The sequence below is a fragment of the Lissotriton helveticus genome, chromosome 6 (assembly GCF_964261635.1).
Source record: "Lissotriton helveticus chromosome 6, aLisHel1.1, whole genome shotgun sequence".
NCBI classification, from domain to species: domain Eukaryota; kingdom Metazoa; phylum Chordata; class Amphibia; order Caudata; family Salamandridae; genus Lissotriton; species Lissotriton helveticus.
Genome location: NC_136067.1, coordinates 939514198 through 940667630, shown reverse-complemented (window position 1 = coordinate 940667630; position 1153433 = coordinate 939514198). Strand labels below are relative to the sequence as shown.

General features: G+C 45.3%; 1 protein-coding gene across 5 annotated transcripts; it reads right to left on the bottom strand.

Moving 5' to 3' along the window:
* Positions 1-567052: 567052 nt before the first annotated feature.
* On the bottom strand, positions 567053-1115710 carry CEP170 (centrosomal protein 170). 5 transcript variants are annotated; one of them, XM_078648584.1, is made up of 19 exons: positions 1114943-1115710; positions 969025-969170; positions 957555-957644; positions 938069-938147; positions 920438-920496; positions 920176-920335; positions 909973-910107; positions 906075-906551; positions 863939-864582; positions 815710-815862; positions 789252-789378; positions 753133-754989; positions 699900-700161; positions 673509-673686; positions 665748-665918; positions 660652-660740; positions 622769-622862; positions 617699-617750; positions 567053-569699 (listed from the first exon to the last, which is right to left on the bottom strand). In XM_078648584.1, exons 2-19 carry the CDS (start codon positions 969127-969129, stop codon positions 569413-569415), a joined length of 5019 nt encoding a protein of 1672 aa, XP_078504710.1. In that variant the 5' UTR covers positions 969130-969170; positions 1114943-1115710; the 3' UTR covers positions 567053-569412. The 5 variants fall into 5 exon arrangements, with proteins under 5 accessions (XP_078504710.1, XP_078504712.1, XP_078504711.1 ...); XM_078648586.1 differs by having other exon boundaries at positions 673539-673686; positions 1114943-1115709; XM_078648585.1 differs by lacking the exon at positions 1114943-1115710 and adding an exon at positions 975742-975845.
* Between the last annotated feature and the right edge of the window lie 37723 nt (positions 1115711-1153433).

The following is a 1153433-nucleotide window of genomic DNA, read 5'->3' as shown; positions in this document are numbered from 1 at the left end:
TGTTTGTTCGGTCCCGGTGCGTTAACTTGTAACTTTTGGGCATGGCGGTGGCTATGCCTGGTGCAGAGGCAGGGTAAAGACAGAATTCTGAGAGGAAGATGACATGAAAAATATGTCCCTAGAATATTTTTCAAGGGTGGATAATAAGCCCTGTGTTCTCTGTGATTTGAACTCCAAGATTGTTTCTTAGTTATAAGATACGACACACAATAACAAACATCATAATTGCAGGAGAAAGAGAGAAGAGAGGTTTTCCTTCACATTACCTTAGATTCCAACCCATGCTGATTTAATTGGTGCAGGGGAAATCACAATATGCTCTATGTTTTTGTACATTTATTTCACAATGTTCCATCGTATAATTCAAAAATTGTAAGTCAGAATATTGAATGCCTGGCCTGTAAAAATATTGTAGCAAGAATATCGACTACCACAATATAGTGAAGTCACATTTATGTGGAGGTAAGTATAGATTTACAGTTCTTTAAATCCACATCTACATACCCTGAACATAAATATATGTTATGGTTTTCCGCGTCCCAATGCCAGCCTCTCGCCTTCTCCCAGCGCTGCAAGGATACCTCAGACACGGACCAGTTCTGTGCAACTCATTTATTGAAACAGAGTATGCCGCATGACGTTTCGGCTCCTCAGAGCCTTGCTCACATATATATATATATATATATATATATATATATATATATATATATTACCTACTGGCGGTCGCCAGTAGGTAGTTATAGTTAGGACCTACTTTCCATAGAAAATCCACAACATTCTATTTGGAATAACTTTGGCGCTGGTAGACAAATCTTCGTGAAATTCTCCAAGAAAATGGCCTGCTCGGCTTGGTTCCTTCCCTGAAAGTTTGGGGGTGATTTGTCAAGTGGGGGCCGAGAAAAAAGGGGGGTCACAAAACGTTTTTCCCCATGCAATTTTCCATAGAGACCTTTAGCCAGGGCTACAGCCCGAACGGCTGAACGGAATTACACCAAATTTGTCAGAGAGGTAGAGGTCGGTTTGCAGATTGTGCTTTCTTTAAATGGTGTAAATCTGTTCAGTAGTTCCTGAGAAAATCAAAAGTGATATCTATAGACGAAGTACTGTACGTGTACGGAAATCCGTTCAATCACGAGCTGCATGTTGATTGGATGTCAACTGTCTGTCAACACTCCAAACCAGGAAGTGTTGGCAGCCATCTTGTGCCTCGGTAGTACCGAGTCACAAGAAAACAGTAAAACAAAGTTGAAAAATAAGGAAAAGGGGCAGGGGAGAAACATCCTGACCCTCTAGGCCTGCTCAGGGGGTCCCATATGGATCTTTAGGCCCCACAATTATTATTTTTTAATAAGAAATCGCAGGGTATGTGTATCGTACGCGGTGGAAAGGGGAAAAAACTAGAAGTCGGTTTTATTCTTAATTAGCCCCCGCGGGGGCTTGTAAGGCTTCCCGAGACCCGGGGAAAGCCAGCCCCGGGGTTTTATTTTGAAGTATGCAGGGGGCTCACGGCCCCCCTCACTGCAGCCCCGGGGACCAGCACCCCCTCTGGGCTTTTTAAAAAATATTATTTTTTTGTAAAAGAATGTTTACAGCTCCCTTCCCTCTCCCCCGTACACGTCCCGGGTACCGCCACCTTCCTGGGGCAGTAATATATAAAATGACCTCCTGCCCCGGGGACCTGCACCCTCCGGGGCTTTTTAATGTTGGGAGGTGGTCACGCGGCCTCCCTCCTGGAGCCCTTAATGGCCCTGGGGACCACCCACCTCCCAGGGCTTGCTCTTGCAGTGCCTCGGGGTGCCCACCCCCGGGACACTGCTGTTTGCTATGGTAGCGCGGGACCGTCTTGGCTCCCACTTTACCACAGCAAACCACTTTCTTATTTGAAAGAGAGAGCAAGTTAATCTGCTCTCTCTTTCAAGTAGGAAAGCAGATTGTTTTTCGTCAGAGAGAGCAGCATGTAAGCTGCTCTCTCTGACAAAGCAATGCGGGCTCTCGAAGGACGCGGGGAGCCGTCTGGGATCGTGGGGGCATTGGGGCAAAAAAAAAAACAGTTCTTTTTGAGAACTAACTTTACTGGTCAAAAAAAGAGCTATATTTCTATGATAGTATGTAAAACTTTCTGGGGGGTTTTTGTGCACCAGTTGTACTCTCTATGCATACGCAGCCTCGTTTCCAAGCCCATGTTTCTTTCTTTTTCTTCAAGTTCGCCAAGAAAAGCTGTCCTCATTTCAGGTATTAAATTTGCCGCTTTCTTTTCCCGGGCCGTGTGTGTCATCCGCTGCTATACTTTTGTAATATATTAATAATCATATTCTATCTATATTCATTTGATACGTATTGCCGAGGCGCCAAACGTTGAGTACATACTCCGTCCACCGCCATTTTAATAGTTTTCCTCCATTATTTTTATTATACTAGTTACTTTCATTTTACCCTCCGCCTATCTTCTCTGTGATCGATGAGATTTCCTGCCACAGACACCACGGTGTTTGTCCTTGGCCTCTGATGTTATCAGACTTGGTCACACGCATACCTAAAAACTAATTTGAAGCACGTAAGCCACAGCCATTGCAATGCGTGTCCATCACCACAAAGCCATTATCATGCTAATGCCTTTATCATGCGTGGTAAATGTATACTAGTTGTAAAAGCATGCATGGTAAAGGCATGCGTGGTAAAGCCATATGCGTGCTAATGAATTCGTGGTGAGGATCACGCGTGGTTATGGCCGCGTTGTAATGACTGTTTTTCCCCAGGACACTGCAGGAACCGGGTCAGGGTGTGGCAGACTCCAGGGCATCAGGCGGTGGGCCACGCAGCCTCCCTCACACTATATAGAAATCTCCGGGAGGTGGTCGTTTTTGTGGTTTGATGGGCGTCATTGAGGCCCACACAGTTAATTTTGTAGGGGGGTAGGTTTGCATGCGAAAATGTCGCAAGAGGTTTGTAAATGTGGTACACATTGTTTTACTTTGATTTCCTTTCTATGTTGTAGTCCATCCAGAGAAAATATAACTTATTGTACAGCCAGTGCTTTTCAACCCTACTGTCAAATATCTTACTCTAGTATTTCAAATTATAAATATTATTTTTGTTGTGGACCGTTCCCCACCCCTCCAAGAAAAAAAAGTATATCGTATTTTTTATTACCTTTTATTAAAACAACAATAACTGTAAACGTAACTTAAAGATAATGTAATAAACAACTAGAAAAATAACTTTAATAAAACAGTATTATAAACAAATTATGATGTGGACTCCAAAAGACGTTGGGTAGGTAATCTGCAAAACAAAAAAGAGTTTAAAGTTATGTAGATGTGACTAAATAAGGTGAAGCATTACAAGTGAAGGTAACACTACGATTTTACGTGTGCAGTGTGCCTCGTACATTTCACTTCTGTTATAGTCCCGCGTTCAAGTGGTGTCTATATGGAAGTGCCCACTGCATTACTGACACAAAAGTGGCACAACGGGATTGTAAATACGCCGACTTATTTCTAATGTTACACAAAAGGGGGTTAAACCCATATAGTCACGGGGACCTGGGTGCTATGTGATACATGTAGAGGAGAGGATCCCCGTAAAAGTAGTGTATGCCAGCGGGCCACACTCGAGGTGATTAATTACAATTTAGAAAAAATATATGCAACCAAATTTCCATTGGTAAATTGGTTTTATTACCAAAGGATAGAAGATAACAAAATATCTATTTCAATACAAGGTTTCATATATTAACAAAGCCCCAACGGGGAGGGGAAAGGGGAGAGAAAAGGAAGCTGAAGAAGAAAAGTTAGAGAAGCAAATAGACACAGTATAGATAGTAACCTGATTATTACAAGATTAATGACAATATACAAAAAGTTGACAATACAGAGACCAAAATAAGGCCAAAATCAGACAAATAATAAATAGTCCAAAACATCCAGCACATTAGATAATTCAAATTAATAAGGGTTGTGCCTGGTGTATCAACAAAAAACAAACAGTCGACGTTTCGACCCCTAATAACAGGCTGGGTGAAGTCCTTTTACGGGGTCTTCATCAGGACGTCATGCGGGGAAAGGGGAAGGGGCCACACTGTGGGGAAAAACATTTTGACATTAATACATGGTAAAGACGGCAGTTTGTCCAATAGTCTAAACCAAGTGAATAATTTGAATCTATTACAAAGTTGAATTACCATGGGGTACGGCCTTCGGGGGCTCTGTACACAGGGTAGGCGCCACGCAATTAAGTCGCGGTCGATCACTAATAGTAGAAAAATCAACAGGAGAGGAGAAAGTTACCAGTTAACTCAGTACACGCGCTGTGTCAAATTACATCTTATAGTAGGTAAGGGAAAGCCTAGAAGGCCTTCTATTTAGCATTTAGGACGGACACAAGAGCAGAACAACAAATCTTGGTTGCCACTCTCATAATCGTAAGATAATAATTAAATGCTTAAATACCTCGAAAAACTGGCGAAATTATTACACCAGGAAAACGAAGAGTGGGACACTCTTAGTGGAATGTGACCATTCACGCACGCTGGAATTGAGTAAGTGAAAACACTCGTGTTACATAATACAGAAAATGATGACCCAGTAAAAACACGAATTAATTCAGGGCCAATATTGGCGAACTTACAAGAGACTATTTTGGACAAGGTAACAAGAGGGCTCCGTCACCGTGATAGCTTGCGGAGCCGTCTGTTTTGGAAGGACTGCTAACTCGAAAGCCGGTGGGTTTTTGTTTATCACATCCAACCTGCCATCGGAGAAATAATTAAAGAAAAGAGCTGGAGTGTAGATTTAGGAATGGCGTCAGACCCAACCGTACACTATCGTACTGGCGCTCTTACTCACAAGAAATTGTAGTTCGTCTGGGTGCAAAAGCCGATGTTTTTACTGCACGGCTCCACAGAGGAAAGGGATTAATTCACGGGGCTCGTAGTCCCTTGGTTCCTGAAAAAATCGGGATAGCGATTAGTTTCAGGACTCTAAGGAGCCGATATGCGACGCCCGCCAGAAATTCACTTACATTTAAATGGCTGGAAGGGCGTCTGCAAAGGTCAGGCCTGAAGGGTGTCAGCACGAATCCGGACAGCAACTCCGCAAAGCAGCAATGCGGAGTTTGGGGCGGGGCCAGCTAATGTTGGTTCCATGAAAATGGAAGAAATACTCAAGGCTACCGCGGTAGGGAGTGATAATTTCAGGCAGTGATATTCAATTCGTGGGGAATGTCCGAACCCGCATACAAAATATATATTAACACAGGATAAAGGATAAATTGGTGCAGCTCTCATCTATGAGGATGTCAACCACAAAAACAGTTAGCAGAACCTAGATTGTCGTTTATTACAAAAGGTGCTTCTCTCACACAGGAGGAAGTAGACCCGTTCCTTAATTGAATACCTAACTACAAAATTGAGGGACATCACATATTTTAAGGGAAGTATTATGAAAAATGGGTGCATCTCTCACACAGGAGGATGAAAATCCGTTCAGCCAAAATTTCGAGAGACAACACATATTTTAAGACAGATCCTGAACCAATATTTCGAAGGACAACACATAATTTAAACCAGATCCTGAACCATGGGTGCATCTCACACGCAGGAGGATGAAAACACAATTGACCATAATTCAAAAAAGTGTGTGCCCGAGCATTCAAAGGGTAAGCTTCAGAATTTCTGTATTGGGGTCAGGGTGTTCCAAAAAGGGACATGTTAGATAGTTCAACCTAGCGCTGCCAGTTGTGAAAGACTGCTATCCTGTTCATTCAGTCCGTTTTTGATGGAGTCCAAAAGTGACATCCATTTGGACTCCCGTATGTTCAGGATAGATGGGAGGTTACCACCCCTTCTCCCGAGGGTCACCTTTTCAACAGCAAACCACCGCAGGTCAGTGACCAAATGGCCAGCTGTGAGCCAGTGGTCTACAAGAGGGGCACCTGCCACTTTGCATCTCAGTCTACTGCAGTGCGAAGAAATTCTAGCCTTGATTTTTTGTTGCGTCTGACCTACATACAAATGACTGCATGGGCAACGGATGATGTATATCACACCAGTAGAATTACAATTGGTGTAGTGTTTGAGAGTATACGTGCGTCCGCGGTGGTCAAATGTTTTGGTCTGGATTGTGGTATCGCAGGCAGTACATCCACCACATCTATAGTGGCCGATCACAGGGGGCAAATTCCAAAGAGATGTTAGAGTGGGTTGGCTCTCGCCTTCAAGAAAAGAGTGAACCACCATGTCCCTTATATTTTTGGCTCTCTTAAAAGAGTGAAGGGGCAACTCTGTTTGGTTGATGACATCAGCCACCAATGGCCAGTTATGGTTGATGATCTTCTTGATGTCGTTACTGCGAGTTGAAAAAGTCGTAACGCAAATCACGCGATCAGTTGCAGCACGTGAAACGTCACTTGGATTAAGTAGGGAATCGCGGGGATTATACCAAGCACGCTTTCTTGCTCTCTTGACCAACCTACTTGGGTACCCTCGTGCTGTCAGGCGTTCACTCAGGACCTCCGATTCTTTAAATTAATCGGCTCTTGTGGAGCAATTCCTCCTAATCCTGAAAAATTGGCCGACTGGCAGGTTATCTTTTAAACCCCTAGGGTGATGACTCTGGTATTGTAAGAGTGAATTACGCTCAGTAGGCTTCCTGAACAGGGTGGTGTGCAGATGATCTGATTCTGCATAAATAGAAATGTCTAGGAAAGGTATAATTTTATTGCTTGATTCCATCGTGAACTGGATCGCCGGATTTCGGGAGTTGAGCCAATTATGAAATACTTGGAGTTGGTCACCATCTCCGTCCCAGATACACAGGACGTCGTCTATGTATCTGACCCAAAGGGGCAGATGTGCCTTAAACGGATTGGTAACTGGAAAAATGTGCTGGTGTTCAAAATAATCCATGAAGATTATAGCCAGGTTTGGAGCGAAAGTGGCCCCCATCGCTACGCCCCTGGTCTGCAAATAGAAATGATCTTGAAAAATAAAAATTTTTTTCATCATAGCAATTTCCAATAATTAGATAATGAACTCAGTAGGGACCTGGAGGGGAGCAGTTCGAGTGTCTAAAGCCATTCTCATTATATCCAATGCTTCTTGTTGGGGGATGCTCGTGTAGAGTGATATGATGTCACATGTAACTAGGAGAGAACTTTCTGGATTAAAGGGTCGACCATCTATCAAATTAATGACTTGTGTGGTATCTCGTAAATAGGCTTTTGTATGAAGTGCGATAGGCTTCAGAAAAAAGTCAACATATTGACAAAGGGGTTCTAAAAGAGACCCACACCCAGAAACTATTGGGCGACCAGGAGGTTGGGTAAGGTTTTTGTGTACCTTAGGTAAGGTATAAATAGTAGCCAGTCTGGGAAATTTTTGATTAAGGAACTCAAATTCCTGTTTGCTCAGAAAACCGGTATCTAAACCCTTTTGGGTCACCCTTAGGATGGTGTTAGCCAAATCACTTGAAGGGTCACTGGGTAGAAGACGGTAACTGATGCCATCTGATAGTTGTCTGTAGATCTCGGCTTTGTAATCAGAGAGATCTTGAACCACAATTGCACCGCCTTTATCCGCGGGTTTTATAACAACCTCTTTGTTGTTACTTAAATCCGCCAAAGCCTTCTTCTCTGTTTTTGGTAAATTCAACCTCGTGAATTTGGGCTCTTTGAGGGAACGATCTATGGAGGAGGTTACAATATCCTCAAAGGCAAGGATCCGGCTATTCATGGCATATGTGGGTGGAAAAAAGGTTGAGGGGACCCTCAGGCCGGTAACCGAATTGTTTAGTCTGGTGGTCTGATTTCGAAAGAAATAGCGTAACCTTATCCTTCTAAAAAAACTATATAGTTCGGTTTTCAACAGGAATTTGTTGACCGAAGCAGTGGGGACATAAGAAAGTCCTCGGCCGAGGACCTTGAGTTCAGCCTCCTGGAATTGATGTTTTGAGATATTAATCACTGGACTAGTGACGCTAGAAATCACAGGAGCTGATGGAGTAGGCATGGTTACCATCTGTAGGTGTTCCTGCGCGTGGATATCTCCCCGTGTGTCTCGGGGCGAAACGTGACCCGCTTCTGTTGCTTGCCTCGACCCCCTTCCCATCCTGCCTGATTCTGTTGTTGGCCTCTTGTTTGTCCCCGGGGCCAGTTGTTGCCACGGCCTCGTGGTGGGCGCCACTGTCCCCGACCCTGATCTAAAAAATGAGGTGGGAACTGGGGGGGATACTGCTGGTAAGTAGGGTCTTGAATGGGATAGGGGGGGTAGGAGTATGAGGTGCTGGGTCCTGCCTCAGCTTCACTACCAGAACTGTAGGAGGAGTCTGAAAAGGTGGTATAGTTTTGTCGTCCTCTGTACCCCCCGCGGCCGCGATTGGTAAATCGGCCTTGGTTGTCCTGTTTGTAATACTCTGGCTGTAAGTAAGGGTACACTAGTTTTTTATCAAAAACTCTGAGATCGCGTGCCAGTTTCTCCAATTTCTTTGTTTGTGCCGTAGTATCGAAGTCTTTTATGGTTGCTTCCAAATGATCTATGGCCTCCTTGGCTTTAGTGAGTGTGCTATCACCCAAGATTTCGGCCTTCAGATCTGCGATCTCTTTGCTTAAGGAGACTACCTGTTCTGCAGCTGTCTCGACTCCCAGCACCATCCAGTGCCGGGAGCAATTATTTGCCACGTAGCTAAATCCCTCTTTGAATTTAGGTACGTCGACAAATATCACAGGCTCGATTTTGATTTGCAATCCCACCGGGATTATATTCTCTTGCAAGTATCTCGTGAAAAGGTGTCCATGAAGTCTTGTTCGAATAAGTTTTTTCTCTAATCTTTCCAAACGGGCCACCTTATCATTAAGGGTGATGTCAATGACCGGGACCGAGGTAGATAAGAAAGTGGGCGATAGGTCTTTGGTTAGCTGGTTGATGTACTCCTCTGTGTAGGAAAGTAACTCGGATTCGACCATGGTATGACTAAATTTAATTTAGGGAAATGGAACCTCGCAGGTCAAACCTGCTCAGATAGTGTTACACAAAAGGGGGTTAAACCCATATAGTCACGGGGACCTGGGTGCTATGTGATACATGTAGAGGAGAGGATTCCCGTAAAAGTAGTGTATGCCAGCGGGCCACACTCGAGGTGATTAATTACAATTTAGAAAAAATATATGCAACCAAATTTCCATTGGTAGGCGCCACGCAATTAAGTCGCGGTCGATCACTAATAGTAGAAAAATCAACAGGAGAGGAGAAAGTTACCAGTTAACAGCGCGTGTACTGAGTTAACTGGTAACTTTCTCCTCTCCTGTTGATTTTTCTAATATTAGTGATCGACCGCGACTTAATTGCGTGGCGCCTACCCTGTGTACAGAGCCCCCGAAGGCCGTACCCCATGGTAATTCAACTTTGTAATAGATTCAAATTAATCACTTGGTTTAGACTATTGGACAAACTGCCGTCTTTACCATGTATTAATGTCAAAATGTTTTTCCCCACAGTGTGGCCCCTTCCCCTTTCCCCGCATGACGTCCTGATGAAGACCCCGTAAAAGGACTTCACCCAGCCTGTTATTAGGGGTCGAAACGTCGACTGTTTGTTTTTTGTTGATACACCAGGCACAACCCTTATTAATTTGAATTATCTAATGTGCTGGATGTTTTGGACTATTTATTATTTGTCTGATTTTGGCCGTATTTTGGTCTCTGTATTGTCAACTTTTTGTATATTGTCATTAATCTTGTAATAATCAGGTTACTATCTATACTGTGTCTATTTGCTTCTCTAACTTTTCTTCTTCAGCTTCCTTTTCTCTCCCCTTTCCCCTCCCCGTTGGGGCTTTGTTAATATATGAAACCTTGTATTGAAATAGATATTTTGTTATCTTCTATCCTTTGGTAATAAAACCAATTTACCAATGGAAATTTGGTTGCATATATTTTTTCTAAATTGTAATTAATCACCTCGAGTGTGGCCCGCTGGCATACACTACTTTTACGGGGATCCTCTCCTCTACATGTATCACATAGCACCCAGGTCCCCGTGACTATATGGGTTTAACCCCCTTTTGTGTAACACTATCTGAGCAGGTTTGACCTGCGAGGTTCCATTTCCCTAAATTAAATTTAGTCATACCATGGTCGAATCCGAGTTACTTTCCTACACAGAGGAGTACATCAACCAGCTAACCAAAGACCTATCGTCCACTTTCTTATCTACCTCGGTCCCGGTCATTGACATCACCCTTAATGATAAGGTGGCCCGTTTGGAAAGATTAGAGAAAAAACTTATTCGAACAAGACTTCATGGACACCTTTTCACGAGATACTTGCAAGAGAATATAATCCCGGTGGGATTGCAAATCAAAATCGAGCCTGTGATATTTGTCGACGTACCTAAATTCAAAGAGGGATTTAGCTACGTGGCAAATAATTGCTCCTGGCACTGGATGGTGCTGGGAGTCGAGACAGCTGCAGAACAGGTAGTCTCCTTAAGCAAAGAGATCGCAGATCTGAAGGCCGAAATCTTGGGTGATAGCACACTCACTAAAGCCAAGGAGGCCATAGATCATTTGGAAGCAACCATAAAAGACTTCGATACTACGGCACAAACAAAGAAATTGGAGAAACTGGCACGCGATCTCAGAGTTTTTGATAAAAAACTAGTGTACCCTTACTTACAGCCAGAGTATTACAAACAGGACAACCAAGGCCGATTTACCAATCGCGGCCGCGGGGGGTACAGAGGACGACAAAACTATACCACCTTTTCAGACTCCTCCTACAGTTCTGGTAGTGAAGCTGAGGCAGGACCCAGCACCTCATACTCCTACCCCCCCTATCCCATTCAAGACCCTACTTACCAGCAGTATCCCCCCCCAGTTCCCACCTCATTTTTTAGATCAGGGTCGGGGACAGTGGCGCCCACCACGAGGCCGTGGCAACAACTGGCCCCGGGGACAAACAAGAGGCCAACAACAGAATCAGGCAGGATGGGAAAGGGGTCGAGGCAAGCAACAGAAGCGGGTCACGTTTCGCCCCGAGACACACGGGGAGATATCCACGCGCAGGAACACCTACAGATGGTAACCATGCCTACTCCATCAGCTCCTGTGATTTCTAGCGTCACTAGTCCAGTGATTAATATCTCAAAACATCAATTCCAGGAGGCTGAACTCAAGGTCCTCGGCCGAGGACTTTCTTATGTCCCCACTGCTTCGGTCAACAAATTCCTGTTGAAAACCGAACTATATAGTTTTTTTAGAAGGATAAGGTTACGCTATTTCTTTCGAAATCAGACCACCAGACTAAACAATTCGGTTACCGGCCTGAGGGTCCCCTCAACCTTTTTTCCACCCACATATGCCATGAATAGCCGGATCCTTGCCTTTGAGGATATTGTAACCTCCTCCATAGATCGTTCCCTCAAAGAGCTCAAATTCACGAGGTTGAATTTACCAAAAACAGAGAAGAAGGCTTTGGCGGATTTAAGTAACAACAAAGAGGTTGTTATAAAACCCGCGGATAAAGGCGGTGCAATTGTGGTTCAAGATCTCTCTGATTACAAAGCCGAGATCTACAGACAACTATCAGATGGCATCAGTTACCGTCTTCTACCCAGTGACCCTTCAAGTGATTTGGCTAACACCATCCTAAGGGTGACCCAAAAGGGTTTAGATACCGGTTTTCTGAGCAAACAGGAATTTGAGTTCCTTAATCAAAAATTTCCCAGACTGGCTACTATTTATACCTTACCTAAGGTACACAAAAACCTTACCCAACCTCCTGGTCGCCCAATAGTTTCTGGGTGTGGGTCTCTTTTAGAACCCCTTTGTCAATATGTTGACTTTTTTCTGAAGCCTATCGCACTTCATACAAAAGCTTATTTACGAGATACCACACAAGTCATTAATTTGATAGATGGTCGACCCTTTAATCCAGAAAGTTCTCTCCTAGTTACATGTGACATCATATCACTCTACACGAGCATCCCCCAACAAGAAGCATTGGATATAATGAGAATGGCTTTAGACACTCGAACTGCTCCCCTCCAGGTCCCTACTGAGTTCATTATCCAATTATTGGAAATTGCTATGATGAAAAAAAAAATTATTTTTCAAGATCATTTCTATTTGCAGACCAGGGGCGTAGCGATGGGGGCCACTTTCGCTCCAAACCTGGCTATAATCTTCATGGATTATTTTGAACACCAGCACATTTTTCCAGTTACCAATCCGTTTAAGGCACATCTGCCCCTTTGGGTCAGATACATAGACGACGTCCTGTGTATCTGGGACGGAGATGGTGACCAACTCCAAGTATTTCATAATTGGCTCAACTCCCGAAATCCGGCGATCCAGTTCACGATGGAATCAAGCAATAAAATTATACCTTTCCTAGACATTTCTATTTATGCAGAATCAGATCATCTGCACACCACCCTGTTCAGGAAGCCTACTGAGCGTAATTCACTCTTACAATACCAGAGTCATCACCCTAGGGGTTTAAAAGATAACCTGCCAGTCGGCCAATTTTTCAGGATTAGGAGGAATTGCTCCACAAGAGCCGATTACTTTAAAGAATCGGAGGTCCTGAGTGAACGCCTGACAGCACGAGGGTACCCAAGTAGGTTGGTCAAGAGAGCAAGAAAGCGTGCTTGGTATAATCCCCGCGATTCCCTACTTAATCCAAGTGACGTTTCACGTGCTGCAACTGATCGCGTGATTTGCGTTACGACTTTTTCAACTCGCAGTAACGACATCAAGAAGATCATCAACCATAACTGGCCATTGGTGGCTGATGTCATCAACCAAACAGAGTTGCCCCTTCACTCTTTTAAGAGAGCCAAAAATATAAGGGACATGGTGGTTCACTCTTTTCTTGAAGGCGAGAGCCAACCCACTCTAACATCTCTTTGGAATTTGCCCCCTGTGATCGGCCACTATAGATGTGGTGGATGTACTGCCTGCGATACCACAATCCAGACCAAAACATTTGACCACCGCGGACGCACGTATACTCTCAAACACTACACCAATTGTAATTCTACTGGTGTGATATACATCATCCGTTGCCCATGCAGTCATTTGTATGTAGGTCAGACGCAACAAAAAATCAAGGCTAGAATTTCTTCGCACTGCAGTAGACTGAGATGCAAAGTGGCAGGTGCCCCTCTTGTAGACCACTGGCTCACAGCTGGCCATTTGGTCACTGACCTGCGGTGGTTTGCTGTTGAAAAGGTGACCCTCGGGAGAAGGGGTGGTAACCTCCCATCTATCCTGAACATACGGGAGTCCAAATGGATGTCACTTTTGGACTCCATCAAAAACGGACTGAATGAACAGGATAGCAGTCTTTCACAACTGGCAGCGCTAGGTTGAACTATCTAACATGTCCCTTTTTGGAACACCCTGACCTCAATACAGAAATTCTGAAGCTTACCCTTTGAATGCTCGGGCACACACTTTTTTGAATTATGGTCAATTGGGTTTTCATCCTCCTGCGTGTGAGATGCACCCATGGTTCAGGATCTGGTTTAAATTATGTGTTGTCCTTCGAAATATTGGTTCAGGATCTGTCTTAAAATATGTGTTGTCTCTCGAAATTTTGGCTGAACGGGTTTTCATCCTCCTGTGTGAGAGATGCACCCATTTTTCATAATACTTCCCTTAAAATATGTGATGTCCCTCAATTTTGTAGTTAGGTATTCAATTAAGGAACGGGTCTACTTCCTCCTGTGTGAGAGAAGCACCTTTTGTAATAAACGACAATCTAGGTTCTGCTAACTGTTTTTGTGGTTGACATCCTCATAGATGAGAGCAGCACCAATTTATCCTTTATCCTGTGTTAATATATATTTTGTATGCGGGTTCGGACATTCCCCACAAATTGAATATCACTGCCTGAAATTATCACTCCCTACCGCGGTAGCCTTGAGTATTTCTTCCATTTTCATGGAACTAACATTAGCTGGCCCCGCCCCAAACTCCGCATTGCTGCTTTGCGGAGTTGCTGTCCGGATTCGTGCTGACACCCTTCAGGCCTGACCTTTGCAGACGCCCTTCCAGCCATTTAAATGTAAGTGAATTTCTGGCGGGCGTCGCATATCGGCTCCTTAGAGTCCTGAAACTAATCGCTATCCCGATTTTTTCAGGAACCAAGGGACTACGAGCCCCGTGAATTAATCCCTTTCCTCTGTGGAGCCGTGCAGTAAAAACATCGGCTTTTGCACCCAGACGAACTACAATTTCTTGTGAGTAAGAGCGCCAGTACGATAGTGTACGGTTGGGTCTGACGCCATTCCTAAATCTACACTCCAGCTCTTTTCTTTAATTATTTCTCCGATGGCAGGTTGGATGTGATAAACAAAAACCCACCGGCTTTCGAGTTAGCAGTCCTTCCAAAACAGACGGCTCCGCAAGCTATCACGGTGACGGAGCCCTCTTGTTACCTTGTCCAAAATAGTCTCTTGTAAGTTCGCCAATATTGGCCCTGAATTAATTCGTGTTTTTACTGGGTCATCATTTTCTGTATTATGTAACACGAGTGTTTTCACTTACTCAATTTCAGCGTGCGTGAATGGTCACATTCCACTAAGAGTGTCCCACTCTTCGTTTTCCTGGTGTAATAATTTCGCCAGTTTTTCGAGGTATTTAAGCATTTAATTATTATCTTACGATTATGAGAGTGGCAACCAAGATTTGTTGTTCTGCTCTTGTGTCCGTCCTAAATGCTAAATAGAAGGCCTTCTAGGCTTTCCCTTACCTACTATAAGATGTAATTTGACACAGCGCGTGTACTGAGTTAACTGGTAACTTTCTCCTCTCCTGTTGATTTTTCTACTATTAGTGATCGACCGCGACTTAATTGCGTGGCGCCTACCCTGTGTACAGAGCCCCCGAAGGCCGTACCCCATGGTAATTCAACTTTGTAATAGATTCAAATTAATCACTTGGTTTAGACTATTGGACAAACTGCCGTCTTTACCATGTATTAATGTCAAAATGTTTTTCCCCACAGTGTGGCCCCTTCCCCTTTCCCCGCATGACGTCCTGATGAAGACCCCGTAAAAGGACTTCACCCAGCCTGTTATTAGGGGTCGAAACGTCGACTGTTTGTTTTTTGTTGATACACCAGGCACAACCCTTATTAATTTGAATTATCTAATGTGCTGGATGTTTTGGACTATTTATTATTTGTCTGATTTTGGCCGTATTTTGGTCTCTGTATTGTCAACTTTTTGTATATTGTCATTAATCTTGTAATAATCAGGTTACTATCTATACTGTGTCTATTTGCTTCTCTAACTTTTCTTCTTCAGCTTCCTTTTCTCTCCCCTTTCCCCTCCCCGTTGGGGCTTTGTTAATATATGAAACCTTGTATTGAAATAGATATTTTGTTATCTTCTATCCTTTGGTAATAAAACCAATTTACCAATGGAAATTTGGTTGCATATATTTTTTCTAAATTGTAATTAATCACCTCGAGTGTGACTTATTTCTAATGCATTGCAATGGAGGCATTGTATATCTAGGCCGCTGTGCTTACCTTGTATAAAGACTGCGGCCAAACACTGCGGCCACCGGAGTTCACAACTTCAATTCAACTCTGCTTCTACACGTTAAAGTAGACAGCAGTGTCTATAACTTTAAAAGAGAAAGAGAAATGATGTCACAGAGAGTGAGAGAGAGAAAGAGAGAGAAAACAACATTAAAACTGTCTCGCAGAGCCTGGAGTTGAGATTTTTCTTGAAAAGTCAGACGTAGATTTACAAGCTCCTTGCGCCACTTTTCCCATGTTAAAAGTGACACAAAAGTGGCGCAATAAGCTTGTAGATCTGTTTCTCAGACTGTTGTAACCTATCTGTTATCACTGCTCGGAGGTAATTATAAATTTCTACACAGTGAAGCTGCTGCACACTACCCACTGTCTCCTTTCACAAATAATTTGTTGTTGTTTGGGATACAAAATTCTTTGCTCACCTAGTGCCATTGGCGTGATTGAAAGAGGGTGGTGCTCTACGTGTTGAAGAAGCCTTCACAGTAATCAAGAGAGTTCACCACTTCAACTCAGATAAGGTTGTATATAGCAGACTGGAGATAGCAACGTCCAAAACTTTAAAAAAGAAAGAGAAACAATGTGAGAGAGTAAGAAAGAGAAAGAGAGAAACAAGGACATTAAAACATGGGAGAGACACACACGACAGGGGAGGGGTGCCTGAAGCCAGAGGCGCAACCACAGTCAAAAATATCGGGGGGGGCTAGAATTTGTATTCGGGGGGGGCTTAACTTCAAGGAAAAAGAAGAGTGGAGGTGCAGGGCCTGTAAGCAGGGGGGACATCAAAGCCTCATTAACAAGCAAAATGTCTTTAAAAGACCTGTGAAGTTCTCGGGTGCGACTGTGTGTGGGCCCAGGAAGCTATCTGATCCTAGCTGAAGCCCCGTTAGCCCAATGTGTGTTTTGCGCCTCTGCTGCATACTACACATTCTCTCGTTTCACAGATAACTTTCGGAAACAAGTTTCTTTGCTCACCTTGTGCCATTGCCGTCGTCCTTCAATAACAAAATTATGCTATGGGACCAATATGTATAAGTACTTTTTACAGATAGGTCTATCAATTACCCATCTGAACTTACATAATTTCTCAAAAATAAATCAACTCAGTTATATATTTCATTTACATCCTGAAACCTAAAGAAACCAATCCAAAGATAATATATATTCTTTGTATAATGCGTTTTATTCACTCATATCTTTTTTTGTATATTTATTCTTTTACTTTCCACATTTCTTTTTTCAAACAGAAATACAATTCTTTTGGGTTCTCTAAATCTAAAAAAGCAATATATACAAATTTATCACACAATATATAATTCTCAAAATGAAAAAATGAAAATTATACTACATTATTTACATAATATGTCAAAAATAGCCCCTATTCTTTAGATGGATACTCTATACCTTGTTATCTAAAGAGTATTCCGTAAATTTACTGGTACACCTTACTTTCGCAGTTTCCTTCAAATAGAGTATTTTATCCCTCCTGTTTTAAACTGCCGTCGTCCTTGTCACATACTGCATCGTGAAGCTGTACATCTAAAAGATATTAAAAGAAAGATGTTATGATTGGTAATTGTTACTATATTAATTTGGAGTTAGATAACATCGCACTTGTATACACGTTCCTTCTCACATTTCTACGAACTGTTTGTATTGGTAATATTCCGGACATTTCAGCGATTATAAAAACATTCCTGCTATTGGGAAAAAAATATACATGTAAATTAATACACTATATAGGAGTGCGTTCGTCTAAAACGCTAAGTCGCGTTTTTGTATTTTGTCTGCTACAACCCTTTGCCTCCCTCCGATGCGTACTCAAGTGTCACTGCTCACCTATTCGTGGAAAAGACACCTTCTGCATGATGTAGTCCCGATCTCCAATAAAGAAGTCTCATATATGGTGCCGAGACTTGATATCTCTATGCCTAACGACATACTCCTGCTCCCATCATCATCATCGCAGGTTCTTCACCCGCTCAGTGCTTCAGGCACCACTAACTCAGTGACCAAAGAGGCCACGCATGTAGTAGTGGGCCCCCTGTTCGGTACTTTGGGAACAACTCTAAAATGACGTACAACACGTGCGCTCCGTCTTTTTATACATAGGGTCACATGTGTAGTGATGAATGTGCTGGATGGGTGTGGTGTGGGTGTAAACCCGCCATGAGGGAGTGTGTGTGTCGATCTGACAACTAGACCTGCAACTAAGAAATCACTACAATGGAAATCTGGGCCTTGTACTGTTGTTGTGTTTTCCTGGTAGCGTAAGCACAGTAGGGTGTACTAACGTATTCAGTCTCGATTAATTTACCACCTCCCCTAGGGGCTTTTAAATGTTGGGAGAGGGGTCAATAATTGTGCTGACTTTTCTCCTTTAGCGTGCAGTACTATATTGTTTTATAAAAATGTATACCTCTTCAAACCATCTTTGCTCTTACGACGTACGGACGCTATTTTGGTAATTGCTTTTAAAAGTAATATACGCTTTTTAAAAACTATTTTCATGATTATCCCAGATAATGTCTTCCCTTAATATGTACATTAAATACATAAAAATATGGGGAGGAGCCAAGCCGGCGACCAAAATGGTCACGTAGTGACTCTGCTCCACCGACTTCACTTTCCCGCGGCACTATCCTGATATTTATCCTGTGCCCGACCTCATCCCCGGCATCCGGAGCAGTTCCGGTTCTGGTTGGTCCCTCTCCGAGAATTCTAGGAGCCCTGGGGACCACGCAGCATTGACGGGAGCCTCGGGGCCTTGTTCAGCATTGAAAGACGGGGCCTCGCGTGATCAAAGAGGCCGCCGGTGGAGTGCGCACAGCAGGGGCTGAGATCCGCCTGCTGCCAGACGGGCCCGAGAAATCACAGCGGCACCAGGGAGTCCAGCTACGATACAGGCAAGGTGGAAGGCAGAGGTGGGGGTGAGCTGGATGGCGAAAGCACGGCGAGAGGCGAACTGAGGCCCAGCACAGAGGCCGAGCTCGGGGCCTGGAGTGACTGGTGGGGCCGCTCGGCGAGCAGCCATGGTGGGGGCAGTGGTGCATCCTACACCGGCCTGGAACAAGGGACTGCGGTCCTCCTGGGGCACACGGCCGCAGTTGTGGGAAGCAGCGGCACTAAAGAGCGAGACAGTGGGCCCCATGACTTGGGTACATTGCTGGAGGTCGGGTCATTCGGGACCGAGCAGGATAAAGAGCGGTCATAGACCGACGGGCTGACGCCGACAAGTTGCCCATCCACAGAGGCATTCGAGGACAGGGTGAGGTTCCCTGGCTGGCGAGTACGAGGCGGCAGGGGAAGAAGTTGCGGTGGGCACAAGTACGATGGTGGCCCGGTCCTAGGATGCTCAGCGGCAGTGGTGGCAGGGGAAGATGGGGATATTCTCCCCACTGAGGGAATGCCCGCCGGAGGACAGATGCTTATAAATGGCGGCAGTGTTGGGAGGAAATAGACGGAGTATTATGCAGTTCCCACATGCAAACTGAGGCTGGGAGTGCGGATTGGCAAGGGAGAGCCCCTAATATTTGTGCCGCCGATGGAGACGCGAGAGTGTACAATCAATAAAGGCAGACGTTGCCCTGCCAGATCAGCCAGAAGATCCGGAGGTGTGTATCCGCACGACTGAAGATGACACTGGGAGGCCTTTGAGCGGTGCGACAGGTGCTGCCCTTGGGAGTGGAATAGCCGGGGCGTGCTCTTGACCGGGAGGCTGAGGAACCAACCGGTGGATACCCAGAGGCCGGAGATGCCAGAAAGGGACAAAAGACCTAGTCCAAGCTGAGGATAACTGACAAGAGAGACCAAGGAGGTGAAATGGCGACAAAAGCAGAGCAGGGGAAACCCCTGCCTCGGTCATCCAATGGGTTCAGGACAGTGCAAACAAACAAGCTGGACAGGTACACCATGCCAAAGGGATCCCCGGTGGAAACGAAGAAGACACCGTCAGGGGGAGAAGACACCACACAACCCCCCGTAGAGCCAACCTTGGCGGATCTCATGGCGGCAAATGCCAGCTTCACCACCGGGTCCAGGGGAGTGGGAATATTAACAAAAAACTCCTTTCCACTGGCTATACAGGCCACGTGGGCTGATAATAGAGGCAGATATGTTGGTGTCTCGGGCCTATGTGAGGGAAGAGTTGTTACGTTTTTGTCAGTCTATGTTCCACCAGGTCTCCAGACGGATACATATCGTGACCTCTGTGCGATCTTCTTGACACTACCTGTTGAGATATTGATTGTGGGTGGAGACTTTAATGCAGTGATGGATGGTGAAGCGGATAGATGCCCGGCTAGGACTCTGGCACTGTCTCAGAGGTGGCTGCCGGACTTCGTGGCCACGACAGGCCTTATTGATGGGTGGAGATTAAGGAATCCCGATGAGGTACATTACACACACACTTCTGCTGCACACAAATCCCTATCGAGAATCGATTATGTCCTAGTGCCGGCATCCCAGGCAGCTTGGGTGCGGGAGGCTCATCATATTGGTAGGGGAATATTGGGCCACTCACCAGTTTGGCTCAGAGTAGAGGTGGGGAAGCGGGATGCGGGAAGGGTCGCGCCCATTAATGCCTGGCAATTGAAAGATCCTGATATCATAAAGGAAGTGCTACAAGAAGCGGAACGATATTTTCAGGAAAATGTAGGAACAGTAGACTCGGCTCAGTCATTGTGGGAGGCCTGTAAGACGGTTATCAGAGGAGAAGTGCTATCCCTGGTCTCGGGGAAACGGAAGAAGGGCAGAGAGGAGGTGACCAAAATTGAGACAGACTTAGCAACTCTCGAAGGGGACGTGTCGAGGCACCCCACTCCTGGAGGAACACACCGTTTGCGGCTACTCCACGACGAATATAAAACGCTGGCAAGAGACAGGGCCAAAGTGCAGCATGCAGATGTCCAGAGTAGAGTGTATGAACATGGAGATAAAGCAGGGAAACGTATAGCTTGGTTGGAAAAAGGGAGAGGGCATTGAGATTGGTGCCAGAAATAAATATAGGAGAATTGGGCAAAGTGACAGATCCGCAAGTGATAGTCGAGGGATTCGCGGACTATTATCGTTCGGTATATACGTCCGCAAGTAACTACACTGAGGATGAAAACGGGGCAATGATACACGACATCCAGTTTCCCACATTGTCAGAGGAGGACAGGAAATACCTAGACTCCCCCCTTACTAACGATGAAGTGGCGCAGACCATTAGGGGTGTTCATTCCGGGAAGGCTATGGGCCCAAACGGTATTCCCATCGAATTATACAAACTTCACGCTAATAAGGTGGCGCCGTTCCTCCGCGCAATGTTCGTGGAGAGCAGGGAAAAGGGCCAATTCCCTTACGACCAACGAGTGGCAAACATTGTGGCCATCCATAAGGTCAGTAAGCCTAAGACACAATGCTCCTCCTATCGGCCCATCTCATTACTAAATGCTGAGCCTAAGGTGTTAGCAAAATTGCTGGCAACCAGGCTTGTTAAAGTTATATCTAATCTGATACACCCAGATCAGTCAGGCTTCATGCCGCACCGGAACACGGCCCTCAACATATGATGGTTACACGGTATCCTAGGGGGGCATCAAAGGTTCACAAACCAGCGGCACTGTTGTCCCTGGATGCAACCATGGCATTTGATAGAGTCTAGTGGCACTATTTGTTGGCCGTGTTAGGGAAGTTCGGTATCGGCCAGCATTTTGTCGGATGGGTCCGTCTCTTGTATACAAGTCCCCTGGCCAGAGTAGTGGTGAATAATCACAAGTCAGCTGATTTTTCTCTATATAGAGGCACGCGACAGGGGTGCCCACTGTCTCCATTGCTATTTGCATTGGCCTTTGAGCCGTTGACGGCGTGGGTCCGATGGGTCCGATCGGTTAGAGGGTTGCGTTGGACCCCGGAGTGGGAGGATAAGATTTCACTGTATGCAGATGATATTTTGTTATACCTCACTACTCCTGGGGAGTCCTTGGTCAATTTTCTGGATGTTCTGGCAATCTTTGGGAGATATTCCGGATTCGCCATTAAATAGACGAAGTCGGTACTCTTTGTCATCAGTGGTGATCCTCCCGTGGTCCCGGAGTCCTGCCCCCTACAGATCGAAGCAGTAGGATTTCGTTATTTGGGCATATATGTCACCCTGGACCCGAAAACTAGATTTGATAATAACTTAGGGCCCCCACTGGCCAGATTTCGTAGAGACATGGAGAGATGGAAACAGTTGCCTCTTTCCCTTTTAGGTAGAGCCGTATTGTTCAAAATGATGGCCCTCCCTCGCTTTTTGTATGCGTTACAGAACTCAATGGATCCGGTACCCCATCATATTTTAAGGATATAGAGTCCATCCAAAGGCAGCTTCTTTGGGAAGGCAGACCGCGTATTGCTTTTTCCAAGCTCACACTTCCATGGTATGATGGAGAAATTGGTCTGCCAGACCTCCGAAAGTACTATTGGGCTTCTCAGATGGCAGCGATTAACCACGCAGTGTATGGGTCCCCTCTAGACCTGGATTTGGGATGGACCGCGGTCAGATGCCAAGGGGAGATATCACGAGAGCCTTGTACGCCAGAAACTGTAGATTTCCTCTGGTTGGACCCACGGCACACTCGGAACCTCCAGTGAGAAGGGAAATTAACCCTGGCTGCCCCGTTGTGGAATTCGAAAAGATTAGGTAGCCTGTGGAAGACGAAGCGCTTTGACAAATGGGACCTCATCGGAATCTTGCAGATTAAAGATGTCTGGGGGAAAGAGGAAATCCTTACATTCGAAGCCCTATGGGACAAATATAATCTACAGGAGACTGACGGTTATCGCTACATTCAGGTTAGACACGTCTTGGTCACAAATGTCCCCAGGGGAACAGTGCTCCCAGAGGCCTCCCCTCTGGAAGACCGGATATTGGACGGCCACCTCCCAGAGAAAACTATCTCGCTAATCTACAAAAAAATAATAAATCATATGGGGGAATCCGTTGGCAACACTTAGAGAGCAGTGGGGAGCGGACGGACTAGAATTAGATGACGAAGACTGGAAGGAAGCAGTTTCCTCCCCAAAGGTAGTGGCAGTACCTATGAGACTGCGGTTGGTCCAGTTAAAGATCCTACACCGCTCCTATATCACGGGGCATCGGCTGGTACGGATGGGGCTGGCAAATAGTGATGAATGTCGGAAAGGGTGTAGGGAGATCTGTACGTTTATGCACATCCTATGGCACTGCCCTGTAATACAAGGCTATTGGGGTCAAGTTAACGAAAGGATCCGAGAGGTCATGGGAGTAGAGTTGGCGCTGGAGACCCGTAGATGCATCCTAAATATTTGGGAACCCACTGACCTGACTACTTCAGGGAAAGTGTGGGTAACGCTGGCATGCATGATTGCTAAACGTAACATTGCACAGCTGTAGGGTGCCAGTCATGTACCCCTAATAGGGAAGTTGATGCAAGATCTGGATTGTTGCATGTTCAGGGAAAGGTCCCTCTATGTTGCCAGGGGTTCCCCTGGGAAGTGGAGGAAGGTATGGGAGCGTGGAATGGATACAGAGGGGACATATGCACACCTCCGTTGACGAGACAGGATATATTGGTGTCGTACACCCAATGATCCCTACTACGTTATCCGATAACTGATTCTGATATTTGAATATGTGTAATTGTTTTATGTGAACATCAAGATTGTCACCTGATGCCTTTTTTCATTTTATTTCTTTGTGGAATGTGTTAATAAAAATATGAGAAAAAAACCATAAATATATGTTTTTGAACAATTAGAATCTTTCGCACTGTACGCGTACGGGGTACCGTACATGATGTCACGCGGGATTTTTTTTTTTTTTAAAACGCGGCTTACGCGTTTTGGACAAAAAAGAAAAAAACGCAAAGCCCTCTTTATTGTTAAATAGCCTCCGGGGGGAACAAATCCCGGGGGCAAATTCTTTTTCATAATGGGGGCCCAGAGGGTCCTCCCTGCGTGGGGATCGCTACCCCTCGGGTCTTTAACTATATGTGTATGCGGTGGGCTCATGGACACCCGGAGTTCCGGTGACCCCCCCCAGGGCACCCCACTGGGGGGGGGGTCACCGGAACTCTTTTTATTTAAAAAAACTGTGCAAGGGGTTGTAAATGTGGTATTTTGCTTTCCTTTCTGTCTTGTAGAGGATCCAGTGTAAATATAACTTTTTTTGTACAGCCAGTACCTTTCTGCCTGTTACCATAGTAACAGTTCATGGATCACTTGCGTGAGTACAGAGGTTAATAGTTCACCACAATATGTTGCTAATTGAAATAGTTACTGTGCTGGAGATTTATATTTATTTTTTTCATAGGAACCGTTAGTCATAGAAGAAGTCAGTGGAAAGGTTTTGTAAGCGATTCCTTCCTTTTCGGGGACTATTAGGGTAACGTGCTCCAAGCGGGACTTTACGAAGCTTAATGTTCATTGGCTGTGAAGTATTAAAAGTATATGTTTTGGCAGTCATTCCTTCCTCCTGTGCGGAACAACATGGACATTTTATTGGTTAAAGTGTTCCGAGCACAAGTTTGCTCTTTATTGGGTGGGAACGGTTCACTGTTGTCAGTGATATTGTGATGCATATTCCAAAGAAGTATGGGGAATGAAAGTAGTAGAGGGCAGGTTAGGAACACTATTAACTCTGTACAGTGCCCATAAGGTGGTGGAGAGGAATTATGAGGGAAACAATTTTTTTAATATGTTTCAAGGGCCATTTATATAATTGCTGTGTGGTGTATAAATCACAACGGAAAAATGATAGTGTCTTGCGCTGTTTTTTTTTTATCAAGTTTGTAGTTTACATACCTCTTAGGAGTACTATCCATACTAATATAATAAAGAGAGAGCCCAAACCTTTGAGGCGGGTAATCTCAGGAACCACAGCACCAATCACAACACCCAATAGAGCGTTGGAAAGGGCAATTGCAGCAGAAGGACATAGGCTATGCAGACGCCCACCATATACATTTAAAAGGTAAAATAACCGTGCAGGCCAAGTAGTCCCTTGTGGGTGTGTCTGCGTTGTGCTGTGGGCGTGTGCTGTGGGTGTGACAAACGCTGGGGGCGTGCGGTACGATCCGCCCTTCATGCCATGTCTCACATCGTGTGCTAATCCCACCCTGCTCCCTTTAAATACCCCTGCACCCCATAATCATAACCCACCCTTACTCCTTAAAATACCCCAACACCCTTAAACACTAACCCATCTTAACCCTATAAATATACTCTGTACCCCAAAACCCAAACCTATCCCTAAACCCTAAAAATATCCCTGTACCCCAAAACCCAAACCTAGCACTGAACCCTATAAATACCCCTGTACCTCAAAACCCAAACCTACCCCTGAACCCTAAAACTACTCCTGTACCCCAAAACCCAAACCTAGCCCTGAACCCTAAAAATACCACTGTACCCCAAAACCCAAACCTACCCCTCAACCCTAAAACTACCCCTGTACCCCAAAACCCAAACCTAGCCTTGAACCCTAAAAATACCACTGTACCCCAAAACCCATACCTACCCCTGAACCCTAAAATACCCCTGTACCCCAAAACCCAAACCTAGCCCTGAACCCTTAAAATACCCCTGTACCCCAAAACCTAAACCTACCACTGAACCCTAAAAATACCCCTGTACCCCAAAACCCAAACCTAGCCCTGAACCCTAAAAATACCCATGTGCCCCAAAACCCAAACCTAAACCTGAACCCTAAAAATACCCCTATACCCCAAAACCCAAACCTAGCCCTGAACCCTAAAAATACCCCTGTACCCCAAAACCCATACCTATCCCTAAACCCTAAAACTACCCCTGTACCCCATAACTCAAAACTATATCTGAACCCTTAAAATACCCAAACACCCCAAAACATATACCTCAGTACCCCAAAACATATACCCCTATTTCAAACCTAGACTGATTTTTTTGCTGTGCAACCACACCTCCCCATCAGGAAAGTAAACACCACACTATAAGTAAACTAGCAGCCCATCCCGACGTTGTCCGGGTATGAATTGCTGCCGGCCAGTAGTATATTGTTTTGTAGGATTTCGTTTAGATAGCATTTCTTATCTGTGACAGGCCTGTGAAACGCTCCGATTCACAGTGCACTGCTGATGCACTTAAGAGTGCGCATTCAGTAGTGTGTGAACTCGAGTTTCCCTACTTTATTTTTCCTTGCAATATTATATAGCGCGAACTCGACAACATGGCATGAGCACAATTTACATGACGGAAGAACACATTCAATTGTGGTAGGCACGGGGAGACAAAGCGATTTGCCTGGAATCACAGGATGTTGAGCTGATGCCGAGATTCGAACGTAGCTCCCCATCTCCAAAGTTCGCAATTCTAGAACTTGTGGCGGGAGGTTTGTCTAAAAGTGTATGTCGGTGCTGGCAATCAATGAGAGAGACGTGTGCATTTTTCAAATGGGTGGTGAAAATATCTGAGTATGTTGCTGGAGATGTGGGCCGCCATGCCACCAATTTACTTACCGGGGGTGGGTAAAGACCCATTATTCCGCAACTTTCTTTCCGCATACCATCACTCCGCATACTTTCATTACGAAAGTACCATGACTCCGCAATGCCATTATAACGCATGGCATTACATTTTATTTGCTTTTACCACGCATACATTTACAACAAAATTCGTTGTAAATGCATGAATGGTAAAAGCATGTTTTTAAAAAAAATGTTTGGATAAGGTAAGTATGGGTATAGGGGTATATGTTTTGGGGTACAAGGTATATGTTTTGGGGTGTTTGGGTATTTTAAGGGTTCAGATATAGTTTTGGGTTAAGGGGTACGGGGGTAGTTTTAGGGTTTAGGAATAGGTATGGGTTTTGGGGTACAGGGGTATTTTTAGGGTTCAGGGCTAGGTTTGGGTTTTGGGGTACAGGGATATTTTTAGGGTTTAGGGATAGGTTTGGGTTTTGGGGTACAGGGTATATTTATAGGGTTAAGATGGGTTAGTGTTTAAGGGTGTTGGGGTATTTTAAGGAGTAAGGGTGGGTTATGATTATGGGGTGCAGGGGTATTTAAAGGGAGCACACGATTGATACCATTGTTACAGTAAAAAGAAAAGGAAAATAAAGTTATGTATTTAACAGGACATCCATGATGAAATACTTTCGAGCAGTAATTATTACTGAACTTCTTTTCTCCGGGAGGTGAAAAAGTTTGAACTTCGTGGTGACGGGTCATAAACTCCTGTGAGATCATGACGGTGATAATAATAATATGTATATATTCTCACTGCACATGATCACAAGTGGAAAATAGACTGAAAAACGCAAGCCGGTATCGTTGCTTACTTATTGTTACTCTTTGTGACGACAGATCGTGAAGTCCACTAAGATCACCAAGACTGTTAATGTTATAATATAAATATTAACAGTATGTGATCTCTAGGGGAAAACACAATAAAAGTGGAATATGGTGACGTTGATCGTAAATGTTTAGGGTTTGCGTCGACGGGTCACCAACACCTCTCAAGCTAAGTAGAGTGTCAATATTATAATATAAAAACTCACTATATATAAGGTGAAAGTAGCCAGAAAAGGAGCAATGTTTGTTATAATCTTTCTGTTTCTAAAAACATGCTGCTGACGTTACAGAGAAAAAGCGAAAAACATGCAATAACATTTTTTTCTACATATAAATGTTTAAATATTGATAAATAGCCACAAATTGTAACTAAGTACTATGCCTATGCCATATTGAAACAACTTACAACTCCAGAATATGTTTGTTGATGGAAAAAGAGAATCCGATGTTAGAAAACGGAACCTGCAACATAGATTGGCGACTCAGAAATAACTTGCGAAAACGAAACTAATTGCACAGTACGTGTGGTTTATATAGTTTTTGGTTGTTTAGTAGTCTACGGAAGGAAGATGTGGGTCCGCCTATTTAGATGACATGTTTTGCAGTTTACACGTGCTCATGTTTTAACTGTTTTTGTTCTGCACGTGTTTGGAAAAGTTACAAACTGTGAAGCTGTGAAGGTTTCGATTTCGATCGTAACACGTATAAGGTATTATTATCTACATACGCTGGAGATTTTAAAAAGTGTTACTCAGTAAAATGTGTTCTTTGCATTTTCATGATTAAAAACATAAATAGAAGATATAAAAAATATTAGAAGAAAAAAAAGGATTAATATTTGTTATTATTATGCTTTTTTTTTTTTTTTAAATCTTTTTATTAAAAGTTTTTGTTGTTACATACAGGACACGGCATTGTTACAAAAAACAACTTATAACACATTGAGAGAGAAAACAAAAGTAGAAGTAAAATAAACTCCTAATTAAAGAATAATCACAGAAGAAAAAGAATTCTATTCTACAATGTTCCATACTTTTACTTATATACAATTTAATCATGTTCATCTATTTAGTCTCCCTCTTATATGTCCCTCATAATAATACAATAATCTTCTTCAGTACCCTATATGATGTCCTTGCTGAGTCTCATTTCATTCACATGAGGTTTTTAATCTATTTCACCCTCTTTCCATCGTGTAATAGGGCCCCAAATTAAGTTACCCAGCTTCCTACCCCTTTTCCCTTTCCGTGCATAGATCTCTTTCTCCACATTATATGTTGTTATTAATTTGGCCAACCAGTTATGAAAAGTAGGGGGAATAGGATCGATCCATGCAGAGGCTATGCATAATCTCATGACTGATAGTGCTACAAATAAGAATTCCCTCCCGGTTGATAGTTGTTGTTGATCCTCCATATTCACTCCTAGTAATATAGTTCTGGGAGTTAACACAATTTCAGTTCCTAATATGCTGTTTATAAAACCTTCTATATCTTTTTTAAGTGTATCTAGATTAGGGCACGTTGCAAATACATGTTTTAAATCTGCTTCCAAGCTTCCACACCTAAAGCAATTGATACCCACAGTGCCACCCCATTGTGCTATTTTAGCAGGAGTATAATATAAATGATATAGCGTTTTATAATGTTGCGCCTGCAATGGTGCCGAGCATAAAAGAGAATATCCATATTGCAAAGAGGTGCCAAAGCTTTCCCCAGTAATATTAAGGTTTTCTTTCCATTTTCCATTCCATTTATCATAGTCGTCCTGTTTTGATTTTATCAATTCAGCATAGAGCCTCTTGATAGTACAATCTTCCCCCAATTGAATCAATTCCATAATCGGATCTTGCATAAATCCCAGTGGACCTCCCTTTTTGGTCTGCAAAAAGCTCCTAATTTGTAAGTATTTAAAAAATTGCCTGGTGTGTAGGTTGAATCTACCCTGCAGTTCTGAAAATTGAAATACCCCCTGAGGTCCCATTACATCCCCTATACTTCTAATTCCCTTTCTTACCCACTCACCAAAAGTATACCCCGAAAAAATCTCTTGTGGCAAATTTGGATTATCTGTAAGTCTGGTATATACATTATATTTCCCCAAGCCAGCTCTTTTACTGAAGCTTTTCCAAATTGTATTTGCTGTTATAAGCGTCTTGAATTTTGTCTTTTTGTAGTAGCTTGCCTCTGTAAATTTCAACAATACATTCTCCACTTCTATTCCAAGGGTTAGTCCATATATTGCCAGTGTTCCAAATTCACACCAGCCTTCTAACTCTGCCCCTCCCAGCAAGCCAGTCATATTTTGGAGAGCTGCCGCCCAATAATAGAGCTTTAATTCTGGTACTGCCCAGCCTCCCCTCTCTCTCGGAAGTGTCATAAATCTAAGAGCTCTTCTAGTTTTCCCCTTAGCCCAAATAAATCTATTTATAATATACTCTAGTTTTTAAAAAAATTTGACGTCAAATAACAAAGGTATGGCTCTAAATAAATACAAACATTTTGGAAGGATCAGCATTTTTATTATATTCGTCCGCCCTACAATTGACATGTGTAGATTGTCCCATCTGTCTAAGTCTCTCTCCACTTTCTTAATTAACGAGGAAGTATTCTTGTCTACTAACGATTCCAGATCTGCTAAGATAGTTACCCCTAAGTATATGCCTGACTGCACCACTCGGTTATCTGTGCAAATAGTATGAGAATTTTTAATTATCTGTGTTTTTGATATATTTAATTTATAGCCCGATATCTTTCCAAATTTTTCCGCCTCACTTTCAACGTGCACTATAGATTCCGTGGGATTAGGAGTGATTACAGCAAGGTCGTCTGCATAGGCTAAGATTTTACAGTGCCCAATGAGTGTGGTTAGAGGTGTAATCATCTCAGACGCCTCTATTCTGCGGATTAATGGATCCATATATATAGCGAACAAAAGCGGTGAGCAGGGACACCCCTGTCTTGTGCCCCTTTTTATTCGGAACTGTCGCGTATTGCCAGCATTCACACGTACAGTTGCTACCGGGTTTAAATATAGAGTCTTTATTGCTTTAAGGTATCCCTGTTTAACACCTGTTCTCTCTAATACGCACCAAAGGTGCTCCCAGGAGACCCAATCAAATGCTTTTTCTGCATCAAGTAATATTACTGCCATCGGGTCTCCTGTGACTGTTGTAACATCAAATAGAGTTATTACTTTGCGTATGTGATGAGTAGTCCCTCTTCCAGGTATAAATCCATGTTGAACACAGCTAACTATTTTATGTATTACTCTGGCAAGTCTTGACGTTAGTGCCTTGGAGAATACTTTCACATCTGCATTCATTAAAGTAATGGGCCTATAAGAGCCTGGTTCCTCTGGATTTTTCTCTTTTTTTTAATATTACTACCACCTCCGCACTCCCCCATGATTTGGGTACTGAGTCACCCAGCTGTGCGCACTGCATAGTCTCCATTAAGTCTTTTCCCAAGATGTCCCAAAATACTTTATAAAACTCTATGGGTATTTGGTCAGGGCCCGCTGATTTCCCTGAGGGAAGTTTCCATACTGCCTCCTTAATTTCTTCTGTCAACAATGCCCCCTCTAAACCATCTGCATCATCCTCATCCAGTATATCTGCCCGGATCTGCTGTAGGTACTCCTGTATATCTTCTTTAATTCTCTCTGTATCTCTCCCCGATAATTCGTCATCATATAGCTTCTCATAGAAAGTCCTAAACACTTCCCTTATTTCATTCAAATCTGTATGACCTCTGCCCGATGTATCTCTAATTTCTCTCACTATTCCCATGGCTTCTTCCTGTCTTGTCCGTGTAGCCAAAATTCTCCCTACTGACTCACTCAGTTCGTAACACTTCTCTCTTTTAGAAGTGTAAATTTTTCCTGCTTTGCTAGCTATATGACTCTCTGCCTCGCCTTTTACTTTCACCAGTTTTATTAAGGCGTTATCCATTGGAGCCCCAGTTAATACACATTTTCTAAGTCCTCCTCTGCTTTGAATACCTTTTCATATAACTCTGCATTCCTCAGTTGCTCCTGCTTCCGTTTATAAGAGTTAAATCTCTTCGTTTCCCCCCGTACCCCTGCTTTAAAAGTGTCCCACACCACCCCCTGTTCAGCACTATCCCTATTAATGACGAAAAAGTCACTAACCCACTTATTCATGTGTTCTATATATTTCTCCTCTTTTAGTAACTCTCTTTCGAAAGTCCAATTCGTGTATTGTCTAGCATTAGTATTTGTTGCTATTGTGAGTACTAAGGGGTTATGGTCGCTAAGAATACGTGGCAGCCTTTCAATATTTACGTTCGATATGTTGGTACTTGAAACAAAGAAATAATCTAATCTTACACATATTTGATGGGGGGCTGAATAATATGTGAAACCTTTATTGTCCGGTCTTTTTTTCCCCATACGTCTGAGAGAGCATTGTTCAAAATTAAACTATGTAATGCCTGATTAACCCTCCTTTTCCGGCCTTTATATTTTCCAAAAGAACCCAATCCTAATCCGTCTGCACCATTTATATTAAAATCTCCAGCCAATATAATTTTCGGTGCCCAGGTGGCTAACTCCACATCTAAAAATTGAAGAATTTCGGGGTCATCTTCCGTTGAGCCATAAACGCTTACGAGCGTTGTCCACTCCCCATCTATCAGACACTCGACCATAGCCCATCGTCCCCATTTATCCTGTGCTTTCTTCCTGGTCAGGGTATTTTTGTTTCTAGCTAAAATAGCTACCCCTCTTTTTTTTACCCCTTGGCTAGAATCTACTAGTAGATGAAATCCTAGATGCCTAAGAAAGTGTATTTGTGTTGTCATAACATGTGTTTCTTGAATACATACAAAATCCACGTTCATTTGTTTTAAGGCTACTGATATTTTTGATCTTTTTTTAGCATCGTTCAAGCCACACACATTCCATGTTAGACACCTAACACCCATACCTTGGCTTATGGTATACCTTTTCCCACATCTGATCTCCTTTTCACCCTAGTTATCCAACATCCTATAAACACTATATTTCTTATCTTTCTTTCTTCAGATTTTCGTTTCCCAACCCATTCTCTCAGTTCAGTTGTTTCCGTTTCTAAGATACTTCTCTCTTTTATATGTCGTGCCGTGTCCTGTGTCCCCCCTAGCTCCCCCCCAAGTCCCTCCTCCCCCTCCTCCCTCCCTCCCTTACTGGCAAATAGGTCAATCCTGACCTATATGTGACAGCCGAGCCCCCAGGGGGCTTTCCCTCATCCACTCTCCCGTGCTCCCTTTTCTTATAACCTTTATTCAGAGTGTAAACAGCTCATCTGTCCTTTTAGCATTTTATTTCTTTGTTATGGAAACTACTTGTCTTATATCTTCAATCCGACTGGAATGGGTGTTCCGTTCCCTATGTGTTCTCTCTTCTCGAAGAAAGGACAGATACTCCTGCGCAACTATTTCAGAGAAAAATACTCTGAACTGGCCATTACATCCTACTTTAAGACGAGAAGGAAACAACAAATATACCTCACACCCTAGATTTTGAAATGGTACTATAAGTTGCCTCATGCGCCATCTTCTCTCAACTGTTGTGTGGCAGAAATCCGGGCGAGCAAAAATAGTTATGTCCTTATATGTACGTTTCTTGAACGGTTTAGCCTTCATAATTACTTCCTCTCTTAACAAATAATTTCCGACATACACGAGAATAGCTCTTGCACTTGGGCTCACATTACCCTTTTTCTGTGACAGAGGAAATCGATGCGCTCGTTGGATTTCCTTATCCCAGTCCCAGTTGTCCATCTCTGGAAAGGCACCTCTCAGCAACTCCACCACAAAAGCTCTTACATCTCCAGCCTCCTTCCCTTACTCCACCCCAAGCAGTCTTATGTTGTTTCGCCTCTGCCTATTTTCAAAATCTTCAAGTTTCCACAATATATCAGACTCAGTTTTCTCATGCTCCTGTCTAAATTCCTGGATCTTTGCCACCTCGTCTTCCATTTTGCCAGTCCTCTGCTCGACCTCCGTCAATCTACCAGTAACTTCAGTGTACAATTCATTTACTTTGTGTAAAGATCTCTGTATTTTCTTCTTTGCGCGTTTTGCTCTTTTACTTTCGAGTCGAGCTTCCCCTTGTATTTGTTTCAGTGTGGAGAGTAGAAGATCAAATCTATCTGTATCTTTGTGTGAGTCTAGAAAACCTTGTTGCTGGTCCTGATCCTGCGCTTGTTCCCTTTCCTTAAACACCTTCACTTCTTGTGCTCCAACACACCCTGCTCCATCTTGATGTTTCTGCGAGATGGGTAATTTATCCCAATCTAACTTTTTAGATTGTCCTCTTTGTGGCATAAACCCTAGTCTACTAGATCTTGAGTGAGACCTCCCCCTGGGTTTATCCTTTTTGAGTTTTGAATTTCCTTTGATAGCATTTTCCTGCTCCAACTCTGATGCCGAGGAATAGTTGCCTAATTCTTCAGAGCTGCTTGATGAATAATGGTCTCGAGACGAGGAGAAGCTTAGATCCGTTTCATCAGTCTCCTCTCCCTCTTTATCATCATCGTTACATATTGAGGAGCACTCGTCTCTATGTTGTCCTGCAGCAGAAAGTTGTCTAATATTGTTTATATTTCTATCTCCCTCCTGATCAGGTCTTCTACGGTTTTGTAATAAGGGATCTTTAGATCTAAGAGGTCTAAGAGGTCTAGCCAATCTGGAAGGCTTCATTTTAATAATTTCCTTGGGGATAGCACCACCGCTTGGGTTGATTATAGGTTTTGGCATTAACACTATGTTTGTCTCGCTTACTGCGTCTGGTGGGATACCAGTGATTCCCCTTTGCTGTATGGTTGTTTTCTCTTGTTGACCATTATAATCAATTCCATCTTTGATTGCATGTGAGGCTTCTGCTTCTGCTTGCCTATTATTATGCTTTTTAATTTAATTTTTTTTAGCATTTGTAAATCGTAAACCTAGCCTCGGAAAGGTGTGCTGGCGTTGGGAAGATTAATAAATAATAAATGACTTTTTGTATGCACCTGCAAACTTGGCTTTTAAACTTTCAATTGCCCAGTCTGTATCTTTACATTTCCTCCAAACATTCTGCTACTGCTATTTTAATATTGTAGTGAGCCATACAGCAGTATGTGTTTATCTATACACTGTTTAAAAGTGAAGCAGTTATTCATTCAGCTCGACACACTCCTTGGACAACTGTAATCATCCAGTCAGTATCTAAGTAGTCATGGAGCAAAGTAGGCCTTAGGCCATGGACTGTTTTAAACTCTTATAGACTATGCATGCAGTGTTCTATGCAGCGGCAAACTTGTCTTTATCTGTATCTTTACACTTTCACCAAACACTCTCACACTACTGTTTCAATATTGTGGTGAGCCATTCAGCAGTATGTGTTTATCTATATACTGTAGCAAAACTGAGGCGGTTATAAATTCAATCAGGCTCTTTCCTTGCAGAACTGTAATCATCCACTCAGTACCTAAGTACTCATGCATTAAAATAGGCCTTAGGCCAAAGACTGCTTCAAACCCCTATAGACTATGCATGCAGTCTTCTATGTACTTGCAAATGTGTCTTTTATACCTTCAATTCCCCGGTTTGTATCCTTACACTTCCACCAAACACTCTGTCACTGCTGTTTTAGTTTTATAGTGACTCATTCATTGGTATGTAGTAATCCATTCACTACATTAAAACACTAATGGGCAGATATACAATAACTGGCATATCCCCAGGAATATGCCAGTTATTGTGCACCGTGACACCACCACCATTACAATGCGGTGTACCAAGGGACAAAAACGGCACAGATATGTGATGTATCTGTGCTGTAAAGGTGGTGCATTGTTTGAGTTATGTTGCAAGTGCAACACATCTCCAGCAATGCTCTGGGGGCCCTATGCTCAGAATGCTGTGTCAATCCTTACACCTGCTTCAAGCTAGTGCAGGGTTTTGACACAGCATGAGCCCAAAAGTGACAAAGTGAAATCTTGTAGATTTCACTCAGCCACTTTTAGGAGGTGTTCCTGTGCCGGAATGCCCCCCCTCCCATGTAGGAATGTCTCCTTCTGGTACGGAGATTTACAATGTGACGCACCTCCCGGGTACGTCACATTCTAAATACCACACACCATGGCGCATCTTTTGCAGCACCGCTGCATCAGAAAAGTGATGCAACGGCGGTGTAAACGAGGCACAAGGGGGTTATGAATCTGCCCCTAACAAACACTTACAAATTCACCCAGGCAGTTTCACTAGCAGTGCATTCTTTTTGAATTTACTTTAGTTATTATTGTACATAAAAAATATAAAATGTAACTTTAAAAATAAAATAAATATAAGTATTTATAATAAAAACGTAGGAAATTACTATAAAAATAAAGAAATATAATAATTAATACATTTTAAAATGATCATTTACAAAACCTTCCAAATTCACAGAAAAAACATAGGTTTCAGGCACGTTATAGATGGGAATTAGCATTTAAAAAACCTTAGAAATTCACTGAAAAAACCATAGGTTTCACACATGTTATAGTTAGCTGGACATCTCACTCTTACAAAACCATTGAAATTCCCCCGTTATAGTTAGTTCAGCTAACTATAACTCGCGCGCCCGCAATGCACTTCTGATGACGTCACATATTACATCACTCATGACATGATCAGTGACATCACTCATGACATCACTGACCATAAGTACTTAACCTCATGATATTTTGGTCGTAGATATTTATTAAACAATATTTTGGTAGAATAACTAATTCTAATGTAAATGTTGCTTTTCTCATGTTACTAGTATATGCAATGGTGAACTAGGTTATAAAATGACTTTAAAAATACATGTCATCTTTCCCCACTTTTCTCCAACATGCCCTTCCAAGTAGATTCTGTTATATGTTGCCAATGAGATACTGGGGAAAGTGCACAGTAGACAAATCAAGGGATATACAAACCTGAGAATCATTAATCGCTGGCAGCAGAACTAGACAAATCGTACAGGCTCTTATAGCAGCACTACTGCTCACTAGCAAACAATTTACAAGTACAGACGTTAGTAAGGTTACAACAAACTTATATCCTTAGGTCCCAAAGAGCAGTAGCTTTAATATCATAAATATCTGATAATTAAATGTCTCATAGAAGTCATGTAAGAAGAGACATAACAATACAAGTCGAACTAAACAATACAATTTCCAAAATCAGCTTTTATTTTCACTCAAATATCAGCTTTAAATACATGTCAAAAATGCATTCATTTAATCATACACTTCATTGTGCCAATATCCGAAAATAGGCCCTATTTAAAAAGGATTTGCAATGTTTTCATTTTGAATAAATTAGCTAAGATTTCCTTAACAAACACGTGCCATCTTCCTGATATAATTGCATTTGTCTCTCGAAATAACATTTTCATTTTTGGTATATAAATGTTTCATTCCCAAACACGTTTTGACATTGCCACCAAGCACTCAAATGCACTACTCTGCCACTGCTCTGACATATGGAGCTTCATTACATGTCAGCGATTTCATGATATTGCCAGATGTAGGCAAAATTGTAGCAAGATATGCCAGAATAGCTCAAGAATGACAATCTAGGCGCAAATGGCATGCAGAAGCGCGCACCAGCAGCGAAGGAAGATGGTCGCTCGCTAGAGTCTCTCCGACGCACCGGAGATTTAATGTGCTTGGAAGAGGTATTTTCTTCAGGGTGCCGGCATCTTGTTATGGCAGTGGGTGGCGGAGGCCATAAGAAGTGATAGGGTACGTCTATAGACCTTGTAATGGTCTGTTTGCCCTAATTTAGTCTTTTGCCTTGCCACTCCCAGTGCGCCCTGTCTTGCGGCCGCCATTCTGAGAGCTTTTACCTGAATATCCTCAGGTGCTGATGCCCCTACGGTCTTCCTCCTCACTCAATCGTCACTGGAGACTAAAAACAAATAGAATTTTTCCCAATTTGAGGAGTTTGCTTTGTTTCTCTCCCCTCATGGTCTAAGCACTTGGTGGGTAAGGTATATAGGCTGAATAGCTGTATTAGCTTCTACATTCACATTCTGTGGTCATGACCGGAACATATTCTTTTAAACTGCGATATTGGTGAGGGACTCTTACAACTTCTTCCTGTCATCTTATTTGGTCTTCCTCACAATTCTTTCAACTGAAGTCATTATTTTCCTGTCTTCGTGAATCTTGAAGGAATATATATGCCATCTTACCAGCGCTCTGCAGCTCACTAAAGTCTGGAGATGGCGCAATTACCTAAATCTCCTCCTATCGGCAATTCTAATACTAATACCCACAAAGAAACTGGAGGTAATGCTACAAAAATAGAAAAAAATATCCCATCTCTCCTAACAAATCACCTTTGCCTTTGACTCTGGAAGACATTATGGACAAATTGAAAAATATAAAACCTTTAATGGCAGATACTCATGCAGCACTTCAGAGAATTGAAGATAAATGGTCTCATTTGGGTTCTCGGCTTACATAGGTTGAACAAAGGGTTAGTGATGCCCAAGATGTGACTACAAAGGTAGATACCCTAGCCAAAGAAGTGACTCAATTAAAGAAATTAACAGAGGATCTCGAGACCGAAATCGGCGCAATAATCTACGTATGTATGGCATACCCGAAGGTTCCGAAGGTCCTGACATGATCAACTTCTTGAAAATTCACATACCAAAAATAGTTGGTATACTGACTCCTGTTGACCTTAACATCCAAAAGGCTCACAGGATTGGTACAATGGGAGCTTCAACCTCACAAAGACCACGAGGGATCATTGCCTATTTAATTCAATGTACAGATTTTATGTCAATTCTCTCCTTGGCTAAAGAAAGCAAACAAATGCTGTGGTTCGGCCCAAAAAAATTCAGGATGTTTCTTGAGCAACGGCACAACGTTTACAGGAGTTCTTAGATCTCAGACGCACGTTGAGATCCATGAATGCGCACTACGGTCTTATTCATCCATGTTTCTTCAGGGCCACCTACAACGACAGGATCATCACTTTAGCAGATTCAGCAGAACTCAAAAAATGTATACATATGCACAAGTCATGGAACTTAATAATCCCTGAAATGTTACCTCTCAAACTCTTTTCTCTTTCGCAGGTCCCTGGATCCCTCTTGTTTGATGTTGGTGTCCGTGTTCAATATTGATAATTAGTCTGCTGTATGCATCCTATTTAGTTATGCTCTTTACCCTACTGTTCGGTAAGTCACAGTGGCACTGTGATTGTCTTGTTCGTCTTATATATTTTCCCTCCTCACTGGGTGACATTATGTTTACCTAATTCTGGTGTTTTCTTCTCTTTGAGTGGTATCTTTCTTCTCTTTGTTCCTCCCCCCCGTCTCATTTAGGCTTGTTTTGTTATTTATATACTTTTTATGCTTTTTCCCATGAGTAATTTGCGTATTGTGACATGGAACGTTAAAGGTCTTCGTAATCCGGTTGAAAAACAAAGGGTTTTGTCTCATTTATCCATATTGAAATATCAAATAGCTTTATTACAAGAAACTCATCATAAACAACAAGACTTAAATTCTGTTAAAAACAATGGGTAGAAAATGTTTTCAGTTCCCCTGTGGTAAATAACAACAATTGTGTGCTTATATTGTTTTATAAGTCGTTAAACGTTCAATTGTTAAATGAATTTAAGGATGATGCCAGAAGAAGGCTTTTAATAGATGTTAAGATTAATAATATACAATTTTCAATTTGTAATGTATATGGTCTAAATGGGGTGGATCTTTTATTCTGGAATTATTTTTCTGCTATGTTATCCTCAAATTCCTCTGAAAACCTGATAGTTGGCGGGGATTGTAACCAACTTATGGATCCCTGTTAGGACTGCAGAACCCAAACCAGATTTGTTCCCATCAAAATGCATAGAACCTTTCAGAAAGCCATATCCGCTAGAGGATTGGTTGATGTTTGGCAAGTATCACACCCTGATGTTTCGGAACTCACCTTTTTCTCTCCTGTTCATAGTTCCCACTCTAGATTAGGTTATGTACTTTTACTCAACACGGAAATAGGTTCAATTCTTATTTCGGATCACGCTCCCGTTATTGTAGACCTCGATTATACCAGCTGCATTTCTCTTACTCGTAGATGGAGATTTAATAATTTTCTTGTATTGGATCAACAATTCACAGAACAATTTTCATTTTTCCTACAAGAGTTTTTCACAATTAATATTCCCTCAGATTCACAGATGAATATTGTTTGGGATGCTTTTAAAGCAACCGCAAAAGGATTTATAATTGACTTTGTAGCTAAAAAAAAGAAAAGGGCTCTTAAAAATTCCTCACAGCTCTTAGATCAGATTAAGGCTTTGTAACATAAATACTTCTCTTCTAAAGGTAATGATACCTTAACTAAACTTATTAAAGCCAAGTTGCAATACAACAGGCAATCCTGGGACAATGCTTGTGATACATTGCTTCATTTTAATGCAAAAATGTATGGGGGTCAAAATAGAGCAGGTAGATCTTTGGCAAACTACCTTAAAATAAAAAAGCTGAAATTAAAGATTGTTGCCATAACAGATTCAACTGGGGTCCGCCATGTTAGCGAATCAAAAATCTTACAATGCTTTTCGGAATATTACAACAATCTATATACTCCTGAAACATCTCCCTCTACAGAGCAACTAGATATTTTTTTTCAATCAATCCCTAAAAATGTCGACAAAGTTATTGACTTATCTTCTGTAGATACTCCTATATCTGAACAAAAATTGTTAACTGCTATTAATCAACTCCCCAAAGATAAAACTCCAGGGCCTGATGGCTTTACTGTACGCTTTTATTTACATTTTAGACAGCTTTTAATTCCCAAGTTACTACTTCTTGTCTGCCATTTCTGAACTCAGGACAGACTCAAGGCTCGTTCTCTCAGGTCATGCTTTGTTTACTCCCTAAGAAAGATAAGGACCTCTCTCAATTTAGCCTATTTCTTTGATTAACACTGATTACAAGATGTTTACTAAATTACTGGCTCTTCGTATTAATTTGATTATCCCTGATTTAGTTGATATGCATCAATCAGGTTTTGTGAAGAGAAGATCTATTTCAGATAACTCCAGGTCTTTCCTTAACCACATTCACTTAGCCGCTAAACTGAATTCTCCCCTAGTTGCCATAACGCTTGATGCCGAGATGGCTTTTGATTGAGTGAATTGGGAATTTATGTTCGGTGCACTGAAGTGGCACGGTTTTACTCCCCATTTTATTCAATATATTAAGCTATTATACTTTGTACCCTCTACCTCTATTTGGGTTAATGGCAAACAATCCCATTACTTTCCCCTAGATAGAGGTACTAGGCAGGGTTGCCCTTTATCCACCTTCTATTCATCTAAGCATTAGAACCCTTCCTGGAAACAATATGCCGATCCCTTATATTTTCTAGTTTTCAATTAAAATTTTTGAATATTAAATGTAAAGCATATGCTGATGATTTTTTATTATATATCTCTAATCTCTATATATATATATATATATATATTATTTTTTTTTTTGTGCAAGACCTTTATTAACACAAGTATTTTACACAGCATGAGCCTACAACCCGGGGGCCGGCTCGCCACGTTTGTATGAACATTCATCATTGCATAATCGTGTGTAACATAAACATTTCTTCACTGTGAGGTTGAGCCACCCCACGTGCCTCACGGCGGCTATCAGCTGACAACAAGACGTGAGTCTTACATTTTCTTCTTTTATAGGTAAGAAAAAACAGAAAACAACATACCCCAACTAAGACCGTACAGTGCTATCCCTTACATGCTAGACTTCAACTGTGACGTTGATTCCAGTTCCCACCCATAGACCGTTGCCACTGGGCTCGACCTCGTGCGCCAAGCATCTCAATTCCTAACTTATTCAAACGAGGTGTACATCCTCCTCATCATCCTGTATTGAGGCGAGGTATGCCTCTAAATAACACCAAATATTCTTTGGCCTGGATTTTGCTGGTAACTGCTCCTCATAAGTTTGTAGTCTGTCACGACAGGTGGACATGTCATGCAACCATATTTTTCTTGTCGGCACCTTCCGACTGTGCCAGCATTGTGCCACCTGACGTTTCGCTAATAATAAGGCTATCGCACAAAACCTGCGTTTTAATGCTCTAAATTGTGGCACTATTCCCAACAAGCAGACCTTGGGCGTGCACTGCACCTCTTCCTCCAGTATGACCGATAATGTGGCAGTGACCTCCACCCAGTACCTCGCTATTTTGGCGCAGTCCCAGGCCAAATGTGTAAACCCCGCTCCCTCCCTGCTGCATCTTTTACACCTGTCCTCTTCTTGTAACCCGAATCTAAGCAGTTTTGTCGGCGTGTAGTACACCTGGTGGAGAAATTTAAAATGAATAATTCGTAAGTTACCGTTAGGTGTCAACATTTGTGTCAGGGCGCAAGCGCTGGTCCACTCTACATCTGTCAATGGTGTGTCTAAGATTGTGTCCCACCGCCCTTTGGCCTTCAGTGCGTGTCCTGCTAATTCCGTTTGTGCAGCTGAGTACAGCCTAGATACTAAGTGGGATAAGTCGTTAGTTGTGATCAATAATTGCAGTGGTGCATTCTGGTTCTGATGGAAACAACGGGTAATGCTCTCTCAATGCTCTGGTCAGCCTATAATACGTAAAGCGAAACATGGGGGTTTGGTTCTGTATATAAGTCAGTTGGTCCAGGCGCACGAATGTGCCCCCTCGGAATACATCCCCCAGTTTGTCAATTCCAGCCCTGCTCAGCAAGTTCATTCCGACTTTCTCCCCTGTAACCGACAGTGCCTGGTGATGGTGTAATGGCATGGCCGGCGCGTACAGTGGGGTTTTATGCGCCAGCTGCCCAAGCCTGTGCCACGCTTTGATCGTAGTATCCACCGTGTTTATATCCCTGCCATGTAGTGGGGGACGTGCATGCGAGATTATTGCCGAGAGGGGAACAGGATGCGCATCACTCTCCTCTATAGCCACATGTGTGATGTATGGGACCGTATGGTACCAGTATGCCGCATATTGCGCCTGTGCACAGAGATAGTATAGAAGGAAATCGGGCACACTGAAGCCTCCTTGTGCAAATGGGAGTGTCAGAGTCTGCAGGTCAACACAGGCCTGCTTGCCCGCCCATATCAGGGTCCTCACCAGGGAGTTAATGCGACGGAATATTGCTTGTGGCGGCGTGATCGGTATGTTAGTAAACAAGTATAACAATTTAGGTAACACGTTCATTTTAACAATTGCTATCCTATCGGCCAGCGATAGTGGCAAATGTATCCAGCGTTGGATGCTGTCCTCCAGCCTTGAGAGTACCACCCCGTAGTTCGCTCGCAGGACCTCCTCTGGGTCTCTGTGATACATGACCCCCAGGTATCTAATCGGGTCTCGTTGCCACTCCAACGGAAAATCCACAGCAAAGGGGGAGGTGGTGTCCGTAAGGGGTATAATAGAGGATTTAGCCCAATTGATCGCTAGCCCCGAGTGTCCGCCAAATCTGATGTATTCCCTTAACAATGGGTTTAGGTGCGTCTCTGGGTCACGAACATATAGCAACATATCGTCCGCATATAGCGATATGTGTAGTGGTCTGGCTATAAATTGCAAAGCAGATTCTTTGTAGTTCTGACGTATTAGGCAGGCCAGCGGCTCCAGCGCTAGAGCAAACAAGAGAGGCGAGAGCGGACAGCCCTGCCTCGTGCCCCGTTCAATTGCAAATTTGTCCGACACATAGCCATTAATTTTAACCCTGGCACACGGTTGTGTATAGAGCAAGGAGATCCAGTCCACAATCCGTTTAGGAAACCCCATTCTATTCAGGACTGTAAGCATGTAGCGCCATTCAATGGAATCGAACGCTTTTGCGGCGTCGAGCATGACAGCCACCGCTTTAACCGAGGGTTGAAGATAGTGTGAGAGCGCAAACAGGGATCTGGTGTTATGTGTGGTTGATCTGGTTGGCACAAAGCCAGATTGGTCCGGCAGGACTAGACTAGTCATTAGGGGGGACAGTCGCCCCGCTATCAGTTTCGCAAGGATTTTTGAGTCCACATTGATCAGAGATAGTGGTCTGTATGAATCACACTCCTCCGGATCTTTGGATGGTTTAAGGAGAGCGATGATCATGGCCTCTCGCAGTGTGGGGGGGAGCATCGATTTTTCAAAGGAGGTGCCGTACATGGCCACCAAATGTGGCGCAAGGACGTCCGCATACTGTTTATAAAAAGAGACCCGATCACCTCGGTCACCTCGTCCACCGTGATGGGCCTAGCTAGGTATTCCCTGTGCGCATCCGACAGCCAGCCAATCGCCACATTGTGTAGGTAGTCATACGTTTCTGCCGCAGGAGCTGTGGGTTGTGACTGATAGAGCGACCCAAAGGAGTCGACAAAGCATTTCAATATGTCTGTAGCGTGCGTTTGCAGTATGCCCTCCCTAGTCCTCACTTTGAGTATCGCTGTTGGACCACGGCCTTCACAGATTTTCCGGGCTAATGCAGCCCCCGGCCTACCCCCCTCTCCAAAGGATCTAGCTAAGTGTTTGCGATCTCGGTACTTTATTTCGGACTCCAGGAAGTCCGCGTGTTCAGTGTGCACTTCGCGCAACTTAGATAGAAGGGAAACATCCTGAGTTGCCTCATACAACGATTCCAAGTCTCTCATCTGTTGCTCGCAACGGTGAATTTGGCCCCTAATATCCTTCAGTACCCCTATTGTTGTGCTAATACAGACCCCTCTGATCGTGGCTTTAAATGCCTCCCAGAGGAGACACGGGTCATCAGTAGTCTGTGCATTAATGTCAAAGTAATCCCTAATCGCTTTTTTAATGGTGTCTGCATACACCGTGTCAGTGAGGGCTTGTGAATTGAAGCGCCATTGAAAGGGAGGGGGTGTGTATTGTGGAATTTCTAGTTGTAACAGGACCGGATTATGGTCCGATAGCGTGCGGGGTAGTACCTGCAGGTGACGAACCCATAGTGCCAGTTCCTTAGAGCCTAGCCAGTAATCCAACCTGGACCAGCTGTTATGCGATGCTGTTATGTGTGTGGCCCCGGGTGCGTCAGTGTGTTTCAGCCTCCAGAGATCCTCCAGAGCTAGGTCTTTCATCATGTGACTCACCAGTAAGCGTGATTGTTTGTGTTGTTCCTGGGAATTAGATGAGCGGTCCAAGCCGTCTTGTAGGGTCATATTCCAGTCACCCCTGCATAATATGTGTGTACTAGTATGTCGTTGCAAGTGGTCCCAGGCTTCCCGAAAGAAGTCCGGAGCGTCAGTGTTCGGGCCATACACATTAAACAACGTTACTCGCTGTCCCCTTAGTGTACCTGATACTAACACAAACCTGCCAGAGGGATCTTGTGTAACGTGGTGAGACTCGAAACCAACCCCCCGCTTAATCAATATGATCACCCCTCTAGAGTAGGAGGAGTATGAGGCCCTGTAGGCCGCCTCCGCCCACCTCGTCCCAAATTGTGCGTGAGTGCATGGTGCTAGGTGTGATTCCTGTAGGAACGCTATGTCTACATTCCACCTCTCCAGGCTAGCAAAAATCTGCCTGATTTTACGAGGTTGTGAGAACCCTCTAATGTTCCAGGTAATAATGTTCAAGCTTCTCCTACCCGTACCCCTAGAACCCATCAATATCGATTAATACATTACTTGACAGTTTTACCCATTTCAACACCTGAAGGTTTGTTAGCCGATCATTAGCATAAAGCCTAAGCACTACAATGGCAGTCCGTACCCACAGGGGAACAAAAAGGATAGATACCTTGAACTCTGTCGGTCTTTGCATACATTTAAACAACCCCCCACCCCACAACCCACCCACTCCAGCAACCCCAATCTGCTGAAGCCTCACCCCTACAGTGCACCATTCCCCAGAACTATTAACCATAAATACAGTGCCCAGATTAGAACTCTTAGTGGGTTTTACCCTCATGGAGGTCCGCTAGGAGCACAACTCTCCACCCGATAGACGGGTGCAGGCGATGCTATAGTAACAGTTTAGTTACGCAGTTTGAGTGATCGTTCACCGCCGCCCCCATCACTCCCCAATAACACACCAACAACGTCACAACAATATCCCCATGTGAGGGGCAGAACCAGTTGACATCAATTCCAGCATACGGCAGTAATCAGTACAGTTCACATCTCGACCCGTGTCTTAAATACCCCATATAGTATATGTGCGGTCGGCAATAGTAGCATTGTCTTAGACGTGCAGAGGTGGATGCATAGTTACCGGCCTACATTACACAAGGTTCATCAGCCATATGGTCGTCTCACCTTAGTGTGCACGATGAGAAGATACAATAATGGGTACTGAGGGCGGGATCCAGTCCGCCGGCTTTGAGTCAGTAAACTGGCGCCCCGCCAATCCTCCTCCAGCAGTCAGTGCAGTGTGAAGGGGGGCACGGTAAAGTGGGGCAGCCAAAAGCCATAGACAAAATCATTACTATACAAATGAACCGCAGTCCCGGCTGCCCCAACAGTCGACCAACACCCAGTTAGACAGTCAGTACAGCACCATCCCTAGAACACTGCATGCAAGAGTCCGGCGCCATTTTCGTCCCACCAGAGCACATATCAGCGGCCGAGTTATGACACACATAGGTGAACAGCACAATACAACTCACCGCTGGTTGATCTGGAATCTAGCCACTGGTGTCAATCCGAGTCTTGATGTTGGTCCTTTTGCAAGTCGTCCCTTATCTCGCGCTGCACCTTTTTTACAAAGTCTTGGGCTGTCTTTGGTGTCGCCAGCACAATCGCTTTCTCCTTCCATACCACCCTGAGTCTTGCTGGATACAACATTGAGTACACAATGTTCAGGTCACGCAGTTTGGCCTTCACGGCGGTGTACTCCTTTCGGGCCTGTTGGACCGCTACCGTGTGGTCTGGATAGAACTCCAAGGAGTTACCTTGATGTTGAATTTTCCCCTTTTCCCTTGCAAGTCGAAGGATCGTGTCTCTGTCACGATAATTGAGGATCCGCGCCACTACTGGCCTCGGTGTGGCACCAGGCGGTGGTCTCGGGGCCAGCGATCTATGTGCCCGCTCCACGATGAAAAGTGGCGATAAGGCCTCCGCACCAAATAGATCCTTGCACAGATTCTCAATGTAGGTCTCCATCCTCCCTGTGTTGGTAGTCTCCGGCAGGCCTGCGATGCGTACGTTATTGCGCCTCGAGCGCGCTTCCAAATCCTCCTCCTTCGCTTTGATCACCTCCAGGAGACGTTCCATACCTGCGCACTTTGAAGTGGAGGCCCGCGCTTCATCCTCGACCGCGGATATTCTTGTTTCGGCCTCATCTAAACGTTCACCATGCTTCTCCTGTCGAGCGGCCATGTTGTCCATTCTGCAAGTCAGATTATCCAGCTTGCCATTTATATCCTGCAAATTGGACTGGATCGCCAACAGAATCTTCTCTATGTTGCTGTTCGGCGCAGGCCCGGTATTATCGCTGTCGTCCCCCACATCTCCCGTGTGTTTCGTCGCCTTTTTGTTCTCAAACGATAGTTTCTGCTGTTGCTTTTCTGGCTTTCCCATGTTGGCGGTTGGAGATGTTATCTTCTTGCTTGTGGGCCCAGATGCCCTCGTGACTCTAGCTGCGGCCGCCGTGGTGCACCTCACAGGGTGCACAGCAATCTTTACGATATTGTTCCACAGATTAGCAAGGGGCCACCACAGCTAGCCACCCAATTGTGTGGCTATGGGGGAGATCGCCAGCGGTTGTCCCACGTCGCAGCGCGGCGCAATACGGTTAGTTACCGGTCACGCGCTAGTGCAGTCCTCGGGGCAGTCGATTTCAAACTGGCGCGCCGGTTAACACCCGGACCCCATCATTCCTGTGGCTGCTGGCATGTGCTGTGGGATCCCCCTGACTCCACGCCGACCTGCCCTCTCAACATAGCCTGCGCAGTATTCACGTCGATTGCGCCCGTACAGTAGCGCTACAGGCAGCAGAGAGCGCAGTATCCCGCCGGGAAACCAGCCAGGAAGAGGTGGGTTTGTGTCTGCCGGAGAAAAGGCGACAGTCCTTTCTGTCCGGTGCCGGCCGCCGCCATATTGTCAGGCATCGTGTACTGGGACGCAGCAGAAGCACCCTGTCACCCGCTTGGGCAGGGGGCGAGACACCGATACCGGAAGGCTCAGGGAGTAGGTCCTTACCCCTGCGGTGGTATCGCTGGCGTGGGAGGGTGATTATTCGCTGTCGGCTCCATGCTCGTCCGACGGCTGTCCACCAGTGTCGGCCATCTTGTCAGGCAGCCAAACGCGCCAAAGTTTCACACGGAGTGAGAGTACTTAATGGTCGTTCTTTGGAGCGTGTGCCGTACCGCAATCGGCGCAGCACATCTTCCCCCAACAGCTGATGTGCCTGGAGAGCGGTTAGCGGGAGCGATAACGGCAAACGACCACCCAGTTGATGATCGCCCGGCGGAGCTGCAGCTCAGGCAGCCATTCCGCTGTGCGCCCCCTAGCGCCTCCATCTCTCTATATATTTACCAGAGTTTTTCTCACTATTACATATTTGGCTGTTTCAGGTTATAAACGTAATATAGATAAATCTGAAGTTTTACAATTGAATAAATATTGTCTTCCTGATATGTTCAAAGTTTCTGGTTTCAAATGGAATTCAAAGGGTATTAAATGTCTAGGCGTCATCTATTACAACAACATTAAAGAAATGATTAAGATAAATCTTAAAGAGATTATGGCTAAAGTTAATGCACTTATAGAAGGCTGGTCTCCTTTATTTTTGTCCTGGTGGGGCAGACAGGCTACAATTAAAATGATGTTGTTACCTATTGTTAATTTTTATTTGCCAATGCTTCCAATATCCCTTCCTCACTCTTTCTTTAAAACCGTTAATCGTGCTTTGATTCAATTTTTATGGAACAAATGTAAACCCAGAATTGCTTTGACGCCTTCAACAACCCAAAGATTAAGGGGGGGTGAATTTCCCTAACCTCCATTTAGCTTTCACATTAAAACATATTTGGGTCTCCATTTCCGATACTCATACAGACTCCTCAACAGTCGGGCGGCAACTTGAACATGCGCAATTTTTACCATATGCCTTCAAGGATGCGAACCGTTATCACCCAACCTCCAAAAGGTTGTATTTCTCCTATACTCACCCATTCTAAAGCTATCTCCAAACTTCTGATTTTTTTTACCCCACTTCCCTTCTGAAAACATTTTACAAACCCCAATTTGGTACAACTCACACATTAAATTAAATAATAGAATTCTTATTTGGAAAGAATGGATTAATAAAGGTATTATAGTCGTCAGACAGTTATTCTCTAAAGGCTCTCTGTTAGATTTCACCGACATACAAGGAAAATATAATATATCTATTAAATATGCCTCTCATTTTCAGTGCCTCAAACCTCTTCTTCTCTCCTACATATCTCAACAATCTGATATAGCTCCAAACACGCAACCTCCTCCCTCAATAGATTTTTCTTCACAAATAAAAGCTTCTAGCATATACAGATTATTGCTTGGTGCATCTAAATTAACAACCAAATCTAAAATAGAGCTCTTGTGGGAATCTGATTTACATCAGGAATTTTCAACTCACACTTGGAAATTAATATGGGCTAAAATTCATACTTCGTCTTGTTTGGCAAACACAAACACTATATTATCTCTGCAGCAGATTCTATATCATTCCAATACATTTATATAACTTTAAATTCTCTATAATACTAGGGGTCCCATTAGGATGGCAGGCGGCGGTCATCGCCGGCCCGGCGGGGGTGATCCGCCCGCCATCCTTGCAGCAAAGACCCCCCCCCGTCATATTACAATGGCTGGGGAGTCCGCGGCGGACGGAAAGACCGTCCGTCGCTTTTCCGCCTGGTTACAATGTGGCCGTGAACATGCCGCCACGGAAAGGCAAGCAGAGTCGGCTTGCAGGGGTCCGTTACAGGCCTCCAGGGACTCCAGGGGGGTGTGGCAATGCGGCGGGCGGTGTTCTCTGCACCACCCGCCGCAATGTTGCAGATGCGCCATGCACCCGCCAGTGTGGCGGGCGCATACTAATCGGGAGTGCAGGACTACCGCACCCTCAGCGGACGGTCCCTTTTCCCGAGGGTATGGCGGGCGGACTAAGTGTGGGTCCTGTGCTCATGATAACAGTGATCTTATACATATGTTTTTCGAATGTCCTTTTATCCAAAAGTTCTGGACATATGTTTGGGATAAACTGACTAAAATATTTCCACAAGTTTTACTTTTGATGTTGTACGCATTTTCTTGGGGGGTGATTCCCCCTGTGGATTTCTCATCATATGATTAGGAAATTTGTTGATTTGATGTTTGCTTTAGCATTTCACCGAAAATTTCCGGTCACCACCTTCATCACCAGATGACGGGTCCCATTGCCCATGTCCTGAAATAATAATACTGTGAGACTGGCAGGTGAGTGTGGGGGTTTCTTTATACGGAGCTCATGCAGTCACTTCTTCCCTGCCCATGTTCAACCCTGTGTGTGTGTGTGGGTGTGTGTGTGTGTGTGTGTGTGTGTGTGTGTGTGTGTGTGTAGCTGCTGCCTCTCTCCATTCCTGACCTGAAGCGGCATCTAGTGTCCAGTCCCCTGCAGGCGTATTTTTTATCTGCTCTCTTTTGTAATATAGTATGTCTCTTTCTATCTCTTTCTCTCTCACTCTTGTTCTCTTTTTCACTCTTTATTTCTTTTTATCTGCCAGTTTCTTCATTTTGACCCTCGCAGCTTCTAATCATTACATCTTCCCCTTTAACTGCAAGCCTTGAATAAACTCTTATTAAAAAAAAGCATCCTTAGAGCAGATTCATTGAGAAATGCTTCGGTAATTGAAATGGCAAAGAGAAGTAGATGCTGTATGAGAGTTCTTCCTCCGAGAAGATGAAAGGTTTGGACTGTTTCCCAGCCTCATTAAAAGAAACATAAACACTGCTTCTGCAGTACAGTAGGCAACAACTGCTACATTATTTGCTACCCAGAGCCCTGGTACATCATGGCCTCTCTGGGACCAGTAAAGGAGGTCCAATGAAGAAAGGAGTATGACTTGGTAACTTGTGTCAATGCAGTTGTGTGGGCTCTCAAGCATGTGCCCTTGAAGTGGTTCCCAGGTGGAGCCAAGTGACTCAGAAAGAAATCCAGGCAGAGGCGACTATCACATCTCTAAGCCACACATTCCTCATTTCGAGTTTCCCATTAATTCCAAAGGAGATAAGAGTGCTGGAATGACCGTTTCTAACTGGTAACACCTGCAAGTTAACAGAGATCACAAATTAAACTCATCAGAATGTGGAATGCCCTGCAACATCTGGAACTATCAAGTCCTTTAGTGCAGGCTATCACCATTTATGGGCTTTTTAGCTCTGGTGTTTCCACCTGCTCTGAACATATGGTAAATATCTGAGGGGGCTGGTGCAGTCAGGGGATATACTGGGAGGAGCCTTAGAGGATATCTGGGGTTGTGTCCTCTTTGGGAGGGGCTTTGTTTGCTTCCAACCTGGTGGTGCAGGGTGCCAGCCACTGTCCTTCTCCTTTTTTATTATTATTATTTTTTTTGCAGAGTTTTATATAGCGCGAACTAGACCCGAACCGAATCAGGTATCAGAGCGCTTTACATATTTTCCAGTTACGTTACATGAGGACACACTTTCATTTTAGGCACGGGGAGATTAAGTGATTTGCCCAGAATCACAGGAGGTTTTGGCGTTGTTACCGAAACTCGAACCCAGATCCCCAGGTCCGAGGTCGAGCGCCCTAGCTGTTAGGCCAATGGATTGATCAGGTGTGGATCAGGACTCTGTGAAATAGGGTCCGTTGTTTCCAGACAAGTTCATTTTGGGTCCAGAATCACTGGATCACTTGTGGTTGCCTTTAACAGTATTCCATAACACCCCCAATCCAATACAGCTCTGCCCATCTTGTAACAGGAATCATAGGGGCCGATTACGACCATCGTTGGTGCAAAAGGAACCACCCGCCATAGGTGCGGCGGTCCCCCAAAATGAATTAGGATGCGCCCTCCACACTGGCAGGCGCATCCTGTATGTTTACATTGTGATTTGTTATCTGTCTGGCTTGCGGAGCATAGACCTCAATTACCCCGAGATATTGAGGGGGTGAATTTGAGGTTTCAAGAATGGCTGATGGCCAGTTTGGTTATCTGTAGACCGGCTATACAGGGTGTAAGGGGACGTGGGCCCTCTAATCCGTGGTTTAATGATTTACTAACTCAGGCAAACAAGGGCTGCAAGCAGGGTGAGCGTGCTTGGCGCCGCTCTTATGAGGCATCTGCAAAAGCAGAATATCGGGCGGCGGTTAAGAAATATCACAAGCTTATTCGTAGAGCGCGGACGGAGTGTGTAACTCAGAAGATCTTGGCCTGCCCATACCCCGCAAAGACCATCTTTTCCCTGCTCAATAATATGAAGAGTGCGGGCGCCTCTAGAGCCTCTCCTATAGCTTCCAATCGCCAGTGCGAGGTATTAGCACAACATTTCTTGAATAAAGTGGAGCAGATTTGTTGTGGCCTCGCTGAGGCATCCATTTCACGAGAAAAAGTAGTGGAGCCTGGAAGGTTGGACACTGTGGTGGGCAATTGTTTGTCATCTTTTCCATTGCTGACGCCCCGGGAATTTGAGGTTATGTGTCATGAAATCAAGTCAGGCTCTCCAGCTGACCCTATGTCACCTGCATACTTTCTCCAGTTTCACCCACTGATCGCTCCTGTGAGTCTTGAATTGGCTAATTTATCTTTGAGGTCAGCCTCTGTTGCTAGGGCGTGGAAGCATGCCAAAATCATTCCTTTGATAAAAAAATCCTCTCTTGATCCAAAAGACCCTGGCATCTATTGCCCCATTTCCCAGCTGCCTTTTTTGGCTAAGTTGGTGGAAGCACATGTCAACTCAACCCTCTCCAAATTGATCGAACAGCATAATATTTTCGATTCATCACAGCATGGTTTTCGACCACGGCATAGCACGGAATCATCGCTATTGGCAGTATCGGAATCCATCCGGAGTAGGTTGGATGTGGGAGATTCGGCGGCCTTGGTCCTATTGGACCTAAGCGCTGCTTTGATACGGTGTCTCATGTGATTCTCCTTGAACGCCTCTGGGAAGTCAGGATTAGGGATGGGGCCTTGGATTGGATCCGGTCTTTTTTGGAGGAACGGTCCTTCTAGGTCTCAGCACCACCTTTTCATTCCCAGGAATGTGCCCTGTGCCAGGGGGTACCACAGGGCTCTATTCTGAGCCCACTTTTGTTCTATCTTTATATACGACCCCTGGCAGAAGTGGCAAAAAGCAGGGGGTTGTCATTGGTGTCGTACGCCGACGACACCCAGTTAGTAATTGTCTTTTCAAGAAATTGTTGTATCAACTTGGTGAAGTTCAAGGAGGATCTGCTGGCTATCTCAGATTGGATGGCGGCAACCTGTTTACAGTTAAATGCCAGTAAATCTGAGATTTTGCTGTTTGGCAGGGATCGGGAGTTATGGTCTGAGCAGTGGTGGCCGGACTGTCTGAAACCTGCCCCGCTACCTAAGGAGGCTGTGAAGAACCTGGGTATGTGGTTTGATAATGGACTGACGTTTGAGAAACAGACAAAAGCTGTTACCACTATCTGTTTTGGGCTCTTGCGCGGGTTGAGACCCCTGCTTGGTTTTTTCCCTGCCATAGTTCGTCAGACCACTGTTCAGGCGTCCATTCTCTCCAGGCTCGACTATGGTAACTATTTATATCTAGGCGCTAACAAAGCCAGTATTAAATGTCTGCAAAGAGTTCAAGAATGCGGCGGTGCGCCTCCTGGTGGCCTTACCGAGATCTTGTTCAGTGGCGCATGTGCTCCCCAAGCTTCATTGGTTACCCATCGAAAGGCGTATTCAGTTTAAGGTGCTGTGCATCTCACACAAGATTTTGATGCAACAAGCCCCTAATGGACTATCTGGCCTGCTGACGCCTTATGTGCCCGGGCGTGCATTGAGATCCGCCGACCTTGCGCTCGTCTGTACGCTCCGAGTCTGGAGAGCGAGGGCAGGGGGCCGTTCCTTCCGATTTTTAGCGGCAAAACGTTGGAACTTGCTCCCGGCTCATATTAGAGCTTTTCCTAACTTGTTTGCGTTTAGTAAATCCATAAAAACTTGGCTGTTTCCGCTTTCTAATGTTTCATTTTCAGGTTGCTCTCCTATGCCTGTGCTTTTTTGGGTCTGGTTGCACTGGGATGCCTCGTTGCTGAGGCAGCCATGCGCATTACAAATCTGATAATAAATAAATAATAAATAAATTGTGGCGGGTGGCCACCCGCCACAATGTAAAAATACATGTTTTACATTTGCATGTATAACATGGCAGGCACCGTGCGGTGTCTGACACCTTGTACATGCAAATGTAGGGGGGTACCATAGGTACCCCCCACGTGCAACACCCCACCCACCACCCCAGGGGGGCCTGCAACAGGCCCCCAAGGCATTTTCCACCTGTCTTTTTGCGGCGGAAACTCCGCCGCAAAAGACAGGCATCCTAATAACCACGGCGGTGCCTGCACGGCACCACCTCCATTGCCCCCTTGTACCTGGTCCCGCAACCACGGCGGACAGTCTTTCGGTCCGCCGAGGTACCTTTTCCCTTCCCACTGCCATCCTATTTTGGTGGTGGGAATTTTAAGGGTGATGGCGAATTTATCGCCATCATAATCGGCCCCATAGAGTCCACATATACCTCACTAGTTGCAACTGAAAAAGTAGTCCTAAAGTGTTTTGGCTGAGTTAGAACTTTCTGCAGGTGAAGTAGCTTTTAGTGGGTGCTTAGCTCTGAGCCTCTGCCATGGAGTCCCTGAGGATGACAGAAGAGTATGGCACCTCTGCAGAGTGAGGCATCGGAGTCCAGCGCTCCATTAGAGACAGGAACTGACAGCCCAGACCTTCCCATTCCTTTTCACAATGGGATGTGTCTTTGCCCATTTTTTACTATTAATGGGATTGAACAGCTGCAGTTTTTACAGTATGAAGACAGAATAGGCCAGATCAGACATTTAGGGGCCCATTAGGATGGCGGGGGGATTGCCCCCGCCATGCTGGCGGTAGCTACCGCCAGCCTGGCGGGGGCAATCCGCCCGCAATCTGCACCTAAATCCCCCCTTGCATATTAGGATGGCGGGGGGACCGCGGCGGAGGGAAAGACCGCAAGGCGACCGGGGCAGAAAAGGTTTAAAATGGTGGCGGTGTCTATTAGACACCGCCAGCCATATTAGCATTGCCCTAAACAGATGCCTTTCCGTGGTGGTGATGCCACCGAATAACAGGAGGGTCGTCTGCCAGGAGAGAGGAGCAGGGAGGCCGATATTATAAGAAAAGGAACCTACAAACCAAGGGGCCTATTCAAGCAAATCGAACCGAATTGAAAGTGGTTTCGAGGCTAAATTCTGTTGCTCAAACATATGGAATCTTCCTATTGATGTTGGTTGGATAATAAACCGGTGGCTCCGCCTGGCAGTAAATGACACACATACATCGAAACAAAAGGAAACAACAAGAAATTGCATATTCAGCAAAGCATTTTCGGAATGGGGAAATCATAGAAAAACCCATAAAAACGAAATTGAACAAGCACCATCCAGTAGAGATAATTTTCTCCATCTGGAACAAGAATCAGTCCTGAAGAAGGTGTTCAAAAAGAAAACCGAAACGCCGCGTCGACTCTTTGATTCTTTGATTCTTTTTTATTCTTAACAAAATGTTTTATTTGTTCATTAATGTTTTAATATTGTAATTTGTATTATGAATTATGTACGAGTGCATGAATAAATTGTATATCAAATTTTTTACCAAACACTTTTTGTGAATTCGTCTGTCTTTCCAATTGATGAATTTTATGTGCATTAATGATTGGACTACAGTAGGGGTCCCGTCACTGATTTTTTAATGTGTTTTCTTGAATGTGGTTATTGTTATGTTAATATTATTGGGATGGTACATAATCTTCGTACATAAATTTAGATACCCAATTTGAACCTTTACCTCTCCCGCCCTTTGGGGGCATGCTATGGTTTGGTATAGTTACCACTAATGAATTTTCATTTCGAGTGGATATATCTTTGATTTTCCACTGAGTTGGGACTCTGAGCTTTTTATAACTCAGCATTTTTGACCAATTTTTTGGGGTAGCCAAGCTCACGTAATTTGGTTACCAGATTGCCCGCATGTAGGTTGTAGTCATCATTATAGAAAAAATTCCTACGAATTCGTAAAAACTGGCCATACGGCAAGTTTTCCCGCAGGCTTCTTGGGTGGTTGCTAGAGAATAACAGAGCCTTATTTCTGTCCGTTGGTTTCGTGTATAATGTTGTAACCAACCTTCCTTCTGCAGGGTATACCTCAACATCCAAAAAAGAAATTTTGTTTGCCGATTGTGAGATACTAAACTTGATGTCTACTGTTCTGGCATTTAACCAATTGAAATAAAAGTGTTAGTTGTTCCTCTCCACCTGTCCATACCATAAAAACCTCATCTATAAAACGTAGCCACGTTCTGATGTACTTGGAAAATGGATTATTACTGTGGACAAAAGTGTCTTCATACAGTGACATAAACAGTACTGCCAGCTGCGGGGCAAATGGGCACCCCATCGCCACTCCCTTAATTTGGAAGAAAAATTCCTTACGAAATGTGAAGTCGAAGGGCAAAGGACGCTAAATCCATACTAATATAATAAGGAGAGAGCCCAAACCTTTGAGGCGGGTAATCTCAGGGACCACAGCACCAATCACAATACCCAATACAGCGTTGGAAAGGGCAGTTGGAGCAGAAGGACATAGGCTATGCAGACGCCCACCATATACATTTAAAAGGTAAAAGAACCGTGCCAGCAATGTAGTCCCTTGTGGGCGTGTCTGCGTTGTGCTGTGGGCGTGTGCTGGGGGCGTGACAAATGCTGGGGGGGTGTGGTACGATCCGCCCTTCATGCCATGTCTCATGTTGTGGGCTAATCCCACCCTGCTCCCTTTAAATACCCCTGCACCCCATAATCATAGCCCACCCTTACTCCTTAAAATACCCCAACACCCTTAAACACTAACCCATCTTAACCCTATAAATATAGCCTGTACCCCAAAACCCAAAAACCTATCCCTAAATCCTAAAAATACCCCTTTACCCCAAAACCCAAACCTACCCCTGAACCTAAAACTACCCCTGTACCCCAAAATCCAAACCTAGCCCTGAACCCTAAAAATACCACTGTACCCCAAAAACCAAGCCTACCTCTGAACCCTAAAATACCCCTGTACCCCAAAACCCAAACCTACCCCTGAACCCTAAAAATACCCCTGACCCCAAAAGCCAAACCTAGCCCTGAACCCTAAAAATACCCCTGTACCCCAAAACCCATACCTATCCTTAAACCCTAAAACTACCCCTGTACCCCATAACCCAAAACTATTATCTGAACCCTTAAAATACCCAAACACCCCAAAACACATACCTCAGTACCCCAAAACATATACCCCTATACCCATACTTACCTTATCCAAACATTAACCCCTTCCATGCTCATTACGGAACGGTTCCTTCATGAGCGTCGGTTGAGCTGTGCTCATGACGGAACCGTTCCGTCATGAGCCCATAGGCTCATTAGAACCTACAGCACAGCGCGTAAATTCGCGCCGCACTGAAGGGGTTAAAAAAACATGCTTTTACCATTCATGCATTTACAACGAATTTCGTTGTAAATGTATGCGTGGTAAAAGCATATAAAATGTAATGCCATGCGTTATAATGGCATTGCGGAGTCATGGTACATTCGTAAGGAAAGTATGCGGAGTACTTACCGGGGGAGTGAGTTTACCCTCCCCCGGTAAGTACATTGGTGGCACGGCGGCCCACATCTCCAGCAACATACTCATATTTTTTCACCACCCATTTGAAAAATGCACAGGTCTCTCTCATTGATGGCCAGCACCGACATACACTTTTAGACACACCTCCCGCCACAAGTTCTAGAATTGCAAACTTTAGAGCTGGGGAGCTACGTTCGAATCTCGGCATCAGCTCAACATCCTGTGATTCCAGGCAAATTGCTTTGTCTCCCCGTGCCTACCACAAATGAATGTGTTCTTCTGTAATGTAAATTGTGCTCATACCATGTTGTCGAGTTCGCGCTATATAATATTGCAAGGAAAAATAAAGTAGTTCACACACCACTAAATGCGCACTCTTAAGTGCATCAGCAGTGCACTGTGAATCGGAGCGTTTCACAGGCCTGTCACAGATAAGAAATGCTCTCTAAACGAAATTCTACAAAACAATATACTACTGGCCGGCAGCAATTCATACCCGGACAACGTCGGGACCGACTGCTAGTCCAATATAAATTGGGTTGGCACTCATACTGGTCTTGTTCTTTTCTTTAGATAATGGGAAAGCACTGCCACCGCTTCATCCTGGGGGATTTGAGTGTAAAGAGAAGTGACGTCCAATGTCACCATTAGATCCTCTTCTTTATTGAACCTAACCTCATCCAATTTGTTTATGAAGTCTGTCGTGTCCTGGAGGGAGATAAGAAACCATGTGACTCATAAATTCCTTTAGGAAGCAATCCATATATTTCGCGATTGGTTCTAGCAAAGATTCACAGCCAGCAACAATAGGTTTTCCGTGCGGATTTGTTTCATTTTTGTGAATCTTTGGCAAGATATAAAACACCGGAGTCCTCGGGTGTTTATTTTGTAGAAAGTCAAATTCCTTGGGGCCCAAGAAGCCTTGGTCAAACCCTTCCTTCAAGATGGTGAATAGTTGATTCTGAAGGTCTCCGGTAGGATCTTTAGGGATTTTTCTATAACAGGCGCAGTCATTTAGTTATTTCATGATCTCGGTGGTATAATCAATAGTGTCCCATACTACTATTGATCCCCCTTTGTCAGCCTGCTTAATTGTCACTGATGGGTCATTCCTTAATGTAGCCAATGCATCTTTTTGTTCTTTCGAGGTGTTAAATTTAACAAAACTTTTATTTTTCTCCATCTCTGAGATTGCGAATAGAACCGTTCTTTCAAATAAAATGATCTCCTTTGGTACACTATTTCCTGGTGGACAGAAAGTTGATTTTTGTTACTTCCAGGGATGTTTTTGATTGATTGTCTGCAAAAAACATAGTTAATCTTAATTTCCGGCATAATTCGATGAACTCAGTTTTCATTTTCACAAAATCTGTTCTTTTAGATGGGACAAAAGACAGTGCTTTTGCGAGAATAATTTCCTCAGCTCCAGTTAATGGTCTATTGGATACATTAAAGATAGGAGACACCACTAATTTTTGTAGTGTTGTCTGCGGGTGGTCATCTCCCATGGCTGATTGTTGTATCTCACCCTTGCCCTTGATCTGGGCTGGCTTCTCCCTAAAAAAGAATTTGGTGTACAACCCTGTTGTTGTGGTTGATTCTATTTACGGTTTCGGTTGAGCCTACTGTCACTGTTATCAGTTTCCCCCCTGGAAGACGATGACGTGTCAGAAAAAGTAATAAATTGATTATGTGATCTACCACGATTATCTGATAAATATCTCCTTGAGTCTGTTTTTGTATAGAAATCCGCCTGTAGAAATGGATAAATGTTGTCTAAAGAGAAATTATTTTTGTCCTTCTCGAATTGATTAGTTTTTTGTGTAATAGTGTAATCCTTAAATTCCTGGATTTCCTAGTCCACCTTGTCCAATAAAGCCTTAGAGTCTGTTATGGTTTGATTATTTTTTATCTCTGATTCTAAAAGCGCAATCTCTTCTAGTTCTTTTTGCGAAATTCTTAGTGCTGTTTCCACAGTAAGGACCATCAGGTGTCTACTGCATTTTGTTTCGAAGAAACTAAATCTTTTTTTAAAGATGGGATCCTCGTTGAAAATTACAGAGATGTTCCGAATTTGAAGGCCACCTGGGATGGTCCCTTCTCTTAAGTGTTGCAATAAAAAGTGACCATGCAAGTCTGTTCTAATCTGTTTTTTATTTAGATGCAATAACTTCTCTGATTCGTTCTGGGTAGTTGCTGAAACACTAAGTGAAACTGAAGTGAATACTGGTGGAGCGCTCAAAAGTTTCTTGATGTGGTCTTCACTGTAGGCAAAGGTGTCCTTCTCTGCCATAATATAGATCCTTTTGTCAAAACGTCAATCTTATTCAGAATTAAAAATAATAATAGTAATTATGATACTACTAATAAGGTGATAAAGAAAGAAACAACCACCACCCACGGAAGAAAGGAACTTAATTTTCAACCGACCCTGTCTAATAGGAGTCAAAAACAATACCTCACAGGAATGCTCCCGCTATCAATACTAATAACAAAAGTGGGTATGGCTCTAATCAGTTAGGCTGAGCCTAATAAAGTTAAACAACAAGAAGAAATGCCAATACTGATACCTTACTTTGGATCAAAAACTATAAAAAATGCATAGACCACTGTTCAATGCATCCGGGTGCTATTTAATAGCTGTTTATTTATAAAATACCTATTTAGTAAATCATTTGAAATTCAGACACAATTACAACAAAATTATATACCAACGATGGAGGTGGACACCAAAATGAACAAAAATCACACATACCTTCTTTTGTCACAATTCAGCCATTTCACAATCATATCTCACACATTCATTATACAACGTACTCAATCAAACAGGGAATAAATGCACCAATTGAGGAGTACTAGGTCTGCCACACAACAAGGTTAGGTGAATGCTTTATAGGCCAGTGCTTCCCTGGCACCTTATTCTGTAACCTCTTGTAATACCCGTAGGGCAGGAGAGGGCATGCAGAGGGGTTTCAGAAGTTATCCTCTCTAAGGAAAGAGATATGAGCCTGATCCCACTCTGGAGAAGGGGAACTGAACCTGACACCTCTGGCTGAGAAGAACGTAGCACCCAGAGGGAGAGGGCAACAGAGCCTGTCATCTCTGGTGATGGGCTGCAACAGAGCCTATGGCTGTAGGAGATGGGCAGCACATGGCTTCCCGGAGAAGGGACAGCAGATAATGGCACTCCTATTGACAAAGACAGCTGAGCATGGCAGCACAGTGAAGGGCAGTGCAGCCAGTCCATTAATAACATTTGGTTGTTTTAAACCAAATATCTATGGCACATAATTTAGGGAATTAAATCAATTTTCCAACTCCAGATGTTTTTACATTTATTAAATTCTGCATTCAAATCAAAATCATCACATAGTGACGTTCTTTTGGCAGAACCACCTTTTTACTGACTTTGTGCAATTTTTAATTACAATTGATTCTGCCATTTTTTTTATCCTGTATAACTGCCTAGTTTTCTATGAACTGGAAATAATTTTGATTGGAAGAATACATTTTCTTGTTAAGACTTTTTCGTTTTGGTCAGGATCACCTGCTAACCAGCCCTACATGCATACTTCCTCCAGAGAAATCCTTAAGAGCAGAACTTCCCTTTATTTTACTGTGTGGTCAGGTTGGTAGCAGAGCCTGAGAGTGTATAAGACAGGGTGCAGTAGAGCTGTCATCCAAGACTGAGGCAACTGAGTCAAAAAACTCTATTGAAAAGAGTATGTAGACACTACCACTCGGTATTACATGGACAACAGGGTCTGAGGCTCTAATGGACAAGGGCAATAAAGCCTACGATTTCAGGGAGAGAGGCAGTGCACTGCACACTCGAGATTATAGAAGCAGTGGACTATGAAATATTTAGTGCAAGGGAACAGTAGAACCTGCCACCCAGGCGTGAAGGTATGCAGTCATAATATCGATTTTTTATTATCGACCTACAGTAATATCGAGTTTTAAATATCGTAGGGACAGAATATCGAAGTCAAGAATATCGGTGACCAGAATATCGACCTTAAGGTAAGTAATGCCATTTTTTTTATATCGAAGTAAGTAATATTGAAGTAAGTAATAGCGTTAGCAAAAATATTGTTGTTAATAATATCAATATTTATATTAGTGTTATGTGTTTACCATTTTTTGTAAGTAAATTTTGTGTTTTAGTATCAGAGCAGGTTGTGGGTTTATCTAGGAATAGGGTGGGAAGTAATTTAATTATAATTAATTAATACATTTTTAGTTGTTTTTATTGATTATTAATTCATTATTAATTAATTGGTAATTCATTTTTATTAATTGATTAATTTATAAATATATTAATTTAAATAATGTATTAATATTTAGTATTTATTGCTATTGCTAAATAATGTATTGATAATCAAATATGAATTCGTAATTAATTTGTATTAATTGATTAATTGAATATTAAACTAAATGTGTTCATTTTTATGCGTAGAGGGTTGTGGGTTTATAGGGGAATAGGGTGGAAAGTAAATTATTCATAATTAATGAATTAATATTGTTATATATTTGTAATGATTATTAATTTATGGTTAATTAATTATTAATTGGTAATTAATTTGTATTAATTGGTTAATTGATAATTACTTTTAATGTGTTATTTGTTATGTGTACCGGGTTGTGGGTTTATAAGGGATTAGGGTGGGAAGTATTTTATTATAATTAAGTACATTTTAATTGTTATTAATTTTCTATGATTATTAATGTATTGTTAATTAATTTTTAATTGGTGATTAATTTTTATCAATTGATTAATTGATAATTTATTGAACTGTGTTATTTTTTATGGGTAGTGGGTTGTGCGTTTATAGTGAAATAGGGTAAGAAGTAATTTTATGTTATTTAAGTAAATATTGATTTAATTTTATTAATATTTATCATTAATATTTTTGTTAATTAATTATTAATATGTTATTTTTTTTATAGTATTTAATTAATAAGTATGTTAATTTCACCCCTATGCTATCCTACATTTTGCACACTGTTACACTCACTGGAGTTGGAATAGTAATTTTAACCCTAACGCTATCCAACACTTTCCCTACTGTTGCACTCACTAGAGTGGGAATAGTAATTTTCACCCCTACACTATCCAACATTTTCTCTACTGTTGCACTGTTTGGAGTTGGAAAAGTATTTTTAACCCCTACACTATCTAATGTTTTTTGTATTATTTTAGTTATTGTAGTTAAAATATTAAAAGTAATTGTAATGTTTTTTATTTGTTATATATATTTATTACATTTTTATTTATATTATTTTATGTGTAAAGTTGTATTTGTAATTTATAAGATATTCAATTCAATTCAATATAGTCTTTATTTCGATTGTTCAATCATAGAAGACAAGATCGTTCAATATTAAAATATATCTAAAAGTATTTCATCTCATAACAAATTCCCTTAAAACATTCTTCAATGAGTACTACGACAATCAAAATTCTTCATGGAATAATTATTAAATATAGGTCCATTTTTAAAACATGGTTCTAGCTAATAAAAAGAAATAACATTTAATATAAGAATACTACATGACGTTCAACATTTAACATATCAAATAAGCTTAAAACCAAGATACCACCAAATATACAAAAGCCTTGATTCATCTGAAGGTCAATTTCTTACAATGGAATATGGTCCCTCTTTACAATAAGGGTTGCTCTACCCCCATTTTCTTGGCTCGAATGGCCCACACCCATCTCAAAAATGCTGCCATACCAATTACAAAAAAGTCCGTAGCATCTGACCTCAGGATCCTTATAGCTTCCTTCGCGGACCTTATACCCAGGACCATACAAACAGGTTTGAGCCATTTTGTCATAGGGAGATGGTAGGCTGGACAGACAAATAAAATGTGGGCTATGGTCTCACTATGGACATGGCAAATGATACATTTATTGCACATTGATGAGATCCATCTACTTGTGAAAGATCTTACTGGTAGAGAGCCTATCCTGAATTGGTGGTAACGATTCCGGTCAGTTGGCCTAGAAATGAGGTCCTAATAAGCTTCCAGTTTGATTTAATCTTTTACTTCAAGGAATTCCCTACACAATGTCGGCTTTGTAAGAGAGGAAAACTTCTTAGTTTTAACCATATCCCAGTAGGTTGCTTTGTAAATCTTCTTGCGAGGAAATACTGTGGCATCTGGATTTACCCACAAAATGCTCATCCCCATGTCGGACAACATAGTTCTAATGTTGTGCAACCAAGGGATCGCATGTAGTCGACCCAGCCTCCTTACTTCTAGTAAGGCCTTGGCATACAGGGAGAGCTCTGGGGTGGTCCAAAGACGCCTCCATAATGCCAATGGTCTAAAACGCGGAACATCCTCGATATTGTGGCAACCCAGGTCTAAATAAAGAGGTATAAGAGGGGAGGATTGCGTAAGGCAAACTAATGATCTGACAAACTTATTTTGTGCTAATACAAGGGGGGTTAAATTGTCAAAGCCCCACAGTTCGGCGCCATATAATATTCCTGGGCTGATTTGGGTATTGTATATTTGCAGAACGGGGGCAATGGGCTTAGTTTGTGAGAGCCTATGCTCCTTGACCAGGGCACCAGCTAATTGAGCATGCTTTAGTGCTAACGTGTCAACTTCGGGCTTCCAACTTAGCTTTCTACTTAATGTGATACCCAGATAGTTAAACACATCAGTCTGATCTAAGGACACATCATTCATGTAAACTCTCCCTTTGATGGATTTGGATTTATGGAGCACCATGAACTTTGTTTTCTCCACATTAACCCTTAGCTCATGTTCGCGGCAAAACACCTCGAACCGTGACAGGGCGGCCTACAACCCCTGTCTTGTCTTGGATATTATCACGGTGTCGTCCGCGAACATGAGCAAGGGTATTTTCATGCCGGCTAATGTTGGATCATCAGTGGGGTGGTTTATAAAATACCTGACTACCCTGTTTATGAACAGGGTAAACAGAGTAGTAGCTAACACACTCCCCTGTCGTACTCCCTTCGATACTGGAAACCTCTCTTTAATCTCCCCCGATTTACCCCTACCGAACCTGCCCATAAATTGATTCATGTAATTTTACCAAGATAGCCACCAATTCCGGAGGCATCCCCATTTCCAATAAAGCATTCCACATTTTCACGGGGGAAGGGGGACAAGGTCGAATGCGGATTTTAAATCCACGAAAGCCGCATATATTGTGCCCCCTCCTATGATAACCACCCGCCATTATATTAACACGAACCTGAAGACCTGGTCCAGGGTACATGTGTGTGGTCGAAACCCCGCCTTTAGGGGTGTTAAAATATCTTTTTCAATTATCCAAGCCTGGATTCTGCCAAGCACTAGTCTGGCTACAATCTTCTGAACAGAATCTATCTGGATGATTGGTCTGTAATTCTCCGGTTGTGAGCGGTCGCCCTTCTTATATATCGGCAGGATTTCCGCGCCAAACCAGGTGGCTGGAATTGGGGCACCATTAGCTATTGCATTCGCCAAAAACTTTATGTAGGGTACCCAGAGCTCTTTTTCCTTTATGAACAGATCGGCGGGTATGCAGTCTGGGCCAGGGGCCCTGCCTCTTGGAATTAATTTTAGCACAGACTCAACCTCTACACTAGTAAAACACAGGAGTTTGTTGGTTATTTGCCACTGGTGGATCACTTCCATACAGTTTGTGGACTGGAACTGTGCCTCAAAGTGTGCAACCCACTGTACTGGGGCAACATGGTTATTCTGTACCTGCTTCAGTTCACCACTACCCCATTTAACTAGCTGCCAAAATTGGGTTATGTTCCTTCCTTTGCATGCCAACATCAATTCCTGCCATCGGTCTTCGTCCCATTCCTTCTGCGCCTGCAACTGCACTTTCTTATCATTTACTCTGGTCTTTCTGATGTTTCCCTGCTCCTTGGATCTGATGGCCCTCGCTAGTGATTTATAAGCATTTCTACATGAGCTGTTATACCAGGTTCCTGCCTTCACAGTCCTATTCTTCCTGGGTATACTTTCTTTTAATAAAGAACCTTTTTAGTCTCTTAAATAACTCATCTTGAACATGGAGAATAATGAGATTTGCATCCTCCTGTGAGTCACAATCAAGGAGTTTGGACATTGAACACATTACCAGGTCCCTCATCTGGGCTAATTCTCCCTCACTATTAACAATCCTTGCCCACTGAACTCTCCTCAAGTCATTGGTTACCGTGACCTCTTCTGTGCTATACTCAACCTTCCTGGCTTTTGCACAACAAAAACTTACATCATTTAGTTTTAAAACCAATGAATTGTGGTCACTTTCGGTCCATCTCTGAACCACCATATCCAAGACAGATGACCAGAATTCTACATTAATAAAGATATAGTCTAACCAACTAATTCTTAATCCGTTGTCAAAAGTGTTAACACCCAGCCTATCTGACTGCATCCTCCCGTTTGCTGCCCTCATTCCAGACAAAAGCCCTTTAGTTGTAATGCGGCCTCAGTCCATTTTTTAATAGGTCTTAGTTCTAGTTGGGGGATATTCCATTGTGCATCCTCCTTCTCCAGGGGCTCAAAGCTACAATTGAAGTCTCCAGCTATGATCAAATTACCGGTGCCCCGAACATTATCCATATAGCCCTCGAGGGCAGTGACCACACTGGATCCCCTGCCACCCGGCTGCCCTCGTGAATAGACATTATTAATCGTTATGTCAAGGCCTTTAGACGATCTAACTCGTATGGCCATAATATCCGGGCTGTCTATTGTTATTTCTTCCACCTTATTCCCTCACGCTGCCTAACCCAGCAGGTAAGCCCACCAATCGGTCTTCCTCTCTGACCTCCTATTGCAGCCTTTGAAAAATTTAAAAAGCCTGGATGGTAGACTCTGTCCAAGGACCAGGTCTCCTGGATTAGTCAGACATCAAAACCATCAATATATGATGTCCAGTCTGTCGAAGTAGTTTTAGAAGATAATCCCGCGATGTTCCAGGAGCTATGGTCATATAGGTTTTCAAAGGACCATTACCAAAATCCTCATGTCTGCTAGTTTCCTCCACATCAAGTGCCTTGTCATGTTCCAGTGAACCATCACTGGGAGTGCTATTTGTGTTGTGAGGGCAAGCTACTGATCTTGGCAAAATTGTAATCACCGTACCACTGTGACTTATTTTTAGTGGGGGTGAGCACCCTGCACCTACACTACTTGAACTGCGGACCTGTTTACCTTGGAAGGCTTCCTCCTGTTTAGTCAGTGGATCATTAGCGGAAGAGCCCAAGCTCCTATCGACCTCAACTTCGCCCATATGTACCTCTAAAACAGATGGTGGGAAAATATTAAATGTTCCCATTCAATAGATTTCTTCTAAGGAAGAAAGAATTTCAAATTGGTTACTTGTTTGGACTGGAGAGTCGTATTGATTTTGTGCTCTACGGGGTCTTCGCCACTCATTAAGCCTAGGTAAATTCTGCAGTTTATTAAAAAAAAGCCTAGAGGAAGAATTTTTATGTCATCTACTTCAGTAAATGAGTGACCAGCCATTTCCAGTATGTGCTGAACCAGTGTTGGTGATCTAAAACTAAGGACCACACAGTCACCTAGCAGGGACTTACGTGACTTTCCAATTCAGTTAATTCTACGAACCATTATAAACTCCAAAAACAGATGGTCTCTCATGCCGGTCTTATTGCCCAGCAAATGTAATGCCTTATTTTTAAGCGTCAACCAGTGTTCCCGAGCACCGGGTGGGAGGTTTGGGACGTAAGCGAGTACCACTGTGTATGGAGTGGTCTCTGGTGGAAGATGCAGAGAGGTATGTGGGTTCATATCGCATGCTACACCTATCTCTAGGGGCCTACTCTTAGCGCCATTTTCCCCTTGCTGCGGCTTCAACTGCATAGGAATACCATTAGTTGTGTTAGTGGAGTGATTGGTCTCAGTGCTTATGGCTGTTACAATGGGAGCTGAACTATTGCAAACATTGACCGGAATTCCCTTTTGCGCTCTATCTGAACTCCCCACCTGATGGTTGGTTACATTGTGTTCAACTGGGTTTGTTTGGTTTGTACCGAAGATACCTTGTTCGATCTTCTTTAGTCTGTCGTCGACCGAGATCAATCTTTTGAGTAGGGGGTCAATCATGGCTGAGATTCTCACCCCTATTAGAGTGCATAGCTCATCTAGATTGAGCTGAGGGGATATATGAGCTAAGTGGGCTGAGCTTGTGGCTTGCTCTACGGCTTACTCTGCAGTGGTGTTGGTAAGGTTTACCATAGGTTGGAGACCACCTTTTTTCCCAACAGTGGCTATTTTACGTTTGTCGGTTCTGGGGGCTGGAGGGATGGGCCTTGCCGGGCCACGGCCTTTCCTTTTTTTTGGGTGGTGGTTCTCCGCCTGTACCCCCATTAACCTTCTTTCCCCTTGTGGTGACCATTGATGTAATTAGTGGGCTTTCCTGTCCTTGTGAGATGCCTGGAGTTGTGAGCAATGGATCAATATTGGTTGTGTGGGGCTGGGTGCTGTGGGTTTCAGAATCGGTTTCACTTCCTATGGAATGTTGGGAAGACTGCACTGTAGAGCTGCAGCTACCTAATAATAGCACAGGGTCAAGTGAAAGCCTTTGCTCCGTCAACTGAATTTCGTGCATTAAAACAGTTTCAGCTCTACTTAAAAAAAGCATCCAGGGTACCTACAACCCCATCACCCAACTTCCTTTTGCTCATGTTTGCAAAACCCCAGCCTACCAGGGTACACAAATATAGCTTATCTACAACACACAAGCAGAATATGAAGTATGCAACATAGGCTTAAAGTTCAATTGTCAGTAGTGTAGCCCAGTTCGGCCTCCTCTGGGCTCTGACGGGTGCAGACGGGCCCGCCCTTGGCCCGGGCGAAGCCCGCGCTGCGGGCGCCCTTAGCCCCTTTTAAGCACCTCCTGGAGCTAACAATGCGGTGTGCGGCGTGCGCGCCGCACAGGATGCTGCGAGGGGTAGTTCTCAGTGGGGCTGCGGGCAATGGCGATGTCCTTGCGCCTCACGCTGAACTCCGTTGGTTGGACCCAAGGATCTAAGATTTTTTTTAACAATGTATACGTTATTAAAATAATTATTACAAATTATTAAGTATATATTATATATTATATGTATATGTTTAATTTATTTTTTACATTATATATATATTAGTTATACATTTTAAACATTTTAAAATATTTTTAACTATGTTTATTTTAATTATATGTATTATTTACTTTATTTTACATTATTTTTGTACGTTTTAAAAAAAAAACGATATTTTAAACAATATTTTTGAACTTACTATGATGTAGATAGGATGTTGATATTCTTGATTTCGATATTTTTGCGTTGATATTTCTGTAGGTCGATTTTCTGTCTCTCAATATTCTGTCAGTGATTCGGCGTGAAGAGGGGCAATAGAGTTTGTAAGGAGATGGGCATTAGTGCCAGTCACTGAGGAATAGAAGTTTAACAGAGGTTGGCGCCCACAGAGGGGAAGTATAGACTGCCATTCAGGAATAGAGAAGCTGTAGAATTTGCCACTCTGTAGGAGAGGGATAGAGGCCGAGCTTGGCTCCCAGGGCACAGGAAGATGCCACTGGGGAGCCTGGAAGTCTGTGCAGAATTTTCTGATAGAAATAAAAAGGGCAATACCTTTCTAATCTCAAACTGGGATGTCTTTAAACAACAGTGTGAGGGGAATGCATTGCTCTGTCTACAAAAGCTCAACGTAAAATGCAGCTAGTTGAGGAACAATTAGCTAGCACATTATCTACAGCAAGCCAAAAAGAACCACCACTTGTAAAGAAAGAGGCTCATTATTTCGGCTAGGAAACAATAAGGCTAACATTGCATTGCTGAAACTTCAAGTTTTAATGAGAAAGGGCAGATAATCTACTGTCACTGAAACTAAGGGCAAGGCGTGTCAAGGCCTATGTATCCTGAGGCATGTTCCAGGGAAGCTGTTAAGTCTTTTGAACAAGGCCAACAATTCTTCTGAATTACTGAGCATAGGCATATGCCTCTCTGCTGATTCCATACTGAGTATTGCAGTTCCATAACAATTCATCAGCAACTGGACCACCTTTATCATTTGAAATGTTTCCAAGAAACTAGAGGTTCCAAGTGCATGATCCACCTAAACTATGGAACGCATCTGCAAGCGGGCCCAATAGTAGACAAAATAGGTGGGGGACAGGGCAGGGAGGATGATGGATTAGAGTGGGAACATTTAGGATATGACATTCTGTGGGGATTAAATGCCTTGTGCTCTGGAAGGGCACTACAAGATCATGTATTAATGGTACCTATTCTCCTGCTGTGGTATATAGGTATAATATAACCAGGGCTGTCTCAGTGCTGTGGTTAGCTCGAAATCTGGATTAGGAGGGGTCAATGAGGTTGAATTCTTCTAGGTGTTGGGTGAGTTGCTTGTAGATCACTTTCCCAAGTACTTTTGCTGGGTTGGGGAGCAATGAGATGGGCGGGTAGTTCTTCAAATTGGCTGGGTCGGTGGATGGTTTTTATAGGAGGGGCCTCACTTCAGCATGTTTCCAGTCATCAGGGAAGGAGGCCACAGAGATGGTGGAGTACAGGACCTTCCTGAGCTTGTTGCTTATTGTCTTGCTTCCGAGGTGGAATACATGGTGAGGGCATGGGTCCGTGGGTGCTTCAGAGTGCACATAGTTCATGATGGAGATAGTGTCTTACATGGCGAGGAGTTCCCAGTAGGTGAGAAAGTGTTTGAGGTTTCAGGTCTTGGGTGTGAGCTGGTTGATGCTGTCTGCTGCTCGGGGTTGGTGTTTGGAGTTTTTGTAGATGGTCGAGATCTTGTTGTGGAAGAAGTCCACCAGGTTGGCGCATAGCTTGTGTGATGTAGTGATGTCATTCTCAAAGGCTGTGAAATTGGTGAACTCCTTCATGATGGCAAAGAGTTCTTTACTGTGGTTTGCGCTGGCTTTGATGTGGTCTGCTAGGGTGTTCTTCTTGGTTTCTTTCAGGAGGCAGTAGTTCTAGTTGAGAGCGGTCCTGTAGGTGCTGCGGTCTTCTGTTTTTTTGCTGATGCGCCACTTCCTTTCAAGTTGTAGGCAGTTGCATTTGGTGGAGTGCAGTTTGTTGGTTAACCAGCTTGCTCTTTTCCTTTGTTCTTTGACCTTGGCTGTCTTGGCGGGGGTGACTGCGTCAGCGCATTTTGTGATCCACTGGGTGAAGCTCTAAGCTGCTTGTTCAGGGTCGTGTGTAGAGTCTGGGAGGTGGGAGCAGAGCTTGTCATTCCACTGGTCTTATGGTACCTTTTTCCAGTTTCTTCACATGGATTTGATGGATCCAGCTCGAGGTAGTTGGGTCCTGAGATGTTGAAGTGTACACTGTGGTGGTCTGACTGGGTGAGTGGTGTAGTGTGGATGTACCTGAGTCCTTCGCTGGAGGGGAAGATATTGTCGAACATGTGTCCTGCGGTGTGGATGGGGTTGGTGACAAGCTACTTGAGTCCGATGTTGCTCATGATTTCCAGGAGGTCGACGGAGTTGGCGACACTGGGGTCGTTGAGGTGGAAGTTGAGGTCCCCTAGGAAGATGTGCTCAGAATCGAGTGTGAGCAGAACAATGATTGCCGGCTAAGATTTGCAGACGCTGGGGTGTGGTCCGGGTGGTTTGTAGGCAAGGGTACCTTTGATGGTTCTTTTCCCGTCTGTATGGAGTTGGAAGATGAGGTGTTTAATTACCAGTGTTGGGTCCTCAGGGGATGTTGTGCAGCGGATGGTGTCCCTGTGGATGATGGCGGTTTTGCCTCCATGCTGTTGGTTCAGTCCTGGTTCTCAGGACACCCCCGCGCCGCACGGCCACCAGCTGTTGTGTGTGCACCTCGCCTCGCTGCTGCCCGCAGCCTCGTAGAGCCTGCCTCGCCGATCCCGCCCCTCCGCCGTATTTGCGGGTACTGTCGAATCTTTTTTGTTTCCCTGTTGTTTTTCCTGCATTTTGTTAATCTTTTTGTTTCCCTTTTGTTTTTTCTTGCATTTTGTTATTCTCAGTGCTGTTGTATTGTCTTTCAGCCCCCCTGTGCCTGCCCGCCCCGCTCCCCGCCGCCGTGCTAGCGGCCACGCCCCCTTTTCGTTCTGTGCCCTCCCCGCTCCCGCCTCCCAGCTGCTCCTCCCTCCCTCCCACTTCTCCATAAATGGCCACTGCGCGGACGTGCAGCGGTCACGCGCAGCGGGTGCGCCGATTGTGCGCCGAAGGTGCACCAAAGGCAAGCCCGTCTGCGCCCGTCCGCGCCTGGACCCGCCAAGCACCAGGACCCCTGGTCCCCAGCGATGCAAGACCAACCGTCGAACCTACGACGCCGCCACCCTCAACGCACTCAATGCCGGCCGGAACCCTGCCTGCTGCCGTGCCGCCCCAAGACGCACCCACGGACCCTTCTCCTGCCAAGCCTGTCGATTCACCTGCCTCCGGACCTGCTCCACCCCCGCCAAATCGAGCACCAGCAGTAACCACCTGAAGTGCATCCTGCTGAACACCCGCTCCGTCCACAGGCACGCCGTGCAACTTTGGGACCTGCTCGACGCAACAGCACCGGACGTCGCGTTCCTCACCGAAACCTGGATGAACCCCTCCTCAGCCACCGACATCGCCATAGCCATCCCGGACGGATACAAGATCACCTGGAAGGACCGCGTCAACCAGACGGGAGGAGGCATCGCCATCGTACACAAGAACACCATCCGCATCTCGACCAACTCCGACAACACCTTCACCGCCGCCGAACACCTGCACTTCCAGATACACACTGACCCCAAGACAACCCTCCGAGGCACCCTCATCTACAGACCCCCGGGACCACGCACACAATTCAGCGAAGACATCGCAGACTTCGTCAGCCCGCACGCCCTGCCCTCCGCCGACTACATCCTCCTAGGGGACCTCAACTTCCACCTGGAGAACAACAATGACAGAAACACCACCGCCCTGCTGGACAACCTCGCCAACCTCGGACTCAAGCAACTGGTGAACACGCCCACCCACTACACCGGCCACACGCTTGACCCCGTCTTCTCATCCAGCAAGCACATCTCCTTCAGCCAAGCCACCGGACTCCACTGGACCGACCACAGCTGCGTCCACTTCAGCTTCAGAAAAACTGCGACCCACCCCCACCCGCAACAGGTTCCCCGCCGGAGCTGGAGCAAGATCACCGCCGAGCAGCTCACTGCCTCCCTCAGCCAGAACACCCCCACCAACACAACGGACCCCAAAGAAGCAGCCAGCAACCTCACCAAGTGGCTGACCGCCTGCGCCGACGACATCGCACCACTAAAGAACCCCCGCAGCAGACGCGCCAGCAAGAAAACCCCCTGGTTCACCGGCGAACTCAAGGAATCCAAGAAGAACTGCCGCACCCTGGAGAAAGCCTGGCAGCTCAACCAAACCACAGACAACATGACCGCCCTCAAGCACGCCACCTGCAAACACCATCAGCTGATCCGCGCCACCAAGAAGCCGGCACTCAAAGAACGACTGGACAACAAAGCCCACGACAGCAAGGAACTTTTCAGCATCGTCAAAGAGTTCTCCAACCCCAGCGCCGGAAACAACAACATCACCCCCTCGCAAGACCTCTGCAACTCACTCGCCGCGTTCTTCCACCGCAAGATCGCCAACATACACAACAGCTTTAACGCACAGACAACGCACCCTATCACCGAACCAACGCCCGCCACCACCACCCTCTGCAACTGGACCCCGATCAGCACCGAAGACACCACCCGCACGATGAACTCCATCCACTCCGGATCACCAACCGACCCCTGCCCACACCACGTCTTCAACAAAGCCGACGCCATCATCGCACCCCATCTCCGGAACATCATCAGCTCCTCCTTCCACACCGCCACCTTCCCGGAAAGCTGGAAGCACGCCGAGCTGACCGCCCTCCTGAAGAAACCAACGGCGGACCCCACCGACCTCAAGAACTACCATCCCATCTCGCTCCTTCCCTTTCCGGCCAAAGTCATCGAGAAGACCGTCAACAGACAGCTTGCCGCCTTCCTCGAGACGAACGGATCCCTCGACCCCTCGCAGTCCAGGTTCCGGGCCAACCACAGCACCGAGACCGCCCTAATCGCAGCCACCGACGACATCAGAACCCTGATTGATCCTGGACCTCTCTGCGGCATTCGACACCGTCTGCCACCACACCCTAATGAAGCGCCTCAGCAACATCGGGATCCGAGAGAAAGCACTGGAGTGGATCATCTCGTTCCTCGCCGGAAGAACCCAGAGAGTCCGCCTCCCCCCGTTCAGATCCGAGGCCACCGAAGTCATCTGCGGCGTACCACAAGGATCTTCCCTCAGCCCAACCCTCTTCAACGTCTACATGAGCCCCCTCGCAGCCATCGCACGCCAACACAACCTCAACATCATCTCCTACGCCGACAACACCCGGCTGATCCTCTCCCTCACCAACGACCCCACCACCGCCAGAGCCAACCTACACGAAGGGATGAAAGACGTCACTGACTGGATGAGGAACAGCCGCCTCAAACTGAACTCAGACAAAACGGAAATCCTCATCCTGGGATCATCACCCTCCGCCTGGGACGACTCCTGGTGGCCCCCAGCCCTGGGCACCGCTCCCAAGCCAACAGACCACGCACGCAACCTGGGCTTCATCCTGGACTCCTCCCTGTCGATGACCAGACAAGTCAACGCCGTCTCATCTTCATGCTTCAACACCCTGCGCATGCTCCGCAAGATCTTCAGATGGATCCCCACTGAAACCAGGAAGACCGTCACCCAGGCACTCGTCACCAGCCGCTTGGACTACGGGAACACCCTCTGCCCTGGAACCACAGCCAAACTTCAAAAAAGACTCCAGCGCATCCAGAACGCCTCCGCACGACTCATCCTGGACATCCCACGACACAGCCCCATTACCGGACACCTGAGAGACCTGCACTGGCTCCCCGTCAGCAAGAGGATCACGTTCAGACTCCTCACCCACGCACACAAGGCTCTCCACGACCTGGGCCCCAAATACCTCAACGACCGCATGACCTTCTACACGCCCACCCGCCAGCTACGATCGACCAGCCACGCCCTCGCCACCATACCACGCATCCGCAAAGCCACCGCCGGAGGAAGATCCTTCTCCTACCTGGCAGCCAAGACCTGGAACACCCTCCCCACCCACCTTCGGCGAACCCAGGACCATCTCTCCTTCAGAAGGCAGCTCAAGACCTGGCTGTTCGAGCAGTAGCGGTCCCCCTCCCCCAGCGCCTTGAGACCCTCCCGGGTGAGTAGCGCGCTTTATAAATGCCGTGATTGATTGATTGATTGATTGACTGGTGCATTTACTTCTAACCTTTGGGCATGGCGGTGGCGATGTCTGGTGCCGAGGCAGGGTAAAGCCAGCCTTCTGTGAAGAATATGACGTGAAAAATATGTTCATAACATTTTTGTCAAGGATGGATAATATGCCCTGTGTTCTCTGTGATTTGAACTCCACAATTGTTTTTAGTTATGAGGTTATGACACAATAGCAAACATCACAATTGCAGGTGAAAGAGAGGAGATAGGTTTTCCTTCACACTACTTTAGAATCCAGCCCATCCAAATTTAATTGGGGGCAGGGGAAATCATAATATTCGCTATGTTTCTGTACCTTTATTTCACAATGTTCCTTCGTATAATTCGAAAATTGTAAGTCAGAATATTGTATGCATGTCCTGTAAAAATATTGTACCAAGAATGTCGACTACCACAATATAGTGAAAACACATATATATGTAGGTAAGTATAAATTTACCTTTCTTTAACTCCACATCTACGTGCCTTGAACATAAATAGTGTTGTGGTACATATAGGTGAAATTATGGATAACAAATGTATACTTATTCATAAGTACTTAACCTCATGATGTTGCGGTAGTATATATTTAAGGAACAATATTTTAGTAGAATAACTAATTCTAATGTAAACGTTGCTTTTCTCATGTTACTGGTATATGTTATGGTGAAATAGGTAATAAAATGACTTTAAAAATACAAGTCATCTTTCTTCACTTTTTCTCCTTCATGCCCTTCTAAGTAGATTCTCTGTTATATGTTGCCAATGAGATCCTGGGTAAAGGGCTCGGTAGACAAATCAAGGGATATACAAACCGGACTATCATTAATCGTTGGCAGCAGAGCTAGACAAATCTTACAGGCTCCTATAGCAACACTACTTCTCACTAGCTGTACAGACGTTAGAAAAGTTACAACAAACTCATATCCTTAGGCCCCAAAGAGCAGTAACATTAATATCATAAATAGCTGATAATTAAATGCTTAGAGAATTCATGTAAGAAGAAACATAACAATAAAACGAAACAATCACATTTCGAAAATCAGCTTTCATTTTCACTCAAATATCACCTTTAAATACATGTAAAAATACAGTCATTTAGTCATATACTTCGTTGTGCCAATTTCCAAAATAGGCGCTTTTCAAAAGTAATTGCAAAGTTTTCATTTTGAATACATTAGCTAAGATTTCCACAACAGACTCTTGCTATTTTCCTGAACAAAATTACATATGTCTCATGAAATAACTTTTTTCATTTTTGATAGATAAATGTGTCATCCTCAAACATGAGCCTGATATTTCCAACAAGCAGTCAAAGGATATCATATGCTAAGTATATCTAGAAATGTAGTGAAAAAGGCACACAATTCCAGGGATGGATCACTAATATGCACAATATGCTCATTCAGATTGTTACTGAGACAGCTAATATGCCAATGATGGGTCACTTATGCCAGTGATAACAACAATGTCACCAGGAAGTGCCACATTATATCAAGGATGGGCAAATATTATCACAGAGATAGTCAGAACACTGTCAGGAAATTCTGGCAATATGTCAAATATGAATAAGTAATATTCCAGGGATAGCCCCAACCCCACCGCCAACACCATCAGTAGTTCAAGGACGAGTCACTATTACTCCAAATATATCACCAAGAATGTCTACAGTATTTTAAAGATTGATCCCTTGCATACCAGGGTGTGTGGTTGAGCACCATTTAGGCACACGATTAAAAGGTTCCCTGAGTTCCAGATTTTCAGGACAGTGAAAAGAGACCTTTCCACATGGTTGATGTCCATGGATAACAGGGTAATGAAAGGTGCGACATGGGTAGGTAGCGCCATGTATGTTTAGGGTAATACAAGAATAGGATACTCACATCCAGGATCTTCCAATCTAAGATGGAACTTTGGGAAAATGTCAATGCCTGTCAACTGTGTTTGTTTGCTGATGGTTGTCATTGACTGTTGATGAAGTGAAATATTTTAAAACATCTTACAAGACACTTTTCCTGATTTAGACACAAAAAATGAACGTGCACATTGCACAAGATGAACTAAATAATACAGGAATAGAGACAATTTAAGTAAACAGCACAGTAAAAGTGTGCTTGAAAGAGTTAGAAAAGGAGAAAATACATTTCTAAATAGTTATAACACTTATTATTACATTTTCATAACAAGAACACTCGTGAAATGATGTTTCACTATTCATGTACTGATGAAAACTAATTAATCTAATGATGAGGTCTAACAGCTCTATTGCCTTGCATTGCAAACGTATTAGGAATAGATTGAGGTGCAACTATGCAATATAATTAGTTAGGAAATTGAAACTTACAGATGTGATAGTACATATCCTAATGATTATTAAAATTAAGAATCAATTTTAATAAAATGGTTTTTAAGTATATTTTACATGTATGGTTGTTAGAAATTTGTGGCAGTAGACCATAGCTAATACATCCATTTGGCACTATAATATATTGGTGACCCATTTATTACATTTTTTTAATATGAAATAATGATTTGATGAATTATATTTGATGCTGATTAAGTTAAATTCATTTAATTCTGATGTATGCATTTTAAGGATTAAACATGGTCTTTCTTGAGCTGCAATTTTCCCATAGAAGCAAAATAGTTCATTTGGATTTCTGCAAGTGTTGCACTATTTGTTATGGGCATGTTTCATTTTTTACACATAAATGACATTCTTTTGAAATTAATTGTGAGATTACTCAGTGGAAAGTCAACTCCAACACGATGCCATAGACTGTTACATTGTATATTTCTTACCGTTGACAAACATGTGAGGCCCGGAAAGCCAAGTCATTCCCGTGAAGGGCTTGGGAAAGAATACATGAGTAACCTAATGTATTTGGTGACTACATACGTAAACTAATCATATGATGGACTGACTAGTGGAGTGACACCACATCATTAAGGTGTCATAAGGATAATATAAGAAGAAAAGCCAAAGAAGTGGTAACACCATTATTTTTCTTTTCCTCTCAATGAGAGGATGCCCACATCACAATGCAATTGCTAAATTTTCTTTCTATGTGGCACAACGTCTCCTGCTTTTGATTTTATCCTCTTATCGCATTGCCCTAATTATCTCTATCTAGGACCGCTGTTTTTGGAATGCTGCTGCCTTTAAGCACTAGACCTGGATTCCCTGTTTGCCCAACTAATTGAGTTTTGCCTCATATTTCCTTTTTGCCAATGCTTATAGATTCGTCGTTAGAGGACTTTAAAATTGATTTTTTTACCCTTTTGCTTTAAATCTTTAGATGCTGCTAAAAAGAACTGTAAACTCGTATCTGGTGTTTGTTTTAAAACATCCTCTTTGGATTTGAACCTCTGACTAAATGTGTAGTTTTACACTACCTGCTCTAATTCTTGACTGAAATTTTCAAGAAATTGTTTATCTGTATCGATTTTGGAATATTAATACAATAACTAAACTATCTAAAATTGCCTGAGTTTATTATTGCGTCCTGATGTTCTTTATTTGAAACTGAGCTATACTATTTTTCTCTTTTGATCTAATTTGTTGCTCTGATCTGCAAATCTTTTCAGAAGATCAAGTTCTCCATAGGTTGTGTAATACATTTTTACTTTTTCCATGTATTTTTCAAACATTTTACAGAGAAGAGAGCTAGTACCTACAAAGTACTACAGTAGTTACAGAAATTATTTTACAAATATAAAAAAATTCAAATACACTTTTGCACACTATATTAGTACAATGTAGAGTAATACAGTGTATTTATAATTTTTTTAACAAATACATTTAAAAAAACATTTTTAAGTACCACAGTAATTTGTAGGTATTACCAACGTACTTCAAAGACTTTTTGTAAATAATTAAATATGAAAAAAATAAAAAATACACAGTAGTACACTATATTTGTAAAGTATAGTGTAGTAGAGAGTATGTTTCATTTTTACAAAAAACAATTTCAAGTACAGCTGTATTTCCTAAGAGGTGCCGTGGTACTATGTACATTTCTTTTTACGTATATGGAAAATGTATGAGTAATTTTCCCTTCTTATTACCATTTGAATACATTCCAAACGCCATTCCCTGCCTTGGAGCGTAACACTCTGCCCACTGCCGTGCCCCTGTGGCACAATGTCCATGCCCACTCTTGCCTGGAACAGGACGAAGGAAAAGGAGGGGAGGGTGCATTACCTAATGGAAGAAGGTTCTGGCCTGCTCCCTCTCCGACTGAGAGGTAGAATGGTGACACGAGAAGACTAACTGGCTACCCCCCTCGGCATCTACTACAGCCTCCCTATGCTATTGTTCACGTTCCCGGCGTATTTCACTGGCTTTGCTGCCACTCTCTGGGTCGACCACCACCAACAACCTAACTCAATCAGTTTATGCAGGTGACTGACAGCTTCCTGCAGTCCTCGCCTGATAACATCTGCTGGAAATTGAAAATGTTCAGCTCTGAAACAAAGATATCACCCTTGCGTCAGGTCTGATTCTACAACGAGCCAGAGATAGGGAAGTTGTGTGCAGGAAAAGACAGATATAACAGTACTGCATGAAATAGCAGGGGTAAGTCACTGAGCCATATTATGAAGAAATTAGTGTTCGGGTCTGCCTAATGCTTATTGTTTTCTATTGCATCTATTTCATAGTTTACATTTGTTTCATACACATAAAAAAGTTTTAACAGAAGTCCTAATAGTCTATTTATGTGTCTGCTTATCTCACTTACATTTCCACTTTAATTTTTAGTAGATGCAGGCTGTATTATATTTATATGTGGCTTCAAACGCTGACTTTATTTCTAAAATGTCATTTAGATGAGTACAAAATCTATGCTTGACTGAGATAATTGATAGATTTTTCTAAACATTCACTCCTCAGTGCTCTAACATTCTTCCAATGTCACTCGCCTAAAGCATTTCAGAAGGCTACTTCACGTGAAATAAAAAGGGTACTTTTTACAGTATCTCAACAGTACTTTGTGCTGTTTACTATGTTAGACAGTAGCCAAAAATTATTCTGAATGTAAGGCATGCATCTTTAATGTAGCGAATACTTTTACTGGGTGCTGAGTTGAAAGAGCTCTATGTGGGGAGTAGATCAAACTCGACCTCACTGTAAAAAGGACACCCCATTCCAAAAGCCACTCTTTCTGTCACAAAAATGATACAGGTAACAGACGAATGCCCCTCGAGAATAGGGCCAGAAATATTCAGTAGGATAAATCTACTAAAGGAATTAAAACATTCTGAGTGTGTGTCATTTCAGTCACTTAGGGCCTGATTACAAATTCAGGGGTCCATTGGACCACCGTACTCGCAGTAGCAGTCCAACCATCACCACCACTGCAGAACCGCTCACAGTATTATGAGTGTGGTGGTCGTACCACCACAAGGCCGATGCGTCTGCCGAGACCCAGGAAACCGCAGCTATGGCGCAGTGGTCAGGAGCAGGAATATGCTGGCAGTGCCGCTCCAGCAGCGCTAAGCATATTCTGATTTGCCCAATTTGGTAACTCTGCCATGAAAAGGGTGTTGGGGAGGCAACTAAGGGAGCCCTAACAGAGCCCTCTGCTGTTCCAGGGAGTACATGCAGGGGGGCACATATTGTGCCCCCTTGGAATTGCACCCTGTTCCTGCACAATGTGGCATGCACAACATGGTGCATGCCACACCGTTCAGTAACGGGCTGCAGGCGCTCTCACGGTAGAGATTGCATGTTAGTCTCTCCTATGAGCCTAACAGACCACCTCCATAAAACCGCCACAGCACTGCCCACCTGACCTGAATTTCAGTCGTAATCTGGTGGGCGGGTGCACTACAGGCTTGATGGCCCTCCTGCCTGAGTGGGACTTAGTTCGTAGGGTTATCGCTTCAGACAGAAACTTGCAAGTCAGGTGTAAATAGAGCTGGAGATGGAGTGGTAGTCACTGACAGAAAGGTGTGGCCTCGAATGCAAAGCAAATAATGAACCAAAATCAAAGGCCTCAAAAAAGCAATATAACTGAAATCTTCTCCACAATGCTTTAAGTAGTAAAAAGAAATGAGACTGGGCGTGCTGTTTAGAACTGCCATGATGTCCAGGGATTGCTCCTGTCATTGAACCACACTTACTTCCAATACCGAATGGGGAAAAATGCAGTCGCTTTTTCCAGAAAGAATGGCACTCTATGCCCAAATGCTTCTTGACAAAACTGCATCTTGCCAGCAGTCCCAAGTGCTGTACTGCTGCCTCTACCACCAGTGCCAGTGGCCCAAATATGGACAACCACAACACCCACCTAATTGGTCGCAGTGGAAAACAACGCTCCAGAAAACACCACAAGGACCCAGCGAAGAAAAACAAATTCTGTCTGGCTGAGGTTATTCCCAGAGTGTCTTGGCTGCATTTGTGGTGTGGGCAAGCTACAAAGTGAATGATTGAAGAACAACCAGTTAACTACTAGATTGGGATTTAGCTTGTGCATTCAGATCCCCTTTCTTATATTTTCTCTACAGATGTATGCATGCGTGTGACGTATTTGCATAAGTGCCAGGTGGTACATTACATCACTTTCTATTGTAGATCAAAACTGGACCAGCAAGACCAATAACCAAAACTGAAAAACCTTATTCTCTGCTTGCCATCCGTAGTCCTTCAGTCCATGAGATGGCTGCAGTTGAGGTAGTAGGTGACAGTGGCTAACCCCTCTCCGGAGAACATAGTTGTCTGGGGACTTTATTAGATATCCCGATAACAATAGTTCTCTGTCAAAATTCTTTGACAGAGGAGATAAAAGGTTAACAGGTTGTTGTTCATGGCTTCCCCCACTCACTGACTTATTCCTTATTTTGGTTGCTTGTGTTCTTGGTCATTTTTGTGTCATCATTCTCTTGACTACCTGATCATAATCTTTTGAACACTTATACACATTCCTCAGGATATGGTATGTTTCCCTGGTAAATGTGATCATGCTGGACATATATCAGTCGCCATTCATGACCCACATTCAAACAAGGTCTGATTTGTCGCCCCGTGTGCCTATCCCCGAGAATGAGCTAGTCTCCAACTTGCACCTCCACCGGTTTAGCCGTACTTGCTTTATTGGCATTATCCTGTGATTGTTGGTACTGACTTGCCTGTTCATCCAAAATCAGTGGTTCTGTCTAGGTGCAACCAGTGTAGTGTCTTTGCGTACTCTACCAGACATCAACAAAGCAGTGCGGGTAAGCTGTGGGGTGTGATAAGATCTATTGTGATAGATGTGTGGAAATTATGAACAGCCCATTCCATCACTCGCTGGTAGCTCTTGATTGTGACAGTGTCCAGAGTGGATATCGCCAGGTTTGAAACACATTCCTCATATGGTGCTATGGTCTCGAAGGTACTTGTAGTTGGCTGCAACCTGGTTGTTTCCTTTAAACAGCTGACCATTCCTACACTTATTTATATTTCAAGCCCATTGAGCATGTTGTAACTCTTGTTCTGAACAGGCTATGAACATGTATACGATTACATCTCCTGGTCTTGTCATAAAATGGATATTTTCCTAGCTTGTACCACGGAAATCATGATTTAACTAAAAACTAGGAGGTAGGGGGGAGGAGCCAAGATGGCGACCTGAACGGACGTGTGGTCGCTCGGCTCCACCGGCCCTGAAGACCCGCGCCTACATCCTGCCTGTAATCCTGGGGTTTCTTTCGCCCGACATACGCGGGACACGGAGCTGATCCTGACGGTGTCCCTCTGACCTCTCAGCCCGCCCGGAGTCTCGAGCTCTGGGAGGATCGTCTTTGCCCCGGACCTCCGCCCGCTCCCTGGAGCCTGCCGGACCTCGCAAGTCTCGAAGAGATACTCTGTTGCGGTGGCTGCCTGTACTGAAGGAGTGTTTTCGCCCGTCTACAGCATGGCCCGTGCCCTGCGCTCACTGTCCTGCCGAGATCGCACGGAGCAGCTCCGGCACGCATATGTGAGGGCTCGCACGGATTCCTTTGTTTGTGGCCGCCATGATGCCGGTCTGCTTTCTTCTCAGCTGCGCTGATTGCCGGTGAGCTCGAACTGCCCTGGCTGCCCGCCGCACCATCGGTTGCCCCTTGCTTATGCAGCGCACAGGAGGGGGTGTAGAGTGTTGTAGGGCAAACATCCACTTCCCTGTCGGGGACTGTGACCCCCGTCTCTCCCCCCTCCCAACACCCCGTGGACTGCTGCTAAGATGGCGATGCCTGATCACCAACGGGGTGGAGATGGCGCTGGGACCTCTTCCTGGGGTGGCACGTGTGCATTGGTACGGGGGACCGTGTTTGAGCCCTCCACTGAGGCTGGAGAACCTCGAGTATCGAAGCCGGACTGCACCTACAGGGAGGTGTTGAATATCCTGACTGAGGTACGGTCGGAGATGCGGCGTGCCTATGCTGTGCTGTTTGAGAAACTTGAGGCATGTATCCCTGCTGAGAGCCGACCGCAAGGGGTTCACTCCCGACAGGACCCAGGTCTGACTTTGTTGCAGCTTGCCAGCCCCTCGCTACCTCCTGTTACTATTGTGTCAAACGATGGAACGAATGCTGGAGCCTTTGGAGATTTGTTGCCGCTCGTCGACACTGCTGTTGCAACAGTGTTTCCCCTTTGTTCTTCGACTGGCTGTCTGCCTCGTGTACCGACCTGGCTGCGCAGTGCATCGCTAGCCTGTTCTCCTGCCCTGTCCCCTGCTCCTTCCTTGACTAGTTCCGTCTCGTCGTTCAGTGACTTTTGTCATCTATACGCTCTGGAAGTACATTTTGTTGTTGGACTACTATCTACGGGGGACAGGCGATGCTCCCTCAACGATGGTGCGCCTCCCCCATCCTCGAGGCGGCCATGTTTTCACGTCGAGGCGGACTGCAGTGAACTGCCAAGTTGGTTGGGTTCCAAAGTGCCTCCTAGATCGGGCCAGGGCTAGACGATCCCCTGATCGCATTCATATACTGGCGGGTGGAGGCTAAGACAGACTTGATATGTGTGTGGGACACTGGGTATTCTTTGCTGTCTCTCCCCAATGATTATATCTCGGATGAAGTTCTCTGGTAATTGATATTGGGGTGTAGGATGTTTAATGGGTCGGCGGTATCCGAGCGTGTACAATCGGTACAGGGTTGGGCGGGTTCCTGGTTGTGTCACTGTCTTGCCGGGTGGGGATTGGGGTTAGAATGTGGTACGTACTGGCTGCTTGGCTTATATTTACGATGTAGATTGTTTTCCCCCGTCTGTCTCTATTATAGTTAGTGGTTGTTTTGCTTTCCAATCAAGGCATCCTTCGGGTGTTGCGACCTTTGTCAATGGCACAGTCGGCGTCATACTCTGGCTACCCTGATTTATTGCTGGATATCGGCTCCGCCACGTTTCTCTGGTTCCTGTTGGCTGGTCCTGGAAGCTTATTGTGACATGGGGGTTATTTGTATAGGGTAGCGTCCATCTTGCTCTCCTTTGTCTGCACTCTCATTACGGCGGCCATCTTGTCCCTTTGTCCTGACTGGGGAGGGCTTTTGCTGGGCGTCATGGTGTAGTGGTCGCTCGCGACAGGTTTAAAGATGGAGGTCTCCGGGGCTTCACTCTTGTTGGACTACTGTTATGTTTCGTACTGTGCCTCCTCTCTGGCGACTGTAGTGGTCGTAGCTCCCCACATCTGTTCTTCTACTGTTGCTCATTCTGGTGATTTCGCACGTGGGGTGTAACTGGGTGTATCCTGCTATGGCCCATATGGACGGGGTGATCATTCAAGTACTGGCTCGGGGTCCGGGGTGCATCTGTTTCAATTCTTCATTTGGTGGTGAATTTTTTGATATTATTGCTTCACTCGATGCTGGGGGCTATACATGGCTGGGGGACCGAGAGTTTGTTAATGTTGGGGCTCCTCCTCCCCCGTTTCCTTTCTTTTCGGGAGTGATAGACTAGCTTGTTCTTTTCTTCCTCCCGATGCTTCAAGTGTGATAGCTTTCTTTTCTTATCTTTTCTTCTTCTTTTCTATTCTTTCTCTGTATTTCGGGTTTCTTTACTGGGCGACAGGCACTTTGCCGGGGGGGGGGGGTAGGCCGTAGCCTCCGGATTGTTGCAGGGTGGGGGGGTAGATTTAATTTTCCTTTTTAGTTTCTATGGGCCTTATTTTTCTAATTTCTGCGCTTTCTTGTTCTGGTTTCTGTTCTGGGTCTGCATTAGAGGTTAGTAGGGAGTGGGTGGCGCTGAGGGTAGTACGTAACTGTGGACTGCATCTCTTATTGTTTTGTATGGTACTGCCATATTGACGGGGTGTTCTTCCTAATGTTGTTCAAATTGATGCTGCCTGCTCATGTTTGTGTAACTAATGTCTGGACTCAGATCTTCTTGATTTTATTCTTCACTGATTTATATTTCTTCACAACTTTAAAAATTTAACCTTCAATACTCCTTTTCCTTGGCGACATGACTTTATTCAATGCAACTGCTACTGATTGCTGCTATCTTGCCTGATGCCGCTGTGGGACCGCGTTGCTCGCACCTGTGCTTAAGGTTTCGTGGCCGGCCTGATGGTTGTAGGCCCGTATTTGTTCTCTCTTTTGTGCACAATAAAGGTTTTAAAAAAAAAAAAAAAACTAGGAGGTAGAAATGATATCCTACCCATCCACCCTGGAATTTTTCCTTCAGTGGTTTCTGGTGTTATGGCCTTTCCTTCTTTAACATGCGACCGTGCAGGTGGTACTTCATTCTATCGTGCTATGCAATACCTTTCCTTACAGTTTTTGGTGTCTATGCTGTTTTATGTCTTTGCCCATATGCTACTTGTTGGTCCCCTTATCTTTTTTTCCTAGGGGTGCTGTTTTGTCTCCTCTAACGGCCTACTTTTTCTTTCCTTCTGTCCTAACATAAAAACACTTACAGCATTAATATTTTTAGCTTACCTTCCTCTAAATGCTGCTGTCTCAAAGTGGACAGGGGTGTCCCAAGAGTCGTGGGAGAGTAGGGTATGCAGAAATGGCTAGCAGGAGGGAGAAATCAGAAGCGCCTGAGTGGAGCGAGGAATGGAGCCAATAGGAGAACATGTGTAAAGGAGGAATAGTGAGGAGGCCGGAGTGCATGAGGGGAAATCAGGCAGTTAGAAAAGGTAATATAGAGGCTATCAAGTGTGCTCGGGTGACCAGGAGAGAAAGCTGTAATTACTCTTCACCTGCCGGCAGAGGGATTCCTTTATTTTTTTTAAACAGTCAGGTTTATTGGTATTTTCCAAGTATGATACATTGAAAAATGCTTTGAACCCGTAATATCAAGTCATCTATCACAAGCACGCCATAGGAATTTGTGGGTCTAATTCACAAAGGTAAATGTACACTTTTGTGTAAGTTTACTATTTTTTGGTAGGCACAAAAGTAAGTCTACGACTGCAGGATGGAGAACTCCACAGTCATAAACTTACTATTAACTTCTAGTTTCTGAGTAGCAGCCCTCCCAAAACCTAAAGGAAACATGAAAGCACCGTTCATAATTAAACATCGATTTCAAACTCTCTAGCATCACATTACAGATGTACAAAGACAAACGTTTACCAAAGAAGCATGCCCGGGGTATATACTGGTGTTTCTCTTATGCTTCCACCCTCACATATTCTTGGGCAATTTTCAGATTCAATAATTAAATAGGTTTAGGGAACTAGACATGAAGGCAAGAGGCCATGGGAATCCCTTGGAATAGAAATTCCAAAAAGGCCTGCCAGATCATTTCAGAATTATCACAAGGAGCACTGAGTGCACTTGTGAGCCTTTCTATTAGCCAGCATGTTACACAGTAGTAAATACCAAAATGCTATACCTAACGACACAGCTAGACTTGTCCTCGATCATCCAAGATGAACTTGCATCACCCCCACCTCAGTGAGCTCCACTGACTCCCTATTCAACAAATATACCAGTTCAAGCTCCTGACTCAAGCATTCAAGGCCTCACCCAACTGCAGACCCGCTCACATGAACCACTACTTTAATTTTTACCAGCCCACCAGTCACCTCTGCTCTGACTCCCTCTCACTAGTCCACATGCCCCACTGCAGACGAAGCAGGAATGGAGGATGCTCCATCTCCTACCTGGCAACGAAGACAGGGAAATAAATACCCCTACATCTCCAGACCTCTCCATCTCTTCCAGAGTTCCAGAAGGCTCTGAAGACCTGGCTCTTCAGCTGATCACCTGGACCCTGCTAGCGCCTGGATACCCTCATGGGCGACAATCTGTGCTCTACAAATAGACTGATTGATTGATTGATTATAGCTGGAGTCTCTGTTTTCTTCCAATAATCTGCTGATGTGACTGTAATACATTAACATCTGATCTGCCTTGATCAGATGTTGCTGCAGATGATCTCAAGCCTAGTGTGGTTTTTATTGCAGCCAAAATCTTGACCCACAGGGGTTTATTCCATGGATAATCCTACCCGGTGTTCTTACCATATCTTGGCTCTCCTCATCCCCTCCAGCAAATTTCCTTATTTTGCTGGCAGTATGTATGTAATTTGGTCAGGTAGAGGTGCCAGTCAAATACCACTTTACAGTAGGCTTCCCTCCCAAGAGAACAGTGTCCTTTTTCAAATATATCTTGCTCTAAAGTCTCCCTCCGTGTGCCAACTATCTTAGACCAGTGGATCCTATGTGGGTGAGGTGCCAGTGCAGAAACCAATATTAGTGTAATAAAAACCTGGTAATTCATCTTTCAGTTTACCCAGTTAATTTTATGAGTTTTTCCTGTATGGTTAGTTCACGGGTAGCTGCTATCTTAACATATGGGCGCATAAACCAGTATTTCAATTGTGCATAATCAAAGCGCTCACTCTTGGCAAGGAGGGCGAACTTCTGTTTGCAGGCCTGGAAGGATATTATGTCTTGCCTAGTAAAATTAATCTGATGTGGTGAAGCCTTCTCCCAGTTTTCACTTCTCAAAGCAGCCAGGGTGCAAATCAGGCATGAATATTTAGTTGTAGTGGATTGCCGTGTGAGAGGTCGAAGGGGATTTCATTTGTATGGTTAGTAAGAAAGTTACAAACCCCCAGGGAAATGTGTATAATGGTACTGCAGTAACATTTAAGGAACTGTGGGGCATATTATCAAGCCCCTTATTGCCGTGTCATCAGCACTTTTCTGCCGATAACGCAGCGATATTTGCATTGCCATATAATCAAGGCAGCGTTAAGTTAATTAACGTGGCTTAAAGCCACGTTAATTCACTTAACGCTGCCTTAGTATTAGGGCCCCTTTCACAATAAACTCATCTTGAAAGGGGGCGTGCAGTGGGTGTTGCGGTGGGTGTTCCACCGCAACACCCATTCACTTCGACGCTGCCACCTATTATCAAGAGAGGCAATAATAGGTGGCAGCGCTGAATTTAAGAACAGGAAAGACCTGTTCTTGAGGTGGCGAACCGAGGAGAAATGCTTCACTTGTCCTCGTTTTTGCTTTTTCCATGTGTGATGCCTTGTGCATCACACATGAAAAAGCAAAATGCCAAGGTTTGTTTATGTACAGGAAGATGTCCCTTCCTGTACACAAATAAACCTCTTTTTAAAAATGTCAATTTGTAACTTACATGTGTGCTGCATGAAGCAGCACACATGTAAGTTACAAAATGGCATTTAAGCTTTGTTTATGTGCAGGAAGGAACACCTTCCTGTACATAAACAAACCTTCCCTGCCTGCGCTGGTGTTAAGTTGTAAAACGTATCGCCATCGCAGGGGGAAATGCTAGGCTGCACCATATCCTTGGTAATATGGTGCAGCCTAGCGTTTCCGAAGTGGCGAAGAGAGGCGTTAAGCCAAGGCAGCTAACACCTCTCTTCGCCATTTTGTTGGTAATATGCCCCTGTATACTCTGGGCTTCCGCACCAAGTCACAGATTGTCCTGCCTACTATGGCTCTTTCCATATGTACCTATTGTTTATCAGTTACTTTAAGGGACCAGGCAGCTTTCACCCAGAGTTGGGCTGCTCTGTAGTATACTACAAAATTGGGTAGAGCCAAGCCCCTATTTCACATTGGCAGTCGCATCAATCTGCACCCTATTCAAAACCTTAGCATGGCTGATTTGAGTTCATGAATGAATTTCTGAGCACTGGAATGGGAGTCTTGAAATAAATACACAGCATGTGGTAGACTATTCATTTCAATCATATTAATCCTCCCGCACATGACAGAAAGTGCAGGGGCCATCTATGAAAGTCTTTGTGGAATGATTTTAATAGCTGTGAGTAACTAACTTCATAGAGGTCCTCGAAGTTTGTAGTGATATGAGTATGGAGGTATTTTATAGACCTACAAATTTGGTGGAATGGGTTTGGGCTGACAAAGTTGTTCACCCCCATTGGAGACAGCATGAGATTTAATTTATATGATTTATTGATATTATTGTGTACAGAAACTGCTTTAAAAATCTCTGAGTTGATTGTGTAACTGTTTGAGAAAGGTGACCGATTATGTCAATGGCAATAAAATATCATCAGTAAAGTAGGTGATTTTATGCTCCGGCCAGGCCAAAGTTATGCCCTTTATCTCTCCATCTGTCATTACCCTAGTTGCAAAGGGTACTATGCTAGTAGCAAAGATCAGCGTGGATGAGAGGGTACCCTGTATAGACCTCTCCTCAGAAAAAGTGTTTATAAGAGTGTACCATTTACATTAATTTTAGATGTATTGGACTGATATTCTGCCTTCACCATTTTAATGTAAGATGGGGTAACACCCAAAGTGTTACAAAGTCTTTCTCAGGAAACCCAGTCCACCCGGTCAGAAGCTTTTTCTGTGTCAAGGGAGGGTAGGGGCACATGCTTTGGATTATGCTTATGGTGTGGATTTCTGCTTATCTTTCTTAACCAACTAGACTGGCCTCCTGATATTATCACTTTTCTGCCTGCCCAATGTAAATCCAGATCGGTTTGAAGAAATAAGCGTGGGAAGCAGAGGTTCCAACCCAAGTGCCAGTATTTCGGTACACAGTTTAGCAGCTACCTTAAGTAGTGCTATCGTTCTATAGGCAATACGCTGCATCAATATGTCCCTTGTTTTAATATACAGGTTTCTGAAATGGAGGGAGTCAGCTTTCTCTTCTGCCTTATGGAGAGAACCAGGTCACTCATACGAGGTGTAGGCATGTTTGGAATGCTTTCTAGAAATTGGCTGCATAGCCTCCTCAACTGGAGGCTTTATGAAGGTAGAACAATTTACTATCCACCATCACCTCATTCTACATTACAGGGAGTGCAATGTCTCCCTTCGAGCAAGCGTAATTGTACTAAGGTCAGTCACCCTCAGATATTCTACTGGTCTGCCTCACATAAGGCATTAGCTGCATACAGAGGTTTGCAGAATGCTCAAAAAGCACTTGATTTGCTTTCATCAGTCTCTGCTTCCTGGCCAGAGGGGAGATAGATTTCGACGTAATCTACATAGTTGCTTTCTTGTTCTAATCTGGGCTTCTGTTTTCCCACTATGTTTTCTTGGTCGTTGGTTGACTTTTTTAGTCTCAAAAGAGTGAGTTCTGCCTTGTTGGTCGCAATATCATTTACCTTCTCCCTTATTGTCATAATCTTGTACTGTAGTGTCCTACTGGGGTTTTCTTTGTGTTCTTTTTCAGCTTTCAAAAGTTGTCCCTCAAGAAGTGTGGATTCAGGGCTCCTTACCTTCCATATGTCAGCTAGCACACCAATGCATTTGCCCCTCAGCACCATTTGAAAGGCATCCCGTGAGACATGCCAGACAGGTATTTTAGGGATGTTTGTTTTGATATATTCTATGATGAGTTATCTAAGCTGTCTTTAATACAGAGTCTCTAAATCCAGCTGGATTGAAGATCCAGTGTCCCTTTAGAACAGTTTTGTAGTCAAATGACAGGGAGATTTCAATTGAAGCATGGTCTGAAATTGTTATTCAGTAAATGCCAGGCTCACTCACTAAAGACAGGAGAACATTATTTACAAAGGTATAATCAAGTCTTAATAATATATGCACATGTGAGAGAAAAAGTCCTATTGGTCCTCATAACACTCGTTCCAGAGACCACTAAGGCTCATGTCCTTCAGCACACTTTTTAGCATCTTGGAAAATGCCCCTTTGTTTGATGCACCCCCCTAGACTTATCTAATTTTCTAATTTGGGAGGCCACACTGAATTAAAATGACCAGTAACTACAAGGTCTCTTTCAGCAAAATCACCCAATGCATCATTAAAGAACAAGATAAGAAATTCATCGGTTCACTGATACAATATTGACAACATAAATATTGATGTTCAAAATATCGAAAAAATATATAGACTACAAAAATATTGACTCCCATACCTAAACATGTAAGTACAAAAATATTGAATCAAAACTATAGATGTAAAAAATATAGATGTAAAAAATATCGATTTAAATATAGCGGAGGGGTAAAAATTACTATTCCCACTCCAGCAAGTGCAACAGGAACGAAAGTGTTGGCTAGCGGAGGTATAAAAATTATTATTCCAACTCCAGTGAGTGCAACCGTAGGGAAAGTGTTGGATAGCAGAGGGGTAAAAATTACTATTCCCACTCTAGTGAGTTAAACAATAGAGAAAGTGTTGGATAGTGCAGGGGTAAAAATTACTATGCCAACTCCAGTGAGTGCAACAGTAGGGAAAGTGTTGGATAGCTGAGGGGTAAAAATTACCACTCCCACTCCAGTAAGTGCAACAGCAGGGAAAGTGTTGGATAGCGGAGGAGTAAAAATTACTACTCCCACTCCAGTGAGTGCAGCAGTAGGGAAAGTGCTGGATAGCGAAGAGGTAAAAATAACTATTCCCACTCCAGTGAGTGCAACAGTAGGGAAAGTGTTGGATAGCGGAGGGGTAAAAATCACTACTCCAACTCCAGTGAGTGCAACATTAGGGAAAGTGTTGGATAGCGAAGAGACAAAAATAACTGTTCACACTCAAACAGTTAAAACAAAAACAAAAAACATTTAAAAAAATAAAATCAAAAAAAGAAATAAGCACTGTTTAGAAATGAAAAATCAAATATATTAAATATATATAAAAAGAAAACATTATTATAATAATTACAGATTTTAAAAATACTATAAATAATATATAAAATAAAATAAGAAATACATTGGGTTTTTTTTAAACTAGAAAATATTTACAAACAAATAAATTAATTAATACTTAAATTTATTTATTATATTTCCTACCCTATAACACCACATCAATAACAAAACACTTCAACTAATAAACACTAATTGACTATGCATACTTTAACACTATGATATCCACAACACACACCTTAATTAAACTCTAAAATAATAAAACACAATTAAAACGTATTTATAAATTAAAAACTATTACTATTAACAACTAATATTAAAGTATTTAAAATGTATTTAATACCCACCCTTTACCCCTTTAGAAGCAAAAACAACAGACAAAAAAATAAACAATTACCCAAAATACTTAACAGTAATTAACAACTATAAATTAATTCATTAACTGCAAATTACTTCCCACCCTTTACTCCTATAAACACCAAAACACACACCTAAAATTAATTACACAAATACCATAATTAATTACCAATTAATACATTAAAATCAATTAACTTCCAATTTTTAATCCATCAATTGAAAATACATTACTTCCAACCCTTAACACTTATAAACACCACAACACACCTAAAATTAATGAAACAATTACCATAATTAATGACCAATTAATTCATTTAAATTAATTACCAACCAATTATTAAATAATTAATAATACATTATTTTACACATTTAGCGCTATAACATCTCAAGTAAACAAATATGAATAAATACAAAATAATCAATACATGTAATATAACTAAATTACTTCCCACCCTATTCCCCTATAAACCCACATCCAGCTACAGAACTAAAAACGCAAAATTAAAATACAATAAAAATTCATAACTACTAAAAATGTAACACACATATTAAAAATACAACCAATTCTTATACAACAAAATACAACACATACATATCAAATATATACAGAAATACATAACATTAATAAACAAACAATATTTTAACAACAATATTTTTGCAAATGATATTAAACACTTTGATATGTTTAAAATCGATATTACCTACCTTCAGTCGATATTCTTGACCACAGTAGACTTGCTGTTGTGTGCAAATCAATATTTGTGATTCGATATTCTGTCTCTGCACCAAATTCATCTTGGTCAGTATTTAGGGACCGTAACATATCTGCCCTCTTGATCTGCCTTAAGGTAATGTTGTTTAAATTCAATGACCCTGTTATGTTTAGTTAATTGGTGAGGAATACAATTCCAATGCAATGTTCATCTTGTTTCTTTATATGTGTTTCCTGAAGAGCTAAAATGTCATAGCAGCCCTCAGGTAGGTATTGCCATAATTTAGTTCTCTTATGCGCAGAACGGAGTCATTTACCATTTAAGGATATTATCCTGATTGTCATCTCAACCTACAATAAAGTTGTTCAATATACATGTGGCGATGCCTCATGCACATTACCCCTTATCATAGGAAGTCCTTTTGAATACTTGTAACGTTCTGTATACAATGTTGTTGGTGATGCTTTCCACCTTCCTCCATTGATAACCCCAACTAACACAAAGATTCTTAGGAACTAAACATATTACACTATGTAATGGTACGTGTTCAGGAAATGAAAAGCAGTGCTTTGGGGAGGATATGCAACCAGGAGTCCTTGGTCAAGGGCTAAAATAAATGGGCTATTATGTCCCAGTGCTGGTCATGCTGCTCCCTAGGGACCACCAGGGCCCGATATTTAATGTGGCCTAGAGGTCCTTAGAGTGTAAGAGCTGTATATTTGGCCTTACCAGCTCTTCTTTTCTTCTGCCACCAGTCTGAGCGCTCTCTCTATTCCGATTTTCATCACATAACCCAAAATGTATGAGAACAGACATGCAAGAAAGGGCTCAATGGTAGTGCCTTTTGCCCTTTCTTTAGGTCTTTCACCCCAATGCTATCTTGCATTGACTTCTTTTGAAGGTCTTTGCACTTCAAACTCACATCCTCCAGTTGAGTATTCAATAGAGCGATTACAGATCCCATATTGCTTTTTGTGCTCCACAAATCTCCACAAAGCACTTACATAGGCAATAATGTTCCACCACATTTACATTTGTACTTTGCACCTTCTCCATATCACACACTACCAATACGTCCACCTCATCACCAGCCTCCAGTTCCACGGTTCTATTCTTCAATTATTCTATACTCTCCCACACCATATTCACACTCCTTTGACTATCACTCTTGCATACTCTAGAAAAATGTCCACTTTTCTTTTTAATGGAAGGGTAACTGTTAGAAACTGTCAGATGTTTAATATTACCACACCTATAGCACATCATTTTGTTGGGATTAGAGGAAGCTTCTAGTTGGTACCTGTCCCTCATCATAGATTTGTCCAAGGTTTGCAAATGTTTCTGCTTTGTGGTATTAATTGTGTATGTACCCTCTTTGCCTTTCAGTTCCTCAACATAACATGATGTGTTTTCAATTCATTTCAAGTTTGGTTGATTAACTGGCCCCTAATGATCTCTTCCTGAAGATCCTTAAATGTACATGTCGCTGTTAAAGTTCCTAATTCAGCTGCAAATTGGCCAATAGTCTCTCATGCCAACAGTGCCCTGGAAGATAACTTGTGCCTTTCCACCACCACACTAATTTTCCTTTCAAAACTTTCTTCCAAGGATTTCATAGTCACCACATACTCATCATCCAACTCTTTATCCATTTTGGACTCATCATTACCATTTTAAGACTGTTTATTGAACTCCTGTAACTTTTTAAGCACTTTTCTAATCTTCTACTCCTAAACTTTGCTTCAGCAAAGCTAACCCTCCTTTTGCCACTTACTCATACCCTCCAACAGCTTCTAAATAAGTTTAAAACCCTCTAACCAATCTTCCCATGGCATAATAGGGTCACTTGGAGTGGCAAGGAATGTAGGTGGAGATGAAATTGATTGCATGACAGTGTATCAGCTCAGTAAAAATAATCGAATAATCTGGAACAAGTAATAGTACCAACCAACAAGAAGAGTTCCAATTCTTATCTAAAATAGTAAAGTTCTAGTACATAACATAAAAGATTAACAAAATAAAAGTAGTCACCGTCGTCTGGAGATATAAAATAATAAACTTACATGAGAAAAGTAGTCACTGATGTCCCATTGCAACTCCAATTAACATGAATTAAACTTCTTCGAATCAGATTGCATCAAGTGGAGCAATAACCATATGCAATGCTTGTTCTCCAGTTAGGTTTCTATATCTATCACATGGAGTATTAATTGACAAGGGTGATGAAGACTATCCAAGGTAACACTTGTTGTCTTAACAATTTACACCCAAAGTGTACATCAATGTTCTTTCTCTGCTGTTATTCAGAGTGCGGTGCAACTTGTAGAATCAAGTGCATACTCGTTTCTTGACGTTTTGCTCTGTCGCTGTTTAGTGTGTGGTGCAGAAATCAGATGCGCCCTCCAAATAACTACTGCTTCAAATACATCAGTTCTCTGTCCATACATGCAGACATTCGCCAGATGTCCCCAAAGCCGTTGCGTGGTTCCACGTGTACTCTCAGCCCGCCTCGCAGCTTCAGTCGCTCACGCAGGCATGTGAAAGTACTCACTTGCTTGAAATTTACTGCTAAAAGTAGTACCTTGAATTCACTTCATGCAGATTTTGAACAAGCTAGTGCTGAATGAAGTTACTCATACTTTCGTTGATCCTGGATCATGTGAGATGGATGTTTCCCCACAAATCAACATAAAGTCTGGTCCACGAGGTGTTTGAGCAGGGTAGCGGTCTCCGCTCATCACCACTACCAAATTGTCAAACTCCCACACACAACGTAGTTTATAAAATCAAAACTTAGTTGAATATTCAGGGTAAAGACCAGCCCGGGCAGGCTCATTCAGCAATTGGCATAGAAACATTCCTGCCAGTACAAAAGATTTCCATTCTAAAATAAAACTTTACCTGGATAAATACAACAGTCTAGACCCTCTTCAAAATCTACATAATTTCTACTTTAGAGCCAATTTCTGCTTTGAGATTTGCCAAGCTTTTCACTAGATACATCTTGTGTTCTTCGCTTAGTTCACCTTTGAAGGATTAGAGGCTTTTTGGAAGGTTTTCTTCTATAAGAAGATCTGTACTTCCCTGCACGGTGGATGGGCAAAGTTTCTTTATGGAAGGCATACACTCTCTTCGACTGGAGTATGGACCCAGCACAGCTGTGGCATTTCTGATCAGGGGTAGAGAGGAGTCTCAGTCAGATCTATTGATTCAATTCGCTGTTGTCAAGGAATGGCATACATCCCAAAAAATTCTTTACACTCCATCATTGCCGTTCGCCAAGCATGGCAAAAGAGCAATTCATGCTGGTTATTAATATTTCTCTGTGATCGAGTAACAGGGGTTTTGTTGGTGACCAGGGAGCATTGCAACCGGGCCCTTTATGGGGATGTGCCCCTTTTCACCCCCATCCCCTCACCTTCCCCACTCCTGCTTCCTGATTGATCAAACGGCAGCTCTCTGTGATACTTACTAGATGTTCAACCTCCATTTTTTCAGGAATACACCTGGGTCGATGTGCAATAGGGTGTTAAACTCTAAATGCTGGGCTAAGGTGCAGAAACCCGCCTTAGAGGCAGCTTCCTCAAGGAGCCAATTTTGCTGCTGATACTATATCAGTCTTCAATTTATGCTGCCACTTGCCCCAGGTCCCAGCATAAGTGGCTCTGGAGCATCCCATAGGTCCTGGCAGGTAAATGTGACAGCACATAGTTCTTTGTCATGTCTCAGATCTTAGAGTCGTGGGCATCTCCACAAGCACCGCAGGCTCGACGGCTGGCCCAGGTGAAGCCTACCCCCAATGCAACCCAAGGTGAGCCAGCCTCCACTTGGTGTCCACGAACACTTGATTCTGCTGATTATTGAACTCTATGGCTCTGGGCCCCGGGAGTGCTTGCCGCAAATTAAGGGGCAGCCACGGGTGGTGCCATGTGGCTCTTTCAGCAGCTTCTCTCTTCCCACAGCATCTGTTGGCGCCTTTTATTTCTCTGATCACACAAATACTCAGCAGAAGGCTGCATTTGCTAATGCTGTGTCCTTGATGGAAAATGTATCATCAGCAGGGTCTCATTGTCACTGGATTTGGTTGATATTGATGAGGCGCAGCTCCAGGACAGCACATCTTACATGGCCACCCCAATCAGGGATTTAACATTTTAGGGTTTTAGCCCCTTGCTAGAAAGGCCACTAGGGAAACTCTTTATTTTCTTATTTTGCATTGCAGCTGGAAAGCATCTTCCACCTGTTTTCTCTTAAAAAACAGCCACAATAGATTTGCCTCAAACCCCTCTAGGAGGCACCATTAAGGTAAAAATAAAACACACATACCTGGCTTCTTGATACCCTTTCCCATCATCCCCTGCCCTCTCCCTTCTCCAGCATTAATTGTGACACCACACAAGGAAGAAATTGGCTTAGTTACTCTTTAGTGTGACTTCATCACAACGGACAACAGGTGCTAGAATTTGCTGTATGATGTAAAAACATTCTATAGGAGCATTAAGGAACAGGTCAATATTTCTTTAGAGAAATAAAAGCCTCTGGGTTTTCCATATCAGAGCAACGTTGCTCTGTCTCCAGCAGCATTTGAGTAAAGCCAGAAAAATGTAATCTAGCAGCTGCTCTATAATAATTTTCTGCACAAGCTAATTATTTGAAATGCAATTTTAATCATATCAAAAGCAATTTGCTGCATGGAGTTCATTGCTTAAAGCCTTATAAGACCTTTAATAAAGTAAATACGAGAGACATTGGCGCTAGGAATAATACTCCAGTGACTTTATATTTGTACATCTTTCATGGTTACCTGAGAACAGCCAACATTATCACAAAAATATGCGATGTGTTAAATGTCATAATTTCTGCTGCAATTATCTAGGAGCAACTGGCCTGCATAAAACGACATCACAAGGGATCCAGACGTTTAGTGAGGATGCAAATTGTTCGAAAGATGCATTTAGGATGAAGGCCGCGATAAAAGGAGCGTGTGGAATTAATTCTGTGGCATTATGGTGACTATATATTAAAAATTACAAAGGGTATAAATAATAATGCATATATATTACTGAAAACGCATACGTGGGAGAGTTGCGCTTAGATTTTGCCCTTCAATTCACGGATTTCAGAAAGGAATTTGTAAACGCTCACACCAACTTTATGAAACGCGTTGGTACGTGTATGGCAAGAAACACTTCTGCCATTTTCTGATTAGAGATTGCAGCGGGTGGTGGCGGCTTAAACTGATGAGCATAATTCAAATTATAACTCTTCATTCATGCAGTATTCATTGAATGGAGCTCAGTGAAGTCACTGTGAGAGCTGCCTGTCAAAAAACAGTGTTATAGTTTTCTGAGAACATTGTTGGGCCTATCGATAATTCAAGGAAAGAGGAGGTTGTATGATTCACCTTCGATAGATACATTTTGATGCATTAAAGTTACCTGGAACACCATGTATGTGTGTGAGAGAGAGTGTGTGTGTGTGTGTGTGCGGGTGACTGTGAGGGTGTGTGTGTGATATAAAGTAAAGTAAAGTAAAGTAAAGTCCACATTTGTAAAGCGCACAATCACCCGTAAGGGTTTCTAGGCGCTGGGGGCCGTCGGGAAGATTAAGCGAGCTATTGCCCAGAGTCACATGGTGCTGGGCTAACCTGCCGCCGGAGCCGGGGATCGAACCGTGATCCCAAGATTCCAGCGTCAGTCGCCCTGGCCGCGGCGCCACACCTCTCCCACTGATATGCCTCCGTGTTTGTCTGTGTGTGTGTGTTTGTTGCAGTCACCTCTATGTAGTGATAGCCTAGACCAGGTTTCCTTTAGAAAAATTATTATTTGGTTTTCTAATAACCTTTGCACAGTTTGACGAACCTTCACAAAGCTTTCCAAAAAAAAGGTTTACCCACCTGTTAGAACTGGGGGTCTCTATTTGGCAGAGGTAGGTACTATTGTCCAAATAAGGACCCTTGTTTCTAGTCAGGGTAAGAGGGAAACACACTTTAGATAATCCCTGCTCACCCCCTTGGTAGCTTGGCACAAGCAGACAGGCTTATCCCAAAGGCAATGTGTAAAGTATTTATTCCAGCACTCACAGTAACACAGTGAAAACCCCACAAATGGATACCACACCAGTTTAGAAAAATAAAATATCTTTATCTAAACTAAACAAGACCAAAACGACAAAATTCCAACATACAGATACTCAGTAGAATGTCTTTAAAAAGGGCTGTTGCAAAAATAAACTTGTAGATGGTAAATGTGACACTTTTCTCTCAAAGTACCTTAGATGCGTAACGCATAACAAACAAAAGGGTCGCAGAGAAGGCGATGTGTCGATTCTTTCTGCGCTCTGGTTGTGATGCGACAAGATGGCGCCTCGATGCGTTGCAACGATTCGGTGCGATAAAAATGGTGTCTTTGGGACAATGCGTCAATGTGGATTCCCACCGTGTGTTGGCATAGCTCTGGAAAACAGGAACTTAAAATATGCTCTCCAACAAATGAATCACACAGCCCCCCACAGTTGTTAACCAAGCTACCCTTTGCCTCACCATTTAGTGCCTCACACAAGTACCCCACACCACTCTCCTGAGATTGTCTAGACAGTGTCTGACTATCTCTATCACTCAACCTACACTCTTCTGGGCAGTCTCCACACTCACACACCAAGACTTCTACCATGGCGGAACCCCTCTCCCTGCACCTCTCATCTGGAGTCAGTAGAGTGTCAATCCCACCACTAGGAAAATGATCCCCTGTGTTAGTTCCCCAATCTACTTCAGGGACACTGCACACCATTGGAGCTACCTCATAAACCTGAACCCCCTGGTATATGTCAACCCCCTTCCTCAAGTCAGGCACCACATCTCTAGGTGTTTGTACTTCTCCCTCAGCACTAGAAAACACAATCTTGCTGCCACCGTCTGAGCTGGGCTCCACCTCCAACTCAGCAAAGCTCACTTCTTGAGCTGAACACTTTTTCTCTTTCCTGGCAAAGACACTCATGGCCTCAAGCCTCTCAAGCTCCAAATCAAGCTCCCTCATTCTTAATTCATGTGCCAAGGTCAACTTAATTTCTTCCAACTTCGCCTTGAGCCTCAGGACTTCCAATTCATAGTCTCTAACTCTTTAGTTTTCCTCCAACTCCTTGGGGGAAAACTGCTAGCAGAATGGTTGCTGCCAGCCCTAGAGACTACTCTTGGCACAGGCAGATCCTGTGACCTGAAACCATCCCCTTGTGCACCTCTGCATCACCTGTCTCCCCAGCCTCTTTGGCCTCCCACCAGGCCCTTAAGACCTTCTGTAGCTCCTCCTTCCTGGAGCTGCTCTTCATGGGACATCCGAAGCTCCTGCAGAACTGCTTGAGTTGACCTACTTTGTAACCACTTAACCTTTCAATATCAAACTCCAGTCCTGCAACCTCACTTGCTGATTTACCATTTAGAGACATGATGCGTTGATGGCTCAGGGGCCATATCAAAAATAGAACCAACAATAAAACACAGTATGTGGTTGCATAGTGATCTGCACTAATATAGTGATGTACACCAATCACTGTGGGTCAAGTACAAATACAAGTTCAAATCCCACCGCTGCTACCAATGTTAGAACTTGGGGTCTCTAGTTGGCAGAGGTAGGTACCTTTGCCAAATAGGAACCATTGCTTCTATTCAGGGTAAGGGTAAGGGGGAACACAGTTTAGATAACCCCTGCTCACCCCCTTTGTAACTTGGCATGAGCAGCCAGACTTATCCCAAAGGCAATGTGTAAAGTATTTGTACCAACACTCACAGTAACACAGTGAAAACACCACAAATTGACACCAGTTTAGAAAAATAAAATATCTTTATCTAAACTAAACAAGACCACAACGACAAATATCCAACATACAGATACTCAGTAGAATGTATTTAAAAAGGGTTGTTGCAAACATAAACTTGTAGATGGTAAATGCAACACTTTTCTCTCAAAGTGCCTAAGATGCGTAACGCAAAACAAACAAAAGGGTCACAGAGAAGGTGATGCATCGATTCTTCCTGCGCTCCGGTTGCGATGGGACAAGATGGCGCCACGATGCGTTGCAGACACACAGCAAGGGCAGTACTTCTCCTTCAGCTCTTCAGCTTTGCTCCTCAGCGAAGGTTCCTCCTTTGTTCCAAAGTAGTCTCAGAAACTTTTATATCTCTGTGTTTCCACAACAGGAGGCCAGCTCTTCTCAGGCCCTTGGAGACTTTTCTTCAGGTGGACACAGCAAAGTCCTTGTCAAGCAGGGGGACACAGCACACAGCAAAGTCCCTTGTCCTTTCTTTGGCAGAAATAGCAACTGCAGGCCAACCCCAGACACACAGCAAGGGCAGTACTTCTCCTTGTGCTCTTCAGCTTTTCTCCTCAGCAAAGGTTCCTCCTTGGTTCCAAAGTCGTCTAAAATTCAGAGGTTTTAGCTCTAATTTTTATACCCCAAAAGTCTTTGTTCTCTATGTGTGAGGGGTCCTGGACCCAGTTCAAACAGTCCTGGGGGCACTCTGCCAGTGCACATCTTCTTCCTTTGTGAGTGTGTGCCAGGGCCATCTGACACACCGCAGGAGGTGGAGCCAGCATTGTGAAGGCAGACACAGGCCTATTCAGGCCCAAGTGCTACTCCTCCCACCACTCCAAATGCAGCTAGGTCTATTCAGCCTAGTGCTGAGTCACCCAGACTCCTGGAGCCATCCCAGCCCCTATCACTCTCAAACCAGACAGTCAATCCACAAACATTCAGAGGCACACAGAAAGGCTGAACAAGAAAATAGTCACTTTCTAAAAGTGCTATTTTCAAACACAGCATTTAAAAAATATTCTTCCTAAAAGATGTGTTATCAAATTCTGAGTTCAGGGATACCAGACTCCAATTTTCTATCTTGCTCCTATGGGAAGATATGCAGGTAAACATGTTACAGAGCATTCCCCATTCTGGCCTATGGGCAAGATAGCCTTTAAATAGTGAAAAACGAAATTGGCAGTATTTCACTATCAGGACATGTTACAGTTACTAGTAAATGTCCTACCTTTCACATACACTGCACCCTGGCCACGGGGGTACCTTGGGCCTACCATAGGGGTATCCTATGTGTAAGAAAAGGGAAGGGTAAGGCAAGGCAAGTGGGTACACTGACCAAGTCGACATGGCAGTTAACAAACTGTGCACAGGCACTGCGTTGGCAGGCCTGAGAAATCTTTTTGGGGCTACTCATGTGGGTGACACAATCAGTGCTGCAGGTCCACTAGTAGCATTTGAATTACCAGCCCTGGAACACTCTGTGCACTTTACTAGGGACCTACTGGTAAGACAAATATGCGAATCATGGAGAGCCAATCACCATAACAATTTACACAGAGGGCATATGCACTTTAGCACTGATCAGCAGTGTTAAAATGCCCAGAGCACTGACGTAACAAAACTTAAGGGGATCTCCCTGCAGTGTATACGGAGGGTGCCCCCTCCGGACTCATTAAGGAGCTCTCTGTGCAGAATACGGTGCTGAGGGGGCCCCCTGGAACCTGGGGGTCCCCCCGTACTGCAGGGGGTGCAGGGGCCTGTTTTACGCCACTTGCCCAGAATCCTATAGCCAACAACCACAGGTCAGGAAAAACAAAGGAGGAAGAGGCAAAAAGTGTGGGGATAACCCTGCATAAAGGGCAATTTCGAACACCACCACAGTTCCTTACTGGAAAGTTTAGTTGTGACCCATCCAGCAGGGGTTGAGAAAAAGGTGGAGTCCCAAAATGTGTTTTTCCCATGCAATTTATCAAAGAGAAATTGAACAACACAAGAGGCAAAACAGCTGAACGGAATTACACCAAATTTGGTAGAAAGCTAGATCTTTACCCAGAAAGCGGGCTTTTTGGGATTTGGTGTAAATCCATTCAGTAGTTGTTGAGAAATTAAGGTCCAAAATATATAGATATCTACCAATGCTGTATTTCAGAGGTTTACCGAGGGAGTACTGCGGTACTACCAATGGAGAATATGATAAGTGAATCATTCTGATTGGCTTGTCTGGCAAGACTTATTACTGTGATTGCCTTGCACCAATATTAAGAGAAATGTTGCACCAGCCATGTGACAACTAGGGGACTCGGCCGCTGGGTCTTAAATATTAAAATAAAACAATGCATGAGGGGGCATGATAGGGGCACCCCGACCTTCTGGCCCATAGAGGGAGTCCCCTGGGGTCAAAGTGCAAACATAAAAGTTGTTTAATGTTGCTGGGTTTTCACACGGTTCTTTTGAGGGATTACCAAGGAAGTACCAAGGTACTCCCGATAGGGAGGACTGAGGGAAAAAATGAAAAATGAAGCATTTGTCTCATCCTGCGGGACAGAAACCAGTCCACCAAGACTAAGAACAGTGATTGGCAGCAAACAACATGAGGAGAACTGTTGCAACTGCCATTCTAGGACATGAGTACTCTGACCCGCTTCCTGAAAATGAAAGAGGGCAGGGATACTGTTAGACCTGGCATTTTTTGGTGTGTTTCCCCAATCTTTTTTCTTTCTGACCTCCTTGTTTTGATGGTCTGCTGGACATCATTTTGTTTTTATATTGTTTTTATTGATAACAAAAACAGTGGATTTGTTAGGCAGATGGTACATGCACTGGGCACAACAGTTCGCTGCAGCAGATAGTATCATTACATAACACGAGATATTATATAGACATAATTCCATGAGTATTGGTACATTCCAGTAACTCCCCATTTCATCCCAACTAAGAATCTGACTTACTCTCCCCATCAGGCGTAGGTGGATCACACAGATACCCTCTATACTCATTCCAGGAGCCCCAAATGTTCCCCCATTTCCGAGGGCACCCTCGGTGCACATACACCACCTTCTCCGTGCTGGACATCATTTTTGCTGGTTCAGTACCTCTGTGGACTTTCCCACTGCTGTTTAGTGTTAATGTGCAAGTGCTCCTGATATAGATTGTGTTTATGGATTGGTGTTTCCATGATTGGCTTTTTTGATTTACTACTAAGTCCCTAGTACAGTGCACTGTGTGTGCCCAGAGCCTGTAACCCAAATGCTGCTAGTGGGCCAGCAGCACTGATTGTGCCACTCACACAAGTAGCCTTTCAAAGGGTTCTCAGACTTGCCACTAAAGTGTCTGTATGCAGGTTTGACTGCCATGTCTACTTGGCAAGTGCACCCACTTGCCAGGCCCTAACCGTCCCTTTCCTTTCATGTAAGACACCCCTATAGGCAGAGTGCAGTGTGTGTGAAAGGTAGGACATGTACTGGTAGGTGTTACATGTCCTGATAGTGAAATACTGTGCATTTAATTTTTTACTATGGCAAGGCTATCTATCTCTTAGGTTAACATTGGAGTTGCCTTGTAACACCTTACAAGCATAACTTTCCATTGGGACAAGATTCAGAGCTGGAATTTAGGCTCCCTGAACTCAGAATTAAAAAAAACATCTTTTAGTGAAGATCATTTTTTTATTGCATGTTTGAAAATGCCACTTATAGAAAGTGTGTATTTTGTTGCTTAACCATCCTGTGTGCCTCTGCCATTTGTATATTCACTGTCTGCGTTCATAGTGACAGGAGCTGGGGATGTGCATTCACAGTAGACAGACACAAAGGGGGGGGGGGGTTTGAGGAGTGTCCTGCCTTTCCTGGGTGACTCATCAGGCTGAACACACCTGGCTGCATTTAGAGTAGTGGGAGGAGTTGTTGCTTGCCCCTAAATGGACTTTGGCTGCCTTCCACAAAGCTATCTCCACCTCCTGTAATGAACCTGGCCTGAGCCAGACAGGACTAGCTTATGTGTGCCCAGCCGCGGTCGGCAGTAGGAGTTCCTGCAGGGTGGTGACGTGGGGAGGGGGAGGGGCAGGGTGGGGGGTAGTAATGTATGGATTACGGAGTTTAACAGGTAAGTAAACATATAAATAAATAAATAAATTGGTGCGCGCACTGCATCGCATTTGGTGATGCAGTGCGTGCAACGACATTCATTTGATTTATTTTTATGTTTACTTACCTGTTAAGGTCCGTAATCCATATATTACTACCTCCCACCCTGCCCCTCCACCTCCCCACGTCACCGCCCTGCAGGAACTCCAACTGCCGACCGCGGCTGTGTGTGCCATCGGAACTTTGTTTGAACCAACTTCAAAGGAAAATGTGGTATAAATGTTGAGGCCCTGTCATCAGCATTGGCCCTGCTCCTCATGGGATCAGTCCAGCCTGAACTACCAAACCAGGTCCTCCCTGGACTAGAAACAAGTATCCCGGGACAAGGTTCAGAGTAACAAGCGGAACCAAGCAATATGTCCCACACTTCATGGTTCCCTGTGAAAGAGGGGTTTTATCACCTAACTGTTTATATATTTAAAAGATACATACAAAGTTACTATGTAGTATGACCTAATATTGTCACTGATGGATAATTTACCAGAAGAGGAGAGGCTGAGTGGTTTGTAAATGTCAACCAGAACCTCCAGATGGTAATATAGGACTATATTGTATATTACCAGAGATGTGTTTTTATATGTTTATTTTGGCGTAGTTAGCATAAAAAGGTGTTTTTTTAAACAATGAAATGTTTATTTACTGGACTACCAAAATGCTAGACAATACTGGTTGACTGTCTGCAGTAAAAGGAGGAGAAGGGGGTGCGGCCGAGGAGTCCAAGATGGCTCATGTCCCTTAGTAAACTCCCAGCCCCCAGCTTGGAAATTTGGAATCATCCTGGTGGCTGAGCGGAGGGACTCAACCACCAGTGCCCCGAGAGATGGCAAGAATAGGACCGAAAATAAGAGCTGCAGCTCTACCTGAGCAGGCTCAGAAGCGCAACCCACGTGGAGACAGTAGTGTATATATTCCAAAGTGCAAAAGCAGCTGCTGATGCCTAAAGGACTCAAAGACAACCCGAGGACTAGAGTTGGCATCATAGCATCCAAAGAAGAGGTACTGAGGATCTGCCCCACAAGTCTATTGTGGACTAGTTTCTGAAAAAGACCCCTGGAGAGCCAAAACAGGAACTGGAGAGCCTGAGAGTACCCATCGCAGCGTTCTCCCGGGGGGAAACCCCGCATTGGGCCTGACTGCTCAAGCGACCTTGGCCTTGTGGGTCAGTGCCCCATCAATCAATCAATCATATCATTTGTAAAGCGCACTACTCACCCATGAGGGTCTCAAGGCGCTGGGGTGGGGAATGCTGCTACTTCTCAAAAAGCCAGGTCTTGAGGAGTTTTCTGAAGGTCAGCAGGTCTTGGGTCTGCCGTAGGTGGATGGGGAGGGTGTTCCAGGTCTTGGCGGCGAGGTGGCGGAACGATCTGCCGCCGAAGATTGCTTTTCGGAAGTGGGGGACTGTGGCGAGGGCGAGGTCAGCGGAGCGGAGCTGGCAGGTGGGGGTGTAGAAGCTGAGTCGTCTGTTGAGGCACATTGGTCTGGTGTTGTAAAGTGCCTTGTGTACGTGGGTGAGGAGCTTGAACGTTATCCTCTTGTTGACCGGGAGCCAGTGCAGGTCCCTTAGGTGGGGTGTGATGTGGCTGCGGTGAGGGATGTCGAGGATCAGGCGTGCAGAGGTGTTCTGGATGCGTTGGAGCCGTCTCAGGGGTTTGGCAGAGGCTCCTGTCAAGAGGGCGTTTCCGTAGTCCAACCTGCTGCTGACGAGGGCCTTGATGACCGTTCTTCTCGTTTCAGTGGGGATCCACTTGTAGATTCTGCAGAGCATGCGGAGGGTGTTGAAGCAGGAGGAGGAGACGACGTTGACCTGTTTAGTCATGGAGAGGGTGGAGTCGAGGATGACCCTTAGGTTGCATGCGTGGTCGGTGGGGGTTGGGGCGGTTCCCAGTGTGGTCAGCCCCCAGGAGTCATCCCAGGCCGAAGGGGTGGATCTCAGGATGAGGACAACCGTCTTGTCCAAGATTAGCTTCAGTCGGCTGTTCCTCATCCGTTCAGAGACGGCCTGCATTCCTTCGCGACGGTTGGTTTTGGCGGTGTGGGGGTCCTTGGTGAGGGAGAGGGAATGCCCCCAGAAAGCTGTTTAGAAAGCATTGATTTGGGGACAAGGGTGGCACAAATTCCTGTGGGAGTCACCAATCGGCAGCGGAGAGCCTAAGGAGGGAGGGGGAACACCCTAGACGTTTGGTAGCAAGAAATAACACCCAAAGCCAGAAGATCCTTGGCCTACTAGGGAAGAGTGGACGCTACAGTGATTGCGGCCCTGGGGCCTCCATAGTCCCCAAAGCAGAGGGTTGGTGACCACCACAGTCTTCTGTTGGAAATACCTGATGCACTGTTTCTCCAGAGATTCTTGGCAAGAAATTAGGTGTTGGAGACTGGGGAGAAAGGGGCATCGGGCATGGCTGCTCATGCAGCCTCTGAGCTTGCAGGTCAGCTCTCCAGCGGCCACCCCCAAAAACCTGATGCGGAAGCCATCATTGACTTGTGACTGAGGGTGGTGCGACACTCTTTGGGAGTGTCTGATCTGCCAGATGAGAGAGGGCCACCTTGGTTGGTGAGGAGGCAAGAGCACAACCCTCAGGCCTCCATTCTCTTGGCCTTCAGGTGGAGAGCAAACGATTTAGAGATTGCATCGTTGGGAGTTGTATTTCCCTTGGTGCCAGAGGACTCGCAACCACCATTCCATTGCTGGATGGTGGTCAGTCCCTGCCTTTCAGGAGGTATCCTAGGCTGCCCACTACTATATGATGCTGTACTCACTACGGACTCTAGGATAAAGACCCTCCACTAACAGGAAATGTGCCCCCCGAACCAGCTAGGGAAAAAGATAGATAAAGTCACCGCTCCTCAGATGGGGACAGGGAAATTGGGAGGAAGGGATGAGATGATCCTGCGCCCCCCTGGCCCCCTCACTCCCTAGAATCTGCAGAAATTTTGCAGTTCATACAAGCTTCGCAATTGGCACTGGAAACCAAAATAGGTGAAGTAGGGACCGATGTGGCACTCTTACAACAAGACTTGAGGAACACGGTGGCGAGAGTATCGGGAGCGGGAGGGCATATATCTGATTTAGAAGATGGAGTGGCAACTTTGAAGGCCTCACAAATCCTGGAGGACAACGCAAAAGAAGCAAAAAATTGCACATGTATGATTTGTGGGATTTCTGTAAGGAGTAGAAGGGGTGTACCCTGAAGCCTTCCTGGACAATTGGATCTAGATTTCTACCCTAAAAGAAAAACTGTCATCCGGATTTGCCATAGAAGGAGCCCTCCACTTCCTGGCCACGAAACCCCTGCTGATTATATACATCTGCCCCCAATGATAGTGAGTGTTAAATTAACAAGATGTAGATGTGAGCCTCAGAGAGGCCAGAGACTGTATGGATCCACAAGGATTCTGGTAGTTCCAGACTACACCCACCAGGTCCAACAGCAATGCAAAACATTTAGGGCCACATGTATGACCATTTCCTTTTGCGACTGACAATTTGTGAATTTTAGCGACACACAATTTGCGACTCACAAAAGGAAATGTATTAATGTGTCTCAGACACATTTTGTGATTCCCAATGGGGTTGCAAATTACCTGCCTTATCAATATTCATGAGGCAGGTCGCAATTTGTGAACCATCGGGGATGGGGAATGGGCAATGGGCAATAACACAGGGATGGTGGCCAGCTGGGTACAGCAGACCACCAAGTATGTGTTTGCTTTTACGTAAAGCAACATTTGTTTTGAAATACACCAAAAACTAAAATGAAACATTTCATTTTTAAGAGTAGGCGGTGGTCCATGGGACAACTGCCTGCTCCTAAAAAACGTTTTTGCTGAACATGCACTTGCAACTCACTATTAAGAAGGGACATCCTTGGCACGCCCCTTCCTAATAGCAACTTGCCAATCCTATTTTGCAAGTCGGTATTAGGTTACTGCCTCACACAATAGGGTTTCTACATAGTAAAATGCATTTTACCGGTTGTAAATGGCCTGATGGGCCATTTGTGACCGGTAAAATGTGTTGCACATTTGGCCCATGGTGCGATCAAACCGAAGGTGAGGTCCCTGGAGCTTAAATATATGCTTCCATTCCCAGCCAGCCTCAAGATCATACACAATGCAAAATCTTATTTCTTCAACACACCTGAGGTGGCCTGGAAATGGGTAACAAGCCCGCCCGCCTGGGGAGGGTAACCTGGCAACCAGGGAAAGATAAATGGGGCTTGCCCACAGGGTCACACAGGAGCTCAAAATTCCTGTGGGAAGAGAGAGTGCCCTAGACAGCCTACAGACTCCTCAAGTCCTCATGTGGGGGTATGAAATTTGGACATGGCCACAATAACACTAGTGGTGCTGCGGGTCCAGGGACTGCAGAGCACATAATGCAGCTGCCTGAGTTTCAGGGCTGATTGCAACACTTGCCACTGACTTTCAAAACCACTTGGTGGAACGCCATGCCACTGATGAACAACAATATACTTACCTTGCCAGCAGCTCCAGATCCTACTGCTGTATTGAGAGAGCTGAGGAGTTGACGTTTACTTGGGAGCCTCCATTGTAACGCTTATCTAAGGGATGTTTTTGTTTATGGTGACAGATGCTTCTGGGGTGGTGAAAGTATAGGGTGATGGAAGTTGGGAGAGATGAGGAGGGAGGTTTCAGTCCTCTTGCACCACAGAGTACGCATGATTTACAGTGCAGATTAGGCCTACCCCTGCAGTCAACATGATGGGGAGAAGCCACAGCCAAGGCGCTCCAAGCCAAAACCCCAGTAGTGGGGTTTCAAGGTAATGATGTAAAATATAAATGGGTTGCTTGACCACATCATATGTGGTACGGTGCTTGGGTTTGTTAAGAAACAGGGACCTGGCGTACTTATACTGCAGGAGACCCACCAACTGGGCACTAACTGCCCCCTTCTAGCCCAAAATGGGTATGACAGAGTGTTCCATGCAGGGTATGCGCACGGTTCTCAGGAGATGGCCATTCTTCTGCAAAAAAGGATACCAATAATAGTATCCTGAACAGAACAGGGCCCAGTGGGCAGGTATGTAACACTGGAAGGGGTAATACCTGGACAGGCCTAAAACCTGGTGAGTGTATATGTCCCTACGAAATTACTGTGGGGGATGTTAGATTACTTACGGCAATACTGATAAAACGTCCACATGGGCATACAGTTATAGGGAAAGACTTTAACATGTTAACAGACCCACACACTGAGGGCTCCAAGCTGCCTCTGCTCAACCCAGTAACAGAGACTCATCTCACATCTTGGACATCAAGCCTGGGGCTTTGAGAGGCCTGGTGCGCTTGGCACCCATGGGCAACAGAATATACGCACACCATGGTGGCTCATAAAACATGATTGCATATAGATTTTCTTTTATGTCAGCAGTGGACATAGTTCACATGACAGGAGCATGAATGCTGCCCACAGGGATCTCAGATCACTCACCCTTGGTAGTGCTGATGGGGCTCCCGAGCACAAGCCGATGTGGTGTTTGAGTGCCTGGCGCCTTGCGGACAAGGAGGTGTTACGCTGCCTAAGTACCTTTACAGACTTGAACAAAGATACCATGGTGTCTCCTAGTATTCTGGAAGACCACCAGGGCAAACATGCAGGGCTTGTTGAGGTCCCACTTTAGGGATCTAGACCGAAGGTTAAGATTGACCCAGCAAGTGGTAAACCTAACAACACACATAGAGCAGTCAGATTGGAAATTAATAGAGACAAACAGAGGTGCGCCAGTTTACAATTGATAAGGCATTCCTAAGGTAGCTCTGCCTCCAGGAGGCATGTCAATGTTGGACCGACATGCAAACTAGGGTGAATGTATGGTGGGGTAACAAGTCTAGTTAGCTGCTATACTAGTTGGTTACACAGGGGGTGAAATCAAGAGTAATCCCATCAGTAACTCACACAAACAGAGAAAGGGCAGTAGAAGCATGAGAAGTCACAAATGTACCTGCTAATTACTATAAAACTCTGTATGGGAAAAGAGAATGGCCCATTCGGGAGTCCTGACTCCCCTTATCGCAGATCTAGCACTAGTCCGTCTGTCTGAGTCTGACAGCAGTCAACTCGATGAGGCCTTCGCAGCAGAGGAGGTGGACTCTGCACTTTCATATATGCAGAGTGGGAAAACACCGGGACCTGATGGATTCACGATGAAATATTAGCAAAGACTTAGAACAGCTCTCTTGCCGCTCTTATTGGACATGTACGATGAAGCCCTGGCCAAAGGCTCATTACTATATAGACTAGAATTGCCTACCATAGCCGTGTAACTTCTTAGTTACTTTTAGCTGGAAGACGTTGATAGTAGTTAATCCAAGTTAAGGAAAACACAGCAAAATGTTGTGCATAGATATATATGCTGCACCGATTCAAAGACATTATTTAACAATATTATTTTTAATTTATAGAGTATCCATGAGGAAGGGCCAGGAATAGGCCCGGAAATGCATTGGGCTATCAAGACCAATCGAATAAGGATTATCTTATGTATAACTCCGCACTACAGTATAAGGCCTAGGATAGGCATGTCTGCAGCTTATAAGAATACAGTAAAAAAACATAATTTGTCTCTCTCTCATGGGACAAGAGAACATTGGATGAAAAAGTTAAATTTGGATGAAATGGAATAAAAATTATGAAATTGGACTAACTTTTGGCGTTAGAGTTATGCTCAAATCAATGGATTCCTTTACACGTTACAAAGTTTCCTGTATGAGATCTCCCAAAAATGGATCAATGAGATCCAAGCCAAAATGAGATCATTTCTATGGGCTGACCGAGTCCCATGTATTGCATTCGGAAAATGTGCCCAGTCCACGTTTGATGGGGCATGGCAACTGCAGATATATGGTTGTACTACTGGGCCTCTCAGCTTGTTGTGCTGAATGACTGGATACATGGTGGGAGTGACGACACAGATTTTAGGACATAAATGGTACTTGTTGGTGCCAATAACATGCCAAACTGGCTTTACGGAGTGTTGCTCCGGTACTCCCTTCCAGAAGAGTGGTAGTCCAAACCTGGAGGGTTGCACTACATTGGAAGGGACGGGACGGAAGGATCACACTGATGACACCGTTAGGGAAGGGGGGTGGGCGGGCCTGTGGGCCTGACTGCGCAACAAGAAGGTTTCACCAAATGGGACGAACAGGCATTGAACAGCTATGAGGCGTATGGCAGGGTTCCTAAATGAAATCATTCGAAGACCTAAGGGTGGACTTTAACTTACACCACTCCCAATGCTACAAGTACCTCCAATGCTGACATGCATCATTATCCAATGGAAAATCCATTGAGAAGTCCTCTGAATTCAGCCACATGGAAGCACAGTTACTGATGGATCTGCTGGCTCAAGGCAGTATATCTCGTATATATAGATTGTAAATTGTTAACTCACCTGACCTGTTTGCAAAGCTGAGGGCCAAATGGGAAGCATGGGTGGGGGTCCTGGAAGACAGTGAGTGGAGAGAGCCTCTCATGGCCCTGAGAGAAATTACCATTTCCTCTAGGATTTGCCTGAATCAACTGAACTATTTGCTTACCACCTGTGAAGTATGGAAGGCCCAAAGGTGCCAGATGCCCACTTGTACGCGCTGCAGGAGGCTAATTTCTTTCACATCATATAGACCTATCCTTTAATAGTGAGGCATTGGCAGTCCATTTTTTGAATCTTAACAGAAGTGTTGAAATGCTAAGTTGAGGTCTCAGCCCGATTCACACTCCTGGGACTGCTGGAGGACCTAGCGGCAAACCGGGAAGAGCTAACGCTGTGGGACTAGGCGCCCTGTTAGCAAAAAGGGATACTGCAAAATTATGGAAATCGGCTACTCCACTGAAGGTTGCGATCTGGGGCAAGGGGATAGACTGTTGCACCAAGCTGAAGTAGCCTATATATGTGGCGCAGGGCTGACCCCATAAACATAAAATAATTTGGGGGCAATGGTGGGAGTTCTACGGGCTGGCTTGAATCCGAAATTATGGCTGTGTACAAATCCTATAATGATCTGTACTTAACCATGTGCACTGTACTAACTGTGTTAATGTTGATTAATAAAATCAATAACAAATGTTATTAGCAAAAAAAAGAGGAGAAAAGAGGAGAAGGGACATGGCCAATTTGAATGCTCTCAAATGATCTCTGACCTTCTCCCATGACATCCCAAAGAATCTTTCAATGAGGGAGTAGTGAGGCACCAACATTTTCTTACTAATGCTCCCTGTTCCCCGCTAACTCCATGGAGCCCTCTCATGCCACCCTGTCCCCTCATGCCCAGTGCTGAGGTGACAGTGGATGCCGATGGCACTGAGCGAGAAATGTCTGAGCCTGCATACGAGCCAGGCTGCTCTGAGAGACTTAAACTGGCTGAAGGAGACAGAGCAGCCAAGGCCCTGCTGTCATCAGAGGAGAGGGATTCAACACTGCACCAGGAGTGATGTGCAGGCAAGGGAGTTTCCTGGGCGGAGAGACCTAGGAGGGGCGGCTCCTCCGTTAAGGTGGAGGAGTGTCGACCCACTGCTGTCTGAGCAGTGCAAAAAGGAAAAATAAAAAATGATAATAACACAATGTTATTATAATTCAATTTTTTAGTACTGGGACAGTTTAGCGTGGGAAGGGGCTGGGCTGTCATCACTGAGCAGGGAGGAGGAGTGGTGTGCACCATAGGTGTTCATGACAGTTTGGACGGCCGTCTTAGGATGGCCAAACTGATAAGAGCACTTAGAATTTTTCCACACGGCTGTGCCGCACAGCCATGTGGAGAACAGTCCCATGCTCCCAGGCACTGTCTGAGGGGCAAACCAGCCACCTTAGACCAATCACGATGCTGGAGTCATGCTGGTAATACTATTACCAGCATGACAGCAGCATTGTGACTGGCTTAGGGGAGTGTGGGAGCCTGTGTACTGCAAGGAGTCGACAGGAACAGAAGAGGGCAGAGGAGAGGAGGTGGCCGTAGGTAAGTGATCTTTTCTTTTTTTCTCCCCCTCCCCGCCACGCACCTTCTGTTCTGGAGCAGTTGCCACTGAGACCTAGAGTGGGCAAACATGTACCAGGATGCTTGGACGGGTGGAGAAGGTCAAGCCGGAGTGGCTCAGGACAACTTCAGATTCCAGTATCATAGTAGTGAAGAGGTTGTGCTGTGGAGAAAGTGCTGGGAAGGGGACCTTTGTCAGTTGGGTGCCCTCCACAGAAGATCTGAGAACACCACCCCTCTGCAGTGACATCATGCGCTAAGACAGTAGGGGCCCACACTCACGCTGAGACAACAGGCTGGCCTAAGCCCAGTGGGAGAGGAGCGTCCTCTCTTTCAAACCCCTCACCTTACAGGTGTTGCTGTACACTACGCTATTGCCCTTCACCTATGATACACTTGCTAGAGCATGCCTGCTAAAGACTGGTGCCATCGGGGGGGCTTGTGGGTCTGTCTTCACCCCGATACATTTCCCTTTGGTCAGTGGCCTGAAGCAGCAGAGGCGGCATATGAGTGGTGTCTGGTGAACTATGTGAGACATGAAGTGTGACAGGCCCCAGGGTTGATCTGAGGTGCAGGCTTGTGGTAAATAAATAAATAATACCTCTCTTTTTGAATGCATAAATGAATAACAGATAGCTCAATAAAATAAGAGTCAAGATTCGAGGTAGTAGGAGTTTGCAGGTTTATTACAGCATAAAGGACAGGAACAGGACAACCTGCACAGGAATAGGATGGCAGCGCTGCCGGGGGCAGAATCGGGACAAGGAGTAACTTTTCAATAACAGTGCACGATCATATATACATAACGCAAACACATAGCATTACATTGCAATAGGCGTAGCAGTGGGTGTGGTCAATAGCAGTCGCGAAAGATAAGGGTGAAAGTAGGTGTAACAGAGGCGTATACATAGACATGTGATGCAAACGTAACAGAATATGTCATGAATGGGGCGGAAACATGGAGGGGGCTACCTAAGGAGCCGGGACCTCTGACCTAATGGTGCGCGCAAACTGGCGATGACGTGTTACTAGGAGAAGCTGGGGGCTTCGAACTCTGTGCTAGGAGCAGAGACTGAAGTCTGGAGAGTCAGGGCGACATGTACCTAAGCAGTATCTAGTATCTGATGTTTAGAGAACATGTTGATATGAACTAAGAGTCAGGAGGGGAGAGGCTAACGGACTCTAAGACTGGAGCATGCATTATTCTATATGTAGTGCGTGATGAAGAATATTAAATGACCATTAAAATGCAGTATTTCTCTAACGTGGAGACGTAAAGGCTAGACAATGACGGAAACTATTGATGCGATTCAGTAGCTTTAGGAATGCAGAGAAGGAGGACTGAACTGATAACTGGAATCATAACATACTCTTGGCAGACTCAGAGGCAGAGCCAGGGTGAGCCGGGCACTGCGAGGCAGGAAGTAAGTGAAGGGTCGAGGATACAGGTGGGGGCTGTATCGCTCCTCAGCGAGGCTTCAGGAGACAGGAGACAGGAGCTGAATCTGGTGTCCAGGCCCTTCTGAGGCCTAGAAACGGGGACTTTACAATGGAATAACGTGCACACTGAGAAACGTGGCAACGTAACTTCACATGGGCCTGATATTCGTAGTATTCACGAGAACTGGAAACTGGCATACTAGAGGTGGACACAACTGTAATTGCGTCTTTAATCGAACATAAGGAATACATATGCATATTAATCATGCACAGATAACATATGATGGATGACGCGTAGGGACACAGAACATGGCAAAATTTACTTTTCCACATTCCCTCCTTGTCACTACGTTTCCATCAGGAAACATCAATATTCATGATACCATCTATCATTTCATACAGTATCATTTGCTCGTCTCGAATTTTCTGGGGACGGGTTTTAGAACGGGGCTTGGGACTAGGAATACAAGAGGTAGCACAAATGCCGCAAATCGCAGGGCCACATTGTATACAGAGGCAGCAGCTGAATATGATCGCTACTGCAATACCTAGAAAGGACAAGACTTTCCATCCCCAGGCGGAAACTATGTTCCAGAACCAACCGGACCACGTCCAGGTGCCTGGATCTTGGTGTAACAGATGGGCAATTTTATGGAGTCTGGTTATAGCTGAATAAACAGACGGCGCGTTATTTGGAATGAAAATGCAGCAACTAGATCCGATGACTCTACAGGCCCCGCCCCTATCGGCCAATATGACGTCAAGGACGAGACGATTCTGTAAAACGACAAATCTCATAGCAGATTGCTCTTCGGTTAAGTTACCTAGAGCAGAGGCAGTCTCATTGACTACTACTTCAAGGGTTCTGGTTAACCTACGGATTAGCTTACTATTCTGGATAGGTCCTATAAAGAAGAAGAAACCTCTATTGAAATCTGTATACTGTTCTAGAGCAGTTTCAGTATAATCGACAATGGGGGACTCCCTTCTATGTCTAAGGTGTACTAGATGTGTGTTTCTATGATAATCAGATGGGGCTAGGAAAACTGGTGGCAGTAGGAAGGCAATGTAACAGGTTCCCTCCCAATCGAGGGGCAGACGAACATATGCAGTTTGACCACAAATAAAATAAGAATGGCGTGAAGCTTTGAAAATAGATTTCCCACTGTCACTATATTTGACAATAGTAGTACAATCACTATGTCCTACATGTACGGAACCATTATTTCTAACACATAATTCGCCTTTGACTGGTAGTACTGAAATAGCAGGTAAGTCTGGAGTGGAATCAGACTGAACATTCAGGACCATGAAATTCGAAGAATAATTACCTAAGTTGTAAACTTCGTTTTCTAGATCTAACCCTGTTCTGTGGGGAAGACCTTGCTTGTCTGGGAAACATGTACTGTTAAGAAAAGACATATCTGTTGAGGATGACGTTAACGTGGACCATGCTCCACACGAACCATTATGTGAAAATGGATAAGGAAAGAGTGGCAGAACTCCCTTCGGTGTCTGGAAAGGGGGAAGTCGACCACACACCCAACAATTAGTGGCATTGCTGGTCTGGTGTGAATAATGTAACATGCGGATGAAAGAGTTATTACGCATAGCGAGGCGGTAAGAGAGTTCATGAGGAGGTAGATCACTAAACGTGTGCTCTACTGTAGCATTGGAAGACTTATTTACATGAGAAACTGGAAAATACAGGTAAAATGCATAACTGGTGCAGGAAATCATAATACTGAGAAATAATATGAAACATAGAAAAACGATACATCGAATTGAGTTTTGACTAACTCTCTCACTATGGGGGTCTATTTTATACATGTCAGAAACAGTCTAACCGTTTCACCTAGGGGAGGACTTAGACAATCAAACTGGCTGACTTATTTTACTAGACCTTAACTTGAGTTTATATTCCTGTTGCGGAGTTTTCTCTAACAGAGAAGGGTTCGTAGCAATGTCTTTTGCGGGACAGTCCTTAAGAATAGTACTTTGGCAGTCCTTAAAATTCTCGGAAATGTTCTTTAAGACTGGCTTCAATCCATAAAACTTCTTTATATGCGAAAGATGCACCCAGCCTTTGCGTCCCTCCAACTTCACGGCTGTACGGGTGGCGAGGAGGACCTGTCGGGGCTCCTTCCAGCGAGGCTCCAGCGGACTTGAGCGGTCGAAATTACGCACTAGGACCATGGATCCTGGAACGATTTCATGCGGTGCCACCTCGGTATTGTCTGGAAACGCGGCGGCAACCTGTGAACGACAAGAGTTGAGGGCAGACATCAAGGAAGCTAGGTAATCTGTCAGCATATTACTTGAAACATCGGTAATACTTCGGGGTCTAGGTGTACCCCACATGTTAGGGGGGCGGCCGAATACGACCTCATACGGGGACAGACCTGATCTGGAATGTGCGACCATGCGCATGTAGAACAGAGCAACTGGCATAGCTACTAGCCAGTCTACACCCTTCTCTTGACAAACTTTTGCGATACGGATTTTCAAAGTCTGGTTATGTCTCTCTACGAGACCGGCTGCTTCAGGATGGCGTACACAATGGAACTTCCACTGGTACCCTAACAAAAGGGACACATGTTTCATGAGTTCAGATGAGAATGGCTGGCCATTGTCAGAATATACGACTCTAGGGAGTCCATAACGGGGGAAGAATTCACGAACCAACTGCTTGGCAGTGGTCGCGGCTGTGTAATCTGGGACTGGATATGCCTCCGTCCACCTGGACAAAGCGCATACAACTACAAGGACATACTTGAAACCTCGACATCGCTCCATCTGAATGTAATCCATCTGGAGGACTTCAAAAGGGTGGTCAGGGGGCTGGAAACCACCTTGTTCCACCGGGACACTTTTACCTGGATTAAACTGGCAACATATCATACAGGTACGGACTTTCTGCTTGGCTGCAGCTCGTAAATGCTTGTTGAACCAAATGTTCTGGATACTATCTAACATAGCTTTTTCTCCTAAATGTGCTGGACTATGTGTGGTATTAATGATGACTTGAACCATAGAGTCGGGGAGAAACCATGTGGCTCTACCCTTTGTTACCCATCCCTGACCTGTCTGGACCCCTCCTTGTTCAGACCATTTCTTGATTTCATCGGGAGTAGCATGTAACTGGATATCTATGACATCTTGAGTAGGGTCTTTAACTGTCATACATGTAGTCGGATCTGGAGTGTGTGTCGGTGTCTTATTTACTGGAATGTCTGGTGTCTGAGCTGTAAGCTTGGCTGTGCGATCTGCTAGATCATTACCCTGGGAAATAATGTCAGTAACTTTCGTATGTGCTTTGCACTTCATGATAGCAATGGATGTCGGTAAATGTATTGCATCTAACAGAGCCTGAATAAGGAGACCATGCTGAATCTTGGTTCCATGAGAAGTCATGAAACCTCTCTCCTGCCAGAGCACTCCGAAGTCGTGTACAACTCCAAATGCGTAACGTGAATCCGTGTAAACATTAACTTTCAGGTTCTTGGCGTGTATGCAGGCTTGTGTCAGAGCAACTAGCTCCGCTGCTTGAGCAGACAGGGTGTCAATACGGTGGGTTTCAATAACTTCAGTGTCAGTAGTCACTGCATACGCGGCCACTAGTTCTCCTGTATTAGTTCTCATGCATGAACCATCCACATAAAGTGTCAGGTCGGGATCTGGTAATGGAATATCTGTCAGATCTTGTCTTGGCTTGGTCATGATGTTAACTATTTCCACACAGTCGTGTGTGGCAGAATTCGAAGTAACTGATGGTAATAGTGTAGCAGGATTTAAAACGTTGCAGCGTCTGATTTCTATGTGTGGCTGGAACAGTGTCAGTTCATAACCTGTTAAACGTGCAATTGTCAAGTGCTGAGTTTGTGTTCGGTTTAAAAGAACTTCCACGGAGTGTGGAACTTGTACTGTCAGGGAATGTCCTAAGACTATGGAATCACTTTGTCTGATAGCTAGTGCTGTGGCTGCAACTGACTTGAGGCACGCAGGCAGAGCCTGGGCTACAGGATCTAATGTGCTCGAAAAATAAGCACAGGGCTTGTATTGTCCTGCTTGATCTTGTGTGAGAACAGATAATGCTGTACCTTCGCGTTCTGTGACGAAAAGTGTAAAAGGCTTACTGTAGTTCGGTGTTGCTAGAACTGGAGCTTGACATAGGGCTTTCTTTAACTCATTGAAACTAAGTGTATGTTCAGATGTCCAAGGGAGGACAGTCGATACGGCTGCCTCCTGTGTCGTTAACTGTATCAGTGGCTTGGCTAGAAATGCATACTGAGGAATCCATTGTCTGCAGTAAGAAGTGAGGCCAATAAAAGCACGTACCTCCTTCTGGGTCTTGGGCTGGGGAAGACTCGCTATTAACTGGATACGGTCTGGTGTCAACTGCCTACCCCTCTTGGACAGTAAGTGTCCTAAGTAGACCACTTGCTGGACACAGAATTGAAGCTTCGAAGGGGACACCTTGTGCCCCATCTCGGCTAGGAAATACAAAACTGTAAGGGATGCTCGCTCGCAAGCACATTCAGAACGGGCTGTGATCAGTAGATCATCGACATACTGGAGCAGGGCAGTGTCAGTTGGCATGTGAATGTTGTCTAGTTGTCTCTTGAGTGCTTGACTGTAAATACTAGGACTTTCTGTGAAACCTTGAGGAGCGCGTGTGAACATATAGCTCCTTCCATTTAAACAAAATCCGAAAAGGAACTGGCTGTCTGGATGAATGGGGACACTGAAAAATGCGTTCTTGAGGTCTATGACTGTAAAAAATGAGGCTTCGGAATCAATGGCTGTCAACAGGGAAGAGATATCTGGGACAACTGGATACTGCGGAATAATACATTTATTAAGTTCTCGGAGATCAATCACTAATCGATATACTGGAGGTGCATTTGGATCAGTACGTTTCATGACAGGAATGATCGGAGAATTGCATACATTGGAGTCAGTTTCTACAACTACTCCTTGAGCCATGAGCTCGTCAATAATTTTGGATAAGGCTGCTACAGCCTCAGGTGGCAATCTGTACTGTCTGATTCGTGGTAACACTACACCTGGCTTGAGAGTCACACGATGGGGTGTGATTTGCATAAAGCCGACATCAGTTGGACCTTGCGCCCATAGATGCTGCGGAACATTAGACAATCTGGGATCAAAATCTCGTAATACATAGTGACCCTTGAAGTCACGTAGGAACAATCGTATTCCCTCTGGGGAACAGCATATAACTGCACCTAATTCTTTCAGTGTTTTAATGCCTAACAGATTTTCTGGACATGACTTAGTAAGTAACAGATCAGTAGTGCGGGACAATGGACCTACTTCTAGAGTAACTGGCTTTGATATCTCATTTACGATAGGTTTTCCTGAAAATCCAAGGGAAACATTTCTAGAGCCTGAGAGCGGAGCCCCTGGAACTTCGGCGTGACTGATGGTGGTCCTACTTGCCCCTGTATCAATCAAAAACTTTCTGTCTTTCCCTAATACTTGACTGTGAACATAGGGACCTTCTTGATCTACAGGTATCTCGATGAGAGGCAAGCCTACCTCCCTCTCTAGGCTGTTTCATGAATATGGCTGATACTCTGGATACTCAGACTGTGCATACTGGTACATCTGCTGTGTAACATGCTGCGTTGCAGCGATAGGCTGCGGTGCTGTAACTGTCTGTGGTGCATTCTGTGGCTGAGGAGTCTGTGAAACTTGTTCTTGTCTCGGCGGACGTGGTCTTTCTTTAGTCTTACCGGTAGCTATGTTGTGTTTCAGAACTGCACACTCGTTTATAAAATGACCTGGCTGTTTACAATAATTGCAGTTTCCTTTAACGGGAGCTGCAGGATGACTGGCTTGATTCGGACCCCTCTTCTGACTGTCTTGAGGAACGGATTGTGCAACTAGTACTTTCATTTTCGTGTCTTTCATACGTTTCCTTTCGTGTTCTTGTTCTTCTCTGATTCTATTCTGGTGATATTGAAGCATCTGTAACATTTGGGACGGGGTATTAGCTTGCCAGGTACTTTCGACTTTCAAAACTCGGTTTTTAATTTGCGGACTTGAATTCTCGACTAATTTAGTAACAAAAAGATGAGGGTATGACTCACTACTTGTCTTGAGGCCACTGTTTATGGTAAAACATTTCTCAAATCTGGAATAATAATCACTAATATCTTCGTCTTGTTTCTGTTTACAGGCTGAGATTGCATCCCAGTCTTCCTTTCTAGTTGTCAATAATCTGGGTAAAACTTGTATTAACAATTCTGGTAATTCTTTACATTTATCTCCAAGACCGGTACCTGGTACTCGTGCCTTGTCTTCAGCTTCTAGAACTGCCCAATCGATCTTTTTCTCTCCCACCTCCCATTCTTTTTCCTTGAGTTTCTCATATACCCCTGCGGGCAACAAGACTTTTAACATTTTAATGATATCTGGATACGTGTATTCTCCCATACGGAGCATGTCTTTTAATTCTCGGTGGAACCCTGCTGGATCTTTATCATGACAGGGAATTAATTTTTTCATCTCTAAGAGTTCCATCTTTGTGATCGGGGTGTAAACAAACACTCGTTGCATTTCACCACCGTCTGTCTTAACTGGATGTACTTCTCTTAACGGATTCTGTCTGTCTATGTAAAAGGGTTTACTTTCTGGGGGTGAGACATGAACAAAATGCGGGTTCAAAAACGTTCTGTATTTGTGGCGCTGTTCTAGAATGACACTAATTAAATCGGTACCTAAACCTTTCCATTTATACTGGAGTAACTCATTCAGGACATCGTGTAACGGACCTGGATCAGAATGTTGACCCTCATACAATGTAATGAGGTGCTGGATCATATACATACCCGCCAGTCGTTGCTCGGCTGGGGGCATTTTCAGAAACATTTGTGCCACTATTTCGTCTGGAAAAGTGGTAGAATCAGTAATCCATCGGACTGCTGATCGGACTAGTTCTTGTTCATGCATAGTACTTAACTCACTATAACCGATTCGTGATTTCAGAATGTGATCGGTAGCTTGAAATACTTGTTCTAGAGAACCTTGTTCTGGTGCTGGATGGTGAAAAATTGACTTGTGTTCTAGGCGCAAATGGCGATCTGGAAATCTAGATTTTCCTACATACGCTATTCTGTCGGGATTCTCGTCCTCTACCTCTTCAGTATCAGAGTTACTTTCTTTCTCGCTTACTTGTGCTGCTTTACGTTGTTCGTGTATCCTTATTATTTCTTTACGAATCTTCTTATACATACTCTCTATACTACTGATGGTTCTGTGCTTACCCTCGGCTATATTATCACTCCACTTTGTCAGGGTTCTCATTTCGGCTTGATCTTTGGTCGGATAATCTTGTTCTCGTATTAGACAATTAATCAGAAACTTTAATAGCATGAGCTGGACTTCAGCTTTTCTTTGGCACATGACATCACTAATACTTTCTGGATCATTCCCGGTACGGATGAAACGATATATTCTGTCTAGATCTTCTTTCATATCTGGTAGGGTGACTAGATACTCGGTCACCTTTCTTACGCGTAATGAATATAAAACCATACTATCCTCGCCTGGGACTGGATCATAGCCACATTCATTAAGGGCTTTTCTTATTTCTGCAACAGACTGATGCCTGGGCGTACGCTGTGATGCTTGTGCATGTAATTCGGCTAACGTTAAACGCTTGTGTGGCGGCGGGGTTTGAGGAGTACCTCCCCCTGCGGCCCCTAAACTAGAGTCGTCTACTGATGCTCTTCGTCCTGGCAGAGTGGGAAATGGAAATGCAGGCTGGACTTGTATGGCGGGCTGGACCGGGGGTACCGTAACAGGTACTCCGGTGTCTGGAGGAGCGGGAAGTGCCTGATTTACAGGGACTGGCGGAGCAGGAACAGGATTTGCATATTCTGGGACTGTGTCGTCCAAATAGGACGAAATGAAAATATCAGCTGCGGTCGGTTTGTGACGTAGCTTGGTCGGAACTAATGGTGGCGGGAAATTGCTGGATGCCTCCGGGGTCGCTTGTGGCAAGCCCTCGGCAAGAAGAGGATACATACCCTTAATAAGAGCATGCCTCTGTCTGTCTGACTGTTCGGTTTTGACTCGTTCACCTATCTCGATTAATTCCCTTTCTTGGGCTCGTTCTAAGGATTCTCTACTTAATTCTGACTTTCTGATTTCTTTTTCGGTTCTTCTATGAGATTCTTTGCGCCATAACTCGATCGCATCTTTCTGTGACTGTCTGGCTTTCTTTTTCCATAATGCTTCTTCTACTCTCATGATGCACTCGGCATCCCATGTACCCGATACGGGCCATCTATACTTTTCTTCTAACTGTTTGGTATACTCTACCCATAAATCTAGATATAGTATGGCACTTATGCCATGCTTCTGATACATAAAATGACCTGGACTGTCCCTAGGAGGGACAGGAACTGCTGCTTCTAGCAGACTTTTTCTGGTTTTTAACTGACTCAGTTTTGAAAAGAGTGGCATGACTGAACTATAATCTGGACACAATACAATACACAATGAACACGAGAATCACTTCGCACTCATACCACGACATTAAAATACATGAATAACATTCAGAATAACAGTTCGAACAGAATACTACCTGGAATACGGGAAACAGAATACATGAATTTTCTCGAGAACAGAACTGACTGGAACAGAAACTAGATGCACTGCTGAAACAGTACGAAACTTACCGGTCTCATACAGAGACACGTCAGGACCCGCATCCACCGAAGTGGACACTTCGTTTGTGGGTCTGTGTACCACCAACCCACGGACCAGAGTCAATTAGATTGACCCTGTCTAGATACTACCCCAGCAACGGTACTCACCGGGCAGCAAGAACGGAAGGCCTCGGACTGGACTGGACTGCTTCGACGCCGGACGGACGAACTTCGGACTTCTGTTACGGGTGGGCCTCCGGATACCTCGGACCTTGGACTCTCGGCTTGGGCTCTGGTCGGGACTCGCCGCGTTCCTCCACCGCCTCGTCTGGATGCTGGACCGCCTCCTCCGTCTCCTCCGTGGGCCTGAGGTATACTTGAAGCAGAAATATCTGCACGTGCACGGTATGGTTCCGTCACGGCTGCAGAGGGTCAGGGGGCCGGCGTGGCTTCACCGGCGCGTGGGGAAAGGGCAAGTCCCTGTTCGGGCGCCATTATGTGGTAAATAAATAAATAATACCTCTCTTTTTGAATGCATAAATGAATAACAGATAGCTCAATAAAATAAGAGTCAAGATTCGAGGTAGTAGGAGTTTGCAGGTTTATTACAGCATAAAGGACAGGAACAGGACAACCTGCACAGGAATAGGATGGCAGCGCTGCCGGGGGCAGAATCGGGACAAGGAGTAACTTTTCAATAACAGTGCACGATCATATATACATAACGCAAACACATAGCATTACATTGCAATAGGCGTAGCAGTGGGTGTGGTCAATAGCAGTCGCAAAAGATAAGGGTGAAAGTAGGTGTAACAGAGGCGTATACATAGACATGTGATGCAAACATAACAGAATATGTCATGAATGGGGCGGAAACATGGAGGGGGCTACCTAAGGAGCCGGGACCTCTGACCTAATGGTGCGCGCAAACTGGCGATGACGTGTTACTAGGAGAAGCTGGGGGCTTCGAACTCTGTGCTAGGAGCAGAGACTGAAGTCTGGAGAGTCAGGGCGACATGTACCTAAGCAGTATCTAGTATCTGATGTTTAGAGAACATGTTGATATGAACTAAGAGTCAGGAGGGGAGAGGCTAACGGACTCTAAGACTGGAGCATGCATTATTCTATATGTAGTGCGTGATGAAGAATATTAAATGACCATTAAAATGCAGTATTTCTCTAACGTGGAGACGTAAAGGCTAGACAATGACGGAAACTATTGATGCGATTCAGTAGCTTTAGGAATGCAGAGAAGGAGGACTGAACTGATAACTGGAATCATAACATACTCTTGGCAGACTCAGAGGCAGAGCCAGGGTGAGCCGGGCACTGCGAGGCAGGAAGTAAGTGAAGGGTCGAGGATACAGGTGGGGGCTGTATCGCTCCTCAGCGAGGCTTCAGGAGACAGGAGACAGGAGCTGAATCTGGTGTCCAGGCCCTTCTGAGGCCTAGAAACGGGGACTTTACAATGGAATAACGTGCACACTGAGAAACGTGGCAACGTAACTTCACATGGGCCTGATATTCGTAGTATTCACGAGAACTGGAAACTGGCATACTAGAGGTGGACACAACTGTAATTGCGTCTTTAATCGAACATAAGGAATACATATGCATATTAATCATGCACAGATAACATATGATGGATGACGCGTAGGGACACAGAACATGGCAAAATTTACTTTTCCACATTCCCTCCTTGTCACTACGTTTCCATCAGGAAACATCAATATTCATGATACCATCTATCATTTCATACAGTATCATTTGCTCGTCTCAAATTTTCTGGGGACGGGTTTTAGAACGGGGCTTGGGACTAGGAATACAAGAGGTAGCACAAATGCCGCAAATCGCAGGGCCACATTGTATACAGAGGCAGCAGCTGAATATGATCGCTACTGCAATACCTAGAAAGGACAAGACTTTCCATCCCCAGGCGGAAACTATGTTCCAGAACCAACCGGACCACGTCCAGGTGCCTGGATCTTGGTGTAACAGATGGGCAATTTTATGGAGTCTGGTTATAGCTGAATAAACAGACGGCGCGTTATTTGGAATGAAAATGCAGCAACTAGATCCGATGACTCTACAGGCCCCGCCCCTATCGGCCAATATGACGTCAAGGACGAGACGATTCTGTAAAACGACAAATCTCATAGCAGATTGCTCTTCGGTTAAGTTACCTAGAGCAGAGGCAGTCTCATTGACTACTACTTCAAGGGTTCTGGTTAACCTACGGATTAGCTTACTATTCTGGATAGGTCCTATAAAGAAGAAGAAACCTCTATTGAAATCTGTATACTGTTCTAGAGCAGTTTCAGTATAATCGACAATGGGGGACTCCCTTCTATGTCTAAGGTGTACTAGATGTGTGTTTCTATGATAATCAGATGGGGCTAGGAAAACTGGTGGCAGTAGGAAGGCAATGTAACAGGTTCCCTCCCAATCGAGGGGCAGACGAACATATGCAGTTTGACCACAAATAAAATAAGAATGGCGTGAAGCTTTGAAAATAGATTTCCCACTGTCACTATATTTGACAATAGTAGTACAATCACTATGTCCTACATGTACGGAACCATTATTTCTAACACATAATTCGCCTTTGACTGGTAGTACTGAAATAGCAGGTAAGTCTGGAGTGGAATCAGACTGAACATTCAGGACCATGACATTCGAAGAATAATTACCTAAGTTGTAAACTTCGTTTTCTAGATCTAACCCTGTTCTGTGGGGAAGACCTTGCTTGTCTGGGAAACATGTACTGTTAAGAAAAGACATATCTGTTGAGGATGACGTTAACGTGGACCATGCTCCACACGAACCATTATGTGAAAATGGATAAGGAAAGAGTGGCAGAACTCCCTTCGGTGTCTGGAAAGGGGGAAGTCGACCACACACCCAACAATTAGTGGCATTGCTGGTCTGGTGTGAATAATGTAACATGCGGATGAAAGAGTTATTACGCATAGCGAGGCGGTAAGAGAGTTCATGAGGAGGTAGATCACTAAACGTGTGCTCTACTGTAGCATTGGAAGACTTATTTACATGAGAAACTGGAAAATACAGGTAAAATGCATAACTGGTGCAGGAAATCATAATACTGAGAAATAATATGAAACATAGAAAAACGATACATCGAATTGAGTTTTGACTAACTCTCTCACTATGGGGGTCTATTTTATACATGTCAGAAACAGTCTAACCGTTTCACCTAGGGGAGGACTTAGACAATCAAACTGGCTGACTTATTTTACTAGACCTTAACTTGAGTTTATATTCCTGTTGCGGAGTTTTCTCTAACAGAGAAGGGTTCGTAGCAATGTCTTTTGCGGGACAGTCCTTAAGAATAGTACTTTGGCAGTCCTTAAAATTCTCGGAAATGTTCTTTAAGACTGGCTTCAATCCATAAAACTTCTTTATATGCGAAAGATGCACCCAGCCTTTGCGTCCCTCCAACTTCACGGCTGTACGGGTGGCGAGGAGGACCTGTCGGGGCTCCTTCCAGCGAGGCTCCAGCGGACTTGAGCGGTCGAAATTACGCACTAGGACCATGGATCCTGGAACGATTTCATGCGGTGCCACCTCGGTATTGTCTGGAAACGCGGCGGCAACCTGTGAACGACAAGAGTTGAGGGCAGACATCAAGGAAGCTAGGTAATCTGTCAGCATATTACTTGAAACATCGGTAATACTTCGGGGTCTAGGTGTACCCCACATGTTAGGGGGGCGGCCGAATACGACCTCATACGGGGACAGACCTGATCTGGAATGTGCGACCATGCGCATGTAGAACAGAGCAACTGGCATAGCTACTAGCCAGTCTACACCCTTCTCTTGACAAACTTTTGCGATACGGATTTTCAAAGTCTGGTTATGTCTCTCTACGAGACCGGCTGCTTCAGGATGGCGTACACAATGGAACTTCCACTGGTACCCTAACAAAAGGGACACATGTTTCATGAGTTCAGATGAGAATGGCTGGCCATTGTCAGAATATACGACTCTAGGGAGTCCATAACGGGGGAAGAATTCACGAACCAACTGCTTGGCAGTGGTCGCGGCTGTGTAATCTGGGACTGGATATGCCTCCGTCCACCTGGACAAAGCGCATACAACTACAAGGACATACTTGAAACCTCGACATCGCTCCATCTGAATGTAATCCATCTGGAGGACTTCAAAAGGGTGGTCAGGGGGCTGGAAACCACCTTGTTCCACCGGGACACTTTTACCTGGATTAAACTGGCAACATATCATACAGGTACGGACTTTCTGCTTGGCTGCAGCTCGTAAATGCTTGTTGAACCAAATGTTCTGGATACTATCTAACATAGCTTTTTCTCCTAAATGTGCTGGACTATGTGTGGTATTAATGATGACTTGAACCATAGAGTCGGGGAGAAACCATGTGGCTCTACCCTTTGTTACCCATCCCTGACCTGTCTGGACCCCTCCTTGTTCAGACCATTTCTTGATTTCATCGGGAGTAGCATGTAACTGGATATCTATGACATCTTGAGTAGGGTCTTTAACTGTCATACATGTAGTCGGATCTGGAGTGTGTGTCGGTGTCTTATTTACTGGAATGTCTGGTGTCTGAGCTGTAAGCTTGGCTGTGCGATCTGCTAGATCATTACCCTGGGAAATAATGTCAGTAACTTTCGTATGTGCTTTGCACTTCATGATAGCAATGGATGTCGGTAAATGTATTGCATCTAACAGAGCCTGAATAAGGAGACCATGCTGAATCTTGGTTCCATGAGAAGTCATGAAACCTCTCTCCTGCCAGAGCACTCCGAAGTCGTGTACAACTCCAAATGCGTAACGTGAATCCGTGTAAACATTAACTTTCAGGTTCTTGGCGTGTATGCAGGCTTGTGTCAGAGCAACTAGCTCCGCTGCTTGAGCAGACAGGGTGTCAATACGGTGGGTTTCAATAACTTCAGTGTCAGTAGTCACTGCATACGCGGCCACTAGTTCTCCTGTATTAGTTCTCATGCATGAACCATCCACATAAAGTGTCAGGTCGGGATCTGGTAATGGAATATCTGTCAGATCTTGTCTTGGCTTGGTCATGATGTTAACTATTTCCACACAGTCGTGTGTGGCAGAATTCGAAGTAACTGATGGTAATAGTGTAGCAGGATTTAAAACGTTGCAGCGTCTGATTTCTATGTGTGGCTGGAACAGTGTCAGTTCATAACCTGTTAAACGTGCAATTGTCAAGTGCTGAGTTTGTGTTCGGTTTAAAAGAACTTCCACGGAGTGTGGAACTTGTACTGTCAGGGAATGTCCTAAGACTATGGAATCACTTTGTCTGATAGCTAGTGCTGTGGCTGCAACTGACTTGAGGCACGCAGGCAGAGCCTGGGCTACAGGATCTAATGTGCTCGAAAAATAAGCACAGGGCTTGTATTGTCCTGCTTGATCTTGTGTGAGAACAGATAATGCTGTACCTTCGCGTTCTGTGACGAAAAGTGTAAAAGGCTTACTGTAGTTCGGTGTTGCTAGAACTGGAGCTTGACATAGGGCTTTCTTTAACTCATTGAAACTAAGTGTATGTTCAGATGTCCAAGGGAGGACAGTCGATACGGCTGCCTCCTGTGTCGTTAACTGTATCAGTGGCTTGGCTAGAAATGCATACTGAGGAATCCATTGTCTGCAGTAAGAAGTGAGGCCAATAAAAGCACGTACCTCCTTCTGGGTCTTGGGCTGGGGAAGACTCGCTATTAACTGGATACGGTCTGGTGTCAACTGCCTACCCCTCTTGGACAGTAAGTGTCCTAAGTAGACCACTTGCTGGACACAGAATTGAAGCTTCGAAGGGGACACCTTGTGCCCCATCTCGGCTAGGAAATACAAAACTGTAAGGGATGCTCGCTCGCAAGCACATTCAGAACGGGCTGTGATCAGTAGATCATCGACATACTGGAGCAGGGCAGTGTCAGTTGGCATGTGAATGTTGTCTAGTTGTCTCTTGAGTGCTTGACTGTAAATACTAGGACTTTCTGTGAAACCTTGAGGAGCGCGTGTGAACATATAGCTCCTTCCATTTAAACAAAATCCGAAAAGGAACTGGCTGTCTGGATGAATGGGGACACTGAAAAATGCGTTCTTGAGGTCTATGACTGTAAAAAATGAGGCTTCGGAATCAATGGCTGTCAACAGGGAAGAGATATCTGGGACAACTGGATACTGCGGAATAATACATTTATTAAGTTCTCGGAGATCAATCACTAATCGATATACTGGAGGTGCATTTGGATCAGTACGTTTCATGACAGGAATGATCGGAGAATTGCATACATTGGAGTCAGTTTCTACAACTACTCCTTGAGCCATGAGCTCGTCAATAATTTTGGATAAGGCTGCTACAGCCTCAGGTGGCAATCTGTACTGTCTGATTCGTGGTAACACTACACCTGGCTTGAGAGTCACACGATGGGGTGTGATTTGCATAAAGCCGACATCAGTTGGACCTTGCGCCCATAGATGCTGCGGAACATTAGACAATCTGGGATCAAAATCTCGTAATACATAGTGACCCTTGAAGTCACGTAGGAACAATCGTATTCCCTCTGGGGAACAGCATATAACTGCACCTAATTCTTTCAGTGTTTTAATGCCTAACAGATTTTCTGGACATGACTTAGTAAGTAACAGATCAGTAGTGCGGGACAATGGACCTACTTCTAGAGTAACTGGCTTTGATATCTCATTTACGATAGGTTTTCCTGAAAATCCAAGGGAAACATTTCTAGAGCCTGAGAGCGGAGCCCCTGGAACTTCGGCGTGACTGATGGTGGTCCTACTTGCCCCTGTATCAATCAAAAACTTTCTGTCTTTCCCTAATACTTGACTGTGAACATAGGGACCTTCTTGATCTACAGGTATCTCGATGAGAGGCAAGCCTACCTCCCTCTCTAGGCTGTTTCATGAATATGGCTGATACTCTGGATACTCAGACTGTGCATACTGGTACATCTGCTGTGTAACATGCTGCGTTGCAGCGATAGGCTGCGGTGCTGTAACTGTCTGTGGTGCATTCTGTGGCTGAGGAGTCTGTGAAACTTGTTCTTGTCTCGGCGGACGTGGTCTTTCTTTAGTCTTACCGGTAGCTATGTTGTGTTTCAGAACTGCACACTCGTTTATAAAATGACCTGGCTGTTTACAATAATTGCAGTTTCCTTTAACGGGAGCTGCAGGATGACTGGCTTGATTCGGACCCCTCTTCTGACTGTCTTGAGGAACGGATTGTGCAACTAGTACTTTCATTTTCGTGTCTTTCATACGTTTCCTTTCGTGTTCTTGTTCTTCTCTGATTCTATTCTGGTGATATTGAAGCATCTGTAACATTTGGGACGGGGTATTAGCTTGCCAGGTACTTTCGACTTTCAAAACTCGGTTTTTAATTTGCGGACTTGAATTCTCGACTAATTTAGTAACAAAAAGATGAGGGTATGACTCACTACTTGTCTTGAGGCCACTGTTTATGGTAAAACATTTCTCAAATCTGGAATAATAATCACTAATATCTTCGTCTTGTTTCTGTTTACAGGCTGAGATTGCATCCCAGTCTTCCTTTCTAGTTGTCAATAATCTGGGTAAAACTTGTATTAACAATTCTGGTAATTCTTTACATTTATCTCCAAGACCGGTACCTGGTACTCGTGCCTTGTCTTCAGCTTCTAGAACTGCCCAATCGATCTTTTTCTCTCCCACCTCCCATTCTTTTTCCTTGAGTTTCTCATATACCCCTGCGGGCAACAAGACTTTTAACATTTTAATGATATCTGGATACGTGTATTCTCCCATACGGAGCATGTCTTTTAATTCTCGGTGGAACCCTGCTGGATCTTTATCATGACAGGGAATTAATTTTTTCATCTCTAAGAGTTCCATTTTTGTGATCGGGGTGTAAACAAACACTCGTTGCATTTCACCACCGTCTGTCTTAACTGGATGTACTTCTCTTAACGGATTCTGTCTGTCTATGTAAAAGGGTTTACTTTCTGGGGGTGAGACATGAACAAAATGCGGGTTCAAAAACGTTCTGTATTTGTGGCGCTGTTCTAGAATGACACTAATTAAATCGGTACCTAAACCTTTCCATTTATACTGGAGTAACTCATTCAGGACATCGTGTAACGGACCTGGATCAGAATGTTGACCCTCATACAATGTAATGAGGTGCTGGATCATATACATACCCGCCAGTCGTTGCTCGGCTGGGGGCATTTTCAGAAACATTTGTGCCACTATTTCGTCTGGAAAAGTGGTAGAATCAGTAATCCATCGGACTGCTGATCGGACTAGTTCTTGTTCATGCATAGTACTTAACTCACTATAACCGATTCGTGATTTCAGAATGTGATCGGTAGCTTGAAATACTTGTTCTAGAGAACCTTGTTCTGGTGCTGGATGGTGAAAAATTGACTTGTGTTCTAGGCGCAAATGGCGATCTGGAAATCTAGATTTTCCTACATACGCTATTCTGTCGGGATTCTCGTCCTCTACCTCTTCAGTATCAGAGTTACTTTCTTTCTCGCTTACTTGTGCTGCTTTACGTTGTTCGTGTATCCTTATTATTTCTTTACGAATCTTCTTATACATACTCTCTATACTACTGATGGTTCTGTGCTTACCCTCGGCTATATTATCACTCCACTTTGTCAGGGTTCTCATTTCGGCTTGATCTTTGGTCGGATAATCTTGTTCTCGTATTAGACAATTAATCAGAAACTTTAATAGCATGAGCTGGACTTCAGCTTTTCTTTGGCACATGACATCACTAATACTTTCTGGATCATTCCCGGTACGGATGAAACGATATATTCTGTCTAGATCTTCTTTCATATCTGGTAGGGTGACTAGATACTCGGTCACCTTTCTTACGCGTAATGAATATAAAACCATACTATCCTCGCCTGGGACTGGATCATAGCCACATTCATTAAGGGCTTTTCTTATTTCTGCAACAGACTGATGCCTGGGCGTACGCTGTGATGCTTGTGCATGTAATTCGGCTAACGTTAAACGCTTGTGTGGCGGCGGGGTTTGAGGAGTACCTCCCCCTGCGGCCCCTAAACTAGAGTCGTCTACTGATGCTCTTCGTCCTGGCAGAGTGGGAAATGGAAATGCAGGCTGGACTTGTATGGCGGGCTGGACCGGGGGTACCGTAACAGGTACTCCGGTGTCTGGAGGAGCGGGAAGTGCCTGATTTACAGGGACTGGCGGAGCAGGAACAGGATTTGCATATTCTGGGACTGTGTCGTCCAAATAGGACGAAATGAAAATATCAGCTGCGGTCGGTTTGTGACGTAGCTTGGTCGGAACTAATGGTGGCGGGAAATTGCTGGATGCCTCCGGGGTCGCTTGTGGCAAGCCCTCGGCAAGAAGAGGATACATACCCTTAATAAGAGCATGCCTCTGTCTGTCTGACTGTTCGGTTTTGACTCGTTCACCTATCTCGATTAATTCCCTTTCTTGGGCTCGTTCTAAGGATTCTCTACTTAATTCTGACTTTCTGATTTCTTTTTCGGTTCTTCTATGAGATTCTTTGCGCCATAACTCGATCGCATCTTTCTGTGACTGTCTGGCTTTCTTTTTCCATAATGCTTCTTCTACTCTCATGATGCACTCGGCATCCCATGTACCCGATACGGGCCATCTATACTTTTCTTCTAACTGTTTGGTATACTCTACCCATAAATCTAGATATAGTATGGCACTTATGCCATGCTTCTGATACATAAAATGACCTGGACTGTCCCTAGGAGGGACAGGAACTGCTGCTTCTAGCAGACTTTTTCTGGTTTTTAACTGACTCAGTTTTGAAAAGAGTGGCATGACTGAACTATAATCTGGACACAATACAATACACAATGAACACGAGAATCACTTCGCACTCATACCACGACATTAAAATACATGAATAACATTCAGAATAACAGTTCGAACAGAATACTACCTGGAATACGGGAAACAGAATACATGAATTTTCTCGAGAACAGAACTGACTGGAACAGAAACTAGATGCACTGCTGAAACAGTACGAAACTTACCGGTCTCATACAGAGACACGTCAGGACCCGCATCCACCGAAGTGGACACTTCGTTTGTGGGTCTGTGTACCACCAACCCACGGACCAGAGTCAATTAGATTGACCCTGTCTAGATACTACCCCAGCAACGGTACTCACCGGGCAGCAAGAACGGAAGGCCTCGGACTGGACTGGACTGCTTCGACGCCGGACGGACGAACTTCGGACTTCTGTTACGGGTGGGCCTCCGGATACCTCGGACCTTGGACTCTCGGCTTGGGCTCTGGTCGGGACTCGCCGCGTTCCTCCACCGCCTCGTCTGGATGCTGGACCGCCTCCTCCGTCTCCTCCGTGGGCCTGAGGGATACTTGAAGCAGAAATATCTGCACGTGCACGGTATGGTTCCGTCACGGCTGCAGAGGGTCAGGGGGCCGGCGTGGCTTCACCGGCGCGTGGGGAAAGGGCAAGTCCCTGTTCGGGCGCCATTATGTGGTAAATAAATAAATAATACCTCTCTTTTTGAATGCATAAATGAATAACAGATAGCTCAATAAAATAAGAGTCAAGATTCGAGGTAGTAGGAGTTTGCAGGTTTATTACAGCATAAAGGACAGGAACAGGACAACCTGCACAGGAATAGGATGGCAGCGCTGCCGGGGGCAGAATCGGGACAAGGAGTAACTTTTCAATAACAGTGCACGATCATATATACATAACGCAAACACATAGCATTACATTGCAATAGGCGTAGCAGTGGGTGTGGTCAATAGCAGTCGCAAAAGATAAGGGTGAAAGTAGGTGTAACAGAGGCGTATACATAGACATGTGATGCAAACATAACAGAATATGTCATGAATGGGGCGGAAACATGGAGGGGGCTACCTAAGGAGCCGGGACCTCTGACCTAATGGTGCGCGCAAACTGGCGATGACGTGTTACTAGGAGAAGCTGGGGGCTTCGAACTCTGTGCTAGGAGCAGAGACTGAAGTCTGGAGAGTCAGGGCGACATGTACCTAAGCAGTATCTAGTATCTGATGTTTAGAGAACATGTTGATATGAACTAAGAGTCAGGAGGGGAGAGGCTAACGGACTCTAAGACTGGAGCATGCATTATTCTATATGTAGTGCGTGATGAAGAATATTAAATGACCATTAAAATGCAGTATTTCTCTAACGTGGAGACGTAAAGGCTAGACAATGACGGAAACTATTGATGCGATTCAGTAGCTTTAGGAATGCAGAGAAGGAGGACTGAACTGATAACTGGAATCATAACATACTCTTGGCAGACTCAGAGGCAGAGCCAGGGTGAGCCGGGCACTGCGAGGCAGGAAGTAAGTGAAGGGTCGAGGATACAGGTGGGGGCTGTATCGCTCCTCAGCGAGGCTTCAGGAGACAGGAGACAGGAGCTGAATCTGGTGTCCAGGCCCTTCTGAGGCCTAGAAACGGGGACTTTACAATGGAATAACGTGCACACTGAGAAACGTGGCAACGTAACTTCACATGGGCCTGATATTCGTAGTATTCACGAGAACTGGAAACTGGCATACTAGAGGTGGACACAACTGTAATTGCGTCTTTAATCGAACATAAGGAATACATATGCATATTAATCATGCACAGATAACATATGATGGATGACGCGTAGGGACACAGAACATGGCAAAATTTACTTTTCCACAGGCTCCTGGACACTAATCAAAGTTTTGCTACACACTTTCAGTGGGATTTAGTTGGGGAACACCCAGTGAAAATCTGCTAGAGAAGCATGGGTGCTGAGGTGGAGCTGCAGCAGTAACTTTAAGGGTGCCTCTCCTGCCCAAACTGATGATCCCCCATCCTCTCTGTCTTGAACACCGCAAAAGATAAATGAGCTAAACACCAGCTACTGGCCAAACAGGAGCAATTTACTAATGTACCTCCCTAGCCATCCTCTCAATCTCCAAACCCAAAACCACATACAGGAGAGCTGACGACAGTGCATCATCTTACAGACTATCTAAGCAACTCAATTATCACTGGAGAATAAGATCAGGGAGGTTGCCATGACTGTCTTCTTGCTTTGCCAGGACTGCCACAATGTGGTAGACCGAGTCACCGCTACAGAAGGTAGAATTTTAGAGATGGTGGACACACAACACACTCTTGTATCCACTGCAACATGCCTGGTAGACCTGACATCGCAGCACATGGAGAATGTGGAAGATGAGGATGGAGGGCACACTGTTGGTAACGGGCACCCCTAAAGGAGTACAGGGTATGTTCCTGGAGCCCGTTGTGCAAAGGAGCTTGGTTTCTGGGGTGCCAGAAGAAGAGGTTTTAGATTCTTCATTAGTGAGCAAAGAGACTGGGGTCTCTTACTCAACCCCTCTCCAGGGGTACCATTATAGCACTTTGCTGTAAGACTGTTGAACTAATGAGGCACAACATTCATCTGGGGTCATCTCAATTTCAGGATGATTAATTGTGCAAATTAACAAGAGTGAAGATGTTTCCTGACTACACCAAACATCCCAGCAACTGCACAATAAGTTTCCGCAGTTTAGAAGATGTGCCCTGCCAAGTTAGAGGGGCTCCTTCTTGGCATGTCCCACTTCTTTGAGACCCATGAGTTAGCCTGGGTCAGGTACAAGGAGTGGATGGAGACGCCCAGGGATTTAGTTCACCTAAAGCATGCAGAATGAGAGATTGCTGAAGAGGAAACAGGGACGGAAGATGTGTAGGGTGCCGAGGCACTGGAGTCCTGGAAGAGCTTACTATAAGACATGGAAATAGGAAGACAGGTCACTCACCTTGGAACCCAACATCCGCTAAGCCAGCTGAGGACAGCTAACCAAGACTTTACAAAGGACTAGTTCCAAATGTAATCTCTATTTCAAGTTTCTCTCTCACCACCATCCGGATGCTCAAATGCATGCACATGAACCCTCTCTCTTTCCCATTCCTTCTTTCTGGGGTCAATTATTCTCTTTAATGTTTACAGGTAGGTTCTGAGGGGTACATACTGCACAACTGAGATGTTCAGGCTGGGGCATAACAAGTCTTTAGGGTAAGCAGGTTATCCATAGGATTGAACAGGCCTCTTAGTTTGCTCACTGTGGTTTGATGAGATTTTACTACAAAATCACTCACACAAGGCATCAATGCTTTTAAAGAGCTGCTCCTTTTCTATGCAACTCTACCAAGTTGCTTATCACTCCATCAACATCTAAAGATGCACCTCTTACGAATCAGTTTATCCCAAAAGACCTTAATACCTCTTTGACTATCTGCTATTATCTCCACTCCTTGGGCCTCATTTATGAGGCCGTGCGTCACTTTTACGCCGCCGGTGCGTCACTTTTTGTGACGCACCAGCAGCGTAAAAAATGTGCCTTGTTGCACCATATTTACAAAGTGACGCATCTAGGTAGATGCGTCACTTTGTAAACCCCTGCGCTACATTATACCTACGCCAGGTATAATGTATGCAGGGGGGGCGTTCTGACGCAAGAAAGGGTCATAGAAGTGACGCAGTGAAATCTATAAGATTTCACTGCGCCACTTCTAGGACACAAATGCGTCAATTTCTTACGCCTGCCCCACAGCAGGCGTAAGACTGACGCAGGCCCTTTCACGTGGGGCTTGCCCCATGTGAAAGGACACATTGCTGGAGTTGCGTCACTTTTGTGACACGATCCAGCAATGCGTAATTTTTGCGACATACAGATACGTCAGAAATACTGACGTATCTATAACTCCTTGCGCCATGATGCGTCATACTGTAAATATGACGCATCGCTGTTTTCACGCAGCGATGCGTCACTTTTCATAAATGAGGCCCCTTGTGATCTTCCCTCTTGGTTACCCTTTCTACTCTCTCCTCCCAGCTGACTATGTGGTTCTTCTGGTCTCTTCCCATCGCTTCACACTGGATGTGCTAGCTGTACCTCTCTTTTCTACTCCCTCACCCCCTAACCTTTCTCTGTCTTTAATGTTTACTATGAACTGTCGTCATTTACGTACTCTTGCCTATTGTCTCTTCCGTAGCCAAACTTTCACACTCTGTTTCTACCTTGAGCCTGCTTATGATTACTAGTTGTGCACCTTGCCTCTTCGTGGGAAAAAACCCACTCTCGCCTTCAGTTTCACCCACCTGTGTAGTGCACCCTTCAACCTCCTGGTGTCCCCAAAGCACTCATTGTGGTCCCTCTCTCTAACTAACCCTGAATTAATCTCTCATAGTTTTCATGCACTTTCCCCCGGCACAACCGGCGGTGTACCAATAGCCCCCGCAGCCCCTGTGGTGCAGGTAGGCCCCCGAACTCAAGGGCCCCTTTCCGGCACTGTGCACGAGTGGCAGGTCCCTAACCTGAGAGTTCCTGACTGAGTCCAGGTGATAGGGGGCACCCTGCTTGTATCTTCCAGGGCCCCCCAATCAGGTTTCGTTACGCCATTGGGTGCCACCTTTTGTCCTCTTGGTTCTGCTAACTCGGGATTACTGGTTACTAATTATCTTACCAAATCCCATTTCCTGTCGACTGAATCGTTGGTACCTGTCTTGAGTAAAAGGTAATCTCGCAATAAAACAATCAATTTAAGAACTTACACCACTCTAAATGACCACTGACCAAAATTAAGTTTTAAAGATTTAATATAAAGTCAAAGATAACTGAAGATACAAACTTCTCAAAATGAGATTAAGAAGGTAAATCGGTATCACTATGAACATGAACTTTTTGAATAGTCTGAGTCTGAAGAACAAAATAATAAGTACAACTTCTAATAACATGAGCGTTGCCAAAATGAATACAAGTTGCAACCTCAAAGTCATTACAGAAAGAAAAATTAAGGTTAGTCTGTCCCTACACTATTTTAAATGACATCCCTACTTAGCAAGATCTTAACCCTCTAGGTGTCAGCCGTGGTGACTTCCTAAGAAGATCACGCACTTCTCTTTGTCTCTTCTCTGATAATGGGTCTCTCCTGATCAGCCTATCTGCCTACCCATCCGCTTCCTTAGGCTCCCAAAATCATCTGCTCTGCTCTCCTCCCGGGTCTCTTTCCCTAATACCAAATCACATTTCCAATAGAAACGCCCCTTGGGACGCCCCTCACGTGGTACATCTTTGCGCGGTAAACTCCATGATGGTACTCTTGAAGACCCTCGTTATAGTTGACCTTGGTTCCCAGGCTCCTTCTTCCGTGCGCTGATACCCCCTGAAATTCCTGGAAACTCCTACAGGCCTGCGCAAGGCGCCACTGAACAAAGTCCCTTTCATTCGAGCTGATTAGGACCCTCGCACCTGCATACAGCTCGTCCTGCAGTGGGCCTCAAATTCCAGACTTCACCATATCTTAGGTCATAAAACACTCTCAGAGCTCCATACTGGACACCTCACGACCTCTCCTCTAACGAGCACATGGCAATTTAAACTACATGACATTATCTGTTCTGGCCTACTTGATTTACATGCAGCAGGTTCCTGCACTCTTAAAACGTTAACTTGATTTAAACAGCAAACATTCTTAACTAGCATACGTTTCTAAAATAACACATCTATAAAGCATATACTTTTAACCCTAAGTTCAATAGTACATTCTGAAAGAACCATGTCAACTTTATCTCACATTAGTTTAGCAGCACGTTCAGGTTTGCTGTGAATTGCCCTAAGGCCTACACATAATACTGGATTTTCAAAGTTACATTTAATTTAGACATGACTCTTTTTAACATGAGAACATGAGGTTTTCACATATACTCCAACATTTCTACATTAATCTCACACCGTTATAATTATAGTTACTCTACTTAACATTCTATACGTTTCACTACTGAATATAAACCACTCTGTATATTTCACTCCTGGATATAAAATACTCGTGTGCAAAACATGTTTAAACTAACTACGTGCTTGTAAATATGGTGTACTTATACATTTTTTTTTCAAACTCGTGCTCTCTCAGTCCCCCCTTTGATGACCTTCAGGGGTCATCATCACCATGACACTAAAAATGTAGAACCTTTTAAAGTGAAGTCAGGACAGTACCACTTCTTTTCATACTCTCTAATGCTTTCAGACTTTTATATTGAGTGTCCTGCATCGCTGTCAACTCTTCTTCCTGTTTCTTCATAGTTCTCTGTAACCTATTTGCTCTATACCATTGATACAAACGCACCAATCCCCACAAAGTGATTACACAAATCACTACTATGATGATGGGTTTCAATATGTACCAAACGATACCCTTTCCTAAGTTGGCAAACCAACTTCCAACTTTACCCATTCCATGGCCTACTTTTTCCCACACATTTACCTTTGCCAGGTCCTCAATTTCGTAGTGTATGGCAGTGATGTTTTGTATATACTTCTCTAGAGGCTTTGAATTGTCTGGAATGTAAGTACAGCATTCCTGGACCTTCAAGGCCCTACAGACTCCTCCCTCTTTTGCTAACAGAACATCTAAAGCAAGTCGGTTCTGAAGAACCATTGCCCTAATCGATTGCATCTCCCCTTCTATCAGCATCAAGGATCTTGCAGTACTGGCAGATAGCCTATCTACGACTGTAGCTAACCTCCTGATCTTAATGTCATTCATTATCAATCCTAGGAACGGGAATGCAGCACCTATTACATCTCCAACTACTTCTGCTGCACCCAGCCCTCGCTTCCATCTAGTTGATATTTCTTTCTTAGGCGTATCTAAATTCTCAACATGATATATTTTAGGGAAGACAACAGCCAGATAGCATGATCCGTACCAATTATCTGGTAACTTCACATAGGCATATTTTCCACATACAAAATATACATTTGGTATTGCTTGCATCCCTTTCATGAAGTTCTTAGAGTAATACTCCAATTGAAAGGCATGTTCACAATTGACTTGTCCTACATAAACGTTTTCATAATAGGAGTAACTCCTGTGAATGCACAGTTTCCCCCGTTTCTCCTTATCCAAAGCAATTGGACCAATACTACCTTTTCGTTGTTGTGCCCTTTCCTCCTTGGTCCAATCTGTTTCCCCTTGTCCTGATGCCTTCAATATCTTCTGCCTCCTGTATCTAGTATCTACCTGAGCTATAAACTTTTTCTCAACTTCTGATATTTGACAAGTCAGATTGTTGATTCGAGCATGTGAAGTATCTAACGTTCTCCATGGAATAAACCATTTGTGTAATCTGTCTTCGCTTTTGTAGTAGTCCCATTTGTTCAAATGCTTGAAATTCGGAACCTCTGGCAATGTCGAGTCGAAATTCGAGAAGTAATACTCAAATCCGTCTCGTCCATAAAACATACTTAACAATAAACTGCACGTTATTCCATATGTCAACGGGAGATGATGGTATCTGATACCCTCCTCCACTGAAGCTGGTAATTGCATACAGACATAACAATCCTTTACTTCCATGGCATCAACATATTCATAAAGCAACTTAGCATAAGCATTTGACTTGTAATTCCCCTGTGACTCATCCATGTGTAACCTTTTTACTTCTGCATCTAACAACGCTTTGTCTTTCTCATTGATGTTTCCCTTCTCCTTAATAATGGTAGTTCTCGGTGTTGACACTCCCTTATCCTCCTTAACTGTGGTTCCATCCCCTTCGTGTCCCGCTAGGAATGAAACAGTTACCACTAAAATAATAAGAGAAACCACTACTCCTAAAAATGTAACAGCTATACATTTTGCCCTGCGGTTCGGGTTGCCAGCCTCCATGTTCTCAAACAGTGTAGTTTTCGACTTTCTTCCAGCATTCACTTCCTCTTCTTTTCAAACAAAGTCTTTCTCTCTTGCAATGTCTTTCTTGGAACACTTGGAAGCTTGACCATTTGTTTCCGCAAAACAGTTCAAAGTCCAGTAAATATAGGCAACCCTAGCCCTTCTCCATCCGCTAAAAGGAAACCCCTACCATTTTTTTTTCTTCTTCCACTCGGCGCTAGGTTATCTTGCAACAATTCACAATTTCTTTTCAAAAGTCTTATTTTCGTCTGAAGTTATGTATGACTCAAGGAGTGACACTACTTCTTCATAAATGTCCATCCGAAGTATCATTCCCTCAGGTTCTGGACAGTTCGTACCACACCATGGAAAGTCAACTTTTTCTAGGATTATTCTCCTTATTTCGCTCAAGACAAGTGGACGGACGAAATTGAGAGTTAGCGTTTTTTCAATTTCCACTCCTGGTACTATCAGTTCTACATCCACAATTACAAAGGGGTCCGTTCTAATCAAGATCACTTTCTTCACCTTTCCAGATCTGCACCCCCTTGAAGACATTCGCAATATGATATTAGTCCACAACAATAAGTGCTCCTAGCATTTCTACTACTCGCTCAAGCATTTCCAAACGAAGAAGAGTTCCCTCCAATATTGGATATCGTGAACAGCAAACTGGAAACTCAACTGTTTCTAAAATCAACTTTCTTATTCCACTCAGGAGAGCAGGATGAACGATGTTGAGTGTCAGCAACCTTTCGGTCTCCGCTCCTGGCAGTAGAAACTTTATTTGCACTGTGATGATCGGGTCAGTTCTGATCAGTTCCACTTCCCTGATCCTCCCTGTTCTGTGTCTCCCAGACATCTGCAACGAGGTAGGTCCAATCGGGAGTAGAGTATCTTCTGCTAGGCACTCGCACCCTACTTGATCTTCTAAGACCCTCCTCGGCTTGATCCTGGATATCTTCTTCTGGATCTGAGTCTTCGGATATAGGAGTAAGCGTTTCTTCCTGGGCCGACCTCAAACTTAGCCTTCTTCTCCTTGTTGGCCAAGTGGCAGCTCCAAGCCTTATTCTCCTATTCCTTGTCCTCCCACTTGGTTCTTGGTCGCTCCGATACGGATCTGAGTCTGAGTCGTATTCACTTCTGCTCTCTCCTTCGGTTGCGTCTTCTGTCTCACTGCCGTCCTGCCTTCGCTCTTCTTCTGAATCCGTTGCGTTCCCAACTTCTTCCGACACCTCCTCAGCTGCCTCAATCCCCTCTTGCGACTCTTCTTCCACTTCCGGGCTTTCGTCTGGGATGGGAGCTGTTCCTTCTAGAGGTGCTGGAACTCTTCTAGTATGGGATGCATGGATCCAATTTGGCAGCCCCCCGCACTTCACCGCGGTGTTCGTTATCAGGATTACCTGAAAGGGCCCACGCCAGCGAACATCTAGGCAGTTCTTCCGGACGTGCTTTTTAACCAGGACCCAGTCCCCTGGGTTCAGGTCATGACACAGGTTCCTCGCTGCTGGAACTTCAGCCGCATGCACCTGAAGGGACACAGAATGGATGGCGTCAGACAGTCCTTTACAATAATCCAAGATCAGATCATCTGTAATATTCAATAGAGCAGTAGTTGGAACTGTAGGAAGTCTCATGGCCCTCCCCATCAGGATCTCGTGGGGAGAGAGACCTGTCCTCCTATCAGGCGTGCTGCGCATGCTCATGAGCACTAAAGGAAGAGCATCTGGCCAACTCAAAGATGTGGATGCCACTACTTTAGCCAATCTATTCTTCAAAGTGCCATTCACTTGTTCCACAATTCCTGAAGCTTCTGGTCGATAACTACAATGCAGCTTTTGATCGATATTCAGTGTGGAGCACAACATCTTCACTATTTCGCTGTTAAAATGTTTTCCTCTGTCCGATTCCAAAGAGGCAGGCACCCCGAAGCGCGGTATCAACTCCCTGAGCAACAATTTAGCCACTGTGAGTGTATCGCACCTACGTGTAGGGTACGCTTCAACCCATCTGGAAAATACGCATACAATCACCAACACATACCGAAGGCGATTGACTCTTGGCATTTCGATGAAATCTAGTTGCATTCTATTGAAAGGCCCCCCCGACCTCCCAATGTGACTCAGTGTGACTGGTGTTCTTTTGCCTACGTTCAGCTGTTGGCAGGTAACACATCGTTTACATACTGATTCTGCTGCTATTCTAAATTTAGGGCAATACCAAGTTTGCCTAAACACTCTCATCATAGCATCCCTTCCTAGATGTACTGGACCATGTATTTCTCTCGCCATGGGATTAGCTAATTCTTCAGGTAACACAGCTCTCCCATCTGCTGAAACCCAAAAATCCATTTCACTTCGCACACAACCTGCTATTTCCCATGCCTTTTTCTCTGTTTCAGGTGCGTTCTCCTGCATTATTCTTAAATCCTCCCAAGTGTCTACAGTTTCTAACATCATACTTAATTCAGTCTTTTCTTCTGCACCTTCTATTTCCACCTTTGAGAAAGAATAACTTTGTTCCGCACAATAGCGTGCGACTTCATCAGCATATCTATTACCTTGTGACACAAAATCTGTATTCTTAGTATGAGCTACACACTTCACCACTGCAATGTCAACAGGACCTTGTAATGCTTCTATCAGCAATCGCACAAATTCTCCATTTCGAATGGGCGAACCAGAGGAAGTCATGTAACCCCTCTGAGACCACAACTGCCCGAAATCATGAACCACACCGAAACCATATTGGCTGTCCGTGTAGATGGTGACTCTCTTTCCGTTTCCTGCTATGCAGGCACGAGTTAGGGCAATAATCTCTGCTACCTGTGCGGAATGTACTCCTTCCAGGCAAGCGGCTTCTACAACTCCAGTAATAGTACAAACAGCATAAGCTGCTCTCAACCGACCAGTATCGTCTCTTAAACATGAGCCATCAACAAAATAAATTTCATCGGGGTCCGACAATGGCTCATCCACAATATCTGGTCTGGGTTTCGTGCATAGTTCAGTCACATCAAGGCAATCGTGGTCTTCACATCCTTCGCCTTCTATTACGGTAGGTAATGGCATCAAAGTAGCAGGATTCAAGACAGAGCATCTCCTGAGAGTCACATTCTCTGCGGCAAGTATAACTTGCTCGTAGCGCGTGAGCCTACTATTGGTCAGATGCTGCGTCTTCGTCCTGGTCATTAACAATTCAACTGAATGTGGTACATATACCACTACTGGATGTCCCATCACAATACTTTCGCTCCTTTCAATGCTGACACCCGTTGCAGCAACGGATTTGAGACATCCGGGCAACGCTGCGGCTACTGGATCTAATGTAGCCGAAAAGTATGCAACTGGTCTACGGGCATTACCGTGGGTCTGTGCCAAGACTGACAAAGCACATCCCTCTCTCTCACAGCAATAGAGTGAAAACGACTTTTCATAATCTGGCATTCCCAGAGCCGGAGCACGACATAAATCGTCTCTCAGCTGTAAAAACGCCACCAGACATTCTTCATCCCATGGTACCGGATCACTCACCTCCTTGTGCGTCAGTTTCTGTAAGGGCTTTGCTTTCAGTGAAAAGTTAACTATCCACTGTCGGCAGTAACCCACCATTCCTAAGAACATTCTAACTTCTCTCTGTGTTGTAGGCGCATTCATTTTCATTATCGCCTCTATCCTCTCTGGGGACACCTTACGTTTCCCTTTTTCTAACCTGTGCCCTAGATACTGTACTTCTGTCAAACAATACTGTAACTTGCTCGGAGATACCTTATGTCCATTTTCAGCTAAATGATTCAGTAAGGCAATTGAATCTGCTTTACAAGCTTCCTCTGTCTCTGACGCAACAAGTAGGTCATCTATGTACTGTACCAGAACCGAGTTCTGCGGCAGTACTAGATTTTCAAGATTCTTCTTCAACAACTGGTTGAAGATGGATGGACTGTCTGTGAATCCTTGTGGGATTCGACACCATGTTAAAACGCGATCTTCCATTTTAAACGCGAAAAGGTACCTGCTCTCTTCATCCAATGGGATTGAAAAGAAAGCCTGACAAAGATCTATCACTGTGAACCATTCTGCTTGACATGGTATTTGAAACAATATCACTGATGGATTCGGTACCACGGGACAACATGAAACGACTATGTTGTTAATCTTTCGTAAATCCTGAACTATCCTAAACTTCCCACTAGGTTTCTGCAAACCCATAATCGGGGAGTTACAAGGACTGCCCACGATTTCTTTCAGTATTCCCTGTTGAATCATTGACTCGATCACAGGCTTTATTCCCGCAATCGTTTCCTGGGACAATTTGTATTGAGGCGTTCTTGGAAACTCAACATTTGGTTTTACCAGAATTTTTACCGGTTCTACCCCTTTAATCAATCCTATATCTTCTCCTGTGAAATCCCACACCTCTGACGCCACTGCATCTCTTAAGTCTTGTGGAAGATCTTCTACAGTCAGAGTAGGATATAGTTCTACACAGAATTTTGAATTGGCCACCTTAAAGGTAGCATCATCGTACTCCTTGCGGGGTGCAGTATATGGTGCAGTTCAATTTGCACAACAAATCCCTTCCTAACAGACATACCGGACTCGAGTCACAAACCACAAACTGATGTTCGTTCATATGATTGCCTATTTTCACAGATACTGGTTCTGTCAACGGACTAGTCATTCTCTTATTTGCGACTCCTACCACCTGAATTGTTTCCCCTGACATCGGCAAGTCTGGAACCACCGCTGATCTCAGAGTCGAACGAGTAGCCCCAGTATCCACTAAGAACGTAGTGGGACACCCTGCCACTTCTGCCTCAACAAATGGCCCTCTTTGATCCACTTCTAGGACTGCCCCGAGGGTACAATCCTCTTCACTGCTCACCCGTTGTCCTGTCAATGGATCAATGTAATAACATTTTTCTTCCTCAATAAACAGAGGCATTTGTTTAAAGACCTTTCCTCCAGCTGTTATCTTCGGTGGCTGTGGGAATTGGGCCCGTGGAGCCGAAGTCCCCCCTTTGGCCACCTTATTACTTGGGACTGTCACCTTTTGCACTGGGTCTTCTTGGACCTGTTCTTCTACTTCTAGCTCCCCATTTTCAGGGTTAAAGGGACACTCGCGTCGCCAATGCCCCACCTGATGACACAGATGACACTTTGTCGTTTTCTTTAAAGTGGCAAAGTCTATCCTAGGTCTCTGCCCTTCTTCATTATCTTTATTCTGACCATTTGGTTTTCGTCCCATCCCCTGCTTCTGCTGGCCACCCTTCCCAGCGGACTGCATTTGCACCACCATCAATTTCTCCTTTAGATTCTTGGCTTTAGAATCTATCTCGTCACTGCAGTACCTCGCATATCGTAAAATCTCATCTAGTGGTTTGTTCTGCCAACAGATTAAATGTTGCTGTATCATCAAACAAATATCAGGTCTCAACCCCAATACAAACTTTGACACGAACTGCCCTATGTCTTTGGGATCCATTACATCTAGTCCACTGTATTGCTTGAATGTTTTCAACAATCTTTCATAAAACTCGTGAACTGTCTCCTTGGGTTCCTGCCTTGTTCGGTCTATTTTTACCCAATCTATATCCTGTGGTGGTACCTTATCTTTCAGCCATGCTATTACCCTTTCATACTTTCGCATGACAATCTCAGACGGTCCATTTGTTCGAGCATCCCTCAATGGTTCAGCATTTGGCCATTCGACACTAGTCTTACAAGGGGTCCACAGATCAGATGGGACCACGATGTCAAACAACGTGTTCAAATCTATCCACAGTACTTTCGAGATTTTAACGAACCTCTCTACCTGCTTATACCATTCGACTGGATTGTCCCGCAACTTCGGAAATGAGTTGGTAAATGCGGCTAAGTCTCCTCTACTCCAGGGCACATGTACATAATTTCCATTTGATATTTCTCGCAAAGGGAATGCCTCCATCTGCATTACCCTTCCCTCAGGGGTCATCACATTTGTACTTCGCCTAACTGTGCCCTTTTTCGACCACCTTTCTTCCCATTTATCCAGTTCTCTCCACACTCTTATCCCTGTTACCAGCTCTCTTATGTGTGTTTTTAATCCAGTAGTTCTCTTCTCATCTAGATCTTGGTCTGCGTACTGTAATCTGTGGTTGCTCTGCAATGCCCTTGTCCTAGACAAATCCACGGCATACTTGTCTGCCAAATCAGTCAGTTTTTCATGAAACGCTCTAGCTTTCCTAGTAATATCCTTTGCCATGAACAATAACTCATCCTGTTCGTACAATTCTATCCTTTCCAAAGGCAATGTTCCATCTATTATCTCATCAACATCTGATTTTAAACTGGTAACATCAAGCCTTTTTGCCTTAATTTCAGCTTTCAAGACACTCAATTTAGCTCCTCCATCCGCACCTCTCCCATCCCAGCTCCGAGATCTACGTTTAGGCATGGGTGAATTATAAGGAGTCCTCCCCTGTTCCCATCTCTCTAGATCCCATGCCTTTCCGTCTTCTCGGGGTGGGTGGTGAAACACTCCTTCATGCCTCATAGCCCCTCTCTCCCCCTCCGGGCTAGTTTCACGGGATGCAGGGTAAGATGTTCCATTACTCCCTCTTTCTTCCCTACTTCCCTGTGATTCCTGATTATTCGAGGCGTGGCGGGACTTATCGCTGTTCTCCTTTCTCCAATGTTGAACGTCTTCCCCGAGTGTATGATGAAGGCACCTAAACCTATTCTGAAAAGCCCGTACCGCCTCATCTCCTCCGTTCCCCCAGAGACGGGACATTTCCTCACATTCTACAATCCTAGTATTTTGTTCCGGCTGTTCTCTCTGATTTGTAGGACATGCATCCCCTCTATTCTCTTGACTTTGGCCTTCCCGGCCCTGACTACTCTCGCTGGCCCCACAATGAGATACTGTCCCGTTACCCCTGCTTTCCCACTCTGGTTCCGTTCTTGTCCTGTTACTCGGAGATGCTATGGACCCGTCCCATTCCCTCAAATCAGCTCTTAACTCTGAAAAAGATCTTGGCCGCGGTCCCCTTAGATCCATTGGTCCTCTCGGACCTCCCTGTTCTGAATTGGGACCGACAGTTGTGTCTAATGGGGTGTTCCACGTTACCGAACCTGGTAATTGTTTCCATGCATTCGTCACATTATTCCTCCTTTCCATCTCAATCCTTTCCCTATCCAATTGCCTTTGTTGTTCCCCTCTATCTCTCTCAGAATTATAGATCGAAACTATGGGTCCTATGGTAACAGGCACTTGAAGAGCGTCTGGCAATCCCACAGACTCAACCCTTTCTGTGGTTGGCGTTTTCTGCACCACAAACCTTCCCACTACACTCTGTACAGTGTTGTTTGGAGGTGTTTCTCCGCCTTTGCTAGGCGTCCATTCCGATATAGGGAGTGGTGTATATCCCTCTATCTCATTCCCATCTTCCCTTGCGAGCCCTCTATCTTCTATCAATCCCACTCTCGGAGGTGGTCTATCCATTAACAATCTGTTTATCAGATTGTCCTCCGACTCGCTTTCCTCGTCTTCTTCCATGAGGTTTCCTCCTCCTGACACCTCCCTCATCGGATACATTTTCTCCACCTCAATAGTCTGGACCCTCCAACGCTTTTCCTCCTCATCCCATTTGGACTCTCGCACTGCCCTTACCGATCGCGTCAGCCTTTGTTGACGCCTGTTCAAATTTCGGTCGTGTGCAGCCTTAATCCATGCATTAAGTGCCTCAAACTGTGTTGGTCTAGGTGAGGGTTTCAATGAGGACATGGTTGCTTTTAGCCGATGTAACACCTCTAATTTAAACGTCCCGTACTTCGGGAACTGCATTTCCTCATTCCCTTCCGTAAGCTTATTCCAAGCCCCAATCCACAATATCGTATGCAGCCCAACATTCGTTGCCATATAATGAGCTGGCGTACCCTCTGGGGGAGCCTCTTCCCCGTAATAATGTTCACTTCGTTTACGTTTAAAAATCCCTTTCAAACACTTAAAACACTTCATGATTTCTCTTTTCTCCGCGTTTGTTTACTTCCTGATGATATTCCACCAATCTCGGCGCCGTTCTCACTAACTGGCCTATCCGTACGCGACTTTCCTCCGACGTCACTCTAGCCGCCCAACCAGAGCGCGGCTCTAGCTAACGTCACACCAACCGCTCAATCACAGCGCGGCTCTAGCCGACGTCACCCGTCCCCCTTCGCAGCAGTTCCCCTCCTTTCTCAGCTCGTCTCCTCGGTCATGCACGCATCCCATTCATACTCTGAAAAATGATTACTTCCGTCCAAGCGATCACCTTTCTTTGACTGTACGCCCACAGTCTTTCTGTAGTTGTCACCCTAACTTGGCGAAATGTCTTTCCGTTTACTTCCAGACAATCGCCTTCTCCGATAGGTTACTCACACGCAGTAACTTTCGACCAGCGTCCGTTACTCATACACTCACTCTTACACTCCCCCTATCTTGGATCCACGGCGGTCAATGGTACCTCGTGACCTCCGTACTATGGTCGACAACTACCCTGGATGTTCGATACACCCAAAACCACTTAAGCTCTGGCCTGAACTTAAGATTTCACCAGTTCACCCGTTTACCAGGTTACCAGTTTACCAGGTTGCGCGCGCTCACAACCGTCTCTCATTCACACTACAGGCATTCAACTCCGCAAGACATTACAATACAAATACAACACAAAACACCGCAATCTGTTCACGCATGACCCTTTTTATACTCACTCTCCGATACTGCTGCTTTTCTCGCACCGTCTGCACCTTTCGGCACACGATTCTTCCGCTGCTCGTCTCTCGGCGTCTCGGGCCTTGGGGTAAACTAACCTCTCTAGATTACCTTCCTCAAGAAGATAACCATCCTCACTCTGCTACCAACTGCTAACGCGGGATTACTGGTTACTAATTATCTTACCAAATCCCATTTCCTGTCGACTGAATCGTTGGTACCTGTCTTGAGTAAAAGGTAATCTCGCAATAAAACAATCAATTTAAGAACTTACACCACTCTAAATGACCACTGACCAAAATTAAGTTTTAAAGATTTAATATAAAGTCAAAGATAACTGAAGATACAAACTTCTCAAAATGAGATTAAGAAGGTAAATCGGTATCACTATGAACATGAACTTTTTGAATAGTCTGAGTCTGAAGAACAAAATAATAAGTACAACTTCTAATAACATGAGCGTTGCCAAAATGAATACAAGTTGCAACCTCAAAGTCATTACAGAAAGAAAAATTAAGGTTAGTCTGTCCCTACACTATTTTAAATGACATCCCTACTTAGCAAGATCTTAACCCTCTAGGTGTCAGCCGTGGTGACTTCCTAAGAAGATCACGCACTTCTCTTTGTCTCTTCTCTGATAATGGGTCTCTCCTGATCAGCCTATCTGCCTACCCATCCGCTTCCTTAGGCTCCCAAAATCATCTGCTCTGCTCTCCTCCCGGGTCTCTTTCCCTAATACCAAATCACATTTCCAATAGAAACGCCCCTTGGGACGCCCCTCACGTGGTACATCTTTGCGCGGTAAACTCCATGATGGTACTCTTGAAGACCCTCGTTATAGTTGACCTTGGTTCCCAGGCTCCTTCTTCCGTGCGCTGATACCCCCTGAAATTCCTGGAAACTCCTACAGGCCTGCGCAAGGCGCCACTGAACAAAGTCCCTTTCATTCGAGCTGATTAGGACCCTCGCACCTGCATACAGCTCGTCCTGCAGTGGGCCTCAAATTCCAGACTTCACCATATCTTAGGTCATAAAACACTCTCAGAGCTCCATACTGGACACCTCACGACCTCTCCTCTAACGAGCACATGGCAATTTAAACTACATGACATTATCTGTTCTGGCCTACTTGATTTACATGCAGCAGGTTCCTGCACTCTTAAAACGTTAACTTGATTTAAACAGCAAACATTCTTAACTAGCATACGTTTCTAAAATAACACATCTATAAAGCATATACTTTTAACCCTAAGTTCAATAGTACATTCTGAAAGAACCATGTCAACTTTATCTCACATTAGTTTAGCAGCACGTTCAGGTTTGCTGTGAATTGCCCTAAGGCCTACACATAATACTGGATTTTCAAAGTTACATTTAATTTAGACATGACTCTTTTTAACATGAGAACATGAGGTTTTCACATATACTCCAACATTTCTACATTAATCTCACACCGTTATAATTATAGTTACTCTACTTAACATTCTATACGTTTCACTACTGAATATAAACCACTCTGTATATTTCACTCCTGGATATAAAATACTCGTGTGCAAAACATGTTTAAACTAACTACGTGCTTGTAAATATGGTGTACTTATACATTTTTTTTTCAAACTCGTGCTCTCTCAGTTCTTCTACTAACCAACCAGTTTTATAATCTCAAGATTGTTTCGCAGTCCCCCTTCTGCTTTGTTATCAGCTCATTTGACCTACTCTTCATTTACCCCATCTTCCTCCTTCGCCATTCATCCCTCTTCCAAAGATCTTTTATTGCTCGATATTACCTCACTCTCATTTACCTATAATCTGCTGGTTCAGACAGTTTTCACTATTCGAGGTATGTCAATATCGTCATTGTTCATGGTATATTGTCAAGTGCCCTATGCTTCGCAGTGCATGAGCGCTATACAACAAAAACTGCTAAATAAGTAAATAATTTGGCTGACAGATGTTCCTGGGTAGAAGTGTTTGTGTGTGTGGGGGGAGGGGTAATGTTTATATATAAATATGCTTTCGTAAATGTAAGGATTAGCAGAGCGTGAATACATCTTGTTCCTCATAGTTAGGCTTTCCAGTTTTCCAGTTTTCAGTTTCTATTTGTGATGTGGTATTTCAGTGATTTCCAAATGTCAGAAAATCAGTGGTTATCTCTTTTCTGTGCCATAAAACTTTACAGGGTCACTGTTTTGCCAATGTTAAAAAATAATTTCTCTCTTATATCCTTCCACCCCTCAGAAAATTACTATTGTCAACTCTTGCTTCTTAAGTGCTCCTTGTCCCTTCTTTCTACCCTTTAAATGCAACACAGCAGCATGCAGATAACACTGCCCTGAAGTCAAATAGCACTAGCCAAGCTCTCAGAATGCCAGGGACAGGGGGCTGGAAGGAAGCCGGGGGTCCAGGGATCTTGGGGACAGTCAATGGTGCGCGCATGTTCAATGGCTTACCATGTACTCAATTTGACATAGAAGGAGCATCCATCAAAGAAAGTGCTTAGGGATAGTGGTAACACTTAACTCTGATTTGACAACATAGAGGGTCAAAGTAATACAAGTGTAACAAAAGTCAATCAATGTTTCCAAAGCAGTATAGCTGCAACAAAATTCAGTGTTTTGAGATTTAAACAGAAAAGCAAATATTTGCTTATCCATTATAATTGGGTTCAACTGAATATCTGAAACCCTACACATATTCATTCATGATTAAAATGTCTCAGCCATGTAATAAAGTGGAGTTCTGTGTACTTTACTTAAATGCAAATGCATTCCACACCAAGTGTAAGCAGAGAGCAGTCCTACAGTGCGCCAATAGGCACTCTCCAGACGTGCTGCTATTACAAGAGACACATCTCTGGGGCACCAAATGTGACTTTTAGGGCAATTTGAATGCTAAATGATGTTTTACTCAGGTTTCATAAAATGGTCCAGAGGGGAAGCAAACCTGCTTCAAAGGTTGTTTCCATTGGTAGTCACACCGACTAAAACTGACAGCCAAGGTTGTTTTACCTCACTGACTGGTAGGTTACATGTCATTCCTTGACCTTCATAAGCATATATGCTCCCCATCATTGGTGGGATGCATCCTGGGTGACCACTCCTTCAGCTGAGCTTCCTCCGTGAGTGACCAGAAATGGAGGGGGGGTTTCAACACATTAATGGACTGTGAGGTTGCTCAGTGGAGCCCCACAGACACACCTAGTTTGCAAGCTGGACAACTTCTTTTGGTAAATGTGATCTTTGCACATGTAAATGTAAATGTACATGTATTTTTATAGCGCAAATCACCAACACAGTATCTAAGCGCTTGCTTAGGGAACCCGTCCTGGTATTCCCCTGTGAGATACCCCGGCAGGGTGTCCACAAGGTGAAAGTCAGGCATCCCGCCGCGAAGGGCCGTAGTGGAGATTAAGCAAGCTATTGCCCAGAGTCGCAGAGTGTGACCCCGTGAGTCGAGTAGGCACCGGAACGAGAATTATCAAGTCTGTGGAATTTTTGAGCCCGAGACCCGCCGAGGCGGGGAATCGAACCCTGGTCCACGGCTGATCTCAGCTTCCGGGTCTGCCGCCTCTAACCACTGAGCCACACTTGATGTACATGGCTCTTAAGTGAGCGAGCCTATTCTACTTGATTCTGCATCAATGCTGTTCTAGACTCAACTACTTCTTCATTCTGTTGACTAACTTATCTTGGGCTCTGGCTGCAAGCATCCTTCCCGGTGGGATATCTGACCAATTCTCAGTTGAGTTACATCTGGGCCTGGCAAGAGGGGAAGGAGGAGGAATATGACCTCTAAATCCCTGGTGATTGGTCAATGATGTTTCCCAATGTATTTATGGTCAAAGTTTCAAATGTGCATGCAAAAAAATATGGCCTCTATCCCTTCAGCCTGGGTACCTTTAAGGACGTAATTCTGGGGAAAGCTAAAGTCCCACCTATGTAACAAAGAAAAGCAAATAGAGTTAACTATCACCACACTAGGGGCTGGGACACCAGGGGCGATATGTATCAAGCATTTTCGCATTGGCAAAGGCCGAATTTCGCAGAATTTCGGCCTTTGCGAATGCGAATTCTCAATATGGTATGTATTAAACAAATGTGGTACAAAATAAGAAATCGCACAATTTGCTATTCCTTATTTTGCGATTGCATTTATGGAATCGCAAAATGTGCGATTCCTTAAATGCAATGTATGATGCAGTAAAATATTGCCAATTGTTCCTAAGGAATCGCAAATTACCACCAACTTCAAGTTGGTGGTAAGTTGCGAATTCCTTTTAAAAAGCATTTTATTTAAAAACAAAAGGTGCCATGTGACACTCATACATGCCCTTAGGGCATGTATGTGCGCCATATGCGCACACATGTCATTTTCAGGGGTGCAGCAGGGTGTCCTTTGGACACCCCTGCACCCTTGAAAATATTCTCAATTTGCGATTAGCTAATTGCTAATCGCACATTTCCCCTTCATTCCTATGGGCCTCCTGGCCCATTGAAATGAATGGGAAATTATTTCTTAATTGCGATTAGCAATTTGCTAATCGCAATTAAGGAATATTAAGAAATCGCTAAAAAGAAGCTGATTTCTACATACATACCATTTTGCGATTCCTAAATAGCGATTCCTTAAAAATCGCTATTTAGGAATCGCACAATGGAATGTTGATACATATCGCCCTAAACCTCTAGCAAGGCTTTGCTTCAACTGGGGACCTCGCTCTGCTGTGACAACTCAAATTAGGAAAGAGGGTTTACGACAGACTGTCCGAAACACTGCATGACTAATGTAGATGGCTTTGCAGCAGTAGGACTTCTCGACTGAGGATAAGTCTGGCAAGCACCTGTTATGGCTGGCTAGGAGGGAGGCTGCGTCCAGCACAACCCTGGGAATTTGGATCTCTGCAAGAAAGTTGGTATCTGGTGCCCTTGAAACTGCAATGATCTTGACAGAGTATCACCACTGCTGTTACAAAGCCACCGCTGTCAAATCGGAAAATAGCATCACCTCTGATATAAGACATCCAGATGCAGGTATTAAGCTCCAATGATCATTCAGTGCTTCAACTTCCACTAACTTAAGATGACCTTCTAGAGGATATAGAAAATATGCTATCTAGGAAGACAGCAGGCTCTAACAGATACCCCATACTATTTTTCAAAATCTTTACTTCACTTTTATACTCTCATCTTCTTACCACAATTGATAAAACTAGACACAAGAAAAGAAATGCTCTATGAGAGGACCTGAAATCAGCCATGATTTAGTCTTGCTTAAACTACCAGGAAAACAGCCTAAACTATGCTAATAAAAAATACTCACTTTCTCTCATTAACATAGAGACTAAGGTCCAATTCATATCTTGGTGATAAGCAACAGCAACTGCGTGTGCTTACCGCCAAGAAAATGGTCTGCCCACCCGATTTAGATGCAGGTGGACCATATGTGTTGGTGACTGCTCCGTCTTCGCCATAGCCAAATCTCCACAGGTGGCCATAGAAATGGCTATATGCCGACTCACCCAATTAGAATGAGTGGAGATATAGCTGTTTTTTAATGTCCGTCACTGCCAAGCAAACTCTTGCATCAGGGACATAAAAAAGGAAAAATGCCCCCCTTGCTACGGGAGATTACTTCCATGGCGAGAGGGGCGTTTTCTTTTTTATTTAAAAAACAAAATAACCCAGTTTCGGGATTTTCTTTTGGAACTAAAAAAGTAAACTGTTTGGTGCAGGGCTCCTCCATGTATCTGGACCCCTGCACCAAGAACCATAAAGCATTAACTGGAACTGCTATAATGGTGGTTCCTGACAATGCTTTATAAATTACCACCAGCTTGGCGGTCAATTTTAAATTCGGCGGGCGGTCTCTCTGCCAGGGCAGCAGAGTAATCTCCCCCATCCCCCAGGTGAAACAAACTGTCCACCAACATACATCAAACTCTATGATTCAGGCTAATTCTCTGGCCATCTGACTGATCAGAGCGATAAATACACTTGTTCAGTGCTCTTCCTACCTGAGCTGCAGCCAGGTGAGGCGTAGCACCCACATTCTACCTAATAGAATTGTGGAGGACTATTACAAATCCATGACGTCCAGGTGACACATTTTGATTATATTACACTTGTTATTTTCCTACTCTTTTTCACCTTAATGCAGTAGTGAAGTCTGGTCCTGAAGAAAGCAGCAGACACCGGGCAGGGTCAACATACTGCTGAAACATGTCGACCTATTCAACCTATATAGTAGCTATTTGTTAAAACTACTATGCTCCCGCACTGGTTTTAATCTTTGGAATTGTGAGAGGCACCTAATAAATTCCTTTCCTCTCTACTCTTCAATTTTATTCCTTTTTACTTTATTCACACACCCTTTCACGCACTGCTTTACAGTTATCAGGATAATGTTACCTTCCATAACACCCTTAGTTACACTGGGGCATCCATATAGATTTTTCACACCCAATATGGATGCAAGAGTGCTCTACTTGGTGTAAGGAGTCCCAAGTTATGACAAGGGCGGCACCGTACGATAACTGATGGGTACTTTTACACTCTGGAAGTATCACCTATCGGCTGAGACTAAGTTTTAGTTGGGATTGAGTTGGTGGTCAGACACTTTTAACAACCGGTATTTAGACCCACAGTTACTTTGTGTTTTCTTAAATTGTACTATTTGGGGATTGTAACTGTGCTTGGTCTCTAAACTTTCCCTCGGACCCTCACCCTACCCATTTGTTCCTATTGCCTTATCTCTCCCACCTCAATTTGGTGGAGCACTATGCAAGTATGCCCTCTCTTAGGTTATTTATTATGACTGGGATTCGATATGAAACACTGGTCCAACGCTTTGAATGGGTGGGAGGTACTAAAGATCACATATCCAAATATAAAGACAACATGCTTCTTTTCATGCACTGCACACTATGGACCGGGCAGAAACTTATGGAAATTATAGAACTGTTTGAGAAGGTGTCTGGACTGCAAGTAAATTGGGGCAGATTGATGCCGGTCCCCATGTGTTGGGGAAATTACTCAACTGGTTGGCAGACCAACTTAACTATTCAAACTACTGCTTTGGAATACTTTAGCATACACAGTGCCCTCGAGGTAAACATGGGCTGAGAGCTCGATATAACACACTTGTAGGAGGGATTGAGTACTCTATTCAGGGCTTGGATAGACTATTGTAGGTAAGGTAGCACTATGAAAAATTAGCGTGCTCTCCGATTATAGTTAGATGCTTTATAATTATCCATTTGAGATTCCCCAGTAGTTCTTTGACCAAGGATGAGCATGTGCCCGCAGAGCCGTCTTAACAGCATTATAGACGTCCGGGCAAATCAGTGCAGTGGACCCTGCCTACGCCACCACTCACAGAAATAAAAATGTTTAAAGAAAAATGTGTGTTAAATTCTGGTCTGCATTGGGTCCCTATGTTGGTGGGGCCCCCGGGCAACTTTCTAGTGTGCCCATGCGTTAAGACGCCACTGTTTGCACGGAGCTTTCTACAGGCAGACAACAAATGTATTTGACAAATACACACAATTGGGGTCATATTTCACAAATAATCATGCAGCACAGCAAGTCACCTTGCTGCTCTGCGCTGCATGATAGAGAAAGGATAAGGGCAGGAATGAGTTGTACTTAACTATATATAGTGCATTCCTATCATTTCCCAGCACTAGCGCACAATGTGCTGCCTAACGTTATCACAGGCACGGTTGCACCACGGTGCAAAGGTGCTTCCGTTGTAAGCAGGATTGTTTTTGTGCAAGAAGGGGCACCTTCCTGCACAAAAACAATCCCCGGATGTATTTTCCTCTTTCTCAGTGTGCTGCAGAATGCAGCACACCGAGACAGAGGAAGTAACAAGGAGAAATAAAGATATTTCTCCTTGTTACGTGTCACCTGGGTAGGTGTAGCATTTGGACGCATTCCCAGGTCTACCAGTAATGATAAATTTGGGAATGCGCCAAAATCCATAGGTGGATGCGTAGGAACACCCACACTCAACTCATAGAACGCCTCACTGGGGCAAAGTAACGTAACGCAGTGATTTGCGCTGCATTGTGTTGCTCTAGATTTGGCAAGCCACCGAAGGTGGCCTTGCGTGGCTTGATAAATCAAACTTAAGTGTTGTGTCACACGAGCGACACAACTCTTAGATAAACAATTCCCTTAGTGTGTGAAGGAAGAGCTTGTAATGGCTGACATTTGTAATTGCTACTGGGCTATCGCAAACTATTGACACTTTGAGTTTAAGAAGGATCCAGCCTTTTGCCTCAAGCAAGACCTTTTAGCAGATGTTGAGGTAGTGAATCGCCCATATGGATGGTGGGGATCTCTGGAAGAGGAACCACAGGAAGCCCTTAACTATGCTGCAAAAATAATATGAACTCCCCAAGTCTATATATTTCTAAGCTGGGAGGTTCTATAGTATTTGCTAAAATTAGAAATTAAAATTAGATTAGGGGAGACGAGTTGGCCTAATGGCTAGGGCGGTCGACATCAAATCTGGGGAACCGGGTTCGAGTCTCGACACTGACGCTGAACAGTCTGTGATTCTGTGCAAATCACTTAATCTACCCATGCCTAACAAAAATGAGTCCTCATGTAACGCAACTGGTGCTATGTAAGGCGCTCTGATAACCGATACCTTCGGGTCAAGTTTGTGCTATATAACACTCTATTTAAAAAAAAAGAGAAACATGGAGTCCATCTTTTGTTTTGATTAAGAAATCCTTGTGTTAAACCATTTTACATTCTCTCCATAGCTCTCATGCAGTGTATCCCACTCCACCAAGACTGGAAGGAATTCAAAGAGAAAAAGAAGCATAGGTAAAATCGTCACTGTTATAAACGCAATCTGATCCATCCAGGGCAGCCACATGCTATAACAAAGTTGCAGTGTTGCTACATTAACTTTTAGTTGGGGCAGATAATTTGCCCCAATCAAATCTAGATTTGACTTAGTAATGTCCTGGAAGTAGAGCTCCTTTTGTAAGGCAACCCTTTCAAAGGCATGTTTAACATCTTCTGACACCTTTGGCTACACTGGCCGAGTCCTATGATACCAAGATAGTATCTTATGCTGATGATATTCAGTTACTCTTTGCCTTCAAGAAAGATGAGCCAAACAACCAAGAAGCCATCAAACCCTGCTTATCTGCTGTCTTTCCATGGTTGGGTTTTTATCAACTCAATTGCAACACTGATAAGACTGAGATTCTTAGCTTTGGACACAATTTTCCCTTCGACTTATGAACCCACTGGCCAGATGAGGCACCGTCTCCTGATACCCAAACAGAAGTAGTGAAAACCTGGGTGTAAAGATCGACAGACTACTAACTTTACAAACCCAAATAAATGTGTTAGTCCGTGCATGCTTTGGGCTGCTGCGCAAAGCTAAGATATTTCTGCGATTCCTCTTCTTACCTGCTAGGATCACGGTTCTTCTGGCTTTGGTGATATCTAGACTGGATTATGCTAATGCCCCTTATGTAGGACTCCCACAATATCTTCTGCAGAACTTACAAACTGTTCAGAACGCAGCTGCTCACTTGGCCTTACATCTACCCAAGCGAGCTTCTGTCACTTCTCATATGAAGAATCTGCATTTGGCTTCCTGCCAGAAATAGGATTTTGTTTAAGACCTTGACCGTTATGCATAGGGCGCTGCACCAATCTGGCCCAGAATACCAGCCCCCTAGAATCCAATTTTACTCTCCCTCTAGACTGCTCTTCACTTGGTCATTTTGCCAAAGTTCCGAGGTTAAAGCGAGCCAGATCTGGAGGCAGATCTTTTTCTCTCTTGCGCTCTTCAGCCTGGGATAAATTGCCAGTTGAACTTTGTCAAACGAACAATGAACAATCATTCAGAAAGCAGCTTCAGACTTGGCTTTATACTCTATAACGAGGTCTCTCCCAACCTTCTGACTCCTATTTCCCATACAGAGCGGGGACACTGAGGAAAATTGAATTTTGCCTTGTCATGTGTGCCTACGTGTTCCCCATCCTATGTTATATGTGCATGATCGATATGCATATATCTCCCTATGATCGATTAAAGACGCAATTATAGTTGTGTCCATGCCAGTTTCCAGTTCTCGTGAAAGCAACGAGTATTAGGCCTATGTTGCTACGTTTTACAGTATGCACGTTAAATCATTGAATTGTCCCCGTTTCTAGGCCTCGAAAGGGCCCGGACACCAGATTCAAGCTCCAGTCTCCTGAACCCACTCCGAGGAGCGATGCAGCCCCCACCTGCATCCCTGACCCCTCACTTACTTCCTGCCGCGCAGCGCGGTGCCCGGCCTGGCTCTGCCTGCCTGTCTGCCAAGAATATGTTATGCCTCTAGTTATCAGTTCAGCTCTCCGTCTTCACATTCCTAAGCTACGGAACCGCATAAACATCTTCAGCTATAGTCTAGTCTTTCTGTCTCCATGCAAGAAAATTACTGTATTAATATTCATAGAAGATTCATAGTACACGCAATACATGTAGAATATATGCATGCACCAGCCTTAGTGTCAAGTAGCCTTTGCCCTGATAACTTTTAGATTCTATCAACATGTACTCCAAACACCCGATACCAGATATGCTACAGGTACATGTCGTCCTGACACCGCAGACTTTAGTCTCCTCTTCTAGCGCAGAAGTCATAGCCCCCAGTTCTCCCCGGTAACACGTCATTGCCCGTTTGCGCGCACCACTAGGTTAAAGGTCCTAGCTACTCAGATAGCCCCCTTCATGTTTCCACCCACTTTATGACACTTCTGTGACGTTCTCATCACATGTCTACGTGCACGCCCTGTGCACGCCTTCTTTTCACGCCCATGTGTTCTTATCTTACGCTTGTCACTAGTTACGCCTACTGTATGTAATGTAATTGTGATGTTTCACTATATAAACCTTGTACTGTTAATGGAACGTTGCAGCTGCCATCCCATGCCTTCTTTGCCATTCTATTTCAGGCTGTCCCGATCCTGTCCCTTCCCTTCTGCCTGAATAAAGCCCGTTCGACTCAGATACATCGGATCCTGCCTCTTATTTATTGAGCTATCTGTTATTATTAATGTATTCAAAAATAGTACCGGTAATTAATTATTTATTTACCACATAAATGGCGCCCGAATAGGAACGTGCCCTTTCCCCACGCACCGGCGATGTAACGCAGGCCCCCTGACCCTTCTTCAGCCGTGACGGAACTCTACCGTGCACGTGCAGATATTTCTGCTTCAAGTCTCCCTCAGGCCCACGGAGGAGACGGGAACTGCGGTCCGGCATCCAGACGAGGCGGTGAGGAATGCGGTTCGTCCCGACCAGAGCCCAAGCCGAGAGAGCAAGGTCCGAGGTATCCGGAGGCCCACCTGTTTCTGAAGTCCGAAGTTCGTAGTCCGACGTCGTAGCAGTCCAGTCCAGTCCGAGGCCTTCAGTTTCTGCTTCTCGGTGAGTACCGTTGCGGGGGAAGTATCTAGACAGGTTCATTAGTTTGTTCCTGGTCCGATGGGTTTGGGTACACAGATCCAGTCCGAAGTATTCACCTAGGTGGATACGGTATGACGTGTCTCTTTATGAGACCGGTATGTTCTGTACTGTTTTAGCAGTACATCCAGTAATTCTAGTAAGTCCGTTCTCGAGAAATTCATGTGTTAAGTTTTCGGTGTATCAGGTAGTATTTCTGTTCGAACTGTTATTAATGTATTTCTATGTCGTGGTATGAGTGATTTGTTTGCCATTTCATTACTGTGATTATTGTGTGTTGTGTTGCAAGTCAAATTCCAAAATGCCTCTGTTCTCGAAATTACGTCAGATAAAAACCAGAAAAGGGTTACTCGAAGAAGCAGTTCCTGTCCCCCCTAGGGACAGTCCTGGACATTTTATGTATCACAAACATGGCTTAGATGCCATATTATATCTAGACTTATGGGCGGATTATACGAAAGATCTTGAAGAGAAATATAGATGGCCTGTATCAGGTACATGGGATGCCGAGTGCATCATGCGAGTAGAAGAAGCATTATGGAAAAAGAAAGCCAGACAGTCCCAGAAGGATGCCATCGAGTTATGGCGCAAAGAATCTCATAAAAGAACCGAAAAAGAATTCAGAAAAACAGAATTAAGTAGAGAATCCTCAGAGAAAGCCCAAGAAAGGGACTTAATCGAAGAAGGTGAACGAGTTAGAGCAGAACAGTCAGACAGACAGAGAAATGCCCTTATTAAAGGTATGTATCCTCTTCTTGCCGAGGGCTTGCCGAAGGCAACCCCGGAAGCACCCTGTAATTTACCGCCACCATTGGTCCCGATTAAGCTACGTCATAAACCGACCGCAGCTGAAATTTTTCTTTCGTCCTACTTGGACGACACAGTCCCAGAATATGCAAATCCTATTCCGCCTGCTCACCCTCCGCATCCTGTCAATAATGTAATTCCTGTTCCTCCAGCTACTGGTCCCGGGGGCCAAGTTAATGTGCCAGCACCCCCGGACCAGCCCACAGTAAGTGTACCCGCTTTGCCAGTCACTTTACCAGCACTTCCAGTATTAACTGACGATTCTAGTTCAGGAGCAGTGGGGGGAAGTGCTCCTATCACCCCGCCTCAAGTAAGACGACTGACGCCGCGAGAAGCAGCGTTACAGAGTACGCCGAAAGTGGCTACATACGCAGACCTCAAGCGACTTCTTACTGACTGTATATATGATCCAGTTCCAGGCGAAGATCACATGGTAATATATTCATTACGTTTAAGACGGGTTACCAACTTTTTGGTCACCCTGCCCGACATGAAGGAACATATAGACAGTATATATCGTTTTATCCGTACAGGAGAGAATCCAGGAAGTATTCACGAAGCTATGGCACACAGAAAAGTCGAGACTCAACATATGATTTTACAGTTCTTGATTAACTGTTTAATAAGAGAGCAAGATTATCCTGATAAAGACAAAGAAGAGATGAAAGGTCTGACTAAGTGGAGTGACAATATAGCCGAGGGAAAACACAAGACACAAGGTAGTGTAGAAAGTATGTGCAAGAAAATTCGTAAGGAAATTATAAGTATACACCAGAGAGAAGAAGCAAAAAGAGCAACGAGAAAGAGAATGACTCTTCTAGTGAAGAGGTAGACAGTGAGAATCCCTCCAGAATAGCGTATGTAGGAAGAACCAGATTTTCCGACAGACATTCACGCCTAGATTACAAGAAAGTTTTTCCTCCTCCAGTACCAGAACAGTGTTCTCTTGAACAAGTATTCCAGGCCACCGATCAAATTCTGAAATCACGAATAGGTTATAGCGAGCTTAGTACAATGCATGAACAAGAACTAGCCAGATCAGCAGTCCGATGGACTAGTGATTCTACCACGTTTCCAGATGAAATAGTGGCCCAAACGTTTCTGAAACTGCCCCCAGCCGAACAACGTCTGGTGGGTACGTATATGATCCAGCACCTCATTACACTGTATGAGGATCAGCATTCTGATCCAGGTCCTTTACATGATGTACTGAATGAGTTACTCCTAAACAGATGGAAAGGTCTAGGTACCGATTTAATTAGTGTCATATTAGAACAGCGCCACAAATACCGAACGTTTCTGAATCCACATTTTGTTCCCGTTCCACCCCCAGAAAGAAAATCATTCTACATAGACCGACAGAATCCGTTACGAGAAGTACATCCAGTTAAGGTACAGGGGGGTGGTCTAGAACGAGTATTTGTTTACACCCCTATCACAAAAATAGAACTCTTGGAAATGAAGAAGTTAATTCCCTGTCACGATAAAGATCCAGCAGGGTTCCACCGTGAATTAAAGGACATGCTCCGTATGGGAGAATACACGTATCCTGACATCATTAAAATGTTAAAGGTCCTGTTGCCTGCGGGCACATATGAAAAACTCAAAGAAAAAGAATGGGAGGTGGGAGAGAAAAAGATAGATTGGACCGCATTAGAGACTGAAGATAACACACGAGTTCCAGGTACCGGTCTTGGGGAACAAGCTAAAGCATTGCCCGAGCTGTTAATACAAGTCTTGCCAAGATTACTAGCCACGAAAAAGGAAGACTGGGATGCCATCTCAGCCTGTAAACAGAAACAAGACGAAGATACTAGTGATTTTTATTCTAGATTCGAGAAATGTTTCATTATTAATAGTGGTCTGAAAACAAGTAGTGAGTCATATCCACATCTTTTTGTCACTAAACTAGTTGAAAATTCTTTAACACAAGTGAAAAATCGAGTACTAAAAGTCGAGAGTACTTGGCAAGCTAATACTCCGTCACAGATGCTCCAGATGCTACAGTACCACCAGAACAGAATTAGGGAGGAGCAGGAACATGAAAGGAGACGTATGAAAGACACGAAAATTAAAGTACTAGTCGCACAGTCTGTTCCGCAAGACAGTCAGAAGAGGGGTCCGAATCAAACCAGTCATTCTGCAGTTCCCGTTAAAGGGACATGCAATTACTGTAAACAACCAGGTCATTATATAAACGAATGTGCGGTTCTGAAACACAACATAGCTACCGGTAAGACGAAAGAGAGACCACGTCCGCCTAGATAAGAACAAGTTTCACAGACCTCCCAGCCACCGCAGAACGCACAACAGACAGTTACAGTACCGCAGCCTATAGCTGCCACACAACACGTTACTCAGCAGATGTACCAGTATGCACAGTCAGATTATCCAGAATATCAGCAGTATTCATGAAACAGCCTAGAGAGGGAGGTTGGCTTGCCTCTCATCGAGATTCCTGTAGATCAAGAGGGTCCCTATGTACACAGTCAAGTATTAGGGAAAGACAGAAAGTTTCTGATTGATACAGGGGCAAGTAGGACTACCATCAGTCATGACGAGGTTCCAGGGGCTCCACTCTCAGGCTCTAGAAATGTTTCCCTTGGATTTTCAGGAAAGCCTATTGTTAATGAAATATCGAAACCAGTTACTCTAGAAGTTGGTCCATTGTCCCGAACTACAGACTTATTACTTACGAAATCCTGTCCAGAAAATTTACTAGGCATCAAGACTTTGAAGGAATTAGGAGCAGTCATCTGCTGCTCCCCAGAAGGAGTGAGATTGTTCTTGCGTGATTTTAAAGGTCATTATGTATTACGTGATTTTGATCCTAGATTATTGAATGTACCTCAGCATTTATGGGCGCAAGGTCCAACTGATGTAGGTTGTATGCACATTACACCCTATCGTGTCACTCTGAAACAAGGTGTTGTATTACCACGAATCCGACAGTACAAATTGCCACCTGAGGCTGTAGCAGCCTTATCCAAAATTATTGACGAACTGATTGTTCAAGGAGTGGTTGTAGAAACTGACTCCAATGTATGTAATTCTCCTATCATTCCGATTCTGAAACGTACTGATCCAAATGCACCTCCAGTTTATCGATTAGTGATCGATCTTCGAGAACTTAATAAATGTATCATTCCCCAGTACCCAGTGGTTCCAGATATTTCTTCCCTATTGACAGCCATTGATTCCGAAGCTACGTTCTTTACAGTTATCGATCTCAAGAACGCATTCTTTAGTGTCCCCATTCATCCAGACAGCCAGTTTCTTTTCGGATTCTGTTTAAATGGGAGAAGCTATAAATTCACACGAGCACCTCAAGGTTTCACAGAAAGTCCTAGCATTTACAGTCAAGCACTTAAGAGACAACTAGACAATATTCACATGCCAACTGACACTGCCCTGATCCAGTATGTCGATGATCTATTGATCACAGCCCGTTCTGAACGTGACTGCGAACGTGCGTCACTGACAGTCCTGTATTTCTTGGCCGAGATGGGGCATATGGTGTCCCCTTCCAAATTGCAATTCTGTGTCCAGCAAGTGGTCTACCTTGGACACTTCCTGTCCAAGAGGGGTAGGCAGTTGACACCTGACCGTATCCAGTTAATAGCGCATCTTCCACAGCCCAAGACTCAGAAGGAGGTACGAGCTTTTATCGGCCTCACTTCTTACTGCAGACAATGGATTCCTCAGTACGCATATCTAGCCAAGCCACTGATACAGTTAACGACACAGGAGGCAGCCGTATCGACTGTCCTCCCTTGGACCCAAGAACATACACTTGTTTTCAATGAGTTAAAGAAAGCCTTATGTCAAGCTCCTGTTCTAGCAACACCGAACTACAGTAAGCCTTTTACACTTTTTGTTACTGAACGCGATGGTACTGCATTATCTGTCCTCACACAAGATCAAGCAGGACAATACAAGCCATGTGCTTATTTTTCTAGCACATTAGATCCAGTAGCCCAGGCTTTGCCTGCGTGCCTCAAGTCAGTTGCAGCCACAGCTCTAGCTATCAGACAAAGTGATTCCATAGTGTTAGGACATTCCCTGACAGTACAAGTTCCACACTCCGTGGAAGTTCTTTTAAACCGAACACAGACTCAGCACTTGACTATTGCACGTTTAACAGATTATGAGCTGACACTGTTCCAGCCACACATAGAAATCAGACGCTGCAACATTTTAAATCCCGCTACACTGTTACCCTCGACTGTTCCAGATCCTGCCACACATGACTGTGTGGAAGTTGTTAACACCATGACAAAGCCAAGACAAGACTTGACGGACATTGCATTACCTGATCCCGACCTGACACTTTATGTGGATGGTTCATGTATGAGAACGAGTACAGGAGAACTAGTAGCCGCGTATGCAGTGACTACTGACACTGAAGTTATAGAAACACATCGTATTGACACCCTGTCTGCTCGTCGCTCTGACTCATGCCTGCATATGAGCTAAGAACCTAAAAGTAAACATATACACAGATTCACGTTATGCATTCGGAGTCGTACACAACTTTGGAGTGCTCTGGCAAGAAAGAGGTTTCATGACTTCTCATGGAACCAAGATTCAGCATGGTCCCCTCATTCAAGCTCTGTTAGATGCAATACATTTACCGACAGCTATCGCTATCATGAAGTGCAAGGCACATACGAAAGTCACTGACATTATTTCCCAGGGTAACGATCTAGCAGATCGAACGGCCAAGCTTACAGCTCAGGCTCCAGACATTCCAGTTAACACGACACAGACAGACATTCCAGACCAGACTACTTGTATGACAGTTAAGGACCCTATACAAGACGTACTAGATATACAGTTACATGCTACTCCCGATGAAATCAAGAAATGGTCTGAACAAGGAGGGGTCCTGACAGATCAAGGATGGTTGACGAAGGGAAAAGCCACATGGTTTCTCCCCGACTCTATGGTTCAAGTCATTATTAACACCGCACATAGTCCAGCACACTTAGGAGAAAAAGCCATGCTAGACAGTATTCAGAACCTTTGGTTCAACAAGCATTTACGAGCAGCAGCCAAGCAGAAAGTGCGTACCTGCATGATCTGTTGTCAGTTCAATCCAGGTAAAGGTGTCCCGGTGGAACAAGGTGGATTCCATCCTCCTGACCACCCTTTTGAAGTCCTCCAGATGGATTATATTCAGATGGAGCGATGTCGAGGTTTCAAGTATGTCCTCGTAGTTGTATGCGCTTTGTCCAGGTGGACAGAAGCATATCCAGTTCCAGATTACACTGCTGCGACCACTGCCAGGCAGTTGGTTCGTGAGTATTTTCCCCGCTATGGATTGCCTAGGGTCGTGTATTCAGACAACGGCCAGCCATTCTCATCCGAGCTCATGAAACAAGTATCTCTTCTGTTAGGGTACCAGTGGAAGTTCCATTGTGTACGACATCCTGAAGCAGCCGGTCTCGTAGAGAGACATAATCAGACTCTGAAGATCCGCATTGCCAAAGTATGCGCAGAGAAAGGCGTAGATTGGATAGTAGCACTGCCAGTTGCCCTTTTCTATATGAGAATGGTCGCTCACTCCCGTTCAGGTCTATCTCCTTATGAGATAGTGTTCGGTCGTCCCCCAAACATGTGGGGTACACCTAGACCACGTACAATTACAGATGTTGACAGTAATATGCTGACAGATTACTTGGCCTCCTTGATGTCTGCACTACAATCTTGTCGTTCACAGGTTGCCGCTGCTTTTCCAGACAACACCGAAGTAAAACCGCACGAGGTCGTTCCAGGTGACTTCGTCCTCGTGAGGAATTTTGATCGTTCGAGTCCGCTGGAGCCCCGCTGGAAGGAGCCAAGACTAGTACTACTAACAACCAGGACTGCCGTGAAGATCGAAGGAAGGAAGGGGTGGTTACACTCCAGTCATGTAAAGAGATTCCATGGACTTCGGCCAAAGACATTTTTCAAAGACTGCCCCGTTCTCAAGGACTGCCCAGACACTGAATCTAAACTTCCCCTGTTAGAGAAAACTCCGCAGCAGGAGTATAAAGATAAGCTTCGGTCTAGTAAGTCAGCCAGTTTAATTGTCTAAGTCCCTCTCGGGTGAAACGGTTAGACAGGTTCCTGACATGTATGAGATAGACCCACACAGTGAGAGAGTTAGTCAAAACTCTAAGAGAATACGCTATCAAAAGAATCTTTGTAGTAGATGCATTGTTACTTTACTTTTTATGCTATTACTGAGTCTTATGGTTACCTGCATAAGTTATGCCTTACATTTATGTTTTCCTATTTCACATATACATATGTTTTCTAATGTTACAGTAGAGCACACTTTTAGTGACCTGCCTCCTCACGAATTATCCTATCGTCTTGCTATGCGCAATAACACGTTTATCCGTATGTTACACTATTCACACCAGACCAGCAATGCCACTAATTGTTGGGTGTGTGGTCGACTCCCCCCTTTCCAGACACCGAAGGGAGTTCTGCCACTTTTTCCTTATCCGTTTTCACATAATGGTTCGTGTGGAGCATGGTCCACATTAACGTCATCCTCAAATGATATGTCCTTTCTGAATAGAACATGTTTCCCAGACAAGGAAGGTCTTTCCCATAGAACAGGGTTAGATCTAGAAAATGAAGTATATGATCTAGGTAATTATTCCTCGAATTTCATGGTTTTGAATGTTCAGTCCGAGACTACTCCAGATCTGCCTGCTATTTCAGTTCTACCCGTCAAAGGCGAATTATGTGTCAGAAAGAATGGTTCCGCACATGTAGGTCATAGTGATTGTACTACTGTAGTCGAGTATAGTGACAGTGGGAAATCTATTTTCGAAGCCTCACGTCATTTTTATTTTGTGTGTGGTCAGACCGCATATGTTCGTCTGCCCCTCGATTGGGATGGAACATGTTACATTGCCTTCCTACTGCCACCAGTTTTTCTAGCCCCGTCCGATTACCACAGAAACACACATCTAGTACACGTTAGACATAGAAGGGAGATCGAGTCCCCAATTGTCGATCAAACTGAAACTGCCTTAGAACAATATCAAGACTTCAATAAAGGTTTCTTTTTCTTCATAGGTCCTGTCCAGAATAGCAAGTTAATACGTAGGCTAACCAGAACCCTTGAAGCAGTAGTGAATGAGACTACTTCCGCTCTAGGTAACTTAACTGAAGAGCAATCTGCTATGAGATTTGTCGTGCTCCAAAATCGTCTCGTCCTTGACGTCATACTGGCCGATAGGGGCGGAGCTTGTAGAGTCATCGGATCTAGTTGCTGCATTTTCATTCCTAATAACGCACCGTCTGTTTATTCAGCTATAACCAGACTCCATAAAATTGCCCATCAGTTGCACCAGAATCCAGGCACCTGGACATGGTCAGGTTGGCTCTGGAGTATTATATCTGCCTGGGGATGGAAAGTATTGTCATTCCTGGGTATAGCAGTAATGATCGTATTCAGTTGCTGCCTTTGTTTACAATGTGGCCCTGCGATTTGCGGCTTGTGTGCTACCTCTTGTATTCCTAGTCCTAAGTCCCGTTCCAAGACAATTCGAGACGAGCAAATGATGCTATATGAGCAGATAGATGGTATCATGAATATTGATGTTTCCTGATGGAAACGTAGGGCACAAGGAGGGAATGAGGAAAATTGAATTTTGCCTTGTCATGTGTGCCTACGTGTTCCCCATCCTATGTTATATGTGCATGATCGATATGCATATATCTCCCTATGATCGATTAAAGACGCAATTATAGTTGTGTCCATGCCAGTTTCCAGTTCTCGTGAAAGCAACGAGTATTAGGCCTATGTTGCCACGTTTTACAGTATGCACGTTAAATCATTGAATTGTCCCCGTTTCTAGGCCTCGAAAGGGCCCGGACACCAGATTCAAGCTCCAGTCTCCTGAACCCACTCCGAGGAGCGATGCAGCCCCCACCTGCATCCCTGACCCCTCACTTACTTCCTGCCGCGCAGCGCGGTGCCCGGCCTGGCTCTGCCTGCCTGTCTGCCAAGAATATGTTATGCCTCTAGTTATCAGTTCAGCTCTCCGTCTTCACATTCCTAAGCTACGGAACCGCATAAACATCTTCAGCTATAGTCTAGTCTTTCTGTCTCCATGCAAGAAAATTACTGTATTAATATTCATAGAAGATTCATAGTACACGCAATACATGTAGAATATATGCATGCACCAGCCTTAGTGTCAAGTAGCCTTTGCCCTGATAACTTTTAGATTCTATCAACATGTACTCCAAACACCCGATACCAGATATGCTACAGGTACATGTCGTCCTGACACCGCAGACTTTAGTCTCCTCTTCTAGCGCAGAAGTCATAGCCCCCAGTTCTCCCCGGTAACACGTCATTGCCCGTTTGCGCGCACCACTAGGTTAAAGGTCCCAGCTACTCAGGTAGCCCCCTTCATGTTTCCACCCACTTTATGACACTTCTATGACGTTCTCATCACATGTCTACGTGCACGCCCTGTGCACGCCTTCTTTTCACGCCCATGTGTTCTTATCTTACGCTTGTCACTAGTTACGCCTACTGTATGTAATGTAATTGTGATGTTTCACTATATAAACCTTGTACTGTTAATGGAACGTTGCAGCTGCCATCCCATGCCTTCTTTGCCATTCTATTTCAGGCTGTCCCGATCCTGTCCCTTCCCTTCTGCCTGAATAAAGCCCGTTCGACTCAGATACATCGGATCCTGCCTCTTATTTATTGAGCTATCTGTTATTATTAATGTATTCAAAAATAGTACCGGTAATTAATTATTTATTTACCACAACACTCCTCGGACTAACTGCGCTCTTTAGAAATCCTTTGATGATTCATTCATTCATTCAAAGGCATCCGTGAACAACAATCAAGATTAGGACTTCCAACTTAGCTGTGTTGATTTTGGAGCCAAACAATAATTAGAAGCAATCCTGTTTACACAGGGGAGCCAGAAAGATCTGAAATAGCCCACAGAATGTCATCTACAAGTATTGCTAATTTTCAGCTCCTACATGGATACTTTTGATAACTTTATTTGCACTGATCCTCTGGAACAAAGGGTCCAGATAGAGGGCAAAATGCTGCAGCAAATGTAGGCTCTCCTAAGGGTTCCCCTTAAATGAATACTGGATATAGTAAAGGAATTTGACGCTAATTGTTGCAGAGGTCACTGCATAACTCACTGAGACCATATTCAAACAAGCATTTGCAATGCAATAGGTCTCGAATTTGCGTGAGTTAGAGCTATCAGCATTGTAAATTGCAAAGTCTTTCACCTATATGTTTTGGTTTGGAGTATGGTGGAAGGATGTTGTGTGGAGTGGAATTATGTGTTAATGGGATAATGTAAACAATGATGCATCAAACACTGATTTTATGGCCATATTATTGTTCAGCTATGGCCTGTAGGGTGATGCTTCTCTGCTCAAACTGAGGACCCGCCCCAGGCCACATCTCCACATAGAGTACTATATCGGTGAGAGTGATAGAAATGACTGAATAACGCACAGGTAGGATGAAGAAAATGCAGCTATGCCGTGTGTGGTCCTGCAGATAGCTATGAACAGAGGGATGAAGTAAAGAGTATAAAGGAACCAGAGAGAAGTGGGATACTGAGATAGGGTAGGCATGGGCTGACCTAGAGTTACAGAGATGGGAGCATGCAAACAGGAGAAACAAGTACAGTGAAAGGAAAGGAGGCCCATGGGAGGAAGGAAGTACATTGGGCTGGCGGAAGACTTGTGAGCATAAGAGAATTTATTTCTAATAGAGACAGGTGGGTAATCAAGAAAACTTAGGCAAAGTGGTCACCATCCACACTGACTCTGTGCTAGGAAAGGCAAAGTGGCAGATACAGGCTGTGATAACACACTCTGCGTGCTCAGACACATGCACACACACGCCTCGGTAATCAGATGTCACACTGTAGGCCTGTCCAAACTCAATAAAATCACAAATGAATCATCAGTTTGTCAGTTTGTTCATATAAGTCTACAGACCAGTGCTTAATTTGAGCTGGTGGTTTCTGGTGCTCAGCATCAACACCAGCGCTTTTCATGAGCACCAGTTAAGGACACATTAATTTATGGTAGGTACAGGGAGATTAAGTGATTTCCCCAGAATCACAGGATGTTGAGCAGACGCGGATGCTAGGTTCCCCAGCTCCGAAGTCAGCAGCTCTGGCCATTACGCCACACCCTCTCCCCACTTTCACTGTAAGAAGTCGGTTCTGTTTTAGGCAGTGCTAACAGGAGGAACGGCCTTGTGCAAGCTGCCTCCTGACGAGAGCTCCGGCACTTGTTTTTTTACAAATTAACCACTGATCAGAGGTCACCTTTCTTAGATGAAGAATAAAGAGTAGTTGTTGATACCGACATTACAGGATAATCCTGTGGTTGAACCATGAAAAGGTATTATAAATTAAGAAATGCTATGAGCTTGTCTTTCGCTTCTGTCTTGCTTTCGATCTAATTGATTAAGTAAGCAACCGTGTAGCTTGATCAATCACAGATGCAGTCTGTTCTTTGCACAGTTGTTTCTCATGTATTGATTTGGTATGTAAATACTCTGCATAGCTGATGATGCAGTGTGAGCAAATGTATCTTTGGAGACAGTGCTAGGGAGGCCAGGCTCTAAATTTACAGCAATGGTCAGGAGCCATTTTAGTTAGAGCAGACGTCGCTATTATTACTGGCTTATGATCCATCATAAATCGCATAATTCAATAGAGCTTTCTCCGAATAAAATGTTTTCTGCTGCAGAGCATGCTAATGGCCAGCTAGCGTCTAAATCTTATCAGTTAATATACAGCATCTTGCATCTACAGTAGACACCCCTGTTGTAATCTCATTTAAGTGTATCTGTACTTCAGATGCTTCCAACAAGAATACCATAGGCAGCATCGACAGTTTTAGGCGAATTTGTGGTAAGTGTTGGCTATGGCAGAGTGTAGTTGTGTATTTTGGGAAGTGTAGTTGTTTGAGACTAACTAAGGAGACGGTTCCGGCAGGTGTTGTGTTACACACAGGATCGGGCTTCCTCCTTCTGAGCATGTACTCACTGGTCCTCATTTTCAGTTCCCCCTTCTGCAAGGAAATCCACAGTTCTTGCTTCTGCCTCCAATGTCAGGCGAACATCAGTTGATTTAGCATCTGTGGTTTCACACTTGGGTGTTAATAGTTATAGCCCTCCTGCAGCCTCGTGGAAGAGCATGGGAAGAAAGCTGGTTCAGTCTCGGTCCTAAAGTAGGATGAAGTCATCTCCTATAAGTGGGACCATGAAGTATTGCATATAGTGAAAACACAGCTGTGCTCCACAAATTTCCATTTGCCACATTTGGGCAGGATGACGCCTCCTTGATCTGAGGCTTCTTCAAAAATATCCGTTCTAGAATATGGTCTTATCCTCTCTCGCACATATTCTCTCTTTTTTTCTCTCTGCGCTACTCTGAGCCTTTCCTGCTTCTCTGGGGTCCGTTACACACACAAGTGTCTAGTGGACTGCCAAGTTGTGTTGCTGCTTCTTGATCTACCATCATGAGCTGTTCTTATGCACAGCTGTCCCAGGAGGGTCGGGATGGTATCATCCCTGGCTCCAGGTACATGTGGCAGGCCGCTGGCCTTCCAAAGGCTGCTGAGCCTCAACAAACAGCGGAGGTGCTCACAAGGCCTCCAGGGCACCTGGGAATCTGCAGTCATGCCCCGCCAGCATCACAAGTATAAGGCCCGGACCTTGCAGCAAAAGTAGTGATCTAATTCAGAGAGTCACTCTCTGGCTTCCCCTATAGTTTGTAAGGCTGCTATTCAAACTTTAATCTCAGTACCCTGTCTACTCTCACGTCCTCTGGGTCTTCTGCACACTCTGAACCTTAGCAACAACTAACCCATCCCTTCTTAGTACACTTCACAGAGGCCGTTCTCTCAGCTCCCGCACCCCTAATGTCATTCTCTAGTCTTGGTTTCCTAATTCTGCGGCACCCACCCTCATGGGTGGCTTTCTTGAGCTGGGTTAATTATACATGATTCCCCCATCAAATAGAACTCAGTAAAATGGAGTGGTTATCAAGATGCAGGTCCCCTAAAAACATATACTGTCTCTATCGTCAATAGAAAGTCACACTCGGCTGCCTGTCTGCCATAGTCACAGGTATGTTTGGAGTACATTAACTGTCCACGTCACTGAAGGGCATAATCAGTTTCAACTGTGTACCAAAGCCATCCAGAACGGTAACTAGTCATAATATCGACTCCAAAATATCGAATCGACAAAATATCGAGTCAAAAATATCGAGTATAGGAAAATATCGTAAAAAAGAATATCGAAGTAGAAAATATCGTATTATTTAATGTGAAAATAATATCGAGTACAAAAATATCGAGTCAAAAATATCGAGTAATATTAATATCGATATGTAGTAATAGTAAAAAATATCGAAAAAGTATAGATAAAATGTTAATAAAATATTATTAATATATTTTAAAAATAATATATATATTTATATAAATATATAAATGTATGTTATGTTTAGGAGCGGGATGTTGGGTTAATAGGGGATAAGGGTGGGGAGTAATTTAAAAATATGTTATAAAAAGTGTAAAAATCTATAAAATATTTGTATATTTTTTTATAAATTATTTAATAATTTTTTTTACAGAAAGAATTATTCAAAAATTGGAAACATTTTTTTAAAAATATTAAAAAATATGTTAAAAAATCCTATATATATTTATATAAATATAGAAAATAATGTTAATGTTTAGGAGCGGGATGTTGGGTTAATAGGGGATAAGGGTGGGGAGTAATTTAAAAATATGTCATAAAAAGTGTAAAAATCTATAAATGTATTAAAAAATAAAATTAAAAAAAGTTTATAAATATAATTTTTTTTAAATAAAAATAAAAGTTTACATTAAAATGTATATATAAAAATATTTAAAATAATAGGAAACAATAAAAATTTTGGGATAATATATGTAAAATAACTAATTAAAAATTACAAAAAATAATTTTTTAAAAACATTTAATATTTAAAATATTTTTTTAATATTTTAAAATTAATATAAATAAGTGTATCAAATACTATAAAATATTTTAATATGTATAAATATTGAATAATATTTTTATCAAATACTATTTTTTTATATATATAAATATTTATTACTTTTGTAATCAAATATTATTAAAAAAATTATTTACATTTAATTTTTTATAATTTTTTAAAATATTAATTTCAAATAATTTTAGCTCATAAAATAAGGAAATAAATATTCATAATTACTATCATAAAATATGTCAGAAATACTTAAATCTATTTAATTTTAGAACAATAAACTGATACTTAAAAAAAAGATTATAAAAAATTTACAAGGATAAAAATAGACATAAAATATATCTGAAAATAACATAAATATTCTTTTACAACATAATATATATAATTTAATATGTCGAAAAATATTAAAAAAATATGTTATAAAATAAAATCTTTTGCACAGAAATTTTTAACATTTAGAATAAAATTATTAATTACAAGTAATATTTTTACAATAATTCATTATCAAAAATAAACATTTGTATATTAAAAATACTAAATGATGAAATATATTATATATAGTGTAAATCAAAATTAATATGTGGACAAATTTATGTAGAATCAGTGTCCAACACCTACTCTGATATATGCCTGACTGGAGTTGGAATAGTAAATTATAATTGGTCAGTGTCCAGCACCTTCCATGATATTTGTCTGACTGGAGTTTGAATAGTTAATTATAATGGGAAATAAGCTTTTCAACGCAACTTTTACAACATACTACAATTACAACAAAACTTTTACAATGCAAAAACCATTACAATGCATGTATTTACAACGCATGTTTTTACTACGTAGGTACCTTTACAACGCATAACATTACAAATTAAGTATTGGTAAGTATATAATTCTATTTTAAATGTAAAATGTTTGGGTTTATTTAAGGGGTATTTTTAGGGTTCTGGGTCAGTTTGGCGTTTTTGGGTAAAGGGGTATTTTTTGGGTTCAGGGTCAGTTTTCAGTTTTTGGGTAAAGGGGTATTTTTAGGGTTCAGGGTCAGTTTTTAGTTTTTGGGTAAAGGGGTTATTTTTAGGTTACAGTGTCAGTTTTTAGTTTTTGGGTAAAGGGGTATTTTTAGTGTTCAGGGTCAGTTTTCAGTTTTTGGCTAAAGGGGTATTTTTAGGGTTCAGGGTCAGTTTTTAGTTGTTGGGTAAAGGGGTATTTTTAGGGTTCAGTGTCAGTTTTCAGTTTTTAAGTAAAGGGGTATTTTTAGGGTTCAGGGTCAGTTTTTAGTTTTTGGGTAAAGGGGTATTTTTAGGGTTCATGGTCAGTTTTCAGTTTTTGGGTAAAGGGATATTTTTAGGGTTCAGGGTCAGTTTTCAGTTTTTGGGTAAAGGGGTATTTATAGGGTTCAGGGTCAGTTTTTAGTTTTTGGGTAAAGGGGTATTTTTAGGGGTCAGGGTCAGTTTTCAGTTTTTGGGTAAAGTGATATTTGTAGGGTTCTGGGTCAGTTTTCAGTTTTTGGGTAAAGGGGTATTTATAGGGTTCAGGGTCAGTTTTTAGTTTTTGGGTAAAGGGGTATTTTTAGGGTTCAGGGTCAGTTTTTTGTTTTTGGGTAAAGGGGTATTTTAAGGGTTCAGGGTCAGTTTTGGGTTTTTGGGTAAAGGGGTATTTTTAGGGTTCAGGCCAGGGTAGTTTTGGGTTTTTGGGGTACGGGTACAGGGTAAAAATGACATTAAATTACATCTAAATTATATTAAATAATTTTAATTAGAAATTATAAGTTTTTGTATGTATTTTATTTCTTATTAGAACATTGTATTTATTATTTTTACCTTTCTAATATACTTTAAGGGGACTACTTTTTGACCGCGTAAGGTTATTTTGCTTCATTCAGGACTGGAGAAGAGTGCGGTTGGAAGCTGCTTGGCGTTGAGAAAGGTAAGGGGAATTTTAACTAATATTTCGTAGAGAGTAGTAGTGTTTGAGACTATATTCGACGTTTTTAGAGTTATTGTATGTATGTAGTCGTCGTTTTGGTATGTTTTAGGTGAAACTTCGTATTTACCGAGGCGTCGTGTATGTTAGAGGTCTAGTGTTTTTTTATGCTTAGGATATGTGTTTGAACATGTTTTACATAAATTTTAATGTGTATTTTGGAATCTTTGGGTGTTTGTGTGGGTGGGTTACTTAATGTATGTTTTTTTACAGGTACCGGAACTTCGCAGTATTATTCCATGGAAGGATGCGGTTTTTTTTGGAGATAAGATTGTATTACAAATTAATGTAATGTTTTAACATCTATCTCCTTTTTTCGTGATTTCCTGGAGCGATTTTGAATCTTTTTCACGATTTTTCGGGTTTTTATGGTTGTTGATTTGGAATGGATTACGATAACATAGTGCTTATTTTTTTTTACTAAGTGTGTGTATGTTCATTTTTTAAATGAATTTTACACACTTTGTTTAATCCACGTTTACTGGAGCGATTATTTTAATCTTTTACTAATTTTCGGGATATTTGTAGGGTGTCGCATTGCATTGTGAGAAGAATATGCGTAATTTTATTTTTACAAGGTGTGTGTATATCACTTTAAATAATAAAGTGTCCACACTTGTATTATTGGGATTTCCAGGAGCGTTTTTCTCAAAATTTTAATTATTTTTGGGTTTTTGAGTGTTTCCGAAATTGGATTTGTAATGGATTGTAAGGTATTGTATGGATTATACGTGTCTGGATGACCTCTTCTTCTGCTACATAAATTGTAAGTTTTTCACATTTATTTTATTTGGGTGGGTAATGTCGATTTAAATGTCATTACAATGTTTAATATTATAAATATTGCAAATTTGTTAAATAAATCTTTCTTATAATTTTACTAATTTAACAAATGTGTATTATTTATGATTAAATGAAAATTGTTATTGATTGCACAATTTCTGTAAATATCAGAAGTTTTTGTTAGTTTTGGTATGATACATTATAGTAAGCTTTTAGCTATCAGTGATAGGTACTCTAAACCTCTGGTTGAAGGATATAGAGTCACTTGGCTTTGCAGGAGTCTGAACATTTGTTTTGTTTGTTTTGTTAGTTTAGGGCCAATTTGTGTAACAGATTGTTCTATCCTTAGTTCTTGGTAGCTTTGTTCTTTTTTTAAACATTGTATTAGATTTAGGAAGGTGGGTTTGGCTCTGTTAGTGGTAGCTTGGAATGCATTGTGCCATCCTTCCACACTGTTATTCGTTTTTGCCTCTTGGTTTAATGTACTTAGATATACATTCCACCAAGGAATGTGGAATTTAGGTTGGCGTTGGTGCCCAGATCTATGTAACCTTCCCACCCAAGTATCCTCAAAATAGTCCAGTAGTGGGGCCAGTTTGTCTTCATACTTTTTGTAGTATGTGCTGTTAATAAGTAAGTCATAGTGTTCCGCTACATCAGTAACTGGAACATAGGCTAGTGCTATTAATTTTTTTACTTGATATGCAAAGTTGCTATCAGTTGAGTATTGAATGCTTAACGTTGATTTTTGGAGATGTCTCCATATACTTTGGTTAAAGTGATAGTAGCAACCTTGGATAGCTGTGTGGGGAAATGTTTTCAAAATGCTATTGATCATAGCAATTTCGAAATCAATAATTATTTTTGGGGGAAAATAAATATTGATTTCATTTTTGATAACATTTAATATTTCTATATATGTATTTTGTTGTTTGTTAGGTAACAAACAGTAAATGAAAGGGATATTGTAGTGATGATATAATCCTTGAATGGTATATAGTTGATAAAATGGTTTGGGACATGGTTTAAAAGTCCCATCCATCATCCATTGGTCGCATTGTTGTATTTTTCTTAAATTTGTTGCTGTTGCAAACATGATAATTCTGTTGGTGGGGCTTTCATTGTCAAAAAGTAAAAAATTATCATTACTGTGTGTTACGCTCATTTCTGGGGAAATTATTATTTCTTCAAAAGATGTAGGGTTAGGTTGTGTAGTAGTAGTTAATCTTTTAGTGCGTGCTATTGTGCGTTTAGGGGGGTCAATTGAGGGTAGCTGCCCTGAAGCATGGGCAGGAATTTTTAACAGTTCTTCTTTTAGGATTTGTGTGGTAGGTTTGTCACTCCCTGTGCTAGCTGTTTTTATAGTTTCTAAAGCATCCCTTATCTCTATCTCTGTGACATTGGGGGGTGATTATGTTCTCTGGTAGATAATACATTTGTGTCTTCAGTAGTAGCCCTACCATAGCATTTGTTTGAATAGTATTTGGTACATTTTCAGAATACTTTTCTTCCTGTTTGTCTTTCTTGATTATAAACATACCCCATATAATATAACAACAACTTATTTTTCTGTGACATAACAAATTCTGCACCTTCAGCCATTTTGTATTAATTGTTCTAGGAAAGATTAGAAAAAAACATGTTTAAATGTAAAATATTATTGGTAGTGTTTTACACATTTATATTTCACTGTTTATACTTACAGTTAGTAAATCTGGTGTTGAAAAATTCTGAAACTGTTATGTTCAATTTATTTCTAGTATGTTCTTCTTGTTTTCCTGTTGGTAGGCAAAGTAAAAAATTATAAGCCATTTTTAAAAAAAATTTGGGGAGAAAGCAGTATTACATTTAGCATTTTAGGCAATTTTAGGACATTATTAGAGATACTTACTTTTTTTAATTGTTCGCTGTTTGTCTTTGGTGGAGTAGATGAAGGATGTAATGTGTTATCTGTAGAGAAGATATAATACACAAGAAATGATTATTAGTACATAGATTTATAACTTTAGGGACTTAGAGGAAGTTAATAAATATACTTACTTGTTTTAATTCTGTAGTGTTAGCTTTAGGTAGAGGAGATGTAGGATGTTTTCTGAATATCTGTAGAGAAGATAGAAGAAAAAACAAATGGTGTTTAGAATATAGCTTTAACTTTTTAGGGCCTTTGACGAATTTAACACATATACTTACTTTTTTAAATTGTGTAGTCTTTGCCTTTAGTCTAGTAGATGTAGGATGTGTTTAGAATATCTGTAAGGAAGATAGAATAAACAAGAAATGGTTTTTAGAAAATAGTTTTAGTATTTTTGTGCCTTTTAGAACTGTACACATATACTTACTTGTTTAAATTGTGTAGTCTTTACATTTCGTTGAGTAGTACGCGGATGTTATCAGAAATTCTGTTTAGAAGATAGAATAAATAAAGAAATGATATTAGAAAATAGTTAATAAGAACAGCAGTTGGTGTATTAGAGAACATTTACAAATACTTACAAATAGTATTTAGTGGTAAATCACTAGGAACACATATTTTGATGTGTTTAGGAGATGTCTATAAATCAAATGTTAAAAGAGAAAAATAAATGTAATTTAAACTGTTAGGAGAAATACATACAATTTTAGCCTAGTACTTGTATATTATAATAATTAATTTTCACTTACTTGATTAATTTTGTAGCAATCTTGAATAGTAATCTCGATTTATCAGGAACTAGTTGATGAAAGAGTTGCCTTCTGTTTTCTATAGCTTGTGCAGCAACAAATGGTAGTAGGCATGTACTCCTTTTATAGTGTGTATTTTTTGTGTTCTCTAATGTCATTGGATGTTTTAAGAAAGAGAGCATTTTATTGGGTACTTTGAATTTTTTCACAATTAATTGGTTTGTTTGTTGAAGTGGAAATGGTCGTTTGTGAAGAGTTTTGCATTAAAGCAGGTTAGTTAATTAAATCTTTTTAAATATATGTACTAATAATGTGATAATATATGTTGGAAAAATTCGAAAAATGTATATATTATTTTCTAAGTATTCATGATATGTAGGAAAAATGTTTAAACATTTAAATGTGTTTAAAAAATGTATTTAAATATATAATATATAATTAGGATTGTGTAATGTATTTTAGAAGAAGATTTATGTATCATTTTACATATATAATGTGTATAATCCCAAGTCGATAAATCACAAAAAACGATATTTTTGTAGTCTATATATTGGTAGTCGATATTTTTGTAGTGTTAGGGTTATTTAGCTTACAAACGATATATTTGTAGTCGATATATTGTTTGTCTATATTATTGAAGTCGATATTTTATAGACTCGATATTATTTACTCGATATTTTTGTAGTTACTTAAATAAGTATATAAACTCGATATTTTTGTAGTCGATAATTAGTCAACGATATTTTGGCAACTCGATATTTTGGCCGTCGATAATATTTCAGTGATCCATCCAGAACAGTTGTGCCAGCATTTAATTGCTTCCCATCCCACTCTGGAAAACAAATAGCGCACATGCATACACACAACCACACACACACACACCCGCACACACACACTCTCTCTCTCTCTCTCTCTCTCTCTCTCTCTCTCTCTCTTTCTCATATCTTTCTGGCCTTACTCTCATATAATGAAAAGATGTGTTGGCAGTTTGCCGTCACTAGGCCTGATACCTCTGCACTCCATAACAGCAACTCTTGAAGTCGCCTACACCGACAGTGACATGAAATCCACCAGAACCTATTAGAGCCCGCCACGGCTGCACCTCCTTAGGCCCGATTTTGTATTGAAATTAGGGTTTAGTGCCATAAGAGGAAACTAGTTTGTGTATAGCTAAGAGGCAATAGTCACGTAGACCCCACTCCCACACCTGGAGTGCTTCGGTTAAACCGAGGCTGTCTATCTCATCAGGTAGGTAGGCAGGTCAGTGGGGATCCGCAGCATGTCTCTTCCATTGGTCTATGTCTCTTCCGCCTCATACCTTGTGAACATGGGCTTGGGACCATGATGGCTCTGGGCAACCTGCACTCCCATGCCTCTGACCACACGGGCAGATTCCCCAGGAATCTGGAGGGCCTGGCCTTCCCCTCAGGAGATCTTCTCTCTACTGCCCTCATGTTTGGGCTGAAGGACCAACAGGTCGTCACTCACTTTAAAGAGAAACTAAATCAATTTCTGGAATCCTTCCCTATACATATGACACATACACTGCCTTGGTAGAAAAAATCCAGGATTTTCATTGCAGGAAATCTCAGCAAGCCAGACTCAGCCTTGGAAACCGAGCTACTTCTTTCCTCCACACATTGCTACATTGTTCAGGCATCCCTGGGCTCAGGGCCGGTCCTAGGCCTTCTGAGGCCCCGGGCGAAAGGGAAGATGTGGGGCCCATCTAAGTTCCCTACTGTCTGCGCGAGTGCGCGCAGCGCTTTTCCTCATTTCATATCGGGCCCCCTGCTCTGTGTTCTACTCTGCGGGGCCGGCGGCGGGGCCCCCTGAGCGCGAGGCCCTGGGCAGCTGCCCATACCGCCCATGCCTAGGACCGGCCCTGCCTGGGCTCACACACTGCGCCTGCGCAGAGGCTGGCGAAACTCTGCACCTGCTACAAACTCGCCTTCTTGACGCATATCGCATGACCCAGCGCCCTACATCTATATGACCATTGGCTTCGGAGCAAGATAGTTTTCCCGCTCATCATAAAACCCAGATGGCATTGACGGGAGGGGTCGCTCACGAGCTCCCTCCTGCAACCAAACAAACATTCTGCTGAGCAGAAAATTTACGTAAGCTGCCAAGCGGGCACAGAACAGCTTCAAAAGAACAAACATAAAAATGTGATGAGAAAAAAATGCAAAAATGTGCTCATAAAAACATTCACGAGGCAGCCAAACCAAGACATCTAAACCACACTTCCATACAAAAAGAGAAATGCTGTCCTGCCTTGGTGCATGACATATGAGCTAAAGTGCTATAATTGTGCAGAATAAAGACACGTCACCACGGAGTTCAGAGGTCATACAGAGGCTCGAGCCTGCATAAGTACCCACACTAGCTTGTGGAACTTACAGGTGACTTGTAATAGTCTCATTACATACAGTTAGGGAGATATTTCCATTAAACTACATGATCGCTCAAATAGAACATACTCAAATACAAAAAGCAATGAAACATGGAATTTCCTTGTCTGCAATTCTCTTAGAAACCCTAACATAACTTTTGTACAAATGTGCTAGGATTTTGTGGACATCATTTAACATGTCGCTGATGAAGTTGGAACAATTTAAAAATGGAAAGCCTTACATCTTCCAACAAAAGTGACCATTAAAATCTCAGGTTACATTCAAACTGTGGAGTTGTTTTAAAGATTTAAAAGGCAGAAGCGTAGCCATTCGTTTTCCATGTTTATACACTGGACTTGGGGAGGCCAAATGCAGTCAAATCTTGTAGGAACAGCTTGAAAACAGGCAGCTAACTCTGACACCACCCCTTCAGCTCTTTAATGTGTTAGAGAATGACCTTGTAGTTCCGAGGTGTCATTTACAAATATATGAAGGGCAGGTTCAAGGCAGCAGAGGGTCGCTGAGCATGACAAAGCGTGCACATCCCAATATTGTTTTTTCTTTGGCAAAGACTCCAAGATGAAACATTGCTTAGACCCTGATTGTAAACTGTGAGGAATGCTATACAGAAATTACGGGCGGCCAGAATTTCTGATACTGGCCAAAATATCAGCATACAATTCTTGGAATTATGAGTAATACTCCTCAAAATTAGGTGTAACAATTCGGGACCAGAATTACCAGCGAAATTCCGTATGGAATTTCCCATTACGGGACATTTAACGCAAGGAATTACCACCTGCAGTTGGCATTAGTAAAAGTATGCAGCAGTCCGTGCGGATTGGGCATAGCAAATGGGGAAAAGCAGAGAATGTCGACTTGCATGGGGACTGGGTCTGATGTTCCCACGTGTGGAAAATCCAGGTGTTAGCATACAGGACCACTTATAATTGTGCAGAACCGAATTCTTCTCCAAAAACTCGAAATCAGGGTCTTACTCTCGGGGAAAAACACAGTAAATGCATCAGTCTTTGCTGTATTGTATGCCTTTTCACTTCCAGTATGCGAGGTCAGGAGATTGAGGGAGCTGTATGCAGAACGTGCCTGTAGGGGGCAATGTGGCAACACTAATCACCTATATTAAATGTTTATGGGGGTCAAGTGTTGTTTTTGGCGTGGACGGACGTTTGTGCCACTAGGGCAAAATGTTTTGCCATTGGAATGGACCAAGTAGATTTTGACTATGGGATGTATACATTTTCTAAAGGTGGCTAAACTGGCTTTGGTAGTTGGCCTTTATGTACAAAGATGGCGCACTACCACTTCCGTAAGAAGGTCGAAGTATCCTCACTGTGATTGGCTACTTTACTTCTCTCAAATAAATCGCTGTGTTGGGAATAACACTTATAATGTCGGTGTGGTGTAGCGGTCTAGTGGCGCTAGCCCCGGAAGTGACGTGGGGCGGATATCCGGCGGCGGCCATGTTTGGCATTGGCGCGCGGATCTCGAGAGCGTCACAAGCCCGATCCGGCACTCCTGAGAGAATATAGTTAAAATATTAACAGTTGTGGAATAAAACCACCAAATCCACTAGAGAGTGTCCTGGCATTATTTCTAGGGCCAGTACAGAGTAGCAACTTTATAATGGCGGCGAGGTGAGGGGATTACCCCTACAGCCCGAACCCACAAGAGCAGCACCAACCAAGGAACATCACCAGGCGCCTACTGTGGCACTGGGGAGCGTGGCAGTGACAAGGGGCAATAAAAGGAAGTACGGACGACCCCTCAGCAGGCGCGGGAGAGCAGTGACCAGCAGCAGGCGTGAGTACAAGCACCAGAGGTACACGTGGACACGGGAAGGATTCGCTGGAGCCCCAAAACGGAAGCCAAGCGCAGGGGGGAGAACAGACCCAACCAGGGGACACAGAGCCAGGTGAGGTGGTACCAGACACTTCCACCACAGAAGAGAGCGACGGGGAAGAAGTCAGCAGCGCCAGAGGCCCTACCATGTGCGCCCAAACCTCAGCGTTAATGAATCCTGTGCCATTCTTATCAAAGATGGGAGAACCAGAGATGCCCTGGGAAGACTGGAAGCAGTACTTCATAAATTACCTCTCAGCATTGGAAGAGGAAGGCGAAAACGAATATACGGAAGCACGGCGCAAGAAGATATTGCTGCACAACTTAGGCCCAGCGGGCCAGAGAGTATATATGAACTTAGTCAAACCAGAGAGGCAGGCCACCAATACGAATGTGTTCCAGCACGCGTTGGAGGACCTGGATGCCCATTACAGACCAGTGGTCTTCATAGCCATTGATAGGTACAATTTCTTTCAAAGAAAACACGCCAGGGGGGAAACGGTGGACGATTACGTGGCTGCGTTGCAGAAGTTAGCTATCACATGTAAGTTCGGAGTTCTGCAAGAAGAGTTGATCCGCGACCAAATATTCATGGACACCGTCATCACGTCAATCCAAGAGAAACTGTGGGTAAACGGCGACGCACCCCTGAAGGAAGTAGTAGCGTTGGTGAAGAAAGCAGAGGTGTCCAAAAGGTGTGCTGAAGCGGCGAAGCTAGAAAACAGGCAAAGTGCGGCCGTATGCAGAGTAGCAGACAGGAGAGGTACAGAGGCCAAGCAACAAGTAGGGCACCAAGGAGCACGCACGTACAAAAGACAGAACCAGAAAGTATAAAAGAATCAAGGACAAAGGAATGCGAGCAAGAACTCATGTTACAGGTGCGGGAGTACCACGCACGCAGCAAATGACAAAGGATGTCCAGCGTTTGGAGCAAAGTGCTCGTTCTGCTGTCTCATAGGGCACTACGAGAAAGGGTGCATGAGAAAACAGTCAAGAAACTAAGTCAAGTACATGGCGCAAGAGGCAAACCAGGAGAACGAAGACGCGGACGGAAGCAAAGATGACGAGATTCTGATGATAGAAGACCAGATATTAGGGATCGAAAGCGCCACGAACAAGAAACCAAAATGCGAGATGGAAATTGGCGGAGTGCAGACGACTATGATAGCTGATTCAGGATCACCGTATACGATCATCCAGAGGAGCATATGGGAGAGAGAGTTCGCTCCCAGAGTCGGACGTCAGCTCCTACCATCAGACATTCACCCCGTAATGGGGTATTGTCCATTAACATTTACCTTCAAGGACAGATCGACAGGAGGAAAGTTATATGTCGCTGAGAAGGGGCCATCCGTGTTGGGATGGAAAGATCAAGGAGACCTCGGAATAAAGCTAAACCCAGGGGGGCGCACGCAAGTACTTGTAATGGAGGAAGCGGGAATATACGAAGCGAGGAGCTGGAAAGAGGAATTCCCAGAAGTATTCAAAAGCACCATTGGTCGCCTAACGAAGTTCACGCACAAGATTTGTATAAAGGAAGGATCACAACCCAAAAGCCATAAAGTGCGCAACATTCCATTCAGGATCAGGACAGCTGTGCAAGAAGAACTGCAGAGGTTGGAAGAGAACGGAGTGATAGAAGCGATTGACAGCGCAGAGTGGTTGGCGCCGTTGGTGGTGCCGCAGAAGCCGAACTGGAAGGTGAGGTTATGTGTCGACCTCCGCGAACTCAACAAGTGCATAGTGGTGGACAAATTCCACCTCCCAAAAATAAACGAGATGCTGGCTAAGACCAAGGGAGTGGAATGGTTCTCCACGATTGACCTCTCTTCGGCCTACCACCAGATCGAGCTACACCGATCTTGCAACCACTTGACATCATTTATCACGCCCTTCGGGTGTTACAAATTCTTGAGAATGCCGTTCGGCCTGGCCTCCGCAGCGGCAGTGTTCCAAAAAATGTTGTATCGACTTTTCCACAAGATGGATGGCATCCAATATTTCCAGGACGACATCTTGGTAATGGGAACATCGCGAGAGGACCATGATAAAAAGTTAAGGGACGTGCTCACCACCCTGATGCAAAATGGCCTCACCGCCCAGTTGCAGAAATGTAAATTCGGTGTGAACAAAGTCACATACTTGGGGCAAGAGATAAGCAATCGGGGCATTGAACCCAAGGCAGCGAATGTAAGTGCCATCAAAGACGCCCCCACTCCGGAAAGTAAAGAAGACATAAGAACCTTCCTGGGAATGGCAGAGTTCTACGGAAAGTTTGTCCCACACTTCGCGTCTAAAACCCACCACATGCGACAGATACTGAAAGACAAGTCTGCATTCCGATGGGCTGAGGACGAACAGAGGGAGTTCGAGGAGATGAAACGGAGCATCTGTGAAGCAGTGCCCATACACGGGTTCGACCAAGAAGCACCCACTAAACTGACCACGGATGCCAGTGACCGCGGGTTGGGTGCCATGCTCACGCAACAGTCTAAAGAAGGCGTGACCACAACGATTAGTTTCGCATCAAGAGCGTTGGCCCCCAATGAACAAAAGTTCAGTGTCGTCGAGAAGGAAATGCTGGCGGCCGTATGGGCAATGGAGAGATTTCGGCAGTTCCTGTGGGGAGGAAGATTCACGTTGCGCACTGACCACAAACCGCTGATAAAAGTGCTTACGTCGAGCGGCCAAGAGCGCGCAACCCCAAGGATTGCGAAGATGACATTAAGACTACTTGACTATGTATATGACGTGGAGTACCTGCCTGGACACAAGAACAAAGTGGCTGACTTCTTGAGTCGTGCAGCGGCAAAGGAAAGCGCAGAAGCGCAAGGCAGGAATGAGTGGGAAGATTTCGTAATAGCGACAACCGCTGACCCAGAAAAGTCCATAAGCATCCAAGAGTGGGAAGGGGAGTATGCCAAAGACGAAAAGCTCGACGCCGTGAAATCTTGTGTGGCTGCGGGGTGGCCAGACAAGAGGATGTTGGACGAGGAACTAAAGCAGCATTGGGAAGTTCGGGAAGAATTATCGATTGGGGACAACCCCTGCTTCCTCTTGAGAGGTGACAAAGTGATACCACCAAAATCCCTGACTGAACGACTCTTGGACATAGGACACGAAGGACACCAAGGCATTGTCAAAACAAAATGGAGGTTGAAGGAAGACTATTGGTGGCCGGGAATGGACAAACAGATCGAAAGATATGTCGGGGCATGCGAACATTGCAGCAGTGCTGACAAAACACAGAGGCTATTACGCCCTCCCCTTGGCATGCATGACTACCCAGATAATCCATGGGAGGAGATAGCGATTATATATAACACACACAATTAGGGAGGGCCTGAGAGACGTTTTAAGACCTGCATAGGTTGTGTCTCCCTATACCAATATGAACAACCTAACAAACCTATGGGTCTGACACCTGAGAAACTAGTCAGATAATTGCATAACAGCAACTCATTGGTATGCTGAGATGAAATCAGAGAGCAGGGTTCTGATTCAAGGCGTCATACAGAAGATGGTTATCCTCGTGTTAGCGGAGTGCGTACCTATGTTAGGATTCCCATCAAAAACCATGTGTGATCAATATTATCATTTGGTCCTCCGTCCTGGGTCTAATGTACCCTCTTCGGACTCATAGTTCACAATACCAACATTAGGAAAACCATAGACTCTGATCTGACGGGTCGGTGCAGTGCAAGAAAAGAAAAAGTGTGTGAGGGTTTAAAATAGGATAGAGAATCTCATTTCAGAATTTTATTTAGCCAAGACCCCTTCCTAATTAAAAACAAGAACAGCGCAAAACATCATTCATGCAGTTTAACAAATATCTACATGGGGGCCAACATGTTTCTGCCTTACGGGATGTAGTCCCCAGGCTTTCATCAGGGCCTCTGTTCTACTAATAATGCGACTGCAAAAACTAGTGTTAGTGGAATAACTCAATCAAAAAAGAAACATCCCAAGGATATATTTCTCTAACAGTAAAGGATATGTATCTCCAAAGACTGTTACTTCTCTCCTCTAGCACCTGGTATCACTGTAGTATCCAGATTGCCCGGGGAGGAGACCTCACCTCGTCCAGGACCTGTCTCAGACGTAGTGAGACCACGCTCTGTCCGTCGTTGCCTCGAGCCTTTGCTGAGACAGGAGATAGCGATTGACATCCTAGGGCCCGTCCTGGACTTCCAAGGGACACAGAAATACATCACAGTGCTAATAGACCGATACTCGAAATGGCCCGAGATAAACATAACGGAAGACACCGAAACTGAGACGGTGCTGGCGTTTCTAACTGACGTTTTCATAAGGGAAGGAATCCCCAAAGGGATACTAAGCGACAATGGACCCCAATCTGCGTCAACCAGATGGGCCATGTTCATGGAACGAAATGGCATTGTAGTCAGACACACTCCTGTTTATCACCCGGCATGTAACGGACTGGCGGAGAGATTTAATCGGGTGATCATGGGCTCCATCCAAGCAGCCATCAGTCAAGGGAAAGACTAGGAGAAGGAGCTGAAGAGATTGATATGGGCATACCGCATAACACCGACAGCCACGGGATACAGCCCGTTCAGGATACTGAGAGGGCGTGAGCCATTCACTAAGGACAATGTCCCCTGGAAGCGCCTCACAGTCCAGAGTCACTGGTCACCGGCGGTGGTCCGCCAGAACCTGGAGAAAGCCCAGCATATATATACCGAACAGTACAATAAAAGACGCAACACCCAAGAAACCAGCCTGGAAAGGGGAGAATGGGTGAGAGTAAAGCAACCCATCCAGAGGAAGAAGGGGGACAGCAAATTCACACCCCCCTCCAAGTCGTGGAACCGTACTCCAGGTCTGCGTTACTCAGCGATGGGAAAATATGGTCGCAAGACCGCATGGCGAAATGTAATTGTGTGGAGAACTGGGACGTGATGCAGGAGAGAGGGAGAAGTACACCACGGCCAGAAGGAGCAACCCGGAGCCCGACGGGCAGCAGGGAAATAACCACCCAAAGGGAATCACCGCAGATGAGAGAGAGAGAAGAGGTGCAAGGATCCCGGACACCTGTGAGACGGGAGAAAGAAGAGGAGCGAGAAGGAATTGGCGAAAGTAGTGAGGCTGGGCCCAGTCCAGTAGCTTCGAGACTGTCGCCCACCAATACCCAGCAAGACTTGCAGACTCGGAGGGGTAGAAGGATCATGCTACCCAAAAGGTTTGACATGGAGAGCAAGTAAGACTGTTGTGTTATAAAGTATAAAAGGGGGAGATGTGGTGTAGCGGTCTAGTGGCGCTAGCCCCGGAAGTGACGTGGGGCGGATATCCGGCGGCGGCCATGTTTGGCATTGGCGCGCGGATCTCGAGAGCGTCACAAGCCTGATGCGGCGCTCCTGAGAGAATATAGTTAAAATATTAACAGTTGTGGAATAAACCCACCAAATCCACTAAAGAGTGTCCTGGCATTATTTCTAGGGCCAGTGCAGAGTAGCAACTTTATAGTCAGGATCAGCATAAGCCATTTCCTCAAATTATTTTAATCCACAATTGTAGTGAGCATCGAGAGCATGTGGCACAGAGATGCTCACAAAAGTCAGTTAATTGGAATATTTTGCTACTGGTTGATATTAGCATCCAGGCATTAAAGGGCCAAAGATAATGGTTTCCTTAGACAAAAGGATTTGAATTTTTAAATCAGGAACATCCTAGGGTACCTGTTCTATCATTGTTCATTATAGCCTACAGTACCGTCCTAGTAGACCTATATTATCAGGGTGCGGGTCCATTAGGTCAGTACATTAGTGTCTTCATCAAGGGTGTGGTCCCAACTTTAGAGATTTATGTCAGAGACAGTACGTATATGATAAACCTGATAGAGGGCATGACATTTGATTCAAACACCAAATTATTGATGAAATTACTGCATTATACACTAATATAACACAGCGCGAGATGATCGTTATCACTGAGCAGATACTTGAAACACTTTCTAGACCATTCACAGTTCCAAGTGAATTGATCACAGAACGTTTGACAATTGCCTTGACCATGACTTACTTTAAATATGGGAATCATTATTACCAACAATATACCACCACTTCTATGGGGGCTGTTTTCACCCCAAATTTAGTGAATATTTATGCAGATGTCTTTGAACATCAGTTTGTACTAGTAGTTTCCAGTTCTTTCAGATTATCTATAAGATTCTGGAAGAGATATATTGATGATAGGTTTATAGTCTGGCGTGATTCAGTATCAAGGATAGAGGAATTTGTCCTATACCTCCATCAGGCAGAAGCCAATCTTCAGTTTACATATAACTGGGATAATCAGCTGATTACTTTCCTGGGTTTACTGATTAGAAATGATGATGGGAAATTGATGACAAACCTACATAGGAAAGCGGCTGACCGGAATACATTGTTAGCATACCAAACCTTCCACCCATGGGCCCGTAGAAATGACCTTCCACACGCCAGTACTAAAGATTGCATCGTAATTGTACCCACAAATTTGCCTGTTTCAGGGAATCACACACATTCCCAAAAGATTGTTGGATATAGGCTATCGCGGTAAGATTGTAAGATCTGCATTGAAGAGCGCTTGGTTCTGTAACAAAGAGGAGCGATTACAGACTAAACCCAACAAGAGATCTAAACAAATAGTTTGCATAACCAACTTTGGTCCCCACACAAACAAGATTGTAGCATTGATTTAAAAAGCACTGGCACATTATGCAGAACACAGATCCAACATTGAATTTGCGATTGTTTTCATATAAAAGAGGGAAAAATATGAGAGACAACTTAGTACACTCAGCAGGATGCATTAAGTCTCCTTTTAATACCTTACAAGACTTGTGGGGGCTCCCTCCAGTGAAAGGACGCTATAAGTGTGGGGGTTATGTTGTAAGCCAATTCACAGACAATGCAAAGAATTTTGAGCATGGGTCTATCAGTATGGAACTGACACATTTCTCAAATTGTAATATGGCAAATGTTGTATATTGTATGCGGTGTCTATGTCCTTTGAGTTATATAGACCAGAGCACCCAACAAGTCAAGTTGCATATTGTAGAGCATCGGAGCAAGATTTGATGTGGAGTGACCTCTGCACCTTTGGTAACACATTACCTCGTGGCTGGTCACTCAGCAAATGACATTAGATATCAAGTACTTGAGGGCCGTGGCCAAACCGGCAACCAAGATGGCCGCTCGGCTCTGAAGCTCCGTCCGACCAGCCAGCAAAATCGCATGTTCCTGCGAATAACACCACCATCGCGGGTCCACCGCGAAATCACGAATGCCTGTATCAACGCTGAACCTCCCGAAGCTACAACGAGGCCGCTGTGTGCCCTAGAATGGCTGAACGGGAGATTGCAGGCCTGTGGCGCGGGCCCTGTGTCGCGGGCCCATCCTCCCCGGACCAGGCTTCCTGCAAACTGATCCGTTCCTGCCCGGAGTGATAGCGACGCTAGTCCCGGTGAGCAGTGCCGTGCCCCCCTCTAGCGCTGTGCGCCCGCAGCCCCAGCTCGTCAACGCTGCCTGCAGGAATTGGCTGTCGGCCCGCAGGCAGAACATGGCACACTTCTGAATCGGGGCCTGCGGGGGGAGGGGTGGGCACCCTACGGCGGCCGGATCCGCTGTCTCCCCGGCCCACATACGCTCGATCGAGGAATTGTTAAACCCACACGGGGAGGCGAATCGCAGCGCTGCTAAAGATAATCAAGGGACATCATAGATTGACCCACACTGGCCCCCATGCCTGGAATTTAGTGCCATGCTGACGCCCTGAGTCAGCGCCACATACTCTTTCACACGGGGGATCTTTCATCTTGTGGCAAACTGGGCGCAACGAACCGGGCGTTATGGCCTAACTCACCTCCGATATTGGCTCACTGGGGGAGGGTTACCGAGTCTGCATCGGACGCCCATGCTGCTTGAATTGAACATCACCTCCCTCTCTTGTGGATTGCTGCCTACCTTTGCAAGTTTTCAATGAACCTTACTTCCCTCAGCAACCACACAACAACCATATTGCTACTAAGTAAGGAGCTACCAGGGAGGGTGCCCTCCCTTTCCTTTTTGACACAGGGTATCAGCGCAGTCTGATTGCGCACCGGTGTGTTTGCGACGACTTCTGGCATTGCCTCGCAGCATTGATGCAGTGACCGTCCACCATATCAACCCAGCTGAGGGCTGGCTGGCTGGCTATGATTGCTTCACCCTTTTATTTCAGCACGTGGCGTTTACACAGTCTGATCTAGCGCCAGTTTGCCTGTGGCGACCGCTTGAATCTCCATGCAGCATTGGTGCACTGACCCACCCTGTGAAACCCGCTGAAGACTGGCTGACTGAGATTGCTTCACTCTACGCGGCATGGGCCGCAAAGATCCTAACCAGAGAATGTTTCCTTTCGAGAAGGTTACTGACACTAACCCTCCTCACGGCTCAAACATGGCAGAGGCGGCGCAGAGCCTGGGTCCCGGGGGCGGATCAAGGGACCCAACCAATTCCCTGCTGCAGGAGATGTGGGCCAGTTTTAAAGCATTAGATAGCCGCTTTGACTCTCTTGATAAGTCCCTTGCCAGCCTTGGTGCCAAAGTACAAGTACATGACAGGCGACTAGATGGGGTGGAGGCGCCCATTTCGGACATCGAGGACGGGACTGCTCAATCTGTTAAACGACTCGAACGCATGGAACACATTCTGAAGGAGGTCACTGTTAAAAACAAAGATTTGGAGGTGCGCAGTCACCGGAATAATGTGCGCATTCTTGGGGTTCCCGAATCAACTCCCACCAGCTGCATGTATCTGTTTTTTGTAACTCTGTTGCTGGACGTGTTTGGAAAAGAGGCTCTCACTAATGGCTTTGTGATTGACAGGGCACACATATCATTAGGCCCTCACCCCCACCCCGGTTTCCCTCCCAGACCCATTGTAGCACTTGTTCTGAACTTCCGAGACAGAGACACTATTCTCCGGATGTCGAGAGAAAAAGGAGACGTGGATTGGCAAGGCTCCAAGCTGTCTTTTTATCCAGATTTCACCTCCATGGTCCAAGAGGCGAGACGGAAATTAAATGGCGTCACACCGCTTTGAGAAACTTGGGACTTCACTATGGTATGCTGTATCCGGCTAGGCTAAAAGTTGATGTGGACGGTAGGGCCCACATTTTTGACAACCCAGCGGAGGAGCAGGAATTCTCTCGACTCTACAAACAGAAGAACAACCCCACAGTCAGACCAGGGTTCAGCACCTCTCTCCCGCACAGTGGCTCAGACGCGAGTGCAGAACTATTTTCCAGTGCTGGTACGGGATGAATGAGACACTCTAAACTGCAGGCATTAAAGTTGAAAGGTTGCAGGAACACACTAGTTATTTTACATTGTTACTGCAGTAAGCTGGAGACATACCAGGGTGTTGCTGCCCCCCATGGTGTATCCTTTATGTATGATTTTGTTCACATTGGGGTACTGTTTTTCTGGAATGTTAATTCAACGTAAAACACTTTGGTACTTCACGTTCATTCTTATTTAGGATGTTGCCTATTCCCGGAAGGGGCATGGCTGGGTGGGGGGTGGTGGGTGGCTGGTGGATAATGTTTTTCATACGTCACTAGTTCGTTGTACAGTTAAATCATTCTAGATTGAGCACTGCCGATAATGATAGATTGTCTATTTTGGGTGAAATGTTCTGTCAACCGGATGGCCAAGTTTGGTAACGTGGAGGGTCCATTGTCCCTTACCCTACTCTCATGGAATGTGAGGGGTTTAAATAATACTCGAAAGCGTAGACAGATCATCCACTATCTACTGAGACACAAGGTGGACATTGCTTACTTGCAGGAGACTCATCTTCCCAAGTCAGACAGGGCGCACTTTGGGGCTAGCTGGGGCCCTCATAGATATTTTGCAAAGTACAGCAACTACGCCAGGGGAACAGCCATTTTGATACACAACAGGGTTCCATTCAGCCACAGTTCCACTCTCCAAGACTGTGAGGGAAGGTACCTGGCAGTGTCGGGATCTATCTTTGGTAGGGAAATTACACTGGTAGGCATATAGGCCCCCAACACGGATAATCCAGAATTTTTTCACACTGTGTCAATGCAATTGAGTAAGCTAGACCCGCTGACTCTGCTCATGGACAGAGACTTCAACCTACTCCCGGCCCCCTTTGCAGACAGTACCTCAATGGCACACGACTCTAAACCACGGGCCCATCGGGCTCTCCAGGAGCTCTGTGACCGGTATACCCTGCTGGATGTTTGGTGGAAATGGAATCCCACCACTACAGAATACACATACTATTCAGGCCTTCACAACACGTAGACGAGGATTGATTTTTGGCTTATATCACCAGATATATTTGGCTGGTTTTCTTTGATTGAAACGCTCCCCAGGATCTATGTGGATCACTCTCCAGTTAAGGTGCTCTTACGGATCCCTCGCCCTGAGGGTTTCAAGCCACACTGGCGGTTTCCCAACCGCGCCTTCCAGGGTGAAGTCTTCAGGGCTTAAATCCATGAGGCTATTGAGGACTATTTCGCGATAAACACAGGCTCGGTAGACTCATGGGCTGTGTTGTGGGAGGGATTTAATGCGGTTCTTAGAGGCACATGCATTGCCAAACACTCTGGAGTACTCAAAGGCTTATGCAACACACTAGCACAGCTTGAGCGAGACCTAAAGCATTAGATGAGGGGTCTACACATCAGGCAACATCCACATATGAGAGTAGGCGAGCGGTTCTATTGGAGGAATACAGAGGACAGGGAAATTCTATTCTGAGGAAAATACCAGACAGCTAGGCGCTACGGAGAGGGTGAACGCCCAGGGAGGGTTCTGGCTCAGTTACTAAGACCACCCTATTTCAAAACTTACATTACCGGACTGAAGACCCCTGACTCACAAACCCACACCTCAACTAAAGACATTCAGAGTAGCTTCCTAGAATTTTTCTCAAAGTTATACACAGATACCCTTGGAGGTGATTATGTAGTGCAGGAAAGCTATCTAGACGAAATTGCATTAGTCTATCTGGAAAAACACATGCATGACTTCCTAGCTGAACCCATTTTGGTTGAGGATGTGCTGCTTGCCATTGACACTCTTCGGGGCTCCTCAGTGCCTGGACTATACTGGTTCACGGGGGTGTTTTACGAAACATTTAAAGACATACTGGCCCCTAAACTTATCGAAGTATACGCTGAAGCTTTAGAAAAACAGATCCTTCCCCCTACCTTACGCGAGGCTGTCATAATTCTTCTTCCCAAACCAGGCAAATACCCCTCACAATGTGGCTCTTACCGCCTGCTGTCCCTCCTAAACTTGGATTATAAAATCCTGGCAAAAGTCATCTCAAACAGATTTTCCCAACTGAAGGAATTCATAATCTCCCCGGCTCTATCCGGTTTTGTGCCCTATCGCTCCACCTCTCTCAATCTCCACACGTTGTTCTCGGTCATACATAGGATCAACACCGACACACCAGCAGCTGCTATACTATTAGACACGGAAAAGGCTTTTGATTCATTGGAATGGCCGTTTTCTCTCCATAATGCGCAGCATGGACATGCCCATGGGCTTTAACGCCACGACAACCCTGCTGTATTCTAAACCGACCGCCCGTTTGCGATTAAATGGTACTCTTTCCACACTTTCCACTCCTTTTCAGTTTACACGCGGTACTAGACAGGGCTGCCCTTTTTACCCATTATTGTTTATCTTGGCCATGGACCCCCTAATAAGGCACTTCCAAGAGAAACATTTGCACAGGGGGCTGCAATTCAACACTGGCCCCCTTCTGGTATCGCTGTTTGCGGACGACACAATACTTTATTTTAGGCACCCGAAAGATAACTTACACAAATTGATTAGAGAAATTATTAGACTTGGCCGTGTTTCCGGACTGGGTATTAATTTGCACAAATCAGTCATATTCCCATTGACGAGCAGTACAAAACCTTGGGCCCTGGAGTTCCTCCTAGAATGGTGCACCGAATCAGTGACATATTTAGGCATACACAGTACACCTGGACACAGCTCAAATATTGAGCCTCAAATACAGGTGAGCAGTGGACACATTAACCACTCAAGTAGAGAAATGGCTATGACTCCCCTTGTAACTGGCTGGATGTGTGGCCATAATAAAGATGATAGTCCTCCCCAAATGTCTATATTATTTCAATAACATACCGATCCCGCTCAACAACCAGGTTTTTAACACACTTACAGCCTGATTCATGAAGCTAAATTGCACTCGCAAAGGGCAAGATTCTCAGAATCTTGCCTTTTGCGAGTGCAATTTTGGCATTTGGGATTCACAATCCCAAATGCAAAAATCGCTAATGAAGAATTAGCTAATATGCGAGGATTAGCATTTAAGGAATCTCTATTAGAGATTCCTTAAATGCTATTCATGACACTTTCAAAAATTGCGATTTTGCAAATTTGGGCCGCTATTTACCGAGAGGTCAGACCTCTCGGTAAATAGCAAAAACTTAGAAAAATGCTTTTAAAAGCATTTTTCTAAGTTGCATGTTGCACACACACATGTCCTTTGGACATGTGTGTGCGCAACACCTGTTCAAATGTGCATTTTAGGGGTGCTACAGGGTGTCCTTTGGACACCCCTGGCACCCTTAAAATCGCTATCTTATTTGCGAGTAGTAAATTGCTACTCGCAAATAAGGGATACTCCCCATTCATTCCTATGGGCCTTTTGGCCCATAGGAATGAATGGGGAGTTATTCCTTTTTTTGCGAGTAGCAATTTTCTACTCGCAAATAGAGAACATGTAGGAATCGCTATTTATTTAGCAATTCCTACATGAATACCGTTTTGCGTGTCCTCAATAGCGAGTCGCTATGATTCGCTATTAGGGCCACGCAAAACGGCCCGTACATGAATCAGGCTGTTAATCCCCTCCTGAGTTGCTTGGTATGGGGTGGTGGGCAGGCACGGGTCCGCACTGCGAGCCACTGTCCCGATGTTCCCACTTGTGCCAGTTTCATTTCCCCCTCTGACGTTGATCATAGATAGTGCGGACAGCTCGCACCTGATCTCCAAGCTTTATGCCCTACTGAAGCCTATCAAGGAGGACAACATTCGTAGCGCGTGGGAGAAAGACTTGGGAACCACCACCACTGATGAACAATGGGCGTACTGATGTTCCGTTACACAAGACGTCTCCCTGAACAGCAGACACAAACTGCTACACTTTAAATTCCTGCGCCACATTTATTTCACCCCAGCTCTTTCTCAGAAAATAGACCCAACCAGGTCACATACTTGTCATAAATGCTCCGCACCACATGCGGACTTCGCTCAGCTCTCCTGGACATGCCCTAACCGGTAAAATTATTGGGATCAGGTTTACCACACGTTGGGCCAGATGTTACATATTCCGCCTGGCCCTAATTCAGGAAGTTGCACTATTAGAATATACACTTACCTTCCCCAAGAAAATCTGCAGTTTTGCAGCACTTGCAGCCTGATTCATGTACGGGCCGTTTTGCGTGGCCCTAATAGCGAATCATAGCGACTCGCTATTGAGGACACGCAAAACGGTATTCATGTAGGAATTGCTAAATAAATAGCGATTCCTACATGTTTTCTATTTGCGAGTAGAAAATTGCTACTCGCAAAAAAAGGAATAACTCCCCATTCATTCCTATGGGCCAAAAGGCCCATAGGAATGAATGGGGAGTATCCCTTATTTGCGAGTAGCAATTTACTACTCGCAAATAAGATAGCGATTTTAAGGGTGCCAGGGGTGTCCAAAGGACACCCTGTAGCACCCCTAAAATGCACATTTGAACAGGTGTTGCGCACACACATGTCCAAAGGACATGTGTGTGTGCAACATGCAACTTAGAAAAATGCTTTTAAAAGCATTTTTCTAAGTTTTTGCTATTTACCGAGAGGTCTGACCTCTCGATAAATAGCGGCCCAAATTTGCAAAATCGCAATTTTTGAAAGTGTCATGAATAGCATTTAAGGAATCTCTAATAGAGATTCCTTAAATGCTAATTCTCGCATATTAGCTAATTCTTCATTAGCGATTTTTGCATTTGGGATTGTGAATCCCAAATGCCAAAATTGCACTCGCAAAAGGCAAGATTCTGAGAATCTTGCCCTTTGCGAGTGCAATTTAGCTTCATGAATCAGGCTGTTGGTCTTTTATAAGCAAAGAGAGAAGAGGCTATTCAGTGGGGGCAGAAGACTTCCCCAAATGTTTAAGGTTGGCTACGCAGTCTCGCCTATTGCAATGTAAACAGTGAACTTTATGCAAGTCTGATGCCCAGTACATCACGCCCCAAAGATATTTGGGGGCCCTACAAGTCCTATGTCAAGGTGCTTAGACAGGAGTCTGCAACCCAACTAGAACGTGGCATAACTCATGAGGGTGTAGGGTGATCCAGCATCCACAGCCGTCAGGATTCTTATGTATACAAGTCAGTGAATCACGCAATTACATGTTGATTTCTGGGAGTGGGAATGCTTTGTTGATGCTTTTTTGTTGTTATAAAATGGATGGGATTGAATTGGAGGGGCCCTTACATAATGTACGATTAATATCGCAAATGATCACTTTACTTGGTGGCTGGTTGAATATATTTGCGCACAGAACAAGACACTATCTCAGTATGATGTGACAATCAATGACCACAAAATTATGTACGAATATATATATATATATATGTGTTTCTTTTGTAAGATGTACATGGAAAATAAAGTTATAAAAAAAAGATATCAAGTACTTGATGTAGCACAGAGTATGGAAAGAGGGGGTAACATTACTCTTATTCTGCAAAAAATGGAACGTAAATGAATTATATTTAGTGAATCCATTGAAAAGGGACTGAACTCTAATGAAGAGTGCCATTTGCTTGTATCTCTGCTCCAGGAATAAGCTTAGGAGCAAAATGATGAACTATGTGCAGCGGCTGGAATGCAGATACTGGCTGTTGCTCAACTAAAGACTGTAGAAGGACTATACGCCTTGTTGGCTTTATTCTGGTTATTTACATTTCCCCTCTTACTTTTCTTTCTCTTTTTATTGATGGGCTTTGTTGTGCATTTTTGTGTTTTACCATTAACTCTTTGGCAGTATTCTCAAATCAGCTGTCATACTACATGCTTCTTCGGTGCGTTTTAATTTTGTATTTTTTATTCCCTATTATGTTTTCTGCATTTATAACAGGCTAACCCCTTAATGTCTTTGGGCCATATGTAGGTAATTTTTGTTTTGCGATGCTCAAATTGCGATTTTTTGGGAATCGCAATTAGAGAATCGCAAAAATAAATGTAGGTGGGATTAGAAATTTTTTTTGCGAATCCCAATTATTCCTTATTTGTGAATCACAAATTGAGACTCGCAAATAAGGAATACCTTCTCATTCATTCCTATGGGCTAGAAGGCCCATAGGAATGAATTGGAAGACATTCTCAATTTGCGATTCTCAATTAGAGAATCGCAAATTGAGAATGCAATTTCAGGGTTGCAAGAGTGTCAATAGGACACCCTGTTGCACCCCTGAAATTAACATATGTGCACATGTGGCCCACATACATGCCCTAAGGGCATGTATGTGACCCACATGGCACTCACTTTGAAAAATGCCAAAAAGTAAATTTTTCAAAGAAATCGCAATTTACCACCAACCTGAAGTTGGTGGTATTTTGTGATTTCTTAAGCCACAATTCATACAACTTGGGTGCTTCCTACATTGCATTTAAGGAATGGCAATTTGCAATTCCTTGAATGCAATCGCAAAATAATGAATCGCAAATTTTGCGATTCCTTATTTTGCGTGTGGCTTTTTGTGTGCTACATAGCACACTGCCCTAATTGCGATCGCAAATGCTCCTTTGCGAGCGCAATTAGGCCTCCTACATATGGCCCTTGGTCTCTGGTCTCCTTTTATTCAGCTACTATTATTATGTTGCCCTCTATCCCTCTCACCGGGTTGGGAATCCTCCAATTAGAGCCCCGATGCAATGGTTGCAACGCACTGTGCGATTAAAGTCTCGCTTTGAAGCAGCATCGTCACCTCATTGTGGCACGCACTCTCACCCATTGTGTGTTTAGACAGCGAGGGTCGACGCGCCATGCTGTCTTGTAGTTGGAGGGAAAAGTTCTCCCTTGGCGTTCTTCTTGTCTGGAGCCGCAATATGCGGTCCACGCCGTATAAAATGAGCACCAGTGAATTTCTCAGGGGTTAGTGCCCTTCCTTCACTACTGCTGTTTCTAGGAACAATTAACTTATGGTTAATCTTACATTTCTCCATCCATTTTCGTAGGTCTGTTTTTCCCCCTGAGTAAGTACTACATTTTTGGTTATTCCACTAGGGTGACTCCTGTTTTTTTGGCAGCCTTCGTTGCTCTGCGCAATCCTGTGGTTGTAAGGTAGTATTAATTATGATGTGCAATTTAATTTTGCACCTGGCCACCCTATCTCCATTTCTGCTAATCCGTATGCATTCAGTATTTCAGATTTTCCCCTTATCACTTAAGTCCTGATGAGACCTGTTCATTTTATTCTGGGTTGACACCTCGTTGAGAACTATAAATAAACAACTTGGTGCCATTATAAAGCCAATCAACTACTAATGATGATCTTTGTAGTTGTTTTTTTTATGAGAAACACATATGCACTTAGGTTATTGTAAAATAATTTGTCTAATTTCTGGTTCTCGTGGTTTTGTATCATTGTGGGACACTTTGCACACATTTCACTAGAATCACTGAATCTAATTTTTAATGTCTCTGTATTTGGTCACTAACGAATATGATAACAGTTTTCAGAAATGATTATGGTGGTCTTATGCGTGATTCTATGGTTACGGCATATATTGTATGTGGCTCCCTAGCCCATTGAATAATTCACAGTTTTTTGCCTAAGTGATAACCAGGAATGCAATGTGTTGGTTGAAGTATTCATACCCAGGCCTCATTTGTTTATGGGCAGCTCTTGTAGCTTAACAATATTACATGTTTAAAATGCAAGATATCAGCACAAATTACACTTCATTATAGTAGTACCATTTCACACCCACCTACATTCTAGAACTAGTCTTCATCCACAACCATGTATTAATTTAGGCATTCATGCACACCTATGGATTTACAAATCCATCCACCCATGGTGATTGTCATCCATCCATCACGGTTCACTGACAAAATAGCGACACCTAAAAAATCCCCATACCACAATATTGTGTTTTAAATATCGATGCCAAAAATATTCGCATCCTATATTTATAACAGTAAGTACAAAAATATCAAGTAAAAATATCGAGACAAAAATATTGTTGTACAAAATATCGTTTTTTATATATATATATATATTGGGGAGAGAGCGGCAGACCCCTGCTGTACGGGACCCCTCCAGGTGAAAAGTTATTGAAACAGATGACTCGGAGGCAGCGCGTATGTGGCCCGACAGCTGACAAAGTCAGGCCAACACTGTGCGCTCGAGCAGGTTACTTAACCAATGTTCGCTGTATTGGAGCTACATGCAAGTCCGGCTGTGGGAGTTTTTTGGAGACCGAAAGTACAATGGGGCACTTCAGTTACCAGCAATATGACAGCGCATACTGGATAGACATTTAAAGCGGCTCTCCTGATTGGACAGCAATGGCCCAATAGGATGTGAGGACACAAAATGTGAAAGCCCCGCGAAATACAAAAACATGACAAACACGAAGCTGGCAATGAGGAAGGCACACGCCGAAACGCGTCTGCCAGGTGTTTTCCCTTCTGGTGGTGTACCATCTTTCCAGTGTTATTATTAAATCTTACCTGGAGGTGACCCGTTTCTACAGTGAGGCGGGATTGGTGTTCGATAAATATATATATATATGTATATATAAAATAACAAATAATAAATAATAAAATTAATTTAAAATTAGATTTAATATACATTTAATATACATTTTAACAAATATAATGTCGATATAAATTCTTCTTTATTGCAAGTCCTTCTTTTGAAGACGGTGAAAGGTTGGCACGGCGCACTGCTTAGTTTCGTGAAATGGTTTAATTTGGTGGCTATTAAAGGTTCATGTGATTTAAAGGTGAACCGGCAGGTGACGTAACTGTCCTAGTACGTCAAGGAACTGCTGATAGGTTGAGTGCGTCACTGGAGATGTGAACGCATCCCTGCAGTTGGGCACACTTGAATGGTTCGTTGTAAGGATACAACAGACTCCAAAAGTTCAAGTAACAAGCCGACTCCACCCCCCCGCAGTGGTATAAACCATGTGCATATTCCGGTCGCGCAGCGGGCGTGACGTTTGCGCGCCGAAGGCGCGCCTAAGGCAAGCCCGTCTGCGCCCGTCCGCGACCGACCGGGACTAGGGGCTACACCCCCTATCGGTTCTACCCCAACTCTGCCCATACCTATCCGTTACTCGCGCAGTGAGCTGCTAGCCATTAACAAAGTTAATACGAATACAAAAACTCATCTGTGCACCCAAACCGGCCCTGGCTCTTCCTATGGACCCATTTCCTGCCTCGCCTGCCGTTGGTCTAGCATGGGTCAAACCCCAACAGACGATCTCACAATCATCGGGAAAAACCAAAACTTTCTGGCACTGAAATGTCTATACTTTAACGCCAGATCCCTACCTAAACATGCCCTGGACATCTGGGATCTACTGATATCAAAGGCCCCAGACCTGGTTTTCATTACGGAAACCTGGCTACCTGAAACCAGTGCTCCAGACCTAGCAAATGCCCTTCCTCCTAATTACAAAATTATTACACAAGACAGACCGGGCAAAAAAAAAGGTGGCGGAGTCGCTGTGATCTCTAGGGATCACCTAACGTGCCTCGCCGAACCTACAACTGTCTATACCGAACATCAGACCCTACCTTTCAAAGTACTTTTTGAAGGCCTTACCATTATAGCCGGAGCGGTCATATATAACCCCCCAGGGCAACAAGCTAGCTTAAGCGCCAAACTACTGAACCAACTGCTACCACTTTGTCTGAAAAACAAAAACTATGTGGTAGTCGGCGATTTCAACATCCATTATGAAAAAGCGGATGCCCCTGGATCTTCCCAATTGGAATACGACATGGGAATTTTACAACTAAAGCAGTGGATAGTGGGCCCAACACATTCAGCTGGCCATACCTTAGACCTACTATTCACCAACATTGAGTCGACCGATATTAAAGAAATCCTACCCCTATCCTGGTCCGACCACTCCATGGTATCCTTCTCATTTAAACTTCCCGGTAAACCTCTGAAGCCCAGAACTACCCCGCCCATGGCCAGCAGAGCCTGGAGGCTAATTAATGAATCAAACTTTCAAAACTATTTTCTTGAGACAGCCACCACACCGGCGGATGATTCTCCCGTCTGTAAAGACGCCGCTCTATTAGATGCCGGAATCCGGCAAACGCTAGACAAACTAGCCCCCATGCGGGAATCGAGGAAAAAAAAAACCACAAACGAGAAATGGTACACCCCTCACCTCAAGAAACTCAAAAAGGAATGCCAAAAAAATGAACATCTATGGAGACAGATGAAAGATAGTGAAGCGAGAGCAAACTATATTACCAAACGGAAACAATACATCTCGGCCATTAAAGATGCAAAAAAGGCGTATTTTACTCAACGCATTCATGAGAACAGCAACTCAGCAAAAGAACTGTTCAGAATAGTGAAGGAGCTTAGCAAACCATCCAGCACCTCACAAACCCTCACCCCCTCAACCGAGGCTTGTGAGCGCATCAGCACTTTCTTTTCCGACAAAATTAATAGAATATACTCCACCTTCACTCCCCTAAATACCCCTAGCAAGCCGGACAACCCTGGCGAGCACATAATGACATCATAGAGACGCAACGACCAATTAGACTTAGGCAATACACCTCGTCTAACTAGTTTTCAACTACTCTCTGAGGAGGAGGTATTAGCGCTACTGAGCACAGTCAAATCCGGATCCCCCTCGGACCCCTGCCCCACTTCGTGTTTTCCAAAATCGCACCCACGCTCTGCCCCCTTGTCACCCAACTCTTCAACAAGTCGCTAACCACCGCTACCTTCCCTGAGGCCTGGAAACACGCCTCCGTGACCCCCCTCTTGAAGAAAGCAGGATCCGACATTTCTAATCCAGAGAACTACAGACCTATCTCCCAGCTTCCCTATCTCTCCAAAGCCTTGGAGAAGTCGGTCAATATACAACTGACCCGGTATCTGGAAGATAACTCTCTCCTGGATCCATCTCAAACCGGCTTCAGAGCTAACAATAGCACCGAGGCAACGTTGCTGGCAGTGTCGGACAGTATCAGATGCTCCACTGATCAAGGGGGATCGGTGGCACTGATACTGCTTGACCTGTCAGCGGCGTTTGATACGGTTTCCCACGACTGCCTGCTAAACACACTCCTGAGTAAAGGAGTGCAATCAACAGCACTGAACTGGATTCGATCCTTCCTTAGCAATCGTACCCAGGCAGTGCATATGGGTCAGGTCCACTCAAAACCCAACACCATCGGCTGTGGGGTCCCCAGGGGGCCTCTTTGAGCTCCACTCTCTTCAATGTCTATATTTCATCACTGGCCGACATTGGAAGGAAGTGGGGCATTGGCATATGCTCTTATGCTGATGATACACAGCTGATGGTGGCAATGGATGAAGGGCCTGAGACAACAAAGAAAAAGCTTCACGACTGTCTCTCCGAGATGGCCCAATGGATGCACAACCATTGCCTAAAATGAAACGCCGGCAAATCGGAGATTCTCTTGTTCGGGGGAGCCAAACTCATACATGGTGGCCACCCACACTAGGACTGGCCCCCACTCTAAAACAACACGCGAGAAACTTGGGGATCATCATGGACGACGCCCTGTCCATGAAGGACCACGTCCGATCACTCTGGGGCAAGGGTTTTGCCATACTCAGACTTCTCTCAAAGATATTCCCCTGGATACCCCTGGATTGCAGACGCTCAGTCACCCAAGCCCTACTGGTTAGCCGCCTGGACTATGGCAACGCATTATTCGAAGGGATGAACGAACAACTCTTCTCCCGCCTTCAGGTCTTGCAAAACCAGGCGGCCAAACTGGTCTGTAATAAAGGCAAGCGAGACTCGGCATCGGAATGCCTAAAGAAACTTCATTGGCTACCGATGCGCCAGAGAGCTGCCTTTAAACTACTAAGTCACACGCACAGAGCTCTTCACAAAACTGGCCCCACAATTCTCCAAGGGAGGATCGACTTCTACGTTCCCAACAGGAATCTACGATCAAGTCAATCAGCTCTGGCCAAACCTAAGCGTATTTACAAAGTCAGAACAGGTGGCCGCGCCTTTTCCTACCTGGCAGCCAGAAGATGGAATGACCTACCTTACGACCTTAGACACACCACAAACTATCTTCAGTTTCGACAAAAACTGAAAACCCACCTTTTCCCTAAAACATAACCCTTCCCTAAAACAGAACCCCCCCAGCAATGCCTCAGTAGTCTCTCTTGGTTCATAGCGCCGTGATATCCCTTGGGATGAGTGTCGCGCTTTATAAATACCGAAAATAAATAAATAAAATGTCTTTTTTAATTTCAAAGATTCATTCATTGATTCATTTCTTTTCAAATTTGTAACTGAAAGTTCATAGTATGCTGTCGATTGTATTAGTTTCTCAACATGAACAAACAAAAGATGCTCCAATGCATTTCGGACCGGGGAGGTCCTTTCTCAAGGAGCTCTGCAGAAAAAACAAAGTAACGCTCTAATCAATGCGTATCTAACGATAGTCACAAACACTTAAATATGCAGAACTTGCATGCATTCAAATATGAGTGATGTGTAGGTGAAGAACTAAACAAAATAATTGATCGTGGCAATCATGCAAGTGGGATCGTGATGGGTTGTCCTGGTGGTGAATTTTAAAGGTGGGAAGCTGTTCTGGGGTGGTGCTCGGGGCAAGGGTTAAACCCAACTTGGTGAGAAGGGGTGGTGTAGACGGTGACTGGCCGCCAGTAGCGCGTTAAGAAAAAGTTAAAGACTGGTGAGTCGGATTGGTAAACAAGTGCGGGAAAGTAATAGACAAGCAGCTCGTCACAGACGAGACTTACGTGAGAGGACTTAATCACGCATACGGGAACCTGAGGGAAAATACACCAGAAAAAGGGTTAATGGGAGGAACGCTGTGGGTCAAACGTTCTCGGGACGGTCTGTGGCCAAACGAACACTTACTAGGTAATGGAACACGCATCAGGCATGTCGGTTTTCAGTGGCGGAGTGTACGAACTCCGCAGGGTGAAGCGGAATCCTGCATGGGTCCCTGGGTAACGAGGTGGGTTTATCAAAAATCGAAAAAGGACTGGTGGTTGGGGAGTGTGAAGGGATCGGCCATATTGGAAAGGGGTGAAAGGACAGTGTAGCAAGTGTAATGGGAAGCGTCAACAATCTTACACTGTAAGCAAAAATGGACAATCACAGGAGGCAATGTGTATATGGTGTACCCACTAGGGTACTACAAAAAACAACTTAGTTCAAGACGATCATTGAGCCCATGTGGCTTCATGGCTTGAAGCATGTAAATCCATGAGGTTTCCCTCTGTAGGAGTGTTTTGTTGATGTCTCTTCCTTCCACTTTATGTACAATTTCAAGTACCAGAAATTTGATCTGTGCTACACTGTGGTTGGCTTCATTAAAGTGACAGCCACATTGGACCTGACGTTCTTTGTACGATTGTTAGATTTGTGCTCATTTAGACGTGTTTTAATCTTCCTGATGGTTTTTCCGATGTATATCATGCCACACGGGCATTTTAGTAAGTAGATTAGATTCGACGAATCGCATGTTGCATCAACATTCAATTTAATCTGGAAACCTCTCATGGGATGGTTGATGGTGTTCCCTTTGATTATGTTGTTGCAATTGTTGCAGTGATGGCACAGGCGTGTGCCAGTGTGAATATGAGGTTCAGTGGTGGTTCTTGATAGGATTTCTTTAATGTTCTCTGAGCGAGTGTAAGCGAAGATGGGGGTTTCCTTAAACAGGTCACCAAAATCTGGTTCAGAAGATAGGATGCGCCAATGTTTCATGATAATACTTTTAAAGATTTTGCTGGATGTAGAGTATCTTGAAACTAGTGCCATTCTTTTATTGTCTTTCTTAAATTGAGCCTTTGAGGGCTTCGGCCCGTGTGATGGTGGATGTTCTCAAGATGGCTTCATTAACTGTTTCTTTGGGGTATCCTCTCTTTAAGAATCTTGTTGCCATGGTTTGCGTTTGGGAGATACTGATGTCTGGGTCGGAGACAATCCGTTTGATCCTTAACATCTGGCTGAATGGTAGGTGTTGTTTTAGAGAATTTTGATGGAAACTTGTGTGGTGCAAAGTGTTATTGCGGTCAGTGGGTTTCCGAAAAAGGTCTGTCTGTAGTCCATTTTTGGTCAATTTTATGAGGACATCTAGAAAAGTTATTTCCTGATTGTTGATGTTCCACGTGAGTTCGATCCGACTGTCTTTCGAGTTCAAATCTGTGAGGGCGATTTCCAAATTTTCTCGGGAGTCTTTCCAGACGAAAAACAAATCGTCTATGTATCGTACGTACAGTTTTAGGTTGTCGGTCCAGTTGCTATTCGAGTAAATGTTGTGTGACTCGAATTCACCCATATAAATGTTCGCATAGGTTGGTGCTGCGCAATTGCCCATGGCCATGCCGGACATCTGTAAATACCATTGGTGATTGTAGGAGAAATAGCTATGGTAAAGGGTGAATATCATGAGTTCCAAGATGAATGTTTGGAGAGGATCCGTAATGTTACTATGTAAAAGTGCTTGCTCTATAGCCTCAATTCCACCGCCATGGGGGATGGAGGTGTACAGACTTTTGACATCTGCAGTGCATAGTATCAACTGTTCACCTTCATTGATGGTCATTTGAGAGAGTCTGTTGAGGAATTCTGTGGTATCTCTAATGTGGCTTTTGAGGTTGATGACTATAGGTTGTAGATATCGATCAATGAATTTGCCAATAGGTTCATGTAATGATCCTCTAGTGGAGACGATTGGTCGAAAAGGTGGATTCATTAGGTCTTTGTGTATTTTGGGTAGCATGGTAATAGTGGGGCTCCTAGGATGTTCCACTATGAGGTATCTTTTGGTTCTTTCATCGATGACTTCATTCTCAAAGGCCTTAGTGATTAGTTCCATCAGTTCTGCTTTGAATTGGCTAGTGGGATTCCCACTTAGTGGCATGTAGGTATCTGGATCCGAGATATGTTCCATGATCCTTTCGTTGTATAAGCTAGTGTTCAGAATCACTAGGGCGCCTCCTTTGTCGGCTTTCAGACATTTGATGGATGTGTTATTGGCTATTTTCTTAAGAGTGTCCATGTCCTTGGTGGTGATGTTGTGTCGAGTTTTCTTCCTGAAGTTGATTTTAGAGATGTCTTGTCTTACCAACGTCTCAAACGTGTCTATACTCTTGTGGCTGCATGGAGGCATGTAGGTACTGGAAGGTCTTAAACCGCGTAGCAAGTCGGGTTTTGTTTCAGTCGGAGGTTCCAATACTTTTCAAAAAAGTGTCTTAACCGTAATTTGCGAGTGAGTTTAAAGGTGCTCACTTCCAACTACAATAAATTAGTGTTGCTTGTAGGAATAAATGACATTCCCTTTTGGAGTATTTTTGTTTCATGCTCGGTTAGTTGTGTATCCGAGATGTTAATCACTAGCGATTCTTCCTCGTTTTTGTTTTGGATTTGGTAGGTTGCTGAATGTCTTCGGTTCCTTTTTCCTGCTCTTTTTCCCCGCCTGGGTCGTTGGTTATATCTGGGCCTACCTCTAAAACAGGCTCAGTGGTGGTGAGATTTACATTGGTAGGTGCTTGTGTTGGTTTCTGACTACGTTGGTCTCCAGATGTGGAAGGTTCCGTTGTGGTTCTCCTGAATGGACGGTTTGTGCTGTCGCTCCCTGAAGAGGAGGTGTCAGTGTTTTGGTTGTATGGTTTGTTTCGTCGACGCTGAGCGTAGACGTCCGCCCAGGTGTAAACCTCCCCTAATTTATAGTCCAATGTATCTCGGCGCAATTTGCGAATCTTTCGTTCGTTAATTTCTTTTGCGTGTTTGTCAAGCTGTTTGTTGATTTCTTCCAGGGTAGATGTGAGTTCCTCAGGGGCAACCATTTCTTCCAGTTCAAGTTCAATGGTTCTGATTTGTTTTGAAAGTTCAGATAGTATCTCTGATAGTTCTTCCACAATCAAGAGAATGAGATCCAAGCTGCACTTGTTTAAAATGGCGTTCCATCTTTCTTGGAACGCCTTAGAATTTTTGCATAATGAGGGTTTCAGAGCGATTCGTAGACCTCGACGGATGCGCAGCGCTTTGTGGTACTTGACTAATGTACTAGCGTGTAACTTTTGGTTTATCCTGCGTTTGGAAAGGTAAAGAAGTTGTTTTACACATTGTTCCTTTGTCCTGCTTGAGGTGGTCTGTGTAAGGTCTTCATTGATGAGTGCTTAGATCCGTTCAGTTTCTTCTGTTCCAAAAGCTAATAGGCTAGCTCGGGCTTCGGTTGACTTGGAGATTTCTTCGTACTGCATTCTTCAGCTGTGAGAGGAGGCGTGCTGCCTGCCGGTAGGGCAGTGTATGTGGATTGAAGACGGTGAAAGGTTGGCACGGCGCACTGCTTAGTTTCGTGAAATGGTTTCATTTGGTGGCTATTAAAGGTTCATGTGATTTAAAGGTGCACCGGCAGGTGACGTAACTGTCCTAGTACGTCGAGGAACTGCTGATAGGTTGAGTGCGTCACTGGAGATGTGAACGCATCCCTGTGGTTGGGCACACTTGAATGGTTCGTTGTAAGGATACAACAGACTCCAAAAGTTCAAGTAACAAATGTCTTTTTTAATTTCAAAGATTCATTCATTGATTCATTTCTTTTCAAATTCGTAACTGAAAGTTCATAGTATGCTGTCGATTGTATTAGTTTCTCAACATGAACAAACAAAAGATGCTCCAATGCATTTCGGACCGGGGAGGTCCTTTCTCAAGGAGCTCTGCAGAAAAAACAAAGTAACGCTCTAATCAATGCGTATCTAACGATAGTCACAAACACTTAAATATGCAGAACTTGCATGCATTCAAATATGAGTGATGTATAGGTGAAGAACTAAACGAAATAATTGATCGTGGCAATCATGCAAGTGGGATCGTGATGAGTTGTCATGGTGGTGAATTTTAAAGGTGGGGAAGCTGTTCTGGGGTGGTGCTCGGGGCAAGGGTTAAACCCAACTTGGTGAGAAGGGGTGGTGTAGACGGTGACTGGCCGCCAGTAGGGCGTTAAGAAAAAGTTAAAGACTGGTGAATCGGATCGGTAAACAAGTGCGTGAAAGTAATAGACAAGCAGCTCGTCACAGACGAGACTTACGTGAGAGGACTTAATCACGCATACGGGAACCTGAGGGAAAATACACCAGAAAAAGGGTTAATGGGAGGAACGCTGTGGGTCAAACGTTCTCGGGACGGTCTGTGGCCAAACGAACACTTACTAGGTAATGGAACACGCATCAGGCATGTCGGTTTTCAGTGGCGGAGTGTACGAACTCCGCAGGGTGAAGCGGAATCCTGCATGGGTCCCTGGGTAACGAGGTGGGTTTATCAAAAATCGAAAAAGGACTGGTGGTTGAGGAGTGTGAAGGGATCGGCCATATTGGAAAGGGGTGAAAGGACAGTGTAGCAAGTGTAATGGGAAGCGTCAACAATCTTATACTGTAAGCAAAAATGGACAATCACAGGAGGCAATGTGTATATGGTGTACCCACTAGGGTACTACAAAAAACAACTTAGTTCAAGACGATCATTGAGCCCATGTGGCTTCATGGCTTGAAGCTTGTAAATCCATGAGGTTTCCCTCTGTAGGAGTGTTTTGTTGATGTCTCTTCTTTCCACTTTATGTACAATTTCAAGTACCAGAAATTTGATCTGTGCTACACTGTGGTTGGCTTCATTAAAGTGGACGGCCACATTGGACTTGACGTTCTTTGTACGAATGTTAGATTTGTGCTCATTTAGACGTGTTTTAATCTTCCTGGTGGTTTTTCCGATGTATATCATGCCACACGGGCATTTTAGTAAGTAGATTAGATTCGACGAATCGCATGTTGCATCAACATTCAATTTAATCTGGAAACCTCTCATGGGATGGTTGATGGTGTTCCCTTTGATTATGTTGTTGCAATTGTTGCAGTGATGGCACGGGCGTGTGCCAGTGTGAATATGAGGTTCAGTGGTGGTTCTTGATAGGATTTCTTTAATGTTCTCTGAGCGAGTGTAAGCGAAGATGGGGGTTTCCTTAAACAGGTCACCAAAATCTGGTTCAGAAGATAGGATGCGTCAATGTTTCATGATAATACTTTTAAAGATTTTGCTGGATGGAGAGTATCTTGAAACTAGTGCCATTCTTTTATTGTCTTTCTTAATTGAGCCTTTGAGGGCTTCGGCCCGTGTGATGGTGGATGTTCTCAAGATGGCTTCATTAACTGTTTCTTTGGGGTATCCTCTCTTTAAGAATCTTGTTGCCATGGTTTGCGTTTGGGAGATACTGATGTCTGGGTCGGAGACAATCCGTTTGATCCTTAACATCTGGCTGAATGGTAGGTGTTGTTTTAGAGAATTTTGATGGAAATTTGTGTGGTGCAAAGTGTTATTGCGGTCAGTGGGTTTCCGAAAAAGGTCTGTCTGTAGTCCATTTTTGGTCAATTTTATGAGGACATCTAGAAAAGTTATTTCCTGATTGTTGATGTTCCACGTGAGTTCGATCCGACTGTCTTTCGAGTTCAAATCTGTGAGGGCGATTTCCAAATTTTCTCGGGAGTCTTTCCAGACGAAAAACAAATCGTCTATGTATCGTACGTACAGTTTTAGGTTGTCGGTCCAGTTGCTATTCGAGTAAATGTTGTGTGACTCGAATTCACCCATATAAATGTTCGCATAGGTCGGTGCTGCGCAATTGCCCATGGCCATGCCGGACATCTGTAAATACCATTGGTGATTGTAGGAGAAATAGCTATGGTAAAGGGTGAATATCATGAGTTCCAAGATGAATGTTTGGAGAGGATCCGTAATGTTACTATGTAAAAGTGCTTGCTCTATAGCCTCAATTCCACTGCCATGGGGGATGGAGGTGTACAGACTTTTGACATCTGCAGTGCATAGTATCAACTGTTCACCTTCATTGATGGTCATTTGAGAGAGTTTGTTGAGGAATTCTGTGGTATCTCTAATGTGGCTTTTGAGGTTGATGACTATAGGTTGTAGATATCGATCAATGAATTTGCCAATAGGTTAATGTAATGATCCTCTAGTGGAGACGATTGGTCGAAAAGGTGGATTCATTAGGTCTTTGTGTATTTTGGGTAGCATGGTAATAGTGGGGCTCCTAGGATGTTCCACTATGAGGTATCTTTTGGTTCTTTCATCGATGACTTCATTCTCAAAGGCCTTAGTAATTAGTTCCATCAGTTCTGCTTTGAATTGGCTAGTGGGATTCCCACTTAGTGGCATGTAGGTATCTGGATCCGAGATATGTTCCATGATCCTTTCGTTGTATAAGCTAGTGTTCAGAATCACTAGGGCGCCTCCTTTGTCGGCTTTCAGACATTTGATGGATGTATTATTGGCTATTTTCTTTTTTTTAAATTTTTTAAAATTTTATTTATTCAAGATTTTAAGTAGAAAAAGAGAGGAAAGAGCAAAGAAGGAGAAGAAAAGAGAGAGGAAAAGAATATTGGAACAGGCGACAATCCGCCACATATCCCCACACAGGGGGTGCTGAAAGTATTGCTGTAGAAACCAAATGTATACAACAGAAGATGGCACTCATTGCTGTCAGATGTCCATGGCAATGTCGCTATTCGCCAACCAGTACCGATTGGAGGGAGCGCCAATCCCTCAGCAGGTGATCTAAAGTTCACAAGGGAAGGGGAGGTCCCCAACCAGGATCACAGTTGTATAGGAAGGCCATGCAGTCCATCTCCACATGCGTAGTGTGTCGCAACCAAAAGTAAACAACAACCCCACCCCAACACCCCTCAGACCCCCCTTCCCCCCACCCCCCACCCTTTCCCCGGTGGTGGCGACCAGCATCCATTCAAACCAACGTCATACAAGTAGGTGGTTAAATTTGGAAGAGGTGTAGTGCACGAAGCGCTGAGGGGCAAACCGCAGAGGGCAGACCTCGAGATAGAAACCTAACTAAGGGACCCCAGTTAAACATGAAGTTCTTAAAGTTCCCCAAAAATATATCGGACATTCTTTCCATACTCAGTAGTCGCCATAACCGCGCGTGCCATAGCGAGATGGCTGGCGCAGACGGGTTCTTCCAGGCGGCTGCCAAGGTCAACTTAGCCGCCCCCAAGCACAACCATACAATGCGTTTATCAGCTCTAGTCTGATGTTCCAGCAACGGGTCCCTAAGCCCCAACAGCACATACTCCATTGAATTCGGAATCGGATACCCCAGCACATCCTTAATGTGGGACAGGATCTCGGACCAAAAAGGTCGGATGGTGGGGCAATCCCACCAAATGTGGCGGAAATCACCCAACATCCCGCAGCCCCGCCAACACCTATCCGAGGTAGTCGGAAAGATCCGATGCAACTTAGATGGGTAGAGATACCAGTCAAACAGAAGCTTCAGGTGAGCCTCCCTGAGGTCTGTCGAATGATTATGTGCCGCCACATCCCGCCAGAGGCTCCTCCACTCGTTGTCAGAAATGTCCCTACCAAGGGTAGTTTCCCAGTGGTCCATGTAACGAGGGCGGGGGATACCGCGGTGTCCAGTAACAACCCATAAATGAAGGAGATCGTCCCCTTCATCGTGGATGTGCGGAGAATAAAAGCCTCAAACTTCGTCAGCGGCCTGGTAGCGGCGTTCACCACCGCCGTGGATGTCGCCCAGTGTAAGAGTTGAAGGTGTCGAAAATGTTCAGTGGGCGGAACACCATAATCTCGCATACAATTGTGAAAGGTGAGAGGTGTCACACCATGAAACAGGTGAGTAAGGGCTCTGCAACCACCCTCCCTCCAGACGCCAAAGGGTCCGTCAGTCAAGGCTGGAGGGAAAGCCGGGTTGTAATGAATAGGAGTAAACGGAGATGGGAAGGTAGTCCACCGGTCATCGCCACTGAGTGAGTCCCAGACCTTTAATACCGTGCTGGTGGGAGTGCTAATATATGCATTCCTGGGTCGGTCAGCCTTGGGTTTCCAGGCCAGATCCCAGATGGATCGTCCGGCCACACTCCGATCCATATGGAGCCAGTGCTTTTCTGAAAGCTGTTGGGACCATTCCACCAGTATCCTCAACTGTGCAGCTTTATAATACATGTGCACGTCCGGGAACCCCACCCCCCCTCCGCTCGCGGACGGCGAAGCACTGCATAGGAAGGTCGCGCCCGGCCGCCTTGCCATACATACTTCAACATCAGAGTCTTAAGCCGACGGAAATAGTCTAATTCCACCGGTATGGGCAGTGCCTGGAAGAGATACAAAATTTTTGGGAGGAGGACCATCTTGAGCGCGTGAATCCTACCCATCCATGAGATGTACTTCGGCTTCCACCTCTCTAGCTCTGCGCGTATCGCCGTCAACATCAGTGGAAAGTTGGCCGGGAATAGTGCGCCTAGGGTAGAGGTCAGCCGCACTCCCAGATACAGCAAGGATGAAGTCGACCACGACAGTGGGGTAATCGCTCGAAGTCGGTGCACCTCCTCGGGAGGTAGAGTCAAGTTCAGAATATACGATTTGTCGAGGTTGACCTTGAATCCCGCCACCATCTCAAAGTCAGAGAGCACCGTATGGACATAAGGCAACGATAGCGCCGGGTCTCTGATCGAGAGTAGCACATCATCCGCGAATAGCGAAATCTTATGCTGTTCACCTGAGAAGGGGAGGCCCAAGATATGTTCACTCTCCCGAATCGCAAGAGCCAACGGCTCAATACTTAAAGCAAAGAGGAGTGGGGAGAGAGGACATCCCTGACGCGTTCCACGCGAATGACGGAAGCACCCGGATCTTTGGCCATTAACCATCACCCTAGATGTGGGGTTGCTGTAGTTAGCCTCAATCATTCGTATGAAGTGGGGTGAAAACCCAAAGGCTTCCAGGGTGCGATGTAGAAAGCCCCAATCGACGCGGTCAAAGGCTTTCTCCGCGTCGAGTCCCACTAATACCGCCGGTATATGAAATCTATTAGCCTTCTCGATCAGATGGATCACGCGTCTCAAGTTGTCATGAGTTTGCCGTCCCTTTATAAACCCGGACTGGTCCGGATGTACAAGGGCCGGCATCAAGTCCTGTAATCTTCCAGCGAATATAGACGAATACAACTTAGCGTCCAGGTTGAGGAGCGCTATCGGGCGATAAGAAGCGCATTTGGTATGATCTTTCCCCGGTTTGGGGAGGACAGTGATCAGGGCTTCGGCCATAGTCTCAGATGTTCTTCCCTCCGATGCCATGCTGTTAAAGAGGGAAACCAGGTAATCGCAGAGGTCTGACGCAAACGTCTTGTAAAACAAGGCAGTGTAACCGTCAGGGCCCGGGGCCTTGTGGAGTTTCAGAGCCTTGATGGCGTCCAGCACCTCTTCCCTAGTGATGGGGGAACAGAGCAAATCATTCCATTCTCTGGAGACCTGAGGTATCGGGAGATCATTCAAGAACGCGGATTGGGCCTCTGGGTCAAGGGTGTCGCCTGAATAGAGATCAGCGTAGAAGCGGCCAAAAAGAGCTGCCTTGTCTGCATCTCTGTGCTGCACAGAACCCGCGTGGTCCCGTATGCCCCCAATGTAGTCTTTCTCACGCTTATCTCGAAGTTGCCGGGCCAAGTGCCGCCCCACCTTGTTCCCCTGAGAGTAGGAGACGCGGCGGAGGCGCAGGAGGGCAAGTTCAGCCCGGTTGTTATAGTGGGCCCTCAATTTCCCTCTCACCGCCGTCAACGGTCGGAGGGTCACCCTAGAGGGGTTTGATTTGTGTGCTTGTTCCAAAATAGCAAGCTCCGCCTCCAGGACCTCCCTCTCCTTCCTCCGAAGCTTATTGAGGTTTGCATTAAGGGCGAGGCATGTGCCCCGTAATGAGGCCTTACATGCATCCCAAGTGACATACACTGAGGTATCAGAAGGCGGGTTAAGTGCCATGAAGTCTCCTATAGCCCTCCGCAGCTCCTTACAGGACACCTCATCCCGTACCAGCGCTGCTGGGAAGTACCATTTTCGCCAACCGTCCCCCCCCACATGCCAATGCAGTCCAAGAACCACCAGGCTATGGTCAGATACCGAGAGTGGAAAGACACTGGATATTCGGACATGCCCCCTGAGGGCCTGACTAACAAAAATATGATCTATACGGGAGTAAGAGCGATGGACAGAAGAAAAAAATGTATAATCCTTAGTATTTGGGTGTAAGAAACGCCAGCTGTCCACCAACCCCAAGGCACCTATGTGTCGTTGCGTCTCGTCCGAAAAGATCCCAGGGTCTGCCCTGCGCGCCCCCGAACTGTCCATGTCTCTGTCCCACACCATGTTAAAGTCCCCCATGAGGAACAAGTGCCCCTCCACGAAGTTCCCTACCCTGTCCAGCAACTCCTGTAAAAAACCATTCTGTCCAGCATTAGGGGCGTAAACAACCACAAACGTACACTGTCGACCATATAATGACCCCTTCACCATTAGCCAACGCCCCTCCTTATCACTGCTCACCCCCAGAGGCTGAAAGTGAAGAGATGCCCTGAACAGTAGAGCCACCCCCCTATGTTTGGTGGACGCTGATGCCCTATAAATGAGGGGGAATTGTCTATGACGAAGTCTAAGTTCATCTTTCCTAGCTAAGTGGGTTTCCTGGAGGGCCACCACATCAAGATGGTGATCCGACAGGTACTTCCAGAGCTTCTGGCGCTTCTGCGGGGAGTTGAGGCCATTCACATTCCAGGTACCTACACTAATAGGCATAGTGATGTTGGGAGTCTCCGCTCTGTATGCCTATCAGCGTGACCCGTTCCCACTCCCTGGCCAGTGCCACTACCACTCCACACACTCCCGGGCCAGGCCTATCTCCAAGCATCCCCCTCCAACCCCCACTCCTCCCCCCTCTCTCCATCAGATCCGCACCCTCAAGCCTCTCAGAGCTAGTCATACAAGATGCCCCGCAGAGCAGTTCACATTGATAACATCCGGGTAGAAACACCAATACCAATGACCAGTCCAATGTCCCTCCCTGAGAAGCAGCACACCGCCCATCCCATAGCTCCAGGTTCCCCACTTCCAAGAAACCAACAGGGAGGAAATAACCCTCAACAAGGCACAAGGTAGTGACCGCGCCCAAAGAAGGGCACCCGCAGTAGAAGCCAAGTGATAACACCTCCAGAGCAAACAACACACCGCACACACAGCATTCGGACGCCACCACCCTCCCATCCCCCCCCCGCCCCAGACCCCAACACCCCCCCCGCGTCCCCTGCCCCCAGGATCCCCCACCCCCCACCCCTCTCCCGCAAACAGAAAAACAATAGGAAATAACAGAAGGCACTGAACCGGAACAATGTACTCAACAGTTCCAGTAGACCATAGTTCGTAAGATCCCTTCCGGACTGGAAACGGGGAGGGGGCACCAACTTAGTGACCCCCAGGGCCACGGTCCGGGGTGTCTTCTCCAAAAGTACAATCGTACCCCCGGGACCTTAGGGCCAGAGTCCCTCCGGCGCCAAATTTTCATAGAGTCCGGGATCACGCTGCTCCAGAGCTTTGTTGAGAATCTGCTAACGTGGCGGAGGCCACCGACGCCACCGCATCACCTCGTTCTTGCAAGCTAGCAGCGCTATCCGGCCGCCGCCGGTCCGGGGATGCTCCAACTCTGTGCCAAGAGGACGAACGACGTCGTCTCCTTGATGAGGAGGTACGTGCCTTCTGGGAGGGAGGAACGTCATCCAGGCCCAGCAGGTCCTTTGCCACCTGAAGAGAGCGAATCTGCACCAGCCGATTCTGCCAGCGGAATATGATACGGAAGGGGTGCCCCCACGAGTAGGAGACGTTGCTTTCCCGCAGAAAAGAAGTCACTGGGCGGAACTCCCTCCTCTTCTGAAGCGTCGACGCCGCCAGATCCTGGTAGAGCTGTGGCCGATGGTCCCTAAATTGCAAGGAAGAGATGGCTCTGGCCTTCCGCAGGATGCGTTCCTTCACCTGGAAGTCGTGCACGCAAACGAGGATGTCCGGAGGGGGCCCCCTCCTCTCCTGGGCAAACCGACTCTGTGCACCCTATCCATTCTTATTTCTTGCATATCTTCCTCGTCTAAGATCTGTAAGAACAGGGCCTGCACATAGCCACGCAAATCCCCAGCTTCTCCGTCCCATGGGACCGCACGAATGCGGATGTTGTTCCTTCGAGATCGGTTCTCTAAGTCCTCTGTGTGGGCCTGCAGGTCCAGATTCTGTTCAGTGAGGCGGATGATGTCTTGCTGTAGCTGGTGCACGTCGTTCGCCACACTTAGATCATGATCTTCCAGCGTCGCCACCCGTTCACCAATTCCATCCACATCTCTCCGCACCTCACGGAGATCCGACGCCAACTGAGCGCAGAGGTCTGAGATGTCCTCTTTAATAGAGGCGAACAGCTCAGTCATAAAGGCCTTGGTGGCGGGCGCCTCATCATCCGACTGCTTGGACGATCCACTTGCCCCGGGAGAGGCCGGCTGCTGCGAAGATTTAGAGGCGCCATCCTTCCCCGGTCTCCCCTTACGTAGTGCGTTGGACATCGTGGAGTTCCGATTGCGGCGCGGGTCAAGGCGGTCGCCCACACTCCAGGAACCAAAGGTGGAACACCGTTATGGGGTCTCCGGGGCAGCAAAACACACAGCACCTCCTTCAAGTCAGGCCAACCAGGGGTATGGCCCCTTCCTTTCCGCCAGGGAGTCCCACAGAATCCTCTCCGCAGGGGCCCACCTCTCCAAAGCTCTTCCGAGGTGCCCACCACGCCAGAAGTCGGGGGGGGAAACCAAGCTCCACGGGACCCCGGTGTTAAGTCAAAGAAGAGGTGTCCAGGGCGATGCAGGGCACCACCAGAGAGCCAGCCCAGGTCACAGAGGAGTGGGGTAGGCCAGATTAGACCCGTCTGACCCAACTGATCTATGCTGCAATCAGTAGTCACCCAGCCAAGATGGCGTCGTGGAAGCTTCCCTCCCAGAGGTGCCTCGCTGACAGTCAATGCTGCGCCTCCTGAGTCCGGCAGCTCAAGAACGCGGGACGCGCACAGCCCGGTCTCGGGTCCACCGCCACTGCCGATCGGGGGCCACCAGTCTGGACCCCCCGGCTCCCGCAGCGCCCCTCTTCACTCCCTCCGAGAGCTACGGTCCATTTCAAGCCGGAAGCATAGATTAGACCAGCCGCTCGGTCCGCGAAGCGGCGTAGGCAGAACCGCCACTGCAGGCCTCGGTGTGTCCCTGGCCGCCAGATCCACCGTCTTCCGTCTCCCGGTTCCCCCGGGGCACCCAACTCCGCCGCACAGCTCCAGATGGCAGTCAACCGGACCAGAAGGCCCCGAGTGCGCCGTGGCCCTCTCACTGCTGGGCTCCGCGGTGTCGCCAACTCAAGGCCAGGGTCCGCCCCACGTCAGGCCGATGCTCCTCAGGCCGGGGGCTGCTACTCCGTCCCAGCCGCACCACGCGGCGCACAGAACAGCAGGCAGCACCGGGGTGCACCCCACCGCAGTAGGGCCTACCCCCTCCTCCAGCGGCCGCACTCAGCGCCCCCGGCGCACTCCACGAAATGCCGCTCCCAGCCTCTCCCCGCTCCACCGACAGGCCGAGGTACACTCCCCTCGCAGTCGACCGGACGTACCAGCCGCCTTCCTCCAGCTGCAGTAGAGCGACCCGGGCCGCCGAGCCTCCTCCGCCGACGTGTCGTAGAGCCCACAGGCAGCAGGGGGGGCCGGGATGACCCGCGAGTTCGTGGCTCCGCTCCTCGTCCAGAACGGGCGTCTCCACCTTCGTGGGCCAGCCTCCTCCCCTACGCAAGGCCGGTGCCGACAGGGCCGGAAGTCGCCTCTCCTCCCCCGGCCGATTCAGGCCGTTTGCAGCTCCACCGGCAGCGCCGGACCGCACCGTCTGTAGTCAGCGGCCTCCGCCAGCCCCCTGAGGCTGGTCAGCACCCCGTGGACAATGCTGGACAATGCTGAGCAGGTCAGGCGCCGGAGGGACTCGAAAGTGCGTCTTACTCCGACGCCATCTTGGCCACGCCCCCCTTGGCTATTTTCTTAAGAGTGTCCATGTCCTTGGTGGTGATGTTGTGTCGAGTTTTCTTCCTGAAGTTGATTTTAGAGATGTCTTGTCTTACCAACGTCTCAAGCGTGTCTATACTCTTGTGGCTGCATGTAGGTACTGTAAGGTCTTAAACCGCGTAGCAAGTCGGGTTTTGTTTCAGTCGGAGGTTCCAATACTTTTTCAAAAAAGTGTCTTAACCGTAATTTGCGAGTGAGTTTAAAGGTGCTCACTTCCAACTCCAATAAATTAGTGTTGCTTGTAGGAATAAATGACATTCCCTTATGGAGTATTTTTGTTTCATGCTCGGTTAGTTGTGTATCCGAGATGTTAATCACTAGCGATTCTTCCTCGTTTTTGTTTTGGATTTCGTAGGTTGCTGAATGTCTTCGGTTCCTTTTTCCTGCTCTTTTTCCCCGCCTGGGTCATTGGTTATATCTGGGCCTACCTCTAAAAAAGGCTAAGTGGTGGTGAGATTTACATTGGTAGGTGCTTGTGTTGGTTTCTGACTACTTTGGTCTCCAAATGTGGAAGGTTCCGTTGTGGTTCTCCTGAATGGACGATTTGTGCTGTCGCTCCCTGAAGAGGAGGTGTCAGTGTTTTGGTTGTATGGTGGAACCAAAGACATTCAGCAACCTACGAAATCCAAAACAAAAACGAGGAAGAATCGCTAGTGATTAACATCTCGGATACACAACTAACCGAGCATGAAACCAAAATACTCCAAAAGGGAATGTCATTTATTCCTACAAGCAACACTAATTTATTGGAGTTGGAAGTGAGCACCTTTAAACTCACTCGCAAATTACGGTTAAGACACTTTTTTGAAAAGTATTGGAACCTCCGACTGAAACAAAACCCGACTTGCTACGCGGTTTAAGACCTTCCAGTACCTACATGCCTCCATGCAGCCACAAGAGTATAGACACGTTTGAGACGTTGGTAAGACAAGACATCTCTAAAATCAACTTCAGGAAGAAAACTCGACACAACATCACCACCAAGGACATAGACACTCTTAAGAAAATAGCCAATAACACATCCATCAAATGTCTGAAAGCCGACAAAGGAGGCGCCCTAGTGATTCTGAACACTAGCTTATACAACGAAAGGATCATGGAACATATCTCGGATCCAGATACCTACATGCCACTAAGTGGGAATCCCACTAGCCAATTCAAAGCAGAACTGATGGAACTAATCACTAAGGCCTTTGAGAATGAAGTCATCGATGAAAGAACCAAAAGATACCTCATAGTGGAACATCCTAGGAGCCCCACTATTACCATGCTACCCAAAATACACAAAGACCTAATGAATCCACCTTTTCGACCAATCGTCTCCACTAGAGGATCATTACATGAACCTATTGGCAAATTCATTGATCAATATCTACAACCTATAGTCATCAACGTCAAAAGCCACATTAGAGATACCACAGAATTCCTCAACAAACTCTCTCAAATGACCATCAATGAAGGTGAACAGTTGATACTATGCACTGCAGATGTCAAAAGTCTGTACACCTCCATCCCCCATGGCGGTGGAATTGAGGCTATAGAGCAAGCACTTTTACATAGTAACATTACGGATCCTCTCCAAACATTCATCTTGGAACTCATGATATTCACCCTTTACCATAGCTATTTCTCCTACAATCACCAATGGTATTTACAGATATCCGGCATGGCCATGGGCAATTGCGCAGCACCGACCTATGCAAACATTTATATGGGTGAATTAGAGTCACACAACATTTACTCGAATAGCAACTGGACCGACAACCTAAAACTGTACGTACGATACATAGACGATTTGTTTTTCGTCTGGAAAGACTCCCGAGAAAATTTGGAAATCGCCCTCACAGATTTGAACTCGAAAGACAGTCGGATCGAACTCACGTGGAACATCAACAATCAGGAAATAACTTTTCTAGATGTCCTCATAAAATTGACCAAAAATGGACTACAGACAGACCTTTTTCGGAAACCCACTGACCGCAATAACACTTTGCACCACACAAGTTTCCATCAAAATTCTCTAAAACAACACCTACCATTCAGCCAGATGTTAAGGATCAAACGGATTGTCTCCGACCCAGACATCAGTATCTCCCAAACGCAAACCATGGCAACAAGATTCTTAAAGAGAGGATACCCCAAAGAAACAGTTAATGAAGCCATCTTGAGAACATCCACCATCACACGGGCCGAAGCCCTCAAAGGCTCAATTAAGAAAGACAATAAAAGAATGGCACTAGTTTCAAGATACTCTACATCCAGCAAAATCTTTAAAAGTATTATCATGAAACATTGGCGCATCCTATCTTCTGAACCAGATTTTGGTGACCTGTTTAAGGAAACCCCCATCTTCGCTTACACTCGCTCAGAGAACATTAAAGAAATCCTATCAAGAACCACCACTGAACCTCAAATTCACACTGGCACACGCCCGTGCCATCACTGCAACAATTGCAACAACATAATCAAAGGGAACACCATCAACCATCCCATGAGAGGTTTCCAGATTAAATTGAATGTTGATGCAACATGCGATTCGTCGAATCTAATCTACTTACTAAAATGCCCGTGTGGCATGATATACATCGGAAAAACCACCAGGAAGATTAAAACACGTCTAAATGAGCACAAATCTAACATTCGTACAAAGAACGTCAAGTCCAATGTGGCCGTCCACTTTAATGAAGCCAACCACAGTGTAGCACAGATCAAATTTCTGGTACTTGAAATTGTACATAAAGTGGAAGGAAGAGACATCAACAAAACACTCCTACAGAGGGAAACCTCATGGATTTACAGGCTTCAAGCCATGAAGCCACATGGGCTCAATGATCGTCTTGAACTAAGTTGTTTTTTGTAGTACCCTAGTGGGTACACCATATACACATTGCCTCCTGTGATTGTCCATTTTTGCTTACAGTGTAAGATTGTTGACGCTTCCCATTAAACTTGCTACACTGTCCTTTCACCCCTTTCCAATATGGCCGATCCCTTCACACTCCCCAACCACCAGTCCTTTTTCGATTTTTGATAAACCCACCTCGTTACCCAGGGACCCATGCAGGATTCCGCTTCACCCTGCGGAGTTCGTACACTCCGCCACTGAAAACCGACATGCCTGATGCGTGTTCCATTACCTAGTAAGTGTTCGTTTGGCCACAGACCGTCCCGAGAACGTTTGACCCACAGCGTTCCTCCCATTAACCCTTTTTCTGGTGTATTTTCCCTCAGGTTCCCGTATGCGTGATTAAGTCCTCTCACGTAAGTCTCGTCTGTGACGAGCTGCTTGTCTATTACTTTCCCGCACTTGTTTACCGATCCGACTCACCAGTCTTTAACTTTTTCTTAACGCGCTACTGGCGGCCAGTCACCGTCTACACCACCCCTTCTCACCAAGTTGGTTTTAACCCTTGCCCCGAGCACCACCCCAGAACAGCTTTCCCACCTTTAAAATTCACCACCAGGACAACCCATCACGATCCCACTTGCATGATTGCCACGATCAATTATTTTGTTTAGTTCTTCACCTATACATCACTCATATTTGAATGCATGCAAGTTCTGCATATTTAAGTGTTTGTGACTATCGTTAGATACGCATTGATTAGAGCGTTACTTTGTTTTTTCTGCAGAGCTCCTTGAGAAAGTGTGGTAAATAAATAAATAATACCCTATTTTTGACTAGACATATATCATAACAGATAGCTCAATAAATAAGAGTCAAGATTCGAGGTAGTAGGAGTTTTGCAGGTTTAATACAGCATAAGGACAGGAACAGGACAACCTGCATAGGAATAGGATGACAGGGCGACAGGGCCCAGCAGCTGCTGGGGCTGGATCTGGGATGAGCGCGCTGACTTTTAATAACAATACATGAGCATATATACATAACGCAAACACATAGCATTACATTGCAGTAGGCGTAGCAGTGGGTGGAACAGAAGGCGTGACGCGTAGCAGTCGCGAAAGATAAGGGCAAAAGTAGGTGTAACTGGGAGTATACATAGACATGTGATGCAAACGTAACAGAATATGTCATGAATGGGGCGGAAACCATGGAGGGGGCTACCTGAGGAGCCGGGACCTCTAACCTGGTGGTGCGCGCAAACTAGCAATGACGTATCACTAGGAGAAGCTGGGGGCTATGAACTCTGTGCTAGGAGCAGAGACTGAAGTCTGGAGAGTCAGGGCGACATGTACCTAAACAGTATCTAGTATCTGATGTTTAGAGAACATGTTGATAGGAACTAGAAGTCAGGAGGGGAAAGGCTAACTTGATTCTGAGACTGGACCATGCATTATTCTACATGTAGTGCGTGATGAAGAATATTAAATGACCATTAATACAGTATTTCTCTAACGTGGAGACGTGAAGGCTAGACAATGACGGAAACTATTGATGCAGTTCAGTAGCTTAGGAATGCAGAGAAGGAGAACTGAACTGATAACTGGACTCATAACATATTCTTGGCAGACTCAGAGACTGAGCCAGGCTGCACCGGGCACTGCGAGGCAGGAAGTAAGTGAAGGGTCGAGGATACAGGTGGGGGCTGTATCCCTCCTCAGCGAGGCTTCAGGAGACAGGAACTGAATCTGGTGTCCGGGCCCTTTTGAGGCCTAGAAACGGGGACTTTATAATGGAATAACGTGCACACTGAGAAACGTGGCAACGTAGCTTTACATAGGCCTGATATTCGTAGTATTCACGAGGACTGGAAACTGGCATACTAGAGGTGGACACAACTGTAATTGCGTCATTAATCGGACATGGGGAGTACATATGCATATTTAATCATGCACACATAACATATGATGAATGACACGTAGGGACACAGAACATGGCAAAATTTACTTTTCCACAAAAGGACCTCCCCGGTCCGAAATGCATTGGAGCATCTTTTGTTTGTTCATGTTGAGAAACTAATACAATCGACAGCATACTATGAACTTTCAGTTACGAATTTGAAAAGAAATGAACCAATGAATGAATCTTTGAAATTAAAAAAGACATTTGTTACTTGACTTTTTGGAGTCTGTTGTATCCTTACAACGAACCATTCAAGTGTGCCCAACCGCAGGGATGCGTTCACATCTCCAGTGACGCACTCAACCTATCAGAAGTCCTTCTTTTGGACACTTGAGGCCATTATTCTTCTTCAGTGGATATGAGTACAGGTGTTACAACCCAACAGATACAACGTTAATTTTCTTCTAATACATGTAATGAAACAGCCAACACATGTTTTGCGAAAATGCTTTGCTTCTTCAGGGCTTAGAAAAATAGTTTCCAAAGACTCTAAATATGAGCTCCTGATTTCCAATTCCCAAATTTCGTCATGATCCAATATCTCAATCGAAAGATTCTTTCGATAGCAAGCATAGGCTGTAGCCTCCCATCAATACAAATGCCTTAATGATTTGCCTATAGCTGGGTATGAACTGAGGTGGTGAAGTGAGCTAAAGAACGATGATGGATTCAACCCAGATCTGTGACTGGGGGTGAGTGTCTGAAAAGTTTCGCGCTCTGTCCATCATCTCCTTGTTTTTCGTTGTACTCCCTAAGTTGGCAGGGTATGCCCAGTCGTGGGTCCCCTGCTTACTTTGTCACTGGATTCAAACTAGCCTGGCTGAAGAGGGCTGTTACCCCGAAACCGGTCTCAGGATGCTTGTTTCCAGTTCAGGGAAGACCTGGCTTGGCAGTTCGGGCTGGACTGTTCCCATGAGGCACAGGGTCAAGACTGATTTGCATATTGATGGGTCTTAACTGAGGTGGCGAAGTGAGCTAAAGAACGATGATGGATTCAACCCAGATCTGTGACTGGAGGTAAGTGTCTGAAAAGTTTCAGCACTCTGTCCATTATCTCCTTGTGTTACAAAAAAATGCATCACATACATTTAAAATATATACTAAAATACATAACACTAATTTAAAAAATCGATATTTTAAACAAATATATACTTGCAAACGATAATAATGACTTCTATATTTAAAAAAATATTTCTTACCTTAAAATCAATATTCTTGACCACGATATTCTTGCTGTCGATATTTCTGTGTTACAATATTTACAACTCGATATTTGTGTAAGTCGACATTTCTAACTCGATATTTTGTCTGAATACCATTCGCCACATACATTAATCTAAACATCAAGACCAATACATTGGTTGGACTATCCACCTGCACATATACAGTCATCCATACAAATGCATGTATTAATTCTTTACATATAGCCATACCTCCATCCATCACCCAGACCCATGTGTTTATACGTCCATTCACCTTTGTGTGACAATGTGTTCATTCTTAAACTGTGTGTTTATTTAGGTGACAGTGAGACAAACGCCATTGATGTGAAGACTATGGTGCTATGTGTACTGGTCCATGTAAAAAAATAAGAGCGCAGGAATATTTACTTTGGTCCACTGCATAAAATATATCAGTATCAAAGCGTGCATGGAATTAGAACAGTAAATACACACTTCATTAAGGTCAATGGCCGGGCTGCGTCTTTTTCACTTATGCCTATATGTTTCCGAGTGTATTATACAAAAGGAAAGGGAATCACATTTGTCACTGCTTGTTTTCCATTCATTCCTCTTCACTGCTGGCTTGTTTTTATTAGAACTAATGTTCCAGGTGACTGTTACCTTATCTCATACTCCTAGACTAAAAAGTGTCCAAGAGCCTCCAGCAGCCAGTTAATAGCACCTGATAAGCAAGCACTCTCATCCATAATGCATACATCTGAATTCAAGATGGCTTTGCTTGGCAAGTACGATTTTCATCTTGTGTCAACGTACACTAACCTCAGATCCTCTCCTGGTTTTATTTTCTTAAGGACTTTGCTGGCTCGGTACCAAAAAGAAGGAAACAGAATTACCAGTGTTCTAATATTAGGAAAGGTTACTGCTAAAGTAAAATTGAATATTCCTGTTCAAAGAGTCTGTTAATTAAGTGTACGTCCAGTCCAAAAATTCAACAATATAGGGATAGTATAAATTGTCCTGGAATTACCCAATATTTGAACACTTTGAACACTTTGAGGACTCAAAAGATTTTATTTTAGGCAATTTGTTTGTTTAGTCCCTCAAAACGTATCAAAAACCTGCAATTCTTGGTTTGTGTAATACGCCTTGGGCAGATGGATTATAGATTCCGAGAGCCATTGGCGTTTGCTTCCTTGATCAATCAAGAGGCCTCATGATGTTAATCCAGCATCTTGCACTGTTTGGGTAATTTAAATGCTTATTAAAAAAACTGTAAACAATGTGACATTTACGAGTGATAATTCTTCTTATACAGAGTGGTATCAAGTTGCTGTGATGTGAGGGAGTGAATGAGTGAGTGAAAAATGGTATGAGTGAGTTAATTTTAAAATGTGAACATGAATATGTGTGAGCAACTGAGTAAAACATATATTAGTGAACATTTATTTTAATAGATGAGTAAGTGGCAGAGTAGAAAAGTGTATGGGTGAATGTATGCGAGTGAACGAGTGAGTGAATTTGATTGGTGATGTGTATGACTCATTTTCTAAATTTCCCATTGTTTAAAAAACCTTACTCCACATGGTACATCTTTCTTGTAAGCTATGTGAATAATTTAAGCATATTTCACCACTCCCTTCGACTATGTATTTTTGAAGTACTATATTTTACAAAGGCTAACACAACTGAAAATGTAACTGGGGATATACTATCTAACTTTTAGATTTTTAACAACTGTTGCAGAATCGCCCCATACAGTACAAAGCAGAAAAGTACCCATTCAACCCAGCATGCTGTAATAAAATACTAAAAATGTAATTATTAAATCCCTGCTGTCACCTTGCAGTGAATATTAATGTCATTCACCAAGAATCAGGCCAAGTAAATGAAGCTAACCACAATGCTTTAACAACCTCTGTGTTGCTTAAGTAGTTCCCGGCAAAAAATAAAAACACCGTGAAAGATTCAGCAGCACAAAATTACATTTCTAATGCGGAAACTATGAGGTTTGCTGTCTGTATGCACAAAGAGCACAATCAACAACAAATGCGTGCCTAAATGTTGAATATTCACTATATCATTTGAATTTCCTACTTATTTTCAGAATCAGGTGTTGCAGATTTGTTTGTTTATTTTGCAATTTAGCATTAAAAATCTTGGCCGACCAAATAATCCCTGTTTGTCACACACTGGCCTTAGAACATAAACTGAAAAGAAGACTCTAATGATTGTACTGGCAATTTAAAAACAGTATAATCTTGCAAACGTCTAAACACATTGCTCGAAAAAGTTAATACAACTGGCAGTTAATTGGAAAAAAAGCGCATTGCATTTATACCGCCTCTCTTTTTCAGGAATCCTAGGGTGCAGAGATTTGGTCATAATAACAAAACTCTTTCTCCATGCATCTGAGGACACAAGCGTGGTAATTGTATCGCGTCTCTCAATTAATAATCACAAAAATGGTCACAATGTGGACATAAGCCAACTGTGGGGTGGATTTTTCTCAGCAGAAAGTGCATGTTTGGTGTGGGAAAAAAGGGTGCTCTTAGGGCCAAGGGCATGAGTGCGGAAAAGTTTTAAATATTCACAAAGTTAGAATACAGTAGATATTCATTAACATTTTAAACGACACTTGCCATCCTGAAAATGCACGAAAAGTGTGTTTGCAGGTTGTGAAAGGGTACAGTACACCCCTTTATTAGATGGAGGTGCAGCTGGTAAAACAACTTCCAAGTGAAAACGTGAAGGTGTGTGTGCAGACTCCTGTGGATTGACCCACTTTTTTAAGCTGAAAAATCATAGAGAAAGCAGTCACCACCCAACCACAGCACAGTATCAATGGCGGCGGACGTGTCTGGGTAGAGCTTCATGAGAGACTTTCTCCGTCACTTTTGCCCGTTCTATCCTGAAACTGTCAGCGGGTGTGTGCTGAGTACCCCTCCGTCGGCTGCCGAGGTTTGGGACAGCTGGCTCAATCCGAGCCGCCCCGGTGGAGACGAGCGCTGTCTGCCCGATCAACGCTCCTTGCGGGTCGGCGTGGGAAGTCAGGCGAGGTCGGGGATCCAGTCGAACTTCTAGGCCCACCGTAGCAGATTGCCACCCTGCGCCCTCCGGCTGCTTCTGGGCGCCGTCGGAGCTCCCCCCTTTGAGGGACTGACACGAAGCTCGGAGCTGCGGGGTGAGATCGGCCCCTACCGGCCTCCGTGGCGGAGGAACCCTGACGTCCAGATCGCCATCGTGGTGCCCCCTCACCGCGACGACCGCGTTGGACGACCCGAGGCTTCCCTGGGATCTCCGGAGTGCCTCCCTTGCCAGCTGAGTGCGGCCTACTCATTAGGCCCGGCAGCGTCGAGAGGTGCTGGGAGCTGCTGGGATCGGCAACGCTCCTACCAGAGGCCCTGCATGGTGTTAAGGACGGAGATGGTGAGTTGCTGACATCGGTGATGTGGCGGCGCCCCGGAATCGCCTAAAGTTGGAATTTGGCGCGGTGGGGAGTACAGTGTGTCACACCAACACGACGCCCCCCCTCCCCCCACTGACTTTCTGAGGCCGGGACGCAAAGCCAGGTCCCTGGGAGTGCCACCGCGGCGGAGGGGGTCGGGATCGGGAGCCTTCAGCTGAAGATCACAAGAAGACTTGCTCTATTGTGAGGGTGCCCCTGAACGCGCACCACTATCCTTGGTCTGGCTCGATATTACGGCCCTGCCCAGTGCATTCAGCACTTCTTCCCCCCTTGCACCACCTGGAGGCGATAACAGCGGTCCTTGATAATACCCTGCCCCGTCAGAGACACTCACTCACCCACACAGCCATCTTCTCTGCGGTCCTACTATAGGGGTACCTACGACCCGGCATGGCTGCAAACCGCCTGAGACGATCAGCGACAACCACACGACGCACGTGGGGGCTGAAGGAGCCTGTGGGAATACCTGTCTGGACTGCTTGGGACTACTCTATCCCACCCTGTCAACGGGCCTCTTTTTACTCGTGCCATAGTGTGTCCCTTTGAGCTGTACCACTGACCGATCACGACACAGTCGCTCATGTCGGGGGGACCTAAAACGAGAGCTGTAACAGGCAACACGTTGGTGAAGGGAAAAATGGCAAAACAGGCAGAGACAGACCACACTGCCTCCAAGCTGGACACGATGCTGGAAAGACTTGAGGAATCCATGCAGCTGACCCGCGCTTCCTTAGAGACTAAAATCGATAGCGTGGCTATAGATATGACGCATCTCCGAGCTGACCACAAAAAGCTTTCTGAGAGGACGACGACGCTGGAGATCGCAGTGACGGACCTGTCTCCCAAAATATCCCAGATGGATATACATGTGCAGGATCTTCTCAACAGGGTGGTGTTCCTGGAGGATCGCGCAGAGGATGCGGAGGGGCGGGCGAGGCGGAACAACATCCGCATCGTGGGTCTGCCGGAACGGTGGGAACCCCGAGAGGCACCGGAACACATGGAGCGGTGGATCAGAGACATTCTTCCGGAAGGCACCCTCTCGCAGCACTTTGTGGTAGAGCGCACTCATCGCGTACCGTCTAAACCTCCCCCTGAGGGCTCCAACCTTAGGCCCATGCTCATTCGCGTGTTGAACTATCGCGACCGAGACACTATCCTGCGGGAGGTCAGAAAACTGTCGGAGGTCAGGGTGGATAACGCCACAATTATGTTCTTCCCGGACTACACAATACAGGTACAGCGTCAGCGGCATTCCTTTCTGGAGGTCAAGCAGCGACTCCGCCGCCTAGCACTCAAATACTCCCTACTGTTCCCTGCTCGCCTACGAGTTATAGCTCAGGACAAAACACACTTTTTCAATACTCCTGAGGCCGCTGAGTCCTGGCTTGACTCGGGAATTGTTACGGAACCGGGTGGCCCGCTCCCGAGGTCCCGTCGCGGAGGAGGAGCTCGGAGACGCCGACGCAGGAGACACTCGACGGTGAGCTCGGTGCACCATGAGGTGAACATTGGCCCTACCTCTGCACACCGCCATGAAGAGCAATGAGAGGCTATCCGCAGAGTGGCGGAGATTAGCGGGTCACAGACGGACGTCCCGGCTACGGGAGCCAGCCCTGGCGCCCTGGCGAGTGACGATGAATATATATATGGACTACCGGACTCACAGGTGTCAGTCGAGCTCCCAGATGTCACACCGCAGACAGTTGATTTGCTTCATTAACATTGTTACGGACCCACTGGCTGCCAGAGAGAAGCATGCGACACTTACCTGCGACCTCTGTGCCCCCACACTACTGTTGGCCGAGGGGGCTGCTGTGAACACTCGGCGGGCACTGGAGAGGGGCCCGAATTCGGAGACACAGGCTCTGGACGCTGAGCCTGAAGTTGGCACATTTCTATGAAAAGTCCTGTCGCTGATGGGTCTTAGCGGGGGATATGGGTGTACTGCCCCCCGATGGTAAGTCCTTGCACATGAACTGTCTGACGTGGCTGCGGGTTTGCTGCTGCCTTGACTGCTCCCGGACCTGAGTGCCTTTGCTGTAATTGGGCTGTGCGACAATGGATGCCTGTGGCATGGGAGGAGCGCCCATGTCATATCTGCATGAATCATATGTACATTTAATACACGAGCTCAGGGAACCCCCCTCTTTTTTGAACTCACGAATGGTTAGTGCTCATTAGAGCGTTTGGACGACAGCATGTTTCGCAGTCGACCTTTTGGCATTATTGTTCAGTGTTTTATGGTTACGGGTTTGGTGCATATTTCCCTTCCCCCTGATGTGTGTTGCGAAGTCCTGCGAGACTCTTCTGACGTTTCCTCTTAAGCTGCAAACTCCCAACTCCCCCAAGGATCAATCAACACAATCAGGAATTCAACTCAGACTGAATTAACTTTTCCCTAAGGGAAAGGGGAAGTGGACAGAGAAACTAACAACACATAAAGAAATGTTGACTTCTGTAGTTGTTTCTCTGGGTGTAGTGATCCAGGCCTTTGACTTCTTCTGAATGCGCGTCAAGTTCTACACAGTTCAACAGTTGAAAAGTTGACAGTGAATTACTCTTCTTAACTTACACCATATATCAAAATATTAACTAGACCATTCGTTACTGACCATTGAGTCTAGTGGCCTTTGTTCACACTTTGATTATCCTGAATTGCCCAGTCTCTTACTCAAGATTCCTTGAAAAATTAAAGATTGTTTATCAAAGAAGAAATAAACTTTTCTTAATTAAAATTAGCAGTTAATCAGGTTAGTGAACTTAACTGGTTAACACATGCAGGAATCATCAAGAATCATACCTGGAGACTTCTGCAACTCATCTAATCAAGGAAATATCTGCAAGGGGGTGACAGAAGAAGAATACAACAACCTACTTCTGTACAACAACTGTCTAATAGAATTTAACAGCAGTCCACTAACAATCAGACCTCCTTCTCAGAGTCCAACAGTTACCTATTTACATATTATATTGTTCTCTCCAATTTAACATTTGGATCCTTGTCTCTGCCAAGGCTTGTTTGTTTAACAAGACTAGTCTCTTAGCTAAAGAGTTTCCTTGCAGACTCCTTTTTGAATAGTCTGAATAATCTTGTCTTTACCAAGGTTTGTTGATTTGTAGTCTCGTGGAACTTAATTCCTCGCAGATCTCTAATGATCTCTCAATTGTTTTTCAACTGAATACCTTGTCTTTACCAAGGGTTGTTTAATTCTAGCTGTGCAGTTGCCCTTAGTTGATCTGAAGCGAGTTCACTCAAAAACTAAAAATTAGCGATGACTGTTCAGACGCTGCGCTAACTCTTCCGTTTTATAACTGAAATTTGTAATCTTACTGTCTCCTCTGAAGACGTCCGTCCGACTGCAGCCTCGATCCGCCTTCAGGCGCGTTGGTAACGTAACGCGATCTTCCTGCTGACTGACTGAGAAAAACACAGAGCTTCGTATTCACCGCGAAGCCTTTCAAAAAAGGACCGGTTCCCAGGTAACACGACGAGGAGTTGGGAGATTAATTATTTTAAGGAGGGAGACTCTGAAAGGTTTTTAGAAGGGAAAAGGATGACGGAGTCACTGTTCAACAAACACGGTCAGAAGCGCTCGTCGAACCCAACAAGAGACGAAGCGCCGACCGTTGAAAGGAAGCTGTATATATAGATTCAGCTCTTGCCACGAGAGCCTGCGCGAGCCTCCACCCACAAGGATTCCAGACACGAGGACCAGCGCGAGCCTTACTCACAAGGAGCGCACAATCTCAAACATGTAAATGAAGGCTCCTTTCTCTTACAAGAAAAAACAACAAGCATTGCTAAATGCAACTTCTACCTTCTATTTACAAATGATTTAATTACAGTTTTAACACTCAATTAAATATTCAGAGTTTAATTTAAACATTAAATTAGATTCTTTCAGTTTTGATAATACACAGTCTAAACCATGTAACCAGAATTAAGCTCATTAAGCTAGATGACCTGTAACACCCCTAACAGTTCCTCCCCCCAAAGGTCGTCTCACAGGGCGAGGTTTGTCAGGATGTAAAGCATGGAAAGACCTAATAAGTCTAGGGGCATGAACATTCTTTTCTGGTTCCCAAGATCGTTCTGAAGGATCATAACCCTTCCAATCGACCAAATAAAACAAAGTACCTCGAATTCTCTTTGAATCTAAAATAGATTTAACCTCATACTCAACATGATCCCCTATAACCACAGGTGGGGGTGGATTATCAGGTCGAGTAGACGGTTCAAAAGGCTTCAAAAGAGATACATGAAATACAGGATGAATAGTGTATTCATCGGGCAAGATTAACTTTAAAGACACAGGATTCAGAATTTTTTCAATTTGGAAAGGCCCAATATACCTAGGTTTCAACTTCCTTGGACCCTCCAACTGAATGTTTCTCGTAGACAGCCAAACCCATTGTCCTTCCTCGTAAATAGGAGAAGATCTACGATGAGAATCAGCAATTCTCTTCATAGTTATCTTACTTTTAATCCATTGTTTCCTAGCTTTTTCCTGAATATCGATTAATGATGTCAATCTATCAGCAACTGCTGGCATAAATTGCTGATCATCAGGTAAAAGAATAGGAAGAGATCCAGGATGTAGACCAGTGAGAAAGTAAAAAGGGGAACAACCCAAAGCTGAATGGGTGGTATTGTTATAAGAAAATTCAGCCCAAGGCAAAACTTCATCCCAATGACCAAAGGAATTAGTTAATAAACATCGTAAACCCTGTTCAACATGCTGATTAACCCTTTCTGTTTGACCATCAGTTTGTGGGTGAAAGGAAGAAGACAAGGCCAACTCAATTCCCAGTTGTTTACTCAATTGAGACCAGAATTTTGATATAAATTGAGGGCCTCTGTCAGAAATTATTTTAGATGGAAGACCATGAAGTTTAACAATATTTGATAAAAACACAGTACTAAATTCTACAGCTGTGGGAATCTTGTGCAATGGAATAAAATGTCCCATTTTTGATAGTAAATCAATCACCACCAAAACAGTAGTAAAACCATTAGATTTAGGGAGATCTGTAATAAAATCTAAACTGATTGTATGCCAAGGTTGAGGAGGAATAGTCATTGGTTGAAGCAAACCCATAGGAACTGCATGTAAGGCTTTTTGTCTTGAACATACTGGACAAGATTTTACAAATTGCTGAATCGCAGGAATCATTCTTTCCCACCAAAAATAGCGTTGACATAAATCCAACATTTTATTAACGCCAGGGTGAGCAGCAATTGCCAAATCATGATTCCAATGCATAACTTCATCTTGCAATTTTTTTGTAGGAATAAATAACCTATTATCATGAAAAAACAAACCCTCTCTGACAGAGTTCCCTTTCTTAGATAACCACTCTTGAATGTCAAAAGTTTTTAATTCCTCTTTAACAGACTCCAAAAAATTTTCAGAATGAATCCCTGCAGCTATTTTTTCTTTAGATAAAATACTTGGTGGCTCATTAACTGCAATCAAATCCTTCTCACAAACTAATCGTGAAAGTGTATCAGATAATAACTGTTTATTACCTGGCCGATATGTGATTAGGAAATCAAATTCACTAAAAAACTGCAACCATCTCATCTGTCTGGGAGTGAAAGCTTTTACTGTGGTATAAAATTGTAAATTTTTATGATCGGAAAATACTGTGATAGTATGTTTAGCACCCAAAAGATGATGTCGCCATTCCTGAAACACATCTTTAATAGCTAAAAGTTCCCGTTCAGCAACTGTATAATTCTGCTCAGCTAATAAAAGCTTCCTTGAAAAGAAAGCAATTGGGTGTAAATGGCCAGAATTTGAATCCTTTTGAAGCAACACTCCACCAATAGCAGTCTGAGAAGCATCAGCTTCAACAAAGAATGGCCTATCAGGATCAGGATGAACTAAAATCGGAGCTGATGTAAAAGCCCTTTTCAATAAAGAAAAGGCTTGATCTGCTTCTTCAGTCCAAGAATTTTTTTTCCCTTTCTTCAAAAGCTGAGTAAGAGGTGAAACAATTTCGGAAAATTTAGAAATGAACCGCCTATAAAAATTAGCAAAACCTAAAATTCTCTGTGTCCTTAATTGAAACTGGAATTGGCCAGGTCAAGATTGCTTCTACCTTTTTAGGATCCATATGAATCCCTTCAGGAGATAAGCAATAGCCAAGAAACTCCACCTTGGATGCATGGAATACACATTTTTCCAATTTAGCGAACAAAGAATGATCTCTTAATCTTTGTAAAACAGCTTGAACATGTTGCACATGCTCCTCTGTATTTTTAGAGTAAATTAGGATGTCGTCAATATAAACTATGCAACAGACATCCAGCAAATCATGCAAAACCTCATTAATAAAATATTGAAAAGCTGCCGGAGCGTTACAAAGACCAAACGGCATGACAGTATATTCAAAGAGACCAAACTTTGTACGAAAAGCAGTCTTCCACTCATCACCTTCCTTAACTCGAATCAGGTGATAAGCTCCTCTAAGATCCAGTTTGGTGTAAATACTCGAACCTTTAATTTGATTTAGAAGTACAGGAATTAGAGGTAATGGATATCTGTTTTTAATTGTTGCTTTGTTGACAGCTCTATAGTCAATGCAAGCTCTCAAATCTCCCGTCTTCTTTGCTACGAAGAAGAGCGGAGACGAGACAGGAGAAGTGGAGTGCCGAATAAATCCTAATTCTAAAAGTTCATCCAAATATTTCCTCAAATAATCATTTTCAGGTTCCGTTAACCCGTAAATTCTGCTGCAAGGTAGAACAGCTCCAGGAACCAAGTCAATTCTACAATCATAAACTCTATGAGGTGGAAGTTTAGTTGCTTCAACTGGATCAAAAACCTTAGAAAAATTCCTATACTCTACAGGAAGCCTATCAATTTCTGTATTCGAAGTAGCACAAAAAAGAGGCATCACCGGATCTCTGGTTTCCTGGTAGCAATGCAATTTACAATAAGAAGACTCTAAGGTAACAGTTCTTTTAATCCAATCTATTCTTGGATTATGTAATTCTAACCAAGGAATGCCCAAAATCACTCCAAAGGTTGGTGCATCGATAAGATCAAAAACCACCCTCTCAGTATGTCCATTGTCTGCCAATAAAGTCAATGGTTCAGTGCTGAATCGAATCATCCCAGAAGACAAAACTGAACCATCAACAGCCCTCACCGGCTCCGGTTCCTTCTTGGCAACGAATTTTAAATTCAATTTATGGGCAAACCCAATATCGAAAAAATCTCCAGTGGCCCCAGAGTTCAAAAGTACAGGAATACTATGTCTCTGAAGGGTAGTTAAAATAAAAACCATTCGAATAGTAAAATGTCTTGGAATAAGAGTAGTTACATTAGTGACAAATTGAGAGATCTTAGATGAAGATTTACTCGAGAGAACGATCTCAGCTTCCCTCGAGAATTCTAGTTTTCCGACAGATTTTTCACAGGGGTTTCAATTACTAAAACTTTCTTTTTGGTAGGTTTAACTGTACAATCCTTAGCAAAATGCCCAATTTGCAGCCACCCCTCCCAGGTAAGAAATTATAAAAGCTACCTTAGAAGTGTCAGAAGAAAAAATTTGAGGTTTACACATAAAATGCAATTGACATTGACTAATGAAAGTAGCAAACCTACAATTATCTCCAGAAAATCTTTCTGGATTTGCCAAGGGAACAGGTGTAGGTGTAACAACCGTGACCTGGACAGGTTGACCTTTTAACTGATCACCCAAGGAATGTGACTGACGGACATCAGCTCCAAATCTAGTTGGCGCTAAGACTGGCTTTTTCTCCTTAGAAGGATCCCTCCAAACTGAGAAACCCGCTTTAGTTTCTTCTAATTCTTGACGAAGCGATTGATTCTCCAATCGTAAATTCTCCATTTCCACAGTCATTTTTTGCACTAATTGCGACAACTGAGATACATCCATGAGGGTGAATTTACAGACTTAAGAGGAAACAATTTTTAGAGGCTTCGTCTACTGTTGCGAAGTCCTGCGAGACTCTTCTGACGTTTCCTCTTAAGCTGCAAACTCCCAACTCCCCCAAGGATCAATCAACACAATCAGGAATTCAACTCTGACTGAATTAACTTTTCCCTAAGGGAAAGGGGAAGTGGACAGAGAAACTAACAACACATAAAGAAATGTTGACTTCTGTAGTTGTTTCTCTGGGTAGTGATCCAGGCCTTTGACTTCTTCTGAATGCGCGTCAAGTTCTACACAGTTCAACAGTTGAAAAGTTGACAGTGAATTACTCTTCTTAACTTACACCATATATCAAAATATTAACTAGACCATTCGTTACTGACCATTGAGTCTAGTGGCCTTTGTTCACACTTTGATTATCCTGAATTGCCCAGTCTCTTACTCAAGATTCCTTGAAAAATTAAAGATTGTTTATCAAAGAAGAAATAAACCTTTCTTAATTAAAATTAGCAGTTAATCAGGTTAGTGAACTGGTTAACACATGCAGGAATCATCAAGAATCATACCTGGAGACTTCTGCAACTCATCTAATCAAGGAAATATCTGCAAGGGGGTGACAGAAGAAGAATACAACAACCTACTTCTGTACAACAACTGTCTAATAGAATTTAACAGCAGTCCACTAACAATCAGACCTCCTTCTCAGAGTCCAACAGTTACCTATTTACATATTATATTGTTCTCTCCAATTTAACATTTGGATCCTCGTCTCTGCCAAGGCTTGTTTGTTTAACAAGACTAGTCTCTTAGCTAAAGAGTTTCCTTGCAGACTCCTTTTTGAATAGTCTGAATAATCTTGTCTTTACCAAGGTTTGTTGATTTGTAGTCTCGTGGAACTTAATTCCTCGCAGATCTCTAATGATCTCTCAATTGTTTTTCAACTGAATACCTTGTCTTTACCAAGGGTTGTTTAATTCTAGCTGTGCAGTTGCCCTTAGTTGATCTGAAGCGAGTTCACTCAAAAACAAAAAATTAGCGATGACTGTTCAGACGCTGCGCTAACTCTTCCGTTTTATAACTGAAATTTGTAATCTTACTGTCTCCTCTGAAGACGTCCGTCCGACTGCAGCCTCGATCCGCCTTCAGGCACGTTGGTAACGTAACGCGGTCTTCCTGCTGACTGACTGAGAAAAACACAGAGCTTCGTATTCACCGCGAAGCCTTTCAAAAAAGGACCGGTTCCCAGGTAACACGACGAGGAGTTGGGAGATTAATTATTTTAAGGAGGGAGACTCTGAAAGGTTTTTAGAAGGGAAAAGGATGACGGAGTCACTGTTCAACAAACACGGTCAGAAGCGCTCGTCGAACCCAACAAGAGACGAAGCGCCGACCGTTGAAAGAAAGCTGTATATATAGATTCAGCTCTTGCCACGAGAGCCTGCGCGAGCCTCCACCCACAAGGATTCCAGACACGAGGACCAGCGCGAGCCTTACTCACAAGGAGCGCACAATCTCAAACATGTAAATGAAGGCTCCTTTCTCTTACAAGAAAAAACAACAAGCATTGCTAAATGCAACTTCTACCTTCTATTTACAAATGATTTAATTACAGTTTTAACACTCAATTAAATATTCAGAGTTTAATTTAAACATTAAATTAGATTCTTTCAGTTTTGATAATGCACAGTCTAAACCATGTAACCAGAATTAAGCTCATTAAGCTAGACGACCTGTAACACCCCTAACAATGTGTGTAGGAGAGGTGATGCGAATCCGTGGTGAACGCGAAGTGCGTTTTGTGATGATTTGAACTGTTGGGTCATTGATTGTGGTGTAGTGGGTGGGCGGGGGGTCTGGGTGGTGGAGAAGCAATGTTACAATGTCTGTGATTAAATTTTGCACCTGGAATGTGCGCGGTATGCACACCCCCTCACGTCGCTATCAGGTGTACTCGTACCTCAAGCGTCATCAGGTACAGATAGCGCTATTACAAGAGACGCACCTGACAGAACCGGAGACGCACACCCTGCGCCGCCGCTGGAGGGGGCAAATATATGCTACAGGCTACTCGGCTTACGCGCGCGGGGCTCTAATATGGATTCGCCCGGGGGTCCCCTTTGCTATTACGCGTAGCAACATAGATGAGGAAGGCAGATATGTGCTACTTCAGGGTAAACTAGACGGCCAACACATAGTTCTAGCCTCTATTTATGCTCCCAACATTGACCATGGGCGTTTCCACACACACTTGTCGACGGCAATAGCAGCATGGCCGGGAGTACCACTTTTGCTAGGGGGCGACTACCATTGTGTCCTTGATGTTATGTTAGATAGGTCCACCCCCCCTTTAGCGAATGCGACGACGCATGGTACGTCGCGCGCATTTGCTGACTGGGCAACACAATGGGATCTCACTGATGCTTGGTGCAGCCGCAACCCCACCACACGGACCTACTCATACTATTCGGGCGCTCATGCGTTACATGTCAGACTCGATAGATTCATGCTGACCAGCGATCTCTTACCCTTAGTCACTGACTCCCACTACCTGGGTCGCACTCATTCAGATCACAATCCGCACACAATTGACTTCGCCTGGGAACGTCCGCACCCACCGATACCCACGTGGCGCCTTCAGCCAGATGTATTGTTAGATGCTCCATTCCGGGAACTGCTATCAAACCGTATCTTACAGTACTTTGCAGACAACACTGATACTGCATCCACCCCACAAGTTGAGTGGGATGCATTCAAAGTGATCGCGAGGGGCCATTACCTGGGAGCACAGGCGGGACTAAGGCGCCAGGTGGACAGGGAACTGACACAGATAGAGGCAGAACTACTGTCGGGCGAGCGGGAGGCAGTGGAGGGCGACGACTCGAGCTTACTGGACGCTCGCGGGAAGCATGCGCAGCTCCTTGATAGATTGAAGAACTTAAATTACGCAGCGCACTCGGCACGCACACATCACGCTGGGGATAAAGCTGGCAAACTATTGACTTGGCTGATCAGGAGAGACACCCAAACGTTACCGGTGATGTCGATCCGCACCGCACAGGGTGCTGTGGTCTACACCCAGAGGGCTATCCATGAGGCATTTACGAGTCACTACAGGACCTTGTACTGTTCCCGCTTGAGAGCTACTGAGGTAGATTTCGCCGAGTACTTATTAGATCTCCCATTGCCGACGATCACTAATGCACAGTGCGAGGAACTGGGTGCGCCGTTCACAGCGGAAGAAATCCGCGCTGTTATATTCTCTCTTTCAAACGGCAAGACCCCAGGGCCCGATGGCCTACCGGCGGAGTTTTATAAGGCGTATTCTACCATTCTCATTCCCGAATTAATACGGGTGTACGCGGCTGCGGTGCAGGATGCCGTACTCCCTTTGTCCCTGAATGAGGCCAATGTGATCTCACTCTTGAAACCTGGCAAAGATGCGTTAAACATGGGATCTTACAGACCACTCGCCCTTCTTAACACGGACTATAAGATCCTGGCGTCTGCACTGGCCCAGAGATTGGCACCTTTGGTCCCTGCGCTAGTGCACGCAGACCAAAACGGATTTGTCCCCACCCGCAGCACGTCTTATAATATCAGACGGCTATTTCGAGTGCAGAGTCTGGCGGTGACCCGGTGGCCCTGCTCGGGGTGTGTGGTTCTCGATCTCGAGAAGGCGTTTGACTCAGTGGAGTGGCCCTACCTAGCGCTGGTGTTGGAAAACTTTGGGCTGGGTGCAGCTTACCTTCATATGGTGGAACTCCTCTACTCCGATCCCGTAGTGCTGGTCCGAACGAACAAGCTTTTCTCGGACCCGATCCGTGTCCGCTGCGGCACGAGACAAGGGTGTCCCCTCTCCCCGCTGATTTTTGCGCTCATGATGGAGCCACTGGCGGCACAACTACATTCCTCTGGCGAGGATTGGGGGATTCCGTTGACGGACGGGATACATTCGGTATCGTTGTATGCCGATGATTTATTGATTTATGTCAGGGACCTGACCTGCTTCCCACGCGCACTCACGGACATATTCAGCAACTTTGGCGCAATGTCGGGGTTGCGCATCAATTGGGCAAAGTTGGGGGTGTACTCTTTTGCAGTAGACACCCCTGAGTGTGACATCACGGTGATGGGCGAGCGGCTCCTTTGGTACCCCACAGTGTTTCCTTACCTGGGAATCCATGTTTACCGCGACCCCGCAGACCTACTGGAAGGCAACCTCACGAGAGCGATTTCTTCGCTTACGGCGCAAGTCTCCTTTTGGAACACTCTCCCGCTAAATGTGCCCAGCCGCATATCGCTGGTAAAAGCGATCGCTCTGCCCAGGCTACTGTATTATTATGTGAATTTGCCGGTGTACGTACCGGTTCGTACCTTTCGCGAACTGAACACTCTATATAGGCGATTGATCTGGAACAAGGGCCGCCCCAGAGTAGCGTTGAAAACCCTTTATGCTGCGACCGAGAGTGGTGGGCTGTCGGTACCTAACCACAAGCTTTATTTCCTGGCTGCGCAGTTGCAATGGGTAGCTTATTGGCTGAGTGGGAGAAACTTGGGAGATACGGCCACAACGGAGACGATCATGACGGTCTCGCAGATACATGCGCTGTTTCATCCCTTGACTAGGTCGCATACTCAGAGCCAGCTCCACCTTGAGGTAGCGAGAAAGTGCTTTCTGAGAAGCCTGAAACTCACTGCAGCGGTCAAGCCATACGCACCCAACCTGCCACTGCTGGGTGTGCCTTGGGGTTCCGGAGTGCTCACGACGCCTATACTGGAAAGCTGGGGGGCGGCTGATTTGGACAGCCTGGGCGACCTATTTGTAGATGGTACACTGCTCCCTTTTGCGACACTAGCAGACAACAAGGGGTTACCGTCAGGACAATTCCTGACTCATGCGAAACTGTTACATGCATTGACGAGGGCCTGGGGACCGTTGGCGGAGGAACCACCAACACACCTGCTCATTCAATACCTGCATGTGATGGGAAACGGTTCTCATCTAATACATTGGATTGCTCAAGCACTGCACACACACACGCAGTTCTCCCCTCAGCGCCTGCGAGACAAATGGATGGCTGATAGAGGACGGGACTGGACTGACAAAGAATGGGCATGGGTGCTAGCTGGAGCTCTACATGTACCACGCAATGCGCTCTAAGATCATACAGTATTACATGGTACATCGAGCGTATCTGTCTCCGGACAAAATTAATCGATACTTTGGGCTCACTACGTCAGCGTGCCCTAGATGTGGACTTGTAGACGCACAGTTCCTATATGTCCTCTGGTCCTGCTCTTCGCTGCAGCCCTACTGGACTGCAGTGTCAACTGTCTTGTCGATAGCGACAGGGGGCACTTTACCGAGCACTTGGGAAGCTTGTCTGTTGGGGTTATTTAAAAGGACGAAGCAGACGAAAGTCCAAGCGAGATTCTGGGACTTAGGTCTGATCACGGCGAAACGCCTCATCACTAGGCGCTGGAAACATAGTGTGCCTCCCCAATCGGTACAGTGGCGTCGCTCACTGGATAATTGGGCGAGAGCGGAGAGTGTGGCATTGCATCGGGAGGAGCAGGCAGGGCTCCAGCAGTATCCCATCGCGCTAGAGTGGGATAGTACCCTGACGGCCTACCACCAGGTGTGTCTGCAGAATGGTATCATGTAAGCACTTGCACCCTACTCTCCAGTGTCACTCCTAACACTATTCTCATTCCCCCCCTCCCTCTCTCCCTCCCTTCCTGCCTCCCCCCCTCTCCGCGGAGTTCCCCTCGCGCTCTTCTGCACACAAGAAGAACCCTACGACTAGTACATTACCGAAGGCACGACGCAATATGACCCCACTCCTCTCCACACCGCAGGCTCCACACATACACACATGATTACTGTTAGACACCACCTGGTTTATTGTTTCCTATATATCTGGGATTGTTCTTTATAGTTGATAGTTTTCGAATGCAACTTTGAATATGCAATATACCGTCAATGTGAACAACTACTTTGATTCTACGGTCATGGTATACCTTGAGCGCTGTATAGAATAAGACTAAGGTATGCAGTCACAAAACAGAAGTTACTTGCACCAATATTGGGCACTGCCTCTACTGAACATCAATGTATTACACATAAGCTGGTGCAATACGAATTTGTCATGCTGTTTAAATGTGAAACTTTTTCATTTGCTCCTTGCTACCATACCTCCATGAGGGTGTGATTGTCCGCAACGACCAGAAGCACAATACTTTACGTAACAGCGCCATTTATTAGCTCTGTCTGCATATGTGTAATGTTGTACAATGACAAAATGCAATAAACATATTCAAACAAAAAAAAGAACAACCTATTATAAGTCAACCATACATGCTGAAGTATTGAGATAGCGAATACCCACGTAGTTGATGCTTCCCTTTACTTAACACCAAAAATGACCCCAGTTCCTAATCCTGTGCAATTTAGCTGGTTTGAAAAAGTCCATCATCAACCACCAATCACCACCCTGGAAAATATATTGGTTTCTTTGACACAGTCCTGCAACTGTTGACCTTTCGTCTCACCAACCATCCTCAGGTCACCAAGATGGAAACCATAAGATCCCAGAAACTCTTTGTTTCAGGCAGCATTCCACAGGCATTCATTCACTCCCAATCATCTTCAATCTCTACATGAAACCCAAAGATTCACTATACACCAGCAGCAATATACCAATGACACCCAGCTCTGGGGCAGATTACTATCTCGTTAAGAAGGCCAACAGACAGGTTCCGGAATGAGCAAATACATTTCAGAGCCTATGCACAACATGGGCTTTAACATTGCGGTGGGTGCTGCTTACAGCACCGCCCACCGCAATATTAAAGTCGAGGATGCGCCAGCCAGTGTGGCGGGCGCATCCTAATTTGCCTCGCAGGACCGCTGCAACTTCGGCCGTCGGTCCTGTGCTGCATAGCAGTGGCGGGCGGGCAAAGTCCACCCGCCATCGTAATAGGTCCCATAGTTTTTATTATTTAGTAAATTAAATATTATTATTTAAAAAATATTTAATATTTTAAATAATTTACAATTATTATTCACAAATATATTTTTGTATCATATTTTTTTAATTTAACATTGTTACATTGGTTGCACTTTTACAATAGTCTTATTGTAATTTTATATGTTGAAAGTAAGTACATCAAGCAAAGATTGATCTTATATTTTTTTGTTTTTTGATGATATAATACTGTGCTTGCTCTGCAGGGGTCCGGTTTCTGTGGTCCACACTGCGCACTTGGTTCTGGCGTGTACTATACCACTCTCCAAGGTTCTACTAGTTTAGAATCACTACTGGTTCCATGTCATTTGTCACCACATATCTCCATTCTAGTCCTATCAATTAGTGTTTTCAGGTGGGTTCCTCCGATTTGTTCCAGTGAGGTTAGCCAAGACTACAACTCCCAGAATGCGTTCTGTTGTTCAACAGAAGCGTAGAACTGTATAATACCTGATGCGTGGTGACAGAGATCCCTTGCTAACCTTTACAGTACTAGAGCGTAAACATAGACACCTCGGGGGGGTGCTGTAAACCATTACCTGCAGCTGCGTGTGGCCGGGCTTGGCTCCGCTGAGCGCTGTTGGCCGGGCTTGGCTCCGCTATTCTTCTTTTCTTGAGGTGGGTGCTCCCGGCCGGGCTTGGCTCCGCCGGGGGGTTCCTGAACAACTACAACCCCCAGCAGCCCCATCGCGGCAAGGACGCCGCCGCCCTCACATCCAGGAAGCGCCGGACGGCGCATAAAGGAGAGCACGCCTCGGAGTCTAACGGGGGGTGCTGTAAACCATTACCTGCAGCTGCGTGTGGCCGGGCTTGGCTCCGCTGAGCGCTGTTGGCCGGGCTTGGCTCCGCTATTCTTCTTTTCTTGAGGTGGGTGCTCCCGGCCGGGCTTGGCTCCGCCGGGGGGTTCCTGAACAACTACAACCCCCAGCAGCCCCATCGCGGCAAGGACGCCGCCGCCCTCACATCCAGGAAGCGCCGGACGGCGCATAAAGGAGAGCACGCCTCGGAGTCTAACGGGGGGTGCTGTAAACCATTACCTGCAGCTGCGTGTGGCCGGGCTTGGCTCCGCTGAGCGCTGTTGGCCGGGCTTGGCTCCGCTATTCTTCTTTTCTTGAGGTGGGTGCTCCCGGCCGGGCTTGGCTCCGCCGGGGGGTTCCTGAACAACTACAACCCCCAGCAGCCCCATCGCGGCAAGGACGCCGCCGCCCTCACATCCAGGAAGCGCCGGACGGCGCATAAAGGAGAACACGCCTCCTCGTCCCGCGGGACGCGTGTGGGCGGGCGCCGGGCTAAGCCCGGGCAAAGGGCGGGCCCTCTGTGGCCCTCAGGGGACTGAAGGAGACTGGACTGGGCCTGGACCCTTATATTTCTCCTCTGGATTACTTTCGCGCCTGGAGCGTGTAAGATATTTGATTAACTTTTATTTTGTGTTTTATAGTTTGTTTTAGTATTGAGTGCTTAGATTGACGGGTATCTGTCTGCAAGTATTAGTTCCATTCATATTCACAATGTCAAAACCCAAAGAAGGTAAGGTGCCGGCGGGCCCTGCTACTCTTGATAATTTTCTGGTTAGGAAAGTAAGTCAGATAAATAACAACAGACGTGCATCATTGGGGAAAAGCACTGTGGTAGGGGAAATGCCATTGGAAAATTCCCCTATCAGTCTATTACAAGGATGTGCGATTAACTCGACTGATGTCATTTCCATTGACCCCCCAGTATCCATCTTAGTTAACGTGGAGGCTGGATCTGACCCTCAGGTGCTGTCATGTCCTGATACTAGCCCTGATACTATTGTGTTACATGAGCCCCAACCAGAAACTAGGGCCATAAGAACTTGTAGAACACTGTCTCAAAAGGTAACGGGGAAGCAAGATAAGTCCAAAAAGAAAAAGGATGGTAAGGCTATTTTTAGCCCTGTAATACCTACCCCTTTTGTCTTTACGGGCACTAACAATGATGGTAATGATAATGGTGTAAGCATAACCCCTGATTTTTTTGCTTCACTTATTAAAAAACTGGAAGCTTCTTTAACAACTAAAATGGAGGAGCTTATCAAACCATTAACGAGTAAAATAGATAACCTAGCAAAGGAAGTAACAAGGCTGGGTGGTCTTTTATCAGTAAAGAATGGTGGTACATCTAGTGGAAATGTACAATCTGGGAGTAATGGCAGAGAACCTGCCGATATTAATGATATACGTAATAAGGCAACGGGGAATGCTGCTGTTGCAGTGGTTTCTGGTTCTGAAACCCCTATTCGCCCAGACATCCCTGTGGCAGCGGCCCCTTTGATACCATCTACAAAGCAAACAAATAGTAGAGTGCCCAGACCCCCGAGGTATAATCGATATCTTAATTTACCTCCAGATTGTGCTCCGTTTGTGGCTGTATTAACTAATGTGCCCCCTTGTGGGACACATCCAGCATCTCCTTTTGATGAATCCCAATCCTCTTTGAAAAATAAGACTGTATCTTGGCTTAACAAAAATTGTGGGTTCCCTGTGTCATACTCGGAACAAATTATGACAGTAAGACGTGTAAACTGGGTAGGGCCATCTAAAAAGACTGGGGTAGGGGACTGTATAGTCGTAAATTTTAAACACCCCCAGCACGTGGCAACTATCCTTTTGAGAGCTTCTGCTTTGGTATATAACACGAATAGTATTTGTGTACGTCCCTTGGGTTATTTTTATGCGCATCTCTGTAAACCTACATCACAACAGAACTTAACCAGGCGGGGGCTAGAACCTTATACTCCTGTGCAGGAGTCTCAGTTCTTTTATAATGTTACTGATCCCTGTGGGTCTGGTGGGCCCATTAGAACTCATAATAGGAGTTCAAGTAACGGCCATTATCATCATGGGTCGAATGTAAATATACAGAATAGATTCGAAATGTTATCCGGTCTTGAGCAGTGTGACTGACTGGGGGCACCTGCGGCTCAGATTATTAGGGCTTCAGGTGAAACTACAAATTCTTTGAACCCGGTGGGCAGATCCTCAGGAATCCTTGCTGTCTCCTGGAATATTGCTGGTCTTGCGGCCAAAATGTCTGATGTAAACTGGGTTATTTACATCAAGCAGTTTTCTATTATTTGTCTCCAAGAGACCTGGGAGTTGGGCTTTGATCTGTTTTTAGAAGGGTATAGGGCCTTCTTTGTGCCGGCCCTGCCTTCTGTGCGGGGAAGGCCCAAGGGGGGTCTTGTAGTCTTTGTCTCCATACTGATACCATGTGTAGTACGGAGATTGGAAGCTCAGCATGCAGGGGTCATGGGACTAATTCTATCTGGTGGTAATGTTCTTGTGGGACTAGTGAATTTTTACAATGCTGCTCTTGATAGTGCAGGTCCGAAACACATCCATGTTCTTAATTCCTTTGTCTCTAATTTTATGGAAAAAGTGGGCCATAACCTCATGATTTTGGGGGATTTTAATCTGCATCCATGTGTTGATCCATTGCACAAATGCTTACCAGAAATGATCTGTGCGCGCGCAGATTGTCTGCATATGGAACACACTGTAGAGGGGGAAATGTGTAATGACTTAATGAATGACCTTGACCTCTCTTTGGCTATGTCTTTAAAGGATCCTTCATACTGTTTTGATATCCCTACTTTTAAGGGACATGGTAGGGGCACCTTCATTGACCATATTCTCGTCTCGAGGACTATGCAAACCTTTGTAGATTCTTTTTGCATCCTCCCCAGTGAATTTAGTGACCATAATCCTGTCACAATCTGTTTGAACTGTCCGTGGGGGAAAAGTGGTCCCAAAAATACTGTTCAAGGAAGTTTGGGCACAACAGATGGGAGGAGGCGGTTAAAATGGTCAATTGACTCAGCGGATGCACTCTATAAAAACATCTCTGAAGGGTGTGCAGAGGACATTGACGTTTGTATTAACGGGGGAGGTGAACCTAAAACGGTTCTAGAGGCTTATCAAAATATAGCGGAGAAGGTGTCAGCGTTCCTATCCGTTCCTAATAAAACCCACACAAAAGTAGGGCCGAGATGGTTTAGCCATGATTGTACTGTAGCTGCTCGCAAGCTGAGGCTTGCTTTGTCAGCTTCCCCGAGGGATCGGGAGGTTGTAAAACTCTGTAGAAAGGAATATAAGGCTATTACTATCTCCCGTAAGGAGCTATTGAAGAAAGAGGCGTGGGAGGAATTGCTTGACCCCTCTACCTTGAATAACAGCACCAAATTCTGGGCTTTGGTTAAGAAACCTTTCTTGTCCGAGGACCCCGGGGACGGAATTGTTTGCTGTATATCCAAAGAGGAATGGGAAGGCCATTTTAAAAGTCTATACTACTCTGAAAATGCTAGCTCTATGACTGATGCCCCCTGCGACAGGGTTAGCCCTATTATTTTTTATGAAAGTGAGGTTCGGGCAGCCATTATGGGCCTCACTGTTAATAAAGCACCAGGGCCTGACGGAATACCCCCTGACCTTTACAGGTCGGATCCAGCTTTCTGGGCGCCCATTCTGGTCGCAGTATTTAATGCTGCGGCCACTGTGGGATGTCCAGAATCTTGGGGACTATCAACTATAGTTCCTGTATTCAAGAAGGGAGATAGGGGAAGCCCACTTTGCTATCGACCCATATCCCTAATTGATTCATTGGTGAAGATCATGGGGAGAGTTATACTTCAACGCCTAATAAGTTGGTCGAATGAGAACCACATTCTGACAATTTCTCAATATGGCTTTTGTGAGGGGCGTTCTACTATAACGCAGTGTCTCAATCTGTTCCTTATTCTGAATAAATATACGGTCGTTCAGAAGGGCGTAATTCATCTTGCCTTCATGGATCTCTCCTCAGCCTTTGACTGTGTCAACAGGGGGAGGCTGTGGAGGACCATGAAGGAGAAGGGAATAGATGGGGGTATTGTGGAGTTCCTTGCGGATCTGCACAATGAAACAAGAGCCAACGTGAGGTATTCTTCGACTGGGGAAACCACGGGTTGTTTTCCAATCAATAAAGGCGTACGTCAGGGGTGCATTATGGCCCCTTATCTTTTTAATTTTTATATAAATGACCTGGAGGCTGAATTACAGGAGATAAAATCTGATTGTCCAAGGGCGGGTGCGAGGGGTATTCCTTTGCTTTTATATGCCGACGATGCGGTCTTAATCTCACGAACAGAACTAGGTCTTCAGGCACTTTTGAATGGTTTTAACAAATTTATGTCTGATAGGGACCTTACGGTCAACAATACAAAATCTTTCATAATGCATGTTGGCCGTCAACCAAAGAAGAAGTTCAATTTTAAATTGAATGATGTTCCGATACCCATCACCCAGTCGTTTTCCTACCTGGGGGTCTTATTTGATACGAAGATGTGTTGGGCCCCACACTTGGCCAAGAAAAAGGGGGAAATGTCTAGGGTAAATGCTTCTATCTTCAATCTTGCTTCTAAACTGGGCAAAAAGCCAAATGTGGCCATGATGAAATTATATAACGCTAAATCCATAGCCACTGCAGTATACGGAAGTGAGATATGGGGCTACACAAACTATGAACAACTTCAAATAGTTGGAAATAAATTTTTAAAGCGTCTGCTGTGTGTCCCTGGGAGCACACCGAATTTAGCTGCTCATGAAGAACTTGGCTGTTTGCATTTATCTGACATAGTTGGACTAAAACCGTTGCTGTGCTGGGTAAAATTATGGTTAAGTGATGCAATCCCTTTGACCCACTTGATAGTGGAGGATCTTTTATCGCTTGACCACGCAATGCGAGTGCCCTGGCTCAAATATTTGAAGTCTCAATTCTTGAAGCTTGGCCGAGTAAACTTGTTTGATAACCCGGGGGACATAGTTAAGGGTGATGTTGCTGCAATTAAGAGTGCTTTTTACCTGAACCGTAATGCTGTAAGAGATGAAGTTGAGCTCTTGAAACCTAATGTTAGAACGTACATTATGCTGAGTACCTGTAATTCAATGGAACTGTATCTAACATGCTCCTTCACCACCCATGAAAAATTTTTGCTGACCCGTTTCAGGTTTAACATCTTTCATCAGCTTTTAATTAGACCCAAGTCGGACATTTTTAAGAAACCAGCAGCTCCCTGTGGCTGCGACGGGAAGTCTCCACAGGATATGCTGCATTTTATATTTTTATGTACGTTTTATGAATATCCCCGTAAGCGGTTTCTGGTTACCCTTTTAAAGAAATTAAATTTTAACCAAATTAGACCCGCCCTTGTGTACTTACAGTTGTTGCATCCTGATAGTGTTCTTCAGGTGTTAGAATTTTTAAAAATGACTATGAGACTAAGAAATTGTCTGGATGAGTAAATGTGCATTAACTGCAGTTTATGGCACTATCGCACTTTATTTTGTATATTCTGTATTGGACATTACTTGCACTTTTTATTCTGATTCTGTCAATGCACTCGTTTTTATGATATATTTGAGTGTATGTAATTTAAGATTGACTTTGTGACTACTGTGATGTTTTTATTATGTTTTATCTATTGTGTACTTTTATGGATTGCAATATATCCGAAATAAAGTCAATTTGATTTGATGATTGATTGATGATATAATATTTAATATATATTTAACAATTTTTGTACATTTTTTCTACATTTGATTTTTAACATGACAAAAAAATTATACATTTTGTTTTTGATTTTTTAAAACTTTTTCTCCATTCTTTACTACGGGGAGTCCACCTTTTTTACATTTTTATTACACCAAATTTATTTCCATTTTCTCACTTTTCTGTCTATCTGTTTCAATTTTAGGTCATTTTCCAAGACGGAACCTCGCAGTTGAGAGCTGTGTTTCGATTTTTTAAGGTAAGTTTAATTCAATTTACTTTTAAGGTAGTTTTAGGGTAGGGTCGAGGTAGTAGTAGTGTAGTTAGATTTGTTAGGGCATTAAATGTTTATTTTTTGTGTAGTTAGGTGTTGTTTTGGTAGTTTAGTGTTTGATGTGTTTGACGTAGTGTTGAAAATTAGTAGCTTGTTATGTAGGGTTAGGTATGTGTTGTTTAATCATGTTAGGCTGGTTTTAATGTTGAAATGAATGTTTGTGGGTTTATGTATGTTAATGTGGGAGGGTGCCAAATGGCGATGCTCCACACGCAATGTAATTAATGTTATTTATTTATTTGCTTAACTCCGTTCGACCGTATGCCGGAGTTTACTACCCCCCACCACCGCCCAGCACTCCCTCGAGGAGCCGCCACTGCCTTTGAGGTTTTCCTAGCCACCAATCTGCTCCTTGGTGGCTATCCTGCTCTCAAAATTCTGGTTCTGTTGTTTATCGCTCAATCAAGAATGCAAGAAGCATGGTTGTGCTTCACACTATGAGATCGATTTAAAGAATCTGAACAATGTGGTAGAATTCTAGACCTGGTTACTTACCCCTTAACAGTTCAAAAGATGACACCCCAGTAATGGAATACAGTATACTATGGTAAGCTCCAAGTTTCTGTTTGAGATAACTTCTAACATCCAAACCTGAAGAAAGAACAGTTTGGACACCCCTCTCTAGGAAACGGTTAGCTCTTTCAACTAAACCATTAGCAGAGGGACTTTACAGGGAAAGCTAAGGAATGTTATCAAAAACATTCTGCCCTGTGTCCTTGTTTCTCACTTGGGCTGCTAAAGGGAAACAGCATGCGGGCCAATTAGAAGAGTGCTCGTCTTTGGCCAAGTTTTCCACTTTGACTGCGATGACTGCTCATCGGTGGGAATGTTCCATAAGACAGCAGTGACAGAAAAATTACTTTGGGCATTCTACAGGGGATGCCAGATGACAACACTGTTGTTTGCCATAAAGAGTTGGAAGACTGGAAAGCCCCTCACAACTTAAATCAGTACCGGCGTTGCTCCCATTGGCAGCTGGCTTCTTCTGGGTGCTCCGCATGCTGGGAACACAGCTGGGCTTCTTCTCCTGGAAAGTCTCTCCTCTTGCATGGGCAGGCAATCTGCTTCCCTCACTGAGTAGGCAGACAGGCTTCTAGATGCTGGTCAGAGCCAAAGATTGTCAAGCAATCCGTGCAAACGTCAGGTAATGTCTTCTCAACTATGGGTGATTGGTTGTCATGCAGACACCATCATGGGTCTCACAGCAACTCTTCAAGTATTCTACAGAGTACTCCTTTTCTTTGGCAAGAAGAAATTGGAACAGGAACAGAGTGGGATAGTTTGGCTACCACTTTTATACTTATTTTTGATACAGGGGATATGGATCCACAGTTTAAGGTTCTAGAACAAGTTCGTTCCAGGGGTGGTTTCCTTGAAAATTAAATTTTCTGGCTGCAGTGCAGACGCAGACTTTGTACAAAGTGGTGACTCTCACAGCGGGTAGTGATGATTTTGGCTCTAAGCATGACACAATCAATTCCAAAGTCTCTGCACCTGGCTGTCTTCAGCCTTCCTAGAGTAGCACTGAGGAACAAACAAAAGGCCAGGGTCTGCCTTAAAACTTGTTCACCTTTAACAACAGAATCAGCTGTTTCACCCCCTTACCATGCCATCCCCCAAATATCAATGTTCAGGAATTACTAATCGGGAACCCTGTACTAAAAGGTCCACACGTTCTAAGTGTAGTCCTGTCTCCGTGATCCTTCACTTCAGTGTCTAAATCACCACCCTCCCTACACTGGTAATACACCCTCCATACACAGGTAATAAACGTCCACTGTCTGGGCAAGTTACATGCACCCAGCAACTTCTGCCCTGATATACCAGAGACCTTCCAGAATTGATCACACTGGTCCCAGCAAACATGCTCACAGTGTCCAGAGTCTCACTATGGTTTTTGTCACAAAATCAACAAATTACATAAGACACATATACACAGAATGTCAGTACAAGGATCCGGGTGTCAATTCGAAGCTGAACTTTTATCCAAGTTGGGCTGGTATGCCACAGCCCTTTATGACACAGAAAAAAGGTCTGTTCAGGAGTATTAATTTCACATACATCGATATGCTGCCACAATCACCTAATGTCAGCAGCTCAGTACATTGAGAGTAGTCTGTGTCAACAAAAGAGGGCATACTTGGCACCCACCCCCTCCCCCACAGATCACACAACCGGTTCAGGACTTTGGGATTACCATGGACCGGTCGAAGCCATTGCGCACGACCTAGAGTAGCATGCTAGCAATGTCAGGATGCCAGTTTCACATGAACATGGGTCAGCCAGGGCAGGGGTGCATTCCAGTATGCCATTCTGGGGGCTCCCAAAAATGATAGTAAGGAATTTTATACCTGCCTCAAGTAATTTCAGACCTAGATATCAAGAGTTTACTTGAAACACAACCTTGTTCAAATGGAGGTCTTCCTCTTCTCCAATGGCACCAAAAAAACAGATTCAAAATGTCAAGTCGCAATGACTCTCTGCTCCCCAACCCCCAGCTCACAGCAAATGTACATTTGAATTCACCCCATTACAGGTCCTTTCTGGAAGGAACACATAAATAAGAAAACAAAGACAGCATAGTATCAAAAGACCTTAGTGAAAAAGTTCAAATTTCCTTCCTGAAACGGACTACAGATCAACAGTACAACAGTGGTCTTCACACACCTAAATGAGGCAATGCTCTGCTCAAGGGTCTCCCATGCTCTACTTTGACACTCCTGAAATGTATGCTACATGTTCTGATTGTTTTCTATTAATGGCTTGAGGTAACTCAACCACATCATGCCAACACTGAAGGAACTGTACTTTTTTTTTTTATATTTCTTTTTATTGAAAATTAACAAAGAAAACAGCAAGGTGTCAGATAAGTACATCAAGCAGATAGACTGTGCGATGGCGGATCCTGAAAACAAGCATCATTTCACTCAAATATAATAAAGAAGGGGTGAGGGGAGGGGAGGAAGAGGACAAAAGGAAGCATTCAGGCAATATATAGCGTGATGGTCAGGGGGAATGTGGGAGATCAGGCATCACTGTTTCAGGTGGTAGAACTTGCTGCTTTTCATGAATGGTTGAACGGCAAGAATCAGTTCCTAAAGTTCACCATTGAATACAATAGGACACACTTGCCCTTCCTGGACCTACTTATCACCTCAACACCCACAGGGTTGGCGTCCGAACTCTACCGCAAACCTATGGCACGAAACTCACTATTGAATTACAACAGTTGTCACCCAAAATCCTTGAGGGACAATTTGCCCTTCGGGCAATTTTTGCGGATCCAGAGGAACTGTTCCACAAGAGATAGCTTTGAACACCATGCAGGTAGTCTGGAACAAGATCTTCTGCATAAAAAATACCCTAGACATCTAGTTCGTAGATCTAAGAAACGAGCCTTAAACAATAACCGTGAGGGGTTATTAGAGATCTCACCACCTAAATCTAAACAAGAACGCATGACATTTGTGAGTACTTTTACGACTCAGTCTAATAGTATTCAACAAATAGTGAAAAAACATTGGAGTATTCTAAATACGGGAACAGACGGCATTGAGATCCCTCTGTTTGCGTTCAAGAGGGGGCAAAGCCTAAAGGACAAACTTGTGCATACCCGGCCTAAAGATGATTTACCAAGAGCACTGGGTACCCTGTGGGACATGCCGGCAGCTACCGGGCATCATCCCTGTGGCAATTGCTCAGTATGTCCCAACACCACCAGATCACAGACAATAGACATTGGTACAGACCGCCCATGGGAGCAACGTAGATTCACTACGTGTAATAGCTCTAATCTAATCTATCTGATCACATGCCCTTGCCAGAAAAGGTATGTGGGCATGACGACTCGTAAAGTAAAGACACGTATCACCGAGCACAAAAGTTCCATTCGGTGTTCCAGACAGTCAACGAGACTCACTAATCATTTCCTGCAAGTTAAGCACACGCCGAATGATCTACACTGGACAGTGCTAGACCAACCCCTGATCCCTAAACACATTACTGACACGAAGGTGTTTCTGTTCAGACGTGAACAAAAATGGGTACATAAGCTTCGGACGGATAAAGAAGGACTGAATGAAGACATTCCGTGGATGTCTCTATGAAGTCTGTAAGAGTCCTTATGTACTGACCGTCTTGATAAAAGAAAATATCTCACGATCAAAATCTCATGATCATGAAGAATGTATCCTTATTCTATATCTAAGGCATGTACACATATAAATCAAGAGACTATCTATTTATCCACACAGTAGAGTTATGTTCATGAATATGTATATAATGATACAGCGTATCGATCAGACAAGATATGCGCAAATCATGTCTTTTCAAATCTTAAGTACAATGGTCTGTTTTTGGAGCTTTCTAATATAGGACGTGATGTCTACAGGATTGAATCTGTTTTCAGGTTCGGGGAGGTTAACACTGTAAATCTCCTTTGTAAGTGATCGATTCGCGCTATGCGCTGTTTTTTAACCGTTTATATCGCTCCGAACTACAATCCCCATGATTACTAGGCGCACCGTGATGACGTCAGGGCGCCACACAGAGAAATCAGGAAACACAACACTGGTAAATATCGGCACTTCCTGCCCGTTCGGCACCTCCCACAGACAGCCCAGAAGGACGTCTGGAGTACCGACGGGCAGGTAAGCGCCCTGGGTGTGTGGTGACTGATTTGTAAGTATGGCGGTTCTACTTAGATGCCGCGCTTGCAGCAAACCAACTGACGGCGCACGCCAAAGAAAAATCTGTTTCGTTATAGGCACTTAGAAACAACTGCCTAATCGAGCGCGATGACCCTATGGGCCGCGCAGTGCTGTTAAGATTATAACCATTCATAGAACACAACCTCGAGCTTTACTAGCTGCGATGAGGATTTTCCTCGAGAGTGTCTGTTAAAGCCCAGTGACATTTACACAGCGGTTGCCCTCGTGTGTTGGTGCTTCCTCTGACCTTTTTGCCTTTGTTTGTTTATCCATGCATTATCTCCCACAGAGCGGGGCTCCTTGCTACCTGCGCTGATGCCGGGTGAGGTGGGGCGCTACACTCCTAAATAATAGGTGAGTGTATTGGACCATAAGTCATCCAGCTCTTGCATGAATCGCTAATGCGAGATTGTGATATGTGGTTGTTGACATTACTAGTAGGATGTGAGCCACAGCTACTAGACAAAGCTGTGAATTTTTGTAGCAAGATGCGACAAAATAGCTTAATGTGTTTTCTCTCTAATTTTTTTGCATATTGGTGTGTGTGTTACTATATGAAATCCGGGAATTCTACAATCCAGGAGAGCTTAAGGTGATATTGTTTACACTTTTTTTGTTATTCTCACTACAAGCAGTAGAATCAATAGGTCCTGATGAAGCAGTAGGTGACCTCTGGGCCCAAGGTAAACACTGCAGAAACATGTCGACCATAACAACTGTTAAGGTAGTTATTTGTTAATGCTACCTTTTTTTCCACTGTTTTTAATGTTGGGAAAGGAAGGTCCCTATTAAACTGTTTTCCTTCCTTCACCCTATTTTAATGGCACCATCACCGTTTATATTTAATTAATTTGTTTAATTTAATATTTTTGCACTGCTTGTGAGCAACCTTTGGTACCTACTCATTGACAAAGCCAATCGTTTGGATATAAAGAACCATTATAGCACAATTGTGCGTGATCGCACACTGGGCGACTTCCAGTGTGCCTCAAGATGTTTGTCCCAAATGATGAAGGGCGGTACAGGTCGGTTGCCTGATGGGAACACTATCAGTGGTCTGAAAGTGCCCAGTGAACGACTCTTGTAGGTAACCCATTCACACCTTTATTTATTTATTTAATTCAATCTCTTCGGAGATAGTGACCAAATGCTACCTTGTTGTTGGTAGAGGTATACATATCTCTCCTCTATAGCGATTCCAGGGGGCCCATATTTTCTGCCACTTCCGGGGGCGACCCCGAGCTACGTACACTGTCTTTTCCCTAAACATAAACCAATCCATAACATTCATCCAACACTCAATAGTAGGAGGCCGTTGGGATCCCCAGAGCTGTGCAATATTGCGTTTGGCAATCATCGTTCCCAAGGTCACCCACTGAGTTTGGGCTACATTGTGATCGGTGGGCTCCCAAACATTTAAAAAACAACGCCTGGCTTCAGGTAAAAGTGCGATCCCCGTCACATCCTGGAGTACCCCGTGGACCCTGCGCCAGTAATCGATGATATGATCACATTCCCATATGATGTGCAGAAAAGTGGCCAGCCGGCCACACCCCCGCCTACACAGACCCTCCTCCGAAAAACCCATCTGCACCAAACGAGGGCCCGTGACGTACACTCTGTGCAGTATTTTAAGTTGCACTAATCTAAGGCGAGCTGGTATCGCCACCCCCTTCGGGGAGGAGATTGCTGACTGCCAGTCCCCCTCATCAAGTTCAAGGCCATCATGGGTCCACTGATCCCGCAGCTGGGAGAGAAGGTCCGCTCTATGATTAATCAATTTTTTATACACCAGAGAGATGGTACTATCCGGTATATATCCATCCAGCACAGGATCCTCCAGCGGGGCAGATTCAGGTATCTCCGTCCCTTTAGGAAAGACCGAATCAAGTGCATGACGAATTTGAGCATAACGGAAGAACTCCGATCTACCCAGTTTGAACTCGGTCTGCAGGGCCACAAAGGACTTCACCTGTCCCTTCGCCCAGAGGTCCCCCACCTTGGTGATACCTATAAGGTCCCACCTGTCAAATCCCTTCGTATTCCACAGTTTACCAAGCCGATCCGATCCAAACAGCGGAGTAGCCAGGGTCAAACGATCCCTCCATCCCAATGCATCAGTGGCAATCTGCCAAACACGCACAGCCGTATGCGTCGGCCCTGTCAGGGATCCCACTGCCGATTTGGAATAGAGTGCCCTATTGTAGTTACCTCCGGGGTCCATAACGAAACCCGGGTGAGGCCCGGGACAATATGTACCATGGTTGATAGATCCCAACTGCGATGCCCAATAGTACCGTTTAATATCAGGAAGAGCTATACCCCCATCGTACCAGGGGAGTGTTAATTTGGCAAGAGCAATTCGGGCCTACCATCCCACAGCAACTCCCTTTGCAGACCCTCAACCACACGGAAGTAGCTACCAGGAACCAAATCCAGAGTATTTTGCAAGGCATACAGAAAACGAGGAAGGGACATCATCTTAAAGAGGGCCGCACGTCCGAGGAGAGAAAGCGGGAGCTTTCGCCACCCCGCCACATCCCGTCTCAACCGTGCCAAAGGAGGGAGGAGGTTTTTCTCATATCGGATCAAAGAGTCCATTGAAATAAAAATACCAAGATATTTGAACCCCTGTTGTACGATCTGAATAGGACAACCACGCGGCAAAGCCGGCGCATCACCACTGAGTACGTAAAGGGAGGATTTCGCCCAGTTGATGATCCAACCAGAATTCTTACCGAAAGAGACCAAAACGTCACACAACACTATCAGGGATTTTCTGGGGGAAGTAAGATACAATAGGATGTCGTCCGCATACAAGGAGATACGATCCTCATGTTCCGGGGACCAGTAGATACCTCTCATGGAAGGTTCCCAACGGATCCATGCAGCCAGGGGTTCAGGCGCCAACGCGAACAGGAGGGGAGAAAGCGGACAGCCCTGCCGAGTACTACGCCCAAGAGCGAACGTTTCAGAAGCGCGGCCATTAACCACTACCTGAGCGAGGGGGTCAGCATAAAGAAGTCGTACCCAACTGATAAATTCAGAGCGGACGCCGAACTTGGCCAAAACTGCCAACAAATACGGCCATTCCACAGTATCAAACGCCATAGTGGCGTCAAGAGACGCCAAAATGGCTGGTTCCCGCAGCGTCTCTGCCCTAGCGATAACACCATGCAACCGCCGAAGATTCAATGCAGTATTCTGGTGCGGGATAAAACCGGATCGATCCGGATGTACTAAATCACCAATAACCTTGATTAGTCTATTGGCCAATACCTTAGCCAAAATCTTAGGCTCGGCATTCAACAATGAAATCGGCCGGTATGACGCACATTTGTTCCGAGGCTTTCCCTCGTTGTGTATAACAACTATAGTGGCCAGACGTTGATCGCGGGGGAGAAATCCACTATCGCGGGATTCCTTGAACATATCCCTCAAATACGGGGCAATCCTGTCGGGTCGAAGCTTGTATAACTCAATTGGCAAATCGTTTGGGCCCATTGCCTTACCCGAGCGCAAGGAAACCAGAGCCAATGCTATTTCGTCCGCCGTAATCGCTGAATCCATTAAATCCCTATCTTCTTCAGAAAGACTTGGAAGGGTCATATCCCGAAGCAACAAACAAGAGTCTTCCTCCGGCCTCTCAGACACAGAGGAGTACACATTGCGGAGATGAGTGGCGAAACACTCCACTACCTCCCGCGGGTCTGTAACCAAGACTCCCTCGTTCGTTTTGATTTCTGGCACCACACGACTTGCTCTATCTTTCCTATCCAGCCAAGCAATCAATTTACCAGCCTTGTCTCCAACATCATATATCCATCCCTGTTGCTCCCGGCTAAGAGCCTTCGCCGCATCAGACACTAGTGATTTGTATTCAAACTGCTTCAGCTGTAAAACATGCAGTTTTGAGTGGGTCACCTCCTGTTCCAATGCCGATTCCAAATACAGTATTTCAGTCTCTATCTTCACCACTTCCTCCTCTTTTTGCTTTTTGGCGCCAGAAATCAACGATAGGGCCTGACCCCTCAAGACGGTCTTAAACACCTCCCACAAGCAAATCGCGGAAGCAACCGAGCCTACATTTTCTACGAAATAATGATCAAGCGCTTTCACCAGGGCAGTACAAATTTTGGGGCTACGAAGGTACCAAGGGTTAATCGGGGCAACCCGACCCTCGGCACCCGGGACCAAATCCAATCGGAGCCATAGTGGAGAATGATCAGAGATCCCTCGAGATAAATGGCGAGCCTCTACAACGCCGAAAGCCTGCGCAGCCGGCACTAACACATAATCAATCCTAGAGAGACTACCATGGGCTCCAGAGAGAAACGTATATTGCCACTGAGTAGAATGGAGTAAACGCCAACAATCCACCAGACCCAATACATCAATGAAATCAGGTAGCCAGCTATGTGACCCTTTAAGGTCCCTGGGTGGATATCTATCAAGCCTTCCGGAAACCACTGCGTTAAAGTCCCCACCCAGGATCAAAAGCCCAGCGGGGAGATCAAGTAACACCTGCCCCAATTAAGAGAAAGTAGTCGACTGTAGACCCGGGGGAACATAAATAGAAACTACAGTAAAAGTGCGACCCTCCCACCGCCCAGAAATTGCCACGTAGCGGCCTCTTTCATCAATGACAGTGGAGTCCACTTCAAGCGGAAGAGCAGTCTTAACAAGGATCCCAACTCCACGCGAACCAGAGGAGAACCCGGCATGCGCCATCAGCCGATATCCCAATCTATTCAAAGCGTGACATGTATGCCCGACCAAGTGTGTTTCCTGAAGAAGAACAAGATCGGGTGAATGGCGTTTCAGGAATTGCAATACCACCCCACGTTTAATCTTATCCCCCAACCCATTAACATTCCAGCTAATCAACCTCAATCCCCTACCCCCATCATAAAAGAGAAAGAAGATCCAGCCACGAGCCAAGTCCAATGCCTGAATGAAATCGTTCAATAGTATAGCACCCTGCAAAGACAACAAGCAAAACAACCAAACCCCCCACCCCCGGTCCCCAAACAACCCATTACAACACCCCCCACCCTGCACCCCTGCGCGAGACTAGAAAGCCACCCCAACTTGCAGTGTGCCTGTCGCCCTCACACCCAACTAAACTACGAAAAGTAAAGCTGAGGTGGAATAAACCCCAAAGATGTCCCCATAACCCCCTAACAAAATAATATTTTTTTTTTTTTTTTTTTTTTTTTCTTTTTTTAAAAACCTTTATTTGAGCAAGCAGAAATGTACAAGGATGGGCCTACAACCACACGGGCCAGCCGCTAAAAAGGAGGAGAGACATATCACATAAGCCCGCAGAGGTAACCGTCAATCAACAATGCAATACTCCACATTATATACAGGACCAAAACAGGTTTTATATAAATGAAAGAACAAACATACAAAAAGGCGAGAGTGTATCACTGAAGGTCAGCCCAAGGGACGCAAGGGGGGGACAGCAACGGAGGTGCAATAATAATATCCTAAGCACTAAGGAGCATGGAGCGGGGGGGGGAGGGGGGAGGGGGGCAGAGACCAGGAAGAAGAAGGGGGGAAGAGCCGGTGACACCAGCTCAGTCCCTATATGAAGATTCCGGGAACGCCAGCCTAGGGAGATAGAGTAGTCTCGACAGTGTCCTCAAGGGGAGGAGTACAAATGTCGCCACGGTATTCGTTCCATTGACCCCACACCTTCACCCATGCCCTGGGTCTACCCCTGGCCACATAAACAGTTTTCTCACGGAACATGGACCAATCCATATTATCCTCCCATTGCGAGAGGGCAGGGGGCCTGGAGGCCCCCCAGAGTTGCGCAATATCTCGCTTCGCGATCATATAGCCCAGGGTGGCCCATCTAGTCTGTGCCACCGAATAGTCCGTGGGCTCCCAAACATTCAAAAGACAGCGACGAGGTTCCGGTCGCAAGGATATCCCCGTCACCACAGTCATCAGATCAAGCACGGCCACCCAATAAGCAGCCACCATCGGGCACTCCCAAAGAATATGCAGGAAAGTGGCACGCAAACCACATCCACGCTTACACAGTCCATCGGAGGAAAAGCCCATCACCATCAGTCGCGGTCCCGTCACGTACACCCGATGAAGGATCTTCAATTGGACCAAACGGAGTCGAGCCGGTATAGCCACCTCCTTCGGAGAGGAGAGGGCCGATTGCCAATCCTCATCATCAAGTTCCAACCCATCTCCCATCCACTGTTCCCGAAGCCGGGCCAATAAGTCAGTCCGATTGTTAATCAACTTTTTATAAATCAGGGAGATAGTGCTATCAGGAAGATGTTCGTCAAGGATACGGTCTTCAAGTGGGGAAGAGTCAGGCGGAATCTCACCAGGAGCAAACACCGAAACCAAAGCGTGCCTGATCTGTAAATAACGAAAGAATTCCCGACTACTCAGGCCGTAGTCAGCCTGGAGGGCCTGAAACGGGCGCACCGAACCCTTCGAATATACATCCCCCACTTTAGAGATCCCAATCAAGTCCCAACGGTCGAAACCCTTGGAAGACCAAAGACCGCCCAGACGTTCTGAAGCATAAAGCGGCGTCGCCAACGTCAAGCGATCCTCCCAGCCCAGGCTCACATTCGCAGCACGCCACACAGTCAAAGCAGTCAAAGTAGGTCCCACAAGATGGCGCCCAGCGGAGCGAGAATAGAGCACTCTATTAAAGTCACCTCCCGGAAGCTGAAGTTTATCCATCTCAAACGCCGGATTACGACCCGGAGAGAACATAGCGTGATTAATAGCGGACAGATGGGAAGCCCAGTAGTATCTCTTAATGTCGGGGAGCGCCATGCCCCCATCGTACCACGGGATGGAAAGTTTAGCGAGAGCAATGCGCGGTCGCCCATCCCAAATAAGTTGCCTCTGAAGGCTCTCAATCTCCCGAAAATAGGTCTTGGGGATAGGATCATAATAATTCTGGAGAGCGTAGAGAAACCGCGGTAGTGACATCATCTTAAACAGGGCCGCCCGACCCAGTGGAGACAGGGGAAGTTTGCGCCAGCGGGCAACGTCCAAACGGAGCCTAAGCAACGGGGGAAGGAGATTACGATCAAAACGAAGGGACGGATCCAAGGTAACGAACACCCCCAAGTATTTGAAACCATCCCGGACCACCTGAAGAGGAAGTCTACTCGGCAACGGAGGCAAGATACCAGACAAAACGTATACACAGGATTTAGACCAGTTGATGACGAGGCCTGAGTTAGCGCCAAAGGACGCAAGAACGTCAAATAAAACAGATAGAGACTTGCGAGGGGAAGTAAGATACAAGAGGATGTCGTCCGCATAAAGCGAGACGCGGTCTTCGAAGTCCGGGGCCCAACGAATACCTTTAAGGGACGGTTCCCAACGGAGCCAGGCCGCCAACGGTTCAAGAGCGAGCGCGAACAACAGAGGGGACAAGGGGCAGCCCTGACGGGTACCCCTGCCCAAGGAAAAGGGGGCCGACACTCTACCGTTCACTACAACTTGCGCCAGAGGTTCCGCGTACAACAGCCTAATCCAGCTAATAAACTCGCACCCGAATCCGAATTTCTCAAGTGTCGCCCATAAATAGGGCCACTCCACAGTATCAAAGGCCATGGAGGCATCTAGGGACGCCAAAATGGCCGGTTCAGTCAAAAGCCCCGCCCTCGCCAGCGCGCCGTGAAGGCGACGTAAATTCAGAGCAGTGTTGCGATGCGGGATAAAGCCAGACTGATCCGGATGGACCAACTCTCCAAGAACCGAAAGGAGACGGGTCGCCAAAAGTTTAGCCAACACCTTAGGTTCAACGTTTAATAGGGATATGGGCCTATACGAGGAACAGAGGTCACGTGGTTTACCCTCTTTGGGAATGACGACGATTGTCGCCAGACGCTGATCATAGGGAAGCATGTTCCGCTCACGAGATTCTAGAAACATGGCGCGGAGATACGGCGCCACCTTATCGGGGCATAATTTGTACAACTCAATAGGCAAACCGTTCGGGCCCAGTGCTTTGCCCGAACGGAGCGATCGAACTGCATTGGCTATCTCATCATTCGTAAAAGGGGAGTCCAAAGCAATACGGTCCAAGTCGGTGACACAGGGCAAAGCGATATCACGCAGAAGAAGGCGGGAGTCGTCAACATCCCTCACAGACACGGGAGCATATACCACACGGAAATATTCCGCAAAACGATCAACAATGGCGGTCGGATCTATCACTTTCTCACCACTCGCAGACTGAATCACGGGCACCACACGATTAACCCTTTCTTTCTTGTCCAACCACGCTAGGAGTTTTCCCGCTTTGTCACCCACATCATACAATCTGCCCTGCTGCTCACGAAACATCACCTTTGCAGCGTCAGTGACCAGAGATTTATACGCAAACTGTTTGAGACCCAGGGCATGGAGTTTGTCAGGCGTGACACCAGATTCCAACTCGTCCTCCAAAGCAGAGATCTCCCCCTCAAGTTCCACCACCTCCTTCCTCCCTGCCCTCTTAGCTTCAACAATCAAGGAAAGGGCCTGTCCACGAATCACGGTTTTAAAAGCCTCCCACAGGGACACAGCCGAAGAGACCGACCCCTCATTTTCCAGGAAATATGAATCCATGGACTTGAGCAAGAGGGTACGAGTCTCAGGGGAGGAAAGATACCAAGGGTTAATGGGAGCCACTCGGCCCGCCGCCTCTACCCCAACCTCAAAACGAAGCCAGAGCGGCGAGTGATCAGAAATACCCCTCGGCAAGTGTAAAATCTCACGAACCGCCGATGATTGGGCTGCGGGCATCAGGAAATAATCCAGCCGGGACAGACTGCCATGGGCCCCAGAATGGAAGGTGTATTGGAGTTGAGTAGGATGCAACAGTCGCCAGCAGTCCACAAGGCCAAAGGTATCCAAAAACCCACCCAACCACTGCTGAGCCTGCGGGGTATCTCTAGGGGGATGGCGATCGTGAAGGCCGGAAAGCACCGAATTAAAATCACCGGCAAGAAAGAGAGTGCTATCAGGGAGATCCAACAGAACACGGCCCAAGTCAGTAAAAGTAGAGGCCTGCAAACCCGGGGGAACATAAACATTGAAGAGAGATAGGGTGCGGCCTTCATATCTACCCACCAGGACAGTATATCTCCCACGGTCATCATGAATCACCTCATCAATAGCCAAGGGGAGGGAGGTTCGAACAAGAATACCCACACCCCTAGATCCGGAGGTAAACCCTGAGTGCGCCACAAGGCGGTAGCCCCATCTATTCATCGCATAACAAACATTACCAATCAAATGGGTTTCTTGCATGAAAACAATGTCCGGTGACAAACGTCGAATACATTTTAAGACCACACTGCGCTTAATACGATCACCCAGGCCATTAACGTTCCAGGAAAGAAATTTCAACCCTCTACCCCCCATCCCAACCACCCGAGCCAAGACCCCTCGTCCATGAGCTAGACATCAGAAACAGCAGCAAACACAGGAGCAAATCGCCTTGAAAACAACACACAGAAAAGAAAAAACTTCCCAACCCCCCTCCCCCAAACTGAAGAGAAACACCCCCCACCCTGCACCCCTGCAAAAAGCTAAAGAGCCACCCCAACCTGCAGTGTGCCTGTCGCCCAAGAACCCCTATTCTACACAAAGACCCCGGAGGAGGAAAGGTCTCCGTTCCATCCACCCCCCGACCTCAGCAAGAACAAAAATAACAAACGAAAAGACAGAATGATCGCAATGTAGAGGGACGCCGGCCAACACCCCTGAGAATGTATTCAAAATAAGACATAAGAGCCGAACAGTTAGATCTCCACACCACCTTCGGCACCGCCAGGGTGAGCGGCGGAGTCTGTCTCAGGAGGACGGTCAGGCAATGAGTCCAGCCAGTCATTAACAGCATCTGGCCGATCAAAGAAAAGGGTACGTTCATTGTATTCAACCCGGAGTCTAGTGGGAAAGAGCATGGCGTAACGTAGGCCCCGATCCCGGAGACGTTTCTTGGCACCACGAAACTCCATACGTTGTCTCTGAACCTGTTGGGAAAAGTCCGGGTAAAAGTTCACCGTAGCGTTCTCAAAGGCCACCGGGCCCTTCACCCGCGAGGCCTGCAGGATAGCGTCCCGGTCTCTATAATGAAAAAGCTTCGCTACAATGGGTCTCGGCGGGGCTCCCGGCTTGACTTTGCCCCCTGGAACACGATGTGCACGTTCCACCGTGAAAAATTTTGTGAGACCAGAAGGGGCCAAATGGTTCAAGACCAGATCCTCAACCAGGAGATCCACCGAGTGGGGTTCAGGGTTTTCCGGTACACCAACTAGGCGAACATTGCAGCGACGCGCCCTATTTTCAAAGTCCTCCAGGCGACGGGTCATGAAGTCATTCCCCCGACGGAGATTTCCAATCTCAGTTTGGAGCTCCGAGACGTCATTCGTAAGGCTAGAGGATTTAATATCCAGTGATTGTACCCTCTCATTCGTCTTGCCGAGATCAGCACGAATCAGATTCACCTCAATAGCCACGGTGTCAAGTTTGTGGGCCAAGGCCTCGTACTGTAGGCCGATGGATTCTCTCACACCCGAGATGGCGCCCATGATATCCTGTAAGGAGGGCTCCGCCGATTCTTCCAAAATTCGTTCGGACGCAATACTAGAACCAGGCAGGGCAGCTCCGGGGGACCCCTTAGAATGGGTATAACGGTCCATGACATTCGATTGAACTGGAGCTCCGCGCAGAGGTGTTTTCGTCTTGCGCGTCTCTCTGTCCCCTCTGCCCGCCATTTTGAAGATGCGTCACAGGACGAGCCACCAGGTTCGACGGGCCCGACACCCAAAGTACAGGATCAAAAGTACATAAAAAGGGGGCACAACTCGGGTGGAGGTCGCCAAACCAGCAAATAGGTCACATGAAAGCCCAACAGCCGATCCGCCTCCAAGTCTCAGTCGCAACACGACATCCACAGCCGTGGCCCAAGTCGGAACAGAATCGAAACCGAAACCTAGGAAGGGGGGACCCACAAGGCCAGATCTCCTGCCGTTGTTGTTCAATTGCAGGACGGCTACAGTACCGCACCCCGTCCCGGGCGCACCTCAAGGGCGGAGCCCAAAAGTTCAGAGCACCATAACTCAGGAATACGAGATCCAAATCGATTCCTGAAAAGTGCCAGGGTAATCAGCCAAGCGTCCCCTACACGAATTCTTGCAAGAAATCAGGATTCAGACAGGATAAAATGTCGGGAGCGGCGAGGGTCCGGAGAGCGCTGTGCTCAAGCGGCCATCTCGGATGCCCGCCAAGCTCCTCCTCTAACAAAATAATATTGACAGTAACAGATCAGATACGGAATCACCACAATGAAAGTTCTCTCATCGACCCCGGTGGTGCCTACTCTTGTTCTTCAAGTCCTCCCTCAGCTCCGCCAGGTCGGCTCTCAGGATTTCCTCGGGGAGTCAAAGTGTCCAACCAGTCCGCCACAACTTCAGGCTTATCAAAAAAGTACACTCTTTCGTTATGTTCAATTCTCAGTTTGGCAGGAAAGAGCATGGCATATTTCATGTCCATATCCCGAAGACGTCGCTTGACCCCCAGAAAACTGAGACGCTGTTTCTGTACCATCTGCGTGAAGTCCGGGTAGAAGCTGATGGAAGAGTTTTCAAACTTGAGAGGACCTCCCGCACGAGAGGCCTGCAGGATAGCATCCCTGTACCGAAAATTAAAAATCCGTGCTATCAAAGGCCGTGGCGGGGCTCCCACCTTCGGTTGTCCGAACGGGATCCTATGGGCCCGTTCCACCATGAAAAACTTGCTCAAACCCTTAGGTGCTAAATGGTTGATGATAAGGTCCTCAACAAAGAGGTCTGTTGCTTGCCCTTCTGCCTTTTCCGGAACCCCAATTATACGAACGTTGTTCCGCCGGGCCTGTCCTTCAAACTCCTCCAGGTGACGAACCACTATGTCATTGGAAGCTCCAAGCTTACGGACTGTGGTTTGCAACTCAACAACGTCATCCGTAAGGCTCTATGTTTTGATATCCAACGATTTAACCTTCTCATTGGTTTTGGTTAGATCCGTCCGGATCAAATTCACTTCGATCGCCACCGTGTCCAATTTATGGGCAAGAGTCTCCATCTGCTTCCCAAGGGGAGACTGGATACCATCAATGGCGGCCATCACGTCTTGCAGCGTCGGCTCCTCTTTCGGGGACGACGACAACTTCGTGCTCTCTTGCGATCCGCCGGCCCCACCAGGCGACCCTCGAATCTGGGCATATCGATCCATGACGTTGGTTTGCGTGTAGCTGCCCCTTCTGGTATTCTTAACCCTCTGCTTGTCTCCATCAGGTTTTCCTGCCATGTCGTGATATTGTCCACTAGTTTCTTCCCCCCTAGGCAACAGCGAGGGAAGAGGAGACAGACAGACCAGCCAAGTAGGAGAAAACACGTTTATTCCAGAGGAACTGTCAACCAGGGCATCAATGAGGAAGGCAGCCGAGAGGGCGATTGGCAATGTGGCGCCCCAGGTCTGAGACCCCAGCGACCACCAAAAATGAAAGTGAAACTAAACGGGACCGGGGTCTCACGCTGTAACAAGCCGTTGTTGTTCAATTACGCCCCGGGCACCCTGTCAACTCGGGCGCCGGGCATCCAGAAGACGAAGGCCGCAGATGTCTCAGGGCCACAACTCCGGTCACCGGGGTCCGATCGGAATGGCGGCAACGGTTTCGGGATCACCAGTGGTTCATACGCATCAAGACGTCAACTGCCAACAGGATAAATGACAGGATATATTCGGGAGGTTACGAGGGTCTCGGGAGCCCTGTGCTCACGCGGCCATCTTGGTTGTGCGCGAAGCTCCTCCTCGAAGGAACTGTACTTGCTTCTCCTACTGGCTTGAATCATCTTCAAAACCAGAAGCATCACATACAAGGCCCCCAGAAACATTAACTCTGCATGTGTCGCTAAGAAACCTACTACTACACACGGAGCCAAAGCATAACTAAACTCAAAACTAAGGACTGCAGTGAAAAAAAGACCAGAAAGCAAGCTGCCTCAGTCTACACACCCAGGATCTGGAACATTACTATTTCTAGCTGTGCCTATTGCCTGTATTTCGGTAAGGAACTGAAGACTCCTCTCAAAGAACACTTTCACCACACATTTTAGGTTACTCACCACTCTCACGTCTGAGTAAATATTCTTGCAACTTCCATAGGCTTTCTCCCCTCAGTGCATGCTCTGCTGTTCCATAGCTAGATTTGCATTTCTCTCCCGTGCCCAGTCCATCGGGCAGGGTGTTCCTCAGGGCTCGGCCCTGAGTCCCGTACTGTTCAATCTGTATGTGCAACCCCTAGCCGCTGTGGCCAGGGACAATGGTCTGACCATTCTTGTATGCTGGTGATATGCAGTTGGTGGTGCCCCTCTCCGACGACCCTACGCGGGGCGCCTCCAGATTTCGGAGCGACCTGCCGGCCGTCGCAGAGTGGATGACCACCAACTGCCTTCAGCTCAATGCCAATAAGTCTGAGGTGTTGTTGGTGGGGAGAGATCAGGGACTTTGGAGTGAGCAACGGTGGCCTAATACTCTGGGTAGTGCTCCCACCACCGAGTTGGTAGTAAAAAATCTCGGGATATGGATGGATTCCACTCTTAGGTTTCTGGAGCACACTAAGAAAGTAGCAGGCACTTGCTTTGGGCTGCTCAGGGGACTAAGGCCCTTGCTGGGGTTATTTGATCCTTCTACCTGCCAGATGATAGTTCAGGTGGCTATTCTGTCCAGACTGGACTATGCAATTTCGCTCCTTCTAGGGGCAAACAAGGCAGAGGTGATTCGTCTGCAGTGAGTCCAGAATGCAGCAGCTTGGGTCCTGCTTAGGCTTCCTAGAAGTTGCTCTGTGACGGGGCTATTCAACGTCTGCATTGGTTGCCAATGACCAAAGGGATCGAATTTAAGACCCTTTGTCTGACTTTTAAAATTCTTAAACTTTCATCCCCTGAGATTCTGTCTAATTTTTGATACCCTATATACCTACATGCCAGTTACGCTCTGCGGGACATTTGGTTGCGGGACATTTGGTTACGGTCCCTCGAGTGAAGCATCTCCGAGCTCAGGGACGGAACTCCCTGCCTTATCAGATTCGGTGTCTGGATAGCCTGCTAACATTCAGAAAGGCTGCCAAAACATATCTTTTTCCTGTGGCTTAGTCCCTGGTTTCCTTACTGATACTGCTGCCAGCGCCGGGACGCCTCCTTGCTGAGGCAGCTGTATGCTATAAAAATAGGTAACATAACATAACAAATTCCCTTATATGCATACATGAAGCATTTAAAAAGCCGGCAAAAGGAATTCACAAAAGGTGATTTTCTAATTGTAAATTGATGTAACCTTAATGATAATCTTACATCATGAGAGTGTTATGTCACATAGGGGTACATTGTAATTGAATTACAAAGTAAGCATTCCAATGAAAGGGTGCCCTCGAAGATTTGGAAACACAAACATCTGGAGAGTTTGTGATTACTCACAAACTAGTTTCCAACCCATTCCAACAATTGAAACTGTCCTAAATGTACTGCTGCCAAGAGCAGGATTTAATTGTTTTCAACTGAGAGAGTGAGCAGGTAGCATCCTCAAATTGGTAAGGAAATAGGGCACTGAATATTTCCATATGAACAATAATTTTCTTAGGGAGCAAAAATCAATCGCACTCACAGACTTGCAAAGACAATTTTGCATTCCTCATTATTCCCCCCTGTACATATCGACCTACAGAAATATCGAGTTAGAAATATCGAAGGTAAAGAATATCGATGTCAAGAATATCTTTGGACAGAATATCGACACTGAGGTATGTAATATCGAATTTTTTTATATCGATGTAAGTAATATCGAAGTCAGTAATATTGATATCAAATATATCGATGTTACTAATTTCGATGTTACTAATATCGATATTTGTACTATTGTTATGTATTTTGATATGTATTTAATATGTATGTGTTATATGCTTTTTGTTAAGTATTTTACTTGTTTTAAATTATATGTGAACTATTTTCATATATTTAAAATGTTATTTTTAAGTCAATTTTATGTTTTAGTACCGGAGCAGGTTGTGGGTTTATAGGGTAATAGGGTGGCAAGTAATTTAATTATACTAAATGAATTTTTATGTTTAAGGAATTATAAATTAATTTTAATAAATTTTTGTGTTTAAGTTCTGTAGCGGGTAGTGGGTTTATAGGGGAATTGGGTGGGAAGTATTTTAATTGTAATTAAGTAATTAATTATTTTTATTTATTGGTATGATAATTTATGTATGTTTAATTAATTATTAATTGGCAATTAATTATTTTAATTGGTAATTAATTTATTTAATTGGTAATTAATGTTTGTAAATGGTAATTAATATTTGTACTTGGCAATTAATTTATTTAATTGGTAATTAATGTTTGTAATTGGTAATTAATTTATTTAATTGGTAATGTATTTATTTTTTATTGGAAATATTTTTTTAATAATTGGTAATTAATGTCTTATAAAAAGTCTTTTTTGGTATACAAATAATTGTATTGTTTAATGTTTTGTAATTGCTAATCAATTTTTAATAAAGAATATTTTTTTTGTTTTTTTAAATATTTTATTGCTCAATATTTATTATTTGATAACTAATATTTATTAATTAATATTTATTGGTATTAATTGTTAATTTATTGATCATTAATTATTCAATTGTAATTATATATTTTTATTAATGGGTATTTCTAAATGATGTTTAGTTATTTAAAATTTAAAATTTAAATAAAAAAATAATTTATAAGTATGTTATATTTAATTTTTATGGTATCCAATGCTTTCCCTACTGTTGGACTCTCTGGAGTTGGAATAGTAATTTTTACCCACCCGCTATCCAACGCATTCCCAACTGTTGCAATCAATCAATCAATCAATCAATCAATCAAGCATTTGTATAGCGCACTACTCACCCGGATTGTCTCAAGGCGCTTGGGGAGGGGGGTCCGCTACTGCTTGAAGAGCCAGGTCTTGAGCTGCTTCCTGAAGCCGAGGTGGTCTTGGGTCAGACGGAGGTGGGTCGGGAGGGAGTTCCAGGTCTTGGCGGCCAGGTAGGAGAAGGACCTTCCTCCTGTGGTGGCTCTTCGGATGCGGGGGACGGCGGCGAGGGCGTGGTTGGTCGATCGGAGATGGCGTGTGGGAGTGTAGAAGTTGAGGCGGCTGTTGAGGTATCTTGGGCCTTGGTTGTGGAGAGCTTTGTGAGCGTGGGTGAGGAGACGGAAGGTGATTCTTTTGTTGACCGGGAGCCAGTGCAGGTCTCTCAGGTGTCCGGAAATGTGGCTCTGTCGGGGGATGTCGAGGATGAGTCTTGCTGAGGCGTTCTGGATCCGCTGGAGTCTCCTCTGGAGTTTGGCGGGGGTTCCGGCGTAGAGGGAGTTGCCGTAGTCCAGTCGGCTGGTGACAAGGGCCTGGGTGACCGTCTTCCTGGTCTCGGTGGGGATCCACCGGAAGATCTTACGTAGCATGCGCAGGATGTTGAAGCACGATGAGGAGACAGCGTTGACTTGTCTGGTCATGGAGAGTGAGGAGTCCAGGATGAAGCCCAGGTTGCGTGCGTGGTCTGTGGGTTTGGGTGCGCTGCCCAGGGCGGGGGGCCACCAGGGGCTGTCCCAGGCGGAGGGTGACGAGCCCAGGATGAGGACTTCCGTCTTGTCTGAGTTCAGTTTCAGGCGGCTGTTCATCATCCACTCGGCTACGTCTGTCATCCCTTCGTGTAGGTTGGCTCTGGCGGTGGCGGGGTCGTTGGTGAGGGAGAGGATCAGCTGGGTGTCGTCGGCGTAAGAGATGATGTTGAGGTTGTGTTGGCGTGCGATGGCCGCGAGGGGGCTCATGTAGACGTTGAAGAGGGTGGGGCTGAGCGAGGAGCCTTGAGGAACGCCGCAGATGACTTCGGTGGCTTCTGATCTGAACGGGGGGAGGCGGACTCTCTGTGTCTTTCCGGCGAGGAAGGAGATGATCCAGTCTAGTGCCTTCTCTTGGATTCCGACGTTGCTGAGGCGCTGCACTAGAGTGCGGTGGCAGACAGTGTTGAATGCCGTGGAGAGTTTCAGGAGGATGAGGGCCGCAGTTTCTCCGTTGTTGAGCAGGGCTCGGATGTCATCGGTGGCTGCGATGAGGGCGGTCTCGGTGCTGTGGTTGGCCCGGAAGCCGGACTGCGAGAGGTCGAGGGATCCGTTCGTCTCGAGGAAGGTGGCAAGCTGCTTGTTGACGGTCTTCTTGATGACTTTGGCTGGAAACGGGAGGAGCGAGATGGGGCGGTAGTTTTTTAGTTCGGTGGGATCCACTGATGGTTTCTTCAGAAGGGCGCTGAGTTCGGCGTGCTTCCAGCTCTCTGGGAAGGTAGCGGTGTTGAAGGAGGTGTTGATGATGTCCCGCAGGTGGGGTGCGATGATGGCGTCGGCCTTGTTGAAGACGTGGTGAGGGCAGGGGTCGGTTGGGGATCCGGAGTGGATGGAGTTCATCGTGCGGATGGTGTCTTCGGTGGTGATTGGGGTCCAGGCGCGGAGGGTGGTGGTGGGGGTCGGTGGTGCGGTCATAGGGTGCGTCGGTTGTGTGCTGAAGCTGTTGTGTATGTCTGCGATCTTGCTGTGGAAGTAGGAGGCGAGGGAGTTGCAGAGGTCTTGTGATGGGGTGATGTCGTTGTTTCCGGCGTTGGGATTGGAGAGCTCTTTGACGATGTTGAAGAGTTCCTTGCTATTGTGTGCGTTGTTGTCCAGTCGGTCCTTGAATGCGGTTTTCTTGGTGGTGTGGATCAGTTGGTGGTGTTTTCGGGTTGCGAGTTTGAGGGCGGTCATGTTGTCTGGTGTAGGGTAACTGCGACAGGTTCGCTCGAGGGCCCGGCAGTTCTTCTTGGAGCTCTTGAGTTCGTCAGTGAACCAGGGTGCTTTCTTACTGCCGGGTCTGCTGGGCGGGGTCCTCAGTGGGGCGAGGTCGTCTGCGCAGTTGCTGATCCACTTCATGAGGGTGTTGGCGGCCTGGCTGGGGTTCGCAGAGCTGGCGGGGGGGGTCTTGGCTCAGGGCTGCGGTGAGCTGGTCGGTCGTGATCTTGTTCCAATTTCTGCGTGCGACCTGTTGCTGGTGGTGGTGGGTCGTGTTCTTTTTGAAGCTGAAGTGGACGCAGCTGTGGTCCGTCCAGTGGAGTCCGGTGGCGTGGCTGAAGGCGATGTGCTTGCTAGATGAGAAGATGGGGTCGAGTGTGTGTCCGGCGTAGTGGGTGGGGGAGGTCACCAGCTGCTTGAGTCCGAGGTTGGCGAGGTTGTCCAGCAGGGTGGTGGTGTTGCGGTCGTTGTTGTTCTCCAGGTGGAAGTTGAGGTCCCCGAGGAGGATGTAGTCAGCGGAGGGGAGGGCGTGCGGGCTGATGAAGTCGGCGATGTCTTCGCTGAATTGTGTGCGTGGTCCCGGGGGTCTGTAGATGAGGGTGCCTCTGAGGGTGGTTTTGAGGTCGGTGTGGATCTGGAAGTGCAGGTGTTCGGCGGCTGTGAGGTTGTCGTCGGTGTTGGTCGTGATGCGGATGGTGTTCTTGTGGATGATGGCGATGCCTCCTCCAGTCTGGTTGACGCGGTCCCTCCGGGTGATCTTGTATCCGTCCGGGATGGCGATGGCGATGTCGGGCGCTGAGGAGGCGTTCATCCAGGTTTCCGTGAGGAAGGCGACGTCTGGGGATGCGGTGTCGATCAGGTTCCAAAGTTGGACGGCGTGTCTGTGGACGGAGCGAGTGTTGAGCAGGATGCACTTCAGGTGGTTGCTGCTGGTGCTCGATTTGGCGGGTGTTGGTGCAGTGCAGGTCCGGATGCTGGTGAACTTGCAGGAATGACAGCTGAAGGGTCCGTGGGTGCGTCTCGGAGTGGCACGGTAGCATCCGGGGATCCGACCGGTGTTGAGTGCGCTGAGTTCGGCGGCGTCGTAGGTCCTGCGGGTGGGCTTGCGACTGCGGAGGCCAGGGGGTCTGGCGCTGGGCGCGGTCCAGGCGCGGACGGGCGCAGACGGGCTTACCTTTGGCGCACCTTCGGCGCTCAATCGGTGCTCCCGCTGCGCGCGTCTGCTGTGCGGTCGCTCTGGGGGCGTCATAAGTGAGGAGCCGGGAGGGCGGGTCAGCTGGGTGGCGGGAGCGGGCGGCCAATGGGCAGGAGGGGGGCGGAGACGCCAGAGGGCAGTGGCGGGAAGGAGGACCGAGGGCGGCTCAGCGGCGGCTGGGTCGTCCGGCGGCTGGAAGGAGGCTCACAGGAAGGGGTACAGAAGGCAAAAGGGGAGAGGGGAAAACAAAGTTAAAAACACAAGGCGAGAGGCAAAAGGGGAAACAAAGGCACAATACAGACGGCGGAATGCAGAGGGGGAGAGGGGAAATCAAAAGTTAGGTACACAAGGCGAGAGGGGAAACAAAGGCACAATACAGACGGCGGAATGCCGAGGCAAAAGGAAGGCAGCAGCAGGAAGTGCACAGCAGTCAGCAGGGCAGGGTGCTGGCAAACAGCGGGCAGGAGCAGTGGTGTGGGGGCGACCTCGCCTGGAGCAGGCTCAGCGGTCGCTGTCTGGAGTTGGAATAGTAATTTTTCCCCTACGCTATCCAACACCTTGCCTACTGTTTCACTCTCTGGAGTTGGAATAGTAATTTTTACCCCTATGCTATCCAACGCCTTCCCTACTGTTGCACTCAATAGAGTGGGAATAGTCATTTTTACCCACCCGCTATCCAGCGCTTTCCCTACTGTTTCACTCTCTGGAGTGGGAATAGTAATTTTTACCCCTACGCTATCCAACGCTTTCCCTACTGTTTCACTCTTTGGAGTTGGAATAGTAATTTTTACCCCTACGCTATCCAATGTTTTCTCTACTGTTTCACTCTTTGGAGTGGGAATAGTAATTTTTATCTCTAAGCTATCCAATGTTTTCCCTACTTTTGCATTTTCTGGAGTGGCAATAGTAATTTTACGTCTTATGCTATCCAATGTTTTTAATACTGTAGTTTTTTTGGGACTTTAAATAGTAGTTTTATTTATTTTTCTATTAAATATTTTTTGAATGAATTTAGATAATGTATTATTTTATTAATTTTAAAAATATTGAAAGTATATTTAATTTTTTTAATTTATTAAAATTAATTATTTACTTTTTTGTTATTATTTTATGTGTGCAGGTCTATTTGTAATTTATAGTATTTTTAAATAATTTATAAGTAATTAAAGTAATTATTAAAACTTAATAAGTAAGTATATAATATATATTTTACATAGGTGTTTAATTAATGTTCTATTATTATATATGTATTATTTATTAATTTTAAACATTACTAAATATTTTTAACCATGTTTATTTTACTTATAAGTATTATTTACTTTATTTTACACAGTATTTTTTAACAGATATAAAGCGATATTTTTAATTAAGATATTTTTAACATCGATTTTTTTTGTTTCGATATTTTTGTACTTACCATGTTGTAGATGGGATGTAGATATATTTGCCTTCCATATTCCAGCGTCGATGTTTCTGTAGGTCGATATTTTGTCTGTCGATATTCTGTCATAGATTCTTATGTTTCATGCAACATCCATAGGAACAGTTTCTTTTAGATTAAAACAGGACACTTACACATGAGAAATTGGAGGGTGTCACAGAAATTATGTGCAGTAATATTACTGGGCTACTGCTGTGTTACAAACTTACAAATACAATATTGAAAACACACATCCCTGAATATTAGATGTAAACACCGTTTGAATTTGGAGGAGTGACCAAGCCAAAGAGGGCCTGAAATTGGATAATAAATTCATAGCTGGTCCGAACAGGGGGCCCCAAAATATTTTTTTGCCCAGCCCCATAATCCTTAAGATGTCCCTGCTAGCCAGTGTTATTAGTTTACAGACCTACTCCTGGAACCCTTTCAAAATTCCCTAAATTTGGAAATCTACACTCAAGCTATGTAGTAAATCTGCAGTGTACTTTTTGTGACTCGGATGTTATATGTAGACTTCTGCCTTTAAAATAACTCTTCCTGAATCTGGGTCTCAGGAGTTAGATTCCCATCCTTTCTCTCTGCTGACTTGACTCAAAACCTGAATCTTCGTTTTAGAGGGGTAAGCAACCAGAAGAAGAAAATTATCTTTGTCCTCACAGAAATCAATTAGGAGTTCCCAGAGGTATCAGCTAGTATATTTGAATTGACCCTGGGTGCCACTGGCACTACTCTTCCTACCTGGTCTCAGGTGTCATGACTTAGCACCAGAAGAAGGAAATAAATAGTGTTTGTCGAGTCCTCTTTCCCCCTTCACCTTTCTTTATCCCCAGAGCAGCGAATAGGAGTCCGAAGCGAGGCTAATAAAGGGACATGGATCATTGGGTTCATAGATTAAACAGGCTTGGCCTGGCCCTGCCTAGGCTACTTCCCTATGCTCGGTCCTCCAACAAGGCCTAGCGCTTTTGGACCCAGCTCCATCAATGTAAGCAGGCGCCCTGCTTTGCTCCTTCTGTTACTTCTCTTGTTTCTTCTTCAACCCTTTGCTCTCTATCTCTCACTGGTATCCCTGCTTTCTCAATTGTTCTCTACAGTCTCTAATTTCTCTGCTTTCTTGCCCTTTGACCTTATTTCCCTTGACTTTATTGCTCACCCTCGCTCTATCTTTGCTTTCTTGACATTTTGTCCTCTCACTCGTGCTTTGCCTCTTTGCCACGTGACCGTTTTGCTTTCTCACTCATTCTTTTCGCTCTTTGCCACTTTTGACCTTTTGCTCTTTCACTCACTTTTGTTGCCACTTTGAGCTTTTGCCATATTTTAGGTGCTTTTACCTCTCTTTATCTGCTTTTTCCTTTCTCTACTCATGTGCCTCTGACTTGCCTGCTTTTGATTTTTGCAGCCCCTATTACCTCATTCTTTTCTCTACCTTCTCTTGCGCCTTGACTTGCAAGCCTTCTTTAGCTGCTTTTTCCCCACTCTTTCTCCCCCTTTGCACCCTCCCCCACCAGTGGCAGCCTTTTCCACCTCTTCTCCTGTGCTGCACTCTTTCTTGCTTCCCGTTTCTGTCTCCTACTTAATGGCGGCCATTGCAAGCCCATCTGCGACCATCCATGCACCCCCCTCACCCAGTACCATTATCCCAGGTCCTTCCCTATCCCGTCGCTCCTACAGATGCTACTCCACCACAGCCCTCCTCACCCTGCATGCCAGGCACACCTCCCAGCACTGCTGGACAACACCAAAAGTTCTTTCTCCTGCTCCATCTGCCACTTCATCTGTGCCCCTCAATGACCCTGCATGTACCCACCGCTCTGTCAACATCCTATATATGCAACACACATGAGTGAGCTCACCTCCCATGCCACCGGCCCATGCTACCCTCATTCTTCCTGTCCTGCATTCTCCTCAATGCACTTGCCCTTGCAAGACATGCCACAGAAGTCCAAGTCCTCCTGCACAACCTTTCATTGGACCTACTTTTAGTGACTGGCCCAACTTTGGCCTCCAACATCACCATGGATACAAGATCATAAGGCAAGACAGAACCGAAAGAACCAGAGGAGGACTCACAATCATTTTCAAAGAGAATATCCATTACTCCACGTTCTCCGTGAAGACAAGCAACAGTATGGGACACCTGGCCTTCAAACTTCACATCACCGACACCTACATTCTGATAGGCACCCTCATCTATCAATCTCAAAAGTGGTGCACCAATTTCAGCGGCACCATTGTAGAATGTGTTTTGCCCTTCTAGCATGTGACTCCATCACCTTTGTCCTACTTGGCTCAACTACCATTTGGTGGACCTCACCGAACCCACCATGAGCAACTTCCAGGAGGACCTGTTGACCCTTGGACTCACCCAGTGAGTGAACGGCCCCACCCATGCCACCGGACATCTACTGGGCCCTCATCCTCAGAAAAGTCAACATCACAGTGAACAAACGCACACCCCTCACCTGGACCGATCACACCTTCTTCCTCTTCAACATATTCATCTCTAACCTCTGCAGAACTGCCCCCTCAAAATCAGCACAGTGAAACTGAAATAGGATCCCGGAAGAAACTTGATTCTCGGAGCTCCTAGCCCACCAACCACGAAACCATGAGGACCTCTCAAAATCTATCACCAACTTTGATGACTGATCAACTCCTGCATTTTACACCTTAGCCCCACTCAAGGCCAACAAGGCCACTAGGGCTAGGCTACAAGCAAGGTGGTATACAAAAGAAGTTGAACTCACAAAACACCACTGCAATCAAATGAAATGCACATTGAGGCAAAACCACGATGACACAGACAAAAGCACCTACAGGTCATTCCTAATATTGTACCATAAACAAAGTAGAGCCACCAAATGTTCAGCTCTCATCAGAAGCACCAAAAACAGCACAAAGAGTGCTAAGGAAATCTTTGCCATCATGAAGTATTTTGCCACTCCCGCTGCAAACTCCATTAGCATCATGCCATCACAGGACGCACCTAGCTCTCCCTTTTTTTCAGGAGCACGATCAGCAACATGTACATCTTCCTGCCCCAGCTGGACCCATACCCTGTTGCAGCCCTCCTACTCATCGGGACAAAACCCTCTGAAATGGACCATGACCTCTTGGCTCACCATCACCACACAGGAACTGCAACAACCATATCTACCATGCATCCTTGAGCACTTTTGGTCCCCTGCCCTCACCACATCTTCATGAAAGGACTAAGCCCCATCAGCTCAGCCCTAACCCCAATACTGAACAACACCATCTGCATAGCCACCATACCAGATGCCTGGAGGTATGCCAAGATACTCCCTTTCCTAAAAAGATCTCTCAGCAGATCTGGATGCTTTACAACAATTGCCTGATATCCCCACTACCCTGCCCAGCCTTAGTCCTGGAGAACATCATCAGCAAGTGTTTAACCAACCTCTTCAATGAAAAACACCTCCTTGACCCCACTCAATGCAGATTAACCCCTTCTCCGCAGGGCTAATTCCCCTGCGGTGCGGGGGGGGGGGCGCGCAGTGCCGCGGTGCTCGTGACGAGCTGAGCTCGTCACGCTACACAGTGGAGCTGTGCTCATGACGAGCTAAGCTTGTCATGACTCCGCCCACTCAATGGAATGCCCCGCACAGGAGGGGAAATATCCCCGCATGGGCGTTCCGAGGCTGTTATGACGAGCTCAGCTCGTCATGAGCACAGCTCCACTGTGCCTCATGACGAGCTGACCTCGTCATGAGCGTCAAACGGGTTAAGGCCCAACCACAGCACTGAGGCCACACTCATCACCACCACAGAATAGATCCGACTGATCATGGACAGAGAAGGTACTGCATCCCTCATCATTCTATTTGCTGCCTTCGACACTATCTCCCACCCCATCCTCACTCAATGCCTCTGCAAAGCCGGCATACAAGGGCCTGCACTCTGCTGGATCTGCTCCTTCCTCACAGACTGCACCAAGTCAGTCAGCCTCGCTCTCTACACCTCATCCACCACCAACCTCACCTGCGTTATACCCCAGGGATCTTCTCTCAGCCCCACACTTTTCAGCACCTACCGGGTCCCATTCACAAACACCTTCCAAATTCACAGAATCAACATAATTTCATACAACAGCGACATCCACCTCATCCTCTCCTCCGGCGAAACATTGAGCACCCAGACCAGCATCTCCTCCTGCATTTCCAAACAAACCAGGTGGATCAAACTCAACTGTCTAAAACTCAACACAGATAAAACAGAAGTGGTACTCTTCAGCAGAGATACCTTACTATAGAACTCCACCAAGTGGGCTGCATATCTCGGATTCAACCGTGTCTGACATCCCCAGCCAAGAACCTTTGAAGAGAGGAGGACAATTACCTGCCAAGTCAATGCAGCTGCGGCCTCCTGCTTCCACACCTTTAAAATCCTCAAGAAAAACTTCAAATGCACCCTGGTCAACACATGCACAGACATCAACTAAAAACTGGATTACAGAAATGCACTGTATATCAGCATCACCGCCCAACTGAACAGGAGACTTCATGTCATGCAAAACACAGCAGTCAGACTCACACTCACGCTTCTACCCCTCACTCACATCACCCAACACTGACTACCCATCCACAAACATGCACTCTTCAAATTCCTCTCACACACATACAAATCCCTGCAAACCCTTGGCGCTTCCTTCCTCACTGGGTGCATCAACTTCCACAAACCAACCAGACACCTCTGCTCGTCCGAACTCCTGCTGGCACAGATCGGCTGCATACGCAGAACAAGAACCAGCAGCCGTGCCTTCTCCTACCTCACTCCCAAAGCCTGAAATGACCTGACCCTACAGATTGGAGCCTCTTACATGGTACCTGGGTTGGAAACTGAAGACATGGCTCTTCACCTAGCTCTGCCCTGCTCTCCTGTGCCAGGATACACTCATTTCCATGCTCCCTGGTCAATTTCTCAATCTACATTCAACTATTCCCTGTCTCCCTCCCTCTGGAAGACCTATGTTAGCTATAAAGCTCCTAATTCTACCAGCAACCATGCACAAAATGATTGGTCCTGCAAGACATTTGTATTTTTTTTTTTTTTTACTGAAAGAACCTGATTAAAAAAAGCTACTGCCGGACATGATGTTTCCTTCAGCCACTGTCCTCCTTCCTGGTCCCTTTCTCAAGTCTATTCTAGGCTCCCTCCCAGCGCCCACACATTAATCAAACTACTGGAAGCTCAGTATGTTTATGATTTTTTATTTTATCGCTCAATATTCTCGTTGAAGAATAAAAAATATCCAGAGTGCGCAATGAGCTCCTAAGTAGCTGTAAGAAAGCTGGAGCAGTGTCATGTCCATGTTTCACAGGTGCAGTTTTTCCCTGTTAGGTAAGGACGCTGTGCAATTTAACTGAGAAAGTAGCCAATTTACTTTAAATTGCAGCAGCCATATGATGTGGAAAATATATCAGCGCAGAAATATTGGATTTGTCGTCTGAGCGAACTGGTACTTGCATTGCCTGTAACTCCAGTCGAGAGGCAGCATGAGTGACAGCCATGGTACTGAGAGGCAAGCCTTGTTTTCAGTGAGTAGAGGCAGGCGGGCTCATTGACAGATCTGTTTTGTTTGCGAATAGAAAAGAAAGTTCTTGATGCCGGGGTATGCCTCCAACATTTAGGGGCAGATGTATCAAGCGTTTTTTTTGTCGCAAACGCTGCGAATCGCAAAACAGCAGCGTTTGCGACCTAAAAAATGGGAAATGCGATGTATGAAAATAATCGCATCGCAAAATTAAGGGAATCGCAAAATTTGTGATTCCTTAATTTTGCGCTACCATTTAGGGAATTGCAAAAAGCGATTCCTTAAATGGTATGTAAGAAACAAGAAAGTTTTGTGATTTCACACTAAGAAATCGCAAATTACCACCAACTTGTAGTTGGTGGTAATTTGCGAATTCTTTTACAAATGCACTTTTTGCAATTTGTAAAGGTGGCATGTGACACTCATACATGCCCTTAGGGCATGTATGTACGCCATATGCGCACACATGTCAATTTCAGGAGTGCAGCAGGGTGTCCTTAAGACACCCTTGCACCCTTGAAATTATTCTCAATTTGCGATCCGCAAATTGCGAATCGCAAATTGAGAATAATTTCACATTCATTCCTATAGGCCTCCTGGCCCACAGAAATGAATGGGAAATTATTCCTTAATTGCGATTAGCAATTTGCTAAACGCTATTAAGGAATTTTAAGAAATCGCTAAAAAATAGCGAATTTCTACATACATACCATTTTGCAATTCTCAAATAGCGATTCCTGAAAAAATCGCTATTTGGGAATCGCAAAAGGGTATCTTGATACATCTGGCCCTAAAATCCGTAATGCGTGAAACTGAGTGACTCTTACTATAGGATTGGTTCAGAATTGGAAAAAAGAAAACCTGAGAGGAAAGGTATAGAAAGAAAAATACTTCTATGTATTTTATTTTACCGCTTGCAAGATCAGAGTTGTATCTAATCAGTTCTATAGAAGAATAGTGTTACTTCAAGGATAGATTGTGCGAATAGCTAAACTGCACACCTGGCCTGCATATCACAGTATTGTGCTTTTAAAAATAGGCCACGTATAGACACTCTGCGTCTCTTTTCATGGCCTTGTAGATACAGTGTGAGGTGTTCCATGGGTGTTACAGTGGATGTTCCCATGTAACACGCATGGATTTTGACACTTTCCCAGATTTTCAACGTTCTGTAAATATGAGAATGCTTCAAAAGCCTACACTTCCCCATGTGAGGCGTACGGGAGGTGCAACGAGGAGAAATAGTTTTATTTCTCCCAATTTTTTCCTCTTTCAATGTGTGCTGCATTCAGCAGCACATGTAGAAGAAGCAAATCACCTCCATTGATTGTTTTTGTGCAGGAAGGTGTCGCTTCCTGCACAAAAACAATCATTACCACAAGGTAAAAGACCTTGCACCATGACATTGGCGCATGGCAGCAAATTGTGCACCAGCATTGGGAAAGAGGCCACGAATGCACCATATCTGATAGATACGGCACATTCATGTCCTTTCCCTTTGCCATAGGAGGAAGGCTTGCACCCCTGCCCTACGACAAACGTTTGTAAATGAGGCCCTTTGTCTTTAAGAAACAAGCATTCATAAATACAACAGATTTGACATTTTAAAATCAAACAGCCTGATTCATGTACGGGCCGTTTTGCGTGTCCCTAATAGCGATTAATAGCGACTCGCTATTGAGGAAACGCAAAACGGCATTCATGTACTTTTCGGGGAAAAAATAGCGACTCGCACGCGGGCGCTAAAGCCGTTAGCGACCTACAAAAAATGCAGAAAAATCGCTATTCCAGGCTACCTGCGATCGGGATTGCGACTCGCATTCCCGATCACACGGGATTGCGACTCGCAATCCCGATCGCACGGGATTGCGACTCGCAATCCCGTGCGATCGGGAATGCGAGTCGCATTCTCGCGGGATCTGGAAAACGGGAAGACGCATTCCGAGCACCGTGATGACATCACAACCAGGAAGCAGCCAGTTCCCACCCCCAAACACCACAGTGACGCTATCCTTCGAGTGTGCACGACGGAAAGCAGACGCTAAACCACCGTTAGCGACTCCAGAAATGGCAGAAATAGCGACCGCCATGTCCGAGGAACCTGTCCCTGGCCCCAGCAACAGCGCTGGCCGCAAGCGCAAGCTCAAGTTCTCCGAGCAGGAGCTCGAGAACCTGATTGAAGGGGTGGTGGCCAACCACGACCGGCTCTTTGGTGCCAACTCCAGGAAGGTCCCAGAGCAGGACAAGCGGAGGATCTGGCTGGGGATAGCCTCCAGCGTAAACTCTGTGGGCGTGGCGGACAGGTCGTTGGAGGAGCTGAAGAAGCGCTGGTACGACCTCCGAGGGCGTGCCAAGGAGAGGGTGGCGGAGCGCCTTGGTGAGGCATCGGGCACTGGAGGTGGCGGGCCGACTGTCCCACCCAACACACCCCTGGAGGACCAGGTTGAGGACACCTTGGAGAGGGAGGCGTGTGTTGGCGTGACCCCTCTGGACTCCTCCCGCCCCACCCAAGACACCCAAGGTAAGTGGCATGCGACTGCGACCCTGTCCCCTATGACCGTCCCTGACCAAATAGGCTCACTCATTGGCCCTTAGTCATGCCTATGTTGTGCATCAGGAAATGCCCAGAAGCATTGTGGGAGACGTAGTATGTCCACAATGTAGTAGTACCACAATGCGGCCAGAAAGGTTCCAAAGTGCGCAAATCCACAGCCATCCAGGGAATGACACCCAGCATGCATGTAACATCTGCACGTCTGACAGTCACATGCACCTAATGAGTATCCACTTACCCTCACAGGTGGCGATGATAGCAGTGACAGCGAGAGGCTGCTGATTGATGAGGAGGCCCAGGAGGAGGAATCCCTACCCGAAACCCAGCCACCAGCCCCTGCCGCTGCACCAACACCAGCAGCCAGGCCCCCCACCGTACCTGCTCCTGCATCTGCCGCTGCACCAACACCAGCAGCCAGGCCCCCCACCGTACCTGCTGCTACATCTTCCGGCCAACCGGCTGCCAAGGCCAGGCCCCCCACCGTACCTGCTGCTACATCTGCCGGCCAACCGGCTGCCAAGGCCAGGCCCCCCACCGTACCTGCTGCTACATCTGCCGGCCAACCGGCTGCCAAGGCCAGGCCCCCCACCGTACGTGCTCCTACATCTGCCGGCCAACCGGCTGCCAGAGCCAGGCACCCCACCAATGTGCCTCCAGTTCCTGCCGCACCAGCAACACCAGCTGCTACACCACCTGCAGCTCGTGCAACCAGATCTGGGCCAGCCACATCCGCAACACAGCGGCCGAACAGCAGGAGGGGCAATGGGCATCTCCATGCCTGCATGAGCGTGGAGCGGCGCATGCTCCGAATCCACCAGCGCCAGTCGCAGCAGCAAGGAGCCATCCAGCTCCAGCTGCATAAAATTGGCCGCAATGTTGCAGGTGTAGGAGAGCGGATGGACCGCATGACGGCGGCCATGGACCGCATGACGGCGGCCATGGAGGAGAACACTGCTGCGCTCTTTAAGCACCGCAGTGTTGCAAGCAGGCGCCACCACCAATTGATGAGCCGGCTGTCGGCCTATAGAAGGTCTAATTATGTGGCAGCAAATGCCACCACCCAGCTGTCCCGGCGCTCCCTCACCCAGCAGCACCAACTGGTCCAGTGCTGCGAGGACATCACTAGGGTGCTGGAGCACCTGACCACCGCCGTGACCGCACTGCATACACCTGTGCTACCGGCCATTGTAGGGGGAGACGATGCGAGTGAGGGTGCCTCCAGCGTGAGCAGCCACTCTGCCACGCAGGTCCCGCCACCTAGGCGCAGCACCAGGGCAACGCCTGGTACAGCTGCCCAGGATGAGGAAGAGCCTCACAGGCGCCTGGGCATTACGCGCCGGAGGCGCCAATGACATTGTGTGAGGGACACTGGCGCAGGCTGACGCTAAGCCTGCCATGACCCTTCACATGCAGTATGCAGGAATACTGTAATTTGTAAATAGTTGATACCATGACCCTTTTTTCTTGTGAATCAAACAAATACATTTATTTTGCTGCACACATTCGCCTTGTGTAATCATTACATTTTGCATGCAATTGTGATATGTGGGGTGGGGGAAGGGGGTGGGCTAGAAATTGTTAGCTGTGATGTGGTTGCGACGTCTGTGGCCTTCAGCTGGGTTCTCCCCGCGTGCATGGTGCGCATGTGCTGGTGGCCGGTCGTCCCCCTCAGATTCACTGCCTGAGATGTCAACTGGTATCCGGCGCTTGGTTGCAATGTTATGAAGCATTGCACAGACAGCCACAATGCGGCAGCACGCTGCAGGACTGTAATACATGGCCCCACCTGTCTTGTGCAGTATACGGAACCTGCTCTTGAGCAGGCCAAATGTCCTTTCAATACAGTTCCTTGTCCGGATGTGCGCAACATTGTAGCGCCGTTGCTGAGGTGTGGCAGGGTTGAGGTAAGGGGTCAGGAGGTATTCCCGTAGGGCGTAGCCACTGTCACCTGAATGAGAGGAGCAGATGTTGATTGCCTGTGCAGCGCAGTTACTTCATAGCAATGTGACATTGTCGACAAAGTGTACTTACCAAGTAGGTGTCCTTCCCCAAACTCTCCCCTGATCAGTCGTGTGTGGAGTCCGCTGTGCCTGAAGATAAAGGAGTCATGGGTACTCCCTGGGTACTGGGCCACAATGTCAGTGATGATGGTCTTGGCATTGCAGACCATCTGTATGTTGAGGGAGTGGTAGGACTTCCTGTTGCGGTACATATACTCCGTGCCAGCTGGTGGGCAGATGGCGACGTGGGTACAGTCTATGCAGCCGAGGACATGGGGAAAATGGGCGACATTATAAAATTGTAGTTTTGTCAGGTCCAATTCCTGTTGGCTCGTGGGAAATGTGATGTGCCGGTGGAGCTGGCTGAGCATGGCGTCAACAAAAGTGTGGAGGCAGCGTGACATGGTGGGCTGGGATATCCCCCCAGCAGCGGCTACTATGCCCTGGAAACTGCCGGAGGCCAGGAGGTGCAGGCTGCACAATACCTGCACATGTGTGGGCACAGAATTGTTTCGCCTTGTTGGGTGCTGCATGATGGGGTCGAGTTCTTGTATCAGCCAGGTGATCATTTCCCCATTCAGCCTGTATTTTGCATAAATCTGTTCTCTGGTTTGGCCCAGCAAGGTGACCCGCTGCCGGTAAATCCTTGCCTGCCTCATGCGTCTCCTCCGTGCTGCTCGCTGTAGCCTTCGCCGCCTCACCACCATGTACATCCCAGGCATTGTGGAACGCCTAATGCTGCTGCTGAATGTCCTTATGTGTGATTGGTCAGGCCTGGACCTGTTGGTGATTGGCCAACAGTTTTTCAAATTTTACTTAATCATGGCTTTTATGGTTACCACCTGCTTTGAGTTGTCCTTAAATTGCGCCGCGCAAACGTGCGAATTAGCGCTTTTTCGCTAATGTATTTATTTCATGAATGCCGATTGAGACAATATTGCGTTTCGCTATTCATTTCGCAGATTCCGTGGTTGGTCGCTATTTCCGTATCGCTAATGCTCGACTACCCGGAGTCTGCGACTATTATAGCGTAATCGCTATTTCAATCGCTATTATTTTTTTGCGAATTCGCTATTTCGTACTTGAATGCCGATTCCGTGTTTTGCACCCGCAATTGCTTTTTCGCAGCCATTGCGGGCGCAATTTCACTTCATGAATCAGGCTGTATATCTTTAAGAATAACCACCATCCTGCCAGAGTCGGCATTATGCCAGCAGTAGGCTTCATAATGTCATTGAACACTACAATATGTGAAAGAAAGTCAGCAAAATCCCATGTGTGGGCTCCATCTTGGCAACAATGCAACAATATGCTAAGAAGGACCATCATTATTCTAGGAGTGAGACCCAAAATGCACAAGACTTCCTTTGTACAGTGGTGATGGGCCACTAGATATTATCCGTAGCCCAAAATGCCAGTATTCAGATGATTGCCATGAAGGGACCCAGAACGACATGAGGTTTATCACACCAGCGACAATATCATTCCTGACCAAAGACGGACATATTGCGAGGAGTATAAGTTTACTGCAATTCCCAATCAGATATAGACAAACACAAATGCGTCCCTTTCCACCCCCTCAGCTCCAGCAGTTGCACATTAATAGACATTGTTGACTTTAAGAAATAAAAACATCCAACAACATACAAGTCTGCATCTTATCAAACTGTCTGGACACTTCTCGGAGGCCTTTCAGTCATGTTGTCACCAACTTGATCAACCTCCTCATCTCTGATGGATAAGACCCAACCAGGACAGCTCATCTGTCAGCAGGAATTTGATCCAGAACCTTAGAGGAAACCTTCTTCCCACCATGTTTGGCTGTGAATTTTACAAAACTACCCAATATGATATGCTGACCTCCAATCATCTGAGGAGAAAAGTCTACTACCATTCATCCTTCTCATCCTGGGTGTCTTTGTGCTGTGGTGTAACATGTTGGTGCTAACGAAAACACTTAAGTAATTTATTCACAAGCTCTTTTCAAAACAATGGTATTAATTAATTCTCAGCTGGAGAAGACCAGAGCAATGGAACCACTACTGAGGCAGCATCCATCAGGTCCTCCACATGAAGCAATTCATAGGTAGTTGCCGCCTGCTTGGTCAGCAAACATCACAGTTGATGCTGAAGCCTATGCATCCTGAACACCACTCCTGACCCCACCTGAAACCTGGTTCTGATAAACATTGACTTCTGAGCTTGTTTTCCAGATGATCAAGAAGCCCTTCTAAACCAGAGTCCCAACCTCCCAGGACTCGAGTTCTGCCTTGTATAAGAAAGGGGTGCCAATTAACCAGTCATCCAGATCTACATCTTGTCCATCTTCGACAAGCCTAGTGCTGGTGTTAATACCTTGATAAATATTCAAGAAGATGACTAGAGCTTGGAAAGTGAAACTGGACTGGCACTGGCAATGTGTGAAAACAGAAATCAAGAAATGCTCATTGGCTGGGTGAATAGGGATGTGCCAGTAAGGGATGTATGACGTTACAATGCATGCTTTTACCATGCATGCTGTTACAACGCAAGTATTACAACGCAAACCTTTACAACGCATAGCGCTTTGGGGTGCTGGATAGTGAATAGTTTAATTTACTATTCCAACTCCAGTCCCCGTGGACACTAGGGAAGGTGTTGGATAGTAAATTAAATCTATTCCCTATCCTAGAGCGCCCCCCAGCGCAATGCGTTGTAATGGTTTTCATTGTAAAACCTGCGTTGTAAAAGCACTGCGTTGTAAAAGTTTCGTTGTAAAGGATGTTTCCCGCCAGTAAGCATCCTTTAAATCCAAATCAACAAACAATCACCAGGAATGATAAAATGTAGCTAGAATTGCAAAGTCACTGCCTTGGAAAATAATTATTTCACAAACCTGTTGATTTGCTTCACAGCCAGCCACGGTCTATATTTTCCAGAAGGATTTGGAATCAAGACTAAGCATAAGCACCGTAGGGCTCATTTATGCGATTTGTGGCGTAGTGCAGAGCAGCAACTCAACTTGCTGCCCTGCGCTGCATGACATGGAAACACTGGCAGCTGGTGACTCTGGAAAGTGGTGAGGCACATAATTTGTTTTCAACTTTTAAGGTGCGAGAGACACTGATTGACACAAAAGGGCTTGAAATTGGTTTAGTGTTCCACTCCAAGAATATTTTTCTTAAGAATCTAAAGCTTGGGAAGGCAAATCAGATTAGAGAAAATAAGAGCCTGTGGCACTGACTTAGATTCAGCAGGATACGTAAAGTTAGACTGTGGCACCAAGCTGTGATGGTACAGAGGAGCGAGAATTTTATTTTAGTCAGGTTCCAATAAGTACTTTTGATTTTAATAATATACAAGTAGGACCAAAAGATTGATGCTGAAGTATATTCTTTTGCATTTAACAGGTGGGCAACTGTTTGCAGAGTGTCTTTATATTAGCATAAATCCACTAGATTAATCTATATGTAAGCTGACAGCTGGACATGGGGAAAGTCAAAGTATCAGTGCTATATTAAACACTATAAATTAAATGATGGGATACATTTAGGCTTATAAACTAAGTCACTAAACCTCTACATGCTTTACACTAGTTTGGAAATATTACAAGTTTCAGGTGTGCGTGGCTAACACGCTTTGTGGAAAAAGGTATTCTTTTAAATAACAGAAAATTCTAGAATACAACCTCCTTGGGGAGTAATGCAACTATTTCACATAATGATGCAAAAAAGAAGAGGAAAGGGTCTCTCCGTTCACTTAGAAGGGAAATAGGCCCTTTACATGCCATTTTCACAGTGATATTTATAGTCCCATTTCACTTTATACTTTTCCCAGAAGTATTATTTAAAATGTGTTGTATTCATTTACACCTGATCATGGTTTTCAGACAGAGCAGTTTTTCAACATGCTGCTGGAGGTCTCATATTCAGATGATGGCGACTAGTGCCATGGACGGTGTAATTTTTATTTTTTTATTTTACAGTTTTATATAGCGCAAACTTGACCTGAAGGTATCGGGTATCAGAGCGCTTTACATAGCACCACTTGCATTACATGAGGAAACATTCTTTTTGTTTTGTTAGACACGGGGAGATTAAGTGATTTGCCCAGAATCACAGGATGTTCAGCGTTGTTGCCGAGACTCGAACCCAGTTCCCCAGATTCGAGGTCGACCGCCCTAGCCGTTGATTGTGAGGGCTCTGCTATGAAGAAATATGGCCACAAGGCTACTATGTGCAGTTTGTCAATGCTGAGGGACACCAAGTCAGCTGATATAGTTACAAAAGAGAAATCAGTACACTTTAATGCATAAGGATAGAATATCAGCTCTAATCACAAATAATTTTTTCTTTGGAGATACTCATAATGTATTAGTTTGTTCATTCGCCTGTGTACTTTCAACAAAGTGACATCCTATCGCTTGAATGAAGTCCCGGACAGCGATCATAGCCAACAAATTACTGAGATAAAGTTATCATGTCCAAAATCTCAAAAGTATTTGACAATGCAAGGCCAGACCTGCACCATCAATTACAGGAAACTTATATGGAAACCTAATAATGCAGATGAGATTATGGCAAAGGCGAAAATTCTAGTTAAAGAATGTTTTAAAGAAACAGTGATGAGAACAGTAACGGTCCAATGGGAAACATTTACACAGAAAATAGTCAGTTATAATGAAAAAACATCTTGTGCACAAATGAAAAAAATGGCTCGGAGTGAAACAAGTGAATCTAACATCTAGCTCCTGTATACTGTAAGAAAAATTAGATGTACGCGAAATAGATTTAGGAAACAGTTAACTAAGTTTCCGTTCAAAGAGGAAATATGGGTATCATTAAAAAATGCTAACTACAAACTGAGGAAATTAATTTGGAACGAAAAAAATAAAGCCAGACACGTGCTGTGGACAAAAATCTTTCATGCAAGCACTTTAACAAATTCACAGGAGTTCTGGAGATTGATTAACGGTCTAGCTAGACCAAATAAATCTGCTATAGGATCTATCTTATCTGAAGAAGAATGGGTGACATTTCTTAAAAAACATCTAAACCCAGAAACCTCAGCATATAATCAATGCACCAATCACGAAAATAAGGTAAAAGTTGACCTGGAAGGCGATTGTGAAATTTATATAACCAAATCTCAAGTGGCCAAATTGATAAAGAAACAGAAGGATGGGGCCCCCGGTCCCAATGGTTTCCCGTTTGCACTATACAAGGAAGCACCAGATTTTTGGTCTGCCTACCTAATCGATGTCTTCAACGAAGTGGTTCAGAGTGAATTAATTCCGAAACTGTGGATAGGATCACTAATAACACCTATCTTTAAGAAAGGAAATTGGCAAATGCCGGAAAGCTATCGGCTAATTACCTTGCAAGAAACGGATGCAAAATTGTTTGCTGGGATTCTACTGGTGATTTTAACGAATTTGGCAAAGGAGAACCAGGTATTGCCCCCGAACCAAACAGGCTTTATTAAAGGCCTTGGAACATCCACAAATATACTAACATTATCGGTATTAATTGATAAGGGAATTTTAGGAAAACAACCCTTATACCTGTGTTTCGTAGATTTTAAATCTGCTTTTGATTGTGTCGACAGAGAGCTTTTGTGGGCTAAACTTAACAAACAAGGAATTCCGGACACTTTGTTAAAAATGATTAGGCTTCTACACTCTGAAACCTGGGTCAGGGTGAGGATTGGTGAGGGAAGCATACTAACCAATGAAATTCCTACATCTGGTGGTCTTAAACAAGGGTGCATTTTGGCCCCCTTACTTTTTAATTTATTTTTAGCTGATCTCTCTACTACGTTAAATAAAATGAATGCACATCCTCCAAGGTTAGCATACAAACAGATATCCAACTTGTTGTATGCAGATGACGTTATACGCCTAAGTCATACCAAAATTGGAATGCAATGATTAATTGATGGCATTATTAAGTATTCAAAGGCAAACAGTATGGTAATAAACGAAGCTAAGACCAAAAAAAATGGCTATTACAAAAAATGTGCGACTTAAATTTAAACATAAATGGTTTTTGGATGACAAAGAATTGGAACATGTTGCTGTCTATAAATACCTTGGTGGAATTTTAACGATAATGGTAACTTCCTGCCACAAAAACTGGATATTACAAGGAAAGCAAATTCCATTGTTGCGGCATTTAGAACCATTCAGAAAGCCATAGGAGACCTGTCTTATCACCCTTTTTTTAAAATAATCGCTGCAAAACTACTCCCTACTTTAACATATGGTAGTGAGGCAATCAATGGGAAAGATGCTGAGATCATTAACACTGCCGTCGCTAAAACTTTCAGAATCGTATTCTCCCTTCCAAAGGATGCCTCACAAGCTCAGGTGAGGTTGGAGTTTGGGCTAAAAAATCAAATATATGCAAGGAAAGGGCATATACTGAAAGTATGGAATAGAATAAAAAACGATCAGGATAACCAAATGTTTTGTTTACTGTGGAAAGAAGTAAAAAATAACAGAAATGTACATGTCTGCTTCTACCTAAATACAGCAGTAGAAGAATTTGGTATAACATCGATTTGGAACACCACTATCGCACAGGATAGCTTAAAAAAACCAATAAATAAACTTACCAACCACCTTTTCTTGATAAAGGATAAAGATATGTTTATAAAAAGAAACCATGCATGGCCAATTGTGAATGGATTTAAGGGAAAAGGGTGCAAAAGTACCTGAAAACATCATGGTCTAAGAAAAACAAACAGATCTTTATCAACGCTAGATTTGGTTGTTTTGCCAGGATTATGTCACTTACTTCCATGGAAAAGATCAGAAGAAGACAATCTATGCAGGCTATGTAAATCAGGACAAGAAAATATTATACATTTACTGTGTCTTTGCCCGGATTTGGAAAGCGAAAGAAAAACTACACTTAAGAGACTGCTTAATAAACGTGGTGTAAGGACATGTAGGCAAGCCCCGATTGCATGTTTAAACTCTGAAGATTTATCAACAAATTCAGCATTTGTGAAATTCCTATGTGCTGTAGAAAAAAAGTAGGAGGCTTTTGCTTGATTAACTAATGAATTGTGCTAACATGTATATTAGATAATCAAGTTTTTGGACATAATCTTAAATGATTGATTGCTTTATAACCTAACGTGTATGATATATAATCAAGTCTTTGGATATTATTTGGAAAGATGGATTGTTTTATAATTTTAAAATTTGTTGATATTTTAGCTACTTTTTGTAAGATTTTAATTAATCAAACAAAATAAAATAAACTCTAAACTTGAACTTGCTTGCATTCGCCTTGTACGGATGCAGAACAATGTAGACGTGATAGCTGTTTAATGCAAAATTTAAGGAGGCCACAGCGGGTGATTGGATGATTCAATCTATACACGGTTGACGCACAAAAATACAGACACCTATGAGCAGGTGTTTAGCGCACCTGACTCATTGTTTTACTCAATTCATGTGCTTTACAAATTCGATTTAAGATAAACCTAGTTTGAAACAGGAGGAAAGTATTTTCCTCATTCTTTTTTCAGTTTAATATAGCGCAAACTCGTCCTGAACATATTGAAGTGCTTTATATAAGAGCCATTTACATTATATAAGTTTAGATGCAGGGCTTTAAGTGGGCCGGGTTTCACCGGGTCTGAGCGCTGGCAGTTTTTTAAAGGGGGCCTCGAAATGGGTCTCTATCGGGCTCTGTTTTTTGCCCTGGCACAGGCGGCCCATTTTTTTCCGGACTGCACTGCTTACTAGTGTAGAAGTTACGGCATGATGTCATGCCAGGTAAGCATTGTAGGGGAAGGGAAATCCTCTAAAGAGAGTAATTTTCTCTCTGGATTTCCCTTCTCTTTTTTAAACTCTGGAGCAGCAACATTGCGTGGTGTCACCAGGGCTTTAAGTGAAGCTTTTTCAATAATATTCAAGCCATAGTTGCTGCTGATTTACCTCATGCAATTAACAATCATTAACAAAGCGAATAGTCCTGAGTTGTAGGTATGAAGTTACTAGCTCTGGCTGTAATGCCATATCCTTTCTCTCTACTCTGAACTCAAACTTCTTTATGGCATGTTTGTTTTAGGGACCTTATCTAGATGTCTTCCCTGCAAAACAGTTCATCTGCGCCCGCACACACACACAGAGTTAGACACACTCAGTCACACATACACACTACACTGTAACGTACATCAGCTCCAGTCAGCCCTGGTCTTGCTGCATGGGAGGCACTCTTGCCTCTGACTTTTTTTGCAGCATGGTGCGCGATACCAGGCTGTGCTCTGTGACTTGCAGAGGTTGGCAGGAGTAGTATCAGCCCTGTTTTCTAGTCTATTAGAGGGAATACACTAGAGATAAGGAGCCAGTTACCATAACATGGTCCAGTGGATTCATAACCGAAACGAGGAACTTCTGTCCTTTCCTATCTGTATAGCCAGTGCTTTAAATTGGCCGGTACTCACCGGTACTGAGTACCGGTACTTCTGAATTTTCTGGCCCTCAGTACCTGTGCTTCTCATTAGCCAGGGAGAGTACCAGTACCATAACAGATGGCACTGAAGGCTCCGGTTATTTATCTCCTCTAGCACAGGGTAGATGTCAATCTGCTTCTCAGGCGCTTATAAGCACACCAAGCCTCTTGCAGAGTCCCTGCTGTAGATTCCAGGCGTACCCATGTGAATGGCGTGAGACTGCAGGGGTCTAAAATGGCTTGCCTTGCGTCATGCTTTGATTAACATTGCAGGGTCTAGAGAGACCCTTCATTGTCGATCAGGTGCCCGACACTATAAAAGTACTTTAGCCTCTCCCCGCCCCTCTCCATCAGGTGTGTAAATGGGTTGGGACGGCAGTCAGTCAGTAATCCAGTCTTATTTATGATATTGATTGCACTGGCCATTCTAAAGCGAGTTTCAGCTCAACAAAATCCTCTGCTTTCGCCAAAGCCGTTTTTTTTCATATTTTTGTTCAGGACAGGAGCTGCTTCTCTTTGTAGAAGGAAGGAGTAGGGATGCATGTAAAGAAGTGAGGTGGCAGTTTAAGTTAGGTATGCCACTTATTTTTAGATAAAAATACCAGATATTTGAGTTTTGAAATCATGAATCATCTTAGAAATGGTATTTTAATGCACATTTCTGTAAAGTCATAAATCTGGTGCATCTCTTAACTTTAATTTTCCAGACGGCAAATTTAGGGGATAAGTACAGCATGGAGGGGAGCATTTTGGGGTGGGAGTCTGTTGCTGCAGCTTTTCGATACATGACCGCTGGTGCTGAGTCAAGACATGAAAGAAATACTTAACCATCGCTCCTGGGACCCCTTCCAGGCAATGGTGAATGAGGGCCGTACGGGGGTATGCCCTCTTTCCCCACAGCCACAATGCAGCAAACATGTTACTTTACCAACTTGTCCAAGAACAATCAGGAAGTGCCAAATGCTTGAGTAATGTTGGCAATGAACATTGTGGTTCAGCGGGAGCCGAGCCTACTATTCACCCCACTTCTCCGGCCATGGGTTTTTAACAGTCCATCTCACATACTCCACCAAAGGTTGGGTGCAATCTTCCATCACCTAAATAGGCCTGACATTTTGAAGGTAAACACCACATCACATGCTTGAACCTGCAATGAGGCGGGACTACATCCACGCAGGTTACATTAATCTATTCTAGACAAAACCTGAAAATCTTAGGATCTCCTCCCTAGGAGTATAATGCACAGTTTGATTGTCAAGGCTACACACGAGCAGGCTTCAATTCATCTTTTGTGGACAGAATCTGAGAATATTAGGCTTACCATCACATCACATGATATGACCAGAAGTGCAAACTGAGGATAGCTTGAGGAACAGCTAGCCAAAACTACTTACATGCAGGTCACACTAATAATTTCCAGACAAATCCTGCAAATGTTAGATTCTCGCCTGATGAAAGAGTACACAGTTGGCAAAGAAAAGATGCACACAGGTTGCATTTATCTTTTTCTAGAAACAACTTCCCCCTTTCATGCCCCTAGGCTCAAACTCAAGGAGTGAAAAAGAGCTACCCAAAACGACATACCTACAGTTACAATAATGTTTTCTAGTCTAATCATGACAATTTGGGAGTAAAGTCCTATCCCTAGCCCAGGCTTCAATGATGCACAGCTAACAAAAAGCTGAGGGTTGTATGCTGTGCGTGCAACAAATCTGTTCATGTAGCTTCATAACATTGTTGCTTAATAACTTGTGTGTGTGGCTCTCTTTCTGTAAGAGAATCACTCAGTAGATTTTAGAGGGAATGTGTAGAGTGTGTGTGTTCGTGCGTGCGTGTGTGCGTGCATGCATGTGTGTGTGTGTGTGTACGCTTGAGAGTATATAGTATTGTGCCAAACAAATAACAGTATGGCATTAAGAAGCAGCAAATATTACAAAACGAGGAACTGTTCACATATCATCCTTTTTGGGTTTCATTTTGTGTAATGAGTTAACCTGTTTTGTTTACATAAACACATTACTCATGTGTTTTTCATAGTTGCTGCAACTGATATAGAAGTCATTATGTATCATCATATGTTGCCCTAAGCACTGCCCTAGCCCCGCCCACTCGCCACACCTTTAGCTCATATTAATGAGTACCTGCAACTATTTTATTCCCATTTAAAGCATTGTGTATAGCACACATTTGATGGAGCGCATCAAAAAAAAAGTATACGACGAAGATTTATGGACTGGATGAGACAACGTGTGAACGAAGGGCTGGGTGTGCAATGGTGTGTGTGGGGGGCAGTAGTAACATTAATAACTGCTAACGGTAAATAATTCATCACTGCAGAAAGAAAGACATATACATTTAAGAACTCACAAGAGCCCTGGATAAAGCCTACCTTCACTTCTTCCGCCAAAATCTGAGCGCCCATTACAGGGTGTCCAAAACCACTTGACTGCCGATCGTTACAAAGTACCACCGGAATCCGCGCTACAACAAAACCCAGCATGCTCAGTGAGGAAAATCCTGGCCAATCGAGATTCTGTTCCCTTGCTGTTAGCAGCATCAGGATTGGATCGGGCAAGCCGACCCTGTGCTCATTCTAGGTACAGGGATCTTCGGCTGACCGCCCCCCCCTCCCCCCCACCACTATGCGCATATAGCGATAGGCTCATTCTGCGCTTGTTGGACTGGCCGCAGAAAGGCAGTCCGCCACCCTGACAGGCGTACTTTAAAGTGCCAGTTTGTGCCATTGCGATGAGTCTGAGCCCCACCCACTCATCACCAGACAACCCGGCTCCTGCGACTTGTAGCAAACATAGAAAAAATGCACAACGTTCGCGGTTAGAAAACACAGAAATAGCCACGGTAATTACAATTTACACCAAAGTTGGGGGCTGGGGGGACCAAACATAGGAACATAGGGGGGTAACACCCCGAAACTCCCACAAAGGAGTTCTCAGGAATGCACTATATTTAATAGAAAATGGCACAATCCTGTCCTTTCCCCAGTGCTGACACACAATGGGCTGCCTAGGGCCAACGCAGGCACCTTTGCATCACAGTGCAAGGGTGCCTGCATTGCATGCTGAATTATTTTTGTGCAGGAAGAGACTCCTTCCTGTTAATGTTAATGATATTGACATTTATAGAGCGCACTGATACCTAGAGGTGCCTATATTTGTTGTCCTGCTGAGGCCCAAGCACGGAGGGGATACAACTAGTCATTAGGCATTGAACAACCATGTTTTCAAGGCCTTCCTAAAGTCCAATAGTTTTGTCATGCTTCTGTCAGAGGAAGGTCATTCCAAGCTTTGGCTGCACCAACCAAAAAGCTTCTGCCACCCCAGTTAGCTTTTTTTACGAAGGGTACAGGAACTAATTTTGCTTCTGAAGAACGCAATGATCTTCTGGGTTTATACCAGCGGAAGCGCTAAATCAGGTGACAAGGTCCGTTTCCATGACCACACACAGAGCCTTAAACAAAACTCGCTTTCTGACAGGTAGCCAATGGAGCCTTTTAATCTCTGCAGAGATTGAGGCATATTTTGAGATGCCAGAAAGCAGTCTAGCAGCTGCATCCTGCAGGAGTTGGAGTTTTTTCATAAGCCCCTCCTGGATATTTAGATATAAGCTGTTACAATAGTCCAGTCTGGACAAGGCTAAGGCTGTAATGACTGTTTTTTAGCTGTCTTTAGGAAGGAATGGCAAAAAAATGTGCATGATTTCAGAGTGAATGATGTGGCCGAGACCACTGCATTCACTTGATCCTAAAAAGAGAGTTTGTTATGTAGTATGACTCCTAGATTTTTTACCTTCCTAGTGGGAGTTGGAAGAGGACCGAGTGAGTCCAGCCACCATGCCGGGGTCAAAAAATTAGGATCATTGGCGAAAAGTACCACCTCCGTTTTATTAGAGTTAAGTTTGAGGCAATTTTGGGCCATCCAGCTGCACACCGCTGTCATGCAGTTTTGAAAGCGGGGTGCTATCTCCTGAATTCCATCTGGAAGCAGTGATACTACAATCTGCGTATCATCTACGTAGGACGTCAGACTGAACCCAAAAGATTCAAAAAGGGGGGATAGCTGCAACACATATATATTAAAAAGAGTTAGACTCATAGACAACCCGTGAGGTACTCCGCAAGGAAGGGGGAAATATTTGGCAGTAAAACCTCCAAGTGTGACTGTCTGTAATGTGTTGGCTAGGAATGATTTGATTAGTTTCCAGGGCACACCCTTTACTCCATTCTTGTGCAGCCGGTCCATCAGTAAGACATGATGGACCGTATCAAAGGCCTCAGAGAGGTCCAGCATAATCATGGCAGCTTTTCCTCCCTGATCCAGAGTAGTCCCGATTTATTCAGTGGTTTTAAGGAGAGCAGACTCTGTGCTGTGTTCCCCCCGAAATCCAAACTGGGGAGGGTCCAGCACCGGTCCCGCTTCCAAAAACTGACTGAGTTGGTAGTTCATTATTTTTTCTGAGGTTTTAGCAGGGAGTAGAAGCCTAGATAGGGGTCTAAAATTGTTAGAATCGTTTGGATCTAGATTCTGTTTTTTCAGCAGAGGAAGATCGATGCTGATTTCCAGGCTTTAGGGAAGTAGCCTTTTGAAAATATAGCATTTATGATGGTCGTCAAAGTTATTTTGACTGGTTCAGGTGCTAGTTTAAGTATAGAGGGAGGGCACGGATCCATTGGTGACCCTGATTTTGCTTTCACCAGAAGTGTGTGGATCAGGGCCGAACTGGCTACCGGGCAGTTGTGTGTGCTGCCGAGCAGGGGGATGATTTGTCTGTGGTGTGGGCCTATTTCGTTGATGGGGACCTGCGTGCGCTTTGAAATAAAAAAAGAAAAACGAATTTCGTTTTGCACACACAGGTCCCCATCAACGAAATGATCCCCCTGCTCGGCAGCACACTCAACTGCCCGGTAGCCAGTCCGGCCCTGGTGTGGATGTCTGAAGCTGTGACTGGTGTAAAGTTATAGAACTGAAGCACTGTGCTTTTTCCAATCTTCGGGTCTGCCGTGTCTACAAGGGATGTCTTCTTTGTAGATCCTATGAATGTAGAGAAAATATCATCAACTTTATTGAAAAAAGAATTGGCTATCTTATCATACAATTCTTGACTTGCTGTGATATAAGTGGGGGCTAAGTGAACTAGCGTTGTAACTGTTTTGAATAGTTCTTTGGTTGAGTTTTTTGCAGAATTTATTTAATTTGCTCTTGTTTCGTTTTATGAAGTAGCTGCTTATACTGTGCTAGGCTTTGTTTGTATTTGTTTTTTTCATTCTCATTGTACCCCCTCCTCCAGATTCTTTCCAGGTGCTTACAGGTCCGTTTTTTCTCTAAGGTCTTGGGTATACCATGGTGACGTAGGTCGTTCCCTGTTATGATGGAGGGTTTTCTTAGGAGCTAACTTATTACTAGCTGCTTCAAGCCAGTTTGTATAGACAGACGGGGGCCTCATCTAAATCTACTGGAAGAGTGGGAGAGATAGAGGTCAGCTGGTCATGTAATTCAATGGCTTTCACCCTTTTCCATGCTCTACTGATCGTCTGTGTCTTTACTGGTTTCTTGGTACCTCGGTCAGGAGGCCTCACCTCAAAAAGCACTACCCTGTGAACCGACCAGACCACCAGAAGAGTGTCAGTGAATACTAGCTGTACAAAAACAATCCTGGGAGGCATATTCCTCTATCTATTTGTGCTGTAAAATATGGCACACATAGAAAGAGGAAGAAATGAGGAGAAATAGAGATATTTCTCCTATTATGCCTCCTCTGGAAAGCTGCAAGTCAAAATCCATGGGAGTCGCATGGGAACACACGTACAACGCCCATGGAACACCTTCCTTGGGCAGAGTAACGCAAGGCAGCAATTTGCGCTGCATTGAGTTACTTCAGATTTGTGAAGCCACTCAGAGCCATTTCAATATGGCTTTGCGTGGATTAAAAAATTTAGTTTTCTGTTGCTTTTGCACCACGTTGCATGGTGCGAAAGCGACGCAAGCCGGTTTATAAATAAGCACCAAAGTTCCCTTTAAGCTGTAAACCGTAATGGCAACACTAAGGCTTGAATGTCATTGTGCATGCATGCTGCATGGGTAAACACTTTGTGACAGATTTACAAGCCCCCTGCGCCACCAGTACGTCACTTTTTGTGACGTACTGGTGGCGTATCTTACTGCTCCATATTTACAAGGACAGGAAAAGCCATCCTGCATGGCTTTTCCTGCCCTTGTAAGTATGGCCCCTTTACACGCAGAACTTTGCGTGAAAAGGGCAATACATGGGTGTTGCTGTGGGTGTTCTGTTCCGAGACAAATTTCCAGATTTATGAGTAATCGTTAATCTGGAAATGCGTCTATATGCTACGCCTCCCTAGGGGAGGCGTAGTGAGGTGCAATGAGGAGAAATGTTTTCATTTCTCCTAGTTTTTTCCTCTTTCAATGCGTACTGCATTCTACAGCAGGCATTGAAAGAGGAAAATGCCTGTAGTGATTGTTTTTGTGCGGGAAGGTGCGCCTTCTTGCACAAAAACAATCTCCCCATGACTCAGGCATCTTTGCACCATGGTGCAAGGGTGCCAACCCCGCCACATGGCTGCATTTTGTGCGCCAGCGCTGGGGGGAAACACAGAGATGCGACATATTGTTGTAAATATGTCGCATCCCTGTGCTTTGAAAGTGACTCAGTGCAGCGCAGCCAAATGGCTTGCAGAACGCACTGAGGGCCATATGTATCATCATCACCATTTTTAAGGAATCGCTATTTAGAAATCGCAAAATGGTATGTATGTAGGAAATCACTTCTTTTTAGCGATTCCTTAACATTCCTAAATTGCGATTAGCAAATTGCTAATCGCAAATTTCCCATTCATTTCTATGGGCCAGGAGGCCCATAGGAATGAAGGGGAAATTTGCGATTAGCAATTCGCTAATCACAATTTAGGAATATTTTCAAGGGTGCAGGGGTGTCACAAGAACACCCTGCTGCACCCCTGAAAATGACATGTGTGGGCATATGGCGCACATACATGCCCTAAGGGCATGTATGAGCGTCATATGGCACCTTTGGTTTTTAAATAAATTGCTTTTTTAAAAGAATTCGCAACTTACCACCAACTAGAAGTTGGTGGTAATTTGAGAATCCTTATGGGCATTTTTGAAATAATTTTTCTTTGATACATTGCATTTAAGGAATCGCACAATTTGCGATTCCTTAAGTGCAATCGCAAAATAAGGAATGGCAAATTTTGCGATTCCTTATTTTGCTGCCCAAGGGCCATATGTATCATCATCACCATTTGCGATTTCTAAATAGCGATTTTTAAGGAATCTCTATTTAGAAATCGCAAAATGGTATGTATGTAGGAAATCGCTTCTTTTTAGCGATTCCTTAACATTCCTAAATTGCGATTAGCAAATTGCTAATCGCAAATTTCCCATTCATTTCTATGGGCCAGGAGGCCCATAGGAATGAAGGGGAAATTTGCGATTAGCAATTTGCTAATCGCAATTTAGGAATATTTTCAAGGGTGCAGGGGTGTCACAAAAACACCCTGCTGCACCCCTGAAAATGACATGTGTGGGCATATGGCGCACATACATGCCCTAAGGGCATGTATGAGAGTCATATGGCACCTTTGGTTTTTAAATAAATTGCTTTTTTAAAAGAATTTGCAACTTACCACCGACTAGAAGTTGGTGGTAATTTGCGAATCCTTATGGGCATTTTTGAAATAATTTTTCATTGATACATTGCATTTAAGGAATCGCACAATTTGCGATTCCTTAAGTGCAATCGCAAAATAAGGAATGGCAAATTTTGCGATTCCTTATTTTGCTGCCAAAATGTTTCATACATACCATTTAGCAAATTAGCATTCGCAAAGGCCGAAATTCTGTGAATTTTGGCCTTTGCGAATTCTAATTTGCTTGATACATATGGCCCTGAGTCACTTTTATTTTAAATCTGCCCCTTTAATACTAGTCGGGAATAAAATCGAGTTTAACTGGACAAGAAAGAGTCTTTTTTATAACCACTGTGGAGTGTTCAACCAAAATATCGGCCTGCACTTAAATATGCCACACAGTATGGACAACCAACATATCATACCAAAGTAAGTAGATATGGATTGAAGAAAAGTAAATCTATTCTTCGCTCATATGCTTACCTTGAATATAAGTTGGTAGCCGAGGTTTTAGAGTCAATACATGTGCTGTCCAATATAACTGAACTTGGTACTAGTAGTAGAAATGATACTTGAAATAATAACATGAAGGACCACCTTATGCCACCAATCATAAAATGTATTTCTGAAAGAAAAAAACAGGTTAGTTGTGGATCAATCTCAATACTAAGCATTTACTCTGAATAACTGATATGTGAAAAACACAAATGGGTTCTTACCTTCAGTGTTTTGAACAGTTTTCTTCCAGAAGGGAAATTGGGTGTTTTGCAGAGTTAAGTATAAAAGAAAAAAAGAAAATAATGTAAAAAAACAACCAATAGTCCGCTGTTCCAATGTTAAACCATCAAAGAGACACATTAAAACATATGTACCAAATTTCAGTGACGCACAAGAAATCTCAACCTTTCAATATTTATTAACATTTATATAGTAATGTGAACGCATTGGACCTTGACTGCATGCACCCATTTGCTAGTATTTGCATTTACATCTGGATCAATACCCTATACAATTCAGACTAGTATTTCCAAAATCTTCCACCACTCAGTTAGTGTTACAGATACTGCTTGAAGTTCTCAGTGGGTAAAGTATTTGCAGTGTCTTTCGACCCTTGTTCAACCTATTGCGGACCAGTCCCCAGGACAGGTATCCCAAGGGGGGCCATGGACTAGGAATTTCTTGTCAGTAATTATCACATATATGTGTGAAATATCTGTAGCAGGCAACTGTGCAACTGAGCAATGGAAATGATGGAGCAGTGATAATGTTCAAACATGGGGCCACATCTGGATTCATCAGAGGCATGCTGATGTTTGTTACCTGGAACAAACTTCCTGTGGGTCTTTTAGGAAGTTTGTAATATTTTATTAATTGTGCTTCATGTTTCAAGTGACTGACAGATATAAAATGGGAAATATTGCATTCAATCAGAACTTTAGTAGGGGAAAGGGGTTTTCTTTGACCACCAGTTCTAATACAAAAGTGAGGGTTGAATACTCAATAATTTCTTCTTGATCATGGATGAGATTCCTTATGAAAGATAACGTTCATTGGTACGGCATATAACATGATGGTACAGGCTTCCCTGGTGTCTGCCTGTTGATTCAAATTGTAGTGCATACATCTAAGCAAAGTAGTTCAGTAGTAGAGTAGAACCCTTTAATGCAACCTCAGTGCAGATCAGCAGTGAGACAATCAGATAGTAAGGAGGGCTTCCATAGCTTCCTGCTGCTTCCTGCTTCAGTCAATAGTGATGTTGACACAATTAGCTATGTATAAGAGACACATCACACATCCACTTGCTTCTCTAGTGACACAGCATATGATACTGGCAGACGTCTCCTGTATGCGGGGGGTTGCAGTTTAGCTCATCCTTGCTGCTGGAAATCTAATTAGGTGCCTATTCCTGGCATAATAATTGCATTTGTTAGCCCACTGGTCCCACCTACATGTGGTGTCCAAGGACCTCATTTAGAGTTTAGTAGACTGAATATTGCCTCTCAGGGTGTTGGAGTGCTTAACTCCATCGCCCTGATGGACACCCCATTCGCCAAATTTAGATATGTCCGCAGATCCCAGGGACATCTCTCTACACTGAAATGAACAGCCATCCTAGTGGTTCCTGTCAATGTAGAAAAAGTTTGACTGATGTTACCGTCAGCCATGTCGGCGAGTAGTAAAACTTTTCAAAAAGATTTTTGTTGGGAGTGAGAGTTTGTTTGTGAAAAGCAAAAACCTAATGTCCACACACACCCTAGGAGATTTCTCCCAAAGTGTGGAGGTCATCCTTGATTTTTTTACTGTCCCTCACCACCAGATCTTTACTGTTGATTAGGTACAGAAACAAAGAGGCATTACACCATCCTTCCTAAATAGAGCAGGCGGTCTAATGTTCTTCCTCTGATGACCCGTGCTCCATCGGGCCTCCGGAGAAAGCATTGCATGGTCGGAGTCAACGGGGTTCCATCATCAACATGCTTAAAGTCAGGCCGCCTCTAATTAGGCAGGCAGGCGGAGGTTCTGGTGGGCAGGGTACAGGGTACATACACTCTCGTGTTTGCAATTGAGTACCCTGTCCAACAAACTCTAAATCGGACCCTAAATGGAAAATTTCCAGCAATGACTGCAAAGCCTTATTCAAAAGTCCACTTGAGCTAGTTACTATGACATCAAGGATTGTGACTGTGCAGTAAAAGCCTGAAGGGATTAACACATCTTCTTTTCGTTTATGGTATGCTCACCGAGGTAACTCAATGTGGCCCAAAAATGTTGGACCTAGGAACAGAGATGGGTCTGTAAGGCCATCTGAAAAACATTCAAGTTCACCAATATCTTTATCCATAGGCGTCTTCTAGCTACAAATAATGCAGGGAAAGCTATAGACAGTGATCCACATAGGCTGTATTGAAAATGATACCAATAAGTCTGTGTTATCCTCACCTCTTTGCAAAGTATTAAAGGGGCTTAGAAGTCATTTACCAATGATTTATTACCAGGTGGTGTTAATGTACTCGCCTTTGAGATGGCCAAAAAGTTAACAATGAGGTGGAACCAGTCATTCTAGTCAGTGCGAAAATCCCCATGTTCCTCTGGTACAAATCCACTTCAAAGGTTTCTAGTAGACAACAAGTTAGCAGGAGACTAAGGGAACACATCTTACCCGCTGTCTTTTACTGGTTCAACAAAATGTCGTCTAGCGCTTAGTGAAGCAGAAGTCCTTCATCTCTTTCATGTGGGGTATACGTTCCACCAGCTGGGACACCTGTGCATATCTTAGACAATAAGACCGCAGTTCCTATAAGAGCATCCTGGTCACCAGCCACAACTAAGCATTGTGCCAATGGTTTGTTCATCTGCAGCACTGAAGACACTGTTCTGGTAAACTTCTACTGCATTCTTTGGAAAGGTTGAATCCTGCTTCTCCTCCGTCTACATACCACAGATTTTAAAAAAAGAATTCTGGTCACGCATAGTCATGAGTTGTCAAGGCTTAGTAACTATGATAGGTAACCTAAACATACTTGGAATTTGGCACCTAAGGTAGCTCTGTAATCTTAATTCATATTCATACTATGCACTGGTAATGATCTTACCCATGATGCCACAAAATGACATAATTTATAACATCTGTCAATACATCATATGATAGATCACTGATGACATAATCTATGACATTCCTTAAGCCACTCAGTCAGCGCCCTAAATCAAAGAGCCCATTAGGTTCAGCACTTCCAACTATACAAAAAAATTTATAAACCTGCTACATGAATTTAGGCTAGCATTATAGAAGTGATCACTTTAAATGCTAGTGCCCCATATCAGTGTTGTGACTTACGAGTTACAGCCATTACAAATCAGTTAGAGTGGGCAAGTTTCATTGGTAGTTCCTGCTTTTTACCTCTCAAAATGATTGAAAACACCAGGACAAGTTAAAAAAAGGAAAATAGCTAATATTAACTGCCTTGAGTACTGTACTGTACTGATTTCTGGACCATAACGCAGATGTTTGTTGTCATAGGCAAACATGGATGATGGGCTTATCTCACAGATTGCAGTCTTGTTAGACCGGGAAGGGCACTCAAACCTCTACCCTCATAATGGTGAAAGTCTACTGACTTCACCAGGAGTTCAGTAGCATGAGCGTGGTGGTGCCAACATACCGTGTAGTGATCAGTAGGAGTAAACAGGTCCTTTTTAAACTGTGTCACTGGAGTGAAGCCTACAGGTTCTCCCATTTTAAAGTTCTACTGCTGTGTGCTTAACTTTAGCCTACATCGGTTTGGTGTGAAGTGCTGTGCAGCACAGTAGTGGTATATCTGCACATCTGGTGTAAGTGAACCTGGGAACGGTACAGTGCAAGGATAATGAAGTACTGTGCATTGTGTGCATGTTGAATACATGTGCTGAGTGTATGTGTACCTGTGAGTGGTAAAGTACATGAAGGATGTAGGGGCGTGCAGTGTGTTCATGATGAATGCATGTGCTTGGTGCATGTGCGCCTATGAGTGATACAGTACATGAAGGATACAGTGCTGTGCAGTGTGTGGATACATTGCTGTGCAGTGCATGTGTATTAAATGCATGTGCCTGTAGATGGTTTAATACATGGCAGACTGTGTGTTCTATTTTGGGAGACCCTGGGCTGCATGGTGAAACTTGAGGAGAGGAGGTAGAGGAATCCGCCCAGACAGAATTAAGCCACTATGAATTAAGATATGTGCAGTGCTGCACCGATCAGGCTGAAGCCCATGAGTAGTGCAGAACTTGCAGCCCCATATGTCAGGAGGGGCCGCAGTGAGAAGAATGCCATGTGGCGAGGATTATACCCTTGTGCTGTAGTGGTCCATGACCCCATATGTCAGGAGTGGACATACCAAGGACTTCACTGTGCTCATTGCCAGAGCCCTGTACCGTGAGGATACAATGACCCAGTATGCCAGAGAATGTCATCGGCACAAGTAAGAGGTGTGACTTGGACAGAGTCATCGCCAGAAAAGTGAGGCTGCTGTGAGACATTGCGCACCTGCCCGGGATGAAGGATTCACACCAGGAGCTTCACACCACCAACCCCTCTCATCGTGGATGAATCCGAGACTTACCCTGCAAGAAGGAGTTAATTGAGAACCTCTGGTCCCTAAAACGGTACAACCACATTTGAGCAACTCTGTGACAACTGGCAGCAACCCGCCTGGGCAGCATGCAGCAAACTCACCTGCCGCTCAAGCGTCCATGGCAGGGGCATGCTCAAGGAACGGTCACTACGATTCTGGGAGGTGCTGGGAAGACTAATTAAGGGCTAGTCAGCCTCAGGGGAACTTGCTGCTAGATAGCACTACAGCACTGGAACACTTTTGAATTTAAAATAGAATCAGAGTGGACTCTTGAGACTCAGACTATTAGTGGGGTTTACCCCAGATGTTGCATATAGTGAACGGGGAATAAGCACTGTATCTAGAAGTGACGAGGGAGTGGAATCTGGGGGACATTGCTGGGGATGTAAAGACCCTGCAGTGTCTCCCTATTTCACAAGCTCTCAGGACATCATATCATTTATTTAGGAAGCAAAGGGTGATTTTTTGTGAGATTTAAGTCTGCTGTAGGTCTTTCATTAATGGTACAACAGTGCCCTAACACTCAGTATGAGCAAGCCACCACTGGATTTTACAGAGGAAGAAAATCTACATCTGAAGAAATACATTGAGAAGAATGTACATAACAAATTTGTTCATAATTTAAAATGACTGGGTCCCAGTTCTGTAACACTCACAAGAATACTTGGGCATGAGTGCCACAAAGAGAAGATCCAATCCTTATATCTACTGTCCTGTCCTCAATATTCAGGAATCAATTACTGTATTTTGTTATGCATCTAGACTATTGTAGTCAATGGTTTATGACTGAAATTCTGGTAACAAACTATTGATACAGAGATCAAGAATCGCAATTTAGAAGAAATTCCCCCCTTCACATCCCTCCCAAATTGTGATTCAGTATCAGTTGCAGAACCACTTTTAGCAGTAGGAAAACATATTTGGATTTACAAAATTGGTTTTGTAATTAAAGAAAGGAATTTTGTGGTTGCAAACCCAGTTATTTTGTATTTTTGGTTTCTTTTTTTCTTTAAGGAAAACATTTTCTCCTCATAGATAAACCCTTTCTCCTAGACCACCACCCATGTTGTGCATCAATGGGGGCTCCCTTCCCCTTCACAACCTGCAAATAAAGTTTCTTGTGGTTTTGACAGGAGTAAATCTCCAACCATTTCTAGACTGGAAAGAGGTAAGAGAGAAGTGTTTGAATACCCACACATTTGCCTCTGTGTGGTTGTTCACAAACTTTAAAGTCAAACTATGCCTTGGAATGCCAACTCCCCACCCCTTCCGTGAGATTTATTCATGCACAATATTACAATATCCCATGAAAATGTTGTTCTTGAGAAAATTGATTTATGACTGTAGGGCACATTTCCAGACTTCCTTGCAGTTGTAAATAGAGTCGCTTACACTGTTAAGTTAGGCTTGCACATTCGAATGTCTCAGTAAATTGGGCTGTCCTGTTAGTTTTTCTAGCAAGAAAACCGCGGGGTCTGACAGCAATCCAATTCCATCTGTTTTCATGTTTCCTTCCTTTCAGTCAGACCTCTAGCTGACATTAATCATATTGCCAGATCCAGTAGCTGTGGCTAGCTCAGGATTTCGCTGCAAGGAGCTGTCTGAGCAAAGTAAAACAACACTGTATGTGTAGCATGGTCAGCCTAAGAATGCTTTCTGAAATAGGCAGGCTCAGCCTGTGGTCACCACACTGGATGTGCAATAGCTTTGGTGGGAGGTGGAGTCAGAAGGCATTAACGACCAGTGTCGTCTTAATGCATGGTTACGCTGGGCAGTTGCCTGGGCGCCCCACGATCATGGGGCCCCATGCAGACCAGAATTTAACACAAATTTTCCGTTAAACATTTTTATTCCTGTGAGTGGTTGTGTAGGCAGGGCCCAGTGCACTGCTTTACCCGGGGGCCTATAATGCTGTTAAGACGGCCCTGCTAACGACTATCTGGTATTCACAACAAAAGCTTCCAATGAAAGCCATACACAACAAATTAGTGGAGTGCAATAAAATATACTTTAGTATAAATTGCTTACAACAGGAGAATGATTTTTAGATAGAGTACCATTTTTTCTTTAGTTTGCCAATAGGAGAAATACATATTTTTTCTTTCTTTAAATGCCTACTTATCGCATCAACATGTTTCATTTTCATATTATTTTTAAATTTCTTGAGGACAAAAAGATACACAACACGTGATTCACACTGGATATTTTCTAGCTTGACAGAGCCTCAATTCTTCTTCATTTTGGATATGCACTTTAAATAGTTGAGTGGCATACAGTGTCGGAATGGGACACAAAATAGGAGGGTATCAAAACAAAAGTGGCCTCCATTAGCAAAAAAAATACTAACAAAGTGGTCCACATTTGAAAATCAGGGCAGCTTTTAGCTTGTAAGTATGGGAGACTGTGTGCGTTTACCCTTACTGCAGACAATGTTTGTGACTGTATCAGGGAAATCATTAGTTAAAATAGTCCACCCCATCACAAAACAGGCTACAATCAGTCAAAGAAACAGCCTAACTACTGACCTGTCAGACTAGTGTTTCTGCCAGCTAGCAGCCCTCTCCTTCCTATTTGCAGGTATAACAATTTTATTCTGACCACAGCAGGAGATATTCATAGGCTCGTAGGTAATTCTGAAATATTGTTTCTATTGTTTCATTGAATGTCCACTCTCAGAGCCTCTAGAGTATTTCTTCGCTTTTTGTTGTTGCTCTGGTTGCAGACAATGTCATGCATGTCCATAAATATCCCTTAGGATCTAAGAAAGCTCTTCCAAGAGAGATACAGATTCAGCCTTTGCTGTAAAGGGAGCATTACAAATGCTTTTCATTTCATCACATTTCTAGTCCCAGGGTGTGCTTTCAAAAGCTATTTTCTTTAGTTATGCTATCAATTTCATTATCAATACTTTGACTGCTATTCTCACACTTTCTCGGTAAGTTTTCTTCTTTTGTCATCTCGGTAAGTTTTCTTCTTTTGTCACTTTATTATGGTAGATTTCAAGGAAATGTAATGTGAATTCTTAATTATTTCCATAACGCTCAATCTTTATATCAGTTGCTTTGATCATATATTCCACTCCCGACCTTTAAATGTTTGGTAAAATACGTGTTTTAATTTAAGTTTGGTAAAATACGGGTTTTAATTTAACTTTGGGACTTAAATGTACTTTTTGTTGGATGTAATAGAGTTATGCTGTCTGTGGCAATGGGATCTCAGTGTGCAGCTGTTCTCTAGCCAATGTGTCAATTAGTAATTCAGCATTATTGCAATATCTGGACACCTTGCCAGACCTCCCTCATGGATATAGCCTTGACCTCCTCTTTATGTTTCCTCCTTGTAGTCTTTTCTTAATTTTTTGTTTTGTGTTTACCACTACCCACTAATGCAGTCATGTTCACCATATGGGCTGAAGGGCCACCACCCATGTGCCCAGACACCGCCACAGTCAGCGGCAGTCAACAGAATTGCTGCTACTTCAAAATTACTGGCTAGGATGGATGAGCCCGGCTGTGGGTGCCAAGGCATCATGCAAAAACTGTGGGTATTGCATATTTGTCAGATTGGGTCATGGTCAGTGGCAGCTCCTCTGCAATGGCGGAGGAGCGCCGCCTCACTGCCTGGCTCAGAGCCAGCAAATGTACAATAAAACGAGGCTCTTGCATCGTTTTATTTGACATTTTCCGGCTCTGCCAGCGGTGTTAGGAGGGGCGAAGCCAAGGCATGGGAGGGGGGACGAGGCATGCTACGAGCACTCCACTCCCTAAGTGCTCATGTGTGTTCGACCGGCCATCTCAGGCTGATGAAAACACACATGCGCACTGAGGTTTTCTCCAGCCCAGCTGCATTAAGCAGCCAGGCTGGAGAAACCCCACAGACTACCTTGTCTGAGCAGGGCATCTTTCCTGCCCGCTCAGACGAATTGGACAGGGAGTCTGTCCTAGGGCTTCTCGGACCATGCAGGAAGAGGAGAGGCTGCATGACGAGACGCGACGCTGGAGCGGCCAGTGGTAAAAGGTACAGTTTTTAAAAATATATTGTATGTCTACCCCCTCCGTGCGATGCCTCCTGCATGACCCCACCCGCCCCACCACCCTTTGTTTATGGCGACCGACGCTGGTCACTGTAACCGGCGGTGTGAAACATGCCATGCCGTGTACTCTGAATCATGCTCCAGTATTGCATGCTGCGCCTCTGACTGACTGAGCCTGGGTGCGCTCAGACCAGCATGGAAATTATGGGAAGTAGTTTTCCAGAATTCTCATCAGCAACCATGTGCTCACTTGCACCTCTAAAGACTCACTTGCCTTGCACCACTCCGAGCACCAATACAGAAGCAATGAACATTTGCTTGCATCGTGGCAGGGACCAGGGCGACTGCCCAAGTAGCCAATGCAATTGTAGCAAGCAACACGTGTCCCTTAAACAAAAAATATGATATTCCTAAACTATGAACTTTGCAATCACTGTAAAGTATTTGCATCATAATGTTCAAGTACTTGAACACTGAGCCACATTTATTTAGAGTTGCCCCTATTTGTAACCAATATGCAAGATATATTGAGGTTTGCTGCCTGGAACAATGGATTACTGTGCCTTTTTTAGTAAAATGCACTGGCTATTTTCTTCATATTTTGAGGTCAATTGATTTTGATTCTGGATCTGTACTTCGGAGCTTAGCAAACAAGTAAGTTAATATGGAGCGCAGAGCCAAATCTCTGATTTGGTCCTAAACCAGAACATGTTGCAAGTTATTCAAATATTTAATAAGTAAATTGTGCTACGAATCAAATGTAAAATGTGATAAACACACTTCCAAATTAAAAAAAGTGTATTTGGAGTGAATTTGGAATTGTTTTAGCTTAGTACATTAGATTATATCACATCATTAGTGGCATTTATTTGAAGTCATTGGTCTCATTTAGAGTTTGGCGGACAGAGTATGTACCATCGGCTTGGTGGAGTACTTTACTCCCACCATTCCAGTGTACTCTGCCTAGTGAATTTATCGATCTGTGCCAGCACAGATGACATCACTTGTATTGGCAGGAACTGCCGTCATGGCGGTGACAGACAATGAAAACTGGCTATTTGACTGGCCACTCTAAATCAGGTGGGCGGTCAATTGGGTAAACCTCCGATGGCCCTTACTCTGTTGGGACATCTTAGGTAGAGACGGAGTAGGCTCTGCCTCTGACATTCTTCAGTTCTGCCTCAACTCTAAATGAGCGAGGCAGAACTTCACTTTGACGGAGATGGTACTCCTTTGCAACGGAGTACCCTCCCTGCCAAATTCTAAATCAGGCCCACAGTTTGTTAACCTGAATAAACATTATCTCTTGCTTGCTCATGTTGATGAGAGACATATGCTTCTCAAATAGTCTCACCCTCCCTTGCATACAGTTGTTTCCCGCTCCTGGTGTATTATTATTTGGGCTCATTGTCACCCTCCAGTCAAATGAGATCTACCTCCCATGTGCTTGAGAGGGCTCACCTGCCCACAAAACCTTGCTCAACCTCCATATTTTTTAATCTCCATTGGTATCAGGCTTATCATCCAAAACCACCATCTTTAGAGACACAAAATATTAAGGGTATGTGATGCGGTAGAATAGTTGCCTACGAGCGCTTGTTTTTTCCCACTTGTGCTTTGTTTAGGTTGAAATGCTGGCCAAACCATCATTCAATGAAGAGTGGAGATTTTCATTTATACAGATCATCTTTACATGGTCTGTGATTTTGAATTGTTTTTTGCATGCAACTCCGTTCAATGTGATATTGAAGTGTCACATATTTATTAGGCAGTAGGCTTACTTGAAAATTAAGCCACTGTATATGACAATGATTCGTGATCTAGGAGGGGCGTCCGTTGAGATGGGAATGACACCTGCATGGTGGATTGTCAAGTTCCCTAGTCCTAGGTGCATGTATCTTTTATCCTGGTATTTGAATCTGAAACTGATGTCACATTAATCTAGCTTCCATGTAGAGTCCTAGGCCTGTTCAATGACATGATCAGGGCCCTGGACTTCTCCTGTGACCTGAAGGACAAATCCAGGACTGTGACCTGGAGGGATGCCTGAAGCAACTGACTAACAGAGGACTACTCACCCTGTCATGAATTTATTACATAGAGAGGCAGTGGCATCATACCATGTTTTGTGAATCAATAGTTGTGGCCATAACGTTTTATCCATGTCAGTGTAGTTCAACTTATATACACTTTCCCATTTCCTAGCACCGGCACTCTAAGCGGATGTTGTGCATGTTTGTGTATGTAGCTACTGTGGAACATAGGGTGTGTATGTGAGTTAGCCTGAGGAATAGAACTCGTGGGATCAATTTAGGATACCCCTGACCAGGCCTTTGCCCAAGCTGGATGTGAGATTGTTTTCCCACACAGTGGAAGCGTATTGCTGACATTCCTGAAGTTGAATGGAGGAGATCTAGATAGTAAAGTGTGAGGAGTTGAGGCAGAGCTCCTTTTAGAATTTCGATTAGTGTGCTTGATAGCAAAGACCTGCTGATTGGTTTTCCTGAATACTGCCAATAGGTACATGGTAGGAGAGAGGGTGGGATTGTTGTCTCTTTTGTGCAGAGGTGAGGAAACCTTTAGGTAAGACTTGCCCTTTTGCCTTTCTGTGATTACTCCTTCAGTTGGCTCATGATAGCCAGCTTCAGAAACCTCACACCTCTCCGTGCCTCTGTTGTGAGTGTCCCAGGTTGGAGACTTCCCAGGTGCGAAAAGTTTCACTTGACGCAAAGGCTGTGTCTGGAAAGCAGCTCAGAAAGGACACTTGAAAAGAGAACCATCCCAAACTGGTTCTACAGTTGGAGACATTTGGAAACATGACCATCTTTTGCTTGGTATTCCCCCAGATTTTTGTCTGAACTGTTTTTATTGACTTTGGAAGTCTGCGCATGAAGTGCTTTATTTGGAAAATAATAAGTGCAGGTGCTCAAAGCACTGCTCAGACACCCTCGGCTGGTGCTATAAAATGTGGGAGCTTAAATAGCAATCAATCAAGGCATTTATAGAGTGCGCTACTCACTCATGAGGGTCTCAAGGTGCAGGGGGGGGGCTGCTACTGCTCGAACAGGCAGGTCTTGAGTAGTCTCCTGAAGGTCAGAAGGTCTTCGGTCTGCTGTAGGAGGGTGGGGAGGGCGTTCCAGGACTTGGCGGAGAGGTAGGAGAACGATCTGCTGCCGGTGGTTGTTCTTCAGATGCGGGGAACGGTGGCTAGGGCGAGGTCGGCGGAGCGGAGCTGGCGATTCGGGTGTAGAAGGTGAGTCGTCTGTTGAGGTATTTTGGTCCGGTGTTGTGGAGTGCCTTGTGTGCGTGGGTGAGGAGCTTGAAGGTGATCCTCTATTTGACGGGTAGGCAGTGCAGGTCTTTCAGGTGGGGGGTGATGTGGCTGTGTCAAGGGATGTCGAGGATCAGGCGTGCCGAGGCGTTCTGTATGTGTTGCAGTTGTTTCAGTAGTTTAGCCGGGGCTCCCGTGTAGAGGGCGTTTCCGTAGTCCAACCTGCTGCTGACGGGGGACTGGGTGACAGTTCATCTCGTGTCTGTGGGGATCCACCTGTAGATCTTTCAGAGCATGCGGAGGGTGTTGAAGCATGAGGATGAGATGCGTTGACTTGCTTGGCCATGGAGAGAGTTGAGTCGAGGATGAAACCCAGGTTGCGTGTGTGGTCGGTGAGTGTAGGGGCTGCACCCAGGGCAGTAGGCCACCAGGAGTCGTCCCAGGCTGAGGGGGTGGAGCCAAGGATGAGGACCTCCATCTTGTCTGAGTTCAGTTTCAGACAGCTGTTCTTCATCCATTCTGCGACGGCTGTCATTCCTTCGTGGAGGTTGGTCTTGGTGGTGCCAGGGTCTTTGGTGAGGGAGAGGATCAGCTGTGTGTCGTCAGCGTAGGAGATGATGTTGAGGTGGTGCAGGCTGGTGACGCAGGCGAGCAGGGCCAGGTAGCTGTTGAACAGGGTCAGGCTGAGGGATGATCCTTGGGGTACGCCACAGATGATCTTGGAGGATTTGGATCAGAAGGGGGGGAGTTAGACACTCTGTGTTCTGTCAGAGAGAAATGAGGAGGTCCAGTCCAGCGCTTTTCTGTGGATTCCTGCATCGTGGAGGCGAGTGTGTAGGGTGTGGTGGCAGACCGTGTCGAAAACAGCTGAGAGGTCCAGGAGGATGAGGGCCCTGGTCGCGCCGTTGTCCAGCAGGGCCCTAATGTCATTGGTTGCTGCGATGAGGGCCGTTTCGGTGCTGTAGTTGCTGCGGAACCCGGACTGGGACTGCTATTTGTTGATGGCCTTTTCGATGACCTTCACCTGGATCAGGAGCAGGGATAAGGCCGGAAATTCTTGAGGTCCCTCGGGTCTGCCTTGGGTTTCTTGAGCAAGGCGTTGATTTCGGCGTGCTTCCAGCTCTCCGGGAAGGTCCCAGTCTCGAAGGAGAGGTTGATGGCCTTGCGGAGGTGGGGTGCGATGGTGACGCTGGCTTTGTTGTAGATGTGGTGAGGGCAAGGGTCTGACTGGGAGCCGGAGTGGATGGTGCTCATGATTTTGATAGTGTCGTCGTCATTGATATTGGTCCAGGTGAGCAGGTGGTTGCTGTGGGTGGTGTCCGAGGTGTTGTAGTTGGTTGCCCTGGTGGTCTGGTTGTCGAAGCTGTCGTGGATGTCAGTGATCTTGCAATGGAAAAAGGTGGCCAGGGAGTCATACAGGTCTTGCGATGGTGGGATGCCGTTGGTGTTGGAGCTGGGGTTGGAGAGTTCCTGAATCCACCTCAGGCCTCTTTAATTCACTGCCAGTCATTCCCTGCCACATTATCTCACTCTTAAAAGTGTCTGCTTTCTCCTTTGGCAACAGATTTTCTGTGTTTCTTTTCCTCTGACTTTTCATTTTGTTTGTTTTTTCCTCTGCTGGCCACAGGAAACCTCTGTGGCAAAATAAGTGTTGATCCCCACAAATAAGTGCTGGTGCCCCCACCAGCAACCACCAGCCCAAATTAAGCATTGTGCTCATGTTACGGATGCTAACTGGTAGTAAAGTGCCATGCTCTGCCTTAAAATATGCTGAAATTGGCATACACATGTTTGGCACATTTAATTTACTTACAAGACCTCAGTACATGGTACTACATGTACCCTTGCCCTGTAAATTAAAAGCTACTAGTGTGCTGAACCACACATTGTGCCACCCACTACGTAGCACTATAAAGCATGTCTCAAGGCCTGCCATTGCAGCCTTACTGTGCAGTTTTAAAACTGACAATTCGACCTTTCAAAATCACCATTTTGATATGCCTGAACCTTCATTTAAAGATTTATAAGTCACACCTAAGGTGGGCCTTATTTCTCAATAAGGCAGAGTGACTGGTGTTTAAAAGTAGGACATTTAGATATTAGCAGTATACATGTCCTGACAGTGAAAAGGACCCAAAAGTCTCTTTCACTGCAGCGAGGTGAGCTGCCCCATAGGAAAACACTGGATTAAATTATAACACCTAATGATAGGTTTAAGACAGCTAAATACTTAATTCAAGGACTCATTTTAATAGTTAATGGAAATCCAGTGTAATTGTAAAATTGAATTTTGACTATGTTGAAAAAAGATAATTTTAGAAAACTTTCTTCTCACTGCCTAAACCTCTATAGACCTTTTTACCAGTATTTAACTGTCACCTGACTGCTGATGGCTCACTTGTGGTGAGATGAGGATTCCTCCCAGCCAGAGGACAAAGGGATTGGGTATGGGGATGTGTTGGCCTTCCCTTGACACCCAGCAGCACCCCATTGACCGCTTCTCCAGACTCGATGTCTTGCAGCACCCGATGGAAGGCTATACCAGACTCGACACCGAGCAGTATTTGGGCAACGCTGAAAACCTTCATCGACCACTTCAACAAGCTTGACGCCGAGCAGCCTCCAATCTACTCTGTGACTGTGTGCATTTGCTCCCTGACGTCCCTCTCTAAGCCATCTGCCTGGTCCCGCGGAAGACCTTTTACCTCCATAAGAGTTTCTAAGTGAGAAGGTAAATTAGTGCCCAGGAAGAACCTGATCCTTGTATCAAATCCACGCTCCATCACTGTTGGCCTTAAATCTTACAAAACAAATGAGGGTATCCCTCTGCCTAAACAAAACTAGAGTGCACCTCACCTTAATAATAGCACCAAAAAGCACTGAGGGACAACTGGTAGCACTGGACTGGCACAAGGGTAACAGTTAAGGCCTTTCTTCAAACAACTGTATGGGAGGCCCTGTGTCGGGGAGAACATTTGAAGGGATATTTTTTGCATGTTCATTTTCCGAACTCAAGCACAGTTGTTCTGGGGGTGCTAGACCACACACCTGCATCCCTGCTTCCAGCGCATATGCATACATTACTTGCGAATGGAACAGTGAGGTCCCACTCATAAACGGCAAACTCAGACATGAGATGTGTAATGTAAGAAATTAGAGTATTAGTGGAAGGTATGAACCCCATTCAAAATATCGTCAGAGTCCTTGTCAGAGTGAATCACAAAAGTCACTAAATAAACCTGTGCTCAACCCCCTGATAGCGATGGAGCAGAATGGGCAGGCTTATTTTAGCGGCAATGTGTAAAGAATAAGACCCACATCCAGCACTCGAGAGCACACGCAGGACCCATTGCAGTCACCTACATCAGGCGGGACCCGCAGCTTCTGTGACCGCTCTCCCTCCGCTGCAGCACCTTCACCATCCTCGTTGCTGCCGCCGAGTGGGGGAGAGCGAGGGGGCCTCAGAAGAACTACATACCCCAAGAGCCCCTGCGACAGGAAGTCGCCCCACAGGAGATAGCGCCAGGCGGCGCATTTAAATTGCGCACGAATCCCGGTGGAGCGGGGACCCACATCCAGCACTCGAGAGCACACGCAGGACCCATTGCCAGTCACCTACATCAGGCGGGACCGCAGCTTCTGTGACCGCTCTCCCTCCGCTACAGCACCTTCACCATCCTCGTCGCTGCCGCTGAGTGGGGGAGAGCGAGCGGGCCTCAGAAGAACTACATACCCCAAGAGCCCCTGCAACAGGAAGTCGCCCCACAGGAGATAGCGCCAGGCGGCGCATTTAAATTGCGCACGAATCCCGGTGGAGCGGGGACCCACATCCAGCACTCGAGAGCACACGCAGGACCCATTGCCAGTCACCTACATCAGGCGGGACCCGCAGCTTCTGTGACCGCTCTCCCTCCGCTGCAGCACCTTCACCATCCTCGTTGCTGCCGCCGAGTGGGGGAGAGCGAGGGGGCCTCAGAAGAACTACATAACCCCAAGAGCCCCTGCGACAGGAAGTCGCCCCACAGGAGATAGCGCCAGGCGGCGCATTTAAATTGCGCACGAATCCCGGTGGAGCGGGGACCCACATCCAGCGCTCGAGAGCACACGCAGGACCCATTGCCAGTCACCTACATCAGGCGGGACCCGCAGCTTCTGTGACCGCTCTCCCTCCGCTGCAGCACCTTCACCATCCTCGTTACTGCCGCTGAGTGGGGGAGAGCGAGGAGGCCTCAGAAGAACTACATACCCCAAGAGCCCCTGCGACAGGAAGTCGCCCCACAGGAGATAGCGCCAGGCGGCGCATTTAAATTGTGCACGAATCCCCGCGTCGCCCTCCAAGGCCGGATAAGGCTGGGCTGGGCCACCCCACTAACGTCCAGTCAGAGGCCACACGACCCGGCACACATAAAGGTACTGTCTCCCAATTCCCGTACCCTGTTGTTATTTCCTGCAATATTTAACTGGTGAGCTCGGCAGTGACCGCCACTGCATAGGGGGTTACTAGCCAATAACTAAAGAGGCCTATATTGCCCAAGCATGAGGAAAGGGGCCAAGACTAGTAGGATGCCCACTTTAAGGTCCAACACAAGACAGAATGCTGACACATCACAGCCAGTACCAACCCTAACAGCAATTGACAAGATGCTGCAGCAAACTATAGGGGCAGTGGCATCCGCTATTGTTAATACCGAAAGACGGCTTTCAATAGCACCAACAATATCGATCCAGAACTCAGAGGATGGCCCTGTGATGGTAATTCCAGACGAACCAGACACTAGCTTTTCTTTAACCTCTTCATTTGCAGAATTACCGTGTGCACAGGCAGTCACAAATACACCTAGAGACCTACAGATACATCATTCAGATATGTCCCCCTCCCTTAATACAGAAAAGCCACATTCAGGCAATTCTAGTATTGGTAAGAGGAAAGATACCTATGGAAATAAGTCCACAAAAAAGGGGGGGATCCACCATAAAACTAACCATAATTTGGTGACACCAATAGCAAATACAGTGCCCGGCATACCCTGTTGGATAGCTAATATGGTAGCAGACCTTAAAGCAGGCTTGGAAGAGTCTATCATTACCCACATTAAACCTCTGATATCAAAAATTGATAGACTCACTTCGTTAATAAATAACAGAGGGACTGGACCAGCCAAGCCAGCGACCACCCCAGCCCCACAGGTCCAGACAACTGGAAGACCAAACACACTAACCACCATACATATTGCCAATGCAGTACAAGACACTAATCCACCCAAACAAAATAATAGCACAGTGCCTCATGTACCTACCAACCCTAAACCAACAGTTGCTGCACAATTTTGTCCAAGCGCAAATACTTCGCAGCCACAAGCAAGCCAAGGACAAGGAAACAACAGTTTGATCGCACGTAAAGTCACTACAGGCACTACTCAGGAGAAGAGCACTAACCCTGCAAAGAATAGCCTCCCTAAAAAACCAGAAGTGAAAAAAGGCCCAATACGCTTCCATACAGTTAATTTACCACCGCAGGCACTACCCTATGTAGTAGTTTTAACTGGGGTTCCCCCGCTGAAGGAGGGCAAAAAAGAAAATGACATAGAGCTAAAAAACAAATGCTCACAATGGCTAAGAATAAATAGACCCTTACCGCCTCACATTTTCGGGGAAATACTCTCTGTGAGAAGAGGGGAATGGATAGGGAAGGGAATAAAAAACATAGCTGGAGACATTATAGCTATAGATTTTAGGGACACCTCAGTAGTGAACCACATTTGTAAGGTCCCAATGCATGGTTCAACCTCCAACATCTACCCTTTACATTTATCATATTTTTATCCCTCAGTACCCGAGAGACCATTATATACAAACAGGGCCCAGATGAGTAGAGCCCCTGATTTTGGACTGCAAGATAGGCGGGAACAGTGGCAAGCACTGTGGCAGGCTCTTTCCCCATACGAGCCAGCCATTGCAATGCACGCACACTGGAATAGGTTCTGTGCGCTGGATGAGGTGGATTGACTCGCCCAGGATCAAACAAGTCCTCCTCATCCGGTTAGCGGTTCCTCAGCGAAAGGATACTCACAATCAGGGAGCCCCATATTTACTGTAGTAGCAGAGACTAGTAGTAACAGGGGCTTTCCCTTAAATTCCCTAGCAACTGAACGGGTAGATATAAATGGGATAGAAAAACGGGCAGAGCTAAAGGAAGGTAACATCCAGACTAAAACTGATAGCCCTACAATATTGGGGAAGGATAGGGGACCTAGCACTCTAGGGGAGGACGCAAACGGGCCTGGCGAGCGGGATGGATTGAGAGTTATATCTTGGAACATAGCTGGGGTGGCGGCTAAATTTAAATGTAAGGAATGGAGGGACTACATTAATGGTTTCCAAATTATATGTCTCCAGGAGACGTGGGCTGTTGAGCCTGGCCAATATATATTGGATGGGTTTAAATGTTTTGCGGTCCCAGCTGTAAGGGCGGCATCAGGGAGAGCAATTGGTGGATTGCTTATTTATGTGGATCTTTGCATACAAGGGACATGGTCCAATCTAAAATGGGAATCAGTTAACATGCAGGCGATAGGCTTCCGCAACAAGGGGCTAAACATCATGGTTATAAATTGGTACAATGCCGTGGGAACAAACATCAGTGCCAATACCATTAAAGAACTGGATAGTCAGCTACAGGCACAGCTAATATCCAATAAGTCTACCAGAAACCCATATGTCATCCTTGCAGGAGACTTTAACTGTCATTTGTGCGAGAGGTTAAGACCAATTAACAAAGAATGGTCAGGATGTACAGTAGCAAGCGGTCCACATTTTGTCCATTCTGTAGAAGGGCGGGAAATAGATAACCTGATTAATAAGCACAATCTGACACATGTAATGGACTTAATAAAGGTAGATAGTGCGGGTGAACCCAATCCAACATTTAAAGGGAGAGGTTGTCACTCCTACATAGACTTCATCATGGTCTCCCCCACTCTCGAAAATGGATTGGCCACTTCAATATTGAACTCAGCCCCTTTAGTGACCACAATCCCTTGGTTGTGGACCTAAAATGTCTTAGCTTTGAAAAATCAGAGGGCAGATCTGGCACCATAGAAAAGGCTATAGACCAGGGGAGGAGATTGAGGTGGGCCAAGATAAATGGAGAGGAATTCTATCGTAATCTTGTAATAAAAGGTCAGAAACAAATAAACGTTTGCCTTGATGTAGCTTGTCTCCTTTCTGGTGAAGAATTGGCTTGGTAGTTTGGTCTGCCCTGTTCCCATGATGCACTGGGCCAGGGACAGACTAATTTGCATATAGCCAGGTTCTGAGCTGGGATGGGGCAGTGAGATAAATAACGGTGATGGATCAAGCCCTGATCTTTGGACTGGGTAAGAGTGGTCTGCTTAATTCAGACACTCTGTTCATCACCACCCCCTTTTCTGAATCGTTTTTGGCCACTATAGGTGTGGCAGGGTATACTCAGACATGAGTCCCTTTCTCACAGCTCCATCAGGATTCAAGCAAGCCGGGCCGAAGAGGCTGAAATGCCAGAAACCGGTCCCCGGTAGCTTGTCTCCTTTCTGGTGAAGAATTGGCTTGGTAGTTTGGTCTGCCCTGTTCCCATGATGCACTGGGCCAGGGACAGACTAATTTGCATATAGCCAGGTTCTGAGCTGGGATGGGGCAGTGAGATAAATAACGGTGATGGATCAAGCCCTGATCTTTGGACTGGGTAAGAGTGGTCTGCTTAATTCAGACACTCTGTTCATCACCACCCCCTTTTCTGAATCGTTGATGAAAGCATGGCAGGAGAAAGTGTGGTCAGGGCATTTGAAGAAATAGCTTGCCTTGTGGATGGACTATTAAAGTCAGCAAAAGGTCCAAAAAAAATCCAGACCCCACGATGGTTTGACCACGACTGCACCAAGGCACTTACAGATCTAAAAAAATGCCTCAGCAAGAGACCAAGGGACAACTCTAAAATAGCTTGCTGTAGATCTAATTACAAAAAAACCCTGAAATCACGCAAACTTACCCTGCAAACCCAGGCATGGGAGGATCTAAGGGAGGCGGCAGAGAGGGGGGACATGGCTGCATTTTGGAAAGTCATCAACAATCCATGTTTTAGAGACTCGAGCAGGCCACAGGTGGTAAATACAATATTACCCGAACAATGGCATACCCATTACCATAGCCTCTATAGTCAAACGGGAGCGTCAAATCAGGAGGAGGGAGAAAGACCATTAGTACCCGTTAGTTTAAACTTCTCCCTGACAGAAGTGAAACTTGCAATCTCAGGGCTCTCAAAAAACAAAGCGCCAGGCCCTGACGGTATACCACCGGACCTTTACTTGAGTAACACCGATTTGTGGGCCCCCATTCTCACGAGGGTCTTGAATGAGGCAGTAGTGGCAGGACTATCTCGTTCTTGGTCCATGGCAACCATCGTGCCCATCTATAAAAAGGGGAATCGGGATGACGCACAATGTTACCGCCCCATATCGTTAATCGACGTGACGGCTAAGGTCCTGGGGCGTGTCATCCTAAGCCGCTTACAATCTTGGGCTGAGGATAGTGACATATTATCTGACACGCAATACGGCTTCAGAGAAGGGAGATCAACAACAGATCAATGTTTAAATTTATACCTTCTGACAGCGAAGTATACCATTGCCAGCAAAGGGGCTATACATATGGGATTCATGGACCTCTCGGCGGCCTTTGACCACGTTAATAGACAAAAACTATGGGCCTTGATGACAAATCTAGGGGTGGACCAGGGGCTAGTTGACATTTTAAAAGCCCTACATTGGGAGACTACAGCTACAGTGAGATACACGCAAGAAGGAATAAAGACAGAGCCATTCTCCTGCACCAGTGGGGTGCGCCAGGGATGTATACTAGCCCCATTCCTATTCTCACTTTATATTAACAACTTGGACAAAGAGCTAGCGAAGTTGGGGGTGGACTCCCCCCAAATAGGGCAGCGCCCGGTACCAGTCCTCTTATATGCGGACGATGCCGTGTTGTTGGCCCGCACCCCACTGGGACTCCAAAAACTAATTGATGGCTTTGTCAACTTCATGAACTCGCTTGACCTTGAAGCAAATCTGGAAAAATCGTATATAATGACAATAGGCACAAGTACCAAAAGGAACTTTGTACACACAATAGCATCCCACAGGTTGGGAAGGGTGAGGTCCTTTTCCTATTTAGGAGTTCTTTTTGATGAGAAATTGGAATTTAAAGGTCTCATTGAAAAGCATGCAGCCAAATTGGTGACATCAACGAGTGCCATAATGGCCTACGGTAGGAGACTGGGCAGATGGTCGCCGGAGCAGATCCTTAACCTGTACCGATCAATTGTTTGTTCCAAGGTATCCTATGGTGCCGAAGTATGGGGTTTTAAGATCAACCAGGTGTGCCAGATCCAAAAAGAGGAAAATAAGCTCTTCAAAAGGCTATTAAAGGTTCCCCAGAGCACCCCCTCTTATATCACACATAATGAACTGGGGGAAGCATACATTGAAGAGAAAATAATGATTAGACCACTCCTGGCTTGGATCAAAATTTGAGTTAACCCAGAGGCAAACTTTAGCCGACAAATTATCAAAGACTGTATGAGCCGGGACAGAGGGGGACAGATCCCGTGGTTAAAGTATATAAAAGACTCCTTTGAATTAATTGGCTGCAAGAATTCCTTTTCGGACCCCGAGTCCATGACCCACCAGAATAGGACCAAGGTTAAAAAACTTTTTTCAGACTGGATGTCTTCAAAAAGGGCCCTCAAGGAAAGGGGGAAATCGTCTGTCATGGCGCATTGCCAGCTGAAAAAATCAAGCAGAATGGAACCATACCTGGCAGTGATGTATAATGCGCAGGAAAGATTTTACATGACTCGCTTCAGACTAAACCTCCTACACCATCTACTTGCCGTCCCTTCGGGTTTTACAAGATCTGTGGAGTTGAAGGGTACCTGCGGCTGCGACACTAGGTCTCCGCAGGATACCCTTCATTTCGTTTTATTATGCCCCTATTATTCAGTCCCTAGGCGTAAGTTCCTAGTAAGGATTCTGAAGAAAAAGAAGTTGGGACAGGCGAGGGCAGCCTTACTTTTTCTGCAAGAAGCTTCAGATCCCCACACCCTGTTATGTACTATAAGCTTCATTAAGATGGCCATGAGACTAAGAAACACACGAGAAGCAGTGGATCTTAATAACTTGTAAATCTAGCCCAAGATTCTAGTAAATCCCATTAACGAATGTGTCGCCCCATTTTAGGATATTTTATCTCTTTTTTTAACTGTCTTTTTTAAATGATGTTTTTAAATAATGCATGTTTATTTTTTATGCTCTTTCATGGTATCTTCTGAAGTGCCGAATAAAGGTATTTGACTTGACTTGACTTAAAGAATTTATGCAGCACTCAAACAGTAATAAATGAAAACACAATACAAGAAAAATCACTGACCAATTTTGAAAACTAGAGAATATTTTAATAAATGAAATGACACCAAACAACAAAAATTCAATTGGTAGACCCAAAGTATGAATTTTTAAGGTTTGTATTTAAAAATAGCACCAACTGCAGTAACGTGTACCGCTGGACCGGGAAAAGGGTAAGATTTAAGGCCTTCTTCAAATAAGGGTATGGGAGACTGTGGACAATGTCAAGGATTACACTGTGATTCACAGACTGCTGGATGAATTCAAGCAAGGATTTGCAGATTTCAGGAAGCACATTCCTGAGCTGAATTTATTGGCATGTTTATTTGGAAGGGATGTTGCTGATGTGCCTGACATTTTCCAAATGGAATTAATCGACCTCTAAAGTAACTCTCCTTTGAAGAGAGCATTTGCAGAGAATGGTCTATTAACACTTCATAGAGAATATGTTGCATCACATTTCCCAAGTATTTCAAAACATACACTTTGGTCAATTGTGCTGTTTGGCCGCAGGCATTGCCGTGACCAGCTTTTTTCAAGAAAGGAGATTATCAAAGTGAAATTGCAATAATTTTAACAGATGGCCATTTCACCAATATACTCCACATTGCCACATCAAGTTCTCGACTAGACATTAACAAAATGTGAAAGGACAAACAATACCAGACATCTCATTACATATTTTATGTTTTAATGGGTTATTAGCAGTAGTGGTAGGACTATTCGTTAGGACACTATTTTTTTTTATATTTGAACTTTGTGACACATCTTGCTCTCACTTAGGGGGATATGTACAATAGAAGTGGCGGAGCGTGTCCGTAACCTCTTGGGCTTAACGACACACTCTGCCACTTCGGTAACGCAAGACTGCACCATATTTACAAGAATGTGGTGCAGCCTTGTTTCCCCCTGCGATAGCGCTGAGTTTCACAACTTAGCGCCAACGCAGGCACCCTTGCACCAGAGTGCAAGGGTGTCTGTGTGCAGGGGAGGATTGGTTATGTGTAGGAAGGCGTCCCTTTAGCTCATAAACAATCCTAAAATGCCATTTTCTAGCTTTCATGTGTGCTGCTTCATACAGCACACATGAAAGATACAAAATGGCATTTTTTTAAAAAAGGTTTGCTCATGTACAGGAAGGGACACCTTTCTGTATATAAACAAATCATGGCATTTAGCTTTTTCCATGTGAGCTGCACAAGGCAGCACACATGGAAAAAGCAAAAACGAGGAGAAATAATGCATTTCTCCTCGTTTTGCGAATTTAAGACCAGGGTTTTCCTAGGCTTAATTTTGGCACTGCCTCCTATGTACGCCACCCTTGTACATAGGGGGCAGCATCAAATACAATGGGTGTTGCGGTGGAACCCCTCAACAACACCCACTGCACGCCCCTTTCACGCTAAACATAGTGTGAAAGGGTGCCTTATGTACTAGGCAGCGTTAAGCCACATTAATTGGCTTAACGCTGCCTTGTACATAAGGCAAGTCCCCTATCGCCATGGGAACGTCACAAAAAGTGACGTTCCCGTGCGCGATAGGGGCTTGTACATATGCCTCTTAGTGTGATGTCACTTCTTGTAACAACACTTACTGTGATGTTCTGTCCAGCCTGGTAGCTGATAAACGTTTTTTACTTGGCCCATAAAACGTTTGCGCCCCCAACTCTGAACTGACTTTTGTTCTTTCTCTCAACTTCTCTCTCTTTAGATTTAATAATGTTGATAATAGTCTTCAAATCTGAGAAATCCCCATGTCTGATTTTGGAAAGCATAAACTATACTATAACAATGGCCAATAGAATCCTTCACCTATGTAGGACCAAATAATATTGTAGGTTTAGCTAAGTTTTGTGAGACAAAAAGGTAAATTATGCGGCATAATGTAGCACCCTCTGTGGCAATATTATTTCACTATTTTTTCATTGTAACACATCAATACTGTCTGGGCGAAAGGTTTTCCTTATAAAGACTAGTTTAATACCTAAATACAGCAATCAATGAATAAAAGAAAATGAACCACTTAGCCTTTGCGAAGGGTCAGCCACTGCAGCACCACAAGTGGCACATTTTTGGATACTTTTTTTATAGAGAATAATATTGTATTGAAATCTGCACATTATGCAACAGATTGTGGATTCTCTGTCAAGTGTAGCCTCTGGGTCCCAACAGTTGAGTGGCCCTCACTACAACCAGGGTCACTGAAATTAAGTGGCAGGATAGGGTCAAATTGTGCATTATCTGTCAAAATAAGACAGATAATGTGGCATAATGTGCCACATTTGGTAATAGTATCGATTCATTACTTTGAAATTGAATTTTTTAACACCAAAATATAGCAAGAAACAATGGAAAGGTGACCAGTCCAGATGTGTAATATGCCTTCCACTGCACAGCAACACGTGTCTGCATTCTTAGTAACTTTTGAACCGTTTGAGCTAGAAACATTTGCTTTTCTTGGTAAAATCTGCAGATTATGTGGCAGATGATGGATTATGTGGCAAATGCAGCATATCTATATTCATGCGAAAATCATCACACAATCGCATAGTTCCAGTGGCCCTGACTATAACTCTCATAACGCTGCAACAATGGTCTGACCTATTTTTTCACAGAGCCCACATGTCTGCAATGAAATACTGTGATAGTATGTGTACACATTTTATCACTTCACAGCCAATACCATGGGTCTTAATATGCTATTGCTTCACATCTAAATTCACAGTATCACATGGCAAATATGGATGACATTCCAGCAAAACATTCTGAAGCAATGCTCTGAGTGACTCTGGGAATCATCAAAAACAAAGCTATGAGTGACTGTTGGAATCATCAAGAACAAAGCTCTTAGTGACTCTGGAAATCATCAACAACAAAGCTAGCTATGAGTGACTCTGGAAATCATCAAAAACAAAGCTATGAGTGACTCTAGGAATCAACAAGAACAAAGCTATGAGTGACTCTGGAAATCATCAAAAACAAAGCTATGAGTGACTCTAGGAATCAACAAGAACAAAGCTATGAGTGACTCTGGAAATCATCAACAACAAAGCTAGCTATGAGTGACTCTGGAAATCATCAAAAACAAAGCTATGAGTGACTCTAGGAATCAACAAGAACAAAGCTATGAGTGACTCTGGAAATCATCAACAACAAAGCTAGCTATGAGTGACTCTGGAAATCATCAAAAACAAAGCTATGAGTGACTCTAGGAATCAACAAGAACAAAGCTATGAGTGACTCTGGAAATCATCAACAACAAAGCTAGCTATGAGTGACTCTGGAAATCATCAAAAACAAAGCTATGAGTGACTCTAGGAATCATCAAGAACAAAGCTCTGAGTGCTCTGGAAATCATCAAGAACAAAGGTATGAATCAGTTCGTCTGCTTTAATAAGCTTTAAACAAACAAAAGCATCGTTTCCACACATTTTAAAGAAGTTCCTGGATGGATGTGCCTCGGTGGATAAGCTGCAGAATAGCATGGCCTTGACTGACAGTGCGAAAACTGATAGCAGAGACAGTGACAACATTATTTTCTGTTAGAGCCTTCACTGATTTCAGTAGATTAAAACAACAGCTGCAAGAGGCTGTGAGTTATTGTTTTTCACAAGTATTAATATAGATGCACAGATCACACTTTTCGTCCTTTCGAAGACAATAGAGTCAGTACCAATCATCTTAAGCTACATTATTCAAATCACCAAAAGACAAGTCAGTTTATTTTGTGAGGCCTATGAAGGATGAATATGCCTCACCTCTTTTCCACTGACTAAATTAACCGGATGCGTAGGTCTGGAAGCAATCTGAAAGTCACAGGTTCCAGTAAGGGATGAAAGGACTCAGTATCTCTTCCTTCTTTGGAGAATAAATGGATAACGACGAGTTTGGAAGTATCAGTACCTATTGTGCAAAGAGCCAAGGGGCAATTCATTCATTTTCTGATGTGTGATGTATAAATGGTAAACGCGTCGCCAAGCCATTCCTATGGCTGTCTTTAGATAACATAGTTCACTAGAATAAAGGGTTTACAGCAACAAAATCGGATGTAACTGCAAGTCACAGTTCGAACCTGGGCAAGACCAGATCGCACTTTCATCCTTCGAAAGTAGGCGCCGATGTAGCAGTCAGATAGTACCTCTTAGTATTACAAGCAGTGACTTACAATGAAGTTGGCCTATTGACAGGCAAACATATGCAGGTAACACATACACGTATGTAGTGTCTGTTCTACCCATACAACTATCTCAAAGGCTTCACTTTTTTTTTTCCAAGTGAAAATAAAGGATAACCTTCTTGGACAGAATTGCGAGAAGACAAGAATCGGAGAGTTTAATATGACTTTCTTCCAAGCCCTGAAACTGAAACCATGCTTCTTTTGGTAGCTTTAAGGCAGGGAGGCAGTAGGCTCCCAAAAATTTCCAGAGTTACGTCTGTGACCCTGCAACAGTTGCAAGTCACAGGTTCCCAGTGGTTTATTCTGAAACCTTTATGAAACTGATTGATCTACTGAATATCTGGGATATGAATACTGTGATATAAAAATAACGTGGACAAAATAGTGAAGGACAAATTATTCTAAGGTAAGTGCATTAAGAGGAAGTATAGATTTACTATTTCTAACTCCACATCTACATACCCTGAAGATATATATTGTCCCGGTGCATATATGTGTAGCTAGGTATGGAGAATCCATAATTACTTGTGTTCCAATATTTTGGATTCAATATATTCTCCTCATTATTCTGATACATCACTATTCCATCTACGATCTCGTAGGTCCCCCCCACTCCCTTATACGTGTTTTCTTTTACGCATGTGTAAATTACGCAATCATGGATTAATCAGCACTATTTCTATCTCAACTGGAGATTTGTTCATTTGCATGCTGTGATCTCAACTGGAGATTTGTTCATTTGCATGCTGTGATCTCAACTGGAGGTTTGTTCATATACTTTTTGCTGTATTCAGAAACTGGGCCCATCTTGTGGATATTATGTTAAAATGCACAGCAGCAAAATGATTTTGTGCAGGTTGATTTATATAAAATAATAAAATGACTGTGGCTCTAAAACCACGCCTGCCCCCTTTCAATTGCATTGACCTGGCAACGTTTGTGAATGCTCCTTTATTTATGATAAATTATCCTCTGCTTGAATTTTCGTTGTGTTGTAAAATGTCTCCCAGGCTTAAATTATTGTAAGTACTTGCATAGGTGCCAACTGTCTAAAATTGCAACGGCGGTTGTTTTCAGACGCCAGTGTGGAGATATGTCACAGCAGATATATTAAGAAAAGTGTCACCAGTAATTGAATGGAAACAAAGAAGCCGAAAGCCAGGAAGTCAGACATTAAGATTGTCAGACAACAGACACAAATGAGAAGATACACGATAGTAACCAGAGGGCAACTGATTTCTGCTCTTGATAGAAATGCTAGAGAAAAGCAATTATATTTTATATTTTAAAGTGCACACAAGAAATGAGTGGGTACTCAAGTATTCTTCAAAGGTAAACATTGTTATTTCTCTTTAAAAAATAAAAATATATTTCTAAGTTTTAGTCAGCAGAAACTTTGCTAAAAATAGCTGTAGGAACAAGTGAGGGACAAGTGAGCTGCAATAAAAGGGTTGGATTTCGGGTTGCATTTCCCAAATTCAGATTCCCCATATAAGTGTATCTGTGATTTTCTTACACTAAATCCTACTTATGACTGCTGTAAACCAGCCAATGTGACCGTTTCTCCTCTAGCAACACCTCAACCTCAATGGTGGGAACAAAGGAAAAGGCAGGAATTTGTGTGTTGAAAATGTGGCGAGCGCTCGCAAAGTCGTAATTCTGTGGCTATTCACAAACATTTTTTAAAATATTTTTTACACCCAGTATCCGCACTTAACTGTAGTACTAAAACTTTTGAAGGGAGGCCCTCGTTCTGATTTGTATGGTAATTTCATATCCGGGCTCAAAGGATGGGATTGCAAGTTGTGCTGTAACTTTGCACACCACAGTTTTGCTCCACACAGATTTTTGCAGGTGAGGTGTTACCTGGAGGAATTTGCAGCAGAAAATGGTTGCAAACAGGGAAAATCTGTGGAACGGGAATGTGGTAAATCCGATTCGTCATGATATTCCTCACTCTAACCTGGAACACTGATAATGGGGAAGCGATATTTGTCTGTGGAAAAAACACAAAGTGAGTTGACTTTTTTACCCTGAGGCTATTTTACAGTCTAGTGATGCTGAATTACTTGACGTACGGCCTTCAAGCCAAGTAACCTGGAATTAGTGAACAGTAAAATACATCATTAAGATAAAGAGGAAATTAATTGGGCAGGAGGCAGCATTGCGGTGACCTATGAGGTTGACCAATTAAAGAAAACAAGGGTACCCCATTAGTAAAACCTGGGGTGAAAGTATTTGCAAAAATTACAATGGTTTTTAGTGGCCCCGAAGAGGTCCTGAGGAGGATACTTTTGATTATGAAATTAATTCATAAAATTAATTCAGGGAGAAAGTCTTGGCAAGATACCATATAGGTCAATTTTATTACAATATTATACAAAAGATAACGATAATTACTTCCTTTTCCAGGTGCTCACATGTGTGACAAAAAAGTGCTCAAAGTGACTTTAGTGAATATATTAAAAAACATTTATATACATTTATATACAAAGATGTCACCACAAGGTTATTCCCACAAAAATTATATACAATGAAAAATAGGGGAGTTTTCCTTGAGTTTGTCGACGGCGTTTCGATCTAGAGTATTTTAGATCATCATCAGGACGTGAGCTTCCCTGAAATTATTAATAAGATTAATTTTAGTCCTATGGTATTGCACAAGAGTAAACAGCAAATTAATTAATACTCCCAAAGCTCTGTAGTTTAAACAAATTTTTAAGCATTATTGGACTAGGGTGAGCAACCCTAAACTCCACAAAATCGTTTGAAAACAAAGTTATTTACACATTTGTTTTATATATTAGCTGTACAAAATCAATTTGCAGTAGTAGCACTAGAAAAAACCAAGTGTAGACTAGTTTACGCGCTTTTTCATGCTAGTAAACTCACTTAAGGAAGTTTCTCAATAGTGATTCTTAGACGGTGGAGAAATTAATTCTGCCGGTATGATGAATCACACTTTCTAAAAATTAAAAAGAAGTGGTTTTATTAAGAAAAATTCAAAAGGTGGTGTAACCCAAAAGAAATCAGACTGGGGACTTACACGGTGTCTATACAATAGACGTCGGAAAATGGAGAGACTAATACTGTTTACATGTGAAGTCTCCGTTTCCAGAAGATCATCTAAAAGCAAGTGGAAACTAATTAAATAACCTATATGTCTAGTTGTTTTAAAGTAAAACAAAGTATTTAGTCTATTTAGTCTTTTTTACCGTGGCCGTGTTATTTCCTTAAGCCAGGCATTGTTTCCATGGAGGGAAAACGTTACGCGATGTGAAGTCCAGTTAGCTCGTATGGCGGCGTCAAAGCGGGAGCTAGTCAAAAGAAATAATACACGGCAGGGTAGACGATTAGATTAAACCCTCCTGTATCGTGGAGCGTATTTTAAGAAAAGGGAAGGGAAACGGGCGTATCTATCGTGATGCCAGCACTTACTTAATCACCGCTGAGTCCTGTGCCGAAAGGTATCACAGCTATCTCAATATTCCGGCGTTCTTCCGAGCACTACCCTGTTGAACGTGGGGTATATTTAAGCGCATGCGTCGACTAAGTAATACTACGCGCATGCGTATATGGTACTAGCAACGCGCATGTCTAAAGCGGTAGTGTCACTAGCGCGAGTCCCTGTCAGTGTTTTGTTTCTATCGTTTTTTCAAAGCAATTAGTTTCTAGTATCATTACAGGGACAGACCACATACTGCTGTAATAATTTTCAGTGAAATAATCATCCTTACTAGAAAACCTTATGCTTTTTACATTTACATGCATATACATTTTATATTTACATATAGCAGACATCATCAGAGGTACAGTTTTTTTCGTATTTAGCCACAGCTGTTCCATTGGTCCAAAGTATTAAGTCCTTTCTCAATACTTTTGCATAGAAAAATCCATTTACACTCCAAACGATTCAGAATTATCTGCTGATTGCCTCCTCTTACATTAGGTACAACATGGTCAATCACTTGCCACAATAAGTCATTTTCAGAGTGTCCAAATTCCACATAATGTTCAACCAAGGGCGCAGTGAGTACCTTACACCGTATTCGGCTCCGATGTTGTGAGATCCTCATCTTAATTTGTTGTGTAGTCTGGCCGATATATAGTTTTTTGCAGGGACATTGGATGCAATATACATCGTTTTTTGAGTTACAGTTCGTAAAAGATTTTAAATTATACTTACAATTTTCATATTCAAATTTTTTTTTTGTATTAGTCGTGAACACGCATGCAGTACAGTTATTGCATTTATAGTGCCCTACAATGGGTGGGAGGTTCAAACATGTCTCTATAGTTGCATTTTTATTCTTAGTACAACAGGCGGCTCTCACTAGGTGATCTTTCAAATTATTACCCCTTTTAAAAGAAAATAAGGGGATCCCTGTCTCAAGTTCAAGAGGAGCTAAAACAGGCCAGTGTTTTTTAATGACTTTACAGATTTTATTACTGACTGTGCTGAAAGTCGTCACACAAGTTATTCTTTTTAGGGCATCTTTCTTTTTGGACTCAAAAAGATGTTCCCTATGCGTGTACCATGCACGTTTCATAGCTCTCCTTACTAGCTTCCTAGGGTAACCTCTATGTGTCAGTTTAGAGCATAGAATTTCTGCTTCTTGAAAAAAGTCTTGTTTGAACTTGCAGTTGCGCCTAATTCGAAGGAACTGGCCGTAGGGTAGGCCGTCCCTAAGTGCCCTTGGATGTGCACTCTGATACTGCAACAGCGTATTCCGCTCTGTGGGCTTCCTAAAGAGGGTGGTATACAGTTGTTGCTCATGACATTTGATTGTGACATCTAGGTAGTCAATTTGATGTCTGTCAAAATTATGAGTAAATTTCAAATCTGTTTGGCTATTATTGAGCCACTCACAGTACTCTTTCAATGTATCCTCCTCACCTTTCCAAATCATCAGCACATCATCGATGTATCTGTGCCAGTTAAGGATATTCTCACGGTAAGGGTTATTTGCACTTAACACCAAATTGGATTCTAAATCATCTACAAACAATATAGCAAAATTTGGAGCAAAAATGGCTCCCATAGAGGTCCCTTTACATTGTCTGTAGTAGGTGTCTTTAAAGATGAAATAGTTTTTCGTTAAGGCAATCTCTAGTAGAGAGTATGAGGTTGACCAGCATTTTCAACTTTTCAGGCTGCCTCCATACATCCTCATGGAGACCAGCATGTCAAGTAGCAGGAGCATACCAACATAGTGAATGCCATGGGGTTGGTAATACCAGTGCTTCAATTTGCAACAAAATAAAATGTGCCGGAGCTCTCCTCAGGAGTCCACTGCAGCGTGCACCACATATTGCCCCTGCCATGCTGCCAATGATAGAAACAGCACAACTACTAACCATAAGACTCCTACAAGTGTAACAATTCGGACTATTTCAGGCCCCCAGAACTATAAGACTGGCTTGGGAGGCAGGTAGTTGTAATGTTTAAAGTATATTGAATTCATCATTAACTGTTGTGTCCATCTCTAAATTAGTCAGACAGCGCCACGTTGTGGCAGACTATCACAAGAGCTGGTGTTAACAATTAAGACCCAGTGCTGAGCACCGGAAACCACCGGCTCAAATTAAGCACTGGGTAATACACATATTTAGAGAGAACAATAAGAATTGGGAGAACAACAATGAGCACATAAAGGATAAGTACATCAAGATACAGGCTGCAGTTTAAATGTCTGGTGATGGACCTGGAGCATGTCCCTGAATAATCAGTGCAGAGCAACGCATTCTCAAAATTATGCACCCTCAACAGTTGCATGGCCTGTCTGTTCCAGAGACCACACTCACCAGGTAAGCTCAAAATAAATACATGTCTTCACATATTTCTGCCTAGCATCTATGATACATTATCCAAGCAGTGTGCCTCTCCATCAGACACACATAGTCAAGTGACACTCACACACCTCAACAGATATAATTGTATAAAGGTAGCTTGAAATCTCTTTGTAAAGGCACATGATGAAACACATGACCAACACAAAGACCTCTCCATTTGGGTCATTGAATTTTCCAGGCCTATTATGAGCACCGTGACCAACCATAACACCAGGCAACATCATTGATGAGGCAAGGTTACAACAAACTGAAAGCCCATCCCTCTCCTGATGCAGAGCCTCGAAATATGCAGGATTCGTAGCATAGTCAAACTCCATAGACCAATGGCGGCTCCTCCGCTAAGGAGGAGGAGCATCCCCCACTGCTCAAAAAGAAAAAAGAAAATGCTAATAATGTATAGTTATTATCATTTTATTTTTCCTATGGCTGTGGCACTCAGGGCGGGACTATCCAGAGCAGGGAGAGGAGTGGTTTGCACTCCTTAAGTGTGCATGACTGCTTGGCCGGCCCTCTCGGTCCCCCTTCCCCCCGCCTCACCACTCCCATCGGTAGAAGCCGTTATGGCAATAGACATGTAACTAAAGTAAAACAGCAGATTACATGGTGACTGCATCTTCAATTAGTTCCCTGTACCCCGGCTTTCTTTGCATATTGGACCTTCATACAAAGTGCATGCCAGTCACATGCACAAATCTACAAATCAGAATGCCATTTTAGAATACCTGCTGTACCGCCATTGGCATCTGCCTCCACGACGACTAGCAAGAATGCCCATATAGAGAACCTGTTCCGGGTTCTTCATCATGTGCAATCCAGCATCATCACCCCTTCAGATCCCTATCCCCCCTCACAGTTGCCTATATGTGGACAATGCTACTTATCATGATACCATATTAATGTGCACTGCATGCCACATCGAGCCAACCAGTTGCAGATGTCAGTAGTAATATATTGTAGGCTGTGTTGCAAATAACCTGCTAGCTACACACATATTCACACAAAAGCATACACACAGTATCACAATACCCCCAGTGTGTGGGGGAATCACACTGTAGTACTTTTGAGCACAGTAAAAAAAATCACATGTAGTTTTACTGAATTGAATAATAATTAATGTAACCACATCTACTAAATACATTTGTGCTTTAATGATGACAGTTCCATTTGCTAATAATTTATAATACTGTAATATGCTTTCATTTTGATTCTTGAGTTAACTTACCTTGATGTTGTGTCTTAGTGGAGGTATGCACCCTTTAAACTACCAGTATGCTGTTTTTCTGCGGGTGTCTTATTGGATCCCTGATGCTAGAGACTACGTGGCTCGGCCAAGACGAGGATGCTGCTTTAATCACCTCCGATTAGTAACAGTGATATCCCTGATATTTTTACTTGGTTTTAAAAGGAAAATAATTTTACCTACTTATTTGCACAGTTTATTTCTTTCTGCACCCGCAACCTTGGTGGAAGCTCTGCCCCAGTCACCCCGGTCCGTCACGGCAAGTGCCGGTTGAACGGAGGGTGCCAAGGATGCTAGAGCGGAACACACTTCCGGGCTGGGGACATTTCCGGCGCTGAGCGGTTTAGTCGCTCACCGTCACATACTCATTTAAGTCCTGGTTAGAGTGGACATGGGTCTGATGCTAGAGACTACGCGGCTCAGCCAAGACGAGGATGCTGCTTTAATCATCTCCGATTAGTAACAGTGATATCCCTGATATTTTTACTTGGTTTTAAAAGGAAAATAATTTTACCTGCTTATTTTCACAGTTCATTTCTTTCTGCACCCGCAACCTTGGTGGAATCTCTGCCCCAGTCACCCCATTACGTCATGGAAAGTGCCGGTTGAACGAAGGGCGCCGAGGGTGCTAGTGCGGACACTTCCGGGCTGGGGGCAGTACCGGTGCTGAGCGGTCTAGTCGCTCACCGTCGCATACTCATTTAAACCAATGTTAGGGCAGGCGCACAGCAGACGTGCCCAGCGGGCCTGCTGCCGGCACGCCAAAGTTGTGCCAAAAGCAAGCCCATCTGCGCCCATCCACGCCTCGACCCGGGCCCAGGGCCATGACCCCAACACAAAATGAGACAGGTCCGGAGATGATAAGGTGCTCTAGCAAGGAGCTGCTTACACTCATGCTCAAATCTTGTTGTCCCACATTAATGATGCTGAAGGAAGTTAAACAATGCCCGATCTGTCAGCTATCTTTCAAATTCACACAAAGCAGAAGGCTGAGTAAATCTCAGACCCACCCTATCATAAAAATAACGAAATTTTTAAGGCTGGGTTAATCAACTCTCGTCCTTAGTCAAGCACAATACAGAAATGGCCGATCTGATAGAAACACAAAATCTGGATCTTTTCTTCATTACTGAGACTTGGGCTGACAATGCCTCCGATTTAGATTTAGCACTAGCCATTCCTGAAGGCAATTCAATCATTAGGGCGGACAGGAAAGGGAAACGAGGGGGGGGGGCCTGGCAATTATCTCTAGAGATGAACTGAGGGCTAAGAGCTCGGACCAGGTCAGTGATCCAGATTACAAAACCTTATTCTTCCAGATTAACGTCACAAATAATTACACGTTTAAAGGCCTTTTGACTTACAGACTGCCTAGGGCTAAAACACCATTGATTCAATTGCTCAGCCCATTTTTGGAATCCAGTGTGAAGGGCTCAGATTTTACTGTTCGGGACGATTTCAACGTGTACCTAGAGAAGAATTTAGACATAGGCACGGTAACACTGACCGATGCAGTGTCCAACCCAGCCATGGAGCAGATTGTCAAGCATAATACCCATGCAGCAGGGCACACTCTCAATGGGATTTTTACCTCCAATAATAACATTAAGATATTGGAAATTCTGCCGCTTACCTGGTCAGATCATACCACTTACCATAAACGTAAAAAAAGATGTGGCCGCCTCTGCCCCGCCACCTAGGTGCGCCACATACCTTGATTGGTCAATGACAGATGCCCCGAAACTGAAGGAACAGCTCTCATTGTCGATTCCTGAGCTGGAGACAGACAGTAACGTAGCCGCTAATCAAATTTCGAGCTGGATAAAATCAGCCATTAAATTAGTAGTCTGTATAAAGAAAGTCACCTCTAGGAGGACAACCCATTCTCAACCGTAAAACAAACAACCGCAAAGGTGCACCACAAAACATGAAACAATAAGTGCAAATGGTATTAAAGCACAATGAGGAGAAATATCTCAGAGATGTTGAAGTTCTTCTTGTATTCTTTATTTTCGATAAGCAGTAAAACACATACAGCCGACGCGTTTCGTCCCAAACTGGGACTTCTTCAGGGCTTTTAGTTAGTGGGACGTCGCTTATGGGGAAAAGTGTGAGAGGAACCGGGATCCAGAAGTTACATTCCCGGCTACTGTAATCCTGTTATCTATTGGTTCGTTCAAAAGTACAATTTGTAAACATGGACCTGAGTCAAATCTAGAACTTGTGGTGGACTGAAGGTCCTATTAGTCCAAGGGAGGAGGGTGTGGGCACTGTGTACCAGTAGGCCGTTTTTGATCAAGCGACCGGCGCCCATCCACGCCAGGTGCTGACTCTAGGAAGGGTCCATCATTTTTCCTTCCTCCTTCCATTCTCAACCGTAGTTCAGGAACTCACTAAAGACGCAAAAGCAAAACTGCAGAAGGATGGAAAAGAAATGGAGGACTAAAAAAAATTGATAGTAACAAACAGATAGCAATTAGTACGGAATTTTGCAACAAGTTGGGCCAATTTTTTGTTGATAAAGTTACCTCAGTCTATGAGTCCTTCAAACTGACAGACAAGCACATGTCCACACCGCCAAACATAGAACTTAAATAGGAACTGTCCTCACTAACCCATAACTCATCATTTCACTTTTCACCACCATCAGTGGAACAGATTCTTCAGGTGGTAACGACAACTAAGTCCGGGGGTCTAACAGACCCTTGCCCACCGAAGGTGATGCCTCTATTTTCTGAGCTGTTGAGCGAGCAACTAGGACTGCTATTTATAGAAATAGTTAAAACTGGCAGCTTTGGGGATGCATGGAAAACAGCCTCAGTTCTGCCGCTACTAAAGAAGTCAAATCTAGACCCTCAGGAACCCAGGAATTATAGACCTATTGCAAGAATCCCTTTTGCCGCAAAAGTACTGAAGACATTTTACAACCAACTGCTGTCTCAATTTCTCTCGGAGGCAAATGCTCTAGATCACTCGCAATTTGGTTTCCGAGAGGGACATGGAACGGAAACAGCCCTTATGGCAGTAGAGGAACTCAGGAGTGCACTGGATACCGAAGGGAAGGCCGCCTTGTTCCTTTTGGACTTCTCGGCGGCCTTCGGCATGGTAAACCATGATACACTCCTGATCCGACTGGTTGTACTCTGAGTTCGTGTGTCGGCACGAACGCTGTTAGCTTCATATTTGTCTATCAGAACGTTCACAGTTTAGCTGGGAGAAGCTAAATCGAATCCATTCAATTCTCCGTGTGGTGTACCCCAGGGGTCTTCTTTAAGTCCCACTCTTTTTAATTTATATGTGGCACCTTTAGCGGCAATAATAAGGAATTGTGGCTTCCTACCGGTCTCCTATGCTGACGACACCCAAATAGTGGTATCAATCGCAAACAATGCTAAAGAGACTGCAGACAGATTTAAAAACTGCATGAGTCTAATCAGTCAATGGATGCAAGGTAACTGCCTAAAGTTAAACGGAGACAAAAGTGAAGTCATGCTGCTGGAGACAGACATGAAAATCTGGTCCCGGAGTGGTGGCCTGATAGTTTAGGCGATTGCCCATCCTCAGTTATCAAAGCTAAAAATCTGGGAGTGATTCTGGACAATAAACTGTTGTTTGACGCTCAGTCAAACAAATTGGCATCCACTATATGGTACATTTTGAAAATGATAAGGAAGCTCCTGCTGTTTATTCCCCATGATTCCTGTAAAACGGTGATAACAGCGCTGGCCTTATCTAGGCTAGATTATGGGAACCCTCTGTATGCGGGGGTACAGATCCAGCACCTAGCAAAACTGCAGCGCTTGCAAAACGCTGCAGCTAGGCTGGTGCTGGATGTTCTCAGATCTGAGCCCTATTGCACACAGACTAAGTACCCTCCACTGGCTTCCAATGAAAAAAAGAATAACATGTCTGTGTGTCTGGCCTATAAAGCCCTTCATGGGAAGGGATCTCAGTTTTTAAAAACACATCTGAAACTTTATGAGCCATCCAGGAATTTGAGATCTAGTCAAGCAAAACTGATTCAGGTGCCAAAATAAAAGCAGGTCAGGTGGGGGGGAGAAGCTTTCTGCTGCATGCAGCTAAGGCTTGGAATCTTCTCCCAATTGCAATTAAAAATAGTCCATCTTTGCTTTCGTTCAGGAAAGAGGTAAAAACCTGGCTGTTTACCTCCTGTTAGAAATTTAGTCTAGGCAGACTACTGGTCTCCATGCATCTACTCAGTGCCAAGACGCCCATTGGCAATCGCGCACTTTATAAATTCACAAATCAAATCAATTAGTTAGGGAAAAGGTTTATTGTTATGTATTTGACTGATAGTGAGGCATGAGAATGGGAAGTTGGCAGAGGACATGGAGGCATCACAGGGAACGAAGCCTCAGGTATCCAGCATGCTAGGAAGATGCAACTCATAGGGACAAACAGATGTGTACCTAACTGGGTGATGTGGGAATTTAGGGGATTTACAGTCTCCCAGTAAATGCCACCATGGGATTGGTTCTGGACTGTGGAGGCGAGATAGGGATGTTCCGGAACCTTAGATTGTGCTTTTAATTAGTGTTCCGTAGTAAGTTAGAGAAGACTTTTACCCTGACTTTGTGGGGAGCAGATCACTCTGCTGGTTTTCCCCTGAGTGGAAAACCTCATGGTAGACACTCTTTACTTTCCTTTGAACTTCCATTGAGGTTCTCATTATGCAGACACTTCTTTCCTTCTTGTTAGAAATCCTGGACTTTCTTTCATTTCTTAATTTAGACACAGCAATTTTCTTTATTGAACATTTAATTTGGATATTTTGCATGCTTTATACATTGGTTGTTACTGTTCTGTTTCTCACAATACTTAAATACAAAGAACTTGAGCATCTCAATGTTTTTGCTGTGTGTATATATTTCCTTAATCATTGCAATTTTCATTGATTGTGATTTGCCAAACATATGGATAATAAACTTTCTAGTTGAATGCCATCCTCTCTGTCATTATTGGGAAGCAACATTGGTTTACAGAAATGTAATGTATTTTCGATATTATCTCCCGCTCAGCGCTTCAAGTTGACAATCAAAGGTCCATACAACCAGTGGGGGATTCTGTTTGATGATTTAAACAAGAGAGTGAGATTTACATATTCCCTCTCCAGTAGAATGGCAACATTAGACCTCCTACGCAGAATCCCACAGGTTCTATGACAACGCCCACCTCGACCGGACAGGGTACTGGCATAACGTTCTACACAAGAATATTTTAACAAGTCACACCATTGTTTGATGCAACTCTGCTATTCTCATATATTAGAGTGCTGCAACATGAGCTAATATTTGTAGCACCCTCCATTTTATGAACTTTTGCTATCAATTTTCATTATATTTTTTGCTAACCCATTGATTTCCCATGCTAATTTCCACAGGAAAATTTGCTCTCCAGTAGAGAAAAAATTGCAGAATTTATTACATTTGGCAAACAGGTGGACCATTATTCAGAAAGCGTTTTCCATCAACACATCTTTCAGAACAATTGGAAAAAGGTACATTCAAATGCAGGTAATGATTAAAGTGAAGACAAAGGATCAACCCCTTAGGCTTGCTGAAGACATTGGATGGCCTTGGGTATTGATATGGCTCCAGAACACTACAAAAATTGTCAAAGGAAGTCAGTGAGCTAAAGAAACAAATTAAAGACTCTGATTTAATCTCAGATTCCAAATCTGCACTCATATATTTGACATCCAGAATGATAAAATGAAATGAACCTATTGTTATCTAATTCGTGATTATTCCTTAACCAGAAATCATTCAGGCCCTTCTTATAACTGGGGATGTTACAACAAGAAATAAAAATGTGCTACATTTCCTGAAACACCAGATGACTCAAGTTTCAGGACTGACATAGGTGAAGCAAATAGTGGGTCCTCTATATTAAGTGGACAACAAGATTTTTAAGAGAGATGCCAAACACAACAGCCCAGAGAAAGCCAAGGGATCAGGGAAGTGACAGAGGTGGTAAAGCCACACCACAGGACACATGAAAACACCTACCAAGTATTACCAATGGGCACCACTGCAGGAAAAGAACACCCACAACCCATCCAGCCCTTCTTTAACCTCTCCTAGCATGTGTTATCATTTACTGAGACCATATTGGTGAGCTTCGTTCACACTGAGAGAACAAACTTCATAGAGTTGCAGACCAAACTCCTTACACTGTTTTGAAAAATACGCTTTTTTTAGTCGAATATCTTTGTGCCCAGGTTGGATGTCAATGGATAACATCCACCTTCACCCACCATATTAGTAGCATTCCCTCAAAAGTTCTCACTTTTGAAAAATTGGTACTCAAAGAGATTAACACATTGCAACAAAAAAATATGTTTAAACCATATAATATCACGGTACAAGAGTACTCAGCATTAAACAATTTAATAAAAAAAAGATCTCCTAATATCAAACTTGCTGACCCAATTGGAGGGATATTTCTACAAGAGAGAGACATTAACAAATCTGGAACTGATTGAAAACTATCCAGTCTCGAGCACTATGTGAGACGTAACAGGGATCCCACTAAGGAGATTCAAGCAGAAATTGCAAAATGTACGTTTTGAAGCCAAAGATGCAGGTTATCTGAGTCTAAATGAGTGCTTATACCTCATTGTTAGGAACTGAAGAAACCCAGTCATACACAATCCCCAAAATCCCTAAAAAACACAACACCCCACCAGGGAGACTGATTGTATCTGGACGTAGGTACATTCTTGAATCAATAAGACAGTTAGTAGATTTCTTCATTAAACCATTCCACACACAGACACAATGTTACATACAAGACACTTCATAAACCGAATTGAGAACATCCCTTTTGACCAGTCCAAATTTGATATTAAAGCACTCTACAACTGTATCCCAAAGACTGATAGTATTACTGTGATCCATGATCTCTTGAACATGAGGCCAAGTACCCACCTTGTTTATAGTTTCCTTACAGAACTTGGCACTGACTAAAAATGTCTTATGGTTCGAGAGTTATTGCTTTACTCCAAACCAAAGAGACATCAATGGGAGAAATGTTTTCCCTTGACCCAAATTTCGCCATGGTGTACATGAACTTCCGTGAGACCTTTGCCATCTTGGCACATTTTAATCCCTTCTGGGATGGGACCTTTTTTTGAAAACTGTATATCGATGATATTTGTTTGATTTCGAGAGTTTCTCCCTCTTCCCTCACTCAATTTCAGAACTGACGTAACCAGACTTGCAGTGGCTTAAAGTTTTTGATGCACTGTGGCAATGCTGAAATGTAATTTCTTGGCTTGTTAGTTAGGGTGGACATTGGTGTTCTTTACACCACTCTCTTTCAGAAACTGACTGAGAGAAATACCCTCTAGACCTATTCTAGCTTCCACCTCTGGTCCCTGAAAGAATTATTATCATATTTTCATTTTCTTAGGCTGAAGACTGATTTCTTCAAAGCAGCAGCAACACTCACTGCCAAACTACTTTCTAGAGGTACCCCAAACGGTCGGTCCAACGCTTGATGAAAAGATCAAGGTATTGTTGTAGAGGAACACTATTGACGACGCACTAGAAAGAAAAATCTGACAAACTAGTGTGTGAGGCTACATTTTCACCAGCCTCTACTACTGGGGCATCCCAATGATTGTTGGTCATTAGAAATGCAGTAGATGCAGCATCTGTCCTTTCACTACAGAAATTAAGACATTCCCTCATGGGACCACCAATATGACCTTCAGAAATGTCACTAGCTGCTATATGAACGATGTGGTGTATTCCATCTTATGTCCCTACAACAAACTATACATTGGACAAACCACAAAGCAAGTACAAATGTACATCTCTGTCAGAGCTACACCAGAAAGAGGAGGAGATTTGGAGAAACTCCTCAACAGCCCTGCCAAATACCACGCATCAGGCGTTAGAATAATGCATTTTAGTGTGCTGGTCCACATATTCGCACTAAAATGGAAAGTCAAGCATTTATAGTGCCTCCTTAACACCATTGGTGCAGAGGCAGACAGACACAAGCGGGACGAGCACTCATAATTGAGCAAGCAGCGCTTATAGCATGCTGCTCCGGAGTGTGTAACTGCCCTAAGTATATTTTCACCATGAATACCAGGTCAGGAGTATTGGTCGTGCCGACCTGGGGATCAGCTGCAGCATCCCTTATCACAGCTCTCCTCCTGATACTCAGTCCAGGCCCTGCAGCTGCATTCACATGATATGGCATCATTTGACTGCAACAGTCAGTGTGTCGTCATTTGCTGGCAAGTGAAGTTGACTGTCTGAGTGCAGCGTGGCACAGCCGTTATGTCTCTTTAGTTATTTCTGCTGCCATACTGCAGTAACATGGTGCCTCACCTTTCGCGACAGCATGCGTTGGCCAGTGAAGATCGCACAGCTGACTCAGACTATCAGTCTTATATTGATTAATTAGCAGCTGAGAGAATCGCGCTGGCTCCTCTCAGCCTGATTGATCTTCTTGGAGTTTCTGATCCCGACATGGCACCTTACCTTTTGTATTCTGGCAAAGGAACCACCTTCATGGGTGATTGGCCATGGAGCACCACATGCAGATCAGCCCGGGCTGGCAGACGCGCTTACGGGCAGCAGCTTTGTGTTTTTCCTTTCCGCACTGCTATCAGGAAACAAGTAGAAACTTCCACACTGCATGACCCCTACTGTGGTGAGGATGTTGTTGTGGCATTGCAGGACATTGTTGGCTTCTACAGTCGGCTGGTCCTCAGGCGCCTCCCTGAGCCCTCAAGCCAAGAGCCTGAAGAGGCACTGAGGACCCATCAGAGATCACGGTTGTTGACAAAAAATGTCTACTACTTACCTCCTGTCCTCTAGTCACATGTGTTTGTTTTGGGTCCTTGAAAGAACAAGCATTTGCAATGCAATCGAGCTCGCCTTTGGGACCTTATATGTATTTAGTTATTCAGCACATAAGCCTGGGTGTAGAAAAATCAGCTGTTCTTTAACATGGAGGTAAAGTAAGCATCAAACTGCGTGACATGCCAAGGATAGGAACACATGGAGAGAAATATTGCCATTCAGAGGAAAATGGAATAGTCCAAAGCTCTGTTTTTAATATAAAATCAGGGCCTTTGTTGGTCATATCACTGAAAATACAAGATTTAAAAAATATATTTTTGTCTACGGGTGCTTGTTGAAGACCATTTCTATGGATTGGAATCTAGAGAATGCTAATGTGATACTGATATTTTACTGACCATTGCTGGTCGTTTTCTATCAAGACAGTTAAATAGAGGTAGTTGAACAGAAAAAAGTCCCTAAGCGGAAGCAGACAAGTCCTAGGGCTGATCTCCAAAGCCCACAAATACATACAGGTTAGAACCGGGATTTCCTAGTTGGCTGAGGTGGGTACCTTAGGCCAAGTAGGGGCCCCCGCTTCTACGTCAGATGACCCTTGCTCACCCCCTCGGTAGCTTGGCACGAGTAGCTAGGCTTATCTTCAAGGCAAATGTGTAAAGTATTGCAACCACGCTCTCAATGAAGGCACCACAAAAGGACTCCACACAAGTTTCATAGAAAAACAAGTATCTGTTTATACAAAAAGATATACGAGGACACCACAAAATAAAAATCCAGCATATGCGATTTATAATATTCCTCTTGCCCGGTTATTAGGCCAGCCCTCCCTTGTAGGGTCTGGCCTTATTAACCCCTCCTGTGCTCATGACGAGCTCAGCTCGTCATGAGGCACGGTTGCGCTGTGCTGATGACGAGCTGAGCTCGTCATGACACGCGCGGCATTCACACGCGGGGCTAATTCTCCTGTTGTGCTGAACGTTCTGAAAAATGGGCGTGGTCATGACGAGAGCGCCACCGTGCAGCTCCCTCCCTCCCCCCAGCGCCGCGGGGGAATTAGCCCCCGCGGCTAAGGGGTTAATGAGCAATTCTAGATGATACAATGCAGTTCTAAAGCAATGCTTTGCAGTTCATAATGCAAGAATCAGGCACTTTGCAATGTAAAAATAATGCAGTTCGTTATGCAATAATTCAGCACTTCGCAATGCCTAATGCAACAATCAGGTAGTTTGTTATGCAAACTATTGCAATGCGTAACTTAACAATCAGGCAGTTCGTTATGCAAACTAATGCAATGCGTAACGCAACAATCAGGCAGTTCGGTATGCAGAAATAATGCAATCCATAATGCAAGAATAAGGTAGTTCGTTATGCAAACTAATGCAATGCATAATGCAACAATCAGGCAGTTCGTAATGCAAACACAATGCAATGCACAAGGCAAAAATCAGGCAGTTCGTAATGCAGAAACAATGCAATGCGCAAGGAACTTCGGCACCGATCACGGTGCTTTAGACGGTCTCTCCGCCAACATATGCCCCCAACACTGGTATGAGTAAACCAAAGTCCGACTCCACACTCCGGCCCTAGTACTGCCACTCCTTGGCAAGCACGGTCCGCGATACAAGCTGGAACAGAGGCTCGCACTGCAAGAATGGGAGAGGCCGAGAGCGTCTCCCTCCGAGCCCGCACCCCGCCCCAAGCAGTGACACACGTTACCTGGGGGGTGCGACCTCGCTCTCCTCTCCTCTTCTCACGACTTGGCCCTCCAATGCGACTTGGTTGATTCTGGGCCGATGGAGATAATCGGAGATCTCAGGCTGCAACAGGGCACACGCACACAACCTCACTGAGACTCTCTTGAGCTTCGGGTGCACACGATCACAGGGCAATCCTCACGAAGGTCTCAGGCTGCACGAAGCTCATGCACACAGTGTCACTGAGACTCGCATGGACTCATGGTGCCCCCGATCACAGGGCAATTCTTGCAAGGGTCTCAGGCTACAAAAAGAACATGCACACAGCGTCGCTGAGACACACTTGAACTTCGGGTGTGCACGGTCACAGGACAATCCTCACGAAGGTCTCAGGCTGCACGAAGCACACGCACAAAGCGTCGCTGAGACTCCCTTGGACTCCGGGTGCACACGATCACAGGACCGTCCTCACAAAGGGCTCAGGCTGCAAAAAGCACATGCACACAGCATCACTGAGACTCACTTGGCCTCCAGGTGCCCACGATCACAGGGCAATTCTAACGAAGGTCTCAAGCTGCACAAAGCACACGCAGACAGCGTCACTGATACACTTCTGGAAACTTTTGTGTTCCTGAGACTCCACAACAGGGACCCAGCTCTCCTCGGGTCCTTGGGGTAAAGTTACTTTAGGACACAGCACAGCAAAGTCCTTTCAAGCAGGGGGAAACAGCACAAAGCAAAGTCCATTTAGCCTCTCCTTGGTTAAAGCAGCAAACTGCAGGACAGCCCCAGAACACACAGCAAGAGTCAGTCCTTTCCTTCAGTCTCTTCAGCTGTTTCTTCCTTGGCAGAGGTGCCTCTTGACCACGAAGTAGTTTCAAACCTTTTCAGTCTTGAATAGTCCAATTCCAACGTTCAGGGGTTTCAGCTCTCATAGTTATACCCCTAAATATCTTAAGTCTTTGGGTTCAGGGGGGCACTGACCCCTGTCCAAACCGGTCCTGGGTGTCTCCCTGCCAGTGACACCTTATTCCTTTGATAGTGGGGTCTGGATCCTTAATTACTCAGCAGGGAATGGAGCCATTGTTTTATGGTGGCAGCCCAGGCCTCTTCACCTCCAGGGCTACTCCTCCCCCCAATACTCCAGATGCAGGTCAGCCTATTGCTGTCTCACCTCCTCCCCTGGGTCAAGACATTCCACAGTTCCTATCACTTTCAAATCCAGACATTCAATCCACAACCAGGCAGGTGGTTTCCAAACACACAATGCAAAAACCACCTTCACAAAAAGATGTGTTTTTAAATTGTGAGTTCAGGCACACTAAACTTCACCTCTCCATCTTAAGCCTTTGGGAAGATAGGCTAGAAACATATTATACAGCCTTTCCCATTCTGTCCTATGGGCAAGATGGCCATTCAACAGTGAAAAACGAAATGGAGAGTATTTCACTGTTCGGACATGGTACACACCTTAGTACATGTCCTGCCTTTCACATACACTGCACCCTGCCCAGGGGGGTACCTTGGACCTACCAAAGGGGTGTCTGATGTGCATAGAAAGAATAAGGCCTGGCAAGTGGGTGCACTTGTCAGGACAACCTGGCAGTTTAACAAACTGTGCGCAGGCAGTGCAGTGGCAGGCCTGAGTTCTCTCTTTAGGGCTACTTGTGTGGGTGGCACAATTAGTGCTGCAGGCCCACTAGTAGCATTTGCATTACTAGCCCTGGCACACACAGTGCACTTTACTAGGGACTTTACTAGTAAGGCAAATATACCAATCATGGACAACCAATTACCATTACACTTTACACCAGGAGCACTTCCACTTTAACACTGATCAGCAGTGGCAAAGTCAGCTTTACTTTAAAAAATATGTCTCACTTTGTTCTCCTGTCAATAAGACTGAGCATTTTTCAATGACTGCATTTTTTAAGGTCTGTTGTACAACTGCATTCTACTGACATTCTATCTGTTTCCTTTTTTCTACTTTGGGTTCCCTCATCTCCCTACTGTAGAACACGCTCTATTCCTTTTTGGGATTGTGCCCTTTAGGGTTCAGTATGGTTTCTTCTGCTCCGTGGCTCCATTCAAAGCTGTCTGCGGTTTCGAGCAGCCAGTTCCTTCCTCCTCTGCAGCTACCGCTCTCTTCCCCAGTCATGTGAACTCCTGCTCTGACTCAGGTTATGTACGCCGGCCTTGACATCAGTTTCTACCCAAAAATTGGCTTCATTGCAAGCTTACCGACTCTGGCCCTTTTTTGTGCAGCAAACCCCTCTACAATCCCCCACTGGGTATCTGGTGCCTGCCATGCATAATGGGCAACTTTCAATGAATTCTCCGGGTATCCTTCTCATGGAACCTTGTAATTTTTCTCCACAGTACTGGCCCATATTGCCTCTCATGGTCTGCTCCCCTCTTCTAGGTGCCACCACCACTTGTCATGCCCTACTCCCCTAACAGGATTTAGGACATGCTCCCAAAATTCCGGAATCCCGGGCGTTCTTTTAAGGTACTTGCTATTCCCCCCCTATTTTTCATTCCTTCAGTTAACTAACATTGGGATATTTCTCTCATGCTTTCCTTTTTTGAAAAATAATTTATACTCCTGCCACCCTCTGGATTAATTCCTTATATACTCTCTGCCCTTTCCCAGTTGAGCCCTTTAAGATTTCTAAGCTTTAATCTTTTCTACTCGTTGGAGCACCACATTATATGCAGTCAACTTTCATGGGCCTATGTAAATACTATAAATCATTTTCATACTGTATAATTTGTATCATATCTAAGTTCTAGTTTTTCTCTTATCCTAACTTTTTGGTGTGCGGTGTTCTCATTATTCTAGCTCCTCCATGGGCGCCTCATATTAAGAGTCCTGATGATGATCCCAAATTTTGCACGGAATCAAAATACTGTTGGGCTATAGCACGGAACATATATTCATTGCTCAGAATATATTAAAGCACCAAGGTCAGGCCAGTAGTGATTTTCTGTTTCTATACCTATGTGAGCAGCAAATGACTGTCTATGCTGTTTTCCATATCCTGGCACATATTGCATATACATGTACAGTATATATACATATACAACCACAACATATATACAACAGTTATTCTAATGATTGGGGGCCCAATTTAGATGTTGGGGAGAGGGAATTCCATCACAATGGTGACAGAATCCATGCCCCACCAACACAGTGGTCTGCCCACCCAATTTAAATGCAGGTGAAACAGGTTTTGCTACGCAGTGACAATGCCATCACCACCATAGCCAAACTTTGCAGACGGCCCACAGGAGTAAGGGCCGTCAGAGAATTGGCTATATGTCCATCCGGAAAATTAGAATGGATATACAGATAGTAGCTTTTTATCTGCCTGTCACCCCCAGGCAAACCCTGGTGGTAAGGGACAGTAAACAGTAAAAAACAAAAAAATGCTCCCCTCGCCAAGGGAGATCACTCCCAAAATGGGGGGAGGGGGGGGGGGGGAGATTATCATTTTTATTTTTGCAAAAGACAATCCTGCTATAGGATTTTGTTTTTGAAAATACAGGGGAAAAAAGTTTGGTTGTACCAAACTGGGGAATGTATTTACGAGAACAGCCATGCTGGTGGTTCCTGGCGATACTTTAGAAATGACCGCCTGCATGACAGTCATTTCTAAATGTGCCAAGTGGCATCCCCGTTAGGGCAATAGCATTATTTACGCCATCGCCGTGGCAGAGAAACAGCCAACCCAGCAGAATATAAATCTGGCCCGTAGTTGCCTTATTTCACACACAGTTAGTGAAAGCTCCACATTTAAAGGAATATTAAATGCCCTCTTAGATAAACACTTCAAAGAGGGTAATAGTGTAAGTGTGACAAAACACCTGCGTTTACATTGAAGATAATTAATTGATGGAGTGGTTCAATACATTGCTTCTAATAAAGATAGAGCTTTACGTCAGAACTGACATACTATCCAGAAAATGAGTACATAGTACTCATTAGGTTAGGACAAAGGTTATGTTTTATCTGCACTCTGTTTTTATGAACTATGGGTTGATTTAGAGTTTGTCAACAGATAACTCTGTCACAAACTTGAGAGATATCCCGTCCTCCATATTACAAGTGCCTTAGAATATATAACACTTGTAATACAAGGACGGGATTTCTGTCACGTTTGTGACAGAGTAATTCCTCTGCCGAACTCTAAATCAGACCTCATGTGATTTACAGGCATTTGCCATAGAGTCTTCTTACAATGGTTATCATAATAAGCTTTAAGCTTCTGGTTAAATCCTTCCTCCGCTTTCTTCAATCACCTCACGAAAAAGAAATGAAATAAGAACATTCTGAGACCCCAATCATACCAACAAACCTCACCTGGTCTGACAGCTGTACATCTATAATCTGATATTGATAAACATTAAATGAATGAATAAACAACCTACCTGGGCAGTGATGTTGGCTGCATCTGACCTCCGGGATACCTTCCTACACAGGCTTTGTAAGTAAGAATGCGGGGCGGGGAAGGGAAGGGCGTTGCAGCCCTTTAAAAAAATAAACATGCTGGAGTTCAGACGGTGAATGAGCAAAAAAGATACCTTATTCTCATTGATGTCAAATGCCAGACGCTGTCTTCTGACAAATTGTTGCTTATTCTTCTACCATGCAGATTGGTTGTATCTTTCTAAGACTAGACTACAAAGTGAGATGATTTTGTAATCAGTATATGATCATAAAATACAAGTAGAGTTAAACAAAAAATAACACAATTTAAAAACAATTCATTACATCATCATAAATGTAAAATACATTATCATGATTTACTAAAAACACGTATTAAGCAGTAAAAAGTAGCACCTAACTAAATTCCAGTAAACATTGGGCATTTGTATTTGTAGACTTTAATGCTAGACTATATATATCTACCTATATATATATATATATATATATATATATATATATATATATATATATATATATATATATATATATTCAGCTCCGAAAATCCCTCTCCCCCGCCAGGGAAGGAAGCGGCCGCACTCGCGTGGAGGTTTTCAAATAATATTTATTGCACAAACAACAGGACGCGTTTCGGCAGACGTGCCTTTTTCCCCTGTGTCAACCTGATTTGCAAGAGTTGCCGCCATTTGAAGCTAACAAACAATTAGTTACACATTTTTTCTCTGTGAGTTCATTAACATGAAAGACGGACAACAACATCATTGTATCTTTGGTGGCCATTTTAAAGTGGTTATCTTAATGCTCAAAAAAAGTAGAAAACCATTATAATGATTATAAATTATTATCCCGCCATGATTTGGAGTCATGTATCATGTCATCCATGAAGAACCAAATAAAAAATTAAGCCCTATATGGGCAGCACCGCTAAATTCATAAAATATCAACAAAATTGAGCCCTGTATGGGCATAATTCATGATGTGTGTAATTCGTTCAGATTTCCAAATAAAATTAATAATTCAATAAATCAATTATCTCATTTCTGTATAGGTCCAATCCACGGGAAAGAAAGCAGCACTCTATATATATATAAAATCAAACTGCAACTTTGAAAAATTAGGTTTTATCTGTATTTCGCATCTAAAGAACCATGTATGGATTAAGTACCTGAACGTCCAGAAATATAATATATAAAAATACATCTTCATGAAAAGGATTTCATTATCAGATATTGGGAAAATCCCTAATAGCTAGAATAATAGCACCTATCTATGTGTCCACAACTATTGGATACCTATTTTATAGGGCATCTGGGCGATTTTATAGTAAGCCTTTTGGAATGTATTATTCAGTAAAGTGCAAGTGGGTACTGCAGCAATCTAGATTTAGATAAAGTGAACCAGCATACAAAACACATATGCATAAAACAAGTTTGCATTGTAAGATATTAGATTGCATTCAGTATTTTACATCAAATGCACTATGCATATATTAAATACTGTGACACTGAGAACACGACCCACTAAGTATTTTCAGAGTTTAAGATACGGATTACCTCTGTGAGTCGTGATATAGAGAGTAACCGACAAACTGCAATTATTCATCTCTTCCTAGTCTTCACATAGGCATGGCAAAGAAACATAAAGTACTCCACAGATTCAGTACTTGCTTTACATGTCGGGCATAAAGATGTAGTAGGGCTCAGATTCCACTTGCTTTTTACTAAGTTTACCGGTACAATCTCATATCTGAATTTTAAAAACACAGATCTTGCTAATGAGGGTTCTGTTCAATCCATAAATTATTCAAAGGACAAAGTACATTTGAAATCAATGAAACGATTAGTTAAAGTGCCATGTGCTTTTAGAAATAACCAATTGCCCAATATATGATCCCAATATCTCAACTTCAATTTGGCTACCATTTCTGTATTCAAGTTTTCTGGATTATCCCATGCTTCCTCTAGGCCCAATTTATACGGCCACATCTGAAAATTCTTAAGCCAAGGGCTTAGCCCCAATTTATCCAGCACTTTGACCTCTGTCACAGCTTGGTTAATGGAAATAGGGAACTTACCCGTCTAAAGCTTAATCTAATAAGCTTGGGGTTTAAGTGCTGCAAGATGTGTTACATTCTTCATTCCTAGGTCGAAGAGTTTTGGGACAAGTAGAGCACTCTGTGGCATAACCAAAATGCTCTGATAATCTAGTTCTCTATTTTTTCTAACCTTTTTGTCTGGTCAAAGCCACACAATTCTGCTCCATAGAGGGCCGCACCAAGCCCCTTAGCACAGTATATTTCTAGTGCGGAGGAGATTGGTTGGAAATTGGATCACTTTAGTTTCCTTATGATTGCAGACTCAATATGTTGCATGTTCATTTGACTTTTCAGAACCTGGGCAGACCAAAATAAATTACTTGTCAGCCTTACTCCTAAATAATCAAATTCCTTTACCTATTCCAGATTCCTAGAGCCAAGCCTCATTTTCCCTTTAAAAGACTTATGTGGACAAAAAGTCACAAATTTAGTTTTGAGGCCATTATTAAAAAATATCATAGACTTCTGAGAAGAGGTTAAGATGTTTTGTAGACCCACTGGTGTCTTTGATAGTAGCAATGTATCTTCAGCAAAGAGGAGAGCAGGGATTTGCTGGCCTGCTAATTTCGAAGGGGGTCACCTTTCGTAACTCATAAAGCATATTTGTTAACCCATTTATATATAATGTAAACAATGTTGGGGTTGAGACTAAACATGAGCGATAAATCCGTTACGCCCACGGATTTTTCGGATTTTTGGGGAATCCGCAATCCGCGTATTTTACGGATTTCCCACAAAATCCGAAAAAAAAATCTGCGCGGACGTAACGGGTTCAAAAGTTGAACCCCCACTCATGTAACTATTTTACAATGGCGCCAGCAAGCTGCCAGCGCCGTTGTAAAATAGTTACAAAGTTAGCTTGCACAGGAACCACTAGATAAAACGAAGCAGGTGCTGCTTTATTTTATCTAAGTGCTTCCTGTGCAAGCTAACTTTGTAACTATTTTACAACGGCGCTGGCAGCTTGCTGGCGCCATTGTAAAATACTACAGCAGCTCACTCAAGGGACCCCTGCGCCCTTCGGGGCGATTGCATAGTAACACACACATGGTCGCTCAGTGACTCATTCATTAGCCCAAAAACAATCGTGAGCGTCGTCGAGGCTGGACAGGTGTGCCTTCTTCCCAAATCTACCGTGGAAAATCAGCTGTGATGCTGGATAGACTTTGCATCCTTGACTTTCACGAGCGCAATACCCATGAGTAGGCACATTGTGTTCGCACGGGTTTCTGCACGTTCGCGAGCGTTTTGTACAATAAAACCCTCGCGAACTTGCAGAAACCCGTGCGAACACAAAAAAAAAATACGCTAGGATCCGCGGATTTTGCGTATTTTCGAAATACGCAAATACGCAAATACGCGGATTGCCAATACGCAAAATCCGCTCATGCTTAGTTGAGACACAACCCTGGTGGACTCCACGGGAAGCATTAATACGTTCAGTCAGTTTACCATCCCCACCCCACCTCACTTGAGCATTATTCCCATTATGCAAGCAAATTATTAGATGTAACAGTTACATTAGCATCCCCATCTTCTTTAATTCAGCCCACAATTTGTCCTGAGGTATTAAGTTAAAAGTAGATTTTAGGTCAACGGACATTACATATAAATGCCCCTTGCTAATTAGAATCCATTTCCATAAAATCAGTAAAAACCAAAATACCGGATCTATAGTGCTCGTGTGAACCTTGAAACCTGCTTGTAGATGTAACAAAACCTGTCTTCTCCATCCTGGTCTGTATCTTCATCAGTACCTGTTTGCTGAAGATGTTTGGGCCATATCTATCAGGCTAATAGGCCTGTAGTTGCCGACTCAGCGATGCGGCGAGTGCAAGGTAAGTGGTTTTATTTATTTATTTATTTAATTTTCACAATTCCGTCGTTTGTCACTTCCAACCCCCCACCCCCGCGCCACTGTGCTTACCTGCACGAGCCACGACTGTGTAGTTGGCTGGATCCCCTTTTCTCCTTTTTTATATATAGGGATAATTTCAGCCCCTTTCCACGTGCCCGGGATTTCTGCCCCCCGCACTATAGCATTAGATATTCCATTTCATATATGGCCATAAATAATTGGCTATGAGCTGTACAGATTACCCAGTATTTTGTCCAATTCTGGTGCCTTCCCCTTTTTCATACTTTGAATCGCTAATATGGTTTCCACCTTAGTAAAGGAGACAGGCAGACCAGTACCCCAGTATTTTGCTTCAGTTTGAGCATCCCATCTAATGTCTTGAGATGGACACACTTTTAAACAGAATAGAGTTTGGAGAAGTGCTGTTCCCAGATGTGTGGCTGTATGAAGAAATTGTCTTCATTTACAATGTACTCCCCTTTGGCAAGGAGGTTACAAAAAGACCAACTGTATTTCAATGTGGCAACCCTAATCAGTTCTTGCCAGTTTTCCTCCACCCACCTTTCTTAGCTAGTGCCTGTGATTTATTATATAGCCTCCTCCCTTCTACTATAGCCGTCCTATTCCCGGCTTTCACAGCAGACACCAACTTCGCTTTAGCTAACTTGCAATCCTCATTGACCCATTTTTCCTCCTGTATTCTATAAAAGAACTTCCTAACCAAGGTAATCAGGTTGTTAAGTATTTGCATAACAGCCGGCTCATGTTGCACTTGTTACCAAACAAATGAAGATCATGTGTGACTTCAGTATTTAAGCAAGCAAGAATAGCCTTATTCAGTTGAACATGAGGCCACTTTACTCTCCTTCCATCTTTAGAAGTTAGAATTGGTAAATCCAACATACACTGGTTTTGATTATTAGGTAAGTACCGGGTATTCTTCAACTCAAGGACCAAAGTATTGTGGTCACTATCATTTCTATCAATGACCACCATGTCCTTCAACTTAGAATACAGGTCTAAGTCAACCAATATATAATCTATTCTGCTTATAGAGTTTACCCTTTTAAAAGTATAGTTTGCTCCTCTCTCCAGTCATTTTTGGTCTGTTGTCAGGGCAATCCGTTTTCCCCCTTAATAAGAATGGTTTCTACTTCATCAATGAAATTATCAATCTTATCTATTACACACTTTCCTTCAGCATGTTAGGCAGCCCTATTACTCTTTTAAGAGTACCCTGCGGGCTTCTCTCTTCCCTATAGTTCCACAAGCTTGAAACAAAAAAGAGAGCGGTATAGAGCCTGCGGTGGAGAGCAATTTAAGGAGGGGACTGGATCAAGAAATACTGCTCAGCACCAGCACCAGCCACTAGGCCCACACTCTTCCATAACCTCCCAGTGAATCCAGTGCTTAGTTCAAGAGGCACAGAATCCTCTCTTCTCACAAGCCCAGGATAGGAAAGAGAAATAATGTTAGAAAATGTGTGCAAGCAACTAAGTGATCTTACCAAAGGTGTCAGTGCAAATCTGACTGTGGAGCCAAAGAGGGTGGCCCTGACTCTTCCTGTCGCTGACGGGCCAGTCCATGACCTGGCATTTGCCCGGCACGGCCGTACCGCAGTACGTGGTCAGCCGCTTTTCAGCACGTGGCACAGGGAAATTGCCGGCAGCCCCTCCTCCTTTGGTAGTAATGGGCTCAGAGGCAGTAAGTCCTCTGGGGCAGAAACGACAGCAGTAGATATCCTTCTCTGGTTCAACTTTTTAGTGTTTTCGGTTGGTCCTATGATTATGTCTTTTAGGGATACTGGGACCTGAATTAGACCCAAGGAGGAACAATTATATTGGTCATGTGATGGGGAGGTTAGTAGAGATTGATCCGGCTAGAATTGGAGAAATGTGGTTAATTTGAAAACAGTTTGAGATGCCATTACCAATCCCACCAGTGTTTTTAGGCAAACTGGGATAAATGATATCAAACTGTTTGGGAAAAAACCTTAGGGGTTGTGGTTGATGGCACCTAAGTTTGGCGGATACAATGTTGTCATTATTCCCTCTCTAACTTTGAGTATTTTATCGAAGAGAACATAAGTTAGTTTGGTGCACCTTTCGTTCGGTAATATAGATTTGTTCTATATGGAAGATGTTGGACTTGACAAAAGTCAATATTGGTTTTCACTTTTTTCACATTTTATAGGGTCTTCTAGAAATATGGATTTTGGTTTTGTGAGCTTAATTTACAGTTTTCCCTGAATCTCTTCAAGGCTACTAGGTAGCCTATCAGATGGGGATTTTCTCACAGCTGTACAAAGGAATGTAGGCTTTGTCTCTCACAGTCTAAGCTAAGGGAGAAGCATATTTTGGGAGTTCTTGCTTTGATTCTCTTCTTTACGTGGTGCAGTTCATCCAAGATGGTGGAGAGTGTAGCCTTGTAGGAATCACCAACTTAGGTCATGTTATTAGGTATATTTCCCATTTCCATGTCTGAAGACATCATGATTTGGAGAGAAGTGAGGGCATATGAGGGCTTAACCTGGGTTTTGAGTGACATTGTCTAGATGTGTGACGTAGAATGGGATGATGAGGTATTTTGACCAGCTGGTGGAAATGGTTCTTATACGTGATATGATGAGTATGAGCAATGATAACATGAAGTGAGAACCCTTTGTTGAGAGCTGGTTTCAGAAATATTTGCAACAAGTCACTCCTGCTTTGGACAGTAAAAATGCCTTTGATGGCGTTGTCATTATTGCTCCAGTTCAGGTTGACATCACCTAGCAATAGGATATCTTTGGATGACATCAATTGACTATTCATGCAATCGAGTTGGTCTTTCATAAATGCTTGATTCTTATCAGAACGGTAGGTGAGGATAGTATCAGGAAGCGATTTTTAGATGATTGCATGTTAGCTTGTGGCACTGAAAAGGGAGTCTTTCTATGCCTCCTATTTGGTTATAATCAACATGATCTTTATGAGATACTGCCTCTGGACGACCAGCTCTATTTCTCCTCTCCTCCCATATGAAACAATGACCTAGAAGGACAACGAAACCCACAAGAGGATGAGCAGAGTGGGAGCAAAACCTTACCATTAGGGACATCATCTTTGGCCTGAATTCAAATAATGTTGTAGCAAGTGAGGAAACCTTGGCTACCTCGGATTGCCAATTGGTTAGCAAACATTTTAGATTATAAGTGTTACGGTTCTATACTTTAGCATATACATCATAAAGGTGGATAGGGATAAAGTTCCTTAATCAGACTGCCCTGGATCTGGGGATTACAGTTAGTGAGTTTTTGGTGGGGCTACAGCCAGGGCCAGACTGGCTGTAGCGGGCACCAGGCATTTTTCCTGGAGGTTCGAAGCCTGGGGGCTGGCTTGCAGCAGTGGGGGCCGTTTTTTAGGTCTCACCAGAGCTAGCGCATGCGCTTCTCTGCAAGACATTTAGCAAGCGGGGTTTTCAGTGTGCTACCCCATGCTTTTGCTGGCCTAGCACACGAGTGCACGCTTCGATGCACGCGCATAGCCACCAGCATGCAGCGCATGAGGCACCATCTGGAGCGCGATCACTTTAACTTCTGCACTTTCACTTTCACACGTACACTCAAATCCCAGTCGCGGCCGTATGTTTTGCTTGTTGCGCGGCCATTGCTTGTTAAGAACAAGCCACACCGGCGTAACTCAGGTCACCGGGGAGCCTAGTGCACTTACTGCCTGTGCCTGCATGGCCGACCAGCAGTTGCCATTCCTTGGAATATTTATGCTTCACCAAGAATTCCATGGGCTTCAGTTGCCCACAGAGCAGTATAAAGCTCAGCTGTCACTCCACTACAGGTACCGCCCATCAGGTTCATTCCGAATCAGTGCATAATTTTCTGCTCCTGTCGCTGCCCTGCTTGCGTTACTTAGGCTGCGGCACACAGATCAGCAGCATTTGGCCTACTGCGGATCCTGGGTTACAGCACGGAGCCTGCCATTATTTTTGCTGCCACTGCCCCACTTGCAGCACGCCCTCCACAACACACAATACAGCGTCCCTCGGCCTTCAGCGGCTTACTGGTTACGGCTTGAAGTGCACACAGCTCGTCCGTTCGTCTTCTGTATAACTGCACATCGCATCACTTCCGGTACCTCCAGATAAGATTTCCACTTATTTATTATACAGCCGCAAAGACACAGTTGAAACATCATTCAGGAAATCAACCAGCAAGCGTGAGTGCTGTCTGTTAGTTTGCTAAAGTGAAGATCCGCAAGGCCTACTTAAAGCACCCCAAGGCATACCTCAATTGGGGACAACCAGTTGCTGAGCTGCATGTCACACCTCCTGCTTTTGGAGTGGGTTAGTTGGGCCTGATCTTCTCTCTCTGTTTCCCCTTGTGAGAGTGCATGCGGCCACTGCATTTGGCTATGGTCAGTGTTCAGTGGGCACCGGACGAGACCTTTGATCAGGCCATGCATCATTGCGCTATTCCTTCCACTAGTGTCTTCATTTGGTGTTTGGTAAAGCCCCAAGAAGCTGCTAAGAAGATTCTAGACAAAAGGTCTGGACTTTTTCCTTCCCTGTGGTAACTGCTGAATCCCACATAGCATGCTGAGCACAGCCTTTGGCACTCGCCTTTAACCACCTGGATGACTTTGCCAAGCATGCATACAGAAGCAAGGTTGTATTCACACTGCCAATCTGTTGACTTGTAAATGAACAATCAGTTGTAGCTTCTGTGATGTCATTAATGTTACTTGCAAGGTGATGTCATCGATGTTTTGGTGTGGTCGTTATTCTGTGCATTGGAGGATACGGCTGCATAACTCACCAGCGCTAGTGAATTTCATTTTTTTATGTTCCATTAAAACCATGGTATAATTTTAACTGATGCTCATTAGAGGAAGTTGTATTTTCTTTTTGTAACCTATGTAAGTTTTTGATTTGAGTAAATAACCCTTTTAAACAAGTTTCTAACTGGACTGGGGGGAGAGAGCGGGGGGTTTGGGGAGGGGGGTTATTGTGTTTATGCCTAATGTTCTCTTCTTTTTCTCTCTTTTTCTTGTATACTTCCATAGCCTCCTTCCATGTACAAGACTTAGATTGTTGCCTTACTACAGGCTGGGCTGACGCTATTGATTAGCACTGTTTGGTAGTATTGAATAGAAGTAACCTTTGACTGGTGAAATGTACATGGATCTGCTTATATGTTCAAACCCAATAAAGACATTTAAACCATAAACAAGTTTCTATCTTATGTCTTTGGTCGTGCAATTTTACACTTGTGCAAAGTATCCAGTGCATGTGACCTTAGGTCATTGCCTCTAACAGGTCGCCCTATCCTTACAAAAGGACCGCAGTCTTTTAACTTTTTTACCAAGCCTTTAGGGGCTAGATTTTGGAAGGACTTGAGCATTTGTGTCTGTGGGAGCCTAACCCCAATAATCAACTAAACTCTCATAATTCAAACTTCCCAAAATTTACCTCTGACGATTTGACTCGGGGTTTCTTGTCGCTAGTGCTGCAAGAGACATACCCTCCACAATAACGAACTCCTTCAATTAGCAGAGAAAATTCAATTCATAACTTGGGCCACTCATTAATTCGGCAAGGCATGATTATACTTAGTATCCAAAAAGTGCGATCGTGCACTGCGTGTTGATAGGTACAATTTAAGGCATGGGCCGTGCTCCAGAAAATTGTTCCCCACTCGGGAGCGTAAATAATATAGATCCAAGTAGCGCCTCCACACCCGTGGAGGAGTCTCTCTGGGCACTAAGGCTTTAAATATTGTGTCACACAGCAACATTAAACTCAAAAAGTTCTTGGAAACAAGTTCAAATGAAAATGTTTTTACTCTTCAAAATACATTCCAAAGCAAATCTTCATGTCATAGAAGTATGTGTAATCCAAATCACTTGATTAAAGTATTGCAGCTTACATCATCAAAGTTGAATGCACATGATTCCTTTACCTATGCATTTCGGCACACGGTCTTCATCAGGGGAATATCTGTGATGAAGGAAAATAGATACCATAACTGGTGTGGAATAACCACTGAGTAAGACCATAACCAAGTCTTAAGTGAACTCGTTGTGAATTATATAATGGTGACGAGTGACAAGATAACAAATTATGCGTTGTTCAGATCAAAAGATTCATGCTGTTATTGGATCGATACCTCCAACCATTTGTTCAAACCATGGGGTCTTTCATTAAAGATACCACTAATTTTTTAAATAAGCTAGGTGAAATACAACTGGACTCAAATGAAACTATACTCTTATGTTGTATAGAAGTGAAATCCCTATACACCTCGATACCTCACCAGCTTGGTATAGAAGCCGTAAAGAAAGCTTTAATGAAGATGGATTATGACGATCAGATGAAAAAATTTCTCATGGAACTTCTAGAATTCACGCTCATGCACAGCTATTTTAAATGGAAGGACACTTGGTACCTACAGAACAGTGGAACTTCTATGGGTAATTGCACAGCACCTACCTATGCGAATATTTTTATGCATGAATACGAAGAAGAACACATCTTAAACTCCCCCATCTGGAATAAAGATCTACATCTATATCTGCGTTATATAGACACCATTTTTATTGTATGGAAAGGTGCTGAAGACAATTTGAAAACAAACATCGCTAATCTTAATCAAATTGATGATCGTATATAATTTACCCATGAAATACAGCATGAAACCATTATTTTTTGGGATGTGGCAATTACTAAAACACAGACAGGCTTTGAGACAAATTTATACCAAAAACCTACAGATCGGAATAACACTTTATCATATTCTAGCTTTCACCCGCAACCACCTAAACAACATTTGCCATTTTCGCAACTCTTACGTGTCAAAAGGATCGTCTCGGACCTCGAGAAATGCACTGAACAATCTCAAAAAATGATTCAACGTTTTCGGGATAGAGGTTATCCGGAAGAAATCTTGATACAATCACTCAACAGGGCTAAAAGTAAGAAGAGTACTGAATTACTTTCAGTGCAAACCACAAGAAAACAACAAAGAATGACATGTGTGAGCAAATATTCCACCATGAGTTTACAATACAAAAGAATCATCAAAAGACATTGGTCTCTTCTAAGAATGGAACCGGATTTTAACAATATCTTTAAAGATGAACCTTTATTTGCATACAGGAGATCCCAAAACATTGGAGAACTCATTAAACATCCTCGTTAAGACATAGATAAACCCTTTCAATCTTACAAAGGTACAGTTCCATGTTGGAACTGTAACAATTGCCACAACATTTTGAAAGGCAATTACATTACCCACCCCATGAAGGGATACAAAATTCCTGTACGTATGAATGCCACTTGCGACACATTAAACATCGTATATTTATTGAAAAGCCTGTGTGGCATGGTGTACATTGGCCAATCAGAACGCAAACTGAAAATTTGCCTCAATGAGCATAAAAGCAATATAAGAACCAAATCCATCAAATCCGTTGTAGCATTACACTTTATTGAGGCTGATCACCACGTAAGTCAAATAAAGGCATGTGTATTGGAAATCATCCAACATCAAGAAGGGAGAGACAACAAAAAAATGTTGATTATGAGAGAGAACTTTTGGATTTATCATCTCAACACTTTAAAACCGAATGGGATGAATGAAAGGACTGAATTTTCTTGTTATTTGTAACTGATTGTTTTAGGGCCCTGCCGTATTAGGTCTGTATCACCACATTCATAGATGCTCTAAGACGTTTCTTGTAGCTCGCTGTATTTGTTTATGTTTACCTAGTGATGTAACGTTGTTGTATATCTTAGCACTCCGTTTCATAGGCTTACTATGATTTATAATGCACTGCATTTTGCTCGCAGCAACATGTGAGATTTTTTGAACTGACACACAGTCTACTTGGGATACCCACGGTGACGTTTTTTGCACTTCAGATGCCCGTAACTTTATTAATAACATTCACCATTTTGAATCAGCACACCACATATTGTCTCTTTAAACACCCACTGCAAGCGCCGTCATTTCCGTATTTAACTACACCCACTTTTATTACGTCACACGCCGTTTTGTTTTCACCAACATGGTCTTTTAGCAGCCGGCTGTACTGCGTATACACACCGCATCCGTTAAGCACACTGGTAAGTGCTGAGTACGTCTTATTGTTTGTTTAAACCTCCTACACAGTGTGTACTTTGGTCACGGCCACCGACCGGGATAGTTAAATATCTTACGGACGTTTTTGAAACTATGGTCCACATTAACCCCATAGCGTAATAGACACCTCGAGTTTCTTTTGCACGGACCCTCATCTTCACAGTATGAAGATTCTCTAATTCACTAGCACATTCCTTCGTTATTAGAGGCACCCAACCTGGCGTCGTAGTCGCTTTGAGTTTCTTTATACTCCGCACTGACACTCGTTTTTAACAGCATGAATCTTTTGATCTGAACAACACATCATTTGTTATCTTGTCACTCGTCACCATTATATAATTCACAACGAGTTCACTTAAGACTTGGTGATGGTCTTACTCAGTGGTTATTCCACACCAGTTATGGTATCTATTTTCATTAATTACAGATAATCCCCTGATGAAGGCCTTGTGCTGAAATACATAGGGAAAGGAATCATGTGCATTCAACTTTGATGATGTATGCTGCAATACTTTAATCAAGTGATTTGGATTACACATACTTCTATGACATGAAGATTTGCTTTGGAATATATTTTGAAGAGTAAACACATTTTCATTTAAACTTGTTTCCAAGAACTTTTTGAGTTTAATTTTGCTGTGTGACACAGTATTTAAAGCCTTGGTGCCCAGAGAGACTCCTCCACGGGTGTGGAGGCGCTACTTGGATCTATGATTATGCTTAGGTCACATTAGGCATTTCCAAAACAGAATCATAATTTCAATAAATCTTAACAATAATCGATTTTTTAATGTAAAATAATTCTTCTGCTCGCTTCCTCATCAAATGCAGTCTGGAACGTCTGGTGGATCCTGACGCTGCTTTTGGGACTACATGTCCCTTCACCCTGTGCTCTAAAGGAGGAGGGCCCCGTGATCAGTTTCTTCACGACATGCGCTGAAAAGCACCCTCCACCTATCACCGCGCAGGATGTCTGGTGGTTCCTACTGCTGCTGTTGGGACTTCGTGTCCAATCACCCTGTGCTCTGAAGGAGGAGTGGCTTCAGTCTGTACTATCATTATGGGTAGGTAACATCAGTGAGAGCTGCTTCTCTGTATGTCTGGAAGAACCATAAGTTGAACATCAAACAAAACACACGTGCTTCCTGTATTTAGACAGAAAAAAGGAGAAATGTAGCACCTGCCATGGCGTTAAACAGAACAAGCACCTGGCACTGACTAGAAAGGCTTTGTTCTGCTCTTATCCTAAGGTAAAATCATGGAACATGAATGAAAGGACTTTGTACTGAAAACTACAAACAACCAAAACAAGCACTGGTATAGCCAATAGGTCTCGCCTTTGGGACCTTATAGTGTTTAGCCATGCAACAGTTGCTGTTGTTGCACCAAGGATATTGTGCTGCATAACTAAATACTTATAAGGGCCTAAAAGCGAGACCTATTGGCAATGCCAATGCTTGTTGTTTTGAACCCCGCCTCCCCCCCCCCCCCATGGGGCTGGTCCTACAAAATTACCTGGACTGCTTTGGGTTCCCAGTCTGGCTGTGCCCGCAACAACTGCCCCTTTTTACCAGTAGTTTTACTGGGTAAATCCCAAGTGCAGGAACATCATGCCACTCAAAACTTTCCATAGTAGTATCACCCATGGCACTACCGCTGCAGCCAACTCGTTCCAAGGGCCTTGTTGAGCTGTCTCCCCTACTCCTGTCTCCCTCTTGCTTGCAACCAGGTGCACTCTTTTGCTCATTACGTCAAAGGTTCTAACGTAATAGCTGTAAAGTGCAAGGAGTGGAGCGAGGAGAGCCTTGTTGTAATCACACCATGAAAACAAATAGCCAGACCCCAATCCAAGATCAGGGTCGGACTGGTCTTTAGGGCAATCCAATGGCGTAACAAAACTTGAAGGGGCTCCCCTGCAATACTTGGAGGAGCCACCCTACAGCCTCAGTCAGGAGCTCTCAGGCCGGGGTACTCTGCGGTGGCCTATGTTACACCACTGGGGCAATCAGGCAGTGCCAGATGAGCTGGCCTGAAGATCAGCTGTTTTTTGTAGCAGTTTATGGGTCTGTTTTATAGAAAGGTGGGATCTTTTTTACTGTTGATTTCCCTCATATTACCACACGCCTTGCCATCAGAAAACACAAACGCATGCAAACTCACATGCCTTCCAAAATAACCCTACAGTGTGCCTTTACAGGCTCAAAACTGGACTGATCTTCAACTGTAGGCTGCTTTTTCAGCAATCTGTTTCGCTAATAGGGGCCATTTTTATTTCGGTGCCCGGGCCTTTTTGTCCAGTCCAACCCTGTCCAAGATGGCAGGTCCTTGGGTTTTGCCAATGAGCCCTGGTCTCAGTCCACAATGGCCACTAAGGAACGAGCAAGATCAGACTCCAGTGTGGCTGCCTGGATTTTTTCTTTTCCTGACACACAAAGATCCTAGGGGCATAATATCAAGAACAGGCGATAAAATTATCGCCGCTTTATCGGCAGGAAACTGCCGCTAAAGCGGCGATAATGGGCTTGATAATATGCCCTTGTGAATTCCCATAGCAGCCCAGGTTAACACCAGAACCTAGGCTGCTATGGGAATTCACAAGGACATATTATCAAGCCCATTATCGCTGCTTTAGCGGCAGTTTCCTGCCGATAAAGCGGCGATAATTTTATCGCCTGCTCTTGATAATAAGCGCCCTACTTCCCTCTCTCCCTTTCGCCTCTTTTATAAATCAAATAATATAATTGCACGATTTTCTTTACTTGTAGAAGTGCTTTCCAACTCATTTACAAGATATTCTCCTGAAAAAAAAGGCTGTGTAATTTAGAAAGCTTAATCATTGTACCACATTAGCATTTTGTTCTGAGTTCATCTTAAAAAGCAGCTTGATTCCAAGCCACAATGATCATTTGCCATTAGGCAGCTTCGTTTACTCTCAACAAGCCAATTTTTAAGGCAGCCAGATGAGACATGGTGCACTCTAGTAGTAATTTGTCCTGACGCTGGAAGGTAGCTGACCGGTCACCGTAATGATTCACATCTCTGAAAATATGCACTGTGAAATAATGGATTTATAAAGAATTCCAGGAGTATCGTGGTAATAACTGACGGATGCAGAGTCTCAGGAGTACTCACATGCATAATACTGCGTCGCTTTTTTATTCTTCCTGGAGAAAAAAATGTCTCCACTTTGAAACTTTCCTTACTCTATCAATTTTAGGTGTTTATGTCGTAAAAAAAAAAGACCCACTTGACAGGAGTAAATCATAACATATTTTTAGGGTAAAAAAGTTGTGGCGGCCGCCACGAATATAGGGTGGTGGGGCAGGAGTAGTAGCACGGGAGGGGTCGCGTGGGGGGGGAGGTGGATAGGGAGGGGGGTTTAGAAATAATATATTATTTTAAAAATAAAATCTTATCTTCAGCCACCAGGTGCCTCCAACGTTGCGCTGCTTCTCCTCTGCTTCATGGGTCCCAGTAGCCACTTGGATTGACTCCCATCCAATCCCCGTGCTGCAGAGCAGAGCAGGGATTGGCCTGTGAAATTTAGTTGGTGTCCTTAGGTTAATTTGTGGGAGCAGTGCATAAACATCAAACAGGATATAGTACATATGGCTGGTGGGCTCAATAGAATTCAGAAAAGCTCTAACCTTTCCATTAAAATTCAAATTTAGATTTTTATTTTATATATGTTTGGGTATTATATAAAATATTTCATCAATTGTGTATTTGTTTGATGAATGCTTGGTTCTGTATATTGGTGTATTGTTTTGCGCTTCAAATCGTCAAAATTGCGTAGGCTGGGGTCCGTGACTCAGTGGGGGTCCCCGGATTCCAAACATTAGGCAGTGAATTTCATCGGAATCCAGTAATGATTAAGTGGGGATCCGGAGAAGTCAAAATGTTAAGAATCACTGGTCTAATCAGGGCTTTAAGTGGGCCGGGTCCCGCCGGTGTTCAGCACCGGTTCTAAAAAGCAAGTGTAGAGACGGGTCCCTATCAGGCTCTCCATTTTTGCCCTCACCCACAGGGTTCTAAATATAAAAACCTGACAGTGCCCATATGAAGGTCTGCCTGCTGCCTCCTGGTATCAACATAAAAAAGCACCAATCAGAATGCAGAAATTGTGATTCAAGCTAATCAAAAATAAGGCTGGAAAGTGGGCAGAGCTTCCCCCACTATACTGTATACACCATCTCTCACCGAGACAGCGCATGCACTGCCTAGTCGAGACCTAAAAAGGGAACAGGCAGCATTCCAAAATACGTGTTTATATAGTGACGAGAGGTTTATTTCAGTTGCAACAACCAAAAACTTATGTGTGCAAATAGTGAAATGATGGGGGAATAGATATAAATGTAGAGCTCATTTGTATAATCGTACACTTTCAATGACATAAAAAATGGCGTTTTTACAAAGATTCTTGCCCTACAAAATCGTTTTTGCTCATGGTGGAAATACTGAAATTCAAGATTTACGTGGTTAGAGAAGGAAAGAGAGCAAGGCTCCACGCACACGTGCGTAGTACAATTTAATAAAACAATAACTAATAACAGACTGAGAAATATATGTGAATATCTATGACCATGAATAAGGAAGAATGGAATTGACACATAAGAAAATGCATTAACATGATAATGTCCATTTTACATCGTGTTCATGACGATTTAAAAAAGAAGCATATAGGTAAATAATATTACATCACAAGGCAACTTTTCATGGCGCATCTCCAAGCTGTATTTCGGGTTCAATCTCCTGATGCAGTATGCCATGGTATTTATTCATTTTGGGCATTTAAAAGACGCAGAGCTTGTTGTCAGGTGGCCACTTTAGAGTGAGCATGTCAATGTTACTTGTTGTATTATATAAGTGGATGCAATGACTGAAGCGGCAAAATACCAGCCAGTTGGCAAAATAGGCTAAATACAGATTTTTAGCTTACTTGTTTTGAAGCATCACCCTTAATTCCATCGGCCACGCCCCTTTGAGAGACCCAGCAGTTGTTTCATCCCACTTAAAGCCCAGTGTTTGATATATATTTAATTATTTTTTTCACTTTGTTCAAAGTCTGCCTGACCTCTGGCAATACAGTGGCTTGGCTTTGCATGCCTACACCAGGCTATTGTGCCAAAACCACAACATTTTTATAATCTGTTCCTGAGTGCAATGCTGCTCCAATTTTTCACATCTCTACTCATTTGCTTTTGGCACAATATTCTTTTTCAATAGTCCTTGTTAGAAAGTTGAGAGACCATTTCCTTCTCGACTTTAATCAGAACCGCTGCAAATGACAGAACGAAACGGATTCGATTCTCAATGTATTCTCTGAATAACAGGTCCAAATGTTTTTTTTTTACGAGTGCCAAACCAACTTTCCAATTTTCTTAGGGTGGTTTATACCTGCAAAATGATTTATGCACTCAAGGTTCTCCTTTGAGTAAATCTGCGAGCAGAGGAGGGGTTGGGTGGGCAGTGGGTGGTATAGGGTGGCAATGCCCTCTAGGTTTGTGAACACACATTACCTCCTCCTCTGTGGATATTCACATCTGAGCCCTTTCCACCCTGGTAAATTTAAGACGTTTACTCCTTTAGTGGAAGGTTTCTCCACGTGAAAAGATACCAAGCGCACATTCACTCAGGCTGCCTCATATGACATACGACTGATTTTTCAGGAGTAGGCCTAAATCTATACCCGGTATTTCTAAAGCGCGAACTACTCACCCCTAAGGGTCTCAAGGCGCTTGGGGGCGTCTGGGATTTTAAGAGTCTTATTTAAAAGCCCCTTGCGCAGCTGGTGCCTCACATTTTCCCATTTTATTAGTGACGCAAGTAACAGTTACTTATGAATAAGCCCATAAGTGAGCTATATTCCAGAGTCATGATGCTGAGCTGAGCTGATGCCGGCGTCGGGATCCAAACATGAGCCCTGCGGTCAGCCGCCCTGGCCACTGCGCCACACCTCTCTCACTAGGCCTAGAAACCCATAACTGTTTCAGGTTTCTCTTTGTTTCTGGAAACCTTTGAGAATTCAATAAAGTAAAAAATCTCCAACCATGCGAAGTTTTAATGACCCGATTTACATTTCTCACGAACTTTTGGGAACAGCCAAGTGCCTCACTGTGAAATGTACAGAACTCAGGAGAGCATACGAGCCAGGAATATCCTTAAATAAGGCCACTTAATAGTTGTCTCTGCTCCAGATTTTCAGACGCTGCAGCAGGACATAACTCTTCTGATAGATCTGGGGAATTTGAAAGGAGTATAAAAAAGCCACCGCTCCTGAATAAGTGGCTTTACTGTTAAAAATAAGTGCCCATAAAAGCCAGTGATGGTCTCAGTTATTGGCATCCCTTGTCTGACTAGTAGACCTACTTTCCTCTCTGCACTTTCAGGATTGATCATTTTTCGAAACAGCAATTTTAGGGGTCTGAGAAAAAAATCCTTTCCGTGCAACTTTTTCTTGCTTTAATGAGCGGAATAGATAGAAAGAAGCTCTGAGGCATGTAGCTGGGTCAGGAAGTAGCTCAGTCAGAGGAAGCTAGGCGGTAGCAGGGCTGGGACATAGAGACAGACAAAAAATAAAGAATATATTTTTTCCCGGAATTTTATATAACACAAACTTGACTCGAAGGTATCAGAGCGCTTTACACGACCACCAGTTGCGTTACACAAGGACACATTCATTTTTGTTAGGTACGGGGATATTAGGGGGCATATTATCAAGGACGGGCGATACAATATCGCCGCTTTTATCGGCAGGAAACTGCCGATAAAGCGGCGATAATGGGCTTGATAATATGCTCTATGGAATTCCTATCGAAGCCCATGTTAGATGTCTTCACATCTAACATGGGCTTCGATAGGAATTCATAGAGCATATTATCAAGGCCATTATCGCCGCTTTATCGGCAGTTTTCTGCCGATAAAAGCGGCGATAATGTATCGCCTGTCCTTGATAATATGCCCCTAAGTTATTAGCCCAGAATCACTGGATGTTGAGAGTCATTTCTGAGACTTGAACCCGGTTCCCCAAATTTGAGATCGACCGCCCTAGCCGTTAGGCCATATCCTCTACCCTATATTTCCTGGAGAGGCTACCAAACCATAAATAAAAAAAAGAACAGGGATTTGATACTAAACAGTAAATTGAACAAATACAAGGAAAGGACCATAATAAGTCTTGTTACAGAAGCCGCAAGCCATGAAAGTTAGCAGGACAGCACTGGGGATGCTCAAACCAGCTGCCTCCCTTCATCTCATTGCACAATCTCTCTCTTTCCATCCATCCATTCTCTCTCTCTCTCTCTCTCCTTCTCTCCTTGCCTTCTCTCATTGCTTTTGCTCTGCTTCTCCACCCTCCTGCTCTATCTGTCCCTCTCTCTCTCTTGAAGTCGCCTGTGCCTGCTTCAATTCACTACAGATTGCTGGGGAAAGTGAAAGAGACCCCCTGCCCTATAAACCGGCCCCAAGTGCTCCAGCCCACTGGGAAAATGCCCAGTGGAAGAAAAGGCCTGTCCTGCCCTGAAGGGCATCTCAGTGCAGGCCAGAAGCAAAGTAAGGACAGTAGAAGAGTAGCTGAAGGGAGAGAGAGGTTGAGAATGAATGTCAGATTAAAAACAAAGCAGGGATTGTATTATATGGTAAGCCTGGAAGACAGAGAGATAGAACAGAGTGGGGGGGGAGAGAGAGAGAGAGGCAATGGGAGAGGGAGACAGAGCAAGAGTAAGAGGGAAGAAAAGGGTAAAAGAGAGGGAGAACACGAAGAAAAGAGAGCAAGGGATAGAGGAAGAAGAGAGGCAAGAAAGAAAGAGTGAGTGAGTGTGGGTGCATGAGAGAGGTGACTGAGAGAAACAGTGGACAGAGAGAGGGGAGAGAGAGAGAGAGAGAGAGAGAGAGAGAGAGATGAGGTAATGAGGGAGAGTGTCGAGTTGAAAGTCAAAGCGCATTTGGGCAGCTGTACTACCCCCACCATTTTAACCTTTGTCCTGAAGTTCTCCTGCAGTTTTTATTTTTGTCAACAGGATCATGAGGAACATCTGGAGATACGGCGGGACTCCGGGACAAACTTGGTTTGCTCAGAGACTTTCCATTAGTCTCTGCATTTTCTGCACAGTCCCTCTCTCAGAGATTCAGTGGCTACACCGAGGCCTGAGGCCCTCTGGACTCCACTTTTGAAATTAAATACAGTGGCAGGGGACAGATAACGGCAACTTCTTGTTAATTTACTAATTTGTGTATGAGTAGAATTATTTGCTAACATTATATGCATGAGCTTTTTAATGATGGTTTGAATACTGGGAAGAGTGCACACTTGCAATGCATGTTTTGTTTATGAGAGTTGATTGGCAGATGGGGGATGAATGCTGACCACAGGTATATTCTGTTTCTCCTTTTCATTTGTCTGCAGGACCTGTCTGGAAGGGGGGTAGGCGGAGTGGGCAGGACACACAAGTTTTTGCCTAGGGCAGATCTCCTGAAAGTTGTACACGGCAATGTGTATGAAAGCTTTGGCCACATTCGTATATTCGAGGAAGAGGGAGTGGGGTGCCCTTCCCAGAGGTCACTCTGAGGAGGGAAATTAAGCTAACTTGGCTGGCTGGATTTCTGAAATGTGAGTGATGCATTGAATTTGAGTGGCAGGGAGTTGTTGTCCAAGCTTTGAGGATTTGGACATGTAAGCTGGAATGCCCTTTCATCTTACAGATCACCTTCTTCGAGACAGACCTGCATGCACCCTGTTTCCACAATGTGGAACTAATGTTGCAATTTCCTTAACTCTAGGTGACTGCTGACCAGTCCTATTGCTGCTGCTGACCTCAACTGTGTTAAAGTCCCTTTCTACCCAGAAGCTTAGAGACTCGGACACAGTGCCTAAAAGCTATGTCTCTACCCCTCACTGGAGAGATGAGGATCGCTGCCTCAAGAATCAAAAGGCTACAAGTACAGCTGTGATAAGCAAACATCCCATCTTATGGAATGGAGGTTAGATTCCTAACTTAGATTAGAATATTAGAATGTTGAGCGCTCTATTGAAAACAATTGAGTGTTCCGGGCTTCTAATGGCTGGTAGAAGCCCAGGGCATCAACATTCCCTTACTGGCCTTCGGATTGGGCCTTTAACGCTGGAGCGGGTCTTTAAAGGCCAGTAGAGGCCACTATGGCGGGCTCTAAGGCTGTATCAGAAGATTCTGTTCAGTTGGTGTCATAGCAGCGTAGGAACTGGTTATGATGTTGGGATTCTACCAATTTAAGTCTTATCCTCACTAATTTCGTGGACATTCACTACAGTTATAAGTTCCTTGGAAAGAGCTTGATGACCACCTGAGGCACCAGCTCCTGGCTATCATACTTGTCAGGAGGCATAAAGGGAATTATTTCAGCTTGGTCTTCACTTTGAATTCATCAATGTACAATCAATGTGGTCACGAATGGACTAGGGAAAAGTGTGAGGAAAGTTATTCTGACAACAATCCCACAATGACCATACACAACTTTACTCTCAACAGTCCGTAGCCATTTCTTGCCTCACTTGTCACACCCTTAATGGGATGGAAAGAATGGAGCATTTTTTTAATCGCATACCTACATGTGAAGATGAGGTGTTTAGTCCAGAGAAAAAATGTGAGGGTACTATTGCATTTCCTCCGCACTGATGGCCAACTAATTTAAAGACCAATTTCGAAAGGCGAAAGAGTAAAAGAAGATGGGAATGTTTTTTGAATTCCATTGCTGATTTAATACATATTTTTACCACACACGCTTGTTGTAATAAACAGGGAGACATTTTTCCACCGGAAACTGGGTTTAGGGGTATCTTTTGAAGAATTTGTAACTGGTGTACAGAAGTTGTCTTTATCCTGTAGCTTTGGCTACTTAAATGAGAAATGTGTCCTTCATTTAAGACTTTGGGCCTCATTTAGAATTCGGTGGACGGGTTAATCCGTCACAATGGATATCCCGTCTGCCGAAATATAAATCTCATAACATCTTACGGGATTTATATTTATGCGAACAGGAAAAATGTCACAGAGTAACCCGTCCGCCGAAATCTAAATCAGGCCCTTAATTATGATGCACACAAACAATAGTCTATTCAGGAAGGATTGTAGACGATCGGTAAAACTAGCTTGCATGACATTATGGTAGTAGTTCTTAGAGCAGGAATGACAGAAAAGTGTAACAAGCCATGAAGGTGGATATTCAAAAGAATTACATTCAGGTGTTGGTAAAATTAATAGTAGTAGTAAAGAAAAGAAAAGACATGGTAAATTAACAAAAAAGGAACGGAATGGAAAACAGAACACAGAAAAATGAACAGGTGAAATGCCACAGATGTGATACTCATGATATAATTTTGCATACCTATGTGACATGTTGCCATTTGTCTCCATCTTGAGGTATACGTCGAACATACTGAACAGTGAAAATTGTCCTGGTTCAGTATTGTCTCATTTATTTTATCACGTTTTATCCTGTGTTTATTGCACACACCATTTACTGATTTATTGCAGTAGCTACATTACCGAACCTTAAGAAAGCTGTGACACTAATCAAGGTCTATCAGGCTGAAACATGTTGGTCTTGTAAGAGCTCAGAGGCCTTGAATCCTGGCACCTGCACTACGAGCGATACTTTGGTTTTAATCCTGACACTGGGCAGCTGAATAAAAGTAGCATCATAGTTGTCCTCGTAGCCAGTTTTAATAATTTTTTATCTACATATATAAAAACGAATGTATGTCTGTCTGTCTGTCTGTTTGTCCTTTATGCATTACTACACCATTCATCCTATCATCATGAAACTTTGGGATGTTGTTGAGTACACTCCCGCGAAGGATTCTGGTATATATTTTTTTAAATATCGGCCCCCCAGGGCCCTCATAATCTTTCGAATACTGATGTACACACCAGACAGAAAAACAACAAATTGTGTATCCACAAGCACTCAAATAAATAAATAGAATTAAAACACCATTCATCCGATCGCCATGAAACTTTGAGAAGTTGTTGAGTACACTCCCGCGAAGGTTTCTGGCATAAAAATTTTTAAAATATCGGCCCCCCAGGACCCTCATAATCTTTCAAATACTGATGTACGCACAAGACGGAAAAACAAAGAATCATGTATCCACAAGCACTCAAATAAATAAATAGAATTAAAACAGCATTCATCCGATCGCCAGGAAACTTTGGGAAGTTGTTGAGTACACTCCCGCGAAGGTTTCTGGCAAAACATTTTTTAAAATATCGGCCCCCCAGGGCCCTCATAATCTTTCGAATACTGATGTACGCACAAGACAGAAAAATAAAAAATCATGTATCCACAAGCACTTGAATAAATAAATAGAATTAAAACAGCATTCATCCGATCGCCAGGAAACTTTGGGAAGTTGTTGAGTACACTCCGCGAAGGTTTCTGGCATAACATTTTTTTAAATATCGGCCCCCCCAGGGCCCTCATAATCTTTCGAATACTGATGTATGCACCAGACAGAAAAACAAAAAATCGTGTATCCACAAGCACTCGAATAAATAAATAGAATTAAAACGACACTTTGAAATGTTTTCCATATTAAAATGAATAAGTTTCAATAAAAATGACACAATGTAAATTGAATGTTATCATAACGAGTTTCCTTGAATTTCCTTTCTTCGGAGATCGCAGCAACGCGCGACGGGTAAGCTAGTCACTTATAATATAGCACTGCACCTTTTTCAAACAGACCGAGCCTTCATGGGGTTTTAGTGCACCCACCCTCCCTATTAAAACATCCCTGAGCTCCTCCCTCGCAGCAAGGGGGTTGTAGACCGCGAGAGGACTAAGTCTCTCACGTGAGGTGGAACCCCCATGATGAAGCATGACACCTCTGGTGTGTGAGGGGAACTGTCCTTAAAAAGGGAAATCCCCAGATAGACACTTGGACACATTGAGTCACATGCTAGACCTCCCTACAAACACTGACGAGGGGCTTCTTTTGTGACGTGCAATTATGAATGGGGAGTTGGCTACCGCTGGCCATTAATCCTCCTCTAGCCCCCTTGTGTGATTACTTTATATTTATGCTAACAGGAAATCTGTCATTGTTGTCACAGAGTAACTTGTCCGCCGAAATCTAAATCAAGCCCTCAATTATGATGCACATAAACAATTGTTTTATTCAGGAAAGATTGTAGATGTTCAGTAAAACTAGCTTGCATGGCATTATGGTGATGGTTCTTAGAGCAGGAATGATAGAAAAGTGTACCAAGACATGAAGGTGGATATTTAAAAGAATTACAGTCAGGTGTTGGTAAAATTATTAGTAGTAGTAAAGAAAAGAAAAGGACATGGTAAATTAACAAAAAGGAACGGAATGAAAAACAGAACACAGAAAAATGAACACGTGAAATACTACAGTTTTGAAAAATCAGACACATGGCCTCTAACATAAAATTACCCAGCAATCAAGTTGAAATTTAATACTTGTGGTATTTCTGGTCATTTTGCTTACACTTTCATGGGTTACGTGTTTTAAATATAAAGAGTAGAGACAAATAAAGGTAGTGGAAACTGTGAGGAGGAAGATATTGTCCTTATCATGACTAGCAAATATAATAGGAGTAATCCATTTTGTTTCATGTCTATTGCGGCTGAAGGAGTTACAGTATCAGACTCAGGATTTATATCCGCCATCATAACAGAGAGTCAGGGGCAGACTGAGAATGCAAACCAGCCCTGGCAATTTGGTCTCACTTTCCCAGGTGGGGGGGTGCTGGTAGGAAATAATGCTGCTGCTCTTGTTACAGGGGGCCAATATAGCAGCACTGCTGCAAAACCGGCCACCAGAAATGAAAATGGCCCCCACTGCTCTAAAACCTCCAACCTTTCGGCCCACTGGGAAAATGCCCACTGCCCCCTACAGCCAGTCCAGCCCTTAAGAGAGTATGTAGAAAGATGAATGTGTGCAGAAGCTGGATAAAATGGTTATGGAGGAGAACCAATGGCTATGACTGGGATTTACACATTGGCTTTTAAGTTTCAGAAGTTAGGGAAATTGACTGTGGTGGAAAAAGCCCACTATGTTAGAATGGAGAGATCAGAAGAAATATAAAATTATAATAGACCTCAATATCAAGAATCAGGTACTTTGTTAGAGAGAGCAAGTGGGGGAAGTATTGCATAAGAAATTTTCAGCTGCAACATTGGTAAATTAAAAGAATTCCATCACAAGATACATCTGAAGGAAATTGCAGTAGCAACAGTCACAAAGTGAGGAACATACTTATAGCGGTTAGAGAAGAAGAGTCTGCAGAGTGAAGGAGGTTCATCAATTGAGCTAGCTCGTTCAGCAAATTGGATTTTTCTGTAGCGTACCAGCTTAAAAAACAAAGTAAATCACTAACTGGCAGATGCATCAAAGTAAATACCGGGAGCAAATGGGCAGATTCTCAGAATCTGCCCCTTTGCTCCCGGTAGTTTTGCAATTGGGATGCATCATCCCAAATGCAAAAATCGCAATTTAAGGAATCTCTAAATTGAGATTCCTTAAATTGCGATTGCATTTAAGGAATCCCAAATTGAGATTCCTTAAATGCAATGCATGAAAGTAAAAAAAATTGCGAATTTGCTAATAGGAGGAGCAAATTACCACCATTAATTTGCTAAAACTTTGAAAAAAGCACTTTTGTGCAATTTTCAAAGCTTCATGTTGCGCACACACATGCCCTTAGGGCATGTGTGTGTGCAACATATGTACATAGATCAATTTCAGGGGTGCAACAGGGTGTCATTTTGACACCCTTGCACCCTTGAAATTGCATGAGCAATTTGCGAGTACCTACTGGTACTTGCAAATTGCTCATGCAATCTCCAATACATTCCTATGGGCCTGTAGGCCCATAGGAATGAATGGGAAAGCATTCCTTAATTGCGACTAGCAATTTGCTAGTCGCAATTAAGGAATGTTAAGGAATCGCTATTTTAATAGCGATTCCTACATGCATAGGCTTTTGCTATTCCTAAATAGCTATTCCTTAAAAATCGCTATTTAGGAATAGCAAAAGGCTACGTTGATGCATCTGCCAGTAACTTCATTTATCACACAAGAGGGTATTTTTCGATTTTGCAGGATGACGTTAGGAATGCCTTCACTCCCAGCTGCATTTCAGCGCTTAATGGTATATTAAAGGATGTAAAAGGTGTTCTCTACTTTTAATATGGCATTCTAATTAAGAAACAAATCAAAAAGAACATGATTTTTGCTTGTAGAAAGTGCAGGGAATTCTGGTAAACACAGAGTGCATGGTCGTGCACTGCAAGTGAAAGTTTGTGGCGTCAGGTGTTAGGTATCATGGTCACGAAATCAGCAAGAGGGGGGAGTCATACCAGAGGAGAAATTGTTGCACATGGTTAGAGATGCTCCTGCGCCATCGAACAAAGAGGTACTAAATTCTGCTTTACGACTGTTACATTTATTTTTAATGAGAAATGTAAAGTTGCCTTCAAGGTATAAAGCGAGCTTGTGGTTTTGCGAATTTATGGAGAAAAGTACTTTAATGCACAGACAACCTAACACTATGCACACAATTACACATTTGTAAAAGATGGCAGCTGGAATTACAATTTGTAACCCCTCAAAGAAGGGGCTTCACACAATAAACAAGGTGCAAATCTCATATTCTCAAGAAATCTCACAAGGGGCAAAAACCTGTAACTCTAGTCTTTTCCCATCATCTCACAATCAAATAGGTTACAACTGCAGGCTTTGTTAAGTCATTATCCATGTAAAATGAGTGGTCTACTGCTTTTGTCACCAGATTTAATAATCAATGAAGCAAGCTTACTGACTTACACATAGAAAGCACAACATTGTCCTTGCCTATAAAACCCATCAACCATTGTAGGCCGACCCAAAGAATACATTAGCATGACCATTAATTATCCTCTTGAACATCAAGCATTCACTGTTGCAAGAATGAAAAAGGGACTTTCCATTTGGCAGAAAGTTCACCATGTAAAACCCATGTTATTGTATTTGTCAGGCAGTCCAGATGTAAAGCCCCATTGTATACTGTTTGTCAGAGAGTTCATAAAGTACCCAAGAGAAACCCCCGATCCATCGACCTCGCCCTTGCCGAAACCCTGCGAATCCACAGAGCCAGAACAGGTGGAAGAGCTTTCTCCTAGGTCGCGGCAAAGACCTGGAACAAGCTCCTGATAGACATCAGACGCGCCCCCTCTCTGAATATCTGCAGGAAGAAACTTAAGATCTGGGTCTTCAACTGAATGGAACTGCTTATTCCCCGCCCCCAGCGCCTTGAGACCCTCACAGGTGAGTGGCGCGATTCACAATCCCCTGATTTACTGATTGACAAAGTAATAACCATTCCTATTTTATTTGTCAGAGAGTTTACAATGGAAGGTCCCTTTCTATGGTGTTTGTCATGAAATTCACAAAATAAACAGTCAAAGGGAAATCCTTGGGTGAACACTGATAAAAGAGCTTGTTGTGTTCCCACACAAGTTCTATTCACTCATACACATACTATAGTTCTAGAGTCTTCTAATGATAGTGAAAGGGATCAATTTCCACACTAAAAGTGAACGTTCACAGTCTTTTTTATTTTAAAACGTGAGGATTACCCCCACTCCGCAGTCAATTAAAATTTCAAAGAACACTCTTTGAACATATATAGTAAAATAAACAGTTAATTACAATTCTTCACATGCATAGAAATAAGCAACATCAAGTACATTAAATTTATACAGAAGAAAAAATAAAATTGAAACAGTTAATACAGTTCTAGCATATAAAAATACATTTGGATCCTTACACACAAAACCCCTAACCAACTGTGGCCTTGATGTTCTCTCACCACTCTTTTTTCTAAATCCAATGGCCTTTTTCTATATAAGCGGTATAGTACACAGTATCATCAATACATGAGTATCTGTTACTCCCTCGGCCCTACTTGGATTTTACACAGTGAAAAATGCGAAAAATTCACAAAATAAAACCGGTTCATATTGTATTTGTAAGAAAGTTCACAATATACAAGGTTCCTAGTGCATCTGCCATACTTCAATATGTAAAAGCCTTTCGTACTGCATTTGTCAGAGAGCTCACACTGAAACCCCCCTTCTTATTCTTATTGTCAGAGATTTTACAGTGTGAAACCTCTTGCAGTTGTATTTTTATGGGAGTTCTCCACTTAAAGCTCATTCTTGTGGTGTTTGGCAAGGATTTCCAAATGCACAACACCTTCCTATTGTATTTGTCAGAACATTTCCATAATAAAACCCATTCCCATTCTATGTGAATTACCTGGCTCCGGAGGTGTCAGGGTAGTTATAAGTTAATGTACCTCAATTGTGCCAATGGAGGTCTTTAACCTATGGTGTCCTGGTGCCTTCTTATCCCAGACCCTGAAGCTTGGTATAAGAACCCATTTTAGCACATGATTCTCAAGGTTACAAATTAGGACATCTTAAAACTGACCCAGGGACCTACTAAATGCAAACACGTTATCAAACCTACATGGTATGTTGCAGAAGTCCAGAAAGGGTTTATGGTCTGTGCTCTTGTTTACCAGGCTGCTTGCTGCAATGTCTCTGTATCTATTGTCCTTTCTGAAAAGTCTTGGGAGTGATTTACAGTAGCTAGACTAACGTTGTAACGCTACAGGGGAAATATTGCTGCATAATGCTTATCTCTGAAACCAGAAGCATTGCTGCATTCGTTTTATTATAAACCTGAATGTTTACTGATAAGCAGAGCCGCCATTCTGTTTTTTGGAGCAAGAGCGGACAGGTCCCTTTGTAGAGCGATGTTTCCGTGCAGAGTAAAAAGCTTACATCTAAAATGGTGCTGGCGGTCAGCCAGTACCTAGTTTGAGCTCTTGGTAGAAGGTGGGGCTCACCCGCACTCATTTTTGGGGGCTGGAACTTTTTGTTTCTGCTCAGACTTTGACCCAGAGCAAGAGAGAGAAAACACAAAAGGGAGAAAGGAGGAGTGCATGGGGTGTCTGGTGGTGGATTAGAGACATGAGGTGGAAATAAGACTATGCAACCTTGGTATTCAGCATCCCTGGCATTCAATGGCACCAGCCACGGGCTTCTGAGCAAAACCATGGGCACCAGAGCTTATTATTTCACAAAAAAGCACAGCAGTAGGTTATGTGTTCAGATACTGCTCTATGAATGAAAGCATGCCAAGGGCAAAGGCTCAGGGGATGGTTTTTAGTTTAAAATCAATCCATGTTTTACACATATCTTTCTATGAAGGAACATGCTCTCTGGGAAGCTTTTCAGCTTCACCTAAATTCATCAGGTCGTGCTGGACACTTCCTGCTGTTTACCCTCCTGTGTCCTTGATTAAAACATTTCAAAGTGAATTTTCTCATAGTCCTGTGGCATCAAATATGGCTAGGCCTCCAAACTTGGTCTTTGCAGTGTCACAGATACATAGGAGAAGCTAGTATTGTTTGGCACTTGGTGAAGAAAATTCATATAGGTGGAGTATTAATGATTCTCAGGCAGAGGCTGTATAGCATCAATTTTATTTTCAACAGCCCAAGACTCCCAGCTCCTTGGCAATCTAGACATTACCTGTCTCTACATTACCAAACCATATCTTTCACAAGTAAACATCCTAAGATCATACAACATACAGAAACCACAAATAAACATCCTAAGATCACACAGAAGCTATGGTGAACAGACATTTGACAACTAAGGTACAAACTATAAATTTCTAGCTCCTTTATCACAATTGAAACAATATCAGTACAAATGAATACTGTGATAAATGGGGTTATTGGTTGACTGGTGTGTGAATCCTGGACAAGTAACAGCCAAAATCCCTGGCAGGGGGAACCACAAAATTAACCTCTGCTTAATCATGGGTAGCTTGGCAAAAAAGCAGTCAGGCTTAACTTGGAGGCAATGTGTACACCTACTGTGATGGAGCATGGACCAGATACATGGACCAGGTTTGCGTAAAGAGTTCCGTTTGAGGTGGAAGGGGCTACGAGAAGTAGGGAGAGCATCCCCAATTAGGGTTGAAGTAGGACTAAGAGTAGGCAGGCATCACAGATGGTCGTCGCTGCAGTGCAAAGATCCTATTGGCCTCACAAACAGATGTGGCTGGAGCTAGGCATTTTCGGTTCCACACATTGATGATGCTGTAGCACAAAGAGTTGTAATGCAGTACTTCATGTTGGTGGTTGGCGCAGGTGCCAAAGGTTTGACGCCAACTGGCCCATTTGCGTTCGTAAAGAGTCTGAATACTTCAGGCGGACCCAACTGAGACCACACCAAGGGGCAATAACCAGAGGGACACCACTTGGGTGTCAGGAACTCACTCCAGTTGGGTGAAGATGCTGGTGCCGGATAGTTGGAGCCTGTTATGTCCCTGTGGCTCAGAACAGGAAGCCAGCAAACTAGGCCCTCAAGTCACTCTAGTGGTCCTCTGTTCAGGTGAAGATGCAGAGCTCAAACTGCAGGGCCAGCCTCAGAGGCGACAAGGCAAGCACCAAGCAGCATATCAGTCCTTCAAGTTGCAGCAAGGCAGTCTTGTGGAGTACACAGCAGGCCACAGCAGCAGGCAGTCCTCTGAGAGTCCTTCTACAGGTCCATAAGTGAGCTGAAGAGTGGGTCTTAGGAACCTTTTTTATAGCTGGCGCCTGCTTTGAAGTGTGGGGATGTTTCTCTTTGAAGTGCTTGGAATTTCCTGGCTCCCCTGCACTGGCCCAAGCTGACTGCAGAGATAATGTGGAGGTGACAATCTCTTTGTGTGAAGGTAGAGCACAGCCAATTCAGTTGCAATTGGGGCTTTGCCTATCTCTACCCCCCGCCTGCAAGCAGATGCTCATTCGGGCACACCTAATCCCTCTATTGTGTGTCTGTCTAGGAGGAATTCACAAAGTGTAACTGACAGTTACACCCAGTTATGTGACCTTACACAAGCTGCTGGCACCAAAAGGTAAGGGTGGGCAGGAAAATGCCAAATTTTGTGTTTGCTTTGTTTGCACTAAGTTGGCAGGGTATGCCCATACCTGTGTCCCTTTCTCACTTTGCCACTGGATTCAAGCTAAACTGGCTGATGAGGGGTGTTATCCCAAAACTGGTTCCAAGATGCTTTGTTCTGGTCCAGGAGAGACCTTGCTTGGCAGTTCAGGCTGGACTGTTCCAATGAAGCACAGGGCCAAGACTGATTTGCATATAGCTGGGTTTGAAATGGGTGGCGAAGTGAGCTAAAGAACGATGATGGATTCAACCCAGATCTGTGACTGGGGGTGAGTGTCTGAAAAGTTTCAGTGCTCCTTCTAACATCTCCTTGTGTTTGCTTTGTTCACACTAATTTGGCAGGGTTTACCCAGACATGGGTCCCTTGCAAACTTTACCACTGGATTCAAGCTAGCCTAGGTGAAGACAGGTGTTACCCCGAAACTGGTTCCAGGATGCTTGGTTCTGGTTCAGGGAAGACCTAGCTTGGCAATTCAGCCTGGACTCTTCCCATGAGGCACAGGGTCAAGACTGATTTGCATATAGCTGGGTCTGAACTGGGGTAGCGAAGTGAGCTAAAGAACAATGATGGATTCAATGCAGATCTGTGACTGGGGGTGATTGTCTGAAAAGTTTCAGTGCTCTGTCCATCATCTCCTTGTGTTTGCTTTGTTCACCATAAGTTGGCAGGGTATGCCCAAACGTGGGTCCCTTGCTCACTCCATGTGTTTGCTTTGTTCGCCCTAAGTTGACAGGGTATGCCCAGATGTGGGACCCTTGCCCACTTTCCCTCTGGATTCAAGCTAGCCTGGCTGATGAGGGATGTTCCCCTGAAACTGGTCTCAGGATGCTTTGTTCTGGTCCAAGGAAGTCCTGGCTTGGCAGTTCGGGCTGGACTGTTCCCAAGAGGCACAGGGTCAAGACTGATTTGCATATACCTGGGTCTGAACTGGGGTGGCAAAGTCAGCTAAAGAATGATGATGGGTTCAACCCAAATCTATCATTGGTGGTGAGTGTCTGAAAATGTTCAGCACCTCGTCCATCATCTCTGTGTTTGCTTTGTTTGCCCTAAGTTGGCAGGGTATGCCCATATTTGGGACCCTTGACCACTTTGCCACTGGATTCAAGCTAGCCTAGCTGATGAGGAGTATTGCCCCCAAAACTGGTCCCAGGATACTTGGTTCTAGTCCAGGGAAGACCTAGCTTGGTTTGTGATGTGCTGGCCCCATGAGGCACAGGATCAAGACTGATTTGCAATGGCTTTGTCTGAACTGGGGTGGCGAAGTGAGCTAAAGAATGATAATGGATTCAATCCAGATATGTGACTGGGGGTGAGTGGCTGAAAAGTTTAATCGCTCTATCATCACCTCCTTGTGTTTGCTTTGTTCGCGCTAAGTTGGCAAGGTTTACCCAGACAAGGGTCCCTTGCTCACTTTGCCATTGGATTCAAGCTAGCCTGGCTGTTGAAGGGTGTTACCCCAGAACTGGTTGCAGGATGCTTGATCTGGTCCAGGAGACACCTGGTTTGGCAGTTGGGGCTGGACTGTTCCCATGAGGCACAGGGTATAGACTGATTTGCATATAGGTGGGTCTGAACTGGGTTGCGAAGTGAGCTAAAGAACGATGATGGATTCAACCCAGATCTGTGATTGGGGGTGAGTGTCTGAAAAGTTTCGGCGCTCCGTCCATCATCCCCTTGTGTTTGCTTTGTTTGCCCTAAATTGGCAGGGTATGCCCAGCCGTGGGCCCCTTGCTCACTTTGCCACTGGATTCAAGCTAGCCTGGCTGATGAGGGGTGTTCCCCAAAACTGGTCCCAGAATGCTTGATTCTGGTCCAGGAGAGACCTGGCTTGGCAGTTGGGGCTGGACTGTTCCCATGAGGCACAGGGTAAAGACTGAGTTGCATATAGGTGGGTCTGAACTGGTTGGCGAAGTGAGATAAAGAATGATGATGGATTCAACCCAAATCTATCATTGGGTGAGTGTCTGAAAATGTTCAGCACCCCGTCCATCATCTCCTTGTGTTTTCTTTGTTCAGCCTAAGTTGGCAGGGTATGCCCAGACGTGGGTCCCTTGCTCACTTTGCCACTAGGTTCAAGCTAGCCTGGCTGATGAGGGGTGTTCCCCGAAACTGGTCCCAGGATACTTGGTTCTGGCTGAGGGAAGATCTGGCTTGGCAGTGAGGGCTGGACTGGTCCCATAAGGCACAGGGTCAAGACTTTTTTGCATATAGCTGGGTCTGAACTGGGGTGGCGAAGTGAGCTAAAGAACGATGATGGATTCAACCCAAATCTATCATTGGGGGTGAATGTTTGAAAATGTTCAGCACCCCATCCATCATCTCTTTGTGTTTGCTTTGTTTGCCCTAAGTTGGCAGGGTATGCCCATATGTGGGACCCTTGACCACTTTGCCACTGGATTCAAGCTAGCCTAGCTGATGAGGAGTATTACCCCAACACCGGTCCCAGGACACTTGGTTCTGGTCCAGGGAAGACCTAGCTTGGCAGTTTGTGATGTGCTGACCCCATGAGGCACAGGGTCAAGACTGATTTGCATATGGCTTGGTCTGAACTGGGGTGGCGAAGTGAGCTAAAGAACGATGATTGATTCAATCCAGATATGTGACTGGGGGTGAGTGGCTGAAAAGTTTTATCGCTCTATCATCACCTCCTAGTGTTTGCTTTGTTCACACTAAGTTGGCAAGGTATACCCAGACATGGGTCCCTTGCTCACTTTGCCATTGGATTCAAGCTAGCCTGGCTGTTGAGGGGTGTTACCCCAGAACTGGTTGCAGGATGCTCGATTCTGGTCCAGGAGAGACCAGGCTTGGCAGTTGGGGCTGGATTGTTCCCATGAGGCACAGGGTAAAGACTGATTTGCATATAGGTGGGTCTGAACTGGGTGGCGAAGTGAGCTAAAGAACGATGATGGATTCAACCCAGATCTGTGACTGGGGGTGAGTGTCTGAAAAGCTTTGGTGCTCCGTCCATCATCCCCTTGTGTTTGCTTTGTTTGCCCTAAATTGGCAGGGTATGCCCATATGTGGGACCCTTGCCCACTTTGCCACTGGATTCAAGCTAGCCTAGCTGATGAGGAGTATTACCTCAAACCCGGTCCCAGGGTACTTGGTTCTGGTCCAGGGAAGACCTAGCTTGGCAGTTTGTGATGTGCTGTTCCCATGAGGCACAGGGTCAAGACTGATTTGCATGTGGCTTGGTCTGACCTGGGGTGATGAAGTGAGTTAAAGAGCAATGATGGATTCAATCCAGATATGTTACTGGGGGTTAGTGGCTGAAAAGTTTCATCGCTCTATCATCACCTCCTTGTGTTAGGTTTGTTCGCCCTAAGTTGGCAGGGTATGCCCAGACATGGGTCCCATGCTCACTTTGCCACTGGTTTCAAGCTAGCCTGGCTAATGAGGGGTGTTACCCCAAAACTGGTCCCAGGATGCTTGGTTCTGGTCCAAAAGAGACCTTGCTTGGCAGTGCAGGCTGGACTGTTCCCATGAGGCACAGGGTCAAGACTGATTTGTATATAGCTGGGTGAACTGGGGAGGTGAAGTGAGCTAAAGAACGATGATGGATTCAACCCAGATCGGAGATTAAGTGATGCAAACGCCACCCCTGTTTATTCATTATTTCTCCTCCACCTGACACATAGGAGCAGCATTCATCCCTCCCAGATCACTGCATACCAACCCGCTGCCGTTTCCTATTGTCCTTTTTCTCTCAGAGCTCTAATTTCAAAGCACATTCACGGCAGCTCCCCAGGGACTCAGAGACATTTTTATTATATAATGTGAACTCGAGCGACCTGAAGGTGTTGAGGCACTTTACATGAGCACTAGTTACATTACACAATGTCAGATTAATTTTGGGGGGCATTTTTAAAGAGCGTGAACTCGACTCACCAGAAGGTTTTTGAGCAATTTACAAAAGCACCAGTTACATTACACAAGGTCAGGTTAATTGTTTGTTTGTATGTGTGTGGAGATTAAGTGATGCTGACTTTGTCCCTGTTTATTCATTATTTTCCCCCTACCTGACAAATGGGAGAATTTTGTTGTTCTTATGTCTAGTGCTCTTATACCCAGGGGTCTGAGAAAGAGGGCGGGCCGGGAGCTTACTGGTAAACGGATGCTGTGACCAGTGTTTTCAATGGAAAACTCAGGAGAAGGGTGCCTAGCGAATAGAGGCTTAGGGGCGGAGGGATGTGACAACTCTGCCACTGCAAAGTACCTCACTGCTTTTTTCATAGGCTGTTCAATACTCTACTGATGCTGTTGCACACAGAATGTTATAGGGATGTTGACTTGCATCAAGACACTTGTCTTTCTGACTGCCTGCATTAAAAAAGCCTTAGAATGCGTCCATACATGTTTCCCGAGGCAAACATGTATTCCTGAATCACACTTCATAATCCTGTATGTAGTAATTGTATAGATCTTCAATCCCTGGCTGCACAGCATTCAGGATAATGTGCTGCATGGCTAAACACTTATAAGGTCCCAAAGGTGAGACCTATTGGCTATGCCAATGCTTGCTTTATTTAGTTAAACACTGCAAAACCTTACCTCCTCCTTTTTTAGGGTTAGTGACTTTGAGACATCAAAATTCTTCAAAGGAACATGATGTGTTTTTGAAAATAGTGCCCTGACAGAATAAGGATTTAAAAAAAGACTGAGGCCAAAGCAAATGCTGTAAATCCAGTGAACAAGCTTGGTTTTCATTACCTTGCAGTAAAACGTGTAATAAATCTGCAATTTTTATTCCTAAACCAAAAACCGTCTGCCTAGCATTTGCTCTAACTGTCCTTAAATGGCATAAGACTGATTGGCATATGATTGACATACTCAAAGGTAGGGAGAACATAGGACAATTCCAATAGAAACAAAATTAAGTTTTATGGGCTCGGTTTAAATAGTATCGTAAAGCATTAGACACAGCACATTCTTCATTAAAGTTTCAGTCCTGTAAGCACATGTGCATGCGGATCAGTCACAAAAATGTGAGATGAACACATCCGCAAATTACAGTACCGCCTTTGGGCATCATTTACAATATTTTGATGCACGGCAGCACAGCAAGCCTTCCTGCTGCTCTGCGTCAAAATAATAGGGCAGTTATGCGCTGTATCTAAAAGATATGGTGCATTCCTGGCCTTCTCCCCTGCACCAGTGCACAAACAAGGTTGTACGACGAAACAACGCAGGGAAATACTCTGCATTCCTTTGCCACGCATTTACTACCCCACAGTTGAATACATATGCTTTTACAACGTATACCTTTACCACGCATTGTTTATATATATTTATTTATTTATATATATATAAACAATGTTGTAGGGGGAGACCCCCAAGCCCCTGAACTTACTTTAAATACATGGTAAAGGCATGCGTTGTTAAAGCATATGCATTCTAAAAACATGCGTGCTAAAGTTACAACGTGATAAAAAACCCATAAAGGTTGTTTCCCACAAACAGCAGTTGTGCGCCAGCGCCGACCCCTTTGCGTCATTTTGCAAGGGTGCCTGCACTGAGGGGATGATTTGTTTTTCTGCAGGAAGGGGCCACGTCCTGCACAAAACCAGTAATTAAAGGCATTTTCCTGCAGCACGCATAGAAAGATGGAAAAAAGGGGAGATATTAAAGTATTTCTCCTCATTGTGCCTCATAACACCTCCCCTGGGAAGCATAGGATTCTGACACATTCCCAGGTTTACAAAATGTAGTAAATCTGGGAATATGTCAAGTTCCATGGATGTTGCGTAGGAACACCCACTGTAACACCCATGGAATGCCCCTTTCATGAAGAGTTATGGGTGAAAGGAAAAAAATATTTACAATGCTATGAAAAGTCATGCAGGGTGACTTTACATGGCTTTGTAAATATAGGAAAGCTCACTGCTCTGCCAGTGCGTCAATAAAAGGGACGCAAGTGTGGTGCATTGGGGTTGTAAATAGGCCCCCTAATTTGTAGCTTAGGTATGGTCAACCTCTGGCCTCAAACCCTCTCACTAGCTGTGGCGTTACCTGCTAGCAGGAGTGGATCCAAGGTCCTATCCATAAGATGGGGCCCAAGCTCTTTGCTTTGCTCTAAGATGTACTTTAGTTAAGGTGGTGATGACTCTCTGTGAGTACCTGTAGTAGTGTTCAGTAATATATAGTGAATTGCGTTTTCATGCTGTAAAAGTTACAGCAAGCCAGCGAGATCACTAGTCTGCCTTAACTAAAAACTGAAGGAAATTTCTACTTAATAACCTATCATTAACAGCACACCACAAACCCAAAGGAAGTAATGGCAAAGACCTGCTGTATAGGCCCTTTTCCCCTGATCACTAAAAGTACGAAAAGACTCAGAGCATGATGACATTTGTAAAACTGACTGGCTCTTACACAGGCAGGAGTACACCCAACATGAGGCGCACTCCTTGCCAAAAAATAGTGACAAGACACCAATCAATCAATCACAAAAAGCTTTATTACATTTTTTTCCATTAAAATCATAAAAGCATACAGTTAAAACACAAATACAGTACAAGCTTAAAGACTGGATAAAAATAACGTTAGTTATAAATCATCTGAAAGTGCAGCATAATTCTGATACAAATCTGTTTACTTCTGAAATTTCATAAATGGATAGTCTTTCTATATTTAACTGTACTTTTAAAACAAGATGCAATTGACCACGTAAAAATGTGTTTCCTAGAACTTGCAGTTGTAAAAATGCTGGCCGACTTTGTCTCTAACTCAGTAATCTTAACACTGGTAAAATTCATCTCTTTCTTTGCATTGCACAGAATTTACAAAATAAAACTACATGGATTGTCGATTGCTGGGAGATTTCATCACATGGACAATAACTCAGTATTTTATCATTTAGTATGGGAAAACTTATCAAAAGATGGGAGATCCCAAATCTAAACCAGGTCAGAGCAAATCTATTGCATCCGCTTAAAATTATTTTTAGTAATGGCTGAATATCAAAGGAGGTCAGTATCATTTGATTCGACAGTACCGATGATCTTGATACCTCCACAGCAAATCTATTTGCATCGAGATGTATCATACAATTTCTTTTAGAAATCCTTTCTAGAGGTGGAGATTATGGAACCTGGGTCATCGTAGTATTCAGGGTGGCCGCGATCGTTCATAAAGTGTTTTCTGTATTTTACCCAAGGGGTCTCAAGTGCCCGGTCCAGCTTGAGGCTATCTTTTATGATATATCGGTTAAAAGTTATATTTGTGGAAGTACAAACCCTTTGCCACAGAAGGAAAGGTTGGGCTTTTATTAAGTTGGAAATATACGATTTCCCCAGTTCAGCGTTGCAGATGTAGGTGGAATTGCTCCATGGTACTGAAAGAAGAAATTTGAAAAAGGAATTCTCAACCTGCTGTATGGATTTAGTGTCACAATAACCCCACACACTTGCGCCATATATGGCCATACTGACGCATATTGCCTGCTATATGTGCAGTAGCTCGACTTCAGGCCTTCTGCCTAGCTTCTTTGCAAAGTTAGATAAAGCTGCTGTGGCTTTCATAAAAAGTAATTTCCCAGTTTTAACCACCTGGGAACTTGTCCCCTTTTGGTCAAATGGAATGCATAAGTAGAGAAATGTCTTAGTGGTTTCCACCTTTTTGTTATCTAAGAAAATATCCCTACATTTTTCACTGCTTTTCCCACACTTCACAAAGAACCTTTTTTGTGGTGTACACTCTCAGGCCCAAGTAATCTATCATATATAATCAGTATAACTTGTAAGTGCCTTTTGTAATCCCAATTGTGTTCTGGCCATCAGCACAGCATCGTCCGCGTATAGGAGGGTGGGTAGTGGGCGGTTGTTTGTTTGTGGCATGTCCTGGCACTTCTCCACCCCTGCTTGTCCCAGGTCATTGGTGTAGAGCGTAAATAAAAATGGTTCCAGTACACAACCTTGTCTAACCCCCCTCTACTCGTTGAATGGTGCAGTGCATTCGTCCTTGACTCCGTACCGAACCCTTGCGTTCGAGTTACTATAGAGCTGCCTCAAAAACTGAATTAGTGAAGCTTCCATCCCCATCTCTGCTAGAATATTTCCTAATTTCCCATGAACTACACAGTTGAAGGCTGCCAGATCTACAAATGCCAAATATAGTTTTCCTTGTTTAGACTGTGTGTACTTCCCCAATAAAAAAGATTTAGTCCTTGTTCCACAGTGCCTAATCCCTGTCGGAAACCAAATTGTAAATCTGATATGATGTTCTTATCTTCTACCCAATCCTGAAGCCGGTTGAGAACAATCCGTCCCGCCACCTTAACCAAGGAGTCCAGCAATGGTATTGGGCGGTAACATGCTGGATTCCGTTGGTCGCCTTTTTTATATATTGGTACCAGTATTGATTCAGACCATGTCTCAATGAATCCAGTGGAGCAACAGGTTGCTAGTACCTGTGTTTAAAGGGGGCCCCATAAAGGTAAATTAGACTTAAAAAGATCTACTAGGACACCTTCTGGGCCAGGCGCCTCCCCTCCCTTGCTCTCCCTTATTGCACTATTGACTTCATCTAGTGTAAACTGGAGAGCTATAGGGAATTTTACTGGTGAAGATTTACCCTGTGGCATATATGTGTCATTTATGACACATATATGCTGCAGGGTAGAAAGTATACAAACATACACCTCCAGTGTATGTTTGTATACTTTTGAGAAATAACCTACCCATTGATGTTCATCTATGGCAATCTCTATGGTTGGGATGTCTTGAGCTATAAGAAATAGGGCCTTTACCGCTTTCCAAAATGCTATACTATCTCTATTCAGCGTAGATTCGTGGAGACTAGCCCATGCAATGTCTTTTAGTTCGCCCGAGCTGGCTTTCAGGGCCTGATTATTCCTTTCTACACTCCTTTATTTCATTGATATTTCTTACTGGTTTATGTAGTGCATGTTTTAATTTTGTGTATGCTTTTGTGCATGTAGAGTCAAACCACCCTTGGTTATTCACATGTACTTTTTAACTCTCAGCCCTCAGGGCCTTTTTTATTTCGCAAGTAATCTGTGCATAGGATTCTAGGATGTCGGCATGGAGGGTTGACTCATAAAGACAAATTAAAAGTGAGTTCTAACAAATTGCCACAATTTTCCTAGTAAACTCGATCGGTTCTACTTTGGACCACCGTAAAGAGTAACCATTTATTTTGTCCACAGCTGTATCTTATACTAAGTGAGGTGGATTACACCAGGGGGTGTGCACCTTGTTATCTAGGGATAAGGTCACGCTCAATGGGAAGTGATCGCTCAAGGCATTCTTATGTAATCTGTATTTTTGCCTATTGGGTAAAACTATGAAGTCAATAATTTAATTCATACCTCTCCCATTAAACGTAAGTCTAAAGGGAACTGGTGGAGGACATAAATTGTTAGCGAATCCTATGTCAAATGAGAATAGAGTAACCTATCTCCCAAGAGAGGTTGAAGACCTCACAGTCCAACCAGCAGCCACAGTTCAACCAGCAGGGGTGCAAGAAGGGCCATTTCGATGGCAGTTCACACAGGGGGAATCTACTGTCCAGGCTGGTGTAAAGGATGCCAACTCACAGAGTGAGAGACACAGGAGCAGTGACCATCTCGAAAATAATGAAGACAATCAAACTTGAGGCTAACAAGAAAAAAAATTAAGCACCTTTCTGTAGAGGTTCAGAAAGGACTGCTGAGCACAGGCTGAATCTCACTGCATCTTGACCGCAACCACCTACATTCACCTTTCTCCAAAAGCAGTATCTCCAGAATTGGCACTTATCATTCACTTATTAGTTAACTGATACTCATTGGATAGGGAGGCCTGCTCTACAGGCACAGTCATCCTGAGAACCGCCTCGACTGCCCACATGGACCCCATTCAAGGCTCCTAGATCCTCAGTACACGGTCCAGAACTGCCGCCGTTCTACCCTTACGCTACACCTCACTCAATCCTTAGCTACAGAATTTGTATCCTTCTCAGGCTGTAGAGTTTATTCCAGAACCCCGGCCTGCACTTTACGCTTATACTATCACCGGCTTTAATATTATCGCTCTCGCTGATTCACTGCCCGACCACGGCTCTTGTCATACGCGCTCCAGCCGTAGTAATGCAATGTTATACAGGCATGAATTAAATGTCCTGAGGATGATCCCTTTATCCCTACATGGGGATCGAAACGCCGTCGACACTGTATGCACTATAAGCCTATGATTGTACTATATAGCATGTCGCAATAGTGTATTTCTGTTTTATCAGTCTGCATGTTTGTATTGTACGCAGACCCCTTTCCATTGCCTGAAACTACCATTCTGTATGTCAAACTGTTCTATATGTTGTAGTAGGACACAGGCTGTGTCCCTCTTGAATCTGTATAGATAACTGACTACTAACCTATATATTAGATGTTAAATTCTGTCTGGCTGGACAAACAATATAGAAACTATTTAATCTATATTTATGTCTACGTTTAACCAACATTGTCTAGGGACCACTGTCTTTAGAAATACTAGAGGAAACATGAACACACCCACAACTAAAAGAAAACAAACCATAAAAAAGACACAAGCAGCTAGGGATTAAGGTTGGAACATAAGGTAGCATTGTGGATAGTTCAGTGTGACAAATTTTTGTAGGAACTGGTCATGGCGATAGAAGGAGACTTCAAAAGCAGCAAGTGGTTAACACAACACCTTTGATTACATTTTAGAAAACAAGGTCTGAAATGGAGTAATGTCAAATAAAACCCATAAAATTAGTGGTTTTGCACACGAACAATCTAAAGAATGTGTTGGATAACAATAAAGTATTAATTCTATTTAAAATTCAATGTGATCTATATTATTTATTTAATACATACAACAACAATGAAGACCGTGCAATTATTTATAGTATCAGCTTTACTTTAAATGTATGGTTCGGTGTAATACTACAATTTTAAGATTTGCACTCATCAATGGATATTTGTGGTAACATCTTAATCAATTGTACAGAATGACAGTAAAGAACAGTACATTCTTGAGTAACATTGTCCATGTAACATGTCTGTGTATGTTAATTTTAGACTATACATACAAACTTGATGTATTGTTGAAATAATATGATTGAGTTGGTTCGGGAAGATCAATATATTTTACATGGCATCAGCACATTATTAAGAAAGACATATTAAAAAGTATCTCATTCTTATAAGACAACAGTGCATTTTTGTCGAATGGTTAAATTTTATGTTTCTGCGGCTTAGGAAAATATAAATTCATGGAAAATGGAAATCATTAATCCGACAACAGCTGCAGGAGTCGAGGGACTTAAAGGTCACGATTACAAATGCAAAGGAGCTCGAGACAAAATGGTCACCACGTGGATGGTTCCTGTGTAAAATCACCACTCCAGATCTAAAACAAGACATTATGCCTAGACTGCTGATTACCTGATGCTTTGGCTGGCAGCCATTAAGGCTGTCACTGAAGGTATGCAACTCCAGGTATTGTTGGGTTAACACTGGGGGTTGCTGACACTGGTAGTTTGCATGCATTCTGTATTAAACTTTATTAAAGCATGGCATGATTTTGGTGAGCTCGCAAGTTTTCATCAGAGGTGGCTCCTCTGCTAAGGCGAAAAATAAGGGAAAACTAAAATGATAATAACAAGGTTATTAACATTTTATTTTTTGTTGCTGTGGGGCTGAGTTAGGGCGGGGCAGGGCTGGTAGCACAGGGAGGAGGGGTGGTTCATGCACACTAAGGCACTAATTAGGATATCGGTTGGCAAGGCTCCGACCGACACTGCCTGGTGAGGAACATGCACAGGCTCCCTGTCCCCATCTGAGCACCAAACTACAGCACTCAGACCAATCACAACACAGAAATGCAGCAATGTGATTGGCTTAGGGGAACCTGTGTGCTTCCGGGACTCATCAGCAGCAACGGAGGAGAGACGGAGGCGACCGTGAGGCGGTAAGTGTTTTAAAAAAAAAATGTGTTCTCCCGCCTCGTTCACTGCCAGCGCCACTGGTTTTGATGTTCACAATTTTCTTTTTTTGGATGTTCACCATCACTGTTCTAATTGAGACGGTCACTAGCGGTTTGGTTGGTTGCGTCTTACTTGCTTGATGTGTAAGATACCATACTAATCATTCCCGTTGTATTATCAGACATATACGTTTCACACACATGGTTTTATACACCACACCAGATTCATTTGTCAAGTGCATCGTATTGCGTTGATCGTCATGAAGGGGTGTATACCGGCTCTCATTATGTTGCTGTGCTGAAGATAGCATTTATCGCTTTGTTTGCAATTTACCCCTGAAGAATGGTTCTACAACCCGGAACGCAGGATGCATAGTAAAATAGGACTCATGCTCTTGATGGTTGGAATCATGATAAGGTTTTGATTATTTTGAATCCTTAAGAATTAGAATAGTCAAAAACCTGGCGGACAGTTTGGTATTAAATTCATTGATCATTCAGTGACAAATTTGTTGAACCCTCAGGTCCACTGAAGTTGTGCACCTTGTGACTGACCAGGGAGAGGGCTCACTGAGAGCAACTTTCTCATTGCTATTGATGTAATTCAGGGCAGGACATACACGCAGACAGCACGGCGATTGTGATTAATCTTGAATATTACTCCAAATTATTCATTTGAGTACATTCAATGGTTTATTTTTCATTGAACCATCAATACACTTAACATCAATACAGGTAATACCGTCAGCAGTAGATATTCACTAAAAACAGAGGTTATAGTGGTTAGCTTTGGTTATTACCCATTAACGTGTGTTTAAAAGATCTCAGTAATTCACATAAAAACACAGTTAAAGTGCAGTTATGGTTATTCATTTTGAGGTTTAGTGTGCGAGTACTGGTTTGCAAGGGTGTTGTACAAGTTATTGATTGTGCTTTTAATCTTGACCTGCATATTTTGTGGTTTATCCAGTTTTAATTTGTAACCATAAATGCACTTTAACTGTATTTGTAGGTTAATTTCTGTTCTTTTAAACAAACGAAGGTGACCATAGTTTCACATTGACCTTTTTTTTCAGTTATTTTTTAAAATCTTATTCCACATTGAATGCAAGGCCCATTACCATCCCTTCACAGACTATCTTCAACCATGCATGGCAGTCTTCAGCCATGCATATCAGGATGGTTGCAAGGCCTGGCCTCCAGGCTATGCGCCCAACCCTCCTCAGGGGGTGCAACCCACACAGTTCATAGCCTTCAGCCGTAAGGCCTGAACGCCAACCAGGCCTTTCACCCAACCGTCTGTGGGGGGCCAATCCCAGTTGCACAGTCCTTCGTCTGTGTGCAGTGGGGGTTTGCCCGCAGTGCCTGAACTGCAAACAGGCTCTGCTCCCACACAGCAGCGTGCAGCAAACCCTTACATGTGGCCATTGGTCATGCGCAGTAATAGGGCACTGAAAACTGTTTTCCAGTATAATTTCCAGGATCTGCAAATTCATGCTGGATACTTAAAGAATCAAGCCAGAAGACCCAAAATTTAGCAAATCCAGCATAGGATGTGTCAATCACATGATAAGAAAAAAAAATTGATAACGGTGTAATTGCAGAGGGTTCCTTGGCCCCCTCCCTCCACATGAGCCTGGAGGTCAGGGAACATTCACCATACTTGAGTATGTCCTTTCTTTAATTTCTCCCAAAACAATGCTCAATGCACTGTGTAATGGTGATTGTAAAACAAAATTGCCTGTGGTGGTCAGCCATGGAGGATTTGCAAATGTGCAGCCAAATGTGTGAACCTGCAATGCTCAATAGTAGAGAATGCTCCTTGGTCCAATAGTGTGACTTTATTTGTTGAATCTGCAGTGGAACTGCAGCCTAACGGTCTCGATAGCTCTAAACTTTAATCTTTTTATGCCCAGATTAGCACACTTTGCAAATGCTCATTTCTTAGAAACTAATGAATTTGTATTTTTAGCCCCACACTTGACACATCTGCTTAAACTTCCCATGAAGATCCAATGATCTGTGATGAATACTATGCTTTTAGGACTTTTCAGAGTTTGTATTCGCTGACCCATAACTAAGCTCTGTTTTTTCAGTAAATGTCATGTTTTTTAATGATGTGCCTCATTCACATGCCATGTACCCATTCTGTAACCTAGTATACATTCTGAATGACATTTGAAATGTTTGTGCTTTCTAAATGGACTCTGGTGCAGGGGAAAAGGGGGGTCTCATAGGTAAGAAAGGGAAAAAGAGGTAATCCTTCTAAATTCCAGTAGTATTTCAGATCTCTGGAATAGTTCATGATCAGATAGTAGGCACTTTCAATGGGTCTCCACCATTTTAATATTCCTCGGCTCTTTATTCAGATTTAGATAAAATAATACCCCAGATTTCTTCAAACACTTCCATCCGATCTGTAATTTTGTATATGACTTATTTACAGTATGCACTCTTCGTTAGTTCAGTGAGCCATTCATCTACTGTGTGTACTTTAATCTCCCCATTGGATCGACATGAAATCTTTAATACCTGCACTGGGTGAAACTTGCTAACTGCCTGCATCGTTTAATGCAGAGTTATCAGAAAGGGTAAAGCTACAAGCAAAGTAAAATTGTATTGCCCCCGTCCCACTTTAACTTTGCACCCTCTTGATGGAGTTGCACAACCAATAGAAAACAAATCCTTCCAAACTTTTGGCAAATTTTGTGCAACATTCTCAGTGCCAATATTACTAGAAACTAAACACTGCCCCCCCCATTATCTGCCCTCCACATTGGATCTGCACAATTTTGAAAATACCATGAGTAAGATAAATGTCGCTGTCAAATTGCTTGCAGGCCCATCAAACTGTAACAATGTTAGCAAATGAAAATTGTTATAACCCCTCTTAAGCTTTGCCCCACACTAGATATCCATGAAACATAAAATGCCTATAATGGTTGCAAAGTAACTTGAACACTGCCTGCCATGGTGTGTGCAGTTCTTTACAAGCCTCCACCCCTTCCATAAAGGAGTGGAAACTATTATGACCAAAATTGCACTAGTAAAGTTACTACTGGTAACTTTACAACTGGAGTTTAGACATACACCTGTAGTGGAGATCTACTCAGCAGAGATTTCCACTATGGCTTCCAGCTGAGTGTGAATGCTCGGTTAACCTGTCCTGAAGGCCTTCTTTGAAGTGGGGATAGGCGGGGCTACAGCATGTGAGGCTGAGAAGACATCGCCATCCTCTGCCTTCAGCCTAACCCAGCACCAGAAGTCCTCTCAGTAGGCATGTCACTATCTGGCTCTTCGAGTATAAAGATCCACTGCTACTGGAGGGGAAACGGCCATTACAACGAAGCCGTTTCCACTAAATCGTTAACCACGCATGCAGTACAACGCATGCGTGGTTACCACGAAAGCCTTTACCACGCATACCTTTACTACGAGGTTTGTAGTAAAGGTATATGTGGTAAAGGTAAAAAGTTAAAAAAGGGGGGCTTGGGGGGGTTTCCCCCCCAAAAAAACCTCACCTGAAGTCACGTCGGGTTATGTATTTAATCAGCGTCGTTAAAGAGAAAACAGAAAAAACGTATGACATCACCACGCAAGCAATCGAGGTATTTGTTATGCGTGGTAAACTAATTCCGTTGTAACGCATGCGTGGTAAAGGCATGCGTTGCAACGGAATTCGTTGTAACGTCATACATTCCTACTGGAGTGGTTGGAGGTGCCCTGTCAGATGTCATTCAGAGGTCTTTTGCCCAGCTAGGTGTGAGGTTCCCCGTAGAGCTGGGATATTTCTGGAGGTCTCCTTCCCTGGTAATCTCCAATTTCTCATGAGAGAACCTGCTGGCACTCTCTTCCCAATTCTCAGCCTTGTGGGGGATGTCCAGATCAAAAGGAGGACTATTTGGTGGTCCTTGAATGATACAAGAATGGTTTGCTTCCTGTATGTTATATCCTATTTGTTCGGGTTGGTGGAATACTCCACCTATGCTATGTAGTTCTCCATTTCTGCAATGGAGTTTTCCGCCTACATAGCAGAGGCATTGATGTCTATCACATAGGCGGAATACACAGGTGTGTAAAGAAAGTAAAGAGGAAATCATGTCTGAAGTTCTAAAAGTCTCCCTAATGGGCAAGCAATTGATGTCAAATATTTTGGTATATAGAAGTAGATGAATGTGAATATTAACATATGTGGCCATACTCCTACAGGAGTTCTGTTTATTCTCCACACACTATGGGGCCGATTATGATGGCGGTTTTATCGCATCCTCCGGGCCGGCAGAAGACACCGCCGGCCCGGAGGAAGCGGGGAAAACCGCTGCGGACTGAAAAAGACCCCCAGCCAGATTAGGATGGCTGGGGGATCGTTTTTCAGTCTGCAGCTTTTCCGCCGCGGTCGGCTTCTGACAGCGGCGGAAAAGCTATAACATGGCTGGCGGTGTCTATCAGACACCGCCAGCCATATTATGATGGAGTAGAATGTATGCTTTTCCACAGTGGCTTTTCCGCCGTGGAAAAGCATACGGACCTTCACCTCGGGGGCCCATTGTGGGCCCCCTGGGTGTAGGGGGGGTGGGGGGTGCACATGGGGGGTACCTATGGTACCCCCCTGCATTTGCGTGAACAAAGCAGCAGGCACCGCGCGGTGCCTGCCGCTTTGTGCACGCAAATGCGGTGCATACATTTTTAACATTGCGGCGGGTGCAGCTTGAAGCTGCACCCGCCGCAATGTTAAAAATACAGGATGTGACCGCCAGAGTGGCGGTCACATCCTAATTTGCACGGAGGGACCACCACTGCCCATGCGGATGGTCCCTCCTACTCTATGGTGGCGGACAGACCCATCATAATCGGCCCCTTAATGTGTGTGATTTAATATTGTGAGTTGAAATCACAGGTGTGAGTGACACATTTATGTAGTTTAAAAATCGAATATTTGGACTATTTCTGTAATTCTGTATTTGACTAAGGGCCTCATCAGGATGTCTGGCAGACCGCCACCGACAGGCCATTGTCGGTGCTCCACCTGACATCTAGAGAAACAATCTAACCCCCAGATTAAGATACCAGCCGTTAGAGCAGACGGGGGAAAGACCGTCGCCTCCAACAGGCTCAAGGAGACGTCGGGGCAGCAAACGGACAGGATTGTAATCCCGACAATGAAGCTGGTGCCTGCGAGATTAAGTTATCCATTTCCCACAGCCTTTTCATGTTGGTCCCAACACCATGGGAAGGCTGTCGGATATGGTTTTGGGGGGCCTATAGCAGGCCCACCGTCCCACGGGAGCCTTCACAATATGGCCAGGGGGGCACATGTGGTGCCCCCCAAACATCCATACCTGGCACATGGTGCATGGGTGTTTAAAAACAAGCCTTTTACTACTACAGCTTGTGCTGATGCCCTATTCCAGGCCACAGCACAAGTCACAATATTAAAAGTCATGTTTCCGACCACCTACATTGTGGTCATATCATAATATGGGCGGTGGAGCCGCTAACTACTTGTCGGCCGGTCTCCATCCAGCTACGACTGCCATCGTAATGAGGCCCTAAGGGAGTGATGTGTTTTCAGATGGATAATACATTTCCAGATGGATAATACACTTGCACCTTTGGATGTGACATCATGTGACATCATGGTAGTGTGACAGTGTTGTCTCATGTTGGTTTACATGGAAAGTGGCATAGTCCAGCATTCATCATTTCCTCAAATATGTGCAACCATTGTGATGCAGTAACCAAACTAGTGGTTAAGATGAAAAATAAGACCTCTCTTCTTTTTCCACTCCGGGAACTTCTAAAAGGCCATAATTCAAGGGTAAGGTTTACATGTAAGCTGCTTTGCATGACAATAAGGTGCAACATGCAAAAGGCTACAATAATATCTTAAATTACTTCTGAGAGCAGCTTGCCCCCACCTATGTGTGGTAAAGGCATTTGAAGCGCAACTTGAAGGTGCCAAACATGTCTTCAATGGGATCACTGACACAATATTATGGTCAACAATATCATTGACAAAAATATTGTGTCAAAATATTGTTTACCACAATATCATGCTCTTATACTTATAATGGTAAGTACAAAAATATCAGAAAAAAATATTGATGACACTAATATCATCCAAAAAAATGCCAAAAACATTGATTATTTTATAAATACATATATATATATATATATATATATATATATATATATATATATATATATATATATATATATATATATATATATATATATAGACGTTAAAGTACTAAATGGTGAATATTTTAATATATACATTTATTATAATTCAAATCAAATATATTTCTCTAATATTTAATAGAATATATAGAGAAATACTATATAAACACACACGCTCACATATATGTGCTTGTATGTTTTTTTATATATAAAGTGTAACCTAATTGATACAAATATTTATTTAACAATATATTCATTTTTTATATTTTAAATGTATTACTTTGAAAATATATATATAATATAATTAATAAAGAATATTCACCTTAAATGATATTACTGTCTTAAATGTTTGAAATGTATTATTATGGTAATTTATATATATAGGTGTCATGTGATCAAGGCTCGTAGGAGCCGAAATGTTATGGAGGCACAGTAATAAACGTATGAAGGAACTGGAAGTTTGGGTCCGTGTTTGAATGCAAATTCTTTGGTACACTCCAATCGATACTGCTCTCACAATGAAGACGCCACTCACAATCGTATTTTTCACCTTTTATTGGGGTAGATGGCAGCGAACTCAGTCCTAATCTCGCAGCGTAATATGCGCCTTAAACGCCAAACGTTTCGGGTCTTCTCCCTTTTTCACTGGCATGGCTTTGTGGTGTTGGAACAGCTAGGCACTTTTAACTTGATCACGTTTGTTAAGTTCCGCCCCAATGGGCGTGTGCATACAATGCACTCTGGTACATGCAGTTCAGGTTAGTATTGCCACAGTGGGTGCCACCATTCCTTTACCTCCACTTATTTCTCTCCCATCGGGTCGCTGTTTTCGCTGAAACTGGCAAGCTGCTTTGCTTAAGCCTGACCACAAGTGGCTACGATGTTCCTCCACGCGCCTCAGATTCAAGATGCTAGGACCTGCTGTAGTCATCAGTGATGTCATTTGAGAAGTCATCAGTGATGTCATCAGTTATGTCACTGACCATGTCATGAATGATGTAATATGTGACATCATCAGCAGTGAATTGCGGGCGCGCGAGTTATAGTTAGCAGAACTAACTTTAACAGAGGAATTTCTATGATGTTGTACGAGTGAAATGTCCAGCAAACTATAACACCCCTGAAACCTATGGTTTTTTCAGTGAATTTCAAAGGATTTTTAAATGCTAATTTCTAACTATAACGTGCCTGAAACCTATGGTTTTTTCAGTGAATTTCAATGTTTTTTTAAATGCTCATTTTCAAGTATAATAGTAGTTATACCTTTGTTTTTGTACAGAATTGCTACAGTTTTTTTAACTGTTTTTTTGTAAATATATTATTTATTAAACAGCATTATATATTTTTCTAAAAATTGCCCCCAATTTTTTTTTAACAAATTTAAAACCGAAATATTGTTTAAATATTTTGTTTTATTTTTTTATTTTAAAAAGTTACATAATTTTCTTCCTAAATTTTGTTTTCAAATTTTTTGGGGGAGTCGCGCACCCAAAGCGTACCTACCGCAGCGGGTCCGCGTACTCTAGCCGCCATTTTGGAAAAGTCATGAAGGATCCGTGTACGGTGTTTTTCAGTTACGTCATAAACGTATAATGTTACGTGGTGTGTGCGGCCGGTATGCGACCGGTCTGCGACTCCTGCTCACGCGTATTCGAGACATCAAGGGGCCGCGCTCTCTCTTCCAAAATCCAAAGCAGGGTTTGCTACGGTGGGGCGGGAGACATGCTCCCACCCTACCGTAGCAAACTGCAGTGTCCCGGGGGTGGACATCATGGGACACTGCAGGAGCCGGCCCTGGAGGGTGGCGGTCCCCAGGAACATCAAAGGCTCCAGGAAACAATTGAGAGCCCCGGGGAGGTGGTGGTCCCCGGGGCCGGGGGTCCGCTTCAGATGCCTGAATTTGAATTTTAGTGCCCCGGGGATGTGGCGGTCCCCGGGCCGTGTGGGGGGGCTTGAGCACCCTCACTCAGGTACATTTGTACAAAATATCTATCTGCCTCTCCATGTGGGGCACAAACACCTGGATTGAGGGAGCGCCTATCTGCCAAGGCTCATGTACGGGTCTTGCATGCACCAACAGAACATTGTCAAGCAATTGATCGGGACCACAATTCCCAGAACACCTTGCACTGTCTCATACAGAGTGGCCCATAGGGGGCGCGCAATTATGGTTTATAAAACTGGGTGAGATGGGATCGAGCTTGTTTTCCTTTCCCACAAGCATTTGAAGAAAGTACATTTTGAAATGCGTTGGCAGCAGTGGAATATGGCTGTGAAAGGGAGCATACTGGCGGCTTCCATACCGAAAATAAAGGGCTTAAGATTGGAGCTCTTGTTCATGTTTGTGTGCTTCTTAATCAACTGGTGCAAGCAGGAACAGGATATATTTGCGGCGGCCATGCCGTAGAGAGCGCACCACCCCTTTGAATTTGGGGGCCATGGAGGTTGATATCTATTGGCCTCTTCATGTGGGGCACGAACGCCTGGATTGAGGGAGTACCTATCTGTTAAGGCTCATCTGTGGGTCTTGAATGCACCTACAGAACATTGTCAAGCAATTGATCCGTACCACAATTCCCAAAACACCTTGCGCTGTCTCATACAGAGTGGCCTATAGGGGGCGCGCAATTATGGTTTATAAAACTGGGTGAGATAGAATCGAGCTTGTTTTCCTTTCCCACAAGCCTTTGAAGAAGAAAGTAAATTTCTAAACACGTCAGCAGCAGTGGGATATGGCTATGAAAGGGAGCAGACTGGCGGCTTCCATACCGAAAATAAAGGGCTTAAGCTTGGAGCTCTTGATCGTGTTTTTGTGCTTCCTAATCAACTGGTGCAAGCAGGAGCATTATATATATATATATATATATATATATATATATATATATATATATATATATATATATATTACCTACTGGCGGTCGCCAGTAGGTATATATAGTTAGGATTTTTTCTCTATGGGTTTTTTGAAAATTCTATGTCTAATAACTTTGGCGTTTGTGGACGGAATTGGCTGAAATTTTCTGGAAAATGGCACATTTTGTTTCTGAGCAGCCCCTGAAAATTGGGGGGGGGTTCGTCCAGGGGGGGTCGAGAAAAAAGGGGGGTCCCAAAACGTGTTTTTAACATTGAGTTTTCCATAGGGCGGTTGGCCTCACTTTTAGCCCGAACGGCTGAATGGATTTGCACGAAACTTGGCAAAATTGTAGGGACTGGTAGCCCGATGTGCCTTTTGTAGGTCTCAATATATGTGCTACAGTGGATTTTGAGGAATTAACGTTTAAAAAAAGATATATATCTGTAACAGCGGACCAGGCAGCGCTCCAGGACGCGTACTTTTCGCGCAACGGAGCTTTGTGAAGCGAAGCTGATTGGTTCTCCGGCGTCTGTCAACATTCCAAACAGTCCGTAGCGGCCGCCATCTTGTCTCTCGGTAGGATCGAGAGACAAGAGGAGGCCAAAGCGAAGGGGCAAATGACCATAAGGGGGAATAGTAGATCCTCGCTGACCCCCTAGGTTTGATGTGGAGGTTTTAAAAGGGCCCCGCGGGGCAAAAAAAAAAAATAATAATAATAATCGAACGGCTGAATGGATTTGCACGAAACTTGGCAAAATTGTAGGGACTGGTAGCCCGATGTGCCTTTGCTAGGTCTCAATATATGTGCTTCAGTGGATTTTGAGAAATTAACGTTCAAAAAAAGATATATATCTGTAACAGCGCACCGCTTCGCGTACTTTTCGCGTTACGGAGCTTTGCGAAGCGAAGCTGATTGGCTCTCCGGTGTCTGTAAACATTCCAAACAGTACGTAGCGGCCGCCATCTTGTCTCTCGGTAGGATCGAGAGACAAGAGGAGGCCAAAGCGAAGGGGCAAATGACCATAAGGGGGCATAGTAGATCCTCGCTGACCCCCTAGGTTTGATGTGGAGGTTTTAAAAGGGCCCCGCGGGGCAAAAAAAAAAAATAATAATAATAATCGAACGGCTGAATGGATTTGCATGAAACTTGGTAAAATATTAGGGACTGGTAGCCCGATGTGCCTTTGCTAGGTCTCAAAATATGTGCTTCAGTGCATTTTGAGAAATTAACGTTCAAAAACAAGATATATATCTGTAACAGCGCTCCGCTTCGCGGAGATAAAATTATATCTGTATTACCTAGCTGTTGCTAACACCAGTTAGCGACGGCTAGTAGGAGATAGCGACCATCTTGGGCCCCACTTTGCATGTGAGTGATATTTATCACTAATGACATGCAAAGTGGGCATGCCAAGATGTTAGCGACTGGAAACAGTCGCTAACATCGCTATCTCCTATTATCAACTTTTGGAAATATTCGAGATAAGCGCGAATATCTCCAAAAAGTAACAGCTGCCCTGAGCAGTTCTTAGCCATGTTATCCAATGGGAGGTGGATAACATGGCTAAGAGCATTAGCTCGGTAATGCATGAATATCGCTGAGTTTTCAGCGATATTAATGCATTGCGGTCGTTTTTTATCGTATTTGCGATAAACCTTGATAATAGCAAGGTTTATCTGCGATAATTTCTGACGGTAAAAAAATCTTTGCAATGCATCGTTAGGGATAAATATCGCTTAACTTTGGTAATATGCCCCAACGTCTGTTAACGTTCGATTCGAAGGAAATCAGGAAGTGTTGAAAAACATTGTCTGCGCCATCTTGTCTTTTTTCAAATGCCACACTTTTGTCGTGCACGGCAGCCATTTTAGATGCCTTGACCAGACCCACTCTGTGCACGCTGTCGATCCTTAGCATGGCTCCCCACCCTCGCAAGCATCTCACCCAGGCAGTGGTCACCCCCGCTCTCTGTCTTATGCATGGGTAATAAACCTCCCCCCATCTGCGCTGCTCTTCCCTGAGAATCACACCCTGTGCCCGCCCGACACCTCCCTTTCGCCCTATTCACTACCGCACCCTCTGACACTTCTTTTCCTCTGTGTCCGATTGTCCAGGCCGGTCCTAGGCTATCAGCTAGCCCTGCAGATGTAGTTTATGGCCACAGCTGTAAAGAATCACCCCTCTTCAAAGGAGTTATAGTAGATCAAGGCCCACACTCGATGAGATCCGTCACAGCAGAAGCGTTGCTATTATCTGAAAACCATCCTGTATTGTGATTGGGGAGGGGACCGAGCGTGAAGCGGAAGATTCCAGGGATGACTCTTTGTACATCAAAGTTTTTACAATTATGTGTCACATTAAAAATATATAGCACTCCGACAAAGTAGTAAGATTATAAAACTTTAATAATTTATAAATATATACAAGAAAACAAAAATAGTAATAACATATAAACATTTTTAGGGAAAAACAACGAAGTAGCGGTCGGCTGTGCGAATAGTCCCAACGCAGCACAACGTCCAGATTTCCGGCGTGGGGCGTCGCGGGGGGTGGGTCATCAGTAGCAAACTGTTGTGCGAATAGTTCCAAGGCAGCAGAACGCGCCGAAATCTAGATGACACGAAAGTGATGTCTAGTAAGTTGCCACCCAGCAAATAACGGCGTGGGGCGTCGCGGGGGGTGGGTCATCAGTAGCAAACTGTTGTGCGAATAGTTCCAAGGCAGCAGAACGATGGCACCAAGGTGATGTCCAGTAAGTTGCCGCACTGGTTTTGGTATCCTACAATGCTGCTCCGAATAACGGCGTGGGGCGCCCCGGGGGAGGCGGCGTGAACGGGCCTCTCCAGGTGGAGTGTCATCTGTTGTAGTGGGGCGCCCCTTTACCGTTTCAGTTGCCATTCCGTCCGTTTTTGGTCCACTGTGTCAAAAGCCGCAATTCAGCTGAGTTGCGCCCACTCTTGCGGTGCAGCGATAGGCGGCTGTCACAGGACTCTCAAAATGGCGGCAGGCTCTTTCCTTTTTGGGCCTGGTCCACTGAAATGGCCCTGGGACACCTTGGAAATCGGACGCTTGTCTGCTAGGTCTTGGACCCCATTCTCGAAAGCGTCCCCTCCGCCTTGAGAATTCATCAAAAGTTTTGGGGGCCCCGACTCCTGCAGGCTTCTGGTGGGGAGCGGCTGCCATGATTGCTCACGGAATGACCACGACGGAGCTACGAGATGGTGGTGCTCTCATGCTGACGCCAGTTTAGTCTGAAACATCCAGAAACAAGGTGGGGCTTTCATCGTTTGGGGAAAAAAAAAGTTTTCATCCAATGAAAAGTGTTGTTTTTAGGTCATATGATCAAGCCTTCCATCATTAGGAAACCAAAAGTAAAATGAACCAATGAAAAGTTTTATAAACAAGTCAGATGACCTGTTATGCGGCATAGGGTATAAAATGCATAGAAAATACGTTGGCACGTGAGGCGGCGTCAGTAGCGGACCGATGTGCGGATAGGCCGAAGGCAATACAACGCGCCAAGATCCGGATGGCACCGAGGTGGTGTCCAGCAAGTTGCAGCACTGGTGTGGCCATCCTACAATGCTGAAAGTCGGCGTGGGGCGCCCCGTTGGCCTGTGAGTTTGCGTCAGTAGCGGACCGATGTGCGAATAGGCCGAAGGCAGCACAACGCGCCAAGATCCGGATGGCACCGAGGTGGTGTCTAGTAAGTTGCCGCACTGGTGTGGCCATCCAACAATGCTGAAAGTCGGCGTGGGGCGCCCCATTGGCCTGTGAGATGGCGTCAGTAGCGGACCGATGTGCGAATAGGCCGAAGGCAGCACAACGCGCCAAGATCCGGATGGCACCGAGGTGGTGTCTAGTAAGTTGCCGCACTGGTGTGGCCATCCAACAATGCTGAAAGTCGGCGTGGGGCGCCCCGTTGGCCTGTGAGATGGCGTCAGTAGCGGACCGATGTGCGAATAGGCCGAAGGCAGCACAACGCGCCAAGATCCGGATGGCACCGAGGTGGTGTCTAGTAAGTTGTCGCACTTCTGTGGCCATCCTACAATGTTGAAAGTCGGCGTGGGGCGCCCCGTTGGCCTGTGAGATGGCGTTAGTAGCGGACCGATGTGCGAATGGGGCCAAAGGCAGCGCAACAATATTTTCTGACTGACACCACAAGGCGCTGAGATGCCAAGATCCGGATGGCACCGAGGTGATGTCTAAGTTGCGGACTGATGTGCGAATGGGGCCAAAGGCAGCGTAACAATATTTTTTGTATGGAAGATACCACTAGGCGTTGAGATGCCAAGATTCGGATGGCACCGAGGTGATGTCTAGCAAGTTGCTGTACTGGTGTGGTCATCCTACAATGCTGAAACTCGGCGTGGGTCGCCCCATTAGCCTGTGAGATGGCGTCAGTAGCGGACCGATGTGCGAATAGGCCGAAGGCAGCACAACGCGCCAAGATCCGGATGTCACCGTGGTGGTTTCATAGTTGAGAGGCACTTCATCTGCAGTGGGGCGCCGAGATCCGGATGGCACCGAGGTGATGTCTAGCAAGTTGCTGTACTGGTGTGGTCATTCTACAATGCTGAAAGTCGGCGTGGGGCGCCCCATTAGCCTGTGAGATGGCGTCAGTAGCGGACTGATGTGCGAATGGGGCCAAAGGCAGCGCAACAATATTTTCTGAAGAGAAGACACCAAAAGGTGCTGACATTCCAAGATCCGGATGGCACCGAGGTGGTGTCTAGCAAGCTATGCAGTTGAGTTGTGTGCGCACTTGCGGCGAATAGGTCGAAGGCAGCATAACAATGTTTTTTTAATAGAAGACACCACAAGGCGTTGAGATTCGGTTACCACCGAGGTGATGTCTAGCAAGTTGCCGCACTGGTGTGGCCATCCTACAATACTGCTCCGAATAACGGCGTGGGGTGCCCGAAGGGGGGGGGAGCCGGCGTGAATGGGCCTTCCTAGGTGGAGGCTCGTCTGCTGTAGTGGGGCGCCCCTTTACCGTTTCAGTTGCCATTCAGCTGAGTTTCGGCTGCTCTTGATGCTACAGCGACAGGCGGCTGCAAGAGGACTCTCAAAATGGCGGCCTGTTCTTTGGATTTGGGCCTGGTCCACTAAAATGGCCCTGGGAAACCTTAGAACTCGGACGCTCGATTTTTTTTTCCTTTCCTGTACATGCAAAAAAAGGTAAATGCCCGGTACGTTACACGCTTCATCTGCCACGATGAACTCTCCAGAGGAACCGAAAAAAAATATAGTTGTGGTAACTATACCATGCATCGTCATATGGAGAGGTGGCACCAATTAATTATAGTGCTGCATAAAAGAGAGATTTGGAGGAGAACCCCTGACCTGCTAGTACATTCATCAAAGAAGTGGCACTGAGAGCTTCAAAGGCAAGGGAAACGGTCCCAAATATTTAGAAGAACTTTGGAAAGATTAAAATGACATGTTTAGATTGTGGCAAATTAATTTCATGTGGACAGATGAGTGTTACTCTAATAAATACAGCATATGAACATCATCATAGTCGATGGTTGGTAGAGACATTTTGACTATATCCTGGACCTGCCCGTCCTCGCCCAAAATGGCGCCGGAATAAATGGGACTCGTAACTCCTTGTTGTGTACTGGTTGCAGAACCTTGAAATCACGAGATACGTATGCAGTTTTGAAGTACATGGCGGGCGGGGACGAGAATTGATTGACTATTTCGACATCCCTATTGATATTAAGTTCTGATGTGTTATTGATTACTGTACTGTTGAAAGTTCGAATTAACGTCACCCATGGTACTTGCCCGCAAATGTATATCTAGATAATTTTATTGTAACTGGCCCTGTCGTATTTTAATTATAAAATGTACGTCCACCGATTCCGTAACTGTTAGACACCTTAGTTCTTGCAACCTAATGGCCCGCCCGTTACGTTCCTCTACAGTGTAAATGTCTATCATCATATACGATTACAGTTTGCTCTGTGGCAGGCCCACGTGGTTATAGGCTCGTATTTGTATAATGACATTTTCACAATAAAGGTTTTTAAAAGAAAACATGGTAGTAGTATATACATTGGTAAAGTTTTTAATAATAGTGACTGTTTTAGAATCATTAAAAGGCAAGTGAAATAAAGCAGACCAATTACATGAAGGGTAAAAGGTATAATACGAAGGAACGCAGTAAAGATAAATGGTCAAGGGCTGTTGTGTTTTCTATTCCTGCAACATAAAGTGATCGATAAGAATCTCATATTCAGGCGTATCGGCAACTAAGACAGCAGGTCGACCCTCTTTTGCTCAACGGCTCCGTCATGGGACGAAGAAACGCTCTTTTTCTCGAAAAAAGAATATATTTTACTTGCAGGACAGTTGTAAAATTTCCGGGAAAGTACATTAGCCTGGAACATTATAACATATATTTAAGAAAAAATAATGTTCGGAAGTAATGAAAAGCGTAATTTTTAGGTCATATGACCAAGCCTTTCATCATTACAATAAGAAAAGTAAAATGAACCAATGAAAAGTTTTATTAACAAGTCACATGACTTGTTATGCTTACGTTACGCGCTGCGCGCCCCGGATGACTTCCGGATGCGCTAACGCGGCGCGTCATATGACGCATTATGCGACAACGCAGGTACAGAATATAGTCAAAATGTCTCCACCAACCAGCGGTCGGAACACAACCCCTTTCAGCAGGCTAAATAGTTCTGTTAAATGGCAACAGAAGGGACAGGCAACAAGAACCATCAGTCAAAGAGGGGAGGGCTAGTTCTTCTCTACCGGGTTACATTGGGGCGCTACCGGAACTGATCGAATTGGTAGTCTACAGTGTTTCTGGATGTTTGAGACTGAAGCTGGGGTTAGCATGAGAGCAGCACCATTTCGTAGCTCCGTCGTGGTCATTCCGCAACCAATCATGGCAGCCGTTCTTTATCGTTATTTTGGGCGGGGTGGGTGGCGGAGCCGAGCTGTTTTGCAGCCATCATTGTGTGGAGTTCAGTTCATCTCACTAGTTTTGTATTTGTCATGAGGGGTTGTTCCTAATGTTTCTATTTTAGCGAGGTCAAAAAGAGATCCCATTAGTGGCCTACTGATTTTGCTTGATTCCTTTTCTTTTTTTTTACACGATTTTTCGTTATCTGCGAAGACTAAACAGAGTATTGCGACTCTGTGTTTGTTTGTAAATAGAGAATGAACCAAAGAGAACCAATTCTAAAACAGTAAATACTTGGATAACAATCAATCAAATGGAGAGAGAAGCAGGCACGACGTATTACAACGGGGGCAAAGGCCTGCGTTAACTACCCTTCACTATGTGCAAAGAGAGAGTACTCCTAATAGAAATGAGGGGGGGGGGCACCGTTCAAAGCAGATCAGTGTGCATAAACACGAAAATGTTTTCACTTACCACGTACTTGACATTCGACAGCTTATGATATTTGCTATTAAAAAACCATTGAAATTCACTGAAAAAACCATAGGTTATAGACCATATATAGTTAGGAATTAGCATTTACAAAACCTTGAAAATTCACTGAAAAAACCATAGGTTATAGACCATATATAGTTAGGAATTAGCATTTAAAAAACCTTATTTTACTCACACAAAACCATTGAAATTCCATATATAGTTAGTTGCACTAACTATATATCGCGCACCCGCAATCCACTGCTGATGATGTCACATATTACATCATTCATGACATGGTCAGTGACATCACTGATGACATCACTGATGACATCTCAAATGACATCACGGATGACATCACTGATGACATCTCATTTGACATCAATGACCACATCACTGATGATATCATTCATGTGACAATACAATGCATCTCCTCACATTTTAATATAACCTCTGTTACACTCAGTGTTAAATACAGAGTATAATTTTTGAAACCATTGACACACCAATACTAGTTACTACATACGCACTCACTGATTCCTACGTCTACACACACATTCACTCATTCACCCATACAATCATTCATACATACAATCAATCATCTTTACAACACTATCATATGCACTCATACACCTATACAGACACTCACACTCTGCCACTCATCCATGGAGTTACTCACACACCTAGTCAGTCCTGTAAAGAATCAATCACACTTCCATTTTCTAATCTATACAGTTAAACATAGAGCACCTTACGTTTTCAACCATATACTAACACATACTTAGTCTCTTATACAATCATTGATACAAGTACACATTGATCTGCACAGTCACACACCTCCCAGCCAGCCATACACACACTCAGTCTCCCATACAAATACTTGTGCAACCAATCAATAACCCATATAGCTACTTATATAGCTACTGATCAACACATGCAGCAGCTTGCACAACAGACATACTGATGCACACTTTCAGACAGTTTAGTCACTAACCCGTGCATTCAGTAAGACGCATTTAATCACTCAGTCATACAGTCAATCACGCACCTACTAAAACCTTCATTCAGACACTTATACATCCACTCATTCTTCAATATGTAAAACATATTTAAACTTTACAGAAACACATAATCACTGGATGTTGTCATCAGTGATGTCATCAGTGATGTCACTGACCATGTCATGAATGATGTAATATGTGACATCATCAGCAGTGGATTGCGGGTGCGCGATATATAGTTAGTGCAACTAACTATATATGGAATTTCAATGGTTTTGTGTGAGTAAAATAAGGTTTTTTAAATGCTAATTCCTAACTATATATGGTCTATAACCTATGGTTTTTTCAGTGAATATATATATATATATATATATATATATATATATATTTTCCTCACCAAGTTGATCCCGTTACCGAAGGCACTCCTTGAAACAGCCGGTGCGAGTTACAGGGACGGGCTTTCCCTGCTGTTTAATTTTCCACCAAAAAACAATTATACTCGCACTCCACCAGGAACTTAATAGCAGGTTTATTTATGTGCCATTACAGCACACTGCTTTACCTAAGCGTTTCGATCTTACGATCTTGATCACGGTTACAAACATTTGTCCATTGTTTGTTTCTATCTTTATACCAGTGAGTCATAATCACCCTGTTATGAGGCATCATGGTACTGGTAGTTACTGTTTACATTTCATGCATTATTGTTTTCAGAAAAGTGGCGTATTTCATCTGCATATTTTCAAATATGGAGTATAAAAGTATTCTCTGGCATTTATATCAACAAATGTATCTAATTCTTTTTGATACAATGCAGTCTCAAGAAAAATCACAAGGAATTATAGTGCATAATCTCTAAGTGAGTTTAATTTATACACCTTTTTACCTGCAATGATGGATCAATCATATTTCAGTGCATATTATTTTACATATTGCCTTCTTTGTTATAACATTTTGCAAAGAGCATGAATATATATATATCTCGGGACTCAGTGTCCTGTTTTCATCAAAGGCTGCATTGTTAACTATTGATTGTTAATCCAAAAACCAGATTTTTTAAAGATGATATTTTAGCTTATTAAAGGTGCACATAAAGTTCTTCGTCCCCATTTAATCCCCCAGGGTTCTTTGTTTTAAATCGAATGATTAGCCTCTATTCTAGGCGACGTAGAGTCATCAGTCTATTGCCCCCTCTCTCCTTTATTGGCACTGTTACCATACCACTGTATGTAATGTCCTTCCATGTCTTTTTTTCTTTTTCATGGGTAAGCATATGTTTTGCCATTGCATAGCTTTGGTCATGATTCTCTATTGCACGGATATGTTCCAATATCCTTTTGTGTAGAGGGCAGATGGTACTTCCGATGTATCTTTGGCCACAGAAACATTGTAACAAATATACCACATGTGTGGTTTTACAAGTGATTGTGCTTTCCACCTTGAAGAATTTTCCTTTTGGGTCCTTTATTTTGGTAAGATTTCGTCCCACTTGACAGGCCTTACATTGGCTGCATTTTGTAAAGCCATTACGTCTTCCATCTAACCAATTTTTTGATTTTATTGACCAATTTGTCCGATAAGGATGGAGCTTTCCTAAATGTCATCTGAGGAAAATTTCCAAGCTCTTTTCCTATATCAGGATCCTTTTGTAGCACATGCCAATTTTTTTTTAATGTTTTCCGTATTCTGTGGCTCTCTTTCGTATACGTCAATATCATTCTGATCGGTTCCTTGGTGGTTAATTCGTTCTCTTTTTCTTTTTCTTTTTTCGGAATCAGTGTTTCAAGTCTACTTTTCTCTCTTGCTCTCTTTTCACCTTGTTCAATGTCATGTTGTTTGTATCCCCTTTTCCTGAATCTGGCAGCTGTTTCTTTGAATTTTTTATTCATTTCCCCTTGATTAGAACAGTTTCTCTTTATCCTTATGAATTCACCATAAGGGATATTTCTTTTTAGTGCCTCAGGATGAAAACTTTGGCCATGACGTATGCTGTTCGTGGCAGTTGTTTTTCTATGGACTGTTGTCTCTAGTTGACCATTTTCAATATATACCTTGGTATCCAGGAATACTATTTCACTAGTACTTATGTTATGTGTGAACTTCAATCCTTCCTCGTTGTCATTTAGGATCTTCAAATACTCCAGGAATTCTTTGTTTGATCCATTCCATATTATGAATAGGTCATCTATGAATCGTAGCCAGAGAACCACTCTGGCTACGTGTTGGTCATTTCCTTCTCTCCAAGCCACCATTTTCTCCCACCAACCCATGACTAGGTTGGCGTAGCTTGGAGAGAAGGAAACTCCCATTGCTGTCCCACACAATTGAGTGTAATGTGCCTTGTTGAAAAGAAAAACATTGTTATTAAGACACATTTCTACCATCTCAACAATCATCTTACAATGTTTCAATTGTTCTATCGGTTTTTGTTTCAAGAAGTATTCCATTGCTTTCAGTCCAAGATTGTGATCTATTGAGGTGTAGAGAGAGACTACATCGATGGTCACCAGCCGGTAACCATCCATCCATTCTATATTCATCAAATGTCTTAGAAAATCCCCAGTGTCTTTTATATACGAAGATAGAGATATTGTGCCCACTGAATACTTCTTGAAACAAAAACCGATAGAACAATTGAAACATTGTAAGATGATGTGGGCCCTTGATCACATGCAAAGTTGTAACATTTTTTTACATTTTTAAATGCTTAGTGAAGTATAGACACGCCCCCTGGATACTCAATTCTTTACAGTCACATGATCATAAACATAGAAAGGTAACTCGTAAGTACACCAACCGATCAGTGTTACCCAGTTACAATATAAAGTGCACAAATGCAAGCGCACTAAAATGTAAATCACTGAGTAAAAATAAAAGTAAAATACAAAGTTTTGCGTATTACAGCCTAAATGCCGTTTCTTCGATGCAGCAGCACCTCAGCTAATGCGTAATGCTGAAGCTGTGAATTGTCACACAGAGAGAAAGAGGTGCCGTGGCCTTCCAGGATATATATATATATATATATTTACTGAAAAAAAACAAAGGTTACAGGGACGTTATGGTTAGGCTCAGATTTTAAATGAACAAAACCATAATAAATTAGCAGTTATAGTTACCTGTGCTAACTGTAACATACACCCTCACAATGTACTGGTTAAGACCTCACATATTACATCACTCATGACATGGTCAGTGGCTTTATTGATGGCATCTCAAATGACGTTTCATATGGCATCATTGATGACATCATCCAGTGATTGAGCATGTTTTCTAAACGTTTATGATTGCTAAACATATATAATAAGTTACTACATAAGCTAAATTAGCATACTTTGTTTACTACTAATTAGTGAAAATATTTCTTACATATATTATGTGAGAGACTATTTGACTGTATCCATGTGTGAGTGGGTGTGTGAGTGGCTGTATGAGTGAATGAGTGGATGTGTCAGTAGCTGTATTGATGAGTGAGTGGGTCTGTCAGTGGCTTTATGGGTGAGTGAGTGGCTGTGTGAGTGGTTTATGGGTGGTTGAGTGGGTGTGTAAGTCTCTGTATGGATGACTGAGTGGCTATAGGTGTGAGTGAGTGGGTGTGTAAATGGGTGTATGAGTGAGTAAGTGTCTGGGTGAGTGGTTATATGGCTGTGTGAATAGATATGTGAGTGGTTATGTGGGTGTGTAAGTGGGTGTATTAGTAGCCATATGAATATGTGAGTAGGTGAATGGTTCTGTGGATGATATCATTGGTGATGTCATCAGTTGTGTCATTTGAGATGTCATGAGTGATGTCACAGATCATGTCATGAATAATGCAATATGTGAGGTTATAAGCAGTGAATTGCTGGGGAGTATGTCATAGTCAGCTCAGCTAACTGTAACTGCTGAATTTATATGGCTTTGTGCATGTAAAATCAGAGCCTAACTATAAAGTCCCTGTAACCTTTGCTTTTTTCAGTGAATTTCTAAGGTTTTTTACATTTTATTTCATAACTATAATGCCCTGGTAAACTTTGTTCTTTCTAATGAATTTCTAAGTTTTTTTTTATTTTATTTCCTAACTATAGCATACCTGTCTGTAATCTTTGTTTTTTGCAGTGAATTTCTAAGGTTTTTAAAATTATATTTCCACACTTTAACCTGTAATCTTAGAGGATGCATGTCTGTGAGTGAGTGTATGAATGTTTGAGTGGGTCTCTGAGTGGGTGTCTCAGTGGGTCTGTGAGTGGGTATGTGTGTGTTTATGTGGGTCTGTGAGTGGGTGTGTGAGTGTCTGTGGATCTGTGAGTGGGTGTGAGAGTGTCTGAGTAGGGTGTGAAAAAGTCAGGACCAGAGCACTAGACAACAGCCATGTACACAACAGGGAACAGCACTGCACTGTTTCATGTACCTGATTTAAAAAAAATATTGAGATGAGCTGATGCAATCCTCTACTATGTAGTGTCTCTTCCAAAACATGACCAGTGGTGGAAAGGCACATTTTTAAGGCACAGCACAGCAAGTGCATTTTATTATACTCCCTTTGCCAACATTGATGTTAAATCACCAAAATGCTTGGGGCAGCAGAAGTGACATCACACCACCTTTGACTCCAGTTTCATCATAGGAAGGTATAGCATTTGATCTTTGACCTGGTGGCATCCTTGCAAGAGGTCACTGAAAATAAGTCATGAATGTAGTGCCTTTTATAGATTACACCTACATTTATTTATTTATTTATTTATTTATTTATTATCACATTTGTAGAGCGCTCTGTTACCCGGAGGTGTCCTGGCGCTAGCATGATTGTACAGGAGAGTGTGGGTGTCAGGTAGCTTAGTGGGTAAAGAGCCAGGTCTTAAGCTCTTTCCTAAAGGCCATCAGGTCCGAAGATTGTCTGAGGTTAAGTGGCAGTTTGTTCCAAGCCTCTGCTGCTCCGAGGGAGAAACTCCTGCCGCCCCAGCGTGCTTTTTTTACTCTGGGGACTGTTACCAGTGCCAGCTCCCCGGACCTCAGGGTTCTGGCTGGTTTATGCCAGTGGAAGAGCAGTTTCATGCTTCTAGGGCCTGTATCATGTAGGGCTTTGAAGACCATGCAGAGTGCTTTAAAAACAATTCTCTTGCGAATTGGTAGCAAGTGAAGGTTTACTAAGTCCTGGGCTATCGAGGCAAATTTCGGAGTGTCTGTAATCAGACGAGCGGCTGCATTTTGCAGTAGCTGAAGTTTGTTGAGTACTCCCTGCTGTGCGTTTAACATCAGGCTGTTACAGTAGTCCAAGCGTGAAAGGACTAGGCCAGTCACAATCGTTTTCCGATGCTCCCTCTCCACATAAGGCAGGACTTTCCTTATTGTTTTAAGAATGTAATGAGTGGAGGAGGATAGAGCATTAATCTGTGGTAGGAAGGACAAGGAGTTGTCCACCAGTATGCCCAGATTTTTCACTTTTTCCACCGGGGAGGGAGGGGTCCCAGCTCGTCAGGCCACCATCTGGGCGACCAGAAGTTGTCCCTGGCCCCGAAAAGCACCACCTCCGTTTTTGTGGAGTTCAATTTAAGACAGTTTTGGGCCATCCAGCGGCCCACCTCATGCATACATCCTCTAAACCTGTCCGCTGTGCTCTCAGTATTGCCCGGTAGCAGTGACACCACTATTTGTGTGTCATCTGCGTATTCTGTGAGGTGGAAGCCGAATGACCTGATTATTGGAGCTAGTGTTGCTACATAAACATTAAAAAGGGTGGGACTGAGCACTGACCCCTGGGGGACTCCACAAGGGAGCACAAAGATCTGTGATTCCAGATCTCCCAGGGCCACTGATTGAGTTCTATTGGAGAGGAAGGATTGTAAGATTTTTAAAGCCATTCCCTGAATTCCACAGGCCCTCAACCGGTCCACCAACAACTTGTGGTGGACCGTGTCGAAGGCCGCTGAGAGGTCTAACAGTATCAGGGCGGCTCTGCCTCCTGCGTCCATCACCTTTCTGATGTCTTCCACTGATTTAATCAGGGCGGATTCCGTGCTATGTTCTGCGCGAAAACCGTGTTGGGCGGGGTCAAGAGATCTCCTGTCTTTAAGAAGGCGCTTAATTGTGTGTTTAGATGGCCTTCCATAATTTTGGCGGGAAGGGGTAATCGCGCTATTGGACGGTAATTGTTCATCTCGGTGATGTCTAGGTTGGGTTTTTTTAATAGGGGGAGGATGGATGCGCGTTTCCATCTAGTGGGGTATTCCCCTTTGTCCAGCATCTGATTGAGGAGGGGGGTGAGATTGGATGCAATGATGGCGGGGGCTAGTTTAGCTATAGCCGCCGGACATGGGTCGTGTGGGGACCCAGATTTTATCTTCAGTAGACGGCTCATCACTTCCTTTTCATTAATAGGCTGGAAGTGTGAGAGTCTTAACTGAGTGCCGTCTGGGTCCAAACCGTCCCTGGCAGGAGGGGTTTTTATCAAGCTATCTAGGGGAGAAAAGATGTTTTCTACTTTTTCCCTAAAGAAGGTGGCGAGGTTCTCGCAGAGAGAAAGACTGGGGAGAATATCCGTGGTTTTGGGGTTTGCCAGGGAAGAAACCGTACGGAATAATTCTTTTGGAGTGTTCCGGGACTCTTTGATCTGTTTGGTAAGAAAGGCCCTTTTTGCCTGGCAAATTCTTTCTTTGTAAGCTCTTTGTTCCTTATTGAGAGTTTGTTTGTCTGTCTTTGAAGTAGGTTGGCGTCAAGATATGACAAAGTCATATATATTGCCTACCCATTTACAACCATCATACGCCAAAGGTGGTCAGATGCATTTGCAGACTAAAATACCCAAGATCTTATACAGAATGCTCGGGCATTCATCACCATTGTTCTCCTGACCATCATCAAGCTACAGTGGAGAGTGAAGTGTTTACTGTCAGTGGAATGTCTGCAAGTTGGGAGGTAGGAATGTGATAGAGAAGGATTCTAGGAATGTGGGGGTGTGAGGATTCTGGTGGGGACGGTTGGTGGATGGGAGAGTCAGTGCTAGCTTGGCGGATGTTAAGCTGTCTTTCTACTACATGAAGCAAGCTTCTGGAATCACCCTGCTTTGTGTGTGTGTTTCCCACACAAATTGTCGACAAGCGGAAAGAAAGGCATCATTCAACAGACTGTGTTGCCCTTCTCTGTTGAAGTGACTGGCTGGAGCATACTGCGACCTGTCTGCTCCGGGTGCATGGTGCTGGATCAGGTTTGATGCTGAGCAGTAAGGAGTTAATATGCCCTAGGTGTTTTGGTGCTGTTTCAGCATCGTGCACAATCAGGGCCTGTGGACAGTGGCAGGCGAGCTGTGGAATGCTAAAGGACACTAGACCTGCATGCGTGTGTCATGCTTATCCACCTGAGCGGTAATTCCCTCCTGCATGTGCGCATTGTGATTATCCTCAGCGCATCCTCACAAGGTAGCCCTGCACTGATGGAATACTTGATCAAGCATGAGGGGGTGCAACGCAAGCCTGAGTACTCACGCAAAACGCACACAGCAGCAGTTCAGCACCCGCTGTGATTGATTACTCACACAAGCTCAAGGAGGTGCAGTGCGAGCCTGAGCATTCACCCAAAGTGCCTGCATCAGCAGATCGGAGGCTTGCAAAGATACTTTTAGGCAGATATAGAATTTGGAGGTTGGAGGAGAGGAGGCAAAGTGTATGTGGCAACCAAATATGATGCTGACTAGGTTGGCCCCATCAACAAGAGATGGGAATAAGATTTGATCCCAGTGCATATCCACTATTGTATGTAAATATATATTATATAAATGAGTATGTCTCTAATATAAGGACATTGTTCCAGGGTTCTTTTCAAGACAGATTGAAGTATGACAACTTTAAGCACAAGATCATACTGAATGAAGAAGTGATACCGGTGAGGCACAAAGTTAGGAATGTGCTGTTAGCGTACAGTGATATACCTAAAGGCATGTTGAATGATCTCGTTGAAAAGAAAATTATCTAACCTATATAGTCTTCTCCTTGGGTAGCTTCCATCGTTTTGTCTCTTAAGGGGTTTGGTGAGTCCCGTTTGTGCGTGGATTTGCGCAGTCTGAAAAAAGAAAAATGGGTAGACAAGCACCCTCTGCCAAATATTCATGAGTTAATATTAGCACTGGCGGGTACTACAGTTTTTTCCACAGTGGATTTGGCAAGTGCCTACCAATAAGTGGAACTATATGAGAACTCCAAACATCATAGGGTATGTTTCAATACTTGCAAATGGCTTTTGGATTAGCAAGTGCAGCCTCTGTGTTTCAACGTCTAATTAAGAATGTATTCGAAGAAACTGTGGGAGCAATTGCTTTCCAAGACAATATTTTGATTTTTGAGAAGACACATGAGGAACATGATGACATTTCACTGGATGGGTTATAAAGATAACAAGACAAAAGTCTGGCATTTACATTTTCAAAGTGCAAATTTAGGTAAGATAAAATTGAGTATTTGGGGCACGAAATTTTAAAGAAAGATATCAAACCTAAACACAACCATGTGGAAAACATTTTATATGCTTCTGCGCCTTCCTCTAAAGTCCAACTGTCTTTTTTGGGGTTAACAGAATGTTATGGGAAATTTGTGCAGGTTTATGCAACGAAAGTGTATCCTCTTAGGCAATTACTAAAGAAACATTTTAAATATGATTGGGTCCTAAGCCAACAGGATGTGTTTGAGAAATTAAAAAAATTAATTGTTGGTGCACCCTTTTTAAAATCCTATGTGGTTGGTAAAGAATGTATTGTAGGTCAGTGGATGCCAGTAGTGCTGGTTTGGGAGCAGTGCTTATGCAGAAAGACAAACATGAAGAATGGGTGGTTTCATATGCCACCAGGATGTTACAGAATTCTGAGTGTAATGATTCTACTATAGAGAAAGGATTGTTAGCCTGCACCTGGGCAGCACATTTTCTCCAATTCTTATGGGGGACAAAATTTGTTCTGAGAACGGACCATAAACCGTTGGCCAATATGCTGCCTGCGGGTGGTGGAAGAATGTTGATAGGTCATTTAGCAAGATTGGCAGAAAAGCTGCAAAAATATCAATGTGTTGTTGAATATGTTCCTGTTTGGGCTAATGTACATGCTTATTGTATGTCTCAGTTTCCAACTATGGATGAGGTAAAGTTAAATGAGGAAGTGGAATGTGATGTGGCATACACCCTGGATGATGTTAATAGCTGGTGTGTAAATGAGAATGTAACGAAAACCATATCTGAGGAAAGATGGAATGAAGCAATGCAAGGTGACTAAGTCTTGTGAGATGTTCACATTTATTTAAGTAAAGGTTGGCCAGAAGAAAGAAAGCTGAGTGGTGAAGTGGCATAATTTTTCAAAGCAAGGGAGGAATTAATGATTTCTGAGTGTATTGTCATTAGAAGGTGATAAAATTCTTCTGCCACAGAAATAAAGGAAATCTATTTTCTTCTTGGTTCACAAAGGTCACATGGGAATGTCTGCCATGGAAAGGAGAATGTGTGAATTTTACTGGGGGGCAGGAGTAAATACTATGGTTGATAATTGTGTGAGAGAATGCAATCCATGTGCAAATAGCGTATGTTGAAAAGTGAATTTTTAGTAGTGGTAAATGTATATCTACCACTGACAATAAGGCCACTTACACGGTCTCTAAAAATGATTCCCATGCTCAACCCTTGGTAGCTTGGCCGCGAGCAGGCAGGCTTAACTTCAGAGACAGGTTTGTAAAGCATTTAAAAACACCAATTCATTAAATAATTAAGACTCAACACACAATAAAAGTCCAACACCAATTTATAAAAATAGGAAATTTTTGTATCTTTAAAATGACATCAAAATTAAAATGACACAATGTAGAGAGCATGTAGGGAGCCAAAGATATTAATTTTTAAAGATTTAGCACTATACAACACATAGAAACCTAAAGCGCCTACTGGGACATCTGGTCGTGCTAGACCAGGAAAAAGTCAAAGTTTCAGGCCAACCACAATGGAGCCCTGCAAGGCTACCCCTTGCTGTAGGACTTGGTCAAAGTTTATACATCCTGACTTTGAAACTTTTCTGGAGCTTTGTCTCCCGGGGTCCCCCGAAGCTTTCCACCAGTCCAGTTTCAGAGAGGGTTAGCCAGCTTGCCCTGCGACAAGCTCCCGGTCAAACCTATAGAAGTCAGACCTCTGGAGCTTTTGAGTGGGACAAACAAGAGATCCAGGCCGGCTCACAGTTGAAGGTGGGCAGCTTAACTATTGTGGTTGGGCCCGGTCAACTCTTCTACCTTTGACTTCAAAACTTTTATGGAGGTATGTCTTGTGGGGTTCCTCAAAGTTCTTTACCAGGCCATATTCAGTGAAGGTTCGCCGGCTTGGGTTTTGACCAGCTCCCAGTAAAACTCTGGAAGTCGAACCTCTGGGGCTTTTCTACAGGATGAACCTGGAGGGCAGACTGGCTCGTTGTTGAGGGTCGCCAGCTTGGCTGGCCAGGTCGGGTCAATCCACTTATGGAGCTTTTTTCCAAAGTTGCTCCAAACTTCTTCAAACTTCTGGATCTAGTTCCTGAAATTCCTTTGAGAGTCCCAAAGTGTGCAAAATTTACTTCAAGGTTCTAGAAGCTCCAAGATGGTCCTTGGAAGTTTGTGACAACAATTCCCACAATCTACTTGGACAAAACCCTTACAAATCCACTGGAGTCACTCCAGGGAAGGATGGTGATGGTCCAGGTGAGCTCTGTTAACCTGTAGCTTGCAGGGAGTCCACTCTTTAATCCTTTTGAAGCAGGATTGATCCACAGGGCTGTAGTTCCAGATTGTGCAGCAGGCGCAGTCAGTCAGAGTGCAGGGCCTGGTTAATGCAAATCAAGCTTCCAGCATGGATCCATCTGTAGTTTCAAGCAGCAGATCTGAGCGGCTCTGCCCCTCTCAGATACTTATTCAGTGTTCTTTGGGGTCACACATGAAGGCACTCCTGTCCAACGAGGTGCAGGGCAACACCCCAGAGTATGACCATTTCCTCCAAAGTGAGCCATAATGGTTTCCCAATAAGCACTATTTCTCGAAAATTCAATATGCCTGACGTCTCAGCAGAAAGGCAAGAGATGGTTAAACCAACTTCCAGGATAGCTCATCTTCACAGTCTCCCTCCCCTGGCATCTGCACATTCCTTCCTTAAGCCTGCCATCTGGCTGGGTTCCTAGGGGTTGGGCGTAGATGGACTTGGCTTTCTCTGCCTGTCCCCCTGGGCCTTTGAAGCTCATGGTTTATGACACCCCCCCCCCCCCCCCTTGCTCTGGCATTCCTGTGCAGCAGAACCCTCTACTTTCAGAAAGTTCTTAGCCCCAGGTACCATTTATCACTTTATCAAAGCAACCTGGCTGATCGGCTTAACTCTGACCAATCAAAGCAGACCACTAGAAGGCTGAATTATGGCTTACAGACAAGAAAAGTGTATAACTTCTTTTCTATACATGTTAGGACAAACTCAACAACAGTATGTTGTTGGGTTTATCAATACCATTCTCCTAAGTCCTTAAATGATATTTTTCAGCAATCCCTAGCATTAGTTATGAATTCATACCTGAATGCCATTTTAACCTATATGGCTGGGGATCTACAATGGGGAAAATGAATTGGGCAATCATCCAACACCAGGGCTTATAAAACATCTTTTAAAAGGACCTTGCCTATATTTACGCCCCCCCCCACACCCCTGGAACACCTTGGGGAGACTTTAGGGGGGGATTCTGAATATGTAAAAAATATTGCAGATCCTCATTCCACAGTGCTCCTAGCACACAAGTCGATTTTGGGAAGAACTTTACTTCAATGAGGGAAGTGAAATGTGTAATTCCACTTTCCCCAGGGCATATAAAACCTATTTTATAAGGATTGTCATCCTAAGTACCTGACCTCCTATCCCTGGGACACCTAGGGGAGACCCTGGGGGTACCTATAATGCCTACATATTATAGGTTATCCATTTGTAAGGGCCCCAAATACCAAAGTCGAGTTTGGGCACAATTTACATTTTAAAAGTTGAAGTTAAAACATTTATAAAGCGCACGTATACCGAACGGTTTCTTGGCGCTGAGGACGGACATACCGGAAAGGGCGGACATACCGGAAGGGGCGGAAGGGGAGCCACCTAGTGTGAAAAAGTGCGTGAAAAGAGCTGGGTCTTAAAAGAGCCCTGCGAAAGATCGGGTAGGAAGTAGCTGACCTAATACTGAAAGTAAGAGCATTCCAAAAGACAGGGGCCACGGTAGAGAATCTCAAGCCGCCATGTTTTTTTCTCCTGAATCGGGGGACGCACAAGAGGAGCTTGGAGGAGGACCGCAGATCCCTGATTGGAACATAGGCTGTGATTTTGGATGCAAGAAATGCTGGCCCGCTGCCTACTAAGGCCTGGAAAATCAGGCATCCCATTTTGAACAAAGAGCGTTCAGAGAGGGGCAGTAGTCCTGCAACACAAGGTTGCTTTTAAACTGACCTTAGGTCTCAGCAGTGCACACATGCAAGTGCAGAAAGGGCTGCTGGCCCCTAAACTGCCATGCCGTATTATCTACTATATGAATATATCTTCTGGAATCACTCTGTGTTGTGAGTCCATTTCCCACATAGTGCAGCTGCCATACTGTACTAGATGATAAATGTTTTTGCTAGAGAAAATGACTGCTTTCCTTGCCCATGTCTCCCTCTTTTACCTCTCTCCGTTTCTCATTTCAAACCGCTCTCTCACTTATCAGATTTCCGTGTTGCATTTTTCTCTGCACTGCTCTACCTTCTCTCTTAAGCTGTCTTTGTTCTCTCCTATGCTTCCTATTACCTCTCTCTATGGCCCTTTCTTCCTCTTTACCACCATTCTTCTCTCTGCTCCTTTTTTCTGTGTTGTCATCTTTCTGCTCACACTTTCGTAAATCCTTTGAATCTTTCACCTGTCTACTTGTTTCTCACGCTCTTTCCCACCAGTTGCTGAATCTTTATAATCTATCCATTATTTACCTGTCAGTCCCTATTTGTCATATGTTTCTTACCTCTCTGGTACTCTGCTATGTCTCCACAGCTGTCTCAGCTAAATGTTCTCCTACCTCTTTCTTCTTACTCTCACCTGATTCCCACTTTTCTATCTCACCTTTTGCTTTCCAACCTCTCTGTATCACTTCTTTATGTCTCACCTGTTCTTCCTCCCCACCTCCCTTTCTCATCTGTTGATTTATACCGTCTGCTTCTCTTTTTACCCTGTCTCACACCTATCTCATCCTCTCTGTTTCTCTTTCACCTGTCTTTTATCTGTCTGTCTCTTTTAAGTCTCCCTATTAACTGTCTCCACCTCTCTCCACAGTCTATAGTCTTTCTTTCCCAAATTTCTAGTCTCCCCAACTCTCTCAATTGTCTCTTTCCAGTATTTCTCTTTTTCGTTAGTCTCTCTCTCTTTTCTGTATCCTCACCTCACTCTGAAGTGTGTCCCAACAGCCTGCTTCGTTGTCACCTCTATCTCTCTTGGCATTGATAGAGCAGAGATGTCTCCTAATTAATTTGTGACAAACAAGAGAAAACGATTTTGACAATAAAATGATGACAAACATGGGTGAGGTTTTCACATTTTTGGAAAAGCCTCAAAGTGCAACTCTAATTCAGATACATCATCGTAAAAGCATGCAGAATGCTAGAATAAGCTCATGTTAAATGTTATGCTTACTTTAACAGATATGGAATTTTAACACATTTAACGACATTGATCTTATGGTTTGAATAATGTGACATTAATGATAACGCAGAGATTCCATATGCAAAATAAATGTTTCATGTGTTAGAAAAACAAATTATTCCATGTTGCACTTAAATTGACAAAAAAAGGTATATTCTGCACAGGTTTTAGACAAAGCTAGTTTGTGAAACTTACTCCAATGTACCTTTTTTATGTGCCTTAATTACATATATAAATTTTTATGTATTCATCCTATCTATATATGTGTAACAGTAATATTTTCAAAAATGTTATGAGTACCCTATACTTACATGAATTAATTATGACTTGATTGAAGTGTTCTTTAACGCATTATTTGTGAGATTTATATTAACTGTTATTCAAAACGAAATATATATTTCAGTATAATTCATCGTGAATGAGCTGTATTTCATTTAGGCCTAAAATATTGTTTCTTTTCCAAATGTGAACTCATGAATTGCATACTCTGTGAGAACTTTTGGTAAGGTTACCACTTGTAGTCTAATTATTAATCATTTTCTTTCACATCCCCAACACAGTTTAGATGTATTTGCAACAAAATCTGTTACATACTAGAACAGATGCTTGAGAAAGAACTGTTGACAATTCAAGAGCATGTTTTCGCTTACTCTCTGAATATCTCACTGTTCATATGACTGAACTTACAATGGTATCTATGAAAATTGTTGCATCGTCGCGATAAAACAGGAATATCCAGTTTTCACAGCGCCCTCCTTGCGATTCGATGGACGCGCCATATTTATTTACGGCGCTCCATGTCCCTATGAAAGACAGATACATCAGGAATCCTGACGTATCTGTCAGTGGAAAGGTCACGCATTGCTGGAGTTGTGTCGCAAGCATGACACAACTCCAGAAATGCATGGGGGAGGCCTATCTTTAATGCACTGTGTCACCCTTACTCCTGCCTTGAGGCAAGCATAAGGTTTTGATGCAATGGGGTCCAAGAAGTAGCGCACTGAAATCTTATAGAGGTTTTGATGCGGTGAAATGCCCAGCCTGCATACATTATACCTGGCACAGGTATATTGTGGCGCAGGGGTTTACAAAGTGACGCATCTGCCTAGATATGTCACCTTGTAATTATTGCACAACGTGGCACATTATTTACGCCGCTGCTGTGTCACAAAAAGTGACGCAACAGCAGCGCAAAATTTCCGCAAAGGGCTCATAAATATGCCCCTGTATACTTTTTTACCTAATAGATCATCCGCATCCTATTGAAGACAACCAATGGGACAGAGTGTTTCCTAATGATGTAAAGGGGTGTCACCCAGGAACTTATGGAGTATAATTGCTCAGATTTTGGAACTGAACTTGGCTCACCCATTTTGCAGCATTGAGACGGACGGCTTAGATGTCTGAGGACAATTCGAACTGTGACGTAATAATGTGATCTGCTGCTGATTGGTAGGTTAGCGCAGTGGAACCCTTTCGGCTGAAGAGTTCGCATCATGCAGCTGTGACTTTAGTAGTGCAGCGACAGATTAAGACAGATTACTATTTTAACAAACTGGTCACTTGGAACGTACTAACCTTTTCTAAGGGGTTGTATGAGGCTCAACTGACTTCCTATTGATCCATATGCTATAGATGTTCATAACCTCCCTCGGCTGAGGAAGATCTTTTTTCATTCCTGTCATTCTTGAATCTCTCAGAGACTGATATTACTTTATTAAATCTAGTATTAGTTTAATTCTTGGATTGTATGCTGTTTCATTTAATGATCATTACCTCTGAATGAGTAACTAAACGTTGAACTTAAATTAAGCTCTGCTGGTTCCGACTCATCATTTCCTTGTGGGTAAATCATTTAAATGTTCCTTTCCAAATGGTACATTTAGTTTCTAGATGTTGAGAATGTAGCAATTATCTTATTCCTGGACATTTGATAATTGCCCAGCCTCCGAATACGCAGTCCCTTTCAGCACAAAACAAGATCCATCGGAGGACCAATCAAGTTTGTTGAATACTCAGAGGGTAGATGAAATAATTAAATACAGAAACAAAGTTTGGCCCCAGAACAAACGCTATATCAGCCTCCATCACCTCTGAATTGTCTTAACCTTTCACCTGTTTTCCTGTCTCTTTCCTACAAGCCTCGGTGTCTCTGTTACCCCTCTCATCTGTCTCACTTCTGTCATACATATCTTTCCACCAAGTGTCTTCTGTCTGTATTATCTTTTAGTCTCTCAAGCACACACAACTTCTTTGTCTTTGTGTCTCCCATCTCCTCCTTTGCTGTGTCCTCGTTTTCTCTTCTTTTCTTTCAGTTGTCCCTGCCTCCATCTCTGCCCTTTTCTACATGTTCCTTTCCCTTTCAGTAACCAGGGACAGCCAGAGACATTTAAACGCCTTTTTGCCAGTTTGTTACTTTTGGTTTGTATGTGTTTTGAATATCTTAATGAACAGGCTGCAAAGTAATTTGTAGGGAACCTCATAAGAGAGCCACCAGGTCACAAGGTGTAAGATGGCAGCATTGTGTTTTAGTATATGCGTTTTATGCTATTACATTATTTTGTGAAACATAGAAGTGCCCGTGTTCCCTGCGGGCCACAGAAAGTAGGCAAAGCTCACAGAGCCCTGTATAATTTCTGTTCCTTGCTGTGCCTTTGTTACCTTTGAGACCAGGGTTCACTAAGGCAGTGCCAGGGGTCACAAGGGCCCGCTGGCTACCCATAAATTATGTCTATGTTTACAAAGAAAAATAAGTGAATAGATATACGGTCCATGACCCTTGTTAACTTTTCTCCACACCAGCCACTCTACATTCCCGCTCGTCTTTGACTTTTATATACTCTTTTCTCCAGCCACCCTTGACTTTTCCTGCATGTCTGTCTTTTGTTCAATCTGATAAATTCAGTCTTCCTTGAATATTGCCTCTAATTTTTGTCTTCTACCATGAATCCACCCATTTGCTTTTCCTCCACTCTGTCCACCAGTCCTCCTTTCCTTCAAGCATCCATCTATAATTCTTCCTCCATTCCCTATTCAACTACTTTCCTACCTTGTCTTTTGTGTACCTTTCTCAAATGCCCACCTCAACTCTCTCAACTAGCTCTCCTGAACTGTGAATGTTCATTGCTTTCTTCCCTCTCTCCCTTCATCTTTTTTAAACTCTCCCCTAGTGTGAAGTTTTCCTTCTCCTCAGCCCCTTTTAACGCTGTCCCAGTGATTGAGACTGCTCTCTCTCCTCTCCAGCCTTCCTCGACACTCCCCACCCATTGGTTTTTGTCTACTATCCCTTTAAGCCCGCCACAACTCATCCCCGCACACTTTCATCTACTCTTCACCTTCACGCTCACCTGCCTGAAGAGTTGCTAGAGTGGCAGTGTAGCAAGACGCAGAGTGCCTGAGGCACAAAGTGTGATAACTCTGCTGTCTCACAAGGATGACACTGCATAACTTTTCATGAATCACACTGAGACTCGTCCTCATATTGAGCACCTGGGGGCAGATTTACAAGCCCTTTGCGACAATTTTACACAGCGTATTGCTTCGCTTCTGTGACGCAGCGGCAGCATAAACAATGCGTCGCGTTGCAACATATTTACAACGTGACGCATCTAGGGAGCTGCATCACGTTGTAAAGCCCTGTGCTACATCATACCTGCGTCAGGTATAATGTATGCAGGGTGGGTGTTCCGACGTGAGAGAGCCTCGTAAAAGTGATGCAGTGAAATCTACAAGATTTCACTGAGTCACTTTTACAACACCACTGCATCAAAACCGTAAGGAGTGACGCAGCATGTTAGGAATAGGCATCCCTAACCATTGCTGGAGTTGCATTGTGCTTGCGACAGGACTCCAGCAATGCGCTACCTCTACACCAGACGATGCGTCACTAACGCTTCTCTGCTAATATGCAGAGATGCGCCAGTTCTTGTAAATCTACCCCCGAAGTGCTAAGTTGATACTTGGAAGCAGGGACAGAACACTGCACTCCATTTATATACTACCAGCCTCTTCGACATAGTGCTGGTAACACATCACCCTAGAAACTAAGATGAGGCAGTCATAGAAGTAATGACAAATTATAAGAACAATGTTATCATTAGTTTGGGAGAACTCTGAAATAAACTTAATTTGTTTGCATAAAATTATATTCTGTTATTTTTAATACCAAATGAAAATTAGTTCTGTTTGATATGAAGATGGTTATTTGGCTCAATAATCTTTCAGTTTATGTAACAATATATATTTGTCCCTGTGCGTGGTAGACCCAGACAAATTGAAATTTTTCTCCTCCAGCATTACAGGAAAGGCCTTTCCTGAGGCCATTTTGCTGCAGTCTGCCTCCCTCTTGTCACTTTTGATGGTGGTGCTGTAAAACAGCTGCCTGTAGCGACCTTAGTGAATCACTGACCCTGTCTAGACCTCAGGTTCCATAACCCAGCTTGAGTTGTGATGAACAGAGGAAAAGCAAGTACTCTGGCAGGAACCCTTGCGCCTTCTCCCATAGATACCCTGACCAAACGCAAAGCTTAAGCCTGCAAAAGATTCTGGAGTTTTCTGGAAACACCAACAACCACAATACAATCCATTTAAGAGATGAGGGGTGTGCCCCCAGAAGGAGACTCGTCGGTCACAGTAAGGGCTATGTTGTCACTTTGCAGCAGAGTAGTGAAGAAAGTGTATGAACACAAAAAGAAATAGGGTATGGGGCAATAATGACTGCACCTATCATACAATCGGGTTATAATTAGTCTTTTTCTCAGGGTGCCAGGGACCTGAGGCTCAATACCCCTAGGCCTCCCAGGAAAAATCCCACAATTTTAGATAAGAATAAAATGATCGAGCACTCCACTCAATATCAAAAGAGGTCTAGTATAACTAGATTTCAGATCCATTCAGCGGTCTTGTATACATTTTCTGTATTCATAATCTTCTTAAAAACACACGACCGTAGCCAAGGCGTTTCATCCCTAAGGGCTTCTTCAGGGCAAGTGTAGTGTAAAGGAATCTTTCTTTATATTCAAGATAATACTGAAGATCAGTCACTCCCTCCCAGAACAGCCACCTCAATTGCTTCAAAAGATGTTTGGTTCTAAATATCGAATGTCCCTATTTATTGGGGATCCAATTTTCGTGATCAATCACTAGGCGGGTTTTCGGCGTTAGCCAGTCGCAATTAGTAAACGGCATCGGTCTGCGCCCGTCACGCGGTCCTTCCGTGGGGAAGAAAGTGTGTCAGGCTCTGACTACTACTGTTGTCAATCGGAGCACCTGCACAACTCCTTGTCTGTCTTCATGAGCACCTATGATCCTCAAAGTTCGTAACCTGTCAACCTGATTCTGGCATATTCAGTAGGATTCTTTGTTTCGTTTTACAAACGTTTCACCGGGTAGATCCTGTCCCAGGCTCTACTTCTCTGCAGCCCTGAGCATGTCAGGCTGGCTTGGGAAACTAGAAGTCTTCTGAATTCTTTTCAGTCTTTCTTTTCATCTTGAACTGTAGCTCACCGATGATTAGAGCATATTTCAAGTATGAGTTATTTCAATAGACTCTTTCTTTAGGCCCTGAGTCCTTCAACCTCTTACAGCAAAGTGGAAGTTGATGGCCAGATGGCTTCAGATCTTCTATGTTATGTCTTGGGTAATCAAAACAGTTATCTACAGGCTTTCTAAGGGAGAACCATTTGCATGGGCATTCACCGTAATCCCATTCACCAACCTGGCACCTTAATCTTAATTCCCTGCGGACAATATAAATGTTCTCATTTGACCTCTCAGAGAGCACAGGACGTCGTTTGTTGGGTAATCAATCAACATTCTTCAAATTAGTGCTGAACAGAAATCCCAACAGATCAATAGCCTAGATGGGGAACAGTAACCAAGTGGTTGAATAATATAATACGTTCCTCTTTCCAGTACCACTTCAGTTCAAATACAATCATCAGAAACGGGTTCTACAATATCCCACATCATATATATGATTCTGTAGGAGATAATTAAATATTTATCGAACAGCCTAGGAATGTATAGCAGAAAGGACCAGTTGTGCCTCAAATAGCATTTTTTGGGAGGACACCAGTCTTCATTGGGGAGACACAGGCAACACAGCAGTACCACAATTGTCTCTGTTTTGGCTCAATCGCAACCATCAACAACTTTGTTCAACATCCACCGATGTTAAGGGCGCAACTGTTGACATTGTAATTTCCACTTTTGTTTGTGGTACGATTGCCTGGTGAGGTCCTCTCAGGATTCAGTCTGAGTCTTGTGTCGTACCACTGACACAGCACACACCGAAGTTACAATTGTACCCAGCACTGCACTTAGGGCCTGATTACGAGTATGGACCGCCCTACCCATGGTGGCGGTGCAACGACTGACACACTGCTGGACTGTTAGCCGTATTACAACTGTGGCATTCAAACTGCCACGAGACCACTGGCTCAGCTGGGATCAAGGATCCCGCTGGGCCGGTGGTTTTTCACCTGCAGGAATATGCTGGTTGTGCTGCAATCGGCACTGGGAGCATATTCCGAGTTGCCATTTTGATGCCGTTTTCATGGCAGTGAACCCGCCATGAAAAGCATGGCGGAATGGCAACAAAGGGGGCCCTAACAGGACCCCCCTGATGAATTTGGGCCTGGGGTGCCTGCGAAGGAGGCACATATAGTGCCTCCCTGGATTTGCACCCCCCTCCTGCACAGTGTGGCATAAAGCTACCCATGCAGGAAGGTGCAGTCGGGGCTCTGACTGCGGTGCTCTGCATGATAGGCTGTTCTATGAGCCTATTGGACTGCCGCCGTCAGACTGTCGCAGGACACCGTCTGCCAGACAAGGATTTAACTTCTAATCTGGCAGGGGTCACACCAGGGTTTAGGCAGTCCTCCATTGGACGGCGCTATAGGACCGTCAATGTTGTAATAAGGCACTTAGCATTGATTTCTCAACTCATCCAAAAAATGTGAGTGCCATTAGCCACTCATATTGAGTCAAACAGCTTAAAAGTGTGATATCTACTAACTGCACTCACCAGCAACCACAATGTGCACTGACTGACTGTACATGGACCAACATCTAAAATAAATCATGGTACTGCGTATACGTAATTCCACCTAAAGTGGATTAAGTCACTTTGCTTCACCCTTAAGATTAGGCAAATTTCGGAAGCATCAATAATCTGTAAAACAGATACTAACCACATGGTTGATTTTGCTGTGTCTAGATTTCTCCATGCGGCTTGGTTTATGAGATCAAAACAGCCTTGCATCAAGATCGATCTGTACTTTTCAATTAACATCTGCATTAGACACCTTATTTATTTGCCTACTTGTTTGGCCAAGCTGCTAGTATGTGTCTAAAACTTTGAGGAATTATCTCAGAAAATTGAATGCAAATGTTTTTAATCTCTTGCTTTCATTTTTTTAACGTTTTTTATCTTCCTTACGTCTTTTAGTGTGTTTTATGTATTGTTGATGAATTTAATGAATTCGACTGACAAATAAATAAAAGTAAAGAATTGTGGTTCTCAGCACCAGTAAAAATAAAGCTGAAATTAAGCACTGCATGGGAGTGTCCGCTTGTATATGCACTGATACAGCAAAAATAAACAAGCACTGAAAAGTCAAAAGGTCTTGCTTACATATTGAGTCATGACTAAGGTCCCGAATTAGAGCTTGGCAGACTGGGTCCTTTGTTGCAAACATGATGGAGTACTCTATCCACCAAACACTTGGTCAACTTGCCTCATTTAGAGATGGGCAGACCTTAAATAGTCTGTCACTGGAGTTCCTGCTGACCCCTTTGACAGAATACATCCTCACATGCCCCCATTGACTAGAGGTTGTCGGAGGAAGTCAGTACACCATCCGCTCTATTTTGGGTGGACAGTGAAATGCATTTTTATCCTGTATGTCACCGCCATGAATAACCTAGCAGTCAAGGACAGTTAAAAAGCAGTCTTGAACCCCACTCTCTGGAAGAAAACTCCGAAAGTGTGTGCGTCATCAGTTTTGAATTTTTCTGAACAAACCACCGCGTTGGGAGTTTTTTTTCTGAAAAAAATAAAAGTCAAAAGTTTAGAGGACGTCCATCAAAACCAACCCCAGCTGTCCACCAAACTTTTAGTAAATTGAAAGGAACCACTGTGACAGCTTTGTTCCCTTCAATGCATGAAGATGACCGGTGGGCCAGCGGTCATCTCTAAATTTGTCAGGCAGTGCACCGTCAAGATGGCAGAGATTATGTCTTTCACCAGCACGATCGACACTACTCAGTCTGCCAAACTATAAATCAAGACCTAAAACCTGTTGCAGTGAAAAACTAAACCAAAACAATTGCTCTATCAATACAACAGATTTATTAAATAAATTCAGCGTACTTTTAGGGTGTAAAACAGCCCCTCATGCATTACAGTACAATCAAGCCGTAAGAGGCGAATTGATAGACCAAAGAGCCAACAGTATGTGAAATTTGAAGAATTGGTAACAATAGGACTAAAGACAGATGTGCTGTGCTGCCAAGCCATGCTTAAAAAGTACTCATGGTTACTCTTACCTTGCAGCCTGATAGTGACTGACTGCAGCCATGGTGAGTTTACTGTTACAGCAGGATTCAGGCTTATGGAACACCATCATTTGACTGTACATATGTGTATATGGTCAAAAAAGCAAAAGTCTGAGTCCTCATCAAGGGCCAATAAGCATAGACAAAGAAAATAATTGTGGCATGCATTTTGGGTCCTTACTAATTAATAAAAAGTCTGCTCCGGTGAAAACACATTAAAATGATTGTTTTAGATATGAGATAAAGAATATAATGCACAATAATTCAGTTTTCTTTTGTGTCGTAAAATAGTCCTACGATGCAATGCAAGCAGTCCACATGAGGCGGAATAATACACGGAAGAGCCAATAGCCTGAGGTTAGGGAAATACTTCCACCCGGTGGGTTTAAAGCCTACTCTGTTTATATTTTAGAAACTTAATAATGTCTGTGGACAGCTGCATTGGAAAGCGAGGCGTAAAATTAGTGCTGCCAGGGTTAACGTGTCTGGGTAGAGCTGGGCAGGTGAGGTTCCTACTCATAGACAGATTTTGGCTATTAGTCGTTGATTCGCCAAAAGTTCTGAGACGTTTTGGTAAACATAGAAATAATAGGTAAGGTGGTAAAATGCAATCTGCAGACAAACAATAATTCACCCTCTTAAACAGAGGCACCTGCAGACCGGAACATAGATCCCTTGCTGCCTGCAACAATATAAATGCTAATGCAATTTTAATGCAAAGCATTATTTCAGGCCATGCTGCAGAATAACCTAAGAGCATGAATTCAATGTTTATAGAGGCTCTGCTGAGCCACCGTGCAGTTGTTTACTCTTGCTAAGGATACTTGGAAAATTATGTACGTTTTAAAAGTCTCCTTTCTTAGCAGGAAATGTTCAAGGTCGAGTTGGTGCCATTTTGCCTGATAGGACCACGTTTTTAAAGTGGTTAATATTTAAATAAATAAATACATAATAATATTAATTTACATATTAATACAAATTGATATTATTATTATTCATAACATCTCAATGGGGTTCAGAGATGATCTTGCGAGATTACTGTTGGTTCTGCCGATTGCTGAAGTTGCCGAATACCTAGGGTGTCCAGTCGGGATTGCATTTCAGCCCTGCCTTCCTCCACTGTACACTTTCTGTCTCTTCAACAGACTCTTACGGGTTCTTTTTGTTCCTGACGTCTTCTTTTGTCATTCTTCTTTCTTTTTTTTCTTTTTCTTTCTTTCTTTCTTTCTTTCTTTCTTTCGTTCTTTCTTTCTTTCTTTCTTTCTCCTTTTTCTGCCTTTCTCTCTCACTCTTGCTGTGGGTCTGATGATAAAAAATAAGTCACAGTCCCCAAACGGAGCTGTGACCCACCAACTGCAATCACCTGCACAAATTAAGCCCTGGAAGCGTAATGCTCTACAGTCAACGGTCTGGCTGCAGGGCTGATATGTTAATGCAGTTTTTCTGCGGTCCAAACTAAAATACATTTCTCCACATCATCTGCAACACTGCAGCGAATTGCCTGGAGTACAGGGGCGTAGGGAACACCCCGCTTTGGGAGCTTAAGCGGGGGCTCCCACTGGGCCTTATAAGCTGGTGAACTGAGTCCACATACACATTAATTACTTATGGGCCTCTTATGTCTGCAGGTTTTCAGACAAAATGATGAAAAATAACCCTGCTTCCAAATACCACGACAGAGGATTATGAGCTGTCAGCTGGCATGCACAGGGATGGAAAGACATAAAGAAAAAAGTTAAAAAGTAGAAAACGCAGAGAGAGGTATAATTAGAAAACTATAAGTGAGTATGACAGTAAGATATGAAAAAAGTAAGTATGACAGGAAAAGATGGGTAGACACAACAGGAAAAAAGAACGGAAGTAAAAAGAAGGGGTGACAGGAAGGAAGGAAGGAAGCGTGAAGTGAAAGATGGAAGAAAGATAGGATGAAAGGGTGAATGAATGACTTGATGGAAGAGGGAAAGGATTGACTGGTGAAAGTGTGAATGGATGGGCGTATAGAAGAATGATTTTGAATTCGTTCAGTGTTGCGCACTCCGTAGTTTTATACACAGATGGCTATTCATGTTAATTCGGTGGGTGGTGCAGTCAGGTTGATCCTGCTGAGTATGAGGATAAAATCTAGAATGTGGGTTAATGCAGATCTCTGTCCCAGAGGTGCGTACCTTAATGCACTCAATAACATTGTAAATCATGTAAATACTCTTTAATCCGTTTGTTCAGAAAATTATTTCTTTATTCAGTAGTTCAATTTCTCAATCCTTTTGGTAACTTTCATCCAATGGATGTCATCATATGTTATTGCATCATAACACTAATCATTCATGACTGGACATTTGACTCTGCCCAATGCATTTCGGGCAGGTGGTCCTTCATCAGGGGCTCCGTAGTATAGAAGAATGCACAGACGAAGAAGAAAGAATGAATGGATGGGTAAAAGATTGATGGATACATGAACCTATTGATGGGTGGCTGGTTGAAAAGATGGATTGGGCACTGGGTAGATATTTGTAAAGGTGAAAGCAGGAACAGATGGATGGATGAATAGATGGAAGGATAAATGGATGGATAAATGAAAGGAGAGTGAAATAAACTCTTGTTAAGAAGTATGCATTTGTTCGCTATGCGCGCTCAGTCTGATCAGAGGTATGTGTCAAGTGGGGGGTATTTTAATTTTCTGGCTAGTCCCTTCCTTGACCATGTTCAATGAACTCTTTCATCCCCTGGCATACTTTTGCGATTTCAGCTTGCATATCTTATGCGGCTATAGAAAGTGGGCCAATTGTGGTAGTAGGAGACCTCAGCGTGGATTGGGTGAGTTAGGGAGTGCACGAAACTGGTTCTCTGGTGCATGCCATTGATTGAGGTTTTGTCTGGTTTGCAGCCTGAGTGCAGGCAACATAGCGGGAAATTATTTAAATCATAATTAGTGTTATTTTGAGGTGCCGTCGTGTGGCAAGTTAACTAATCTTTAATGCTTTGCAGAAAAAAAATTACGTATCCATTTAATGCTTTCTTATTGACTTCGGGCCCATTTTCTTGCTAAAATGCGTTCTGAGTCCCTGTTCCAATTTACTGTACTGCCCTAGGTTAATCAGAAGAAATACAAGGAGTTCATCTTAATTATGACTTATAATGACCCTAAAACGGTACAATTAGCAATGATACATTTTTGATCACAAGCTTTCTGTCAAAACTGTATAGGTCCTGAAGCCACGCCATGTTAAGCTTTGAGAAACCATTGTATTAATCTTGCTGACACTGCAGTTCTTTCCCCCTTTCCTTGATTGTACAGTAGCAAAGGAATTTGTCATCGCTGTTTTTACCCTTGCTAAAAGAAGCTTTTTATGCTTTGCCTACAGTGATAAAAACTATACTTAACAAGAAAAAGTTAAAACCCCAACAGCGCGCATGCACTGTCAGCAAAAGCTATTTTTAACCAAAAAATCTTAGAAAAGGGCTTAGAGCTAGCCTATTACTTACCATTACTTACAACTGGTTGGCTTCCACGTCAGTCTCGTTTCCTTGCTTCTTACTGGTCACACCTTCTGCTTTCTGCCAGCTGCTCACCTCCTCCTGCAATCTTCCTGGGGTGTCTGCGCCTCGCCATGGAGCATGGGCCCATCACAGCTTCCTGTTTGCGGCACGTGTTCTCCCACTGGCTGCGCGCTGATCCAGGTTCTTTTCTTTTTTACTTTTTGTCATGCACTCTATAAAAGTGCATGGCACTGTATGGTCTCCTTACCGCAGCAGCTGTTCTCCTCATCAGGGCACCAGACGGCAGGGGTGGCTATATTATTCTCATGCACATTCCGAGGCTCAATTGGCCCGAAACTGATGGAACTTAAAGGCCGTCTTCTGGTTTAATAAATACAGCTGGGTTTACAGGCGCTAACACTAGGCACCCCCAATGCACCTAATGAAGGGCAGGAGCGCTTTATCCGGGAGGCTTTAGCGGGGACCTTAAGATCGTAGGACAAACTGGTCCTGATAGGGGGTTACCTTCATATAGTACTTGATAAGAATATAGACCACTCCGTACATAGGGAGGGGGGAACCAGGTCTCTGTCAACTTATGGCCTTGCCTGGTTAAAGGAGGCTGGTCTAATAGACCTGTGGATAGCATCCCACGCCGGCACCCGGGACTTTACATTTTACTCACAAGCCCATAAATCTTACACCCGCTTAGATTATTTTCTGGGTACCCAAGACTTACGCCAACTCCTCCGAACCGTCGAGATCGAGCCGAGAGCCCTCCCCGACCACTCTGCGCTGATTCTGGAGATACACAATCCCCAACAGCAGTATGTTTTTTTAATGCAAATTTATATAGCGCAAACTCGACCCGAAGGTATTGGATCGCTTTACATGAGCACCGGTTACGTTACACAAGGAAACATTCAGGCACGGGGAGATTAAGTGATTTGACCAGAATCACAGGATGTGGACGCAACCCTGAGGCTCGAACCTTGGTTTCTAGCACCAAAGTCGTCAGTCTAGTCGCTGCTGCAGAAACCTGAGGTGATAACGCAGCTTAAGAAGACTAATGGTGACTACTTGGAAGCTAATGACAATTTGGAAGTGCTGCTCCCGGTCATTTGGGATGCACTAAAGGTGGGGGTTAGAGGGGGGTTGATCTCCCTTTCGGCCGCCAAGAACAGATAGAGGAGGCTTAAGCGAGCCGAGCTGCAGTATAAGGTTAGGGAGCTGGAGTTTATCCACCACTGTACCAGTGCCCCCAGGGTCTTGCGTCAGCTGGAGGCTGCACAGAAACAACTGGCTGGCCTGGACCTTGACAGAGGGGAATTCACCCTGTTGCGCCTCTGTTGGACCTGCGATGGGCAAGCCCAGCACAAAGGGGGTAGCTTGGCTCAAGTGACAAGGCAAGTGAAGGCTGTAGTGTTAAGCCGGCTCTGACCCAATAATAACTCCTTGTACATCCACTCCAAAAAGAAAGACACCACACCACTGCTGTATAAAAATACGATTCCTTTATATAAAAGTTCTTTGTTGTAAATAGGGTTGACTGGGAAAGCACATATACATTTCTTTTGGTCATACAGTTCTGGTAATAAATAGTATTAATAAATAGAATAACTTCAGGAATGAGTATCACAATAAATATCACAATAAATATCACAATAAATATTGGTTCATTTAAATAAACAACCACATGTTTCTTCTGGTATCGCTGCCACCAATTAAATACTTTAGAATCATTACATCTGCAATACGTTTCAAATGGGAAAGATAACTCTTACAGTTTATGCTGTTTTCAATGACCAGGTATACGGCTTCTCTGAGCACAAAATAAGGTTTGGGACTCTTTATTAATCACTCAAGGCGTATGCGCGTATATCTAGAAGGCAAGGAAACACAGTCAATACATCATTTGCACTTGGCAGTCACCGGGATAGGATCTCTGCTTTGCCGGTGGGGTCTATGCGCGCCTACGGGCTTTAGCACCACTTGAGCACAGGCGGCACCAGTTCAAAGTCACTAGACTGACGAACGGGCTGCCGGAGAGGTCACACAACCTTCGCGCACAGTTAAGCAAATGCCGGTTCACAGTTCCTTCACAACGCTGCATTCACTATGAGGAAACGGGCCCACCTCACATCGGCTGCAATCAAGATACGATTCAGTCGGGCACAGCACTCCTCTCGTTAACGACGGGGCTCTCAGGGGCTCCACGGACCTCTCTCCGACTTCCGCACACAGGGTGGTTCCCGCCCACAGCTACAGCTCCCGGGTCACTGGGGAGTGGCGAAGACGCTAGTCCCGCCCAACGAAGGCCGGCCTTTCCCCGCCCCGGCGCACCACCTCACCTTCAATCTGCGCAGGAAGCGCTCTACGCCGGTGGGGCTCGGAGACGTCCGAGCTCCCCTCTAGAGGCACCTGTCGCGAAGGGGGCACAGCTGACGATCGCGGTCGCGGCGAACTTGCTCTCGCCTCGCGACTCGATAAGTCGATCACAGTTCACCACCGGGGGGGGGGGCGGAGAGGCACACGAATCTGGCCACAGTCTTTGGGGGCAATGAGGTACTCGCTGGGCAGGCGCTGTAGGCGCTAGGTCACTTCTCACGTAGCTGACTGGAACGCCAGTCAGACACAACGCCAGCAACCCTTTGCTGCTCTACTGCCTGCGCTACCAGCCACCTCAGGGGTCAACAGGGCAGGTGTCAATCTGGTGTCAAGTCTGGAATCTCTTCTTCTCTAGTCGAATCTCATCTAATCTAATCTAAAATGGCCGCCAGGGACTGGGCCTTATATAGCCAGTGCCCGGGGGTACTGGCACGAGCCAGAAGGTTCTAGAACCTTCTCTGGCTGTGACAATGACATGGCACTCTTGAGGGGTATTTAGGACACTCACAGCCACCGTACTGGGGTTCTAGAGCAGCCATTTTGTGTATCTGAGGAAAATAAAGGAATTCCTGTCAGAAATGCGCGCCAACCAAAGGGCGCCAAAACCTCAAAAGGCCAGGGTTCATGAAGGCTCCAATGGGAGTCACTTCACATGAGGAAAAAGGGTGTCCACCATTTTAAGTTCATTTACACAGGTTGACAACCCCAGCTTGTAATGCCACAGGTTTGGGCCAGGCGCCTTTGTAAATAGGTGCCACAAACCTTGTGAGCAACTGGGCGTCAAGGAACATCTAACCCCATGACACAACACATAAAAAGTCCTGGTAGACAAATAAAAAACGACAAATTTTGGGAGGTACAGGGGAACAAAAAAAATCATATTGGGGGTAGGGGACTCTCAGAAGCAGACGGGTCTAACACGCGTCCCCCCCAGCTGAAAGTGGGGAGAGCTACCCAACCCCTTGGGAGTCCTCAACACTAAGGCGGAAATACCTGGAGAGACCGTCTGCATTGGCGTGGTCAACTCCGGGCCGGTGTTCCACCCGAAAGTCCATTCCCTGTAGGGAGATAGACCACCTCAACAGTTTGGGATTTTCCCCCTTCATTTGCATGAGCCAACGAAGGGGTCGGTGGTCTGTCTGAACAAGGAAGTGTGAACCAAACAAATATGGTCGCAGCTTCTTCAGTGCCCAGACCACCGCAAAGGCTTCCCGCTCGATGGTACTCCACCTCTGTTCCCGGGGAAGCAGTCTTCGTGACAGAAAGACCACGGGCTGATCCAGACCCTCTTCATTGAGTTGCGATAGCACCGCCCCAATGCCAATGTCGGATGCATCTGTCTGGACAATGAACTCTTTTGAAAAATCTGGAGCCTTCAGGACTGGAGCTTTACACAATGCTTGTTTCAGAGTGTCGAAGGCTCGCTGGCAAGCCTCCGTCCAAATGACTCTCCTGGGTTGCTTTTTGGCCGTGAGTTCTGTAAGGGGTGCCACGATAGTGCCATACCCCTTCACGAATCGTCTGTAGTAACCTGTGAGGCCCAGGAAGGCTCGGACCTCAGTCTGGGTCTTGATGGGTTTCCAGGCCATGATTGCCTCAATCTTCGCCTGAAGGGGCTGCACCGTTCCCCGGCCCACCAAGTGTCCTAAGTACACTACCGACCCCTGTCCAATCTGACATTTGCTGGCCTTGATCGTCAAGCCAGCCCGTTCCGGGGTCTGGAGAACGGCTTGCAAGTGCTGCAAGTGATCCTCCCAGCTGCTACTGAAGACAGCTATGTCATCCAAGTAAGCAGCAGAGAATGTCTCCATCCCGGTGAGGATCGTGTTCACCAGCCGCTGAAAAGTGGCAGGAGCGTTCTTGAGCCCAAAGGGCATGACGCAAAACTGGTAGTGTCCATCAGGTGTGGAGAAGGCTGACCTTTCCTTGGCTCCATTAGACATGGGAATCTGCCAGTACCCTGCAGTGAGGTCAATGGTACTGAGATATTGGGCAGCTCCCAACCGGTCAATCAATTCATCCGCCCGAGGGATCGGATGAGCATCCGTTTTGGTTACCGAATTTAGTCCTCGGTAGTCCACACAGAATCTCAATTCTGGTGTGGTGCCAGGTGGGGCAGCTTTAGGAACTAACACCACCGGGCTAGACCAAGGGCTACTTGAAGGTTCGATGACTCCTAGCTCCAGCATCTTAGCTACTTCGCTTTGGATACTGGCCTTCACCTTGTCAGACAGCCGGTAAGACTTTGACTTCACAGGTGGGCTGTCCCCTGTGTCCACGTCATGGGTACACAAGTGGGTCTTACCCGGGACAAGGGAGAACAGAGGAGTGAATGACCCCAAGACCTGGCGACATTCCTCCTGCTGCTCAGGAGTCAGGGTTGGCGAGAGTTTCACTCCGTCCACTGACCCATCCTTTTCTTGAGACGCAAAAAGGTCGGGGAGAGGCTCCGTGTCCTCTTCCTCCGATCCGTCAGTCACCATAACCAACATGACTTCGGGCCTCTCGTAGTGGGGCTTGAGGCGATTGGCATGTAACACCCGATGCGGATGCCGAGGGGTCTTTACGTCCACCAGATAGGTAGACTTGCCCTTCTTCTCCAATACCTCGTAGGGGCCTGTCCAACGATCCTGGACGGCACTCAGCTCTCCAGGCTCCATCACCCACACCTTCTGGCCAGGCTCCAACTCCACTGGGTGAGCGTTGTGGTCATACCACGCTTTCATGACTGCCTGACTGGCTTCCAAGTTGTCAGAAGCTTGCTTCCACAACTTAGCCATTTGGCTTCGGAAGGCCAGCATGTAGCTCACCACATCCTGGGGAACTTTCCGGGGAGACTTTTCCCAGGAGTCCCTCACCAGGCTGAGAGGTCCATGTACAGGGTGCCCGTACAAAAGCTCGAAGGGGCTGAAGCCCACTCCCTTTTGCGGCACTTCCCTGTAGGAAAAGAGCAAACAGGGTAGGAGGACGTCCCATTTCCTCCGCAGGCTTTCGGGTAGACTTCTGATCATACCCTTCAAGGTTTGGTTGAACCTTTCCACAAGACCATTGGTCTGTGGGTGATAAGGAGTGGTGAACCTGTAAGTCACTCCACACTCCTTCCACATGGCCCGCATATATGCTGACAGGAAGTTGGTCCCCCTGTCGGACACAACTTCCTTGGGGAATCCCACTCGGGTAAAGATCCCCATCAGGGCCTTGGCCACTACTGGTGCAGTAATGGTTCTCAGAGGAATTGCCTCTGGATACCTTGTGGCGTGATCCACCAAGACCAGGATAAACCTGTGACCGGATGATGTAGGTGGATCTAGGGGCCCAGCAATGTCGATGCCCACCCTTTCAAAGGGGGTGCCAACGACGGGAAGTGGTTCCAGGGGAGCCTTCAGCTTCGTCCCTGTTTTCCCACTGGCTTGGCATGACACACACGACCGACAGTATGTGTCGGACGCCACCCTCATTCGAGGCCAATAAAAGTGGGGGACAAGCCGGGCAAAGGTCTTGTCCTGACCCAAGTGTCCTGCCAAGGGAATCTCATGAGCCAACTCTAATAGGAAGGCTCGGTAACACTGTGGGACTACCAGGGCCCGTGACAATCCGTGCACTGGCGCCCTGGGTTCACTGTAGAGGAGACCATCCTCCCAGTAAACACGATAGTTCCCAGACTCGTTACCTGCTGCCTGGGCTTCAGCCTGTTGCCTCAGACCCTCGAGGGTGGGACATTCCCTTTGTCCCTTGCTCAGTTCCTCCCTGGATGGTCCTCCTTCCACTCGCCACTCAGCGGGGATAGGCAAGTCCTCCAACGGAACCATGTCCTCCTCCGCGGACTCCGGGTCCACCTCCACAGGTGGCCTATCCGTCTCACGGGGCATGGACATCGAGGCAGGCTCCTCCTGTCCTCGAAATGTTCCCTCATCAGCAGCTGGGTGGGCCATTATTCCAGGCTCCAACCCACGCGACTTCTCCTCCCGAGCAGCCGCAGACCTGGTACTCACACAGGCCCAATCAGGTGTACCCAGCATCTCAGTATGAGTCCGGTATTCCACCTCCTTCCAAGCATTGTGCTCCATATCATTGCCCAGCAGACAATCGACTGGCACGGGCTTACGGCAACTCGAAGTGAACCTGCAACCCCTCCCCACTCAAAGGGAACCTCGGCCACAGGATAGTGGCCCATTCTGCCGTCAGCCATCGCGGCTGGATGAAGTACGCCTGGAATCACCTGCTCTGAGGACACCAGATGACTCCTTACCATAGTCATACTGGCTCCTGTATCTCTCAGAGCTTCCCCTCTATGGCCATTGATGGTGACCCATTGCCCATACTTGGTAGTATTTGAGGGCACCTGGATCTTTGGAACCATCTCCCGATCACCCAGGGACACTAAGGTGACACCCGCCCACTCCCCCCCCTTAACTAAGGGCATCTCCTCCCGAGCGATACACTAGCGACTCCCGGGGCCTTTCCTCCAGTGGGAGGGGGTGGTCGCTTTGGGCATTTCACGTCTCCCTTATAATGTCCAATACCAACGCACTCATAGCAATGGATAACCCTTGGCTGCTGACTCTGGCCAGGATTAGGGTTCTTCTGCGGGTTAGCCTTAGAAGTGGAGAAGAAACTTTTCCCCTTAAAGGTATTTTGGGGGCCTTTGGAGAACTCCTGCTTCTTGTTATCTCCCCCCTCTTTCTTCTGGGGAGCGCCCTGTCCGGACTTCTGAGAATCTCCTCCCGTCCCCTTCGTGGACACTCGGGTACTTGCCCAAATGTCCGCCTCCTCAGCAAGCTTACGGGGGCAAGTACGTTTGCTGTCTACCAGGTGTTGCCTCAGCTCGGGAAGACATTTCTCGAGTAGATGTTCCTTGAGTATCAAGTCGTACAACCCTCGATAGTCCTCCACCTCATTACCTTGGACCCACCCATCCAGGGCTTTCTTGGCAAAATCCAGGAAGTCAACCCAATTCTGTGAGCTCAGTTTGTGGCTGCCCCTAAACCTTTGCCGGTATTTCTCGGGGGTCAACCCAAACTTCCTGATGAGCGCCACCTTCATGGCGGGGTAATTAACCTGTTCCTCCCAGTCTAGGGCCAATAGGGCATCCCTACCTGTCGGAGGCATGTACCGGTATAATCCACCACCCCAATGCTTCTCATGGATCCCATGGGCTCTTAAGGAGACCTCATAGGCTGCCAGCCACTTGGCTATGTCATCTCCAGCGGTATAACTGGCGACTACGTCCTTGGGTAAATGGGGCCTGGGCTCCCTGGCAAATTCCTTTGACTCGACACCCTTCGGAGTGATGTTAGGGGCCTGGAATTCGAGTTCTCGTAGCTTGAACTCGTGTTCCATCCTTTTCCTTTCCATCTCCAGCTTGGACTCATGTTCCAACCTCCTCCCCTCCCTCCTTTCTTCCAACTCCATTTTTGCTATTTCCCACCTTAACAGTCTATCCTCTCTCCTGTCAGCTAACTCGGTTTCTGACAACCCTCTTGATGACACACTGCTGCCCTCCCGTGAGGTTGCCTTGGGGCTGATTGACATCTCACCCACCCCCGGGGGACATTCCGCAGTCCTATCAATGACAGTACCTCTGTCCGATTCCTCCTCCCCCACCGTTCCCTCCGTGTGTGCTTCCACCCATGCTCGCAGACTAGTACGGAGCTCCTCTCTTTTGGCCCCTCGCCTGACAAACACTCCCCTCTCCTGACAGAAATCCTTGAGCTGTGCCACAGTATAGGTCTCCAGCTCTGACATTTCGAATTCCATCTTGTCAATGAAAAGTGTGGACCACCACCCCGAAGTAGGTGACCAGGATAAGGACTTTGAGGGTCACTTCCACCCACCTCCAGGAAAGAATTTGGAAAAAGCAAAACGTTGAATTTGAGGGCCGCTAGGAGAAAACTCTGGGTGTGTACCTGTGGTGCACACTGAATTATTATGGGGTTCAAAACAAGCACGGCTCGCAATCCCACCTGCTGAGCACCAATTTTATGTTGGACCTGCGATGGGCAAGCCCAGCACAAAGGGGGTAGCTTGGCTCAAGTGACAAGGCAAGTGAAGGCTGTAGTGTTAAGCCGGCTCTGACCCAATAATAACTCCTTGTACATCCACACCAAAAAGAAGGACACCACACCACTGCTGTATAAAAATACGATTCCTTTATACAAAAGTTATTTGTTGTAAATAGGGTTGACTGGGAAAGCACATATACATTTCTTTTGGTCATACAGTTCTGGTAATAAATAGTATTAATAAATAGAATAACTTCAGGAATGAGTATCACAATAAATATCACAATAAATATCACAATAAATATTGGTTCATTTAAATAAACAACCACATGTTTCTTCTGGTATCGCTGCCACCAATTAAATACTTTAGAATCATTACATCTGCAATACGTTTCAAATGGGAAAGATAACTCTTACAGTTTATGCTGTTTTCAATGACCAGGTATACGGCTTCTCTGAGCACAAAATAAGGTTTGGGACTCTTTAATAATCACTCAAGGCGTATGCGCGTATATCTAGAAGGCAAGGAAACACAGTCAATACATCATTTGCACTTGGCGGTCACCGGGATAGGATCTCTGCTTTGCCGGTGGGGTCTATGCGCGCCTACGGGCTTTAGCACCACTTGAGCACAGGCGGCACCAGTTCAAAGTCACTAGACTGACGAACGGGCTGCCGGAGAGGTCACACAACCTTCGCGCACAGTCAAGTAAATGCCGGTTCACAGTTCCTTCACAACGCTGCATTCACTATGAGGAAACGGGCCCACCTCACATCGGCTGCAATCAAGATACGATTCAGTCGGGCACAGCACTCCTCTCGTTAACGACGGGGCTCTCAGGGGCTCCACGGACCTCCCTCCGACTTCCGCACACAGGGTGGTTCCCGCCCCCAGCTACAGCTCCCGGGTCACTGGGGAGTGGCGAAGACGCTAGTCCCGCCCAACGAAGGCCGGCCTTTCCCCGCCCCGGCGCACCACCTCACCTTCAATCTGCGCAGGAAGCGCTCTACGCTGGTGGGGCTTGGAGACGTCCGAGCTCCCCTCTAGAGGCACCTATCGCGAAGGGGGCACAGCTGACGATCGCGGTCGCGGCGAACTTGCTCTCGCCTCGTGACTCGATAAGTCGATCACAGTTCACCACCGGGGGGGGGGGCGGAGAGGCACACGAATCTGGCCACAGTCTTTGGGGGCAATGAGGTACTCGCTGGGCAGGCGCTGTAGGCGCTAGGTCACTTCTCACGTAGCTGACTGGAACGCCAGTCAGACACAACGCCAGCAACCCTTTGCTGCTCTACTGCCTGCGCTACCAGCCACCTCAGGGGTCAACAGGGCAGGTGTCAATCTGGTGTCAAGTCTGGAATCTCTTCTTCTCTAGTCGAATCTCATCTAATCTAATCTAATCTAATCTAATCTAAAATGGCCGCCAGGGACTGGGCCTTATATAGCCAGTGCCCGGGGGTACTGGCACGAGCCAGAAGGTTCTAGAACCTTCTCTGGCTGTGACAATGACATGGCACTCTTGAGGGGTATTTAGGACACTCACAGCCACCGTACTGGGGTTCTAGAGCAGCCATTTTGTGTATCTGAGGAAAATAAAGGAATTCCTGTCAGAAATGCGCGCCAACCAAAGGGCGCCAAAACCTCAAAAGGCCAGGGTTCATGAAGGCTCCAATGGGAGTCACTTCACATGAGGAAAAAGGGTGTCCACCATTTTAAGTTCATTTACACAGGTTGACAACCCCAGCTTGTAATGCCACAGGTTTGGGCCAGGCGCCTTTGTAAATAGGTGCCACAAACCTTGTGAGCAACTGGGCGTCAAGGAACATCTAACCCCATGAAACAACACATAAAAAGTCCTGGTAGACAAATAAAAAAACGAAAAATTTTGGGAGGTACAGGGGAACAAAAGAAATCATAGTGGTGAGGGGACTCTCAGAAGCAGACGGGTCTAACAGCCTCAAACACTCATTTGACCTGAATGGGAACAAGAGCGGCAAACTCTTAGCCACGAAGCTCAGAGCCCAACAACAAGCCAATACAGTCCATTCCCTCCTGACAGCGAATGGAGAGGAAGTGGTGGGCAACGCTTCCATAGCAGCCCAGTGTAAGGACTTCTACTTGACGCTCTACTCAGATCAACTGGTCCCCACTGAGGCCATAGTGCGCTATCTCCACAGCTCTCCCATGACCAAACTGACCGACTCCCAAGAGTCCTCCATTGATGAGCCAATACGAGTGAATAAAGTTACTGCCACCATCTCGATGCCTAAGCCGTTGAAGTCCCCGTGCCCAGGATGCTTTTCCTCCGGGTTCTACAAAGCCTTCTGTCCTCACCCGCCTCTTTAACGCTATTGAGGACTCAGGTTCTCTCCCGGCTTCTATGCTTGAGGCGACCATTGTTGTCATCCCCAAGTCTGGAACGGACAAGCGGTCCTGCGCTAACTACCGCCCCATATCACAATTAAATGCACACTCAAAACTTTTCACAGGTATCCTCATAGCTCGCCTCAACCCCTTGATGCAGGGTGTCTTAGTCACCCCGATCAAGCAGAATTTTTTCAACAGAGGCAATGCGCAGACAACACCAAAAGACTCCTGCACATTATAGACAAGGCGCATCACAGGCAGGGCTCCATCATGTTACTCTCAGTGGACGCCGAGAAAGCCTTGGATCGGGTCCACTGGCCCTACCTTCAGGCGACACTGGCACATTTTGAATTCAGTATGAAATTTTGATCTTGGGTTCACAGTGGCTGCGGGGCTTTGTCGGCTTCGGTGAGAGTCAATGAGTTGGGCTCAGACAGCTTTCCCACACACAGAGGCACGGGATAGGGCTGCCCACTTTCCCCTCTTTTATTCGCCCCTTTTATGGAGACCATTTCCCTTGCGGGTGCAAGACCATCCCCTAATTAGTGGGATTCCCTTGGGAGGGAAAGAACACCGCATTGGCCTGTAAGCCTAAGATGTTATGGTTCTGCTAGACAACTCAGTTAGGAGCCTGCCCCCCTTTCTAACCAAATTAACAGAGTTCGGACAGGTGTCCGAATTCCGCATGAACCTCCGCAAGTCTCAAGCCCTCAACCTCACATTCCCCCATCTTGAGTTGGAGACACTAATGTGAGCACATATGATCTGTTGGGCACCCAACTCTATCCCATACTTAGGAGTCCAGCTATGCTAGACACTAGAGAACACAAACATCCTAAATTATGGAGCATTGACAGGTCGAATTAGAACTGAACTGGACCAATGGCAACACTACCCGCTTTCTCTATTGGGCCATGTTGCAGCCATAAAAATTACTACTCTCCCCAGGATCCTCTTTTTCAGACAGCCCTGGCTCACATCATATGGGCTGGTAAGAGGCCCAGAATGAGTAGGAAGCAGAGCTGGCTTCCCTGGTGGAGGGGGGCTTAGGGGTACCTTGCCTTCTTCGGTATTGCCAGGCCGCCCAGCTTCGCTATTTAGTGAAATGGACCAGGGCCAAGTCAAAAAAGCACTGACTATTTGTGGACAGAGCCCTGGTCGGAACATCACTGGTGAAGGTCCTATTTCTGCCACAAGATCACCGAGCTCCTAGACTATACATCTCCCTGATAACTCATTCTCTTCTACAGGTGTGGGACAGATGCTTGCGCAAAGGGAGGCTGACCTCCCTGCCGTCCCCCTTCACTCCAGTTGCTGGCAACTCTAACTTTACACCTGGATTGGGAGCATCATTCCAGGTATGGCGGGGGACGCCCTTTAGGGCAATAGGCCATTTTTTTATCAAGAAGGGCTGGTCCCATTTGACACCCTAAGAATGGATTATGCTATCCCTGAATCTGAACGCTTCCAATACTTCCAAATAAGACACTGGGTAGCACATCCGTTGATACGTCAGGGAGCAGGGAGCTTGCTGACACCGTACAAGAAATGGCTCCTGGGCAAACACACAAACAAATCCCTCATTTCTGAGTTATACATTTTGCTCCAGCCCACTCTGCCCGACGACAAATACCTCTCCCAGAAGGGCTAGGAATCTGAAATAGGCTGCCCACTCTCCCCTAAGTAATGGCGCGACATATACCACTGAGCCAGACACACCACCTACAACATGGCAAGCACCTAAACGTCCGTTATACCTACCTCCTATTGGTATTTAACTCTGGTGCAACTTCATAAGGGGAATCCGGCCCGCTGTGACACATGCTGGCGCCAATGTGAAGCAAAAGGCACAGTCACTCATATTCTTTGGGATTGCCCTGGGTGACAGCGTTCTGGGCCTCAGTATTAGATGACATTGACACTCACTTTTCCACTCAGCTTCCCAGATTTTCATCATACACACTGCTAGGCCTCCCTAACCCTCTCATCTACCCTCTCTCATCCATAGAGGGCGCCAGATTAGCATAGCCCAGGGGGCCGCCCATCAGACTATCCTGGCCCACGGGGCACTAATACTGCTCCGACCCATGTGGCTTGGCTCAGACACCTATGTGACATATTGGGGATGGAAAAACTCCCCCTTACATTGACATCACAGGGCGAGACATATAGAACCATTTGGAGCCCCTTTCTTGCTCTACTAACTAAGGAATTTACAGCCTTATTCATCAATGGGCCGTTTTGCGAGCCCCTAATAGCGATTCATAGCAAATCGCTATTAAGGACTCGCAAAACGGTATTCATGTAGGAATTGCTAAATAAATAGCGATTCCTACACATTCCTTATTTGCGAGTAGCAAATTGCTAATCGCAAATAAGGAATAACTCCCCATTCATTCCTATGGGCCTTTTGGCCCATAGGAATGAATGGGGAGTATTCCTTATTTGCGATTAGCAATTTGCTACTCGCAAATAAGATAGCGATTTAAAGGGTGCCAGGGGTGTCCAAAGGACACCCTGTAGCACCCCTTAAATGCAAATTGAAACAGGTGTTGCGCACACACATGTCCAAAGGACATGTGTGTGTGCAACATGCAACTTAGAAAAATGCTTTTAAAAGCATTTTTCTAAGTTTTTGCTATTTACCGAGAGGTCTGACCTCTCGGTAAATAGCGGCCCAAAATTGTATTTTCGCAATTTTAAAATGCTTCATGAATTGCATTTAAGGAATCTCAAATAGAGATTCCTTAAATTCAATTCTTCGCAAATGTGCGAATTCTTTAATAGCGAATTTTGCATTTGGGATGATGAATCCCAAATGCAAAAATTGCACTCGCAAAAGGCAAGATTCTGAGAATCTTGCCCTTTGCGAGTGCAATTTAGCTTGATGAATCAGGCCGTTAGAGAACTGACCTGTACCTGTTATTTGCGGCTACTGCGTCTGGCCGACTTATAGGCAACCTAGATCACGGAGAACACACACGAACATCTTTCAACACCCTGACATTATAACTTACGCAGCTAGTGTTACATGGGTTGGGTGGGGGGAGGTACAAGGGTGGGCTGTGCGGGGAGTTTCTTTCTTTTGTTCTTTCTGGCGTTCCGTCTTTTCTTTTTAACGGGATTTCAAAGTTGCATTATTATTCTGTGATGCGGAGACCGTTCTCTCGAAGTGTGCTGTTGTCTTGACATGCCAATGCGACAATAAAACAGATTTAAACCTAAAAGTAATAAGTAGGTTCCAACTCATTTTTTCACAGGCCAATAAAATGTGATTTTCTATTGGGGACTGTTTCAGCGCACAAAGCTCCTACAAAAAAAGGTTTTGGAAGCAGCCTTTCCCTTGATCAGCAGTTTTGGAATTATGAGGCATAACGTGAGTGTCCTGTATCCATGTCGAAAGTTGTATGTTTTTCAAATTGTTTGAAAACTCATTGATCACAGACAGTAAGAACGTAACGCACAACCACCGCACTCCAGTCTTTTCCTCGCAATATTCACAAACACTGAGTGGGAAAAAAGAAAATAAGGAAATCAAAAAGAAAGCAGCATAGTGGGAGAGGAGATGCTGCACTACTGATTAGTTAGTGGGTAAACCCGCTCACTTGTGCATCTTTCTCCTGCAGCCTATTTGACAAGGTGGTGAGAGATATAATAAAGAAAATCAATCTCCCCTCCCATGTCGGCCAGGACCAGAGGGGTGATATATAGTCTTCCCTCCACTTGAGGGAAGGTTCATTCATTCCCCCCCAAGCCCTGCCAAATTGCCATGGAGGGGCAAATCCAGTACATTTGCGCAAATAAGGACTCTCACACGACTCTGTTTATTAGCATAAAAGGTCACTTTTATTACTAGGACAGCCAAAGACAGACCCAGCAACATTAACTTTTTCCAACAATACCTTGTACTATTTTCCCCAAAACCTTTTTCTCATTGTATACATTTCCTTTCCCCAATGCTTTATTCTTCGCAACAATCCATAACTTGTTTTCCATAACCAGCAGTATTATTTCCATCTTTCCTTTTCTTTCCCACCTACCCTCCCAACCCCTCCCCCTAGAGAAAGGATGAATCCGCTCTAGATTATCCTATCCCTTAAAACACGCCAACAACACAGGACGAAAAGAGTCTGTCTATAGTGCCCTAAAGTGACATCCTTTTTTTTTTTCTTTTTTTTTTAGACTTCAAACAGGACCACAATACAGTCAACGTAGAACAAAAAACACCTTCCCCGACTTCATTCAAAGCCAGGGTGGGTGGGTGGGTCAAAAAGACACCACCGCTCCTTCACTCGCACAGAGTGATGTCGCCCTCCCTCTCCCTCCCCGCGCCTGGAACAGCCCCTCCCACCCTCCCAATCAGGTCGCGTGAGGTCGTCCCTCGCGCGAAATACCCCAGGGGGACATTGGCTCGTGCCCAGTCCCCCTGGGGGCCCACTCTGCCCACTTTGCTCAAAGTTGGGAACATAATGTAATTTGAATTGGGGTAGCTTACCACTGCCCTGATGTGTGCTGGTCTCCCTCTCATATTGGCAAAGCGTTGATGGGGCTGCACACTTAACACCCCTTCACCTTGCCCAAGACAGAGGGGGAAATATGTGACCCCTGCATTGCTCAAGTCTGAAGGGACTGTACACTAACCCCCACTCACCGTGCCAAAGGGCGACTGGGGAAACCTTCATCTGCCTCAGGGAGGGGAAATGCACCCTCCCTGCTTGCCTAAAGGCGAGGAGGGGATTACAATGAATCCGCACCCCTCATCGTACCTAGGGTCAAGGTGGAAAAGAAAAGGAGGCCTCTACTCTATCACCTTCTCCAAAGATGACCATTGTGTTTGGCCCCGTATGCCACCTGCCTTGCCTAAGAGGGAGTATTTTATGAAGTTACCTACAACCACCTTTCCTAAGGGAGGTGGGAGTTTATTTCCTTCCTGGCCTTGCCTAACTCCCCAGTAGAAAATGCACACCATACCCTTTTGTCTTGCCAAACTGTTAACATGTACTGGGGGGCAGCACTGAGACCCCGTACCCCTCACTCATGACCAAACGGGTGTTTTACAAAGAACTGTTCTCCGTCTTGCTCAAGGGAGAGTGAAGGCAATGCTTCATTGGCCACTTATGTTGCTTTAGAGGATAGGAAGTTACTTACCCAAAAATGAGGCAGGGCATTAAAACAAAAAAACTTTCACTTGCTCTTGTGCCCTGTTTCTAATTGGGAACAGGGTGCGTCAGCAGATTATGGGTGACGCGCTTTTCCAACTCCCACACAATTTCATTAGGCACAATGGAGTGGGTCAGCTGCCTTCCAGGCCTGCACACTGTTCCCAAAAGGGAACAGGGTGTAGAAGTGGGTGACAACTCACCCATCATATATTTTTTTAAACCACCCCACCCTTGGGCTAGGCAGTGGGCACAAGAGATAGAGACTTTTCCCACCTTTAAGCAATGAAGTGCTAGTTAATTTGAGAACCCACTTTCTTTAGCAAAGCAGGGTATAGACACTTGTAATGCTATCCTCCAGAATTAGTTCATAATGAACTCCACCAGAGCATATTTTTGTCAAAATAATTGCCCCATCCCCGATGTTTATAAACATCACGAAAGACGTTGTTTTTCAAAAAATGGAGCCCGGGATTTTTTATTAAATTCTCTCCCAGTGTTTATGAATATCCAGAGACTTATCAAAAAAGGAATTCTGGATTGAGGGGTTGTTTAATATAAACCCAAAGGACTCTACCCCACCTTGGTCAAGGGCTGGGGGGGGGGGGGCACTGTTACCACCACCACTATTAGCAGATCAATTACAACCACCAGCACCTCAACCATAGCTACCACCAATAACTCCATTGCTGCAAGCATTGCTACCACCACCATTACCACCAATTCCAATATCTCCACTATCAGAAAGACCATGACCACCACCATTACTACCACCACTACTATTAAGAGAACCATGAATAATGCCACCTTCACACCATTATTGACATCACTACTACAACCACCACCATTACAACGCTCACCATCACCACTAACACCATTTTCAGTACCATTACTATAACCACCATCATCATTATCATCACCCTACCACTATCACCATAAACACCATTACCACGGCCAGTATTACTGGTCCAGGATCGAGGGTTAGAAAGTGATTGCTGTATGACAGGTGTGTTATTGTGATGGTAAGTAGGAGGAGTAAGTGACCATTACGGGAAGATGCATTGAATGAACAAAACACAAATTAACCTGTCAACTGATCCAAACTGCAGTTCAGAAAAACAGAGCAACTCATTAATCACAAGACTACAGAATAAAATATAGAATTGATGTTTTGAGCAAGCAGTGTCTAATCAAAGAGACGTATACAAACAAAAATTCTTAATGTAAGGATTATAGCCAAATATGTTAACACAGACTTTATTAAACAGTAGCTGGCGAGGAACTTTATAACACAGTTATTAAAACTTAACAAGCCTTTTATCATTTTTCTGGTAAGGAGCAAGTCAGACAGAATTTCCAAATAAAGGAATTTGCCCCATGCAATTGAATGTAATGTTTTTTTTAATGTTATAATTGTTGTGGTCACTTTTGCAAATTTTGACCTGAACATCGCTAGAATTTTGTGATACAACTAATGATCCTTTTTGTAATTACCCTTAAAATACAAATTTACTGGAGACTTCAATATACTACACTCCACCTCGTTGAACATTAGACGAATTTGCCCCAGGCAATTGAATGTAATGGGTTTTTTAAAATTATATAATTGTTGTGGTTACTTTTGCAAATTTTGAACTGAACGTCGCTAGAATTTTGTGATACACGTAATCATCCGATTTTTAATTACCCTTCAAACACAAATTCACTTTGAAATACTACACTCCACCTCGTTGAAAATTAGACACACATATTTCTTCTCAAATTCAAGTAGATTAGTGCAGATGCGAATTAGATGGTCAAATATCTCTAAAGATTTATCACACAAATGATACAGACAATCCTTCTTTGGGATTGCAGACCCAGCCCCTTCTAACTACATATTGAACACGTACAATAAATGCAGATAAATAAAAAATCTGTTTTTACATTGGCTCAAAAGTTTAAATTTAGATACAGCTGTTTATAGATAGTATACGTATGCAGTAGAGGCTCCTGGAGGGAGGGCTGCCGGGCAGTGACGCAGGGCGGGGGAGGGGCAGTGTGGGGGAAGTACACTCCGGATTAAGGCCTCACGGAGGTAAGTATACAAATAAATAAATTAAATTAATTTTGTTGCGCGCTGCATTGCCAAATGCATTATATATAGGGCTCTGCATTACCCATCTCAACCCTCTCTGACAAGTTAATGCATTATATATATAGGGCTCCCGGTTTTATGTATTTTTTATTTTTTACATTTCCGTCTGCATTCATCCATATTTATTTTATGCCCATCTTATTGGTAATTATCCATATTTATTTTGTGTTTTGCGAATATATGGAGTGATAAAATTGTATATTTCCACATTTATTTAGTGGAGAAGCGTGGCTCAGTGGTTAGAGGCGGCAGACCCGGAAGCTGAGATCAGCCGTGGACCAGGGTTCGATTCCCCGCCTCGTCGGGTCTCGGGCTCAAAAATTCCACGGACTCAACAATTCTCGCTCCGGTGCCTACTTGACTCACGGGGTCACACTCTGCGACTCTGGGCAATAGCTTGCTTAATCTCCACTAAGGCCCCTCGCGGCGGGATGCCTGGCTTTCACCTTGTGAATACCCTGCCGGGGTATCTCACAGGGGAATACCAGGATGGGTTCCCCAAGCAAGCGCCTTGAGACCCCTGGGTGATTTGTGCGCTATATAAATCGAAATACATTTACATTTAACTGATAAACATGCTTGCTGCCTGTCACGTTTTAGCAAACTAAGCAGCCAAATATAGCAAAATACTACACCTTCGGGTAAATATAAGCATAATACAAATATATGTCACCATATACCTGCATTTAGGGAAATCTCAACCTATTTTTAACTTCCCATATTGCCTACATGCTCAGCTGTTGTCCTAGAAATCACAAAAAACAGCATAGACAGTCACCCACAAAAAGTAGACTTTTCTGCATTTTTCCGTTTTTAAAAATGTATAGAGACAGGAAACACTTTGTTTTCTGTCTGTAATTATCTGTAAAAACGGAAAACTAGGAGCCTTAATTATATACTGTAGCTGCTCCTGCATAATCCAATTGGGCCTATGCCGCCCAAACTGCACTTTGTATTGTGCTTAGTGGTACTGCAATAATACTACCCACGTACTGCAAAAAGGCTATTAATTGACTTACATGTTAAAGTCTAAGCCTCTCCTATCTTTTCTGTGCAGAGATCTCCACCCCAGCTGCGGAGATCTTTGCACACGTACAAATATCTTATAATGGTAAATGTGGAAAGGACGGAGGGATTAGCTGAGACATGGAGACTAATTACTACTAAATAGGAGGGGTTTTGGGAGGATACGTAGGGGTTTAAGGAGGGACAAACACCTACCCATAAAAGACTGAGACCGTTGTAATTCATAATAAACTACACTTCTATTATTGCTAGTGCCAAAAAGTTCCCAAAACAATTGTAACTGTACTCCAGCTCAGATTTGTAGTAAGTCCAGCATCACACATGGCCAACCACTGGCACTGCTACACCCTCACATAGACAATAATGGAGGCAGGGACTTAAAATAGAAACACATGGAAAATAATGTTGAAATCATTTATTTTTTTGACTTTTTAAAAATATATATACATTTATTTTAAGGTTAAATATATACATATGTATACAAATAAAGCATATATATTATTTAAATATAAAATATTTTAATAACCTTTTTTATTTTAAAAATAAAAGCCACTTTGTTTTTTAGAAAAAAAATCATTCCATTGATTCTTTACATAATTGTAGACATTTGTAATACATCAAAAATAAATATAAGCATTTCACTTTAGGTGAGAATTAGTTACCAATGCAGTAGCTTTTTACATTTTTTATTTTACATTTACAATAAATCTATGGAATTGCAATTACCTCAATTTTTCACGTAAAAATATTTATACTAATTTCTTTAAAATGTAATAAACTTTAAAATAATTCCCTATATTTTACCACAGGGAGATTACCATCTAGGTGGGGACAACCTCTGCCTATGTGTGAAAAGTTACTAGCAATAATTTTACACTCAAAACTTTTACTTCACCCTTTGTTCCAGGTGATGGACACGTATAAGTCTACACTTTGTAGTAAATTTACACCCGGAAATGGTGATTAGCCATAAGTAGTAAATTTACTGCAAAGTGTAAGAGTAAATTTGCACATGTAATTATTCGCTTGCAAATTTACCTTTGTGATTAGGTCCCGTAGTGTTCCATGGAGTCTGGGCTGACAAATATCCACATCAGTAAGGAGACTGGTTTCTTAGTTATTTTGCCACATCTTCACTCCAGCATGCCATGATTTTAGTTGGTCCTACCCCGCCCAAAATACATGGGCTGAACCGAGAGTAGAGTTTGGATGGCCCAGAAACTATTTCAATTTTTGCTGAGATGCCAGCCCCATAAATCATGCATGTCCAAGGGGCAGGACATGCCTGAAACCCTAATACTAGACCCATTTGACGCTACTGATGTATGTGCTGTTAGCTGTCAGAGTGTCTGCTGAGCGACGGCTGTAGTTTTAACAGCCAAGGAACACCTGCACTTCCCATTCTCTTCTTCACCTGCTCAGTGCTGTACATTCCCAGGTTTGATCTGCTCCCGCTATAAATTAGTGTACCAGGAGATGGGGGCTACAATGACTGTTAGTATATAGCATCAATCTTAATAGAGCCAACATCATCACCTGTGGGACACTGCCTTTAGGCTCTGTTTTCTAAATGCAGGTGTCTACTCGGCTAGTTGGCACTCTTTGTGGTGTGTTGGGCACTATAATTTTATTTTTAAAGTAAGAAGCTTTCTGAAGTCTTGTTGTGGCATTAAGATGTGCTACATGAAGTCATTCACTCTGTTGAGCTGAAGTCTGCCACAACCCAAGCACCTCCTTCTTCTGCTTCAAATTCAGTTGCAGGATTATCTATCACTTATTAGCTCCTGGTCTCCTGGTCGTTTACTAAACCTTTGCTTTTTCTGTTATTGTTAGAGCTTGTCTTAATTGTATTTGTTCCTTGTGGCTAATATCATCATTTGTACACCTTCCTGCTGGTACATTATATCTTTCTTTTTCAGTTTGGTGCTTTACCCTGTTCTCTGACTCTTGTGAGACTGGGAAATAACTTTCCCCAAGCTGTCAGAGGTACAATCATTGAGGTCTAATCCACTGCTATCCGCCCCTTTCTCATCTGTCCTACATTAGCTCCAGCTTCAAAACACACCTGCATCACTACTAATTGGAGGGAATGTGAACAAGGCTTTTATGTTGCCTGTAGGTGGACTCTTTTGCCTGTTGGTGCTCACCCTTCCAGATGCAAAACCAAACAGCAAACAAGACAAACTCCGTCACTTAGGATAACTGACAGTCTTAACACAGAATGGCTGGTTTGTGCTGTGATTGAAAACATAAATGACACTTACAACAAAGCAACAGATGAAAGGCGGAGACCAATAAAACCACTCTATCTAGACTGTCCTGTGGGCTGATCCTAAATGCGAAGACACTCCATTCACGTGATGACTGAAAAGGGCTGAGCCAAAACCCCAGTAGGTATTAGTCTATGTAACTTTTCCATCAGGACAACAGGGTGGTAGAGCGGTAAATATGGCTTCAGGCCAGACTTAATAATAATTATTTGGCTTAGAAATAAAGAAATATTTATTGCTTGTAAATAGTCCTCATTTTCTCAAAATCTCTAGTTTTTGGTATCTGGTTTTAGCTGATAACAGTTTTTATTGTATATACCGATCCATATCTATGGTATTATAAGCATCATGATTTCTTGCTTAAGCTGTACTGTGCTTTATGTTAAAATAAAAAATATGATAACAAATTAAAAAAAAGAAAGAAAGAGTTGCAGAAAGGCAGGTAGAGTACGTGGCCATGAAAGACAAGTCTCGGAGTGTGCATTTGAGTAGGAGGTTAGGAGTCTGTCATCCAAGGAATAATAAGTGACATATAGAATTGGCTATGGTGTCTCCAGGTGGCGTGATCCCCAACCTAGCTAAACATGTCAGCCATTTTTCTTTCATCGTTCATTGAAATGTTGTTTTGTGTGCTTTTCTCTGTCTTTTCCTTCAGTTTGCACTGTATATTTTCAGCTTCTTAAAACTTTCTGATGAAAATTGACATATTCAAACAGCCTTAAGTGAAACTATACACATAAAAACGTTTTTGAATACATCATATATTTCGTACGCTAAACTTTTGATTTCCAACTAAGGCCTGACGAAGCAAACAAAATATTAATTAAAAAAAATAATGTCTTAATGTACGGAATATTATCTGCCTATTGATTTTGCGGGTGTTTTCTTTAATTTCAGCTACTGACAGCCACCTAAAAGCCATGGACAGTTCTTATGCACTGTGGCAGTGCCTGCCTCATTGTAAAGGAGACAACACCGGAGCACAGAGCAGTAGAACGTTTTCGATAGCCTTAACTTTTCAAACAGTAATTGTGTAGTTTTCGATCATTATTAATATATTAACCTGTTTTTAACTCACCCAATGCTTTGATTCTCTAATGGTCTAATTCAAAAAGGTATTGTTTCAGTGCTTAAAAATGTGCAGGTGCTGTAGGGTAAAAAGTACCCACATTTATTTAATTTTAAAAGAAGAGTACCAGCCTTTCTTAGCAGGTATGGAATACATTTATAGCCAACTACAAGTTGTGAGAAGCAGAATTCCCATATAGAATTCCACTGTGCACAATTATAAGAGCCGTTTTTAGACCTTTCCGCCATAGTGTCTTCCCCCAAAGTGTTTACCTTCACCCCTCCTATTTGTCTGAATGTGTTTTTGTTGGCCTTAATCACTGCTAACTAGTACTAAAGGGGTTGCGCTCACTCCCAAAAACATGGCAAAATTGACTTACACCTGGTTAGCATATTTAATTTACTTATAATATGCTATACAATATTACTAGGGCTAGTAAATTAAATGCTAATTGTGGCCCTGTGGCACTAATTGTGCTACCCACTGAAGTAGCCCATATAACATGTCCACAGCTGCTATTGCAGGCTGTATGCAGTTTTAAACTGCTAATACGACACAGCACAATAACTCCTTTGCCAAGCCTAAAACTCCTTTTTTAATACATATGTCACCCTTAAAGTAGATATTGGACAGCCCATAGAGCAGGGTTGATTGTAATTAAAAAGTTGGACATGTACATTTAAGTTATACATGTGCGGGTAGTGAAAAACAAATTTGTTTTTCACTACAGGGCGGCCTACCTCTCTCATAGGATAACATTGGGTTACCTTATTTTAACCCCTTCGATGCTGGCCCGTTTCCGCCGCTGTGCGGTAAACAAACGAACAGGGCGGGGCCGTGACGAACCCCAGCCGTCATCAGCACACGAGCAACACAGAGCGTGACGGCTGGGGTTCGTCACCACCATGCAAGGGGTTAATAATTGCTAACATTTGATTGGGAGCAGGTAGGAAAGTCCTGTTTGGTATCTGAGGAAATATCATTTAAAATCCCCTTTAATGGAAAAGTTGGATTTTAAGTCACAATTCAGACTTTGCCACTTTTAGAACGATAGCGGTAAAAAAGGGGGTGGTGATGGACGGAGCATCTGAACCAATCAAACACTCACACCCAGTCAAAAGATCTGGGTTTGATCCATCACCGTTCTTTAGCCCACTCTGCCACCCCAGTTCAGACATGGCTATATGCAAATCAGTCTGACCCTGTGCCTCATGGGAACAGTCCAGCCCAAACTGCCAAGCCATGCCTTCCCTGGACCGGAAACAAGCTTCCGAGGACCGGTTTCTGGCATTCCAGCCGTCTTCAGCCCGGCTTGCTTGAATCCAGTGGCAAAGTGAGCAAGGGACTCACGTCTGAGCATACCCTGCCACACTTATGGCGGCCAAAAGCGGTACAAAAGGGGGTGGTGATGGACGGAGCATCTGAACCAATCAAACACTCACACCCAGTCAAAAGATCTAGGTTTGATCCATCACCGTTCTTTAGCCCACTCTGCCACCCCAGTTCAGACATGGCTATATGCAAATCAGTCTGACCCTGTGCCTCATGGGAGCAGTCCAGCCTGAACTGCCAAGCCATGCCTTCCCTGGACCGGAAACAAGCTTCCGAGGACCGGTTTCTGGCATTCCAGCCGTCTTCATCCCGGCTTGCTTGAATCCAGTGGCAAAGTGAGCAAGGGACTCACGTCTGAGCATACCCTGCCACACTTATGGCGGCCAAAAGCGGTACAAAAGGGGCCCAGATCCTTGTACTGGGGTGAATGTATGACATTGTTCAACATTCTGTCCATCAACTGTGTTTTTTGCAATTTTCACCCCGAGTGGGCTGGGTATGCTCAGACGTGAGACCCAGGCTCTCCACACCACTGGAGTCAAGCTATCCAGGCTGATGAAGGCTGATAGCCAGAAACCGGTCCTTGGATGCTTGATTCCGGTCTGGGAAAGACATGGCTTGGTAGTTCGGACTGGACTGTTCCCATGAGGCACAGGGTCAGAGCTGATTTGCATATAGCCAGTGCCTAACCCAGGGTCGTGTGGAGTGCAAAGAAACAATGGATTTAGGCCCAGATCCTTGTACTGGGGTGAATGTATGACATTGTTCTACATTCTGTCCATCAACTGTGTTTTTTGCAATTTTCACCCCGAGTGGGCTGGGTATGCTAAGACGTGAGTCCCAGGCTCTCCACACCACTGGAGTCAAGCTATCCAGGCTGATGAAGGCTGATAGCCAGAAACCGGTCCTTGGATGCTTGATTCCGGTCTGGGAAAGACATGGCTTGGTAGTTCGGACTGGACTGTTCCCATGAGGCACAGGGTCAGAGCTGATTTGCATATAGCCAGTGTCTAACCCAGGGTGGTGTGGAGTGCAAAAAAACGATGGATTTAGGCCCAGATCCTTGTACTGGGGTGAAGGTATGACATTGTTCTACATTCTGTCCATCAACTGTGTTTTTTGCAATTTTCACCCCGAGTGGGCTGGGTATGCTCAGACGTGAGTCCCAGGCTCTCCACACCACTGGAGTCAAGCTATCCAGGCTGATGAAGGCTGATAGCCAGAAACCAGTCCTTGGATGCTTTATTCCGGTCTGGGAAAGACATGGCTTGGTAGTTCGGACTGGACTGTTCCCATGAGGCACAGGGTCAGAGCTGATTTGCATATAGCCAGTGTCTAACCCAGGGTGGTGTGGAGTGCAAAAAAACGATGGATTTAGGCCCAGATCCTTGTACTGGGGTGAATGTATGACATTGTTCTACATTCTGTCCATCAACTGTGTTTTTTGCAATTTTCACCCCGAGTGGGCTGGGTATGCTCAGACGTGAGTCCCAGGCTCTCCACACCACTGGAGTCAAGCTATCCAGGCTGATGAAGGCTGATAGCCAGAAACCGGTCCTTGGATGCTTGATTCCGGTCTGGGAAAGACGTGGCTTGGTAGTTCGGACTGGACTGTTCCCATGAGGCACAGGGTCAGAGCTGATTTGCATATAGCCAGTGTCTAACCCAGGGTGGTGTGGAGTGCAAAAAAACGATGGATTTAGGCCCAGGTCCTTGTACTGGGGTGAATGTATGACATTGTTCTACATTCTGTCCATCAACTGTGTTTTTTGCAATTTTCACCCCGAGTGAGCTGGGTATGCTCAGACGTGAGTCCCAGGCTCTCCACACCACTGGAGTCAAGCTATCCAGGCTGATGAAGGCTGATAGCCAGAAACCGGTCCTTGGATGCTTGATTCCGGTCTGGGAAAGACATGGCTTGGTAGTTCGGACTGGACTGTTCCCATGAGGCACAGGGTCAGAGCTGATTTGCATATAGCCAGTGTCTAACCCAGGGTGGTGTGGAGTGCAAAAAAACGATGGATATAGGCCCAGATCCTTGTACTGGGGTAAATGTATGACATTGTTCTACATTCTGTCCATCAACTGTGTTTTGTGCAATTTTTACCCTGAGTGGGCTGGGTATGCTCAGACGTGAGTCCCAGGCTCTCCACACCACTGGAGTCAAGCTATCCAGCCTGATGAAGGCTGATAGCCAGAAACCGGTCCTTGGATGCTTGATTCCGGTCTGGGAAAGACATGGCTTGGTAGTTCGGACTGGACTGTTCCCATGAGGCACAGGGTCAGAGCTGATTTGCATATAGCCAGTGTCTAACCCAGGGTGGTGTGGAGTGCAAAAAAAGATGGATTTAGGCCCAGATCCTTGTACTGGGGTGAATGTATGACATTGTTCTACATTCTGTCCATCAACTGTGTTTTTTGCACTTTTAGAACGTTAGCATTTTTTTGCCCTAACCATTTGGTGCTTGCAGCCTGTTCCTGACTAACATGGATAGGTGTGAGTGGCAGTTAGCCTTTGTATATTCCTCCCAGACAACACACACAATAGAGAAACTAGGTGTGCCTCAATGAGCAGTCTCAGGCAGGATGGGGCGGTGCTGTGCACAGCCCCGTTTGCACTTCAATAGGTTGAACCTTGCTCTCACACAAATAACTTCACCTTAGCCTTTTGTGCCTGCAGGCTGGCTGGTGCCAGGACAGGGAGGCAAGAAATGATAGACCCTTCTGAGAGGAGAAAAATCCCAAAGTTTCTCCCACTTCAAATGAGGTACCAGCTATACACATTGGACCCTCAGGCCCCTCTTAATTTCACTCCTAGACATTTGGAAAGACTACCAGAGGACTGTTTCTGCTGTGGCCTGCTCAGTACTTTAGAAGGACAGCTTTGGTCAGCCCTGAAGGATTGCTCTGGGACCCAGGGTCATGCCCTGCTGCTTGAGCCTTGCTCTTCTTCTCAAACCCAGGGTTTCCAGAGTGACTCCAAGGGCTAGTTGGTTGGCCTCCTGATCAAAGTCTCAATAACACAAAAGGTTCCAACCATCTTGAACCCACACCTGGACCCTGCCTGAGTGAGTCTTGACTCTCCGGGTGGTGCCTCCCCAGTCTTGGACCCTTGAAAGTGGTGCTAAAGGTGTCCAGATAGCCTACATACAAAACATGGGACTGAATTTTTTTTTAAAAAAATGCCCTGAGAACCAAAAGAAGACCGGTAACGACCTGCTCGTTAATTCGCCCACGTTGCCCTGCCCATTGGCTTGACTTCGCAGCAGAGTTCTTCTCTGCAGCAGTAAATCGTGTTCAGCTGCTCCTGGCACAAGAGGTGTCTGGCCTCGTGGAGCCCTCGGCAGCAACAGCCTGCAGCTTCATCCCGCCGGAAATTTTCGACTTCCAAAAAAGAGACTATGTCCAAACAAACGAATCTTCATAATGACTTTGTCCAGCAAATACCCAACGCTGACACCTCCTCCTGGGACACCGCCAGCTGCTTTGCCCCGCTGGATTTTACCTTCTCAGGCATTTTTCCTAGAGATTCTTATAATTCTGTTGGTAAGCAGAGATTTGGCCCAATCCACTTTTTTGCATCCAAACCGCTCTTAATCGTGGTCAGCCATACTTTTTGACTTTGCTCCGATTTCATGCCACTAGATGTCTGAAGTTGGCGCTTTGATCTTTTAGGCACTATTTTCCACTTTAAACTTTAAAATTCATAGCTCCAGTCCTACTGATTGGATCTTTTCTGTTTTGGTGTCAAATAATTTATTACATTTTGCTCTATTGTTTTTAATTGTAGTGGGTTTTTTCTTGTGCTGTGTTTTCACTTTATCACTGTTTGCGTTTTGCATACATACTTTACACATTGCCTCTAAGCTAAGCCTGACTGGTTTTGTATCAAGTTACTGGAGGGTCAAGCACAGGTTTATTTATTGGCTTCTTGTGTTTCATCCTCATGTGGATTGTGGCTATTGCTTGAGTAGTGCTCCTCCTTCTTCAACCAACAAACCAATTTCGCACAACAGTGTTGCAAGAAATTGGGTTGTTGGTTCAATGGGGTGTGAGCCATGGTCAAGCAGCAACCAAAATCCTAGTCAGGGTAAAGTCACAAGGGAACCCCAAAATAACCTGTGCTTAACGAACTCGTAGATTAGCACAGAGCAGGCAGGCTTAACTTAGAGGCAATGTTTAAAATATTTGTGCATTTAAGTATTTTGTTCAAGTATTTTGTTTAAGTATTTTGTTTATGTTCTGGGATACAAACACGTGACAACTGGGGGTGTGACATTGGGAATATAAGCCGTAGTGGGAGGCAGAGTGTGTAAGAGCTTCTTTCAAATTGGCTCAATGGGAGCGCAACACGAACGTTTTTGAATGTGGCTGCTGAAGGTAAGAGTTGGTTACAACGTAGCACACGTGTTGTGCCGTACGAGGGTTTAACAATCGATGATGGCTGAAATGGGTATGTGTTCAAACTAATAGTTTATGTTGTAACTCGAGTACAACGAGAAAATTGTTTTATTTAGAGACCAATTATTTCATTCTGGGATTGCATGTTATGTTAACACCGTTAATGGTATTAATTGAATTAGTGTATTTAATGACACCAAAATCAATTCTTGATACAATGTTTATTCTTTACTGCAGATGTACCCCTGACGAAGGCCGTAGGGCCGAAATGCATTGGGTTAAACGCATCTATATGAAGCATGGGGATTCGACATGCTGTATTTAAAGGGTTCGGCATGATACACGCATTTGTACAATGGAGTTACCGTGTTTTTACCTACATGAACTTAATAAAACTTCTATATGAAAATGGACTTAAAATGGATTACGATGATTTCTTATCATACTTAAGGTGGTTGCATCTTGTGTCTGATATACTTTTGATATGAGCAATATGTAAAGACTACGTCCCCCAGAGTGCTTCAGGGCATAGTACTTAACAGGATAGCACCCCAAATGATTACATCGGATAAACTTTGAGAAAATACGAGCGTGGGTCGCACCCATTCACGTTTTGGAAACTTGATGTCCTAAACCGACCCAGCACCGAAATGTACCTGATTACAATTTGCATGGACATTCACTTACCCACATCGAATGAGCAACATCTCGAACTGATATTGGGAATTTTGATTGAATTATGTTGATACAAATGCATTATTTCACCAACACGGTTGAGTTGTGCATTTAAGTATTTTGTTCAAGTATTTTGTTTAAGTATTTCGTTTATGTTCTGGAATACAAACGCGTGACAACTGGGGGTGTGACATCGGGAATATAAGCCGTAGTGGGAGGCAGAGTGTGTAAGAGCTTCTTTCAAATTGGCTCAATGGGAGCGCAACACGAACGTTTTTGAATGTGGCTGCTGAGGTAGGAGTTGGTTACAACGTACCACACGTGTTGTGCCGTACGAGGGTTTAACAATCCATGATGGCTGAAATGGGTATGGGTTCAAACTAATAGTTTATGTTGTAACTCGAGTACAACGAGAAAATTGTTTTATTTAGAGAGCAATTATTTCATTCTGGGATGGCATGTTATGTTAACACTGTTAATGGTATTAATTGAATTAGTGTATTTAGTGACACAAAAATCAATTCTTGATACAATGTTTATTCTTTACTGCAGATGTACCCCTGACGAAGGCCGTAGGGCCGAAATGCATTGGGTTACACGCATCTATATGAAGCATGGGGATTCGACATGCTGTATTTAAAGGCTTCAGCATGATACACGCATTTGTACAATGGAGTTACCGTGTTTTTACCTACATGAACTTAATAAAACTTCTAAATGAAAATGGACTTAAAATGGATTACGATGATTTCTTATCATCCTTAAGGTGGTTGCATCTTGTGTCTGATATACTTTTGATATCAGCAATATGTAAAGACTAAAATATTTGTGCAACACTTCAAACAGAAACTCTGAAAACACACCACAAAATGGTTTTAGAATACCAGTTTGGAACAATAGAGCAAAATGTATTAAATAAAACAAGACCAAAACAACAAAAATCCAATCAGTAGAATCAGAGTTATGAATTTATAAAGATTTGAGTGAAAATACCACCAAAAAGCACAAAGCACCAACTCAGGATATCTGGTTTCACTTGACCCAGTCAAAGTCACAAGTTCAGTCCGACCACATTGGAGCGCAGGTCAGCTACATTCACTAGGATAGGTCCTCTGAAGTTTCACATTCTCTAATCCGTGCCAAAAGTCCTGTTCACATTGGAGGGGGCTGCAAGGAGCAGGGAGAGCATTGCGAGAGGCTGCCGGCGTAACACGAAAAGCAGGCCAAGCATCACGGGTGGGTGTTGCTGGAGCTTCGCCTTGTCAGCCCATGTGAGTGTATTGCTGCAGTGTGAAGAGTCGTGCTCATGAAGCTTTGAGATGAATCGGAGTGGGAGTGGCGAGGTCTCAGTGCAAACAGGCTTGCTCTCTATCGCAAAGAGCCCAAAAACGTGATTTCAGCTCTCTGAGCCTCACCAAGAGTCTATGACCTGCTGGGCACCCTTGTGGGTTAGGAACTCACTTGAGCTGGGTCCAGGGGCTGTTGCAAGATGGTGGTGAGCCTTTTATGTTCCTGAGGTTCAGATAATGAGAAATGCAGACTGGTACTTGGAGTCACTCTGGTGTCCTGGGGGAAAGGTGCATGTTCAGTACTCCTTCCCCCGGCAAGACAGCAGCAGGCAGCAGGTCAGCACAGCAGGGCAGCAGTACCTTCAGTGCAGTAGTCCAGCAGAGTAGCAGTCCTTTCAGCATCACAGCAGTCCTTCTTCCTGGCAAAGTATCCACAATTCACGAAGTGTACTGAAGTGGTGGTGTCTGGGGTCCAGTATTTATACCTGGTACCCCTCCTCTGGAAAGTTGGGGAAGCTTCTAGAAAGTTCCTTTGAAGTCCCCAGGCATCCTGCCTTCCCCGTCCTGGCTCCAGGCTAATTATGGAGGGTATGCAGCCCTTTGTGTGGAAGCAGGACACATCTTATTCAAGTATTAGTAGGGCTTTGCCCAGCCTGCCAGTGACAGCCCATTCAGGCACACCTAAGCTCTCCATTGTGTGTGGCTGTCTAGGAGGAATACACAAAGCCTCAGCTACACCTAGGCATGCGACCAGGGACAGGCTACAGGCACTAAATGCCTAAGGATGCAAAATGCCACCTTTCTATAAGTGGGTGGGAAATATGCCCACTGCACTTTGTATATATGTATAAAGAATTACCCTGGTCCCCGTGGGCGTGTAGGTTTGTCCTTGTTATGTGTCACACAACTTTCTAAAAGTACCATTTTCAAAACTGTAATTTAAAATCCAACTTCATCATAAGTTAGGATTTTAAATTAGGATTCCAGAAACACCAAACATGAACTGTGTACCTATTCCCATTTGGGAATGACCCTTATAAATGTAATAGGGTAACTTCAATGTTATCCCGTGGGAGAGGTAGGCCTTGCAGTACAGAAAAACGAATTTGAGTTTTTCACTACCAGGACATCTAAAACTTAAGAGTACATGCCCAACGTTTTAAATACACTGCACCCTACACTCTGGGCTGTCCAAAGCCTACTCTAGGCATATATATTAAAAAGGAAGGTTTGGCCTGGCAAATGGTTATTTTACCAGGTCGAAACAGCCATTTAAACTGCAGACATAGGCTGCAATGACAGGCCTGAGACATGCTTAAAGGGCTACTTAAGTGTGTGGCACACTAGTAGCATTTAATTTACAGGCCCTGGGTACATGTAGTATCACTTTACTAAAGACTTATTAGTAAATCAAATATTCCAATTGGGTGTAAGCCAATTCTAGCATGTTTAAGGAGAGAGCACAAGCACTTTAGCACTGGTCAGTAGTGGTAAAGTGTGCAGACTTTTAAGGCCAGCAAAAATGAATTCAGAAAAAAGTAGAGGGTAAAGGCAAAGGGTTTGGGGATACCCTGTAGAGAGTGCCAGGTCCAACAAATGTGCTCCTGCATCTGGGTTTCTTGTAGCCGGGAAAACCAGACCTGATTTTACCAGCCAGATAATCTTGCCAGTATAATCGCTTCAGGAAAAGGTTAAATTGCAGTCCAGACCTGTTCTTTATCCTCCGCTCGACCCTCAGCCAAGGCATAAGGAGAGCATATAGTGCTCCTCCCTGACAGCCAAAATTCACCCACACACCTCCTGCACATGTCTCGCACAGGAGTCGTGGTAATTCTGCCTAAACAATACAGTTATTCCCCATTCAGAGTGGTATAACCCATCATTGTAAACATTTGATAGAGATTCCTGTTGGTATCAGAATCTCTTCACAGAACGCCTTACACTGTGGTATGTGGCCCTTAGTGGCAGAGGACTAGCACTTCTCAATAGCCAAAATGTTCTCTGGGCATGACCACTAGAATTATGTATTTTAGCTGCTGCTGCTGCAGTGTTTTTTTCATGATTATGGATCTGCCGCATATGCCTCACAATTTGCAGATAAAAAAAACTATTTTGTTTCTAGATCAAACGGATCAAGTGTTATCAAAAATACAGTGAAGCGTGCTGTTGTGCCATATAGTGGACGGTCCTTCGCAAAGGTTGAGTGGTCACCTTTCTGTTGCTTATTTCTTTAGTTGGGTATCAAACTGGTACTAATGAGGTGAAACATTTGTCCAGAAGTGTTAACATGTGCAAGAATGACAAAATAATGAGGTAACACTATCACAAAATGTGTTGCATGATGCCAGATAATTTGTTTTTTTCTTGCCACATAATTTAGTCAACCATACCAAATAATTTGGTCCAGTGTTCCTGATTCTGGGACAGAGAGTGGCTGCATTTCAAGCACAGTTAAGTGTATGAGCTACCATGCCTTACTCCATCTTTTTCAGAGTAAGTCACACCAAAAGCCCTAATGTAAACCGCTGGAACATATTACAGAAATGTCAGGTATTGTGATAGCATTCACAACATCCATTTCTTCGGTATTTTAAACTTGATGAATGTTTCCGGAGAATAACAGGTAGAAACATTGATTTTACTGATCATTATTGCAAAACTCCTGTGGCGCCAAAACAAAGCGGGAGAACACCGGGGACATTTCCAAAATTCAAGGCAGATGTGCAATATTACACGCCTGTCAAATCATCCTCATTTGGCTAGTGGCACTCTTTTATCTGTAGTATAAACCCTCTTAAAAACTCCACTATAGACTTCCACCGGGTGACCCTCTGTGCAATCCTGCACCTCACACTGCAAATAATATTCTTTCTTCGGTCACATGGGGCCCCCTTTTAAAGTTCTAGCCTCACTCTCCTTTGAGAGCCAACTGGTGTGTTTCACAGCATGTATCCTGACACTCTCCAGAAATGTATGAAATACGTCATAGAGTAAAGGGCCCGTCTGGAAACCAAAATGAGCCCTGGCAAAAATGCTCAAACCCGCACAACACAGCAGGACGTCTTGACTGAAATGGGACATGGTGGGCATGCTTGGGCCCCTCGTATACTAGGAAAATGCCAGAGTGGCACAATGGCTAGTCCGGTTCTGGAAAAATGGTGGCCATTTTTAATGTCCTGACCATTTCTTACTTGTTTAGAATAGATTTGATTTGAAATGTAGTAGCACACTCTCAGATATATAAATTAAGGACACTTGATCCTGAGCAAACATCTGCTCCTGTCATATATGTTGTGGTTGCAGCATCTTACTACATCTGACATTTAACACCCTTCATACAGCGTTTAATGTTTCTAAGTGTTTGACTCCTCAGCCAAAATGTGGCCTTTCCACCCTCATCTCTGAGACTGTCATTGGCAGAACGTTTTGGAAGACGATGTACATGCATGATGCTCCAGGAATGTCTAGTGCAAAATCATCCTGGGTGTGTCACAGAAGAAAGCAAAAAACGTTCAGGAAAGTCATAGGGTATATATATGCTAATTTGCCTAGAGAACTAACTTTAAATGAAAGTCCGCACGTGGGTTTCATAGTCTTTTCATGAAAATGTACAGTGCTACCATGAAGAGCAAAAACAAAAAGATATCCATAATGAGTAATTCGTAATAACGTTTTTTTGATTTGCATTAAGTTGACCTCAGGGTTGAACCCGTAAAAAGAATTTCATAATGGCGAAAATATAGCATATAAACTGGTCCAACAAGAGGTCTTTCTGATGGTCGACGTGGGGCAGAGCCTGGTTTTCATTGCGCCTGAGTGCGCAAGTGATTGGCTAGGTAGATCAATCAATCAAGTATTTGTATAGCTGGCTAATCACCCCGAGGGGTATCCAGGCGCTGTGCTGCAGGTAGCAGTTGAAAAGCCAGGCCTCGAGCCCCTTGGATGAACTGTGCTGATATGTTCCAGCTGAATTAACCAGTTTTAGGGCCTGATTATGAGTTTGACGGTCCATCTGACTGCCGAACCTGTGGCGGCAGTCCCTGGACAGCTAGACTGGTGGTCCACCTGTCGTATTATGAATACAGCGATGGGACTTCCACAGGACCGTAGCAACCGCCGGGTAACATGGATCCCACGGGGTTGGCGCAGCGGTCAGAGGCCCAAATATGCTTGGCGGGTAGCTGCGGCACTGCCAAAGCATATTAGGAGTTTCCTGACCACCTCACTTTCAATGGTGGTGAGCTCGCCATTAAAAGTGTGGCAGTGAGGATGCTTAGGCGGCCCTACGGTGTCCTCTGTTGCCTCCGGGCCATGGGATGCAAGCAGGGGGCACACGGTGTGCCCCTGTCTGCATGCACTCCCTTTCCTGCACAGCATGGACTTTACAGTTCAAGCCGTGCAGGAACGGGCTTTGACATTCCCATTGCAGTTCCTTTTTAATAGGCACTACCATGGGGACGCCACAGGACCGCCCTAATCTGGAGGGCGGTCTGACTACGGGTTTGGTAGACCTGGAGCGGTGTGCTGCCGTGGTGGCCGGCTCCAGGACGGTCAAACTCATAATCAGGCCCTTAATCTTGAGGAAGTACTTTGAGGAAGACAGTTACTCAGCACCTCTGAGTCAGGTTTTGGTCTCAGAAGACCCCCAGGAAGAGGCTAGACCTGGGGAGGACAAGTGGACACTGGACCTATCATGAGAAGCTAGCTGCACGTCCTTCAGGGCAGCCTGCTCCCCTGAAAGATTCCAGAGGATGGAGTTGCAAATACCAGGTAGGCAATGCATCACCAAGGACCACAAGAAAAAGAACATTAAATAGGTCAGAAATGCAGTTCTCATTTAGAGTAATCTCCCTCTCGGGTTGTCCCTTGCCATTTGTCCTGTGTATGTGCCACCCCTGCCCGCAGCCTTTCACATGTGAGCCCAGATGGTTTTTGATCAGACACCTTGGCTAGCCAAGTCGAAAATGAAGTTGACAATGAAGGGAATGTTCCTTCACATAGAACCCACAGGTCTGCACTACCTCTTATGCTGAAAAAATCCCATCAAGTGAGTGGATGAACTTTAATGTGTGTCTCTTCGCTGAGTAAGCCTTGGATTGTCGCGACATCCAACTAGGAAAGATTACAATAGGGCCAATGGTTTGGAGACAAGGCGGCACCAGACACCACCCCTGCGAACAGCTGGCTCATCAATCAAACTGAGATGCCTGAGTACTTGAAGACATATGGTAAGTCCTGGATGAATAAACAAAAGAAATCATGTAGTGTTGATTACTATTCCTAGAGAAAGAACAAGGAATAATGCATGAACAGCAGCTATATGTGGCCCAGTATACTTAGTCCTGACCCAGAGTGCCCTTCTACACAGTGAATATTGTAGTACCAGTCCTTTGCTGCATTTTGTTGTGAAAAATGCTTTATTTGTTTCAAGCCACTTGTGTCCAACTGAATTGTGAACTATATGTTGTATCTTCTGTATAAGGTGTGTGAGATAATTTTTATTTAATAGAAAATAATGCTATTTTCTAGGCTAGGCCTAGTCAGCCTGCATTGACATTCATTTTACAGTGACAGAAAGCAATGTGCTCTTCAAATTGCATGAACAAGTTTTGTTAGTGCATGTTCCTCTTCATCTTTACATAAAAAATAAATAGAAGCAGAATTAATTTCACAGTTCTGTTTACTTGTCATGCTGAAATTAATTAACATGGGTTCCTCGAGAAGGAAGCATTGTTCCGAATGTTTTTGTATTTGTAACAAATTTAAGGTTCTTCAATGGATGTCTGTTCTAAGCATCATTCACCTGACAGGATTCATGCCAGTAAGGGCTACCCACCTTAAGCTTTGAAGGCTACAGTTATGGCTTCATATATTGAAGGTCTCCTAATGGGGAGTGATTCTGTTAAGGACTGTGGAGCTGGAATCAAAACTAAATTACTACAAAACAGTGCCTCCCAGACCATAGATTGTACTTATTTCACAGATAGAGAGCTGCACGAGTCTCTCTACCTTTGTTCAACCAATGAACGATCCTTACGTAAATTTACTTATTACACATATCTTTTTTTTTTTTTACAAAAAAAGAAACCCAACTGGTTTTGTCAAATTAAAACTCATTTGCCAGGTTTTTAACTTGGTTTGATATTTATCTTTCTCTGTTTTTTTATTTTCATCTCGTCCTTTTACATTTTGAGTAAACAGTAACGTACATTTGTACACAAAACTCAATAGTGCAAAATTGCAAACGCAAACATAAATGAGATAATGGTTAAAACAAAGTGACAGTATATTTTACATTTAGACTTTTCATATACAATGCGATGTGGTTTCCTACAGTGCACACATCCAACATAGAATTATATGTCCTGTAAGTATTGCATGTATTATTTGTGCTCAAGTGTCCAACTCAAATTTAATATTGGGACCTGTTGCCTTAATGTTTTTGTACACTTTTATGATAATGTAGTATAAGGTCCTATGGGGGTCAGAGTATGATTAGATGAAATCCTGTGTAATCGACCTTAATTGCGCTTTAGCTTATGGCGTCTTTTGTGCTCCAATCAATTGTTCATTGTGACTCTTGGCCTCAGTTTGGAATGTGCGAACGCATTTCGACCTTCTGGGTTGTACCTGGGTGCGAGTTGGGTGGAAGGTCTTCTTCAGGGCAGTGTGTGTTCTTGTGGGACACTGTGGGTATATTGAGGGACATGGTTGAATTAGTAGTTGTCCATGGTGCGTTGTACTAAAAGGGTACTGTTACTGTTCCATAATTGTTTGCATACCGTAGTTTATTTCTTGGAAACCTCCGGGTTTCCTACGTTTTGTTCATGTACCAGCACGGAAGGTGCTCTTCCATGAAAGGTGTGATAGGCGTGACGCCTTGTGTTCTTTTGTTCGCATGCCTGAGGATAACATGGGAAGGAAAACAATGTTATTTGGTTTATTGAAATGGGCTTAGAGCTCTGCATATCTTATCTAGTGTAGTGCATGATTCTAGACATGCATGGTGGTCCTAGTCCGATTACGTGTTGAGTTGTCACTGCTTTATTGGTGCCTTTACATGATCAAACAGTTTTTGCAGTTTTTTCAATTCAAGGGAGTGGGCGCTCAGCATGCCTTACGTTCCGTTTGAGTCTTGTGGCTTGGTGGCCCAGGCTCTGTAACATGCTGGGTCAGGTGGTGTAGCCACTCACTATAATAGGTGCTACTAGCCTAGACGTGAAGATTTGATTTGATTTGATGTGGATTTGTAGAGCGCGAATTGCTGCCCTGAGGCGTCCAAGCGCTGGCAATAACCAAAACCTACCATAGAGACAAAGGTGAGGGGGGGAAGGTCTAAAACGGTGAGTTAAAAAGGAAGGTTTTAAGATGTTTGCGGAACGCAGTGAGATTGGAATTGGCCCTGAGGTGCAGTGGAAGGGCATTCCAAGTTCTGGAGGCATTATGGGCAAAGGACCTGCCGCTGGATCTGGATTTTTTTATTCTGGGAGTCGCTGCTAAAAAGGTCTGGCTGGAACGAAGACTTCTGTTGGGGATGTAATGAGTGACTAGGTCGCGAGTAATACTCGGGCCAGTGTCCCAGAAGGCTTGATGGGCAATACACATTGCCTTAAATAGAATTCTTTGGCGGACCGGTAGCCAGTGGAGGCTGACCAGTCCGGCCCTTACTGATTGTCTGCGAGGGATCTCTAGCAATAGACGGGCTGCGCAGTTCTGCACTGTTTGCAGCCTGCGCAGAGTGTACTCTGGGGCGCCGAGATAGAGCACATTATTAAAATCAAGGCGAGATTGTATAAGCCCTTGTATAGCCACCTGTTTTGTCGTGTATTTCTATAGGTTCTGATTCGATCCCCCTATTCCTGACCCTATTCTGGTTAAACTTACTAGCTAGTTAACTAACAGTCAGCCCATGAGGCAAGAAATCCCCCATGATGCAGATACCGTTATCTGACGCAGTCACACTACGGCACAGGAACGTGTTATCTGATTAGGTCATAACGCTTGAGATCTAATTAGACAAGCGATATTCCTCCAGCCCCTGATAAGGCATACGACGTTCTCATAACAAATCAAACCTATGACAACCTGGATAATCCGTGCGGCCATTGTTTTGATTTCACAGAGAACTTTAGTAAAGAATGTGCTAACGAGCAAGTCGTATGACATCTTTATTGACGTACCTATGTCCATCCTTACGTCAATCTCGGCACCTTTAAGGTATAAATATTGCCGACCTTGCCCTATGCAAACACACGCGTGGTGACAAGACGGAGCAGCCATACTTGCCGAAGCCGAGAGCAGAAGCAGACCCCGCAGGCAGCAGCCCCGCCTTCCTGACGCGCTGAGAGACGCGCTGCTATCTCAAGCCGAGAGACCCAGCACCGGCGCTTCTGGGCAGCCCTCGCAGGCAGCCTGGAATATCGAGAGCAGAGAAAGAGATACCATTCCTCATTCATCCTAAATTCCAGGTACAGAACTGAATAACCCCTCCTAGAGAATTCTTTAGTTATTCACTTGGCAAAAACAAACTTAAACTAAACTGTAACTTTCTATTCCCGCCCACGCATTAGACTTAGGTCAGGTACACGGGGTAGGCGTATTTAGAAACACCAGTTGAGTACGTTTAGTCAAATGTATATGTGTATGTAAATATATTTTAATCATTTTAAACATCATATGGCTCAGAAACCATATCAATGTTTTTACAGTATTATTTTATACTATTGCTTCTAATGTATGCACTTTACTTAACTATAAGTATTGCAATAATATCGATCCATTTCTCTTGTACGAGAAAAGAGACTGATCAATAAATAACATCTTTTATTGAACACGCCCGTCTCTTCCTTTTCTCTACATTCTGATGAGACTAAGAATGCACGTACTGACTGAGTAAAATAATTGCCTTGTGCTCACACGACTCTCGAGATTGACTCTTGATTAGGGGAGAGCAAAGTTGTCATGTTCTATGGTTGTCAGAAACTAAATCCCTTCTTGTCTAATCAGGGGAGTTCATCCTTCCTTGAACATTCGAGAAAGTTTCTAGCGAACTCTGAGCTTAGCTGGCAAACCCAAAAATTAAGTCTAGTATCGACAGTAGTAGACCTAGTTAACGTCTGGCCTAGGCCTTTACTGCTGTAGGTACTATTCCAATGCGCAGAGCCTATTGGGAAAATAGGAGCTACACTACATGGCGCCCAACGCGTTTGGAAAGGGCGATAAAACTAACGTAAGACATTTAGAGTAACTCAGTCGTGCTTTCTCACTCAGACCCCTTTTCCCAAATACTCCAAAGACGTCTGGAGTGGGTGAAAGGTTATTATATCCTCCAAAACCTCGCAGGAGGGAACTCCTATGTATGGTTCTTGGTCTAGTCAACGTTGAAGGATAAAACAGTTCCAAAATATTGTGCACCTAATCTCTGTTTCCATAAAGAAACCTGATCTGCAAATAAAAATAATACCATCCTGTCAGTAAAATGGGAGACAGTGATGGAGAAAGAGAGGCAATTAGATTAGCTACTGAAATAGCAGATGCTGATGCTACCATGCAAACAGCAGACCCGGATATAATACTCATCCAGGTCGCCAAAAGGAGATCTATAACCTTAAAACTTATAGAAAATGGACTGACACCTAGAGGTGGCACAGTCATATTCGTAATTGAGGCACACGAATATCGGCAGACAGAGGTATACTATACATGGATACATTTTCCAGCAGCAAATGCTGTAACAAAGTACTTCCACTATTACAAAGTAGAGGAACCTCCTGAAACGTACACTCCTTTCGAGGAGGTGGAAGTACCACTCAAATTCCAAGAGCATTTGCTCTTATTTGATGGCGCCCTAAAACATAATAATCACATTACAAGGCTCGGTCCTTTAGGAAGACCAGGAGCAACGTGGCCGGTCCTAGCCGGATACACACCACATCCAGACATCGACGAGATGACTGCACCAGAGCTATTAATACAGCTAAAACAACTACTAAAAATTCACAGACAATTAGTTCAGTATGTAATGCGGACTTCAACAATTCAGCCAGCGATTAAAATTCCACAGCTGACCCCTCACCAGGGGAACACAAATAAAATCACACCACAGAACATCCAATCCTGCCTAGGTAAAGTTCCAGCTAAACGGGAACAGATACCATTCTGGTTGGCACAGAAAATCACCCAAATAGAGGCGGTGTTTCCTGACACCACCCCATTAGAAAAGCACAGGATTCTGACTATATGTCTCCCAATGGGAATCGCACCACACATTGAGGACTGTGACACTTGGGGTACGGTCTTTGCTTCAATCTACACAAAAACGCACGGTGTTCCATCCATTTCGGTAATACCAGATGTGCTAAAACAAATTCAAGATGAATACGGTCCAGAACCTGCTTTAACTCTTGGTATGAAATTACTGAAAGACTTCAAGCAGGTCTCGGCTATATTACTAGCCAACATAAAGGGTGAAGCAGCAAACGTGGCGATCCGCCAGAGGTTAAAAGAGACAGATATAGCAGACCAACCAGCTGAAATTGCCAGAATCATAGAAAAATCCTATGAAGAACTAGGCAGAGATAGTCTAGGTGGAATACCAGTAAAACCGCAACTGACTACAAGTCCAGAAAAAATATTTTTTAATAATAATTCACCAAAAAAGAACTGGGATGGAAATAAACAATCCAATCCTAAAGAAAAGAAATTCCAGTCCAGAGGAAGGTCTCCTAGGCGAAGAGAGAAATCTCCAAACCCGAGACAAAGGTCACCTCAGAGTGAACCCTCTGGGAATAGATATAACCTTAGAAATAGGGATAATATTAAAAAACCTGATAGATATCAAGACATTGATACACGTCCGTCTCAATCTTTTCAGAATTCCTCGCAGAAATCGGAAAGAAGAGGACGATCAGAAGAGCACGCCAAGTCCAAAGACAAGGAACCTGCTCAACTGAAAAAGAAATCACAATTTCCAAAAAAGAAGGTAGCCAGTATCAAGGTAGTTAACAATGCCGAGAATACTGAGGACACAACTGAAAAACGGAGAATGGGCTCAGACAATGCTAGACAGCGCAGCAGAGGTGAGCATAGCTCGCAAAGTCCTTATGAATCATCTGGAGACAGTGGACACGAATGAATACCTTCAAGTGGAAACTGCAGATACCAGAGTTAGCAAGCCCCACAAAATATACGAGATAACATTACGTATAGAGGGAGATAAGACTAGGAAAATAAGGGGACTATTTTGGGATAACCTATCCAAGGGCTATGACATCCTTCTATCTGAAAAAGACTGGCCACCGGAGTTTGTCAGGGAGTGCCCTCATGGCGAAGAAGTAATTATGCCTGCCTTCTCGAATCAAATACCGATTCATAAAAAATACACACTTGCTAGAAAGTGGGCAGTGGCTCTAGCTCCTGCTTTATATAAAAATCACGTAGGATGGGATGAGGATTCTCCTCCTCACAAAGTCCAGTTAAAATCACAACCTACTGCACAAAGGCAGTACCCAATTAAGCAAGAAGCTAAAAAACAAGTAAATGAAATACTAGATCAGCTAGAATACCAGGGGGTGATTGAAACTTGCACCTCACAAATGAACAATCCTTTGTTTCCGGTCTCCAAACCAGACAATTCGTACCGTCTAGTTTTGGATTACCGACACCTTAACACATGTTGCAAAACTTTTGCAGTGCAAAACTCACACAGTGCTGCACTAATGAATAACATAGTGCGCAAAAAATACAAAACAACCCTGGACATCTCCAACGGATTCTTTTGTCAAAACATAGCACCAGAGAGCAGATATTTAACTGCATTTTCAGTAAATGGCACTCAAAAACAATTCTGTCGGTTAGCCCAGGGGTACAAGAACAGCCCGGGGGTATTCTCAGCGAGAGTAACAGAATTACTACAACTATATGATGATGAAGCATTATCTTATGTCGATGACATTTACTTAACAGATGATGACTTGGAGACTCACTTGAAAAGAGTGAACACCATAATACTTGGTTTCGCTGCAGAGGGTTACAAATTCAACTTCAAAAAGTCCAGAATTGCCCATCTGACGGTCCTATTCTTAGGATATGAGTTATCAAGTGAAGGCAAAAGCCTGGCAGACAATTTCCTAGAGAAATGTGCCGTAATCCAAGCTCCTAAAACACTAAAAAACCTACAGTCAATTCTAGGCTTCCTAAATTTTGGAAGAACTTACATTGCAAATTACGCAGAAAGGGTCAAACCCCTTTACGATCTAATTAAACCAGACTTTAAAAGATCCAGTTGGACTCAAGCACACACAGAAATTTTGAGATCCTTACAAACAGACATGCTAATTAAAACAAAATTAGAAACCCGTGATAATACACGCAACCTTGTGATCCGAGTCATCCCAGGGAGATGCGGATTCACATACCTAACCTCTAATGAGGGAGATAAGGTACCAATTGCATTTAAATCGCACTTGTACACTAAGGCTGAAATGAAATTTAGCCCAACGGAAAAAATTCTTACAGCAACACAGACAGCTATAGCAAAAGAACGAGCCCTGGCACAAGGTAAACGAATAATAATCGTGACACCAATACCAGCCTTAGAGGCGGTAACAAAGGCAAGCATTCCTAATGCGAAAGCACTCCATCCGAGATGGATACAATGGGCTAACTCTCTTGCTGCAACAGACGTGGTGTACGAATTTGATCCTTACTTAAAAACACAAGAATTTCTACAATATGAATTCGAATGTCCTCTGCCAACCGAAATTCTGCCTCTAGACCAATACGGCTGTATAATATATACAGACGGATCAGCACAACCCGCAGTAGGGGGTAAACAAGCTTACAGTGCTGCGTGCGCGATTGTTAAAGGTCGTTGGCACGAAGGGAAATTTAAACCAACCCTAACTAAGACCCAATCTCTAGGAGATTGCACAGCTCAGCGAGCTGAATTACTAGCATTCAAGATGGCGCTTGAAAATACCGATCGAGAATTCCCCACACTCATAGTGTGCGATTCGTATTATTGCGTTCAATCTTATAATGAATACTTGCAGATCTGGCTTCAAAATAGTTTCAAGGATGCGAAAGGAGGCACAATCAAGCATAAAATGCTATGGGAACAAGTAGCTCTTTTACAAAAAGAACTACCAAAGACTCACGTGATACATACACTGAGTCATCAACGTGATGGCGTTCACGTTGCAGGGAATTCATTGGCTGATGAGGCCGCGAAGGCAGCTGTGCAAACGGCTTCCGTAGCTGCCATCACCCGGTCAAAAACAAAAATAGACAGCGAAATATTACAAGCTGTCAGCGCTTCTGAAAAGGATTCGATAGAACCACTCCCTAAAGGCTTTCCATTAAAGTACTCATACATAACAGATGAAAACAATGTTCCTTTTGCTCAAATCCCTGGAGTGGGGGATAGGGCAATTCCAAACATGGAACACAGATTAGGACTAATAATAGCGGCACACGAAGGGCTTGCTTCTACCCATGCTGGCGTCTCAGCCACAGTATCATTATTAAAACAGAGATACTGGTGGCCGCAAATGAGAAGACAAACAAGGAACTATGTTCTAGCATGTGAAATATGTCAAAAAATGAAAGTATCAACTGTGAGACGTCCAGCACAGACGCCCCTTCTAATCTCGGATAAACCATTAGCCTGTGTTTATCTAGACCACTGTGGTCCCTTACAAAGGGACGGTAACTATAAATATATCTTGGTCGCAGTGGACTCATGCACGAGATTCATATGGATGTGGCCCCAGCGAACGGCTGACGCCAGAACTGTTATAAAAGATTTGCGGGTCTTTATCGGCACATACGCAATTGGCATTCTGCATTCGGACAATGGTCCTGCTTTTAGCTCTCGGGCTTATAAGGAGGCCATGGTCAGCATGGGCGTGCAATTGCGGTACTCTTGTCCATTTCACCCTGAGGGGAACGGAATTGTTGAAAGAAAAAACCGTGACATAAAGCAATCTATAACGGCAAAGGTATTAGGTTCGGGAGCTGGGTGGGTCAAACATCTAATAAGTGTCCAACGTAGTCTAAATAACTTGCCAAGAAATTCTCTGAAGGGATTCAGTCCGTACGAATTATTATTCGGAACTAGGATGTTGATCTCTGACCTTGATAGTCAGACTTCAGTGGTAACAGAAAAAAGCTTTGATGTCAAAGACCGTTTGGCTATTTTGCAGGACTTAAACAAAACAAGAAAAGACCTGAGCAACATACAGTTGAAAGAACAGCCAACGACCACTGAAGAATCACCACCTGTCCCAGCAAGACCTGTCTGGATTCCAAAAGTCGGGGATCTAGTCAGGGAGAAGATCGCGGTAAAGAAGGAATTTGGGCCTTCTTACAGAAAAGCAGTTCCTGTATTGTCTGTCAACGGGACAAGATCAGTTGTACTACCGCCACTTGCTGGAAAAAAGGAGAACCGAGTTGTATCCATCGACCTGGTAAAACCACAACATGTGGCCGATAACCAACAGTAGGCCAAGTGGACTCCCAATAAGTAGCAGAACACCAAGGTTTGCTACCAGTACAGAGGTCCTATCAAAGAGGCTCATCACATTCGAAACGCCTACAGAAGAACAACAAGGACTATGCAACAATGCAATAGAACTTAGACCTCTGAAAACCCAAATAAAGACATTTAGCAGAGACACACCAATCTATACAGAAGTACCAAGTGAAAATGCAAGAAACAAAAATCCTGAACCAATTGGAACAATTGACAGAACTGCATCCGGTTACTTCATCAACTTCGATGATTCCTCTGAAGGCTTCAGCGAACAAAAGACACAGCCATCATCAAAATCCTTTAAAGACAAAGCGAAGGAACTTTTGAAACAACTGAAAGAAACATATCTAGTTTCTCCATGGATTGAATTTTGGGTGGGTTTTGGTGCATTTATCCTCATACTTTGGCTCATCATGGTATTTACCTTGGGACGCTTCATTGAGGGAAAATATGCTAAAATGGACACAGCAAGTCAGAACATCAACTTGGTCCTCAAACCACACACATCTTCACACGTCGAGAAAAGAGAACTTTCTTCAGAACTTTCTTCAGCCAACTTCACAGCAATTCCAATATCTGGTGGGGTAGCCTGGGACAACACTGACTATGAAATTTATGGTCCGGTCGAGATCCTGAAATATCCACACCAAATCAAGATCTCCTTGAGTGACTTTGCAAAACCAAACTCATTTGCTGATGATTGGGACTTTGAAAGTATAAACAATATGATGTCTGACTTAGTAATGTCTGCTAAATTTACAAAACATGATTATTTGCAGGGTTCTACAAATTATGACAGCATGTACTGCTATAACCATTATGGTAACCATTTCTTGCATAAATCTGCACAACCTAGAAATGTTTTAAATTTTAATCAATGGGAACATTGTGCTACACCTCCAAAAGGGAGCTCTAGAACCGTGTATGGCAAATATTCATATTTTTCAGGTTTTAACATAACTAATGCTGAAACATTTTATTACAAATTGTCAAACAAGACAGGGATGAAAACCATGATAACCAACACAAAATTGATATATTCAGATTCTTTCTTTGAAAAAATGAATACTTTTGGATTTGATTATTGGGACAAACATGTTGATTTGAAAAGTGTTTGGGGTACAAAAGAATGGCAAGTACAGGGTATAGAAGCTTTGTTTAGAGCCTGCATGATCCCAGAACAAATGATATTTTTAAATGACACCGTTCAACAAACCACCTGTCTTGGCTTAGCCAAAATCAAAGATTTAAATAACCTGTCTATTCCAAAGCCAACAATGTTTAGCAATAACTCTGAAACAGATGAAGAAATAGACATAAACCATATACTTAACCAAAACAGAACACATCCTGATTGGAAACAATGGTTGATCTGGCCCACAGATACAAATAACTGTCAAGATAGATTCCTGAATAAAACACAGGGTTTCAAAATGAACAGGCCAGACCCTAGATATCCCCAAAGACATCACCCAGGGATAATAACAACCTACAGTGTGGGCAAATTATGCCTTCAATGGCTACAAACTTCCACACTGCCTGAAATTAAGCAACACCTAACTTTACTTACTGATGGTGCTGACTTGCGTGATTTCATAATGGGACCACGCAAACAGCGTCAAAAGCGTTTCATGGCAGCCTCTGTATATGCAGCATACAATGAGGCCTGGAAGGTTACTCAAATTGAGACAGCAGAAAGAATACGGGAAATTGACCGTATTAATTTGGAAAAATCACTTTCTGTAGTGGACAATGGGTTAATGACTCTGTCCTCCAGAATTTTTTCATTGGACAGCATTGTGTCTTCAGCAATCGATATATTATCGCAAGACTTACTGTTATTACAACATGGTCAGTCACAATTGCGTTCTATTGTACAGCTTGGCTGGACGTTACAAAATCTGCGTTCAGGCTATGTGCCTTGGCGTTTAATCAACACAACGTCACTATTTCAAATCTTTAACCTTACTGATAGACAAATCGGTATGGCGCAGAAGGGTGCTGATTATACAATCTTGAGCATTGAAAAACTAGAAAGATTACCGTTGACAATGTCAGAACGACCTGTCAGTGAATGGATAATCCACGGAATCATAAATATTCCAATCTCAACCTTCAGGTTTCAATACTGCCAAAAATATATACAGGCTGGCATGTACGAGAAATTGGGAAAGGGGTACCTTAAAACAACTTGGAACCTGCCCTATTCACATGCATGTGTCAGTAACAAAGGACAGAAAGTGTTTCTTAGTGGCAGCAATTGTGCTATGTCACTAAGCGGCACACTTCTGTGTAACGGTATTAGTTTGCACGGAGCCTGTGAAGGGAATTCATACAACCTTTCATGTCACCAGCAAGGCGCACCTGCAACTGAAATAGAACCATTCTTTCAAAGACTCTATAATGGGAGTTACATTCTTATTGTAGACCGCAGATGCTGTAGTCTTATGCCCGGGACTCCTTATCTCGTCACTACGACGGCGAAGGTCAAGTGCTGTGGACGTTCTTTGTTTCCCAGCTCCTTTCCAGACAGGGAGGCAAGGGCATGGCCCAGTTTGAAAATTACTTCTATTCGAATAGACACTTTAAGCAGAATGAAAACAGTGCTTCTTCAGACGCCTACAAGGCTCACGTCATCTAAAGAAACGTATGATCTACAAGTCGCAAGGACGACTGCAGAGATACATACATTATTATCAACTAATTCCCCCGTACATTTCGCGGAAATCCTGAGCGAAATCTTAAATATTTCTGATACCACAGGGGTCTCAAAGGTATTTAAGACAGTATTTTCGATGGCATTAACACCATTCAAAGCCATACTGGGTATTTTTCCAGACTTCGTCCATTCGATTTTTGGCGGACTTCCCCTGATCCTAGGACTAATTGCAGGAATCCTATTCCTAGTCCTTATTTTTCGTTATGGCAACCCATGTCACAGATCAAACTCTCGCGACAATGGAAGATACGATCCTAGCCATTGGATACCGGGACCGGATATCAAAAATCCTGGGACTCTCCCGGCTTAGAGACCTAAACATGACTTGGTTTCTATCATTTCGACCAATGTGGCAAAGGTGTGTTTTACCTGTACTAAGGTGTCTGCTATGCGGAGAAGAATGCGTGTTAGACACCTGTCTGACGCTACAATCGGATGCGCCGGTGGATGCAGATACACTGTTGGTTCCTACCAAGGTTCACGCACTGTGCTGCCCTCAAAGGCTGCCAATTCTGATGACGGCATTCCTGGAATCTTCACCACTGCGATTGAAGAGTAGTGAAGTTCAAGATGAAAGCAGCATCGAACAGGTACGACCTTCTGTCAGCAATGCAAATCAGAATGTCAATGGAGACAATCATGCGCATGAATGCATGGTTACCCCTATTTCCGACTTAGAGGAACTTTCCCATGAAGCTGTTGACAGTTTTTTCGAAAGCCTGAATGATATGATGTTCTCTCCGGAACAGAAATAGAGACTTTTGAGTAAACTCGCACACGGCGTTCCCTGAATTCGGCCTTCAACTTTAAAAATAAAGTCACATGAACAATTACAATCCAGTTCACGGACAGCAACTTTTTTCAGCAAGCCCCTAAAATATTTTTCTATATATTTTTTTCCCGGGACACTGATTTTCTGCTTAAAGTAAGAGACTATTCCTAGAGAACTAAGATTTCTATTTTAGATACTTTATAGACTTTATAGACTTTAGCTGCCCGCTGGTATGTTCGCAATAGATTTTATGTGATGAAATGGTTTCGACTTTTTTTCTGTATAGCCATATTAAGAGCCATTTCATGTGTATTTCTCATATACCAACAATCAATAATGCATAACAATGCGTGTTCACTTTTGCATTTAAATTCATAGCTTAAGTGCATACAATATATATGACTGCAATTTTTCAGTATATTTGAAAATTTCGAAATGCATTTATGTATTTTGGGGTGGTAAGGTATACACTATACTCTATAGTATGTTGTACTATGTTATACTATGCATAGATTAGTAGATATGACCATAGTTAGCGTGGAGTGGGTGTCGTGTATTTCTATAGGTTCTGATTCGATCCCCCTATTCCTGACCCTATTCTGGTTAAACTTACTAGCTAGTTAACTAACAGTCAGCCCATGAGGCAAGAAATCCCCCATGATGCAGATACCGTTATCTGACGCAGTCACACTACGGCACAGGAACGTGTTATCTGATTAGGTCATAACGCTTGAGATCTAATTAGACAAGCGATATTCCTCCAGCCCCTGATAAGGCATACGACGTTCTCATAACAAATCAAACCTATGACAACCTGGATAATCCGTGCGGCCATTGTTTTGATTTCACAGAGAACTTTAGTAAAGAATGTGCTAACGAGCAAGTCGTATGACATCTTTATTGACGTACCTATGTCCATCCTTACGTCAATCTCGGCACCTTTAAGGTATAAATATTGCCGACCTTGCCCTATGCAAACACACGCGTGGTGACAAGACGGAGCAGCCATACTTGCCGAAGCCGAGAGCAGAAGCAGACCCCGCAGGCAGCAGCCCCGCCTTCCTGACGCGCTGAGAGACGCGCTGCTATCTCAAGCCGAGAGACCCAGCACCGGCGCTTCTGGGCAGCCCTCGCAGGCAGCCTGGAATATCGAGAGCAGAGAAAGAGATACCATTCCTCATTCATCCTAAATTCCAGGTACAGAACTGAATAACCCCTCCTAGAGAATTCTTTAGTTATTCACTTGGCAAAAACAAACTTAAACTAAACTGTAACTTTCTATTCCCGCCCACGCATTAGACTTAGGTCAGGTACACGGGGTAGGCGTATTTAGAAACACCAGTTGAGTACGTTTAGTCAAATGTATATGTGTATGTAAATATATTTTAATCATTTTAAACATCATATGGCTCAGAAACCATATCAATGTTTTTACAGTATTATTTTATACTATTGCTTCTAATGTATGCACTTTACTTAACTATAAGTATTGCAATAATATCGATCCATTTCTCTTGTACGAGAAAAGAGACTGATCAATAAATAACATCTTTTATTGAACACGCCCGTCTCTTCCTTTTCTCTACATTCTGATGAGACTAAGAATGCACGTACTGACTGAGTAAAATAATTGCCTTGTGCTCACACGACTCTCGAGATTGACTCTTGATTAGGGGAGAGCAAAGTTGTCATGTTCTATGGTTGTCAGAAACTAAATCCCTTCTTGTCTAATCAGGGGAGTTCATCCTTCCTTGTACATTCGAGAAAGTTTCTAGCGAACTCTGAGCTTAGCTGGCAAACCCAAAAATTAAGTCTAGTATCGACAGTAGTAGACCTAGTTAACGTCTGGCCTAGGCCTTTACTGCTGTAGGTACTATTCCAATGCGCAGAGCCTATTGGGAAAATAGGAGCTACACTACAGTTTGGCTTCCATGGGAAGGAGGGGAAAGATTTTCTTTAACATCCTCATGATGCCAAAACAGGTGGCAGACAGTTTTGTGGCCTGCACGTTGAAGGAGAGGGAGCTGTCCAACCAAACTCCAAGGCTTTTGATACTATCTTTAGGAGTTGGTGGAGGGCCCAGACACGGGGGCCATAGGGCATCGGGGAGGCGGAGATCTGGGGGGCCTAGGAGCATCAGCTCCGTTTTGTCCCCGTTCAACTTGAGGGATGAAGAGGACATCCAGGTCTTCACCTCTTCTAGGCATTCTCTGAGCCCACCTGACGCAGGTCGGTTGTCCTCCTGCGCCAGTGAGACCACCAGCTGCGTGTCGTCCGCATACGAGATGATCTTAATCCCGAAAGGGCGGACGACATCAGCCAGTGGCCTCATGTACAGATTGAATAGTGCGGGGCTCAGAGAGGAGCCCTGGGGGACTCCACACTTCAAGGGTCTGCTGAAGGAGACAGACTCACCTTCAAAGACTCTGAAGGATCTGTCTCCTAAAAAGGATTTGAACCATAGCCAGGCTTTGTCCTTGATCCCGGTGCAGGACATACGGTGTAGCAGGGTGTCGTGGCGGACCGTATCGAACGCTGCGCTTAGGTCAAGGAGGATCACTGCCACTGACCCTCCTTGATCCAGGATTTTCCTAGCTTCCTCGGTGACCATGAGGAGGGCGGTCTCGGTCCCATGTTTCGGTCTAAAACCCGTCTGCGTGGGATCTAGTAAGTTAAAACTTTCCAGAAAGTTAACTAGATGATGTTTTACATGTCTTTCTAAGATCTTGCTCACCCAGGGGAGCAGGGAGATGGGTCGATAATTGCCCAGGTCAGTTGGGTCGAGGCTGGGCTTTTTTAGTAGAGCTCTGACCATGGCCTGCTTCGAGACTGGAGGTGATTGAAGTGTTTAATACCTCCCTAATTATAGGCAGGGTGATCTGGGAGGCGGCCATTATTATGTCTGGAGGGGCGGGGTTGTCAGGGGATCCAGATTTGACTCTCTTCGCTAAGGATTCAAGAGTTGTGAGGTCCAATAGGGGAAAGTGAGTCAAGGTGGATTGGGGTAGTAGGGTAGTAGGGGGGATAAGGTGCTGGGGGTTTATTCGGTTGGATAGAAGAGGCGATAAGTTCCGGGGGGGGGGGGGAGGCTGAATAGATGGTGTTTATTTTTTGGAAGAGGAATTCTGCAACATTATTGCAATGAGTGATGGTTTTTCCGACCTGCAGGGCGGGGGGCGGCCTCGTTAACTGTTTCACGATGTGAAAGATCTCCTTCGGTTTGGATTTGGCCATCACTATTCTATCAGAAGTATGTGGCCTGAGCTGATTTAACTTGCGTTTTGTATTTGCAGATAGATTCTCGGTAGCGGGTTTTATTGTCAGCCGAGTAATCTGAGCGCCAGCGTGTTTCCAGCCTCCTGCATAGACGTTTCTTGTCCCTGAGGGAATCCGTGTACCAGGGGGCAGTTTTGTGGGGGCGTTTCAGCGTAGTCTTACTTGTTGGGAGAGTAGTGTCTAGAGTTTGTGTGATCCAGTTGACGTAGGCCTGGTTGGCTAGGCCAGGATCCTCGTGACCACGGGGTTGAGTGCTAGCAAGTTTAGTGGACCAGTTATCCACCGCGAGACGAGACCAAGCTTGCATGAGCTTGGTAGTGGGTGCAGTGGATGGGGGAGTGAGGTCCAGTTGATGGGAACCATGAAGTGGTCTGTCCACGGCAGGGGAATAGGTGGGCCGACTAGGAGATCAGGGCAGGGTTCAGCAGGTGGCCCTTGACGTGGGTAGGGGTTGAGACACGTTGGGTGAGTTGGAGGGCAGCTAGGTCGTCTGCTAGGGTGGCCGCTATGAGGTCTAGTGAGGAGTCAAAATGCAGATTGAGGTCACCAAGTAGGGTAAAGTTGGCTGTGATACTGACTCGTTCGGCCACACTTGAAGGTAGGTTTCCGTGGAACTGCTTCGAGGGGCCCGGGGGGCGGTAGACTAGAGTGCCTGAGAAGCAGCTGTTGGGTGAGAGTTAGATGTTAAAGGCAAGACTCTCACAGTCCGGGATGGTTTCAGGGGCAGCTCTACAATGATACTGTTCTTTGTGGATAATTGCCAAACCTCCTCCTCTCCCTTTGGGTCGGTCAAGCCGACTGATTTGGAAGCCTGGCGGAAGAGTGTCTATGACCGCAGGGTCGGACTCAGGTGTCAGTCATGTCTCCGTAAGAAACAATATATCTGGAGTATGTTCCTCTATTAACAGTGCCATTTCGGTGCAATGTTTCGGCAGGGAGCGACAGTTCAGTAGGAACATGCGAAAATCATATGTAAGTTCCGGGTCTGGTTTGATGTTAAGGGGTAGATGGCATTTGGGACAAACTTGTGGCAAGGTCACGGCATGATAGGTGTGCCGAGTGCACATGCTACTGGAAGGCCTAAGGCTGTGGAGGGTTTCAGCACTGTAGTATCTGGGCTCTGGGCTAGTATCTGGGCTCTGAAGCTAGTGATGTAGGGGGGGTGGCCCTGGGCCTGGACTCGGCGCGGACGAGCGCAGACGAGCTTGCCTTATGCGCGCCTTTGGCGCGCAATCGTCGCGCCTGCAGCGCTCGTCCGCTGCGCTTCCGGTGCATGCACATCTTCGTAGAGAGGGGATATTGGAGGGGGCGTGTCCTCGGAGTGGGCGTGTCCCGCTGAGGGCGAGGAGAATGGAGGTTTGTAAATTAGGCGATTTCGCCCTTTACAACGCTCGTTTTTGTCAGGGAGAGGGGTGAGTGAGTTTAAAATAGACAATTTCAAGTTTTTAAAACAATTCAGAAGCTTAAGTACAACAACTCCCGGCTGTGCCTCAGGAGGAAAGGGTTACCTCTGTGTTTCTTAAGTGCCTCTTTTGGTTTTGGACCGGGTTCGCAGGTTGAAAACCCAGTCAAAAGCTTGTAAGCATGCTGGGGTATTGGTGTCCACATACTTTGCTTGAATCATTCTTGTGGGCTATAGGTTGATGTGGGGGTGAACGTACTTTATCTGTGCCCCAAAAAATATGTATATTTTTATTCTTACCATGCTCCTATCTATATGGTGTTTGAGGCTCTCGCCGAGCCATCAAAGGATTGCTCCCAGCGTTGATTACCCTGAGCTCCCTGACCCACATGGGATGCTCCCCTCGCAGGAAGCAAATCTGTGTTTGCTTCCTGGGTGCGGCGTCTGCGTGCCCTGATGTGGCTTCAAGGGCTCTTGGTAACAGTGACCACTTTTAAAAAAAGATCCGGGAAAAGCCAGTTTTTGTGTAATAAGTACATTTAGGTAAGGATTGTTCATTGGTTGAACAAAGGTAGAGAGACTTGTGCAGCTCTCTATCTATGAAATAAGTACAATCTATGGTCTGGGAGGCACTGTTTTGTAGTAATTTTGATATAATGAAGGGCACCTGACTTCCTGGGGCAATCCTCCCCTTAGACGCTGAAAAAGCATTTGATTTTATAGATTGGACTTACCTCCCTAGGACACTGAGTAGATTTGGGGTTGGCCCTACGTTAAGTTGGTGGCCCTGCTCTATCAACACCCTATAGCAGCGGTGAGAGTGAATTGGGTTACATCAGAGGTATTTCTGATAGAAAGAGGCACGAGACAGGGGTGCCCACTCTCCCCGCTGTTATTTGTGCTATGCCTGGAGTCTCAGGTGAGCAGGATAAGGTGTAGGGGTGATGTGACGGGGTTCCCCGGGGCTACAGTGGAACCAGAGAAAACATCACTCTATGCAGACAAGATTCTGCTGTGTCTTACTGATCCAGAGAGAGCGGTTCACTAAATTGTTTGAGATTTAGGGATCTAATCTGGTACTGATCCAGAAAGAGCAGTTTGCTTGATTTTTCGAGATTTGGGGAGCTACTCTGGATATGGTATCAACTGGGAAAAATCCACCCTCTATCAATTGGGAGACTGGAGGGACTGCAGAGTAGGGGCAGTGGAGCTGCGGGTTGTTTAGGAGGGGTGCAAATATCTGGGCATTGTTATTATCACATAAAAGGATACATTTCTGGAAATAAACCTGGGAAGAGTCCTAGACGAATTTAAAGTAGATGATCATAGGTGGGGTACACTGCTGTTAACGATTATGGGACGTGCCTCCCTATATAAGAAGATCACCTTGCCAAGAGTACAATATGTGATGCAAAATACCCCATTTGAGATAACCAAATCTTATTTTGCTCAGCTTGTTGACACTCTGAGTAGGTTCCTCTGGAATGATAGGACCCCGAAGATAAACTTAAACTTAAAGACCATATACAGGTATTCTTACAATGGGGTATCACCCTGTCAAACCTCTGGACATATTATAGGGCCACACAGTTAAAGGTTATCAATTAGTGGGGGTTTACCTCCACAATCGCACAGGCAATGCAAATCAAGAGGTTACAAATGGCGCCCGCTATCTATGTTCATTACTTGTATGAGGAAAAAAGAGAGGAAGCACTAGCCCACACCAACGAAAGAGACCTTGAAAGTATGGGATGAGTCACCATTGGTTTGCAGAGAAAGGTCACGCTGGCTGCACCGTTGTGGAAGGGTACAACTCTAAAAGAGGTCCATAAGTTGACGGGTTTCAAGAAGTAGGAATTGGTAGGTGAAACCCTAGGAGAGATGTCTTCCAGGAGGGAGAGATAAAACCCTTTGAGAGTCTGCAATGCGAATATCAGTTAGCTCCCAGCCAACAGCACAAATATTTGCAACTAAAAGATGCACTACTAAAAGAGCAGGTGCTAAGAGCAGACATTTCGAAATACTGACCTTTGGAGAACTGGGTACTACAGGGTGAAATATCCTAGAAGGTAGTATTGCAGCTTTATTGTATGGTGATTAATCAAGCCCCAGACAACCTGCAACATCTACGGGCCAGATGGGAGGCAGATATTGGGGAAATGAAATACATAGATTGGGAGGCAGCTCTCATGCACCCAAGAGAAGTAGATATTAAGTCCAAATTACGGTTAATACATTAATCATTTTGCACCAAATCTATTATAAATGGGGCAAACTATTCAGTGTGGGTAGGGCTGCTAGCCGTGTTTGCTTGTGGTGTACACAGGAAGAAGGCACCTTTCTACATACTTACATACTGTATGGGGATGTTCCAACAATCAGGAGTTTTGGAAGGATGTCAATCAGGAGCTTGATGAAGTTATGGGCCTAGAGATACTGGAAATGCCCATATTACTTCTCTTGGGAACCCCAAACAACATTGGTATTCTATGCCGCCCATTGGGATTCTGCATGTTGAGGTTCATGGTGGCCAAATGGGAGCTGGCTAAGTTGTGGGGGCAAGCACAAGCACAAACTGTAGTACAATGCAAGGAGAGTATAAATATGTAAATGGAACAGAAAGGGTAGTTTTTGAAAGAAGGGAGTAGCCCAGCAAAGCTGAAAAGGTGTAGAGGAAGTGGAGAGCCTACCATGGGATAGAGGTACTAAGAGGGGATGCAGGGACTGAAGATACCTTGGGTTGAGATTGCATTCCGGACTACAGGGGTAGGGGGGTGAGCGAGATAGGGAGGATTGCACAAGTCCACTGGGCATGTGTGAACTGGGCACCGCCCAGGAGAAGTCAGGAGGGGGAACTCTCTCTAGTACAATCTCATCAGTTTGATGTGCGTCTGTACTGTAGGCTTTAAAAACAATAAAAATGAATTAAAAAAAGAATCATTCATCTGTTGTACTGGCTTTTGTTTGTTTCACCAATGTCATGTTATTTCCTTCATATCTTATATAACCTTAGTATAATTATGCATGAAAGTAGGTGTCCCTAAATGTTTCTTATTTGATATGACATGGCTATTTGAGCAAGCTTACACTTGTAATCTCTAACGCTGGTACTATCTCACTGCAAGCACTTGGTCGACAGCGCCATTAAACTCAAGGGTGTAAGTGTGCTATACAAGCATCTATTAACATAACATAACATATATCATCATTTCTTGAACAGATGTTGGTTTATGTGTATGTTATTTTATTAGTGCCACTGTATTATGTCAGATCTCAACCTGATCCACTGTGTGGCAGTCACTGCCTGAAACCTATAAAATATGCCTTATTGGGAGATGTGCCAGACTTTTTTCTCTCTTTCTCGAAGGCAGACTCCATGTCAGTCTGTCAATACTTCAATTTGTATTGCCTTCTAAACTGAGAATTCTGATTTATACTTAGATGTAATGCTCCCTTTCTTGTAAGCAGACTCTACTTTAGTCTGCCTATTGAATTTTTCTTAGACTTTCCTTAACTTTTGAACTGAGCAGATTTTATGCTAGTCCTATTGCTGAACTATACTTAGGTTCTTGTTAATTACTTGCTTTGCAGGTAATCTTAAGTTGACCCTTTCACATTTGCATTATTTAATGCATTTTGTATACTGATTTGAATGTGACTAATTAACTACTGTTCGCCTTCTTTAATGATTCTTAAATTTGAATAAACCATTATGGATTTGGCTATGGATTTTGTCCCATGAGCGTTTCTTTTATTTGCACAAGGGCTCTGTTCTGATTCACAACCCTTTTAATTCATTAATTAGAAGTGTTTATAGGTGTTTTGGTGTTTCACTGAGAAGTGCGTTATTTGTTTTGAGTTTTTTCTGGTGGATTTTTGGATGATGTTAATTGTCTATTCTCTTTATGACAAGTCCTTCCTGTCAATGTTGCATACTTTATTCTGGAGTAGTGCACCAGTTTTCAATGCTTGTCATCTTTGTGTTGAGGGTTATTGTGGAAATCGATATGTCAAAGGACTCTGATAGTGGTTGCCATCCTTGTATTAACTGATTGGTGGCATAATGGTAGGTGGTGGCAGTCATGGTGTTTTTTTCCAGTGCTGGAGTTGATGGTTCAGGAAGCTATTTGACTGGTAGCCTACATTCTAGTACTAGGTTTTCACTAGATTGCGTTTCCACTGTAATGAAAGATGTTTAGGTAGGGTGTGGTTTTCTTGAGTTGCATCTTGTTGGTTTGTTTATCATTGTTGATTCAAGTGGTATATGTTAATTGTGTGGTTGGTATGCTCCTTTTCTGTTCTGGCGAATAGGCGATCCAGGCATGTGTTCATTTGTCAAGAGCCTGCCCAATACACTTTTGCCTATTGATGGTCGACTAGAGGGAGAGGATGTGGCCTAACGGCTAGAGCGGTCAACCTCAAATCTGGGGAAACCGGGTTGAGTCTCGGTAGGGACGCTCAACATCTTATGATTCTGGGCAAATCCCTTAATCTCCCTGTGCCTAAAAAAATGAATGTGCCCATCTGTAACGCAGCTGGTGCTCATGTAAAGCACTCGGAAACCTTCGGGTCGAGTTTGCACTATATAAAACTAACCCCAAAAATATATATATGTTCATGGTTTATAAAGTTGTGTAGTACCAGGTCTATCTTGCATTATATCAAATTTTCTCTTGCATTGCCCTGTTTGTGTCTATGGGATCAAGGATTCTATTGTTGAGACTCTTCTGACAGTATGGTCCAGATGTGTCATTAGGGCTGCAAATATTAAACCTACTGAATAAATATTGCTGGCTTAACCTGCCCACCTACAGTATTCCATCTATGTGACATAGAGACTTCATAATGCACTCAACCTTGAGTTTGGACCAACAGTTCGTGCTTCTGAAGAAAATATCAGAAGGAGACAGATGAAAGGTGAAGGAACGCCAAACTGCAAACCTTGAAGGCAATATATTGGGTGGATTTCTGCACCCTAGCGAAAACCGACAGTCTGATGCTTGGGGCAGTTCATACCCAAAGAAAATCATTGAACATTCAGGGAAGATCCCAGTGAACAGAAAAAAGATCTAAAGCATTTTTGACTCCTGTTTCCAGTATGTAGCCATGGGCATCACTTGTGGTCTCTTCGGGGGGGACCTTTTATAACACTTGTTTTACTGATGTATTTTAATTTTAGTGAGCTAGCCATTGATTCTTGATTCCATCCTCTTCGGCTGAGGTTTTATACCACCTTTGCTGATCCTGTATATTAGATCAATGCAACAAGTTAAATCAGTTGACAACATAAAAAACAAGATCATGTTCCAGATTTAAACAGGAATAAACTAGAATTATCTTCATGGCTGCTTAGTTCACATCTAAAAATAAATACACAAAAAACTGCAAGCACAAGAAACCATTTGAAACTGCTCAACTGCTTTTCCTGCACATCTGGCAAATTTGATATTTCAGATAGTCTAAAGAAAAAAAAGATGATTTCCAATTGTAAAAAAACTCGAGATATCCTTGTTGTAATCAATAACATGCATTGCAAAAATCATTCTGAAAAAGGCATGCATAAATGATCGATCTCTTCTTTATATATTATGAAAAAGTGCAGTATTTAAACAGCACAGGAGCCTGATGGAGGAGTGTAGGGGGTGCTGCAGCACCCCTAAAATAACCATGCTGGAGTTCAGGAAGTGAATGTACAATAAAGATGCCTGTACATTTTGTTTTTATCTTGTTTCATTAGCTGTGGTTGAAAAACAGAGGTCGCATGTCAGGCTACTTCATCTGTCGAAATGCTGGTTATTGTTTTAGCAAAAAGATGGTATTTACTCTTCTTTAACAGCAAAGTGAGAGGATTTTGTTAACTAGTGACAATCTTGCTGAGGTACAAGAAGTATGGAATGAAAGGCTGTATAATTTATTTTTTTAACACACACCAAAATGGAAATACCTTTAACAGAGCTGTACAAATATTCCAAAACATATTGGCAGTTAGGAAGTCCCAAATCAAAGACATTTTTTATCCTCAAGTGTGATGGAAGCACAGATTTTAAAAGGATCAAAACAAACCAATACATTTTACTTGGTAATGTGCAAATGATACGTATTTGTTGTAACTCTGTTTCCATTCATTATCGTTTGTGCTTTATATACATTTGCCGACAAAAATGTATGTTAGAGCAAATTTAGTGGCCATTTCAATTTACAATGAGATGGTTGTAAATGACTGTGCGCTAGCACATTCTGTTTTAGTAATATATTTGCTAACAGTGTGCTCCAAAAGGTACCACCAGCTACATACTACACCCTTATAACACTTGCTGAATGGGCATGGCTGATTTCCTACACTTTGTGTAACACCTGGATTTTCCAAAATCTCTGTGTCTTCAGTGGTGTAATGTTGATGGAAGCACCCCCACTTTGAAAATTGTTTCAGCACCACTGCTCAAGACGTTGGCAGATTTAGAATGTGGTTTATACTGATTTGTGTTGTCAATGCTAGCAAGAACTGTGTAGCTGACTATGTTGTTTCCCCTGTTAAGTAAGCATTTAGGATGGGGAAAACCTCAGTCTCTTAGAACAAAGGATTTTGTGTAATTGTGTTTGTTTTAAAGTAGGACGACATGTTGTGATTGATTTACAATATTTAAGTCTGTTAGTTGTGTTTTTATGTGGCTGTTCTTTCGTTTGGGCTCATGACTCTCTTTCTGGCTTGTGCTCCTTGATTGTGCCTCTCTCAGCATTCTTTCTGCTGTTTTATTGCTGCTTATTTATATCCGCGCCCATTACTGACAGCTGAAATGAAGTCTGTGCCTGCCGCACCATCGCTTCTCCACATGAAGAGCTTCACACCCACTCTTCAAATAATTTAATTAAGTTTAACCAGCTGAGCATAAAACATAGTCACGATGCTAAAAGGTCTAAAGGTTTACCAGGTTCCCAAAAAAAATTCGAATTTTCAGCATATCCTCATGGCATGTATTTTACTCATTCAACAGACAATCTGTATCAGAAGTCAAGCCTGCAGTTATAGCTAACTCAGGGCCTCAGCAGTACGTATGGGATACCATCTTGCAGTGGTTCATTTGTATTAAAAAATAAGTGATGGGGCTCTCGTCAGGAGGCAGCTTGCATAGCCCATTTCTCTTGTTAGCGCTGCCTAAAGCAGAACCAACTACTAACCATGAAAGTGGGGAAAGAATGTGGCATAATGGCCAGAGCTATCGACTCCGGAGCTGCAGAACCAGGGTCTTATTTACAAGCCCCTTGCGCCGCCAGTGTGGCACCTTTTATATGGGAAAAAATAATGTACCAACGGAGTAAGGGGCTTGTATATAAAACCCCAGGTTCGAGTCCCAGGTCAGCTCAACATCCTGTGATTTTGGGCAAATCACGTAATCTGCCCGAGCCTCCCATAAATGAATGTAAACTAAACGGGTCCTCATAAAAAGTGCTGGTGGTGGTGCTGAGCACCGAAAACCATTGGCTCAAATTAAGCACTACCATCGTGACTGAAAACATAGCTGCAGTAGGGGTAAAGAAGGTGGTGGCGGTTGGATAAGGTAAGGTATTTGTTCACATTTGGGACAGGGAGGAAACATATTTTTATGTATGGCTCACCCATTAGTCTTTGCCACAACCTAGCAGTTATAAGCAGAGGCAGATGATTTTGACCCTACATAATCATATTATAATAGTTGGGCAAATGTGAGTTACAGGGATGTTTTTTACGTTGTAGTTATGAGTGTCATTGTTGTCTATTTAATGTCACTCAGAACCTTTCGGTGAAAAAAATCCACATAAAATACAGTTACCCATACATAGTTGTCTACATGTACTATAACTTTTGTATTAGTTCCAGTGAAGATGGTTCATGCAGTAGTTCTTGGCATTTTGTTTCTTGAGGGATTCACATAAGGCAATCCATAGTTCACCCGGTTCTTCTTTCTGATTTGTTTTTTTTGTATCTGGTTTATGTTGGAATTGCATATTAGTGTAGCTATGAGAGGTCCTGTATGCTTCTCATATGAGTTTACTCGACACCTTTGTTTTTGTGCAGCTTCTTATCATCCCACAACTCCCAATGTCTGTACTTCTTATATTGCCTTTGAAACTGAGACTGGGCCATCAGGTTACTCTTTGTTATATACATACCAGACCTTTTAAAAACAGCACATCTTCCATGCTTTCAATTTGCCAAAACATAATCCTGGAGGTCAAACCTCTCATTCCTTAGTGACAATTCCGTTTTCCCTCTAAATTTCTCCTTTGCTCTGTGCTAAGACCTGTATGTTAAAACAGTGCACTCCCAGCCACCATTTTGTGTTCATAAGCCACTGAAACCAGCCCCTCTACATCAGAGGGTGCTTCTGTGAGCTGTTTAAACTGTGTTTTAATAGGGCCTGTGCGCTTCGTTTTTTGGTCAGCAGGGGGAGTAAAGTTTAATTAAACAGTATTGTTAGATTTCAAGCTAGTGAGGCCCTTACCTGCTGATGTACAAAGTGTGGATTGAGCCTGTCTGTCTCCTAGGAGATTCTAAACAGGAGAAGCAGCTGCCCAACCCTCACCCCCAGGCCAGCAGACCATTGGCTATTCAGCTACCAGGCAAGTCTGAGCCCTCCTCTCACACCTGCCCAGGCCCCTTAAGGCCTTGCTAGGTGCAGCCCAAATCATTCTCCTCCATCTTGTGAGTTGCAGCCTACCTGTGCCCCAGATTGCAGTGAGCAGAGTCCAGGAAGTGGTAAGGAGACAGACTAGTGCTGTCTCTTCCCAAGACAAAAAATTGTTTAAAAAACGATTTTCTCTTTCTGTGTTTACTGTCTATGCCTGTGGTTGTTACAGATAAAAATTGTAGTTTTAGCCTGCCTGTAATTGCATATTTTATCACCTGTGTTGTGTTTTAAAGTTGTGGTTTCCCTTCCCATGATTGCCTCCATTTAGTGTGTTGAATTGTGGGATTTGCAGTCCAACCTCTGTAGTTTGTCCCTCTCTTTCCTTGGTGACAATTCTGTTTTCCCTCCAAATTTCTCCTTTTCTCTGTGCTAAGACCTGTATGTTAAAACAGTGCACTCCCAGCCAACATTTTGTGTTCACAAGCCAGTGAAACCAGCCCCCCTGCCTCCCCCCCTGCCCCTCCAGCAACAGGGATTTTTTTTTACATCAGAGGGTGCTTCTGTGAGCTGTTTAAACACAGTTTTACTAGGGCCTGTGCACTTCGTAGTTTGGCCAGCAGGGGAGTAAAGTTTTATTCAAACAGTATTGTTAGATTTCAAGCTAGTGAGGCCCTTACCTGCTGAAGTCCAAAGTGTGGATTGAGCCTGTCTGTCTCCTAGGAGATTCTGAACAGGAGAAGCAGCTTCCAACTCCCTGGCCAGCAAACCTTGTCTGAGGTCGCTGGGACCTTATATGGTCTGCTAGTGGTTGGTACATGTCTACACTGATTGGTGGTTGTATCTGGTGTTTCTATTGGATTAGGGTTAATGTCCTCATTGGTTGGGTATTTGAGGGTTCTGATTGGTTTCTGGGTCTGTGATTCAACCATTGTTCTATTGGAAGTAGGGACTAGGGCTTCCTATGTTATTGGTTGTTGGGAGTAGGGTGAGACTAGGGCTAGGGTTAGACCTTTAATTGGAAGTAGCGATTAGGGCTTCTGGTGTGATTGGTTGCTGGACTAGGTTGAACTTAGAGTAGGGTTAGGCTTTCTATTGAAAGTAGGGACTAGGGCTACCTGTGCCATTGGTTGCTTGGACTTGGGTTGGGACTACTGGTATGGCTAGGGCCTTTATTGGACGTACAGATCAGAGTTTTTGAACTGATTGGGTGCTTGGACTAGCGCTAAGATTGGCTGTAAGGTCCTGGTCTCCTATTGGTTCTAGATTTTAGGGCTATTGTTGTGATTGGATAGTGTTAGGGCTAGGGTTCCCATTGGCTGAAGGGGTCACCTGATTACTAGGCCCATAAAAAAGGCCAGGCTTAGGGCGTCTCAGCCAAGGGCAGAGAGGACAAGGGCAGTTTCCTGTTCGAGCCTGTTAAGGGCAGAGAGGACAAGGGCAATTTCCTGTTTGAGCCTGTTAAGGGCACAGAGGACAAGGGCAGTTTCCTGTTCGAGCCTGTTAAGGGCAGAGAGGACAAGGGCAGTTTCGTGTTTGAGCCTGTTAAGGGCAGAGAGGACAAGGGCAGTTTCCTGTTTGAGCCTATTCGAACTGGTCGGGACTAGGGCAAGAAATGCTGCCCTTTTTCTCATTTAGCAATACCCAGCCCACACCATCCACATTCACAAACAGAGCAACACACTCACACCAAATGTACACCACGCACAACACTATGCGCAGATTAATGTACCAGCCTGCACTACAAACCCAACCAAACCCCATCTACATACCCTACTATCCCAACTACCACACATATCCACCATCACGTACAAACAGTACACAACTTTATCCTATACCACTAACCAATACACTTATCACTAACACAACGCCAATCAACACCATACATAACTACATCCCATTCAGACACACTTTCCCTGTTGTAATTACACCTAACAAACCACCTTTTATCACTAACAAACGTATAATCATCCTTCCATTAGTTGTCCAACAAACACCCTACTCTCCCTTCTACCATAGTAACACTAACGCACAACACACACACTGCACACCATCAGACTTTCTAACTCTTGCAACAAACCAGTCTAAGATAAACACTCTCACCTCTAATTCATTCCCTTCTACAAACATACACCCTACTCATAAACACATCACCACCCCCTCTACGTCACATCCTCCTCTCACAAACAATACTACACAACCAAATCCATTGCATGAAACATATACATCAGCACCCTTTTTCACTTCTCCTCAAAAGCAAAACATATCACATACACCAGCACAAGATCTTCAAAGCGCAACACCTCATAATACTTACCATCACAAAATACAAACATACCCACCTTTCAAACCACACAAAGGAACAAACTCAAATGCCAAGCTTTCACTCTTCCACCACACCTAACACAGATACAGCAAGCTGATCACTCTTCTACCAAACAAAGTCCCACTATCACCAAAGGCCACTCACTAAACTGTCTACTAATAAATGCTCGAACCCTCTCTAAAAACAAGCATCACATCTATGACCTTCTCACCGATGCAAAACCAGACATACTATTCATAACCGAATCATGGTTGGGAGAAGATATGGCTCCAGTCCTGCATGAAGCCATTCCGCTAGGCTACCAAATAATCACCCAAAATCCTATAGCCAAAAAACGAGGTGGCCTAGCTGTTGTATTCAGGCAAACAATACATATCACTAAAAGTGACAAAATCTCCATAAAGAATTGTGAGGCTCTTCTAACAAGATGCAATCCTACACCGTCTTCATCCTGTAACTTCCTGCTCCTTTACAGACCTCCACCTAGCAAGGCAACATTACCAGACGCAATTCTAGACACAGTTTCAAACCGGATAACAATACACTCCAACCTATGCGTTCTGGGTGACCTTAACATTTGGTTTGATAAACCCAATATGACCCATCCAAAAACTATAATCACCGGCCTAGACGCATTAAACCTGCGTCAGATTGTCTACAATCCGACACACACCGCTGGACATATCCTAGATGTCATTTTTGCTAATACTGAACTAGTTACCTTCCAAAATATAACTCCAGTCACATGGTCAGACCACCACTTGCTTGCCTTCCAACATAAAACAACGCTAAGCGACTCACTTAAAACTACCTTACATCCATCCACCTATCGGCCGTGGAACAAACTCAATTTGGAACACTTGGAAACACAACTAACATCCAGTACAAATCTGGAAAGCATAAATTCAGTTCAAAATCTATATGAGTGGCTACAGGAAGCTTTTGACATCCTGATACCACTCAAATCCACACAACAGAACAAAAGAAAAAAAGCACCTTGGAGAAACATAGAAATAAAAGACATAAAACAACAAATTAGAAAGCTGCAACATACCTGGCTCGAAACAAACGCCAAACAAGACAAACTTCACCTACAGAAAATTAACAGATTATACAAGTCGGCTATCAAAAAAGCTAAGAAAAGGTACTATTCAGACAGAATTCGAAACGCTAAATGTGCAAATAAAGAATTCTATAAAATACTCAATCAATTTCGCATACCAAATTGCCTAGAAGGAATTCATCCTGTTACTCAAGATTTCACAGACAAACTGGCAAATCATTACACGGACAAAGCAGACACATTGGAATCGTACTTAAAACAGAAACAAAGCACCAGCACTAACCCTTGTACAAAACAACAATCCAAGAATGCTCTAATCAAGCCTCTCCGTTCCTTCCAACACATCTCACACGATTAATTGATGGACCTTGTCAAAGCAAGCAGGCCTGCCGGAAGCCCTTCTGACCCTTGTCCGCAACAAACTTTCAAGACAATTCTTTTAACAACCTCTGCTGCCACTCCAGTAAGAAGAATCATCAACGATTCCTTAACTACTGGAATATTTCCAGAAGAACTCAAAAAGTCATACATACGCACTTTACTGAAGAAAACAAACTTGGACCCGCTGAACCCTGACAACTACAGACACATTACAAATGGACCGTTCCTGGGCAAACTGATAGAAAGAGCAGCGTTCGCCCAGATGTCACAATTCATTGAAGAGAATTACATACTTTCAGACTTCCAAACAGGATTCCGTCCGGGAAGAGGCACTGAATCTGCCCTCCTTGCCATCTGGGATGACCTAAAGAATACAGTTGACCGCAACGGGGTTGCTGCACTACTCCTCTTGGACCTCTCAGCTGCCTTTGACGCGGTTAACCATGACACTCTGAAACAAAGACTCTATGAAGCCGGCATACAGAGAACTGCTTTAGACTGGATAGCGTCCTAACTTCGAAACAAAACTAATGTCATCCATACCCCACCTTTCTTGTCCAAAACATACTCCACAAAAGCAGGGGTCACTCAAGGTTCTATCATCTCGCCCATGCTTTTCAACATCTACATGAAGTCATTACCAGTACTGATCAATAAATTTCACCTCACGTGCTATGACTATGCAGATGACACGCAAATACTCCTTCAACTGGAATGCCCCAAAGACATTGGAAAATCACCAATTTTCAGCTGTCTCAGAGCCGTGGATCAGTGGCTGACCTGGAGCCATCTCAAATTGAATGCTTCAAAAACTGAAATACTCATGTGTGGCGATTGGAAACACTACAACCCGCTTGCCGCATGGCCTGATGAACTGGGATAACTGCCTAAACGAAGGAAGTAAGAAACCTTGGAATGACCATGGACTCCAAGCTGTCGGTGAATGCCCAAGTGGATAAACTGGTACAAAAGGGGGTGGTGATGGACGGAGCATCTGAACCAATCAAACACTCACACCCAGTCAAAAGATCTGGGTTTAATCCATCACCGTTCTTTAGCCCACTCTGCCACCCCAGTTCAGACATGGCTATATAAGTGGATAAACTGGAAAGATCAAGCTTTGCTACTATAAAAACGCTGCAACGAATTTGCCCTCATTTGAGATTTCCACACAAGGTCCAAGCTACCATCTCCCTTGTTCTGTTCAAATTTGATTACTCCAATAGCCTCTACCACGGATAACCTTTAACAACCATGAAAAGGCTACAACAGATTCAGAACTCGGCTGCCAGACTACACTTGCATATCAAACCGCGAGACCACATCTCCCCTGCCTTGAAAGCCCTGCATTGGTTACCGGTTGCCAGAAGATCCACGTTCAAGCTGCTTTGTATCACCCACAAAGCAATACATGGAATGGGACCGCTCTTCATCAGGAATAAAATCACCAAACACATTCAACAAAGGAACCTCGCTCTAAAGGAGCATCTTGCCTCGAAATCCCACCATACAAGAAAAATACCATGGGTGGCACATCCTTCTCTGTTCAAGCAGCCAACCAATGAAACTCTTTACCCCCCAACATAAGGTCCACGACAACCACCTTATCTTCAGAAAACTACTCAAGGTTTGGCTCTTCCCCACATAAGCACCATACGCAAACAGAAATTTACAACATATCCCTCTGTATACAAGCATTTTTTCCACTACAGATATGTACCTATATTTGTGTATTACTTTGTATAAACATGTAAAATAATTATGTTGTTGAGAGAAAGAATAATAATAATAAATAAAAATCATCTTTGGTCTGCATGTACATACTTCCATTGTGCATCTATGTACCTTCCATGTACTTGGATCTGTGTGTCTGTTACTTTTCTCCTGAAAAAGCATATCCAATGCACTACCCTATTTCTCATCCTGTGCCTCCATCAATATCTTTAATCTACATATACTTACCTCCTTTATGTATCTATATACTTTCAATGTAATTATGGATCTATAGATTTATCACTTTCTTCTAATTTATAATTTCCAGTGCACTACCCTATTTCTCAGCCTATACTTCGCTCAATATATCTTCTAGCCCAACCTTCTGACTCATCTCAAACTTCTTCTACTACTCCTTCCAATGCACTACCCTATCTCTCATCATATACATCTATCAATATATCCTCTACCTCCACTCTCTCATTTATCTAAAACCCCATACCACTACTATGATTGCCAAAATAACCCTTTCTAGACTCTCTCCTTCTCTACCCCTCCTTGCATCATCTGACACCTCTTTTACTATACCGATCCCCTAAAACAAACCTTGCTAAACTCTTTCCTCTGAGTCCTCCCCTCAAAAATTCCTTTTTACTGATCCAAAAGCCTCCTCCTATTGCTAAGACCCTAAAAAAAAAAGTATTTCACTCTTTTAGCCCTCTACTATCCTTTTCAATCGAAATTAACAGACTAACATGTTCACTTCGCAAATTCCATAATAAACTATACTAATATACTACCCAAATAACGGAATAACATATCCACTAATCAAATTACTTCATATTTTTTTACTATACTAATTTTCAACAGTAATCCTTCATGGTTTCAGGAGTGGCGTACTACTCGCCAGAAAACCGATTCAATGCCCATCAGGGGTAACAAGTGCTATATGAATGCAAATCTTTCTTCCCCTTTTATCCCTTCGCTATCCTTCTCACTCCAAGTAACTGACTAATATCCACCACTGAAATTACTTCATATTTCACCATATTAATTCACCACTAATCCTTTGTAGGCTTCCTGAATAGCGTGCGTCAACAAGAGCTATATAAATACAAACCTTTGTCCTCCTCTATCCTTCTGCTATCATTCCAAATCCAAATAACTGACTAACCTATCCACTACTTAAAAAGTACTTGCATGTTTCACTATACTAATTCAACACTAATCCTCTATGGGTCCGGGAGAAGCGTCCTACTCGCCGAAAAAGCGCTTCGACTCCTCGTCATGGGTAGTAAGCGCTATATAAATGCAATTACAATACAATACAATACAATATTAACCCTGCTATTTTTTTACACCAATGTTCAATCTCTGGGATTTCTTATTTAACTCATTCCCCCTCTTATTACGTTTCTTAATGCAAAGTTCAACAAGCATTCAGCCCCATATTTTGCCTAACAAATACATTTCAGAATGTACTTCATAAATTTCCTCCAATATCATCACAACTCTTTTGCATCAACATTGCGTATAGTATTTAATTTATTTAATAAATGATACTAGATGTTCCAAAAGAAAATTGAAATAAGGCCTTGGATAATTTACAGGCCCGTTTCTGCCATTAGGCAAGACTAGGCGGCCGCCTAGGGCGGCAAAAGGGGGAGGGCGGCAAAAAACGTGTGCGTGAACGTTTGTTAAACAAATATACCCCTTTTATTTGTGCTGTACTCATTAGAATAAAATTTCACCTTGAAACCGAGTTCAGGGAGAGAAAAGATAAGTGGACTTGAAATGTAATGGTAATACTTTTTTCATCAAAGCTATGTATAAAAATATGTGAGAAAGAAAAGAAGTTAAACGCTTGATGATTTTCTGAAAATAAGATAAAAACACATAAACATTGTATATGAAAAATAAACTGAAACAAATGATAATTGGGTCTGTGTCGCATCAGCTACGAGGCTCTCCCTGTGACGGAAGTTGGCGCATGAACAATGTGCAGTGGAATCGTGGCCGCAGCCTTGTTTTCTGCGTGTTTAATGCAGTCTTTTAATGACAAATTATAAGACAACTGAGTAGACGTCGTCGCATCGAGCGTCCATTTGTTTAACCTTGTTGCTCTCGGAATGCTGCTGGGTGTTACAGCGCCAAGCCAGTGGCGATAATGCAAAGTGTTGGTAATCCCACTGCGGGCTCTGTAATCAATTGGTGTCTCTTGAACGCTATATTTTGGGATGGTAAGGTGGGGGTAGGGCATTTTGACAGCATTATTAATGAAGCAGCTTTCAGGAGCGCACCAATATTAGCAGAATTGCAGTGCATGGATACACTAAGGTTGTACAACTATAGAAGTTCAATTAAATACAAAATAGTTAAGAAACGTAATGTTGTGTTGCATAACCCCGTAACATAATTCAAAAACCCTGCAAGTGTTTTAGCAGAAGTGTACATATTTCATATGTATAAATGCGGATAAATGTTGAACAAAATTACATTTGGATAAAGTTAGAAAAGCATAAATATTGATGGAGACAGTCAAATATAAATAATAAGTCCATAAAACTTGCAACCTTTTACAGTATCTGGTCTCCAACTAAAACCAAACAGATCCCAATGAATCACGCCTTTATTCTTTCACCATAGTACACCACAGATTCAAGGGTGATTTGGAGGCCAAGCACCCAGGGCCGGACTGGCTACCGGGCAGTTTGGAATGCTGCCGAGCTGCTGCCTGATTTTACTGCAGTGGGGGCTGATTTCGTCCATGGAGACCTGCATGTGCTACAAAATACTGAAAGCAAAACAAATTTCGTTTAGCTCAATCAGGTCCCCATTAACTAAATCAGCCCCCAGCTCAGCAGCATTCCTAACTGCCGGTAGCCAGTCCGGCCCTGCAAGCACCACATCTAAAAACTAAAGCTTATGTCTGGTAATGAGGGGTGCATGGTGTGCTGCATACTAATGCTGGCGCGCACTTCTCCATGCCTCTCGAGCGGTACACTTGTGTCATAAATCTGAGATTCACAGCGCTATCTCTGCAGATGCAGACATCTGACGCCTCCTGCTCTCAAGTGAAAGGAAAGTGTATTTCGAAATCCTTGACACATGAGTGACTGCACTGCTTGGAAACAAAGATGGTGCAAAGCAACGTACTACACTGATGGGCAACCAGTTGCCAATTAGACGTGCAGCCGACAAGGGATACAACCAATCAGAGTGGCAAGATGGCCGGATGTAGCTGCTCTTCTTTTCTGCCTGCGTCCTATGTCAACGTGAGGCGAGAGGGTGAAGCATTCTGAGATTGTGGGTCTGGGTATCGGCATGTGTTGGGTGTGATTGGAGGTGGTAGAGGCCAGTAGCCCTACAGTTCTCCCAACTCAAGCCCATGATAGCATAACTTAGTTAATACCCTCAGAGCAGGGCAATAACACTTACAAGCTGCAACAATTGATACAGAGGACTTACTTTAATACGGATTTGACAGTCCAGACTAGATAGAGAGGCACCAAAGCAGGCCTCTATTTCCCAACACCTGGACGACAGGCGGAGAGAGTGATAGTAGTAAAAGGGAGGGTGCGGCATTTTTCAATTCTCGCCTAGGGCGGCAAAACACCTAGAAACGGCCCTGATAATTTATACATATTATCTAGTTATAGTTCATCCCAAACCATTTCATTATTATCCCCAGTTATTCTTACTACAGTCATATACTGATTAATGCCCTCAGTCTTAATAAAGGTGAAGACATTTCCACTGTGTAGCAACAGTAGTCTACTGAGAGGGTTTTTGTTTATTTTAACTGCTGACTTAAAAGGTAAATAAATATATCAATTACGAATTACCTTTGGATCCCCAATTCCCATTGTATTTACATATTCTGTGTGGGTGGTGAGCTAGTAATTTCATTATGCATTATTATGAGCATTCAAAGCCAGTTAGAACAATTCTAGGTTTCCGCATAATTTAGAGGCCATCTTACTTATTTAATTCTAAAAAGACATTGTCTATACACTGTTTGGACAAACATATTCTGCTTCTTTTCTATTCTCTGGTGAAATGACATGCTCCATTAAAGATTCAGACGTTGATTCTGATTGAGAGTTTGGTGGATGAGAGAAATCTACCCTATTTATAATGCATATGCATCTACACACTAGAGATAGGGCAGATGGAAAACAGAAGTTCTGATCCTGCCAGACTCTAAACAAAGGCCTTTGTCTTTACAATTTCAGGGATATAGAGCTGAAACTAATCTTTAGTTTCAGGTCTATATCCCTGAAATTTTAATTGGATGTACCAGAATAAACTTTGTTCATCCCTGGTATGCAGAAAGGATATCTATAGCCACTGGAGAATTTACATACATACACCCATCAGTCATCTTTAGAATCTCTGTCACTAGACTAATAAAGGCATTTTGTGACATCATAAATTATCTTTTTAAAGCACTTGGGCTCTTACCTTCTCTTAGCATGTTTCCCTTAATTTGTATGATCTCTTTCTCAGAAATCTTTCTCAAGACAACTTGCTGCGCTGCACCAAATGGAGAAGGCAGGAAGGCACCATCTTTACTTGCATATGGCACATTCCTGAGCTCTCTCTCTGCCCTGGTACACTTTGGTTGCCAAGCGCCAATGCAGGTAGCCTTGCACCATGGTGCAAGGGCCCCAGTGTCAAAAGGCCGGATTGTTTTTGTGCTAGAATGGGTAGCTTCCTGCAAAAAAACGCTCCTATGAGGCATATTCATCTTTCTACATGTGCTGTAGAATGCAGCACCTGTAGAAAGAGGAAAAACAAAGCGAAATAAACATAATTCTCTTTGTTACGCCTAACCTGGGAAAGCGTAGCATCTTGACAAATGTACACGTTTACTAGTATTAGTAAATCTGGGAATGCACCAAAAACCATTTTGGGATGCATGGGAAAACCCAGGCTTCACCCATGGACGCCTTCCCAGCACAGAGTAATGCAAGGCAGCGACTTCTGCATCCTAAATCCACATATACACATCTTCAATTTCAGTTAAGAATAGCAAATCCATACTTCCCTCTGTGCACTTACCTCTTCCGATTTTTACCTTCCAAATTCCAGTCACGTTATTGTGACCTGTTGATATTTTGGCTTCGATATGCCAGACCATGGTGCCTCCAGGGCCTACATCCCAGTGCACCGCGACCATCGACTACAATTGGCACGTTGTGCTTGTTGGCACTATTTCCTCTTACATTTTAAAAATAATTCATATCTATGGTTCCCCTTATTGATTTTTGTTATCTTGGTGGCATTTTGTTAACTACATTTTACCCTATATTTATAAACTTGAGAGGCATTTTTATTGTGTTTTCAACGTTTCAACTGACTTGGTACTTTCAAATGCTTTACACATTTTCCTTAATTTTAGTCTGTCTGCTCTATGGCATAGCTACCAAAGTTTGAGCTCAAGTTCAAATTATTGAAACCTTTGACTGGAAGTAACACAATAGTGGCTTTATTACTTGTGGTGGACACCAATCCAGTCCCAACTAATAAACCACACCACTTTCTCACACTTACAAACTGTGTAGACCTTTAAAAATGGTGTAGTGCTATGATATGCACCTGTGACTCAAAATGTGGTCGCATTCTCGCAGATATCCTGTTCAAGCTGTGAGTTCGCCATCATTTGATGAGATTGTACACTCTGGCTAAAGGTGGGCTTCGTTCTTCAGTACAGCAGTGGGTTATGTGGATGCACGGGTTCACCCTGCCATAGCTGCAGGGTTACTTGATGTGTGGGTCTGCCAGGACTTTAGAATGAAAAGGGACTAATCAGATCATCAGAACTGAGAGGCTCTGTTAGAGCGGAACTGAAAAGAGACAAATTTGAGCCCTATGTAACAGACAGTTTTTGTGCCATAGAAACTGAAAAGGGACTTATCAGGGCTCCGTGGATCAAACTTCAGTCAAAGGCAGTGGCAATTTCTTAATGTTTATGATAGCCCTGGGAAAAACAATTTAATTAGGTGGCAGTGTGTTAAAAACGTTTATGAGGGTATTGTTAGTAGCACACCCGTCCGTATTTGTGAATTATATTATTTGCTATGTTGTGGGTTGAGATACCATTTACAGGGGCGGCGTAATGCATTTAATGTTATTTCAGTGCCCAGAATATGGGAATTTATAGTTCCCAGGCATGTGTGGCTTTGCATGAAAGTATATATCTAATTTCTTAATGGCTTCCAGTGTGCGTTGCCGGAAACGAGTTGGATATGGGAAGTGGGACAGATGCTCATTCTGTTGATGTATATACAAGTGATTTATTCTAGGAATTTACTGCGGATGTTACAATGTTATTCAGCACAACCCTTAGTGTTTGGAGGAAATCCTAATTCTATATGATCATATATTAAGAGTATTCTGCAACATCGCCTGTGAATCTTTAAACTGCCCATTTCATAAGTCCTTTAACATCTTCTGTTACAACGTTGATCTTGTTCCCCTTTATTGCACTTCCAATCATAAAATCCTAAGTTTTCCTTATTTACGTCCTGCATTTACTTCTGAAGTTGCTATCTGAAGCGGATGTGTGCATTTAGAGTAATAGTGGGTATAATAGTGTGATGCAGTTGTGAGACTTTTTACCAATGTCATGTGAATGACACTGGTACAATGTGTTTTGGAATCAGATATTCATTGTTATTAGGATTTGAAAGATAAAAGGTTTAGAATCTTTTTTTGGGCTGATAAACAAAATGTATTTTATTTTGACAAGTGAAATGAAAATGAATCAGAACATCATAAACAAAAATGAAGCTCCTATACTTAGGTCGCCCCCCCCCGTTCCCCCATGAATGCATAAGGATTTCAGAGTACATGAATTACATAAAAGATACAAACAAATAAACTCTAAATTCACATAAGAATGGAAGGTAGTACATAAGTCTACTGCAGATACAAGTGGTTAGAGTTACATATATACAGGGTGCAAATTTACTCAAGGTTACATTTTAAGAAAATTTGAAGTGATTAGGGTTGGACAAATATATATTGCATATTTACACAGCATGATCTTCTCGCCATTGCTGGGTTCTTGCTTTCAGCCCAGCCTTTAGGGTGTTGTTGCACTCACGGGCGGTAATCTTGGGCCAGGAGGGATTCCCGAGCTGGTGATGTCCAGATGTCCTCCATGCTTTTTGGGATGGTGCCTTACCAGTTGGGCCCTAGCACCATGAAGTGGCCGTCAGTCCTCCTCAAAGCAACTGCATCAGGGCAGCAGGTCGACGCTGCCCCTTCGTCTTCCTCGGCCCTCCCTTCCTCTGCCACAACATCTGGGTCCAACACCCAAAGCCACAACACAGGATCTGAGGCACCGCTGCTGCCCCATTCTCAGTGAGCGCAGACCCCATGAATGCCACAGTAGCAAAAGATCCTTCCCCAGGGCTGGCCCAAGTCCACACGTGCCCACGCTCTGGATCAGGAGAGCACCGGGTAGCAGCTTCGGCCCAGAATCAGGGAGGGCCAGACCTCCTCCAAACGGCATCCTTCGAGCCGAGACTGGCCCCCCTCTGCAGAGAAATGGAGGGGTGAAGTGGAGGACCTTCACATCGCTGCCACTCCATCCAGGAGCAACGTGGTCAAGATCACCGTTTGGACTGCGCCAGCTCTGCGTACCTGTTTAACAAGCTCAGCAGTCCACGCTCAACTATGCCAACTTGGGTGTGAGCTTGGAGTGCTTCTTCTATTTATAGAGAGCAGCTCACTATACTAACTCTACCCGTACCCCAAATAAAATTATCTATCCTCCTTATCCCTCCCACCACCGAAATTACAGAATACAGTAGAGGTACTCATATTGCAATTCACATTGTGAGCTTGCCCCATGTCCTATGGTCAGGAGCGTGGCTTCGTCCCCACTTGCTGGGACCTGGGGCGATTGAAAGCAAAAGGCAATGAATCCAACGGTGACGACAACCAAAAATACTCTCCCATTTGCTCCAAATTTTTGAGGATTTCTTCAGACATCCCAGAGTAATATAGTTTGGTTCCTCCTGCTTAGCACACCAGTCCATACCAGCGCACAATTACTTCAACTTCAGTGAGTTGGGTTGTTTCCAAGACTGCCCTATGTCATTTCTGGCTGCCAGGGCCGCCAGTCCAACCAGAGTCCTATAGGCCCATGATTCCCCAAATTAACCCATTATACACAGCAGTGTCACCTTTGGCATCGGTTGGATTGCAGTATTAAGGATGGCTGAGAGGGAGGCACTAATCCGGGACCACTAACGAGTAATCTCTGGGCACTGCCGCACCATGTGAAAGAAATCAGCTGTCGGAGATTGACAGCGGGCACATCTGGGGTCTGAAAGGATACCTGTATAACCCAGTCATTTGTGAGTCATGTAATTCTAGTGTAGGTAGTGTAATTGGGTTAAAGATTCGCAGGCTGAAATGGCTAGCTCTTTAGGAGCCATACACACTTTCCACCATTCAACTTCCTCCAGTTCCCCGATCCACCCTCCAATTTCTGTCCAAGCTGTTCCAGTGTCTCTGGGCCAAATACTATAAGGGCACGATATTTTTGGGAAGTACCCCCTCGTCCAGGTTTCCCCATCAATATTCTAGCCTTCGGCGGGCTAAATTCTGGGAGTTCTTGTAGGCGTTCGTTGTAGCATCCTAAGGCGTGACGCACCTGTATACATTAATCGAATTGGTTATGAGAGAGAAAAAACTGGGCTGAAGATCAACAAAGAAGTGCATGGTGGATCCATGCCCCACATCAGCCAGTGTGGTGAAAATTTTTAATAATGAACTGCTGCCATATACCCCCTGTCTTGATGACAATGGTGTTACTAAACAAAGTGGTAAGCTGTGTGTCATGTGCACCCTATATGTTAACTAGATTCTTATTATTATAGGTAGCAATGATGGTTGGCTTGTACCAAGGGTGGTGGCGCAGGGAGGGGCACAAAAAAAATCATTTAAATAGACTTACCTTGGTGACTTGCAGCGCGACATCCTCCTCCCTCGAGTGTCTTCACAGGAAGCTCTGACGCAGGTAAGGGCACGACACAATCCTGGCACTGCTTTCACAGCACTGGAGGCCTGCACATTCTTCAACCCAGCTGTATCAGACAGCTAATTTATATAACTTTAAAATGCAAGTCTGGCTGGCCGGCCAAAGAGAAATGCGTATTTTAACACCTTCGCTGCGGCGGCAATCCCGCCGCAGCGCTAGGGGGGAGGGGGAGCAGCGCGGTGCTCCCATGCTCGTGACGGAACCGCTCCGTCACAAGCCTCGGGCGTGCTGTGCTTGTGACGGAGCGGCTCCGTCGCGTCCCCGCCCGCTCAATAGAACGCACCGCGCAGGCGCGCCGAGCGGGCCTTGACGGAACCGCTCCGTCAGCAGCACAGCGCGACCGAGGCTGGTGACGGAGCGGTTTCATCACCAGCATGTAAGGGGTTAAAGCACATAGCTCTCTTCTGCTGCCACTTGGCAGCGCCAGCCCTGCTCTATCTTGACACTTAGTTCAGGACAGGTGCTGAAAAATGAAACGGTTATAAATTAACTTTTTTACCGTTTTCTTTTTCAGCTCTGGTGCTTCTGGGATGATGCTCCTGTGCTCAAATGGAGGAGCCGCCCCTGACATGTTGAGAAAAATTATAGACTATTAAATCAAACACAAGAGGTTTTTTGGCAGCACACATACAGAACTCACGTATTGGAAGGTACTTTCCTATGTGGTAATGAAGAAAAAGCAGTCCAATGAAAATATATATTTGCCTAAGATCATGCAATTTCGGAAAGCTGGGTTTGATGCTATGTTTTGTGCTTCACTTTATGTAATTCAGCCACCAAATAGTCTCTTTCATTTTGAAATCAAATAATAGAGTATTTTTCTTCAACACGGGGCACATGATGTTATAGCCTGGAAGGCAGGAAGAAGCCACATGAAAGCTCGGCTTGTTTTGGGCTCGAGGTTCTAAGATTACGTCATGCTGAGCCAGTGCCAGGCATCTCAGGCATTTCATTGGCCAGCCCACCTCTAACTAGGGCATAAGAAAGGTAAAGGCTGGGATGTGAAACAAAGACGCGAGAAGCATTAAATCACCCAAACCTCATTTTTCTGTTATCTCCAACTCATTATGCCAGTTAGGCCACAACTATTTCTATGTTTTCCCTATTGTATTGTGTTTCTGTACAGTGGGATAAGCTGGTCTGGGTCTCTTTGTAACCCTTAGTCCCCGCCAAGTATTTTTCAAAATGTCATCGTTCACACATGCTAAATGATGTCTTTTTCTTTTATTCCAATTGGGCATTGGTTCATGACAGTCCAATTGGAACCTTCAAACTTTCCCAAGGATTAAAAGAATTTCAATATATTTAAACTCTAATTTAAGAGATTTCTCATACACACTTGTAGGACACTCCCCAAGTTCAGCCACTCCCAGCAAATTTACACTGATAGAAATGCAACAAAGGATTGAGAAAAGACAAAAACCTAACATACTATTAAAGTTAGGGATACTATAACACAAAATTGGGTCACATATAGTGAGAATGCAATCGGACGCCTTACAATTTACTTAGACAAACAAAAATGTGATGGTTCAATGTTTAAACTAATCTCATCTATAAGGTTACATATCAGTCCATCATATTTTGTCCACTGCTCCCCACTAATGAAATGAAATGAAAGGAGTCTTATATTGCGCTACTAAGCCCGGAGGCATCAAGGCGCCTAAAAAAGACACCAGTCATACAAATAGTCCATGCTCCTGCACCAATAGACACAGTCCAGCCCAAACTGCCAGTCCTGGTTTACAGTTTACTGCACACCTTAAAAACTTCAGGCAGATTTTAGAACAACCAATTAAGTTTGGTGATACTTGTTGCACAGCCCCCAGGCAGAATTGGAGGGCGGACACAAAGGAGTTCATGCAGCGCTCACAACCTGCAGTAACATGGAATTTGAAGACCCACCATTGGTCTACCAAGTGTTATAAGCACAATTGAGGGATATGAGGCATACAAAGAATTGAAACATTGTAGCGTCAACCATATTGGCTAAATGCGACCTGGAATGAGACGTGGAAACAATTAGGACTAGAACAGTAAAAATTCCCTCTAAATGTGCACCACTCCCTATATTTTCGATGTGGACTAGAGCTCAGACCACAAGGAGGGTAAAACTGAACGTACCAAAGAGTTTCAGCAAATTGTGACTGATTTTAGCCACAAAACCACTCAATTGTTGTACGATTTCTGGAATCCTGACACAGCGCTGGAGTTACTGAAACCATGTTTCAAAGAAAATCAATCAAACAAACAAAGTCATGATGTGGTGAAAGAGAGGGAGAAAAATCAGGGGACGGGAATGTAGTGTGATCTCCAGGTTTGATTTTGGCCTGCTGTCCTTCGCGGCACTGTGATGATAGGACAGTCAAAGAAACTCAAAATGCGCAGCTTCAGTACAAGCAGTTTTACACATACTGCCAAAAAGCCCATAAATAATTAACGTGGAACCAAGCCTTCCTCACATGTGTAATGTCGCCCCATGCAATTTAGACTTCTCCTATCCGTGTTGAAGGTATAGGGTTAACTGCTGTGGGCAAGTTCATGTGTTTGGTTCATAGCCCTAGTAATGGGGGAAATTGAGTCGAGAAATAATAAATTGTAATTGTAAATTGATAGTTGTATAGCGCACTACTCACCCGCAAGGGACTCAAGGCGCTTGTACGAATACCGCTGTGGAACCCATCCTGGCTTTCCATGTGAGGTGTCCACTCCTGGGCACCCCCAAGGTGGAGGCCAGGCATCCTTAGCGTTGTGGGGGCCGTTGTGGAGATTAAGCAAGCTATTGCCCAGAGTTGCAGAGTGTGACTCCATGATTGGAATAGGCACCGAGGCGAGAATTATCAGGTCCATGGAATTTTGAGCCCAAGACCCGCGGAGGCGGGGAATTGAACCCTGGTCCCGGGCTAGACCTCTGCATCAGGGTCTGCCGCTCTAACCATTGAGCCACACTTCTTCACAATAGGATGGTTTCAAGGGCATGCATAAGGGGGATACTAGTAGCACAGACACTCCCTTTTACAGCACAAAATTGGGTTACTGAGGTAGAGATTAGAGAGATGGTAAAATGGAAAGAAAGAGAAGCGGTGGGGAGAGATGAGAAACAAAGAGTGAGTGCGGCTAAATACATAGCATTAAAGCACAGAGCAAAAGCCAGATTATCTGCAAAACTGAAACTAACTGCAATCAATCCAAATAAACACAAATGAACATTAGTGAAAATCAGTGGTTCATTATTCCTCAGAGAAAGGGCACTGGGATAGTGGACAGACAATGCAAGAATGGCTTCAAGTGATTTTGGTACAAGCTTCTTACTGCCATACGTTATAATCCAATACAATTCCCATTGTCTCTGTTGATCTTCGATATAATAAACCAGTTATGAAATGGGAGCATTGTAAACTGTGTGATAGGTCTACTGTCTAAGGCCTCCGACTGATGGATCTTTGTAGCCTTAGAGATAGCCTTGTCTACGGACTCTTTGAGGTCTAAACATGAAGCTCAGTGTTTACCGAGGAATTGCTTTGCAATCTGAGGCTCAAACTCTGTTGAAACTCTAAAATAGCTCTGTATCCTGGGTTAAAGATGTACGTTCTGTGAAACTGAATTATGGATGTGGTGCCTAACACAAAAGCCTGTAAGATCTCTGTAACGTCTCCAGGTTCGTGCTGATGTGTAGCACCTATACAATCTGCATAATCTGAGGGAGTGCTCTGCTATGTCAGACAGGAGACTGTACTTTCCTAGCTCACTGTAAGTTCCTGTCCCTTCAGGACTGGCTCTCTAGACTAGATCTAGTTAGTCTCTCTTTAAACAGTTGTACAGTTCTGTTGTCTACAGGGAATGGGGCCAAGTGTGTGGTGACGCGTTTGTCACATTTTCTTCATTTTCGTTAACTAAACTTTATTACACTTCACCTATAATCGTTGCTTGTTCACATTTCAATATAAATCATTTTATATTTAGATTCACCATAGCGAGTGGTTTTCACATTAACAGTTACAAATATACTGTGTTCACGTTAAATTAGCTAGAGTTACTGTAGGCCTTGATTCGAAAGGCCCATGTTTACTGAAATGTTGTGGTTCTCTTTCCTGTTCATAATCTTTTCTCTTGTTCTAGAATCAAAGTTCCAGCAATGTATTCGTTAATTGTACTGTTAGATTGTGGGTGTAGGCGACTAAATGTATCTTTTATTGAGCTGAAGGATAAACTTTAGCACCTGTGCGTGAGATGACACACTCAAGAAGAAGACTTCCTTGTGTGATATCTATGAAGGTCGCAGCACTGAAAATCTTCCATTGTATGACTCAAGAGAAAAGGGCCAGTACCGAAAGTTTCATAAATGTTTCGTTTTCATTGGTTCCTTCTCTGTGGTAACCATACGAGTGCCCTTCTGGTTGAATTTATTATTTAATTGAGCATTTTTGTGTTAGGCAGTTAGACCTTCTCCTGCCCACTTTTGAAGGCGGGAGTCCTGTTGCCAATCTTGAGACCCCATGCTTCTTTTATTCCTGCTCCTACAGGTAATCTATCCAGCAAGCCCCTTTCTCATTTTTTGGATTGGAATCTTTATTTGGTTCTGCCATTGAGGCCATATTTGCTGGCACCTGGTGGCACACTTCCCCAACTCCTTAACTTAGCAACAGAGAGTTTACCTCTTATCATTTGCCTGCAGTATTCCTTAAATAAATAGGCGTTTTATTTGCTGCTCTGCCTTGATCTGATTTTATTGATTTATTCTGTGACCAGAAAATTATTTGTTTAAGATTAATTTGACTGATTTGAGTTTGTAACTGCTAATTTGCTCATAAACCTTTATCGGTTGTAAATCTACTCCTCTCTGTCATTCTGGGGGGGGGGGGGGGGGGGGGGAATTTACTTTACTATTACTGATATGTCATTGAATTGTTGAAGATACATCTCAATTCGAGTCACAGATCCATCCACCCAAGTAGAACTGAAACTAAAGATTTGCACCAGCCTTGCAAGGTGCAAACAGCATCCTTATCTGCTAAATCATGCGTGTGTACACCTGTTTCCTGGTAGTTCTGCTGCATTTGGTCTGGACCGAAAACAATAATCCTGGGACGAACTGTGGTGGCTCCAGTGAGTACAGTGAGCAGGGGACCCCGATATTGGCATACCCATCGCATTTAGGGCATCACACTGAAGTAAACCAAAGAGTGATAGATCAGGAAGTACCTGGGCTGGCAGTTTGGGGTAGAGTAGGGTCAAGACAGATTTGTATATGGTTGGATCTGCGCTGAGGCGGCATAGTATGCAAAATAACAAACAACTGGGATTTGGTTTTGTGTAAATACCAATGTCTGAGATTAAGTCAAGCATTCCACCTACCACTTTTATGAATACCTCAATATGATGTCCTAAGTGCGACGAGTATGGCCAGACATTGGTCCCATGCTCAATGTTCCACTGGAATGGGGCTTCAGCTGACTGAGAGCCTCAACCAGGGGACACCAATCTGGGATTACTTGTGTTCTGGTTCAAGGAGATCTTCATCGGGCAGTCTGGGCTGCATTCTTCCTGCTGGAGCAGAGTCCAGAAGGAGTTTGCATATTACTGGGTCCATGGTGAGGTGGTATAGTGTGCGAAATGGCGATGGACTGGGACGCAACCCAAACAATTACCAGTGCCTGAAATTAATTCAAGTATTTCATGACATGAAGTCTCTCAGACTGCTAAACCTGTCTGTAGTGAGACCTGAAATGCAAACAGCTTTCAATGCAGCAAAATCAACAAAAATTCACATTGCTAATAGGTCTGGCTATAAAGGAATGTTGTATGGTAATGTGCAGCATTACAAGTAAATCATATGGGAATGGATATGTGCTTATGTGGAAGCAAAGAAATGCAGAATTATATTGATGTAGGTTGAAAGGTCAGTTGACAGTTTCACTGTCATGCTAGACCTAAAAATCCATATACGTTCATGACTGCCCTTGTCCCGTCTGTGCTACTACCAGAGAAAAACGACATAAACTATCAAGCTACCTAAGACGCTTTAATACCATTACAATGTCAAATGTGTGACCCTAGAACTTCAAGCTCACGCAGATGAATAAATAAACAAAATGATCCCATCTGCTTGAAAGGCAAAAACATTTTTATAGAAACACACAACTTCTGCCCAATAAAAACATGTACTCCTGCCTCCCAGCATGTGGACGCAGCCATAGCTCCTCTCCTGGTGATTCTCACGTTTGTCTGGCTGCAGCTGTGCTGTCAAGCTAGAGCCCAAAAACTGGAAACACAAATCTGCTTTTATGATTCAGCCAACAATGAGACAGAACGCAACACTGTCAACAATTGCATCTTCACTTTGTCAAGATGGGCAGGGCTGAGTTACCACTGTGCCCCAAGGGGTGTGGTCAGGAGGGTAAATATTTCCACATGCTGTGGGACTGCCCGGTACTTCAGGCATACTGGGTTGCAGTGGCATCCTTCATTATGGAGATATGTGGAGGGGACATTGCGGCATCAGCAAAGTGGTGCCTGTTGAACGTGTGGGAGGCAACTGACCTAACAACTACAAATAGGCTCTGGGTTACACTAGGCTTTAGCGTGGTCAAACGTAACATAGCTAAGATGTGGAGGACGTTTGGGGGAATGGAAGGCAGATATGGATTGGTGCATACACGCAGAAAGGGTGGTCTGTGAGGGCAGAAGATATCCACACAAATGGACGAAAGTCTGGGGAAGTTGGAATAAAAGCAGGGGAATGTTGTGCACACCTGCCAGTAGAGTCACTCCGAGTAAACTGGATTGAAGGCTTCTACACAGAGGGTCCTGCCAATGTGGGATTGGTGCAGAGGCCCGACAAATTGAATTGTATGAGTAATGTAAAGAACTCGTCTACTTGTATAAAGTATTTTAACATATTGTATAATAAAAGAATCTTCATCGCTGTTATGTGGTTAATCACTGCAATAAAGAGTTGTGTAAAAAAAATCAATTGTACCTTTACTGACCTAGCTTTAGAAGTGCAGATGTGAAATTCCAGACACCTCAAATAGTTATCTTGAAACGTGAAGAACACCCAAGTTTGCATTTAAAGTTGAACCATTTTTTGTGGTTGAGAGTCCTGCAATGCATCCTTGAAAATGAATACGCTTGAAAGCAGGGGCCTCAGTTTTCTTCCCTACTGTGCATGTTTTGCATTATTTGCAAGGAAATAAACTAGTTTCTGAACTATGTATCCTTCCTCCTAACTTGCTTCATTCCACTTCTCTTGTTGCCACAGACCTCTGCAACCCTTGGATCTAGCCAGCTGTGAAATGGAGTAAGAAAAAATGAAAGAGCGAGAAATGAAAGATTTGATGCCTGCAGTTTGCACACAAAAAGGAAGCAGCGCTTTTTCAATCATGTGGATGCTGGTAAATTGAAGGCAGCGACAGATTGACAACAGGCACAGAGGACCCTGAATCTAGCAAGTCTTGTAAGCACTCATTTATGAATGATGTGTACCCAGTTAATAAAAGTGTGTTGCCAATAACAATCGAAGGGATGGTAAAAGGATAGAATATGCATCCCTATTGGACAGTCGATATCTATCACATATCTTCATGCATTTACAGAAACCCGTGTTCCCCATAATCTAAGGGAGTCTTTTTTAGTCAATAAATGGAACACGTTTGAACATGCACACACAGTTGTCTCGATCTAAAATACAACTATGGCCAGGGTGACCTCCTAGAGAAATACATTGTGGGTGCTGAGTACACTTAGGGATCTACCTAATTCTGAGAAACTGACACTGTGACTAGCATTTATTGCACATTTGTGAGCCCATAGTCTCCCTCCCATTCCTTGGCTCTCAAACTGCTAGAAGATACATAGGTTTCTCTGGGACTTTTAAACCCTTCTTCCAGGGCATTCCAGCTACTGTGTTCAAGTAAAAGGCAGAGGGATTAACCGGATATTGCATCGCCATCTTCCCACACTGCCTTGAAGGACCTAGGCTAGATTCCTTGCCTCTCCGTGATCACCACTGATTACCTTGTCAGAAGTCTTACCCCACATCTCTCCAGTATGACTGGCTCCTTAATCACTTAAATCTCTTGGTGGGTTTTGAAAGTTGTGCCTTTCGGAGGTGAACCTTAGTTACTTCCGGATGGCTTCTTAGTCTCTTACATTTCAAATCTCTCTCCCACCCAGCCACACGTTGTCCCTCACCAGACAAAAGCTTTTCATCTCATCTTAGCCCCCCTGACACCATGGACAATTCTGTGACAGTTGTTCTTCACCCATCCTCACACAAAAAATCCTTGAATCCCTGCACTTACAAGAGAGATACTACACCTTTGACTACAGCAGACCTGCTTTCCTCAACCTTCACACCTCCTACACTATCCCATCTCAGCCAGAGCTCGTATGCTTCCTTCTGGTTGGTCTGCCACAATACCAGGACTCCCTCCGTCTTTCCACCCTCTTCCAATTTTTTACCCTTCTTTAATACCCATTACTAGCCTCTGCCCTCCTCCGCATACATTCACATGTTGCACCCCAACCATTATAAACCATTCCTTTCCCCTCTGCCTCATCTCTCTTAACTGACCAACCTACCTCTTCGACCCGCCCTTTGCCTCCAACACCGCTGCTCTCCTCCTTATCTTCACACCTATCACTGGGCTCCTGCATCCTTCCTAATTTTCAACCTCAAACACATGGTCTCATCCCACCCTTTCCGCCTGCCACTCATTTGCCTCCCATCTCCTATCCCATCCCCACCTCTCAGCCTTTAACACTTTTCCTCCCTACCCTACCTCTCTTTCCATGTATCCTTCTCATACTATACACCCTTACACCTTTCTGCTGTTCTGTAACCCAACCACTACATCTTCTCTTCTGTCTCCTCACCACCTATTAGTCTTGTACACCCATGTCTCTACCCTACCCACATCTGCTCTTATCAATCTGTTTTACCTAATCCTGGACCAACTAGCAACTCAACAACATGTCAATTTACTATCAATGTCTATATACCCTATCATGTTCCTTCTACCATCTCATCTTGGACCACAATCACGCATCTTCTACTTTATTGTCACTATCTGCTTTCGCCTAAACCTTTCACAACCTGGACCAACTGGATACTCATGGCCATTTATTGGACCCGGTGTTTGCCAACTGGGAGGGCATAACCACGAGTATTCCTAACCCACTTTCCTGGACAGACCATTTTCTAGTCCCTTTTGAAATTAGCACTTCAGGTAGCATTGACCCCCAGTTGGGAGGCAACAATAGTTACCCATACCGTAAATGGAAACATTTCTCACAACCTACCTTTAGCGAGATGCTAAGTTTAGGGGGGATGCCGGGAGGCTCAGATAGTGAAAGTGCTAATCGAAACTTAGAAACCTGGATCCTTGATGCCTTGAATAGGGTAGCACCTTTATCTAAGGCCAAACAGGGGAATAGAGCAAGGAGATCGGCCCTATGGTACACGATAGATCTGCAGTCAATCAGATCAGAATGTAAAAAGCTGGAAAGACTCTGGCGCAAGGATATGAATGAGCGCAGTAAATTTCAGTATAGAACAGCCCAGAGAAGTTACCAAAAGCAGGTCAGAATTGCTAAAGCCACATATTATGGAAACAGAATTAGTGAGGCAGATTGTTCGTCTAGAGAACTGTTTAAAATTTACAAAGAAATCTCAGCCGTCTCAAATTCCAATGTTCCGGAGACTGACTCCGTCTTGGAATGCAATAAGGTGGCAGAATATTTTGCCAACAAGGTTAAAAAAAATCTACAGTTCTTTCTCCAGATGTCCTGCTGATGGAGAAACCTTCGTAGAACTGAAGGAAGTGGCACTGCTGAATTCTGAACTGAGGTTAGAGTGTTTTACCGTACCGCCCAGTAAAGAACTTGAAATCATGTGCACCAGTATAAAATCGGGTTCTCCACGAGACCCCGCTCCCCCGAGTGTCCTGGGTGCAAGCATAGTGGCTCTAGAACCTTATATCCGCCATGTCCTTGTAACATCCTTTAACTCCCAGACCCTTCCGGTAAACTGGAAAAAGGCCATTGTGTTACCCATTAGGAAAAAACCTAATATAAGCCATGATGTCCTGGAGAACCTACGACCCATTTCTCTGCTACCCTATACTGTGAAAATTGCAGAGAAAATTGCAAATGTGCAATTGATGGCATTTGCGGAGAAGACTAATCTCCTGCACTCCTCCCAATCGGGGTTCCGAAGGGGTTTCTCTACTGAGACGGCCTTATTACGAGCCACCGAAACTCTACGTCAGGGAGCTGACGCAGGCCTAACCGTGGCACTGGTCATGCTAGACCTTAGTGCAGCGTTCGACACTGTAGCACATATCACCTTGCTACAGTGTCTGAACAGAGGAGGTGTGACTGATAGAGCACTCGGTTGGCTAAAATCATTTCTGACGGGCAGAAGCTTTCAGGTCCAGCGGGGTTCGTTTCAGTCTGAGGAGATGGTATTGGAACAGGGGGTGCCACAGGGCTCAGCTCTGAGTCCGACTCTTTTTAATTTATATATGGCCCCCCTGGCTGAGGTAGTCCAATCGTTCGGCGTAGAGATTGTTTCCTACGCCGACGATACGCAGCTCCTACTCACCCTCACCCAAACACCTGCAGCTGGAGCCAATAACTTCCGAGCCTGCATGCAAGCATTGGCTACTTGGATGGATAATCACTGTCTAAAACTGAACGGCTCCAAGACAGAAGTCTTGGTGGTTGGTGGTGATCAACGGCTCTGGACATGTGACTGGTGGCCAAGCTGTCTAGGCTCCATGCCTACACCCTGTCCTGAAGCTAAGAACTTAGGGATATGGGTGGATCCCACACTCTCTTACGAGACACACATTAGTCGATTAGTGGGCAAGTGCTTTGGAGTATTAAAGACTCTCAATAAAACCCTGGACCTCCTCCCCTTGGAGGCTCGGCGCACTTTGACCCAGGCACTGATTACGTCACGCCTCGACTATGGGAATGTCCTCTTCTTGGGAGCTTCTAGTAAAAGTATAGGACGACTCCAGATACTGCAAAACGCTGCAGCTCGCCTAGTACTTAGACTCCCAAGAAGAGCCAATTCCAGAGCCGCCCTGGAGACCCTCCACTGGCTCCCAGTGAAAAAAAGAATAATGTACAAAGCCCTCCTAATATGTCATCGGATCCTTTGGCATAAAGCTCCCGGCTATCTGGCGGGTCTGGTTACCTGGTATGAGCCACGCAGACCGCTTAGGTCGGGCGGAATGGGCACGCTTGTGACCCACCGCTATAGGAGAGAAAAAAATGGGAGGTCGGTCCTTTAGAGTGGCGGCGGCGATAGGCTGGAACAAACTTCCCACCAGTCTCCGCCGGGAGCCATCTGAAACCAATTTCCGCCGTCAACTGAAAACACATCTGTTCTCCTTGTAAGTCTACATTAGTGTTTCTGGCCATGTACTGACCTCTCCTCTGGCGAGCTCCTTCTCTCTTTAGCGCGGGGACACGCCGGGATGGCGTAACCATAGCGCTTTATAAATGGCTTTATTATTAATTAATTAACCTCTTACTCCACCTCTCAATGTCTAACAACATTTCTCTCCCCCTGCCCAAGTCCCCTCTAATCGATCTGTCTTGTCTAACCCCAGATCCTCTAGCACATAACACCCTAGACTATTGTCACTTTCTCCCTTAACATGTTACTTCCACCCCTTCATCGGGGACCACTCCTCTCCTGCCTTCTCCTCATGTCTCAGCTCCTAGCACTGTGCCTACCCACCTAAAACCAGGCCCCTCAAATCAATGAACATCTTTGAGGAGGAATACGTACCCATCACTGCCTCTTCTTCAACCCCAACCCCTCTTACTGCTAGTTACCAGCTATTCCAATCACAGTCATGCCAGTCCTATATTCCGTCATCTACACTAGTTACTAATGCCTTCTCCTCCCCACCTTCCAGCTACCTCCACATACCCCATCACCTGAGGGGCCAGAATATCAACTAATATTTAGTGACCAAGAACTGGTAAAATATTTTCGATCTTATATCTCCACCTCCCCTTCATTTCTAATGCATGGCTTGGAAACAATGCTTCACATGTTGTCCACTAGGCAATTCTACCAGGATATCAAATCCACACAAGGGACTGCCAGGGGAAGGCTAGAGGAGAGAGACATTGCGGTGATCTTGAAAGAATCACTACAAACCCAAACGTTTGGAGACATACTTCTGACAGGTTTTGCGTCTTTTTTGGGCCACTACACACCCACACCTACTTTCTCATGTGCGTCCTTGGTTATCTACAGACCAATGCAACTTTACCAGCTTATCAACTTCTACATGCTTCTAGCCTGGAACATCTGGTCTAATGCTCGGAGAGCATATCTTTATAGCAGTTTGGCTGTGGAAAGATGGTGTAGGAAAGTTGGATCTGCTTTCATGGCCCACATTTTGCTGGTGTCATTCTGTTTTCTGACTAGTCTAACTGGGATCCTCCGAATCAGGATCCCAGTCACTGTGCTCTCTCCCTAAATTGGACAATGGTAAGTGTTTTAGTGCCTTCCTAATTGGCTACTGGTGTAACCTTCTAAGTCCCTAGTAAATGGTACTGAGGTACCCAGGGCATAGGTACACCAGAGGTCTCCCATGGGCTGCAGCATGTATTATGCCACCCAGGAGAGACCACTCAAACTTGGACTACAGGCCTACCATTGCAGCCTGTGGGAGCTGGTGCTAGCACTACTCACAACAGATATACGTTTCCTTATATCTGAGGTCCCTAAACTTAAAACCTATGAGTCACCACAAAGGTAGGCCTTTCAATCCTGAAGGCAGGGTGCTTGGTTATAAGTGTGAGGGTGCCCTGCATGAGAAATGAGAAGGACACCCCCTACAATCCTAGGGGTCGATTCCCCCGGCTTTGTAAGTGCGGTCAGCCATTTTATACATATAGTGGACATCAAGTCAACTACGAGATGTCTAAGTATATATTGGCTGCACTGAAACCAGTCATGTTTGGTATCAAACATGTTGGAATCCTACCCCAACACCAATTCCTGTGTTGGATGTAGGATCCCATGTACCGGGGGCTCCTCTAGGGAGCCCCCCTGCATTCCCGGTACCAGCCTTTACCGTGTTCAACAGAAAGCTAGTGCTGCTGCTGACCACAGACACGATTCTTCCCTCCGGCTACTGAGCCAGGTTCGAGCAGGGGAAGGCAGGACAATAGGTTTCCTGTCACAGGGATGTGTGACCACCTCCCAGACAGGACTTAGTGTATTAGGCTGGGATGGCCAACGCCACCAGACTGCTTTGAAGGGCACATTGGGTGCCCTCCATGCATACTCCAGTTGAAACCAGTTCAAGGAGCCATTGGATCCCGCTCTGGCGCAAAACTGTACAAAGGGCATGGGAGTATCCTCTCATCTGACCAGCCCCTCCTCTGGGAGGGACCCCTGAATCGTCCCAACCCTTTTTTTGGGGCACTTAAGGGCTTTCCTGTGGGTGTCTCTTTAGATTTGTTGTGGGACAAGATTCAGATTCAAAATCACTTCAATCATCTGGGCACCTTGGACTTCGTTGGACTTCACCTGGAACATAGCCTGCATCTAGGAAGACTACTGCTGCTCCTGTTCTTGTCATTTTGCCGGTCTTCTGCTTCGTCTGTGCCTGTGCTTCATCCAGGTTTTTCTCCAGGCCTGTGGACATCAAAGACACCTAGGTTATCTCCCTTGGAGTGAAGGAGTCACTCCCCTGCATCTGCAGGCACAGCAATAAAGCTGACCGGTCTGCTGTTCCTGAGCTCCCATGGACTCCGAAAGGTCCAGCAACACAGGTAGTGGTTCTGCAACTCCCTCGAGGCCTGAACTGTCTTCACACTGGGTTTGAGGCCAGTGTCCCTCGTCGGAACTGCTGGAACAGAACCCCTGTGCACAACATCGACTTTACGTTGCCAAGACTTGTTGACTCTTCTCCAGAGATCTTTGGGCTCCAAGAAGCTCCAGCCTCCAGCATCTCTTGATACCAAGATCTTCGTCCTCCCCGCTTCCTCTGCACGATGTGCCTGCATCATTGGTGAGCTGCTCCAGGTCCTCATGTGACTCCTGTGCCTTCAGCCATTGGGTTCACTTGAGGGCCTTTCTTGGCTCCAGAGGGCTCCCCTGCTTGCTCGGAGCGTACTCTGACTCTCCTTTGTCTGGTGAGTCCCTTGGATCTTGCTGGTCCTGACACTGCACCTTCTTCGTTCTCCTCATCAGTTGCTGCTACCAAGGCTTGTTGGTGCTCCTGCCGGACACTGACTGCCTGGTTCTCGACTTATGATGTTGGACAGCTCGTGAACGGCTCCTGGTCTTTCACAGCATTGCCTGGTTCTTACAGCTGCAACGACAAGGTCACTGTCAACCCTCCTGCACCTTCCGTCATCAGTGGTCATTGGTCTGCCTGGTAACTCGCGAGTGGTATAGCCTCTGTCCCCTCTGCTTGGAGGTAATCCTCTTCAAGAATCCATCTTGGATTCCACGGGCCTCTTTCACCTTCTTCGCCAGCTGCATCTTTACTGAAGCCCTCCATTGTGGTCTACGGCAGTTTCTGATGTCACTTCGCACCAATGCACCTGACCTAGTGTAGGTATCCTGGTTCCTGGGGTTTCCACAGGTGGGGTGACTCTCCAACCTTCCATCTTCCAACCGGTTTCTTCAGGGTCCCCTAGGAAAGGGTCCTTCTTCTTAAAAACTACAACCGCGACCTCCCCATTGACTTGTATTGAGGACGCAGTCGTGTTTGCACTCTGCACACGGCCTCCGTGGGGTTTCTGGGTACTTACTTTGGGTGGTTCCTTGGATCCCGGCTTTTCTAAGTCTTCTGGGTCCAGTTGCAACTTCGGTCGCGGTTTGCATTCCACTTTCTTAGTATATGGTTTGGTCTCCCCCTGGAGACCACTGAGTATTTGTGCTACTTACCTGTTCCACTATTGAAGACTTGTAGTATTTCGATTATGTCACCGGGTAGGGGATATACCAATATGTTAGTGAGTGTTTATAATATATACATATTTTTATAACTGCACTGTGTGGTTCTTTTTCACTTAACCTAAACTACATGATTTGTAGTGGTAAAACAAGCTACTTTACACTCCTTCTTGACTAAGCTTTAAGGCAGCTCTCCACAGCTACCACTTACAGAGCTTTCTATGGTTATCTAAGACCACTAAAAACACCATAAGGGTTGCCTGGATTAGTACAGGGTGATTCACTAAATGTGCACCATTACTAAGCCAGCCTCCTACAGATGGGGAAAATTGTTTTCAATTTATTTGGACCTGATGAACCTGGCAGTCCACAAAAATAATTCTAAACTTCTGTGGACCTCAATTTACCAGCTCTTTAGTCTTAGTCTGTTTGCCTTTCCCACACTCAACTGATATCTGGTCGTGATACAGGGAGACATCTGTGCCATTGCTCTGACATCGTACTCAGTATCTAGAAGGAAGAATGAAGCACCAGTCGATTTTTCATTTGTCCGACTTCAGGGACTACAGACCCCGTGGATGGTGCCAGATGACATGAAGATTTCTACTGGGCTTCCCTAAAAGCTGCCACATTCCCATATAGGTGGCAGGGCTCAGAGTAAAGTTGCGCCTACCACCAATGATGGAGGCTAAAGAAAGCCGCCTTAGGAAGATATCAATGCCCTATGACCTATGCCCTACCCCTTGGTTTGTTGCAGAGGGTGAGATTTTCATCAAATATAGTGCCTGGCTAGGGTTTGACAAAGTAGCCCTCAGAGAAACAGAGCAAAGCCAGTCTACTCAACAGTGAGCTGATGCACATGAACTGACCATTACTCCAAGTATGGACTGTAATAAATGACAAATTTTAAGATGCACCAATACAGCAACTTAGCCACCTCAGAGAAAAGGGAACCTCATGTTACATGTAAGAAGAACACCTATCAACCAGTGAACCCCAATGGAAAGAACAGAACACCCTCCAGTTGAATAGTCACCAGTTCATGTATGTTCTAAGGTAAAGTTGCATTAAGTGCTATCAATCACCTCTCACATACGTTACTTACAAATGCACCGTGCCATAAACAAATCACTTTTCAATATCTCAAACACCTCACCCAATTCGTCCCACAAAGGTAATACCATAATCAAATATAGAGAAGTGTTTGTAATCACACCATGCAGACTGCAATGATGCCACATTAGTGGTAGTCCCATGCCATGACTGCAGGCAGAATCTCGACTGAATATCAAAATACCACGTTCCTCAACAACACAGCACCAGCCTGTCTGTCTCCTCAATGTGGATCCAGCTTTTGTTCAGAATTGCAGCTCACACCTAGCAAAAGCAAAAACTTATGGGGTAGCAACAATAGAAATTGGTGCCATCCCTCACACAATGACCTATCTGGGGAAACCCGAATACATGCACGGATAAACGTCAGTATGGGCTCAAACAGAGAATTTAACAGACTCAAGATGTATTGAAAAGAGATGCCAAGTAGAGTGAGGAAAGATTTTTACATACTGTTCTATTGTCTCCCCAACTTGACTATAATTGTTCAATAATGGTGAGTTAATGTAGGTTTTTACTTTTCTGGAGGTAAGAGAAAATAGTGATTGTTGTTAATTGAATTGCGCGAGCACTATGCTTTTGTTCTTTCTTATTAGTCTTTATGCCATTGCAGAATTCTGGTCAATACCCCATACGGCAGGCGTGTCTAAATTGGTCATCAAGGGTCTGATCCATGCCAGATTTTCTGGATACCATAAATGATTAAATTTTGATTATTTTTTGTAGATGGATTCCTCATGGGTAGCCACAATATCTAGGCCTCCTGGGTCTTCAATGATCCCTCATGCCATAGGGGAATTGTGGTTTTATTGGGTGGCCTTAATTCGACATTTCCTACTTAGCAGGATGAAGGAGCATCTCCGATTCTTAAAAAAGGGCTTGCCTCTAAGAAGAGAAATCCCCGAAACATAACCTTTTCCTTTAGGATATAGACGTAGAAACAGGAAAAAAAGTCCTCTGTCCAAATTGTTTTAGGGTTTGCCCTATAGTGATTTAGTTCTAATCCACTTATTGCACAAGAACATGAATCAGAAATACAAGTGTCTTAAATCAACTTCTGCAAACCCAAATATGATTATCATGTTAGTTATGAATGATTTAAACAGAAATTTGCTAAATGAAATCCGATCCTGATGTCTACTTATTTACATGAATTTGTAGGTGAGTAAAAGGGGAGAAGCCATAAGGTACAGGAGAACACTTGTCCCCTGTGCTATCAGCCAGTATCCACGCCCACATAGCTGCCGACAGCAACTGTTGTGTGGAATCAAAACACAGAACATTGCTTATTGGGCACACCTCTAGGTGAAGAGCTTGAGATGCAGTATAAGGCCCACAATGAGTAATAAAAACATATTCAATACATTCTAAACGATGATACAATATCAGATATAACTACCCTCCCACAACAAAATAAAACCATAAACCATAATAACTTGCACTTCATAATCTAACTTTTAAAAAAATCAGGAGTTCTTAAGACTTCTGGTACAAGTAACTCCTACAACATTGGCATCATTGTTATCACAAATAGCAGAATTCACTCAGGGTATTTTCACCAAGCTCTTTGTGAGAACCCGAAATATGAAAAGAATGTTGATAGATTCATTCCTCACATCACCTGAACCAAAATCTTTCACTGCAACACCTACCTCAACTCAAACAACATATGAAAGAAAATTACCACTTCCACCTTCATTCACAGGGTTCGATTCTATTGTTCTTCTTTGGAAGTCTCTCAAGACCACCTAGTTGCGAATAGCCCACCACCAGCCAAATCTGTCCACAACTAAAGTCTCATGAAATTGAACTCTGACTTGCGAGCATGTCCACCCACTGTCCTTAACATGACCCAGGATCCACACTTCATTTTACATTGTCACACAACACACCCTTTGCCAAACTTCTTCATCCAAAACATGCTGCCACTTTCAGCGCGGAATACCTTCTTCCATCCCAGCTGGTAAACCCACAATTTCTTTCTCAAAGACGTCTAAACATCCACACTGAAAGTCTAAATGACTTCCTTCAGAATATGATAAGTGCATTCCACTGCACCACTGTCCTATGGACTACCCAAGCTGTGGTGAAATTCTTGATACCTCGCTCCTTTAATAATGGTGTCATTTCTTGAAAACCAAGTTGTTTTTCTATTGGCTCTTACCATTTCTTCAGGCACACCGTGTAGTGTCAACAGTCTCTCGAAGAATTCAATAGCCACTTTAGTACCAATATTATACCTACTGTGAAAAGTTAAGACTATTGAACGTCTTCGGTCTAGACTCATATCTCTAAGTGGGTCAGAAACATCCAAAGCTATTTTACTCCATACGTTCTCGAAATTGTGCAGGAATCAAAGGTGTATCCTTCAACTTCATGCCACATCTCGCCAAAAACGTATCTAACAGACCATCCACTCGTAGCAGTCAAACTTTTTTTGCTAAATATTCTTGGTAGCGTTACAACCCATGTTTCCCTCATGCGCTACAGTAATGCTTCTGTTCCTAAAATCATCGTGTGGAACAAACTTCCCATTCTGGAGCAACGAATCAGAATTCATGTAAAACTCAGGGGTAATCTGTCCAAAACTATGCAAATGTTCACCGATATATAAATTGATCCATAGGTCATCCCTCTTATAAATACATCCAAACGTCTGTATCGCCCCATCCCTCTCGAAACCTTCTCTATATTTATTTTGACTGATAACACCCTCACAACTCTTCCATGTCCACAGCAGCTATCATACATTCATCCTCTATGATATCATTCTCCTGTGCACAAAAAGGTTGTCTTGACACAATTTCTGATCAGACATTCAAATCCACTGCCTGAACTGCTTTTAGCAACCAAACATCAGGGGATTGTCCTAACAAGGTACTGAGGGTGGTGAAATATTGTTGGTAATGGTGCCTAGCTTGAACAAGAACCAGTGTAGCATACGTCCTTGGCCTACCCTTTGAGTATTTTTTTTTTTTTTTTTAAAGACTTTATTTGCATTTGCCAATAGTACATTAGAACAGTACGTGCAACAAAATATCATTGAATAGTATTTAGCAGCATGTTTACAACGTTACACAGCTATTTAGCCGACAACCCACTGGTCCGGCAGCGTGTGTTGATCCAGTACTCATGGCAGTCAGAAGAATTTTTATCGAGTGTAGTACATCTTATTTTTATAAAGTTACAAACAAAACTGTAGACTCATTACGAACAGATAGTCACATATAGCCAGAACAATGTTGCTTTAGTATCACCAGCCGGAGCACAGATTCCAGAGTAATACCTCATCCCCCCCCCGAACGCAGTCCATCCACTACCCCTATTGCCCAGTTCTCTATCCTTCTTCTAGCTCCTCCCCACCCTCTAAGGTCTCATTCGCTCATCTCCTCCTCATCGTCTGAGCTATCCACTTCTTCTTCAGAAAGTGGATCGCATAGGTCTCCTCTGTATTTGTTCCATGGCTGCCAGATCATATTCCATTTGCGAGGGTTGGCTCGCATTTTATACACTGCACGTTCGACTAACATGAGTTTGTCCATAGTCCTGCACCACAGCGCCAAAGTAGGTGTCTCCGCCACTCCCCACCTCTGCGCAATGTCTCGCTTGGCCACCATCGCCCCGATTGTAACCCATTGTTGTTTCCGGCGTGGAAGGTCAGTTCCTTCCCAGACATTCAGCAAACATACACGCGGGTCTGGCGTAAGCGATGTTTCGAGAGTCTGGGAGATGGTGCGCAGGACCTGCCGCCAGTAGCCTGAGATGGCCGGGCATTCCCAAAGTGTGTGTAACAGTGTCCCTTCCTCACCACACCCTCTAAGGCAATACGGGTTGTCCGCCCTGCTCATTTTGTGTAAGGTTGTCCTAGTGTAATATACCCTATGTAGTATCTTAAATTGTATCAGCCTGAAACGAGCTAGCTCCTCCCCACCCTCTAAGGTCTCATTCGCTCATCTCCTCCTCATCGTCTGAGCTATCCACTTCTTCTTCAGAAAGTGGATCGCATAGGTCTCCTCTGTATTTGTTCCATGGCTGCCAGATCATATTCCATTTGCAGGGTTGGCTCGCATTTTATACACTGCACGTTCGACTAACATGAGTTTGTCCATAGTCCTGCACCACAGCGCCAAAGTAGGTGTCTCCGCCACTCCCCACCTCTGCGCAATGTCTCGCTTGGCCACCATCGCCCCGATTGTAACCCATTGTTGTTTCCGGCGTGGAAGGTCAGTTCCTTCCCAGACATTCAGCAAACATACACGCGGGTCTGGCGTAAGCGATGTTTCGAGAGTCTGGGAGATGGTGCGCAGGACCTGCCGCCAGTAGCCTGAGATGGCCGGGCATTCCCAAAGTGTGTGTAACAGTGTCCCTTCCTCACCACACCCTCTAAGGCAATACGGGTTGTCCGCCCTGCTCATTTTGTGTAAGGTTGTCCTAGTGTAATATACCCTATGTAGTATCTTAAATTGTATCAGCCTGAAACGAGCTGAGACGCCCGCCTCTCGCGGTGACGCCAATGCAGCGTTCCAGTCTGTCTCATCCAGGGCTCCCAGCTCAGCTTCCCATTTCTCTTTCAGTTTGACTAAGGGGTCCGGGAGATTGTTCAAAAGTTTTCGATAAGTGAGTGAGGTGGCGCCTGTTTGCATGAATTCCGTGAGTAGGCGGTCCTCCAACGGTGAAGAGTCCGGGACAGTCGACCCTGGCTCAATCACCGCCATTAACGCATGCCTTATTTGTATGTACCTGTATGTTTCATTGTGGCCTAATGCGTATTGTTGCTGCAGTTGCGGAAAAGGGATCACGCCAGTAGCAGTCCAAAGATCTCCTACTGTCGAGATGCCAATGTTATCCCATTGGGTAAATCCCTTGCTGGTACGAAGACAGCCCAGCCGTTTGGTGTCCCACAACGGAGTAAGTTTAGTTATGACCCCTTTCCATTTAAGTCGCGCCTGTGCCCTGTGCCAAAGTAGCACGGTGTGTTTAGTAGGTCCAGTCAGTTTCGTTGTAAGTCCTGGAGTGTACAATGGGGCCAATAAGCTGTGTGTGCCTAATTGAGCTCGGTCCGCCGAATACGCCGGGTCAGTATGCGGGGCGTGGATCCACTGGTTAACGACCTTGAGTTGCGACGCCCAGTAATACAGTTGTATATTTGGCAATGCTATTCCCCCGTCGTACCACCCACGGTTAAGTTTGTTATGTGCAATTCTGGGCGGGCGTTCTCCCCATAAGAGGTCTGTCATCAGCGCGGTCACCTTCCGGAAATATGAAGGCGATATCACGACTGGAGTATTCTCTAATACATACAGTAGGCGTGGCAACGCCATCATTTTGAATAATGCCGCCCGTCCCAGCATTGTAAGAGGTAGAGTCTTCCAGTGCCGCACGTCCGCACTAAGGCAAGTGAGAGGTGGCAGTAAGTTCAGGTCATAGAATACCGCCGCGTCACGAGCGACGTGAATACCCAAATACTTAAAGGAAGTGTCGGCTATCATTAACGGGCAGTCATTCGGGAGAACCGGTGCAGGACCCTTCAGTACGTATATGACTGATTTTGTCCAGTTGATCGTGTATCCGGAGGTCAGACCATGTGTATTGCACATGGCTAGTAACCTCGGGACACCCGTCTCGGGGTTGGTTAGGTAGATGAGCATGTCATCAGCATATAGGGAGACTCTGTCCTCCCAGGTGTCTCCCCAATTCAGTCCCTTCAACAACGGGGTATCCCTGATGGCGGTAGCCAGTGGCTCCAAGGCCAGCGCAAACAGCAGGGGGGAGAGCGGGCATCCCTGTCTCGTCCCCCTAGCCAAAGGAATTTCCCGGGAGATGTGACCGTTGGCTGCCACATGTGCCACAGGTTCCGTGTATAGCAGAGTGATCCAGGAGATGAATTTGGGGCCGAAGCCCATACGGGTCAATACTGCGAACAGGTACTGCCACTCTACCATATCAAACGCCATTCTGGCATCCAATGATAGAATGGCCGCAGGCTCCTTCAGCAGGTGGGCACGTGCCAATGCCCCGTGCACACGGCGGAGATTCAATGCCGTGCTTCTATGCGGCATGAAGCCTGACTGATCTGGGTGGATTAGATGGGTTAGGTGCGGAGTCAATCTATTCGCCAGCAGTTTCGCCAAAATTTTTGCCTCAGTGTTAAGGAGTGAGATCGGGCGGTATGACGTGCAGGCTATGGGTGGTTTACCTGGTTTCGGGATGGCCACTATGGTGGCCATCCGTTGATCCGGGGGCAAAGACCCCTTCTCTCGACACTCCGTGTACATCGCCAACAGAGGCGAGCTTAGGGTGTCTGACATAGTCTGGAACCATTCTATCGGGATCCCGTTGGGGCCCAACACTTTACCAGTGTGGAGTGCAGCAATTGCCGTCTGTATTTCGCCCAATGTAAGATCCTCCTCCAGTTCATCCACCGCTTCCGGTGGTAGAGTCGCGATCTGTGTACCCTGAAGCGCCGACATTGCCGCGTCTGCTGTGACTTCCCTCTCCGGAGTGTAGACTTCCCGGAAGTGGTCAGCTAAGATCTCTACAATCTCATCGGGGCGTGAGTGTGATATCCCTTCCGAGTCCACCAGCTGTAGTATGTGTCTACATCCCTCTCTTTTCTTATCTAGCCAAGCCAATAGCTTATTTGCCTTGTCTCCTATGTCATATACCCTTTGCGCTGTAAATTCTATGTTTTCTACTGTGCGTCGCTTGAGAAGGTCGCCATGCAGCTGTTGGCAAAGATGGAGTGAGTGTAGGGTGTCCTCTGACGGGCGTGCCATATGGTCTGCGTTTGCCTTTTCTAGTTTCAGTTCCAGATCTAACAGTTCCCTCTTTTGTGCGCGTTTGTGCCCCGTTATCGTCGAGATGGCCTGTCCTCTCAATACTGTTTTATATGCCTCCCACAAGGTCGTTGGGGAGGACACCGAGCCAGTATTCTCCTCAAAGTAGCACCTAGTCATTTTCTTCAGGTCCTTACGAACGCGGGGTACCTTAAGATATCCTGGGTAAAGTGGGTATGTTCTTGTACGTGCAACTGCGGAGCATGACAGGCTCAGCGTCAGGGGGGAGTGATCCGAGACACCTCGGGGTCGTATCTTCGCCTCAGATATCGTGAGTCGGCCGCCCCCCAATGTGAGGAAGTAGTCAATACGGGACAGACAGTTATGGGTAGCTGAGTAATAAGAGTATTGCTGATCTCCGGGGTGTAGGTGTCGCCATATATCTACCAATCCCTGGGCCTCTATGAACTCGCTGAAGCGGGACGGGCTAGTCGTCAGCACCCGAACCGGGAACCTATCTCGTGTGTTATCTGCCACCGCATTAAAGTCGCCTCCCACTATTAGATCCCCTTCCGGGAGTTCCAACAAGAATTTTCCCAGGTCTGGAAGCGCAGTCGCATGTAGTGCAGGTGGAATATATACTGACACCACATTGAGGGACCGTCCTTCCCATTGCCCACATACCGCTGCAAAGCGGCCGTGACTATCAGTTTTGGTGTTCTGTGGAATGAATCGGGATGTTCTCTTCATCAAAATACCTGTTCCCCGGGAACCTGAAGTGAAGTCTGAGTGTGTTATCATGCGGTAACCTCGTCTATCCAGAGCCTTACTAGCTTTACCCACCAGATGTGTTTCTTGAAGGAGGATCAGATCAGGATTCAATCTCCGAATGGACTGAAGCACCAACCCTCTTTTTACCTTGTCTCCCAACCCCCTGACATTCCACGATACCACCTGTAACGGCGGCACCGGCCCTGTGTCGGGACGGTCATCTACCATGGTAGATCGTGCTATGTGTGTCATTGTGTATCCGTAAGGACGGACCCTGAATCCCCTGGACGCCTCCATACGCCTGCAATGGTGTACTTACTATCGCCGGGCGTGCAGTTGCACGCGCGGGGCATATTCTCCAGCTTACTGTGACTATTGTGAATCTTTGCGCAAGTCTTTGAGTCAAACTTTTCAAACAGTTAAACATTTCTACCCCCCCTACCGTCCCAACTCCCCCCCTCCCTGCTCCCCTGCTACTCGGACCTGGAACTGCCCGCCTCCCCAATTTAGCAGAGTGCCTGATCCCACCCAAATACAAACACATCGTTACTTGCTTGTTGGGGGTGAAGAATGCTTCGGCATCAGCGACCCCTCATTCCCTCCAAGGAGGTCCGTAGCCCAGTATCCACGGCGGCACACGCCGCAGTCCCATTACCAATAAATGTCTAACTGCCGGGGTGCTATTCTTCTACCTCCAGTCCTCCAGTAGCAGTGTCTCTCAGTGGCGAGCTTCTGTCTTCTGTCGGTCCTGCCGCCCGGTTATCTGCTTGATCTCCTGTATGTTGGCCTCTCCTAGGCCGTCCTGCTCGGTGGGTTTGAGGGGCAGGACGCCAGCCATCCAGCCAGTCTCGGGCTATGTCCGGATTATCAAAAAACCAAGTTCTATTTTCTGCCACTACCCACAGCTTGGCCGGGAATAACAGAGTATGGGATCTCTCTCCGTCTTAGTTCCTTTTTAATTTCCAGAAATGTCTTTCGCTTACGGGCCACCTCCGCCGTGTAGTCCGGAAAAAAGGCCAATGTAGAATTTTGGATCTTTACGGGGGGGGGACACCCGCGCCGCTTGAAGGATGGCATCTCTATCCCGGAAATTGAACAGTCTCGCCAGGATAGGTCTTGGCGGCGCCCCCAGTTTTGGTTGACCACCCGGTACCCTGTGCGCTCTTTCGACCGAGAAGAATGTCGACAGGCCCTTAGGTTGGAGTTGTGTCTTGATGACTTCTTCCACAAATAGATCAGTCGCTCTCGTACCTTCCGATTCAGGGACCCCAAGAATTCGGATGTTATTCCGTCTGGGGCGCCCTTCCTGGTCATCGAGCTTTTCCTTTAGTAGTTTATTCTCTGCTACCACTTTCTCCATCGCCGTCTGAAGCTCTGAGACATCCTCCACCAGTGATTTCGTCACGAGCTCCAACGAGACCACCTTTTCCGCCATTTTGTGGAGATCTGCTCTAATGAGAGTGACTTCAGATGAGATCGAACCCACCGTGGTCTGGACCTGCGAGAGCGCTCGCATGACGTCATTCAGTGTCGCTTTTTTTGTTCCCGCTCCGTTTACTGTTTTCGCGGAGCTGTGCCTTCCGTCCGTTGGAGGAGATGCAGACGCATCGCAGGTGTATCTCTCGATACGCGTCTGTGTCGCGCCGCCTTTGGGGCCTTTTCCTGCCATCTTGCCTGCCAACGTTCCGCTGGGCGTCAGGAGAGATATCCTGCCGCGAGGGCTGGGCAAGGGAGCGGCCGCGGCCCGAGCTCAAGCAGTACTGCAGTCCAATCCCTGTAGCTTTTCGAATAGTCCTCCAGCCCAAGTTACTCTGGATCACGATGGAGCCGCGGCCGCGGTATTTAAGTGAAGCGCGATAATCTATGTCCCCCAGTTGTACACTAACTCCCTCTGCGCGGCTCAGGGTCCTGTAGTTTCCTCAGCGATGGCCGCGTCCTATAGTTGGTGGAGCTGGGATGCGCCCCAATATGGCCCGGCGGGGTAGCAACACCCTGGGGTCCAGTGTGAAGCAAGGGTCCAAAGCACAGGGCCAGGCGACGACTGAGTCGTTCCGGTCACCCAGCACCTGCGCCCCTCATCACCGCTTTGTTTGTCCGCCCTAGTACTGCGGCCTTCAGGCGCCACCCAGGTCCGATTCACGCCAGCTCCGGGGGGGGGGGCACGAGAGCCCGTTCGGCCGCCCGTCGCCCCCGCGACTCGCTCACTCGCCTCACCACGTCCCGCAGCAGCGTCTCGCCCCTCCCTCGACCGCGGCTCTCAGGCAGTGCTCCAGCAGTGTCCTCCGCTGTCTCACCACGGTCGTCGGATCTTCCGCACGCCTCAGTCAGGGTCAGCGCTGTGCTCTGGCAGGTCACTGTTGGTTCCGCTCTTCGGTTCCCGGCCACTTCCGGTCTGCCCCTGCCGGCTCAGTAGCACTTACGGTCGGCACCTCTGAGTGCTGGAGGCCCCAGCTTCTGGCCCTCGTTCCGGCAGCGCCGACACTCGGCTGTAGCTCTGCCGTCCGGCGTCCAATTCGCGTCAGAGTGTCTGCTGCCTGTGCCGCCCGGCCCCGGGCCCCCGGTACCTCCGTCCGAGGTCGGTTTCAGCCACGGATTAGTGCACGGATTTTTGGAGAGGTCGCTTCCTCACTGGAGCTGTCCCTCTAGGCTGCCGCCATGCTCGGCTGCTAGCCACGCCCCCACCCTTTGAGTATTTATTCGCACTAAGCAAAAAGGAACCTCCAATCGACCTATTCGCAGGTGCAGAACAGGGCTCACAACAACAGATTTGTTTGAGGAATGCATGCGGAGACCATTTGAGGACATCAGACTTTGGAAATTTTTCAATTTGACATCAATTATGGAAACGTGTCATGCGTCAAAGTAAATGGAGAGAAGTCATGCGTCTACCCACTGCATCCAATTAACTAGACAAGGAGATACAACTACCCAAATCTCACCTCCAATGGGATAAAGTCATTTAAATACCTGGTAGTACAGGTTTATAACGCTAGTGTAAAAAAGAATGGATCATAACGTCGGCAAAACAGAGTGAGCTGCAACATTCTATTTTAATGTCTCCACTTGTTTCAAGCAAATGGGCACTCACTTTATCTCATATCTGCCACAAAGAGTAAAATTAATGTGTCAGATTCTAAACACTATTTATAGATTCAAGAACTGGTAATCCTGTTGGAATTATGTTCTTGGGTAGGCATCTATCTGGTAGTAAAGTTGGAAAATAAGGGCTGATCGCAGGGATATGCTGTATGTGCCACCAATGAATGTGACAATGAGTAAAAGGAGTCTCAAGCCTGTATAACCTAAATACCAAAGATATGCTTTGGAAAAAGCATGTGGATTTAATGAGCATCTTGAATCATGCATGGGTTGCACATGAATAATTCGTATATCTCTTAATTTTATCATAGAAGCATACACCTCTGTCTGCAATATGTGGCTCTTTTGCTACTACTGTTCCCTTCAAGTATTCAGTTTCTTTGATTGTTGATCCTTAATTAATGCCCCTGCAGAATGCGTTCAATAGCTTCAGCATCGCAAACCTCATATGTAGTGCTGTGAAATCCTTGACATTGCCAGCTGTCCTGATGGCATAGTAACCACAGTTGTCAGTGCTGAAGCTCTCCCTGCAGCAGGGGGACAGGCAAATTAGGCCCCAAAAGTCTGGCTAAGAATTCAGGTAAGGGAAAATTCTCAATTTTCTGGAGGAGAATCCATCACCTGAATTCCTTCACCATACTTTCCTGATAGAAGAAATTAGACTGGTGGAGTTGCCTCTACAATTTGCATTACCTCTAAAACTGGTGGAATTTACATTAGTGTCAACCTCTGAATACGGCTTAAAATCTTGCAAAGCACACCTGAATGGCAGCACTAAACTATTAAAAGCCCCAGATTGTTGTATGAAATGTACTGTTAGAGGTCGAAGAAGTTTCTAAGAAGCCACTTTCTACTACATTTTAAATTTTGTTCCAAATCCTCAGTACTAAAGACAGTGAAAGCTACACCTTTTATGGTACTGCCAGTGTTGTTGAACATGCAGTGTCAATAACGTTATCCTTCTACAGCCCAATGCCAGCACCTTGTCTTCCAGGTCAGCTAACCAAGAATTCCCAGAGCTGGTGCCAGAGACACAAACGGGTTGGAGGAATATATATTTTGCCGTTTTCTATGCTCAGATTTTAAATGTTCTTGTTGTGCTTCTTCACCCGTGGTTCTGTCCATTAGTGGGAATCTAAAACCCATGAGAATAGGGAACACAGCAGTTCCCAAAAGATATTCAGACTTTTGCGACTGTTGGCATGATTGCCTGACTTTGCAACGCGAATAAGAGTCCCAAAACCTATGGTGCAGAGAAGGAGATTGAAATGCAGCAAATAAAGGCGGCCACACTTCCAGGCAATCTTCATTTACACGTCTTTGTTGAGGCATTCGCGCCCACCCCTGGGAATGCAGTCACAGACCCCCAGGGGGGCGTGCCCCACAGTTTGAAGACCTTTTCTCTAGGGCCTCGCTACCTGTAACATGCATTGCAAACCAGGTGCCTAGCCTCGATTTGTGTGGGTGTACACCTACAAGATGTCCTTGTTTCCCAAAAGTTGGGACTATAAGGGACAACAACTCTGTTAATGTTTTCACGAGCCTTTGTCAACCTCGGGGACAAAAAATCATATCAGATCGTGTATTCTCCATATTTCGCAAGCAGTTTTGTAAAAAGCGCTACCTTTTTACACAACTCCTGATTTCGTGATTTTTTTGCAAATCTTGAAATTGCGAAATCCTGGAGGGTCTGACCTATGAAAAGTCTGGCAGCAGAGTTCAGGGTAGCCCATAAAGGGGCCAGTCTAGCTTTGGGAAGGCCAGCCAGGGTCACAACTCCTTAATCTAAGTGGAAGATAACAATGGACTGGAATGCTAGCTGCATGTCGTCAGGAGGCGGGAACGGGTTGATTTTCTTAAAGTATTAAGTTGGTGATTGGCTCCACTAGTTGTTGCACTGATGTGGTCTTGCACGCTCAGGTGTTTGTCCAGCACTACGCCTAATGATCTGGTGGAATCCACAAGTGGAGCATAATTGAAGACCATTAGTTGTTTGAGCCAATCTTGACTGGGGGTAGGATGATTGTGGGGAGCAATCAGGAGCAATTCCGTTTTTAGGGTATTTAGCATAAGGTGATTGTGAGTTCGCTAATGTTGAGTTTTCACAAGTGCAGAGTTAAGAGTTTGGAAATCGTCAGTTGAGGAAATTTTTAGGTACGTTTGAGTATCATCTGCAAACATGTGATCATGTATGTTCGAGCGGTTCAGAATTTCGGTGAACGGTTCCATGAACAAGTTGAAGAGCGAGTGATAGTGCCAATCCTTTAGGCACCCCAATTGAGACCGGGTGTTGTTAGAAAGAGAATGGTTACCTTTGATTTTCTATGATCCATTGTGTAGAAACGAGGCAAACCAATTTGAAACAGGGCCTAATAACCCCATCCTTTTTTCGAGAAGGTCAATCAGGTTATCATGTTTGACAGTGTCGAACGCGAGAAAAGATCAAGGAGAATAAGTAGGCAGCTTTTATTCTGGTCAAGTAGTCTCAGAGCGTCATCGACAATGTGTGTCCGGGCAGATTCAGAACTATGACCCACTCAGAAGCCTGAATGGAATTGGTCGAGGAGTTGAAACAGATCGATGTGAATACAGGCGCTTGTGCACGCATTTCTCAAATAGTTTGGCTAAAGTCATGATAGTGGAAATAGGTCTGTGACTTGGCCAGTCTTGAGGCAGTCAGGAATCATGCCTTGAAGGAGGGATTCATGGACAATCTTAGACCAGAGTGGGAGTATGGAGGGTATAAGTTCTTTGAAAAGCTTGGCAGGCAGAGGATACTTGAAATGATTTGAAGGTTTTAGTGAGTTTATAGTTTTGAGTAGATCAGCATCATCTGGTAGAATTAAGGAATTCCACGATGCCTGACTTTTTGGTGAGTAAACCATGGAGCCAGAAAGAGGGGAATGGCAGGTAATGGACTGGGTCATGCAAAGTGTATTTGGTGAGGTGCGATGTAATTCTTGTTCGTTCTTTCTTGTCTTTTCAAAGGGGGCAGACAAAATCTTCACTGCTAGGGGTTAAGTCATTGAGTGTAGAGTGTTGATTAGTTGAGTGATTAGCGTGTTGTTTGATAATTTCAGTTTTTATCTGCTTGTTATTGGCGTGGTCGAGTTGAGACCTAAAGTGAGCAGTTTTGGCACTACAGTCATGTTTGTTATAGGTGCTTCTTAACGTCCTACGCTGCTTGAGGTTTGTTATGGAGGGAGAGTTTCTATATAACTTCCCCGCCAACCTCAGTTTGCGTCTTTCCTCATTAAGGGAGCAGTTGAACCAGGGTTTGGAGCAGGGCCAGACAGGGAACTGAAAGCAGCCCTGGCAAATGTTGCCAGGCCAGCCCCCGCCCGTCTCGCAGCGAGCGAGCCCAACCACTACTAGGGGGGTTTGGGGGAGTTCTCCCCCCATGAAAATGTTGGAAAAAGACAGACCAAAATGGTGCATTTTACAGCACATTTTTCATTACATATTTAATTGTATCAACTTTCAAAGCACAGTAAATAGTATATGATGACCTTAAAAAGCACCAGGTTACCCACCCAGTCATATGTACCCATAGACATTCTTACAGAGAGCACCAAAAATAGACATGAGTAGTGAATCAGAGAGAACAAAGTAAAAGTGAGACCAGCCCCCATATGGTGTGTAGCGAGCAAGCGCAGTGCCAGAGACAGAACCATAACCTGCAGAGAGAACCGCCAGCTGGGGTTGGGGATGACATCATTTGAAATTACCCAACAATGAATGCAGCAAGAACAATGAATTTATATTGAAACGTAGAGCGGTCACTAATTTGATAGCCTGCATAAAAAGAGCAGAAGGGTGGTACGGCTGTACCGTCCTGCCCACGGTGCCCCAGCCCAAAATAAATTGCTGACATCTTGGTAGCAACAATCGCAAATTAAATGAGTTTTATAACCCTGAATTTATGTGCCTGCATCTGAGAAAGCCAACTAGCATTGAATTTACATTAATACTGTGTTCTGTCTACAGAACAAGGTGAGATATCACAGCATATATATACCACCCCGTCTGCACTGCTTTCGTGCGCTTACTTATATTGGTCAGTTTCAGTTCACTTCTGTGTTATGGCCGGCACAAAAGCACTCCTTCTTGTTAGGTTATTTATGCCAGGCTCCCATGCACGCATTGCTTGCCAGATGCAAGCGCATCTGTGCTCCGTTCCCGTTTATTTCTTCCCTGGCTCTGATTCCTGTTGAAGGGAGAGAGCAGTACCTGTCTTGGGAAACCGTCCACTACACTCCCACGGGCGAGGAGCAGGCGCAGGCCAAAGCGTGACTAAACACCCCTAAGAGTATCCAGGCGTTGGGGGCCGTGGGGGAGATTAAGTGAGCTATTGCCTAGAGGCACATGATCCTGAGCCGAGCTGCCACCAGTGCCGGGGATCAAGCCAGGAGCCCCATGCTATGACGTCAGCCACTCTGGCTGCTGCGCCACACTTCCCATCCATGGCAGCACACGTTCCGTCCCATAGTGGAAGGACAGTTCACCATGGAGTTCACTGTGTATTCTTAGAGGGGTGAAAGGCGGGGTGTATTCAAACAGGATCAAACACTGTGACCATTAGGCTGCTCTGATCTCTGCAGCATGTATTCAACCGACTGAGCTGGCCAAATTTGATTGCTTTCCTACACCACAAATCAGGATAAATGGTGCTACGGACCGCTATACTAATGACGTCATTGAGTTTTGATAGCTACAATGCAACCAGTAATGCCTTTAATATAGAGACAGACCGGCTGATCACCTACAATACACACTAGTCAAAACCTCACACAATCCCACTAGTCAATGACCAAACGTACAGACCCACTAGTTAACCAATCACACAGACTCACTGTCCAAACACACAGACTCTCTAATTAATAAGAAAACACACACAGACCCAATGACCAGAAAATAGAATGATCAACAACCAAACACACAGACCAAGTAATTGGCTACACCATAGAGCACAATGCACATGCTACAATACAAAGCGACTAATCAATGACAATGCACAGACCAACTGATCGACCAAGCACAGACCGATCAACCAGAGACACACAGACCAAACTCATAGACTGACTGATCAGTTATAACAGATATAGACCGGCTGATTAATTAAACACACACAAACTGATCATGCACACAGACACATAGTGCCTTTAAATCCAAAATGTTATGGGAGAAATAAGGAAATTCGGCAGCCAACAAGAGACATTTAAAATCAATACACCACCCTGCATGAGAAACTCAATGTGGAAATACAATTTTTTTTTATTTTGCACTTCTAGCGCGCAACAGCTACCCACAAAGGGTTTCCCGGCGCGGCTATACAATTGATCGGGGGATTGGGCGGGGTGTAGAGCTGAGCGACTGAACTTGTGAACAAGTCGAAAGCAACCACAAGCAAATGAAAAGGCAACATTTGTCAACTGCCACAATCATATAACAGAGCAGCATAGATACAGCGACCACTGTAAATGCACACACTCCCGGCGACCAGGCTTGTCTTTAAACACAGGGGATCACGTGTGATTGCCTTTTGCATTACTCGCTGAGGGGCACCAATGTGATTGAAGAGTCATATCTGGCCTGCAATTTAAACTTTATTTAATTTCAATGTTGAAGTGTTCAGTAAATGTTTACTGGTGAAACGGACACTGTTTCTCTAAAAACAACTTCTGTGGATGCTAATTGCACCATGTTCTTGACAGTGCTTAATTTGTAACAAAATGCGTGCCCGTTCCCAAAATAGTTCTTAGGAGTCATTGCTGGAGTGGCCCACTTCAAGCACTTGGTGCCTCCCACTGCAATGTGGATACTGGCACTTCACTTGGTTCGTACCTTTCTGTAACTCATCTTCTCCCTTCCTAAATATCTTACTTTCTCTTCTCCTGTCTGTTTTAATGCTCCTGTCTACAAACCACATACATCCAAAGCTGGGCAAACATCATACACTACCAAACATCTGCCAGTTGAATACAGCCTTCCATCTGCCATTCAAATGCACTTATAAGACACATTGACCATGAAGAGGTCCCACCCAACCTCTCTCCTGCCCTTTATTTGTAAGCTTTATTTACACTGTCACAATCAACAGAATAAGTAATGTAATCTGTGCATTTCCATGTGTCGCCTGTTGAAAAACAATGCAAATGCACCCAACATAATACAACGTAATGGCTCGTCTAGTAAATCAGAGAAAGTGAATGGTAAGCTGGTGCTCATATGCGACCTTGCATTTGCTTTTATTGTAGGATGTGTGGGGGAAAGCCGCGGGTGGGGGTGGATGAATCATTTTTCAGGTCAACATTCCCTCTCAGAATGACAGGACCCTCTTTCTGAAACCTTGAGTGTGTAAAAACAGCAAAGTCTATCATCTGTGAGGAGGGAAAGTCCAAAGTAGTAGGTGTAGCAGCATGGACGTCACTTTTATCAGGCCACATTTACAAATGATAAGTGACAGTGTCCGGCTGAAAGACAGTCAGTGCATGCAGTCATTCCTGGGCGAGGGGGCACCATGGGGCCTGATCAACCAAAGACACGGGGCGCTCATCAATGAAGCATGGAGACCCCCATTGATCGACCACCAGGCACACAGACGCCCCTTCTCCATGCGCCCCCCATTGGAATTACTCAGTGATTGGACTCTCTCAGACTGCTAAGTGGAAAGGTCTTTTCGGAGCCCCATTCAAAATACAGACATCGGTTTTGACAGTGAGAACTGATAGCGCCAAGAGGCCGATGAATTATTGAACGCATTATACACAAAGCACATGCATCAGAACATAACGCAAGGTTCTGGCTCCACAGACAGGGCGCAGAGCTACCTTCCCTCGTCCCAGGGAGCTCTGCCGAGACTCAGATGCTGCTGACTTTGCCTGGCACAGAGAATCTATTTTCTCTCACAGTATTAATCACCGCTGGAGGCTATCTACTCCCCTCAGCTACTCCTGACTCTCCTCTAGCCTGCCCTACGCTCCCTGTCTAAGTACGCTTCTTCTACCTAGGCCCCAGCAAAACCGGCCCCCTCTCAAAAACTGGTCCCCACCCCATCTGGCCTACCGAGGGATTGCCTGGTGCATGGAATCCCCAGTCCGGCACAGGTTTGGAGGGTTTGCTGCGTATTCTTTTGAGTTGCTTCGGAGCAAATGAGTCAAGTATATCATTCATGGATTCATCCAGAGTTGTCATGTTAGGGGACAGGGTAAGTAGATTATTTCTAATGGTGGTTAGCTCATTAATATTGATGTTCCTTAAGATTCATGACCATTATTTGGCCTTACGAGGTTGTCCTTGTCTGGTCAGCACCCTTTCCAAGATGAGAAATGAGATTAGGTAATGATCTGACCAGTCACATGGAGTTATGGCATACATTTGATTTGATATATGTCGCTCTGCTAGTCAGATTTCCATTCAGCATCAATATGTAATCAGCGTCCTGTTACGAATAGAGAGCACTACTAATCCATGGAGTGCACAAATTGGAATAGGACTTGATAGTCATGCACATCTTCAAGGAGACAGTACAGGATCGGAGAAACCGAATGGTCTGTTAGGCAACGCAGAAAACAACATTACAATATGGCCAAAAATTATTATCCTACGTTTCTTTTAGGTTTAAAGTATTTTATTGCATTTTCATGAGAAACGATACAAATAAATGAATACAGTCGTCTCAAAGAGGTAGTGCTGAGTTTCCGCCCCAGGATCGCCATCAGTATGTCAGATATTACAATCAGAACATCCCTCAGAGCATAGAGCCAGGTGTGTATGCGGTGACGACCATTTCAGGAACCAACATCCCCTACCCCAACTCCCCCCCTCCCAGCCCACCCCCCAAATCCCCTTCCCCCCTCCCCCCGTGCTGTGCAAATGTCCTACACCCCTATCACTTCTGCGATGTATCTGCCCCTCTCATCAGGCAATCCTCCCGAGCAAACTAGGTAGGTGGGTCAGTCAGGGACGTCAGTCGCAGTAGCCTGAGATATCGGGGACAAGTAATTTCTTTGAATTCTGACTGTAGTAAGGTATGGAAAGGCTGCCACAGCTCCTCAAACGTATCCACCTCGCCCGCCACCATGAGGGACAACTTCTCCATTCCCAGAACGTGCCATAACCTATGTAACCAGCCAGTAGTGGTGGGAAGTGTGGTGGTGCGCCAGTAGATGAGTATGTTCTGAATCGCCGAGCCCAAAGCGATCGCTATCTGTCTACCCCTTCTGGACCTCAGAGGATACATCAGGCCGTTGGGTAACCCTAGCAGGACATAGGCTGGGAAGCGAGGCAATTCAATGTCAAAGCACTGGTCTATCTCATCTAAGATCTCCTTCCAGTAGGAACTCAGTAACGGACAATCCCACAAGATGTGTGTAAGTGTGCCAATCTGTCCACATTCTCGCCAACAGGTGCTTACAATGTTGCGATTCATTTCATGCAGCCTCTGAGGCGTATAGTACCAATAGGTGGATATCTTAGTGAAGGTTTCAGTGAGCCCAGTGTGGTATGCAGAATGACGCGCCCGGTAGGAAATGTGATCCCAATCCGCGTGACTCAGTGCCCTCCCCAGTTCCCGCTCCCAGCGCTCCCGCCCGGGGTTGTAAATGTGGAGAGAGAGGGGTTGTAAGAGTCTGTATAGATCTGAGATGAGTTTGGAGTCCGAGGAGCGCGTCGCCAGCCACATCTCATAGGGTGTGAGTTTCCGGTCAGCTAGGCCCCGCACTTGCGGCTGAAGCGCCCAGTGGCGCACCTGCAAGTACCGCATTCGTTCAGTCTCAGGCAGGTGGTGTTCCTGTCTGAGGTCCTGAAATGATACGGCGCCCTCCGGGCCGTATATGTGAACCAAAGCACTGCATCTAGCCGCCCGCCAGAGCGTGAATGCTCCAGGTTCCATCCCAGGTTGGAAGTCGGGGTTCTCGACCAGCGGTGTAAGTGGTGACGGGAAGGTGGTGAGCTCATGTGTAGCATTCACGGCATCCCAGACTCGCAGCGGGGCTTGCGTGATAAAGGACGCGTAGAGGTTGGGGGACGGTGAACTCTGCGCATGAAGGGTATCTCCTGTAGGGTCCTGCCCGCCACTGCCTGGTCCTGAAACAGCCAATGCTTATCAGATTCCCACTTGCTCCATTCTACTAAATACCGCAATTGCGCCGCCTCATAGTACTTATGTAGATCCGGTATGCCAAGTCCTCCAGACTCAGGTGCCAGCGTGGACAAGGCTCTCTTGAGTCTGGGTTTGCGGCCCTGCCAGACAAAGCGTGCGATGTCGGCCTGAGCCTGTAGGATCCAACCCTTCGGGGGTTGAAGCGGTAGGGCCCTAAACAAATACAATATCTGCGGTAAGAGAGTCATCTTCACCGCGGCAATCCTTCCCAGCAGCGACAACGTTCCTTTGCTCCATCGGGACAATTCCTCCTTCATTTTCCTGCCTAAGGCTGCGTAATTGGCTGCCACCATGGCAGGCAAAGAGGGTGCCAGTAATAAGCCCAAGTAGGGAACCAGGTCCTTAGACCAGCGCATGGGGAAGCGTCCTTGTAACTCGAGTCTCATGGCAGTGGTCAGCGAGATGTCTAGGGCCGCCGATTTCCCCATATTCATCTTAAAGCCCGCCACGGCGGCGAAGGCGTCCAACTCGGCGATGCAAGCGGGAAGCGCCCTTCTTGGGTCATCAAGCATTAAGATCACGTCATCCGCGTACAAACTAATGGTGTGACGAATCCTCTGGGCAAATGGCTCCATGTAAAGAGCGAAGGGTAGCGGTGACAGCGGGCACCCCTGTCTGGTGCCCCTCCCTATCGCAAATTGTCTGGAGCTGCAACCATTCACTCGTACCACCGCGGACGGGATTCTGTAACAATTGGATATTAAGGTGCGAAATTTCTCACCTATACCCAGTTTGCAAAGTACTCTCTCTAGGTACGGCCAGTGTACACGGTCGAACGCTTTCTCCGCATCAACCGAAAGCAGCATTCGTTCTCCAGGAATACGGGAGGCCTTCTCCAGGATATGGACCTCCCTTTTAGTGTTGTCCACCGTTTGCCTACCGGGGACAAACCCCACTTGGTCTGGATCCACCAGCCCCGGCAGATGAGGTGCCAGACGCACCGCTAGGATCCCAGTGTAAAGCTTAAGGTCCACATTTAATAGTGAGATCGGCCGGTAAGAGCCGCATTCAGTCCGGTCCTTCCCTGGCTTGGGGATAACCGACACCGTTGCCCGGAGTAGGTCGGGAGGGATAGCCCCCGGCTCAGAAAAGGAGTTGAAGAGCCGCGTCAACAGTGGCGCCAGTTCCGGGCAAAACGTTTTATAGAAAAGTGGGGTATAACCGTCGGGACCCGGGGCCTTCCCATGCTTGAGTCGGGAAATAGCCGTAATTACCTCCTCGATCCGAATGTCCCGCTCCAAGTGTTCTGCCTGTTCCGGGGTAAGGGTGGGGAGTTCGACCGAAGCGAGGTAGTCAGCCTCGGCCAGCACCGAGGAGGGCTCGCCCGCATATAAGTCGGCGTAATATCGACCGAACCCGTCCGCAATCTGGCCATCCTCCGTGGCCGTCGCCCCGCCGGAAACCGATAGCTCTTTAACCCGTTGGTTCTGGTGTTTTACTCGAAGCTTGTTCGCTAGAAGGCGGACGCACCTGTCGCCACCAGTGTAATACGCGTGCTTCAGGCGTAACGCTGCGTACTCCGCTCTGTCCACGTCTAGTGCAGATAGGAGTTTCCGGGCAGCTTTGAGTTGCCTCCAGACTCTAGGGGCTCCCGTCCTCTGATGTACCTGTTCCAGCTCCCGTACCTTGCTCGAAAGTTCGTCTCTCTTTTGTTGTCGTTCCCTATTCTCCGCAGAGGAAATGGCGATAAACTCACCGCGGAGCACCGCCTTCAAGGCGGCCCACTGCGTCGCTCGAGTGGTGTCGCCATTATCGTTGTGCTTCTGATACTCACTAATCAAGTCTCGCACATGTTTTACAACCGATTGCCTATGCAGCAGGGTATCCCGGAGGCGCCAGACCCCTCGCGAGGGAGACACCGGCGGTAGGTGGGAAGTGCCCGTCACTGGGGCATGATCTGACAGTGTGAGAACCCCTATGTCGGAAGCTGTTGCCAAGTCGTAAAGCGGTCCCGTCACCAGGAGATGATCTAGTCTCGCGTAGGTCTTGTGCGCTTGCGAGTAGTAGGAGTAGGCGTGGGCAGTAGGGTGGAGGCGCCTCCACAAATCATGCAAATCCAGATCTCCCAAGCGGGATTTACTCAGCTGCGAGATCTCTCCTGCTTGTGGGCGTCGCTGCGCTGATCTATCTAAGGAAGAGTCAAAGACCATATTCAAGTCCCCTCCAATGATTATGTGTCTATCCGGGGTAGTCGCTATGTCTTCTAGGGCCGAGTGTAGAAACCGGTCTTGGTGGTCATTGGGACTATATATCGAGCCTACAGTAAACATCAGACCTCCCATCTTGACCCTGTAAACCAGGAGCCTCCCCCTCTGTTCTGCCACTTTGTGCAAGACCTCTCCTTTAAACTTTCTAGACACTAAGATTGCAACCCCCGCTGTCTTGGTAGCCCCAGAGGAAAAGAGCTGTACCGGGAATTTCGGAGACCTCAGCCTGTGGCAGTCTCTGGCTAGGAGGTGAGTCTCTTGTAAGAGACAAATGTCTGCCTGGGTGTTCTCAAGTAGGGACAACACTGCTCTGCGCTTGATCGGGTTGTTTAGCCCTTTCACATTAAGGGTAACTATCTCAAGGGCCATCAGCGACCATCGTAAGGGCAGCGCTTAATGAGCCTGACTCTTCCCCTGGGACGTCAGTAGTGACAGTAGTGTGAAATGGTGGTGCGGGGTGTAGCAAATGCAACAACCGTACAGCACAGTATCCGAAACTCTGTAAGTGTGGTGTGAGGTCAAAGCAAGTGCAACAGCAACACATAACAGCACAGTACAGACCCCGAATCCCCCCCTCCCCTTCCCTCCGAACTTCCCTCAACCAACCCAACTCCCCGCCGCCCCTCACCCTGTCCAGTGGCCTGCCCTCCCCCTCCCCCCTCAAACCCAACCGTTCAAAGAACACCATTGTCCCAGTCAGGTCCGGAATGGACAAGTCCGTGGAAAGTTATTCGAGTGGACGTCTAGCCACCACCAATGCCCTCCCGGAGCCCCCCCCCCCCCGGAACCCTCGCACCTGCAATAATGATGAGGCCAAAACGATCTCCCCCCGGAGAATGCTCAGGCCGTCAAGGCCATATCACCAGACGACGTGTCTCTGGATACCTCCCGTATTGCACTGTCCATTTCTGCTCGGACCGTGTGCGGGTCGGGTCGCAAAGGCGGGGGCGTGGATCGCCGCCTCCGAATTGTCTGCCACCCATCCCTGGTGTTGCGTCGGCGGTGAGGCGTGGGAGCGTCTTCATCCGTTGCAGTGATTCCCAGCACTCCGCAAGTGTCCTGAAGGGACCGAAGCTGATGCAGAGTCCCGTTCCAACGGAAAATGAGCCGAAAGGGGTGGCCCCAGGAGTACTGCGTGTCGTGTTCTCGCAAAAAGTCTGTGGCGATTTTGAATGACTTGCGTTTCTGCAATGTGATCGCTGACAAGTCCTGAAACAGGGCCACCTGATGTCCCCGGAAACTCAGGGGTTGCTGTCGCCGTGCCTCGCGGAGAATCCGCTCTTTCAAAGGGAAGTCCGGTAGGAAGGCCAGAATGTCCGGGGGCGACGCCGAGGCCCGTCGTGGTAGGCCCACTCTGTGTGCCCTGTCAATTCTCAGAGGGAAGTCTCCGGATTCGCCCAGTATGTCGCGAAACAGGTCCCTCAGGTAAGCGACTACGTCTTCCCCCTCTTCCTTAGATGGAACGCCCCGGACCCGGATGTTGTTGCGCCTGGACCTGTTCTCGAGATCCTCAGCGTGGGCCTGGAGATCGATCTGTTGGTCTCTGAGCCGCAAGACCTCCTGCTGCAGGTGCGCGATCTCCTCATCTCGGGAGTGGCCACCTTCTTCTATGGTGGATACTCGTTCTCCAAGGGAGTCAACCTCTCTTCTCACCTCCCGGACCTCCCCGGCCACCTCCTGTTTCAGCGTTTGGAAGTCCTCCCTGAGGGTGCCGAACAGCGACTCCAGAAAAGATCTGGTTACCGGAGGCTCCCCCCCCTCCGCACCTCGAGAGCTGGTCGGGGGGCTCGGGGCCGGCTGACCCCTGTCCTGTCTCGGGGCGCCTCTGCCTAACATTTCTGGTAAGGTGCGGTCTCCTTTCTTACCCCCTCTGTTGCCGGACATCGTGGAGGTGGGGACGCGTTGCAAGAGGGAAGGCACCTACAAAGTTCTGTGCGATATGGCGATGCAGGGGCCAAGACTTACGCAATTGCACCCCCGGGGTGTCACCTTCAGTCCAATTCCAACCGGCGGGCTCCCAGAATCCAAATGGTGCCGACTCAAGGAAGGCTGCAGCCGTCCGCCTTCAGTGGCAGGTCGCCCCAACTGCGCCGTGGAGCAGGAGTAAATGTCTTGTGGCGGTGACAGTAGAGTAGTCCACCTCCTCTCCAGGGGTGAACCACCGCGTTGTCAGGGCACTAGCCTCTTCTTCGGGCCGACGCCCGTGCTACACGAGTCCTGCTGGAATCAGGGCCTCCCCCCTCCGTGCAACAGCGAGAGGCGCCACGGGCCGGTCCCCCTCCTGGTCGTTGCTCGCCACCGCAATCACCGCTCTACTCTGTGCGGAGCCCAGGGGCGTTCTGCGTCCTCGAGGGGTCCACCAGGGGAACTCCCGTTCCAGCAGCTGGGCTCCCGCCCCGCGGAAGGTAGGGCGAGGAGGTAGGGGCCGACCTCCAGTCAAGGCTGTGGGCTCACGCGCTTACTCCGCGCTACAGGCCCGGCAGGTAAGACCACTCAGGAGCTGAGTCAGGGCGGGGGTCAAGCGTCGTGCTCGTAGTCACCGGGGCATCCCTAGACTCCCCCTGGCATCCGCTCGTCCCCGCCGATCCGTTGGGACTCTGGGAGAGGGTCCGGGGGTCGGCGCGTAGATTCAGGCCTTCTGGCCTACCTGATCCCCGGACTGGCGTAGCAGCCCTCTGCCGGCTCCTCCCCCGTGTCACTCCGGCCGGGGCGCCTTCGTCCTGCTGGGTACCTCCGCCTCCTGACTTCACCGGTGGCCTGTAATGAGAGCGCCTTTGAGCTGCCGGTCCCCGCTGTGTCGCCGAAGCCCCTCACGGGACCTCCGGCGGGTCGCGGCTGCCGGCTCTTCGGGTCTCCTCCGGTTCCTCGGCCAGCCATCGCTCTAGGGACTTCTCCGGCACAGCGCCGCCGGATTTGCAGGGTTACAGGAGGCTTCGGGCTGTGCCGCTGCACGCTCGACTGCACTGGGCGTCTTATCCGCTCGATCCGGGGGAGATCAGCGGTACAAGGCGGTGTAGGGGCTCCGGGGTCTCGGGAGCTCACGGTGAGAGCGTCCTCTCAGCCCGCCATCTTGGCCACGCCCCCCCCTACGTTTCTTTTAATGCAGTATCAGGTTGGACAGTGAAAAGTCCAACCTTTCTTTTGACTGCCGTGTGAGGATGCACAGAGTCCTTTCTTTCCTGTCATTGCAGGACTAGATCGATAGTCTTATGTCAGTATCAGTTAATCTGGGAGATGGGCACCATACTTGAGAGGTCTTCAAGGTAGGCCTGGAAGGAGAGAGCCTTAAGATGGAGGATGGTTCTTGTTAAGCTAAGCCACCACACTTGAAAACTGCAAACAAGAGGACAAATCAGCCAGAGTTACAGTCCTCAAGCGCTGACATCAGCCGTATGAGCACACACGTAATAACATGATAAAATCAACCAACTGTTGGGGGCACGGACCTTTAAATCCACAGGAAAATAACCCTTTTGAGTTCATGGTCAAACGTGCACAGATCTGGGTAGGCCGTTTCCAAAGGGGGTCAAAGCAAGAGAAGGAAACAGACTCACCCTTTGATCGGTGGCAAGAGTTCTGCAAAAATGATTCTCCGTGAGCAGCAGTCAAGAGTCCCACAGTGCTCCTCGCAATCGTCGGCAAAGAGCAATCTGACAATAGCGGGGCTCAACCACAGTGGCAGACGGACAGGACACCAGAAACGCTGCCACTCTGTTCCGCGGGAGCCCGATCCATCCGTCGAAACCCGCTGGAAGAGCGAGGCTCATATTGTGGCCCTCGCTAACTGCTGCACCCAAAGGGACGTCCAAAAGGATCCAGACTATCTGTCAGGCAGCTGCAGCGCAACTGGGTCCACAAGAAGCTCTGCGAAACACTCCAGCCGCGTGCAGAAACTCCGGGAATGCATAAGACCGGTGAGTTTGTTGTAGTACCCAGCAATGTAGCAGGCGATGGCTATTATTAGGGGAAAAAAATTACTTTTAGAAAGTTATCCTTTACCTGCTTGAACTGCCAACAGGGACAAATGGCAAACGCCTCTGCCAGCTTTCAAACTGTGTCCAATGCCAGACACATGCGTGAAAGAGGTAAGAAATGCCCCCCAGGAGCAAACAATAGGCTGACCTGAATGGGCAGAAATGACTCCTTGGAACGCCACAGAATGTTCAGACTGGTGGTTGTGGGTGTCCTTTTTGCCACTACAGTGTCAAATACTGCTCGACTGGTCTGTTGAGCCAAATGTAACACCTGGGGTGCACTTACAAAAGCCAGAAAAGCATGCCAAGAAAATTCTTGGGTAGTCTATGTATGGTTGCTGAAGCACCCTGTGTTTGTGCAACCATACTTCTATCTCTGGGTCTGTTAGGAGTACAGTGCCTGTTTTAAAAGAAACACAACTGTTAGTGCTGGGATGACACCGGTGATCTCTTATACTACCCCTCACATCCCCAGCCCTAACAGCCCAAGTTTAGTGTGGCTGAAGACTTTTGCCATCTTGAAAACAGCCTGGCACATGGTCATTTCGGGCCACTTTGCAGTAAGGCAAACAGAAACCATTTAAAACATGGCTAGCGTTGCCACTGGCAACTTTTACCCTATTGGTTAGGGAGTGCCCAGGAGTCACCCCCACCCACCCAACCATAAATGTGGCATCCCAAAGCACCTTCATAAGAACACTGCTGGACTTGCAAAAGTACACCAGGCAGACTAAACCTTAATCACTTGGCAGCTATAACCGGTGAGAAGGATGTGAGGACGTTGGAACCCTTCCACTTGAAATTCAAGGTCAGAGAGATCTCCATGGATCATAAGGCTGATCCCCCGGATGGCTCCAGGCACATAAAAAGTCTGAAGACATAATTTCTGAATGCCAGCAAGACAGTAGTAACTGGATCTAGACTGTCACCCCCTGCCTGACACTCTAGCTTTCAGTACTTCCTCTGAGATTTAGAGGCCTTAGAAGTTTACTCCTGTGCTTGTGCACCTTCAGAAGTTGGGGAATGTTTTAATAAACGTTTAGTCGGGGGCGTGGCTTGGGCAGCGATGTGGTGAGACGTGCTCCGGTGGAGCTCCCGCTGCCCCACCGCATACATAGGCAATTAATGCGGAGCCGGGGCTCTTACCTGCCATCCAGGAGGTGCCGGTGCCTTGCGGATACCTGGGCTGTGGTCGGCAAAGTGACCGGGCTTCTGGACAGCGCCTGAGATCGCCGAGCGGAGACGGTGCAGCGGTCCGGACAGTGCGGCCACCATCTTGAGCCCTATGTCCCGGGGCTTCGTCCAGTGCCGGGGAGACGAGTGGCTGGCCCGCCGGGCACTGGTGTGCGACCCGGAGGTGTACGCCCGGAGTGGAGACCCTGCGGCGGGGAGGCGAGAAGAAATGGCTCTCCCCACGGTGCGGTGGCTGCCTGGCTGGGGCTGTCCTGAGGCTTGGAGCGGAGGCCGCCATTTTCTCCCGCCTCCAGACTGTACTGGCCCCTGACTGCTGCGACGACTCGAGAGGGCAGCCTGCGGGTAATGTGCCCGGGGTTGCTCGCAGAGGTGTGACTCCTGCTGAAGCGCCTCCAAGGTCTCTGCCGACATTCGCCCTGTGAGACGGAGCGGCGCCTGGAGCCGCGGGTGCTCCGGCCTGCGACCCTTCCCTGTCGGCCCGGAGCGGAGCGACTTCCCGTCCGGCTCCCCCCCCCCCTGCAGGCCGTGGAAGTGCGGCGGCGGTGATTGTGAGGCAGCCCCGGGTAAAACAGCTGCGAGGCGGTTCCTTCGAGCCGGAGCTGAGAGGCCGGCTGACGAGGGGGACGACGGAGCCGCGATCCGCCATTTTGTGGACCAGGTGCGGACCTAATAGCGGAGGCCTGGGCGCTTGGGGACCCCTGTGAAGGGAGTGGAGCTCTCCTCTGGGCGGCGGAGTGGAGCGGAGGCACTGGACTGCCTGCGGAGCCTCCTTGCTGGAAGTGGCCCGGTCCTGGCCCCGAGGTCTGGAGCCTCTTGTTGTGGTGCATGAACGGGAGCGGGTGTTGCGGCCCGCCATTTCGCGACCCTGGAAGCGTGTGGTGCTTGGGGCCCTGTGGTGAATAAGGCGCTCCCCCCTGAACTGTGGCGAAGTCCAGAGGTGACTCTGAAGCGTGGAATGGAGAGCTGGCGGCAGCGGAGCTGGTGAGGGCGCAGTCTCGATACCCTGTGGTGTGGGCCTCTACTGGTGGGGCCTGGTGACTGTGGTGTGGCAGTTGCTCAGCAGGTCTACGGACACCTGTGAGGCCTGCAGAGTGTGCGGCTCCCTGGGGCCCTGATCGGCGGTGGAGAGGCCTGAAGCGGCGAGCGACGGCTGCGGAGAGGTCTGATCATTAACTCTGGGCACGACCTGGGACGGCGCCGGCCAGCAAGGTGAGCAGCGTGGACCCAGGGGGTTGAGTGGAGGTGGCCAGCGCAACCTGCCTTTCTTCGTTGAGACTGGGGATTGCCACGAGAGTCCGGTGGCTAAGAGCGTGTATCTTGTGGCGGAGTGGCTCTTGACTGTCCCTCACCCCCTGCCCGCAGGATTCTGGCCCTATAGGTGGGTGGCGGGCCAGTGGAGAGCCTGGGGCGCTAGACACTAGAGCGCCTGGAGGCATAGCGGCAGGGCCTCCAGTGCAGTCATAGGCGGGAGATAATCACTGCCAGGACGGCCTTGTAAGGGATATCGCTCGTGACTTTCCCTGCTGGGGTGATAATTGGCGGGGCCCCTCCTTTGACTCTGTTCCCCCTGGACCCTGGAGTGCGGCACTAGCGACTGTGTGTTGTGGGCTTGTACCTTGCGGGTGAAGGGGAGGAGTTAGCAGACTGGTGTGTAGTAGAGGGCGCAGGAGCGGGTGCGGACCCTTGCTTCAACCTCCCCATAACCCTCTGTGCCCTCACCTGACCTCCGCGACGCAGTGGGGACCACCTGTGTTTTTTAGCTGAGAGCGGCTATATCTCGCAATGACACGCTCCAACAAAGGGAACAAAGCTGAGTCGTCTGCAACCCCCAAGGACAACACTGTCGTGGCGATGTGGGGGAAGACGGGGGAGTCGGCTGCCGGGGAAGGCTCCTCGCGGATTGCTGAGGAATCCCTGCCGGTCACTAAGGCATTCATGTCCGCCTTCATGTCCGAAATGAAAACGGAGATCGGTTCGCTGCGGAATGAAGTGCACACGTGCGTGAAGGAACTACGGAGGGAGGTCACGGAGCTCGGGGACCGTGTTGATGGGCTGGAGAAGACGGTGGATGTGCGCACGGAAGACCAGGAACACTTATGGAAACGCCTGGCGGCTCTGGAGGAACAAAACATAGAGCTCCAAGTAAAGCAAGAAGATTTAGAGAACAGAAGTCGTCGCAACAACCTCCGAATTCGGGGAATTCCTCTTGGAGAAGAGGGGGAAGACACCATGGGATATGTGACGCAGCTCCTTCATGAAATCTGGGGGGAGGAGAACGATTCGCCTCCGGCTTTGGATAGGGCACACCGCGTGCCTGGCCCGGCGGGCCGTCCAGGACTTCTGCCGGACATCCTGACGAGGGTGCATTTCTTTACAGAGAAGGAGGCGATCTGGAAAGCCGCGCGGGACAAACCGGACCTCCGCTACAAAGGTCACAGCATCCAGATTTTTCAAGACTTAGCGCCAAATACCCTGAAGAGGAGACGGGCGTTCCGGCCGGTAACCGAAAAATTGCGCACTATGGGCATCGCATACCAATGGGGTCACCCGTTTGCACTCATATTCCAGTGGGAATCCAAGCGTAGAGTCATACGGACATACACGGAAGCGGCAACTCATCTGACTGCCGACAACCCCGCCGGCGAGCCCAACCCCGTCGCTTAGGCGGGAAAGGAAAGCGGCCGCGCCGTCCTGGACTACGGTGCGCCGGCAACATTGCACATCGTCTGATGCTGAACGTTCACCCTCAGAGGCTAAGCAGGACATCATTGCCCATATTCGCTCCCTCGAGGGAGATAAAGAAGGCCACGACGGGCGCTCCCCGACACCCTGAACTGCGGAGCATTGTACGTCCCCCCTTCTTCTCATGGGCCCCACAACTAGGATCAGCGGCTCCTCTCACATTACCCTGGCTCCTGATGCGCAGGGTAGAGTGGCTGCAGGAGCTTCTTCGGTATTGACTTTCTAAGACCGTCACAACCCCTCTTAGTCTGTCCCTCAGGGAGTTACATCCCAGAGCGCGTCCAAACCTGCGGGTGTAGGATGCTCTGTACCGGGGACAGTGTACCAAGGCCCTGTTGGCCGCAGTTGTTGTTAACCGATGAGTGGTCCCCCTGGCTGCTCCTTCTTTCTTTTCCCTTTTCCTACTTTTCTTGTTTCTCGCTACTTCCTGCTCTCCCTCTTCTCCCTTTCCCGGAGGGTGTGGGCCGGGGGCACCGGTTTGGGGCTTGGGGTGCGACTGAGAGACTGAGTGAATGGGGTGCGCATGAGTGTGGCTGGTCAGCGATAAGATCTTGATATGGCAGTAAACACACCTAGTCCCTTGAAGATCCTGACGCTTAACGTGAAGGGCCTTAATTCGCCCAACAAACGTAAGCAGGTATGGCACTACCTTCTTCGGCAGCATCCCGACATCATATTTCTCCAAGAGACGCACCTTTTACAGGCTGACACTGCGCGCATGGCACATCCTAGCTACCCGCTTCAGTTTTGGTCTGCAGCGGACACCAAGACAGCAGGAGTAGCGATCTTGTGCAGAGCTGGCATCAGGCGGGGGAGCGACAGGCCCTTCCGGGGTGATGACGGACGCTTTCTTCGAGTGGGTGTGGAGATCAGGCGTCGTCGTATCACGCTGTGCAATGTATATGCCCCTAACCAAGCGCAGGATCGCTACCTTCGAGACCTTTTAGGGGGGCGGGTGCCGCAGGACGGCTCATCGTGGGGGGGGGGGGGGCGGGGGACTTTAACTTGGTATGGACCGAAGTGAGAACTCCTCCAGCGGTGCGGGGGCAATGTCGGCGGCCTTACGCAAGCAATTGGCTGACCTTGGGCTGTTCGATGCCTAGAGGTACTTCTCTCCGGACAAGAGGGAGTATTCGTACTACTCGCATGTCCACCGATCCTACTCTCGCATAGATTATTTATTTGCCTCCAATGACCTCCTCCGCGATACTTTAGGGCTTGATTTGTCTGACATCTCTCTCTCTGACCACGCACACGTTGGGCTGCTGCTGCAGGACCCGGCTGCATGCCCTGCCCGGGAACGGAGATGGTACCTCCCGCCGAGTATCCTTCGAGATGCGGCGGACGTTGAGAACATTAGGGGGGCCATTGTCTCTTATTTTGAGAATAACGATCTTCCTGAAACACCCTTCCCGGTGGTCTGGGATGCCTTCAAAGCCAACATGCGGGGGCATATCACCTCCCTCTCAATTGCACGGGCACGCGAGGCGCGAGCACTGGAAGACAGGCTTACGGGAGACCTAAAGACAGCGGAAAGGCAAGTCCAGGGTTGCTCTACTCGGCGATCGCGGCGACAGCTTGCGAACCTTAGAGGACAGCTCAGGCTGCTGCGCGCAAATAGGGCGGAGAAATCCCTCCTGGCACTGAAGTAACGGTATTTTGAAGGGGGGGAACAAGGTTGGAAAGCTGCTGGCGAGGAGACTGAGAGCTCGTGCTGCGAAAGCACATATAGCGAATGTTCAACTGCCGGATGGGTCCAAAGTCATGGCGGCTAAGGATAAGTGTCGGGCCTTTCGGGAATATTATACGGCTCTGTACACGGAGGAGAAACCGCCTCCGGAGCTGGTGGAGGAGGTGCTGGAGCGATACGGGGGAGCGACATTGCACCCTCACTATGCGAAGGAACTAGAGGAACCGATAGTGCAGGAGGAGATAGCGTTGGCGATCCGAGAGCTTCCCCTGGGGAAAACGCCAGGACCTGATGGGCTTCCTCTATCCTTCTATCGCATGTTTCGGACGCAGCTCGGCCCCTACCTCTTGCGCCTGTTCAACTCCTTTACAGAGGAGGTGAACCGTCCCCCGACATGGGGCTGCCGGAAATTGCCTAATCCCGAAACCCGGGAAGGACCCGGCAGGGTGCGCGTCATATCGTCCGATTGTCCTACTGAATACAGATTGTAAAATCTACACCAAGCTGCTAGCGAAGCAACTGGGTCCTCACATGCCGGGCTTGATAGATCCCGATCAAGTGGGTTTCATCTACGGACATCAGGGGGCAGACAACGTCCGCAGGATTGCTCACCTAGTGGGGAAGGCCCACCACTGGAAGATCCCTGCCTGCCTTCTCTCGCTGGACGCGGAGAAGGCGTTCGATCGGGTGGACTGGTCCTTCCTGCGGGCAGTGCTGTACAGGGTGGGACTCGGCCCGCAGATGGTCACTAGGATCATGGCTCCGTACCTTGCGCCGCGAGCCAGGATACGTGTTAATGGACAGCTTACGGAGCTGATTACCATCGGGAGGGGAACCAGGCAGGGCTGCCCGCTTTCGCCCCTTTTATTCGCGCTGGCAGTGGAGCCCCTAGCGGATATTATACGGAGGGACCCAAATATTCATGGCATCCCTCTAGGCGGCCAGGACAACAAAGTAGCGCTCTTTGCAGACGACCTCATCCTTGCGCTTGCAAAGCCCCGAGAGTCCTTACCGGCAGTGCATAAAGCGTTATGCCTTTTCGAGCGTGCCTCTGGCCTGAATATTAACCATAGTAAGTCCTGGGCACTCAACCTCACTATCCCGCACTCTGAAATACCCGATTTGGAGCGGCTCGCCCCCTATAAATGGTCGACCCAACACATCCGGTACCTGGGCCTGCAACTGACCCCCTCGTTAGATGGTTGGACGCAAGCCAACTGGAGGGAGTGTCGGCGATCGGTCCTCGAGGACTTGCGGCGGTGGAGACCACTTGTGCCATCCTGGTTGGGCAGAATCAATGCCGTCAAGATGTCCATCCTGCCTAAGATCCTGTACTTGTTGCAGTGCCTTCCTACCTCTATACCGCTGCATAACATACGTGGCCTACAGCACGACCTCACCAACTTCATATGGGGGGGGGGAGCGGCCCTGCTTCTCTCAGGCTCTCCTGATGGAGCCTCGGGATCGGGGGGGGTCTGGGATGTCCCAACCTGCTAGAGTACTATTGGGCTGCACACCTTAGGTATATAGTGGAATGGGGTGTGACGGAGAGCGAGAAGGGATGGCTCCACATGGACAGAGCCATGACTGGGCGCACCATCTGGGACCTGGCGTGGAAACCTAGGGCGGGGCGGTCTCCAAGCGCATACTTGGCGGTGCCTACGAAAACGGTGCAGGAGATCTGGGACAGAATAGCGGTGCGCAAGGGTCTTACGACCTTTCCGTCCCCACACACCCCTATTGTAGGGAACCCGAGTTTTCCTCCGGCGCATCGGACCGGGTCCTTCCGCAGGTGGCCTTAGGGCAACTGTAGGGTGCTTGCGGATCTGTTCGATGGGGGCACTCTTAAGACCATCCCGGACTGCAGGGAGGAATTTCGAGTGCTGCCCGAGGCCGGACTGCAATATGCTCAACTGAAACATTGGGTGCTGGCAAACGACACATATCAGGCGGCTACATGCGCCTTTACCCCGTTTGAGCGACTGGCTCGCTCCTTCACCGCAACGAAGGGACTGATCTCAAAAATGTATCAGATTCTACAGCACCCACACAACCCGCCCTCCCAGACATACTGGCTGGCACTCCCTTTCGGGTGTAGATATCAATCCGGCACAGTGGTCCAGATTATGGCGTGATATACCCCGAATTTATCATAGTATTTCGCAACAGGAGAATGCATATAAAATAATGACTCAGTGGTACTACACGCCGCAGCGGCTACACAAAATGTTTCCGACCACATCCCCTGTGTGTTGGAGGTGCCGATCAGCGACTGGTGATTTCTTGCACATATGGTGGACCTGTCCCTCGCTGACCCTCTTCTGGAAGGAGGTCTTGAGCCACATCAGGGGGGTACTGGGGTTTCCTCTGCCTGACGCCACCTGCACACTGCTACTGGGTATTAAGCCTACAGGGTTGAGGGCCCTCACCCGGAGTGACTGGGTGCTGACACTTCAAATGCTGGGAGCTGCTAGGCAGCTCATTGCTCTGTACTGGAAGAAGCCGGAAGCACCGCCCATAGCTGCGTTGTTTGTACGCCTCTGGCATGTTGTGACGATGGAACTCCTCACAGCTCGGCTGCAAGCCCGAGACGCGCGCTTCAAAACGGTGTGGCAACCCTTGGTGAAGTATCTATGCGCAGTAGAACACGCGCGTCACATGCCCCCCAAACTCCGGGCGCTGCGCTTGGTGGAGGATGCAGTGGTTCCCCCTAACCCAGATAGACTGTTGGCGTGAGACTTAGGTGTGTGAGCCCTTGAATACTGTCGAAGAGATCAACCGCTGAGCTGGTTGGCACGGTGCCCGTCCCTCTTTTCCCCCCCCTCTTTCCCCTTCTCGGTGCTCTATGGCCCTTCCCTTTTCTAGTCTCCTCCTTTGCCTATTCCTACTGTCCTCTCTACTCTGCTGTCTCCTTTCATGTCATCCTATTGAAGTTTTGACCCACCTGTTCCTGTAGGTTTTACCTTATTGGTTTCATTGTTACAGATGGTCCTGAGACCAGATCATCTTAGGCGGTGACTACACGGAGACTGTTGTTTGAACATAACGCGACCAGCCCTGTTGGGTTGTAGGTGAAACACTGTGTATAAATCCCTGATCGAGCATTGTCAATGTTGCTTCACTTTCTTATGCCACCACGCGGACGGCCCTGTTGGGTTGTAGGCTTAACGCTGTGTATTAGTCACCTTATTGCTGCTCCCAGACATGGGGGTGAAATAAAAAAAGATTTGACAACAAAAAAAAAAACGTTTAGTCCTGAGTTTTAAGGGGACTAACCATTAAAAGTATTTGGATGGCAGTTCAACGGTGTGAGACTGAATTTCAGGTTTGTCCCACGTGGACAAAGGTTTCTCCTCAGAAATATGACAAAGTCCCCTTTCAGATTAAGACTTAAAACTTTTTTCAAACTTCCATACTACAGGCTCTAAAGGGGCTAATCTACTTATAGCCAACCCACGCTCCATCACGGTCCTGGTCTACCGCAACCATTGCTTACCATAGGCGCTTTTTTGTTAGCTATTTTCTCGAATCGCCTGTCCGCCTTATTGGATTATTGTCATTTTGTTAATTAAATTTTACTCTTTTTTTATAAATTGGAGGAGATTTTTATCATGTTGTGTTTTCGACTTGTTATATCTAAATACTTTACACGTTTTCGTTATGTTAAGCCTGACTGTGCCACAGCTACTAGTGATTGAGCTCAGATTTAAAGTACTGAAACTGTTGACGGTACCCAAAAGAAGAGTGACTTTATTACTTAAGGTGAACCCCATTCTATCTCAACTAATAAACCATATTTTCACTGGGGCACAAGAGGGATTTTCACTAATGCATTTATGAACATATTGGACATCAAAGCAGTTCAAGTACTAGGGCTGTGCAGATTCCAGTGGGCTTAATGCTATAAAAACATATAAAGTCAACTTAAGTATAAAGCACTTTGTTTGGATTTCTACTTTCTATTTATGATGGAAAACCATTAAGTAAAACGATAATGCACAGCAGATTATACATCTTTTTAACTGGTTCCATTATCCATAACAATAAGGGACTTTGAAGTGATCTATATGAAAATGATAAATACCATAACAAAGGATATTCTAACTACCCATTAGTCAAGAAACTACCGCAAAAATTGTTCGATTTTATATTAGGTTAACCTATTCACTTGTCTGACGCAAGTGTAGTGGGAAAATAGTACCAACCATGTACTTCTTTCCGTAATGAACAATGTCTTAAAAAATGAGTTTACAAAACTACCATAAAGTGTACACTGTCCCCAAGCGAGTTATTTTTTTTCTGATATTTATCATCCTTTCATTTTGTGTGTCTACCAATGCAGGTTGTGCTAGGCAGTCAGTATGTTACAAAAAATGCTACAATTTAAACAAAGCTTAACAAAAACTATATTTACAGGAAAAAGGTAGCATACACATTGCCTTTTAAGTTCCAGAAATTTTATTTAGAAATGGAGCTGAAAATGCACGTAACAAAAGAAACGTATAAAACAAAATATAACAAAAATAAATAAAGGATAATAATGTTTTCATATAAAACAAAGAGGGCATAACGTAAATGCAAAATGTTTATTCTACAACACGTGTATGAAATCGAGAACAAACATTTATTTTCATAACTTCTGAATGTCAAATCCCAGTGGCAGAGAAATACCTCAAATCAATGCAAAAGAGGAGTTTTTATTTTATTTTAATAATGCTATTCATTTTCTAACAAATCGACTTTTTATTTAACAAACTTTTTTTTTTTTTGCTTAGTGAGCTTTTAAAGCTCGTATTAACAACTCCTCCTCCAAGTGGCACATTTCAGGTTTCTGTTGCTCAAGTAGTGAGCATTTTTTAAGACTTATCATTACATTTTATTTAACTTTCAGCAAAAATAAGATCCATAATACATTTTTCTTTACAGCATTTATTAACTGGTCAAAGTTATAAAATTAAATATGTTCAATGACTTCTGAAATTCTGTACAGTTTAAACATTGACAAAAGATGCTGAAAACAAAATAATTATAGGATTATTGCTGAACCTTTACAGAAAGTAACATATGCCAAATTGTATTTCTCTCCTCTAAGACAGACTAAGAAAAAAGGAAAATTCCAGTTTATTGTTATATATTAAACACTAATATATTTCCTCCATATTACAATGCTTTAGTAACAAGAGGTCATTTGCTAGTCTTACTTGTCCAGCATCTAACTTTTTCTTATCTGGGATAAGATACATGAGGATTAGCTAGTGTACTCTAGAATAAATCACTTATCAGAGTCTTTATCACATTTGCATAACTTAGAGGAAGTGGGCTTTAGTATACAAGGTCCAGAAAATATACATAAATTACTCCTTTGCTTGGGAGTGTTACTGTTTTGCCACCATCAAATCACTTTACAGCATGACTAATACACCCAATTCTCTGAATGACCGTCCCCAAATCAACTACTAATTAGCTCAGGAAAGTGTTTTTAACGTTATATGCAAATAAATTGCAGATATAATATTGGTGTTGGAATCATGAAACTTGTGTTTATGTTTGTTTACTACATCTATACAGTGTCCCACGACCCTGCACGGAAATAATTTTATTTTACATTTTAACAAATATATGAACTAAGAATATTTATGTATGTATAAACAGCAACACAGCTATGAACCTAAATTAGGCATCATTGAAACATTTGAAAGTTGTTTTTAACTCTTAAAACAAGTTTAACTGATACTACTATCTTATGTACATGAAATGATTGTTAGCTTGTTAATCATGTACAGGTATGCTTGTCTATTGTACCAATAATGGCAAGAGTTTAGTGCAAACATAGCTCATACTTGGTAACCCCCATGCCAACCTACCACATAATAACTTTACATAATTTACAGAAGAGATCTTAAATGTTAACAAACATGACTGAGTTGTTAATGAAGACTGTCTAACCTTGTATATTAAGTGTCAGTGCACCTCCAAGGAGACATGTCCGCAAAATACGACAGGTAAATGGCTAAGACAAAAACACCAGCAAACGTTTTCCTAGATCTATACAAACGTGTGTTCAATAGGTACATATTAGAGCACATAGTGTGGGAACATCTGATTTCTTTTTTTTTTTTTGTTAGAAAAATTGGGATCATAAATGGCTACTACAAGGTTGTCTACGAAGCAGAACATTCCTGCTTAGAAATTCTGTAAAGTGTAAATTCTGTTCGCAAAGAAGGACACTGTAAGCATTTGCATCCATATATAACTTTTCAAAGATCAAAGTTATGAATCAACAGGAAATGTTTGTGACTTAGAAATATGAAACCAGTGTTCATTAGTTTGACATTTTCCATTTCAAATAAAACATCAAAAATAGATTTAACACCAGACCACAGATGTGTAAATTTACCTGTATTGTTAGTCTGTCCCAGCTTTCATTTGTAATTTCTTTTGTCATCAGTCATTTATTTTAAAATAAAATTTTGAGACATGTGGAGATCACATGAGAGGCAGAGGCATAATCAGATGAATTCACGGGGAGGCAGCCTTGATTTTCCATTATATGTGTTACTCAAGAACACAAGGAAGATACATAAATTATTTGAAAATTGTTAACTGTCAAAATATAATTTTTTTCCAGCTGAGCTATGGGCTCTTATCGTTTTACATGTTATAAGCTCTTAAAAACAAGGCAAGAAGATGAACGACATAGCTGCAGTGGACCAAGTAGTAGTAGTACCCATGGGGTCAACACTGGTGTATGAGTTATTCACAACCATTAGGTAATAAAAGTTCTACAGATATATTTAATATTATCCATGTAAAGTGGTATCCTCTTCCTCCCCATCAGGGTTAAATCGATTGAAGTGAATGCTGAAGTCGGTTTCAGATTCAATACTTCCAAATTCCGATGACGTGGATATCATGGCAGGCCGGATAACTGTGGCTTCTGTTTGACAGTGCGTTTGTGCTGGTGCACGGACAGAATGAGCTACAGGACTGGACCGCTGCTTAGGCTGGCATGGAAGAATAGAGCTGCTAAATCCCAAACTGTTCAGAGCGTCCAATGTACCATCGGGGTCAATCATTGCATTGATCACTTAAAAAAAATGGATATAATGATTATGATTCAAAGTTGCAATTCAACATTAGCTACTTTCTTCGACTTATCAAGAAGAATGCATTTAGTTGTAAAGAACCAAATACTACAATCAGCAAACACTGACAAGTGTGGACAGCAAGCCAAGAAGTGTTAAAATATGATTTTGCATTGGCAAAACATTACGTCTTATACGTATGTATATGGTGCTTCTAACTTCTACCAATAATTACAACATAGGCACATCATAAAAAACATGTACTTTTTGAGAATTAATTTATTTTTTGTACAGTGTCAAGTTAGCTTCAAAGTACATTTACTACTCTGTGAATGATGTTTGACTGTTAATTGCTTAGTGCTTTATCAATTTAAAATGACTTATTTTTTTGCAAATATATCTATTACGGGCCAATATAGGTGCATAAACAATTGCAATTAATCGCCAAAGAAGCTTTAAGACTGTATACTATTTTGAAACTGCATTTTTAAAAAACGAACTTCAACTGTTTGGCAATATCAAACAATCCTAGGCACAAAAGTATGTTTTATTAAAAAGAAACGCACTGAGGATTAAGAAGTAGTGAAAAAGAAACAGACACAACCACAAAATAGAAGCTTATACACCTGATGGCTAACAACAAATTATCGCATTTCTCATTGCATTTCATATTTTGATGGAACAATCTCATCTTTTAAGATCACATTGATGTGTATAATCCTATCATCTACATTACGGAACTTCCAAGCCATCACAGTTTACTTACTTCCAAACACTAATGCATGAGAGCAGGCATATTTTATGATTAAAAGGAAAAACGATGAATGTTTTCCATATATATATATATAAATACGGCCATGAGTGGTCGCCTTTTCAATTTGAGCAAATAATCTAAATACAATGAAAATCTTCATTACAAAATGCGAACATGCTCCTGTACCCCCAAAACATGTGACCTGTAACCTGGCATGAACTCATTTCTTGCTACAGATATTACACCTAATTTGAACCCTTAAATGTCAATGTTCTTTTCTTTATACATCACATCATCATACTGAATGATTTCTAAATTATGAAATCGTGGCGATCATAGTACTCATGTTAGACTGTCTCCACATCCTTTCAGTGCACAAAACAGATATTGTGTTCTAATCCTATCACAAATACAAAGCTGTATGAGGGAGCCATATCCATATGAGGGAACCATATCAAAGCATCAGCTGCTCGGAGGTTAGTGTAATTTCATTCTGCTAGTTCTACCACTCATACTGGCTTCATCTCAATATAATAATAGTAAACTTTGAAGAACTACTCAGAAATCTGGCATTATTTGATGAACAAGTTACTTACCTTCAGTAATGCCTTATCTGGTAGACTATATCTAGCCATACATTCCTTACCTTAGATTAATCCACAGGCATTAGACTGGATCTGGAAATGTTTTGTGAACAGTACCCCTGCGTGCCGGTAGGTGGTGTCATTTGGCTCTGCATGGCATCATCCTTGCCAGAAGGGACACACACGGTGCCTATATAGGGCGCTACCCCAGGCCGCTGAAGTCAGGTTTTTTTCAGCTTTCCATGCCAGGAGCGTGGAGCCACGAAGAACACTGACCACTGGTGTGTGAAACTAGGGCCTTGAAAAGGAAACAGCCCTGTACCTAAAAATCTGTTTGCAGAGCAGGGATGATGGGTGGGTTGGTAAGGAATATGAGGCTGGATAGAGTCTACACCAGATGAGGTAAAACCGAAGGCAAGTAACTTGTTCATCTGATGGACACTTCTAGATGCAGATTCCTTACCTTAGACTAGATACCCCAGCAATATTCTCCAGGAGGTGGGTCTGTGAACCTGCTTTAGACTAGCAAGTCCTGCAGGACCGATGGGGCAAAGTGCCCATCCAAATGGATGTGACTGTCCAGGCAGTAGTGCTTGGTGAACATGAGCAACAAAGCCCACGTTGCAGCCTGACACATGTCCAGGACCAAAACTCTGCATGCTAATGTAGTGGTTGCAGCCTTTGCTCTGGTGGAATGAGCATGCAAGCCCTCCGGGGGTTGCTTCTTGGCCAATGCTTAATAGATCTTAATGCAGAACACAATCCATTGGGTGATGGTTTATTTCTGCACGCCAATCCCTTTCTTGGCTCCGACATATCCCACAAAAAGTTGATTGTCCACCCAGAATGGTTGTCTGCGGTCACGTTAGAACGACAACTCTCTTTTTGGGTCCAGCTGGAGAGGGATGTGGCGGAGTATAAAAGGTAGGCAAGGTGATGGACTGGTAATTGTGGAACAAACTGACTACCTTTGGCAAGAAGGATGCCCAAGTCCGAAAGACCTGTTTGCCTTGGAAATGACAGCACTTGCAGTCGAGTGACCCTTCGGGCAGATGTAACTGCCACCAGAAGGTCTAAATTGATGGTGAGGAGCTTAAGAGGACAGTTATGAAGTGTCTCAAAGGGAGCATGCACATCAGAAAAATTAGAACCAAAGTGTGGTCTCATTGAAGCATAACTAAGGGAGCTGGAGGAAACATGTACTGAAGACCTTTAAAGGTACCTATTACAAAAGGTGACTTTAAAAGGGAAGGCTGATCTAGCAGCTGCAGAAAAGTGGAGATAGAAGACAAATAAACCTTTAAAGTCCCAATGCAGAGCCATGCTGGGCCAGGGTAAGAATAAACAAAGGAACTAGGGAAATGGGTACATATAAAGGGTCAACCTGTTTATCTGTGCACCATGCCACAAACTTGTTCCAACAGGCGGGGTACACCGTCTTGGTGAAGTTATACAGAGCTGCCAAAATAGCATTACAGACTTCAGGTGGAAGGTCAAAAGCTGTCAACTCTCGCAGCTCTATCTCCACACAAGACGCGTTGGAAGGTAGGTTGGAGAACCCCCTTTTGCTGCTGCGACAGGAGAGCTTCCTGAAGTGGCAGCCTGATCAGAGGACCCACATGCTCAACAGCTTGGGATACCAGACCCTCCAAGCCTAGTCCAGAGTCCCATGGATGGCTTAGGCCCTGGTTGTGTCTGAGAACTCTGGCAGGAGTGGTAATGGCGGAAAGGCATACAGGAGGCCGGAACTCCACTCGAGAAGAAAAGCGTCTTGAGTGAGAGCTGCCTTAGAAACTCTAGAGCGCAGAACTGCTGACATTGCGCGTTCTCAGCATTGGGGAATAGATCTAAACAAGGTTCTCCCCACTGCTGAAAGAAACCGTGCACCATGTCTGGGTGGAGACGCAACGCGTGACTTGCTAGTCACCTTTGGCTGAGTCGTCTACTCTGGCGTTCAGAGACCCTGCCAGGAGTTAAACCACCAAGGATATGCCCTGATGTTCCAGCCATGTACAAAGGTGCAACCCCACCCGCCTTGATTGCTGCATTTTGACTTGGCAGTGGTGTTGTCCGTGAACACCTGTACTAGCTTTTCCTTAATGGACGGTAGAAAGGCTTTCAATGCCAACTGGATCGTTCAGAGCTCCAACAAACTGATGTAGAGTCCGGATTTCGCTGGAGACCAGAGTCCTCTGATCTCCACATCTCCCAGAAGGCTGCCCCAGCCCATAGTGACGAGTCTGTCACTACTGTCAGATCTGTTGGGGAAGGGAGAGGGGTCTGCCACTGACCCAATCGCAGTTCGTTAGCCACCACTGCAGATCTTCTGCAGTGCCCTCCAAGAACTGGACCAGGTTGGAGAGATTCCCCATATGCTGCGCCCAATGGAACTTCAGATGCCACTGCACAGTCCACATATGCCACCAGGCATGTGTCACAAGCAGCATGCAGGAGGCCATGAGGCCCAGCAGACTCAGAGTCAGTTGTACTGAAATCCAGGATAGAGGCTGAAACATTGGTATCAAGCCTGAATATCCTGGACTCATCGCTCTGGATCAGGTGTGACTTCAGCACATTGTTCGTGAACTCCAGCGAGTGCAAAAGGTTTGCTGTAGTCTGGAGGTGGTAGACCCGCCTTCAACAGCCAGTCGTCGAGAAAGGGGAAAACTGGAATCCATAATCTCCGCAAATGAGCTGCAATCACCGCTATCACCTTGGTGAACACCCGAGGGGTGCTGGTAAGGCCAAAAGGAAGCATGGCAAACTGAAAGTGCTTGTGGACCACCGTGAACTGCACATAATGTCTGTGGACAGGCAGGACAGGAATATGGAAGTAAGCGTCCTGCAAGTCTAATGCTACTATCCAGTCTCACTGGTAAAGGGCAGACAGGACTTGAGCAAGCATGAGCATTTTGAATTTTTCCTTTTTCAGAAAGAAATTGAGAGGGCGTAAGTCTAGGATAGGAGGAAGGGCTCTGTTCTTTTTGAGCATGAGACAGTAGTGAGATTAACAACCACAACCTATTTCTGATATGCCGGCACCCTCTCTATGGCTCCCTTGGCCAAGAGAGTCTGCACTTCCTAGCACAGTATTGAGATGTGGTCTTCTATTAGTCTTTCGCAAGTAGGTTACATGGTTGGAGGGGAAATCACAAAGGGGAGGATTTCTCTTTGGACAATGTGGAGAACCCAGCGGTCGGATGTTATCGACCTCCAGTAGTGCAGGTGATGGCGAATCATGCCTCCCACTGGGTGCCAATGATGGATAAATAGCAAACTAAAGGGGCTTGGAGGCTACCAGGTTGGGGGGCGGGGGGGTGTTACTGGCACTACCACTAGCTGCTTGACCCATGAGGCCTGTGGGTGCTCCGTCCTTGTCCACGCAAAGTATGTGAAGTCTGCTGGATGGGCTGTTGGAGATGTGGCTGGAAGCCCCTTCCGTGGCTACGAAAGGAGTGGAAGGCGGACAGTGGTTGGCAAGGGTCCATGGAAAGGTCCAAGGACCTGGCTGTCCTTGAAGCACTCCAGCGCTAAGTCTGCCTTGTCTCTAAACAGACAGGAGTCATCAAAGGGCATGTCAATGAGTGAAGCCTGGACAACCCTAGGAAAGCCAGTCGTCCTCAGCCAGGCATGACGTTGTTAAGGCCACGATGATTAAATTGTTCTGCCTAGTGAGTCAGTCGTATCCAGCCCACCGTGTATGGCACACTTAGCTGCGTTCCCCCCATCAGCAACAGCTTGAGAGAGTATGGCTCAGGCCTTCTCCGAGACCATAGGCAGCACCTGTACAACCGAGTCCCAGAGTAAGTAGAAGCATCGCCCTAAAGGCATGTGATCTTCACCTGCAAAGCCAGGATGACGGAAGAGAACATCATCTTTCACAAGGTATCCATCCTCTTGGATTACCTGTCCGGGGGAGTGAAAGGGAATGCATCAGGGTTTAATTTTGAAGTGAAGGCTTGGACTACCAAGCTCTCCGGCGTGGAGTGTGTTATGAGGAAACAGGTGTTCCTCGGGGTGGGGCGATTACCTATTCACAGAAGCTTGTGTGCAGGACTTGGACCAAGCCCCGAGTAGGACCCCCATGAAGGCTTTATTAAACAGGAGAAGCAGTTCGGATGGGGTGACTGCTGACTGAAGCACTTCAGTCAAGACATTCGTCTTGACAGCCACAGTGGGTAGCTGAAGGTCTAGCACGTTAGCCACCCTCCTCACAACCACAGTCAATGAGGCTTCTTTTTCCATAGCCATGGTAGTAGGAGATACCAAGCCAGTATCTGGGGAAGCAACCAGTCCACTGGCATCTGCCAAATCCTCACACCAGGTGTCCTCAATGGCATCTAGGGGCTGGTATTCATCAGGGTCCAGTGACCCTTCCCAATCATTCTCCAGTCCTAACCCAAAGGAATAGGGCACCGACGCCGGCCTAGGTGTAGTGCCCGTTGTCAGAGCCGGCGTCGGACGACACCTATCTAAGTCAGGGATAATTACAGGGACTGTGCCGCCAGTGGGCACCAGGGACATCAGCAGTCGAGCTGGCGCCAGTGAAAGTCAAGGTGGCTCAGCCGGTGCAGGTCCGAGTCCATCCATGGATCCAAAAGGCCCGACTGGTGTCGGGGGCGGACCCACCGGAGGAAGACCAGTAGGGGCCCCACTTGAGCCCGCATGGTTCAAAGGCACTCCAGCCGGGACAGGCCACCCAAATATGAGGTGCATGGCCTCATAAAATTTCCAAAGTTGGGTGGGGATCCTGTCAGCCCTTGGAAACTCGGGGAGGTGCAGAGACAGTTTAGGCACAAGCTCAACCACGGAGCCAGGCAACGAATGCTGATGCTCCCTCATCTCGTCGGGTGACTTCAACGGACTGGGAGAAGTCGAAGGCCTGTTTAACTCTTTGCTCTTCTGTTGACTGGTGACTGTGACTTTGACTGTGGCAACGAGCACTTGGAGTAGCTCTGCAACCAATCCCTGGACCTAACTCTCCACCAGGATAGAGACAGTCGTGGGGTCGCACATTGAGCAGCAAGGAGTTTGAGGGACGGCTCCCTCAAGGCCTTGAGGTACATGGTGCGACAATCAAAGCAGGTCTTGGCTCGAGGGACCATAGACAGACAAGGTGTGGATCTGTTACCAATATTTGTCGGTGACAGCGGTAAGAGAGATGAAACCAGCCTTCCTCATGAACATTCCTGCCACACCAGGCAGGTCTTTGACAAAAGGGTCAAAAAGTGACTGGGGGTAGCTCTTCCCTGGATCTGTGCTAACTGGCGCGAAAAAAAAAGGAACTCACATCAGCGTGCTGGGGTGGTGCCTATACAGGCACATCACTTCCGGCACGGATGACGCCACATGGAGCTGAACAACACCACCTACCTTGCTTAGGGGTACTGCTCACAAATTCAATCTGACACCTGGGCATTATTGTAAGATAAGGCATGTGCAGCTAGAAGGCTCTATCAGATATGAAAATTGATACTCTGTGTCAGATTAACAAAGATACAGAATTGGGTGTGAGAACTATTTCATATGACTACATATCTGCATAGTTTATGACGGTCTTAATTATTCACCTATATGACTGCTATGCTTGAGCGAAGTTCTCATGGTATAATGTACTTGGATACTTGTGTATAAAGCACCTGAAATTCATGACTTTCATAATATTCAAACTTGACTTACGCGCATTATATACACTAAACTATGCATTGATGGGGTCAAAATTTGTCTCTTACTTTTACAGCATTTTCTGTGTATAATTAACTCTTTTTTTCTTTACATTTTTCATGTAATGACCCTCTCTTAATTTTATAATTCAATCACACAGATCGGTGTTCACTTGCAAAATCAATACGCTACATAAAACAGGACCATTTCGGTGTAAATTCAGTGATAGGAAAATGTAGGAAGTGCATTTTCAAGTGTTGGTGACCACCCTTTTAAGTTACTACTTTTTGATTTGAATTGCATTTTCTGCCCACTCTGACACTATTCTGCCACAAGTAAGAAATAAAGTAGAATTGTATGTGTGCATTATGTACACTTCACACCAGTTTCCACATACATGGTCAAACTGTACATCTGTTTTTTATCATGTGTGATGTGGGAATACATACACAAACTAAGATTAACTTTATTAAATTCCTGCTACTTTGGAGAACCAGCTCAAAGGAAATAAACATCTGGTCCAGCTCTGAATAAATATAGATGAGTCAACATAGGGTTTCTAGAACCATACAAGCCTTATTGCTACTAGCTTTCTTGACCAACACAATGCCAGGACATCAGAAGAGAAAACAAGAAACAGACCAGATGAATCCAACATTTCTGGTTAAGTACTGACCACGACCTCACGTGGAGTAGAACTGAGAACAACGATTACCTCCTACAGAATGCTATAGCATAATTTAATCTCAGGGCTGGTCTATCTTGTGACAGATTGTTATTGAATAATGGACACACAAATAAATGCACAGTAAATTGTGCTTTGAAGCTAAAGATTACACAAACAAAGCATTATTCCATAAAAGCTAAGAATCAACAATTTCCTTGACCCCCAGCTCGTTGCTATGATATGCTATAAAGTATTGGTGTTTGGGGGGCGTGGCCAAGCAACATGGCCGACAGGACGAGAGCTCCACCAGCTCCGTCCCAAAGACCCACTAATCCTGTCTTATTATCCTGCCTGAGCTGTCCTAGCCCGTGGATTCCACGCCGGAACCACCCCGGACTTGATCACGACCCCTGGGATCGAGGAGAAACTCGGGGCTTGGCCGTGAGCGGAGGTGACGGCACTGCCGGCGTCCGTAGCGCCGCCCTGGACTACGCGAGGTCGCGGTCTGGGCCTGCGGCGGAAGGTCGACTACGGGCGATCCGCCCGAAAGCGACGTGCAAGAGCTCCTGAACCAGGCGACTGCTGCGGGGACCCCTGCGCCCTACACTGCATGTTGGTGGTGTCTCTACAGCTGGAGATCGGCGCTCCCTGGGTCCCGGAGGTGCCCGCTGGTCGGCCCGTGGGGATCGCGGTGGCACGCAACGAAGATCCAGGTAAGACCTGCAACCCCTGGTGGGCGGCGGACTGAACCCGGAGCGCTGGGGGTCCTCCGCGGCCTGTTGCCGGCTGTGAGTGCTCGGGCCCTGACCCCTCCTGGAGCCACGCATTGGGCGCGTCGCCTCTTACCCTGCTGAGGCGCCCGGCCTCCTTTCTCCCTGGGTCGTGCTGCGTGGGACCTGCAGCCTTGCTCCCCCCACGCCCACACTAGACTTGGCTTGCTCCCCCTGCTGGGTGCCACTGCTGGAGGCCACTGAGGCGGGGCGCCTTGCCAGTGGCGTCGTCCTTGAGCTCCGGCCAGCGCCCGTCCGCCATTTTCACCTCCATATGGGGCCACTTCCAGAGCGGAGCTCTTGATCCTCACATGTGAGGGGATTCCTGCTGCGGCCTGTGCTTGTCCCTGTGGCCCTAGGGACCAATCTGTTGCCAACTGACGGTGGGGGCCTCTTTAGAGTGGCGTGAACTGAGGATCAGCTGACATTTCCTTGCCTTATTAACGAGTGCCGGACTTTCGGCTTCCGCCGTTATATGTAGGGGGGTGTTCCGCGGCCATTATACCAGCCTAGCTGTGGGGTAAACTGGCTTACTCCCCGTAAACTGTACTGAACATTATCCTTGCTGGTCACGGCCTGCTCCTGATCTCGGCCCCTATACCTTTGGATTGTTAGACCTCCGGGGCCCTTTGGCAGGCACTAACTGCGTGTGTCATCTGCATCACAAGATGGCGGCTCGAGGCGGTCGCTCTTCAAAAGGCTCCCAGCCTAATACTATTACACAGTATACCACTCCGCGCCTACCGTCGCAGAGAATCACGCGTCAGACAGGGCCTGAGGGCGACAGCGAGAGCCCGACGGAGCCAACCAGGGCCGAACTCCTGAAAGATATTCAGGGCTCCCACTCTGCTCTGGAACGACAGATAGAGACTGTTTCCATCGATGTGAATCTCCTCAGAACTGATCTTCACAAAGTGGCAGACAAAGTCTCAAACGCAGAGGGCAATATCACGCAGTTGCAGGGTGAGGTGGCCTCCCTACAAAAATCAGTTGCACAACTTACGTTTACTACCCGCGCATTGGAGAGACGGGCTGAAGACGCGGAAGGGAGAGCCCGCCGGAGCAACATTCGAGTCCTGGGTGTGCCGGAGCGATTGGAGGCGGGGAACCCTGAACGATTCCTTGAAACTTGGATCCGCACACGATTGTGCCCATCAGGATTATCTAATGTGTTCGTTGTGGAGCGGGCGCATAGAGCCCTTGTGCCCCCTCCACGCCCGGGGGAGGCTCCTCGAGCCCTCATCGCGAAGATCCTGAATTATAAGGACCGTGACTGTATTTTGAGGGCTGCGAGGGAATCGGAGTCCCCACTTCTGATTGAAAATAGCCGTGTGTCAATATACCCGGACTATACCCAGCAAGTGCAGGAGCAGAGGAAATCTTATGTGGGAGTCAAACAAAAACTCCGTGAGATGCAACTTCAATATATGCTACTGTACCCGGCCAAACTCAAGGTACTCTCCCAGGGCCGTGCGCACTTCTTTGAGTCACCGGCGGAAGTGTGGGAGTGGCTCGAAATCAGAGGAGACGACCTCCCTCCGGGGGAGCGAGGTGGCCCGCGTGACACTTGGGGGACCAGACCACGAAAGAAACACCGCAGCAGGAGACGGCGCCGCTCTGGGTCTCGGGGGATCTCCTGCACCTTGGCCTACGGTGGGGGCAGATGGAGCTATCCATATGGACACAGTATCGGTGAGAGCAGGACCAAGCTCGACTGCAGCTCCTGGCCCTGGTGACATCCTAGTGCCGGACACTTTGCTGGAAGCGTCTCTGGATGCGGACTTTACAGCCCCGGTGGTCCCGGAGACGGCCCTCACTGAGCCAAGGTTGGAGTGAACTATTGACTGGTGTTGATTGGCCCTGTCTGTGTGGGTAATCTTACTGTGGGGGCACTCCTATTGACACACTGCTGGGTTCCCCTGGCTCGTTCCTCCCACTGTGGGGCTTTTCCTGGGTTATGGATCATGATTGAGCGCTTGAGCCCTTGTGGCTTAGGGTACAGGGGAGGTGGGTGGGGCTCCTTTTCCTCTTAGGTGACTTCTTCCCGGTATTGCTAACGGGGGGGGGGGGTGAAGACATGCCCAGGTACTGTTCTGATATTGCTGGGTCTTTTCGGGGAGCTGGGAGGTAGGGTGGGTGGGGTTGTTTTTGTTGTGTGTGAGTGAGGGTTGAGTGGGTTGTATGGGGTGGCTGTGTACGTCCTGGCACTGGCAGGGGAAGGGCGGGGTGGCGGTTCTTGTTGTTGCTATCCTCTTGCTCGTGGGTGGGGGGGGGGACCGGTTTATACAAAAGCTCTAGGTTTCGGGGTTGTTGGGGGGTGGGTTGAACTTTATGGAGAAAGTGTTTTTAGCATCAGGTGCACGTTGAAACCGATTTGTAGACAGTTTACTGACAATGATGCTCCGGCAGACTCTACTACGGTGGGGAACGGGGGGCGACAGGTTATGTTGTCTTTATACTATAGCTTGATTAAGTGCCATCATAGGCCATGAGTTTTAAATTTTTAACGTGGAATGTACGTGGCTTGGGTACTTGCACCAAGAGACACAGAGTCCTCACTTTCCTTAAAAGACACGGGGTCTCGATCGCTTGTCTGCAAGAGACTCATCTAGATGACGACGGCGCACAACGGCTGTCCAGGAAGTGGAGAGGCCAGCTTTTTCATTCCTCCTTCTCCACATATGCTAGAGGAGTCCTTATCTGGGTGGCCCCAGGGATCCCCTGCGCGGTTCAATATGTGGAGGCAGATGTAGACGGTAGATACCTGCTGGTGCGACTTAGGTTGGATGACAAGGAGCTCTTGCTCCTTAATACCTATGCCCCAAACACTGATGACCCGGCCTTCTTTTCGCAGGTCCAGGATCTTGTGGCTTCGGGGTTGGATGCACCCCTCCTTTGGTTTGGGGACTTCAATTGCGTACTGCACCCTGGCTTGGATCGACACCCGCCCCGGTCGGGCACTAAGCCCCGTATGACGGCCCGTCTACGTGACGTGATGCATAATCTTGGAGCTATAGACGTGTGGCGTTCCTGTCACCCTGCTCCGAAGATTTACACATGTTACACCCCGACGCATGGTACTCACAGCAGATTGGACCGCGTTCTTGCGGCCAACCTTACCCCATCCTTGACCTTGACGGTCACGCACCAGGCCCGATACCTATCAGACCATGCTCCAGTGACGTGCGTGGTGCAGTGGCCTGATCGAGCGGCACGTCCGCGCACGTGGAGAATGCCCGCTGACCTCCTCTTGGACCCGGTGGGCAGAGACCGCTTGGCGGAGTCACTGTCGGAATATGTGGTGCTCAACTGGGGGGGGATGATCTACCCTTCTCTACTAAATGGGACGCCTTGAAGGCAGTCGTGCGTGGCGTCTGTATGGGCCTTACATATGGGGTCCGCAAACAGTTGATGTCTGATTTACAGAGAGAAGAGGCTGCGCTTCAACGCGCCCAATCTTGCCCTGACCCCGACGCAACAGATCAGCGAACGGAGTCTGCTGCCCTGGCCTCGATCCATGACATACTTACCCGACTTGACTTGGATACGCAACTCACACTAGGTGAGATTAATGCAGCGATAGCCACCCTCCCCCGTGCGAAGACCCCCGGTGGAGACGGTTACCCAGCCGAATTCTATCATTCCTTCGGGCATGTTTTGGCTCCCCTTCTATTGCAGGTTTATAATGAGGCTCTGCGTACTGGCACCCTCCCGACATCTATGAACCAAGGAGAGGTATGCATGATTTTAAAGCCGGGAGGTGACGGTACTGATCCCGCGGCATACCGCCCTATAACCCTGATCAATACGGATGCCAAAATCCTCACTAAGATCTTAGCCACTCGCCTTGCCCCGTACATGACTCGACTAATCCACTCCGACCAGTGCGGTTTTATCCCGGGTCGTAATACGGCGATGAATTTGCGCCGCCTGAATCATGTCCTCCATGAGGTTCGGGGCAGGGAGGATCCACACGTCTTGGTGTCAGTCGATTTGACTAAAGCCTTTGACACAGTGCACTGGGGATATTTAATGCAGGTGTTAAAAAATATGGGGTTTGGACCTGGATTTTGCAATTGGATCAAGATACTCTATGGGGCGCCCCGTGCCAGGGTGCGATTGGGTTCAGCCCGATCGGAGGAGTGGACATTGGAGAGAGGCACCCGTCAGGGTTGCCCCCTGTCCCCTCTCCTGTTTGCCCTTGCAATTGAGCCCCTAGCCATCGCCGCTCGCATGGAGCTCCGACAGTGGGGGATAGTGGTGGGTGCCACTACCAACATAATCTCCCTTTACGCAGATGATGCGCTTTTTTATCTGACCTCCCCCTCTGAGGCCCTCCCTGTCCTATTACGGCTCCTGGACCGCTTTGGCGCAGCATCTGGGTTGCGTGTTAATCTCGCCAAATCTCTGGTCTTCCCGCTGGTGGGCTATGCTCAGGACTCGGGCGCAGATATGCCCTATTCGGGTTTTAGATGTGAACGAGTGGCATTTCGGTACCTTGGCATCCAGGTAGCTACATCGGATGAGACTCTACTGACCTATAATATTGACAGAGTACTCTCAGCCCTCCACAAATCTGTTACCTTTTGGAAAACGCTTCCCCTTTCCCTGATGGGGAGATTGGCGATTGCCAAAATGGTGATGCTCCCTAGGGTCCTCTATACCTTGCAGAACACCCTCTGTCCGTTGCCGCCCCGAGTATTCCGGACCTTGAACTCGCTCCTCACCTCCCTACTTTGGGCGGGTGGTCGTAGCAGAGTGGCTTTACGTACGGTGACGCGGAGTTGGGAAGAGGGTGGCCTTGAGGCCCCAAGATTTGACCTATACTACTACGCAGCTCAGCTTCTCCCAGCAGCTAGGTGGTTCGCTGACGATGAGAACTGGGAACTAGCACTGCTAGCTGGTACGGCTGATGAAAGGACCCTACAGAAGGCCCTGATGCAGGGCCGCGGCGCCGATTGCGCCCTACCGTATGTGGTGCGCCACACAGCCGAAATTTGGCAGCGGTTCGTTGAAAAAGTATTGCAGCGGGCGCCGTTTCATAGGGAGCTCCCGCTCTGGGTCTTGGCCCCGATACTTCGATTGGAAGAGAATATGTCCTTCAGGGAGTGGCGCTCTGGCGGATGCGAGACTCTTGCGGACCTCTACCCGAACGATTCCTATGTGTCCTTTGAACACGCCTTGGAGTCCTTTGCTCTAGACGAGGGACAGTATCTCCACTACGGAGCCCTCCAAGACGTGGCCAGCACTACGTGGCCCCAGTACCCGGAGGCTCCTCCGACTACCAACGCCCTAGACATCATTTTATCCTGTGGGAGAGGCAAGCGCTTGATCTCCCTTCTCTACTCGGCCATGCGTCGGGACTCGGCCCCACCGTTGGCACCGTCTTGGGCGGCGTGGGAGGCGGATTTGGGAGTGGAACTGGAGCCGGACCAACGGAGACGGATCGGGCTTTTGACCCATAAAGTCTCCTGCAACGCACGTTTTAAACGTATTCATTTCAATTTTGTCCACCGTACTTATATGACGCCTGTCTCCCTACATCGTATATCGGCGGACAGACGACATAATTGCCCTAGATGTGGGGCGCGGAGGGCGGGCTTCCTCCACCTGGCATGGGACTGCCCCCTGGTTTACGACTTTTGGCGGAAAGTGGTGACTCATGTTGCTCAGGCCACACGGATTACACTTCTTTTAGAACCCATCTACTGTCTCCTAGCGCTGGTGCCGAAGCCCAGAAAGAAAAAGTTATCTTATAAATTCTTACAACTCCTCCTGGTCCTGGCGCGGAGACGTGTGGCTATTACATGGATGGGTCAAGGGGCGCCGGAGTTTTCCCTATGGCTGAAAGATGCGAGAGAATGGGCCCTGGCGGAGGAGACTCACATGCAGTGCACTCGTAGAGATAGGAAGCTGCAGGAGGATTTACTGGCTTGGAGGGTGCTGTGTATGGAAGGGCTGGAGGAGGATGACTCTGATGCCACGAGAGCGGAGTTATTCTCCCCAACTGATTCGGTATCCGATTGCACTGAGGGGGAGTGACTGAGAGACTTGGAGCTGGTGTAGAGGCCCTACGTAGCCACACTGCTATTCCTTGATATGTATATGTCTAGACATAACTACGTCTCCCATGAGCCTATGCGGTACTGTACCACCTGTGCCTCCCCTGACCCTCACATAAATGTCCTGCTATATTCGGTTCTGTGCTACTGATGCCATTTATGGGGTAATTGTTTGTTGTTCAACTGGTTCTTTTTGAAATATGAATGCATCACGATAAAACTAGCGAATACAGTGATACGTCTATATCTCTCGTGCACAGAGACAATTTGAATGTTCTGTTCCTACGCCGCCCAGCCCCCGGGATGTGGGCCGTATCTGGCTGTGTATGCTCCCTGATACGTCATGCTACTATTATGTCCATGTGAACGGCTTTCATGATTGTGTCTTTTGTGCCCCTGTTTTGCTTTCGCAATAAAAAACATATTTCAAAAAAAAAAAAAAAAAAAAGTATTGGTGTTGTCAATAGGAATGTTGAAAGCTTTAAAATGTATAATCACCAACCAATGCAAGAAACGAAAATGCCAATAAAGTTAGTTTAAATAAAAAAAAAAGTATTGGTGTTGTCTTTAGGAAGTAACTGAGAAAAGGTATGCCGTGAGGAAAACTAGTCTTGTTGAAGTGTCCAATAGGTTCCATTTTTTATTATTTTTGAAAAAAGTACAGTCATGAATCTGAGATGCGTACTTACTAAATTGGAGTTAATTTCCCTTACTGCTCGTAAGGTTTAGCAAACTAATGTTTTTTTCATTTTTCACCACAGCGCATTCTTACATTTGAATGCGATTATATGCACCAATGTATTCTTTGTGGACCAAACAGGTAATGTCTGTAGTATTTTAGAGAATTATTCGAGTCCTGTTTTTTATTCTTGTGCTTTGATTCGGAGTAGAGTTTGTTAGTGGAATTCCAATGTTGGAAAAGTCTTAGGGGGTTCACAAGTCTTCGGGGTCACATTCAATCCTATACAAATTGTTTTAAATAGTTTGTCATACCCTTTGATTTATTTTTGCTTCTGAGGTCTCAATGTGTATTTGCATATGTGAAAATATTAGATTACGGTATCACATATTTTATAATCCATAATTGCTGATTTTTATTTTGTTTATATGTATTTATTGCATATAGGTATAATTACTTATAGTTTGGTAGTGTGTATTTAAATTATGTTATATGTATTCATGAACCAGTCTATTTAAAAGAAAAGCACAACAGTTTTAGATTGTGAGATGTAATTCCTACACTTTCATTCACACTCTGTATCACATATCAAAGGATTATATTTTCTCAAATTCATCTTGGAAAAAATTATATAAAGCCTCTTCAAGAGGTTCTCGTAGAGAAAGGGGCTTCAGACAGCCCAGAAGGAGAATCTATGACAACACGTCTGCTAAAGTCAAATTGCTTGCTATCTGGTTCTCTTGAGAACAGCAAGAAAACAGAAACGAAGCCTGGCCTTGCCTACGGGCAGCCAAGAAACTGGAGAAACGTGAACACGGTGAGTACGTAAGAGTGTTCTATTTAGGAAAGCCCTACTTTTGACAAGATTTTTATTCTAATGTAGACATTATCTAGTACTAGGGAATAAGGTATTCCTTCAAAACTGTTAACTAATGTGCTGTCAATTTTCATTATTATTTACCGGATTGATCTTCATTTTACTCACAGTTCTGCTTATACTTGCAATTACACCTTTTCATACATTCTGCGCTAAAATATGCTTAAATACATTACAAAGGGCTTTTAAATTAACGGTGTAGATTTCCTGTGTGCGCAATGTTTGGTTGAAATAATACCAGAAACGCACTATTTTAAAATGCATTCCTTACAGTTTCTGGCAGGCTCTGTTAGTTGCCGAATAGACATTTTATATAGCCAGTAAGCTATGGGAGATGCATTGGTCTCAACCTGTTTTTCAAGCTCAAGCTGGTAAATTGGTACAAACCTCTAGCCGCCTGGAGCCCAAGAAATATCTACTGGGCTGTGGTTACAACAGAAGCTGCAAAAAGTATTAAGTTTCATGAGGTCTGTTTACAGATAGGCTATGCAGGAGCAGCAGTAGTACTTAGAATTTAGGGCTTTCTGGGAGTTCTTTTAATACTCTTGGGCCAGGTGCAGATGGGGGTGATTTTAAAAACATTCTGCCCTGCTGTACTGAAGATTAAACGATTATGCAAGCTGGAGCGGAGATCCATTTTGGCATTCTGTGGCTCAGTCTGTAAAAGTGAGAAGTGTTCCCCTACAGTAGCAATTTTTATTCTTAAGCCATATAGAAAGCGTCAACCTTGATGAAATAAAATTAAATTAGCTATCCACTATGATAGAGATTTTTCCCACCTCAGAAGCCTCCACTTCATTTGGAGAAAATAACAATAAATAGCCTTATTTCATTCTCCTCAGGTCATCAAAAAAGTAAAACCCAAAGACGTGAAAATAATTCACTTGAGGTCAAATATGTTCCTTCAACTAACTGCCCACCTGATTACCTTCAAAGACCATTTCTCATCAATGAACATTTTACTATTAAACCAATCCAGTAGGCCCAGTTCCCAGCAGATTGCATAGTGACCCTATGCACCACAGTACACACTTTAAAACAATTCTATCGTGTTCATGGCTCCAAGGACTCAGGTTCTAAAGTTGCAGCCTGCCAATCAGGTTAGTCCTATATTTTCTTTTACCTGAATAAGAGATTTCTAAGTTTACATTCTCTTCCCTCAGTTTTGGGTATTTAGTAGATTAAGGCCCCAATTTACAAGATGGGTTGAAGTATATATATATGTGAGGATACAGTGTGATCGGAAATAATGTTTCTGAAGGGCATTTGTGCACATAAATATGGCGTTCACAAGTATTTTCCCCTAATAAGGGGAATAACATGTAGACGCAGATTTACTGGGTTCAAATCCGCATTCAGAGTCACTATTCCAGAGACAAATACACTACAGCAGGGGGACTAAGGTGAGTGGCAAGTGGTAGGAATAGAGATGGCACCAAGGCATAGCACAGGCAGTGGCTGGCGAAGGGGGTTTGAGCCCTCTATGCTCCTCATGTAATGGAAGCATCTAGCAGGGGCAAGACCAGGCTGTGTTTACATCAAAACCTCAAGTGATTTTAATTGCAGGATTTCCCACCGGGACAGTTACAATTGACTAAAGCTGTATCCTACCCGGAAACACTGTTCCACTCAACTTAAAATGAGGCCCTAGGTGGGGCCCCCTCTCATTATTAAGCATGTTGACAGAACTACTCTGCCTTTTTCAGAAGGCTGCATCTTTGGCAATAGGGAGTCGGGTAATTCCTGGGATAACGCAGCAGTGCAGAGATCTGCCTAGATATATAGGAAACGTTCACAATTTCAAGATGGCAACTCCATGTACTGGAGAGGTGTGGTGCAGCGGCCAGGGCAGCTGGCTTCGGAGCACAGGGCTCACGGTTCGATCCCCGGCTCTGGCGGCAGCTCAGCACCATGCGACTCTGGGCAATAGCTCACTTAATTTCCACTACGGCCCCCAGCGCCTTGAGACCCGTGAGAGTGAGTAGTTTGTGCTTTACAAATACGAATTTACATTTTATGTCAGAAAAGGCAATGCCACCTGATTTGGCACCGTCTTGTATCGTTGCTCAATGCGGTGAACCCCATAATGCAGTTGAGGAGCAGGAAATACATGGCCTGTGACTGTGACCCAGCTAGCAATGTTCAACGCTGTCACAGGAACTACTAGTTCTAATGACCGAATTAACAAGATAAAGATAAATGAACAGCTGCCAGATAATCATAGAACTAGCACAACTCATTGAAAACACAACCTGATGGGTCCTTTTTATGTCTAGTCTTTATATTGTCATACACAATATAAATTCCTTAATAGCTGTGTATAGCAATGTATGGCTTTGCCTGCAGCTTCCCAGTGGCCTTTGGGTGAATCAGGGAGCATTTGTTGCATAACTTAGAGAGGTGCCTAGACCTTCGACACCACAGACAACTGTTTGAATCCGTTACAGACATCTACTTCCTGCAGTGATGGCACAGCTTGAAGCCCCTGGTCTTCTGGGGAGATATTTTCCCCTGCACACTGTCTTTGGAATCCAAGTTCTTAAATCGGTAAACACCGACAATGTAGGGAGAAGAGCTTGGGATCACCTTCAAAAGGCACAGAAAGAAAGGAACTTACAGAAGTGTGCAGGTATCGTATCTAAATATCACTCTGTGTTATTCTTTCCTGGTGCAGGCCGAAGTCACAGCAGAGACAATGGTGTCAGCATGTAGGAGAGACTACTACGAAAAGTTACAGATCCAGTCCAGTGCCTGGGTGAATTCAACTGGAGAGGAATCTGTGGTTAGAGGTGTCCATCAGATCTACTGATGTGATGAAACCGCATTCTATATTTCTCTTTTGTATTACCATGTTTTAATTCTCAGGTCTGAATTTTTAGCTTACACCTCCCAAGAAATACCTTGAAGTATACCACTTTGAGCCAATGGCAATACTTCAACATCGTTTTTTACTTGAAGAGAAATTAATGCCAGGACAGTACTGGGAACTAAAAGGAGCCCCGGCAAAAATGCCCAAACCTGTCCTCTATCCCTTCCACCTCTTTCCATCTCCCTTTATCTCCCCTGACTCTTGCCTACTCTAATTATCTGGAAGAGCTGGAACAAATGGCTCAGGCACCAGCATGGGGCTTTCAAAAACTGGCCCCCAATGGCTCCAGCCCACTGGGGAAATGCCATTGGGGCATTCCGAACGTGAAGATGTTCCAGGTGATGAAGGCTTGATTTCATAGGTTTCATGGAAGATGGTAAAGGTTTCAGTCTCAGAGCGCAGTAATTCTTCACCGTAGAGATCTCAAGTGTTGCTTTCGATGCCTTTCCACTCAGCCATGTGCTGCGGAAAGTTATTTCCTATTGGACCGCCACCGTCGTTGCCATAGCCCTGCCCAGTGAGTCCGTGGTATCCAGCCCACACCGGATGGAATATCGTGCTGCATCTCGGCCCTCCACAAGGGCTTGGCCTAGTTTAGCCCGGACCTCCTCCGGACATTGTGGCAGCACTTCCGCGACCGTGTCCCACAGGGTGAGGGTGTAGCGGCCCAAGAGACATGTGGTATTGACAGACCGCAGTCCCAAACTCAGGGACGAGAACACTTTCTTCCCGAATTGTTCATATCTCTTGGATTCCCGATCGGGCGGAGCCGTCGGGAATGCGGTCTGGGAAGTGGAGGCCTGGATGAACCAGGCTCTCGGGGGTGGGATGGGTGGACAAAAAGCAAGGGTCGCCCGGGGCCGGGCGGTAGCGTCTGGCCACGTTCCTATCCACAGGCGGACCTGTGGCGGGCTTGGACCAAGCGCCCACAAGGCCTCATTAAACGGCAGCAGAGGCTCACTGGAGCTTGACTGCGGTTTAAGGACCTCAGTGAGGAGGTTAGTTATCACGGCCGTGACAGGGAGCTCAAGGTTTAAGGCCTTGGCCGCCCTCGTCAACACTACGCTGTAAGCAGCCCCCTCCTCCGTAGCCATGGTGGGAGGGGAGACAAATCCAGTGTCTGGCATATGTCCAGTCTGTCATATGTCCAGTCCTGTTGAGACTGGCATTCCTGTGCCAGAGGGTCGACAGACCCCTCCCAATCGCCTTCGTCACCCATCTCCTGCAGAGCAGGGTCATCAGATGGGGCCGTCTCGTGGAAATAGAAATCTCCAAAGGCAGTCGGAAGCGGCGCCGCTCCGGTGCCAGATCCGGACCGAAGGGAGGATTGGGGACGGCGTCCACAGTGGGCGCCGGGGGCGACACCCGCGGGGCCGGTGCGGTCGACGACCCGGATCCGGAAGCGGATCCAATGAGGGCCTGCGGCGCCGGGACCGAAGTCGCTGGCGGCGCCGGAGCCGAAGCACCCGACGGCGTCGGTGCCGAAACACTCGACCGGCTAGGCCCTCCAGCCAGGGCCGTTGGGCCCGGAGGCGCCACGGTACCCGGCAGAGAAGGGAGGGACCTCATGGCCATGAGGTACCGCTCGACCTCCTCTGGCGGCGCGCCGTGCCCAGGGACCTGAAGGTAAGGGGCAGGCGGCGACGCCTGCGACTCCGTCGGAGCCGTGTGGGTGGTGTCACCCGAACCCCCGGCCGCATCGTGCGAGCGTCGGGGTGGGTCGGAGGAACCATGACGTCTCTCCGACCTCTCATGCCTCTTACCTGAGGACTTGGATCCTGACGACAGATGTCCACTCTCGGAGCTGTGATGACTCCGACCCCGCGACCGGTCCCTCGACCTCCCGTGGGACCGGGACCTGGAACGGCGCAGGGCCGACTGCCGGAGCTCGAGTTGCTTGCGGGACCGCTCCCGCCTAGCTTTAGACGTCAGGGCCCGGCAGTCGGAGCAGGTGCGGTCGTCGAGGCCTAAACACTTCAGGCACCGGCGATGGGGGTCGGTAACCGACATCAGTCGGTCGCACTTGGAACAGGGTTTGAACCCGGGTATCCCTACCGGCACCATTGGAGTCGAAGACTCGAGTAGAGAAATGATCAAAAGATCAAAAAGTTTAGTAAAAAAATGACTAAGGGGTAGAGCTTCTCCGGATCTGCGCTAGCTGGCGCGGAAAAAAGAAGAACAGACGTCAGCGCGCATGGGCGGCGTCTAAGTACTCCGACGACATCATTCCGACGCCGACGACGGACGCGGAGCCGCGGACGACGCCTGCCGGCGTGCAGGGGTATTGCTACGCAAAATTTTCCGGATCCAGTCTGACGCCTGGGGACATTCTAAGGTAAGGAATCCATCACTAACGTGTCTCTTTCAGATTTGTGTTTCACTGGGATTATCCTATCTCTGCTGACGGCTGTTGATTTCCTACCTTGCAATGGTCTTCTCTGTGTATACTCGGAGCACCCATGGATTCGCTTCATCTTTAGGACTGGATGCCCAGCTGGTATTAGGACCATTGAACTTAATAATATCAGTGTGTCTGTAACAACAGCACCAATTTATGTTTCTATTTTTTTCCGGCCCAACTGCCTTCAGGGTAATCTTCTCTGCCTTAATGTTGTGCATCTCATCGTCATGTGAGATCCAAAAAGAGTTTACCCACAGAAAGGTAGACTGATAATTTTGTGCTGAGCAGCTGATAGAAGGCTAATTAGCCTTACCCATTAGGCACACCTCATATACAGCCCATAACAATATTCGTTCGCCACAAGATAAGCCACATGAAACAAAGCATAACCTGGCTTGACACAGGTTTCCCTTTATTCACTACTTCCAACAACTATCTTATCTTCTCAGATAAGCCTGCTGCTCCCTTAAGAGTTGCAGCGGACATTCTACAAATCTTCTTGCCAGCTGTGTTCATAAGGCATCTTTATCTGGTGAAGCTTCAGCACAAAACATATTATGAAATCTTTTCTGCACATATCACATGACTCTGGAACTGGCACAGGCATCAGAAAGAGTGGGTCCTGATCAACAGCCTTATATTATTCTCAACACTCTTTGCATTCAAGTTTAGACATTTATGGAGTCTCAAAGATTACTGAAGAGTTTGTGTGTATACTCTTATATGGGACACTCAGTTTGTGGCACAGCTTACCATTCACCAGAGACTCTGTTTAGAGATGTGGGCGAGGTAGAGGAACATCTTCAACTCTAAAAAGTATAGTCGGAATTGGATCAATGCTAACGTGAGTACCTTGTAGATCTAGATCAGTGGCTCCGACTTCTGCTATCCTCTCTATGCAGGCAAGAATAAGATGCCTTGCAAAAGGTAAATAAGCTTTAGGCCTTCTTATCGGAATACCAGTACAAGGAGTTTCTTGAAGAGGTTTGCACTTGAATGGTCAAAGACAAGCATAAAGTGAAAGGAAGAAGGGTTGTTGACCATTAAAGTATTGTGATCTAGTGTTCTTTAAAGAGGTGAGTGTTCTTTCTTAAAGTGGAGCAGGGTTGGGGTGGTCCTGATGGATGTGGGGATATTGTTCCAGATCTTGGATGCATTGATGGAAAAGGCCTGCTGTCTTGTTTTTTCCTTTTTTACACTTCTTAGTCTGCAGTTTGGTAATATCCTGGCTACGAATGTGCCAAGATCACCAGAAATGGTGAGCTTGTCCGCAAGATAGCCGTGATACCTTTCTAAATGATGCAGCCGATTTTGAAGATGGTGCAGGCAGGCAAGTAGAGCCGATGCAATGCAGTTCCTTAAGGAGGGAGGTGATGAGATCTAATATCTTCAGGTCACGGTGGAGATGTACTGCAAGTGTACGATGCCCCTTAGGGTGCCAGTGTGTGGTATGGGTTGGCTTGGATCTGGGCATTACCACCATCCAGATGCAAGAATATGAGAGCTTGTGGGACGCAGCCAAAGCTAGTATAAGATGAGAACTGACTGACAGACATTTAAAACAAGCTGTTGCAGGCAGAAACACGCCACAAGCAGAATGGTTCCAATGCCACCATGAGGGAGCTTCGTAAGCTCAGAGATGCACTAGAAAAGTTACAGACCTAAGATCCAGCCAAAAAACTCCTATACCTCAAACAAACATACAAGAAGGAGGAAAAAGCAGATAAGTTACTGTCCTAAAAGCTACCTTTAGTCAGTACCACAAAGCACATTCCATGTATTACAGATAGTCACAGTCACATAACATTCGAAACACCTGAGACCTTAGCCATTTTCTATCAATACTACTTATCCTTATTCAATCATCAACACGGTGATGAAGCAGCACAAGATACTAACCTACATGACTACTCCCCTCAAACCTAGAAGACAACCTGGACTTCATAGAGGATGATATTACTAAATATGAGGTGTGCAAGGCAATTGGCAGCCTTCCTCTCCGGAAATCCCCAGGACCTGGATGGCTTTTTTATGCTTCTTTCTATAAAGCCTACAAATCCCAAGTAGTCTAGTTCAACACCAAAGTGTTTAATTACTTCTTGACTTTCCACTGTCAATGAAACTATGTTAGAATCTCATATCACGCTGCTTCTTAAAACGGGCAAAGATTCAACGCTGTGCACATCATATTGCCCTATTGCTTTACTCAATTGTGCGTCAAATTGTTCACATCCAGATTGGTCCGGAAAACCATAATATTTGACCATCATTAGTCTCCCCCAACAATCTAGCTTCATCCAAAAATATGCAGATGACTAACAACACTAGACTGGCAGTGTCTCTGATAGAGATAGCTTAAAGAGGCAGGCAACTGATGGTCTCTCTCTCGCTGGATGTTGAGAAGGCCATCAATACAGTTGATTGTCCCTATCTTACAAAGATAATTGAAAAACCTGATAACTCCCCAAAATGGGAGCCTTTATCCAGGAAAACTGCAAACGGCCTGTTGTATATGAATTTAGGACCCTAGTGTAATTTTCCCGATTCATGCCCATATATAGGTATAAATCACCCTATCCTTATATAGGCATAGAAATCATAACCATATTTAGACTTAGCCTATGCAGTCCAAATACGGCATGGCTACTTCCACTAGTTACGAAAACCCACAACGATTTCTTGGAAAACCTGCCTTCAGCAGTCAGGGATTACCCCCTTGCTTGAATATTGATTTATCCAAGAACTCATGGAGTTTTCAAAGAACTGAGTCTTTGATGGCGTTATTATGTCCAACCTTACGTCAAACTAGGCACCTTCAAGGTATAAATAAACCCACACTTGCCCAGGCAAAGACACGGTGGTTTGGAGCAGTTCGACTATCTACTTGCCCGACGCCCTGCTACAGCAAGTGCTGAAGGAAGCCGACCCTCCAGCAGACGCTCTTAGAGAGACGTTGTCTTTTCTCTTGCCGAGAAATCCAGCTCCAGTGTTTCCAACCTACCCTTGCGGGTTGTTGGGAAATCGAGTCCTGAGAAAGAGATACCAGACCTCCTTCATTCTAAACCAAGGTACGGAGCTGATTAGACCCTTAGAGAATTCTTGAATAGATTCTTGGCAAAGAATACTGAAACTAAGCTACACCTCACTTACTTCTTCCCTTGTACTAGGACCTAGGTTAGGTACACCGGGGTAGGCTTATTTTAGAAGCACCAGTTGAGTACTATTAGTCTTTATTTATTAATGTATGTATTCTATGGCTTAGAAACCATATCATGCTTTTAACAGTATTGTTTTATAATACTCTTCGTACTGTACGCATTGTACTTTGCAAGCAGTATTCCGATTGTAGCAGTTCGTTTCCTCTGCATAAGAAAGAAGACTGTTCAATAAATCCTTTTATTGAAAACGCCGTCTCTCTATTTCTCTGCACCTCTGGTGAAACGAAGCATGCACGATTGACTGAGTAAAATAATTATCTATTGTTTCCGCGACTCTAGAGATACATTTCTTATTCTTGGGAAACAAAGTTGTCATGTTTATGCGGTTATCAGAAACTAATCCCTTCCTGTGTATTCGAGAAAGTTTCTAGTGATCTCTGAGCTAGCTGGCACTCACAATTAAGTTTAGTATATTCGATAGAGACCTAGTAGACCTCAGTCCTACGTCAAATCTATAGGGATATACTATTCCAATGCGCAGAGCCTATTGGGAAAATAGGAACTACACTACAACCCATCAGCAAAGATCAGGATCAAAGGAACAAGGGTGCCCTCTCACCCCCTCACTCTAGTTATAGAGCCATTAATAGCAAAACTACTGAACAATCCAGATCTCAGCAAAGTGTAAGGGGGAGTGATGGAACAGGAATTGGCTCTATTCATTGATGATATTATCAGCTTCATAACCAGCCCAGAAGGTTCCCGTCCGGACCTACTATTGGGCAGGAACTTCAATCCAATATTTAGGAATTCATCTTCCAGCACACACTCGCTCCCTCTATGATTGTACCATTCTAACTGCTCCTGAGGATCTCATTCAAGGATCTTTACCACTGGCAAAAGGTAGAAATCTCCTGGTTGGGACGACTAAATAGCTTGAAAATGAACTTCTCCTAGTATATACACTACAACCGCTCCCCTTGACCACTTCTAAATCAACCCTACTGCACATTTGTCAGAAAATCTTCCACTTTGTGTGGCAGTGCAAAACGGTTAAAGTAGCATGATCAATGCTCCACCGCCCGCTAGACAAAGAGGGACTAGGCTTTCCTGACAATATCATTTACACTTGGGCAGCACAGATATGACCAGCCATGGATTGGAACTACAATCCAGATAAAAAACGTGGTTGTAAGTAGAGCAGACCTTCTAAAAATTCCCACTAAAATATTTCCTTTGGCTACCACCTATAAACGTTCATGATAACTGAGCCCTTCTCCTAATTACAGCAACATTATGAGACTATTAGAATATTCTAACTCGTAAGAAGTCATTCCCCAGATACCCGTTTCTGTTAACACCATGATCCACAATCCAGATTTCACCCCAGGGGTATCCAATCCAGGATTCACCAACTGGAATGCAGGAGACCCGTCCCATCTAAAAGATTTTTGTGATGATGGCGACATACACATCCGAGAAACACACGCATTACACTGGGTGGGAGGAAGAACACTCCACACTCAGATCTGCAGAGCCTAAACACATTTGGAACTCCTTTTCAGCACCAATGTGTGCCACTTGGGTATTTTTCTTGGTTCAATAAATATATCCTTGACTTTAACCCCCAACCGTAACTCACGCATGTTATACTATGATAAAGCTTGCAGGGGGATCTAAAGAAGATCGGCAGTCCATGTGCATACACTGCAGAGCTAGCGTCTACAAGTGGCTAACTAGATATTCCTTCACCCCCCCACAAGGCTACATGCTATGTCTGACAGTTCAGATACCAGTTGAAAGGGATGTGGGTAACGGGGCCCACTGATTCATGCTTGGTAGTCCTGTTCACACATTCAAAGCTTCTAGCGCCAGACACAAGCACAAATACAATTGACAATGCACATTGCTCTTCCCCATGATCCTACTAGGATGGTCTTTCTCAGCAACCTGGGAGCAGGGAGAATTTACCAACTGACTTGCTCAACAGGAAAATTGATATCCCATTTTCTACTGGCTTCATGACATTGCATAGCCCAGCTGTGGAAACTCACAACAACGCCCTCTGTCGATATGTGGCGGGGTGAATGCTAACGAATGGCTAGCATCATTAGTTCAGGACCATACAAATAAGTTAGGGCAAACCTGGCACCATTTTATTACATATGTAAAAAGAGAGCAAGCAGCGGAGGAAACCCCAGTTTCTAAGCCAATCATTATTTTTGGCATTTGTGAGCTCTACCGATCAGGAGACGAGAGCACCGGAATAATCTAGACATCCTGTTGGATGCTGTTTTTGCAATAACAGATTTGGTTTAGTACATGTATGCTTACCAGTGGTGAACATTGGAATTATATACCTTACAATATCTGCAATGCAATTTTTGAATCTAAAACCATTGATTTTTATAATGCCCTATAGTTCACTGGACTGTTTTTCCCACTCGTGTGTTATGTCCTTTACATTTGTTATTTTTTCCTAATGTTTGTTTTATTTTCAGACTCTTTTTCAAAAATCTAAATAAAGTGGTAAAAGAAAGGGAGTATGAGGGCTTGAACAGATGTTCTGAAGTTGCTTTTCAGAAAAAATGGTTTGACTTTCTTTAGAATAGAGAGCTGGAAGAAATGCGTTACTTACCTGTAACTGCAGTTATCCAGTATTAGTGTCTTTCATAGATTCACATGCCTGAATCATTCCCCGTCGTCGAGACGGGAGCCTCCGGTATATAAAAAAGTAATGTCCTATAGACATACATAGAAAAGAATAGGCCTAAGGATCTCACCTTAGTGTCCTATCCACGTCCTTTTGTAAAAAGGACCAAAACAGAGTAGGCCCAAGGGTCCCACCATGGTGACCTATCTGTGTCCTTTTGTAAAAAGGACCAAAGTAAAGAAAACCAACCAATCAGCTACCACCTCCTTCTAGAACCTTCCTGTCAGGAGCCCAAGTCTCTCAGATTTTCGTACACACCAAGCTAGGTAGGCGTAAACTTGTTAGAGAGATAGGCGAGTCCTTCCAGGGGAGGCGGGTGGGTGCATGTGAATCTATGAAAGACATTAATACTGGATAACTGCAGTTACAGGTAAGTAACGCATTTCTTATCCAGTATTTGGGTGTCTTTCATAGATTCACATGCCTGAATCAGAGTAGCAAGCAATACATTATGCACATTTTTGATGGAACATCGTATATGAGTCTGTAGATAATACATATCATGCGACTGCAAACCACCAAAATGCATTGTTATGTAAATATTAGTAAAAGAATGTGCATACCAGTAAAGGATGGAGGGATGTAGGAAGGCTCACCTCACTGGAATAGATGGCGAAGCACTGCTCGGCCCACTGCTGCATCCTTCATCAGCTCAGTATCCAAGCAATAGTGCCTGGTGAAGGTGTGCGGGGACTTCCAGGTCGCCGCTCTGCAGATGTCCAATACCGGCACTCCAGCAAACAGCGCCGCAGACGTGGACATGGCTCTTGTCGAATGAGCCTTGACTCGTGAGTCCAAAGGCCGTCCGGCCTTGTCATGACAAAAGGTGATCGCTGAAGAAATCCACCTTGAAATACTTTGTTTTGTCAGGGGCATGCCTTTTCCTGGTCTACTAAAGGCAATAAAGAGTTGAGATGGCTTTCGGAAGTGTTGTGTCTTGTCGATGTAGAATTTAAGACATCTCTTCAGATCTAATGAATGCAGAGTTCTCTCGGCTGCAGTGGTAGGATTTGGAAAGAATGACCTGAGTACCACTGGTTCGTTAAGGTGGAAGTCCGAGGGGACTTTCGGAATAAACCGAGGATTAGTTCGTAGAATGACCCTGTCCTCCCTGAACTGCATAAAAGGATCCTGGATTGAGAGAGCCTGCAACTCGCTGACCCTTCTGGCAGAGGTTAAGGCTAGGAGGAGGGCCGTTTTTCATTAGATGAATTTGATCTCCGCTTTATGGATGGGTTCGAAGGGGTGCTTCATTAATTGGTGAAGGACCACATTGAGATGCCACGACGGAGGGATTGGTCTTGGTCGTGGGAAGGACCTGAATAGACCTTTAAGGAATTGTTTTATAAGTCTGTTCGCCCACAGGGATGGACCCTTAGAAGTCCTTGTGAATCTGGAGATCGCCGCTAGATGCACTTTGATGGATGCATGTGCGAGGCCCGATTGCGCTAGATGCAGTAAGTATGGTAGCAGCTGCTGTGGAGTGATGTGGAAGGGGTGCAAGCCTTTAGTCACACACCAAGAACAGAACCGCTTCCATTTTAGTGAGTAGGTTTTATTAGTGCTGTCCGCTCTAGCCTTTGCAAGGACGTCTCTGCACTCCTGCGGGATGTTTAGGGGGCTGAATTCGCGGTATTCAGGAGCCAAGCTGCCAACTTTAGAGAGCTCAGATTCGGGTGGAGAACCTGCTGGCCGGGCAGAGAAGCGATGAAGGTCCGTGAACCAGTGCTGCCTCGGCCAGGATGGAGCGATTAGAATCAGAGTGCAGGGCTCCGACTTCATCTTCCGGAGAACCCTGGGTATCAGTGGAAATGGCGGAAAGGCGTACGCAAATACGTTGCGCCATGCGATGGAAAATGCATTTCCGAGGGTTCCTGGGTGGTGATGCCTGCTTGCGAAGCTTGGGCATTTGGCGTTCTCTCTGGTGGCAAAAAGGTCTATTCGCGGGGTTCCCCACTCCGCGAAGATGTGCTCCAGCACCTCCGTGTCCAGCTCCCATTCGTGGGATGGAGACCTCTCTCTGCTCAGAGCGTCCGCCAAGACATTGTCCTTGCCCGGGACGTACTCCGCTTTCAGCGTTATTCCATGTTCCAGAAGCCAGTTCCAGACTCTTTGCGATTCTCGAGATAGTGAGAGCGATCGCGTCCCCCCCTGTTTGTTCAGGTAGTGCATCGTCGTGGTGTTGTCTGTCCTGACGAGCACTGGGGAGTTTCGAATGCGTGGTAGAAACGCTTGCAGAGCTAGGAAGACCGCTCTTAACTCCAGTAGATTGATGTGGAGCTTGGTTTCCTTTGTCGTCCACTTGCCGTTGATCTGGAGTTCTTGGAGGACCGCTCCCCAGCCTTCTAGGGATGCGTCCGTTGTTATTACGTGTGGTTCTGCTGGAAGCAGGAACGGTAGTCCCTGTGTCAGGTGTTTGAGCGATCTTCACCACTGTAAGTAGTTGACCATGGTTCGAGTGACACGTATGCGGTCCTCGAATGATCCCGCAGCTTGTGTCCATTGCTTCGTTAGTTCCTCCTGGAGAGGGCGCATTTTGAGGCGGCAGTGCGGAATGAGCATGATGCATGAGGACATCATGCCGAGGAGGGACTTGAAGGTGCGGACCGGTAGAGTCTTCCGTGATGCCACTGACGTGGCCAGGGAGATGAGTTTGACCTTTCTCTCCTGAGAGGGGAAAGCTCTGACGCGTTCCGTGTCCAGAGTCGCTCTAAGAAATGTAATGACCTTGTTGGGTTCCAGTGCAGACTTCTCGCGGTTGAGGGTCAAGCCTAGTCGGTGGAAAATACTCAGACAGGCGCTGGAGGATGTGGCTGCGGCGGCTGCAGATGGTGCCTTTACCAACCAGTCGTCCAGGTATGGGAAGACCTGGTGACCCTGTTGACGAAGGAAGGCTGCCACAGGGGAGAGGCATTTGGTAAATATCCGCGGAGCAGATTTGAGGCCAAACGGAAGGACACGAAATCGTAGTGTTGTCCTGCTACCGCAAACCTGAGGTACTTCCTGTGCCCTTTGAGGATAGGAATATGGTAGTAGGCGTCCTGCAGGTCTAAGGACGTCATGTAGTCCCCTTCCTCCAGGAGACCCAGGATTTCCTGTAGTGTTACCATACGGAACAATTGTTTCTTTAGAAACACGTTGAGTGCCCTGAGGTCGAGGATTGGCCTCCACTTTTTCCCTTTTTTGTGGATTAGGAAGAAGTGGGAGTAGAAACCTTTCCCTTTGTGGGCCTGTGGAACTCTCTCTATCGCTCCCTTTTGGAGCATGGAAGAGATTTCCTGAAGAAGCAATAGTAGGTGCCTGTGGGACCGTTTGCAAGGTGGTGTTGTTGGGGGAATTGAGACAAATTCTAGAGAATGTCCAAATTGAATGAGTTGGAGTACCCACCGATCTGTTGCTATCCTCTGCCAATTGTTTAGGAAGTATGTGAGTTTCCCTCCAAGTTTAAAAAAATGCAATGGTGGATGGACTGGCCATTGAAACGAGTCATTGGCGGTTGCCAGCAGGTCTTTTTTGTTTTTTCCCCCTGTAGTTTGACTTGCCGTAGGAAGTCTGACGTCCTTGCTGGTTTTGTCGCGGTTGGTATTGCGTTTTGCTCTGGTTATACGAATAGGAAGACCTATTCTGGTAGGTGCCCCTATATGAAGATTGTCCTCTTCCTCTGTTTCCACGAAAGGACTGGTTCCGGAATTGCAGAGTTCCAAGGGCTTTGGCAGTGTCCGTGTCCTTTTTAATAGTGGTGAGGGCCTCATCAATCTTTTCGCCAAAGAGATGCTGGCCGTCGTAGGGCATATCGAGAAATTTCGTTTGCACTTCCTGGCGGAAAGAGGTGGCCTTGAGCCAACCTTGTCTTCTTAGTACGGTAGCACCTGCCAGTTGCCTGAAACCGGTCATGGCGACATCCATTGCACAGTCAATGAGCTCGGAGGCAGATGTTTGGCATTCTAAGAGAAGCGAATGAGCCTCCTCCTTTAAATCCTCTGGCAGATTAGATAGATAGGGTGCAATGTCTGCCCAGAGTTGACGATTGTAACGGCCCAGAAGTGCTATTGAATTCGCCACTTTCACCGTCATGGCTGACGTGGTGGAGAAACGTTTGCCAATAGAATCCAGTTTTCTGCCTTCTTTGTCAGGTGGCGTCGACAGAGGCGATGCTGGATTACGCGAGTTTTTCTGTGCCGCTTGGGTTACCACAGAGTCTGCTTTGGGGTGACCTGTGAGGCATGCTGGCGCCGATGAGGTTGCCTTGTATTTTTTATCGAGCCTAGGCACTACCACTGGGATCGAAGCTGGCGTTTGCATTAGTTGTTTGCCTTGTTTCCAGATAAAGTCAATGATGGGGATTGACCTGTTTGTCTTTTTAGTGGGCTCCTTGAAGTCGTAAAGGAAGCATTCAGTCTCCTGAGTTTCCATAGACATATGGAATCGTTTGGCAGCCCGCTCTACAAGATTATGGAATCCACCGATGTCTGCGGGTGGTGATTCCGAAGACTGTAGTTCTGGAGAGGCCGGAGAATGTGCAATATAGTCCTGGTCTACACAGGGTCTGACTCGTCGTCACGGACTTTGCCCTCTTCCTGATCTCTCTCCTCGTCGTCAGACGAGTGAATGTCTTGTGTTAGCTCCTGGTCTTTACAAAGCACCAGTGAAGGTGGCTTGTGTCGAGACAAAGGAGTAGGTACCTGTGCAGCTGGAAGTGTAGGCGCAGTGGGTTTCTACGGAAACCGCTCTTTGTAGTCCTTTAGTAGGAATTGCAGGTCTGAGACAATGGATGCTGGTAGGCACACCATTGGTGTAACCTGTGTGTGCACTTGAGTGTGGACTGATTGCTCTATATGTTCCTCCTCTTCCGGCTCCTCGTCTGTGCTTTGGCACTTAAGCACCAAGTCTGATGGGCTAGTGGCTTGTGTATATAACTCTTCCTCCGACTCTTCACCTTGTAATAGGCAGGCTGGAGGTAGTTGTTGCACCTTACTGGGCGACGTCAGGACTGGCGTAATTGGCCTTTTCGTGATCTTAACGGTGATATGGGATGTCTGAGGCGGGAAGGCATCCATGGCATGCGATAGCAGCTCAGACTCTTTCCATGTCCCTGCGGTCGTCGACGCTTGTGTCGACGGTGCCGTCGTAGAAATTACCTTAGTCGGCGGCAATTTCTCCGCCGTCGACGGTTTTCCCGTTGACGACGGTTTCCCTGTCGTCGACGGAATGCTCCTCGTTGACGAGATAGGCTTCGTCGACGGTATGGTCTTCGTCGACGGTGTCGTCTTCGACGTCGATCTCGTCGTCGACGGTAGTATCTTCGTCGTCGATGGAGTGACTGGAATGGTCGACGGCACAGGCTTACTCGCCCAGGATGAAGGCGTCGTCGACGATGCTGTCGTCGTCAACACTGTCGTCGTCGACGTTGAAACAGTTTTTAGCGCTGAAGAGACCATCGACGCTGTCGTCGTAGTCAAGACCAGCGGCTGCTTCCTGGTGACAGGAAGATCCTTGCCAGACACTGAGGTTTTGCCCTCTGAGGACTTTTTGGAAGTCTTCTTAGGAGGGGTGTCTGAGGGGCTAGGGGAAGTAACCCTTGGCCTCTTCAAGGAGAAATGCGAAGTACCAGAAACACTCTCACCGTCTGACACCAAGTCGTCTGTTCTGTTCTTCAGCCTGTTTAGCCAGAGTAGAAGGCGTCCTTCTCGGTCCTTGAGGGTCTTGTTTGAGAAGGTCCTACATATTTTGCAGTCCTTGGCTTGATGTTGAGGGTAGAGGCAATATAAACAGGTTTCATGTTTATCCTCTACATGGAGACTTTTCTTCCCACAAGAGGAACAGGCTCTAAAGAGACCTTTTTTCTGGCTATCAGCCATAATGATAGAAGTTGAATAAATTCGTTTTTTTGAAGTAAGAAGAAAGATTCCTGAGGAGATCTCAGGTGGAGACTCCCTAGCACAACGTGCGGTAGAAAATCTGAGAGACTTGGGCTCCTGACAGGAAGGTTCTAGAAGGAGGTGGTAGCTGATTGGTTGGTTTTCTTTACTTTGGTCCTTTTTACAAAAGGACACAGATAGGCCACCAAGGTGGGACCCTTGGGCCTACTCTGTTTTGGTCCTTTTTACAAAAGGACGTGGATAGGACACTAAGGTGAGATCCTTAGGCCTATTCTTTTCTATGTATGTCTATAGGACATTACTATTTTATATACTGAAGGCTCCCGTCTCGACGACGGGGAATGATTCAGGCATGTGAATCTATGAAAGACACCCAAATACTGGATAACCATACAGTCTTTCTTTTTTGGCAATGTGTTCCTTGAGAGTGAGGTTTATGTGCAGGGTGAATCTAAACGACTTGTCATTCCGAAAAAGCTGGGGGTCCAATACTGTCAAGGTTCATGGTAATTAGTCAGGTTTGTACTGTATTTTGTTGATTTTTCTAAACAAATGACAGAAATACGGTCTTGGTTGGATTGAGCTTCAGGTAGGCACTGGACATCCAGGTCTGGATGATGTGCAACCATTGTTTGAGCCGTTGGCTGTCTGAAGCAGAGGAGGCTTTCAGGTGTACTATCAGCATATTGGTGGACCATGATACTGTTATCTGTGAGTAGGGCATCACGCAGCTCCATGAAAAGGCTGGCAATGAGAGGAGACAGTATTAAGCCCTAGGAAAATCCACAGGTGATAAGGATTTTTTGTGACCAGGAGGAGCTAATTTAAAAAATGGGGTTAGTTGGAATGGTAGGGGTAGAACCAGTGGAAGACATTGCCAGCGATTCGCATTCATGACACCAGGGTGCGTATGATGGTGGGACGCTGGACTGTGCTGAGAGCATCTGAGAGTTCCAGCAATATCAGGAGGCAGGGGTCATCCCCATCTGTGGTCAAGAGAACATCGTCTTTAATGTGTATGTTTGTGGTCTCTATGCTGCAGTGCAATCTGAAGTCAGACTGGTAGTTGTGCAGGAGATCGTTAACACTGTTGTGATCTTGGAGCTGAACAAAGACTCCCTTTACAATGATATTGCTAATAAGTGGTAGGTAAGTGATGGGCCAGTAGTTGTAGATGTCATCAGAGTATAGAGTAGGTTTCTTTAGAAGTGGGATCATCTGGCCTGAATTCAGAGACTCTGGAAATATGCCTTGAGTGTGAGAGGCAATGACAATGGTAAGCAGGGGTAAGAGAGCATTCACATGGAGAGCTTTGATTAAGGATGATGGTAAGACATCAGGGTTTTATTGGTTCCTTATTATTTGCTAGAATTTTTGGGCTTTGTTTTTCATGTTATTGGATTATATGCTCCAGTCCAACTGGCTGCGTGCAAAATCGATTGGGGCACTGCCCGATCCTGGTAAAGAGTCAGAGTTGCCCACAGAGGCAGAGCATGGAAGTAGAGAAAGGCAGGGTGCAAGTTAGTCCATACATGGGGTGATGGGACATTGGTGCGCAAGGATAAGCAGGCACTAGGCTTATATAGGAATTTCATGTTGTTGTGTCCTAAACCAGGATTACAATTGAAATATAGATCACCCTGCTTAATATGTTAATTAAGAGCTGCACTGAAACTCTGAAGTTGTAAACATTTTGTTGTGACATTGTGGAAACAAAAACCATACATGTTAATAAAACTATGTTTAAAAAAAAAGGATGACAGTAAGACATTTTCATAAGAAATGGTTTTGAGAGAGGTGAGTACGTCAGCATGATTTAGGAGAGATAGGGCTTTGAAGGGTGACTATTGCGGGAGTCTACAGGAAGTGGTGGAGGAAGAAATGAAGCAGACTGGGTGTTATTGATGTGCTATGTGATCTGTATTTTATCACTGAAAAAGAGGTGGATGAGACTGCACTTTTCTATGGAGTGAGGAATGGGAATAGGGGTTGGAAGGTTTTGATGCAGTGTCTGACTGCCTTGAACAGCATCTACTTCTGTTGGTGGCTTCTTTGATGATGGTATAGTACTTTGCTATGTGGCTGACTGTGTGTGTGTGATGTAGCAGGCTGTGTGTTGAGTAGAGGGACTCAGGTTTATTGTCAGCAAGGTCCTTCAAGTAGGTGGTTGCTGAAGTCTTTGGCTTGCACTTGTGGGTTGTAACTGGGGTGTGGATTTTCACACACTTTTCCAAAAAAGTGTTGAATTTATTTAGAAAGGTGTAGCTGTCGGACCTGGGGTTGACAGGGTCAAAGAGAGGAATTGAAGGAAAACAAGTTACTTACCTTAGATATCGCCTTATCTAGTAGAGACTCCATTTAGCCGCAGATACCTTACCTTAGAATTTTCCCAGGCGTCAGACTGGATCTGCAAGATTTTTCGTGACCAGTACCCCCGTGCACTGGTAGGTGGAGTTGATAGGCTCAGTCGTCAGCATTATCCGCACTGGAAATTACGCTGCAGTACCTATATAGGCACCACTCAGGCGCGCGGACATCAGTTACTTTTCACAACTTATTGCGCCAGAAGCGCGGAGTCAAGAACACTGACCATAGGTGTGTAAAAACTAGGGACCTGAAAGGGGCCAACCCTGCCATTATAAATCCGTTCATAAAGCAGGGAGGATGGGTGGGTCGGTGAGGAATCTGAGGCTAAATATAGTCTCTACCACATAAGATGTTACCAAAGGTAAGTAACTTGTTCATCTGATAGAGACTTATAGCCGCAGATTCCTTACCTTAGAATAGATACCCAAGTAATACAATCCCCGGAGGTAGGTCTGTGAACCATTTTCAAATGAGAAAGTCCTGCAGGACCAAACTGGCAATGTGCCCATACCTGCGGACCTGACTGTCCAGACAGTAATATTTGGTGAATGTGTGCAGGGAAGCCCACATTGCTACCTGCCAGATAGCCAGGCCCGATACTTTGCATGCTAAAGCAGTGGTGGATGCTTTATCTCTGGTGGAAGGAGCCCGCAAACCTTCAGGAGATTGCTTCTTGGCCAATGCGTAGCAGATTTTGATGAAGAGCACGACCCATCTGGAGATGGTTCACTTCTGCACAACCCGACCTTTCTTTGCACTAACATACCCCATGAAGAGTTTGTCGTCCAACCGGAACTCTCATGTGCGGTCAAGGTAGAACAAAAACATTATTTTATTTTTGGGTTCAGAGAGTAGACTCGCTCCTCTTCCTTAGAGGGATGTGGAGGAGCATAAAAGGTATGCAAGCGTATTGATTGGCCTATATGATAAGTGGTGTCCACTTTTGGAAATAAGGAGGCCCTTGTGTGAAGCACTACCTTGTCAGGATAGACTGAGAGGTAAGGCGGCTTAGATTACCTACTCTTCAGTTCACTTACTCTGCTGGAAGATGTAATTGCCAAAAGGAAGGCTGTTTTCAAGGTGAGAAATTTGAGGGGACAATTGTGTGGAGGCTCAAAAGGAGGGCACAAAAAGTTACAATTAAGTTAAGGTCCCACTGAGGCATAATAAATGGTGAAGGAGGGAAGAGATGAGTAAGACACTTGAGGAATCTATGTACAATAAGGGACTTGAACAAAGTGGGTGGATCAGGCAACCCAATGAAAGCAAAAAGTGACAGAGAAATAGCCCTTAAGAGTGCACAAAGCAGAGCCCTGCTGGGCAAGAGAAAGAATAAAAACCAGAACCTCAGAAAGATAGGCAGAAAAGGGATCAACAGATTTTTCTGCACACCATGCCACAACATTTTTTCCAATGGCAGGCTTACACAGTCTTGGTAGAGGGACGCCTAGCGGCCAAGATGACATTACAGATTTTGGGAAGAAGGTTGAAAGCTGTCAACGGTTGCTGCTCAATCTCCATGCAAGAAGGCGGAGAGTTAACAGGTTCAGATGGAGAACGCTCCCTTGCTGCTGCGACAGAAGATACTCAAGAAGGAGCAGCCTGATCGGAGGAATAATTGGCATGCTCAAAAGGTCGGTAAACCAAACTCTCCATGCCCAGTCCGGAGCCACAAGGATGAATTGGGCCCAGTCGTTCTTGATCGTCTTGAGAACTCTGGGAAGGAGTGGTATGTGCGGAAAGGGGAACTGGAGGCCTGAGCTCCATTTAAGACGAAAAGCGCTCTCCGAGAGAGTGCAGCCTCGGAAACACCAGTGCGCTAAACTAATGACATTGCACAGTCTCTGCAGTGGCAAACAGATCTAACCAAGGCTCTCCTCACTGCTGTAAGAGACATTGCACCACCTCCGGATGTAAACGCCATTTGTGGTCTGCTAAGCATCTTCAACTGAGTTAGTCCACTCTGACATTCAGAGTCCCTGCTAGATGTTGAACCACTAGAGAAATGTCCTGGTTTTCCAGTCGTGTTCAGGGGCGCAGGGCCTCTTGGCAAAGGGTCCACGACTCCACCCTTTCTTGTTTGTTGCAGTACCACATGGCGGTGGAGTTGTCCATAAACATTTGTACCAGCCTTGCCTTGATGGAGGCTTTCAATGCCAGTCGGTTTGCCTGGAGTTCTAGCATGTTTATGTGGCTGCTCCATCCCAGGAGTGATGGATCTGTCACAACTGAGACCTAATTGAGGAGGTGAGAGCGGTTGGCCAATGACCCAATTGCGGTTTGTGAGACACCACTGCAGATCGTTCGCATTTCCCTCCGAGATCTGTACCAGGTCAGAGATATTCCCCAGATGTTGCACCCACTGGAACTTCAGGACCCACTGCAGAGCCCGCATATGCCACCTGGCATGTGTCACTAGCAGGATGCCATGAGGCCCAGCAGCCTCAGAGTCAGTCTCACAGAATCCCAGGATAGCGGCTGAAATATAAATATTATAGCTGGAATATCCTGGACTTGCCGCTCGGGAGGATAAGCCCGACACTGCACTGTATCTTGAACAGCTCCGATGAAAGGAAGCATCTGCGTCTGTCCTCCGAAGATGAGCCACAACCACTGCATCATCTTGATGAACACCTGAGGGGCACTGGTAAGGCCACAAAAAAAGCGCAGTGAACTGAAAGTGCTTGTGGTCTACCGTAAACCGCAGATAGTGCCGGTGGGCAGACAGGATGGGAATATGAAAATAAGCATCCTGCAAGTCCAACCATACCATCCAGTCTCCTGGGACCAGGGCAGATAAGACCGGAGCTAACATGAGCATTTTGAATTTCTCCTTTTTCAGGAAGAGGTTGAGAGTTAGGAGATCGAGGCTAGAGCAAAGGCCCTTGTCCTTTTTGGGAACCAGAAAGTTGAGGGAATAACAACCACAGCCTACTTCTGGCACCGGTACCATCTCTATGGCTCCCTAGTCTAAGAGAGCCGAGACCTCTTCGCTGAGAAGGGACAGATGATCCTCCGTCAGCCGGTCGAGAGATGGTGGTATGTGGGAAGGGGTAGACTCGAAGGGGAGGGAGTAGCACCTTAAGACAATCTGCAAAACCCATCGGTCCGATGTTATGGACTGCCAGTGGGGTAGGTGATGGTGAATCCTACCGAAAACTGGGTGCCCGTGGTGGTAAAGGGCAGACTAGGAGGGTTTGGAGGCTGTTGCAACAGGGGGGTGGCAGATTGACCAGACTGCTGGCCACTTAACCCACAAGGTCTGTGGGTACTGTGCCTTTGGCCACACAGAGGCTGGGAGCCTGCGCGGCGCTGTGGTTGGCAGGCATTGGCACGGCTGGGAAGCCCTTCTGTAGCCACAAAAGGAGGAAAGGCAGGATGAGGTGGATGTGGGGCAGCAGAGAGGCATAAGGACTTCGACACAACACAAGAATCCTTAAGGCACTCGAGCGCTGAATCTGCCTTCTCTCCAAAGAGACGGATGCCATCGAAGGGCATGTCCATAAGGGAAGCTTGGAAATCCCCTGAAAAGCCAGTCAGTCTCAGACAAGCATGGCTCCTAAGGGCCGCTGTCGTGTAAACCGTTCTGCCCAGCAAGTCAGATGTGTCGAATCCACATTGAATAATGAGCTTTGCCACATCTCTCCCGTCGGGGACAGCTTGAAAGAGTACAGCCTGGGCCTCCTCCAGGACCTTTGCTCAACCGTTTCCCACAAAGTGTCGGAATAACGGTCCAAAAGGCATGTAGTATTCATGGACTGCAAGGCCAGGCTGGTGGAAGAAAACATCTTTTTACCAAATGAGTCCAGCGTTTTAGATTCCTAAACCGGGGGAGCGGCAGGGAAAGCGCCTTGGGAGGTGAAGGCTTGGACAACCAAGCTCTCATAGGTAGGTTGTTGCGTGAGGAAGTTTGGGTACCCAGGAGCGGGACGTGGCGGCAGACAACTGTCCTATTGCCAGGAGACCCAGTGCTGGGTTTGGACCAGGTACCCAACAGGACATCAGTGAGGGCGTCATTGAATGGGAGTAAGGGTTCCGACATGGAGACTCCTGGTTGCAGCACCTCGGTCAAGAGATTAGTCTTGTCTGCCACCGTGGGTAGCTGAAAGTTAAGGACCTCAGCACCACCATCATGTGAGAAGCTTCCTCCTCTGTAGCCATGGTGGGGGGAGTAAGCATGCCAGCATCTGGAGATATATCCAGGCCGCTGGCCGAACCCAGAGCCTAACACCAGTCCATACTCTGTTCTTCCTCATAGAGCCACCACATATTCTAAAAGGTCCAGCGACCCCTCCCAGTCTTCCCGTAGGCATGGCTGCTAATAATTAGGCACAGGTCCCATCTAGGAGGCAAGGATCCTGCTGGCGTCAGAGTCTAGCGACACCCCCTGGCTCCATGTCAGTTGGGGATGACGCTGCCTGGAGTATCGGCATCTGGACCGGCGCCGGGAAAAGTCGAGATGGCATGACCGGGGTTGGTCCAGACCCAGGAATGGATACCTGGGGGGCCCACCAGAGCCGGGGCTGGAGACGCCAGTGAGGTACCAGATTAGGCCTCTTCTGACCCCGCGGGGCCCAAAGGCGTGTCGAAGTGGTTATGTCGCCCAAATATGAGGTGAATGGTTTCATAGAACTCTTTGAATTGGGCGGAGAGTCTCAGGCCTTCGGATTTGGGGGAGGCACGGAGTCGGCCCAGGCGCCGGTTCCGGAGAATGAGGCCTGGATTGCCATGGCTCCCTCGTCTCGTCGGCTGAAGACTTCTTGCTCCTCCTACCTGACTGTCCCGACGACTTTGAATGGGAAGATGAGGATTTTGGGCTCCACGAACGATTCCGAGACCTTCCCCTTGACCGGGATCTCATCTTCCGCAGAATCTCATGCCGAGCCTCTTGCAGCTTCCAAGACCGCTCCCTCAAAGCCTTCGAAGCAATGTGCAAATCTGGTGCCAATATGCGCCTTTTAACTTCAGGTGGAGACAGGAATTTATGTATTAGAGATACAGCCCAGCAGTTTGGGCAGGACACTCCCTTTTGGCGTCTGCCTGTATTGGTGTAACTCAGTATGCAACACGGTGGAATACAAATTAATTACCAGTGGTTATGATTAGTTTCAGTATCTTATTCGTTTTATGTGTTACATAAATAGTGGCTTTTGCATGGGCTGATATCAGACTGGCCTGCATTTCATGTTTTTATTTAGCCATAATGGGGTAAGATTTAATTTACTGCTGTAATGTTAAGCATCTATTGTTGCAAACTGTTTCTCTTCTTCTCTAGATTTTGGTTTCTCTGGAGGGAACTGATAATTCTGTGACATGCTAAACATTTTATTAAATGTGGAGTGGTTTTAAGGTAAACCTTGACCTCACCTGAACATCTCCGGTTGAAAAATAGTGCAGGGTTGATGCTTACATTATAAATAATTGCTCCCTTTGCCATCCATGATCTATAGAGAAAAGGGCAAATACGTTATGTAAACTTGTGCTGTAATGTAAAAGAGAAATCAACTCAATCCCCTATTGTTCCAATGGCATTTAATCCAACGAGCGCATTCTGTGTATAATGGATAAACAGCTGTCAAAATAAGAACAGGTATATCCTTTGGTATCATCTCCAGACCTCCTAAGTCTGTCTTTCACTATGGTAGGATTAAGTTTATCCTTCCATGCTCTACCAGAATCATCTCATTGCAGGCCTTCATTTTTGGAAGCAATGTACTCATCCAAAAACATTGCTTGGTTTCTTTTAGCCTTTCTCATTGAAACACTGATTTACAGTGCCATCTATAAATAATGATATCATCAAACCATGGAAAGCATATGTAGCCAATAAATCATTATATTGACAGTGAAATCAGTGATCATGACTTTGGCTATGAGCTAAGTGGCCATGACTTTGATCTTGCACGTTTAAGTGGCAATCATGTAGAATATAAATGGAATGATAGGGCTCCTTCTTAGGGCTGCTGCAGGGCACAGAGCATTTGGGCAATCAGTGCTATAGTAAGTAGTACAAATATCCACCTGAGGCGTGCCTCAGCAGGTAAAGATATGCTGAACCACGGCTGGGTGAAGGCGCCACTTGTGGCCGGCAAGATGAAACCGGCTTAAGATGTTGTCCCTGATGTTCAGCGAAATGGCCAGGCAGGGACAACCAGCCACAGCTCGTGCGCCATGTCCACAGGTTCAGTACTTTCTGACAGAAGAAGAGACCCCACTCCTCCATGCTTATTGACGCACCACATCGAGGTTGTATTGTCATCAAGTTCTCAAGAGACTGACCAACAGTGGGAGAAAGGCCTAGAGCACCAGCCAAATTGCCCTAAGTTTGAGCAAGATGATGGGCAATTTCTGCTCTTCAAGCCACCAAAGGCTTCTGATCTGCAGTTCTCCAAGATGCACACCCCACCTAAATGTGGATGAGTCTATCACCACAGAAGGACTTCCTTCAAGATAGATGCCCATATGTCGCCCACCAGCTTTGTGCCACCTCAGCATCCCTGGAGATCACAATAGGATCAGCCAGATCTCCTTGGTGTTGGAACCACTGTCTGCAGAGGCATCACTGGACAGCCCTCAGGTATGAGAATGCATGTGTGACCAGGATCTTGCAAGAAGCCAACAGACCAAGCAGGCAGGACCGTTAAGGCTGGAAGCTGAGCTCCAGTCTGAAATATCTGAGTCATAGCCTGAATGTTCCAGATCCTCTGTGGAGGAGGGAAAGCCTGGAGCAAAGTGGTTATCAAGTACTGTCCCTATGAACAGGAGGGTACCAGGTGAGACTTGGACATGACGATGGAAAAGCACAAGTAGAACAACAGAGAAATTGTAAACTACAACTGATGTAACACAATCTGTAGTAACGTGGCTTTGAGCAGCCAGTCATCCATGTAAGTGAGTATAGAGATCCCCTAATTACGAATAGCTATGAGGAAAGCAGCCAAGTAACATTTTCTAAGGGGATCAGTTCAAAGGATGAGCCCATGAGCTTTGAAAGAACAATTTTCAGCTTCTAGGGGGGAATAACGTTTTCTAATTGATGGGAAGTACATTTTCCAAGTAAGACAATAAGGTGTATCTTCATAGATGAGAAATGAAGCCCCAATTTATCCAGGTGGGGAAGATCTGGAAAAAACAGCTTTCCATTGGCAACTGGTGGGGTCTATATTTTTCTGTGTACCCTAAATACAGAATTCCTTGAAAAAGATTCAAAAGTCCATATTGAAGAAGTTCAAGAGTAAGGCTGCAAAACTCAAAAACTGTATGAGAGGGACTGGAAGTAAGGTGTATAGAAACATCCAATATCAATCAATCATAAGGGCATCTCCCTAATTCCTTGGAGGTAATATTTGAGGGTGAAGTCTGGACTTTTTTGTTGTTTTCGAGATGAAGAGGCCTATTTGCGTAAAACCACATTTGTAGATTCGTAGAACAATTAGTCTAAAACGTTAGTGCTTAGAACCCACTTGTGGTGCTCTAAGTAAGGTTTTAGTTTCGGAGTATGCTTGAGCTTTTTTGTACACCTAGGTTGACTGTTGTTACCGGTAGATTTCTGGCAATCAGCCTTTTCCAGATTGTTGTTCCTCCTGAGACAGATATTAGAATCATTTTCCTCTCTCTTTGTTCAGGTAATACATTTATGCTGTATCTTTGTTATGGATTAAAAAAAGATCAAGACTTGAGTGGTGGCAGAAAGGACCTGAGAGTCAGATGGACAGCCCGAGAATTCCAGGATATTCATGTAAAATGTGGAATCTGTCTACCAACATGTGCCCTGGACTTGTGTGGAGAAGTGTGGCTCAGGGGTTAGAGGCAGCAGACCCGGAAGCTGAGATCGGTCCTGGACCAGGGTTCAATTCCCCGCCTCGGCGGGGTCTTGGGCTAAAAATTCCACTGACTCGATAATTCTCGCCCCGTGCCTCCTCGACTCTCGGGTTCACACTCTGCGACTCTGGGCAATAGCTTGCTTAATCTCCACAACGGCCCCTCGCGGCGGGATGCCTGACTTTCACCTTGTGGATACCCTGATATCTCACAGGGGAATACCAGGACGGGTTCCCTAAGCAAGCGCCGGGAAACCCACTGCGGGTAGCTGTGCGCTATATAAGCTCAACTACATTTACATTTACTTGAAAGCAATCAGAAAGTGCTTCCCATTCCACCACGGAAGACATCTGAATATTGTTTGTTCCACAACGTATCACTGAAAGGGGCATGTTCTTCTTTTGGCACTGCCTTGGTATTGGCTAGATTGATTCATGTGTGTAGATGAACATGAGATATTTGGAAAATGCATAATCCCATGGAGCTCTCATATATAGGTGCACATGAAGTATTTGGAAAATGCATGATGTTGTAGAGCTCAGCAGTGAGGAAATATGGTAGACTGAAAAAAATGCATGGTTTTCAGAAGAGTTTGGCACTTCAGAACAACAGAAGCCTTGTAGGCATCTAACACTGCTCCCAGGTAATGGATGGAACTTAGTGGATGTGGGCTTAGCATGTGGACATGGAGGCCTACTGTTTGGGGAATGCGGACTGCCAGACAGTAATGAGGTAAGGCCTGTTGCTTTGATAAGCCATTCATTGAGATGTGGATAAACAAATATTTTGTCCCTTTCAAGTGAGCGACTACCACTGCCCTGCATTTAAAAAGTTCTGGGTGCTGATTTGTGTTCATATGGAGTGACCTTGTACTGGAAATGAACATTCGCTATTATAGATTTAAGATCTAAGCATGTCGAAGTAAGTGTTTCAGAAGTCTATGGTGCATATTCAGTTTACTCAGTGGAGCTTAAGACAGAACTGATGAAGTGCCATCACCTGGAATTTTTCTTTTTATATCCATTCTTTTTCTGCTTTCAATTCCAGAATGGTTCTGTATTTCTTTAGAACACGAAAGTAACAGGAATAATATCACAGTAACAGGAATAAATTCCCATTCCTTACTGAGATGCTGGGACATCTTTTGTGGCTTCTATCTCTAGGAGAATGCTGTCTAGTTGGTAGTGAGAAGTTTTCTGCAGTGGAATGGCCAACAAAAGTGACTTGAACTTGAGAGATTAGCACTTTGCCCAGTATTCAGCTCCCATCTGTCTCTTATGATCCACTGCCACGCTGCAACAAGGTCTGAGATGCCTCCGCCTATTGGTGAGGCTGAAGGAAGAGGGGGAAGAGAAGGTAATTGTTTTCCTCTTCAGAGGACTTTCCAGCAGACGGAGGTGGATGACCTCCTCTTCCTTTTTGGGGACATCTTTGTTAGAACACCTGCTTCCTTTGTTGTTGTGGCCGCAAAGGGCTTTCAACACTCTACTGGTAGTGATGCCTCTGATAATGTTTGTACTGCTGTCTTCTTAGTCTTTTCTCCTTTTTAAAACTACAGCTTTCATCAACTCAGCTTCAGTCTTCATGCGCTGCTGGTCATTGTCAGAGCGTGAGCTAAATAAAATGATGTGACTTCAGAATACACTGTTGAGCTTCCAGCTTCAATCCTTTAAGAGGAATCCAGGGTGACATGCTCACGGTACGTATATGACAATAACCATGAGCAGCTAGTTCTCCTATGTCCAGTGCTGCTGAAATGGTTAGGTTCAATAACAACCTGCCTTCATTAAGGGTTTCTTGAAAACTCTCCTTGTCCTCTGGGCAGGTTTTTCAGGGGATCTCATATTAAGCAGTCATAACTTCCTAACTGTTTAGTAGCATAGCCATTTTCATGAAATTAACAGCAGAGGTACCACATCATTTCCTCCCTACTGATTCCAGTTTCTTGCTCTGCTTGTCTGCAGGGACTGCAGAGGAAGAAGCAGTAGCATGTTGTCATCTAGCTGCTAAAACTAAAATGGAGTCTAGATACGCATCTAACCTTTAGCGGTCTATACTTCTTTTGCAGTCCAGAAAGAGACAGTTTCACTGTAATCACGTCAGAAACATTTGCACGCCCATTTCAATTAGTCCTGGAACAAACTGCAGCATGTGTCTAGCAATAGTTTACAAGTGCAGAGTCTCAACACTGACAGATGTAGAGTCCAGTGAAAGTTCCACATGAATGGAACACTTTGCTACTCCTCTCTCAAGCACTTTGACAAAAGAGCGGATGTCATCCATTGGAGAGTTGTGTGGCACTGGTGATCAAAAAGTTGGAATATGGCCATTTTACAGAAGAGGTAAATTAAGCTGACCAAGAAGGTTAAGGTTAGGTTAAGGTTAAAAACAAGTTTATTTAGACAGTTGTCCATAATCATTCTAAAAAATACATATTAATTAAAACCTTTCAATGAACCCCCCTCCTTACCACCCCATCCCCATGACCACAAAGATTTCAGACATGTATGAGCAGTGCATTATCTCCTGGTATGTCCTAAATTGCAGTGAGGGTACATTTGAGTTATGTTTCCATGAGAATTATGCCTTCAGATGATAAAATGACTTTTTGCAGGAGAAGGTGTATGCCTGAGCTCTGGTGTGTGCCCATAAGTCAGTGTTTTTGGATTCAAATTGTGTCCCCAAGACAAAGTGTACATTAGAGATGGGGTGGTTCTTGAAGCTGCAGTGCACCTTGGTGTGGGAGTCTGCTTCCAATTGTGGAATAGCCTACTCAGGCTCAGTAGAAGCCTTTAGTTGAGGTGTAAAAGGCCCAACGGTTGAAGAAGGCACAGAATGGTGAGATGGCCTAGGAGATAAACTGATATCTCTACAACAGGTGGCGTAACGTTTCTGAAGGGTGAGTAGATTCTCGCATATTCTGAATTGAAGCTGAGGAATCTAGAACATGCCTCATCTTTAACTTCCTTAGCCATCCTGACAGATGTAAAAATATTTTCTTCAACGTTGAACTGCGGCTGCACATTGATATTTCCTACAAAGTTGATATGCTGGGTACCTTCGAAGTTGAATCCTGTTTCGGTGGCGAACATGTCCTTGATGTTGAGCAGGTGACTGTCGTACCTGTTCTTCCTCAATCTGGAGTGTAATGATCCAGAGTGATGATGCAATTTCTTGAGTACTCTGAGGCAGCAGAAGCCCCTTCTTGTCTGCCTAAAGTCTCTAAGTCTCTGGTGTCTTGTACATATATATTCTCTGCTCCTGGCCAAGAAGAAAACAAGTTACTTACCTGTAACTTTGGTTCCCCAGTATTGGAAACTTTCATAGATTCCCATGCTTTGTATCATTCCCCGTCGTCGGAATGGGAGCTCCCATTCCGACGACGGGGAATGATACAACGCATGGGAATCTATGAAAGTTCCAATACTGGGGTTGGAAAACAAGTTACTTACCTGTAACTTTGGTTCCCCAGTATTGGTAACTTTCATAGATTCCCATGCTTTGTATCATTCCCCGTCGTCAGAATGGGAGCTCCCATTCCGACGACGGGGAATGATACAAAGCATGGGAATCTATGAAAGTTCCACTACTGGGGTAAGTCTGATCTTCTCTCTGTCCTTCAGGGTACATCTGGTGCTTATACTGATCAGAGAGATTAAGATCTGGCAGACACATGATGCAAAGGTCATGAGGGATCTGTGGAAATCTTTTTCCACAGAACATTTCTTTTCTGTCAGAAACGGTTTAACACCAAAAATGTTGATTAAGGTAGGACAACTGAAGCCTAGAAAGGATTTTTAAAGATGAAATAGTCGGGGGATCTTGGTACACCAGGATCCTTGCTTTAAGAACGAACTGACCTGGCTGTCATTGTTTGGGCCTGCTGGGTTAACAACTGTAAGGGATTTCTTACAGGCAGAGAGCCAGCTTTTCAGTCTCTAAAGTCAGTGGGCCATTCTATCTTCACTGTACTTGTTTTCTTTCATTTCTTCATTTTCTCTTTAAAAAAGGCATATGGAAAAGATTTGTCAGGTCACTTAAAACAAAATAAATAAATAATCGGCCAATATAGCCTATATGCAGACTTTCTAAAGTATTACTCATTTGAAAAAATAAGTTTTTCTACAGAAAGATTATGTATATTTGGTTATACTTTAAAAAAGCTGTCCAGGTTCCCGTGCATGGGTGAGACTATTGCTTATGATTATTGATGAAGGTGTTCTGGAAAAGAACTCTTTTAGAGTCTTGCACATATTTACATCCCAATGAAAATATAATTTTGTCTCTGCATAGTGCATCTACTGGAGCAGAAGGTTTACACTATTTCCTATTATGTTTTCTGGAATGTAGGATGTTTTAGAACATGTCAGATTGTGTATGAGAAGACGTTGCCCCTAATGTATGTAGGTCTGCAGGGTCTGATATTTTTTTTTAAACATCTGGTTGGTTTGCTATGTAGGGCTTGGTGTCCTAACAGAACTGAAATCTATTTTAGCACTAAAAGACAGTTAGTGCATATGTGATGATATGGAGAAAGAAGGCATATTGCATTAAAACCCCTTTAAACACCCTTTTTTGAATGGCTAAACCTGTTTCACATCAAAAAATGATACATCCCAGGTTTTACATGATCATTAACAATCTAATAAATGTATTGGCTTCGCTATAAAAAGAACACATTAAGTGAATATACATACATTGAAGGCACAGAGATTAAATGTAAAAACAATGTCTACCTTGCAATTGCTTTTCAACTCGTTTCAGCTCTTGTAAGATTGATAAAATCTCCTAAGGAAAAACAAATAATGTGTTAATTTTATTTGCATTATCGGCAAAATTGAATTTCTATTTGATGATGAAACTGATGATGCAAACACTAAACAATCTCATTCTGCCCTCAGGCTACGTCCAATTTTTTTTAAGTACAAAAAGTTGTTGATTACAATAGAATAAGAATTTATGTATCACAGTATACTGAATGTATACAAAATATATTTCACATAGGCTTTTCCTATTCCATGGACACCCACAGCTAGACTTGTGCGAAACAATTTCTACTTGTGTATGATTTTAGATTTTTCACAAGCAGAAATATTCTGCTGAAGTGAATAATAATTTAGTCATAAGCAAGGTCAGATCATACATTTCAAAAGGGGCCTACAATCTACAGCTCATCCTTTGTCATTCTATTTACATACTTGATTTGAGCAATCTTTGTAGCTCTATGTATGTTTTAACCATAATACAAAAACGGCTTGTCTCTTAAGCCAAGTGGCTATTGTTTTTAATTTGATCATTTCCTCTGTGTCCAGTTTGTAAAAATAAATTGACCCACTGATTCAGGTAGGCTTACACCCAGAGAATCCATAGATGTGTAATGTACAGAGCTCATGATCACTAAGGTAGGAAGGAACGGCCACACATATATGGTGTCATTAACAAAATTGATTCACTGGGAGGTGCTACTCTGCTAGAACGGACCCTCCTACCCAGTTTGTATAAACGTGCTTGTAAATAGCAGTTTTCTAGCACTTTCCATTTGGTAGTAAAAAAAACTGATTTATTTTGTCTTGCTATTACTATGATGTGATACACCTCAATAATTACTGCCTGCCTCTGGACAAGTAATTACAATCATTATCAGCCAACACGTTTCGTTTCGGATTTGCTTCCCTCAGCTTTTTTGAGGGGTTTCTTGGTTTTCAGTTAGCTTCAAAACGATCTTTCATCTAAGGCGTAATCTCATAGATCAGTCATTGTTAAAGTCACTTTCGTTCTGCGGTCCCTTTTATTTTCACAATTGGATTTCCTGTCTGATCTCTGCTAGAACTGCAATTAATGGACCAATGCAAATAAAATAAATTACATTTAAAAATGTATGATCAGGCAAACAAAATAGTTCCTTAACTCTCAAAACAATGACTTGGGAGATGCATTCTCCAACCTATTCTCCATCTGGAGAAACCAAACTCTTCCCTGCACATAACAAACGTTAGGTAATCAAATACAGTTATTACCAGAATGCTTTTTTTGCTACAACGAGAAACAGAATGAGGATATACCCCAATAGTAACCATGATAAATCATCACTAGTAGCTCAGAGACAAACAATGGCTAAGTGAAATCAAAACCAAAGCAAGCCAATCATCTTGGTGTAGAAAGTATAGTCAATGATGGCTTGCTATATGAACCTGCTGCACAACACCATCCCAGAAAAGTATTTAGGTCGAGGTAAGTAGAAATGGCATATGTGGCCACTAAAGCTTAAAATAATACCATGACTCATTCCTAGCAGGGAAAGGCATCGTACTGAAGTGTTAATGTAAAACATTTGGTCTCATTCACAATGGTAAACTTACACATGAGTAAATCTGCATATGTAAGTTTACTCTTACACTTTTTGAGTAACTCACTACCTTTGGCTACTTACCATTTATAAGCATAAAGTTACTCAAAAATGTTGACTTACATGTCTCTACCTCCTCAAACGGGGGTGGGGGAGGGCACATTTAAGAGTAAGTTATTACATCTAAAAAAGGAAAAAAGGGGCAGCGGTAAGACCAGCACCACAGATGGTAACCACTAATTCTGCTATACCCTCTCATCAAAAATTAGAAAAAAATAGAGGCAGGGAGTTAAAATAGAGTGCCTTATGAAATAATGTTAAATTAAAATAACTTAATTTTACTTTTTAACCATATATATGTTACATTGAATGTTAAAAAATCATATATTTTTAATTAATATTTAATTAAAGCAAATGTTACTTTTTTAATTTAACAACTAATTTTTATTATAACAATTGAAAAAAACTCAAATATATTTATACATAACTTTTGAAATGTGTAACATAATAAATCCACACTTCAATTTGGGTGGAATTTTTTCATAAAACTTCAAAAATTATTTGTATTTAATTTAAAATATTTATATTAATTTAATAAGTATGTAAAAGAAAGAGGTTAATAGTTTAAAGTTTCTGCTAGTAACTTTGCACATGTAGGTGGAGGTCTCTGCCACCGGGAGGGGGCTCTCCATATGGTGAAGTATAGGAAAAAAGTGTATATTTAATTGAAACTCTTCAAGTTAAAAAATGGTATAGATTTATTTGAATTTTAGAACAATATAAAACATTACAGCATAAGTAACAATTAAATGTAAATATAATTATTTCGAATATATGAAATTAAGTTCAAAGTATTTCTCTGAAGTTTATATTATAAACCAATTTCAGCAATACAAATATAGTTTTATTATGCATTAAAAAATATTTAAAATGATGCATCAAATTAAAAGCATTTTAATTTGAATTTAATAAAATGCATGATAAATTATTTTTTACATTTTGAAAAGGTTATTAATTTATGTTAGATTTAAATAGTGTTTGCATTTTTTTAAAACATTAAATTAACCATAATTATATTTTTAACCAGCTTAAATAATTTAACATTATTTCCTACATAGTTTTATTTTCAGTCCATACCTTCTTTATTTATGAAAGGTTGTTGCAGTACCAGTGGTAAAAATATATTCTGTGAATAAGAATGGGCTTACTCTTTGTGGGTGTGACGGTGGGAGTTTTGTGGGGGAGAACACACAAGAGAACCTGCAGCACAAGTGAGACAGCAACATGCAGCATGGGGGTGCAGTTATTTGGAAGGAGGGACACACGAGACTCACAAGAGGGAAGGAGCTGGAAACCACATGAAGTCTCATGGAGTACTTAGGCAGAAAGAAAAAAAGTAATTCCCTAAAAGTGAGAGGAAGAGAAGTCAGCCAATCAGAGATGGTATAAAGCCTGTGCTCCAGGAGAAGGGCAAACTCGACATGGACAAGCTGGGACAAAGAAAGCCAATAAAAGAAGAAGCAAGCACACAAGTGACAATGCTGCCAACCAATAGTAAGCAGCGGGCGTGTTATAAACCCTTGTAAGTTCTTGAAAAAGCCAGGATAGGTCTTTTGCAATCAGACAGCTAGTAATGTCTGGTAGGATTGACTTAAAAAGATATGCTCCCTCATCAACTTCTTCCCCTTTTTTATGTATTTGGTAAGACTAGGTAGCAATATGGGGTTGCCAGCAGCAATGGGTGCCAGATTTCCCTTATGATAAAAAAAAAATGCTTCCCTAGGGCCAAATTCACGGAGGTAACGCATGTTGAAGTGGTGCAACAAGGGTTGTTCAAAGATTCTTGCACCATCACTTCACTTTTCCCTAATCAGCCATAGTTAGAAGGAGTAAAGAACTGTTAAACAATAAGCCCACTGCAAGAAACAAAAAAAACTCCTAGGTACACTTAGAACATTAAAAACGAGTCTTGATTTAATAAAATGAACATAAAACAATGGTGATGCAAAAATTGCCAGTGAAACCCTTCAGCAGCTAGCACCTGACCTATTATCCCCAAGATTATCAAAAAGAGGGAAAATACCCTAAGCTGTGTGCATACAATCTAAACACCCACTGTCAAGGTGCGGGCTACTGGACCCAACCATATTCAACATGAAGACAATCGGTGCACCAACACATCAATGATATCACAATTAAGAAATCTGTACACGAAGTTTGTTCTTTAAGTTCTCTTTTTTTTTGGAAAAACATATTTAGCAACTTGAAGGGTAGACCGTCCAATGCGTTTCTTCCAATACGATGGACTTCTTCAGGGGGGCGAAAGCAAATTCGTCTCAGAAGCAGATGACCGGAAACCGGACCATTCAATCCCTTCGATTGAAGTATAAATAAGTTACAAGCAGCTGTGTCCCGGGATCAAATGCCAGGAAAATGCGATACTTCCCGAACAGATAAAAACCTGGAACGAAATTATGATGGAGACGGTCCAAAGCAGCTATCTAAAACAGCTGCGCACCATGTTAGGTGCCGAAGCCAAATACATGGGGAAGTCCTCTTACTATCCTGGGCAGGCGTGCAACACCCATTGGGGTCAGGGGGCTTCAGCCCCCCCCCCCCCCCGTCGTGTGAGTCAGCCCAGGCAGAGACAGCTTCGGGGGCTGGCGACAATCTAATTGCAGCCGCACCCGAGTACTTAACAGTTCTTTAAAAGACCATCTACTTGTAAATGAGGCTTTCGTTGTGTTTTCACCCCATTTTACAGCCACTCTGTCTATGGTTAGAAGAATTAGAATTAGCCCCCCCCCCCCGAAATTTGTCTCTAGTTGCCCGCTTGATCCTGGGTATGGAGGAAAGTGGAATCCTCAAACTTACTGGATTATAAGGTTCGCAATTGAAAACAACGAAGCAAGCAAACCGTCGTTTCCGGAGTCGATAAAAGCGGGGAAGAATAGATATATTACACAGTTCAGCACCCTGATAAGCACTGCAGCCAAAGGTACAAGGAAATCTAACACTCCTCCAAACACAGGACGGAGAATTGATTTCTGTGTTCCTTTGGGTGCAGCGCATATCAGGGTGCTGAGCGGTTTGATATATGACGTATAAAATCAGAAAAAGAAAAATCTGTGACTGCAGTAAAAGTAAAACTAGCAGTGTAGAAAATTGGTAACGATGTATGTATAAAGACAATTCCATTTTTTTATCCACCATATCAGTTACAAAACACCTGTGAATACAATCAAATCAATAAGCAAAGCACCAAAGTGAGATTTTGCAGCATTTCCAGCAAAGCTGCATCCTGTAGTCAGTCATCAGTAAATGCTGTTAATTTTAGTGCATATGAACTATGAAACATTTTTTTAACTGTAAAGAATTTAATAACATAAGCCGTTCTTGCCAGCATTTTGTAAATACTTTTTAGGACATAAAATGTTAGGCTTGAAATATGTCCTCATACCATGCTTGATGTTTTTAGAACAGGAATTTCGCTTTCTGCTCGCAGTTTGTTTTCAATTTCATCCCAATTTCGGTCTTGGTCCTTAAATAATATTCTATCGAAGTAAAAAAAAATATTGCATTATAATACAATACTTTACACTAGCATACTTTTATTATCCAATGCACAATAAATACAAAACCCCATAAAACTCCCAGAAGATAATCAGAAATGTAACTTTAGCATATTAAACATCACTCAGCAGCAGAAGCAAGACGTGTCAAATATATCTTTCATAGCTAAACTGTGTGCCGTGCTCCACCGTGCATGCAGGCCTGCCAAAAGGTCTGATCCCTAAATGAAAATGTACTATGTGTTTTACCAGTGTGACTACTGTGACGTCCCCATGCTCAATGGTATTTTGGGCCAGATGTACAAAGCTTTTTAGTGGCGACAAACCCTGTGATTTGCATAATTAGTAGCTTTGCAACCTTTAAAATGATTTTGCCTATAATCAGTTTACCGAATCGCAAAACTATTTCTCAGTCAGTAAAAGGGTATACAAATCACTACAAGGAAGAGGCCTGTTGTGGGAATACCTCCCAAATACCAATTCGTTACCTTGTGAATCTTTGGTTTGCAATAGCAATTCCGGTTGCAAACTATACAAAAGTTACCAGCCACTTGAAAGGAAGTGTTAATTCATTTGCAAAAGTCCCCTTTGTGACTGTTCAAAAAAGGACTGTTGGGGAATAGGAAGTGGTCCACATGACCAAGCTGTAACAAAAACAAGCATTGGCATAGCCAATAGGTCTCGCTTTTGGGACCTTATAAGTGATTAGCCATGCAACACTTGATGTTGTTTAATCAAGGATATTGTGCTGGCTAACTAAACACTTATAATGTCACAAAGGCGAGACCTATTGGCTATGCATTGAGGGGCCTTATAAGTCTTCAGGTAGAGCTATTGACTGTGCCTATGTTTCTAAGCTGTGCTGTAGAGAAATGTGGCTGCTGTGCAGCATGCTGAGAAGTTATAATTAAAAAGTGTAAGAAGCACTGAGTGATGCTGTGGTGTCGTTGAGTGATGCTGTGCTGGCCCTGGGTTATGCTGTGGTGGCGTTGAGTGATGCTGTGCTGGCCCGGAGTGATGCTGTGGTGCTGACTGATGCTGTGGTGATGCTGATTGATACTGTGGCGCTACAGAGTGATGCTGTGGTAGCGCATAGTGATGCTGTGGTGGCCCTGAGTGATGCTGTGGTAGTGCTGACTGATGCTGTGGTGATGCTGATTGATACTGTGGCGCTGCAGAGTGATGCTGTGGTAGCGCATAGTGATGCTGTGGTGGTTCTGAGTGATGTTGTGGTGTTCCTGGGTGATGCTGTGGTGAGGTGAGTGATCCTGTGGTGGCCCTCAGGGATGCTGGGTGATGATATGGTGGTGCTGAGTGATGTTGTGCTGGCCCTGAGTGATGCTGTGGTGGCCCTGAGTGGTGCTGTGGTGGTGCTGATTGATACTGTGGCGTTGCAGGGTGATTCTGTGGTAGCACATAGTGATGCTGTGGTGGTTCTGAGTGATGCTGTGGTGATTCTGAGTGATGTTGTGGTGTTCCTGAGTGATGTTGTGGTGGTCCTGAGTGATGCTGTGGTGGTCCTGAGTGATGTGGTGGTCCTGAGTGATGCTGTGGTGGTCCTGAGTGATGCTGTGGTGGTCCTGAGTGATGCTGTGGTGGTCCTGAGTGATGCTGTGGTGGTCCTGAGTGACGCTGCTGTGGTGGTCCTGAGTGACGCTGCTGTGGTGGTGCTGACTGACGCTGCTGTGGTGGTGCTGACTGACGCTGCTGTGGTGGTGCTGACTGATGCTGTGGTGGCGTTGAGTGCTCCTGTGCTGGCCCTGAGTGATGCTGTGGTGGCCTTGAGTGATATTGTTGTGGTGCTGACTAATGCTGTGGAGGTACTGAGTGATGCTGTGGTGTTCCAGAGTGATGCTGTGGTGTTCCCGAGTGATGCTGTGGTGTTCCCGAGTGATGTTGTGGTGAAGGTGAGTGATGCTGTGGTTGTGCTGAGTGATGATGTGGTGGTGCTGACTGATGCTGTGGTGATGCTGAGCGATGCTGTGCTGGCCCTGAGTGACGCTGTGGTGGTGCTGAGTGATGCTGTGGTCGTGCTGACTTATGCTGTGGTGGCGCTGAGTGATATTGTTGTGTCCCTGAGTGATGTTGTGTGGTGCTGAGTGATGCTGTGGTGTTGCTGAGTGATCTTGTGGTGTTGTTGAGTGATGCAGTGTTGGCTCGAGTGATGATGTGGTGTCGCTGAGTGATGCTGTGGTGGTGCTGAGTGATGCTGTGGTGGTGCTGAGTGATGCTGTGGAGGTGCTGAGTGATGCTGTGGAGGTGCTGAGTGATGCTGTGGTTGAGTAGAGCGATGCTGTGGCTGAGTAGAGCGATGATGTGGCTGAGTAGAGCGATGATGTGGTTGAGTAGAGCGATGCTGTGGTTGAGTAGAGCGATGCTGTGGTGGCGCTGAGTGATGCTGTGGTGGCGCTGAGTGATGCTGTGGTGGCGCTGAGTGATGCTGTGGTGGCGCTGAGTGATGCTGTGGTGGCGCTGAGTGATGCTGTGGTGGCGCTGAGTGATGCTGTGGTGGCGCTGAGTGATGCTGTGGTGGCGCTGAGTGATGCTGTGGTGGCGTTGAGTGATCCTGTGCTGGCCCTGAGTGACGCTGTGGTGGTGCTGAGTGATGCTGTGGTCGTGCTGACTTATGCTGTGGTGGCGCTGAGTGATATTGTTGTGTCCCTGAGTGATGTTGTGTGGTGCTGAGTGATGCTGTGGTGGTGCTGAGTGATCTTGTGGTGTTGTTGAGTGATGCAGTGTTGGCTCGAGTGATGATGTGGTGTCGCTGAGTGATGCAGTGGTGGTGCTGAGTGATGCTGTGGTGGTGCTGAGTGATGCTGTGGTGGTGCTGAGTGATGCTGTGGTGGTGCTGAGTGATGCTGTGGAGGTGCCGAGTGATGCTGTGGTTGAGTAGAGCGATGCTGTGGCTGAGTAGAGCGATGCTGTGGCTGAGTAGAGCGATGATGTGGCTGAGTAGAGCAATGCTGTGGTTGAGTAGAGCAATGCTGTGGTTGAGTAGAGCAATGCTGTGGTTGAGTAGAGCAATGCTGTGGTGGTGCTGAGTGATGCTGTGGTGGCGCTGAGTGATGCTGTGGTGGCGCTGAGTGATGCTGTGGTGGCGCTGAGTGATGCTGTGGTGGCGCTGAGTGATGCTGTGGTGGCGCTGAGTGATGCTATGGTGGTGCTGAGTGATGCTGTGGTGGCGCTGAGTGATGCTGTGGTGGCGCTGAGTGATGCTGTGGTGGCGCTGAGTGATGCTGTGGTGGCGCTGAGTGATGCTGTGGTGGCGCTGAGTGATGCTGTGGTGGCGCTGAGTGATGCTGTGGTGGCGCTGAGTGATGCTGTGGTGGCGCTGAGTGATGCTGTGGTGGCGCTGAGTGATGCTGTGGTGGCGCTGAGTGATGCTGTGGTGGCGCTGAGTGATGCTGTGTTGGCGCTGAGTGATGCTGTGTTGGCGCTGAGTGATGCTGTGTTGGCGCTGAGTGATGCTGTGTTGGCGCTGAGTGATGCTGTGTTGGCGCTGAGTGATGCTGTGTTGGCTCTGAGTGATGCTGTGGTTGCACTGAGTGATGCTGTGGTGATGCTGAAAGATGCCGTGGTGTTGCCAAGTGATGCTGTGGGTTTACTACTTATAGCGATAAATAACTCCCTCCAAATGAGCACGAGTGAACAATTAATGCTGATATTTAATTTGAAAGCATTTTAGCAATACGTAAATAGCAACACAATACTAGTCACACCATAAATTGAACTTGATACAAGGTTTATGAATAATAGCTTTTGTAGTAGTAGAAAACACATTTGAATAGCAAATATACAAGATACACTATGCCAACTGGCACTGGGTACTTTTTACAGGTTGCAAGACTTAGTTACTTATGTATATATATAGTTATTGCAAGTTATTGATTTAGTAGGACAGTGAGTTATTGAGGGAGTGAGTTAGATAGAGATGGAGATAGTTAGTGAGAGTTGTGTTACAGTAAAGCGCTATTGTGTGGTAATGGGGTTATAACTATATGACCAATAATAAAAAAAAGTGTGAAAAGTGTGAGTGTGTAAAAGAGTAAGGCGCGATGGTATATTGATAGGAATGAATTAGTAAAAAAAAAAAAAAAGGACTTGCATTTATGTGTTTAGCTCGCAAAAACTATATCGTGAGAAAATGCAAAATAGCATAGATGGGCTGTGAAAATATGTAGAATAAACTGTTTTATTAAAAGCATTATGTAAAGTGTTGTAAGGTCTGAGCAAATTTGTAGTATATTACGTATTGGAGGAACGGCGTGTTTGGAACAACCGGTTAAAGCAGTGCAACTAGGTTAAAGGTGGCTGTTTGTTTAGTGGCTAAACATGGGAGCTGTATGTTAGTATGTTGTTTGTGACACCTTTAACGAAACTGCTAAATGTGTATTACTTTTTAAGATTGGCTTGAAACCAGTACGGCATTTGTGTGAATGCAAAACATCAAATGGAACAGGCAGATGCACCGAAGGTGCCTTGAAGTCTGTGTTTTTTCTGTTTGTAATTGTAAAGAAAGCTTTTAAGGGGACGGGTAAAAGCATAGCATGTGGTATATGAACAACAACAAGCTGCTTTTATCTAGTAATTGACAACACAGAATAGACGGTGAGGTAGATTAGGTTAAGGAAGGGGCCTCCTAATATGTATAATTAAGGGTAAAAGGGATGTACTAGGAACAGGCTGTTTGAGGGGAAGAAGTGAGCAAGTGCGTAGCCGAAACGTGGGGTGGGGCGAAAACATTTCAAAATGGAGCTGGCTGATTTGAGTATGCAGATTATTCCAACTGGAAACGTGGTCGAGAAGAATCGTTTGTGTGAAGGGAACAACATGAGAGGAGGAGGAGGAGCCGTGAGTACCAAGGAAAGACCGCGGGTGAAATAATGAAGCTTAAATCAAAAGCAAGCAAGACACGGGGCCGCTAGACACGGTCTGTGGTGGGGGGGGAGGGGGGAGGAGCGTAGAAGCACGTGCTTGGGAGAGCAAGCGAGAATAAAAGCCAGATGGCGCCTGCTCGAGCGATGCGGGGAATGCGCATTACTGTGCGCGTAACCGCATGCTCTAGGCCACACAAAAAGCTGTGGGCGGCTTTTTAAAGCCCACTCACTAAATGTCTCGCCAGAGCAGCGCATGCACTGGCTCAGGCGAGACCTAAAAAGGTACCTTTTTCTCTCAGGTGACCACCCCAAATCAGGAGGGACACTCCGGTCACCACCATCAACTCGAGGTGGGGAAGGATTGTAGTCGAGCGGCCACCGCTAAATAGGCCGGGAGTGAGTTGCCGTAATCAAGGCAACTGATTACCAAGGCTTGAACCAAGGTTTTCCTTGAGGAAAGTGGTAAAAGAGGGAAGACTCTTCTCAACAGACGTAGCATATGGAAGCAGGACCCTGAGGTGACCGAAGTGTGTTCTTTCATAGAAATAGACTGATCTAAGTAAGGTTTTTTACTAGCAAATTTTACTACTAATTGGGTGAAGTCATCGAGAAGTGAAAAACTGATAACCCTAACCTCCAAAGGTGCAACTCAACATTCACCATCACTTTCGGGAACACCACAGTGGCGCTGGTAAGCCCGAATGGGAGAACTGCAAATTGAAAATGCACATTAACTACCTTGAAATGCAGGTAGCATCTGTGGGACTGCATGATGGGTACATGAAAATATGCATCCCACAAGTCCATGGCAACAATCCAGTCGCCTGGATCCAGGGCACACAGAACTGAATTTGTCCTTCCGGAAGAAGTAATTCAGAGGGTGGAGATCTAAAATAGCTTGAGCAACTATTCACATTACACAAGGTGATCCTGGAAACACAAGGTGATCCTGGAAAAACAAAGTGTACCTGGGAGCAAAGCCCCGGGCGGCGATGACATTCTGACTGAATTCTATGAGGAATATGAATCCTTACTGCTGCCGCAGCTGCCGGAGCTGCCGGAGGTATTTGAAGAGGGCTGTATGATGCACATATTGCCCCCTCTATGCATGAGGCTGTGTTGATCATGCTGCTTAAGACGGACAGATATGAATTATGTTGAAGAAAAGGACGGTGCACCGAAGAATAATATCAAACGAACTTCCAATATATCTACATGAATTCTGTATTCTTTTTCAATCTTTAAATATTCAACCACAGCCAAAGCGTTTCGTTCCATTGGAACTTCGTCAGGGCTAAATAGTCTCAATATAGGTCCAAAAGTGGTCCTGTGCCAGAAAGTCCAAGTCACGATCAACCCGGATTCTCCGTGGGCATCAGTAGCTGTGATGTTGCAGCAGTAGACCCGCTGGGCAAAATCGTGTCTAATGGTCTAAAGTTTGCGGTCAACAAACCTCCGCAATTGATAAACAGTGGTCAAACCGAAGTGTCGTTGAAATACGATGAACCAGTATGGCAATATTTCCGTGTGGCACAATAGCGTCTGGTTCTGTAGGATACCGGCCCACAATCCTCCTTATTCGATGGGCAATATAGACATCTCAAAATATATAACCAAATAATGACAAGCCACCGTCGCGGCCGTCCATCCTTATCACGGTCAGCGTAAGCTTCAAATTCAGAGAACCAGACGCTATTGTGCCACACGGAAATATTGCCATACTGGTTCATCGTATTTAAACGACATTTCGGTTTGATCACTGTTGGTCAATTGCGGAGGTTTGTGGGCTGCATGCCTTGCACTTATACAATAATATGCTTAGAAATGATATTGTATGCAGCACATTTCTTAGTCAGCATTTTATCATGTTGCCTGTACTCTCTATCCAAGGATAGGAACATTTAAAGCGAAGCCCTTGCATTTAGTTGTAGAGTTGGAGACAGCTATGTGTCTCAAGACAAACAATCACATTGGCACTGCACCTTTGACACAGTGCGAATGGAAAAGTGTTTTTATTATATAAACCGCCTCTCAGACAAATTTGTCAGAGTAACACTTCTGCGGATTATCCTGGAACACTGAGCTCTTTGACTGAGATGCAGCACTGCTTACTAGCCTTCATCCTGCAAAGGATGGAAGCCTGCTTTACCCCAGATTGGCTTCCTAACACATCATACATAGGTATGGGGTGGGGTTGCCCCAAGAGATCTGGCAGAGGTTACTCCCAATATACTCTTGTTAGTGTTGGTAGTATTAGATAGGAGTATAAGATTAAATATATTTTTTTCTTTTATTTATTTATTTGAATTTATAATGCGCAACAGCTACCCGCAGTGGGTTTCCCGGCGCAAGGGATAGATTGAAGAAGAAAAAGGACACAGCAACAGTACCATAAATCAGACAAAGCAGCGTATAGAACTATTGAAAGAGCATAGTTTTCAGTTTTTTCCGAAAACAGAATAGGTTGGTCTCTAATTTCAAAGCAATGGGTAGCGCGTTCCAGTATTTGGGGCCTAGATGGGAAAAGGCCCGGCCCCCCATCCTTGCAAGTTTGAATCTTGGAACAACGAAGTCGCCGTTGGCAGAAGATCTTAATGTGCGACTAGGCTTGTAAGGTTGGACAAGACTCTGCAAGTATTTTGGGGCCGAACCCTGCTTGATTTTAAAAAGATAACACAAGGCTTTGAATTTAATACGGCTGGAGACCCTGAGCCAGTGTAGATCACAAAGAGCCTGTGAGGCCGATGATCTCCTCAGGATGTTACAATGGAGACGGGCCGACGAGTTTTGTACAACCTGGAATTTGTTAATGGTAGCAGCGTCGGCACCGAGATAGAGGACATTTCCATAGTCCAGGCGAGAAGTTACTAGCGCCTGGACAACGGTTCTCCTGGTGGCATGTGGCAGCATCCATAGGATTTTCTGGAGCCATCGCAAGGTGGCAAAAAAGATGGCGGCCACCTTAGTGGCCTGCTGCCTCATAGAGAGTTTGTCGTCTATGAGAAATCAGAGGTTGCGAACCACAGAGGTTGGCTGGGGGAGGGGTCCAATGTCACTGGACCAGTGTTGCGGGCCCCAAAGATCTTTATGCTTCCCCAAAATAACGATCTCGGTTTGGTCACCGTTTAGCTTGAGGAGGTGCCTCTGCATCCACTCAGCTATACATGACAATCCGGTCTTCAAGATCGATACACTGTTGCACGCACTGCTGGAAAGGGAGAAAACAATTTGGGTGTCATCGGCGTATGAAAAAATAGTCAGCCCAGCGTCCTCTGCGATGGTGGCCAGGGGTCTGACGTAGATGTTGAACAAAAGGGGGCTGAGTATGGACCCCTGCGGAATGCCGTACGCCGATGGACATGTGGCGGATGTGGCTTTTGTAGAAAAGACCTGGAAGGTGCGCTCACTTAAAAAGGAGGCGATCCAGGCTAACGCAGGACCATCTACCCCAGGGATCAAAGAGAGTTCAAAAGGATGGAATGGGACACGGTATCGAACGCCGCGCTCAAATCCAAAAGGATGAGTGCAGATGTTTCCCCGCGGTCGATACCGTGCCGCAGACTCTCCGTCACCCCGAGTAGTGCGGTCTCGGTGGAATAATGTGCACGAAAACCGGACTGGGAAGAGTGTAAAAATCCCGAGCTTTCCACAAGATGGTTTAACTGAGTGTTAACATGCCTTTCCAACACTTTAGAGAGAACAGGCAGCAAGGATATGGGTCTAAAGTTGGCGAGGTTAGACACATCGGCTCCTGCCTTTTTTAGAAGGGGAACAACCATTGCATGCTTCCAATCCTGTAACACATGAGACTCTATTAAAGATGCATTTAAGAGTCTCATGAGAACCCGCCGGGGTTCGAGATCCAATAACTTTAGGATTTTCGCGGGTACAGGATCACGAGGAGAGCCCGATCTTACACTGCTCAGGCAGGAAAAGAACGAAGTGTCATCGAACAGTTGCCAGTTTGAGACCTTCGCCGTTGGGAATAGTTGTTCAATCCCTGCAGCCTGACCCGATTGATGTTCATTTACTGTCAAGGGAGCGCTCATAGAATCGTATATGCGCTCAACCTTGGCGATGAAAAATTCCGCAATGGAGTTACACTGGACTTCCTCCAAAGCTGGGGGTATCGGGATAGTGTCCGCTCCTGTCAATTTTCTGACAACAGAAAAAAAGAGCACGTGGGCAATTCTGTGCTTGCGTCACTGTACTCACAGTGTAGGCAGCTCTCGCAATTTTACATTGTGAATGGTATCCTTTTAGAGCTTCTTTGTAAACGGTCTTCAGAGAGACCGAATAAGAGTGCCTCCATTTCCTTTCTAGGGCCTTGCATTTGGTTCGTAAGACCTTTAAATCGGCAGAAAACCAAGGTACCGGGGAACGGTGTGTCCTGAAATGTTTCGGGGTTGAAGGAAGGAGGGTGGTAACAGCATTGGTGAGCCAATGTGAAACATGGGTATTCAATTCCATAACTGGAGCCTCACTGTCTTCAGGGCGGGTATTCAAAAGGTGCTGGTTCAACTTTGTGATATCAAGTTTACCCCACCGATGGATTAGTTCACCCTTACTGCAGCCACTCTTTGTCAAGTTCTTAGTGTAAAATAAGGAAAAGTGGACTGCGAAATGATCGGACCACTCCAGCGGGCGGGCACTCTGTGAACAATCAAAAGGGAGATTGGAGAGAATGGGATCCAGTTGATGTCCAGCAGAGTAAGTGAATCCAGAATTACACAACAAAAGGTTGAGAGCCTCCAGATCAGATAGAAAGCGCTTGCTGGTGGTACATAGAGGATCTTCTAAATGCAAATTAAGATCACCAAGAATGGTGAAATTTGCTGCCCTAAGAAGTAGGGGAGCTATGATCTCAGCAAATGAAGATATCCAAGTGAGAGCATTGCCAGGGGGGCGGTAGACCAAGAGGCCCGATAGGGTAAGTTGGGGATTAATTGCTAGCTTGAATAGAGCAGTTCCACTTCCGGACAGGGGAAAGGTTTCAAGCCTACAGGTATAAGTAGACTTGAAAATTATGGCAATGCCCCCCCCTTTTCCGGAGTCTCTGTCCAATCTCACTATAACATAATTGTTGGGGATTGCGATGGCGATATCGGGACCCGAGCTTTCCTGAAGCCAAGTTTCAGTGAGAAACAAAGCGTCGGGCTGCGCATCAACAAGAAAATCATAAATATTTTGTTTATGTTTGGGGAGGGACCTGCAATTAATGCTCCAAAACTGGAGTATAGGGCGGTTAGAAGGTTTTTTTAGTTCTCCTCCGTCTACCTCGTGTGCGGACCTGACGCATTGCCTTACAGTAGGACATTTTACCAATATGGAAGTTACAACCTGCGCATTTAAAATTACAGATCGGTAGAGGGCAGGAGGTACAGTCAGAATGTATAGTAGGACGTAAGGATTCTAGAACCTCACCAGTATATGAAAGAGCTTTAGATGGTACGGGGCTAACACTGGAACTAGATGTAAGAGTCATGGCCCCTGAGCCCGTTCTAGCGCGGACGAGCGCAGACGGGCAGGACTCTGGCTGGACTCCGGCGTGAGTCCGGCACGCCCGCTGCGCGTGTCCGCTGCGCGTCATCATGGCAGGTTTAAGTAGGGCCGTGGTCAGCCCGCCTAAAGACTAGGGCGCTCACCAAAATGGCGCCGCGATATGTCCCTGCCTACCACCAAGATGGCGGAAGAAGTCTGTGGCAGTAAGTGACCCGCCCAAAACAGCGGTAAGGTAACTGATTAGAGTGCGAGTAAGCGCTATATGTGGCTAAAAGAAGATTTCGATTTAATAAAAAATCACAACAAGCAATTTTAAAATGCGCGTCTAACGCGATCTAAATACGTTGAGAAGCGCGTCATGCAAGCCCAGCGCTGCGTTGCAGAATAGTACCTTTGGACACCCTCCTCCGGGAGTGGGGACTGCTGTGGGATAATTATATAATCACGCAACAATGTTATAATGGTTGAACTGTTAATCTTTTTCACCATTCTTGTAATGCTGGTTACAATGCTTAGTTTCATTCTCCTAATAATTGCAGCTCATGCGTTTTACAATTGTTTCAATAAATGTTTGAATATCCAGTTTGCATCATCCTTGTGTCTCCTGGCATGCCTTAGTAACAACAAACGGGTAGGTCTGCTTCCACGATTTCCTTGGGGAATTATAGTGGTCATGTTCTGAGGTTACAGACACCATCAGGCACCCTGGAAGGGTAGGGGTTCAGATGGCGCACTGTGAGCTAACTAGGAATTGGGCAAACATACAGTGATGTAAGAGGTGTGGCACAGTGTCCAGAGTGGCTGACTCCAGAGCATTGGGCTCACGGTTCGATCCCTGGCGGCAGCTCAGCACCATGCAACTCTCTCTGGGCAATAGCTCACTTAATCTCCCCGATGGCCCCCAGCGCCTTAATACCTTAAGGGGCGATATGTTTGCACTTTACAAATATGGATTATTATTACGATATTTGGTAACTCAGTCCCCTTATTCTGACGGTTACGTTGTTCAGATACAGTTTCTACTAATTAAGTAGGACTGTGTATGACAAAGGCTGCCGAGGCCATTTACCTCTGCTGTCTTGCAACCAGAAACACTATGACAGTGAGAACTTTCAGAAGAACAAGTTACTTACTTTCGGTAACGCTTTTTCTGGTAGATACAGTATCTGCCTGTGGATTCCTCACCTTGTGAATATCCCCTTGCGCCAGCAACATTCGGAAATTCTTTTGTAGCTTCGCGCCAACGTGGACGACGTCATAGAGACACGGCATCGCACGCGACTCCGCTGACGTCACTGACACTACAATAGGCCCACGCCAGCGCGATGACGTCAGTTCCGCCCTTTTTTCCGTGCCTTCGAGGCACACGGACGGACCAACGACAGTAGAAATATACACAGTATACACAGTACACAAATGTCAAGGTAACGCACACAGTGTGAAACAAATGCAATAAAACATCTGAAATAAACATATTACAGTAACTTCGGTATAGAAGAGTGGTCAACGGGGAGGCGGGTGGGTCAGTGAGGAATCCACAGCCAGATACTGTGTCTACCAGAAAAAGCGTTACCAAAGGTAAGTAACTTGTTCTTCTGATAGATACATCTGCCAGTGGATTCCTCACCTTGTGAATAGAGTCCCACAGCAGTCCCCACTCCCGGAGGAGGGTGTCCACTCATCTACACCAAAAAATCCTGGAGGACAGAGCGTGCAAAGTGACCTTTCCTCCTCACCTCGGTATCCAAGCAGTAATGCTTCGCGAAAGTGTAGAGGGAGGTCCAAGTCGCGGCCCTACAAATATCCTCTACAGGTACACCCCTAGACAAGGCAGAAGTTGACGACTTTGCTCTTGTAGAGTGAGCTCTTATACCCTCTGGAGGTTCCTTACCTGCCTAAGAGTAGCAGATCTTTATACAGAGGATGATCCATCTTGAAAGAGTGGGCTTGTGCACCGCTCTTCCTTTCTTGCAGCAAGCAAATCCAACGAAGAGCTGGTCATCCACTCGATAGTCTCTAGTCCTATCGAGATAAAAGCTCACCGCCCTCTTAGGGTCCAGACGGTGTAGTCTCTCCTCCTCCTTGGAAGGGTGAGGGGGGAGGATAAAAGGTAGGAAGGGTAATGGATTGTCCCAGATGGAAGGGAGTTACCACCTTAGGCAGAAAAGCAGCCCTGGTCCTAAGAACCATTCGATCAGCATGAATGGTCAAGAATGGGGGCTTGGAACTAAGAGCTTGAAGCTCACTTACCCTCCTTGCCGAGGTGATCGCAACGAGGAAGACCGTCTTAGAAGACAAAAGCCTCATGGGATACTTGTGTAAGGGTTCGAAGGGAGACCCCATCAAGAAGGTTAAAACAAGATTTAAATCCCATTGAGGCACAATAAAGGGAGTAGGAGGGAACTTATTTGTGAGGCCCTTCAAAAACCTTAAAACCACTGGAGACTTGAAAAGAGACGGCTGATCCGGCAAACAGAGAAATGCCGACAATGCCGAAAGATAACCCTTGACTGTGGCAACAGCAAATCCCTGCTGTGCCAAAGAAAGAGCAAATTGTAAAATATCGGACAAACGAGCCCTCAAAGGGTCAACAGACTTCTCCCCACACCAAGAGACAAATTTAGACCATCTGTATGAATAAATAGATTTAGTGGAGTCACGCCTAGCCGAAAGAATGACATCCACCACATCGTGTGGGAGAGAAAAGGAGTTCAAGTTACCCCGTTCAATCTCCAGGCATGAAGGTGTAATGTCTGGAGGTGGGGGTGTAGAACCTGCCCCTGCGACTGCGAGAGGAGGTCTGCCCTGAGAGGGAGACGCAGCGGCGGGCGAGAGGAGAGGTGGAGAAGATCCGTGTACCACACCCTTCTTGGCCAATCCGGGGCGACCAGAATAACTTGGGCCCGGTCTCGGCGAATCTTCCTCAGAACCCGAGGAATCAAAGGTATGGGAGGAAACGCGTAAAGCAGTTGACTTCCCCAACTCAACTGAAACGCGTCCCCCAAGGCTCCTTCAATCGGATACTGGAGACTGCAGAATGACAGGCAGTGAGCATTCTCGCGAGTGGCAAACAGGTCCACACGAGGAGTTCCCCACGTCTGAAAGACGTGACGAACCACCTCCGGGTGAAGCCTCCACTCGTGGTCGGCCGAGAACTGCCGACTGAGACTGTCTGCATGCACATTCAGAACTCCGGCCAGATGATTTGCCATCAGACAAATCTGGTGGTCCTGAACCCAGGACCAGAGGCGCAGAGCCTCTCTGCAGAGACACTGCGACCCCACTCCTCCCTGCTTGTTGACATACCACATCGCGGTGGTGTTGTCCGTCAGGACCTGAACCGACCGACCGCGAAGGGAAGGGAGGAAGGTCTTGAGTGCTAAACGTATGGCCCGCAATTCCAGAAGGTTGATGTGAAGCAAACTTTCCTCTGGAGACCAAAGACCCTTGACCTCCAGATCCCCCAGAGGAGCACCCCACCCTAGAGTGGATGCATCCGTTATCACTGTGGCCATCGCTGGAGGAAGTTGAAAAGGCTTTCCCTGAGACAGATTGCCTTCCACGCTCCACCAAGACAGATCCGCTGCAGTTTCTCTCGAGATCCTCACTGACTCCCTGAGATCTCCGTTGTGCTGATACCACTGCCTGCGGAGGCACCACTGGAGTGCCCTCATGTGCCAGCGTTCATGGTTGACCAACAGAATGCAAGAAGCCATCAGACCGAGCAGACGGAAGACCTTCAGGACTGGAACGACCGCTCCATTGAAAAATAAAGGAGTCATTTCCTGTATGTCGTGAATCCTTTGAGGAGGAGGGAATGCACAACACACAGTTGTGTCCAGTACAGCACCTATGAACAGGATGCGCTGGGAGGGCACCAGGTGAGACTTGGGTACATTTATTGAAAAACCCAAACGGTACAACAACTGAGTTGTCTCCTGCAGATGCTGGAGCAGTTTCTCTGACGACCCCGCCTTGCTCAGCCAGTCGTCCAAATAGGGGAATACTGGAACCCCCAATCTTCTGAGATGTGCAGCCACCACCGCCATCACCTTGGTGAAGACTCGAGGCACAGTAGTAATTCCAAAAGGAAGGACCGCAAACTGATAATGTTGCGATCGCACCGTGAAACGGAGATACTTCCTGTGCGACTTCAGGATTGGGATGTGAAAATACGCATCCTGCAAGTCGAGCGGCACCATCCAGTCTTCTTCCAGCAGCGCCTGAAGAACCTGCACAAGGGTGAGCATCTTGAACTTCTCCTGTTTCAGATAAAGATTCAAGATCCTGAGAACCAGGATTGGACGAAGTCTGCCATCCTTCTTGGGAATCAGGAAATACCGGGAGTAGCATCCCTGACCCCTTTCCTGCTCTGGAACCACCTCTATTGCACCCTTTCTTAATAGTGTCTACACTTCCTCCTGCAGAAGTAAGAGGTGTTCCTCCGTGCAAAAACCTTGGCAAGGAGGGTAATTGGGAGAGCATAACCATTTTCTACGAGATTGAGAACCCAAAGATCTGATGTAACCGATTCCCAATCCCGTAGAAAGTGGGTAAGCCGACCCCCCACCGGACCCGCATGATCCTGAATGGCGGATCTAGGGCTGCTTTTCTGAGGCTGAGGGGTTGGAAGAGGTGGAGGAGGAGGAGGGGCTGACGACCTCTAGGACGAGCTCTTTGTTTACCCCTGTACGACTTGTACAAGGGATTCTGCTGCTGCTGCTGCTGCTGACCTTGCCGATAGGAGCGAAAGGAAGAGCGTCCGAATCCTCTGAACCTTCTGGTAGAAGAACCCCTGGTCTGAAGCCCTAAAGATTTGGCAGTAGCCCTACTGTCCTTAAATCTTTCTAAGGCTTTATCAGCTTTTTTACCAAAGAGTCCAGCACCATCAAACGGCAGATCTAACAAAGCAGCCTGAACATCTGCTGAAAAATCCGAAGATTTCAGCCAAGCTGATCTTGTGGCAACCGCAGTACCCATGATGCGAGCCACCGAATCCGCAGTGTCCAGTCCACTTTGTATTATCTGACGAGCCACTGCCTGTGCATTCGTTAACACCTCTTCAAAATCCTTCCTGCTGTCATCAGGGATCTTAGGTGCCAAAAGACGCAGTGTATCCATGAGAGCATGCACATATCTCCCCATAAGGCAAGTGGCATTGGTAGATTTTAATGCCATACTCGCAGAAGAAAAAGTCTTTTTAGCAACCTGATCTTGTTTCTTTGCATCCTTGTCCCCAGGCACTTGAGGAAATGCACTCACAGTCTTTTTGGAACAGGCTGCCTGAATTACTAAACTTTCCGGTGAAGGATGAGAAGTCAGAAAAGCAGGGTCTTCAGGAGCGACCCTGTACCTTCTTGCCATACTCCTGGAAACTGCTGGAGCTGTAAGTGGCTTTTTCCAAACTTCCATAATAGGCTCCGTTAAAGCTTCATTAAAGGGGAGTAACGGTTCCACCACAGAACTGGGTGAATGCAGAACCTCAGTTAGTAGATTGGACTTAAATTCTACTGTAGGTAGAGTCAAATTCAAAGTTCCGCTGCCTTCCTCATAACCAAGTGATAAGGCTGAACGTCTTTTAAAGGGGCATCAGACACAGAAGGTAACTCCCACTCGGGAGAAAACTCCAGGCCACTAGCCTCCGCCAGTTTATCGAAACAGTCATCCTCAAGCTCATCTTCTTCCATTTCAGCTTGAACTTCTGTATACCTCTGCTCTTCTAAGAGGCGCTGAGCCTCCCTCCTGGACCTTTCCTTTACACGCCACGCCATCGGATCCACCAACGACTCCGAGTGAGCCGGAACCGACGTTGGTATCGAATCCGATGGCATAGTGGCTCGGTCTCGAGGTCGACTCGGAGCAGACGACGTCGGTATCTGAGTCGAAGACCTCGGCGGAGCCGGGTATTGCCACGGCAGTGTCTGAGCCGGCATGAATGGCATAAATGGAGCCGGAGCACAGGAGTGAGGAACTCCTAAATTGAAGGCTAGTGGACCCATGGGACCCGAAGGCGCACCAGAGGGGTACCAAGCCCTTGAAAATACACCATACATAGCGTTAAAAAACGCTGATGGGTCTTGGCCCGGGGCCGGAAATGGTGGCTGAAGACCCTTGGGCTGGCCTTGAGGTGGTTCCGAATTCGGCTCTTCCACAGGCGCAGAATTCTCACCCACCGGAACTTCTTCCTCATCCTCACGGGCCGGGGACGGCGCCGGAGATTGTACCGGAGACGGATCCGGAACCTGCGACTCCGAAGGCGACGCCTCACCTTCCGGATCCAAGTCTTCCTCCGGAGGAACCACCTTCGAACGTACCTTCTTGGGAGACTTCGACCTCGAGTCCGAATCCCTACCGGAGCGACGTCGGGACTCATGTCTTCTTTTCTTATGCTTCTTCCTTGACTTCGAAGCATGATCTGATGATGACTTCGAAGACGACTCCGCTCGAGGCCTTGATCTCAACACAGATCTCGACCTCGCCCTTCTCGAACGAGACCTTCGCCACCAGAAGTTTGGTCTCTCTCTCTCGCAGAGCCTTTGGGTTCATCTTCCGACATGATGAACATCCATCAACATCATGATCTGAACTTAGACACCAGATGCAATCTTCGTGCGGGTCCGTAATAGACATCATTTTCCCACACTCACTGCAAGGCTTAAAACCGGTCTTCTTTGTCGACATCGTGAAGGACACAAAGAAACAGAAAAGTGAAGAAAATAGCAACAAAGTTACTGAGAGGCTACAGAGATTCCCCGAAACCCTTAGCGTCAACGACACGGAAAAAAGGGAACTGACGTCAGTGCGCCGGCGTAGGCCTATTGTAGTGTCAGTGACCTCAGCGGAGTCACGTGCGATGCCATGTCTCTATGACGTCGTCCACGTCCACGCGAAGCTACAAATGAATTTCCGAATGTTGCTGGCGCAAGGGGATATTCACAAGGTGAGGAATCCACTGGCAGATGTATCTATCAGAAACCTATTTACAAAAAGGAAGCAGCGCCATTTCAAACTGCAGGCATCAAATCTTTAAACACTCGATCTTTCATTTTTTCTTACTCCATTTCACAGCTCGCTAGATTCAAGGGTTGCAGAGGGTTGTGGTGACATGAGGCGGAATAAAGCAAGTTAGGAGGATGGTTTCATAGTTCAGAAACCATTTTGTTTCCTTGCAAAACATGCACAGTAGGGAAGAAAACTGAGGCCCGTGCTTTCAAGCGAATTCATTTTCAAGGATGCATTACAGGACTCTCAACCACAAAAAATAGGTCAACTTTAAATGCCAACTTGGGTCTTCTTCACGTTTGAAGATAACTATTTGTGGTGCCTGAAATTTTACATCTACACTTCTGAAGCTAGGTCAGTAAAGGAACCATTGTTGTTTTTTTTACACAACTCTTTATTGCAGTGATTAACCATATAACAACGATGAAGCGTCTTTTATTATACAAGATGTTAAAATACAATATACAAGTAGACAAGCTCTATACATTACTCATACTGTAGTGTAATTCCTATTTCCCTTATAGGCTCTGCGCATTGGAATAATATACACTATAGTTTTAGCATAGAACTGAGGTCAGTATGCTTCTATCGAGTATATTAAACATAATTACTTGTGTGTGCCACCTAACTCACAGGTCACTAGAAACTTCTCGAATGAACAAGAAGGGATAAACATGACAACTTTGTTTCCCTGTAGAATCGGAACAGTTCTCAGAATCGTGGAAACCATAGATAACAGTTTCACTCAGTCAATCGTGCATGCTTCGTTTCTGCAGAGTTACACAGAAAGAATAGACGGGCGTTTCAATAAAAGGATTTATTGAACAGTCTTATTTCTTGTGCAAGAGATATGAGCTGTTACGATCGTTAGACAGTATGCAAGATATAAAATGTACAGCGTGAGCAGTAAAAAGAAATAATACTGCAATAGCATGGTCTTTTAGCTATGACATATATTCATATACATACACATACACATAAGTAACAGGCTAAAATGTGAATACTCATCGGGTGCTTCTAAATAGTTCTACCCCAGTGTACCTAACTTAAGTGTAGTACGAGGTAAGAAGTAGGTGCTGTTTTCTATAGTATGATATGCTATAGTTATTATGCCAAGAGTCCCTCTAGGTTCTAGTCAGCTCCATACCTTAGAATGAGAGAGGTGGGAATCTCTTTCCGGATCTCAAACTCCAACATCCCGCAAAGGGAGTCAGAACACTGGAAGCTGGAATCTCTGCGAGCAGGGATGACAGCCTCTGGTCAGTGCGCCAAGCGGGAACTCGAATTCCTTCCGAACTTGCTGTGGCGAGCCACATTGTGCAAGTATGCAGCCGGTAGGAGTCGTGGTTTGCCATGGTAAGTGAAGGTCTATTTATACCTGGAAGGTGTTTAGGAATGCTAGCATTGACATAAAGTCGGGCAGAGGAAGACGTCATGAATGAACCCTTAGGGTATAGCGGTTCATGCATAATAAATGAGTTCTTGGAGAAATCAATCCAAGCAGGGAATGTCCCAATGGCTTAAGGGTCTGGTTTTCTAAGAACTCATTCTGACGTGGGATGGACGGATGTAGGTGACCATGGCTGTATTGGGATTGCATGGCCAATGCCTAAATAAGGACTGGGATTCTATGCCTAAATAAGGGCAGTGCGAATTGTGCCTATATAAGGACATGATTCGGGAAACCTATGTACGGGTATCTAAATCGACACACTTCAATTTGTCCGGCCTCTGCACCAATACCACGTTGGCAGGATCCTCTGTGTAACAGCCCTCAATCCAGTTCACTTGGAGCGACTCTACTGGCAGGTGTGCACAACATTCCCCTGCTTTTATTCCAACTTCCCCAGACTTTCGTCCATTTGTGTGGATATCTTCTGCCCTCACAGACCACCCTTTCTGCGTGTATGCACCAATCCATATCTGCCTTCCATTCCCCCAAACGTCCTCCACATCTTAGCTATGTTACGTTTGACCACGCTAAAGCCTAGAGTAACCGGGAGCCTATTTGTAGTTGTTAGGTCAGTTGCCTCCCACACGTTCAACAGGCATCACTTTGTTGATGCCACAATGTCCCCTCCACATATCTCCATAATGAAGGATGCCACTGCAACCCAGTATGCCTGAAGTACCGGGCAGTCCCACAGCATGTGGAAATATTTACCCTCCTGACCACACCCCTTGGGGCACAGTGGTAACTCAGCCCTGCCCATCTTGACAAAGTGAAGATGCAATTGTTGACAGTGTTGCGTTCTGTCTCATTGTTGGCTGAATCATAAAAGCAGATTTGTGTTTCCAGTTTTTGGGCTCTAGCTTGACAGCACAGCTGCAGCCAGACAAACGTGAGAATCACCAGGAGAGGAGCTATGGCTGCGTCCACATGCTGGGAGGCAGGAGTACATGTTTTTATCGGGCAGAAGTTGTGTGTTTCCAGGAAAAAAAAGTTTTTGCCTTTCACGCAGATGGTATCATTTTGTTTATTTATTCATCTGCGTGAGCTTGAAGTTCTAGGGTTACACATTTGACATTGTAATGGTATTAAAGCGTCTTAGGTAGCTAGATAATTTATGTTGTTTTTCTCTGGTAGTAGCACAGACAGGACAAGGGTAGTCATGAACTTATATGGAATTTTAGTTCTAGCATGACAGTGAAACTGTCAACTGACCTTTCAACCTCCATCCATATAATTCTGCTTTTCCTTACTTCCACATAAGCACATACCCATTCCCATATGATTTACTTGTAATGCTTTACATTTCCATACAACATTTCTTTATAGCCAGACCTATTGGCATTGTGAATTTGTTGATTTTGCTGCTTTGAAAGCTGTTTGCATTTCAAGTCTCACTACAGACAGGTTTAGCAGTCTGAGAGACTTCATGTCATGAAATGCTTGAATTAATTTCAGGCACTGATAATTATTTGGGCTGCGTCCTGAAGGACGAGGCCCTCTAGGGCCACGCGGGTAACCACCCATGCAAGCATATCCATAGAAGTCTGAAGGACAAGAGCATAATTTTTATTCTTCACCTGAGCTTTAACGCATGCATGTGAGGCATAACAGAGTATAAGAATATGAACAGAAGCATGATGCTAGAAACTCTTGGCTTTATTTTTTAAGATTGGTATGACATTTAATCCTGTCAAAAGAATGTATGGTTTATGAATGAAAAGTAACAGATGGGAGTAGGGTGTATGGAGTAGCTATGTTTTGTCCAAAATTCCAAATGCATACTAGCAAAAAAATCATCACCAGAGTGGAAACCTGCGTAGGTTTTTTTCCATTAACATCCATCATGTTGCTTGTATTTCTTTCCTGCAGACGCCACGGCAAACACTGCATTTACTTCACTTGTTTTTTGTTTTTTTTTAAGATTTCCAATAGAAAATCATGCAAGAATAATCCATCAAATGACTCGCATTTAAATTACAAATGTTAATCAAACTACTATATCTTTACAGTATATGAAGGCCAAGTTATAAAAATGATTGCCTTACTCTGCAAAACCCATCAAAACGTTGGCAAGGAGCCCGTCATCCATTACTTCACTATACAAGAAAATGATTTACAATTTGAATGCTACAACTAAATTTGATGAAGGTCCATCCAGTGGTTGAATACATTATAAATGGTGTATCATACATTCTGCAGCAAAAGATCGAATAAAAACTTCGGCACACGGTTACATATCTGTGACTCTTCTTACATCTTTTCTAAGCAGAATATAATACTTCATCGTTAGTGTGAAATGAACACGAAGCATTCTGTCAATTTAGCCATCTGTAAATTATATTTTCAAAACAAAAATGGGATAGAAATATGGAATATTTACATTCATTCAGAACAAAACAGGTTGCATTTATCTAAATATTAAACAAAGTCATTAAATTCATCCCAGCAAAATGTACTCCTGCCCTGTTTAAGTATGGTGGAAGAGGAGTATGAATGTGAATCTACGATTTGCAAAGATATCAATGATTTCCTCCGGAAATGTTAGTCAATCTCCCAAAAAACACAGAAACCAATGCAAAGGGGGAATAGGAAAACACAATCTGTAGATTTTTCAGACTTTAAAAAATATGTGTGAATGAACCCCTGGATAACCGGAGCGTCATTCAAACAAGCATTCCAGTAGACTATGGATACTTCATCATTTATTTTTTTTAACAAGCGGCAAATTGTTATCCTTTATGCTATTGGCAATGTGGTTACAGAAAACTCGCTGATCTCTCAAAATTGAGTTATAAGCTTAATAAAACAGTACTTCATTCTAGTTTCACCAGAAGTGCAACAGCTAGGTCGTCATAATGCTCAATGTCACAAACTAAAGTTGGAAGATCTGATTTGTACCCAGAGAAATCTCATGTTACTAGAAACAGTTGACGCGGATAGGTACACAAGGTAGAAAGGGTAGGTATGTAAGTAGCAGTAAAACGTCTTCTCTGGTTATGTGTGTAGAATCACAACCTGTAACACTGGGTTTGCAGCTTGTAGTGCTCTCTAGATCATATGCTGTGGAAGATCATATTCTGCACACACTCCTGCCATCTAGTGTTACGCTCTGAACATTACAAGCTTTTTATTTCGCGGAAAAAGTTTCGGTTTCAAGGTGACTCGTACATCCCTGAAACCCACAATGCACAAGGAGACATAACACATCTAAGAATGCGCCCCCCCCTACGTTTAAGTGTATATGTGATGAAGCAAAACTAAATCTAATCTATGTACTAGAGAAAGAATTACAAATAGTATCATGAATGTGCATTTAGAATATATCAAGAAGTGTTATGTTATATTCTCACCAGGAAGGTGAGTAGAGTGCATGTGAGCCTACAGTACTACAAGTGACAAACAGAGTTTTACAGGTAATGTTTTCTGTTTGCAGCATGGGTATCTCAAGATCTCTGCATAGACTAAAAAGGAGTAACCAAACCTCTCAGTTTGTGGCTTACAAGCAGACATGTAAAAATTGTGGAAGAGAGATTTTTTTACAGCTTTGTCCAACTTAACCTTCTTGCCCGGTATAAATAACCAAATATTAGTGTTTAGTAAATTTGTGAAAACCAGACAACGTGGAAGCTTTACAAATACCTGCCAATTAAATATTTCCTAGCAATACCATTGTGAGCTGAATGTGCACAGAACAGAATTTCTGAATTGTGTGTGCTCGGTTGGTTTTCTTGAGTGACAGTGGACCCTGGGCCCAAATACTGCAGCTACCCACATCTCCAGAATCAATCAATTTGTAAGGCAAAATTGTGATTTCTCCATGTTGTGCTTTGGGGCCTCTCCTATTACAGGCACTAGGCCTAGCCACACAGGTGATGTACTATTTTTATCTAGAGAAGTGAGGGAACAAAGAATTGTATAATATTTGATATTATCAGTTGAATTGGCAGTTGAAATTGCATACTGGCATAAGCCAGTATGCAAGAAAGAACACACTTTACACAATGCCCTCTGGAACACATGATAGGATGTTTTACTCCAAATTCAGAGTAATGCACAAGCTACTACTTGTGTAGCGATATATCTGTAAGAGACATTAGTTAGTGATAGATTCCTTACCTTAGAATATCCCCAGGCGTCAGACTGGATCCGGAAAATTTTGCACAGCAATACCCCTGCGCGCCGGCAGGCGTCGTCCGCGGCTCCGCGTCCGTCGTTAGCGCCGGAATGACGTCATCGGAGTACTTAGACGCTGCCCATGTGCGCTGACGTCAGTTCTGATACACAGCTTTTCCGCGCCAGATACGCAGAGCCATGATAGAACCACAACTGGTGCCATGAAACTAGGGCCCTGAAAGGGGAAGACCTTAACCCTAGATATCGGTTCGCAGAACGGGGAGGATGGGTGGGTCGGTAAGGAATCTATCACTAACTAATGTCTCTTACAGATATATCGTTACACAAGTAGTAACTTGTGCATCTGAAAGAGAAACGTTAGTGATAGATTCCTTACCTTAGAATAGATACCCCAGCAATACCAACCCCGGTGGTGGGTCTGCGAACCAATAATCACACCAGAAAGTCCTGGAGGACGGAACGGCCAAAGAAGCCATCCCTCCGGACTTGGCTGTACAGGCAGTAGTGTCGTGCAAACATGTGCAGCGAGGCCCACGTAGCTGCCTGGCAAATGTCCTGCAAGGGCACTCCTCGGCCCAGGGCAGTGGTAGTCGCCGTGGCCCGAGTGGAATGAGCCCGCAATCCAACAAGGGGCTCCTTCTTAGCCAAGGAGTAGCATGCCTGGATACACAAGATGATCCACCGAGAGATGGTCCGCTTGTGCACCGCTTTTCCCTTCTTAGCGCCCACGTAACCAACAAAGAGTTGGTCATCCGCCCGGAAATGGCGTGTGCGATCCAGATAGTAGGAGAGCGCACGTTTTGGGTCCAGACGGTGGAGCCTCTTTTCCTCTTTCGAGGGATGCGGAGGCGGAAAGAAGGTGGGCAAGGTAATGGACTGCCCGATGGGGAAGGTCGTGACAACCTTGGGCAGGAAAGAGGGTCTCGTCTGCAACACAACCTTGTCCGGATGGACAGAGAGGAAAAGAGGTGTGGAAGAAAGAGCCTGGAGCTCACTCACTCTCCTGGCAGAGGTGATGGCAACCAGGAAAGCTGTCTTCAAAGTAAGAAGACGGAGAGGACAGTTATGGAGCGGCTCAAAGGGAGCACACATTAGGTAAGTAAGTACAAGATTCAAGTCCCACTGGGGCATCACGAAAGGAACAGGAGGCAACATGTGTGTGATGCCCTTCAAAAACCTATTTACAATGGGGGATTTGAACAAGGAAGGCTGATCAGGTAGCCTTAAGAAGGAGGAAAGGGCAGAAAGGTACCCTTTGATAGTGCCCAGAGCAGAGCCCTGCTGGGCAAGAGAAAGAAGAAAGAGGGGAACCTCAGAAAGGGGTGCAGAGAGTGGGTCCACAGCCTTTGCTGTGCACCATGCCACAAATCTGTTCCACCTGCAGGCGTATACCGACTTTGTGGAGGGACGCCTGGCTGCCAGAATGACATTACAGACTTCGGGAGGCAAGTCAAATGGCCTCAACTGCCGCCGCTCAATCTCCATGCTTGTAGGTGGAGGCTGGACAGGTTCGGGTGGAGAACCGCCTCTGCTGCTGCGACAGAAGGTCATCCCGAAGAGGCAGACGAATCGGGGGATCGACTGACATGCTGAGTAGAAAAAACAGCAATGGACCGCACACCGCTAGCCCCTCCTCCGGGTCGCCCCTAAGCACTCTGGTATGTGCAGTGCTTGAAGTTCTCGGAATACCAGTATCTTCGAGCCCAGTCCGGAGCCACAAGGATATCCTGGGCCCGGTCGCGCCTGATCTTCTTCAGCACTCTGGGCAGAAGTGGTATAGGCGGAAAGGCGTACAATAGACCACAACTCCACTCGCGACGAAAAGCGTCTGCGAGCGAGTGCCGCTTTTGGAAATTCCAACGCGCAGAACTGATGACATTGCGCGTTCTCTTCTGTGGCGAATAGATCTAACCAAGGCTCTCCCCACTGCTGAAAGAGGCCTTGCGCCACGTCCGAGTTCAGACGCCATTCGTGATCCATCATGCACCGACGGCTGAGTTCGTCCGCCCTGGCATTCAGAGAACCTGCCAGGTGTTGAACTACCAGGGTCACGCCCTGATGTTCCAGCCACTGCCAGAGGCGTAGAGCCTCCTGGCATAGGGTCCACGACCCCACCCCGCCCTGTTTGTTGCAGTACCACATGGTGGTGGTGTTGTCCGTGAACACCTGGACTACACTCCTCCGGACAGAGGGGAGGAATGCCTTCAGTGCTAGTCGGATGGCCCGCAGCTCCAGAAGGTTGATATGGAGCCGGGACTCCGCCGGAGACCAGAGGCCTCTGATATCCGCCTCCATCACAACCACTTGCTCCGGGTGGGGTAGGGAGAGGGATCTGCCACTGACCCAATCGCGGTCCGTGAGCCACCACTGCAACTGTCTTGCAGGGCCCTCCGAGATCAAGACATTATCGGACAAGTTGCCCTGATGCTGGGCCCACTGAAACTTCAGGTCCCACTGCAGAGCCCGCATCCGCCACCGGGCGTGATGCACCAGAAGGATGCAGGAGGCCATCAGCCCCAGAAGCCGCAGCGTCAACCTGACCGAGACTCGGGTTAAAGGCTGAAAGATCGGAATCAGAGCCTGAATATCCAGAACCCGCTGTTCGGGAGGATAAACCCGAAACTGCGCCGAGTCTAGAACCGCTCCGATGAAGAGGAGCTTCTGAGAGGGACACAAGTGCGACTTCGGCACGTTGATGGAGAACCCCAGCAAGTGCAGGAGGTCGGCCATACTCTGGAGGTGGCTGACGACTGTCTGGGGCGAGCCCGCCTTCAACAACCAGTCGTCGAGGTAGAGTAAGACTGACACTCCTAACCTGCGCAGATGAGCTGCGACCACCGCCATCACTTTCGTGAACACCCGTGGGGCCTGGTAAGGCCGAAGGGGAGCACGGTAAACTGAAAGTGCTCGTGGCCTACCGTGAACCGCAGGTAACGCCGGTGGGCCGGCAGGACGGGGATGTGAAAATAAGCGTCCTGCAAGTCCAACGCTACCATCCAGTCTCCGGGGTCCAGGGCAGCTAAGACCTGAGCCAAAGTCAGCATCTTGAACTTCTCCTTCCGGAGGAAGCCGTTGACGTTCCGTAGGTCCAAGATAGGGCGTAGCCCCCCTTTGCCCTTCTTGAGTACCAAAAAGGAGTGGGAGTAACAACCACACCCTACTTCTGGCCCAGGAACGCGGTCGATGGCCCCCTTGGCCAAGAGGGCCGTGACTTCCTCTTGCAGAAGTTGCAGGTGATCCCCCGACACGCGGTGGAATTGCGGTCGCATGGCTGGAGGGGTCGCCTCGAAGGGGAGGGAGTAGCCCCTTCGGACGATTTGCAGCACCCACCTGTCCGACGTGACAGTGCGCCAGTGGAAGAGGTGATGGCGAACCCTGCCCCCCACTGGCGTCACATGGGCCTGAAGACACGGACTAGGAAGGTTTTGATGCAGGTGCTGCGGAGGGAGGTGTGGACTGGCCTCGCCATTGTCCCCGACCGCCGCCACGGCGGTTTCCACGGCTGCCACCGCGCTGTTGAACATTCTGCGATGCGTGGCTGGCAGCACGTGTGGGGGCGCCCCTTCCGTGGCCGCGAAAGGCACCCGATTGCTGGCGTGTGGCCGAGAGGCCCAAGGACTTGGCCGTAGCCCTGGAGTCCTTAAAACGCTCAAGCGCATGGTCTGCCTTGTCGCCAAAGAGGCGACGGCCATCGAACGGCATGTCCAGAAGGGTGGCCTGGACATCGGCCGAAAAGTTGGCGGACCTCAACCAGGCGTGGCGTCGAACCGCCACCGTCGTTGCCATAGCCCTGCCAGTGAGTCCGTGGTATCCATCCCACACCGGATGGAATATCGTGCTGCATCTCGGCCCTCCACAAGGGCTTGGCCGAGTTTAGCCCTGACCCCCTCAGGACATTGTGGCAGCACTTCCGCGACCGTGTCCCACAGGGTGTGGGTGTAGCGGCCCAAGAGACATGCGGTATTGACAGACCGCAGTCCCAAACTCAGGGACGAGAACACTTACTTCCCGAATTGTTCATATCTCTTGGATTCCCGATCGGGCAGAGCCGTCGGGAATGCGGTCTGGGAAGTGGTGGCCTGGATGACCAAGCTCTCGGGGGTGGGATGGGTGGACAAAAAGCAAGGGTCGCCCGGGGCTGGGCGGTAGCGTCTGGCCAGGTTCCTATCCACAGGCGGACCTGTGGCGGGCTTGGACCAAGTGCCCACAACAACGTTACACAAGGCCTCATTAAACGGCAGCAGAGGCTCATTGGAGCTTGCTTGCGGTTTAAGGACCTCAGTGAGGAGGTTAGCCCTCACGGCCGCGACGGGGAGCTCAAGGTTTAAGGCCTTGGCTGCCCTCGTCAACACTACACTGTAAGCAGCCCCCTCCTCCGTAGCCACGGTGGGAGGGGAGACAAATCAAGTGTCTGGCGAAGTGTCAATACCACTGACTTCCCCAAGCTCATATGTCCAGTCCAGTGGAGACTGGCAGTTTCGTGCCAGAGGGTCAACAGACCCCTCCCAATCACCTTCGTCACCCATCTCCTGCAGAGCAGGGTCATCAGACGGGGCCGTGTCGTGGAAGTAGAAATCTCCAAAGGCCGTCGGAAGCCGGACCGAAGGGAAGATTTTGGGACGGCGTCCACAGTGGGCGCCGGGGGCAACACCCGCGGGGCCGGCGCCGGTGAGGTCGACCGGCGACGACCCGGATCCGGAGGCGGATCCAGTGAGGGCCTGCGGCGCAGGGACCGAAGTCGCCGGCGGCGCCGGGGCCGAAGCACCCGACGGCACCGGGGCCGAAGCACCCGACGGCGCCGGGGCCGAAGCACCCGACGGCGCCGGGGCCGAAGCACCCGACGGCGCCGGGGCCGAAGCACCCGACGGCGCCGGGGCCGAAGCACCCGACGGCGTCGGAGCCGAAGCACCCGACCCGCTAGGCCCTCCAGCCGAGGCCGTTGGGTCCGGAGGCGCCACGGGACCCGGCTGCGGTGGGAGGGACCTCATGGCCATGAGATACCGCTCGACCTCCGCTGGCATCGCTTCATGCCCAGGGACCCGAAGGTATGGGGCAGGCAGCGACGCCTGCGACTCCGTCGGAGCCGCGTGGGTGGTGTCACCCGAACCCCGGGCCGCAACGTGCGAGCGTCAGGGTGGGTCGGAGGAACGATGACGTCTCTCCGACCTCTCGTACCTCTTACCTGAGGACTTGGATCCCGACGACCATTGTCCACTCCCGGAGCTGCGAGGACTCCGACCGGTCCCTGGACCTCCTGTGGGACCGGGACCTGGAGCGGCGCGGGGCCGACTGCCGGAGCTCGAGTCACTTGCGGGACCGCTCCTGCCTAGCTTTAGACGTCAGGGCCCGGCAGTCGGAGCAGATGCGGTCGTCGTGGTCGAGGCCTAAGCACGTCAGGCACCGGCGATGGGGGTCGGTAACCGACATCAGTCGGTCGCACTTGGAACAGGGTTTGAACCCGGGCATCCCTACCGGCACCGTCCGAGTCGAAGACTCGAATAGAGAAATGATCAAAAAGATCAAAATGTTTAGTCAAAAAATGACTAAGGGGTAGAGCTTCTCCGGATCTGCGCTAGCTGGCGCGGAAAAAAGAAGAACTGACGTCAGCGCGCATGGGCGGCGTCTAAGTACTCCGACGACGTCATTCCGGCGCTAACGACGCCGACGACGGACGCGGAGCCGCGGATGACGCCTGCCGGCGTGCAGGGGTATTGCTGTGCAAAATTTTCCGGATCCAGTCTGACGCCTGGGGATATTCTAAGGTAAGGAATCTATCACTAACGTGTCTCTTTCAGATACCAATACTCACTATTCATAAACTCAGCATCTTGGGTACATTTAAAAAATGCCAGAGTTTCCTTTATGAACATTTTTCATTCTTTAGATTTTACCATTTAAATTGATGCATGGTCGATACACAATGAAAAAGCTGTATAAGCATCAGCTCAGCTCTTGGCTCTGGGTATCACATTCTTTTGAGCAACAAACAAACAGACAACCAGAAGGGTCTGATTGAAGTAAGGAATATGCTACTTACCAGTATGCATCTGTTCTTGGCATGGAGGGCTGCTGACATTCATATCTGTGCATAGATCGCCGCCTAGTGGTGGGTCCGGATGATTGCACATTGTTGTCCTGGAAGAGTCTTCGAAGTATCACGAGATAGGTGGCTCCTCCCTCGGACTACAGTGCGCATGGGCATCCTCTCCATCCTCAGATTGTTTTTCGCCATTGTGGCAGAGATGGAGTATAGTACAGTAAGAGATGTCCATGCAAAGAGTGAATGCTACAGCTGCGACAGGCACCGGGGAGGCGGGTGGGCGATATGAATGTCAGCAGCCCTACATGCCAAGAACAGATGCATACTGGTAAGTAGCATATTCTGTTCGAGGCATGTGGGCTGCTGAATCCCGACTGGTGTTATATGGTCTGGGGGTTTTGCCAAGAAGTCACTGTTTGGTGTTAGTGGAGGATCTATTTGCATTGCCTCCACGACCTCTGCCTTTGGTATTATTTCCTCTGTATCCACCCCTGTTAGAGTTCTTGTTGTATGTGGATTGCGTGTTACTTTTGTAGGTGGAGGATTGCTGTGATGTATTACTGCGCGCTCCTCCTCTATAATTTGAGCGACGAAAGGAGCCTCTGTGTTGTTGGGACTGAAGGGCTCCCATGGACTTCGCCGTTTCTGCGTCCTTTTTCATTTTGTCCAGAATTGAGTCAACCGCTGGACCAAACAAAAAATCTGGGTTTATGTTCTGATTAAGAATAGTGGATTGGACTTCATCCTTAAAGCCTGATATGCGAACCCATGCATGTCGCCTAAGCAGAACGCTTGTGTTGATAGATCTGGCAGCTGTGTCTGCCGTGTCTAGAGCACATTTAATTGAGGCATTTGTGATGAGCTTTCCCTCCTGTATAAGTTCATCTGCCTGATTTTTGTAAGGCTCAGGTAAGTGTTGGAGAATTTCCTCTAAACTATCATAGTGGGCCCTGTCATATCTGGCCAGCAAGGCCTGTGTATTGGCTATTCTCCAGGAGTTTGCTGCCTGAGCTGCTACTCTTTTGCCTGATGCTTCTAAAATCTTGGACTCCTTGTCAGGAGGAGCAGCCTCTCCAGTAGTCTGTGAATTTGCACGTTTTCGTGCGTTGGATACCACTAAGGATTCTAGAGGTAGTTGTCCCTTGATGTATGTAGGGTCTATAGGTGCAGCCCTATATTTCTTTTCAATTCTAGGGTTTATGACACGTGCCCTAGCAGTGTCCTTAAAAATGTCAGTTACGTGCTTTAAGACGCCCTTCAACATGAGGAGTGTTTTGACATTTCTTTCCGAAGTTGTTAATGTATCAAATAGAAAGTCTTCTTCAATGGCATCAGAATGCATATCTACATTATGGTAGCTTGCTGCTCTATCTATTAGAGAGTTAAAAGCCACTGTATCTTCTGTGGGTGATGGCTTAGTTGGGTATACTGTAGGGTCTGTAATGGGCAGAGTCCCCTCAGTGTCTGGTTCACCTCCCTCACCCCCCATGGCTGTGAGTTTTGGTTTTCATATGGGTTTTGTGGATAACCAAACCCCACATCTGCATCCTGATCTTCATCTGGGATGTAGTCAGAGCATGCAGGTGAGCCTGGGGCATGTGGAGTAGTAGGCATAGCTGGAGAGATAGGTTCAAAAAGTATAGGAGAGGCAGTACAGTCTCTCTTTTTCTTGAGTGGAATTCTAGAAAAGTCTTCAGTAGCAGAGGTCTTTTCTTTTTTTGTGTAAACAATCACTTTCCCAGTGTTTGGGTCAATATATAGTTTTGATTGGTCTTCTGTGGAGGGGTCTGGATGGATAATCTCTTCTTCCACAGTTTTTGGCCTTGGTGCTGAAGGTTTTAGTTTGACCTTTTTCGGTTCGATGCCTTTAATGGGTTCGACCACTTTTGGTGGTTGGATCGGTTTTTGAGGTTTTTCGACAGGTTTTGTCGGCTGGACGTCTTTTACAGGCTTTACCACCTTCTTCGGACCGAGCGTTTTTTTTCGGTTCGGCAGCGTGTTTAGGTGTTATCGGTGTCTTCGGAGCCTGTGGCTTTGGCTCGATGCCCCTCTTTGGATCGATGGGCTTCGGCTCAACCGATTTGCTTTGGTCCACCTTAGGTTTCACTTTTGGTTCGACGTTTGTCTTGGGCGTAGGCCTTTTGCTGTCGTCGACCGTTTTTTTGCCTTTGTCGATAGTTGAGCCAGATTTGCTCGATTCAAGATGCTTTGTCTTGGAGGTCGAGTCAACGTGCTTTTGTTTGGGGGTCGATTTGACGTGCTTTGGCTTCGAGGTCGACTCGACGGCTTTTGTCTTCGATGTCGACTCGAGGGTCTTTGGCTTCGAAGGTTGTATTGGAATAGTGGCCTTCGGGTCGGTGCCCTTCGGCTTAATCACCTTCGGCTCGACAATATTTGGTCCGAAGACGGTATTGTCGACGATTTTCGGTTTCGATGGAACCGGTGTCGTATGTCGTTTCTCAGAAGGCTCTTTTTGTATATTTTTAGCCGGGCGGTATGGCGGGGCTGTAGAACCAGTATGTTGGTCTTGGCTAAGGCCTGCTGGCGATGCCTCGACCTGAGTCTCTGATAGCGGTGTAGTGTCTATATGGGGCGGTGTACTCACGGTTCGCCCCTCGCCGTCATCGGAGTCGTCTTCGACAGCTACGATGTCTTGATCGTATTCCTCTAGATCGACGATTTGTTCTCCTCATCGAGGTAATATTCGGAGTCGTGCTCCGAGTACTGTTCTTCGTCTTAATCAGAGTCTTCGGCGTTAACTAGGTCTTCCTCATCGTCGAAGATATTCTCGGGCTCTGGTGCCGACCTCTGCATTTCTTGCCTCGCCGCCCGTCGATTCCGGATCGTCTTTTTCGACAGAAACTGGGCACAGGCTAGGCAACTATCTTCATTGTAATCTGGAGATAGACATTTGTAGCACACTGGATGCTTATCTGTGTGTGGGAACTTTGAGTTGCACTGCGGGCAGTATTTGAATGGACTTTGTTCCATCGACGGTCGGTCCACGTGGCGTCGAGAAGGCCTAACGGCCCGATTCGACGACCAAAGTGCAACAGATGTTCAAGAAGTGTATCGGTACCGAGCGCTTAACAATAACGACGGATCCGAAGGCCTTTTGGCCTTTAGAAAAGTTTTTGTTGATTCCGAACTTGGAGTGCTGGAAAGTACATCTGAACCCAATGGAGGAAAAAAACAATCTGAGGATGGAGAGGATGCCCATGCGCACTGTAGTCCGAGGGAGGAGCCACCTATCTCGTGATACTTCGAAGACTCTTCCAGGACAACAATGTGCAATCATCGGGACCCAACACTAGGCGGCGATCTATGCACAGATATGAATTCAGCAGCCCACATGCCTCGAACTGGTATATTACTTTTGTAAATTGGCCTTTGGGCAAAGAAGCACAGATGAAAGTGTTCACCTATTTCTATTTCTTGATTTCAATGATTAGTTCCTTCAGGAAATCCTTGAGCGTTTCACATAATAAACCCCCTTGCTGAATACCAAATGTTGCCTACTTTTCAGAAATGTGTAGCTTTCCGTATTTACCTTTGGGTTTCACACCTGTTTCCACCGCAAACTGAGTTAAAAAAGGTTTTTTGAAACAACTTTATCTGTACGCTGGAAATATGTGATCTTAGCACAGCAAACCTTTTGGTGCTTACATTCTTGGAAAAAGAAACCGTACTAATTATTGCTAGCTAATTTCTAGGTTCTCTCAAGGATAATTCAAAAACCCTTAGAATCCCCAACATGTGGAGAAAATAAGGATGCAAATTTGGCCTAAATACCTTTTACGGCAAAACATTATGAAGGGTTAAGTGTTACATGTCCCCAAAACATTTACAAAACAAGCAGGGAAAGGGTTACAAATGCATGACTGTATTGCATTTTGAATGTAAACATTCTTTGGGTTAGTTCTCCCATCTCTTTAACAAATATTACCTGTTGTGAGAATTATTCTTGATCAGATCTTATAGTAAACAAATTTGGGCCTTGGGTGTGAACTGTACAACATTCTGTAAGCATCACACTGAATCAGATCAAACCAGTTTGCAAATTTCCCATGAATTGTCTCAGCCCCTCAAATTAGTGTTAGTAAAAGTTTGCTTTTTACCCCTCACAGCAAGGGCTCTAATGAGGGGACAACACAATGTATTTGCCAGTGTTAAAAGTCAGGCGTATGCCTCTGATCTTTAAGAGAGATAATGTTGAAAACTAGCTCCCCATTCAAACAGAATGTCCAAGTGCTTATAAGTAGGTACAGGTTTGATTTTCTTTCTATAATATTTATGTACTACAAACCAGAATTTTAAAAAATCCTTTGTACCGTAGCCACCACTTCAGTTTTGTGTAAGGTTATTTCCATATAGTTATTTGAACAACTGAGTTCTAGAACATAGATGAGTTTCTGAAACATAACCAAAGTTTTGATCAGTAAGACTATATCATTAGCATATTGAAGAGATTCATTAGTTTGCCTCAGATTTTAGCGGCATGAGAAATTACATTATTGATACAGTTATTTAAGTCTTCTTTATACAAGTTAAATTCACGTACAATTTAGATACTAGTATATCGAATTACATTTTGAGAAATGCCAAATTTCTCGAGCGAACTTTGACAATTGGGCACAACATGTTCTTCCATTTTAGAAGATATTAATATATTGTAATTGGACTGTCTGTGTAAATTAGGAAAATTTTCTGTTGACTTAGCGTTAGAAAGGCTGGAAGCTAGTTCCTCTGCCATGAGCTCCGACACTACATGAGGTCTCCAAATTTTGAGTGGTAATGGGCTCCAACAGTAGATCTTCCCATTTACCAGTAATCTGTGACCATTTTCGGGCTAGACATTCTTATAAATGCCTCCTATACAACCTTATATTGGTACTAGTGCAACCTGTGATGACAACTTACAGCAATTTCATTATCTTTCTCATTGTCAGACGACATGACGTTAAATGTAAAATAGGGTTTAAAATGCCATCACTCTCTCTTTGCAGGTGTAAGCTTTATCTATGGCTGAATTGAGTACTGCTCCCAGAAAATCTTGGGCCTGGTCCAGGCAGAGGAGGGTTTTATGTCGTACTGACTGTGTAGCCCTATCACCCCTGTATGAGAAGACATGAATTTTGCTGCACCTCAAGTGAGTCAGAAACACACTAAGCTATTTGTACATGCTCTTGGATCTGTTGTTACTCTGAATGGTAGAACAGTGCCAGGAAACCCTTGAAGGTGACAGTCTGCTTTACAAATACACATAACATAAAATAAAATAAAGTAGAATTTGCAATATGTGTTCCACTTACTACAAGCCCTAGGTGCTGACGGTGCACCTAATAATAAGGATGAGGAAGCCCCCACTGGTCCCATAGTTATTAGGAGAGGATGTCTTGCAGAGTATCTTGAAATGTTTATATAGTGACTAAGTAATTTCAAATCCAAGATTGCTCTAATCCATTCAGGGTATTGGGAAGTACAAACAGTTCAATCGTTGTTCTTGTTGACAAGACAGCACCATTTCAATAGCCTCTTTTATTAACCGTTTGAGATGATCCTGGTTGATTGTGTGTGGGCATGATGTTCTGAAACTCTGAACAGTAACTGTGGGTTATCGTGGATGCTACCAACTGATTGGACGTTATCTCTTTCTAATTTGAGAGGCATTACCCTCATACTTTCAACAGGTGTTCGATGAACGGGGAGCATGCAGGGAAGGTCACCCACTGCCTGGTGCACAGATGACTCTTGCTTTGCACCTCTTGCCCTAGTTCATCCATTGCCACAAAAAGCTCCCCTGGCATACTCTTCATGTCTAAGTTGCTGCTATGTTTCTGGAAAAGACTGGGATGATTGTCTGCTCCAGTCTTTTCCAGCTTTTGCTGTAGGGAATGTTTGTGCTTTCCGGAAATATGCCCTATGCTAGTTATGTTAACGGTTGCCCACTGCTTTAGTTGTGTCAGTGTCTTTTTTTTTATCTTCTCTAACAGTTCATCGATTGGAGGGTCAAATAATGTATTTGGAACGACGGACCAATTAGGTCCTGTTGGACCTCTGGGCAGAACCCTGAAATTCCAAGGCAGGCACATCAACTCCCAGGTTGCTGGTATTTACTTACTTTGAGGATGTGTCTGCTGCATACCTATTTGCTGTCTTTATCAGGGGAGTCAGACAGCACACATCCCAGGATATACGAATTTTGTGCCATAGATTTAAATTATTCTCCATCATTAGAGTCACAACTATAGCCTTCACAGATTCTTTATCAGCGAAGCACTCTTAAATAGTGACTGATTTACTTAAGTTTACCTCTTGTAGTTTTTCATAAACTCCAAGTGTAAATTACTACCAAGCAATAACATTTATTGTTACATTATTTTTTTTTAAGTTAAAATTAGGTTATTGAATTATGTTAGGGAGGTTATTTTTTTGTAATGGTAACTTACAATCGCGATTTGTGAATACCAAAAAGTAATAAACGTACTCAAAAGTATTTGCAACCTTTGTAAATCAGGCCCATAGTCTAACATACGTATTACCTGGGTGGTCTTTAGATATGTTTATAAACATCTCGATGAGGAAGTCATCATCTGCCTTCTCTACATCTATAGAAAAGTTGTGGTGTACTGCTGCCCCTAAGATAAAGCATTATAGTAGAGATGTCATTTGGTGCAAGGCTGTGCTATCTTGACTGTCTACCCTGTAGTCATTCGATGCATCAGTCTGTTGCATGTGGGTGATTATCAAAATGAAGCCCCTCATCAGAAGTTGAATGTTATGGACCGCAGAGACACAGGTGGAGCTAAGGCAGTTGCAGTATCTGCAATCCTTTTGTTCAAGACTGAAAAACATCTGATCTTCTCTTCAAATGTGAGCCTGAGCTTTTACAGAAAGGCAGGTGTGTATTGCAGTTGCCATGCAACAATATCACCTGTGCCAGGATCAATGTATATATTTTTCTCTCTTTCTTTTACATCTGACATTTTAGACCCTTCCTTTTAACGATGAGGGTTGACCGCCGACGACTTGCTTGACTTTGAGGAGTTCCACACCCAACTCAGCTTCGAGAATATCCTCAGCTTAGACATTCTTCTCCTGGAGGTCAGACTTCCTCCAGCATTAAGGGTTCTTTTCAAGACCAACTGGTCTCTAGCAGAGTGAGCAGCACAGACTATTGCACCGTCTTCAGAACTTCATCTTTGCTGAAGAAAAGGCACTCTCAGGGATTGTCCTATCTGTGGAGTTGAGAGTTTTTCAAGGGCAATCCACAGAGGGAGGATTTTGAGGGTGTTGAGACCATTCCTTGGAGTGACACACTAGGTGTGGTCTTAAGTCCGGGATTTGAGTTTTGGGGGGAGGAGGTCATGGAAGATTTGGAGAGTCAGCTTCTCTGAAATCAGAGTCTTCCAGCAATACAGAAATGGTACTTTGTTACTAAGATGTAGCGGATGGTTTTCCCTATTGTCCTCAGATTCGAAGGTATCAAAGTTCTCTGATAATTCTCCAGAAGTGGACTCAATAGAGTTCAGGAACTGGATCTCAGAATAGAGTACCCACTGCCTGTCCCATCAGTGCTGGGTAGTTTTCTTGGACCATAAAGTGATACACACAGAACAGGCAGTTGCACTATAGTAACTCGGAAAGCAGCGGTTACAGACCCTTCTTTAAGATGAATAACTTGCTATTGCAAGAGAGGCAGAACCTAAATGGAATACATTTATTCTCTATATCTTTTCCACAAATTAGTCATTTTATTACAATTTGCTCTTGGGTGTTCCGCTAGACAGATGTCAGTATAGTATGTGTTATTTCTCCTCTGACACGGTCAGTCCCCCTTTTCGGAGTAGTCTGGCATCACATTCTTTCAGTTTTTGATCACAATGGTGACAGAGCACTCAAAGCATGTCAAAGACCTATGGTGAACGCCATAACTTATATCGTTGTTTTTCCTGTGACTATTGGGTATTGTGGCTCATGCTATTGACACTCGTTTTTCTTTCTTCTCCCACTTGCTACATGAGCACTGCTCTGACTTTATGTTTTATTAATAATGTGCAAAATGTTAATAAAAACGATTTAAACAAAGACAGATGGTGGAAAAAACTATTTGAGGTGCGGGTTGTATCCTGGTGCATTTTAGGTTTCGGATGATGTACCATAAGTCACCTCGAAATTGAGAAACCTTCTTCAAAGAAAAACAACTTGCAACGTTCTGAGCCCAACACTAAAGAGTCTACGCAGCACGTGATCTACAGCTACATAAGTTGCATATAGAATTTACCAATGCTTACGGATAGTTCTCAAATTTTGCCCTAAACAAATTCGTTTCAGTTATGACTATACAAAAATATAGCTGACTGGGTAGTTTTCTAATAGTGAAGTCGTTTTTAAATTATTTAATTCCAGAGTGGAGTAACCCATTTGAGGCATTAGAGTGCAACACAAACTACACAAATAATAAACTGTAAGAATATTGCATTTAAAGACCATTTAACTGGTACAGTTACATATACATTGAAACATATTAGAATTTTCTTAACACAAAAGAAATTAACAACTATGTCTCAATTCAACATCATAGCCACTTGGTAGTGGGTTCCTTTCTCAAAGTAAAAAATTGCCTTCAGACCACAGCTATTTTTCAAATAGAAACTGCAATGCATGAAAATGTATATGGTATAAAATATATATATATATATATATATATATATATATATATATATATATATATATATATATATATATATATTAACCCCTTACCTGATTTTACCAGCTGTTTTGTCTATGGCTTGCCTAATCTTCCGAGAGAACTGGAAAACGGACGACAGCAACAAGGTGTCTCCCATCGCCTAGGAAAATATTAACAGTTGTTAATAAACGTAAGACAGAAACATTCATGGGGCAACTTTCATACCTTCTTACCTAAAGTTGACAAGACTACGGTAGTGTAACCACCAAGCAATTAAAAAAATGCCTCCATGCTTATTTTTGAGGAATTCTTTCAACAAGCTTTTATATCACTAAGAGAGGAAGTCCCCTTTACAGATTTACAAAGCTTGTAGATATGAGAAAGTAGAGCCTAAGTCAAGTTGGAACAGTTTCTTCAACAAATATTGGGAAAATTGTTAAATGTTCAGAAACCTTAAGCTGCCTGCCGATTTCACATGCATTATATAAAGAGTATGCCCCAATGTTAAGATTGAAATGCCCTTCAATTTATATATTGCTGATAGGTCTAAGCTCCTTGACGAAGCAAACTGTGACCCACACAAACTGGGAGGGTCAACAATTGACCCACTTGCTATGTGCAGACAGCCTCATGCTCCTCAGCCAGACAAAGATTGGCCTTCAGCAGCAACTATCAATCTTACATGCTTATACCACCAGGAATGGGCTGGAAATCAATCAAAGAAAAACCTTGACTGTTACATTCGGACCTAAACCAATCGGACATGGCAGCTCAATGGAGTCTGGCTCCACCATAGGAACGACTACAAATATTTGGGCGTTCATCTCAACATTAAAGGGTCATTCAGATCTCACTTTAGTTATATGAACGGCAAAGGCTCCAGCTTAATGTTTGCTCTTACAGCTATTGCTCAGAACATGCTAGGACCAAGTCTTGACCCCCTTCTCCAGGTGATAAAAGCATAGGTTGTTAACCTACAAAAGCGAAATTGCCCTGGCCAGGGAGGCACCATGACAGATAAACTCATCATCAGAATTTACAAAGCGGTTCTCCACATACCAAAAGGAGCATCACCAACGCAAATAAGACTTGAGTTCAGCCTAAAAAAACAGCACTAGGTCAGAGGCAGTGACTTTCTAAACTTCTGTCACTGACTTAGACTTACACATCAAGGCTCCATGCATCGCCTTATCTGGCGCGAAGTGGAGGATGCCAGTCCAACTTCGTCCAAAATGCAACACCTCGAAGTCAAACTAAAAGAATTTTCACTTATCACCAGGTCTTTAAAAAACTAATGGCAACCACAGCAAAAAAAACGTTTCAAACAGGAGGATATGGTGGCACTGAGCAAGCGCTCCCACTCATGGTCAGTAATCAATTCTACTCTACTAACTTATCTACTATCTCATTCTAATCTACTCTAGTTTACAACGTATTAAATCTTCTGCACCACCAGTACCCTAGAGTACTTTTATTTCAAATGATTCTTGCACTCACAATCTAAGAACCGACGCCCTTGCTATTAGGCCAAGACTAAGGACTCATTTAAAGAAGGATGGGCAGCTTTATAGCCTGGGGAAGGCCCTTCCACTTCGGCCCACTATATTTAGAAATCCAAAAGCATCGTCAAAGAGCTCTCCAACCCTAGCGCTGGAAACAACAACATCGCTCCCTCGCAAGACCTCTGCGACTCACTCGCCTCATTCTTCCACCGCAAGATCGCCGAAATACACAACAGCTTCGGCGCACCAACCACGCATCCCACCACCGAACCAACGCCCCCCACCATCACCCTCCGTGCCTGGACCCCGGTCAGCACCGAAGACATCATCAGCACGATGACCACCATCCACTCCGGATCCCCAACCGACCCCTGCCCCCACCACGTCTTCAACAAGGCCAACTCCACCATCGCACCCAAACTCCGGGACATCATCAACACCTCCTTCAACACCGCCACCTTCCCGGAGAGCTGGAAGCACGCCGAGATCAACGCCCTCCTGAAAAAGCCAACAGCCGACCCCACCGACCTCAAGAACTTCCGCCCCATCTCGCTCCTCCCTTTTCCAGCCAAGGTCATCGAGAAGACCGTCAACAGACAGCTTGCCGCCTTCCTCGAGACGAATGGATCCCTCGACCACTCACAGTCCGGCTTCCGAGCCAACCACAGCACCGAGACCGCCCTCATCGCAGCCAGACGACATCAGATCCCTGCTCGACAACGGAGAAACTGCGGCCCTCATCCTCCTGGACCTCTCCGCTGCATTCGACACTGTCTGCCACCGCACCCTAGTGCAGCGCCTCAACAACACCGGAATCCAAGAAAAGGCACTGGAATGGATCATCTCGTTTCTCACCGGAAGAACCCAGAGAGTCCGCCTCCCCCCGTTCAGATAAGAGGCCACCAAAGTCATCTGCGGCGTACCACAGGGATCATCACTCAGCCCCACTCTCTTCAATATCTACATGAGCCCCCTCGCAGCCATCGCACGCCAACACAACCTCAACATCATCTCCTACGCCGACGACACCCAGCTGATCCTTTCCCTCACCAACGACCCGGCCACCGCCAGAACCAGCCTACACGAAGGGATGAAAGATGTCGCCGACTAGATGAAGAACAGCCGCCTGAAACTGAACTCAGACAAGACGGAAGTCCTCATCCTGGGATCATCACCCTCCGCCTGGGACGCCTCCTGGTGGCCCCCCGCCCTGGGCTCCACTCCCAAGCCAACGGACCACGCACGCAACCTGGGCTTCATCCTGGACTCTCCCTCTCGATGACCAGACAAGTCAACGCCGTCTCATCATCATGCTTCAACACCCTGCGCATGCTCCGTAAGATCTTCCGATGGATCCCCACCGAAACCAGGAAGACGGTCACCCAGGGACTCGTCACCAGCCGACTCGACTACGGAAACACCCTCTACGCCGGAACCACAGCCAAACTTCAGAAAAGGCTCCAACGCATCCAGAACACCTCCGCACGACTCGTCCTGGACATCCCCAGACACAGCCACATCTCCGGCCACCTTAGAGACCTGCACTGGCTCCCCGTCAACAAGAGGATCACGTTCAGACTCCTCACCCACGCAAACAAAGCTCTCCAAGACCTGGGCCCCAGGTACCTCAACAACCGACTGACCTTCTACACGCCCACCCGCCTGCTACGATTAACCAACCTTGCCCTCGCCACCGTTCCACGCATCCGCAGAGCCACCGCCGGAGGAAGATCCTTCTCCTACCTGGCAGCCAAGTCATGGAACTCCCTCCCCACCCACCTTCGGCGAACCCAGGACCATCTCGCCTTCAGGAAGCAACTCAAGACCTGGCTTTTCGAGCAGTAACGGACCCCTCCCCCCCCAGCGCCTTGAGACCCTCCCGGGTGAGTAGCACGCTTTACAAATGCTATGATTGATTGATTGAAAAGCAAGACGGGAGAGATTATTTTGCAAAAATGGTTTTAGTCAAAACTCTAAAGCCGGCCAGTCACAATGGCAGCTGGCATGTTGTTTTGTTTTGCAGAAACAAATCCCCAGATTTGGTGTATAGGTCTGTAAAACAAAATACCAATGTTCTTGACAAGTAGGGATTTTTCCTCCTGCACGTTGGGTCATTGATCATTTTTCTCCCGGTACAATGCTCTATCAGTGCAGCAGCCAACAGAGAAAGGTGGGAGATTTACCAACAACCCAGTAGCCACTGCTTGTTGCTCCTGTCCCCCACCCGACCCCATCAAAAGCAATACAGCTTATTTTTCTGCTGGAGCGAGAAAACAGTAGGTGTCACACGGGTGCCAGGAGGGGAGCTTGCATTGTAGACATATTCTACAGTTTATGACTCCCTGAAAAAATCTCATTATGGAGAAAGTCAAGTTTCTGTTTAGTCCAGGATGTGATACCACATAGCTTAATAGAGTATGAAGTCATAAGATGGAAGTAGACGACAAGACCTTGCCATATAACAATACAATGTAGCGATGACTAACTATGCCTGTTTGAAACATATGCCCCATTTTTTTGTCAAGACTATACTATTTTTTTACTTCTATGGCAAATTAGTGGGCAGAAACACACCTTCAAAGAAAACTCTGAAAAGGAACACACATGGTTCTATGATATATCAAAGTTCTAAACCCAGATAAAGCCACACACACTAGTAGGGCACCTGTGTAGGATGTCATACAGACAGTCTGTTATGCCTTCATAAGGATTCAGAGAGGAATCAGTCACTCAAATTTGTTTGATCATGCCATACTTGTTGTGGCGGAATGCACAAAGGCTAGACGGGGAAGGAAAATAGATTCAATGAAGTGCAAAGAAGTATGGGTGACTAGCTCCAATCGGACTGGGCTGAAATTGTGCAACGTGCATGAGAGTAATGGAGCTGGTGTACTCAACATTTCCCATCAGACTTCTCCCCTCTTTTAACCGGGAGCCTTTCTACTTCAGTCTGTGTTCAATTCCCTGAACCACATGAATGCAGGCGAAATGAATATATTAGCTGGGGGCTCGACATACACCAATCTGGGTACACTATGTACTGTGCTTTAACTCTTGAAACTCACCCAAACCCATGGACATAGCTGCCCCGAAATGTTTGCAATTAATCCCTCTATATCCATGCCAGTAGCTCTATTAATGTGATGTCTACACTTGAGTTGCCCCAATTTTTGTAGGGGATACTCAAGTGAGTATCCCCTACAAAAGTGAGTATCCCCTTTTCTGTAAAGCCATCCTTTTTTTGAATGAAAGAAAACCTACCCAGTTGTTAAATAACTTAGATTAGAGGCAATTATAAGACTATTTTGCCAATTTTGACCCAAAAAAATGTTCACACTGTCAATGGGAACAATGGATCAGGGACCTGGACTGGTGTCAAAGAGCAGAAGAGACTGTCTATAAATCCAGAGGATGTGTCAAGAAATGGAAAAAGGTGTGGGGCCCCTGGCGCAGATACTGGGCTTAGCGGGCGGGGGTGGGATAAAGCAGTTTGTATTGATTGTCCATTCTGCTATGGGGGACAATGTGAATGTAATAAGTATTGCTGTTTTTTCAATATTTCTTCTGATTACTGCTGTACAATGAATGAGATCTTGAGCATAATCAATAAAAAAAAGTTTTTAAAAAAAATTTCCACGCTGCAATTCTTTATAGTCTGTACTTACTTCATCCCTGCTCCATGTTTTCCTCCTAGTGATAGCTTGGGGTGGGTCAGGCGTCTCTTTTGTCTGAGGTTTCGCATCACCCAACCGTCCATTAGCCTCTGGTGGTTTGGCGTGTACCACTGGAGGGATTTTTCTGAAGTTCAGACTCTCATCAAATACACGCTCAACCAGCTGCAGGGTAAAAAAAAGAAGAGAATTGCAGGTAGGGTAAAAATGGGGTTTAAAATTTAGACAAAGAATTTCACCCCTAAACCAATGGCATTAAATGTCTCACAGAACACGTTAAACATTTAATTTCATACATTGCACCACTGTAGCAGAACTTTAGAGACTGTGAAGGAATGAGACAGTTCATTTTCTTGATGCAAACAATTTATGCATACACTCGCTCCTAGCAGCTTACTTCAAAACGTTAGTCAAGCTCAATTAATTAATGTAAACATTTAGACATTTCTTTTTTAAAGCCCTGTTAAAGCATTGCGACTTTGGTCTGACATTGTGATAGTTTCAGCTAGAAGTATACTTTTTCGCCTCAAAGGAGATTTCAGTAAGCTCTAGCTCGATTACTCAGAATAATCATTTGGGGTTTTAAATCATTGGAAGGAATCAATATGTACCACAGGATGAATAATGTAAAGTGGCAAAATATTCATGGACCACTAAAGTCAACGTCTGCTATATTTGTGGAGGTGGGACACTTTAGTAACAAGAGAGTTTAAGAAAAGGGATATTGTATACTCTTGCTGATTGTGGATTTTATGACCCTATCACAATGCCAGTGAAGTTACCGTTAGTGATGAAAGGCATACACAGGTAATACATCTGGAAGTAAAGGGTCAATCTTTGCCCTTCATTCTAGATGAAGACATTACGTGTGCTGATATTAGCTAAACTGCCTTCACTTCATCAAGCGCTTAGGTTTAGCGAGCTGACATTGTGCCAGGGGTACGGAGGCAAATGTGGTACAGAAAAAGAAGAGTGTTTTTCAGTAGCTACCAAAACACTGCATGAGCAGTACCATCTAAGCCATGTGTTGATTCCAGTACTTCATTTGTAACAAAATAAGTCCCAGGGCCCTTGTCAGGGGACAACCGCAGCTTGCACCACTAAGACAATTCAGACTTTTTATACATTAAAAATGACTAATTCCTGCCACCCAAGCTATTTTTACAGTTCTGAGTGACAGGTATTAGTTATTGTTAATGTGCATAGAATTATTAAACATATGTTGCCAACATGTGCCTGGCTGTCATACGTCCCGGTGTAGACAATTAAGTGGCGGTCCCAAGCACTGGAAACCACTGGCTCAAATTAAGCACTGGTTGATTCAGAATTAAAGTGCGAATAAAACAGGGCTCAGGACTTGAACACGGCTAATGTAGGTTTAAGCAACCCTAAACACACTTCAAAAAGAAAAAAACCTTTGATCTTTCATATTCTAACAAACATGGTAAGTAGCAAGGTAACTATTTAATTGGTAATGTCACACAAAAAGGCAAGTAGGCATTTTTATTTTATTTCTGTAAAAAGCAGGAGGCTAATTCATGTACATGATTGAGGAAACTTCAAGTAAAGAGTAAACAATGACATTTAAATGGCCTCCTCATTCCACTTCCAACATTTACAGGTCAGGCCAACTCACAAGACAGGCTTTCGGTTACTAAGTTAAGCTTCCATAACGGTCTTCACCTTTATCAAGGCCCACCCTAAATCAGGGAGTGCGTATATAGGAAGGATTTCCCTGACTCCCTTCTGCGTACCTACAACAGCACATCAAGAGACGAGGACAGGGAAGAGCGATGCTAGGCGCGGAACAAGATGGCGGCTCTGTGAATTGCTACTGTGCCTGGGTACTCAACGGGTTGACCCCGCTCAAAAATGGGGGCCTGCACTGTGATCACCGATGCCAATAGGGGGCAGAGAAACCCACGCTGCATGCTATAAAGATCCTCTACTGAGACTTGGAGTTCACGAGAGAGCTCAGACGAGACCTCCCTACCCCTGCCACAAGGAAACTAACTGAAGCATGGTAATATCGACACTCCCGGCTGGCAGGACCTTGACTGAGGGACCCGCAACAGGAGCATAGGGAGGCCATGTGGCGATCCCAGCTATCTGAAACCCAGGGGGGAGCCAGTCACACATCCAGAAGACATCTAGGAAGCTTTTGCCTCGTACTATGAGTCCCTCTACTTTGCCTCAAGCTTGGTTAATCACAAGAGGAAGGACAGTTTCGTCAATTCCCTTTATTTACACCTTCGTACGGTCTTGCTTTCTACACAGCGAGATCACACCAGAAGAGATGAGTGAAGTATTTCCAATATGCCCACTTGTAAATCCCTGGGCGGGGACAGATCTTCTGGAAAATTATATAAAACCTGTAAGCCCCTGAAAGTTCTGATGCTCCACGTGGCCTTTAAGGAATCAGAAAACTCCCTGTGCACATTTACAAAATGGCCATTATTATTGTGCTGCCGACGAAAAAGACCCACTAGATTGTGGGAGTAACAGGCCCATATCTGTTATCAATATGGATGTTAAAGTCCTGGCCCACAGTTTTGCAACTAAGCTGGGCAAGGTCATTTGGACCCTTATCTGTCCCTCATAGGTCAGGCTTGTACCAGAGCGCTCAACAAGGTATCACCTTAGGACTCTTGCACACCCACTATGGGCCTCAGTCGAATCAAACCAAGGGAACCGAGCCATCTCCTTGGCATGGAGTGGTCGTTTTTCTTTAATGAGCTCCATAGTTTCGGCCTGGGGCAACAGTACATCAAAATGGTCAGGTGGTTATACCAAACACCTGAGGTGCAACTAAATTGTGTTGGCTTTCGTTTGCGTAGCTTCCCAGTTATAAGAGGAGCACAACAGGGATGCGCCATTTCTCCACTGCTGTTTTTGTTAGGCCTAAACGGACTGGCCCTAAAAATTAGAAGCTTTCACCCGATCATTAGCGCCACAGTTTGCGGTACCAGATTAAAGGCATTCGATACAGTTAAACATGAGAACTTACTCGAACTGTTAAACACAAGAATGGGCATATCTGGGACTGTTCTAAAGTGGTTCACCTCATTTCTACACAACCGGACACAAAGAATCAAAAGCAACAACCTGCTGTCCTCTCCGGTACCGGTATCGCTAGGCGTCCCTCAAGGATCCTCCCTCTCCCCAACACTGTTCAACCTAGTTATGGAACCTCTCACCACGTTGCTACAGGCTTCTAATGTGCACTTTCACATGTATGCCGACGACACCCAACTTTATCTCAAAATACAATCTCCCAAGGACATCATGCTGCTGAACACCACGATCAAAAACACCCAATCCTGGCTTGCAGAGAATCACCTCAAACTCAATGCTCTGAAGACCGAGTTCCTCCTGATCTCACCTCCCGCTAAAATACCCACGGCTCAAACATGGCTTAAGCAATTAACGGCTCTAAATGTACAGCCCATCGTAGTAGACTCAGCAAAATCTTTAGGCATAACACTTGACACCAATCTCAACATGCAGCAGCACATCAGCAAGGCAACCAAAGGAGCGAACTTCCAAATCAATACCCTGAGAAAACTTAAACCCTTCCTTCCGGCCAGAGACTTCCAAACTGCAGTACAATCTATAGACATCCTGCACATAGAATATGGTAGCACCGCCCTCTGCGGGCTCCCCCTAACTACAACGGCACCCCTAAGAGCGTCCCTTAACGCCGCAGCGAGACTCGTCACAGGCTCAAAAAAACACTCGCATATCTCCCCGGACTTTAAATCACTGAACTGGCTACCTTTTGAAGCCAGAATTCAACTGAAAATCGCATGCATGACACACAAGGCTGTGCATCTGAATTCACCCGCCTACCTCACTCAAAAGTTGACAATTTCGGGTGGCTCCCGAACTACTAGGAGCACAAGCAATCTTCTGCTGAAACCTAGAAGATTTCGGAAGGAAAAAACGTATAAACGCTCCTTTTCAGGTATGGCACCCAGGATCTGGAACTCACTCCCTCCTGAAACAAGGCTCATCCCCTCCAACACAATCTTTAAGAATGAAGTTAAAGCGATCCTCATGGCAAAATACACATGACCTATTCTACGTATCACTATGAATGTCACATGAGTATCACATGAATCTGTACCCTGTATTATCGAATTACGTAATTGTATACGCTCAATCTTTGTATTTTGTTATAATGTTTGATGCACCTGGTTGATTATGTATATTGTTATATTGTTGTCGCTCCTGGTTGACTGTGCACACTTTACCCTCTCCACCTCAACGATCCTTACTTCCCTTCTACTGTTGCACCTGTGGGACTATACATCCTGCACACACCCACCTCAACTAGGCCCACCTTTAAACTCTAAATACTCTAAACACTCTTAAGCAAGTATATGCTCCTTGTTATTGCACTTTATGCTATTGACACAATTGTTTGTCTATACTCAGTGTACCTACACTACCACACCTGTGACCTACCTCATGTCCTTTGACCTACCCATGTAACTAGCACCTTGTACCTAACTACCTCATATATTACTTTGTATATACGCTTCTTACCTTGTATTTTTACTTTGTATTTTTACTTGTAAAGCGCTCTGATATCTGCAAAGATCTTGTTCGCGCTGTATAAAACTCTCAAAATAAATAAATAAATAAATAAATAAAAGGCGCTCCTCTACGCAGACAACATTCTTATGACCGTTACATGTCTGGGGCATACACTCCATGATCTCGTCCACCTTTTGGACACCTTCTCTCAGTTATCTGGTTACAAAGTTAATTGGGGCAAGTGTGAGGTGATGCCTGTGTCGCTAGAGCTAGAGCTTGCACTGAAGGATACAATTTCTGATGTGTACCAAAGGGAAGACATACCTCAGGGTCTGCATTAACAAGAGTCTATCTCACATGGTAGAGGACAATTTGTCCCTATTCGCCAAATCCCAGACCAACTGTGACATATTGACCAACGCCAACATTCTTTTTGGGGGTAGGTACAGACCCAGAAAATAGTCATAGCCCCCCCATTCAACTATGTGTTTGGAATGCTCCCCTTCCTAATCCCCAAAGCTCCATTACAGCCAATTGATGCAACAAACAATCACTTATCCTGGAGGGCATGCACCCTGACTGAAAATGGATGGACCCAAAATCTCATCCCTTACCGTCCTGCTAGAACGTTACGTTCATCCTCTTTACAGGAACTACTGGTACCACGCACCAAATCAGTAGCGTGGGGTGATAGAAGATTCCTTGTAGCTGCCCCGAAACTGTGGAATACTGTTCCACTTGCAATTAAAACGAGTACCTCCCTCTGGATGTTTTGCAAACAGCTTAAGACCTGGCTTTTTAAACAACAAAACTTCAGTCCCCTTGACGGTTATACACTGCAGAAACCTCAGCGCCGAGATGCCCTAGGGCCTTTGTTTGCGCTATATAAATGTTTTAATAAATAAATAAAAATAAATAAACTCCATGCCCATACTGTGTTAGGAGGCCCAAACATGTCCTCCATCTTATAGCCCACGTTTCACAGCTAACTTTGCTTGGCTGTTCATGCTCGACTGTTCCTAATGAAGCAAAACCATTTCTGATTTGCATTTGGCTAGGTTTCATCTGAGGTGGCATATTGGGCAAAAAAAAAAACGATGGGTTGAATGCTAAACCGAGCGATTGCCAGTGGTCAGACTATTTGCAAGCATTCCTCCCATCACCTTTTGTCTGTTTGGCTTATCACATTAAAGCCTGAACTACTGGCTTTGCCAATGCTGGGAAAAAGTAGCAACATTTTTCTATGTTGAATGCATGTAGGAGAAAAAGAACTGAATGTGACAAACAGCATAATTTGTTTATTTTTCAGATTTAAAAGAATCCCTCATGCCTGCTAAAAGAGACACTTCCTGGAAGGCGTAATGATACTTTGCCAGCTGATAGCATGAGGTGAGAGGGTCATACTTCTCTGGGTGGAACCAAGCTAAAGCCCACTCTATGCATATCTTAAAGAATTGCTACAAATATGTCCTCTAGACAGCTCCATTGTCAAGCGAAACCTAAAAAGATAAGTGTACCATATCTAAATAGACCATTATTACAAAATATTTTTAAAAATCATGCATTGGTGTTTGGTGTTTTTTTGTCATTCACGGACATACTACTTTGGGTATTATGTAGAATATGTGAGAACCTGGAAAAAAAACTGGGAAAAGTGTGGCAATTCGTTTCAGTTTATTTAACCCTATTTTGCATTGCAAAAGAAGTACTGCATTTACTGCCTATTAATACCAGACAGTGGTTCATGTGTAAAAAACAAACGCCATGGCTCTTGTCAGGAGTCCACTGCAGCGTGCGCCACACAGTGCCACTGCCAGTATTGCCACTGATTGTAAGGAAAGGGTAGCATTAAGGGGTAGCAAGTGGCTTTTAGGATCCAGGGAAGGGCACAGTTAAAGGGTAGTAAGTCATTTTAGGGTTCATGGAAGGGTAGCATTACGGGGTAGCAAGGGTTTTTAGCGCTCAGGTTTAGGTAAAATTAAGGGGTATTAATTGGTATATAGGTTTTAGGGAACAGCAGTATTAATCGGTAGATCGGGTTTCTAGGATTCGTGATCGGTAGCATTAAGGGGAATTTAGGATTCAGGGAAGGGTACAACTTAGGGTAGTTAGGGATTTTTAGGGTTTAGGAAAGCATTAAGCAGTAGGAATGTGTTTTTAATTGTTCAGGGATGGATAGTATTAAGCAGTAATAAGTGTTTTTAGGGTTTCGTGATTGGTAACGTTAAGGGATAGTAAGTCTTATTATGGTTCAGGGATAGGTAAGCGTTATGGGGTAGTATAGCCCGAAGGAAATCTCCAAATTTGGTTGTTGGGACCACTGCCAGGAGTATGGAGTAATTTACTTATTCTTGCTGGCGGAGAACAGCCCGACTGGCAACTTATAAATCAGACCAGTTGCATCAATATAAGTGGGTTTACGTGACCACCAAAATAAAAGCAGAAATGTCTCATGGAGGGACACGTGAGAACTTCACATTAAAGGGTAATACATTCATTAAATAAATAAACATACTGTAAGCTATGGCTTCTAGCTTTATGCCTATATTCAGATGGTAGCCTTCATAAAACAAGTTTTTTACGGGTGATTAAATGGGACTAAAGAATAATGGAAAATTGAAAGCTAATATTGCAGTTTCGCGGCCAGGTTAAAGATGCACCCGGAAGACGTTTTCTGGTTAGGTTCACAAACCGTCAACTGTGGAATGGTACCCAAAAGCATAAATACTTTGCAGAGCAAGACTTCATCACAATGTCTTTATTTTCTAATCGGCCACAGTACAACAAATTAATCATGGCACTGGTCCATGAAAATTCCGGTTATCTAGAGAGCAGGAACCACATCGTCGAGGGAGAGGATTTTAATTTGGAACATTTTATACCCCCGAAACCGGCCAACTGGGGCTTCTCACTTTGTTTTCTGTCAAGTTTTATTTCCGTTCTCATGCTCTTTTGAAACATCCCACTAACTTTCTCAAACTGTTCCTTTTTTGTAAAAGAATTAGGAATTTGAGAGAATTTGTGCTACAATCATCATGCCTGTTTCATAAGCTACTTGCGACATGCCCGCTGGGAATCAGTGATGGGTTCAGACATTGTTAGTGACCAAAATGAAAGTAATTATTTACATTGATGGATATGCTATGGAAAACGTCATGCAAGCCTCTCAGAAAACAAACTAAATGAGCAACGTAAAAAATAAAGAAAAGAAAGAACCTTATTCACTTCTCCGTGAAGATCTCCTACCTCTTCTTTTGTGTCAATGGCAGAGCCAGGGGTGGTGGCCGCAGTGCTTACTGTGGTACTTGGTGCAGTCCCCGATGAAGTCACGGAATCAATTTCCCCCGCAACGTCATTGATCTCCCGTGCAATGAGGGCCAAGTCTTGGCTTATCCTGACAAAAGATAAAACAGAGCACTTCAGTCTGTAGAGGGTAAAAAGAGAAGAATTACCTACCACTGGTGCTGGATCTCCATCACAGAACTTTGGCATCATCTATTTCTTCCACAATCTGTCGATGAGCTCAAGAAATTTGGCAATCATCACATAGTAGTTCAGCAGAGATTGCGTTACCTCAAACTCCTAAAGATTAAAAATATGTTCCAGCTGAATGAACTTTAAACCTCACCTCCCATGGTCTAGCGCCCTCCAAGTTTCTGCACCCGAATCATAAAGTAAAGCATTTGCTAGCTCTGATTTTAGCAATTTTGAGATTTTAGTACTTATTAATGGAAATTTTTGGAGTAATTTATTCATAGGTTATATACAAAGTAACAATATGGGCTGGGATGGAATGGAATGGTAGTTACCAAGAAGTTAAATGTTTAAACAATCTGAGTGATAGGACATGTGTGATGCAACAAGTACAGTTGAAGCATACAAGTTTACATTTGCATGCTATTGGAGGTAGGTATCCAGATGTTGTGAAAGAAGAAGGGGGAGTCTATTCAGCAGATCAATTTTTCAAGACTTTCAATGTAGCTCTTTAGCACTAGTTTGTTCTCTGGAAGGAAGCAGGGCGCTCAGGGTGGACCAGAGAGACCGTTATATAAAAAAGGAAACAGGTAGGAATTTGCAGCGTGGCTTTGGGATGAGGAGGGTGTTTTGGTGAATGATGGGGATAGGGATCTGGTGTGGTGTGGTAAAATCTCAGGAAGTTAAGAGCAAGAAGTACCATTCAACATTTTGATTACAACAGTGAGTACTTTGTACTGGGCTCTGTGCTTCACTGACAGATAGCCTACTTGATTACTGAAGAGTGAAGTGATTGCATATTTAGGGAGAGTGAATAGTGCTCTTGTGGACAACTGGATGATAAAGTCAAGGGGGAGAAGTACAACGCAAGTCAAAATGCAACACTGCTACAGTACTCCAACTTAGTCGTGTTTTTTGAGAAATGCACCAACGTTTTGACACCTGTGGCAGACTAAGCCGTGGTCATCTTTCCCCTAATGATTAGACCATCAAGCAATTTACTGAAGCATTGTAAAGCATAGGCTCTTTCCAGTATGTTGGACAGCCATTTTATACTTATACCAACTGTTTTTGCACAATACCGACTGTAATGGGCACTGCACTGTTCACTTTATTTAGTACAGTGGCATCTTATCTTGCCAGTCATGTTTACTAACGATATATGTATTGCATGTTTATAAAAAAAAGCATACATTAATTACCATACATATAGTGGTCACTAAATTGAAGTGTCTCTTGTATTATACATACTCATTATTGATTGGTATCAAATTTCTCAATACTTCTTCAATTACCGTATTTGTGTATGTTAGGGTCCTGAAGGAACCACTGTTCTTTTCATTCCTATTAATGTTGCTATCAGTGTAGAATTGCATCCACTTATACCTTTAGAATTGTTCATTATCAACTGTACACCCACTTGCACCTTTAGAAATTTTAGATATGAACCATTCAACCTATCAAAAACTGGACATATTGTTACTGAATATGGCCTCATTTAGACTGATAAGTGCTAATGCAAAATACATTTCAATCAAAAACAGAAATGAATGGTGCAGCTGCACACAGAAAAATACCTAGAAATCAATCTAGCATCCCTATCCATTGTTATTACCATGTGGGCACACTGTTCCTGTCTGTTGCACTGGTATTTATTTTATTTATTTATTTATTCAAAGTTTTATATAGCGCGAACAAGATCCTTACAGATATCAGAGCGCTTCACAACGGAGAGAGGGCAGAAGGGGTGAACAGAGATAGTGGGAGCAGTATAATAGTACAAACATGGTAGGATAATAATAACATACATAGAACATATCAAAATACAATCAGGTAAACAGAATAATATAGGATAATATAGGACGGCACAAGTCATTGACCCCACTACCTAGGTGTTCAGGTACACCTTGGGTGCGTGGAAGGCTTATACCAATACCCTAGTATAGAGAGAACACTGAGTGGGGGCATCGGGAGAGTGAATCAGTAAACTAAGTGTAACATATATTGGTCGGTAGTGAGAGCGTAATGTAGTGGTATCCCCACCAAGTAGAAGTATAGTGCCAAAGGCCAAAGTGAACAGAGGTACAGAGCAATGCAGAGTCTCTGATCCAGCACCTGTAAGGTTCAGGAGATCTTGGCCAGAAGGATGGTTTTCACTTCTTTCTTGAAGAGTGCGGTGGAGGAGATAAGCCTGGTTTCAGGAGGGAGCGCATTCCAGATCCTGGGTGCCATTCCTGAGAAGGAGCGCTTGTATGTTTTCTCTTTCCGGAATCTACGGGGCTTCAGGAGTAGATTTTTAGCACTTCTATTGGATCTCGAACCTCCTGATATAGACAACTTTTGAGCGAGGTAGTTGGGTGCATTGTGGTGCACGGCCGCGTGTGTCATGACTGCAATTTGTAGCTGTATTGTGGCTTCAAAAAGCAACCATTTTAGGGACTTTAAGTCTGGGGATATATGCGAATGTTTTCTTGAGCCAGTAATGAGTCTCGCGGCAGCGTTCAGGGAGGCTCTTAAGGGTGCTGTTGTGGATAGCGGGAGTCCGCTGAGGGCCACAATTCCGTAGTCTATTCGAGGGATGACTAAAGCTTGCACAGCCGTTCGGAAGTCTTCGGCAGGGAGGAAGGGTTTAATTTTCCTCAGTCTGTTGATTTGTAAGTTAGCTCCTTTTGTGGCTTTGCTAACGTGCTGCTGCATGTTGAGATTGGCGTCGAGTGTGATGCCTAGGGATTTCGCCGAGTCCACAATGGTAGGTTGGACATTAAGTGCTGTTAGGTTATTGAGCCACGTTTGGGTGGTGGAAATTTTCGCCGGGGGTGAGATGAGTAGGAACTCAGTTTTCAGAGCATTTAGTTTGAGGTGATTATCGGCCAGCCAGGATTGAGTGTTGATAAGCGTGGAATTCAGAAGTTTGATATCTTCCGGGGATTGTAGCTTTAGATAAAGTTGTGTGTCGTCGGCGTACATATGGAACTGGACCTTGGAGGCTTGGAGCAGGGTGGCGAGCGGTTCCATGACGAGGTTGAACAGTGTGGGGGGAGAGGGAGGATCCTTGTGGAACACCTAGATCTGCAGGCACGGGTGTAGATAGCCCATTGTTGATCTTGAATTTCTGAGATCGGTTGTGTAGGAAGGACGAAAAACATTTGAGAACAGTTCCTGATAGACCCATTCTAGTGCTTAGCAGTTCCAGCAAGTTCTCATGTTTGACCGTGTCAAATGCTGAAGAGAGGTCAAGAAGGATGAGGAGGCAGGACTCATTGCGATCAAGAATTTGGAGGGCGTCATCAATTATGTGTGTCATAGCTGTTTCCGTGCTATGTTTCGCTCGGAACCCAGATTGATGAGGGTTGAGGAGGTCAAATTGATCAATGTGTTTTGTTAGTTGGAGTTGGACACATTTCTCCAGCAGTTTGGCCAGGGTGGGGATATTGGTGATGGGCCGATAATTGTTTAGGTCAGAAGGATCAGCTGTAGGTTTCTTGAGTATAGGCGTGACTTGCCCCACCTTAAGGGAGTCTGGGATGAGGCCTTGTTGAAGGGAGCTGTTGATGATTTTGGTCCAGAGAGGGAGGAGCAAGGGGATGAACTCTTTTACAGCATTAGCAGGTAGAAGGTCTGTGAGGTGATTAGAGGGCTTCAAGGTGCAGAGCAGTTTGTGTATTGCTTCTTCCGAGTAGGTATCGAAGTACAGCCATGATGCCTTGTTTTTAGGTTGAGTGTTAGTCATTCTGGTGTGACTGGGGAAGCGGCTTACATCCATGATGAGGTCATTTCTAATGTTGTCAGTCTTTAGCTTAAAGAAAGCAGAGAAGGCTTCACAGTGTGGGGTGTCGCTTGTTGCACTGTTTGATTGTAAGGGTTGTGTCTTCGTTTGGGTCTTGATTAGTTCGAACAGCTTTCTCGGCCTGTTTTTTGCTTGGTCCAACTGGCGGCTAAAGAAGTTCGATTTTGCGCGCTTTATTTTCCTGAAGTAGGCATTTCTCTTGTTCTTAAGCCTTTTGAGGTGCAATGCTGAGGGGTCCGATCTCCATGTGCGCTCTGCCATTTGCATAGTACGCCTGTCGTCATTGAGTCTGTCATCATACCAGGGTTTAGAAATTTTGGTGGAGACTCTCTTCAGTTGCAGTGGGGCGACTTCATTGACTATTGTATTCATAGAGTCAAGGTAGTGTATGCACCCTTATTGAGTGTCCAGTGATGTTTGGCTGAGCAACAGGGCAGACTAGCTGCATTCCTCTGAAGCTCTGGGAAATGAACATAGTCCTGCATGAATCCTCCCCGGTGGACAAATGGGGTGCAGGCGGGATGGCACTGAGCCCGGCATGTGAGAGGAGGGACTGAGCCCTGCGAAGGACGGAGTTCAAGATAAGAGCAGTGCAGTACAAATGAGATGTCTGCGGCCCTGAAAGAGTGTAACTAGGGCCCAAGCCTGGAATCTGGATGCAGACCTAGAGAGGTCGACTAGCAGAAACACTGGGAGATACGCATGCTGAGATTGGGGACAGAGAAGCAGTGGGCCTGAAAAGTGCTGTATAGGTCTGCCAGGATAGCACCCCCCCCCGCCCCCACCCACGCACACAATGTGAGAAGACCCAATAGCCCTGCAGCCCGCGGGGCACATTAGTTTGTGAAACACCAGAACAGAGAGTAGGACAAAGACACAATGAGCAAAAACACCTGCGATACTCTTGAGGGGTAAAAATAGACACAATCATGTTTGAAGTGAACTTATTGAGTGCGGATATGTGAAAAATGGTGACTGAGTAACAAAAACTGAAGCCTGCAGAGAATCCCTGCAGCATGAAGTTACAACCTTGAAAGCTGCAGGTGGCTGAGACAGCTGCCCAGACAACTAAACTCGGAGACAGACTGGAGGACATGGAGGGGAGCTTGAGAAGTAACAATCTCCGATATGATGGGTTCCTGCAGAAGGTGAACGGTCAGTCAGCGGAACAATTCCTGGAAGGATTGATCACAGAGGTGTTGCACCCCCTGCGGTTCTCCAAATTCATCCCCATGGAGAGAGCGCATTGGACCCTGGTATCTTAGCCACCCACAGGTGCCTCCCTCGAGCCATGATAGCAAGACTGTTTAACCACAGAGTCCGTAATGCCATATTGCAACATATGTGCAAGATGGGGCCTCTGGCGTTCGAAAATATCTCCATTATGGTTTTGCCTAATTACGCGTAAGGAGTACTAGATCAGAAAAACTCATTCCTGGCTGTGAAACAAACTCAGGGACCTAGACTACCAATATAGCCTGATGTTCCTAGCAAAATTATGCATCCAGCACGAAGACAAGGAGCACTTCTTCACCAAACCAGCGGCTGTTTGGGATTGGCTGGAAACAACAACACAGCTGTAGGGCGGGGGTGAGGATCAGGGCGCCAATAGACATTGGCAGGGAGGACGCAAAGCCAGGGGCGAGAGACTCCCTGGTGCATTGACCTCCTGGAGATCCTCATTCAGTATTTAGGTCCAACAAGACGGCACCTTGGCAGAAGCCCAGAAAATCTCTGACAGAGAAGAGGGGATCCCCGATACGGGCTCTGAGGCACAACTGTTAGAAGAGTGAAGTGCACACCCAGACCACCTACACAGGAAGCATGTGGGGCTTGTGAACGCAGTTAAGAGTCACCATGTTGGAGAATGGGATCGGAAAAGGAGTGCTACTCAGTGGAAGGTGTGGCAGGCAACAGTGACATGGCTGGAGGAAACACAGGTGTGATACACCTCTTATCTAGAATTGAGTAGCTAGCCGACATGTGGACTGCACTGGGGACTGGATACGAAACCTCGTGCTAGGAGAACTGAGGGATATCTGCCTTGGCAAGTACCACTCTACTCTCTGCTAGTGCAGTGAACACGCCAGGAGGATTTCCTCTGCAGTTCAAACAAGCTAGTTGCTGTTATGTACCCCTAAAGAAGATCGATTCAGCAGCTCTTTAGGGAGGGTGGCTGTCATGAACCCCTCATGTGCCCCGTGTGTAGTGGGCCTAGCGCGCAGGGCTCATGTTGAAGGGTGAGGTGTGGCGCAGCGGCCAGAGTGGCTGACTCCGGAGCACGGGGCTCAAGTGGGATCCCCGATGCCAGAAGCAGCTCAGCTCAGCACCATGTGACTCTGGGCAATAACTGACAATCTCCCCGACGGTCCCAGCGTCTTAAAATCGTTAAGGGGGTGATATGCTTGCGCTTTACAAATATGGAATTACAATTTTCCCCGTGTGGCATTTAATGGCACGTATGATACTATGACTGATGTTCCCCAAAGCCTAAGATTCAATTGCACTTGAGTCCCTGCTAGCATCCCTCACCACAGAACCAGTTAACCTATAGATTACCTTGCACCTGCTGTTACTAGGGCCTTGGTGTGGTTTCCATTGAGTCTCTACAATCTTCCCCCAGAATCCTATGAACCAATAGAGTACCTTACACCCGCTTTTGCTGGGGCCTTGGTGTTGTTTTACATTATGCACATTCGAGCGAAAGCAATACATTAGTTTCCGGTCATTTGGTTCCGACCGTCAAGTTGCACCTGCCCTTCCTGTAAGCTCAAAGCGAGTGTACCAACACATGTTTTCTTCATGGGTTCGAGAACCTTCCAGACAGCCATGTGCCCCACTTGCCACACGTGATCTAGCCGCATCCGTTGAGCTTTTGTAAGGGTATATAAACCCCAACCAACCCAGAGTCGTGGCTTGGCCTAGCTCCTGGCAGAACAAGCGTCACACTTCCCACTCACCTGAAGAATCCAGCTGGAACCGAGAAGCGTTCCAATCTCCTACAAGTCCAAGTTGAACCGGTTGTTCCTGTGACACCAGCTCACTTTGCCTCCAACAGCTCTCCCTCCTGCAGTTACTCCTGTTCCCCTGCGACTCCCTGAGTCAAAGCCTTGAGTCTTTCTTTAAACTTCAGATAAATGGGAGAACTAGGCTAAGTACTTGATATCAGATTAGTGTGCACTAATTGTCCTTGAGTAGTTAGCCGGACTGAGTATCAGCGTCTTCAAAGACTATAGACTCTTCCTCCATGTCCTCTCTATGATTTCTTAAAGGGCTTCTTGTGGGTTCATGTTTCGGACCCCTCTTGCAACCTTGGCGCTAGAACTGTGATTGCGCAAGGACTGAGATTTTAGCTCTGTGTTTCTCTGCTGATGAAACCTGTAAGTGTAGTCACTGAAGTCTATGCATGGTCCTTGTATATAGAGACCTGTTAGTGTACTAATGGTAATGGTCTCCTCTTGTTATTTCCAGTATATTGTGTCATCGCAAAACCAGAGGTTCTGATCCCATGCATCCCTACCTCACAGACAGAGAAGGTCTCAGGAGTGACAAATCCTGTTACGCAATGTCGCACAGTCAGTGAGCAGATCCAGAACTGCAAGTCTCTCTTTTCTTATTTTAGCCCTACCCCACAATGTCCCCTCCCAAGGGCAACGCTTGGTTTAAGGAGTTTCTGTTCCTTAAACAGGCCTGGCTGCGAGAGGGATAGGAGGTCCAGCAACAGCTCCAGTGTCGTCTCCGCGGTTGGGACCAGGTGAGTATATGACCTTGACGGATATGGTCGTTCTGGTGGTTCACTCCGAACTGTCTGGGACCTCTGGAGTTCTAGTTAGCTATCTGGCGGGAGAGACTAGGGAGTTGGGGAGTTACCCGATTAGGTTATGTTTTAGGCACCGACCAACCCTTAAACTATTTCTTCCTCCTGTATCCTGGTACTGGAGTCAGCTGGGGGAACAGTCCCGCAGGGGGCCCATATGCATGACATAACCTGGGCAGCACATATAAAATAATCACCAGGAACGTATGTGGCCTCAATGGTTTTAAAAAGCAACACAGCATACACTCATACTTAAAACGCTAGGGTATTAGTATTTCCCTCCTCCAGGATACCCACTCATACAGAGATGATATTCCCAAGGTCAGTAAAAAAGGATGTCAGATGTATACAACATCCTACTCGGCTGCACGAGACACTCACAGTCTGGAATACGCTGCCGCTGTCGGCCATGAGCAGGACAGCGGGTGCTAAATTGGTGGTTCTGCCAAGGTGCTTACATGTACTATAAGGGGTTACATACCCAATCCCTAGCCAATTGGGCGTTCATACTCTTAAATGATGCTCTGACCAATCTGATATGGGTGGGAAAGAGGAGTAGATTAAAGCTGGATACCTTGGAACAAGAGTGGGGCAGGGTGGGAATTGGAAGTGCCGGACCTGGAATTATGGTATATAGCAGCCCACATACAGGCTGTACACTGACTGGTTTAGGAGGACAACTGGGAGAAAAGACTAAAGAGGAGTACCCAGGAGGGAGAAATATTGCTGGCTGCATTGTTGAGAGGGTCAGGAGATGCCACAAAATCTGCCGTATGTTGTACGGCACGTCGGTGACGTGTGGTATAGAGCCTTTATGAGAGGACTTAAATGCCCCCATATGCAATGGCCTTGCTTTTGTGTGGACATATCCCCTTTCGCAGACATGGCTAAGACTATGTCAGTGAAGAAATGGAAAAGAGGGGTATCTTCAGCGCTTGCCGACTTATACCCAGACAACGGATTGATTATGTTTGAGGACATGCAAATGATGTTTGGGCTCCAGGCGGGACAGATTCTCCAATACGCAAAGCTGACACATTTAGTCAGGGGAATCTGGACCTCCTTTCCCGACATCCTGCACCTCAACAGTACTGCTTTCCTCAGAGATGCAGATGACTGATCAAAAAATTTATACCAGGCGCTGCGTGCAGATAAACCGGACGAGCCATTGCCAATCCGACGCACTTGGAATGGACAAAGCGTGATGGGAGGTGTGACAGAGTTCGGAAGGTTTTTAGTAATGCACAATTTAAACTTATACAATATAACTACATCCACATGACATACCTCGCCTCGAAACAAGTTCAGAAAGCCCTTTTACCTCGCCTCGTTAAAAATACACAGGATATACCAGACTACCATGGCCACATGTGGCTGTTGTGGGTAGGCGGACGTGTGGGGAAAAAGGGCGGGCGCACGGCGGGGTCAGCAGAACTCAGGGGGATAGTTGTATAAGCACACAAAGTTAAAGTCTGAATGAATTGTTGGTGTTTAGTTATGTAATGTTGACTACGTACAGGAAGATACAGAAAACATGGACATTACGCTATGCAGGGCCATGATGGCATTAAAAGCAGTAAATACAATATATACATGTCCTGGACGCATATGTGGATCCTGTGACTTACTACACGTCGATGTGTTCCTCCTGTCCTTATTGCATATTTAAAGCTCAGTAAAAATATCTTTAAAAAATGCTGCTGGTTGACTGATTGGTAGAAAAGAAATGCTAATGCTGGTGAGTACAGGTGTGAGTTCACCAATCTTGAGACTGAGTCCCATCAAGGTGAAAACACAAATTATTACTGAACTGACATTTTATAAAGAGAAACAAGTTCAGAAAGCCCTTTGCATCTGATCTACAGGGTTCTAGAATTAAAAAAAATATTCAACAGGAAACAACCAGGTGCATGGTTATCCTCAGTCTGAGCAAGTGTAAAACATAATTTGTTGAGGATGAGACAGAGCAGGACAATAAGCCTGAAAACAGAAATAAATGCACCACAAGCCGGATTCTGAAATCATGCAAATAGGCTAATTCTACAAGTTGGTGCTTGTGCTGGAGAGGGCCACGAATCAAGATAGAGCAGTGGATGGAACCACAGCTAAGCATTTACTTCAGGTGGAGCAGGTCTGCATTTAAAATGGCTTATTACAATGGAGTGCAGTCTCCTAGAACCACCTACGGGGCCTTGGGGGTCTCTTCAGTTCCCCCTCTAACTGTGCACCACTTCCTAGGTGGGATAAAGTTTGTGCCGCTCTCATCTTTGCACTTGTGTCCCCGTTTGTAATGTATTGCAAGCGCATTGGCAAAGGCTTTTCCTTACTGACATGGCGCCACGCTGCCAATTAAATGAGGGGACATCCCATTTACATTGCATTAGGGTGAGTTAAGCCCCCAACCAAGAGGTATTCCATAAGGGCCGGGTACCTCTGGACCCTTCGACAATTTAAAAATACCCCAAGAGTAGAAAATGTGGGTGCAGAGTCCCATTGTGCCCCTGAGGAAATTCTATAAGAAGGTATCTGCAGATCTGGTGGCCTATTCTTACTTAAATGTGTCAGTCTCAACAGGAGGGTTGAAAATGCCAAATAGCAATCCTTCTATGTACGGAATATCCAGAAAAAAGTTTGTAGATTTGTGGCCATAGCCTTGTTGCTAGCTAAACGAGAATTGGCGATGCGGTGGGGCAGTAGACTGATCCCAACAACTGAAGCTTGGATGAATAGCCTTATATATTGCAACACCAACTCTGATTTGTTTGCTACCATGTTGCCCCTGACGGCTAGGCCTAAAGATATATGGTGTCCATTAAAGAAGTATTTGCTGGGAAAAAAACTAGCTGAATCCTCCCAGTCACACGATGGGATTGTCTCTACCGGAGTGGGCTGATTGATTATGATATTAAGTATGTACGTGGGAACATGTGCAGGTTGTGTTGTTCCTTGAACTTTGTATTAGGATGTTTTCCTAGATGTGTGCCTTCTCGCTGACTGGTCATGCAGGTTTTATATGACTGCTCTTAACGAATGCTGTATAAGTGTAAGATCGCCATTTTACCTTGTAATGATGGTACTGCTACATTGAGTAACTGTTGTGTGTGTACGTTTTACGAAATTTGAAAATGGTAAATAAAGTTTAATAAAAAAAAAAAAAAGAGCAATCCTTCCAACAGACATTTCTTAGGGGAGAAAAGCCTGTGCAAAACAGGCCAAACTTTGTGACATTTTCAGATCTACAGCTGAGATGCATGACAAAGGTAAAAACAAAATCCCACTGTTACTTAAAAGGATTTTTTTTTACAAGTTTAAGACAATATTTAATTCCGACCAAAACACAATTTAATTTTAAACCCCGAATTCAGCGGGTGTCAAACACAGGTGAAACCAATAACGGGATATTAATATTTCATGAGAATATAGTTTTCTTATACAAAGCTTGGGAAACCAAAGCAGAAAAATATAATGCATTGGAAGGAGTATCTATGGTTGCAAAAAGACAATTGCATTACATGAGAAACAGGGCCATCTAGTGGTAGTTTAAGGAATAGCAACTGTTCTGCTTTAATGCTGTAAAAGTAAATCAAGCTGGGAGGTTACGAGTGGCTAAATAAACATTTACAATATAGGAACAAAACTATTATTTTAATTTATTATATTTGATGAAAAGGTAGAAAAAACAATGTCCACCTATGATGGAAAATATAAACGACCCAACATTAGAAATGGTCAGAAAAGAAACTGAAAAGATAATCCTGACCACGTTTTTTAAAGAAAATATTTGGGGAAATAGGTTCTATAGTACTTATTCAGATTATTTTACGGAAGAAAAATTGGATCACGAATGCATGGGTGTCACTGAACCTATCATGTAATGAAGTAAATTGATGCATAATTGAATCCGTTGTATAGGAATTATGTACATACTGTTGTGTTCCTAGATATCTTTTATAATTTTTACATTTCCTATACCTGTTTATACTGTTTGAGTAGCCACATAGTCACATGGGTGTGGCAGTATAGATCATATAGATGATCCTCCACAGATGAGAATTACAAAATATATGGCATGACCTGCACAGAATTCTATGAAAACACCTCATTGCATGGGGGGACGTTTAGGGTGTCTCTCCTTGCCTGGTTTATGTACACACACTGTTAGTCACCTGAACGCCTTTGTATAGCTAAGACAATGTAGCAATGTATGTGGTGCAATTACATGCTAGTAACATGCAACCATTATACATTTTTAGAGCCCTGATGAAGTCGTGGGCTAATTGCCCTGACGAAACACATGTTGGCTGGGCGTGGTGAATAAAATCTGAATTGAAGAAAAACTACTATCAAGACTACTTCCAAATTGTTCTGTTTATTGCTTGTGTTGTTCTATTACCTACATCATTTACTCTGTAAAAGGCGACGTGTGCACAGATACCTGTTGTATCAATTGTGTTTGGATCTTGGTCCTAATTGGAGGTTTTAGGTTCTTCCTCCTTTCTGGGGCACCGTCAAAATAGTGGTTAGAAACTATAGATAAATAACGTCACACACGGGCGGCGCCAGTTGTGGATCAACAATTAAAAAACCTGTTCCGTGATCTTCAGACCTGCCCGAACTGCCAAGCCTGATCCTCCAGGAAAGCCAGGCCAGATCATAACTGAACCGAAACACAAGCAACCTAAGACCTGTTTCACCCTAGTTAGGTCTCATAAGCCAGGTATAGCTTGGTTCCAGTGGCACAGACGTGGGACCCGTGCACAGTGTGTCACTGAACTAAGCTGTACCGGACTGATCAGTGAATAACTAGGGTGGAACCAGTCCTGGGTTGCTTGTGGAAGGACCTGTTTTGGCAGTTTGGGCTGGACTTTTCCCAATGGAGCAGGGTCAAAAATGATTTGCATATAGAGAGGTCCAAACTAAGGTGCCACAGTGAGCAAAATAACGATGGATTGGGATGCGCTTAGAGACCAATCGGTGATAATGCGCTATATAAATATAATAAATAAATAAAGATGCAGCCCTGAATAATTACCAGTGGCCGAGAATAATTAAAGCATTCCATTCATAATTTTTTTGTGCACTTTATGTGTTGCTCCTACTGGGACCGGTAAGCCCAGATATGGGTCCCATGCACAGTGTGTCACTGGAACCAAGCTTTACCTGGCTGATGAGCCCACAACTAGGGCGAAAACGGTCCTAGGTTCAGGGAGGACTTGGCTTGGCAGTCCAGGCTGGACTGTTCCCATTGGAGCAGGATCAAGACTGATTTGCATATAGCTGGGTCCGAAATGAAGTGATACGGTGTGCAAAAAAACGAGGATTGGCTGAGATTAAATCAAGCATTCCATCTATCACTTTTTGTGTACGTTTTGTAGCAGTTGATTCGAGAATTTATTTGAATCAGGTAAGGTTGTACAGGTGGCATACTGCATTGCAAAGGAAACCGCACTCTTTACTGGAGGCCTTGCCGTCGTTTGCTTTTGAGGCTAGGTCTGGTGGCTTAGTGAACTAATGCATCCACTGTAGGGGTCTGTGTTCGACCTCATGGTCGCAGGTTCTAATCCCAGTGGGCCCACTCAGCCTTACATTCTTTGGAGGTCAATAAAATGAGTACCATTGAGTTGGGTAACAATAAACATCTGTTATTCAGCGCCAGGATACCCTTGGGTGAATGTGCGCTTAACAAATACAAGTTATGTTTTGCTGGCAGCGCAATGAAGGGAACTTAACACAGGCTCTTGAGGCCGCTGCAGCGTGCACAGACGAAGCCCTTTGGGGCACTCATTAAGTCAAAGAATATCTGAGAGATGTGGAAGACTCAGGGCACCCTCCTCACATTCTGCGGGGGGGGGGGGGAGAGCATCATTTTGCAGTACGCCACTGGTGCAATGGGAGTAGGTGCTCCTACTTTTCCGATGCCATCAGTCTTGCTTGCGTCCCTCTTCTGCTTTGGCCTTCGGTGAGATAGTGACATCACTAGCCATGGCATCTGCAGTTATGGTTCACCTTTCAGCTGTACAGTGAACACATGCAATGCGATAGAGGTAATCTTTCTGCTTTTACAGCTCTTTGGTTCCAGGTATGGTCTTGGAAAGCAAGTAGGTCGAAGCAATGAAGAACCGGTCATGGCGCATACAGCTCTTGGCCGAGCACCTAGTCCTAGTCCTCAGGTGTCTTGCTGATCACAACGCGGTAGCCACTAAAGTGCTTACACACATCAGCACTCGGCTTCTGACAAAGGCCCAAAAATACTGAACAGTTTCCAAGTGCTTCACTCACCACCATTTCTCTGCAATGGCTGCTCATGGGACCATCCTGCTCGTCTACGTTTCTTCTGGTCACAGAGTCTGCTATACGTAGTGGGGATTAGTGACTTATGATACATATCTGAACATGCGCTAGCGATTGATGAGTAATGGTGCACATCCGTACATGCACTAAAGGATGAGGCAAATACGGGCATGCACTATGGATTTTTGAGTAATGGTGCTAATTCTAACAAGCTTTAAGGTTTAGTGAGGGATGCTGCAATCTGAACATGCAATGAGGTTCACTGAGTGATGGGTGAAACCAAACATGCATTTATCGTTAGTGGGTGACAGTACAAATGCAAAAGTTACTTACTCGTAACCATAGTTGTCCAGAGAGGGTATCCTCCACAAATTCATAACCTTAGAATAATTCCCAGCTGCCAGGCAGGACCTGTGAAACACTCACATTTCACTTTTAAATCCCATTTCTTTTGCAAATATTTTTTCCCTTTCACCTTTTGGGGGAATACTTTTGAATATGATAAATGAATAAAAAAATAGTTATGAAAATTGAGGCACCCTGAGAAAAGAAGAGATTGCTGCTTTTTTGCTTTGGCTCAGCAGTCCATGGAGCCTTGCTCTTCAGAATAGAGAACTCTTCCTGTGAGAGGTTGTTTTACGCAGTTAATTTTTCTGATTCTAACAGACGGGACTGTGGAAAACTATTTTCTCACAATATTTTTGATTTTTAGCCATTCTTGTCCTACACCTCCGAGTCCGGTTTGGCGCCTCAACTAATTCCTCGCTTTTGTGAATCATTTTTTCAAATATACTTTTTCTTTTTCCTCACATAAGACCGTTTTATTATTGCACTTTCCATGTGGGTATCTAAAGTTTTTGTTTTATTTTAATGCTAAACAGACAGAAATAGGCTGCAATGATTTTTGTTTCTTTCTATCGTCGACTGCCTTTTTTTTTGTGGTTTTAAAAAAAAACTTTGTGGATGCCACAATTTTCAGTCCCGTAGTACGTTATATGACTATGTTCTTTCTGTTGGTTCTATGAGAAATTCGGACTAGACAAACAGAAAGCGAAATCGGAACAGGTGCAGAAGAAATGGACTTAAAAACAATTAGACACTGGGTGTGTCAGAGATCCAGCCTGGTACCCAAAAACATCCTAAGATTAAGAACACGGGGAGGATCCTTTGATGGAAAACTGAACATCACATGCACAAATGGTTATTGAGTGATGGTGCAAAGCACACTCTGGGCTGCAAGGGGGAGTCAAAAGGCAACTGACTCATCTAGCAATTCACTAATTTAGGCACTTACACATTGTAAATGTAAATGTAAATGTAGTTGAGCTTATATAGCGCACAGCTACCCGCAGTGGGTGTCCCGGCGCTTGCTTAGGGAACCCTTCCTGGTATTCCCCTGTGAGATAGCAGGGTATCCACAAGGTGAAAGTCAGGCATCCCGCCGCGAGGGGCCGTTGTGGAGATTAAGCAAGCTATTGCCCAGAGTCACAGAGTGTGAACCCGTGAGTCGAGGAGGCACAGGAGTGAGAATTATCGAGTCCGTGGAATTTTTAGCCCAAGACCCGCCGAGGCGGGGAATTGAACCCTGGTCCAGGACCGATCTCAGCTTCCGGGTCTGCTGCCTCTAACCCCTGAGCCACACTTCTCCACCTTCATCCAGACGGTCGATAACTCAAGCAGCATTCATTCATGCCTTCATCCCCATCCCTTCTTCCATTCATTCAGCCATCCATCCAAGCAACTGACCATTCGTGTATCCATTCACTCACTCGTCTTTCCAGCCAAGAGTCCTCCATTCATCCATCCAAGTGACTGTATACACAAACTTGCCAATCAATGAAAAATCACTTTTGCTTATTCAATAAATACGAATTGACTGTGTAGATGCATGCTTTGATAGTAACTCACTCCAAGTCTGAAAGCAAATGATTATTTGTTCCAGATGCAAGTTGTCTTATACGTTTCTCTTGCCGAGACACTGATATGTGGGAGGCAAACCCTGTTCTCCAGCATGTCAGACAGTTATGCACTACTCTATAAAAGATGCTGTCACTGTAAATTTACTGGCGAAAAACCCAGTGAAAGTATTCATCTAAATATGCTGCAGTGAGCACATCACACGTACCCACTCCTGGTGCAGCAAGTAACATTTTGGAGCTCGAAAACCAAGGCCTGGCGAGAGGCTCTAGGCCAACTCAGAGCGTTAAGGCCTACGATACATTTGCACTCTACTTTGAGACGACAAGGCGGGGCAACTGAGAGAAAGGGTTGAGCTCAACAGAACAGAGAGTGTATAAAGTGTCTTAGATAAAGAGAGCATTTATGGTGGTTTTCCTCTGGCAGTAGCACAGATGGAATGAGGGCAGTCAATGTGGGGAGAGGATGTGACCTTACGGCTAGGGTGGTCGACCTCGAAGTTGAGGAACCGGGTTTGAGTCTCGGCAGGGACGCTCAACATCCTGTGATTCTGGGCAAATTACTTAATCTCCCCATGCCCAACAAAAATGCGTGTGTCCGTCTGTGATGCAACTGGCACTCACGTAAAGTACGCTGATACCTTGAGGTCAAGTTTGCGCTATATAAAACTCAGAGAAAGAAAGAGAGGAGAAAATAAAACCCGAGATAAGTCCCTGATAGGCCCTCAGGGTCCAACACCGGCTGAAGCAAAGCAGGGCCCCTATAAAGCAATGGCGTTGGAGGTGCTAGTGGGAATTTGGGATTACAGGGCAGCACGCATTGGGGCAATTTTCCTGAACTGGTGAACAAAACCTACAAGAGAGTTCTGTTGGATCCCAACCATCAACAAAACAGTGCAGTACAGGTCCTGGCATAATGCACAAATGGAAAAAGCAGTCAGCCCAGTGGTGGTGGAGAGCAGATCAAATGTACTAAGACACTCATGCTAGGTCGGTGAGACACTGCAACTCAAAAGAAGTACTGAGCCACATTGGCATGTGGACAAAATCTGAGGCCCCTTCAGTTGGGATGAAAAACAGTAAGCCTGGCAAACACACATGGGGAAGATTGGCAGACCTAGCAGAAAATCTTGGGCGCAACAGTCCTAGGAGGAAGACTCGGAGTCTTTCTCCTAGGAGACTTGGAAGGCGCCCCCAAGCACACAGCTGAGTGGGTGAAAAAGAGGCGGGGACACCCTACAACATTGCAGAAGAAGCCAGGATTGGCCATCGAGGCACACAGCATGAAAGTAGCGGAAGTGAACAATTTACTTACCTTCGGTAATGCCTTATCTGGTAGAGACTCTGTCTAGCCGCAGATTCCTAACTGTAGAATTATACTCCAGCGTCAGACTGGATCCGGAAATTTGTCATGGGCAATACCCCTGCATGACTGTAAGGGGCATCATTCAGCTCCGCATGGCATCATCGGCGGCGTCCGCACTGGAAGTGACATGTGCCTATATAGGTGCTACCCCAGCGTGCTGACATCAGTTTCTTTTTGTGACTTTCCACGCCCGGAGCATGGAGCCACGAAGAATACTGGCCAGTGGTGTATGAATCTAGGGCCCTGAAACAGGAACAGCCCTGTCCCTAGAAATTCATTCACAGAGCAAGAAGGCTAGGTGGGTCGGTAAGTGAATTTTTCATCAGATAGAGACTTCTAGCCCCAAGATTCTGTACCTTGGACTAGATATCCAAGCAATACCTACCCGGAAGAGTGTTTGCAAAACAATTTCACACCAAAAAGTCCTGTAGGGCCAAACGGGCAAAGTGCCTGTCACCCGACTGTCCAGGCAGCAGTGCTTTGTGAATGTGTGCAGAGAGGCCTACGCTGCTGCCTGCCAAATGTCCAGTACCGGGACTCTACGTGGTAATGCAGTGGTCGCAGCCTTTGCTCTTGTCGAATGAACACACAAACCTTTTGGGGGTTGCTTCTTGGCCAATGCATAGCAGATTTTAATGCAGAGCATGATCCATCAGGAGATGGTCCATTTCTACACGGCCTTCCCTGTCTTGGCCCCAACATACCTTACAAAAAGTTGATTGTCCATCCGGACAAGTTTAGTGCGGTCAATGTAGAACGATAAAGCTCTTTTTAGGTCCAGTCGGTGGAGTCTCTCCTCTTCCTTAGAAGAATGAGGAGGATCGTAAAAGGTATCAAAGTGAAGGACTGGCCTATGTGGAAAGGGGTGACTACCTTCAGCAAGAAGGATGTTCAAGTCAGAAGTAACAGCTTGTCGGGGAAAAACAACATTTAGGAAGGCTGAGAGGTCAGTGCCTGTAGCTCCCTGATCCTCCAGGCAGATGTACGTGCCACCAGAAAGGCCGTCTTCATGGTGAGGATCCTAAGAGGTCAAGAATGAAGTGTCTTAAAGAGAGTGCCCATTAAGAAAGTAAGAACCAAGTAAAGTTTCCATTGAGGCATAACTAATGGAGCTGGGGACACATGTGCTGTAGACCTTTAAGGAACCAATTTACAATAGGGGACTTGATGAGAGAGGCCTGATCTGGCGGCCGCAAAAAAAGCGAATTTGGCAGATAAATAACCCCTCAAAGTGCCCGATGCAGAGCCCTGCTGAGCCAGGTTTAGGATAAACAAAAGAACCTGGGAAGAGGAAGCAGATAAGGAATCAAACTGTTTCCCACACACCATGCCACAAATGTATTCCAATGTCTGGCGTATACCAGTGGAGAGATGTTGAGGTGCCAAGAGAACACCATAGACTTCGGGCGGAAGGTCGAAAGCTGTCAACTGTTGCTGCTCAATCTCCACGCATGAAGGCGGAGAGTTGACAGGTTTGGGTCGAGTATCCTCTCCTGTTACTGCGACACAAGATCCTCCTGAAGGGGCAGTCTAATCAGATATTTGACTGCCATGCTCAACAGCTCAGGAAACCAAACTCTCTGAGCCCAGTCCAAAGACACAAGGATATCTTGGGCCCAGTCACTCCTAATCTTCTTGAGAACTCTAGGCAGAAATAGTATGGGTGGCAAAGTGTACAGGAGGGCTGAAATCCACTCCGAGAAGAAAGCCGCCTTGGACACTCTAGCATGCAAAAATGCAGATATTGTACGTTCTCGGATTTGGCGAACAGAGTGAACCAAGGCTCTCTCAACTGCCGAAAGAGACCTTGCACCACCTCCGAGTGGAGATGCCATTTGTGATCTGATAGACATCTTCGGCTGAGTTTGTCCACCCTGGAGTGCTGAGCCCGCCAGGTGTTGAACCACCAGGGATATGCCCTGATATTCCAGATGTGCCCGGAGGCGCAGGGTCTCCCGACAAAAGGTCCATGACCCCGCCCAGTTTGTTGCAGTACCACATGGCGGTATTGTCCTTGAACACCTGCACAAGCCTTCCCTTGATGGAGGATAGAAAGCTTTCAATGACAGCTGGATTGCGCGGAGCTCCAATAGGTTGATATGGAGTCTGAATTCCACAGGATACCAGAAGCCTCTGATCTCCACCTCTCCTAGATGGCTGCCCCATCCCAGGAGTGACACTTCTGTCCTTACTGTCAGAGCTGGTTGGCGAAAGGGGCGAGGTCTGCATCTGACCCAATCGCAGTTTGTTAACCAACTTTGAAGATCTTTTACAGTGCCCTCTGAGATCTGGACCGCGTGGGAGAGATCTCCCGATTTTGCAGCCACTGGAATTTCAGGCCCCACTTCAGAGCTCCAATAGGTTGATATGGAGTCTGAATCCCACAGGATACCAGAAGCCTCTGATCTCCACCTCCCCTAGATGGCTGCCCCATCCCAGGAGTGACACTTCTGTCCTTACTGTCAAAGCTGGTTGGCGAAAGGAGCGAGGTCTGCAACTGACCCAATCGCAGTTTGTTAACCAACTTTGAAGATCTTTTACAGTGCCCTCCGAGATCTGGACCACGTGGGAGAGATCTCCCGATTTTGCAGCCACTGGAATTTCAGGCCCCACTTCAGAGTCCACATATGCCAGTGGGTATGCGTCTCAAGCAAAATGCAGGAGGCCTCGATGCCCAGCAGCCGCGAAGTCAGTCTCACCAAAATCCAGATTGGAGTCTGAAACATAGGTATCAGTCTGACTATCCTGGACGCGCCCCTTCAGAAGGGTAAGCCCGAAACTGCATTGAGTCCAGAACAGCTCTGATGAAAGTGAGGGCCTTAGAAGTGGTCAGGTGTGACTTCGGCAAATTTATAGTGAATCCCATTGACCGCAGGAGGTCTGCCGTAGTCTTGAGGTGGGAGATGACCACCTGGGACAAACACGCCTTCAACATCCAGTCATCGAGACAGAGGAAGATCAGCACCCCTGCTCTCTATAGATGATCTGCAACCACAGTTGGATCACTGACATAATATCGAGGGTCAGAATATCGACTTGCCAAAATATCGATGACAAAATATCCACAGACAGAATATCGAGTTTGTATCTACAAACAGGTAAGTACAAAAATATCGAGTTAAAAATATCGTTTACAAAAATATAGTTTTTAAAAATATCGACTTTATTAAAAACAGTGTTAAATTAAAATAATATTAACAATTCATTACTAAAATATACTTAAAAATACTTGAATTAACTTATAACAATTAAATAATTAATGAAAGTTATAAAAACATTTTTTACAATCATATTTGTTAAAACATATATATATATATAGTAACATAATATAATTAAATAATATCCAATATTATTACCGTACGATAGCAGGAGTGTAAAAAATAATATTCCCACTCCAGAGTGCAAAAGTAGGGAAAGCGTTGGATAGCGTAGGGGTTAAAATTACTATTCCCACTCCAGTGGGTGCAACAGAAGGGAAAGCGTTGGATAGCGTAGGGGTCAAAATTACTATTCCCACTCCAATGGGTGCAACAGTGGGGAAAGCGTTGGATAGCGTAGAGGTAAAAATTACTATTCCCACCCCAGTGAGTGCAACAGTAGGGAAAGCGTTGGATAGCGTAGGGGTAAAAATTACTATTCCCACTCCAGTGGGTGCAACAGTAGGGAAAGCTTGGATTGCGTAGGGGTAAAAATTACTATTCCAACTCCAAAGAGTGCAACAGTAGGGAAAGCGTTGGATAGCGTAGGGGTAAAAATTACTATTCCAACTCCAAAGAGTGCAACAGTAGGGAAAGCGTTGGATAGCGTAGGGGTAAAAATTACTATTCCCACTCCAAATAGTGCAACAGTAGGAAAAGCGTTGGATAGCGTAGGGGTTAAAATTACTATTCCCACTCCAAAGAGTGCAACAGTAGGGAAAGCGTTGGATAGCGTAGGGGTAAAAATGACTATTCCCACTCCAGGGAGTGCAACAGTAGGGAAAGCGTTGGATTGCGTAGAGGTAAAAATTACTATTCCCACTCCAGTGGGTGCAACAGTGAGGAAAGCATTGGATAGCGTAGGGGTAAAAATTACTATTCCCACTCCAGTGAGTGCAACAGTAGGGAAAGCGTTGGATAGCGTAGAGGTAAAAATTACTATTCCCACTGAAGTGGGTGCAACAGTGGGGAAAGCGTTGGATAGCGTAGGTGTAAAAATTACTATTCCCACTCCAGTGAGTGCAACAGTAGGGAAAACGTTGGATAGCGTAGAGGTAAAAATTACTATTCCCACACCAAAGAGTGCAACAGTAGGGAAAGCGTTGGATAGCGTAGGGGTTACAATTACTATTCCAACTCCAAAGAGTGCAACAGTAGGGAAAGCGTTGGATAGCGTAGGGGTAAAAATTACTATTCCCACTCCAAAGAGTGCAACAGTAGGGAAAGCGTTGGATAGCATAGTGGTAAAAATGACTATTCCCACTCCAGAGAGTGCAACAGTAGGGGAATTAAATACTTCATATATTATTTCAATAACTATAAATTAATAACTATAAAAAATTTATTAAAAGTAATTACCAATTTAATATAATATAATTAATCAATTAAAATTACAAATTAAAATTAATTATTACAATTATTTACCTATTAATACAAATTAATTTCAAATTAACAATTAATAATTTAACATTTAAAAATTAATTAGCAATTAATTCAAATTAAATACAATTAAATAAATTAATTTATTTAATTAATTATAAATACATTATTTCCCACCCTATTCCCCTATAAACCCACAACAGAAAATAAACATAATTAGCAGTTAATCAATTAAATACAATTAATTGGCAATTTAAATTTAATTAATTACCCATAAAAAATAATTAACAATTAATTCTAAATAAATACCAATAAATAATTTTACATATTTAATTAATTATAAATAAATTACTTTCCACCCTATTCCCCTATACACCCACAATCCGCTACAGAAAATAAATTAGTAAAATTAACATAATTAGCAATTAATTAAAATTAATTGCCAATTAAAATTTAATTACCAAATATAAATTAACAATTAATTAAAAATGAATACCAATAAATAAATGTACATATTTAATTAATTATAATTAAATTACTTCCCACCCTACTCCCCTATAAACCCACAACCCGCTACAGAATTAAATTAAGCAAAAATTAAAAAAACTAAAATCATTAATTAAAATAAATTATAACAAATACACACTTTTCACACATATAACATAAAAAACACTATAAAAATTCGATATTAAAAATCCGATAATTTTAATAACCTATATTATATACTTCGATATTTTAACTGTCTATATTTTTAACATTCGATATTACATTACTTACCTTAAAAACGATATTTTTGATGTCTATATTCTGTCCATTCGATATTTTGTCCATTCTATATTTTAAACTCGATATTATGTCCATTCGATATTTTGTAGTCAATGTTTTGACTGTTTACCACCACAGTCATCACCTGAACATCTGAGATGTGCTGGTAAGGCCAAAGGTGAGATTGGTAAGCTACTGTGAAAAGCAGGTAACGTCTATGGGCAGGCAGGACAGCAATGTGGAAATATGCGTCCTGCAAGTCCAACGCTACCATCCAGCCTCCCGGGTCCTGGGCAGACAGGACTTGTTCGAGCGTGAGCAGTTTGAATTTCTCTTCTTTCTGGAAAAAACTGAGGGCGCAAGTCTAGGATAGGACGCAAACCTTTGCCCTTCATAGCCATCACAAAGCAGAGGCAATAGCAACCACAAGACCTACTCCTGCTGCGACGCACTCTATTTGGCTCCCTTGGCCACGCCAGCTGTCACTTTCTGGCAGAGTAAGAAAAGATGGTCCTCCGTCAGCCTGTTGCAAGTGGGTGGCATGGATGGCGGTGTGGTCATGAAGGCAAGGAAGTAGTCCCTCTGGACAATCTGGAGAACCTGGCGTTTGGATGTTATTGACCTCTAGTAGGGCAGGTGAAGGCGTATCCTGCCTCCAACGATGGTCACAGGGAAAACTAAAGAGGATTCGAGGATGCGGCAGCCAGGGGAGTGCTGGAGTGGCATGACCTCTTGCTGCCTGACCCACAAGGTCTGTGGGCAGTGCATCCTCTGCCACATAGGGGCTGAGAAGCCAGCGTGGCATTGTGGCTAGGCGGGTAGAGAAGCGGCTGTAAGCCACTTCCATGGCAACAAAAGGAGCAAAAGGGAGACTGCGGTTCGTGAGGGGACCGGAAAAGGCCTAAGGACCGCCCGCAGCTCTGCTTTCTTTAAAGCGCTACGGCTCTGAGTTCCAAAGAGATGGGAGCCATCAAAGGGCATGTCTATAAACAAAGAGAGTATAAAGGATATTAAGATATTAAAGGTATGTTCCTTTTATCCATACATGGGGGCAAATAAATGTAATGTAGGATCTGTAGAACTCTTATAAGAAATATAAAAGTGCAATGTGTATTAATTATTAAAACACTTAAGATATTAAAAATTATGGAAGTATTAGAAATATGATATGATAACATTAGTTATGGTAAATATTTGTTAAGTATTGTATAACTCTGTAACTAGCCGCATTGATGTATTCCTCTCTTCTGTGTTTATCCATTTTAAAGAGATACAGGATAGCAATAGAGCAGGTCCCCTTCTGTGGCGGGGTTTTCTTTCACACTAGTTCCTGTAGTCATTTTATTCTGTGATTTCGGATTTAATGTGTTGCGATTATGGTCTTTTTATATACTATTTTACATTATGGTCTTTTTACTATATGACTTGTTGGTTGTACAAATTTATGTTAGTGTGTGGTTTCTTATTTGTGTTCTTTGTATATTATTTACAGCCCTGACGAAATTCAAATGCTTGTTTAAACGAAACGCATTGGTTTGATGCCTGTTAAAATGTGAATATTATGAATATGAAACGAAGGAAAAATAAAAAATATTTTTAAAACACAACTCAGGATTTGTGGACTGCTATATATCCGGGTGCACCATTCCACTTCTTTGTAAAGACAAAATAGATTATTCTCCAGTCATAATGGCTGAAATAGCTAGATCTGCATCCAGTCTTCTTTTTGGCTTGCCAGCAGGAGCCAAGATATTTACACCTTGAGGTGTGGATCATCAGAACACCTGCATTCAGGAATAGTGTTTTTCAGCGTAGAATTCGTTTTACAAGAGAAAGGCACTCAGCGACGTTGGGGTACATTTGAAAACCTATAGCAGCTTGTTGGCCGCTAGTTTGAAAACAGAAAATACCTAATTTGCTCTACCAAGTCCCATAAAAGGTGGGGTGCAAACTTGTCAGCAGGGCTATTTGTAAAGATAAACTATCTACATAAAATAGCCCAAGTGTCAGAAGACAGCTAATATCACTAGGACTCAAATTCTGGGTGTTCTGTATGCCCGAGACATTCTTACTGTCTACTAAAGGGTGGCCTCACACTCCAGTGTAAAGCATGCAAACAATGTGGTTCCCAATAATATTTCTGTGGGATGAAATCCCAGTACAAAGATGCTTAGGTTGCTTGAAACCTTTCACATATACTGTGACTCCATGTTTGTTAGGTCAGTTTTTACACTTAACAACCAAAGTTTTTAGAGATGAGCCGTTGTAGCATTGGTAGGTAAACTGGAGTGTTCCAGATTTCATAGCATATCAATCAGTGGTTTAATGCATGAAGAGATAAATATGACTGACCAGGGTAATTCTATATTTTAAGTAGCTCTGAAATAATCTGTTGAAGACATAAATGAGCTCACACGTGGATTTGAAAAAACATGAAGAGCATGAAACTTGTCATTGCTTCAGCCAAGTGACATGCACCATGAGATTGTTATTTTAAGAACACACATTTGCAAAGCCAATAGGTATGTCTTTTGAATAGCGGACACCCACACAAAAAGGACAAGCACACATTGAACACATGAATGAATAGGTTGACAAATCAACACACGTATACGCATACACGTATTAGCATAGATACAGGCGCACGGTCTCACAAAATACCAAGCATAGTGACACTGATGCAGATGATGGCCGCCATGCACAACACACAGACCAACAATCATGCAGGAACATATCATTCCTGCGAGAATGTAGCACATGCAGCCAAACAAGCACACAGACAAACAGGAAGCCATAAGCATGCCAGAAACATACAAACATCAATAGACACCTATGAACACAGACAACTGGCAAAATGACAACCAGGCGTACAGACCAATTGTATAAAGGCACCTCATGCACACAGATCACTGGGATGGTGGAAGGAGGAAAGCGCGTCTAAGGGAAGAAGTGGGACGAATGGAAGGAGGTTGTGAGGCAACGTGGGATCAACAGTTTGGAAAACACTCACTTAGTCAGGGTTACTGTTCTAAAAAAAAAAAATTAAAAACATACATTTGGTGTTCGTGAGGTAGTTAAATTGCTTCGTCAAACTTGACAAAATATCTGACAAACTAAAGTAAACTGTTTATGCCTTTTCTGTGCTCTAAATTCCTCATATGTGTTCACTCTCGTTTGAAAGTATGCAACAGTGCAAACATTCTTTGCATGGTCTTTCGAACACAATCGGACAAAAAAAAATCGACAGCCTAGGAGACAACCAGTATACCACTTTCAAATAAACTTCTGCAGTGATGGCAAATGCCTGAAACCAGTGTGAAACTCCAAGCATCATGCATTTAATTTTTGAACAAATAGCATTGACAAGGCCTATAATCTGATATTCCAGCACCAACATCTTTCTTTTTGATTAAACACGGCATTTAGCACTATTGGTCCCATTAAAATAAACTATGCAGAAAGACTCCCTTTATATAAATACAAAAAGGCACGTTAGAGAAAACACCCCATGCAATGCTCTGTCTGTGCTCTCACAATAGACAAGAGCACAGACAGGATAAAACACGTGCTACTTAAAATATACATATTTTATACATTATGCTTGTAATATATACCTTGCTATTTCTTCGCGATGAGCAGTCCAGTCCCGAATGTAATCTTCTTGCTCCTTCATGCGATGTTTGAGGGCTGCGGCTGGTGGGTTGACAGGGGTGGCTAGTTTGCTGGCCACTGGGCTGGGCGTGCTCTGCAACCGAGGGCTTTTCACAGCTGGTGACGTTCGTAGGCGTGCATGTTTTGGGGAGTTACGATTAGAAGCAAATTCATCTTCTGAAGTGGAAGCACACTCGGAAGGTAGGCGTCGCCATCTTGAGTTTGCTAAACATGTTTTGCAACGGGAAACATATACGAAATTAGCCCTTCAAAGAAAATAATCTTTATACAAAAAATGACAAGTAGCTTATTTCCTTAAGGTGTTTCTTATTGTTAACATCTTCCTGCAGATTAGGACTTTAAAAACATCCACAGGTGTAATATGAGAGTGGAAAACAAACCATGCAGGCATCATCAACTAACACGGCTTTGCTGCATACGTCCACTAATTTAGTTTTTTGGGGTCACACATGCAACAGCGCATGCGCCGCATGTGCTCTCACTTGCGAGAAATATTGTATATAAGGGGCTTGCTTCCCGTGCACTGCTTAACATTCATTAGCTTCATTGACACTCTTATTTGCTACCTTCTAATTCGCCAGTGCATGCTTGCTTCACTTCTGCTTCTTTAGGCTGGAGCACGGACCAAGTACTGATTGCTTCAGCTTGATTGCTGTCCCTACACTGGCAGCGCTTTGATTGAGGTACTACTTTTATTTTTTTCTTCTTCCCTGCCACCCTTGTTGAAGCACTTGACATTTGCAGCTATGTTTTAATATGCCACACACAACTCAAGTCAAGTCAAGTCAAGGATCTTTATTCAGTGATTAAAAAACACCATAAAAGCAAATGTATATACACAATTAAAACATGATTACATATTATCTAGACCCGACTCATAATTATACAAATACCAATGGTTTAAAAAAGCTTTACATAGTTCATGATCAGGCCAGACCTCTTGTTTTCCTTAATCTCAGTGAGGCCTTTAAAAAATGTATTACACTGAACAATGTGCGGGGGTCGTTCGCCCTTTGTAAAAAGAGTAGAGCAGCTTTAGCTTGTCTCAGCTTGGCTTCTTTTAAAATAGCCACCAAAAACCTACGACTAGATGTAGCATAAAAAGAACACAAAAGTACAAAAGGAAGGGTGTCCTGCGGAGACCTATTGTCGCAGCCGCAGGCACCCTTCTGCTCAACTGATAATGTAAAACCTGGTGGATCAGCTAATAAATTAGGTAAAAGATTGAGCTTAAAACGAGACATTAAAAACCTCTCCTGAGCATTATACATAATGTAAAGGTACGGCTCCATTCCCTCCGTGGTCATCACAAGGTCATGGGCAATTACTGAGCGTTTGGTCCCTTCAAATGCTGCTCTGCAAGTGGTTCTCCAGTCCAGAAACGCTCTCTTGATTTTGGGTTTGTCCCGAGGTAAAATTGCTGTGGGGTTTATAAAAAGATCCTTCTGGGCCAGGGCTTCCAAGGTAGTCTTCACATATTTCAGCCACGATATTTCCAGACATTTATCCCTGTCCAGGCAGTCTCTTAGGATTAGTCTGCTCAATGCTTCCTCATGGTTTACCCAAATTTTTATCCATGCCATAATTGGTCTGAGCTTGACTAGGTCCTCAATGTATGGCCTCCCTAGTTCCCTGTGAGCAATTACAGTAAGAGTACTCCGGGGTATTTTCAAGATGGATCGCAAGTATTTCTTTTCCTCCCGCTGCAATTGGTCAACATTAACAAAGCCCCACACTTCCGAGCCATATGTGGCTTTGGAGCAGCATATAGAACTAAACAAGTTCATGATTTGTTCGGGGGACCAATGACCCAGCCTGCGCCCATAACCTGCTATGGCACCATTTGAGGATATCAGTCTGCTACATCGTTCTTCTACCAGGGAATCAGATTTTAGTGACCCGTCAAATAGCAGGCCAAGGTATGATTGATTGATTGATTGAAAATAATTTATACCGCGCAAAACAATAACCCGGAGGTATCAAGGCGCCTAACAATAAAATCAGAAAATAGAACCATTCATCCACTACACATAGGCTTGCCGGAAGAGGCGAGTTTTAAGTGCACCACGAAATGCCTGTAATGTGGGTAGGGACCTGAGATCAAAAGGAAGTTCGTTCCACCATTTAGGGGCAAGGGTGGAAAAGGCCCTGCCACCCCATTTAGCTTTTCTTATGCGAGGGGCTGACAAAAGCATTTTCCCGGAGGAACGCAAGTTCCTTCCAGGGATGTAGTTGGAAATGATGGAGCTTACTCCCGAGTCACTGTTTTTTGTAATGACTCTATATGTCATGCACAGGACCTTGAACCGTACTCGGTATTCTACAGGAAGCCAGTGCAATGTTTTCCTGGCTAACGTAGCCGAAGTACGTCTGGGAGCGTCCAAGACAAATCTTGCCGTGGCGTTTTGGACCACCTGTAAGCGCTGCAGGAGGCTCTTATTCAGCCCCGCATACAGCGCATTACAATAGTCTAGCCGCGAGCCTATTAATGCCACAGCTACCTGCTTTCTGGATTGTAACGAGAGATATTTCCTAATCCTCCGCAGGGTGTGGATTAGGCCCCAGCAGGTGGAGATGGTTCTGCTCACCTGTCCATTCATGTCCAGGACTGGGTCTATCATCACCCCCAGGTTCTTGGCAGAAGTAGTGGGGGAAGGACAAGCTCCAAGCGAGTTGGGCCACCAGCTATCTGACCAGATGTTGTTGTTCCCTCCAAACACCATCACCTCAGTCTTCTCCCCATTCAGTTTAAGAGAGTTCTGAATCATCCAGTGACCAACCGCCTCCATACAGGATCTAAACTTGGAGGTGGTCTGCACGTCTGAATGGGAGAGAGAGACGAGGATTTGGGTGTCATCAGCATAGGAAACTACCTCCATCCCGAAAGATCTTATAAGTCTGGCCAGTGGGGTCACATAGATGTTAAACAGGGTCGGACTAAGAGCCGACCCTTGAGGGACCCCACAAAGCACAGGTCGGGATGGAGATAGAAACTCACCCAGTTTGACTCTTTGCTCCCTCCCAGCAAGGAAAGAGGTCAGTAGATCCAAAGCTGCCCCCCCCACCCCCACGTCCCTCAGACGAGATGTAAGTACTGAGGGGGAGAGGGTGTCGAAGGCAGCAGTCAGATCCAAAAGGACCAGGAGGGTGGTCTGGCCCCCATCCACTGTCCTACGGATGTTATCGAGCACAATGGTGAGGGCCGACTCGGTACTATGTTCCCTCCTGAATCCATGCTGGGAGGAGTCCAAGCAGCCCGAGCATTCCACAAAGGCCGCAAGATGCTTGTTCAGGTGTACTTCAAGCATCTTAGCCGGAGCGGGAAGCAACGAGATAGGGCGGAAGTTTTTTAAGACCTCCGGGTCAAGGGAGGCCTTTTTTAGCAGAGGTTTTACCACTGCCTTCTTCCACTCCAACGGGAAGACACCATTTCTTATAGCTAGATTCATTATCTCCAGCAGCGGTGGTAAAAGGGTCTCCCTACACTGCTTGATGATTTTCAGTGGGCAAGTATCCATGGGGGAACCGGATTTGATCTTATTAGTCAAGATTTCAAGATCCTCAAGAGTAATAGGTGGAAAGGAGTCCAAGGAGCCCAATGAAGAGGAGTCGGTGGTTAGCATGTTTATCTCAGCCACGACAGTGGGTACACTAATGCAGGCTCTTTGTTTCTCAAGAGCTAGGTGGATGTCCTCTATCTTCGTGTGGAAAAAAGAGGCAATCCTATCACATAGGTCCTGCGAAGGCACGACAGGGTCAGGGGCCTGTAGATTGACGAGGGAGTCAACAATTTTGAAAAGCTCCTTCGGCGAAGAGAGCGAGGATGTCAGGGTCACAAAGTAATCCTGTTTAGCCTGCACGATCTCAGCCTTATATTTCCTGATAAGGACTTTGTGAGCCTCTTTATTCTTGAGGTCCCAACTGGAGTGCCAGAGCCTCTCCTTCCTCCTTACCTCTTGTCTGAGGAGCCTAAGGGAGTCGAAGAACCACGGGGCAGATGGTTTCTTCCTGGCTCGGCGGCGGGTCAGTGTAGGGGCCAGTTCATTCATAGCCTCAGTAATAACATACTCAAAATGACCAACTGCAGTCTGTACATTATCCATGGCTGGGGTAGAAAGACAAGCAGCCCAGGGCTCAAACGAGTGACTGTTAATATTCCTGAAGTTTCTCGCCATTTCCACAACGTGATTTCCCTTTTTGCCTCCTTCCTCCCTCTCATACTGCAGATGAAATGGAATTGCAAGGTGGTCAGACCAGGACAAGTGCAGCGGATCCTTCGTGGTAAGACGGACGTCATTTGAGAAAATTCCATCCAACATATGGCCTGCCCGATGAGTGGCCCCGCGGACTAACTGCACAAGTCCACAGGACGTCAACCCTTCAGTAAGACTTAAAGTATCGGAGACATCATGTCGTTCTAGATGGTAGTTAAAATCGCCAAGGATGGTGAAATTCTCCCGACCAAAGTATGGTTCCAGAACCTGCAAGAGACTGGAGGTAAAGCCAGTTCGCGGGCCTGGTGGTCGATATATTAGGATACCACTGAGTAAGGGGCGCTGTACTTCCTTTATAGTGAAATAAAGTGCTTGAAAACACTCCGGAAAGTATGAAAAAGACACTACCTTTTCTAATGTGTGGTTCCCTATTCTATAAGAGAACTTATTGCATGGTTTTGTGCCACCCAGCATTACGTAGGACTTGCTTAAGTTCACGGAAAGATCTAATGTTTCCATGAATTTGGCAAATCCGTGAATTAGGGTCTGTAAACTCTTCGGAGTACGGGCTAGGAGGACCGCGTCATCCTCGTACAAAAGCACTGGGATATGACGCGTCCTATTCTCGGGCAATCTGTCTTCAAGGCAACCAGAGCCTGCTCTAAGTTGTTAATATAGAGCGAGAACAAGAAGGGGGCAAGAATACAGCCCTGCCTCACCCCACTAGTACATGGGAAAGGTTCTGTATTCTCCCCCTCCGTGTTATAGCGGACCTTGGCAGTGGTTTCCCGATGTAGTTCTCTAATCTCTAAGAATATTAATTAGGCCCGGATCAATTCCCAAATTACCCATCAAGGCCCAGAGTGTTTCCCTGTTGACATGATCAAAAGCGGCTGCCAAGTCCATAAACCCCAGGTAGATCGCTTCATTGCTGGTTTTAGTGTATTTGGCTACCAACAGGTAAAGGTTCAAGCATTGATCACTTGTGGACCTCCCTGTCCTAAAACCGTACTGGGTGTCCGAGAGAATACCATGTTCTTCAGTCCACTCCGTGAGACGATTAAGAATTACCCGACCATGAACCTTAGCAGAGACATCAATTAATGAAATGGGCCGACAACTCAAAAGAGCACTTTTTTCCTGTGAAATAGATGTTTAGTGTGACAACAAATGTTATCTACTTCTAATGTATTTTCACTACATTTGCAAGACTAGGGCACAATTGCATTTTTTATGTGACAAGATGTTTTGCCAATTGTCATATTTCCTTTCTTTTTCACACATGTTAAGATTAACTAATTCGCTCTGAATCACATGGGTGTTGTGCGAAGACCTAATAAGCATTGGCAAAGCCAACAGATAATGCTATTAAGATTATAAGCTCAGCCAGTGCCTTTTTTTCTTGCAATATAGCATGCACACTGCTGACTTTGGCAACACGTTGTAGCCCTGCTCCATAGCAGAGTGGTTATAAACAATTAAAAAAAGGACTATGATTCATCCAGAGCTACTGAACATAAAAAAAAAGCGTATTGCCCTGGCTGCTTCATAGTACTTATTAAAATAAATTGTAGTTACACTGTAAAGAATCCGTGCTGGTGTACCACATGGCTACAAAACATGCACAAAGCCAAAAGCTCTTCGAGGCAAGACCTACTGGGTTTGCTAATGCTTGTTACTGAATGAGTTCGTATCAGGAAAGAAACTACCACAAAAAGTCTAAGCATAGAGGATCCCAGGTCCAGTGCAACACTGACTGCCGCCCAAGATGTAGTGCGGAGACCAGATTTTGTGGAGAAGCCATATCCCCAGTCAGTCTATCCTCACAAAAGGCGTCCTCCTGACCAGTGTCAGAGGAAGATGAAAAGGGACCGGTAGACGGAGTTTCCCAGCATATAAGCTAGCTTGATAGACAAAGAGGAAGAATGCCTCAGAGGTGCAAGGACAGTGCATTGTAGCAATACCTTTCTTAACCGGATCCTAAGCAGTGTTTTTGAAAAGTAGAAAGACTTGGACCATAACCTCATTTGCTTCTCTTTTTTCTTTAGGGTATTAGTTATATCCTAGCCTAGAAATGTACAGTTACTCGTTAACCACTCTGCTCAGCTTTGAATTTTGGGACACACCTTTTATGGTCATGACTATTAGTCTATACATAGATGAACATCGACAAGCATAAGCAAAGTCATCAGGTCGTCCCTTTGGAGCCTATGGCTTTGCCAATGGTTTTAGCTAGCCATGCCGCACAGCATCCCTGATTTCCTGAAGTTGTGACAGATGGCTAAAGCTTTTAAAGCGTTTGCCTGCATCATTTTGTAGTCACATGCATCACACATGCATACCTACAAAATGAGGGAGTAGTTTCTGTCCTGTAACTCCAGTTCTGTAGTAGGGGTATCTCTGTTATAGTCATAATCTAGTGAATAGTCCCGCCCATGTGCGTGGACCCCGGAGCAATCAAAAATAATCTCTTAAGTTGTCAAAACATGCAGAACTGCACAGACACTTAAGAGAGAATTTAAAGACAGATAATGCAGCCTATATCCACAGGCTACACTGTCCAGTACTTCAACTAGAATTTCCACCAAAAATCCACAAACAGCACAGCCTGTCCAGATTTCTCCACAGAGAAAAACCTTGCCTTTATCAGCAAAACCCTCTGAAATGATAGAGAGGAAGAAATGGACAGACAAGCCCCATAGGCTGCCATTATGTGGCTCAGAACAGGATACTGTGCCTTTAAGAGAACTTTCCAGAACTCGCACAGTATCCCAGAATGCCCTGCAGGTCCCTTTTACTTTCAGTTCTTTTTGAAGGCGTAAAACGCCAGACCTGTAGCATTCCTTACATGAATATCTCTCTCCACCGGGGAGGAGGGCGGGCGCTTATGACTATAACAGAGATACCCCTACTACAGAACTGGAGTTACAGGACAGAAACTACTCCTTCTGTAGTAGGGGATCTCTGTGTATAGTCATAATCTAGTGAATAGAATGGCAAGCCCATCCCCACACCAAAGCGGCGGTGGAGAGAAGAGAAATGGCACCACTACTGTGCCAACAGATTTCGCAGCGAAGCCTGCCCAACTGAGCGTCTGTCCTGGCATCAGTGTCCAGACAGTAATGCTTAGCAAAGATATGGACCGACTTCCAAGTGGCCGCCTTGCAGATTTCTGCAATTGGAACATTACGTAGCAAAGCAGTCGTGGCAGCTTTGCCCCTGGTGGAATGAGCCTTAGGTTTACCCCCTAAGGTCTTATTAGCCTTCTGGTAACACAATTGTATACAGGACACAATTCACCTAGAGATGGACTGTTTTGAGGTAGCAAGACCGGTCCTGACTGATCCATAATTGATAAACAATTGGTCTGACCTACGAATATCCTTGGTCTTATCCAGATAAAATTTCAACACCCTCCTAACATCTAGGGAATGCAAGGACCTTTCCGCTGGAGATGAAGGATTCTGAAAAAACGTAGGTAAAGTTATGGTCTGGTTAACGTGAATATCAGATATAACCTTTGGAAGAAATTTAGGGTGAGTACGCATCACAACCTTAGCAGCATGAAATACAGTATAAGGTTCTTGGCAACACAACGCCTGAATTTCACTCACCCTGCGGGCCGATGTAATGGCCACGAGGAACGCCGCCTTCCAGGATAGGTGCTGCAACGAAGCCTTATGAATAGGTTCAAAAGGCTCCTTCATCAATCTGGACTGCACCACGTTCAATTCCCATGAAGGCGAAGGAAGCCGGACAGGAGGGAACACTTTCTTCAAGCCTTCCAAAAAATCTTTGATCACAGGGATCTGGAAGAAGGAAGTCTGTGAAGGGCATTTCCTGTAGGCAGTCAACGCAGCGAGATGAACCTTAATGGAATGGACATTAAGTCCAGACCGCGCCAAATGTAAAAGATACGGAAGGATAACATCCTCCTTACACGTCGTTGGGTCATAGTTCTTGGACTTGCACCAGATGATTTTGATTTGATTTGATTTAGGATTTCTAAAGCGCGTAGCAACCCTCGGGCGTCCCAGCGCTATCGTGAAGCTTGACAGTACTCCTGGGGCTGGTTTATTGGGGGAACAGCCAGGTTTTCAATAATCTGCGAAATGCGAGAAGATTGTTTTCTTTGCGGATGTTAAGGGGTAGACTGTTCCAAAGCTTGGAAGCATTATAAGAAAAGCGGCGACCGCCAGCACGAGCTTTCCTTATTCTGGGGACGCTTGCTAGAAACAGGGTGTCCGATCTGAGCTGTCGGGATGATTTGTATGGTTTGATGAGGGGTCTCAGTATTGGTGGACCCTTGCCTTGTAGGATTTTATGGGAGATGCACAAGGCTTTAAAGGAGATGCGTTCTTGAACGGGAAGCCAATGAAGAGCCTTGAGGGAGGGTCTGGCTGAACATCTAGATTTTGTTCCAGTCAGTAGTCTTGCTGCAGCGTTCTGAGTATGCTGCAGTTTTTTTATGACAGCTACCGGTGCCCCTAGGTATAAGGCGTTTCCGTAGTCTAATCTAGACAAGATGAGGCCCTGAATCAGAATTTTTCTGGATTGGGGGGGAATGAGCGGTAGGATCTTACGGGCTGCTCGCATGAGCCCAAAGCAAGTGCCGGCTGTTTTTCTTGCTTGGGCTCTGAAGCGGAGGTCTTGGTCTAGCCAGAAGCCCAGGCTTTTGATTTCTTATTTTGGTATAGGAGGGGTGCCCATGCTAGCTGGCCAGGCAAGGGTTTTGGGGAGTTTGTTTGGGTTGCCCAGAAGCATGATTTCAGACTTTTCTCCGTTGAGTTTGAGCCTGGAGTCGCCCATCCATACAGAGATGTTATGCAAGCAGGAGACTAGATTATCCATTGATTGATCGGCCTGGTTGATGGAGACGACTAATTGTGTGTCGTCAGCGTACATGACCACTTTTATGCCGAATGGAGAGGCGATGTCATCCAGAGGGGCCATGTAAACATTAAAAAGAGTGGGACTCAGGGAGGAGCCCTGAGGGACTCCACAATTCAAGGGAAAAGATTTAGAGTGGCCGTGGCTATCGGCCAATAGGAAGGTCCTGTGTTCCAGGTAGGATTTTAACCACGCCAGAGCGGTGTTCGAAATGCCCGATTTTCGGAGGCGGTGGAGAAGGATGGTGTGGTCCACCGTGTCGAAGGCTGCGCTCAAGTCCAGGAGGATCACTGCCACTGATCCTCCTGCGTCTAGAATGGACCTTGTTTCCTCAGTCACAGCCAGCAGGGCGGTATCAGTCCCCTGTCCAGGTCTGAAACCTGTCTGTGAGTGGCGAAGGAGGTTGTTAGTCTCTAGGAAAGTTGAGATGCAAAATCTCTTCCACTTGTAAACATAGGAAGTCCTAGTGGAAGGTCGCTTAGCCTCCTTCAGTATGTCCATACAATCTTCTGGGAGATTCAAATGGCCATATTGCACTATTTCAGGAGCCATGCCGCCAAACTCAAAGACGAGAGGTTGGGGTGTACCATCCGCCCCCCGAACTTCGTGAGAAGGTCCGGCCGGCACGGCAGTCGTATGTGAGGAAGAAGAGACCGGTGAAGCAGGTCCGTGAACCACCGCTGCCTGGGCCATTCCGGGGCAATCAGGATCATCCGCGCCCTGGAATGGGACAGCTTGATGAGCACCGCCGGAATCAGGGGAATGGGTGGAAAAGCGTACAGAAAGCTGTTCGACCAGTTGATCCATAACGCATTCCCCAGCGTCCCCTGCTGGTAGTTCCTGGAGGCGAAGTCTCTGCATTTGCTGTTTTCGACGGTGGCGAACAGATCTACGTCTGGAGTCCCCCACCTTGCGAAGACTTCTCCTAGTACTTTGTCGTTTATGACCCATTCGTGGTTTTCCTGAATCAGTCTGCTCACTGCGTCTGCCTGAACATTCTGCACACCTGGTAGATGGGTAGCCGCTATCGTCAGTCCTCTGGCCAGAAGCCAGTGCCAGATCGCCTGCGCCTCCTGCGACAGAGTGCGCGATCTCGAATCCCCCTGCTTGTTGAGGTAATACATCATGGTCGTATTGTCCGTCTGTACAAGCAGAGAGTTGGTCTGGAAGGACGGATGGAAGGCCTTCAGTGCCAAGTGAACAGCTCTGAGTTCCATGAAATTGATATGATACGTGGACTCCGTCGGGGACCACATTCCTTGTATCTGTAAGTATACGGAGTGCGCCCCCAGCTGTGGAGCGACGCATCCGTCATGATAGTCTGTGTGGGAATGTCCTTGTGGAAGGGAACCCCTCTGATGAGATTCTCCGCTGAACACCACCACTTCAGAGACTGAAGAGCATGCAGGGACAGTCGTATCTTGTCGTCCCAAGATCCTTTCCACTGATCCCACTGATCCTCCAAGCACTCCTGCAATGGTCTCATGTGCAGCCGTGCGTGTGGTTTGAGGAAGATACAAGAGGCCATCGACCCCAGTAGAGAAGACACCGTCCTCACTGTTGTAGATGAAGCGGTCATAAGAGCCTGAGCCTTCCGAAGGAGTGATAATCGTCTCTCCTCCGAAGGAGACACGCTTGCTGACAGCGTATTGATGGAGGCTCCCAAGTACTGTATGCTCTGGACCGGAGTCGGGACAGACTTGGACATGTTGATGTGCAACCCCAGCTTGTTCAAGAGAACGCACATCTTCCGGAAGTGCACTTGAGCTTCTGAGAATGAGGAGGCCTTGATCAACCAATCGTCCAGGTACGGGTAGACAAACACCTTGTTCTTCCTCAGGTGTGCCGCTACCACTGCCATGCACTTCGCGAATGTTCTGGGCGCAGACTTCAGCCCGAATGGCAGTACTGTGTACTTATAATGATTGGCGCCGACTTGGAATTGCAGGAACTTCCTGTGTTTGTGTGCAATGGGCACATGGAAGTACGCATCCTGTAGGTCTATGGCACAGAGCCAGTCTCCCTGTTGCAGCTGAGGATAAATCTGATGCAACAACAGCATGCGAAATTTCTCTCCAAGGATCCATTTGTTTGCTTGTCGCAAATCCAGAATGGGCCTGAACTCGTTCTTGTCCTTCTTGCAAACCAGAAAGAACCGGGAGTACAGACCTCTTCCCCTTTGAGACAGAGGTACGTCTTCTATCTCCTTTTTCCTTAACAGGATATCGGCCTCCGCCTGGAGCTCTCGCAGCTGAAACTGCTAGCTGACCGGAGGAATAGCTGGAGGCGGGCTGATGAACCGAAGACTGTATCCATTCCAAACAATATTCAGCGCCCACTTGTCCGGAGTAATTTTTCTCCACTCTGCCAGAAAAAATTGAACGCTTCCCCCCCACCAGAGTGGGTAACGGATGTAGGGGAAGTAACCGCTCAGGGCCTAGACCCGGCCGGGCCCTCGATCGCCGCTGCGGACTGCTGGCCTCTGCCCTTCTGGAGCTTCTGGAATGGCCTGCGGAACTGCTGCTGCTGTTGTTGCTGTTCCGAAGCCTGTCCTCGCCCCCTGCCTTGCCCCCCAAACCGTCTCAACAGAGGGTGGCAGATTGGCCACCCTCTGTTGAGCCTCTGGCTTGAGCGAATTAAGGCGAAGCCAAGCGTGGCGCCGTTGGTTCATACCATGACAGTACCCATGTGCCGCCAGAAGAGACACATCAGCCACCGCGCTGATGAGTTAGTTCGACACCAGCATCCCCTCCTTCAGGATCTCTTGAAAGTCCTCTTTCTTCTCTCGAGGAAGGGTCTCGGCAAATTGCTGGAGGGACTCCCATAGGGCACGATCGTATCGCCCTAGCAAAGCCGCAGCACTAGCAGCCTTCATTGCAGTAGATGCTGTCCCACAGACCTTTCTACCTGCCGAGTCTATCCAGCGGCTCTCCTTATCAGGAGGTACCATGGAAGACGGGGTGGTGGCATGCTGCTTCCTAGCCGCCGTCACAATGACAGAGTCCGGTGTCGGATCCATCCGAAGGAAAGCCGGGTTAAGGAGTCTGGAGGGAGCAGCCTTCGTCACCGCGGGAGTGAGAAACAATTCCTCAGCGGGCTCTACCAATCCTGGTACTAGAGGCAGCAGTGGTCGAGACAGGTGCTTTTTATGGAGCGTCTCGAAAATGACGGACGTCGTGGGCGTAGGCACCGTCACCGTGATGCCCAACTTCGCTGCACCCCTTAGCAGAACATCTTGGAACGTGACTATGTCGTCCACGGGCGACACCCTAGTCCCAGGGGATTCCGACAAAGTCGGTGAGTAGTCCCTTGTCTCAGAAGAGTCCGAGCGGGACCGTGATCTGCGCCTCCTGTGGCGTCGTCTTGATCTCGTAGACGACCTGTGACGACTCCGCGATCTCCCCCTCCGACCGGAGCGAGATCACGATTTCCTTGGCCTCGGACGCTCCACAGGCCTCACAGGAGTAGTCGACTTTGGCCTGACTGGGGGCCTCGGCTGAGGGGTACCCTTAGGCGGAGTCGGATATCGTGGCAGTGAAGCTGTCCTTGGAGGAACCGGAGGCGGTCTGTCAGAAGGAAGCCGAGGAAGAGGAAGAGGCTGAGGTTGAGGATGAGGTGGAAGCGGAGGCGGGGTGGGAGCCTGTGGCGGAAGCTCCCTGGGCAGGGGAGGAGGAGGAGTAGCCGACCTCGGCTTAGAAGGTGTATACACTTCAGAGTACACCAAGCCCGGTGAACTTCCTTCCTTCGTAGGCTGAGGCGATGGAGAGTCCCCTATCGGCACCTGCCGCCGGCTCGACGGCGAGCACCTCCTTCTCGACGGCGAACGCCTCTTTCTCGACGGCGAGTGCCTTCGCCTCGACCGCGACCTTCGCCTCGACGGCGAGCGTCTCCTCGACGCCGAACGCCTGTGAGACTTCGACGTTCTCCTCGACGTCAAGGATCCCCTCGACGACGACCTCCTTCTCTTCGCCGACGGCAAAGTCGCTTCGACGGCGAGCGCCGACGCCGGGCCACCTCTCGACGTCGATTACTCGACGACGACAACGATGAAATCGTCACCGGTGATCTCGATGGCGGTCTATTCAGTTCCCTCGACGCCGCTTCGACCAGAGACCTGGGGAGACGGGGAACAGACTGCAGTCATCCCTGTCGACGCCGTTGTCGGTGCAATCGACGCCAACGGAGAATGGGGATGTTTGCTGGTCTTCCTGCCCCTGGGGAGCCCCCCAGAGGCCTCAGCATGGGCAGAGGAAGTCTGCCCAGACCCACCTTGTGCCTTCAGTCTTCTGTCTTCCAGGTCTTGGAGCCTGATCTTCATCCTATCTCTCAGGGTCCTGCTGGAGAACCCTGGCAAATGTCACACTCCTCTGGGACATGAGATGAGGGAAGGCAGATGATGCACACCTCGTGTGGGTTCGACTAGGCCTTCTTTAAAACTTATTTCTTTTATTGCACTTACCTTAGAATTCTGCCCTCATTAAACCTTTTCCCTGCACATTGACGGTAACAGCCGATTTTCGGGCTGTGTACCGAGTCCAAGGGAAAATACTTCCAAACGGCAGACATCTTGGGTGGGAGGCATCAGCTTCGACAGCGCTCTAGCCATCCCTACATAAGGTAACGGTAATCCTCCGCGTTAGCGGACGCGATTTGTGGACGCGCCTTCGTCAGCGCCGGAGTCACGCCAGAGTCAGCCCGTCTGCGCCCGTCCGCGCCTCGGACGAGCCCGACGGCCATGGCTCACACTCCATTGCATCCCAGATACTCATCACAGGTATTAACCAGTAGAGTAACAAATAAACCCTATATAACTCCTTGTCTCATAAAAAATAGTCCCGAGCAATTAATGGCTCTGAGATCCCCTAGACAACTGTCCTGCTGTCTTTTTGAGTTAGACAGGGAGAATAATGTTTGCCAAAATTGTACTGTTGCTATAAACTCTGTTGGGACGAAAATTATGGAGGATAGAATCAATAAGAAACATCCTAATCTTGATTCAGGATTATTTACATTTCTTAGCCTGAATTGCCGTTCCCTACCAAAACACAAGACTGAGATATTTAACCTACTATTAGAGGAGGCTCCTGACGCCTTGTTCATAACTGAAACTTGGCTTCAGGAAAGCCCTGGACCTGATGTTGTCATGGCTCTCCCGGATTCATATGCGATTACACGACTTGACCGGAAAAATAAGTTAGGAGGAGGCATAGCGATTATTTTTAAAAAAATCTACAACTGTGATTTTAAAAAACTCCCATGCGCCGGATGTGAAGGTGCCATCTTTAAAATTATACTTGCCCCAAATTTCACTTTTTCAGGAGCACTTATGTATCGACCGCCAGGTGCGGCATCAAACTGGATGATCAATATGTCAGAACTTATGGGCCCCTTAGTAATGAAGGCTGCTAACTTCACAATTATTGGTGATTTGAATTTACATCTGGACAAAGAGGACTGCACAAATGCCACCGAACTTATTGCTGATCTTGCGTCTCTTAACCTAACTTTGAAAAACTCTGGTCCTACACACATCGCTGGCCACTTATTGGATCCAATTTTTTCCAATATTACTGATATGGACACTTTCCCTGCCTTGCCCATTCCTTGGTCAGACCATTTTCCCATTCAATTCTCATTTCGAGTACAACTGTCAAATAAGGACATAACACAGGTTCCAACCCACGTTATTAGAAAATGGAAAAGATTAGATATTAAGATTCTGAATACTTTTTTGGAAGACACCTCACCCTGCACTAAATCAAGGGTGCAAAATCTTTCGACATCTGTCCAAACATGGTTTATGACAGCCATCGACTCTTGTCTGCCCAAAACAAAGTTAAAAGGTCATAATCAGCGCCCCCCTGCCCCATGGTTCAATGAATCTCTAAAGCAAGAAAAAACGACATGTAAAAATGCAGAACGTCAGTGGAGGAAGACTTACTCCCTGGAAGCTAAGAAGGAATATAAAATAAAAATAACACACTATCAAATGATGTGTAGCAAAGCTAAAGCAGAATTTGTATGCACCAAAATCACAGAGGCTTTAAATCAATCTAAAACACTTTTTAGGTCGAGCTGGAGTTGCATCCGAAGGATGCTCCAGTTCGACAACTTTAGTCGTCCGTCTCGGGGGAATTAGGGACAGGAGGGTGCCACGTGCTTCTGCTGCTGGATTTGCCTGCGTGAACGCGCACGTCGGCTCCGTCCACATTCCCAGCAAGTCAGCCTAACGCGCGCGCATGCACACAGACACACACGCGCGCACACGCGCACTTACACTTACAGACACACACACACACACACACACACACACACACACACATGCACACACACGCAGGCACCCAGACGCAGGCACCCAGACGCAGGTACACACATACAGGCAACCCCCTCTCCCCTCCCCTCTCTTACCTAACTGGGCTTCGGGCTTCTCGGGAGCCTCGCAGAGCACTCGAGCTCCTTTGTCATTCCAGCAAGAAGCGGGGCTCTCCCCTTAGGCTTGGGGGTCCCGCAGTCTCCCCGCTGGTCTTCGCCCGGGCCCCCTCCTGGGTCCCGGGACTTCAGGTACGGTACGGCACTTCGCTGTCGCTCCGGGCTCGCGCTCCGACCTCAAAACGAAACTTTAAAATGTTGCGCATGCGCAGGCAGCCCCCACCCTCCCACTCCTCCCAGCCCGGATACTAAGCTTGTTATTATAGACGCGAAGAGCTGCGATGTTGCTGTTACTGGTGTCCTCGATGTGTATGTTTGTGTCAGGTGAGTCACGAGTACATTTCTTTCTTATTGAAGTTTATTGAAACACTTCTTTTATTAGAAAAAAACGATTGTTTTCTGTGGGTGGGAGCGGCCTATTCCCTGGGCAGTCGTCAGTCAGCCATCACATCAAGGAGGAAAAAAAACATTCGTTCATTTATTTTTTTGCTACCCTTGCATATACGCTGCAAAATGCGTCTATGATATCTTAGGTTAAGTAACTACAAATGTCTAATAAGACGAGGAGTTGTTTTCAGAATCGATAACAAGATTATCTCACTGTCCCCTCCAGCAAAACCTGCCCTGAGCGCGTGAGATTAGAAAGACACGATAAACATCAGAAGCAGCAAGCAGCTGGGTCTGTCACGGGTGACAGGAGACAGACAGGACAGCGGTGCCTGACGTGTCGCTGCTCACCTGAGCTAAAGACGCACGTGCGTGGTGCAGAAGAGAAACAACTGAAAACACATGGCAGATGATCAGGGCAATCTTTTAGAAACCCACTCCCAGAATAACAGCCCCGCACCCTGCGGGTTGCACCGTCACTGCCTTTCATTAGTCACCTACTCTAACATCACCTCACCACCAATGTAATCAGAAAGTCGTAATGTGACTGCGGGTTGCTTCACAGCTTCGAGGACGACCGCTCTAGCGGTTATGCCACATCCTCTTGGAGCCCCCACTCCCAGACAGACTTTCAGGGCGAAGGTAATAGGTGGCTGACCCCCACCCTTGCGAAAGACCCGGTGCTTGGAGGAGAGGGGCTACCCCCGCGGTAGGGTCCTTGCATTCAGCGTCAGTAGCGCATCTCTTCTCTAAACCACTCCTACTCCCCCACTCACCCTCCCTCTGCACCCCACCCCCGGCCTCAGGGATGACAGGTACCCTCCTACTGGTTACCTTGGACGCTGCGTCCCACTCCCCTATTTATCTGCCCTTCTCTCCTTGGCTCCTTCCCGCCTTCAGTGCCTGTTGCTTCCTGCAGCCCCTCGCTCCACAGAGAGCTACTGGTACCCGCACACAGCCTGCACGCGAGGAGAAGATGCGGTGCAGGACATCATCTTTTCCGAACTTGACGCTGTTTTAAGACGAGGACCAGCATGGAGGTGGACGCAAGATTCGTGTCTAAGTTGCACCCGGCAGTGGATTACGCAGATATCTCAGGCAATGTGGGAGCATGTATGATGAGAGCTCGCACGGTCGAACCCTCTTCCTGGGAAGTGCTGGTTTAAGTTTGCTCGTCCCCGGACGTGTTGCAGTCTCACTGCTGGGCAGCAAATTTTGGTGGTTTTCATGTCTTCTGCTTGAGGCTAACTTGGATGCAGAAATAAAACTGTACCCTATGGCCAAGCTCTTCCTCCTTCTCCTCCTCATAGCGCTTCAAGGCCAAAAGACAGCAGGGGTTGAGACCACCGCCCGCAGGCAGCATGCTGTGTGTGAGCGTTGCCCTCGACCTTTTCAGCCTGGGACTTGTTGTTTAAATGTAAGTCATTCCATATCAAGCTGTGTGCTTCCAGCCTGCAGGCGGCTGCACCGCTCTGCGACCAGACGTTTGAAGCCCATGTTTTGGGCTAAGCAGTACCACGTCACATTTAAACACAGCCACGTGTATTGGAAATGGATAAAACAAACGAATGCGTCTTGTGACCCTAGAACTGGATGTACAGACGATTCAAGAGCTTCTAAGGGGTTTATAATCCTGCAGTGCCGGTCTAAATCTAGCTGCTATGAAGTGCAGGTGCGTCATTCATGCTGAAGTAACCAGGGCCTTCCACACATTGGACACTGCGCTGCCTCACACACACTGCGCTGCCTCCCACACACTGCGCTGCCTCCCACACACTGCGCTGCCTCACATACACATTGCCTTCCCTCACACACACTGTGGTGCCTCACACACACTGCGCTGCCTCACACACACACTGCGCTGCCTCACACACACACTGCGCCGCCTCACACACACACTGCGCCGCCTCACACACACACACTGCGCCACCTCACACATACACAATGTGCTGCCTCACACATACACAATGTGCTGCCTCACACACACACTGCGCTGCCTCACACACTGCGCTGCCTCACACACTGCGCTGCCTCACACACTGCGCTGCCTCACACACTGCGCTGCCTCACACACTGCGCTGCCTCACACACTGCGCTGCCTCACACACTGCGCTGCCTCACACACTGCGCTGCCTCACACACTGCGCTGCCTCACACACTCTGCACCGCCACATAATTACACAGCTCTTAATGCAACATACACTACAAATACCACTCAGTGCCACATAATTATATGCGACATAATTACACTGCACTCAATGCAACATACACTACAAATACCGCTCACTCCCACATAATTACACACCACATAATTACTCTACTGAATGCAACCCACACTCCACACAATACCACTCAGTGCCACAAATTTACACCAACACAATTCCACTCTACTGAATGCAACATACACTCCACACAATACCACTCAATGCCACATAATTACATGCTACATAATTACACTGCAGTCAATGCAACATACACTCCAAATACTACTAAGTGCCACACAATTACACACCACATAATTACACTGCACCCAATGCAACATTCACTCCAAATCCCACTCAGTGCCACATAAGTACACTCTACTGAATGCAACACACACTCCACACAATACCACTCAGTGCCACATAATATGCTACAGAATTACACTGCACTCAATGCAACATACACTCCAAACAATACCACTCGGTGCCATATAATTATATGCTACGTAATTACACTGCACTCAATGCAACATGCACTCCAAATACCACTCAGTGCCACATAATTACTCTACTGAATACAACATACACTCCCCATATTACCACTCAGTCCCACATAATTACACCCCATATAATTAATAATGCAACGTAAATACACTTCACCTAATACATCTTAGTGCCGTATAATTACACACCTCATACTTACACTACTCAATGCTACTTAATGCAACATAAATACACTCTATCTATCGCCGTCACTGTATCTATCTATCGCCCCCACTCTATCTATCTATTGCTTTGCCACAGCATCGCTCAGCACCACCACAGCATCACTCATGGGAAATACAACATCCCTAGGCGCTACCACAGCATCACTCGTCGCCACCACAACATCACTCAGCGCCACCACAGCATCAATCTGTGCAACCATTCAACAACTGGTTCAAATATGTTCAAGCTTTATTACAAATGTCACAAAAAGATGTTAATATTTCACTTCTGATCTTGGATTTTCGTTACAAGAAAATACAATTTACATAATCTTCACAAATTTTTTTAACAAAAGTTTAAGCTATTGCTATTATAAATTACAATAACTTTTATTTAAGTATTAATTATTAAAAAATGTAAAAGCCATAGTTATTTGAAATATCAATACATCTAAGTCACGTAAATACAACACATATTGCATTACAAATGCTATAAGTGTCACATTTGCGAAAGTTAAAACTATTGGCATTGTAAACGACAAAGCTATTAAGTTTGCTATTTTCAAAACCAACACATAAATAAAAAAATGTGCCATTTACAATACCAATAGCTCAAACTTTCCTAATGCGAGACCTATTGCATTGCAAATGCTTGTTAAAATAGTGAAAGAGCTGGCTGGCTCAAATACTTCACAAACCCCACCTGACCTCAATAAAACACAGTGTGACCAACTAGCCACTTTCTTTGTAAACAAAGTGGATAAAATATATCAGAGCATCGAACAAGCACAAAATGAATATAATAAAGCTAATATGGATGTTCATAACTCCTCCCCTGACAGACCGAGCAATCAAACTGGTATACTAGGCTCTAATGCCTGTGACATTCATACTGCCTCACTTGAAAACTGGCCTATGCTCAACATTGATACTGTTATTGACCTACTTAATACGATCAAATCAGGCTCACCAAGAGACCCGTTACCATGCTCTGTCCTAAAACAACTTAGTAGGAAAGCTATGTCTATTATCACCGACCTTTTAAATACATCCCTGCAGGAGGAACATGTGCCAGATGAATGGAAACATGCAATGATCCATCCACTGTTGAAGAAAGCTGATGCTGATCCAAATCTACCCTCAAATTTACGGCCAATCTCCCTCCTCCCCATTTTTGCTAAGATTCTGGAGAAACACGTTCACCGATCTCTCACGGATTTTATAACCATGCACGACCTGCTGCCCTCCCATCAGTCAGGCTTTCGCTCAGGCTTCCCTACTGTGACTACCTTGTTAGGTGTTACAGAGAATATCCGAGCTTTGATAGACAGAGGCGAAACGGTGGCACTTGTGCTTCTTGACCTCAGTGCCGCATTTTATACGGTGTCACATGCGGTACTAATGCGGATACTCCAATCGATAGGCATTTGTGGCGCTGCCTTAAATTGGATTAAATCATTGTTAGAGCATAGAACTTTCCAAGTCTTCTCTCAATCTGCCTGTTCAGATATCCTGACTTTTAAACACGGAGTACCGCAAGGCTCAATTTTAAGCCCGCTACTTTTTAACTTGTACATGAGTCCGCTCGCAAAAGTAGTAGAAGAGACTGGATTGCTGATGTCCTACTATGCTGACGATTCTCAGCTTCTCTTCTCTCTTTCTTCCGCGGGAAGCGATAATCCCTCCACCTTAAAACTAGGTTTGGAAAAGATTGCAGGGTGGATGCAAGAAAACTTCCTCAAATTAAAAGGTGATAAAACCGAGTTAATTGTCCTGGGAAAAAATAAAGAACTTTGGGGACCCCAACATTGGCCATCAGAAATGGGTACCCCCCCCCCCCGATTCCAACCACACAGGCTCGTAATCTAGGCTTCATTGTCGATGACTCCTTGAATATGCACCAGCAAGCTGTGAAAACATCGGCCACTTGTTTCGCAATTCTAAAATGGCTAAAAAAAATCTGCTGGATGCTACCAGAACACACCAAAAAAACGGTCATCAATGCCTTAATAACATACAGGCTTGATTACGGCAATGTGTTATATCTGGGGGCAAAAAAGGCAACGATCCGCAGACTGCAAACAGTGCAGAACGCAGCGGCGAGACTGTTATGGAAAATCCCCATTTTTTCATCCACCTCCAAATACATCCGAGAGCTGCATTGGTTGAGAATAGAGAACCGGATCAAATTTAAATCCCTATGCTTCATGCACAAGATCTCCACTAAAAAATCCCCTAAGTACTTACAAAATCTAGTCCGCCCTTACCTCCCTTCTCGGGCTTTGAGATCGACAACAGCCCACAATTTTGTTATCCCTAAAATAAAACTATCACGCATGGGTGGAAAATCCTTTGCTTTCCTTGGCCCCTCACTGTGGAATACTATGCCACATGCACTGCGCTCTGAGGCAAGCTATATGAAATTCAGGAAGGCCTTAAAAACCTGGCTATTCAACATCTAAATTGCCGGTCCTGCCATTTACTACTGAATCATAGCGCCGGGAAACCCTTTGTTGGGTAGCTGTTGCGCTATAGAAGCTAAATAAATAAATAAAATAAATAAATTCTTCCTCGAACATTATGGGCATTTGTCGAACAAAGCAGGCATTGTGACAAATAAGAGGGTGCTCAGAAGCACACACAAGGAAGAAAGCAACAAGTGCTTCAAATGAAACACACTCAATACTTGAAAAAAGTGAAAAATCACAAAATAAACCCTTAGAAAGGGAGAGCTCAATGCTCCAGGGTCCTGCTAGCAGGAGCCGGAAAAAGAACTGAAAGTAAAAGGGACCTGCAGGGCATTCTGGGATACTGTGAGTTCTGGAAAGTTCTCTTAAAGGCACAGTATCCTGTTCTGAGCCACATAATGGCAGCCTATGGGGCTTGTCTGTCCATTTCTTCCTCTCCATCATTTCAGAGGGTTTTGCTGGTAAAGGCAAGGTTTTTCTCTGTGGAAAAATCTGGACAGGCTGTGCTGTTTGTGGATTTTTGGTGGAAATTCTAGTTGAAGTACTGGACAGTGTAGCCTGTGGATATAGGCTGCATTATCTGTCTTTAAATTCTCTCTTAAGTGCCTGTGCAGTTCTGCATGTTTTGACAATTTAAGAGATTATTTTTGATTGCTCCGGGGTCCCCGCAAATGGGTGGGGCTATTCACTAGATTATGACTACACACAGAGATCCCCTACTACAGAAGTAGCTGCTTTTTCCCCATTTTATTTACCGATGGATCAGGGCAAAAAAAGAAAGCACTTAAGTTTTTTTTTATTTATTAAATCGAGGGAAGCAACAGGGCGTGAGTAGGGGAAGGAACTGGGTTTTTAAAACAGCTATCGGAAGAAACATGGGGGCGACAGCAACGATGGGGCTGTGGGTAGTAGCAGCACAGGGACAAAGAGCAGAAACAACACGGGACAAGATTGGGGAAGTAACAGGGTGAAATGTGTGAGAGGATCAAATGGGTGAAACAAGGCAACAGAGCTGGCGGGGAGAAAGCACATCGGCAAGAAAACAATGCTGGGTAGTCGGGAAGAAGCACACAGGGGGCAAGCAAGTGGAACATAGAGCAGCAGAAGGGGTAAAAAGCACACAATGGAACCGGCGGGAAAATACTAACGCAATTGTAGAGTACTTAAACAAGAAGAAAAAGTAGCATCTGAAAAAGCGAGCAGTAGAAGGTCATACTAATGGGTCCTTGCTCCAAGGTGGGAAAAATACAAGAGGAGAAAGAAAAATCACCCACACAACTAACAAATAAGAAGCAATTGAGAGTGACAATGAAGCCATGGAAAGCAATGGATGGGCTCTAAGTCCACTGCAAGATAACAACATTTCATGCACCAGACAGTGTATGTGCTGTCTTAGGCGAGACCTAAAAATGTGCAGGATCTGTGAGCCTGGAAAACCCCCATTTGGAGCAAACAGTAATAATTTCGCTACAGTGGTTGCTGTGAAAATTAAAAAGTGTATCCTTAAAACAGAGAGACATCCAGCCATAATCATAAATTGTGAACCTGGGTGGATTACTTATCCACAAACAAGTGAATTTCCCTCAAAAAACCCATGCAGAATATTCTGAGCACATGCCTAGTATAGGAGAACGGTAGTCATGAAATCACATTTTTAACATGTTTTATCCTAACATCCATTCATGAACTTACTAAACCACTAAATGTATTGATATGGTGGCACATTTACAAAAGCTGATTTTTAGTAGAGTTACCAGAAGAAGCCTCAAATGAAAGTGCACAATTTTGAAAATAACCTCTTGAATTTCTTTAAGCAAATCTATTAGCAAGAGTTATCAAGCAAGAGGAACAGAATATGTCCATTTCTGTTTACCTACTTAAAGAAGGTGCATGCTCTCTTGTGACTCACCCATTATTCTCGGGTATCAAATGGCAATCCATTTATTGTCACAACAATTAGTTTGATCTGTTTCTTCCATTGCTTCAATACAATTACTGCTTATTGAGAAGAGATCTCTTAAATAATGGATCTCAACCCTACTAACATATTTAATTTTCTAGAAAAATTCTTAACCAACTTGGGCAACAAGGTTTGATGTGAAGGCAGGCTAACAACTTTACATGTAATGGCATCATTTAGATATGGTAGTAATGGACTGGCTGCCATATATTGTAAGTGATCCTATATGTCCATCTCTCACAAGACTCACTTCGTTAAGAGTGTGGCACACAGTAGATTTCCAGAAAACAGGAAAAAAAGCCTGATGCGTAATGGAAAACCCATTGTGGTGGACCCAACACTGGCACAAATGGCATAACCGGTTTCTACTCTTTTTATGGCAGCCACTCTAACAAAGTACCCTGGCACACAGTGGACATTGCCTAAACCAAAGGCCTCCTTTTGAGGAGTCTGTCTTCAGAAAAAGGAAAGGTGCTAAAAGATCAGCCATGCCTCCGTAAACCCACCGGCATTGTTAAGCTCTTCCCAACAAGACCACGATCAATCAATAAGGTGGAACCTCTTTAAAGAAAAAGGGACACTATTTTGAAGATTTTGTGTAGATTTTTGTGCCAGTGTTAATGCCAACAATAGACCAATATGATTTACACCAGGTAACATCCTTATGCTTCTTCTATTCACTATTAAACTTTATTTCAATAAGAAGAAGGTGATAATTCCACATCGTTTTTTCCTACCTGCTGCCCTAATCTGTGCCACTCGCTGCTGCCCTGTCGACGGTTGGGGTGTTGACCACGGGAGGAACTGCTGTTTGGCCCCCGAGGCCGACTCTTCACCACGCTGGGATCTGGGAAGGGGACTACATTCCCCAGAATCCCCGGCGCAGTTTGCCGCGTCATCACCTAGCGCCGGGAGGTGCTTAAATTCAGCGGAGCACTCCCGCAAGGCGCGGGATCGTTTTTTCCTACCTGCTGCCCTAATCTGTGTCACTCGCTGCTGCCCTGTCGACGGTTGGGGTGTTGACCACGGGAGGAACTGCTGCTTGGCCCCCGAGGCCGAATCTTCACCATGCTGGGATCTGGGAGGGGGACTACATTCCCCAGAATCCCCGGCGCAGTTTGCCGCGTCATCACCAGCGCCGGGAGGTGCTTAAATTCAGCGGAGCACTCCCGCAGCGCGGGGCGTGCTCGGGCCAAGGGCGTGCCCGTTTGAGCCCGGATGAGGACGGGACGGGCCCCCCCCCCTCTTAATTCACCTTTCAATCTTCAATCTTTATAGGAAGATTTAGTGCTCACAGGTTGGACTATTAGACCGCCTCGGTATCTTCATTTCTGTTTGTATCCTTGTTGTTACCAACTAGTGGAGTAGCTGCAGTCTAACAATCTAACCCTAACTAACGCAAACAATGACTACCACTAAGGTGGGAAAGGGCAGGAAGTCTATACCAGGTGGGTCTATTGTAGGCACATTGGACCCGTTTTTAACCAGGGCATCCTCCGTGTTGGCACACGAAATCGAAATGACCGAAAATAGGCTCTCAATGGAGCATGCTTTAGACAAACGGTCATCAATGGGCATGTTGGCCCAAGCGCCGTTGCCAGTCCAACAACTAACCACTGATGTCGTGTCTTCGGGTCTTATTAGTGAGGGTAATCAGTCACTTCAAGCTGCTGGTGGATTGCCTGGTCCCTCTACTAATACGGACGTCGTATCAATTGACCTATGTACTTCGTCGCGAAATGATGAGCACCCCGGACTACCAATTCCGAGACTGCAAACACGGTCTGTATCCAACTCTAAAGCGGGGGCTCATCATCCGGGACCAGACCCAATAGCCAAAAGGAAGCATGGAGGGGCTACACTGAAAAATAGAAAGGCAAAAATTCAGAAATGTAGCAACACGGGGGTAAGTCCGTCAATAAGAACTGTACCTAGTCCTGATGTACTTCAGCTTACTGAACATGTAACTATGGCTACACCAAGCATTGGTGATGTATCGTGTACGAGTTAGTATACAAGAGAGAGAAACAAAGCAACAGAGTAATCAGGGATCTCGTGTACAGTATTTATCAAGTACAATTCTTTAATTTTCTTTCAGAAAACAGCCAGGCGACACATGTTTCATCTCTTCTGGGAATCCTCAGGGCTCAGTGATAGGCTGTGTCAGGAAATAAGGTCGCTCCGCCGGTGTTAATTCCGACCCGGCAGGGCCTGAAACCTGTTCAGTAGTTCTCTACAGACATAGAACAGGCACCCAAAATGTGACGTCCGGGATCAAAAGGTTGAGAGAAGAATAAGTAGAAAAATGTGGGAAGGATGACCGGTGTGTCACTCCCTCGTTCCCACAGCGAAGTAGTTAGGGCAGTAGGCCCTGGAGTAACGGAATTAGAAGACGTGAAGAGCGGATAATTCTATGGTCCCTCTTTCCTAAGTTGCGGAAAGTTAAAGTTGATCAGTGTTCTCCCGGGTCGCCGTGTTCCAAGTGTGGTCCACACTTGGAACAGGGCGACCCGGGAGAACACTGATCATCCTTCCCACATTTTTCTACTTATTCTTCTCTCGACCTTTTGATCCCAGACGTCACGTCTTGGGTGCCTATTCTACGTCTGTAGAGAACTACTGAACAGGTTTCGGGCCCTGCCGGGTCAGAATTACCACCGGCGGAACAGTTGCACCACCCTATCACTGTGCGTTACACTACTTATGCGTCCACTTACGGCTGAGCACCCAGTGCCATTCTGATACTAAAAACTTTTTTGTGCAAAGAAACATTGGTGATGTATCCCCTACTGAGTTTGGAGAAGATTTCTGGTCCAAATTGGAAATCATATTTACAAAGACATGTCTTCCTATCTATGATAGACTTAACTCCATAGAAGACAGACTTTCGCACCTTGAACAATTGTTTGTTCCCACACAGGCAGAGGGTGGCATGCGGGTTGAAGGTGGTACTGGAAACTCAGAGGGGTTGTCCGGGCAAACAAATGCAGTTTGTTACCCTCCAATCCTGCGTGCCCCCAATAACGTAGCTGTATCATCCGCCCCCACTGTATTACCTGTTGAGTTTCCAATTCAATCTAGTGACACTGTTGTGACTAATGATCTAGCAGCGAATAGAAGTGTGGAGAATGGGGGGGGGACAGAGGGGTAGAGAAACAACAAACTCCAACTAACAGCACCACGACCTATGATGTATCTAGGAAAACTCCATGTATAGAACTCCCTCCCGAGTCTATACCGTATGTGGAGGTACTTACAGGGGTTCCCGTTTTGAGCCAGGGAAAAAATGAGGTCTACCGCGAGCTTAAAAACAAATGCATCCACTGGCTGAATCACAATAGGCCACTTCCCAACCAGGTATCTAGTGAAATTCTTTTCGCCCGACGAGTGGATTGGGTGGGGCCTAGGGTAAAAACTATTCAGGGCGATTGCTGTATGTTCAGTAACGCAAATTCAATTATTATCCCTAACATATTTTTACCTGGCCACTGTCACCAATCCTAATCCCAATTTCACTAGAAGAGGGCAGTTCTGGGGGGAAGGGGAGATTCCGGGTTACAGTGTCCAGGCAGGGTATACTAACTGAAAGGGAGACAAAAATGTCACCCCTGTGTTGGCAAGGTTTTGTCACAGCAACAGATTCAGTGTTTTGGACCAAGTAGACTGACGGTTGAGGAGTAGTTTGTCCCCATCCCACAATGTTGATGAAATGGATCTACTAGAAGCTAGGGAAGGTAAGGTGGTTGGTGAACGCTCCATCACCCTACCTAGCTTACAGGGGGGTGACAGTATCTTGGAGGCAAATATGGGTAATGGTAGGGGAAGCTGCAGGAGCAAGCACGATGGTGCATTGCCTGGTGCCCTTCCTTCAGTAACACAGGAGGGTGTAAGTAGCAGGGGAGCCATTACAGTAACGGGAAGGGGCCACGACAGCGAGCAGAGCGAAAAAGCGAGTAACCCTGGGAGGGAGGGGACGTATACCGATGACTTACCAGTTGGGGATGCCAGTTGTACTATGGTCCAAAAGAAATCCCAAGTGTGGGAGGCAAATGGTAATATTAAAATTCTCTCTTGGAACCTAGCTGGGATCAAGAACAAATTATTTTTCCCAGATTGGGGTTTGTTTGTCCAATGCAGGAGACGTGGGCTCTGGAAAACAACTAAAGGAGAGGTTTTGCCACCTTTAGCATACTGGCCACAACGAGGGGCAGGGGTAGACCGTCGGGGGGACTAAGTATTTGGGTGGGCACGCACCTGGGTGCTAAAGCAGAGCAGTTACAAACCAATTCTCTGGATATACAATGTGTTCTCCTAACTCTCCCAGCTAACATACAAATCGCCCTAATTAACATCTATTCAAGGCCAACACAGTGTGGGCAGGAATCCAGAGTCATCGACCTACTGAGGGACTATATACTAACTCTCGACCCCGAAACCATCCTAATTATAGGGGGCGATTTTAATTGCCAGTTTGAGCCTCTTATCAATGCAAGCGCTGATGACCTAGATGATGAGGACCAGTACTGGCATATTCCAGAACCCCGGATCCCACCTGTTAGAGCATGGACGCCGCTGGTCCTCCAAATAAACTTGTTCACCCTGTCTTTTTCATTGAGGGCTTGTAACGAGAGGACAAAATCGGACAGACCTTGTCTATCCTCCTTCAATAGAGAAGGGCAAAACTCGACTATTGATTATATTCTGGTTGAATCTAGATAGGGTCCTGGACTTTCAGATCCACCAGAGAAAAGACAGTGATCATAACGCTCTAGTTATGACACTTAAACCAGGGAGTTGGGGGTCTGTCCAACCCCGTAGCAGCGCCCAACCTAACTCCACAACCTCTCCTGTTACATAACAACAGGCAGAGAATAAAATGGCCTCACATACAAGACTCCCCAAATAAATTAGCACATATATACCATCAGGTCGTCCCATACCTCAGAGAAATGGCTGAGGTTGGGTCATTTGGTACACAGTTAGGCATGGATGACAGGCCGATAGAAATACACAACCAGTTGACTACTAAGCTGTTTGGTGTGTTTTACCCGAAAGGAAGCAAAAAGGTAAAATTGGACTCAGACCATCCCTGGTATAATGCTACTTGTCGCAAAGCCAAAACAGATTTGTTGGATGCTGTAAAGGCTAGGGACAAACCAAGGATAAAGCATCTTCGGTTGAAGTACAAGTGGGTTATCCAATCTGAGAAGAAAGATTGGGAAGCCAACAGATGGGACGATCTCAGAACTGCCCTTCAGCGTAAGGATTCGAAATCTTTTTGGGCAATAGTTAGCGCTAGGGGGAAGGAGGGTAGATCAACACTAGCGTCAGAACCCAACATGGCACCAGCAGTGTGGGAAGCTCATTTTGGAACCCTGTATGCACATTCGGGCAATGACTATACATCAACCTCAAATACAAGCCTCCACCATGAGCATCGATTGGTGGGGTTTCGGGACGATCCACCAATCTCAAACACAAGCCTCCACCATGAGCATTGATTGGTGGGGGTTTGGGACATAACTCCTGTTGAGGTTGAACTTGCTATCGCCAAGCTACTACCCAACAAGGCGCCCGGTTTAGATAAGCTTCCTGGGGATCTATTTCGGTCAGAACCACAAATATGGGCCCCATATCTATGTGTTCTGTTTAATACCATTTTAAAGGGCATGGACCCGCCGGATACCTGGCGTGGGGCAGAGATAGTTCCTATCCACAAAAAAGGTTGTCCTCAATTGCCATCCAACTATAGGCCCATTAGCCTGATAGACAGCACCCAAAAATTAATGGGACAGATTATCTTAGAAAGAGTCCAGGCCTGGATTGAGGAAAATGAGATATTAAGCCCTTTCCAGGCTGGTTTTAGAATGAGTACATCAACCATCGACCAGATATTCAGACTTCAGGTCTTGTATTGGAAGACGGTGAGTGTGGAGGGTGGCAGGCTCTACCTCATCTTTGTTGACCTGAGGTCTGCATTTGATCTGGTCCCTAGGGAACAACTGTGGAGTGTACTTCTAGATCTTGGTATTCCACCATATCTCCTGGATGTTCTAATAAGACTTCATACTGAAACATATGCACAAGTGAGGTGCTTGAAGCATGGAGAACTATCAGCCCGCTTCCCGGTGAAAAAGGGGGTGCGCTAGGGGTGTATCTTGGCCCCCACCTTATTTAGCCTATATATTAATGGGCTTATAGACCACCTACTTGGCATCAAGGACATCGATGCCCCAAGGTTAGTTTCAGATCGGGTGCCCGCATTGATTTTCGCGGACGACACTTTGTTGTTGTCCAAGATATCAATGGATATCCAAAGTACCCTGGATGGCTTTGCTAATTTCTGTGCACTGAGAGGCCTGGAGATAAACTTATCTAAAACCAAATTTATGATTTTTAATCCCCCCCAGGCAGTCCCGCCCAAATCCAGTTTTCAATGGTACTCCCTTGGAGCGAGTTAAAACTTTTGAGTACATAGGTATTATCCTTGTAGAACATCTGGACTGGGATACCCACCTAGCAAAGGCTGCTCTAAAGTTAACTCAAATGGCGGGTGGGATATCGAAAATGCACAGAGCCTCTGAATTTAAGCCAGCTGCCCCTGTTATTGAAATGTATAAAACACAGGCTAGAGTGGCTTCCGTCTATGGGGCAGAGCTCTGGGGGCACCATAGGCCTACTAATCTTATAAGGGTAGAGCACACATTTATGAGGAACCTGTTGGGACTTCCAGCTAGTACGCCGCTAGTCCCCCTCCGGTTGGACCTAGGGCTACTCCCTATTTACGGCCAATTACGTACTGGAAAAGATTGTGGACAGTCCCTGAGCTAGCTGCCTATAAAAATGAATTTAGGGAAGTATGGGCTTATATGAGAACTAAGAAAATACAGTGGTTAACGCACATCAAGGAAATTAGTAAGATTGGATTACCCTAGTTGCGGGGAACACCAGAAATAGCGTGTTTGGCAATAACTAGGGCTGATCTGGTTCGCCATTACAGGGATTACAACCTATTGTCTCTTCAGGTGAGTTCTACAACAGGTAGATTGACAATCCAGTTCCTTCAAATAAAAGAAGAGTATAAAAAGGAAGACTTCCTAGACCTGATTTATCCAGCTTTGGCGAGGAAACTATATCTGCAATTCAGGATGGGCAGTCTTCCGTTTACGTCGTTTACCGGCAAATGGGCCAATAAAAAACACAGAGTGCCCAGAATGCAAATACAAACTTGAAAATGAGATCCATGTCCTGTTTTTTTTGCCCCGCTTACCCGGCTGCACGTAAACGTTGGGTGGCACCCATTTGTAGAAGACTAGGTTTCAGACATTGTATTCTAGCTTTTAGAGTACTACGGTACGATACGCATCCTTCTATCGTTTTTGCCGTCTTCCGTTTTTTGCACGGGATGTGGCACAAACGTAGGAATTTTTTACCGAAATAATCGGATGATTGGAATATCTGTATAAACTGTAATGTATAGCATTGATAATGAATATGCTACTTACCAGTATGCATCTGTTCTTGGCATGTAGGGCTGCTAACATTCATATCTTAGCATTAGATCGCCGCCTAGTGTTGGGTCCGGATGATCGCACATTGTTGTCCTGGAAGAGTCTTCGAAGTATCCTGAGATAGGTGGCTCCTCCCCTGGACTACAGTGCGCAGCGGCATCGGCTCCATCCCCAGATTGTTTTTCGCCATTGTGGCAGAAGATGGAGTGAAAAGTGTAAAGGATGTCCATGCTAATGACTGACTACAATAGTATATCTGCAGCTGCGACAGGCACCGGGGAGGAGGGTGGGCGATATGAATGTTAGCAGCCCTACATGCCAAGAACAGATGCATACTGGTAAGTAGCATATTCAGTTCGAGGCATGTGGGCTGCTAAATTCATATCTTAGCATAGAATACATAGCAGTCCCTCCATCAGCGGCGGTTGCCCGTGCCAGCTGCAGAAACCTGAAAAAGTGTCTTGAGAACAGCCTGTCCTACAGCAGCTTGCTGCTTGGAATGCACATCAACACAGTAGTGTTTTGTAAAGGTATGTGGTGTAACCCACGTGGCTGCTCTGCAAATGTCTTCTAAAGGAATGTTCCCCAGGAAAGCCATTGATGCCCCCAATTTGCGTGTGGAGTGCGCCCTTGGGGGTATCGTTAAAGTGCGCTTGGCCTTTTGATAACAGATTTGGATGCACTTAACAATCCACCTGGCTATTCCTGCTTTGGAAATAGGGTTGCCTTTGTGTTGTGGTGAGAAGGCAACAAAAAGTTGTTTTGTTTTCCTAAAGTGTTGTGTCCTGTCTATGTAGTACATCAACGCCCTCCGTACGTCTAACGTATGGAGCATTCTTTCCGCCACCGTTTGTGGGTTTTGGAAGAATGCCGGCAAGTCAATAGTTTGGTTGAGATGAAACTGTGACACCACCTTCGGAAGGAATTTGGGGTTAGTACGTAGCACTACCCTATTTGGATGAATCTGAATGAATGGCTCTTGGATTGTGAGCGCTTGTAGCTCACTAACACGCCTCAGTGACGTAATAGCAATGAGGAAAGCTACTTTCCACGTTAGGAACTGGAGTTCACACGAGTGCAGTGGCTCAAAGGGTGGTCCCATCAGTCTGGTGAGGACCACATTGAGGTTCCACACCGGAGCTGGCGGTGTTCTTGGGGGAATGACTCATTTCAGACCTTCAAGGAAAGCTTTAATGGCAGGCACCCTGAAGACAGAGAGATGCTGCCTATTCTGAAGATAAGCTGCGATGGCGGATAGATGTATCCGAATAGAAGTGAACGCTAGATTGCACTTGTAAAGATGTAGCAGATAGCAAATGATGTTAGGGATAGATGCATCTAGCGGGTTGATGTCATTGGCTGTACAGTAAATGACAAAACGCTTCCATTTTGCAGCATAGCATGCTCTGGTAGTAGGCTTCCTTGCCTCCTTGATGATGTCCATGCATTCCAGAGGTAGGTGCAGGTATCCAAACTCTAGGACTTCAGGAGCGAGATCGCCAGGTTGAGCTGTTGCGGATCTGGATGCTGAATGTCTCCATGGTTCTGCGTCAAAAGTCTGGGCGTGAGGCGCAGTCTTTGATGCGGCACCACCGAGAGTTCGAGGAACGTGGTGTACCATGCTTGGCGCGCCCACGTTGGAGCAACTAGGATGAGAGTCATCGAGTGCTGCCTTAGCTTTCTTGCCACCAGCGGTATCAGAGGGGCTGGCGGAAAAGCGTACGCAAATTTGCCTGACCAGTTCATCCATATCGCATTCCCCTGCGACTGTGGGTGAGGGAACCTGGCGGCAAAGTGTTGGCATTTTGCGTTTTCTTTTGTTGCAAACAGGTCTATCTCCGGAAGACCCCACTGCTGGAAGTACGGGTGGAGTACAGATGGGTGTAACTCCCACTCGTGCATTTGATGGCTGTATCTGCTGAGCAGATCCGCCATCTGATTGTCCTTGCCCGGGAGGTGTTCTGCCATGAGGAAGATGTTCCTCTGAATGGCCCACCGCCACATGCCCTGAGCCAGATGAGACAGCTGTGGCGAGTGGGTGCCCCCCTGCTTTTGGATGTAGTACATCGCGGTCATGTTGTCCGTCCGGACTAACACTACCTTGTTGCACAGATGTACAATGAAGGACTTGAGCGCCATGAAGATTGCCATCAGTTCCAGATAGTTGATGTGCATCTTCTGTTGCTGCGTCGTCCATAGTCCCTGCACTGTGTAAGTGAGCAGATGAGCTCCCCATCCCTGGAGAGATGCGTCCGTCGTCAGGGTAATCTGTGGCACTGGCTCCTGGAACAGTCGGCCCTTGCAAAGGTTGTGTGGAGTCCACCAATGCAGAGAGTCGTATGCCCGACTGGTAACCAACACTAGGTCTGTTAATTGGCCCTGAGCCTGTGTCCACTGATTTGCTAAGCACTCCTGGAGCGGGCGCATATGCAACCGTGCGTGAGGGACTATGAAGATGCAGGAGGCCATCATGCCTATCAACTGCATGAACACTCTCGCTGGAAGTGAGTGTTGTGGTCTGAACTTCTGGATCAGAGACTGCATGCTGTCTATCCTGACTTGGTTTGGTTGAGCCATGGCCGTTAGGGTATTGATCGTCGCACCTAGAAACTGCCGGACATGTGCCGGCTGAAGATGCGACTTTGGGTAGTTCAAAGAGAAACCTAGATTGTGAAGGAGGTGAATGGTAGTCGACATGTTCGCGGCGCACTGTTGTTCCGACTTGGCTTGAACGAGCCAGTCGTCCAGGTAGGGGTAGACATGGATGTTCTGCCTCCTGAGGTGCGCTGCTACTGTCGCCAGACACTTGGTAAACACTCTTGGGGCTGTGGTCACTCCGAAGGGTAGGACCTTGAACTGATAATGCCTGCCTTGGATAGTGAACCTGAGGTATTTTCTGTGGGACGGGTGTAGTGGTATGTGGAAATAAGCATCCTTGAGGTCTAAGGTTGCTAAGAAGTCCCCTTGGTTTAACAAGGGAAGAATCTGTTGCAATGTGAGCATATGGAAATGGTCTGACAGTATATACAGGTTGAGGGGACGGAGATCTAGAATGGGTCTGAGGGATCCGTCCTTCTTCGGAATAAGGAAGTACAGGGAATATACCCCTGTGCCTTCCTCCTCTATTGGCACGAGCTCGATTGCGCCTTTTTGCAGCATCACCACTACTTCCTGCTGCAATAAGTGCAAGTGCTCTGCGGACATAGGCCGTTGCCTTGGTGGAATGTTGGGTGGAGTGGATTTTAACTCTAGACAATAACCGTACTGGACAAGTTGTCGCACCCACCTGTCTGTGGTGATGTTTCTCCAGACGGGCAGGAACTACTGTAGTCTCCCCCCGACAGGTGTTAAGTGGTCGGGGGGCAGTGACAGAGAGTCACTGTTTGCTTGGGGCAGAGGAGCGGGAGTTGTTGTTCCCTCTGCCACGTCCTCTGGTGCGGTTTCCTCGGTAACCCCCCTTGTTCTGTTTGGGGTACGAGGATTGTGCTCCACCTCTAGAGAATTATGATTGTTGACCCATCTGTCCTCTGGTGACTCCACGTGCACCTGAGCGACGAAAATTGTTGCCACGAAACTGCTGTGATTGTAGGGCCCCCATAGACTTAGCAGTTTCGGTGTCTTTCTTAATTTTTTCCAGGGTGGTGTCAACATCTGGACCAAACAGTCTATCAGGATTGACTGGCTGATTAAGTATGGTTGTTTGAATGTCAGGTTTAAACCCCGATATGCGGAGCCACGCCTGTCGTCTCAGCATGACGCTAGTGTTAATGGCCCTAGCTGCTGTGTCTGCGGCATCAAGTGCACACTTTATGGCTGCATTGGAGATCAGTTTTCCCTCTTCTATAAGCAGTTTGGTGCCCTCTTGAAACTGCGAAGGCAGGTGTTCTAAAACCCGCTCTAGGGTGTCGTAATGCGCCCTATCATAACGTGCCAAGAGTGCCTGTGTATTTGCAATACGCCAAAAATTGGCAGCCTGTGCAGCTACTCTTTTGCCTCCTGCCTCTAGCACTTTGGACTCCTTATCCGGGGGAGGAGCTTCACCCGTTGTTTGGGAGTTGGCCCTTTTGCGGGCATTTGCGACCACCAGGGAGTCAAGCGGCAACTGTCCCCGAATGTATGCAGGGTCTGCAGGTGCTGGTCTGTACTTCTTTTCGATACGTGGATTGACCACTCTCGCCCTGGTAGGTTCTTTAAAGATGTCCGCAGCATGTTTGAGGACCCCTTTGAGCATAGGCAGTGACTTTACTGTCCTTTCAGAGACTGAAAAAGTGTCGAATAGAAAGTCTTCTTCTACTGGGTCAGCATGCATGTCCACATCATGATTAGCAGCTGCCCTTTCAATGAGTGCATGAAAACTCGCAGAATCTTCTGTTGGGGATGCACGTGCGCTGAAAGGCTGTGGGTCTTGCCCCACATCTTGGGTGCCTTGGTCACCAATGTCATCATATGAATCCGGCTGCGCATCTGGTTCATTGATGGGGAAAGTGTATTGGTCACCTTCATCATATTCCTCACCCTCAGAGTGTTCTGGGGAAGGAGTAGGGCTCCTTCTTGGAGGAGGCTGGATAGGTTCCATGAGGCCTGAAGCGTCCTGCGGAAGCCTTTTCTTCTTCAGGGGGATGACATAGGAGTCCACTGGCTGTGAAGTGATCCTCCTTTTGTAAAGGGTCAATTTGCCTGTGTCTGCGTCGATAAAACGCTCAGAATCCTCTTCTGAGTCGAGTACCCGACTCGAAAGTGCCCCTGCCGTTGAAGAATCCGACTTCTTTGGCGTCGATTTCGTTGAAAAGGCCTTCGGCGCCTCTTTTGGCGGCAGAAGGAAGAGAAGTTTACCCGCAGGCTTCACCGGAATGTCCATCGGCTTCTGGGGCGATGGCATCGGAGCCGACGTAGCAGAGGCCTTCTCCCTGATTCTCTGTAGTGAAGAGGCGATGGGGGACGCGTCACTTACAGTGGCCTTTGGCGCCGACGAGGAGGTCTTGACCTTGCTCTCGGATCCGACGTCCTGTTGGCCCTTCTGAGTCTTGGACGATGATGCCGCAGCCGCCGACCCAGAGTCCTTGGACCGATGCGCAGATGTGCCAGCCTTCGATCCGTGTGCTGGTGTCGTCTCCGTCTCCACCACGCGTCCGACTAACGAAGTCCCAGTCGGAACCGGAGCCGTGTCGCTGGCTTTGGCGGGCTTTGACGGCGTCGCAGCGGTTGACCCGTGCTGACCACCCTTCTTAGAGGATCCCTCCTCTGGCGCCGATTTCGACACTGTGGAATCGACAGATTTCTTCGACTTCTGTGGACCGGAGGCCGACGGAGTCGATGAAGCAGCGGGTTTAGTAGCTTTTGGTGGTACGGCCGCCATCTTAGGGACGCTCGAATCCATAAGTTTCGGTTTCGATTTCGGGTCGGCCATTTTAGGTGTAGTCGATACCGTAGGTTTCAGTTTCGGTTTCGATACGGGCTGCGCAGCAAGTATGTCCGTGGCCGGGCCTGAAGGCGGGGCCGTGGCTTGCGGTACGGGGTCTTGGGTAAGGCCGACAGGCGATCCCGTGACCCGCTCATGATCTTCGTAACCTTCGGGGCATAGCTCGTCCCCTGAGCTATCTTCCGCGGCCCCATAAATCTCTTCGACGTCCCCTACCTCGTCGACGTATTCAAGGCCTTGATCCACGACTCCGTCGTCGTCTACCGGATCCGCCTCGACCTCCGTCTCGGGCGGGGAGATTTGAAGATGATGGCTCTGGCCCTCCTCTTCTTGGTCGCCGAAGATGTTTTCTGGATCCGGGGCCGCTTGTCTGGCCTCCAGGCGCACCGCGCGCCGAAGCTTGAGAGTCTTCTTTGACCTGAATCTTGCGCAGGCCTTGCAGTTGTCCTCGTTATGGTCTGGTGAAAGGCATTTGTTACAGACCGGGTGCACGTCTATATGTGGGTATTTGGACCCACAGAGCGGACAGTACTTAAACGGACTCCGCTCCATGCTGGAAAGTTGCAGTTGTGTCGCGATGACAAGGCCCCGATGTCCGAAGAGTGAAAACACTCCGCTGATTCCGACTCCAAGAGACGGAAGAACTCGAGACCGTGCGCAAACAATACCGACGCAAAGAATACGAGGCCTTTTGGCCGTAAAAAGTTAGTTTTTCTCGGTTCCGACAGAGAGACGTCGAGACCGCATCCGAACCCAATGGCGGAAAAAAACAATCTGGGGATGGAGCCGATGCCCATGCGCACTGTAGTCCAGGGGAGGAGCCACCTATCTCAGGATACTTCGAAGACTCTTCCAGGACAACAATGTGCGATCATCCGGACCAAACACTAGGCGGCGATCTAATGCTAAGATATGAATTTAGCAGCCCACATGCCTCGAACCTACATTCAATGTTTAATTTGATTTTATGACGGGATGTATAGGCTACAGTTTTTAATTCTGTGAAATCAAGTGTATATATATGATTGTGATTGTCCTTGTATTGGTTTATACTATTTATTTGTGCCTTTCTGTGTATGCATGTATTTTATCTTGTACTTTTAGGGTCTGTAGCAACCAAAATAAAGTTGTCGAAAGAAAGAAAAAGATAATTCCACATTGAAACCTCTTGAAATAGAATAATAGAATAAGTATGTTTAAAGCTAAATACCTAGTAAAGGTTTTACATATCTCCATCAGTGGATCATCATGATCTGCTGTACTATTATTCCTACAGTTGAATACTACCTGGTTTGCCTCTATTCTCAATTAGTGCCCCCAATAGGCTTTATTCTTAATGCATTCATGTTTTAAAGTTTTATGCTTATTTGTATCGCATGAACTAAAGGTGTAAAGAATCTCCATAACCTCTTCTACGAGTGAATGTGTTTGGGATCAATTCTAGTAATCAATGTCAAAGTTGTATATTTTGCAGTTGTATTGTTATGCCTGTAAAAGCCAGTGCAACTTTAGTCCCAACAAGTATAGCCTTTCTCGATTATGAATGCCAATGATTTATTCTTAGACTAGGTCATGGCCATTGCACACTCTGAAGAACACTTTGTCCGCCTTAATATCGGCCACATGAATCATCCACACATCTCTCAGAATTTCCTGTACCGCCTTATGGAGGCATTAACACCAAGAGACAGTGGATTAGGGATACCCTATTTAAAAGGCTCAGATATTTTCCAGGCTCCAAGCAGTTGGTCTTTCCTACTTGGAGAGTATACAACTAGTCGTGGAAGCAGTAATAACGAGCAACAGTTACTTTATCTCTGAGGCAAGCAATTCTATGTCAGGACCCGAGGGCGAGGATTATGCTTTTCTATCTTCGCTTTAATCAATAACATATAACACTGCAACCATTAAAGCCAGCAAAAATGACTTTTCCCAGAACACTTAGGGAAAGGCCTGACATTGCTCATGCTCGCCCGGCTCTCTTGGCTGATGCTCAGCAGGAGTGCTGAGTCAGTATCACTCTGCCCCGATTTCCCTCAGCTTTGCTGTGTGAAGCCCTGTGGGGTCGGTAGTGGTGCAGTGCACAGTGTAAACTCCCTGACAGGCTTGTATTGTTTTTTAGGCCTAAGAGGCCTTAGGGGACACCCGCGCTGGACAGCCTTTTAACCTCTGGAACTAAGGGTGTTTTTGGTGTCCCTGGGCAAGCGCCCTTTGAATTGTGCGTCGCCCTGGAGCACCCATACCTTCCTGGGTTTCCCCCAGCTCTTCATCTGGTCACGCTTGTGTGTAGTAACTACCCAACACATTAGTGGGGACTTATTGCCCGCATTAATGGGTCATAAGGTTTATTATCAGTCCATCCCTGCCTGGAATACTATTTACAAGTGTTCCTCATAACACCATATAATGGCGCAGGAAACCTACGAGGAGGACTCCATGGCCTACCTCCAATGGGACAAAGACTTTTATGAGGTAATTGACACCTCCATCTACAGGGCAGTCACTGATCTAATGGCCCCCATGGAAGAAAGGTTGTCAGCGAGGATTGCGCAAGACTGTGCACAGTTTGCCCAGGCTCCAGTTGCACCCCCAGCAGGACACATCTAGAGACACCCCAAGGAAGGCCACCCCCCCGCCCGAAGAAGAAGTGTGAGGAAGGGGTCGATAAGGACGCCAGTGCACGCCTCAAACAGGTGTATTTTGCCAAGATCTCCCCGCCTGAGGGCCCATCTGATGCCCCACCACTCCCCCCCGAGCACCGGCCGGCTCAGACATATCATGCCCTCAGGAGGGGGACTCCCGGGAGTAGTCAATCGATGAAGCAAGCTCTACTAAATTGTGGCACCCATCCTCTACTCCTACCCCAACTCAGGGGGACATTTCCAATACAATGGACCTGGATGACATTATTCATCACTAGGTGGCTAAGTACGTGGTGGCACGCCTCACTAAGTCGTTGGAGAACAAGGCCTGCAGCCGTTTGAGAGCGAAGTGCTCCTGGCCCACCCTAGATGGGAATGTAGCCCGAACACCAGATATTGATGCGAAGATGGCAACGTTTCTGGCCAAGATTGTTAAAGATCCCAAATAGGGGATTGATGGATCTTGGCGCTCCTGTCAAGATAAGCTGTTGGATGCCATTGACCCGATCACCAAGATCTTAGATATGGCAGAGGAGGCCAAGTTTTCGGGCTCTCTCATTGATTCTGATGTCCTGTCCAGCTGGGCACAATGCGCAGTTTGCTTTATGGGGAATGCCAACTGCGCCTTGTCTATGGAGCGTCGCCACTCCCTGCTCATCAAGGTCGACCAGAAGCAGGGGGACATGATCTCCTCTGAGGCAGGTGTGGTGGCACGAGGCAGCTTGTTCGGCGAGGCGTTCATTAAAGAGTTGGGGAAGTTCGTGGCGTCCTTCACATCACTAGACAAGGCCCAAATTAATAAGTGTCTTTACAGCCCGGGTTTTCCACAGGGCAGGTCATGGGAGGAGCCGCTTTACCGGCCGCATCTCCTCTTCGTCCTCATCTAGGGGACAAGGCTCCAGGCGTGGGCAATATCAGGCCAGGTGGAAGGATGGCTAGCACACTTCCTCCCAGCTTGGGCCGCCATTACCTCAGACCCATGGGTTCTCCAGACAGTGCAGGGGTTCCAAATAGAATTTTACAGTCCTCCCCCCATCTGTTTTTCCACCCTCAACAGAGCTCTGATGGAGGTGGTGGCCCTCCTTCGGAAGGGAGCGATCTGTTGTTCAGCGGTACACCCCGACGGTTTCATCAGCAACCTGTTCCTGGTCCACAAAACAGACAGGGGCACAGCCCGGTAATAAATCTCAAAGATTTCAACGAGTGGTTGGTATATCGTCACTTCAAGATGGAGGGAACTCACCTCCTCAGAGACGTGTCACTCCAGCTCGATTGAATGGTCCGCCTGGACCTGAAGGATGTGTATCTGGCAGTTCAGATTTTTTCGCCACAACTTTGCTTCCTTCAGTGCATGTGGGGCTCCCAGGCTTTCATCACTTTCCTGTTCATGTGGGGCTCCCAGACTTTCCGCACCTTGCCCTTCAGTCTCATGTCCACAGCATGGTGTTTCACCAAGGTGCTCAAACACGCAGTGGAGTCCCTGCGAGCCTCAGGGGATTCGGCTGATCGCCTATCTGGACGATAGTCTCTTGGGGCAATGCGCCATGATGAGGATAACGGCACATCTCCAGTCAGCAGTAACTCTGTTGCAGGGGCTGGGGTTGGTGATAAACGAGACAGAGTCTTTACTGATGCCAACATAAAAGCCGATTACTTGGTCTTCGTCATAGACTCCACCTCTTCTTCTCCGAGTCTTCTCTCCAGGAAGGTTGAGAAAATAAGATACGAGCTCCGCCAGACGCTAGCCAAACAATACACATCGCTCAGACAGATCGCTCACTTGGTAGGCCTCCTCTCCTCTTCGATTTAAGCGATTTTTTCAGGCCTGTTGCACTACCGGGCCTTATAATGTCTCAAGGCGTTCCATCTCAGAAGAGGCCTCACCTATTCACAGGAGGTTCCCTTGACTGACCAGGTCAGGGAGGAGATGGAGTGGTGGCTCTCCCACATGGAGGCTTGGAATAGAAGAGCTATCTTCGGTCCTGTCCCGACCTTGTAATAGAGTCGGACGCCAGCAGGTGTTTGCGAGGCGCCTGCTGTGGAGATTTCTCCACAGACGGAAGATGGTCACCTCTAAAATAACATTTGCATATAAAGTGCCAGAAGCTCCAGCGTGTTCGTTCGAGGTCCGCTGCTGGACGAAGGATCAAGTCCAATCCTCGCTCCTATTAAAGATGGACAATGTCTCAGCAGTGATATACATAAATTACTTGGGGGGCACCAGGTCTCGAACCCTCGCAAATTTGGCAAAAGAGTTTTGGAACTTCTGCCTGGACAATCAGGTATTTGTGATAGCGGAGTATCTTCCAGGTCGGGAGAATTAGGTGGCGGACTGGCACTCCTGATACCTGAAGGACTTCAAAGTTTGGAAGCTGCACCCTCAGATTTTTCGGCAGCTGTCCAACCGGTAGGGTACGATCTCAGTGGATCTCTTTGCTTGCTGCCTCAACCACCAGCTGACACAGTTTTTCAGCTGGGGACTGGACCCCTGGCAGAGGCAACGGACGCGTTTCTCCAGGATTGGAGTCAGGAGAAGGGTTATGCTTTTCCCCCCTTCTCCATGATCACCAGGACAGCGGCTCAGGTCCGCAGGCAAGAAGTCCTGATAACACCTGTCTGGAGATTTCAAGTTTGGTTTCCAGTTCTTCTGGAACTTTCTTGGGCTTCCCCTATCCGACTCCCCCACTTTCCTCAAATTCTGAGGAATCCAGACAACGAACCACATTGACTGGTTTGTTACATCTCATGGCGTGCTGGATTACAGGCAAAGATGGTCGCTCCCGGGCCTTACGAGCCATGCTGAATTCCTCTTATCCAGAGCATGGCTAGATAGCACAGCTAAGCATTACTGCTCAGCCTGGTTGAGCTGGGTACGTTGGTGTCTGAGAAGGCAAGTGGATCCCCTGGGAGCTGATGTAATCCAAATTCTCAATTTTCTTTCGAGCTTGCCGGAGGAAGTGATGGCATATCTGTCAATCAATGCCATATGCTCTGCTGTGTCGTCTGGCCACGCCCATATAGATGGAGCACCAGTCGGCAAACTTCCGTTTGTTTGTAGGCTGCTTAGGGGGATTCGGTTATCCCTTACCCCTGAACCCCACTATGCGGCACTCTTGAATTTAATTTGGTTTTCAACCTCTTTTTGTCATGGCAACTGAATCGATTCTTGTTTCGGAAGGAGATTTCTGCACAATTAGCAATGATGGTGTGCCTTACTTCATGCTGAAGGGTCTCTGATGGGTGGGCTTTGGACACAACGGCCAGGGCTTTTTCCCCTGACAGGGTAACTTTTACCATGAGTAGGCGTACCAAGTTAAACAATCGCACAATTTCTTATCCTGCCTTCATGGACTCTCCCAAGTTATGTGTGGTGAAATGTCTTAAAGCATACGAGGAGAAGACAGAGGAAGCCCGTCCCCAGGTGAAAGACAGCTCCTTATTGCTCTCAGGAACCCGTATGGCTGTTTATTCTCCCACAATAGCCCACTGGGTTAGATGGGTGATGCAAGAGGCAGGTATTGATTAAAAGTTTTTTTAAGCACATTCAACGAGAGGGGCAATGGACTTGAAGGCTTTTAGCCTTGGAGCACGCCTGGAGGATCTTCTACGTGCAGCCGATTGGTTGTTGGCTTCGACATTTAAGAGATTTTACTTCAAACCTGTAGTGAACGCGTCTCAGGTGGGGGTAAGTAGGCTTTGAAGTAGCATAATCCTCGCCTCCAGTCCGGATATAGAATGAAAATGTACCTAGCTTCAGTGAAGGTGAGTTTCAATTCTATTAAGGACACAGAGTCGAGGATTATCCCACCTGGCACTTGAATCAGTTGCAAGCCCGCCCGTACTGGTGTAAGTAGTTTGTTTTCCATTCAATATGCATGATGATGATATGACGTTATTTGATCTGTCTTATTTGGTCAAACGGTTAGCCTATTATGATTGTCTGAGTATATTTGCTGGCCAGACATTGGGTGGTTCGGTTTTGACGCAATGTGTCTTTTCAGGTAACAATGGGGCAAAACATGACGCATACAGAAACCGATGGGCGTGATTTGCGCGAAGAAAGAGGAGCAACAGACAATGACAGAGGACTTTGTGGAGCATGATCAACGACACTGTGAAAGGACTATGGATTTGTTCTCTGGTGTACTTTTTTCCCTAAGTGTTCTGGGAAAAGTTGTTTTGTTTGGCTTTAATGGCTGCTGTGTTATAAATACTATTGATTAAAGCGAAGAAAGAAAAGCACAATCCTCGCCTCCATGTCCATAATGTCCATAATAGAATTGAAACTTACATTCACTGAAGCTAGGCAAATTTTTATTCACCCAGAGTTAACCAGGCCTTCAAATGCATTTAAAGCCTTCTTGGGCACAGGACTTTCGGAGGAAAGCACTGACTTCTATAAAGACCCTGGCAAACCTCCTTTCTGAATCATGCCAAATGCACATGAAAAGGCATTGACTCTAAAATAAAGCCTAGTTAAGTGCTTTTCTTTGAGACAGGGAAAGGAACAGTTTCAATACCACCACAGGATACTCCAAAAACTACTGGAATATCTAAGATACACATGGAAACCATGACTCTGGAGTAGGCTCTACTGAAGGCAACGTTTCCATCATCCCATAAAGATCTAGAGAAACTGCACAAGAAGGGTGGCATCTTCCAGGTGACCAAGAGGTATGCAAAATGATAAGAATAAAATGGAAAACAGAAGGACCAAGAGACACTGTCTCAGCAGACCTGAAACGGGATGATGAAAAACTTTTCTGGCTTCAGCCCTGCATCTCAGGGATTGATTCATCCAGTGGGAAGTTAGTGTCAACGGAATAATTAGGCATACGATTAAAATAAATACATCTAAAAATCCTTTCAGTGCCAGAAGAAAAAACTTGCGACTGCAATCTCAAAATTACTAATACATACCGAACTAAAAAGACTGCTCTAGGAAAAGGCTGATCCTTCTCTGGCACAGATTTAATACCTGGTGAGGACTTTGCAGTCCGAAATTAAGGATGTACACAATGTGCGTCCAAAAAATCATTGCAATCACACAAGAAGAAAATTCGGTTGATGTTCTTGAGACTTCCAGAGTTGACAGATTGATTGTGTTAATATAAGGATAGATGAGATACTGAAGCCCCAACGATCAGTTAAATCTTTCGCCAAAAAGATTATCCACACAATTGTGTTGACAGAAACAAAGTGATTGGAGAGGACTGTAAATGCTGCAGCAAGTTATGACAGTCTGAAGCAGAAACCTCAGACTTCACTGTGCCCTTATTTTCGATACTCGTGCTTGGAACCAAAAACATTTTTACCTGCTGTGAGAACCACCAGCACTATGTACAAAAGGCCATGTCTGAGGAACAGCAAGAAAATGCCATTTGTAGGAGAACCAAGCTAGGCCGGTGCTGAAGCCTTACACAGTGGAACCACACCCTGTGTCTGAAAAATGCATATGCAATGGGATGTAAACCACGCTACTTTGTTCCAGGTTCTTCTTGGCTACAGAAAGCAGTGCTCCACAGTGCACTTGAGAACCTTGTTGCCTGATGAGAGAGGAAAGTAGAATCCCTTGCCCTGGAGAAGGAGTGAGTGATCAAGAGAAGCCCAGCGTGTTCCCAGCATGAGGAGCACCCTAGAGAAAGCAGACCACTATAGACAGTAACGAGAGGAGCGACTTGCACTGTGTGTGGGGTCACCAGTCTATTTGAGTAGTTTGCATGTAAAATACACCAAGCATTTTAAAAAGCAAGAATCACTGACAATGTGTTGTGAGACTGAGAACCTGAGTGCTGTGAGCCTGAGAGTCAGGAAGAGGAACCGTGTCACAGCTGAAGCAGCCAACCTAATTGGCCTGGAGGCTGCAACAACCAAAGACACACCATCTTAAAGAATCAGCCTGAAGTTCATAACGGCAGTCCCTAAGTACCTTTATCCACCTGGAATCCGCGGTGGCCACTGCTAAAAAATAGAGTGCCACTTTGCAGGCCTGTTGTGCTTACTCAGTTCAGCAGTCCATGTACCATGACAAGATCACCATCAAGGCACCAACAGAGGTGAAACTGCTACTGCAAGAGAAGATACACAAAACACACCTGCCACACATTTAGAAGACCAACCAGCAGGTAAAAGCGGGACTTCATCTACAACCAAAATGAGGGACTTGAAAACGAAGAAGAGTTTGCCACATGGGCTTCAGACTTTGTGCCAGAGTGAAAACAAAAGGATGAAATACAATAAACACAGCAGATCATTTGATCAGTAGGATTACTTAAAAAATCTGCACCTGTGTCTAACTAATGCTTTGGTCAAAAATTCACTGGGTAATCTGAACAGAAAGAGGATCCCAGAAGGGATGTTTAGCACATTACTGAAAATCATAACTGAGAATATAGCCCTGTAACTAAAAGTGCTAATGAACTAAAATATAAGCACTGGCTTGAAGAATGGATTATTGTGCCGACTGTTGACTCTTGACTTCTGAGCTCTTCTGTTCCCCACACTCTAGCCTTTAACTGCTGCACTCACTACCCTTATGAGTTAGCTGCAGAAATAGTTGTACAGGCTGGGATTGCAAAGCCATAGTAGGACGGACCCCAGAACGCCAGTAGCAAATGACAATGGTGGTGGGGCAGTATCCATGTCTGGGCTGTGCCAAACAGGGGTCTAAGTCTGGTACCTGGGGTTGTACAGAATGCCTGTATTTCTGCATATACAGCTTCAACTTAGTTCCCATGCGTTCACCCAGGATACAAAGGATGGTGTAGCATACCAATCTCAGGAGTCTGAACTTTATAGTCTTGCTTTAAACTTCCAGAAGTATGGGCATCAGAATGTTTCGCAAGGCTTTATGGATGTACCAACAAAGACGGAAAGTCTTCTACCAGACAAATCCATGCACTGAAAGTTAAGTGGATATCCCTACCTAATGTGCGAGAAAGAGGGCTGTCTCTCTCCATCCTTCGTGCCAAAAAAAAAATCTAGCCAATTATTCGCTAAATCTAGCAGAGACAGATTTATCCCGTCCTTAATTGAGGCCTTTTTCCAGGATCTAGAGAGCTGCAAGCCTTTACTTTAATTCTGGATAGGTTGGCCGGACAGCCAACTCAACCCTCATCTGTAAGGTGGTCTGAAACTTCCACGTAAAACTGTTTATCAATTTACAAATGTACTTGCCTAATTTGAAAACTTCAGCCAACATAGTCTACGGTTTGCATATATGCAGTTTTCAAATGTTATTTGGTTTAAAAAAATATATATATAATACATTTGGTTGATGAAACAAAATAGCTCTGTAAAGGGTGAGCACCCAAATGGATTTCCATGGCCCAAATATCTCACCAAAGGTCAGAAAAAGTAGTCCTTGGAATGTTGCCTGCTCTCCATCAGAGAAAACGGAGTTACAGCAGACTGCGCGGCAATTTGCCGCTTGCTGATATTTATGGGGCTGATGCGTGGAGAGAAATTCTAATTGTTTTTGAAAGCACAATTACCTAGTTCAGATGTATGAGTTAAGGCTTAGGAGTAACAGCCTTACCTGTGTAACCTGTTCAGATATCAATCAATGAGATTTTTATTTTAGGCAAAAGTGATAACACCTGCAAAAGGAATATGAATAATGTGCCAGAGATGAAACTTCAACAGTAATAATTAGACATCGAACATAACACTCCAGTTATCACTGAAATTGATATACTTGAAGTTTAAAAATATAGCTTCTCCTATGCTCTCATAAAAAATAAAATTGAAGTCAAATGGTTCAATGCACACTCAGGATCTTTTCCTTTGAGGAAAGCCAAAGTTTCCAGTTTTAAAAAGACCAAGTATTTTTTAACACACAAGTGGTGCTTTCAATGTTCAATTCACACTTATCACAAAACCGCTACAATATGAAGTATAAATGCTGTGTTTTCTTAAAGTGTTCTTGAATCCTCACCAATGGTAAGAATGACTTTATCCACATAATAATCCCAGAGGGATACTCGTCTGAGCGAAACATTTTAGTTAAGAACCTTTCACACCTCGAGAACATGTTATACATCATTATCATCATCCAAGATATCTGGTTAAAGATAAAGTAGGAGTGTCTTCCCTATTAGTAATGAGTCACAGTAGTATCCGTTTGACTGTGATTTTCACTTTTTATTTGAAGGCAAGTAATTTGATGTATAATATAAGATTTGAGAACAGTCAACACGTTTCAACCCCTATGGCTGATATGCCTTGGGCTTTCTCAACGAACGTAACTCTCTTCAGTCAAGTTGTGGTAGCAATTCTGTATAATTCTGTATATGCGGGTAAAGTCCCTCTCCAGCAAAATTGGTGGAAAATCACATACAAACCGTTACGACTGTGACTATATGGGAAAACACTACTACTTCATCTTTAACTTACGTACAATTGGGGTATCAAGGGTCTAAACTCCATTGGAGTGTACAACCGCTAAAAATTATGTATTCTAAACGACATGAACAGGATGTGGACCCTGAGTACATGCGCTAATATTCACTTGTACCTACTGATTCTTTCATGGACTTAGTGACACAAATGCATCCTTTGAAGATGTGCATCATGGGACACACAAATTTGGAGGATGATGGCTCATGGGGCGAACCCATATGTTGTCAGAACTGAACAGCCGGTGTCAGCAAAATCTATCCACTTAGTTTTAGATGCTGAAAAGCTGGAGATGTTGGTATAAAAGAGATTAGAATCATTTAATATACCGGTATATAGTGTATGCTTTTGAAAGCAGCCCCTGTAGAGGCAACCTTTTCCTGATACGGCTGTGTGTTTAATGAGCACCTTTTTAAAGGTGAAGAAATGTAGCCGTCAAACTCTATGCACTATACCAATATATTTAATCAGTGCAAATCTTCAGCTATAGAAGCCTCAATTCAGAAAACATGAGAACAGCAGTTTGCTCAAATAAACCCTTGGTCAGAAATAATGATAGGAAATGGCTCATAACTAAAATTCCCAGCCAACCTCAACCACACAATTTTCGGGTGGATGCTGAATAGCAATATATCAACAAGATGTTCCTTAAATGAGAAAAGGACTTGCTCTTTGTTAGAAATAAGGTTTCTGGTTCCCAGAGGTATGCACCCTGTCCAAGCAGGAACCACAGTCTTAGGCAATAGCACACTCTACAACCAGTGCTCACCCTTTGATAGCTTGGCTCATAGCAGTCAGGCTTAACTTGCGAATTTGTGCACACAACACTCAGTAAAAACACCCCAAATGACTCCACACCAGCTTAGAAAAAAAGATTATTTCATAAATAAAACAAGACCAAAACAACAAAAATTCAATATGCAGAGATATTCATTTTTAAAGATTAAATGTAAAATTAGAGCTTAGAAGCAATTAGCGTTCAAAGAATTAATTGGATACGATGAACCTGGACAAAGTCAAGAGTTCAGGACACCCACGATGAAGTGCAGGCCAGCGACAGGATCCACACACGGCCTGCTGAGCAAAAGTACCTTAATCTTTGTTGCACCATGAAATACATCAATGATGCCCAAGCATTTGGGGAGTTGCTCCGGATTTCTCAACGCAACTGCAGCGATGTCAGTTCCATTAAGCAAAGCCCTGCTTCCGAGTGCAGCGGTTCAGAAGCGGATGCACCAGGTTGATCCATGCTGGAGGTGCAATGCGTCGATCTTCTCCACACAATGGCAGAGTTGGGTTGGTTCCAAAGCTGTGCTTCCAGAGGTGATGCGTCGGTTCAGATTGCGATGCTCTGTTCCAGTCCCTGCTACAGTAGTGATGTGTCGATCCCGATCTTGCAGCGGGCTATGTGTTGGTTCGGATCGGTGCAACTGTGTCAATTAGCAGGTTCTGGCAGATACAGCAGTTTAACACTCACTTGAAAGGCCCCTGGGCTGGTTTGGCACCACTTGGCAGGGCAGTACTTACAGCAAGCAAAGACCAAGTGCTGTTGGAAGATGGAAGTGAAGTCTTTGACATCCTTGAGACTTCAGCAACTGCCCTTAGAGAAACGTAGGCTCTAGGATGCAGAGATGCAGGTCCAGTCCTTCTTCACTCTCAGGCAAGAGGCAGCAGGCCAACACAGCAAATCAGTTCAGCAAAGTGGCAGCCTCTCCTGGCAACACAGCAGTCCTTCTTCCTGATAGAATGTCCTCAGTTCCAGAAAAGCTCTGAATTGGTGGTATCAGAGGTCCAGTATAGTTACCCAGTTATTGGCAGCCTCTCCTGGCAACACAGCAGTCCTTCTTCCTGATAGAATGTCCTCAGTTCCAGAAAAGCTCTGAATTTGTGGTATCAGAGGTCCAGTATAGTTACCCAGTTATGCCTTTCAAGTAGGGAGACTTCAAAGATATGCTTTGCAACGCAGAAAACCCTGCCTTGCGTGCCCTAGCTCCAGACTCACTCCAGGAGGTATGCAATACTTTTTGTGGGGACAGGACACAGCCCTTTCAGGTGTAACGTGTCAGCTCCTACCTCCAATCCTACTAATGATGACCCAACAGCATGCAGATGGCTACTCAGTCACACTTACCTTTCATTTGTCTGTGGCTGCCTGGAGGGAATGGAGGAAGCCAGCAGTCACCTACCCTAAACATGTATTCCAGAGACCGGCAGAAGGCACCAAATGGTTTAAGTAAGAAAATGCCAACTTTCTAAAAGTGTGATCAAGCAAGGCTTGGGTCCATAACTCCCCAGACTGGACCACCTCAATATTGAAATAAGCAAACAGGATGTCTGGGGTGGTTATTTTGATTAGAGTTGTGATAAACCTTAGACCATTAATTCCAGAGTTTTCAAGCTTTATTTCACTCTTTTTTAATATTTCAACAAAGACATTTATAAATCAATAGAGCATGTCTTTTCAAAGAAACATCCCATTAGTAAATCACACAATTCAAAAACGTTTGAAATAGAACTATATACAACATTTACATAGTGCCAAAACAAAACAATTGTGAGAAAAAATAATATATGGCACTTTTTTGCAAACAAATAATAACAACAAATCGATAATCACAAGAAAAACATCATAACTCATGTTTAATTTCAGGCTGGCACACCAGTCCTACATTCATATTAACACCAGACAGACAGTTACTCATTTTCGCAACACATGTTTTCACGGATCGCCCTTCCTCCCCGTTCTGCGAGGTCTCTTTCTGCTGGGCCTTCGGCACTGGCCTAATTTTGGGTGGCTTGGTCGCTACGGGTGCCCCTCCCCCTTGGGTTGGGCTTGGTTTCGACTCTCTAGGGTGCCTTTGCCCTCTGGGTTGCCCTGTTAGCTTCTTCCTGGTGGAGGTGCGCTCTTGTTGGTCTTTTCGGGTGGATTCTTGTGTCCTTCTGTGTCCCATGCTTCTGGGGCTTTCTCCTCCCTCGCAGCCTTCTGAGTTGGAGTTCTCTGGGCTGTGGCTCGGTCCTTGGCCCTTGCGGGGTCTGGGTGTGCCTTCAAGGGATTGTCTAGGGTCGTTGTGGTCCCTCATCTGCTTTTGGCTTCTTCCCCTTTATTGTTCCTGGATATGGCTGCGGTCTTCCTTCATCTGCTTGCCCTTCCTTCAGATCTTTTGGGTTCATCTGTCCCCTGGGTTGATGTCTCCCTCCCCTTGTAGGGCTGTCCTTTTCGGACTGCTGATGGAGTCTTCTCTGTCATGGTGTTCTGCTGTGCAGTGCGGTCACAGACTTCGTGGTATTGTTTGGTCACCGTGGATTGCTTCCTTAGCTTTTCTTTTTACTACTTTCTTGCACACTGTTCTCATACTCTCCCAGCTTTTGTTTGCACTGGGAAAAGTTCTCTGAAGCAAACTGATGTCAGCGCGCCGGGGTGGGGCTCATGTGACCTCGCTGACGTCACGCCCGCGGACGATGTCAGGGCAGAGTCCTGTGGTGCCGCCCCCGGCGCGCAGAGTTGCTGTAGCAAGAAAAAGGTTTTCCGGATCCAGTCTCACCCCTGGGGATAATTCTACGTTAAGGAATCAGCGGCTAGATTCGTCTCTACCAGTTACACCATTACCGAAGGTAAGTAACTGGTACTTCGATCACAATATAAGATTTGAAGCAACGTTTCTGGACATCAGTTCCTATGGAACAACTCCACACCACAATTAAGGTACCTAAAATATTCCCTGTCCGTAAAGTAATGAAAACCAACAATATTTATTTTAATTTTGCAGAGCCAAAATACCAAGTCCAAGTCCTGAAGAGAATCCCAGATTTGTTAGGGATTCGAAACGCGTTGGCTTTGAGTAGGGGGGGCTGTTGATGGGGTGCTATGAGGAATGTTAACCCCTTCGATGCTTGTGACGGAACCGTTCCATCATCAGTCACGGCTGAGCTGTGCTGATGACGGAACGGTTCCGTCACGACCGCACCCTGTTCTGGAATGTCCAGCACAGGGGCGGAATCGGCGCCGCACGGAAGCGGTTAAATAATTTTCCCTCAGCAGCTTTTGACAACACCCACCAGTAGGTTAGGAATCCCCATCATCTCACAGGCAGGCCAGGAAACATGTGTTGAGAAAATGAGTAACTGTCCATCTGGTGTTAATACGAATGTAATACTGTTTTATTTTCAGGCTGGCACACATGAGTTATTGATCTTTATCTTGTGATTATTGCTTTGTTGTTATTATTTGTTTGCAAAAATGTTCTACATATTATTTTTTCTCGCCAAAAATGTTTTTTGCACTATGTAAATGTTGTATATAGTTCTATTTCAAACGTTTTTGAATTGTGCGATTTACTAATTGTTTTTTTTAACAGACATGCTCTATTGATTTATGAATGTCTTTATTGAAATATCAAAAGTAAGCGAAATAAAGCTTGAAAACTCTGGAATTAATGGTCTAAGGTTTATCACAACTCTAATCAAAATAACCCCCCAGACATCCGGTTTGCTTATTTCAACTTTCTAAAAGTGGCATTTTCAGAACTGCAATTTAAAGACCAACTTTCACTATGAGTTGTGTTTTTAAAAACTGTGAGTCCAGAGACGCCAAATTTGGGGTTCCCCTCTCTTCTGAACTGGAAACTATAACATGAATAAGGAAATCCTGGTGCTATACTATGGGAGGGCTAGGCTTTGCAGTAGAGGAAAACAAATGTCAGAGTATTTCAATACCAGGACATGTACATTTTAAATACACTGCACCCTGCCATGGGTTGTCCAGGGCCTACCTTAGGGGTGACCTATATGTAATAAAAAAAACATGGTTTGGGCCTGACAAGGAGATTAACTTCTCAGGTCGACATGGCAGTTTAAAATGGCACATAAAGGCTCTGCAGTGGCAGGCCTGAAATATGTGTAAAGGGCTTCTTCAGTGTATGGCAAAATCAGTGTTGCAGGCCCACTAGTAGCATTTGATTTGCAGGCCCTGGGCACATTTAGCAGACTTTACTAGGGACTTAGAAGTAAATCAAATACCGTATTGTCCGGCGTAGAAGAAGACTGGGCGTATAAGACTACCCCCTACTTTTTCAGTTAAAATATAGGGTTTGGGCTATACTCGCCGTATAAGACTACCCCGAGTTCAGGCCAATGTGGGGTGCCTCTTCTTAATGCACACTTACCAACTGACTCGCCTCTGTGCTAACATCACTGGCAGGCTGCGCTGGTGTTTGTTTTGCTCAGCCCATGACATGGTGGTGATCGCGGTAAGTGAGAGCTGTGGAGAGAAGTATGGCTTTACAGGGGTGAATTTGTACCGCTATCATTCACAGGCATGACTGACATAAATTACCTCTGTCCTGGCATTTCTTCGTGGAAAATGGCGTCCATTTTCCTGCTGGTGCAGTGACAATGTTTTGACGTGTGGGCGGCTTCCTATTATTTTTTATTTACCGGCGTATAAGACTACCCCCGACTTTTGAGAAGATTTTCATGGGTTAAAAGTCGTCTTATACGCCGGAAAATACGGTATGCCAATTGTGGATAAACCAATGTTACAATTGTTCCCATAAAGAGCAGATGCACTTTAGCACTGGTAAGCATAGTGCCCAGCTTCCTAAGGCCAGCAAAAACGAAATCAGCAAAAAAATTCAGAAGGTGAAAAGTCACGGGAAACCATGCTAAGGATGCTAGGTCCAACACTCTTAGATCAAGAATGCAGTATAATACAGCTTCCTGGAGATGGAAAAAGAAATTGGTATGACAACACTGCTTTCACTGGTTACAAATGATACTGCTTAGAATACAGGAAAAGAAAATCAAGAGACTGCTCACATAAAGGTAATGCAATGACAGTTATCCATAGTTCGACACTATTATAAGTTGGCTTTCAAAAACGGATTCTCATGTTGTGCAAAATCATGTTGCAGAAATCATTTGAAAGGAAACTGAAGTACTGAAGAACACTGACCTGGAGGAGAGCTGTGAGTGGAGATTACATTTTTTGTTTTTGAGTCAGACAGGCGAGAAATGCTGTTTGCTCTGGCTCTCGGAGTATACTTCATATCAGCTGGTGGTGCAGTTCGAAGACCACTTCTAAGTAGAGATTCTTGTATTCGAGCGGCTGTAGAGCTTCTTGTTATTATTGCTTCAGAGTCACTACGTGCTGATATAGATCCAAGTCGAGTTCTGCGTGGCTGTGCAAGTAAATCAAGTCTTGAGATTACTTTCTTTCCTAAGGGGGGTTTTGATGTTGAGCTGGTGGTGGATACTTCAGATGCCACAGATCCTTTGTCAACATCAGTAGGTTCAGTATCTGAGGTTTCACCGAGGCGTGCTCTTCGTAAGAGTGAAGTCCTGGTAGGTCGAGGCCTTGGAAGGGTGACCGACTTACTGGCCGTCCCTGATGCACCCTGACCTGTTTTTACCCTGGCAGATTTGCCATTATCTAATTGGGAATGTGTTACTTGATCGGTTGACGAAAATGGCGCCCTTCCATGTGGTCTCCCAGAATAGGTTTCCTGATCAGATGACAAAATATCAGAAATTGCAGAATGCGGTACACTAGATGTTTGGTCGTCATCTGTTAAATCCAGTGACGGTTGCCGTATTCTTGCACTCGTAGTCAATGTCTTGCGGGTCTCGGTTCTTGTGCTACTATCAGAGCCTCGACTTTTGACTTTTTTTTCCACTCTGTCTCTGGTACTTGATGCTGAAGACTTTGCTACATCTTTGGATTGGGAACCTGTGGTTGATCTTTCTTTGTAGAGATTCGTGAAACTCTTTCTTTTTTGGCAAGATTTCCGGTCACCTTCACCAGTTACTAAACTAATTGTGCTGGCTGTGTCCACATCAGATTCAGGAGAGATTGAATTATCTTGGGTATAGCTGGGAGTTTCCGGCCCATCATCCCCTCTGTTCTCCTCCCTCAATTTGGCTTCAAGGAATGCCATCACTGCTTCAGTATCCTTTAAAAGGAGTGTTGTGTCCATGCAAGAATCTGCTTCAAGTGAATCCCTTCTCTCTCGCACTCGATTGGTGGATGTAGAAGTGAATGAAGGAGAGGATGATCCAGTCTTTTTGTCAATATGAGGAATGAGTTCTATAGGTACATTAGTGCTTGGTTTGTCTATCGTAAAACTACCTTGTCTTACTAAGGGCTTTGATGGTTCTTTCTTCTCTGTTTCAACTATTTTTGGAAACTGTCCAGCATGTGTGTCTTCACCTTTTTTCCTTTTTTCATCTTTTAATTCTGCTTTCTTTTTAGAATGCCCTGTAGTTGTTTCTTGAGGTTTCTGTGAAAAACCTGGTCCGGACTTAGGAGTTTGTTCCCTAACTTTGTTGGTTTGATTTGTAGCCTGCTTGGCAGAAGACAATTTGGAGGATGTCCACTGTGATTTCTCTTTATGTTCTTGCTGCTGTATTTTGGATAAAGCTTGCTTTACTGTTGAACTTTCCCTAACAATGTCTCCTTTTTCATTTCCACTAGCATAACCACTATTTGAGTGAGAAAACGGAGTGCCAGCCACGCCAACTTTTAAAGTATGGCCTGGTGCATGCCTGCTTGTTTTTGCAGCATCTTTTGAGTCCTGCTGTATATGCCTTTCTCTTTTGGGCCCAGATGTTGGTGTTTCTTTTTCCTGCAATTCAGTATCCTGCTTTTCTCCAATTTCTGATCTAGTTTTAAGCTTTGAAATTGACTCGGCAGCTGTCTTTTCCTCTGTTGGAAGTTGTGGAAGAGTTCTCCTCTTTCTTTCACTTTGGCTAGCCACAGACGCAGTTGATCCACTACTTTTAACTGAAATACCAGATTCACTGATGTCTGCATCTGAAAAAAAGGATAGATAATTTGAGACCTTAAAAAGGTGATATGAACACTAGGCTATTCTAAATCACAATGGCAATTGGGGAAAGCTCTTCATAACTGCACAACAGGAGAAATTTCTGTCGTTCCATTTTCATAAAGGGAACAAAAGGAACGAGGGAGGTATCTTTGTTCTATATGGCAATTCTAGCAATTGAGATTTCATTAAGACCGCAATAATAAAAACCTTAACTTCTAACAACCTTTTTTTTCTTAAATAACAAGAAAAACACTTAACAGGTGAAAACCAAACAAATAAATTACCTCCTCAGATTGGGAAATTGACGCTAATGATTTTGAAGGAATGTGTGCTTTGCTATAACATAAAAGGGACCTGAAACAAAGTTTGAAATACGAATTTGCTGAATATTTGATTCAGTTAAAAATATACAAATAAATAGCTGCTCACATAAAAATCCCTTTAAAGATATTGGTTCATCATAGTCATCCCCTAGTGTTGTATAGGGTTTTAGGATCCTAGCGTAATTGATCGATTCATGCCCTTATTTAGGTATAATTCGCCTTGCCCTTATATAGGCATAGAAATCATAACCATATTTAGACATAGCCCGTCCAGTAGAAATACAGGCATGGCCACTTCCACTGGTTCCAAAAAGCCACAACGATTTCTAGGAAACTCGGCTTCAGCAGTCAGGGACATCCCCTTTCTTGAATATTGATTTGGCCTAGAAATCATGACGTTTTCAAAGAACTACCATTCCCTTGGGGTTCTTTGGTGATGTGATTATGTCTGACTTAACGTCAAACCAGGCACCTTCAAGGTATAAGTATGCCTACAATTCCCCTAGCAAGGACACGGTGGTTTGGAGCAGCTCGACTATCTACTTGCCCGACGCAGCTCGCTACAGCAAGTGTCGAAGGAAGCCGACCCTCCAGCTGACGCACTGACAGAGAGGCTGCATTTCTCTCGCTGAGAATCCAGCTCCTGTATTTCCAAGCTCCCATTGAAGGGTGTTGGGAAATCGAGTCCAAGACAGAGATACCAGACCTCCTTCATTCTAAAACCAAGGTACGGAGCTGATTAGACCCTAAGAGAAATCTTGGATAGATTCTTGGCAAAGAAACTAAACCTATGCTACACCGTACTAGACTTAGGTTAGGTACATTAAGGTAGGCGTATTTTAGAAGCACCAGTTGAGTACTTTTAGTCTTTGTTATTTATGTACGTATTTTATGGCTTAGAAATCATACCATGCTTTTACAGTATTATCTTATAATACTCTTCTTGCTGTACGCATTATACTTTACAGCCAGTATTACGATTCCAGCAGTTCATTTCTTTTGCATGAGAAAGAAGACTGTTCAATAAATACTTTTATTGAAAACGACCGTCTCTCTATTTCTCTACACCTATGTAGAAACGAAGCATGCACGATTGACTGAGTAAAATATCTATCTATTGTTTCCACGACTCTGAAGATACGCTTTTATTCTTGGGGAAACAAAGTTGTCATGTTTATGCGGTTGTCAGAAACTAATACCTTCTTGTGAATTCAAGAAAGTTTCTAGTGACCTCTGAGCTAGCTGGCACTCACAATTAAGTCTAATATATTCGATAGAGACCTAGTCGACCTCAGTCCTACGTCAAACCTATAGAATATATTATTCCAATGCGCAGACCCTATTGGGAATATAGGAACTACACTACATGGCGCCCAACATTTGGTAAGGCACTAATTTAACGCTAGATACTAGAGTAACTCAGTCGTGCTTTTCACGGAGACCCCTTTTTCCCATAAAATACTCCAATAGACGTCTGCAGTGGGTAAAAGGATAAAATATCCGCCATTGCTGAGTAGGACGAAAAATCCTATGTATTAGTTTTTGGTTTGTTCAACGATGAAGGATACATTATTAAAAAATATTGTGCACCTTATCTTTGAAACTTGCTCTGCAAACTTTCAGTCAACAAAATGACAGAACGAGAACGGTGGGGCTGCAGCCCGACCAGGCATTGGCGTTACAGGGTTTAATGAAGACTACGCGGATGCTATAATCCCGGAACATTTAAGGAAAACCATCACTATAAAGCTTATAACAAATGGCCTATCATCGAGAGGTGGTAGGGTAATTTTTGTGATAGAGGCACACGAATATCGGCAGACAGAGGTATCCTACTCATGGATTATCTGCCCAGAAGCAAATCCATTAATACATATGTTCCACTTCTACAAAGAAGAGGAACATCCAGCAGAATACACTCCATTCAAGGATATTGAAATTCCATTAACATACCAAGAGCATGCGCTCTGGTTTAAAAGTACCCTACAGTATCAAAATCACATTACCAGGCTTGGTCCACTAGGTAGACCAGGAGCAACATGGCAGTTATTAGCCAGCTATACACCACGTCCTGCCATTGAAGGAATGACAGGTCCAGAACTATTAGTTCAACTAAAACAATTAATCAAATTTCACAGCACACTCCTTACCAGGGGAACACAAATAAAATCACACCACAGACTATACAATTGGTAAATTGCCTGCAAAAAGGGAACAAATTCCATTCTGGATAGCTCAGAAAATCACTCAAATAGAGGTAGTATTTCCAGATAGTACACCTCATGTGAAACATAGGATTTTAACAATCTGCTTACCAATGGGGATCGCATAACACCTGGAGGACTGTGACACTTGGGGCACAGTCTTTGCTGCAATCTACACAAAAACACATGGTGTTCCATCTATGGCGGTAATACCAGACGTCCTGAAACAGATTCAAAATTAATACGGGGCAGAGCCTGCTTTAAATCTGGGTATGAAATTACTGAAAGATTTCAAACAGGTCTCAGTTATAATATTAGCTAATATTAAAGGTGAAGCAGCATCTGTGGCGTTCCGCCAAAAACTAAAAGAACTTGATGTAACTGAGCAACCATATGAACTGACCAGAACAATAGAAAAATCCTATGAAGAACTAGGTATAGATAGTTTGGGTGGGAAACCAGTCAAGCCCCAACTAACAGAAAGTCCTGAAAAGGTCTTGATTAAAAACACTCTCACTACTCTTAACAAGAAGTGTGAGAATACCATACAGTCCCTTCCTAAAGAGAAAAGTTCTCAATCCAGAGGTAGGTCTCCTCAAAAGGAGCCCTCTGAAAAGAGGTATAACCTCAGGAACAGGGATAATTTGAGAAAACCTGATAGATATCAAGATACTGATACACGTTCCTCTCGTACCTTTCAGACTTTCTCACAGATATCGGAAAGAAGAGGACGGTCAGAACACAGGGAAGAACGCGTGAAGTCCAAAGACGATCAACACGTTCCAAATAATAAGAAAACCCAATTCACCAAGAAGAAGGTAGCAGGTCTAAAATTCAGACATGCCGAGGATCTTGAGGCCACAACTCAAGAACGAGGAGTGGGCTCAGACAATGCTAGACAGCGCAGCCGAAGTCACAATAGCTCGCAAGATCTCGAAGGATCATTTGGAGACAGTGGACTTGAATGAGTACATTCAAGTTGAAACAGCCGATACCAGGGTTAGTGTACCCCATAAGTTATATGAAGTAACGCTCCCGATGGAGGGGGACATAACTAGGAAAATAAGAGCACTCTTTTGGGAGAAGCTCTCTAAGGGTTATGACATTCTTCTAGCTGAAAAAGACTGGCCACAAAAATTTGTCAGGGAGTGCCCACATGGCGAAGACATCATTATGCCAGCCTTCTCTAATCATATTTCAATTCACTTAAAATACACCTATACCAGAAAATGGGCTGTAGCCTAGGCTCCAGCATTATATAAAATCAAGTAGGATGGGATGAGGACTCTCCTCACCATAACATCCAGTTAAAAAATCAACCGACTGCTCAGAGGCAGTATCCAGTTAAGCAAGAAGCTAAAAAACAGGTCAGGGAGATCTTAGATCAACTTGAATACCAAGGGGTGATTGAAACATGCACCTCGTCCATGAACAATCCTTTGTTTCCTGTCTCCAAAGCAGACAATACATATCGTCTTGTTTTGGACTACAGACATTTAAACTCTTGTTGCAAAACCTTTGCAGTACAAAATGCACACAGTGCAGCACTGATGAATAACATCATGTGCAAAAAATATAAAACCACATTAGATATTTCTAATGGTTTCTTCTGTCAAAACATTGCACCAGAAAGCAGGAATTTGACCGCTTTCTCAATCATAGGGACACTGCATCACTTCTGTCGTCTCCCCCAAGGATTCAAGAATAGGCCGGGGTTACTTTCAGCCAGAGTAACAGAGTTACTACAAAAGTATGATGATGCGGCATTATCTTATGTCGATGGCATCTATCTAACAGACGAGGACTTGGACAGGCACTTGAACAGAGTGAATACCATAATACTTGGCTTCGCATCTGAAGGGTATGAATTCAACTTTGAGAAATCAAGAATTTCCCACCTCAACGTCCTTTTTCTAGGATATGAGTTATCAACTAAAGGCAAAAGCCTGGCAGACAACTTTTTAGAAAAGTGTGCGCTGCTCCAACCTCCAAAAACGTTGAAAAACGTAGTCAATTCTAGGTTTCCTAAATTTCTGAAGAACTTACATTCTAAATAACGCAAAAAGAGTTAAACCGCTCTACGAATTAATCCAACCTGATTTCAAAACTACTAATTGGACTCAAAAACACACCAAAATTTGCGTTCAGTGCAAACAGACATGTTAGCAACATCACATTTACAGACACGCGTAAACGTACGCAACCTTGTAATCAGAATAATCCCAGGAAGATACGGATTTACGTACTTAACCTTTAATGAAGGTGAAAAAGTACCAATTGCTTATAAATCACACTTGTACACACAAGCTGAAATGAAATTCAATTCAACAGAAAAAATCGGACAGCGGTTCAAACTGCAGTAGCAAAAGAGAGCCCTCGCACAGGGAAAAGGCATAATGGTCGTTACTCCTGTACCTGCCCTAAAGGCAGTGACAAAAGCGAGCATTCTAAATGCAAAGGCATAACATCCGAGATGGATACAATGGGTTAATTCTCTTGCTGCAACAGACGTTGAATACGTTTTTGACCCATACTTGAAAACACAAGAATTTTTCCAATACGAACAAGAATGTCCTCTGCCCACAGAGATTCTGCCTCTAGAACAATATGAATGTATAATATATACAGACAGATCAGCACAACCCGCAATTGGGGGTAAACAAGCTTATAGTGCTGGTGCGCGTTTGTTAAAGGTTGCTGGTGCGATGGTAAATTCCGACCTATGGTCACAAAAACACAATCTCTCGGAGACTGAACAGCTCAGCGAGCTGAACTACAGGCTTTCAAGATGGCGCTTGAAAATACCAATCGTGAATTCCCACACTCATTGTGTGCGATTTGTATTAATGCGTTCAATCTTACAATGAATACTTGCAGAACTGGGTTGAAAACGGTTTCAAAGACGCAAAAGGTGGCACAATCAAGCATAAGTTGCTTTGGGAACAAGTAGTTCAATTACAGAAAGAACTACAAAAGACTCACGTGATCCATACACTGAGTCATCAGCGTGATGGCTTTCACGTTGCAGGGAATTTATTGGCTGATGAAGCTGCGAAGGCAGCTGTGCAAACTGCTTCCTTAGCTGCAATCACTCGTTCTAAAACAAAAATAGACGGCGAATAATGCTAGCTGTGAATGCCACGAGCAAAGGCAGCGGTGCAGCGTTACCTCTAAAATATCCACTAGACTATTCATACATAATTGACGCCACCTACGTTCCTTTTGCTCAAATCCCTGGAGTGGGGGATAGGGTAATTCCAAACAGGAGACAGAGAGGTGCTTTGATACAAGAAGCACATATGCGAGAGCTGATGCATCAAGGGATCTCTAAATCTATACTAGAATTAAAAGAGACGTACTGGTGGCCGGTTATAAATGCCCACATTGACGAATTTGCAATTAATTGCCCTGACTGCAACAGAGATCACAGCAAAGAATGCCGCCAGATACCGGACTACAGTGTAGCCAGCCCAGTACAGACACCATTGTTAGATAGCATTAGACTATCTATACGCAGACGTCCCTATAGACTAATGCGGTCCCACAATTATTAGGAGAAATTCATTTGGATGTGGCATCAGCGCTCGGCTGACACCCGAACTGTTATAAAAGATTTGCGAGTCTTTATCGGCACATACGCAATCGGCACGCTACATTCTGACCTGGGTCAAGAGTTTAGCTCTCGAGCTTACAAGGAGGCCATGGCCAATCTGGGCGTTGCATTGCGGTATTCAAGTCCATTTCATCCTGAGGGAAATTCTGCAGTGGAAAGAAAAAAACGGGACATAAACCAATCTATAACAGCTAGGGTATTAGGTTTGGGTGACGGGTGGGTCAAACATCTAATAAGTGTCCAACGTAGTTTAAACAATCTGCCAAGAAATTCTCTCGGTGGAATCACTCCATATGAAAACCTTTTTGGTACTAGAATGCTTATCGAGGACCTCGATCGTCACACTTCAGTGGTAGAACAAAAACCCTTTGATATCAAAGACAGTTTGGCTGTTTTGTAGGACTTAAATGAAACAAGAAGTCTAAGCATCACATTGCAGAAGCCAACGACTACTAAAGAAAAACCACCTGTCCCAGCAAGGCCTGTCTGGATTCCAAAGATTGGGGATCTAGTCCGAGAAAAGATTGCGGATAAGAAGGAATTTGGGCCTTCTTACAGAAAACCAGTACCAGTGCTAGCAATCCATGAATCAAGAACAGTGTTACTGCTGCCCCTTACTGGAAGAAAGGAGAACCAGTTTGTGTTCATCGATCTGGTAAAACCACATCATGTGGCAAATAATAAGTAGTAGGCCCAGTGGGCTCCAAAGATGTAGCAGACGACCAAATCTTGCAACTATCCAAGAGGTTCAAACTGAGAGACTCCTCACCTTTGAAGAATCTGCAGTAAGAAAAGAGGGACTATGCAACAAAGCCATGAAACTTGTGCCTCTTGAAACCCAAATAACAGTTCATCAAGACACTCCTGTCTATAATGATATAGCATCGGACTACTATACTAATATGACAGGGGATCAAGTAGCTCCAGCGATTTCAAATAATCCTGATGCTATACCAACAATTGACATTACTGCCTCTGGCTATTTCATCAACTTTGATTCATTTTCTGAGGATCCCGGTGAGCCTGAAACAACGCCAGCAAATAAAACTTTTAAACACCAAATAACAGAACTTTTTCAGCAACCTGAAAAGGCTTATCTTATTTCACCATGGGTTGAATTTTGGATTGTGCTAGGCATACTTTTTCTTCTAGTTTGGCTAATCCTTGTATTATCTTTAGAAATGCTGATAAATGGAAGATATAGTAAAATGGACACAGCAAGTAAGAATATCAACTTGCTGCTGAAGCCACACAAATCATCTCATCGTGAACGAAGGGACTTGACATCAGTGAACATCACAGCCGTTCCTATACCTGGTGGTATAGCATGGGACAGAACTGATTATGACATTTATGGTCCGGCAGAGCTGTTGGAAGATTCCACATCAATTCAAGGCTTCCTTGAGTGACTCTGTTTCACCCAGCACATTTTCTGATGATTGGAACTTTGAGACTGTTATTAATATGATGTCAGATTTAGAGATGTCTGCAAAATTTACAAAACATGAATACTTAGAAGTTTCATCAGATTATGTTTAAATGTACTGTTATAATCATTATGGTCACCATCATTTGCACAAATCAGCAAACCCTAGAAATGTTTATACTATCACTCAATGGGAACATTGTCCAACGCCAAAAAAGGGTAGCTCAAAAACATTCTATGAAAAAATTCCATACTTTTCAGGTTTTAATGTCTCAAATGCCGAAACATTTTACTTTAGAAATGTTAATAAGACAGGAATGAAAAGTATGTTAACTAATACGAAGCAAATTCATTCTGCGGCCCTTTATGCTCAGTTGTCTACTTTAGGCTTTGACTTTTGGAAAAACAACATTGAGACAAAAACTGTCTGGGGCACAAAAGACTGCCAGGTGCAGGGAATAGAAGCTTTACTTAGAGCCTGCATCATCCCTGAACAAATAATGTTTTTGAACGACACTGTGCAACAGACATCCAGCCTTGGCCTAGCCCAGAAAAAAGATTTAAACAAACCGTCCATGCCTACACCTACACCTGATAGTAAAAACAATTCAGAGGGAGGTGTCGACGTAAAATCACTTTTACTTAAAAACAGAACTGATTCTGATTAGAAAAAATGGTTTATCTGGCCCACAGATTCAAACAACTGTCAAGATAGATTCCTGAACAAGACACAAGGGTTTACAGTAACTAGGCCAGACCCAAGATATGTCCAGAGACAACATCCAGGGATAGTTACAACATACAGTGAAGGAAAACTGTGCCTTGAGTGGCTGCAAAAATCTACACTTACAGAAGTAAAACAACACTTATCTTTACTTAAAGATGGCGTTGATTTAAGGGACTTCTTACAAGGTCCTGCAAAACAATGTTATAAACGTTTCATATACGCAGGTATATGTGCCATCTATAATGAAGCTTGGAAAGCGACACAAGCAGAGACTGCAGAACAAATACGAGAAATTGATCGTATTAATTTAGAGAAAGCTCTCTCTGTAGTTGACAATGGGTTAACGACTCCGTCATCCAGAATTTATTCTTTGGACAACATTGTATCCTCTGCCATTGACATAATGGAACAGGACTTGCTCATGTTACAACATGGACAGTCACAATTGCGTTCTATAATGCATTTAGGATGCACGTTACAAAATCTTTGTTCGGGATACGTGCCATGGCGTCTAATCAACACGTCATTGTTTTCTGTATTTAACCTTACAGATAAACAAATCACTCTGGCACAAAGAGGTGCCGACTATACGGTGCTAAGCATTGAAAAACTGGAAAGAATACGATTAACTGTTTCTGAGAAACCGGCAACGGAATGGATAATACATGGGACAATCACTCTGCCTGTCACAATTTTCCACTTTTCATAGTGTTTGCAACACTTGCCAGTGGGCGTGTATGAAAGGTTGGGTGAGGAATACATAAAGTCAACCTGGGAATTACCATACACACACAAATGTTGGAGTGGGGGAAAAGAAGTATTTCTTAGTGGTACAAACTCCAAAAGCACACTGAGCGGTACACTTTTATGTCAGGGTATTAATTTACATGGAGCCTGCGATGGTTCTTCAACCAACTTATCCTGCCACCTGCAAGGTTCGCCGGCAGCGGTGATAGATCCAATTTTTAGGCAGCTTTCCAATGGGAGCTACATAATGTTTAATGATCACAGCTGTTGTGGAATGATGCCAGGAATAGCCTATCTCGTAACTGTGTCAGCCAGGGTCACTTGTTTTATGCAAGTGTTGTTTCCTAAAGCTAAGACAGACAGGGAGTCGCCTTCACTGAACAGCCCTTCTATTCGAATTGAAACTTTAAGCAAAAAGAAAGCCATTCTTTTACAAAAAACTGTGCCACTGACCTCGTCCAAAGAGACGTATGATCTGCAAGTCGCAAGGTCCTCTGCAGAGATACATGCCCTTTTCACCACAAACTGTCCAATACATTTCGCAGAAATGTTAGGTCGTATCTTAAACATGTCTGATACCAGTGGTATTGTACATGTATTTAAGACGATTTTTTCGGGACTGTTAGCACCCTTTGAAGCAGTCCTAGGTATTTTTCCAAACTTTGTGCACGCCATGTTTGGCGGCCTGCCTCTCATTTTGGGACTCGTAGCAGGAATACTATTCTTGTTCCTTCTGCTCCGATATGGCAAGTCCAGTCACCAGCGACGCCCAGATTACCGTAGAGAACACTCTCCTGCCGATTAAGTGTCGTGAGCGCATGATACAGATTCTTGGCTTGGCTCGTTTGAGCGATCTGAATAACACTTGGTTCCTATCATTCAGTCCAATCTCGCAAGACTGCATCTTACCTGTTCTACGATGCCTGCTATGTGGAGAAGAATGCGTGCTAGACATCTGTCTAACACTTCCATCAGCACTGCCAATGGATGTTGATATTTTGCTTGGTTCGGTAATGGCTCATGCATTGTGTTGTCCCCAGCGGCTACCAATCCTGATGACGGCATTCATTGAGGTCTCACAGAAGCAATCAGCTGACGCACAAGTTACTACTTGTGTAACGATATATCTGTAAGAGACATTAGTTAGTGATAGATTCCTTACCGTAGAATATCCCCAGGCGTCAGACTGGATCCGGAAAATTTTGCATAGCAATACCCCTGCGCGCCGGCAGGCGTCGTCCGCGGCTCCGCGTCCGTCGTCGGTGTCATTAGCGCCAGAATGACATCATCGCAGTACTTAGACACCACCCTCGCGCGCTGACGTCAGTTCTGATACACAGCTTTTCCGCGCCAGATACGCAGAGCCATGATAGAACCAACACTGGTAAAAAACCTACACTGGTGCCATGAAACTAGGGCCCTGAAAGGGGATGACCTTAACCCTAGATATCGGTTTGCAGAACGGGGAGGATGGGTGGGTCGTCGGTAAGGAATCTATCACTAACTAATGTCTCTTACAGATATATCGTTACACAAGTAGTAACTTGTGCATCTGAAAGAGACACGTTAGTGATAGATTCCTTACCTTAGAATAGATACCCCAGCAATACCAACCCCAGTGGTGGGTCTGCGAACCAATAATCACACCAGAAAGTCCAGGAGGACTGAACTGCCAAAGAAGCCATCCCTCAGGACTTGGCTGTCCAGGCAGTAGTGTCTCGCAAACGTGTGCAGCGAGGCCCACGTAGCTGCCTGACAAATGTCCTGCAAGGGCACTCCCCGGCCTAAGGCAGTTGTAGTCGCCGTGGCCCGAGTAGAATGAGCCCTCAGACCAACAGGGGGTTGCTTCTTAGCCAAGGAGTAACACGCCTGGATGCACAAGATCATCGACCGAGAGATGGAACAGGAGAGAACATGTGTGTGATGCCCTTCAAAAACATATTTACAATTGGGGACTTGAACAAAGAAGGCTGATCAGGTAGCCTTAAGAAGGCAGAAAGGTAGCCCTTGATAGTGCCCAGAGCAGAGCCCTGCTGGGCAAGAGAAAGAAGGAAGAGGAGAACCTCAGAAAGGGGTGCAGAGAGAGGATCCACAGCCTTTGCTGTGCACCATGCCACAAATCTGTTCGACCTGAAGGCGTATACCGACTTTGTGGAGGGACGCCTGGCTGCCAGAATTACATTACAGATTTCAGGAGGCAAGTCAAATGGCCTCAACTGTCGCCGCTCAATCTCCAAGCTAGTAGGTGGAGACTGGAGGACCGTCCCCTGCTGCTGCGACAGAAGGTCCACCCGAAGAGGCAGACGAATCGGGGGATCGACAGACATGCGGAGTAGCTCTGGATACCAGTATCTCCGTGCCCAGTCCGGAGCCACAAGGATAACCTGGGTCCGGTTGCGCATGATCTTCTTCAGCACTCTGGGCAAAAGTGGTATAGGCGGAAAGGCGTACAATAGACCGCAACTCCACTCGTGACGAAAAGCATCTCCGAACGAGTGCCGCCTTGGAAATTCCAAAGCACAGAACTGATGACATTGTGTGTTCTCTTCTGTGATAAATAGATCTAACCAAGGCTCTACCCACTGCTGAAAGAGGCCTTGCGCCACGTCCGAGTTCAGACGCCATTCGTGATCCATCATGCACCGACGGCTGAGTTCGTCCACCCTGGCGTTCAGGGAACCTGCCAGGTGTTGAACCATCAGGGTCACGCCCTGATGTTCCAGCCACTGCCAGAGGCGCAAGCCTCCTGGCAAAGGGTCCACGACCCCACCCCGCCCTGTTTGTTGCAGTACCACATGGCGGTGGTGTTGTCCATGAACACCTGCACTACACTCCCCTGGACAGAGAGGAGGAATGCCGTCAGTGCAAGTCGGATCGCCCGCAGCTCCAGAAGGTTGATGTGGAGCTGGGACTCCGACGGAGACCAGAGGCCTCTGATCTCCGCCTCTCCCAAGTGGCCCCCCCAGCCCTGGAGGGACGCGTCCGTCACAACTACGTGCTCCGGTAGGGAGAGGGATCTGCCGCTGACCCAGTCGCGGTCCATGAGCCACCACTGCAACTGTCTTGCAGAGCCCTCCGAGAATTGGACGTGGTCGGACAAGTTGCCATGATGCAGGGCCCACTGAAACTTCAGGTCCCACTGCAGAGCCCGCATCCGCCACCGGGCGTGATGCACCAGAAGGATGCAGGAGGCCATCAGCCCCAGAAGCCGCAGCGTCAACCTTACCGAGACTCGGGATAAAGGCTGAAAGATCAGAATCAGAGCCTGAATATCCCGAACCCGCTGTTCAGGAGGATAAACCCGAAACTGCGCCGAGTCGAGAACTGCTCCGATGAAGAGGAGCTTCTGAGAGGGGCACAGGTGTGACTTCGGCACATTGATGAAGAATCCCAGCAGATGCAGGAGGTCGGCCATAGTCTGGAGGTGGCTGACGACCGTCTGGGGCGAGCCCGCCTTCAACAACCAGTCGTCGAGGTAGGGGAAGACTGAAACCCCTAACCTGCGCAGATGAGCCGCGACCACCGCCATCACTTTCGTGAACACCCGTGGGGTGCTGGTAAGGCCGGAGGGGAGCACAGTAAACTGAAAGTGCTCGCGGCCTACCGTGAACCACAGGTAACGCCGGTTGTCCGGCAGGACGGGGATGTGAAAATAAGCGTCCTTCAAGTCCAACGCTACCATCCAGTCTCCAGGGTCTAGGGCAGCTAAGACCTGAGCCAATGTTAGCATCTTCAACTTCTCCTTCCGGAGGAAGCCTTTGACGTTCCGTAGGTCCAAGATAGGGCGTAGGCCCCCTTTGCCCTTCTTGGGTACCAGAAAGTAGTAGGAGTAACAACCACACCCTACTTCTGGCCCAGGAACGTGTTTGATGGCCCCCTTGGCCAAGAGGGCCAGAACTTCCTCTTGCAGCAGTGTCAAGTGATCCCCTGACACGCGGTGGTATTGCGGTGGCATGGCTGGAGGGGTCACCTCGAAGGGGAGGGAGTAGCCCCTTCGGACGATTTGCAGCACCCACCTGTCCGACGTGACAGTGCGCCTGTGGAAGAGGTGATGGCGGACCCTGCCTCCCACTGGCGTCCCATGGGCCTGAAAGCACAGACTAGGAGGGTTTTGAGGCGGGTGCTGCAGGGGAAAATGTGGACCGGCCTCGCCGTTGTCCCCGACCGCCGCCACGGCAGTTTCCACGGCCGCCACCGCGCTGTGTAGCAGTCTGCGGTGCGTGGCTGGCAGCACGTGTGGGAGCACCCCTTCCTTGGCCACGAAAGGAGCGAAAGGCACCCATTTGCTGGCGTGGGGACGAGAGGCCCAAGGACTTGGCTGTAGCCCTGGAGTCCTTAAAACGCTCAACGCATGGTCTGCCTTGTCGCCAAAGAGGCGACGGCCATCAAACGGCATGTCCAGAAGTGTGGCCTGGACATCGGCCGAAAAGTTGGCGCACCTCAACCAGGCGTAGCATCGAACCGCCACCGTCGTTGCCATCGTTCTGCCCAGTGAGTCCGTGGTATCCAGCCCACACGGATGGAGTAGGGCGCTGCATCTCGACCCTCCGCAAGGGCTTGGGCGAGTTTAGCCCGGGCCTCCTCCGGGCATTGTGGCAGCACGTCCGCGACCGTGTCCCACAGGGTGTGGGTGTAGCGGCCCAAGAGGCATGCGGTATTGACTGATCGCAGTCCTAAACTCAGGGACGAGAACACTTTCTTCCCGAATTATTCATACCTCTTGGATTCCCGATCGGGTGGAGCCATCGGGAATGTGGTCTGGGAAGTGGAGGCCTGGATGACCAGGCTCTCGGGGGTGGGATGGGTGGACAAAAAGCAAGGGTCGCCCGGAGCCGGGCGGTAGCGTCTGGCCACGTTCCTACCCAAAGGCTGACCTGTGGCGGGCTTGGACCAAGTGCCCACAAGAACGTCACACAGGGCCTCATTAAACGGCAGCAGAGGCTCGTTGGAACATGCCTGCGGTTTAAGGACCTCAGTGAGGAGGTTAGTCCTCACGGCCGGAATGGGGAGCGTCAGGCCCAAGGCCTTGGCTGCCCGCGTCAACACTACACGGTAGGCAGCCCCCCTCCTTCGTAGCCACGGTGGGAGGGGAGACAAATCCATTGTCTGGCGAAGTGTCAATACCACTGGCCTCCCCAAGCTCATATGTTCAGTCCTGTTGAGACTGGCACTCCTGTGCCAGAGGGTCCATAGACACCCTCCCAATCACCCTCGTCACCCATCTCCTGAAGTTCAGGGTCAACGGATGGGGCCGGTTCGTGGAAATAGAAATCTCCATATGACGTCGAGAGCGGCGCCCAGTGGCGCCGCTCCGGCGCCGGAACCGAATCAAGGGGAGGATTGGGGACACCCGCTGGGCCAGAGCCGACGAGGTCGTGAGGTCGACCAGCGACGACCAGGATCCGGAAGTGATCCAGTGTGGGCCTGCGGCGCTGGGACCGAAGTCGCCGGCGGCGTCGGGGCCAAGGCACCCGACGGCGTCAGAGCCGAAGCACTCGACCCGCCAGGCCCTCCAGCCGGAACCGGTGGGCCCGAAGGCACCACGGAACCCGGCTGAGGAGGGAGGGACCTCATGACCATGAGGTACCACTCGATCTCCTCCGGCGTTGCATCATGCCCAGGGACCGACAGGTGTGGGGCAGGATGCTGCGCCTGTGACTCCGTTGGAACCGCGTGGGTGGTGTCACCTGAACCCCCGGCCGCTTCATGCGAGCGTCGGGGTGGGTCGGAGGAGCGATGACGTCGCTCCGACCTCTCATGCCTCTTACCCGAGGAAGATCCCGACGACCGATGCCGACTCTTGGAGCTACGAGGACTCCGACCCCGCGACCGGTCCTTCGACCTCCTGTGGGACTGGGACCTGGAACGGCGCGGGGCTGACTGCTGGAGCTCTAGTCGCTTGCGGGACCGCTCCCGCCTAGCCTTCGACGTCAGGGCCCGGCAGTCTGGGCAGGCGCGGTCATCGTGGTCGAGGCCTAGACACTGCAGGCACCGGCGATGGGGGTCGGTAACCGACATCAGTCGGTCACACCTGGAGCAAGGTTTGAAACCGGGCATCCCTACCGGCACCGTAGGAGTCGATAGACGAGAGAGAGAGAGAGAGAGAGAGAGATCAAAAAGATCAAAAAGTTTAGTCAAAAAGTGACTAAGGGGTAGAGCTTCTCCGAATCTGCGCTAGCTGGCGCGGAAAAAAGAAGAACTGACGTCAGCGCGCGAGGGCGGCGTCTAAGTACTCCGATGATGTAATTCTGGCGCTAACAACGCCGACGACGGACGCGAAGCCGTGGACGACGCCTGCCGGCGCGCAGGTGTATTGCTATGCAACATTTTCTGGATCCAGTCTGATGCCTGGGGATATTCGAAGGTAAGGAATCTATCACGAACATGTCTCTTTCAGATGGTGAGATACGTGGATCAACAGGCACACAGGTACCATCACCATCTACTGCAAACATTGCTAAAGAGGCGGACGCTGACGGCGATGCTTCACATTTTTGTGCAATCGATTTACTTAATGAAGTAGTCCAACTTTCACCTACTGTGGTAGACAATTGCTTTGCCAGCTTAGAAGATTCGATGTTTTCTCCAAACAACGAGAATGACTTTTGAAGTATGCACACAGCATTGCACGGGACTTTGTATTCGACCTTCACTTATCGAAACAAAAACCTCCGACTTCAGAACTCTATTTTTATGCAATTTGACTTTTTCCAAAATTGTTTTTTTTTGGCACAAAGTAATCTGCTTAAAGTAGAACTATTCTTAGAGAACAAGAATTCTTTGAAACATTTCCAAATGACAATATTTGACCTTGTCCACACCTAAACAGTGTATATATTCTGTCATGGAATGGTCTTGATTTTTTTTCTTCTGTATTTAAGAGCCATTTCATTAATGTTATTTCATGACTCATTCTGATAGGCATTGTTTTCTACGTTTCACAATACATGCTTTAAATGAAAATATTGCTTGTAAAATGCGTACAGCACAAATGCTCATTTTCGTGTACAACCATTTCGAATGCATTTTATGTATTTTGGGAGGGATTTTTTTTACACATCATGCTTTAGATATGTTTTAAATACTTAGAAATTTAGTAATATCGAACATAATAAAGTGGAGTGGGTGTTGTATCGTGTTTTAGGATCCTAGCGTACTTTACCGATTCATGCCCTTATATAGGCATAGAAATCATAACCATATTTAGACATAGCCCATCCAGTGCAAATACAGGCATGGGTACTTCCACTGGTTCCAAAATACAACAACGATTTCTCGGAAAATTCGGCTTTAGCAGTCAGGGACATCCCCTTTCTTGAATATTGATGTGTCCTAGAAATCATGGCGTTTTCAAAGAACTACCATTTCCTTGAGGTTCTTTGGTGATGTTATTATGTCCGACTATACGTCAAACCAGGCACCTTCAAGGTATAAATATGCCTACACTTGCCCTAGCAAGGACACAGTGGTTTGGAGCAGCTCGACTATCTACTTGCCCGACGCAGCTCGCTACAGCAAGTGCGAAAGGAAGCCGATCCTCCTGCTGACGCACTGACAGAGAGGCTGCCTTTCTCTCGCTGAGAATCCAGCTCCAGTGTTTCCAAGCTCCCCTTGCGGGGTGTTGGGAAATCGAGTCAGAAACAGAGTTACCAGACCTCCTTCATTCTAAAACCAAGGTACGGAGCTGATTAGATCTCAAGAGAAATCTTGGATAGATTCTTGGCAAAGAAACTAAACCTATGCTACACCACACTTACTTCTTCCCTCGTATTAGACTTAGGTTAGGTACATTGGGGTAGACGTTTTTTAGAAGCACCAGTTGAGTACTTTTAGTCTTTGTTATTTATGTATGTATTTTATGGCTTAGAAATCATACCATGCTTTTACAGTATTATTTATAATACTCTTCTTGCTGTACGCATTATACTTTACAGCCAGTATTACGATTGTAGCAGTTCATTTCTTTTGCATGAGAAAGAAGATTGTTCAATAAATACTTTTATTGAAAACGCCCGTCTCTCTATTTCTCTGCGCCTCTGTAGAAACGAAGCATGCACGATTGAGTAAAATATCTACCTATTGTTTCCACGACTCTGAAGATACGTTTTGATTCTTGGGGAAACAAAGTTGTCATGTTTATGCGGTTGTCAGAAACTAATCCCTTCTTGTTAATTCAAGAAAGTTTCTAGTTACCTCTGAGCTAGCTGGCACTCACAATTAAGTCTAATATATTTGATAGAGACCTAGTCGACCTCAGTCCTACGTCAAACCTATAGGATAGGACAAGGGAAGGCCAGCCGCAATCCTGGAGCAATCAGAGCAGAGAAGCCCAGGAGTACCTATAGATCCAGCCACAACAGTGCCAAAGAAGAGGAAGGAACAAAAAACAAGACAACGTCTCTTCAGAGAGCTAAAGAATACACACACTCAACAAGCCATCCACCGGAAGGCGAGTGCAGAAGGGCAAGCCAAAGGGTCCTTGCAGAACGGGGAGGAAGGGCAGGCCGTGAAGGAATCTGCGGCAAGAAGCGTCTCTAGCAGATGCATCGTTACCGAAGGTAAGTAACTCGTATATCTGATAGACACTACTGGCCGCAGATTCCTTCAAGTAGAATAGATACCCTAGCCATACCCACGGGGAAGGAGGGCCTGCAGAAGGACCCCCACCAGCCACGACATAACAGGGAGGTCCACAGGGGACTAGTCCAATGGACAGGGCGAAGAGCCCTGTCCCCCAGGCAAGGGGGGGACCCCCACAAGCAGAACACCACCGACCCCCAGAGGGATGTGGGTAGAAGAAAGGAGTTGAAGGAGCCCGTTCACTCACAGCAGAGTAACAAGGGCAGGGAGGCCGAAGCACCCCAAACCCCTACAAGGCAACATAGCTTCCATCCAATTACAGGACAAGGAAGAGGAAGAAGATAGCCTAGAGGGCCCAAGAAAACGAGGGAAAAAAGGCTAGCCCACCATAGACGGAAGGCAACAGAACAGATAGAGCTGCACCAGCAGCAATAAACCGCCAGAAGCAGAAAGACAGCGCAGGCAAGGCCTGACAAAGGGAAAAAACACAATCATTCCAGCCTTCAGGACAGGAGCAGGAGGCGAGGAAGTGCCCGGACACACTACTACGAGGTGTCTGCTCACATGACCTAAAGAAGCATTAGCAACATACATAAACGCCATAGAGAGCAAGGGCCCGAAGGCGAACAGAACTCCCTAGCAGAGCGCAAGCTATATAACAGCTACCACTACCCGACATAGGATAAGTCAAGTCCCAAGACATAGGAACCCTCTTTGGAAGAAACTTCTGCAGCAGAGGAAAAACGAAAGAACCATGGGGAAAACCCCCGCGGAAGGCTTATCAAGCAGCCCAAGAGAAAACAAAAGGCCTAATCTCAGGGCCAAGTCTGTGCAGACAACTCGGGCAAAAATACACAGTCAACAAAGGTCCGTCCAGCAACCAACAACGCCACAGTCCCAGCAAGGACGACTCAAGCGGCCATAAAACACACCCTACAGAAAGGGCAATCGGCCCAGAAGAAGATCCAGAACCAGATCAACTCAGCAGTCACTGAGGAGGGAAAGGAGGAGGAGAACGGAGCCTGCAAAGAACCTTTGGATGGCGGAGTCTGCCGGGGCATGGAATAACAGGGTGCCATCGAATGGATGTTCAGCCGCTCCCAAACATTTTCAGGGAACACGCCGTCCCCAAGCCAAGCATGGCGGCGGACGGTGACTGGGGAAGCCATGGCCCGGCCCAGGACCTACGAGATGTCCAGAGCAGAGAATAAACGCCACTAACTTCCGGCCATCCAGCACATGATCCCCTAAGTCCACCTGAACAGTCCTTGCCAACACAAATAAGGTGTTAAGGGCCCGCAGGGCAGCGCTGGTCGAGGTGACCATGTTACGCCGCCAAGAGTCCAGCCAGCGGGCCTCCCGGGACGGTGGAGACCGCAGAGGCGGCAGGGAGGGAAAAGCAGTCCGCAAAAGTGGACTGGAGGCATAGGGGTGGGGGGAAAGACATGCAGGGTCATGCGGTACCAGAAGGTGCAGTTGCAGAAGGTGCTGAGGCATCTGATCCCCTGAGGCGGGGCGCCTCCAAGCCCCCATCAGGGAAGAAAGGAGAAAACCCTCAAAGGGAAGCAATAGCTCCCGCCCACCAGATCCCTGGGGGAGAACCTCCAAAAGATGGTCCGCCGGGAAATGAGCAACCGAGTCACCCATGCGCAGAATACCCAAAGCCGTGGACACTGCGTGAGCGAAGGCCGCACCCGCCTCCTTTGGGCCCTGCAGTGGAAAAAAGCAGCTCCTCTGTGGGCGACGGCTGTAAACTAAGGCGGCCGTCCCTGAAGTCGAGCGGGGCGGGCCATGGCCAGACCTGGAAGTTCGAAGGAACCGAAGAGTGGGGGACTTGTTACTCCTCCAGCGAACACCTTGGCCTCCGGAATGGCTGTCCTTCGATGACGCTGGTGAAAAAGCCACCACGCGGCGGCCTGTCTCCGGGGAGGATGACACCAGTAGGCACCCAACCTCTGGAGAAGAGGGAGCGTCCGAAGACGAATCCGCAACTTGCGCCTGTCTGGTGCCGTAGAGTCCGCCGACCGAGGCAGGGCGTCATCACCATCCGACGCTGAAGGAGATGCCGGATAGGGCTCCCCCAAGTAACACCGCGACAGGGACTGGAGCGGAGCAGGAGCCGAAGTGGCCAAGGGGCGCCGCCGCCGAAACGGTGCCGACTCGACCTCAGACGAGGCAGCCGCCTGCGTGGAGGAGCGAGAGGGACCAGGAGAGTAACACAAAGCCCTCTGCCAGCCTCGGCCCAAAATGTGACGGAGTTGGCCTGCTGATCCATGTGGTGCCGCCAGGACCGATTCAACCTCCGACTCACCCTCTGACGAGGCAGCCGCCTGCGCGGAGGAATGAGAGGGGCCCGGAGGAGGACGAGGGGACCCCGTCCAGCCTCGACCCATTGCGGGACGAGGAGGGGTCACCGACCCCTGTGGCACCGCCCGGTCCAGCAGGTGCCGGCGCCGAGGCGGCATCAGCTCAACCGTGGACAAGGTCGCAGCCTGTCCAGAGGGCCGAGCGGGGCTCGGGGATGCAACCCAAGCCCGGCGACCTCCAGCAACACCAAAGGGACTCCCGCGGGAGTTTCCGCCGAGGCAGAGGCACCGTGGTCCGAAGGAGGGACCCCCAAAGGGCTGCACCCCAACAGCACCACATTCTCCAAGCCTAGAGCTAAGTCAGTCGGCGCCGGACCCGCCGGCAATGCCGCGGAGGGCCCTGCGCAATGCAAGGGAACCGCTGGCACCCCAGGAGGTGAAGGAGGAGGAGACGCCAGCGAGGCCTGCAAAGCAGCCGCGTATGTCTCCATCTGGACTCTCGACGCCCTTTCACCGGGAAACGGTGGATAGAAGGACGACACGTGGGGGCGCATCACCCGCGGAGAGCCCACGCCCCCGGCAGGCCGAACACCAGCCGCCGGGGACAACTGCGACACTTACCCACCGGGGAGCGACGCTCTCGTGACATTGGAGTGGGATGAGGATGCCGACGACGGCCGCTTCTGAAACCATCTGCCAAGGCTGATCGAGGGAATAAAGCTGACCTTGAAAGACGCTCCGAGAGCAGTTTCGTTCGGCGTTCCCTCCGCGACTTTGGCTTCAGCTGTTGGCACGCCTCACAATCAGTGGTGCCATGATCTTCAAATTGAACATTGTACGATTAGCCACAAGCCCAATTGCCCCATGATAAGTCCATCCAAAGCTATATCTGTCCTTTGACTTATAACTTTTCACTCTAGCATATCATACTCATGAATATGTGACATCTTAAACTATGAGGTAAGCACAAGAGTATGGCCGCTTGCAACACAGCACAGGACTATGCGCCAAAACCTACACTAAGAGGAACAAAGGTTCACAAGTATTGCATACCATTACATTAGACCCGTTTACTTCTCAGGTACAGGCATAATTCTACAAAGCCACCACATCTCTTGCAACAAAGCCAGCTCGTTTCAGACTGGCCCATAGCAGAGTCTGTTCTTCTTGCTGTTCAAGGTGACCTGAGATTAAAGAGGATCTTGGCGAAACCGGAATTCCATCAATTAGATGAATTTACATAATGAAGAAAGTCAGCCTGATGAAATCAGACCAAAGCAATTCCATTAAGGAGATAAGTAAAAATTACAAAAATACCTTTCAATGAAAATAGTATGTTTTCAAAGAAGAGGAATATGTCTCTCTGAAAAAAGAAGAGTGGAAAGCACTAGTGGTAGACAGGTAAGTGGGTAAAGGAAAAAGGTGGGAAGAGGAGCGGTTAGGAGTGGTTTAGGGGGGTAGAGGGGGGTCTTCCTTAAAAGAGATAGAGAAAAACAAACATGAAAAACATATGTTGCTTAAAAAACTGTTTTCTTCAGGTTGGTTTCAGCAAACTGACAAAAAACATCCAGAAAGAAAAATCTGCAGTTACGTTTTTCACAACCATTTTCTTCTTGTTTCTGTTTCGTCTAAAACACATACAGTAAAACCAATGCCGTAATAGAGTCTGATCTATTGGCCAAATTCAAAACAGAATATCCTACGCCATCTTACTGCAACAGGTACTGAAAGTATTGCCTTGAAATAGTTTAAATCCTTTTTAACTGACTGATGTGAATTTGTCAGGTTGCCTCCTTTTACAGCAGAAAATCTAATAAAATAGAGCCTGCAGATCATTGAGAATAATGCAGCATGCTTGATACCTGGAGCCTCTGGAATGGGGTGGTGCCGAAACTTCTTCTCATTGCTGCCAGGGAACAGGGGAAGCAAGCAGACGTGGTAAGGTAAGGGGCAGTTGAGAATGCTCATACAGCATGTAATACGGTTCCTTCATCAGCTTAAGACCCTTAACCTTTTCCATGCTAATGACAAGGTGAACTCGTCATGAGGCACACTGGAGCTGTGCTCATGACAAGGTCAACTCGTCATGTATAATGGGATTATCAAACTTTCAGCGCCTGAGGGGAAAAGCCTTAGCAGCCAAGGTGTTAAGCAGGCGTCACCAATGTTTCCCAACTTCATTGGTTTCCAATAAAAGAGCAGGAAAAATTCAAGATGTTAAGCAATGTACATCGATTTCTACACAGCTGGGCCTTGCGGTAGATTTGAAAGGTACTTGCAATCTCTATGATCCAGTACGGCAAACCTGCTAAAGGTCCCTAAATTTTACAAAGTAAGAGAGGAAGCCATAATGTTTCAATTCACTCAGCTAAAGTTTGGAATTCCATGTCTAACAAAAGTTGTGTCATAACCATCTTAAGCAAGATTGGGAGAATACTAAAGATATGCCTTTTTGCTAAACCATTATACATTGTCTGAATTTAGCACAAAAAAACATTGATGATAATGCACTGTAACAGTACATATAACATAACAGACACGAACTGTGAAACTTGAGTCAGCCACTGTGAAAGGACGGAGAACAGATATGCATGTAAAGAGATCACTGGTGTGTTCACTCATTGTAATGCTGCTCTGTCCTTGCTTTAGGCAAGTGAACTGTTACAATGCATCCAGTCAATGCACACCTGGCAGCTACTCGAGGGAAACATGCCCAAAATTAACTTCACATAGAGTAAGGCGTATAACATAAAATGTATGAACTCTAGAGGCTAACCTCCCCATCAGAGTAAAATAAAGAACAAAACAGCTATGCAGATGCAAATACCATCCAGAGATCAAACATAGTCAAAACCGGAGGTAAACTCTCTCCCAAAAACAAAGTAGTAGTGATTAACACTTCAACATCACAAGCACAACAACAGCTGAGGCAGGAAGTAAAACTTTACCCAACTCAAACATCCACGACCAGGGCTGTAAAAAACAAGAAGCAAAAGACCCGGAAGGGCCATATTAGAAGTGCATCAAGGGCCATACCGACCTGAACAGACTTGAGGAAACTCAACCCCTGACACAAGGCGTGTCCGTATAGAGCTGCAAAACAAGACGTTGCCCACCACTCGAATCGGTGGCGTACAAATCATCCATACTAAGTCAACTCAGGCAAAAAGGAGGGAAGCCCGCAGAATCAGGTACCACCATCCACACAAATTAAATAAGGGAAGGAGGAGACAGGCTAAGGATCTGACCCCCCTAGATTAGTTTGAAACCTGTGTTAAGCCACATCCGCTGGGGTCTACAGAGAATAGCCCTATCAAATGGCATGTCGATCAGGAACGACTGGACGGCTTCGGAAAATCCATACCCGGGGCCATGTGTGCCGGCGCAATGCTACAGCAGATGCCATGGCCTACCCAATGGAGTCAGTACAATTCATTCCACACTTGATGAGCAGTCAGGCTGCAGGACGGCCATCTGAAGTCAACTGATGCAACTCACCCCTATAAGCTTCGGGAAACAAGGGTAAAAGTTTGCTCAAAGACTCCCACAAAGCAAGCATCCGAGAACACACACTGTATTAGTGGAGCGTAAAGCAGCACTAGTTGAGGAAAATATCCGCTTCACACAAGAATCCTGTACCCTGGACTCCTTATTAAGGGGGGGATGAGGGAGGTTCTCCATTTCAGGGGACGCGGTAATGGTCTGGACCACGAAGCTGAGGTGAGTCGGCTGTCTAACAAGGCAATGGGGGTCCCCAGGAGCAGGGTGGTATGTGTGGGCAATGATGCTGTCCACTGGCACACTTGACTAAGGTTTTGCTCATGCCCCCCAACAAAATGTCAGTAAGAGCCTCAAAAAAAGGGAGGACTGACTCAATCCCCGATTTGCCAGAATGAAGGACCTCAATAAGAGGATCTATAGCCTTTTCCCCAGTAGGTAGAGTAAATTGCAAGATATCAGCCACTCTCCTCAAAACCTCAGTCAAAGAGGAACTGCCCATCGAGGCAAGGCCAGGCGGTGACAAAAGGGAAGAAGGAGGTGACAAATCTAGCCCACCCGCTTCACCCAGCTCCGCAATCCAGCTGTCCAATCCAGAAGGGGCCACTGGCTGCTCCAAGGGGGTCATATCCTCACAACCTTCCCTTAACAGGCCTTGTGGATCCTCCCAAAAATGACCGGAGCCGCTTACGTCTTCATAAACTGGAGCTCCATAGAGAAGATGTCCTACTGCGTCAAGGCAACGTTGCATGGCAATGAGGCGACTCAGTGCCGACATCCACCGGGGAAGAAGCAGAAACATCAGCAGGTATCTATGGAGATATCTAGAGATACGGTGAAGCCGGCTTCACAGTGGACACCGACTCCAGCTCAGTCTTCTGTTGCCGCAACGACCGGCATGTAATAGCGACCAAATTCGTGCCCGAGTCAACCACCATTGGTGGCCCCGAAGGACCGTGGAACGACTCCTCAGAGTCCATGGCTGGAACTGCCACCGAGGGCAAACCCGCTGGTGATGACGCAGTTACGGTGCCTACGACCTCCTTGGGGCCCGCAGGCACTCCAGAGGGAGACGAGGGCCCAAAGACTAGATAGACAGCCTCGTAGTACTCCTGCATCCGCTTCCAGGTCGCCCCGGCTCCAAGGAAAGCTGGTAGGCTCAGGAGTGGCACCGGAACGGGTGTCTCAGCACTAGGGCGAGAAACACCTTTTAGATCCATATCGCGAGTTGAAGACGCCATAGATGGCCAGGCCTTCTCTCAACGGATCAGATTAGATCTAAAAATGGTTTAGTCAGTACCTTTCACAGGAATTGGGCAGCACAAGAGTAGCTTTGACCATGGAGTGAAATACTCCACAGAGCTAATGCACAAGGTAATGAGGTCAGCATAAAACTATTTCCCATTCCATTCCACAGACACCAGGACAAAAACAAGCAAAAAGAAAGTTATCAACAAAATAAAATCCTTCTCAGAAGAGAAGTGGCTAAAAGGCAATGAGTAATATGTGCAAAGTTCAATAGCCATTAGAAGAAATGGTGAATTACTTAGTCCTGCATAAAAAAGTTACTTACCTTCAGTAATGTTCTTTCTGTAGTAGGGGATCTCTGTGTATAGTCATAATCTAGTGAATAGTCCCGCCCATGTGCGGGGACCCCGGAACAATAAAAAAAAATCTCTTAAACTGTCTTCTTTGCAGTTTTGTATAGACACTTAAGAGAAAATCAAAGACAAATAATGCAGCTTATAATTACAAGGCTACACTGGCCAGTACTCATATTTTACACATATTGCCAAGTTTCACCCATAGAGAAACTTCCCCAAAATCCTTGAAATGATAGAGAGGAAGGGTTGGACAGACAAGCCCCCATAGGCTGCCATTATGTGTCTGGAAAAGGGATACCGTGCCTTTAAGGAACTCTCCAGAGACCCTCGGTATCCCAGGATGCACAGCCAAAGTCCTTATACTTTCAGTTCTTTTTTCCGGCTCCTGCTAGCAGGACCCTGGAGGATTGAGCTCTCCCTTTTTGTGGATTTCTTCAATTTTTGGCACTTTTCCAGTGTTTTGAGTGTTTCACTCGATGTCTGGGGTCTTCCTCTTCCATTTGCTGTGTTTTTTAACCAGTTTTACCACCTCTTTCTGTCAAAAATGCCAGCTTTATTCGACAAGTTCCCTGAGTGTTGAGGGAAGAAGGCTAAATCTGACCCCCACAGAGTATGCATACTCTGTCTCCCTTCCACCCATGTCCCTGACTCCTGTGATATCTGTCACTCTTTCTCCAGGAGGAACCTGCGTGACAGGGAGAAGATTCGTCTCCAAGGCCTGGAGCAGAGGAGACATGAAGAACCAGGTGGGACTTCTGGGCATGGAGGGACTCAGTCATCGTCCTCTGCACGTGCTGCGGCCTCTGGGGGGCTCCCCAGTCAAGAAAAGGCCCAGAAAAGGCACTAACGCCGGTCGACGTCGATAGATTCGACGTCGGCGTCGAGCGGTATGACCACCATCTGGTCTCCGTCGACCCAGGCCTCTGGGTCCAAGCGGCGTTGCCGCTCGACGTCGAGGGGCAGGACGTCGAGACCTCGGACGAGGTAGACGTCAAGGACTTCACCGGCGTCGACACACCATCGACGTCGAGATGAGTCCAGGAGGCGACGGCGCTCGCCGTCGAGGGTGTACCGCGGTTCGCCGTCAACGTCGACATGACGGTCGACGTCAAGAAGAGACAAGTCGACGTCGAAGAGAAGGCATTCGACGTTGAGGAGTTAGTCGACGTCTAGAAGATCGACGTCGAGAAGTAGAAAGTCGAAGAGGTTGACGTCGAGGAAAGAAAAATCGACGTCGAGGAGACGTTCAAGGACCAGGACAGTGTCCCCTTCCTCAGTGGTCAGTCTGTCGTCTTCATCGGCGAGCTCCCGGTCGCGGCGGCGCTCGGCCGCAAAGAGGTCTGCCTCCAGAACATCTTCTTTGAGGCCTGCTCAGAAGAAGAGGAGAGTGGTGAGGTCATCGGAATGGGAGTATTCACGGACCTACTCACCTTCTAGGCCCAGGACGCCTACGCCTCCACCACTGCCTCACCGGATGCCTTCTCTGCAGCTTCCTCCTCCTCCAGCAACGATTCCTCCTCCTCCTCCTCCTCCTCCTCCTCCTCCTCCACTTCCACCTCCTTCTACACCGCCCCTGCCTCCTCTTGCACCGCCTCCCCGACCTCCACAACCTCGGCCTGAGGTTCCGGCTTCCAACTCCTCCGCTTCCGCCTCCTCCAAAACCGGCGGCTCCGGCGAAGCCCAGGAGATCTAGATCAAGGTCTAGAGGAAGGGATCGCACTCGCAATAGACACCGCTCCTCCACAAGCTCCCGTCATCGCCATCGGAGGGACAGGTTGCGGTCACGTTACACGGGCTCCTCGAGTGACCAGAGGTATTCTCCAACATTATCGGATTCCCTTCCTACGAGAGTGTCACCTGTAGACGACATTGTGACATTTCAGGAGGTGCTGCTGAGGGGGGCAGCGAAGTTAGGGATCACATTGACGGTACTCACACCGTCTACCTCTGTGATCTTTGAGACTTTGCACAAACGCCATCTCTCTTGGCCGTTGTTGCCCTTGGTGCCAGGACTGAAGGAACCGGCCATGGAGCTATTTATGACCCCGGCTTCTGTGATGTCGGCTCCATCTCGGCTGCAAAAGAAGTACAGGCCCCCGGATTCTGATCCGGCGTTCTTGAGGTCAGATCCTGTTCCGGATTCTGTCATCGTGACAGCAGTCAAGAAACAGCATGCTACTGCTGCGTCTTCTATGGTGCCTCCGGACAAGGAGAGCCGTCAGATGGACTCAGCGGGACGGAAGGTTTGTGGTACGGCTGCCACATCAATGAAAGCGGCGAGTGCCTCAAAGCTCTTGGGTCGCTATGACCGCGCTTTGTGGGAGTCTCTGTAACAGTTTATTGAGCTCCTCCCGAGGGATAGGAGGGAAGACTTCCAGGAGATATTGAACGAGGGCATGATGGTCTCCAATCAAGTCATCAGCTCTGCGGCGGACGCCTCTCTCCTGGCGGCTCATGGTTATTGCCATGGCATTAATTTAAGACGCCATTCCTGGTGCGCCTTACCTCTCTCAAACCGGAGGCGCAGCAGAGTCGCAGATTTGCCGTTCTCTGGATCGACGCTCTTTGGGATGCATGCGAATGAGGAGATGGCCCGCATGAAGGCAGAAGTAGAGACATTGAAGGCCGTTGGTTTGGAGAAACCAAAGGAACAACGGAAGTCCTTCCGTCCGTTCCAGAGGAGGTATGGTTCCCAGAAACGAGGACAAGTTCGTCAAGCTGGCCAGCAGCAACAACAACAGCAGCAGTACCAGCGGCAGCCTTTCCAGAAGCATCAAAGGGGCAGCGGCGGCCAGCAGTCCTCCTCGGCGAACAAGGGCCCGGCTGGGTCTAAGCCCTGAGGTGCTACTTCCCCCTCGTCCGTTACCCGCTCCGGTGGGGGGGGGGAAGCATAAAAAATTACCTGGCAGAGTGAAGAAAAATTATTCAGGACAAGTGGGTGCTGAACATTGTTTGCAATGGATACAGTCTTCGTTTTGTCAGCCCTCCTCCAGCAATTCCACCGGTTCGCTCGCAGTTCCAGCTGCGCGAGCTCCAAGCCGAGGCCGATACCCTGTTAAGAAAAAGGGCAATAGAAGACGTCCCTTTGTCTCAAAGGGGAAAGGGTCTTCACTTATGGTTCTTCCTGGTGCGCAAGAAGGACAAGAACGAGTTCTGGCCCATTCTGGATTTGCGACAAACAAACAAATGGATTCGCAGGGAAAGGTTTTGCATGCTGTCTTTGCGCCAGATTTATCCTTAGCTGCAAAGAGGAGACTGGCTTTGCGCAATAGATCTACAGGATGCGTACTTTCATGGGCCCATTGCACGGAAACACCTGAAGTTCCTGCGCTTTCTAGTCGGCACCAATCACTATCAGTACACCGTACTACCGTTTGGACTGAAGTCTCCACCCAGGACTTTTTCAAAATGCATGGCAGTGGTGGCAGCGCATCTGAGAAAGAACAAGGTGTCTGTCTACCCGTACCTGGACGACTGGTTGATCATAGCCTCCACCTTCCAGGAAGCGCAATTGCACTTCAACAGGACGGCCGTTCTGTTGAACCAACTGAGGTTGCACATAAACATGTCCAAGTCTGTTCCGACTCCTGTCCAGTGCCTACAGTACTTGGGAGCCTCCATCGATACTCTTTCAGCAAGCGTGTCTCCTTCGGAGGAGCGGCGCTTATCGATCCTTCGGAAGGCTCAGGCTCTCATAGCTGTTCCATCTACGACAGTGAGGACGGTGTCTTCTCTACTGGGATCGATGGCCTCTTGCATCTTCCTCACTCCACATGCGCGCCTACACGAGGCCGCTGCAGGAATGTTTGGAGGATCAGTGGGACCAGAAGCGGGGGAGCTGGGACGACAGGATCCGGATGTCCCTTCACGCTCAACAGTCCCTGAGATGGTGGTGCTCAGCAGAGAATCTCCTCAAAGGGGTTCCATTCCACAAGGACATTCCCATTCAGACTATCATCACGAATGCTTCTCTCCACGGCTGGGGAGCGCATTCAGACCATCTACAGATCCAGGGATCGTGGTCCCCGGCGGAATCCACATATCACATCAATTTCCTGGAACCCAGAGCTGTTTACTTGGCACTGAAGGCCTTTCATCCGTCCTTCCAGACCAACTCCTTGCTTGTACAGACGGACAATACGACCACAATGTATTACCTCAACAAGCAGGGGGGCTCCAGATCGCGCACACTGTCACGAGAAGCGCAGGCGATCTGGCACTGGCTGATAGCCAGAGGACTGATGATAACGGCTACCCATCTGTCAGGTGTGCAGAATGCTCAGGCTGACGCACTCAGCAGGCTGGTGCAAGATAACCACGAGTGGGTTCTAAACGACGAGGTGCTAGGAAACATCTTTGACAGGTGGGGCACTCCAGACGTAGATCTGTTCGCCACCGCCGAAAACAGAAAATGCAGAGACTTCGCCTCCAGGTATTACCAACCAGGGACTCTGGGGAGCACACTATGGATCAGCTGGTCGAACAGCTTTCTGTACGCTTTTCCACCAATTCCCCTGATTCCGGCAGTACTCATTAAGCTGTCTCAGTCCAAAGCACGGATGATCCTCATTGCTCCGGAGTGGCCCAGACAGTGGGGGTTCACGGACCTGCTTCACAGGTCTCTCCTACCCCACCTGCGGCTGCCGTGTCGGCCGGACCTTCTCACGAAGTTCGGGGGGCAGATGGTGCACCCCAACCTCTCATCGTTGAGTTTGGCGGCATGGCTCCTGAGACAGTGCAATATGGACACCTGAATCTGATTGACAATTGCATGGATATACTCAAGGAGGCTAAGCGACCTTCCACTAGGACTTCTTATGCCTACAGGTGGAAGAGGTTCTGCATCTGGTGCACTTCCAAGAACTATGATCCGACGACCTGCAAGGAAGATGTCATTCTTCCATACCTTTTGCATTTGGCTCAATCGGGCCTTAATTTTCATTCTATTAAGGTTCACCTCGCAGCATTAATGTGTATAGGAAATGCCCTTCACAAACATCCTTCTTCCAGATTCCTGTGATTAAAGATTTTTTGAACGATTGAAGAAAGTGTTTCCTCCTGTTCGGCGTCCTTCGCCTTCATGGGAGCTGAATGTGGTGCTGTCCAGGTTGATGAAGGAACCTTTTGAACCTATTCATAAGGCTTCACTACAGCACTTATGGAAGGCGGCTTTCCTCGTGGCCATTGCATCGGCCCGCACGGTGAGTGAAATTCAGGCATTGTGTTGCCAAGAACCTTATACTGTATTTCATGCTGCTAAGGTTGTGATGCGTACTCACCCTAAGTTCCTTCCTAGGGTGATTTCGGATATCCATGTCAATCAGACTATAACTTTACCTACGTTTTTCCAAAATCCTTCCACTCAAGAAGAAAGGTCTATTCATTCCCTGGATGTCAGAAGGGTGTTGAAATTCTACTTGGATAAGACCAAGGATATTCGTAGGTCAGACCAATTGTTTGTCAATTATGGGTCGGTCAGGACTGGTCTTGCCACCTCAAAACAGTCCATTTCGATGTGGATTGTGTCCTGTATACAGTTATGTTATCAGAAAGCTAACAAGACGTTATGGGGTAAGCCTAAGGCCCATTCCACCAGGGGCAAAGCAGCTACAACGGCTTTGCTACGTAATGTTCCCATTGCAGATATCTGCAGGGCTGCTACTTGGAAGTCGGTCCATACCTTTGCTAAGCACTACTGTCTGGACTCTGATGCCAGGGCAGATGCTCAGGTTGGGCAGGCTTCGTTGAGAAATCTGTTTGCACAGTAAGAGTGCTGTCTTTTTCCTCCACCGCCGGATTGGTTTGTTGGGATGGGCTTGCCATTCTATTCACTAGATTTTGACTATACACAGAGATCCCCTACTACAGAAGGAGTTGTTTCTTACCTGTAACTCCAGTTCTGTAGTAGGGATATCTCAGTTATAGTCATAAGTGCCCGCCCTCCTCCCCGGTGGAGAAAATGATAATGTACTAGTTGCTACAGGCCTTGCTTTATACACCTTCGAAAAGAACTGAAAGTAAAAGGACTTTGGCTGTGCATCCTGGGATACCGAGGGTCTCTGGAGAGTTCCGTTAAGGCACAGTATCCCTTTTCCAGACACATAATGGCAGCCTATAGGGGCTTGTCTGTCCAACCCTTCCTCTCTATCATTTCAAGGAATTTGGTGAAGGGAAGTTTCTCTATGGGTGAAACTTGGCAATATGTGTAAAATTTGATTTTATTTGGCTATCCTTTTCACTTTAAGTTGAAGTACTGGCCAGTGTAGCCATGTAATTATAGGCTCCATTATGTGTCTTTGATTTTCTCTTAATTGTCTATGCAGGACTGCAAAGAAGACAGCTTAAGAGATTATTTTTGATTGCTCCGGTGTCCCCGCACATAGGCGGGACTATTCACCAGATTATGACTATAACAGAGAAACCCCTACTACAGAACTGGAGTTACAGGTGAGAAACTACTCCTTCTGATGGATACTTCCTCTATTCACAGGTTCCTCGCCGAATTCCCACAGGCACCACACTGGGTATGTAACCGTTTCCTGTGGCCTGTACATTTAGCTGCCACCACTGTGTGATTAAGTCAATTACTAAAGCATTCACACCCTTAAAGGCAGAGCATCAGTAACAGATTACAATAAACAAACTATACCAACGAATATTTCTAAAACCTAGAAATACACTCAATAGAACGAGGAGGGGGGAGGGTGGCAAGAAGTCTGCAGTAGAAAGAGTATCCACCAGAAAGAGTGTTAATGAAGGTACATAACTTGTTCATCTTATAAAAACTTCTAGCTGCAGATTCCTCCCTTTCGCCATAGATATCAAATCAGTGCCTATCAAAAGCTATAGGGTCCGAGGAGTGGACGTCACACCAGGAAATTCTGCAAGACCAAGCAGGCAAAATGGCCCTTGATGCAGACCTGTGAATCGAGATAGGAATGCTTGGTGAATGTGTGAACAAACAACCATCTAGTCGTCTGGCAGATGTGCAGCCGTCCAGCACTCCTAAGCCCATAGTGGTGGCCTAAGCTCTAGTAGAATGAGCTTAAACACCCTGAGGAGGCCTCTTCTCGGTCAAGGCATAGCACATTTTAATGCAGAGAACAATCCACCTGAATAAGGTCCATATCTGGCCTGCCCATCTTCGCACAAGATAACCTGTCCAGAAACAGCTGGTCTTCCATTTGGTGCTCCTTAGTTGAAGAGAGCTAAGGGCTCTCTTAGAGTCCAACCCTCAAAGCCTCTCTTTTTCCTTAGAGGGATGTGACAGACAGAACAAAGCGGTGAGCATAAAAGAAAACTGCCCCACACATAAGAATGACACCAGCTTTGGTAGAAAGAATGATCTAGTCCGAAGCACCAACTTCTCTAGAAAGAAGGTGGTATTTGGTGGTTGTACTGAGAGCGTCAATTGCAATGAGTTTTAAGGTTCTGAGGTCTCAATGAGCAGCTGTGAATAGACTTTAAAGGTAGTACAGTGGCACAACAAAAGGCGCAGGAGCCACATATATAAGCCCTACCAAAATAAATCATCACACCTGGTAACTTAAACAGGAAGAACTGACCAGGGAAAAGTAAAATGGCTGACAAATAACTTTTAAAAGTGCCCAAGGCAAGGCCTTGCTGGCCCAATGATACAACAAACATAAGTATGTCAGAAAGGCTAGCCTACAATGGATCGCCTCGATGGTCTTCGTACCAGGACATAAATTGCCTAACGTCCAGAGAACATCAACTCTACGGACAGATAGTGCCTCCCTACAGTAACATGGACCAGGTCAAAACCACTCAACTGCCTCCGTTTGATCTCCCTACTTGGAAGTGTAGGTTGTGCAGTTTCAGATGAAAACCCTGCCCTGTTGCTGGTAGAGCAAGGTATCCGACAGAGTAAGACGGATGGGGAGCACCACACTCTCCAAGCCCAGTCTAGGGTAACCAGAATGATCTGATACCATCTCTTCTGACATTCTTCAGAACTCAATGACGTTGCGACAAAAGTGTGAAAGTGTAGAGGAGACCAGAGTCCAATTAAAGGTAAAACGTGTCTTCCAGGGAGCCTTCAGGTGGAAAATGCTCAACAGTGATTGTTCCTTGATTAAAGGTAGAAAGGCAACCGGAGATAGCCTGCTGGCACGCAGCTCCTGAAGGTTGGTGTGGGGCAGCTGCCTCAACAGAGATCAGAGGCTCTCATCTTCACCGCAGCCAGTTGACCTCCCCAGCCCAGAGTCAATGCATTAGTCACCACCATGATTTATTCTCCTCTGCCTCAGACAAAAGATTTGGAAGTGCTTTTCCAGGTTCAGACCAGCAGGTCCCCTGTAGTTCCAGGGACATACATGACAGCATATCAGTTAGAAGTATGATGGCAGCTGGAGCTCGGACGACTAAAGGTGTAGGTGACACTCGCTCCCGCGCACTGGTCTTCTGGAAGCTGTACCTTGCAGTTTAGGACCTTAAGTAGTGACCAAGAGCAACAAAGAGAAAAGGGCAGAGAAGTCTAATTCTCCTGAAATGTGTGACCCGGGTTTCCCAAAAGAGCACTTTGAGTTTAGGAGCATCTGAATGCACCAACCTGCAAGTAAGATGACCCTGCATCTATTTTCCAAAACATGTGGTTTGCTAAGTAAAAAGTGAACGCGGAGGAAATTAATACAGAGCATCCCTTTTAAGGGCTTCTGTTAAAAAAAAAAAAAAAAAAAAAAAAAGTTACGGGCACATTGTTCTTGTTGCTCCCAACTGCCTACCCGGATGTGTGTGCTTTTCTAAATGGCAATCTGGACTCATAGTAGGTTGCACATTTCCTTCCTAGATCCTTTTCTATTATTCATAACTTGAATCAAATACAAAGGTACAGCAGTGCTTTCTAGTAAAAGATGTGAATGACTAAAGAATGAAAGCTTTACATTAACATTCCAGTGCATCAGTAAGTTTGTGCAAATCCTGCATGCGCAAGACACAATTACTGATTTAGCAGTAGGGATAAATAATGCATAACCGACCTTTGAAACCAACAGATCTGTTACCGGCTATGGTTTCAGATGAAGGTTATTTTAGGTTCTGCCTGCACCATCAAATATTGAATCCTGCTAATAGAATTTGTAAGCCAACTCTGTGGTTACAAATTCTTCATTACCTTTGTAGTGTTAAAAAAAAGGTAACAGCTAAAATAATGTTTTTAATGACCCCAAAACATAAGTGAATGATTACAGGTTAACTACCATTTTCTAGGGAAGTCGGCATACGGAACTCCATTCTGTCATCATCCTCTTCATGACTGGTATGGTTAGCAGCCAAACTGGCCCACTGCGACACCCAACGTTTACTGCCAGAAGTTGCAGAACTTTCCTACAAGAAACAAAAACATGTGTTTACAGGAGAAAGTAAACTTGACAACATACAAATATAAAATAGTGCTATGTTAAAACCATTGCCAATGACCCTTATACGCCTGGTATTCAAAACCCAAATTATGCCCAAATCCCTTTTTCACCTACATGCACTTTTGACTTTGATTAAATGATAAAGTATGATTGTGATGACCAAAACGCTTTTGGCTAAAATTGTTTCAACTGGATCTAACTTTTTTGTATGGGGACCTACTAAAGGAAGTTACTTACACATAATGTTTTTTTCTTCCTTACCTAAGTATCCTGATATTCTCTCCTGAACTGAGTCCCTCCCTGTTGTAATCAACAACTGGTAATATCGCATAACTCCAAGACTACAAAGTAACAGCCTTCAAAAAAGCTAATATGTCTGGCTTTTTACTATATACATGTGGTATGGCATAACAGTACACAGTGTTTTTAGGGGGGGATTTACACTAGTTGGACTCTCGCCAGAGAGAGAAACAAATTGAGGCATGGTGCTGAAACTTCTTCTACTTCTTGTGCTATTGATGGGGAGGTCACATCAAAATGCCTGGCACTAGAGCAGAAGATGTTGTGCAGCTCCGGTGCCCTGCTCCCTTCGTGCAACCCTAGGTCGGAGCAGCAGATTCTCTCGCCCCAGGTGGGTGGGACAGTCCTGTAACCAACACGATTGCATCACAATGATGCAATCATGTCTGTTGCAGGACGAGAAAGCTTCTTGGCTTCACTGCGAGCACAGAAGGGCTACAAACAGCCCCTTAGCCTGACCAGGCAGGGAACTATGCCAAAAGGGAAGTATTGCTGGAAAGCTGAGAAACTGTGTTGCAGAGATACCTCTCATAAGAACCAGCCAGTCACATTGGAATGCTATTACCTGGCAGTTCCACTAGACGACACCAATTTTCCAACTGAGAGAGCAGCCCCTTGGGTAAGGGCCCGCACTCCACACATGCCCTTGCATTTTCAGACTTTCTGACCACGAGAAATAGATGGGGATATTTACAACTCTCTTACGTCCACTGGGTGTATAGAACGTTTAGCTGGAGTATATGGATTGCTTGGGAAAAAAGTACTGGAAGTGTGATGTTTTATCTAATGTGAAATTCTGAAACCATATTAAGAAGAAAGGAAGGATGGGTTCTCATCACTAGTACAGCCACAGTCCCAACGTTAGTCCGTCCGTATGTCCGGCCAAACTCCAATTGAAGTTTGGCCGGACATACGGACTAACGGTTTCCCACATACAGGTATTATTATACCTCTGAAAACGCCAACGGTCTCCAGCGCAATATACTGGAGAAAATTATTAATGAGCCACCATACTTCATGACATACACTGATGAATTTATAAGCCCTAATGAAGTTCCCCTAGAGGGAATGAAACGCGTTGGCTGAGCGTTGTTTGCTATTTGATCTTTTGAAAAAGTACTTGAAGGATTTTTTTGATACTACACTAAGTCTACAGGACTTAATTGCCTGACGCAACCCCACTTGTATTTATGGGTTCTCATCCCTACCCTTTTTGTAAGGCAGTTGGTTTGTGGTTTAACAGCAGACTCACGCACTAAGGGTGCTAAAGTAATAGCAACTAAAATGCTGTCTTCGAGGACAGACATTGCATTGAAGCCTTGTGGATAGGTTCAAATGGAGGACTCCTTAATTTTGAAAGTACTAAATTTAACTTCCAAAAAGGTGAAGGTGTTTCAAAAGGAGGAAAGATTTTCTTTACGCTTTCCAGGATGCCTTTAACAACAGTATTATTCTTAAAGAAAGTTGATCAGGACATTTTCTGTGACCATATTTCCAGCAAGATGCACTTTGAGGAGAACTGTAACTTAGATTGAGCAAGATGTAGCAAGTATGGAAGGATTACTTTCTCTGAAACATGTTGCTGCTGGCACCACAAGAAGCATTTTTTCCATTTACAGGGGTAAGCAGTCCTAGTTGAAGGCCGCTGTGCCTCTTTTGTAATGCCAATGTATGAATGAGGCTAGCTTAAATGACCATACTGGCTAATTTCTGGAGCCATCCTGCCAAACTTAACAACATTTAGTTCAGGTAGAAGAGCCAGCCCTGCAATCTAAAAAGCAGGTTCAGTTTGATGTTGGTGTTATTTCGCTCATTAAACTGGTCTCTAGTTTTCTAAATTGGTTTTCGAATGTTACTGGGCTCTTTACTTTAATCTGTGGTACTGCTTGAACCTAGAATGCACACTTCTCTAAGGATTGCCTGCTGCTTGTGCCCTAACTACTAGCTTTTTACCTAACTACCAGGTGTTGAACATAGTCATTGTTTTGACCTAATTAGAGTGGAATTATGAAGTTGATAGGGGTACCACCCTCCCAAATTATTAACTCCATTCCGGCATTCTCCTTTGAGTGACTGGTCCTCTAGACATTGTTGTAGGGGTCTTATGTACAGTCTTGCTTTTGGATCTATCACATGGCATAATTGGCAAGAACATACAAGACACACAATAGACCTAATGTAAAAGAAAAGGGAATACAACTACTTTAGTTCCTTTTCCAACATGGTTGACACACTACTGCAGGCGAAGGCTCTATTTGCATAATGCACGATATGCCTGCTGGAAAACAAGTTAAAGGAGATATGTTACTCCTAACTGGACTTGACATTTTCCAACAGTTTCTGCCCTGAATCCTGAGGGAAAGCCTCCTCTTGCAGAGCACCACTGACACAATAGCAGTTAGAAACCCTAAATTCCATCCAAACTCCAACTCCTCTCAGCTCTTAAGTTAAAACGTGAATTTTCTGATGACACTAAGAGTGAGTTAGGACAAGTGTGACAAAGCTGGAATGAAAACCTTATGAATAAACAATAACCATTGAGTATTTTGAACACACTCAGCACTTGTGTTTTGCAGGACGTTTCAGTCATTTTTAAAGCGCACCATCACAGAGCTACCCACTGGATGCTAGATGTTTATCCTGTTGCTTTCACAGGGATCTTACCACTCAAAAGTCGGTTATCTTCTATTTTGTTTACAACTGTATTGTATTGTCTTTACATTTATATAGCGCTTACTAACCCTGACGAGCCGTTATAGTGCTTTTTCAGCGAGTAGCACCCAACCCCAGAATCCATAAAGGATTAGTGTTAAAATAGTGTAATGAAATATGCAAGTAATTTGAGTAGTGGATAGCGTAGTCAGTTATTTGGATTCAGAAGGATAGCTGAGGGGAAGAAGAGGGTAAAAAGGTTTGCATTTATATAGCGCTTCTTGCTGCTGATGGGGTGTTAAGCGCTTTTTTGGCGGGCAACATGCTATTCCGGAACCCATAAAGGATTAGTGTTGAATTAGTATAGTGAAATATGAAAGTAGTTTGAGTGGTGAATAGGTTAGTCAGTTATTTGGATTCAGAAGGATAGCGGAGGGGTAGAAGAGGGAAAAAGGTTTGCATTTATATGGTGCGTGTTACCCCTGATGGGGTGTTGAGGCACTGTTTTGGCAAGTAGCACACTACTCCTGAACCCATAACGAAATAGTGTTGAATTAGTAAAGTGAAAACTGAAAGTAATTTGAGTGGTGGATATTAGTCAGTTATTTGGATTGAGAAGGATAGAGGACGGATAAAAGAGGGAAAAAAGGTCTGCATTTATATAGCGCTTGTGGCCTCTGAGGAGGGGTGTTGTGCTGCTTTTTTGGCAAATAGCACGCTACTCTAGAACCCATAAAGGATTAGTGGTGAATTAGTAAAGTGAAATATGAAAGTAATTTGAGTGGTGGATATGTTAGTAATTTTGATCGAGACGGGTAGCGGAGGGATAGAAGAGGGAAAAGGGCTGGCATTTATATAGTGCTTGCTACACCTGATGAGGTGTTGAAGTGCTTTTTCGGCGAGTAGCACGCTACTCTGGGACCCATAGAGGATTAGTGGTGAATTAGTGTAGTCAAATATAAAATTTGAGAAGTGGACATATTAGTCTGTTATTTTGATTGAAAAGGATAGTGGAGGGTGAGAAGAGTGAAGGATTTCATTTTTTTTGTTTTGGAGGTCATAGCGGTAGGAGGAGGCTTGTGATGAGTAAAAAGGGATGTGGAGGGGAAGAGTCAGGGAAGAGTTTAGAAAGGCTTATTTGGGGGATCAGTATAGAAAAAAAGAGGTGTCAAACGATGCAAAGAGGGGTAGAATAAGGGAGAGTCTAGAAAGGGTTATTTTGGGGATCACAGAAGCGATATGGTGTTTGGGATGATGACAGAGTGGATGTAGAAGATATATTGATAGAGGTATATGGTGAGAAACAGGGTAGTGCATTGGAAAGAGAAGTAGAAAGAGGTTTGAGATGTGTCAGAGTTGAAGTAGAAGATATATTGAGAGAGGTATTGAGTGAGAATAGGTTAGTGCATTGAATATGCTGAATTAGAAGAAAGTAATAAATATATAGATCCATAAGTACATTGAAAGTATATAGATGCATAGAGGAAGGTGTATATGTAAATTAAAGATACTGATAGAGGTATAAGGTGAGAAATAGTGTAGTGCATTGCAAAGAGTAGTAGATAAAGGTTTGAGGTGAGTCGGAGAGTTAAGGTAGAGGATTTATTGAGAGGTACAGGGTGAGAAATAGGTTATCACATTCTATGCTTTTTTAGGAGAAAAGAAATAAAAATATGGATTCACATACACTGAAAGTGTATATGTGCATTAAGTAGGTAAGTATATGTAGCTTAAAGATGCATTAGATAAACTCTGGTTTTCAAGTGTACTTCAATTTCCCTTTTTTAAAAAAAAAAATTATTTAACATGTTTATACAAAGCAATACACATATATAGGTACATATCTATAATACAATTAAATGCTTATATACAGAGTGATACGCTGTGTATTTCTGTTTGTGTATGGTACTTATGTGGGGAAGAGCCAATTCTTTAGTAGTTTTCTTAAGATAAGGTGGTTGTCTGTGGATCTTAGGTTGGGGGGGTAAAGAGTTCCATAGTTAGGTTGCTTGAAAAGAAAAGGATATACTACCCATGGATTTTTTCTTGTATCTTGGGATTTTGAGGCGAGGTGCCACTCTAGAGCGGAGGTTTCTTTGTTGAATGTGTTTGGTGATTTTATTCCTGATGAAGAGCGGCCCCATTCAATGTATCGCTTTGAGTGTGATACAAAGCAGCTTGAAAGTGGATCTTCTGGCAACCAAAAACCAATGCAGGGCTTTCAAGGCAGGGGAGATGTGGTCTCGAGGATTGATATGCAAGAGTAGTCTGGCAGCCAAGTTCTGAATCCGTTGTAGAATTGAACAGGGTCACAGAAGTATTTGAAAAGAAAACCCTCCCAACTACTACCATCAACCATCAAGGACAGGAACAGGAAAATGTCCCAGAATACTACTGCCAGATGTATGGAAACTAGCACAAATGTATTAACCATACGTTGAGGATATTGACACCTACAGCAATAAGCTCAACCATTTGCCATAAAATGTTCATGTTTCAATTAATCTAAGAGTGTGCCCTCTCTGTCTGAAGGCATACACTTTTTGACCAGGTGGTGTGCCCACATCAAGCGATCTAGCACAAATGTCCAAGGTCCTTAGTCACTGAACACATCCTGTTGCTGCGATTTAAAAAGAGCACTGTTAACAGCAATCCTTTGGAAATGAAACAAACTGAACTAGAAAAAGCTGTTGAACGTGTTAAAACAAAAGAGCTAAGACATCTGCAGAAATCAACAATGCGACAGTAAGGCAGCATTTGAAAGCAAAGTAGAAACATCCCACTCGGCAATTTTCAATATACAGTGCAAGCTGGTGGAATTGTTAAGGTTTTGTTTTCAAACAGAAGCATGGATGAAAACCCACATTAAACACTTGTCTCAATTCTATGCTCATTTACATTAAACACGTGTCTCAATCCCGATGCTCAATCAGTGAATAATTATGAAGACAGACCGTTTCAATGCCCGTTCCGACGGACCCACTAGCCCAATTCAGCTAATGAACAAGTTACCTGCCTTCAGTAACGCCTTACCTAGTGGAGACTATAAGAAAATTAACGTATTCATCTGATAGAGACTTCTAGCTGTAGATTCCTTACCTTGGGCGAGATACCCAGGCAATACAACACTTGAGGAGGGTCTGCGAAACAATTTCACACTAAAAAGTCCTGCAGGACTGATCAGGCAAAGTGCCCATTCCTACGTACCTGACTATCCAGGTAGTAGTGCTTGTTAAACGTGAGCAGAGATGACCACATTGCTACCTGGCAGATGTCCAGGACCGAGACTATGTGCTAACGCAGTGGTCACAGCCTTGGCTCTGATGGAATGAGCACACAAACCACCCTCAGGGTGTTGCTTTTTAGCCAGTGCATAGCAGATTTTGATATAGAGCTCGATCCATCAGGAGATGGAACGTTTCTGTACCACCTTCTCTTACTAGGCTCCGACATACCCCAAAAAGAGTTAGTCATCCACCGGAACTCTTTTGGGCACTCATGGTCAAACGACAATGCTCTTTTAGCATGCAGTTGGTGGAGTCGCTCTTCTTTGGAGGAATGAGGCAGAGTGCAAAAAGTAGGCAGGGTGATGGACTAGCCTACATGACTGGGAGTGACACATTTCATAGGAAAGAAGCTCTAGAGTGAAGGGCCAGCTTGTTTGGGAAGATGTTGAGGTACGGAGGCTCAGGTTACAGTCTGGAGCGCAGTGACCCTCCAGGTAGATATTATTGCCACTAGAAACGCCGCCTAGCGCACATTAGAACATTTTATTTAGGTCCCACTGAGGCAAGATAAAGGGTGTAGGTGGAAACAAGTGTTGGAGACCTTTCAGAAACCTACGTCCAATAGGGAATTTGAAAGAGATGGCGGATCTGGCAACTGCAGAAATGCCTAGATGGCAGAAAGATAGCTTTTTAAGGTGCCTAGAGCAGAGCCCTATTGGGCAAAAGAAAGAATAAACAGAAGGACCTGGGAAATGAGAGCAGAAAGGATGTCAGCCTGTTTTTCTGCACACCATACCAAATGGTTGGCTTATACCAGCTTGGTGGAGGGATGCCTGGCGGCCAAGATGACATTACAGACTTCGGGAGGAAGGTCCAAAGATGTCAACTGTTACTGCTCTAGACCCATGAATGAAGGGAGAGCGTTGACATGTTTGGGTGGAGAACCCTCCCCTGCTCCTGCGACAGAAGATTTTCCCAAAGGGAAAACCTGATCAGCGGAACAATGCCATTCTCAACAGTTTGGGATACCAGGCTCTCCAAGCCCAGTCCATAGCCATGAGGATGACTTGGGCCCGGTCACTCCTGATCGTCTTGAGAACTCTGGACAGGAGTGATATGCGCAGAAAAGCATAAAGGAGACCTGAGCTCCACTCGAGATGAAAATGGTCTCCGAGCAAGAGCTGCTTTGGAAACACCAGTGCGCAGAACTGTTGACATTGCGCGTTCTTGGCAGTGGTTTACAGCTCTAACCAAGGTCCTCCCCACTGCTTACACCTCCTCCGGATGGACATACCATGCATGATCCACTAGGCCCTTTGGCTGATTTTGTTTGCTCTGGCGTTACGAGATCCTGCCAGGTGTTGAACAGTCAGGCAAACGCCCCCGCCATGTCCAGAGATGCAGGGCCTCTTGACAAAGGTTCAATGACCCCACCTGCTCTGTTTTTTTATATGATTAAATGTCCTTGTGGTCTACTTTATGTCAGCAAAACTGAGAGAAAGATTAAGATCAGGTTATCAGAACATAAGAGACGAATCCGCAATCAAAATACCACTTCAAGTTTGGCAGTTCATTGGGTTGAGGAACGACATTCAATTGCACAACTTAAATTCCAGATTATCGAAAAAGTTTCACGATCTTTGGGCGCTGATAACTCAAAAATTCTCCTCCAGCGAGAAGTCTTTTGGATAAAAAAACTTCAGACCTTGATGCTCTACGGGCTCAATGATAAATTGGAAATGGTATGCTTTTTGTAAACTTGGACATAGTAATTCACAACCCCATGTGTGTTTTCACACACTGATTACATATGCACCACATGAACACTGTTGTTTCACTAAATCAGTTACTTATAGCTTTCTGAACCTTCCTCATGTGTTATTTTTATATTGTAACTCTTGCTGATTCTACTGTAATTCCGGTCTATAAAGCCACATTTCGTGTTCTACTTTAGGCTAATTATATGTTGTTCTTAGAGACATGTTATCTTGGAGAGAGGTCTGTTGTTTATGCCGTTTTACGGAGGGTAGCTCCGGGACCTCTCTATGACTAGTCCGTTTTTAGTGTTGTTTGGGATGACGTTATCCAGGAAATAGAAACAAATGCGGCGAATAATGGCGGCTCACACGACTATCTAAACACTCGTGGTTACGCACGGCGGAGTGAAGGTGAGCATTGTATTAGAGGGTTCAGACTTCTACATCGCTGGCGGTTTGATCTGTTAAGTTAATTTGATCGATGTTTGCTTGTTTTTGATAGTGGACCGAATATGTCTGACCCGCTTTTGATTCGTTATACTGGACACTGAAGGTGAGTTAACTTACCATTTATTAAGTTTCCACTACTCGCGTAGGACGGTCCACTGTGGTAATCACAAATTTATCCACTCCTTTTAGAACAGTTTAGTCTGGATGCCAGAGAGTGAATCTTATCTGCATAAGAAATTAGCCGTTAAGAGAGCGTTTTAAGGCGAGTTCAGGACCCCGTTTACACTACGCTGTATGTCCTCATTAGAGGTGAGCACTCGCATGATGGATCAAGGTGTCGTGTTACCTAGACAGTTTTGAGTAGAATATTGTTTTTGAATGGTATTTTGTTTCCCTAGGGCATTGCGTTCATAAGGACTGGTTACCTGAGGTTGTCTATGTTCGATCTCTACGTTTTCAATAAGGTCAAAGACATAGAGAATTGTGATGGCCTTTGATATAATAGGTGATAACGGTGGTATTTTGAACATGTCTAAAAGTCCGTAACAGTACTTAACAAGAAGGAATGTTAAACACAGGATGTGTCAGAAATTTCTAACAGTGTACTAGGTGTGAGTAAAAGAAATTGAAGCTATGATGCAATGGTTTATGCATAAGTTATATGTCTATGTCATTTTTGATTAACATGTTTACCAATGATTAAGTGCATCTTTTGAATATGTTTCCTTTCTTCTTCCTTTCTTCTTTTTTCAACAGAAGCCCCTGATGAAGGGACAACAAGTCCCGAAATGCATTGGGTTCTAAAGAGAAAATGTAGTGCTTTTGTAAAATTAAGATTTAATGTATTTTTGTGTAATTTAAACTGATCATGCTAAATCATAATGTATTTTTATCATGTTTGTGAACATTGATTTATCTCATATGATTTAACATAAATAAATTGTTAAATATGAGTACAATATAATTTGTTGTAGCGTGTTGGAGCCCTGGCCACCAATTTGGGACTAGGCCACTTTCACTTCATGTACTAAATGCTAAGCAGGCATTATTCCAACACAGCACACACACAGGATTAATTTGCTATTGGAAAACCTCGAGTGCAATTTTCACATACATTCATTTCTGTTTTTTTCATTACCACATGGATGTGGTGTTATCCATGAACACCTGCCCTCGCCTTCCATTGAGTGAGGGTAAAAGGGGTTCAATGCTAGTCTGATTGCTCGGAGCTCTAACAGGTTCATGTGGAGTCTGGAATCCGCCAGAGTCCAGAGTCCTCTGATTTCCACCTCTCCCAGATGGCCGCTCCAGCCCAGGAGTGTCACATCTATTACTGCTGTTAGCTCTGGTTGTGGAAGAGAGGGGGGTCTGCCGCTGACCCAATAGCAGTTTGTTAACCATAACTGAAGATCTTTTGCAGTGCCATCCGAGATCTGGACCATGTCTGAGAGATTCCCCTGACTCTGCGCCCACTGGAATTTCACGTCCTATTGCAGAGCCCTCATATGCCAGCAGGCATGCGTCACAAGCAGGATGCAAGAGGCCAGAGGCTCAGAGTCGGGCTCACGAAATCTAGGCTAGAGGCTGAAACATCAGTATCATAACTTGAATATTCTGGACTGTCATTCTGGCGAACAGGCCCGAAACTGCAGTGTCCAGAACAGCTCCAATCAAAGGGAGAATCTGAGAAGGGGTCAGGTATGATCTGGCACATTGATAGTGAACCCCAGTGACTGCATGAGGCCCGCCGTAGTCTAAAGGTGTAGAAGAGTGTCTGGGCCAAGCCCGCCTTTAACAGCTAGTAGTCGTCATAGGGGAAAAGTTGCACCCCTGATCCCAGCAGATGAGCTGCAACCACTGCCATCTACTTTGTGAACCCCTAAGGGGCGCCGGTAAGGCCAAAGGGGAGCAGAGGACACTGAAAGTACTCAGGACCTACCGTGAACCGCAGTTAATGTCTGTGAGCATGCAGGACGGGGAAGTATGCGTTTTGCAGTGATATAATAAATGTTAACACAAATATTTTTTGGTCTGCCACCAAGTCTTTGAGAGCCTTTAGGAATCCATCCACCCCTCTCGACTAATATCACTAGCGAAGCATGGGTTGCCCATTTCTCAAATATATATGCTTCCCCACCATACTGTGACAATACCCTGGAAAACCTCCCGCCCACCCAAATTAAAATGTCTCCAAGTGAGGTAGAGGAGGCAATAACTCAGAGTGCGGGAAACAAAGTCCCAGGCCCGGACAGGCTACCTACTGACCTTATAAAATTAGAGGCGGAGTTCTGGGCCCCTCTGTTATTAAATGTTTTTAATAATCTAACCACAACTAAAATCCCCAGTACATGGTCAACCTCTGTAATCAGCCCCATTTTTAAAAAAAGGATCTAGATCCGACCCCAGTTGCTTTGGCCCATTTCATTAATTGACAACACCCTCAAAATATTGGGGAGAGTCCTATTTAACAAGATCAGGGTATGGGCAGAGGATGGAAACATTCTGAATAAATGCAAGTTGGGGTTTCGGAGCCACTTAGGCACAGTGGAACAGTGTCTGAACCTTAATTTAATAATAGGAAAGTATACCATCGCCCGACACAGTCAACTTTACCTGGCATTTATGGACCTCTCGTCCGCCTTTGATTTTGTCAATAGATCAAGGCTCTGGCAACGTCTCCTCGATTATGGTCTGGACAATGATTTGGTACACTTTTTAGCCTACCTCCATACAGATTTAAAAGCTTGAGTAAGGATTAACATGGATGGAGCAGTGTCAGGAGACAGAACGGTCGGCAGAGGTGTTAACAAGGGTGCGTCCTTGCCCCACTCTTATTTATTTTATATATTAATGAACTTCATAATGTTTTGTCTAATCAAACCCCCGACGTCCCAATAATAAATGGCACTAAATTGCCCGTCTTACTCTATGCAGATGATGCTGTTTTAATGGGTCGCACACCAAACGCCCTGAGGATTTTAGTTAGGGGATTTGCAGATTATATGCATAGCCTTGATCTCTGCACCAATTAAAAAAAAATCCTTTTTAATGTGTTGTGGCCCTAATAAACGCCACATTAATAGGATCACTTTGGACCAAGACTCCCTGTTATGCACTCGCACTTTTCCCTATCTGGGCATACAATTTACGGATAGTGGTTCATGGACCCCACATTTGGCTTATGGACGGTCTAAGTTTATTAAAGCTATAAATTCAGTACTGAACCTCCCTAAACCAAAAAGATTAGAGGTGGTACTGTCATTACTAAAAATTTACAGGACACAATGTGTGCCAATTATGACCTACGGGGCTGAAAATTGGGGATACACAAATTTAAAAAACGTACAGGTTGAGGAAAATAGATTCTGCAGAAGGCTTCTGGGAATACCAATATCATCGCCTACCTTTGTAAGCCACATTGAACTAAAACTGTTTTATTTGGAGGACTATATCAGGTCCCGCCCTGCCCTGTTTTGGCTAAAGGTTTGGAAAAACCCTGAAGCCCCCCTGACCAGGGAAATCCTGGTTGACTGCCTAAAATGCGACCAGGGCATTAGAATTACCTGGCTGGCCCAAGTACGGGCGAGCCTGACAGCAGTCAATCTCAAGCACATCTTTGATAATCCTGATGAATTAGATGGGATTGACGGGAAGACGATTCGTAATATCCTATATAAACACTATGGGGAAGTTAGACATAAACAAGAATCGGTCAAAACCTCTGTGAAACAGTACATCCAAATGAAAGGTGATGCTGAACCCATCTCATGTTTACCTGTTGGTTATCTCCTTAAAGATATTACACGTTGGGAGCGCAGTCTTCTTTTTAGACTAAAAACACGATCTATACAATACTTACTGTGTTTCCCTATAGGCTATCAACCTAATATTGAGAATTTGGCTTGTCCATGTCGGAATCCAGGGAAACAATCTGTACTGCACTTTCTGTTCTTTTGCTCCTTTTATCAAAAATATAGTAAGCAGCTGTTGATACCGTTTTTTAGAGCCAAGGGTATAAAGGATTTTAAAGTAGCCTATAAAATTATTTTCCAGCTTAAAGATAATGACATTATATATCGTGTGTGTACTTTTTTAAAAATGGCTATCCGTTCTCGTTCCTCTATGAACTAATGTCTGTTAGGCTAGGATGCATTATATGTATTTAGAGGTTTTGCACTTTTTTCTATTTTTGCACCTTGCACAGCCGCACTTTACTTAATGCTGCTAATTGTAAATCATATGAGCCATAGTAATCTGCCCTTTCTGCTGTTGCTATGGGAAACCTTGCATTTGCACTTTATCTTAACGGTATTTTAAATAGGAACTACGCACTTTACAAAACTTGCACTTTAGACGACGCTGCTAATTGCCCTAGTAATCTGCTTCTGTAGCTACTGCTATGAGAATTCATGTATTTTGTATGTTTTACTGCTATCTTAAATGGGGTTTTTGCACTTGGGCACTTTATTTGATGCTGCTATATAGAAATATATATGAAAGTGGGTGATGTCTTGGGAAATAATGCATTTTTGCACACTGTCATGCAAGTATTGCTCCTGTTGCTAGTGAAATGGAAAATATAACAACGTTTTTATCTTATTTTTAATGACCTCCTGTGGCACAGGTGGTGGTATATCCTACCTCCCACTGGGTGCCCATGATGGTCAGAGTGTATCGAACAACAAGGGAACCCCAACTGAGTCTGCACAGGACCTCGGGGAGCAACTTTTTGTAACAACAACGGTCCCAAGCATGAATAATTTAAACAGCAAGATAAACACAGACAAAATCAGTTCTGTATTAAATGACTTGTCCAGCCGGACAGAGGTCCAATTTTACTTTTAACAAAGATACAAACGGAATTTCCTTCAACAATTCCACGTTGTGGGGCACAAGCCTTTTCCCCCAATTTAAGTACAAACACCTTAGTACATCAATAGTGGACAGGAAAGGGCTTTTAGGCAAAAAGCTTAGACTGTTCTCACAATCGCAATTTAGAACAAAGAATACTGGATGCACCTTTACATCAACAAAGTATGTAGTATAACCATTGTATAAGGCACATAAAAATGGTCAACGGCGTTTCGATACCAGTTTTAATTCAAAGGGATCATCATCAGGACATTTATTAATTGCCTAAATGATTTTGAGCCTCTAAAACCAGCCAGTATTGTGGCTACAGATTTAGGCGTCTATTGGTTATCACTTTGTATAATCCACCGCATGGCGTCGGGGGTCCGATCGCGTTCTAGGCGGGGAGTACCGGATCAGTCGGATAGTGCTCCCGCTCGGCAATTCGATCGGATTGCCGAGCGGGAGCACTATCCGACTGATCCGGTACTCCCCGCCTAGAACGCGATCGGACCCCCGACGCCATGCGGTGGATTATACAAAGTGATAACCAATAGACGCCTAAATCTGTAGCCACAATACTGGCTGGTTTTAGAGGCTCAAAATCATTTAGGCAATTAATAAATGTCCTGATGATGATCCCTTTGAATTAAAACTGGTATCGAAACGCCGTTGACCATTTTTATGTGCCTTATACAATGGTTATACTACATACTTTGTTGATGTAAAGGTGCATCCAGTATTCTTTGTTCTAAATTGCGATTGTGAGAACAGTCTAAGCTTTTTGCCTAAAAGCCCTTTCCTGTCCACTATTGATGTACTAAGGTGTTTGTACTTAAATTGGGGGAAAAGGCTTGTGCCCCACAACGTGGAATTGTTGAAGGAAATTCCGTTTGTATCTTTGTTAAAAGTAAAATTGGACCTCTGTCCGGCTGGACAAGTCATTTAATACAGAACTGATTTTGTCTGTGTTTATCTTGCTGTTTAAATTATTCATGCTTGGGACCATGATGGTCAGAGAGCAAACAAAAGAGGCTTTATTGTCACTGACAATTGGGTGAGTGGTGGACTGGCCTGACCGATGGCTTCTTGAACCACAGCGTCTGTGGGTACCACGTCTTCGGCCACGCAGGGACTGGGTAGCTTGTTTGCTGTGGTGACTGGGCAGGTAGAGACTCGGCTGGAAGACCCTTTTGTGGTCACGAATGGAGCAAAAGGCAGACTGGGGTTGCCAGAGACCATGGAAAGTCCCAAGGACCTGGCTGTAGCTATGCTGTCCACCTTGTCTCCGAAGAGACGGAAGCTATCAAAGGACATACGCATGAGCGAGGACTGGACATCCTCCTAAAATCCAGAGGTTCTTAACTAGGAGTGGTGCCTAAGGACCACCAACGATGAAACTGCTCTGCCAAGTGAGTTAGTTGTATCCAGACCACAGCATATGGTAACCTAGCTGCAGCAACAGCTTGGGAGAGTATTGTTCGGGCTACTGCGAGACCATAGGCAGCACTTGCCCAACAGAGTCCTCAGCGAGTGGGCGTATCGGCCCAAAAGGTACGTGGTGTTAAACGACCCAAATGCCAGGGTGGTGGAAGAAAACATCTTAATTCCCAAGGTATATAGCCTCTTGGATTCCCAAGCCAGTGGAGTGGTAGTGAAGGCGCCAGGATTTAACTTGGAAGTGGAGGCTTGGCCAACAAAGCTCTCCAGGGTGGGGTGAGGAAATTGGGGTGCCCTGGGATGGGGCGATGTCAGCGGGTAATTGTCAGTGGGCAATTGTTTAATTTACAGGAGCCCCTGTGCAGGGCTTGGACCAGGACCCAAGTAGGACGTCCGTGAGGGCTACATTAAAAAGGAGAAGCCGTTCGGAAGGGGTGACTACCGGCTGAAGCACCTCAGTCAAGACGTTCATCTTGACAGCAATGGAGGGAAGCTAAAGGTCCAAGACCTCGGACGTCCTCCTCACCATCATTGCAAGTGAGGCTACTCCCTCCTCAGTAACTGTGGTAAGACAAGAGACCAAGTCTGTATCTGGGGAGATGACCAGTTCACTGACATCTGACAAATCCTCACACAAGTTGTCCCCATTGGGGTCTGAGGGCTTGTATTCTTAAGGTTATAGGGAACCCTACCCCGTTGGAATAGGCCTCAAGCTCTGGTATGGATGGAATGCCTCCAGTCGGCGCTGGTGATGGCGTCGGACGACGCTAGGGACTCAGGCAGTGGGACCGGTGCCAAGAAAGGTCAAGGTGTCCACAGATCCAAGGGGCCCAACTAGTACCAACACCGAATACGCAGGCGGCAAACCGTGTGGCCCTCTCCGAAACCCGCAGGACCCAAGGCCACGCCAGCGGGGTCGGGCCACCTAAATTCAGGGATGCGTAGAGACAGCTTAGACGCAGGGTCAACCGCTAAGCCAGGCCTCGAACACTGACGTTCCCTCGGCTCGTCGGATGACTTTGGCTGGCGGGGCTAAGTTGAAGACCTCTTCGCTTTCTTCTTGTTTTTTGTGGGACTGACCCGGACGGCGTCGACTGAGACTATGATCGATGGCTCAGCGACCGATCCCAAGACCGTCTTCTTGACCGGGATTGAGACCATCGTGATGGTGAAAGTCGAGCAGCATGTAGCTTGAGGGACAGCTTCCTCAAGGCTTTGGGGTGTATGGCACGACATTCAACACAAGCCTTGCTGTTGTGATCGCATTTGAGACACCAGAGGCAGATAAGGTGTGCATACGTCATCAACATTTGCCAATGACAGGCGCTTGAGGGCTGAAAATGGGCCTCCCTTGCAGACTTCTCTGCCACACCAGGAGACACCGTCTCAAAAAAATCTTCGACAAAAGATCGAAAATGGTCAGTCAAAAAGTGATCTGCGCTGAAAGTACTGATGTCAGCATGGGTTGGCGCCTATATAGGCACTGCGCACGCCACTTTCGGTGCCGACGACTCCACACGGAGCCAAATGATGTCACCTATCGGTGTGTAGGGGTACTGCTCATGAAAACATTTCAGGATTCAGTCTGATGCCTGGGAATAATTCTAGGGTAAGGAATCTGCAGCTAGAAGTCTTTTATCAGATATCAGTAGTTACCAGGCAAACTGAGATTACAAATCATGCAGAAATAGCACACCAGCGCCATTTCTTTCCTCCCTCCAGACATTTCAGTTAAAAAAAGTTGTCAAAATGTGGAAAACTGGCTGAAAAAGAATAAAAAAGTGTAGCGCATTAAGACCAATTCCTTTGGTTATTCCCCATTCCACAACTTGTATTAGCTCTGTATTTCTGCATTCTGCAATTACTAATACCCCTATAGTAATCAGTAAATTCTGGATGCCAAATTACCACATTGGTAAAACCTAATGCGTGTGTAACAAGTAATTACTGTTTTAGTCTATCTACTCGCAACAGCAAGAACTATAAAAGTGCGCCTCTAGGTTCAGTGGGAAAAATCAAAAGTTGAGAAACTATGCAAACCAGCACTGATAAAGGAAACAGGTTTGATATTCCTCTAGTGCAAACACACATCTAGGCACAGATTCAAATTGATCACACACTTAAACATGCGCAAATTCATACAGATCATGTGCTCAGTTTAGCACAGCAAAAGACACCCATTGCACAGACTCCCAGACATATCTCTTTTCATGTACAAAAAGCATCAAATTTACAAATACATACTTCAAAAGCAGAACAAGGCTCAAAGCTATAGAGTTCCCTAAGCATTTGCCACATTTGGCAACAACACACCCATGTCATAGTATATACATATCTTGCTCTACAACAAAACACTAGGCAACTCTCATGACACCTTCATGCACACAAAAAGCATCCAAGCCTTATAGTTGGCAGCGCTAGTTACCTCGAAGGTATATTCAATCAGGTTAGACAACTTCTAATTCCGCCGTACACACCACCCACATAAGTTCAAGTTCAAGTTCAGGCATTTATAAAGCGCACTACTCACCCAGAGGGTCTCAAGGCGCTAGGGGGAGGGGATCACTGTTTATCGAATAGCCAAGTTTTCAGTTCTTTTCTGAAGGAGATGTGATTCTGAGTAAGGCGGAGGTGGGTGGGGAGTGAGTTCCAGGTCTTGGCAGCCAGGAAGGAGAAGGATCTGCCACCCATGGTGGTTTTTCGGATGCGCGGGACTGCGGCGAGGGCTTGATTGAATGATCTTAGTTGGCGGGTGGGATAGTAGAAGGACAGTCGGGTGTTGAGGCATTCGGGTCCTAGATTATAAAGGGCCTTGTGTGCGTGGGTAAGAAGGCGGAAAGTGATTCTTTTGTTGACGGGAAGCCAGTGGAGGTTTTTTAAGTGACCGGTGATGTGTTCTTGGCGTGGGATGTCTAATATGAGTCTCGCTGATGCGTTTTGAATGCGCTGGAGCTTTTTCTGCAATTTTGCTGTAATTCCGGCGTAGAGTGTGTTGCCATAGTCCAGTCGACTTGTGACCAGTGCATGGGTGACAGTCTTTCTTGTTTCGAGGGGGATCCAGCGGAAGATCTTTTTGAGAATGCGAAGGACGTTGAAGCAGGAGGACGATACCGCGTTGACTTGTCTGGACATTGAGAGAGAGGAGTCTAGAATGAAGCCAAGGTTACGTGCATGGTCTGTGGGTGTGGGCGCTGATCCCAAAGCGGAAGGCCACCAGGAGTCGTCCCAAGCTGAGGGGGAGGATCCAAGGATGAGCACCTCCGTTTTGTCTGAGTTGAGTTTTAAGCGGCTCTGTTTCATCCATTCGGCTACTTCTTTCATACCTTCGTGAAGGTTGTTTTTGGCGGTGTTGGGGTCTTTGGTGAGGGAAAGGATTAGCTGGGTGTCGTCGGCGTAGGAGATGATGTTGAGGTTGTGTTGACGTGCGATGGAGGCGAGGGGACTCATGTAGACGTTGAAGAGGGTGGGACTGAGTGAGGAGCCTTGAGGTACGCCGCAGATGACTTCGGTGGACTCGGAGTAGAAAGGGGGGAGTCGGACTCTCTGGGTTCTTCCGGCTAGGAACGAGATGATCCAGTCCAAGGCTTTTCCTTGTATGCCGATGTTGTAGAGGCGTTGTATGAGGGTGTTGTGACAGACAGTGTCGAAGGCGGCGGAGAGGTCGAGTAGAATGAGGGCCACTGTTTCACCGTTGTCCAGGAGTGCTCGGATGTCGTCGGTCGCCGCAATGAGGGCGGTTTCGGTGCTGTGTTTGGCTCGGAAGCCGTTTTGTGAGGGATCCAGGGAGTTGTTGGATTCGAGGAAGGCTGCGAGTTGGTTGTTACCGGCTTTCTCGATGACTTTGGCCGGGAAAGGGAGGAGGGAAATGGGTCGGTAGTTTTTCATTTCTGAGGGGTCTGCTGTTGGTTTTTTCAGAAGGGCGCTGAGTTCGGCGTGTTTCCATATTTCTGGAAAGGAGGCGGAGTTGAAGGAGCAGTTGATGACATCGCGGAGTTGGGGGGCGATGATGGAGTCAGCTTTGTTGAAGATGTAGTGGGGACAGGGGTCCGAGGGTGAGCCAGAGTGGATTGAGTTCATGAGGCGAATGGTATCTTCAGTGGTGATTGGGTTCCAGGACTTGAGGTAGTTAGTTGGAGGGGTGGGAACAGAAGGGGGTGGGGTGAGTTGGTCATTGGGAGTATTCATGAAGCTGTTGTGGATGTCGGCGATTTTGTTGTAGAAGAAGGAGGATAGCGCATCGCAGAGGTCCTGGGAGTTAGTGATGTCGTTGGATGCTGCGGGAGGGTTGGTGAATTCTTTGACGATATTGAAGAGTTCCTTGCTGTTATGGGAGTTGTTGTCGAGACGGTCCTTAAATGCTGATTTCTTGGCGGATCGAATCAGTTGGTGGTGTTTGCGGGTGGCTGTCTTGAGGGAGGCCATGTTGTCTGAGGTTGGTTCTTTTCTCCAGTTCTTCTCCAGGGTGCGGCATGTCTTCTTGGATTTTTTAAGGTCGTCATTGAACCAGGGAGCCCTTTTGCTGAATGATTTCAACTGGTGTTTTTTCAGGGGTGCTAGTTCGTCCGCACTGTTGGTGATCCATTGCCTGAGGTTTGTGGCCGCTTGGTCTGGGTCCGTTGTTAGGGTGGGAGTGTTTTGGCTGAGTGATGTGAGGAGTTGGTCGGTGGTGATATTGTTCCATTTTCTTCGGGGAATGGGTTGTGGACGGTTGTGGGTCAAGGTTGTTTTGTAGCTGAAGTGAACACAGCTGTGATCCGTCCAGTGGAGAGCTGTAGTGTGATCGAAGGAGATGTGCTTGCTGGAGGTGAAGATAGGGTCGAGCGTGTGTCCGGCTGTGTGAGTGGGGGTGTTAACAAGTTGTTTGAGTCCGAGTTTGGACAGGTTGTCCAGAAGGGTGGTGGTGTTGTTGTCGAGAGTGTTGTCAAGGTGGTAGTTGAGGTCTCCTAGGAGAATGTAGTTCTCGGATGCGAGGGCGTGCGGGCTGACGAAGTCAGTGATGTCGTCACTGAATTGAGATCGGGTGCCTGGGGGTCTGTAAATGAGGGTTCCTCTGAGTGTTGTCCTGGGGTCGGTGTGGATCTGGAAGTGGAGGTGTTCGGCGGTTGCAAGATTGTCGTCAGAGCTGGTTGTAATTTTGATGGTGTTTCTATGGACGATGGCTATGCCTCCTCCAGTTTTGTTAATGGTGCGGTCTTTTCGAATGATCTTGTATGTGTCCGGTATGGCTATGGCGATGTCGGGGGCAGAAGATGTATTCATATACATATAGTGGTCTTTGCCGCTTAGCAACGGTTATAAACTATCACCACTTTAAATATCAGCAACCATTAAGTTAATCCAAATGTATCTCAATCATATGTGGCAAAAAATGCTTCCACACAATGGGCAAATATGACTCTAAACATAACAGCGACCTGTAGCAGAGCAATGTATAACCGCATACCCCAGAATAATTAAACAAAAGGCAAGTAATGTGGCACACACATATACAACCATAATACTCCACACAAATCTATATCAAGGTCTAGCTGGCCACAATACAATATAATCCATCAATAAACAATACATTCATCTATTCTAACCTCATCAACACATATTCAATACCACTGCCCTCTAAACAATAGGAAACACGCCTGGAATGCAACATGTATCTCAGAATCATAATAGGAGCCCAGATACTAATAGCACTGAGGGCTTATTAAAGAAAATGCATTTGCAATGCAATTGGTCTTGCATTTGAGAGAGTTAGAGCTAAAAGCTTTTTAAATGTCAATGTATTTTACCCACGTGTTTTGGTTTGGAATGGAGTGGATGTATGTGGTTTAGAGTGGAATTATGTGGGCTGAATTAGAATTGTTAGTAGTGGAATTGTGTGGGGTGAAATTGTGTGGTGTGTAGTCTATTTGTGTAGTGTTACTATGTGGCATGGTGAACAGATAAGGGTGATAGCTGCACAGAATGGGTGGAAAGTAAGATAGAGAGGGATGGGTCGTTTGTGCACAAAGTGGTGAATGAACTCCGGGCAGATCAGCAAACAGAGTGTGTGAGAAAGAGAGAAAGAGGAGGAGAGTAGGATACGGATGCATAAAAACTGTGTACGCAGAGGACACCTCAAAAAGAGGAGCACGTGTTTGAGGGACAGAATCTTGAAAAAGCACGAGAAAAAACTTTGCTGGAAGAGTTGAAGTGAACCAATATGAGAGAGGTGGGAGGAGTGCTTCAGAAAGAAAGAGAGGGGTGTGAGAGAATACGACAGAGAGAGGAACGAGTGGGACGGACACCCAGACGAGTGGGGAAGAGGCGAGAGGTGGACCAGTGCCCAGAGTGAGAAGGCACAGGAAGGTAGCAGTAGAGCAGGTATTATAGATAGGAGAAAGTGAGTGTGAGGAAGGATGAGATAGGGCAGTGGAAGTGCAAGATGAACGGGATTAGTGGGAGTGTGAGGGAGAAATGAGAGGAGCAGTGGATGTGTGGGGAAGAGTTGACAGGGCTGGTGGAAGTGCGATGCAGAGATGGGTTGCATTGGAATTTTTTATTGTGGAATTGTGTGGTGTGTGACTGTGTGGTGTGGAGTTGTGAAGTGGAAATATGTGGAATGGTGTGCTGTGGAATTATGTGAAAAGTAATTAAATGGTATTAATTGTAGTGAAATTATGTAGAGTGAGATTGTATGTTATGGAGTTAATTATTGTGTGTTGTGGAGTGGCATGTTGTGGAGTTCAATATTGTGGTGTGTCGTGAAATTTTGTGGCATGTTTTTGAAATCTGTGGTGTGTATTGGAGGTATTTGGTGTGTTGCGGAATTGTGTTGCGCAGTTGAAATATGTAGTTTAGTGTAGAATTATGTGATGTGTATTGGATTGCCTCTGTGATTCACTGTTCCTTCACCTTAAAAAGAATTGTGTTGAAAGGGCCGCATTTTACATTACAGCCCCTTGTTTGTGCGGAAGAACAAATTAAAAGAATGTATTTCTTGCCAGCCTTATTTGCGCGTCTCTTGTTTCCAAAGGTAGTTTCTTCAACTTTCCAGAGCCAACCTTGAAATGATGCTTTCTTGTTTTTGGTTTTATGCCTTTCTCGTAATATGTTTCCACGGGTGCAGTGGTTGCTTTCGTTTATGCGTGCATGTGGTATATGTGCTTGTAGGATTTGTTTTAGGATGTGTGTTGTGTGGTCAGTTGGTGTGGTATCTTTGTGTGATGGGGTGGGGGGTTTAGTACGTTATAAGTATGGGGAGTGATGTGCCGCAGATGTGGGATGGGAGGATGCCCCAGTGTGCCAGTCTCTGTTTGTGGTGGATCTGTACACTTTCCTGTGGTTGGTGTTTTGAGGTCTGACAAAGATAAGAGTGTAGTGCTGTATGTTTGACAGTTTATTGACTATCCCATGAGAGGAGAGCCCATAGAGTGGGGGCTCCCAGTCCCCCCCCTGAGAACTAGGCCAGCCTCTAAAAGCCCAAGGAGGGTAGGCTAGGGGGCTGGTCCCTGATATATTACCTTGTCCTCTTATGGGGCTTTTGTCATCCACTCCTCCGGCCTTTCATGGCCCTTGTCACAAGCTAAAGCATGAAATGACCAGAGGGGTTGTACGGGGTCAGGACAGGCTTTAATGTGGTAATGGCGCAGCTGATGACCCATCGGTGAGAGACGATGGACCTTAAAGAGCTGTTCACAGGCGATTAAATGCTTGTTTGTTGGTCACCGGCAGTATGTGGGAGTGGGCAGCTGGTTTCTGCACATCTTGTGCTACCACACCTCCGGACCAATCTGCTCCTTTTGTTTGCCTCCCGCCTGAACGATGACAGGTGGGAGGTTTACATGAGCGCTGGGGCTATTACAACAATTTCCCTTCCTGTCCTCCCTGCTGGTAGTGCTGCTGCCCCACCAGCGCTGTCCAGACTCCCCACTGTCCCCCTTTCTTCCCCCCTTGAGACAGGCCTCAGCACAGAGAGCACCAAGAAACACCATAAAGGGGCAAAAAGGCAAAAGGAGCAATCAATGCCACATAATGGCGTCATTAACAGCCAATTCATAGCACAGAGCTTTATTGGCATGACAAATCTAAACTTTAATGTCTGGGACAACAGCGAAGCGTTCTTGCTGCTTGCCTGCATAGGTCCAGTTGGGCACATGCTGCTGCAGTGCCAAAGGACGAAATGAGGCCTAATGATCAGAAGCTCGGTCTCTGGAATGGAGAAATCTGGGCTGTAATGGTGACATCCTCACTAATATAACATATGATTCTGGGTAGATCCATTTATCTACCTGTCCTTTATTTCCCGTACCTATTAAACTGAGTCAGATCTGTAACTAGTGACATAGCAATCCCCTATATAAACAATCCTCTCCATTCCCTTCTGCATCGCCTGTCTTTCTAAAGAAGCCAACAAGATCATTAGATCTGTTTGTACTGTACAATCACCTGCTCAATATTCAACAGGTATGGCTCAGCCAATAGTCATTCAGAGCATGATATACCGAATGCCATTTATATGTGCAGTTCAAACAGTTGATAGTTACAGTACTGTGAAACTGTTAACTGCACTGTAGAGCTCTAATTATAACAAAATCTATGTTGTAAGGTGTACTTTCTCTCATTCATTTTCAAACACACACAATGTCAAACAAAACGGATAGAACTGACCTACAGGCAGGGTTGGCGGAGTTGAGGCCTCTGTGTGGCTGAAGCGGGGCTGGGAAGCAGGCTCTGCCGCCGAAGTTCGCTTCAGGCAAGAGGCCGTCTACTACCTCCCACTCTGCCAAGATTGACAGCCCTGTTTAAAGAGCATCTAAAAAAAAAGCTTGTCAGTCTAGAAATTAGCACAGTAACAAAATGCACTCTCCTTGAGTCCTCTGTAGGGGGGATGTGGGGTAACATATAGAGCTGCCAACTTGGGGAACTGGGGAAAAGGGTTAGAGTCCAGACCGGCTCTCCGGTGTCTACTATATATAAAAAAGTAGCAATGGTGATTTGAAACAGAATTCAACAAAATTTCAAATATCTAAATGCTGATCCAGCAATGCTTGAACTCCTTTCAAATTAAGTGTACAGGAAGCGTCCAGGATGGGGTGAATGTACCATCGGTGAAAGCCCACATTAAAAAACAAGCATGGCAAATGAAGTGGCCGGGAACCTTTCAGCATGCGACAAATAAACAAAACACGAACAAGCAGAGGCAGGCCAACAAAGAGAAAGAGTGCTCAAAGTACCTTTAAAATAACATGAAGAGTAAGAGCACATGTGACAGGGGCAGTTCTCATGGAAGGTTACAAGAGTAGAAAACGAGAGACTACTATGCATATTAACCAAAGAAAAGCAGGCATTTAGGAAGGACAGTAAAAGGAGCCCATTAAAAATAGGGGTGGTGCTTTAGGGCCATCTTTTAGATACAGCAGTCTCAAAGAGACAGAGCATGCGCTGCCTAGGGAGACCTAAAAACGTTGGAAGTGTTACATAAATGGCCAAAACATACCACGTCACAGGCACACGAGGAGTTTCATAAAATACGTTTTTCAATGATCCATCAAGAAGAAATTAGGAACATTACTGAAAGTTAATATTTGCTGCAGTTAGTCAGTGAATAAAACTGAAATGCACAAAGACTCCCATGGGTTAAGGTCTTGCTTCAATGATTTTGTCAGGGTGCTATTTCTACCATCACCACCAATAAAAACAGCAGATGCACATCAGTTTGGTTACTTATCTAAAGACAAGACTGACTGCCTACCAAGTGCCTCAGACGTCACAGGGTTGTGGTCTGTCAGATGGATAAACATCTTCCACTTTGAAGGGAAAAAAGTTAAAGTGAACCATAACCTAATATAGAAATCCCACACCATTAGTGTTAATCATGTGCACCGAAATATGCAATTTTAACACATTAAAAAATGACTTCATGTCAATCTCTGAAATGAGTACCTTTGTGAAAGTCAATTTTATTTTTCACAATAGGCCTGCAGTCACTTCAACTTTTCCTTAGCAATTACTGAAGATTTCACCAGCTGGCCTGGAAAGGTACCAAAAATGCTGATTGGGATGACATTCCGACTTGAACACAGGCACAATATCTTAAAGTATAATTCTCAGTTTTGATAACTTGTAGAAATTCCACCAGTCAGAGAAAGAAAGGCGTTTGTATATTTTGCCCACTACTCAGAATTCATGAAACACAGACAATCATATGTGTCATTTCTCAGAACTACAATTTTTCTGTTCATTGCAAATAAATGAGTTTCTAAGAATTTTAAGGAAAAGAACACAGGTTTTAGTGCTACGCAAACCATATAGACTGACAAAGTCAAAACAAAAAGGCCAAACTTTTCTATAACCATTTGAAACATATCTCTCTTGTCATGATTTTTCTATTCGTATTCACTACAGTCAACCAACGAATAGTCAGGTTACCAAAACTATCAACAAACGAACAAAGTACAATCTTTCAAAACACCATTGGCATCACCTTAAAGCTTTTGGCCCTCAAAACACTCATGTTTGCGGCATAAGCCATGGAGATAAAGAATACTCAACTTGATTATAAGTTCTTGCGCTCAATAAGGCGTAAATATTGACGTGTTATGTAAACCCATGTTTAAATGTCTTTCAACTGTTTGTTATGTGCTCAGCTCGTATGCCCTCTGCTTCCAAACGAAAAAAAGTTTTAATTTTTGGGAAAGATGACGACTTCAGGATGTTTATTTTGCTTAGTTTAATGCCTATCGAATAGCTGATTTAGAAACAAAGTTTTTTCAGACTGGCCCCATTAATGTGGACCTTGTTAGGATGACAATGTTCACCATTAAATGACTGTCTTTTAATAGACTGCTGTTTCAAGCCAGCAGTTTGTTTTAGACTGAAATCCCACTTTCTATAGAAATATCATGTATAGGTTCAATATAGTGTACGAGATAAAAGTATTCGTCTCCTCTTTGACATGCTTTATTCCAACCCATCGGAGCTGTTCATTTGGCAGCAATGCACCAAGATTCAAGCGTCCCATCACAATTTAGGAGTTGCTGTTAATTTAAAGAAGACTATGCAGCACTGGTTTCTCGAGTGAAGTGGCCTCACTGTCCCCACTCAACATACTTCAAGAAGTTTGCATTTTCTCTTGTTTAATAAGAGTGGAAGGTGTAGGAGTCAAATGACATTGCAATACAGAAAATATTACCTAGGTTTTAAGAGCATACACAATAGTCCTTAACACAAATGATCACATAAGACTTAAATATGTGTTTGGTTTGTGAGCATTCAACACACAGAAAAACACAATTTTCTATATAGTGCTTAAGAGAAATCTGTATTGTACTTTAGTGATACTGTAAGAGAAACCAAACTTAAGTGTTTTCGTTTTGAGGTCTTATCAGACAAAGAAACATCCCCACTCTTCAACTCGCATTTTTGTCACTGTAGACAAGCATCCACTAATTTATACCAGAATCTATTAACTTGGATGCATGTCTCTAATAAGGTGAAATGGAAACCTCATCAATTTACTGAATAGCTAGGATCAGCTTTACTTAAAATAAACAGGAGTTTAGGCAAGTCTCGTAGACGCAGAGGTTCATCATTGGGTTTTTTCATAATAAAAATAAAACATTATTTCCATCAAATAAAGTCTACCTCTGAGTCAAGATATCCAGCTGTACCCTGCTGTGGCCTGTCCCCTTCAAACAATGCTGAAGAGGAATTTACAGTCCAATCTTTAAACACTTGGTTTTGATCTTCCTTCATAACAGGATTACAATAATTGCGGCTGCTGTCCACGCCAAAGACCTGAAAACATAGCAAATCATCACAAAAATTAACCTGATTCCTTCCAGGAAAAAATATCATTCATTTAATAATTTGAAGCATCTGCACTATCAAAATACTATAAAAAGACAGCCTCATCGAGCTTTCTCCAAGTGGTCTCAATTAGGGCACCACTTTGTCTAATACATTACGGTTGTTGCAAGGTACCCATTAAGTAGTAAATACAACTGAGGGTGGTTTAGAAAACCATTTAAGAATTTCTCTGAAATCTAAACCAGAGAACTGATCATTTACAAAAGTTTCAATTAAGGCCATTAATACGTAAGCCTTGAGATTGATAAAATCTGAAACAGTTGTAATTCCAGGAATGGGTGCAAGTGCCAAGTTCAGGCATGCTTTTCCCAGGAATGCCTCATTTCACAAAAACACCCTGCAATGGACAGATAAACTAATGAGCTAATAATGTGACAAATTATACTGTAATTTAAAGAAAATAATCACAACCGTAATAATGAATCCATCCAGCCATACACCCTGCATAAATAGAAAAATGATGTTCTTTTATAGCTGGCTGGGGTAGAGACAGGTTAGAACCAGCTTTTTCATATGGTACACATCTCACAATATAGTGATTTATTACCTTCCATAAGAAGAAAAGACACCAAAACTAAAGATATAAAATAAAATATTTACTATCATTACAGCAGCATACACCTAACAAAATAAAAACAAAATTCGACCTTGTTGTGACTTTACTTAAAAACGTTTGGTAGTAGAGTTGCTAAAACCAGGTATGTAAAGTTTTCATGTCTGCTCATTTGTGACAAAGGCTTCCTCTTCTGTGGGAGTCGACTTCAACTATTCCCTACATAAGGCAATCACTATTTAATACACTATTAGAATCTTTTTCTATGAATATTTTATGTAGAAATGTAACTGACCGGGTTATGGATTCAGCTACTATGTTGGTATTTTAGTGGACATTATTTTGCTGCATTGGCTATAGAGAGGCAAGATTTTTAGATTGTGTTCTCAGTGATAAACAATATAATGTTTACTTTCTAATAAGTTACGAGAGCATGAAACCAGACAAATTACTGGCCACTTAAATTACCTTCTTTCTAATGGATTTACAGCTCTTCCTAGAAATACAACAGTTTTACAATGATACCAATAATGATGTAACAGATTGTAAATACTGATATTATTCATATCAAGTACAGTTTCAAAGACCAAGTAACCATGTACATTCAACTCGATTTAAACTAAATTAGTCATTTATAAATCAAACGATGATTAAGGATGTCTCTTGCAGGCACTTTCTTTACTTTACTGATATTAATGTAACTCTCTTCCCTAGTGCTCCCAGTTGGTTCAGCCAATCTCTTCTGTCTCATACACTCTATTTCAGTGACACCCTTCTCAGTTTATCATAACACCTTTATACAGGGATGTGGAATTCCTATAGCCCGACGCCCAGGACCTATTGTTTGGGGTCAAGGGCAACACATTTTCATGTGCATTTTGTCCTTGGGACAAGTAGGCCCAACCCCCTGCAGCACAAACCCTTTGGCTGTCAGTTTTTAGCACCATTATGGATTAGGGAAGGACACTGTCTACAATTAATGTCATATTTTTGTTCATATGTTAATTCTGTTCAAACTTGTATTAATGGTTCATTAATTGACAGCCTTCATTAATAGGGTGAGCGCTCTAAATAAATGTTGTAAGCTCTCACTGCACTACTGACAGTGGTTCCGGTATAAAAATGCGTTCACATGTTTTCCAAGTTTTGCACTATGAGGCTATATATAATGCTTGCAGAATGCTCTCTGATTTGATGCAATAATTTGCGGAAGCTTGAAAGCAAGATTCCACTAGGGGATTATATTTCACAAACATGTGCTGATGGTTTTCTAAGACGGACTTGTGTAGCCTCTTGCACACCAAGCACAACCGATTTACATATCAAGCACACACAGTGGAACCGCACGTATATTCACATCAAGCAAGACAAGAGAGATCAAAGGATTGACTACTTGAGGTAATAGGCAATGTATCATAAAGGATGGTGACTGGTAGGTGCAAATTTGTACTCTAAGATCAATCCACTCTTTAGTATCCAAGACAGCAAATCTACTCTCGTGAGTTTTATACTCAATCCCAAGAAAGCATGACCAGAAGCTAATCATCTGAACAAAGAGAAGGACTTTCTGATATCAGATTAATTATTGTGCTTATTTATACACCATGGTTAAAATTGTAAAGGTCAAGCCACTGCTGAATTTGCTTCTTAACCGGAAGCCAATGGGTGCTTCTTAAGATATCCAGAGTGGTACTTCTGAAGGAGACATCAAAATATTCTTCACTTTCTGTATTCGGTCTAATATTTATAAGGAGATGTATTTATACAGCGCATTACTATATCAAGCCCACATGGCAGCTTTCCTTAGATAAGAAAGAAAGATAACCTTTTTTTACAGAGTTGCCTCTGAAACCGAGACAAGTTTAAAATAGGACAAAAGCGTGGGTTCAAACTTAATTAGAAACAAAAACACATACACAAGATCCAAAGGCATTTTTACCTAGTTTTCTTCAGGTAAGTAGAGCCAAAATAACTGGAGCCAATGTAGTGAAACAAATGAAGTCAGAAGAAATCACATATAGATGTTAAAAAAGAGCAATAATGAACAATATTGGGAACACCCCTCTTCTGCTTAGTAATCTCCACCTTTCAACTGTTTGTATTAATTTAGCTATGCTAAGAGAGAAGCATTTACAACAAACATTAACAAATATAATGGGTACGGTTGTATTATAGTTCTGTACTTTATAGCAGCAAGCTTGTGGTAAGCCTGTGAGAACAACTGGCAGCAAGAATACATTTACTGTGGAAATCAGGATAGACATGTACTGCAGTTTTATAATACTTCTGACGCACTGTTGAGCAGTATTGGTACAACACTGATGCCTTGATCTGGTAGCCTCAGGTGTTGTAAGACTGTAGTATGGTAGTTAGTACTACATTGTAACTTGGGCAGTGTTGTGCTATAACTGCAGCTCTATACCGCAAATTGTGTCAATTCTGTCTGATAGTATTTTAAACAATCTAACAATCGAGTTGATGCCCATGCGCACTATCACCTAAAGGAGGAGTCATATACCTCGTGACTGGTAAGACTTCTTCGAAGAAAAACAAAGTGCAAATATCCGGAAGCAACACTAGATGGCGATCTATGCACAGCATATGATCTACAGCTCATATGCCTCGAACATGTAGTTTTGTTGTTGTGTTGCTAGATCATGTAGTAGTGTTTGAGTTGCAAAGTGGTGGAAAGTGTAGATTTTGTAGATGCATTGCTACTGTAATAGTGTTACAGTGGTGTAGAGTTTTTGTGTTGCAGTTTCAGTATTGTTGCATTAATGATTTAGTGTAGTTGCAATGTTGTGTTTTTTAGGTATAGTGTTGTCCTCAGTCAGCGCAAGTACATCATCAGGGACAGCAAAGAGTGGAGACAGCGAGTGGTTCCGAAAGATACACTTTCTCACTGCACACTTCAAGGCAGCTGCAGATGCACAGTGCCAGAGGTAACAAGAAGGCATAAAACACCTTCCACAGCTTGTGACTTCATTACATTAGCTCAGATATGCACAATTACTAAATATTTGGAAGGAATTAAAATGAAATTAGAGGCAAACCAACAATTACAGATCTAATCATTTTTGCTTTTATTCAGTGAAAGTGATTCTTTTCAGTATAACTACTATACATACAACAGTTGCATTATGAGGACTAGAGGCCCAAGTTTTCTTCACACTCAAAACAAGCAGTGATTCTGTTTATTTATTCATCAACAGTGCAAGCATCCTTACACATAGATAATGGGCACAGATCATACAGTAGGGGCGGGCTTTTTTCCTACACGCAGCAGACACAAAAGCAACGTACTAAGAGTAGTACAGGCAAAACACACACACACACCCGCCCCAATAGATAAGAACTTGCACTCCGGATCTAATACCAGATAAGTACAGTGCAACAGACTCAACAGCTCCCTGATTTCAATCCATGCTACAGATGCACCTCTGTTTGTTCCTCTATTCAGCACTCCTTCCTTTTTCCACTTTAATTACTCCTCTGTGTTTCTTTTTAACTCTGCCCCCTTCCTCGTCACACCAGTGCATACTGTGTATTGGGCTGTGGGGAGGAGGAGAAGGGGAATGCTGCAAATGGACACGAGCGATTGTGTTACTATCTTGAATCGCATGCCCTACTGCACCACAATAAAAAGTACTCATGAGGTTCAGATTTTACCAGAGACAACCCCTGCAGAAAGAAATTACAGACCACCCTTACTAGACAGCGCAGTCTCAACTCAGCGCAAACTGTTGTGGCACTTCTGGAGAAAAGGAACTCAAATGATGCACTTCTAAATCTGAGCGTCAACATAATAATGCTCCTTTCTAACAAAGAACATGCATGTTTGTTAGAAAAAATTTCAAACATAAAAGATTCTGCTTACAGACACAGAGCAGTCTTACTGTAGTTACTAACTGATACAAGTTCCATTGTGCAGCCCTTCAAGACATATACAACCTTCAAGACAGATACAACCTTCTTGGTTTCAGAGATGAAACTTCCAAGACCTAGATCAGTGGTTCTCAACCTTTTGACTTCTGGGGACTCCCGATTAATTATAACTGGAACGCCACCCCTTTCTCCTATCATTATTGGAGTATTGCGAGCACTCACTGAGTCATAACATCTTCCCGAGGGCCCCAGCTTAAGCATTGTCGTTGAATTGAAACGCAAAACAATATACAAAAAATACTGAAAAATCACTCAAATACACAAATGATGACGCATTTTATTTAATTTGCAAATCATCTCATATAAATAAAACAAAATCTAAATTGTAATTTTAGTATGACGGTTGGAGCGTCTCTAAGTTCAATTGCGGCCCTCATCATCTATACTATATTCTGTTTGATGCACTTACACTGCTCCCGCAAATCAATCGGAGGGTACAAATTAAGTTTTTAGTCTCCAATTTCAAATACCTTCACATTTACAGTGCATTTTAAAGTTTTCAATCGTACATTTAGCTTTCTTTTTTATATACACTTTATTAATCTGTTAATATTATTTAACCACCTGAGTTGGCTTCGTGGACCCCCAGGGGTCCTCGACCACAGGTTGGGAGCCACTGACCTAAGTGGTCAATTAACATTTGCTTCTTCGACTTACACAAGTTCCTCATACTTCCCATCAACACTGTCCATCTATTGTGTCCTTTCCTTCCTTTACTCACTCCTTTCCGACTCATGCTCTGAAGCAATTGTTTTCCGTTGTATGGCTGACGGCACTACAAAGAAGGCTTCCACCTACGGCCGTTATCAGCAAGGGCTGAAAAATATCTAGTTCTGCTGCAAGAAAGAGGATCAAAACAGCAAAACACCCCCAAAAATATTATTTCAGGTGGCAACTGTTAAATCCATTTCCTTCTGAAAAGGATTTGATGCAGTGTAAGCGTGCTCACAAAATCGTTTTTTCTATTTTCTACTTACTTAATCTACTCTCATATTACTCCTTCAACAGCACAGTACTAGGTCCTTTACGATTAGACGATCAGTTCACTTTATTTCACCAAAGAGGTAATAATTCTATGATGAACCTTTCTCCACCGATAGAAGGGGGGGAATTAAGATGGCTAAAACTCACTATTAGCTGTCCAATGAGGACAATTACCCGATAGCCAACTCACAGGTTAGGTATCAAATGTATATACGCCACTCTCAATACCATATTGTAAATATAAAGAATAGCAACTGGAAGTCATAACCTCCTAAAGAAGTTAAGACAAGTAAGGATTATAATAACTCTGCAGTCACTACATAGAATAAAAGAAGCAAAGCCGGATGTTCTCAAGAGCTTGCTGATTCTTCCTACAATGCATTTAAACCATTAATCACGATCAAATGAAGAATCAACAAGACTCAATAATAGGATCAGACAAATTAGAATAAAGTGATTATTGTATTAGCGATGCAAAATTCATCATAATCAGCAATTGTTTAAGCTCAGATATAAATATAACAATTTTTAGGTCGAGCTGACGTTAGCATTCATGCGAAGCATGAATGCTGTCAGCTCGACAACTAATGTGATCCGTTTTTAGGAGAGTGGACACCAAAGTGTTACGAGCGTTTTCAGTGCCGGATTTCACCTCGGGAGCGCGCAGCATTGTCTGCAGTGGCAGTGTCAGTTTCGCTTTTTTATTACTTTCGTTTTTCCCGAGGCTGGCTGAGGCTGGCTTGGAATGAACAGGCTTGCCCCCGCGCATGCGCAGAGTAACTCACAGCCCTTGTTTATATTTGTTTTAGTTCCGTGATGCTCCGATCTTTGCCCCTTCCGAGTGGAGCTTCCGAGTGGAGCTTCCGAGTGGAGCTTCCGAGTGGAGCTTCAGAGTGGAGCTTCAGAGTGGAGCTTCAGAGTGCAGAGTGGAGCTTCAGAGTGCAGAGTGGAGCTTCAGAGTGCAGAGTGGAGCTTCAGAGTGGAGCTTCAGAGTGGAGCTTCAGAGTGGAGCTTCAGAGTGGAGCTTCAGAGTGGAGCTTCAGAGTGCAGAGTGGAGCTTCAGAGTGCAGAGTGGAGCTTCAGAGTGGAGCTTCAGAGTGGAGCTTCAGAGTGGAGCTTCAGAGTGGAGCTTCAGAGTGGAGCTTCAGAGTGGAGCTTCAGAGTGCAGAGTGGAGCTTCAGAGTGCAGAGTGGAGCTTCAGAGTGGAGCTTCAGAGTGGAGCTTCAGAGTGGAGCTTCAGAGTGGAGCTTCAGAGTGGAGCTTCAGAGTGGAGCTTCAGAGTGCAGAGTGGAGCTTCAGAGTGGAGCTTCAGAGTGGAGCTTCAGAGTGGAGCTTCAGAGTGGAGCTTCAGAGTGGAGCTTCAGAGTGCAGAGTGGAGCTTCAGAGTGCAGAGTGGAGCTTCAGAGTGGAGCTTCAGAGTGGAGCTTCAGAGTGGAGCTTCAGAGTGGAGCTTCAGAGTGCAGAGTGGAGCTTCAGAGTGGAGCTTCAGAGTGGAGCTTCAGAGTGGAGCTTCAGAGTGGAGCTTCAGAGTGGAGCTTCAGAGTGGAGCTTCAGAGTGGAGCTTCAGAGTGGAGCTTCAGAGTGCAGAGTGGAGCTTCAGAGTGGAGCTTCAGAGTGCAGAGTGGAGCTTCAGAGTGGAGCTTCAGAGTGCAGAGTGGAGCTTCAGAGTGGAGCTTCAGAGTGGAGCTTCGGAGTGGAGCTTCGGAGTGGAGCTTCGGAGTGCAGAGTGGAGCTTCAGAGTGGAGCTTCAGAGTGGAGCTTCAGAGTGGAGCTTCAGAGTGGAGCTTCAGAGTGGAGCTTCAGAGTGGAGCTTCAGAGTGGAGCTTCAGAGTGGAGCTTCGGAGTGCAGAGTGCAGATTCGGAGTGGAGCTTCAGAGTGGAGTGGAGCTTCAGAGTGGAGCTTCAGAGTGGAGCTTCAGAGTGGAGAGTGGAGATTCAGAGTGGAGATTCAGAGTGGAGAGTGGAGCTTCAGAGTGGAGCTTCAGAGTGGAGCTTCAGAGTGGAGCTTCAGAGTGGAGCTTCAGAGTGGAGCTTCAGAGTGGAGCTTCAGAGTGGAGCTTCAGAGTGGAGCTTCAGAGTGGAGCTTCAGAGTGGAGCTTCAGAGTGGAGCTTCAGAGTGGAGCTTCAGAGTGGAGATTCAGAGTGGAGATTCAGAGTGCAGATTCAGAGTGCAGATTCAGAGTGCAGATTCGGAGTGGAGCTTCGGAGTGGAGCTTCGGAGTGGAGCTGAGCTTCAGAGTGGAGCTTCAGAGTGCAGAGTGGAGCTTCAGAGTGGAGCTTCAGAGTGCAGAGTGGAGCTTCAGAGTGGAGCTTCAGAGTGCAGAGTGGAGCTTCAGAGTGGAGCTTCAGAGTGCAGAGTGGAGCTTCAGAGTGGAGCTTCAGAGTGGAGCTTCAGAGTGGAGCTTCAGAGTGGAGCTTCAGAGTGGAGCTTCAGAGTGGAGCTTCAGAGCGGAGCTTCAGAGTGGAGCTTCAGAGCGGAGCTTCAGAGCGGAGCTTCAGAGCGGAGCTTCAGAGTGGAGCTTCAGAGTGGAGCTTCAGAGTGGAGCTTCAGAGTGGAGCTTCAGAGTGGAGCTTCAGAGTGGAGCTTCAGAGTGGAGCTTCAGAGTGGAGCTTCAGAGTGCAGATTCAGAGTGCAGATTCAGAGTGCAGATTCAGAGTGCAGATTCAGAGTGGAGCTTCGGAGTGGAGCTTCGGAGTGGAGCTTCGGAGTGGAGCTTCAGAGTGGAGTGGAGCTTCAGAGTGGAGCTTCAGAGTGGAGTGGAGCTTCAGAGTGGAGCTTCAGAGTGCAGAGTGGAGCTTCAGAGTGGAGCTTCAGAGTGCAGAGTGGAGCTTCAGAGTGGAGCTTCAGAGTGGAGCTTCAGAGTGGAGCTTCAGAGTGGAGCTTCAGAGTGGAGCTTCAGAGTGGAGCTTCAGAGTGGAGCTTCAGAGTGCAGAGTGGAGCTTCAGAGTGGAGCTTCAGAGTGCAGAGTGGAGCTTCAGAGTGGAGCTTCAGAGTGGAGCTTCAGAGTGGAGCTTCAGAGTGGAGCTTCAGAGTGGAGCTTCAGAGTGGAGCTTCAGAGTGGAGCTTCAGAGTGCAGAGTGGAGCTTCAGAGTGGAGCTTCAGAGTGCAGAGTGGAGCTTCAGAGTGGAGCTTCAGAGTGCAGAGTGGAGCTTCAGAGTGGAGCTTCAGAGTGCAGAGTGGAGCTTCAGAGTGGAGCTTCAGAGTGGAGCTTCAGAGTGGAGCTTCAGAGTGGAGCTTCAGAGTGGAGCTTCAGAGTGGAGCTTCAGAGTGGAGCTTCAGAGTGGAGCTTCAGAGTGGAGCTTCAGAGTGGAGCTTCAGAGTGGAGCTTCAGAGTGGAGCTTCGGAGTGCAGAGTGCAGATTCGGAGTGGAGCTTCAGAGTGGAGTGGAGCTTCAGAGTGGAGCTTCAGAGTGGAGCTTCACAGTGGAGAGTGGAGATTCAGAGTGGAGATTCAGAGTGGAGAGTGGAGCTTCAGAGTGGAGCTTCAGAGTGGAGCTTCAGAGTGGAGCTTCAGAGTGGAGCTTCAGAGTGGAGCTTCAGAGTGGAGCTTCAGAGTGGAGCTTCAGAGTGGAGATTCAGAGTGGAGATTCAGAGTGCAGATTCAGAGTGCAGATTCAGAGTGCAGATTCAGAGTGCAGATTCGGAGTGGAGCTGAGCTTCAGAGTGGAGCTTCAGAGTGCAGAGTGGAGCACTCTACAGCACCCCGCACTCTACAGCGCCCCGCGCTCTACAGCGCCCCACGCACTACAGCACCCCGCAGCGCCCTGCACTCTACAGCGCCCCGGGCTCGACAGCGCCCCGCGCTCTACAACGCCCCGTGCTCTACAGCGCCCCGCACTCTACAGCGCCCCGCACTCTACAGCGCCCCGCACTCTACAGCGCCCCGCACTCTACAGCGCCCCGCATTCTACAGCGCCCCGCATTCTACAGCGCCCCGCACTCGACAGCGCTCTACAGCGCCCCGCACTCTACAGCGCCCCGCACTCTACAGCGCCCCGCACTCTACAGCGCCCCGCACTCTACAGCGCCCCGCACTCTACAGCGCCCCGCACTCTACACCGCGCTCTACAGCGCACTGCACTCTACAGCGCCCGCACCGCAGCCTACAGCGCACCACAGCGCCCCATACTCTACAGCGCCCCGCACTCTACAGGGCAACGCGCTCTACAGCGCAACACACTCTACAGCGCAACGCACTCTACAGCACTCTACAGCGCCCCGCACTCTACATCGCCCTGCACTCTACAGCGCCCCGCAGCGCCCCGCATTCTACAGCGCCCCGCACTCTACAGCGCCCCGCACTCTACAGCGCCCCGCACTCTACAGCGCCCCGCACTCTACAGCGCCCCGCACTCTACAGCGCACCGCACTCTACAGCGCCCCGCAGCGCCCTGCACTCTACAGCGCCCCGGGCTCGACAGCGCCCCGCACTCTACAGCGCCCCGCAGCGCCCCGCAGCGCCCCGCACTCTACAGCGCCCCGCACTCTACAGCGCCCCGCACTCTACAGCGCCCCGCACTCTACAGCGCCCCGCACTCTACAGCGCCCCGCACTCGACAGCGCCCCGCATTCTACAGCGCCCCGCACTCGACAGCGCTCTACAGCGCCCCGCACTCTACAGCGCCCCGCACTCTACAGCGCCCCGCACTCTACAGCACCCCGCACTCTACAGCGCTCCACACTCTACAGCGCTCCGCACTCTACACCGTGCTCTACAGCGCACTGCACTCTACAGCGCCCGCAGCGCACCGCAGCGCACTCTACAGCGCACCGCAGCGCCCCATACTCTACAGCGCCCCGCACTCTACAGCGCAACGCGCTCTACAGCGCAACGCGCTCTACAGCGCAATGCACTCTACAGCACTCTACAGCGCCCCGCACTCTACAGCGCCCCACGCTCTGCAGCGCCCTGCACTCTACAGCGCCCCACAGCGCCCGCACTCTACAGCGCCCCGCACTCTACAGCGCACCGCACTCTACAGCGCACCGCACTCTACAGCGCACTCTACAGCGCACCGCACTCTACAGCGCACTCTACAGCGCCCCGCACTCTACAGCGCCCCGCACTCTACAGCGCCCCACACTCTACAGCGCCCCGCACTCTACAGCGCCCCGCACTCTACAGCGCCCCGCACTCTACAGCGCCCCGCACTCTACAGCGCCCCGCACTCTACAGCGCCCGCACTCTACAGCGCCCCGCACTCTACAGCGCCCCGCACTCTACAGCGCCCTGCACTCTACAGCGCCCCGCACTCTACAGCGCCACGCACTCCACAGCGCCACGCACTGCGCCCCGCACTCTACAGCGCCCCGCATTCTACAGCGCCACGCACTCCACAGCGCCACGCAGCGCCCTGCACTCTACAGCGCCCCGCAGCGCCCTGCACTCTACAGCGCCCCGCACTCTACAGCGCCCCGCACTCTACAGCGCCCCGCACTCTACAGCGCCCCGCACTCTACAGCGCCCCGCACTCTACAGCGCCCCGCACTCTACAGCGCCCCGCAGCTCACCGCACTCTACAGCGCACCGCAGCGCCCCATACTCTACAGCGCCCCGCACTCTACAGCGCCCTGCGCTCTACAGCGCACACACTCTACAGCGCACCACGCTCTCAGCGCCCCGCAGCGCCATGCACTCTACAGCGCCCCGCGCTCTACAGCGCCCCGCAGCGCCCCGCACTCTACAGCGCCACGCACTCTACAGCGCCCCGCACTCTACAGCGCCCCGCACTCTACAGCGCCCCGCACTCTACAGCGCACTCTACAGCGCCCTGCACTCTACAGCGCCCCGCACTCTACAGCGCCCCGCAGTGCCCCGCACTCTACAGCGCCCCGCACTCTACAGCGCACCGCAGCGTCCCGCACTCTACAGTGCAACGCATGGCCCCGCACTCTACAGCGCCCCGCACTCTACAGCGCCCCGCGCGCAGAAACTTTTACAAATAATAGAAATCCCACCATCGACAGTAGTCAATTTATCCACGAAAGTATTGACAAGGGATGAGGAATCTGTCCTCAATCTAGGTTTAAAATGTGTTCCCAGTCAGCAAACATACAAGGCAGCTCCAATAATATCCTATTGGCGAGCTAGTCCTGACAATAGTGAAGAACGAAATTAGCAGTATTTCACTATCATGACATGTAATACATACCTACACATGTCCCACCTTTAACATACACTGCACCCTGCCCCTGGGAGTGTCTTGGGCCTACCTTAGGGGTGTCCAACATGTAGTAAAAGGGAGGCTTAGGGCCTGGCAAGAGACTGCACTTGCCAGGTCGACTTGGCAGTTTAAAACTGTACTCAAAGGCACTGCAATGGTAGGCTGGAGACACGTTTACAGGGGTGCTTATATGGTTGGCACAATCACTGCTGCAGGCGCACTAGATGCATTTGATTTACAGGCCTTGGGCACACACAGTGCACTTTACTAGGGACTTACCAGTAAATCAAATATGCAAATTATGGAGAACCCAGCAGAATTAAAAATGACAGAGGTAGCATTTGCACTTGAGCACTGATTAGCAGTGGTAAAGTGTACGGAGTACATAAAACAGCAAAAAAGAAGTCCAGCATAACATCAAAAATACAGGTGGTAGAGCAAAAAGACAGAGGAAAACACGTCAAGGATGCCAGGTCTTGCAACTGCTTAGAGATCTTTGAGTGATGACAGGTCACATTGCCTCTCTCTCATCGTCTCATGACCCCAAAAGACAGAGGTCAGTCGCAGGTGTCTAGGGATAATTGGTGCACCTGAGCCCACTACAAGAGAGCGCTTCGATCCACGAGAATCCACTGCAATAATCAATCTAAATTACACCGCGCTGTGTTTGTTTACACTTCCTCTCTCGGGTGGGTTCTTTTCAGATGTGATCCCATTTGTAGCTCAGCAGACAGCAGCTTACCCTGACAGAGCAAGAGAAGGATGATCCGCACTCTGCTGCTTTTGGTCCAGCTCTCTCATTTATGTGTATTTTGTTGCCTGCGAGTGTTGTTTTTGTTATCACAGGAGAGGGGCTTGGCCTGATTCTACTCCCCACTACGAGCAAGGAGCCACGTGAATATCACCTGTGTATGTCCATTACGAAGTGATGCTAGAACACGTTTTATTTTAAAAATGGATTAGGCCCCAGAAGGTGTTCAAACAATTTCGAGGCATGGTGCTCATCTTCTCAGCATGAGAAGGATGAAATGCTGAGCCGAACTTGCTTTGATTCCAAACTAGTGGCCATTAGGTTGCAGTTGCATCATTGTAACAGGTGCATCAACCAACTGAGCTAGCTTGAAAAATTCCGGAGTGCAAACATACTAGATTAATAATGTAAGGTTCCTTTTGTAACACCTGCTTAGGACAGCTGCTAATCACCAAACATCTGATGCAGAGACACGCATTTTTTCCTTGACTGAAGCAACTATAACGATGATGCATATGTCATAAGTACATAGAAAGCTCACGAAAGTAAGCATGTGATGCTGAACATTTAAAAACATGATGGAATAACAATCTAGTATTTTGGCTATTCATCTTAACAAGACCAATGCATTGAACACCGTTACGTTGGCTGATAAAAGCGCATTTTATTTACAGTAGTCTAAAAGAGCAAAACTGCAGGAAAATGACCACTATACAAAATAAAAATAGCACTACTCTGCGCGCCGCCACTCCCGTGCACCATTTTAATTATGAAGACCCGGCCCGGCTCCAGTGCGTACCACTACCAACTATTTAATTAATTTTAAAAAGGCTCAGGCCAGGCCGGTAGGGCGTGCGCACCACGGCACCATAATTAATGTTTATAGGCCGGGGCCCGTTACCATCCGTCCCTGGCGTGCGTTGCGCACTGTAACTATTATAATATAGGCTTGCCTGCTTGCTTGCTTCAGCAGCAGCCGAGGGCAAATGGAGCAGGCGAGGAAGCAACAGGGGTTGGGGGGCTGGTTGAGTGCAAGGGCGAACCCAATATGGAGGGAAGCGGCACACAGGCAAGAACAGAGAGCAACACTGAGTGCGGCCCCGGGAGCAAAGAAGTACAGAAGCGAGAAAGCATGTTCTATAGGAGGGACAAACACGAGTGACAAGTTGGGACATAAATAAGAAGCAGGCAAATGCGCGACAGGAAAGCAACTAATTAGTGCACGCAGCAGGCCTGGAGGCAGGCAGCCAGCAGCAGCCCTGCCCCGCCGGTCGGTGACGGAGACGGAGTGACAGACTCTGAGTGACTTACTTTGGTCTTCGGACTCGGATTCGGAAATCGGACAGGGCAGCTCAGCGTGGGCGGGCCTGGCCGCCTGGCTGCTTTGTCTTGGACTTGGAAGGCAGTTAAGTTCGTAGTTTTCGTTGTTCTTCTCTTGTCTTCTTCTTTGGCTATGCGCGCCGCCTGCCGCGCCCCATATGCCACGCACAGGGGCTTACTGCTTATTGGCCCGCATGATGTTGTGCGTGCCCTGGGGCTGCCTGGCATTGCTCACCACCACTCAGCAGCAGCTAGCCCTGCTGCCCACGCCCCCCACGCAAGACTCTGAGTGACTTACTTTGGTCTTCGGACTCGGATTCGGAAATCGGACAGGGCAGCTCAGCGTGGGCGGGCCTGGCCGCCTGGCTGCTTTGTCTTGGACTTGGAAGGCAGTTAAGTTCGTAGTTTTCGTTGTTCTTCTCTTGTCTTCTTCTTTGGCTATGCGCGCCGCCTGCCGCGCCCCATATGCCACGCACAGGGGCTTACTGCTTATTGGCCCGCATGATGTTGTGCGTGCCCTGGGGCTGCCTGGCATTGCTCACCACCACTCAGCAGCAGCTAGCCCTGCTGCCCACGCCCCCCACGCACGCGGCACGCGCATACGCGGCGGCGGAAGTGCGGAACGGAAAGTGAAAGAAAAGGATAAAGGCCTGTCCCGCGTCACGCCGCCATTTCATAGAATCAGGCGGGCTTAGACTAAGATAACAAAAAGTGCCTTACACACTGTGTAAGGCACGGTTTGTTATCATTGTCACTTTTGCCTCATGTAATGTAACGTTTGCCTTTGTATTTTGTTCACTAGTAATGTTCTCATGTATCAGTTCTGTTTCTATTGTGAATTCGCTCTGACACCTTCGGGTGAAGTCCGCACATCCCTTCTTACTCGGCTTGCTTAGCTGGCAGAATGGTGTTGCAGCGTTGGCTAGGAGTTTATTATAGTTGAGCTTTTTTCTTTCAGTCAAATAATAAAGTAACATTCATACAACCTAAATTCAGGATGCTGCCTCCCTGCCAATGTTTTAGTCATCTCTCTTTTTAAAGTCGGGAACATTCTGTTAAAACAGCTGTTTAGGATGTAAGGTATTACTTCTCACGAAACACACTGATTTTTGATAATGTCCTGAATGCAGCAAGGACCGTCTGAATCAATGTGAAGAATTGCAGTGTTCCTAATGTTCTATATGCGATTTGCCTTCAACTAGTAATTACCATTGGATCATTGTGTGCTGTCTCACTCTTAATGCCTGTTTAAAAAGAGTGCTCTTTATGCTGGACCCAAGTATGTTGCTATTTAAACAACACCAGCGATCAATGCACGCTTCCACCACACGCACACAGAACCAGACGTCGGTGCACGCTTTCACCAGGCGCACACACACACCACCAACCGTCAGTGCACACTTTCACCAGGCACACCCCATCAGCCGTCAATGCACGCTTTCACCGGGCACACACGCCACTAGCTGGCAGTGCACACTTCCACCAGGCACACACACCATTAGCCATCAGTGCACATTTTCTACAAGCACACACACACCACCAGCCATCAGTGCACGCATCAATGGTTAGCACATCCACAATTAACTATTGTAGCAATCGCAGTATGGCGCACTTTACTTCTAAACATGTCAGTGCACGCTTTTCCACCATGCACACACACCATCAGCCATCAGTGCACACTTTCAACAGGCACACACACACCACTAGCCATCAGTACATGGTTTCATCAGGCATACCCACCACCGGCCGTCAGTACACACTTTCAACAGGCACAGACACCATAAGTCATCAGTGCACGCTTTCACCAGGCACAAACACCACCAGCCGTCAGTGCACGCTTTCACCGGGCACAAACACCAACAGCCGCCAGTGCACCCTTTCACCAGGCACAAACACCAACAGCCGTCAGTGCACGCTTTCACCGGGCACAAACACCACCAGCCACCAGTGCACCCTTTCACCAGGCACAAACACCACCAGCCGTCAGTGCACACTTTCACCAGGCACAGACGCCATAAGTTGTTCGTGCACGCTTTCACCGGGCACAAACACCACCATCCGTCAGTGCACGCTTTCACCGGGCACAAACACCACCAGCCAATACAGAGTTTGGAAAAGAATTCATGCAACACATTGTCATATACAATGCCAATAACTCAAACTTGAATGCTGCGAGACCTATTGCATTGCAAATGCTTGTTATAATAGTGCTAAGCATTTAAGCGGGCATTCCTATCAACCATAGCCAAAAAAATTACAGTGTCCAACAACCAAATAGGCAGAAGGAAAGCTCGTAGACTAATATCTCAAATTCTAAGTAAATAGAAAGGGTCAATTAGAGTCTATTAAGGATGAGTCGATTAGCATAGTCAGAATTTAGGGAAATAAGTAAAGTTCGGCTAAGAGGTTCATTCCGTAAGCCACCGAGTGGAGCATAAACCAGGCAGTCCAAAGTTAGTTAAAAAATCGAATAGCATCCAAGTCCATAATGCAATGTAGTGCACTTCAAAAAGCATCTAAAAGAGTGCGAGAATGCATGTGAGCATCTGTCTAATGAGTTGTGGCTAGGTGTTTGTGCACTGCCCTGCCTTTGGGGTTTCTTTTTGCAAGTTCTTTGGTAAAGTCCTAGTGGCATAGCATCACACCACCATCAAAAGACCATCACATGGCTATGGTTGTATCACGTCACCTAAGATGATTGAAACATCAAGCTGATTTCCCATGCCTATAATGTGAAACGAGACTTTGCAAGTCCACACAGGCCTAACACTGCTAGGAACGAAATACTAAGTTGGAGCTTACGGTCCTAGCTAAAATTATATTCCCAAAGAAAAATTTCATTGTGAACATTTGAAAAAGTGATGAAATATGTCAAGAGACAGTAGTGTTCAAAGCAACCAAGGTATAATACATTTTGCAAACAAAGGTCCATTGAAATAAATCAAGGGAGAGGTCAACATCAGAGAAAAACATCAGGAAAAGAAGGCCTTTACGTTAGCATTCCACAGTTAAATGAATAACCCCTTTAACTTTACCTCAATATAATGAAATTAAATATTTCACATAAAATGTATAAACTTCATACATTATTATTACATGGAAATAACTATCGTTAGAAGTATCCTACTACCACAAATTTTCACATCATTAATATAAATTAATGTTTTTCCAAAAACATATTTCTATTATCTTTTGAAGGTTTTCATAAACTATAAAACTTCTAATCATTCTGTAAAATTATGAGTTTATACTTCATTCTTTACACAATTTTGCCTCGTCATTTGTAACTAGAGCATATTAGCAAAAAACAATCAAAACACTAGGCCACTTTATTTAGCATAAACTCCATTAATAAGCATATGTATCATTAGTGCAACTTTGTTTATATGCATTAATATTACTCTATGTATGTTTTCTTCATCTCACATTTCAAAACACTTTTACAGTGCTTCTACTACAATTATCTATGTTTCATGTGTCACTGCATCTGCTGTGTGCAACATATACTGTCAACATTTCGGGTTTGTGTATTATGATTTCCAAAATCTCACTGTATCAGTATTTTAGAACATTTTCATACACAAATCATATAAATACCAATAGAATGCAAAGCAATCATTACACCTTAAGGAAACTAATTTTCCGAACGCGTATTGATATGATAGATCAGAAAATTTTTGGGACATTCACACAACAACGATCTAACCCAATGTGACTAAGGCGGTGACCCATACCCGGCCACAGCACAAAATCACAGGAGGCCCGACAGTGACATATTAGGCACACCCGACGGTACTTGCTTATAGGATGTACACTATGGCCTCTTCGACACACCATAATATACACAGGCTTGGTCAAACATTAGGCAAACATGGCTACTAGCGTATACGGAATTAGTGCCTATGAACATAAGATTTGCATTTCAACTATCTGTTGCAAGAATGTATTACTGTATTGAAATCTACTGTCGTGATACCTGATTGTTAAAACCCAATAAACAAATTTAAACAAAAAAAAAAGGAAACTTATTTCCCACGCACAGAAGAGGTCAAGGGTCATCTATTTTATCAATGCACATCTCATGCAGTGTAGTGCAACAGGAAGGCCTACCTTTGAAAGCGTGAACGTGTGTGGCAACTCGAATACATTTGTATTAACATATAAGCATACACTAAGCATACACCAAAATGTACTGTGGCATGCATACAGAAAATTCAATATTATAGAATCGCTCTGTTGGTGGTTGTTACAGTATCCAGGTGATTTTTTGAACAAGTGAGAAATCAAAAATCTAAAACAGCAACGGGGCAGGAAGGGCCCAAATAAAGGATGCTGACGGTACCATGGTTATCAACTGAGTCACTAGAGAAAGTTTATAGGTAACTAAAATCACGAACAAGGCACTAAAGTAGCAGAGATCTAAGCCACTACTGCTTTTCCACATGTGATCTGACAATAAGAGGCATCTCACAATGTTGCCTTAGTAGAAACACCAAGATAAATACTGACAATACAAGAAGTGCAATGAATGACCGGTAGAGAAGAGGTGGACCTTCATGCTTGATTATCTATATTGACGTTTAGGGCTTACCTAGCCTAAGCTGAGCCTCCTTCGGAACACTAAGGTGAACAATAGTAACCCATGGCACTGTTAGGGCAGAACAGTGACTGCCACTCTCAATAAAATGATCAAATCAAGTATCCACATACCCCATCTTTTGACTGAGGGGAAAAAGGTAGTAACATTAAAGGTTCCAATTATTCTGTGGAGAAGGGAGTGTGGAGTATCCTACTATGGTTCTGGTCATGCCTTTTACACCCCCTGCTCAGCCAGTGTGTTTGTGTGTGTGCTGCACGGAATGTTGGAGTGATGATACGATTGGAATGTTGGATGCCTGATAGATTGGCAGTGACAATTGAGAATGGGCTGAGCAGCTAGCAGGCTGCTCCTGGTGGGGCTGCTTTACAGAACTTTTCTACCTACTCTACTGAAACTATTCTACATGTAGTCATATAAAAGGGTATAATGCTGATTTGTACCTCTTCCATGTTAGTATTATTTCCTACATTAACCAAGGAATGTTTCAGGAACAAAATAAAAAGTAAGGAGGACAAGGGGGCAACTCTATATTGGTCCCCGGCAACTTGGAAGTAAGGAAAGATAATTCCATTCTATCGGACTGCGGCCTTTTGAAGTTAAACAATGACTTGTAGGTTCTCAAGGGTTTTAATGTATTCTACATGGGTGCTATATTTGAAGGTGGTGGCTATCTGTTAGGTGATGAATTTAAAAAGTAACAAACGAACACTCCCTAGAAATTAGCAAAATTAATAAACGACTATCCATTTGGTATCTGCCTGTATCTCTTATGCAGAGAGCAGTAGCTTATACTTCTAAGAAGTATCCTGCCAATTTAAAACTTAGTTTAAGAGGTTTGGCATATTTGTTTTCAAAATAAGTGTTTGTCCTGTTCGTACTCTTAAATAATGGAGCACACCTACTCTCTTCAGGTATCAGTCAAGTCACTGGTTTTAGTGAATCCTGCATAGTGAATAACAACCAATCACTGGGTTTTAGTGAATATTGCAAAAGCCGCATACAGTTGATTAAAGGACTTTAATCAAACAAAAGCGCATAAATTATTAAAAGAACGGTCACTGGGCACTCAGAAAAGGAGAACGGTTGCAACTGTAGGGTGCAGTTAATAAACGTGAGCGGATTACTATTGGCTCGGAGATACAGAATGTGACTCATTTCAAAATGGCATGCCAGTACCAAGAATGTGTAGACTCCACTAAGTGGTCAATTAATACTAACAGTTAATATCTCCTTACACTCCAAAGAGGTGGCTACGTTCCAGTACGTAAGAACGCCTAACACAAACAAAGGCCAGGAGGGAAAGATGGGGCGGAAGAGCCTCCTCCCATCTGGCTCCCAGACTCTGGAACTCCATTCATTTGGAATGTAGACGTTAGATATCTGCCTGAGCGAGGTTGCTCCAGACATAGCCATTGTGAACGGTTTCTTAGACATCACTAGGGAGGTTAGAAACTTATTAACTGTACAATTTAGTAATAAATTGAAATCTCCCAGCTGGTTCAATGAAAATTGCACTAGGGCATATGCTAATTTGAAAAAAGGTACTGCAGGGGGCGTGGCCTGCAGCCGTGCAAAATGGCCGCAGACTAAAGGGACTCCAGGGGTGAGACTCCTTCCCCACTTATCCGGCTAGTTATCCGTTACAAAAATTATGCCCAGAGACCACATATGCACGTCGGAGGAGGAGCGGAAAACAATACGCCGACTCTGCTGTTGATCCGAGATCAGTTACTTAAGATATCAGCGGCGCAAGATTGAGGCCTAGCCGGGTGTTTGGAGCCGGGGGCTCGATTTTGGCAAGTGGACCGGAAGTCTGGGGGGCGATTTGCGGCAGCAGCTACGGGGAAGACTGCGCCCTCCTGAATTGAGCGCGAGAGGAACTGCCACTGCGGTGAGACTGGCGGCTGGTGCCCAGAACGACGGCATGGCGGAGGTGAGACCGTCCCGAGGACCCGGATCGGTGGACGGGGGCGAAGACGGAGGCCTGCTGTGTGACGCGCCTGAGCGCTGGCGCATGCTACTCCCGGGCCCGGCATAGAAATCCTGGACGCCCCGGTGGGCTGGAGCACTGACGACGGACCCCCTGAGGGCCGAAGGTTGAGCCGGCAGGGATCCGTGTGCCACGGGCGAACAGAAGCCTTGTTGGAGGGAACCGAGGACCTGAAATCGCGACCGCCTTGAGAGCCTTGGAAGACAGGGTGTAGCTCTGAAGGGTGACACAGGCTCAATTGGAGGGAAGTGAGACATCAGTGGCCCCAAGAAGACGAGGGCTCTCGGCAAGGCGAAGAGCCGCATTTAAAAGTAGCACAAGGCTTGGGACCAGAACTGCACAGACCCTGCAGGCTGTTTTAGCGCAGGTCGGCAGAGGACTACATAGGGAAGTGAGCGACTGTCTCCCTGGTGGGCTCCTCTAGTCTCATGAAACGGACACGGCAGCATTGAAATTCAGGTGAACTTATCAGGCAGAAGCGCAGGACGTGTAGGCCTGAGAGCCTCGAACACCTAAACCTACATTGGGTGAACTCACCGGGGAGGCACAACTCCGATGAAGGTCACTGTGGACAGGACTGAATGACCAGTTCAATTAGATGTGGGTCCGCAGTAGGGTCTAGTGTGACGCATCACGGCAGAGGTATATCGTGAGTGGCGATATTGCGCAGGTGGCATCCAACGATCGAGTCTCTCCATACTCGGTACAGGTGTGCAGTGAAGTGGGGGCGCGGTCGTGAGTGGCGCAATGAGTGGAAGGGGGTCTCGGACCACCCAGCAGGGGAAGCTGGACAAGTTTGCTTACGCAAAAGACTTTCCGCCACTGCCAGAACAGAAAACTCCAGCAGAGAAAGGAGGTAAGGAAGCGGATGCGCCTACGTTGACGCTGGAGGACATTATGGCAGCTCTCAATAGTGTACAGACGACGGTGGGTTCCATTTCAGCAGACATAACGTTCTTGAGAGCAGACTTCCAAAAAATGTCCGCCAGGGTTACGGAGGTGGAACAGATAACAACATCACTCACTAAAGACACTACTATTTTGAGTAAAAAGGTACCACAACTGGAGGCCGAAAATAAGCGGATAGCGGACAAACTGGATGATCAAGAAGGGCGGTCGTTCCGAAATAATGTGTGCATAACGGGAATTCCAGAGAAAGAAAGGGGCCCCGCCATGGATCTATATGTGGAGGACTTAATAAAAACAAGGCTACAACCTAAGGGTCTTCCTAACTATTTCTCAGTAGAACGTGCGCATAGAGTGCCGGGGGGGCAGGCCTAGACCTGGAGCCCCCCCAAGACCAGTGTTGGCCCGCATCTTCAACTTCCGGGACAGGGACGCCATTCTTCAAACGGTGAGGGTGGCCTTGCCCATACGAATACAAAACTCTGTGATCTCATTTTTCCGAGGCTACACAGCGGCGGTCTCGGCACGCCGAAGGAGCTTTATAGAGGTCAAAATAGCGCTGAGGGCCCGTGAACTAGCATACTCTATGCTCTTCCGTTTACGTGTAACAGCAGACAAGAAGACTTGGTTCCGGTTCTTTGAAACACCGGAAGAGGCGCACGACTGGTTGGAAGGATGGCGACAGGTGGAGAAGCCGTCTTGGAAGAGAGGACGACCTTGTGGATACTGAGCAAACAGAGGGCGAGGATGACCAACTGCGCCAGAAATCAGGAGGAAATAGGTGACGACACACCGGCATAAGCAGAAACTTTCCCCTGAGAGGATGTCAGCCCTCCTCGACAACACAACAAGGTTGGGACTATCGACGGACAAGAACTCTGGGATCAGGGGATGTGATGGTCTTCCTTGGACTTCCCGCTCCCATAAGTGCAAGTAATGGTTACGGCATTGGGTTCAAAGCATTCTGCTGAGTTGGGGTGGCGGGCAGTTTTAGTTCCGCATGGCAGGGAGGCGGCGAGGGGGGGGAAGGGTTTGTTTCAAGTTTGCTCAAAAAAAGTTATAGCATGGTTCAACACACATACAGATATGCAATCATGGCACTCACTAAGAAGTACTTTCACTGTATCCTGCACAACTTTAAAAGTCCTGGTGGACAAGTCAGGCGCAAAAACACAAGGCACGGCGCAGGATGAGGTGACAATAGGGCCCGATACTACGATGCCTACTCTCTCCCTACTCACATGGAATGTAAAAGGTCTGAGCGATAAAATTAAGCGAGGCGTGGTGCTTCAATGCATTAAGAGAGGTGGCCCAGCAGTAGTACTGCTACAAGAGACACACCTTACTGGCACATTAAGCAAAGCAATGGACAGATGGGGATACAAAATGGTGGTTCACTCAGAATTTACGTCAGGATCTAGGGGGGTGGGCATACTGCTGAAGAAACAGTTCCCATTGATTGTACGTGCTGTTAAGTCTGATGGTATGGGACAGTTCGCCGCCATGATTGCACAGTGGGAGGGACGACCCCTAAACAGTCTCAGTTTACATCCCCCCGGCGCTGCATGCAGTGGCCATACCAGACCTTAGTGAGTTTTTGCTTGGGCTTCCGGAGGGAGATTTAATTATTGGAGGTGATTTCAATGCTACCTTGAATGAAGCCCTGGATAGATATCCGGTAACATCTGTGACATCGGGAGGGTCACGATTTGGGAGCTTCTTGGATGCTATGGGCCTGATAGATCTATGGTGGAGACGCCACACAATGGACCGCCAATTCACATCACTCAGGAGTCCATAATAGCTTAATTCGGATAGATTACTTCCTGGGATCTGCAGGTAGTCTTCAAAATGTAGAGTCTATAGAAATCTGACCCCGAGGCATCTCTGACCACTCCCCTATGTTGCTTAGGTACACTCACTACCAGCACAGGAGGCGCCGCTTTTATCCTATACGCCCTGGCTACTTACAGGTTGAGAAAATTAGAAAGGCGCTTAAAAAAGAATCAGACCTATATTTTAAGGACAATGTAGGAACGGTCACCTCTCCCATCACCCTGTGGGAGGCGTTCAAGACAATGATCAGGGGCCAAGCCATAGCCTCCATTACAGCACATAAAAAAGAGGGACAGTTGGAGTTGCAGATTCTAGAAGCCGAAGTGCACACTGCAGAAACTCGGCATGCCACGGATCCCACCCTTGATGCATCCCACAGCCTGCACCTAGCGCAGCAACAGCATAAAGAACATCTCACGCTATTGTCTAGGCAACACATACAGGCTACGCGACACAAAATATATAACATAGGGGACAAGGCGGGGAAGCTACTAGCGTGGCTAGACCGACAGGAAAAAAGTGAGAGATGGATAGCGCAACTCTATACGGAGGGAGGGGAGATTACAACTGACCCCCCACATGATAGTTGATACACTAGCACAACATTTTAGGGCAGTTTACTCGTCAGACTCGGAGATGCCAGTGGAGGAGGCACAGACGTACATACAAGACATTAAGATGCCCAAACTAACTCCGGAGGCGGCAGAAGAACTAGAAAGTGATCTAACTATTGAGGAATTGCATGCAGCCATTGGGGCGCTACAATCGGGCAAGGCGGTGGGCCCAAACGGCATCCCGGTAGAACTCTATAAAAAAACAATGGTAGCAACTGCGCCGCATTTACTAAATATGTTCACGAAAGACGATCCGAGGCCTCAAATGGACAGATGATTGGGAGGACCGAGTATCCCTCTATGCAGATGATATCCTGCTGTACCTGCCCAAACCGAGGCAATCCATTCTTACCCTTCTGGATGCCTGTGCAGCTTACGGTACGGTTTCTGGTTACACCAATAACTGGTCTAAATCAATAAACTAATGTGCTGCGTGGCCCGCCGCCATGCCTTCCTGAAAGTTGCCCGCTGCAAACAGCGGGAACTACGTTCAAATACCTGGGTATACACGTCACGGCCGACTCTGTAGAATTCTTTTAAAAAAATCTGCAGCCCCCACTGGAGCGATTAGGGCGAGATGTGCGGCACTGGGGAACATTACCACTAACACTATTAGGAAAAGCAGCGCTATTCAAAATGATGGCACTGCCTCGTTTTTTATATATATTAGAAAACACACCCTATCAGGTTCCGCCGTCATATTTCAGGGCCATCTCAGCACAGGTTTCAGCCCTTCTATGGGGCAACAGGCCAGCCCACATAGCACAGGCCAAATTAGTGCGAGGATGGTATGACGGGGGGATAGCACTCCCTGATATATAACTCTACTACTGGGCAGCGCAGTTGAAGATGATAAACCAATGGTTGCATTCTCCGCAGACAGATCCCGCATTTAAGGCAGATAGAGCACAACTGGGCACGAGGGGCATGCTCTCACCCTTGTATGACAAGAAAATGGCATTAGCAATGTTCGGCCCACTGCGCCTTACACTGGTGATATGGCATAACGCCCAGGTCAAATTGGGATGGTGGGGGGTGATAACCAGACTCACTCCGCTTTGGGACACAAAAAAAGCTAGGTAGACTTAGAAACAGCAAAGGCTTCGACCAATGGGATGCTATAGGAATATCCACAGTAGGTGATCTATGGCAGGGAGGTGAGATAGTGCCATTTGAACGTCTTCAACGCCTATACGAGTTGACGACCTCTGAACTATTAAGATACACGCAAACCAGACATGCCCTGATGACGGCGCTACCGCCCGGAACCGAAGTCCCAGAGGCCTCCCCCATGGAGGATAGATTATTAACAGATCACATGCAGAAGGCGGCCACCACATTTACCTATCACAAGCTAGTGAACAACCTGCCCGACCCTATGGGACCCCTGAGAGCTAAGTGGGTACAAGACAGAGCTGAAATGGACGACTCAGAATGGCAGGAAGCGTTAGCGTCCCCTAGGGAGGTGGGCATACCCTCGCACCTTAGGCTGGTGCAGCTCCTTATCCTGCATAGATCGTACTACATTAGGCATGTTCTGCACAGAATGGGACGCATAGAACACCCCTACTGTCTCTGTGGCTGCGGGGAAGTGGGGAATTTTTTCCATACTATATGGGAATGTCCTAAAATAACACCGTACTGGACGCAAGTGATGCGTACCATGTCACAGTCAGAAGGGGGTCACACTAGTGCCGGAGCCACGACGATGCCTCCTAGGCATATGGGAGCCAAATGATCTTACACGCCATGGGCAGAGTTGGGTCACACTGGAACTTATAATAGCCAAGAGGAATATAGCACAAAAAAAAAGGTGGAGCAGATGTGCCATCACTCACAGCGTGGAGTAGGGACATGGATGGGGCGATGATAGCTGAACGAGCGGTATATATTGGTAGAGGATGCCCGTGTAAATGGACTAAAATCTGGGGGGCATGGAACACATACAGGGGAGACATTTGCAATCCGCCATCAGATGGAGAAGAAGAGGACTCAGAGGCGGGTGAGGATTTAGATGAGAGGGGTGGTAGGGCAGGGTCTGATCGAGACTACTCGAGGATGGCGGGCCTTTACATTTGTAGTAATGATTGACTTATGTAACAGTGAAATGTGTTGCTATAATGATTCTGTATGTACAAGATTGCCTTATTTTGTCATAACAATGAAAAGGAATAAAAAATAAATAAAATAAAAAAGGTACTGCACACACAACCTAGATCACCGCTCAATATCCGTAAAGACAGATTAGACTACAGAAGGGCCCTAAAAGAAAGAAAAACTCTCCGAAATGAAGCCTGGGATTCTTTACACATCGCTGCCCAGCAGAAAGGTAGCACTGCGTTCTGGAAGGTCTTGAGAACCCCTTTTTTAGCTCCAAGTAATGGCCCCTCCGTGGAAATAGCAATTACAGAAGAAACATGGATTAGCCATTTTTCTAAGCTATATAATGAGCCAGGGAATCCAGGGTGGCAGCCACCCGGATGATTGTAATACAAACATTAGCGAACAGATTGACCAAGAAATTACCATGGAGGAGGTGTCTAGGGTTTTGGCGCAAAGTTCGTCTGGCAAAGCGCCTGGGCTCGATGGGGTACCGGTTGATATGTTCAAACACAATGTCTCCCTGTGGGGGCCTATATTGACCCAGGTCTTTAATGCTAACATAAAGGCCACCCTTCCCCAGACCTGGGTGAAATCAATAATAATTCCAATCTTTAAAAAGGGTAATCGTGAAGATCCGGGGTGTTACAGACCTATCTCCCTCCTGTACTCTATGGTTAAAGTATTAGGGAGGGTCATCCTGGAGCGCCTTTCAGACTGGGCAGAGGACAGCCAGATACTATCCGACTTGCAGTACGGATTCCGTGATGGTCTTGATACTAGTGAACAGTCCTTAAATCTTTCAATATTGATTGGCAAGTATACCAGAGTAAAAAAAGGCGTTTTATACTTGGCCTTTGTTGACCTCACCGCGGCCTTTGATTCAGTTAAACATAATATGCTGTGGGAGGTTCTTGAAAGGGTAGGGGTTGAATTACAAATTATCATACTCTTACGGCATTTGTATAGCGTTACGTTTGGCCTGAAGGGTGAATGCACTAAAGCCTTCACAATTAGGAGAGGGGTCAGACAAGGTTGTGTTCTGGCCCCTTCCTTTTTTTTGTTGTTAATATTTTTATTTGCATTTGATTAAGTAACAACAATACAGTCATGTCATCATCGGTCAACACAGCCCGTTCCCCGACCCCGACCCCCCCCCCACCAAGTCCCACCATTAAAATCAGCATAATGTTATACAGAACAAACCTCCTCTTGAATGCACTACCAGTACCAAATCTGAATGCACTACCAGTACCTGGCCACTTTCTTTTTTAACCTTTACATAAATGGACTTGAAGATGCACTGCTTCTCCAGGGTAAACACTTTCCCCAAGCAGGCAGCCGCCCCATTCTCGCACTTCTCTATGCGGATGATGCCGTTCTGATGGCACACACTCAAAATGGCCTTCAGACAGCCTTGGATAGTTTTAGTATATTCATGGGGGACCTCGGTCTTAAAACTAACGTAACAAAGAAGAATGTTATGAGGTGTAAGCAAGGGACTCCGAAAACCTGTGAAATGTTTACAGACGGGAAGAAGTTATCATCTATAAAAAAATTCTCCTACCAAGGCGTACTTTTTAATCAGCTTGACTCTTGGGCCGCTACTATATCTGCTAAAAAACTGGCATTTACTAGATCCACTGTGGCACTAGTAACTTTTGCTAATAAACTAGGTAGGAAACCACCCCCAGAACTGCTACAAATATGCAAAGCAAAATGTGTCACCATGGTACCATGGCGGGGGGGCGTGGCCAGAAGCCGTACATGGCGGCCGCAAGTTAAGCGAGCTCCGGACCCGAGCTCTCATTATCCTGCCATAATCTGCCAACTGATACGCACTCAGCACCGACAGCGGTGGTGCTAGACGGAGCGACCGGCCTGCAAGATCGGAGCTGCTCCCGTATGACTGAGGTGCCGCGGTGAGAGACTACAGGGGCGGCCCTGTTGCTGCGGGGGCGGCTGGGCGGAGACTCGAGTCGCTGCCTCTGCGCTGCTGCCTGCTGAGGCTTCGTGCAGGGGTGAAGGCGACAGACTCGGAGCCCTGTGAAAAGGCCCGGGGGCACGAACCCGCAGAAACGACGGCAACGAGACCGCCGATGCGCCTGCGACGCTATGGGACGCTGCGGAGGAGCGCCGTGATCAGGCGAGCCCGGGGATGTAATCCGGCCTACTTTCTCCGGACGGCGCCCCCCAAACACCCCCTGGAAAGAGGAGCGCTTCCCAGGAGGGGCAGACGAGCGCTTGCCTATTGTTACCGGGGGTGTGTGTGGTTGACTGCTGTGTGGCAGTGTCCCCCTTACTTACCGGCCTAGTCTTGAGGCTGGAGGTGGCCATTTGCATTCGACCGGCAGGTCTTTTTGGACCTTGGTAACTTTTTCCTAAGACCTCTCCTGCTGGGCCCTAATGAACAGTCTTGACCAAACGGCGGCCCGCCTAGGAGCGTGATCAGGCAACCTGGGACTGACCGATGATCTGCAGAACAACTATGCCACTACTGGAGCTGGGGTGAGATATCTAAGGGTACCACCACGACGACGCCACGCGTGCCCTGGACCCCTGATACGGCGAAGACTGGTCCTGTTGGGGTTTTTAGAGGTGGGCTTTGGTGTCTGTTTTGAACGTGAGGCCCCGTGCACCCTCTGCTACTATCGGCACTTCCTGGGTGGTTCGCTGTGGAGCTGAGGTCACCGCCGGTGCCCTGACGTGGCTGCCGCGTGGTGGTTGGCGCCTCTCTTCCCTGTGCGGCGCTTAGGCTGATACAACTACCCTCTGTGCATCATGGGCAAACCAGGACGCCCTAAGCCGAAACTGGTGGAACAGCGGGGGTCGGATGTGACGCAGGAGGATCCAGGGAATATGGATGAGGCGATGAGCTCTGGATACATACTCCCGACCAGAGAATCAAATACAGAAGATAAATTGGACCTGATCTTAAAAGAGGTACGTGATACGAGGAAGGCCCTGGAGCTCCAGATAGGATCTCTGTCCACGGGTTTGAACCTGCTCAGAGCGGACCACGCTAAGACGGCGGGGACGGTCAGGGAGCAGGGAACGGCGCTGGCCGAACTGCTGCCCAAGCAAAAACAGACGGAGGCGGATGTTAAACAGTTGCAAACCCAGGTGGCCACACTGATGGATAGAGTGGATGATGCAACGCCGGAACAATATTCGAGTCATAGGCCTGCCGGAGAAATGCGAGGAGCCGGATGCGGTGGGTTACATGGAACAGTGGTTTAGGGATAATGTCACCACGGAGGGTCTCTCTGCTCAATACTGCATAGAAAGGGCGCATAGAATCCGGACCGGACGACCCAAACCGGGTGCTCCCCCGAGACCCCTCATAGTTAAATTTTTGAACTTCCGTGATCGGGTCGTCTTACTACAAAAGGCCAGATTGGCGGCGCCGCTCAGCTTTGAAAACACGGGGGTTTCACTATTCCCCGACTACACGATGATAGTGCAGAGGCAGAGGGCCTCCATCATGGCGGTGAAACGTAGGCTTAAAGACTTGCACCTTCAGTATGCATCGTTGTTCCTTGCCCGCCTAAAGATAATTCATGAGCAAAAATCCTACTTCTTTGTAAGTCCTGGAGATGTTGAGGACTGGTTGGAGGTGATGGAACTTACTAATGCGGAAGAAAGGGAATTGCTCACAGAGGAGAGGAGACGATCAGGCGTGGCATCATCGACTGGACGCAGGGGTCGTAGGCTGCGGAAACCTCCGGAACGTGCGCGGGTCACATTACAGCAGATGCAGCAGACCAAACAGCAGGCGGTGTTGGCTACAGCAACCTTCACAAATGCGCCTAGATCAGTTCACAAATCCTCAACGGAAGAGGAAGACTCTCATGCCTCGGACTCTGAAGACAGTGTGGCTTTGTTTCCCTCAGCAACACCGCAGCGGATTGCAACCCTTTTTGGATGATAGACTCCCACAAGTATTGTTACCTTTTTATGATGTTATTGCGCTGCGAAAAGGCAAGGTCCCCTGATCTGGCACTATAGTTCTTTTTAGTTGCCATGACTCATTAGAGCTCTGGCACTGTAGTAGCTCGCCATGACAGAAGTTGACAAGGTGCTAGCATGTGTTTGGCGCAGGCACACCCCCCCCAGATGGCGAAGGCGTTTTGCACTGTTTCTGTTTACTTTTCTCTTGTCGCTTTATTGGATTTCTTCCTTGAAGGCACATGTTGATATGTCAGATTGTTTTTGGGGAGTTTTGGTCCAAGGCTTTTTTCTGGATCTACCGTGTATTGGGGGGAGGGGGGGGCGGAGGGGTTGAGGTGCGGTCATAAATTGTCCTCTATTGTTTTAATGCTCAGGAGAATTGTCCTGGTGTACTGTTACACTATGTGTTTCCTGGCCACATGCATACACCGGGGAAGTATAAAGTACTGACATGGAATATAAGGGGTATGGGCACGATACATAAACGACACAGAATACATGCCCAGCTACAACGACGCAAGGTGCACACAGTCTACCTACAGGAATCACATATGATTGAAAGTGAAGTGGTGAAACTCAGGAAGAAATGGAGGGGTCAAGTGTTCTCTACTGTATACTCGAATTACGCCAGGGGTGCTACGATTTGGATAAAACACGGGATACCCTTTGTTGCGCAGGAACAGCGTGTGGACAAACTGGGGAGGTATGTCCTTGTTATGGGTCTACTTGATGGCAACTAGTGGTGATTGGTACCTTTTATGCCCCTAATCACGAGCAAGATGTATTTTGGAGCACATTGAGTGGTGCATTGGCAGGATGGGAAGCCTACCCTTGGATACTGGGAGGGGACTGTAACGTAGTGTTGGACGTATCGCGGGATAGGTCACACCCACCATTACAGGGCACAACTGTGTTGAAACAGGCGGAGGCACTGCTCCAGTGGCTGGAGGGGTGGGATTTACGAGATGTATGGCGCATGCGTCATTCCCTCCATAGGGAATACTCCTACTACTCCACAGTACACGATCTCCACACAAGGATAGACAGAATACTTTGTTCTGGAAGGATAGCCATGCAGATTCTTGACTCTACTTATCGTCCCAAGACATTCTCTGACCATAATCCGTTAGAATCTGGCATCGCATGGGATAGGATACCCACGCCGGTCCCCACGTGGCGCCTCTGGCCGCAACTGTTAGAGGACCAGGTCTTTCGTGCTGCCCTTGCTGACACTATCGAACACTACTTCATAGACAATGCTAACACAGCCTCGAATAAACTGATAGAATGGGACACCTTTAAGGCGGTCATACGGGGAAAGGCCATTGGTACGACGGTGGGTGCACGACAGGAATTACATAACTCACTAATGGGGGTAGAGGAGACAATGGGCACACTAGAAAAGGAAGCAATCACAGATACGGAGAAGAATGGGCCTTTACAGGAGGTGCGCATCTGCCTGCAGAATTATTGGAATCCCTGAGGGTACTAGATTACGCAACATTCACACAGTGGGCCCACAGTGAGGCCGACAAGTCGGGAACATTACTAGCTCGCATTCTACGGGCCGATCCCCCAGCCGTGGTCATACCTCAGCTTATTACAGATAACGGGGACACAATCATTGTGCAGGGAGAGATAAATGTGGCGTTCCGCGATTATTATGCCACTTTATAGAGAGCGCCTGAGGGACACTCACTACACCACACAGAGGCATTTCTATCTGACCTCACTTACCCGACGATCCTAAAACAACTGCGTAAAGGACTCGTGGGTCGCATTACCTCACAAGAAATCAGAGTGGCAATGAAGGGACTGCCGCAAAACAAAACGCCTGGTATTGACGGACTACCCACTGAATTCTATAACACGTACGCGGACACTTTAGTGCCCCGTTTAGTAGAATTATATAAGGAAGTGTGGGAGAAGGGCTCCCTACCTGATACGATGGCACAAGCACCGGTCATTGCTCTCCCCGAAACCGGGCAGGGTACACACTGACATGGCAAACTACCGTCCATTGTCGTTGCTATCAGCGGAATATAAAATACTGAGCAAAGTATTAGCGAACAGACTGCTCCCACACTTGTCAAAACGAATACACGTTGACCAAACTGGTTTTTTGCCCGCACGCTGCACGTCTCTAAATATTCGGAAACTACATTATATACTGTCGGAGGCCCCGAAAAGGTACGCGCACGCGGGCTGTATTTCCCTTGACCTACGACAGGCCTTTAATTCTATATATTGGGATTACATGTTCCAGGCCCTGGGGAAATTCGGCATCCCGATGGAATGTGTCACTTGGGTAAGAATACTATATAATGCTCCCACGGCACGTACTAGAACGGGAGGACATATATCCCGGGAATACACCATACATAAAGGTACTAGACAAGGTTGCCTGTTGTCGCCCCTTCTATTTATATTGGCATTGGAACCGTTAGCGATATACTTGCGCCGTGATTTTTTAGATCTGCGGATACGAATAGGTACCACGACCCACTTATTTTCAGCATACGCTGAGGATATTCTTATGTACGTGGCAGACCTCCGCAACCCAATGGACACGCTATTTGAAACTTTCCAGAGATTTGAAAATATTTCGGGACTTGCTTTAAATACCACCAAAACACACACGTTTTTCTTTACGGAGCGGGCGGACACATTGGGAGCACTTCCATTCAGGTGAAGCAAGCGACTTTTAAATATCTAGGAATACAGATCTATAGAAACCACGAGGACATGTTAGAGGGCAATCTGAGCAAGGCAATAAGAGCGTTAAGAGCCAGTGTTGCTTTCTGGAGTGCATTACCACTCTCCATAACTGGCAGGACAGCTATTGCTAAAATGGTCATGTTATCACGCTTGGTTTATTACTTCACGAACCTGCCTTTAATTGTGCCGCAACGCACCCTTGCCATGCTTAACACTATGCTCACGGATCTCATATGGGGCAAGGGTAGACGCTGTATCAGCCTAAAAAAACTACAGGTGAATTATCAACCACTGGATACATGCGCCTCGGGATGACCCCGCCTACAGGGCACACAGGGCGCAACCAGGCTCTCTGCATTCTACAACAGGGGTCAGATGACTCGGTTGGTAGGACCCACGAAACACACGGTCACGTTATGGCACATGGCACATGGCGCAGGCAAAGATGGGGTGGAGAGACACCATTACTAAACTTACTCCACTCTGGGACACAAAGGCGCTGGGGCAGCTGCGGAAGAGTAAAGGGTTCACACAATGGGATAGCATTGGCATATCCACAGTAGGAGACCTGTGGGACAAGGGTACGGTGGTCCCGTTCTCCATTCTCCAGCAACAGTACAACCTAGGCCCCAACGAAACCTATAGAGAAGTGCAGATAAGGCATGCATTGCTGCAGGCGATACCACCAGACAGTGAGGTCCCAGAATATTCCCCGTTGGAGGACAGATTGCTTACAGATTACATGCAACGCAGCGCCACCTCCCTCACCTATAACAAACTGATAAATAACCAACCAGACCCTATGCTGAAACTGCGCAAGAGATGGATAGACGAGCTGGGGGACATGGACGACACGGAATGGATTGAGGTGCTGGCATCCCCAAGAGAGGTGGGAATCTCGTCCAGACTTAAGCTAGTCCAATTAAAAATCCTTCACCGCGTATACTATACAAGAACTACACTACATAAACTGCACAGTGCTCCGCACCCCTACTGTCTTCGGGGATGTGGGGAAGAAGGCACACTATTACATACCCTTTGGGATTGCCCGCTAATCGCCGCTTACTGGCGTCAAGTGATGCGCACAATGTCGCAAGCACTGGGGGCGTAACTGACTCCTGAGCCGCGAAAATGCCTGTTAAACATCTGGGAACCGAATGATCTCTCCAGGTATGGGCTGATATGGGGTGCTTTAGCCATGATGGTGGCGAAACGAGACATTGCACAGAAATGGGGGTCCCCAGAACTGCCCACAGTGGCGCAGTGGTGCAGAAAGATGGACACATTAATGTTTACGGAACGTACAGTATATGTGAGTAGGGCATGCCCTCGTAAATGGAACAGGGTTTGGTCCTCATGGAACTCATACAGGGGTGACCAATGCGACCCTCTACCGGAAGACGATGGTACTAGCTCCGACGAAGAAATGGAGGGGGAGTGGGAATAATGGGAACGTCTTTAAGCGACAGTTGAATACATGTTGAGTCTCTCTCTTTGATACACTACGGGTCGATTAAATGTGCCTTTACTCGTACACCTTCTGGAATTATTGTCGTGTTGCATGTCGGCGTGCTTGTTTATTTAAAGTTTTACAAAAATGCATTATGAGACATGACTGTAATGGAAAAATATAGACCTTTCTTTTTTTGATGATCCGATATACACTTTGCTTAACTATACACAACATTTCTCACTACGCCGCCGGACCCCAGGGATGTCGGCTAAGGGCTGTGTTATCTATATAACATTGACAGACGCTAATACCTGATGCGGCCGGCCCAAGGGGTTGTAGGCCAATAGCTGTGTTATTACATGAGTGTGCAATAAAGGTCTTTAAAAAAAAAAAAAAAAACTACAGGTGGGTACTGCGGCGGGTGGATTGGGAGTACCAGACTTTCGCGCCTATTACTCTGCCTGCCAATTGCAATGGCTGTCATACTGGACAGCGGGGCGTAACCTACAAGAAATTGACTACACTGCTGCAGACTTGGAAAACGGGTTGTTACACGCCCTGTTGCTGCCGGGACACAGGATCTTGTCGGAGCTTCCTGTGCTGCTGCAGACGGCGTTAAGATGCTGGAAAGCGGCATTGCAATATACCCAAAAGGCGCGTAGGTACGCAGGTAATATACCATTCCTCGGGATCACATTGGCGAGTGGCAGGCTGACGAAACGGAAATTAAAACCCTGGTCGGATGTGGGCATCCATACGGTGGCAGACTTGTTTAAAGAGGATACACTGATGGCTCATGCCACGTCCCTACACCATACGGGCGCGCCGGCGTCTCTGTTTTTAACCGCATGCGTGCGGGCGGAATTCCGCTCGTACGCTGACTTTTTTAAAAGCGCACTTTACGTGACGAGCTGGGCTCGTCATGAGCGTGCGAGGAGGCTACCTCATGACGAGCCCAGCTCGTCATCAGCGTCGAAGGGGTTAACCCACACGGCGCTATTCAGGGTTAAGACAAACTGGGCTCCTCAGAGGTTAGCCCCATCTGAAAACGAGTTGATTAAGATGGTGTATTGTATGGGTGGCGGGCGACATCTGATAAAATGGCTATACACTGGGATAAGTGCACATACAAGAGTTTCCCTGCTTCCATTGAAAGCCCAGTGGGAGGCGGATATAGGGAAGGTGCTGTCGGAAAGAGAATGGGAGATAATCTTGGCACACCCCATAAAAATTCCCCGCAACGCCAAATTCAAGTTTATCCAAACGATGGTATTGCATCGTGCATATTTAACCCCGCACAGACTTGACAAGATGTTCCCCCAGACACAACACTGTTGCCCTCGATGCTTTTTGGAGGGAGCAAGTTTCATACACATGGTTTGGGAATGCCCGCGTTTACGTGGGTACTGGGATACGGTACAGCGTATGACAGAAGTTGCCACAAAGCTTACTCTTACCAATACTCTGGAGGAGTGCATCCTGGGGCTCCATACTCGCATCACCCCCCCAACAAAGTGCAATTTCGGTTTGTAAACCTCGCTTTTATACTGGCTATTAGAAACACGACTATGAGATGGAAATCACGCAAAGCCCCGGAAGCACATGTATGGCATAGTGACTTGTTACGCTGGGGAGGAGCGGAAGGTGCAGCATTGCCCAGGGAAGAATCTAGAGGCCTGCGCAAGACTCCGATATCCCTGGAATGGGAGATGATGTAAATATTATAGGGAGAACGGCCGTGCCCCAGAACAATTTGTAAACTGTGGTGGATGGATGAGATGTAGCCAGCTGTGTGGCCTAGAGGCTTATAAGATATTGCATGCCCTTTCAACTTACCTTTGACTTCACCGGAAGTATAGACTAGAATAGGACATGGCCGTAACCTCGGGGGGGGGGGGTGGTTGGGGAACTGTTGAACTGTTGTACTGCATTTATTCCACTAAAATTATGATGTTGGTATTGTCTGCTACCCTTCTTCTGTTCTGTGTATATTGTACAATTGTCTGCCCTGCAGGAGTCGTGCACAAACAGACATTCTTGGAGATGCTATGCTATTATACATAGGTGGGGGCGGATGGGCATGTAATAATACACTTTGAACTTTTGGAAATAAAACTGTAAAAACCCAATAAAATATGTTTTTTTTTAAAAACATGGCACCATGGCAATTTAGGGGCTGGGGTGTGGGGTTTTGTAGATACCAACCCGCTACAAACAGTTGAAAATTTGTTTTTAAGGTATATTCTTTCCGTACCCCCTAGCACCTCGACATTCATCTGCCACGAGGATTTAGCTCTCCATCATATAGCAGATCTTGTAAAACTTGAGCCTATACTCCTGTGGAATAGAGTCTGGTGTAAGGATCAGACAAGGCTAAACAGCGGGATTTTAAAAGACACCTTGAGATTAGATGGGACCTTAGCAATCCCTTGGATCAAATTCGTACATGATTTTATGAACGACCTGGGTCGCCCAGAATATTTTTTAAACCCAACATCAATGATGGAGATTTCTAGAAAGGCCCTAAAGAAAGAGGCCCTCCAGTTAATGGAAGCAAATAGAATGGTTGGGGAAATCTCAGCAAAAATCACAGTGAGGCGTCACCAGCTGATAAGCACCACCCTGGGGATGGAGCCTTATCTTCATTTGTACCAGGAACTTTTGACAGATTTCTTCTAACTAGGCTCAGACTGGGTAATATTCATAGACTGGTGTCATTCCCGAAACTGAATGACTGGTCGGGCACCCTAATACTGTGCCCTTGTGATAACATCACCGACCAGTCTACCATGCACCTAGGCAGTGCTGTCAAGCTATGCTACTACTCCAACTTTTGGAGAACGAACACATAGCATGGAGGCTAGCTCAGTTTTTAAAAGCAGCACTTCATATAAGGAATAGAATTTTATTAGAACAGTAATGTTTGCACCATGTTCTTAGTTGTAAATTAATTGTATTTTTTTTGTAAAAAATATGATTTGTAATTTTGTAAATTGCATTTTGTGCTTTTTTTGTGACTGTTTTAAATGGCAGCCGAATAAAGATTTCCTTGACTTGACTTGCCCCCCTGGTCGCAAGAGCGGTGGGACCGGAGCAGGCAGGGTTTGTTCCAGGCCGAAGCGTAACATAATTTGAGAACAGTATTTTGTACTGTCCAACATGTAAAGCCCGAGATTGAGGCAGCTGCTGTCTTCTTAGACGCAGAGAAGGCATTCCACTCTGTCGAATGTGCCTTCATGATGCAGGTATTGCGACTAATCAGAGTGGGTGAGAATTTCCTCAAGCTTGTGTCGGTTCTCTATCATAGACCAGAAGCCAGGGTTCGGGTGGGGGATGGGATTACTCAACCAAGTACAATATCAAGAGGCATGCAGCAGGTCTGCCCTATGTCCCAGCTGTTGTATGCCATGGTAGCGAAACCTCTGGCGTGCGCGCTGCATGAATACAGTGGGCACAGAGGGATTTGCTTCTCAACTACAACCTCATAGTATTTGCTTACGCAGATGACATGCACCTGCATGCCAGAGATGACATGCTGCTGTATGTCAGAGAGCCGCGATCTAACCTAACAGATAATTAATGAAGTGATGAGACTTAGGGGTGTTTCTGGCCTTAAAATTAATTGGGCTAAATATATTGTATTCCTGCTGACCCCGTCTACAAAGCAAGCCGCTCAAGACTTCCCCTTGCGGGGGTCCTCGGAACCGGGTGGGTGACCAACTGTCTGTAAATTTCACGGACCGCCCATTATTTGGCCCCTTGTCTATTGTCGTGAGGAATTAGTTCATGGACACCTTTTGTCCGTAATTTAGGCCATTAAAACGAGCTGTCAACCTGCAAGCAGCTGAAAAGTTCTTCAACTCTTACTGCAGGGGCCAGCTTGCGCACTAGCTGTGATCTTAATGGCCTGCAGCAGCCCCACCCTAAGTCGGTGCAACCAAATCTTTCCCCTCACAGCAGGGTCAGAATGTGACTCACCCTCGCTTAACTATATGTTATTTAGGTAGTATGATGCCACATTTCAGATAATGTGGTAGACAGGGCATTTTACGGCAAACTGGGACAGCAGAAATTTGGAAAATTGCATATAATTTTAAAAGGGATCTTTATATGAATATGAAGGTTTTTCTACCAATGATTTTGGGACATGAGTGGGAAATCACTTGTTTTAAAACACGTTCGGCTTATATCATTGGTGAATACAAAGGAATGGCAGACAATTCGATATCAAGCAGGAGGGATGGGCGTTCTCCTCCAATATTTGCGATAAATAGTGCATTTGAAAGTACACCTGATTGCTAATTAATTACATAAACTTGATAGGATTTAACAAGACAATTTTACAGAGGGTTGGGAAGGGCTAAGGGTTCACCTCCTACTAAAATAAGGTAAACGTGTAATGAATAGTCCAACTTATTGGAGGAGTTTTTGTCCTGAATTTTTGTCCTGAATTTTCACACTTTGTCCAGAATTTTTACAATCGGCGTCCTGAATTTGCTTCCAGGTGTGTCGGTCACCCTAGGACCCGGTGGGCTTTCTTGAGATACAAACCCACACCAACTCAGAACTCGTAATCAGTGAAAATTAAAGCAGGTCTATTGTGAAAGTGGAATAAGATATTGATCGCTGGATCCGTCTGGGGCCTGTTCCTACGGTTTCAGAATGGTCCAAAGATATGTTGTACTGCAATACACAGACTGAGTTGTAGAATGAAATGTTGCCCCCTCAGAGTTGCCCTAAGAGCTTTTGAGGACTGTATAAACAAATTCTCACTGAAAAAGAAAGGGGTATTAGAGGAGGTGCATTAAGATTCCGTGCATGCTGTAGGGGGCTTGGGTCCCTGTCACCTAGAGCAGGAGTTGCACTGAAGGAGGTATACACATTCGAACACACCTTTAATCAGATTGTGACATGTATCTTCTATGCCGCTAGTCATAGATCTCCAACATGGTCTCTTCCTACTACTCCACGATGTATAATTCAGAAGCTTTCACTTTTTGTCTTCTGTACTACATATGGGCTCTACGCTTGTAAAGGGTACATCTTGTTGCAAATATGTAATGTTTTACTGTGATATGTTTAAATAAAATAATAAAAAATAATTTTAAAAAAGGAAGCTAAAGCAAATTTAGAGACGAAGAAATGTGGTCTCTATATTTCAGACGACAAAGAAATCAATCTGTAGTGTTCTGTAATCTCTGACAAAGCACAGCAAGATAAACAAGAGAGTTCTAGTAACATTATTTCTGTAGCACCCAGTAGGCTATATTATACTGGTGAAATACATTTAAGATTGAGATGTGGGAAAACAGTCTCATTCATTGCTGCAACTTTAGGAGCAAAGGAGTAACTGATGTCAAAAAACACAATAAGAATCTTTTATACCTGTATATAAGGAGGGCACGCTAATACGTCTGTCGGACAGATTTCCTGAGAGCAAGTACTAAAGAACCAAACCTCTAAAATTTCAGATTTTCTCGAATTTATTTTTAGAGTACTATGTTACAACTAGGCAGGCCAAGAGTGCAGGGTACCAGCAAAGAATTCTTTCGAAGAATATGGACCAGGACGTGTTTTAATCAAACAAGTGGGACCAGCAGAACTTTAAAAATAAGATTTGGCAAACATAATACGTTTGGCTTGTGATTTGAGGCTCGACTTTGATGGGAAATTCATGTTACTGAAAGAGCAGAATACTAAATTGTTGGATTAACTTTGATTTGCATTTAATTACACACCAAAATAGGTTTTCCTTGCCAATCTTGTTGACTGCATTCTTAAGCCACACAGTAGTCAATAGTAATCTTCTCATGCTACAATTTGTTGGGAGAGATGTAATAAAACACACAATTCTAATCTAAACTACTCTCAAGGTATTTCGTTCAAGACTCTTTAGTCGGAGCTAAATGGGCACCATTTTTAATCATACACTGTGTCACACAGTCCAAAGATGTCAAAAGGAACTATTAAACAGATCACCTTAAAATGCTAACCAAGGAGTAGTTTCTTACCTGTAACTCCAGTTCTGTAGTAGGGGTATCTCTGTTATAGTCATAATCTAGTGAATAGTCCCGCCCATGTGCGTGGACCCCGGAGCAATCAAAAATAATCTCTTAAACTGTCTTCATTGCAGTCCTGCATACACACTTAAGAGAAAATTAAAGACAATACTGCAGCCTGTACCTACAAGGCTACACTGTCCAGTACTTCAGCTAGAAATGCCAAGGATAGAACATCAAAAACACATTAAACACAATCTGTCAAGTTTCACCCATAGAGAAACTTTCCTCCTCTCACCAAATCCTTGGAATGATAGAGAGGAAGGTAGGGACAGACAAGCCTCCATAGTCTGCCATTATGTGTCTGGAAAAGGGATACCGTGCCTTTAAGGAACTCTCTGGAGACCCTCGGTATCCCAGCATGCTCAGACCCTTCCTTTTACTTTCAGTTCTTTTTGAAGATACATAAAGCAAGGCCTGTAGCATACATTCCAGTACCATTTTCTCCACCGGGGAGGAGGGCGGGCGCTTATGACTATAACAGAGATACCCCTACTACAGAACTGGAGTTACAGGTAAGAAACTACTTCTTCTGTAGTAGGGGATCTCTGTGTATAGTCATAATCTAGTGAATAGAATGGCAAGCGCATTCAAAAACAATCCAGCGGTGGAGAAATAAAGACAACACCACTATTGTGCGAACAGATTCCGCAGCGAAGCCTGCCCAACCTGAGCATCTGCTCTGGCATCCAAATCCAGACAGTAGTGCTTAGCAAAGGCGTGGACAGACTTCCAAGTGGCCGCCCTGCAGATCTCTGCAATGGGAACATTTCGAAGCAAAGCTGTTGTAGCTGCTTTGCCCCTGGTAGAATGAGCCTTAGGCTTACCCCCTAAGGTCTTATTCGCCTTCTGATAACAGAGCTGGATACATGACACAATACACCTAGAGATGGACTGTTTCGAAGTAGCCAGACCAGTCCTAACCGACCCATAGTTGACAAACAGCTGGTCGGATCTACGAATATCCTTGGTCTTATCCAGATAGAATTTCAACACCCTTCTGACATCCAGGGAATGCAGAGACCGTTCCACTGGAGTGGAAGGATTCTGGGAAAATGTTGGTAAAGTTATACTCTGATTAACATGAAAATCAGAAATCACCTTGGGAAGGAACTTAGGGTGAGTACGCATAACAACCTTAAAAGCATGAAATACAGTATAAGGTTCCTGGCAACACAATGCCTGAATTTCACTCACCCTGCGGGCCGATGTAATGGCCACAAGGATAGGTGCACTAGGGAAGCCTTATGAATAGGCTCGAAGGGTTACTTCATCAGCCTGGATAGCACCACATTCAGTTCCCATGAAGGCGAAGGAAGGCGAAGGAAGCCGAACAGGAGGAAACACATTCTTCAACCCTTCCAAAAAATCCTTAATCACAGGAATCTGGAAGAAGGATGTCTGTGAAGGGCATTTTCTGTAAGCAGTCAATGCAGCCAGATGAACCTTAATGGAATGGAAATTAAGGCCAGACTGAGCCAGATGCAGAAGGTACGGAAGGATAACATCCTCCTTGCAGGTTGTTGGATCATAGTTCTTAGACATGCACCAGATGCAGAATCTCTTCCATTTAGAAGCATAAGAGGTCCTCGTAGATGGCCTCTTAGCCTCCTTCAATATGTCCATGCAATCCTCAGGAAGATTCAAGTGGCCATATTGCACTATCTCAGGAGCCATGCAGCCAAACTCAACGATTAGAGGTTGGGGTGCACCATCTGCCCCCTGAACTTCGTGAGAAGGTCCGGCCGACAGGGCAGCTGCCGATGAGGCAGGATTGACCGGTGAAGCAGGTCCGTGAACCACCACTGCCTGGGCCATTCCGAAGCAATGAGGATCATCCGCGCCCGGGACTGGGCCAGCTTGATGAGCACCGCCGGAATCAGGGGAATGGGTGGAAAAGCGTACAGAAAGCTGTTCGACCAGCTGATCCATAACGCGTTCCCCAGGGTCCCCGGTTGGTAATACCTCGAGGTGAAGTCGCGGCATTTGCTGTTTTCGGCGGTGGCGAACAGATACACGTCTGGAGTGCCCCACATGGCGAAGATGTCGTCGAGCACCTCGTCGTTTATGACCCACTCGTGGTTTTCTTGAAGCAACCTGCTGAGGGTGTCCGCCTGAACATTCTGCACACCGGGCAGATGAGTTAAAGTTATCGTCATTCCTTTGGCTAGAAGCCAGTGCCAGATCGCCAGCGCCTCCTGTGACCGTGTGCGCAATCTTGAGCCCCCCTGCTTGTTGAGGTAATACATCGTGGTTGTATTGTCCGTCTGCACAAGCAAGGAGTTGGTCCGTAAGGACGGATGAAAGGCCTTCAGTGCCAAGTGAACAGCTCGGAGTTCCAGGAAATTGGTGTGATACGTGGACTCCGCCGGAGACCACGTTCCCTGGATCTGTAGATGGTCTGAATGGTCTCACCAGCCCAAGAGAGACGCATCCGTCACGATAGTCTGAGTCGGGATGTCCTTGTGTAAAGGAACCCCTCTGAGGAGATTCTCTGCCGAGCACCACCATCTCAGGGATTGTTGGGCGTGAGGAGACAATTGAATCCGGTCGTCCCAACACCCTTTCCTCTGGTCCCACTGGCCCTCCAAACATTCCTGTAGCGGCCTTATGTGTAGGCGCGCGTGCGGAGTGAGGAAGATACAAGAGGTCATCGATCCCAGTAGAGAAGACACCGTCCTCACTGTTGTAGATGGAGCAGCTATGAAAGACTGAGCCTTCCAAAGGATGGATAAGCGCCTCTCCTCCGAAGGAGACCCGCTCCCGACAGCGTATTGATGGAGGCTCCTAAGTACTGCAGGCACTGCACAGGAATCGGGACAGACTTGGACAGGTTTATGTGCAACCCCAGACTGTTCAACAGGACGGCCGTCCTGTTGAAATGCAACTGTGCTTCCTGGAAGGTGGAGGCCTTGATCAACCAGTCGTCCAGGTACGGGTAGACAAACACCTTGTTCTTTCTCAGGTGCGCTGCTACCACGGCCATGCATTTAGAAAAAGTCCTGGGTGCAGACTTAAGTCCAAACGGTAGTACGGTGCACTGATAGTGATTGGCGCCGACGAGGAAGCGCAGGAACTTCCGACGTTTCCGTGCAATGGGCATATGGAAGTACGCATCTTGCAGATCTATCGCACACAGCCAGTCTCCTCTCTGCAGCTGAGGATAAATCTGGTGCAAAGACAGCATTCAAAACTTTTCCCTGCGAATCCACTTGTTTGCATGTCGCAAATCCAGAATGGGTCTGAACTCGTTCTTGTCCTTCTTCTGGACTAGGAAGAAGCGTGAGTAAAAGCCCTTTCCCCTTTGGGACAGAGGGACGTCTTCTATCGCCCTTTTTCTTAACAGGGTATCGGCCTCCGCCTGGAGCTCGCGCAGCCGGAACTGCGAGCTGACCGGTGGAATCGCTGGAAGCGGACTGGTGAACCGAAGAATGTATCTATTGCAAACAATATTCAGCACCCACTTGTCTTGAGTAATGTTTCTCCACTCTGCCAGTTAATGTTGGATGCTTCCCCCCACCGGAGCGGGTAACGGATGAGGGGGAAGAAGCACCTCAGGGCCTAGACCCAGCCGGGCCTTTGGTCACGGATGAGGCCTGCTGACCACCACGGCCCTTCTGGCGCTTTTGGAACGGGCGCCGCTGGAACTGCTGCTGCTGCCCAGCCTGTCGACCTAGCCCTCTGCCTTGCGTCCCGTACCGTCTTTGGAATGAGCAGAAGGTCTTCTTCTGTTCCTTCGGCTTCCCCAATCTGTCAGCCGTCAATGTCTCCGCCTCCGCCTTCATGCAGGCCTTCTCCTCGTCCGCATGTTTTCCAAAGAGGGTCTCACCCGAGAAGGGTAGATTGGCAACCCTCTGCTGCGCCTCAGGCTTCAAGGACGTCAGACGCAGCCAGGCGTGGTGCCTCAGGTTGACCCCATGGCAGTATCCATGCGCTGCAGGGAGGGAAGAATCCGCAGCCGAACTGATCACCTGGTTGGAGACCATCAGTCCTTCATTAAGGATTTCTTGGAAATCCTCCCTGTTCTACCGGGGAAGGAGTTCCACGAACCGTGTAAGGGACTCCCAGAGGGACCGATCATAACATCCTAACGGGGCCGAGGCACTAGCGGCCTTCATAGACGTGGATGCCATCCCACAGACCTTCCTGCCTGCCGAATCCATCCAGCGGCTCTCCTTGTCAGGAGGCACTGTCGATGACAGGGTGGTGGCGTGTTGCTTCCTCGCCGCCGTCACAATCACTGAATCCCGCGCAGGGTCCAAGCGAAGGAACACAGGATCCGAGTCGGGGCCCGATACTTCTTATGCAGCCTAGAAGGCGCTGATTTCGTAACCGCTGGGGTGAGGAAGAGCTTCATGGCGGGTTCCACCAGCCCAGGCACCAACGGCAATAAGGGGTGAGACAACTGTTTCTTGTGCAGGGTCTCGAAGATGACGGACGTCGAGGGTGTGGGCACCGTGAGTGTGATGCCCAGCTTCGCCGCACCTCCCAGCAACACCTCCTGGAAGGAGACAATGTCGTCGATCGGGGACACCCTCGTTCGAGGGGAGTCCGACAGGGTCGGCGAGAAGTCCCTGGCACTGGACGAATCCGTGTGGCGGGATCTAGACCTGTCCCTCCTACGGCGGCGTCTGGATCTCGTAGACGAACGACGGCGAGTCCTGGACCTATCTCTCCGTGAGCGAGACCTCGACCTCCGCGGCCTCGGACGTTCCGCGGGCCGGACTGGAGGTCGCTGTGGAGGTCGATCCGGGAGCCTAGGTTGCGGAGGCCCCGTAGGCGGCGACGGCAACCGAGGCAGCGAGGCCGACCTTGGAGGAGCCGGTGGAGGAGGACGGTGAGGAGGAATCGGAGGCGGTGGAGGAGTAGGAGGTTGTGGAGGAGGAGTCGGGGTACGCGGAGGAGGATCCATGGGCAAAAGAGGAGGTGTAGGAGACCTCGGTTTGGAGGGTGAGTAAACTTGAGAGTACTCCGAGCCCGAGCTCTTCTGTCCAGAGAGGGGTGATCTTGAGGCCCTACCCCTCGTGGACGAGCGACGGCGCCGCTGCGACCGTGTGCTCGCTGAAGCCAAAGACTCCGTCCTGGTCCTAGAACGTCTAGGCTTCCTCCTCGACGCTGAGCGTCCCTTCGATGTTGACGAGCGTCTCCTTGACGTCGACGAACGTCGCCTTGACGTCGTTGAACGTCGCCTCGACATCGACGAGCGTCTGCTCGGTGTCGATGGTCGTCGCTTCGACGTCGACGGTCGATGCCTCGACTGCGATCGTCTTCTCGACGATGGCGATCTCCTCGGCATCGCCGACCTCCGTCTCGGCGCTGATCTTCGTCTCGACGCCGCTGACTTACGTGTCGACGTCGATGGTGACCAGCGGTGTCGCCTCGCCGGCAAGCGCCGGTGTCTTGACCCCTCTCGACGTCGATAATGGCTCGACAACGAGTCAGTCCTCGACGTCGACCTCGTCGGAGATCTCGATGTCAGTCGCCTCGGCGTCGACGCCGCTTCGACCCAGAGCCCTGGGGAGACGGGGAACAGACTGTGGTCATTCCTTTCGACGCCGATGTCGAGGCCATCGACGTCGACGGAGACCGGTGGCATTTTCAGGCCTTTTCCTTACTGGGGAGCTCCCCAGAGGCCTGCTCACGGGCAGAGGAAGGAGCCCCTTCATGAACCAGACCCACCTTGTCCTTGCTGCCTTCTCTGCTCCAGGCCTTGGAGTCTGGTCTTCTCCCGGTCCTTCAGGGTCCTTTTAGGGAACTGCAGACAGATATCACACTCCTCGGGAATATGAGAAGAAGGGAGACACAGGATGCACACCCTGTGAGGATCTGACTTTGCCTTTTTTCTAGAGCACTCAGGGCATTTATCAACTAAGATAGGCATATTTGATAAAAGAGCACTCCAAACACCAGAGAAACTTCAGTAAAGGTGAGAAAAGGCAAAAAGACGTCGAGTGAACACACTCTAACACTTTAAAAGTGCAATTTGTAGACAAAAAACCCAAAAACAAGGGAGAGCTCAATGCTACAGGGTCCTGATAGCAGGAGCCGGAAAAAAGAACTGAAATTAAAAGGAAGGGGCTGAGCATGCTGGGATATCGAAGGTCTCCAGAGAGTTCCGTAAAGGCACGGTATCTCTTTTCCAGACACATAATGGCAGCCTATGGAGGCTTGTCTGTCCCTACCTTCCTCTCGATCATTCCAAGGATTTGGTGAGGGGAGGAAAGTTTCTCTATGGGTGAAACTTGACAGATTGTGTTTAATGTGTTTTTGATGTTATATCCTTGGCATTTCTAGCTGAAGTACTGGACAGTGTAGCCTTGTAGGTACAGGCTGCATTATTGTCTTTAAATTTCTCTTAAGTATCTATGCAGGACTGCAATGAAGACAGTTTAAGAGATTATTTTTGATTGCTCCGGGGTCCACGCACATGGGCGGGAATATTCACTAGATTACGACTATACACAGAGATCCCCTAATACAGAAAGAGGAAATAAGCAAAGCAATTGATATGAATCCGAATAATATGCAAGTACAAAGCTTTTCTGTATGAAAGATCCCTTCAAAATAAGGCTAAACACATTTGCAGCCCATTAAAAGGATACATTTACCAAATTACATTTATTGTTCTTCTTTAAATAAGAAACCACTTGTAGCTAAAGTCAGTGATGTAAGAAAAAGTGCAGAGAAACATCTTTCACAAAAATACTTTACAAAGAAAACCAGGACAATGTACGCAGACAGGCTGCAACATTTACAGACTGAAAAATTGACAATGCACCTTAAAGGAAACTCTGTCCTTTAGTATCTCATCATGCTCCACAGGTGACAGGGTGGATAGTTCTAACAAGAAGAAGGGAGCCTGTGTATGACAAACAAAGGGCTTCCTCACATTGGTCTGGGGAGGTGGGAGGGATGTTCATGACTTTGATGAGGATTCTTTGCAAACTGCCCTACTGGTACATAGGTTGGTTCACAAAAATACAATGAATTTGGTTAAAATGGGTGCACGATTTCCCACTCTTATCAAATCCATTATTAGTACATCTGGCCCCTTCTTCTTTGTTCATACAAGGATATATCAATGCATGTGCACAATTACATTCATATCTCAGATAAATATACCTTATTTTGCTGCTAAATAATTCCCCTACGATACCGTTCGGAGTTTATTTCGCACCTACGTGCTGCAGGCACTGACATTTGGGTTCGGTGAGCTAGTGTGGTGGAAACAAGCGTGTACACATGGGTATAGGATTACCCCCCTTTTATTCACATTAATTAATACTTATGACAGACATTCTTTTGTAAGCGAAACCTGAAGAAGTGTATCTCGGGGGCATTAGAGGCAGCATCATATTGAGGGAGAGAATCAAGGTGACAGAGCAAGTGAAACTAATTTTCTCTTCACTCCGTACACCTGGTTCAGAAAAATTGCCTCATTCAATCTTCCTTTTTATGAGTATATTCCTGAGATTAATAGGAGGCTGCAAGCCTAAGTTCATAAACCGTAAAATAAAAAACTGTAGTGCATCATGTTTTATATGAGGGGTCTTCTCTAGTGTCCCTTTCTGGAAAATAAACAAGTGGTCTTCTTCAAGGAAAAGCTGACTGGCTATTGGAACTACTAGAGATACGGTAGGAATGTCAACAAGAATCTGTCACTGATTGCAACAGTGTTCAATATCATCATAAACATTGTGATTTTTGCTCAGCAGCGAAACAACATCTGCATACGCCCTTCCGTAGAGACGTTGAGTGGGTGTTTCAAAGAGTCACTGTTTCTGTTTCACAACTGGCTCGCATGCACCTTCTATAACTACACCAACTGAACCACATCTGACAGCTTGCTTGCTGATGCCACTGACTAGCATACGTCACAAGTATTCAGAGAATTTAATTCACTTTTGAAAGACATCTGAGGAAAATAGTCACCTGACCTCATACACTGAGAAATACAGTAAATACTTTAACATTTTGCTTTAACACAATAATGGAAATTTAGCAGGTAATTCAAAAAATGAGCCTACATTTCTGAATGCTCTCCTGTCTTAATTTCTTACCTTGTCAATCATCTTTCTCGCCTTCACTTCTTCAGGATTGGGATAGTCCGATTCAATAGTGTACGTTCCTTTGTCACTTAGGTCATCATCATTGCCCTTGTCAACAACAGTGGTACGAACGTCTAGTGTTCTTTTGTCAAACCCGTTGTTTGTACTTGGTCGATGTCCAAGACTCCCAGAGCTTCTAAGCAATGTTTGAGACAAGACATATGTAGAAGATGGCTCATCTGATTTTTGTTTCAGTAAATGTTTCATATGCTGTGTGTTATGCATCACTCTATTAGAAACAGGAGCAGCCTGAAAAGCTGAGGAAAGTCCCTTGACATCTCCTGAAGCAGGTTTCGCTTTCTCAGATTTTACGTGAGGACCAGGAAAAGGCGCTTCTGGACAAGAAACACCTGCAGTCTGAGAGAAAGAATAGGCACGTCTCTTTCGTGAGTGACCTTCATCAAAGAATTCAATCATGAAAGCAGTCTGGCTCTCTGACTCTTCTTCGTTTTCCGTAGGCTTAGCCTTCAAGTGCAACACTTTTTGTTCAACGTGACGATGTCGCAAGTGCTCGTCAAGATTAGCGCTCTTCATGAAGCGCTTGTGACCCCCAGAATGCTCTGTATCACTTTGCGTGCCATCATCATGCTTGTTCCCTGGTAAAAAAAATAATTAAAAAAGCACTGTGAGGCTGTAGAAAAACACGTAAAGAGCAGACTACTACACTCAAGGCAAGAAAGCAACCTGTATTGAACCCAAGTTTTGTTAGAAACAGACCCTGAAAAATTCAATATGTATCAGCTAGCCCACTTTGCCTGAACTATCAAACAACGAAGATACTTTTTAATGTAATCCTGCAGCAAAAGTTGGCAATTTTTTTTAACAATTTCAACAATCCCCTGGTGCCAAATCTTGAATGCCTGTTAAAAAACTAGCATTAGTCACATCCTCGACATCCTTAAACAGCAAGCTTCCAAACAGGAAGGACATGTTTCGTGTATGGTACAACCAAACAGTGGAATGCCCTACCCCCTCCCCTTAAAGACCAGTCAATCCTTTCAGTTTTTGAGAAAGTATCTTAAAACCTGGCTTTTTAATAGTTAGACCGTAAACAGGTGTCCTAATCCCCTTTCCGTTGTGCTAACAGAGCCAAGACGCCCTTAGACAATTGAGCGCTTTACAAAACGTATTTTCATTTCATTTTCATGTTATACTTCCCTAGGTTAAAAGATGCACATTAGTTAGCAGGTTGAAGACAAACAAGGATATACAGAAAGCATCTGCCTAAAGGGGAAAAAGACTACTTAAAGAACAGGGTACTTACTTTAGGCTATACTTTTTCAGATCCTCGTCAAAGTGCTGACGCCAGTTTCCACCCATTTTTTCATGCCTTCGAGGCGAACGGTTGAAACCAGCATCACAAATGCAATTACAGAATCTAAACTTTAAATCAAAGATATATATATTCCAAATGAAACGGGGTATCAAGGAAGTAAATCCGCGAGCCCACTCAATCAGGTATGCAGAAGTTTATTTTCTCGTGACAAAAGAAAACAAGTTACTTACCTGTAACTTTGGTTCTCCAGTATTGGAAACTTTCATAGATTCCCATGCTTGTATCATTACCCGTCGTCGGAATGTGTGTCCCCAGTATACATAAATAAAAAAGCAATAGAAACCATCACTAAAACAGAACCCAGGCCTAGGCCCATTCCTGTTTTGCATCATATCTACCTCTTTTTGTAAAAGAGACCAAAAAAATGAACAGCCAATCAGCTTGGCCTCACCCCTTGCAAGCCTCCTGAGAGAAGCTCAGAACCTCAGATTTTTCGTAGCCGTTGTGTAACCAAACCACTGAATATGGAGAGGCTGAGCTTTCCCAGGGGAGGTCGCATGGGAATCTATGAAAGTTTCCAATACTGGAGAACCAAAGTTACAGGTAAGTAACTTGTTTTCTTACTCCAGTATTGGAACTTTCATAGATTACCATGCTTGTATCAGAGTAGCTAGCAGTTATCAGCACATTTTTGGGACCATGACTATTATAAAATGAAGAACAAATCAATAGCATCATCACCATAAAGACATTATTAATAGTCAATAACATACTTAGAAAACTTAAGAAAACACAACACACGAGGTTCAAAAATGTGCAAAAGATGATAAAACAGTAACATGGAAGGAGGGATGAAAGGGAAAGCTCACCACTACTGAAAAAGGTTCCTCAGGACTCCTTGGCCGACCGCTGCGTCACGCTGCGTCACCGCATCCAGGCAGTAATGTCTCGTAAACGTATGTGTACTGCTTCAGGTCGCTGCACGGCAGATCTCTTGGAGAAGAACACCAGCAAAGAGGGCAGTAGAAGAGGAAATTGCCCTTGTGGAATGAGCATGGACTCGACCTTCCAAGGGCTTGCCCGCTGCCTTGTGACAATATTGGATAGCATTAGTAATCCAACGTGCGAGCCCCTGTTTGGATAGGGGAAAACCCCTACGAGGATCGTTGAAAGATACAAATAGTCGAGAAGACTTTCTGAAGTCTTTAGTCCTTTGGAGATAAAATTATAAGCACCTCTGTACGTCCAGAGAGTGAAGTGCTTTTTCTGCAGGAGTAGCTGGTTGAGGAAAAAAGTCTTGCGAATTACCGGCTCATTCAAATGAAAGTCCGAATGAACTTTAGGTATGAATTTTGGGTTAGTCCATAAAATTACTGTTCTTTTTTTGAACTGGAGAAAAGGTTCTTGAATGGTGAACGCCTGCAATTTACCCACATGCCTCGCACAAGTCAAGGCCAAAAGAAGCGCTACTTTCCAGGAGAGAAATTTCAGCTCTGCCTGGTGAATAAGTTCAAAAGGAGGCTTCATAAGCTGGGCCCGAACCAAGTTCAGATGCCACAGGGGAGGAGGAGAGTTGACCAGAGGGAAGACTCTGAAAAGTCAGTTGAGAAACTGTTTAACAATTCTTGCTGACCAGATCGAGGTGCCTGAAGACGTGCTTCTGAAACGTGAACCTTGATAGAAGAGTGAGCCAGCCCAGCCTTTGCTAATGATCGAATGTACGGAAGAACTTCAAGTGGCTTCGAATCAAGAGGATGGAGTCCATTGCGCTGGCACCAAATTCAGAAACTCTTCCATTTTAATTTGTAAGTCTTGGTTGTACTTGAGGAACGAGATTCTAGCTGCTCAGGAGCCATGCTGAGAGCAGAAGAGACTGAGGATCCGGATGTAAGACTTGGCCATGGGACATCGTCAGCAGTGAAGGAATCGGCTGCAAATGAAGAGGAAGGTCCAGGGAGAGATGGTGAAGTTCTGTGAACCAAAACTGTCTGGGCCGTGCTGGAGCTATCAGAATCATCTTGCACTGTTCTGCTTTGAGCTTTCTGAGAATCCTGGGGATCAGAGGAATGGGGGGGGGGGGGGGGGAGCGTAAACAAATGCGCCTGACCAGGCCATCGAACGCGCATTCCCCAACGATCCCGGATGGTGAACCCTGCTTGCATAGAACCGGCATTTCTTGTTCTGTGGAGTGGCAAAGAGATCTATTGCAGGTGTGCCCCACCTGTAAAATACTTCCTGTAGAGTAAAGTTGTCCAGTTCCCACTCGTGGCTGACAGACTTCAGTCTGCTGAGCTTGTCTGCTGCTTTGTTGAGGACACCTGGAAGATGTTCCGCTCAGAGTGAAACCTCTTGCTGAATTGCCCATTCCCAGATTTCTTGGACTTCTTGTGACAACAGACGAGATCTGATGCCTCCTTCCTTGTTTAAATAATGCATGGACGTCATGTTGTCCGTACGTACGGACTGAAGACTGTTGTATTCTTGGAAGAAAAGCTTCTAACACTAGGCGAATCGCCCTGAGTTCTAGCAGATTGATATGCAATATCTGATGCTGAGGCCTCCATCGGCTGCTTCTGTGAAGGCCCTGTAACACTGCTCCCCAGCCTTCAAAAGAGGAGTCTGTAGTTGTAATGTGAGGAGCCGGGGATAGTCTGAAAGACAGCCCTTGATAAATGTTTTCCTTGGTCATCCACCAAGATGCGGCGTCTCTCATGGTCTTGGTAACTGAGATCTTGTCTTCGAAGGATCTGTCGATTTGGCGCCACTGCAAATCCAACTCCTTCTGAAGAGGACGCATTCTCAGCCTGCAATGCGGAATGAGGGGTATGCATGAGGAGAAGGAACCCAGCAGGGACTTGTAGAGGCGAACTGAACGTGACTTTCTTTTTAACAATAGGGAAGCCATTGACATTAGTTTCTCTTGTCTCTCTAAGCAGACCCCCAGGATATTGCGGCATAGATCTGTAAATTTAGCGGCACAAAAATTGAAATTTAGCAGCACAAATATTGAAATTTAGATGCATTATTGCGGAAATTATTTTTACTCATAATCATTCTTTTTCAGTCTTAAATCAATGGAAACTGTTTTAGTAGAGTATTCCACTTTCAAATAGGCATGTTTAAAGTGTCTGAGAATATTTGTTTGCTATGCTAAGTCCCGAGACATGTAATGGCTGGCAGCAAAATCTTTCGCATCTCTTAAGTACCTGTGAAGAAATAAAAAGCTGTGTTCTATTGTTTCCCCTCCGTTGTATTTGCATTTAAGTGAGGCTCCAGGCCAAGTCAAGTCAGGATTCTTGATCAAAAGGAGACGCCTTCAGTGCTTAATTTGAGCTGGTGGTTTCCGGTGCTCGGCACGGCACTCAATTAGTTTTCCGGGAGTCGGCACAGCACCTAAGTTTCAACACCGCACTTATGACAGTCTGCCACATGGTGGCGCTAATCGTCTAGGGTGGAAATGAGCAGAACAACGGCGGTTTATGATTGCAATATACATTAGAAATTACTAATTCCTGCCTCCCCAGCCGTTACTTTATCTTTGGTGACCTGGAATGATCTGAACTGTCGCACTTGTAGGCTAGAGAGATGTTAGTAGTTTTGGCAGCGATGGCAGGTGAGATGGGTCGTGCAAGTTGCAGTGGCCTCTTGGTCATGGCCCTGGCACTTATTATTTTACAAATTAAGCACTGCTGTCTGATGGCCCCTTAAGTTGGCCTTTATCTTTGACACGGCTGTAGGTGACAATAAAAAAAAAAACCTTGCTGCCTGCACATTGTTGCTGAGACACTGCACTGAAGGAGCTGAAGTGAGACCTAGACGGCACATTGGATCACTGCACTGGAGGAGCTGGAGTGAGACCTAGTGAAGGCGCACTGGATCACTGCATTGGAGGAGCTGGAGTGAGACCTAGTGAAGGCACACTGGATCAATGCACTGGAGAAGCTGGAGTGTGACCTAGTAAAGGCACACGTGGCTGCACCGGAAGAGCTGAAGTCAGACCTAGTGAAGGCACATTGGTTCACTGCATTGGAGACTACAGTTGAGCTGAAGAAAGCTGACCCACTGGATCAATGTACTGGAATCCAAAGTTGAGCTGTAAAGAGCCCTAGTGATGGCACACTGGTTCTCTGCCCTGGAGGGGCTGAAGTGGGCCCTAGGGAATGCACACAAGATTCTCCTGCTCAGTCTTAATGAAGAAAATTGTCGCAGCTGGAAATCTCAACTTTCAGTTAGGAAGAGTTTCACGAGTGCTGTTGAGGGTCAGGGTTAGCGAAGCAGAATGAGGGGATAAATGTTGCCAGATTAGCTTCAGCTACCACGAAGAGAGGAACACAAAATTGGAGTCTGCAAGTCTGTATTGAGGGCTGCTGGGCAGTTTCTTAGAGTAATTAAGCGCTCTTCTGACCTTAATGTTTTTCAAATTGTGCACGCAAGTTCCATAGGATAAAAATACAAATCACCAATTGGTACAAGTGTGCAATTAAAAAACCCTCCCATATATAGCACATTATTCAAGGAAAAGGAAATAATAGGAGGGGGAGCAGGCAAATGTTTTGATGTATTAAGGTAGTAATCCAGGTTGTTTTCCTTATTTAGTATTCGGTATACTGTGCACATTCTTGCATATATTTTCTGCTTCCCACAAATTCACAAATTTTCTTTTATTGTGCGTGAATAACAATATTCACCTGTTCATGCTGTCCCCAGATCCAGGCCCTCAAACCTAATTTGATTATCTAGCTTTTCTTAAATCTGTGGTTTTAAAGTAAGCTTTGTGGAGAGGAAGCGTTTCCATTTTCTAGCATTTTTCATCTCTATGCAGTGTCAAATTGGCCATCCATCCATTCGCTGACTTTGATGGATTTGGGGAGGCAACAGAAGGCAAACAGTGCGTGACATCTGGTTTCACCGGCTCTATGGGGAAGTCCGACCTTTAACACACAGAGGAGAGGGACATAAACACTACTGGAGTAAAAAACGAAACATTTTTTAATGTAATATATGTAATTTAACACCTTCATTTCTTTGCTGAATTCAGAGCTTCCTCCTCCTCTATCAAAAGCATCAGCGTGTTTACATGTAAGGAAGAGGCCAGCGTTCTATTTGAGCACCACGTTCACATTCTGACACAGAATGGCTATTTTATGGCTGTATGGTGGCACAGCACGTAGTGACATGTGCGCACAGCCAATAAGAAGGCACAATCTTTTGCTGTCTGCCGGGAGGCCTAATTTCGCAGCCAAAATAGTAAATATTGAGGCCATCGCGGCAATCAGCTGATTTCGCAATTTTTCCGTGAATCACGAAATCGCAAAATGCTGGAGTGTCCGTCTAAGGATGGGAAAGCCTTGTTTATTGAAGTGTCCAGAACGGCCCCTAGGAACCTGGCTGTCCTTGACGGAAGAAGAGAAGACTTCTGTTCGTTGAGCGTCAGGCCAAGACTGGAAAACAGACATGTACACCTTATGGCGGATTCTTTTGCTGCCTGCTTGGTAGGAGCTTTTATCAACCAGTCGTCCAGGTAAGGGAAGACCTGGAGTTTCTGTCTTCGTAGAAATGCTGCTACTGGATCTAACACCTTCGTGAAGATCCGTGAAGCTGACCGCAGACCAAAAGGAAGAACCTTGAACTGAAAATAGCTCTTGGCTACTGTAAAGCGAAGATACCTCCTGTGAGCTCGATGGATGGGTACGTGGAAATAAGAATCCTCTAAATCCAGAGTTGCCATGAAATCCCCTGAGTTGAGAAGACGAAGGATGCCTTGTAGAGAAACCATCCGAAAAGATTGTTTGATGAGATAGGTGTTGAGCTCCTTCAGATCTAGTATAGGGCGCCACTTTTCTAACGTCTTCCGTATTAGGAAGAACCGGGGGTAAAATCCCTTTCCCCTTTGAGAGATAGGGACCGGTTCTATAGCTCCCTTGACAAGCATTTGATGGACCTCTAATCATAGCAGACTAAGATGTTTTGATATCATGGCGCGAGGGGGCTTGGATGGTAGTGGTTGTACAAACTCTAGGGTATGGCCATAAAGAATGATGTTCAATACCCACCGATCCGATGTTATTTGTTGCCAGTTCTGGAGGAAATTAGAAACTCTGCCTCCCACTGATGACATAGGAGGAGAAGAGGCAGTAGTCAGAGCCAGCAAGCCGCTATTGCCGTTTAGTGTTGTCTCTGCCCTGGCGACCTTGTCTTCCTCTATTGTTTGACCGAGAGAAAGACGACGAAGATTGGTTTTGCCGTTGACTGTAGTTAGACCTGTATGATTGCGTTTAGGAACCATGAGGAGTAACATTGTTGTTGATAACTTCCTCTATATGTCCAGTTACCTCTTCCTCTCGCTTCTCGGAATGGGAACTTGCGGTATTGTAGAGTCCCTAAGGATTTTGCTGTTTCCGTATCCTTTTTGATATCTTGAGCAGCATCGTCGATATGTTTTCCAAATTGCGCTTCCCCATCAAAAGCCATATCCAAGATCTTATTTTAGACTTCTGGGCGGAACCACATGGCCTGTAACAAGCCCTGTCGCCGCAGAACTGCTGCTCCAGCTAAGAATCGAAAAACCGTTGTTGGAATATCAATTGCACAATCTATGATTTCCGCTAATGTAATCTCTCCTTCCTGAAGAATCCTTTTAGCCTCTTTCTTCCCTTCCTCTTGTAGCTGATCTAGATAGGGGGAAAGGGCGCACCACATCTGGGTATCATATCGTCCAAGAATAGCCAAAGAATTAGCGGCTCTGATTAACAGACTGGACATGGACGAAAATCTTTTACCTACATTGTCCAGACGTCTACCCTACTTATCTGGACGAGTGGTAAGAGGAGCTGAAGGATTCCTAGACTTTCTTTGTGCAGCTTGCAAGATTACAGAGTCCGGCTTAGGTTGGCTGGTCAAACAGGCCAGGCTTCCCTATGGAACCTTAAATTTTTTCTTCAGACGAGGTAGAACTGGAATTACTGTGGCTGGATTCTGCATAACCTTTAAGCCTTCGTCCCAAACGTGGTCCACAATCGGAATTGGAACTGACCAACTTCTTATAAGGCTCTTTAAAGTCTTAAAGGAAACACTCCAATTCCACCTTAGTCATGGGCAGTGCAAACGGTATGGCGGCCCTTTCCATTAAATTATGGAAACCCCCTATATCTACCGGGGGGAATCAATAGGTGCCGGAGCTGGGAAAGCTGGAGCTGGAATCACATAGTCATTCCACTCAGCATCTGGATCTGGAATTGTGACATTTCCTCGGTCCTCATAAGAAGTATCATGTTGGACAGCAGGTGCAACAGGTGGAACATCCTGTGCCACCCCCATTGGTTGAGGTTGTGGTACTTGAGTGACCACATTGCGAGCTTGAGGAACAACAATACTCGGTCCTCCTACTGCCACAGGAGGTTGTGTGCAAATCTTCTCCTGTAATCCACGAACATGGCTTGTAAGTCCGATAGTAAGAAAGAGGGCATTTGAACTATCTCTTGATGATATTCTGGCTGAAATTGAGAGGGAGGACCAAATTGCTCATAATCCTCATACTCTTCATTGGAAGCCGTGTCCTGGCATTTTACATTAAGTTGAAAAGGGCTATCAGCGTAGCCATAAGATCCCTCTTCGTCTTCCGAATCCTCTTCTTCCAGGAGAAGTGCAGGTGGCAAAGGAGTCAGAATTGATTTTTTTTCCGCCAACGGGACCGTAGCAGTTGAAAGAATCGTCGACGAAGAAATCACCATCGTCGCCGCAGCTGTCGCCGACGTAGTCGTGGTCGATGCCGTTGTCGACGTTGTTGGTGTTGCAGCACTCGTCGTTGACATAGTCGTCGACATCCTAGTCATCGTCGACACCATCGACGACGATACATCTCCCACCGGCATTGACATTGTCGACACAGAGCCCTGTGCCAGAACCGGCGATGAGGAAATCCCCGTCGACGGGGTGAGAAATGAAGACGAAGACTTTACCTTTGGAGTTTTCGTCGACCGAATTGTAGACGGCGTTGTGGACGAGAGAGTCTTCTTTGATGACTTTACCTCAGAAGGCAATGATAATGGCTTTCTGAAGGTTTCTGTAGATGTAGGAGGTGATTTCGGAGTCACAGAACTGAATTTCTTCTGGAGATTCTTTTCTTTTGGTAGTCCTTCCCTCTCCTTTACACCTTGGTGAGGAGATTCGACAGGACTAAGCCCTTTAGATCTATCAGAGGTCTTTTTCAGGGCCTTACCAGGGCAGTTCTCAGAAGGTGAAGGAGAAGTCCTTCCCCTTTTCAAAGACCTTCTGGAAGAGGTCGCAGAAGATGAGTCATTACTGTCACTAGACACTGTCTCCCTCCTTGATTTGAGCTTCTGGAGCCAGGGCAAAAGACGCCCTTCACAATCCCGTAAAGTCTTGGGTGAAAAAGTGCGGCAAATCTTACAGTCTTACATTCTGCTGCCTTGTGATCTGGGTACAGACAGTAAATGCAGTCATTATGCTTATCTTCAATATACAACTTCTTTTTAGAAAAGGTAGCACAAGCCTTAAAGAGGGTCGCCTTCTCCTCATCTGACATCCTGAAGGTATTGAAGCAAAAGCTGCAGAAAAAGCTATAGAACTAAGATCTAGGAACAAAACTGAGCAGAGCTCAGTGGAGACTCCCTAGCACAACGTGCAGTAGAAAAATCTGAGATTCTGAACTTCTCTCAGTAGGGTTCCCAGGGGTGAGGCCAAGCTCATTGGCTGTTCATTTTCTTTGGTCTCTTTTACAAAAAGAGGTAGATAGGAAGAAAAACAGGAATGGGCCTAGGCCTGGGTTCTATTTTAGTGATGGATTATATTGCTTTTTTATGTATACCGGGGACTCCCATTCCCGACAACGGGGAATGATACAAGCATGTGAATCTATGAAAGTTCAAATACTGGAGTAAGAACGCGTTTCGAGCACGTCCGCGGTCTTGATCATCTGACCCCATCCTGGGTTGTACACCTTTTAAAAGTTTTACTCGTGGTCAAACATACCACGTGACAGTAAACATAAAAGAAATATGTGTCAATTTAGAATAATTTCAGATTGCAACATTACGGAGATCATCAAACAAAATAAAGCATATTCTTAAATGTTAAATTAAAGAGGATTTTCAATCACATCTGGTGTGCCGTAAGGTTAAGGAAAATTGTGAGCTGTGTTTACGATTGTCTGGGAATGCCAGTTCCCCGTGTTACCTGACAGGGGTGAGGTAATGTGGTGTATCCCCTTGAAAAGGGGAGGGCGGGTTTGCACGTAGGGTCTAGCACCTAAATGTGTGCACCCTGTCGTGTGGCCAATGCAGTAAAATTAGGGAGGCTATTGTGTTCACCAATGGTGTGCCATGGGTCAGTGCTTTTACATTGTCCCAGATGTTCTGTTATGTTAGGGTGTTTTATATAGCGCAACAGCTGCCCCAGCAAAAGGGCGTCCCGGCGCTGAAGGAAGGACCGACAGATTGCAGAGTGACACCAGCTAGTTAGTGGGGAAGAGCAGAGTCTTGATGGCCTTCCTAAATTCCAGGTAGTTCTCTATGCCACGAATCTGCACAGGTAGTGTGTTCCAGAGTACGGCAGCTCTATAGCGAAAAGAGCGACCACCAGCCTGCACTCTACGGATCCAGGGGACCACTACCAAATGTTGACCCTCTGACCAGAGGGAACGTGCAGGAACATACGGTGAGAGGAGATTAGCCAAAATAGGAGGGGTGGCCAATTTTAAGGCCTTGAAAGAGAAACACAGAGCCTTGAATTCAATGCGCCTGGCCAACGAAAGCCAATGGAGGAGGCGAATGGCACTGGACACAGAGCAGAACTTGCGCAGACACAGAAGTGTTCTGCCTGCAGCATTTTTCACCCTTTGCAGCCTCTGAACCTCTGCTTTATTGGCCCCAAATAGAGGGAACACAAGTAATCCAGTATGGACAGGACCAAAGCTTGGATAATAACCTGACGTATAGAGGCATCAAAGAGGCCCATCAGTGGCCTAAGCCCCCGTAAAAGTCCAAAACACGTACCTGCTATTTTTTTGGTTTGGACTTGATAGTTTAAAGATGAGTCCAACAAAACCCCCAGGTTCTTAACCACTTGCTTGGGGGGAGGGGGCGTGCCCAGGCTAGCTGGCCACCAGAGGTCACTCCACAGATCATGGTCTCTGCCGACCACCAAAACCTCCGACTTGTTGGAATTAAGTCGGAGGCAGTTAGCAGTCATCCACTCGGCCACTGCCGCAAGATCGCCCTGAAACTTAAGAGCGTCTTGCTCGGTGTTATTAGAGAGTGCCACCACTAACTGAGTATCATCAGCATATGAGACCATGGTCAGGCCCCTACTCAAGGCTACAGCAGCCAAAGGTAGAACATAAATATTAATAGTAGGGGACTGAGGGAGTAGCCCTGTGGCACCCCTTGCTTGATGCAGTGTTCACTGGACATAAACGGGGGGGGCTGATACTGAGAAAGACCTCTCATGAAGGAATGAGGCAAGCTACTCCAGGGCCTGACCTGTAATTCCTACCTCCACCTGGCGACGCAGCAGGATGTCATGTGATACCGTATCAAACGCTGCACTTAAGTCCAACAGGATCAGTGCCGAAGTTTACCCCCCCTCCATGGCTGACCAGAGGTGTTCCGTCACAGCCAGAAGCGCAGACTCCGTGCAGTGGCCGGGTCTAAACCCATTTTGAGAGGGGTCCAGTATGTTATTACGAGTGAGATAGTCTGATAAGAGGGAGTTCACATACGCCTCAGTAATCTTGGCTATCCAAGGTAGCAGCGAGATGGGCCGTCTCACATCCTGTGTGAAAGGGGTGTGGTGTTAAATTGTGTCCCCTTTGAAGGGGGAGGACAGGTCAGCAAGTAAGAAAACAAGTTACTTACCTGTAATTTTGGTTCCCCAGTATTGGTAACTTTCATAGATTCCCATGCTTTGTATCATTCCCCGTCGTCGGAATGGGAGCCTCGGTAGTATCACAACCATAGGAACAAAAGAGAAAAAATAGGCTGAGGCCTCATCTCATTTGTATCCTATCACCCTCTTTGTGTAAAAGAGACCAAACTTTTGTCAGGACCAATCAGAGCGGCCTCACCCCATAGAACCTTCCTGAGAGAGCTCAGAGCCTCAGATTTTCGTAGCCGTTGTGCAAACCGCCACTATCTCTGTAAAAAGACTGAGCTTTCCCAGGGGGGGAGGGTGGGCGCATGGGAATCTATGAAAGTTACCAATACTGGGGAACCAAAGTTACAGGTAAGTAACTTGGTTTCTTGCTCCAGTATTGGAACTTTCATAGATTCCCATGCTTTGTATCAGAGTAGCTAGGAGTAAATTACCAAGACACATTTTGTAGATACATGGCATCACATAACCATATAGCAATACTTATCACATAGCCAAACAAGAAACAAAATGTGCTCACCAGGATGGAGGGATCGGAGGGAAAGCTCACCTCTCAATGAAAAAGATGCCGCAGAACTGCTTGACCAACAGCCGCGTCGTCTCGTCCTGCAGATTCCAGGCAGTAGTGTTTCGTGAAGGTATGAGTACTGCTCCACGTTGCTGCCCTGCAAATGTCTTTAATGGCGACTCCAGAAAAGAGAGCCACAGACGATGCCACAGACCTTGTGGAATGTGCACGGACCTTCCTGTCCAGTGGCTTGCCCGCCTCCTGATGGCAGAATTGAATCGCACTGGAGATCCAGCGGGAAATGCCACTCTTTGCCAAAGGAAACCCCTTCCGTGGTGCGCTGTAGGACACAAACAATTGGGATGATTTCCGAAAGGGTCGTGTGCGTTCTAAGTAGAATTTCAAGCATCTTTGAACGTCCAAAGAATGTAATGTGCGTTCCGCAGGCGTAGAAGGGCGCGGAAAGAAAGACTTTAAAATCAAAGGTTCATTCAAGTGGAACTCAGACGGCATCTTCGGAATAAATTTTGGATTGGTGCGAAGAATAAGCACATCCTATTTGAATTGAAGGAATGGATGCACTATGGAGAGGGCTTGAAACTCACTAACTCTTCTTGCTGATGTTAGAGCTAAGAGGAGGGCAAGTTTCCAAGACAGGAATTTCAAGTCCGCCTTGTGCACCGGCTCAAACGGAGCTTTCATGAGTTGAGCCAGGACAAGATTGAGTTGCCAAACTGGTGGAGGAGGGCGAACTGGAGGATACATCCGAAACAAGCCTTTCAAGAATTGTTTAACAATCCTAGAGGACCATAAGGAAGGGCCTGAAGAACTACTCCGAAACCTCGATATGGCTGCAAGATGTACCTTCACAGACGAATGCGCCAACCCAGACTTAGCCAATGATAGTATATATGGCAATAGTTGATGAGGCAGAGATTTGTAAGGATGGAGACCTTGTCTTTGACACCACAAGCAGAATCTCTTCCATTTTGCCTTGTAAGTTTTATTAGTGCTCGGTGCTCGAGCCTGGGACAAAACTTCTCTACATTCCTTGGAGAGATTCAGATGACGGAACTCTCTGTGTTCAGGAGCCACGCTGTCAAGTGCAGCGATTTCGGATCCGAATGGAAAACTTGTCCCTGATTCCTCGACAATAGGGACGGAATTGGTCGCAAACTAATTGGATGAGCCTGGGAGAGCAGAAGGAGTTCTGTGTACCAGAATTGCCGGGACCACGCCGGAGCAATGAGAATCATCTTGCATGGTTCCGCCTTCATTTTCCTGAGTACTCGAGGAATGAGGGGAATTGGCGGAAAAGCGTAAAAGAATGCGCTGTACCAGGCCATCGAAAGGGCGTTCCCCAGAGATCCCTGATGGTGACCTTTGCTTGCGTAAAACCGGCATTTGGCGTTCACCGGAGAGGCAAAGAGGTCGATGGTTGGTGTCCCCCAGACCGAGAACACACTCTCCAGAATGGACTGATTCAATTCCCATTCGCGATTCACCTCTGTCTGGCGACTCACGGCATCCGCCGTGACATTGAGAGAGCCTGCCAGGTGTTCGGCCCTCAAACTGATGCTGTGAAGAATCGCGTAATCCCAGATCCTCTGAGCTTCCTTGGACAGGGTTTGCGACCTCGTTCCTCCTTGCTTGTTGATGTAGTGCATGGCTGTCGTATTGTCCGTCCGGACCAGCACTGTATGATTTCGAACTCTGGGAAGGAAAGCCTGCAAAGCCAACCGAATGGCCGTTAGCTCCAAAAAATTGATATGGCACTGGCGCTGCTCTGGACTCCAGTGACCGCTGACTTGAAGCTCTCGGAGCACTGCTCCCCAGCCTTCCAAAGAGGCATCCGTGGTCAAGATCAGGGGGATGGTGAAATTCTGAACGTAAGACCTTGTGCGATATTGCCTTGTACTAGCCACCATTCGCATGCCTTTCTCATTTGTGATGTCACCAACACTTTGTCGTTGAATGATCCCTCTGCTTGGCACCATTGTTTGTCTAGTTCTTCCTGCAGAGGACGCATTCCCAGCCTGCAATGTGGTAGTAATGGTATGCAGGATGACATCGACCCGAGCAGTGACTTGTATTGTCGGACTGAAAGGCATTTCTTGTGGAACACTTGGCGAGCCGATACGATCAACTTCTGTTGACGTTCCTCTGAAGGACGAGCTGTGCATTGCGTCGTGTCCAAAATGGCCCCAAGGAACCTTGCGGATCTGGAGGGCTGTAGAACTGACTTGTGTTTGTTTAGCTGAAGGCCCAGGTGGCTGAACAACTGAATGCAAGTCGAAACAGCTTGAGAGGTTTCCTTGAAAGATGGAGCCTTGACGAGCCAGTCGTCCAAGTAAGGGAAAACCTCCAGGGATTGTTTTCGTAGAAAAGCTGCTACTGGTGCCAACACCTTGGTGAATACCAGAGGAGCAGACCGAAGGCCAAACGGAAGCACCTTGAATTGGAAATGGCTCTTGCCCACTGTGAAGCGCAGATATTGTCTGTGAGCTGGGTGTATTGGTATGTGGAAATACGCATCTTCTAAATCCAGAGACGCCAAATAGTCGCCTGGGTTCAAAAGAGGAAGAATTTCTTTCTTGGAGAGTGACCATCCTGAAAGAGAGCTTGATGAGATAAGTGTTGAGCTCTCGTAGGTCTAGTATGGGGCGCCAAGTCTCTGCCGTCTTCCGAACCAGGAAGAACCTGGAATAAAAACCTCTGCCCCTCTGAGAGAGAGGTACCGGTTCTATTGACCCCTTGATGAACAATTGGTGGGCTTCGAGGTGGAGCAGTCCCAGATGTTTTGTGCGGGTGGCGCCCGGAGCTCTTGTTGGAGGAAGATCTTGGAATTCCAACGTATGGCCACTCTGAACAATATTCAGGACCCACTGGTCCGATGTTATACACTTCCAGCTGTTCAGACAAAAGGATATCCTGCCCCCCACTGATGTGACTGGGAGGGGAGGAACAGTAGGTAGAGCCAGGAGGCCGCTATTGTCTCTTGGCATTGTCGCGTCCCTGACGGTTCTGACGCCCTCGCGGAGGTTGGCGAGAGAAAGACGCCGATTGTCCCTGCCGTTGATTTGAAAATTGAGTCTTAGAAGACTGCGAGGAATATCTATGTTGGGTGTTGCCTCTATACGAAGAGAAACCTCTGCCACGAGCGCCTCTAAATGGGACCTTACGGTAGTTGAGTGATCCCAAAGACTTTGCCGTGTCCGTATCCTTTTTTATATTTTGCAGGGCATCATCAACATGCTTACCAAAGAGCATCTTTCCATCAAATGGGAGGTCCAGGATCTTATTTCGGACCTCCTGACAAAACCAGGTGGCTCTCAACCAGCCCTGGCGACGTAGCACTGCTGACCCTGCTAAGGCACGAAAAGTCGTGGAAGCTATATTCATAGCACAGTCGATAACTTCAGAGAATGATTTTTCTCCCTCCATCAGTACTCTCTTGGCCTCTTCCCTCGCGGAGTCTGGCAGTTGTTCCACAAACGGCTCCATGTCACACCACATCTGGCGATCGTATCTGCCTAGAATGGCGAGAGCATTTGCTGCTCGAACAAGCAAGCTGGCCATGGAAGAAAACCTCTTTCCCACGCTATCCAGGCGCCTACCGTCCTTGTCCGGAGGCGTAGTCAAAGGTGTTGATGGGTTTTTGGATTTGCTTTGAGCGGCCTGTGAGATCACCGAATCAGGCTTCGGCTGCCCAAGCAGACAAGCTGGACTGCCCTCTGGAGCCTTATACTTCTTTTCCAGCCAGGGGAGAACCGGAATAACAGTGGCTGGATTTTGCATGTTCTTCATACCTTCCTCCCACACATGCTCAATTATGGGAATGGATTTGACAGATCTTCTGTATTGTTCCTTGAAGTCATACAGGAAACATTCAGACTCTTCCCTCGTAATTGGTAGTCCAAACCTCTTTGATGCTTTCTCCATGAGGTTATGGAACCCCCCTACATCAACTGGAGGGGAAATAGAAGTATCCCGACCAGTGGCGTCTGGATCTTGTAGCCCACTGTCACCTTGATCCTAGTCTGGGTCCTGCAATGGATCAGTCAAGGGATCCACTTGTACATCATCATCCGACGAGGTATCCTGCTGAACAGTATTGACGGGTTCGGGATCCGATGTCCGGGAAAGGACCGTAGGTATGACCGCTGGTGGTGTGAGAGGCACCACTTGCGAAGGAGGCAGTACGACAACTGGTTGCGCTTGTGGCAACACCTGAGGTGGAGGTTGCGCAGACTGCATTGAAGGTTCCGAAGGAAACCTGGTTCTATAGTCCTGCAGCATCATCTGTAGATCAGAGATTAGAGAGGCGGGCATGGCCACCATGTCCTGCCCTAAACCTTGTGGACGGCGCTCCTGAGGAACATAGTGATCATCTGTTGGTCACATGTATGCTCATAATATTCCTCCGTGTCAGTCTCTTGGAATTTTACATTTAAGTCTGAGGGACTGTAGGCATCCCCATAATGGCCTACATCTTAATCCTCCTCCTCCGACTCGTCATCCAGAAGCATTGTCGGTGGATGCGACGAAACTCGTCGAGGAGACGTCATTTCAGGTGTAATTTTCATCCTCCGCAGAGGAAATTGCATTTTTTGACCAGTCGACGGCCTCGTCGACGGTGCGGCAGTCGTCGACGGTATCGTCGATGGAATCATCGACGGCACAGTGGACCTCGTCGACGGAGTCTTGGTCGTCACCGACGGAATGATCATCGACGGTTTCGTGGACGAACTCGTCGTCATCACCATCAGTGTCGTCGAAGTCGTTGTTGTCGTCGACGTAGTTTTTGTCGTCGGCGAAGCCGTCGACAGCACCTTTCCGGAGCCAATCATCGTCAACGTGGAAGAAGTTGTCGTCGACGAACCGGGAACCTTGAACGACGACGAAGTCGTCAACGTCGAAACCGCTACCGACGATGATCCCGTCGACGGAGCCAAGGAAACAGCGGGAATTTTCATAGAAGCAATCGTCGTCGACGTACCTGATGTTTTTGTCGTCGACGGACGCTGTTTTTTCTCAGGCACGGTCCCTGGAGTGACTGTAGAGTATTTTTCACCAGTCTTTTCCTTTTTGGACGGAGGAGAAGTGATAGAAACCTCCTTTTTGTCCTTAGAGGCTGTAACCAATCCAGCAGCCTGTCCCTGCCTCTCCTTTTCACTTCCGTGAGGAGATTTAAGGGGACTAGCCCTCTCAGACCTGTCGGAGATCTTATGAGGGGCCTTGATAGGGGGCTCGGCTGAAGAAGAACAAGGAGGAGACCTACCCCTCTTCTTGGATCTGTGAGAGGAAGCCAGAGATGTTGAATCCTCTTCATCTGATGAGAGCACCTCCTTCCGAGTCTTCATTTTCTGAAGCCAGGTCAAAAGCCGGCCCTCTCTGTCACGAAGTGTCTTTGTAGAGAAGGTTCTACAAATTTTGCAGTCTGTGGCCTTGTGGTCCGGGTATAAGCAATAGATACAGCTTTCATGCTTATCTTCTACAAAAAGTCGCTTTTTTCCACAAGACGCACAGGAACTGAATAAGGCCTTCTTCTCCTTGTCAGACATGTCTTGATTGTAGTAGAAAAGTTGAAGAAATAACCAGAAAGAATGAGAAAACTAAGCAGAGCTCAGTGGAGACTCCCTAGCACAACGTGCGGTAGAAAAATCTGAGGCTCTGAGCTCTCTCAGGAAGGTTCTATGGGGTGAGGCTGCTCTGATTGGTCCGGACAAAAGTTTGGTCTCTTTTACACAAAGAGGGTGATAGGATACAAATGAGATGAGGCCTAGGCCTATTTTTTCTCTTTTGTTCCTATGGTTGTGATACTACCGAGGCTCCCACTCCGACGACGGGGAATGATAAAAGCATGGGAATCTATGAAAGTTCCAATACTGGGGCAAAGGTGTATTACCTTCATGTGTGCGACTTGCTTTTTGACCAATACAGCTTGGGCAATGATCTATATAACAGAAAATCCAAATGAAGCGCACACTTGGGGAATGACACGTAGGGCAGGTTTATTTAGTCCAGCTGTGTGGCTTTAATGACCGCAGGCTCTGCCGACACAGCGAACAAACTTCCCACGGGCCAAGGGATCTGGAAGGAGCACTTTGTTGTTTGAAGATATAACTGTCACGCCTCACTTTGGGGTCTAAACAACAGTGCTTTGCAAAAGTGTGGAGGGATCCCAAGTTGCCGCCTTACAGGTGTCAACTACAGGGTCACCTCTGGCTAAAGCAGATGAAGATTTAGTTAGCTCTAGTGGAATGAGCTTGAATACCTTCTGGAGGTTCTTTGAATGCCATGGTGTAGCAGATCTTAATGCATAGGATGATCCATCGGGACAAAGTCCTTTTGTGAGCTGCTTTTCCTTTCATCTTGCCCAAGTGTCCTAAAAACAGCTGATCATTGGGCCGGAGATCACATGTTCTGTCCAAATAAATGCTAACAGCTTTTTTTGAGTCCGACCGATAATGCCTTTTCTCCTCTTTAGATGGATGTGGAGGAGGATAAAAGTAGGACATGTTCTGTCCAAATAAATGCTAACAGCTTTTTTTGAGTCCAACCGATAATGCATTTCCTCCTCTTTAGATGGATGTGGAGGAGGATAAAAGTAGGTTGGGTGATGGAATAGCACAAGTGAATGGGAGTAACCATCTTTGTCAGGAAAGCAGCCCTTGTTCTCAAAACCAACTTATCAGAGTGGAAAGTCGTGAAGGGAGGTTTAACACTGGGGCTTGCAACTTACTAACTAGTCTAGCAAACGATATGGCAAAAAGAAAAACTGTCTTAAAAAAGTACGCAATCTTAGAGGATAACTAAGTAAAGGTTCAAATGGAGAACACCCAAGATAAGTAAGTACTAAAGTAAGATCCCACTGAGGCATAATGAGAGTATTTGTTTGTAAGTTCCTTAATAAACCTTAACAGTATAGGGGACTTAAACAGAGACGGTTGATCAGGTAAACAAATGCTGAAAGAGCAGACAAATAGCCCTTAACTTTTGCAACTGCACAGCCGTCCTGCACCGAAGAAAGAGCTGAACGTGAAATACCTGACAAATGGGCCTTTAAAGGGTCTATAGAATTCTCACAAAACCACTTAACAAAATTAAACCATCTGCCTGCATAAAACGATTTGGTGGAGTGTCTTCTGGCCAATAAAATAACATCCACCACATCAAGGGGAAGCAAAAAGGAACTCAGGTTGCCTTGTTCATTCTACAGGCAAGTAGGAGAACACTCTGGAGGTGGGAATGTAGAACCTGCCCCAGCGACTGCGAAAGGAGGTCTGCTCTGTGAGGAAGACAGAGCGGAGGGCACAGGAAAAGGTGAAGAAGGCCTGTGTACCACACCCTTCGTGGCCAATACGGGGCTAATAATCTGACTTGAGCCTGGTTGATGCGAATCTTCCCCAGAACCTGTGGGTATGGGGATAACGTGCAAAATAGCTGTTAGCCCCGGTCTATTTGAAACATGCCCCCAATGCCCCCTGTATCGGATACTGGAGGCTGCAGAAATGTTTATTTTTTGGGGAAGGAATTTTATATAGAGCAAACTCGACCCGAAGGTATCGGCGCGCTTTACATGAGCACCAGTTGCATTACAGTTGGACACATTCATTTTTGTTCCGAACAGGGAGATTAAGTGATTTGCCCAGAATCACAGGTTGTTGAGCGTCCCTGCCAAGACACGAACCCGGTTCCCCAGCTTCGAGGTCGACCACTCCAGCCATTAGCAGTGCTCTCATGGGTGGAAACAAGGTCTATCTGAGAGGTCCCCTATAACCAGAAAGTGTGAAGAACCACTTTTGCATGGAGACGCCATTCATGATCAGCTGAAAAATGGCGACTGACATGGTCCAGTCCCACGTTTAGAACTCTGGCCAAGTGATTTTCCATGAGACAAATCTGATGATCGCGAGCCCAGGACCAGAGTTGCAGAGCTTTTCTGCAGAAAGGATAGGACCCTACTCCTCCTTGTTTGTTTATGTACCACATTGCTATAGTATTGTCTATTAAGACCTTCACTGACTGACCCGCAAGTGGAAGGGAGGAAGGCCTAGAGAGCCAAACGTATAGCCTGCAATTCCAACAGATTGATATGACACAATCGTACCTCTAGAGACCAAAGTCCTTTGATCTCCAGATCCCCCAGACGAGCTCCCCACTGCAAAGTGGAGGCATCCTTAACTGTGGCCACTTGAGGAGGAGGAGGATGAAACAGCTTCCCTCAAGACAGATTGCCGGACACAACCCATCATTGACGTTCAGCTTCAGTGTCTCTTGAGACCTTGACCAACTATTTGAGGTCTCCATTGTGCTGAAACTACTGCCTGCTGAGGCACCACAGGAGGGACCTGTGAAGAGGCTGACTCTGTGGAACCCCTACCACTCTTTCCTCCCCCCCCCCCCCATTGAGCAGACACCGAAGAACAAGGAATCATGCAGGCAGGAAAAGCAAGGGTTAACATCTACCGCTGCCTCTTGAACGCAGGAACGTAACACGGCGAGGAGAGACAGCAGCCAATGGGACGCTGAAGGGGCGGAGCCCAGGCCGTTGGAAGAGAACGCGCAAGAGGAAGGGCGTCGTCAAGGACCGAAGGAGGAAAGAAGACAGAGAGGCGGCGAAGAGAAGGAGCATGTAGCGGAGGAAGAACACCAAGGGAAGGCAAGCCTGGACGCCAGCCCCGACCCCATCCAGGACGCGGACGAAGGAGCAGAAATCTGGACCGAGGAGTGGTGGACAACCCCGGAGGTTGTCTACGAGCCACCGCAACTCCGGAAAGTTGCGGCTGACGCGGTACGTGAGGGAGTAAAGAGGGGAAAGTGGGGGCGGGGCAGGAAAAATATTTTGGGCACTGAACAAGTCACAAGTGTTGTGCACCGCTTTTCCCCACATCCTGGACACTAAACCCAAACCTTAGAGCACGTCTGTTTTCCCTTCCCCTCAATAGCAATAACAGTTTACTGACGTAAGGAGACTGGTACGGGACGGTTTTTTGTGGGTTTTTTCTTTCCCTTTTTCTTTGACCACTGAAAGCTTTATGTTCTAAGTGAAGACCAAGCTACCCCCACAGCATAGGTCCATTGTACAGCACGACGGGTGCATGTCCCATGTGGAGGGTTTTATGTCAGAGTGGGTACAACAGAGAAACTGACCGTCCTTTCTTTCTTTCCTCTTTGAGCCTCCTGGGTTGCCCTACCAAGCAAAGGAAACCAGCAACAGCAAGGAAGAAGAGTACGACCATTGGATCAGAGACACTGAAAAATACTGTCACTTCTCCCTGTTTTACCTTAATGGAAGATTTGCTCTGATTTCGTTATCTTGAATAAAACAAAAGCAAAATTGATCCCCGAATTCGGCCTCATCGTTTTTTCTTCCGCCCAACCCTCTCACAGGCCCTCATGTACCAGTGGTTGTGGGTGAGCAACAGAATGCAGGAGGCTTTCAGACCTAGCAGGTGCAGGATCTACAGGAAAACCATAGCTCCATTCTGAAACATCGAAATCATAGCTTGAATGTCCAGAATCCTCCGAGAAGGACAGTAGGCTTGATTCACCGTATTGTCTAGTACAGCCCCCTATAAAAAGGGTGCGCTGTGAGGGCTCTAGGTGGGATTTGGGCTTGTTGATGGAAAAGCCCAGGTTGAACAACAACTGAGTTGTCAGCTGCAAGTGATACACCACCAACTGTAGAAACTTGGCTTTGATCAGCCAATCGTCCATTTAAGGGAATACTAGACCTCCCCACCTCCTGAGATTTGCTGCTACCACTACCATCACCCTCATGAAGACTCGAGGTGTGGAAGTAAGACCAAACGGGAGGCCCTCAAACTGATAGTGTGAGAACCCACTATGAAGCGGAGATACTTGCTGTGTGACTGTAGAATGCAGATATGAAAAAACGCATCATGCAATTCAATCGATACCATCCAGTAAGCTTTCTCCAGCGCAAGAAGCACCTGTGCAAGGCTCAGCATTTTGAACTTTTCTTGCTTGAGGAACCAATTAAAAATCCTGAGGTCTAGCAACAGATGCAGACGACTGTCCTTTTTGTGAATCAGGAGATACTGGGAATAGCATCCCTGACGCCACTCCTGCTTTGAAACCAACTCAACCGCAGACTTTCGAAGCAATGATTGGACCTTCTGTTGGAGGAGCAGAAGATGGTCTTCAGAAAATAAACATTTTTGGGGCGGAAAGGGTGAGGGAAATTGCTGGAAGGTTGGGCGTACCCCTTTCCTTCAATATTTGGCAGAGGAGGGAGAGGAGGAGGAAGATGGCTGAAGAGCGGTTCCTCACTGTCCACCCCTGCCTGCCGCCTATAATTTTAATAGAAGGGAAGGGGCGGTTGCTGCTACTGGTATTGCTGCCTTCCACAAAAGAAGTTCCTGCCAAAACCACAGAAGCTCCTAAACTACCTGTAATCCTTGGGCTGAGATTGAAGGCTCAAAGATCTAGTGGCTGCTTTGCTACCTTTAAATCTTTCCGAATCAGAATCTGCTTTGGTGCCTAAGAGTCTGGAACCATCAAAAAGCAAACCCATAAGGGCATTTTGAACATTCGTCAAGAAACCAGTTCCTCTCAGCCATGCGTGCCTCCTTCTAGCAACTGAAGTCCCCATCGCTCTTGCAATGGAATCGGCGGTAATCAACCCAGACTGTATGACTTGCCGAGCAACAGCCAGACCATTTTTTATAGCTTGGTAAAGTGTAACTGAACATCCTCAGGCAGTTTTGGAATCACCGATTTAGCAGAGTCCATCAGGGATATATATCATCCCAACAAGAAGGTTGCACTACCGGACTTCAATGCCATGTTGCCAGAGGAGAACAATTTCTTCGCCGACTGTTCTATTTTTTTACATTCCCTATCTGCTGGGGATGACGGATAAGACTCAGTAATTAGTTTTGAAGAACAGGACGCTTGTACTACCAGGACAAAAAGAGTGCACCTCCCAGGGCCAGCTTATATCGTCTAGCAATTGGTCTAGAGATCATAGAGGACAACATAGGCTTCTGCCAGATCTCTAAAATTGATTCAGTCAATGCCTCATTGAAAGGCAACAATGGCTCCAATGCTGAAGAAGTAGAATGAAGCACTTTCGTCTCTTGGAGACAATAACTTCTGTGTCAAGGAAGGGTCTAAACCACCTGCCTCTGCCTTAAAGTCCAGAAATCTTTCAAAGCAGTTAGATAGTGGACCCATTGGGCCTGCAGGCGCACCAGATGGAGTCATCACCCTGCTAAAAATGCTGAACTTAGCATTAAAACAAGCTGGAAGCTGCTCCTGCTGAGGAACCAGATCTACCTTTGGCACCGGATAACGACGTCCAGGTGAAGTCAGTGGCAGCCTCAGACTGGAAGGCGAAATCGGAAAGGCCACTGAAGATGGGGCCGGAGTAAACTCACCTCGATCTCCATATCATAATGGGTGTGGCGATACCATCTTTGGAAACATGTCTTGTAAAGAACGAAGTTAGGAACTAGGACTCCATTTCTTCTTACGCTTCCTTTATGCTGGGGAGACGACTACTCCGAACGATGAAGAGAATTCCTATGCCCTCTCTTCTCCAGTCTTGCCTTGGCCATGAAGGGTTTCGCCTCGCTCTCCTCAGTACTTTGGGGTTCTTCTTCTACCATGATGGACTAGCGTCAGCGTCGTGGCTCGAACTCAAACACTAAAGACAATCATCTTGAAGATCAGCGATAGACATCTGACCCTCACACTCTACAAGGCATTTTTCTCTGCAACGTTACAATTCCAGTAAAATACTCCTTTCTCTATAGAAAGCCTATCAAAAACATTTAATGCGTCGAAGGTGCTGAAAAAAGGGAACTGACGTCAGCGCGCTGACGAGGGCTCCTTATGGCTCCAGGGACATCACGCGGTGCCACAGTCCTTTTCCCCCATTGACATTACTGCAGCACAATTACACACTTGTATACTCGCTCAGAAACTCATGCACTAACTCAAAGGACTACTCAGACTCATGCACCCACTGAGACACTCAGACACCCATTCATGGACCCACTTAGACACTCAGGCACCCACTCACAAACTCATGCACTCCTTCACTGGCCCAATCAGAGACCCATGCACTCACTCACAGACCAACTCAGAGATTCATGCACGCACTCACTCACAGACCCACTCAGAGACTCATGTACTCACTCACAGCCCACCACATCCACTCACAGACTCACTTAGAGACTCAGGCACCCAACTACAGACCCATGCACTCACTCACAGACTGACACACTTATGGAGGCAGTCGCAAGCCCACTCTGACACTCACTCACAGACCTACTCAGACTCATGCATCCACTCACAGACCTACACAGACACTCATGAACTCACTCACAGACTCGCACACTTATGGAGGCACTCGCAAATACACACAACTCTCAAACCTACTCACACACTCAATGAGACACTCAGACACTCATACACCCACTCCGAGACTCTTGCTCCCACTCACAGTTTGCTAACATAACTGTGGATGCCTGGGCAAATTCGCCTAACAAATTCATCCCTAAGTGTAGAGCAGGTTCTGCTCATTACTCATTCTGTATTTGTCTTAATAACTCTGTTATCACTGCTATTGAAGATATACCATGACTTATGGTAAAGATGGCAGCGAAAACTGTACCCCAAGTGGTATAATCCTCTATCGGGGGAGCTAACCCCATTGGCAAACAAATTGTCAGTATCCTGTGTTTTTCTTGTGGTCCTTTGTGTGGAAACACTGACTCTAATTGTGCTATTTTCCGTACTATCCAGAAGGGCATTTGCTCACATTTAGTGGGCCTTCTTCCCATAACTGTGTTCAGTGTTTGTGGGGTAATTTTAGTTGCAGTTCCCTGAAGTTGACCTGCTGGAGTAATTTTACTTGGATGAAGTGTGACTGTTCTCATAATAAACAAGGTCATATATCTGTAAAGTTTTATTATTTCTTTGTGAAGTGGACGTATGTCTGCCATTGGCAATGAGTCAATGTCTGGAAGCAGTGTGAAAGCCGCTAGGACCGGCCAAGTCGCTCCATCGCTGCTGAGCGGACCGAGTCTCACTTTTTCAATGGTGTGTGGGAGGGCGCCTTTAAACCAGTTTATATGCTCCTGGTAACCGAGTGGAACTTCAATGTCCTCATATGTACAATATTTTTCTGGTATTTCATTCGGAGTGTAGGAATGAAATATATTTGTGCGGGCATCTGTAAGTGGCAATTTAACCCATGAATAGAATAACTCTGTCCTGAATGACTTGTGTGCCTCAATCACGAATATTACAGTCTCACCTAATGCTGAGACTCCAAACTCTGCTAGTATTTAAGTAAGCATATTTCTGACATTGTCAGAAATATTTATAGCACCTTCCTGTTCCCCTTCGCCTGCTGCATTTGCATGTAATTCTGCCGCAACATTCTCTTCTAAGGGAGTGTTACAATGGGGGTCTCTAGTTGGCAGAGGTAGGTACCTTTGTCCGAATAGGGGCCCTTGCTTCTAGTCAAGGTAAGGGGGATACACACTTTAGGTAACCCTGCTCACCCCCTTGGTAGCTTGCCACAAGCAGACAGGTTTTTCCCAAAGGCAATGTGTAAAGTATTTGTACCAACACTCACAGTAACACAGTGAAAACACCACAAATGGACACCACACCAGTTTACGAATGTGTCGCTTCAATACACTTTAGGTCACGGCCGGACACATCCTCCCAAATAAAGTGTACTGAAGCAACACATTCGCTCTAACCACCTTGTGCAGAAGAGTTCCTCACAATACTATTGGCTTATCAATGCTGTAGTGTTCCATCCTCCTATCCTTATATCAACAATAATCAATACTGCCAGCCCTTCCCCTACTCACACCTGGGTACCCGGCTGGGTCCCATTGTGAATATTCTTTTCTTTCCCTTCATTCACTTGTGGCACACACCCTTGACACGGCTGCGCATCCCTTCCATCAGATGTCCCTACAATCTTAGATCCTGATGAGTGGAGAAGTGTGGCTCACTGGTTAGAGGAGGCAGACCTGGAATCTGAGGTCAGCCCGGGACCAGGGTTCAATTCCCAGCTCGGTGGGGGTCTTGAGTCCTAAAATGTCCATGGACTCGACAATTCTCGCTCCGGTGCCTACTCGATTCACGGGTTCACACTCTGTGACTCTGGGCAATAGCTTGCTTAGTCTCCACAACGGCCCCTCGCGGCGGGATGCCTGGCTTTCACCTTGCGGATACCCTGCCGGGGTTATCTCACAGGGGAATACCAGGACGGGTTCCCTAAGCAAGCGCTTAGAAACCGCTCGGTGATTTGCGCTATATAAATTCCTGTACATTTACATGAGAACCCACATCCCTGAGTGGGTCAAAACGTCGTAAACATAAAGAAAAAGCAAACTATTACTCAGTACATAATATTTCACATAGTTGCTGTTCATTTTGTATTTATTTGTTAATGGTCGACTTGCTTGTAACTATGGAAACCTTGTAAAAATTTCACAACTTCCACTACCCTTTTAGGTTCCTATTTTATCTTGGGACACCACGCACAAATGTTTTTTATTTCTTCTTTCATTGTACATATCCTTGTTTGAAATATATAAATATTACTATGCCATATTGAACCATTGGGGTACGTGGTCTCTTCCCCCTCTGATATCACTCAATCCCTCCATTGCGACTGCGCATACCATTTTTAAATATTAATAGTATTATTCTACAGGAAACACTGTCCTTTTGAATTTTACACTTAACCTGGTGCCTTAGTGAGTAGGGTCCCCCTGTTCTGTTTCTCAGGCTGTAAAATGTTACAGAGCATTCCGCATTCTGTCCTATGGGCAAGGTAGCCTTTCAATAGTGAAAAACTAAAATGGCAGTATTTCACTATCAGGACATGTTACGCACACCAGTACATGTCCTACCTTTCACATACACTACACCCTGCCCAGGGGGGTACCTTGGGCCTACTATAGGGGTGTCCTATGTGCAAGGAAAGGGAAGGGTAGGGCATGGCAAGTGGGTGCACTTGCCATGTCGACATTGCAGTTAAACTGCGCGCAAGGAATGAGGTGGCAGGCCTGAGACATCTTTTCCGGGCTACTCATGTGGGTGGCACAATCAGCGCTGCAAGCCCACCAGTAGCATTTGATTCACCAGCCCTGGCACACTTAGTGCACTTTACCAGGGACCTACTGGTAAAAAGAATATGCCAATCAGGGAGAATCAATCACAATATCAATTTACCCAGGGAGCACTTGCACTTTGACACTGATCAGCAGTGGCAAAGTGCCCAAAGTATCTAAGCCAGCAAAAACGAAATCCAGCACAGCATCAAAAACACAGGAGGTGAGGAGGAGCCAAGACGACATCCAAAATGGCAGCTTAGGAGCCCTGCTCCGCCGCTCGCCCTCTCCCTCCCTGACATCCTGCAATTGATCCTGGGTCCGTACCATACCCCCACGCGTCTGAAGTGGCGCGGTGCCCGATCGTGCAACTCCGAGCCTGCGACCTCCTTAGATGGCCGAGGAAAATCGTCGCGAAGATCGAGGCCTGTGATGGCTGTGAGCCGGGACCTCGAGCTGTGACGTGGCTGGGGTTGAATCGAATAACAGCGGCCGCGGTCGAGTGGAGATTACCGCTGGCCCCTCCCCCCCCCCGGAAGTCGCGGCTCGAGTCGTTGACGGGCGCTAACGGAGTGTGGTGCAAGTGCTCGGAACCTCGCAGCACACATCTGGCCGTTTTTCTCTACGCCTGAGATCCCGAGACCGGACGGTAATTGTACGGCCCGCTTTGATTTTCCGCGGTGGGCTTCCCGGGGTAACCTGGCCTTTGGTGAACATGCCCGCCGGCAGCGGCTGTTGTCGGCTTGTGGATCACCCCCGGGTATGGCGGGTTAGAGGCTCGTGCTGCTGTCTTCCTGTTGGTCCTCAATAACCTCAGCCCACCCCAACACGGACTACCTGGTGATACTGCTGCTCCGGATGCCTGATGATATGTTTACTGTCTTGCCTGTGGAGTCCCCGGGGGTGAGGCACGTTGTAGCCGACGACGTTGGAGAAAGGGAGTACACACTGGGAGATGTCCTCATGGCTGTCCATGATTTTCATTCCTCCCTGGGCCGTCTGATGTTGGCCCTCCACGACTCGTTAATATCTATTGTCCCTGATAATGGACCTCGGGGCACAGGCGAGAATATGGGGGATCGGACGCTTGTCGTAGCTCAGTTATTTGTTACCATGGGCTCCCCTGGGCGTAAGATGTTGTTCTCCAAGAACAGTGAGCCTGCCGACCTTATTTGCACGACCGACACTCAATTTGAGTTTATGATGGATATGCTTGCGACCGAGGGGCATGGCCGTGCCCTTTCACTACTGGACAATGGTTCCTGGCGGAGCACTTTTGTCATGGATCGACTGCCGTCGCTGGACCCCTGGATTGTTCCTAGGACGAAGTTTTGGTCGCCGAGATCGCCTGCCTGCGGACTTGATGGGCTTGACTGTTTGTTTATTTTTGCTCGGACTAGCCAGGGATGAGCACCGCATAATTGTTTTCTGGGCCTGTTGACTTTGGTGATGACGCAAGACTTTGCTTATTATTGTGATGGTGGGGGTATGTGATGGACGTATGATGATAGCTGCCTCCTTTTTCGGGGAGCTTACATTCTCTCCTGGGATGTGGAGGGGTGGGTGGGGGGCTGGGGTCGGGTGCTAGGGTCCTCCTCCTTTCTTCTTTTCCGTAACTGGGGTTTCTTGGGTGGGACGACAGGCATGCCTATAGGGGGGGGGGGCCGTAGCCTTCTGCTGGTATGCGGGGTGGGGGTTGGGGGATGGGGTCTGTTCCTTTTCTCCTTTGTTCTATGGCCTTACTCCTTTTTCCTATTTTCGCTCTTTCTTCTTGTTTCTTCTCACTTCTGCTTGAATGAGGGGATCTGGTCTTGTTCTTCTTTGGGACTGGGATTTCGCTAGGTATGTTGCATTCCTTTTATAATGTTTTTTTTTTTTGACCGCATGGGTGGACATCGGGTTGGCACGTAGTGATTGTAAGCAGACACCTTCTGATTAGCGTGTTTTAGTGGCAACCTCGAATTCCCGTTTGTATAGAAGGCGACTATCCCATTCCGCGAATGGCTCTAAACATATTCTGTCTGATTGCATGTTCTCGGATCCTTCTTCCCTTATTACAAAATGGAATCCTCTTTTATCCTGATATTTAATAGACATGCTTCTGGGTTAATCCTGTTTTATTGCTTTGCTGTGGCTCTAGACCGAGAGATGCGAAACTATGTGATTTTGTTATGTATTGGTTTTGATTTATCTAGCGGCCGGCCTGAGAGTTGTAGGCCCATACCTGTATTGTCTGAAGCGAAATTTCTGAGGTTTTCCAAATAAAATAAATAAATAAATTTAAAAAAAACACAGGAGGTAGAGGCAACAAGTCAGGGAAAACCATGTACAGGAATTTATATAGCGCAAATCACCAAGCGGTTTCTAAGCGCTTGCTTAGGGAACCCGTCCTGGTATTCCCCTGTGAGATAACCCCGGCAGGGTATCCGCAAGGTGAAAGCCAGGCATCCCGCCGCGAGGGGCCGTTGTGGAGATTAAGCAAGCTATTGCCCAGAGTCGCAGAGTGTGAACCCGTGAATCGAGTAGGCACCGGAGCGAGAATTGTCGAGTCCATGGACATTTTAGGACTCAAGACCCTGCCGAGCCGGGAATTGAACCCTGGTCCCAGGCTGACCTCTGTTTCCAGGTCTGCCTCCTCTAACCAGTGAGCCACACTTCTCCACCAAGGATGCCAAGGATGTCAGGTCTAACCGGGAGTGTTGAGGAAAATGAGAAAAAACGATTTATGCAAAATGTGGGGAATTACAATCTTTCAAGCTTGAATAAACCCACAGCCTATTCAGCTGTGGCGGATTTTTCCCTTCCCACCCCAGTCATCTCTGGGTACGTGTTAGTAGGGGTCTCTGAGAAATAATGACTTAAATACTCAGAACCCAACCAACGTTGGCGGCGCCATGTCGTGTTGCTCCTACAAATCTATATAGGATCTTCGCGTTTAGACAACATAAACTAAGGGATTGGTAACCAGACTGATTCCAGGAACCGCCAAAGGATATGTTAGTCTGTAGACCAGCTAGTTCACAGTGCAACTATGAGCTCCTCATTCCAAGGAACGAATAGTTTCTGGCAACTATTGAACATGACAACTCTGATCCCTCAGGACTCATGGAAACGGTACAGTATTTTTCGCTCAGTCACTCATGCTCACTTTGTCTCAGAGACATACACAGAATAAACGGTGGGGACATTTTCAATAGGTATTTATTTAACCAGCGTCATTCTAGTGTAAAATATGTGTGCTGCAACAACCATTAGACAAAACCAGATATAGATGATTATGAGCACTAGCAGAGTAAAGAAAAGGTAGAGTTCTACCATAGTGCTAAAACTATAAGTATATGCAGTCATATAAATGCATAACAGTAAAAATGCGTACTCCTACGATGCAAACCCTAACTAGATGTACCTAAGTGTACCTGGCATGTAAGTAGGTGTATAGCCAAGAATCCCCTTAGGATAGAGCCAACCCCATTACCTGATGTGGGAGAGCGAAAGACCCCATCTTGGTCTTGGGACAAACACCCCAAAAGGGATATCAGACTACTGCATGCTAGAGGGTCTGTGTGCAGAGAACTCAGCGTCTTGCGTCAGCATGAAAGGGTTTCTCTTCTGTCTCCCCAGTGAAGATGTATAGCTAATATATCCGAAAAGTACCCTCAGGCGTTCTACCTAGAAGTGTACTATGGGCATGTCGGGCAAGGATGACGGCAGAGGTGACCCTTATAAAGAGTTATTATACAGAAGATTGTAGTCCTGCTGTGAAACTGAGAATCTTCATGAATAATTCATGAGGCTAGCTTTCGGAGAAAACCACACGACAGTCATGTACCACCTAACTAGGTAAAAGGATAGCGTCACACCCGTTATGTAGGACAGATGTAGGTAAAAGGTCGTGTAACTACCTAGGCCTATATTGGGGTCCAACAACACAATTCCTCGAACACGCTAAATAATATATATTACACGTAAGTATCAAAGTAAGAGCAATCTTGATCTGTAGCTAGATCTTGTAACAGAAGATTGTTTATTCTTCACATAATCTAACTAAATACAATCTTAGCCAAGGCTAAGACCCTGTAATCCGCCACTATCTGCTGAACCTGTGGTGGGTGAGGGCCAACTGCGATAATGTTCGGAGTCCCTCAAGAGTCTAGGCATCTCAGGGGGGGCCTGGGGACACCTGATGCTGGCTGCGCGGTGATCTCGGAGGCTGTGGTGGTGCGGCTCCAGCGGCAAGACCTCTCGGAATGGACGGAGGTGGGGGAGGGGCAATACGGGTGCAGACGGGAGCACCCCTGGGTACCCGAATCCCTCTGGAGGGGCCATGGGCTTCCTTCAGAGATCTGAGCAGCCCAGAGGGGCCTGAGGATTCTCATTCCTGCACACACACGATCCTGAGGGCTGTGGCTGTGCAGAGTTGATGGTGGGGCCTGTGGGCTCATCGGGTCGACAAGACCTCGCCTAGGAGTACGGAGTGGCTGCAGCGTACGGGACATACCTCCCCCACTTTGAATCGGAGAGAGACACAGTGAGACCTGCAGGGGTGGCAGAGGCCTGGTTGGGGAAGCGTTTGGGTCTGAGACGCAGCTGAGGGAAAACCAGGTACCTGGGCTGGAAGATTTCTAGCTGTGGGGGATCTCCCTGTATCTTTTACCTGGACTTTGTTCTCCTTTTTCTCCCCCCTCCCACTGTGAACTATGAACCAGGCCTGGTGACTGACTTGCACAGCTGCCCCTCTGGATTTCTGCCTCGCCTAGAGGTACCTAGACTGAGTTACTACTGGGCCCTGCGAAACGGGGGTCTCCTCCTCTCCTGCAAGGGATCACCATCATAAGAGGACCGGCACCAGTCGCTACACCTGGAGAGCGGTGCAGGGGGACGGAGGGCCTGAATACCATTTTGCCTTCCCCTCTCCCCGAGAGGGGGGAGGATGGATGCGATGGAAGGATGGTGGCATGGAGGGAGGGGTAGTCTCGAAGGGGAATAAGTAACCCCTTTAAACTATCTGCAAAACCCACTGTCCGATGTGATGGTCTGCCAGTGGAGAAGGGGATGGCGAATCCTGTCGCCCACTGCGATTGGTGGCCCTGAAAGGTCAGACTAGGAGGGTTTGGAGGCTGCTGCAGAGGGGGCTGTGGTGGACTGGCCTGCCCGCTGGCCCCTAGAACCATGGCTGTGGTCCCCACGTCCCCGGCCGCGCAGGGACTGAACAGCTTGTGTTGGCCTGTGGCTGTGGGCGGGACTTGGTGGGCACCCCTTCCGTAGCCATGAAAGGGGTGAAAAGCAGACCACGCAGGGGTAGTGTAGAGACCCAAGGACCTGGCCGTAGCCCAAGAGTCCTTATAGCGCTTTAGCTTGTTGTCTGCTTTGTCGCCGAATAGCCGATGGCCATCAAAGGGCATGACAATAAGGGATTGGACATCCCCCGAAAAACCTGTCGACCTCAACCAGGTGTAGCGTCGAAGGGTTACTGACATGGAAATCGTCCTGCCTAGTGAGTCGGCGGTATCCAGCCCACAGCTGGTAAACTTTGCTGCGTCTCTCCCTTTGGCAACTGCCAAAGAGAATACGGCCCGGGCCTCCTCCGGGCACTGAGGCAGCATTTGCACAACCGTGTCCCACACAGAGTGGGTGTAATGGCCCATTAGTCATGCAGTGTTTATCAACCGTAGTCCCAAGCTGGAGGAAGAAAACATCTTCGCAAGATGGTCCAGCTTTATGGATTCCCTATCAGGGGCAGTGGCATTGAATGCGCCCTTGGAAGTAGAGGCTTGCATCACCAAGCTCTCAGGGGTGGAGTTTTGGGAGAGGAAAGTGGGGTCGCCCGGGGCCCAGCGGTGGCGTTGGGCAATCATCCTATCCACAGAAGCCCCTGTGTTGGACCTGGGGTGCCCAAAGGATGTATGTTAGGGCTTCATTAAAAAGCAGCATGGGCTCCGAAGAGCTCGCTGCCGGTTGAAGCACCACAGTCAAGAGGTTAGTCCTGACTGCCACCGTAGGTAGCTCGAGGCTGAGAGCCGAGAGCTACCTACAGCTGAGAGCTACCTATGGCTGAGAGCCTCGGCCGCCCTAACACCAAGCATACAACGCTCGCCCCTCCGTAGCCACGTAAGGAGGAGACAACATGCGACGGTCTGGTGAAGTATCTAGACCACTGGCTTCCCCCAGTTCTTTCCAGTTGGGTTCATAACCTAACTGGTCAGTTAAAGGGTCTCCAGACCCCTCCCAGTCCTCCTCACCCTCTTCTGGTTGCCAATCTGGTCTCAAAGAGCCAGGGTAGAACAGGAGCACAAAAGTACCCATCGACACCGGATCTTGCATCAGTCGACGCCGGTCTACCACCATGTCTACCTTGAGGTGGAGGCCGGGGTCGATGTTGGCTGGGGACACAGCCGACGCCGGCTGCGGACGTGGTGCCAGTGGAATCGGCGTTGGGGAGTTGTAAATAGGTCGAACGGCACCGACCCGGATTCAAGACGAGTCTGCGTGGCCCAAAGATTCGCCGGCGGAGTCGGGCTGCCCAAATATGACGTGCATCGCTTCATAAAACTGATGGAGCTGGGCAGGGGTTGCTCCAGTTCCCGGAAAGGGGGGGAAACCCGGAGTCGACTCTTCAGGCTCCGCACGCAGAGCTGCAGGAGGGGCACCACCCGCATCCCTTGTCGCGTCGGCCAACGGACGGGGAGAAGCCGAAGAATGATGATGCTTCTTGGACTTCTTCTTGTGCTTCGACTTACCTGACCCTGAGTGCTAAGACTTGGAAGAAGAATAATGGTGGCTCCGCAACCAGTCCCTCGTCCTCCTACGTGACTGGGACCCCGAACGGCGTAGAGCAAACTGCCGGGCCTCAAGAAGCTTTCTGGACCGCTCCTGCAAAGACTTCGGATTCATGGTCCGGCAGTCTGAGCACGACTTGGGGTCGTGGTCGCACTCCAGGCAGAATAGGCACACATGGTGCGGATCAGTCACAGACATCAGTCGGCTACAGTAACCGCAAGCCTTGAAGCTGGGCATCCCTCATGCACCAGGAGTCGGTGGACTCAAAAACTATGTCGACAGAAGTCGAGAAAACGTCAGTCAAAAAGTAAGTGGAGGGACCGTTCTCTCCGGATCTGCGATTGCTGGTTCGGAGAAATAACTGACGTTAGCCCGCGAGGGCGGCGTCAATGTAGCTACCGCAACGTCATTCCAGCGACCACGACGCCAACAACCAACGCGGAGTCCACCAATGCCACCTTCCGACGCACAGGAAAAAACTTTCTGGATCCAGTCTGCCACCTGGGATAATTCTATGGCAAGGAATCTATAACTAACTGTTTCTTTCAGATGTTGGTGGCGGCTTTGTGGAACATTTGAGGCGGCAGAGGTCCGAGGGCGTTCCGGAGGCAATGCTCTTCATGGTCTTGAGTGTCGTCTGTGGTGAGCGGGGTCTGTTAGGGGGGGGTCCGCGTCTCGAGAAGCGGTGGCGGGAGCGATGGGAGGGTCTTGGGTGTGGAATGATGTAATATGTGAAGTGAGGAGCAGTGCATTGAGAGAGGGTAAGTCCTAGTTAGCTCAGGTAACTGTAACTGCTGAATTTCAATGAATTTGTAGGAGTGAAATCTTAGCCTAACTAGAACATCCTTAAAATCTTTGTTTTTTTCAGTGAATATATATCGGAGTGGGTACGTGAGGGTCTGACTGGGTGTATGAGTGGGTGCATGAGTGTCAGAATGGGTGTATGAGTGGGTGCATGAGTGTCAGAGTGGGTCTATGAGTGGATGGATACGTGTCAAGAGTCTTTTTTTAGATTTATTAATAGATTGAATTCGCACATGGAATAAAAAAAACTGTTTCTAGACATGTTCTTCCACCTGAGGTCCCTCACAGACCCCTATATACCTTCCAGGGGGTCAGGGTGCCTCTACCTTGCCCACTTCCACAACATTTCATATTTTGTTTCACAGTTGAGGACAGTTCTCTGGTGTGTAAAATGGCGGCCGCAACTTTCTACCTGGGTTGCGGCCAGCCAATCACAGCTGTGCTGTTGGCATGTGAATTCACAAAGAATTTGAGAAGGATTTGCGCCTCTAGATATCTAAATTTGGATTTCACATAATAGCTCCAAAACTACTCAACGGATTTACGCCAAATAACAGAAAGTATGATCTCTGGAACAAAATCTACCTCTCAGCCAAATTTGCTGTAATTTCGTCCAGTAGTTTGGGCTGTAGTCGTGTTCAAAGCTCCTATGGGAACTAACATAAGTCCCCCGCCCCCAGTCTCTTTTCTCTGCACCCAATTCACGGATCACCCTGAAGCTTTCCATGTACAACTAGAATCACCAGAAGACTTTTTTGGGGGGGGGAAATTTTGTGAAGATTAGCTAAACAGTGTCAAAGTCACAAGCCTTCCTACGGAAACATGATACTACTTATAACCACCAACTAGTGTCTGCCAGTAGGTAAACCCCTTCCCTCCCCCGCCACTCTCACAGGTGCGTTGGCGCTCTTTTCAATGCAGTTGTGCGAGGGCTCAAACGGTGGGACCACACCGCTGCAATCCTTTGAATTTGTTACTGTTGCCAGCAAACAATTGAGTCGCACTCTCAGATCAGGACCAGATTTTCATTTATTTGCATTTCAGTGGTAGAAAGGCATGGAAGAACGCCCCTATGCATTTTAGTCTCCCTGGACCTTGCTCACCGAAAAATGTCACAGTCCTATTACCATGTTCATATCAGTTTTGCATTTGTTCGTGTTTTGACTACTTCCTATTTGTGGACATTGTAGTTTTTTATCATGCTCATTTGTGCAATATGGGATTTAAACCCCCAACTAGTCAAATTGAAATCCTAATCATGAGGTCAAAGTTCGAGTGTGACCGTGCAGTTAATATACGGCGAATACGAACACCGTTCAAACATATATTTAATCATGATTGTATTTCATTCGCTTTTTAGGTAGGACATGCTTATTTCCAATCAATATTATTCATAATTGAAGTTCGTTCCCACCAGAGGGTTGTAAAGGCCCATAAAAGGGGCACCCAAGGAATACAAAACAGCACCATTTACTGTAAAAACAACCCAACAGAGGGTTGTAAAGGCCCATAAAAGTGCCTTAAGAATGGACAACAAACATTGATTGGAAAAAAGCATGTCCTACCTATAACCTATAAAGTTAATTTAAGACAATCATGATAAACTATAACAAACACAATTATAAAACAAACCCACCAGAGGGACCAAGAATTTAAATCATGGGTCAACAATCAAACGGACACCATAAACGCTAGATTATGCATAAAACGAGTAAAAAAAAACGAGGAACACACTGCTGGCACTAATCAACAGTGGCAAGAGTGGGCAGGCTTGCAAACTTAAAATAAAGGAAAAATCCACTGATCGATTGTCAAGCCACCATGTGTAACACTGGAACTACAATGACCAGCATGCATAGTGTGGAATAATCAGTAAAAGAACTGCCACGAGCCGCTTTGAAAAAACACGCACGTTAAAAGAGTTAAAAATCCTTGAAGAACAAAGTAATTGTGGACACATGGCCAACATGAATTGGAATGAAATGGACCATATGAATTTAAAGGTCATGACTTGTGACTGAATCGCAATAAACATGTATGGTCAAGAATAAGGCATATTTCTTATGGTTGCCCATTAGTGGATTGGGTAGGGGGCTGCATGTCCCACTCCACTGTTTTTAATATTCCGCCACAGGGAATGCGGTCCATTAGTGGCTTGGGGAGGAGCATGCGTGCTCCTTCCCCTGTATTAAATTTTGGGATGGGGTCACTGGGCCCATTAGAAGCTCTGGGAAGCGCTGCATGCACCCTCCCCTTTCATTTGCATTCAGGCCTGCGGGATAAAGTCCCTGGATCCCCACAGTGGCTTGGGGAGGGTGCCCCAATCATTCCCCCGCCCCAAGTATTTAATATTAATTACCGCTGGGCCCTGAACAACCCTGGGGGTTAAAAATAAAATAATATGGTCGTGGCCAAGCGGGACCTGGCCCGGGCATGGAAAGCAGTGAGGGCCCCCCCCCCTGTCTGCATGGAAGGCTGGGCTGGATTATTTCATGGGCCTGGAGAGGCCGATCTTTGAAGCGCGGGGCTGCCCTCGCAAGCACGACAAAATTTGGAAGCGTTGGGATGACTACCGTGGTCTATCCCTGGACCCCCCAGCGGAGCGAGAGGAGGACATTTGACCACAGTGACACTATTGGCCCGAAGCAGCATCGCCCTGGTGGCGCTACACCTACTTATTTTTCTTTATTGCTTTCTATGTACGTGTGGTAGGGGGGGGGTAGGGGGGTGTCTGGGGTTGGGGGGGTGGAGTTGTGGGTTAGGGTGGGTCACTGGGGAGCTTCTATACTGAGCCTATTTTTTTGAGTCTGCTCCATCATTTACTGCCTATGTAATTGCTGTTTTGATATTGTCGTGGTGTTCTTCGGTTGTGGAGATGCCACATTCTCAATGCTCATTTGCTCAATAAAATTGGTTGTGAAAAAAAAAATAATAATAATATAAAACACCAGGCAGCGGTTTACAAAAAACGATGCCAAGATCCCATGAGTCTCCAGCAAGCTAGAAGCAATGTAAACCATTTTTTTTGGGGGGGGGGCATGTTGTTTTGGTATCGCTACCCTGCCCTCTGATATTGTTTTTGTATAGAAATGTGAGAACAGGAAACTAAGCTCTCCAGTCAAGTAATGGCTGCGGCAACATTTTCTTTCTGTTGCGTCCATCCAAGCAGAGAGCTCACTCCTGAAGGCGCAAGGAGCCCCAAATGAAAAAAAGACCCATAGCACAATCAAAATGCTCTATTTCTTTCAAGCTGGGTTTGAGGGACTTTCACAAGAATCTCTCAAACCCAAGTGTCCAGACATAAAAATATTTTTGAACCTTAATTTCTCTAAAACGTCCGAAAAGATTTACACAAAATCACAAAAAGCACTCTCTCTGGACCAAGATGAAATTAAATGAAATTGGGTATTTATAAAGCGCACGGATACTCAGTGTCCCGGCACTAATCTCAAAACTGAAACAGAAAGGGCCCTGCCCCGACAACCATAGTGTTATTGTTGGAAAACCAAGTTTTAAGTGGTTTCCTAAAAAACAACAAGTCTTGTGTAAGTCTCAGGTAAAGGGGCAATTCGTTCCCCAGACTAGCAGCTTGAACATGAAATGACCATCCTCCTATCCGAGATCTCGTGATCTTGGGAAGCACCATGAGGGATTGTCAATGTCGGATAAGATACAGTGTCCTGTAAGTTTAGTGGAATTCTGTTAAGCAGTTTTTGCAGTAGCACGATTCAAAAAAGTCTATGGACCACTGGGTAAAAGATAGATCAGAATGAATGAGAGGTTTGTATGGATATCTAAGGACACCAGACGTTGTCCAAATACATGAAATTGTTTTGTATAACCCTGGGCAAAGCACTACGCTACGTTCGCGTAGTTTGCGAAGTATGCGCTACTTCGCACTATGCGAATTGCATGTAGCACAGTGCAAACACGCGTAGCGGTCATTTTGAGCTTGCTCGTGGTCCTCAACGTCAAGTTGGCGACCGTAAGCAAGCAAAATGACATCCCAGCGTAACTTTTTCCTCGTTCGCGATCAGCAACATCAAGTTGCCGATCGCGTGCGTGGAAAATAAACCTCCCGGCGAGATTCTCAAAGCGGGGAGGTCAGGTTTCTCATTGCGAGTGGTCGCGTATGCTCGCGACCGCTTGCGATGAGAAACTACCAGTCTGCGTTGAGAAAGCTGCCACTCGAGTAGAAATCTACTCGAGCGGCAGAAAACGACTGCTTGCACTGTGCAAGATGAGGTTTGCACTGATTGCACAGTGCAACAAGCATCCGGCACTGTGCAATCAGTGCGAACAGCATTTTTCACAGTGCACTACGCAGTTCGCGTAGTGCGAAGTGCACTTTGAGTAGCTACGCGTAGTGCTACTTCGCAAACTACGCCCAGGTTTAGTTTTGTAATGTTGTGCAATGAGTGATAAAAGTGATATTGCTCAATGTTGGTGGTGTGGGGAAGGGGGCAGCCCCTTTGGTTATGAAATGAGCCCAGAAAATGGACTGGTGCTTGCTGGTGGACGAAGCAGTCTACAAAGCGTGAGGATGCCCTCAGAAATTAATGAACATTTGGGGCCTCTGCCAAGAGGTCTGTAAACAAGAAAACTAATACTCAATTATTGGAATCAACTGCGCGTGTGAAAGTGATGGTATCTGTTAACAATATCAAAACATGTCCACAGTGTTGATTACTATGTTTTTATGCTATTTGATCGATGTCTTCACAAAATGCTAAAAAGTTGATGAGCTATATTTGTTTGTTTCATTCATGTACGTGAATATTAAAAATTAATAAACATTTTTTTTACAGGTAGTACGTTGCATGACTATTGACTTGAAATCGCTTACTGAGAGACAAAGTGTTGTCTTTGACACACTAAAAGACTCCAGTCAAAAGTAATGTGTTTGCTTTTGTACTACATTCTACTTAAACGATGCACACCCTTGACCCTGATTGTCACCACCATAAAAATGACATACTATTTTGATTCAACATGAACAGCAGTTCCCAAAAAGTCACTTGACAAAGGACCATTCAATCTACGGGACCCCCGCCTGGTGCCCGTCAGTGTTTAAGAGCCTTTGAAATCTAGGAAAGGGCTTGGGGTGTTAACCCCTGCTTAAAATGTTGGCTTCCGTCTGCAGAGGAGCAGTAGGCGGAATATGAACCTTTAGAAATATATTTATGTACTGCTCAGGTTGCCAGCCTTGATTGGTTCAGTAGTAGACTGTATCCTTTCCCAAAATAGCGACTGCTCAAGTCAAAGTTCTCCAGTCTAACTCTTTTGCATTCTATGTCTCGCTAGATAACCTCTTGGGCGCATGCTGCCATAAGGATTATTTGACCTTCCCTAAGTAACGCTCTCTTTGGTGCACACAGCATACTGCTGTCACAATGACTTGGCTGCTGCCAAAATCTTTTAATCCTTATTATAATAAAAGTGTGTGTTTCTATCTCTCACATACCCTCACCCATCACACTGCCAACTGCTGCACCCAATTATGTGATAATCACACCTTGATGGTCATTACACACGATAAGAAAGTACTTCTTACACAGGCTTAAAACATAAAAAAACACCCTTCGAACCACACAATACAAAGTATTGCTTACTAACCATCTGGGTAAGAGCTTCCGCGCCCAAAACAGGGGAAAGGAGTGCTACACAAATGCTACAATACAATTTATTACAATAATTCTCATTCAATCTAAAAGGGAAGCCACGCTTCAATCTGAAAATACCACACTTAAATCAGTTCAACATGCTCAATGATGTGGAAAAACGATAAGTTGCTGTGGAAAGGGGATCTGTTATAACCACAGAAATTACAATTGTAAGGCTTTATGTCTCTTTAGAAATAAGAACTTTGTATGTCTTAACACAGGCAATGTAACACAATCTTTAATTGCATAATTGGGTGGGGGGGTGGGTCAATTTCAACATACAACCTATCCTGGGTTTCAGCAGATATCACAAATTTGGAGGTAGGCTATCTGGTGTGCCCATGTATTAAATTTACTTTTTGGGTTGCATGGCTATCCTAGACTTTTGGTGCCAACTAAACACTAAACGAAAAGATGATACTGTCTGTTTCTCTCCACACAAGAACCAATCAAGATTAAACAAAAAGGGCATTAATAACTAGTTATGAAAATGATGACTGTAAGCAACTCTACACCCTTTCAAATATACTTTACACTCAAAAGCCATTGATATTTTTGAAAGAAACGTTAAAATGAAGAATAGCTGCTGTTACTGAAATTGTATTATTGTAGCCCTTTTGACAGTTTCTTTTTTACATATATTAATATTGGATTTTAAATTTCAAAGAAGTGAAAGGACAGATCGACTTGCTTCTTTGTATCAAGTGAACACATACCTGCACAAAATTCAAAATCTAATCTTAGAAGCAACACACTACGAGAAAAAGAAATGCAAAATTCAATAATGAATAATCTTGGTTTGCAGAGTTGTGCTTGTGATGAGTTCATTTATGCAGTTTAAGAGGCGTTCCACACTAGATTAATAGTTCTCAAATAAGTAAATAGTTACAAGACTACTGAACATATACTTATATCAAGAAAGCGCTACACTAATGAAAAGCACATCACTGTCATTATGCATTGGGTAAATGTCTTGCAAGTATAAATGCTGGTGGGATTTACTACGAACACTTTACTTGCAGTCCAGTTAAAGTTTATAAATACTATACACTACCTTTCAACCTTTTCAGGAAAATTGGAACATCACTCTTAATACTTTTAGATTCTTCTTCGGCATGTTCTCTTGTCATTCGTGGGGGATCATTTTGAGCTAGCCAATCAGCAACCTTGTTTTCTGCAGCCTGCATCTCGGTCTGAAGCCCAGCTAACTCTTTTGGACCAGGAGGAGATGGCTTTTTAGATTTGTGCCGGTGATCCGGAGTGAATTTAGTAACATGGTCCTTTATAGTTACTTTTCCTGGGGCGTGGTCATCAAATTCAATGGTGAAAGAAGCATGACCAGCACCAAGAGCTTGGGAACTTTGTGTCTCTTTGGTTGGAGCTTCATGAACAGAGTTTTCTGTCAAAGGGGGCGACTGAAGGAATTCTTTCGTAGGGATTTCAAAGTAGCTTGGCTCCCTACTCAACGTCAAAAGTGCTTCTTCTTTTGTTGCTGATTGCTCATCATTGCTTTTCATCTCTCTACTGCATCCTAAAAGAAAGCAGTTTGTCATGTCAAACGAGAAATGTTATAGGACTGTTCAAAAACTGTTGTTCGGAAATTTGTTTTGTTGTTTCTTACAGCCACAAAAGATGGTTGTGCATTTAGTTCTATATATGAAAGTAAACATTTTTAGTACTTTACAAATCACAGAACTTACAGTACAAAGGACTGGTACAAGACTTGCAATCTCAATGTAAGAACACAGACACTTCCTGAAACCTAATTACATGTGAGCATTATGTTTATGTGTGTTAAGCAAATGTTCCAAAATGAGCAAAGCTTATATTGTCCTCTGAAGGGTGTAGTACTTTTCATATCTACATTTTAAATTAGAGAATAACTTTCTGCAGATGTTCAGTCCAATACTAAATATAACAATTGAGAAATCGGTGACCTGCTTACATTATACTTACCAAGATACACCATGTGCCTTGCTACCAAATGTAATAATTAGTTGATGTGCTGTTGGTTTGTATCAACAACCAAACTTTTTCCTCTTTAGTCCCACAACACTAAATAGACTGACCACTTCGCAACAGAAACCTTAGTGAAGCATCAGTTTAATCTCTGATGATCAAAGCTTCCCATTCGTAAAGGCATTCCATTACAATACCAACTTTCTCTGGAGGTATATACCATAAGGTGGGTCCCAGCAAAATGACATTTCTTTGTCTTCTCAAAAGCATTAACTCATACTTGCTAAATCAAACATTGACCAAATTAATTTGCAAACTTAGGCCCTAATTTAAAATTTTCCGGATGGATTACTCTGTCACAAATAAGACGGATATCAATTTCACCAGTGCCTAATTTGACCCAGTGGTTTCAGGTGCTCGGCACCGGTACTTAATTGTCAACACCGGCACTTATGACTATCCGCCAAATGGTGGTGCTGTATATCTAATTTAGTGATGAGGACAACAACAGATGTTTATTCATTCAATATACATTAGAAATTACTAATTGCTTTCTCCCAAGCCCTTCATATAGCTTTAGGGGCTTGGAATAGTCTTAATTGTCACACTTGTAGAAGTGCGGAAGTTAGTAGTTATGTAGGTAGTCATTGGCAGCGATGAATAGGGCAATGGGTGGAGTAAGCTGCAGTGCACTCTTGACAAAGGCCCTGGCACTTATTTATTTTTTCCTATTAAAAAAAAAAAAAAAGAAATTAAGCACTGCCATCCTCCTCTGGAGGGGCCAATGGAGTCCAATGGACCCCACAGACATCCCCTTGCAGGTGGGTGCCGTCACTCGCTGCACCCACCAGCAAGATGCTCTCTATTCTCCCTTAAAAGTGCAGGCAGTTGGCTGCCTGCACAGTGAAATACAGAGCGGCTGCTTCAAAGCTGCTCCGAATTTCACTTGAATGTGCTAATCCCAGGGCACAATGACTTGGTGGCTGCTTTAGGGGCATCGCAATCAATGTAATAGTTCACACTTTTCTTGTTTGCACAGAGCGCATCTTTTGAAAGGTGCACCCGGCATAAACAAAAAGAGCACGCCGTAATCTGTAATATGGCCCCTGTACAATAATTCCGGGACAAAGCAGGTTTGTACTACATTGCTTTTAGGAGGTCGCAAGGGGAGTTAAGTTCAACTGGTCTTCTTTCTGGAGTTATGCCAAAGTAAATCAGAATCTAACAGGTATTAGGAAGTGATATCACTTCTGTTTCCTAGATAGGAGCTTCTGAGAAACTGTCTCCTTTCCAGAGGTCACTTCTCTAACCCCCAAGAGACAGGACAGGGTCTGAAAAGACAAATGGCATGGAGAAGTTTGACTTAAAGACAAAACCAAGGTTTGTCTTAGGAACTTCTGACCTGAAGAGCTCCATCAAAGATAATGTGCGATCCTTACGAGGAAAGCAAAATAGAGTGACAACTCTGATGGTTGCTAGATAGTAGCAGCAGGCAAACATTTGATAGGAGGTGCAGAGGTCTGAACCCAACAGGTGCTCGTGTTCATAAAGGAAGAGACCTGCTTTTTAGAAGAAAACCCCATAAAACAGCAGTAACAACATCACCTAAAGGCAAATACATTCCCTGAAAAGATAAGGTTTGTAAAAGCACACATGCTTAAAGTCTGCAATGCATATCCCTGTTCCCTAGCAGAGAAAAGGAGATTGAAGTAGTCAAGGTAAAGGCCTAAACCTACTCCAAGAAGGCACACATTGAAAGTAATAGACTATAAACAGGGCTCAGACACTTGTCATGAATTAAATGTCTACATTTTGTTTTGCACACACTATTGTGAAACCAGAGGGTCCCTTTGCCTAAAAATGTGTAAATACGGAGGTCAATACATGCATTATGCAGACAAATGTAAGTTACTGTACACTACTACTATACCTTGGAGAAATGTAATGGTGAAACAGCAAAAAACAATAAACATAAATGGGGAAAAGAATGATTGAAGGGATTATTGCACAACACCAAGGACAATTATTGTACATATTCTAGCTGACGTAATGCAGAAACACCTGTATGTTTGTAATGAAAGAGGACTGCATGTGGCGAAAGGATGACTAAACACATACCACAGCAGCTTTTGTAGAGGATTTAACAAAGAGTATCAATCAATTTACCTGAATTACATCGTATTTAGCAATATAAAAGTTGCAAACAAGTGAGAAAACAGAGAATACATTCAGAATTTAACATTTATTTTAAAACAAGAGTGAAAAAACACGAAAAATATACCGTTGTACTGTCAGGAACAAAATGAAGGCACTACTAAAAAAAACACTGTGTAAACAAAGAGGTTCGATTCCAACAGGACCAGCATAGTACTCGGAGAGAGAATATTATGATCCATTCAGACTAATGTTACGTAGCGCATAAACTATGTGTACCCATACGCGATCAAGATATATGTTCAGCTACTGAGAAGCTACAAGAGATCACAGAGGATGAGGACACATGCCCAGACCTGCATGGTGTAACAGATCTCCGATGCAACATTATGTTTGAATTCATGTACGGTATAGTAGAACGCATTTTTGCAATCTTTAGAGCCTAGAAAATCGGATCTTGAGCACAGAAATCATGGATTGGAACCTCTACAAGTATTTCAGTGACACTTCACCTCCAAAGAATGAGCTGAATTCCAAAGGATAAGTTCAATTTAATTTGCAATACATACTCACTCAATTGCAAGTAAGTTTTGATAACTAGTCTAAGTTGCACTCCATCATTTGTCTTGGCTGACATATCAGCTTCCTTACTGCAGTCCCCCTTCCAGATTTAAGAGTGATGCTTCAGAAACAAGAGCAAAGTTACAAACTCCCTAGTTTGGTCAAATGGACGCAACACCGATTTCAAAAATTGAAAAAGCATAAAAACACCTCTATTAAATTAACTTTGTTGCTTATGTCCTTTGACAGTGGCATGAATGTTACAAAAACAACCTTACCAGAGGCTCCACCTTCATTGGTTTTTCCTTCCTTCTCATCTAGTTTCTGAGAATCGTCATCCTCAGCATCCTCATCTCCCCACCAAGAAGGCTGCCCATAAAGAGGTGTACCGCGGGGCATAGCAGAAAGGTCTCCTGAAAGAGTACACAACAGATAAAGTCAACATCATCAGTCACATTATATGTAGTTTATTCATCACTGAATTGGTACATCTACGCACGCGGTAGAAAAGAAATCCTAGAAAATAGAGAAATTATCCAGTTATGACTAGCTACCCAGCCATAACTCACCCAAAGCATGGTTGATGAAGTCCTACATTTATCACAGATGACATCACATATGACAAGAACCATGGTCATCGTCTATTTCTTCTAACAGATTCCCTACAGAGAGGAGCAGCTGCAGTTCCACTCAACAGATCTCCTGATAGAGACTGCATGAAGAATAAAGATTGTAGTATCACTTTTAGCAACTGAATGCCCTTGAAAAGAATATGTACAGAGGAAATACTGTTGCAGTAAAACTCAAAAGGAAAAGATATCCTCAAACACATTCAAGGTAGATACATCACAGTCAGTAACCAGATGTTCCCATATAAAATAGAATGGCATCAATGGATGCTCCTACGCTCCCAAGTTAGCAATAAATGATCTGAAACACATTAAAGGCATTTAAAAAGTCGCTATTCCACTGTCAAAATGCAAATGTCCTTGCAGAAATGCAAGACAATTCACCCTTGGGATGTGAACCCAAATGTTTGTTGGCAATGTTTTGCAGGCATCTGCTTTGATTCCTCTTTGACACGACAGAGAAGAATAGCACAGCACTGAGATTGCAGTAACCAGAAGAAAAAACATCATAAACAACTGCTGCACTTGCACTGATGTACCCCTTGGCAGGATCTCACTCTTGGTGTACCTTCTTTAGGCAAAGCAGATATAAACAAGCATTTACAATGCAACGGTTTCGCCTTTGCCAAAGTTAGAGCTATTGGCATTGTAAATGACAAAAATTTTATTTATGTGTTGGTTTTGAAAACAGATAAATAAATGGCATTGTCATTTACATTGCCAACAGCTTAATCTCTTGCAAATGTAAGACCTATTGTACCCTACTGGATTTCACTGAAGAAATTCAGAGTCTGGTCTGCAGGAGTCACGTGACAGACGGCCAATTGACAGCTGAGGGGGTTAAACCGTGCTGGGGTGGCACATTAAGGCGACGCTTGCTGTCCGTGCTTGTGAGGAGGTAGTGCACCTGTTGAGGGAGAGAGAGTGTGTTTGCATATGTGCGTGCATGCATGTGTGTGTGTGAATAAGCACTTCCAAGATTTAGTGGGACTAGAGTTTTTATCTACAAATCATTGTTTTCAGCTGTGTTCTAATGGAATCAAAACAACACTACACCCCCCATAATGCATAGTGTGATCACATAAAAGTACAGAACTGGAAAGAGTGTCCATAATGACCAGCTAGACGGTTGTCACCCTAAGAAGGATGTGCTTCAGTCTCAAGTGCCACGGGCGAGTGGAAACACACACAGTGCTGGTGGAGAAGTAGAAGAAGTACAAGTGTCCATAGAAGAGCAGTAGAGGGGATGCACTCTCCACTCTCTATCCACTCTGCACTCCCTATGCACTCTCCACTCTCCACTCCCTATGCACTCTCCACTCTCCACTCCCTATGCACTCTCCACTCCCTATGCACTCTCCACTCCCTATGCACTCTCCACTCCCTATGCACTCTCCACTCCCTATGCACTCTCCACTCCCTATGCAATCTCCACTCTGCACTCCCTATGCACTCTCCACTCGGCACTCCCTATGCACTCTCCACTCTGCACTCCCTATGCACTCTCCACTCTGCACTCCCTATGCACTCTCCACTCCCTATGCACTCTCCACTCCCTATGCACTCTCCACTCCCTATGCACTCTCCACTCCCTATGCACTCTCCACTCCCTATGCACTCTCCACTCTCCACTCCCTATGCACTCTCCACTCTCCACTCCCTATGCACTCTCCACTCTCCACTCCCTATGCACTCTCCACTCTCCACTCCCTATGCACTCTCCACTCTCCACTCCCTATGCACTCTCCACTCTCCACTCCCTATGCACTCTCCACTCTCCACTCCCTATGCACTCTCCACTCTCCACTCCCTATGCACTCTCCACTCTCCACTCCCTATGCACTCTCCACTCTCCACTCCCCACTCTCCACTCTCCACTCCCCACTCTCCACTCCCTATGCTCTCTCCACTCTCCACTCCCTATGCACTCTCCACTCTCCACTCCCTATGCACTCTCCACTCTCCACTCCCCACTCCCTATGCACTCTCCACTCCCTATGCACTCTCCACTCCCTATGCACTCTCCACTCCCTATGCACTCTCCACTCCCTATGCACTCTCCACTCCCTATGCACTCTCCACTCCCTATGCACTCTCCACTCCCTATGCACTCTCCACTCCCTATGCACTCTCCACTCCCTATGCACTCTCCACTCCCTATGCACTCTCCACTCCCTATGCACTCTCCACTCCCTATGCACTCTCCACTCCCTATGCACTCTCCACTCCCTATGCACTCTCCACTCCCTATGCACTCTCCACTCCCTATGCACTCTCCACTCCCTATGCACTCCCTATGCACTCTCCACTCTGCACTCCCTATGCACTCTCCACTCCCTATGCACTCTCCACTCCCTATGCACTCTCCACTCCCTATGCACTCTCCACTCTCCACTCTCCACTCCCTATGCACTCTCCACTCTCCACTCCCTATGCACTCTCCACTCTCCACTCCCTATGCACTCTCCACTCCCTATGCACTCTCCACTCCCTATGCACTCTCCACTCCCTATGCACTCTCCACTCCCTATGCACTCTCCACTCCCTATGCACTCTCCACTCCCTATGCACTATGCACTCTCCACTCCCTATGCACTATGCACTCTCCACTCCCTATGCACTCTCCACTCCCTATGCACTCTCCACTCCCTATGCACTCTCCACTCCCTATGCACTCTCCACTCCCTATGCACTCTCCACTCCCTATGCACTCTCCACTCTCCACTCCCTATGCACTCTCCACTCTCCACTCCCTATGCACTCTCCACTCCCTATGCACTCTCCACTCTCCACTCCCTATGCACTCTCCACTCTCCACTCCCTATGCACTCTCCACTCTCCTCTCCACTCTGCACTCCCTATGCACTCTCCACTCCCTATGCACTCTCCACTCCCTATGCACTCTCCACTCCCTATGCACTCTCCACTCCCTATGCACTCTCCACTCCCTATGCACTCTCCACTCCCTATGCACTCTCCACTCCCTATGCACTCTCCACTCCCTATGCACTCTCCACTCCCTATGCACTCTCCACTCCCTATGCACTCTCCACTCCCTATGCACTCTCCACTCCCTATGCACTATGCACTCTCCACTCCCTATGCACTCTCCACTCCCTATGCACTCTCCACTCCCGATGCACTCTCCACTCCCTATGCACTCTCCACTCCCTATGCACTCTCCACTCCCTATGCACTCTCCACTCCCTATGCACTCTCCACTCCCTATGCACTCTCCACTCCCTATGCACTCTCCACTCCCTATGCACTCTCCACTCCCTATGCACTCTCCACTCTGCACTCTCTATGCACTCTCCACTCCCTATGCACTCTCCACTCCCTATGCACTCTCCACTCCCTGTGCACTCTCCACTCCCTGTGCACTCTCCACTCCCTGTGCACTCTCCACTCCCTGTGCACTCTCCACTCCCTGTGCACTCTCCACTCCCTGTGCACTCCCTATGCACTCTCCACTCTGCACTCTCTATGCACTCTGCACTCCCTATGCACTCTCCACTCCCTATGCACTCTCCACGCACTCTGCACTCTCCACGCACTCTGCACTCTCCACGCACTCTGCACTCTCCATGCACTCTGCACTCTCCATGCACTCTGCACTCTCCATGCACTCTGCACTCTCCATGCACTCTGCACTCCCTATGCACTCTCCACTCTGCACTCTCTATGATGCTCTTCAGCGCTTTGCAGTGCGGTTAGGATATGAAGCACTATATAAATTCAACTGTAATGCATTACGAAAAATGCCAAACCATGAAAAAACTCCCTGTTGCAAATCTTATGAGCAGTTTTACAAGTGTCTCACGAGGGGCACGAGATGCTTAGCCCATACGAGTCTATTTAGGCCGTTTGGGTACTGAACACCCGCAGTTTTAAGGACATTATTAAAACGGACTGTAAAGTCGAACTGAAAGAATGAAAAGTTATGCATGCTGCAACAAAGGGGATCAGCCGAGCAATTTCACATCAGACAAACCACTGCGTAGTCCTCACTACAAATAAAGGGGCAAAAATTAGTTTTAGCGCCCATGCACTTGATGAACAGCCAGATCGTGGCCTGTGTCTTCATCATGTATTTTTAACTAATGTACACTGAATTCACGTGCTCCACCACTAAAAAACAAGCACTCACCTGGGCTTCCTCGCATGGAATGACCAAAACAAACACAGAAGGAAAAAAAACGAAGCTCCGCCCACCGCCGCGATGACGACATCGCAGAGGCGGAGAGGGAAAAAATCGCGGGAACGCCCCCGAATCTGGTCCGGCCTTGACGGACAGATCCGGCTCCCAATGGCTAGCCTCCATTTATGGAGCTAGCCAATGGGAGGTGGGGGACGTTCCAATAGCCAATATGGTAAACAAAAGATTTCACCTGCGCGAACTGCTTGCGCAGATCGCCAGGTCGAAACCTAAAAATGTTACCCAACTCTTGCAGTCGTTCACGATGAATATGATCTGCTCAATTATCTGGCTCATGAAGTCAGAGGTTTAAATATTGCATGCCAAGACAAAGAATAATTTAACATCATGCTTCTTAATGTACGTTAATCAAAACCTAAATGACAAATAGCTTCCCTGTGAGGGACTACAGGATGTCCTAAGACGTACTAAGGCGAAGTAAAAGACCTGGGCTTTTAAGCTGGTTGAGACTCCACAGCAGAGAAATCACAGCTTCTGGACTATTAACGTCTTATTGTCAGTATGGCAGCTAACCTGTACTTGAAAGGGGTCATCCAGTGAGGAGAGAAAAATAGCTCCATTTATTCCGACCTGCCCTACTAAAAATGACCAATAATAGGCATTACCTAGTATTCCTTTGTTTGATAATGTTTGCTTAGGTTTTGGGACATATAGTGAAATCAGTTGTATTTAGTCAAGCATTCACCACTAACAGTGGCCATCAATAAGCATTTCAGAGTAATCCTTTGTTTGATGAGGTCTGCTTGGGTTTTGAAGCACATTGTGACATTGTTCATAGTTTGGGGTTTAAAGACGAGGTAACATTTTTAGCAATAAGTACAATTATCCGTCATATGGCTGTCGGGAAAGAATAAAAGGCAAATACCATATGCCTATCTAAGGCAGCATCCTACAGGATGACCTTTGTTCAAAAAGAGAACGAACTGTGGCATACACAAAAAAGTAAGACCAAAAATCTGATCACGGCTGGAAAGGATCTTTGAAATTGGTAAATGCTGCCTTCAAGTGAATCTTTAAAATACGTTTTACTGATTAGATATATAGGTATACACAGTTTCTTTATAAAGTTGTCCATTGTTCCATAAAATGACAGAGCTATTTGGTGGTTCCATGTTCAGGAATATAGGATGACCCCATCCTGGAGAACCACCTGAATTAAAAATATAAATTCAAATTGTTGCAACTCTTATGTTCTGGCTCTCTCCTAGTTCCCACCGGTTTGGGGTTGTACCAAGCTAACATATGGCAACATGAGAAATTGGTTTATACAGAGCTTTTCTCCCTTGCCCTCTCCTCCCGCCTCTTTCTCCCCCCTCTTCTTTTCTTTTTCTTCTTTTTTTGTTTCTTTTTCCCTGCCCCCCCATTTTGATGGTGTATTGTATTGCTTTGTTCTACATTTTTAATAAAATAGATTTGAAAGAGAGAATTACTCATAGCACTTTGTCACAGCAAGAGGGTCCCTTCTATCCACTGCACCGATTGATTAAGCCACTTTTCATCTGGTCATAGTGAACCAGTATTCTCCAAAAAGAGGTTAAGCGCTCCTCCCCTTGTGGATTTGTTTTGAGTTGGCCTAACGGCTAGGGCGTCGACCTCGAATCTGGGGAACCGGGTTAGAGTCTCGGCAATGACGCTGAACATCCTGTGATTCTAGGTAAATCACTTAATCTCCCCGTGCCTAACAAAAATGAATGTGTCCTCATGTAACGCAACTGGTGCTATGTAAAGCGCTCTGATACCGATGCCGGGGCAAGTGCGTGCTATATAAAACGCCGTCAAAAAAAAAAAATCTGCGTTCAGAGACCCTAGGGAGTTATAATGGGGAGTTTAAGGATTCTTCTTGATGATATCATTCAAGCCAGTTCAAGATTAACAAGGCCTATCCTGCTATGGACACCTCATTCTTTTCCAATATCATGCCCCATGTCAGCCCACATGTTCCTGAGTAAGCAGCCTCTTCGCATCAGAAGGGAAGATGGCTAAATTACCCTAAACCTGCAGGCACATCACAATTCCCTAATATGCCTGACCCCTAGGAAACGTATCGGCAGCACTTGAGATCACCAAGATGAAATGCTGTACAAGCCAGTCCAAAAAGGTGGCAACAATAATGTTTGATCCCATTTACATAGACTGAGGGATTCCTGGTCGGCTTGCGTCATTTTCAACAGCATATTCTGTGGAGTGACAATGGTGTTCTCAAGTACTGCACAAGCATACCTTAGGGCAGCATCTCTCCAGTATCCTACTGATACACCTTGATCATATTTGCGAGATGGCCCTTTGATTAGGGATTTTTAGTCTATCTTTTTGTCTGTAAAGACTGGTTAACTTAAGAAAGCTTTATATTATTACAAGTACTCCGACCATGATAATCTTCAGAAAGAGGTTGGGTTGAACATTCAGATTCTGAATGAGTCAGGGAGTGGATTTGCTAACTCGTGGTCAACACTTCTGGAGTATGAGTCCTTCTGCGATGCTCTGACCATCAACCTTAAAACCACAGACTTGATCTTAAACATCTCTGTGCCCGAAGGAGAGGGTCCAACTCCTTTCAACACTGTTCCAGGACCAGTTCTCATACACTCATTGATGGACCTTTAACAATGAACCCCATGTTGATCCCTGCAGCAGTTAGTCTCTAGAAACTGAGGGAAGACTCAGGTAACTTATAACTGCGGCATGCAGGAAGGGGAGGTTGGCTTATAGAGAGACAGATCTGATGAATTCTGAAACTGGTAAATAAAATCCAGAGGGCTGGCACTATTCCATGGAGTTTTTCAATTCAAGGGAAAGTCCTTCAGGCTTTGTTTACTGGCACATTGATTCCTCTGACACAGAGATAGGATATCTGTGGTTGATGACCAATTCAGAGGCCCCACCAAAGCCTTTGCTTCCTTCTGAGGCGCAGGTAAATTCACTGGGTTAAAAAAGTGTTCATCAGCTTCTTATTTTAGTATACAGTTTCCAAAGGCAGTGTCTTTGTCATTAAGTGCTCACCTGCTTAGTGAGTTGTGGTGACGCTCACCTCCCTGAACGAAAATGCCTCATAAGCATAGTGGCCTGGCAGAATGATGAGATCTGCTGATGGACAAGCAGTCAAAGTCTGCAATTTTCCTTCCTTCAAGAGTTACTGTCTATGCTGAAATCCTTAAGTCGTGGTTTCCATACCGGCAGGTCTTAGTGATTCAGTTTATGGATGGTGGAGCCTACTGTGAGGACTTACTAAATGGAGCAAGCTGAATTGATCCTCCTACAAAACTTGAAGTTCAAGTGCCTATCTAGCTTACACGCCTTCCCGTCAATGGTCAGGCAAAAGGTAGTCATTTTACTACCTAACCCACAATAATCTTCTTATAATCAGATGGCTCACCTCACATGTTCATGCTCTCAGACATCCAGCACCTCCTTCAAAAGAAACTTTTCCATTTGCAACAAGGTTGTCAATCAACATCTGACTGGACTGCTCCATGTGTTCCTCTAGATAGGACAACTGAAAGGTGGACCCTAAATCTTGTAGACTCATGACAGGTGAGATAACTACTTCAACCAATGGCCTCTTGCAAAGTTGATTTCATGGAAAACAGTCACTCACAGGCCTTTAACACAAATGCTAATCACGAGAGCTCAAGCCCCATGCACCTTCTACAGTCTGGATTCAACGGTTTTTAGTATGCCACATACCAATTTCTGGTTCCAAACCTTGGAAGGAGATTGGCTCAACCATTGATCACAGGCTTCATCAACTTGTTCAAAGGAAGTACCAAAGACTGCTGCCCTTGCAAGTTAGACAACCCTCTTATTCCATGGATTCCCATCTTCTTGCCCAGATTACAAAGAGCATGGCGGAGTCACATGGTTAACAGCGGTTTTTTAGACTAAATAGTTTTTGTTACTGACAGTAAAAGACTTATCATGCATGCAAACTAGACCCTTGTCTTCGCTCTGTGCCAGCTTCGGGTCTTCAAGCAGAATCTTAAAATGGTCAAGGAGAAGCATACTCCACCTGCAAAACATTATCAAAGAAGTTCTCCCCTTCAGATACCATTTCTCTCCAGCGTTATAGAAGCTTTCCAATCAAGTCTGCATCTACTAGATATATTGCTCCCACTGTTCAGGTTTTTTGACAATACACAGAGCTCCAGTTTTCTTGCCTGTTATCTAGCTTTAGCCATCAGTTCTCGTCTTCTGCCAGATTCTCACCTTCACTCCATTTATCTAATTCATTTAGCTCAAATCTTTCTGGGAAGTGCAGTCGTAAACTTTACCCACCTGGCACAAAGTTCCACTTCTGCCTGTTACTCCACTGTCTCAGTCAACTTTAAGTTCTGGCAAGCTGTTAAGCTTCAAACATTTCTGCTGTTTAATTCTCTTTTGACTGACTACCTACTTGATAGCGTCTACAATTATTCTGTCACAACTGAAGAGGTGCTCTTGAGTTCGCTATGAAATGAAGGCTACCACTCACCACTAGTCCTAGCTTTACAACCAGCCAGTGACCTCTCAGCCTTCTTAGTGAATCCACCTGAATTGACCTGTGTACCACCACAATTTCAGATCCACAATTTCAACCTATCATTCTTTCAAATCCAGAGGGGGTGTGTGTGTGTGTGTGTGTTACATGCATAGGTCTATGTTTACACTAATATATTACAAAATAAATTAAATATTTAATAAAAACAAAGATTCTGAAATTAAGAAAAATTCAAACAAAAAATTAAATACAAACTCTTAGATAATTATATAGGTTCTTAACAGACTGAAAACATGGCAGTCCGAAATGAAAGCTGTGAAATGGTGGTGGTCGAAATAGTAACATACAAGTAAACTGACCACAGAGTTCTCTGATCCAGTTGGGATGAAGCAGAGATACACACTTTTCTGCAGTACATTCACATCTTTTTCCACCATAAATCAAACTTCTGGTTCCAATGATCACCAGGTCTTTCAAATTAGTGCTCTCCTTCAGAGAAGTACCCACAGGAGTTTGACACTTGAAGAATACACTTAATTAACTAAACCTAAGAATAAGTAGTCAACATTGGCAAAAACAGGTAATGTGACTCAATACCCGGGAATGGAATAGATTCCAACCAGAGTCAAAATTCATGCTCATCTTTGAATCAGACCCATGTTTTCCAAGGACCAAAAGCTTTTTCCAATGATTCTGGCCAAACTGAAGCACAAAATCGGCGGAATAACTATGGATGCCAAAACTCGAAAGACACGAAACATGGACTCTGAATGGGAGCGCCACAAAGAGTGGTCCTTCCCACCAAATGTGTTGTTTGAAGTTCAATGTCAATAGCATGCCCAGCAGAGGGACGCAAGGAATTTTTTCCCCAATGAAAATTAGGACCAACAAATAGTAAAGACTAAACTATGCAGCCTGCCCACATTCAGAATAACGTGAAACTAAGTGGCAATACTTGTTGAAGCACTTGTGGGACCATGAACTGGACAAGAAGGGAAACACAAGCACTGTGATCAATTAAACATCTTATAAGTAAAAAAATCTCTCCTAGAGAAGCTTGTCTCTAACATGTAAGTGGCAGTAGCCGGCAGACCATGTCAAACCAGCTGAGAAGGCACAATATCCGATAACAGTAAAGGACACAAAAAGGAAAACTCACCAAGCGTTTTCTCTTCCGATTTTAATGCCTCCATTGCTTTATGATGAACTTCTACTGTGCCTTCTGTTGACTTCACTTCTGATGCTTTAAAGTTTGAGGATTTGGATCCGTCAGTCTCCAATTTCTGGGAGAACTGCAGCTGACTCGTAAATTTTTCATGCTAATAATAAAACAAAATATTATTTAATTATGCAATAAAGAGGCCATCTAAACAGCCAGCTACTATAGGAACTACTTTAAAGTTATAAAAACAGTACTGTACCTTAAGTGCTTCTTCTGGTACCCTCATTTCACATCGTACCACAGTGAAGAGATTAGTATGTTCACTGTGCTAAGGAAAAGAGTAACTGCTACAACTTATGAATTATAAAGCAACCGTGATCTGAAGTTTAAACAAATTAACTTTCTCCAGTAACATGAAAATTATGAACTTGTGAAACAAATTGCACTGGTTGCAACTTACTGGTTTACTTAAAAAACATTTAAAACCACTATATTTAGCTATCAGTAAAATCTTCTAATCAAATAACGTACAGGTTGCAGTGGCTTGCATGCATAGAACTAAAATATCAGTTTATCTGTGCAAGCTGACGGTGGTTGAATAGTGGGAGCTAAACATGTAGATGTCCACAAATCCTTATCAATCATTTCTCCTCTGTCACATTTCCAACAAACGGATTAGCAAGATAAAATGACAACAATGTTTCAAACACCAGGATTAATGGAGCAGGTTTCAAAACCTTTTTGTCAATTGTGCCATTCTGTAAAAATGTGTCATCTCGGCCAACCACCGTGCACAGAACTTTCATACCCCGTTTCTGGTCAAAAATAATTTTTTTACCACATCTCAACCTAGTTGTGTTCTCCTTGTACTCTCCCTGTCCACCGGTTCCAACATCACGTTTACCATTATGTAAGAGTCTCCCTGCCTGCCTTCTCCTCCTGCTCTACATTCACACTATCAAATCGTTCCTGTGCCTCCCAGACTCATTTGCCATTGCGATTAGCAAACAATACACAATTGTTTTTCCCCTCAAAGGTATCCATCACCATACTTAGTCCATATTTAGACACCATGTGTGTTGGAGCACTTTTAGAAAGCGAGTCACAATAGGTAACATGAACAGGGAGTGTTGTTATTCTGGCAACCAAAAGACAAGCGATATGGTTGAAAGATAACCCCTACAGTGCCCAGAGCAAAGCCTTGCAGCGCCGAAGATAGAACAAACAACAAAACCTGGGAGAGCGGTGCAGAAAGGGGATCAATATATTTGGAAGAACACCAAGCCACAAATTTGTACCAATGGCGGGCATATACAGTCTTGGCTGAGGGACTCCTGGCTGCCAGAATGACATCACAGACTCCCGTCAATAACAGCCAACTGCCGTCGCACTGCCCCCAATCATGAAGGCAAAGTATGTGCATGTTCGGATGCAGGTCCCTCCACTGCAGTTGCAACAGAAGATCCCCTCAAAGAGGCTGCCTGATCGGAGGACCGAGGCTCATGCTCAGGAGTTTAGAATCCAAACTCTCTGTGCCCAATCAAGAGCTACAAGAATGATTTGGGACCTGTTGTACCTGATCTTATAGAGAACTCTGGCCAAGAGTGGTATCAGTAGAAAGCATACAGGAGGGCTGAGCTCCATTCACGAAGGAAAGCATTTCCGAGCAAGAGTAGCCTTGGAAACTCCAGTGTGCAGGAGTGCTGACATTGCGAGCTGTTGGTAGCGTCTAATAGATTCGCCCATGGCTCTCCCCAATCAGTGAAGAGACCTTTCACCACCTCCGAATGGAGACACCATTCGTGTCCTGCTAGACCTCAACAGCCGAGTTCATCCTCTCTAGTGTTCAGAGAGGCCAGCAGATGTTAAACCACCAGGAAAATACCCTGACGTTCCAGCCATGTCCAGAGACGTAAGACCTCCTGAAACAGGGTCCACGACCCCGCTCCACCCGGTTTGTTGCAATACCACATGGCGGTGGTGTTGTCTATGAACACCTGAACGAGCCTTCCCTCAATAGAAGGAAGAAAGGCTCAATGCTAGTCTGATAGCTCTCAGCTCCAGCAATTTGATGTGGAGCTGTTCCAGGTGCGAGTTTGGCACTTCTATAGTGAACCCCAGTGAGTGCAGAAGGTTCACTGTTGTCTGGAAGTGGGAGACGACAGCCTGGGACAAGCCTGCCTTCAACAGTCAGTCTACAAGGCAGGGGAAGACTTGAACACCCCCACCTCTGCAGATATGTTGTAACCACCACCGTTACACGGTGCTAGTGAGGCCAAAGGGGAGCAGAGCAAACTGATAATGCTCACTGCCTACCATGATCCGGAAGTTAACACTTGTGGCCAGGCAGGACGGGAATATGGAAGTAGGCATCTTACAAGTCCAGTGTTAACATTAAGTCTTCAGGATCAGGGCCAGAAAGAACTTGAGCATATCTGAGCATCTTGAACTTTTTCTTCTGGAAGAAGTTGCGAAGGAGCAGGTCTTGAATAGCTTAGAGGCCTATGTCCTCTGCAATATCAACCACAACCTCTTTCTGATGCTGGCACCCTCTCAATGGTCCTTATACTGGTCCGAAACAAAAAAAAGGGAAAACTTCTGTCTGACAATACACTATGACAAACGTAGGGCGTATTACCGAATTTGATGTAAGTTCTACTCGATACTTAAAATAGGAAAGAAGTCTGATGATACTAAATCACCACAATTATCTTCTACAATTTGAATATCAGAGAGGATCATGACCATTTTGGCCCCAGAAGTTAATTGTAAGGGTCCTAGAAATGAGTATTCTACACATTTTTTAGATAATCTGGGAGACGTGGGAAATTGAGTGGCAGAGGAGGTGGGTTAAGCCTTTCAGTAATCTTGCTGATACAGTTAATTAAAATGCTTAACAAAAAAGGCACAGACAGAACAGACTCTTTTCACGGAATATGGAGGCAGTGATCACAGACTGCTGAGCAAGTAAACTTCCTGACGCAAGTATAACTTTGTGCATTCAGGGGTTTCTTTAAAATAAGAAGCTGCACTATCTTTAGTCAACAGCGTGGCCATTTTCAAAGTAGTGGCGGCCCATGGGGAAGCCGAAGAAGTAATAGATTTTACTTTCCTTAACTCTACATCTATGTACATAGATGTAGAGTTAAGGAAAGTGCAAAAAGGGGCTATACTGTCATGGTAAACGCAAGTGAAGTTAAATGTATGAAACCTACATTTACCTATATATATACTTACCTTTTTTTTTTTTCTTTCCTCATTCGCCACCAACCTCACTTCACTTCGCGCTCAAGCTGTCTATACCCATACTCAGCAAGCTGTGAAAAGTAGGCAATTGGAAGTGGAGACCTCAGGGAAGACCCGCCTACAGGTATGATGACTGACTTGAGTGCTAAGGAAACCAGATGAGATAACTCTTCGGCAAAGCTCCAAGAGCTTGATGACATACGTCATAATACTTCCAAGTGAGACTGGGAGTAACCGACTTAGCCCGAAGAGTATCAAGGCAGCATAAACATGGGACTCAGGAAAAAAAAAACGAATTTGTTAACTCTGAAACCGGTCTGAGCTGCAGCAAGTCCCAAAACGCGGTCTGCTTTCCACTGCAAGATCTAGCTAAGTCTAACTTGGATTTCGCCAACACTGAAGTCAGCCAAGCTGAAAATAAGGGAAGGGTGGATTCTGTCCATGTTTTGCATATTTGTCTCCTGCCTAACAGGATAGCATATAAAAGCAATGATCTGGATGGGCCCGTAACTTGATGTGTGAAGCCAAAAATAATCAAGGGTAGGTTTATCTGAATTGGACAGCCCAAAGTGATCGCCAAAAATTTGCCAACACTGTCCCAAAAGGTAGTCAAGGCAGGGCATTACTTAAACATATATATGTCTGAAGCTTGGGCCAGACCGCATTTCTTGCAGCTAACTGGTGGGCCTTTGACAATTTTAGAAAGCTTTTGAGCGGAGAAATAAGCCCTGTGGATGGTAAAAAGGTGGTTCCATTTCAACCATGCTGGTTTGACTACGTAGTGGAGGATCTTACAAGAGTTCTGCCGTAGATAGTCACAGTGTTAGTCAGGTAAAGATTCCCCCCACAGTTCCTCGGCCAGTTTGAATTTGCCGTCTGCAGACTCAGCTATGGCTTGAAACCAAAACAAAACTTTCTTCCTCCCAGGTGGCTTAGCCACAAGCTGGTGTTCTAAAAAGTTGCCACTCCCTATAGGGTTCATACGGTTTAGTTGTGATTGGGCCCAACTTTTCACCTGAAGGTATTTAAACCTTGACAGGCCTCCTCCGATTTTATCCTTAAGTTGTTTCCATGAAACGAGAACGCCATCAGAGGCCAGGTTCTCCCCCAGACCGTCAGCCCAGCTTCTCTTAGGGGTACTGCCAGTCTGTCTCTCAGCCACTCCTGGGCGCCAGGAGAGTCACAGAGCGGGGTCAGTTGTTTGTTTTTTCCTTTGGTTTCGGTATCAGTTGAGTTCCCTGATATATCACTTACCGGATATATCTCTACATTTGTATATTCAATATATCTTCAATGTAAATGTGATTCCCAACAGAACCATTGTTTTTGTTTAGTTTGAAAACTAACTAAGCGCAACAGTGCTTTTAAGTTTAGCCTAAGTTTTAGCAAAACCCTTAAGAACCTTCAGTTTAACATTTTTTTTTTAACTTTTGGTCTCCGAATTTGAACAGATATCCCTCGTCAGGTTAAGTTGGCTACCCTAAGCATGGGGAGAAACATCTCCCCTGCTCCGGTGCTAACCGGCATTTTCAAAAGCATACGTGAATGTGTACGTTGAAAAGCCCAAGCATAAAAATGGAGATCCAGCAAAGCAAGGCCTTATTTTTCTCTCCTGCACCTCAACCTTTTCTAAGCTATTCTTGTTAATGTATACGCCCAGACAAAAGAATTGATATCCCGCTGTAGCTGGTCTTTAGTCGATTTTTCAAAATGTAGAGAAATACAATTGAAGAGAAAGGTGACCTTGGGGAGAATCAACATCTTAACTAGATTGACCCTCCCGAGAATGGATGAAGGAAGTTGAGCCCTGGATTTCATCAGCTTCTGACACTCCCTAGCGACCATAGTTAGATTTGTCTCTGCTATCTTTGTTATATCTTGCACAATTTTGATCCCAAAGTATCTCATCTTAGAGCTGATCTGGTGCTGTTGCTGGGTCCCTTCAGGGTTCCAAACCATGATTTCTGTCTTTGCGTCATTAATCTCGTAACCTGAGACACGTCCAAAATCTTGTTCCAGGCTGATCACTGCTGGAAGTGCTGTAGACCGGTTAGCCGAAAGGACTAAGATGTTGTCTGCGTACAGAGCGACCTTCCTCTCCCACTCCTCATATTTGAAAGGCTGAATGTTGGAATCTTCATTGAGCCGTTGAGCAAATGGCACAATATATAGGTCAAAGAGGAGAGGGGAGAGTGGGCAGACCCGCCTTGTCCCCCTAGAGATCTTAAAGGATTCAGTGATATTACCAATAACAAAAAGTCTGGCTATTGGTTCCTGATATATCAACTGAACAGTTTAACTAAATTGTTTTCCCTAGGTTAAATTTCCCCAAGACTTCCATCAGGTAGGTTCAGTTTACCCTGTAGACAGCCTTGGTAGCGTCTATTGGCCATGGCCGCTAATGGGAGTGAGTAAGTAAAGGCCAAATCAATCGGCCCTATAAGATCATAGGTAAGGTCAGATAGTTCCCTTCCTGATCCAGATGGAGAATATCGCCCGCCACAAGTCCCAATCTGGCTGCCAAAACTGAAGCGAAGATTTTATAGTCCGTATTTAAAAGTGAAATGGGCCTATATGACTCACAACTTGATGGATTTTTCCCTGGTTTCAAGATTAAAATAATTGTGGCATCCTTCCATGAGACTGGGAGCTTTAGGCCTTCCTGTAGTATCTGGTTAAAGAGCTTTGTCAAGGTAGGGACGATCATATCACTGCGGCCTTTCCGTTCTTACAAAGTGATATAGCTCTCCTAACCTCTTCTTGGGTAAATTCCCGATCTGAGTGATCCTGCTGTTCGAGTTTCAAGGAGGGGAGTGAGATTTTATCCAACCAACCCTTGACATTAGATTTATCTACCAATGTATCCTCTCAGTAGATATGGAAAAAAAAACAGAAAAGCATCATGTATTTCCTCATCCAAAGAGAGAGTAACATCCCCATCTTCATTGGTGATTTCTTTGATCTGGTTTCTTGCCCGGTCCGATTTAGTTTTCCATGCAAGGAGCTTTCCTGCCCCTTCACCATACTCAAAATGGGCAATCTTGCTTGCCTCCAATCATCGGATGAGCCTAGTATGCAGAATATTTTCCAACGGACCTTTCAATTTATTGAAGTTAGTCTGACTTTCTTGCTGAATTTCAGGTGAAGCCTGGCTGTTTAAATCGGCCTCCATTACCTTCAGTTTAGCTTCGATTGACGCAATCTCCTCTTTATATTTTTTTATTTCTGTAGCTCGTCCTGCTTGTAATTTGACCCCTCAAGAAAGCCTTTAAAGAATCCCATACAACTAATGTCGAAGCCGAATCTAAATTAATTCTCAAAAAACATTCAGTTTCTTGAGATAAAAAGGAAATCTCTTCTTCCTCCAAAAGTAAGGCTCGTCGAAGGATCATGACCTGGTGTAGTTAGGTAGTGGCCACTCTAAATCTAATAACATGCCAGAATGGTCTGAGAGATGAGATGCCAAGTAGGAGATATTTTTAACTCTGCCTCTTAGAGATTGGTTGATCAAAACATAGCCTATTCTTGATTTATGCCGGTACTTGTAGTTTCTATAGGAAACTCCCAACTGCTGGCCTGATCTTTCTCTCCAAATTTCCGAGAGGGCGAATTGCTTCATCATCTCTTATAAGAAATCCTTAGACTTAGAAGGGACCACAGCTCTATTGTTTGGTGACTTATCTAATGAAGGATTTAATACAATATTAAAATCTCCTGCTAGGACTACTGGCTCAGGAAAGTCCAGCAAGTGCGAAAAAATAGTCTTAAGAAAAGAGGGATCATCTTGATTGGGTCCATAGTAGCCAACCAAGGTAAACTGAGACCCCAAAATAATAACTTTCTACAATGAGCCATCTACCACATAGGTCAACTAACTGTAATAGGATCCGGGCCTTGGCCGATTTTTTTAATATGATTAAAACCCCTTTGATATTTGCTGACTGATTAGTGCTGACATAAGAACCAACCCGTCTTTCATTCTTAAGAAGGCTGACAGTCTCTTCTTTATCACCATCATCACCTTTGGTTTTTCTTTGTTCGCCCTAAGTTGGCAGGGTATGCTCAGACGTGAGTACCTTGCTCACTTTGCCACTGGAGTCAAGCAAGCCCGGCTGAAGACGGATGCAATGCCAGAAACCGGTCCTGGGAAGCTTGATTCCGGTCCTGGGAAGACATGGCTTGGCAGTTCGGGCTAGACTGTTCCCATGAGGCACAGGGTCAGACTGATTTGCATATGGCCATGTCTGAACTGGGGTGGCAGAGTGAGCTAAAGAACGGTGATGGATTAAACCCAGATCAGTTGACTGGGGGTGAGTGTTTGTATTGTCAACGCTCCGTCCATCATCACCTTTGTTTTTTCTTTGTTTGCCCTAAATTGGCAGGGTATGCTCAGACGTGAGTCCCTTGCTCACTTTGCCACTGGAGTCAAGCAAGTCCAGCTGAAGAAGGATGTAATGCCAGAAACCGGTCCTGGGAAGCTTGATTCCGGTCCAGGGAAGACATGGCTTGACAGTTCGGGCTGGACTGTTCCCATGAGGCACAGGGTCAGACTGATTAGCATATGGCCATGTCTGGACTTGGGTGGCGGAGTGAGCTAAAGAACGGTGATGGATTAAACCCAGATCAGTTGACTGGGGGTGAGTGTTTGTATTGTCAACGCTCCGTCCATCATCACCTTTGGTTTTTCCTTAAGCAAGTGTGTTTCCTGGAGAACAATGACCCGCATGGGGGAATCCCCAAGATATTGCAGAATCTTGTCTCTTCTTGGTCTTACGCGCAGACCATTGACGTTTCAGGACAGGATCTGTATAGAGCTCATGGCGGGTCAAATCAACGGCGTGTTACCAAAAGAGGAGATTGAAAAAGCCATCACCAGCACCCCATCCATTGCAATTCCCTAGTTGTAACTCTTGAGATTGATAAAAAATAATGGTAAGGTGAATGAGGAAGTTTTTTGTTATTTTACCCCACTGCTACCCAGTCCAACCCCTGTGCCCCCTCCACCTCACCCCACAACCCCGGAGAACCCTTACTCCAATTATCTGGACAGATGGAGTCCAGAGCAACCCACCCCGTCCCACCTTTATAAATGTGAGACACAAACTCAAAACCCTCGAAACCACAGAGAAAAAGGGAGAGGGCTAATTAAATAATAAGATGCGTGTGCTTAATTTTATGTATATGTTTTTAGAAACTATATATATATATATATATATATATATATATATATATATATATATATATATATATATATATATATATATATATATATATGTATATAATCTTTTTTTTTACCCTCCTCCCTTTTTTTACATTTTCCTACCCCCTCTTTTAATCTCTAATATATATCCTTTTTTTTTTTTTTTTTACAACTCCTGCTTCTTCTAACTCAAATTATCCAACCTCCCACCACCCACTACATGGGATTTTCCTATAACTCCAACCCAATCATCAATTATGTCGATAAATGGAAAAGAGAAAAGAGTGGGAAGTGGGAAGTGGAATGAGAGAAGGCTATCCACTGGTAAGGAGAAATACAGTTACCATTCCCAGGCCGAGTTTCCCTCTTAAGGGGCGCCCTTGCTAATTGTATCGAGCAGCTCATCCGCCTCCTGAACTGATCTTAAGTTATGCATTTTATTGTTATGCATGACCTTCAGGAAGGCGGGAAACTTTAACTGAGCTACCGCACCATGCTTCTTAAAGTCGTCTAACTTCCTACCCAGCTCCCACTGCCTATACAGTGTGAACCTGGAAAGGTCAGAACAAATTTCAAAAGAGAACTCTTTAGCCTTCAATGATTTCACTTTCAGTGCTAAGTTAAGAATCCTCTCTTTTAAAGCAAAGGTGAGAAAGTTGATTAATATCTTCCTGGGCTTAGATCAATCCGGATTCCATCAAAAGGGACCCCTATGCACCTTCTGAATATCGTGACTCAAAGATTCTTCTGAGTCCTCAAGCTGTAGGGAGACTTTGAGCAGAGATACAATATAGGATCTAAGATCTGATCCTTCACTCCCTTCTGGGATATTCAAAAGACGCAGGTTATTTCTGCGAGCATTGTTTTCCAATACTTCCATCCTGTCACGGAGGTCTGCCCCTAGTTTCCTTAACAGTAGAATGTCCAACTTTTCCGCCCGAGATGTTCTTTCACTTCGCCAACGTTTTTCTCGAAGGTCTCATTCCTGGAATTCAGCAGGTCCACCTTCTTCTCCAAAGATTCACAAAAGCTTCTGATCTCTCCCTGGTTGGCAGCAGATACAGCAAAACCCTTTTTATATCCTCAGATAGTGTGACAAAAAGAGCTTCCAAGGCTGTAGGTGACGACCCAGCCATCACCTGTTCCTTAAAAGGATTGCTGCTGAAAGCCACTGCTGTCTGCATCTGGGTCTGGGTTTGGGTTTGATCCACAGGGCTAGTGATAGAGCTGATTGCGGCCAAAACGGGCTCCGAAATTGTATTGGGATTACCCTGATGAGAAATCTGATTTATTTCAGGCTCTATGATTTTATCAGCTGCGCCGCACGTGATGACGAAGAAGTTGTTAAAGTGGCTGGAGCATTCCTGAGGGCTTCGCCCTGAGTTATAATATCCAGGACTTCTGGCTGAACGCTGAAGTACGAGCGCAATGCTTGAGTAACCCTAACTTGAGTGTTAGAGGGGTTGCTTTTAGACCTCCTTGGTTTAATAGATCTGCCTTTAACTTGATACGTCTGAAAGGCTGAGCTGTTAGTCGAAACAGGAGCTAAAGGAGTATCAAGGAGCTCAGATATGCCTTTATTAGCGCTTTGATCGACGACCCAAGTGGACTTTTCAGAGCAATTTTTTAATATCGGCTTGGTGGGTCCCAAACAAACCCCTGCATCCTTTTTATGCCTCTTAGTACCCACCTTAGAAGCAATGGTAAGTTGCAACTTCTCCTGAAAAGGGAACTGATCCTCCTAGAGGACTTGAAACTCCGGGACAGAAGCCTCCTGTGAGTGCTGAAGTTGTTGGTTATCAGGATCCTTTTCCACAACCGCTGTGCATGACTCTAATGTTGAGACGGGGAGCTCCTGCTGCCCTTTCTGGTCTCCCTTCAGAAAAAAAAACACTGATGCTGTCTCACCGGCTGCTCACCCGGAGGTGTCTGCGAGCAACCGCTCTGCCGCCCATGCGGAGCTCCAGTGCGGCCTCAAACCAGCGAGACAAAACGGAGAAGCGTCTATCCGCCTCTCCACGACACATCCCCGGCTGAGCGACAGTTGACGGTGCCGGTGTAAGAATCCGCGACGGCAGCTTGAGAAGAGGCCCAGAAATACGGTAAACGGGGGCCCGGGAGGCTAAGAAGGGTTAATGAAAAGCAAGCAGCGGGAGCGGGCGCTCTGTGAGCAAGCGGCTGCTTAGCGTGCAGATGCCATGTTCCCCCTATATATACTTACCTTGTCAATAATTTGGTTGTCACTATTTCTTGCTATGGTACTTTTGTAGTATATTTAGTGCACAATATACCAGAACCTTACTGTCATAGGTTTTGAAAGGTCTGGCTGGACTGATAAGAGGTTAATGAAGGGGAACACTAGCTGTCTTGCTTGGTTTTCTAGAAATAGTTTAGGAAAGTAACACTGCTGTGCGGAGGTATTGAAGCAAATGATGCTGGAGCTGCATCTGCTAACTTTTGTTCGAACTGCCAATCTTCTCAACAGGCAAGCAAATAAGGATGCTGTTTATATCTTTGTTGGAAGTAGGCCACAAGCCCATAAATCGGTAACCAATTCCAAAGGTTTAGCTACACAAACAGATCAGGGTCAAGATTTACAATACCTGGACCTTGGACCTTAAGTTTTCTATAATGCTTAAATGTTTGATTCTCATGCAATGCAATTTTGATAGAGAAGGTTTTCAACTTCTAATCCAAAGAGAAATGAAGTCTTGTATGTTGGAGACCCTTGCCCAGGTCGCAACTTATAAAAGACCCCTTCCCTCACAGGAAGACGTGTCTGATGAGATTCCTTACGATGGCTTACCTGTGAGCGGCAAACGCACCAAGAAGTCTAATTATATCACTCCTCACGTCCCAGCGAGCACAGGGGGTCCTAGCACCTCTAGCGATATTAGTGGTCTTAGCACCTCAAAGCAATTGGGAGGTCTTCGCACCTCAAGTAAGCAGGTTGTCCCTAGCGACACGTCACCTTTGGGTGCCCTTCGCGGCCCAAATATCTCGGATGCCCTTAGCGGCTCTTTATCTCATGGTGCTCAGCATTATACCGGGGACTTGAATGATGATAATTCTGACGATCCAGACGAGTATGTTCTGGACCTGGATGATGAGGATGTTGGCCTATTCGACACGGAGGATGAACCCCCTTCTTCCTCGAAAGACAGTATTCTAGATCCCCATGGGGAAGAGATGTTCTCCCCCTGAATTTAAAACACCCCCGCTCATCACAATGGTCTCCACAAGAGCATGTCTCGAAGTTCATTAAGAAATGCATACGATTCCCTCTTGAAAGGGAGACGAGGAATATACTAAGGGCGGAGTGTTTTTTTTTTTTAACGGAGTTTTATATAGCGCGAACTTGACCCGAATTGGGTATCAGAGCGCTTTACATAGCACCAGCTGCATTACATGAGAACACATTCATTTTTGTTAGGCACGGGGAGATTAGGTGATTTGCCCAGAATCACAGGATGGATGTTCAGGATCATTGCTCTTCAGGCTTGGGCGCGATCCCAGGAAAGGCCTACAAAAATAGTTCAAAGGCTGCCAAGACCGCCTATTAGATGTCCTTGGGCCCCTTACCAGGATACTTGACTCTGCAGAAGAGTGCCACCTTCACGGTACCCCCCTCAATACAGATTTGATTAGGGGATGGAGTCAAAGAGCCCTCATTCTTCTAGGCAACTCCAATGCGAGTATTCACGCCGAAAGGCGTAGACGGATTCTTTACAAGCTCGATCCTAAACTTTCTGACATGGCAGAAAAAGAGCCATCCTCAAACCCGAAAGGCCTTCTTTTTGGGGAAGAGCTTATAAAATCGCTTGGAAAGTATGTGTCTACTTTCACAGCACTTGATAAGGCCGAACATAACATCAGGAGAGTGTTTAACAATAATGTTTTTGGAAGGGCCAGAAGAAGGGGCCTTTCTTTCGGCCGATTTAACCAGAGGCCCTACCAGAGATCACGCCCCTTCGGAAGAGGCTATCAACAATATAACTACAGCACCCCTTACCTATACAATCGCAGAAGGGAAACCGAGCCAGAGGGGCAAGATCTCAAGCTTCATTCACCTCAAATCCTCCAAATAAGTTCTGCGCCCTTACTTTCTCCTTCTATCCCCTTAAAAGGTGAGAGGCAGACTCAGGCTTTTTTCGAAAAGATGGGAAGAAATAACCTGGGATCCTTGGGTTCTGTCCACAGTGAAAGGCTTTATGATAGAATTTGTTCAAACTCCGTTTCAAGCTTCCTTACCAAGGGACATCCCTGTTTCCCTAGAAAAAGAGAAAATAGTAGAGGAGGAGATCTCCTCTATGCGTCAAAAAGGGGCGATAATAGAAGTTCCTTTGGATTCTTTAACTTTCGTAAGTACACTGTTCCTCGTGGAGAAAAAAAGGAAAAGGTTGGAGACCGGTCATAAATCTGAAGGGCCTCAACAAATTTCTTGTTTACAGGCATTTCAAAATGGAAGGAATACATCTCCTGAGAGATCTTCTCCAAAAAGAGGACTGGTTGGCCAAACTAGATTTGAAGGATGCCTACTTCATGATTCCGATGGCGGTTATGCATCAGCCATTCCTGCAATTTCTATGGAAAAATCACCTTTACCAGTTCCAGGCTCTCCCCTTCGGTCTTTCTTCCGCCCCTTGGTGCTTTACCAAGGTTATGAGAACAGTAGCCTCCTTCCTGAGGGAACGAGGAGTCCGCCTTATTATTTACCTCAACGACATCTTGATAATGTCTCAAGACCTCCATCAAATTCTCCTAGATCTGGAAACGGTTATGAATCTGCTAGAAAATCTAGGATTCATTATCAAGAAAGAGAAGTCCATTCTAACCCCTTCCAAGTGTCTTCTCTCCTCTTACCTCCTTCAAAGATCTCGAAGATCAGGAAAGAGATTAGACATGTCTTGAGGCAAGAGGATATCCCTTTAAGGGAGCTGGCAAGACTACTAGGTCTCTTATCTTCCTCCATCCAAGCGATCTTTCCAGGCCCTCTGAATTACCGGGCCTTGCAAAGGATAAAAGGCAGGGCCTTGAGGTCCGGTCTCTGGTACGAGGACCGAATCACCCTAGATTTGGAGGCCAAAGCAGATCTAGACTGGTGGTTGGAAAATCTGGAGGCTTGGAATGGGAAAGCAATTTTTTGTTCAGAACCAGATTTTGTGTTGGAATCTGACGCTTCCCTTCATGGCTGGGGTGCATGCTTCCTGGACCGGAATACGGGAGGGGTATGGTCTCGGGAGGAGTCATCTCACCACATAAATTTCCTCGAACTTACTGCTGGCCTGTACGCCCTTATGAGTTTCAAGCACTCCCTACAGGGGAGGTCGGTCGTCCTGAAGATGGACAATGTTTCCGCAGTGGCCTACATCAATCGGTTGGGAGGTACGAAATCTGCCGACCTTTCCAACCTGGCCAAGAGACTCTGGATGTTCTGCTTAGAACACAAAATTGCCCTCAAAGCGGAATACTACCCAGGGAAATCGAACGTTTCTGCCGATTGGAATTCCAGATTCCTTTCGGACTGCAGCGACTGGAAGCTCAACGTCGCTGTCTTCGACTCGCAGCATTCTTGCTGGGGTCCCTTTGAAATAGACCTCTTTGCGAGCCGTCTCACCTCTCAACTAGAGCATTACTTCAGCTGGATGCCAGATCCTGGTGCTCTAGCAGTGAACGCATTCCTCCAACCCTGGTCAGGGATCAATGCATATGCCTTCCCCCATTTGCAATGATCCAGAGAGTCTTGCAGAAAGTGAGGCAAGACCGATGCTCTCTAGTCCTGATAACCCCCTTCTGGTCGTCACAAGCATGGTTCCCCACAGTTCTGGAGCTAACTTACGAGCTTACCTTTCTGATACCTTCTCTAGAAGATCTCCCTACAGACGCAAACGGAGATCCTCACCTCCTGACCCTATCCGGGAGTTTGAACCTTCTTGCTTGGAGAGTGTCAGGAGATCCAACGAAGTCTCAGGACTTTCGACATCAGCGGCTACTCTCCTCAGAGAGTCATGGGCGCTGGGAACTCACTACAGATACAATAATATCTGGAAATCTTGGTTTCGTTGGTGCCTGGAAAGGGATTTGGATACGATATAGGCACCTATTGTTGATGTAGTGAACTTTCTGGCTGAACTTTGTGACAAAGGTTTGAGTTATAGATTGATTAACTGCTATAGATCCGATATCTCTGCGGGTCATGTTCTTGTTAATGGCAAGACGGTCGGTTCAAACCTAATTGTTTGTAGGGTTATGAAGAGCATTCGTCTCAAAAGACCCCCGAAACCAAAATATGATACACTCTGGGATGTGAATTTGATTCTAGATCTTTTCACCTCTTGGCCCGACAATTTTCTTTTGAATAGAAATCTTCTCTCTATTAAACTCGCCACTCTTCTTTGCCTTATCTCTCTGTCGTAGAGTTTCTGACGTTAAAGCTCTGGAGATCTCGAACAGGTCCTATAATTTATTCAATTTTGAGGTCTACAGAAGAACCAAGACCATGTCTGATTCAATCTTTTATCCTCGTTTCGACCCTTGCCCAAAAGTTTGTGTAGTTGAATGTATGAAAGCTTATGATCAGACAATGTCTAACCTGCGGCCTATTGATGAGATGGGTTAAATCCGCTATGACTTTAGCAGGTATAGATATAACCAAGTTTCAAGCTCATTCTCTCAGAGGTGCTATGACGAGTAAGTCACTTTGGTCTGGGGGTAAGTTGGATGATATTCTTAAAGCTGCCGACTTGTCTAATGCTAATACCTTCGCAAGACACTATTGTAAACCAATTGAACACATTTCTAATGTCGTTTTACAAGGCTACCAACATGCATAATGTAGCCTCCGTTCTTCTAATGGAATTGCGATTCTCCTATTAACATGCCAAGAGAATCTAGATTTCATTAAAGACACGGAGGCTCACATTATCCCGCCAATCCCATTCCCTGTTTGGTATTTGGTGTCTCATTATTATTTTCACATAACCCGATTGTTCATGTTTTTTCATTGACATGTTATTTCTACCTTTTTTTTGCATTGACATGTTATTTAATTTGTTCAAATCGCTTCTCTGGACATGTTTTGTGATTACTTTGTCCTTTTGGACACATTTATTCATGCCTTCTTTCTTTTCAGATAATCCTTCAACCTGAGCTATGTTTGCGGATCCCTCATTGGCTGGTTGCCTTCTTAAACTCTCCTTTGGATTTCATTTCGAGTTCTCTTCTTTCTACTGGATCTTCTCTTCGTTTGATTTAAAAGAGGCAGATGGTTGCTATGTTATGTCTCTTAGTTTATCTCAATGTTCTTTTGGAACCTTTGTATTATGACTCATGCGGCTGCTTGGAACTGCAATTAAAAGTCATTGCATAATGTGAGCCTCCGTTTCTTTAATGAAATCTAGATTCTCTTGGCATGTTAATAGGAGAATCGCAATTCTCATGCAATGGGGTAGGTTTGGCAAATTGCTTTGACTGTAAAAAAAGAGAAACAGTTTTTACTCCAAAATTAGGGTATTGTTTCGCAAAAACCAAAACACTTAAGGGCCTATACACAAACTGCATTTTGTAGAAGGTTTAGTAGTACTACAATAGTGCTACTCACAAAGTACAAAATGCTATTCATAAATCTACGAATAGAGGTCTCCGACTCACCTATCTTGTATGTGCGAAGATCTAGGCCCGACTACTGAGATCCCCACACATGTATATATACATTAGTGGAGTACATGTGAGCAGGGGAGTAGCAGGAAAGGGAAGAATATTTGCAAATACATACATGTGGCTTGTAGAGAAGTACGGAGGGATTTAGAGATGGCTGAGGAAGAGTTTAGGGAAGGATATGCATACACACTGAAAAGAGTATGCCTATTCTTATTCACAAACAGCCCTTTTAAAACTAATATGCCAAAAAGATCCCAGATCAGACCTGGAGTAATACCTGCACCACACATGACCAACTACTGGTTCTGCAACACCCTCACATAAGAAAATAATGGAGGCAGGCACTTAAAATAATACCCATATGGAAATAATGTTAAAATTAATTCATTTATTATGACCTTTTAAAATATACATTATTTATATCATATAGTATTTTAGGAACCCTTTAATTTAAACATTAATGGAACTGTAATTAAAAAAACATTAATTTAAATAAATTATACACAACTTTAAGTATTTATTACTACATAACATAAATATATGCATTTTACGAGGTCTTTTTTGATAAAACCTTTAAAAATTCTTTAATTTGATATATTTAAGTTAATTAAATATTTAATTCAAAATTAACTTCATAGTGCGGTCACATTTTCTATTTTGTTCCACATTTAAAATGCCCATATAAATGAATTTGCATAAATAGGTAACATAAAAATGTCTGTAGAATTTGTTTAAGTTTAATAAACTTTTTACAATGTTCCTATAATTTACCGGAGGGATATTTGTGCCCTGGTGGAGGAACCCTCTGCCTATGTGTGAAAAGTTACCAATAATAATTTTACACTCATACCTCTTTCAGGGGGTGGAGCCACGTAAGTCTACACTTTTTAGTAAATCATCACTCCAAAATGGTGAAAAGCCAAAAGTTGTAAACTTACTACAAAGTGTAGGTGTAAGAGCAGTTTTACCCAATCAAAATATGGAAGAAAGTGTTACTTACTTATAGCCCTTGTTCTGCATTGCAGAAATCTTCATTAAAGTCACAAATTTAGGAATAATTCCCCACTGTGTATGTGGACTCCATATCACTTTTCCTAGATGTATTGTACATTGAAATATCACGCAGTGGTGGAAGAAATATTGAAAGTGGCCGAACATTCCCCTATCAGTCTATTCTATTCCATTAAAAGATTCTGGTTTCGATGAAAAGCCAAGTCAAAAATCATATTATGAAATTCAAGTCATCAAAGAATTATTGGAAGGACTACAGTGTTCCCTCCAATTAACATACTTCTCTACCATGGGAGTCGAACATAGTTCTTTTAAAGTTGACGGTCTCTCCTTCTGAGCTGATGTACAATTATTTTAGTTTTTATGATTATTAACCCCTTTGGTGCTGATGACGGCTCCCGGTCTTCATCAGTTACGGTGGGCGTGTGCTGATGACGGCCGGGAAGCCGTCATGACCACGCCCGCGATCGGAATGTGCCGCACAGGCGCAGAATTCTGGCCGCAGCCAGGGGGTTAATGAAGAGCCTACAATGCACAATCCAATTTCCTTTGCTAAGGAAATATACATTTAACACCAGCCAATCTCATTTACATTTATACATGCATTTGCACTCCATTCATCTATACAATCTGGAGCTGTTTGGGTTATTAAAAAGCAAATCAGACTAAACGAAAAGATTGAAAAAAAACAGAATCAAAGCCAGAAATCATCATGCACTAAAAGAACCCACTGCATATGATTTTAAGAGAAAATACATTTTCAGAAAAGGATATCATATCCAAATCGTAGCTTGTCATCAAGTTTCAGAGTGATGTAGGTCTGCTCCGGAATCCTCACATCATTCACAAATGTCTGAAAAAAGCAATAGTCAAGATGAAGCAAAACTGAATTGTTGCATATTTATAATCCTAATATTCCTTCCCAGGCATTTTCTTTGCATGTTACAGAGTAGAACAGCTCTGTTTTTTCAGTGACTCCAAAACCCATTTAAAAAGATAAATTATTAATTTTCTGAAATTATCTCTTAAAAGGATCACCCCTATGAGAGGCAACTTTTTCTGTCTTTGTTACACAGCTCATTGGAATTACATGCAAGACACTAAGTATATCCCTGAGAAAAACACTCCACCTTCTGCCCCCCAGGGCCTGCCCCCAAAACTGACTCTCTGTCTCAAAATATAAAGAGTCAGTTAAGTGCTTCACTTTTGATGGTCTCTCAGCAGACTAATTTCAACTATACTCCTAGGTTGAATATGGATACAAAGAAAAACACCAACATTTAAAGTGTTGTGTTTTTGTTAGTTTCAAACAGGAGGAAAGAACAGCAAGCCTGCACATCAAGAGAACACAGAGTGAAATCAGAACCACAGTCAATCCAGTACTGTTTGACTAAAGTATGGCCTGATGTACAGTTAGCCCTCTGAAAACGTTAGTGATTTCTCACTCACCTCCCATCCATTTTCAGCAATGAACCATGAGTTTATCCCAAAAACATCTGGATAATAATCAAAAATAGTACCCATCAAGCTACAGATTGCTTGGAGAATGCTAAACCATTGTGGATAGATCCAGAAATTGATTTTCATTTCATTTAGCTCACATTTTTGTTCATGGTTTGATACAACATATCTGGCAAAGTTCCCTGATTAGGGAAGAGTAATAACAATTAAAGTTTTGGTTAATGTGTCAGTATGGTACTGTTTTAAGAAGCAAGGGAAAGCAAGTGCCTAAGAACACTATGGGGACACAGAAGTTGAATCTCACTCAACTGTTGTATGGCGTTTTAGGATCAGAGTGAATTTTCCTGATTCATGCCCTTATATGGCTACAATTCACATTGCCCTAATATAGGCATAGAAATAATTCCCTTATTTAGACATAGCCCACGCAGACCAAATACAGGAATTGCTACTTCCACCCGTACCAAACCGTCACAACGATTTCTTGGAAAATCGGCTTAAGCAGTCAGGGACCTTGCCTTGCTTGAATATTGATTTGTCCAAGAACTCATGTACTTTACAGAGAACTACTATTCCCTTGGGATTCTTTCCGGACGTTATGATGCCCAACTTTACGTCAAACTAGACACCTTCAAGGTATAAATATGCCTTCACTTGCTCTACAAAGACTCGGTGGTTCAGAGCAGTTCGACTATCTACTTGCCCGGCGCAGCTCGCTACAGCAAGTGAATTTTGAATTTAAAAAGAATTTATAAAGCGCACTTTTACCATGCGGTTTCATGGCGCTAATAGGAAGCTGAGGTTGCTGTGAGGGGGCGAAAGGCTTTAGGATGGAAAGGCTTGGCAAAAAAGAGTTTTAAGCATCTTGCGAAACTCAGTGTAAGAGGAGGCAGATCTAACAGAAATAGGGAGAGCGTTCCAAAAAGTGGGGGCAAGTACAGAAAATTTAAAACCACCTGACCTGCTTTTCTTAAAGCGAGGTACAGTGAGAAGGAACTTGGTGGAGGAGCGTAGCTCTCTGCTGGGACAATAAGCAGTGAGGGCAGAGGAAATGAACGCAGGGGCAGTGCCAGCTAAGGCTTGGAAAGTTGTACAGCCCAATTTAAAAAGAGACCGTTCTTTGATGGGTAACCAGTGAAGGGATTTGAGTGTGGGAGTGATGTGGGAAGATTTGGGCAGCCTAAAAATCAGGCGAGCTGCCTGATTTTGCACCAACTGGAGGCGTCGGAGGGCACTGGCAGGGACTCCGTTATATACGATGTTCCCAGAATCCAGTCGCGATAAAACCATCGCCATTAAAATCAGTTTTAGTGCAGGGGGGGAAAAAAACGGGAAATTTTACGAATGATACGGAGGGCAAAGAAACAAGAAGAGACAACCGAGCTTATCTGGGTGTGAAGAGTGAGGTGTTGGTCAACCGTGATCCCAGTGTTTTGGCAGAGAGTGATGGTAATGGTGGGGGACCTAAAGAGGGTGGCCAAAAGGAGGGGGACCAGGGACTGCAACTGCCCCCGGTAAGAACCAGCTCGGTCTTATCCGGGTTTAGTTTTAAATGGTTGGAGTTCATCCAGTCCCTGATATACAACATTATGGATTGGAAATTAAGAACAGAAGTAGGGGAGTGAGAGAGATTGAAAATGAGCTGGAGGTCATCGGCGTAGTTGTACACCGTGACCTCCATCTCCTGGAGCGCGCAGATGAGGGGAAGAATGTACAGATTAAATAATAAAGGGGATAGAGAAGATCCCTGGGGGACACCGCACTGGACCTTGCGTGGGGAGGCAGTATAATCAGCCAGGCGGACCGCTTGGGTGCGCTCACTCAGGGAAGAGCTGAGCCAGACCAACATCGTGCCCCCTATACCCGCCGCCTTGACACAGGAAAGGAGGATGGTATGATCAACCGTGTCAAAGGCGGCAGATAAATCCAAAAGGATGAGGGCCCGAGGAGTGTTGGAGTCCAGCCCCTCTCTTAGTTCGTCTATGACTGAGACCACGACTTTCTCCGTGGAGTGTCGAGGTCGGAAGCCCGCCTGACATGGCGCAAGGTAAGCGCTGTCTTCAATAAAGGAGCTGAGTTCCTTGGTGACATAGGACTCAAGAACCTTGCCCAGGAAAGGGAGAAGAGAAATGGGACGATAGTTTAGTGAGGAAGAGGGGTCGGCTCCAGGCTTTTTTAGAATGGGTATGATGGTGGCTGTTTTGTAAGTGGCGGGGACAATGCCCCGCCTAAGTGAATCATTGAGGAGGGTAAGAGGGGGTATGTGACAATTCGAAAAGGCCATACGTAATACGTTGGCCGGACAGGGGTCAACGGGAGAGCCAGACTTGACCCGAGCTAACAAGGAAAGAAAGATTTCTTTGGTCAGCTGAGGTATGTGGGTCAAGTTGGACTTGTTGAGCGGCGACGCAAAGGCTCGGAAGGTAGGGGAAGGAAGGGGTATGTTGGCCTTAATTAATGCGACTTTCTCGATGAAGAAGTCATTGAGTAGATCGCAGTAAGATTGGGACAGGGGGGTCTTAAAGGATGTCCTGTCAGAAGACGCCAGCTCTTGAACCGTGGCAAAGATTTCTTTTGGCTGGTTCTCAGCAGCAAGGATCCTGCCCGAGAAGTATTCGGTCTTGGCGGCAAGAATGGCTCTTTTGTACTCGTTAAGAATAGACGTGTAGTGGGTTTTAAGGATAGGACAGTAGGCCAACCTCCAAGCACGTTCTGCTCGGCGTGCTTCAAGTTTTTTTCCTTTAAGTTCGGGGGTGAACCATTTATTGGCCAGGTAGGCCCTTCTAATAATAACACGCTTCATAGGAGCCACCTGATCACTGGCCTTCAAAAGCCAGCCGTCTATGATGGTAGTTTGGGATGGTAGAGTGGAACCTTCCAGATCAGGGCAGGTGGCTAGCAGAGAGGCGCACAAGGAAGGGACATCTGCGCCATTCCAGTTCCTAGCCCAAATATCTTTAGGGTGAAAAGTGTTTTTGACAGAGCTAAGGTCCAGGAAGAAGGAGATCATGGAGTGGTCGGACCACGCACATGGTGCCACTATGGGAGTAGTGACTGGGACGTTGAGAGTCCAAATTTGGTCTAAAGTGCGACCTCGAGAATGAGTAGGAGTATGGACCTGAGGGACAAAATTAAGACCAAGAAGGAGCTGGGTGAAGTCTCTAGACATAGCGTCTTCCGCTGGGTCATTGGGTCAAAAGTTAAAATCCCCTAGGACCAATACAGAGGCATTATTAACCACTAAAGTAGCAAGTAAATCTTGAATAGCAGGGATAAAATGAGGGAAGGGTTGCGGTGGGCGATAAAATAGCACACACGTGATCGGGGTCTGAAAAAAGGTAGTGCGTACCACTAAATAATCCACTGCAGGTATGAGGGGGAAGGAAGTACCTGAAAGTGAAGGTTATTACGAGCTATCAAGGCAACTCCACCCCGTCTTCCCCTCGGGTCGATCTGCTCGGATGATAAAGTAGGAGGGGGGAAGCGCTGCCAAGATGCTAGGGAGAGAATCAGTGCGGAGCCATGTTTCTGTTAAAAATAGAAGGTGGGGATTATGTGACTCCAAAAGGTTAAACAGTACAAGCTGATGCTTGACAGCTGACCTTGTATTAAAAAAAAATACTAAAGTGGAAGGTGTAAGATTAGTTGAGCAAGTATTTGTAAGGGAGGCGGGTAAAGAAGGGGTAGGGGAAGGGAGAGTAACAGAAACAGAACAAGGCGAAATTTCCCGAGCCAAACCGAGTTCAAGGACCCGTGAGAGGGCGGCTGGGTAAAGAGGCCAGGAGGCCTGGTAAGAGCAAAGTTGGGCAGCGGAATAAGAAATAAAATGGGCATAATGCATGGCCCCTGCCCCCGGCCGGCCACGGACGGGTGCAGACGGGCTTGCCTTTGGCGCGCCACCGGCGCACCCGCTGTGCGCGTGCGCATGAAGGGGGGCTTATGAGGTCAGAGGCGCCGAAAAACTAAAGCGCTGACCTGGGAGAAAACTCCCAAGATGGCGCCCAGCAACCCAGTCAGCCCACCGATCAATCGGCACAAGCCGTGTCGGTCCGGGCTAGGGGAGTGGGGGCCAGACAGATACACAGGTAAAAATGTACAACAGTTAAAAATTAAGTGCAGCTCAGAATAAGCACCGCACCCAACACACACGCAACTGGCCTAGAACCCTCTGCCACCGGGTTCGCAGCTTCCGCTGCGCGTGCGCATGAGGGGGGGCTTATGAGGTCAGAGGCGCCGAAAAACTAAAGCGCTGACCTGGGAGAAAACTCCCAAGATGGCGCCCAGCAACCCCGTCAGCCCACCGATCAATCGGCACAAGCCGTGTCAGTCCGGGGCTAGGGGAGTGGGGGCCAGACAGATACACAGGTAAAAATGTAAAACAGTTAAAAATTAAGTGCAGCTCAGAATAAGCACCGCGCCCAACACACACGCAACTGGCCTAGAACCCTCTACCACCGGGTTCGCAGCTTCCCGAAGGAAGCCGGCCCTCCAGCTGACGCACTGATCGAGAGGCTGCATTTCTCTCAGCGAGAATCCAGCTCCAGTGTTTCCATGCTCCCCTTGCTGGGTGTTGGGAAATTGAGTCCCGAGACTGAGATACCATACCTCCTTCATTTTAAACTAAAGGTATGGAGCTGATTAGATCCTAGAGAAACCTTGAATAGATTCTTGGCAAAGAAAAACTAAACCTATGCTACAACACACTTATTCCTTCCTGCGTATTAGACTTAGGTTAGGTACATTGGGGTAGGCGTATTTTAGAAGCACCAGTTGAGTACTTTTAGCCATTGTTATGTATGTATGTATGTAGAAATGGTTTAGAAACCAAACAATGCTCTTACAGTATTATTTTATAATATTGTTCTCGCTGTATGCATTATACTTTGCAGTCTGCATTACAATTGTAGCAGTTCACTTTACTTGTATGAGAAAGAAGACTGTTCAATAAAACCTTTTATTGAAAACGCCAGTCTCTCTATTTCTCTGCTCCTCTGTAGAAACGAAGCATGCACGAGTGACTCAGTGAAATACTTATCTATTGTTTCCGCGACTCTAGAGATATATTTCTTATTCTTGGAAAACAAAGTTGTCATGTTTATGCGGTTGTCAGAAACCTATCCCTTCTGGTGAATTCGAGAAAGTTACTAGTGACCTCTGAGCTAGCTGGCATACACTATTAAGTTTAATATATTCGATAGAGACCTAGTCAACCTCCGTCCTACGTCTAATCTATAGGATATATTATTCCAATGCGTAGGGCCTATTGGGAATATAGGAACTACACTAAACAACCTCCTAGATGATGTAATGGAAACTAAAAAATATACTTTCTAACACAAACCTTTTAGTTTTGACTACTGCAGGGGTTTGACAGAGAGTCCTATTAATCTGGATTACACAGTTAAATCCAAACGTGGGCGCAAGCAATCAATTTGGCAAGGCTAAATTACCTACTAGAATTAAATACTATATCATAGTGGTGCATAAAACGTGCTGGGATTTGAGTAAATAAAAGGAGTGTAAAATGGTTTCTTCATAGAACTCTCCAAAATCACCAAAGGCGCTCAGTTCAGTGATGGCAAGCTGCAGTTCAGGATAACAACTTTGATTGATATGTAAATCTGACCTGAGCAGAAGCCTCACATACAGGTCCTGGGACATAAAGAGATGATTTTTTTAAAACTATATTCATCAGTTGTGAAGAAATAATTGGGGGAGAGGAGACGGCCTAACGGCTAGTGCGGTTGATCTCGAATCTGGGGAACCGGGTTCGAGTCTCGGCAATGACGCTGAACAACCTGTAATTCTGGGCAAATCACATAATCCCCCCCGTGCCTAAGAAAAATGAATGTGTCCTCATGTAACGTAACTGGTGCTATGTAAAGCGTTCTGATACCCGATACCGGTAAAGTTTGCGCTATATAAAACTCCGTTAAAAAAAATCCAAACAAGCTACATAGTTTGAAACAGTAAAAGACATTCCTCGTATCAACGTTCCCAAAAAACGGGGGAGGAAAATGGAAAAATGGACCCTATCAAAAGAGAACAGAGTCAGAAGAACAGAAGACTAGTAATACAGACACTAAGGGACAACAAACAATACAATTGCTTTATGTAGTACATACCATAATAAAGTAACCATGTGTAATAGGAAGGGGGGGTGGGATATAAGTTTTTGCCAGATATCCCGTGGCCTGGACTTAAAGAGATGATTTAATACCAACAAATACATGGTCTGACAGAAGCAATTAATTTAGTGTTTGATCTGTGTTGCGTCAGCACCATGGTCACCTTGCAAAGGAGAGACGTTAAAGGAAAAGTAGTAACAAATATAACTGACCATTAAATGAAAAGAATACTGAGCTAGGCTCTGGAATTCTAGAAAAAAGTCTCTGTATACATAATTTCTTTGCTGGGGCAACCAAGTTAATATCTGCTATCCTTCAAATGTCGGAAACATCTTATAGTAATTGATGTTCCGAATCCAGTCGTGTTCTTCTAAGAGATTTCCTCTTAGTTTGCCTCTATTTGTGCTCTGAAAGGCTCACCTGTACTGAGTTGGATGATGCCACTGCAGAGAGTAATGATTTGTCATCTCCTCAGGTTTACAGATTTACAAATGATGCTAAGAGATTGCTGACATGGAGTAGTTTCTTACCTGTAACTCCAGTTCTGTAGTAGGGGTATCTCTGTTATAGTCATAATCTAGTGAATAGTCCCGCTAATGTGCGAGGACCCCGGAGCAATCAAAAATAATCTCTTAAGCTGTCTTCTTTGCAGTAGTGCATAGACACTTAAGAGAAAATTAAAGACAGATCATGCAGCCTATACATGCAAGGCTACACTGTCCAGTAATTCAACTAGAAATGCAAAGGATATTCCACCAAAATCACATTTAAACCTGTCTGCCAGGTTTCACCATGGAAAACACTTCCCCCCCCCCCCCTTCACCAAATCCTTGGAATGATAGAGAGGAAGGACAGGACAGACAAGCCCCCATAGTCTGCCATTATGATGTTCCGAATCCAGTCGTGTTCTTCGAAGAGATTTCCGATTAGTTTGCCTCTTTTGTGCTCTGAAAGGCTCACCTGTACTGAGTTGGATGATGCCACTGCAGAGAGTAATGATTTGTCATCTCCTCAGGTTTACAGATTAACAAATGATGCTAAGAGATTGGTGACATGGAGTAGTTTCTTACCTGTAACTCCAGTTCTGTAGTAGGGGTATCTCTGTCATAGTCATAATCTAGTGAATAGTCCCGCTCATGTGCGGGGACCCCGGAGCAATCAAAAATAATCTCTTAAACTGTCTTCTTTGCAGTAGTCCATAGACACTTAAGAGAAAATTAAAGACAGATAATGCAGCCTATACATGCAAGGCTACACTGTCCAGTACTTCAACTAGAAATGCAAAGGATATTCCACCAAAATCACATTTAAACCGGTCTGCCAGGTTTCACCATGGAAAACACTTCCCCCCCTTCACCAAATCCTTGGAATGATAGAGAGGAAGGACAGGACAGACAAGCCCCCATAGGCTGCCATTATGTGGCTTAAAAAAGGAATACCGTGCCTTTAAGGAAACTTTCCAGAACTCTCCTGGTATCCAAGAATGCACAGCAACTCCCTCCACTTTCAGTTCTTTTGGAGGTGTAGACAGCTAGACCTGTAGCGTTCATCATTTTATCCTTTTCTCCACCGGGGAGGAGGGCGGGCGCTTACGACTATAACAGAGATACCCCTACTACAGAACTGGAGTTACAGGTGAGAAACAACTCCTTCTGTAGTAGGGGATCTCTGTGTATAGTCATAATCTAGTGAATAGAATGGCAAGCCCATCAAAAAAACAACCTGGCGGTGGAGAAAAATAAGGCAACACCACTACTGTGCAAACAGATTTCTCAATGAAGCCTGCCCAACCTGAGCATCTGCCCTGGCATCAGAGTCCAGACAGTAATGCCTAGCAAAGGTATGGACCGACTTCCAAGTGGCAGCCTTGCAGATCTCTGCAATGGGAACGTTGCGAAGCAAAGCTGTTGTAGCCGCTTTGCCCCTGGTGGAATAAGCCTTAGGCTTACCCCCTACGGTCTTATTCGCTTTCTGATAACAAAGCTGGATACAAGATACAATCCACCTAGAGATGGACTGTTTCGAAGTAGCCAGACCAGTCCTAACCGACCCATAGTTGACAAACAATTGGTCGGATCTGCGAATGTCTTTGGTTTTATCCAGATAGAATTTCAGCACCCTTCTGACATCCAGGGAATGAAGAGACCTTTCCGCTGGAGTGGAAGGATTCTGGAAAAAAGTTGGTAAAGTGATAACCTGATTAACATGAAACTCAGAAATCACCTTGGGAAGGAACTTAGGGTGAGTATGCATAACAACCTTAGCAGCATGAAATACAGTATAAGGTTCCTGGCAACACAATGCCTGAATCTCACTCACCCTGTGGGCCGATGTAATGGCCACGAGGAACGCCGCCTTCCAAGACAGGTGCTGCAGTGAAGCCTTGTGAATAGGCTCGAAAGGTTCCTTCATCAGCCTGGACAGCACCACATTCAGTTCCCATGCAGGCGAAGAAAGCCGAACAGGAGGGAACACCTTCTTCAACCCTTCCAAAAAATCCTTAATCACAGGAATCTGGAAGAAGGATGTCTGCGAAGGGCTTTTTCTGTAAGCTGTCAATGCAGCCAGATTAACTTTAATGGAATGGAAATTAAGTCCAGACTGAGCTAAATGCAGAAGGTATGGAAGGATGACATCTTCCTTCCAGGTCGTCGGATCATAATTCTTAGACATGCACCAGATGCAGAATCTCTTCCATTTGTAAGCATAAGAGGTCCTAGTAGATGGCCTCTTAGCCTCCTTCAATATGTCCATGCATTCCTCAGGAAGATTCAGGTGGCCATATTGCACTATCTCAGGAGCCATGCTGCCAAACTCAACGACGAGAGGTTGGGGTGCACCATCTGCCCCCGAACTTCGTGAGAAGGTCCAGCCGACACGGCAGCCGCCGATGAGGTAGGATCGACCGATGAAGCAGGTCCGTGAACCACCACTGCTTGGGCGATTCCGGAGCAATGAGGATCATCCTCGCCCGGGATTGGGCCAGCTTGATGAGCACCGCCGGAATCAGGGGAATGGGTGGAAAAGTGTACAGAAAGCTGTTCGACCTGCTGATCCATAACACGTTCCCCAGAGTCCCAGGCTGATAATACCTCGAGGCGAAGTCGTGGCATTTGCTGTTTTCGGCGGTGGAGAACATATCCACGTCTGGAGTGCTCCACATGGCGAAGACGTCGCAGAGCACCTCGTCGTTTATGACCCACTTGTGCTTTTCCTGAAGCAGTCTGCTAAGGGCGTCTGCCTGAACATTCTGCACACCTGGCAGATGAGCCGCCGTTATCAGCCAGTGGACATATTTATGTGCAACCCCAGCTGATTCAGCAGGACAGCCGTCCTGTTGAAGTGCAGTTGTGCTTCCTGGAAGTTGGAGGCCTTGATCAACCAGTCGTCCAGGTACGGGTAGACAAACACCTTGTTCTTTCTCTGGTGCGCTGCCACCACAGCCATGCACTTCGAAAACGTCCTGGGTGCAGACTTCAGTCCAAACGGTAGTACGGTGTACTGATACGGTGTAGCATGGTTACAACGAATTTTTTACAACGCACTACCATTACATCGCAACTTTTACCACGCAAACCATTACAACGCAATGCGCTGGGGGGCGCTCTAGGATAGGGAATGTATTTAATATACTATCCAACACTTTCCCTGCTATCCACGGGAACTGGAGTTGGAATAGTAAATTAAATAATTCACTATCCAGCGCCTAAAAGCATTATGCGTTGTAATGGACTGCGTGGTAAAAACCGCGTTGTAAAGGCATGCGTGGTAAAAGCATGCGTTGTAGTGACACCAATCCACTGATAGTGATTGGTGCCGACGAGGAACCGCAGGAACTTCCGGTGTTTCCGTGCAAAGGGCACGTGTTAGTACGCATCTTGCAGATCTATCGCGCAAAGCCAGTCTCCCCTTTGCAGCTGAGGGTAAATCTGGTGCAAAGACAGCATGCAAAACTTTTCCCTGCGAATCCACTTGTTTGCTTGTCGCAAATCCAGAATAGGCCTGAACTCGTTCTTGTCTTTCTTCCTTACCAGGAAGAAGCGAGAGTACAGGCCCTTTCCCCTTCTATCGCCCTTTTTCTTAACAGGGTGTTGGCCTCCGCCTGGAGTTCGCTTAGCTGGAACTGCGAGGCAACCGGGGGAATTGCTGGAGGTGGACTGGTGAACCAAAGACTGTATCCATTGCAAACAATATTCAGCACCCACTTGTCTTGAGTAATGTTTCTCCACTCTGCCAGGTAATGTTGGATGCTTCCCCCCACCGGAGCGGGTAACGGATGAGGGGGAAGAAGCACCTCAGGGCCTAGACCCAGCCAGGCCTTTGGTCGCGGATGAAGACTGCTGACCACCGCGGCCCCTCTGGCGCTTTTGGAACTGGCGTCATTGGAACTGTTGCTGCTGCTGCTGTTGTTGCTGCCAGCCTGTCGACCTTGCCCTCTACCTTGCGCCCCATACCGTCTCTGGAACAAGCGGAAGGTTTTCTTCTGTTCCTTCGGCTTCTCCAACCCGACAGCCGTCAAGGTCTCAGCCTCCGTCTTCATGCAGGCCATCTCCTCGTCCGCATATTTCCCAAAAAGGGTCTAGCCAGAGAAGAGTAAATTGGCAATCCTCTGCTGCACCTCGGGTTTCAATGACGTCAGCCGCAGCCAGGCGTGGCGCCTCAGGTTGACCCCATGACAGTACCCGTGGGCTGCCAGGAGGGAGGAATCCGCAGCAGCACCGATCACTTGGTTGGAAACCATGAGTCCTTCATTCATGATCTCCTGGAAATCCTCCCTGTTATCCAAGGGAAGGAGTTCCACGAACCATGTGATGGACTCCCATAGGGACCGATCATAACGTCCCAGCAAGGCTGAGGCACTAGCGACCTTCATAAACGTGGCGGCCATCCCGAAGACCTTCCTGCAAGCCGAATCCATCCAGCGGCTCTCCTTGTCAGGAGGCACTGTCGATGATGGAGTGGTGGCGTGTTGTTTCCTCGCTGCCGTCACAATCACTGAGTCCGGCGCAGGGTCCAGGCGCAAAAACGCTGGGTCCGAGTCGGGGGCCCGATACTTCTTTTGTAGCCTTGAGGGCGCTGACTTCGTAACCGCAGGGTTGAGGAAGAGCTCCATGGCGGGTTCCACCAACCTGGCACCAACGGCAACAATGGGCGAGACAACTGCTTCTTGTGCAGTGTTTCGAAGATGAAGGACGTCAGGGGCGTGGGCACCGTGAGTGTGATGGCCAACTTGGCCGCTCCTATCAGTAAAACCTCCTGGAAGGAGATAATGTCGTTGATCGGGGACACCCTTGTCCGAGGGGAGTCCGCCAGGGTCGGCGAGTAGTCCCTGGCACTGGACAAATCCGTGTGGCGGGATCTAGACCTGTCCCTCCCACGGCACCGTCTGGACCCCGTGGACGAGCGATGGCGACTCCTGGACCTATCTCTCCGTCTCGAGCGAGACCTCGACCTCCGTGGGCTTGGGCGTTTCGCTGGCCGGAGAGGAGGGCGCTTTGGAGGCCGAACCAGGAGCCTAGGTTGCGAAGCCCCGTAGGCGGCGTCGGCAAATGAGGCAATGAGGCCAACCTTGGCGGAGCTGGTGGAGGAGGACGGTGAGGAGGCACTGGAGGTGGCGGAGTAGGAGGTGGATGGAGGAGTCGGGTTCCGCGGAGGAGGATCCACGGGCAAAGGAGGAGGTGTAGGCGACCTTGGTTTAGCGGGTGAATAAACCTGAGAGTACTCCGAGCCTGGAGACTGTCCCACTCTCCTCTTCTTCTTCTGACCAGAGGGGGGCGATCTTGAGGCCCTACCCCTCGTAGAAGAGGGACGGCGCCGTCGCGACCGTGTACTTGCTTACACCGAGGACTCCGTCCTGGTCCTAGAGCGTCTAGGCTTCCTCCTTGACGCTGAGCGTCCCCTCGACGTCGACGAGCGTCTCCTTGACGACGACGAACGTCTTCTGGACGTCGAATGTCGTCTCGGCGGCGACGAGCGTCTGCTCGGCGTCGATGGTCGTCGCCTCGGCGGTCGGTGCCTTGACGGCAAACGTCTCCTCAACGATGGCGAACTTCTCGGCGTCGACGACCTTCGTCTCGACGCTGATCTTCGTTTCGACGTCGCTGACTTCCGTGTCGACGTCGACTGTGACCGGCGGTGTCGCCTCGACGGCGAGCACCGGCGTCTTGGTCTCTCTCGACGTCGATGATGGCTCGACGACGAATCAGTCCTCGACGTCGACCTCGTCGGAGGTCTCGACGTCAGTCCCCTCGACATCGAACGTCGACGGCGCTTCGACCCAGAGCCCTGGGGAGACGGGGAACAGACTGTGGTCATTCCTTTTGACGCCGACATCGAGGCTATCGACATCGACGGAGACCGGTGGCATTTTCTGGCCTTTTCTTTACTGGGGAGCCCCCCAGAGGCCGGCGTACGGGCCGAGGAAGGAGCCACTTCATGCCCAGACCCACCTTGTCCTTGCTGCCTTCTCTGTTCCACACCTTGGAGCCTGGTCTTCTCCCTGTCCTTCAGGGTCCTTTTAGGGAACTGCAGACAGATATCACACTCCTCAGGAACATGAGATTCAGGCAGGCACAGGATGCAAACCCTGTGAGGATCCGATTTAGCCTTTTTCCTGGAGCACTCAGGACATTTATCAAATAAGTCAGGCATATTTGATAAAAGAGCACTCCAAAACACCAGAGAAACTCCAACAAAGATGAGAAGAGGCAAAACACGTCGAGTGAACACACTCTGAACACTTTAAAAGTGCATAATTAGTAAAAAAAATACCAAAAAAGGGAGAGCTCAATGCTCCAGGGTCCTGCTAGCAGGAGCCGGAAAAAAGAACTGAAAGTGGAGGGAGTTGCTGTGCATTCTGGGATACCAGGAGAGTTCTGGAAAGTTTCCTTAAAGGCACGGTATTCCTTTTTTAAGCCACATAATGGCAGCCTATGGGGGCTTGTCTGTGCTGTCCTTCCACTCTATCATTCCAAGGATTTGGTGAAGGGGGGGGAAGTGTTTTCCATGGTGAAACCTGGCAGACAGGTTTAAATGTGATATTGGTGGAATATCTTTTGCATTTCTAGTTGAAGTACTGGACAGTGTAGCCTTGCATGTATAGGCTGCATTATCTGTCTTTAATTTTCTCTTAAGTGTCTATGCACTACTGCAAAGAAGACAGCTTAAGAGATTATTTTTGATTGCTCCGGGGTCCGCGCACATGAGCGGGACTATTCACTAGATTATGACTATACACAGAGATCCCCTACTACAGAACTAGTGGTAGGCCTTCTGCGCATTCTCTCGAGATAGCAATTCAGAACTAGGTAAACAGCTCTCAGCTATAACATGTTTATGGGGTATGATTGTTCCTTCGTCAGTCAACTTTCATGATCTCTCAAGTGATCACCTTAACCTCGACTAGATGAAATCATTCGATTTACTAGAGGAAGGAATGCCTAGAAAGGCACCCTTATACTTACTTTTCAAGATAAAGATTGAAGAACCACTAGGAAAAGAGTCACCATGCCATCCAAATTCCCGAGTCTTAGTCCCACTGGTTTTCTGACCATTCTTGCAGAGGCTTCATAAAAAGCACGACAATCTGGACTTTGAAAATGCAAAGTGCATTGGAGCCCAGAAGAGTTATTCTGGCCACCAGATGGCAAGTTTAAGACAATTGAGTAGTACAGAAAAGTATTTCTTTCAAGGTTATACTTTCATGACTAATGTCCACTACTGTTCCTAAATACTGAATGAATTTGACTGGAGTGCATATAAATTTGTAACTTGAAGTGCTTCTTGTCAATGTTTTGCTACCGGCTGACATAAGCGGGCTTTTACCAACCTGCTTTCTGAGTATGGCAAATAGCTTTTCATTTCATAGGATGTTTGGCAGGTTGGTACTGTTAATATTGTCCAAACTTCTTCAAGCCTAGCAATTTTCTGCATGACCTGAAACAAGTATCTTGTAAGTTTAAGGCAAACACCCAATCCATTTTAAGAGATTGTTGGTAATTGAAGAGTAGCACAAGCTGTCTAAACCTTTCTTTCTGGTCAAAGTATTTGTAATCACTAATTCCAGCATGCAGGCAAAAGCCCTCCACTTTGAACATTTCTGAACCACTATTAAGTAACAAGAGTGGTACCAAATGTACCAGCTGGTCAAGGAGACACAGCCTCCGGACTATTGCTGGAATATTGACAAGAATGTCAGCTTTTAAAAGATTACTGCTTATATCTACCTGCTTGATGAGCCCCAAAAAATAAATTATAGGCAAGGCGATACCAAGACTGGAGCCAGTCAAAGGACTCACAATTACTACTTTTGAATCAGAGTCTGTTGGTGACTTGTAGTGTCCTGGCAAATGTGAAACAAATTCAGCCAAAGGAATGCTTCGACAATTTAGTGTTTCAACTGAATATATTTCCTAGGTGCAAAAATCTTGCTTTCCCAATTATGGGCACAATTATGTAGTCATTCGGAAAGGCTCCGAATCGGTTACGGTATTGCAGAATCGATTTGGAAGCCTTAGTTCCGACCGAATCGTGGACATTACAAATGACAGATTACGTTGCCCAGAAACCATTCGGGCTGTCCGAATCGGTTCCGAAAGGCATTCAGACAGCCTAAGTCTTTCTGAGATGTTCATATAGCTCTATGGACACCGTCTCCGAACAAGAGATTACAATGACTGATTTGGACAGCCGTTCTGATTCGGTCTGCCCAACACTAAACAGCTGCCGGAATATGTCTTTAGGGGCCATGAGGGATCCGGTTGGGGCCTGTAGGGGTACCCAAGGGAGCCCTCTTCCAAACCATGCACAATGTGGCAGGCACCATGGTGCGCCCGCCACAGCGTGCAAAGTTTTCCCCAACCACCCCTTTTTTCAATGGGAGCCTGTGTTCTCGTTCGGAACACAGGCTTCCATTGAATTCAATGCAAGTCCGACCGAACCATGTTGGGAAGCATCATAATCGGTCAGTCGGACTCGCAGAACCTGATTCGGTCAGACATGATTCCAAGACCGATTGGCTTGGAACATTTTACGAAAGACATCGTAATCGGGCCATATGTGTGAACCTAATATGAAAGGCAAGCCCCACAAACTAGGGCCTGGAATAGCCATAATTTCCATTCAACACCGGAGTGAAAATTAAAAGCCAGCACAATGACAGAAAAAGGCAGCTGAAGAGCAGTCCTCCTTGGTAAAAAGTTGCATCTGATGGACAATAGTTTTGAACATCAGGGTATGTATAAAATAGTTTTGAACATCAGGGTATGTATAAAATAATAAAATAAATTAAATGTCTTTAGTGAACAATACAACTAAAAGAGTCATTCCTCATTTCAAATATCCTTGCTTAAGGCAATAAAACAGGACTAATAAAATACTTGATCAGTGTAAAGTTGAGAATACTAAAGAGACAATGCCTAAATTCCCATATGTGCAGGTATAGGTATTGTTCCCTGCTTTGATATTCCCTTTTGAATGTTTGGTGTCTTTAAGGGCAATGTACTTTTTAGTGCATGAATTTAATTATAATTAGTTTTATTATCTTAATGAGACTATATTCAAATGTAAAATAAGAAATGAGTTACTTACCTGTAACTCCAGCTCTCCAACGTTGGCATCATTTATATATATTCTCATTCTTGAATCGTTCTCAGTAGTCAGGTTGGGAATCGTCGGCATATTAAAATAGCAATATACAGTGATAAAATGGCCATAGAAATGAAGCACACTATTTGTTTAGTAGCACATCCACCTCATTTGAAGGAACTCAAACTTCAGCCAATGAGGTGGAATCCCTGGAATGACAGAACGTAATGCAGGATGAGAGACAAAGAGCTATCCCCTGTCTGAACAGAAGATGGCATCTTTGTAGCTGTCTAACAGACACTAACAGTTGGTCCGATGTGAATATGTCCTATGTCTTCTCTATGTAAACCGGAGGCATCTACACAAAGCCAAAGAATGCAATGATCTCTCTGCTGTTGTAGATGGATTTGGAAAGAAAGATAGGAGAATGACAGTTTGATTTATGTGAAAAGTCAAGAGGAGCCTCTGGTATGAATCTAGGCTTGGTTCTCACAGTTACTTTTTCTTTTTTGAATTCAAAGTTTCCTTGATGGCGAATGCTTGAACCTCTCCCACTCTCCCTACAGATGTCAAAGCCAAGTGAAGAGATGTATTCAATGAGACAAATTTCAAATGTGCCTTATGTATTGGCTTACAAGGGAGTAGCATCAACTGGCTCCGGGCAGTATTAAGTTATCATGAAACCAGAGGATGTTGAAGAGGTGAAAATGGTCTAAAAGGCCTATTCATAAACTGCTACATTATCTGCTGGGAGAACAGAATAGACGAATGTAAGGAAATGCCTCTGTTTGCATGTCCAACCCACATTGTCTGAACTGATGCTGCTGGTTTTTCGTCTCGGAGAGTGCATTGAGCACTGCTGACCAGACCTCAGTGCCAGTGTTCTAACCCAATACAAAGTGTAATGTGAATTGGCTACCGCCAATTGGCAGGGACTGAACCACTTATAAGTCCCTAGCATATGGTATCCAGGACATGTAAGGCAGAGTGTCTACCCAGAGCTTCAGCCCCGATTGTGCTATCCTGTGTCTGACAAACTACAAAATGTATCTCAGCCGGCCACTGCAGACTGGAAGGGAAGTGATAACACTGCTAGTTCGATTTTGTAATTCAAACCAGAGGCAAAGCCCCCACTTCCCTTAACAATATATGTAAGCCTCCCCTGATAAGGGTCTGTCAAGCCCTAAGACAGAGAGCTGTATATTATTAGGTGGGAACGGAGACACGGACAGCGGGAGGGGGGGCGGGGGAAGGCAGGACAGCAGCAAGCACTCACCAGAGGTCGGGGCAAATGACAAAATAAAAGGCTGGGGAAAAAAAAAGTAAACGCCCACCGCCGCATGACGTTTAAAAAGGGGCGGGATGAGTAAAAATCTACGGAACGCCAACGAATCTGCTCCGAGAATTACGGACAGATCTCTCTTCCAATGGCTAGCCTCCATTTATGGAGCTAGCCAATTGTAAGAGACAGGCGGGACAAAGCCCCTTACTGCAAAACCTAAGATTTTGCCTGCGCGAACACTGCTGCGCATTGGACGCCAGGCGAAACCTAAAAAGTGAATGGATGCTTAATATTGAAAAGTAATAAACTGCATATGTTGTTCTGTAGCAAGGGCACCTCAATTGCCCTCCCAGCAGTACTGGGGTTAGGAGAGAGTGTGTATGATGGAAATGGAATTGGCAATCATTATTGCCCTATACCCAAACAACAAGTTCTAAAGAAATACTTTGCTTTCAAGGGAAGAAAGGTACTAATAAAAGATCCCTTTAACTGGAGTCTTAGAGGGTTTAAAAGACCCCAGAAACACATGGAGCTTTCGCCCTCCCAGCAGTACATTCTTGCTGTGAGTAACTTGAACAGGGTACAAGCTAACAAAAAAAGCGAAAGAAAAAGAACAAGCCTAGTAACTAATAAAACATAAAGACTGAATTGACTGAAACAAAAGTATAAATAAACTCCGATACAAATAATTAATAAAGAAATACCTAATAAAAACATAATCAATTTCTTTATTTTATCACGTTTTATCATTTTTACAAGCATGTTATGTTATGGTATTTTCTCCTTTTGTTATCTCCTTACTCCCTCTATCTGTTTTGATGTTGTTTGTTGAAATTTCACCTTGGATTTTAAGGCAAGGGAGGACCAGGGAAGATGCAAATGAAAGAAAGCAGCCCCCCCCCCCAAAGGAGTAGCAAAATGATGCCCCCCCTTTCAGAATGCGATGAGGGGCTCATGAGTCTCTCATATATCACAGATATTTATTGGTCTTGGTGTAAATGGGGAACCCTGAAAGGTTGGGAGCCCCATGTGCCACAGGGGTCTGCGTTATGCCCCTAAGCACCCCTCTCTACACCAGACCTGCTTCACACACTGTTCCACTTCCTTCCCAATCAAATCACCTGCTCCTCTCAACACACTCCACTAACAACCTCACATCACCGTCTCTCCTTAGCACACTCCAAATCCAAACAGTCAAAATGCATTTCTAAATTGCTTTTTACACACTACATACTTACAAAGAGTAATACTTTATGGAGTTGTTTTAAGCAATTGGTTTAGTTCATTTCTTATTTTCGATTGAGTTTTTATTTTTGGAATTGTAAAAGGAGAGAGAAGCTGGAGCTGAAGTTATGGCAACAGTAGAACATTAGAATGTTTCAATCAAAGAAGCTGGCTCGACACCATGGAATAACTCTTGCTAATCGGTATTCACTAAAGCAAAGTTAGAAAGGGTTGGTTATGGGAAACTACAAATTATGAACAATAGTAACCGATTACTCTCTATAACAACTTCTTGGCACTACTGGATAAGCTAAGATGTAGCATAGAACAACAAGACCATGATCTGCAGTAACTGCCCCCCTCACCCACCATACATACACCTGTATTATTACTTTGACATTTTAATAATGCACGTCATTTTATTTTAAAGTATGCACAATTATGTTTTGGGAGTTTCAAATTATTGTAAATGTTTGACATCACCCATTAACTAGAAACTAATGAAAAGAAAGTTAGAGCGCTGAAATTAAGATTACAAGGTCAGAACAAGCAAATCAATTTTGTTGTAGGAGTAACTTACCCCATTCAAGCTGCCCAAGTCCTTCACTAAGTGTTCATCAGTTGAGGTGTCATAGTTGACAACGGCGTGTTGCTTATCCACACTTCGAGACTTTAAAATTCAGAAAAATAAATCTTGGTTAAAAAAAAACTAAAGTGCATGGACAGTAATTAGGAAACAGGTTTTAAACCACATACTAAGTGGTTCTACATCAACTAGCAGCAGATTTCAGGGGATATAAATGTAGAACTCAAAAGTCCCCTGAGTGCAAGTAAACAATTTAAAGATTGATGACTTTCTGTTTCAACAGCTCTATTTATATTAGGAGATTGCACTCCCGGGGCAATTGAAACCAGCAACCTGGAACTGTTGTCATAGTCATGTTCCAAATGAATATAGAAATACCAACACACAGGGGAACTGGGTAGGGTTTGAAAGAAGTTGTCATTGAAAGATGCATTACCTCCTTTCCCAAGATAAGATAATATACTGTAGGCTCATTGGTAGGAAAATCGATCATTAGCCACAACACGCTACTGTGCATTAGGCACATACTACGACATACGTGAAACGCTATGTAATTTGCGTTTAAACTGCGAAAGATGGCTGTTAACATGAAATTCACAGAAAAGAAACGTACAATTTAAATGGACATCTCCTAGAAACGAATTAGGGGGAATGAAGAGCAAGAAACTAAAAATGCAAAGAAATTCCTCTATAAAGTCAAAGGACAAAAGTGTAAACAACTAAGGCAGATTTTTCTACAATGGTAGACATTATCGCTGTTCAGCATTTGCGCATTATGCAGCGGTGCAATTATAATGGCCAATATGCTGGCTAGGCCCTTCACCCAACCCTGAGAGGTCTGATCTGATGAGGGGGCTCCGAAGAGGTTAACTTAATGACTGGTTGCTAACTCAAGGCGCGGATGATACCATTTATAATAGATTTGCCAAAATATCGAAAATATGGTGGGAAAAATATATATACGCATGCAGACAACCACGACCACATGCTCCACAGTTGCCCTCTTCTTCACTGCCCGCGATGAAAGACCTGGCAAAGGGACACAATACAAGGGTGTGGACTGAAGCGGTGGTGGAGTCTGTGAGAAGTTGGCCTGATAGGTGATGTTTCCAATTCTGGAACCACCTGTTATCAGACCAAACAATCCCTTATGGTGTCTGGTTGTAAGTCAACCTTATTAGACAAGCTATCCTAGGGGTAGCATGGACTAAGCAGCCTAAAGGCTTAACTTAAGAGGTCGTGTTAAGCGAGCTGTTTTACCACATACAATCCTGTAGTACCAAATGAAAGGACACCACACAAGTATATATTATAAAAATATATGTATTTATTACTAAAAACAATCCCCAGTATTCTTTATGAATAAAGGGGCACAAGCGTTAAATCAAAAGCACTGTTTAAACATAGAAAGTTGCACAATTATGGATGAGGGCAGGGGGCCACTCAAACCATATACTAAACAAGTGGTATAAGAGATGCCACTCGAGCAGTGGTTAGGCCTAGGGCCTAGGGAATCGCTGGGAGCAGACAGGACAAGCAATGCTGAAGTCGGGAATGGCCCTCGGGATTCGGGAGATGTGCGGAAAGCGCACGCATGCACCAATGTTAACCAATGGTGCGTAAAAGTTGTAAAGTTAAAGTTTAAGGACACTTCCGCTGAACCTAGAGGAACAAAACTTAACACACAGACCCTAGAGATGTGCACCAGTGTGGGAACACCGGCGGAGCAAAGTTACCTCACCCACAGGAAGTGGGTGCACAGGGTCGAAGAGGCGTCGGGTTTTGACACGCAGGTTCTTGGCGCTTGAAGCTGAAGACGCTGCAGGCGATGTGAAGGAGAAGTGTCCGGTGGATCCAAGGGTGGATCTGAAGTGGTGAAGACCTGAAAGCAGAGGGGACAGTGTTCAAAGTCACTGGCCAGTGACCACCGTGGAACCAGATTGGAACCAGGCAAAGTCGGGTGCAAACAGGTGATGAGGTGTTGCTTCTCTCTGCAGCCACGTGGACACGAAGAGGCCAAGGACGTCCAGGAGTCGATCACGAGCTGTCCCTCGAAGGCTCTAGCTGATGGCGGTGTCGGCAACTCGATTGAAGCAAACAAGCCTTGGCTAATGCAAGCCACGGGGAAAGTGAAAAAGGCTTATTACTCGGACCAGCAAGGTCAGAGCGGGTACTCCTTTCTACAGGAGCGAGGGCAGGTCTTGAGCAACCAGACCCACAGTGTAAATCGTAGGTTTCGTCGCCAAGATGGCCGCTGACCACGTGACAAGCGGCCGGGATGGCGAGTCGAGTGGCACAAAGCAAAAGGGCCCCACGCAGATTGTGGAGATGCTGGAGAGCTGATCTTTGGTGCAAATGCTGCTCGATTGTGGGGCTTCTCAAACCCCAAAGCACAGAGTCGAGGGTGCCTCGGGTGCTGCGCAGTCAGCGTCTCGGGGGTCTTTCAAGATGTCCGCTCCCACGTCTCTCGGTGCCTCCACGGGTCCCTTCTTTGCAGAGACTGTGGATCAGGCTGGGAGAAGTCTGGGAAGCTGGGTCTTGTCAGGCTCTGCACTCGGGCTCCGGCGGGAGGCGGCGGCAAAGCAGACGTCGAGGTGCTGGGTAGTGCCTGTGTTCACAGGGTGGCCCCTCCTAGGCCACAAGGGAGATGCTCTTCAGTCTTCTGTTCATCAGAATGTCGAAGTCCAGTCGTCTTCTTAGTTTAAAGGTGATTTCAGGATGATCTGCTGTGTTAGGGCACTGCTCCCACTCTTATTCCAATCTGAGGGGTGGATCTCCTGCTAGGTCCCTCCCTATGGGTGGGACCAGGAAGGGGGGTGGTTACACCCCCTTTCCTTTGTCCAGGTCTCACTGGAGCTGGGGCTGGGCTGCCCCAGAACCGGTTTGACCGGATTATGCAAGGGGAAGCCTTGTGCTCCCCAGGCACTGTCTGGTTTCTTTCAAACCTCCCTGCTACAATACACTATCTCCTGTCTGGAGGGCGGTGACACCCTCCTGTGACAGGAAACCCTTTGTCCAGGACCCATTTGGTCGAGTTTCGGTCAACTGCAGGGGTCCAGACATTTGTCTGTGGCAGAGGCATCCATTTTGTGGATCTAAGGTCTTTGGAGAAATCAACCGCATTAAAGCAAAGTAACATGTCTTACCCCTCTAGAGGGGTGGAATGCTATCCCCGTCGCCAGAACTGGCGAGGGGATAGTATTCCAAATCGTATGACACCTTACACGACATGTTTTGATAAAGCCAAACCAAAGTTGCTAAATAACCGCGAGGATTATAAGGCACTTAATAGTATATGGTATGGCATTATCCTGAAACAGCTTAGGGAGTTGTTCCCGACAGCTGCAGACAGGCTCAGCTCATGCTAGAGCTCCATCTCACATGAAACCACGCACTCTGCCTCCAGGATTGATGAGGCCTTCCATAGGAGTGGCTCACAGGTTAATATGTGTCCAGATATAGGTTTAGATATAGGTATACTATACCTAAGCAAGGGGTGATTACACCACCTTACCCCAGCTGAGTGATCAGCCAGTTGTGTCAATTTAAGAACCAGCCAGGGGTGGCAAAAGATATGCTGCAGCCCCTGGTAGGCCTTGGTGGCTCCTATGCCCTGGGCACCTATAGTGCATTATACAGGGGCTGACAAGGAGTCCATTTCCAATTGTGGTATGTACCTAGGGTACATGGAATCCATTTTACAGAGAGAGCAGATGGCCTGGGGCCCTGATTAGCAGGGAACCAGGTCAACTAAGTCAAAAAACCAGCTAAACACAGGCAAAAAAATCTGGGGTAACCATAGTCAGGTAGCCACCTTCCTACAGAGTCAATGGGAAATGTATACATAGCCAAATTGCTGTACACATTTGCTGAACAATGTGAGGCATATGGTACACCACTGGGACCATTTCTCACTTATATTGCTCTTGTAAGCCGATTATATCAAAGCTGGGGGCAGGTGTAGTCAGAGCCTATGATCTTTGAACCCTGTAAAGTTTACTGACCCAGGGGCATGGTAAAATGGCGTATACCCAACTATAAAACTCATGCAACATAACGTCAAGGGCCTACAGAGTCAAATTACGTGAGCGAGTGTCACAGGAAGGGGCTAGTCTGAAAAACGTGGATGACGGCCTGGAACATAACAAGAGTGGCAAGAAACCCAAGTTTTAAATTTACTCAATTCAGCTATCTCCATCAGACTTATCTAACCCAAGATGCACACATCAAATGTTCGAGAGTGCATCGTATGCCAACCAAGATGTGGGCAGTCGGATGCTGGCTTTTATCATAGGGACTGTATGACAATACAATGGGCATGGGGTGAGGTGTTGGAAAATGTGTCTGAATTCACAGGAGGGAATTGCCACCTATGCCAGGTCTCTGCTTACTTGGCAGCATAGTGGTACAATCCCAAAAAAATAAAAAATACCTGTGCCAATTTGTAGACTTGGCCCTTATACTATTCAAACACTGCAAAACAATGTCATGGAAACCTACTTGTGTTCCGGCTATCGGAAACTGGCTACAAGATCAACGTAAGTGGACAGTGGCTAAATCTGAAATACTCATATTGGCCAGGGTACGTACTGGTGGTGGGGCAATTAGGGTTGTATGGGACACATATGTAGTGAAAGTGGAAGCCACAAATGACACAAGAACACTGTGAACATGACATCGACAGATGCACAGGAAACAAGGATATGGCTAAGGGGAGCCGAGAAGAGATTTTCTTATTTTATTATTGTGGATCTCAGCAGACTTGAAGAAAGTGAAAATTCAAGCATTTAACATGAGAAATTAGAGTAAAGGAAGAATCACCAATAGGGTAGGCCTGGGACAGCCCAGAGGGCAGGGTGCCATGTATTTAGAAAGTAGGACGGGTACTTTTAAGTTTTAAATGTCGTGGTAGTGAAAAACTCCTAGGGATCACAGTGGTGTGAGTCCTGAGGAAAGCTGGAGGATTCATTTTGCTGGCTGAAACATGTCTACACTTGTTTTTAGAGTGGAGGGGTTGGCGTCTCATTATAAGCTCCCCAACCCAGCATCCACATTTTTTGTTTTAAACCTGGATAGGGTACCTAATATCAAAACTATGATGAGGATTTCCTGATACCAGTCTTATATCACTTTTTCTGCATCTTTTCTCACCTGTGATCTTATACTGTAGGTTGTATTGTCTTCCCCCCCATTGCTCCACCTCCAGCGTTGGGCTGGTGCGGAGGTGTTTCAGCAGCCCTATGATGAAGCATGATACAGCTTGCTGTGTGTGAGGGCAGTTTTACTAATTTGGTGCATTTCCCCTACACTCTTGCACCCTCACGCAGTGGTATTATCCCGCTTCTATTTGTGAGATTAAGTGAAAAACTCTTACATTTGTTTGTCACTACTGTAAGTCTTATCTCTCCCATAGGATAACATTGGGTAGCCTTATTATTTTTTAAAGGTGTAATTTCCAAATGGGAAGAGATACCCACTTCAAGTTTGGTGGCTCTGTAATCACAATTTCAATTTCTAACTTATGGTGAAGTTGGATCGTGAATTACAATTCCGAAAATGCTACTTTTAGAAAGTAGGCATTTTCTTGCTTTAGCCATTTGGTGCCTGCAGACTGTTTGGGTCACATGACAGGGTGTAGTTGGCAGCTGGGCTCTTGCGAGGGGAAACTTTAATCTTCACTATCCTCTCCATGCTGCTGTCATCTCACCTGACCGATCCCACCCCCTGAAGAGGCAGGGTATGCAGCATCCCTCAGACCGGTTTGAGGTGGTGAATGGCTTTTGGGCACCGCGGAGATCCCCTGCCATGTGAGTGTGGCCTGGGAGCATAAGCAGAGCCCAGAACATCACACGGCTCACAAATAGGAACCAGCGTAACTAATTCAAGTGAAGTGGCAGTAGCATTTACCTTTTTGGGAATGTCACATAGTATCTTCTAGGATGCTCCAGTAAAAACTGAACAGTAGTAAACTAGTCTGGACTATGTGATTGTTTTGACTAAGGCAGTTGTATTTTTTTATTACACATTATGTCACAACCAGGCCAAGACATGGATGTAAAGGCAAGAGATCTCACCAAGTGAGTGTACGCATTCTATTAGAATGAGGTGATCAATGAAAACAACTCTAAATTGGATCACAAAACATTTTAGTTGGCACTATTACAAGACTTTGGTGGTAAGCAAGGCAATTCTTGGTGCAAATACAGTTTGCCACCATGTTATGAGAGCAGATTTCAGGAGATGGTAGTGTGTGACAGAATTTTTGGGCATATCAGTTATGAACATCTTGTTATAGTGGTTGAATTTGAATTGAATTTGAATTTGGTATTTGTATTGCGCGACTTAACCCGGAGGCATCAAGGCGCATCTGATGGAAACAGCAGAGAGGTGGGTGTCACCCGATGAGGGAAGTTACAGGTAGGCTTCTGCGAAAAGCCAGGTTTTTAGACCTTTACGGAAAAGGGCGAGGGACGGCTTGCCCTTAAGGTCGGCTGGAAGCGTGTTCCACAGTTTTGGGGCAAGGGAGAAATAGGCCCTACCTCCCCACCTAGCCTTAGTAGTTCGAGGGATAAACAAAAGGTTTTTGTTAGCCGATCGCAGGGTCCTGCCCGGAGTGTAGAAGGACACGAGAGACCCAATGTCCTCCGAACCCAATCCGTGTAGAGCACGGTAGGTAAGGACAAGTACCTTAAAGTTTATCCTGGCCTGTAAGGGCAGCCAGTGAAGGTTTTTTCTGATCCTGGATCCAGAGTAACGTCTGGGGGCATCGACTACAAACCTAGCTGTTGCATTCTGGACAACTTGTAGGCGATGGATGAGCTTTTTGTTTATACCTAGGTATAGGGCATTACAATAGTCCAGTCGAGGAGAAATGAGAGCCACTGCAACATGTTTCCGGGCATCCGGGGAGAGATAGTGTGCGAGTTTCCTAAGGATCTTTAAGACACCACAGCAGGTGGAAGCAGTCCTATTGACTTGTTTATCAAAACAAGTGTGGTGTCGATGACAACACCCAGGTTGCGGGCAACTAAGGACGGCTTGGGGCATGTTCCGAGGGCAGGCGTCCACCAATCAGCCGACCAGACATCTTGTTTGCCGCCAAAGATGAGGACCTCGGTCTTTTCCCCATTTAGTTTGAGGAAATTTGAGGTCATCCAGCCTGCCACGGCTTCCATGCAGTTCCTAAACTTTAAGGCCGTGGTCTCAACCGAATGAGATAGGGAGACCATTATCTGGGTGTCGTCAGCGTACGACAAAACTTCCAGTCCGAAGGATCTTACAAGTCTCACAGGTGGGGCCACATATATGTTGAAGAGTGTGGGGCTCAAGGATGAGCCCTGTGGGACCCCACATTGCAAAGGCTTGGCGGATGAGAGGAAGCCGCCCAGTTTGACCCTTTGTGCACGATGGTTGAGGAAGGATGTCAGGAGACCCAGAGCCAGTCCTTCCACTCCCATCTCACCAAGACGAGTGGCCAGAATGGAGGGGGACAGGGTGTCAAAGGCGGCCGTAAGGTCGAGCAGGATCAGAAGGGTAGTCTGACCACTATCGACCTTGGCGCGGATGTTGTTGACCACCACTGTAAGGGCTGACTCTGTGCTGTGCGCCTTCCGGAAACCATGCTGAGAGGGGTCTAGCAGGCTAGCTTTGTTTAGGAAGGCGCTGAGATGGTGATTGAGGTGGGCCTCGAGCATCTTGGCGGGGGCAGGAAGAAGGGATATGGGGCGGAAGTTTTTTAGGATCCCAGGATCCAAGGTTGGCTTTTTCAGAAGAGGTTTGACAATGGCCAGCTTCCAGGTCGCGGGGAAAACACCATTCGAAATTACCAGATTCATTACATCTAGAAAGGGGGGGAGCAGGACCACTCTGCAGTTCTTCAGAATTTTAAGAGGGCAGGGGTCCAGAGGCGATCCCGATTTGAGTTTATTGAGAAGCTCATTTAAAACTTCAGCGGTCAGAGGGGGAAAATTGGACAAGTTACCTCGGGGAGCCGAAGGCGGACTCGGCCAAGGGGGAAAGACAGGTGGCGAGACGGCCTCCCGGATGGAATTGAGGGCTTCTAGGGCGGTATAGATGTCCACGATTTTGGTGTGAAAAAACGAGGAGATCTGATCGCAGAGTTCTTGAGATGCGACAATGGGATTGGGATGCTGAACAAGAGAGAGGGAATCCACAATTTTGAAAAGGTCTCTAGAGGAACTGAGGGAGGTTGTCAGATTGGTAAAATATGACTGTTTGGCTGCCAGGATTGCGGCCTTATATCCTATAATAAGGTTTTGGTGTTTAGTTCTTTCATCTGGTTCAGGGTGGGCTCTCCAGAACCTTTCTTGCCTCCTACACTCCTGCCTGAGGAGTCTAAGGGAATCAGAGAACCACGGGGCCGACGGGCGTTTCCTGGCGCAGTAGTGTAGTTTGGCAGGGGCAAGAATGTTAACTGCCTCTGAGATAGTATTGACAAGCTCCCGAGCAGCAGTATCCGTATCAATTTTGGGAGAGAACTTACAATTGGCGATGATAGGGCCAAGGGACTCGTTATTCAGTCCCCTAGAGTTCCTTTTCAAAGCCCAGTTGTTATTGTCCTTTGCGGGCAGGTCCCGCAGTCCAGATGTGAACTCGATAGGGACTGCCTTATGATCAGACAAGGAGAGGGGGAGGGGAAGGCCTACCTACAGTCTAAGATCGTTGGTAAAGACCCCGTCCAGTGTGTGGCCAGCGGAGTGGGTAAAACTTCCCACTCTTTATAAAAGACCACAAGAGGCCAGAGAATCTACCAGGGATATAGTGTCAGGCGATTTAGAATTTTCCAAATTAAAATTAAAAAGACCAAGAATTGTGTGCTGTTTTGTTTCTGGTTTTATTTTGTGCTGCATTATTGCATTGTGTTGTTGCGTTCTACAGTGGCTGTTGTGCTGCATTCTGTTTTGGCTGTTGTGTTGTGTCCTGTTATGTTTAACTGTATTATGCTGATTTGTGTTTTGTATGTTATAGATGTCATTAAATGTTATTCAAGTTCCAACTAAAAACAGCACATTACTTTAAAGTTACAATTACAAACAATCGTTTACCACTGTCAAGGGTGGTCAAATACTATGTTCCAGCTCTTCCATCATTTAAGACATCAGTCAGCTGAAAACTGTGGTAGAGAACTGTCTTAAAGTAGTGATTTCAGTGCTTACTTTACATGAAAAAGCCACTACAGTTTTGACCTTATTATGAGCATCACATCTGTGTTGTCTTCTCTACAGATATTATGGAAAGTAAAAAGATGTTTCACAAACCCCTACAGACCACCAGTAGCTTTTCAGTTTTCTTGACGTTTATGGCACACCAGATCTCCCCGATGCAGTTCTGAATCTCATCCACCTAACTGAAGATACAGGTAACGTGTAGACTACACTCCCACCAGCTACATACTATCAGCATAAATTTGAAATCCTCTCCACCACCTCTGCAGTGCCACAAAGAGGTCATGTAAAGGCTTCACATAAATATCAAAAAGCAATGAGAAAACCAGAGGCCTAGTGGAACTCCACAGCAGGGTTCTAAAGTTGGCACACTCAGTCCACCCATTACAACCTGAAAAGTCTTCCTAGAAATAAAAGTATTAAGGCCCAATTTAGACTTTGGCGGAAGGGATACTCCATATCACGTCCACCATATTATAACTGTCATAGGATATAAAGTACTTGTAATAAGGCAGACAGGATATCCGTCACATTATGACAGAGTAACCATCCGCCACAGTCTAAATCTGGCCCTAAGTCACTTAAGGAAGATGGAAAACATCCCTGTAATTTGCTATAAGCATTTAATCCTGTGATCTACGGAGTCAAGTGCCGCTGTTCTCACAATCAGTCGCCAGTTATCCAGCCCCATAACATAAGGTGAAGGCTTCTTAAAGTAGAGTGGAACCCAGGACTTCTTCAGAAAGTTTGGGGCATGGGCCTTTATGAAAAAATGGTTTAGATGCTCTGTGATGAACACATACATATCTGGGGCAATCACTTTTATAAGAAAGGAAGAGTAAGGGGCACTGGGTGACATGCATCTTTTTAAGGATATTCTCCATTTCTACTGGTGGTGGGACTTTAACCAAGGAGAATGTTGAAGCTACAATGGGGGAAAGAGCATAGAAGGACAGGCAGCACAGACCCCACTAACAGACTCTGTTTCACATTATCTCCTGGTGTGGTGTGACACACTCACAGGTTAGTGATTCTTTAACCTAAAAAGAATCTTGAAACTTTACTGCAGGAATAGTCTAAGGCTCACGATTCGAAAACTCAGTGAGGGGTTTACCGACTATTAATCCCTTATGATTCGAAGTAGTTCCCTACTGCAGTTGTCTCCTCTACCCTCAAATTGAATTATTATTTTGCTGCTTCTATATTATTTCTAGAGAATCGCCTGAAATAGCCTTCTGCATAGGTTTGGTGAACAATGGACCATGATTTAGAAGCAGACAAGGAATCAATTTTCTCAAAATTCTTCAGTTCTGAGTGACTGCCTTCAATTACGTTTAGTACAAATGCACAGAGGCAATTTGGACCATTCTCCATTTTACCACTGAGAAATTTGTCAAATTCTTGGCACTGATGGTGTAAGGAGACTGTGTGCAGACTGCTGTGTTTGTGAGGTGAAATTGGGGGAAATTGGGTCTTGCAAACGTTCTGCCTATCCCATGTGTATATGGTCTGCTGGTCATGTGCTTGAGGAACGGTGTTGCTTGTTTGAGATCGAGCATGTTCTACTGCGCAGGCATCATGGAGTGCAGCTTCAGTATCCTCTCATGCTAGTAGTTACGTGACACTTATTAAAAGAACCCTAGGACACTACAACACGCTGCTGGGAGCGGATAAGAGAATGAGGGGACATAAGAGAACAAAGGGGTCTTGAAAGTGGGATTCTGCTGTGACTCGGCTTCTCCACATGCAAATACTAGGAGCCCTTACGAAGATGTTAAGAATCAGAAATCAAACGTTAGGTCTATGTATTTGAATGATGATCACTATTTGTTTCTTTTTGAAAAATTAATAAAGAATTGAGATACAAAAAAAAAAAAAGAAGCATACAGGGTTAAATGCTAAGATGTTTCCATACAATGCCTGTCTGCTTTCAGCTCGATTTTTTCCACAGACTGAGGCTCAATAGTGTATTATTCTAACATCAATAAGAGGCAATTGTAATGTGTAGCCGTCTGCGTCAGTGTGAACAATACATCCTTCAATTTCTCTCCCTGCCATTACTCACTGAAAAAAATAAATCGCTTGACAGCTGTATTTGACACCACTTTGCGGCTACGTATGTGTGGGGAAGTTGTATATTACAGCATATCATTACATAGTTGTGCAAATGAAATTCTTCGGCATGATGACAGAGCAGCAGATAGACATTTGCCGAGATTACTAGAACATACAGTGTGTTGAATCTGTCCCACAGAAACATGGAGGGCTGATGCAATTACCTGCAACATCAATTCACAGTCATCTCTCCCAACGAAAATCATCTCTCGGGGCAGCCGGTGGCGCGTGCCTCCACTGCTCACCAAAAACCAGGATGTTAAGCTCATTTTCTGCTTAGCTTCTCAGTTCCTACCAAATCGACGTCATTCTGCAGAGTGAGAGAAAAATGCGTTTAGATATTTTTAGCTGTAGCTAACCTTGAGCAGTACAGTGGGCAAGTGTTCAGCCGACAAGAGAAAAGCACGGTTATATCTACGTTTCTCTTCCAAGGTACCACAACCAAACGACTGCACGCCGGTGTGCTGTGTTTGTTTGCAGCATCACAGCACATGTTGAATTTTTAGAATATTAATTACAAATGTTCGTCAGGTCGATACCATACTACACTAATAAAGGTCAGCAAACAGGAGAAAATTGGAATCTGGTTTTATAATGACCATATCTACAATCTTGCTGTTTAATATGTATGAAAAGGTATTACAATTACCAAAATCAATGGGATGGGACTCATTAACAACGTACAACTCTGTTCAGTAGCTTATCAAGCTTTAGGCATAGGTGTAAATCAAAGACTGAAGGCTTGCGTCGTTAAAAACAAAAGTACTTTGTCTGTTATTGGCCAACCTTTATTCCTATTCGGCTTAATTAAAAGTGTGTAAACAAATTAGCAGTGCCATTTCATTTATGTTGCGCTATGTTGTCTGGAACCGCGGATTGCATGTGCGCGCTTTCGCCACACCGGCCACGTTCTGCATTGTTGGTCTACCGTCATAGAATGTTGGTAGATTCATTTGATATTGTTTTGGTCAATTTCTTATACATTGGGCGAACACTGAGTGATTTGTGTGCAAGGTTGAGCTCCATCAATAGTACATACATTGGTCCCCGGAAGGGCCCACTACCCACCGGATGGAGTTGCGTGTGTAGTGTTTGTTGGTAGCAAGTGTTGATGGCTACTGTGACATACATGTGACTGCAGGGCAAATCTGGGCCTGTCTGGAATGTATGCAAGCTATATTGTCTATCGCGTTAAATTGGAGCGTTGCATTTTTGTTGACACTTGTCCTCTACTGCATGGGGCGTGCATTTGGATTTCTCACTTATAGGCATCTAAATAGCATCCAGAGAGGTAGTGAAGTGCTATCATTTACAACTAAAAGAACTGAATCACAAGGAGCCAAGTAATCTAGATTTTGACTGGAGAAGAATATACAGCCCCTTTTATGAGCGGGACACTGCCCAGGGTTGTTTACGCCAAATGAGCATGATAAATGGAACAGGAATCACAATTGGTTAGGAGCAGAAACAGAGCAATGTTCACATTTCATTTACTGTGTGTAGGGTAAGGAAGATTAGTTTGGACCCGTGAAAAGTGTGTGTTGTTGTAATGAAAAGAGTCCATTAATCCAGGTGTAGATTAAGTAAAATGGTTTATTAAGTAGCTACAATTTAAAGCCCCACCAGGAGTAGCCTCCCTGCTGCTCAGCCCATACTCCAACTGACCCTCACAGACATCTAACATTCCACTGCATCACCACGCACCAACATTCCACACTCGCGCTGGCTGAGCAGCAAATATACATACCCCATCTACCTTCTTTACAGGGAAAAGGAACACAATGCAACTCCCCAATGGAAAATTCGCTTTCGCAAATGCATCACAAAACAAACTCTGCAATAATTAAAAGAAGGACAATCTAGCGAATAATAAATGTAATATCGCTATCTGATGACGAATGCATGCAACTAAATTAGATGTAATACATAAGAAACCATGCTTATAAATACTCTATATAAAAGAAAGACAATATAGCGAATAACAGATGAACATTTCACTATCAGATGAAGAATGCATGGAAACAAATCAGATGTAATACATAAGAAGCCATGCATGTAAAAACACTAAGCACCAGATGGATAAATAAAAGACCACACATATACCTGCACTAAATAATAAAAGGGACATCACCACATCTCCCCTTCAAAACCACAGTAGATCTCACCGCACTGCACCAAGACCCACTTCTCATACCAAACCCCATATGCCACAGAACTTCTCAGTTGGCCAGGCTAGCACGAAAGTCAGCACACAGCAAAAAAAACAACAAAGCGGCGCAGCAGAGAACAATGAAGATAATAAATACACATCAAGACATGAACAAACCAACACACCATCAAACAATACTACACTCATTTACCCACCAAAAGAAAAACTCGCACACTAATACATAAGACCACAGGTGACTTATCCAGCATAGTCATCCCAACAATAAACACCTCTGGACAGGTGACTTATCCACGCACAGTCATCCCAATAAACCTCTGGACAGGTGACTTAGCCACGCACAGACATCCCAACAATGAACACCCTAAACGGGTGACTTATCCACATACAGTCATACCAACCACAACACCTAGAAATGAGTGACTTATCCATGGCAGTCTTCTCAACTACAAAACGAAAGGGGTGACTTGCCAACATGCACACCCACACCAGCAAGAATTTGTGACTTTTCCCCGGAACAGTCATCCTTAAAAAACAAACAAAGCATTTTAGGAGTATACGCAAGAATTCCACTATCCTGAAAACTGTGCAGTTTGTGCATTGCAGAAATTTGACACTGGCACTATGTGTAATTTATCACAGAAAACCTATGGGTATGACTTACTCCCATCAGGCATCCCATACGGAAACAACATGACATCATAACATCAAGAAAAGCGTACTTTAATAAAACAAAAGTCACAGCAGCAGACTAGCAACAAAAATGCTAATGAAGAGGTAGAACTTGTAAAAACAACAAACTATCACTAGCAATTTTGGGCGCATCAAAAATTCAGTCTCACACTGGAGACCAGCGCTTCCTGTGGTGAGCGACTTCTCCCCCAAATATACTGCCACACTGCACCACACTACCAGATGCATGAGTTCACCTCTGGCTTGGCTGCAGGCAACAATGGCAAGTCAAACGTCAACCCTTCCAAGACCATAAGTTGACGCCAAAACTCAATGGCAGTTGTAGTGCGTCGTCCTACTCACAGTACTTTCCATCATGGTTCCACAAAACAGTGCGAGAAGTCGAGGAAATCCGCTATGCGTACTCCCGCATTCATCAGCACAGAGGCGTCACAGGATGAACCACAGAACATAGCCGGAACATTCCACTGCATCACCATGCACCAACATTCCACACCACACTCGCACTGACTGAGCAGCACATATAAGGTGTTTGTGTGTGAGGGGGAGTAAGGAGATGGGGTGGTCTTGCCTCAGGACTCAAAAGAGGGTAATTTACAGTAAGTAAACTACTCAAGCCTTATCGCCTGCCTTTCATTGACTTCAGTTAGTGTCTGTGGATGTACTTTGGTGAAATACACATTTAGGATGAAGCAGTTGAAGAAAAGACTGATATGCTCCTAATACTTCCTACAGAGGAAAAGAAGCTTAGAGCAGACCAAGCGGAGAAAGGTATGGTATCTCCTCATTCAAGTCTTTAACTATGCGGACGACATGCAATTAATCGTCCGTATTGACAATACTGCTTCCTCTCAGGTCAATGTCCAGAATATCCTCCGGTTTATCACTTATTGGATGACCTTTAACTCTTTGAAGATAAACCCAGATAAGACGGAGGTCCTGGTTTTGTCTGCAATGACTTCAGCCTGGTCTAGTTGTTGCTGGCCTGTAGAGCTAGGCAGAGTGCCCTCTCCAGTACCTGTAGTTAAGAGTCTGGGCATTAGATTGGATACCGACCTCTCATTAAAGCAGCACGTTTCAGCTGTAGTTGGTAGCTGTGTTGGCTTAATGCAAAAAACACAGTTGATGGACAGAATGTAGAACAATGTCATAATTTCACCCCAGTACAAGAATCTGGGCCTAAATCCATCGTTTTTTTGCACTCCACACCACCCTGGGTTAGACACTGGCTATATGCAAATCAGCTCTGACCCTGTGCCTCATGGGAACAGTCCAGTCCGAACTACCAAGCCATGTCTTTCCCAGACCGGAATCAAGCATCCAAGGACCGGTTTCTGGCGATCAGCCTTCATCAGCCTGGATAGCTTGACTCCAGTGGTGTGGAGAGCCTGGGACTCACGTCTGAGCATACCCAGCCCACTCGAGGTGAAAATTGCAAAAAACACAGTTGATGGACAGAATGTACAACAATGTCATACATTCACCCCAGTACAAGGATCCGGGCCTAAATCCATCGTTTATTTGCACTCCACACCACCCTGGGTTAGACACTGGCTATATGCAAATCAGCTCTGACCCTGTGCCTCATGGGAACAGTCCAGTCCGAACTACCAAGCCATGTCTTTCCCAGACCGGAATCAAGCATCCAAGGACCGGTTTCTGGCTATCAGCCTTCATCAGCCTGGATAGCTTGACTCCAGTGGTGTGGAGAGCCTGGGACTCACGTCTGAGCATACCCAGCCCACTGATAGCCAGAAACCGGTCCTTGGATGCTTGATTCCGGTCTGGGAAAGACATGGCTTGGTAGTTCGGACTGGACTGTTCCCATGAGGCACAGGGTCAGAGTTGATTTGCTTATAGCCAGTGTCTAACCCAGGGTGGTGTGGAGTGCAAAAAAATGATGGATTTAGGCCCAGATCCTTGTACTGGGGTGAATGTATGACATTGCTCTAAATTCTGTCCATCTACTGTGTTTTTTGCAATTGTCACCCCAAGTGGGCTGGGTATGCTCAGACGTGAGTCCCAGGCTCTCCACACCACTGGAGTCAAGCTATCCAGGCTGATGAAGGCTGATCGCCAGAAACCGGTCCTTGGATGCTTGATTCCGGTCTGGGAAAGACATGGCTTGGTAGTTCGGACTGGACTGTTCCCATGAGGCACAGGGTCAGAGCTGATTTGCATATAGCCAGTGTCTAACCCAGGGTGGTGTGGAGTGCAAAAAACGATGGATTTAGGCCCAGATCCTTGTACTGGGGTGAATGTATGACATTGTTCTACATTCTGTCCATCAACTGTGTTTTTTGCAGGTGTTGGCTCAATGCGGCAGCTCTGGAAGCTGGTACATCTGCTGTCTGTATCAACTAGACAGACTGTGGTGACCGCGCTTATTCTCTCCCGGTTAGACTATGGGAACGCAGTATACCTCGGACTACCTGAGGTACTCCTCAAAAAACTTCAGGTTGTCATGAATGATGCTGCAAGGTTAATTTACATGCTACCTAGAAGCGCTCACGCAACACCAATACTGAAGCAGCTGCATTGGCTCCCATTGAAACAACAAATTGATTTCAAGGTTTTATGTATTGTACATAAAACACAGTATGGTATAGTCCCAGAATATATCAGGGACCGTCTTAAGGTCTATGCACCCAGTCGTTTGCTCCGTTCATCACACTCAAGTCTCTTAGTCTGCCCACGGTTTAAAGGAACTAGACTGGGTGGCTGAACCTTTTCCGTAGTTGCTCCCAAACTCTGGAATAAACTACCTGAAACTCTCCGCGAAGAAGCCAGGCTCTTACCGTTTAGGAAGGGCTTGAAAACGGTACTATTTAGAGAAGCTTATGGTTAGCTCTACCTGAGGCCTCCGTTTGGTTGCCTGGTGCCTGAATTTTTTTTCCCTCCTGCTGTCAGACTCTGCAGTGCATTTGTATTTTGAACTGTGTTAACATCTTAGCGCTTAGAGACCGTGGGTGATAGGCGCTTTATAAGTATAAATAAATACAAATACAAATAAATACCACATAACGTTCTCTCTTCGGGGGTTAGTCAATTGTTTTCCCTAAACTGGACTGACCATTTTGCAGTATCTATATGCATCACCATCCAAGCCTTCTCAGCTTTCCCTCGTAATGAGCTCCCTATGACCAGACAATGGTCTAAGATTAAATCATTTGATTCAAGCTGCCTTTTGGCGGTTTTTAAACTTTGTCTGTCCATATCTGTGGAGAAGGCAGAGTCGGAGATGAAGAGATGGCTCTCAGGGTCCTTAGATCAACTGATCCCTTTTTCCAATGTTTATTGAAAAAATGTAAAATTATGGGACGTAATTGGTGTACATCATATGATGCTGTTAAAAAGACTATTGACAGAGAAGTAATATGGATGTATCACAGGGTGATCAAGATCACATGGGTGGCATTCCTTGCTTCAGAAAATGAAAATGCCCTCTAATTACTCTAAGCAGGTCTTTGCTATTGTGCAGCCATTTAAGGACTCTAGCTCTAAACCCCCCCTACTACTTCCTAACCCCGCGAGATGCAATGAATTAGCTCATCATTTTTTAATACAGTCAGAAAGAGTTTATCCCTCCTTCCATGACAGAACACTTTCAGTCAGTAGCCAGAGCACCTTGGGTAACATTCTTACAGGTGAGACTGCTGAGAAGGTGTTGGCCAATTTCCATCTGTTCACCTTGGCTGATCTTGCTAAAGTAGCCATGTCAATTAAATCAGGTTTCCCACTGCATCCTGTAAAGCTTCATATTCTCAAAGCTGTCTCGGAGATCACTTTACCAGCTATGCTTGGACTTCTAAATCTGTCCATCTCTACATCTAACAATCCTTCTGCCTGGAAACATGTGATAGCGAAACCTCTGCTGAACAAAGCCACCCTAAAGTTCCACACTATTGGCCAATCTTCCTCTATCCATTCTCCATGAAGGTGCTGGAAAAATGTATTAATCAACAAGTCTAGCTTTATTGAAGCCAATAATATCCTACATGCCTCCCAATCCGGCTTTTACCTCTTCACAGCACCAAGGCTGCCTTGTTGGCAGTCTCAGCAGAGCGCAAGTGGACACTGGATCGGGGTGGCGCGGCTGGGGTCATCGTCTTTGATCCAAGTGCAGCTTTTGTAACAGTCCCACTTGCAACTATGCAGATACCTTCACAGCTGTGAGACGAGAGATATGGTTTTTAATTGGTCTGCTTTTTTATAAAATCATTTTTTTCAAGTTGAGGGCGACCCTGATCTATCAGAGTCCTTATATATTGACTGTGGAAATCCTCTGGGATCATCCCGAAGCCCTTCTCTTTTTAATATTTACGTCCATCAGCTTGCAGATCTAGTGGAATCTTCTGGCCTCAAGTTGCTCGGGTATGCTGATGGCACCCTCGAGGTTCTATCTCTTTCAAAAGCCCAAGGCAACTTCCCTGACCAGCTGAGAAGATGCCTGGGCTGTTGGCAGTATCCAATTGGATGGGACAGAACTGCCTTTCATTAAGCAATGCCTCCCTAATAGAAAGCCAGGATCCTGTGGCGAAAGTCTGACTTTTGTGCCTAACTTGAGAAGAGCGAGAAGGGGAAGTTGCTCTTTTAAAACCATGCCGCCAGGCTGTGGAATGCTCTTCCTTCTCATCTAAGGCACAGTATGAGTGGGTCAATATATAAGAAAATAGCCTTAAAGCTGGCTTTTCTAAGCTCAGTTAAGCTCTCTCTTGATGTTTCGGTCTGGTTCCTCGGTGCTGGTAAGCCCCCTGAGGCAGCCACGTCATGTGCTTTATAAATCCTAAGCATTACATAACTAGACACATTACAAACAACGTGGGGCAAAGTTTTCATAAGCATGAGACATTTCCTATTGTTTTGCGGAGTTGATCTTTGTGTCCGACCAGGCTTAAATTCTGATGTTAAAATGTTTACTTTTAGACTCCGATTGTGTTAAATACTGTGTATTTTCAGATTGTGTTAAATACTGTGCATTTTCAGAGTGTTTGGCAAGCGTTCAGGCATGCATGTATGTTGACATACACTTTTATTTATTTACCACCCAATATGTAATAGAACAGGTTTTTTCCAGTCTGCACCAAAATTAAAAATGTAACTATTTCAACTGCTTTTACATTTCTACGCCTAATTCCAAGTGTCTTTATTTATTATAGCCTTCAACTGCCACATTGAAAGGAGCTAGGTGCTGATGGAGAAGCAAATTAAAACAGTAACTGACACACTGACAGCTTGGTTCTCATCTAAGAAGGAGACTTATAGGTGCACATATATCTGGTGGGAGCCAGGGGGCGGGGGCAACATTGGCAGTTGAACTATTTTGCTGCCCAAAGACAGTTGTGACGGACTATGTGAGCAACACATTTTAGAGTCTGCCTGAGGAAAATAAGAGCAGAGTATGCTCCAAAGGTAAAGCTTTTATTCACTTTAACACCACCATCCCAAATTCCAAAATAAAGACTGGAAATTGGGTTTAAGTGGGTAAGCCATACATGTTTACACTGGGTTGCGCAGCCTCAGGCCAGACAAGCAGTAACCAAGTCACTGCCTACTGTTCAGTCACTCTTTGACTATGGAGTAAAAAAGCACTAAACTTTCTCAAATATAGTAGTAGTAGTAGTAGTAGTAGTAGTAGTAGTAGTAGTAGTAGTAGTAGTAGAAACACTTTATTCGATTAGTACAAACGAGAATCATAAAAGCATATAATAAATTATACATTAATATACACAGTTAGTACAATTAAAAAGAAATCACATTTTATGGTAAAAAATTACTACTGTTTAATAGATCTTTCTCAATCACATTATTATGGATTTCGTACATTTTACCACGTTTTTCAAAAAATTTACCAGACACCATATGACAAATTCATTATTTAAAAAATGCAATACTAAAAACGTTGGTCGACATCTTTTAAAATCTAATTTCTTTAAAATTAGTAGTAGCCATTTTTTTCTAAGCAAGGTATAAAATTTACAGAAAAATACAGTATGGATTGTGGACTGTTCTGAAATGTCATCTCCGGGGCATAATTGCATCTCTCGCGTCCATTCCTTCACTTTTGGGAAACTTATCGTACAATGGAAGATGTCTAATCTAAATCTCACTAACAGTAGTCTTTCGTATTGGCTGGGTACAAGTATGAGGTAGGGTTGCATACTGTTTAATCATTATCAATTGGTGGTGCACTAGAGTGGGCTTTGCTAGTTCTTTAGATAACCATTGTGACTCGAGTAGTGCCATACAATTTCTTTTCAGCTCTTTCCTAGATATCACTCTCATGGTACAGGGTTCATTATAAAAGTTAGTATAACCTGAATCATTCAGAAAATCCCAAACATATCTTAACCACTTAAGATTCATTACATCCTTAAAAACATCTTGGTTTACATGGGTTTCCTCATTTTTCCACAGCCTGTGCCACAGCATCACTGGCTCTTTTTTAGGTCTCGGCCTAGCGATGGCTGCGCTTGCGCAGATTCGCTGGCGAGATTTTATGTTTTTTATGTATGGGGGCTTGAACCCGCCCCTCTTCTCCATTGGCTGGCTTCCTAAACGGAGGCCAGCCATTGGAGGAGAGGGGCATCACCCAGTTCAAGACGGGATTCGGGGGGGGGGGGGGGTGTTTTTGGTGTTCTTTCTCTCCCTGACGTCATCGGCAGAGAGCAGCCCCTCATCACGCTGCCCGAACGCCCAAGTCAGCTCTCTGATTGGTGTTCCTTATTAACCAATCATAGGGCCGACTGGTGCGTGCAGGCAGCGTGAGCAAACTCTGCCTCCTCTCCACACAGCGCAGCTTGGCCCAGGTACAGAGGGTGAACTTGTGTTTCTTGGCGTGGATTCGCCGCACAGTTACACCAGCAGCAGCGGTGAAGGAAGCCTCCGCGCCCCGTCCTCGGCGCCTTCCACCTCCTTCTCCACAGCCTCCTGCTCGTCGTCCACCTCCTCGCACTACTAGTCGTCCTCGTCCGACAAGGAGTTGGAAGACGAGCTTCTGGAGCTGAAATCGAGCCCGGGCTTCGAGAGCATGTGCCCGGGTTCCTCGGCGCTCGACCGGGACCTGAAGATCACTGCACCGCCCTCCCCCCTGCCTCCGAGATCCTAGAGCCTGAGCTGGCTCGAGGGCCATTACGCTGTGCTCTGGGACGTCCTACCACAGCACGGGGGAGCCGACTCCCAGATGCAGGTCTTCCGGTTTCCCTTTTACCCACTCCCTCCCTCCTGCTACGTGGCAACACATCTCCCTCCCTCCCACTCCCGCTCCTCAGGCCGGCCGCCCGCCATGTTACGCACCGGAGAGGGAGTGAAAGGAGGGGGGACAGCAAGTGCAGCATGCGTCCCTCTGGAGCCGGCGCGGAGTCTCTCCTGGTCGCGGCCCGCAGCTTGGATAACGCAGGTAAGGGGTTTGTGCTAGCTCGTTGTGCTTGCTCTCCTGCCCCCTCGTTCTTTGTGCTTGCTCTCCTGCCCCCTGCCCCCCTGGCTGTGCTCGTTTTTTCTGGACTCTGTGTGTGTGTGGGGGGGGGACTCTGTGTGTGTGTGTGTGGGGGGGGGACTCTGTGTGTGTGTGTGTGGGGGGGGACTCTGTGTGTGTGTGTGTGGGGGGGACTCTGTGCGTGTGTGTGTGGGGGGGACTCTGTGCGTGTGTGTGTGGGGGGGACTCTGCGTGTGTGTGTGTGTGTGGGGGGGACTCTGTGTGTGTGTGTGCGTGTGGGACTCTGTGTGTGTGCGTGTGTGTGGGACTCTGCGTGTGTGCGTGTGTGTGGGACTCTGCGTGTGTGCGTGGGACTCTGCGTGTGTGCGTGTGTGCGTGGGACTCTGCGTGTGTGTGTGTGGGACTCTGCGTGTGTGTGTGGGACTCTGCGTGTGTGTGTGGGACTCTGCGTGTGTGTGTGGGACTCTGCGTGTGTGTGTGGGACTCTGCGTGTGTGTGTGGGACTCTGCGTGTGTGTGTGGGACTCTGCGTGTGTGTGTGGGACTCTGCGTGTGTGTGTGGGACTCTGCGTGTGTGTGTGGGACTCTGCGTGTGTGTGTGGGACTCTGCGTGTGTGTGTGGGACTCTGCGTGTGTGTGTGGGACTCTGCGTGTGTGTGGGACTCTGCGTGTGTGTGGGACTCTGCGTGTGTGTGGGACTCTGCGTGTGTGTGGGACTCTGCGTGTGTGTGTGGGACTCTGTGTGTGTGTGTGGGACTCTGTGTGTGTGTGTGGGACTCTGTGTGTGTGTGTGGGACTCTGTGTGTGTGTGTGGGACTCTGTGTGTGTGTGGGACTCTGTGTGTGTGTGGGACTCTGTGTGTGTGTGGGACTCTGTGTGTGTGTGGGACTCTGTGTGTGTGTGGGACTCTGTGTGTGTGTGGGACTCTGTGTGTGTGTGGGACTCTGTGTGTGTGTGGGACTCTGTGTGTGTGTGGGACTCTGTGTGTGTGTGGGACTCTGTGTGTGTGTGGGACTCTGTGTGTGTGTGGGACTCTGTGTGTGTGTGGGACTCTGTGTGTGTGTGGGACTCTGTGTGTGTGTGGGACTCTGTGTGTGTGTGGGACTCTGTGTGTGTGTGGGACTCTGTGTGTGTGTGGGACTCTGTGTGTGTGTGGGACTCTGTGTGTGTGTGGGACTCTGTGTGTGTGTGGGACTCTGTGTGTGTGGGACTCTGTGTGTGTGGGACTCTGTGTGTGTGTGTGTGTGTGTGTGGGGCTCTGTGTGTGTGTGTGTGGGGCTCTGTGTGTGTGTGTGTGGGGCTCTGTGTGTGTGTGTGTGGGGCTCTGTGTGTGTGTGGGGGGGGGGCTCTGTGTGTGTGGGGGGGGGGCTCTGTGTGTGTGTGGGGGGGACTCTGTGTGTGTGTGGGACTCTGTGTGTGTGTGGGACTCTGTGTGTGTGTGGGACTCTGTGTGTGTGTGGGACTCTGTGTGTGTGTGGGACTCTGTGTGTGTGTGGGACTCTGTGTGTGTGTGGGACTCTGTGTGTGTGTGGGACTCTGTGTGTGTGTGGGACTCTGTGTGTGTGTGGGACTCTGTGTGTGTGTGGGACTCTGTGTGTGTGTGTGGGACTCTGTGTGTGTGTGGGACTCTGTGTGTGTGTGGGACTCTGTGTGTGTGTGGGACTCTGTGTGTGTGTGGGACTCTGTGTGTGTGGGACTCTGTGTGTGTGGGACTCTGTGTGTGTGTGTGTGTGTGTGGGGCTCTGTGTGTGTGTGTGTGTGGGGCTCTGTGTGTGTGTGTGTGGGGCTCTGTGTGTGTGTGGGGGGGCTCTGTGTGTGTGTGGGGGGGGGGGCTCTGTGTGTGTGGGGGGGGGGCTCTGTGTGTGTGGGGGGGGGCTCTGTGTGTGTGTGGGGGGGGCGCTGTGTGTGTGGGGGGGCTCTGTGTGTGTGTGTGGGGATCTGTGTGTGTGTGTGGGGCTCTGTGTGTGTGTGTGGGGCTCTGTGTGTGTGTGTGGGGCCCTGTGTTTTTTTTGGGCGCTCTGTGTGTGTGTGGGGGGGGCTTTATGTGAATGACTGTGTGGGTGACTCTGTATGTGTGTGTGCAAATGCAATAGGTCTCGCATTTGCGAGCGATTAAGCTATTGGCATTGTAAATGACAATGACATTTATTTATGTTTTAAAAACAAAAACATAAATAAAAATAATGTCATGAGCAATGCCAATAGCTCTAACTTTAACAATGCCGAGACCATTGCATTGTAAATGCTTGTTAATTAAATCTGTTAAAAATTGGACACCCAATTCTGCATGGCAGACATATGATGATGTACTTCTAGGAAGTGCCAATATATATCTTAAGAATTGATTTTCTATCAGCTGGAGCAGTTGAACGTTACAATGCCCCCATAATCCAGAGCCATACATGGCTGTAGATATGCATTTAGCCCTGTAAATTTGTAATAATATTTGCGGGGGCCTTGTGCCTAGTTTCTTTGAGAAGTTAAATAGGGCAGTGGTTGTTTTTATAAAAGCAAGTCTTCTCATTTGCACCGCTTGAACCCATGTAGATTTGTGATCAAATAGAATACCTAGGTAGCTATAAGTATTAACAAAGTTAATTCTATGGTTATCTATGAAGATGTGTCTATTTTTTACTCCCCATATCGCATCTCATAATAAAGGTTTTTGACGTATTAACCCTTAAACCCAGCTCGTGCATAAATACCACATAACCATCTAGTAATCTTTGTAACCCCACTTGAGTTCGGCACATTAAGACAGTGTCATCCGCGTACATTAAAGATGGGATGGCCCGGCCATTAATTACTGGAAAATCTTCACCTGATTGGAGCAGAGCTTTTTCTAAGCCGGTTGTGTAAAGGTTAAAAAGATAGGGGGCCAGGACACAACCTTGCCTGACCCCTTTTTTTATTGAAAAAAATCTTGTACATTCTCCGTCATTGCCATAACATACTTTAGCCTTGGCATTCTGGTATCTTTCAGAAAGTATATGATGGTGTCATTCACCCCTAGTTCATGAAGGATCCCCCACAGCCTCTCATGTACCACGCAGTCGAAGGCTGCGGTTAGATCTACGAAGGCTAAAAATAGCCTTCCTTTTTTTAGGTTTACATACTTCTCAATTAGAAAGCTCAAATTAAGGCTTTGCTCAACGGTTCCCAAACTTTACGGAAACCGTATTCGAGATCTGACAGGATTTGTTTTTCCTCAGCCCATTCTTGTAGCCTTCCTAATATAATACGCCCTACAATTTTCGCGGAGGAATCCAATAAAGATATTGGGCGATAACATGCCGGGTCATGTCTAGTACCCTTTTTAAAAATTGGGACTAAGATTGATTCAGTCCAGGTCTCAATGTACTTTGATGAACAACTAGCACTTATAATATAGGGCCCCATAAGTCTACATTTGCCCTGAACAGATCTAGAAGAATCCCATCAGGGCCGGGTGCCTTGTCCCCCTTGCTTGCCAATATTGCTATGTTAACCTCTTCTATGGTAATTTGAAGATTGTTTATAAGTGTTCGCTGTGAAGATTTAGTCTTATCGCCTCCCTTGTCTATAATTTCTGTCAGATTTGTAGAATCGTGATTACTAAAGATTGTGGCGAAATGTTCTACCCACTGATCTTCCATTATGGCTATTTCTATATTAAGAATATCCACTTGGTCGAAAATGGGTGCCCGAACAGCCCTCCAGAAAGCCTCCCCATCTTTAGACTTAGCCGCTTCTTGTAGGGTTTGCCAGTGCTCCTCTTTGAGTTCCCTTTTGCGTTTTTATTACGTTTGTGTAGTCCTTCCTTGCCTCACTTAATGTAATTGGGTTCCTAGGGATATTGTGGGTCTCTTTTTTCAATGCAGAATACGCTTTGGTGCACTTTGAGTCAAACCAGCCTTTGGCTTTTTTCACAGAGTTATTACTAGTTCTCCATAATGCTTCATTTATTACTCTGGTAACCTCTTGGAAGGATGCCAAGACTGTCTCATACATTGTATTTTCCTTTAGTATGGCTTCTATTGATGAAATACTTTTTACCACTACTTTTTGTGTTACTTCTAGTGGATCTACCAACTGCCATTTTAATGCACATCCATTTTTCCTATTCATTATCAGTTGTTCAGGGGGGTAGACATTATTGTGATCTTGATTAGCTTTACTAGTCAGCAGGTTCAACGATAGACTCAATGGGAAGTGATCACTCAATGTGATATTATGAGTAACAAATTGGTTCGTTTTTGACGCCAGATTTGAAGAGAGTAGAATATAGTCTATCACAGTAGAGCACCCTCTCCCGTTGAATGTACTCATAAAAGGCGCCGAGTTATTACTTAGTTCGTTCGCATAGCCTAAATCAAGCTCACATACCAATTCATTTAAAGCATTCCCATATTGTGTATGTGTGAAGTGTGTTTCGCACTCACTATCTTCGTTCACAATCCCACAGACGTTGGTACAATTGTTTGGACATAATGCAATATTAAAATCGCCCCCAAATGATATACATATCCCCTCTGACTTCTTTTGCAAATATTACTAGGAAATTTAGTAGGTTCGTAAGAATTCCAACTATTTTTCCCGGGGTGCATTATTATAAAAAAAAATCATCAGCATCACTCTTTGCTTAATCCCCATACACATCTCCATCAGTTGGTAATTAACATCTTCAAGTTTCAATATGATTTTCCCTATATTTAGCATGTTAAGACACATAAATAGCCAAACCTCCCTTTGCCCGCCCATGTTTGCCTCCAACTGCGGGCATATGATAGGTGTGATAACCGCTCAAATGTACTGGCTCCTTTATCCACGTTTCCTGCAAACATATAATTTGAAACACATCTACAAATTCACGCCACTCTAAAATAGTATTTACCTCTGCCACAGAGTTAGTAAACTTAGGTTCTAACGCAAGGCAACCATCTGCCGGTGTTTCTAAGGGGGTATCTTTGGGCATTGCGTTTGTGGTACTATATTTTCTTCAAGTCTATCTTGATCTTCTAGGCTATACAGACTTTCAAATCGGTTTGTTGTGGGGACATTATAGCGAAAATTTGTATTTATCGGATAGGCCAATTTCATAAGTTCCCGCTCTTAGAGCGGTTTATAGAAATACCCCAATGAGACCACATTTATGCCTCTGGGGTTTATTAAAAAGCTCCCTAGACGTTCCATATTGTTTGTACTAAGTGTGTAGAGACAAAGGTTAAGACTACACAGTCCCCTACTAAGTTTTTAGGGGGTTTCCCCACCCAAGCTATTCTTCTAGCCATTTTGAACTCAGAAAACAGCAGTCTATCCAAGCCTGTCCTTGTATTTAGCCAGTGTAAGGATTTATTTCTAAGGGTCTCCCAAGATTCTCTTCCTTGACTAGTTAACTGCAGGACATTTGTTAAAATTATAGAGTATGGGGTTGCTTCTGGAGGGAGTTCTAGGTAGTCGGTATTTTGCCTCTTTTTGATCTGTATAGGGCATGGAAAAGGTTGGCTAGCTCGGGGGTAATGTGTGGTACTTTCACTCATTTGGGTACTCGGCAGATTATTCCCATCATTTCCTTGTCTCATGTTATACTGTGGCAGGAAGTTTTGGCCTATTGGAATTCTGGGGGCCTTAAAACCTAAGGGATCGTACTGCCTTTCAAATCCTAAGTAGCCTCTTTCTCTCGTGTCTGCATTATTCTCATTTACTAGGGCGATTGATGTTGCTATCGAACTCGTTGTTGTTTTATGCAATCTTGGTCTCCTTACAGCCTTGTTTTTACTATTCTCCTGATCATTACATACCGTATTTTCCTCCTGAATCGTCTCTAGGATTATTTCGATATTTTTTCATCTATCATCCATCTTACTCAGTGCTACCTTGATCACCATTTCTCATTCCTTTATCAGGGATGGAATTTTGTTTGCCTCTGTTAGAACTGGCTATTTCTGGTAGGCTAAGGCTGACGCCAAAGCCAGGCAGAAACCACCATTCTAGTCAGGGCAAGGAAGTCACACGCCAAGATAACCCCTGCTCACCCCCTTGGTAGCTTGGCACGAGCAGCAAGGCTAAACTCGGAGGCAATGTGTAAAGCATTTGCGCCAGCGCACAACAGCAACAACATCCTAGGCACACCACAAAAGGAACTCCACACAAGGTTATATTAAAATAACTTTTGTATTGTAAACACACATCAGATAAAAATCACACATGTACATTGTGCCAACTGGCACGGGCAACATTCATAAGGGATTATTTACAAGACAGGGCCACATGGGCCACTGTCAGAATCAACACTTTGTAGATATAGAAATAGCACTTATAGAACTTAGAATAGGTATAGCAAAACATAACAGTTGTAAATCACATCCAGTAACTACTGGGGACAGGTAGGTACCACCTACGCAACCCTAAACCCTTAGGAGACTGTCACGCAGGGACCAGTACCTCACTAGGACCACCTGTACTAAAAAGAACAACCACCTAAGTATCACACAGCATTTAGGGGTCTAAGAAAGAACACGTTACCCATGATGCATAAAACACATTCAGAGGAGTAGTAAAAGAAAACCACCTAATGTATAAACCTACACATTCAGCGGTGTTAAGAATAAAGTACATGATGCAATAAAAATACATTCAGAGGTACCATAACAATACAGTAGCGCAAAAGTCACATGATGTCTAAAAACATTCAGAGGTGCAGGAATAAAAACCATAAAATTGCGTAACCTTACATAAGCCACCACCTGTGGCAGTCCCTAGGCCAACTGGCCTTGTTGGGGCAAGGACGCCCTGAGTCTCAATGTCAGGGGCCTAAACGGTGCAGGTGCCCACTACTTGCTGGGCACCTGGGCAATCACAAAACCTAAACGGTGCAGCTGCCCACTAATTGCTGGGCAGCTGGGAATCATCAGAACTGCGCCAGGGCCCTCACTGGCCCTTAGGCGCAAACTGCCCCACTGTTGGAGCCACACAGGCTCTGAACAACTTCCTCGCAGGCAGGAGGGGCGGGCACCGGCAATGTGCCCCGGCGCCCCCTCTAACTAAAAATGACCAAACGCTGGAGCCACACAGGCTCTGGGCATCGCATGCCCCAAACGTTGGAGCCACACAGGCTCTTAAACAAATAGGCCCCATGGAGCCCTCAGGCTCTGAAAACAATCACGTGGGCAGGGAGCCTCTCAGGGCTCAACGAATATGCCCCCACCAGCCTCTCTGGACTCGCAATACTCGCATGTGGGCAGGGAGCCTCCCAACACAAAGGGCGCCTTGAGCCTTCTGGGGCTCGGAAACAGAATGTCCCTTCAGAGCCTCTCTGGGCTCTACTCAACGTTGGGGCAACCCGCTGCCAACCGGGGCTGCCCTGCTTGTACCAACTATGCCCCCCTAGACAGGGGGCAGGACACGGGCCATCGGGAGAGCCTACGGGGCTCTAAAACACGCAATGCCCCCCGGGACCGTTGGAGCCTCTCAGGCTCGACACACAGTTGGAGCGGCCCGCTGCCATCCGGGGCCGCTCTGACGCCACTGAGCCCCCGGCCCTCCCACACTCACCGGTTGCTTCCTGACTCCTCCGGTGGCGGTCCTGGGCGGCGGGGATCAGCTCCAGAGCTCCTGCTCTTCTGGCTTCTCCGGCGGCTCTGCTCGGCGTCGGGACTCTCGCCGCTCAGCTTCCTCATCTGGGTGAGTGCACTGGGGCGCAGAGTAGGCTCCTGCATGCCCCGGTGCCCAATGCAGCCGCGACTCTTCTCTCTCGGGGCTCCCTCCGCACACGGGAGCCCCGTCACCGGCCACAGCTCCACTTCTCCTCCGGGGCTCCCTCCAGGTCATGGGAGCCCCGCGACCTTCGGCGCTTGGTCCTGGCGGCCCCGGGGCCACTCCCCAGCTCACGGGAGCCCCCGGGCCGCCATCACTCCTCTCCGCTTCTCCTCGCCGCCCTTTCCCTCTCCCGGGCTGCTGGGGTGGGACTTCCGGCCGGCCGCGCTGCCATTGGCCGGCCAACCACTTCCGGGTCGCTGCGGGCAGCGCAGCGGCTCCGCTTAGGCAGGCAGACGGGGAGTCATTATCCGAGGGGTGGGCTCCCTCGAGATAAATAAATATAAAAATAAAAGCACTATTAAGCGCGTGGGCAAGGTACAGCGCTCCTAGCGCTGTAAGCACACAAAGCGCTCTCAAGCGCTTGGGGGCAATAAAGCGCTCCAAAGCGCTAGAATAGCAAGTCAAGCGCTTCCAAGCGCTTCAACAGGAAAATAAAGCGCTCCTAGCGCTAACAGGCAACCAAAGTCCAGAAAAAGGTCCTTCAGGGGTCCAGGAAAAGTCCATCAGGGGTCCAGGACATAAGGGGGAGCCCAGCAGCTCCCAGGACAGAAAAGTCCATCAGATGTCATGGGGCTGGGCAGGGCTCAGGGATTCCCCTGAGCCCAAGCAGCAGCACGCCCCTGGCAGATTCAAGTTAGAAACAAGAACATTTTGGAAGTGGACACAGCCCCTTCTTATACACAGAAAAGTCTTTGAAGTCTTTGAAGTCTCAGTGTGAGAACCAGCTAGACTGGTTTAGAGGGAAGTCCCTTCAGTATCAGGGACAGAGGTGACAGTCGCCCAGCGCGGGGGTGGAGCCAGCATTGTGGCAGGCAGGCACAGCCTCATTCACACTTAGGTGCTATCTCCACCCACTTCCTTGGCAGCAGATGCTGCCTTTCATCCACGGGCTGACTCAGACAACCATCTGGGGGCTCTGCAGCCCCTGTCACACTCAAACCAGACAGTCAATCCACAAGCAGGCCCAGGCACTCCTGGGCCAGGCTCACCAGCCAATCACGTGCCAGCAGTCTCACTGCACAAATAATCTAATTTCTCTAATTTCCAATCTATTCTTTCTTTCATCAGGGACTGGATGAACTTCAACCACCTGAAACTCAATCCCGATAAGACGGAACTTGTGGTGACGGGTGGTTGCTCCAGTCCCTGGAACTCTCTATTTTGGCCCCCCTCCTTTGGTTCTCCTCCTACCCCTGTCCCCTCTGTTAAGACTCTTGGCATTAAGCTAAATGATAAACTCACTTTGCACTCCCAGATTGGTTCGGTGGTTTCTTCCCGCTTTCTTACTCTCCGCACTATCCGCTCTATCTCTCGCTTCTTTTCTTTCTCTGCACTCAAATTAATTATGTCCGCACTGGTCCTGTCCCGCCTGGACTACGGGAACATCCTGTTCAATGGCATCCCTCAGTACAGCCTGCGTAAACTGCAATTGGTGCAGAACCAGGCTGCCCGCCTTGCCTTTGGTCTTCCCAAATTTCATCACACCTCTCCCCTCTTGAAGACCCTCCACTGGCTCCCTGTGCGGGAACGCGCCTTGTTTAAATTAGGCTGCGTGGCGTTTCAGGCTAGGACGGGCCTGGCCCCTCTCTTCATATCTTCAGCCATTAAAGCTTATGTCCCTGGCAGAGACCTCCGCTCCTCGGCACAACTTCTTCTAGCAGTCCCTCGCTACCGGAAAAAAAAACAGGGTGGCTCAAAATTTTCCACTCTTGCCCCCTTGTTCTGGAATTCCCTCCCCTTCCATCTTAGGTCCCTCACCCAGTATTCCAGCTTCCACAAAGCATTGAAGACTTTCTTATTTACTCAGGCTCTTCTTTCGTAAGCTCTGCCTGCCTTTTCAGTCTATGTCTTAGCGACTAACTTTGCCCAGCTGGCTACCTGCTATTTTAGCGCCAAGAAACCGCCCAGGTGTACGTTGCGCTTGATAAATATTTTAAACTTAAATATGCCCACTTCTAAAAGTGGCACTTCTAGACTAGACACAACCATGCCGCATACACCATTCTGCAGCATTCATTCTCCCGAGTTTGCACATATCAAACTCGACCCTGCACTCCCCACACATCAGGAACTACCATGGGCATACATATTCCCCATTCATTCCAATGGGAGGGCAGGCCACTCACCACACATACACAGAGAGCACACGCACTTTACACTGTGCCACAGTGAAAAAGTGCGCAGAGGCCTAAAATCACCAACCCAGGTTCCAGGAACAGGCTAGGAAAAAGCAAAAAAGTCTCGGGGTGAACCTGCCCTAAGGGCCGGGTCCAACAGCCTCACTATTGTTATGACATTGCTGCTTCTGTGTTGGTTTTTTCCCTGTCAGTCTTCGTTGGGGCTGATTTGTTAACTGTTTCCGCTTTGGTGCTTTTTTCTGTTGCCTTGAGGACGTTCTATTAAAATCTGGAAACTCCCCTTTTTTAGACCCATTCCCACCCACAGGATTTCTCACACGTTTTGAGGGAGGTTGATACCCTTCCTCTTTGTCTTCACTGACCCACACTAGATCTGTTATTAACTGAATGCAACCATTTCTAGGCGGTGATTTCGTTAAGGATTTATCTACTTGTCCCATTCCGCCCTGGATAATTGATGTTTATGTCTCTCCCCTGGCTTCTGCATTAAATGTCTCTTCCAAAGTACTTATTGCCCCCACAGCGCCCGTCAAATAGTTCAGTAGTGAGGAATAGTTTTTCGGGTCCTTTTTTGGATCCGGCTGCTTCCCTTGCGCTTTGCCGGATTCTGCCTTTTGTTTCCCCATATTGATAGAACGGTGGATAATGCTGTAGCACTTTCAACGGGTCACGAGCTTTGGATACACCAAATTGCCAAAGGAGCTTCTTAGGAATCCGCAACTCAAATCTTCAACGGGCTTCCCCGAGCAAAGACTTCCAACTAATTATGCCGATTTGGTTTCAGGTGTTCACCAAACCAGACCGTTCACAGCCACGGGATCCTGCAACAGGACCAGGGGGGGATGCCCCAGCCGGGCCTACGCCGGTCACAGACAGGAACAGCCGGACCCGCCCTTGGTCCGGGCTTCGCCCGGCACACATCCCGCGAAGCGGGTGCCGCGAGTTGTTTTTGAAGGGCCAGGTGGTGTCAGGGACTTCTGTTCCTGTAGTCTCTCCTCGCCCCGCGACAACAAACAAACAGGCTCCCACTGCGAAGCGGCTCAAATATAGACATATCACAAATCAACAGACACAAATAAAGATGCTTTGCCTGCCAAGGTGAGAGAAGGAGACACAGTGTCCTGGCTCCAGAGTCATGGGCCCTGATTAAGATGTCTGGGAGACCGCCACCAACACGGTGGATGTCTCCCCGCCATCGTAACCAAGTTTACTACCTGCCACATTTGGATGGCGGGCGGCTGTGTGGCTGTCGGAAAGACCAACTGCCACAGATTAGACGGGCTTAATGCCTAAAATGGTGGCAGTGCCTACAAGGCACCACCGGCGGCATTACGAAGTTCCTTTCATGGGGGTGAACCTGCATGAAAAGGCTGGCGGAAAGAGACATTAGGGGCCCCCGCCATCATAATCAGGCCCATAGTTTGGAATCAGGCGTTCTACCGCAAAATCCTCCATATGTGTACAAAATAATTAAAACATCATAAAAGAAATGTATCTAATTTGAGAGAATGCTGAGGCAATGTGATCTTCCCACTGACATATTGCACATTCATAGAAATACACAAAGTCCAGTAGTACAGGAGGACAGGAGGACATTTTAAGCAATGTTAAATAAATTTCAGGTCCATGCTACCAATGCTTTGGGATATAATTTGCCTATAAAGCCTGAAACGTATGACATCCCAAGCACAAGGAGAAAGCTGGAGTTGTCAGACAGTTCATACTGTAAATCCTCTTACAAGGTCATCTGACAGAGTTGACAATCCCATTCGTATTGAATTTGTCAGCTTCAAAATGTAAAACCCCCTTCTTACAGTACTTGTCAGTTCACAATATAAAACTCCTCCCTATGGTATTTGGCATTAATCTCACAAAGTAAAATCACTTCCTATTGTATTCATCAGAGAGATCACAATATAAACCTACTGTATTGTAGAAATATGGTTCAGGAAGTCCCAGTGCGGTCAGCAGCTGCTGGAACCAAATGTTGCCAATGGGAATCTTTCTCATTTGGGGTCTCAGAGCCTCATTACCTTGTTTCCGAAAACTGGCTACTAAGTATCCATCTTAGCTATTGAATCTTAGTAATAAGGCAAAGCAATCCAAGGATGACTTAGGGAGGTGATGTGAGTTTGAAACTCAAAACTCAGCAACACTCAAAAATAAAAATATATCTATGTTCAATTAATGCTTCTCATAAAAGGAAAAGTACTGTAGTAAACACGCAACTAAATGATATGCACAAAATTACAAATATTTACATACTGTCCAGAGGAATTGCAAACTGAAACCACTCAAGCAACCTCACAGAATCACAGGGTGCAAACCAAATACCCCAAAGAAAAATCACAAGGGGAAACTTGACAGGAACATCTAGTCAGTCCCCTTTGTGGTTCAGTAGACAATTTGCACACTAAGCTTTAACCCTAAAAATTAGATTGTAAAATTTATTGCAATTGATCCATATGAGGCAATCATTAAAGTAAGTATATTGGCTTCAACATTAACATAAACATGACCTGCTGTCTCTGCCTAAAGAGCCCAATCAAATATTTTAGGCAGACTCAAAATATAAATTGACAATCACAAAGTCTCCTTCTGCAAACACCAAACATTCACTGGAGTCAATCCTAACAACCACTGACAAAGCAAATAGGTCTCACCTATGAGACCAATTGGCTTTGGCAGTGTTTCTTAACTATGGTATACAGAGCTGTGGTAGCTGCACAGCATGGCTTTAAAAAGAAAAGCACAAAGGGCGGGGGGGGGCAAAGTGATGCGCTGCTGAGTCATTTTTTAGGCACACATCCATATGCATTCAACATTCATGCATGCACCTACAAAACTATAATTTTTTTCTTCTTTTCATTTACCAATCGGAGAGTAAACTTAAACTAGCATTGGCATAGCCAATAGTTCTCACCTATGGGAACTTATAAGCATTTAGCCACAGCTATTGGCTTTGCCAGAGTCTTTAAACTATGTTGTAGAGCATTGTGGCTGTTGTGCAGCATGTTGAAAAGTTATAATAAACATGTGTAATAAGCATTTTTGTTACCTCATATATAACCAAAAAGACATTATGAACAACTGAATGACTATTAAAAAAATAATTAACAAACCAAAAATGTCTTTTAGTTTTCTTTTCCTTTCAATGATGCAAACTTCTTCCTGCCTGCTCAAATGCTGGTTTGTAGTAGCTTTTTTTTGCTTTGGGGGGGGACATAAACAACGGTAGAGTGGAGGCTGGGAAATAATATCCGAATTCGAACACAAGCAGCAGACGGACTCTAGAGGAGAATGAACAGATGCCAGAATTCAAGGGCTGACTGAGGTGGTGGTGTGCTGGTGAGGAGGGGATGCTCAGGTGATGCAAAATGATAATAAGGTAGTGCTGCGTAATGCTGAGGTGGTGGTTATGTTCAGTTGATGCAGAGTGGTACTGAGGTGGTGCCGAGTGATGCTGTTGTGCAGATTCATGCTGAGGTGGTGGTGCTGCACTGGTGCTCAGGTGGAGCCGAGTTGGTGCTGAACTTAAGTGGTGCTGCTACACTGATTCTGAAGTGGTGCTGCGTTGGTGCTAAATTGCTGTTGAGGTGGGACTATGCTGGTGCTGAGGTGAGGCTGTGCTGGTTCTGAGGTGGGGCTTCACTGTTGGCGGGGCACTGATGTGGAGGTGGCGCTGTGCTGATGTTGAGGTGGTGCTGCACTGGTACTGAGGTGGTGACCCAATCACTTACGTCGCAGAACGCACTTTAAATATGTTCGATACCTGCATTAACTATCCCTGACTAATACCTATATCAAACAAAGGCAGACAGACCATGTTAAAACCTCTATACATACCATTTCATTTAAGCTCATGTTTGAATGGCGCCCTGGTCTTCGCAGACTACTAACACATCAATAGATGACCGGTATTTTCTCTACTCAAGTTGGCAACCCTACACACGTCATCGGTGTTGTCCGTTTCCGCTACATCACTAAGATATCATGCTATACAAAGAACCGTATGCTAAATTGAATACCAATCTCTCGGGCCGTCTATCATTAACAGACTGGACACTGCACCGTTCATCCACTTGACCCCTGTGCCTTCCATGTGAAATAATCTGAAATACAATCGAGACATGACATTATTCATCCCCAGATCCGACAGAGAACAGCTTCCCAGACGGAGCTTTGTTGCCATAGCCACGCATATTTAGTGTTCACTGCCACTCCTTACCCCGGTATTATTTAAAGTGCCTTGTCCACGCGACTGTCTATTCTCTTTTATTAATGGGCACCCAGTAAAAGGAGTGTTTTGTGCTTTTTGCTATCAGGAAGGCTAAACAGGGCACTTCAACGGATACAGTAGAGTGCATGAATTACGATTTCCTGGCCCACCGGGCCCTTCACTAATTGTTACCAATTGCGCAGGAGCCGAACCGATATGCCATTTACCGAGCTAATGCACAACAAGATTGTCCCTTTATGCTCGCTCAGAAATGTATTCCCCCACAGTAATTTCCGATGCCATATTACGTGCGTTAATCAAACTTTGTTTTATTTCTTCTTGGGTGCCTGGTTACTGCGAGTTAAATGAATTCTCCCAAATACTCTGACTGATGGCCATCACTGCACTGACTCTCTTCCTTGAGTCAGAGGGGCTTGGAAATTAATTAATATTCGCCGGCGGGCAACGGCCAGCATTTACAGTACAGTCCCCATAGCATGAGGGGGGCGGCCCGGACTTTGGTGCGCGCAGCACTGCGGTCAGACCGAGAGCCATGAAACATGTGATTGTAACCATAGCCGATGCTGGTTGGTGTGAGCAGCCAGTGGGAGACGGCGGGGCTTTGGCTGACAAATTCCAAGATGGGAGGAGAGGCCATCTCAAGCTGGGCCAGTAGGAACCGTGAATGTTAGATGGCCAAACAAAATAAACAATGAGTGAAATCGCCTGGGCGTTAACCAAGCACCCAAAGGCAAGAGAACTGAAAGCAAGGGACCAATAGAAAGCCAGCATTTCAGAATGCCTCAACAAAGAGCCAATGGCAAGCGATGGGTTTGGATAAAGCCCATATTGTAGGTACACTGTGTCTCGCAGCGCATCCGCGCTTACTCTAGGCTCAATCAAAAAAAGTAGTTTAAAACGCAAACCAAAAGTGCTCTTAAAAAAAAAAAAATGGTTCAACGGGATGCCAGACTGGGTTTGAGCAGGCAGGTGAAGCAACATGGCAGCTCTGTGGGGGAGCAATAGCAGTGAGAGAACCTGGGCCAAAGTAGAAACAGACAGGAGAAAAACAGCAAAGTGGAGGGGGGAGAAAATCACAGAGGTGAGAGAGAGAAACCAGAGTGTGAGAAGAGAGAAAAGAGCATGAGGTGCTGGGACAACCTCTGGCCCTGGGGTCTCCCGCTAGGCCTATGGTGGCAAGGCTCACAGTTTTTATACTAGGGGTCACATACCCCAGATGGCACAGGCTGATGGTCCCTGGATAGTAAATCGGAATAAAGCTCACCTCCTAGCAGATTTCACACTCCTGGGTCAGAGGCAGCAGACCTTGGGCCCGATGTAGGTCGGTCGGTAACGGCCGAAAATCGGTATTTTCGGCCGTTACCGACCGGTAAATCAGAATTGGTATGTAGGGCCACATATTTTACAGATTCGGTAAATTTACCGATCGGTAAATTTACAGAATCTGTAAAATACCGAATCGGTATTTATACCGATTCGGTAATTATGAGATGTAGGTGGGACTCTTCAGAGTCCCACAAGCCTTACAGAATCAGTATTTTACCATCAATTCTATTTGATGGTAAAATACCGATTCCGGTGTGCATGCACATGTGTGCATGCACACCTGTGCCATATGACAGGCAGACCTGCCCTTAAGGCAGGTATGCCTGCCACATGGCACCCGAACATGTTTTGGGGGTGCTAGAGGGTGTCAAAGTGACACCCCCTGCACCCTTGTGGAATTCTGTATTTACCGATTCGGTAAATACCGAATCGTTAATGCTCATTCTTTCCTATGGGCTTCAAAGCACATAGGAATGAATGGCCTTTACCGGTCGGTATTTACCGAATCGGTAAATACAGATTTTTACCGATTCGGTAATAAAAACATCTGGATGGACCTACATGTCCACCCTTCATATTTACCGATTCTTAATTACCGAATCGGTAAAATTCGGTAATTAAAAATCGGTAAATAATTCCTACCTACATCTGGCCCCTTATTCCTTGATGGGATAGCGAAACTGTGGCAACTAGGCTTACAATATGCAATTCTATATTCAGCCAAACTCCAGATTATTAGAGATAACTCTTCGTCCCTTTTTGTGACACAGGAGTAGTTTTGGCGATTGATTGACCATGAGAGCCTGGCTGGACCGGAAAATCGCTAATTGGACAACTCCCAAAAGAAGGAGGCCCTGGAGGTTAAGGCGTAGGAGAACTGCTTTGGTGAGTCGATCTTTGAAGGCACATGCCAAGTCAGAGAGAGCCAGAGTGCTAGTTGGTATGGCAAACATCTAGTTATTCCAGCAGACGACAACAGCGGAGTCCCGGGTCCTCTGGAAGAGACCTCACCAGTTGCCCTCTTTGGTGAAGGGCCTGATGTAACCACTAAGATGACTGAGGGTATCATGTGACCCATGATGGAAGGGACAGATAGGACTCAGGGAGTATATAATGGGCCAGGACAGGCACAAACTGCAGTATGAGGGGCCTGATACTGGGCTCGTGCTTGCAAGGTGGTGTGGGAGGTGGAGGAGTCTGACGGTATGTCTGCTGTAACCTCATCCCAAGCCCGAGTGCTAATGAACGCACTTGGGAGACTACTTTCAGTGCTCAGCGGCTAGACTTTAGTCAACTTCTTTACCTTAAGTTTTGTTTTGCAGAGAGGTGGGCAACAGACCTTTCCTAAGTTGGAAAGTAAGGCGCATTTCAGTTATGAAAAAGAAAAGTGGGGAGAGGGTGGAGGGGGGACTCACAGTTTGATTAGTTGACGAGCAGACACATGCAACACAGGGTGGGTACACAATGGAGTGTGGTAGACAAGAAAAGTTGGGAGATAATCCACTGAAAGGGCAGAACAACTCTAGATGGCCCTAGAAATATATGGAATGGAAGCTTAAAAATAGTTACCTAGGACGTGAGTGGCCTGGGGGAAAAAAAATTACGTGGGGAGTGGTGGCACATACACCAGGCAAATTGCCCCAGATATGGTCTTTTTACACCTGATGGGGACAGAGTGCAGGTTTCTGGGACGGGGTCAGTAAGAGCCCTTAGAACATGCGGGATTCACTTGACAATCCAAAGGGGCCAAAAAGAACCCCTGTTTAAGATAGCTAGAAAGTGATCAGACCAAGCTGGCACAATTCCTGGGCTGCAAGGAACTCGAGGGACAGGAGGCTACACCCTTATTAATGTGTATGCCCCATGGCTTTTAGAGAGTCACTCTGGAGAAAATAGGCTTATACTATTGGCAGTATGAGGCAATCTACAGATAGTGGGAGATTACTTCAATGACTTCATAGCCCAAGAACTGGACAGGACGAAGCTTGTTCCAGACAAATTGTGCCAACTGAGTGTGTGGCGGACATCTGTCAGAGCGCTAGGGCAGATAGACCTTGGAGACTGTGATACCCAACTGACATTAAAAAACTTGTTCTTCTCTGGGATGCATGGAACGTTCTCTGGAATATATTACTTGTTGTCGTCCCTGTGCGAGAATCTGGTGGTTTGGGAGGCAGACTATTTAGCACAGTATATCTCTGATCACTTGCCATAGCTGATCACCCTGGGTAATTAATCCTAAGTGTACAGTGGGTCGACCATGGAAACGTAACACCTGGGAGCTCCAGGACCCTAATACAATGAATCAACTTCAGGTTACTTGACCCTGTACTTGAGGAAAATAAGGACTAGGTTGATTCTCTTATTGTGCTGTGGGAAGTCTATAATGCGGTCCTAAGAGACAATGTAAGAATATGCCCAAGTTGTGGAGTTCTCTGATGAGCTCCGAAATATGAAAAGCAGCAAGGTAGCCAGCTTAGGAAATAACCTACCTTGTTTATTAAACTTGCAATTTCCAATGAGGATTTTTGCTGGAGGAACTGTGGGCCATGTAGGGCAGCTACCCAGTATAGTCAGAAACCGCTCTCCTGTCCAGAGATGTGGTAGTGCAACACCGCATCTCTGATCAGTGAACACTTTCGTCATATTCTTACATTAGCCATTACACCAATTATCCACAAATGATGAGGACAGAACCTTATTTTTAAGTAATCTCCAGGTCATTACAATCCTGATGAGACACTAGTATCGGGATTGGGATTGAAACGTCATTGAGCTACATAAAGACAGACCTTACTTTATACGGTTGACACACTTGTATATTCTCTGTGGTCCATATTGTATTGAGTAGACTTGGCGGTCTTGAGAACACAATACCCAATATAGCAGTAAATGGCCACATCACCTTTGTGTCTTGTTCTGGTTAGGTTTTGGTTTTCTTTCACTTGGGACTTATTATACTTTAGATTGTCTTTATCTTTATATCTTTTTTTATTTCTCCTCACATAAAATCGCTTATCATTCACATGGTTGATGAATGCTTTGGATTATAAAACTGTTCTCTAAGTAAGATAAAACTTGGTTCGGCTGAATCGAAGTACACTATAAGAAACTTACTCTTCCTCTTTTTTTTAAAATAATGTCGGTATTGATTGAATCAAGGCAATAACTGTAATTCAATTAGAGATTAAATCACCACAGAAAACTCTGTGCCACTACAAATCTCTTTTAAAAACGAGTTCCATAAAAACACGTGTAACTTAACCTACTTGATACCCATGTTCACATGGACATTTGGGTCGTTCTTGTTTTTGTTAAACTGTACTTGGCATCTATGCAAAGCAGGAAGACTCAGGGACCCAATGCGTTTCCCGTAGAACTATTCAAGAGACTTGCGACATTGGTGGCCCCCATCGGCTGCAGATGTTTGGGACGCCAGTACTCTGAGGGTAGCTACCCCGGGATCTGCAGCACGCTCTAATCCAAGTGATCTCTACAGAGAGTAAACCAAGATCTGAGTGTGGGTCCTACCACCCAATCTCGCTCTTAAATATTAAAATCAACAATTGGCTGCTATATTAGCCCACAAACTCAACAAAGTGATAATCTTGCTAATTCACTATGATCATAAGGCGTTTATGCCCCACAGATCTACCCAACAGAACCTTCCACAAACAGTTGGACTCAGTGAAAGATGTTGAGGCACTCTTCGCTTGTGGTGTCAATTGATGCAGAGAATGTTTTTGGCTCAATACACTGGCCCTACCTCTTCATGGTATTTATAGGCTTTTTTGTAACCCTCAAGTCGGTGGCTGGGTGGCCCTCCTATACCCAGAGCCAATGACTGTGATCCAGGCCAATGGGCTGACATCTGAGATATTTCCCCTAATTTTGGGTGGGTGGGAAATAAGACTAGGCAGGGTTGCACGCTTTCCCCATTTCAGTTCATAATGTGTATCGAACCACTGCCCTGCTGGGTCAGGTTGGAAAGGGAGCTCACCAGCAGAGGTCTACTGGCAGAATGGGGAAAGATGCAATCTCTCTAGAAGCTGACAATGCCTTATTTTATATAAAGGACCCTGGGACAATGGTGCCTCTATTGGCAATCTTTGAGGCATTTGAAGACTACCCAGGTTAGAGTAAATTAGAGCTTGTCAGTGCTCTAATGGCTTGTCAACTGGGAACAGGAGGTGGAAGTGCCATCCCCTTTCAAGGTGGCAATGGGCGGTTTCAAATACCTGGGTATATTTGTCACAACATACCCATCTAGGCAGGAAGGGCAGCGACATGACTGAGACCCCAATATGGGTGGGTGCCACACCGAGACAGGTATTCGAGTTACAAGGATTTGCCTTTTGGGATTTGATAAACATCTCTACAGTCACAAGTGTGGTAGAAGATGGAGCGCCTAATTCTTTTGAGTGGCTCCAAGAAAAACATGAGCTCTCAAATACACAGTTCTATAAATACACAAAACTCAAACATGCTCTTCATGCCGAAGCCGTTGATTGGAAGGACCGACTCGAATCGGCACCCCAAGAGAGACACTTATTGGGAGGCGCACTGGGAAAAGGGGCTGTCACCTCCATATACAAAGTAAAAATGAATAACATCCCTGATAACCTTGGGAGCCTAAAGACAGTGATGGGGATCAGATGAGGTACTGATGGAGGACGTGGATTGGGAGGCTACTTTGATGCACTCCTCTGAGATGGGCATCAGAGCACGCTTTTGCCCGATTCCATTCAAGGTGCTTCACAGAGCGTACATGAAAAGGGGCAAGCTACATAAGTTGGGGCAAGTCCCCACACAGTACCTGCTCTGCCAGTGTGTGACAGGTGCATTCTTCCACACGATCTGGGAATGTCTAGTAATTTGGGGATCCTAGGATGTTATCTTGAGAGAGCTCAGAGACATGCTTGAGGAATACATACCCCATAGTCCCCAATTTGTTCTACTGGGACTCCCGGAAGACAGATTTCCCTAGGAAAAAAACTGTTATTCTGTACACTCAGGAAGGTAGTCTCAAAAAGGGATATTGCGCAGCTGTGGGGGTCCTCGACTGTGCAGACCAAAACTAAATGGATAGCTGGGATGGACACTTATATGGGGACAGCAGAAAAGGTGATAAACTTCTTGGGACATCCTCAAGCTTAGTTTAAGTGATTTGGAGTAGGTAGTGGAGAAGTTTTATGGCCTGGAAACTGGTTGGGCACAATTATCTACGACTCAGAAGATGGGCATTAAATAATAGTTTGGAATGATCGGACTACGAATGGGATCTGTACAGGTGATCCAAGTGGGGATAGGCAGATGACAGGCCTCAGGAACTGAAGTGGGAGATACCTGGGCGCAGAAGGGCCACCCAAAGGACTTCTCACTCACTAATGTGTCACCTTATCCAATTTTCCATCGAGGCCTCCCAGGAAACCCAGATGGCTGGTTTGCTGAAGTCTTCTTCGGGCAGAAACTACCCAAAATAAACTGGTATGCAGAAGTAATTTAGATTCTTAAAACCTAACTGAAGGATCAGAGTTACCAGTCCATCCAAGTGCCACAGGAGAGACATAAAAATGCTGAACTGTACTTCCACACTTTTGAATAAGAGCCTTTTCTACGATATTAACTACAGTCCTAATTCTAGAACCTAATTCTTAATGGTTTTAGATCTCCATAAATCTGTGAATCTGATGCCACTTGTATACTTTATTACGGGATATGATTCTCATACTGTCATTTGCACTGTACACTGATATACTTTCTCTGTATGCCAATACTGTGTATTTCATTATATTAAAATAAAAAATAAACAAAAAAATGTTTTTAAAAAAAAAAGAGAAATGCAACAATTACACAATAGTATTATTGCAAAAAGGGGCACCCAATGAAGGGAAAGTGCATGCATATCTAATGCACTGGAATGACCTGTAAAAATAGTTAAGATGGTTAGCTAGAAGCAAATCAAGGCAACGGGACAAAGTTGAACACAAAAAATCACCTACTAAAGTACAGTCTAAGTCAGGGACTGATGATGAAGGGGACAGCAAGCAACGCTACAGGTGAATTAAGTGTGTGCAAGTTGAAGGTGGCTTGGAGACCTCTTCCACCATTGTGCATTTTTCCCAGTTGGCTCAACAAGTGAATATTTAATACAGGGATAAACTTTAAACGGATAGTATGTTTCCGTGAACATAGATTGTGCAGGAACTCAAGAGTGATCGACTGCTCAATGTAGACTGGGCCAAAATATCTGCAAAGAGACCCATTTACTTCAGATCCACCACCTATCGATTTGAAAGCAATGCTTAGGTGGAAAACATTCATGTCGGTTTGAAAAGTAATATTAAAATTAATAAGCAATTATACCAAAATACTGGATGCTCCTAAATGGTATATTTACCATCATGAGTGTGCAATCTCACTTCATAAGGAGAACAAACTGTACCTGGGGGATTTAGAAACCCTGAGGGTCTGGAGGCAGGGGGATGAGCAAGAGACGGATGACGAGGAGTGGGGAGACATCCTTTAAGTCCCCAGGATGGTAGCGATAGAGTTGATACAACTTAAGGTTTTACACCAGGGCCGTATAGCACAAAATGGGAAGAGCTCCGGATGAGAAGTATCTGCGATGTTGTGGACAGAGGGATACGTTTTTACACATGCTCTGGGATTGTCCAAGTCTCCGCGAATACTGGGGAGGGTGACTCAGGTTAGAGGGAGCCAATGACATTCAAGTAGATCCAGGAACGCCACTGATATTGTTAGAGGTATGAAGTAGATCAAAAGTGTCTTCCTACCACTGGCTGTTATTCAATCTGGGCTTCCTTCTGGCTAAGAGAGAAATGGCACACAAATGGGGCTCCTCCGGGGAACCACTGATGAGAGCTTGGGAAAGTGGAATTAATATTTGCTATGTTTAGGAAAGGGTGATGTACAAGGGGAGAGGATGCCCCAAAAGGTTTGACAAAATTTGGGGTCACTGGGTGGGCAGGTATTAGAAAAGTCTGATGGGACCCACGAAATAGGGAGAAATGGGAGGCCAGACTCATGGCCACACAGGAATGGGACAATGGGTATGCGAACCGTGGCTGACCATGATGGAGTGGTGACACCCACCTCCAGGATGGGAGGCTGAGGGTGCACATTAGAGTTTCTTGAAAGGTAAACTTAGGGGGAGGAGGAGTGCTGTGATGTTGGAAAAAATCAAGAAAAATATATTCCAAAAATAAACAAGCATTTACAATGCAACGGTTTCGCCTTTGGAAAAGTTAGAGCTATTGGCATTGTAAATGACAAACTCTTTATTTATGTGTTGGTTTTGAAAACAGATAAATAAATGGCATTGTCATTTACAATGACAATAGCTTACTCTATCGCAAATGCGAGACGTATTGTATTTGCGCACACACACCCACCCACGGCCATGACGGACAGATGTCTGTTCCAATGGCTAGCCTCCATTTATGGAGCTAGCCAATGGAACAGAGGGCTGATTCCCAAGCCACATACTCTAAACAAAAGATTTCGCCTTGCGTGAAACGCTGCTTGCGCAGTTTTTCTCCAGGTCGAAACCTAAAAATGACCATATGGGGGTACTTTATCCCGTATATTATAGGTCTGTCGGTACGCTAAAGATTCTTTTTAATCTTCCAATTTTGGAATATGTATTTTTCCATTACGTGTTACGCATTGCGCGTTACGCAGTATTTTACTGAGCGTTAATGCAGCGAAGATTTAGTGAAATATAGGCAGCCATTTAATGACCACGCACCAGCCCATGCCCACGTGCGATGGTCTGGGCAAGAAAGCAACAACCCCGATTGACTCCTGATCATTATTAAGTCATGAAAGTAACATTTCACTCCGGATAAGAACATGTCATTTATTTCAGAGAAATTAGATTCAATTGAATGCAGTGGCGAGGAAAACAAAGGTAAATATCGATACATCCTCTTTACTAGCGGGGAGAAGAGAACACGACCCCTGAAAAACTACACACAGCCCCCGTCACGTGCCCGACCCCCCCCCCCACACCCCACCACACACCCCCGCCGAGTTTTCAGCAGAGCCCCGCTGGACCAGCACTAGTGTTTTCATATTGACGCTATAATTAGGCAAAGCCCGTTGTATAAGTGACGTCAATAAGGTGACCTTGTAAGTCAAAGACTGACACTTCTCAGAACAAATTACCAATCACAGGCGCGTGTTGCCCCACTGTCTGCTCCTAGTGCGATGGAGTGGTTGTGTTTTGACGGTAACGAAGCCTGAAGAGCGAACAAAGCCTCAAATGTTTAAACGCAGCCGAGGGAAAACGACACATTAAGCATAGCGCCAAGCAGGTTTGTATATTTACCAAGATACCAGGCGCCGCATTTCATCCAAGCCCCGCAGCGACACCCAGAGCCCATGATCTGTAGGTTTTACTTTCCAGGTCATCATGGGTTAATCATTCATCAGAGAGAACACTACATTTTATTGCTAATACTACAGAAGAGAGCGTCGTGCTGTGCCGAGGAGACCCGCTGTCAGACTCTTCCGTGAAGTGCACAGGGGGGCAGGAAAGGCCCGCCCACCACCGCATGACGTAGGAAAAGGGGTGGGATGAGTAAAAATCGCGGGAACGCCCACGAATCTGCTCCGGCCATGACGGACAGATGTCTGTTCCAATGGCTAGCCTCCATTTATGGAGCTAGCCAATGGAACAGAGGGCGGATTCCCAAGCCACATACTCTAAACAAAAGATTTCGCCTTGCGCGAAACGCTGCTTGGGCAGCTTTTCGCCAGGTCGAAACCTAAAAAGGGAACAAACTAGTGGGTAAATAAACTTTTAGGGCAGAAGACCATGACACATGGTTTATCCATAATACACATACTTCTGAAAACTAACCATCAGTGCAAAAATATACTGAGCGATTCAAGTTCTTGAAACTCTTGACAGCACAAACCAATAAGAAAAAACTATTAGTTCTGCTGATACAAATATTTATACATATGAATACTTTTGTCCGTATTTGAAACTTTACTTGCATAAGTGATCTTGTTGATGGTTACTGAATTTGAACCCTTTGGCAAATCATTTCCATTTGGCCGAGTAACACTTATCTTACGGGTGTACAGTTGAACTCAAAATGTCCATGCAATATTTAGGTAGTAGACCATGATCAATTGCTAGCACCACTAAGACGAGACTGGCTCTGGGTGTGAAATCTTTTATTCATGCATTATTTAAACAAAATGGGAATGGGTTTCAATTTCTGAAATGTTGCTACAGGCACTGTAATGAGCTGAATGCTACACAGCTACACTGATGTCACCAGCATGAGCGTAAATTAAAATATCATACACGTATTGATTACTTGCACCAGGCGTGAGTGAGAATTACGGAAAAGTTATGCAATGATCCCAGACCAACTCAGATATTGAATGTTGCCATGACAGGAGGTTTGGCTATCTGGACGCAAAGTCTCAGCATTCTGATTTTTCTCTTCTTGCAAATACATCAATGAAACGCAATGCCTACAGAGTGAAAATATCTTTCATGAATGATAAATGCACTTTTCATTCATATAACTCTACTTGGCTGCTTATGTTGTGTCAGAATACGATTTTCGGTTGGAAGATGACATTTTAACAGGTAGATGTTGTGCAATACCTACAGACTGCAAATTTCCAGTGGCCATCTTGACATGGGTACAATTGTAACCCTCCTTGTTTAATTAAACAAGCATTGGCATAGCCAATAGGTCTCGCTTTTGGGACCTTATAAGTATTTACTTATGCAGCACAATATCCTTGGTACAACAACATCAACTGTTGCATGGCGAAATATTTATAAGGTCCCAAAGGCGAGACCTATTGGCTATGCCAATGTTTGTTATTAGTACATGCCTGCATTTCCCAGGACTGTTGTGCCGTAAATTGCATTACACTACCTATGCTTTTATACTTATAATGGTGACAACTTGTCTTCGGTACTAACTTTTGATAGGAGCATACCAAAACCTCTTCATAGTGCTGCTATATTTAGTGACCATTGAATCCGAGCTCACCTCTTGCCCACCTGTTCATGTATGTGATGCTCGGGTGAGTTGTACATATGGCTTCTTTTAAAGCCTTTCTAATACCACATGTGAAGTTCAGTGACCCTGCTTTACCTGGTCTTCAGAAGTATCAGGATTGGGAAGGAGTGGCTGCTATGCCCCTTCATATATCCTTAACCCTCAATAAAGATTTATTAAAGTATAGTCATATAGCATAAGTTAACGAGTCTCTACAACTTAATCACCTACATGTGAGGAAGTCAAAAACCTATACATGCACTGTAGGAATTCTGTGGCGCGCCAGGATTGGTTACGGAGAGAAATAGAAAAAAAAAATCTATTTCTTTACTTGGTTATAATCGCGGCACCCACGCTTTACTTTTAACATTAATAGTGAAGCGCGGGTGCCGCGATTATAGCAAAAGTAAAGAAATAGATTTTCTTTCTATTTCTTTACTTTTGCTACAATCGCGGCACCTTACTTAAAGGTAAAGCGCCGGTGTCGCGATAGTAGAAAAAGTAAACAACAAGCAAATGGTGCGACAGATGGCGGCTGCGCGCGTGCAAGCAAGGCCAGCCAAAGCAGCTTGTGGTAGCACTTTTTAAAGCCCCTACTAAATGTCTCTCCAAGCAAAAAAACCACACACACACCACCCCCGCCCTATTCTCCCCTCCCCCCACCCCCGAAGTGATGCTCGCTACCTGTTATGTTATGTTATAAGGTCTTTTATAGCGCACGGCTGCCCCAGCAAAGGGGCGTCCCAGTGCTTTACAGAAAGAAAGGCAAGTAAGCCACAGCAGATGGAAACCTAGAATTCACACACATAGATGGTTTAGCAGAAGAGGTGGGTTTTTATGGCCTTTCTAAATGACAGCAGGTCATTGAGACCACGAATTTGGAAGGGTAAAGCATTCCAGAGATTAGCTGCGAGGTACCGGAAGGAGCGGCCGTCCATCCGGGCCAGCTTGAACGGGGGACAACTGCCAAGTTTTGGCCTTCCGATCGGAGGACACGTCGGGGTGTGTATGTTGTTAAAAGAGGGCTCAGCATAGGTGTAGAGGCAGTTTTCAAGACCTTGAATGCGAGACATAAGGTCTTGAAATGAATCCTCTTCTCTTCAGGGAGCCAGTGGAGTTCAATGAGCGTGCTTGTCACTGATTTAAATCGAGGGAGACCTGTCAAGGCTCTTGCCGCTGCATTCTGGACTCGTTGTAGTCTTGATTTTTCAGCCTGGTTCGCCCCTAAAAGTAGGGAGTTTGCGTAGTCCAGCCGTGAGAGAATGGCTGACTGCACCACAAGCTGGTGCGTCTGAGGGTCGAAAAACTTGAGGATCGGCTTGAGGTTCCGAAGGATCCCAAAGCACGTTGCCGCAACCTTTTTTGTCTGGTGGGTAAAGTTAAGGGCAGAGTCCATCCAGACTCCAAGGTTTTTCACCTGGCTTTTAGGCTCAGGCAAATTGCCAAGTGCCTCGGGCCACCATTTGTCACCCCAGGCCGCCGTCTCTTTGCCCACCAGTAAGACCTCAGTCTTGCCAGCGTTAAGCTGTAAGTAGTTTGATGTCCTCCAGCTTGTAATGTCAGTGAGGCCCTGTTTAAAGCTCTGTGCACTCAGTCCATCCTCCTCACTTAATGTTACCACTAGCTGGGTGTCGTCAGCATACGATACTAACGACAACCCCCATCTCTTGGCCACCTCAGCCAGTGGTTGGACATAAATGTTGAATAAAGTCGGACTGAGTGCAGGCCCCTGTGGCACTCCTTGACTGATAGGGCGCTCTTCAGACAGGAATGGGGGAGTGGAAACCCGGAATGACCTGTCTGATAGAAATGCCTTAAACCAGTTCAGGGCCTGTCCCGATACTCCTGCCTCCTCTAGCCGGAATAGCAACACTTCGTGTGACACCGTGTCGAAGGCAGCACTGAGATCTAAAAGTATCAGTGCTGCCGTCTTACCGGAATCCAAAATGGACCGGAGATGTTCCGTGACACTCAAGAGTGCCGTCTCGGTGCTATGTCCTGCACGGAAGCCATGCTGGGATTTGTCTAGGATGGAATTAGACATAAGGAATTTCGTCAGAATGGTATTGACGAGGGATTCGGCCACTTTGGCTGGCCAGGGGAGCAGCAAGATGGGTCTAAAGTTCTCAGGCAAAGAGGGGTCTAATGTAGGTTTTTTAATGATGGGAGATACCCAGGCCTGCTTCCATCTGGTGGGTATAATGGCAGTGGAAAAGGATAGATTTATAATGTCTCGGAGAGAGGGGAGTACTGTCCAATCCTTTGCTCTAAATAGCTCGGGTTTTAGGGGGTCTGCAGGTGAACCTGTTTTGATTTTGTCACTACTTTGTCAATACTTGCCTTACCTGGTGTCCTGTTATGTTGTACTATGTTTGGGAGCACTGCAAAAAAGGATTGTACAAAAAGTCTCATTGTTAATTAAACCTAGAGTCTCAATTGGGAAGTAAGATTAATTTTATTCTTTCTCAAATTTTACTCCTTAAGTGTCTGCTGCTCCCTAGATGCCAGCTTGATAAATTGGGAGGTGACGGAAGCGTACTATGTGTTTTCTGATCATAAATGGACAACGAACCGCAAATTCCGCTTATTTCCCCTTCAAAATCCCCAGCATCCTCTAAAGTCTCTTCTTCAAGAGTAGTTCACATATACTCATGTTCCAATTCATCATACACAACATTTCGTCTGCATTGCGGTCTTTTTGATACCAACCAACTTTCCGTTTCCCGTAAAACATCTCAAAACCTACTTATAACTTTACATTTTAAACTTTGAAGTCCAAAATGCATCTAACCTGATGGCAGAATAAGAATTCTTGGTTATGGAAATGTCATGGAGATAAACATTGTGGACATTAAGGTGTAGGTCGCCAAGTCCTCTAAAAAAATAAAATTATGAATAAGAACATTTACCCAACCCAACCACCAGATGGCGGAACAATACATAACGTGAACCTAGACTAGGTCAAGTCTAAAAAAACGAACGCTCAGGCTGAAACACAGACACAACTCGGTACCACATTCCTGCAAAAGTTATCAATTGAGGAATAAAGACGCAGTTAAAGAGGTTAAGGTACGGATTGGCGGTTAAGGTACGGATTGGCGGTTACGGTACGGATTGGCGGTTACGGTACGGATTGGCGGTTACGGTACGGATTGGCGGTTACGGTGCAGTAAATCCTAAAAGTTAAGCTCCACTTCACAGGACTCGGCAACCAAAATGGAAGCATGTGTGTTGCATGCACGTGAAAGTAGAAGTGGTGTGCAAAAAAGACACACAGACCCGGACCAATTGTCTGACTTGCGTCACAATTTCAGAACAAAACATACTGTGACCGAGCCTACCCAGAAGTCGCCTCCTGGTTATTCATGTATGGTTACTTTTTTAATTGCTTTTAGTAGGGAGCAAAAACTCACAGATTACTAAAATCTCTTCTATGCAGGCGTACGCCCCCCCCCCCCCTTCGTGTGTGTCAGCCCGGGCTGAGACAGCTTCTGTAGACTGACGTCCATCTAATTAGAGCCGCACACGAGTACTTCACAGATTTTTAAAAGACCATTTACTTGTTAACGAGGCTTTGTTGTTTTTTCACCCCTTCTTAGTGTCCATTCATCTCCACTCTGCCCATTACTGGAAGAATTACCCCCCCCCCTACCTCCCCCCTGTAATCTTCATTAGCCAGCCACCCTCCCCCGAAATTTGGCTCTAGTTGCGCCTCTGCTTGTATGTGAATAATATTATTTACATCCAGTGAGATTCAATCGTCCGGGCCTTTAAAATAACTATTGCATTCAAAATGCACGATGCTGTGCCAAGAGATGATGCAGCAGCTGTGAAACCAGTCACATCATCCATATAATTAGGTTCCAGGAACTGCAGCAGAGCACTCGAGTGCACGAGGTGGGAGTTACCAAACCCGGAAGAGGCTGACATCTGCCAGGCTGATCATTCTAACGGCTCAGGTTTCATTGTGACAGCTAAGAGATTATCAGCCACAATAAACCTGTCCTAGGAAATTGAAAGAGTGGAAAAGGAATACATTGCAGTAGTGGCAGATAAGAGTAACAACTATTGTTCATTAGCCAGGGAATAAGTGCATTTAAGGTGCACTAACGGTTGCTGTTATTGGTAGGGCATAAAGGTTGCTTGGCAACCTCAGTTACTTCATGTCTGCATTGTTTAAAATCCATCAGTAGGTTGGGCCGCTTTCCATCCTGGTTTTCAATCAATCAATCAAGCATTTATATAGCGCACTACTCACCCGGAGCGTCTCAAGGCGCTGGGGGGAGGGGGTCCGCTACTGCTCGAACAGCCAGGTCTTGAGCTGCTTCCTGAAGGCGAGGTGGTCTTGGGTCAGGCGGAGGTGGGTCGGAAGGGAGTTCCAAGTCTTGGCGGCCAGGTAGGAGAAGGACCTTCCTCCTGTGGTGGCTCTTCGGATGCGGGGGACGGCGGCGAGGGCGTGGCTGGTCGATCGAAGCTGGCGTTTGGGGGCATAGAAGTTGAGGCGGCTGTTGAGGTATCCTGGGCCTTGGTTGTGTAGGGCTTTGTGTGCGTGGGTGAGGAGCCGGAAGGTGATTCTCTTGTTGACCGGGAGCCAGTGCAGGTCTCTCAGGTGTCCGGAGATGTGGCTGCGGCGGGGGATGTCCAGGATGAGTCGTGCTGAGGTGTTCTGGATCCGCTGGAGTCTCTTCTGGAGTTTGGCGGTGGTTCCGGCGTAGAGGGAGTTGCCGTAGTCCAGACGGCTGGTGACGAGGGCCTGGGTGACCGTCTTCCTGGTCTCGGAGGGGATCCATCGGAAGATCTTGCGTAGCATGCGCAGGATGTTGAAGCACCTTATGTAAAATGAGTGGGATGTTCAGCATGGTTCTGAAGTAGAACCTGAACCTTCTTTCTAAGTTCCAGAAGTCCGTCAAGGCTCAGGCGGTTGGTGAGAGCTGGGACAGTCTGCGTGAGTGGTCGTGTGCTGCCCGTATTTCCACAATAAGGGAATTTATATCCTTTCTACGTTTCATTGTGTTTTTCCATACAACACGTGTTGGTGACGAGGGGAACAGAACCGCGGGTGATACTAGTACAACCAGGGCACAAGTCCTAAAAAAAATAAGTGGGGGACGCTCCAAGTTAGGTGGTGTCACCGGAAGTGACGTCACGACAGGAAGAGACGTCACTGTAAAGATGGCTCTTACTCCAAGAACATTAACAAGTTCTTTATTGGCAACTCTGCTAAACACAGCAAGGACGATCACAACATGTCGCCGTTCCCTCATCAACTGTCCCCCCCTGGAACCCCACGCATGCACTCCTATTCTAAGAACACTCAAACATTCTAGCCAAGAATACTACAACACGACACATCTTCCCCCTTAACAAAAACAATTGAGCAAAGGAAACTATATACAACATAATGGTCTAGAGGAAAGGAAAAAAACTCTATACAACAAAAGAAAATAACCAAACTAAATTAACATACAGTCCTTAAGTCTGTGAGGAGTATTCTTCCAAATCTTCCCAGTCCTATACAACTATCATCTTCAGTTCTTACTTCATCTTCCACTTCTTCTCCCCCAACACCCTACTCTTCCGTTTTTTTTAAACATTTTTACATTTAGCTATTCGACTCACATGCCACACCAGATACTCCACAACTCCACATGGCTTGGAAAAACACACTTCCTCCTTTTGCCACTTTCCCCACTTCTTAGCTTTTACCCAGTCACCTACTTCAAGTTCTTCCACCCTTGTCACATTCTTAATGACAAAGTTCTTTTGGTACACATGTTGTCCTTTTACAATATTTCCCTTAACTCTTTCCGGTGACGTACTATCCATCCATCCTATGTCAACTCTCGTGAACGTTTCCCTAGCACTCATCGTTACAAATGGACAAAACCTACCCTCTCCATTCCTGCTCTGGAGTGGAACAACAAAATCAAAGGCAACCAAATCCCAAACCATCTCAGAACAATTTTTAGGTGACAAAGATGGTTCCAACTTTGTTAAACTTTTATTCAAATCAGCACACTCCTTGCATTCCCTCACTACTCTTTCCCACTCAATATCAACACCTGCCCACCAAAATGAACTTTCCACTCTTCTTTGTCTTAACAATTCCGAAAGATCCCTCATGACATAAGTCTACTTTTCTTTCCCTCAAAGCACTAGGTGGTATAACTTTACCACCTCTGTAAACAAATCCTGATTCTACACACAACTCACCTCTCACTTCCCAAAAGCTCTTTTCTTCTTCTGCACTCTGTTTCCCTTCACTCCAAACTTCAAAAACCTTCTCTTTTATTTTTCCCATCAGCCCATCTTTACCATAATGCAGAAGCCACTCAATTGACTTCTCAAACTCTCCCTCCACCACAGCAATTTGACACTCATTCCATTCACTCCTAGGTACTTCTTTAATCGGTAAGGGCATTCTATTCAAACAGTCCGCAACTTTATCATTATGTGTTAAAACCGCACCCATCCATACCGAGGACTCAAACCTCTCAACCATTCCTGAAGTCTCCAACCTTACTAATTCTTTTCCCAATTCATTCCTTACTGTAAACTGTTCGTTTCTTACTTTATGATTTACATGAACGGCATTCTCTTCTAATTTTATCTCATGTTTGAATTCCATAAGCACGCCAAATTTTCCTGAGAACACATCACAACACTTTCCTTTAATTTCTTCCGCTAAATCATCATCTTTAACTTCTTCCGCTAAATCATCATTCTCACCCAACACCATAACCTGCCCTTTTGCATTCGGATTTAGTATTAAATCCAAACCTGCCTGATCTTTCCATCCTAAAACACTTGGTCCATTTTCCGCAACATACATTCTTCCCTCTGTCACTCTCCTTTTAAACACAAATATCACATCCCTACACCCCACCATAGGAATGCTTTTCCCAGTGAACCCTCTTGGATTTATGTCACTTTTCATTAGATCAACATCAATCTCCTTCACAAATTTCCTCTTCCACATATCCAGATTAACTATAGTATATGGTGATCCCGAATCTGCCACTAATATCACTTTTACCCCCGCCACTTCAATTTCACATTTGGGTTTACTTCTTCCTTTACTTTTTACATCCAAAATAAAATCTCTTATCATAAAAATGTAATCGTCTTCATCTGAATCGTCTTCTTTAACTTGTTTCCTCAACTCATCTTCTCCTCTTGTCACATACTTTATCCTTGTAGTTTTATCTCTTCTATAACAAACTCTTGCATAATGTCCAATTAATCCGCATACTGTACATTTTTGATCTCTTGCTCTACATGCTTGACTGTTCGCTAAATGTGTATAACTTCCACACCTAAAACATGCTAAACTAGTTGTGCTTTCTCTTCTATATTCATTTTTTTGTTGCTTGAAAATATTTCTTCTCTGTCTTCTCTTCATCAAATTTATCTTTCTTCTCTGCACCAACGCTGCCTGCTCTTATAGTTTCTCACAACACACACTTCTTCTCTATCTTTTCCTTTCTCTTCTTCCAGGGCTGCTTTTGCACATCTGACTGATACTTCAGCCTTCCTTACTACCGCGAGCACCTTATTCAGTGTTCCATCAACCATGGTCCATAATCTTTCTTGCACCCTTTTATTGTTTGTGAGCATAATGACTTGATCTCTTATTAACTCTTCTTCTATCTGTCCAAATCTACATTTCTCCGCCATTCTTTTCAATACGCTCAAATAATCATCAATCTTCTCATCCTGTTCTTGCTTCCTCCTGAAAAACTTGTATCTGTCAATTGCCACACATACCGTTGGTGCATAATATCTCTCTAAGTCAACCAACGCATTCTCATATACATCCGTTTCATCTTCACCTCTTTCCTTCTTTTGCATCCGCACATGTTGCCTGATTCCTTCTGGTCCTAAGGAATGTAGCAATATCCCTTTCTTTATTTCCGGTGTCATTTCCTCATTTTTGATAGTGAACATATAATTATTGAAATATACCTTCCATTCTTGCCATCTTATTTTTGGTTCTCCTGGTTCTGTTAAAAATGGTATTGGTGGCGTCAATGTAAATGTTTGTGCCGCACACATTTTCAGAAAGTATAGATTACGCTTCCAATAAACTTCCCTTTTTTTGTTAGAGTTCGTTCTTCCTTTTCCTTCGTTTTATTCTCCATTTTCTTTTACCCTATTGTTGCAATTACATTCTTTAAAACGACTTCTCAACTCTTAAACTGCTTCCTGATGCTTAACCATCGTTTCCTTCCTTAAATGGTATTGGTGGTGTCAAAGTGAACGTTTGTGCTGCACACATTCCCTCTTTATAATAATATTCTTTACACTTTATATTATTCTTTTTGCATTTAATAAACTTCTCTTCTTTTTTTTTTTAATTCTTCCTCCTCCTTTCTTTTATCTATCTCTTTGTTCCATTTCCATTCTTCAAAAGGGACTTTCCGACTTTTAAAATTGCTATTTTGATTCCTTTCATTCGTTTCCTTCTTTAAAACGAATACGAGTTTTCCCAACTCGTTAAAATGGCCGCCGACGTGATGACGTCACACGCTAGCCAATCAGCGTGTACTCATTGGCTTCCTTCTTCACGCGTCACAATCACAAAGACGCTGCTTTTTCTGCTGCCGTGCGCAGTGCCTGAATCACCCTCCACGCGCCTCTCACTGCTTCTGTCACCGCACGCGCCTCTCAGCTGACACGCGCTGCTTCACACGGTAACACGTTATTTCCACTTCTTCCTTTTTTAATTAAAAGATCATTTACTTCTCACTCCGTCGTTCCGCTCACCTACGTCTTTATCAATCTCTCCCTCAGTTCCTCTTTCCAATTATCCTCGTCCTTCGTCTGTATCTTCTTTTCACTTCACTTCTTCTTCTCAAACTCCGTGGGTCCGCGCAGAGTTGCCCAATCCTCCGTCGCCAAAATTGTAAAGATGGCTCTTACTCCAAGAACATTAACAAGTTCTTTATTGGCAACTCTGCTAAACACCGCAAGGACGATCACAACATGTCGCCGTTCCCTCATCAACTGTCCCCCCCTGGAACCCCACGCATGCACTCCTATTCTAAGAACACTCAAACATTCTAGCCAAGAATACTACAACATGACAGTCACAAAATGTAGTCCCCTCTAATTAACAAAGATTACAAGGCGATGGGGGCAGGTTCAAAGTTCAAAGCAGAATGTTTACGTTGGAATTCGTCACCGTATTGACACTCAAAGGAGCGAGGAAATTAAAGCTGCGCTTGTTCGGCACGTATTTATTGCCCACAGTAAATTTGCCGGTCTCCGTCTGAAATGCGTGAATATTTATTTATTTATTTATGCGATTTTATATAGCGCGAACTTTACCCGAAGGTGTCAGAGCGCTTTACATAAGGACCAGTTGAAAAACATAAGGACTTAGGATTACATGCGTTACATGAAGGATACAAACAGAAAAAATTGCAAATGTACAAGATGTAAAGTCACACAAGGAGATACAATGGATATACTCTAAGAGTCACATAGGAATGGTATATAGGACAAAGGTCTACTGCATACACTAGTGATTAGAGTTCTCTATATACATAGGGAAGGGATATGACTGGATATACTCTAAGTCACATAGGAATGGTAGAGAGTACAAAGGTGAACCACATATACTCGTGATTAGAGTTATCTCTATATACATAGGGAAGGGATACACATGGATATACTTTAAGAGTCACATAGGAATGGTAGAGAGCACAATGGTCTACTGCATATACTAGTTATTAGAGTTATCTCTATATACATAGGGAAGGGATACACATGGATATACTCTAAGAGTCACAAAGGAATGGTGGAGAGCACAGCGGTCTACTACATATACTAGTGATTAGAGTTATCGCTATATACATAGGGAAGGGATATGACTGGATATACTCTAAGAGTCACATAGGAATGGTAGATGGTACAAAGGTCTACTGCATATACTAGTGATTAGAGTTATCTCTATATACAGAAAAGCAGAGTTCCATAAGTGGGGTTGGAGGGGGGATGCAGTCACAGCACAAAGGGAGGGTGGGAGGTTGCACACAATAAAACATTACAAAACAGGGGGTAGGGAAATGAGAAAACTCGAGGATGGCGCAGGGTGAGGTAACGAAAAGCAGTGGGATGGTTTCAAGAGAGGCTGAAAGTAAGAGACAAGAACAATTTAAGGGGCAGGGGAAGGAAGAGGGGGGACAGAGAGAAAGGGAAAGGAACGCAGAAAAAGGACAGGAAAGCAAAAGCGAGACGATACAAGCAAGACAGCGAGGGGTGGTTCGGAGGCACAGGAGAGACAACAGAAAGGTCGCTGGGACAGAGGAAGAGGCCAGAGATCGCCAAAATGGCGGATCAGGAGAGGAGTGGTAGAAGAAGAGAGCCATGAAAAGAAAATGGCGGGAGCACCAAGGCCCAAATCCGACATTCAAGGTGGAGGGTCACCACAGCCAGCAAGTCCGGAGGGAGAAAGGCAGTCGGCCCAAGTCCACAGCCGCCCCATCCATGAGCAGCGGGGGCAGAGGTGTTCAATCCAGAGACCAGGGGTCAGGGAACAAAGGCAGCTGTCCGCAGAACGGGAGGCGGCAAAGTCTAAAAATAATGTCAAAGGAAAGCAGGAAGGAGCGTCTCACCAGGACGAATTGCAGAAAAATAGGCTCAAGAGTGGTTGCGGAGAGCCGTACAGACTCTAAACCTCCCCCGTGACCCAAATCGGCCCGAGGTCTAGCAAAGAGGCGAGCGGCGAAGCTAGAAGAATCGAAGGGGGCTCCTCTCCGATAAGGTTAAGGAGTGAAGAGCTCAGAGCAGCCATGGAGAGCGGCGCCGGCACCCTCTCACCTCGGTCGTGTCTGCAAGTCAATCCATCAGTCCCGCGACGAGGCAAAGCAGGCAGGCCAGCTGAAGAGAAAGGCAGTAGCAATCGGGCCGCCAAGAGACAGGATGGGGAGTCTCTGCCCGGCTCCTCTGCAACCCTCCGGAGAGACGAGTTTAGTATCGGGCATCGGACACAGAGCCACAAAGCGAAGGGGCCCGTCCAGTGCTCCAAACCGGGCAATGAAGAGGATATGGCCGGGGGGAGAAAAGACTAGCAGCGGAGTCTGGAGGGGAGCAATGCCCTATGCCCGGCTGGGTAGGTGTCGGTCGCGGCAAGATACCTGGGCCGGACAACCAGAGCAGAGCGGCTCCACCGGACATCGGCCATGCTGGCTCAGGAACTCCGCAGGAGAAAAGTATCAAGCCTCAAGCGCCAGCTCCGACGATCATCTCGGGCTCAAAAGCGCTGGAATGGGGCCTTGAGGAACAACAAGGACCCAGGTGAGTGGGCCATCCCCGGGGGAGGTGGTAATCCGGGGAATACAGCCTAAAAGGCCATGTCTGGCCGGGAGCTCCCGGACGGAACTCCTCACCGGGCGGCCATCTTGAGAGCTGAGTGAACTGAATACATACTGACCTTTTCTAATATATGGCCACGAGCGCCCGTCTGTCATACTGAACTGCCCCATCAACGTGAAACAACTTAAAGAACTCTGTTTGCCCTCTCTCGACAATAGGAGGTGAGGTTTGGTGAGTGCTGATTGCGCGCGCAGGTGCAGACTCGGGTACCGGCTCTATTTTTTGGGCAGGGGGGGACGGCGTCCACCCGGTAAAATCCCGGTAAAATAAGTGGGGAGACGCGTCCACCCGCGTGGTACCCTGACTCGAGTTGTTGAGTACAACCTCTGCCTTCACCGAACGACTCTGAGGTTTGAGGTTGTGTGGTGAGCAGGTGAGTGGCGCGCTTTGAACTTAAGCCTGTAGCATAATCCTGGAGCCCCGGAGCTAAATTGCGCGTTGAAAGAAATGACCACATATTTAGAAATCAACATATTTTAGCACAATAGAAATGCAATTCAGAACGTAGTTTACCATAAGTGAAACGCATATTTAGGAATGCCTTAAAAAATGTGTGAATATCTTTCAGCAAAATAAGTCAATAAAAACACAACATCTTTTACATCTGTTTTGTCACTCTACAATATGCTATTAGAAACGCTTCACTGAAAAGCATGTATTTTAAAATTTGCACCAAGCAACTACACGTTAGCCTGTGCAGCAACTAGGCATGAAGCTTTTTTTTTTACCTTTGCTCAAAGTAAAACATTCTGTGCAACAGCCTAACATTGATGTCATTGTAGAAAATGCTGACTTTAGTATTATGTTCATTTAGTTCCCCTCACCCCATGTTAGATAATTTCCATTGAGAATAATAAGCTTATTGAAACTAAATAAAATAAATGGTGATGTACACTTATAATGTTGCTTAAATATTAACTCAATATATGCTTTCACCTTTGCGGACTAGTTTTTATTTATGCGCTGAGACTCACAATGCATCTTTAGCTTAGGTAAGAGAGTTCTCATGGGAGCTTTCCTTCATGTAACAATTGTACCAAAGGACTGCATAATTTTGCATGACGAGAGTGCAGACTGTGGGAATCGGAAAAGTTGCATCGTATGACAGGCACCACCACCTAATGAACTGTTCTGATTGGACATCGGAGAAGCCGTTTTTTTGAACCGATACATATGTTAAAAGGTTATAATAACAAGTGTTCCTAGCTAGTTAGACACACACATCTCTATTTCTCCTCTTGCCGGTCTGGTAGTCTTGCTGCTGGAATTTCTCTTAGCTCCAGACTCTTCTTCATGGATAGTTAATTCCTTTAGACCATTGAGGTGATTTATTTTATTAATTTCATGATCGATGCTACTGCACACATCATTAGTCTAAAAGTTGCTACTACAGCTTTAGATAACTCGGCTGAGTTTCCAGAACTACTCTTTGAAAGGAGTTTGCCTTCCTATTCTTCACTCTTTTGCCAGCAGAACTCTTTATGGGTTCTATTTTAGATTAGGTCCTTTAGTTAGCTTATTGGGCTTCTTTATGGAACACTTGTTTTGATTGCCATATCCTAACCTTTTATATTTTGGTATGGTTATAAATTGAATAAAGATACTTACATTTTAACCATACTGATAAATAAAGCCTTTAAAACTGAACCTAACGCCTCATCACTGACTCAACGGAATCCTAAATGTACATGAATTTTGATGACTAACTTTTAGGTGGCTCTAATTCTTGACACTGTGGAAAAGATCCATCCGACCTCCGTGGGGCCTAGAGGATTCTCCCTGGTGCTATTTGTAAGTGGCTGTATTTAAGGTCTGAACCATTGAGGAGAGTCCCATTTGGGCTCCAGCAGGGGCAGCAGCCCTGTAACGTTTTATCTGCGCATTTGGTTAGGTGTGAAGGCGGTCAAGTGAGGTCGCGTGCTGATGCATTACCTCATCTCTTTGACCAGCATTGTTTAAATCAGAGCGTGTGCTTCGTGTCTCACTCCCAGTGTTAGTTTTGCCAGAGCAAGCGCACTCCACATTTAGAAAACAAGCTTTAACCACCAGAGAAACAACGTTCTTCATGCTCTGCAGCCATCTTTTGGGGAAAAGGTTTAGCTTGCACTTGAACCTCGTGGGTGCTGTTGGCGATTTCGTTCAGCAACAGGCACATCATATACTGTTGTTGACTGCCTGTCTCCCAATGACAGGTAAGCTTTTCCCAGGTTTAGTTTGGTGGCCATTTTGAAGAGTTTTTGATTGGTAGAGAGTTATATTTTTACAGCAAGTTGCTTGGAATTTTAGCAGTTTGAGTCAGCGACAGGCACACTTTTGTTCCAGCATGGGTCGTCTGTTTACCAGCGACAAGCACACTCATTTGTGGCAATTATCTACACACTACACATTTGACTGCATTCGTATTTATACTCGTGGTCGGAACACCTTGTGACAGCATAAGCCTCTCACATCACAAGAGCTTCCTGCACTTCACTGGTGCTGGCTGTACTTCACCTCTTGTGTTCTTTTACTGGTGCTGGCTGCACCTTGCCTGTTCTGTGTTTGCACTAGTGCCAGTTAGCTACCCGTTTATTAATCTTTTGAGGTCAAATTTTAATCTGAGCTATATAAGGTACTTGTTATTTTATAGCTCTTCGACATGCAGAGTGAGAATATCCCCACGCCTTTTATGGCTAAGCAAGGAGTACAAAAATGTAAGTGAACGCAATTATTCAAAATATGAGTTAGCTACTTTATAGCCATTGATGGGGACACATTCAATGTAAGAAGGAAATTTGCATTACTTTATAACTGTATAGGTGCTGACGGGCAACACATATTTGATCATCTACTTACTGCCATTCCACCTCCTGACACAGAGTGGGATACATACACTCAAGCTATAAATAGACTATAGAATCATTTTAAGGACAACACCAGCATAATTGTAAAACAGCATAGTTTGTTCACTAGGAGACAGTTACAATTTGAGTCCGTTAATGCTTTTCTTGCAGAATTAAAAATGTTGGCGTCGACGTGCGAGTTTGATGTCAATTTAGACAACTATTTTAGGGACCAAATTGTGGTCAATTGTTATGAAAAGTGAACTCAAGAGAAACTGTTGTGCTGTCATAACCCAGTCCTACATGAAACATTAGAAATAGTCAGGGGGATCGAAAGGTCAATTCAGGCTTCCAAAGAACTGAACAAAGGCAATGAGCAGGTTATGACCGAACAAGAACATACAATAAGAGCAAATCCAAAGTTAACATACAGTGCAATAAAGGACAATAGGAAAGGAAGTAAAACAGTTAATAACTAATGTGTGCTTCAGGTGAGGCTCCAGCACTCACTAAGCTAATGCGAAAGGTTGTCCTGCTGTTCGTAAAACTTATTTAAGCCACACCGACTTAGTGGAGGAGGATTTGGATAGCACGTTTGCTCTGTCCTTCAAAATGGTTGAGACTAGTCAAAGATCGTCTAAGGGCAGTGACCCTGTAAGTGGCATTGGAAAAGTCTAAATTGGAGTTACTATGAACTCAGGGCCACCAATCACCATCATCACTGATTTATTGGTCGAAATGGAAGTAAGTAACACTTTTGCCTCCAGACATACGCAATGTAGTGTTTGAGGGGCACAGCATCGATTTAACGGGGTACTTTGTGCATTCACTTTCTTTTCAAGATTGGGTCATCTCCACAAAAACTTATGTTGCAAAGAAAGGGCAAAACACTTTGGGGTGGAAAGACCATGGTGCATTAGGCGTGAGTTTGAGGCCGGGCACCAACTGTCCCATTTCTTTAGTCGAACCGGTCACTCTGTTTTTACCCGTTTTCAAATTGTTGGATAAACAAAGCATTGTTCGAAGACCAACTAGGCTTAGTCAAGGGATTTAAACAAAGTTTGCTGCATGAAAATGCTGTACTGGTGGTTCACAAGGTTAGGAATGTGTTACATCGCATGTATTTTCCTGGTCTTTTTTCCCATGTCACTTTCCCTTTAATTCTCTTGTGTTCTTTCAATTCTGGCACCTGCCATTTACTGGGCAGTGAATCCACTTAGAATTGGAATCCATTCATTGTGTTCCTGCCTCCACTCTAGACGGTACTGTGCCTTATGGAGTAAACCTACTTAATACTTTTCCTGGATTCCTGCCTCTTTTTCTGGATTTTACACTGGCGACGAGTTTTACTAGAGTACCTGCTACTTCTCCAAGCACAGGAGCGGTACTACTTCTACTTTGGGATCATTTTCACATGTTTGGATTTTTTTTCTCCCTCTGGTTAAGTCTACTTTGCGTCTATATATGTGGGTTAGTATTTCTTTACTATCCACCACCGTTGTTTTCCTGCTTTTGGACTTATTACTGTGACAAAGACACCAATTTTTCTCTATTTTTTCAATAATTTCAACTCGCCGCATTTTTCGAATTGTCAACTGCTGATTTTCTGCACCAGTGCAAGGTGGAAGGAAGATTCCATGTCCGACGCAAAGCGAGGAACGTCCAGGTGAAGTTCTCCCTGCACGTCAATTTCTGCTGCCCACGCGAAGAAGAACTCCAGCCACCGGAGGACGGCACACTACACAGAAAGTCCAAGCTCTTCCTGACAACGACGCTGCACCTCTACGTCACACAACGTGCATTGCGTCATCGCGTTGCGTGGTGTGCGGCCATATTGATATTGGGACTTGCCTGATCTTGAACTACGTCGATGAGCACGAATGCGCACTAAGTCCCTCTCATTAACTAGAAGTTTTCAAGTACGCGTTGATACACACGACAGTGTATAATTAAGGACTTGCATATCACGCATATGCACGGCGATAAAGGATTTTAACGGTATGTACATAGAACATGTTGCATATCGAGCCGATGTGCATTGCTGTTACTTACCTTCAACAGTTGCCTTGATTAACTTCAAAAGTCAAATGGTCCTATAGCACCACATAAAGCTTTATGTTCTATTTATGCTATACTTGGAAGTCCTTGCTACTATACTCTCCTAGTTATTTTACCCATTTCTACTAGCATTTGCTTGAGATTGTATATGTTGTGTATTTATTCTCTAGTTCCCTATAACTGTGTGTTATTGTTATCATAAAGGAGAACTATGCAGTTTGAACCACCTGCCAAGTTTTTTCAAATGAAAGGGGATCCCCCGATTCCTTGGTCTAGATGAAAGGAGGAGTTTTTAACCTACATGAAGGCCACCGGTGGGGATAGGATGGGGAATGAAAGGAAAAAATATTCTTCTCCGTTGTTTGGGATCTGAAGGTCAAGCCGTGTTCAGAACTCTACCAGTTGTCCAAGGTAAATGGAGTACTTTTGATGAGGCGTTAATACGTATGGAGACTAGGTTTAAGTCCACAACCAGTATAGCGCTCAATAGATAGAAGTTCTACACGTGATCACAAAAAGAATCCGAATCTTTTGACAATTTAACTGCCCTTAGATCACTTGTTGTTTTGTGTAATTTTGGAATTATATCAGATGAGATGATCAGAGATGTTAGAAGACAAAAACGCAAGAACAATTGTGGGTTTTAGGAAACCCCAACTTGCATTATACAATCGCCTGCTAATGCTTTTGAGCAGTCTGAAAGATGGATGAAAACCATTCAGGAAGTGAGTTCTAAGGTGACAAGGGTGACAAATGTATTGATGATGTGTGTGCTGTGAGTGCCACTCGCAAATTTCCTCAGCCAGGAAAAAACAATGAAGAAAATATTGTATGTTATAGAGTTTTGCTCATGTGGCTTCCTTTAAATTTTGCCCAGCTATAGGTAAAGAATGTATTAAATGTGGAAGAGTAGGACATTTTGCTAGAGCCTGTAATGATAAGAAGAGATTTTCCCCACGAGAAATAGTGAAGTCTCGTGTGTTAGATGTGCGTGCAATGGTGATGATGATTCTACGAAGGAAAATGGGATTGTTGTATCTATTACAGATGTTTGTGCACTCGAGGGTGACATCTGAAATCTCTGAAATGTATTGTCCGATTCTTAAATAGAGAACTGGAACTTCTGGCTAGATGAGGTTCTCCATGGCCGATTGTTACAGAGAACTATCGATGATCTGTGTCCCTCTGATGTTTTTGCTCAGAGTTGTGACGGTTCTACCATCGACCTCATGGGGTATATTGCTTCAGACAATTCGTTCACGGAGAGAACTGCTTTCATAAAGTTATATGTAGCAAAAAAATGGGTGGACGTGTTACGGTAGAGGGGCCAGTGGAGACTAGGGCTTATACTTAATCCCCGCTGCAAAGAAGCTGTTTAGATTGTTGAAGACAGTACTGATGTTAAACTCATGGAGGATGAGTTTCCTGTACTTTTCTCCGAAAAATTAGGAAAGGTCAAGGGTTTCACCCATCTCAATAAACTCAAACAGGGTGCATCTCCGGTCAAGAAAAGGCTTAAGAACGTTCCCATTAATGTGAGGGAGGAGTTGGATGATGCTTTAAAATAAATGTTGGAAGGAGGTGTGATTGAAGAAGTGGAGTCATCAGAATGGGTTTCTACAATTGTCTTAGCACGAAAGCCTGATAAATCGTTAAGATTATGCATTGACCTCAGGGCTTTGAATGCTAACATTCTGGTTGACTGTCATCCGTTGCCCAATATCAAAGAAGTTGTAAGCATGCTGGGAGGTGCCACGATCTTCTCTACTCTCGATCTTCGCTCTGCATAACACCAAATTGAACTGGCCGGGAAGGCAAGCCACATGACTGCTTTTATTACACCCCAGGGATTATTTCAGTTCAAAAGAATGCCTTTTGGGCTGGCGTCGGCGGCCTCCGTCTTCCAGAGGTCGATGTGTCATCTTTTCAAAGAAATTAAGTCGTTAGTGAAGTGCTTCCAAGATGACATTCTTATATTTTCACGCGATAAAAGTGTACATACAGATCATCTCAGAAAGGTATTCACTGTGAAGGAGGAAAAATGTTGTTTCATGGTACCAGAGTTTGAGTATCTGGGGCATGTTCTCTCTGGGGGGAGGCATCAAATCAAAAAAAAGTTGGTAGACACAATGAAATGTAGTCCTGAGCCTGCAGAGAAGGATCAACTAAGATAATTTCTGGGCTTTTGCAATACTATTCCAGGTTCCTAGAGAGGTTTGCTTTTCAAACAGAGCCACTCAGGAAACTTTTACGCAAAGGTGAAATCTTTGAATGGGGGCGCGTTGAGTACAGGAAGAATTTTTAGGTTTAAAGAAATTAATTGTGGGGGCCCCTGTACTTCATATATTCGGAGATGATGTGATGCCCATTGTGACGGTAGATGCCAGTGGAGTTTGGTTGGGCATTGTTCTTTTCCAGATGCTGGATGAGAAGGAAAGTACTGTGGCATTGGCTTCAAGGTGCCTATCCACAGTGGAGCGCAACTACAGCACCATCGAAAGGGAGGCACTGGCATGTGGGCGGGCAACCAGGCATTTTGTGACATATTTCTGGGGACAGAAATGTTCGCTCATCACAGACCAGAACCCCTAGTTTACCTATTGTCTGAAAAGAACTTGAACAAGGCAGCCCTAGAAAAGTAAAACTTCTTGCTAGGATGTAGAAATTCCACTTCCATGTCAAACACATTCCTGAGGCAAAGAACTCAAGGGTAGATTTCCTGTACAGTTGTCTGATTAGCAGAAGTGATCGTGGGTCTGGTGACGAAGACATCAAGTATGTTGTTGGGAAGGTGGTGGAATTGTGGCAGCTGAGGGAGAAGGGAGCAGTTTCCTTCCGGGAATGGGATAAATGTGCTATGCTTGACAGTTGCCAAACAATGGGTTGGCGACTGTCAAACATGACAAGAAATTAATCATTGGGAGGTGGCCCCATGATAGGAATGTGAGAGATGATTTCAAGCCTTATTATAAGATCAAGATGAAGTTGTCCATAGAGGGCGAGTTAGTGCTGCATGGTAGTCTTTTGATTTCCGTGGTTACCCATAAAGCTCGGTTGAATGGAACATCTGGACCATATGGATATGGCAGGCACAAAGAAATGAGTATGTCATTTTTACTGGTGGCATGGCATGGAAAATGATGTTGACGTAATGGTAGGGAAGTGTAGTGGTAGTAATCAGGCTAACAAATCCATGGGAGTTTATAAAACTCCTTTATGACTGGTCGAGTTTCCTAGTGGTCCATGGGAAAAGCAGGGTATGGACTACGAGGGACCCATGTACGATTTGCCAGCTAACATGAGATATGCATTGGAGGTTGTGGACTATTTTTCCTAAATGGGTAGAACGCAAGTTCATGAGGTAACCCAACACCATGGCTGCCATTGATTTTCCATCCTCACTATTCAGAAGAGAAGGTTTTCCTCAAGCACTGGTCACTGATAATGGTGTGCAATTTAAGTCTAGCGTAATGCAAATGTTAATCAGTTGTCATGGTATCAAACATGGATCACTGACAGAATATCGATGAGGAAAATCTCGACGACAAAATATCGAATACAAAAATATTGAATTCCTATCTACCAACAGGTAAGTACAAAAATAGCGAATCAAAAATATTGTTGTAAAAATATAGTTAGTCGAAATATCGATTTTTTTTAAATGTCTTAAAAGGAATTTAAAATTAATGAAATAATGAATATAATTAACTAAAACATATTTCAAATACTTAACCTTAAAACGAATAAATGTAAGTTAAAAAAACATACATTTTAATTTTTTAATACATACATATATATATATACATATATATATATATATATATATATATATATATATATATATATAATATTAATTTTAAAAAATGAATATTTTTACCGTAGGATAGCGAGAGGGTAAAATTTACTATTACCACTCCAGTGAGTGCAACAGTAGGGAAAGCGTTGGATAGCGGGAGGGTAAAAATTACAATTTCCACTCCAGTGAGTGCAACAGTAGGGAAATCGTTGGATAGCGTAGGGGTTAAAATTACTATTCCCACTCCAGAGAGTGCAACAGTAGGGAAAGTGTTGGATAGCGGGAGCGTAAAATTTACTATTCCCACTCCAGAGAGTGCAACAGTAGGGAAAGCGTTGGATAGCGTAGGGGTAAAATGTACTATTCCCACTCCATAGCGTGCAACAGTAGGGAAAGCGTTGGATAGCGTAGGGGTAAAAATTACTATCACTATTCCCACTCCAGAGAGGGCAACAGTAGGGAAAGCGTTGGATAGCAGGAGGGTAAAAATTACTATTCCCACTCCAGTGAGTGAAACAGTAGGGAAAACGTTGGATAGCGGGAGGGTAAAAATTACTATTCCCACTACCGAGAGTGCAACAGAAGGGAAAGCGTTGGATAGCATAGGGGTAAAAATTACTATTCCCACTCCAGAGAGTGCAACAGTAGGGAAAGTAATGATTTAATATATTAATAAAAATAAATGTAATATCAATACCAATAAAAATTAATAAAAATTAATTACCAATTACATATGATGTAATAATGAATCAATTATAAATACAAATACACATTAGTTATTGAAAATTAATTAACTATTCATAATTAACTAATTATTTTTCAATACCATGTAATTAATAATAATAAATATACCAATTAATCATTAATTAACAGTAAATTAATTATCAATACACACAAATAATTTGAATATGTAATTATTACAATTAAATTACCTCCCACCCTATTCCCCTATAAACCCACAACGGAAAATAAATTAATAAAATTAACATAATTATCAATCAATTAATAAAAATTACCAATTAGAAATTAATTAACAATAAACTAAAAATCAATACCAATAAATAAAAAAATATTTACTCAATTACAATTAAATTACTTCCCACCCTATTCCCCTATAAACCCATAACCCGCTACAGAACTAAAATGCAAAATTAAATTAAAAATAATAAATAATTCCTAAATATTAATATTTAATTTACTATAATTAAATTACTTCCCACCCTATTCCCCTATAAACCCACAGCCGGCTACAGAATTAAATTACGCAAAAATTAAATAACATAAAATTCATTACTTTAAAAAAAATTAAAACATACATTACAAAAATTATATACACTTAACACATATACTAACATACAAAACACTTAAAAAATTCAATATTAAAACAAATTCGATATATTTTAATGCCTGTATTATATACTTCGATATTTTGACAATCGATATTACTTAACTTCAATTCGATATTTTAACCACTATATTATGTCCATTCGATATTTTGTCCATTCTATATTTTGACTTCGATATTATGTCCATTCGATATTATTTTTTCGATCTTATGTCTAGTTACCCTATCTGTTGCCCTTTACAGCCCACAAGCAAACAGAATGGTGGAAAGTATCAACAGAATGTTGAAATAAATCATTCAAGTGGCTTTGGCATCTGGGGAGGAAGTGTGGAAGTCAGTACAGGATAAGTTATGGAGCTACGTGAACACGCCACACGCCTCCACAGGAGTCGCCCCGTTAGTTTTGTTAAGAGGCAGTTTCTCCTCTTGGGATTTGTCTCAAGCATGACCAGGGCAGGTAAGAAAGTACCGGATATGGAGGAGGTGCTTTCCAAGGTGGAAGAGGACCACGGTAAGAGCAAAGAAAGACATGATGCTTTAAACAAAGTAAAAGATATATTGTTTCAGGTGGGTGATGTGTTGAAAATCAAGTGGTCACACTGGCAGAAATAGAATGGCTCCAACTTCTTTCCAGCCATGCGGTTGGTAAAGGATTCTAGCCACGCTATATTGGGGGAGAATAGGAAGTTGTGGAGGAAGAGAAACACTGCCTTCGTTAAGAAGATGAGTGAGTGTGCAGAAAAGGCACCTTCGGTGATTGTGAGCATGGGCAGTGGATGGTGGCTGGGCAGAGAGCATGGAAGGACCGGTGAGACAGAGAGACAAGGGGTTAATTCAGGTTTAAGTGACCGGGGTGGCAGGGCTTCCAGTGTCATTCACGGTGGGGTGTTGGATTAAGATGTAGGAGTTGACTCCTCAGGAGAGTCTTCCAATGTTTGTCAAGGAGCAGTCACTGACACTACCGATTTCGCGGGCTTCACAAGCGGGGAAGGGAGGAGGACTATAAATCATCCCAGATATTTCAGATAATATGTTTTAGAGTGAATGGGACTGCTGTATGCTTACAGTGGTCACCTTTGTAAGCTTGATGTTCTTAGACTGTAACTTGTTAAAGAACTGTGTTAAGAATTTGGAATGTTTCATCTTCTGTTTTTGTTTCAGTTAGGATATAGTTTTACTACTTACAATTATGCTCGATTCTTATGGTGTATCCTTTTCTGTTGTTTATAGTTTCATTTTCTATTTTATTTTCCGTTTGATTTATTGTTTTGTGTTTCCATTTGCGTTTGTTGAGGGCGAAGATGGTGTTATGTTCGGCATGATTCTGAAGTAGAACCCGAACCTTCAATCTCCACTCCAGCAGTCCGTCACGGCTCGGGCAGTTGAGGAGAGCTAGAGTGGCTGCATGCTGTCGGTATTTCCATAATAAAAGAATGTTAATCCATTACCCGTTTCTTTGTGTTGCTGCTTACAAAAGTGAGGCAAAATCAGCCACTGAAGCTCATGGGATCATACGTCTCAGCAGCTTTTTTTCCCATTGAGGTCCAATAGCTACTAAAAGGGCTAGAAAGCACTTTGAGTAAACCAATCACAGTTCTTGAATTCAGCCAATCACTGGTTTGTAGTCAATGCTTAGCCAGAAAACAGAAGAGGGCAGAATTTAAGGTTGGGCTCTCCCTCCTAACCTTTCTTTCTCTCATACCCTCTGTCCCTCATCACCCTCACTGACCTTTACCCCATCTTTACTATTCACCCCCCAGCCCCTCCCTCTCCCTGTCAAAGTAAACACCTAGGCACCAGGAATCATGCCCAGGAGGAGCGCATGGTCTGCAAGGAGGCGATGAGAGGGATGGGTGGCAGTGCAATCAGAGACAGGTAATCCCCTATCTCTCACCCCTACCTTCTTTTTGGCCTTGGTTCAGTGCAATATGTCAGGTGCAGGCCGCTAGCTTGTCTGACAAGCTCAGCACCCATTAAAACCCCTGTTAATTTGGCTTTGCAAAGAAAGCAATCAAATTCAACAGCCGGTTCAGGATGTCTTCGGAATAGGCATGGGTGTAGAAACCTATTGCCCCATAAGGCATTAAAGAAAAGAAATTCATAGGAACTTCAATGAATCGCCCTACATAGAGAAGACTCACTGGGATTACGCAAGTATCCCTTGGCTAACAATAGGGACACAATACTTACGGACTTCCAGACAGCTGCTCAACCAGCAGATGATTCTTAATGGTGTCCTCCGCATTAGCGGTGGAGTTGCTGGGCCAGCAATCCCTTAGTGGTGTGTGCCATGATCCATTTTATGAAAGTGCACAGAAAAAGCAGACATGGCTCTCTGTTTTAAAGGTTTGATGTTTTACTGTGAGGTTTCATGCTGTTAGTCTATAACCAAAGCATAATAAAGATGTGATATATAGAGTAAAGTTGTATTACCTTTTTGAGATGCTCATATAGTTACAAATAACAAATACTGAATTGAGATTTATTTTTTTTATTTAAAAAACACAACGCTAAACTTCATCTCTTGAGACCTCACAGGTACTTCTTAATTACTCGCGCATCTTAGGCCATGCCAGCCAATTCCTACACCATGCCCCATATGCATACTGCTTTTCTGATGGTACAGAGCCAGTTATTCCACCAACTATCACCAGACCCTCATAGGACAGAGCCCTAACAAGCGTTCATTTTGCAGGAACAAAAACAACGTGAAAACCATCCGATTACGGCAGGAACGTAACTAACCTTAATAAAGCATTTGCAGTGCAATAATTCTCGCATTTGTAAGAGTTTAAGCTACTGGCATTGTAACTGACAATGCCTTTTATTTATCTGCTTTGATAATTAATACATAAATAAAAGGCATTGTCATTCACAATGGCAATAGCTGAAACTCTCGCAAATGCGAGACCCATTTAATTTAAAAGAAGTGGCTGTCATTGTCCTGGGCTCCTTGGAAAGTGAAAGCGCGTATGGAGCCTGAATGTTGCAGGAAAGCATGTCGCGACTGCAGAAGGAGAAACTCAACAAAGTAGTGTTTACAGACTAAATAAGACATATCATGTAACAACAGAAGTAAAAGGGCCAGTCCTCGTGGGAGATTACAAATGAAGACAAGGTGGTACTAAGGAGGGACTAACAAGGATATTAACGAATCAGAAGCCAGCATTTACGCAGGACAATGATACAAGCCAATGTAAAATATGGCAGAGTGGGTGTGGCTTTTAGTCCATACTCAAATACAGCATGCCTCGTAGGGCAGTGCATGCGCTGCCCAGGCTCGACCTAAAAAGGAGGGGTGGGCACTGAGACACGAAGTCCAAAAACAGCTCTGTGTGATAGAGCGAAACAGGAAGCAAGGAACACTTATTTTAAACCCAAAAGGTCAAACTGATAACCTTTAAGAAACGATAGTGATCATAACTCCCTGGAACTGACTTATTCCCTTCCCGGGAATATGGACACATCACAGGGATCTGGTAATGACAAGTCGGGTCTCCTACTTGAAACCAATCGTAGGAAAGTCAAGTGGGAGAAGCTGGCTAGCAGTATAGACAAACTACCCTGCCTCTATGAAAGGTTAATTCCCTTACTAGAGAGTGCCTTTGATCTGGGCATTAAAGACCCAGACGAAGAAACCAGAAGGGAGCTAGCAATAATCCATAAAAACATCACAGATTCCCTCGAACAAGACCTGTTTACAACTTCCATGAAAAGGAAGGGCTATAAGCCAAAGACCTCTTGGTATAATGCCACATGTAGGAAGGCTAAGGCTCATTTGCTATCTGCCATAAAGGGACGCCTTAGCAGGGAAGTAATCCGCGAGAGAAGAAATAAGTACAAGTCCCTCCTAGTGAATGCTAGGGCGGAATGGGACTATGACTATTGGGAGAATCTCGTGAAAGCATTATCAACCAGAGACTCACGCAAATTTTGGCGTGTAGAAGCGAATGGCACGGTTGAGTTATCATCTGCAATAGAACCCAATATAGCCGCCTCAGTATGGCAGGCCCATTTTGAAGCACTATATGCAGAGGGAGCTGACGATTTTAGCAGCGAGAGTCTTTTGCCCGTACCTACCCCTTTGGGGGCTCTATACACTGAAAAAGAGGTAAGGGAGGCCATTAAAGGTCTAGCTGCTGGAAAAGCCCCGGGATTGGACGGGGTCCCTGGGGACCTGTTCAAACAGGAACCAGGGATCTGGGCACCGTACCTCACATTAATATTTAATGCCATCCAGGGGGGAATGACTGTGCCCGATACTTGGACGGGAGCAGAGGTAGTCCCAATCTATAAAAAGGGATCCCCCCTGCTCCCGTCCAACTATCGACCTATCAGTCTGATAGATATAACCCAAAAACTTTTTGGCAGACTGATCTTAAATCGTTTGCAAGCGTGGATCCAAGAAATGGATATCCTGTCCCCATATCAGGCAGGATTCCGGGAGGGTGTATCCACTACAGACCAAATATTTAGGTTACAACTGCTCTATTGGAAAACAGCGATAATCGAAGGCGGCAGTCTCTATACCATCTTTGTAGACCTACGTGCCGCCTTCGATTTGGTGCCTAGAGCTAGGCTGTGGAATGTCATGAAAGAGCTGAATGTCCCCGCCGATATCCTGGCAATTCTGATGAGACTTCATTCTAATAACTACGCCCGCGTTAGGTGTGGCAAAGGTGGAAAACTAACCGAGCGGTTCCCCGTTCGCAGAGGTGTAAGACAGGGTTGTGTACTTGCACCCACCCTGTTTTGCATCTTTGTGAACGGGGTAATTGCCCACCTTAGCAGGATTGCCAACTCGGACGCCCCCAAGTTGACTGGCAACAGGGTGCCTGCAATTATGTTTGCAGACGACACCCTGTTGCTGTCTAAATCCCCTATGGGGATCCAACGCATTTTGGATGGCTTCCTTGACTTCTGTTCTGACCGGGGACTGGAAGTTAATCCTCAAAAAACAAAATTCATGATTTTAAACCCCAACTCCCGAAATAGAACCCCGCCCAAGCTAGGCATGGTTCAATTAGAACGGGTGCATAACATCGAATACCTGGGGATCACTATAAACGAACACTTAACTTGGTCAACCCACCAGGCCAAAGTGACCATCAAACTGGCACAGTTGGCGGGTGGCACTTTGCGTCTGGCAAATAAATCTAGTTATCGACCACTTACCCCAGTCATTCATATATACAAAACACAAGCTAGGGCAGGGGTCACTTACGGGGGAGAGTTGTGGGGGTACACCCAGTATCCAAAGTTACAGTCCACGGAGAATACATTTTTGAGACAGGTAGCTGCCCTCCCCCAGAGCACCCCATTACTACCACTCAGGTTAGATTTGGGAATCAGACCCATTACAGAGGAGCTAGGACTAAAACCCCTAAAATTCTGGAGGCGTTTGTGGTCTAGCCCAGATCTCGCAAGCTATAGAGAGGAACTACATGAATTCCTGGAACTACGGAACACAAAGAGGATTCCTTGGTTGATGTACGTCAAGGGAAAGTTCGAGGAAATGGGATTCCCGGAACTATGGACAGATCCTCTTAATTCCTGTACCAAGATCCCAAAAAAGGCACTCGCGAGTACCTACTACGCCATGATGCTCACCAGAGCCTCTAATGACACTCGTGAGGGGTCTCTGACAAATTTATTCTTGAAAACAAAAGATACCTATTCCCTTGAAAAAACTCTAGACGAGATTTCCCCTGCATTAACCAGGAAACTGTTTTTACAATGGCGCTATGGATGCCTTCCTCTAGCTTAGTTTACAGCATCTTGGTCAGCCTGCTCCACTACATCAACTTGCCCAATGTGTGCACACCCGAAGGAAGATGACATGCATGCGGTCCTTTTCTGCAAGGGCTACGAGCGGAGCAGGAAATATTGGCTAATTCCGATGGTCAGGAACTTGGGATTTAGATCTCACCAAACTGCTTATAGAGTTCTAAAATCCGATCTCTCCCCTCCTATTGTTTTTGCACTGTCAAAATTCTTAACTTCACTGTGGTTCACCCGAAGCCGAATGATGAAAAGTCTGGTATAAATGGACATGACCAGCGGCTTTCCACAAATGTCTTATCTAATATTTTAATTATTTCTTATCAATTTGGATCACACTATGTTTAATAAGTTTTTAATTGTATGTATTGTTCTGCATCTTTTATGATCTGTGATCGAAATAAAGATTATTGAAATGATAACCTTTAAATAAGTACTTAGCTAATCTATCAAAACGTTTATAGCACGTAAAAAAACAAGCATACAAAAGTTTTGCAAACCATGCAGATGAAGTCGCGGCATTTAAAAATGCATTATAAACGAAGCGTCTAAAAGTTTCAGGAGCAAGATCAGATGATAAAGGGGAGACTTTCTGCTGACAACCTTTTATGTGGACACTGATAAAAGCGATATTGTACAACTTTTTTCAGATTTTACAAGGAAGCAGTATCACTTTCTTAACAGTCAACATGATCCATTATTTCAACAAACAATCCAAAGAAAAAAGCGGTTGGGGTGACCTATGCTGTGTGCCATGCACTGGCGTAACAAAAGTTACAAGGTACACGGAGGGGCCCCGCTCCGGATTTAATACTGAGCTCTCAGGCCTGAGTACAGTGCTGAGGGGGCCCCTGCAGCTCAGGCGCCCCCACCACACTGCAGTGGATGCGGGGGCCTGTGTTACGCCCCTGGTGCCATGCTTGCACTGATAACGCAAACACATTTTGCTTTTATGTATGTGCAACAGATACACACTTTACAACAATAAATACACAATGTCTAAAGAGTTTTAGGAACTACCACGAATCACTAATCTTTCATTCCTTCAAAGATTAGCAAACAAAGTGGCAAAGCCAATCGGTCTTGCCTAATGAAATCGAGAGGCGAGCTATATGCATTGCCAGAGGTCAATGGTTTTTGCAGACATTGTTTAGCATCTGCAACAGAAAAGAAGTTAATTTTTTTTTTAAAGAGTAAAAAAACAGACTCAATGATGCACAAATGTACATGAATCATCAAGTCTAAACATGCATGTGTTATGATGCTACAGCAGCCCTAGAGGAATGACTAAGTTACTTACCTTCGTTAACGCTGGTAGAGAGCGGCGCTAGAGCAATGAACAAGTTACTTACCAGAGGTAAAGCTGGTAGAGACTATCTAGCCGCAGATTACTCATCTTTTGAATTTTCCCCAGGAGTGAGACTGGATCTGGAAACTTTGAAGCATTACTTCAGCACACAGGTCGGTGATGCCGTTCAGCTCCACACTGACTCTGGCCCGCTCCGCTTCAGAAATGACGTGTGGAACCTATACAGGCGCCACTCCTGCACGCTGACATCAGTTGTGTTCATGGCTGTCCTCGCCCACAGACACAGAGCCCCTACATCAATTGGTTGTGCGCAGTGTGCAGATTCCTAGACTTGGGATCATGTTGATGGATAGAGTCCAATCACAAAAATGGGAGGATATATTATTCTATATTCTTATTCTCATTATTCTATATGTTCCGAGTTTGGCTTTATACTTTTGCCCCTTTCTAACAACTACTTAGGGTTCTTTTTTTAATTATTTCATTCTTGCCTCCTTTACCCTCTCCCATCACCTCCAAATCTTTATTTTTCCTCGGAGAGACCTGCACGATTTCTTCACCCTTCACATAGCTGTCCAATGCTCCCTTCATCTTCTGAATGCGCTGACTGCACAGAGTGCCCTACTTCCAGCTTCTCCACACCCTCAGCAATTATATCAAAGAAGAAGAAAAACAGTGCTTCCCCCATCATGTATCATCAAAACTTTTCTAGCATTTAAATATCATAGACTATATTTCCAAGTATTCCAGGGCAGCACTTTCTGCCATTCAAAATAACTACTTTTCAACCATTCCTAAAAGTACTTGGGGAATGTATAACTTTCCCCCCAAATATTCCAGGACTGGAGTTGGTATACTAAAAAAGCCTCCTGGAATATTTAGGGGAAAGTTGCTCTTCCCCAAATAGTCTAGGACTGGACTTAGAATAGTAAGTTTCACCTTCCAGTGTCCGCCACGCCCACTGCTGCCTCAGGGCTCAGTTCTGGGCAGGAAACATGAACAAGCATATTTCCATGGCTTTACTTTTTTCGAAGTTCATGGAGATATGCCTTCACCAGCTCAACCTCCTGAAAAATCTTAAACATTCCATATGTCAGCACTTTGTGTCTTGCCAGCTGCATTAATATGGCTTGTGCACTTTCTGCTTTAAACAAGGGTTTCAACAATTGAAATCTTTTCCTGCGCCTTGACGTCTCAAAAGACAAATCCGCGACAATCTGAAAACAGAAAGTATCTGAAGACCTAAAAGAGTGCTGCTTAATTGCCTGTGTGAGAACAACCTCAGACAGTAAAGTCTTCAGAGTTCACCAATACCGTTCGGGGACATGTAGCATTTGCATACTCCATGAATGGTACACGGTGCGCCCTAGTGATAGTATTAAGGTCCTCTTTGAATTTTGGAAGGATATGGGTCATAGTTAGGCTTTCTTTAACTTCTGTTGGTGAGGACATGGTCTCTTTTCTTTCAGTTATTCTCACAAATCGCAAATTCAACCTTCTTAGTTGATTCTCCTAATTCGCCAACTGTAATTTGATTAGCGTAATCTCCTTCACCTAAGGTGTTTGCAAATTTAAACTCGCCCTCAGTATCTTGTAGAGCGGAGAGACGCATGTTTTTACATCCTCCAACTGAGCTAAATACGTACCTATTTTCTTCTCTACTTCCAGCATTGTGCCACTCAGAGAAGAGAACTTTGATTTTACTCCATCTCCTGTATCTTCCCCAGTAAGTTAGTTAACAGTGCCTCAAATTTAATACTGGTGGATTGGACTCATGCATTACTGAGGGCCAGAGTTTCACTGGGTCGACTAGATCAGCATGCCCCGCCCCTGCAATGGCCAAGCTTGACATCAAGGTAGGAGCTTGAGGTGCTTGTAGTGATTGAGGTAGTGGAGACACTTGTTATGGTTGAAATGCAGGTTGAGACACTGCAGTAACTGTTGCTAGGATTGTTCGGCCCCTTAAGACATCATACTAATGCCATGTCTGGGGTGAGTTATGTTATTCCCGGCGTCATCCCGCAGCACCAGCCCTAGTGATGGTAAGATGAGGGATATTCTAGTGTACCCATCCCCCTCACATCCTCATTTTGGGTAAGGTTTGACACCCCTTTGTGCATGGGAATAATGCTCAGGCCCCTTATTGTGAACTACTGGTGGGATCCTTAGCGCCCTGTTGCTGAAGAATGAATACACGTTAGTCCTTCCGCCTCTACCTTTGGTTACACTTTCCCAGGCGGGCATTTGGATATGAGCCACGTCAGCCATGGTACAATCTCCAGAAATTATTGCAGCCCTGTAGGTACTTATGCAGACTGCTCTCCCATGCCTACAATGTTCCCACATTCGGGGGGTGGGGAGCAAAATCGACCCCAGGGGTCTTCTTTTGCTGGTGTGTACAATTCTCGTCTACCAATAGCTCTCCCATACCTTTCAGCACCACCATCTCCTCTCACTGTGTCCCCAGTTTAGCAAGGAGGGGTAACATAGCTTTTTTCCATGGGGGACAATTCTTGACTGGGAGAGCTCTCTTCTTTTTTATCCCTCTGTGTGTAGCCTGCAACTCTTCTTGGGAGTGGGGACGCTTTTTCACTCTTCAGCATTTGCAACCCTTAAATTCAATTAATAGCTTACAGTCCGTCAGCTCAATGGCTTAGTCCTACTCCAGGTATGTGTGCCTCGCTTGCCTCCGGTCCTTTCCTCAGGCCGCTCTCCACCTCTTAACAAGTGAATTCAGCCTGATCCTGCAATTATCGGTGTCCGTCTCAATCTCTTTCATTAATCACTCCCCACCAGCCTGGCGAAAATGTCTATAGTTGGACTCAATGTTATAGAGTTGGATGCATGATAAGTGTTTAGAGACATATACGCAGTTTAAGGTTTAATTTTTATTTTGTCAAAGAAAAGTACCGGCTACATGGAAATTGGGATTAAAGTGAATGAAACTGGGCGTGAGGGTCTGGGAAAACAATGTGAGAGTTGCTTGGCCTTTAGTAGCGCACAAGGAATTTCAATGATCAAAAGTAGCTCACACCAAAGAAAAGGTTGGACCCCCCTGGTCTAGGGTTCTTGCCCACTACTGATCACGTAGGGACCTGCAGAGTTCTGCTTCCCACATTTCCCTCAAAGGTTGCAATGAGATCAGGGTTTGCTCGGTTAGGGCCCCTGCAATCCAGCCTAGGGTGTGTAACATTTAAAGGAGCTGGTGTGTGTCCAGTTTATCATCCTGGCTCACCCAGAGGTCGCGGAGGCTACCTATCAGGAAGGCGAACAGGAGGAATTGACACTGTGTAGGGGAAACTGTACCAATAAGGTCCGGGAAGGAGAGAAGTTGGCCATTCTGGAAAAGATCTCCCACAGTACAGAGCCCAGTTTGACACCAGGGACTCAGCTCCTGACTGGTAATAATGCCTCACCGAGTATGCACGCCCACTAAGGGGATAGCAAGCAAATAAGGAGTGATGCGGCTGGTGAGCTTTAACGCACTACTGAGGCAAGTGAGTGCCGCCCAGAGCACATGTATCATGATTTTGCTGCCATTTAGTATTTTCAAAGTTACCATGCTAAGACGGAGGGCGCCCATCTTGTTGCAGCAAATTAAAAAGAACAAAACAGAATGCACTGAAAATCTGCAAATCACAACTACTGGGCCTAAAAAAATACAATAAATAAAGAAATGTGTATATGTTAAGTAAAAATGTTTTTAAAAATGGCTCAGAAAGGGCAGGAAAGCTACATAGGAGTGAGGGGGAGCAATTAAACACCACTAATATGTGTAAGCAGTGAGTAGGGTGAGGCACAGAAGCAACAAGCATTTGCAATGCAATAGGTCTCGCATTACTAAAAGTTGGAGCTATTGGCGTTCCATTATTATTTGCAACACCAATATCTCCAACTTTTAGTAAATGTGAGACCTATTGCATTGCAAATGCTTTTTTTTTGTGCCGAAAGCAGTGCTGTAAATGACCCGGTACTGTCTGGTAATGAGTACTGGCACTTTTTAATTTTGCAAGGGAACGAACCGGAACTTCTCAAGAGAAATGCAATACCTTTAATTGGAGAGTACCAACACTTCTCAGAAACAAGTAGGTACTCTGGTGCACAGTGCCTACACTTCTATCTTTCCATTTCAACCAGTGGCCGAAAGTAAGGCAAGGCTCTCAAACACTTCTTCAGATATTCGAGGACAAGAGATAGTATATTAATTCACCTTATTCTCTAACATTTGGGAGTGTTTGTTTTCACACCTGCCAAGTTACAGGTGAAGTATAGAAATACGAGCCCTTATGTGGCCATAGCAGAATGGGTGAACTTACGTGAGAACAGCTGCAGTTTCTGTGGTGGCTGCTCTTGGTATAGCAGAGTGCACTTAAGACCCTATGTTCTTGTACTTTTAAGCTGCATTTTACGCAGGAGAGATGTATTTGTTCCTCCAAAAGCCACATTTACCCAAATGCACAGTTTAAATGCTAGGGTCCTTGCACTGTTCTATTGTCATTTTGAGCAATTTTATAAGGCTGGTGTATTCTTCTGCCGCTGGCGAGAAACAAGCAGACTTGCTGGGAGGCATGATAGACTCACCACAGCTTACGTCACGCAGACGGGACATGTAAACTCCTCCGTATTTAAAGTTCATACGACTGCATGACTCTGGTTAATTAAAGGAGAGTATTGAAAAGCAGCACACGAACCACCAGTACCCACAGTAATGAATGAAGACACTGATTTGCTAGGCTGATAATTCTCGCCGATGGTAACAGCAACAGTTTAATATGAAAAGAATAATAACGAGTGTGAGCTATTGGCATTGTGGGAAATAAATAGAAGAGGCGAAGAGATGAGAAAAACTGAAATGAAGACGACGGACAGCCAAAGAAGGAAGAGGGCATGAAAGAGCAATAACTCGAGGAAGACTAAATACACAGACGCGAGAGGAGTGTATCAAACAGAAAAGTTATAAACGAGGGAAGAAGAAATCAAAGACAAATAATGAAATTAGGGAGAATTGAAGAGCATAGAAAAGGGAGAGGACAGGACATAAAAAGAAAACAATGAAGAAGAAATAGGTGGAAGCAAAATAAAGTAAACGAAATAGAAGAGAAAGCGTGACAATAAAGGCAAAGAATAGAAAGTAAAATAAGCAAAAAAGGGCAGGATAAATACAAGAGAAGAAAAAAGAGAAAATAAAATAAACAGAAGACAGGAGAAAAAAGGCCACCAAATACAAGAAACACAAAGGATGAAAGCGTAAACACGCAGTGGGACGATGAATGTACGGAGAGAGAGGGACAGAGAGGAGGAAAGGTGGGAGGGAACACGGCCTGGAGGAAGCTGGCTGGGGAGGGGGAGGAGAAATCCGAGTGAACAGATGGCCGTGAAGCAGGGGGCGGGGCGGGGCAGGACTGTCGAGTCATGGCCTGAGGCCGTGAAAAAGTGATGTGATTAATTAGGGGAGGAGAACTTTGCAGAGGCCGGCCGAGCGCACGCTGGGAAAGCCTGTGGGAGGGCAGCTGATGCCTTTGATGTGGGGAGGGAAAAGCGCGTGCTTGTGTGGTCACGTGGTCACGTGACTGACTCTGACTCACATGCACTGTGAAGAAACAGGAACAGATGGCCATGAAAGTGTATGGGCCAAATGCGCGTGCCGCGCGTGCCTGTACGTGCACTTGAAGAAAACGCCACGGAGAAAAGCGGTGGTTTGACTATCCGATGGAGCACATGAATTCTCCCCCATTTCCCATTGCTTCGCAATGGAAAAGGACGAGACCTAAAAAGGGGAAAAAGTAAGGATTTTTTTTTAAGCGGAGAAGACGGGGCAACATGGAGAACATGGCAGTAGGGATATAAAGGGGGAAGTGGCACATAGTTGAGAGAGGGAGACAGCAAGAAATCACATGCACTGATATGGCGTGCTAAAAAAGTAGTTATCTGAAATGAAGCAGTGAAAGGGTGAAGTCATCCTATCAGAACACAGTAAAGAAGAAATGCTCCAGTGGTGGGACAAACCAAGATGAGGGCGGGAAGGAATCGAATAGGAAGCAAGGAAATTATGTAGACCAGAAAGCTAGCCCATCAAGAGTAAGGGACTGACTCAAAGCCCCCTATGTGTATTTAGTTTAATGTATTGGAGACAAAAGATTTTCAACAACAGACAGCTGAAACTGTGCGTATGCAATATCTACAAAGCAACTGCTTCCAGATTTGATCATCGAAAATGTAGATTACAGAAAAGATTGACAGTGTTCCACAGTTTGAGGTGGAGCCGAAAGCAATAGCATGGGGAGTGCTCATGTGAATTGTGTAAATGGGACTAAGAAAAGAGCACAACAAAAAAGCATGGTTAACGCTTTGTACTGGGAATGATGTTGGCATGGTCCCCAAATAATTCCAGCTATTAGGTGATACGTTGGCGAGGCTGTGTAAAGCCAGATTATCAACGGGGCACTCTTAGATCATTACCAGCCACTTTATACACAGTGAACAAAGAGAGGAGGCAGGGCACTTGTTGAGAATGGCCTGCTAGTATTTTTATTCAGTATGTGTTCCTACCTGGTTCCTTATTTGGTGGATGCATAAAAAAGGCTATGAAACTAGGGTATATTAGATCAATTGTGAAAGCTACCAGAATTTTGGTTTTTAAGCCGAACAAACTGTCTTACTTTTCAAAACCTTCCCCTGCATAGCTGCAACAGACTGAAAACAGAGAAAGAGTGACATGTACATGTATTCAAAGTCATGAAGGAGGAAAATCGTCCCTTTCTAGATGGTGGAAGTGAGTATGTATGATAGGACATCTGGTACAATTTAAAATAGAGAGAAACAGGTAGGAGGTACTTTCACTTCCATAAGCATAAACTTATACCAGGAGATTGTAGGTTCAATGTGGACTAAAAACACAATGTATTTACTGGTTACTGCAACCTCATGCTTATGCAGAACAACGTAACTTGCACCATGTTTGAAGTATGTCTCTGAACCACATTGAACATCTCCCATATAGTACAAACTATATCCAATATTCTTTCAAGCATATAGTCTAAAAAAACACACCTAGGAACCGAATGGATTGCGATTTGTGGGCTCGTCAAAGGTATGAACCACTATTTAATTTCTACAATATAGTGTAAATGGGAAGAAGGATCTCTTACACTGCTAGTCTGGCATATTGATACTGCTGGTGAAATGTACTGGCTGTAGCATGCTTCTCTTTTTGTTGGAGGCAGTGGTGTGAAGTTGAGAACTGTAGTTGTACTGTAATGCTCTAGAACTGTTGAAACCAATACACTGCTGGAGAAAACAACAGATCTTGAAACAAGCAAATGAAGCAGCCCAGCAGAGTGATTTTAAAGATATCGCGCAGCGGATTTAGGCAATGCAGCACTACAAACAAGGAGGAAGTGACTAAGGCGCGGACAAAATAAACCAGCTATATTGGGAGTAAGGAAATATGAGTGGCAGCACAGGAAAAGCAATAACTTTGCAGAGTTCAGCAACTAGAATCAACCATGTTAACATCCTCCTATATGTTCTGCTGTAGATTATACAGCAATGAAAACCTACAAAATATAGGGACTTTCCTAGAAGGCAACATAAGACAAAGAATATATTACAGATAATGTAATGTAATAAGTACTTGTATAGCGCAGCTGCCACCCAACGGGTATCCTGGCGATCGGATTACCAATAAAACACTGTGTGTATCTGATCAGGGTTAGGTACAGATTTAGTCTCTGGGAAAAAGTCTAGTTTTCAATTCCTTCCTGAAGAGTGACAGAGTGTTCATTTGTCTAAACTCAAGAGGCAGTGCACTCCAAAGTCTGGATGCTGTAAAGCTAAATGATCTGCCACCCAGTCGGACTTTATTGACATGGAGGCTACATACCAAGCTGGCAGAAGAGGAAAGCAGGTGTTTAGCAGGAGAATACCATAAAAATGTCTTCTGTCACAGCTTAGGCCCTGTTTTATGTGCTGCCCTATAAACAATGCAGAATGCCTTAAACTGGACTCTTTGCACAATGGCCAGCCAATGTAGATCTTTTAGGGCAAGTGAAGCTGAAGCTCTGCGTGATCGATTTAACGCAAGCTAAGCCGCCATAGTCTATACCCTCAGCAATTTTTTTTTATCAGGGAGGCTGGGGCTCTTAGGAGAAGTGCATTGCAGTAATCTACTCTGCTCAGAATAATACTCCTTACCACTTGAGGTCTAGCTGAGGCAGGTAAAAAAGGGAGTATGTTTCGAAGAGATCAAAGCAAAGATAAACAAGTGTTCACAGTTTTATGTACTTGAGAGTCCAGTTGTAGATTACGGTCTATTAGCACTCCTAGGTTACGCACTGTCTAAACAGGCAGTGGCGGATTGTTAGTAGAGACTGGCCTGAAATCTACTGGGAGAGGTCGAGGGGTTTTACCTGCAGCACAGCAGAGTACCTCCGTCTTATCCACATTAAATTGCAATGAATTATCTCTCAGCCTGTCTGCTGTTTTTCGCATACAGACATGAAATTTCTCCAGAGGAACTGCATTATTGCCCTCAAAGGAGAAGACGAGCCGAGTGTCGTCCACATAATTTATGACATCAATGCCAAAGGATTTTATAAGTGAGATAAGTGGGCAAAGATAAACATTAAAAAGGATTGGGCTAATCGCCGAGCCTTGTGGAACCCCATGCTCGACGAATCTATTCCGAGATGTAAATGGCGTCAAGGTCACTGCCTGCTGCCTGTTTGAAAGATGAGACTGCAGCCAGTCCCGAGCCCTGCCCACGACACCCATCTCCTCCAGTCTCTTGATCAAAATCAGATGATTGACCGCATCGAATGCGGCCGACATGTCAAGCAGCACTAAAATGGCTGCTTGGTGGTCAGCCCGCATTCTCAGGTCATCCAAGACTGCCACCAAGGCAGTCTCAGTGCCATGTCCTGGGCGAAACCCAAATTGGACTTCGTCCAGCAGATCATTATCCTCTGCAAATTTAGAAAGAGATTTACTCATTACTCTTTCTAAGATCTTAATCGGATAGGGTAGCAGGGAAATAGGTCTATAGTTTGAAGAACAATGTGGGTCAAGTGTAGCCTTCTTTAATAAATGGGAGACAACTGCCTTTTTCCAGCAGTCAGGCACTGTGCCATTAGTTAGGGTCTGGCAGCAAATTTGATAAAGATATGGAAAGAGCTCGGTACCAAGCAGTTTCCATAACTTCTGTGGAAGTGGGTCCAGGGGAGAGCCTGAGGAGATGCCGGCTGCAATAGTATTAAACTCCTCTTGTGAGGGGACCTGGAAAAGATCCATAAGCAAAGTGTGTTCCCTGGGAGATGATTCATAGAGAGTTCTATTACAGGTAATACAGCCCCTAACAATGAAAGAAAACACGGATATGCTTTACTAATCAAAATCTGTTGTATTCACATTTTGGCCTGCAATCAGCCTTACATTGTCGTGCACCAAATAGGCATGATAGAAAACGCCAGGAGTCACACCCCGATGACGTACAGTTTGATAATAGGTCTACTTATATAAGATGTATATATCACGCCCATGAAGAAAAGTATAAATGCTGTTAAAATATTTATTCATTTTATTTTTAAAATTTGGTATGCTCTACACGTGTTCAATTTGCCAATAATGAGCTACAGTCTGAGGTGGAAAAGAGCAAGTGGATGGGAAACCATACCATTCTCAGAAAGAAATACATCACGTATTTACTAGCCAATTTAATTGTCAGGTCAGCTGCACTCACTGGACCACAATGCAAAACCCTAGAACAATCCAATAATTCTATTGTAGGAATGACGTGTAAGGAGGATTGTGTGATTCATGGTGATCATACTGTACTTTGTACATACTCTAAAGGGCTTTGGTTTAGTCTCTTTCAGCCACTGACTTCAAACACACCTTAGATCAGCCAACGAGAGTATGTCAGTCTCACCTTTTACTATTGGTTGTTTTAGTATATCCTTCTGCCATAATTGTAATGCACGAGGGACTATTTTAGTCAGCAAGTAGCTAGGCACCACTGGAGAGCAAGCAGTGTAAAACACTATCACAAACAGCGTGAACAGCTCACAAACGAGCACTGGTCAAGAAAATAGTATGCTGTCTAAAGCCCAAAAAATATTGGTTTTGCCAATGCTTCTTCCCAATGTAACATTCATATTTTTCTCAATTAGCAACTGAGCTTTAACCCTGTACAGCCATTATTTTTCTCTGTTCTTGTGATTTTCCGACACATTTCAAGTTAAAAAGAGGCGCATGTTACTTTAAATAGAGTATTAATGTCAAAGCATTCACTTAATGTAACAAAGTATTAGGTTCCACTTTTGCAATAGTAACCTGTCAGATAGTAGTAAGGAAGGATGTTACATTGCGGAAAAAGTAACTCTGGAAATGATAGGACTCAATGATTCTCAGATTTTACACCGCGCACCATATGCACTGCACGTGGCCAAGCAAAGAACTGCTGCCTAGGTATTCTGTGGTACACTAACTGAAAGTGGCCTCATTTAGGAGTCAGAATTCACGGTTCCTACAACCCTTTCTTGTATAAACAGGCATTCGGATATCCTTCGGGATCAAGTTTGCGCTATATAAAACTTTATAAATAAATACATTCTAGTACCAAACGAAGGCAGAAAATAATGGCGCAGTTTTCACTGTTCGCTACAAGGCCACCCAAACCTGCTGCATTTTAGTCAGGAGATAGGACAATATACTGTTTCCACTGCTTCTCAACTTTCGTACCAGGCTGGAAGTGAAGGAGGTAGTAAAATAATGCAATAATAGAAATAGGAGCACAACTGCCCTCTCTCATGGCTACAACAGAAATCCAAGCAGTGCCTTATGAACTTTCTTACACTTCTATACGCCAGGAGACAGACATAGGAAATAGTCTCCGACATATAAAAGCATTAAGGGCTGGGCAGCCGGTCTGTCGTCCATCAGGGCGGTGCAGGACATTTCGTCCGTCACCCTGACTGACTACCACATGGCATATTGCGAGAGCAGAGCAGTAACTTCTGTACCTTCTCAGGAGCCGCATCCACAGCAGCTGCTGTGAAGGCACAGAAAGTTTGGTTAACGGCTTCCATATGGCAGGCCAAACATTTTTGTTTTTCCAAAACAAACTCCCAAAGCGGGAGTTTGTTTTTGAAAAAAATAATACTAATGACCCGGACACACTGGGAGTTTTCTTCCATTGAGTAGGGGTCATTCGTACTTTTTAAACTTTTTTTCTGTTCTGAATCACCAGATTTTCCCTTGTGGTCCTAAACAGGAAAAACAAAACATTAGATCAGTCACTCAGGGCAGGTGATCTTAAGTTCTTCCACTGATCGTCCCAACTCAGTGAAGCAGTCAGTGTAGGGTTTCCAACAGCGGAGCCATATTGTCGGATACCTGACTTTCCGCCTGACTCAAAATAATTTCCGCCTGACTCAAAATAAAGCGGGACGGCCAACGGTTTGACTAAACGGGTATTTACTACGTTTGTGACAGACTTGTCTGCCAAACTCTTAATCAGGTCCTCAGATTGGAGCACATGAGGGACGGGTTTGGGACAGGGTGGGCAAGAGCCATCACCACAATGTTACTGGAGAACAGAGCGGCACCTCTAGGCACACTGGACAGCAACCCATGGCACAGTGTGCAGCAGTCGTTGCCACACTGAAGTTTACAGTGGAGAAAATGGCTGCCCTCTAGTGAAATGCTAGCAGAGAAACAGATTAACAGAATCCCAGGAGAAAGTATTCGCCACATAAAAGGAAGGTTTTGAGTCATGCTATCGCAGTAACAAACACAGACTTTATTGTATTTTTGAGTTATACACATTTGCCATCATCCAATAGATTTCGATAGACCATAACACAATTTTCAAATTAGTTAGGGCAATGGTTATAACGACAGATTGATTCAGAATAAAAGACGTGAAGGTTATCCTGGAGATCTGCAACTATGAAGTTATCTTTACTGATTAACCCATATACACCCTCCCTTGAGCTGGACAGTCACCATAGACAGACAGTAGGTCAAAACCAATAGACTTGTCATGTTTGTGTTGCAAGACTGGAACCAATGAGAGCCAGGAGATGTTAGGTGCTAGTAGCAGCGTCAGTGTGAGGTAGGGATACTATCCTAGTCTTAGGGATATGTTGACAAAGTGTGCCTGCAAGGTAGGGCTCTGGCATTTTCATGATGTAAATTAAAGAACTCATCTTAGGGGGGAAGATGGGCAGTTTAAGTGTCTGCGGTATCTAAGGCCTTAAAGTATTCTGACAGCGCATCCCATTCTTGTGCTATGGGTTTCTTCCGTAGGCCCCGGTAGTCTTCTCGGCGCAGTGCACCACTCTCCACTAGTCCCCATTTCTCCTTTCACAACTCTGACCCAAAGGATCATTGTAGTATTGATAGCTATGCACCTGGATAAAACAAGCTATTCAACAAAAAGTTTTCATTTTACATCAGGCACAGGTTAATTCATAAGCATAAAGCGAAGTCAGAGATAAAGGAAAAATGATTTGACAAATTCTAACCGAATGTAATGTTCAAGGGCAGGATGATTATCTCGCCAGAATCACCGACATTAAACAAGTGAGACAGGCGAGCCAGTAGTTGCACCACTAAATATGCAAATGTAATTTTTTACTGTGTCCACATTTTAAAGAAACTGAAAAAAAGAGTAACTGGCCTTCCCGACAGAACATAAAATATTAATGTACAATTCACCTAAGTTGGGACAGTGTACGTTTGAGTTTAAAGTCATCAAACATCTTACTTCACATAAAATTATAGCATATATTTTGTTATATTATATATAGTTGGGGGAAACTGGATGAGGTCCCTCAACATAACCCAAGATGGACAGGGAACCGTTTTTAGTTAATAGAGTTTGTCCTGAGGAATGTCAACATTTGCTTTTGGTTAGCGCACCAGAGGAATCTTCTTTGCAGTGGGATGGAGGGTGAAAAACGTTTTTTTAAAATAAATCTATTACTATCTTATCACAAAACGATACAGCTGAAAATCTCTAAGCCTAACAAACCAGTTTCAGATCATTTGACACTGGTCAGTAACACAAGAAACATGTTGTTAAGGAGGAAGATTGTAAGATTACAACAAAGCATGTATAACCGATTGCATTCCTCAATCCTATTTAGTAGTTTTCAGAAATAACTAGTTAAGAAAAGTACAGGGTGTTGCATCCACTTCTCTCCTTGACAGAGCAGTTTAAAGTGCGTCATTTATTCTAGTTAACACTGGCTTTCGTCATTGTCCGACTATGTGGAATGTCTTTTTCCTACTTCAGTTGGAACAGTAAAGGGTCTATACTCCAGGTTCTTTCTGGTATGCAAAAAGGACATGAACGAGTTCAGGCCCATTCTGGATTTGCGACAAGCAAACAAGTGGATCCGCAGGGAAAGTTTTACATGCTGTCCTTGCACCAGATTGATCGTGAGTTGCATCGAGGAGACTGGCTTTGCTCAATAGATCTGCAGCATCATGGGATACCGAGGTTCTCTGGAGGGTTCCTTAAAGGCACTGTATCCCTTTTCCAGACACATAATGGCAGCCTATGAGGCTCGTCTGTCCAACCCTTCCTCTCTATCATGCAAAGGATTTTTGTGAAGGGGAGTTTCTCTATGTGTAGTGAAATTCTGTAAAATGTAATGATATTATTTGGCTATCCTTTTCACTTCAGGATGAAGTGCTGGCCAATGTAGACTTGTTAATGTCAGGCTGCATTATTTGTCTTTATTTTCTCTTAAGTGTCTATGCAGCACTGCAGAAGACGACTTAAGAGACTATTTTGATTGCTCCGGGGTCCCCGCACACGGGCGGGACTATTCACAGATTACGACTATACAAAGAGATCCCCTACTACAGAACACCCATATACATTTCCATGCAACTGCTTGCATCTGAAGAAGGCTCCTATGCGATTTCGAAATTTTATGTTCCATTTTCTCTATTAGTAAGTACACCCTGGTCTCCCACATGGACAACAGCAAATCCAATACATCTGTAGCCCTGTGAACCCCCACAGCAAAGAACGCACTCTTCTCAGTAATGGGAGCTCAATGGCAAATCCAATTCTATTTCATGCGAGGTGTCCAGACTACTAGCATTATGAAGATAGCTGAAGAAGCTAGCATCAGTGTAATGATGAGGGTATAAATTGTCTACCGCCTTACCTTTGTTGTGGGGTCCCTGTACAAGCTCCTGAACTGTGCTGGAATTGGAACCAAACAATGGCTATCAGCCTCCAATAGTACTGGAGTTGAGGCAAGGAGGAGTAGGTAATCATTCAAAGGTACAGATTGCACTATGGCAACCACATAGCAGAACATTGGTCGAGATCTGGTTGTTGTTGGCTCTTGATCCGACATTGAAATCCAGGCGGAGTGCAGAGCCAGCCCTTCTGGAGGAGAGGGAAGGAGTAGTTTCTGTCCTGTAACTCCAGTTCTGTAGTAGGGGTATCTCTGTTATAGTCATAATCTAGTGAATAGTCCCGCCCATGTGCGTGGACCCCGGAGCAATCAAAAATAATCTCTTACAGTGTCAAAAAATGCAGAAAATGCATAGACACTTAAGAGAGAATTTAAAGACAGATAATGCAGCCAAAAAGGCTACACTGTCCAGTACTTCAACTAGAAATTCCACCATAAAATCCACAAAACAGCAAAGCCTGTACAGATTTCCCTTGCTTAACAGCAAACTCCCTCAGGAATGATAGAGAGAAGAACCTGGACAGACAAGCCCCATAGGCTGCCATTATGTGGCTTAATTAGGATACTGTGCCTTTAAGGAACCTTCCAGAACCTTCTCTCAGTATCCCAGAATGCATAGCAGGTCCAACTTAGCCTCAGTTCTTTTCGAAGGCGTAGAAAACGCCAGACCTGTAGCATTATGATCATGAACAACACTCCACCGGGGAGGCGGGAGGGCGCTTATGACTATAACAGAGATACCCCTACTACAGAACTGGAGTTACAGGACAGAAACTACTCCTTCTGTAGTAGGGGATCTCTGTGTATAGTCATAATCTAGTGAATAGAATGGCAAGCCCATCCCCACACCAAGCGGCGGTGGAGAGTAAAATAACGCCACTACTGTGCGAACAGATTCCGCAGCGAAGCCTGCCCAACCTGAGCGTCTGTCCTGGCATCAGAGTCCAGGCAGTAATGCTTAGCAAAGGTATGGACCGACTTCCAAGTGGCCGCCTTGCAGATCTCTGCAATGGGAACATTACGGAGCATAGCTGTCGTAGCAGCCTTGCCCCTGGTGGAATGAGCCTTAGGTTTGCCCCCTAAGGTCTTATTAGCTTTGCAGTAACACAACTGAATGCAGGACACAATCCACCTAGAGATGGACTGTTTAGAGGTAGCAAGACCCGTCCTGACTGAACCATAATTGATGAACAATTGGTCTGACCTACGAACATCTTTAGTCTTATCAAGATAAAACTTCAGCACCCTCCGCACATCCAGGGAATGTAAAGACCTTTCCGCCGGAGATGAAGGATTCTGAAAGAACGTAGGCAAAGTGATAGTCTGATTGATATGAAAATCAGAAACAACCTTGGGAAGAAACTTAGGGTGAGTACGCATAACAACTTTAGCATTATGAAATACAGTATAAGGTTCTTGGCAACACAATGCCTGAATCTCACTCACCCTGCGGGCCGATGTAATGGCCACGAGGAACGCCGCCTTCCAGGACAGGTGCTGCAACGAAGCCTTATGAATGGGTTCAAAAGGCTCCTTCATCAATCTGGACAGCACCACATTCAAGTCCCATGAAGGCGAAGGAAGCCTGACAGGAGGGAACACTTTCTTCAAGCCTTCCAAAAAATCTTTGATCACAGGGATCTGGAAAAAGGAAGTCTGTGAAGGGCCTTTCCTGTAGGCAGTCAAAGCAGCCAGATGAACCTTAATGGAATGGACATTAAGGCCCGACTGCGCCAGATGAAGCAGATATGGAAGGATGACATCTTCCTTGCATGACGTAGGGTCATAGTTCTTAGACTTGCACCAGATGCAAAACCTCTTCCACTTGTAAGCATAGGAAGTCCTAGTGGAAGGTCGCTTAGCCTCCTTCAGTATGCCCATACAATCCTCTGGGAGATTCAGATGGCCATATTGCACTATTTCAGGAGCCATGCCGCCAAACTCAAAGACGAGAGGTTGGGGTGCACCATCCGCCCCCCGAACTTCGTGAGAAGGTCCGGCCTGCACGGCAGCTTCATGTGAGGAAGGAGAGAACGGTGAAGCAGGTCCGTGAACCACCACTGTCTGGGCCATTCCGGGGCAATCAGAATCATTCTCGCCCTGGATTGAGACAGCTTGATGAGAACCGCCGGAATCAGGGGAATTGGTGGAAAAGCGTACAGAAAGCTGTTCGACCAGTTGATCCATAACGCGTTCCCCAGCGTCCCTGGCTGGTAGTACCTGGAGGCGAAGCCTCGGCATTTGCTGTTTTCGGCGGTGGCAAACAGATCTACGTCTGGAGTTCCCCACCTTGCGAAGACTTCTCCTAGTACTTCGTCGTTTATGACCCATTCGTGGTTTTCCTGCACGATTCTGCTCAGTTCGTCCGCCTGAACATTCTGCACACCTGGCAGATGAGTGGCCGTTATCGACAGTCCTCGAGCCAGAAGCCAGTGCCAGATCGCCTGCGCCTCCTGCGACAGAGTGCGCGATCTCGAGCCCCCCTGCTTGTTGAGGTAATACATCGTTGTCGTGTTGTCCGTCTGAACAAGCAGAGAGTTGGTCTGAAAGGACGGATGAAAGGCCTTCAGTGCCAAGTGAACAGCTCTCAGTTCCAGGAAATTGATGTGGTACGTGGACTCCGTCGGGGACCACGTCCCTTGAATTTGCAGGTCTCCGGAATGCGCCCCCCAACCTTGGAGAGACGCATCCGTCACGATGGTCTGTGTGGGAATGTCCTTGTGGAAGGGAACGCCTCTGAGGAGGTTCTCCTTCGAGCACCACCACTTCAGAGACTGAAGAGCATGTAGAGACAGTCGTATCCTGTCGTCCCAAGAACCTCTCCTCTGGTCCCACTGATCCTCCAAGCACTCCTGCAGAGGTCTCATCTGTAGCCGTGCGTGAGGAGTGAGAAAGATGCAAGAGGCCATCGATCCCAGTAGAGAAGACACGGTCCTCACAGTCGTAGACGGAGTTTTCATGAGAGCCTGAGCCTTCCGAACGAGTGATAAACGTCGCTCTTCCGAAGGAGACACGCTTGCTGACAGCGTATTGATGGAGGCCCCCAAGTACTGGATGCACTGTACCGGAATCGGGACCGACTTGGACATGTTGATGTGCAACCCCAGCTTGTTCAAGAGAACGCACGTCTTCTGGAAGTGTGCTCGAGCTTCCGAGAAGGAGGAGGCTTTGATCAACCAATCGTCCAGGTACGGGTAGACAAACACCTTGTTCTTCCTCAGGTGTGCCGCTACCACTGCCATACATTTTGAGAATGTCCTGGGTGCAGACTTCAGTCCGAAGGGTAGCACCGTGTACTGATAGTGATTGGTGCCGACTTGAAAGCGCAGAAATTTTCTGTGTTTGCATGCAATGGGCACGTGGAAGTATGCGTCCTGTAGATCTATGGCACACATCCAGTCTCCCCGTTGCAGCTGAGGGTAGATCTGATGCAACGACAGCATGCGAAACTTTTCTCTGCGAATCCACTTGTTTGCCTGCCGCAAATCCAGAATGGGCCTGAACTCGTTTTTGTCCTTCTTGCGGACAAGAAAGAACCGAGAGTACAGACCTCTTCCTCTTTGAGACAGAGGTACGTCTTCGATCGCCCTTTTCCTTAGCAGAACGTCCGCCTCCGTCTGAAGCTCGCGCAGTTGATACTGCGAGCTGACGGGAGGAATCGATGGAGGAGGGCTGGTGAAACGTAGACCGTATCCATTGCAAACAATATTCAGCACCCACTTGTCCTGAGTAATTTTTCTCCACTCTGCCAGAAAAAATTGAACGCTTCCCCCCACCGGAGCGGGTAACGGACGAGGGGGAAGTAACAGCTCAGGGACGGGACCCGGCCGGGCCCTTGGTCGCGGTAGAGGACTGTTGACGACCTCTACCACCCTGTCGCTTCTGGAAGGGCTGCCTGTACTGCTGCTGCTGCTGCCGCTGTTGATGTTGACCAGCAGACTGCCCCCTTCCACGACCCTGCGCCCCAAACCGACGTTGGTACTGTCGGAAGGGTTTCTTTTCCTTGGGCTTTTCCAAGCCCACTGCCGTCAGGGTCTCCGCTTCGGCCTTCATCCTGGCCATCTCATCATCCGCGTGCTTCCCGAAGAGGGTATCTCCGGAAAACGGGAGATTCGCCACGCGTTGCTGTGCCTCCGGTTTCAACGATGTCAACCTGAGCCAAGCATGGCGTCTCTGGTGAATCCCGTGGCAATATCCGTGCGCGGACAGCAGCGATATGTCTGCTGCGGCGCCGATGGCCTGATTAGAGACCAGCATCCCCTCCTTGACGATCTCCACAAAGTCCTCCTTGCGGTCTCGAGGGACGAGGTCTGCGAACTGCTCCATCGAGTCCCAAAGGGACCGGTCGTAACGTCCCAGCAAAGCCGAGTCACTGGCTGCCTTCATGGACGAGGCGGATGTCCCACACGCCTTGCGACCAGCAGAATCGATCCACCGGCTCTCCTTGTCCGGAGGCACCGTGGACGCAGGGGAGGTGGCATGAAGCTTCCGAGCAGCAGTCACGATGACCGAATCCGGTACCGGGTCCTTCCTCAAGAAGGCTGGGTCTGAGTCCGGAGCCCTGTACTTTTTCAGTATCCTGGAAGGTACAGATTTCACCGTTGCCGGCGTCAGGAATAGCTGTTCTGCGGGCTCAAGGAGCCCCGGCACCAGAGGTAACAGGGGGCGAGACAAGTGCCTTTTGTGTAAAGTCTCAAAGATTACCGAGGTAGAAGCCGTAGGCGCTTCAACCTCAATGCCCAACTTCGCCGCACCACGCAGGAGAACCTCCTGAAATGTGCTAATATCGTCTATCGGAGACACCCTAGTCTCCGGCGAATCGGACAGCGTGGGCGAGTAGGAACGGGTCCCAGATGGAGAACGTGACCTGGACCGACGTCTCTTGTGATGATGCCTGGATCGTGAAGAAGATCCACGGCCACTCCTTGATCTGTCCCGTCTCCCCGAGCGAGATCTCGACCTCTTGGGCCTCGGACGCTCCTTCGGCCTCCCAGGGTCAGGAGCTCTAGGCTTCTTAGGAGTCTTCTTCGGGGGCGTTGGAAACTTAGGCATCGACACCCCCCTCGGTGGGATCGGGGGTGGAGGAGTAACCGGACGCGGGTCCCGCGGAGCCGGCTTCGGAGGTGGGGTAGGGGCCTTCGGAGGAGGACCCATCGGCATAGCAGGCCGCGGAGGAGGTGTAGCCGGCCTCATCGGAGTATCCACCCCGGAATGCGCCAGTCCCGGCGAGCCACCATCTCTTCCAGAGCGTGGGGAGCCCCCCACAGGCCTGGGCCTGTCCTTAGGACCTCCAGACGCTGAAGACCGGTGTCCAGACGACGACCGATGTCCCCTCGACGTCGAACGGTCCTTCGGCGGCGACCGAATCACACTCCTCGACGTCGAACCGTGTCTCCGTCTCGACGTCGACCCCGACCAGATCGACGAGCCACGAAACCTCGACGACGGGCGATGGTGCCTCGACGGCGACCTCGACCTCTTCGCCGGTCTCGACGTCGACTTCCTGGATCGCTTCGACGGCGACCCTTTGGACCTTCTCGACGTCGACCTCTCCGACCTTCTCGACGTCGATCTCCTTGACCGTCTCGACGTCGGCCTTTTGGAATGCTTCGACGTCGACCTCTTCGGCGCCGGAGATGCCTTTCGTCTCGACGGCGACCTCGACGACGAGGATCCCCTCGACGACGATGTCCTCGACGGCGAACGGCGGTGTCGCCTCGACGGCGAGCGCCGACGCCGGGCCCTCCGATGTCGATCACTCGACGCCGACAGCGACGACGAGGATATCGACACCGGCTTCGACGGCGGCCGGAACACGTTCCTCGACGTCGACGGGCGACGTTTTCTCGACCCAGAGCCCTGGGGAGACCTGGAACTGGCCGTAGACCGTCCCCTCGACGTCGTGGTCAGCGCAACTGACCCAGACGGAGACCTTGGGCGAGGGCTGGTCTTCCTGCCCCTGGGGAGCCCCCCAGAGGCCTCAGCATGGGTAGAAGGAGCCCCTCCTGACCCACCTCGTGCCTTCAGCTTTCTCTCCTCAAGTCCCTGAAGCCTGATCTTCTTCCTCTCCTTCAGGGTCCTTCCAGAGAAGCTTCTGCAGATCCTACACTCCTCAGGAATGTGGGAAGAGGGAAGGCAGAGAATACAGACCTCATGGGAGTCTGTCCTGGCCTTCTTTCTTGAGCACTCAGGGCATTTGTCGAATAATGCAGGCATTATGGACAAAAAAGAGTGCAGAAACACAGAAAGAAAGTCACCAAAGTACTTTAAAAGCACCAAAAATCGAAATCAGTGTAAAACACTAACAAAAACCCTTGAAAGGGAGAGCTCAATGCTCCAGGGTCCTGCTTGCAGGAGCCGGAAAAAAGAACTGAGGCTAAGTTGGACCTGCTATGCATTCTGGGATACTGAGAGAAGGTTCTGGAAGGTTCCTTAAAGGCACAGTATCCTAATTAAGCCACATAATGGCAGCCTATGGGGCTTGTCTGTCCAGGTTCTTCTCTCTATCATTCCTGAGGGAGTTTGCTGTTAAGCAAGGGAAATCTGTACAGGCTTTGCTGTTTTGTGGATTTTATGGTGGAATTTCTAGTTGAAGTACTGGACAGTGTAGCCTTTTTGGCTGCATTATCTGTCTTTAAATTCTCTCTTAAGTGTCTATGCATTTTCTGCATTTTTTGACACTGTAAGAGATTATTTTTGATTGCTCCGGGGTCCACGCACATGGGCGGGACTATTCACTAGATTATGACTATACACAGAGATCCCCTACTACAGAAGTGCAGAAGTAGACACTACTGTCCAGGCGTGCAGCAGGCATGTCAAGGCACAGCTCTGAGGTGGCAGGCGGAGGTTAAACAGGTCAATCAGTACCAAGGCCATTCGTGCCAGTGGAAGTCAGACTGGAGGCTGTGACATGTGCGTGGGACCCCAAAGACATGCTGGAGGACAACAGTACCCTGCACAATAACTGCAACATTGCCTCCCTAAAAGCCTCTATTTGCTGCAGAGTTGACGATGGCCTGGAAAATTGGAGGCAAATCTGCTTTAATCTCAGAATCGGGTCTGCGCTGGACAATGACGCTGGAATTGGATCTTTACAGTGAAAAATGAGAGGCTTCAACCTGAAGTGAGAGCCGGAGGAAGAGGGTCGAGCCCAGCGTGGCCGTCTTATGGTTCTCTGAAACGTATCTTTCAACTTTATCTTGGACTAACCCAATGACCGCGACACCGACTGTAAAACAAGCTTGAGCTCTTTAAGGGGACTGACCTGCTTATTATGCTTAGCTGCATAGAGCTTGGCTTTGTGCTTCCTGATGGCCTTCAGATGCACCAGGGAGCATCTGGCACAGACGGTGTTGTTTTTGGAACAAATGCACCAAAGGCAGACTTGTGGATCCACAGCAGACATCTGTTTTCTATAGGCACAGCAAGGCATAAACTGTCTAATTTGAAGGGGAGACATTTCTAGACATTGTCAAGCATTTCGTTTTGCAAAATCAGTAAACTTAGAAGAACTTAGAAGGAGAGCTGCGCTTCACTTTCAAACACTGCAGAAGAAGAGGAACTGACAACAGCACACATGAGCGGCACGTATCTGCTGCTCCATGTCCTCACTTCGGGAATTGGGCCGGAGCTACCATGGAGTAAGATTGTCACTTGCTTGCGCACAAGAGTAACTGTGGTATAAACTTTCAGATCCAGTTTAATGACTGGTAAGATTCTTACGGTGAGGAATCTGCACTTAGAAGTATCCATGAGGCTGTATGATCTATTACAATTATGCATGGATATTTTGCACATGTGTTAACACACTATACTTAAGTCAAACCTATTGGCTATGGTAATGTATGTTCCACTTCCAACCCCATCAAAATTAGCATCCATATCCTGTGCAGTACTGGTTTTTAGAAAATACAAATACAAACAAAATATTAGCACAGGTGTGTTTTTAATGATGCCAAGACAAAAAACTTAAATTACAGACAAATCTAATGCTAAGAGTACTCACCCGTAAGTGGGCGTGAAGAAAGTGCGCTGGACTGCAAGTCTCAATGAGGGTCTCCATCCACTATTCTTAGAGTGCCAACCCATAGATGGCACAAGGATAGTACGCGGGACTCCCGTGGATCCGCACCCTTCACCTGCTCTTGCGACTCACTGGCCCGAGGCAGGGGAGGAGCCATGGGGCACAGGAAGTGCTTACTTTCCCTAGTCTCGAGAGTTACAGGAACTCGGTGACATAATCAGCGCCAGTTGCTGGTAAGAGTGTCATGATGGCGCTAATAGGAGGTCTGATTCCTGGCCTCCACATCTTTGTTTGGGCATACAACACAGAGACTGGGAAGAGCACACATCAGTCAGCATTCACCCACCCACCCTGACCCTTTTTTTGGTGCCAAGCAACATCGATGCATCACAGAGATACAAAGTCTTTCTACACAATATTGTATCTTTGGACAGCATCGAGGAAATGGACAGCAATCCTTAGTTCTGCAAATGGACATCCTCACTGGTCTAATGGCATAGTTTCAGGTCACCCGTGCAGAGCAAGGGTCTATAGTCCCTGTTCTCACAAACTGCCCATTGGACAACTTGGTGTGCTGGGGGAGCAGGACCATGGCAAGCAGTACAGAGCACAAGGGAACGGGACTGCTACCGAGGGGTAGAGGTGGTTTCACCTGTGTGGTCCAGGCAATTGTGCAGGGGGATTATGCTATTTGGCCCCTTAGTGCTGTGGCACCACCGGGAATGACTCGCCTCTAAACAGATGCACGGTACAATCACTGCAGTTATTTGCACAATTTTCTTGGATTGATATTTTGCACATTTTCCTTGTTAGCTTGTTAACTATTTTTCATGACCCTCAAAACTGTTTACCTGTTTTGTCTGAATTTATATTGTTGGAAGCTTATGATCATCATGTTTGTGGTGACAGTTAATAAACATGACCTTTTATCCAGGAAGAGTAGTGGTGTCTGGTCAACACCACGTTTAGGTTGGAGGGGGGGGGGTTACAAACCGGGGGTTTCTGCCCACTAAGTGAAATATGCCCAAAGTCAGATGTATGATGCAAAGGGTACAATAGATTATTTAAAAAGGTGATGTTACCCATTTTTTAAAATATGTATAAACTTGCAGAAGCAGTTACAATTGTGCTGGCACTTACAAATGGGTGAGTTCGAAGTACTGTAATTTGAAGCTCCATGGTACACCAAGTTATCAGCTTGGCTTGGGAAATGGAAAAGTTTAATATATGAATGATCCCATACTCAGGTCTTTTTCTGGTAACTAAAGTCACTCCCTCACATGCACAATGTTGACTCCAGATATATAATAACCTCTCCCATCATTCACTTCTTCAGTAAATCCCCTTCAATCTCTGCACAATTTTCTTCAGGACGCAGGGGTAGTTGTTTTAAGAATCATTTTGTCTTTCTTCACCATGTACGGCAAATGGCCAATTATATCAATTTCAGATACATGTCCTCTATGATAATCTTGCCCACCCATTCTTTCTGCCGGCTGTATCCTTATCTTTCAAAGACTTCCTCTGTGCTACTTCAATGGTTTTGATTTCATTCTGCAATCTACTTCTGAAACGTATGTTAGTTTTTCAGCCTCACCCAATCCCAAGTAGAAAATTGAACTGCCCCTGCAATCCGTGTTATGTGTATACATTTTTATTCAGCCCAACGTTACTACTTCCTGACAACATATTCCTTTAGTCTACAGATATTTCTCCCCCACTGTACAATTCTCTATATCCTCCTCTCTAAGTGTTTCCATTAGTTAATTAAATATACATCTGTGCTCGAGGATATGAAAATGAACACCTCAGTCTGTTCTTCCTGTTAAGTTTCTTTACTCTTCTTATACATTTTACCTTAGGCACTGGAACATTAAGGCTTAATCGCAGCTGTGGTTTCTCAAACATGGTTTCTCTTCTGGTAACTGTAGAGGATCTAATCTGCTACCAATGACCTGAAATCAACTAAAAGTAATGCTCCGGAGCCATGCTTCTTGATGTCTTTACTCTCAACATATCAAATCACAATTCAACAGCTCACACTAGGGTCAAAATTCTACCTCTTCAATTTCAGAAATACTAAAACACAAACAAAACAAAGGGTCTTTAACTCTCCAGTGGAGAAATATGGCTCAATGGTTAGCGCGGCAGACCCTGATGCAGAGGTCTGGCCCGGGACCCGTGTTCAATTCCCGCCTTGGCGGGTCCTGGGCTCAATTTCCTCGGACCCGATAATTCTCGCCTCGGTGCCTATTCTAATCATGGGTCCCACTCTGCAACTCTGGGCAATAGCTTGCTTAATCTCCACAACGGCCCCAACAGCGCTGGGATGCCTGGCTTCACCTTGGGGTGCCCAGGAGTGGACATTTCACAGGGAAAAGCCAGGAAGGGTTCCAGAGTGGTATGCGTTACAGCGCCAGGACACCCCAGTTGAGGTATAAGTGCGCTTTACAAGTACAAATTTCATTTTATTTCATTTGTGTAATTAATTTTAGTATCATAAGAAGGTGGCTGTCATCCCTACTTGCACCACTATTGAGGGGGTCTACTAGCTTAGGTAGCCAGAAACAGACTGGCCAAATTCTCTACAGGCCCAGACACCTCTTCTAGAAATGCCCAACAACTAAACGCATGACTGAGTAAGTTTAAGCTTAACATTATGGCACACTTGGGGCACTGATGCTTTCCCTTCCAAAGCAGCCATTAATAGATTTGGGGTCCAAAACAGTAGTTGTTGACGAAGCATTTAAAAGAATTCCAGAAACCACTGGTAGGTTTTGCAGAGTATGATTAAATCACAATCAAAGACTTGAGAAACAGTACGGAATGGTCTAGTCCAGTGATTCCCAATCTGTGCGCCGCGGCACCCCAGTGCGCCGTAAAAACTATCCAGGGTCGCCGCACACCAAACGCACATTTAGGGAACCACATGTATTTGTTAATCCTGGTGTATCAATAGTTTAGACATTACTTGTGGAGAAAGACATTTAATTGTGGGGAAAGTCCACAATCCACAGAGGCAGTGCTCGCCTGCACACAAACAGGGAAATACTGTCGAGGTGCACAGTACCTACAGCGGCCGCCGGGGTCGTGCCACAGTTTGTAAATAAAGCTCCGGTGGCCTGGGCTGAATCTGGCAAGCCGGGGATAAATGAGCAGGTTGAGACGGAGGAGAAAGAAGCCTGGGTGGGGCGAGGTGCTGACAGGAGGGGCTTTACAAGGGGAGCAGGGAGAAGGTACAGACCCTAACAGTGGAAGCCTTTACTGAAGTGTTGATTACATGTTGGGAACACAGTGATGGCTGCTATGGTAGAGCTGGAGATTGAATAGTGTGTCTGGCGAGACACCCTGGGGCTTATTTACAAGCCCCATGCGCCATCTTTGCATCACTTTTCCCATGTTAAAAATGAGGCAAAGGTGGCGCAGGGGCTTGTAAATCTTCCCCCTGCCTTTAAAGAAGCCTTCAGTGTACAGCGGCATACTCTTGACCTGTGTTTTTGTGAGGTAAGAATTCTCTGAAGCCTCAACATTAAATAACATAAGCACAAACTATTAAGGACAACAAAGACTGGAATAACACACTGACTAAAGTACTTCGTGTGCACAGATTCGAGGAGGACAGACAGGTACGTCCCTTCCCACTCCACAGAACTTGTTGAGTACACAAAGGTCTTAGTTGCATGCACCTTAACCTCATGTTATTTCAAATGGCAGCCCATTTGCAACATTTAAACATGCAAGAACATATGTATACTACCACATGTTCTTGTTGCCAATTGCGTTGCAGAAGTTACATATAGATCATACAATGCCCACTATTTAACAATAAAACTTTATTCGTACAAGCACTTTAAACAAGAGTTTTCCCTTTAAAACAAATACGTTCAAAATCTTATACTTTAAAAAACTGTACTGGTTACTGTTACATTTGGCAATTGCATGCTCATTCATTTGTGGTCCAAACTTGTGCCCGTAGTGTGCTCACCCCATTTGGAGCTGGGGCTCAACGTTATCACCTGAGCAGTTTCTGCAGGGTATCACTTTCTGTGTGTGTCTGGTTCACAGTGTTTACTTCTGTCAGCTGTAGGGGCCACAGTGCACCTGTGTTGTTCCTACCAATCCTCTTGTAGTAACACCACAGGGCAGTGAGTGACCTGACCTAGATGATAAAGAAAACTAAGGAGAATATGTCCTGGAAGCATCCTGGTAAAGTGAGTAATGCACTGTACTGGACAGTGCCTTTCCGTATTGGTTGTAATCGTATCTGAAGCTTTACCATAACTCACTATGAAATATGCTGCACATAGTAAATTGTAGCACATGCTACTTCACTTTTGGCATTTTGTGTTATTCAATGTTGTAAATACCAGGTGTCCCTGTACCTGCAAGTTGAGGGTGAATGGAAGAAGGACACTGTACCAGTGAAGTGCTTTAATTGTCCTTCCCTGCTAGACTAGGAAGGCTGTCTAAGAGAGAGAGAGAGAGAGAGGGGGTGGGTGAAAGGATCATGGGCCATACGCCACATTAGCCTGGTTTTGTGATTGCCAGCACTCAATTCCATGCTTCCAGAATTTCACACGCATCATCATGCAACCTATACAATTACACTATGCAGCTGAAATACCAGATTACTCTATCCATGCAAACAATGCAGTTTGTAGCATAAAGAAACATATTTTAGTGACAGAGCACCACGTGCACAAGCAGGCATATATGCAAAGTCTGGTGTTAAAGCAATAGTTCTTCAAAACCCATTTGTGAGTGAAATGACTACATGGAAGTACTGACTTAAAGGTCTTACCATGAACTGTCACACAAATCAAAGCCTACCACTGACACACTTTCCCAGACTACATGATTATAATACCTTCATCGGCTTCATCCCAAATATTTTCTAGGAGAAAAATTGAAGTACTCCAGAGGCTGAGCTTACATCCCCCACCCGCCCAATAAAAGTAACATAATGGGGAGCCGTGGCCAACCGCTAACTGGTCAAGGGAGCCGGGGGTCCAAAAAGTTTGGGAACCACTGGTCTAGTCTGTCCTCTGAATGGAACAAAAGCTTAACAAGCAACACTTTCTGAAGAATGTTGCTGAAAAGTAATCTTGTGTTAGCTCCCTGTCTCTCAAGAGTACAAAAATGGACTGAAATAAAGTCAGATGTGAACTTTCCACCTCAGTATAGACATCTAGCCCAATGACATGTGAACCACCATAAGCAGTCTGTAAAAAACCCTAATTCTGCCCTATTAAGCAAACAGCAAGTCCCAGCACTGGCACGACAGAGGGCCTAGTGCAACAGCAGTACTTGGGATTCCAAGAAATCTGGAGTAGGATATTTAAGACTTAGCCTTTACACCTCTACATGTGTGATCCTAAACGAATCACACTAAGTATTATTATATTGGTTTGTTACGAAGCAATCAATAGTAGTCCTGAATGAAGCTTGAGTCGCTGTTGTGTTATGGGGTGTGCAGCTGTGAGACAATCCAATAGAAGATATAAATAAAGCAAAGAACAAACCAATGAAAATGGCTCGCATAGCCATGGTTAGACACACAGTAGCAGAAAGATGTCAAATAACTTGCTAAACCCACAATCTACGAACTGCAGCTACCACAATTAACTGCCCAAACTAGGGGTTGAAATATTTAAAGGCAGGAATTCGAACAGGCAGACATAAAGTGTTGGTGGTAGGTTAGTGGGAAGTAGCAGCTGCTACCAAACGGGTGTAGGGGGACACTTAGATGGATACGGCCGGTCACCGCCTCTCCTCAGTCTTCTTCTCTTCTCCCGGGCAGCAGGAACCAGGAAGCACACAGCCTCCCAGACTCCCCTGACCAATCACAACGCTGTCTTAGAGCAGCGTTGTCATTGATCTGAGCATCGTGGTTCAGTGCTCAAGCAGGGGCTGGGAGGCTGTGCATGTTCTCCGCCCAGGCTGTAATGCAGCCTGGGTGGAGAACATGCAAAGTGTACATGACTGTTTGGCCAGTCCGAGAGGGCCGGTATGCCGGCAAAATGTTCATGCACACTTAGGTAGTGTCTACCACTCCTCCCCCAGCTCTAAACAGCCCAGTCCAGCCCCGCACCGCACCACAACCAACTGTGTCAGTACGGTGAAATAAAATGATAATAACGTTGCATACTTATTTTATTGTTCCATTTTGAATTGTCCAGTGGGGCGGTGCTCCCCTGCCTTAGCGGACGGGTCGCCACTGATAGTGGTGGTTGCAATATTGCAAAGTAAACAAGCATTTGCAATGCAATAGGTCTCGCATTTGCAAAGTGTTAAGCTATTGACATTGTAAATGGCATTGTAAATGGCAATGCTTTTTATGTATCTGTTTTCAAAACCAACATATAGATAAAAGGTTTGTTATTTACAATGCCGTAGCTCAATACCATTGCAGCAGAGAGACACATAGAGCTCCACCAGTGCACCTCGATCTTACCCTATTATTCTTGTACTGGAACGAGCACCTGAGTCCACTGTTGCACCACTCCTACAATTCCAGTAATGAAACAAGAACACCGTACTATCCTAGTGCTGACGACCCACTGTGTGCTCTGCCAGTGCCCCTCAATGCTGAGCATTGCTATTGTACTTCTGCGGCTAATTCACAGCTCTGCCAGTGTGACAATCCTGATCTGCGCCATTCCGGCCATGCCACAAAGACCCACATGCAGCTCTCCCGGTGCATCTCAATCCTGGACCGCAGCCTTCCTTGTGAGGCATAAGCTGCCTCTTCAATGCTGGTAGCCTTTGTGGCCCCAGAGTGAGATATCACTCCACAACAGGTGTTTTTTTTCTTAAATATTTCAGCGATCAGTGGCCGTCAGATTGTTCTTGTGGAAAGGGGCTCGCAGGTGAATATTACAATTATTATTTATCATCCACTCTGACAGGGAGTACTCTGCTTAGTTGCCAGAACAACAAACACCCTGATGGTAATGACAATGATTGCAAGAGCCAAGTTGTCAAACAGGTGGTGGGTGGGGAGGTGCTAAGTCAACATTCATTTAGAAACTGGGCCAGGACCGAGAGACTCGGATGCAAATCGTTAGTTTAGAATGACCTCCTAATGTTACTTGCTAAAAAACCCAGGGCCCTGCCAATAACGCCCTTTCGAGATAAATCCGAAGTATTTGTAACATGAGATTCTGTATAGTATTCATCGTGGTACAACAAACTCTGAATGCATCTTTAATCTTTCTATAATTTATATATCGTTTTTAACCAGAGAGCTTTGATAGACAACTTGTGTGTACAGTTATTACCCGATCGTAAGAATGAAATACCCAGTCGACTTTACACACAAATTCTGACAGCAGGCACTCAACGTGCTGAACTGTCTCCCTAGATTTACAGGGTAATCTGTGTCTAAAAAGGCATTCGAGTTTTATGATGGGGAGAGGGTGTGGCCTAACAGCTAGAGCGGTCGACCGCTAAGCTGGAGAGCGGGGTTGGAGTCCCAGCAAGGACGAGCCACATCCTGTGGCAAATCACTTAATCTTCCCGTGCATCTGGTGGTCACTAACGCGCTCTGATACCTTCGGGTCGAGTTTGCGCTATATAAAACTAGGAAAAGAAAAAGAAGGTTTCCTTAGAATTCGCTGTTTACTTCCTAATTTCGTTCAAGTTCCTCGCTGTTTCCTTGCTTTCTTTTTATGCTCGTGCATCAGAGATTGCATTGATGATTTACTATTTACGTTGTCATTTGTAGACAACTGAGGCCCATCCTGAAATAATGTGTTTGCTCTTCTCACCGGGTTGGACGGGGCAGCAGACCCAGTAACACGATGAGGCCCTCGGCACCCGTCTTGCCATGGATGCCTTGAGCCTGAGGGGACCGGAGGCAAGACTCTCGGTGACTCTGTGGCTCGGTTGGCCCTCCCCACTTCCAGGACGTGGCAGTTGGTGTCCAGTGCAGGACATGCACAACTGGGCTAAAGACTAGTGGGCGGGTCTCCAGGCTCGAGGTGCTGCTGCTGTCCGGGGAATGGCCCTGTACCTGGTTTGCCTCCTCCCGCCGCCGCGTGACCGGGCGACCATTGGTTGGTCCTGCGCTCGGTGGCCTTGGCATTGCACTACACACTATGCCATGTATGTAGAGAGGCTCTGTGCCCCCCTGCTTTGGGAACGAAGGTTAGGACTGCAGAAGAGCAGTTGCTGACTCCCGGGACAGCCATTCCACAGTAAACAACCAACCTGGGCGCTGTCCGGCTCCGCGGCCTTCCTCTAGGGGCGGCCCGTTACATATAAGGGCACTCTTGCGTTTTGCGGGGAACTTCAGTGGTGAAATAGTTGTATTATATTTTTTTCTTGTAAAACTAATATGCATGCAGTCCGTCAGATCAACAATTCTATTATTTTTTTGCTAATTTAGAGGCAATGCGCTTGTTGCTGTGACATCGCCATCCGGTCTGTGCACCTCACCGGTCAGGTCAGCCAGGCTGCTAACAGTGAGTGTTCACGTGCGCGTTCACCGCGTTGGCGGGCCGTGAAGGCGACACGGGAGGGGGGTGAAAGTAACGCTGCATGATCTCACTCACAGTGGATGCTAGCGCGCGTCCACATTTCCAGTCCATCTCTTGCGCGTGCCCATCTCTTGTCTCGCATGAGCGGCAACTCAGTAACAATACTTCTCGCTGGTGGCAGCGCTTCGCGCTGCGTCGCCAGGCTCAACCTAAAAAGGGTTAATATTCTACAACAATCTTATTACTGTAACCCCCTCACACACAGGGGAAAGGATAATTGGTATAACTTGGATGTGGTCTGATGCAGATTCCAACAAATTGGACAGTACCATGCTGGCAGCAGGTGGTTTATTACAGTTCTGAAATTTTTTAGCTCAACTTATTTTATCCGTCAAGATCATATTAGTGTGCACCTCATGAAAGATGCAGTTTGGACAAATGGAACAAAGGCTCCTGTAACTGTGGCATTTTGGAACCTAACGAATATCCTCGATATATCCTGTAGTATAGTCTCGCTTCTACGGTAGCAATATTTAAACTGCTATAATGTAAAATCCTCAATTCAAAGATTCCCTTCCCACACAGGCAAGATTGAGAGATGACCTAATTACGATGTGCACCACTTTAGACACTGAATAGGGTTTGTTCACCCTTTTATGTTAAGCACTTGTTATTTACATGCCACACAGTCAGCCACTAATAGGGTCTCATGGTGCTACCTGCCACCAGGGAGTGTCTCAGCATGTGATTCCAGTGTTTCCATCTGAAATCGAAGTCCCAGTAATTCTGTGATGATATGTTTTGGGCACTTTTGAAACTGGGGGTCTCTAGTTGGCTGAGTTAGGTAACTTAGTCAGGGAAAGGAAGGACACCTTCTCAGATAGCCCCTGCTCAACCCCTCGGTAGCTTGTCACGAGCAGCCAGGCTTATCTCCAAGGCAAATGTGTAAAGTATTTGCAACCACGCTCTCAGTAACACAGTCATAACACCACAAATGGACTCCACACGAGTTTCATAAAACAATTATATGTTTATATTAGAAAAGATATACGATGAGACCATACGATAAAAATCCAACACATGCGTATTTGTAATATTTCACCTTGCCGGTTATTTAGGCCAGCAAGCACTGGTAGGTTCTTGCAGTATTAATGAGCCATTAACGATGATCTAATGCAGTCCTAATGCAATGCTATGCAGTTCGTAATGCAAGAATCAGGCAATTCGTAATGCATCAATCAGGCAGTTCGTAATGCATCAATCAGGCAGTTCGTAATGCATCAATCAGGCAGTTCGTAATGCATCAATCAGGCAGTTCGTAATGCATCAATCAGGCAGTTCGTAATGCATCAATCAGGCAGTTCGTAATGCATCAATCAGGCAGTTCGTAATGCATCAATCAGGCAGTTCGTAATGCATCAATCAGGCAGTTCGTAATGCGAAAATAATGCACTTCGTAATGCAACAATCAGGCAGTTGGGTATGCAAAAATAATGCAATTCGTAAGGCAACAATCAAGCAGTTTGTAATGCAAAAATAATGCACTTCATAATGCAACAATCAGCCAGTTCATTACGGAAAAATAATGCACTTTGTAATGCAACAATCAGGCAGTTTGTTAAGCCACTCCTTGGCAAGGCAAGTATGGGCCGCATACGGACTTGAGCGGAGGTTCGCGCTGCTAAGATGGGAAAGGCCAAGAGCGTTTCTCTCGGAGCCCGCACCCCGCTCCAGTCAGCAACACACGCACGCTAGCTGAGCGTTACCTGGGGGGTGCGATCTCACTCTCCTCCCAGCTTGGGCCTCCAGTGCGACTTCGTTGACCTTGGGCAGTGGAACTCGGACTTCCGACGGTGATTGTTTGAGGTCTCTCCTTGGCAAAGGCAGGCTCGGGCCTGCGAATTCCCACAGCTCCTCTGGGGATGCCGGTCCGGGCCGATGGCAATGACAAGCACAACACTTCTGGTCAAGCTGCCGATCGACGCAGAGAACAAGACTGTTCCGCGACACACAGTCACGGGGCAATTTCTCACGAAGGTCTCAGGCTGAAACAGGGCACAAGCACACAGCGTCGCTGAGACTCACTTGAGCTCAGGGTGTACACGATCACAGGACAATCCTCGCGAAGGTCTCAGGCTGCACGAAGCACACACACACATAGCGTTGCTGAGACTCAATTGGACTCCGGGTGCACACGATCACAGGGCAATCCTCACAAAGGTCTCAGACTGCACGAAGCACAAACACACATAGCGTTGCTGAGACTCAATTGGACTCCGGGTGCACACGATCGCAGGGCAATCCTCACGAAGGTCTAAGGCTGCAAAAAGCACACCCACACAGCATCTCTGAGACACACTTAGAAACTTTTATGTTCCTGAGTTTCCCTTGGGGACAAGTTAGTTTAGAACACAGCAAAGTCCTTACAAGCAGGGGGACACAGCAACGTTTCTTAGCCTCTCCTTGGTTAAATCAGCAAACTGCAGGCCAGCCCCAGAATACACGATACAGAAAAGGGGGTGGTGATGAACAGAGTGTCTGAATTAAGCAGACCACTCTTACCCAGTCCAAAGATCAGGGCTTGATCCATCACCGTTATTTATCTCACTGCCCCATCCCAGCTCAGAACCTGGCTATATGCAAATTAGTCTGTCCCTGGCCCAGTGCATCATGGGAACAGGGCAGACCAAACTACCAAGCCAATTCTTCACCAGAAAGGAGACAAGCTACCGGGGACCGGTTTCTGGCATTTCAGCCTCTTCGGCCCGGCTTGCTTGAATCCTGATGGAGCAGTGAGAAAGGGACTCATGTCTGAGTATACCCTGCCACACCTATAGTGGCCAAAAACGATACAGAAAAGGGGGTGGTGATGAACAGAGTGTCTGAATTAAGCAGACCACTCTTACCCAGTCCAAAGATCAGGGCTTGATCCATCACCGTTATTTATCTCACTGCCCCATCCCAGCTCAGGTCTGCCCTGTTCCCATGATGCACTGGGCCAGGGACAGACTAATTTGCATACAGCCAGGTTCTGAAACTGGGATGGTGCAATGAGCTAAAAAACGGTGTTGGATCTAGCCCTGATCTCTTGACTGGGTGAGAGTACTCTGCTTAATTCAGAGACTCTGTCCATCACCACCCCTTGTTGTAAATAATTTTAGCCCCAGAATACACAGCAAGGGTCAGTCTTTTCCTTCAGTCTCTTCAGCTGTTTCTTCCTTGGCAGAGGTTCCTCTTGACCACGAAGTAGTTTCAATCCTTTTCAGTCTTGATCAGTCCAACGTTCAGAGGTTTTAGCTCTCATAGTTATACCTCTAAATGTCTCTGAAGTCTTTGTGTTCAGGGGTGCACTGACCACTGTCCAAACCAGTTCTGGGTGTCTCCCTGCCAGAGACACCTTTTTCCTTTGATAGTTGGGGTCTGGGTCCTTAATCACTCAGCAGGAGATGGAACCCTTGTTTTATGGCAGCAGCCCAGGCCTCTTCACCTCCAGGGACTACTCCTCCCCCCTACAATCCGGGTGCAGGTCAGCCGTGGCTATCTCACCTACTCCTCCCCTTGGTCAAGACATTCCTCACATCCTATCACATTTAAATCCAGACAGTCAATCCACAACCAGGCAGACACACAGAATTGTTAGAACCAAAAGCCAGCCACTTCTAAAAGCGTGGTTTCTAAAACACACAATTCAAAAACCACCTTCACAAAAAGATGTTTTATTAAATTGTGAGTTCAGGCACGCTAAACTTCACCTCTCCATCTTAAGCCTATGGGAAGATAGGCTGGAAACATATTACACAGCCTTCCCCATTCTCTCCTATGGGCAAGATGGTCTTGCAACAGTGAAAAACGAAATGGAGAGTATTTCACGGTCAGGACATGGTACACACCTTAGTACATGCCCTACCTTTCACATACACTGCACCCTGCCCAGGGGGTACCTTGGGCCTACCATAGGGGTGTCTGATGTGCATAAAAGGGAAGGTAAGGCCTGGCAAGAGGGTGCACTTGTCAGGGCAACAAGGCAGTTTAACAATCTGCACGTAGGCACTGCAGTGGCAGGCCTGAGATTTCACTTTAAGGCTATTGGTGTGGGTGGCACAATTAGTGCTGCAGGCCCACTAGTAGCATCTGTGTTACCAGCCCTGGCACACATTGTGCACTTTACTAGGGACTTTACTAGTAAAAGCAAATATACCAATTATGGACAACCAATTACCATTACACTTTATACAGGGAGTACTTGCACTTTGAAACTGATCAGCTGTTGCAAAGTGCCCAAAGCATCTAAGTTGGCAACGCCATGTCAGAAAAAAGGTCTAGGGGAAAGGCAAAAAGTTTAGGGAACTTTAGCCAAAAAGGGCCAAGTTCAACAGGCACTGCGCACTGGGTTGTCTATGCTGGACTGGCAGTATTATATTCAATGAGGCGTGCGTGTGCGGTTTTGGTATTTGAGAGGTCTACTAGAAGATATCAACCACATGCTTATGCATCTTTAGACAGGCACCATGCTCTTTGCCCAGTGATTAGAGAATCTAGGCCAGATTTTGATGCTTTGGTGCATATTTATCCATCATGTGTATTTGAGGCAAGAGAAGACGGGAGCAATTCAATATCCACTATATACTAAACAGACAACTCTACGCACCTACTTACTTCTTGGCTAGAGATAGCAACATTATGTAATCAGAAGCACAAGGGAAAAGCTCCAAGGGAGCAGGCCAACAATCATCTTATGGCTGCCAATCAATGCTACATTTATGTCTGGACTGATATTAGCTGAAGATGTCAAAAAGAAGAATCACCTAGAAGTGACTGCAGGAGACATAACAAGCAATATTAATTTCTGTATTGAAGAGTGGTAACACCCCACTTTGCAGGCGGTCAGAAAGCTCAATAAAGTAGCAATCAATTTCCTTTCCAACTGCTTACTTTGTAAGGAAAGTTGACAGGCTTTTATATTACACAAAGAGTCAGTCTTTGCACCACTGAGCTTTCGTTTCTGATACAAATCACACAAGAGGGGCTTTAGTCAACACAAGATCCTATTGATTAGACAGCACTTCCTCCAGAAATTCATCAACGAATCCACCAGTTAAATCTCTTCCACTGTATTATACCTAAGTGGATACAATTATACCAGTGGATTCTCTTCCATATTGATCACTTCCTCCATAAATCAGATTTTCCAATACTACTGAATTCTATAGCAGGCTCTCAATCAATCAATGATTTTATTTGTTTAAGACCTCAACTGAGGTCAACAAATACAGTTGCAAACAAATAGAGTATGTTAAATTATATTTTTCTAACGATTTTAAATAGCTCTTTATAAAATGTAACAGGTTAAAATAGTTTATGGTCCACGAGAACAACATACATTAATTAAAACGATTAGATTTCTGCACTTAAAAAAAAATGTTTTAAGAAACTCTTTAAAAACTTAAACAAGTTATAGCATACAAATTCAAGTTATAGCAGGCCCTAATTCTTCTGGTCAAAAGTTCAAAATGACCTTCCAAAATAAAGCAGCTTCCTTATTTAAACTAACTGATTCCTCAAAACAATATTGTGTAACACGGGAGGGGGTGAGGGCAGAAAGATGATGAACACGTGCTACATCATGCTGCCCTGGCTTTGATATTCTTTTTCCAGCAGCACTATCAATTAAATCATAATTTAACCAATAACACAAAACACTTTTATCGCTCGGACCTTTATCTTCCACTGGTCAACAGTGTGCTTTTCCGCGACTGCCATCTGTTACATTTATCCTTGGAGTTGAAAACCACAACTGAAATGGCCAGCTGGGAAAGGAAGTGTGGCAATACTTTCCAGAGCGAAGCTTAGCATCTACAAGGCTACAACAACTAGACCGCATATTTCACTCTGAGCAGAATGCAATAAAGGCAGATTTTCAATACAGTCAGCCCTGCCCTCAGGCATGCCAGACTTCCTGAAAAGCGGTAAGGGATGGTGAGTAAGAACAACGTTTCTCAATAATCCTGGGAAGGGGGAAACAAAGTGATTCAGTGTTCACTGTCAGCCATGTGCCTGCAATATTGCTCGTGACAGCACAGCTTCGACCATCACATTCTCTCTTCATTCAGACGCAGCCACTGATTGCATCCGTTTATTCCCTCTCGCCCAAATGAGCCAAGTTTGTCTGTCTCACACACACACACACACACACGTATGTTTGTGTCGATTCTACAGGAGCGTAATTTAGTACCATCGCCTTTGTGACAAAATCCAGCTTTCAAATTAAACCATTACAAACAATTTCATCTTTAAAAAAAACACATAAGACACCGCTAAAAACACATGGCATTAATAAGAAAAATTGGCAAAATTAAAAACGCACGAAACTAAATCGTTTTAACCCAATCCACAAAAAGAGGCTTTCAAACATCTGTAAACTTTCAACGTTAGAATTCAAAGGACACTGATGCAAAGAGACAGTGCTCGAAAAGTGTATATATATATATATATTTCATTATATAACCTTACGGGGTGAACCCTGTAACCCTAAGAACCAGGGTAATTATATAATCAAAACACTAGGTTTGCTTGGGATAACCTCAGCCGACAAGGAATAGGGCTATGAACATGAATGAGAACACATATTGGTTAAAAGATAAGTAAGCCCAACACACAGGTGACCCAAAAGAGACCTAGATTCTTCTTCTTTGACATAGAAAACAAAATTGGTCACAAGAGGATTTTAATTAAAAAAACATTTTTGAGAGCAACACAGATAATACTGATGTAGATTATACAGAGCAATAAGCTGCTGTTGGTTCAACAAAAGGACATCATTCATTGAATCTAGCGTGTGGATAGGATCTGGAATACAACAAATCATTTGGCAGTCAATATTACAGGAGTACGGGGTTGTATTGCTCCACTGTTGGGGGGGGGGGGGGGTCTTCTTTTCGTGGGACTACTTTGCGGATGTAATGGCAGCTATTGTATATTGATTTGTGTCTGTCTTGAATAAAACCAATAAACTACGTTAAAAAAAAAAATACAGGAGTACGGGTTTCTTTTGTGTTTTGTATAGTATATACATATATAATATAGAGCCATAGTGTTTTGATACATTTATTTTATGCCATGCCAGTGAAACTACATGTGGCCAAATAACACAAAGATAGATAGATAGATAGATAGATAGATAGATAGATAGATAGATAGATAGATAGATAGATAGATAGAATCCCAATTCAGCCACTTTCTGAGGGGCAACCCAACCACAGTGGGTGCTCGTGAAGTGCGCATGCATGACCTGTGTACAATTTCACAAACTGCAAAGCTCCGCCATATGCCTCCTCAGCGAAAGAACACCAGCATTCAATCTTAATCTTGTTTAACCGAGCTCAGATAAGCCATCATAAGCTTTGAAAAGAGAGAAGACTTGCTGAAATAGAGCGCTGATATAATTAAAAGACAATGTTTGTGCTTTATAAGACTATGTAAATAATATGCCAGACTTCTAGTGTGGATTAATGACCTGTCTGGAACATTGAAAAATGATCTAAATCATTTTGCCAGTTTTAGAACACAGCAACACTCTTTTCTCTTGCTTTTTGCATTCGTTTTCTCCTCTTTCAATCTTTGTTTTCTAGAGATAACTTTACACTTAATAAATCTAGATATCAGGTTCCCGCTTCCCTGGCAGACACAGATGTTGAAAGACCCGGATCCTCCGCTGTGCAACTGAGGTAGACGAGCAGTGAGTGATTGTGGCCCTTGCCCCAACTGATCACGTACTCTCCATAATATTTGAAGCTGCAAAACTGCATGAGGTATTTGTCACTAAAACAAGCAGGGGTCACTCAAAATCCCAAGGGGGCCACACTCCTCCCAGTTCTTTATATTAACCCACCCTTTATTCTTCCTTTCCCCTAACGTCTTGTAAAGAAGCTGCCCGCCTCACTTATGCTGGTTGTGGGGATGTACTCCCAGCCTACGCAAGCTCAACATATCTGTGTGGTCGAGCCAGCCCAACTATGGATCCAAGTCAGCGCTGGACTAATCCTCACCATGCAATGAACAAATTGTATGCAATAGGTTGACTATCATATATACGGCACTGGTGCTCGCAATGGTGTACTCATCCCTCACGAAGGGGCCTGTCCACTCAAACGCCTGCTTGCGATTGTGTAATAGCATACATAATTGCAATCAAACAAATTGAGGGGAGGGACATATTGTACATAGGGCGCGCTGAGGTTATGCTAAGCTTTCTCTTTCTTCTCCCCAAGTTCATCTGTTTATTGTTGGGTGCATAAGAGGCATCATTGCTGTGGAATAATGGATGTGAAGCACAGATTACCCCAACTGGTCATCTTAATAAGCACTCTTAAATATGCGTCCCTTTCCTTGCAGCTAACTGCTCAATGATGTGTGTTGGACATCATAGGACTACGTTCTGTAATGCTGCCCTAACATGCACCATGTAATGAATAATATCAGTAAAAATTGCATAAATGTTTGTACCAAAAATCAATAAACAGAATTAAACAAAAAATAAATCTATATATCAGGTTTAAATCTAGATATCAGGTTTAAATCTAGATATCAGATATATGATATTTTTCATTCACACTAAAGTAAGTGACATCTGAAATCTGTAACAAAGAATCAGTGTTTGAGTGGTGCTAGCACAAAAAGATAAATAAGCAAGACAGTATATTCTTGAGTCCAGACTATGCAGTAAACTTTTACAAACAACTTCATGTCAGCACTAGTCACAGCCCACGAGAGGCTCCACTAAATGAAGGAGTTATATCCACACAGCAACGAAGATCTTATTCTCTATAAACTATTTCAGCCAATTCTTTAAATAAGCAGTGGAAGCTTGACCCCTTCTAAGCAAATTACTTCTGATGTTTATCACTTGAAGGATTTTGAGTAGGAAAGATACACCTCAACTGAAACAAAACTGAAATGCTAATCAGCCAGCACAAGAGAACGTCCCTAACATTACAATAGACTTCAGAAATGTGTGCTCGGTCTACCAAAGTTCGATAAGTCTTCAATTTTGGGACAAAGTTACTACACAACCTTTCCCCAGTCATTAGTCAAGATCGGCAACTACCATCTCAACTTAGAACCAACTATGACTTCTCAGATCTTGTACAGTGGTCATCACCGTTACCAGACTAGAATAAACCAATTTCTTCTAAACTGGCTTACCCAATGCCCCTTCAATCTCACATCAACTCATACCAAAGCTGCTAGGTTTATTACTAATCTTTAAACAGACAATCACACTCTGAAAGGTTTAAAATAGCTTTACTGACTCGCTATTTCATACGCCATATTGTTCAAATCCTTCCACCGCCCACAAAGTCATTCACAGCAACTGCCATACTACCCTCAAGTCTGGGTCAATAGGAACATCCCCTCAGGAACTCCAATCCATCAATACTGGTGACAGTCGCTGTATCAAAATTCTACATAATTATTTACATTTCACAGTCCACCCTTATGGAACTTCCTCCATCTTAAGAAGAAATAGCTGTTTCCTTGGCAACCTGAAAATATGCTCATCAGGTATTTAATTATTGTCGCTATTCTGCTTGCACGTTTTGAATTATTTGCTTCGTTACTTTATGTCTCGTTTCCCTTCGCCCTCCCTTTATTGTGTTCTTCTCTTGGTCCATATACACTTTTAAATACGCTAACTGTTCTTCAATGTAAGCCACAGTTTACACAAGTGAATCAGAAAAAAACTAAGATTAAAGTGTCATAGCCTCAAGCAAGGCACCAACCTGTATTATGATAGATTCAAAACCTTGACAAATAAAAGTAAGAAACACAATCTCCAAAAACTGAGGAAAGTTAAGTTACAAATGTAATCTCTGCAGCATTATGACAATTCTTTTCCAACATAACTAGAACAGAATCATACTTTGTGCCAAGTCCAAACATATCCCTGCTCAAGACAACTTGTGAAGCTGCAGTAACCTAGATCATCAACAAATGGTGAATAAATTGACTAGATCAACAAAAGTAAGGCTGTCAGCAAGGTCCCCACCTTTTATTTTTAAAGGTACGCAAGGCCCGCAATCCAAAAGACTGGCGAAGCAGAAAATAGTTCACACTTTACTGGCACCTTCTCACCCTACTAACATTTCCCAATTGTAACAGACAGAATCAACTCGCTGTACAACATATATAGAAACTGTCCATCTCACTCCTCCATCAAATGGCCACCTACCCTGCAGGTGGGAAAAAACTAGCAGTCAACAGATTAAGTCCCATGCGCCACTAAGCCTCATCTCCAAGCAGCCACTCTCTCATGGAAGGGCCACTTGATAAGAATTGTTTGGCCACCCAGTCAGTCACCAGGCCCATATGTGCCCTTTATCACTCAGCTGCTTAACAAAGGACACAATTCGGGTAACTGTTTTAAATGCATGCTTACAAACGATACCAAAGACTGTGTCCCAAATATTGAAGTGGATGTCATTATGCATTATTTAAAGTTCTCAGTTTCATTTTGAAGTATTAGACACCATATACCTATACCATGTATGACAAACACCTAAACTCGGCAACAAGTCTCTGCAAGACAACAGTCTCTGACGAGACAGCATGCTTGTCAAGTCAGCCTTACATGCCCAGGAATAGGCCTCCATGCCACTATTATAGAATAAAATTGTGTATTTGATATCTCAATGCAGGGTACATGTCTCTGTGCTGAAGACAGAGTTCGGTAATGAATGGATTGCCGTGAACTTGATTTCCTATCGTACTGCCATGTTGTTGGGGGAAACATTTTGAGGACTAATATTTTGTCTATGATATTATGGCCTAATAATATTTTGGAAACTATATTCTGATGAATACCGTGAAAAGACTGACAAAATGTAAAGATGAATCGTGCTTATCTTGGGTAGGGATAACTTGCAGTATGCAAAGAAAGGTAGTATATAAATTGTCAGAGGCCTAGCTGATGTAACAGTCACAGAGGTGAACAAAACTACTTACTAAATATCTACATTAAATATTACAAATATTAATTTACATTAATATCAGTTAGGGTTCCGGCAGTCTGTCTAGAAATATAAGACTTGGTTTAATGGGCATATATTTGTACAATTCTACCATGTCGTCCAAAAATGCTAAGTGTTTGCCTTCAAAAAGTGTGAAATACCTTGTTCTAATCAAACTGTAAGAGAATGATCATATTAGAAATGGTGAATTATTTTTTTTTTTTGTAAAATTTTTATTTTTGATTTGCAGAAAGAATAAACAGATAAACAAAGGGCTGCGGAGGAACCGCACATTACTCCATATCAGGGCAAATCATAGTGCATGCATCAGCAGTGTTCCAAATTATATTACAGGCAAATCCAGGCCAGGAGCGAGACAACTTAGCAACTAGGACCACAGTACCAATCGGCCTTCAAGCCCATCATTAGGCCAGGCCATCCAGGATAACCAGTGCTGCAATAAGCTGGGCCCCAATCCTCCAAGTCCCACACAAGCTGTGTAGATAAGCAGTCCGTGGACCCTCCACAGCCCATAAACCATGACAACCAACCGCCCCATCCCACCCCCACCCTCCCCCCCTGATGGTGACGCCATTCATTCAACACTCAGTCCACAACCATATTACACTTGAAAGAGGTGCATCGACCTCAATGAAGCCGGACATACCGCTGAGGGTAACCCCTTAGAGAGAAAGTCAACCAGGGGACCCCACTGATATCGGAAATTCTTATACTGGCCAAGGAAGATGTCCGCCACTCTTTCCAAACTGAGCAACCTCCAGAGTCGTGCATGCCACAGTGACACTGCCGGGGCATCCTTCTTTTTCCAGGCCGCGGCCAGCGTGAGCTTCGCAGCGCCGAGGCATAGCCACAAAATCTTTTTATCGGCCCTGGTCTGATAAACAAGTCCAGGGTCACGCAGCCCTAGCAGGACACAAGCCATAGACTCATCAATGGGATAAGTCAGCACTTCCTTTATATGTGAGAGGATTTCCTCCCAGTACGGACGGATCACCGGACAGTCCCACCAAATGTGGCGGAAGTCTCCTAGAAGTCCGCAGCCCCTCCAGCACTTATCCGAGGTCGCCGGGAAAATGCGGTGAAGCCTAGTCGGGCACATATACCATTGCATGACCGTTTTGAGGTGGGCTTCCCTCAGGTGCAAGGAATGGTTAAAGGTCGTCAGGTCCCGCCAAAGCGCCGACCATTCCACATCCGAGATATCTCGCCCCAGCATTTCTTCCCATTGCCCCATATATCGAGGTCGAGGAGCTACCGACGATTGAAGCAACAACTTGTATATGAAGGAAATGGCCCCCTTCATGGTGGACGTTCGTAAAATAAAGGCTTCAAACGGCGTCGGCGGTCTCGTAGCAGCCTCCACCACCCCAGGTGACGTAGCCCAGTGAAGCAGCTGGACATGCCGGAATTGTTCAGTCTGGGGGACCCCATAATCTCTCATACAGTTAGCGAAAGTTAGGGTGTCCAAGCCGTGGAACAAATGGGTCAACGCCCGACACCCCCCCTCCCTCCACACCGCAAACGGCCCTTCACGAAGCGCCGGAGGGAAAGCCGGGTTGCAATGCAAGGGCGTAAATGGCGAAGGGAACGTGGTCCAACGGTCGTCCGCCGCTAGCGAGTCCCACACCTTCAACACTGTGCTCGTAGGAGTGCTTATATATGCGTTGAGAGGGCGGTCCTTCTTCGGTTTCCAGGCTAAGTCCCAGATCGACCTGCCGGCAACGCAGCGGTCCATATGGAGCCAATGTTTCTCGGAGGTTTGTTGCGACCACTCCACCAACACTCGCAGTTGCGCGGCTTTGTAATATAACTGCAGGTCAGGGAGCCCCACTCCACCCTCAGATCTCAGCCGCCGAAGAACCGCATAGGAGACCCGTGCCTGACCCCCTTGCCAAACGAAACGCAATACATGGGTCTTGAGCCGCCGAAAGAAATCGCTGTCTATGGGGATAGGCAATGCCTGGAACAAATATAAGAATTTAGGGAGGAGAACCATCTTCACGGCATGAATTCTGCCCAGCCATGACAGAAATTTTGGTTTCCACCTATCCAATTCCGTCCGGGACTTCGCCAACAAAGATGGGAAATTGGCCTGGAACAGCCCGCCCACCGTCGGAGTCAGATGGACCCCCAGGTAGACAATCGAACCTGTGGCCCAGGCCAGCGGAGTCAGCGGCCGTACCCGATCCCTCTCGACCTGCGAAAGGGTAAGATTCAGGATGTAGGACTTGCTATAGTTGACCTTAAAACCGGCCACGGCCTCAAACTCCAATAAGACCTCCCTAATGTACTGCAGCGAGTTTTCCGGATCAGTAATAGAGAACAAGACGTCGTCCGCGAAAAGCGAAATCTTGTGCTGTTCCCCCGCAAATGGCAGACCTCGGATCCCGACGTGCTCCCGCACCGCTACCGCTAGCGGCTCGATGCTCAGCGCGAACAGCAGGGGAGACAGAGGACAACCCTGTCTAGTTCCCCGAGTGTGAGTAAAGAACGCTGACATATGACCATTCACCGCCACCCGGGACCGGGGGCAGCAGAAATTAGCCTTCACCATAGTGACGAAAGCCTCCGAAAAACCAAAGGCAGTCATGGTATTGAACAGAAACCCCCAGTCCACCCTATCGAAGGCCTTCTCGGCATCCAGGCCCACTAGGACCGCCGGAATACGAAATCTTTCTGCCTTTTCTATTAGATGCACCACCCGACGAGTGTTATCATGCGTCTGGCGCCCCTTGATGAAGCCAGACTGGTCTGGATGGATTAGCGCCGGCATAAGATCCTGTAGCCTACGTGCCAGGATCGCCGAGTATAGTTTGGCATCCAAATTAAGAAGCGCTATCGGGCGAAAGGAGGCGCATTGCGCTGGATCTTTCCCCGGCTTCGGCAAGACCGTAATCATCGCCTCCGCCAAGGAGCCAGTAGAGGAACCGGAGGTGGCCATGTCATTAAAAAGGGTGACCAAGAAATCGCAGATCTCGGAAGCGTAAGATTTATAAAACACAGCGGTGTAACCGTCCGGGCCAGGCGCCTTGTGAAGCTTCAAGTTCGCAATAGCTTCTAGCACCTCCTCCCTGGTAATCGGGGCCCCTAATAGCTCGTTCCATTCCCTGGACACCTGCGGAAGATGCAGACGCCCCAGGTACTCCCTCTGGGCAGCCGCTCCCAGCCTTTCCCCCTCGTATAGATCCGAGTAAAAGCGTCCGAAGATGGCCGCCTTTGTTTCGTCCCGGTGCTGCAACTGACCCATAGAATCGCGGATCCCCCCAATGTACTCACGTTCCCGCCTGTCACGAAGTTGTCGGGCCAAGTGCCTCCCCACCTTGTTACCACAAGAGTAGGACTGTCGGCCCAATCTCAGAAGTGTGAACTCAGCCCTGTTATTGTAATGTGCCCTCAATTTCCCCCGTACCGCCGTAAGAGGCCGGAGGGTCACCCTCGAGGGGTTGAGTTTATGCGCCCGCTCGAGAGAAGCCAGTTCAGCCTCCAGGGCCTCCCGGTCCCTACGTCGCAACCGATTGAGTTGTGCATTAAGGCCCAAACATGTGCCCCTGACGGACGCCTTAAAGGCATCCCACGTGTTGGATACAGAGGTATCGGACGGCGGATTGAGGGTAAAGAACTCCCTAATGGCCACCCGCAGCGCCTTGTTAGAAGCCTCGTCCCGAAGTACCGAAGCCGGGAAATACCATTTCCGTTGCCCGGTGTCTGCCGACGACCAGCGTAGAGTAAGCACCAGCATGCTGTGGTCCGAGACCGAGATGGGCAGTATGGTGGAGTCAAGGACATCTCCTCTAAGAGCCTGGCTGAGGAATACATGATCCAATCGTGAATATGAGTGGTGTACATGAGAATGAAACGTGTAATCTCTGGACGTTGGATGCATAAACCGCCACCCATCAACCAACCCCATGTCCGCAACCTTTTGCCGTGACAGCTCCGAGAACACACCAGTATCCGCCCTGCGAGCGCCTGAGCAGTCCAGCGCCCTGTCCCACACCAAATTACAGTCCCCCATGAGGAACAACCGCCCTTCAACAAAATCACCCACTTTATGCAGCAAGCCTTGCAAGAACTTATTCTGGCCAGTATTAGGAACATACATCACAACAAAAGTACACAGCCTCCCCCGCACCAGCCCTTTCACCATCAACCAACGGCCCTCCCTATCCGTGCGCACCGCCACAGGCTGAAAAAGCAGCGAAGCATGGAAGAGGAGGGCCACCCCCTTATGCTTCGTGGACGCAGAGGATCTGTATATTAGGGGATATGCCTTATGCTTAAGACGCAGCTCATCTTTGCGTGCAAGGTGAGTCTCCTGAAGTCCCACTATATCCAATTGGTGGTCCGTTATATATTTCCACACCTTTAGCCTTTTCTGCGGAGAGTTCAGTCCCTTAACATTCCATGTCCCTAAGCTAACAGGCATCGTGAGACAAAAAACTAGACTCCTCTATGACTCTGGAACATGCCCACCACCCCCGCCAGAAGGAACCCCGGTCACAACACATATGAAAAGCAGACTCCCGCCAATCCTTCACCCCACAATCCCAACCTCGAGCCCCGCGCCAAATCACCCCGCAACTCACATACCAACAGCGCCTCCCACCTTCCCTCTCACCACCACATGACACAATCCACAACACGTCCGCGTCACCACCAGAACCCCCCCACACCCCCAACCCCAACACCCCAAACAGCCCCCCCAAGACCCTCCCCCCCCCGGAAACCCCCAAACAACCCATCCAAAGTACCCAAAAGTCCTCCCAGGGCCGGCGAGGAGACAACAGCCGAAGTCCCCTGTAGGCCGAAGGAAAAGGGGACAGTGAAAGTGGAAACAAAACAAAAACAGTGCAGAAAATACTCATCAGTCCCAGTGGTCCACAGGTCACGAAACATCGACCACTCCGGGGACCGGTCAGGAAGACCATCTCGGTTCTTCCCAAGGTCACGGTCTGGGGAGTCTTCTCCGAAAGTACATCCATTCACCCAGACCGGGGGGGTCCATGCCCCTCCAGCGCCGATCCGTAGTATCAAGTCACCGTCACGCCGCTCCAGAGCTGGCCTGTGACGCCGGCACCGTTGCTGAAACTACTGATGCCACTGCATTTCCCCTCTCCTGCTGGCTGGCATCGCGGTCCGGACGCCCCCGCGCAGGAGAGGACCCCACTCTATGCCACGAGGAGGACCGACGTCGCCCCCGAGATGGGGACGCATTCGACCCCTGGGACGGTGCAACCTCCTCCAAACCCAAGAGCTCCCTCGCCTCCCGCAGGGAGCGCATCTGCATCAGTCGATTCTGCCACCTGAAGATGATCCTGAACGGGTGCCCCCAAGAGTAGGCGATGTTGCGTTCCCGCAGAAAGGAGGTCACCGGCCGGAAATCCCTCCTTTTTTGAAGTGTAGACGCTGCTAGGTCCTGGAAAAGCTGAGGATGATGGCCCCGAAATTGCAGCGAATCGATGGCCCGAGCCTTTCGGAGGATGCGCTCCTTCAATTGAAAGTTATGAACACAGACAAGGATGTCAGGGGGCGGCCCCCCCCCTCTCCTAGGCAAACCAACGCGATGAACCCTATCCATCTGGATATCCTTCACATCGTCCTCATCCAGGATCTGCAGCAACAGCTCCTGCACATAGCCTCGCAGGTCTCCCGACTCACCATCCCACGGTACCGCTTTAATGCGAATGTTATTCCGCCGGGAGCGGTTCTCAAGATCTTCCATGTGTGCCTGCAGGTCCAAGTTCTGCTCCGTGAGGCGAATGACGTCTTGCTGGAGTAAGTGGACATCATTGGCCGTGCTCAAATCATGGTCCTCAAGAGTCGCCACCCTTTCTCCAATCCCATCAACATCTCGCCGTACTTCCCGGAGATCAGAGGCCAGCTGCGCCCGCAGCTCGGAGATGTCCTCTTTGATGGAAGCAAAAAGTTCGGTCATAAAAGCCTTAGTGGCCGGGGCCTCGTCATCGGACATCCTGGGCGACCCACTTGCACCGGGGGACGCCGGCTGCTGCGACGATCTAGCTGCGCCGTCCTTCAGAACGCGTCCCTTGCGGGCCTGGTTAGCCATAATGTCGGGCGCCTTGCACCAGGGCGAACGCTCCACCAATCACCACCAGAACCAAGCAGTACCCAGAGCTGGGCCTGCAGGCGCAGTAGTTGGCCCCGGCGGGCAGCCCCACTCCGTGTCCGCCACACAGCTCCCGGCCAGAGGCTCCCAGCGAATCTCCGGCGCCCAGACACCAGGAGATAGGAGTGCGCAAAGCCCAGAAGTCAAGAGGCCCCCAGGCAGCTACGATAAGCCCTGGATAGGCGGTGCACGAAAGCAATCCAGACAGCAGAAGTCCAGGAGCGAGCGCTACGCACTCAAACAATCGGTCGAGCCAGGCAAAATGGCGGCGCCACGCTCCTCAACCAGAGCACCTCCGGGCCTCCAGGTACGCACCCCCAACAGCACCCCTAGCCCGCTCCAGCTCGCAGCGTATGACCGGAGCCCCCTCTGGAAGTCCGGGTACAGGCAATGAGCAGCCGCAGTCCCCTCGGCTCACACACCATCCATTCTGGCACCAAACGCAGCCGTTAAGGCCCTCCAACAGCGTAGGAGGCCGCGCCAGCCTCGATCGCTCCCGTCCTGCTGGAATCGTCGTCCACTGTTAGCACCCCCACAGGGCCTGCGCCTGTCTCCACGCATCAAGTCCAGCAGCCTCAGATCGGGTAAAAGCGGCCTCTGGGAAGCGCCCGGGGCCTCCACTACACCTCCTGGCCGGTGCCCCCGGGCCCCCACACTCCTCGCAGGTCAGGACCCTCCGCCGTGTAGGTACTCTCCCACAGCACCGGTGGCGCCGTGCCAGTCCACAAAAGGCCCGGGGCGTGTACCACCCCAGGAGCAGTCACGAGGCCGTCGCTGCACCAGGTGCCGGCAGCACCACCAATTCGTCCCTCGACGGGCCCCGTCAGCTGGTCGGCTCCCTCCGTACCTCCCCCGTCCAGAGCGGGGGGTCACGCACCAGGACTAGGCTCCCTGGGGCCCTCGCGGAGCCCGGTCCTCGCCGCACTACAGGTGCTACTCCGGACCCCGGCGGGGCACAGTGGCGCCGCCCCTCACCGAGGTCTCCGGAACCTCTCTGCTCTCAGTTCGCCACTCGCCGGCACCCCCAGGCCTCACCGGTGATTGCAGCCGCCCCTCGCCGCCTCCGCCGACAGCCCGCAGCCCAGGCGGGCCGAGGCAGAATGACCCAGGACGGGGCGGGGCGCAGGAAAGGGTCTCCTCCGTCGCGGTGGGCCCCGCGACTCGCCGGGCCGGCCTCCGCTAATCTAGCCCGGGGATCCACAGGCCGCAGAGCTCCGCCGGTCCCGCAGCTTCTCCGGGCGATCCCTCACCTCGCTGACGGCACCGCTCACCACCGCAGGACACCGGCGACCTCCGCCACCGAGTAGGGGCCGAGCTGGACACCAGGTGCCGCGCTATCAGCAGCTTTGCTGGATCGGCGCCGGAGAGGCAGGGAAAAGCGTCCTACTCCGACGCCATCTTGGTCACCAGAAATGGTGAATTATTATTTCTGATATAATCCTACAAGCCAGCCCTGGGGCACTGCATCAGGGCCAACCACCACAAAACAGGTACAAAATCAGTTCAGTGCCAGAGCTACAGTATACACTGATAGCTGGAACAAGCATTTGCAATGCAATAGGTCTCGCATTTGCGAGAGTTTGAGCTATTGGCATTGTAAATGGCAATGCCTTTTATTAATTTGTTTTGAAAACCTGCAAGCGGTGCATAAACACGCACTTTGTACATAAAGTCCTTGCTTACGAGAAGCAAGGCGGTCAGTAAAAGAGACTGCCAGCTTTGCTTCTCATAAGAAAGGGCTATAAATACAAAGTGCTTCTTTATGCACAGCTTGCAGGTTTTCAAACGCATAAATAAAAGGCATTGTCATTTACAATGCCATTAGCTCAAACTCTCGCAAATGCGAGACCTATTGCAATGCAATAGGTCTCGCATTTATGCTAGTTCAAGCTATTGGTATTGTAAATGACAATGACTATTATTTTAGTTTTTTAAAGCATAAATAAAAGGCATTGTCATTTACAATCCCATTAGCTTAAACTAGCGTAAATGCGAGGCCCAATGCATTGCAAATGATGAAGTTTAAAACTGAGCGTAGAACCGCGCTCGTTTTTTGTTTTTTTACTTTAAAACTGAGCGCAGTGTCCTTGAAGCCAGCGCCGAGCTCAGTGTTAAAGTAAAAACAAATATATAAAGACACTTCACACGGTGTCCTTGAAGCGGTGCCAGGCTCAGTTTTAAAGTAAAAAAAAACAAAACCGAGCACGGTGTCCCTGAAGCGGGCACCGCGCTCATTATGAAAGTTAAAAAAAAACATAATTAAACAGAGCGCGGTGTCCCAGAAGTGGACGCCGCGCTCATGAATGCTAGATATCAATAAATAAAGTGACTGCGGTGTCCCTAAAGCAGGTGCCACGCTCATTAAAGTAAAAAGCATACAATTTAGAGCGCAGCCGCCATTGTCCCTATCAGTGCCTATTATCAAAATAGTGCTCACCCACCAGATGAAGCCCACCTTGTGCAACAAGCCAAGTAAAAGGTCCACTCCTTATGGGCATTAACAAATGGAGATAAGGCGGTACCAAGGCGGGACTAACAAGCTTCATAATCAATCAAAAGCCAGCATTTTTTAAGAACAATGACACAAAGCCAATGATAAATACAGATGGAGAGTACCCTACTACAGCATGCCTCGCAGAGCTAGCAGCACATGAGCGCTGCCGCTAGGCTCGACCAAAAAATACATAATTTACTAAGAAAGTTTGACAATGTTATGTGTCCATAGCACAAGGAAGAAAGACTTCGGATATGCTCAATCCTTCTTTATTAGTCATGGACAATAACATTGTAACATTTATAACCCTTTCGTAATGTGTTGCATGTATGTAGATAAGCGTGTACAACTACACTAACAATTACTCTTTCCATAGCATAAAATATAAACTTAATTATTTTTGTCTACAGAGTAGAAGTCTTAATTACCACCTAACGTAATAGCGCGGATTCCTCTGATCACACATAAATGAACGCCCAAGCTAGCCCTGCGAGGATTCTAACCAAGGCCTTCTATGTTGCATGCATACAGTAGCAACAGGCACAAATGACACTGAAGCCTTCACCACAAACTGCATCATTTGCTCGCATACTTTTCTCTAAAACATGCAAACGAACCCACTTTTGTATCTTACTAGGATTTACACGTCATCTGCACCTAAAACAAATCCCAGCAAAATGTGAACAAACCATAATGCTACATTATATCATAAAATGTAACAGGCACACAAACTTGTAGACTGAGACATCGGGAGTTAGATCTACATGACCAGCAGTCCAGAAACGGCTTGGCTATTAAGGCTGAGAGACTCGCGCACCCCTTGTGGCAAAGTAAATGCAACTTAATCTTGCTGTGGCAAACCCGCCCATGTAATCCTTCAGGACAAATAAAATTAGCATAACCGAACGGCATTATTATTGACACCCATATTCATGCAAGCCTTAGTTCATGTTCTTCAGCTGATGGAGCTACATATGCACACACAAAAACAAATCTGGGGAAAAGAAATACCACAAAAATATGGAGAACTAAGAACACTGAGCCCAACTCCACCTGCAGGGAAAAGAGATGTGAATTCACGGTACACTGACCATCTCTGATTAATAATTATCGAAGCACGAAGGCCATGCAAAAATTTGGCGATATTATCTGGAACGGAATCACCAAATGTCCCCCAATAAAAAAGAAATATAAAAAAAAGCTCATACACACTCGGTTATATTCGATGCAGTCTGGTATCTGGAGTGTTCCGACTATATGAAACAGCATCACTTCTACAAATCTCAGGCAGGAAGAAAACAAGCCGCGTCTAAAGAAAGGGGCGCGTTCGACATTAAAGTGAAACCGCGGGTCTTGACAAAAAAAGCATCCGTTTGGCAAGTTGACTAACAGCTGTTTTTTCTGGCAAAAGTGCCCATGCCGCACTTTCACTTTAATGTGGGCCGCACACCTTTCTTTAGTCGCAGTTTGTGTAAAGAAAGAGGCTCGGCCTCTATATATGTGAAAGCGCTGCATGGGCGCTTGTAAACATAACTAAAAAGTTAATAAGTATGTAAGTGTAGCAACTTTACTGAAAGCGGGCGCAATGGACTGATCTGGGAGAGGAAGCATATTGAGCTGCGCGTCTGCCATTGTTTAAGTTAAAAAGCAGCGTGCGCAGCCCAATGCTTTCAAAACATGGGGGAGAGAGAGGATATAGGATTGCCTACCTTTTCATGAAATAGGCAGACTCAGCCAGGATGCAGGTTTGGGGGAAGACACAATTTCTGCCGTAGTTGGGGCAATGGCAGATGAAGTGTTTATGGCGACGCCCGCTGTGCCAGCATGGCTGTGAGGCAGCCTCGGTTCCCCTGATTAGAGAGGCGTCCTAGTGTGTATTTTGAGGACTCCTCTTCAACTGTGGCAAGGGACCGGATCCACCATCCTACTTACACTAACAAGAAAACTGAGTGGGGTGGAGAGGGCCCTTAATGAGAAGCGGGAAGGGGGGGAAGAAAAAGTGCTTGAATGAGCACACCGGGGAGTGCAAAACAAAAGAAAGTCGGCAAAGCTTCATGACCGGGTGATACGCCACACATAATATGAAAGTCAGAACAGTTGAATAGTGACCCCATTGAAGGCATGTTGTGCCTGCAATGGGAGAAATCATTAAAGAAAATAGTGTTTAGAGAGTAAATAAGCTGTACCGTGTAACAACTGAAGTAACAAGAGCGGCCGGGAAACTGAAAGTACGGCCGGCCACCGGCCAGCCATGAATAATTAGGGGAGGAGAAGCCGCAGAGCACACGCTGGGAGAAGCCCTTTGATGTGGTGGCGGCCGTGAAAAAATGCAATTAGGAGGGAGGGAGGGAGGCTGATGCGCGTGCTTGTTTGGTCACGTGAACTCAAAGAAAACCGCACGAAAAAACCCGTGGTTTCACGAGTATTTTGAGCACTTGAATTCTCGCCATTTCCCATTCCTTCGGAATGGAAAAGGCGAGACATAAAAACTAGGTGCTTTAAGTCGAGTGAGGGATACCAAGGAGTGGTCTTAAGCAGGAAATTGAAGTACTGGTACAGAACTATCGAGCAATGTTAGGTTAGCATAGTACACATTTTATCATGTGTATGGCCTCATTGAAGTTCAGCATTCAGGTAACTTTCAATATGGTTACAGGAATACCATCACAGACCTTAGCCTGATCCAGTTTGTGCTTATCGGTTAGATGTGTTTTGTTCTGGTTATATTCTTGCTTAAGTGGCTATCCCTTATTTCTTGATTACTTGAGTTGAAGACATACGATTTTGGTATTTTAAGGTTTAAGGCTGGGAGAATATGCCAAAGTTTACGCATCATCGTCTACATTGATAGACAAGCTGATTGTCTGGCAGACTGGAAGTCCAAAGCGTGGGTGCACGTTTTAAATTTATTTTACACCCAGCATTTAATCACAATAGGTCCAGTAAACCAGATGGTCAAGTGCAGATTTCACCTGCTCCTTCTGTGATAGAAGGGACCAATTGAGAGTAGGGGTATGCCTTTACAACCCCTACCATGTTCCTAGCAATTCCCAAAGGTAGACAATCTCCAGTCGGACTTGACCTAATCCAAGCCCCAATCTAATCACCGTAAAACTGTAGACAGACTGTCATTACGAACATGCAAGGAAGATACAATTGGTTGGTCACTGCACTACTAGTACAAAAATGATCAGGTCCATCCAATATCACCCTCCTGTCCTCACTCCTCAATCGTGCAAGCCTAACATGTTACTTTCACTTTAATTTTAATAAGGAATGACACAGTGGGGTGCCAAAACAAAAAGATTAACAAAGGGGAAAAACGACTCGTGGCTCAAGACTAATGGCTTGGTTCCTGCGTAAACACACAGTCACCTACTTAGAATTTCTGACCCTGGAAACGTCCCATATATTGATGTTTCAGAGCAAATGTCAACCAGCAAGTTGGGAAATAACGAACATTAAATAAGAGCTCATCTGTACCGTGTAGCCACACAACAATTTTTGCAATTTTGAATGAGAAATCTGAGGCACCACGAGTACCTACTGAATCTAAAATGCTTACATACAAACAAGATTATAAATAAACCAGGATACATGTTCTTCAACTGAAAATATCAATGAAAGAAAGTAAATATAGATATGAGTGACTAAGTAATTTGAAATGAAAGAAACAAAAAGAAAGTCTGTGTAAGTGGCAGGAGGTACAACTTAAAAAACTGTCTATAGTCAGAACCCATAGTGCAAGGACTTCCAATATATAGATTCCAATTCTTCAACGATGAAACATAGGAACTGCTTGCTGCTAAGGAGAAATGTCTAAACAAATCTTCTCTATGATAAAGTTACTTATAACTAATATATTTTAAGAGATTACATGATTGAAAGACACCAATGCCTCAGCTTAAAGTTGAAGCAGCAATTGTATATACTTACAAAATACTTGATGAGACAAGAGCTCCATAATTACAAGAACAGAGGAAAAAGCAGAAGAGTTGTAAAAGAGATGGTTGAAACCATAAACACGGCAACATTTAGAGCTTCACTCAGTGTAGATAACCGCTTTCAAAAAGCGGACCAAAATCGATAGCTCCCTGTAGTTTACAAGATATTGATTCAGTTTCCAGTCACTTGACTAGCAAATTCAGCAAAATAAAATAAAGGAGGTGAAAATTGACCTGGAAATATATTTTTTTTAAACGAACTCCAATGGTTGTCAAACCTGTATATTACCTTTCAGATGTTATTGGAAATAAAACTGTCAAGTTTCTGTGAATATTTATTTTTTGTGCATCACCATGTAAAGTGTCTTGGTTTGTTCAGATTCTAATAAAAACGTTGTTTCCATCACACTTCAAATGTATAAATCAAAATATTTTTGTTTTCCAAACTGCTGTATGTGTATAGTTCATTTGCAGGTTTTTACATTTTGTTGTGCGTTACGAAAAAAATGACATCTTACAGTCTTTACTTTCACACGTCATGTACCCAAGCAAGATGGCCACATGATTCACTTTACTTTTCTTTCTCTGACTGCACAGTGAGCGGAGTTTGTAAACAACAGTCCCCATGCAAAAAAATAAGCAGTTGAAGACGTAGCCTGATATTTGACCGCTGTTTGAAGCGTAGCAAAATTGACAAGATAAATGCAGGCATCTTTATTTATTGGTTGGACTTTCGTAACTCAACAATTGGCTCACAACCCAGTTTGGGAAACACTGTTCAACAAACACACCTTTATATGGTAGAACAGAAAGTCACCATTAAAGGCCTATTGCTTTAATATATGTTTTTTCATAAGAAAATGAGTCAGTTATATTGCCTTTCTTGTAACTTTTTCTTAATGCACAGATCAAACATGTTGCATCTAACACAATTTTCCCCAATAAACCAATCACAGCTAGAGTCTTTAAAATTGGCATAACTAATTCAGGTTCCTGTATGCAGTATACACTTTCTACAAAGCAGCTATCAATCACATAGCCCTAAACTAATTACAAACATACACAAAATTACATTTGGCGAAACTGCAACTCCATCCAAGACGGCCTAATAAGGATTCTCGCAGTGCAAATCTTCAAAATCAAGGGTTTGTCAGAAGGGGTAATCAACATCAAAACCCTGGTCCATGAAATAAAATGTGTTCATAGGCTTTACTACAGTGTAATAACAATTTACTCCTAAATGCCCAATGATTTCAACCTATGCTTTAAGTTCCTATTTTCCATGTGGCCGATTCGTAGAAATCTACTATAATAGTATACGTCTCCAGTTTGGAATGGCACTGCTATTGTTAAAGGATTTATTGAGTGTCAACCCCTAATTGTTTCCATGGGAAGGGGAAGAATTAGTGTCCCCCCTTTGCATTTAGTATGAGATCTGGTAATTACTTTCTTGCATTTAGGATTTTAGAACTGTAAACTTATTATATATTTTTTTTAAACGGAAAAAAAGTTTATATTTATGTATTTTAATTTTTTAATGACGTTTATTATTCTTTATGTATTATGCCCGAATTGCCTTTGTATGTGACAAATATCCTTCTTAAAATCTATCATGCTCCCGTATTGAAGAATTTGAATGTACTTTTATGGTTATAAAAAACCGCAATAAAGTTTTTGAAACTGAAAACTGAAACATATGCTTTAAACAATAAATAGGTCAGCGCTCTTTTTCAATGGAAGCACAACTTCAGCCCAATTTAATGCTGTGCTCAAAAGAAATCAACATAACATTCTAATTAAGTACTTAATCCCGTCTATCACAGAGTATGGTTTGACATCTAGTTAAAGGGTTTCGGGACAGGACTATGTGACAGAGAATATGTGATGAGTCCACATGATCCTCAGATTGCAAGAAAGTTTCAGATCAACCCTTCTGTGAAAGGGAGAATTAAGGTAACGAACTAAAGCAAAAAAAAAAATCTTCAACAGATGACACCATGAAACACCCAGTAGAAAGAATTCTGAAGGATGATCTGCATACGAAAACCCAGGAAAGGACATTTGCCACTAGCATGAGGAGGTGAATCAATCAAAATAGGCAATGGAAGCTTCTTGGCATAACCATTCTTCAGGACTCCTGGATGCAACACCACCCACATTTTTTGCTCCTTCATGATAACTGAGAATAGAAGAAAGTGAAGCAATTTGGTTGGAAATTTTGAAAAAAAGTCTGATCTAGGCAAGGATCGAATTTTTGATCAGAACTAAACCGTTTTAGCCTTTCTTCGAAGAGCAAGAGCTAGAATGGACAGGAGAGGATGGTGACCCTTTTATCTACCTAGTTTGTCTGAACCGACACCTAAAAAAGTAAATGATAGTTGGGTAATCCATGTGATACTAAACAGCGGCTCCTCACATGACCTTTAATGATAGGCAGCTGGCTCGTCTATTAACTTGGTGAAATCAGGTTTTAAAATGAACAATTACTGCTCCATTTTACACAAATCCTGAGAGTGAACCCTAAAAGTGATCCTCAGAGAGGCTCTTTCAAAACACTACCAGATACAATCAATGATCTAAGAAAAACTACTTTGAAATATAATCATTTGGTACAGATCTTAGAAGAACCATCTGGTAGCAGAAGCCAGGAAAATAAGTACAATTTACCAATCTGCACCAACAGTTCTACTTCCCGATTTCTTTTACTATGCTTTGTATGGATGAGGTAGGCCAAAGGTAAACAAAAGTTGTCCAAATAGGTTCAACAAAACGACACGGACAGCTTGAGGTATTGCGGAGTCAAAACAATAGTGTTTAGAAAGGTGGCTAAGGAGCCCCAGTTTGTGTTGAATTTAGTTTGCATTTCTCTTTGGAATATGTTCTTAGCATACACAGCAATCAACTAACATATCTCACAGAATACACATACCATATCCAGGAGTACAGAATTTTATCAATTATCTACTAGACCAAGGAATCCACCTTTACACTTTTTGTAATGCAGTAAGATGATAAATTATGGAAAAGTTCTGATAAAAGAGTCTTTGATTATGCCAGGCTTAGACCTCCAGCAAGGCTTTTATTTTGCCATCTTTCTGCAAATCTACATACAGGGTCTGGAAGTAGGTGGGAATCTGAAGTTCCATCATGGGAATGCCCTTTGAGTGTCAAAAATTACGTTTATTGGTATTCACCAACTCCTCTCCAATCACCTCCCACATCAGAAAAAGTGGTACAATTGTTTCAGACAAGGGCAGGACTAAAACTTTTTCCAGGGTGGGAAAAAGGCAGGTAGACAAAATACATTTTTTACTGCTCCACAGAAGTTCACATTACAAAAGTACGTGTATATTTGATCAAACGAAAATTAAATTCACAAATGTATTCTAGAAGTATGGTCCTGTAAACTTTGTGGATTCCTAAAAGTAGTAAATCTGAACCAAGACAAGGACCAATACCTTCAGGTGAACGTTTGTGATTTCCTTTAAGAATTGGGCCCCTAATTTATATTCATATTTACCACAATTGTTTTACACCGATTATCCATTATTAATTCAATGAAATATATATATCAGACACGTTTTACAAAAATATGCCTCAAAGAAACTGAATTTACAGTTTAGCAAGACCTTTTTTTCGAGGTGCTGTTTTTTTTGCACAATTTTATGTTAAAACAACAATCACCAGTCTTGCCTTTAAGCTTCCGTGTGCATTTACGTACAATAAAGAAAGTTTTTGGGAGCATTAGACGTTACCTCACATTGTTAAAGCCGGCATATGTACATCTTTTTATAATGGTATGACTGTCAGTTGTGCAAGCTCAGTTCACGGCTCGCAGAATTTCCTTGAAGGGGTCGCTCTAATAGTAAGGCTTTGCATTATAGAATCATGAATACAAATTTGCACAACTCATGTATATGAATACAAATCTCACCTTAGCAGCAATCCTTTTTCACGGATCAAAACTGTGGTACAGTAAACTGGTAGCCAAAGGGTTTGCATGCCAGGGGGTTAAGGCTACTTAACAAACAGACAAGAAAACAAGTAATCCATGACCCCAAATAATATGTCCTCAGTGTCGCGCAGGTGATAGGATTTCAACATCTCTGGTGCATTTGTATCCTGAAAGTAAATTTTGGAAATTACTTCTCTCTTACACCGGAATAAGAACTGCCAAAATGTATTCTGCAGTTTGCTCTAATTTGGGGTCAAATATAAAGAGTTCAATGATTGATTTTTGTTAATCAAAGAGGATCCTGAATAGAAATTGGGGTGTGGGGGGGGGGGGTGCGAGTGAGAGAGACTGACCTAACAGGGGGGTGGGGGGGCTCCTTTGTTTTCGTCATAAAACAGTGACATGTCTGGTTCTAAAGGTCTGTTTGCTTGACTGTGACGTTATATGCTACTCGTCCGGTTGTGCTTGTCCCATTTTGAGATAGTTCAATACAGTACGGTTGAATTTAAAAAAAAGAAAAGAAATGAAGTGTTTGGCTGTAACATTTTGTTCAGATTGTTTAGAAGAGTAAATGGTATAGCTAAGTGGGGAGGGGGCAAAAGCCATTTCCCCCCATTAAGATTGGAATAGGGAAATTTAGGGATGTGAGATATTTAAAATCACTGTCTGAATGCCATATTCTGGAGGTGTAGTGGGCACCAATACAGAGCCTAGCTGTTCCTGTGGGCAATGGGAGCTGGCCATGGCGCACAGCCCTGGTTTGTATTCACTGTCTGCAAGACATACTGGACAAACCAACATCCATGCTCTCTGCCCAATGGACCTTCCAGTGGGCATGTTCTTTGTCCTTAGTTTAGTCCTGATAGGGCCTGGCCCAGGGTGAAAGGCCACACATTTGCCCAGTAAAAGTGAGCCACTATGTCCGGCGAGTAAGACCACCATAGGTAGCGTGGGTAAAAGTACCAGAAGGATGGCAATTGACTTGTAGGTACTGCGGGCATGGGTATGATACATGCCACTATTAAGTATTGGTTTTATTGTAATCAATTGTACTAGGATAAGTTTCCTTAGGCCGTTGCTACTTCGCAACAATAATCACTGCAGAATTTCCACAGAGCATGGCCTCAGATCACCTGCTGTGGGTACTGCAGACATAGATACAGGGATTGGTTAAAACGCATGCCCTGTGCCAAGAATGCATAGAGTGTGGCCAATGGGAAGAAAGCAGACTATGTGCTGCAAGAATGCAGCATGGATACTTTGCAGAAGGCATGTCAGAAGGCCAGGCTGTGTGCCCATTATGTAAAAGGTCTGGCTAAGAGTAGGAGGGGCCTTGGGTACAGTGTGCAGTACCCTCATTTCACTGCCACGGTTCATACTCTGCCAGGATTACCATCATGGATAACGGGTACAACATGTCCTTGCCTTGAGCCATTCCTTGAGGGTAATCCAGGCAGAGGTACTGTGTGCAGGACATGTCTGAAAATAACAGCAATATTCTATGAACAGTATCGTCAGGGCATAACACGGATTATGCACTGTGAGTACTGTGACCACTGGATATATCACAAAACATGAGAAATCAATTTAAAAGCGATTGCGACTCCTTGCGGAGATCACATTCTAATGTGATACATTCCATTAAAAAACATTCAATTGAAGGGGACTGTTTCCAATTCAAACAGTAAAAATCTGTGATTTGCCAGTTCGGATTACTTATACAATCAAACTCCTACATGCAATGCTCCTGAATTCGTTTGACATTCTAGATGACCTTGAAAAAGCCTGCTCTTCACGGAGTGCACTAGGGCACAGAATATAAAGCACACATACAAAGTGGTTGGATGCATTAGTAATCCAAAATGTGATCAATACTTAAAAAGCAATGGGTCGATTCCCACACATTCAGTTCAGAGACTTGAGGCAATTTATGACTCATTAGTACATTTCATATGGTGCTGCAAAACTGATCACACTGTACATCAAATATAAGAAAAGTTAAAAGTTAATATACAACAATAAGGTGGACTTGGGGCTCATAGTACTAGAGAAAAGAACATTTTCTAGTAGTCTAACTGCATGCCAGTCGACAGCGTTCAACCTCTTACATGAACTGAAGGTCACAATCATGACTGCTAAAAATATAAGCACTAAGAGGAGAGGGCCAACGGGTCCCAGAGAAAAGTGTTCCAGTAAATTCAGGCAGTGCCACAAGTGAGAAAAGGGTATAGGGCACAAGTACTACCCTGTGGTCAAAATGTCACACAAGTCAAAAAGTATAGAATGAATCAAAACCAAGTGACTGGTAAGAGTAAAACCCCCAAGACAGCAGTACCAATAAAACAAAGTAATAAAACGGCTGCATCTTAATATAAATGGTGTAATTAGTAGCCAAGTTTGAAGGGGGAATCCATATTTAGGACATTAAAAAATCAAGTAAATGATGGTCTGACAACTTGACTGAATCAGGATAAAAATAAACAAACATCCTGATTCAGTCAGGATAAAATATGGACTGTGCAATATCTCAAATTAACTAATAAGTAATACATTGTTTTAAAAAATTATTTATTCGCATTTTGCAATGTGCAAACAATACAACACAAAACGTCCCAGGTTAACACCCGTAACAACATCCTAAAACATTTCCTCAGCATAGTAGTCACCCATCTTTCAGGGGTTCTCAAAAAAAGCAATTTGCTCCAACTTGAGATTCGACCAGAAAAGGGGGGGGGCAAGTAATAACTAGAAGGCTTCTTATTAACTAACAGTCGGAAAAGGATTTGTTTTAATTTTACTAGCTCGAAGAGAACTTTGTATTAAGTGGATTCTTCCTATCCCTCCCTTAGAACATGAATGGTTAAATTCAATTCATAGATTTGCAAAAATGGACAGAGCAATCCACTTTAATAAGAGAAGGACATTCTGGAGTATCTGGGATAACTGGGTTGAAAATTATTGTTCTCCTTGAACCTTCTTCTCTCTTTTTCCGTTTTTGCCACTAGTTGACTATTTCTCCTAATTCGGATCTAGGAATCTCGATAGACTCAGAAAACATGTAATTTCGATGCATTTAATCTTGTACATTCTCCTTGGTTAATTATTCTTATTTCTTTTCTTGCTATTCCTTGGTTTTGCCAATCCAATGATTAAGCATCAGTAAATACAGGATATTCTTATATAATTAGTGTCTCCGCCAAGATGGATTGGCGATACTAGTATGAGAATCAAATAAGATCCTGTAATTAAAAAGGAGGAAAGAGTAAAAGCTATATAGAAGAGGACCCCGTGATGGCCTTCATCCCCTCCCAAGTGGAGAGTCCGGGTATCCTCTTGGCTGGAAACTGAGCACACATATGGCTCTCTTCTTTGTCCATTTATATACTGATCAGACATTGAGGATAAAACAAAAACAAAAAGAGTCGCAAAAGGAAGGGAGAGGGAACTCTGTGAACATCCATCATACTGCTCATTCACATCCTTCTCAGACCCGCTGCAAAGCCCGTCCAACCTCCATTGGGGGTTTGGGGAGCCACCCAGCCATGCTACAGCTCGTCTCAGTACCCCACCATCATCTTAGGAACTTCTACCATATCCACAGTCAGGACCGGAGCGGAATCATCAACTGCCTCTCTTCGGTCCTCTCAAAGGTCTACCATTGTGCCCCATATCTCCAGGTCCCTTTCCATATTCCCGCCCGTGAAGACCTTTCAGAGCCTACATTCTTCAGCAACTGCCCACTCTATGAAATCAGTTCTCTATTGACCCTGCATCGGTGGTATCAAAGTGGCCCAGTCAATGGTGATACGCTGCCTAGCCAGCAACAGTCCCACTTGGGTAAATCTATACCCTCTCTTCTAACCTTTACAAAGTGGTAAAAGTCATAACAAGCAATGGCATATCGTCAATTCAACCCTAACTATGTTACCCGTTGCAACTCCCGAAGTATCTACTCCCAGAAGGGTCTTACTGCACGTCCATGTGACATGGCTGAGGTCAGCCTGGGTCCCGTTGCATCTCGCACACCTTGCCGGACAAGTCAGGTAGACCCTGTGCAGTCGCTGTGGTGTCAGGTTAGCTCTATGCAGGTAATAAAATTGTGTCAACTTAAGCCTAGCATTGCTGTCCACTTCTTTCACCTGTATTCTAGCATGTCTCCATTCACTGTCTGAGAGGATGGTCTCAAGGTCTCCATTCCAATTGTCGCAGGTGGATGCTATGTCCGTCCCCGTCGTTCTTTAGGGCAGTGTACAACCTGGAAAGGATGCCAGTGTTTAACTCCTTCGCTGCGGCGGCTATTCCGCCGCAGCGCTAAGGGGGCGGGGGGGGGGGCGCGGTGCTCACACGCTGATGACGGAACCGCTCCGTCACCAGCCTCGGGTGAGCTGTGCTGATAACGGAGAGGTTCCGTCATGGCCCCGCCCGCTCAATAGAACGCGACGCGCAGGCGCGAAATCAGCGCCTGGCAGGCGCGTCGGGCGGGCCATGACGGAACCGCTCCATCATCAGCACAGCGCCACCGCGGCTGATGACGGAGCGGTTCCGTAATCAGCGGCGAAGGAGTTAAACCCGGATCCAACAGCACCGTCAGCCCAATGGTGTCGCTGGGTTCGTTGGGGAAAGTCGTTCAGATCTCTTGGACCGTGCGAAACACAGTACGTGTACTGCTGAAACTGACCCTAACAAGTAAATTACCGTAACGCTCTGAATTGAATGTGTACGAATTAGCTCATTACTTACAAATATTCAGTACATTTTCGATTACTTATGCTTCCAAGAACTTTGGGGCCCATTAGGATGGCGGGCTAGCGGGAACGGGGCCACCCAACTGCCATGCGGCGGTCCTGCACCCCTGATCATGATCCGACTGCCACCGCGGCGGTCGCATCTAGCATTTTAACATTGCGGCAGGTGCTGCTGGCTGCAGCACCCGCCGCAATGGTAAAATGCCATGTTGTGCATTTCCATGCACAATGTGGCAGGCACCGTGCGGTGCCTGCCACCTTGTGCATGGACATGTAGGTGGGTACCCCCCAAGTGCACCCCCCTGGGGGCCCGCAACGGGCCCCCAAAGCAAATCCCCGCCAGCCTTTCCAAAAGGCCTTAAAATCCCAACATCCTAATATGGATGCTAGGCACCGCCACCATATTTGATCCCAGCTCCGCCCGGCCATAACAATTGTCGACCGGGGAAAAAGCGGGGAACGGACTTTCTGTCTGCCGCGATACCCACCGCCATCGTAATACAGTGGTAGGTATTTCACGCTACGATGGAGTAACGGTCGCTACCACCAGCTCGGCCGTGGCTATCGTTACGCCATCGTAATGGGCCCCTTTGTGTTTTCACACGGCTGTGTCCTTAATGTTGTAACTTGCCCTTAGCTTCTCCTGGCATACCAGGAATCCCTTTTGTTTCTTTAAACAACAGTACATAGAGTGCAGCACAGCTAAATTTAGGTGTAGCCTATCATACTGTATGATGGACCTATAGGGCGCTGTTGCCTGTATGCCCTATATCACAGTGTGGACACAAATCATGGCCAAAGACTCCACAAAAGACTTGACCATGGGCTAGGTCTGCTGTGTCTTTAATGTTTTCATTTGCTCTTGGTTCCTTGTGGCATACTGGACACCCTTTGAATTTCTTTCAAAACATCTTTTTTTAAAACAATATCTAGAGTGTAGCATACCTGTAGGTCTGCCCTAACACCCTATATTAAGGACACATAGGGTACAGTTGTCAGTTGTGTCATGTAAGCCCACTGTTACCATGTGGACACAGATCATGGGCAAAGGCAGTGCCCGATACAAAAAAAGAAAAGGCTTGGGCAAGCGCTATGACCTCTATGCCTAATGTCACTCTACGTGTTGGCACATGGGATGGCTCAAAGCTATGCCGAATAAGGGCCAGTTTTATGTCATTGCCACAGGAAATTAATTGTCTTGTCTTCCATATATGAAGGCCAAATGTCATATGAAGCACATCTGCAATTTGATTACATTAGTTAGGAATGTCATGACCAGTGCGTATGGGTAGGGGTGAGGGAATAAGCTAGATGAATGCTTAATTACCTAACAATAACGTATTTCTTAGCGTTTAAAAAATATGTGATTACTGTAACACCCCTTAAATTTTTTTTTTATTGTTTTTTTCATATAACCGAGTTCAATTGGTGAGATTAATAACAAACCTGAATGTCCTTACAAAGTTTTTTTCAGCTGATAAACGCATACGCTTACACTGCCCCCATCCATGAAACTACTCCTCGCGCTGCCTTTAGCCTTCCACCATGGTCCAAATGCACAATGTTCTGACCAGTATCAAGGCTGTGGCTGATAGTAAACTCATAGACAAAAGGGCACTCTGTTCTCGCTGTGCAGCTGCGAGAGCAGTCAGAACATATGAACATGGCATTGAATTAAGAGGGATTCTGGGATCCCGGGCAGCATCTTCATGGATTTGGGTACAGACATGAACTAAGCGGAAGTCAATTAGGGGCTTTTCGTGGTATTTACCAAACTGGATCCTATCTCCAGAAAGCAGGATCATTCAAAGCGCGTAATCTTGAACTGTTTCCAGCAGCCAAAAATAATCCTACCCCTTTGTACAAAGCTGCGATAGAAGACACATTGGACGTAGAAACCGCAAAACAAAGCAGATTTTCCTTTACAACGAAAGTGACAGCTTGCTTCAATAGTTGGGAGAGGAAGGCAGTTTATGAATGTACATTATTGCACCTTTGTCGCTCTGCATCTGGGTTGTTGTACTGTAGGAAGTGCTGAGGTGCGAAAGGAAAGCATTGTGTTATTTCTGGTAGTATATCGTTTCTGGGCTTGTAACTCGTCTTCTATAATGTAAATAGGCCAAGAGGTGTTTAACTTTCTGAAATGGTGTATAGAAACTGTGCTGATGAGGTGAGCAGTGATGCTACGAATGTGGTACGAGTGAACGGTCTATAAACCATTCGATTGTAAGCTTTTGGAAGCGGAGGCTGGAAATAAGATGCCCGTCACTGGTTGGGCACCCTAATCCTTAAAATAGCATCGAGTTGAAGCCACAATGATGAAGCTATTTAGATACTGCTAACAGCCAGAGGTCATTTCATTACACTATTTATTTCTAAAGTTTTATATAGTACGAACATGACCCAAGAGGGTAGCAGAGCGCTTTACAAGTGGTCAGGAAGGAAGAAACAGTAAAACAAACAACAAAATCAAGAGCGAATCAGGATGTGGTGGGTCCCAAAATGAGGCAGGAGGCCAGAAGCTCGATTGTAAGTTTTCTTTTTGCAGAATTTCTGTGGTTTCATCAATAAAGTGCTAGAGTTTCGACTAACTGTTACTCAAAGTGGCAGAGGAAGGTGGAGTCTGGTGTACTATGGACACTGTAGACATGCCACCATAAATGATAGGTTTGCAGAACCCGGAAAGGTAAGTGAAATAAAAAAACACATTGGAATAAATATTGCCCTAAATGTTTGGGTCATCCCATGTTCCAAAGTTCTAGTTCAACAACTAGCACGGTCATTGTCAAACCAGGATACCATCTGCCTGCCCAGGACTCTCTAAATTTTGGCCGCTGAACATGCCCCATTGACTTATGTTTGAAGATGGTGCTATGTACCAATATGCCACCCCAAAGATGATAGTTTAATGTTCATTAATTTTTAAACCACGCCTCTGCTGAAAAATGCTTTTCTACTCTGTTTAAGTTCGATTCCAAAGGTGTTTAAAATAGTTGCATTTTCTCTATCCCTTTAGACTATACAATTCCACATTTTGTATGTCACTTTATAAACTGCATGGTAAGTTTCTTATACTATCTTTCACACTTTGATCATGAACGAAGATCCAACGTGGTTTCCTTTGCAAGTAATGTAATGTAATGTAAAATGCATTTATACAGCGCATAAATCACCCGAAGGTCTCAGAGCGCTTGCAGATCCTTACAGCAGGGACAATGGTGATTAGAAAAGCCAGGTTTTCAGGTTTCTTCGGAATCTCAGGTGGTTGGGTTCGGTCCTGATGTGTAGGGGCAGGGCGTTCCAGGTTTCAGGGGCTGCTTTAGAGAAGGCCCTGTCGCCGTTTCTAACTGTGCGGACTTTGGGAGTAGTTAGAAGCTGCTTGCTGGAGGATCAGAGAGTTCTGACCGAGCTGTGGAATTTAAGGTATTTTCTAGATATGTCAGTCCATGCCCGTGGATGGTTTTATGGACTAGGCAGCATAATTTGAATGTTATGTGTTTCTTTATGGAAAGCCAGTGCAGGGTCTTGAGGCAGGGCACCGATGGGGTGCGGGGAGGGAGATTAAGCACCAGTCGGGCTGTGGTGTTTTGCAGTACCTGAAGTTTTGCCAGGAGATTTTCATTTATGGAAGCCAACAGGGCATTTCTATAGTCCATACGGCTGATGTGGAGGCCTTGGACTAAGGGCATGCGGGACGGGAGGGGGATCCATTTGAAGATTTTCTTCAAGCAGCGCATTAGTCCAAAGCTAGTGTGCGCTATTTTGTTGACATGTTCAGTCATGGACAGCCTGTTGTCAATTGTCACCCCTAGGTTCCTGACTTAGGACTTGGGAAAGGGGCACGGTCCTAATGTCGGTGGTCACCATTCATCTGTCCAGAGCTTGTCAGCCTTTCCGAAGAGCACAATCTCCGTTTTGCTAACATTCAGCTTTAAAAAATTGTTGGTCATCCAATCATGTATTACAACCATGCACTTTTGGAATCTCAATTTGGTTTCATTGGGATCTGGGCCTACAGTGATCAGTAGCTGAGTGTCGTCGGCGTAAGACACCGTTCCAAAACCGTGCGCTCTGATCACTTGAGCCAGGGGGGATACATATAGGTTAAAGAGCATAGGGCTCAGTATTGATCCCTGGGGAACACCTTTGTCATTTTCCTGGTAGCTAGAGGTGTATGCTCCTTCTTGGACTTTTGAGCGCCTTTCGGTCAGATAACTTTTGATCCAAAGTAATGCTGAGCCTTCGACACCAGTCTCAGCAAGACGCTCTAAAAGAATGTGGTGCAAGATGGTGTCGAAGGCGGCCAACAAATCGAGCAGGACCCGTATGGCAGATTGCCCTTCATCGAGAGTCATCCTGACATTACCTACTATCTCAAGTAGGGCTGTCTCAGTACTATGAAACACCCTGCATCCTGATTGAGAGGGATCTAGGAGTTTGTTTGTCTCCAGATATTTGCCTAGTTGTTTGTTTATCAGGGATTCCATGACCTTTCCAAACAATGGCAGGAGTGAAATAGGTCGGTAATTAGAGAGTTGTTTAGGGTCAGCCGAGGGTTTCTTTAAAATTGGTCTGATCGTGCCTTTCATCCAATGCAGGGGAACAGAAGCATGTGATAAGGAAAGATTCAGGGTCTTGGTTAAATCGGAAAGTGACACATTTACGATCTTTATTTAACCTGAAGGTTCTTGAATACTTCAACCTATACCGTCCTGCAAATGTAAGTCCCAGGCCCAAGATATGGGGCAAAATAGATCTCTGAATTGCATATCAGCCAGGCACTGACTATTAATAAAAGTGCATAGTAAATCAGAGAGAATAAAAATTGGTAAAGCAGTCAAAGCATTACTATAGATTCAGATGTGAAACCTTATAAACCCATTTCAGAATGGTTAAACCACAAACCTGTTGAAACTCACCACAAGTGACTTTCAAATGTATCTACATGAACACAGAAAAAGTCTTCTACAAATGGCACTTTTTGAAATTCACACTTCTGGTGCCAAAATATAAACCCCGTCTAGCTGGACAGCAAGAGGTCCTACCTCGTGTTTAGTCTAACAAGATGACTATGGCAGTTACATATTAAAAACATTAGCATAACTATATTTTTACAATGTCCACCCTTTTGTGGCTTGCACAGCCCTTATTAGTTTTTTTAAGTGCTGGATATTCAACATCAAATCTCTTATCCTTCCCCTTGCCCTACCTCAATCAACTCAATTTATAAGTTTAACCCTTCAACATTAGAAGAATTTGAATGGATAGTAAAAGAGCAAGCGAGGAGAGGATATGCGTGACTGCCCATTAAGGCCCTCAATACAAGGAATTCTCATAAAACCAAGATTCAATAACTACATTGCTCAACTGTCCATCCGTCAGGTCATATAATTAAAAATTACATTCAACAGTATACAGTTCCATTAGCGGACTACAAAAGCCTTCAACGTGCTGATTAATTATTTTGGATTTATCTGGAAGATACAGACAGAATTTAATTAAAGGAACAGACACCCCTCCTTTGCTGCAAGGACAAACCAGAGGGAAATTTGGTTATGCAAAGTGAAGGTTTTCTGACCAATCAGTTAACTTTTGATATTTTCTAGAAGGAGCTTCTTCTAGAACATTAGCCACTCTTCTATCTCTTTTATTAAAAAGTCAGTCCCATAGATTGGAAATAATATTGCGAAAAACTGGGAAGTCTATGAAAATTCTCTTTTGCTTTAACTTTGGGAAATTGTGAAGGGGGCTAGTAGTGGGAATCATAACAAGGATGGTGGGTCAGACCAGTCTTTGGGCAGTCACCCGTATGTATTTACAGATATGATAAGGTCCAGTTTGGGCAAATATGGTTCTTTCGTGAAATGGACGCCCGAGTGAATAATGGTTCTTAGAAAATTCACTTAGGAAGAAATATGGAAAGTAAATGGCTCCTTTCCCTGGCTTATGGTGTGGCTACAGCTGTTGGTACCATGTGGAGACTAATTTCCATCCTCACAAACCAGTCATTGGGCAGTAGAGCAACTAGATGAATAGTAAAGGGGTGTATGTCTTGTTTAGGAATGGACAGTTCTAAATCTTCATAAGTAATACTTAGTTTATTTCATATTCTGTGATAAAAAAGGCAAATAAATGCAAATTAGTGCACCATCTTTTTTCCAGTGAAACAGCTACAACCCCCTTCGAATTAGTGGGCACGTAAGAAATAAGCCAACATGAGGAAAATTGTGAGCCCTTTTTATATTAATCAAGGACAGGGAAGAAAACCTTTTGAGCAGTAGGAGGTCTACCCCTAAGGGCGGTTATACATTAGAATGTTATCATAATATAGGTTTAGATCTGTCTACACAAGTAGCACGTAGGCAGTTTTCCCACTCATTTAAAGTCAACAGCATATATCAACTATTGAGGTCCGTGTCCAATGATGGGCAAAGACAAAAAATAAAAGCTTACACCAAAAGTTTCTGCCGTATCAGAGTACAGTGAATGTAGATGTCGAGGAATAAGGTATGGTATACTTTTCTGAATTCAACCTGTCTATACTTCCAACACTGAAAAGACCACCAAGACTGCATAATGTTCAGCTTGAGTAACCTCTATTACCAAAGCAACTGATTTACTAATACCTACTGCAGGACCAGTGTATGACTGTATATTGTGTATGATTTTTTTTTTTATATATAATCGAGACAATAAAATATTCTTATTATGACTGAGTGACTATTTTGAGCTGCACTTACACCATTTTAAAAAGAACAATTGGTGGACAGAATGCAGAACAATGTCATACATTCACCCCAGTACAGAGAACTGGGCCTAAATCCATCGTTTTTTGTTCACCATGCCATTCAAGTTTGGACCCAGTCATATGCAATTCAATCTTGACCCTGTGCCCAATGGGAAGAGTGTAGGCCGAACTGCCAGGCAAGGTCCTCCCTGGACTGGAAACAAGCGCCCTAGGACCAATTTCGGGGTTTAACCCCTCATCAGCTAGGATAGCTGGACTCCAGTGGCATGGAGAGCACGGGACCCACGTCTGGCCATACCCGTCCCACATGGGGTGACAAATTCAAAAAGAACAATTGACGGACAGAATACAGAACAATGTCATACATTCTCCAGAGTACAGAGATCTGGGCCTAAATCCATCGTTTTTTGCACACCATGCCTTTCCAGTTTGGACCCAGCCATATGCAAATCAGTCTTGACCCTGTGCCTAATGGGAACAGTCCGGCCCGAACTGCCAGGCAAGGTCCTCCTTGGACTGGAAACAAGCATCCTAGAACCAATTTCGGGGTTTCACCCCTCATCAGCCAGGATAGCTTGACTCCAGTGGCATGGAGACCAAGGGACCCACATCTGGGCAAACCCGTCCCACTCGGGTGACAAATGCAAAAAGAACAATTGATGGGCAGTATGCAGAACAATGTCATATATTCACCCCAGTACAGAGATCTGGGCCTAAATCCATTGTTTTTTGGCTCACCATGCCATTCCAGTTTGGATCCAGCCATATCTTTGTGTTTGATTTGTTCGCCCTAAATTGGCAGGGTATGGCCAGACGAGGGTCCCTTGCTCACTTTGCCACTGGATTCAATCTAGCCTGGCTGATGAGGGCTGTTAGCCCGAAATCAGTCCCAGGATGCTTGTTTCTGGTCCAGGAAAGACATTGCTTGGCAGTTCAGGCTAGACTGTTCCCATGAGGCACAGGGTCAAGACTGATTTGCATATAGCGGTGTCTGAACTGGGGTGGCGAAGTGAGCTAAAGAACGATGATGGATTCAACCCAGGTCTGTGACTGCTTGCGAGTGTCTGAAAAGTTTCAGCGCTCCGTCCATCATCTCCTTGAGTTTGCTTTCTTACACCATTTTAAGACACAACTTGTTTAACAACTACAAACTAAACACAAACAAGAAATGTAAGCTAATGAGAAATTACAAGCTTATTATAACAAATCGCCTTATTAGCCACAGTTCTTTAAGACTGAAAACAATCAATATATGTTTTACTATACTTACAGCCTATGTGATGGATAAAGTTAAAGATGACTGCATTTACGATGTTCTATTAGCACATGTTCTCCTGTCAAAAAAACTATTTGGTTATGTGTTTTTCAGTCTGGCCTGCTCACAGTCAACAAACATACTGGTCTCTGTGGTATATTCACTGCCAGGAAAATTTCAGAACTTTTGACTTAATCTCGTTTGTGAAGAAACACATGCAATACAGAACAGGACTAGGAAACCATAGCCAGATTGGATGCCAACTGTATCCATCTACACTAGGAAAAACAATACTTTGAAGGAAACCCTAAAACAAGCAACTTGGTGTACAGTTGACAAGGTGAATCATTTTTTACACCAAAAGATGTCTTTTTAAAAACAAATAAACATACGTAAAAAACAGTTGAGTGTTCTGTATTATGTTCTACAGAATGATGATTACATTTACATAAAAACCAACAAGGTCAACAATATAATTGCCAGCATACATTCAACTAAGCACTTATAAGCCATATAGTCAGCTTTTGCATCACATCAACAGCACTTGCCACGAGATACCTCATGCACAAACATCCAAGATAGCATGTCAGGCAGAATATATCACATACACCATCACAGCAGAAAGGTGCCACATCACCAGCAAACCCCATCCTACACTACCTCTAATCGCCAGACATGGGTATGCTACCTCCCTAAGAGTTTAAGCAATTACTAAAAGGACTCCACTACACCTCTCTGGTGTATATCCTCCTGTAAAGCCATTCTGGTGTACTTCTCTGATAAAATATCCCTTGTAAAGGAAATCAGATCACATAACCCTGACCCTAAAGTAACTCAACTGGCAACCACTAGCAGCAAATTTCCTCTGGAAACATACAACATGGTATCCTCTGGGCGCCCATTCAACCTGCAAAAAAGACACCACACCCCAAAAACACGTAAAAATAAGACGGCAAAGCAGCTTTTTTTTTTACTGCCTAGACCCCAGACTATGGAAACTGAACCCAGAATACATTATAACAATTTCAAATCCCCTTACCTTCAGGACAAATTTTTAAATGTGCCTTATGAGCCTCTTTCTACCGCAATATTTTAAGCCAGTCTACTTAGGTCCTAGCTACGCGGATTCCCCTTGAAGGAATTTGGTGGTTGAAATTCCATATTCATTAGTAAATGAATTGTTATATATTAATCACTCACAGCCCCAACGGCTAGGGATGCGTTCTATAAATGCCATGAATACATTATAGTCACAGCCATGTTCAAATTCACTTCTTGACCAGGTTCCAGGTTTGCTTTATTCACGTCTTAAAAGAATTAAACATAACATTGTTGAAACCACTCTGTGGTTGTATTTTCAATAGACACAGCAATGTAAAACTGATAAACTGTGAAGGGTTAGATGTGATAGAGGATGAACCTCTTCTCATGAGGATTGTGATCCCACTTTTGCTAAGATCACTTTTCATTGCTACATTAACTCACTCATCCCAAAGTTCAGAGTGATGGGTATCGGGAGTTCACATTCCAAAAAACACTTGCCAACCTTCGACAATTCTTGTAGAAATTACCTAATGGGCTGTGCGACCACCTGTGACTTTCTATCCCCCTCTATTTTCAGGGAGAAAAAATGCAGCTGATAAATTATAGTAAACAAACACTTGCTTTTCCCGCCATGCTTTTCTCAGAAACCCATAACGTCCATGTCTGATCAAAAACAAACTTTTTTTCTAGATTGATTTGTACAAGGATTTTAATTTTTTAACCGCCATTTTCTTCCAACAGACAAGCATTTCGAAAAAAAAAGCACTTTCCTAAAAATAAAAATGATGTGTTGCCTCCTGACCTTCCACACATTTCGTAAAACTCGTTCAACACTTTTTTCTACAATTTGTACACTACTTCGTTAACAAGCACATTTAAGAAAATAAAGGAAGCTGGAACAGACTAAAAATGTGTGTGTATGGCCTTCCTTAATCTGGTCACCAACATTACAGAGAATCCTTGGTGACCAGGCAGAACACGCTTCTTTTCTGCTTCCTTTCCCATTTGTGGTGATCCAGCACTAGACACTAATTGTAGGAAGAAGGCTCTGCATATATTGTACCAAAATGAGGTATAGTGTGCATACAGTCCAGTGGAACCCCAAAGGTAGACAGAGGTTAAAGTAGATACACGTTACTCTCTATTTGTAGTAGTGTGGGCCTGCAGTAAGGCTTTATCAGAGGGTAGTGTTAAGCATTTGTTGTACACACTCAATCAGCAAATGATGTCACACACTCAAACACTGAACTCAGACCAATTATGTTTGTATAAAAATATAATTAAGTTATTTGATTTCTAGAATCAAGCCAAGCCTGGCACATGTAAGTGGAATAAATGCTTTGCAAAATATTATGCAGTGTTTACAAGTGAATGCAAGTTCAAATGCAGTTGTTTGAAATACAGGTAAGTCAAGGTATTGAAATTTCTGTACAGATTACTTTCAGATTATTTTTTAAGTTACTTTTTTCTACTCAGTGTGATATGCCTACATATCGCACTAGGACATTTCCTCGATAAAAGGTGAGTAAAATCAGTTTTGCACAATTGTAGTTTTTCAGGTTACCATACAAATCAACTCCACACTTCGTACATTTTTCAGAGAAAAACAGTCAATGGTTCCTATGGAGAGAAATGAAGTTATTGGTTACCAGGTAACTACTTAGTCTTTGAGGCTGAGTTTCTGGGGTTAGAACAAGGGTTCCCGCATGGTCGAGGATGCACTCTTGTTACACCCTCAGCGGCACTAGGGCAGCCATGTGCTGAGGCCCAATGTTATCCAATGGGGGATAGGGGGCCTCCGGTTGGTGGCTGCTTACGAGCAGGCCACTGGGTTGTGGGAGCAAAGCTCCTGGTGTTAGGCTCAGGGCATAGGGGTATCCTGTTTAGCACACAAAGTGCACCAGCAGTGGAGGAGGGGCGACTGGGAGCAGGGTGCTGGTTTGGCTTTGGTTGCCCTGTTGATTTCAATGGAGATTCTCCGGTTTCAACAAAGACTGCAGGCTCAGGGACGAAGATCTTCTGGAGGTGACCAACGGTAGGAGAGGTAAGTCGGAGTGCCTGGGGGTGCTGGGACACCGTCGGTTGGGCCATCCATGACCGTGGGGCTTCGGGTGCAAGGGTGTCATTAGGCGTTGGGTTACTCTTACCAGCTCCGGTCGCGGTCGGGGGGGGGGGCTGCAGGCTTCGCTGGGAGATTCGAGGCAGGTCAGAGAACACCAGATCTCAGGTCAGAATCACCGGGGAGACCTCCTCGTGGTGTTGAGCCATTCGAACTCGGGCCGTGGGCGAAGGGTGCAGACTCGCGGATTTGGCCAGAGTCTGTGGGTGAACAAATACGGTCCTAACGGGAGACAACGTTTTTTCTCTGGCAGGCAGGGCAGGTCCTCTGGGTTCTTGAGGTTGCGGCTGCAGGACGCACCGGAGTTTCGCTTCTGCAGGTTTGAGGTGGGGACAGGCCGGTAGGGCTGGAGCCAAGTCAGTGGGCGTCCTCCTCTTCTTAGCTTCAGCACAGCTGTTTGGTCCTTCTTCTTTTCTTCTTGGTTGTTTCTTGTCAGAGGAGGCAAGGTTCAGGGGTGCCCCGAAATACTATATTTAGGGGCGTTACAGGTAAGTAAAGGTTGGGACCAATGGGTCCCTTCCTTGGGGTGGGTTTCACCCCCTACTATGCCACCCTCCAGTGGGAGGGGCGCATATGCATCAATCCGGTTGGCTGGGTCCTCCCATCTGCAAGATGGTGGGGACTGGGAGTTGTGCTTCACCTTGCCTCCCCACCTAAGGGGTGGGGTTGGCAAAGGTGGGCACACCTCCCTTCCTCACTTGGTTTTCCTGACGATTCTCCCACCCAAAGTGTGGGTCAGAAACAGTGGGGGACAGTTGCTGGAAGCAGCAAAAGGCCTGGGGAAGCTCACAAAGGCAGCAAGCCTTTGAAGCTTGCCCTTCGTGGACCCTGACCATTCTGGGGAGGAGGCTTGGCACCTCGTCCCAGGATGTGCATTGTTTCAGACCCCGAGAGCAGCAGGCTCTCGACCCAGGGGTCCAGAAACAGGTCTGATGGTGGCAGCCATTTGAGCAGCCACTCAGCCTGGGCACTAGTGTTAGGTCGTTTTTCAGGGGGCATCTCTAAGATGCCCTCTGTGTGCATTTTCCATTAAATCACACACTGGCATCAGTGTGGGTTTAATGTGCTGAGTGTTTGAAATCAAACTTCCCAGTTTTCAGTAAAGCCATTTTGGTACTGTGGAGTTCGTAATGACAAACTCCCAGCACCATATACTCTTGGGGGTTGTAGGCATGGCACACAGGGATGTCGACTCTCCACCTTATTCTGCACCAAAACACGCAGCCTGCAAAGGGGGGGGGGGTAGAAGAGAGAGACAGAGAGACAGAGAGACAGAATATATATATATATATATATATATATATATATATATATATATATATATATAGATAGATATATATATATACACACACACACACACACACACACTGCTGAAGCCCTTAGGGGCTTCCCTGGCTACAGTGCCCTTGGTACCAGTGGTACCATTTAATTTACAAGGGACTGCCCTGTGGCCAAAGAGGGTTTTGGCAGGAGCCGAGGGCACACTCAGCCAAAGTACATCAGCAGTTTAGCAAAAAGTGGAGGCAACCATGCACAAAGAGAGCACTTTCTTACACATGAGGCCTCTTCCTCAATGCTTTATTAACCCTTACACTGTTACACCACTGATCTTATGGTACTTCTCTGTATTGCTTTCATTTACCAGATATGTTTCGGCAAACTTCTCTCACAATACTGTTACCCAATAATATTCCTCAATGTCACTTTGAACCTCTTCCCCCTCTCAGTTATTAATATACATGGGTGACCCATCCTAGGAGATCAGGATCCTAACACAATTGTTTCATGGTAAGAAAACCTTCTGGATTACCTGCACAAAATAATCTGCTACTTTCATTTCCTTCAGCTCCTTCTCTTCCTTTCTGCAAGATAAGAGGTCTCCCTCCGAAACCCACACAGTGTTTCATGTCGAACAAAGGCAGGATTACCTGTTAACAAGGAAGGTAGGTACCAAGAATCTCTTCATGTTTAGGTAAAACTGAAACAACAGATCCCAGACTCACAAGACTAGTGTTAGAGCAGTTTCTTTGACTTCTATGAAGCAACTGAGGGTATCCGCTGATGGCCCACTGCATGAACTAATGCAGCAAGAAAATATCACGCAGTCGGGCAAAAAAAACAAAAAAATAACTCCCGTTATCTCTATCAATTTGAAACTAGCAATGCTAAAGATACATGCATATATATACATATATATTGCTGAATCTGCAAAGTCAAGTATAAAGAAAATTCAACACTGGAGTATATTGCAGAATACTGTGTGTGTGCCAGTGGTCTGATATGTGAAGATATGATCAGGTTACTACAGACTAGCAAAACCAAACATAATGGAAAGACATTTAAGATGGTCAGGCAGGTATCTGGACCAGAAGCATGTAAAAGGGACTGAAGTTAATTTACAATTGAAAACCTTCATCACAATCAGAAACAGATGAAGATGCATGTTTGAGCGCACCAACAGTGACTATGGGAAGTAGCAAATTCCCTCATGCCCACAACATCACATAGATGTGCACAAACATGTCTTGGTGACATAGGTTTCCATACCATATGCTGCTTGATGCTTTTTTGCTAGATCTACATGTCTGCTTGCTAGTATAATGGGGGAATGAAGAGAACTTCAGAATACAGCTATGTTTCTCCAGTGGAAATAAGGGATTACCAATCTGCGATTTAGAGGAAGATTTAAGCAGAGAAAGAAGGAAAGAGAACTAGCACCTAAGAGCCAAGACGTAACCTAGATTCTGCAGAAAATAGCCCACAGATTAAGTGGAGTAACAGCATGATGCAAAAATCTCTGAAAGGTACATTTGTATTCGATGTTATACAATACACCAGTTCCTCCATGTCTGTTAATTAGGGGTGAGCGGAATTTGCATAGTCGTGCTACGCAAAGCTCCGCGAAATGGTAAAAAATCTCCGCAAGCACGCAAAAGTTCTGCGAACAAGTAGAATTGCTTGTTCCGCCCGTTTGCTAAGTTTTTTTCCTGTCGCAAACGCTGTTTGCATGCTCGGGGATAAATATCTCGCAAACACGCATTTTGAAAGCGCAAACAAGCAAAAAAATTCTGAGAAGCAGCGGAATTTATGGCAATTCAGTGTTCTCCGCGGAACGCAAAATTAGCCAAATTCCGCAAGCGGAACATAATTTGCCGCCCAGGCCTACTGTTAATGCTGGCCCTCATTGGGACAATTCCAAACCTCCTCACTTCTGAGCCTCCCTCTCCTGCTCTTCCTTTGGTGAAGCCTGAGAAAGCAGCTGTGCCCATATTCTGGCCCAGGCTGTAACATCTACAGCAGTGCCTTACCAAACGTTTTAAAACCACAACCCAATGTTTGGAATGGCAACCCAATTAGCTTTAACGGACATAAGATGCCGCGATTTTTTAATGTAATAATAGTAATTGTTTGTAAACCTCACCACCCTGACAACGCCCTCCGATATCAGGCTGAAGCCAAGATATTGATCTCCTCATAAACATGGCAGATTATAGGCCATAAGTAGAGAAGCTACATTATAGGTCATGTCTCTACTTAATTCTCCACAACAATTATAAAGACCAAGCTAACACGGACCTCAAACACAACACCAATCTAAAAAATATCCCACACACTCTACTTTCTGATCAGAGCCTACTGCATCGCATACACAGTGTAATCAAAACTCAAACACTGCATCATTCCTTTACCATACACCCAAAACAAACCGATAAAAAACTACTCACACACTTACTCACAAACAAAAAATATTTATAACATGATTACCTGCACCAGTCTCCGTACATCTTCACTTACTCAAAACTCTGAGATAATGGTAATCAAAAGCAAAGTCTAAGAACGGGATACACCCCTCCCCAGACACCTATCTCATAATCAAAGATCTCAGTCTCAGCTGGGATAGTGCTCTCACACTGGACAGAGAGCTGGATCCTGGTTGGATGCTTGTGACTCACTTGAAGGGAACGTCACTTTTGATCAGCATTGACAAACTTGGTGATGAAACCCTATGTAAATCGCAGGGGGACACTCTCCCCAGAGTACAAATTATTGTCAGAGGTGGCCTGAATCTCTCAACCTATGCAGATCAAAGTTAACACTTGATGAAATCATTCTATCCACTTGGGAGTAGATAACATGCCAGCTGACTCCCAGATCAAATCTTTATCTCTATCCTGGGTCTTTCCCTATATCAGGATTTGTTCCACCAAACTAGTGACCTAAGGCTCCTTGATTGGGCCTTTGTGCCTCTAGAAACAACACCATGTTTCTAGAGGCACATTTTCTGCTCTACGGAAAACATCTGAAAGTTTGGATCTGAACTTCATAGCATAGTTTTGATTACACTGTGTATGCGATGCAGTAGGCTCTGATCAGAAAGTAGAGTGTGTGGGATATTTTTTAGATTGGTGTTGTGTTTGAGGTCATTGTTAGCTTGGGTACAGATTATTTACATTTGTTTTCTTTACTTCCTTACTCCCAAGGTTCTTCCAAAGATCAGGAGGAAACGATTAGTGTCATTTTGATGGTGCTTTTTTCAGAATAACCAGTCATGTGTTACTCTGCTCCGTTCCGTAGACAAAGAAGGGGAAACCTCTCCATCTTGTTCTGCTCTCCTGCAACCCATGTAATCTACATAAAACTCCCAGCTTCTCCTGGCTTATTAAATAATTTCTTAATGTGCTGGGGCCCTCTGCACTCGCCTTCGGTAGCTCAAGTTGTTTCACCTAGGGCATCTTACTCACAGGCCCAGCTACAATGCAGCGCTGATTATGTCCACTGCCAAAGCTGCTGAGAAACACCTCCAAACTCAAGCTCCAACATACAAGACGACCCTCTCACCTCTATGCCACAGAAGCTTTCTTTGATCGACTTTAACATTAATGTTAACGGCTTATCCGAAATCAGTTTACTGTCTGTCCATCAATGTAACCTCTCCTTCCACTTATACAGGAAACAAAAACACTAACTTTCTCCAGAAAGAAAATACAGGCTCAGTGCCCCATCCCAGACTATATCGAAAAACAAGCGAGCTGAGTGATATAGCAACACTCTGCTCTTTAAAAGATAGCCTCACCATGAGGAGCCCAAATGCAGTGGAAAAGGGGTAATGGGCATATAGTTTTATCACTGGAGATTCAAGGAAACAAAACTGTGAGTGAAATTATTAAACAGAAAGTAAAGCATTACAGAAAGTGATGAGAATGTTATTGCAAGTAAAAGCAGAAAAGTACTTAGTGCCGACTAAAATATGAAATCAACTACCGATGGTAAATTATTTAAACATATTTCATTCGCCTAGAGCAATCAGCCAGAGGTATTGCAATATTTACAGAACATAAAAGCTCTACAGGCGCTCAGGACCAGTTAAAACCCACGCTAATTTTCCAAAACCCCTTTCCCAAGCAAACATCTACTCGCAATTATCAGATATGTCAAGAATCAAGAGTCAAGACGACATTAGAATAACTTTCCTATTTTAAGCCACAAATCATTAAATTGTCAGGTTCATTACATTTGACATGTTGAGTCAAAGGGGCAAGTGAAGTTCTGTGAATATACCTGGCGACTACACCTGCTTTTCTATGACATCTATCAATAAACACTACCAAGAATGGTGTATCATGAATAGTAATGTGGGGGAAATTCAAAATTCTGAGGCATTTTAGGCGGACACTCAAGGTTAAGTAAAAAGTAAAGATCCGCATACGATAGAAAATAAGCCACACAACTGAAACTATTGTACTACCATACCAACAAGTGCCGAAAGCAGCAGTCATCTTACACTATAAAAAAAATTTACAAACCACGGCATATCCACCTCTACAATTCTCTAGTAATAAGGATGAAAGAACACAGGGGACCTGCAGTGTATGAAGCGATTTGAACATTTTACACCGAATTAAATAAGTCAACATTTATCCTGCAATATAATCTCCCTGTTTGAAGAAATTCAGCAAAGCATCAGTTTGCTCTTTTGATTGTTTGTGAGACACATCAATAAAAACATATCAAAAAATGAAAAAATATGGCAAAATGACCATATGAAACAAGTGCAATAAACAAGGTAACTCAAGAAACCAAGCATCTGAATGAGGAGTTACTATTAGAATGTGGAGTTACTATTCGTATATGGAGTTACTATTTGAAGTGGACCAGCAGAGTGGATAGATGGGTCTGTTAGTACTCATGTGCTGTTAATTTCCATTTATGACTGTCCAGTTCCTGTTTGGAAATGACCTTTCAGGCCCCTGATCCGCGCGAATATATGACGGGCAGGGCACACGCACAGTGATGATGAAGTATGAACAAGGGCTGGTTTCAATTAGGCTAGTATGTTAGAGGGTGGGATAGACGCCTGGAGGGTGCCTCCCTCCCCAAGCAGTACAGAGATGAGATCACAGGATGAGCATCGCATGCTGAGCTGTCAGTGGCCTCTGAGGCAGCATGGCTCTCACTTCCTCCCTTAACCCTCTTATTCATTCATCTCCAGCAAATCGCCCTCAGTCATCTCGGAGCGCACAGCATGTGCTTTGTTTCCTTTCTCCGGCAGGAAAGAGCACCCTTCCCCCTTCGATATTTTGCTTTGTCCTTGAGTATGTGGACTACATCCTACATAGGTGCTCGAAGTTAGGTCGCGAAGAGGGAACCAGTACCCGAATTAAACTACTCGAGACGCGATTGTAGCTTCGCTGTTACAATGGCAACAATAGAAATTACCTCGCACATTGGACAGGGTCCTAAGAATATATTTTTGCTTCATCTGTGAAAAAGACTTTAGCAGTAGGCAGCCGATCTGGTGCAGATGTGTAGCTTATTTCGATAGGCATGAAAACAGCGGAACGCCATCTGCATTGTGGACATTGGCAGGGAAAGTAGAAAAAAAAAGAAAAATGGATGACGTCTGCAGAGACCCTCTGGTGCTTGCTACATCCCTTCCTTTGTATAATATTGTACACGGGAGATGAGGAAATGTGCGCCTCCCAGCAAGGGCAACTTGAAAACATCAGTATTTGGGTCACCGCCCTTAAAATCAAATCAAACTGGCTGAGTGGAGCTCGAGGAGGAACAAAGAAGAAAATTGGCAACTGAGAATTTTAAGGGGAAGCATGAACTAGGACCCCGAAAGAACAACAACTGGGAAGTTGTTTTCTGCATCCTCGCCTGACCGAGGGGGCTCTAGTTCAGGGCAGCAGAGGAGGCCACTGAGGCCGCCAGACACAGCTCCAGATGTGGAGATGAAGGGGCGTGTACTCCGAAAGCGACAACCATACACAAGCCACATATGCATTATCCATATATATTATTTAAAAACGTACACATCTCATTATTACAACTCAAGAATAAGGACAAAGCAATACACATTATTTACAAAATGCACATATATTCTAAGCCAAGCTTTATCGCGTTCATTTCAATGCCTGGTGATGGGGAGGATGTCAGAAACTAGCCCCTCCCATCTCTCATCCATGAGAGTCAATGACACGTTACACAGTCTGCTGGTGCACCCCTCTTCTCAGTGTTGCAGCCATGCACCCCCTAACACGGCCAGCACTCACCCCCGCAGCAGACCCTGCTTCGGTCGTTCCTCCCGGGTTCAAGAAGCTTCACATGGCTCCCTGGCAGGCGGGGCTACAGCTGCTTCCCCCGGCTCCTCGCTCTGCTGCCGGTTGCCGGTGATACCGTTGTGCCTGGCGGCGTCGCTTGCTCGCCCCCCACCGCTGGAAGAACCGGGCTAACGGCAACCCAGCAGTGCGCATGCGCCCAGGCCCTCGCCGCTCAGTACCAGGAGTAGGGGGCGTGGCAAGACTGTCCGACCGGGGTGGGGGGAGGCGGGGTGAATAACTGTCTCTGTTTCTAAAGATAAATAAATCCGCGTTTAAAAATCTGCGCTCTGAGGCGGAAGCGATGCTGTCCTCTCGGCGCCGCTTCTATTTTGAGCTTCCCCAGTTTATGAAATTTCGTGTTTGATGGCAGGACAGTAAAAGTCGTTGTTCCTCGCCTTCTATGAATAATTAATTGCGCCCCTCCACCCGCCACCGGTATATAACCGCGCGCCTCACGTTAGGGAGCGGCATTCAGCAGTAGGGTGTAGACTGAGCGTGGAGGCCACGGGTCCTGCTAGAGGGGAGCCACAACCTTTTCGCCGCCAGGCCTGCTTCGAAACTGCGCTGCTCGGTCCGCTTCTCGCATGATGCCGTAAGGTCTTGGGTTGCTGATCACATGATGGTTCAAGTTCTCAACGAGCCAAAGTTGCAGAAGGTCCACGGATACGGACACCGAAACGCACCCCCAGAGCGAACCAGCAATTGGAATGCCCCAGTTTGGATTGATTTTATTTAAAGATACTGATTTTATTTTTATTTTCTGAGGGTTCTTTGAGATCTCCGCGTCTCCGACTTAATGGATCATGATATGAGATCGCCGTAGCCTTCCTTCCTTCCCTAGCACGCTTCTACATTTACAAACACGCGCCCCCTCCAATAAATCGGGCTTTGTTACACATAGATGCTAAGTGGGATAATTGTTCATTGTCAACGTCCAGGTGAATTGGCCTTAAAGCGATAATTGAATACATTTTGTGTGGCAATTTTATAATAGTTCGAACTAGACCCGAATGTATTGGAACGCTTTACACGAGCACCAGTTAGATTACACAAGGTCAAATATTTTTTTTTGTCAGAATCACAGGGATTATCTGTCTTGTTTGCAACAGAACATTTAAAATGTTATGCTTTCCAGACAGCCGTTTTGTAACCGTGCATGTTTGAATTTTGCTTCCCAGGGGAATAACTGAATTAGAATCCGCCGATTCTTTCTGTAGTTTAACCGGCCTGCATTTCCAAATTAAGTTCCCATTCAGAACTATTGCGCTACCGAAGTGCGGGTGAACCTTTCAACTTTTTTAAAACAACTTTTTATCGGTATCAACGACTAATACAGTGGCGCTGGTATTACAGATACGAAGTTAAGCAAATTGAAGGAAGCCTCGTAGCCCAGCTGAGTTCAATAATTTCAATGTTTTTCAAATTGCATACACGTACATATCCAAAACACATTGCAGTTATAATGAAATAAATTATGATATAGCATGGTTTTATGAACTGACTATAGTAGTTGGTAATAATTATTTTATTTCAACACCTCATCGGTTGGGATGCACAATATAAAAGCAAATACAAAGCACAATACTGTTTGGTAATTAAATCATTTTGATTCTACTTTCTTGTTCACAGTCCGCATGTCATGAAGTGTCCACGCATAAAAGACATGCACCCCGCTACCTACCTAAAAGAGCAACAATTGCAATGTAATAGGTCTTGCATTTGGGAGAGTTAATGCTATTGGTGTTGTAAATGATAATATTTACGTATGTGTTTTGGTTTGGATTCTTTGGGATCTTTATAAGTGTTTAGCGATGCCTTATATTTTCCTGGGTTCTGTGCTACCAGGGATTGAATAGCTAAACACACACACTCACTCACTATTCTACAACTCCGACCTCTCCAATCACATAGCCATAACACTCATGGAGGAGTAGGGAATTGTAATCCAAAGGTGGCATGTGCTCTGTTAAAAATACTGCCCTCACTTACAAAATTGTGACATGCTTCAACATTGGGCTTGCTTCAAAACATCCCTGCACAGACCAACGCCTGGGGTGAAGCAAAGGGAGGGGAAGACAATACAAACATGAAAAAATATATTCTTTGGGATCACCAAAAGAAATGTGCATTGAAAAGTTAAAACTAGCTCACAACTACTATACAATGTGGCATGCAGTTTGAATCAGGAATACATGTTTTCCCCTGGAAACTTTTATGGGCACATTTCAAGGCTTTTTAAATAACAAACAGAAAGGCAAGTGGCATGATGCAAGTGAAAAACACTATAACATTTTGTGGGTGACTGTGTAACTAGAGTATTGGCCATCCTAAAGAATGTGTGAGGGGCAAGTTATGCTAACAAAATGAGAGACTTAACACAACTCGCGCTGAAAGCTATGCACTGAATTTAGAAGCACAATTGTTTGAGCAGTGCATGAACCGTGCTCTATTTGAGTTAATGGACTGCCACCATCCTTGTGAATGCACTACTGTCTCAGCAAGTTGTGGTAGGTGCGAAGAAGCTCATGTCTCTAATACCCCTGTAACGCTTGTGATTACTTTGGAGAAGGACTGCCCATTACAAAGGCATCATTTTTCCCTGTGGAAGACGGTTGCAGAAGCATGTTTTGCCTTTATTCTGACTCTGCATGATGAAATTGCTCAGACGAGTAATGCGCAAAAGGTTGACCCATACAAAAGTCATGACTTCTTCAAACTCTTAATCATGGTTCTTATGAAGTGGGAACATAGGCAGTTACACGTTAACTCTCAACTTCTTTCATGACTTAATTGATTTAATTTTGGAATTCACATTATTTAAGCATTCCATCTTAAGTCATAGTGCACGAAGAGCCCCTTGAGTATATAAGTGATCTTGTGGCATGGCACTTAGACTTTACCACTGCAAGTAAAGTGCCTGCCCTTGGCTCCATGGGATAAAAAGCTGCATTACATGGGAATCGTGCCTTTAACACACATTTTGTAATTATTTGCAGACGGAATAGATTGTGCATACAACCTTACGGCTGCTCCAAGAACAGGAATGTACTCCGTCCAATTTGACAAGGAATATATACTGTTTGGCCTGCGAATGCAACGCAGAGACTTTGCTTTTTTTAAAAGAGTAGAATGAACCTTTTAGGTTGACTTGAAGAATTAAAGGGTTAGAAGGTAATACTTTACTGTCAGAAGCACTGATTTTGTGAAACTCATTTACCAAAGCAGGTGTGCCTGCTGCTTTACTGCATAACACATTGTAATGGGGAGCGCAGAATCTACGCTCCACTCCCAGACGCACTGCGTTATCTGGATACAAGATCCAACCAACTGTTCTCCATTTCACTTTATTCAATAATCTGCTTTTTTAATCCAAAGTTTTCCAAGATATTCTTTTACTCGTTTGCATATCCACATCCGTAACATAATGCATTTTTGGAAACTTCTCATATTCCCGTGTGTCCATCCGGACTTCTTCGAAAATAAGATCCAAATGCAACCAGTAGTTCAGAGCAGTAATTTTTATTACACACCCAAATTGGTTAAATTGCAGTGACCCCTGACGAAGGGCTGGTGGCACATCCCCAAATGCATTGGGTGTGTAATAAAGAATTGCTGCTCTGAACTACTGGTTGCATTTGGATCTTATTTTCGAAGAAGTCCGGATGGACACACGGGAATATGAGAAGTTTCCAAAAATGCATTATGTTACGGATGTGGATATGCAATACAAAGGAACTCTTTCCTTTGTATTGCCTTGCCCCAGCTGCTGTCTGAAAAAACTGTGGCCAAACAGATCTCCATGAACCCGTGATTCCCGCCTGGACCCGCCCGCCAGTCTCCCGCTGCCCGGCCGCTCGTAATTCCAGCAAGAGCGGGGGCCGCCGAGTGGAGATAGGCGAGGGGCAACTACAAGTCCCAGAAGCCCTTGCGGACCCCAGCGTCATCGGGGGAGCGCCAGGAGGCGCTGAAAAGCAGCATCAGCGCCACTGAGCGGGGGAACTCTTTCCTTTGTATTGCCTTGCCCCAGCTGCTGTCTGAAAAAACTGTGGCCAAACAGATCTCCACGAACCCGTGATTCCCGCCTGGACCCGCCCGCCAGTCTCCCGCTGCCCGGCCGCTCGTAATTCCAGCAAGAGCGGGGGCCGCCGAGTGGAGACAGGCGAGGGGCAACTACAAGTCCCAGAAGCCCTTGCGGACCCCAGCGTCATCGGGGGAGCGCCAGGAGGCGCTGAAAAGCAGCATCAGCGCCACTGAGCGGGGGAACTCTTTCCTTTGTATTGCCTTGCCCCAGCTGCTGTCTGAAAAAACTGTGGCCAAACAGATCTCCACGAACCCGTGATTCCCGCCTGGACCCGCCCGCCAGTCTCCCGCTGCCCGGCCGCTCGTAATTCCAGCAAGAGCGGGGGCCGCTGAGTGGAGACAGGCAAGGGGCAACTACAAGTCCCAGAAGCCCTTGCGGACCCCAGCGTCATCGGGGGAGCGCCAGGAGGCGCTGAAAAGCAGCATCAGCGCCGCCTCGCGGGACGCGAGCGGGACGCCGGGCAAAGGTCGGGCCCTCTTAGGCCTGAGGAGACTGGACTGGGCTAGACCCCCTGGTTGAGTGTCCCCCATTTTCGGCGACTTGGAGTAAGTCGTTCCATATCTTTTTTTTTTTTTATTTTTTTTTTTATTCCTTTGCTTTGCATCGTTTCGTATCTTTTTTTACTAATGTCTACCATTGTGCTGAGCCCGGAAATCGTTGTGAACAAAAAAAACTGGGGGCTTGACTAATGGAACCTTGGACAACTACATAATCAAAACTCCTGCAGAAGCTCTGAAGAACAATTCCTAGCAGAGCGGCGGGCTGAGCGCCGCCGTTCGATTGGTAATCTCAAGAATAGGACTGTGACTGAGCCAACTCTAGCCTCAGACTTTAGCATCACGCTTTGTTCAGATCCTATTAATGATATGTTATCTATGGACAGCGTGCCCTTATTGCTCAGAGAATGTTTAGCACCCTCTATTTGTCCTACTCAAACCTGTGCCAGTATTCTAGCTCAAAACTCCAATAGTACACCTAGTCTATCCAAGGTGATGATTGCACCCACACCCATGCCCTCCAAGCTAGCGAGAGGTAAGAGCAAGATCAAGAGAACCTTGCAACATAAAATTCATGGTCCACCGCCAACTAAAAAAAGACGCAAAAAGGTGGACACAATTAAACAGAAGCTGAGTCATTCTGAATTTGGAAAGAATTTAAAGTCTACCTCTAATATCACGGGTACTACCGTTGCTATGGATATAGTTGAAATAGTGGCCACTCCCCATCACTGCCACTACCTCTACATCCAGATAGAGAGGTTAATATTGAATTTGTTCAAGTGGTTGAGGGGTCACAACCAACTCCAAATACCGATCTACTGGATAGTATTGAATTAATAATGAGAAGCTATACTCTAGCAATTGTAGAAAGGCTCAAAAGTATGGAGGATAGATTAGGGAAAATAGAGTCAGTTTTGGGTAGCAAGGCAAATCCTTCTAGGATAAGTGAAAACAAAGAGTTAGCTACCGTACCAACTCCCTCTCAAGCTACAACACCTGCCCATAATCCCCTAAGAGAAGCTAACAAAAATGTATCCTCTACCACCATTCCGTCCATCATCGCGTTACCAGCTGTGCCACCCGCGCTTAATCACTTGTCTACCAGTACAACACCTGTCCCCAACAACCCCCATATACCACACAAAAATCAGCCTAAAGTACCCCTTACTAAACCAATAATTAAATCTAATTGTATCCCAACCATTCCCGCTAATAAACCAACAAGGGATTTGGGTATACCATTAATTGGAAAACCAGGAATGGAGGAGGGAAGCTGTAGGTATTCAAGGGGGGCACAAGGTAGGAGACCGCCAATAGAACTTCCGCCGGAAGCTGCACCTTTTGTGGTGGTTCTCACTGGGGTACCTGAGTTGTCTGAGAACAAGCGGGAAGGTTTCTTCCAATTGAAGAATAAGGTAATGCATTGGCTGACTATATATAGGCCAATCGCTAGTCACATCAATGGCGACATAGTTCATGTACGCCGTCTTCAGTGGTTAGGAGGAAGACCCAAAGATATTGGGGGAGATGTGGTTGTGGTCAACTTCAGGGACCAGAATGCAGTTCGCTACATATTAAACTGGCGACAGGGTAATGCTAACAATAATATCATCCCCCGCCCATTAACATATTTCTATCCAAGATCTGCAGTTTTCCCACCACAAACTTTACATAGCAATGCCATCCCTACTAATCATTTCTTAAATATGGAGAATACCAGCATTGTACCTACCATGTACTATCCAATTCCAGCTCCCATCACACCTGGGTGGGACACCATACCCTCCAGGTTCAATCAAACAGCACATAGTAGGTTGAATTACCTATTACCACTTACACCACTTGAGTTATCAAATAGGTATGACATATTTAGTGGACTGGAAGATTGCGATGGAAGATTACTGAAAAGAGGGGAGGGGGGAGGAGGCGCAATTATCCCTAGTACAGAAGTATCTGCGGTGGAAGATGGGCTGGGAGCCCTTAAGGTAGTTACTTTAATTACTGCAACTAGGTCAGCAGCAGAACTGTTAAACCCAGCCTACTATCCCCGGTGTGATTCCGAAATTCCGGGTCCGAATAATGACATTATTAGAGCGGAGGAGTTAGCGAACGCCCCTCCCAACCATCACATTGGAAATGACCACCAATCAAACTGCTTGGAAGCGAATAAACTGCTTGATTTAACCATTAATGTTGTTAGCAATAGGGTAACATGGATTGCTTCACCCAACACTTGTACAGATAATGTTAATGTAACAGGAAGTGTGATTGAGGAAAGAGAAATACTGATTAAAGGAGCGCAGGCTAGAAATCAGAATGAGCTGGGGTACACTGTTCCTCTAGGGGAAGATCGCATGTGCAATAATAGGGTCCAAAACCTAACACAGACACATAAGGGAGGTCAATATGTGGCATCCTGGAACGTGGCAGGTCTTAAGAGTAAGCTGGCGTCCAGGGATTGGGCTACCTTTATAGACAACTACATGATAATAGCCATGCAGGAAACCTGGGCCGTTGAACCACAATATAGACCCGGGTATCTCCACTTTGCGATAGCGGCAACACACCCAAACAAAGGAAGACCAGTGGGGGACTTGACCACTTGGGTCAAGCAGGACGACAGATATTCAATTACTCAACTTGAAACCAACTCTAGGGACATACTGGTGGTTAAGTTGAAATCCCCTTTCTTTGGTGAACTTATTGTTTTTAACGTCTATGCTAGGGGGAAACCTGGGGGGAAGACATCAGAGGTAGTTGAGGCACTGGGACAGTATGTCAGAACCTGGAGAGGAGGTGCCAACCTACTCATATGCGGTGATTTCAATTGCTCCTTTGAGCCTCTGGATCATAGCGACCTAGAGCTTTCGGAGGAGGAAGATACCTGTTGGCAAATTCCCCCATTAAATCTACCTCCAATAAAAAGGTGGACCCAAGCAGCACTTCAACTTAAGTCTTTTACCCTTGAATGTGGGCTACGAGCAGTCAATGGGAGAACACCAGGGGACAAGCAGGGTGAACCAACATTTAATAATGGCGTGAGTTCAAGTAGAATAGATTCTATAATAGTGAATCTTGAACTCTGGTCCTCTGTCTGCGATATGTCCATAATTCAACGACCTGAGAGCGATCATAACCTGCTTAGTCTTGAGATACTGCTCCTTAAGGGCCGAGGAACAATGAATGATGACACAATAGTCGATATTGTTATGACCAATGATACAAGGCGACTAAGATGGGCTGAGTGCCTGGGTGATCCTAATTCTATTTATGAAATGGAGGCTCTGGTCAAAGAAGCAACTGCTGAAATACAGGGACAGTCATCCTATGTAGATTATGACTTCAGGGTAGTTCAGATTCACTCAACTCTTTTTTTTAAATTAGGTAAATTTTTTAGCGTTCAAAAGAAGAAACATTCTGGTAAAGGAAGACGGAAACCCGAGTCATGGTATGACAAAAATTGTAGGTTAGCGTATAAATCTTTAGCCTTAGCAGTACGTTCAACCGACAGGGAGACCATACAGGGAGCCAGGAAACATTATAAAAGGACGCAACTTGAAGCAAAAAAAGCATGGGATAACAAATATTGGGAAGAACTACTAGAAGCAAGTAAGTCCAGAGATATGACGGGTTTCTGGCACCTGGTGAGGTGGGGTAAAGGGAACCAAAAACCACAGCCCGAAAATCATGTCCCTCCTGAACGCTGGACAAAGTATTTCAGGACCCAGTTTGCCAATGATAATTGTTTCCCACCAACTGCTTTGGACTCAATCATTCGTCCACTATCCAACAGCATACTTTTGGTTACTAGGAAAGAAGTTGATTATGCCCTCAATTTAATCCCCAAAGGTAGAGCCCCGGGCCTAGACAAAATTCCAGCTGATCTCTTCTTACATAACAGAGAAGTCTGGGTCCCGTACATTGAACTGTTGGCAAATGCCATCGCAAGAGGCAGTGCCTTGCCGGATACATGGCGGGGAGCAGAAATCATACCTATTTACAAAAAGGGGGACCGTACAGATCCCGCTAATTATAGGCCGATAAGCCTAATAGCTTGCATCCAAAAAGTTGTGGCCAGAATGTTACTTCTCAGGATCCAGAACTGGATCGAGGAATCGGGGGTCATGTCTAAGTTACAGGCTGGCTTCCGACCCTCCACCAGCGCAGTGGACCAAGTTTTTAGGTTTTCCACAATTTACTGGAAATGGGTGATTTTGGGGGGCGGCACACTCTATGCAGCCTTTGTTGATCTGAAGGCTGCATTTGACCTCGTCCCACGAGATAGGCTGTGGCGTGCGCTTTATGATCAAGGCATGCCACCTGAACTGCTTACAGTCTTGATCAAATTGCACGATGATAACTATGCGCAGGTGAGATGGGGTACCCAGAGCCAGGTGACCGACAGATTCCCAATGGCAAGAGGTGTCCGACAAGGATGTGTTTTGGCACCCACATTATTCACTCTATATATAAACCGGCTCATAGATTATTACAGGGACTCCCATACAGATGCTCCTAAACAGAATGGTATTACGGTTCCCTTGTTAATGTTTGCAGATGATACTCTTCTAGTATCCAAGACCCAGGAAGGGCTTCAGAAATCAATCGGCTGTTTCGAAAAATTCTGTACTGACCATGGGTTATCTGTAAATGTATCTAAGACCAAATGTATGGTCATGCATAAGAATAAGAACATTAGGGGCAGAGTTTATATGAATGGGGAACTCTTAGAACAGACAAACAGCTTCAGCTATCTGGGCATAATATTAGGTTCTAGGCTTCAGTGGAAGCCACACATGTCATATCTAACCTCTAAGCATGCTCAGTTGACTGGTGTTCTAACAAGAGAGTTCAAGTCCTCAGTCACCAAACCACTGGCCCCAGTACTTAAAATCTACGATACAAAAGTTAGATCATCCATGCTATATGGAGCAGAACTCTGGGGGGTTTCTGATATCACGGACTTGCAAATGGCACACAACAAATTTCTTCGCTGTATAACAGGACTCCCACATTCTACACCTCTTGTACCATTACGCTTGGATTTGGGGAGTAATAGCATACAGGACATTTGCAGGTTCAGACCAATTGCATATTGGAGGAGATTGTGGGTGACGCCTGAACTTTCTCACTATGCGTCAGCTTTGCTGGAAACGCGAAACATGGACACGGGGGGTAAACTCTTATGGTTTAGGAAGGTCAAATCTCTACTCAAGGCCTTAGGTATGAGGGAGTTATGGGATAATCCCCAGGAGAGTATATTCCCCTCAAAAACTAAGTTAAGAGAAGCGTATTGGGCGATGGTATCACAGGAGGTGTTTCAGTCACATACCAATCCTACGCTCACCAGGGCATTTTTGGAGCTGAAACATTTTCCTTCGTACGAGAGATATTGGGATTTAATTACGTCGCCATTTGACAGGAAACTGTTTCATCAGTTCAGGGTTGGGACTCTCCCTCTCAACCCAGTTACCTGCAAATGGTCAACAAGCACAAATGATCACTCGTGCCCTTTCTGTATATCACACACGGAAAGCATAGCTCATGTCCTGTTCGAATGCCCAGAGTACAAAGCTCCTCGTTATAAATGGATTAGGTCGATCTGTATCCAAAAGGGGATTCAGACTGGGACAGCAGCACTGAGGATATTTCAGACAGATTGTTCTGACGCTTTTGTGATCGCGATAGCAAAATTTCTAAAGTGGATGTGGTCAATCCGTAGTAGTAAATTGAAAGCATTGTAGCTCTTATAAATCTATCATGGTATAAATCTGGAATATTTTTTAACTAATTTTTAATGTTTTTATCTAAACACATTATTTATGTTTTTACTGGTCAAGATGAAATACCCTGTTTGTGGAAATTATAATCTGTAGATCCTATAGATGTACTTCCTTGTAAATATTAATGTAATGAAATGTATTTTTTAAATTTTTGTGTCTTTTGTGACTCAAAAGTCGAAATAAAGACTAATTTGAATTGAATTGTATGTTTGTACTTTTATGGTGATTTTTAATCATCGAATAAAGAATCCTGACTGACTGACATTTCTCCTTTGAAGATTTTACATTTTTATTTTATTTTTATAATTCTCTCCACTCTCCCTTTCAAACTAGTGTTGCATAAACCCACATGTTCTCCGTAGGGCAGCCACATATATACCGCTATTTCTTAAAGGAGATGCCACTAATAGGTGGGGTCTATAACTTTGCGAGCCTTGTTGGAATGCAGCCACAATGTGTATACAGCGACCAAGTAGCCTCAACAACAGCTCCTGTTCCCTTTACTATGGCCACTTAGCTGGCTGCACAACATGGCCCTGTCCTGCTCTCACACTTTGGTCCGCTGCAACGCCCATGGTTGTCCCTGTAGCAATGGGGTGGTATTGAAGCCTAAGTCCTTCAGATGGCACGCATGAGGATGTGGCCCTGAGAAAATCATTAAACACTGATTTCACCTCGCAGAATCGCAATTAAGGAGCTCAGTCACTTCCAAGTTCACAGTGCTGAAAGCCGCGGTTTGGAAGAATCCCCCAAGCTATGCTCACCTTTAATATATTCTACAGACAGATAGCAGCATTTGGTTTGTGGCGTAAAAACACAGACTGCTACACGTTACATCCCTCAGATGGGGCGTAAAACAGGCCTATCGCCCCCCCTTCGGGGGCACTCGGTCAGTTCAAGGCCTAAGAGTATCTCTGAGCTATGGGAGACTCAAGAGGGCCAACCACATTCTGCATTGTCCTTATCAATCTGTCTTATACCACTGGCCCAGAAAAGGGATTCTGACATCAGACCAAGTTGCAAAAAGTAATGCTCAATTTCAATCATGTCTATCACTTACAAACAGGAAGATTTCTGTTTCCATTCTACGATGTTTTACAGTTGCTTTTAGTTTATACTAAAACAACAAAAAGTACAGAGAACCAAAAGTAAATTGACACACACCAGATCCTTCCTTCTCTGTTATACTTATGCTTCCAGAATTGATGTCCAAAATGTTTCGTGATCTTCCTTGTTAGGACGCATGCCGTCTATGTCATCCACAAACTTTTTATTGGCTTGTTAAAAATGAGCAGATGATTAAATAATTGGAGCACTTAGAGTTAAAAAAAAGAAGGAAAATACATGTTTAATAAAAAAAAGCTGTATTTTTCCAGTATCCATTTTTATCTTGCACATTTCATTTTGTCCAGCGTGAACATGTGTAATGCACTTCCACCACTTTATTCTTGATCTGCTTAGAAATGCAGAATGTCTAATGTTAATAATAAATGTATAAAATGCCCAAAAACAAGAAAAACAGCGCAGTTCGACATCCTTGAAGTGACGAGCAATCTGTCCTACTAAAAAATTAAGAATATCGGGGAAACAGGCACTGTACCACATTGCAACATTGGATGAGGCAAAAGCTCAGATAAAAGCCAGCCTAGCAATGATCAAAACCCAAAATGTAATGTACAAAAAAAGTACATTACTAATCCTTACAAGCCAATTTAGTGAACCCACCACAGTTACCACTATTCCCCCTTCTTCATAGGCTATTTTATTGGGAAAATAGTCGTATTGCCAGTACCATGCAAACCTGCTTTTGTATTCCTAACAAATGGGCCCCAGCCTGCTCACAAGTGAAGCCGAAGGATCACAGGAAGTAAAGACAGTGGCGTACCAACTCCTTAGTGGTAGGTGTAGGTGTTGTACAGGGCTGAGGTCTGGGCTCAGTGGTGACAGGAAGTACGATGAAGTCAGCGTAGGAATAATGCCGGTAGTAGATGTAGGCATGGCCTGGTAGTTAGCACACAGGGAGGGGTGTGATCTTGGTTTAAAGTAAGAGGCAGCAAGGGAAGCCTTGCAGGGTGAGGTACTGGCACTGTAACGACCTGTAGAGGGGCTGAGGACTGAACCGTGTCGAAATATTGCTTTTCTTTAATGGGTGTAGGGAAGAGGAGGCAGCTGCAACCCATGAGAGGTAGCAAAGAGCAGCTGTTCAGAAAAGCTGCGAGGGGCGGGAGGTGTTGTTCTGGGAAGGGCAGGGAAGATGAGGTGAACTGGGAGCAGCAGAGAGAAAGAGCAAAAGAAAAAGTAGTTCACTGAAGGAAAACATATGGCCCATAGTGTGAGGATTCATGTAGTAGAGGCAGTCTCCAGAGAAGTGGCATAACAAAGTGGAGGGGCCCCCACTCTGGATTAAATCCAGAGCACTCAGGCCAGAGTACTGTGCTGAGGGTCCCCCTGCAGTTCGAGGACCCCCCTGCACCGCGGGGATCTGTGTTACGCCCCCTGCTCCGTGGCGGATCAAAAGGAGGGACTGTATTCACCAATGAAAAGCCAGCATTTCTCAAGGCCAGTAAATAGAGCCAATGCAAAAGATGATATCCCAGATACAACATGTCTCCTTGAAAAAGTGCATGCGCTGCCTAGGCAAGACCTAAAAAGTATTAACTACCCTTCTCTGGGTGTGGTTATAAAGGACCACCTCTACCATGGAATATCAAAGCCGCTCAGCAGACTGAATTCAAAGCTGCGTGTACAACATTGAATGGTGGAGTGATGGCATTGTTCAGGCCTGCCAACTGAGGGCCCGATTCACAAAAGTAATCTGAGACAAAATCCTAACTTTACAACTTTCGGTATTCACAAAAGTCATTTAGTATTAGTAAAGTTTGGATTCCTAACTTTACTACTACTAAATTGAGACAAAATCCTAACTTTATGAATTTCGGCATTCTCGAAAGGCATTTAGTAGTAGTAAAGTTAGGAATGGTAGGTATTGGTTGATTTCCCCACTCACAGAACTTCAATACCAAGATAAAATAAATAGCTTTCATGGCCATTTATGTAAAATAAAAGCAAAAAGGGGCCAATATGCACCAATGACTTACACCACTTGTGGAACGTATGGGTGTTGTACACTCACCATTTGGGCCATAGTGTCTACTGACAACTATGCATAGGCAATCTTCCCCTTTGAGTAACTAACGCCTCTTCAAGTCCCAGACCCTCCATCATGCCCCACAATTTAGAGCAGTTGACATTGTCAAAGGCACAGGAGATGTCCATGCATAAATAACTTCCCCTGGCTCTGATATACATCCCTATAAATGGTGATAGATCTAGGGATTGCTCCACAGTGTCAGTTACAGGACGGAACATAAACTGTGCATCAAATAAAAATGTATTTTTTTCAGCTCACTGTAATCTGGAGAGCAGGACTCTGCCTGGTATTTTAGAGGTAGAATTTAAAAGTGAAATTGGCTGGGAACAGTTTCGGTTATTCCTGTCACATTTTTTTTAAACACATTTTATTTGGTTTTCCGTTGGAAAGATGGGCGACAGCCCTACAATGCCCTGTAGGAGAAAAATAATTATTATCACAATAATTTCAGCATTTAGATCAATTTCCAACACCTGCTGAACATGCAGGAGGTACAACTCAAACAAATTGAAGACTTTACTAGATCTCAAGACATGAGTGCATGATAAATTAGAATAAGGATCTGTTAACAGACAGTGCGGGATTATCCAAGCAATATACATTAGGAACTGGGGCTCTAATCAGGGGTCCGCAGGTGGCAATGGGGGAAACTCGATTCCTCGATATGATGCCCATCTGGTCCAGATTTTCCTATGTTTAACAGGGCAACCACAAGCTAAAAATACTGCCATTTCGGCCCTCGTACATCTATCCATTTCGGTCTTCCAATTTCCCAGCGTCGGGGGAGACATCCCTTTCCACAGTTGTGCTGTGTCTTCCTTGGCAACAGTGAGCGCTAAAAACAGTAAATGTTGCTTATACTTATTTCCTCGCTGGAGTTGGAGTTCCCACACGAGTACCTCCTGGAGGCAGGATCTATGTCTGCGCCAAAAGGTTTGCAACACCGTGCGACTCCAAACTGTATGCAAGAATGTCACCTCCTCTCGGTCACACCGCAGACATGTGGAGGATTGGATCACTCCCATCTGCCAGAGTCTGGTCCGTGTATAGTAAGCCCGGTGAAAATATTTAAACTGTATCAGGAGGTATCTTGTAGATACCGCCGCACCTCACAGGCTAGCAATAGCTTCAGCCCAGTCGTCGTCCGGCAAGTCAGGGATGTCTGCTTGCCACGCCAGTTGTGTCTTGTAGAGCGTTGTCTTTGTGTGGGTTGTTGGGGTCTGATATATTTGCCTGATCCTGTGGAGGCCTAAATCTCCCATCAGCAGACGGCCCTCTAATGGGTGGAATTCTGGAAGGGTCTCAAGCATGTGGATCAGGGGTGTGAGTGCATGGCGAAGTTGAAGGAATTTGTAGAATTGTGTTTTGTGCAATTTATACTCCGCTTGTAGTTGCTGATAGGATTTCAGTGTAGTGCCCCCATCACATCGCATAGGGTCGATATCCCCACCAGGTCCCATCCCCGGAACCCCCCCAAGGCGGCCACTGGACGACGGTACGTACCCTGCCATAGTGGGGTTTTCCGGGTGAGCTTTCTGTTCCAACCCATATGGCGGACTTTAGCCCGCCATAGCTGTATCAAGACTTTACCCGCTGGAGGCATAAAATATAGACGTGTGGCACTATATAGGAAGTGGAGGTCCGATCCCTTGCCGCATGCTCTATCGCGTTTGCCGGGTCCGTGGGGGAGTTATACCACCACCCGTTTACCACGAGTATATGCAACGCCGCATAATATGAATAGATGTCCGCCGCTGCAGTCCCCCCACAGTATGTGGATTGTACGCATGTGCGAAGAGCGACCCTGACCGCCCCACTGCTCCAGAGATATTTGTTTTGTATGGCGTTGACCTATGCGAACCAGGAGCACGGAATATGGTAAGGGAAGTTTTGGAGGCGATATAAAATCCGGGGCAGCGATACCTTCTTGAAGATGGCAGAGCGCCCATATAGGGACATGGGTAGGTAGGACCACACTGTGGTTTCACTATTGAGGCTTGCAAGCAATGGAGTGATATTATGCACCCCTGAGACTTTGGGGTATGGTGACATCAAGATGTCGAGATACTTAAACCCAACTGTCGCACAGGATAGCTGCGATGCCCAAGCATCGCGGCCTTGATGACTGCACACTGGAAACAGTACGGATTTTGCGGTGTTTGTGTGCAAGCCGGTAGTCTCCCCGAATACCCTAAGGCTTTCCAGGATGCAGGCCCAGAGAACCAAGTGTCTGTTATGAAAAATAGGACATCGTCCGCGTATAACGCGATACGGTCCGAGCGCGACTGCGACCATTTAAAGCCCCGGAGGACCGGGTCGCTTCTAACCGACGCTGCCAAGGGCTCACCCGCAAGGGCGAACAATAGTGGTGACAGGTGGCAGCCCTGCCTACTGCCTCTTGGTAAGGGAAGGGGTGTGAGCGGTGCCTGGCTAGTCGCACCGACGCTGTTAAGTTTGTATAGAGTAAGCATATATATGCAATGAAACGTGGTCCAAAATTGATCCCCTCGAGCAGTTGAAAAAGTTATACCCAGCAAAGTGAGTCGAAAGCTTTGTCTATATCGGCCAATAGCATGGCTGCCGACCGACCCAGCGCTTGGGCAGCTGCCAAAGCATTATGTACCCTCTGGATATTATGACGGGTTGCTCTTTGGGGCATAAATCCCGACTGGTCGGGATGGATCAGATCCGAGACACATGTATGTAGGCGATCAGCAAGGGCCTTCCCCAACAGTTTAGGCTCAAAATGAATGAGGGAAATGGGGCGGTATGAGGAGGGGTCCTCCGGAGGGCGACTGGGCTTAAGGAATAGAACTATTTCCCCATGTCGCCAATCTTGGGGCAATATGGTTAAGTCCTCAGCCTCCTGGATTGACGCCAATAGGTGGGGGCCTAATAGGTGTATGTTCGGCCGCAGGAATTCCATAGGGAATCCATTGGTAACTGGGCCCGCCCCGGATGTAGCGCATCGAGGGCTCCAGTCAGCTCGTCCACTGTAATTGGGGCCTCCGTTTATTCGTACAGATGGTCTGGAAGCTTTTGTGGTGAGATGTCTCTTAGGAATCCCGTTTGATGATCTACAGGTCCACTACGACTTGCCAGAGGGCGATTTCTTACAATATATGGCCCTCACAACGACTATCAGGTACCAGTGGGGCGGAGGACTAACAGACCCTCCCACTTCTATGGGGTGCCAGTATGTGGTGATGGCTGCGGGCACCTTTAAGGCGGTGACATGTCTCTTTAGACGTATGGTACTGGAATCCTTACCCCCCCTGACTGCCCAAAAGCTGAAATGGGAAACGGATATAGGGGAGGGCATCCCAGACAGGACATGGAGAGAAATTGTGGAAAGGGCTTGGAAGAGTACGAGGAATGCGAGGTTCCAGTTAGTTACCTTTCATATTCTACACAGAGCATATCTTACCCCGGCGCAATTACATGCATACTTCCCGGCCCAGTCAGCGTCCTGCCCGAGATGTTCTACAGACAATGCGGATTTTAAACATATGATATGGGACTGCCTGCTCCTTGACAGCTTTTTGGAGGAGGTGACAGCTTTACCGACAGATCTCACTGATAGGGACCTAGACCCCTCCATGGCTCACTGTATATTACATTGGTTTCCTCTCACCTCAAAGAATAAAATCACTAGCAAATTTATAGATCTGGGATTCCTACTAGCCAAGAGAGTCATCACCACGCATTGGAAGGCGAAACAGGGCCCTAGCATCGCTAAGTGGAAAGCAGACTTTCTGAAATGGGCTGCGTGTGAGAGAGTGATTAGGTTACAAATTGCAAATCGCACGGGGAGTAAGAAGGCAATGGGGAGAGGCTTGTTGTGGCTCTGAAGTCCCCTGAGGATGATACGATTGATGCAGATGCGGACGACCCTGTGGAGGCCATAGTTTAATACATAATCAGTTCTGACCCCACCTTGTCTTGCCTCCCCACGTTTGATGGTGGCGCTTTGGAGATATGCCTGATCTCACGCAGCTCTCTCCCATACTGACGGGTTGACCCACTGTGACATTCGTTCTGTTGATCCTTTACAGACAGCACTTGAGTGACATGCCTGGGAGGGAGATGATGGAGGGGCATAGGGAGGATAGTTGGGGTTGGGCATTTGCAATGGTTGGAGAATGACTTTAGCAATGCAATCACTCATGGTTCAGGCCATGGAGGGAGGAATGAGTAGCCTGAAGAACCACTGACGTGCCTTAATAACCTGAACTGCCATGTGTATCTACTGAAAACTGGGGTATGTAACCAAAGCCCTTATTGTCTATGGCTTTTATCTGATTACCGTATTGATTCACAGATAATCAATAAAAAGTGTTGTAAAAAAAATGCATGGAGGTAGCCTGAAGTCTTTTCAAGAACTGCGGACAGAATTTAATATGCCCCACACACAATTTTACAGGTACTTACAATTGCAACATGCCCTCCCCCCATATTTGGCACAATAAGATACCATACCTGAATTTAACCCCATTGAGGCCAAGGTCTTTATGGGAGATCTAGGGGATCACAAAATAACTAAGATCTATCGTACGCTCATAAATAACACCCCCCCCAACACTACATAAAACACAGGAGGCCTGGCAGTTGGACCTGGGGCCCCTTGACAAGGATGACTGGATGGAGGTGCTCGAATCCTCACGTGGCGCAGCAATAGCTGCCTCCTTACAGCTGATCCAATTCAAATACCTGCATCGGGTATACTTCACCAGATATAGGCTATGGTGGGCGGAGCTGATTTCGTCCCCTAGATACCTGCAATGTGGGGAGGCTGAGGGCAACTTCTTCCACACAATATGGAAGTGTATGTCCTTATCACGGTTTGGCAGAGGGGTTGCTGCGTGCCTCTCGGAGGTCCTGGGATGGGATGTTCAACCCTTGCCTCGATTGTTTATGCTTCATATAACTGAGGGACTGGGTGGCAATAGATATAAGCGCCACTTGCTGTTTCTAGGCTTCACTCTGGCTAAGCGCGATGTTGCTAGGGTGTGGAAGAGTGAGTCTCCGCCGTTTGTTGCGACCTGGAAGAGAGGACCTGACTTTTGCATGGGTCTAGAGATCCCGGTCTTTACAGCGAGAAGGTACCCCCAGAAACATTATAAGATATGGAAGCGGTGGGCAGATTACAGAGGACTAGACTTAGAACCTCCCTCCTCTGCCTCTGCGGTCGAAGAACTGTTGGGGTAATTGTATTGTGCTGCACTAGGGATGTGGAACTAATCTACATGTGTACTAAATTGCTTTGACCTACATGTCTTAGATCGCTGGGGGCCTTCAGCGATATTATTACGGCACTATTGTTTGTTGTTACATTTTTCTTTTTTCTTTAATGTGTTTCCTACATCAACACAGATATATTATTATGGAAAATGTTGAAATCAATGCTGCTTGTCATTATCTTTTGCTGGCGTTCTACATGACGTTGAATCTGTATCGGCTTTCAACAATAAAATTGAGTTGTGAAAAATAAAACAGCACACTAGATCAAATATTGAGATTCAACATGATATACTGGAAAACAGTAGTGCTTGTGAAAGGTCATCTTTATGTATCTTTTGTTTTAAAATCAGCATTTGACCTGTTTCCCTGCCGCTAACAATGGGAAGTCCTAAACAGTATGGGGGTCCCTGTGCACATTTTAGACGTTCTCATCAAATGTCAGATGGATAACCACGCATGCTGCAGGTATGGAAACAACGGAGAGCAGTCTAACTCTTTTAAAATTGAGAAAGAAGTGCACCAGGGATGTGTTTTAGCTCCGACCATATTTTCTTTGTTTATTAATGACTTAGTTGAGTTTCTTGATTTACCCTATACAAAGATGCTCCAAAAATAGGTGCAACTAAAACCCCCACTATACTATTTGCGGACAATATCCTTTTCATATCCAAAACCCTTGCAGGCCTACAGGCTATAACTAACTGCAATTCTAAATTTATGGTGCTAAACCCTCATAGGGCAGTAAGACCAAGAATCTTACTCCAAGTGAGGCGTGGCCTCCCCTTCCTGTGGCCCTCCAGGTAGCACACATGGGATTTACGTATTTAGGGATCTATCTAAACACAGATAAAAACCTCTCATATCAAAATAATATTCAGCGGGTCATAACAAATTTTGCAGCTGACGCGTTGAGGTGGAAAGCACTCCCCTCACAATCCTTGGGCGTGCTAAGATGTTCAAAATGATCACCCTGCCCGCTTCCTATATGCCCTCCAAAATGGCCCTCCAAAATGAGTACTTCACCCTCCCCAGGCGGACATTCCGGGTGATTAACGCGGAAGTGCGCTCCAGGCTGTGGCTTGGGAAGCAGCCTAGGATTGCCCTAAGTACGCCGCAGCGGAACCAATATAATGGAGGGATATCATTGCCCGACATCGAGGCCTATTATTGGGCGGATAATTTGACGCTAGTGAATGAATGGATCCACGTCCCGGCTGATCACCCCTCCTATAGACTAGAGAGGGACACCATGGCGCATCGTTCATGCCTATATTTTCTATATGGGGGGCGAGGTAGGGGGGGGCCTACTCCCGGCCACGCGAATAACATTGGAAGTCTGGGACAGGGCGACCAATTTAATGGGCTGGGCGTGCCAACCAACTAAATGGACACCGATCTGGCACTGCACCTGGTTGAGGGAACTCCACAAACCTAAGAGGCTTTGGGGGTTGGAATGCCATTGGCATTTCCAATTTAGGCTACGTGGTGGCGAAGGGAGAACTCAAAACTTTCAGGACACTTGCAACAGAGTTTGGGTTGCACGCTACTCACATTTTTAAATATGCGCAATTGAGACATGCCTGAATATGCCCCGCTGGAGGGGCGCCTATTGCAGGAGCAGATACCCAACAACGCAGTCTCTCTAACTTACAGGACACTGAATAATAACATGCCCGACGGACTGGGAAAACTAAGGGAAGCATGGCAACAGAACCTGGGCACGCTAGAAACAGTGGACAGGGAGGCGGCCCTGATGCACCACAGGGAATTAACGATAAAATCCCGCCTCCGACTCATCCAATACAAGATATTGCATAGGGTGTATTATGACAGGGTCCGGCTTCACCGCATGGGCCGAGCCAGCGAACCGCACCGCCTACATTGCAGACAGCCACAGGGGGACTTCTATCATACTATCTGGGACTGCCCCGTCATACATGCATACTGGGTACATGCATTAGGAGAACTGAGTAAAGTGCTGGACTAAACACTACCTCTAGATCCTAAATTTGTACTGCTAGGCATACCCGGAGATGTTGACTTGGGTCGCCCGCAGCTTATTTTTGCATTGCTGGCATTGGTGGTAGCGAAACAGGATGTGGCCCGCACGTGGGGGGCGTCGCTACCTCCCCAATTAGGAGAATGGAGGAGGGGAATGTACATGTATATGGCGGCAGAGAGGGTTACATACAAAGCGAGAGGGTGCCCGCGGAAGTTCCATAAGGTGTGGGGGAAATGGAGAAAATATTATGGTCTGGATGGAGGGTTGGGAGCCGACTAGCATAATACATTTTTTTGACCTAACCGGGCACTGGATGAGGGGGCCACTGGGTCTCTGTCTACGACTCCCGGGGAAGACCAGGATGATAGGGAGGATTCTGCTGGAGCCGGGTCCGGCAAGGAGATCGAATGTCTCCCTGGTTCATGGAATGCAGGGGATGAGGTATCTTTTGATATGGACAATATGTGGGTGCTCTGACGCGGTTGTGACTAAATGTGACATGCTGGCTGTTTTGTATTGGTTGAAAATGCAAATAATAATATTTAAAAATTCAAAAAAAGAATCTTACTCTAAAATTCATCTCTTGAGCAAGTTCAAGACTTTGTCTATTTAGAGGTGAATCTGACCCATAACTTTAGCTGGAGGCCCCAGATTAGCAAGTTTGCACTAAAACTGCAACAGGAGACAGGAGCGGTCCTCAAGATGGTGAAGAAAATGAAATATAAACATGTATCCCCAGTTACAGAAATCTATGAGGTCAAAGCAAAAAGCTGTGCCCTATATGTCACCAAACTCTGGGGTCAGGTTGGCATTAATGTGCTTACATTGGTGTAAAATAGATTCCTTAGGCATTTAACTAACTTCCCACAAAGTATGCCTCGCCTCCCTTTGCTTCAAAACATGGGATTATACCCGATCTCCTTTACTGTGCCACTGAGAACATTGCTGTTCTGGCATACACCCTGGTCTACTGAGGAGCTTAAGCCTTATAGGCTCCCCTTTAGGGAACTCCTAAGCACTAGGTGCCATCTAAGAATCCTATGGTTGGGCTACATAAAAAAAATGTTTTACTCTCTTGGCCTTCACTCACTCTGGGACTCCCCAGGCGAAGCCGACAAAATTTCTAAGCAAACTGATGAAGGATAGCTGCAGGGAATATTTTTCAGGCTGAGAGCTCAATAATTGTAAGCCAGGTTGTTTGACCAACTGATTCTTAGATCACAAACTCTTCCCAGCATATGAGGCTTCCCTTGGCATTGTCCAAGGTTCCCTGCCAAGGCAGTTGTATCTAAAAAAATTCAGAAACAGGACCCTGCCTATTCATGGGTTTGTTGCTAGTTGGGGGAGCAGCACAGGGTTGAGCATCTTATGTCCAGTATGCAGATTAGTTCCTGAAACCTTGCACCACTTCCTACTATTCTGTGTACAAAAAGGTATCCCCCAGTTAAATTTAGGCCTAAGGGGAGAGGAAAAAAGAAACACATACAATGCAAACGACCTCTTATCTAGCCTAACTAATTTGTACAATAGTGTTACTCCAAACTAGACATTTCCCCAAGAGAGACCAAATCTCAACACAAAGAATCAATTCTTTCCAGTTTTATTTATCAAAAAATATATTTTTTTGTAATTTTCTGCATTTTCATTTCCTTTTTTAATATAAATATAGACATTCTTTTCCTTTATAATCATATAACATTTACAAATGAAAAAAAAAGTTATCACATTTCATTTGGAAAGAAACCTAAATTGGAACCACTGCGTTTCAATACAATTTATAGTATCCACCAAAGAAAAGATTTTCACACCATCATCCTACCATTCTCACCTTGCATTCCTCTTTTTATTTTGTTTTCCTTTTCTTTCACTACACTATGATGCACTGTCTCTTGTCCTTTGGGACTTGAATCAAAAGGATTTGATTATATGCTATCTTAATTTATTCTGGAACTGCGTCCTACTACTTTTCGGAATAGAGTAGTGTTTTTGCTAATTTGCTCAGAAAGACATAAAACTAATTATTGTTTTCACAATAGATTTTCTTTGTGTCTTTTATCATTGAACGTTGTTTGTGTATCAAACTGTGTTTTAACTTCTTTATGTTTTATGGATCTCAAATCCGAAATAAACAGATTTTAATGGGAAATTCATCAATGAAAAGTATCCTTTTTATCGAGATTGCCTCTCAAGATTGTAAATTCAACTAAGATGGGCACAGAGTTCTACAAAGCAATAGTTTCACCGTCTTGATGATCAATGAAGTCAAAGTCTTGGGCTTGTGGAACCCAAACTATTTCTCCAATTCAATAATTTTTTACATGTTGTACAGACCTTAGTGTTAGCTAGAGCTGACAAGGGGAACTCTATATTGGCGGGCACTCCAGTTCCTTTCTTATTTAAATTTAAGCTGTTATTCACTCAGTAGTAAGGCTTTTATCTGGCACAAGAATATATGACCACATTTCCACTGTCCTAAGGAATCGCCCCCTCAATCCAGTATAACGTCCAAAATGGTTTGCATTACCAACAAAGCACTACACCTATGGTAAACCGAATATCTCTGCTCCTTCCTCAAGATATCTAGTGCCAACATGAATTTAAGTGTCACAATCTTCAAGGTTTTTTTTTTTTAAATAAAACAGTTTTTATTGCAGGTGGGTTAGCATACACAGCTGATCATTGCCCACAACCCTGAGGCCGGCAGCGTGTGACAACCGGAAAAATTGAAGAAATACACAGCCTTCGTGCCGACATCCCGGGGGCTTGGCGGCGGTTGTATATCATAATAAAATGCTAAAACCCCGTACATAACCATAGTACACGTAAGCAGACTGTTTGGTATTTTCTTGATTTTATAGACAAAGACAATCTTATAACAAGAACACACAACTGAAAAGAAAAGCAGAGTCAAATAATAGTCACAGTTAGTGCAGCATATAGAAACCAACATCTAGTTCAAGCATAGCACAAGTTAGCGCAAGATTCGTCCTATAGGTCCAGTACGCAAATCTTTGAGGTTTTTGGACCACAGACTACCCACCACCGTTCACCCATCACCAAGCAACTCGTAGAGCCAGACATAAAAGACACTGGCAGAACTGTAGGATCCAGCAAGATGCCAAGGATGTCAAACTTGGGCTTCTTCATTGCCAAATAACCACCATAGATTGCAGTAAGGGGACACGGAAAAACCTTATAAACAGCCCTTCCCAAAATGGTCGTCTGTCCATAATATGTAATATAAGGTTCCTACGGTAAGATGAAGTAGAATTTGTTGTTGTGATGTCATTTCCTGTCTGAATCATATATAAATAGGCAATCGCAATGCATTCTTCCCCTGATTGTTCAGCACATTCTTCTTTTGCTACTATTTTTGTCCCTGATTTTTATTTCTAGAAGTTGGAACTTCTACTGCATTCTACTTCTGCATCTTAAACCTTGCTCCTTTCTCTTCCCGGTTGGCAGGGGGAATTTGTGCCTTGCTAATCACTTCAGTATTAATATTCATCTTCATTGGGGCGTGGCCAAGCAGCATGGCCGACAGGACGTGAGCTCCTTCGGCTCCCGACCGGCCAGCCATTAAAATCCTGCATTATCCTGCCCAATGCTGCCCACGGTGGTCCCCTCGGTGCTGCTGGATCAGTCGACGCTGCGGGGGCACCCTGGGTGAGAGCGAGACGATGCTGGTGCCTGGAAGCGGCCGTGGCGGCTCTGTGCCTGCCGACCCCGTTGCCTGCAGCTGCGTGAGGCCGGGGACGGGGCCTGCACCGGCCTGAGATCCGCGTTGGCCTGAAGACAGCGAATCCTTTTGTTTGTGCCCGAGGAGGTCCGTGACTGCTGCGGGGGTCCCTCCTGTCACCTGGGACCTCCTGAATATCTCTGCTATTGGCTCTGTTTCTGAGTGGGGAGCTGTGCGGCCCTGAACGGGCTGCGCGGGACACCGGCGTATGCAGCGGGGGAGCTTGCTGGCGGAATCTACGTCGACTCGGGACCCGTGAGGCAGCGGGTCCCGTTCTGCTGGCTGAATCGTGTCCTGCTGGCTGGGACTGCGCACAGGCCCTGGGGGGGTCGCGTCCCTCTACACTGCCCAGCAACATTGTAAATTGCTGGGGAGGCGCCCTCTGCCATCGGGGGGCCTCTCGGATTCCTCAGCGGCCGTTATTGCTGGAACCTGGGGAGCTGGGTGGCTCCACTGGGGGCACTACGGAGCATCAAGGATCTCCTCAGAATGCGCCTGGGGTTGAGGCCTCTCATCTCCTAGTCCGGGGGCCCTGGACACCGCAACCGGAGTGCACACCGCTTTTGGAGCCCTCTCACTGCTCTGTGGGCAGGCAGTCTCTCCTGGACTAGGAGTGTGCAGTGGCTCGAGTTCTGGGCTGTGGAGTGGTCCTGGACGGGGGTCTCCGGGGAGCTGAGTTTGGCGGTGGCTGCCTGGGAGGCCGGTGCCCGGACCGGCTGGTGCTGTGGCACTACACTCTTGGGGCGCGTCCCTTTGCCTGACCCACTCCTTGGGTGGAGACATCCTGGGTTTCACTGGTGGTACCTGAGGTGCCTTTTAGCTTTGGGAGATACTAGACGGTACGTTGCTGCGGACTGGAGGAGGCTCTAGGGGGCGGAGGCTACCTGGAGGCAGAAGTTTTTCCCCTGGACACGCGGGTGGAAGCACCCGTCTGGACCCGCCCCCCCCTTTTTTCTTTGCCTGCTCTCTCCAGGAGTCGAGCGAGGGTCAGGCTCCCCCTAGGAACATACCCGTGGACGGCCGGGCCAGGCACAGCTGTGCAGATGGTGTTGTTCAGATGTGCGGCGGGGGCCTTGACCTGCGGATGCCTGCCTGGACCGCAGCGCGTGGGTGACAGTCTTGAGGTGAGCCGCGCTAGGATTATTGCTAGACTGACTGCTGGTCCTTCCTTCTGGTAGCAGCGGTCCTGTGCTCCTTGGAGTTTCTGGGTGGGGGTACTGCACTCCTGCGCTTGTCTAGCAACATCATGGACAAGGACAGGAAGCCTCTTGCCTCCAGCTCCAACACCATCACGCAATATACTACACAACGTCGTGCCCCCCCCAGAGCATCACTCGTCAGACGGGACGGGGCGGGAGATGTCTCAGCTGATCCGGCACGAGCTGAGCTCCTGGAGGCGATACAGGGGTCTCGTACTGCCCTGGAAAAACAAATTGAAACCGTCTCCATCGATGTAAATCTCCTGCGGAAGGTAGCGGACAAGGTCTCCACGGCGGAGGGGGACATCGTCGAGCTACAAGGCTACAAGGGGAGGTCGCCTCTTGGAAGCAATAGGTCTCTCAGCTCACCAGCACCACCGGAGCTCTTGAGTGACGGGCGAAGGGGCGGGCCTGTCGCAGTAATATCAGGGTCCTGGGCATCCCGGAGCACTCGGAACAAGGTAATGCAGAGCGATTTCTGGAGAACTGGATACGCACTAGACTATGCCCTTCAGGACTGTCGGAGGTCTTTGTAGTAGAAAGAGTACACTGGGTGCTGGTACCCCCGACGGGGGCTCCCTCAAGGGCCATCATTGCCAAGATATTAAACTATTGGGACAGAGATTGTATACTGAAAGCGGCACGAGAAGCGGTAGACCTTACTTTTGACAATGCCAAGGTGTCCATTTATCCGGTCTATACCCGCCAGGTGCAGGAACAAAGGAAATCCTTTCTTGGCATCAAGCAGAAGTTGCGTGAACTCCGCCTACAGTACATGTTACTGTACCCTGCGAAACTCAAGGTAATAGCGAATGGGAAGGCCCATTTCTTTGACGCTCAGGAGGAGCTATAGGAATGGCTTGAGATTAGGGGAGACGCCCTCCCCCAACGCGAGCAGAGGGGATCTCGGAATACCTGGGGGACCAGACCTTCTGGGAATCGAAGCGGCAGACGTCGTAATCAGCCGGTGGGCACTCCTCAAACGGAGAGACAGCGGATCACGGTGGGGGATGATGGCGCCCTACGCGTTGAATCAACGGACTCTGACGATCCTCCCCCGCCGACCGTGAGAACCTGGTGCCTGAAACGCTTCTGTTGACCACTCGTGTGGTACCGGAGATGGTTTTGGACCCGTTGACACCCAATGCAGCACCGTCCTGAGGATGATATCCTTTTTTGTATTTTTCTCTTTGTTCTTCCTCTATTGTGGGGGCTGGACTTGAGTGGACTGGTGACTCTCACCGCACCGGGACTCTGAAGAATTGCCTGTTGTGATAGAATATTGATGCAATCATTTGACGGGGTTTCTTTACCATTCGGCCATGACGGGCCACAGGTCCATGCGTGGGCAGGGTGGGGCCTTGCATTATGCCATGGGGCAGCTGGTTGAGTCGGGAGCTGACTTGGGGGTGGGGGTCCTCTTATTTTGCAGGACAGTTCTGGCCCCGTTTGGGCTAATGGGACAGCTGTGCACTTCCTTGCACCAGCATGGGAAGGGCATTTCTGCATGTTTTGTTGCCAGTGAATTGCTCGCTGGAGGGGGGAGGGTGTTTCAGGGGGTGTGTTATTGGTTTTGTTCAGGCATTGTATGTATCGCATTTAGGGCACAGGGCTTCACTGGCTACACAGGGCACTTAACGTGCAGCGATTTGTTACCACACCGTACATTTGGTTTAAAGTTTTAAGCTGGAATGTGAGGGGGCTAGGCACATGCACCAAGGGATACAGGGTCCTCTCCTTTCTCCGAAGGCATGAGGTTTCGATAGCATGCCTTAAAAAACTCACCTCATGGATGAAGGGGCACCGAAATTGGCAAAGAAATGGCAGGGACAGGTTTTCTACTCTTCATTCTCTTCGTATGCCAGAGGGGTCCTTGTGTGGGTGGCCCCTGGGGTTCCGTTTGCCTTACAATATGTGGAGGCTGACATCCATGGAAGATATCTGCTCCTTAGAGCTAAACTGGATGGAAGGGACGTGGCCATAATGAACATGTATGCTCCAAACACCGATGACCCGGACTTCTTTCATTCTCTGCAGGAGATCCTTTTATCATAATTGGAGTTGCCACTACTCTGGTTGGAGGATTTTAACTGTGTCCTAGACCCCGTTCTGGATAGGTCCCCACCTCGTACTGGCACGAAACCAAGGATGACAATGAAGCTCCGAGAGGTCATGGGGAATGTACGAGCCCACGATGTATGGCGCCAAACACATCCAACCCAGAAAGTGTACACCTGCTTCTCATCAACTCATAATACATACAGTCACTTAGATAGGGTCCTACTTGCAAACCCAGATACGGATATGTCCCTTGAGGTGGCCCACCAGGCGCGATTCTTATCAGATCACTACCCTGTAGCATGTGTGGTTAGCTGGGGGGGACCGTTGCATCGCCCTCGAACTTGGAGGTTGCCGGTGAAGATCCCCGAGGATCAGGTAGGGAAGCACCACTTAGAAACAGTCATAACTGACTAAGTCGACTTGAACTGGGGCGGGTTGGATTTCTCACAGGCCACGAAGTAGGAAGCCCTGAAAGCAGTGGTGAGAGGAGCATGCATAAGTCTCACCTGTGGGGTTCAAAGGAAGCTTCAGCGAGAGCTGCAGGAGGAGGAACAGCACCTCTTGGAGGCTCAGACATCTGGGGCACCTGACGCGGCGGAGAGGGAAGGGGGCATGGTATTCAGTAACGCATTCATGACATTTGGGACAGGCTCGACAAATACACTCTCACCCAGTATAGACAACTCCTTCATAGGGAAGGAGATAAATCCGGTTGGCGCCTTTTAGCCTGGATTCTCCGCCGGGAATGCGCCCCTTCCGCCATCGTGGCTCTTCTGGAGCCCACGGGAAACTTGGTGCACTCCGAGGTGGGACTATTACGGGTCCTGAAGTCACATCTGAGCTGGTTTATACCGCAGACCCTGCAATTAACGAGGCCTCCTATCTCCCTTACCTCCGTGACCTGACCTTACGATCCATACCTGAACAGGCACAGAAGGACCTTGACGAGTCCCTAACGCTGGGAGAGGTGCAATCCGTCCTGAAGCACCTACCACGAGCCAAATCTCCAGGGAGTGATGGGTTCCCCCCCGAATTATATCAGGCGTTCGGGGGTACATTTCCCCGACTCTTGTTGCAGGTCTATCCAGAGGCATTTGAGCGCGGAGATATCCCTCCGAGCATGACGCAAGGGGAAATATGTATGATTCTGAAACCGGGGGGGGGGGGGGCCCATGAGCCCTCATCGTATCGTCCGAGTACAATGATAAACGCAGATGTTAAAGTCCTTTGCAAACTCTTGGCCTCTCGATTAGCGCCGCACATGACTCACTTAGTCTATGAGGACCAGTGTGGCTTCATACCAGGACGTAATTCGGGTATGAATTTGCGGCGGCTGAACCACATTCTGCATGAGGTGCGGGACCGAGAGGACCACTTGGTGTTAGTATCTATTGAACTTGCCAAGGAGTTCGACACAGTGAATTGGGGATACCTTCTTGTGGTCCTATGTGCTGTAGGGTTGGGCCCTAACTTTTGTCAATGGATTTGCATCCTCTACACGGCACCCCGCGCTAAAGTAAAACTAGGGGGCGCAAGGTCAGAAGAGTGGCATTTGGGAAGGGGTACGCGCCAGGGGTGTCCTCTTTTGCCCTTATTGTTTGCCCTGGCCATAGAGCCCTTCACAGTCCGGGTCCGGACCACTATGGAAGAGTGGGGAATTAGAGTGGGAAACAAAAAGCATATTATCTGCCTATATGCCGATGACTCCTTGTTTTATTTGGCCTCTCCTCAGGATGCCCTGCCGGCACTGCTGCACCAGCTAGATCGGTTTGGGGATGTCTCTGGATTACGACTCAACTGCAGTAAGTCCCTGATCTTCCCACTGGCGGGGCTGGCGTCAGCTCCCCCGGAGGACCTCCCGGACTTCAGACTGGGTTGGGAGCAGCAAGGGTTTCTATACCTTGGTATACAGGTGGCCCGACATATGCACAGGCGGTAGCCCAGAATGTAGACCGTATAATTACTTCATTCCAGCAGTTGGTGTCATTTTCGAACACCCTCCCACTTTCATTGATGGGCAGGCTAGCCATCTCTAAGATGGTGATGCTTCCCAGGACACTGTATGTACTCTTAACACTTTACTTACTTCTCTGCTTTGGGCGGGCAGACGCAGTAGGGTCGCCCTCAACACTATTGTTCGTAGCTATGAGGAGGGAGGTCTGGAAGCTCCACGCTTCGACCTGTACTATTACACGGCGCAGCTACAACCCGCGGTACACTGGTTCTCCGATGTGGATAATTGGGAGAAACACCTCTTCTCCGGGAGGGTAGACACTCAGGCGTTACAGGAAGCTCTGATGCAGGGCAGGGGGATGGACACATCTCTTCCTTACATTGTACGGCACACAGCCGCTACATGGCAGCAGTTTGACAGAGAAGGTCTTAACAAGGGCACCCTTCCACAGGGAACTCCTGATTTGGATTCTGGCCCCCTTCATAGATATGGGGAAATACATGTCTTTTCAACCCTGTAGGGAGGGAGGGTGTGAGGTTCTTGCCGACCTCTTTCCCAATGAAGCCTTCATCACTTACGAGCAGGCAGAGGAGAATTTTTGCCTTGCACAGGGTCAGTTCCTACATTTCAGAGGAATTCAGGAGGTGGTGAAGGTCACCTGGCCTCAGTACCCGGACATCCCACCACTGACACACACACATTAGATATCATACTCTCCTGCGGTGCCGGCCGCAAATTGATTTCACTCTTGTACAAAGCGATGAAGCAAGACTCAACGCCCCCGATACCGCCGTCTCGGGCGGCCTGGGAAAGGGACCTCGCAATCCAACTAGATGATACACAGTGGGCACGCATAGGTTCCCTCACATGCTCAGTGTCATGCAACGCCAGGTTTAAGTTAATGCATTTCAACTTCCTCCACTGCACTTATTTAACCCCGATGTCCCTAAAACACGTCTAGTGATAGGGGAGATAGCTGCCCTAGATGTGCCGCGGAGAAGGAAGGTTTCTTACACCTGACATGGTATTGTCCAATGGTTCAGCAGTTCTGGATAGAGGTGGTGGGAAGGATTGTAGCGGCCACTGGCCTTCGGATGACGCCTGAACCCTTGTACTGAGATTTTCTTTCTCTATTTCCCAGCCCTGAAGAGTTGTAGAATACTCTTTGCTACAACAAAACACGTGTCGACTGGTTGTTTGTAAAATTATACGTGATACGGTACACTATTAAAAAGACAAGAGAAAGAACAAAGACTTAATCGCTTGGATTGTTCTATTACTCTCTACATACTCATCTATTGGATTTATGATTGTATATGTGTGCGCAGGATTTTTGCTAATGTGTTATTGTATGGTTTTCTATACAGATTGAAGGGTTTTGAGGGTCTCCCCTTCCTGTCAGCACCATTCTCATTGTTTTGATTTAATATAGACATAACGTCAACACTGCTTGAGTGCCACTACCTCCTGGTTACTAAAACCCGTCTCTACCCATTTTAACTTGGTCTCAGGAAGGGCAGCCAGTATTACCTTCAAAAGCTAAGAAGCAGGTCTCTTTTTCCTTTAAAATGGACAGGGATAAAGAAGCAGAGGAATTGTTTGGAATTTTGGCCACTGGAGCAGCCAATAATAGTGCATCCACCAGCACCAACACCACACGCAATGAGGGCCTCAGAGAGAAATTCCTGAAATTAGAATGTTTGAAAAAGACAGAAAATGCAAGATGGTGGGACGGAGCAACCCTCAAACAATATTTAAGACTAAAAAGAATACCGAGGGGGTTACGTGCTCAGATCCTACCTACTTATGATGAATTAGATAATGACCTTTTGAACAAATGGGAGGAATCACTCAATGTGAACTCCCAGGCATTAATGAGGATACTCATTGAAAGCTCAGAGAGAAAGGTCAACAAGCTACAGGCTGAAATAGACATTTTGGAGAAAGAAATCAGGGATCTTAACCTTAAAGAGGCAACAGAAAAGAACTATTCCATTCTTAAGGATGTCTTAGCTGCTCATCAGAGGGACATCAAAGATAGGAAATCGAGACTACTCAAACGGGACGAAATTGATTATAAGACCGGTAGAATCTTTACTTATGCTCGCAAATATGATTCTCTGATCCCCAAGAATCCTAACAGGCACACCACAGTGGAAACAGACACTATCTCTATTTCTTCTAGCTCGATGTCTGCTAATGCCATTGCCTCGAGTAATAGTGAGGCTGAAAACAATAACAATACATCCGTGTCCGCTTTTTTTGCGGGAGGTTCGCACCGTCTGCAAGGGAAACAGGAACTTAGGCACACGAACAGGGGTAGAGGCAAAACCCGCAGAGGCCAATGGGGCGGACAAAGTAGACAGAGAAGATTACAAGAGGAAGCTCAGATCAGGCAACGACAGGAACAAATAGTGACAGGAGACGATTCCCTTCAAGTGATTAACCTTTCCTCTAAAACACTTGACACTAATATGATTTCCTTGCGAAGTAAAGGGCTGAGTTTTAACCCCAAAGATCCAGGGGATTTGTGCAAAATGAAAGTGGATTTGTTTAAATTTATTAGAGGACTAACATTGAAGACATTTTTCACTTGTAATCCTGCCTTAAATAAAAAAGTCCCAAATGCAATTATGAGTAATGTGTCTGGTGTTCTTAGTATTCAGGACATACAAGCCACTAAATTGCTATTATCAAATACTGAGGTGGAGGACTCTCCTCATGTTATGACTCGTCTCCTGGAAGAGCTCGACATTGACATGGATCTTTCCATTTCTAGCGGTCTTAAAAATAAGTCCAGATGGACGCCCACTCTTCCGGTTGGGAATTTGATTGACACTTTTTACAAAAGAGTATTACATGATCTGGATGATTGGGACTTTAGTCAAACTTCTAAGAAAAGGCATAGATTCTTTAAGGACAATCTCAGCACTGGTGAACGACATGCTTTAAAAGAACTGAGTAATGATAATGATATCCTAATAAGAGAGGCAGACAAAGGAGGAAATGTGGTCATTATGAACAGGTCTGACTACAATAAGGAGGTCATGTCCCAATTAAATGACACTGAGTGCTACGAATTGATTACACATAACCCGATGGGCCCCCTGAGCGCTTTAATCAATAGACACTTGGTTGAGTGGCACTCCAAGGGCTTACTTGATGATGACGAGCTGGCATACCTAAAGTTTTTCAGACCCACTTAACCTTACCTTTACACCTTACCAAAAGTCCATAAACACCAAGCCTTACCTCCTGGGAGGCCAATTGTTTCAGGCATAGGGGGTCCCACAGAAAAACTTTCGGAATATGTTGACCTGTTCCTGGGTCCCTTAGTACGAAACTTGCCTAGCTACATACAAGACTCCAAACATATCCTGAGTGTCCTTTTAGATTTGGACTGGCAACTGGGAATGTTACTAGTGACATTTGATGTGGTTTCACTGTATACGAACATCAAACCAGACTTGGGTCTACAAACATTAACATGTATGCTTAGTTCTAGACCAGCCACTGAATGGTTACACAATGAGATGCTGATTATGATGTTGTACATTATCCTCCACAATAATTGCTTTCTTTTTGATGATAAGTGGTATAAGCAGATTAGGGGAGTATCAATGGGGTCGAAATGTTCCCCCTCTTTTGCGTGTCTGTTTATGTGCGGCCTGGAAAAAGATTGGATTTGGGGCAATAGAGGCAATGAGTGGACCGATAAGATTATATTCTGGGGCAGGTAGATAGATGACTGTCTTCTATTGTAGACCGGTACCCAGTCTGAACTAAAACTATTCATTGACTACATGAACAATAACGAATATGGTATGAAGTTCACCATGGAATACTGCAACACGCATATCAATTTCCTGGACATTGAAATATGCATCGAAGAGAACAAGCTTAAGACCCGTTTGTTCCGCAAAAGTACCGCATGTAACTCTGTCCTGCATGCTGAATCCTCACATCCTATACATCAGATTAGTTCCATACCTTATGGAAAGTACATGAGAGCTAGACGTAATTGTAGCGAGGATTCTGAGTTCTACAAATGTATGAATAACATGAAGTCTAGATTTCAAGACAGAGGCTACTCCACTACATATCTTATTAAGGTTGAGAATAGGATCATTAAGGTCAAGAGGGTAGACACTTTAACACCTAAGATAAGCCCAGAAACGGGTAATCAGACCACAAGCATGATTACTGACTTCAATGGACTCAGTCACATTTTACGCCGGAGCCTGAAAAAACATTGGAACATCCTATTAGCAGACAACACACTAGCTAGTGATATAACTTAGCAGCCACAGATTACATTCAGAAAGGGCTGTACGCTTCGAAATAGACTTAGCCCTACTGTTCCCAGAGTAATGAGGACAGATACTTGGCTCACCACACCCAATACTGGTTTTTATAGATGTGGATTGTGCAGGGTGTGCAGATGGGCTAAACATAGAACCAAGAGATTCAATGGATGTGGAAACAGAACATACAACATTAAAACCAACATTAACTGTCTCACTAAGTTTGCCATTTATATAATTGAGTGCAAATGTGGTAAACAATACGTATGTAGCACGATCAGAACCCTGAAGAAGAGAATTGGGGAACACATCAGAACACTTCTACAACAAGATGTGAGGTACCCAGTCGCTACCCATGCTGCATCTTGCACAGCACAGGGCCCACGTCAAGAATTTTGCTTTTTTGGAATTGAGCATATCCCTATAAATCTCCGGGGTGGTAATAGGGAACTACACCTCAGAAAAAGGGAAGCTAGCTGGATCATGAGACTTCATACAGTTGAGCGGGGACTTAATTGTGATTCCGAAATGCAATATTTCCTGGGGAATTAGCCTCGCTGTTCCCTATAATGCACACCATCTTATCCTATGTGGTACTTTTTACTGCTTTTTTACTACTTACAGATGTGCATTTCGTATACATTATCGGAGTAACTGTTGTAAACTCCGATAACCACTATGTAGATTTGCTATGCTGATTTTGAGTATTGTACATATGGCTCTGAGTATTTTGTAATCTAACTCTGATACTGTCACTTGATGTTTCTTACTTTCTTCTCCTTTCTGACTATCCTCTTGATCAGTTCGGTTTGGCTGAATCGTGAATGGAGGTCCCAAACGCCCCAAAAAATTAAACAAGTTTTTGGGTCTTTTTTGACACTGGGACATCGTCCATTAATCACATGGGCGCTGTTACTAACTTGTGTTCACCGTATAATTGCTACTCTTAATTATCGGTAATACAAATTTAGAAATTACATTTTAAGCAACTTTTGCTTTTCGCCCTTACTTTTTGAGCCACTAGGCCTGCAATATTAAGGGGATGTTAAGTATGGTCTTTTTGCGGTATAGATTCTGTGAAGCCACGTTCTATTTCTATTCGCAGTCCCGTAATATTAAGGGGATGTTAAGTATGGTCTTTTGCGGACAGACGTGGTAAAACTCCTTTCTACTTCTAGTCGCGTAGTAACTATCAGCTTTCCAATAATGTTAGCGCTCTAGTCTTCCGGATACCATTGGCAATAAGTTCACTTCCGGGTTTCCGCTGCGGTGCACTACGATTGTTGGAGACACCAAACTAATGATATCCTCCTTGGGATAGGTAAGGATGCATGCTCTGTCAAGCATCAAAATATGGCTACTTAGCTTTTTGGCAATCTAGACATGGTAAATACAGGACGTGTCTAGATAGGGTTAATTAAAACCCGATATTTTCTTCCTTTGCATACAGCGACTTGAAAGAACACGCACCCGTGTCTCACCGGGATTGAACCAGTCCTTGCTGTACCTTTATCGTGAGCCCATGTGAGTCGGGCTTTTTATAATTACTTACTTGGAATTTTAATTAACTTCAATATTCTTGAATATATCCAATTCGGTGATTTTACTATATATATTTCTCTATTTAGATTGGGATTCTGCTGTTTTTTTTAAAAAGAAACAATCGAAACTTGTTTGAATTCTGGCTTCGCACCTTTACCGGCCTATTAGTGGGTAAGATCTGGTTTCTGTTTCTGATTATGAGTCATATTACTGGGACCCTTTTGTTTTTGGGTTTGCTGGAGATATCCCTTAAGCACCACAGAGATGCGACTACTGGTCGAACTGTGGATTTGGTTGATCGCTAGTTATGTTGATACTCATTATGAGGAGGACCATTAGTCTTATGTGATTCCCCGGATATTTGTCCTTTGATATTTTCACCTAGAATAGCTTTTCTATGGAATACATACAGATACCTTTAGTTACTACCATATTACCTTATCTGTAAATAGTTAATATATGGAACTCTTTTGGCCATGGTGCTTACTTGTGTATTTTTGTTTCTCTTTTACACCTGGACTTTTTTAGATTGTATCCTTCTCTTCAAACACTTTTCATTCAAGGATTTAGTTACCCTGCCGGGTTAGAATTATCACCGGATGTGGGGTAAGTGTACTTTTAGTGACAGTCTCTAGACTTAGTTTTGAACCCCTGACCTCACCTATCTAGGATGAATTACTACAGCCCTTTTCCTTGTTACTTTCCTTTCTCTCTCCGCTCTTTTAGCTTGCCAATTTGGGATTCAGCCATAGAGGTATCTTTTTAAATAATTGCTTTACATATGGTGAAAATGAGGTCTTTTGAAGAGTTGGATGATAATTCTACTCATCATTACCAAGTTTATGTACCCATGTTTAAGCCTTTCATTTTCATTGGTATAGATGCCTGACTTTTATTTCCTTAAGATTGGCTCACAACGTGGTTATAAGATAAGTCACACTATATAGAGGGCCTCTGTGTATATATTTATAATTTTTGATTATTTTCCCTTATGTTATCCGACGGTATGATATTTTCTCCTGTGGTCTCCACGCATGTTGGGTGATGGTATTTTACTTGACACTAAATGCGGGTATAACATGCACACTTCATGAAGCCTCTTTAGCAATGGTTTTCTTGTTTTGTAGACATGGAGTTTCTGTGTCCTGTACTGAGATTCTCTTTTTCTATTTCCCAGCCCCAAAGATTTGTAGAATACTCTTTGCTACAACGAAACACGTGTCGGCTGACTGTTTGTAAAATTATACTTGATATGGTACACTATTAAAAAGACAAGAGAAAGAACAAAGACTCCATTGCTTGGATTGTCCTATTACTCTCTACATACTCATCTATTGGATTTATGATTGTATATGTGTGCGCAGGATTTTTGCTAATGACCCTTGTATTGTTTGCTGGCGCTGATCCGGAAGCCTAAGAAAAAGAAATTCCCACATAAGCTTTTTCAATTAATGCTGGTACTCGCCTGGCGCAGGGTAGCTATAACTTGGATGGGGCAAAGGGCCACAGAGGTGCCAACCTGGCTCAAAGACGTTCGTGAATGATCCCTAGCTGAAGAGGTCCACATGAAACCTACTAGAAGGGATGAGAAGTTGCAAGAAGATCTACTACTTTGGCGTGACATGTGTCACTCTGGGACGGCAGAGGGGGGATCCTCTTCTCAAGAGGCAACCGACAGTGAGGAGGGAAGTGGGTTGGGTATAGCCGGGGGGTCTACTCACAATGGGGGACAGGTGGGTTGACCCTAGTTCTTTGGGCAGTGGACTTCAGTAATGTGCCCGGTTTCTTCCCTCACGTGATCAAACCTAATGTGCAGTGATTCAGTACAGAATAAATGTATTCCCAATGTATGGCGTCAAATGCTTGCTTAATGTCTATGGCTATAAATACCGAATGAGGCCAGAAAGCAGGAGATCATGGTAAAAACAATCCAGGTTCGAAGACGTGGTTCAAGAGGGGATAAACCCATTTTGGTTCGCAAGGACCAGTGTAGGCAGCAGTGGTTGCAACCTGTCTGCGAACTTATAGTCCATGTTTAATATTGAGAGTGGTCAGTAAGAAGATAGAGAAACAGGGTCTCTCCCTGGTTTCAAGATCGACGTGACTTGCGTCTCTCTGGTAGTGGTCAGAAGCCTCCTCACTTTATCAGTGTTGTTATATAATGTTAACAATTTGCGGGCCAGAAGGGATTCATATGTGGTGCAGAATTTTGGTGGCAGGCCATCTGATCCCGGGGTCTTGCCTAAAGCTAACATTCATAGGGTCTGTTTAATGTCTTGCTCAGTAGGTGATGCCAACAGGGTTTCACGCTGTTCTCGTGTGATCTGTGACAGGGGAGATCCTGCTAGGAACTCCACCATGCGCACCTTGGTAGGCGGACTGGTCGAGGAGTAGAGGTGTATAAAATAAGATTTAAAGACTGCACTCATTGTGTTCAGACCACGTGACCCTCACAGTTTGTGACAGATGGGAGTAAAGAGCCTATTAACAGGGGCTTGATAAGTCTGATTAATACCCCCCTCAGTTTGTTGGACGTCAGTGTACTTTGTATAGTCCAGCAACCTGAAACGTTCCTACAGGTCTGCATGAGTCTTCCTAGTCTCAGCCAGGTCTTCTTCCTTTGTAGAGTCCATGCTGTATGCATTTTGTAATGTGTGGAGATGTGCCTTAAATTTCTTGAGTTCCCCTTCAAGTGTCTTTCTCACTACCAATAATTAAGCGTTATACCAAATGTGGACAACGTCCCCAAACGCACTCAAAATAAAACTTTTTCAAATGATTCATAATCGGTTGTTTGTAAGTTCATCAAAAAAATATATTTCTTGAGTTTCTTCTCAGTTTGAATCCTTTTTTTCGTTAGGTTATTTTCACATCCTTATTGTATAT

Bases quoted from the DNA above. Each gene is read 5' to 3' on its own strand.
- CEP170 (XM_078648584.1), bottom strand. From the start codon at position 969,129: ATGAGCTTAACATCCTGGTTTTTGGTGAGCAGTGGAGGCACGCGCCAC. The intron at 920,497-938,068 runs ATATCCTTTTCT...AGCACAGTGAAC, and splicing joins CAAGCTACGATTTGGATATG to ATACTAATCTCTTCACTGTG. The intron at 910,108-920,175 runs GTGAGTTTTCCT...GTACTCTTTCAG, and splicing joins ATCGGAAGAGAAAACGCTTG to GAGACCTTTCTGCTATGCCC.